Below are 1,153,433 nucleotides of genomic sequence, written 5' to 3' on the forward strand. Positions count from 1 at the left end.
GGGGGGGGACACACATCGGCCACGGGGAAGTACAGTCGTGTGGGATCTCAAAGGTATGGAACTTCTCCCCGAGGAGGGAGGGATTTGAGCTCTACCTCAGATACCCCAAACCTTAGATCCTCCACAGGAGATCAGGAGAGATGAGCCCTCAAAACAGCAGGTTCTGAAAATCAGTGGGGATTATGTCCAGGAAAACTATTAAACTGTAAACAGTGGAAACCCCACTCTTAAAGGGCTGAGGCACAGACTCACTGTACCCAGAAGCCAGTACAAAAACACCAGTTTTAAAATCACACAGACCATCAGTAAAGGAGACCTATTTACTAAGCTTAAAGCATCTGCCAAAGAGGCAAGCACCACAGATTCCCCCTGGGGACTGAGACGCTGGCGGGAGCCACATCTGTATCTCAGTCTACCTCGGTAACCCCCATACTGGTGGGCCATTTTGGAATTCTCCCTCTAAATCTTACACCCCACTGACAGCCCCACCCAAAGACACTGCAGTAGTCCTGACACCCCACAGTCGGGCCAAGGGCCAGCCCCCCACCCACGCACCACAGCCACAGCCTAGCACACAGCTCACGTGGGACCAGAAGAGACCAAAGCAAATCCATTCTGCATTCCACAGGACACCTCCTACAAAAGGCCACTCCTTCAACACTGAGACACGTCACTGACTTACCTAATAAATACCCAGAAACACACACACAGAGGCAAAATTAGAGGATAGAAGAATATGTCCAAAGAAAAGCACCAGACCTCAGGAAAAGAACTAAATGAAAAGGATTTGCAAACTACCTGGTAAAATGGTCATAGGGACACTCACCAAATTCGGGAGAAGAATGGATGAGCACAGTGAGAACTTCAACAAGAAGAATATATGAGAAAGTACCAAACAGAAGTTATAACTAAAAAAATACACTAGAGGGGTTCAGCAGATCTGTGAGCTGGAGGAGGAGCGATGGAACGCACCCAGACAAAGCCGCAAAATAATTAGGAAAAGTGAAAATACCTTAAGGGACCTTTGGGTCTTACAAGCAGAGGAGTAGTCACGTTATATAGCTCCCAGAGGAAAACAGAAAGGGCCAGAAAAAGTATTTGAAGAAATATTGGCTGAAAACTTCTCTAATCTAGGAATCAGACATCCCGGTCCAAAGAAAACCACACTAACACACATTTTATAATTAAAATGGTAGAAATTAGGGGTGCCTGGATGGCTCAGTTAAGCGTCTGCCTTCAGCTCAGGTCATAATCCCAGGGTCCTGGGATCGAGCCCCACATCTGGCTCCTTGCTTATGAGGGAGCCTGCTGCTTCCGTCTCCCTCTGCTCCTCCACCACTCCCACCCCCTGCTCATGCTCTCTTTCAAATAAATGAATAAAATCTTTTTTAAAAATGATAGAAATTAGAGAATCAGGCGCAGCAGGAGAAAAACGTGTTACATATAAGGAAAACCCCATAAAGCTATCCGATTTTTCAGCAGAAACTTTACTGACCAGGAGGAAGTGGCATGACATTATTTGAAGTTCAGAAAGGAAAAAACTTCTAACCAAGAATTCTCTGCCCAGCAAGATTACCATTCAGAATTGAAGGAGAGATTAAGCAAAAGCTAAAGGGGTTCATTACCACTAAACCAGCCCTACAATAACGGTTTTAAAGGGACTTATTTAAGCTGAAAAGAAATGGCACTAATAAGCATATTAAAGCAAAAATGTCACTGGAAAGCGGTGCTTGGCTGGCTCAGAATAGTGTGCAACTCTTGATCTTGGGGTTGTGAGTTCAAGCCCCACATTGGGTGTAGAGATATAATTATTTTTGAAAATCTCACAGAAAAATATTAACAAAGCTAGTGGCTCGATCACTTACAAAGCAAGCATGAAGGTTAAAAGTAGTAAAATTAAGGAAGGTGTCCAAGACGGCAGCAGAGAAAGACCCTAAACTCACCTCCTCCCACTGACACGCTTTATATACACCTACGTATAGAGCAATCCCTCCTAAAGAACTGAAGGCTGATTGAACAGCCTCTACAATAGAGGGACCACATAGAGAAGACTAGGAAAGACAGGTGGTCATCATGGGTACACACCCCCAGGGCAGCGACCTGCAATAGGGAGGGTCCCAGTCCAGACTCCCCTACCCTGAGGCAAAGTAAAAAAAAACAAAAAACAAAAACACCAGCAGCTTAAAGGCTAATTAGATTATAAGCAAAGCAAATCCACTTAACTAACCTTAGGGCATCCACTAAACTGGCAGGTAACTGCTGGAACTCTGTCCAGGATAAGAGGCATGGTGCCACTTTCTACACTTGCCTTGACAGCACAGGCAGGGGCAGGGTTCAGGAGCTCACGCCAGTTAGGGCTGCCCCAGTATACCCTGGACCCCTGGCCTACACCAGCTCCAGCCATCCCCCCCAAGATAGCTCTGGCACAGTGCACTCTGAGACTACCCCCTTCCCTCCCAGCCCATGCTTGCTGTCCTGCAAGGACAGCCCTGGCACGGTGTACCCCAGGACCCCCAGCCTGCTCCAGCTCCAGCCAGCCTGCAAGGGCAGCTCTGGCATTGTGCACTCGGGGACTGCCCCTGACAAGGAACACCCTAGATCCCCCAGCCCATGTCCACTCCAAATCTAGCTATCTCATCAAGGTGGCCCTAGCATGGGGCACCTAAGGACGCCCTGGCCTGTGCTCACTCCAGCTACAACCACGGTGCCAAAGCAGCCCTGACGTGGCATGAGCACCCTGGGATACCCCTCCCCCCACCTGCCTGCCAAAGCTTCCAGTCACACACAGTCTCCACAGGAAATGCTCCTACACAGGGCCACTCCTTCCAGACCAGGACAGGTAGCTGTTCACCTAATTTATAGAAACAAACATAGAAAATCAAAATAAAATGAGACAGAGAAATATGTTTCAAACGAAAGAGCAAGATACAAACCCCAGGAAAAAATCCTAATGAAATAGAGGTAATTCATCTGATAAAGAGTTCAAAGTAATGGTCGTAAAAACGGTCACTGAAATTGGGAGAAGAATGGAGGAACACAGGGAAAACTTCAACAAAGAGAGAAAATATCAGAAATAACCAGTCAGAACTGACAAATACAATAATTCAAATGAAACATACACTAGAGGGAGTCAACAGCAGATAAGATGATGCAGAAGAATGGATCAGTAATCAAAGAATAGGGGAAATCACCAGAACAGGGAAAAGGAGTAAGAATTTTGTAAAAATGAGGATATTTAAGGAATGTCTAGGAAAACATCAAGTATACTAACATTCACATTATAGAGGTCCCAGAAAGAGAAGAGAGAGAGAAGGCGGCAGAAAACTTATTTGAAGAAATAATGGCTGAAAACTTCCCCAACCTGGGGAAAAAAAATGGACATTCAGGTCCAGGAAGCACAGAGTTCCAAATAAGATGAACCCAAAGAAAGCCACATGAAAACATTTTATAAATAAAATGGTAAACATTAAAGAGAGAATCTTAAAAGCAGCAAGAAAAAAAAAAGATACAAGGAAAACCCCATAAGACTATATGCTGATTTTTCAGCAGAAACTTCGCAGGCCAGAGGGACTGGCAGGATGTATTTAAAGCACTAAAGTATTCTAACCAAGAATACTCTACCTGGCAAGATTATTGCTTAGAATTGAAGGTTCCCAGATAGGCGAAAACCAAAGGAGTTCATCACTTAACCAACCTTCTAAGAAATGTTAAAGGGACTTCTTCAACTGGAACAGAAAAAGCTATAACCAGAAATAATAAATGAAAGAAAAACTATCACTGGTGAAGGCAAATACATAATAAAGGCAGTGGATCAGCCACTTACAAAGCCAGTATGGAGATTCAAAGACAAAAATAATAAAATCAACCGTAACTACAAAAAGTTGTTAAGGGATACACAAAATAAAAGCTGTAAAACAGGACATCAAAAACAATACTAGGAGAGTAAAAATGCAGTGCTATTAGAATGTGTTCAAATAAGCAACTATCTGCCCAAACTAGACCGCTCTGTGTTTGTTCCAATATCTATAAACCTCATGGTAACCACAACCAAAAACCTACAACAGATGCACCAAAAAGAAAGAGAAAGGAGTCCAAACAATATTGAGAGGAAGAAAGGAAGAGAGAAAGAGGAAAATAAAGAGAAAGAGAAAAAGAAGAGACGAAGAAAGAGAATAAACCACCACAAGGGAAGAGACCAAGAGAAGGAGGAAGCAGGAGGAATTACCAAAACAGCCAGAAAACAACAAAATGGCAATAAGTATATACTCATCAATAATTACTTTCAATGGAAGTGAACTAAATTCACCAGTCAAAAAATAGAGGGTAGCTGATTAAAAAAAACAAAAAGGCAAGAACTATCTATATGGTGCCTATAAGAGTCTCACTTCAGATCTAGAGACATGTACAGACTGAAAGTGAAGGGATAGAAAAAGATAATTCCAGCAAATGGAAATGAAAAAGAAAGCTGGAGTAATTATATGCATATTAGACAAAATAGACTTTAAAACGAAGACTAATAAGAGACAAGGTATTACTTTAGGATAAAGGGATAGGGCGCCTGAGTGGCTCAGTTAGTTAAGCATCTGCCCTCAGCTCAGGTCATGATCCCAGGGTCCTGGGATCGAGCCCCATGTCAGGCTCCCTGCTCAGTGGGAGTCTGCTTCTCCCTTTCCCTCTGCTGCTCCCCCTACTTGTGCTCTCTCACTCTCTCAAATAAAATCTTTTAAAAAAATAATAAAGAGGTCAATCCAGCAAGAAGATGTAACATTTGTACATATATATGCACCCAACATAGGAACACCAAAGTATATACAGAGCAAATATTAGCAGACCTAAAGAGAGAAATTAAAAGCAATGCAATAACAGTAAGAGACTTTCATACCTTTCTTTCATCAATGGATAGATCATCCAAGCAAAAAATCAATTAGAAAATATTGGCCTTAAACAACACATTAGACCACATTAGACCACATTTACCAGATATATATGGAACATTCCATTCTAAAGCAGATGGAATGTACACAGAATATTCTCCAGAACAGTCACGTGTTGGGCCACAAACAAGTCTCAGTCAATTTAAGAAAATTTAAATCACATAAAGCACCTTTTCTGACCTGAAACTAGAAATTGATTACAAAAGGAAAATGGGAAAAACCACGAAAAGGTGGAGATTAAATAATATACTACTAAACAACCAATGGATCATCAAAGAAATCAAAGGGGAAATAAAAAATTACCTAGAGACAAATGGAAACAGAAACAGAGCATATCAAAATCTATGGGGTACAGCAAAAGCAGTTCTAAGAGGGGAGTTCACAGCAATATAGGCCTACCTCAAAAAAATAAGAAAAATCTCTTACCTTTACACCTAAAAGAACTAGAAAAAGAACAAAGTCAAGTATTAGTAAAAGGAAGGAAATAATAATGATCAGAATGGAAATAAAGACTAAAAAACAAGAGAAAAGATAAATGAAACTAAGAGCTGATTCTTTGAAAAGATAAACAAAATCAACAAACCCCTAGCTAGACAACCCAAGAAAAAAGAGAGGACTCAAATAAGTAAAATCAAGAATGAAAGAGAAGTTACAACTGATACCGCAGAAATACAAAGGATCATGAAGCCACTATGAACAATTATATGCCTACAAACTGGACAACCTAGAGGAAACGGATAAATTCGTAGAAACGTACAATCTTCTAAGACTGAATTATAAAGAAATAGAAAATCTGAATACTCCAAATACTAGTAAGCAGATTTAAAAAAGTAATCAGAAACCTCCCAATTAAAAAAAGAAAAAAGAAAGTCTGGGATCAGATGGATTCACTGGTGAATTCTACCAATTATTCAAAGATTTACTACCTATCCTTCTCAAACTATTTCAAAAAATTGAAAGGGGGGAAAGCTGCCAAACACATTTTATGGGGCCAACATTACCTTGATACCAAAACCAGACAAGGACACCACAAAAAAAGAAAATTATAGGCCAATATCCTTGATGAACATAGATACAAAAGTCCTCAACAAAATATTAGCAGATGAAATCCAACAATACATTAAAAGGATCATACACTATAGCCAAGTGGGATTTATCCCAGATATTCAAGGATGGTTCAGTATCTACAAATCAATCAACATGATACATCACATTAACAAATGAAAGATAAAGATCATATGATCATCTCAATAGATACAGAAAAACCATTTGACAAAATCCAACATCCAAGTATGGTTAAAAAATCTCTCAACAAAGTGGGTATTGAGTACCAAAAGTTGGTACCTCAACAAATTGTCACATATGACAATCTTACAACCTAACATCATACTTAATGGTGAAAAGTGAAAACTTTTCCTTTAAGAATGGGAACAAGAAAAAAAAATTAAAAAGAACGGGAACAAGATAAGTGTGCTCACTCTTACCACTTTTATTTGACATAATATTGGAAGTCCTAGCCAAAGCAGTTAGGCAAGAAAAAGAAATAACAGGCATCCAAATCAGAAAGAAGAAGTAAAACTGTCACTATCTGCCAATGACATGATGCTATATATAGGATACCCTAAAGGATCCATAAAAAACTGTTAGAACCAATAAACAAATTCGGTAAAGTTGCATGATACAGAAATCTGTGGCATTTCTATGCACGCGTAACAAAAAAAGGAGAAATTAAGAAAACAATCCCAGTTACAATTGCATTGAAAAAAATGAAATGCTCAGAAATAAATTTAACCAAGGAGGTTAAAGACCTGTACACTGAAAACTACAAGATACTGATGAAAGAAATTGAAGACACAAATGGAAAGATATTCCATGCTCATGAGTTGGAAGAATTAGTAGTGTTAAAATGTCCATACTACCCAAAGCAATCTACAGATTCAATGCAATCCCTATCAAAATGCCAATGGCATACTCCACAGAACTAGAACAAATCATTCTAAAATTTTCACAGAACCACAAAAGATCCCAAATAGCCAAAGCAATCTTGAGAAAGAATAAGTAAGAATAACAAAGCCAGAGATACCACACTCTCTGATTTCACACTATACCACAAAGCTAGAATAATTAAAACAGTATAACATGGGTACAGAAACAGATACGCAATCAATGGAACAGAACTGAGAGCCCAAAATAAACCCACACATATATAGACAATAAATCTATGACAAAAGACCCAAGAACACACAAAGGAGAAAGGACTGTCTCTTCAATAACTGGTGCCGAGAAAACTGGACACCTACTTGCCGAGGAATGAAACTAAATGACTATTTTACACTACACACATAAATTAACTCAAAATAAATTGAAGACTTGAATATAACACCTGAAACCATAAAATTCCTAGAATTCCTATGTTTTCATAGGCATAAACTCCTTGATACTGGTCTTAGTAATGTCTTTGTAGATTTGACTCCAAAGGCAGAGGAAACAAAAGCAAAAATAAACAAATGGGATGACATCAAACTAAAAAGCTTCTGCACAGCAAAAGAAACCATCATCAAAACAAAAAGGCAACTTACTGAATGGAGAAGATATTTGTAAATGATATATCCAATAAGGGGTTAATATCCAAAACATACAAGGATCTCATACAACTCAACAACAATAACAACAACAGAAAAAACTTGATTAAAAAATGGGTGGAGGATCTGAATAGACATTTCTCCAAAGAGGACATACAGATGGCCAACAAGCACATGAAAACGTGCTCAATGGCACCAATTATTAGGAAAATGCAAATCAAAACCACAATGATATATTCCTTAACACCTATTGAAATGTCTATTATCAAAAAGGCAAGAAATGACAACTGTTGGAGAGGATGTAGAGAAAAGGGAAACCTTGTACACCGTTGGTGGGAATGTAAATTGGTGCAGCCACTCTAGAAGACAGTGTGTTTATTCCTCAAAAAATTAAGAATAGAACTACCTACCATATGACCCAGTAATTCAACTTCTGGGTATTTATCTGAAGAATATGAAAACACTAATTCAAAAAGATATATACACCCTTGTGTTTATTTCAGCATTATTTACAATAACTGAGATATGGAAACAACCACTGTATCCATTGATAGATGGATAAAGAAGATGTGGTCTATTTACAAAGTGCAATATTATTCAGCCATAGAAAAGAATGAGATCAGGGCACCTGGGTGGTTCAGTCAGTTAAGTGTCTGTCTGCCTTCGGCTCAGGTCATAATCCCACGGTCCTGGGATTGAGCCCCACATTGGGCTCAGCGGGGAGTCCGCTTCTCCCTTTCCCTTTGCCCTTCCCCCTCCACTCGTGCTCTGTCTCTCACTTTCTGTCTCTCAAATAAATAAATAAAATCTTTAAAAAAGAATAATGTGATCCTGCCATTTACAACAACATGGATGGAACTTACAGATCTTATGCTAAGCAAAATAAGACAGAAAAAGACAAATACTGTATGATTTCACTCAAATAAGGAATCTAAAAAAACAAAGCAAATGAACAAACAAAATAAAACAAAACAAACTCATAGATACAGAGAAAAGACTGGTGGTTACCAGAGGGGAAGGGGGTTGAAGGGTGCCCAAAATGGATGAAGGGGTCGACTGTTTGGTGATGGATGGCAGTGACCACTTTGTAGTGCGTACAGATGTCCAATTATAAAGCTGTGCACCTGAAATGTAGTTTTTTAAGTGGCAGATCAGGGATTTGAACTCAGAACTGTGATTCCGGAGCTAGTGATGCTCCCTGCCCAAAGTACACATCAGGTTTCTCAATGAGCCTCAAATTAAAGCCCAAGGCACCTGATATTCTCAAAACAAAATTTGGTGACTGCCCTTCTTCCTTTTATAGTCTAAAGAGCAAAAGCTATTCTGAATATCAGAACTTCTGTTCCAGTCAGAGCCAGTAAACAACAAATGGCTCTTCTTTAGCCCCTGTCCTATTTACCAGTCCTCGAGTTCTTTAACTTCTCATTCTAGTCACAGCACCATTGAATAAATTACAGCATCTTTATATTCAGGTCATGCTTCCCTAAGAGCGTATCTGGATTGGATCTGAAGAGCCCTCTTGTCTCACCTAAGGGTAGATGAGAAACGGACCCTGAGTGCTGGGCAGCACGGGGCACGGGGGGTGTGGGAGGCCCGCACAGAGCTCCAGTCCCTGCCATCTGGAAGCCGCCATCCCTGTCCCTCTCATGGCACTGAGCAGATGTTCTGCTCTGCAATGATGTCAGGTCCTGCTTCGAAGCAGTCCCTTAGGGGCAGATATTTGTCTGGAAATATTTCTAGACTCAGCAACCGCAGCGGTTCTGCTGACACCGCCACGGAACTCACAGAGAGGAATGGGGAAGCTCCCAGGGTCAAGGAGCAGACTAGGAGCAGGCAGCTCTAAGTGTCCCCCACTCCAGCCCCAGTGCTGAGCTCCAGCTGCTTTGCTAGGTCACACACTCACCCCTTGGCTGTGACAGGTGGCAGAGGAAGGATGTGGGCAGGAAGCTTCCGTAGACCCTTCAGGTACTGTTTGGGGAGGGCAGGCACCTGGTCCGAAGAGTCTCTTTTCACACTGCCCCCTGTGGGGGAGGAAGAGACGATCCTCTGAAAGGACATCAAGGCTCTGCTGGGAGAGGGGAGTGGATTCTGGTTGGTCAAAACATGGCAGTATCCGTCACAGCTGGCTCCTTCCTGGTAAACAGCAAGTATTGGAGTATTACTGTGGCCCACCGGAAAACGGTTACTCTCAGCCACCAGCTTCGGCTGAGTGCCCCCTGCCCACTGTGTTTGGCCCCACCACTACCATCGGGGAGAGTGTCACTCAGTTCTCCACAAACAGCAGAAAGGACTGCCGGAGAGAGTGCTGGGTTGCCAATAAGGAGCCCCACCGCTGGCCCACACGTGAGCTGAGGAGGCTGTCTGCTCTTCTGAAAAATAAAAATAAAAGCCATCTCCATCTATAGCAAAGGTCCAAGTGATGGGTGGGAAGATGCTTTACAAAGATAGCATTGCCAACCAGAACCTTCTGTGGTGAGGGGGAGGGAAGGTGTTTGTGGAAGAGGAAAGCCAACAGGGGGCCTCATCAATGATGAATGCTTTAGCGAATAAATAATTCAGAGCTTTGGGGATCCTTTTAGAAACAGTATGTTTCCACTCAGCTCTGCCTGCTGAAAATGTTTTTCCAAAGGTGCATCTCCAGGACCAGATGCCTTTGACGTGACCAAAGGTTCAGGGAAGGCCTCTTCCTGTGCTGTCCTCTAGGCAGCCCACAGCCAACTGCAGGCCCCGGGGAGCCGGAGCGCCCTTGAGCTTCTGGAGGGCAGCCCTGGCTCATCAGGCTTCATCCCAGGGGCCCCTCCTCCTCCTCACGCTGGTCCCAGGAGGCCACCAGCCTCCTCCTCACGCTGATACTCTGTGAAGCCTTGCACAGCTCCTTGAGGAAAATGGCAGTTTGACTCACCCTTTGTCCACACTTGGGGGGGGGGGGGTCCTGTCTCCATCACTTGAGAGCAGAACTGTGTTCTGTGCACTCCCGTGTCCTCCATAGCACAGTGCTTAAAATGTAATCGGTATCACCGTATTTTCTTTAAAGTCACTTTTTTAATGGACAGAAATGTTCACAGACCTGATGCGTACAGCTGGCTTAGTTCGGTGGAGACACCAGTAGGACTTTCTCTGTTCTTCATGCCCCCAAGCTAACCGCCATCCTGACTTCTAACAGCATAGTTTTGCTTGTTTTGAACTTTATATAAATACATTATGGACTCTTTTGGAAGGGGCTTCCTTCACTCCAATTATGTTTGTGAGATTTATCTTCGTTACCCGTTCTCAGTGCTGAATTCAGTCTATTACATGACTATGCCGTCATTCCTCCGTTGTGTTGTTAATGGCCATTTGGATTGTTTCTAGTATGCGCCTGTTACCATTCTTCCTGTGAACATATGTACGCAGTTCTGTTGGGTGTAAGCTTAGGAATGATCTCGTAGGGTCAAAGGGTAGAGGTAACTGACCCCTTCTGGAACCTACGCCTGCCCGCATGAACGTCTACAGCTTCGGCGGGCGCCGACAGGGTAGGTAAGACAGGTGGGCGCACCACCCTCGCACCGTCCCCCCTGAGCTTGGCTTCTAGTGCGCAAGCCCTGATACCTGCCTCCTGCCCCAGCCAGCGGAGCCTCCCAGATCTGCTCAGTAAAGCTGCTGGTGGGGCTGGGCCTCAGCCTCCCACTGGGGCTCGTCTCCAAGACCGAGAGGCCTGGTGGCCCCCACTCCTCCCTGACATGTTCCCCCTCAGAACGCCACACCACATCTGTCTCAAAGGTCAGGATTTGTTCCTAATAATCTGCGGGGTGCCATGCCCAACCCAGCCTCTTCTCTCTAGAAGGATGGGTCTGCCCATCACCCTTCAACCTTCCCACACTACACCCTCATCTCCACCCGAGATGGTGATACCTCCCTTCATCCTCCCCTTTGCCGACCTCTCTGCGACCCCGTTATTCCCTTTTGGAGTGGCTGCATCAGACATAATATGGGGCCCAGTGATTTCCCACTGGACTCAGGGAACATAGCGCAGCTCAGGAATTCACCACCTCCCTGACTCTTGGTTTGTTTATGGGATGAAAATAAATCCTTTGGGGTAGAACTGACCCCTTTGGGACCCCCAGTAATCTAAAAGGATACCCAGTGAATTCCAGTTGGACCCACTGATCTTACACTGACCTCTCAGTGACCTATCCAGAGATGCCCACTGTGGGCCCACATTTATCTAGGGCCTCGGGATCCTTGGGAAACCCAAATCCCTGGTGTCCTCTCCATTCACTCAGTGCAGCCCCTAAATTGTGCTAGAGTGAGCTTTCTTATTCTAGATTCCCAGGTTGAACAGGCTGTGTGGTTCCCTGTACAAATTCCACCCAGGCCTCAGTGAGAACCCCCTCCAGACACAGAGCAGTCCCCCAACCCAGGGTCTTCCCAAAAGCTCCTGGACTGTGTGGCCTCTTAGAGTGGTACTGTGGATAGACTGCAGTGGCTTTTCCAGGTCCTTCTATAGATATGTGGACATGCCTACATTTGCTTTGTGCAGTTTGGCATCGCAGTTCACATAGCAGATTCTAAACACCAGGGCGGGAGCCCTTTGTCTACTGCATGGGGCCCCATTTAAGCAGATACCACACATTCATGACCAGGTAATCAGAGTCAGGGTCTACACAGTCCCCTGAAGTACACTGGTCCCAAGAGACATAGTCCATAGCAGGTGATGACAGAGGATGTGCAATAATTAAGAAAGCAGTTGGCATCAAAGGCCCCACCCTAACAGGGCCGGGAAGGGGAGAAGGCAGAGGCAGCGAGTAACAAAGTGCTGATTCCCAACAGAGTTCTTAGACCCAGGACCACACCCGAGCACAAGGCAGTGTCTGAGGCCCCAGGCCAGACCCGGGTCCAGGTCCAGCCAAGCTGGGCACAAAGCCAGAGCGACTCAGCAGCAAGGGCAATATCAGGGGTGCCCAGAGGGCTGAGCTGTGGCTCACTGACGCCTCCACCTAGAGCCAGGGCCAGTCCAGACAGAGGTGGGCCGGGGCATGTGCGACGGACCACCATAGAGCCTCAGGTGTGGGGAGGAGAGAGACGGGTGAGGGAGAGCAGAGGGAACAGGCGGAAGCAGGAGCAGAAGAGGGTTTGCACAGGCCCAACAAGTGAGGCAGTCACGCCAGCCGGTTCTGGAATCTCAGTAGACATGCGGAGCTCGGGCCTGCGACTTACCTGCCACACAGGACTCACTTACCTTGCCTTTGCTACTGGTTGCTTCAGCCATAAATTCACAAAATTCTCATCTCCCGCCTACCACACAGAGTTACGGGGTGTGGACGACAGGCTGACATCTGGGAAAACGCTTGGTCACATCCCCCTTCAGACGCGGCCTTCCTTTGCTGCTTCACAGTGCTGCGTGGCCCGCATCTCGCAGCAACGCTCCAGATCCCTTTCTTGGGATAAACCATCCGGGGTCTTACACTGGGTGATACAAAGGGCTAAGGTATCCACGGAAGCCCAAGCCTTCTGATCTGTCTCCAAATTCACATGCGGAGCTTCCGGCTGGGGACTGAGCCACAGTAAGAAACAAATCCTCTCCTCTCTCCAACCCACCGGCACAAGAATTTTCCATCCATGGTTGGAGGCCTGGAACGGGGTCACTGCTCAGTGGAGGCCAGTTAGCTCAAGGACACTCACTCCCCAGTCCAGCCTTCAGTCTCCCCCAGCAGGTGCCCGAGCACGTGAGTCCCTGCCCAGACCTGTGGGCTCTCCACCTCCGCCCCACATACCCTGCAAACGCTCCGCCTGCGCTCGCTGTCCTAGGATTCATCATCTTCAAAATAATGTGCTGGGTTTCTGATTATGAAGTAGTATCAGCTCATTTTAGAGAACTAGGAAAATTCAAAAAGGCAAACGGAAAAACACCACTAATATCTGGCATGTTTGCTTTGCCTTGCTTTTCATTTCCATCAGTTCCCACACCTGCCTGGTTCCTGCAGAATTCCATCTGACCCCTGACTGCACCTCCTTGAGCCCTACTGCGACAACCTGAGTCCCAAGGTCCTGCTCACTCCCTTCAGCCCGCGCAGAACCGGGTGGCACGGCAAGGGTTAAAGGCACTACCAGTTCACAGTGATTGAATTGTAATGAGGACGGGATGCTAAATTAAAGTTTATTGCAGAATAAAAGTGTATGGAGTCAGCATTTGTACGAGGCTACAATGAGATGCCTTCTAGAAGTTGGCAGTACAATTATGTAGAGTTAAGTGAGTAAAATGCACACGCAGTAGATGAGATGAGCTGTCGGCAAAAGTCATTTTAAGACAAGTCATCTTTTGTGAAGACAGAAAAGCTAGCCTGCAATGCTAGTCTAGAGGTGATTAAACATGGAAGAAGCCACAGCCTCACGGTAGCACGGAAATACCTGCAGCAAGACGGTGTGTGTGTGCTGGGAAGTGGTCTGTGCGGAGCACGGGAGGGGGAGTGAGGAAGGAAGTCTGCTGGCGTTGCGCCAACACGGTCCGCAAAGCAGCCCCCCCCCCCCGCCCCCGGCGGAGGCGCGAGGCACCCGCCTGCGGGCAGCGGTGCGCTGGGGTGGACACAGGCATGGCGCCCCCTCTGCTCCCAGCTTCACTGGCAGCGTCCTGACTCGGCCTCCCGGTGCCCTGAGGGTGGGAAGAGGTGCCACCGGAGGGGGCTGCCCAGGCAAAGGGCCAAGAACGTGAGCCCTAGAGCCAAAGTAACTGGGTTGCATCGACTCCTACTACCTCCGAGCTGTGCCACGACGGGCAAAGAGAGTCGCTCCTCGAGCACTTTCCCTGGTTTGTGACATGCAGTGCTGAGACCTCCCTCAGAGCGCTGCTGTGAGGCTCACTTGTAGAAAGCGGGCTGTGAGGACGAATAAGAGTAACGACGGCATGATTGTTACTGATACGGGGATTTATTTCGCAGTCCCTAGCGAGGTTATTCCATGAAATCCAACCCCAGAAGCTGCTCCAAGCGTGACTTAGCAAATTGAGCCTCTGAATTTGCTACGCCAAGGTCTGGACCCTGAGCCTTGGTGACGAAGTGACTGCACCCCGAGGACCTACGGTTGGAACTGTCTCGCACGGCCTGTGGGATGTGTAAACCAACTACAAAGCTGTGGCTTTGTGTGAAATAACGACTGGGGGGGGGTGTAAGTTTTATTGGTATAAACCTGATGTAGCCAACACAAAAGTTCTTGTTACAAAGTGTTCGGGGAGTTGGGAGCGGGGAGTTGGGAGCAGTTGGCCATGAGCATGTTACCGTTACAAGTAAAAACTCTCCACTGCGCTTCCTGGGTTTTGTACAGTCCAAGTGTGAGAATGAGGTCAACTGCGTGTTCTCTGGCACAAAGGAAGCACTCAATATACAAGTTACACATTTCACAAACACAGGTTTCCGGTTTGGTTTTGTTTAGTTCACAATGCGTTATGTAACCAGACAGAACCTCTCCAAAGGAGAAAGCTGCGGGAGAGAATATTCCAAACTCCAAAATATCAGATTTGTGCTGGTACAAAAGAAAAAAAAGTTACATTTATTTTACAAGGAAGTATTTTCCTAAAGTATTATACATAAAGGAAAGTTGAGCAGTCTGTAGGAAAACAATATAAGTTTAGGAAATTACAGAGGGGTCAACATTGTGCTTAAAACTTTAAAATAGACAGGTGCAAAAACTGGCACCGTAAGTGAATATTGCAAGGAATGAACAGCCTTAAAAGTGTATGTGGACACAATGCTACAGAAGCTCACTGTTAAAGCCCAGGTGATGATGTGCTTTCAGACCTGTCCACACCAGGAAGAGGGCACTGCTTCCGTCTCAACAGAAGAGCTCAAAGCACTAACAGAAACACGGCCCTTTCGCACGCAGTACAGTCAACTCTCCATTTCCCAGAGTAATGAAAGGGAGTGGAGACGTAACATTTTTAAAAGGTAAAGAATTCTAAAATTAATTTTGAGAAGTGCCCTTACACTTACGTTCGGAGGTGAGAAATACGGACATCCCTGGAATCACAGCACTGAAACAGCGAGTACAACTCCCACTTCCTTTCCCTCTCCTCCTCGGTGGAAGAGACACAATCCCATACTGCTCATCGAAAAGCCTAGAATGCAACCGGTCTCCTCAATTCTGGCTCCCACCTCCCGTGGGGAGAGGAGTAGGAAGGAAAACTGTTAAAATGTTTCCCTCATGTGAAAAGCCAAAACATGTCAATACAACTTTGCAAACAAGATGGAAAAATCAAGAGCTGACGTATAAATATTAGTTTAACTTGTGCTTTTTTCCTTGCCTATAGTACTTACACCGCCAAACATGTCTGGGTATTTTGACAGTTTTCTAAAGGTGGTGTCCTGTTACCCATATAGAGAAATTTGTATAAAAGGAGTTTGTTACGATTAGTCCCAAAAGAACGGTCTCAAAGAGGCCAGGAAGTGGAGGTTAAAAAATTAAACCACCAGCCCTAAGACAGGATCAAATCCTAGACCAAATCCCAAAGGTACTTCAGGACGACCACTTCGCGGTGCTGTTTGGCTTGGGGGGTTTCATTTGGTTTGGTTTTGTATTACCTTCAACTACACATTTTCCTTTTCCAGGAAAGCAACTGATTTTTCTCCAGGGTTTTCTCAAATTCTTACTTCAAATCTTAAAAATTACAAGGTAAAAAAATACCTAGATTTGACGGGAAAGCCTTATTTGTTAATGTGCCAAAGAGTTAAAACCACAAAGGCGTTTTAATCGGTTTGTCATTTCTCTGAAAAGTTATGAGCATATTTGAACCGTGACGATTCTAAGATAAATGTTGGTTCAGTAAGAAAGCTACATCCCCCCAGCACTTACTTTGCATCTTCCACCGGACAGCTTTCACACCAACTTGCAGGAAGTGAGCATGGTGCCCGGTTTCCATCAAGGACCCCAAAGCAGTTTCTCCATCCACACAGCCCAACTCTTTGCTCCAAGTGAGCAAACTACCAGGTTCACGTTATAAAGTTTTCATACCTGTCAATGGATAAGTATTAACCAAAAGTCTATTTAACACGACTGTGTTTGATGTCTATAATACACAATGCAGTCTAAACATTTTCTAAAGTGCCTATAAATATGCTTATACAAATGAGCAATATAATATCAGGTTTACAGAGAAATTCTTTTATATAATATATAACAGATAGGCCTAGAATTTAAGTTGTAAATACACATTTTTATATCCTTATCAGTTGTTTTTGGAATGCAAGCATAAAGAAACAATTCTGGTTCAATCATATATGATTTCCAGAGAATTATTAATAGTGCTAGGACAAAGAAATTCTTGCTTGTGCTTGTTTAGAAAAGGCTATTTTGAGATCCAGGAGCATCTGATATTTAGAATCCAATGGAGTATCTCCAATTCTATAAAACAGTAGCAAGTGAAGCTTAGTGAGTTTTTAATTATAAAGAGATTGTGCAAATATTTAAAGTGATTATCAACCACTAATAACTCCAAAAATTCCATTAAAATCATGGGTAATTTGAATGGCAGTTCAGGAGTTTAAAAAACAGGAACCTAGGCAAAAGTCATAGATATTACCAATGAAGGCCCCAACCCTGACACAGCCAGCTTCAGAAACATGGCCTCATGACCACATATTTCCATGGCTTTGGAGACCTGCTGGTTGACTCCAATCAGTTTAATGAATGAGAATGTGGGCCCAGATTTGAGAACTGATAGGAAAGGTGTAGAGAAAGATGACCCTCCATACGCCCACCCAGGGCTTCAGTGAGCTCCCACGGGCAGGTGCACACAGGACCCTGGTGTCCAGCCTGAGCGTACAGTGGTTGGCTGCACCGCTCGGCTTCCAGGACTCGGCCTCCATGCCCTCCACCACGGAGGCTCCGAGAACCGAGGGCAGGCTCTGTGAGGTCTGTCCCTAAGCCATCGGGGCTGGGGAAGCCGCTCTCTGCACCCCAGCCTCCACCTGCCCTTTCCTGTACCCGCTGTTCCCGCAGCTCCTCTCACCACCTTCCTGGTTCGACTTGTTGAGTCCTCACATTTCAGTAAGTGGGAACTTTACGCTGCATTCTCATCAAGCATAGGAAGTTCTAACACTGCTTTCTAATCCCTAGGGATGTTCCGGGCACCTAAGCCTAACGAAAATGTTCTAGCCGATCCTGTGAACTACACATACAACTAAGATAGCAGACCCTGCCTAGAGTGATTTGTGAAGGATGCCAAATGGAGGCTTCGGGGAAGAACACAACTGTGGGCCTCTTCTTATTACTTAAAATACAAACTCACGTGACACAGAAGAGATGTGCCCAAACGCGGGCAGAGCACGAGATAATGCCCCGAGAGCGCGCTCGTGGTTAGGATACCTCTGTTAGCTCTGGTTTCATTAGGGCCATATTTTAAACTTCCTGGATTCTTAACGATGCCTCACAGAAAGCAGATCTGGAGAAATGGCAGGTAAGCAACTCACGCAAAAACACCTTGTATAAATGGAAATTAGGAGAATTCTGAAGAGAGCTAAATAAGAAAGAATTATTCACTATTTTGTGAGAGAGAAGAGAACAGGTACAACAGACTATGACTAGTACTGTAGTAAAGTGAATATCACACAAAATATTTTCTCCTGACTTAGCAGCAAACTATTTCAACTGCTTTTGCATTTGCATAAAAAAATCCATGCATCATACTGAATTCTAATCCATTGCTCACCTAAACCATTCTAATGCTTCATACACCCAAATGAAGCAGAATTAATCAAACCTATTAGATTCATTCCTAATCCCTAAAGGACTGCTGTCTTTAGCATTTCCATGCTAACTAAAACTATTATTGATTTTTTTTCTTAAGACATCAGATGTGCCCGCCTCCTAAATATAATCCCTATATAACTTCCTAAAAGTTTTCCCCGGACTTGAAGAACAATTAAGAAAAACAGGGAAACGTGGAGGAACCCACCCAAGAGGCCAGCTCGAACACTGCAACACGTTCCCCAGCTGCCAGCCTAGAACCTCTTCCCCTCCCCTGGGTTCCCGAGCTTCTGGGTACCATGACCTGCATGCGCTGGCCCAGTCTATCGGGCTGCGGACCCCTCCCTGTCAGGAGGCAGGTCCTCTTCAGTCCGCATGTGCGCGCTGCACCCCGCAGAGCACAGGCCCCCAGCTAAAGCCGGACTGAACAGGGAACTGAAGGTGTCCGCTCCTCTTCAGGGAAGGTCTGGCTCCAGCCCGGGTCATGCACGGTATGCGGACACCAGCCAGAACCAGGGGTTGAGCGGGGGTCTCCGGGAACCTGCAGGAGCAGGCCGAGGCCACACTGGCCCAGGCCCACGCAGGTGGTGGGAAGAAGGGAAAGGGACAGCGTGGCCTCTACCAGGGCACACCCTGCTCCCCTCTCATGAGCTGACCCCCATTTGAGACGAGCAGGGTAGGGGCGCGTGTGGCACCCCCAAAGTGTGTGTGTGTGTGTGTGTGTGTGTGTGTGTGTGTGTGGAACCCGCCCCTCCACTGCCTCCTTCACCCCGGGCAGCTCTTCAACCTGATGCCTGGTACTCTGCACCTCATTGCTTTCAAGTTCCCAGTGAGATTAAGGCTGGGTCACAATCCATGACACCAGATGCTACATAGAAAATAAGTCAAGATACAAAAGAAAACCATTTATAAGAAAAAGACTGTCTTAGTTGTAAGACTAACGTAAGAGTGATGCTAATCAGCAGGCCAGCGAGCTGCTACGGTTGGTAGAGAGGGTAGAAAATACCAACTGCAGTGGAAAAAGGGTCCATCGGCCAGAGTACAAAAGCTCAGCACGGATCCGCGGCCGTGGCTTCCTGCCTGCACTCTCACACGGTGGTTTCTATTGTCTCAATCACCTCCAGATCAGACTGTGACGGGGAGAGAAGGGTGCACTCATCTGGCTCCCAGCTGCTCTCCGGACTGTAATCTTCCTCGGAACTCAGTTCTGCTCCTTCTTCTGTGTCCTCATCACACGATTCCACATAGTGAGCCCCGATCGCATTGATCCCGGAGTCCTCAGAACTTGAGGGAGAAGAGCAGTGATCTATTTTTGGTGTATTGCTCTCTCTCGAAATTAAGGCATCGTGTGCAGAGACCTCCTCGGGGCTCATCTTGTGGGAATGCGGCGCTGGCTGCCTCTGCACGTAACACATCTTCCCGTTAATGCATTTAACCTGATAGTTGTCGATAAAGAGGTCTGAGATCATACAGTACCTCGGTGAATCCGGGGGGAGGGGCGGCTGGAAGACAGATGCAAATTTCAGAAAGTGTTCAGTGAGTGACACTGAGATCTGAATGGTGTTTGTGGGTTCCCGAGGCTTCGCAGGAATCTCAGTGCTCGGAAGCTGCTCCACGGGGGTCATAGGCTGATACACGTACTTGCCTGTGGGGAACACCAAAAAGGTGGCTGAAGTCTAAGAGCAGGACACAAACTGCATTAACGTAGCCATAATGGTTTCTTTCTGAGCACTCAGGTGTTTTTAAAAATATTTCAACTTTGCAAAAGAAACCAGTAATAGAATCATCAACATTGTTATAATCAATGAAAAATACAGCGTGGTACGTAATAACATCATGGTATTTTCATCTAAGAAATTCAACACACAAAAATTTTAATTCATATTTATGTCTAATACCTCTCCAATGGGTATATACTAAAATCCTTACTTTACAGACAATTTTAAAAGTTTTACCCCTCACACTGTAACACTGAATGCCCAAGATACAGTATGATAAAAACACGCTGTAGAATAGACGACTATAAAATTCTAATTCCGGGGCGCCTGGGTGGCTCAGTCGTTAAGCGTCTGCCTTCGGCTCAGGGCGTGATCCTGGTATTCTGGGATTGAGCCCCACATCAGGCTCCTATGCTGGGAGCCTGCTTCTTCCTCTCCCGCCCCCCTGTTTGTGTTCCCTCTCTCACTGGCTGTCTGTCAAATAAATAAATAAAATCTTTTAAAAAAATTAATAAAAATAAAATTCTAATTCCATTCTATCTTTAGTAATTCTATATTAATATATATGTTAATGTGTACATTTAAAAACTGGAGGAAAATATACCAATTTATTATCAGGATTACAGAAGACTTCCACATTTTCGGTTTCTAGGTTTTCATCAGAATACATATCTACACACAGATTTAATAGGTAGTGGCCTGTAGGGTTGTCCTAGCCACCGGCAACGGCTGGGGTAAGGTAACGAGGTGTGAAATGATCTCTTTCAAGACCCAAGCTCATCCATGGCCCACTCAGACGTTCTTCCTGCCACCAACTCCACTGGCACTAGGCAACCCAAGCCAAGCAGAAGCAAGGGTACAGGTGGGTTAGGAGGTGACCTACTGGGTGTTTCCAGGATACCAAGGAGCTTATCTACAAACTTTCTGCTCGGAGCTCCCCGTGGAAGTGAAACCTGAATAGATCTGTTCCTAATGTGTCTCTTTGTTCTCTTTCACCTCACTCAACATTTTGCAAAGCCTCTGTGTACCAAGTGCTAAGGAAACAGAGATACAGATGAATCTGTACATCTAAAATGATTTCAGAATAGAAATCTGGAAGTTAAAACAAAAACAAAAACCTGAAAAACTCAGAGACAACAGCCACAACTGCAGACCCCGTCTTGGGTTTTTCCTAATACGCCTGATGATCAATCAGTCCATACTGTATCTTCTGATTATTTATGACAGCACTCTTTAACCTTAGCACTATTGCCATTGTAGACCAGATAATTCTTTGTTGTAGGGGCTGTCCTGTGCACTGCAGGGTGTTCAACAGCAGCCCTGACCTCCACCCATTAGGAGCCAGGAGCACCTTCTCCGCAGGCGTGACAGTCAAAACCGCCGCCAGCCCTTAGCACCGAGTCCGAGGCTCAGAGCCGCCCTGGCTGAGAACTCCTGACTTCTGATACTCTCATGAGGGTCTCTTTGCAAGCAGTTCGCTCATCGCGCACAGCACCTGCTCCTGTTTATTTCTTGGTCAGACTGGAAATTCTGGGACAGAAATCACATTTGTAAGGAAAACTACCTTAGACTTTTTAACAACTTATTTAGGCCACGGGAGAATAGCAATTTCAGATCAGAAGTGTGAGCAGCAAACGAGGCCACAAATAGTATGACATCAGTAATCTTTGAACATCAATTAGCCTGCCTATATCTTTTAATTCTGTTTCTTGACCACTGTACAAAAATGTAGGCTTAGTTGTTATAATTTCATTGTAACTAAATTACTTGAAAAATATATTCAGCTTCACTCCGGATTAACACACGGGAAAGGTACATTTAAAACTGTTAAGGCTTTGGGTTCCTAGGTCTGCTTTGAAGCCTGGACATGTATCATGCAAACCCTATATGGTCTGATAAAAATACAGGTGAGAAGAACCCGTCACACCTGCCTGGGGAACTATGTTTCAAATATGCCACGTATCTTTATTTCTTTGTTATCTGTAAAGACAGTACAGCATTATTACTTGTCAAGAAAAGTTCAAATCAATAAGACTAATAGTTTGGTATTGCGGGACCTCCACAATCCAAGCATCATAGGCATTATCAGCTGAAGAGACAAAGAAGGCAGAACTTTGAGCCTCCCCTCCAATCCTCCAGCCCCAAGACCAGAGAAAGAGCTGTCCGGCAAGGGCAGAGAAGGGACTACTCGCAGAACTTGGGGGGACTGCTCCCCTTATGTTCACAGAATGATGAACAGGATGTCTGGAATGGAAGTTGGTCTTCTCTATTCTTGGCTGGTGGACTGGTGGTTACTGAGGGCAGGAGGCTGGGGATGACGGGCACTAAAATGCCTGTTGTCGGATGCTGATGAAGTTCACTCTGGCCCAAGTGACCTCTGGTTTGGTTATCTACTTGTCACACTGTAGAAGTTCCTAGAAATTTCTCCTCAGACTCACAGGGTTCAGCGCTTTAAGTCCAAAGAAGGAGGGACTCCATGAAGCCTGACTTTGGGACTTCTGTAAGCACCCTGTCCTTTCTTCCCTGCCCTGCCCCCTGGCCCTACCCTCCTTTGTGCTTCTTCAAAAATTCTTTGCTCTTTCTCTTCATCTCAGTTGTTCTACTTTCTCTAGTCCTGTCTTCTCCAAAGCTCGGTTTTTCTTCCTTGAAGTGCAGTAAAAGAAAGAAAAACGCAGCTGGGAGACAAAGCTGTGAGGAATAGAGCATTCCACACTCCATCTGCTTCCACAAGTAACACCTATTGAAGGTGCTTACTCCAAGCTAGGGTGACAGCCCATTACCGGGCGATATGGGGACAGAGGTGTAAAGAGAAAGGCACAGAAGAAAAAAATAGTAAAGACGGCCAGATGAGAAACTAAGTTTCGTAAACATCTTTCAAACATCAATCAATTCTGACACTATATTGTTTGATTTTCTTATAGCACAAAATTAACAGGAGAAAACCACCTTGTATCAAGGATTTAGTTTTGTAAAGAGTCCAGAAGGGTTTGTACTTCACTCCACTCTCCAATAACTTCGGCCCTGTGTATGCTATACTGTGAGTCTATGCTTGTAATGATAGCCCTGAAGCATCACAAGATCCTGAATTATCAGAGAAATTCAATTATGTCTGCTGTCCTGTCCTTACTAAGGGAATCAAACAAACGAACACACTGCAATAGCGAGGACTGAAACAACGGGTGGCTCCTGGCCACGTAGCCAGGAAATTCCATAACCACTGTACCCTCTTCTCTGAACAGTCTTTTTAATTAAGGTTCTACTATGCTATTTAAATAAATAGATGAGAACTTTCAAAACTTCAGTCTCTAGAAGGAAAAGATATTCAGGGAGAGACAGGGCTTGCGGAATAGAAAGTGGAGGGAGTAAAAGAAAAATCCAGATATAACCCAGCAATTCCATTTCTGGGTATAGACCGCCCCAAAAATGAAAGTGAGGTCTTAAAGAGAGTAGCTGCATAACCATGTTCATAGCAGCATTATTCACAGTAGCCAACTGTCGACAAACAGTGGAGAAACAGGATGTGGAATATACAATGACTATTATCCAGCCTTAAAGAGTATGGAAATCCATGCTACAACAGGGATGAACCTTGAAGACATTATGCTGAGTGAAGTAAGCCAGTCACAAAAAGACAAATACTGTGTGATATCACTTACGTGAGCCAGCTACGTTAGTCAAGTTCATACAGGAAGAAAACGGAATAGTGACTGCCAGGGGCCAGTAGATGAGAGAGAACAGCTTAACGGGTATAGAGTTTCAGTTTTGCAGGATGAAGAGAGTTTCTGGAGATAGACTGGTGATGGACGTATAACAATATGAATGTAGCTGATAACACTGAACTTTAAAATAGTTATGATGGTAAATTGTATGTGTATTTTACCACAATTTTTAATACAAAAAGAAATCAGTATAATTCACTATATTAACAGACTGGAAGGGAAATGCCATTATGATCCAGAATACATAAAGAATTCTTAGAACAGAAAACAAGCAGCCCAATTTTAAAAGGAGCAAGGCTGGGGTGCCTGGGTGGTTCAGTCGGTTGGGCCTTCAACTCTTGATTTCAGCTCAGGTCATGATCTTGGGGTGTGAGATCGAGCCCCATACTGGACTCCCCAATCAGCCGGGAGTCTGCTTGGGATTCTCTCTCTCCCTTTCCTCCTCCCCCTGCTCACACATTCTCGTGCACGTGTGCTCTCTCTGGGGTAAATAAATAAATCTTAAAAAAAAAAAAGGAGCAAGCCTATATATACAAGGGCAGCGCCAGGAATCCTCGTGGTGACGGAAATGTTCCATAATTTGACAACATCCCTATCGCTATTTTGGTTATGATAAACTACCGTTTTGCAACTCTAGTTGTCACTAGGGGAAAGCAGGTGGAGGATACATGGAATCTCTGTTTTTTGTAAAACTACCTGTGAATCTATAATTTTTTTCAAAATAAAAAATATATTTTTAAACAGTGGGGAAAAATCCCCATAGAAATGATGTTGTACCCTTTCCAATACATTTTATCAGGAGGTAACCTGCTGATCTCATTACAGATGACGGTAACTTTGAACGCTTGTTTAATGTGCTGTCTGTCTAGGTTTCTCCATTGAAAAGTTAGTGTTTTTCCTTTATATCTTAAGTATCTTGTGAAGAGATAACTTTGAGCTGTGCAAATACCCCATTTGTCACCATACGTTCACCTACTATCTTTAGCAGGCACAAGTGGATCTGGTCTCCAGTAATCACTACTCTGGCTTTTGCCCAACAGTTATCTCCTAGTTCCATCATTACTTTTATATTTATTATTTAGAATTCTATGTAAGCAAGAGCTGTTCCTTCTCCTTCGTTTATTTTTGTCAATTATTTAAATTAAGCATGATTCGCAGGTATTTATTTTGTTCCATGGCTTGTAATCCATTACTATCATTATTTACTTGGCTGCTCCAATGTTCCATATTTAACTCTGGGAGCTCCTTCAATTAAGCACCTGTGTTCTCTCAACATGCGCCCATCCTTTTTTTGGAGACTTCCTTGCTTTTTGGCACCATAAGATGTTACTGGCTTATCTTGTACTTCTCTGCCCCAGTCTAGGAATCAGCCATTTCTCCAAGGAACCCTAGAGTTCTTTTTCTTAAGAACTTAAACATATATTTTTTAAAGATTTTATTGATTTGACAGAGCCAGACAGCACAAGCAGGGGAAGCAGCAAAGGGAGGGGGAGAAACAGGCTTCCCACTGAGCAGGGAGGCCGATGCGGGGTTCGATCCCAGGACCCTGGGATCATGACCTGAGCTGAAGGCAAACGCTTAACCGACTGAACCAACCAGGTGCCCTCTAAACACATTCTTAAAAATATCCTGGAAAACAGCCTTAGCTTGCTAATGATTCATTCAATCACTCACTAAATTCATCCATAGGAAAGTGAATATTAAACCTCATTACAGTACTTAATTCCCATTAAAAAATAATATAAAAAATAAAAATAAATGTCACAAACTCATCAATTTATCTGGAATCTTTTTCAAGGGAGCTGAAATCATTTTCTCAATAATGAAACTGACTATACAACACTAAGATCACAAAAACCAATTATGGTCTGTAAGTGAAAAATAAATTTTTAGTGGCGCCTGGGTGGCTCAGTCTGTTAAGTGTCTTCGGCTCACATCATGATCTTGGGGTCTTGGGATCAAGCCCCACGTCGGGCTCCTTGCTCAGTGGGGAGCCTGCTTCTCCCTCTCCTTCTGCTGCTCCCCCTGCTTGTGCTCTCTCTCTCTCTCTCTGCTAAATAAATAAAATCTTAAAAAAAAAATTTCATACATCTTGTTTCTTTAGGGAACCTGGTTCAACACTTTCAGCTTTTTCTCAAATAAAGGCTGATCAAACCCATTAGATAAGTAACTTCCACTATTCTTTTGCAGTCTGAGTTCTTAACTATCCTGACTGTTCTTCCCCTTTGGTGTTTAATGTGTAATACATACTTTTTAACAATGCCTCGATGAGACACTAAAAAAGACTTATGTTCTCATCCTGGTTCTTCAGTTAAAGGAAAAAAAGGAAGAAGAAACAGAAGACTTAATTACTTTTTCAAGCTCATGTAACAAACAGAAGTCAGTTCTAAGACCCAAGCCTTGTGCCGTTTGTTTCTTTATGAGGGTGTGCTCATTACTTCATTAATACGGTTTAGATACTGCTCTTATTACTTACACTCTCATTCTCTACCATTAACTTCAGCTAATAGTCCAATCTGAAACACGGTGTAAATACCTAGCAGATATATTTCCTTGAAGGAGTTTCTTTCTTTTGGCTTTAGAGCACAAAGGAAAGGGGAGAAGAAAACTCAAATAAATGTAAAAAATAATTTATATGCCCTGTTAAGCTCTTGTATGCACTTCATTAAACTATTTTTTTAGAACAGTTCTGCATTTTGATTCTTAAAAAAGATCCTTTGGGAGGGAAATGAGCTTTTTGCTTTTACAGATAGTTTTAGGACTATTAAATGTGTGTCCCCTTGACACATGAAGTACTCTGCTCTCAGGGAATGCAAAGTAATTTTAAAATTAGCCTAAGAGAAATATAATTAGAAAGGTAAATCTACTGAAAAAAAGAAATGAGTGGCCTAAGGGAAACTGCATCCACAGTTCAGTTCTTTGATTTTATATAGTGAATCACAATTATGTTTGTTTTATTCCCAAGGGCATTCATTACACTCAAAGTAATGTTAAATATCCTTATTCAGCTATTTCCGCAATATGCATTATTTACTAAGTTGAGCAGCATATCACAAACTAAAAACAAAAGAAATATTTACCACATAAATACATACATTTATATATATATTATGTATTTATATAAAATATATATTTTACTATAACCAATATTTTTTGTTGCCTTATCTGGCACTCTGCCCCACTGGCAATCAATATGCCACATTTTTGTACTTTAATCTAGGAGAACACTAAAGTTTATACACTGCCCAATACATTAAAGTCCCCGATCAGAACTTTATGCAAGATGGAGTTTCTTCATTTTTCAAACCCCATAACCTTTAGTGCAGTGCAACGCATTAATGTAAAGCAAAACCCTAGGGAGACAGAATACCAGGAGCATGGATTATTTACTTATTTAACAAACATCTATTGAATATCTACCATGATTATTCTACTAAATCAGATGCTACGGGGAAACAAAACACGCAGTCACGCTTGAAGGAGTTTCCAGTCAAATTAGGGGTAGAAGATAACAGATAAAGTACAATTAAATGAAGAACTGAGTAAAATTACAAGAATACATACAAGGGCATTCACCAAGCAGCAGAAGAGGATTCCAGGCTTCCCTGAAGGATTTTACGCAACTAGTAAAAGATCCGACCCCGGGGAGTAGCACAGAGAACTGCTCCAGACCAGCTTCCGAGCTGAAGTGTCGGCAGCACTGGAGTTTCACAGGGTGGACCACGAGAGCCAAGGAGAACAAAGCCTGCAGGGGACGGAGGGCGGGCGGGGCTCGGGATGCAAGGCCGGAATTCATGTGTCAGTGACTGGTGAAGCACTGAAGATCACCCAGGAGGCCCGGAACCACCATAAAAGAAGGATTTTAAAGGATTCAGTCTGGTAAAGATGTACAACTAGACTGGAGAGAGAGGAGATGAGGGTTCAGGGGAAGCTACCGTGGATTTGCATGCGTGATATTCTGATCTAAAGTCACGTGGCTTAGGAAAGGAAGGAACACGGAAGACACTCTAGGAAGGTGACAGATCCTGGGGCTTAAGGGCAAGGACTGGGGAAGAGATGCACCTGGATCAGAATCCCGACTCTGGGACTTATTAGCTGCCTGACCTTTACGAGACTGCTGACATTCCATGTTTCCCATTTCCTCAGCGTAGACGTGCTTAGGAGTCTCGACCCTTAAAATGCTTTACCTCAGTGTGCGGCACATCAGAAATGTTCTGTTACTGTGTTACTTACAGGAGGCAGGGGCTGCCTACCCGACTCCAAGCCGCTCTTCAGGCTTCACAGATTGCCGTGTGGCCAAGCCCTGCCAAGCCCATGACGACCCTTAGCCCTCAGTCTCTAGAATGCCCCGAATCCACCCAGTTTCTTGATTCAGTATAGCCCATAAACATCCGACCACAGCTCTCTGCCACCCTACCTTCATCACCTGTCCCTCAAGCCCTACAAGCCACTTTTACATCTGCTTTCTCCCCTCCTCAAACGAACATGTACTGAGCTTCACTTATGTGCCTGACCTTAAACTAGGGACACGGGGTTAAAACAGCAAGACAGACCACACCCCCGCCCTTATGGAAGGGATATATATTTGAACAAATAATCACCCCAAAAGATATGTAATTACAAACCATAAAAAGCAACAGGCATAAACTGATAGAAGACGCAAAATCAGTGATTAGAAATCACATGTGGGATGCGTGATGTGGACCAGGGGAGGGTGGGCGTGGTGTCAGGCAAGACATCCGTAAGTACCGCACGTGGTCCATGTCGCCTCAGGACTGAGTGCGAGTTATCGGGCAAAGAAGGGAAGAGCCAGAGAGGTTGGAGCACGATGAGCGAGACGGAGAATGGTCAGAGATGAGGGTCATGGAGGCCAGACCATGCAGGGCCCTAGAGGCCATGTTATAAAGATTGGGGATTTTGTCTTGCAGAGTAGAAAGACGCTGCGCAGTTTTAAGGAGAGAGTCACATGACCAGCTTTGCCTTTCTACTTGCTTCCGTCTCTGCTCCTCTCACAGTATGGGCACAGCCAAAGCTAATCAGAAGCACTCAATGGGCTTCAACAATTAAGCCACCACCCCTCTCCCGGCTTCCCACGCGGATCTGGACTTGAGTCAAACAGGTGAACGAATGACTGGAGGAGGTAGAAGAACCACCACCCAGCAACCAGGACTGGGCGGAGCCCTTTGCCAACAGACTTCTACAGTCCCCACCGCTCTGAGCCGCACTTCGGACAGCCTGAGGTACGGACAGGTGTTACGTGAGACCTGCCCTAAATACAGCATTTCTGAAAGTGCCATAAGCCAACAGCGGAGACGCTGTTTGCCACATTTATCATTTTAGAGAGCAACCAGTCTGCACAGAGACATAATGAAGGCTCCGTACTTTTTAAAACCATGTTTAGTTCTACCTGAAGCTAACTCCTCCGGTTTAAGGGATAGACAGAAGCAACACACTGCTGGGTATTTTAGCAAATACCTACCAGTGAACAACAAGAGGGAAACGGAAGTGTACAACACACCCCCTCCTATAATCCAGCTGGGTCATACACACACACACACACACACACACACACACACATCCAAAAACAGCACAAGAGGAAACACGTATTAAGTTGTGAGGCACACACTGTACACAGTGTAGGAGCTCAGAGAAAAGTGAGCACTGGTAGGGCTTGGAAAATACGGAATGTAAACTGAAGAGGAGCTAGGACTTGGACAAAAGAAAATGGCATGCCTTGTGCAAAATTCCAGAGGTAGAAGAAGTGTGGGTTATTGGAGAGGGCAATGGGGTGACCAGCCTGATTGGAGCAGAGGGCTCTCCTATGACCAGAGCAGTCTCACCACCCAGATGATCTGCAAAGAGAGCAACACCCTTCCCTTGCCTTGCAGACTGGACAAAATAGGAGCCCCTGTGCCGAGTAAAATGGCACAACGGAATTCCTTGAATGGCTGATTATGGATCGTTACAAGGTAAGAAAAGCTATATGAGTACTAACCTTTTTATCTAAAGATGGATGATCAGGATGAGAATGAGGATGATATAATAATAATAATAATAATAATAATAATAATAATAATAATAAATAATGTCATTACCTTTGATTTCTTTAAAACAAGCCTTGACCTTGACCTTATGGCCATTTTATGTGACCAGCTTAGCCTCCTACCTTTCTCTGCAAAAATCATTAGTGTATGGGCTGAGTTACCCAGTCCATGAACTGGGCAGATTTCTAAAACTGCAGTTAGAAAACATTTCAGAACGAAGAAATTCCCTAAGGGAAGCAGCAAAAGGGGAGCTCTAGAACATGACCCTGGTACAGTTTTCTACCACTCCGCTAGCATACAGCTGTGCACTTCTACAGATCCCAAATAAGTTACTAGCAGCCTTTAATTCAATGGACAGATGTTCTTGAAGACTAAAGCTAAGGCAAACAGTCTAAGACATCTGTCACATTTATCTATTGATCTGGGGATGAAAAGTTGAGAAATTCACAAGAAAAGGATGCTAACCAGTCAACTTGATCTAAGAAAAATAAGATCTTGAAGCATATGAAGTATCTGCTTAGCACAGGAGCTCAGTAGGGAGCCCAGCAGACTAAATTTTTTAAAATGCATCTTTGTTAATGGTTATTTTTGTAGAGAACATGTTTATACATATTAAAAAACCTCATTTTCAAATTTATACAAAGCAATATGGCATTCTAGGACTTTCTTTTTTATTACTCAATTACAACAATGAAACATTCTAAATATCAATGAGATGCAATTTCAAATCAAATTGTTAATAATTATATACGAGAAGTCATATTTCTTGATATAATGAAAGAAAATATGTTTTTTCTTTAATCAGTTGTAATAATTGCCATTCATTTCTCTTGGACCTGTGGTTAGGCTCGCCAATTTTAAAAACAGTGCCACTGGGAAAATCCAAAGAGTTAAGGAATAAGAAGCAACAAATTTAGTATTTACAACTAAATAGCATCTCTACTTAACTACCCACTTAACTACAGGTATACCTTGGAGAGATTGTGGGTTCAGTTCCAGACTACTGTGGTAACATGAATGTGAAATAAAATGAGTCAAATGGATTTTTTAGTTTCCTGGTGCACATAAAAGTTCTGTTTACACTATTCTGTAGTCTATCGAGTGTGCAATAGTATTAGGTCTAAAAAATGTACATACCTTAACTAAAAATACTTTATTGTTAAAAAATGCTAACCATCTGAGCTTTCAGTGAGTTGTAATCACTAATCACGGATCACTCTAGCAAATATAATAATGAAAAAGTTGGAAACATTGCTAGAATTACCAAAGCGTGACACAGAGACACAAAGTGAACAAACGCTGTTGGAAAAATGGCACGGACAGACTTGTTCGACCCCGGACTGCCACACACCTTCAATCTGTGTAACACCACCGTATCTTCAGAGCACAGTGAGGCGGAGCGCAACAGACAGGTGTGCCTGTACTCCTGAATGGGGACAAGAGGCTCAGATGATGGCACCAAAATCCAACTTGGAGCTTTGTTCTTAGACTATTTTTTCACGACAATAGTTGGGCTGTAAAATATATGTATGGAGTCACTCCACACTTGACACTAACAGTAAAGAGTAAAAACAGGGTCCAGATTACAATGAGATTATAAATGTGCTACATATTAATTGCCTCTCAACTCCAAATTTTCCCTTCAATATATGTTCTGCCCTAATGCACAACATTCTTTTAGGCACTTTCCTCTAGAGTCAGCATGATGCTAAATTTTCTCAGGAGAGGGTGCTGGAGGGTCACTGCAGAAGTAAGGGGCTCTCCTACTGTTTGCTGCACATGTGAGGGGCCAGGGTGAGAAAATCTGTGGGAGCTCTGCCCCCAGCAGGTACCCAAAACATGCAGTTGCTTAGCAAAGTTGCAGTCTTGGCCTGGCCTGGTGATAGGGTTCCTGTGGCCATCTTCACATGGAAACCAGCATTCCAAAGGCCTTCCGCCTACATCATACCCTCCTGCTCACCCAAGCCTCTGCTCCCTCGACGTACCCACACCCATAACCGCTGACTGCCTGTGCCTCGCCTGCACTCCAGGGGCTCGCTTCCTGCTTGCCAAGCAACCTCATACCAGTACAGCCTGGCAAAGCAGCAAAATTCTCTGCTACCCTGTGGGATGAACTACGCTTTTTCCAACAAAGGAATGAACCCCCTTTGGGGGGCCTTGGGGAAGGTACTGCCTTCCACTTTTGTCCTTCCTGGGTATTTTCCCTCAGTCCACGGGAACCATGCAGGCTTTCCTTAGATCTCACAGTTATTTATTTCTTAGAGTTTCATATTTTTTTATATTAAAATTCCTGTGTAATCTACTGTGTGGTTTCCATTTCCCTGATTGGACTTAAGCTGATTCAGTGATCAATTTCAGGGTGTGGGATTTCCTGTAAGTGGTACTTTCCTAATTTGTCTACTGAAAAAATATAAATATTATATTAAGAAATTAAGTTGTGTGTATTTGGAACCTAGGCTAATAGATACTACATGCTATGTATTAAAATATTAATAATTCTTTAGATGTTTAAAATTTGAAAACCAATTAACAATTAACTTTAATATAACAGAGGAGGATGTTAGAATACACTCTAAAACCTGTTTTTTAAAAAAGCACTGTTTTTGCTACTTAATATTTCTATATTAATAATTAACGTCAAAAAATAACACAACAGGGGTGCCTGAGTGGCTCAGTTGGGTAAGCGTCTGCCTTCGGCTCAGGTCATGATCCCGGGGGCCTGGGATCAAGACCCATGTTGGGCTCCATGCTCAGCGGGGAGCCTGTTTCTCTCTCTCCTCCTGCCTGCCACTCCCCCCCCTGCTTATGCTTTCTCTGTCAAACAAATAAAATCTTTAAAAAAACTAAAAAATAACACAACAAAGAAAGTTTATTGAATATTCTCCTCCAACGGAATGACATATAAAACTACTGAACTAAATGTGCTTCCCCTGAAAAAACAAGCAGGAAAGAAAATTTTGAACCAGCCTTCATAATAGACCAACATATGTTAATCTTAATTCCAGATTGAAAAATTCAGCGGGTGGGTTAGGAGTAACATTCAGTAACTTTATGAATGAGAGCACACCATTGACGTGGCTGGCAGAGTACAGTAACACAGCTCTTTTTCCTACAGCCTGGAATACAACTGCCTAGGAAGAGAACAATGGAAACGGACAAGGAGGAGTCACCCCTACCTGTAAAGCATGTGGAACATAAAATGCAGATCAATCACTCAAGAAAAGAAATCCTGATGACATGGGACATTCTAGACAAAAGGAGCAGCATGGAAAGGAAACCCAAGACATGCAGCTCCGTGATGGGCACTGTGGGAGCTTTATACCTGTTTTCCTACATTGTGCGTGTGGTAATTTAGGACTACAGCACGTGCCTGTATGATTTTACACTACTGATACACTGATGAGATTTGGTAATATAATACTGATTTTCAAGGCTAAATAAGATTTCTATGGGTTTGATGAATTTTTTAAATTTACCACTTGAAAACATAAGGGAAAAAAGATATTACCGGCACAAGTGTGTCCCCTGCAGAAAAAGAAAGCCACAGGCCTTTGAGAGGCTATGGCTAAAAAACACTCCCAGGGACACCAGCCCCACAGCAAGGATGAAGCACGTCCAGATGCAGTTGTTCTGATGTGCCTGGGATAATCTAAGCAAATAAAAGCATCCTGGGAACTATCTAACTTTGCAGTTGGCTGGCTCAGAGATCCCCAACTGTTCTGGAAAGAGGCATACCAATTATAGATTTTTTAAGAAATGTTGCTAGTGAAGAACCAAATGTGATTTCTGTGAATCGTCTGTAGAGCCTGAGCTTAAAATGTTAGGTGAGATCTTGATGGTTTCAGAGAGATTACTGAGGCTTTTATTGCTTCTGTCTGGAACACAAGCAGACCGCATTCAAGTCAAAACAAATATCTCCAAGAATTCATTGATTAATGCTAATAATTCAGAAAATCTATAGTTCTCCCATAAAACCTCATAGGATTACAAAATGATGTGAAAAGGCAAACAGCCTTTTCCTTTACAGTGAACATTTTAATGAACCCCCAGAGACAAAAAAGATGTATTTCTGTTTGTTATGCCTGAGGAGATGAATTACAAAACACTCATTTTACTGCTCAGTGGGTGTGATGGTTAATTTCATGTGTCAAGTTAGAGGGTATTTTTGGATGAGACAAACATTTAAACCAGTGAAGGCTGGGTAAATTTATTGTCCCCATTATGTGGATGGGCCTCATCTAATCAGTTGAAAGCCGAATAGAACAAAAAGACCAGCTTCCTTGAACAAGAGGGATTTCTCCAGTAGACTGTCTTTGGACTTCATCTGTACCACTGACTCTCCTGAGTCTCCAGCCTGCCACTCACACTGCAGATTTTAGACTCACCAGCTCTATAACTGTAAGAGCCAATTTCTTATATCTTTCTAGATACACAGAAATCCTATTGATTCTATTCTCTAGAGAACACTGACTAATGCGGTAGGACTCAACTTACCTATGGTGATAATAAGATATTGGCATGAAAACATAATCAAATACGTTCAACTTTAATTTCCACAAGTAGGGAAAAATATCCAACTCCTTACCCCAGTGCCCTTATTTCTTGATGATACCACCCCAAAAAGGGATTTTCTACTTCATCAACTGTCCCTCAGTTCAGCTGGTGAGAAGACCCAGTCTTACTTCTTTTAAGGGCATACATGCATGTGTACTATATATTTTAAACAGATTTGATTATATAGCTAGATCTAGTCTAATTCCCATATAACAAAATGATGGAATTCATATACATTGATGGGTTATTTTCAGATATTTCCATTCAGTTTTCTAATACATATTGTCTAACACATATTGCATGATTTTTCCCCATTTACTTTGATTACCCCTGCTGTAGATTATTAAATGTTTTTAAATACTAACTTTTTTCCTGACCTTATCCTTTATGCATTTTTGTTCCGGTTGTGACAGTGAATAAGGCCAAACTGCATTCTGAGTCTTATGTTCTAATACAGTTGTAAAATCAAATTAAAAGTATGTTAAGTACCTAAAATATTTTGATTTCACATATTTTCAATTATTTTGTTAAAATAGTTTGAGTTTTGGGGCACCTGGATAGAGCAGTCGTTAAGCATCTGCCTTTGGCTCAGGGCGTGATCCCAGCGTTTTGGGATCGAGCCCTGCATCAGGCTCCTCCGCTGTGAGCCTGCTTCTTCCTCTCCCACTCCCCCTGCTTGTGTTCCCTCTCTCGCTGGCTGTCTCTCTGTCAAATAAATAAATACAATATTTTTAAAAAATTTTTTTATTATATTATGTTAGTCACCATACAAATAGATAAAATCTTTTAAAAAAAAAGTTTGAGTTTTTATCCCACAGTTCATAGGATTTTAGTTCAAATTTTGCATCCTTTTCCTAGTTACACAGTGCCTATGTAACTCAGGATCCTCATTAGAAAATGGCTGTCATTTCTATCTTGGGTGACAGTCCAGAGATAACAACCACAATACAATGTGGCAAGTTTGGTAATTGGGTGATGTATAGAGCACAGAGGAAGAATAAAGAAAGAGGAGAGGAATCAACGACAGGAGGGCAAGTGGTTCGGGAAACACAAGAGATGATGTCTGAGCTGAGTCTGGTGGCTGGAGGCTTGGTAGGGCTGGAAAAGGTCAGGCATCCCCAGCAGACAGTGTGGTGTGTAAAACGTCAAGGATGCAGAAGAGCAAAGGTCTTCAAAGAATTAAAGCACTTTAGTACCACTTCAAAATGGTAGGTGTAAGAAGGAAAACGGCCCAAATAGATGAGCAGGAGCCTGGCTGCAAAAGGCTGTGTTAGGTCATCCCATTGAGATCGGCTATAGAGATTTTATCCAGGAGGTAATGGGGAATCATTGAAGGATCCTGAGTAAAGAAGAATGCGCCAGAGAATATCTGAGTTTTAGAAAAATCGATCTGTCAACAATATGAAGAAAGCTGGAACGGTGGGGAACACAACTTAGGCTGCCGGAGAGAGATGAAGAAGAGCCTGCATTACGGCAGGAGCAAGGGAGTAGATCAGAAAGGGATAAATTCGGTGAGACTCAATCATTTGCTGTGAAAGGGGACACAGGACGTCAGGAATCCATAAGGTATTTGAGGCCATGAATATGAATGTTATCGTCCCGGACAGTGTATGCTAAGAACAGTAATTCTCAACTGGAGGGGGAGAGGAGGAGGACCTATGTGGGAACATAGCAGGACCTCAAGGAGAAAGCATATGTTGTTTTAAAAAGCATGTTCACATCAGAATTAAAGTTTATACTTATCAATACGTGCCCTCCTTAATACCCATCACATGGAGCACTGGGTGTTATACGCAAGTAATGAAGCATGGAACTTTACATCAAAAACTAGGGATGTACTGTATGGTGACTAACAATATAATAAATATTTTTTAAAAGTTTATACTTAGCAACTCAAGGCATTTACTAAAAGGCTCCTCGAGTCTGCACAGGGACATATACACGTGAATGCACGCGCACGGTTATGTACTTAATTGCACCCACAGGACAACTGTTTGCTGAGTCCCTCTGAGGACCCGTCTTTAACTCTATTTTGCCTCAGATGCACTTACGTTCTAGGAAAGACACCAAAAGGCTGTAATATATAACCCATAATTCCCTCCCAGCAGTGCCTAAATTCAGGTTCCAGGGAAATGGAAACAGCTTAAGTTCCTCTCAATGCCCCCCCCCCCCCACACACACACAAGACAGAGGCAGTCCCAGGTAACACTGAGTTCCTCCAGACAGATACCTAAGCTAAACTCAGGCAGAGATCTAATAGGATACCTAAGACTTGTTACTCTTTCTTCAAAACTAACTCCCTTGCAGTAAGATGTAATAAAAGGACACTAGGGTAATAGCTATATAATCAGTTAGGCAAAGGTCTATATTATACTTTCTATTTTGTATCATCAAACATCTCAATTACCATACCTTATTGATCCAAATAATAAGAGTGCTTTCCACACTGATAGTTTCTCCTAAATTATGGGCCAGGGGAACATTTTGTTCCGTGTCTAACATTGCCCTCATTTTGTTTTTATTATTTTAGTAATGTTTTCATTTGAGTGTAGTTGGCACACAATGTTACATTCATTTCAGGTGTACAACATAGTGATTTGACAAGTTTATACATTATGCTATGTTCCCCACAAGCGCTATCATCTGTCACCATGTGATGCTATTACAATACCACTGACTATATTCCTTATGCTTTGCCTTTTAATATTCTCATTTAAAATAAAAAAACCTTAAATTAAGGAATTAAGTTTCCATTTTTTGTTTTTTATAAGACAAAAAAATAAGCAATTGGAAAAATGTTCAATTACTATAAATCAAATATTTGAAATGTACCAGGAGAGTGATATTACTAAATACAGCAGTAAATATTTTTATAGTGAATATTTTTAACAATTATTTTTTTTTGAAGCCTGGATGTTTATGCAGTATTAGTAAGGCTTAAGGCGGCATATACCCATATCGCAAGATTAAAACATTGAATTAAAAAAAGTGGCAGGGGCGCCTGGGTGGCTTAGTCAGTTAAGTGTCTGCCTTCGGCTCAGGTCATGATCCCAGGGTCCTGGGAGCGAGTCTCACATCGGGTTCCTTGCTCAGCGGGGAGCCTACTTTTCCCTCTGCCTGCTGCTCCCCCTGCTTGTGCTCTCTCTCTCTCTCTAATAAATAAAATCTTTACAAAAGGCAAAGATAGGGGCACCTGGGTGGCACAGTCGTTAAGCGTCTGCCTTCGGCTCAGGGCGTGATCCCGGCCTTATGGGATCGAGCCCCACGTCAGGTTCCTCAGCTGGGAGCCTGCTTCTTCCTCTCCCACTCCCCCTGCCTGTGTTCCCTCTCTCGCTGGCTGTCTGTCAAATAAATAAATAAAATCTTAAAAAAAAAAAAAAAAGGCAAAGATGGGTATTGAGTAGAGGACATGATCATCACTCCCGTGGTGTCATATTCTATAGGTAACATGACTTTGGAAGAGGAAAGGCAGGTGAGCTACCATTGCTGTCATATACAAGGTATTAAATAACTATAAATTAAAGTAAGTCTGTCTTAATGGGAACAGTTTGGAGAGGTTATGCTACTCTAACCACAAAAATATTTCCTTTAATATGTCCACCCAACAGCTACTCTGAGGTGACTAAAAAAATTCCTTGCCATAAAAGAACACAAGAGTAATAATGGATCAATGGAAAAACTGCTTTAATTTTTTTTTATTTTGGACACATTAGATAACTCAAAGTAAACAGTCAAGAAAATACTGATTTTATTTTTTTTTAAGATTTTATTTATTTATTTGACAGAGAGACAGCCAGCGAGAGAGGGAACACAAGCAGGGGGAGTGGGAGAGGAAGAAGCAGGCTCCCAGCGGAGGAGCCTGATGTGGGGCTCGATCCCAGAACCCCGGGATCACGCCAAGCCGAAGGCAGACGCTTAACGACCGAGCCACCCAGGCACCCCGTGGAAAATACTGATTTTAAAACTAAATTTGCTAGAAGAATATGTTTGCTTTTGGAATCTCCCCTAAAATTAATAATTTATTTAGCACACATTTATTTAGAGACCCCCACGGGAAGGTTCTTGACCTATTATTATAAACTCACCCATTAAAACTTACTATAAAGGAAGGAGTACTAATAAATGACCCAAATATATGGAGGAATTCTTTTTAGATTTATTTATTTATTTATTTATTTATTTATTTATTTATTTATTTGACAGAGAGAGAGAGAGAGAGAGAGAGCGAGCACAAGCAGGGGGAACAGCAGAGGGAGAGGGAGAAGCCGGCTCCCCGCTGAGAAGGGAGCCCTATGTAGTAAGGCCTGATCCCAGAATCCCAGGATCATGACCTGAGCCAAAGGCAGATGCTTAACCCACTGAGCCACCCAGGCGCCCATATATGGAGGGCTTTAAAAGAAGTGTAGCTATAAATCTAAGTGGTTAAAGTGTTACACTAGTAAGAGGCTGCATGGTGCAATGAGAAACACATTGTTAAGTTCTGGACAGATGCTTACCTCAGTAAAAGGTGCAGTTACAGAAACAATACGTTAAAGAACAGGATTTAAACACACTGGCAAAAATCAGAAGTATTTTTCTTAAATCAGAGGTATTTTTAAACTTCAGTTATTTTATCCTATTAAACAAAGTTTAACAACAAAAAAGAAAAAACTTACCTATAAAAAAGAAACCTGAGAGTCATAACTTTCTAGTAGGGTAATTTTAAATTTTCTTTCATCTTGATGAGTTTGTTTTGACAAATACACGATGAAGTGTATTCTTCATTTATGCTGATGAAGAGATAAACTTTAAGTAAATTTTATTAAAAGACTGCCTCTTCTGGCTAATACCAGTGTCTCTGGCATTCCCTTTCCCTAATTTGAATTTGTGGCTTTTAACCGGTTTGAGATCGCTTGTTTCTAAAGCATTCATAGAAATAAAAGGAGCCTCAGATATCATCTAATCTAATTCTCTTATTTTACAGATAAAAAAGCCAGGGTCCAGAAAAGTAAAAGATCAATACCCACTTTTCTTGACGCCAGCAAGAAATATCATGAAATCCTTTTTAGCTTTCTGTAGCTGCCATAATGAATCGCCACAAATCTAGTGACTTAAAACAATGGAAATTTATTCTCTCACAGCTCTGGAGGCCGGAAGTCCAAAATCAAGGTGTCAACAGGGCCATGCTCCTTCCCAGGCCCTAGAGAAGAATCTTTCCTTGCTTCTTGGAGCTTCTGATGACTCCAGGCTTCCTTAGCCTAGGCTACAGAATTCTAATCTCTGCCTCTGTCTTCACAAACCCTTTTTATGTCTTCTCTTCTGTCTCTTAGAAGACATCTGTCACTGGATGTAGGGCCCACCTGGATAATCTGGGATGATCTTACCAGTTTAACTAAATTACACCTTCAAAGACTCTTTTTCCAAATAAGGTCACCTTCACAGGTTCCAGGGGTTAAGATTTAGACATATCTTTTTGGGGCTGCCATTAAACCTACTAGAGACTCTAAAGAGTCCCTTCCTACCCCACCACTGCCAAGAGGCAACCTCTAAAGAGTCCCTTCCTACCCCACCACTGCCAAGAGGCAACCTCTACCTTAAACTTGTATCTATTTGTTCACTATATCTCTAGACTTTATATGCCTAGACTAATTAAAATATTTTATTTTCTGTATAGTATATCTGCCAAACCAACTCCATCTAATAAATAATAATTAATAATGATCATGGTACTTAAGAAAAATTCCAGGATCTGCAAATTCAGAAAAAAACTCCCATGACATTATTTCAAAACGAGTCACTGAACAGGAAGTTAAATTTTTAACAGTTTTATTCTAAACTGACAACTGCCATTTGACATGCACACAAATCCTATAGAGAATTGTAGCAAAAACAAAGTAGCCTATCTAATATTTGCCTTTCTGTGGAAGCTTTTATCTAGACTAGAAAAAAGGGTACACAATATGTAGAAAGTTAAAATGAAAGACAATTAGCTAATCAATCAGCAGTAAGTAACATCAGATTCTCTCTTTCTCTATGACAGAGAAGGAGTGAAGAAACAAAAGTGGAACTGGACGATAAAAGTAGAGAGAGACAGTGGTAAACACTGAAGGGAGTAAGGGAATAAAAGGAGAAGACAGCTTGAAAAGACTTCATAATTTTGTCAAAGAACAACTTTGAGATAAGATGCCTGGCAATTCTACAAAAATATTGTATCTTGCAAGTTGCATGCAGATCTGATTTCTGTGATTTGTGAAATGGTCAAGTATTTTAAACTCAAATTTCTCAAAAGGGAGTCCAGTTTCCAAAAGATGTTTTAATTGGGATATCCCTGGAACACTGCCAAGAGGAAGTCTGGATGACTTCTCAAGAGCCCGGCAGTCCTACATTTGCCAGCACAGACAGCCTGAGATATACAGCTTGGATGCTGATTCACTCTTACTCTAAAAATATGTACAATTTCACGTGTAGTGAAAAGTATTGATTTAAGCCTTGATGGAAAGCAACATGCTCGGGCAGAAGGTAAATAATAGCTTTCATTAACAAAATCCAAAGACTTAAGTGAACCTTATGTAGGTCTTCCTTTAGAAAAGTTAAGTCTTTGGTTTCCCTTTCTCTCAAATTGCATGCAGTGCCAGGACTTTGGCAGGTTGTTGCTGATGACTTTTGTATCAAGTACACAGTAGTCCCTTGTGCCTCATTTTGTGACAATATTGTGAGTCTATCAAGAAACTGATTGAGTGGGCATTTGCCATGTGGCTCTCATTCCCTTACTTCCCAGCAAGAATCCCTTTTCTCTATTCTTGCTTTCATCCTGCCATTAGATTGGAAACATGCTCCTTCTATTGCCAAATAATTCCAGTATTTTCAAATTTCACTAGAAAACTTATTTCTGTGAAGTTTTCAGCAAATAATTCATATTAGCATCCCCAGTAGACCAAAAAAATTATGCTTACGATATTTACATATTTAACCTATTTTCATCCAGCTTACTTTTAGCATTTAAAAAATATTATAAATTATTTGTCTTACACAAAAGTATAAAGAAAAATATAAAGAACTCCCAGTTTAAAAACTAAAAACTAAATCTAGCAATACACTTGAAGTCTGTTTATTCATCCCCAATTTCATTCCCCCCTTCCTACCCCATCACTGCCAAGAGGCAATCTCTACCTTAAACATGTATCTATTTTTTCATTATATCTCTAGACTTTATGTTTAGACTAATTAAAATATTTTATTTTTTGTATAGTATATATTGCCAAACCAACTCTATCTAATAAACAATAATTAAAAATGATCAGGGTACTAAAGAAAAATTCCAGAATCTGTTAATTCAGAAAAAAACTCCCATGACAGTATTTCAAAACCTGAGTCACTGAACAGGAGTCAAATTTTTAACAGTTTTATTCCAAACTGACAACTGCCATTTGACATGCACACAAATCCAATAGAGAATTATAGCAAAAACGAAGTAGCCTATCTAATATTTTCCTTCCTGTGGAAGCTTTTATCTAGACTGAAACAAGAGTACACAATATGTAGAAAGTTAAAATGAAAGATAGATGAGACTGCTACAGAATTAACTGCGCCATAGTTTGTTTTTTTGATAGAATTATAAGAATAGGAGTTGAAAGAAACACGATTGCCTAAAGAGAATATTCCCTGTTTCAAACATGGCTGAAAATAGCAGTGTCTTCATTCCTGCTTCACCTAAGATTTATTTAGGAGGTGGTTGGGAAAACCTTATCCAGTCATAAAATAATGGACAAGCATACAAGGGACTGTAAGTAACGCCAGTAGAAACATTTAATGAAATAATTCTACTCATCAGTCATAGCTTCAATTATAATTATCAAACAGTGCCAAAAGGAAACTCCAGTTGTGATATATATGAGGGGAAAAAAAAGACACAGTGGACTATTAATACCACAATATAAACAGTAGTTAAGCCAACCAATATTTATTAAGCACTTCTTAAGTGCCAGGGACAGAGCTATGTAGGGCAGGGAAGGGAAAGGTACATAATTTAATCCCTGGAATATAATAGGTCCTGCCCTTACTGCTAGAAGCTGAAACAATAATTTAAATTTCAAATAATACTAAGTTGATTACTATAAAATAACTAAATGAACAGAAAACTAAAAGAACATAACTGGGATTAAGTTATTTAGTCTCAAGTTTTATTTATATATTGAGAAATATTAGGATTACATTAAAAGGACTCAAGTAATTATTCAGATATTTGAATATATCCAGACTTGGAAATATCCAAGAATTAGTAGCATTTTTCCTGATATTCCTTACCACGTAAGCATATCTCTAGAGGCGACCTCTACAGTAAACTAAGGAAACAAATTAAAGCAACTCAGATTTTCAAGGCATTATAATTTTAAGTGGTAGCAATATCTAGCTTTTAATAATTAAAGATTCCCCATCAGACTTATCCTAAAATACTTCAGTTAAAATGATTTTATGTATACGAAAGCAGCTAGCATCACACTTGCTAAACAGTGGATTATTAATAAAAGTTAAAACAACAATAGCAACTAACCTTATCTAAGAAGCAATAAATATTTGAAATTACAGAAGCAGCACAGAATTTTACTGACTGAAAAACCTTTGGAAATGATCTATTGTCTAACCCCTTAATTTTAGAAGATAAAGAAACTGAGGTCAAATGATTTAGCCAACTAGCACCAGAGCCAGGATTAAAATCCAAGTCTCCTAACATAAGACTAGTGCTTTTGCAAAGTCTTTTTTGGGCTAAAGTTTTGAGGGGGGGGGGGAAGGACCCACCAAAAGCTTCATTTTCAATAAGCAACTTTTCTAGATTCTGAGGCAGAAAAAAAAACCAGATTCTTACTCTAGCTGCCAGTAATCCTAGCCTTAGGTAAGTCACCAAAACTCTGGGATACAGTTTTTGTATATAAAATGAGAAAGTAAGACTGATCAGTGATTCTCAGTCTTGGCTATGCAGCCAAATCCTCTGAGTGGATTTTTAAAAACAGCAACACCCAGGTGCTACCCCCCCCCCCCCCCGATTCTATTTTAAATGGTCTGGGATGGTCCATTGGCATCAATATCATTTTCAAGTTTCCCAAGTGATTCCAATGGGTAACCAAGACCGAGGCCCACTGGACTAAATATTTAAAGGTCCCTTTTATCATATAAAATTTGAATGTATTCTTTCTTGTTTTGTTTGTAACATTAGTTAACACTAATGAGGGGCATGTTAGACATAATAAACGCACACAAACCCAGAAAAAAGTCCCTTTTAGACTCTGTAGACATTCGTGGTATGTGTAGATTCTATACCATAATCCCTTAGCATTTATTGAGTCCTATCAAAAAGAAATCTTCTTATTCCCTGGTTTATCTTTCTCTATGGAGGGAACTCAATTAGTCTTTAATTCTTGGCCCTCTATCTATGCCTTTTCTCCCTCCATCCAAGGAGACAGACTGGTTTACTAGTTGGCAAATTTGGAGGAAAAACTGTATATGCTTGGCTCAGCTCCCTCCTTGCACCTCCTGGAAAGGAGCCAATCACAGAGAACACAAATTCTGACCTAGTTCTGTAAGGACAGTCTCCGCACTAGGACAGCCCTCAGTCCAGTGCTGCTATGACTGCTATAAGCCTTCTAACGCTGAGGTTCAGAATTTAGGAGACCACCCAGCAGCAAATACAAACTGCAACCCTCTAATTTAGATTTTATTAGAAAAGGGTAATATTTTGGTTCCCAAATATTTATTCTTGTCTTATTTCTCAACTGGTTCAGAACTCAGTAAATGAAGAGCAACGCTGTTTTGCTGGGTCCTCCCAGATATCTCAACAAGACCTACTCTGTATTTGACAATACCACAGGAATACAAAGATGATGTGCTTATCATTTGGTAATGTTCAGAGTGAGTAATAAATAAATATTATAGTTGTTACAAACTGAATGTTTGTGTCCTCCCAAAATTCATGTTAAAATCCTAATGCCCCTTTTGATGGTAATAGGAGGTGGGACCCTTGGGAAGTAATTAGGTAATGAGGGTCAAGTCCTAATGAATCGGACTGGTGCCCTTATAAGAAAAGACACAGGAGAAAAGATCTCTCCTCATCTGAGGTTACAGCAAAAAAGTGGCCGTCTGTAAACCAGGAAGAGGGCCATCACCAGAACACAACTCTGTTGGCACCCTGATCCTGAAATTCTAGCTCCCAGAACTATGAGAAATAAATACTTGTTTTGTAAGCCACCCTGGTATATTTGTTACAGATCTAGTCAAGGACTGTATTTTACCTAAAGGAGTTCTTTTTTTAAAAAAGATTTTATTTATTTATTTGAGAGAGAAAGCACGAGAGAGGGAGAGGGAGAGGGAGAAGCAGACCCCATGCTGAGCAGGGAGCCTGACCAGCGGCTCAATCCCAGGACCCTGGGATCATGACCTGAGCAGAAGGCAGATGCTTAACTGACTGAACCACCTAGGCGCCCCTAACCAAAGTATGTCTTATCAATCTTGCCTTAATTCAAGGTTTCTCAATCTTATCATTATTAACATTTTGGGCTGAACAATTTTTTTTTAAACCACTTTGTTGAGGTATGACTGACATACAAAAAGCTGTACATATTTAATGTATAAACTTGGTGAGTTTGGAGGTAAGTATATACTTGAGAAACCATCACCATACTCTATTCCATAATCATATCCATCACTTCCAAACATTTGGGCTGTTGGGGAGGGCTGTCCTGTACATTCTAGTAAGTTTAGCTGCATCCATGGCTCTTACTCCTTAGATGTGAGTAGCAATTCCCCAGGCTGTGACAACCAAAAATGTTTCCAGACATTGCCAAATGTCCCCCAGTTAGCAGAATCACCCAGTGCTGGGAACCACTGCCTCAATTTGAGGTGTCAGTTCAGGAAAGCAAAAGAGTGCCTACGTGTTGAAAAAGCAAACAGAGAATCATAGATTACAGCTAGCTCAGCTAGTCCAGCACTTTGTGTTTTTAAATGAGAAACTACAGTTATGCAAATATTAATATTTATTGTAAGTCTTTCATTGAGGCAGAACCTCTTACATTTAAAATCAGCAACCTTGTCAATAAAAGTGCAAAAAGAAGCAGAAGCTAGGAATTCCCTAGGTGTTTTTCCTCCTGAAAACATTAGTATTATTTCTAGAGCTGCACCATATCACTTTAAAATATATGAAATACATTTCCTCCAATTCGTGCTCTTATAAGACCTGTGAGAAATCTTTAGAAGCCATGCCTACACTACTAAAGGTAAAAGCCATGGTTCTCACCATCTGTGTATATCACAAATAAATACAGAAGAAAAGCCACTGATGTGACAGTAATAAAGGAGCTAAAATAACAATAAAAGGCACAGAACCCATCAGGTATTACCTGGCAAAGAAGCAAGTAGGTATCAATGTAGTCTTGCCTTCTCCAACTTACCCTCCACAGTAACCTTTCTCAAAAAGATTCTTCTAAAACACAGATCTGATGATGTTTCCTTCAGCCTGGCTTCAAATCCTTCAAAGGTTCACAATATCCAGCATCTTCAAGATAAAAACCAAACCATGATCCTGCTTCTGCCCACCTCTCCAGCCTTATCTCCTTCCCTTCTCCCGTACATACCCTAAATCCCAGCTACTCTGTACTCCTTGAAGATCTCTAAAGAGCCCCAAGAACCTATATTTAGTAAGAACAGGAAAAGTGAAATCAATACAACTGCATGTAATGCTTGTTTATGAACCTGTCCTTCAGTTGTCAGATCTGGTGTGACTTCCTCAAGGAATAGTGCCCAAACCTATTACATGTTTTCACAACACCATGGACCTTTCCTTCACTGCATTTATCACAACTATAGGTTTTACAATTATTTGTGTGATTATTTTATTCATCTCTTTCTCCATACAGACTGTAAACTCCAATAGGGCAGGAAGTATGTTTACATTTGGGACATACTGTCCAATATGTCCCCAGTGCAGGTTTCACTTATGCTTGGCATACAGCAGATGCTCAATGAATATTTGTCAAATAAATAGATGAGTATTCTTTTACATCTCCAAGTCTTGTCAGGGTGGTATTTCCTATCTGTAATGATCCTCTTTTCCTTCTTTATCTGGCCAGCTCCTATTTTCCTTTAAAACTCAGCTAGGCACCCTTCATCCTGGAAATCTAACCTGATCCCTAAGGCCAAGTTCGATACTCCACCCCTGTGCTCTAACAGCATCGTGGATATATTTTTATACAGCATATTATCTTTGACTGTAGCTTTCTTTTTACTTGTCTCTCTCCCCCTGTCTCTCCCACTAGACTGCGAACTCCTTAAGGAGAAGGGTTGTGTCAATCATCTGATATGCTCTGCAGGCAACACAAGTACCCAACACGGAGGAGGCATTCAGTTAATGTTTGAATGAATACAGAGGTACATACACTGCGTTTTAGTACACAGGTTCCCACCTGTCTGCAGACACCCCTGCCGAGTGAAAACACTACATGGACAAAACAGAGCCTGAAATAAAGCCCCAACATTTAAATTACACTACAGCTTATCCAGAAAGGACTGTGACCTAACAAAATTGCTTTTAACAAATTTTTACCAATATTCTCCTTGGGGTGCTTTAAGAATAACAAAACTTTGCAGTAACAGAACACTAAATAAAAATTTAAAAATAATTTAAGCAATAAATCAGTTCTAGGAAAACAGGAAAGTTGAATATGCAAGGTGAGTCATTTTAAAATAGTGATATCCCAAGAACCACTCTACCACGTTATTCCATTATTGAAAGGATAATTTAACTTATGAATTCCACTGCAAATGATGTTAACCCTTTATGGACAATGAAATGATGTCTGTAAATGTTTCCTATGTCCTTATACTGAGGGAAGAGTTGGGTTGTAAAGCAACTTCATTTTTCTTAACACATGGTCTACCCTTCTGGACTTTTGAAACATCAAATGTTATTCCAATGATTCTTTAATAGACATAATTAGAACAATATAAGGATAGAAGATTATGTTATCTGGCTGCTTCTGTCACAGCTCATAAATGACGGCACATTTGCCCTGCTTATAAGCTAGTTTCTCCTTAACCAAGAACACGTGAAGCTTTCAAGAAACAAAAGTTTATGACCAAGACACTGCCCTTTTCTCTACCTTACAACTTTATTTAAAATACAGTAAGATGAAAACTCAATGAAGACGGGAAGGCAGGGATAAGACCTAAAAGTATAATGGCAAAAACTCAGTCTCATTCCAATCTGACTGGATGATCCATTGCCAGATCGCTCTAGTTTACTGAACAGCAACAACCAGATTAGACTAATTTAGGAATTTTTGAGTTTCTTTGTTGTATCTGATTTGATTCATGAGGTGAAAATACTCTTCATAAGCTGTCTTTGTCTAGTTTCTACTTCTACATGCAGCCCATATCTCCACTCTTATCCCCAGCCCGGGTTAAAACCCCAGAGGCCCATCTCCAGTCCGGTTACTGTCTCATGGGCCTCTGGACTTTAACTTCCAATCTCGGAGTTCCCTCTGGCAGCAGGAGATTTGCCTTTCCTCCCTTCAAACATGGCTATACATGAAAGAGTTTTTGTTGTTGCTATATTTAATCCAAAATTTATCTGGGTTTTCAGCAGGAGAGGGACATTCCTTTATCTTTGAATTCCATTATCTCACCCGGAAATTCCTTACTGTTAGAAGTTACTCTTCAATATGTCACCTGTAGCATTAAAGTCTTCAACTAATGTCCTTTAAAAATAAAGTATTAATTACTTTCTAAGCACACTTTGTCCCTCTTCCCACCATCAATACTTGTTGATCCTAACGACTGACTGATGAAAAATTAGCTCTAACATCTCATTACCAGTTTACTACTACTTGACATTAGTCACCCAATGTCAAATCTAAACACTGCACCACATCTCATGACATATTCAAAGGTGAAAATGAACTGAAAAGGCACGTCTGATTATGAAGTCTTAAGTTAGGTTTTCAATTAATCTAATTCTGAATTTGTCATAAAAGTACATCATTTCTCTATTTTTAGTTTTGTGTCTCTTGGTTGTATTGCAGTTTTCAGAATTTCAGGTACTTTCAGAAAAATGAAACTAAGTTTTATAAAGTGTCTTACAAAGATCCTATACTTGGTCATGTAATAATAGCAAGACTGCGAATTACATGAGTTGTAGGATTGCTAATGTGCAAAGGGTAATTTAGCAAATATAAACACATTTCTGCCTAATGGAGGATATATGCAATGGAGCATACACACACATACATACATATAGATACATATACCATACATGTATACATATACCGTCCATATATACATATACCATATATACCATACACACACACACACACACACACACACACGGTTATGTAACTCCTACAAAGAGCCAAATTTTAGAAAATTTGTTCATTCAATAAATATATATTATATGCCAGACATCATATTATTGAATGCTAACCATTCAGTGTAGAACAGATAAGACCCCTTTACCTTCATAAGACTGGCATTCCAATGGGAGATGGTAGAAAATACAGGCATACCTTGTTTTATTGCACTTTGCTTTATTGAAATTTACCAATATTGCATTTTGTACAAATTGAAGGTCTGTGGCAACAAACCTTTTCCATTTATTCTATTTATTATGGTGATCTGGAATCAGTGATCTTTGATATTACTATTATAAACCACACCCATATAGAACAGCAAACTTAATCTATAAATATTGTGTGTGTTCTGACTGCTCCACTGACCAGACGTTCGCCTATCTCTCTCCTTCTCCTCAGGACTCCTTATTCTCTGAGACACAACAATATTGAAATTAGGCCAATTAATAACCCTACGATGGCCTTTAAGTATGCAAGTGAAAGGAAAAGTTGCACGTCTCGCACTTTAAATCAAAAACTAGAGGTTAAGCTTAGTGAAGGCTTGTCAAAAGTGAGACAAGTCAAAAGTTAGGCCTCTTAGGGCGCCTGGGTGGCACAGCGGTTAAGCGTCTGCCTTTGGCTCAGGGCGTGATCCTGGTGTTATGGGATCGAGCCCCACATCGGGCTCCTCCGCTATGAGCCTGCTTCTTTCTCTCCCGCTCCCCCTGCTTGTGTTCTCTCTCTCGCTGGCTGTCTCTATCTCTGTCGAATAAATAAATAAAATCTTTAAAAAAAAAAAAAAAGTTAGGCCTCTTGCACAAAACAGTTATCCAAGCTGTTAATGCAAAGGAAAAGTTCCTGAAGGAAATGAAAGTGCTACTCCAGTGAACACATGAATGATAAGAAAGCAAAACAGCCTTATTGCTGATGTGGAGAAAGTCTGAGTGGTCTGGATAGAAGATCCAACCAGCCACAGCTTTCCCTTAAGCCAGAGCCTAATCCAGAGCAGGGTCCTAACTCTCTTCAATTCTAATAAGACTGAGAGAGGCAAGGAAGCAGGAGAAGAAAAGTCTGAAGCTAGCAGAGGCTGGTGCATGTGGGGTAAGGAAAGAAGCCAGCTCCGTAACATAAATGCACAAGGTGAAGCAGCAGAGTGCTGATGCAGAAGCTGCAGCAAGTTATCCAGAAGATGTAGCTGAGATCATTCATGAAGGTGGCTCCCCTACACAACAGATTTTCAAGGTAGAGGAAACAGCCTTCTACTGGAAGAAGATGCCACCTAGGACTTTTGTAGCTAGAGAGGAAAAGTCAATGCCTGGCTTCAAAACTTCAAAGGACAGGCTGACGCTCTTGTAAGGGGCTAATGCAGCTGGTGACTTTAAGCTGAAGCCAGTGTTCATTGACCATCCCCCCAAAATCCCAGGGCCCTTAAGCATTATGCTAAACCTACTCTGCCTGTGCTCTATGAACAGAACGACAAAGCCTGGATAACTGCCCATCTGTTTACACATGGTTCACTGAATATTTTAAACCTGCTATTGAGACCTACTGCTCAGGAAAAAAAAGATTACTTTCAAAATAGTCCTGTTCATTTTCAATGTACCTAGTTATTCAAGAGCCCTGATGGAGATGTACAATTAGATGAATTTTGTTTTCATGCTTGTTAACACAACATCCATTCCACAGCCCATGGATCAAGGAATAATTTTGACTTTCAAGTCTTATTATTTAAGAAATACATTTCATAACACTATAGCTGCCATAAATAGTGATTCCTCTGATGGATCTGGGCAAAGTAAATTGAAAACCTTCCGGAAAAGATTCCCCATTCTAGATGTCATTAAGAACATTTGTGATTCATGGGAAGAGGTCAAAATATCAACATTAAAGGAGTTTGGAAGAAGTATATTCCAACCCTCATGAATGACTCTGAGGGGCTCAAGACTTCAGTGGAGTAAATAATTGCAGATGTGGTGGAAATAGCAAGAGAAGTAGAATTAGAAGTTAAGCCTGAATGGCTGCAGTCTCATGATAAAACTTTAAGATTTATTTATTTTGAGAGAGGGAGAGCACATGCATGCATGCAGGCATGCAAGTGGGGAGGGGGCAAAAGGAGAGGGAGAGAGAGAATCCTCAAGCAGACTCCCCACTGAGCGTGGAGCCCACCACGGGATCTGACACAGGGCCCAATCTCAGGACCCCGAGATCATGACCTGAGCTGAAACCAAGAGCTGGCCCCCTAACTGACTGAGCCACCCAGATGCCCTCATGATAAAAACTTTAATGGATGAGGACATGCTTTTTATGGATGAGCAAAGAAAGTGGTTTATCGAAATGAAATCTATTTCTGATAGGGATGCTGTGAAGATTGTTGAAATGACAACAAAGGATGTAGAATATTACATAAACTTGGATGATAAAACAGCAGCAGAGTTTGAGAAGACTGACTCCAATTCTGAAAGAACTTCTACTGTGGGTAAAATGCTTTCAAACAGCATCACGTGCTATACAGAAACTGTTTGTAAAAGGAAGAGTTAATCAACGCAAGCTTCACTGTTGGCTTATTTTAAGAAACTGCCACAGCCACCACCCTGATCAGTCAGTAGCCATCAACATCCAGGCAAGACCCTCCACCAGCAAAAAGATTATAACTTGCTGAAAGCTCAGCTGATGGTTAGCATTTTTTTAGCTATAAGGTATTTTTAAATTAAGGCATGCAATTTTTTTAGACATAATGTTGCACACTTAATAGACTATAGTACAGTGTAAACATAACTTTTACGTACTAGAAAACAAAAAAGTTCGTTTGACTTGCTTTACTATAACATTCACTTTATTGTGGTGGTCTAGAACTAAACTTGCAATATCTCCCAGTTGTCTCCCGTATAGTAAACAAACATGCAAAACAAAGAGAGACTAGGGTTATAGCTAGAAGGATATAAGCATGATTCTGTCACAGACAGAAAGGGCCCATTTTAAACAAGATAATCAGGAAAGGCATCTGTGAAGAAGGGACTTGAAGGACAAGAAGGGTATTTACTAGAAGTTTACAGCATGGGGGGCTGGAGGGCAAAAGAGTAGTAGGATACCAAGGGGTAGGAGAATATTCAAAACAGAGACAATAGCAAGAACTATGGTTTATAGCAAGAAAGCATGTTAGGAGTTCCACGAACTAAATTAGGGCTAGTCTCATGTATCACAGGGAGGAAGGAGAGTGTAATGAGATGTGTGAGACTGGAGAAATGACAAGGCCAGATCGTGCAGGACAATCAAAGAAAGTCACGATACCAAACTGCATAAAAAATGCAAGGTCGAACAATATGCTGCCTACAAGAAAACTACTTAAAATATTAAGACCTAATGGGCGCCTGGGTGGCTCAGTCAGTTAGGCGTCTCCCTTTGGCTCAGGTCATGATCCCAAGGCTCTGGGATCGAGTCCCACATTAGGCTCCTTGCTCAGTGGGGAGCCTGTTCCTCCCTCTACCCTTGCTCCTCCCCCTTGCTCATGCTTTCTCCCTCTCTGTCAAATAAATAAACAAAATTAAAAAAAAAAAAACAAAGAAACATTAAGACATAAACTGGTTAACATAAATATATATATACTTATATATATTATATATATATATATAAAATATATACCATATAAACATTAAGCAAAGAAAGCTGCAATGACTATATTAACATCAAAGTAGATTTCAGAACAAGGGTTAGATTACCAAGGATAAAGAGCGATATTATATAATGTTCCTTACATAAAAGGACAAAGTGACCAAGAAGACATAATAATCCTAAATATGTATAAACCTGACAATAGGGCTTCAAAATACATGAAGGGAAATCAAATCCCTCAAATTGATCTGCAAATTCAATGCAAATCCAATCCAAATCCCAGGATATCTGTTTTGTTTTAAATTGAGAAACTGATTCTAAAATATATATGGAAAGAAAAAGGAACTGCAATAGCCCAAACAATTGTGAAAAAGAACAATAAAGCTGGAAGACTCAATGCCTGACAGTAATCGAGACACTGTGGTACTGGTGGAACAGAACAGTTGGCTTCAGCATGTTTATAGTCAATAGATTTTCAACAGAGCCCAAGGCAATTCGATGGAGAAAGGAGCCTTCAACAAAGGGTGCTGATACAACTGAATATCCACATGTTTAAAAAAACAAGAACAAAACTAATACCTAAGACCATACACACGGTATAAAGGAACTTGAAATGGAGGAATCACAGAATTAAATATGAAATTTATACTATAAAACTTCTGTAAGAACACATAGGAGGAAATCTCTGTGACTCTGGAGTAGGCAAAGAATTCTTAAAGAGAACACAAAAAGCATAAACCATAAAAGAAAAGAATTGTTAAGATGGGTATCATCAAGATTTAAAACTCCTCTCTCTTCACTACAAGAAAGCTGAAAATACAATCCACAGACTGGGAGAAAATATTTGTAAACACATATCTGACAAAGGACTGATAACTGAAATACATAAAGAACTCTCATAACACAGCAGTAAAAAAATACTCAAACAAATAAAAGAGCAAATAATTTGAGTATCTCACCAGATTACATAGATGGAAAATAAATACATGAAAAGATGCGCAACACTGTTAACCATTAGAGAAATCACATTAAAATTACCATAAGATACGAGTACTCCTGTATTTAAAGAGATAATTTTTTTAAATTGGCAACACCAAGTGCTGACGAGGGTGCAGAGCAAAAGGCACACTTACTCATTGCTGGTGGGAGTGCAAAATAGGTAAGCAGTTTGGTCGAAAATTAAACACATACTTATATAATCCAGCAATCCCATTCCTAGATATTTACCACACAGAAATGAAGATTTATGTCCCCACAAAAACGTGCATGCAAATGTCCATATCTGCTTTGTTCTTAAATGGCAAAAACTAGAAACCACCTAAATGTCCCACAACTGAAGAACGGATGAACAAACTGTGGCACATTCATACAACGAAATACTGAACTGCAATACACAGGAGCAACTACTGACTCAGTAAACAGTAAGGATAAACCTCAAGAGCATTATGTTAAGCAGGAGCTAATTATATAATTCCATTTATACAACATTCTGGAATACTATAAAAATATAGTAAAAAGGTTATATATTATATGATTGCATTTATAAAATACTGTGGAAAAGACAAAACTATAGGGAACAAAACCAGATTAAATGCTGCTAGGGTTAGGACTGGGGACAGAGGACTGACCGCACAGGGGCTTGAGGGAATCTTTTAGTGATGGAAATACTGTACACCTTGCTGTGGTGGTAGTTAAACAACTACATATATCTGTTAAAAATGTGTAGAACTGTACACCTAAAAATGTGTGAATTTGACTGTAAGTTATATGTCAACAAACTTGATTCTCTAAAAGAGAAAACGAGGATCATAGTAAGTACAAAAGGACACCAATGAAAAAATAAAGGTAAAAATGAGAAATATCTTACATTTCTATAATGCTCGACTTCTCTAAGCAGTTTCTTATATATTTTATCATTGTAAGACCATTCTTTAACTTATTAAGGCCACTCTTTAACTTAATTAATTTCTTGAATTTAAAAAATACCAAATTACAGGGGCGCCTGGGTGGCGCAGTCGTTGAGCGTCTGCCGTCAGCTCAGGGCGTGATCCCGGCATTCCGGGATCGAGTCCCACATCGGGCTCCTCCGCTGGGAGCCTGCTTCTTCCTCTCCCACTCCCCTGCTTGTGTTCCCTCTCTCGCTGGCTGTCTCTCTGTCACATAAATAAATAAAATCTTAAAAAAAAAAGTTTAAAAAATACCAAGTTACATAATAATATGGTGGTCGGAGTTCAGGCTGCCAGTGTCCTAAACATAGGTAGCAAACTCTTGACAGCTGAAAGCTCTAGGACCCTTTTCTAGTAAGACAGCTTACAGAACTTGTTGCAAGATGATAAAAAGGAGATGTGAGTCACAGATTGGAGGAACTGTCTTTTCAGACAAGCGAAATTCAGGGATAGGTGACAAAACAGATGTAGAACAGGGTCATTACTGTTAGAGCAAGGAGTCCCAAATAACTTCCCTGGGTGCCTCAAGGCCCGTGCAGCCGGCACGAGAGACCGGGGAAATAATGTAGCGAACAGAAGTCACAGTGCGCTGGGGAGGCTCAGAATGGACTTTCACATGTTTTAACTCATCTTCGAACAATGCTGGAAAAAAGGCTACAGCATGTGCAGTTCCTAGCACAGAAGAAAATCCAAGTCACTTGTTCAAAACTGAAGAATTTCAAGATGACAACAGCAAATAATTAAACGAGCACAAAGCCCTTCTAAGCGTAGGGCGTGCCCAACTGTCCAGTCACACATGGCCACAAAACCAGCCGAAGGGAGAAGGTACAGTCCACTGACACATTCATAAACATGCAAGAGATCTTCTTCTGTCCACTCCCTTACTGCAATGATAATTATACCATTAAAATATTATTTTAAATCTTCACACTCGAATCTCCAGAGGAGATTCTATAGCTTTTTAAAAATCCATTTTACTGTGTCAGAAAAGTTCTCCAGGTATCTTTTATCTATCTTTTCTATTGAAATTCCCCATCTCCCTTACCTCATACCCAGGAATAACAGAAAATATCTTTCTATCACTGCCTGTAAGATGTCCCTTTTATATGCCCGAAGATCATTACGGGCTGTCTATCTAGAACCACAGGATGTAAAAGTAAAAGTAAAAAAAACCAATGCATTCTGTCAGTAAACCTAAAACAAGCTAGAAAGAAATTAATCAATTTAAATAGTGGGTCTAAAAATGAGATAATAAACAAGAATGCACTATTGAAAACCTAAATGTACAGAAGTGTAAAGTTTTTATACTTTTTATCTCAATTTTTAAGAAAAACACTAACCTTTAGCTCCTTAAAAAGATATATAAGATTAACCTTACAGGAAGGGTCTAAGAAGATCTAGAAATTTTTCCTCATAAAAATACTTTTTTTTGCAGTCCAAGTAAATGGATCCCCCTGAAGAAGTCCGTATAACCGACACGTGGAGAATGTGGAGAGCAGATCAACGCAAGCAAAAAACTGAGAGACTGAGAAGGTCATGAGTTAAGGTCACATGATGATTTGCCCAGATTTTCCCCTTAAGGTTAGCTTCGATTTTTTTAAATTAGTATGCTATCATTGAAATACAAACAAAACTAGGTATAAACCTCTTATGCTTATAGCTTTTATACAACCACAAAGCAGAAGCTAATTTTCAAATGAAATACACAAGCAACAAAACCCATAATAATCGAATAATTAATTCAATTAATTTAATGTGACAAATAATGCTGATCTTCAGACAATTATTGCTTAAAACCTGACCATGGTACTCATTGCCACAGCACGCATTCTTTGAGAGTGTCAGCTGTCAAGACTTTAGTGCACGCTTTTTATGAAATTATGAAACAAACCAAATAAAAAGTGAAATTTTTCATCAAACTAGATGTTATACCTTTATGATCCACAAATCTATGAAATGTAGTTAAGAATGTAAAATTTTTATTTCTAAAACCTAATCATAAATTAATTTTAAATTATAGTCTGTTGTGAATAAACTATTCACACTCACATCCTTCATTTCTGGGATAACTAAGCAACAACTGTAGTTGTAAAAACAATGCCTCTAAAAACATTTTTGTTTTCAAACAAGGTCATGAAAAAATAGTGTACATCCATGTGGAAAGAAATATCTTTAATCCCAGAAATGATTCAATAATATATCCCTACCCTATCCTAAAAATTCATTACAGCCAATAAACAACTTACCAATAAATCTCTATGTTCAATAACTTTAAAACAAGCAAGCAGAAACAACTAACATATAACCTGTCACATCTTTGAAAGTAGGATATAAGAAATGAGAATAGAAAAAAATCCTGTCATGATATCAAAACAACAAAAATGGCTCAAAATATATATGGTCTGAGAATCCAAACACTAGGCATCTTCCTCCACAAATTAACTTACTCCACTTCCCATTTTCAGTAGTAACAAACTATATCATTTCAGACTCAGATACAAAGTATCTAGCCCGAGTAGCCCTTCCTTCCCTCCCCAAATCTGCTGATTCCCTTAGTGGGCTAGTGTAGTAAATAATGCTTTGGTGTACACATTTTCAGAGAAAGGGAAACAACTGTTTTTTGTTTATCAGATTTTTTCTTCAAGTTTCTGCTCAACTAGAATAACAAAGACAAAGCACTGTGAAATTTTTCCTACGCTGATTTTTACTTACATTGATATAGGGTGGGATAATTGAGGTCATAACTGATTGAGATAAAAGAAAAAGTAAAGCTCTCCAGGACAGATAAGGAGGAAACAAGGATCTAGAACCCTCAGAGCTTGACCCACTCAGCTATTCTCCTTCAATACTCACATTCTCCACTCTCCACTTGTTCAGTTCAATTCAGTTTGATAACTAAATATTGAGTGCCTACTGTTTTCCAGTCACTGTTTGCGGTACTGGGGTTACAAGATTATTAAAACACAGTTATAGGCGTTTGCCTTCTGGAATATCCCTTTCCCAAACGAATTTCCCTCACCCATCTAGACCCAGATTAAGGACTCCTTCTACTCCCCAATGCAGAATTAAGTACTCCTTCCTCTGAACTGCTATTGACAGTTTTTATTTTTCCTAAGCTCTGTGCTGCCCGTTGTTTTATATCAACACCACTGAGAGTAAGATGAAGGGAAAGAGATAGTTGAATTCCAGTTCCATCAATTAATGAATAGCTATTTAACCTTTAAATAAAGGTTACTTTATTTACTAAAGTAAATATTAAGTATTTAAAGTTACTTAAATAAAGGCTTACTATGTCTCACATAAATTTTCTAATCCCTTTGTTCACATTATCTTATTCAATCCTAACAATAACTTTATGAGACTGGTTGTATTATTACATTTTACAGAAAAGGAAACTGAGATCCAGAGAAGGTAAGTAGTTTACTTGCTGCCTGAAGTCATGCAGCCAGTAAGTGTTGGAGTCTGAATTTGAACACAAGTAGTCTGACTATGGACTCCATACTCTGAACCCCTATATTATCTGCCCTTCAAAACCCACTTACAGAGAGTCACATACGACAATGCACATGAAAGCTTTTCATAGTGTCTAGCACACTGTAGGTGCTCATTAAATGTTAGTTTTCTTCCATCCCTAAGAGACTCTAAATTCTTAAAGGAAGAGGCTGTCTCTTACTCATATTTTGTCTTCTAACAAATCTAGCACTGTACTTGGGAGATAAAAGGTGCTCAATAAAGAAGTCTAGTGTGCACGCACTTGACAAAGAGGGACAAACTGTCCATATAAATGGAAGATGGTGCTAAGCGAAATCAGTCAGTCAGAGAAGGACAAATACTATATGATTTACTCATATGTGGAATTTAAGAAACAGAAGAGAGAACACAGGGGAAGGGAAGGAAAAATAAAATAAGAACAGAGAGAGGGAAATCATAAGATACTCTTAACTAAAGGGAACAAACTGAGGGTTGCTGGAGGGGAGGCGGGTGGGGCGATGGGGTAACTGGGTGATGGGCATTAAGGAGGACACTTGACGTAATGAGCACTGGGTGTTATATGCAACTGATGAAACTAATAATACCCTATATGTTAACTAACTTGAATTAAAGTAAAGTAAAGTAAAGTAAAGTAAAGTAAAGTAAAGTAAAGTAAAGTAAAGTAAAGTAAAGTAAAGTAAAGTAAAGTAAAATAAAATAAAATAAAATAAAATAAAATAAAATAAAATAAAATAAAATAAAATAAAAGAATGGAGAGCAGAAGCCATTCTCTCCTGGAGCCAGTCTCTACCTCCACATAGGCATAGGAACAATACTCTTTTATTTTCCAATTTAAGGTATTACTGGTCTAACAAAGTTCTCTTGTCCTATGAAGACATTGGAAAAATAGGAGAATTTATCTTCTTTTACCCAGATGTAGGGACAGCACTGAATAAGGAACAGGGCAGCAAGATCTAGGATGTCAGTTTATAAGGGATAAATCAAAAATAGAACCCCAGTAAACTCAGGATTCCACATTTTAAAGTGAACTAAATATTGGAGCTGTTGTGGCTGAAGTAAATAGCTTTTTATATGGAAATTGCTGAGACCACCTATTTCTGAGTATTTTGCAACTTGCAGGTAAGAATAAAAATGTTATATTCCATTTAGGAGCCTATAAACTCTACTTGATGAACATAAAGATATACAACTTTTTAGTTCCCTCCACTTCCCATAAATAAACGTTGAAAAAAATATTTAAACAATATCAGTTTAGAAAAATGCTAAAACTAATAGCCTTTCAGGGCACCCCTGTGCCTTGGCTCAGCCTTGTAAAAAGAGATTCTGTTTCAGAAGCAAATATATAGTTATTGCACTACAGTGCTTAATTATCTGTTCTCCTTGCCCAGGGAATCCCAAGTTTAGGTATCCAGTATTAGCACAATAAATTCAACATTCGAAAATTTTTTAAGTGTTGAGTAACGCTGTAGTAGCTATTTTAGTACCGTACTTACAAATTAAAAAAATGTTTCTAAGAGAAAGCTGTTGACACTGATCTGATCAACTTTTCTGAATCTAAAAGGCCTCACCATCCTCCGAAAATGCTCCTTTATTGTTAGTATCTAGTCCCAATCCATATGAATGGAATAACTCAGATGGATATCTAGAAGCCTTTGAATCTTGGGGCCTAGGCCCAGCCTTCCTGTTGTTGCTGTCCTTGTTGACTGTAAGCCTGGATTATAAAGAATATAATCACGAGATAATGGTGCCACCAATGTCCAATGGTGCCAATGCTTCAAGGTATTACATTATTTCTAATTCTTGCAATAACTCTATAACTATTATCTCCAGTTGACAAATTAGTAAACTAAGATTCAAAGAAGTTATTTATCCAAGGCCACCCAAATGAATACAAGTGGCAAAGCTAGAATTCAGACTCACATATATCTGACAACAAAGACCATGTCTTCCCCATAATCATTGCCTTGTATAGTGTCTGTGTGATCACATTATCCAAATATTTACTTAAAAAAGAAACTGTATACACATAAAAATTATCTTCCTAGTACCTAAGACAATACCCAAAGGCTGTTTGTTTGTTTGTTTTTAATGACTATAAAGGCAACAAACCTTATACCTCATTGTTAATAACCACTGGAAAATCCATGAGGAGGGTTTTCGTGTTTTGTTCACTGTTAAAGCCTCAACTTCTAGAACAGTACTTGGCATCATTAGGCATTCAGGAGCAACTTGTTGAATGAGTAACAAAAATGTCTGGTTGGATTTTTTTATATATATACAATTAAAAGCATCATGTTTTCTGCAACACACTTTCTATAAATCTCTTTCAAGTCAGAATGTGACTAAAAGTGGAATATGCACAAGAATCAACAAATCAAAGAGTGGTTCTTGAAGTAATTAAGGAAAGAACAAATTCACGAAGCTTTACAATATCTCCACAGTTCATATCTGAGAAAATTGATTTAGAAAAAAATAGACTTTAGCTATGTATTAAAATTAATAGGGGCTCCTAGGTGGCTTATTCAGTTACACATCCAACTCTTGATTTCAGCTCAGGTCATGATCTCAGGGTTGTGAGATCGAGCTCTGCACTGGACTCTGTGCTGGGTGGGGAGCCTCCTTAAGATTCTCTTTCTCTCCCTTCCTCTGCCCCTCCCCCCTCAAAAAATTAATAAAATACTGCAAATACATACTGTTTGCTTTGTTGAGAGATTGTACAAATACAACATTAAAGTTCAAGGAAGATCATAAGGGATAAACAGGGATACAGCCCATGTGTTCACTATCATAGAGCAGACACTCTCCAAAAGAGCTCTTAGAAAAGCCAGGGTATCAATATTTATACAAGACAAAATAGACTTTAAAACAGAGACTATAATAAGAGACAAAAAAGGATACTATATAATAATGAAGGGGATAACCCAATAAGAAGATACAACAATTATAAATATTTATGTACCCAATATGCACCCAAATACATAAAAACAGTTAATAAAAAACATGAAGGTACTAATAGACAGTAATACATTAATACTAGGGGACTTTAACACCCCACTTATATCAATGGACATATCTAAACAGAAAATCAACAAGGAAACTGTGGCTTTGAATGAAACACGGGACCAGATGGATTTAACATATATTCAGAGCATTCCATCCTAAAACAGAATACACATTCTTTTCAAGTACACATGGAACATTCTCTAGAATAGATCACATATTAGGCCACAAAACAAGTCTCAACAAATTCAAAAAGACTGAAGTCATACCATGCACTTTCCCTGACCACAACACTATGAAAATAGAAATTAACCGCCCCCCCCAAAAGAAATCTGGAAAGACCACAAATACATGGAGATTAAATAACATGCTACTTAACAATGAACGGGTCAATTAAATAACATGCTACTTAACAATGAACGGGTCAACCAAGAAATCAAAGAAGAAATAAAAAGTTACATGGAAACAAATAAAAATGAAAACACAATGGTCCAAAACCTTTGGGATACAGCAAAAGTAGTTTAAGAGGGAAGTAGCAATACAGGTCTACCTTATGAAGCAAAAAAAAAAAAAAAAAAAAAAAAAAAAAACCCGCAAATAAACAACCTAACCTTACAGCTAAAGGAGCTAGAGAATGAGCAACAAACAAAACCCAAAATCAGCAGACAGAAGGAAAAATAGAGATTAGAGCAGAGGGGTGCCTGGGTGGCTCAGTCAGTTAAGCCTCTGTCTTAGGCTCAGGTCATGATCCCAGAGTCTGGGGTTTTAGCCCCACAGCTCAGCGGGGTGTCTACTTCTCCCTCTGCCCCTCCCTCTGCTTGTGCTGTCTCTCTCTCTCTAACAAAATTTAAAAAAAAAATATTAAAGCAGAAATAAATGATACAGAAACCTAAAAAACAACAGAATAGATCAATGAAACCAGGAGCTAGTTCTTTGAAAATCAAAACTGTTAAACCTCTAGCTAGGTTCATCAAGAAAAAAAAAAAAGAAAGAACTCAAACAAAATCACAAATGAGAGCAGAGAAATAACAACCACTGTCATAGAATACGAACAATCGTAAGAGAAAATTACGAAAAATTATATGACAGCAAATTAGACAACCTAGAAGAAATGGATAGATTCCTAGAAACATATAATCTACCAAAACTGAAGCAGGAGAAAATAGAACATTTGAACAGACCGATTACTAGCAAGGAAATTGAATCAGTAATCAAAAAACTCCAAACATCTGCCTTTGGATCAGGTCATAATCCCAGGGTCCTGGGATCGGCCCTACACCGGGCTTCCTGCTCAACAGGGAGCCTGCTTCTCCCTCTCCCCCACCCTCACCCCCACCCCGCTTGTGTGCTCTAACAAATAAAATCTAAAAGGAAAAAACAAAAAACCTCCCAACAAACAAAAGCCAGGACCAGACGGCTTCACAGGCAAATTCTACCAAACATTTAAAGAGATAATACCTATTCTTCTCAAACTATTCCAAAATACAGAAGAGGGAGGATACTTCCAAATTCATTTTATGATGCCAGCATTCCCTGATACCAAAACTAGATAAAGACACCACCAAAAAAGAGAACTTTATGGGCCAATATCTCTAATGAACATAGATGCAAAAACCCTCAAAAAAAAATAGTAGCAAACCAAATCCAATAATACATTAAAAAAATCATTCACCATGATCCAGTGGGATTTATTCCTGAGATGCAAGTGTGGTTTAATATTCACAAATAAATCAATGTGATACAACACATCAATAAGAGAAAGGATTAAGAAAAATATGATCATTTGAATAGATGCAGAAAAGCATTTGACAAAGTACAACATCCATTCATAATAAAAACTCTCAACAAAGTGCAGAGGGAACATACCTCAACATATTAAAGGCCTTATACAAAAAACCCACAGCAAACATCATACTCAATGGGGAAAAACTGAGAGATTTCCCCCTAAAGTCAGGAACAAGACAAGGATGTCCACTCTCACCACTTTTACTCAACATAGTACTGGAAGTCCCAGCCTCACAACCAGACAACAAAAAGAAATAAAAGATATCCAAATTGGTAAGGAAGAAATAAAACTTTCACTATTTGCAGATGACAAGATACTATGTATAGAAAACCCTAAAGACTCCACAAAAAAATTATTAGACTAATAAATGAATTCAGTAAAGTCTCAGGGTACAAAATCAACATACGGAAATCTGTTCCATTTCTACATATTAATAATGAAGCAGCAAAAAGAGAAATTAAGACAACAATCCCATTTCAATTGCACCAAAAATTATAAAGTACCAAAGAAAAAAATTAACCAAAGAGGCGAGAGAGCTATACTCTGAAAACTAAAACACTGATGAAAGAAATTAAAGATGACACAAATGGAAAAATATTCTATGCTCATGGGTTGGAAGAACAAATATTGTTAAAATTTGCTATCCAAAGCAATCTACAGACTTAATGCAATCCCTATCAAAATACTAAGAGCATTTTTCACAGAACTAGAACAATTTTAAAATTTGTATGGAACTGCAGAAGAGCCCAAACTGCCAAAGCAATTTTGAAAAAGCAAAGCAAAGCTGGAGGTGTCACAATTCCAGACTTCAAGTTATATAACCAAGTTGTAGTTATCAAAACAGAATGGTACTGGCACAAAAACAGACACATAGATCAATAAAACAGAATAGAAAATCCAGAAATAAACACACAATTACATGATCAAATAATCTTCAACAGAGCAGGAAAGAATACCCCAGAAAAAGACAATTTCTTCAATAAATGGTGTTGGGAAAAACTGGACAGCTACATGTGAAAGAATAAAACTGGACCACTTTCTTACACCATACACAGAAATAAATTCAAAAGGGATTAAAGACCTAAATGTGAGACCTGAAACCATAAAAATCCTAGAACAGAGTCCAGAAGGTTATTTCTCTGATATCAACTGTAGCAACATTTATCTAGATATGTCTTTTGAGACAAAGGAAATAAAAGGAAAATTAACTATTGGGGTATACCAAAATAAAAAGCTTCTGCACAGCAAAGGAATCAACCGGCAAAACTAAAAGTCAACCTATGGAATAGGGGAAGATTTTTGCAAATGACATTTCTGAAAAAGGATTAGTATCCAAAATATATAAAGAACTCACAGAACTCAACACCAAAATAATAATAATAATAATAATAATAATAATAATAATAATCCAATTTAAAAATGAGCAGAAGACATGAATAGACATTTCTCCAAAGAAGACCATAAGATGGCCAACAGACACATGGAAAGATATTCAACATCACTCATCATCGGGGAAATGCAAATCAAAACCACAATAAGATATCACCTCACACCTATCAAAATGGCTAGAATCAAAAACACAAGAAACATCAAGGGCTGGCAAGGATGTGGAGAAAAAGGAACCCTCTTACACTACTGGTGGGAATTCAAACTGGTGCAGCCACTCTGGAAAACAGGATGGAGGTTCCTCAAAAAGTTAAAAATAGAAGTACCCTATGATGCAGTAATCACACTACTGGGTATCTACTCCAAAAATACAAAAACATTAATTCAAAGGGATACATGTACCCCCTATGTTTATAGCAGCATTATTTACAATAGACAAGTTAGAGAAGCAGTCCAAGTGACAAATGACCACTGACAGATGAATGGATAAAAAAGGTGTGGTACATATATACAATGGAATACTACTCAGTCATAAAAAAGAGTGCAATCTTGTCATTTGCAACATGGATGGAACTAGACAGGATAATGTTAAGTGAAATAAGTTAGAGAAAGACAACCATATGATTTCACTCATATGTGGAACTTAAGAAACAAAACAAGGAAAAAAAAAAAGAAAGAAAGGTAGTGGACGAACCAAGAAACAGACTCTTAACTATAGAGCACAAACTGATGGTTACCAGAGGAGAGAAGGGTGAGGGGATGAGTGAAATTGGTGATGAGGAGGGGCACCCGGGTGGCTCAGTCGGTTAAATGTCTGCCTTCGGCTCAGGTCGTGATCCCAGGGTCCTGAGATCCAGCCCCACATCAGGCTCCCAGTTCAGGGAACCTGCTTCTCCCTCTGCCTGCCACTCCCCCAGCTTGTGCACTGTCTCCCTCTCTCCCTCTCTCTCAAATAAATATATTTTTTAAAAAAAGAAAGAAATTGGTGATGAGCACCTGTCATGATAAGCACCGGGTATGTATGGAATTGCTGAATCACTATATCACATATCTGAAATTAACTGGAATAAAAATAAAAACTTAATTTAAAAAAGAGCTCTTAGGAGTCAAAAGCTCTTAAACATGTAAGTTAAAAGATCTTTGAAGAGTTAACTAACAAATGAAGGGACTTTTTAGGAAACAATAATGGTTATCACTGAGAGTGATAAGGGAAACAAGTCCATGACAGTAAAGTCAATTACTTCAGCAATCACTGTACTCAAACTGTACTCAAATCTGAGAGCAAACTGTTGGTAAAAGTCCCTTTCAAAATAGCCGAATACAACCAGCTGTTTTTAAAAATCAAACCGTATCCTTGATCATAAGTTAAGAAAGAGAAAAATAAAGAAAAAGAATGCAAAAGACAGAATAGTACTGATGTTATTACTATATACACTTTGTTTACAAAATAAGCAGTATGCTTAGAACTTGATGTAAGAAGTTTACTTTCACATGTTGAAGAAGAATCTGAGACATCTTCACGTGTTCTTTTAGGAATGTAGCCTGGGATAATGCTAAGTATCCTTCTCTTTACAACATGACAAATACTGTATTCCATTCCCCTGGCTTCTTGATTCTCCCAATTTCTGTTTTATGCATGAATGTAATTAATCCACCAGTACAGAAACACTCGAGCCAAACCAAGGAATAAACTAACAAATTTAAGGATAAGATTATAGTAATTGAAGTAAAACCACAATTTTCAGATATCATAAAACATTTGAAGGAGCATAAGTTAATAAAAAGAATGGCTTAGAAGTTTAAATGAATGAGATCATACTCTATTTAGCAAACAGCATAATCTGTGAGTTTCAGATTTTTCCACCTCTTTTTCTGAAAATGAATGGGTTTGTACCTGATTAACCTTGTGAAGGGGAGAAGTCTAGAAAACTTAACTTTCTTTGTCGGATGATGTCAATGATTTCTTCAGTTTTTCTATTTTATGTAAAACAGAGAAAGAGATGCCTGCTGCAGCGGGAAAGGGGGCTCAGAAAAGGCCCCTTTCACTCTGTACTTCCATCAAACCCTACTTTGTTGCATAGTTTGAAAAACTCTGAAACAGATGATCTCTAGGTACTTTCTTTTCTGTATTCTACAGAACTTAGAGATAAAAGTTGTGTGGTATATAATCAAGTAATTTAAAATAATGGTAGCTGTGTTAAATCTAAAATTTAACAAATAGTACTGATGGTCCTACATATTAATTACATTTTTTAATTCAATTACCTATTTTCCTTTAACAGGAAGTTTCTGGGATGCCTGGGGCTCAGTCAGTTAAGCGTCTGACTCTTGACTCTTGGGCTCAGGTCATGATCTCAGGGTCCTGAGATCAAGCCCTGGTTGGGTTCCGTGCTCAGTGGGGAGTCTGCTTTCTTCTTCTCCCTCTCCCCTTCGCCCACCCCTGCTTGCATGTTCTCTCCCCCCACTCTCTCTCTCTAAAATAAATAAATAAATAAATAAATAAATAAATAAATAAATAAATAAATCTCTTATTTATTTTTAAGGATTTTATTTATTTGAGAGAGAGAGGAAGCGAGCGCGGGCTCATGCACAAGCAGGGGGAGGGGCACAAGGAAAGGGAGAAGCAGATTCCCACTGAGCAGAGAGCCCAACTCAGGGCTGGGTCTGGGATCATGAACTGAGCCAAAGGCAGATGCTTAACTGACTGAGCCACCCAGGTGCCCCCAAATAAATAAATCTTTAAAAAAAAAAAAAAAGAGGGGCGCCTGGGTAGCACAGGGATTAAGCGTCTGTCTTCGGCTCAGGGCGTGATCCCGGCATTATGGGATCGAGCCCCACATCAGGCTCCTCCGCTATGAGCCTGCTTCTTCCTCTCCCACTCCCCCTGCTTGTGTTCCCTCTCTCGCCGGCTGTCTCTATCTCTGTCGAATAAATAAATAAAATCTTTTAAAAAAAAAAAAAGAAAAAGAAAAAAAAAAGAAAATTTCTAAGTATATAAGCTTGGCCTTTAAATTATTAAATTTTTCAGAGATGCAATGATTGAATGAGATTAGTGAATAAATTATCATTTTTACACCCTTTTCAAAATAAAGGACTATCAAAATGGTAGCTGCAGATAAAATGGAAAACTTTTCATGGGGGCTCATATGAACCTGTAATTTTATTTAAAGTAAATCCAAATTTAAATACAGAAATTAAGTACATTGATCATATCTTGAATGTAAAATATAAAGATAAGTATCACAGCTTTAGCAAATTTGCACAACTGAAATTTCATATGCACAATGTGAACTGTGTATCAAGTCTAAAACAGCTTCTCGAGCTGCTAGTAACTGTTAATAAGTCTTTGTTATTTAAATGAGGCTTGATAATGCTAAATGATAAAATAATAAAAGCACTTAACAGGGAGAAACAGTTAATATTAAATTAAAATTATAATAAAGTCCTTAACTCTTTAGTCTAAATATGGTATTTAATATTATCTCAAAAAACAAGCACTAAGACTAAAACAAAACTTCATTTTTGGTAAGTTCTAATATACTCAGTAGTTCTTTAACATAGAGTCATTGTAAATAACAGCAGAGAGTATCTCCTATTATTGTTTAAAAAAAAAAAAAAAGACTAGCACCATTCAGAAATTATACAGAAATAATTATCCTAACACTGGGATAGAAGAGTAGTCGTTTACAATTTGTACAAGCATACCTTGGATATATTGAAGTTAGGTTCAGGACCACTGCAATAAGCAAATATCACAATAAAGTCAATCAAATCAATTTCGGAGTTTCCCAGTACATATAAAACTTATGTCTAACTTTTGATACTGTAGTCTTTTAACTGTGAAATAGCATTATGTCTTAAAAAAAAAAGTACATACCTTAATTTAAAAATACTTTATTGCTAAAAATGCTAACCATCAGCTGAGCTTTCAGCAAAACATCATCTTTTTGCTAGTGGAGGGTCCTCCCTCAATGCTGATGGCTGCCGACTGATCAGGGTGGTGACTGACAATTTCTTAAAACAAGACAACAATGAAGTTTGCCTCATCAATTGACTCTTCCTTTAACTTGAACACTTAGAGGCCATTGTAGGGGGCATTAGTTGGCCTAACTTCAATACTGTTTTATCTCAGGGAATAGGGAGGCCTGATGAGAGGGGAAGTGATGGGGGAAAGGCCAGTTGGTAGAGCAGTCAGAACACACGTTTATCCATTGTTTGTCATCGCATATGGGCACAGTTTGTGGCACCCCAGAACAATTAAGAGTAGTAACATTAAAGATCACTGAGCACAGATCACCATAACAGAGAAAAAGTCTGAAATACCGCATGAAGTACCAAACTGTGACACAGAGACACAAATTGAGCAAATGCTGGAAAAATGGCACCAATAAACTTGCTCCACAGAGTTGCCACAAACTTTCAATCTGTAAAAAAATGCAGTATCTGCAAAGTACTATTGTAAAGCGAAGTACAACAGAACGATAAAATGAGGTATGCTTCTGTTGTTCCCATACTGAAAACTGAGAGATCATAATTCTACGACAATGTGATTACAATGTTCATTTTCTTAAAAAGCTAGTTTGCCAAATTGTATATTCTCTGAATCTAATCATGAGGAATATCAGACAAGCCCAAGTTGAGGGACATCCCATGAAATAACTGGCCTGTACTCTTTTAAGTATCAAGGTCATGAAAGACTGAGGAGTTGATCCATTTTTAAAAAGACATAACAACTAAATGCAACATGGCATCCTGGATTTGATCCTGGAGCAGAAATTATGTTGGTAGTAGGACAACTGGGGAAATTTGAATAGTCTATGGATTAGATCAGGCATCAGCAAACCTTTGTGTAAAGGGCCAGCACTTAAATATTTTAGGATTTGTGGGCCACATAAGGTCACCATCACATAGTTCTTTGGTTTTTTTAATACCTTAAAAACCTACACAACTGATGGATTGTTGAATGCTACATCTGAAACTAGTGATGTACTATAGGTTGGCTAATGGAATTTTAATTAAAAAAAAGAAAAATGTACAATCCGTCTTACAGGCCTTACAAAACATGCAGTAGGCCTGATTTTGATATGATACTACAGAAATATAAAATTAATATTTGGGGGAAATCTGGGTGAAGTTATGCACAAATTTTATATTTTCCTCAGTCTGGAATTATTTCAAAATGAAGAGTTAAATAAAAGTTCAATAAAATACAAATCTTGATTAGACCACTTCCGTGTCCAACAAACAAATAAATAACTGACAACAAGAAAGACAAACCTTGGCCTTTTTGGACTTCCTTGAAACCAATCTTCTTTCCTCCCTAGGGATCTCCATGCACCCTGCCCTCTACTTGGATGGCTCTCTCTTTCCCTTCCAGTCCCCCTGCATCCTTTACATGTTAGTTCCTACCTATAGTTCAGCTCTCAACTCAAGCATCCCTTCCTCAAACAAGCCTTTCCCTTTGTCACCCCATCCCTTGTCTTGGTATCACACTCTAAGTAGTCTCTATCTTTCCTTCTTAATAGAAATGGCAGTTGTAATTAAATACTTCATTGTGTAATGAGTTGCTTAAAGTCTGCCTCTCCTGCTAAAACGTAAGCACCAAGAGAGTAGTAATCCTGGGTATCTTGTTCAGTGCTAGATTCCCAGCACTTAGCTCAGGGCTTTACACACAGTGGGTGCTAAGTAAAACATTGCATGGATAGATGGGGTATACCTATTCAGTGTAGCTCTAGGTAGGGACAGCTAAGACAAAGAGGCAGAGGTCAGAGGTGGACTAAGAAGTGAGACTTCTCAATTTTAGAAATAACTTGCTAATGATTATACTGCCCAAAGATGGAAGCTGCAGCTTCTAAGCCTCTACAGAGGTTGATGACCATTCTGAAAAAGGGTTATAGAAAGTATTCAAAGTAACAAATAAGACTCAGTTGGTTTTTAAGTTTCTCCAATTTTATATTCTTGTTGATATTATTCATAAGCAATTAGGTCCTTCATATGTTGTATACTAAAAAATGAATTAACAGAATCATGGCTATAAATCTAAGAATATTTTATAAAAATAGCCATTATGCAATGTAGGCAGAACAACATGGCTAACAAGACAACGTTGTGCCATTTAACAAAATTAATAATAAGAGAAGAGCAAAGTTAACAACTTGCCAGGGCGAAAGGGGGAAGTGCAAGTATAGTGAATACGTATCAATTATTAAAGGTACATACAACAAAAGGCAGTTATTTTAACAACAAATCTGACAATATTAATCTATTTAATCTACTTATTAAGAAGGCAATTTTTTAAAAAGATTTTATTTATCCATTCATGAGAGACAGAGAAAGAGAGAGAGACAGAGACAGAAGCAGAGGGAGAAGCAGGCTCCCCACTGAGGAGGGAGCCCGATGTGGGACTTGATCCCAGGACCCCGGGACCATGACCCGAGCTGAAGGCAGACGCCCAACTGACCAAGCCACCCAAGTGCCCTAAGAAGGGAATTTTAGACCTGTTCTATTACAGAGTAATAAGTGATATGACATCCCAAAAGTAAAGTCTATATTAACAATAAACAGAATAAAACATAAGTAATATTTCGAGCTTGGTTATAAAATGAAGGCTAAACATCACTGATATTTTGGCTTAGAGAGCAACTAAAATAAGAGCCAGCTCCTCCTTCAGGGCACCTTTTAAAATATATAGTCTTTTAATTAAGCTAATTAAAAAAACTAACAAACGAAAAAACCAACCAACAAACACAAAAAACCCCTCTATTTTTCTTGATTACCTCTTATGAAGTTATCTCATGCTATCAATTACACAACAAAATGACCCTGTAAAAATATTTTCCTGGGGCACCTGGGTGGCTCAATCAGTTAAGTGTTGGACTCTTGATTTCGGCTCAGGTCATGATCTCAGGGTTGTGAGATCAAGCCCCAAATCCGGCTCCACACTCAGCATGGAGCCTGCTTAAGATTCCCTCTCTGCACCCCTACCCTACTGCATGTGTACTCTCTCTCCATATATATTTTTTTTTCTTTTTTGCTGAAGTTTGGGCTAGAAATAAATATAATGAAGGAAATCTGTTTCTCAATATAAGGTATAAAATTAAAAATTTTTTTCATATAATTTTTATTCATATAATTCACATACTATAAAATTCATCCTTTTGAAGTATATAAGCCAGCAGTGTTTAGTGTATTCACAGAGTTGTGCAAACATCACCACTACCTAATTCCGTGGCACATTCATCACACTGAAAAGAAACCCCATATCTATTAGCAGTCACTCTCTGTGATTAATTTTATGTCAACCATAAAATTATTTATTTTGCAAACATATTGTGCCTAGGTTAAACATTATTCAGGGTGTGTCTGTGGAAGTGTTTCTAGATGAGATTAGCATTTAACTACATGGACTCAGTAGACTGCCCTCCCCCATGTGGGTAAGCATCATCCAATTCTTTGAGGGCCTGAAAAGAACAAAAGAAAAGGAAGAAGGGATTCATTACTTTTGTTTCCTGCCTGCATGCTTAAGTTGGGACACCTCATCTTCTCCAATCTTCAGACTGGGATTCAAACCATCAGCAACCCTGGTTCTCAAACATTGAAACTCAAAATGAATTACAGTACCAGCTTCCCTGGGTCTCCAGCTTGCAGATGGCAGACTGTAGGACTTAGCCTCCATAATCACATGCGCCAATTCATCATAATAAATTCCCCTTACTGTGTGTTGTGTGTGGGGGGGAATGTGTCTTTTACAGGTTCTTTTTCTCTGGAGAACCCTAAAACTCTCTCAATTCTTCCCTCCTTTAACTAGTGGGAATCACTAATCTATTCTCTGTCTCTATGGACTTGCCTATTCTGGGTATTTCATATAAATGGAATCATACCATATGTAGATTTTGTGGCTTATTTCATTTAGCACAATGTTTTCAAGGTTCGTTCATGTTGTAGCATGTGCCAGTAGTACTCATTCCTTTTTGTTGCCAAGTAACAGTCCATGTGTGGATATACCACACCTTGTTTATCCATTCCTCAACTGACAGACATTTGGGTTGTTTCCACTTTGGGGACATTACGGATAATGCTTCTATGACATTTGTGTACAAGTTTTTGTGTGGACATGTTTCACTTCTTTTGGGTATATATCTTGGAGTGAAACTGTTAAGTTATATAACTCTATTTTTAACATATTGAGTAACTGCCAAGCTGTTTTCCAAAATGGTTATACCACTTTACATTCCTACCAGCAATGCATGAGGGTTCAATTACTCTACATCCTTGCCAATACTTATTATCTGCCCTTGTTATTACTGCCTCAGAGTGGGTGTTAAGTGGTATCTCATTGTAGCTTTAAAAAGTAATTCTTAAATGATCTACCAGTCTAAAATTGTAAGCAAATGACTATCCCCTTACCAAAATAAAAATAATTTTAAAGAAGTTGTAATTTGACTCAAAAGTTAACCATAGTAAGTCTATGATCAGATGATAATTTCTCCATGATTTGAATGGAGGTGCTTATTACTCAACAAAAAGGAACTAAGTGATACTATCTTGTTATAGTAGAGTATGCCTATAGTCTAATGTCTGGTTAACAAGATAATTATTATACTTACCACCTCTTATTATGCTGAACTCATATGTGCATGTATTTATATTCCATGTTGTTCCAAAAAAAGGTTTGAAGCAACTTTTAAAAAGACATACCATATGGTAGGAATTTTAAAAATAGATTTGTTTCCAATTGTATGGTTTACTAGGCAACCAGGCTAATTTTCCTGCCAAAGACAATTTTTAAATGCTAGAAAAAGTTTTAATATTCCCACTACATTGATGAATTGAAAAAAAGTATGGAATTATCAGATGAAAATCTAAATAAAGATAGTAACTCAGAGAAATGACTGTATAAATGAACATGGAATTTACTTTGAGGATATGTGCAGGAATAGGTGAACCTGAGCTTTGGTTTCTATGACCTTGTGGGAGCTTTGTTCAAGAGACAAAGCTTAAGACTGACTATAAATAGTCTAAGAAGAAACTCCTCACAAAGTTGATATCAGTGTTATAACAGTAAATTAGAAATAAACATACCCCTGCAGGGTGTTTACAAATCTGAAACTTAGACCATATGAGGAGAGAAGGAAGAAAAATGATAACTCATGAACAAAAGCTATCCTTCAACAGGTTTTAACCAAACTTCATGTTTCCTATGTGGTCCAAATATGTCAAGCTATTTCTTCTTCAAAGCAATCCTGTACAAATAGTGCCCATAGGACATCAAACAGAAACAAAAGCAAAACCTGTCTGGAGGAATTCCCATGGGTCACATTCCAAGAAGTAGGTGCTCAGAGGTAAAGAAAAAAAAAAAATCACAAGATATACAAATGAACAAGACTCTTCGGAAATCCAGTAGAATCAGATCTACAAAACTTCTGTAGCAATCAGAAATCGAATATAAAATAAGTATACTTGTTATGTTTACAGAAATAAAAGGAACTGAAAAGATGAGTAAAAACAAGGTAATTAAAATGAGCAAGTCTTTTTCAAAATGACTATTTGATAAAGTACCAAATAGAACATCTGTAAAATAATACAATAAGTAAAAAAACTCTATGGATTAATTTAATAACAGCTTAAACCCAATCGAAAAACTAGGAAACCAGAAGGCATATCTAAAGAAATTATTGAGAATACAAGATAGAGTGACAAAGGGATTCATAATATGAAACAGAGTTAAAAAGACAGATAAAAAAGTGAAAATATAAAATTCTTCTAACTAGAGTTCCAAAAGAAGGAAATAGTGAGAATAGGGAAATTTAAAAAACTGAAAAGTGGTCAAATATTTTCTGAAATTGATGAAAAACATCAATCCACAGACTGAAGAAACTAAATGAATCCCAAACAGGATAAAGAAAAAGAATATCACATATAAATACATAATGAAATGCAGAACATCAAAGACAAAGAGGCTATATTAAAAGCAGAGAGAAAAGAGATAACCTTCAAAGAAATGACAAATTGACAGCTGACTTCTCCACAGTAACAATGAACTCAGAATAAAAGTGGAATAATATATTCGATACACTAGAGGTCTCTACTCAGGGAACATATCTTTGAAAAATGGGGGTAAAAACAAACATAGATATGCTCAATGTCACTCATAGCATGAGAAATGAAAATTAAAGCTATAATGAACAACCATTTCTAACCAATCACACCAGCCAAAGCTCAAAAGCTTGACAAAACACTACCAAACTATGAGGAAATAGGCATTTTTACATGCCGCTAGTAGGAAGGCAAATGGTACAACCCATATGGAGCAAAATTTGGCAATATCTAACCAAAAAATATGTATTCTTTGATCCAGCAACCCCACTTCTAGGACTTTAAAGATACACCACTACAAAAATACAGTATATGCGCCCGGTATCCAATGCAACATTACTTGTAACAAAATAGGAGAAAAAAACCCCAAAATGCCCAGCAATGACAAACTGGTTAAAATCCAATTGCACATATAGACACAACAGAGCACTATGCAGGCATAAAGAAATAAGAAGGATCTCCATGAACGGCTATGAAATGGTTTTTAGAAATAAATAGTAAAATAAAAAAGCATGATGCTGTAAGTAATAGAGTATGATTAGCTTTGCTTTAAGAAAGAAGGTGAAATAAGAATGTGTATGCGTATATAAATACACAAATGTGTGTATGCACACATATAATACACTTCTGCAGAAAGAAACACAAAATACAATAGAAAACTAAAAATGAGTATCTGGAGGAGGTGAATTGGAAGGGGGTGGAAGGTACAGAAATACAAATGAGATTTTTCTCAGTGTTCCTTAATGTAGTTTTGATTTTTGAGTACAAATCCAAAAACTAAAATCAAATCAAGACGAATGAGACAAATACTTCCAGGAAGATGAAGTAGACTTACTTTTTCCTATTCTTCCTTACTAAGCACAACTAAAACCCCTAGACATTATATATAAAACAAACAGAAGAGGACTCCTAAGAGGGGAGAAAATGCTGACCACCTAGCAACCTCAGAGCCCAAGCAACAACATGGCGATGAGTTCCCTGTTTTTTGTATGGGTATATGTCAACCAAAAAAGCCAACGGAACCAGACAAAAGATGTCCCAACAAATGCCTGCTCTCTCTGGCCAAAGGACAAGGAGCAACCTAGCATGACAGAAAACTTTTAGATAATAATCACTCTACTCCAACCAACATCAGAGAAAAAACTGTATACTCCACCCAATCCATGACAACAAAGACCAGGAGGAGAGAAAGAACCTGGACTTCTAATCTTGAAAGGCCCTAATAAGGTTTCTCAACATACCAGCCAAGTGGTGTCAGAGACCCAGTGGAAAGTCAGGTAATGAGGTCATCCCTCCTGTGGTGTCAGTGGAAGCCCCTTGGAGGGCTATAACCCACTCCCACCCAGCAACAATAAGGAAAACTCCCCTCCATAAGGTGTCAGTGGAGGCTGAGGGTAGTACCTGGACTTCTACCTCTTCCTGGCAGTAATGAGGCAATGTCCCTTTCTCTTGTTAGAGTGGTGTAAAAAAAAAAGTCTGGAAAAAACTGAGTGTTTAAGATCAAGAGTCCTATAACATAACACAAAAAAGTCCAGGTTTCAACTGAAAATCACTTTTTTTTTTTTAGATTTTTTATTAATTTGACAGAGAGAGAGAGGGAGACAGCCAGCGAGAGAGGGAACACAAGCAGGGGGAGTGGGAGAAGAAGAAGCAGGCTCCCAGCGGAAGAGCCTGATGTGAGGCTCGATCCCAGAACACCCGGGATCACGCCCTGAGCCGAAGGCAGATGCTTAACGACTGAACCACCCAGGCGCCCCTGAAAATCACTTGTTGCACCAAGAAACCAGGGAGAACTCAAATTGAATTAAAAGCAACAATCAATAGATGCCATCACTGAGATGGCAGAGATGTTAGAGTCATCTGAAAAGAAATTTAAAGCAGACATTATTTCAAAAAAATACTTCAGTGAGCAATTATAAACATGCTTGAAACAAAGGCAAATCCTCTCAAAAAAGAAATGGTCTCAGCAAATAGAAAAATTAGAACAAAGTAAATAGGAGAACTGAAAAATACAATAACTAGAACAGAAAGCTCAGTGGATGGGCTCAACAGAAGAATGGAAAAGAAAAGTTTCAATGGACTGGAAGATAGTACAATAGAAAGTACCCAATTGAAAGAAAAGAGAAAATAGGCTTTAAAAAAAAAATGGACAGAGCTGTCAAAGCCACGAGACCATAACAACCACAACAACAACAAAATCTAATGTTTGTGTTACTGAAGTTCCCAGAAGAGGGGAAAAAAAGCAGACTGAAAAATGATTTGAAGAAATGATGACTGAAAACCTCCCAGATTTGGCTAGAGATGTATCATATAGGTTCAAGTAGCTGAGCAAACCACAAACAGGATAAACCCAAAAAAAATTCTAGGCCAGGACACAACATATTCAAATTTCTGAAAACTAAAGAGAAAGAAAAAAATCTTAAAAGCAGCCAAGAAAAAATAGTTCCTTACCTACAAGGTAAAAATTCAAATGTAAGTAATCAGAGCAGAAATAAATGACATAGAAACTAAACAAACAAAAAATAGAAAAGACCAACTAAACCAAGAGCTGGTTCTCTGAAAAGATAAACAAAATCAATAAACCATTAGCCAGACTCATCAAGAAAAAAAAAAAGAAAGAACCTAAATAAATGAAATCAAAAACAAGAGAAGTAACAGGCACCACAAAAATACAAAGAATTGTAAGAGACTACAACAAAAAATCATATGCCACCAAATTAGACAACTTAGAAGAAATAATTAAATTCCTAGAAATACACAATCTTCCAAAATTAAATCGGGAAGAAAAAGAAAATCTGAACAGGCCAACTACTAGTAAAGAAATTGAAAGAATAGGGGCGCCTGGGTGGCACAGCGGTTAAGCGCCTGCCTTCAGCTCAGGGTGTGATCCCGGCGTTATGGGATCAAGCCCCACATCAGGCTCCTCCACTATGAGCCTGCTTCTTCCTCTCCCACTCCCCCTGCTTGTGTTCCCTCTCTCGCTATCTCTGTTAAATAAATAAATAAAATCTTAAAAAAAAAAAAGAAATTGAAAGAATAATTTATTTTTTTTTATTTTTTTTAAATGATTTTTTTATTATATTATGTTAGTCACCATACAGTACATCCCCGGTTTCCGATGTAAGGCTCGATGATTCATTAGTTGTGTATAACACCCAGTGCACCATGCAGTACGTACCCTCCTTACTACCCATCACCGGTCTATCCCATTCCCCCACCCCCCTCCCCTCTAAGGCCCTCAGTTTGTTTCTCATAGTCCATAGTCTCTCATGTTTCATTCCCCCTTCTGATTACCCCCCCTTTCTTTATCCTTTTCTTCTCCTACCGATCATCCTAGTTCTTATGTTCCATAGATGAGAGAAATCATGATAGTTGTCTTTCTCTGCTTGACTTATTTCACTTAGCATTATCTCCTCCAGTGCCATCCATGTTGTAGCAAATGCTGAGAACTCGTTGAAAGAATAATTTAAAGAAGAATTAATACCTATTCTCCTCAAAATATTCCAAAAAGTAGAAGAGGAAGAAAGGCTTCCAAATACCATAAAGGTTTACCAAATTCTATGAGGCCAAAGACACCACACACAAAAAAAGGAAACTACAGGCCATTATCACTGAGGAACACAGATGCAAAAATCCTCAACAAAATATTTGCAAACTGCATTCAACAATACATTAAAAGGATCATTCACCAAAATCAAGTGAGATTTAATCCAGGGATGCAAGGATAGTTTAACACTCACAAATCAATTAATGTGATATGCCACATTAACAAAACAAAGAATAAAAATCATATGATCATCTCAATAGATGCAGAAAAAGCATCTGACAAAATTCAACACCGATTCATGATAAAAACTCTCAGCAAAATGGGTTTAAAGGACATGCCTCAACATAAAGGTCATATATGAAAAACCAAAAGCTAACATACTCGATGATGAAAAACTGAGAGCTTTTCCTCTAAGATAAGGAATAAGACAAGGATGTCCACTCTCACCACTTTCACTCAGCATAGTACTGGAAGTCCTAGCTATGGCAATCAGACAAGAAAAAATAAAAGGCATTCATATTAGAAAGTTAGGAGTTCAACTGTCACTATCTGCAATGACATGATACTATACATAAAACCCTAAAGACTCCACAAAACACTACTGCAAGTAATAAATGAATTCAGTAAAGTTGCAAGATACAAATTAATAACCAGAAATTGGTTGCATTTCTATATATTAATAATGAAGTAGCAGAAAGAGAAATTAAGAAAACAAATCCATTTACAGTTGCACCAAAAAGAGTAAAATACCAAAATAAACTTAACTAAGGAGGTGAACCTAGACTCTGAAAACTATGAAACTGAAGATGATGCAAATAAATGAAAAGACAACCCATGTTCAGGAAGAATATTGTTAAAATATCCATACTACCAAGAGCAATCTACAGATTAAAAGCAATCTCTATCAAAATTTCAACAGCATTTTTCACAGAACTAGAACAAATAATACTAAAATTTGTATGGAACCACAGAAGACCACAAAGAGACAAAGCAATCTTGAAAAAGAAGAATAAAGCTGGAAGTATCACAATCCTAGATTTCAAGATACGCTACAAAGTTGTAGTTATCAAAACAGTATGGTACTATTACACATATAGATCAATGGAACAGAATACAGAACCCAGAAGTAAACTCACACTCAAATATGTGTGACTTAAATGGTCAATTAATCCATGACTAATTAGGCAAGAATACACAATGGAGAAAAGACCGTCTCTTCAACAAATGGTGCTGGGAAAGCCATATAGTTATATGCAAAAGAATGAAACTGGACCACTTTCTTGTATCAAATACAAAAATAAACTCAAAATGGATTAAAGACCTAATAGTGAGACCTCAAACTACAAAACTCCTAGAAAAGAACATAGGCAGTAATTTCTTTAACACTGGCCATAGGAACATTTTCTAAATAGGACTCCTATGGCAAGGAAAACAAAAGCAAAAATAAACTATTGGCTTCTGCATAATGAAAGAAATCATCAACAAAATGGCAAGGCAACCTACTAAATGGGAGAAAATATTTGCAAATGATAAATCCAATAAGGGATTAATATCCAAAATATATAAAGAACATATACAAATCAACACCAAATAAAAACAATAAAAATCATTATCTGATTAAAAATTTCAGAGAACCTGAATAGACATCTTTCCAAAGAAGACATACAGACATTAAACAGACACATGAAAAGATGCTCAACATCACTAATCATCTGGGAAATGCAAGTCGAAACCACATTGAGATATCACCTCACACCCATTAGAATGGTTAGAATCACAAAGACAGTAAGTAAGTGTTGACAAGGACGTGGAGGAAAAGGAACTCATGTGTATGGCTGGTGGAATGTAAACTGGTGCAGCCACTGTGGAAAACACGTGCATGTGTGGTGGCAAAATATATGCGAAATCTCTGTACCTCCACCTCAATTTTGTTGTAAACCTAAAAATGCTCTAAGAAACTGAAGTCCTAAAATAAATAAATAAATAAATAAATAAATAAATAAATAAATAAAATGTATTTCACCAAAGAGAATATACAAAAGGCAAATAAGGACATGAATGTTAATAGGTAAATGGAGATTAAAATCAAAATGAGTTATCAGTACACATCTATCAGAATGACTGAAATAAAAAGAGCAACACCACCAAACGCTGGCAAAAATGTGGAGAAGAAACTGGATCACTCATACATTGTTGGTGGGAATATAAAATGGTACAATCTCTATAGGAACTAGGTTAGCAGCTTCTCAAATAACTAAACATGCAGTTACCGTACAACCCAGCGACTGCACCCATGGGCATTTATCCCAGAGAAATGAAGACTTTTATTCAAAGAGAAAATTGTACACAAACGTTTATGGCAGGTTTATTTGGAATAACTAACAACTGGCCACACAAGATGTCCTTCCATGTGTGAACGCTTAACCTATGGTACATGTATGCCATGGGATCCTACTCAACAACACAAAGGAACAAACTACTGATACACTCAACAGCGGGGAAAAGCCAATCCCAAAAGGTTACATACTGTACGATTCCATTTATAAAACCTCCTGGAAATGATAAAATTATAAAGGCGGAGAGCAGATTAGTGATTCCCAGAAATTAATGAGGGGGCAGGCCAGGAGGGAAAGTAAGTGTGACTATAAAAGGGCAACATGAGGTAACTTGCCATGATGGAAACGTTATTTACTTTGGCTGTATCAACTGATACTGTACTATAATTTTGCAAGATGCTACCACTGGAAAACTGGATAAAGGATACATGAGATTTCTGCATTATTTCTCACAAATGCATATAAATCTACAAATTATTTCAAAATAAAAAAGTTTAATTTTATTTTTTTTAAAGATTTTATTTATTTGTGTGTGAGAAAGAGCATGCACAAGCAGGGGGAGCAGCAGGCAGAGGGAGAAGCAGGCTCCCTGCCGAGAAAGGAGCCCAACGCAGGACTTGATCTCAGGACCCTGGGATCATGACCTGAGCCGAAGGCAGATAGATGCTTAACCGACTGAGCCACCCAGGCATTCCAAAAAGTTTAGTTTTAAAAAGATTAAAAAAGTGAACACTAAATTGGTTAGAATCAGAAATAAATGAACTTGATAGCCACACAGAAAAAAAAAATTTCAAGAAATTTCTGCACAGTGCTCTGACTATATATCCTTCCTAGGATATAGCATAAAGACTCGGGGCGCCTGGGCGGCTCAGTCGTTGGGCGTTTGCATTCAGCTCAGGGCGTGATCCCGGGGTGTTCTGGGATCGAGTCCCACATCGGGCTCCTCCTCTAGGAACCTGCTTCTTTCTCTCCCACTCCCCCCTGCTTGTGTTCCCTCTCTCGCTGGCTGTCTCTCTCTCTGTCAAATGAATAAATAAAATCTTTAAAAAAAAAAAAAAAAACTAAAACATGTGAAGAATCTTAAACTTTATTCATCAGTTTGTTGTTGGTATTGGTACTAATGTAATAATCCCTAAACTATCTTGTGGGTAGCTGAGGATAAAGGAAACAAGTAAATATCATGTTGTATTGGAAACCAGGGTTTGTACCCACAGAGAAGTGAGGTACAAATACTGAATGGGGAAAAGTGAAGGATGAAAACACACACACGCACACACACACACACACACACACACACACCCTAAATCTGTCCACTGAAAGGGCTTAAATACAGTACCATCCCAGTAGAAATAAACACACCAAAAGCCCAGATAATAGTTTCCATGCCATTCATCACTAAAAGGAACATGGAATCCTTAGAAAAACAATAGATTTCTGGTCTGAGGCAGAGAAATTACTAGGTAAGCCTGGAACAATTTGTTCCAGAAAATAAGAAAGAACTCAAAAAATGATAGGGGCATGTCAAAAGGACACAGAAGCCAGCTTAAAGGGGCTCTCACTGGCCAAATTTAAGACACTTTGAGCATCAAAAAAGTTATGCCACTTAATTATAACAATGAATAAAAAAGAACCAAGTTATCTATAGTAATACTTAAAAAAAGAAGGGATACAGGTAGAAGAGAAAAACCTCTTCTTTATGAAACACCCTCAAATGGTAGAAAGAATGGCAGAATTAGAAAATCACCATTTTGCAACCACCAATGTAATAAGTGACCCACTTAAGACTCTTCAGTCAATACTAAAATCACTAGGTTAAAGTCTGCCGGAGAAGAGGATATCCATTCAGTGTCAAAGTAGTCATCCCACAGATACTGTATTAAAAACAAAAGGAATAAAAATTTTTTTAAAAAAAGAGAAGCAACAAAGGGGAAATGGTATCTTTATAACAGACTTGTCAGTTGTTGCCTTAGCATTGCAGCAGTGGAACAACTTGACATTTTATGTCTCCTCATGTGATACTACAGGAAGGCTACAATACCACCTATGTAATACTCTATAAAAATGTTAACCTAAATCTAATCATGATTAAACAATTAAGCAAATTTAAAATATGAGACATTCTACAGTTAACTTGGAGTTTTAAAAAATTTCAATGTCATCCCCCCAAAGTGTGATTATTCTAAAATGATTAAAGGAGACTAAAGTGATACAATAATGAAATGTGATGTATGAATCTCAACTGGACACTGAATTTTTTTTTAAAAGTCAACTACAAAAGTCATTTTTTTAAGATTTATATTAGAGAGAGAGAGAGAGAGAGAGAACCAGAGAGAGAGCACAATCAGGGGGAGGAGCAGAGGGAGAGGGAGAAACAGGCTCCCTGCTGAGCAAGGAGGCTGATGAGGGGCTTGATCCCAGGACCCAGGATCATGACCTGAGCTGAAGGCAGAAATGTAACTGACTGAGCCACCCAGGTGCTCCTAAAAGTCATTTTTTGACAATTAAGGAAACTGTATATCAGATGGCATTGCTGAGTTAGTGTTATCTTAGATGTGATTAGTATTATAATTATATAGGAAAATGTCCTCATTCTTAAGAGAGGCATGCTGAAATATTTAGGTGAAATGTCATGATATTTGCAACTTACTTGCATTTTATTTATTTTTTTAAAGAGTTTTTATTTATTTGACAGAGATAGAGACAGCCAGCGAGACAGGGAACACAAGCAGGGGGAGTGGGAGAGGAAGAAGCAGGCTTCCCAGCGGAGGAGCCTGATGTGGGGCTCGATCCCAGAACACCGGGATCACGCCCTGAGCCGAAGGCAGACGTTTAACAACTGAGCCACCCAGGCGCCCCTGCAACTTACTTTTAAATAGTTTAGGAAAATGTTATGTATGCATGCATGTATGTAAGTAGACAGAAAAAGATAAAGCAAATGAGTCTAACAGAATTTTCCATGAAACACCAAATTATTATACTCTTAGTGTTTTTATTTCACTAAAGTCCATTATAAGTGAGATACAGAGGAAGAAATACACATCTGTATTACACCGAAATGTCTAGCTTTAAATGGACAGATAAGCACTAGGCAAGTTAAAGGATTTGTCCTGAAGAGACTGTTCTAGGGCATTGTGCAGACATAGCTGGAGGGATTTATTATACACTGTTGGCATTCCAGATATTGCATGTTTTGGGCAATGTACTTACAGAATATTGTTAAATACCAGAAAACTGAGGACCAAACCAATAATAACGAGAAACGCAAAACAAAAATTCTGTGAACTTAAGTAATTTGCAAAGACTACAATTAAGTTGACCTTGTCCAGCATTCTAGCAGCCAGGACTACTTTATCAAGCAGTACTTCTGCCATTTTTTCCATATAAAATCAGCATTCCAAATGATGGCCAAGTATCACCACAGGATCCTGACAAGGCTTCTAAATCATTCAAGTTAAATATATTCCATTTCATTTTAATACAAGGTAACTTTTATAATATTCTGATCCTTTGAAACCTGTTGAGCCATATTTGTTGTATATGAAAGCTCTCTATTAATTGGCATATCTGATTGACCAGAACTATCCATTGCTTTACAATGGTGGAAAACGGAATACAGAAGTGGCTGGGGGGTTGGAGCACACTGTAAGATTTCATGACAAAAAGTAGATAATCATCACATAGTAACTATTACAAAATAGGCCTTCCAACAATGAGGGTAACAAAAAACTCAGTTATTTCTAAATGTAATATTCAAACTGTGGTTTGAATATCTTTGTTGGTTTTGAGTGTTTAATTGAACAAATGAGTATGGTCACAAAGTGAATTTCAAATTAAATGGGGGCATTTGTGGAAGAGGGAAGTTGCTAGAGTTGGGGACTGATTATCATTATACTATGAGACTAGTACTATTATTATCCCCATATTAAAAATGAGGAAACTGAAAGAGGTTAACTGCTCCCAAACCACAGAACTAGTTAAGTGGGCAGAGCCAGGATTCAAACACTTAGTCCAACACCAGAGCCTGCCCTCAGGATGATTATACTATCTCATATCTCCAATTTTTGTTCGTTTGGTTTTTTTTGAGGAGGGCCTAATGCCCCCCTTTACTGAATGCCTGCAGTAAGTACTTTGCTTTTGTCATTTAATCCTCACAACAACCCTGTGAAACAGGACTTTTATTCCTGTTTTTCAGAGGGAACATTAAGGCTGAATAACCTGTCCAAAGTTACACTGCCAGTAATTGGAGGAACCATAATTCAAAACAGTGTCTGACTCCATAGCCCTTGTCCTTTCTAGGATCACATTCTGCCTTCCTTGTCCTATGTATAAACCATTCCTTAGTTTTCAAAAAAGCAAATCTTCTACTAGACAACTTCTGATTGTTAAACACGTGTTTCTATTATTTGGAATTAGCAACACTTAATTTCTCTAAAAATGTTCTTTCTTGTAAATGAAATTCTACAATATGAGAAAACAAACCTAAATAAAATGAAGGTTTTGGAATGTAGGAAATTATCATAGAAACATCCTCAAAAGTTATCTAGTTCAAGTCCCTAAGTTCAACAGGAGTGGAAGCCAGAGATAATTAATGGTATGCAGGCAAACCTAACAACAAAAAGGAGTGGGGGGCTTGCCCCAGGTAGGGATCAGATGAGGATAGGTGATGACTGAAGCTTACTCTTATACAAATACATTGTTAGTTTTTATTTTATTTTATTTTATTTTTAAAGATTTTATTTATTTATTCGACAGAGATAGAGACAGCCAGCGAGAGAGGGAACACAAGTAGGGGGAGTGGGAGAGGAAGAAGCAGGCTCATAGCGGAGGAGCCTGATGTGGGGCTTGATCCCATAACGCCGGGATCATGCCCTGAGCCGAAGGCAGACGCTTAACCGCTGTGCCACCCAGGCGCCCATTAGTTTTTATTTTATTCATTTTTTCTAAGATTTTTAATTATTTGAGAGAGAGAGAGCACACGCAGAGGGAGAAGCAGAAGCGGGCTCTCTGCTGAGCAGGGAGCCCAAAGCCAGGCTCGATCCCAGGACCCTGGGATCATGACCTAAGCTGAAGGCAGATGCTTAACCAACTGAGCCACCCAGGCACCCCCATGTTAGTTTTTAAAAGCACAGTTTTACAGTATTTGCAACAACTCTGAAAACGCTCATATTGCATACAATTGCCCTTCTTTTTAAAATCAGAGACCAGGGGTGCCTGGGTGGCTCAGACAGTTAAGCATCTGTCTTTGGCTCAGGTCATGATCCCAGAGTCCCAGGATGGAGCCCTGCATTGGGCTCCCTGCTCAGTGGGGAGTCTGCTTCTTCCTCTGCCCCTCACCCGACTCGTGTGCTCTCTCTCGCTCGCTCAATCTTTTTAAAAATAAAATAGAAATAAAAAATAAAATCAGAAACCACCCCCATTTTACTTCATCAGCTTAATTCTTGCTTGTTCCAGAAAGAATGTAAAGCAGCTGAAAATCATCCTCACTGTACCCTGAGTGGAACCAAGTGACCCAGAGCCCTGGTTGCCAGCTAGTTTGTGAAATTCTGATGTACATTTACCATAAGCAGCCAAAGTGACTATATGTGACTATCGGCAAGTTTCCTAATCTAAAAAATGAGAATAACAATACCTACCCCACAGGGTTGTTGTGAGGTTTAAATGAGCTGACACATGCAGAAAGGTCGTGCCTACATCTATAAAGATCACATGCGAAAAAAGATATGCCTACATATAAGCACAATTGTTATTGCTGAAGTCGATGTGTGTCCATGATTGAAGCACCATGTGGATGGAAGAAACCTACCACTTTATCTCTAGAAAGCTTTGAGGAATCTCACTCAGAATTTAATGTCGCACTTGTCCCCTTAACATCTATATCCTCTTCCTTCAACCACTAGACTAGTAAGAACCCTCATTCCTAGGAAAAAAGCTGCCGTTGACTCCTTTATCTAGTCAGATGACCACTCTGTGGTTTGTTTTTGGTATTGGGGTTTTTTTTTTTGTTGGGTTTTTCGTTTTGTTTTGTTGGGTTTTTTTTGCTAGTCTTCACTGTCAAACTTCTTAAATATATTTTCTGTAGCAACTGTTACTGATATAATTGAGATGCCACTTAGGAAAAACAGCTGGCATTACCCTGAGGAAGTCAGAACTTGACTTTGTGAGGTTCCCTTTAGTTGTACAGAAGCAGGAAGACACAACAAATAGGATAACACAAAAGCCACCATGCTCATATACTAACTAATGGAGAGAAGTGTATTTGCCCAAAGGTCCTGACAGTTAAATTCTCTAATCAGCTCCTTCTCTCCCTGTAGGAAATCTATAAATAGAAAACCAAATTATAGCCAAATATTTGTATGATAGTCCAATCATACAGACCAGATATTTAAGCTCTGGACAGTGTTAGTGTTATCACCTTCTCTGAACAGTCCTGAAAAAACACTTGCAAATTCTGCCTCTCCAATTTCCATTTTTCTATATTTCCACGCTGCCCATCCACCTTCTGCTGTAAGTCTTTCTTTAGATATGTTAATATCATCTATTAGACTACATCAAGTCCCACTCTTCCAGCTTTCAATCTGAAAAAGACAGACATCTTTTAAGATGCCTTCTGCAGAAAACTGAACTCATCTATTATGTGATTTTATTAAACCAACTCTGAGTTCTGCTGATGGCACCAACATCATACCACGTACACTCCCCACCCACCCCTGTCACCTTCTAATCATTTTTTCTTCCTTAATTCTTAACTTAGATTTCATTCCCCCATCACATCCCATGACCTCTTTATCATTCTCATTCTTCTGTATTTCACTTTTGCAACTGTTAACAGTTTTCCACCCATTTCTTAACAACTTTCCCCATCACTGGCTTTAATGGAGCCAAAAAAACGGTTGATGTGCATATTAATTTTAAATAGCTCTGTAGAACCTGTGTAGAGTCTAGGTCCTAGGAATCAGACAGACCTGGATCAAAATTCAGTCTCTACTTTTACTAGCTATGTGCCCATGGGAAAGTTTAGCTTCCGCCTAAGCCTTTTTCCTCAACTGTAGAATGGACATAATGACATAATTGTCTATTTAGTGCTTAGAATAATAAGCTTACTCTGGCATAAAGTAATCACTCAAAAAATATTAACTATAATTTCTGTGTCCCAATTCTCAGCTCCTGTCTTTTTTTTTTTTTTTTTTAAAGATTTTATTTATTTGACGGAGAGAGCAAGAGAGCACAAGCAGGGGGTGCAGCAGAGGAAGGAGGAACAGGCTCTGCACTGAGCAGGGAGCCCCATGCTGGGCTCAATCCCAGGCTCAATCCCAGGACCCTGAGGTCATGATCTGAGCCAAAGGCAGACACCCAGGCACCCCAGCTCCTGTCATTCTATTCTTCTCTTCCTACTTTGAAGAATTCAAATAGCTTTGACTAAATACTGCAATTAAATACATTCCTGAAGTTACTGTTGTAGGACTAAACCTTTTACCCTCTTCTTCAGTAATAAAGAAAATCACTATTTGCATATTTTGCCAATATCTAAGAAATAACCTGCTAAAAACTGATTTAATCTTAATATTTTCTTAAAGATTTTATTTTTAAACAATCTCTACACCCAATAGAAGCCTCCAACTCACAACCGTGAGATTAAGAGCCACACGCTCCACCAACTGAACCAGCCAGGTGCCCCTAATCTTCATACTCTTTCTTAGGACACTCATTTCCCTTGGTTTCTGTAATAAAATCTGCAAAACAACAACAACAAAAACCTTCCACATTTTTCTTCTCTCCCATTTCTTCTTAGACTCTATTGCAAGTTTATCCGCAACACTCTAAATATTAGTGTTCTGAAGGGAAAGCCTGAGGATTTTCATTTCTCATTCTACGGTCTCTCCCTTGGTGGTGGTCTTGCTTCGTCATGGCCACAACTACAATCTAAAAATAAGTAAATGACTTCCATATTATCTGTAGTGCAGATCTCTCCTCTAAGTTCTAGATCCCTATACCCAAATGCCTACTGACATTACCATGTAATGGCAAGGCAGCTTAAACTCAACAGATCCAAAACTGAATTCACATTCTCCCTGGATTCATTAATCAAAACTGGATTCACAATCCATGTTCAGTCAAACCCTAGCTCATCTCTAGTATTTTGTTAGTGAATGAATGGCGCCACCATCCATCCAAGGTGCATGAAGCAGAAGTCTAGAAGTTATCCTTTATAACTTTCCTCTTCCTCCCTCTACAAATCTAATCTAGTCCAATTTCCACTTATGGATATTACTCTATGAATTTCTGGTTTTTACTAGTATCAAAATAATTTCCCTTGCTAGTTTCACTCCTCTACAGCCCATATTATTGCTATAATGTTAATGTCTTTACCAACTGAAACTTCAGACTTCTCACCTTTCCTATTCATCCCTCCCTTACATCTCAACAATCTAATGTATTACGCCTTCTAAATATTCTACCTACTCTAGCCACAAAATCTACTTTATAATATTTGCATATGATTTATTCTTTCCCATCCCTCTTCCCTAGCCAAGCCATGTCTTTTTTCCTCTCAAAACTCCTCTTGGAATCCTTCACTCATTAATTCCAACCAATATCACTCCTTATGGGGGAGAAAAAACAGTTACACATTCAGAGCCATAGTTTATTTAACCCAATCATCGCTCTTTGACAGCGACAGCTACAGAACATTTCATAGTTCTCCTCCTAGACAAAATCCTCAAAATCTGCCATTATTCAAATACACTATTTCCTTTAATAATACATCAAATACCACATCTATGTATACATGTTTTATATCGCTTTTATAAATGTATATATTATCAACCTTTTCTATTTCATAAGGTTATGAATTTCACAACTTTAACACAAATCATATATAGCTGAACTTTCTTCGTTTGTTCTGAAATCCCTCTCTCAAGTATCCAAGAGGTCTTCTCATTTCAGCATTTTCTCATTTGGTAAACACGTTGATAGTTTTCTCACATATCATTAGTGATTTTAAAGGAATACAAAAATAAATACAGCATGAATCATGTCCTTACACTCTGCTTCAAAGGGCATGATCCCGCTGTATTCATATTTGTGTCCTAGTTTCCATAACGATGTCTCACAAAGAGAAGGTGCTCAACTACATGTTCAACAGAATTGAGAGAATTTTCCTTAGGACTGATGCTGTAATGTTCGGGAGCGCCGAAAAGCAAGCAGAACTTCTCGAATGTGTGAACTCTGCTTTTTTGTTGTTTTCAGGAAAAACGATATTTGGACTGAAGAAGGGTAGGAAGAACCGCCTCCCAGTATAGGTGAGAAGACTGTAACAGAGCGCCTTGCTGCTCTGAATGAAATGAAGCCCCTCGTGAATGTGACCACTGAGTCACTGCTAGTGGAGGACGCACACGGACCTGCAGGGCTGCCAAAGACTGGAGACAAGCAAATAAATGTAGATCTGATTTTTTTTTTTTAAAGAAAGAATAAAAGAGAAAAGAACAGAATTCACAATAGAACAATATACTCGACGTCAATCCTTTTCTAAATTCAGATTATTTATTTAAAAAATAGCTTCTAATCACTTAGAAACAAAAAATGGTAAGCATTTGTGGAACCAACTTAAGTAACCAGACTAACCTAATTTCCTTTTTTTTTAAAGAATGTCTTTATAGACAGATCATATATCAAAAAGAAGCAATAAAAATAGTATCAGATTTCAACAAGGTATATGACCAGGCTCTCCTTATGCCATATGGATAAGATAAATAAAAGATGGGTAACAGTGCAATTAAGTGATAGCTAATTATTTGAATGACCATAACAATGAGTGTTTCATAATGAAGTGCCATCAACTTGAAGGTCAGTTCTACCTGCAAGGTTCAGGACTCCTATGTGTGGCCCTCTCCCATTTAACGATTTTATCAATAATTTGAATGAAGATGCAAAAGGCTACTATACTATTGCCTTCATCCAATATATGGCTGACATGAAACTAGGGGGCACAAATATGTACTAAGATTAGAGCTGGGATCTGAAAAAACAATGATAAACCAGATAAATGGGCTAATCCTAATTAAGATGAAATTACTTAGGGAAAAACATCTAAGGTATCAATCAGTGTCCACAAAAAAAATAATACATATAGAACTGTGAGGTGGACAAGTCCTATGATTTAACTGCCACATATGTAAAACAAAAAAAAGAGGGCTTACTGGCTTTAATTGACAGCAATCTTAGTTCAATCTGACAGCAGCAAGCTCAATATCATGAGGGTATCAGAAAAGCTAATGTGATGCTAGCTGGAGCAGTAGCAGTATCTCAAACATGGGAGGCGGCAGACCTGCTCAATTCTGGACTGATTTGACCACAACTGGGATGTTGTGTATCCTTCTAAGGGTCACAGTCTTCAAAGTAGCATAACCATATTGGCACATGCTCAGAACAGAACAACCAGGATGCTCGGGACCCAGGATACCATTCCACAAAAGGAGAGGCAGGAGGGAATAGAGATTTATAAATAGGACAAAACAATGCCTTGAGAGGAAAATGATGGCTACTTTCATTCAGTCACTCAATGAACATGAATTTCAAATCTATTTCAGGCCAGACACTGGGACAATGTCTGAGAATACAGAGAGAAGATAGTCTATGTCCGTGGAATATTCATTCATTGCATATCTGAAGAGCTGAAAAAGCCATGATCTGAAAAAGGATTAGACTGTTCTATATGATTTCATAAGGTAGAAATAAGATCAGTGGAAAGAAGTTAGAAAGTAACTGAGTTGAGCTCCATATGAGGGTATTTTAAGAATCAAAGATGTCTTAAGAAGCTGCCTGAGAACACTGCAAGGCTCCCATCAGGAATGTTGTACTTAGTGGAGAGACTGATGAAATAAGACAGGCACTGAACTGACCATCTTTAATGTTCTTGTATTCTATACTAAGACTCTATACTTCCCTAGGAAATGGACTCTCACCAGATTCATAGTGCTTGTGCACTTCAGCATCACAGGTTTCCTACAGTTGCTACTTCCAACTCTGTACCTTGTTCCTCTCTGAAATGATGCTTTATAATGGGGAACGGATCTGAGAGCAATAGGAATAATGAAATACAGAAAGAAACTGAACCATCAGCACACAGAACACAAAAAAAATCAATACTGTTCAATGTAAAGAAAATGTAGGAATTCTCTACCCTTTAAGTCATAAATTCAATTTAAAATATCTCACTATGTTCAATTAACGTAAACAAGGACTTGTCATGTACTGCATCTCTTGTTGGGAGCCATTTTTTTCTAACCAACAAGGAAAAAGCAATTTTAACTTAAGATCACTCTGAGAAATTGTGTCCTGAATAAACACTCCAAAACCTCCATTATAAGGGTATGTGGAAACTAAGTTTATAACCTATTTCTTTAAAAAATTATTTCTTGGATATAGCAGGCCTAATATCATGAACTAATCAAATTGTGGAATTCTGATTAAATGGCTACTTAAGTTTAATCCATTAAACACACACACACACACACACACACACACACACACACACACAGGCAGGATAAACAGAGAAAGGGCCCAGCCCGTTTAGTTCTGGCTTTTATAAATTGATTTAATATCATTAAAGCTTACTTTCATGCATTTTATTTTGTAATTTTAAAACAGTCTTATATATTGGCTCTATATGCTACAACTGGGTATTGAAGGAGTTCACCCTTCCAAACTGTTAATATTAACTTCTTGGAAGCCGTCTCTTATACTTCAGAGCTTTCTCAATTTGGATACAATAAATGGGCCACAATTAGATTTCCTAGGGCTCTTTCTTTTAAAGAACAGCCTGGAAAAGACAAAAGTGAGAAAGAAAGGGGAGCATGTTTAACCAACCAGCCCTGAAAAAAAGGCTTCCCCTCTGGTTGTCAACTCTGCCGGCGCTCTACTGTTTCTCAATACACTGGTCATTTCAGATAAAAAAGAAAAAGAAAAAATAGATTCCAGTCTTCCTGGGACGGGGAGATCCCCTTTTGTAGAAGTGGCTAAAGCTAGGCTCCCCATGGGATTTCATCTCGTTGCCAAGACAGCGCCAACCGAGGTGTCCGGTGCCAGGGCAGCGGCCGCCCGCCCGGAGCCCAGGGTGGCCCCGGCCAGCAACAGAGCAGCCCCAGCCGAGCCCGGAGACCCCGGGGACGCAGAGTCCCAGCCGCGACCCGGGACAGCCTCACGAGCGCCCCGGGACGGTGGCAGAAGGCGGGGAGACGCGGCTCGACTTACAGTGACACCATCCTAGGTGACAGCACCAGTGCAGCTTGAAGCACTTGCCGTGGCTGTGTGTGGCACAGATGGAAAGCCCGTCGCACGGCTGGAAGTCGGGTCTGCGGGCAGCGCAACTCCGCGCCAGGGCCTGAGCCTCGTCCACTTTCTCGCTCTTCCAACCCCGCTCGGGCGCCGACGCCGACGCCGCACTCATTTCCGCTCCCTCCGCGGAGTCGAGGCCGGGAGCCCGGGAGAAGCAGCGTCTGGGCGGGCAGGGAGCCGAGCCGGCTGCAGACGTGGGAAGGCGCGGGCCGGGAGTCACGCCAGCGCGCGGGGCGGCGGCGGTGCTAGTGGTGGCGGTGGCGGTGGCGGGAGCGCGGTGGTCCCGGGCTCACAGAGGAGCCGCCCCGGGCGCTGCGACCGGGGGCTGGGCCTGCCGCCGCCTGCCTCCCTCCGCCGCGGCGCGCGCCGCGTCCCCCCACGCACGCGCACAGGGGCGCGCGCGCCGACCGGCCCCGGCAGGCGCCAAGCGTCGGTCAGCGAGCCTGGCCTCTTCACACAAGCTGTCGGCGTCCCTGCCCGTCACAGCGAGTCCCTGACACACATTCACTCATTCCTCCGAGACCGACCCCGACCGACAGACAGCCGTTGTGAACATACAAGTGCGCCGGCGGCTCGGTATTACAGCCACAGCGGCTCACACGCACACTTCCCGCCGAGCTGGGTCGTCTCGAGAACTCCACCGAGAGCTGTGCACACCGAGGACACGCCCACTCGAGCCGCTCAGTGGGCTGCTCCCTGCGCATCCGCCAGCGAGGTTTTCTCAGACACACAGCCTGTCCCCACACGCGGCTCACAGTTCCCTCGTACACGCCTCCCAGAGTAGGCACAGCGGCCCCTCGGAGGCGCGCGCGCGTTCACGCCGGCGCGCTCTCCCCCAGGCCAAGCCTCCCGCTCCGGGCGCGGCCACTCCGCCGCCGCGTCAGGCGCCCAAGCCTCCCGCCCTGGGCCGCCGTGCCCACGGGAACCGTGTTCCGCTGGCCCTGAGGGCGCCCTCCCACCCAGTCCCAGTCTCCGCGGGGGCTGCAGCCCCACCTTGCTGAGCGGGAAAGTAACCTGGGTGGGTGAGTGTGTGTGTGTGTGTGTGTGTGTGTGTGTGTGTGTGTGTGTCAGAGAGAAAGATGGATCTGTGGTGCACAGGACTGGTGTGTGGAATGTGCTGCGTGGCTGTGTGGTTTGGTGTGTATGTGGTATGTGCGCGTGTCATTGTTGAGTATCTGTGGTGGGTGTGTGTGTAGTTGGATGTGAGGAGTGTATACATGGTACATGTGGAATGTGTGGAGTGTGCATGGTGCATGTGACCCGTGACACGGTGTGTGATGAGGTGTGCGGATACGGGAGAATCTAGTACGGATGTGCACGACCCATGTGGAGTGTGGGCGGTGTGCATGTTTGTGTAGTAGAGTATATGTGGTCTGTGTGGTATGTGCAGTTGTGTATGCGTGTACACAGTGTGCGGGTGGATGTGGTTACATATGTACTGTGTATAGGTGTATGGTATATGTGCCGTTGTGGTACCTGTGACCGGTATGTCGAGTGTGTGTGCACAGTGCATATATGGGTAGAGTTGGGTGTGTGTGGTACATGTGGGTGTGGACACACAAGCAGGACTCCTGTCTGCCATGGACTCTTGTGTGTGCCTTTGTGTGTGAATGCCTGCCCTGGCCAGTGGGTGTGACTGGCCTGGATGGTGACTGCGGCTCCTTCACACAATCAGCTTGCCTTCTTCCCTCCTGGGGACAAGTTGCTCCAAATAGATTTTCCATGCCAGGCTCAGCTGCTGAGAACCCACCCTGGGCTGGATTCAGTGAAGAGAAAACAAACCATTTGCTCCCAGGGAGCATGGTTGGGAATTAGTGTTTCCCTGCAACAAGGCCAGACCTAGCCTCGAACACAGAAAAGGAGGGGACCTACTCTTGTTATTTGCCAACCGTTTTTCCGAGCAAAGGAAAATGCCTGTAATTGCCAAGGTTCAGGGAACAACAACAAAGCCTTTCAGTACAAATGCTGTGTGGGAACATGTTTATGCCCAGGTCCACTTTCTCTGTTACTTTATTCCTTTCCTGCTTTGCACTGACAAGGAGACTCGTCATGGTTTTGAAATAACGAAATTTATCTTCAAGCACTGAAAATCCTTGCTGCCATAAGCAATCTTTCATAATTTTCCCTTTTATTTAACCTTGGCTTGAGAAGGGAAATGTAATTTGCATATATCTGACTCTAGTGAAGTCTTCATTTATTAGGGGTTAGGGAGAGACTCAATTTGGTGGGAATGGAATTTTCAAGAAAGGTCTCAATCAAAATCACAAAATATGGTTCCCCCAAAACCTAACATTGAAAACCCAGCTATAAATACGAAGCCTCATCTCTTCAGCTTCACCCCAGGCGCCCCTCTCCTGAAAAAAATCCTAGTAAAATATATCCCTGACTCATAAAATCTATCTATCCTGGCTATTAATTTCACAGTCTGACCCACCTCAGAATAACATGTGTAAAAGGAAAACTTAATCAAATAAATCCTTAATCCATTATTGCTATAGCAAGCCAACCCAGAATTTTTTGAACAAAGGGGGATGGATTCCCATCTCTTCTACCCTATTTCCCTCCTTCCTCAACCCATAAGCTCTCTAATACGACCCATATTATATAAGGTCTTATAAAGAATCTTTACAGCATTTTGCTAATATTTAAACAGCATCCTTCCCCTGCCTTCTACTCTGGGTGAAACATGTTAGAAGATTCTGCTATATATGAAACCATATCATCTCAGCTAGTGAAAAATGAGCATGAGAAATAATGCAATATAGCGCTTTAACCAGGAGGCAAGGTAAATTACCCAAATACCCTATTTTATGTTAGCCACATGATTTGAAGCTGAGAAGCCTTTACATTTTCTATAACACAAAACTCATTTCATCCCCTTGCCCTAAAGATGCTATTAACCTCTACTGTCTGCAGTGGAGCTGGAGGAAATAAACGTCCTGTGACCTCTCAAACATATATACATACAGCCTTCGAGATGTGTTGTCAGGACACAAGTATTATGGTGGAAAATATATACAGAAGTAGAGATGCTAGTATAACGAACCTTCTTGAACCCATTGCCTGGTTTCAATAATGATTAACTCATTCTTGTTTCATTTATAGCTCCACCCACTCACGCCCCTACCTTGCCACTGGATTATTTTGAAGCAAATCCCAGACATCAAATAATTTCATCCACAAATATTTTTGCACTTATTTCTAAAACCATAACCCACAACATCATTATTACATAATGAGAGACACTTTGATCATATACAGGTACTTGTCCCATTGGTGCTAACCACCTCTCCACTTCCCCTTTAAGAATACTACCCTTCTGTCTGGAATTTTCCTCTTTCCTTCTCTTTCTGTCCTGCCTCTTCGGTTTGTATGCCACTTCCTCAAAGAAGCTTTCTCTGACCAACCTAGACTCTTATATACCTTCTCCCTTCATATAACTTTAAACAAATAAAGAAGAAATTATTGGACTAATATCTTTCCCCATTCTTCCCCTCCCCCGCCACAAACTGTAAGCTCCTTGAGGGTAGGAACATGGCCTATGTCTCGTTCACCATCTTGTTCCCTTCTAATCACAGAGAACAAATAATTGTTGAAGTAGTGAAAATTATTCCATCTCAGACTCCCAAAGGCTGGAAAAAGTCCATCCATAGTCAATTGTTTGCAAATATATGTGTGAATAATTTGTATAATTACTCTTTCTAGAACCACACCCTTGGATATTCCCCCACTGACTCTGAACGTAGCTATGGGTATTAGTTATCTATTGCTATATAACAAGTCACTAGTAAGTTAAAACAACTCCGTTTCTGTGGGTTAGGAACCCAGGTATAACCTAGGCAGGTCTTCTGCTTCAAAGTCTCTCACAAGACTGTAATGAAGGTGTGGGGCATGGCCGCATTGTCATCTAGAGGTTCAACTGGGGTTGGGTCTGCTTCCGACTTCACTCACTCACTGTTTGTTGGCAGGATTCAGTTCCTCAAGAAACCGTTGGGCTGAGGGTCTCAGTTCCTACTGGCTACTGGCTATAGGGCTCTCTCAGTTCCTTGTCACGTGGACCTCTCAACAGGGCAGTTCACGCATGGCAGCTTGCTTTACTGGAGCAAGCACACAGAGTCAAAGAGAGTATCACAGTCTTTTATAAGGTAATCTTAGAAGTGATATCCCATCACTTTTAGGAAATTCTGTTCATGAGCAGCAAGTCCTGAGGTCCATCCCTCATACAGGGGTAGGAGATTACACAAAGACATGAATATCAGGAGGCAGGAATTATTGGGATCCACATCATGTGACTTGCTTTAGCCAACGAGAGAATAGCAAACTTGGACTCACAAGGATTTCCAAAGAGAATGCTCAGTGGGGTTCCTCTCTTCCTGTGCTTGGAACCCTGAGAGCACCAGGTGTACAAGATTGATGGAGGATGAAATGCCCTATGGAGGAAAATGAAGGTGTCCCCTTGACGAGCAGCCCATCCCCAGCCAACGGTCTACCGACCGCAGGAACAATCAGTGAGGCTCTAGAACATCATCCTAGGCCCACTACCCGGTCGTAGGAGCATGAGAAAGTCCAGTAGAAATCTGCTGAGCTAGTCTTGACCTGAACAGCCACGAGGACACTACAGAATCAGGAGCTACATGAAGCAGTTATAGTAAAACCGAATGTTCAGGACAGGCTCTTACCACGTAAGAGCTTAACTGATACGCCCGCTGGTCCTCTCTTGTAGCAAAGCAGTTGAGGGCTCAAGAGGCTAAGTGACTTGCTCATGTCACAGTGCAGCAGGCATGGTGGGAAAGTTCTCTAGGACCTGGCATCAGAAAAATGCAGATGGTTCAAGTCTAAACTCCGTTGTTTTCTGGCTGGGAGACCTTGGCAGATCCCTTATGCTTTCTGGGCTTCAGTTTCTTTATCAGCAAAACAAAACAGAAGGCTTCCCAGAACATCTTTTTTCAGCCAAAGCTCTGACTTGTCCATTTGGGTGTAGATGGAGCTAGGGTTAAAAAATCCTTTCAGTTCAGATGTTATTTGTAAATAATCAGACATTGCCTTCCTATTCCATTGCCCGTGTTTGTCGAATGCTAACGTAAGTTTTATCTGTGTTCACCGACCATTCTGAACACTTTGATAAATCCAGCCATTACAAATCAGTTACTTTTGGATTGCTGGATTGAACCAAGCAACTAATTGTATCATGGTTATAAATAACCTGCTAGTAATTGGTCAATTTGTCATATTAAATCAATTAGAATGATGACGTAGTTGGAGAAGCTTCCAAATGAGGTGCAACTAAACGAGGAGTCTTCTGTGGGGAGGGAGGACCCGACACCTCTTTAGCACTGTCACTGGTATAATTCAGACCCTCGTCATCCTCTTTAAAATAAAGAAAAGAAGGGCGGCTTTAGAATCAGACAAAATGGAATCAAAGCTTAGCTCCACTACCACCTAGCGGGGTGATCTTGGGCAAATTACTTGGCCTCGGTTCTTAAATGAGAATTAGAATCCCTACCCCATACACTTGCGGTGAACACTAAACATGATAATATGTGTGAAGAGCCTAGCACTGTCTCTGGCACATTGCAGATCCTCGAGAAGTGTTCGTCTTCCACTTCCGAGCACCCCAAATGCTGCCCCTGTCTACAGACGCGCTATGCTCCAATCCTTCCTTCACAATGCTGAGAAGAGAACACTCTAAAATCTGATATCATACTTGGCCTTAAAAACTTTTAACACTTCTCACTGCCTACTGAAAAAGAATTCGCACTCCTTCGTAGGCTATACGAAGCCCTCCCAATGTCTTCTCCAGCTACTCTTCTCCATGCCTCCAAATCTGTACCCCATTGGATTATTTACTGTTTTGTTTCTAGACATGGAATATCCTCTCCTGCTTGTCTGTGTCTTCCCTCAGCCTTTCCTTTGTCTCAAAGTGCCTAACCTTACTTAGGCATGTCATTCCTACTTTCCCTACAGGTTCTAGCTCAAATACTACTTGAAGCCTTTTCTTAGTTGCCTCCCTTCTCCACACTCAAGGACATGCTGTGCCTACCACTTTGCACCTCGAGTAGTGAGCAGGTATTGTGTATCTGCAGTGCCTGACGTTCTGCTGGGTACTAGGAGACTCTCAACAAATATTTTGGAATGGATACATTAAAAGATTTAGGACTAAAAAGTCATAAATAGTATGGAAAAGAAAAATGCCTGTTTTTCGAAACTTAAGCCCCCAGAACTGAGAGATTCCTTCGGAGCCTTTGAAATTAAAAAGAAGCCTACTTAAAAAAAAACTTGCTTGTAATCTTATTGAATGTCTTACCTCTAGAGGTGACCCAGGCTGCAACAACTATAGGCTCAACAAGGCATTTTAGACATTGAAAGAATGACAGACCCATAACAGAGAAATACTCACGGTCCCTCCCTAACATTCTGATAGGGCACCAGGAAGGGCAGCTTTCTCACAAAGTATCCCATTGTGCCATCACCAGATGCAAAATAGAAAAAAAGATGGACCCTGAGCTGGCCCAAAATGGCATTTCTTATATTTTGACAGTGGTGGAAGAAGTTATTATTTGTGGATTGCCTTCATAGGATTTTCAAAATTCACTGTTTTATTCCTGTTTTTCTTTTAAAGGGATAAACCAGTTTTGTGCCACTTTTTAAAAATTAGAGAAATATTTTTATGTATAAAAAAATTTAGTGAAAAAATCAACCTCCAGAGTAGGTTTTGAACATAAAAGGGGAGGGCAAAAAGGCCAGTCATTAATGTGCCAAGCAATCAGCCTCCTGGGGGCCTCACTAGACACCCCCGGTGTTCAAGCCCAGTAACCGCTGGACTTTTCTTGAGTGATGTGATGTGACGCTAATAGAAGTAGGATCTGGGTCAATTCTGTGCTCCATACAACACAATCCGTTCTTTACGTTCTCACAGTCCACACTTACTTTTGCCAGCAATGGACCTATCATAATTTTGAAACAAGACACTCTGACTTCTTTGGTAGGATAACACATACATTCTGCCATTTCCATTAAAAAAATCTTTTTTCTTGATGATTAGCAATTAAAATAATTCAGCTTTAATTAGCTCATTTCAGTAAGCAGCTAAAGGCTAAAATGACAGTGAAGAGCAATCTGGAATACAATGACTGACTCATGGTTTATAAATGAGGCAGCCGAGATAGCTCCCGCAGCCTGCCGGGATACCGGGCTGTGGTCAGCACTCCAGCCACACCCAGGGCCCCAGGCACTTAGGCAGTGTCCGACCTACAATGCTGAGCTCCTTTATCCCCTCCACACAGAGCTATTGAGTGTCTTCTATGTGCCGGGCTCTGGGCTCGAGGCTGGAGCTCATTTAGAGGGGAGCTATAAACCAACCAAAAGAGTATAGGAGGTAATTGCTCTGATTAAGGGGTTTAAACAAAGCAAACTACAAGAATAAGAAAGTAATAGATAAGTCTGCCTGGAGCCATCAAAAAGTATTTCACAAAAAGGGTGAGTTAGCACTGGCAATGCAGACAAGCTGGAATGATGTATTATGGGAGAGGGAACAGCATGCATGCCAGCAAGAAAGGCAAAGGGCTGTTCTGGAAGTCTGCCTTGCTTGAAAGTAATGTGGGCTGCAGGAGCGATCAGAAGAGAGGAGGAACTGGTAGGGAGGGGCCAAATGATGATAAGCCCAACAAAATTTACATTGAGTCCTCAAAACCAGAGTTTTTGAACGCCTTGAACCTAAAGGCACTTTGTTCACTGGGAACACTTATCAGAAATCATAAATGAAAGAGATTTGCAAAGTCCAGCTGCCGTTGAGGCATGATACACGTTGGTGGGAATGCTGGAACTCCGTTTGTTTGTAAGCCCACAACACCAAAGCCAAACCACCACCTCAGGAGGGGCTAGTCATGGTAGGCAGCATCTACCATGGCCCCCGATAATCACCACCTCCTGGTATTCACAGCCTGTATAATTTCTTCCATTGAGTACACACTGGATTTAGCAACTCCAGAAGTAGTGATGGAGTCACTTCTAAGATTAGGTTGCAAAGACTGTGACTTCTGTTGCTTTCATCTCTCTCCCTCACTCTCTGAGATCTTACTCTGAGGGAGCCAACTGCCATATTGTGAGTGGTCCTCTGGAGAAGCCCACATGGGAAGGAACTGCTATCTCTGGCCAACAGCCAGTAAAGACACAAAGACTGCCAGCAATCACATGTGTAAGCTCGGATCCTGAAATGAAACCACAGTTCTAGCCAACACCTTGACTGGAGCCTTGTAAGAGACCTCGAGCCAGCCGAGCTACACCCAGATGGCTGACCCACAGAAATTGTGAAATAATAAATGCTTTGTTGTTTAAGCCTCTACATCGTGGGGCCACTTGTTACGCAGCAAGAGATTATGGTTATGCAGCCAGAGATGACTATTACAGGCACAACGGTGGAATTCTGAGCACAGAGTGACAGGATCAAATGTGCATTTTAAATGCTAACTCTGGAATGAGCAAGCAGGAGACATTTATTGGGACAAGAACAGAGATAAACCAGTGGCTGGCCCAGAAGGAAGATGAAAAGGGCCTGAGCAGTGGGGGTGAGAAGGAGGGGAAGTACTGAAGCATAACTACTGAAGAGGTTAAATTAATAAAACTTGACATTTTTTGGCTGTTGGGAGTAAAGGAGTTCCAGGGACAATGCCGGTCATCAGCTAGGGAACAAAGAGGAAGGAACATGTTTAGAGAGAAGGGAAAGAAGTTTAATTGGGGATGTGTGGAGATCAAAGTGGCTGAGAGTCATCCTTATGGGGGCACTGCTACTCGGAGGCATGGTACAAACAAGTCTGAAATAGGGTACTCTCCGTGAAGAACTGTCGTCACACGTCAGGGCGCTTTACTCACAGGCGCTGCAAAGTCCAGCACCTTTGTGGGTTAAGGAAAGAGCACAAAGGAGAGAAGAGCTCTGGGTATAAAGTAATAGGGAGCAGTGGGGACTGTGTTGAAATGCAAGGTGTCTGTCTTCCTTAAACTATCAAAGCCACACATGCTTGAAACGCGGCTGTCTGCAGGGCTGAATTCCGCTGCAAGAACAGCGTTCCTGAGGAAGAGGTGAAAACAGAGTGAAAAGGGCACGAGCTTTGGAGTCAGGCAGCAGCAAGCGCAAATCTCGCCTCCACCACTTACTCACTGGTGTCCCTGGGCAGGTCACTTATCCTCTCTCAGACGGCATTTCCTCAGCTGCACGCAGGGTTAAGAACACCAATTTTAATGGAATTGTTGTGATTAAGTGAGATCATGATTTTTAACACGAAGGAAAGTTCCTGGCACAAAATAGGTACTTCAGAAGTAGTAGCTGACATTAGGATTGTGTTATAATAATGGCCGTGACCTCTCCCTGAAGGGCACTCCAACATACAGTGAATTGCCCCCACCATTCTGTGCAGAGAGCACAAGAGTCATCACAGAGCACCCACGCTAGAGCTCCTAGTGCTGTGTCCAGGAGGGTGAGTGAGTGTTGCAAGTACTTTCAGTAATGGAACGTTGAATGTCAGAAGGTACATGGTACAAAAAGGGAAACCAAGAGCAGAAGTCATGGTACATGCAGGCCTCCAGGAACTGGGATTTCAACCGAAGCAGCACTGGGACGGTGGCAGCAGGGTTGACGGAGCGTCACACTGGTGCTCCGGAAACAGGACGCTGCTAGTCCCCGTGTGCTGGTGCTCATGTCGCCCGTGCATTTATTCTTTTTACTTTTTCTTTTTTCCACCTTATAGCTTCTCTTCTCTCATAGTGTCTGTGTCTTCCTAACTTTGACCCTATAGAGTCCTAACCCCGCCTATTCTTTTCCACTGTAAATCCTTTCTAATTCAGCTCTTGATAGGACCTCCTTCTCCTTTTCCCTCGCAGTTTGAATGGAGAACAAGGATGTTTCAACCACCATCTTAGCAGTCATTACAGCTGAAGAAAGAGAAGGGGAAGTCATGTGATGTAAAAACCACCTAAACTTTAGCAGGACCCGTGGGTGGACCATTTCCCATGGAAGGGACTGTGGGAATGGAGGCACCATGATTGACACGCCTAATATAGCGTCGGGCACAGACCAGCAGGCTGGATGGCAGGGCAGATAAAAAAAAAATAGGATACTGTTATTTTAGAAGTCAGTATGAGACTATTTCTCAGCCATAAAAATGAAGGAAATCCTGCCATTTGCAACAATGTGGATGGACCCTGAGGGCATTATGCTAAGTGAAATAAACCAGACAGAGAAAGACAAATACCGTATGATCTCACTTACACGTGGAATCTAAAACAAACACACACCCCTGAACTCATCGATGCAGAGAACATATTGGCGGTTGCCAGAGGCGGGAAGTGGGGTGGGGGAAGAAATGCGTGAAAGTGGTCAAAGGATACAAACTTCCAGGTATAGGATAAGTAAGTCTGGAGATATAAGGTACAATATGGTGACTGTAGTTAATAATACTATATCACCTATTTGCAAGTTGCTAAGGTAGTAAATCTTAAAAAGTCCCTGTTGTAAAAAAAATGGTAACTATGTGTGGTGATGTGTGTAAACTAGACTTATTGTGATCATTTCACAATATATACAAATATCAAATTATTAGGTTATACATCAGGAACTAATATAATGTTATATGTCAATTATATCTCAAAAATAGTATTAGGAGCGCCTGGGTGGCTCAGTCGGTTAAGCATCTGCCTTCGGCTCTGGTTGTGATCCCGGAGTCCTGGGATCGAGTCCTGTATCAGGCTCCCTCTCACTCTGCCGCTCCCTTTGTGCAGTTGCGTGCACTCTCTCTCCTTTCCAATAAAATCTTTAAAAAAAAATAGTCAGTATGAAATTAGTTGCATGAAGATGTCATGCAACGTTACAACACTAGAAGCTTCTTCCAGGAGTCCCGCTCTTTTCCCCTCTGCCAATGATCAGGTACAACTACCAATGCAGTTAGTTCCAAGTAGACGGTCTGTGGTGGCTGCATTCAGGTTCCTTGTATAGCTGTTTGGAAAATGAACCTCCGCTTGGCTCCAATGTCACGGGCAAGGATAAGGCTTGTTTTCTTTCTCTGCTACTCATTCTTGCTTGGCCTGGGTGTGGAATCTGGGATATTACTGGTACTTCAGTCCTGAGCAGAGTTCATCCAGGGGGAAATAAGGGTAGGATCAAGTCTTTGCCCTCACTGGCAGCTGGCTTTCCCCCAGGGAGCTGCTGTCCCCCAGGATGTTCATCCTCCACTTCCCCCAGAGGGGCCCAAGCCCCAGTGGCAGCCGTTGTGATTTCCAAAAAGCACAGAACCGGGGCTTCCCTCTCCTTCTCACGTCTCCCATGGGTGTCCAGCCAAATGCCTGTGTGCCTGTTCGGAAGCTGACAGGATGAATAGCTTAGGAAGTGACTGAGAGGAGAAACGTGCGGATTTATACATTGACAGGATTAGTTAAGTAAAACATCCTTTTTATTACTTAGGAAAGTGGAGGCACAGAAAAGTGGTGAGGTGATTTGCCCAAGGTCATAAAACCACTCATTCCACAATCTATTCCTGTTGGAGAAGAAACTAGAAACCATAGATTTCCAAGGCCCCTGCTCTTCATTCTACCTTAGAGGTGTGAGACAAATTGACTTCTCTTTTCATGCATTTTAAATTTTGATTACTTCTTTTTGTTCCCTACCCACTGTTAGTTATTAGGGTGATGTTTTCATACTGTGTTATTACAGACAAGGACCCAGCAATGCCCAAACCCTGCCTTGCCTGCTACTTCCCTCTCCTCTTCTCACCAGGCTCCAAGGAAGCTAAGCACAATAAATTATAGATTGTGAAACAAAATACCTCTTTATTAACACCGCCCAGGCAACCATACCCCAGTGTAGAGCTCCCTGGAAAAAAAGTAAGCGAGGCCTTCTTCTTCTTGGGATTTCTCTGCCCTCTGACCATATGCAGAGATGAGGAAGTCTAAGAAACAGGAACTATATGGCCAGGTTTGCACAATAGGCCTTGGCTTATTTGCTCACCCAACTGCATGGTAGGAGGAAAGTAGAAGAGAAGAAACTGGCTAAGGCTGATCCATCTAGAAGGGATACAGGAAGCACAAGAGAGGTGCACAGAAGTTCACACCCTTTAGCAAATACAGCCTAAATTAATTACCCAGTGCTGTGTAACCAATCACTCTAAAACTTAGTGGTTTACAACAATAATCATGGATTATCTCTGACAGCTTCTGTGAGTCAGAAATTCAGACAAGGCATAGCAAGGATGACTTTTCTCTGCTCCAGAAATTTCTGGAGTCTCCCCTGGAAGACTCAAAGACTGAGGACTGAACCTGTCTGTAGGAACATTCAGTCACTCACACGCCTGGTGGTTAGCTGTCAGCCAGGACACTCCCATGTGGTTTTTCCATGTGGTTTCCCCAAAACATGGTAAGTGTCCTGAGAGAAAGCCACACAGAAGTCATAGTAACGTCTGTGATCCAGCCTCTAAAGTCATGCAGCATCACTTCTACGACATTTGAGTATTTGAGGCAATTACAGATGTCTGCCTAGGGCCAGAGGACTCCTTCTGTTCTCCACAGACACCGCCTCACAATGAAGCGGGTCAACACCACATCGTAAGACCATGAGAGAGGAGGCATTTTAGGAAAATACGATCTACCACATAGTCCAAACGATGTCTTGGCCTCTGACCATTCAGATGAGAAACTTCTTCCTTACTGAGGTGATCTGAGATAAGCATGGCTGGGAGGAGGGCCTACAATTTTATTTCTCACAGAACCGCCACCCTTTCTCTGCAGACATTACTTTAGAGACTCTTATTTCACTCTCTTAGTAACTCCCTCACTTTGGCCAGAACACAAATTCAAATAAATTGTCCAGTTTTGACTTCCGGATACCACTGAGTTGTTGGGTAAGAGGCACATATGTGGATATTCAAGAAGGACCCCTGCCCGTTCAGCCCCCTTCCAAACCAAACCAAACCGAACAATTTGTTATCCTGAGAAATCCACGCGAGTTAATTTGTCTTAATACTGTACTAACTGTCGAATTCAAACCCGGTAGAAGTTCTCTCTTATTAGTCATGTATACCTCAATGGAAGTTCGTTTGGGTTTGAACTGGGGGGGCAGGGGGCAAGGGGAAAAGAGAGGAGCTGAGAAGCTGGTAAGGATAAGGTAGAGGAGACAGGAGAAGCAGGGGACCTGCTTTTGGCTTGGGGACCACAGATCCTCCTCCACCGCTCACCCAGAGACCAATCCTGGAGGCCAGGCTTCCCCTTCATCCTACCCCTCACCAGAAATGCCTCTTTCCTCTGAGTACCCCTACAGAAGGAACTAGCTAATTCGTAGATTTGTAATTAAAAATAGTAGCAATAACTATCACACTAACAATTATTAAGAGCGATGTGCCACATTCTGTGTTAAATGCTCACAGTATCTTCAAATAATCTTTATAAAAATAATCTAGGAAATAGGTTCTGGGAACTCTGGAAGCACAGAGATGTTCAGTAATTTGCCCAAGGCAGCCCAGCTGATAAAGTCTGAACCCAGGCAGCCTAACTCTGGAGCCCATGCTCTTAACAATCGCATTATGAAATAGGGAAACTTCATATAAACCAGTTACTGGGGGGAAAGATTATTCTGAGGCCACCTGAGCCAAAACCAAGAGTCAGACGTGCTCAACCGACCGTGCCACCCAGGCACCCCACCTCCGAACTATTTTTATCTACAGCCGTTCCAAACAGGAAACTAAGGCAACATTAGCTATGTTGGATTTCCAGTCTAACATGATGGATTAGGTGCTGAAAACAAAGAGTCCAATTTTATTCTTAAAGGAGAAACACACTATTTTCTCAAATCAAGATCTCTTGTTCTAGAAATGTCACCAATAACTATTTAAGAAGAAAATGTTATGTATAAATATTAAAAAGGAAGAGGCAAGAGTACCTATTTTACAGATGACATGATTGCAGACCTAGAAATCGAAGGAAATCAACTAAAAATTACTGAAAGTAATGAGTTCGGGGCAGAACTGACACTCAAAAATGTGTATGTATATATTATATTATATATGTATACATGTCAGTATATATATACGGATACACAAAAAGGAAGTACAAGAAAAATGGATGTCTATTGTTGCTCTTACGACAAAAACAGATTAAATGCAGAGATTGACTTAACTTGTGGTGAGGTTTACTCAGAGAAATTCTAGAGAGCGTTAATAAATTAAGTGCTATGCCTGCTCTTGGTTAGGAAAGCACATACAATAGTATGTTCAAGGTTAGTGTGTAGATTTATCAAAGCCTCACAGGTGAAAGTGCCTAACAAATGAAGAGTACGATTCCTCTGGCATAGTAACAAGAAAAATGCCACAAAGAATGCTTATTTTAAAAAAAACATAATGGTTACAGACTTACCCTACTTTATATTTTGCTTTAGTAAATTTTGAAATGTATTACAAAATGAGAATTATAAAGGCAATAGAGCGCTACATTAAAAATATAATTAAGTTGTTTAAATCAGAAAAAATAGAGATGTAACAGGTTAATTCAAAGATTTTGAGTATGACAAATCAGAAATGAAAGGAGTCACTAATAAATGTTTTTAAGACATTCAGATATTGGCAAAAAAACCAAAACACAAAAAACAAACAAACAAAAAAAAAAAACAAAAAACTAAACGCAGTAGTTTAGAACCGAATTGGAATCCATTCATCTATGGCAAGTTTTTGAACTTCCTAAGACTCCTTTTCACTTTTCGTACAATGGGACTGGTAACACCTATCTTGAAGGTAGTTTTGAGGAGTAACTTAGTAACGTAGTAAAGCACTTAGCACAGTGCCAGGAGCATAGTGAATAATATTATCATGAATCAGAGCGTTAAATACAAACGAGAACAAACTGGTTAAATGATCTAGAAATATAAACAGAAAAACATTTATCCTAGTGGTGGAGCAGAAACAAATTTCTGATCATAGAAGCATGAAGAACATTATCAGAGACAAGATGGACATACAAAAAAAAAACCACCTCTTTCAAACAAAATGTATTCTTGAGAATAAACAGGTATTGTTGAGCTCCTATGTGAGGTAGCTTTGGGAAGAGTGTTGCCAGCCAAGGCAATGGGGGGGGGGTTTGGGGGGGGCATGGCGGGTGGTGTTGGACTGAATTTCAGGATGGCCTGAAGTCTCACTCTATCTGTTAAAAAGCCCCATCCCAGTGGTGTGTCCAGGTCTTCCTTTCCACGTGAGCCCAAAAGAACTCTAACCCAGCAAAGGTGATCCCCCTCCCTAACACCCGCTTTGGCGGGGTTTGTCCGGAGCCCTGTGGTCCCTCCTCCTCCAGCCTGGGGTCCAGAGCAGTTTCGTGTGGGTAGGACAGGTTTGTGGTTCTCTCTGTTCACACTGCCAGTGGAGCCACTTCTCTCTCTTCGCAGAGGCTGCCCATCTGGCCCAGCTCAGGCCAGTCCAGCTGCCCCTGCCAGCCAGCCGCCTCCAGCCTGCCTGAGGGTCCCGTCCATGTCCTCTTGACCGCTTCACCCTACCTAACTAATGTCATTGCCTCGCTTGGTTTTTTTTTCTCTAGTATTCCCAAATTGCATGTCATTCCCACATCCCCGCCCCAACCAATAGACCTTCTGTATTACTCAGGGCTCTTCAGAGAAGCAGAACCAATACACGAAGAGCTTTTTTATAAGGAGCTGGTTCCCACAGTTATGAAGGCTGAAAAGTCCAAACCCAAGAGAACACATGGTATAATTCCAATGTGAGGCCGAGTCTGAACGCAGGAGAAGACCAATACCCTGGCTCTAAGACATAAAGCAGAGAAAGAATTCTCCGTGTACTTGCTTTTTTCTCCTATTCAGGACCTCCGTGGGGGAGGCCCACCCCCATTGGGAAGGGCATTCTGCTTTATTCAGTCTACCAATTCAAATGCTAACCTTATCCAGAAACACCGTCACAGACACATCCAGAAATAACGTTCAGCCATATATCTGGGCACCCCAGTGGCCCCGTCCAGTTTACACAAAACATTAACCGTCACACTCACTGTGTAGTTCATACCTCTCAGCCTTTCTCGTCTTCATCTGGATAGTGACTTAACTCTTTACGACCCAGGTCACTCCTCCAGGGAGCCTTCCTTGACGCATTCGAGCTGAACCAAAGGCCCTCTTCCCAACAGCATCATAGTAGCCTACCTGGGCGTTTCTCCCCAGCTGGGCTGCAAATTTCTTGCGGCCAGGAGACAGTCCCAGCTCTTGGCCATCTTTGTTCCTCGCACAGTGTGGGTCCACGGTGGTCCTAAGGAAGGCCTTGTGCCCTCCGCCGCTGTCTATCTCACGTCTGGCCGCTAGTTTTAACAACACTGCTCGTCCTACTGAAGCTGCTCGTACGGATCTCCGCCGTGGTCCTCGGCCCTGACGCACGTGGGAAACTCCTGGGGCGCTTATAAGAACACCAGGGCCGGGGCCCCGCCCAAGGCCAATTAAGTCAGAATCTCTGGGGGTAAGCCCAAGTATCAGTGTTTTTTCAAAGCTCACCAGATTGACTTGCCTGTGCTTCCGGAGTTGAGAACCATCCATTTAGGACATAATTCAGAGCCTCAGAGCTGGACTAAAAGCTGATCTTAATTCTTAGTCGACTAGACAGATGGGGCAGGGCACCCCTGCTGACACGGTTGCTCTGCGGGGCTTGGGGGAGTCAGGAAGCATCTCAGCTCCCCCCCAGGGCCTCTCCTCCACGCTCCTACCCCCGTGAGGCTGAATGCTCACAGTTATCCCCTTCACATGTGCTTGAAGGCTCGCTGTTTGAAGCCCTTTCTCTGGGAACTGGCTTTGAATGCTGCCTCGCTCATTCACAGGCTTGCCTTTACCTCTGATCCGGGGGATGGGGCCTTTCAATTGGCCTCAGGCTCTCCCTCTGGAGTAGAAGGGTTGCATGATAGTCATGACAAGGAGCCAAGGTGAGCCTGAAATATATATCATTCTAGGGGCGCCCTCTTTAAGAAAAAGAATGCACAATTACAAATCACAAAATTGCTCGTTTGATTTATTGTGTTATTCTGTACCAGAGACTTCTCACTGATAGCGCTCCTTACAACGAACAAGCGAGGATGTGATACCCTAATTTAACAAATGAGGAAATCCTGGTCCAAAAGTGTTTGTTACTTATCCCAAGTCACACACGTGGAAGTAGAATTCAATCCAGTTCTGGCTGGTTCCTGAACCCAGACTCTTCGCTCCGCATCAGCAGATCTCAGCATCTACAGAGGTTGTGTATGCCCTGGGGCCTGGGATTATCATAAGACGCAGGCAAATCTATAAGTATACCAAGTATTGTATGTACATGGAAAAATTAATGTGGCTTGCATATACGTGGAATGTTTCCTACAATGCATTGGTGCTATTGTGGCTAATAGAATGGTATTATTTAAAAGCACGAGTGTTACTTAACAGCCTAAATCATTACCTCCTTTCAGCTCAGGTCATGATCTCAGGGTCGTGAGATTGAGCTCTGCGTCAGGCTCCGCACTCAGCATGGAGTCTGCTTGAGATTCTCTCTCCCTCTCCCGCTGCCCCTCCCCATACTTGAGCTTTCTCTCTCAAAAAAATTTTTAAAAAGTATCCATGTATATATTTATGTTTCATAAGGTATACACACGTTCGTAATTTAAGTACATACTGCATGACTTAAGAGCACAGACCCTGGAATCAGACTGCCTGTGTTAAAATCTTGGGTTTGCCTTTATATGTCCTTGGAAAAGAATCCTTTCTGTACTTCAGTTTCCTCATCCATGAAACGGAGGTAATAATACCTGCTACAGAGAGGTGTTGTGAAAATTAAGTGAGTTAACACACGCAGAATATTTAGAACAATATCTTGCAGTAGTAAGTGCTGCGGAAGTTTTTTTCTGTGATTTAAACTAAACTGAATTTAAATAAAGGATTTTTTTAAAGATAATAAAATAAAATAAAAATTTGAAAAAACGCACAATGATTATTTTGCCTATATTAAAGCATATTAAGCATATTAAGGGTGTACTCTCTTAACCAAAAAAGGTGTGATCTTAAAGGTTTGGCAATTACGGCTCTAACAATTCGACTAACTACTGCAGAAGCAAAGAAACAAATGAGTCTGGGGGAACAGATGAAGATGCCTCCCCAAGCTGCCCCCTCCTGCTTAAGCCAGATTCTAGCTTTGGGATCTGGGCTAGCACCGCCAAATTGCCTGACGACACAGGAGTGAAAAGAGGGTGCTCATATGCTGGGATTATTTCTCTCTGTGTTGTTCCCCCGCCCAGGAATGGGAGACAGGCTGCTACACAGAGCTTCCCTCTGATAACTGGGGGTGGAGAGACCAAATAACAAGGCTCCACTTACAGCAGCTTCCCACTCCCTGCAAGGAAGAAGAAAGGGGTCTGTGTGCTGGGGCCATCCCCCTGCTAGCAGGCTGGCAGAACAGCTGCTGATCCCCTGCCCCGAGGTCCCGCTTGTCTCATCTCCAGCCTGAGACACCAGGAGGTGGGAATATCAGCTGCAGAGAAAAGAAGTGCATTGAGCTTTGCTTATGCTGTCTACTTTTCTTTCCTCTTTTGCTCTTTCCAGCGACAATTTCACAGTCAGTATCCTCCCACGTAGCCTCAACGCCCTTAAGCCCAGAGGTCTGCTGGTCTGGCTCTCCTGACTCCCTGGATGCTGTCATCCAGATTCCCTTCTTCCTGAAGGAAAGTCCCTGGAGACTTTTGTGAAATCCCAACCCCCACTCCAGGCTCCTCTTCTCCCTCTTTGGGTCTGCCTCTCATACTCAGAGAGATTATAACTTATGCAAATAAATGTAGATAATTAGGCAAATGATTATGTAAATGACGCCTTTCGTTTTCTCTGTCCCCGTTCCCGTTCTGGTAACACTAGGAGAAAGGAACAATAGTGATTAAATCCTACCATCGGAGACAAACATGGGTAAACCTTGCGGGCATAATGCTAGGTGAAATAAGTCAGACACAGAAAGACAAATACTGTATGATCTCACTTACATGCGGAATCTAAAAAAACCAAACTCACAGAAGCAGAGCATAGATTGGTGGTTGCTAGGGGCTGGAGGGTGAAGGTGATCAACGGATACAAACTTCCAGTTATGAGATGAATAGATTCTGGGATCTAATGTACAGCAAGGTGACTAGAGTTAACAATACTGTACTAGACACTTGAAAGTTGCTAAGAGAATATATCTTAAATGTTCTCAGTACACACACATACATTACTGTGGCAATCATTTTTCCAGATATACACAGATCATCGCGTTGTGTACCTTAAACTTACGTGATGTTGTATGTCAATTATATCACAATAAAGTTGGAAAAAATGATTAAAAGATGGGAAATAGAATCAACGTGTAAACAGTAAAGAAGCTGGAATTTCAATCTAGAAAATAAAATGTAATGCTTTTTCAGAACAAAATTTCATTTCCACAGAGGATAAAATGAAGGAGGTCTTTGATCCTGAAATTTCCAGGAAAGCCTCAAATCCATAGCAAATTGTAGACTCTGACTACCTGTACCCATTACGTTTTCCCACTGAAAATGGCCTCTTAGGAAGTGGCCAAGGGGACTAATTGCTGTATCCTACCAGCAGCTCATACTATTCCATTCGTGTATTACACATGGAAAAAATCCTGAATTTCCTGCCTAATAGACAAAATATCTTCATAGAAAGAACCATAAATCCAACTGTTCAATTTCTATTTTAAAAAGTCTTGCCTTTATTTTAAACAATTAACAAAGCTGGCTTTTCATGAACCACAAGAACAAGTAACTGGGTTTTTAAGTTGAAATAGTATTATAACGCTCACTCTTGCAGATTGAACAACATCTCCAATTCAGGAGGCCTGCTGAGGTTTCCAGGAAAGGTTATTGGAAGCCAAGTACATGATGACTGCTGAAAATCTAATAATTTCAAATGCTGTTGCAGCTGAAATCCTATCTCCGATTTCCACCTACTCAGACTATGATTTATGAAACGGACCCACATCACATCCACACACAAGCTCTAGAAGCCCACAGAATGTTTTATCTAAAGTTATAAAAACAAATGTTATTAGAGAAGCATCCTTGAATGTATGAATTATATCCTATTGCTTAGTTAAAAGTGAACCCCTAAATTGGACTTTTTTAGAAAACTTCTTAGCACCATCTAGTGGGGAGTGCAGCAAAAAGCCCAGTCTGAACATCTACTTCTTGGAATGATGTATTTAAATTTTACTTAATGAAGTTTGTTCCATCTTCTGACATAGAGTCTGAACTATGAGATAGTTTTCAGGACCACTTGGATAATTGAAAACATAGTGGTATAGCAAAGCTTAGATTTTCTCCAACAGTTCAAATTTCAAATTTCCATAGATTCTAATAAATATTCTAGAATTTTAGATTTCTTTTTATGTAATGTTATTGTTTTAAGTAAAGAGATTTGTTAATTATACCATAAAATGTGATTTTATTTTTAGTTCTTTGTAAGCATTTTTTTTAAATCAGTTTTTTTTTAAGATTTTATTTATTTATTTGACAGAGAGAGAGACAGTCAGAGAGAGAGGGAACACAGCAGGGGGAGTGGGAGAGGAAGAAGCAGACTTCCTGCTGAGCAGGGAACCCAATGCGGGGCTCGATCCCAGGACCCTGGGATCATGACCTGTGCTGAAGGCAGACACTTAACGACTGAGCCACCCAGGCGCCCCAAGAGCTCAATTTTAAACATGTTAAGTTTTAGACATCCATTAGACATCCAAATGTAAATTTCAAGTAGACAAGACAAACGGGGGAGAGGTCCAGGCTAAAGGTGTGAGTTTAGGAGTTTCCAGTGCATAGATGACATTTAAAGCGGTGCAACTGAGATCACTAGGAGACTAGGCGTACATGAACAAAGGAAGAGGTTTAAGGACTGAGCCCCGAGGCCTTCCAACATCTGGAGGTGAGGGAGATGAAGAACCAGCAGTGGAGACCCACCAGGAGGCTAGTGAGGTGGAAGAAATCAAAAGAGTGGTGGTATCCTGGAACTGGGTAAAGCAAGCTTTGTAAGAAGAAGGGACGATCAATGAGTCAAGTAGGATGAGAACCAGGACTGACCATTGGATTCAGCAACAAAAGAGCATTGGTGACCTTGACAAAGGCAGTATTGGTAGAGAGGTGGGGATACGAGCCTGACTGGAATAGAGTCAAGAGAGCATGAGAGGAAAAGAATGGGAAACCAAGAGAATCATCAGTATAGAAGCTTTGCTACGAATGAAAGAAGGTAGCTGGAAGGGGAGACAGGATCAAGATTTTTTAAGACAGGAGGAAGATTTTTTTTAAATATATATTTTTAATGAAACAAATTCCAGCTTGTTTATAGGCTGATTGGAAAGAAGCCACAGAGAAAGGGAAGCCGGAGCAGAAGAAAGAGGAAAGGATTGCTGGGAGAACAGATCTGAGTAGGTGAAAGGGGAGGGGATCCAGAGTCAAGTGGAGGAGCTGGGTTTTGACAGATAGCTCATTCACAGAAATAGGGGGAAAGGCAGGATATATGAGCACAGATGCAGGGGGGTGGGTAGATGTGTTGATGGCTGCCTGTGGAAGCTCTCTTCTGATTGCTTCTATTCTCTCTGTGAAGGAAGCAAAGACATCAGCTGAGAAGGAGGATGGAGAAGGAAGTGATGGAATGCAGAAGAATAGGAGGTATAGACAGCCAGAAGGAGGCTGGGGAAATGAATGCATGAGGAAATGTAACAGGATAGCTTCCTTGAGGTTAGTGGCATTAATTTTTTAGTAACCACCTTCTTCTCTGAACTCCAATACTAATATTCTACATTATTCATTTCCCCATGACACATGTTTCATTCTATTACCGTTTATCTGATTTTGAGAATCTTCTCTCTCTCTCTCTCTTTTTCTAATTATTCCTCACCTGTTTCACAAAGGGGTCTGAGACAACTTACGTGCAGTAGAGAATTATTTCAAACTCTGTAACTGAGGACTTCAGAAGACGAGGTTGGGGGGGGGGGATATATTTGTGGACCAGCACTGCAGCCACTGTTTGGGGAGATCTATTTCTCGAATACAGTGCTATCCAGTCAGCAGGGTTAATGTACCGAAACCCACATCCTTCCACCCGGACTGTACCACTAATAAAGGTGATATTTGGCGCCCGGAGTTACTTCTGATTTATTCCTCAATTTATTCTGAAGCTGGCTGGGCAAGCCATTCATTAGAGACCTCCTTGAAGACCCTAAGGATTTAGGTCAAGAAGACAAAGGAATATTCAGAGAACATTTTGAGACTAGAGGAGATTCTGCTAATGCACATTGTGAATTGAGTCCCTTGAGAACTCAGGAGAAGGATCTGGAAAGCTGAGGGAGACAAGGCATCAGATCAGGAGATGTACAGAACGTATGGGGGTGAGAGTTCAGGGATGAAGGGAGAGGTGGATGGGAGTTTGGACTTTTGGCAGTGAATGACCAAAACAGGGCACGGGTACGATGAGAGTAATGTGAAAACTGTGCATTGGAAGCTGTGCTGCACTGCTCTCAGGGAGTGCTGGCTGCTGGCAGAGGCCAGGGACCTGAGTTTCTCCAAGGATGTTGACCTTGGCTGAAGGTAGATACCTTGTTCAAGGCCATGCCTCGCTGGGGGCAACCCACATTCAAAAGCAAGGTGGGCATACAAAGCCTGACCCTTGACTCAATTCAGGGGGCCTGACAAAGCTTTGCTGCACCTGCCTTGCAGTTCAACTCCTCCTTCTGTTCAGTCTTGCTTTCTTCACTCTTGTACGGATGTTGTTTCCAAGAGCACTCAGCAGCAGGCCTTCTGCATGGAAATCTCTACTCCAGAGTCTCTTTCCTGGGGATCATGGCCTATGACAGCTGCCAACAGAACTGGTCCCTGGAAGCAAACTCTAAAATGGGATTTTGGAGCTGCATTACAAACCAGGCAGCTGGCCATGAAAACATCATCGCTGGTGGAAACTGGAAAATGAAAGCTTCCAGCATGCTGTAACTGCGAAAAAGTTAAAACCGTCAGTGGAGGGCTCCGTGCCGGGCATAAAGCCTACTTAAAACAACAACAACAACAACAACAACAAAAAACAAAAAATCCCAAACAACTTTCATCAGTGGAGAGGTTGAAGCAGGATACCCATAAAAGGTAATGAGGGCAATATCTCAGGCATTTGAGAGGTTTATAGGAAGCTGTAATTACATGGAGTCGGATGGCTATTGCTGGGGGCTACCACTGCACTAGCGAAACACAATAAAATGTGTGAAGGTCATTCATTACCAATGTAAGATGAACAGCAAATGTCAGAGGCCTCCCCTGGCAGCGTGTGGGAGACTCATCTACTGTAGTCACAGGGCAGAAAACACAGAGGATCAAGTCAGGACTAAATTTTAAAGGCAATGGAGTTCCAGAGAGGGTTGGATTCTCATGGCAATTCTGCTTTGCCGAAGTTAGGGATGTGATCGGGAAGAGGTGTGACCCTGTGATTTGGAATTGGGACATCTGGGTCAATGAAGTCGAAAATATCAAATTCTGTGGAGGAGGCTCACCTCTCGTTGCTGAAGACCTGTGACTTCTCCCCACCCCCACCCCTACTTGCTCTAAGACAAATCAGAGGCTTCTGTCTGCAAAATGCATGCCTAGCTCAGGAAATATCTTCCTTCCTGGCCAGCAGAACGATAGTTACAGTTAAGTCACAAAATAAGCCATTCAGGGCAGTGCTGAGACTAAGGAAGGAAAGGTCTTATATCCCCAAGAAGCTATAGGACTAGCCAACATGTGTCAGTGGATACCAGGAGAGTACGTTTGGGAGTGAGCCCTGAGTGTGCCAGATAAAGGGGGAGGGCAGACATAAACTTTGGTAGAGAGAGCTTACTGATACGGAAGCACTCTCCACAATAGAGGATTTAGTGTCCAGGTAAAGACCCTGGGACACATTACTAATACACTGCTAAGCTGGCTCTTGGAGGCTTGGAGAAAATGACGGCACATAACCAGTGAAGTAGACACAGCAGAATGACCGTGGCAGATGGTGAGAGAAGGAAGCAAAAGACTCAAGACAAGTGACTTGAGGTGAGAGCATATATGGGGAATGGTAAATTGCCCAATGGTTGGATGGTTGCACGGGGCGTAGGAGGAGAAATATTGGAAGATAGGGGGCAGCAAAAACTGGAGAATTGAGGGACGGACCTGTGGGAATGGGCACAAAGCGTGAAGAGCTGGGCATCACGTGTGAAGGTCATCCAGAGAACCTCTACCACAGAAGATGAATTAAACAAACAAGTAGGTAGAGCGGCCAGGGTAGCTGACATCAATGAGCCAGTGTCCTTGACCAGCTTAGTGCAGGCGCAAATAGCCTGTCAACGGACTAGGCTGTAAGGCCGGAAGTTATGCATGAGCCCAACAGAATGGGCTCCCGCTCACCAAGGCGAATCGAGATGCTGACTGTACAGGCAGCCCCAGGCACTATCCTATCCTGAGACCCAGCAACCACTTGGTGGGTAAGCCGATTACATTGGAACTCTTCAGTCAGCAGATCAGCGTTTCATCGGGACCGGAATTGACAGATACTCCATGTGTGGGTTTTCCTTTCCTGACTGCAGGACTTCACTTTCCAAGGACTTAGAGAGCATCTGAGCCAGTGACACAAGAGCCCACAGAATATTGCATCAGACCAAAGGACACACTTTAAAACAGGTGGTGTGGAAGCGCGCCTATGAGCACGGATTCCCTACTTCCATCGCGTACAACGCCACCCAGAAGCTATTGCCTTCCTAACGGAATAACAGAATATCTCTTTGAAGTTAGCCCTGAGGTGCCAGCTTGGAGAAGATACCCTGTGAGGACGGGGTACCATCCTCCGGGATGCAGTTTACACTCTAACTCAATCACCGTTATGTGGTGCTATGCTTCTAATAGGTAAAATTCAAGGTTATAGGAACCAAAGAGTGGAAGTAGAATTGGCCCCACTTACCTTTACTGCCAGTGACCCACTTGGAGACTCTTGCTTCCAGTAGCAGCAACTAACACTCTGAGATCTAGAAGTCCGTTCCTAGAGGGGAAACGCTTCCACCCCCTGGTGGTAAGAGCCTTTGTACACCGCCTGTGCCTCTCAGTCACTTCTGGCTCTTTGTGCCAAGGAAAGGAGTCACCGCTCTGGCATGGGTAATTGTCCCCAGTCACAGGAGGAGGCGGACTACAGATAAAACATCATCAAGGCTGAAGAGAAAATTTGACAAATGTAATTTAATTAACAAGCTTGATCTTATGAGAAAATCCCATATTTGTCAAAGAATGCACATTCTAGCACACCCAGAATATTTGTAAAAATTAATGACATGTGAGATCAAAAGAAACCTGTTAGACCAATACCAAAGAGTTGATAGAGATTATATGGATCCAAATATTTTTGATCCAAATCATTTTTTTTAAAGATTTTATTTATTTATTTGACAGAGAGAGAGACAGCCAGCGAGAGAGGGAACACAAGCAGGGGGAGTGGGAGAGGAAGAAGCAGGCTCATAGCGGAGGAGCCTGATGCGGGGCTCGATCCCATAACGCCGGGATCACGCCCTGAGCCGAAGGCAGACGCTTAACCACTGTGCCACCCAGGCGCCCCTGATCCAAATCATTTTTGATCATGCAGCTTCATTGTCATAGTTTGGGTTCCCTGGGAAGCAGACTCTGAGATAGAAATTAGGGAGTGTTCTTGGGATTAACACCTGTGAAGGAGAGAGGAGGAAGTGGAGAATGAGCAGAGGGAGAGGTTGCGTTTCAGTCCAGTACCGATGAAGACCCCAGGCCAGTATCACTGGGAGCCCTAGAGCTGTCAGCCCTTCAAAGTTGGGGCATGAGGACCAGGCACTTATACTCCTGCACTAAGCCATCATCGGGTGCAAGCTCCCTTTGGAAGAAGATGTGACCTTGAGCAAGGCAATCCCCAAAGGCCATTTTCTGGCAGCACTGTTAGCAGCTAGGAAGATAAATCTCTTATTCCTAAAGGAGGATCTGCGTAAAGGATTGCATAAATTTTGGTATACATCTCTAATATGTAGGATGTTTATATAGTTTCACCATTCTATTGACACATATGCACGTTATAAAACACAATTAAATAGAGATTTATAAATGGGGGCACCTGGGTGGCTTGGTCAGTTAAGCGTCCCACTCTGGATTTCAGTTCAGGTCTTGATCTCAGGATCATGAGTTCAAACCCCACGTTGGACTACACGCTGGGCTTGGGCCTACTTAAAAAAAAAAAAAAAAGAAAGAAAGAAAAGGAATTTGTCAACGATGAGATAACGTTGAAATAAACAATGTTAAAGCATTTTGCTAATAGGTGATGGTTTCGTCCTATTAACTAGTATCATAAGACACAATACACACTTAGGACGAGCTTCATCATGAATGGTAGATTATAAATCAATATTCCTAATAATTTTCTTGATAATTTAGAAGCTTTTTAGTCAGCTTCTTCCTGGATCTGACTAAATAATTCTACCTTGTAATGCGCCTGACAAAAAGCTGTACAGACCTGCCAGCTCTGCAATTTTCTTGTTTTTTCCTTTTGTTTGTATTACTTGCATTATCATCACCTGTACTTTCTTTCAAGGAGTCTTTTGTGAGGGTTAATTTAGTAAGATTAAATAGTGAAGTCTAAATATTCACTTACCCCAGCATATATAATGCTCAATATTTCTCAACATGCTGACAGCAAATGAAAGAGGGAGGAAGCCACTGTCAACCTCTCTATATGTGGGAGCTTGCCCTCTCCCCACAGGATAATTCATTCCTCATGTATGGCTATCTGGGATGCAACCTGGTGAGGCCAACAGTGTCCATATGTCCATGAAATAGTAATAAAGAATAATTTCTTATTCTTTGGACAAAGATAAGTAGCAATCATTTCTAATATTTTCTGCCTCTACCTCGGTGAGTCATCTTTTACACCTCCTTGGGTAAGGGCCCCCCATTTTGGAGATCTCTGATCTACTGAGCAGAAGGTTAGTGTACTCCAGATTTATCACCACCCTTGTGGTCAGTGCTGAGAGATAGTGTTTGTTTAATTCAAGATATGGCTTCTTGAATTGTTTTTCTTTTCCTTTGTGCCATTGTTGACCACCTTTCCTTCCCATAACGCAAACTTTCTCGAGTGTTTTTGTCTCTCATTAAGTAGGAGTCCATCTGAGGTTCAAGTAGGCCTGTGAGACTACTTCCTACTAAATGTTGATTTAAAGCCCCATTCTCAAGTTCTTATTGGGCGTCTCCATGAACTGCCTACAACAATTCTATGTGAAACATGACAGAAAAATTTATGAGCAATTCAATATCAAGTTGAAAATCACATCACACTGGCACATTTTTTTTTTCTTAAAACAAGAAATCCTGTTTAATGAGACTGGATTCTCAGCCTGCCTATGTATCAGAATTACCTATGGTACTGAGAAAAACAAAAACAAACAAATGACAACAAACCGCACTGCTTCTTGGTCCCTACCTGTGATAATTAAAGACCTACAATAACACTGGCTTACTTACTTACACATAATAGGAATTGATTTCTCTCTCACGTAAGAGACTGTTGGAAGGCAGAGTAGCAGCTCTGCTCTAGGAGGTCTTTGGGGATCCAGCTCTTTACAGCCCTCCATTCTGCTATCCCTAAGGCATGACCTTTGTCCTCATGGCCCCGGATAGTGGTTGGACTCCAGCTGTCACATCTGTGTTCCAGGCAGCAAAACGGAGGAGGGGACAAAAAAGAAATGGGCAAAGGAAGCACATCAGGTGACTTCTAAGGGAGGTTCCCCAAAGGTGCCACGTGATGCTTCTATATACCTCCCATTCTCTAGATCTCACTCACATATTCGCAACTGGATGCAAGAGAAGCTGACAAATATATTGTGTATTTTGAGCAGCCTAATGCTCAGCTAAAAAATTGAGAAGTGTATTACTACAGAAGAAGAAAAACATTGGGGGACAGCCAACAGTCTCTGCCAAAATGTACAAATTAACAACTGTCTAGGCCTTGGCAGACTTCAGGAATTCAAGTGCAGTTACGGTTCGGTTGGAGAAGGGTTTGCCCTACCCATCCTAAGGATTTCACATTATGGCTGGAGTTAGCAACTGCTTCCGCTTAGAGAAGGTGGAATAACCGTAAATACAGTAAAAGAGTTAGATCGCATCAGCTCTGCTCATGTCACCTCATTAGATGCATTCAGGCACTCATTCTGCTAGGCTATTTTAAGTTTGGTGAAAGCGAATAAATAAATATTACGATTGCAAGGTCCTGGAATACTTTAGACAAGAATTTTAAAACACCGTTCATCTCTTATGTTCCTCTTTGTTGGAATACTAGAAAAAAATACTGAGATGAACAGACAAGATGAAATCTTTGTAAAATGTTGGTCCCACTGGAGACACAAATCTAAAGAGAAACTTTCCCTTTACTTTTGACAACTAACTTTTGGTTAGAAAGATACTTAAAGCAATAAACAGAGGACAGAGTTTTTGACTTGAAACCTCTACACAGGTTGAAAACGCTACAGAAAGAGTTTTTGACTTGAAAACAGTACCAGGAGCCACACAACTCTAGGGGGTGCTATTCACATCATTTCTATGTGAATGGCAACCCCTTGGAACAGAGTACGAGTGGTGTCCTTCAGAGTTGTATAATGCTTCTGTCCTACTAGAAAGCAGTGCAACTTAGCTGTTAATCTCAAAATTACAAGCTCACAAGATAAACAGTTGGCATTGATAGTCCCAAGAATAATCAAAGACTCTTCTGTTCTTGCAGAAAGCTGTTTTTGGTCCAGTGAACTTCTTTCCTATTAATCTCATCAATGGCTACCAAGAAGAGTCAGCCAATCTAGTAAGCCTACAATATTTCTGATTTCTAGGTGTCTATTTTAAAGACAAATGTAAGACCCTAGAAATTTCCGGTTCCTAACTGCTGTGGAGTATAATTTGCATACACAATTCTGAAACATCATTAATCAGGGGAGTCTAGGATCCCACACTTTCTCTCTCACACACACCTGTTCTTCCTGGAAGCAAGTAGAGAGCAGCCACAGCTGCACAGGGGCTTTGCTGATTTAAGGAACATAGTCAGTCTTATCTTTAAAGCTGGAGTATTATGGCAAAGCTTCAAGGGTGCTTCTAATATATAGTTCTCGTCAGAGTCGATTACCATTAGAACATAGTTTTAAAATGTCATTCAGAAGCTGTTTAAGAAAAAAAAGAAGACAGGCAGTTTGAAAGTTACCAATCACAACAGCAACAACAAAATAAGCCTTTGAAGCAAGTACATTTTCAAGGATGAAATGGAATATTCTGGACAGGTTTCATCATATTACCCACTGTTGTACGTAGGACCCAAGAAATTTAAATTAGTTTTGCTTCTTTGATAGAAAATAAGAATAACACGGGGCGCCTGGGTGGCACAGCGGTTAAGCGCCTGCCTTCGGCTCAGGGCGTGATCCCAGCGTTCTGGGATCGAGCCCCACATCAGGCTCCTCTGCTATGAGCCTGCTTCTTCCTCTCCCGCTCCCCCTGCTTGTGTTCCCTCTTTGCTGCCTGTCTCTATCTCTGTCAAATAAATAAATAAAATCTTAAAAAAAAAAAAGAAAATAAGAATAACTGAACTCCTATTTCTTCTTCCCATATTATATAGAGACTGTTACTCCTTAACCTTTATTGGGTCACAGACACTTTTGAAAATACGACGTAAGACGCGGTACCTCTTCGAAGCAAGACGCTCACATTCATATTCACAAATGTCAGCAGCAGAGTTTAGGGATTTGGGGCTCACAAAAGCTATTCATAGACACTCTAGTTTCAAAGGCCCAATCTACAGGGTAGTGTAGGGTGAAAATAAGGACTCAAAATAAAATCCACTCAGGGTCTAAAGAGGAAATTGTGTGTGTGTGTGTGTGTGTGTGTGTGTGTGTGTGCACGAGTGCACACGCCAGTCCTTTAACATTGATTTGAAGATAAATCACTTTACACAGTTACTACTTCCCAAGTTTTTAAAATTTTTTCTTTAATTTCAAGGACCAATTTATATAAAATCCAGCAATATACAATTTAAAAATTATTCTAAACTACAATTCAAGACACACTCTATGGCGTTTTTGTTTTTGATAATGGAAAACTGTATTTGTTCAAGATTGCTCTATCAGATAATTTTGTTTGGGTTCACAAGTGAAAATACTGTGAAAATAGTTCATTTCCGTCACACTGAAGGACAAGTTGAGCTCATTTGTTTATTTATTTATTTATTGAAAATTTTGAGTTATAATTCACATACCATACAATTCACCCATTTAAAATTATATAACTCAATGGTTTTTGGTAGATTCACAGTGTTATGTAACCATCACTACAATAATTTCAGGACATTTTCATCAACCCGGAAAGAAACCCTGTCCCCGTTTGCAGTCCCTCCCCATCCCCTAGCTCCTAATGTTCCAGCTTTAGGCATCCTCTTTTTTTTTTTTTTTAAGATTTTATTTATTTATTTGACAGAGATAGAGACAGCCAGCGAGAGAGGGAACACAAGCAGGGGGAGTGGGAGAGGAAGAAGCAGGCTCATAGCGGAGGAGCCTGATGTGGGGCTCGATCCCATAACGCCGGGATCACGCCCTGAGCCGAAGGCAGGCGCTTAACCGCTGTGCCACCCAGGTGCCCCAGCTTTAGGCATCCTCTGATCTGCTTTCTCTCTCTGTAGATTTGCCTATTTTATTTCACATAAATGTCCATACGATATATGACCCTTTGTGATTGATTTCTTTCACTTAGCATAACATTTTGAAGGTTCATCATATTGTAGTATGTATCTGTACTTTCTTTCTTTTTACGGTCAAATACTCTATTGTATGGCTATTCCACACTTTGTTTATCTATTCATCTGTTGATGGAGATTTAGGTTGTTTCCAATTTGGGGCTATTATGAACAATACTACTAGAGACACTTGTGGACTGGTTTTTGTGTTGACCAGCCCCTCAACTTTTTAACCCCACAAGAAAGTAAAAAGAGAAGAATGCTTATCATGAAACTATACAGAATCTGTTTCGCAGTCATTTCAGACTTTAGACTCAACAATTTCCATACCCAGCATCACAAGGTTCATCATGACAGGGAGACTGGCATCATGACACTATCATAGAAGCAGAGGAGGTTAGATGTTTTCTAAGATCCCTTCTTACATGAAGTCAACAAGTACTACTTTCTGTTACTTCTCCATGCATAGACAAGAATGACAGGTGGTAGACACCCCTAGTCCCGACCGAGTTATCAAGAAACATTACTGAGGCCCTTGCCAGCAGCAAGAACGGCCATGCCCATGTAACTGCCCTGGAGACAGAAGTCATACACCGAGTAGGAGCTGCTAAGCTACTCTGAGTCCCCCATTCTAGGCTGAAGCACTTGAGACCCTCACTACTTCCCGACTGGGTTTTGCCTACAACTTTAGTGCTGTTACGCCTTCAACCTCTGCCTCTCTTTCTGGTTATTCCTTCCACTCTCCGTGGGTGATGTTCGTACTCACTCATAGAGACCCTCCTTGCTGACTCGACCCTGCCAACCACCTCCACTCCCCCCCCCCGAGACTATAGACTGAACGTCATCATAGCTTTCCCTGCTCAATGAATGGCTCTCTGGACTCAGGGTTTACCAAGCGCTGTGCAAAATGCTCAGGAGGGGCACAGTGACTGTTTGTTGAATAGATAGACTGACCCGTAAGATTTCCTATCAGTGCCACGTGTGTGAGGTGGAGAGGGGTCAAAATGAATGTACGGCTTAGTAGCATTTTTCAGTGATTAATTGTTGACATCTCCAACCATCAAAGCACTTGGAAACCTCAACTTAATTTTGAATCTCTCTCCTTAGCTATTATGGTCTTAACACAAGTTTATTCACCGGGATCAAAATGATTTATCCGATAAAGGCAGACTCAGAGGCATAGAAAGCACATTCCTAAAGATTTGACCCATTAGAATAATCAGACGGAAGACCCAAAGAGAAGGTTGAGCTGACCACTTATTTCTTTTGCTTTATATTTCAGAGCACACTTACTTTGGACCTTTGGATTCAATATCAATGAAATTCCATGAGCATTATCTGATGCTAGCATGGGAGGCATACCCTGGAAGGCTGAATCACAATCTACTGCTAGGGGGTCCTGCTAAGCTTTGCCATTCTTTCAGAGGAGGGTTGCCCAGGGAAGCCAATTTTTTCAGGTAGTCACAGGGCTCCAGCTGCAGAATATCAGGATTCTGCCTGTAATATTTCTGCAACTTCTCTAGCACTGTGGGCAACCCAACTGTGGAGGCGTAGAACATGGGCCCACCCCTGTGCCTTGGCCATCCGTACCCATGTAAATAGATAACATCGACGTGTTCTGGAGCAGCAGCCATCCCCTCTCCCAAGATACGGAATGCTTCATTGATGAGGGAATATAAGCAGCGCTCAAGGATCTCATCCTGGCTAATGATACGTGGCTCAATGTGATAGGTTTCTCTGTACTGTGACAGAAATTCAGAAAGCCAGGGGTCAGGTTTGTGAATCCTACCCAATGGCTTATCATATTGGTACCAACCCTTACCTGTCTTCTGGCCAAATCGTCCTGATTCACAGAGCATATCAGGAATTGGGCAGTATCTCCCGTTGCCTCGCTTTCGGGCAGGCGTCCCTGAAGGCAACTTAGGTCCAGTAAGACCTTGCCCTTGTCGAGATTTCCAACCAATATCCAGTCCAGCAAGATCTGACACTCTGAAAGGTCCCATTTTCAAACCAAACTCTTCCAGCACCTGATCTATCTCCTCTGGCTTACTGCCTTCTTCTAACAAGAAATACGCCTGATTGTAATAAGCCTTCAACATTCGATTGCCAACAAATCCGAAACAGTTACCTACAACTACTCCAATTTTTTTAATCTTTTTCGATAAATTCATAACTGTGGCAATGGTAGTGGGGGAAGAGTACTGGCCGGGAATAATCTCTAACAACTTCATGACATGAGCTGGCGAGAAGAAGTGAGTGCCAATGACCAAGTGAGGACGATCAGTAGAAGAAGCAATCTCATCAATGTCCAGGGCTGAAGTATTGGTGCACAGAAAAGCTTCTGGCTTGCACACAGCTGAGAGTTCAGCAAAGACCTGCTTCTTCAGGTTAATTTCCTCAAATACTGCTTCAATGACTAAATCTACACCACCAAGCTCCTTCATAGATGTAGTTAACCTAGGTTTTGGTCCTAACCAAGGGTGGCTGCTATGCTGCATTTTGGATGCTTCCTTTTCCAAGAGGGAGGATATTATCTTCTCGGCAACCTCTAGCTGCTTCTTGTCTGATTCCACAGCAATCACAGGGATCTTGGCCTTTGCAAGAGAAATGACAATGCCTCGGCCCATTGTTCCCAAGCCTGCAGATAAGAGTGAAGAAGAAAAAGAATGATTCAATAATACCGGGAACTGAAAAATTACTCAGCTAATGGGAGGCTTCTGTGGCAACAGGGCATTTAAAGAGATCAATTCGAGGAATACAAATGGACTGAATATTAGTTAAGATTAGGCACTGTGTTAAGTGCTCCAGAGGATGTGACACTGAGTAATGTTCATGCGCGTGCACACACACGCACACACACGATTAGAATTAATAAACAAGTTCAGCAAGGTTGTATAATACAAGATCTATATACAAAAAATCAATCGTATTTCTATATACTAGCAATGAAAAATCAGAATAGGAAATTAAGAAAACAATTCTACTTATAATAGCATTAAAAAGAATAAAATACTTCAGAATAAATTTAAGAAAGAATTGCAAGACTTATACACTAAAAACCACAAAACGTTGTTGAAGTAAAGAAGACCTAATAAATAGAAGGATATCCCATGTTCATAGATCAGAAGACTTAATATTGTTCATATGGCAATACTACCCAAACTGATCTTCATCTCCAATGCAATCCTTATCAAAAATTCAACTGGTGTTTTACAGAAATTAACAAATTAAATTAAGCTGATCCTAAAATTCATCCATAAATATAAGGAATCAAGAATAACCAAAACAATATTAAAAAAGAAAAACAAAGTTGAAGGATTCACTCTTCCCAATTTAAAAACCTATGACAAAGCTACAGTATTCAAGACAGTGTGGTATAAGGGTAGACCTATAGATCAATGAAACAGAATCGAGAGTCCTGAAATAATCTCATAACTTACAGTCAATTGATTTTTGAGTGCCAAGAGAACCAAGACAATTCAATGGGGAAAGAATAGTCGATTTTCAACAAATGATGCTGGGACAACTGGATATCCATATGCAAAAGAATGATGTTGGACTCCTACTTCACACCATATACAAAAATTAATTTAAAATGGATCACAGACTGAGTAAGAGCTAAAACTATAAAACTCATAGAGTAAATCTCTATGATCTTGGATAAGGCAATGATTTCTTATGACACCAAAAGCATAAACAAAAGAAAAAAATAGATAAATTAGACACCATCAGAAATAAAAAATTTTTGTGTTTCCAAGGACACCATAAAGAAGAGTAAAAAGAACCCACAGAATCATGTATCTAATAAGGGACTCGTGTCAAAATATATAAACAATTCTTACAACTCACAATAAAAATACAATTTAATTTTAACATTTGTCCGAAGAAAATACACAAATAGCTAAGAAGCATATGAAAGATGCATCATTAATCATGAAGGAAATGCAAATCAAAACCACCATGGGCAACCACTTCACACCCACTTGGAGAGATATCATTAAAAAGAGAGACGATAACAAGTTCTGGTGAGGATGGAGAGAAATTGTAACCCTGATGCATTGCTGGAAGATTGTAAAATGGTGCAGCTGTGAAAAACAATTTGGAAGTTCTTCAAAATGCTAAACACGGAATTACCATATGACCCAGCAATTCTACTCCTAGGTAAGCAGGTAGGCAGGTAGGTGTGTATATATACATCCCCAAGAGAATTGTAGACATATGTCCACACAAAACTTTTACATAAATGTTCGTAGCAGCATTATTCAAAATAGCCAAAGAGTAGAAAGAAGCTGAATGTCCATCAACTGATGAATGGATAAACAAAATGTAACCCTACAGTGGAATATCATTCAGCTCTTCAAAGGAAAGAAGTACTGACATTAATAAAGAATGAAGTCCTATATAACATGGGTGAACCTTAAAAACATTATGCTACACTAAAGAAGTTGGACACAAAAGGCCACATATTATATGACTCTGTTTATATGAATTGTCCAGAATAGGCAAATCCATGGAGAGAAAAAGTAGATTAGTGGTTGCCAGGGGCAGGGGAAAGGGCAATGAGGAATGACTGCTGATGGGTACAGGGTTTCTTTTTAGGGGGATGAAAATGTCCTACAATTGATTGTGACAGGAAGCATGGGTGGCTCAGTCAGTTAAGCATCTACCTTTGGCTCGGGTTATCATCTCAGGGTCCTGGGATTGAGTCTCCGTGCTCAGTGAGGAGTCTGCTTCTCCTTCTCCTTCTGCCTGCCCCCTCCCTGCTCGTGCTCTCTTTCTCTCTCATATAAAAAAAATTAACTCTTTAAAAATTTTTAAAAATAAAAAGAACAAAGTGGATTGTGGCAACGGTTGTACAACTTTGGAATATCTAAAAACTACTGAAGTGTATTCTTTTTTTGGTGACATTGTTACAATGCACTTCAGTTTTTTTTTTGAATTGTGGTAAAATACACATAACACAAAATTTACCATCATAACTATCATCTTCAGGTGTGCAGTTTAGCGGCACCTGTGTATTGACATGATTGTGAAACCAGCACCACCATCCATCTCTGTAACGCTTTTCATCTTGCAAAGCTGAAACTGCATACCCATTGAAAAATAACCCGTCCTCCTCCTCCCTCCCCCAACCCACAGCAACCACCATTCTACCTTCTATCTCTATGATTCTGACTTCTCTGCCTACCTCATCTAAGTGGAATCATACAGCACTTGTTGTTTTGTGACTAGCTTATTTCACTTAGCAGAATATCCTTAAGGTCCATCCATGTGGAGGCATACATATATGTCAGAATTTCTTATTTTTTAAGGCTGAATAATATCCCATTGCATTTATGCCACATTTTGTTTATCTATTCATCTGTCAATGGCCAGTTGAGTTGCTTCCACTTCGAGGCTATTATGAATAATACTGCTATGAACATCAGTGTACAAATATCTGTTTGAGTCCCTGCTTTCAATTCTTTTGGGTATATACCCGGAAGTGGAATTACTGGATCATATAGTAATTCTATTTTTAATTTTCTGACAAATTGCCACACTATTTTCCATAGAAGTTACACCATTTTACATTGAACGGTGAATGTTATGGTGTATGAGTTACACCTCAATAAAGTTACTATAAAAAATATGAGTATCGACCCTCAGTGAGCCTATACGCTAGAGGTGGGAAGAAGAAAAGTTGACAAATATCCATTCTATAAGGTAAAGGACGTGGTGTGAGAGTTCAAATTTCTTTGATGAGTCAAAGGAAAGAGATTATCTTTGGTTGGATGAATCAAGAAAAGCTTCAAGATAAAGGTATTTGTAGAAATATCTGAAGAAAGATCATATTGAAATGGGTGATATTGGGGAAGTTGAGTCAACCAGACTGGGGAAGGGAAAAGGAGAGTAATACTTTAAGCAAAGGCAAGAAGAACAGAAAAAGTAGACAAATTATTTGATGGCACAGATGTCACTGTTCCTTCCCCAGACCATTCCATTTTTCTTCTAGGCACATAGAAGACTATTCTGGATCCTTTCTGTCCTGATAGGGCCTGTGACTAATTCTGGTCAATGAAATGGGAAAGTAGGGTGGTGTGGGATCACGACTGGCCCGCAGAATCTCCCACAAGGCCCTACATTACTACCAGGATGTTTATGCAGACAACAGCTGTGAGGCCTTGGAGGAGACCCTGGAGCAGGCGTTGGCAAACTACGGTCTGGGCGCCAGGTCCATCCCTCTGCCTATTTTTGTACTGCCTGTGAGCTGAGAATGGTTTTGCATTTCAAATAGTTGAAAAAAAAAAACCAAAAGAAGAACAATACTTTGTGACACATGCAAATTATGTCGAATTCAAATTTCAGTCTCATAAATTAAGTTTTATTAGAACACAACCACACTAATTTGTTTCCATAGTATCTATGGCTGTTTTTGTGTGCAGAGTTGAGGAGCTGCAAAAGAGATCATGTGGCCCAGAAAGCCTAAAATATTTACTATCTGGCCCTTTAAAAAAAAGTTTCCTGACCCCTGCTCAGGAGAATGGCAGAGCCATTAGTTAGAAAAAACCTTGTCCTAGAATGGCCTTATAGAGCAAGCAGGAAATAAATCTTTATTGTGTTAAACCACTGAGATTGCTATCTGTTTCAGCCCCGGGTGGTTATCTGTTACGTAATCAATCCATTGTGGAGGAAACCATTTTGTGAAAACTATTTGTATATTACTCTTCTGCACTTCTCATTGACTAGCTTTGGGGGTTGGTTTGTTTTGTTTAGTTTTTTGGGGATTGGTTTTGAATACAGAATGTTATCAGTCATCAGAAATCCTTATTTCTCTGGAATACATTTAATTTTTAAATTGTATTAACTTATTTAATTTAATACATCTATTATTTTAAAACATTTAATTTTCCAAAATTAATAAACATTTGCATTTCACTCCGTAGCAAGAAGGCTGGATAGCTCTCACTGCTATAGCAACTTGTATCCGAAACTTTAGCCTTGGTAAGTAGGAGGTAGATCATGGGGTTAAAATCCTGGCCTCCTGGCTTTCGGTCCCAAGCTTCACATAAAATTTCTTTTTTTTTTAAAGATTGTTATTTATTTATTTGACAGAGAGAGAGACAGCCAGCGAGAGAGGGAACATAGCAGGGGAGTGGGAGAGGAAGAAGCAGGCTCATAGCGGAGGAGCCCGATGTGGGACTCGATCCCAGAACGCCGGGATCACGCCCTGAGCCAAAGGCAGACGTTTAACGACTGCGCTACCCAGGCGCCCCTCACATAAAATTTCTAACACTATAGGAATTATAATCAGAGACGATGAGGACTAACAAGATGCAATGTGAAAGTACTTTGTTAAAGTGTCAAGTAAGGTAGGTGATATCTCAGAACTGACCACAGAGCAGTGAAGGAAAGGCCCCTGTGAAGGTCAAGTACAGCTCCTCAGTGCTCACCTTGCAGAGCAGATCTGCTCAATGACCTATGGGGCTACAAATCACCTTAGAACCCAAATCATAAAGTGGACCAGACTAATGCTTCTTGCAAGCGTCCTAGCCATAACTTTAGATTTTCTTTAGCTCTATAAACTGACACATTTCATTTAATCACTAAAATAAAAACATACATGAAAACACAATATATATTTATTTCAAAAAATTCTTAGCTCTGGGGTGCCAAGGTGGCTCAGCCAATTGAGCAGCTGACTCTTGGTTTTGGCTTTGGTCATGATCTCAGGGCTCTGGGATCCTTGCACAGTGGGGAGTCTGCTTGAAGGTTCTCTCTCCCTCTTCCTCTGCCCCTCCCTCTGCTCACATGCTCTCTCTCTCTCCCTCTCTCTCTCACTCAAATAAATAAATAAATCATAAAAAAATAAATAGTTCTTAGCTCCTAATTTCTCTTCTCACAAATCTGTGGTCTCAAAGATTTCAAAAAAGGGGGGGAGGGGCTGAAAAATCAAGCTTTTCACCATGGGTAATTATGTTTCCAAAGGTACATATTATATTTATACTGAATTTAGTTTCCTAATTTTTCCTTATTAAACACATGGAGGGGCAAGGGGTCCTGCTTCCCTAACAACTCATTGCCTTTAACTGCCATGGAATTAATTCTGGTCAAGAACCTCTTCTATTGGGGCGCCTGGGTGGCTCAGTCGTTAAGTGTCTGCTTTAGGCTCAGGTCATGATCCCAGTGTTCTGGGATCGAGCCCCACATCGGGCTCCCTGCTCAGTGGGAAGCCTGCTTCTCCCTCTCCCACTCCCCCTGCTTGTGTTCCCTCTCTCACTGGCTGTCTCTATCTCTGTTGAATAAATAAATAAAATCTTAAAAAAAAAAAAAAACTACAAACTTTAAGACGTTTCATGCCAGACACGAATCTGAAATCTTTTTTAAAAGGCTCACAACAAGGGAATAGGGAAACTCTCAAACAATGGGTGATGAACACAATACTGATAAATTTCACCTGTGCTGTTATATTACATCAATTATTCTTGGCTTGAAGGAATATAGAGAAGAAACAGGATAAGCGCACAACAACTAGAAACAAATATTGGTGTTGCTGAAAAAAGCACAAAAAAGAAATACTCATAGTTCTGTCACACTCTCTATTCACCTTCTTTAAAAATCACAAGTGAGTGGGGGGATGGAGTAACTGGGTGACAGGCATTAAGGAGGGCATGTGATGGAATGAGCACTGGGTGTTATATGCAACTGATGAATCACTGAGCTCTACCTCTGAAACTAATAATACACTATATGTTAATTAGTTGAATTTAAATAAAATAAAATTTAAAAAATTACAAGTGAACAGAGTCAATGCTGGAAAGAGCACAGTGTGACTGACACAGTAGACTGAGAAGATGTAGAGTTGGCTCTTTCCCTCTAAATTGGGTTGGTGCTGGACAGCTGGGTGAGGGTTAAGAAAGTTGACACTTTTAGTTAACTATGGACCTCCTCCCTCAGAAGACTATACATAAGCTGACACATATAACATTTTGGTTACCATTTCAGGGGGGTTAAAATCCACCAAAGACCATTCTTGGGTCAAGCCTAAGAACAAGGGAAGCTTAGGAAAGTAGCCCAAAGAAGCCAATCAGAGGGCTAGCTTCTGAGGAAAGAAGACATTTTTTTGGAAAAATTCCAGAGGGAAAGTAAGGAGGTCACTGTTTCAGGGTGCAGACAGATTTGAGGATAGTGGTGTCGAATGAGAAGTGAATGAATCCAGGGACCAGAAAGACAGAGCCTTCATTCCAAATACCTAGCTACCAGAGTGACAGACCATACTTTGAAATGTGGTACAAATAATAATCATTGCTGGGAAATACAGGAGTGAGAGATTCATGAAGGGAAGAAGAGGCGATGAGTTAAAAAAAAAAAAAAAAGAAAAAGTACCTAGAGTCTTAAGTCAGACAGACCTAGCGTCAGATCCTCACACCGCTTGCATTTAGCTCACTGGTGAGGAGGCTGTTGTCTCTAGGCCTCACATGTAAAATGAAGATAATTCACGGGCTGGGGTGGAAAATACGTTAGCCACACAAGAAACGTGTTTAGTGTAGAGCCTGGTACCTGGTGGCCCTAAGCAAATGGCAGCACTTTGTATGTGTAGGTTTGGAGAATGACTTTAACCCCACCATGTTCTTACCGACAACGCCAACTGAGGAGATGTGCTGTGCCACTGCTGTTTTCCAGGACGCTCCTGAGGGAGTTGACCACTTTCTGACATTCCTCTCTGCAAAGAAGACATATTGCAGGGCTCTAGCCTGCCCTGATTTCTGAAGGTACGTAAACAGCTCCTCCTCCTTCTTAAGGCCCACTTCATAGGGATACTGGACGGCAGCCTGGACTGCACGGACACACGTCTCCTGAGAAAGGCACCCGGGATGCTGCTTCCGCATCTTCAGAAAGGCTTCACTGAAAATGCTGTCCATGTTGGGCAAGCTCTGAACTGGCTTGTTGCAGAGTCTACGGGATTCCAGAGATTGATCTGGAAGGAAGAAGAAAGAAAATCGGATCTTTGGAAATGTTACTTATACAAAGGGAATATGAGTATGTAATAATAATAATGAACAACAACCTGTTCAAATTCAAAGTACAAAATTAAATACTATTCATCAAGACATTTAACATAACACTAACATCAAAATATCTGAGGCACCTTAGTCTGGTAAGATAGAATTTAACATATTCAACGCAATTTTCAAGTTACCTCACGTAGGCATAAAAGTTTCATTTTCCTTCTGTTCCAAAGCCAAGATGGTGCTATAATAGATTAAATAACTCTCAGTGAGTTTAAGGAAAATATTTCTGAGTTAATAATATTTTAGATTCAGGGGCGCCTGGGTGGCTCAGTCGTTAAGCATCTGCCTTTGGCTCAGGGCGTGATCCCGGTGTTCTGGGATCGAGCCCCGCATCAGGCTCCTCCACTGGGAGCCTGCTTCTCCCTCTCCCACTCCCCCTGCTTGTGTTCCCTCTCTTGCTGGCTGTCTCTCTCTCTGTCAAATAAATAAATAAAATCTTAAAAAAAAAGAATATTTTAGATTCAAAATAATCTCAACTCCATTCCTAATAGTAACAAACACTTAAAAAGACCTAGAAAAGAAGGCAGTGTTATATTGGTACAAGGGGAGACATACAAATCAGTGGAAGAGAACTGAGAGTTTAGATATAAATCCTGACAATTACAGCCAACTGATTTTCAGCACAGGTGCCAAAACAATTCAATGAAAGGAGAGTTTTTTCAATAAAGGGTGCTGAGATAACTGGAAAGATATATGCAGGAAGAAAGAAAGAAAGAAAGAAAGAAAGAGAGAGAGAGAGAGAGAGAAAGAAAGAAAGAAAGAAAGAAAGAAAGAAAGAAAGAAAGAAAGAAAGAAAGAAAGAAAAGAAAGAAAGAAAGAAAAATTGATTAGATCCTTACCTAGAACAATATATAAAAATTAACTCAGGGGCGCCTGGGTGGCACAGCGGTTAAGCGTCTGCCTTCAGCTCAGGGCGTGATCCCAGCGTTATGGGATCGAGCCCCACATCAGGCTCCTCTGCTATGAGCCTGCTTCTTCCTCTCCCACTCCCCCTGCTTGTGTTCCCTCTCTCACTGGCTGTCTCTATCTCTGTCAAATAAATAAATAAAATCTTTAAAAAAAAATTAACTCAAAGTGAATCATAAATCTAAACTGAAGAGCTGAAACTATAAAAATTTCTAGAAGAAAACATAGGGAAAATCTTCAGGACCTTGGGTTAGGCCAAGGATTCTTAGCATGATTCATGAAAGAAAAAAAAAATCAATAAACTGGACATCATCAAAATTCAAGACTTTGTACTTCAAAGGATACCATTAAGAAAATGAAATGATACACCATAAACTGGAAGAAAATATTTGTATGGTAGGCAGAGTAACGCTGCATGCCCCCAATGTGTATTTCCTAATCCCTAGAACCTATGAGTATATAATTTTACATGGCAAAGGGACTCTACAGATATGATTAAAAGTAAAGAACTTGAGATGTAGAGATTATCCTTTATTGTCTAGATGTTCCCAACCTAATCATATGAGTCCTTAAAAGAGGAGACCCTTTCCCAGCTATGGTGAAAGACACATTGATAATGAAGAAGGGTCAGAGAGACGCAATATGGGGAAGATTCGACCTGTTTGTGATGATTTGGCTTGACGATGGAGGAAGGGGGCCAAGAATCAAGGAACTCAGTGGCCTCTGGGCCATTCCCTCAACTTACAACCAGCAAGAACATGAGGACCTTGGTCCTGTAACACAAGATACTGAATTGTGCCAACAGCCTGAGTGAGCAGGAAACAGACTCTCACCTAGAGCCTCCAAAAGGGGTACGGCTGCAGACACGTCCATTTTAGGTCAGTGAGACCTGCCCAGCAGATTTCTGCCCTATAGATCCGTCAGATAATAAATTCATGTCGTTTAAACTGCTAAGCTTCCAGTAATTTGCTACCAAAGCAATAGAAAAGCAATACAATTTGTAAATTAAATATCTAGTGAAGTATGTGTATCCAGAGTATAGAAAGAATTCTTGTGACTCAATAGTTACAAGGCAAACAACTCAGTTTTTTAAATGGGCAAAAACTTGAGTGGCTATTTATTTCACCACAGGATATATGAACAGCTAATACATATGTGAAAAGGTGTTCAATAGCATTAGTCATTAAGGAAATGCAAATAAAAACCACAGTGATTAAAAAAAAGAAAGAAAACCATAGTGAATGTGGTAGGTTGTCTCCAAGTAATGGGGTGTCGTTTCTGAGATTAAGTCACAAAAAGACTCTGGCTTCATCTTGTTCCCCCTCTCTTGCTCTCTCACTCATTCATTCTGATGGAAGCCAGCCGCCATGTGTGAGCCACGCTTTGGTGAAGCCCACGTGGCAAAGAACTGAAGGAGACCTTCAGCCAACAGCCAGTGAGGAGCTAAGACCCTCAGTCCAACAGACCATATGGAACTGAATCCAACTAACAACCACTTGAGTGAACGTGGAAGCAGATCCTCCCCCAGTCAAGCCTTGAGGTGGAAGAGCCACAGACAATACCTTGAATGCAATCTTGCGTGAAATCCTAAACCGGAGAACCTAGCTCGCCACACCTACATTCCTGACCCACAGAGACTGCCAGGTAAAAATGTTTGCTTTTAAGCAGTTAAATTTTGGGGTAATTCTGTTATGTAGCTAGAGATAACTAAGACAGACCCACTAAAATGACTGTTATCGAAAAGACATCAATTCCAGGTGTTGGTGAGGATGTGGAGTAACTGGAATCCTCAGCCACTCTTTGTGAAAATCTAAAACAGGACAGTAGATCTCCTTTGGAAAACATTTGGGCAGTTCCTTAAAAAGATCAGCTTATTGTTCGACCCAGCAACTTCACTCCAAGGAATCTACCTAAGAGAAATGAAAACATACGTCCCCATAAACCTTGCATACAAATATCTGTAACAGTATTATTCATACTAGCTAATCAACTGATGAAGGGATAAAGAAAATGTGGGAGAGCTATGCAGTGGAATACTGTTCAGAAATTAAAATACTATCAGCAAATTACTGATACATGCTGCAATTCTCAAAAATATTATGCAAACTGAAAGAAGCCAGATCAAAAGATTACATATGATACGATGCTGTTCGTGGTAAATGTCCAGAAAAGGAAAATCTGTAGAGAAAGAAAGATCAGTGTTTGCCTAAGGCTGGGGGTGGAAGTGGGATAGGCTGCAACAAAACGAGGGAAATTTTGGGGGTGGTGACAAGTCCTAAAACTGACTCATGGGGATAGCTGTGCAACTCTGTACAGTGAATTACGCTTCATTAAAGCTATTTTTTAAAATACTTAGAAATGAATTTATCAAGAAATGTACAAGACGTTTAAGAAGCAGATAACTATACCATTTTATTGAAGAACATATAAAGACTTTAATAAAGAGAGAGACTCCATGTTCCTGGATATAAACATTTCATAACATAAAAATATAAACATTTTCCATATATATTATATATGAATTTCTAATCAGAACCCTTGTGGTTCTATATTTTTTTAAAAAATTACTCAACAGGGTGTCTGGTTGGCCCAGTCAGTAGAGCATGTGATTCTTGATCTCAGGGTCGTAAGTTTGAACCCCACATCGGGTGTGGAGCGTACTTAAAAAAAATAATAATAAAAGTAAAAATAACTTAACGGAATGATTTTTTTTTCAACAGAATGATGATCTGAAGTTTGCATCAAAGGATAAATGTGTATGAGAAGCATTATCAAATAAGATGTGATGTTGAACTTTCTTCAGAACATATTTATATAAAATTCCTAAAAATTTATGTCCTGGTGTAATGTTATCAGTCATAATTTTAAGATGTATGTCACAGAAATAACCAAATTCTCTCGCCAATTGCAATATAACAAACTCTTGTCAATTGCATTACAATAAATGCATTAGCAGATCTTCAAATAAAAAGAATAAATGTGTAACAGATCTTATTGCCAAAACTGTTGTCTAAAACACTGCCAGAAACTGTTTTTTTTTAAATGCTACCATCTCTTCTAGAATACACCATCACATCAAATATGCACGCTTTGGCTAATTAGACAGAAAACCTACCAGAGGTTATGAAGCAGTTTCAATATAAAAAGGCATATGAACATGAACCCGTCTGGCATTGGTGTATTACTATGTGTGCAAGGGAGACTGTCTAAGGTTTGGGTTTAATCACGTACACGTGTAAATTTATCTTTGAGGCACTGCATAATCTCAAACGTTTTTAACCTAGAAGGCAACAATACCTCCTTAATGCCTGATGACTAAGTAGAATCGAAAATAATGGATTTTTATTTATTTTTTAAAGATTTTATTTATTTGACAGAGAGAAAGAGGGAGAGACAGAGCACAAGCAGGGGGAGCAGCAGGCAGAGGGAGATGCAGGCTCCCCGCTGAGCAGGGAGCCTGATGCGGGCCTTGAACCCAGGACCCTGGAATCATGACCTGAGCTGAAGGCAGATGCTTAACCAATTGAGCCACCCAGGCATCCCCAATAATGGATTTTTAAATTAATGCTTTCCCATATGGTGTTGAGAACAGGAAAGTTGGGGAAGACGGTGGTTAGACATGTGGTCCCTATCTGCCTGGCTATTCTTGGAATGACATGAACTCTACCCAACAGGTTTCTAATGACTTGCTCAGTTATCCAGTGTGTTAGTCTGATCCTCAATTTCTAGGAAGGCAAGTTCAGCTGAGAAGAATGAAGACCTTTCCAGGGCCTATAGTGGATTTAATTTCCTGGCGGCCCAAAAGGCAGACAAGAGTGGTCAGTGTGGGGAGGAGGAAAGAGGGACAAGTACGTGGAGGATGAAGTGCATGAGGAGAGGGGACTGAGCCGCCAGTGCTGTGGGCACTGGGGCAGTCTGTGCTGGGGACAGGGCATATCTTAGAGCTAAATCTCTGCCCCTGTGACACCACCAGAATTCGCATCTGATTGGGACAGATTCTCAACACCATAGTACACATCAGAGTTATCCGCGGAATTTAAAAAGTTCAGATGCCCGTGTCCTGCTGCAGACCCAGCTAGGAATATTTAAGGGTGGGGCCTACGCATGAGTATTTTTAAAACTTCAACACTTGATTTTGAGGTATAGCTTCTGGAAAGTGTAAGAGCAGAGCATTAGGTCAGCCCCTGGGTCGAGGACAGCTGCAGCTCCCGGCAAACTTTGCCCTGGGCCAGGCACTGAAAAGGAAAGAAAGAAAAAAAAAAAAAAACAGAGAGAAAAGAAAAAAAGAAAAGCCTGCTTAATGGTGTGCCGTAATTCCTGCAGTAATTATGGCTGATCAGCGTAACGCTGTTATCCTGGGGATACTCAGAACCTCTCTGACTGCAGAGGGGCGTTCTGGGAACTACCCGCCGCCCCTGTCCGGACTCGTCTAGGGCCAAGTTGAGCACACCCACTGGAGAGCCATGGATCCGGGCGCAAGGACAGACGCTTTTTCCCTGCTCAATTTTCTACCTCTTTCCTGCTGCAGTTATAAAGGATGCTATTACCTTACAAATTCGTTCTATTAGAACAAAACATACTCAGATCCCCTTTGGGTACGGTGTTTTCAACGTGTGTTTCTTATACGCTTGGTTGTTTAAAATTAACTCAGCGGCACCTACATAATAAGAGAGGCAGGTACAGGCAAGTCAGCACCAGCATTTGCTGCCCAGGAAAATGGGGAGAAGAGGAACTAATTCGTGATCCGAATATGTTTATAATTGAATTCTTTCCTTGACTCATTCACATTTTTTTTCTTAATTCTTTGAGGTATTGTAAAGCAGACAAATATTCAAGTTTTGATTTTAAAAAAAGGGGGGGAATCACCCTCCTAAAGGAAGAAAAGGAGGGGATTATTTTCCCTCTTTCTGGTAGCCTGACAGGAAGAGATTTTCTCTGCCTAGTTTTTAAACCGCAACATGCAATTGACAGAAATGGTTACCTAAGACAGAGACGGTCTCTTCTCCAATTTGGGTAAACAGTAAGTAAGCTGTGTTTGTCACAGCTCTGCAAAGGACAGACAGGACAACCGTACTTTTTCAGTCTTGCAGGAGGTCACCCACAGAACTCAGGTCTTACAAAAAAGGGCAGCTCAATTTAGACATGTGCTTAGGCCGTCTCTGTGAGGCAGGGTCACTCAGTTCTTGTGAAACGTGTCTATAAAGGTCCACAGAGAGCAAAGATAAATTACAAAAAGCGAAAGATAAAATGGAGAGAAAGACGAGAATACCATTAAGATTTGTTTAAAGTCACAGAATCAAAATCAACACACAGACCAAAGTCTGTAGGCAGAATTAGAATCGCTAAAAATGGCTACCATGGTGCTGTAACAGTAACAGAACTAGGGTTCAGTACGGGGACAAAAACAGCATCGGGTTCCTGAGTGGAGGCCCCCAGCTGGATGTCTCCTGTGCCCATCTCTGAAAAACAGCACCCACTTTCAGCTTCATGCCAGAAACACGCACGTGGGAATGGGGAGTTCTTACTCAGTTCGGGAATAAGCAGGCTGCGGGCCAAATGCAGGTGCAAATAAATAGCATTTTACAGGACCCTCTCCTCCCAGCTTAGCCAAAGCAATCTGGTTTAGCCAAGGAATTCTGAATTGCTCTGCTAAATCCACTGCACTGCAGTAGTATGAGAAGCCCCATATAACAAGTGCATTAAGATGCATGACGCTAATTAACTTTCACAGTCAACTCTGCTCTCCAGCATTTATGTTAAATTGTAAAGAAATGTGCAGCTACTTCCCAAATCATATATATATATGATTCATATATATAGATTCATATATATATATATGAAAATGTAAATATATATATTTTTATGGGGGGCTTGAACTCACGACCCTGAAACCAAGACTGAAGCTGAGATCAAGAGTCAGATGCTCAACCGACTGGACCACCCAGATGCCCTCCAAGTCATATTTTTAGATACATGCTAACCTCCTGTAATCTTCCACCCATAACTGGTTCCAAACTGCTGATTGCAACATTGACCATTGGAAATTCCCTTCCTTCTCTCCTTTCCTATGGAATGTGGAAACTAAATAAGCTCCTTAATCTTTTCCTTGTGTGTGTGTGTGTGTGTGTGTGTGTGTGTATAAAAATGTTATTATTTTGTTATCTTGTTATTATTTTTAAGTCAACATTTCAGCTGAAGAAGTTGATCGGGGGTTGGGGGTAAGGGTGGGAGGGTGGGATGCAGGATTGGGGTAGGAATAGGCTTAATTAAAGGAATATTTTCACAAATGGGAAAGGAGAACTCAATAATTTTACAGGTATTTGAAAAATCGAAGTATAGGGGCACCTGGGTGGCTCGGTTGGTTAGGCGGCTGACTCTTGATTTCAGCTCAGGCCACGTTGGGCTCTGTGCTCGGTGGGGAGTCTGCTTGAGGATCTTCTCTCCCTCTCCCTTGGCCCCTTCCCCCCCAACTCACTCGCTCTAAAATAAATAAATAAATTCTTTTAAAAATTTTGAGGTATAATTCATATACCATAAAGGCACCATTTTAAAGTTTACAATTCAGTGGTTTTTAATATACTCACAAATACCTAGTATAAAATGTAAATGTATATTTATAAAATATTTTTGTGGAGTCTCTCCTTCAAGTCAATCCATCATTTTTGTTCTGCCGAATAACCACATACTCATAGCTATATTGAAAAGCAAATAAAGACCAAAAAGAAGAAGGAGGAGGAGAAGGAGGAGAAGAAGGGGAGGGAAAGCCTGGAACAAAAAGAAAGAAAAAGCACAAGACCTTCAATGAAAATAAAAGATAAAATAGATAAGTCTCTCTATGCTATGCATTTTGTAAGATAATAAATGGCAAATATACATACGATTCTATGAGATAGTCCTTTGTTGATTTGCACTATTTCTCTACCTTGTATCTCTGACATTTACCTATTACAAAGGAGCATCAAGGAATCATAGGATTCCAAATAGTGGAACTCATTTTAACAGCAACAACAGGGGCGCCTGAATGGCTCGGTCAGTTAAGCGTCTGACTCTTGATTTCAGCTCAGGTCATGATCTCAGGGTCGTAAGACCCAGCCCCTGGTTAGGCTCTGTGCTGGGAGTGGAGCTTGCTTGAGACTCTCTCTCTCTCTCTCTGCCTCTGCCCCCCCCCCAGCTCATGTGTTCTCGCTCTCTTTCTCTCTCTCTCTCTAAAAAAAAAATAAATAAATAAAACCAAACAGTAAAATTCCCAGAGTTTCCCATGGGGATTCTAAGACTTAACCTCCATAAGAGACATAGTGGAACTGCCCAGGGTGTCGCAAAAACAAAAAAGGAGCCCAACCACTGGAGCCTGTTGGGTCTCAGAACAGGGTTTGAAATCAAAACTAATTTTACTGAATCTTTTCCTTTTATTGATCAAGTCCAAAAAGCTGATTTGCTAAGGTCTATAGAAGGTCAAGACTATAATCCAGGTCTCCCGACTTCCTGTCCGGAGCCCAGATCTCTACAGACTGCACCTTTTCCACACCGGCCAGACATCTTATTTTCCTTTGGGTAAATTCAATGACTCAGATAAACTTTTTTTTTTTTTTTTTTACAGATTTATATATTTATTTTAGAGAGAAAGAGAGGGCGCACGTGAGCATGCATGCAGGGGGACAGGCGGGGTGGGGGGAGAGAGAAAGAAGCAGACTCCCAACTGAGTGCAGAGCCCTACTTTGGGACTCTTGATCACACAACCCTGAGATCATGAACCGAGCCGAAATCAATCGGATGCTTAACCGACTGAGACACCTAGGCGCCCCAAGATAAACATAAAAAAAAAATCAAGTGTCTTCATTACCTACCACCCAATACAACCACTAATAAAAATTTGTTAGTTTATTTCCTTATGCAAATATGCATATGAAGACATACACACAAAATTGTGCATTTTCCTATCTGGCTGTTTTCTACAATATTACATGTAAGCATTTCCCCAAGTTCTTCAACTTTCTTTAGAAAATGGAAGTTTTAATGGCTGAATGGGATTGCTTCATTGTGATCCACCATCTTTTATGTAACTAATCCCCTAAAATTAGGTTTTTGAGTTGGTTTCCAATATTTTACAATGATAAAGCTTCAGTAGTATCACTGTACACAAATCTCTGTATATTTCTGTGATACTTTATGATAAATTCCTAATAGAAATATACAGAATCAAAAGATATGAGCAAGTTTCAATACATAATTGCCCAATTGCCCTCTAAGTGAGATGTTCTACAAGCAGTATAGTTAAGAGCTTGTTTACGCTCAATCTCACCCTATTATTTTTCTTCTCCAATTTGCTTGGCAAAAATTAGTATCTTCCAATTCACTTATGATTTTTCATTAACCATCAAGTTTCAAAAGCATTTAAGAATTAAGTATATACTTACTATACTACTCGGCAATTCTATTCTTAAGTATTTACTCAAGAGAAAGGGAAATGTGTCTACACAGACTTGTGTACAGGTCCAAAGTGAAAACAACCTAAATGTCCATCAACTGATAAATGGGTAATCAAATTGTGGTATATCCATACTATGGAATACTATTAGGTAACAAAAAAAAGAATGAAATATTATTACGTGAAACAACATGGATGAATTTAAGACATTATGCTAAGTGAAAGGAGTCAGACACAAAGGCTACCTGCTATATTGTGATTCCAACTACATGAAATTCTAAAAAAAAAAGAACTATAGTAACAGGAAGTAGGTCAGTGATTATCTGTGGCCAAGGGGAAGGGAAGAGAGTCTACTGGAAAGAGGCATGAAAATATTTTTTTTAGGGCAATAGAACTATCTATTGATTGTGACAGTAGTTACACACCTATAAACAATTACAAAAATTCTCCAAACTCTACACTGGAAATGGGTGGATTTTATTGTGTTTAAATTATACCCTAATAAAGTTGGAAGAAATGAAAACAGAAGCAAAGATAACTTGAAATTTCTTGAAAAAAAACTTATTTTCATTTTTGCATATTTCCTTTAAATTTTTGGCTATATTCATACTCTGTACAGCTATAATTATAGAATATATGTAAATTTATATTTTAGACATTTTTATATATAATTTTACATATTTATGTATACTCTTCATAATTATAATTTAAAATACTTATACATAATTGTCCAAAGCCAAAATCCATCTCCCTACTGTTAACAGGTGAATTACCAAATTTTAAAGCAGATGATTCAAAAAAAAAAAAAAAAAAAGGCATATAATTCCTCCTCGATATTTGGATGCCATCAAGTGGACAAACTGTGCAATGCTGCTGAGACTGAGCAGGCCATTTTATAAATTTTATAAATAAAAAAATAACTTAATGTTTAGTTTTCTAATTTAAAAATTATTTTTAAAGTCAAATAAATTTTTAAAATTAAAACAGACCATTCTACAATTTACCAGACTATGATCCTCATTTATCTCTTTTAGTTGCTTAACTCTCAAATCTCAATCTAGGGAAATCAGTTAAGGAAAAGAACTTCCTGTTGAGACCTAGTTCTTTATACACTGAAGCCATGGGTGTCAATGTTAGACATGGGTCTATCACAAGCCCCAAACCAAAAAACTCATGTACAGGTCTCCAAATGCAAATAGCTTTTGCTGTCAGCCAACCGAGCAACTTCTAACACAACAATAAGCCCTCCCGAGAGGCACAACAAAATCTGCAACAGAAAGTTGGTGATGATTGTATGGAAGGGAGAAAGATACCAGGAGACTCATTCCCTTTTGGGCAAAGACTTGCTAATTCTCTTTCTGAGTCACCAGGATTTTCTCTCCACAGTCCCTGGCCTCTCCAGTTTAAGCTCTCACGGTCTCACTGAAACCTCAACTGGCTATAGCCACAAAAAGAAAGATTATTTCAGGGAAGTGTTTGGTCCCTGCCAGGGTCGCGACGAAAGAATGACTTTTTCAAAAGAATGCCTTTGAATGACACTGAGCCACTGCCTACCAGCAAGCAGAAAGAGGAACGCACTGCTCTCCCTGGGACCCAACGCTGCTCCCAATTATTTCTTCTGGCACTCTTTAACCCTCTCCATCTCGCTGCCAATCTCCATAAATTGGAAAGGAACGGCTGAAAAAAAGAAAAAGGGAAAACTCTAGGGGTGCCACTCTTAAAGGAATGCCATGAATCCATAAAGTGAGAAACCAGTGAGAGAAGGAAAATACAGCTGAGACATAACCATGGTTTCACTGTGGCAAATTAGAGTCTTGTTTCTTTCTTTCTTTTTTCTTCAATATTTATTCATTTATTTGAGAGAGAGAGAGTGGGCTGAGGGGCAGAGGGAGAGAATGTTCAAGCAGACACCCCGCTGAGTGTGCAGCCTGACCTCGCAGCCTGATCATGACTTGAGCCAAAACCAGGAGTTGAATCTTCAACCAACTGAGCCGCCCAGGTGCCCTGAGAGGCTTGTTTCTATTGGCTGAAATGTTTGCTTGTTTTCATTTTAACTCTATTTCTTACAGAAAATACATTATTTCAATGCAAATTCAAAAGGTACAAAAAGGTAATGAAGTCTTCTTCCAAAAGCTTTCCTGGCTGACCAACCCCATTCCCAGAGGAAACCATGAACTATTTCTTGTGAATCTTTACAGAAATATCTTCCATGTAGATGAACAGTTACTACATACGTCCCCCCCCGCATAGACATTCAGTCCCATCCCCCTTTCCTTTTTCCATAAATGGTGAACCGCTATACACAATGATGTATAGTGTTTTTTTCTTATTTTAAAGATTTTTATTCATTTATTTGAGAGAGAGAGCATGAGAGTGGGGAGGGTCAGAAGGAGAAGCAGACTCCCCGCTGAGCAGGGAGCCCAATGCGGGACTTGATCCTAGGACTCCAGGATCATGACCTGAGCCGAAGGCAGATGCTTAGCCGACTGAGCCACTCAAGGTCCCTGAGGCATAGTGTTTTTCACCTAATAATACAATATGTCGCAGCATTCATAATGTAGCAATATGTAAAGTTTCTTATTCATTTTAAAGCTCCATCATATTCTATCACATGGATGTACCATAAGATATTTAAGGAATTCCTTATTAAAATGAAAGTTTAGCTTGCTTCTAATCTTGTGCTATTTTCATGATTATCTTCTTACCAGAAATTCTCTGGGCTAATTTGATTGCTTCTTCAACCGGGTCTGAGTTCACAATTTCATCTAGAATACCCAGCTTGAGTGCTTCATCCGCCAAAATGTGTCTTCCTGAAACAAAAAACAAAACAAAACAAAAAAACAATGTGAGGTTAAAGCACAAGCATTACTCTCTCTAGTAGGGAAGGTTATCTGTCCTGGATACGAACGTCTATTATTAAATGAAATAAATAAGCAAAACACTGACTATTATAGTAGAAAGGTCACTGCGTAGGTAACCAGAAAACTTAGTTCAAGCTTCAGCTCTACCTTCCACTACTATTTGTGTGATGACGAAGAATCATACGAGGACCACCCCTTCCTCCTAGGCAAATGGGAATAATTATGCTTACCTTGGTAATTCTGAGTATCAAGTGAGAATAACGCATTTTCTTTGTATTCTGTAAGTCTCTGTAGAAGCACTGTGTAGACTATACCTCTCTAGAGAAGAGCTGATCGATTTTTGAGAAAAATAAGAGATAATAATGCAGAGCAGTAGCAGTTTCTCTCTTACACCAATATATACCGACGTACATACCAATACTGATTACAAGAAAAATAAATAAGACAGTCCTGAAACATGAATGTAGTTGGGTAACGGGGGGAAATCATTAAGTTGACACTGTTTACATTATAAGCAAAATTACACAGGATAAGTGGGATGGACGGCTGTCATTTTTTGCCTATCCAGCATCTCACCCCCTCCCTTCGTTGGCAGAGTTGCTGTTGTGTGAGTTTTGGAGCCCTGCCTTCTCCTACAGAAGCTATAAAGGCAGCAGAAGTGATCAGACAATTGTTCCTTCAGATCCATGCAGGTAGGCTGTGGCCCATGACCCCAGGTTTGGCGAAAGGAGTGCCCTATAGAGGGCTGTTAGCCTGGAGTGAGGACACGAAGCAGCAGCTAGCGACATCTAGTGTCTGATGGAGGTGGTACCAGGAGCATCTAGTATCCCGTGGCAGCGGCACTGGCAGCCTCCAGTATGGAATGACAGCTGTAGGGTGTTAAGAACTTTGATAAGCATCACTCCTGAGTTCTTCACCGGGTGTAAATATATAATTTAATCTGAATATTCTGAAGTAGCGGGTTAAGGGATAGGAGCATCCCTTATCACGGGGTCAGAAGAAAGGAGACAGTAACACCTTGCTTGCTTCCTTGCCAGTCCCATCTTGCCTTGTGGAAAGTGATCATCGAATCAGTCTTGGTGGCAACAATGCCACAGTCCTTGCTGTTTGTACAGTGTTAGTGGATGTCACCTTCGAGAAGAACCCTCCCTCCCCGGTTCTCAGCAGTGCTTCTGAGAGTTATAAATGGGTTTTCTGGACCAGAGAGACAGTTCAATGATTTCCAGCAGGGGCCACTCTGCAACATTATTTGGGGGATTTTCTAGAAGTGCCTTTGAAAACAGGCTCCCAGATTTCCTTCTGGGGTGATGAGGGCAGTGAGGAGTGGATGTGTGGCTGCAGGAGTCAAGTCTCCTGTGTATAAGATCACTTGAGGGGGGTGCCTAGGTGGCTCAGATGGTTGGGCATCTGCCTTTGGCTCAGGTCACAATCTTCAGGTCCTGGGATCCAGCCCCACCTCGGGCTCCCAGCTCGCCGGGGAGTCTGCTTCTTCCTCTCCCTCTCCCCTGCTTGTGTTTTCTCTCTCTCTCTCAAATGAATAAATCAAAAGTCTTTTAAAAAAATAAAGTGTTAATGCCGTAGCTGGTGTTATGATTCTAGATATCAGCTTAGGCTATGTTTAGTAAGTCTGTTTTAATGTTTCCCTGACTCATACTTAAGTTTACAAGGGAGTCTAAAGTGGAGACCCTTAAAAAAAAAAAAAATCACTTGGGTAAGTGGTGAGTGAATCAGCCTGTCCGGGTTAAGAGCACCAACAGCAGATAAAATGGAAAATGGAAACCCGAGTATGAAAAGAAGCTTTGGGGCCCCTGAGTAGGTAATGTGAGCTACCCAGAGGATGGACTGCAAATTCCTTCAGCTGTAATGATCGCTTCTAGCCTGGATTTCACACGAGAGGAGGTGTATCATGACTGTTCTTACAAAGTCAGAGAGATTGTGGCTACTTTAATTCTGTTTCAAGGGCCGAAAGACACAGCTCTGTAGGTATAACCCAAATCTTCAGGCTCAGATTTAAACTTGCTTTTTCTCTTGCTGCCCTCAGTGTAGACAATAACCACTGTCCAATGGACTTGAATAAAAGCCCTGCCTAGAGCTGCTATAAGGAGACGTGGGCTGACTGAAGCTGAGACTTCGCTTCTCCAAAGTGGGTAATCTCGGTTTTTTCCAATGTTCTTCGTGACTTTTTTCCCAGCCTTTAGAAAATCTTTTCTACATAGAATCCTTTCAGATGTCATTTTAAAGTCCCCCTGAAATCGTACAGACAACTTAAAAAGATAGGTGTATGATTCTAATGTTAGTGTTCTTCTAATTCACTGTGACCTTTTCTATGCAAATCAAAAATCCATCATATCCTCACTGTTTGTACTTCTTCTCTTCATCAGGTTAAAAATGGTGATATTTCTATAAGCAGCAGTGCTTTAGAAAAGGCAATCCTTGTTCACTTCGTTTCTTTTTGTCAAAGAAGCCAGATTTCTTCCTGATTTCCCCCAAGATATGCTTGTCTTTGAGACTTAATGGTGAAAACAGAGACACAAAATTCCTCAATACGCCCTCACATGCTTCAATTTTTGTAAACCTTAGACCTTATGGACTCATTTCACACTACTATAATTTCCCCTATATTTTATTCTGCTTTGCTTCCTTTCTATTTGATCTTTTGCAGAATGAATTGTCTTGTGTGCTTTGAATTCTGTAGTATACTGGGTTGTAAGCACCCTCTTATAAATTTTACACTAGATACTTCACATACTGTACATTCTTAAAAGTATACTTATCATACCATTGTAACTTAAGACAATTTCTAATTTAATTTATTGAAAGCAAGAAGTGTAATACTTTTAGTTTTTCTAGCTACCCTTTCATACTCTGTACAGATTTATAACACCTCCCCAGCATTTAAAAGAAAAAAAGCAGCATTTTTTACGCACATAGACTCATACTATTTTCTAATTTGGATCATGTATACAGTTTTATATTGTGGTTTCTGTGTCAGAAAAAAAATACAGATCTCAATTAGCAGTTTTCAAATTTTTTAATCTTAGGACTGCTTAGCACTCCTAAAGATAATGGAGGGTTCCAAAAACCTTTTGTTTATGTGGATTATTTTTATCAATATTTACCATATTAGAAATGAAAACTGAGAACTTTAAAAACGTTTCTTTATTAAATCACTTTAAAATAACAAGGAAAAATGTTAATGTTAACATTAATGTTAACATGAATACATTTTAAGGCAAAATATATTTTCAAAATTTCAAAAGCTTAGTGAGAAGAGTGACATTGTTTTCCATTTTTGCGAATTTCTTTCATGTCTGGCTTAATAGAAGACATCTGGGTTCTCATATCTGCTTCTGCATTCCATCTGCTCTGACATCACACAGCATACAACCACCTCTGGAAAGTTCTACTATACATATGTGAGAGAACTAGAGTGGAAAAGGCAAGTCACGTCCTATTGTTATGAAAGTAGCTCTGACTTCATGAAACGCCCCAGTGGTCTTAGGCATACCCAAGGGTCCCTGGACCACGCCTTAACAACTTCTGATACAGATTATCGTTTTAAAGATTGCATATATCTTAGAATAGGATCCTACATTCTAGGACCCTATAGAGTCTTTAAAATGATAATAATGTAGGGATAATAATGTATGACAAACGTATGGAACATTCACACACGAGGATCGTGTATTATCTGATTTGATACACACTATCGCTGCCTCAGAGCCCTGGGTACTAGGATCGTATATGAATGTTCCATATATTTAGCATTTATTTGTGGCTGGAGTGATCTTAGTTATTTTGAAAGTAATCTTTGGTTTTGTTTTTTATCTTTTGGAATCTTGCGGGATTCCATTTCCTGGAAGTTTAAAATCATTACCAAAATACATCAGGCAATTGATATCTCATCAGTTTTTTCAAGAAAACGGTGAGCTCGCTGAAATGCCATCTCTGGTTCCATTTCATATCTGAAGCGTTTCTTCTATTTTTTCCTTTGGTTACCGTTTCTCACCTTTTTTAATTCATGCTTTGGGAGCTCTTGTTATTCAAAGCAGAGACCTTGATCACACACCTTCTGTATCTTTTTGTTAAATTCTTCTGAATTTCAAAAATATGTCTCAACTTATCCTCCATGCTGCTGACTGGGTTGTCTCTTCCATCCTGTCTTCTTTTCGTTGCTTCAAAAAGAAGTTATTTGGCCTAACGCTTTGATTTTAGACAGTGTGTTCTTATTTAACAAATACAATATTTTCTTTTCTAATTTATTTTCTAAAATTTTCATTTTCTTTAATCTGTTTCACATTAATGTTTCACTCTTCTAATGTCATAGAATATTTTCATAGGTTTTGGGTTCAGTGTTAAGTTTTTTTGTTCATCTGTTGGCTTTGATCACCGAATTATATTTGCTGATACCTATTATCGCTGCTTGGGAGCCCCGGCTACTAAAATTCACCCTGCACGTCTTGTTCAAATATAGAGAAAACTCACCTGGACTTAACCCACCTGAAAGGCAGGTAGGGTAAGGATGCCACTCGCAACTTCTCCCTGACTATTCTAGGTGGTAAGAAGCATCTCCTCAAAGTCTAGAGTCTGAGGGTACCCCTGTCCCAGGAGAGACCAGAAAGAAATTCAGGGGCTGGAGCAAAGCTCTCTGAGAACAGAGCAGAGACCTTCTATGCTGTTCAGTGAAACCCTAAAAAAAGGAAGTAGAAGCAAGAGCAGGGCACTGTAAGCCTTGTCATTTGACTGGACAGGGAACATCAGGGAATGAATCGCAACGCGCTCAAGCATCTCTTTTGTGGTGACTGCGAAAGATTCAGCTGTTTTCAGGTAGCGTTTTCAGGGAAGTGTGGAAAAGCAATGGCGGTTGTCATAATTGCTCTACTTTCCAGAATTAGCTCTCTAATGGTTTCCAGAAGATCAGCAAAGGTTAGCTATTTACGTATTAATTTAATCTAAATCTGTTTACTTATTAACTTCCTATGGGCACAGTGCCTAACAAGCTGGTATTTTTTTCAACATTAACATCAGTAGGGGATCTTCAACTTTCAATAACAATTTTTTTAGCATACTCTGCTAGAAAAAAAAAGTTTTCCAAACCAAACAGCAACAGTCTTAATAGCGTCATTAATAGGCACTGCATTAGTTTCCTCTACAAATTCCCACAAACGTAGCAGCTTAAAACAACACACGTTTCTTATCTTAGTTTAGGATACCAGAAGTCTGAAACAGGTCAGCAAAACTGGCTGGGGGCTCTAAGGGAGACTCCATTTCATGGTCTTTTCCCGCCTCTAGAGGCTGCCTGCCTTGCTTGGCTTGTGGCCACTTTCTCCATTTTCAGAGCCAGCTGGACAGTATCTTTCTCCTCTCTGACCTCCTGCCTCCCTCTTCTAGGGACACTTGTGATGAACTGGGCCCACCTGAAAAATCCAGAATAATCTCCCATCTTAAGATTCTTAATTTAATCACACTTATAAAGTCTCTTTTGAATGTGAGGTAATATATTCAGGGGTTCTGGGGATTATGACATGGACATCTCTGGTGGTGGGGGGGCATTATTCGGCCTGCCACTCATTACCATTACCTGCCACTCGTTACCACTCATTAAATGTCTTCTATGTGGCAGGTACCATACCAGAAGCAAGTCATGTAATTTCATTATTCTTTAACGCAACCTGTAGTGATGAGAAAATGGAGGCTGAGAGGAGATCAGAAGACCTCTCTCCTAAACCCCAGGCCAGTTCGTCCAACTAGCTACTTGACCTCTCCACGTGGATGTCTAATAGGCTCTCAGACTTAACGTGCCCCTAAGTAAGCTCTGGCGATTCCTCCCTAGAACCTGCCCTGCCATCTCGATAATGGCACCATCCTTTCAGGCTGCCAGAATCGCTCCCTCTCCTCTTTCTCGCACATTTCACTTTTGATGGGTCACAAAATCCTGCTGGCCCTCCCCTCAGAACACATGCAGAATGTGACCATGTCTCGCCATTTACATTGCTACCGCTCAGGTCCCAGCTTTCCTCATCTTTCCCTTGGATGATTACAGCAGGCTTCTAATCAGCCTTCTAGGTCTGCCCTTACCTCCAGTTAATATATTTTCAACAGCCAGAGTGATCTTTAAAAAACATGAGAGCCTGTGACTCCCCTGCTCAAAATACTCCAATGCCTTTCTACCTCATCTAGAAGAAGAGCCAAAGTTGGTTCTATCATCTTCAAAGCCGTCCATGATGCAACTTCATCCCCTACATCTCTTCCCCTTACTCACTTCACTCCAGCTGGATCAACCTTCTTGCTTTTCTTTGACACTTCCAAGCACACTGCTGACTCCAGGCTTTGCATTTGCTATTTTCTCCACATGAAATATTTTCCTCCAGATATTGGCATAATAAGCCTCCTCACCTCTTTCAGGTCTTCACCCAGATGTCGTTTTGTAGGAAAGCCTTTTTAACCCCTACATTCCTAACATTTTATATTAAAATATTACCCCTCTATGCCTAACATTTTATATTCCCACTTTCTGTTTTATGTTTCTCTTTAGCACTTATCTCCATCTAACCTACTATACATGTGACTCACGTAATAGGTAGGCGTATGTGTGAGTATACAGTGACTCCCAGGGAGTTTCACCTCTCGGGTGTTCAAGCCCCCTCCCATGTTGAATAGGGAAGACCTCTATAATCAATACCATATATACATTATGTATACATGTATATTATGTATACATGTATATTATATATATAAATATAAATATATATATATATATATAATGTATATACATAATCAGAAAAGATGGTGCATGACTCTAAAGCTAGGTCATAAAAGACACTGCAGCTTTTGCCTAGCTCTGTCTTGGATCACTCACTCCAGAGGAAGCCAGCCTCCATCTTGTGAAGGCACTCAGGCAGCTCTAGCGAGAGGTCCACGTGGAGAAGACATGCAGCCTCCTGCCAACAGTCAGCCCCCACAAGCCATCCATGGGAGGGAGCCAATTTGGAAGAAGATCCTTCAGCCCCACTCAAGTTTTCAGATGGCTACAGCTCCAGTCAGTGTCTTGACTCCAACTTCATGAGAAACCCTGAACTAGAATCCAACTAAGCCGGTCCCAAATTCCCGACCCATAGAAATAAAGAAAGAAGAAATAATGTCAATCAAAACGTGACTCTTTCTTCTAACCTCACCTCAACTGGAAATCTTTTTATAAGTCTTTTGGTATTTGGTAAATCCAGGGTGTCTAAATGTTTTCTAGTGTTGCACTGTTCACATTCCCTAGTGAGAGAGAACACCTTTTATTTGTAGATAAAAGCTTAAGAGTTGTGAAATGAAAAATTCAATCATTTCCACACTAAAACTTGAAAACTTTCTGTGATAATTCTGGTTTTAATTCTTGTTTATATTACAATTTCTAAATTAGGTCTGAACTTAATGCACCCTATGTGAATACCAGTGTCTGTGCATGGACACTCGAACTATAATAAAACCTTATATATAATTGGTGCTTTGTATACACTTTCATTTAGAAGACACTCCCACGTAGTCTTCATGGTAATGTCTGAGAAGCTCTCAGGGAAGGTACGCTTTCCATTTTACAGATGAGAAAACTGATTGTCAAAGAAGTTAAAGTATCCTCTTAAGATTACATGTGTAGGGAATGGTCAATCTAGAATTTCTCTACATCCTAGTTCAGTTCCTCACATTGCTCTACTCGGTTGTTGGCAGGGTTTATACTGACCTGAGGTAATTAAGTCAAGGGCAGCAGGAACTCCAATGAGTCTGGGGAGAAGCTGGGTTCCTCTTGCACCAGGAAGGAGTCCTAATGTGACTTCTGGGAAGCCAATTTGAGCCTATCAAAGTTTGAAGGCATGAAGATCATAAGAATGAGGTGACCTGTAGAGCCAAGGCAAGCATTCCCCTGGATTTCCCACACTCTCAAAAACCCTGTTTCATACTATTTGGCAAGAGTTTCTACAGGGCAAATTTAGTGCACACTCTACTTTAGTTAACAGAATAAGCAGAGCTGTGCTGTCCCTAAGTCTTCATGTTGAAACACATCTCTAGCTTCTTACACATTTTTTCTCTGACTCCATTATGACCTGTTTGGGCCAACAAAAATGATACTCTCCAGAAACAGCTTTATGGAGCCCTAAAAAAGCCAGGCAGCCAAGAAATTAAAAAGACAACTGACAGAATAAGAGAGAATATTTGCTAATCAGATATGTAGAATACATAAAGAACTTTTTCAACTCAATAATAAAAAGACAATCCAATTAAAAAGGGGCAAAGGATCTGCATAGACATTTCTCCAAAGAAGAGATACAAAATGGCCAGTAAGCACATGAAGAGATGTTCAATATCGTTAGCCATCAGGAAAATGCAAATCAAAACCACAAGATACTACTTCATGTCCAGTAGGATGAGTATTATAAAAAGACAGACAATAACAAGTGTTCGAGAGAAGGTAGAGAATACAAAACCCTCATATATTGTTAGTGGAAATATAAAATGGTACAGTCACTTTGGAAAACAATTTAGCAGTTCCTGAAAGGTTAAACATACAGTCACCATATGACCCAGCAATTCCACTCCTGGATATATGCCCAAAAGAAAAGAAAACATATCCACACACACACAAAAATGGTTCATGAATTTTCACAGCATCATTATTCACAAAAGCCAAGAAAATGGAAACAACTCAAATGTCCATCAATTGATGAATGGAAGAAGAAAATGTGGTTTATCCATACAGGGGAATATTATTAGGCATAGAAAGGAACAAGTACTGATAGAGGCTACATGGGTGAACCTTGAAAACATTATGCTCAGTGATAGAAACCAGTCATAAAGGACAACATATTGTATGATTCCATTCATATGAAATGTCTAGAATGGGCAAACCCATAGGACCGAAAGTAGATTAGTGGTTGCCTAGGACTGGGGAGAGGATAGATGGTAGGTTACTCCTTCAGGTACAAATTTTCTTTTTGGGATGATAAAGTGTTCTAAAATTAACTGTGGTAACGGTTACACAACTCTGTGAATATGCTAATATACCATTCAACTGTATAATTTAAATTAGTGCATTATATGGTATTTGAATTATATCTCAATAAAGCTACTATGGAAAAATAATCAGGCAACCACCTCTGTCCAGACAAGAAAGTAAGCTTGAATCCTTTACCACATGCCTCTCCTGGCTATTTAACAGTGGCTAAAGCTTGGGGCATCTGGGTGGCTCCGTCAGTTGAGTGTGTCTGGCTCTTGATTTCGGTACAGGTCATGGTCTCAGGGTTGCGAGATCGAGCCCTGCATTGGGCTCGTGCTAAGCGTGGAGGCTGCTTGGGATTCTCTCTTTCCCTCTCCCTCTTGTCTGCACCGCCTGCCACCCCCCCACCCCCTGCACACATACACATGCCCTCTGTTTAAAAAACAAAAAAAAAAGTGGCTAAAGCTCTGTTAGTCATCTTCCAGGTACAGGACGGGAGGACAGTACTTTAAAGCAGACTGTCATGTACCCACATTGTGATGCCTACAGCTCCAAAATAAATTTTTGAGCCTCAACCACACAAGGCTTTCCTAACAGTCAGTCATGATTTTTTCCACCACTGTTCATCCCCATTCCCTGACTTATTATTGCTCATAACTTAGATCTGCACTCAGTGTGCAGAAGGCATATAAGAGGGACACAGAAAAAGGAGCACTTATGATATAGGTCTTTATTCATAAGCCTTTATAAAAATTGAAATGCCCTGAGGAAATAGTGAAATAAATTATGGTATATCTATAAGACAAAATTATGCAGCAATTTAAAATGATATTTTTAAAGACTATTTACAGTAAGATTAACAGCAAATGTCTCATCCGAAACCACGGAGGCCAAAAGGCAGTGGGATGACATATTCAAAGCACTGAAAGAAAGAACGTGTCAAACAAGGACTCTATACCTGGCAAAACTAGCTTTTGAAAATGAAGGCAAATTAGGGGCGCCTGAGTGGCTCAGTCAGTTCAGTGTCCGACTCTTGGTTTCTGCTCCGGTCATGATCTCATGGGTTGTGAGATCGAGCCCTGAGCTCTGAGCTCAGTGAGGAGTCTGCTTGAAGATTCTCTCTCTCTGACCCTCCCCTGACTCGTGCACACAGGCGTGCACATGTGTGCTCTCTCTCTCTAAAATAAATAAATATATTTTTAAAAAAGATAGCAAAGAAAAAAAAAGCTGTAAGAAAAAAATATTAATTAGGAAAAAGTCCAGAAGAAAACAAAATAGAACGCTAATAGTGGTTATTTCTGAACTGTAAGTTTATGGGTGATTTTAGTCTACATCTTTATAGGTTCCTGTATTTTCTAGTCTATTACAATGATCAATATTATCTCTATCCTTAGGAAAATATGTTACTTACAAAACTGTCACCATTGTAAGACTGGTATCACAGACCTCATCTACAAACCTAAGAGCCCAAATTAAATCTGTTTACGGAAACAAATGGATGTACAGTTTTGTGCTATTTTTGAACAGGAAATTGTCTTCATAGGTACTGATAATTATGAGGGACCACAAAACTGGAACCTTTGAGATAGGAAATAAAATTTTAAAAAGTACACATACTCAGGATGATAGGCAAAATATTTCATAGCTTGCACTGCACGAGCATGGCTCCGAGGAGCCTGACCTGAGTCATACTACTGGAGCAGGGTCCTGGGGGCCCAGTACCGACCCAGGAGTTCCCCTTAGGTGGTGGATCATGGGGAGACCCAAGGGATAGGATTAGGGGAAGCAAAAGAACAGTCACGGGGCTCAGGCTATTAGCCATTCACCCATGAGAATGGACATATTTCAACAACTACTATCCCGGTGCTGGTACGTAGCAGCTGAAAAACCAGTGTTAAAAATATGAGTTGCCAGCCAGTGAGCTGGCCCTTTAAAACGATCACCTCTAAGGCTTACACAGCATTTAGAATTTGCCTTAAAGTTCCCCCCACGAAGCCCCTAATGGAGCTTTGGCTGTTACCTCTGCATGAGCAATCCTATAGTGACAGCCCAGGGCCAGCTCCAGTCCCCCTCCTAAAGCCAGGCCTTGAATAGCTGCCACGGTGGGCTTCTCATTTCTCTGTATTTCATCTACTACATGTCCCAGTACCAAGCCAGGTTTTCCAGGTGCACTGAAGTTGTGGATATCAGCACCTAAGGACACAGACAAGGAAGAAGAGAGCTGAGAAAGACTTGGGTTCTGTCATATAACAATAAGGTAACAGATCACTCTCAAGGAATCACAGACCTCTCTGGGCCCATGAAACATTTCATCGTTTGGTTGGACACACAGTGAAGAAAAAACAGCCTGGAAAATGTAGAACAATATGAGAGAAAATCCCCAAATCTTTATCAGGAATCCTGTAATCTTCTAAAATCTAGCTTTCCATATGATAGGCAGCCACTCACCCTTTAAAAAAATTAAGGGGTTTCTAGGTGGCATAGTCAGTTAAGTGTCTGACTTTTGGTTTCAGCTCAGGTCATGATCTCAGGGTCCTGGGATCGAGCCCCACATCAGGCTCCATGCCCAGCGGGGAGTCGGCTTGAGATTCTCTCTCCCTCTCACATTCGTGTGCTCTCTCTTTCTTTCTCTAAAATGAATAAATAAAATCTTTAAAAAGATTTTAAAAAATTAAAAAGCTCAGAGGCACCTGGGTGGCTTGGTTGGTTGAGGGCCTGACTCTTGGTTTTAGCTCAGGTCATGACCTCAGGATTGTGAGATCAAGTCCCGGGTAGGGCTCCACGCTCGGCAGAGTCAGCTTGAGATTCTTTCCCTCTCCCTCTTCCTCCACTTCTGCCCCTCCCCCTGCTTGCACATGCATTCTCTCTCTCAAATAAATCAATACATAAAATCTTAAAAAAACAAAACAAAACATTAAAAAGCCCAAAGAAGGGGAACAGAGATTCTGAGGTTGAGCCAGCCCTTCCTATTTTTTTTGCATGGTGTTGTTCACCAACCCTATTCACAGCCATTTAGACCCATATCTTTGTTAAGAACGTGAAGTCATTACAACATAAAACTTGAAACACACATATTTATGAGTTATATATTCATCAACCAGCTTGGAATTATGTTTTCATAATAATTTTTTGTGATCAAGAGAAGTAACAACATTTATTTGTTTTCCTAATCATAAAAATAACACATGTGGGGCGCCTGGGTGGCTCGATTGGTTACACGTCTGCCTTTGGCTCAGGTCATGATCCCAGGGTCCTGGGATCGAAATCCGAATTGTGCTCCCTGCTCAGTAGGAAGCCTACTTCTCCCTCTCCCTCTCCCTCACCCTCTGCCACTCCCTCTGCTTGTGCTTGCTCTAATAAATAAAATCTTAAAAAAAAAAAAAAAACACATGCATTACAGAAAATCTGAAAAACATACAAAATAATAAAGAACATAAAGACCACCTAAAAAATCATCACACAGAGATAACAATGTAATATTCTAGTGAATTCTTAGTTGTTTCCCAGTTCATATGTGTAAATGGCTTTGTAATCTTCAGTAAGTTATTTATTTAGCCTCTTAATCTTAACACCTATCTTAAATGACTTACGAGAGAATTAAACGAAAGTCTATAATATTTAACAATACTGAGAGCATTCTATAACATCATTTTTTAAAATATTTTCCTTTTTTCACATAACATTATAAATACCGAGCATTTTCCCTATAGCATTATCTATTCTTTAAAAACATTAGGGTGGCTTAGTTGGTTAAGCGTCTGCCTCTGGGATCCAGTCCCGCATGAGGGCTCCTTGCTCAGCAGGGAGGCTGCTTCTCCCTCTGCCTGCCTCTGTGCTCTTTCTCTCTCTCTGTCAAATAAATAAATAAAATCTTAAAAAAAAAAAAAAAAGCAGCTCTTTCTGCCCATGGGTCCTGTCCCTGTGCTTTAATGAGACCACCTTTTTGCACCCAAGTAAGTAAATAAATAAATAAATACATTAAGCTTGGTATAAGTTAAAAAGTTAAAATATGAGTATTTCATGTTAAGCCTATTCATCTTTTTGTTTCTACCTGCTCCTTACCTAACGTTATGTTTTTTTCTTACCAATCCATCATATTCACGTTTTAACCTAGTGTTATTATTATTGTTATTATTTAGATTCCTTTTTGGCTTAAGAAAAACAAGATCTATTTCAGCTTGTATTTCAGGCCTATCAATCCTGTAACTTTATATTTAAACGATTTTCATATCCTAACAGCAATTAGCACATATTGGATAATTACTTTACATCGGGCACCGTGCTAAATAGTTTCATATACTCTCTTATTTAATTTTCTTAACACCTAGATTAAGTGTGTAACAATCCCCATTTCACAGGTCAGGAAGTTGAGGCTTTGAGTTGTTAAGTGGTTAGTTCAGACATATGCCCAGTTAATCACTGGTAGAATAAGGATTTGAACTCAGACAGTTTACATAGCCCGCATTCTTTTTTTTTTTTTTTAAAGATTTTATTTATTTATTTATTTGACAGAGAGAGACAGCCAGCGAGAGAGGGAACACAAGCAGGGGGAGTGGGAGAGGAAGAAGCAGGCTCCCAGCGGAGAAGCCTGATGCGGGGCTTGATCCCAGAACACCGGGATCATGCCCTGAGCCGAAGGCAGACGCTTAACGACTGAGCCACACAGGCGCCCCCATAGCCCACATTCTTAAATGTTATACTTACATCCTTCTACTTGCAGCGTAAGGTTAGTATTATTATCCCATTTTACAGAAACCAAGGCACAGACAAGAGTTCAGTGATTTCGCTTTTTAATTGTTTTTTTCTGGCATATAGAAATGTAATTAATTTTTGGATATTGATTGTATATCCAGCAAAATTCTCATATTAATTCTAACAATTTTCTAATAGATTATTTTGATTTTTCTGCAAACACTATCATATCTTCTGGATAACGAAGTTTCATTTCTTCCTTTCCAATCCCTATACCTGCCATTTGTTTTTCTGGGCTTACTGGGCTGACCAGGGCCTGGAACACAATGTCAAATAGAAATGGTGATAGCAGTTAGCCTCGTCTTGTTCCTTTCTCATAAGGGAAGCTTTCAATTTACCATTTTATTTGATGTTTGCTGTAGGTTTTCCAAAATGAATTAAGACATTTTCTTTCTATACCTAGTTTACCAGGAGTTTTTATTTTTAATACATGTCAAATGTTATCAAATTTTTTTTCTGCATTTCTTGAAAAAAAATCACGTTTTTTTCTCTTGCAATCTTTTAATAGGATGAAATACATTAATTTTCTAATGTTCAACCAATCAGGTATTTCTGGGAAAAAGGTGATGTCTTCCATTTTTTATATGTTGTTAGATTCAATTTCATAATATGTTGTTCAAGATTTTTTGTATCTAGGTTTATGGATGAAACTGGCCTTTCATTTTGCTTTTTTTTTTCATTGTAAATTTCATTTGCAAATTTTGTTTTTTTATACTGGCCTTGACAGCTATTGTACCAAGGTTATGCTAGCCTCACAAAATGAATTGGAAATTGTACTGGATTGAACCTACGAAACTTACTTTATTTAGAAATAGGGTCTTTGCAGATATAATTGAGTTATAATAAGATCATACTGGATAAGAGTGGATCTGTGTAAGCTCAGGGAAATCTGGACACAGGGGAGATGGCCATGGGAAGAGAGAGGCAGAGACAGGAGTGAGAGAGCAGCAAGCCAGGAAACAGCAAAGGTTGCCAGCAACCACAGACGGCAAGGTAAGATTCTTCCCTAGAGCCTCTGGAGTAAGAACGGCCTTGCAGGTATCTTGATTTTGAACTTCTACCCTCCAGAACTATGAGAGAACAGACTTCTGGTGTTTTAAGTCATCTACTTAAAGTCATTTGTTACCGTAGCCCTAGGAAGCTAATATGGGAAGTGTTCCCTCTTTTTTTATTCCCTAAAACATTTGTGTAAAATTAGGATATTTTCCTTGACTTTTTAGTTAGAGTCATCTGGGGCTGGAATTTACTTTGTAAGATTTTTGATTACTGGCTCAATTTCTTGAATGGTTTTCAATTTCCTCTTGAGTCATATTTGTAAGCCACAATATTTTCATAATATTTTCGTTATCCTTTTTAATGGCTACAGCATCTGCAGTGATATCCCATTCACCATTCCTTATATACATCGTGCCTTCTCTTTTTTTCTTGATCCATCTTTCCAAAGTTTTGTCAATTTTACTAGTCTTTCCAAGAACTAACTTTTGACATAGTCTTAAATCACATTTGTTTCTATCTCATTAATTTTTCCTCCTCATTATTCCCTTCCTTCTACTTCATTGGGTCTATTTCACTGCTTGTTTTGTTAGTTCCTTGATATAGATGCTTAGCTCATTATATTTCAGTCTGTTTTCCTTTCTGATAAATACCTTTACGGTTATAAATCTCCTGCTAAGTTTTGCTTTAGCTGTATTCCTCAAGTTATACATGTTGCATTTTCACTATCATTGAGTTCAAAATATTTTCTAAATTCTATTATGATTTCTGTTTTGCCTCGGAGATTATTAAGAAGTGAATTTAATTTCTAATTCTAGTTATATTTTTGTTACTGATTTCTAGTTTAATTGCACTGTTGTCAGAATATGTATTGCAAATGAAATTTATTGAGAAGTTTTGTGGTCCAGTATCTGGTCAAATTTGTAAATGTTGAGATTTGAGAAGAATGTATATTTTCCAATTGTTGGGTGCATTATTCTATATAAATCCATTAAGTCTAACAACTCATAATGCTTTTCTAGGAAAATAACTTTTCCTGTCCTTGACCTCTAACTACACTCTCTCTTTTCTATCTCCTTTCTTACAAAGAAATAATCAAGTTCTCCATAATTGGGATCCCTCTCTCCATGCCACAAAGTCACTGTCTTGGACTGCTGACCTCAAGTGTTCAAACAACAAGTAAGCCATTTAATAACTGGTTAACGTTTGGCACAGTATTTTAATCTCTCAGGCTCATCCTTCTCATCCGTAAATGGAGATGGTTGGATTTACCGAGGATTAAAATATAATACATGTAAAAATACTATTTTCATTATTAATAAATAAATTACCTACATAACTGGCAAGGTAGTTGGCAATTATTATAATGACTAACATTTTTACATTTCTTTATTGTCATGATTCCAATATCTGGCTCTTCTCAGGTTTCAATTAACATACACTAAATTCCCTTGGCTGCAGTAAGATCACATAGGCCCTCCTATCCACGTGACTTTTGTCAAAGAGCATAAACATATTCAATTGGGAAAAGAAGAAAAACTGTCACAAATACCACTGAATCTCCATTTCAGATTCTTCTGCCATATTCAATATTTTTGCATCTTCATGGAAGAACCCAATAAAGATTGCCATGGTCGCTGAGATGGGTGACCCTCACAAGAAAAATGAACTCCATTTCAAGTCTGTGTGAAATAAACAATAACATTTACTGAACATCTGATGCAGGCAGGCACTGCACTGGGGACTTTCAGATATATCTCATGCAACCTCCCAGAAACCTGTTAAGATAGATATTATTACCTACTTTCGTTTTTTTAAAGATTTTATTTATCTATTTGAGAGATGGCAAGCAGAATGAGACAGCAAGCATGGGGGGGGGGGAAGGTAAAGGGAGAGGGACAAGCAGACTCCCCACTGAGCAGGGAGCCCACTTGGGGCTCCATCCCAGGACCCCGGGATCATGACCTGAACCGAAGGCAGACGCTTAACCGACTGAGCCACCCAGGCGGCCCTACTATCTACCTTCTTTTTTTTTTTAAAGATTTTATTTATTTATTTGACAGAGAGACAGCCAGCGAGAGAGGGAACACAAGCAGGGGGAGTGGGAGAGGAAGAAGCAGACTCCTAGCGGAGGAGCCTGATGTGGGGCTCGATCCCACAACACTGGGTTCACTCCCTGAGCCGAAGGCAGCCGCTTAACGACTGCGCCACCCAGGCACCCCAGCTATCTACCTTCTAAGCAGAGAAATTGAGGTTCCGGAGATTACAGGGATTTGCCCAAGCTCACATAGGGTGGAGAAATATGCAGAGCAGGTTTGTACCAACACACCTGCTAGTGTTAGTTAGTGTATACTAGCAGGTATAACACCCATCAAGCCTGGCACTGAATGTCCGCCAAAGGCCCGATCCAATAAAAAAGAGAGTAAGGTCAGAATCTTTGCCGGGTCTCTTTGTGACTCTGTCTCTCTACAGTGTTCCTCATTCCCACTCAACTCTCCCACATCCTTTACCAACTCTAAGGCATTACCCCACAGAGACAGCTCACGCAGTATTGGTCTCGGTCTGTGGCTGGTTTCCGGAGACAGTGGGAGAGGGTTAGGGACTGGTTACCTGCAGAGAATTTGCCATCTGCTCCACAAATCACAATGGCTTTTACTGTATGGTCTGTTATAGCTTTCCGCAGTCCCTCTTTTATTCCATGGAGTACGGCCGCACTAAAAGGAAAAAAATACATGAGGCATTAGAATTTAATTTCTACCATCTCAGAGTTTTTTCCTTTTCTAACAATGGAAAATGAAACACACAATGGATAAAAACCCTAGTTACTTACTATTCAGTTTTCGCTAATTTAATCAACCGATAATATATATGTTGGGGCGCCTGGGTGGCTCAGTTGTTTAAGCATCTGCCTTCGGCTCAGGTCATAATCCCAAGGTGCTGGGATCGAGCCCCATGTCAGGCTCCCTGCTCAGTGGGGAGTCTGCTTCTCCTTCACCCTCTGCCCCTCCACCCCACTCATGTTCTCTCTCTCACTCACTTTCTCTGTCTCAGATAAATAAATAAAAATCTTAAAAATATAATACGTATGTCAACTGTGAATTAAACATGAAGCTAAATAAATAAACTTCTTAAAAAATAAAATTAAATTAAAAAAAAATAAAATTTTCCTGAACTTTGCTGTAACTTTGACCACATAGAAGCAGTACTCATCAATTTTAAAATATTATTGTACATTCTCTATGTACAGGAAAAGGAGTCTACAACATCCAGGAAACAACAAAATACCACACTAAGATAAGTGCTGTAATAAAATTACAACGAAAGTGATGTGGACGTTCACAAAGAGAAGAATTTACTTACAATTTATCATATTAGCAAAATATAAGAAAACTGAAATAGTCTAAAAGAAACAACTTAAGAGACGTGTCAAGGGCTTCAAGTTACCCCAAATATCCAACCCTCCCCACTTTCTTCCAAGTATTAAGCATCTAGTCTTTAGCTGGATACATGACTGCCCAAAGTAAAGACTGCATTTTCCAGCCTGCTACGCAGGGAAGACAGTGTAAGGCATTAAGTTCTGACCAACAGGATGGCAGCAACTGTGGCAAGAGTCCTAAAGGATTGGGGATGCTTTTCTCTGTTCCTTTTCTGGCAGGAATGGGGATGTGATGGCTAGATCATGGGCAGCCGTCATGGACCAAGAGGTGGAAGCCGAGTATTGAGGATGGCAGAGCAAGAGATAAATAGATGGGGTCCCTGATGATTGTGGAGAAGTCATGCCATTCTAAGACACTGCTGTGAAAGAAATCAACCTTGTCTTGTTTAATCCACTACTCTCTTGAGTTTTCTGTCTCTGACAGCCAAACCTAATACTAACTAAGGAGGCAAAGGCAAGGTCTGGGAAAGAAAAGACATATAATAGACTGCTAAGTTTCATTGATGAGGGAGTCATCTACAGAAGAGAGTCAGGATTGAATGAGTCTGCCAAAGGAAAAGAGAGCTGGGGGTATACACCCTCACTGAAGAAGTGGGAGAGGCTCAGCAGAGCAATTCAGTACCAAGGGAGGCCAAAGTCACAAAGATCAAGAGAAGAGAATTTGCCAAGCAACAGAGGATCAGTAAGTGTCAGGGGATGGTGAAGGAGGAGAACCTGGGAAATGTGATGAGGAACTGCTTAAAGGAAAAATGACAGAACCAGAATCCAATCAGTTTGTACTGGAATTTTAAGCATTCTGGGTAAAAGGTCTGTCCTAGTATACAGGGTGAAAAAAAAAATCTTACACACACACACACACACACACACAAAACCACAACAAACTCCTAGAAAAGCCAGATTGTTCAGACCAGCAACTATAAGTTAAAAATCTCGGGAAATAAAGGAGATACTGGTATATATTAACTCCCTTTCACCTAGTTACTTTTCATCATTTAACCTAGAGGAAACCAAACCAAACTTCTTGGCTTTGACTGCTTAATTTGAAACCAAATCTGCTAGGAGTGCCTGGGCTCAGCTGGTTAAGCATCAACTCTTGATCTCAGCTCAGGTCATGATCTCAGGGTCATGGGACTGAGTCCCCCACACAGTCCCCCCACCACATCCAGCCCTACATGAGGCCCCACGTTGGCTTGGTGCTCAGCAGGGAGTCTGCTTGAGATTCTCTCTCTCCCTCTGCCCCTCCCCCTGTGCTTGCTCACTTTCTCCCTCTCTCTCTAAACTAAATAAATAAATCTTAAAAGAAGGAGCAGGAGGGGGGGGGAAGAGGAAGAAGAGGAAGAGGAAGAAGAAGAGAGAAACCAAATCTGCTAATGAGATTTGGACCCATCCAGAATACTCAGAAGTCCAAAAGGCAAGTATTTCCTCTGCATAAATAATGGCTGCAAAAGTAGCCAAAATCAGTGCTCCTGAGGACAAGAGGCTGGCTTCCCCCATTTCAACCAAACTCTACTCTTTTATTTCTTATGGTCCTGCTAATTTTGCAAAATTCAAACAAAGGGAAATGAAAATGGTTGTAAACAGATACAGCTTTACTAGATTCAAGCTGAGTAAAGGGCCCACAGCCTTGTAGCAATGATAAGTTTACAGGGGTTAAGAAATTATTTTCTCCCCTTAATATTGTGCAAGTATGGAGAAATCGAGTCTAGAGTAAAGATCACATTTTCATGGGGGCTGACCAAAGTTCTTTAGCTTCTGTGATTTTAGGAAGCCTTTCCTGTGACAGTTTTTTAAAACCAAAGGTCATCAAATCAAGTTTGTGACTTGTGACCAGAGTTTTTTAAATTAGAGAAATAGAAGAGAAGAGAAAAATAGAATATGACAAACTAGGGGCGCCTGGGTGGCTCAGTTGTTAAGCGTCTGCCTTAGGCTCAGGGCGTGATCCCGGCGTTATGGGATCGAGCCCCACATCGGGCTCCTCTGCTGGCAGCCTGCTTCTTCCTCTCCCCCTCCCCCTGCTTGTGTTCCCTCTTTCGCTGGCTGTCTCTCTGTCAAATAAATAAATAAATAAAATCTTAAAAAAAAAAATGACAAACTACATAACATGTAAGGGTAAGGGTTTTGTTTGGTTTGGTTTTTTGTTTGTTTGTTTTTAGTAGGCTCCACTCCCAGCGCGGAGCCCAGTGCAGGGCTTGAAGTCACAACCTGCCCCCCCCAGATCAAGACCTGGCTGAACTCAAGAGTCGGATGCCTGACAGACTGAGCCACCCAGGCACCCCATAAGGAAAAGTTTTGTTTCACAAAACTTTGTTTTCAGTTATGTATGTGTATGTGTGTGTATTAGGCTGCTGTGTAAAACACGGGAAGCCTGAAAGCCATTGTCTGAGAGACGGGCCTAGTAATCAGACATATCCTACACTTATGAAGAGGGTTGGCATTCATCTGAATGGAAGGAAACTTGGTGGCTAAACTAGCAAAGGATTTAAACTATATGTTTGGGCCAAAAAAAAAAAAATTCAAATAAGAATCAGTGAGCTAGGAAGAGATAATTTCCCATATACAAGTAGCAAGGGGAAAAGGAAGGAAAGAAAAGTATAAAGAAAAGAAATAGGGGGAGTGTGCCTGGGTTGAAGCCCCACATTGAGTGTGGAATTACTTAAAAATAAAAATCTTTAGGGGCGCCTGGGTAGCTCAGTCGTTAAGCATCTGCCTTCGGCTCAGGGCATGATCCCAGCGTTCTGGGATCGAACCCCACATCAGGCTCCTCGGCTGGGAGCCTGCTTCTTCCTCTCCCACTCCCCCTGCTTGTGTTCCCTCTCTCGCTGGCTGTCTCTCTCTGTGTCAAATAAATAAATAAAATCTTTTTTAAAAATAAATAAATAAATAAAAATAAAAAAATAAAAATCTTTAAAAAAAGAAAAAAATAGGCAACCTAAATTTGATGAACACGCTGGGGTATATACCTCGATGTAAAATACAACTTCAGAATGGGTGCCTGGCTGGCTCAGTCGGTAGAGCGTGTGATTCTTGATCTCGGGGTCATTCGTTCAAACCCCACATTGGGTGTCGAATTACTCAAAAATAAAATCTTAAAAAAATATATGTATATAACTTCAGAAGAAGATAGAAGGAAGGGCGGGAAAGCATTCCCAAGTACAGAAAGCCTGATGAAGCTGAAATAAACCCCAGGCAGCAGCGCCTGCTGGGAAGGACTTCCATGACAGGGAGCTAACACCTGTGCAAAGCCGGCGCACGCCCCCGGCATAACCAGCACATTATGAGGTAGAGACAAACATGTCTCTTGCAAGGGGGGAGGGGCAGGCTAAATACAAGAAACGTTTAAAGTCGTTATGAGAAAATATTTCTAGTTATGGGTATAAGACTGAAACTTTTTTCCCGATTTCAGCGACGGGCATGGTTTGCCGTTATGAGCAGAGGCTGACGCAGTCCTAGTATCTAGTGTCTCCAACTAAAACACACGCAAGTCCAAAATGGATACGTAATCATTTCACTTCTGTTCTTCTTCATCAAAACCAAAATAACAGATATTTTGCTTTTTTTCCTGAGAATCGCAAGTGGACATATTCTTGTAGGATTTTATTCCTGCACTTTTTTGTATTATTAAATGCAATGACTTATATTAAAAATAAGAATTACACTAATACTCATGATAAAATCAAATCTGATGACACTAAGGTAAAAATTCAGTTAAAATTAGCAGGCCTCCTCATTCCAGTCTCTTTTGGCTCCAGCCCTATGTGATAAGAACGTTGACCAAAGGCCTTTCTTGCTGTTTTATATATTCTTTGTAAATTATAATTTGTTAATCCTACTCTCTGAGGATGGGTGGTTCTTTCCTGGGCTGATGGATCAGTATCCTTTTTACAAAAATATGCAAGAACCAAACCTATATAATTAAACATTTTAAAAATTAAAAACAGAAAAACCACCAGTTTTGAAAGCAGGGCTGCAAGTACACCTCACACATTGTTGTGAAATGTTTAATAAGTAAGGCGCTTCACGATGTAGTAAAAGAAGATAAACTGCTCAAACACTCGTTCTTCAGGAAATGCTACTGAACAGGCTTACTCCAAACATATCTTCCACGGAAGCACCAAGGCCTTGAGTTTAGAACAGATCAGGAGAGAGAACTTTGCATTTCTGCACCACACCACATTTCACCTGTTTTCACTGCCTTGGCATTAATGAGGACCTTCTTTACTCTTTTATTTTCTTTTTCTTTCTTTCTTTCTTTTCTTTTCTTTTCTTTTTTTTTTTTTTTTTTTTTTTTACAAATGTGAAGCCACCTTCTCATCGGATTTTTAAATCTTTCCGTCACACATTGTTAGCGTGGCCTGGACTTGAGGTTGGGAAGTGAGGGATCAAGGTCCAGCCAGCATTGTTCACCTTTGGAACAGAACGTACACCAGATAAGTCAAAGCTGCTAGCGAGCAGAAGGGCTGAGCACGAAGCTGGCACGGCCGACCCGGGTTCGAGCCCAGATCCCCCCCACTTAGTAGCCCTCCGTCTGCCTCTGAGCCTCAGTTTCCTCACCAGTGAAGCAGGGATTAGAGTTCGCCGCGAACATTAACCAAGCTAACTTAAGCACAAGGCCCTGGCATGCGCCGCGGTTCCATCTGGGCCGGTGTCTTTCCGCGTTTAAACCAGCAGGGGGGTCAAAGCCTCAGAGCAGGCAGGCGGCGAAGGGCGCGCCGTCCCCGGGGCCGGGGGCCACCGAGCCCGTTACCTGATGGCGTTGACCGGCGGGTTTCGGAGGCGGATTAGCGCCAGGCTGTTCCGCAGCCGCGTGTACTCGGCCATGTCTCCGCGGTTGCGGAGGTCGTCTCCGCTTCCCCGCGCTGGGCGATGCCGCTTTCCCCCACGCGCGGGGCCGGCCCGGCGAGGAGGGGCGCCCGCTGAGCCAATGCGAGCCCGGCGCCGCCTCCCACCGCCCCCAGCCGCCGGAGGCCCCGGGCGCCGCCGCCGGCCCTCCCACACGCTTCTCCTCGTCCCCCCTCCCCGCCCCCGCGCTCCGCAGGCGCCTGTGCTCTCTTTCTCTGCTTAGGTTCGCATCGCCACGTAGATCCGGGAGGACGGTGGAAAATAGGTGTGATTGCCAGCAAGTCGAAGTTTGCAACCCTGCCTTCGCTGGACAACTTCTGGGTTCACTAACTTGGTGGAGCTGTCATCAGTTTTCATCTTCAAGAGCCTTCTTAACAGAGATAGATACCTGGGGTCTTACCGATTAGGTGATAGGACACGCGCTTGGAACATAAAATACACGCACCATGAATTTCACCGGTATGGTACCAACCACTTACAGAACAGTAATTTTATCTGTCTTACTATAACGCGCAACCTAGTGAAATGTATGGGTATCTTGTCTGCCCCAACCTTCTTTTTTCTTTTTTAAAAAATATCCCCAGTGTTGTTGAGATATAATTGACATACATCACTATATAAGTTAAATGTGTATAGCATAATGACTCACATAGATTGGGAAATGATTGCCCCAATAAGTTTAGTTAACATTTGGCATCTCATATAGATACAAAATAGACAAAAGGAAAAAAAAAAACCCTCTCTTCTTCTGTCATTCCTAAGGATTGTGATTTCTAATATTTCATTCATCCATGAATTGAGCAGCTATTATGTGCTAGGCCTGGGCAGAAGACGAAAGATAAACCAGGCCCAGCCCCTTCCCTCCAAAAGTGCACCACTGAAACAAGGTTTTTCTAGATGCCATCAGCCCCTGGTGGCCCTCACAGTCCATCACGTGGTCGTAAGGCAGTCTGGAAGTTTCAGAGGAAAACAAAACAAAACAATGGAATGATTTCGTTCACTGATGTTTCGCAAATCTCAGCTAGGATTAGGGACTATTTTCATACTCTTTGACTTCTTGGAAATAAAAACAGTTTCCAAGTCTTGGAAAGTAGGATTGCTTTGAGGTCCTGGGAACAAGCCGCAGTATGAAGGTATCCAACCTATCAGGGACAGCCAGTCTAGCAAGGACAGCCCTCATTTCTAGTGGCCTCCCAATCACAAACAATCCAGTGGACAAAACCCAACTTCTACAGGCGATATCAATCTCTGATGCCTCTGAAAATTTCAAGTGATATTGTCTTTTTTTAAAGGATAATGAATTTTTAAATTGAGATCTAACACACTATCCCATTTATCCTTTTAAAGTGTGCAATTCAAAGGCGCCTAGTGGCTCAGTTGGTTAAGTGACTGCCTTTGGCTCAGGTCATGATCCTGGAGTCCCAGGATCGAGTCCAGCATTGGGCTCCCCGCTCAATGGGGAGTCTGCTTCTGCTTCTGACCCTCTCCCCTCTCATGCTCTCTCTCACTCTGTCTCTCCAATAAATAAATAAATAAAATCTTTTAAAAAATAGAGTGTACAATTCAATGATTTTTAGTATATCCACAAGGTGTACATGATCACCACTCTCAAATTCCAGAACATTTTAATCATTCCAAAATAAACCCTGTACCCACCACGCAGATTTGCCTATCCCACATATTTCATATAATTGGAATCACACAATATGTGGCCTTTGCACCTGGTGTCTTTCACTTAGTGTAACATTTTTGTTTGTTTTGGGGAAGGAGTGATTCCAGGTCCTCCTAGGTTTGGGTAGTTCCCTGGCTTTGTGGCAACATGACTGCAGTTTTCATATGGTGTTCTCCCTGTGTGGGTGTATCTCTGCAACCAAATTTCCCCTTTTTATAAGGACACTAAATGATCCCATCTTAATTTGATCATCTGAAAAGACCCTATTTCCAAATCAGGTCACATTCACAGGTCTTGCTGTCTAGGACTTCACGTCTTTTTGAGGGACACAATTCAAACCATAACAGCCCCCTGCGGTTACTGCAGTAGATGCCCTTTTATGGGGCAGGATGACTTGAGCACCACAAGCAACCAGGCAATCTTGGTATTTGAAGCTACAGAAATGGCAATGACTTCCACTCTTCCGAATCATAATTCATAGTTTAGATTAAGTTACATTTGATTTCTTTTTTTTAAGTGGTCTTCATGCCCAGCGTGGAGCTCAGCATAGGACTTGAACTCACAACCCCAAGATCAAGACCTGAGCCGAAATAAAGAGTCATACACTCAACCAACCGAACCACCCAGGCACCCCGGCTTTTTTTTTTTTTTTTCCTAAAGAGAGCAAAACTGTCCAGAGTGGGGAAATGTTTATCCTTAAATAACCACACAAGCTAGCTTTTCATATGAATCACCACAAGGAGAAAGATTTGGACCTTACCAGCTACGCCTGAAGGCTATTGGACTTTTAAGAAATTAAAATGAACAGAAAAGATGCAGCCTCCATCTGACATTATTTTTTAGGGAAAGGGGAAAAAGCCCTTTAAATTGGCAGGATGCATACCAAAGTAATAAATGACAACATTTAGAAAAATGGGCTTTTGGTGTTTCACAAGAAAAGGCTTAACACTTAAAATTGCACAAGTTTCCTCCTTTGAAATATGCAGGCAGAACCGTTTATTTATTTGTTTTTCATCTGGATGTTCTGTAGAACATTGTATTCAATTCTAACACCATATTGTGATTCAAGTCGTTTCTCCAGCTAAGTACACTAATGATCATAAACACAATAATACAAAATAAAATAATAACTAACATTTCATTCTTCCCATGTGCCATGCTTTGTCCTAAATGCTTTGCATGTATTGACACACTTAGTCCTTCTCACAGCCCATGGATAAGGTATCGTTCTTTATCACCATTTTATGGAAGAGGCACAGAGAGCTAACTTGCCTAAGGCCACATTGCTACTGAAAGTGGAACCGAAGTTTTAACCCACAGTGTCTGGCTCTGGAGGCTGTGTTAGCGTGTTTCTAAGATTCATCCGTGTTGTATAGTATGCATCAGTGTTTCATCTCTTTCAGTGGCTGAATAATAGTTCATTTATATATATATACCACATTTTGTTTATCCAGTCATCAGTTTATGGGTATTTGGGTTGTTTCCACTTTTTGGCTATTTTTTAAAAAAGATTTTTATTTATTTGAGAGAGAGAGAGAGAGAGAACGAGCATGGGGAGGGGCAGAGGGAGAGGGAGAAGCAGACTCCCTGCTGAGCAGGGAGCCCAACACAGGGCTTGATCCCAGGACCCTGAGATCATGACCTGAGCCGAAGACAGACGCTTAACCAACTGAGCTGCCCAGACGCCCCTCTGAATGTATATATATTTTTCTCTCTTCTAGCCTGAGAATCGTCTTGGAACTACTGAATATGTGTCCATCTCCTCTGCGAGTGTGCACAGTGTGTAGATGTGAGGTGGATTGCTACAGCCATTTTGCCACCCTGAGAGAGGCTGGCCACAAACTGAAGCAGATGCTACCCAAGGCAGAGTTGAGAGGGGAAGAATGGGTCGTGAACGACATCATTGAGTTGCTGGAATAACCAATCCCGATGCCTGTCATAACAGTCCATTTACAGAAGTCAATACATCCCCTATTGTTGAAGCTACATTCTGCTGTGTTTTGTGGAAGATGCAGAGGCATTGCCCAGACTCCCCTTCAAGGAAGGACTTGCTGCACAACTCCAGAGAGCATGGCCAGCTGGCAGCCCCTCTGTTAGCTTCTCTAGGATATGCCTCAGCTGCAGAGAGCCACCTTGCTTGAAATTGTACCCTTCCTGAGGCAGACAGCATCCAGTGCAAAGGGTTGGCCATTTCAACCTGACCCAGGATACTCTCTGATGGGCACCACTCACTCTTCAGCTCTCCCCCAAGTTGGCTGAAGATTCCTTCAACCTGAGTAGCAGTTCAACATCTTCCTCTGGCCAATCCTGCTCCTATCCATTCCTAATGAAAATCCCCGTCTTCATATCAGTGTCTGCTTCTCAAAAACACAATCTGTGACAAGATTCCTGTCACATCAGTCAAAAGTATACAAATTTAGATTCCATGGGATAGTTTGAACTTGGTCTTGACTGGAGGAAGGGAAACGCACTCATTACCTTATTTTAAACTTCGTGGAGATTTCAAGTATACACAAAAAATAGAAAGAATATAATGAACCCGAATACACCCAGCTTCAACAATGTCAATATATGACCCATCTTCATTATCTGAACTCTCCCATATTATTTTAAAATAAGTTTCAGACATTAAATGGTTTCATCCATAAATACCACAGAGCACTGATGTTCGCTTTGGGAATGCAATGCAGTGCCTTTTACATTCTCCTCCCAACCCAGCTCCTACCTGTTGTCTCATTTCTTCCTCTTTCCACAACCACAGCTTTCAAAAGAGTATTTTAATAGAAGAAAAGGCAGTATTAGTAAGAGATAAAAGGGCCCAGAAAGAATCCTAGAATCCATTCATTTTTTTAAAAGATTATTTATTTATTTATTTGACAGAGAGAGAGAGACAGCCAGTGAGAGAGGGAACACAAGCAGGGGGAGTGGGAGAGGAAGAAGCAGGCTCCCAGCGGAGCAGGGAGCCTGAGGCGGGGCTCGATCCCAGAACTCTGGGATCACGCCCTGAGCATAAGGCAGATGCTTGATGACTGAGCCACCCAGGCGCCTCCTAGAATCCATTCATTCTTTCACTCATCTAACAAATATTTTAGGCCTGTCATCTCTTAGAGTCTTGGGATGCACAGTTTTTATCCTTATAGGTGGTTGTTCAGGTGTAACGAGGTGTAGTGATGTCTTGGTCAGATGAACTAACAAGAAAAGAAGGAAGGAAGGAAGGAAGGAAGGAAGGAAGGAAGGAAGGAAGGAAGGAAGGAAGGAAGGAAGGAAAGGGAGGAAGAGGAAGGGAGAGAAGGAGGGAGGAAAAGTAAGTGCATCTACTAGTGGTTATAGTGGGAAATATGCATTGTTTTCTACTACACAGAACAAGACAAGGTTTACTCCAGGCAGAACCTTAAAGAGGAAATTGAGGCCCAGAGAAGTGAAGTGATTTGTCTAAGGTCACATGCCTTGTTAATAGCAAAGGTAGGTATATAGCCCAAATGCTTACTCTAAGACCCAAAGAAGATCTATGTAAATTGGGATTGTTTCAGACTCTTAAAAATGTGATTCAAATGATTTTAAATATGATTAAAACATATTTTTGCATTTATTTTCATCAAGTTATGGTATTTTGGTGGCAAAGGGGGGAAAAGTGCATTGACTGAAAGAAGGAACTAGATGGACCTATGATAATATTAACACTAAATTATTTTTCCATTAAAAGTTCTGCCACCATGGGGCACCTGGCTGGCTCAGTCAGTAAAGCGTGAGACTCTTGATCTTGGGGTTGTAAGTTTGAGCTCCATGTTGGATGTAGAGATATTTATTTATTTATTTATTTATTTATTTAAGTACTTATTATAAATACTTTTTAAAAAAAGCTTTTATTTATTTATTTATTTGACAGAAAGAGAGAAAGCACAAGCAGGGGGAGTGGCAGGCAGAGGGAGAAGCAGGCTCCCTGCTAAGCAAGGAGTCCAGTGAGGGATTCGATCCCAGGACCCTGGGATCATGGCCTGAGCCGAAGGCAGATGCTTAACTGACTGAGCCAACCTGGATGTAGAGACTATTTAAAAATAAAGTCTTAAAAAAAAAGTTCTGCCTCCCTCACCAGATAGAAAGTTCCTCAAAAGCAGATTATCTTATTCATCTTTTTTTTTAAACTTATTTATTTTAGAGAGAGAGAGAGCATGGGGGGGCAGAGGGAGAGAGAGAATCTCAAGCAGACTCCCCACTGTGCATGGAACCCGAAGCAGGGCTCCATCTCACGAACCTGAGATCATGACCTGAGCCGAAATCAAAAGTTGGATGCTCAACCAACTGAGCCACCCAGGCTCTTATTCATCTATGAATACCCAATGCCTGGCATGGTGTTTCTCCTGAATGAATGAATGAATGAATGAATGAATGAATGGAATCAGGAGGTTGAGATTCTAGAACTAGTCAGTTCTAGATTCTAGTCAGAACTAGTCATTCTAGATTCTAGTCAGTTCTCTACTGACTGCCACTGGCTAACTTTGTGACTTTCAACCGATTATTTAATTCTTTTGGTCCACAGATTCATTAAAAATGTCATCTTTCTTAATGCTAGAGTTGGAAGAAAACTTAAATTTCATCTATGCCAAGTACATTCTTCTATGGGTCTATAGAATTACCTAATTATTTGGAACACATACTTAATACCAATATTTGAATAATAATACCCATGCTAACTTTGTCATATTCCTAGAACAAAGACTGAATATTTAAGAGAAGTTGCTCACAATAGGTTAGTCTAAAAACGATTGTGTAATGTTGGGGCGCCTGGGTGGCTCAGTCAGTTAAGCGTCTGTCTTCAGCTCAGGTCATTATCTCAGGGTCCTAGAATCGAGTGCCGCATCAGGCTCCCTGCTCAGCGGGGAGTCTGCTTCTCCCTCTCCCTCTGCCTCTCCCCCCTGCTCTCATTTGCTCTCTCTCAAATGAATAAATAAAAAATCTTAAAAAAAAAAAAAGATTGTGTCACCTCATTGGCAATGCACTCAGTCTTTCTGTTTACCTTTGGTTACTGCTTGGATCTGTTACTTGTTCCTGTCCAGCCAGTTAAAACAGAAGATAGAGCTCACAGGAGCTGATACGTAACCCCTCAGTTCTGAGTAAATATAAGTTTTCCAGGGGAGAGGGAGCTAACTGTATTTGAAATGAACTCAGCAGTGCCAGATCAGAACATTCAAATGATCATCAGAATCGTGTGGCATCTGCTAGATTACATTGCTCGTCTCTCCTGGACTGGGATTTTCCTGATCCTTCTCACTTGAGAGTGAAGGTCTTGAAAGTGAATCTGCTTTTACCTTATACCAGCTTGAGGCAGATTTGGGGAATGGAGGGAGGTGGTGGACATTTTCAGACTCCACTTGTGGTCCTAGCTCTGGCACTAATTGTGTGACTTTCAGTCAGTTGCTTCTCTGGGTCCAACTTTCCTTACTTGTAACATCAAGAGGTTAACTAAATTATTATCTCTAAAGTTCTTTTTCACTTCTAACATTCTGTGAAGTTTTTGTTATAAGGATAAACCCTCAGCTCAACTGGTCTCCTATTTTTTCCTAGGTTAGGTTTCTTCCTTCCACAATTTATTATTTCCATGTTTTTGAGGACAGAGCCTGGATTTTATTCATCTTTCTTCCAGTATCTAGCACAATAACCAAGCAGGGAGGTGACTTCAAGTAGGGCTGAAGTTGGTTCCTACACAAAATTCGATCTTTGGAGGAGCTCACACTTCAGAGTAAGGTACCAAGTATCACTAATCACTTGATTAAAAGCTGAGGATACAACAGATAACAGGAAAACTGGTTCCAGCTTTTTTCAACAGCAAAGAAGAGAGTACTTGTAATCGTTAACACTCATTGCGCGCTTCATTGTGCCAGAGGTTTCCATGTATTATCTCAAGTAATATGCACACCACCCCTAGGTTCTGGTGCTAGTATCATCTCTGCTTCACAAAGAAACGGGCACAGAAAGGTGAAGTAACTTGCCAAGGTAACACCTTTACAAGTGAGAAGCAGCGTTGGACTAGACGGTACAACCTCAGAGCCCGCACTCCGGAGCACTCCACTGAGCAGAAAATTCGGAAAAATCACAGGAACAATCCTGTGTTCAAGACACCGAGGGAGCAGAGGGAAGTGATGCAGAAGTCTGCAGAAGCTGGCAAGCCAGTCTGAAAAACAAAAAATGAATTTCGAGCGGGACTACATAGTCGTGAAAGAAAGCAGGGGGAAAGAACCCCAAACAAGCTGTGGAGCGCGCCTGGATCCCGGGGAAACCAAGGAAGACGTCGGAAGTGACGTCACTAGCGGGGTTTGGTCGCTCAGCGGGACTACAGGGGCCAGCGGAATTTCGGCCGGATGTGATGCACAGGAAGTTACGCCCTGGAGGCGGTACCTGGTGGTGGAGGGCGTCGCGATGGGCGGGGCGGAGCGTCTGTGGTCATCCTGGAACCTTGGATTCCTCGCAGGTAACGTGCGGGCCAAACTTGGACCGGTTAAGGGTGGAAGTTGCCGTTGGTGGCCCAGGTAGTTCGGGCGGGGAGAGGTGGATCTCGCATTAGGCTGGAGGAAAGCCTCCTTGGCGTGGGACTCCCTGGGGAGGGAGAGATACGAGGAAATTCGGGAACGGGGTCGTGAGGACCGAGACTGTCGAGGAAATACAGGTTGAGACTTTGAGGAATCGGTCATGGCTGGGGGTCGTGGGCTCCTGAGCCTTGGTGCTCTGGGGTGAGAGATGGAGCCTGGGCGTTGAGATGAGCCGTCCTAGAGTTCATTTCTTACCTACTTCGACCCCCGCCTCGGTGCTGCTAACAGGGGACAGGTACTTCATCTCTTAATCCAGGACAGTGCCTTGCCACTATTTGGTATTCTTTAGATGTTGTTTGAATGAATTATTTAATATGGACGCACGAAGCAGATTCTTGCTCAGCAGGGGGAACTTCTCCTGAACTACAGGATCTCTACCTGAGTGTAGAAGTGACTTCAACTTAGTTTGCTAACCAATGATTTATGAGGATGCTGGGGGAGTAGAGATTGAGAACACTGTTGTTGTTTGGTGGGATTATTGAAATCTATAAATTTGTCTTAATATTTTTGATGGTGGGGGTAGAGGACAAAGCAATTAATTCAGCTTCTCTCAGATTCCTTTACTTTCCTATGAAGAACTTCCAGGTAATTATAGGGAACGAATGATAAGCTACAGTTGTAGCACTGAGCTTCTGATTAGTGTTCTAAGTGCTTTCTTTTCAGCAATATGAACTTACGTTCCATTTTCTTCATGTTATCTTTCTTATATTGGGGTACTTCTTACATTTGAGAGGTAAATAAGAATGATTTCATAACAAAGGTGAAATTAATTTATAAAAGTCCAGTCAGAGGTTTCACATGGTGTGTTCACATAACATAAACTCCTTACACAGACTTGTAGGAGGCCTCCAAAAGAATGAATCCCTGAAGATTAAATTGTCTTCTTTGTAAAATATTTGTTTAGGTGTCTTAAATGTGATGAAGAGTGACCATAGACCTAAAGAACAAGTGCTGTAACCAGATTGATTTTGATTGTCAAGTGGAAAAAAAGTGCAGAGGACAGACACATCAGGCTGTGTAATGGGATCTGGGCATGAATCATCTGGATGCAGTGATTTTGTGTATGGGCTTTGTGCTACCTAATGAGATAGTAGCTCCTAAGAGATTCTAGAATCTTTTTTAGATTGGATATAATAGAGTAGGAAAACCTGAATTTATGCCTTTGTTTGTTTGTTTTTACAAAGAAGAAACTAGTAAGCATTTTTGGATTTAAAAATCCAAGGGGCACCTGGCTGGCTCATTCTGTGGAGCATTCAACTCCTGAACTTGGGGTTGTGGGTTTGAGCCCCACCTTAGGTGTAGAGATTGCTTAAAAATAAAATCTTTAAAAAAGAAAAATCCAAGATGTTTTTAAAAATAGTTTGAAAAAACCCAGAAAGTAGACATGTAAATACGTTATTGTATTCGTTTAAATTTAAAAAGTTTGCCTGCTTTTAAAATTTGGTTTCCTATTGTGGAAAGTGTTGGTATCCAAATCATTCCCATCTTTACAAGCTGTTACTATGGTGCCACCTTTAGAATACATATAAATATGGTACAAAGCAGTGTTTTGAGATCTTCTAGATTTTGTTAAAAGTAATGTCTTACTTAAAAAAAAGTATAATTTTGCTACCTCATTCTGCTGTTCAATGTCATATCCACTAATTTTGCATATCTAAGTGTCTATATTCATACTAATAACTTGTAATTATTATTCATAATTTAGTATCTAAGTGGTAACTTAGGTATGTGCATTGACTTTTTTGAGGTTTTCAGTTTTGCAGAACACTGATATCTATGGACTCTAACATGGACTTCATTTAAAGAAATCCACGGACCATTAATGGACAAAAACATGAATCAATTTATGTTGTGGCATTCAAATCCTAGCACTTTGGGGAAGGTAAGTTGTTGACTATGTTTTATGTTAGGTGAGAAATAGAACAGCCTTGGATTGGTCTAGGAAATTGTAGGATTGTGATTGAAAAATATAGAACGAATCTTCAAAGTATGCTTTAATCTGGATCTTCCAAAGAGAGGTTTGTTCTGTATATATGAGGTAATTATTACGATTTCCTTGTAAAATTGATCAGAAATTAAAGAGATTGGCAAGTTATATTACTCCTGGATAACTACTGCTCTGTTCTCTTTTTGGGGGACATCTCCTTTCAACACTTTAGAACCTGGTAGAATATATCAATGTGTGGATACCCTGTAGGAATGGGGCTTCAGATAGTCATTTAAATCATCTCACATCCAAGTTTGGCTCTGTGATAATATATGTACCAAATCTTCTGGCCAATTTTACTTTATATGTTAGGTTAAAGCAAGAAAAAAAGTTGAAAAAAATGTCTTCTTTCTCCCTTTATCCTGCTTTATTTTTGCTATTTTCCTTTCTTTTCTTTTAAAAAATCACTTACGGGATTCATTCTACAGGTTTTATCTTTCTGTCCCAGGGGTAAATTTTCTCTCTCTCTCTTTTTTTTTTTTTTTTTTTTCCTATTTTACCTTAGGAGTTTAACTTTCAGATCTTTAACTTCTAACTTTGTGATAATGTTTGGCACCTTTTAATCACTAAGCATTATACTTGTAGTTTTTCCCAGTCTCCTTTGTAGGGACACTGGCTCTTCTTGTTTAGAATTTGCTTCCAAAACTAGTCAGTACTTCTAGGAATTCATCTTTTAGATATATTTGCGCCTGCACACAAAAATTTGTATATAAAGATACTACCGTATTATTTTAAATTAAGAAACAAACAAACTAGGAATAACCTAAACATCCCTCAACAGAGGTCTGATTAAATAAATGCCTTCATGCAATGCAGTACTTTGTAACTCTTAGGAGGAGTGACGCTAACCCATAGGCAGAGGTATGGCAAAATCTCTGATACATTATTAACTGAGAAAAACAATATAGAACTGTTTGTATAGTGTGTTTTCATTTGTGTTTTTAAAAGCATACGTTTATATGTATACATGCAAAATTTCTTCAGAATATGTATGAAGAACTATAGACAGGCACTCCTGGTGAATGAGACTATAGGTCTATGGTAGGAAGATGACTCATATGTGTACTCTTTCTGGTGGATTCAATTTTTTTTTTTTTTAAAGATTTTATTTATTTATTCGACAGAGAGAGAGAAAGACAGCTAGCGAGAGAGGGAACACAAGCAGGGGGAGTGGGAGAGGAAGAAGCAGGCTCATAGCAGAGGAGCCTGACGTGGGACTCGATCCCATAACACCAGGATCACGCCCTGAGCCGAAGGCAGACGCTTAACCGCTGCGCCACCCAGGCGCCCCCTGGTGGATTCAATTTTTAACTGTGAACATGTTTTTGTAATACTTGGAAACAAACAAATGACCAGGCTTTAGGTTAATTTAAGAACTATGGAGCCTACAACTATTCCTTATGACTTTTGTCCTTATAATTATTTGCACTATTCAAAGGGAATGGGGTTGTATAAGTGAGTGAAGTTTTTGTCAGAGCTGCATGGAAGGTTTGGTGACATTATGATAGGTTTTTAACCTTCACATTAGATTATTATTCTTATGAATAAACTAAGTGCTTAGTGCTGCTGAATTTAATACTCATATACAATTGTAGCATGTTACTGGCCTCTCTAGGTAATATGGATATTATCTTTGTTTGCAAGCTAGGTTTCTATTGTGTTGGCATGGTCCTTCTGAGCCTCTCAGTATTACTGAATGTGATGGACTTTGTTTTATTTGAATTGCTATTGAGGGACTCTATTCTTTAAATAAGTCTTAGTTATTATTTCACTCTGTTCTTGATGTTTAGAGCTGGCTTAAAGCATTTCAAAGAATAACTTATTCTCTCTGTTAGCAAAATCAGTAAACCAGAAAGATCCTTTAGATACATATGGATAATCTCATTCTGTATCAAGAATAATCTTTTGAAGTGGCTGATTATTTGTCATGGGACTCCGCAAAAATTTCTTGTGACTTTTACTTCTCTAGCCATCTTTGTCTTTCCACACTTTAATTGTGGGAAATTTGGAATAATCATAATAGGTGAATACAAGAATACAAGAAATTTAAAGGTATAGTAATCTTCATTCATTAGTAATGGGATTTTATTTGAAACTTGCTTGAGAATAAGCTTTGTAAGATACATACCTTTATGATACCACTGATTGTGTATCTTGTTAAAATAAAAATCAAGGCCATTTATCTGGGGGCTGAGTCATGATTAATGGGATAGAATGGATTATGTTTTGTCTGGTATTACGTAGAAAGGAGCACATGAACATAAAAGTTACATGTAGATAATATAGCATTGGGGAAGATACATGTATATGTGTGTGTGTGTATGCATGTAAATATGTATTTAAAAATGTGTATATATATATATATATATTATTTTACACATAATATATATACAATTTTCTGGAAAACCAAAAGTTCTGGAGAGGAAGATATCCAGTTAGCACAGGAAGGAAAAAAGTCAGATTTTTAAAATCTTAGAGCTGGGCCTGTCATGGGCTAATTCATGATTATGAGAGCAGCTTAAATAATTTTAGATGTTTTAAGATCATTAACAGGTTCAAGTGATAGGAAGGTAGATAGAAGCCTGAGAGAAAATTAAAATCTAGCAAACATGTAAGGTTATGGTTGAGGGTATGTTTTAAGATTCTGTTTGGTAGTATTGTTTTGAGGAGGAGAAAAGAAGGGAGAACTCAAAAATGTATTGCTGTTCAATTTGAATTTGAGCTAGGACCATAAGTCTTTCCTAGCTTTCCAGTTATGTATGACCAAGATGGATGAACTAGATCGATTAACTTATAAAACATTATTCTACAAAAACTGATTTGGTCATTAGATATACCTCAAAGAATAAGAAAACTGTTTTTAACCAGTTTTATGATTATGTAAAAGGACAACTAGGGATGATCTAGACTGAGGGGACTGGGACAATTTTGTTTAGAAAATAGAAGACTTTGGGGTGCCTGGGTGGCGCAGTCGTTAAGCGTCTGCCTTCGGCTCAGGGCGTGATCCCGGCGTTCTGGGATTGAGCCCCACATCAGGCTCCTCCGCTGGGAGCCTGCTTCTTCCTCTCCCACTCCCCCTGCTTGTGTTCCCTCTCTCGCTGGCTGTCTCCTCTGTCAAATAAATAAATAAAATCTTAAAAAAAAAAAAAAGAAAATAGAAGACTTTGGAAGAGTTGGAAAAACTAGGAAGCACACATGTTGTCAGTTATTTGAGGCTAGGTGAGAGAAGGTATAAAATTACTCAGCAGGGGAGCAGGTTGTGTCCAGAGGCAGTGAACTTTGGGTCATAGGGTTGCTTAAGCAGAGTTTGAACATCAGGAATGTTGTAGAGGGGATTTCTTATTGTATGGGAGATTGTACTAGATTATTGTCAAGGTTCCTTTCAAACTTTCAAATTTTTTTATACTGCAATGAAATATTTATTACAGTAGGAGTATACATTCTGTTATCCCTGTCTTTAAATACTGATTCCTAACTCATCCACTCATCATTTATCCACCAACCTCAACTTACCTGTAACCAGGAAGTAAATTTTAAAATTACCTGAGCTCCCAAATTATAAGACAAAACCCGTATGCTTTTTCTTAGGTCCTTACTCAGTTTATTGACTTTTTTAAAAGATAGTTTTTTTTTTTTTTTTTAAGATTCTATTTATTTATTTGACAGAGAGAGAGCACAGGTAGGGGGAGCAGAGGGAGAGGGAGAAGCAGGCTCCTCGCTGAGTGGGAAGCCCAACGTGGGGCTCAATCCCAGGACCTTGGGATCATGACCCCAGCCCTAGACAGACACTTAACCGATTGAGCCAGCCAGGCGCCCCTAAAGGTAGTGCTAATAGGCTTTTTTAAAAAAAATAAAGATATTTATTTATTTATTTATTTGACAGAGAGGGAGAGAGAACAAGCAGGGGGAGCAGCAGGCAGAGGGAGAGGGAGAATTAGGCTCCCCGCTGAGCAAGGAGCGCAATGTGGGGCTTGATCCCAGGACCCTGGGATCATGACCTGAGCTGAAGGCAGATGCTTCACCAACTGAACCACCCAGGCACCTCTCTAATAGGCTTAATTAACTGGTATCTAACTCCACAGTGTACTAGAAGTAGCAAATTGTGAGTAGGCTGAGTGCTAGTGTAAGTTTAATATCTATTAATGCTAATAATGGTGTTGGCATGCTTAAACAACCTTTTTTATTATACAAGTGATCTATGTCTACTTGACAAAAGTTAGAATAAAGAAATATACTTTGGGGTGATATATATATCATATATATATATATGATATATATATATGCTAAAGTTACCTATACTCCCCTACTACTGTTAATATTTTAGTGGCATGCTTTATTTTTAAACTCCTTGACATTCCTGCAGAATGTCACTTCTGAGTACTGACAGCTGAAACTGATTCTACCTTACTCCTGTTTGGAAACTTAAATTAGTCACTGTACTTTCTGATGAGAATATCAGAAAGGGAAAGACTAGGACATGGCACAACACTGATTTGAAGAAAACCTTCGTCCTGGTCACTTTTATTGCACTGAAACCAGTTTTATAGAGTAGTGGGCATAGTTTGATATTCTGGAGCCAAAGGGCCTGAGTTTGAATCTTAACTCCACTATTTACTAGCCAGGTAGACTACCAGAAATTTCCTAATTTCTGTGTGCCTCGGTTTCTTCATTTGTAAATTGAGGATCATAATATCAGATTCATGGGATTGCTGTGAGGGTTATGAATTCATCTATGTAAAATGCTTAGAGCAGTGCCCAGCACAAAGTATAGACTCAGTATATATTAGTTGCTATTATTATAATTTTTAATTTTTTAAAGATTTATTTATTTATTTTACAGAGAGAGAGAGAGTGCAAGTGGAGGAAAGGGTAGAGGGAGAGAATCCCCAAGCAGACTCCCCGATGAGTGCGGAGACCATTGCGGGACTCGATCTCACCACCCATGAGATCACAACCTGAGCCTAAATCAAGAGTTGGTCGCCGCACCGACTGAGCCACTCAGACACCCCATTATTATTAATTTTTAAAAGCTTAAAGTTTTCTTGGAAAAAAGGCAGGTTTATAGGTATACATGAAATAAAAAGAAACAAGTCAGAATGAGCACAAAAGGCTTTGTTGACTTTTCTCCCTTGTTAAATATTTTCAGACCATAATATTCCTAGCTCAATTTCTTTCTCTACCCCACAAAATCAACTTTATTTTATGCTCTGTCTTCCAACAAATATTTGGCCATGCTTTCAAAGATCAAAAGACCTTTAAGATAATCGAATATCACAGATAGTGATCAGAGAGATTCTGGAAATTATCATTAAATCAGTTTCTCTGACTACAGCGCAAGGTGGTTCTGTAAGAAGTTTGAATTCTGCAATTTAAAGCAATATTAATCGAAGAGATAAGCCGGTAAACATATTAAGCTACTCTGTACACTCTGTGTTTTAAAATCTTTGTTTCCTTTTCTTTTTTCTTCTTTATTTCATTTTGGTTTTCTCTTTCTATTCTTTCAGCATGGTATCTGGTAGTCTGATTAATTATTGACCAAAGAGGTAAAGCTTTTTAAAACCCTTAAAAAATTTTATTAGACTTGCTGGTAGAATTTTTTTTGTGTGTTTTGTTTTGTTTTAAAGCATCAAGTACAAGTTTTTGAAGACCCTGGGGCCTACCATCATTATGCATTCAAGATTTGAGTTTGAATAACTTCATCAAGACTTAGATCCTCTTCAAAAGCCTCAAGTCTCATCTGCATTAAAGCTCTCCATTGAACCCTCTCACAAAAGTAAAAGCTTACAGGGACTAAAATCCACTAATACATTCCATTTTATATCCTTTCCTTTGATTTCTCTTCAATTTCCTTAGCCTTTAGGGTCTTTCATATTGCTTATGTTCCTTTGGATTGGAGCCAAGGAAACAGGGCCTTCCAAAAGAATAGATATCCTGTGGCTGTAAGTTTTCATCGGTATAGAAGCATAAACTTGGTATGATAAGTTTGCAATCACGTCTTTTGTTGTATCCTATAAAAACTTGAACCAACAATAAGAAATGAGAATGAAGTGGTAAAAATATTTGAGGTCAAATTATACCATCAGTGGTTTAGAGAAAAGAGCCTTCTGCCTGGGAAAGTCACGTAGCCTTTCCGGAGCTTAGTTTCATCTGTAAAGTAAATGTTATTTCCCCTGCCTACCTCACAGGGTTGTTGTGAGGGTCAAATGAAATATATAAAAAGGACTTTATATAAAATGTGCAGTACAGACCTAGAGTCCTGTTACAAGTCGTTCCCTCCGCTCTGGGACCTGGGAAGGTAGATGATTTAAGCACACTGAAAGCGAGCACCATGTCCAGGCTGAATACACGGGAACGAGGCTGGGTTAAGTTTTCTTTTCTCTGGGTACACAGAGTACTTTTGTGGGCTAATTCTAAGAAGGAGGAAGACTATACATGTCCCTAAAATTTTAAGTTAGCATTTCTAATGCTCTAGAGCCGTTACATGTTGTATTTGTATTCGTGGCTTGCAACCTTTGTTTCCAAGTCGTGACCAGCATTTTTTTTTTTAAATGAAGGCGCGTAAAGCAGAACATTTCACACTGCATCCCACATGGTAAGAGTAAGTGTGTTTTAGTTATATGTATGTGTGAATGTGTGTGTGTTTGTGTTTGTGTACTTGGTCATTAAATAAAATGCATTTTTCCCCTATGAGTTGCAGTCGCTGATCCAGGTGTATTATTTTAGTACTAATGCTTTCCTACGCATTTGGGTTCTTAGGAGACTTTTCTTTTCACTTCATACCACTACCGCTTGTGACACAGGAATTGACAGTTCATATCAGTTTGACTTTTGGTCTATTAATGAGATTTTGTAATTTCAGAGCACAGAGAAAGCCTCTAGACCTCTGGGTATTTTATTTAATAATACCATCCACTTTGACACCCAGACTATTCAAACACGTAAGGCTGGTTCAACCTCTACTAGTAGAAAGATTGTATCAAATGTTTTTTTCTTTTAACTTTTTTTTTGTTTTTATCTCTCTGACCTAATGGAAAGAACAAAAACAAAGTACAACTCCCACTTAGTTTAGCAATGTTTGAGAATGGCTATAGGACTCCACCTAGCATGACTAGGCGTTTGATGGTCTCTAGAAGAGAAAATGCCAATTTTTCTTTCTCTGAGTAACTGAATTTATCTTTAATGATTTAAGATAAATAAGCCACTGGTATTAACTTATTCAACTGTTTTCCTAAAAAAAGATATCCACCTTTTTGGTGACAGCATTGATGAGGAATAAGTGGCTTTTCTAGGGCCCACGAACAGGAGGGATTGGCTACTTCCAGGGGTTATACATTCCAATTCATTGGTGAAGAACTACTTCTTCAGAGCTGTAGTGTACTGAAAATTTATATTTGGTGCCTTGGATTGCTTACATATAAGCTTTGATGGAATGCTGTAGAAAATATTGGTGTTCCCTGCTTACAAATTACATCAATCTATATGAATATTTAGCAGAAGGTCTAAGAGGTAGAATCCAACTGTTTCATTTTTCTGAACAGCCATAGCCAAGTTTCATACATTGGTGACAACAGATCAAATTGCATACATTGTGCAAATTGAAGCTCTTTTGTGTCTGACAATTGACAGCGAGGGCGTAAAGGCTTATCAGCTTCTAGGATCATCTTTTTCTTGTCCCTCCGCCCAAAAGGAATCACATTGGTGTCTCTCTTCTCTTGGTGAGGAAGATAGGATCTGTCTATCCAAAAAGGTCCGGGAAACTAGTTAGGCATCCTTAGCTGTTCTGGACCTTCTTTCTCAACTCTCATGACTGTAATCCATCATCACATTCTGCCTTTCCTACCTGTGAAGTACCCTTCAAGCTCTCCGTCTTTCTGTCCCCGCATCTGCTACTCTTATTTACACTTCTGTTACCTTTGCCCACACTTCTGCAACAGCTGCGACCGGCCTCCCGTGCTCGCTCCTTCTTCCTCTCAGCTCGTTGCTTTTAGAGTCATCTTTAAAAAATACAACTCTAATCTTCTTGGGCTCCTGTTTTAAACTGTTGGCATCTTACTGCCCTCAGAATTCAACCCCAACTCTTCAGGCATTCTTCTTTGCTGACTTAGACCCAGCTGCAGTGGCCTTCAATTCCCTGAAGATGACTTTTTTTTTCCCCTTCAGGGATTTTTGCAGATACTTTCTGCTTGGAGTGTTCTTGTCCCTCTTATCCCTCTTCACTTAACTCGCTCCTACTTTTATTTCCAATCTCACTTTAAATATTTTTTTCTTCCAAGAAGCCTTTCTCTATAGCCCAGACTAGATTAGACCTCCCTCCCTGAATTTTATTTCCAAAATCACCCAGTTCTTTTCATACCTAGTGTAGTTATAATTATTTGCTTAATCATTTGTCAATATTCTTACCCACAAGACTAAAGTGTGGACTGATGTGTCTTTTATTTACCACTATATACCCAGTGCTTAGGAAAATCCTAGTAAATAGTATGGATTCAGTAAGTATTTGCAGACTAATGCTTCTCTCTTCATTTAGACATTTCGGGTACTGTACATTCTTCTAGGTTATGTAACTTCTCTTCAGAACCTTCTAGTTGCTTCTCATCTCATTCCATTTATAAGCCAAAGTCCTTATGATGGTCTCCAGGGCCTTACCTGATCTGCCTTTGCTCTCGCCTCATCTCTGGATCATCTGACAGTCCACCCCAGCCACTCTGATCTCCTAGCTGATCCTCAGAAATGCAAAGCTCTCATTTGCCTTGGGAACTTTGCACTTGATACTCCCTGTGCCTGGGATGCACTTGCCTTGGATACCTATGTCGTTTAATCCCTCATCTTCTGATCCTTCCAGTCATGGTTTGTCACCTCAGTAAGGCGGGCCCTCTCTGACCATCTTATTTAAAATTGTAAACTTATCACCACCCCATGGCATTCCTATTTCCTTTCCCTGCTTTATTTTTCCCACAGTCCTTACCTCTGACAGACATACTATTAACCATCGTTTCCCCCAGCACCCAGAACAGTGCCTGACACATGGTAGGCACTTAGAACATACTTATTAAATGAAATGAATGAATTCAGCTTGTACTCACAGGTGCATATTTAGGACAATGAGACCTGTAACCTGAATTATTGGAACTTAAGGCTTTTATTTATTTTTTATTTTTTTTAAAGATTTTATTTATTTATTTGATAGAGAGAGAGACAGCCAGCAAGAGAGTGAACAGAAGCAGGGGGAATGCGAGAGGAAGAAGCAGGCTCCTAGTGGAGGAGCCTGATGCGGCGCTCGATCCCAGAACGCTGGGATCACGTCCTGAACCAAAGGCAGACGCTTAATGACTGAGCCACCCAGGCCCCCCTGGAACTTAAGGCTTTTAAATGATTTTAAAAGATGAGTTAATTTTATATCTTACACTGTTCTAAAAAATATTTGAAGTGGCTTCTAAAACTGCATACAGTACAATGAGATGAAGACATGAAGAGAACAACAGAAAGAGAATGTATAGTAACATTAAACTGAATAAGATTAAGACATAGACTATCCTCCATAGTGGCTAAAGGCAGGTTGTAAACTTGATTCATTAAAGAATTAACTTGCTCAGAAATGATCATCGGACCAGAATCATGAACTTTGTTCTATGGCACAGGTCATCACAGACATTTGAGTCTTTTTTTTTTTTTAAGAGTTTTTCAACCTCAGCTCTATTGACATTTTTTAAAATAAGTTTTTGTTATATTATGTTAGTCACCATACAGTACATCCCTAGTTTTTGATGTAAAGTTCCATGATTCATTACTTGCGTATAACACCCAGTGCACCATGCAATACATGCCCTCCTTAATATCCATCACCAGCCTATCCCATTCCCCCACCCCCCCCGAAGCCTTCAGTTTGTTTCCCAGAGTCCATAATCTCTCGTGCTTCATTCCCCCTTCTGTTAACCCCCCCTTTGTTCTTCCTTTTCTTCTCCTACTGATCTTCCTACTTCCTATGTTCCATAAATGAGTGAAACCATATGATAATTGTCTTTCTCTGCTTGACTTATTTCACTTAGCATTATCTCCTCCAGTCCCGTCCATGTTGCAGCAAATGTTGAGAAATTGTTCTTTTTGATGGCTGAGTAATATTCCATTGTATATATGGACCACATCTTCTTAATCCAGTCATCTGTTGAAGGGCATCTCGGCTCCTTCCACTATTTAGCTATTGTGGACAATGCTGCTATGAACATTGGGGTGCATATGGCCCTTCTCTTCACTATCCGACATTTGAGTCTTACATAGAAACACAGAAAACCTGTTTGATTTAACTATAGAAGTCATGAAATGACTCTTCTAGAAAGAACTTGCTATCTGTATAAGGAAATTCTCTATTGGTATAAAACACGAATAGTCTATGAGTAGTCTATCGATAATAGAGCTTCTGGTACATCCAAGAGGTGATAGCCATGGCTCCCAGCCACCACTTATGTTGTGTACAGGACATTTCCAAGGCTGATTCAGACTTATTAATGGAATATTTTTGAGGGTCCACTGTCAAAGATTCCAACCAGGACATTCATTACTCCAGTTCCTCTGACTCTGATCACGAGATAATACGAGATTCCAGTGGTTGTAGCCTCCGTTTTGAAGTAGAGAATTGGCAATTTAGAAATAGAGTTTCCATCCTGCAGTATATACATAGATCAAATCATTACGTCGTATACTTTAACCAATGCAAGGTTATAGTCAATTATATCACAATGAAGCTGGAAAAAGGTTTTACACAATCAATAACTGAATTGGGGTGAAGGATTGGGAGTAAAGCAGATGAATTAGACTTCAAGAAATCTCACCAATACAGTAATCAGAAGGAGAGCTACCTTGTGTGTGCGTGAAGTTAAATGGGACATTGTACAGTACGTGCCTTCATGCTCATGGGATGTGTGCTTCCCTAATTCTATTTTGTCTTCTTCGTCATTTAAAACTGAGTCAGAATTGTGGAGCCCCCTGCAGGTCAGAGAGAAAGCAGGGGGTGTGGGTGGGCGTAGGCTGCAGGCCTTGGCAGTTACACTGCAGTACTTCATTAAACAGAGCTGGCATCTTGAAGCAAAAGATGAGAATAGTTAGCTAGGCGGGGTACCACTGGCAAAATATGCTCTTCTTCGACTTTTCCTCCTTTTTTACCTTTCTCCTTTCTATCTCTGATACAGAGATAAACAGTACTTTTTGAAGTAAAATCTGTCCTGCCCTATTTTTTAGGATTGAAAGAGGAGATCTAAACAACATCAGGCTTTCTGAGAAATAATGAAAATGTGTATTTTTTAAAAAAGTCATTTATGTTCTACATATTTCAAAGAAAGAATATGAGGAGACATAATAACACCCCAGAACCATTACAATGGACAATTCTCATAAAGGAAAAGTGATATTTACCAAAAGCATTATGTAGAACATGTGGCTGACTAATGATCATATTGGGTTATAGTTAATCTATAAATCTACATTAGTCTAACAAAAATACAGTAACTGAGGGGCGCCTGGGTAGCACAGTCGTTAAGCGTCTGCCTTCGGCTCAGGGCGTGATCATGGCGTTCCGGGATCGAGTCCCACATCAGGCTCCTGGGCTGGGAGCCTGCTTCTTCCTCTCCCTCTCCACTGCTGTGTTCCCTCTCTCGCTGGCTGTCTCTCTGTCACATAAATAAATAAAATCTTTAAAAAAAAAAATACAGTAACTGAATGTACTTTACATATTTTATTTATTTGCTGGAACTTCAGATTCATTTTTAAAGAAATCAAGTATCTTTTCATTTTGGCATTTGATGAGCAACAGAAAACCTGAAACAGAACTATCAGTGTAAAAATAATGCAAAGGTCATCATATCGTCCAGCATACAATGGTATAGAAGCAGAAAGATCTTGTTTTCAGTAAGTATTGAAGCAGCAGAAAGAAAATATCCTCCAACTTCTTTGCTGACACAAATTTTGCTACAGTGAGGACAAAGAATATGTCCACACTTTTGACTCAATATTTCCCAAATGATGTTAGTCAGAACGCCTGACACAGCCAAAGGCTCTATAACCCAAAAGGGTTCTGAATCAACATAAATTTGGAAAATGTTGCATTCTTTTTTGAAAGTTTATAAAGCAAATTAGTATTTTCCAAACTTATGTGTGACCAGAACCCTTTTTTGCCCAGAAAATCTTAATAACCTTACGATTGTGTTTCAGGAAATGCTGTTCTAGATTTAAAAAGAAGTTTAAATATACATATACATGTATACACATGTATAATATATTCTGCAACAGTATTTGATATACTTTAAAATGAAGTTAATAAGTCCTGATTATCAAAATTTTTATCCAATATCACTTGGTGAAGATAGATGTTAAAATTATTCCAAAATTGGTACATATATAATAAATTGAATTTGTAGTCGTTAAATAATTTGTACAGTATTGACATAGATAATCACTTAACTTTTCTGGAAATAGTTTTTCCTCCTTCTTCTCTGACTATTCTTTCTAGTCTTCTCTGTTGGTTTCTCCTCATTTTCTTGGCCTCTAAACACTGGAGTGCCCTACAGCTCAATCCTAAGACCTTTTTTCTACCTAGACTCATTCTCTTGATGGTTTTACTACTCTCAAGGCTTTAATACTATCTTTACTTGAAAATCTTTATCTCCAGCTTCGACCTCTCCTCTGAACACTAGACTTGTACATTCAACTGCCAACTTAACATGTCCATTTGTATGCCTAATATTCATCTCAAACTTAACATATTCAAAATTGAACTCCTGATCTTCCTTCCCATCAAACTTCTTTTTAGTTTTTCCATCTCAGTAACAGTGAAATATTTTGTTGAGTATTTTTATATCAGTATTTAGAGGTATTGGTGGGTGGTTTTCTTGTGGTATTGTCTAGTTTTAGTATCCGGGGAATGCTGGCTTCATGAGTCTGCTATTTTTTGGAAGAGTTTGCAGATTGGTGTTAATTCTTTAAATGTTTGGTAGAATTCTTCAGGGAAGCCATCTTGTCTTGGGTTTTTCTCTGTTGGGAGGTTTACGATTACTGATTTAATGTCCTTACTAATTACAGGTCTGTTCAGATTTTCTATTTCTTCAAGATTCCTTTCCTCCCTCCCTCCCTCCCTTCCTTCCCTCTTTCCCTGGGCTACACACAGGAGCCCAACGCAGGATTTGAACTCACAGCCCTGAGATCAAGACCTGAGTTGAGATCGAGAGTCTGATGCCTAACTGACTGAGCTACCCAGGCACCCAAGATCTTTCTTCTTTTTTAATGAGGGCATTTACTGCTATAAACTCCATTATTAGTACTGCTTCTGCTTAAATTTTGGTATGTTGTGTTTCTGTTTTCATTTGCCCCAAAATATTTTCTAATTTCTCATGTGATTTTTTCCTTTGACCCATGGTTAAGAGTGTGTTGTTTAATTTCCACATATTTGTGAATTTTCCCATTTGTTTTCTTCAGCTCTAGAATTTGGTTCTTTTTTATACTTTCTTTTTTTTTTTTTTAAGATTTTATTTATTTATTTGACAGAGAGAGAGAGAGACAGCCAGCGAGAGAGGGAACACAAGCAGGGGGAGTGGGAGAGGAAGAAGCAGGCTCCCATCGGAGGAGCCTGATGTGGGGCTTGATCCCAGAACGCTGGGATCACTCCCTGAGCCAAAGGCAGACGCTTAATGACTGAGCCACCCAGGTGCCCCTCCTTTTTATACTTTCTGTCTTTGTTGATATTCTCATTTTGTTCATACACCATTTTCCTAATTTCCTTTAGTTGTCTGTGCTCTCTTGTAGCACATTGAGCATCTTTAAGATGATTGTTTTGCATTTTTTGTCAGGTAATCCATGCACTTCCATTCCTTTAGGGTCAATTTCTGGAGATTTATTTTGTTCCCTTGACTGGGCCATGTTCCCTCTTTTTTCATACGCCTTATTTGTTTTGCTGGAATTTGTGCATTTGGAAAAACAGTCACCTCTCTCAGTTCTATGGACTGGCTTCATACAGGGAAAGACCTTCAGTAGTTAGCCATACTAAAGATTCTGAGGACTTCTCAAACCTAGTATGGATATGCGCTTTTTCTGGACCTACGTATGTGCCTACATATGTTCCTTCTCCAGTGGCTTTTTATAGGAGTTGGTCATCTCTTCCTCCCTCTGGTGTTCGTCAGTGATATTGCAGGTGTTCTGGTACTGCAGCTTGCCTCTGTGCTCTCCCCTGTTCTCAGCAGCCCCCAGGCATCCAAAGTAGGCCGAGTTTCGTCAAAATGCCAAGTCAAATGAGACAGAAATCAGTCTTTCAGGCAGCCCCTCAAATAGCTAGAATGTTGAACGAACATTCTGCTCTTATCCTGGTGGAGAAGCTGTGAGTTGGGTGTTTACTCCTGATTATGCGGAAGTGTGCCAGCTTGGGGGAAGGCTCTAACAGGTGAAATGAAATCTTACCCATTCGATGTGGCTGTTCTTGGCTTTGAGCTTGCTTGAGATACTACAGCTTCTTAATTGATTTTTGAAGGCCACATACAGGCTTTTTAGACCCTATATTGTTAAGTTAGAGTCTCTCCATGGGAACTAGATCTGGGGCTTTCTATTCGGCCATCTTGCCGACCCTCTGTGGAGAAATGAGGTCTGGGGCTTCCTATACCACCATGTTTTCTCTTCTAATTAGGATTCTAGTCATGTTGGATTAGGGCCCATCCAATTCCAGTATGACCTCATCTTACCTTGATTATATCTACAAAGAGCCTATTTCCAAATAAAGTCACATTCACACAAACCAGGACTTAGGACTTCAACTTATCTTTTGGGGGGAGCACAGTTGTACCTATAACAGCCTCTATTATTGCTCATAAAAGATGGGCAAGATAGGAGATTAGGAAGAGCCACCCTTTAGGACACATAGTTTAAAAACCCTGCCCAGGGTACCTGGGTGGTGCAGTCGGTTGAGTGTCTGACTCTTGGTTTTGGCTCACGCTGTGATCTCAGGGTCGTGATATTTGAGTCCCACTTGGGGCTCCGTGCTCAGCGTGGAGTCTGCCTAAGGCTCCCTCTCCCTCTCTAAAATAAATAAATAAAGCTTTAAAATAAATAAATAAATACCCTGCCCACTTTACCAATCATTTTCTTATATGAAGCAAAAATCTTAAGCCATGGGGGGAGGGACAGGAAACTCTTCCTTTTTCAGGGTCCAGGCCAAGATTCATTGCTTCTGAGAGTAACGTAGAAGCAAAAGCTCTCTGTGCCGGGGAGGTGTAGGAAACTCTCCACCACAGCTGCAGCTACCTTGTGGTTAGTGTGGGATCTGGGGTGCTGGAGGGTTTTTTGTAGTGTTCGCCTATAGAAACAAGGCCCAGTTTCACTGACACGGGGAGTTGGGGAGGGGGTGTAGAAAGCCCCATAACGTATAGGGCCTGCCTAAGATTGAGGCTGGACCAAGAGAACCAAGACACTTAACACTGAGTAACAAACAACAGCAGTCTGCCCCTTCGGGAGGGGTAAGGATGCAGCGAAAGAACCCCTCCTGTGGCACAGACATGTAGTGACTACTGAGAGCTGAGTGTGGAGCAGGAGCACTGAGTAAACCCGAGTATCCTTAGTCCCACAGGAAGCACAGAGGAGCAGTTGCTCACGGCTGGAGGAAGGTGCACAGATGGGAACGAGAGCAACAATAAAACTAGCTCAACTACTGACCAGATCATTTCTCTTTGGAATTTCAGTTTACCTGGTTGCAGGACAGAAGAATAGGCGTGCACATTTCCAAGAGTTATTCTTTTCCCCAGTTCGTATGGTTATTCTATAGGCAAGGTGTGGCATTTGGTCAAAAAATTTAAAATACGTGGGGGTGCCTGGGTGGCGTAGTCATTATCTGCCTTCGGCTCAGAGCGTGATCCCAGCGTTCTGGGATCGAGCCCCACATCAGGCTCCTCCGCTATGAGCCTGCTTCTTCCTCTCCCACTCCCCCTGCTTGTGTTCCCTCTCTCACTGGCTGTCTCTGTCAAATAAATAAATAAAATCTTAAAAAAAAATTTTAAAATACGTGGAAAAAACAACCACCCATTTTTAAGTTATAAAGCAATGAACAGACCCAGACCCAGAGATGACTCATGTTGGAATTCTCAGACAGGAACTTTAATTATGATTAACATGTTAAAAACTCTAGTGGAAAAGGTGGGACATTTGCATGAACAGATGGAAGAATTTTAGCAGAGAAATGTAAACTATAAAAAAGGGGAAGGAGAAAATTCAGACACTTTTTTTTTTAATGTGGTAGCCCTTCATACTTGCTGCAGTGTTCTATTAAAATGTGCATTGCATCACTATTTTAAAAGAAAAAGAAAAAAGGAAACAGCCTAAACATCTATTAAGAGAAAAATGGTTGAATGAACTTTGTTAGACTATTCATTCATTGGCATAAATTCACCAATGCATTGTAGAGCTTCTTCCCTCAACATAGGTCAATCTCAAAAGAGAATGTTGAGTAAAATAAGTTTCAGGGGCACCTGGGTGGCTCAGTCAGTTAAGTGTCTGACTCTTGATTTTTACTGAGGTCATGATCGCAGGGTCATGAGATCAAGCCCCGAAGCGACTCTGCACTGAACGTGGAACCTGCTTAGGATTCTCCCTCTCCCTCTGCCCCCCCTCACTTGTGTGGCCCGTGCACGCATGCACTCTCTCTCTCTCTGTAAAAAAAAAAAAAAAAAAAAAAAATTCAAAAGCATCTTATACATTATCATAAAGATGAAAAATAGTACTTTGTGGGGGGGTTGATAAACACTAGATTCAGAATAGTGATTAAAGTATTATTGAAGAGAATGTGAACTTGGAAGGGTACGGGAACTGTTTGAAAGCTTTATATTTTGGAAAATATCTGACAGAATCATAAAAACACGAGATAGTGGTGGGAAAAGGATGAATGATTGTCAAGTTACCTGTGGACTAGAATAGGAAAGCTCTTTAGACTCTCAGGAAGCTCCAGAGACTGGCTTTCTCTACACAGACTCTGGATTCTAACCACGGAGTGAGTTACCTCACTGAGTTTGTTAGTCACTCTATGACGGGGCATGCTGCTATGGAATGCCCCTATTTGGGGCATGGGCCCCTGGGTTGGGGGTGTGGGATATATTGGCATAAAATAGTGTTTCTCATACAGTGCAGTGGAATGCAGCAATCCCTAAGAAATCAAGCCACAGTCCGTAATCTACCTCAGTTTACTTCCCCTCAGCGTCCTGGGCATCTCTATCACTGAGTTACTACCTGGCTTTATAATTATTAAATTCTCCCTGTCTAACTAGATTGTTAGTTCTTCGAGTACTCATTCTCAAGCACATAGTAAGTACTTAATAAGTGTTTGTGGAATGAATGCAAATGCATGCCCCTTTCCAAGAGATAAAATTAGTAAAAAAATATAGCAGTTATACCTCAATATATGAAATACGTGGCCAAATGGGATCTTTTTCAGAACGGATGGCTACGTTATGCATTAGAACAATGGTTCTCAAACTTCAACATGCATCAGAATCACCCCAGAGGGGTAATTTAACAAAAAGCAGGTGTGTGTGCGTGTGTGTACATGTGTAGACAAAAACACATATTGCTAGGTCTTACCCTAGAGTTTCTGATTCAGTAGGTCTGGGTGGGACCTGATAATTTGCATTTCTAGCAAGTTCCCATGTAATGGTCATGCTGCTGGTCCAGAGACAATAAGTTGAGAGAAATACTACCTTACAAAAATCTTGGAAAAGAACATGGAGATACATAATGAAACTAACAAAATTACATATCCCTTTCCTCCATGTATCACTCCTCTAGGAATACTACCTAAAAAATTTTTTAAAAAAAAAGAAAGGAAAAGAAAAGTAAATTATTTAATTAAAACACAAATTTTGCCACTGTGCCCTGTTGCAAATGGGCTATTAACCACCTCTGCTTCCAGGTCTTAATCTGTAAAGTGGGGACAGCAGCATATTTTTAAACTGGAAGTATCTCCCAGGGTTGTTGAGAGGATTAAATTGATGAGGTAACATGTTCAGAACAATGTCTGGCTTGATATATTTTAACTATTACTGTGTTGTTGTTTAAGACATTTCAAAACTAACCATAAAAGAGAAAAGAGAGGTCTGAGCAGAAGACATCAGTGTGGGAGTCATTAAGATGAAGGAGGTCAAGAAGAGAAAGCCCTGAACAACAACAAAAAAAGGCACTGAATATATTTTCCCTTATTTGTGAAAATGAAATTGTATCCTAGAAGCCAAAATACTTCTTGTTTTTGCATTTAAGAGTTTACTGTTTGAGGGGCGCCTGGGTAGCGCAGTTGTTAAGCGTCTGCCTTCGGCTCAGGGCGTGATCCGGCGTTCCGGGATCAAGTCCCACATCGGGCTCCTCCGCTAGGAGCCTGCTTCTTCCTCTCCCACTCCCCCTGCTTGTGTTCCCTCTCTGCTGGCTGTCCGTCAAATAAATAAATAAAATCTTAAAAAAAAAAAGTTTACTGTTTGATAAATAACATCCCATAAAAATCTTTGCATTGAATGGCTTATATTTTTATTTTGCAAAATGAAAGTAACTTTATTGGGGTTTTTTTGGTTATAAATGTATTTGAGCCAAAATATATTAAAAATCATGAAAGATGTTCTTGAAATCCCCTCTCTCCCCCGAGATGCCATTGCTTTTACCAGTATCCTTTAAGATATCTGTCTATGCATTGCATTGCTTTTGAAGAAAGCATTTTGGAATGTAAAGGTTAGGACATAATTATGGCTTATTTATGCTACATAACTTATTAATATTTCCAAACTAGTAACAAAAGTTTGTTTTTTCTTCTTTGCTAACTGCATGGGAGTAGGGAGGTGGAGATGGAAGGGGGAAGTCCTTGAGAGAAAGCAATTTGATTACCTAAGTGTTCTTCTCTCTTTGCCCGGAGCCATCACATTTTTATTCCAGCTTCATTTGAAAAATCAGGGTTGCTTTGATTTACTATCCCATTCACTCACTGTTCCTTCCTAAGCGGAGGTAGGTAGGGACAGGAAACATTGTGAGCTTGGGCAGGAGGAACAGTTGGACAGCCTCTAATTCTATCCTATAACTATTGTCATATCATACTAATGAATTAAAATTCTTTTAAAAACCTGTACTATTGAGATGATTCCAGGCACTGTTATAAAATGATATAAAGATAGTCCAGGGACAGTGTTCAAATGCGGTGCCTCCTGCTGAGCTTGCCGTGATGTAGTCTTTCCCCAGTCACTCTACCCTTCATCTCAACTTCCGAAACACTGATCAGTTCTGGAGAAACTCAGATTATGAAATGTTTCCTTTTTTTTCTGTCCTGAACCAGCTTTTGCGAGCGGGATAGATGACTGGGCTAAAATCCCAGGCAGCGTAATTGTACTTTCATCTTCTGAAATTGAGGGAAAGAGCCAAGGGTGAAACTAAGTGGGGTGGGGAAATTTTTTTGTTGGGCCAATCTTTTGTTTCTATTCTAAATCACCCCCACTGTTGCTTATGACTCTATTGACTTTTGATGATTTCGAGTTAGTTTTGTAATCGCCACAGGCTGGAAAAGATAGGTTTCCCCTTAAGCCTTTCACAATACATCTGAGAGAACTCCCTTTCAGTGAAAAATAGGTATTTTAAAAATTCCAAAATAAAGCAAAAATTAAAATGCTTTATCTTATCTAGATTTTGTATAACTTATGTTTACTAGTTAACAGGAATTAATTCTTGGCTCAGATTCTCACTTCAGCCTGATATACTCAGTGTTTGACATGCTTAAGAATTGACCTGTCTTCGAAAGCTTGAAGCTGTATCAAAGGCAGATTTCTTGAATTGGGTAAATATGTGAAGGTTTTCTGTGTATAATTGACCCTATAATTATATAATGCCAAATATGTTTAAATGATCTTTTCTTAAATGGCCAAAGGGGAAAAAGAAGCCTTTCATTTTATGTAAAGTTTATTGATTCATCTGTTATGTAACATCCAGGTTCAAGGTGCAGAGACAGATACCACTTGGCATACCTTTCTAGTGTATCATGTGAAAGTAGTTTCTGTTTGAAACTTCCAGATAGATACTCGGGAACTGACGGGGAATTCCAGCAAGGTCATTCACCCATACAAACTTTAAAAAAAAGAAAAAAGAAAAGGAAAAAATTTGCCTTTGTGTAAACATTAACCTATCTGCTGCTAAGTATTTTTTTGTTTTTAAAGGGAGAGCTCAAACTGGATTTCTTTTATATTTCTGATCAAAAATAATAAATTTAATTAATTTGGAGGTTAAGTTGATATCTTTGTGACCTATGATAGCTCTTCTACATTGGCAAAATATCCAATGCTTAGAAAAATGGCTTTCCACTGTCTAGCCCTTAAAATCCAAGGAGACAGAGGACAGGCAAGAATTCTTAAAATGTTTTCATTGTTCTTTCCTTGTAGTCCTATCAGTTGAAACAGACCCAGTTCTTGCTCTTCAAGCTTTATAAACCTGCCCTTAAATGACATTGACAAACAGACAGGCATTTGACTAAGCAAACATTGCTGGATATACATGATGAATTAAAGTATTGTCATTCTGTAAATGTCTTTTGTGTGGTCTAAATACACAATGAAACGTTGACTGTTTAGAAAATTGCAAGAGGAGTTATTCATCCATAGGCTGGCAGTTTATTCGGTCCTGATTCTTTAAATCCACATTTTAGTTAATGTTAAAATTTGCATATATGGTGCCTCATAAAATGATAGCGTATTAAATTTAGTTTTAATTTTAATTATTGTATAGCTTTCAAATCTTTTATTGTTGCAGTCATGTGTGAGTCTGAAGGCCTTTGGGAAAGGTTCAGTGTCTGACCTGCAACATCCTGTGTAATTTCCTGCTTTTTGTCCCGACGATTCCGTGTCCCTCATACTGTTGCAGGGATGGCAGATGCATTCGCTCTCTACTTTTGGACAAAGTACAGCTTTTATAAAAAATGCTTATTAAACATTGAGTAGATACAAAATGTCTATAAAATATCTGTAAGGCTTGTGGAATAACTATATGGGAAACATTTGTTTCCCTGCAGCCCTGTTTTTAAAGAGCACTATTATCTTCACCTTTAATATCTCCTCTATACTCCTCTCTTCTCCCAAACTTCTTCTGCTCCCTCAGAGGTAACTAAAGTTCTAAATTTTTTGTTAATAATTTTCTTACTTTTTTCATTTTTTTAAAAATCATGTACTGTGTATCCCCAAACAGTATATTGGTTAGTTTTATGTGGTTTTGAACTTTATCAAAATGGCATCATATCTTATGTATTTTTCTGGGCCTTACTGTTTTTTTTTTTTTAATTGACATTTGAGTCTTAGATTTATCTGTGCCAGTGCATATAGCTATTGCTCATTAGTTTTCACTGCTGTATAATATTGCATTGTGTAAGTATTCCAGAACTTATTAGCAGATGAATTGATTGATAGACATTTGAGATGTTCCAGTTTTTTTGGACTACAAACATTGCTCCTATATATACATATATTCCTGAATCTGTATCTGCTACACATGTGCAAGTACTTCTCTGTCAGTGTTTCTCAACCTTTTCCATGTCATGGCACACATAGACAATGATAGAAAATTTTTGTTCCATATACTACATTAAAAGAATGAAGCTCTGTCTCTGGCCTGGGAGCTTTGCTTGGCTGGAGATCTGAGGAGATCCGTATCTGGGCACACCTGTAACTTATTCGTTGCATACCAGGGCACCATGGCATAGCAGTTGAGGAGCTCTGCTACGGTGTGTGCCTGGGAGTTGAATTGCTGGTTGTAGGAACATGCTTCAGCTCTTCTAGGTAATACCAAATTGCATCGGTAGTATTAAGAATTCCATTTACCTGACATTCAAAGTCAATTCAAATTCCATGAATATATCTTTAAGATGAAAAGGGTATCCTTGAGAATTCTACCAATCTCATGATTATAAAGGTCAAGTAGGAAAAAATATTATTCCTTAGGCTATCAATTCAGATTTGCTTTCTCGAAATATGGTAAAGTCAAAATTCCTTTACAGTGTGACAGCAGAGAGTTATAGGCCATGGATGATGTTAAGAAGTGACAACATGCCCCCCATAGTTGTTATTAATCATGAAAGGCAACAGCCTGCGCTGAAATACTTGTGAGAGCTGTAATTCTGTCCTCCAGGTTTGGTGTTGCACCAGCTTTTTATTTCTTAGCTTTGAAAGGTACTTTCAGACAATGTATACAAGATGCAGTATGAGAGCTATCTGCTACATAACTTTTAGTTTAAAAACAAACATTTATAAAAGAAGCTGGTTTGTTTTGACCGTTCATAAAATTGATTTTCTTTTGAACAGCAAAAATGTCTAAGTATCAGAATTGATTAGGATAATAAATGATGATTATTTCTCCATTCAGATAACATTAAACTGGATAACTGCTTTTACAAAAATCACTAAGCCCACATAGTTTTTCCATGACAATTTCAAGAAGCTCCTTTATATTACTACACTATTACCTCTCTGATGGCTTTCTTATACAAAAGATATAAAAAAAAATCCTTACTTGGCGGGAAGTATTGCCTTGTGGCCTGTAGACTGAGGCTGTTTAAAATTAGATGGAAAATATCAGAGGAAAGCTTTCAAATTTATGCTTAGCCTGGTGTACGATGACCTAATGCCAAAGTAATATTTTAATTTACTTGGCAGAGAATTACATATGAAAACTGTACTTCCCTCTTACTGGTATACTGTGTACTACACATAAAACAGGATTTTAGTTGTTTTTATATAAATTAGAAGCACAGTCACCAATTCTTGTATTTATGCCTAGGTTTATAGTATGTGCGTGTGTACCACACACATATACACATATAAATTATATTGATGTGTATATATGTATGCATATATGTGGTGTTGGTTGGTTCTTAGTATATCATGTATTCATCATTCTCACGGAGTATTGATTAAGCATTTGAGTATAATTAACACTGTGACTTCCATCTAAGCATGTAGTTAAGCTCTAGCTACAGACATAAAGGATAAATAATATATGGTTACATAAATAGCAATAGCAAATAGTGGTAAATATGATAAACTCAAGATTTTTTGTTCATTATTTTTCTTCTTGGAATGTGAAATATTTATTGTAATTTGCCATGTGAGGCCATAGTTCGTCAAGTTATTTTTAAAATTATAGGCATCCTGAATTTCAATAGCAAGGATACATTTCAGTGTAGCTGGCCATTGTATCAGTGCCTCTCAGATCTCTACCCAAGAACCCCTTTAAAGAAGTGGAGAATGAATTTGTAGCTCTGGAAGTAGGAAGGTGACCTCCTATAAAGACATCCTGTGCTTGATTTTCAGGATTTGTCTTCAGAGCTCATGCAAATTTTGCATTCTTCTGTTTCAATATATTTTCCTCCAAATAAAACTGATGTTGCATGCAGATCTATCCTTGGTTTCACATACCTCAGTTTGAGAAGCATGATAATAAATGGAATCCCATTTCCTAAAGGCCTTTAAGTTCTTGTAAGAAAATTGTGACTTCTGTAATCTGGGTTCCATTTAGGCTTTCCTGAAAGTGAAAAATTTCTCTTGAGCGACCTCCTTTGCCGTCAGTGATTTCTCCCTTTTTCTCCCTTTTTAAGGGAGTCTTGTGGACTTTCACAGATCCTCATTTTTTGAACAGTGCATTTGATGGAACCCTTCTTCTTTGATCTTTTATCTTGATTTTCAGGAAATTGCCCTATCCTGCTTATTCTCAACACCCTTTGGCCTTTCCTTCCCTGTCTTCTTTGATACTCCTCTCTTTCCTAATTGTGTTTCTGTCCCATGGTTCAAGTTTTAGCTTCTCCTTCCTCTGTCTCTGTCACCTTTCTCAGCTATCCCAGTTCTGTCCTCTCACCGGAGCACTCACCCTGTAATATCCAGATGCCTTTTGGACAATTGAGCTTGGACATTTTAGGGTCACTTAATACTTGGCATTTATAAACTCACATCCCCAGGGCCTTGCACAGAGCCTGGCATGGGGGGGGGGCGGTACCAGCAAATACTGAATTAATCTCATTCTCCTTTCAACAAGCCTCCTCTCATTTTCATCTTTTGTCACTGGTATCACAGATCTTATCTCTGCTGTCTGCTCTTGTAAATATTTTGTTCATTTTCTTCTTTTGAAATGTATCTCATATCTGCATTAGTTTGTTTCATTGTATTTCCATGACTTTTACCCTAATGCACTTCATGCCAAGATTACTCCCATGGTTTCCCATCTGGCCTCTTTGGTTCTAATTTCTTCTCTCTCCAAGCCATTGCCACTGCAGGTGCCCTAATAACTTTTTAAACATTAATTTATTTCTTGATGGTTTTTTTTTTTAATGATTTTTATTTATTTATTTGAGAGAGAGAGAGCGCACGAGTGAGCACAAGCTGAGGGGAGAGGCAGAGGGAGATGAAGAGGGAGAAGCAGGCTCCCCGCTGAGCAGGGAGCCTGCATCAGGGCTCCATCCCAGGACCCCGGGATCATGAACTGAGCTGAAGACAGACACTCAACCGACTGAGCCCCCCAGACACCCCAGTTTATTTCTTGTTCTAATAAATTTTTTATTTTTGAGATCATTTTAGGTTTATAGCAAAAATAGTACCTTCACCCACTTTCTCCTGATGTTAACATCTTTCATAACTATGGCTCGTTTGTCAAAATTAAGAAATTTACATCAGTTCGTGTCTATTATCTAAAATGTACTGTTTCTGTTCCAGGATGCAACATTGCTATTTAGTACATCTATCAGATTTTTAAATAGTTAATACCACCTTTGGCAAGAATTCAAAAAGGACAAAAGGATATAGAAGTTTCCTTCTTACCTCTGAACCATAACTATTCTGTCTCTTCCTTAAAGACAACCCATTTTTTCTGGTGTCTTGGATAGTCTTTCTAAGAGTCTCTGAGTACACACACACACACACACACACACACACACATTTTCAAACAAACACAAATAGTTGCATTCTAAATATATTGCTCTCTTTTTTTAACTTGATATAGCTTCATCATTTTTTATCAGTAACACAAAGTTGCCTTTTTTTAAAAAATTTCAGGATCCTATTGGATATCTGTTCTGCAATTTGATTTGCCAGTTCCCTACTGATTGACATCTTTTACTTTTGCAAACAGTGCTTAGTGAATATCCACGAATATATGTCATTTTACATGTGTATATCTCTAGTTATTGCTGCGTGAAAGGGTATGTGCACTCATAATTTGATGGCCAATTTGCATTTTAGAGAGTTTCCACTATTGTATCTTCCATTATTTACCCATAGCCTCCCCAATGTTGTGTCTTAATAGACTTTGAATTTTGCCAATTTGATGGGTTAAAATATAGCTTAAAATTTTGTCATTGTACTTTCAATTTGCATTTGTTTTATAATAAGATGGAGTGTCTTTACATATATTTAAGGGTCACTTACATTTTCTTCTGTGAACTGTCCATATAATTCACCCATTTTTCAATTAGGTTATTAAAACAAACTTTCTTGCTTTTAAATCTTTTAATTCTCTCTATTTTTCTGATATGTTAAGTTGAAGACCTAGTCCCTTTTCAAGACTTTACATCATATGTTTCAACCCCAGTTCACACTGCTTTCCATAACCGCTACTGTCCATAAGGGCACACTGTGCTCATTCCTTCCACCACACCTTCTTTGATTGTGTTCCTCCTTTTTTCCCCTCCACTTATGTCTCCCCTTCTGAGACAGAAGTTGTCACTTTCCTCAATTGGATAAACCTTCTTTTAACTTCAGGTAGACTTCTGGAAACAATAATTAACTGATAGTTTGTAAACTCAAAAAAGGAAATGTTAATCATTAAGAGACAGCACTGAACTACCAAAAAAAAAAAAAAAAAAAAAACCAACCAAAAAAACCTTGCTCATATCAAACTAACCACATCTCCATTTCCAGTATAGTTCTAGTATGCTCTGAACACATCTTTATTAAGTCATTTTATTCTCTTGATATGTTTGAGAGATTTAAAAAAGTAAGTTTATGAGAGTAAGTGGTTTTGTAGCTGATCAAACTTGTATAACCAAAGAGTTTTGATTCATGGATCAATGTCAAACTGAAAGTATCAAGTAACAAAACTCTTCTCCATTTCAGAACTCTGTTCTTGATTTTGCTGCTCAATATTTATTTACTAATAATTTGATGAATACATGGGAATTAAATAAATGAAGTTAGGCTTAAAAAGGATTCTTCCTATGACAGTACAAAGGCATGATTCAACATTATCTTAATAGTTTGGAAGGATGGGCTAAAACCAACAAGGTGAAATTTTTCAATTGAAGTGAATATAAAGCTCTGCATTTCATGTCCAAAATTAGTTGACAGAAAGAATGAAGGTAGAGTCAGGCAGCTGGTTTGATGTAGTTTGTGTGACAAAAAGTCCACCAACTTAAGAATACAATGTGTGTGGTTTTTTTAAAAAAGATTTTATTTATTTATTTGACACAGAGAGAGAGAGACAGAGAGAGCACAAGCAGGGGGAGTGGGAGAGGGGAAGCAGACTCCCCACTGAGCAGGGAGCCTGATGTAGGGCTCGATCCCAGGACCCTGGGATCATGACCTGAGCCAAAGGCAGTTGCTTAACCGACTGAGCCACCCAGGCACCCCAAGAATATAATGTGTTAAAATTTAAATCTTCAGTTGCCTTTATTAAATTTTAAAATTGTAGCATGAGATTAAAGAACTAAGTAGTCCCACAATTATTTTTTTCTTCATCAGAACTCATTTGGAGTAGAGCATTCAGTTCTAGGTATTATATTTTCAAAGGAAATTAATTTTGAAATTAAAGTACCTGTATTATTTTTCTATTGCTGTCATAACGAATTATCACAAATTTAGTGGACTAAAACAATAAAACAACGTACTTTCATCACCTTACAGTTCTGAGGTCAGAAATCAACACAGATCTCAATAGACTAAAACCAAGGTATCATCAGGGCTGTATCCCTTTCTGGAGGCTCTAGAAGAGAGTCTGTTTTCCTGCCTTTTCCAGCTTTTAGCGGCCCCCTTCCTGCCCCTTCAAAACCAGCAGAAGCAAGTCCAGTCTTCACATTGCTTCTCTCTGGCTACAGCTGGGAAAGGCTCACTGCTTTTAAAGGATTCATGTGAAAAGATCGGTCCCATCTGGATAATCTCTAAGTCCTCAACCTTAACCGCATTGACTAAGTCCCTTCTGCCATGTAAAGGAACATATTCACAGATTCCGGTGATGAGAAAATGGACATCTTTGTGGGGGACATTATCCCACCTACCTCCATTCCTACTGCAGAGGCTCGCCAGGATAGTGAAGGGGCTAATTGGATAGAGAAGCAGATTAAGAAGAATTGAAGATGATCCCCAAATATGTTGCCTAGGAGAGAATGAGATAATGTTTATAAAGTGATTAGTGCAGTAAGTGCATAATAAATGGTTTCTGCTTCAACGGCTAATGCTACAAATTACAGAAATATAGTAGCTCAGAAGGGAAAGCAGCTTAGGGATGTGGAAGGGAATGAAGCAGCGTAACATTTTATCTTGCAGAGAACAGAATTTGGGATCCAAGTTCTCGCTCTACTCTTAGGGAAGCAGGTGGTTTCAATGTCAGAAAAAAGCTAAGCCTAAGGAGAACTCTGCGTGATTCCCCTACCTGATAAAGAGGGAGCGTGGGGGTGCCGGGGGCTATGGGAGGGAAGCTACTTCTGGCGTCTTTTTGCCATGACTGTGCAACGTCTAGATTCTGAGGAGGAGAGAAAACTTTTACGGAAGGGAGAAAGCACGAGTTTTGAAGCTCAGAGTTTGACTCTACTAGGTTTTCTCCCCCAGGAGCCCATGGGAAAGAAATGTCCTCGGAAACCAAAGCCCCACCATCAGAGATGCTGAGATATTTCAGGCTTTCCCTATGGTCTTCACGTTTGTCTCTTTAAACACGTTGCCCTTGACCTTGAAGCGGCTGCTGCTAAGCCGTGGTCAGTCAAGCAGTGGTTAAGTTAACAGACCCTCCCGCCTCCCTCCCGCGGGGTGGTAGCTTCCAAGGCGGCAGTAAATGTGTATCGGTGTGAACCTGATCCAGAAACAGCCGGGAAGGGAACAAAGTTTAGTCTGTGAGGAAATAGGCGGCTGCCGGCTGCCTGTAGTTGCATGCTGTCTGTCCAGATCTCAGCTTGCTGTGGTGTAAGTAATTTTTTAAAAAATATATTCGAATATAAAAAGATTGTGGGAATAATTCCCGTCTAAGATTAAATTAAGGTCCTGCCGGGTGCTAAATCTTGTGCAAGTAGACCTACTTAAAAGCAAGTTTCAGCATTTCACAAGTAGTTTTATTTTAAAAAATAGAAAGGGAAACCATGGAATTTTCAGCAACTCTTCTGCTAAAACAGGTCCTGCTTGCATAAGATGGATTTTAATGTCTTGTCTCTGGTTAAGTGAAGATGTTTACGGTTGGAAAATAAAAGTGAGCAAATAGGTATCTGGTGTCCAGGGATTATTTCTAGGTAGTGCTTAGATTTCTCCCCCATGCTCTTTCCAGCGTCTTTTCCTTTAGTTTAGGTTCATGTTACAAGTTTATGTTAGCAAATATGTAATACTGTCAGACAGTTAAACTGGAGGTTTTGTGGTAAAAAGAAATAAAATGAATGAGAATAAAGTAGAACCAAATACAGTTTAATAAGCCGTTGAGCCTAGATTTAAGACAGCATAAAGTGTTTTCAAAGAAGGAGGAATTTTGTGAAATAGATGGAAATAGCAAGCAGCTTTAGGAAGTTCGTGCAACTTTGGAGAAATCTGTTTTTAAGACTTTTTGACATGTGTACTAATTTTCCCCGTACAATAGCGTGTAAAATACATTTTCGATATGAAATTGGAATTGTTGTATTTCAGCCATTGCCGTTCTGTGTTGAGATAAAATTTCCAGGAACTACCCACATTGTTACCCAATGTAACTTTATTGAATGCCACTGTGAAAATGTTCAGTTTGTATTTGGTGTTGGAGAAGTTGATATTTTCTATTTCTCTTTTGCCACATGTATTTGGAAAAAAAAAAAAAAACCCAGCTCCTGGTACAGGACAATTTTGTGACTTTGAATCTAGAAGTGAAATTTGATGTCATTAATATATACAAGTTATAAATGCTAGCTGCTAGCCCGTAGTCTTTCAAACCGATCAAGGAGTGCCGAGGACACAGATTGTTTGCACAGAAGTACGCTGGGTTTCCCCTTTCCTCTACCTTCACCTCCAATCTCAGGGACAATCTGTTTCTCTAGCCTGCCTCACATTCCTGCAGGACTGAGTGGGAGCCCAGATGATGGTATTGGGCCGCAACTGACCTGTGGTGGGGTAGAAGCCCAAGATACCCTTTCCTAAGTGGGTTCTAGGACAGTAATGAAGTAAAACCTTTACTCACTCTTCAGCTTGCTGAATCTCAATGACTCGAGGTTCCTGAGCTGATTATCTCCTCCCATTCAACCCCCTCTCCTGGGCCAGGTTACTTATGGTTGTTGGTTTATGGGGCAAGAGTTGGGGGAGAAGGATCCTAGGAAAGGAGCCAGCATGGCAGGTGACACTATTACCAGGGAAGCAGCTATTTCTTTTTTTTTAAAGATTTTATCTATTTATTTGACAGAGAGAGAGAGACAGCCAGCGAGAGAGGGAACACAAGCAGGGGGAGCGGGAGAGGAAGAAGCAGGCTCATAGCAGAGGAGCCTGATGTGGGGCTCGATCCCATAATGCCAGGATCACACCCTGAGCCGAAGGCAGACGCTTAACCACTGTGCCACCCAGGCACCCCAGGAAGCAGCTATTTCTTAATGTGATTTGAAATATTTCACTCTTTTAAAACCTGGTAGGCCATGTAGGTGTGTACTGGCTGACTCTTAAGACCCTTTGGATATTTTTAAATTTGTTTTCCTATTTTTTTAAATTTATTTTTTATTTAAATTCAATTAATTACATATAGTGTATTATTAGTTTCAGAGGTAGAGTTCATTGAGTCATCAGTTGTATATAACACCCAGTGCTCATTACATCATGTGCCCTCCTTAATGCCCATCACCCAGTTACCCTATCCCCACCCCCCACCCCCAGTTTGAGCAGCAACCCTCAGTTTGTTTCCAGTGGTTAGGAGTCTCTTATGGTATGTTTTTCTACTTTTAATTGTTACATTTTATAGTTAGGATTCTATCCAAGCCTGATGTCTGGGTGAAAGCCCCTTGGGTGCTAGGAAGGGACACAAGGCCACAGATGAAACCCCGGTTCACTGCTTCCAGATGGAAGGGACTCGGGACCTCAAACAAACCCTGAGCCACAGGTGGTGCTCTCCTCACAGCACCCCCCCCCCCCGGGGTGTCTGCTGAGTCATGCCCCCTCCCATCATGGGAGCTGGATGGGAAAGGCTGCTCCTTTTCTTTTCTTTTTTCTTTTCTTTTCTTTTTTTTATTCCAGTGTAGTTAACATAGTGTTTTATTAGTTTCAGGTGTACAATATAGTGATTCAACAATTCCATACCCTACTCAGTGCTCATCATAAGTATACTCTTATGTCCTTTCACCAATTTCACTCATCCCCCACCCAACTCCTCTCTGGTAACAATCCATTTGTTCGCTATAGTTAAGAGTCTGTTTTTTAGTTTGTCTACTTTTTCTTTGTTCGTTTGTTTTGATTCTTTTTTTTTTTTTTAAAGATTTTATTTATTTATTCGACAGAGATAGAGACAGCCAGCGAGAGAGGGAACACAAGCAGGGGGAGTGGGAGAGGAAGAAGCAGGCTCATAGCGGAGGAGCCTGATGTGGGGCTCGATCCCAGAACGCCGGGATCACGCCCTGAGCCAAAGGCAGATGCTTAACCGCTGTGCCACTCAGGCGCCCCTGTTTTGATTCTTTAATTCCACATATGAGTGAAATCATGGTATTTCTCTTTCTCTGACTGGCTTATTTCACTTAGTATCGTACTCTCTAGATCCATCCACGTTGTTGTAAATGGTAAGATTTCATTCTTTTTTATTGCTGAATAATAATCCAGATATATAGATAGATAGATAAAAACATAGGGGTGTGTCTATCCCTTTAAATTAGTGTTTTTATATTCTTTGGGTAAATACCCAGTAGTGCAATATTGGATCATATGGTAGTTCTATTTTTAATTTTTTGAGGAACATCTGTCTTACATGGTAGCTGTACCACTTTGCATTCTCACCCACAGTGCATAAGGGTTCCTTTTTCTCTACATCCTCACCAACACTTGTTGTTTCTTGAGTTCTTCATTTTAGCCATTCTAACAAGTGTGAGGTGATAGCTCATTGTGGTTTTGATTTGCATTTCTCCAATAATAAATGATGTTCGGTGTGTTTTCATGTGTCTGTGGCCGTCTGTATATCTTCTTTGGAGAAATATCTGTTCATGTCTCCTGCCCATTTTTTAATTGAATTATTTGTTTTTTTGGTGTTGGGTTGTATAAGTTTTTCATACGTTTTGGATACTAATCCTTTATTGGATATGTCACTTGCAAATATCTTTTCCCATTCAGTATGTTGTCTTTTAGTTTTATTGCTTATCTTTTCCCATTCAGTATGTTGTCTTTTAATTTTATTGCTTGTTTCCTTTGCTGTAGAGAAGATTTTTATTTTGATGTAGTCCCAATAGTTTATTTTTACTTTTGTTTCCCTTGCCTCAGGAGACATTTCTAGAAAGATGTTATTATGGCCAATGTTGGAGAAATTACTGCCTGGGGTCTCTTCTAGGATTTTTATGGTTTCAGGTCTCACATTTAGGTCTTTGATCCAGTTTGAGTTTATTTTTGTGTATGTTCTCTCTAAACCTACTTCACTGAAGGTTTTTATCATGAATGGATGTTGTAGTTTGTCAAATGCTTCTTCTGCATCTATTCAAATGATCATATGGTTTTTATCCTTTCTCTTGTTGATGTGATGTATCATGTTGATTGATTTGTGAATATTAAACTGTCCTTGCATCCCAGGGAAAAGATCCCACTTGATAATGGTGAATGATTTTTTTAAGGTATTGTTGGATTCAGGTTGCTTATATTTTGTTGATGATTTTCGCATCTATGTTCATCACAGATATGGGCCTGTCCTCTTTTTTGGTGGTATCTTTATTATCTAGTTTTGTATCAGGGTAATGCTGGCTTCATAGAATGAATTTGGAAGCTTTCTTTCTCCTCTATTTTTTGGAAGAGTTTGAGAATAGGTATTAGCTCTTCTTTAAGTGTTTGGTGGAATTCAACTGTGTAGCCATCTGGTCCTGGACTTTTGTTTGTTGGGTGTTTTGGGGTTGCTGATAATCAGTCTCTTCAAATTTTCTATTTCTAGAAATCTGCTTCAGTTTTGGTTGATTATACATTTCTAGGAATTCATCTGCTTCTTCTAGGTTGTCCATTTTATTGTCATAAAATTTTTTATAATATTCTCTTAGAATTGTTTGTATTTCTGTGTTGTCTGTTGTTATTTCTCCTCTTTCATTTCTGATTTTGTTTGAGTCTTCTCTCTGAGTCTGGCTAGAGGTTTATCAATTTTATTGATCTTTTCAAAGAAACAGCTCCTTGTTTTATTGATCTTTGTCTTTTAGATTCTCATTTATTTCTGGTCTAATCTTTATTATTTCCTTCCTTCTGCTGATTTTGTTCATTGTTCTTTTTCTAAGTCCTTTAGATGTAAGTTTCAGTTGTTTGAGATTTTTCTTGCTTCTTGAGGTAGGCCTTTATTTCTATAAACTACCCTTTTAAAACCACTTTTGTTGCATCCCAAAGATTTTGGACTGTTGTGTTTTTGTTTTCATTTGTCTTCATGTAATTTTTTATTTCTTCTTTGATTTCTTGGTTGACCCATTCATTGTTTAGTAGCATGTTATTTAATCTCCATGTATTTGTGGTCTTTCCAGATTTTTTTCTTGTGGTCGATTTCTGGTTTTATAGCATAATGGTTAGAAAAATGCATGGTTAGGGGCGCCTGGGTGGCACAGCGGTTAAGCATCTGCCTTCGGCTCAGGGCGTGATCCTGGCGTTACAGGATCGAGCCCCACATCAGGCTCTTCCGCTATGAGCCTGCTTCTTCCTCTCCCACTCCCCCTGCTTGTGTTCCCTCTCTCGCTGACTGTCTCTATCTCTGTCGAATAAATAAATAAAAAAATCTTTAAAAAAAAAGAAAAAAGAAAAAAAGAAAAAAAGAAAAAAAAGAAAAATGCATGGTATGGGGCGCCTGGGTGGCAGAGCGGTTAGGCATCTGCCTTCGGCTCAGGGCGTGATCCCAGCGTTATGGGATCGAGCCCCACATCAGGCTCCTCTGCTATGGGCCTGCTTCTTCCTCTCCCACTCCCCCTGCCTGTGTTCCCTCTCTCGCTGGCTGTCTCTATCTCTGTCGAATAAATAAATAAAATCTTTAAAAAAAAAAAAGAAAAGAAAAATGCATGGTATGACTGCGATATTTTTGAATTTGTTGAGACTTGTTTTGTGGCCTAATATGTGATCTATTCTAGAGAATGTTCCATGTGCACTTGAAAAGAATGTGTATTCTGTTTGGGGATAGAATATTCTAAATATATCTGTTAAATCCATCTGGTCCAGTGTGTCATTCAAAGCCTGTTTTCTTGTTGATTTCTGTTTGGATGATCTGTCCATTGATGTAAGTGGGGTGTCAGAGTCCCCTACTATTATTGTATTGCTATTGATTAGTTCTTTTATGTTTGTTATTAACTGTTTTATGTATTTGGGTGCTCCCATATTGGGTACATAAATATTTACAATTGTTATATCTTCTTGTTTGATTGTCCCCTTTATGAATGTATTATGTCTTTCTTTGTCTCTTGTTACAGTCCTTTTTTAGTCTATTTTGTTTGCTTTAAGTATTGCTACCCTGCCTTTCTCTTCACATCCATTTGCATGATAAATGTTTCTCCATCCCCTTACTTTCAATTTGCATGTGTCTGTAAGTCTGAAATGAGTCTCTTGTAGGCATCCTATAGATGGGTCTTGTTTTTTAATCCATTCTGTCACCCTATGTCTTTTGATTAGCGCATTTAGTCCATTTATATTGAAAGTAATTATTTACAGGTATATATTCATTTTGATTTTGTCACTTTTTTATGGTTGTTGTTGTACTTCTCCGTTCCTTCTCTTGCTCTCTTCACTCATGGTAAGTTGGCTTTCTTTAGTGATATACTTGGCTTTCCTGCTCTTTATTCTTTGCATATCTGTTACTGATTTGTGGTTATCATTACGTTTGTATATAACATCTTCTTCATATAACAGTCCACATTAAGTTGGTGGACGCTTAAATTTGAACCCATTCTTTGCTCCTCTCCCTCCCACATTTTAGGTATCTAGTGTCCTACTTTACATCTTTTTTTGTAAGTCCCTTGACTGATTTTTACAGATATAGTTATTTTTTTACTGCTTTTGTTCTTCCTACTCTTCTTGCTCTTACTTTTGGTCTTTCTTTTCCACTCAAAGAGTCCCCTTTAACATTTCTTGTAGGGCTGGTTTAGTGTCATGAGTTCTTTTAACTTTCATTTGTCTGAGAAACTCTATTTCTCCTTCTAGTCTGAATGATAGTCTTGCTGTATAGAATACTCTATTTTCTTTTCAGCACATTGAATATATCATGCCATTCTCTTCTGGCCTGAAGAGTTTCTGCTAATAGACTTACAAGTTTTCCCCTTTCCTGTAACTGTCTTCTTTTCTCTTGCTTCTTTTAAAATTTGCTCTTTATCACTACTTTTTGCCACTTTAATTACTATGTGTCTTGGTGTGAACCTCTTTGGGTTGATTTTGTTGGGGGATCTCTGTGGCTTTGGGATCTGAATTTGTTTCCTTCCCTAGATTTGTCTAGTTTTCAGCTATTATTTCTTCAAATAAGTTTTCTGCCTCCTTTTCTCTCTTTTCTTCTTCCAGGATCCCTATAATAGAAATGTTACTATGCTTAATGGAGTTGCTGAGTTCCCTAAATCTATTCTCATTTTGCATTATTTTTTCTCTCATCTGTTCAGCTTTTCCATTACTCTTTCCTGCAGATCACTGATTCATTGTTCTGCTTCCTCTAGTCTGCTATTTATTCCGCCTAGTGTATTTTTAATTTCGTATGTTGTATTCTTCATTTCTGATTGGTTCTTTTTTATCTCTTTGTTAATGGTCTCACTGATGTCCTCCATGTTTTTTCTCAAGTCCAGTGAGTATCTTTATGACCATTACTTTAAATTCTTTACCTGGCATATTACTTATTCTGTTTCATTTAGTTCTCTTGCTGTGATTTTGCCCTGTTCTTTCATTTGGGACATATTCCTCTGTCTTCTCATTTTTGTCTAACTCTCTTTGTCTGTTTCTGTGTTTTATTTATTTATTTATTTTAAAAGATTTTATTTATTTATTCGACAGAGATAGAGACAGCCAGTGAGAGAAGGAACACAAGCAGGGGGAGTGGGAGAGGAAGAAGCAGGCTCATAGCGGAGGAGCCTGATGTGGGGCTCGATCCCATAATGCCGGGATCACGCCCTGAGCCGAAGGCAGACGCTTAACCGCTGTGCCACCCAGGCGCCCCTGTTTCTGTGTTTTAGGAAAGTCAGCTATGTCTCTTGCTCTTGAAAATAGTGGCTTTATGAAGAAGAGGTCGTGTATGCCCTGCAGTGCAATGTCCCCTGTTCACCAGAACCTGATGCTTCAGGGGTGTCTCCTATGTGTGTTGCATGCTCCCTGCTATTGTGGCTGAGCCACTTTTTCCTTTGGTCCAGTCATCTTCAATGTTCTCTTTGACTGTTGTGGGCAGGGTTTGAACCCTATGTTGTTAGTGAGCCAGCTGGGGCCACCTTGGGCTTGAGTTTAGTCAGATCAGGCATTTGCCAGGGATGCAGTAACACCAAACTGCAGGGCACTTTCCCTGTATTGTCCCCTGAGGAGCTTTCATTGGTGGAGGGGGCCTGTAGTCAGACCAGCTATCCACTTGTGGGGCCACAGTCTGACTCATTTGTGTGGTTATCTTTCCGTTTCCCCACGGCAAGAGTCTCTTTGGAGTGATGCTGGCCGCTGTCAGGGCTGCTTGCCCACTGCCAGACCTGTGGCCCTGGTTTGAGTGGCCTCTAGCCAAAAGCCCGTCGGCGGGGGCAGATCCACAACATGCTCCGGGGCGGGGCCGCAGTGCCCACAAGGTTTGAACACAGGAAAGAAGGGACGTGCCTCTGCTGCGAGCACCGGGCTGGCTGGGCTGATGTGTAATACACTCAGGTGTGGGGCATGCGGTTTTGATAAGATGTGTGCGGGCCTCTGCAAGAGGGGTACCCGCTGCTACTGCTGCCAGGACTGAGGCCCCGGAAAGTGCGTGGGTCAGAAGACATGGTGTTTGCAAGCGTTTGCTCAGGTCTTCTTGGGGAGGGGACCTGCAGTCCCGGACAGAGGCAAGCTTGACTGAAGGGGCAGACAGTTCTTGGTGTCAGCAAGTTAGGTAGCAAGTGTCAGTGTTGTGCTGGTTCCTGCAGGTGGCAGTGTATTTATGCTGGAGGTTGGGGTGGCAGGTGAGGGAAATGGCACTTGCCAGCTCTTCTGTTCTGGTAGGGGTCCCCCTGCAATCCCTAACTCTCCAGGACAGGCTCTAAGATGAGTAAATAATGCTCCCATTTTACTATAAAAAAAACGCCTGGGGCATTTTTCAAACTGCTGCTTCTATGTTGTATCTCCCTGGGCTGTTTGTTGTGCTGTCTCTCTAAGGGCAGGGGCTCAGATTCCTATCACTTTCCAGGCTCTCCCAGAACCGAGATTTTTAAAATTCGGGGCTTTAAGTCCTGCTGGTTGTAAGTACTCACAAAATTCGGCCCCTCTAGTTTTCAAAGCCAAATATGAGGATTCATCTTCCCCAGGCAGGCTCCCCAGTGTCATAATCTATTTCTCTCCCTTCTCAGAGTTTGCAGGTCCCTCCCTCTGACGGACAGTCATGCAGGTCCCTTTAGCTTCCCATGGCATCTCCGCCCTTCTTACCCTCTTTGATGTGGCCTCTTCTTTACCTTTAGTTGTGGAGTTTATTCTGCCAGTCTTTGGGTCATTTTCTGGGTTATTTATACTGATGTGAGTGTTATCTAGTTGTATCTGTGGGACAAGCTGAGCTTAGGGTCCTCCTAGTCCATCATCTTCCCAGCCTTCTGCGCCCCTTTCAGATATTTTTCAAAACCTTCAATAGCTGTCTCTAACATCCAAATCCTTGCTCCTGCCCTGCAGAGCCCACATGATCTGCCTTCTGACCATCTGTTTCACATCATGGTCTACCATTGTTCTCCTCACACAGATTGCCCCAGCTACATAAGTGTTTCTATTGCTTCTGGAATACATCAAACTTTCTTGTGCCTCAGGGTCTTTGCTGCCTGGAAAGCTCTTCCCCTGTATCGTTTCTTCCTTTTCTTCATTCAGATCTCTACTCAAATACCTCCTCTTCAGAGGCCTCACTACCCCACTACCACCACATCACTCTTCCTTTACCTTGACCGACTTTTAACAATACCTACCTGGCATGATTTAATTCATTTTCTTTTTTTTTTTTTTTAAAGATTATTTATTTATTTATTCGACAGAGATAGAGACAGCCAGCGAGAGAGGAAACACAAGCAGGGGGACTGGGAGAGGAAGAAGCAGGCTCATAGCAGAGGAGCCTGATGTGGGGCTCGATCCCATAACGCCGGGATCACGCCCTGAGCCGAAGGCAGACGCTTAACCGCTGTGCCACCCAGGCACCCCTAATTCATTTTCTTAAAAGATATATATATATATTTAGGGGTGCCTGGGTGGTTAAGTCAGTTAAGCGTCTACCTTCACCTCAGGTCATGATCCCAGGGTCCTGGGATTGAGCCCCACATTGGTCTCCCTGTTCGGTGGGGAGCCTGCTTCTCCCTCTCCCTCTGCCACTCCCCCTGCTTGTGCTCTCTCTCTCAAGTAAATAAATAAGTTATTTAAAAATATGTATTTATATCTATACACACAGACAGACAAACATGATATATATAGTAGAATATATATATTATTTATATTCAGAATTATTTGCATGTGTATGTATGTTTTTGATAAAATCAACATATATATTCTTTATCACTAGAATATAAGTTCTATGAGGGGGCAAGAACTTTGTCTTGTTCAGTGCGATATTGCCAGTGTCCAAAATAGCACCTACTTGACATATAGTAGACACTTGGTAAATATTCATTTTATTAATATATTAATGTCAGTTGGTGCCATTAAAATTTATTTTTAAGAATGGGAATTTTTTATTTTTTGAGTAGGTGATATAGTCACATGATTCCAAAACCAAAATATATAGAAAAGTGTACTTTTTAAAAGAGGTTTATTTATTTATTTTAGAGAAAGAAGGAGAGAGACAGAGAGCGTGAGCAAGCACACACACAGAAGAGCAGGAGCAGAGGGAGAGATAGGCTTAAAGCAGACTCCACACTGAACGCAGAGCCTGATGTGGGACTCGATCTGATGACCCCTGAGATCATAATCTGAGCCAAAACCAAGAGTTGGATGCTTAACCAAATGTGCCACCCAGGTGCCCCATAGAAGAGTGTACATTGAAATATCTTCCTACCCCAGCCATCCCCAATCCATTCAGTTCCCATTCAAAGCCCCAGACTACTGTTATTATTTTTCCATGTGTCCTTCCAGAGTTTCTTGATGTATATGCAAGGAAATATAAAAGTATACACAGATTCTGACTTTTCTCTTTTTACTAATACTGTTATACATACTGTTCTTCATTTTTTAATTTGTAATATATGTTGAATCTCTTTTCATATCAGTATTTGGAAAGTGTCCTCATTTTTTTTTTAAGATTTTATTTATTTATTCGATAGAGATAGAGACAGCCAGCGAGAGAGGGAACACAAGCAGGGGGAGTGGGAGAGGAAGAAGCAGGCTCCCAGCTTAGGAGCCTGATGTGGGGCTCGATCCCACAACGCCGGGATCATGCCCTGAGCCGAAGGCAGATGCTTAACCACTGTGCCACCCAGGTGCCCCATCATTTTTAAATAGCTGCATAGTATTCCATTGTACGGACATACTGTAATTTATTTAACCAGTAACCTAATGATGGGCATTTTGGTTGTTTCCAGTATTTTCCTATTGCAAACAATGCTGAAGGTCATAACCTGTGTATATATCATTTTATACATGCATACAGTATATCTCTATGATTAAATTCAGAGAGTATAATATGTACCATAAATATTGCTTAGTTGCCTTCCACAGGGATTGTACCAATTTGTACTTCCCCAGCAATGAATAAAAGTACTGTTTCCCATATCCTTGCCAACTGAGAGTTATCAGACTTTTGGATTTTTGCCATTCTGATAGGTTGAAAAGTGGTTTCAGCATTTTTTTTTTTTAGAATTCATAATAAAATTTGTGTTAAAGTTTTAAAAATAAGTTTTAAATTTTAAATTGTGATGAAAAACATAAAATTCACCATCTCAGCCATTTTTAAGTGTTCAGTTCAGCAGTATGAAGTATATTAACATTGCTGTGAAACAGATCTCCAGAACTTGTTCACCTTCCAATCTGAAACTCTATACCCACGAAATAACAACTCCCCATTTCCTCCTCCCTCCAAACCCTGGCAACCACCATTCTCTTTTCTGTTTCTGTGAGTTTGACTGCTTTATATACCTCATGTAAGTGGAACCACACAGTTTTTGTCTCTTTGTGACTGGCTTGTTTCACTTAAAGTCCTCAAGTGTCACCTGTGTTGTAGCAAATGACAGGATTTTCTCTGCTTTTAAGGTTGAATAATATTCCATTATATACCAAACTTTGTTTATCCACTCATCCATTGATGGACGTTTGGATTGTTTCTACCTCTTGGCTGTTGTGAATAATGCTGCGATGACTATGGGTGTGCCGATAACATTTTGAGGTCCTGCTTTCAATTCTTTTGGACGTATACCCAGAAGTGAGGTTGTTGGATCACATGGTAATTCTATTTTTCAGTTTTTTAGGAACTACTATACTATTTTCTATAGCAGTTGGATCATTTTAGCATAGTTTTAATGTGTATTTCTCTCTTTATGAGTGGGGTTGAACATGTTCTCATATTTAGAAGAAACCTGCCCTTTTTTCTGTGAATTGTTTATATCCTTTGCTCTCGATTGGATTTTTTTTCCTATTAATTTGATAACATTTTTTTGCTTTTGTGCCTCTGTTTTCCAAATTTATAAGCTACTAGTCATTGGTACAGGGTTGGATAAGAGTGCCTGGGGTTAATAGTTGTGTAATCTTGATTGGGCAATTACTGAACATTTCTGAGTTTCAGTTTTTTTACCTGTAAATAGTAATAACAATGAGTTCTTATAAAGATTAAATGAGATAATGTATACTAAGTGGTTAATATAGAACCAGTATGATAAGGCAAGAAAAAGAAATAAAAGGCCAAAGTTCAGAAGGGAAGCAAAGCTGTCATTATTCAAATATGGTGATTGTGTACACAGAAACCCTATAGAATCTCTAAAAAACTATTTGAACTAATTAATAAATTTTGCAAGGTCATAGGTTACAGTCAATATAAAAAATTGCATTAGAAATAATTAGAACACCTAAGACAATTAGAAAATAGATGAAAATATCACTACTGAAAATATCAAATACATAGCAATAAATCTTTAAAAAGAGCACAAGGACCTCTATGTGGAATAATACAGAAATTACTAAGAAAAATTAGAGAAGACTGAATTTAAAAGCTCAATATAAATTCTATGGGGACAATGGGCTGGCTCAGTTGGTAGAGCATGTGACTGTAAATCTCAGTGACCTGAGTTCAAGCCTCACATTGGGCATGGAGCCCACTGTAAAATCAATCAATCAATCAATCAATCAGTCAATCTTGCGGCGCCTGGGTGGCTCAGTCGTTAAGCGTCTGCCTTTGGCTCAGGTCATGATCCCAGGGTCCTGGGATCAAGCCCTGCATTGGGCTCCCTGCTCAGTGGGAAGCTGGCTTCTCCCTCTCCCACTCCCCCTGCTTGTGTTCCCTCTCTCGCTGTGTCTCTCTCTGTCAAATAAATAAAATAAAATTTTAAAAAAGGAATTCTTAAAAAAAAAATCTTAAAACAAAACATGATCATGGATTACAAAACTCAAAATTGTTAAGATGCCAATTCTCCCCAAGTAAATGTATAGATCCAGTGCAGTTCCTATCAAAATTCCAGCAGCTGTTTTTGAAGAAATTGTCAAGCTGACTCTAAAATGTATCTGGTAATGCAATGAACATTGCATAGCTAAAACAATGTCGAAAAGGAACAACAAGTGGGATGATTTCTCGTATGTGATTTCAAAACTGAACTGTAAAGCTAGTAACTATTACCAACAATGAACTATTGCCCTAAGAATAGATGAATGTATCAGTGGAGCAGAATAGCACATCCAGAAATAGACCCACACACATAAGGTCAATTGATTTTTGATCAAAGTAGCAAGTCAATTCAGTGGGAAAGGAGTCTTTTTTTTTAAGATTATTTATTTATTTGAAAGAGAGAGGAAGAATGGGGTGAGGGGCAGAGGGAGATGGTGAGAGAGAATCTCAAGCAAACTCCCCGATAAGCATGGAGCCAGTCACGGGGCTCCATCTCACGACCCTGAGATCATGACCTGAGCTAAAATCAGGAGTCGGACACTCAACCAACTGAGCCACCCAGACGGCCCCAGAAAAAGAGTCTTTTTAAACATGTTGCTGGATCAAATGGATTTTCTTATGGGAAAGAAAGAAAAGAACCATCATATCTTTATCTCTCCATACACAAAAATTAAATAGACATTGGTAGAAAAAAAATGGAAAATATCTTTGTAATCTTGGGTATGCAAAGATTTCTTGAAAGGACGCTAAAAGCAATAACCATAAAAGTAAACTAAATAAAATTAAATGAGTTTATGTATTTACTGTAAGACTTCTCAGGACCTTTAATATGTTAGTGTTTCTAGTAAGAGGGTCATGCAGCATTTCCCTAAGTTTTTGACCACAGAATCCTTTTTTTTCATTTGGAGCATTCAACTAAACTGCAGGAGTCAGTATGCCAAAAAATACACTTGGAGAAGTTGTTGCTTTGGTTCTCTTCCCAAAACATACTATTTTTTTAAAAAGATTTTATTTATTCATTTGACAGAGATAGAGACAGCCAGTGAGAGAGAGAACACAAGCAGGGGGAGTGGGAGAGGAAGAAGCAGGCTCCCAGCGGAGGAGCCTGATGTGGGGCTCGATCCCAGAACGCTGGGATCACGCCCTGAGCCGAAGGCAGACGCTCAACGACTGAGCCACCCAGGCGCCCCAAAGCATACTATTTTTGAGGGCTGTAATAAATTAATAATCAGTTTCCCCCTCTTTAGTATGAATTAATGTAATTGCATCTATTTCAACAACCCAAATAAAGAAAACCCTCTGCCAAAAGAACTGTGACCACACTTTACTCCAAATGGACTGGTCAGCCAGCCAACTGTTGGAATTACTACTACTGGTAGGATTCTAGGTCAGTGTCGCATTGGATTGGAATTTACCGTAGTAAAAGGAATGAAGAGTGATTGAAGGTGCAAAGCATTTTGCATTTTCTCTCTGCTGGTTCCACGTACTTGTTTGGTCTGCTCTGCCCTGCTTCTTCACCATCTGTAAAACTCCAACGTGTTTACCCTCACTCGGATTACTCAACTCCTCCCAGTTCTTAATTGCTTGGAGGTCATTTTTCTGTGGCATTTCCAGTCTCTGACTCATACTTCACTGTCCTAATCAGATTCCCCTACTTGCTGTTGCTGTCCATGAACTGGTTTTCATGGAATACGGGTTCTCACATGAGAAGTAGGAGAAGAACCAGAAGAGAAGGTAGAAGGAAAACAAAGCCAAACTGCACCTAAACCACAATTTGGCCCAAGGCTCTCCATGTTCAGGGAAAGAGATCTCAAGAAGAAGTCAAAATGGTATGTAATGCCAGTAGAAATGTATAAGGAACAGAAAGTTTAAGGAAGTGTCCCTATAATATCTCTGGATTGTGTTTTTTTTTTAACGAATTACTGTAATAGATATTTGTCCTGAATGTGGAAAGCTAATAACAACCAGATATAGAAATGTCATCTGTGTCATCTGAGTAGAGTTTAGAAAGACTAGACTAGAAGTTAAGTAGCTTTAGTTTTAGATCTGCCACTAATTTGCTTTTTGATGATAAGTAAATATATTCTTTTAAAGAGAAAAAAAATATGCTCTTCCCCCAATTGCAAATATGTATATATTTGTGTGTCTCTATATGTATACATACACATACACCTACATACATACCAGGTGCTGTCACAGACACTTTTTCATGTACTGTCTCATTTAATCATCTTTGTCCATGTCTCCACTTCCTCATCTGGAAAATGAGATAATAATATGTCAGTTTGCCTTCCTCATAGGACAACAAATGGAATGATAACCAGATAATAAAATAGATTCCTTTGAGCATTATTCTGGAATTTAAGGAATAAGTCTTGAATGTCATATTGTGTGATATATGCCAGTGTTTCCATAGCAAAATGGTGTGATGGATCCTGGTAAAATTCATTTCAAAATGTAATTTGCACTACAAACTTAGCAGAAACAATTTGCACAGGATGTTTTATAGACATCAGAGACAATTATGGAACACCCGGAAAGTATGGAACAACCTGTTTTGTGCTTCTCAGTAAATGCAACACAAAGTAAACACAGCCCTCAGTACTTTATGACACACCTCACCAAAGGAAAACAGGCAAGAGAGATACCTAGGCAAATAGGTAGAGGCAGGATAACAGCGTGGATGACAATAAAAAGAATTTTACATTAGAAATGGAAAACCATTTTTTACTCTATATTAAGACAGAATAAACAGAAGGATGAGAAGTACCACAGAAGGCACCTGGGGCTGTGGGGGTCAGTTGGACAGATGCTTATTTAACTTTACTGCTTATTAACCTGGACCCGGGAGCTGAAAGAAACTTGATCTCTTTTCTAGCAGCCTGATCCTTTATTATGATCAGAATGGAAGGTTTCAGAGCTACTGAACCCCACCTCTAGGCTGTCTTTCCATTGTCCTCACAGCTTTCAGAATTTAATAAGATGATGGGGGTGGGGAGGACAATGGCTGCCAAGTGTCTAGGAAAATACAAGCTTTTCTCACTGAAGTTCCTTAGAATGAGGGGATCATATACTAGCAAATTCATCAAAGGAAGACCATAAAAATTACCAATTAAAAACTGAGGGACACCTGGATGGCTCAGTCATGGAGTGTTTGACTCTTGATCTTAGGGTTGTGAGTTTGAGCCCTGTGTTGGGTGTAGAAATTACTTAAAAATAAGATCTTTAAAAAAATTGAAAAAGGCTGCCTATATAATTTATTATCCTGAAAATGATTAGATAATAATGTCCATTGGAAGAGACATGAAAAACAAAATGGCTTATATGGCTGCTTTGAGAAAGCAAGATGCACATTAGTAGCAATAAACAGCAAATTGGAAATCACCGACCTATAGGTAGATGTTAATAGTGCTGGTTCATTGAATAAAGAAAAAGACAGAGAACATGAAAATTTTATAACCTAGTACAGAAGTTACCTTCACTCAACAGCATGACCCTTACGTCCATGAAATAAATTTTTCAATTTTGGTATTTATTTCTTATTTCTAGCATTTCCTTTTGATTCTTTTTTAAATACTTTGATGCTCTTCTTTTCTACTAGATCCTTTAACAGAGGCAGTTATTGTGGTAGCAGTTATAAGAGTCCATACATAAGTTAAAACTTGTAAACTGTACACCATAAAAATCAATTTTACTTTGTGTTAATTTAGAAAAAAAGGCTATGGCCTGTTCAAAGCAAAAATAATAATGTACAGTAGGGTTAAGAGCATATAAAGAAGTAAAATGTATAGCAACAAGAGTACAAAGGGTGGGAATGAAGTAGCGTAATATGAGGTAGACTGTAGCGTGTTAACATTATAATATGTAGTCTTTAAGACCATGGTTCACAAAGTGTGATCTGCAGACCATCAGTATCACCATCACCTAGGAACTTGCTAGAGATGAAATTCTCTTGGCTCTACCATAGACCCAACTGAGTTACAAACTCTGGGGGTATGGCACAATAATCCGTAATTCTGATACATGCTAAAATTTAAGAACCAATGCTTTAGAGCGTGGTTGGGAATTTTTTTCTGTAACGGGCCAGATAATAAGTATTTTAGGCTTTGTGGGCCATATGGTCTCTGTGGCAACTAACTCTGCCCTTGTAGCATAAAAGCAGGCACATAGACAGTACATAAATCAATTAACAGAGATGTATTCTAATAAAGTGTTACTTACAAAAACAGGCCTGCTGGATTTGGCCCATGTACTGTAGTTTGTTGACTTCTTTAGAGTATCCATTAACACATACAGGTACAGGCACACGTACACATACAAAGATACAGCTACAATGCCAAAAAAGAAGTAAAAGGAAATATTTAAAATACAGATCATCCTAACTTTGCAATGTGGGGCCATAGAAATGATCATGCAAGCTGAAATCATACAAAGCATTTTTAATATCAATGGGAAGAATTATGGTTGTTCTGTGACCCTGAAAAAATTTTTTTTGTCAAAACTCTTGGTGGGGGATGGGGCACCTGGGTGGCTCAGTCATTAAGCGTCTGCCTTCGGCTCAGAGCGTGATCCCGGAGTTCTGGGATCGAGCCCCACATCAGGCTCCTCTGCTGGAAGCCTGCTCATTCCTCTCCTATTCTCCCTGCTTGTGTTCCCTCTCTCACCGGCTATCTCTCTCTCTGTCAAATAAATAAATAAACTCTTAAAAAAAAAAACTTTTGGTGGGGGAAGGGGAAGAGGATATTTTATTTACTGGGAAGGGTCATTAGGGAACTTTCTAGGGTCCTAGAAATGTTCTAAATCTTGGTTTGGTTGGCAGTTACATGGATGTATAGAATTGTCAGCATTCATTAGATTGAACACTTGAGAGCTATGCATTTCGTGTATGTAAATGATATCAACAAAAATTTTTTGGAAGTACAAATTAAGGGTCTGGAATAAAATCTGCACTTTACATTAGGTAACATCCTTATTGCAGATAAAATAAGATAAATTACAAGGAATAAGTGTAAAATCTTTAGGAAGAAAGATGGGGAAAACAGTCCAGGCAGAGGAACCATTTGCAACACTTGGGAAGAGGTATGGGAATGCATAAAGTTTGGGAAACACTGCTCTGTGTGATGGAGAGCCATGAAAAGATGTTCATGAAAGAATTGAAATAATCAGACTGTGTTTTAGAAAGATCACTACTGTTTGAACTGAAGGGGAAAGAAATTAGAAGTAGGGAGATAAGGAGGCTATTGTTACAGTCCAGGTGAGACATGAAAGCTACCTCAGGCAAAGGCTGCGGGAATGAAGAGTGGGGCATGAACTTCAGTGGTATTTAAAATCAGTTGGGTTTAGTGATTGACTAGATTTATTAAAATATCAGCAAACACCTGTGAGCCAGGCATTGTGTTTTGGGCTGCCATGCCTTATCTTGTTTAACCTTTACAATAACCATATGGGAAGGTGTTACAATTACCACTATCATCACTGTCCTCATCTCCATCTTACAGATAATGCCGCACAATTCGCCCAAGTGACATAGCTTGAAGGTGGCACAGCCATGGTTTATAATATACACTTTCTCAGTAATGAATTATGGAAATTCTGAAGATAATTTATTTCCAAAATTGCTAACACAATAAAAGAGAAAATAACAGCAGGCTAATTTCATGACCAAATTTAGAAAAGTTAAGCAGATTGTAAAATCAAAAGAAATACTTGATTTAAGTAAATTCTTGGAACACACAATCTATGCCATATTTTCAAGGGAACAACAAAATTTCACATAACTATTTTCCTTTCTCTTTATATTTTCCCCCAAAAATCTTTGGTACCAAATATTAAGTTCATTAGTGTACACAAGAAAAAAACATATAAAATTGAAATTCTATTGCAGTATCATTAAAAGGGATCAGTATTTTTTGCATAAAATACAGAAAAATACTTGTCATAAATAATGCTCAAAAATATTATAAACCAGAGATTAACATCCTATGAAAAGCCTCTAAAGCACTGTTAAGAAAGCTACATTGTATTAAGTTCCTCAAAAAGAAAATAGATATCAATGGCACTGATAGATTTTAGCATTTAACAATAGAATTCAAAAAAAATTACCCAATAAAATTTTTAAATCATTTTTAACAGTGGTCCTCAAATTAGTTAAAAATATACATTATCATGCAAATTATCATTCATTATCTCTAGTGAACATATACTCACCGATGAAAACTGGACTTAACAGTAGAAAGTGGTTTAATATCAGAAAAGGAGAGACTGGTACAACCATTGTGGAAAATGGTGTAGAGGTTCCTCAAAAAATTAAATGTAGAACTACAATACTATCCAGCAAGCCCACTAGTGGTTATGTATCCAAAGGAAATGAAATCAAGATCTTGAGGAGCTATCTGTTCTCCCATGTTCATTGCAGCATTGTTCACAATAGCCAAGATATGGAAACAACCCACATGTCCATCAATGGATGAGTAGATAAAGAAAATAATATATACAATGAAATATTATTCAACCTTAAGAAAGGGAAACCCTGCTATTTGTGACAACACAGATGAACCTAGAGGATATTATGTTAAGTAAACTAATTTGGAAAAATAAATACTGTTCTATTTTACTTATATGTGGGATCTGAAAACATGGGACTCAGAAACAGAAAGTAGACCAGTGGTTATCAGGGACTGGGAGGTAGGGAAGATGGAAGATATCGGTTAAAGGGTTAATTGATTGTGGTAATCCTTTCACAATGGAAATATATTACAAACCACCTTGTATACCTTAAATATATATAATATTTATTTGTCAATTCTACCTTAATAAAACTGGAAAAAAGTTTTAAAAAGAAAAGTTGACTAGTAATTTCATAACCAGATATGATTTAATATTATAAATGCTGTTTAAAAATATCTGATAGACTACAAAATATTTTTCAGAATTTGTAAATAAGAACAAAGTAAGTTTCCTAATTTATTAAAATCACACATATACAAGGCTTTAAGTTTTTCAAAGCATGGGAAAATGTTTATGTTTTAATGTTAAGTTTAAAAAGCAAGATACAGGGGGCGCCTGGGTGGCACAGCGGTTAAGCGTCTGCCTTCGGCTCAGGGCGTGATCCCGGTGTTGTGGGATCGAGCCCCACATCAGGCTCCTCCGCTGTGAGCCTGCTTCTTCCTCTCCCACTCCCCCTACTTGTGTTCCTTCTCTCGCTGGCTGTCTCTATCTCTGTCGAATAAATAAATAAAATCTTTAAAAAAATAAAAAATTAAAAAAATTTAAAAAAAGTAAAAAGCAAGATACAAAACTGCATAAAAACCACAATCCTACTTAATTAATAAACATGCAATTAAAAGACTGAAAGGTAATGTACAAAAACATTAACAGTGATTATACTGGGGGACTACTTCTAATACTTTCTTTTTAATTTTTAAGACTAGAAAAAGATCATTTTAAAAACAGTGCACATCAGGCACCTGGATGGCTAGTCAGTTAAGCGACTGCCTTTGGCTCAGGTCATGATCCTGGAGTCCCAGGATCGCGTCCTGCATCAGGCTCCGGGCTCATTGGTCTGCTTCTCCCTCTGACCCTTCCTGCTCTCGTGCTCTCTCTCTTTCTCTCAAATAAATAAATAAATAAATAAATAAATAAATAAATAAAATCTTTTTAAAAAAAAGTCCACAACAACCTCCTTGGGGAACTGTTTGGCAATACCTATTAAAGCTGAACATGCACCTCATGCAGCCCAGACGCTAGTGACATTTACTGAACGCCTATGTGTCAGGCCTTGTCCTGAGCACTTCATATGTATGTGGAATTGCAGCAGTGAGGGCGGACATCCTTGTCTTGTTCCCAGTCTCCGGGGAAAAGCATTTCATGTTTCATCATAAGTAATGTATTGTAAGTTTTTTGTAGATACATTTTATTGTTTGAAGAGGCTGTCTTCTGTTCCTAGTTTTAGGAGAATTTTTTGTATGAATTTTGTCAAATGCATTTGCTATATCTAATGTAATGATTGTATCGCTATTCCCTTTTATTCTCTTAATGTTGTTTGAGTGTAATGACATTAAATCAACTTTGCGTTCTTGAAATAAATACCATTTCAGTCATGTTGTGCTATGTGTTTAAAAAATTCAGTAGATTCATGGGGCGCCTGGGTGGCTCAATCAGTTAAGCATCCAATGCCATCTCAGCACAGGTCTTGATCTCAGGGTCGTGGGTTCAAGCCCCGTGTGGGGCTCCGTGCTGGGCATGAGCCTACAAATAAATCAATAAATCAATAAACACACACACTGTAGGTTCAACTTACTAGTGCCTGGCAGAGGATTTTTGCATCTTTGTGAGATGCGATGAGGAATATCAGTATCTATGAAGGGTATTGGTCTGTAACTTTGTTTTTAGTAATGTCTTTGTCATGTTTTTGTACCAGGGTTATGCTGGCATTCTAGAATGAATTAGAAGGTGTTTCCTCCTCCTGTGTTTTCTGCGTTTGTGTAGAATTCGTATTTTTATTAGTAGTGGTGGGTGGTGGTAGTTATGGTGGTGTTTGATCTTACCTCCTGGTAAAGCCATGTGGGCCTAGAGCTTTTTCAGGGGGAGAACATTTTTCTTATGAATTTGATTCATTATGAATTCTTTAATTGATATAGGGAGACTTAGATTTTTCTAATTCTCTTTAAGTCAGTTTAAGTAATTTGTGTTTTTTAAGATTTAGCCATATTATCTACATGATTGCATATACTGGAATAACGTTCATAATATCTTTGTATTGTTCTTAGTGTCTTTGGTATCTAAAGGGATATCTAAGTGATATCCCTTCATTCATTCCTAATGACATTTTTTATTTTTGTGTTTTTAATTAATACACTATTTTTAGCAGTTTTAGGTTTATAGGAGAATGAGCAAAAAGTATAAAAAGTTTCCATATTCTTCCTTAACCCCACACACAGTTTTCCCTATTATTAATATCTTGCAGTAGTATGGTACATTTGTTACAATTCATGAGCCAATAATGATACATTTTTATTAACTGAAGTCCGTAGTTTACATTAGGGTTCATTCTTTGTGTTGTATCATACAGAACAGTTTCACTGTCACACAGATCCCCTGTGCTGCTCCTCTTCATCCTTCCTCCCTCCCATAAACCCCTGGCAACTGCTGATCTTTTTACTGTCTCCATAATTTTGCCTTTTCCAGAATGCCATATAGTTGGGATTATATGTATATAACCTTTCAAATTGGCTTCTTTCACTTAACACAATTTGTTTTTTAAGGTATTGGCAATTTTATTAATATTTTTAAAAATTATCTAAAAAAAGTTGATTTATTTTCTGTTTCTTAACTTCATTGGTTTCTGTTCTTACCTTTATTATTTCTTCTTCTTTCTTTGGTTTTAATTTGTTCTACTTTTCCCAGACTTTTGGTGGAAACAGATCATTGCTTTTAAATTCTTCTCTAAATTACACATTTAAAGCTTATAAAATTTCCTCTAAGTACTGGTTTAGTTGTATCTCACACATTTTGATATGCTTTCTTCATTCTCATTTAGTTTGAAATCTCATTTTTCTTGTGATTTGTTTTTTTCACCGATGGGCCATTAGATGTGTGTTTTTTAGTATCCAAACATTACAAGGATTTTTTTAAACAATTTATTTCTTTATTTTAGAAAGAGAGAGAGTGCACGAGTGGTGTGAGGGGCAGAGGGAGATAGAGAGAGAGAGAGAGAGAATCCCAAGCAGATTCCCTGCTGAGCGTGGAGCCCGATGGGGGCTCAATTTCACCACCCTGAGATCACGACCTGAGCTGAAACCAAGAGTTGGTCACTCAACCAACTGAGCCACCCAGGCACGCCAACAGAGATTTTTTAGAAAAGATATCTTATTGATATATAAAAAATGATAATAAAGACTTCAGTCTTTTGAAATTTACTGAAACTCCTTATAAGGCCCAGAATAAGATCTTTGTGGGTAAACCTTCTTTGCACAAATTCTCTAGTTGTTAAGTGTGGTGTTCTGTGAATGTCAATTAGGTCAAAATGATTGAGAATATTATTTAAATCTATCTGCTTACTGATTTTTTTTTGGTCTAGTACTGGTCTGTTACTGAGAAAGGGGTTTTAAAATCTCTATGACTGTGGGACTTATCTGTTTCTCTCTTCAATTCTGTCAGTTTTGTTCTTGGAAGTTCTGTTGAGTACACCTGTATTTAGGGTTGTTAGGTCTTCTTGATGAAGTGGCTCTTCCATTTTTATTAAATCTCCCTTTTTATCTCTGCTAATACTGTCTTGAAATCTACTTTGTCTAACTGATAGTGTATAGTTACAGGTGCTTTCTTATGCTTAGTATTTGCTGGTACACTTCCCTGCCCCCACCTTTTACTTTCAAATTGTCTGTGGTTTTATATTTGAGGTGTCTTTTTTATAAATAGCATATGGCTGAGTCTTGCTTTTTTTTTTTAATCCAGTCTAACAGTCTCTACCTTCTAGTCCTTCTATATTTAATGTATTTATTGATATGGTTGCACTTAGGTGTACTTTTTTCTTTGTTTTCTATTTATCCCATCTGGGTTTTGTGCCCCATTTCCTTCTTTGATTGATTGATTGAGTTTATCAATTATTTTGTAGTACTCATCTAATTGATTCATCTAATGATTGTTGAGCTATATCTTTTAAATATTTTTAGTACTTGCTCCAGAGATTTTACTATGTATCCTTAAATTATTATAGTCTACTTATTAAATATTTCATCATTTCTTATAAAATGTAAAAACTGCAGATAGAAAATGTATGACAGTAAGAACACAAAAGATGGGATGCGGTAGAATTATACTTTGTTAGGGTTAACATAAGGGATACTTACAGCATTGAAACTCTTCAGTTTCTTAACTGTGGTGGTGGATAAATGAACCCACAGATGATAAAATCATATAGACTATAATACACACACACACCCCCAAATAAAACTGGGGAACTCTGAATAAGACCAGCAGATCATATCCATGTCACTCTCCTGTTTGCGATACATAATATATTCCAGTTTTGCAAAATGTTACCATGGGGGAAAACCGTACAGAAAAATGTTATCATTGGGGAAAACCGAACAGAATTTACAAGGCATCTCTCTATATTATTTTTTATAACTGTATGTGAATCTGCAATTATCTCAATAAAAATAAAAAATGTTCTTGCTATAAGGTAACTGAATTTCATTGGTTAAAGTAAGGGGCCTTCAAGTATCAAGAAAGAAAAAAGACAAAGCACATTCCTACTTTGACTTATATATCATAAAAATAGAATATTGAACACTATTTCTTAGTTCCTGATTGGAACTAAGATCTATTGCCTGATTGGTAGAGAGTGGTAGAAGGGCTTCAGAACAGTATTTACCAACATGCCTGCACTTACGTGTGGCAGATGCAGGCCAGCTGTGCACCGATAGGCCTTCATTGCCCAGGCCTAAAGGGACTCTCATAAAAGCAACTATTGGAATATCCAGTCCAACCTGCTGTGTTCATGCAAGACTGGGTTAAAATTATCCCAGCCCAAAGAGGTTTTATCCTGTGCTTAAGAATTTATAGGAAGAAAAATCTGTAACCTTATTCAACCGACAAATGTTTCTTGAACACCTTCTGTTTATTTAAGTCCTCTGCTGGATGCTGAGGATACAGGAATGAAAATGACACAGTTACTGACTTTCAGAAGCTTAGGGTTTAGTGCAGAATACAAACTTACACTCCAGTCATCACAACAGAAACGTGTTAAATATGCACTGGGTGCTGTGGAAACAGAGGAAGGACCTCCAACAGATCCAAAAAGATCATCAAGTGTTTCTGAAGGAAGGCATATTTGAACAAAGTCTTAAAGGAGAAGTAGTAGAAAGGAAGAGCTGACTGGGCACTCTCGGGAGAGGCAACAGCAAGATCTTGTACCTGTAGGTGAGGAGGATAAGCGAGAACTAGGAGTGGTAGGAAATGAGGACAGAGAAGTTGGTGGGATCACTTCAGAAATGGCTTTATTGCCAAGGTAAGGAGTTTGTACTTTATCCTGAGGGTTTTGAGGAACTTCCTTTACATATTTTAGGGCTTAAGTGTATCCTTTCCTCTTCTTATAAGGACACCAGTCATTGGATTTTAAGGCCCAATCTATCTAGTAGGATCTCATATTAACTTAAATAATTACATCTACAAAGACCAATTCCAAATAAGGTCACATTCTAAAGTTCTAGGTGAATATGAATTTGGAGGGGCAGACTTGTGTGTGGTTGAAGTGTAAGAACAGGAGAGGACACGCAGAGATACACGTGGGGAAGAGGGCCATGTGAAGACAGAGGGAGAGATTGGAGCAAAGCAGCTACAAACCAAAGAATGCCAAGGATTGCCAGGAGCCACCAGATGTTAGGAAGGGGCAAAAGAAGTGTTCTTCCCTAGAGTCTTCGGTGGGAGCATGGCCCTGCTAACACCCTGATTTCACACATCTCGTCTCAAGAACTGTGAGGGAATAAACTTCTGTTGCTTTGTGTGTAATGTTACAGTAGCCTTAGGAAACTACTGCAATATGTAACCCACATTCTACGTATTATGGGTTCAGCTGCTGTCGTAGTTTTAAGATATTTTTATTCCTTCAAGAGCCAGAGCCTGATTCCTCTCCCCTTGAGCGTGGGCTGGACTTGCCTCTAATGAATAAAGGGAGCATGAGGGTGTACAGGGAGAAGACCAGACCGGGGCTTAGTAAACTACGGTCCATGGGCTGGCCGCCAATTTTTATGAAGTTATATGGGCATGTGCCATGCCCATTTGTTTATGTATTAGATGTGGTCGTTTTTGCACGAAAACAACTGAGGTTAAGTAGTTGCAATAGAGACTATATGGCCTGCAAACCTAAAATATTTACTGTCTAGCCCTTTAAGAAAAAGTTTGCCAATCCCTGAACTAGGTCATAAAAAGCACTGCAGCTTTTTGCTTGCTCTTGATAACTTGCTCTGGGGAAAGCCAGCTGCCCTGTCACGAGGACACTCCGACAACCCTGGTGCAAGGTCCACATGGCAAGGAACTGGGGCCTCCTGCAAACAGCCATGTAAGTGAACTGCATCCGTGGTCAACAGCTTGACCGAAACTTCCTGAGACCCTGAGCCAGAACCACCCACCTAAGCTGCTCCCAGATTCTTGACCTTTAGAAATGGCGTGAGCTAATACGTGTTTGTTGTGTTAAGCTGCTGAGTTTCGGGGCAGTTTGGTATGCTGCAGTATGTAACCACCCCACTCATCTGCCCCTTCTGCAGTTTCCAGTGCAAACTGTGAGCGGCTCCGCACGTCTTGTCTAATTTGGCAGAGACTTTTGCTATTTTAGAAGCATACTGGGGAATGAAACCTTTTTATAAAGAAACTCCCAGATGACATAGATAAGACTTTTAGCAAACAAAGGGTAGTGGAAGGCAAGGACTGTATTTCCCATATTTTTCATAATTCTCCTTATTAACTAACATAGCACTAGATGTGATTGCGGCTACCGAGTTTGGCTGTCGCTAAGAAAATATTAGGTTTGTAACCGTGCTTATTTGAGTCATCAGGCAGGATGTTTGCTCTATTATGTTACTCACTATTATTTATATAAAAAGGAGTCTTAGATGATGCCATTATAATTTTTATTGGGTGTGTCTCGAGGGTTTTAGTTGCCCTCTCTAAGTGTAAACCAAGTTGTCTCTAGTTGGGATGGTGTTGAGTTCTGTGGGTATGTTAGTTTTCTATTGCTGCATCACAATGTTATCACGAACTTAGTGGCTTAGAACAACACACGTTTATTGCCTCCGTCTCTGTGGGAGAGGACTCGGAACATGGCCTAGTCAGGCCTTCTGCTTAGGGTCTTACAAGGCTTCAATCAAGGTTTGGCCAGGGCTGGATTCTCATTTGGAAGTTCTACTGGGGCACTCCTGTGGTTGTTGACTGCATTCAGTTCCTTGTGGTTGTTGGACCGAGAGCTTCAGTTGGGGAGTTTTTTTCCCCTTTGGTTGTTATTACCTGTTGGCCATTCCTACAAGCCACCATATTTCCTTGCCATGTGGGGTTTCCCAACATGGCCCCCTGCTTTCTCACAGCTAGCCAGGGAAAGATTTCAGCAAGACCGGCACTGTGGTTTTATATAGCCTCATCACAGAATTATGTGCATGTAATCACATATATCCCAGCACCTTTTCTGTATTTTATTGATCGGAAGTAAGTCTCATTCACTCTCAAGGAGAGGGATCACACAAAGGTGTGAACATTAGGAAGCAGAGGGCATGGGAGCCACCTTAAGAATATGTCTGCCACAATGGACTTGGTTATCATGCAAATCCTACCTGCAAGGTGGAATTAATGTCTCACCAAAGTAATTTCTGTACGAAAAAAAAAAAAAAAAAGAATGTAGTGCATTGTTTTTTGTTTTGGGGTTTTGTTGTTGTTGTTGTTGTTTTGTCCTCTGTGCTGCAAATGGATGACGTCTAGGAGGGTGTCAAATTAGAAGAATGGAGGGGAAAATGAATAGAGATGGGATAAACAAAAAGCAGAGGAGATAAAAGATATACCTAATCCTAAAACACACCTCCAGGTTGGAAAATACTGTAGCTGGAAACACCTTGGCATGCAGCTGGGTAGACTGACCCTAAGCAAAGGCTTCTTGCATATGGGGAGCCAAAGGCACCATTGCCAGTAGCATAAAGGGAGCCCATTTCCACAAGGTCACAGATAGAGCATCCAAAAGTTCTCTTATTTGTTCCTTTCCTATCATACTTGCATAGATGGTATTCAAGTGTTAGTGAGACCTTAGAATAAGAAGGGTAACAGATGTGATAGATCCCTACCTTGACGTGTGACATGCATTCATTCATTCACTCAGTGAATTTCTATTGAATGCTTACCGTGTGCGAGGACCTTTGCTAGCGCTGTTCAAGCTTACGTATGTTTATGGTGTGTGGCAATGGAAAGACTGCCGCCATCTATGGCTACACCTGCCATGGGTGTGGGGGGAAGAGAAGAGGCACACATGTCTAGTTCTGCCAGCCCTGGCATATAGTGTTCTTATAAGAAGTTTGGTGGCAAAGGACAGGAAAGTGAGTAGATAAGTCCCAGGAAATTTTCGAAAGGGAGAGACATGGACATGACAAAGGAGAAGGCTAGCCAATAAGAGACTGACGATGATATATTTATCTGTGCCCAAAGAATCTGATAGATAGTAGGGACTCAGTTATATTAATTGTCTTACCTTTCTCTTTACATGGTTTCTCCTCATTTTTAAAAATTTTCTTAAACATATAATGTTCTACCATGTATCATACATAGTAGTAGACACCGTGGTAACCAGTGGTAACCAAACTGAATATAGCCCTGGCCTCGTCCAGCTTGGAACATTATTAGCCATTTCAACAATCCTTTCCTCCCAGTCTTACTTCCTCCACTCTTTGTCAGCCTGTGGCCCTTTCTCCTCTGACTGTGCCCAACCCAGAGTACCTCCCTAATCAGTGTTTTCTGCTGCCATGACTGTTTTGCCTCCTCAGTTGGGTCCTCACTGCTGATTGGCAGCCTTTAATTCATCTCTATTTACATTTCCCACAGCAGCTTTACAAACCTCTTCTGTTCCCCCCTGTTCCCTGTGATTCCAGCTCTGCCCTCCTCTGTCACCAGGTGACTGTGCTCCCTGAGGGGGCTTCCCAACTTCCTTTCTACTCCTCTTATAATCTTCTCCTGCCATCCTCATTTTTCTATTTTCTTGTAAAACGAAGTAAGTAAATACACACACACACCCCTTCTCGTCAAGGCTTTTAGTCCCAAACCCTCCTACCTCCTCAGAGCCGATGCCAGCCATGACCATCCCTCATTGTGGTGAAAAGATATATTACCTACTACAGCACAGTATGTTACAAAATTGTTTCTGGGCCATCTGTGTCTTGAAATTTGATATCTCCTTTAAAATTACAGGGGGAAAAACTGTAACAAGTTTTTTTAAAGTTAGAATAATTGAAATAAGTTTAAAATAACAAAGAGTACTAATTAGCAACTTTTAAAACTTCATTTTTTCCAAAAGTAATACATTTGTACTTCATAGATAATTTAGAAATTTAGATTAAACGGGAAAAAAATAAAATCATCCCTATCCCTACATACAGAGATAATCATGGTTAATATTATATGTAGTCTTCTAGGTGTGTATATACAGATATGTTGGATTACATAGTACTTATTATCATGTTACCTTCCTTTTTTCACACTTTGTCATGAAATCTTTATAGCTCAACCCTTTTTGCAAATTTCTGGTTACTTATTTAGAATAAATCCCTTGAAGTTGAATTTTGGATCAAAGAGTATTTACAATTTAAGCCTACTGATACCTCCTGCCAAATAATTATACTTCAAAAAAGTTGTAACAATTATTTAACCATCAGAGGGGTGTAAGAGTGTATGTTCGATGGGAGCCACACTTGTGGTGAGCAGAGCGTAAGGTATAGACTTGTCCGATCGCAATGCTGCACACCTAAAACTAATGTAACATTGTGTGCGTGTCAGCTATACTCAAGAAAAAAAAAGGGGTCCGTTTTCCCACACCTTTTCCAAAACAGTATATTACCACATGTAAAAAAGCAATCTTAGCCACTTTGCAAGGAGAATCTGGTATCTCATTTTGTTTTAATTTGCAGTTCTTTGATACTGAATTTATGCATTTTTCTCACTGGTCTTTGCATCTCTATTTTTGTGAATCACCTGTTCATGAACCTTTTCCTCCTTCCCCCACTTCATTTGTATGTTTATCTACCTTGATAATTTCTGAATTATTGTTCAAATTAGTGGAAGTGTATTTTCTTCCAGTTCCGGTCTTCCCGTCTTCCAGTCCCTCTGAATAGGGTTTTTCTCAACAGCAAAGATAGACTAGTTTTTGCATATAAGGTAGACCAGAGAAAACGTATCTGTCAAGCTGTGGCTTGTTCTTAGCTTATTTGCCCTCTTTATGCAACATTAACTTATTGACTGTCATTCAAGTTCTTGGACTAATTAATAGCTTCATTAAAAGTAAAACATAATGAAATTGATCTCAGCCTACTTGTCTGACTTATAAATTATTCTTCAGTAATATACTGCATTTTGCCTTTAAGAATTTTCAAGCATATTTTTCAAGTTTGCAGTAGGTGGCAGCAGCAGAAAACATTCTTTCATTTGCTTCAAAATGTAATCAGGCATTTATGGGGGACAAGTATAAAGGAACTTGCCCTAAATGTGAAGAGCCTTGTGATGAAAGCTACTCAGAAATGTACACGCAGCGTGAGGTTTGTGAGTATTTCATAGCCTAGCTAAGAAGTAAGCTCCCACAAGTACTCTTCCTTAGAAAATGCATTTTATTTTTCAAATGTTGCAGTGTTTACTAATTAGACTATGTTTTATTGTGTTTTTTTTCCCCCAGGAATCTTATTCTCCCCTCACACACATATTCTTATATTTATAGTGAGAGTAACTTCAAGACAACAGCCTCTTTTCTAGAGGAGTAGCCTTTTGAACGATGACAATTTAATAGAGAGCTTTGAGTAACTTAATACACTAAAAATACATGCTAAGAAAATGTGGACTTTTTAGGCCACTCCTTCATTATGGGTGGTCTTCAGTGGGGCTTTACCTTGCTAATTTAAAAATTCAGGACCAATACATGTTTCAAGAGTATTCATAATAATTTTCTTTAGCTCTTAATACTCCCCCTGAAGTTGAATAAGCATCGTCTATGATCCTTTCATGACAGGGGCAACCAGCACTGCAACGGGGGACTTGGGAACACACCTGCTTTTGTTTCCAGACTACAATGGCAGGTGGATAGCATGTTCCGTAGGCCAGGAGGGGTGGCCATAAGATAGGCCCTGTGGTTGTGGGTTTTGAGGGGAAACAGGAACACTTGCTTACTATGGCTAATTGAAAGCTAATGATGATTTTGATGGCAGAGAGACCAGATTATTCTCAACTAGGCGCTATAGGAAAAAAAACGAACAGAGTAGGATTCAGGAAAAAAGTGAAGGTTGTCTGGAGTGGTTTTTCCAACTCCAAAGATTAAGGGGTGTTTTTTGAGGGGGGGAGGGGAAGCAGCATTCTTTTACCCTTATTCCATCCCAGCTCAAACTCTATATGTGAACATCTATTAGTAAAGGAAAGTTTCCAGTTCTGGACTGTAAAGTTCTTCAGGGTAGGGACTATGTATTTGTCACCAGATCTTAGCTCAACGCCAGCACATACTGAGTGCCCAGCAAAATTTTATGAATGACTAAATGACGTTAATTAGCTACGTCAGAGCAATCCCCCCCTTGCATTATTTCCTTTGATATCTCCCTAAAACTGCCCCCTTTCTTCATGTGCTCTGTAGCAGACTGTGTGCTTACAATGATATAAGCATTAACTCTTCCTCCTCAGCAAGAGTGTAACTTCCCAGGGAGGTAAAGAATTCTTTCTGGCAAAGAATGGCTGTTGTTGACTAGCCAGCACAGAAGAGATGCCTAGCTGAAGGCTTTGGGGGTGGCTTTTACAAGATTAAAGCATTAAAACTTCTAGGGCTAAGGGAAAAAGGAATTTTGTAAGAATTAAAAATATATTTTCAGGCCCTGGCATGTTTAATTAGGTTTCAGTAAAGCATTTAAGAATTGATTCAAGTATTCTTCAGTCATATTTTCTGTATTTCCAAAGGACTTATTATCAGGAGCAAGTGCTTCTGTAATACTTGTATGACCATTTCCACTTATAGCTTGTTGAATCGCTAATTGTTTGGGTCTATGTTCTTGTTTCTTCATCCTTGTTTTAGTAGTACCATCAAGTTATTCTAGAATTTTCTCTGGTGTTAGATTTCAGATACCTTTGAGACAAAACATGTGACTTTTAAAAAATTCTTGCTGGCTTTCCTTTAGAACTGAGGACAATATTCTATGTCCCAGGAGTACTGAATGAATCTTAACTGTGTCAAGAAAAGAAAGAGGTAGCATTAGTGATCACTCTTATCTTACAGACAGACAGAATGATGTACTACAAAAACACTCAGGAGACCTGGGATCAATTCCTGGCCTTGCCACAAATTCCAAGACTATGGACAAATCTCTGAACCTCAATTTCTTCATATGTAAAAAAAAGAAGGAGGCAGAATAGATTTGACTTTTAAGGTTTCTCCCAGGTCCTTGATCCTTTGAGTCAGTATTTCTTCTCCAGATATTTGGAACAATCATTTCTTCTTTGTCTCATTTAGGAAATAGCTATATAACACTTGGTAATAAGATATGTATTAGTTGGGATACAGACTAAATGGCAGTAACAGTCTCAACAAAATTTGGTGGCTCAGAAAAGGAAGACTGTTATTTCAGCCTTCATTAACAATCCTCAGGTAGGCAGGTGTTTCCGTGCAGGTAGACCTCGGATTCACTAGAACATTCAAAGCCCAGAGTTAATGGTTTTGTTGCTCTGCTATTGCCTGGGGGTATTATCATCTGTATGGTAGAAGCTGACTCAGCATGGGAAGGAAGAGAGTCCACGACCAGCTGCTTAGCTTCCTGGATAAGAGGACCAGGAAGTTGCACACCTGACTTCCACTCACATCCCATGGGCTAGAACTCAGTCATGTGGTCACGTCTACAGCCAGGAGAATAGTCTTCAGCCGCATACCAGGCACCCACCTAAAACTTTAAGAGTGGGGCTGGGGTAAGGGTTCTATACCTAAAAGGAAAGAGAAGAGATTGAATACTGGGGGACAGACTCCACGTTCTGTTATGATTTTAAGCCACAATAACAATTTTTATTTTGCTGCAGATTGTGCTTCTATCTTATTTAATGAAATAGGCTGAGGTCAGGATCCGTGATTTATCCCTATATATACACAGCCCACAGCACATGTCAAGGTGTCTTGAACATAGATGACATTCAACAGAAATACGTATATTTGATTTATGTACTGATTTTTTCAGGGCATTAAGTAACCACTATGTTCACACCACCCCCACTAATACCCTGCTCTATCTACTTATTGCTTGTTTAGTGAATGTTACATGTAAATTTTTATTTTATTTTTTTATTTTTTTATTTTTAAATTTTATTTATTTATTCGACAGAGATAGAGACAGCCAGCAAGAGAGGGAACACAGGCAGGGAGAGTGGGAGAGGAAGAAGCAGGCTCATAGCAGAAGAGCCTGATGTGGGGCTCGATCCCATAACGTCAGGATCACGCCCTGAGCCGAAGGCAGATGCTTAACCGCTGTGCCACCCAGGCGCCCCTACATGTAAAATTTTAATTCTCAATCTAGTTGAGGAGACTAGATCGGAACCTATGAAGTAGTAAAATTTTAAAAATATGTATAGATAGGTAGATAGATTGGTCAGCTGGCAGCAGGTGGCTACTAGTAGCAGCTACTCTCCTTTGCTAGTAGTAGTAGAGATGGTATTACCCTATTTGGGGGTAGCATGATTACGTGTAATGGAAAACCAAGAGCTTTCCAGGGTGGCTTCATCATTTGGTTTTCAGTGAATTCTCTAGACCTCACATATAATTCTATTTATGAGTGAACTTAAAAACAGATACTTCCTGAAGTAGTTTTGGGTTCTGTCTTCTCTGTTCCCTTCATTAGCGTTAATAATAAACAATGGACTGTGGTGCTGAGTGTGAGTCTGTATAGTGTGAGCCTAGTTACGGATAGCTGTGTAAGGCTCCTTGTAAGAACAGGCCAGTTTTGACTCCGTGCTAACATGTTATCACCTCTGACTTCCGGTTCCCTAGCTGCTGCTCTGTACACTACAATGTTATCTTGGAATGAAAAGTACTAGTATGTGCCTTACCAGTTTTCCATTTGATATGAACTATCTTTTTCTTTCAAGATTTTTATTTATTTTTCAGAGAGCGACAGCACAAGCAGACGGAGAAGCAGGCTCCCCGCTGAGCAGGGAGCCTAATGCGGGACTGGATCCCAGGACCTTGGGATCATGACCTGAGCCGAAGGCAGAGGCTTAACAGACTGAGCCACCCAGACGTCCGGATATAAACTATCTTTGAACACCTGTCCTTATTCTCTCATATCCAGTTTCCCCCAGTCCTTCCTCTTCGAGGTCCTGTTCCAGTTTGCCTCCTTTTTATAACCGACTATAACCACCCAGCCCCAAATAATCATTGTATCAGAAAGAGAAGACCTAGTTCAAGCCCTGGGCAAACTGCAGCGTAAGGACAGGGTGTGTTTGTATAAGGACAAGCCTTTATTCCCTTTACAAACATGCCAACTTGCCACAGACAAGTAAATGGCAAGTACTGGCTATGGTCTGGACCAGGAGGAGTGGCTCCCAGCCTTTATTCAGCCTCACCCCACAATCCCAGAGCCCTCACTGAGCCTCAACACCACGCATCTTTGCTTCTTTGTTCTTGGGACATTTTTCTCCGAAGGACAGGACACCTTTTTATGCTAAGAGCTTTGATCTTACCTCTGTGTGTCAACAGAGGGCAGCAGAGAGCACCACTCTACAGCCTAACCTGTTGATCTCAAAGTAGGACAGTCCCAATCCCTTAGTGCCTAGGGAGACAAATATGGGGGACTTTTTTTTTTTTTTTCTTTTTTTTAGCTATGACAAAGACTGGTTCTGGTATAGGCATGGAGAGTGCTAAACATTTTTGCATTATGTAGGAAAGTCCCATGCAAGCAAGAATATTCTTACCCCCAAATGTCAATTAACTTCCTTTTAGTATTGTTCTCCAACCTCAAGTAAAACATCCCTGTCTACCCCACTGGTTTAGTACTTTCACCATTTTGTGTAGTGGTTCATCTCACCAAAGCTCCTTGAGACAAAGAAGTGGGTTTTTCATCTTTGCATTGTCACTTTTTTAGTTCACTTTTAATTTTTAGTCATTGAATGATTGTAGACAGGTCTTTAATGGGGGAGAGACAAGGGGTAATGGATAGAATTTAAAAGTAGAGTCAGTAGGTTACAGGGTTTAGATAGAGCTAGATTAGATTAGATAAGCCAATCTTTCTGAACTTTAATTTTCTCACATATAAAACAGGACTCATATCTACCCTATTTTAAAGTACTTTGTAAGGGCACCTCGGGGGCTCAGTCGTTAAGCATCTGCCTTTGGCTCAGGTCATGATCCCAGCATTCTGGGATCGGGACCTGCATCGGGCTCCCTGCTCAGCAGGAAGGCTGCTTCTCCCTCTCCCACTGCTTGTGTTCCCTCTCTTGCTGCCTCTCTCTCTGTCAAATAAATAAATAAAATCTTAAAAAATAAATAAATAGATGAGAGAAATCATATGATTGTTGTCTTTCTCTGCTTGACTTATTTCACTTAGCATTATCTCCTCCAGTGCCGTCCATGCTGTAGAAAATGTTGAGAACTCGTTCTTTCTGATAGCTGAGTAATATTCCATTGTATATATGGACCACAACTTCTTAATCCAGTCATCTGTTGAAGGGCATCTCGGCTCCTTCCACGATTTAGCTATTGTGGACATTGCTGCTATGAACATTGGGGTGCATATGGCCCTTCTCTTCACTACATCTGTATCTTTGGGGTAAATACCCAGTAGTGCAATGGCTGGATCATAGGGTAGCTCAATTTTTAACTTTTTAAGGGACCTCCACACTGTTTTCCAGAGCGGCTGTACCAACTTGCATTCCCACCAACAATGTAGGAGGGATCTATGGACTCAGAAACAAACTGAGGGCCACAGAGGGGAGAGGGGTGGGGGAATGGGATAGGCCGGTGATGGGTAGTAAGGAGGACACGTATTGCATGGTGCACTGGGTGTTATACACAACTAATCAATCATCGAGCCTTACATCGGAAACCGGGGATGTACTGTATGGTGACTAACAAAATATAATAAAAAATCATTATAAAAAAAATTAATAAAGTACTTTGTAAATTTGTAAAAGTACAGGACTATTTATAAAGGTTGTCTATGACCAGATTTGTTCCCAATCATTATTTCTGGAATTTAGATATCCTATACGTTAAAAGAACACACTTATATAAGGAAGATATTTTAGCACAGAAGGCATGGCCAGCTCTGTGCCATGTGTTCAGTCCTGGAGCCCCAGTTTCAGGTGGGTGCAGCTCCCTCTGAACCACTTGGACTGAGGGTGGTGGAGAGACAGCATTCTCAAATGCAGAGATGCAGGAACAGACTAAAAACAAAATGGCAGATGGTTGCTATTCCTATGTTTTGCTCTTCAGTTCTCTTGCTTGCGGTATAAAGCTGAAGTGGAAATGCCAACCTGTATCTATCTAAAGAAGGGGGAAATTAAAACAGGTTCAGAAGAACAGAAGTTAGATGGTTTACCTGGCCTCTCAGAAGTAGTACGAATTTTATGTGGATGCGTAAAGTAATGCATAAATTTTCCGTTTACTCTTTCAATATGGACAATGCCTTTATAAACTCAAGATATTATTTTTAGCCCCACCAACATTAGGTTTATGTTACCTTGCCAGAATTTGTATGTTATGGAATGGTGTGTTTCAGGGATGCTAAATATTTTATTAATTGAGAAATCCATTTGCTTTTATTTCAGTGCATCTTCATTATTGATCAGACAAGAATTCTTACATCCTTCGTTTGTAGTCATCCTTTTGACAGGGATAATACATTAAAACTTCATTAAGCTGTTAAGATTTATTCTAAATAGCACATAAAATCTCTGAGCAACTGCTTTTCTCCAGCTGACTAGATGTTTTATTATACTTTGATAAAAAATATTGAAGACTTCAAATGCATTTAACTCAAAATATTTTTCAAAGTTTGCCACAATTTTGTGTACCTTTAGGGTTTTCCTTTATCATAAAGAAGATTGTAGAATTTATGGACATGAGACTTTCATCTTTTTAAAAGTTAATAGATATGTGTTTAGTGTATATTTTTATTTATAGTCTGTTTCAAAAAGGATTTGAAGTCCTTACCATGAAGTATATATACAATAAGGTTAATAAAAGGGAAAGCAAACCCAAAGCAGGGAAGAGAAAGCAAATATGCTAAAATAGATATAGATATACAGCTTTGAGCATAAAGTTGGCTTTGAACTTCCTACCAGCAGGGACAAAAAAAAAGAAAATTCAATGGATTGTATTGTTATCGAAAATGTGGGTGCCTAATAATTTTTCAAGAACAGAAAACTTTTCCCTGGTATTAAGTTCTAAAACGAATTCTTTGTGTGAATTGCTTGCATATGAGACATCATGCAAGGTAACGGACAACACGGAAACAATATTGCTGTTCCTTATAATAATTCTTGATAAAAGCATGATAAAAGCAAGGCCATAACATGAAAGTGTCACTCTGTGATAATGATTCTGCTAAGGGGCATTAGGTTAATGATATTTGGGTAACAGGTAGCTTTCTGATGATCCATCTATCTCCCTTGATACAGGGATAAATTTTAGTGATACTTAACCAACTGAGCCGCCCAACAGCTAAAGGAAGTATCATTTTAGTGATACTCATATGAATTTCTTTTCCTTAGATGTTTCTTAAAAATCACTTTCTCAGCGAGGCATTTAATGGAAGCTAGACAGTAGCAGCAACAACAAAATTGAAGTAATAGTTTGTTGCAGTCTTTGAATATTGAAATTTGAATATTGAATATTGACATTGCTATTCACGCTATCAAACCATACGCTTTGAAAACAGGGAAGGTTAGAGTTAACATTTTGATACGATAGTAAAGAATTTCAGCCAGTGTTTCCCCCTAGTAGGTTGTTTTCCATATTAGTTCAGATGATTGTATATAAACTACAGGTTTTCTTGGGAAATTGTAGCATTATTTTTTGTTTGTTTTTTTGATGAACAGAGTTTTTGGTCACCTAGCTCAACCTCCTGAGGGTTTCCCCCCTCCTCAGCTGCAGAACCTCAGAGAGTATTCCCCAAACTCCCAAAGGAAAATGATTTCGATGAGCATTTCTTTGGAAAATGTGTCCCTAGTACATATTTCTAAGAATTTCCTCCAAAGAGCCAAAGTCAGGCTTATTACAAGCAAAATAAAGGTGTGTTTTTCTCTGTGGTTTTTAATCCCTGGATCTGCACAGTTGTTGAACTTTCCCTTGCTGAGAATAGACGGGCCCATGGTATTTGAATAACAACAATAAAACAAAAACAACTACCAGTATCGTTTGCTGAGTATCTTCTATATTACAGATTCTGTGCTAGTCTTCTCAAGTATTAACTTTCACCTAATGGGTATGGCCTATTATTATCCCCTATTTTAATAATGAGAACACAGAAACTCCAGTTACCTGAACTTACATAACTAGTAAGTAGCAGAGTCAGGATTTGAACCCAGATCTCTTTACTAACTTTTAACTATTAACACTGGTGCCTGTGGAAGAAATCTGAATCTTCATGCATTAGCCTCGAGGTCATTATCCTCTTTCTTTTTCATGGTATTTCTGACAAAAATTGTCATTAGGTCATTATACTTTGAACTTCTCTTAGATTCTGGCTTAAATGAGTCATTTTCCTTTAAAAAACACAATTTTTCTCAAAAAACAATCCTAGAATAGCTCATATTTTTATAGCAGAATAATTGTACCTTAACTTCTATTCTTAGATTGTCTTCTCATAATGAAGTTTGAATTTCTTCTTGGGAAACAAGACCAGGGATATCTTCCAGTCATTGCTGAGATTTGAAGAGGTTCATTTGATTCTTAAAAGTGCTTATTCACCTTGATAATGGCTTTGTAGTCCTCCACACTTAGCATGCTCACGTGCTGAAATAAAGAATTAACTTGTGATGATGGGACTTGGCTTGATAATCTCTAGAGTTGCCGTGTCCCATACCGTAGCCACCAGCCAGCTACGTGTGACTATTTTAAAATTTAAATGAACTAAAATTAAATATAATTTAAAATTCAGATCCTCAATCACATTAGCCACATTTTAAATGCGAAACAGTCACATGTGGCTACTGTTATTAGTGCAAATTATAGAACATTTCCATCATTGCAGGAAGTTCTTGGGCAGTGCCGCTCTAGAATGTACATTTCTCATGGCCCCCTCTCTCTACCTTCCTTCTGTTCCAAAAACAACAATGGCTTCCTCCAAGAATGACCTCCACAGTTTCTGTAATTTGGGGGAAGATAAGTTATCTTCCCGATGATTTCCCACGATATTCAACAGGAGAAATTGTTGTCAGCCCTGTTGGTATTTCTGTGGTATAGGCAAGCACACTAGTCCAGGTCAGGTTCATCTTACTAAGATGGCAAGTCCACAGAGCCAGCCCATTTGTATTTGCCAGGTTACATAGTGAGCCAGCTTCTTAGGTGGCTGTGTTTAGAATCGTTTATAGACTGTTTTTTTGAATTGTACCAGAGATACCCTGATCCCTGGTAGACTTGTTGAGTGATAATGTTGCTGTCAAACCTTACAGCAAATTGTTGGCTTCCATAACAGAGTTGGCCATCTTGTTGATGTTCCACAAAATGGTTGCCTTCTTCTATTAGTTAGTCTGCATTATTTTGGAAAATAATTTTCAGGGAAAAAAGATTATTTTCTAAGAAATCTGATTCTATTAGTATATCCTGGTTAGTTTTGATTGCTGTTAAAAGAGACAGAGATATATGTTCTTAATTCCTTTCCATTTATGAGTTCCGAAATAATCTTGGTACATGGACATATTGACGTAAGCCAATGTGGTGCACTCAGGCCTACTAGGAATGTACCAGTCCTGCATTTGTCTTGAGCACTTCTTTCTTACAGGGATAAACTTCTTTGGTCTACCTTTTCCATAGTGATATTCCACAGTAAGCTCCTTTAGAGAAATTTGTTATGGTATTTGCCAATGATATACTGTTCTTTGAGTATATAGAACCGTGCTCTGGACATCTTTGCTGTGTGCAAAATAGTCCTGAAGAGTTTTGTTGCATTTTGTTCTTCCAAATGAGCTAAGCAGGGTGCAGTACTCACTAGTGTCAGGCTTGAACCCTCCATAGCCACACAGAGACAGGCAACCGCTCTCCTCTCAGCTGTACAAACAGTCTGATTGATTAAGAGATAGAGTAAGATCTCTGTTCAGAATGTTCTTGGTCACTGGACACCTCATAACGAGGCTTTATATTAACCACTGTTGTTCCAGCTTCAAGGATTTCCCAAGTTCAAAAAAGTTGTGATCAGTTTTAGTAAAGTGTTGGTAATTGTGAAATGAAATAATGGGGTATAAGGAAAGTGAATTATATTAATATCCACTTTTGTGTAACTTACAACATTTTTAAAAATAAAGAGTAAAGAAACATCATGAATTATTTATTTTGTTATTGTGTTTTGAGTTCCTTATATATTTTGGAAATTAATCTTTTATCAGATATGTGTTTTACAAATGTTTTCTCCTATTCTGTAGGTTGCCTTTTCATTCTGTTGATTAAAGCTTTTTAGTTTGATGTAGTCCCACTTGTCTATTTTTGCTTTTGTTGCCTGTGCTTTTGGTGTTGTCTCAAGAAATTATTGCCAAAACCAATGTCAAGAACGGGCAAAGGATTTGAATAGACGTTTCTTCAAAGAAGACGTACAGATGACCAATAGGCATGTGAAAAGGTGCCCGACATCATTAATTGTCAGAGAAATGCAAAGTAAAACCTCAGGGAGATATCACCTCACACCTCTTAGGATGGCTACTATTTAGAAAAGGATAATATATGTTGGCAAGGTTTGGAGAAATTAGAACCCTTGTACACTGTTGGTGGGAATGTAAAATGGTGCAGCAACTATGGCAAACAGTATGGAGATTCCTTATAAAATTAAAAATAGAACTACCATGTGATTCAGCAACCCCACTTCTGGATATATGCCCAAAAGAACTGAAATCAGGATTTCCAAGGATACCTGCACTCCCATGTTCATTGTAGCACTATTTGCGATAGCCAACATATGGAAACAACCCAAGTGTCCATCAGCAGAAGATCAGATAAAGAAAATGTGGTGTATATATACAATGGAATATTATTCAGCCTTAAAAAAGGAAATTCTGTCATTTGTGACAACATGGATGAGCCTGAAGGACATTATGCCAAGTGAAACAAGCCAGTCACAAAAAGGCAAATACCGTATGATTCCACTTCTATGAGATATCTAAGAGAGTCAAACTTGTAGAAGCAGAGAATACAATAGTGGTTGCCAGAGATGGGGGGGCAGGGAAATAGGATTTGCTATTCAATGGGTGTAAAGTTTCAGTTTTACTCGACGAGTAAGTTCTAGAGATGTGCTCCACAGCATTGTGCCTGTAGTAAACAATGTGGTCTTACATTGTGCACTTTAAAATTTGGTAAGAGGGTAGCTCTCCCGTGAAGCGTTCTTACCATGAAAACAAACCAAAAACCCGCAAAGGAACACAAGAAAACCCTCCTATATGTCTACTGTCTTGACTGTGGCGATGGTGTCGGGGTGTTTGCATAACTCTGAGCTCATCTAGTTGTACACATTACATATGTGCATTTCTTTGTATAGCAATTATATCTCAATAAAGCTGGTAAAGTTTTTTAAATTAGAAAACAATTTTAAATGTCATGAGCTCTTGGGTGAATTTAATATAGCTGTTTTTGCTGTTTATAGTAAGGCATCTTATTAAAACCAAAATTTGCTCTCAGAATCATTAAGAGCTCTTTTGAGCTGTGTCTAAATGAGGAAATGTTTACTTACCTTATTTACCTACCTTATTTAAATGTAGCTTTGCTCTTCCACACCCACTTTGATGCATCACAAAGGCAAGCAAGATGATATTGTTCTAAAAAATAATTACACTTATGTAATATTGTCTTATATATTTATATTTCTTAATCATTAGGTTATTCCCATTAATATTTCCCTACTGTCTTGCTTTTTTACAAGCCTTGGTGTGCAGGGCATACATTTCTTACTCGGCACTAGTTTTAGGAACTGTTTCCCTGACTTTAATTTGTTTTTATCACATCGGAACAGGCACGTTGCTGAACAGCAAGAGAGGAGTTAAAGAAAATAGCTCTAATGAATAAAAGAATGTGATTCTTCTCTATGCATTTTTGGTAGCCCCGATTCCACCGAAATTGTATTTTGATTCCCTCATTCAATATCAATAATACTGTTTTCATGACTATCACAGCACACACACACACACACACACACACACACACACACACACACACACACGCCCGTCCCCCGCCACCCCCCTCTCCCCGCACGCCCTCGAGCTGCCAGTCTGTCTTAAGGCAGTGGCGGACGCCTGATTGGCGGGCTCTGTTTATTCTGTGACCAGATTCCTCCTAAAAGAAGGCAGGCCATGAGTGCCTGAAGCCTATTGGTCGGGCCTGCTCTAGACCCTCCTTTTCTTTTTCATGGCACACACCACAGCGAAGTCTGTGCGGAATCCTAAACCAGCCCAATTTACATCCATTCATGAATCTGTGACGTCAGCAAGCCTTTGGGCTTCTTTGCGGTGGGCTGGAGGATTGTGTGGGTGGAATCCCCCTCCCCCTTATTTTTCTAATTCTGCAAGGCTTTTTAACTTAACCTTCCATCTTTTTAAAGCAAGAAAATGGAACGGCATGTGTAGGAATTCTTCATTGTTGTGAGTATCACACTCTTTTTTTCTGTTTCATCAGCATTTATTTCGCAAGGACAGATGGAGAAGGTATTTGAGATTTGAGTTGATTAGAAAGCTGATATTACTGAGGGAGACACGGTGAGAAAGACAGAGCAGGAGACAGAGGCAAAGAGTAACCTGAAACCCCGTTAGAGCTGGGAGCCTCCGAAACTGACAGCTGGTTTTCCCTTTGCTCTTCTGCTTGCTTGCTAGACGTGGACATTTTTCATTTACGGTTCTGCACGTTACCTCTGGATGCTGGCTTGGCTTTCCTTAAAGGGAGATTCATTTCTCGGAGAAGATGATGTGGGTCGCGTGAGAGGCAAAGCCCCAAACTGGTACCAGAAAGGTGCCGGGGGGGAAGCCGGGCCAGCTAGACAGAGCAGGTTCCAGCCTGCTGAGCACTGGTCTTCCTTTCTGCCGCCCTTTCTGCTGTGTGTCACCCTTCACCTCCCCTTTGTTTCGTAATTGTGTACCAGTCAGGGTCTTGAGCTTGCAGTTTGGGGGAGATGAATACTTGTCCGACCATTTTTTCCCCCAAAAGCTTTTATTATGGGAGTAACAGTGGTGTGTTTATACATCTTTGCAGCTCTTTCTGTCACTCTGTGCATTTTATTTATATTTTCAAAAGCTTAAAAGCCTGCACCAGAGGCAAAAGGGGAATGATCCTTAAATTCTGATCTGTAAAATATCCCCAAAAGAAAATTAAGAAGTGGTTTCATAATAGATTCCATAATAATGTTGCATAGAAATGCACATGAGTATTTTCTGAAGATGAACTCCCAGCTGAAAATAGTTTATTCTGTTGTGGCTGGCAAACGCGGAAAAGTTCTGATATGTTCCATGTATGAAGTTAAGGTTTGATACTTTGCTTGGGGTTTGAACAAAAAGTATTTGTGATCGAATTTATTTTCCAAGGTTCTGGATGATATTCTGGTGAAAGTTGGGATGGTAAAGAAGAGGGATGGGACACTGTGACATGTTCTGCCCCGGGGCAGCTCCTCAACCCAGATAACCTAATAGCATTTTCCACCTCCCTCACTTTGAGCAAATTATATTGTAGTCGGCCGCGTGTACCTGGTGGTTGTCTCCAGTGAGAGGGAAAGCAAAATGTCTGTTAATTTCTTATCATCCAGCCTTGTCATGTTTACCCTGTATATTCAATACTTAGTTTTGAGATGTTCCTATTTAATCTTTTCTCATGAAATAGGGCTTCTAAATTAGGACTCTGATGATCTATTTTGAAGATTATTAGTGAATCTTCCAACTGTAAACTCATTCAAAATTACCTGAGGATTTGGAGTTTTCTTTTGTTTCTCATCTTGGCATTGCCCTTATTCAGTTCATTTTTCTAAGTATATCTGGACTCACTAGAGCTATAGAAGGAAAATTTCTGCCTCATTTTAAATCAGATCTTCGTCCCGTGCTCAGACAACTATGGTTTCATATTTTGCTATTTTTTATACGCTGGGTTGAACAAATGACACAATTTCCCTGTGTTTGTAAGCATCTAGACTTCATCATTTTCTTCATTTGTGTACCTTCAGACTTTGTCGAAAGTAGCAATTGCAAAGCTATTTCAAATTATTGAAGTCTAGATCATTGCTAGATCAAAAGACTGAATTCTTAGGGTTTTTTAAAAAAATGTGTTTATATAATCAAAGTCAAGAAATGTTCACCAGATGCTGTCTTTTCTATACGTTTTAGCAAGAGGGCTTTATTTCCATGAAAGAAATACAGTCTGTACTTTGCATTTATTAAAGTAAAACTATCCCTTTAAGGCACAGAGTAGATATAGAATCTCCCTCTCTCTCCACTCCTAGTGGCTGTATTCTAGATTATATTTATTTTCCTGTATAGTGTACTTGTAGGGGGAAAAAAACAATAACTCTTAATTGTTTAATATCAAACAATAAAATCCTGTGTATCAGTGACTATCAATAGACGGCTTTCTGTTTCAAAATTGAAGCTACTCCAGAAGTAGGAATTAATTTATTTAGTAAACAAAGTCAGTCAAGCCAGAGCCCTGTCCTGGGGAACTGTCAAAAGCATGGTTCCTAAGGGCCAGAGGCCACATCCACTGGTAGAGGACGGAACAACAGTACTTCGGATGGCAGAACCGGTCAGTTTAGTTTGCACTGTCTACCTAGCCTCTCTCTCTGGGCTACAGCTGAATTCATTGCTTGGGGAGCTCAAGTGAATCAAGATAGCCAAGAGGACCAATGCTGCCAGGTGGCAGCCTCACTCTTGCAATTTTGATTAAAATAAAAAACACTCACCAAGAGCACTCTTTGACTTTAGATTAAAAAAAAGAAAAGAGTCATGTAAGAGATACCACCCTCCTGCTCTGTGTTGGTTATTCCTTCAGAATATGGGGGAGAGAAAGATTTAGAAGATGCTGTATTTCCTCCTAAGGAATCTGGAAGGTAAGATACCATACATATATAGTGTTATGAAGATTGGAAGTACCTGCAGAACTTTCTGTCTCTCTGTTTGTTCAGTGGTTTTTAGTATGTTCCTAGAGTTGTTCAACCATCACCGCATCCAATTTTAAAATATTTTCATCATTGTGAAAAAAAAGAAAGAAAGAAAGAAAAGAAACCCATACACATTAGCAGTCACTCCTCATTTCCCCTCAGCCCCCCAGTCCTAGGCAACCACTAATCTTCTTTCGTTATATGGAGATTTGCCTATTCTGATCATTTCATATTGATGAAATCATACAACATACGGTCTTTCGTGACTGGCTTCTTTCACTTAGATAAGGTTTTCAGAGTTCTCCGTGTTATAGCATATATCAGGGCTTCATTCCTTTTATTGCGGAATAATACTCCATTGTACAGATATACCATGTTTTACTGATCCATCCATCACTTGAGGGACATTTGGGTTATTTCTACTTTTGGGCTGTTATGAATAATTCTGCTATGAACATTTGCATACAAGTTTTTATGTGAACATATGTTTTCCTTTCTCTTGAGTATATACCTAGCAGTGGAATTGCTGGGTCCTGTGATAACTATATGTTTCACGTTTTCAGGAACTGCCAAACTGTTTTCCAGAACAGCTGCACCATTTTACATTCCCACCAGCAGTATACGAGGCTTTCAATCTCTCCACATCCTTGGCAACACTTCTTAGTATCTCTTATTTTGATAAGAGTGATCTTAGTGAATTTGATATGCTCTCCCCTTGTGGTTTTGGTATACATTCCCCTAGTGGTTAATGATTTTGAGCATCTTTTTATGTGCTTACTGACCCTCTGTATTTCTTCTTTGGAGAAATGTCTGTTCAGATCTTTTGCCCATTTAAAAAGTTAGTTTATTTACCTTTTTATTATTGAGTTTAAGAGTCTGTGATGTGTTATAGGTACAAGTTCTTTATCAGATACACAGTTTGCAAATATTTTCTTTCATGCTGTGAGTTTTCTTTTTACTTTCTTGGTGATATTGTTTGCAGCACCACGTTTTAAAATTTTGATGAAATTCAGTTTTTTCATTTTTGTTGTTGTTGCTTGTGCTCTTAGTGTCCTATCCAAGAAGACTTTGCCTAACCCAAGGTGATGAAGATTTATCCCTATTTTTTAAAGGGCTTTATAGTTTTAGCTCTTACATTCATGTCTATGATACATTTTGAGTTAATTTTTGTGCATGGTATGAGGAAGTGTTCAACTTCATTCTTTTGAATGAGGATATCCAGTTCCGGCAATATTTGTTGAAAAGACTGTTCTCTCTACCATTGAATTGTCTTGGCACCCTACCAGGGAACTTAAAAAAAAAATATTGATACCATGCTCCTGCCTCCAGAGGGTCATATTTAATTGGTCTGTGGTGGGGCCCAGACATCTGCATTTTTTAAAGTTCCCCAAATGATTCTAATGTGCAGCCAGGGTGAGAACTATGTGCACGGATAGAGGGTTAGTTTTAGAAAAGAAGAGGGACACTACTTGTGAATCAAGAAAACAGAGTGAAGACATAGAATTCTATATGGAAATGAGGGAAGAGAGGAAAATTAAGATTCATACCGGAGAACATGGATTTTCTTGCTAAGCAGGATTTAGTCATTTTCAAAGAGGTAACTAAGATACAGTAAAGGAAGAGAAGGAGCTGACACTTATTAAGCAAATTCTACATGCCTAGAAATCTGGGAGCTTTCACATACATTATTTCATTTAAAATATATCCTCGTGGTATGAAGTAGGCACTACCACCCCCATTGTACAGATGAGAAAACAGGCTCAGGAAGGTTACCGACTCAACCAAAGACACCAGGTAGTGTACAGTATACCCAGTTCTCAAATTCAGGTCTAATTCTTTACCCCATTCTCTTTCTTCTGTATACCATGGATTTTGAACATCGAGGCCTACCTTGACTTGTTATTGGTTCAGTCTAGCCTGACTCTAATGTCTTCTCTTGCAATGCTCTGGACTGGACGATGGAGTAAGATAAGTTGGATGGTGGGGGTAATATAGGGTTAAGTGTTGGTACAGCAGGTGCAGTAGAAGATAAGAGCGTTTGTGTAAATGAAGATTATCATGTAACAGTTAATCATGGAGCCCATGCTAGCTACGCTCTACCTAGATATAGCCAGCAGCAAAAATCCTAAGAGGACAGAGGAGCAGTATACTAGGGATGAGAGAATGATTGAAGGGGATGGTGGGGAGACTGTGATGGGAAAGAGGAAGTATCAAATAGAACTGGCAGGTGTCAAAGTGTTGGCATTCTTTTAATCAACAAATATTGGACACTTAGTATGTGTTCTAGGTACTGAGTACAGAGCAGTGAAAAGAAAAACAAAAATTCTTGCCCTCTTGGGGGCTTATTTTATTAGGGAAGACAAATAATGAAGTACATTAAGTTGAGGCAGTGGTAAATGTTAAAGAGAAGAGTAAAGGTGAGAGAGGAATAAACTGTGCTGGGGGTGGGGTAAAGTCAAAAAGGGATTTTTCAGGGCACCCGGCTGGTAGTAGAGCATGCAGCTGTTGATCTTAGGGTCATGAGTTCAAGACCCGTGTTGGGTGTGGAGCCTACTTAAAAAAATAATTAAATTAAAGTAAATTAAAATTTTAAAAAGAGATTTTCTCGTAAGCTGTGTTTGTGGATATAGATTCAGAGAGGTTCAGAGAGTTGAAACTATCAAACCAATGGGTCAGTGGTTGACCAAGTTAGGTACAATGGATATACAAAGAGAGCTGCTCTAAGACTAAAACTCCAAGTGAACATTTAGTATTCACTGTTTGTTCATCACTTTATAGCCTGTGTCTGGCACAGAGTAGACACTTTTTTTTTGGTGTACATTTGTATATTGTAGGAGAACCCTTTTTTTTTTTTTTTTTTTGATTAGTGATTTTTCTGCTTGGTAGAGGTCAGAGCAGAGGTGGTACTTGGGAAACTTTTTCAAATTTTGTTTGCTGCCCTGTTAGGATAAATCCTTCCAAGTATGTGGGTGGATGTGTGTGTGTATGTGGGGGGATTGTCCTTTCATAATGTCACCACTGAGAATTGCTGCATGGTGAGTGATAGTCAATGAGGAGGATGTGTGCTGGTTCTCAGATGAATCGAGCAAAGAACCACCGGTGTAGGCTTAAATATCTTTTGCTTATTACACTTTCGCAGAAGGTTCACATGCACCACCTTGAACAAAGGATGAATTGAACCCTTGTAAAGGTTTTAATAACAAGGTTCTTTTATGCAACCATATACCTACCTTCTTTCTTTATCTAAAAGATTACTTATATTAAAATGGATAAAATCAACGTGCTTTCTGTTCGCCTGCTTTATAAGGCACAAAGATGCAAAGGAAAAAAAATGTACTTACTAAGGCAGTAAGTACTTACGTAGCAGTATCAGGTCATCCTTGGCGAGACAATGCTCTCAGCTTTTTAAAATTTGTCTTCAGCTTTCATTTCAAAATATGAGATGAAACATTTTTTTAGTGATCTCAAATGTCCTTTCTAACTCTAACATTGTAACATTCTTGGAATCTCATTATTACCAACATCAAACAGACGAGTGACAACCTCTAAGATAATCTGGTTAAAATCCACCTTTACTCCAGTTTTTTCATAGTACTTTTCTAGAAGTTTAGCCCCCATGGGCTACTGCTAGAGCTGAGGAGGAGGGGAAAGTGTCATGAGTGTTTCAGATGGAGATAGCTGGGTGAGACACAGATTAAATCACTTTGAGATCTGCCCACAAACTTCCTCATGAGCAGGACATAGAATCCTGATGAGATCTGATCTTGCCACCTTTAGGCATGCTCACATAAAGGTCACTTGTCTTGGCCATTATTCTTTGTGGCCAAGAGAGAGCTTCCAGCAGACTGGTGATTTGATAGTCTGGGCTAATAGGGAATATGGCAACAGATAATCTAATAACCTTAGTTTGGTTGTGTGTAACAGCCTTTCTGTGATCTGACTTTCATTAGTGCTCTTAAGGAGCAAAATTCAGGGCGCCTGGGTGGCTCAGTCGGTTAAGTGTCTGCCTTCGGCTCAGGTCATGATCCCAGGGTCCTAGGCTCAAGTCCCGCAAATTGATCATATTGGCTCCTTCTATCCATCTCTCACTACCTCCTATCATTCTTGAAGTCAGGCTGAAGCATGATGAAGGGTGAAAGACTATTAAATAAGAACATGAGAACCACTAAATCCGTAAACGGTACAACCAGTCTTTGAAAAAATAAGATTTTGTGAAAAAATCATATTTTGTTATTTTGTATGAGAGTTGCTAGCGTTTGAAAATTATTCTTCCCAGAATTCTCCAAATAACAAGTTGATTGATGGATTGGTGTTTTGAGTTTGCAGATTTTGTCAGGGAAAAAAAATAAATTGTAAAAATTACAAAACAGAAAACATCCTTTCCATTTTAGTGTTCATTTCATCAGTCTAGAATTTTTCTTATATTCTTTTTCATTTGTATAATAGTCCAGCAGAGAGGTCTCATGTCTAGTTCTAACAGCTATAATAATTTCGGGTAGTAACAATACTTGTATGTGTAGCAGTGAGGTAAAACCATCTTGCAAAAAGCAATCATGTATTACAGAGAAGGTGTAGTAACAGTGCAATTTTAGTTGTTTAAAAATTAGGGAAAAACAATGTAGGACTTCCCACTGACAGATGGTAATTGTCTTCAATCTGCTAATTTGTCCTGAATTCCTGGGCTGGGGTAATAGTTGAATTGAGCAGTACGAGGAGGACATTTTAGTGAAACTCTAGATTCCGAGAAGGCCAGAGAAGTAGAAGAGTGAGTTGATTGAGGGTGAAGAGCTTAGGAAATAGTCAAAGACAAAGGACTGGAGAAAGGTGATAGAAAAAAGAAAGGGGGGGTGAGGGGAGGCAGAGCCCAGGGAGCCTGTGGTTGGGTTGATGGTTCACCGAGGGCAGGTGGCAGCGAGGAGGGCAGCTTCCATCTTAAATCAAAGAGAATGGATTTGGGAGCCAGACTGAAAAAAAGACTCATTTCGAGTCCTAAAGAGGGCTGTCACAGTTGCTATTATTGAAGAGGGCTCAATTTGCAAAATAAGCCCATCGAGGCTTCTTATTACCCCCGAGGCGCCATGCCTGCATTTGTGATAGCTGTCCTGCCTGCCTCTAATGGGACACATTAGGCTATCCGCAGGCGCGGATAACCATGGATAATTGAGACTAGTGAGATCAAGCCCACCAAAACACAAAGCCATGATTGTTTCTTCCAGGGAAGATAATCTTTTGATTAAAGTGAGATTAAGCATTTTACTAATTACTCACCAATTATTTCCTCTCACATAACAAATTCAAATACATATGCACACTAAGAAGAAACAGATGCAACATACCTTTGGATATTTTCAGTCACTACTCTCTAGACCGAAATGTACAGATTTAAAATCTTCGCTAAGCATAGAAGCTCCTGGGAAATACCCACCTGATATTACAGCTGCTAGGGCTCAAGAGCCAATTTGAAAAGAAATTGTCCTCCTTTGCCAGGTTCTCCCCCCGCCCATCTTCCTCCTCCTGTTTCTGGCCATTTTTGAACAGAACCCCTTCCATCTGTTTGTCTAATCAAAAATAACTGAACATTTGCTTTATACTGCTTATGTTAATGATCAAAGCCAGGCTCTAATCTAACCTTTAAGTATTCTCAGAGACCTAGAGATCAGAGTAGATTTCTTCAAGAAAGAGAAACAATCACATAATCCTTTATATTTTCTGTTATGGCAGAAGCCCTGATGGGAGAAAAGATCCTAACACTTTCAAACAGTACTCACTCCCCATCCCCGGCTCTCCTTGGATCACAAGGTTATCTACATTGAAACGGGCTTCCTTTCACTGAATCCTACACCTTTGATACTGGCTTTTGTTAGAGTCAAACTGCTTTTGCCATGGAATGTCTTATAAATGGCCTCTGTCTTTTTCCTGCTATTTAAAAGGCCGTGGCATGGTTTTAAAAACCAAAGAACAGCTAGCCACCCAGATTCTAAAAGCCTTGGACCAAGTCTGGAAAGTGAAAAGAAATGACCAAGAGAACCTCATTATTAATGCAGAGTAAAAGGATCCCTAGGGTGAGGAAAAGGGAGTCACTCCAAGGGAGTACCTATCCAGGAGACTGTACTTGATTAAAGCTTCGCCGAGCCCAAGACCCACGTGAAATGGTAATTGTGATTTACCTGAGATGCATATGGCTTGTACCCGGAGATGTCTTTACGCTGGAGAATAGTCATGCGTGGGGATTGACCTGAAGCCTCGGGATGAGGAAACTGTAGTCTCAGGGCTTCCATCTTCTAAGAGAAATCTCTTCTGGCTTATTCCTGGGTGGTTGTAGCTAAGGATTTGCCAAAAAGTCCCAGAAACTAAGTTTGTGGGCCTGGTTTGGGGACCTATCCTTTCACTGCTGTATATTATCACAGGAAACTAAAAAAGTAAAAAAAAATTTTTTTCTTTGATACTTTTTACCAAGCAGATTCTTCAGATTAGCCTATTTTTGTATGTAATTCATAAAATATGGTTTGTGAAAAACTACTCAATAAGATTTTTTTCAGATACTTTAATGTTAGATTTTGTATACAGTGTGCCTAAATAACAAGACAAAAAAACCATTTTTTTTCCTTTATTTCTGTTTCTCAGTTGACCCAACCATATTGGCCTCCCCTCACCAACCGTGACTAGGTCTAACCATCCTGGCTAGCTAGCTCGCCTCCATAAAACCTGGTGTGGATTTCTTTTTTCTTTTTTTTTTTTTTTAAGATTTTATTTATTTGAGAGAGAGAGATCACAGAGGCGGAGGGAGAAGGAGAAGGAGAAGCAGACTCGCTGCTGAGCAGAGAGCCCAATCTGGGACTTGATCCCAGGACCCTGAGATCATGGCCTGAGCGGGAGGCAGATGCTTAACTGACTGAGCCACCCAGGCATCCCTGGTGTGGATTTCTTTTGATGAGCTATGCATCGATTATTTCCCCGCCTCCCTGCAAAAAAAGATGTATTATCAGTTTAAAAACTGCAAATTTAAATCCTGCAAGAGACCTACTTATGAAGCCGCTTACCCAGTGGTTCTCAAAGTGTGATCCTAGAACCAGGACCATCAGCATCACCTGGGAGCTTGTTAGAAATGCAGATTCTCAGGCCTCTCCCCAGATGTTCTGAATCAGAAATGCTGGGGATGGGGGGGGGGGGTGCCCAGGCAGCTGTGTCTTAACAAGCTGGCTAGGTGACACTGATGCATACTCAAGTGTGAGAATCCTTGGTTTGTAGTAGAACTTGTCAAACTTCTCATGTGCATGGTAATCACCTACGATTTTGTTAAAAACCAGGTTCTGATTCACTTAGTTTTGGGTGATTTTTGTCAGCATTTCTAATGCTGGTGATGCTGATGTCACTAGTCCTTGGACCACACTTTGAAAGCAGTGAGGATCTGAAAAATCTCAGCATGAGCCATTCCAAGAATTGCATTAAGTAGGTTCTGCCAAAATTATGACTATCCCTGAGGCGCCTGGGTGGCTCAGTCATTAACTTCTGCTCAGGTCATGATCCCAGGCTCCTGGGATCGAGCCCTGCATGGGGCTCCCTGCTCAGCGGGAAGCCTGCTTCTCCCTCTCCCACTCCCCCTGCTTGTGTTCCCTCTCTCGCTGTGTCTCTGTCTGTCAAATAAATAAAATCTTAAAAAAAAAAAATTATGACTATCCCAGTAGTTCCTAAGGAAATACTCCTAAAAGAGGAGGAAGTTTTAGGGCCTAAAGATTTAATCACAGAATTATTTTAATAGAAAAATAGCCTAACTGTTCAATAATAGGAAAATACAGTTGATACTCCCTATTTGCATATTGTGTATTTGTTAATTCACCTACTCACTAACATTTATTTTTAACCCCCCAAATCAATAGTTGTGCTTCTGCAGTCATTCATAGGCAGATATGTGCAGAACGCAGAAAAATTTGAGTTGCCTGAAATACACACTCGCGGTTCAGATGGAGCAAGGTGATGTTCTCTCCCTTTGTTTCAGCGTTCATACTGTGAACAGGTGCCTTCTCAAAGTCTATTTCGTGGGGCGCCTGGGTGGCTCAGTGGGTTAAGTGCCGACCCTTGATTTTGGCTCAGGTCATGATCTCAGGGGCTTGGGATGGAGCCCTAGGCTACCTGCTCAGCAGGGAGTCTGCTTCTCTCCCTCTCCCTCTGCCCCTCCATGCTCACTCTCTCTCTCATAAATAAATAAATCTTTTTTTTTTAAAGTCGATTTGGTGCTGTGTTTTGCATTTTTGTGCTTTTTGTTGGTGATTTTGCTGTTTAAAATAGCCCCAAGCATAATGCTAAAGTGTTGTGTAATATTCCTAGATGCAAGAAGGCCGTGATGTGCCTTACAGAGAAAATACGCTTTGTTGAGTCATGAGTTATTGTGCTGTTGGCCATGAATTCAGCATTAATGAATCAACAATGTATATCAAGTAAAGTGTCTTTAAATAGAAACACACATAAAACAAGGTTATGTATTGATCAGCTGTTGAAAATGTTGTGACCAGAAACCTACCCCTGTATTTCTCCTAGGAGCTGGGTGGTTCAGCATCCACTAGTCCAATGTTCGGGGTGACTTTATGGAACAAGAGTTAACTATAGTTAATAGCCAATTAATAGAATATAGGCTGCCACTTAAGGTGAGGGTGATGTAATCCATATAATCAGATGAAAAATGTGTATGATGTTTTGGTAAGAGAAAAGAAACTGGAGTCAAAGTTTCAAGAGTAGCACAGAGTTATGTTTAAGATTTTTTCAAGTAAAAAATTGAAGGAAGTATGCCAACATTTTTTGAGTGAGGGTGATAGAATTATTTTTTCTCTATTTCTCAAGTTTTTGTAGTACCGTTAATTTGCTTTTATAATGTTACACTTTAAAATGTGTGTCTTACTAGTTCTTTCAGTTATAAGATACTAAGAGGGAACACCTTTTCACCTTGAGAGACAGAGGCAATATATTCTGGTTAAGGAATTGAGCTTCTTAGGAAAGACCTTACTAACATTAGTGTAAGAGAGCATGCTCTCTGTGTTAAATCAAAATTGTTCCAAGTCACATGTGAACATTCAAGAGAAAGCCAGAATTGCAAACCCCTGGCAAAGGTAAACTGGGTACTTGTTAGGTGCTACTGAAACCAAGCTTTGTCAATAATTTATCTTGCCTAAACATAGTTTTTCCAACTTCTCTCTGTTTTCCACTCTTGTGACGTGATTAATAGCTTGGCTTCTGAAGTCAGAGAGTTGAGTCATGGCAGTCCCATCTATTACCTGTCTATGCCTTTTAAGTTACTAAACACCTCTAAGTTTCCCCCCATAGATATAATGAGGGTCATTATGGAACCTAGTGAGGGTTCAGCGAAAGGCTGAGAGTGTGTGCTGTAGTCACTTAATGTGATTCTGGCCTTCTCTTCCCTTCCTTATGCTTTTTTCTGCTCGCATTCCCTTTTCCCTGCCATAGAGAAAGTAAAACAAAACCGTCTTTTCATCATCCTAGGAATAGCCATTTTATGGAACTGTTCATAATTTCAAAAGCAGATGAGTTGAATATTTCACTCTGACTCCATAAAAGCCTAAAACTCCAGTATACACATTCTATTAGAGTGTAACCTATGCTTTTTTTGTGGGGGAGGGGTGAGGTGGGTCACAGATCTTGAGAGGGATTTGTATAGGAAAGTTCCTGTTATTATCCTGGGACCCTGCAGAGAACACAGCTTTCAGAATATGTTCTTAAATGACAACTGTGTGCTGGATGCTGTGCTATGTACTGGGAGGTAGTGGTGAACAACCTAGTCATGGCATGTGCCCTCACACAACTTAGAGTCTAGTAGGGGAGCTAGTCAAAGAGTAGAGAGATATGTGCTATTGGGGGAAGGGGGAAGGGGTCAATGAGTATAGGCTGCTAGAGTGTATAGTATGAGTATAGTTATGAGTAGAGACAGAAGTGGGGCATCTCACCCAGACTTGAGTGTTCCGGGAAGGAAATGATAACAGACATGAACCCTAAAGAACAAGCAAGAGGTGGGTGGGAGGAGGGTGGTACAGAATGTGCATGGCATGCAAAGGGGACTAAGTGCCCAGAAGTGAGAGAGAGGGCAGTGAATTCCGAGAACTGAAATGTGAATTGCAGGGCTGTATCAAACATGATGCTAGAGAAGCAAATCATGCCAAAAGGGTTGGACTTTATTCTAGGAGCAGGAGATTTTACAAAGTTAAGTAGTATGTTCAGAATTACATGCTAGAAAAAGCACTCTGGCTATGGAGAGAATGGAATAGGATGGAGAGACTAGAGACAAGGCTGCAATTAGGGGATTGTTAAAATAATCTAGGCAACGGTGAAGATGAGCTGTGCTAGAAAGGGTTATTGTGATGGAGAGAAATGCATAAAATTAAAGAGATGTTCAGAATATTAAAGGATACTTTTTTAAAGAGGGTAAAATAATGATTCATACACATATAAAATGAATAGGTTAGTTAGTGAGGGAACCAGTTAGATGCTACAAGAAAGCTTCCAAGAACACATATATAAGTAGGCAATAAGGAATGCCGGCGTGCCAAAATGAAGGTGCAACTGGGGGCAAAACCACTCAGTATCCACAGAGCATTAATAATCCATTGCATTCCACCAGACGCGATTCAGTTACATTTCTATGGGCAAGAATCAGTCGCATTACTAGATGTTTGCTACAATTTTCAGCTGTAAATATCTCAAAACCAAGGCAAGTCTCCAGTAAACTGGGAGTGGTGCCCTAGGCAAGGATACCCAGTATCCTTTTTGCCCATTTCAAAGTCTTTGACAATTTTTCCTGACAAGAAAATATCTACAGGACTTTGGTGATTAGTTGGACATGGTGATGGTAAGCGGAGAGGAAAAGAGAAAAGTCAACCGCACCATTTCATTCATTCAAGGAAATTGAGGGAGTGTGTAGCCAAGAAATTGAAAATGAGGGGCCAATAGGAAAGTTTCAGAGGGAAGAGCGAGTGGAAGATGGGGTCGGGAAAGAGGATGCACAGAAAAGTACAGGGTCGAGGCTCTAAACTGGAGACACTTACTTACATCTTGGGCAGTAACAGAGGGGAACAGGAATGTGACACAGGGTGGGATTAGGTAGCTACAAGGTTTGAAGAGTTATTCCCAGTAGTCCTCTGATCTGCGGTATCCATGTTAGAATTCTTCCTTTAGCTTATGTCCCTTCTGTACCTGCTAGCTTGGAGTAGAAGTCTAAAAGAATGGTGTTAAGAATGTAGAAAGTGGGGGCGCCTGGGTGGCACAGCGGTTAAGCGTCTGCCTTCGGCTCAGGGCGTGATCCCGGCATTATGGGATCGAGCCCCACATCAGGCTCCTCCGCTATGAGCCTGCTTCTTCCTCTCCCACTCCCCCTGCTTGTGTTCCCTCTCTCGCTGGCTGTCTCTATCTCTGTCAAATAAATAAATAAAATCTTAAAAAAAAAAAAAAGAATGTAGAAAGTGATTTTGATTTAACTAAATTGATTTAATGCAGATAAACTCTGAGGATGGAGAAAGTCTTATGTATCTTTCTGTCCCTAGGATGTCTAACATAACATCTGGTAATGATATTTCATAAATATATAGAATAAAAGAGTAACATATCGGATGATGGCCTGAAGAATTTAAAGGCTTACCTGAGATCATATAGCTGCTTATATAAGGATTCTAGGATTCAAACCCAGTTCTTCTGACTCTAAAGCTCATGTCACTAGGACGAGTGAGTTAAGTTACAACCTCATGGAATTTTCAGCCTACCAGTTCTTAGGAAAGATGAAAAGGTGCTTCTTTCTTCATTTTTTATGGTTCCAGTAACCAATTATAACCACAAATTTTAGATTTGCTTTTTCTAGGGAGACGTAACCTTCAAAAAGGACCCAGCTAGAAATCAAATAGGCATAATAAGCCCACTAACTGTGTGACCTTGGACAAGTTATTTGACCTCTCAGAGCCTCAGTTTTCTGTCTATAAAATGGTGGTAATATTGACCTCCATGAAGGTATAAAGATTAAATGAGATAAAGCATATAAAAAGTAGAAGCGTAATAGGTGCCTTAACAGATGTTAGTATGTTTTTCTTCTAAGGCTTAAAGCTTTTAGATGCTTACTTTATACCAAAATCTGCCTCTGTTTTAACATGGGCTATATTTAGGACTTAAATCCTTTGCTTAATTCTTGTCCAACCTAAACTTAGTTTTTTAAAATATAATTTCTGTGGAAAAGTATTTGTTTCTTGATATGTTTACCACCTATTTCAAATCCTTTGCTTTTCTTTCTTCCCAGGACACTAACCTTTACCATTACATGTTTCTAGAATCTCATTGCTATATTACAACTTAAATTGGGTTTGGTTAGTTATAGCATTTTGGTCCCCTTTATTTCTCAGATTCAATAGGCATTTCTAATTTAACATCTGTTTTGTTTTTTAAGATTCTTTATTTGAGAGAGAGAGAGAGAGAGAGAGAGAGAGGTGGGGGGAGGGGCAGAGGGAGAGGGAGAAGCAGGCTCCCTGCTTAGTGGACGGGGCTTGATCCAAGGACCTGAGCATGACCTGAGCCAAAGGCAGACCCTTAACCAACTGAGCCACCCAGACACCCCATAGCATCTATTTCTAATTCAGCTTTAAAAATACCATTACAATTCGGGATTGTTGTTGTTGGTTTCCTTTTTAAAAATCATTTCCTGAAATTCCAGAAGAGTATTTTATTCCTCTGCCATTTCCTGAAATATGCAAATATACTGAAATCATAAACAGGTGGATATATCCTGCCAGACCTCTTGTGACAAAAGCATTTCGGGGAGTTGAAAGTGATATAATAAGGATTTGATCCATTTCCCACTATTGGGAAAGGAGAATGTTACTAAACCTTGGTAAGCCTCAGTTTTCCTCAGAGAAGGGCCAATAATACCTGCTCTTTTCACCTCACATAACTCTTACAGGGCTCAAAGAAATTCAAATATATGGAATTACCTTGGAAATGGAACTCCATATGTAAATGTAAGATAACGCAGTTATTATTGCTATTTTTCTCCATTCTTTTGATGTACATCCCTAAGAACATAGGCCATTGGAGCACACTGCAGGCAGTGTCTGTATGCCCCCAAACAAATGAGAGCCAATTGTGATCCTCTTCTGTCCTTCCTTAGTTTTTCTGACTGGCAGTCAGAAGGCTTTATGTGATGAAATCCTATATGCTCACTTTGGAGTGACCGAAGGCATTTAGAACTTTACATTGCTGGGTGTTGTGTTTGCAGAGTTATTTACACCACCTAGCAACCTGGCCCAAGACAAACAGTCCCTATTAGCTACACAGTGACTCGCTATACCTGTCATTGCTCTGTTAACATAACAGCAAGCACTCACTGTGCCTAGAAGATGGGTTCCCCTCCCCCTTTTCTATTAAATTAGTCTTATTCTGTCATTGTTTTATATCTCCAAAAGCAATCCATAAATTGAGAGAATCTTACAATTGAAAGACATAAGGAGAAGTCATTTGGTTCAATCTTCTTTACTAAGCAGGAATCTTACGATTACTCTAACAGATTGGCCGTTTCCAGTAATGGGGAGAGCGAATCGGTTTTGATATATCCTTTTGCGTTGTTGATTGTTTTGATTCTTTATATTCACAGGATGGTTTTTTGTTTTTGTTTTTGCTAAAAGGGATCTTAGAGACCATTCTAGTTCAAGTCCTTCTGTTTGCACATGAGGAAATTAAGGCCGAGAGAGGTTAGGTGACTTGCCCAAGGCTAAGCGACTAATTTATGACACAGTCGGGACTCCTGATTCCTGGTAGCTTCTTTCCAAATCATTAAACTGCAAAATTACTGAAGTCATACATATTGAGTAGTATTAAATGCTATTATGCAATATATAAATGCTTTAGTATGCAACATATTTTAGCATGGCCAATATTTATATTGTAATATAGATAAACATTTTGATTTTGGTGGAGAAAAGTCTCAGTGTTTCCTTATAATTACACATAAACATCTCCTTAAAGCTTCATGAGACACTCTGTTTTAAACCGGACTTTTTTCTTTGCTTTCCTTTTCAGAAGGTGGGGGGTGGGAGGGTGGGGGGGAAGAAGTCATCAGTCTGATTGTTGTATCTAAGAAGTCATATGGCCCAAAAAGACACAAAACCACATTTTTCTGCCTCACATGAGGTTTGGGGGAGTGGATTGGAGCCAGGGGCTCTTCTCTGTTCCTGTCAGGCTTTGGTCCCAGGCCTGTCAGTGGCAATGAGGATGAGACAGGAGTAGAGCCTGCCCATATGCCAGGGGGACTTTGAAAGGTTGCCTGGTCTATCCCTGCCTTCTGGAAGGACTTCATTTAAAGGGAAGCTGCAGCCTTTTTGTCCTGTGAAATTACTTGCTGGAAGCTCTACAGTCACCCCTTGTCCTGTGTGTGGGATGGGTGGTAAAGAGGAAGACAGAACACTGATCGGCTATGATGGGAGCAGCCGATAGACTCGGGTCTGAGGTGTGTGGACAGATGTGGGCGAAGGAGCATTGGAATTGGTGTGCTGTAGTAAAGCAGTGCTCTCTGTTCTAAGAAATAACCAAGACCTCAGACGGAGGACCTAACCTTAATTCCTTGTCTGTTGGAGATTCAAAAATATTAAGGCTTGTCAGACGCATCAGCAAGAAAGACATTTTCTCCCAAAATTTCAAACCTTTGGTCTCCTATCCTTGTGAAGACAGAGGAACAGACTCTTGTTCCCCAAAGCAGAAAGATGAATCTATTATTTATTATCACATTGTACTTAGCACCTCCGTTAAAAGCACTTATCATGGCCTGTGTTCATTTGTGTTCACGGCTATCTCCCTGACCTGACTTGAGTTCTCAAGAGCAAGGACCACTGGTTTTCATAATGAAATATCTAAGGCATGCCAAAAGAGAAAGAGGATGCCATCTCGACATGTGTATATCCCTCATAGCTTCTAAGAAGCACCGTACGCACCCAGTACATGGTAGGCACTCAGGAAATGTTTGTTGAATTATGGTACTAACTTCTTTCTTGTGCAGTCATGCTTCCTGTCCCTTGCAGATTTATGCAGAATCAGAATCATCTTCTCTGGGACCTAAACTCTCAGGGTCAATGCAAATATACTCTGATATTCATGGAAATAGTAGCTGCTCTGAAAGGCCTTTGGAACAGTGGTGCCCACATTAGGCGGTCCTAATTGTTGATGGTCATTAGCACTCAGAAGTAGTGTTGTATTCAGAAGTGCTCTATTCGAAGTTTAGATAAAGGAATGAAACAGTGAAGGTGTAAATAACTAATGGGGATATGGACTTGACCTTAATGATAAAAGTAGCTTGTTATCTGTGTTCACTGTTGTACCCATTAGCCATCACTGATTTTTTGAGGAGACCCAGAAAGTGGCTCATGGAAGATGGAGGGATTTGAAGAAGGAACACTCTTGGATTTAGGAAAGGGTAGGAGGAGATTATTTGTGTGCGTGTTATGTGGTGTGGGCAGTGGAGAAGAGCTTTTTGGTAGATAAAGGAAAATAATAAAATAACCCTTGGCACCAAGCTAAGGGTAAAGTGAATCCATAAAATGTATGACTCTCCTGATGTGAGTATAGTAATTACGTGAAACTTTTCTCGTTTGTCTCCCCAACAGTATTTGCAGCCCTTTGTCCCAGTTTCAGTTTAGCTACTTCCTTATTCCATTTCCGGCTGCTTTGCCTGATAGAATATGTGAAAGTGGAAAACCTAACTTGTTACCTTCTCCTTGAAGTTCCCGCCCTGCCACCCCTTCTGGATCTTCCTCCTTGATTAGTGGTAGCACGTAGTCCTCCTCACTAGAAAACTCTGTCTGACCATCACACCCAGCTGGTCACTAGGTCCTGTCAATTCTGCCTTCTAAATAACTCGCAAATTCTTTCCAATCTCTCCAGAGTAGCTTTTCCCATACTTTAGCATTTGTCCATCCATCTTTTCCCCTTAAACAGAATCATCTTTCAAATCTAATCATGCCACTTCCCTTCACCTCTCCGTGCTTCCTTGACCGTAGGAGAAAAAAAAAAAAAAACCCAACAACAATCCTCTAATCTACCTCTCCAGCCTTATCTTCTCATCTCTCAACACCTCCCACCAGTACCTGCTGACATTTTCTCCTCTCCCCAGATAACTACGTGGTTTCTTTCACACCTCCATTGCATTCATGCATGTCTGTTCCTCTGACTGATATATTTTTGTGTGTGTGTGTGGCTGGTCTTCTTTATATCCCTTCCCTATTCATCCTGGACAGCAGTTTTCTCTTCTTTATACTTCAAAATTTGTACCTGTTTTTCTTAGAGAGCTTCTCATGCTACATAGTAATCATTTATTTATATATTTCTCCTCTAATAGATTGCAAGCTCCCCCAGAGCAGGGGTCCACCATCTTGTTCATCTTTGCATCCTCGTTATTGCTTGACAGATCTAGCACCGTAGGGGATTAACAAAGAATTTGTTGAATCCCTGAATGAGCTGAATAGAAGATATCTGATAAGCAACCATCTTCCTCACAGAAGTGAGAATTTTTCCATGCTGTCTTGTGATTTCAGTAGTAAATCTGATGAGTGCCTTTCTCAGATGGCTGTGGTGAGAGCTGATGTGAGAAGGTCCCTAAAAGTCCTTGAGTATCTTAGAAGATGTGATAGGTCTGAGCTTTAGGTATTTAAGCAACATAGAAAAAAAACCCAGTTGTTTTAACACTTCTAAATTGTATTCTCTCTCTCTCTCATGCTCTCTCTCTTTTTTTAGAAAGAGCAAGAGAGAGAGCACGCCAGGGGCGGGGCAGGGAGAGAGAGAATCTTAAGCAGGCTTGGCACCAAACCTGACCCACAAGAGGCAGAGTGGGTCATTGCAGCTGATTGGACTGAAGGCAAATGAGGCTCGGCCATAACAGTGTGGAGCCCCACAGGAGGCTCGATCCCAGGACGCTGAGATCATGACCTGAGCTGAAATCAGGAGTCCGACACTTAACCGACTGAGCCGCCCAGGCACCCCACTTGTATTCTCTTTCTAAGAATGGTCTCAGGTGCCCTTTGAGGTTTAATGTAAGACCTCAAAAAGTATCCTAACTGTAAGTTTTTCTTTCCACTTATAATTTTCTGATTATTTTTATAAACTCAATTCTCGGCACTGTTTTCCTTCTTATTAGGATCATTCCTATCTTCTGTCTTCTTTTTACTTGCTGATACTATTTTTGATATTATCATATTTGGAGGAAATAGTTCAAAGCAACTAAACCCTTAGGCTAAGGTAAGAGGCAGAAAAGAATTATCAGCCACTAGGGCTGCGTGTTTGGGGTGTGCAGCTTTCTACAGGCATATGCATGCAAAGTCGTGAAGCTGCTTGCTAGGTTAACTTCTCAGTAGTTTTCTTTTCCTTTTTTTTTTTTTAAGATTTTATTATTTTTTAAGATTTATTTATTTATTTATTTGACAGAGAGAGAGAGTGAGAGAGAGCAAAGTAGGCAGAGCAGCAGACAGAGGCAGAGGAAGAAGCAGGCTCTCTGCTGAGTAGGGAGCCTGACGCAGGGCTCGATCCCAGGACCCTGGGATCATGACCCGAGCTGAAGGCAAGCCACTTAACCAACTGAGCCACCCAGGCACCCCAAGACTTTATTATTATTTTTAAAGTAATCTGTACACCCAGCGTGGGGCTGGAACTCACGACCCCTAGATCAAGAGTCAGCGTTGCATGTTCTACCCCCTGAGCCAGCCAGGCGCCCCTCTCAGTAGTTTTTATCCTATGGTAAATAACCCCACCTTTTTCTTTTTGAGACATATTTGTAAGTTCACTAAAGATCGATGAAGCAGCTCAGAACCTATTGTTTGTCTCTGTCACTTGAGGACTTTTTTTTTGCCCAGAGCTTCTCAAATCCTCGATTTCCCTTTATTTACCAATATTTAAAGTATGAGAATTCTCCCTATAATTTCCTGAATTCAGAAATTTGGCATGGGGGCTGGGTGAAGGGGGGGTGTCTGAGAGTTGCTTTTGAAAACCTGACAGCTCTGTATCCTTCTGCTGTGGCCGAGTCCCTTGTCTGGACCTGGAGCTGCCCTTTTCTTCAGTCCCTTCTCTGGATGGCTGCACTGATAGATGCATTCTCCTAGGGGAGCTTCATGGATCAGTCCTCCGTCCATTACCATGTAGCAGGATTATAATTTATAGCCCCAGATGGTGACTCCCACCCCCCCTCCCCATTTACTTCAGTAGAGCAGCAGAGGTATTAACTATTGAATTGCTTCATTCTTTTTTAAAAAATAATTGATGGTATTCACTAAGGGCTTTGTATAAAAATACTTATAAAAACATTGAAAAAAAATAAAGTTTCATCAGAGTGTGAAACACATTATGCGTCATAATAAAAAATAACCACACGGTCAGGCTTATTTTTCTTGGCCTAGTTCTATGTGGAACTGAGGTTTTAAGGCACTAATTCTGGTCAGATTCCTGAATTTTCATAGGAGGGCATCAGCTCCTTCTTCTTGGTTGATTGTTAAAGCTTATGGGTCTACCCCTTATAAGAAAACCAAGAATATTTGCTTTCCAGGTTCTTGCCAGAGTATAGAAAACAGCTACTCAGTTTTTTTTTTTTTTTGAAAGCTTGAGCAGGATAAATAATGGTTTATTAGTAAATAATAATATTAAATAATACTATAATAATATTAAATAATGGGAAGATTTCGTGAAGAAGGTGTAAGCCATGCCCTTCCGGACTAAATCAGACTTTCTAAGCGCTGTTTGCTTGGAATCCCTTACTGTAAGCATTGCTCTTCTGGAGTACCCGAGAATCTCACCTTGTAGGGAGAGGGTCCCTGAAAACTGTCCTACGAAAGATGCTACTGTATTTGTTGAGACTGTTTTGTTTTCCTCATTTTGTGCGGATCCATGGAAGAAAGGTTTTCCAGGCTTTAGTACAAGTAAAAACTGCTTCTAGACAATTGGTGTTTTTATCTTACTTAATTAATTGTATCTTTCTCTTTCATTTGATCCATAGAAAGCTCTGGTCCAAATCTGTACCTTTTTAAACAGTTGTTAGCATACAAATTATTTTTGTTCACTGTCTTTACTTCGGCTTTTTTTTTTTTTTAACCATTCAGTCTTATTTTTCCTTTATCGATGTACCTCTTGTATTGCGTGCATTTAGGACAAAGTCCATGTATCTGTCTCCTAATATGTATTTGCTTATTTTAACCAATTTAAGAAGTCATGCTTATTCTGTTCGGTCTCAAATAAAACTAGAAATTTATCACGTTTTGAATTTCAGTATTTAGCTCTATATGGTTTTGAACTCTTGAGACCTTTAACAGCTCCACACCGTGAACCACGGACAGCATTTATTGGGCAGGATGGAGAAGCCAGATGACGCCTGGAAGTCTTACTGTGTAATTTAATCCTGGGTGCTGTGTTGTTTGGCTTCGCTGGACTCCGAGTGTGCATATATAATTACGTGCGCATGTGTAAAAAGCCCAGCCCTGTTAGGAAAGAGAGGGAGGAACATCATTAGCGGAGATTAGATTTGTCTCTCCAGCTGGGCAATGTGCCTCTGAATTCCAAGGGCTTTCCCCAGTGTAAATTATTAGACTGTACTCAGCTGTTGTTCAGTTCCCCTCTGGCTGAACTGCTTCTGCTAATGCTGTTAAGCTGTGGCTCAGGAGGGAGAATGTTCTCAGGTACTGGATATATCTCTGCATGTAAAAAGAAAAACCCTTCTCATATTCACAGGACAGTAGTGTATAGCCTTCTCAAAGCAAGGATAGCAAGGCAGAATGAAACAAAAGACAAACTGTGGGCCAAACTTCAGCTACATATACAATTTGGAAATTGTTAGTAGACCAAAGTAATTCTTCTCTAACTAAAACGAACAGGAGTAATGTAATACAAAGAGTTTAATTCGTATCAGGTGAGAGTAACTTCAGAAGTTCTGAAACTGGCGAGGTCTAAACAAATGAACCCCACTTAGCACTCTGAACCAAATGCAGGTTGCGGGCCACAGGAGTTCTTCAGCGATCATAGTACACTAACAATATAAAAACTTGCACTCTTAATACAGCATGAAGCGTAAGGCTCAGTGCAATATACCTACCAATTAGTTCAGTAGAATTCACAGCTACAGCAAATGATCTGTTTCAGTTTTTTCTATTGGCAGTTAATGCTGTGTGTATGAGGGACTAATACAACTCAAAAAGACATGTCTTTTCTCCATGATTTTATTGCCTAGCATAGCCAACTTATGCATGTAGAGGAACCAATTTATCCACTGAAGGCCAGGGAGAATAAATGAAGTGCACAGATAATACAGGAGCTATTAAGTGATCATTTTATTATTTTAAAAATCATTAACAGTTTTTTTCCTTACCATATCCCTATTAACAAGTAACAAAATTGGCTGACCGAAGTCTTTTTTCTCCTCCTTCCGTAGGGGAACGTGTTCATGTGCTGAGGAAGAGGGCTAAAATGTAACGAACCAGGAGGTCAGGTAGCAGTGGGCTCACCCACTGGTCAGTTTCCCGGCACGGGACCGGGGTGCTCAGCCACTTTCATCACTATCGGCAGCAGCAGTAGCAGCTCTGTTTTACACACTGCAGAAATAGCAGCCTAAATATTGCATCAATTTAAGATTAAGCCCTGGATGTGGTTGAGAACTTACCTCCTATTTATGACTTTCTGAAGAGGGGAATTTTTAAACATGAAAGATTAAAGAGAGGTCCTATTTTCAGTGCGCAGAAGAATGGCATTATAAGAGTAGGTGAGAAAGCTCGCACTTCTTTAAGAAAGGCCCTCTTGTAGTCACCCTTGCCAGCAAAGGCTGAGAGGAAAGCACACTGGCGGGGATGGGGTCAATTCTGGGGGTACATCAGTGGCAGCAGTCCACACTTGAGTGGGAGGGCTGCTTTACACAAGCCAGCCTGTGGAAACTAAGTGGGCTGTCGTTAAAATTTAGAGTCGGCGATCAGACCAGCTTCATGGGTGCATAACCCACACAGGATTTAATGCTCTGCTGTCTCTGCCTTGAAATTCTTATTAGGTCTGAAGCAGAGGGTCTAGAATTTTCATTTTATAGTCACCCTGCAAATTCTGTAGCCAATTTTGTTAATCTGTAAGACTGTCATAAGCCCTTAGATGGTGTTCTTACGAGCAGAGCATCTCAGTGTGTTGAACCTTTCCTGTGGCTGTTCCGTTTTGCTCAAAGGCTAGCATGCGTATTCCTTCCTGGCTCCCGTTAGATTTCTAGACGTGGCTCTGAAGAATGTATTTGTGTCCATGAATGACAGGAAACTCTGCCTCAACTTTATGCCCCCAAACAATTCTATTTTGCTAGTAAGGTATACAGGCATTATTTAGTGTAATAGCATGATTTCAGAAACTACGTATTTTGCTCATTCCAATTACTGTGGGCTTTAACAAAAGTTTTTTTATTGTTGCATGAGTAATGAGTAGTGGTTTGTATGAAGCCAAGTTCTTCTGATCCAAAAAAGAGACTTGTTAGCTCAGCATTCAAAACCTTCCATGATGTGCCACCACCCTATCGTTACAGCTGTGCTGATCACTGCCCTCCAATGCACCTTATGTTCCAACCCTTCCAGACTGCTTGCTATTCCTGGAAAATGCCTTTTATTTTCTTGCCCTCCATTCTTTTCTTTATGAAATTCTCTTTGATGGGAATGTATGTGTTCTCCAAATAGCACCCTTGCCTCCCCCATCCTCCGCCCTTCCTCCCCTGGTGTGACTCTTACTTCGAGGCCCCACTTTGTTGATGAAATTTCTCTTCCTCTATGGAATTTTCCCCTGACATCCTCAGAATTAGATACTGCTGTGCCGGGCATTTTACAGTCCTGTAGGTTTTAGCTGAATCTCTGCTCTTGAAGCCTTTCTTAATTCTGCCCTGTCCTACGGTTACTTGTTGACTTGCCTCTCTGACACGCTAGGTTGAATGCTCCCCCAGGGTAGGACAGTCTAATATATCTCTATTCCATCATCCGTGGCATCATAATTGTCGGGCACATGCTCAGTGTGTGTTTCCTGAGTTTCTTGGTCCATTCAGGCTGCTGTAACAAAACACACAGACCGGGGAGCTTATACACAACAGAAATTTTTTGCTCATAATTCTGGAGGTTGGAAGTCAGATCAGAGTGCTGGAATGGTTGCATGAGGGCCCTCTTCTGGATTGCAGACTTCTTGTTGTATTCTCCCGTGGCGGAAGGGCAAGAGATCTCTCTGGAGCCTCTTTTACAGGGACATTAATCCCACTCATGAGGACTCTACTCTCATGACCTAAGCATCTCCCAAAGGCCCCACCTACTAATGCCATCACTTTTAGGGATTAGGATTTCAACACATGAATTTTGGGGAGACCCAAGCATTCTGATTATTGCAGCGAGGAAATTGGAAGGACTACCTAGTTCCTTTACAGCGTTACCTTGTGTGTTTCAAGTGCTTGGTTGTCATTCCCGAAAGTGAAAACAACCAGCTGACATCAGTTGATCTTGTGGGAAATAGCTTCAACGTTGAGAATTATTTGTGGAGGAGAGAAATAATAAAAGTGGGGCTGTCGTTGGGAATGAGACCTCCTAGAATTGTGTAATGTAGGGATCATGGGTGAAAGAGGAGTGAGAGTCCAGTTGCAGAAAAGTTAGAAAAGACCGGAGGGCGCCAGAGTAGTCAGGAGAAATTACCGAAAACAGTTTAAAGTCAGAAAAACAGGAAGCCTAGGGTACCACTTGACTCTCAATTTAGCCATCCCTAGCCAGCAATTTAGTTCTCAACTTCTCTTTTTGTAGCACCTTCCCTTAATTAAATTATCCTGCCATGTGAACAAGAAAGGGCTTGAAATAAAGCCAGTCTCATGGCAGGCCTATTTAGGAGTATGCTAAATACATTTTTATTCTACCTATTTGACTCTCAAACTAAATCCTTGCTGTTGTGGAATAGGCTGTAAGGAGAGAGAAAAAGAATAAATCAGAATCAGAAGCTGAATCTACTGGGGTTAAAAAGTAATCAGACGCTTCTTTGAGCTTCTCTGTGTCCACAGCCAAGCATGCCTTTAATTTTGTCCCTTGGGATTAGACATAATGTAGGCTAAAGGAAAAAAGCCACTAATCCCCAAACCTGGACTGTCCAAGGCATTGTAAGTGGCTTAATTTCTAAATTACTGGTACAATTAGCAGACCATCCTAGCCCTATTGTTATTTCAGTGATTATGAGAAGAAGGCCATTTAGTTGACTAGATATAAGGGCTTTGTAATTCCTCATAGGTACTTAAGGATTTGTTTTCATAGTTTAAATTTTGGTGCTCAGTTCATTTAGTCTAGTGAGATTGAAAGGGTGCTTCCTTGCAAAACCCATTCTCACTGGTGAATTTACTTGTTTTTATGCTGAGCAAGTAGAAAGAGGCTCTGTAGAATCTTTCAAATGAATGTTGGAAATTATAGAGTCGGGGGTGGGATCATCCCAGAAGAGCTGTGGGGTCTGTTCCACAAAATTTTATCCAGTGAAATAAAGTTTAAAAATTAACATTGAAAGCATGCCTGGAAAGGAAAATCATATAAGGACAGTGGAAACCCTAAAGATTTTTATGGGAGGAACACTTTGATTTGCCTCAGTAAGTGAGGGAAAGGGTTCATGAGCTGATTGTGTTTGTCTGGGAACGCTCAGGATAGAACCAGTGTTTCCTTCCTTAACCTTTTTCTGCCATCAGACCCTGGATCTTTTTTTTTTTTTTAAGATTTTATTTATTTATTCATGAGAGACAGAGAGAGACAGAGAGGCAGAGGGAGAAACAGGCTCCCTGAGGAACAGGGAGCCCAATGCAGGACTTGATCCCAGGACTCTGGGATCATGACCTGATCCAAAGGCAGATGCTTAACCAATTAAGCCGCCCGGGTGCCCTAGACCCTGGATCTTTACCTTAATCTTTAACTCAACACTGACTCTGAGGTGGGGAAATCTAGGGGTGGCTTTTCCATTCTAAGGACATGTAACCTTGACTGTGCTAAATTCTTATCTAATTTTATTCTCTAGACTCATGTTTATTTCCTTTCATTTAGAAATACCTAAAGGTACCTCTATCTCAAAGGATGTTAAAGAATTCTAAATATAAAATTAATTCTAACGTATACACATACAGAGAGTTGTAAAGCAGTGTGATTGCTACAACTCACACAACTAAATGGACTGTCCTTATCAAAAACATTGTAGTAAAAGTGTCAGAAAAAGTATCAGTGTATTGAGAACACTGACGGTTTCCAAGGAGCCTATGGCAGGGCTCTTGATGTGTTCTGGCAGTCCTTCCATTGCCCAGGGCAGCTCAAGGACTTTGCTTTCAGAATGCCTTTTGAACATCTCAGTACTAGAGTTCAGGGGAGGGGGAAGCCCAAATGGGTCCCCTTTCACCTGCCCCTGTTAATAACAATTGTTCTGTTTTCTGTCCTTGTGGTTTTGTCTTTCCTATAAATGAATTTCATATAAATGGAATCATAGTACGTAGCCTTTTGTGTTGGCTTTTTTTCTTAGCATAGTGCTTTTGAGATTCATCCATGTTATTACATGCTGTATCTTTTTTCTTTTTCTTTTTCTTTTCCTTTTTCTTTTTCTTTTCTTTCTTCCTTCCTTCCTTCCCTCTCCCTTCCTCCCTCCCTTCCTTCCTTCCTTCCTTCCTTCCTTCCTTCCTTCCTTCCTTCCTTCCCTCCTCTCTTCCTCCCTTTCCCTCTTTCTTTTTTCTTTTCTTTCTTTCCTTCCTTCCTTCTCCTTCCTCCCTCCCTCCCTTTCTCTTTCTTTCTTTCACCATACTTTCATCTTAGTGTGATTTGGTGCAGGGATGGGGAGAACTGCAGATAAAATGTGTTCACTCTACCAGGTTTAGCTAGAACTCTTGTTAACTATTTAGAAAAAAATCAGAAGGTGTGCATATAGAGTAAAATGTTCCTATTTTGTGGCTGAAATTAAACGTATTTTGGTGAGAAATGCCAAGATGACAGAAAGAAACCATGAAGATTTCAAAGTCTTGTTTATAGTAAGCATTTAATAAAATGCTTGTTAGAGGATTTTTTTTGGAATTATAATTGACATGTAATATTAGTTTCAGGTATACAATAACATGACTCGATATTTGTATACATCATGAAATGATCACCACAGTAAGTCTAGTTAACATCTGCCCCTATACATAGTTACAAAACTTTTTTTCTTATGATAAGAACTTTTAAGATTTAATCTCTTAGGAACTTTCAGATATGCAATACTGTATTATTAATTGTCATCAGCATGCTGTACATGACATCCTCATGACTTGTCTATGTTATAACTGGAAGCTTGTGCCTTTTGACCCCCTTTACTCATTTTCCCACCCTACCCCCTGCCTCTGGCAACCACCAATCTGTTCTCTGTATCTGTGAGCTTGGGTTTTTTTGTTCTGTTTTTTTTAGATTCCATGTGTAAGTGAGATCATATGTTATGTCTTTCTCTGCTGACTTATTTCACTCAACATAATGCCCTCAAGTTCCATCCCCTGTTGTCGCAAATGGCAAGATTTCGTTCTTTGTTATGGCTGGATAATATTCCATTGTATATTTATACACAGCACATTTTCTTTATCCATTCATCTGTCCGTAGACACTTAGGTTCCTATGTAAATAAAAAATGCCTGTTAGTTTGATTTGCAACTACAACGACTCTAAAAGGGAGGTTTATTAACGCCAACATATGAATGAGATTTTTGTATAACTTGTTGAAGAAATAAGTAGCAGAGCTAGGATTCAAATAAGGTCTTTCTAACTCAAAACCATACATTCTTTCCTGTTACAACACGTCATAAGCATAATGTAATGGGATGTGGGGCAAAGCAGCTATTTATAATATTCATTATGGTCTGGTTCATTATGGTCCTGGGAGGAGCTTTGCAGTAATGGCAAATTATTCACTGATGAAATGTGCTCAGTGTACGATCATGACCCACCAGCATGTTGGACATCATCAGAAGGGGTCTAGCAATGAAATAAAAAACAGTAACCTCTCCTTAATCTACAACCACTGGAGCCGTGACACTTGGAACATGATTCTGGATGGGAATCTTAAGGAAAGATGAAATGAAGTTGGAGATGGATCAAAAGCAACTGAAATGATTTGAGGGTTGTATGTGTCCTGCCTTAGGGACGTAGGCTGGAACTTTGAGGACCCAGCAGTGTTGAAGAACACAGGTTGATACTTATAAAATCATGGTGCATAAGTTCTGGAATTCTAGACTTCAAGAGCATCACCTGAAGCTTAAAAGCATTTTGGAACACATTTTTCTAAAGTGTTTCTTTTAAATTTTGAAAGACATTTTTACCTCAATTCGTGAATTTATAAAAACTTTATTACTGTCAGGTTCCATGCTAGGTGTTGGGGAAAACAGTAGTAAGACAGTCCCTACCCTCAGCGTGCTTCTCTGCTAGTGAAAGAAACATATGTATTAAAGAGATTGCTTATAATGTTAACTGTTAGTGATAAAATAAAGGCATTAAGGTTTAATACAAAAATAAGCTCAACACATGAATAAGATTCTTTAATGGATTCTTTAAGGGAGGTAAGTGACGATTATGTTATGTTCATTCCTTTTGGAAGTAGAAGTCACAAAAAACAATTTCGCCCCCTTCAAAGCTATTATATGGCCAAATGGGCCACTGGCATTTTGTAGGTTCTCCATTTTGTAGGTTCCTGTCCTCACTTTATAAGGTGTTACGACTATAGATCGTGCTATATTTTAAGAACAGCTCAACACACATACACGTAAGTTTGCCAACAATTGTTAGAACCAGAAAAGGGCCAGGGGTGGGAGGATGTTTTCACATAGCCAGGATAGACATCATAAAGTCCATGTACCAACCATCATGGTTTACCCATAAGATTCTTCAAGCCTTTGTACAAAACCTAATTGCTGCTATTATTTTGCACACATTTTTTAACCAGTTTGGTTATCTGGTTCCAAGCCCAGGACAAATGATAAGGACATATTAACTACTCAGACTGATTTACTAAGAGCTATTAGAAGCAATGTCTAGTGAGTTGACTAGTGGCTTCATACCAGACATTGAGACAGAAGAAAATAAAAATAACAAAACAAGTACAATAATAAGCAACCATTCTATTTCAAAAGAATTTTCCACTTTGCAAATAGATTTACTGGTATTACTTCAGATAGTAACTTCTATTGGGGATTTTAAAATTTTACCTTTTTTCAAAAAGGTAATTTATACACAACTTTTAGAAACACATATTTTGAAAATGTACACTCATAATGAGTTCAGATTATAATTTCTGAAAGGCAGCTGAATATGTCTTTAAATTACATCCTATGTAGTATAAATCTTTGTAACAGGACTACATCCTGTTTTCTATCATAGTTTGTTATTCTGCATTTATTTTTCTTTCCATTAGAACTGTCTTGTACATTTATTATTTTTTTAACACTTGGAATAAATATTTAATACTTATTGATGTTCTTCCTTGTCATCATGATCTTGGACAGATGGGACTTACCAAGGATCCTTTAGTACTCTGCAAATTTCAGCTATATATTGGAAATAGAAATGGAAACTACCCCAATGAATAATTAAAGAATGGGTTTAGATTACTCTCTAACATAAAGTCAAATTCACCTTCCAAAACAATGACATGGTACAGGTGAAAAATGATCTTTGCCAATTTCAAATTTCTATTCTTGGTAAAGCCCAAATGTTCTATTTTCTAGAGTACATTTTCTAGGGTATCATCTGGATTGAGTCATTATCATAAAAAGTTAAAAGTCAGGACTGCTTCTGTGAGCAAAAACAATGTTGAGTAAGGAGAACAAAACAACATAAAGTTAAAAGTCTAAAGCAGTGGGATCTTTCACTAATATGATTTTAATTACTTCTCAATTAAAATTGGACGTTGGATCCAGAGTCTAGAGTTCCTTGCTCCTCCTGGAGTTTTTATCTTGGTTATATATAATACAGTCTTCTCTGAGAAGTGACAAGAGCTGTTGGTGATTTGGTAGAATCTTCTGGTCTTGTTCACTCTTCCCTCTGTTAGCCCTCCCCTAGTTCTCTGCCTTTCACCTACACTAATCCTGTGATTAGAGACTTCAAGGAAGGGTAATTATGAAAATAGCAATAATACAATTTCAACTTGTAGATTCTCTACAAATGACTGTTGAAACTACTTAGGTATTTGAAAATTATTCCTTTGGCTTTTCTCATAATTTTAGACACCTGGTTATGGTCTCTTGGAAAATCCTTTTTTTTTTTTTATCATTTAAAATTTTTTTAAAGATTTATTTATTTATTTTAGAGAGAGAGCACGTGCCTGTGCGTGGGGTGGGGGAGGGACGGGGGAGAGGGAAGGAGAGTCTTAGTAGGTTAAGCAGCTGCCTTCGGCTCAGGTCACGATCCCAGGGTCCTGGGATGGAGCCCCGCATCTCATCGGGCTCCCTGCTCAGTGGGGAGCCTGCTTCTCCTTCCCCTGATCCCCCTGCTTGTGCTCTCTCTCTCTATGTCAAATAAATAAATTTTAAAAATCCTTAAGCAGACTCTGTGTGAAATGCAGAGCCCAACGAGACCCTGAGATCACGATCTGAGCCAAAACCAAGAGTTGGTCACTTAACTGACTGCACCACCCAGGCATCCCCTGGAAAAATCTTTTTAAAAATCTCTAATTTGGGGCGCCTGGGTAGCTCAGTTGGTTAAGCGTCTGCCTTTTGCCTCTGGCTCAGGTCATGATCCCAGGGTCCTGGAATCGAGTCCTGCATCGGGCTCCTTGCTCAGCAGGGAGCCTGCTTCTCCCTCTGCTTGCTGCTCCCCCTGCTTGTGCGTGCTCTCACACGCGCACGCTCTCTCTCTCTCTCTCTCTCTCTCAAATAAATAAATAAATAAATCTTTTTAAAAAATCTCTAATTTGATCCTGGCGAAGTCAATGGAATAAGCTGTATTTAAGTCATTTCATTCACAGATATTACTAAAATTTGATAGCAAACCTATTATTTTCAAAGAAGTAATGGAGTTCTATGCATTTAGCAAATCCTCATGTACAAAGGGAAGCTACTATCTTTATCAGTTCTCACAACAAACAGATCTGTTAGGGTGAGAAAAACCTAGAGCACAGCTGTACAGTAGGACTTCCGTGATGGAAGTGCAGTGTCCTATTTTGCACTGTCCAGTATGGTTGCCACTAGCCACATGTGGCTACTGAGCCCTTGAAATGGACTAGGGCAACTTAGAAACTGAATTTTTAATTTAATTTTAATTAACTTAAATAGCCACATATGACTAGAAGCTACAGTATTAGTGCAGGTATAGAAGTTTAATGTTAAAATATAGTGGAGTAAACTCTACAGAAAGTGGGCATATTTTAGAATTATCCACTTTATTTGTTGCTAGGAATTTTTAGCTTTATCCTAAACATAGAAACTCAGCTCGAGGTAAAATGTGAGTCAAGTCCATATTTTTCTGATTTAGACATTTCTTAATTAAATAGAAGCCCATAGTAATATTGTTAGGAGAGTGTTGTAACTGGGGCCATGGAATTGGACTCAGGCCCGGGCTTTGGGACTGGAGTGGAGCTGGGCTCACCTCCTGTCTTTACCACTTAGTAGCTGTAGTGAGTTATTTGAACTTCCTGTTCCTCAATCTCTTTATCAGTTCTTATCAGGGGTAATAATGCTTTTCTCCAAGGGTTGCTGTGAGGATTAAAAAAGTTAACGTAAGCGAAGAGGTCAGAGGAGTGAGTGGCAATAATCTCAACAAATGTTAGCTATTGTTATTAATACACTGTTGATCACATTGCTGTCTCTGTGTGAATGTGGAGTTTGTGTGTATGTAAAATTCTCTCTTCCAAAAAGTAAATTACATCATGTTATATCAGGTTCTGAACTAAGTGTTGAGGCTGGAAGGAAGGGAAAGAAGAGGGACGAGGTACAGACATAAATGTTACTTGGATTCTGCTCCTGGTGAATTTACAAACTAATTAGAGTTATTTCTGTTGAAAAATAGGAGTCATGACCTACCCTTTGCTCCCTCTGAGTCTAACAATTCTGTCAATCCAAGGATGGCAGAAGGACCCTTGGTGACTTGTTGCCTGCCTAGTACATGGAGGACTTGCCCAGGACCACTATGCAGGATCTGCTGCTTTGTGGGACATTCCAAGTATAGCCCTGGAAGTCTGTTTCTGATGCTCTTCATTAACTGTTATACCAAGCCAGCAATGTATTATTTGGTTTGAATGTTATATAGCATAAAACAAGTGCAGAATGTGTTATATTCCTATGTCTACTTCAGTTCTATTTTACTATTCAACTAGATAGTTCAAATAATGACAGTAAATTTAATGGGAAAAGAGAACTTTCATAATACAGTTTTATTCAAAAAGATTTTCTCCTCTTTGTCACTTGTTTAGAGTCATGACCAGTAGCTCCTGACGGCACAGCTAACCAACTCTTATCCAGCAGTACACTATCCGTCACCTCCCTGTGGCTGGCATAGCAACGACTAGCATCAGAATACTACTTTGTAGCTTAAAAAGCACTTTCATGTCCATTATCTCATTTAATACTCACATGAATCCCATGAAGATGCCCATTTTTCAGAACCCATGTATAGCAAACTGCCTCCACAATAAGTATTTAATCACAATATAGATATCATTTAGTTTTCATTGATGAAATGCTTTTTTGGGAACATATTATACGGTATTGAGATTCATGGATGACCTAAGTGTAATAAATAGAATTTTATATGTTTAGAGAGGAAAATATTCCCCATACTTCAGCCCAGGTTGGACACCCAATTGCTGTAGAGCCCATGACTGACACCAGAGTTCAAGTTTTCTCACCAAAACAAAAGATTCAGAAGCCAGAGGTAGACCTCTTAATAGCTGAGGCTCAGCACTGTGGGTTGTGTTTCCAGCTTTGACCTTTATGTCTCTGCCTTTAGCTGTAGGATCTCTGGTATGGTGCTTAGGATAAGATCCATTTCCCAGCCTTCTCAAAGCACCCTGTTCTGTGCCGCCGGAGGTTGAACTTGTATGGACTACATCAGTGGACTTCCTGCCCTCTGGTTTTCTATTAGGTTCAACCAATGGGAAGCACCTGTAGGGTGTTTGAAAGCAAGAGGACAGTGAGGTTGGGGTTCATTATCAACTCCCCTGGCTCTCTCCCTGTCAGGTCAGTGCACTTTGGTTGCACTGCTCTACCAAAGGCTACAGCTCTCGTTGTTTTTCTTTCTGCAGCTACACTCTTCAGGTTCTGGTGATCATTCTTTCCCCTCCCCAGTTAAAGCCTGCTGGCTGTTACTAGCTCTGGGGCATCATACCATCCCTGTTGCTCTTCCTGCTCCTGCCTTTTGTAATCAGTCTCATTGAACTCTCCTCATTTGCCCCCTTTGCCAGGACCTAGGCTAATACAGGGTCCTCCTTCAGTGATAGTGCCTGCTTCCACTGCTTGCTCATCATACAAGCGGTATCCACACAGACTTCAGAAAATCTTAATTCAGAAAAATGATTATGTGCAGCATAAAAAGTTTCCTTCAGTTTAATCCCTAGTACATTTGGAATATGAATTAATCTCTAATTAGATTCTGCTTATTTTGTTGAAAATATATCTATTGTAAGGGCACCTGGGTGGCTTAGTCGGTTAAACGTCCAACTCTTGGTTTTGGCTCAGGTCATGATCTCATGGGTCATGGGATCGAGCCCCACATCGGGCTCTGTGCTCAGCGGGGAGTCTGCTTCAAGATTCTCTCCCTCTGCCCCTCCCCCCACTCTCGTGCATGTGCACTCTCTCTCTCTCTCTAATAATAATAATAATCTCAAAAAAGAAAAACATACAGTCTACAAAGGAAGATACAGGTGACATAGTAAACAAATGTCGTTACTGTATATGTTAGATCGTGCTACTTATAAGAAGTGATTATTAATTATGTGTTTATTGTCAACATCAGACTAACTTGTGGTACTCATGCTATCTCCTAGTTAGGGGATTATTGTAATTCTTCAAATTAGATCCAATTTTTTTTGCAGACTAGACTAGGAATCGAGACACAAGAATGGTCAGAGGGGATTCAGGGCCTGGGGCCAATGACTAGTGATGTCAAATCCTGCAGGACAGGCTGTTGCTTATTTCTTGGCTAAGCTGCTCTACTTAACCCCTTGGAAATAAAAGTCTTTTCACTATAAAATGGAAATAGCCATCCTTTGGGACAACTGTAAGGTTTCGTTTTTCCATGGTTATAGACCTGAAATAACCAAAGACAAATCTGTTTTAATATTCTCTGTACAGCCAAGGAAACCATCAACAAAATGAAAAGGCAAACTGCTGAATGGGAAAAGATGTTTGCGAATGATATATCTGATAACAGGTTAATATCCAAAATATGTAAAGAATTTCTATAACTTACACCAAAAAAAAAAAAAGCCAAACAATCTGATTTTAAGAAGGGCAGAAGACCTAAAGAGATGTTTTTCCAAAGAGGACATACAGATGGCCAATAGACACATGAAAATATGCTCAACATCACTGGTCATCAGGGAAATGCAAATCAAGACCACAATGAGATATCACCTCACACCTGTCAGAATGGCTAGAATCAAAAAGACAAGAAATAGCAGGTGTTGGCAAGGATGTGGAGAAAAAGGAACTCTCATGCATTATTGGTGGGAATGTAAATTGGTGTATCTACTGTGGAAAACAGTATGGAGGTTCCTCAAAAAATTAAAAACAGAAATACCATACAATTCAGTAATTCCACTACTGGGTATTTACCCAAAGAAAATGAAAACACTATTTCAAAAAGATATATGCACCCCTATGTTTATTGCATAATTATTTACAATAGTCAAGATATGGAAGCAACCTGAGTGCCCATCAATTAGATTAATGGACAAAGAAGATGTGGTATGTATGTGTATGTGTTTATATGTATGTATATATATGTATGTGTGTACACACACCCCCCCCACACACACATATCACACATACTGGAATATTGCTCAGCCATAAAAAAGGATGAGATCTTACCATTTGCAGCAACGTGGATGGACCTAGAGTGTATTATGCTAAGTGAAATAAGTCAGACAGAGAAAGACAAATACCATATGATATCACTTACATATGAATCTAAAAAACAAAACAAATGAACAAAGCAGAAACAGACACATAAATACAGAGAACAAACTGATGGTTACCAGAAATAGGGCAGGAGGGATGGACAAAATGCCTTTAGTCCAGTCAGCTGCAGTGGCTCCTTTGCTCTCTTGCAGGCCAGGTTTGGTCCCTGTGCTGTTAAGGGCCAGTCTGGGGCTGTTGTGAGCTTGTAGTTGGACAGTGTCAGCAGTCAGACCAGGTACCTGCCCTCTCCACCCATTTCCCCAGGTCACGCTGGACTGCAGGACACTCTCCCTGTACTGTCCCTTGAGAAGCTTTCATTGGTGGGCGGGCCCTGCAGACAAACCAGCTACCTGCCTCCGATCCTTCTGCCCCAGGGCGGCTGTGACCCTGAATGCAGGGCTCTCTCCATATTCTGCCTTTGAGAGGTTTTTGTCGGGGGGCAAGGCTGGGAGTCCCATCAGATGCCTGATCCCCCAGACCGGCTGCCGGGACTGCAGACACACTGATCAGCAGGGCACTGTCTCTGCTCTGCCAGTTACGAGGTTTGCCTGCCCTGGCTGCTGTGGACCTGGTGTGTGTGGTTCTTTCCCCTCTCCCCAGACAGGGGTCACTTTGGAGTGGTGCTGGTTCCTGCTGGGCCTGCTTGATGCATGAGATGCGGCTGGAGCCGCTTCGGAGGGATGTTTAGGCCACTCTTTTTATCTGACTTTAAATCATGTCCTTAGGATTTTTTTAATTCCATTAGAAAAAGGTATCTAATTTTTTTAAAGTTCAAATCAAGACAGACCTCTCAGGGACAGACCTCTTTCTTGGGAAGATCAATATATGTTATTACTAGGAACAAGTAGCTTCATCTCAGTTTTAAAATGGGCTGATGCCCTAATAGCACAAATCTCTCTTATGCTCTAGATACTGTTAAATGAATTTTAGAGATGGCAGAGTTGTGTTCATTGTAAGGCAGGAAAATGCCAAGTAAAGAGAAGACAGCTCGGGAAGAGCTTAGCACCGCTCAAATCTCAGCAATAATTATTAATTTATAATTTTATTCAATTTTAGCCATACTGAAAACTTTATGGGGCAAAATTTTCCAAAATCTTTAATTTACACATAGTTATGATATAAAACTCGAAATCGGATCTGTTATAAAATTACCCTTTATTAGCAACTTGGGAAAATTTGTATTAGAGTAAAAGCACAAGAATTTAAGGGCTACTTGGCCACATCGCCTTTTCCATCCCTTTTTCTCTGTGCGGGATCCATTTTGGCCCAAAGCCAAGGTAATTTCCAGAAATTGGCAGTGCCCTGGCAAATGCACAGCTGCCGCCGTCTCCAACCCTTGCTTACTAATTTTGCATAAACCACTTCCTCCTCTTGAGACTGAGAAACTCAAAGGACAAGGGAAGTGTGCCTGGAGGGCAGATACGGAAGCACTACCTTGCTCCTGGTGGCATCAGGAGCCCCTCAGGGTACCAGCAGCATCCGTCCCCTGCAGCCCTGCCCAGAGAGTGTCCTCCTGATAAAGATGACATTCCGACCTCGCCCTTTTACCCTCCTGCTCTTCCTTAGCATTTTCTATTTGACTCTCGTTGTTTAAAAAATTTGCCTCATTTTTTTTTCAGTTCCCTTCTAGTAAATACTAGTTTTGACTTCTCATGAATCAAAAGATCCAAACAGTCGGTTGCCGTGAGGGTACCGGAGCCAAATGTGGACAGGGGAAGAAGAACGGAGAGGGCAAAAGACAGAGCAGAGATGGTGGGGCTGCCTGTGTTCCTTGTTTCCACTTACCAGCTCCTTCACTGTGCACTGGCAGTGTGTGGGTGGACACATACACACAGGTAAAATTTAGATATTTTTATCCTCCTACACTCTTCTTAAACGTAGTCAGCTCTGATCATATTTTAAGAGAGTCGTGGTGATGATTTTTTCCCTTTGTTCTCGTGCCTCTCCATCTCTCCGCCTTTGTTGGTGGAGATTGGACCTGATATTCTTGGTGAGCAGAGGGAAGCCTCTTGGACTACACACATCTTTATACATGCTTTGAGGCGCCTCTTGCCTCTGCCCCCTCCCAGAGCACTGCCGAGCCGCCAGTAGCTGGATGGCCTTTCCCTGCTCTGTTGACGGGTACAGTCACCCCTCTAGGTGGGCGCCTGGGTTCCTTGGGAGTAGCTCTAGTGCGTCTAGAAGAACACTGCGAGTTACGGTTGTTTTTTCATCCATGGTCATGATATCATAGCTGTTTCTTTCTCTCTGTCTGAATAAACAAACAGCCAGACCAGGGAAAGGGTGTAGGATGAGGAAGGAGGACTCATCCCAGCTCTGCCGCTGATTAGCTGTTGTATCAAGCGAGTCAGCAATATCCTATGAATTCTCAGACGTGAAGCAAGTGGTTTGGACTATATTCCTTGATAGATATTCCTTGATAAATATCAAACCGAGTGTGATGAGTGTGCTGAAATCCTCTTCCTTAAACTCATTCCCAGTGCCAGTGGGCACAACCCTCTACTTCACGTGCACCCTTAACCTCTGAGAAGGGGGTAGAGATTACAAAACAAGCTCATGTTTTTCTAACTTTTTGGTATGAACCCATTCCAATATGGTGTCATTAGTGAGAAACTCAGGATAAAAATGGACAAAATGGAAATTTACCAGGAATTAACATAAAGTCCTGTAGTTTGATTCAAAGAACAAATTGCACAAATAGGTATTTGGCTGAAAATCACATGCACATTTGGGTATTTGCTTTATCCTCAAGTTTGATGTGAGCCAAAAGCATAATGTACACCCTGTGCTGTACAGGGTAACCACAAGTCCCAACAGCAAAGGGAGACTGGAAGTAACTGCGGAGGCAGTGGCCAGGTCAGATAGTATCAAGTCAGCAGTCTTAAAAGACCTCAGGCAGAGCAACCTAAGAGAGGCCAAAGGCAAGAGAGCTCAAGGTTGTGGCAGATGAGCGAGAAAGCGAATGGAGAGATCAGTAATGTCAACCCTGAGAGATCAGCACAAAAGGGACGGGGTGGGGAGGATGGGGTGAGGGAAATGGGGGTCAGTTCAGCACATAGCTGTTGCTGTAACAGAGGGCTCCAGCTATTATCGTTGTGAGTATTACTATTATTGTTATTACTGTTTCTTCCCCCTCCCTCCAGCCTTATGTTCCCAGGCAGCTTCCTAGCCCCTAAATTTCTGTGTGCCCTAGAATTTAAGTCCCTCCCTAACCTAACCTCACCTCATCCAACCCAACCTAATCTCTCTGACTTGTTTAAAGGAAAAAAATCATCTGCATTATTTCATAAGGCTTCCGAGCCCTTATATGTAGGTAAGGCATTCCTGCTCCTAACATTAGCTGGTTATTTCGTGATTTCTGAGTTACCAGCCTTCTCACACATGCCCTGGTGGTTGCTGCTTGCTTCTGCTAATGCTCTTAGCCTCCCTGACTTCCTTTCTTCTGTAAGTCTCAAATCATCTTCCTTTCAAAGGTTCATCTCCAGTCCTACCTCTTTTATTCAGCCTGAGTGAACTACTCTAGTCCCCATTACTATTTGCTTTCTGTACTGCTATGCGTAACAGAGCACGGCACATTTGTCATGGGGGGGGGGGAGGAGGTAATTCTCTCCATGTAATTATTAACTCCTTAAGTAGTTTATAAGCTTTGACAGGAAGGAACTGTGTCTTACAGAGACTACAGGTGTCCGTAAGAGAGAGTTTTGGAATTAGAAAAAATAATCTGGTATTCAATCTTGGCTCTGTGACCTTTAGCAAATTCCCCTCTGTAGGCCTTAGTTTCTGTGAAGACGAGGCATAATGATTCCGCGCCCTGACTTCCTTACATAGGGATCAAATGTTTAGATCAAGATCAAATCCCCAGAACTTTTTTAACCTGTGAAGCACTCTAAGGAAGCAAGGGGTTATTATAAGTGGTGCTATGGTGATATAAAAAAGGCAAGGGAATTTGGGGATCTGAATTTTGAGTTACATTTTTATTTCTGCTCTACCACTTACCCAATTTATGACCTTAAGTTTTTTATTTCTTTGTAAAATGAGAATGACACTATTACAAGGATTATAGTCCTGGTGCTGACTTACACACCAATTTCTAAGAGCCAATTGTAACTTTACAAGTAGGTTACTAAACTATTATTAGCTTGAAATCTGCCATGGTGGGAGTATTTATGCCAGAGAAATCAGTAAACACTACAAATCAGAGTGTCCCGGTGGTTTTTTTTCCTTTTTTTTTTTTGTTTTTTTTTTTTGTTTTTTGTGGTTTTTTTTGTTTTGTTTTCTGCAGAGCTGTTTTACCAGTATATTGCTGATTATGCATACTGGGCTGTGTAAATTGTAAGACACTTTGTCTCATTTATCATTAGAAGTAGTAATGGTAACAATAATGCTTTGTATTCACAGAACTTAGCTTAGTGCAGACCACAGCTCCTAGCATACATTTAATAAGCATATTTTTTATTTAACTTGGGTTCACTCTTGTATTATTTTGATACTTCTGCCCCGAGCTAAAGGAGCACCCCCATCTTTAGCTCTTCAAATCCCTCTCTACAAAGTGTCTTTTTAAAATCAGATAACATAAATAAAAGTCTGGTACATTGCGTAACACACACAATAGGACTTAAACCCTCCATGTCTACAACTGAGCTAATTACCTTCTTTCTAAACCTTTCTGCTATTTCATATCTCAGCTAATGATATTGCCCATCTGTCCATTATCCCAAGTTATCTGAAAGTCTTCTTCTCTTTTCCCTTTTCCTTACCCACACCCACCGAGTCTTGCTATTCTCCTCCTCATTACCACTGCTCCTGCCCTGTCAGGCCCGCATCATTCCCACTTGAACTCTTCCTCATAAGCGACATCTTGATTTTTGGTGTTTCCCCTTCAATCCAACCTCTACTATAGATGACATTTTAAATTACAAAATTGAGGGGTGCCTGAGTGGCTCAGTTGTTCAGTGTCTGCCTTCCGCTCAGGTCATGATCCCAGGGTCCTGGGATCAGCCCTGCATCCCATCAGCGGGGAGTCTCCTCCCTCTGCCCCTCCCCCTGCACACGCTCCTGTGCGCGTGCTCACTCTCTCATGCATGCTCTCTCTCTCTCAAATAAATACATATTTTAAAAATAAATAAATTTACGAATTTGACCAAGTCACTCCCTCGATTAAAATTTCTTAATGGCAGGTTGACTGGGTGGCTCAGTTGGTTAAGCGTCTGCCTTCGGCTCAGGTCATGATTCCAGGCTCCTTGGATCGAGTCCCGCGTCGGGCTCCTTGCTCATCGAGGAGCCTGCTTCTCCCTTTGCCTGTTGCTCCCCCTGCTTGTGCTCTCTCTCTCTCTGACAAATAAATAAAATCATTAAAATAAAATAAAATACAATAAAATAAAATAAAATAAAATTTCTTGATGGCTGTCTGTTGTCTTGAGGATAAAATCCCAATGCTTTAGTTTGTCATCCAGGTCGCCACATTCTGACCTTTGGCTACCTTTTATAAGAGTTATCTCCTGCTGCTCCCCAATACTTTCTGCAATGTCTAGTCTCACTTTTACCTGGTTTACCCTCCAACCCAAACAACATTTCCTCTATGACTTCTCTGGACCTATTTGATGTTTATTTTTCTGAGCTCCTGTAGCACCTTGTTCGTGTCTGAGTACCATATATGTAACCATATGGCTCTTATTATCAATCGGTCTTTCCCTCTAGAATGTATGTTCCTGTAGAGTAGAAGCCTATGTACCATTCATTAATTCCTAACACATGTGTAGCATATAATAGGAGCTCAATACATGTTTACATGAATGAATGAGACTTCAAAGGATAGGGTATTTTCATTGGTTCTTTCATGCAAGCTACTCACAGGGTATGGCAATGGAAAAAAAAAACGCTTAAAATTTGGATCTCAGTAATGCAGATGAGAAATTAATAAAATAGGGGTAATTTCTTTTTATCCATAACCCCAAGTATGGAATGCTATGACCCCCATCACCTTCAGGATAAAATTCAAGCCTCTTAGCCTGGCATACAAAGCTCCTTACAAAATAGTCCCTGACTGTCTTTTTTTTTTTAGAAATTTTTTAAAAGATTTTGTTTATTCATCTGAGAGAGAGAACACAAGCATGGGGAATGGCAGAGGGAGGGAGAGAAGCAGACTTCCTGCTGAGCCTGACATGGGGCTCAATCCCAGGACATGAAGGTCATGACTTGAGCCGAAGGCAGGGGTTTAACCATCTGAGCCACCCAGGCACCCCTGGTCCCTGACTTTCTCTCCATTCTTATCTTTCTCTCCATATACACATATAACCTACATTCCAGCCACTTCAATTTGTCATATATTCCATAGTCTTTCATGCATCCTTGCCCTTGTTCATACTTTCTCCACACCTGTGGTATCCTCTCCCTCTTCTCTCTCTCACCCCTTTCCTGCCAGCCACAGTGGTCGATAGTTAGACCACCTTTGGACAGCTAGCCCTGAAAGTATCCCTCCCTCTTTCGTGCTCCCAGAGCACTTGCTTGATTCATAAGCACTGTACTGTCAACCATTGTTGGTCTGTTTCTTGCCCCTTCTGTAAAGTGAGATTATCTTTATACCCTTGTTCCTATTAAACATATTCTAGATGTTTAATACAGAGTGAAGGAAGGAATAACTATTATATAGGGATTTGTAAAGAAAGTAAATTTCTGACAAGAGGCATACAATGAATAAATTTAAGATTGAATTTGCATGAACCGGCCAATCTAGACAATTCCATGTCTGTATTTTCAGAGGTTGGGTGGCCCTGAGAAATTGGTGCAAATGGACAGATCAGAAACAAAGAATAAGTTTAAAGCACTGGGGTGTAGTTTGCTGCCCCAGATTTGGTGCATTACAGTAAAAACAGATTTTATATCTTAGGAATTTGTGTTGTTACATACATAAGACATTTACCTACATAATGAATACCTTAGAAAGTAAAACCAGTAGAAAAAAATACTAAAGAAAATAGAAAAAATATGAGCAGAATGTTGTTCTAATAAAACAGTGTTTATGAAGACATTTAATTTCTCTTTAGCAAGGGAAACAATTTTTTTTTTTCTGATTAGGAACCTAATATATAATATTTGTCAGTCTGTTTAGGCAGCTATAACAAAAATACCATAGACTAGATGGCTCAAACAACAAATATGTATTTCTCACAGTTCTGGAGGCTGCGAAGTCCCAGGTCAAGGCACTGGCATATTTGATATGTCTGGTAAGGGCCTGCTTCCTGGTTCAGAGACAGCCATCTTCTCACTGTGCCCTCACACGACAGAAGAGGCAAGGGAGCTCTCTGGAATCTCTTTGATAAGGGGCACTAATCCCGTGAGGGCTCCACCCTTACGACCTAATCACTTCCCAAAGGCCCCACTTCAAAATACTCTCACATTGGGGATTGGGTTTCAGCATATGAATTTTGGAGCAAGGGGACAAAAACATTCACTCTATTACAATATATTAAAGCAGAATCCTTGGAATATCTTGAAAAACATGACATAAACCCTTCCCAAATCTAACCACCTAGAATTAACAATAGTTAATAGTTAACAATAGTTAATTCTGGGAATATATTCTTCCAGTCTTTTTTCTTATATGTGTGTTTGTGTGTCCTTTCCAGTTAAAGCTGGGGGGGTGGGTGAAACAGGCTCTGGGGATTAAGGAGTACACATGTGGTCATGAGCACCAGTGATGTATGGAAGTGTTGAATCACTCTACTGTACACCTGAAACTAATATTACACTGTATGTACACTGGAACTTAAATAAAAACTAAAAAATCATAAGGGTTTATGTTGTATATATTGTTCCAACCTGTTTTTCATAGTAACACGTCATGAACGTTTTCTCGGGCTCGTAAGTACTCTTCTACAGCCTGATTTGCAATTGCTGCAGTGTCATGCCATTCGGATGTACACCGGTGTTTAACCAATCCCCCTTGTCTCAGGGTTTTTGTTATTATAAACAGAAGTGTGGTAGTGTGGGTGACTAAAGGAAGGGTGATCTCATGTCCTCCTCCTATTTTCCCCAGGTTTTGGAGCCCTCTCCTGCATCAGAATTCTGTCCCAGTAATCCTCTGAGTGTCATCTCAGGACCCTGGGCACACTCATGGCACCATGGCCAACCCTCAGGAGCACCTGAGCTGCTCCTCTCCCCCACACTTACCCTTGAGTGAGAGCAGAACCTTCAATGGACTACAAGATGAACTCACGTCTGGGGGGGGCCACCCTTCACCCAAGCTCTTTAAGGACCAGCAGGAAAAGGGGGTGGTACAAACAGAGCTCACTGAGAGCATGAACAGCCCCATCACCACAACAGTGTTGACAAGCGTGAGTGAAGATTCCAGGGACCAATTTGAGAACAGCGTTCTTCAGCTAAGGGAACAAGATGAATCAGAGATGGCCGTGTCTCAGGGGAACAGCAACACCGTGGATGGAGAGAGCACAAGTGGAACTGAAGACATCAAGATTCAGTTCAGCAGGTCGGGCAGCGGCAGTGGTGGGTTTCTGGAAGGACTCTTTGGATGCTTAAGGCCTGTATGGAATATCATTGGGAAGGCATATTCCACTGATTACAAATTGCAGCAGCAAGGTAAGCTAGAGTGTGGACGTGGGAAATAGTTTCTGTGTAAACACACCACCACCATTCACTGGATAACCTTCGATTAAAACCCCAGTGCCAGATGAATACCCTATGCCAATCTCCTTCTGACTGGAACAGATTCACATTCGGTTGGTCTTTTCTGGCGAAAGCCCATCTTTCGTAGTTGCCCAGTCTAGGGGTGTCGAGTAGAGCACATAGAAGACAGTCCACAGTGTTATAAGGAAGACAATGCTAGAGTTCCTTTTCCTTCTGTCAGCATCCGAAATTTCTATTTTCATGCATGTTTTCATATATATTTGGTATTTTAATAAAGTTGTGCAGATACATAACTTATATATAAATCACATACTGCATGTTTAAAAAAATTTTTTTTAATGAAAGTTCATGCAGTCAAAAAGTCTGATGGCCACTAGATTAATTCAAAACCAGACAGACGCCATGTGGTTCTGTGCCTGAAGATTGTGCGCTGGCTTAGGTTGTAGTAAAAAAGAATCATTTTCTTACAGCCAAGGCACAGAAAGCTCACATTGTGAGGAAAGAACAAATATACAACCAATCTTGAGAAGCATTATTATGTCTAGATCCCACAGCTTTTTAAAAAGTAAATTAACTCCCATCATGGTGTAACATGCATATTCATATATTCCAATTCAAGCATTATGCTTCCAAAGGAAAGAGAGCACATGGCCCTAGTGTTCTTTATAACTTCATTTATATTCTTTAAAAGAATTTTTTCTTCCTGATAGCAAAAGTAATATATGTGGAAACATTCGAATATACTGGTAAGTTTCCCCCCAAAAGTAAAAATATGTATTTATGATCCTCAGTCTCCATTATTAATGTTTTTGGTATATATTATGTTAGTCTTATTATGTGTGCTTCTGTGTGCTTTAAAAAAAAAAAACAGTCAAACTACGTCGTTATGCTTTTTCACTTCACATTTTGAACATTTCCCGTATCATGAAATACACTTCTTCAGCATTTTTAATGCCTACATAGTATTAAATTGTGTGAATGTGCCAAGATTTCTTTAAGCAATCCTCTATTGCTTGGCAATTTGTTTGCTATTTTTAGTGATCATAAGCTATACTACAATGAACATCTGCTAATTTTCACACATATCTTTAATTGTGTCTGTGATCATTTTTATTATATCTTTGATTTCCTTAAGATAAGTTTTTAGGGGGCGCCTGGGTGGCTCAGTCGTTAAGCGTCTGTCTTCGGCTCAGGGCGTGATCCTGGCGTTTTGGGATCGAGCCCCACATCAGGCTCCTCCGCTGGGAGCCTGCTTCTCCCTCTCCCACTCCCCCTGCTTGTGTTCCCTCTCTCACTGGCTGTCTCTCTCTCTCTCTCTCTCTGTCAAATAAATAAATAAATAAAATCTTAGAAAAAAAAAGATAAGTTTTTAGAAGAGGAATGGTTGGGTTAAAAGGGTTCAGGGCTTTTTAAGACTTTGATACATATATTTGTAGCCTTATGTAAACGATTGGAATGTAAACGATTCCATTGTTAACAGTTCTCTCATCAAGAAATTTTGGAAAGAACCAGAAATGCAGACCAGAAATGAGATTCTGTCTTATTTATTTTATAACTGAATGTTGGACTCCGTGACCCTCTCTTAAAAATATATTCATGTCAGGGTGCCTGGGTGGCTCAGTCAGTTGAGGGGCTGACTTCGGCTCAGGTCATTATCTGGGGGTCCTGGGATCAAGCCCCACGTCAGGGAGGCTGCTTCTCCCTCTCCCTGTGCCCCTCTCCCCACTTGTATTCTCTCTCTCTCAAATAAATAAATAAAAATCTTCAAATTAAATATATATAGTCATATCTTTCAATTGAGACTGTTGACAGCTTTTCCACAACAGCCAGTCGACCTCAGTCACCATTGACCACTTTTCTCGTGCATTCTATTATTCCTATTTCTGAAATCGTTTGTCTTAAACCAATACCAGCCCCTCCCTCTATACCCTTTCCCCATGAGTATATTGGGATTTGCTGATAAATCAGTTGATCCCAGCTGTACTTTCCAGGATTTGTCAATCACAGCATCCATTCCTGCTCCATGCAGAAATTCTTTGTCAGTCCCTGGGGCTGGTCTGTCTGTCTGTCTCTCCGTCTCACTGTCTTTCATACATCCTCCCATCCCATCCACACTGCACATTCCGCCCTTCTTTCCCCCTCTCTGGTCTTAAGGTTTCAAGAAATTAAAAAGTTGTTCCTTGTCACACAAAGGTTGGGGGTTTCAATGTTAAACAGTGTTATTATTTTAAAAATTGGGAATAAAGATAAGCACAAAGAGGAAAATAAAAAAATCACTTGTTATCCTACAACCCAGAGATAACCACCCTTAATTTATTATTGTTTAAAAAGCTCCCTCTTCTCTGCTTAGACACAAAACCTGCTAATATCTGTTTACATGATAAAATTGCATTTGGCTTTTAGGGTCTTAACTTGTCCAGTCTAATAATTATTTTGGTGGTAATTTGGAGATCTCGGGATCGAAATGCAGCATTGAGGTTCAGGCTCATAAAAAGGGACAACAGACACATCCTATGTGTCTGTCAAAAGGAGCTTTAGAATTTGGGGGGAGTGCCTGGGTGGCTCAGTCTGTTATGTGTCTGATTCTCCATCTCAGCTCAGGTCTTGGTCTCAGGGTCATGAGTTCAAGCCCCATAATGGGCATGGAGTCTACTTAAAACAATTTTTTTTTTTTTAAAAAGTGTCCTGTAAACTTGTATTTAATTGTCTTCTGATTGATTACTGTCAGAAAGGCTTACTTCAAGAGTAAATAAGAAACAGGCCTGGTCAGCTTAAGCTTACAAGACAGCTTATGGCTGCCTAACTCTTCAACAGATGACAGGCTACCCTACTATGGGCTGGTGTTGCCAGGGCCGTGAAAGAGATTCACTATCCAGAAACTAAGATAGTTTTTTCCTTGTCAGCTCTGGGATCAGGGAGCTAATCTTTAATCCTGGATTACAGTCAACCGAAGGATAGCACACAGAACAGATGTGTCTCTGCATTTGGTACTTATGAGGAAACTTCACTTGATTTTTCAAAAATTTTAATGACATCTTCATCTCCCATTTCGTATGTTGGTAGTGAAGTCCAAGTAAGGTAGTATGTGTCATTGAACTCTTCTACTGCCAAATAGTTCCCAGTCCTAAAGCAAGTATTATCATAGCCATGTCTGAATACAAAGGAGAATTTATGCTTTAAAAGTGGGTGGGCATGGGGCTTTTTCTCAGTCTTAGAGATCACAGTAGATACTGGAATTAAGATAATAGTCATAGTGATGAATCAGAAGATAGAAGCTGGGGAAGAGTACCAATGGGCAGATATAAAAGCAGAAGGTCTGGGACTAACCCTGGAGTGAACACAGCCAGGTTCTGTTGTTATGTCAGTATCTTGCTGTCAGTTATCAGGGCCCCCAGTTTTGCACATCTCGTTGCTAACATTCTTTTTTCTGTCATTTTCCTATTCCTTGGCTCCCAGCTAGATATTGACAGGGACATTGGGATGGGGAAAAAAGGACTAAATCACATCAGTCAGTTTTACTTCTGATAATTAGTTCCAGTAAAAAGATTTATGGAAAAGTGGTTGAAGTATTACTTTACCCTCTGTTCCTGAATTACCAGTGTGGTTCCCTCTATTTTTCTGTGGATAATTAAGACTTGGCTAAACATAGCTGAATAACACAGGCATGAGCTACTGTTGGCAGAGGAAATTTTTATTCTCTAGTATAATATCATCAACCTTTGGTGTTTCCCATTTTATAAAAATGCTACATAATAGACACTATTTACTTAAAAAAGATAATAAATTATAGGGGCACCTGGCTGGCTTGGTAGAGCACTGGACTCTCGATTTGGGGATTGTGAGTTCGAACCCCATGTTGGGTGTAGAGTTTACTTTAAAAAAAATATATATATATATAGAGAGAGAGAGAGAGAGAGAGATAGGTATATATTAAAAGTATAACAAATTGTAATACAAACATTGTAAAATGATATGAAAAGAAAAAATTATATAACAAATTGGATTGGAATCGTTCAATAACAACATGAAAAAAATTAATGTGCCTCAGTCCTCACACCATACACCAAAAAAAACCCTCCAGATGAATGTATAGGTTAAACTTTAAAAAAAAAATCAGCTCTAGATCACTCTCAGAAGATTGATGAGGCAGTAGAAGAAATTACAAAGTACATGACAGGCATCTATGAAAATATTTTGTTCAAAAAATAATAAAATACGAAGTCTTTTTAAAAAACATTCTCTTCGTATGTGTCAAAGAAATAGAAAACTCCTTCAAATTTATGAGGACTATGAGACCCCCGACAGATAAATGCACAAAGCATAAATGTGACGATTCATGCAGAGCAGAAGTGAGCATTAAACAAATGTGGAGAAAATATTCTACATTGCTGGCAATTAAAGTCGTGCAAACTCGGGGCGCCTGGTTGGTGCAGTCGGTTGAGCATCTGACTCTTGGTTTCAACTCAGGTCATGATCTGTGTTGTGAGATTGAGCCCCGCATTGGGCTCCCTGCTCGGTGGGGAGGATGCTTGGGACTCTCCCCCTCTGCCTCTGCCCCCGCCCCCGTGGGCTCTGTCTCTCTCAGATAAATATATCTTTTAAATAAAAAAACAAAGCAGTGCAAACTTATAAAACACTACTTTACACCTAAATAACTTAGAACCCAAAAGACTATCGACAATATTCATTGCTGGCAAAGTTACAGTAAAAGGGACACACTCGTGCTTTACTGCCGCCAGCAAAGGCTAGCGAAGCCCTTTTGGATGGCAAGTTAGAGTGGGTGGCAAAAGCCAGGAAACTGCACTCTTTAACCTAAGACCTGGGTCTCAGGAAATAATATAAGGAAGAAAGTATCCAGTTTAAACCAGCAAACAAAAAGACAGAGACACTTAAGTATAGAAAAGGTAAAAGGGGACAGTAAGCAACTATTAAAGCTTATAATGAAAACTGTATGTACACAGGGAATACAGAATACATGATAAACGTAGAAAAGATTATGTGTCACCTACAACTTCTACATAGCTGCATACATATGAGCAAAGACCAGAAGAGAAGATGAAAACTGAATATGGAATGGGATTACAGATAAAATACTTTTATTTTTGTTTTCCTGATATTTGCTGGTGTTTCTAGCATTTAACAGTATATGAAGATTGAGTAAAAGGGAAAAAACACCCAAAGAGGTCTAATTTTAGTCGTTATTATATGAAATATTAGGATAACTTGGGCTTTTATATAGTTTTTCAGAAAAATGTTGCCCAGGATGTTCTTGCCCCAGAATCCAGTAATAGTACTTGCATTTGGCCCCAGCATGGCCAGCGTGACACTGTGTCTAGGTCTTCACCGGACCCCTCACAAGTGAAACCCTCTGACAGTATGCCATTGATATCTGGGTCCTGTGTGTGCCCCACAGATAAGCCCGTAGGGATGAAAGTCGGACTGCGTGGGACACTTTAGCCTTGTCAGTCATTCGAAGCCAGAAAGATCCTCAAAGCAGTCAAGCCCGTAACTCTTTCCTCCTGCATCTCACTTGGTATCCTTTGTTTATTTGGTGATTTCGTATTTGTGACTATTTGTATTTTAGAGAAATTTGTTTTTATGTAGCATCTGATCTCAATAGAGCAGATACCTTTAATCTGCTCAGAGCTGAAGAATGGGTTAAATACCTATGCTGTCAAACACGCTCACTATAAGTTGTTCTGCCCCAAGTCATCCTCTCCGGAAGGTCATGTTTCAATGAGAAGCCACATTTTATTAAGAATCTGCAGGATTTCTTTTCTCTCAAGTTTGAGAAAATGAGAGAAGAGGGAAATGTAGTTCCCTTCTAGGTACCGATGACCTCTTTCTGCTGCTTCATCACCATAGTAGATGAGAGTTGATTTGCTTTCAAGACCAGAATATCTTCAAAGCTGACTCAACACTACCCTGTTCAGTATTCTGCAGACAGTGACCTTTTAGTGATTGGTGATCTAATGAAAAATCCCCCGTAACCTTTCACATTGTCATTATCCTCTCCTCACTCCATGGGACTCCTCGTTCTTTGATGCGTATTTCTTACTAGTGTAGTGACAATGCACAGATAAAAAGGGGGACAAGGAGAAGGATCAATGGATTATATTCTGCTTTTTAAGTTCCATGAGATTAAAGCATGTATCGATTGAATTTTTGAAGCGCTTTATTTAAAATAGCATCTTATTCATTATGAAAGTAGTACAGGCTCATGGTAAAAAAAAAAAAAAACCCACAGGAAAGGATAAAGAATATAATATGAATCATCAGTAATATCACCACTTAGAAGTGACTCCTTTCTTTTTATCATGTTCAGTTAGCCACTGTATAGTACGTCATTAGTTTTTGATGTAGTGTTCAGTGATTCATTAGTTGTATGTAACACCCAGCGCTCATCACAACACGTGCCCTCCTTAATACCCATCACCCGGCTACCCCCTCCCCCCACCCCCTTTCCTCTGAAGCCCTCAGTTTGTTTCCCCGGAGTCCATAGTCTCCCTCTCTGATTTCTCCCCCTTTGGATTTCCCTCCCTTCCCCTGTGGTCCTCCGTGCTATTGCTTATGTTCCACTAGAAGTGACTCCTGTTACTTTTTTGGCACAAAGAAAATCCAATTCTGAGAAAGAGAGAAACTGGAGAATCCTGCATCTATAGGAATAAACCTATCACGGCTAATGACCCTCTCAGTTACTTCACAAGAGGCAGTGTGGTATAGTGGAGAAAGCCCTGTCCCTGCAATTAGCCAGTTCTTGAGTTCTGGGCCCAGTTCTGCCACTTACCAGCGAGATGACCTTGGGTTGGTTACTTAATCTTCCTGTCTTAGTTTTCTCATCTATAAATAACCACAATAAGGCCAGACTTCCAAGGTTGTTGCAAGGATCAACACATGAGATATATAAAGCTTTATGCTAGTGTCTGGCACATAGTAAGTACTCAAGAAAAGGTAAATATTAATATAAATTTTGTGTATAATTAGATCCTTGGGAGAATCTCATTGAAAATTCATTCGGGAAGGATTAATTGAGCATCTGCACTAGAAATTCAAAGAGGAATAAAACAACACTGACTTACAATGGGTGACGGGGTAGGGATAGCGGTATAGAGACGGATAAGTGGATTGAACAGCAAGCTTGAAGTGAGGAGGTGGGGCCATGGGAATGTCAAGATATGTTTTGTTTGGAGGAGAGTATATGGGAGATTTCTGTTCTGCTTGATTTCATTGGTTAAAAATTGATACAAACTGGGGCACCTGGGTGCCTCAGTTGATGAAGCATCTGCCTTTGGCTCAGGTCATGATCCCAGAGTCCCAGGATTGAGCCCCACGTCCCGTGTCAGGCTCTCCGCTCAGCGGGGAGTCTGCTTCTTCCCTGACCCTTCCCCCCTTCTCGTGCTCTCTCTCTCTCTCAAATATATAAAATCTTTTTAAAAATGATGCAAATTAATACATGGAATATCTGATCTATTGTACCAAGACCCATAGGGAGGTTATATCTTTTGGTGAGTTGCAGGTGGGAGTCCAGGGGTAGAGATCATTTTGGGTGATGCTGAAGATGGTACCTTCAGAGTGGCCTTGTAGAACGGTCCCTGAGCAAATTCCGAGATCTCTCTAAGTTTGTTTCTCGCTTGTGTGCCTAGATACTTGGGAAGTACCATTTGAGGAGATCTCAGAGCTGCAGTGGCTGGGTAGTGGAGCCCAAGGAGCTGTCTTCTTGGGCAAGTTCCGAGCGGAGGAGGTGGCCATCAAGAAAGTGAGAGAACAGAATGAGACGGATATCAAGCATTTGAGGAAGTTGAAGCACCCTAACATCATCGCTTTCAAGTAGGTCAAGGCTTTTTTTTTTTTTTAAAGAAATAGATGTTCTTTCTCCCAATTTCTACATACGAGTTCCTGCTTTGAAAGACATACGGAGAATACTCTATAGACTTAGTACTGTGCTAGGTGTTTGGGGAGGGCACCAAAGAACGACTAAGTGAAGATCATGTCTTTAAGGATCTTATAATCTGGTAGTTCTTTCTGCCAGAGCTCTGCCTGTCTTGGAAAGGATGCACACGGGACAGAGAGGGAAGCGATGGATTCTTACCAAGCAGTCATATCTAATGAATCAACCTCATTTATCAATGGGATGACGGAGGTCACTCTGAGATAACCTGCCCATCCGAAAATTCAGTGAAGCACACAAAGCTGATATCTGAAGTGATCATAGAACAATTAGTCCCTGTGTAACAGAGAGGTATTTTTTTTATTAGTTTCTCTTAGCCTCCCTTCTTGAATATGAACTTGTAATGACAGGCACCCTCAGAGTGTTTCTCCCTGCCTCAGGTTTTGCCAGATCCCTTTTCAAGTAATGCCAAACGCTCAGCTTTCTAAGTCTAATGACAGCTGAATTACTGATGAGTAAGTTACACGCTACGTTCATTACACAAAGTACTTGTTTTCAAGAGTGTATGAATGTATCTTTCTAGTTCAGACTGTTATTGTCACCATACTGGCGGGGATCACTAGAGAAAGGGGAGGCACAAAGGTGGTCCGTGGCAGTCCTCAAAGCTGAAAGGGCTGAGCTCTAGATCCGTGTTAATTTCTTCTCCCGGTACCTTTCCCTTGAGCTCCCTCTGTTGCCAGCCTACAGATTGTGCCCTAGTCTGAGACGAACGAGCGATGAGCGGCTCTACAGGAGGGAAGGTGAAGAACAGGAAAGCTAGTCCTCGGGTGGAATGACAGTTTAGAAACTAGAGCTTCTCGGTGTGTTTGATATATACGTATTTCAGTCCTGGAAAATAGTAGGACCGGTGAAGCTACAGATGAAAGTGGAGTAATTTATAAATCCCCCTTCCCGAAACTAGGAGGAACTTCGCCCAGCCCCCAAGAGGGAACCTCTCATGATAAAACTCTCATTATAAAGGTAAACATGTCATGGGATCATTTTTCATTGGAATCATATGCCTAAAGTAAGGAATAGAAATCTTGGGTACGGGTTTTGTAGAATGGGTTTAAATGAGTGTCGATGTTGAGTTCTGATTCCCAAACAAGACCCCTTTATGGAAAAGGAAAGAGATGTGGAAAGGAGAGCAGCATTCAGCTGGGATACTAAATGAATTGGATGGATCTCCTTGTGGAAGGGACATGCGTACAGTAGGCATGGGAGAGAGCTTTGGTTGCCCTAGTGATTCTATCCTTTGTTGCCCTGTTAGGGCCGGAGGATGTGAGACGAAAATGAAATGCTATAGAGACTAATTATACTCTTTCGAAGATGATACATTTCAAAAGACAACAGAAGGATTATTTTTAACCAGACAATCAGAGACTCACTTCTTTCCTTCATTTTACTTCACTGAGAGACTCATCCCTTCTAAGAGGCTACATCCTAAATGGAAGGAAGGGCCTTTCCTTTAACTTCCATTTAACAAAACTTTTAAGCTTCAGTCACTAGGATGCTGAGTTTGAGACACAGAATAGTCTACAGATTAGCGTGGCTTCTCGGCCTCCTGACGTGGGCTGGGCTGTACGTCCCAGGTACGAGGGCTTTGCAGCAGGATGTCCTGCGTAACTAAAGGTAGAAATGTGTTCTGAGAGTATGGGTGTGAGCAGCTTTATTTTTCCTTCCTTTCTTTGCTCTTTTCTTTCTCCTTGCAACCTTTTCCCCACTTCCCTCTTCTGACCCTCCTACCTATATGTGCAGTTCTCCACATTTTGGACCAGTATTGCCATGCCCGTGCCCCACTTTTTAGGCTGAAGATGCTTGAATAGTCTTTACTTCTGCATGGAAAACAATAGTAAGACTGTGTCCCTGGTTCGTTACACCATGCTATCGAGGCGTTGTGGGGTGTTATGGTTGCAGCCGTCTGTGCCATGTGTTGCTTGGCCAATGAATCATTCAGGACCGTCTGGAAGATACGAAGGCATGAGTAGATTGTAGTATGTCTCTCTGGATACTGATTGCTGTGCTTAGAGCTTCCTTTAAAGTAAGAGCCGTGTACAGAAGGGGAAGTGAAAGAAAAGAATTCTGTATTTTCTTTCGTCCAATTTTTTGAAAGCAATCTTTTAGGAAAACCCAATCCCCAATCTGACTGTTCCTAATGGAATTGGGTGCCAAGGGGAAGAAAAGGTAGCAATTAGAAGTGATTAGAGAACTGCTATTTATAGCTACTAAGAAGCCTTGTCATGGTACAGGGTTGATGGAATGATTGCTTCTCATTTATCCGTCAAGAAAGATGAAAAGTACATAACATATCACTGTTTGCGACAAGTGAAAACATGGTTAAATAGGATGCTGAGTAGCTTCAAACAAATGTTTATTGTGATATTCTTAAGCACATTACATTATTCCTGCCTCTTCATTGTTTTTCTGTAATGAAAATTAAATTGTCTAATTATAGTTGTGGTCTCTCTGTGCTCCGCCAAGTTCTCCTAAAAGTCAAGTAACAGGAACTTGAAAAAAATTTTTCTTTAGAAATGAAGACGAGAATTCCAGGTAGCTTAGAAAATGATAGGAGAGTAATAGGAATCACTCTGTGGCATTTGACAGGCATATCACGGCAGGGGAAATGAAGACTGATTTTACTTCTTCATAACCTGCTGCTGTTATAGGACTTTCCCATGATCGCAAGCTATGGCGTCTTCATTCTCTCATCGCTTACAGCCACCTACGAGAGAAGACATGAGTTGGTAGCTGGCTGAGGACTTTAGCTGGGCATCTTGTAGATAGATATGCTCAACTCCTCTAGAGAGTTTTGAAAGAAGGCATACCTCCTATTAAGAGACGGAATACCGAGAATTGCGTATGATAATTGTTCTCTTATCTTCAGAACAAAAGTGTGAGTAGAGTTCATTATTATCACTTTTCTAAGGTAACGTTGATACAGGAATCCCCAGTATGCTTGTGTATACAGAAGTTCCAAAGCACAGAGGGAGGGGCATGTAGCCTAGTGAGTGGAAAGGGCATAGGCTTTGAATCCAAGCTCTGTCACAGGTGTATCATCTAGGACAGGTCACGTTCCGTAAAAATGGAAGAGGTCGTACGTATGGTGCAATGGTTTGGGGCAGATCGAATCAGACAATTAAATAAATATGGAACATTCCTGACAAAGAGAAGAAGTTCTTCCACGTTAGTTCCCTTCTTCCCACCCCTTGCATCTACGCATGTTTGTGCAAAGGGTTTAGCAGCAAAGAAAGTTAAGGGGAAGTTAAGAAATATTTGTCAAGGACTTGCTGTGAACTTATAGGCCTCGTGGTAGAAAGAAGAGAACCTGAAAACCTTTCCCTTCAAGGCGCCTATGATCTGAATGGGGAGAGGAAAATTGCATATAAAACGTGAATGGCTCTTGTGTAGTAGAGGAATTTAGAGATGAGAAAGATCTTCTTGGACTGGAATCATCAGGAAAGGTTTTGTGGGGGCTGTAGGAATTGATGGAAATATAGACCACATAGATATATGTTACATTGTATGACATTGTTTTTATTGTAAACAGAAATGTTTTTCAAAGATTATATAATACAGAAAATTGACTCTTTTTTTTGGTCCTCAGTCTAGTTATCTTAAATGTGACTAATTTACAATATGACAATTAATAGTAAAAAAGCAACATTTTATTTGAATTCTCTCTTTCTGTACCCTATATATAAAACCTTCTATTTAATTTTAAAAAGAAGATATTTAAATTACTCTTAATGATCTAACACAACACAATACCTGGCCTGTACAAGTCTCAGGAGATGTACTCTTTGTCCCAGAATGGAATGGCCCCAGAGAAAAGTACCGGATACAGCACAACGTAGAGATAATCTGGAATGAACAAAGTGAACTAAAATTGTCCCTATGCATAATGGAGAAGCTTGTAGACTAGAGGGGTTTTAATGGTAACTGAAGAATCGAGAAAGATTACGCCTTTTAAAAATAACACGGGTAGAGAACTGGTCTTAAACATCAAATTTATTAACTATTCTTAAAATGTGTATACAGGAATGCTTATATGTATGTGTGAATTTATGAACATATTTGTGTTTTCTTGAAAGGGGTGTTTGTACTCAGGCCCCCTGTTACTGCATCATCATGGAATACTGTGCACACGGACAACTCTACGAGGTTTTGCGAGCTGGCAGGAAGATTACACCTCGATTGCTGGTGGACTGGTCCACGGGAATTGCAAGTGGAATGAATTATTTGCACCTCCATAAAATTATTCATCGTGATCTCAAATCACCTAAGTGAGTTTCAGAGCTCATTTTTCAGCTATTTTGTTTTATTGCTTTAAATAAGGGAATTTTATCAAGCACGGTTCAAGTTTTCAAACATCATACTTTCAGTTCACTTTAAATTGGCACAGTGGGTAATTCTGTTGGCGTGTTTTTTGGATTATTGTTGACCAGCTTACTTACCTATGTGGCAGATAGCTCTCAGCACCTGACACTAGTTTTCCTTTTGCGTTGCTTTTTAATTGTGCAGCTGTGAAACCAGATTCATTATGAACTGAAGTATTCACTCTCCATCATCCCCAGTAATCACTGCCAAACTTTCCCATCTGAAGGCTTGATTTGTTGTATTAAAAACTGAGTTTCAGAAATGCATACAATAGGATAAAAATGGATGAATGAGAGACTGAGGCAAAGAGAAAATAAGAACATTAGAACTAAAGCTTGCTTACAAAAGGTTTGCACAAGATTCTGTACAGTTGTTAGAGAGGGACTGTAGATTCGGCTTTGGCCTTCCTAGAGTCTAAGCAAAGAAGGAAATAAATAGTTACAAGGTTCACAGTGTCCATAAGGTCATATAAACTGGCCATTTAAGAGAAGCAGTTGTTTCTAGTGATGTTTTCAAAATGATTCTTTGGCTGTCAGTAACCACTTTAAGAGGAGTGTTTATTCACTTCCCCAAACCACATCAAGGGAACAAAGGAATTGAATAAATGGTGTATTTCATTGTAGCTCCTGTTTTTAAACATTTTTTTTATTATTTCTCGTCACATTTTGGTTTAGAGCAGCAGAGAGGAATTAATCTTTTTTCAAAAACATGTCATGGTTTATGGTATTTTTTTAATATCCACGATCACATCTGCTTTGATGTTGGCACAAATTGTGTGGGGGTAGTTGCAACAAGCATTGTTCTTATTTTATATAAGAGGGGCCCCTGGGTGGTTCAGTCGGTTAAGCGTCCAACTCTTGGTTTCGGCTCAGGTCTTGATCTCGGGGCTGTGGGATGGAGCCCTGCGTCAGGCTGCGTGCTGGGCGCGGAGCCTGCTTAAGAGTCTCTCCCTCCCTTTCCCTCTGCCCCACCCCCCATCCCTTCTCCCTTTCTACAAAAGAAAGAAAAGAAAAAGAAAAATGAGGGCTCAGAGCCCGACGTCATGGAGCTAGGACTTGAGCCCAGAACTTTTAGCCCCAAAGCCCCTGCCTGCATCCTGCTCGTCGTGTGAAGGTGAGGGATTCACAATGATTTCTGCCTCCTGTCCTCGGAAGATACAAATCAGTCCTCGACTGTAAACTTCAGAGCAGCTCTTGTTTATCACCCTGGTTCTCAGCAGTGCTTATCTTAGTCTTTAGGTCCCTGAACAGCCCCCTCCTTGCTTTACTTGCAAATAAACTTACTATCGTCTTTATTCCATCTGCTCATATTCTTACACAACATGTTGCTTTTGTCATCCACTACGGACACACAAAAGACACAAAATACTTGCCAAAGACCTCTTCGAATGGTCTCCTTAACCACTTTGTTCCCCTTGAGAGCTACTGTAGAGGAAGAAGTCAGGAAGTTTTAGAATGTATAAAATCACATGCTGCTTTCTTTAACTCCTGTCATTTAAAGATTAGGGTAATAAGTTACTCAATAAGACTTTCCCTCTGTTATCAGTCCTCCCCTGAAGTTCCGGCAGCCTTGGCCTCTTTGGGTTCAAGCTAACTTTGAGAAGACAAAGATCAGTCTGGCTTGCAGTAAAGGGAGATTTCATTACCTACTTTTAATCTTAGGCTGTGTGACCCCAGCTTTGTCTCAGAGAAATCTTTACACAAATTCTAACTGCGTGTGCCCTCTAGTCTCTCCCCGTGTCCGTTGCCTCTTGCTATGCCAAGAAGTCTCATAGTGAGCAGCACAAAGAGGCAGAAGAGGAAGCTTCTAGTGTTTTTCTTTCTAGGTGTTTATCACCTTTTCTGACTTTCAGGGTAAATGATGTTATCAGCTCTGAAACTATGTCAGATATCCCATGATACTTAAATCCTTATGCATTTTCACCAAGACTAACACCACTAAATCCAAATTTCCCAAGTATGTAAATTTTACATAACAGGTGCAAAACTAGCGGTGGGATGTGGATGAAGATATCCTTATAGCAGTTGTAAGCAGAGCCATTTGGTAACTAGAGAGCCGTGTGACACTGGCAGGGAGAGGGACAAATGTGAAGTCCCCGGCTCAGAGAAGGGAGGAGAGAGACTGAGAAGTTTTCTGTTTTCTAGCCACCTCAGTTCTGATAGGAATATCAAGCCTTCTTCTTAAGAAAAATAGGTCTCTATATCATTAAGCCTCTGAAACCTAACTCAGTAACATTCTGAAGTTCTAAACAGGTTATTTCAAGTGAATTCAGTCTAGTTTGTAAGTATATTAATATTGTGGATTTGACTGGTACCAGATTGTATTCATCTTTAAGGCTAGAAAAGCAATTTTCCCCAGGTCACATTTCAGATAAATACCATGAAAAGGCAAAGATGACTTGTGTGGAATTTATTTCAGCCTAAATTTATTTCAGCTTTTCCATATCAACATTGGTCGAATTCCAGCATGCTTATTAGCCTTTTTATGTAAAAATCCCTAGTGTCATGGTCCCATGTGTGATTTTAGTTGACATCATTTAAACAGTGGTTTTAAAAGAAGTGTTATTTTTAGTGGTTTGTCTGAGACTGGCAAGGGTGGAAACCAATATTTATTGAGCGTGGGTGTTTTACATCTCTTATCTTCTTTAATTCAAGTGAAAATTCTATGAGGCCTTTATTATGGGCCCATCAGTCCTTATCGAAAACTCTTGGAGGATTTCAGAAAGGAAACATAGTGCATTACCTCACATCCTGAGCAAAGTCTAGAACAGCACTCTGTAATGAGCCACAGATGAATAACCTGAGTTTTCTTGATATAGATGAGAAAATATCTATACACCGTATTCAGAGTTTTCTGCACGTTGGAATCATGGGTAAGATTACTGGGACCTGAGTTGTCTCTATCTTACAATGAGAAAACTGGCTTAGAAGAATCAGGTAGCGAGCGTTTCAGTGGTCACAGAGTTAGCAAGTGTTGGAGGCAGGATGAGACCAGGTGGAGAAAGCCCACGGTGCTGTGCGGCCTCACGCGTGTGAGCGATGCTCTGGCTAGCGTACCACTAATGCCCCCGTGTATTGGAACTCACAGTTCCAATTCCACAAGGTAGGAGGCAGCACGCGCGGTTGCCAATTACAGCCGTGATTTGTATTAGTACTAATGATCTGGATGTTCTCTTTATTTCTTTTTAAAGTGTTTTGGTGACTCACACAGATGCGGTAAAGATTTCAGATTTTGGCACATCTAAGGAACTCAGTGACAAAAGTACCAAGATGTCCTTCGCCGGCACAGTTGCCTGGATGGCCCCAGAGGTGATACGCAATGAACCCGTCTCTGAAAAAGTTGATATATGGTGAGCGCTGCCATCCGTCCCGACGAGAAAGCCTTTCTTCCTTCACGCTATTGAGTCCTTTCCTCCTCCAACACTTCTCCTTTCCCAAAATATTCTTTAGTGTTACTCACCGCTGGTTGATTTCAGTCTCCTGTTGTCTGAGGTACTACTCAGGGTCGTGATGCGAGTGGTGAGGAGGATTGAGAGGGGAATTAGGGTGAATGTCTGTTTAGTAAATCATCAGTTTTGGAGACCTTCACAGAATATGCTGAACTTTCTGGAAAATGGAAAGTTTACTTTAAAGAAGCATCTAGTATAGAAGTCTTTGAGAAATATATTACATAATTCTTACCTTCTTAATAAAATACATTAAACAAAGTTTACCTAGTCTTGGTGCCTCAGACCATCGCTGTGTGCATCAGTGATACACTTCGCTGTGATACGGTTACGTGCTTTAGAGCTATTCGAAGTGTAGAATAGGGCTGTTTGCCCTTTCAGTAAACATTCCCTATGAGCTACGCTTTTTTTATTTTTTGGCCTTTTAAAAATCTTTATCAGCTTTTCCTTTGAGATTACGAGTCTTTACTATTAATGGTCTATTTCCCTGTAGTCACTTCTTCCATCCTTAAAACCGGCTACTAAAAACTTTTAGGCTTCGGGAGCCTGGGTAGCGCAGGCGTTAGGCGTCTGCCTTCGGCTCAGGGCGTGATCCCGGCGTTCTGGGATCGAGCCCCACATCAGGCTCCTCTGCTGGGAGCCCGCTTCTTCCTCTCCCACTCCCCCTGCTTGTGTTCCCTCTCTCGCTGGCTGTCTATCTCTGTCAAATAAATAAATAAATAATCTTAAAAAAAAAAAACTTTTAGGCTTAAAACCAAAATAATAGCATACGTTGGAATTACATGTAACACCAGAGTAAGATAAAGTAGAAATATGGGATCATTTGTAATTTGGGTAATTATCACCAACGTGTCCTCCTTTGGGATTATACCAATTATGTTCCCAAAAGAAATGGATAAGTGATTTGTCAGTCTCACCAACAAAATGTGCTAACTTTCTGGATTTTTGCCAGCCGTCTAGGTAACACATGGCATCTTGGGTGCAGTTTTAATGTGCATTCCCCTTCTTATAACTTATAAGTTAGGTTGTATGTTTTTTCATATATTTACAAACCATTTGTAATTTCTTATTTGTGAACTATTCTGACCTTTTGCTAAGCTCTCTGATCTTGATTCTTATTAATTTATAAGAGATTACAAGAGATAAGATTCTTATTAATATATGATATAATTTATATATTAAGGGGATTAGCCTTTTGTGTGTATGAATTATGGATACTTTACACGTTTTGTTATTTTGTTTATGATGGAGTTCTTTCTCCATGCTAGATTTTGGGTTTTTTTAAAATGCAATTTAACTGATCAATCTCTCCATTTGTGGCTTTTGGATTTCATAATTCGAAAGTTTTCACCACTCTAAGATTAGTAAAAAGAAAAAAATTTCCCATGTGTTCCATGGGTTTATGGTTTCATTTTTTCTTTTCACATTTGAATTTTTGATTCATTTGGAATGTATCTTGATGTAAGATGAGCTGTAGATTTAATCCCCCCCCCCAGTTGTCTCAACAGCATTTACTGACTAGTCAGTGTTCCCACACTGGTTTGGGATATCACTTCTATCATATACTCAAGTCCTATATATATTTGGCCTATTTATGGATTTCTGCTCCCTTCCATCAGTCTGGTTGTCTATTCACACACCACAGTTAATTGCCAAGCCTTATGATATGTCTTAAGATCAAGCAGTGTGGGTTACCCCTCATTGAGCTTCTTTTTCAGAGTTTTCCTGGTTGTTTCTGCTCTTCTTATGGCGGTATTAGAATTTTGAAACTGGGTGTATATTTGATTAAACACGAATGAAGAACTAAAATACAAACCAGTCTTTCCGCACTGTCTTTGGTACCTGTTCCCGGTACCACTGTAGGTCTTTCGGAGTGGTGCTTTGGGAGCTGCTGACAGGAGAGATTCCTTACAAAGATGTAGACTCTTCAGCCATAATTTGGGGTGTTGGAAGCAATAGCCTACACCTTCCAGTTCCTTCAACTTGCCCTGATGGATTCAAAATCCTTATGAAACAGACATGGTAAGAAATCTATTTCTCCCAAGATTCTCTTTTACCTTCTTCCTCAAAACCACATTCAAAATTTCTGTGAAACTGCAGGGAAGCCTCCGATACGGATTTGGAGCGAATCACCTGGTTCAAGCCCGGGAGACTTGGAGTTATTGATAAATAAAGATCTAGGCATATCCTGAAATAGTAGGCCTTCATAAATGATAGCTATTATGACTTCCCTAGTCCTAAGGGACTATGATGATCAAACAGGTCACTGATTCTAGAGATTTCCATTGTATCATTACAGGTATCTCCTGATTACATTTTCCTTTTGCTCTTCAGTATGTGAGCACGGCCTGAGAGATAGCCATGCATGGAGCCCAAAATGTTTTTTATAAAGTAGAATAAAATCTTTATCGTCCTGGACACAGCCTCTGCAATGAACAAGCTGTCTTTTTTAACTTGCAGGCAGAGTAAACCTCGCAACCGGCCTTCTTTCCGGCAGACACTCATGCATTTAGACATTGCCTCCGCAGACGTTCTTGCCACCCCACAAGAAACCTACTTCAAGTCTCAGGTAAGTCTGGAAACTTGCTCCCCATGTACTGAGCACACAGCCAGGGAACTCTCGATGAGGAAGAGGAACGCTTAGAACCGTTCTGATCCTTATAACAATTCTAGAGCTCTAGTCGTTGTGAAGCAATAACTATGATACCTCACACATGGGAAGTTTTGGAGTTTTTTGAAGACTTAAGATATATCATTATCTCATTGGAAAGGAACATGTGTCAGAATGTCATCCTCAGAGTGGTGAAATTGTTGAAGAGAAAAGAGGAATAAATTTGAATTAGAATTACTGCTGACCAGGGAGCCTGGCTGGCTCAGTGGGTAGAGCATGCGACTCTGTATCTAGTAGTTGTGAGTTCGAGCCCATGTTGGGTGTAGAGGTTACTTAAATTAAAAAAAAAAAAAAAAAAAACTTAAAGAAAAGAATTACTGCCAACCTTCATGAAAGGATTGCTTCCCTTGAAGGAGAAAAATCTAAAGTACAGAGGAAGGAAGTTAAGTACCAGAGAGAGCCCAGGATAGAATTAAGCCCAGAAAGAAAACCTTTCTTCTATGTGTCACCTATTAGCACCAGATAAAATGTAACGTAATGTCTCTGTTAGCCTTTACTGTCTTAGAGACCATTCCAGATTTATGACTTAAAACATTCAGATAAACTCCTTTAGAACTATTAAAAGCATTGCATATCTGTTCCAATACCTGTTAAGTAAGGGGCACAGGAAAAGCAATCTGTCCAATCTCTGTATTAGTGTTCAGAAAAAGACCGAGGCCCTTTCGTGAAATGAAAGAGAATAATAGTAAGTACTTTCTAGGGAATCTTTCAAGCTTTATGCTATGGTTGCAGTTACAACTTTGCTTCCTTTACCATAGAAGTATACGTAGCATGGTTTGGAAAAGCAGTTTTTGGTGAGAGTACTAAGTCACAAGCCACTGAGACAGGAGAACTGTACGTACTTGGAAAACTTCAGACTGGAAACAGATTTTACTTGATTGCTCCCAGAATGTCACTTCTGAAGCCAGTGGCACGTCTTCTGAGGACCCACCATGTGCAAAGCACCATGTAGGGCAACCAAGCGCCCACATCCAGTACCCGTGTTTGCACAAACTCCCGTTTACCGATACAGGCAGCAGGAAAATTGAACTCAGAAAAGTTTCTTTTGGAGCAAGAATATGAAGGGGAGAAGAAGGGGAAGGAAAGGAAGGGGAAAGTGTTCCACTGGACATCTTTTAATATTAATTCTTCCACATGTTTCTCCCAACATAAAATTTTACCTCTCCTTATATAGCCCCAGTCTGTTCCTAGGATTATTTTAGGTATTTACAAGCTGGTTTGTCTCTGGGTCTGAAATTCAGACTCTCTCTGGCTACTGATAAAGTATTTATGAACTAGCTACTGAAGTACTAAGAAAAGCAACAGACTTGGGTCTAACGCTTGTCCTATGATCTTGGATAAGCCACTAAAATTCTCTAAGCCTCAGCGTACTCTTCTAAACCGTGAAGATGGTCATCTCTTCTCTTCCTTATGGGGTCGTAGCTAGGATCAAATGAGAAGATAAAAATGCAATGGTATTGAACACTAAAGAGCCGCTCGATTGTAAGATGTTATTCGCTGGCCACGAAGCTACAGAAACGAAGCGTCCTTCGGGCCATCACATTCTGGTGAACTCCTGAGATGGACGAGGTGGCAGTTGGGGAACCCCTCAGTGCGGTGTTTTGCCTCGACGCCACTCTGACGGGGTAGGAGCCCGTCGTTCGGCACCGGGCTGTGCGCTCCTGCAGCTGGCTCGTCCCTGCGGCTTCCCCTCCTCCCGCCTGCGGATAGAGCCCAGTCCGCGTCAGTTACCCGGCACCGGTGCTTAGCCACGGGTCTCCGCTGTGCACCAGAACTGTCCATCGGGAGCACTGTCGGGCTGTCGGGAGCCCGGCTGGCCCCCTCCTGAGAGTAGTTGCTTTCGCTGTTCCTCCGCAGCGGCAGCCGTAGCGCAGCAACCCATTTCGCTACGGTACTCCACTCGCCAAAGCTACTGCTTCGCCCCCACGCAGTAACCTGTTTCTCCAAGCGCGCAACTATTGTTCCTGAAATTCAACTGCATTTGATATTAGTCTTTTTTGTGTGTGTGTGTGAACTCTACGCCCAGCGTGGGGCTTGAACTCCCACCCCTGAGATCAAGAGTCGCATGCTCTGCTGACCCAGCCAGCCAGGCGCCCCAGCATGGGCTGTTAGTTGTTAGAAAACATTTTAGCGGCGTCCCAGATCCGCACTGCTGGGTGGGCCTTGTGCCCGGCTTCCAAGCTCTCCCCCATGCTCTGCCTTTGCACCATTCTGGTTCCCTTTTGAGTACCACTGTACCACTGCGATCACCCAGAAATTTGGGGGCTGGGAATTGCAGACACACGAAGTTCATTATAGGGACGGACTGTGCTCCTTAAGAGTCATCTCATCCTGGGGCCCCTGGCTGGCTCAGTTGGAAGGGCGTGCAACTCTTGATCTCAGGGTCATGAGTTTGAGCCCCATGTGGAGTGGAGAGATTACTTAAACAATTTTTTTTAACTTAAGAAAAAAAAAAAACCCAAAACAATTTCATCACGAGAAGTAGGTCCTTAGGCAGAGGCTGGACACTCAGCCCGGAAGGCAGTAAAGAGGACTCCTGGGCCAGTCAAGGGTTGGACTTGATGACCTCTTAAGTCTTTTCTGACTCAGAATCTCTGATTTCCTGCTACTTAGCCCCCTAACATTCTGCTTCTCTATTCCTCCAGCTAGGCTGGAACTGGCTCCACTTCTTTTTTTTTTTCCTTCTTAAAAATTGTGGTAAAATATGAATAATACAAACTTTGCCATCTTAACCATTTTGCAGTGTGCAATTCAGTGGCATTAATTAAATTCACAACATTGTGAAACTGTCACCGTTATTTCCAAAAGGTCTCGTCACCCCATTAAGCAATCATTTCCCATTCCCTCCTCCTCTTGGCCCCTGGTAATCTTTGTTCTACTTTCTGTCTCTATGAATTTACCTGTTCATAACAGGTAACTGGAAGGCCGAAGAAGACGGAAAACCTTTTAAGTGGGATGGCCTTTCCCAGGCCTTATCTAGGACATAAAAAGGATCCCATTAATGGTAATAACCCATGTTTCACTTGGGATTTTTCCCTTACCTGCTTACCCCCCTTGTGAAGCACCCCCTAGTCCCTCCCTTCACCCCCCACATGCATTTGGGGTGATCCCCAGTGAAGAGTGGGGATCTCAGTAACCTCGTAGTAACATCTGTTCTGCTTTCCACGGACTGGCCAGACAGCAGTTTCCTGCCTAGTGTCGCTAGATATGACTTTATAGGTGCGCTCCGTTTTCTGCTGCAAGACCATAGGCCCAGCTGGCCTCCATCGGATGCCGCCATATCCTAAGGCACTGCCGTCACCCGCCAGGAGCTGCCAATTCCTGCTGTAACTAAAGTTCTGGACTTCTCAAGAGTCCAAAGCTGCACATTGTTCTATTTACACAATGAACTGTTCCTTTCTCTGTTGAGTTACACTTGGTTACAGAGCAGTGCTGGTGACGGCCCAGTGTTTTACAGATATTTTCATGAAACACTGGGAAATGCTCTTCCATCCTAAGAGGGTGGCTTTGTTATAGGTCAGGCTCATGCGGGATTCTTCCTTCTATCACACCGTATTTTCTCTCAGAGGCATCTCAGTCTCTGCGAACTGGCTTCCAGCCTACCTACCTTCCCTCTCTTCAGATATGCCCAGACACGTCTGAACTGAAGATTAAATGCGAATCGGAACTCCTGTTATGTAAAGATTCTAAGCATATGGGGTGGAACTCCAAAATTATCATTGACCAGTAACACCATAGCTTTGGGGAAAATACATTATTAATCAGGACCTGGGGTTTTCCCACACATCCTGTTCCCTCTTCATGGTGGGGGGGGGACTTCTTTTTGGAAATCTACTTTTTTTAACAGGTTTCAATCTTCAAAGGGTTCTCTTTAAATTTCCATTCCTATGGGAATGGAACCTAGCTATCAGAAGGTTTATTTCCTCAAGAATTTCAAGAATAAAAGGAAGGAAGGAAGGAAGGAAGGAAGGAAGGAAGGAAGGAAGGAAGGAAGGAAATCTGTTCTGTGACATCTGATTCCTGACCACCAGAGGGAGATAGTCTGTTCCTGGTCCCTTCTTTAGGTATTGTACTGGTGTCTACTGATACGTTTTTGCATAAAAGAGGACACTTCAAGGCCCAGACCTGGCGCTCTCCCTTACCTTTCTTGGTCTAACAACTCTTTTTTTTTTTTTTTTAAAGATTTTATTTATTTATTTGACAGAGAGACAGCCAGCCAGAGAGGGAACACAAGCAGGGGGAGTGGGAGAGGAAGAAGCAGGCTCCCAGCAGAGGAGCCTGATGTGGGGCTCGATCCCATAACGCCGGGATCACGCCCTGAGACGAAAGCAGATGCTTAACGACTGCGCTACCCAGGCGCCCCTGGTTTAACAACTCTTGATTGTCAATCTTAGGCTTCTTAAAGCTCAGGTATTCTCCTTCAGACTTTGATCTGATGATGGCAAGAACAGCATTACTGGAGGCTCAACCAAACTTGCATTTATTGCTTAGTACTGTCAAAGACTGTCACCAAACAATGGGCAGTGCATTCTGGATCTGAGTTTCTGATGACCTTCACTTTCTGGTGACCTTCACTTTCTGATGACCTTCACTTTCTGATGACTTTCACTTTCTGATGACGTTGTTTGGCAGGTTTGGTCCCCAAAGTCAACTGACTGACAGAAATCTTTCTCCAATGGTCAGTCAATATGTGTATGTGTATATATATGTATACATATATGCGTGTATATATGTGTGTGTGTGTGTGTGTATATATATATACATACACATACATACATATATATATATGTACACATACATACATACATATATATACACATACCTACATATATATATGAAGATCTGGCATATTATAAGCAGATAACCAGGGTAATCACTTTCTAAATAATTTCTTTTATGAAAGTAAATGAGAGGGGTGAGAGGGGTGGCTCAGTCGGTTAGACGTCTGCCTTCGGTTCAGGTCTTGATCCCAGGGTCCTGGGATCGAGTCCCATGTCAGGCTCCCTGCTCGAAGGAGAGTCTGCTTCTCCCTCTCCCTCTGCCTGCCACTCCCCCTGCTTGTGCTCTCTCTCTCTGTCAAAAAAATAAAATCTTAAAAAAAAAAAAGTAAATGAGAAACAGCGAATTTGGGGAGAAACCTTCAGCAATTTCGCAAGTACTTAAGCATAACTTCTTCCATGATCTAAAGAAATAATTTTACACGTGAATCTCAAGGTAATAGAGTAACTCCAGAGGTAGAATATATAGAGGCATTTAGTTATACATCTAGCCTTGACTGGAAATTATCTTAATCTCATTAGCTTCTTGGGATTGTAGTTTATATGGAATTTGAGGAAACATCTCCTTTAGCTGCTTTCTAGAAACTGCCTGTAGACTATATTCCAGCAGAGGTTTTTCTAGCCCCTGAAATTTAGATAAAATTGGCTTGGAATTCCGGGCCTTGTGGAAATCCCAGTGTCCTAACACGTCTGTGAATTCCTAGGCGATTTATAATTTCGTGGTCACTCTTGCTCTGCCTTCTTAAAATTTTTGGGCCCCATCCCCGCCATCTTGTGGTTGTTCCTTTATCTTTACCCGTCATTGACCCAAACATGAAGTTCAGCACCTTTCCTTGATGTCTAAAAAATACAAAAACACTCATCCAAAGTCAAGGTGAATGTCAGAAACTTTACTAAAGGTTTCAGAAATTGGAAGAGGCTTACATTTTGAATAACTGAAATCACGTATTAGGTATTCATCCCCATTCTAAAAATCTTGTCAGACTACTAAATTGTTTAGCCATACTTTTTCTCCTCCTATTTCTCTTTTCCTGTTCTTTCCCTCACTCCTCATTTCCTGTAGAATTCCCTCTACTTTTACTCCCAAGTCCTGTTGTTCATGCCCTTTGGGTCTTCTACTCCAAATATTTTTTTCCAAGATATTTTCTTTAAAAAAAAAAAAAGATTTTGTTTATTCATGAGAGAGGCAGGCAGAGGGAGAGGGAGAAGCAGGCTCCCCGCAGAGCAGGGAGCCTGATGTGGGGCTTGATCCCAGGACCCCGGGATCATGACCTGAGCCAAAGGCAGACACCTAACTGACTGAGCCACCCAGGCGCCCCAAGATATTTTCATCAACAAAACCTCGGAGAAATTCTGGTGCCAATTGTAAACACGATCCTATTTTCACTGGCATGTACTTACTATACCAGATGGTTAGCAGAGCTCCTCCCTTCGGCCAGGCCATCTCAGCCACCATCATTTAAAACTGAGCTCTCTTGTTCCAGAGGTGATGGCCAGTATGCCAGCTGTGATATTTCTGGTGGCCAGTATGGCAAGGAAACTGGAAAAGAGATGGCATCCCATGTTGGACTAAATACAGAAAATGAGGTCATGGTGTGTGAGCAGGGGGATGTAGATACAGGAGCGTGAGCTCTTGTGCTATCCACTAATATTTATTGAACGTTTTTTCTCTAAGGCTCTACAGTAAAGCTTGCAGGGAAGACCATCTTACACCTGACCCTCTCGTTGCATCGGACTGAAACTCCTGGAGTACTAACAAAGTCTAATTTGTCCTCACCCAGGCTGAATGGAGAGAAGAGGTGAAAAAACACTTTGAGAAGATCAAAAGTGAGGGAACTTGTATACACCGATTAGATGAAGAACTGATTCGGAGGCGCAGAGAAGAGCTCAGGTGGGCTGCTCTCTCCTCCACCTCGTCTTATCCCCAGATCTTCAGATACCGGCGGGAACTCACTTTGTGAATCACCATTTCACCTTCTACACACATTTCACCTCTGCTACTTACTGTTAATTCTCTTTATAGGTTGCCCCAAAAGTTAGCCCTCCTTTATCCCACTGTCCCGTCCTCTCCTGCAGCCTTGTAGTCCTCATTTATCATATCTGCCGCCAGCGCTCCTAGAGCCATGCTCTTTCTTCATTCAGGGCCTGTCCTAGCTGACATGGTAGACAGCGCTTTATAAGATGTAGTTGCTGGTCTCAAGATGCTTATGATGGATTAAGGGGTGTAGCCACAGATACCACCGTAGGAGGCAGGATCTGCGCCATAGATAAGTATGGGGTTAGGGGGTCAGCCTTAATTGCATATTTCCATGAACGTGAGTGAATTCTACTGTATTCTTATTAAGCTATTGTCAACGCTACACAGACAAAGGCTTCACGTGATACACAAATCACAATCAGATATTTATCTGTGCCCCCCTCTGGCCATTCTGTATGGCTGGATGTGGCCCCTAAGGATAAACCGAGTGAAAGCTTGGATTTCCCACCTCCCACTCCATTGTCCGAGTCATTACATCAGACAAGGGATCCTTAAATTGAGACGGCCCTCAGACAAATGCTTTTGAGAGAAACCATCCTGGTTCTAATTCATTAGAGCCGTTCTTTGTTCTCCCCCCAGGTAGTCAGCCTCTCTGATCCTCTCTTTTCTTTGGTAGGCATGCTCTGGACATTCGTGAACACTATGAGAGAAAACTTGAGCGGGCTAATAACTTATACATGGAACTGAGTGCCATCATGCTGCAGCTAGAAATGCGGGAGAAGGAGCTCATTAAGTATGTATCCAGGCTTCTGTCTGTCCTTCGAGTCGGGTCTATCAGTCAGCCCAAATGTTGCTACTACTCAGAACTAAAGTGGCAGATACTTTATTCATTTACCCAGCATTCCTTAAGGGAGGTGCTGTGCCCAGCTCCCGCCCCCGTGGAGTTTCAGTTGAGTGGAGTAGCTGCCGAGCTTCTCATAGAGGAGCGTGCACTTGACCAGCATTTGCAACTTCACCCCACCGAGTGGCTCCGAGAAGGGGTCCTCATCTCAAGAAAAGCTTGGCGTGGGTGAGGGGGAGCTTTTTGCCTCCTGGGCAAGTAAGGTGGCTGATGAAAGTGGCTTAAGGGATTCTTGACCATGACAGGAAACCCCGGTGGTCCTGACCAAAACCACGACAGAAAATAAGTAGGTCTTCTGCCATCGCACTGTGTCTCTCATGAGGTACGTTGGGGAGGGAGGGTCAGCCCCCGAGTGCACCAGAAGTGGAAGAGCACAGTGAAGTCAGATTAGTTGATTTGAGCATCTTTTTTTTTCTTCCTTTTTAACCTGAATAGTAGCGTTGTTATTTAAATAATGTATTATCTGTTAAGGGTGACCAGAATCTGAGTGGCATTAGCCTGTGAAAACATCCTGCCCATCTTCTCTGTCTGCAGCGACTGAGCTGTGGCTTTTCCTTTCATTCTGCAGACGTGAGCAAGCAGTGGAAAAGAAGTATCCTGGAACCTACAAACGACACCCCGTCCGTCCAATAATCCACCCCAACGCCATGGAGAAACTCATGAAGAGGAAAGGCGCACCTCATAAATCTGGGATGCAGACCAAACGGTGAGGCACCTGTGCCAACCTGATGCTCAGAGAAATAGGAAAATATCCCCCAAAATATATTATCCCATGACGGCGTGTCCACTCCGTAACTCATCATGGGCACACTTGCCTCTAGATAAAACAGAGTAGGACGGGGAGAGAATGTGTCATGAACGCTAGGGATCTAGTTTTTATTCTCGGGGGCCTAGATATTTATTGTCTTAGCATGGGATAGGGAACAGAGAAATAAACTGAGGGCCAGGCAGACGTGGATTCAAATCCCGGCTCTGGCTGTTATTATAAGCTGTATGATGTGGGCCATGTCACTTGACCTCTTTCAGCCCCATGGGTAAAATGGTATAATGATCACACATGAGATTTCTTTTCCTTTTTTTGACCCCAGTGCACAGAACTGGGTTAATCATAAGTCCTGTTTTATGCAACATTGGTCCATGTGTGTTCCACTTTTACTTATTCATTTAGTTAGTTCTTTTTACTAATGTAAAAAGTGCCTATAAATCCACCACCAAAAACAAAAGCAGGGGCTTTGATAATTACCTATACCTAACCATGTGGGGCCCCTCATTGTATTCCTGCATGGGATTTCTGTGAAGTTTAAATAAGAGAAACACGAAAGCACCTTACAAATCACAGGTGCTAAAAAATGAGTTTTTGAATAGTTACAAAAAAAAAAAAAAGATTGCCCTTTCCTCTAATTACAATGCATTTTCCTTTTACTAGTTTAATCTTAGAATGTTCTTCCTGTCAGTTTTTATGATCAGGCTCTTCTAGACGCCCATTCCAAAAAATGGAGAGTGGACTCTGTTCTAGCCAAGTTAATGTAAAGGAAAGAAATGTCCCTACCTGCGGTGTAGACCCAATGGTCTACTGTAAGATGCAGTAAGAATAAAGGTAATGACAAAATGCAAACCAAGAATGTATTTTAAGGCTTTCAGAATGGTGACCATTCTGAATATGGCCATTCTACCATAGCATGACTACTATAAATCCAAGCTACTAAAGAGTAATTACATGGATTAATTCCAGTTTTGCTTTTACTTACCACCCCTGATCACCTTCTAGTCAAGTTCTGAGAAATTGCAGATGGCACCTGGCAAAACCCTGTGAGGATCCCCGTACCTCTTTCTTTTAATGTCTTAACTGGAGACAGAGTTCACCTGCTGGCTCCTCCCTGCATCCTGCTACAGTTAAATCTAAGAGCTTTGGAGGAGAAAATAGGACTGTTTCATTTTTCAAAATATGAGCTCAGGTTCACTTTTAATGTTGGCTATGAGGAATATGTTTAGGGGAGTTTGCCACCGCCAGCAGATGGTAGTGGACAAGCTGACTGAACTCACCCAGGAAGACAGCCTGGAATGGGTCTTTGAGCTGCAGAGACTTCTGCTGTCAGTTGATTAGCGCCTGGACGATGTCAGTTTCCGATTATTTGGACAGTCCAATGATTAAGTTAGAAGTCCAGTGCCTGGGAGATTAGAGAGGAAAAACTGTCCACCATTCTTTGGCCTAGATGTCAGTGTGGGTTCAGTTGGGGACTAGAAAGAAGAGAATCCAAGTTCAATTATGGGTCCACCAAGCCTGTTACAAGTGAGTATAGTCCAATACAGTAGTCTAAATACCTCATAACAAGGAGAGGCTTGGAATGGGGAAAGAACTATTCCTTAATGTCAAAAGACCTGGGTTCAAGTTAGGAGTTCTGCCGTTTACTTCCTCTGTGATGGACACAAGCCAGCTAACCTCTCGGATCCCTCAGTGCCCTTATCTGTAAAATGAATATTGGAAAAATGAATAGTAGGAAGCAAGTGTTTTATCTATTGTAAAGTGCTTTGTCAACTGTGAAGTGCTGTATCATTGTTACTCTGTGATTTTTGCACTGCCAGGTTCAATAAAAGCAGCCTTCACCTGACTTAGGACACTTTCACCTCAGCTCTCTTCTAGATCCCACCATAGCCAGTCACTGTGTAAGTAGATGTCCCAGACTGGGCCTCAGAGGGCTCTCTTGCCTCAGTAAAAGCCCCAGGACCTCCTCAGTCCACATACTTTCTGAGGCACAAGGTGGCCAGCTGACCACAGAACTATGACCCTGAGACAGGAGGAAGCTCAGAGCAGCACAGTACTCTGCCCACCTTATCACATGCCAGTATTACCTGGAACTTCTGTGCTAAGATGAGCCTTGAACTGTTCTCCTGAGAAAGAAGGCAAACCCGTCTCCCACAGCCTGATGCCGACTAATTTCCCGTGAGCCCTAGCTATTCAAATGTGGTCGTCCATTCAGCATCATGTGAGAGTGTGTTAGAAATGCAGACGCTTGGGCCCCATCCCAGACCTGAGCAACTCAACCATTTTAATAAAGCCCTGTGATTTGTCGGCGACTTTAAGCTTGTCCTCTGAACCTCCAATAAGCCAGTCTGGGGATTAGGAGAGACTTCTTGTCTGGATTCTGCCAGTAATGCACTGTGAGACCATGAACCATTTTGGGCTTCGGTTTCCTCATCACACAAGGTAGAGGTGGGACCGTATCTGTGGTTTTCAAGCAAGGCCTGGGACACCCTAGGGCTTGCAGAGAGATCTCAGGGATTATTGCAGAAATAGAGAGGGTGAGGAGGGGGAGCCCAGCAGGGAAGGGCTTCTGCTCTCCGCCTCTCCCCAGCTGTCCCACTATATCTGGGTGGGGGAGTTTGAGATGTAATTGACATATAACATTATATTAGTTTCAGGTGTACAACATAACAATTCAATACACATATATATTATGAAATAATTACCACGATAAGTCTAGTTAACATCCATTCATCACCGCAAATAGTTATATATATTTTTCTTGTGATAAGAACTTTCAAGATCTCTTAGAGACTTTCAGATATACAGTGTGGTACAGCTGACTCTTGAACAACACAGGTTCGAACTGCACAGGTCCACTTATATGTGAATTTTTTGCAGTACAATACTATGAGTGTATTTTCTTTTATGATTTTCTCAACATTTTCTTTTCTCTAGCTTCCTTTAAGAATACAGTATACATTATATATAATAGACAAAATATGTATTAATCGACGTTTATGTTATCAGTAAGGCAGCTGGTCAACAGTAGGCTATTTTTAAGTTTTTTGGGGTCAAAAGTTATACCTGGATTTTTGACTGTGCACATCATTCAAGGATCAACTGTATTATTAACTATAGTCTCCATGCTGTACATTACATCCTAGGACTTAGATGTTTTATAACTGCAAGTTTGTATCTTTTGACCCTCTTCCTTCATTTCACCCATTCCCCCATCCCCCACCTCTGGCAACCACCAGTCTGTTCTCTTACTAAATCTATTTTATATACTGAGTTTCTCATAATTCATTTGAGGAAAGGATTCTGTTGTTAAAAAAAAAAAAAAAGTCGGGTCCTCCAGCTCTGTAATCTGAAGATCTGTGTCTGTTTGGTCCCAAAGAAGGAGGGAAGTAGTGGCGCTATCCGGTATCCTCACGTCTCTGCCCGTGCCAGTCCATCGCTTCAGAAAGCATCGACTGCTTGCCTGGGCACCCTGAAATCAGTGCGTGCGAGGTGTACCTTCAAGCTCTGGCTCACTCTTGCACATGATCTTCATGACCAGCCCAGTGAGCACTCGAAAACAGGGCTAGGAGAAGAGCCAGGACCCTGCCAGGCCACTCCTCACAAGCCCTTCTCTTGCTGGCTCTGTCCAACCTCCTAGGCTCTGTACTGTTTCCCCCTCCTCAGTCCCCACCCCTTTCCCCCCTTCTTTAAATATGTTTGAATACTGAGTGTGAGCAAGGCTCCCTGCTAGTGTCCTTCCCATACACAGATGGATGGACCTAGTCCCAGACCTCAAGGAGACCATGTCTAGACCAAAGTCCCTGAACTTAGCCTCTTGCCTAAGTAACCTGAGGTTTCCCTCTCTTGTGCCAGACCTGTGTGATTTGTGATCTTCCGTGGGATCTGTCTAGACCCATCATCAGACAGATTTCTGATCGTGGGCAAACCCTTGCTCTGCCTTGGCACGTGGGCACCAGGCTGGTAGCTGAGGTTATAAGGAAGAGATCAAGAAACCTGTAGGGTAGAATTAGAATTTAAAGGGGGTCGGGTACTCAGCTAGTAAGGCACAGAAGAAACTCCAGAAGGAATGAAGGAAGTCCTCTATAGTGCACATCCAGGTTGCTTGTAATTTTCTGCTGTGTTAAACTATAGTCCCTCACATAACGACTTCAGACATACATCGTCGTGCACATCTGTGACCTCCATTGGATAAATTCCTGCGTACGTGACTGCTGTTTCAAAGGGTGTGTGTATTTTAAGGTTTGGGTTACATTTCCCCAAACATGAATGTGTTTTCGTATGTTTACAACGAAATCTTTTCTTTCCTCCCAGGCCAGATCTGTTGAGATCCGAAGGTATCCCCAGTATGGAGGTGGCTCCCACTGCGTCCCCTTTGTCCGGAAGTCCCAAAATGTCCACCTCAAGCAGCAAGAGCCGGTATCGGAGCAAACCACGCCACCGCCGAGGGAACAGCAGAGGCAGCCATAGTGACTTTGCCGGGATCTTGAAAAACCAGCCAGCCCAGGAAAATCCACCCCATCCCACTTATCTACACCACGCTCAGCCCCAGTACCCTTCTCCCCATCACCACCACCCTCTGCAGCAGCAGTACCAGCAGACCCCTCCTGCCACGTCTCAGAGTCACCATCCCAGGCTCAATATGCATGGACAGGACATTGCAACGTGCGCCAACAACCTGCGGTATTTTGGCCCTGCAGCAGCCCTGCGGAGCCCACTCAGCAACCATGCTCAGAGACAGATGCCTGGCTCCAGCCCTGACCTCATCTCCACGGCCATGGCAGCAGACTGCTGGAGAAGCTCTGAGCCGGACCAGGGCCCGGCTGGCCCATGGGGCTGTTGTCAGGCTGACCCTTATGACCCCTGCCTCCAGTGCAGACCAGAACAGTGTGGGTCCTTAGACATACCCTCTGCTGAGCCGGTGGGGAGGAGCCCCGACCTTTTCAAGTCACCAGCACATAATCCCCTCTCGGAAGATGCCCGAGGTTCTGAGAAAATGGAAGAAAATGAATTCAAAGGCCGTCGGTCTGCGTCATCCCTTGGCATTCCTCATCACATCTCCCCCCCAGTGCTACCTCGAAACACAAGGCCCCTGCAAAAGGTAAGCTGTAATGCCAGCAGCAGCTTCATGGCATGTCCGAGCCTGGCATGTGGTGCACATGAGAAAACCTGCATCACATGTCCATTTTGTAAAGGGAAGAGATGACAAAAGCATAAACAGAAGTTGCTTTGACTTTCAGTACTCTCTTGCCACGCTGCTTAAGTGATAGGTTAGAGACTGCGCTTTGGGAACTGCTGAACCAGAGGGCTGATTCAAATGTATCTAATTTAGAAAATAGATAAATAACCATATACTAGGGATATGTAATCAAAATTAGAATTACCCTAGCCTAGTCCTGATGGATATTACAAGAAGGAAGGATCCCATTATAAAACAAGTTTGAAAAACATAGTATTCTCTGTCCTTTCTTGGGGATTCCTAGTGCACATCAACAAATCCTAGGCTGTAAAAAATCATACAGTTCCTCGTTTAATCCAGCCATTCCCTCACCTATTTGGCCATACTGGCTTTAAAAATAACATCTTATTAATATCCCATAGATCTAGCTTTCTTCACAAGATATTTTGGATGGGTGCCTGGCTGGCTCAGTCAGTGGAGCATGTGACTTTCAAGCTTGGGGTCATGAGTTCAAGCCCCACGTTGGGTGAGGAGCCTACTTAAGAAAGAATAAAATATTTCTAAAAACCAATGGATTTTGGAAAACACTGCCTTTATTAATAACCATCATGACCCAGTGAGGTCTCCATCACTGAAACCTGTTCCTCTCCTCCTCACGCACTGGCTGCCTAGGTTTTATTAGCTTGGAGGCATTCTACTATAGTAGTTAAGAGTATGAACCTGGGAGCCAGAGAGATCGGAGTTCAAAGCAAGGCTCTTTCACTTAGAACCTCTATGAACATTGGTGTCCTTGTCTATAAATGGGGTGCATAGGGGACCCTGCCACATTGGTTGATGTGAAGATTAAATCAGTTAATACATATAAAGCATTTAGAACAAGGCCTGGCACGTAACAACCTTCCAAAAATGTTACCTCATCCTGCTAATGAGTTAAATATAAGATTAGGTATGAAAAGTGTTTAGCACAGCGCAAACACCCACTCAGTTCTCAGCGTTGCTTCATCTCGTCAGCATTCATCAGGAGTGAGTTGAAGGAATGAAAGGGTCTAAAATGTAAATGAGTATGTTTCAGTCAATTAGACGTTTAAAAGAAGTAGGGGCGCCTGGGTGGCTCAGTCCTTAAGCGTCTGCCTTTGGCTCAGGGCGTGATCCCAGCATTCTGGGATCGAGCCCCACATCAGGCTCCTCCGCTGGAAGCCTACTTCTTCCTCTCCCACTCCCCCTGCTTGTGTTCCCTCTCTGGCTGGCTGTCTCTCTGTCAAATAAATAAATAAAATCTTTAAAAAAAAAAGAAGTTGACATACCTGTTGGAATGGCTAGAATCAAAAAGACAAGAAATAACAAGTTAGAGAGGATGTGGAGAAAAGGGAACTTGTGTGCACTGTTGGTGGGAATGCAAACTGGTGCAGCCACTGTGGAAAACAGTATGGAGGTTCCTCAAAAAATTAAAAAGAGAAATACCATGTGATCCTGAAATTTCACTTCTGGGTATTTACCCAAAGAAAACAAAAGAACTAATTAGAAAAAATATATGCACCCCTGTGTTTATTACAGTATTGTTTACAATGGCCAAGATATGGAAACATCCATCAATGGATGAATGGATCGAGAAGATGTGGGGTGTGTGTATGTGTGTGTGTACATACATACATAAATACATATATACAATGGGATATACTCAGCCATAAAAAAAGAATGAAATCTTGCCATTCATGACAACATGGATGGACCTATAGGGTATTACGCTAAGCGAAATAAGTCAGACAGAAAAAGACAAATACCATATCATGTGGATTTACATGTGGACTCTGACAAACAAATGAACAAAAAGCCAGAAATAGTCATAAATATGGAGAACAAATTAGTGGTTGCCAAAGGGGAGGGGGGTGGGGGAATGGATGAAATAGGTAAAGGGGATTAAGAGGTTCAAACTCCCAGTTCCAAAATAACTCACAAGGGGTGAAGAGAAAAGCATGGGGAATTTAGTCAATAATGTTGTAATAACTTTGTAAGATGATAGATAATAACTGTATTTATTTTGGCAAGTGTAGCCTAATATATATAATTGTTGAATCACTATGTTACACACCTGAAACTAATACAATATTGTAAATCAACCATACTTCAATTTTTTAAAAAAGTTGTGGCTCAGAGCTACTGTCTCAGAACTGCATTTCCTCCCCTACATACAGTGTTGCTGCTGACAAAGCATTCCCAGAGATTAAATTGTGTTTTGGGTGGTGAATTTGGGTTCATTTGATCTCTGCTCCCCCACCCCTATATGGTCAATGACATGTATTTTTTGGTAACAACTTTATTGAGATATAACTCATATACCATAAAGTTCTCCCATTAAATGTACCACTCAGTTCTTTTCTTCACTGTTATCAGCAATTTTAGAATATTTTCATCATCCCAAAAAGAAACCCTGTACCCTTTAGCAGTCACCCCAGTCTGCTCCCGAGTAACATGTATCTTTGAACCATTCTGATGCCATTTTGCTGCATTCTGTGGGCTGGCAGGCCAGGGAGCGCACACCATATACATTTGGCCTCACTGGAACAGTACTCCCACAGGGCAGTTCAACTTCTCTTGAATGAGATCCACTTCCACAGTGCCTCGGATAAATGCTCATCTTGGCAGTCAGTATAACCCCATGCCTGTCCTTTCTACTCAAAAAAGCATATCAGAATACAAATGGGTAAGAGTAATGGTATATTAAAACTGACTTTAAAAGTAAATTATCCTCAACCTTTGGTACAGTTGCTTGGACCCAATTACCCACCTCACAATGGATGGTAGTAATCCAGTGCATCATGATTCTGTGGGTAAGGACAGTTGATTTTAAGTGTACTTGTTCTTATGTTCTCGAAGAGAGATGGACTCTTCCCTGTGAAGGAAGATCATCTCTCAGACAAGACACTTATGCAGCCTTTCAGAGTAACCACAGAGCCCTGGCAATCATGAGGCCTCGTATGTCCCAACCGGAGCTCCCTTATCCTTACCAACATGCTGACTCCATAATGCACTAAGCACCTGTTTTGTATTCAGGTTGGAATGAGAAACACTATACAAGATGTAGTTTGACCCTCAAATAATGTATGCCTTAGTAGTGCAAATGAGCGTAGTAACTATAATATTAGTGAAAAGGTGATTGGTACATAGAAGGGGAAAAGTAGTTGTTGGGTTTTTAAAGAACTGAAAGATCACTTCTTGGTGGAGTCTCTGTGTCAGGGCCTGGACCATGAATGACAAGGATTACAAGAGACTGCCCCCAAATCCAAGACCTTCTCTCTAATTTCTCCTCCCCATTACTTACCTTGGATAGTCTCATGGAGTCCTTACCTACTGGAGGGCAAAACTCACATTTACTCAGTTCTGTGTGTCTTCCAGCACCTAGTATAGACCCTGTCATAGACAACGAGGAAAGGTTGCAGAATGAATGAATGAAAATATATATGTTTATTTTTTTTAAAGAGTTTATTTATTTGAGAGAGAGAGCACGAGTGGGGGAGGGACAAAGGGAGAAGGAGAATCTCAAGGAGACTCCCCGCTGAGCATGGAGCCCACCATGGGGCTCAATCCCAGGACCCTGGGATCATGACCTGAGCCGAAGGTTGACACTTAACCAGCTGAGCCACCCAGGTGCCCCTGAAAATATATATGTTTAAAGATGACACTCAGAAAACTGCTTTTCAATGCCTTTTGATTATAATTAAATCTTTACAAGGAGTGTGTGTGTGTGTGTTTGTGTGTGTGTATGAGAGAGAGAGACAGATTGAGATAAAACTCTTTCTCCTTGTTCTCCTCAGAGTGGCGATGACTCCTCAGAAGAGGAAGAAGGAGAAGTAGATAGTGAAGTTGAATTTCCACGAAGACAGAGGTAAAACCAACAAACATATGTCCTGCTTTCATTGGAATGGGGGAAATCCTGAGTTTGCCTACCTCCCGTTCAGTCACAGGTCACCTTCGAACAACCACCTTATATGGAGATTCGAATTCACCATTCCTATTTTCCCGTTGCCACATTTTGGCCCCTCAGTATACACAGCAGATCCTAGTTCGTCAGAATTCATTTCTTAGGAACTTCAAGATAAGGAGCATAAATATGGATTCAAGGTTACACTTGAGAATGGAGTGGGCATTTTGAGAGATGAGCAGGCTATTTTGTGGATAATCTGATGGGGTTCTGGCAAACCTCCCTGTATTAGTCTGGCTGCTATAACAAAGTACCACAGGCTGAGTGGCTTAAATAATGGGAATTTACCTGTCACAATTCTGGAGGCTGCAAGTCCAAGATCAGGGCTCCTGGTGAGGACTCTCTTCCTAGCTTGCAGACAGCAACCTTCTTGCCGTGTCCTTAGAGGGCTGGGGGGGGGTGGTGCTACAGAAGAGAGGGGGTGCAGAAGGGAAGGGAACGGAAGAGATCTTCCTCTTATTAGGTCACAGGCCCATGGGATTATGGCTCCACCCTTATGATCTCATTTGACCGTAATTACCTCCTAAGAGCCTATCTCCAGATTCAGTAACACTAGGGGTGGGGCTTCAACATATTAATTGGGGTGGGGGGTGGACACAATTCAGTCCATAGCTCTCTCCATGCCTTTGGATATTACGCCTCAAATTAAGTATAATTAATTAGGTTTAGTCGTCCTTCAGCTCAGCCTTAAAAATAGCTTCCTGCCTAGCCAGAAAGAATAATTTTGCTGTTAGGATTAAATTTAAGAAGGACCACATCCCCCTACTTCTAGAAGAAGAGCTGCCTTTATGTAGGAGTAGGGAAGCTAGTTTTCCTCCAAGAAAGCCTTTTCTGAGATTACATGTTCTGTTCTTGAAGAGTAAGGCTCTAAGAACCCCCCCAGGAAGGCTTGTGTACCTACCCAGAAACAGGAATTCTCTGCAAACCAAGGGACTCCTTTGGTAAATTGTATTTTGGGTCCCCACACTGCCCAAAAATGAGATCTGTTCTCTTCCCCACATTGCTCTTGCTACCGTATTGTCTCCTTGGTTTCTCCTATGCAGTGAGATTGGATCCAAGTAAATGTCTTTTCATTCTCTGAACTCACTCTACTGACATCACAGTTACATTACTTCCCAGCCTTGTTCCCATGACACACCATGAACTCGGCCCACGTCATGGCTTCCTCCCATTTTTAGCTGCAAATTATATTTATGTTTTTCCTGCATGGTTTTGCTTTTCATATTATAACATTTTTCTCCCTTTCTGTTATCGGCCTTGAGATGTTGTGTGAATCCTACTTTAATTTCCCTTTCCCACATGGGCTCTTTTCAGGTGTCCTTGATTCCCCCTTCCCCCCAAACTTAGCCTATCACCTGTTCTGGTCATTGGAAGCCTCAGATCATATGCCATCAAAATCACTTCGTACTAAGAGATAGAGAAATATCAGACAATGACAGAGGGAAAAGGCAGTCTTCTTTTTATTATTTGTTTTGTTTTGTTTTGAAACCAATGTAAGCTCACAGCATTCTTATTTACTAGTCTACTTATGAACAATGGGAAAGAAATGAGCTTTTGCAAATTCTTCCTCCCGCTGCCCCCCACAGATTTGGCCTCATCTGAGCTAAACTGGAATGAGCCATTAGCAGAGTGAATGTTCCTTCCAAGCTCATTCCCACCGGGGGTCAGCTGACAGGGCGAAGGCTCTCAGCCTTCCGGGCCGCCATGCAGCTGGGGTCGAGGGAGGGGTAGAGTGACGTGGCGCGGGCTCTGAGCAGACCCAGCCCCAGCTGCAGCTCCGCCTTCTCTGGTGGTGTCGCCTGGAACAAGTCACTCTCCGGCTCTGGCTCCAGTGTCAGGGTCTGAGAAATGAGTTAGACCGCAGAATCTCCCCAGGCCGCCTTACCTGTAAGTATCCGGGAGGTCTGTGCGTAAACGGGAAAACAGCTGCACGTCGTGCGTGCGTGCGTGCGCGTGCGCGCGGCCATCAGACCCGCTGAGCTCTCCACAGGCCGGTTGTAGCCGTCAGCTTTGCGGGATAATTTTAGCCACATCACCATACAAACCAAACGAAAAGGGAGACTCACGTTTTCTTCTCTTCTTTAAAATTAAAGAGTATCCATCTGTCTGTATTCGAACCTCCCTCAGGGGTCGGGAGACACCTAGATGACCCCTCGGCGAGGCTATGATTGACAGACAAGGGAGGATCAGCAGTTGAGCCTGTGATGAAGATCCAATGGTTCTTTGTGGTTCTAGGCCCCATCGCTGTATCAGCAGCTGCCAGTCGTATTCAACCTTTAGCTCCGAGAATTTCTCTGTGTCTGACGGAGAGGAGGGAAATACCAGTGACCACTCCAACAGTCCTGATGAGTTAGCGGATAAACTTGAGGACCGCCTGGCCGAGAAGCTAGACGACCTGCTGTCCCAGACGCCAGAGATCCCCATTGAGATATCCTCGCATTCGGACGGGCTCTCTGACAAGGAGTGCGCTGTGCGCCGCGTGAAGACGCAGATGTCTCTGGGCAAGCTGTGTGCAGAGGAACGTGGCTATGAGGTGGGCCTTCTCCCCTCGTCACTGGAGCTCTCTGGGGTTAGAGCATGCCTGGGTCCCTAAGGCCTTTGCAAAAATCATTTAGTAGATGAGATGAAACAAGTGTCTGCAAGCAGTAAGTAGCAGTACCAAGTTCCGCAGCGCTCCCTCAACTAAGGGCAGTTCTCCCACATGAGGCACAAACATTGAACTTCTCAGGCCTTCATTCGAAGATTAGGTCCAAACATGACCTCCTCCTGACCCCATCTCATTCCTCCATGTCCTCACTGTCCCCTGGATGATGCCCTCATAGCACAGGGGACACTTGAGTTCCTGCACAGCACAGGACAGTCCCTGTTTTTGGAGGCACGACAGCATAGTGGCTGTGAGTGCGCACCCGGCATCCGACGGCCTGGCTGCCAAGCCCAGCCAGGGTTCTCTACTCCCCGCCACACGGGGCACGCTGCTAACCTCTCTGTAGGTCAGTGCCCTTGTGTGCAAGTGGGAGTGATGACAGCATGTGTCTCCTGGAGTGTTTGTGAGGATTAGGTGAATTTCTAGACGGAAAGCACTTACAGCCGTGCCCAGATCCTAGCCCACACGATGCAAGCAGAACTGAGGTGGTCCTGCTGTGATTGCCATCATCATCGTCATCATCGCTGCCGTCATTGCATTTCTAGGTCTTCTTTCTCCAGAAGCCACGCAGGGGCAGGACCTGGTCTCATTTATCTTAGCCAGCAATCCAGCACAGTGCCTGTCATGTGGGAGGCGTCCGATACGTGTTTACTAAGTGATTGCCCAAATGAATTAAGGTTTTATTTTGTCTCGACTTTGCAGAATCCTATGCAGTTTGAAGAATCGGACTGTGACTCTTCCGACGGAGAGTGTTCTGATGCCACAGTTAGGACCAATAAACACTACAGCTCTGCTACTTGGTAATGGAAGAAAACCCATCTGGAAGATCTCATGACTCTACTGGCATTTCAAATCCTTCCCACCCCACCAGACTCTTTCCCCTCTCTCCTTGCTTTTTTGTCTGGGAAGAGAGCTGTCCCATCTTTCTTACCCCTAGAAATGAGCTGCAATAACAGGAACATGAGACTTCGCAAATCTCTGGAAAAAAATATCCAAATGAAATTAAGTCTCACTGAACATTTCAATCAAGAATGGCAGGGATCTATTTTATTGAATATTCTAGCTACTGTAACATTGATATTTATTTTTGTTTGACATTTTAACACTTTGTACTGTAAAGAGTGAACTGTATATGATATATAGAGAGAGACAATAATTTCTTGCAAAAAAAAAGAGAGAGAGATAAAGGAAGAAAGAAAAGAAGTGGAATTTAGGAGCAACACCCTTGGGAATCTCTGGGGCCAGGAGGTATTATTGCTACTTGAACAGGGGACCAGTTCTTTTGGCCATAAGTGACTGAAGAAGAGCCGGAGCAAGACAGACTGATTATTTTAGAAAACAAAGAACAACAAAGGAAAAGCCATTCCAGGTAACTTGTGAACAGAGCACATTAAGTTCAATCCGCTTGTCCACATGGGTGATGGAGATGGCCTAGAAAAGGCTGGTGACCAGACACTTGCACCCAAGGTCTTTGAGGGCAGCTACACCTGTGGAAGCTGATTTCATTGTTAAAATTTGAAGCAGCATTTGGTAGTGAGACCTAGAGCATCACACCTTGTCTTTGACAAATACTTCCCTTTTTAATGCCGTCATCGTCCTGACCTTGACAAATACGTGACCTTGACCAATGTCTTGATTTTTGGAACTCAAGTGCCATTTTCTTGTAGCCTATTTCCTTTCCACCTGTTGACCACTTCCTTTAGGAGAAAAGGCGGGGGTTGCTGATAAGAGAAAAAGGAGATTGACAACAGTATTAGAAAAGCAAATGTGGAATTTGTGACACAACATTCTCACGGTGTCTCAGTTCAGCTTCATGCAGAAGATGGGACCGCCCCTCTGTGGAACCAGGTTGCTTGTCTACTAGAGTCATATTGATTCAAACAGAACAGACTTTGAAGGCAGCTAGCATGTGTGTGAGCCTGTCCAATGTCCAGCCCCAAACCACCCACCTTGTTTTCATTCATTAACTCATTCTATCCGGGAAGCTTTAGTGCCTGGCTACCACTAGCAGCAGAAAGGCAAAATAAACAACTTGCAGAAGGCAACCCCTTTCCCACCACAACAGCATTTTCATTAAATGCAGCTTGTAAAGTGTATTTTACTGCACTCTGGATCAATGCAGTTTGGAATCATTGGATTTGGACATTTCTAGAAAGAACAACTGATGCTGAGCAGCAATTAGAAAGATCTGACATTGTTCAAGGCATGAGGTTCTGCTTGGCTCTGGGTTCATAGGCTTTGAAAAGCACCCCAAGGTATTTCATGGTGCCTCAGCTTCAAGGAAATTTTTATCTAGAATTTTATATAAAAACAGGTGTTGGCCTAGTTTCCATCTCTTTCTCCAAGATAGGTTACTGTCAGACAACCTCTCTAGGCTCAAGACCTGAAGACCATGGCTCAACTCTTTGACACTGCACCATGTGGGACGTTAGGAAAGACTTACATGTACAGGTATTAAACTATTTCCAACACAGATGAAACCGTTGCCCCCTCTCGGTGTCACTGATTGCGTCAGCCAAAAAGGAAAGGTGGAGGGGATTTAGAGCAGTTCCTGTTGCTTGTTTGATCCCTCCATTTGTTTACACTTTATGTTGAGACATTGACTTAAAATTTAGTGTCTATAATTTATAGCTCTTAGGTAGGATTGAAGGAGAATGTTTAACTTATACAGAGAGCAGTATTGTTTGCATTAAATTATTCCATTTTGTATAAATTCTGTAGCTGGACTACATGAATGATCTTAAGTTATGGCATTATTATTGTTGTTATTTTATTTTATAATAATTATCATTCTCATTTTCTGTCGATCAGAAGGTGTGGTTTACAGTGTAGCGCAATGATTGTGTGTATTGCTAACCATGAACAAGGATGGCTTTTTATGATCTTTAGGAAGGAATGAAAGTGCAACTGCCATTTGGGAGCTCCCTGGGATTCATCTTAGTTGTATTCCCTAGTTTTCTGTATGCAGCAACAATCATCCGAGGGCGCGGGTTCTGCCCTGGAGCCCGGTGGATACACTGTGCTTTTGACTTGATCCGGAAAGCTCCTGGGTGGGCAGATGACTGAGCGGATGGACAGATACTTCAAAAGCTGTACACTTTCTCACGTTTCTTAAGAAATAAAATCATGGGACTACATTAGAAGCAAAAAGAGAATTATTTAGTACCGTGGGAGGAACCGACCTAGGGAGTTGCTGCCCGGGGCCTGTCGGTTAGGCAGCGTTGAGAGCGGGCAGGAGTTTGTCGTCTCCTTCCTGCTGGGTCCATAGCACCAAAACCTTTTTTTCTCCTGGCTGGGAATAGAGAAACATCTGAAAATATATATATATGGTATATATGGTATATATGTCATGCCACTGACATAAAATGCCTAGCTGTGATGTCATCCCGTAAAAGACTAGAGAAATTCTAGAAAGAGGCCTAGTCACTTAGAGGGTCATAGAGCTGGAAAAGTACCTTGAAAGGCCATAGTTTCCATCCTTGGACTTTAGACCACACTGTACTGTGAATCTCTCTGCTTCATCACTTCTGGAAACAGAGAGGCTACAAGTCTACATCCTCTTTCTCTCCAACGTAAAACACATGTCAGCTTGTCCAGTTCTTGCCCACCTCTAGTGGCAAAAGAGAAACATGAGGGACAGCTTCTGTCTTACACATTTCAGTGGTGGTCTTCCTAGAAAACCCACACCTGATACCTCATAATTTTGCTTTTTTTTTTTTTTAATTTCCTTCTTGACTGCCTGTCATGATAATGCCACATATATCTATCTGGATTTACTGTTATCAGCATGTTAGGATCATAGACAGTGTTGAATCTTTAGTCATTCACTGTATTGTCAAGAGTTGAATAAAGTTCCACATTGAACATTTTTTATTTTTATTTTTATTTTTAGTAGAAGTGACTAGAGGCTTCAGAAGACAACAGTGTCCATAGTCTAGGTTAAAAGCCTTCTCTAGCCCAGCCTTGCCCTTCACTGCCTGCCTTGAGCTAACCAGGACAGTTGTGAATCAGTGTGTATTTCTTTGAGAACAACTCCAGTCATCTGAGGAGTGCTGCATCCGGAGCTCAGGGAATCGAAGAGCCGATTCGTCAGTCCTCAGGACTGCGCAACACGCTGTAAGGAGCCTCACAAGACTGTGATTTCAAGCTTCAGTTCTGACTGAAAGTTTAACCCCCTTGGGATGAGCGTTCACATTGATTTAGCATCTGTTTTTGACTGACTGCAAGATCACGAGTTTTCATTTGTGTTGCAGATGAACATTTGGTTCTGATTTTCATCTATTTCTAGATCATGTCCTCTGATAACAATTCCCATTAAAATTGCTTAGCAGAGGGACTGAGAAGCCGACATCCACTTTGAAATAATAGATCTTACCGACAGTGAAGTTTCGACCTGTTTGCAAGAATGTGTGAGCTCCTACTCAAAAAGGGTAAAGATGCTAGCTAGCTCTGTCGTAAGATGACTTGGTACAGCCTACTTGAATTTCAGATATTTAAAAACTTTCATCTCAACAAATCATCCTTCTAGAATTAAGGATTTTTTTAGTGGGACTTAATAAGTATTGGACATACATTTCAGGGCCTCATTGTACTAAATTTCCCTCTTACCCCAAGTAATAGATATGATGGTGTTGGATTTTCCTGATACCAGCCCAATTTTAAATGCCCTCCCCTGCTGTGAAGCTTTGACATCCTTTCCGTGTGAATGCATCCTTATTGATCAAATAATTTACTTTTTTATCTCCACGCCCTTTTGTCTCAAGTTTTCCCCCTTTTCGTAAAATGTTCCCACTTGAACTTCCTGGAACTGAATTCTCCAGAATAGAACATAGTTCGAATCCAAGGAATTCCTGCCCTGCTCTGCAGTATAGTGTGCTGTTTTGTTCCTCCACTAAGCCGGAAACCAAAACACCACTGCATACCGCCGTCTACCACCTCCACCCTGAACACCCAAGACTGATGTTATTTATTGACCGCCATATTCTTTCCTACCCCGCCTGGACACAGCCTCAGAACCTCTCACGACAGAGCACTGGGAACAACTACCACTTGATTGGAATTGGTGTGGAAGGGGAGATCCGTTTTGGCATCCCAACCCTAATAAGCTCATTAATTAATTTTCTCAGGGTGGTTTGATATCTTGAGTTAGCCCTGAAGGGAGAGTGACAGGATCACACCAGTGTCCTCCTTATGGAGCCCACCCTGTGGCTGTTGGGGGGTCAGCACCATTGGCAGGAAAAAGGCCACTTGCTTCCACCCACTGCCCTTTTGGATGACAATTCCAATTGAATAATTTCCAATCACTGATGGATGGAATTCCGAAGTGTCTCTTCATTTACATCATTTCTTTGTGTTCAGTAAGCATGTTCCTCCCTTCCCTTCTATGAACAAAGTTAATGTGTTAAGTCCCAGTTACTTGCTTCTTAGACTCTGAGGCTGATGCACCAAAACAATGTGATATTCTTTTTAAGACTTTGACTTGTACTGTCAGTATGAATTTAGTGCCTTTCCAGGCAGCAAGATTTTTCTTCTTTGCTGATTTCATAGAATAAATGCCCTAGTATACGCCTACCACCAATGTCCCAACCTCCTGGACTAGCGCATAAGAATTACATTAGTCAGCTTATTTGCATGCTACAGCCAATACTACAAGCACCTATTCAGACTGAAATGAACGAGGTTGCTGAGTGGAAGACCTTTCTGGAACCTGGAACACTTCTCAGGGACAGGTGGCAGAAGAGGGGAGCTCTCAAAGCACTACTCTGAGCAACAGGGTTACCTCAAACGAGTTGGGGTAAGGCTTAACTGTCACATGATGAGGGTATCGTGGCAGGATTTCACAAAGACAAGCCCCTACGTGGATGCAAGGCTGCTCTAAGGAAACTTCCGGCAGAAGCCCAGGCTTACTCTCTGGAGCCACTTCACAGCGCTCAGGGGAACGCGGGCTCCTGGCCCCAGGCTGGCAGAGAGGGTCCCCCAATGGTTCTATGCAGAGGGGCCCCAGTCAGAATGTGCAAGCTCTTAGGAAGAGGTCCCCTAGGGACCGTATCACCTGGGTGGCTCTCCATCTCCAGAGCGCCCTCTTCTGAGACTCCGGAAGTGGGAAGACCCACTTGGATTCTCTATTGCAATAATTTGAGTTCCGGTCAACTTGAAGCAAATTGTTTTCTGTGGTTAAGTCTCAAAATGAGCTTTCTCATCTGTCTCCCCCGGGTCTCCAGTGCCGTCAGTCCCCTGCTCCTTGTGGTTTCTGATGCCAGCTCTGTTTGTACTGAGCAATTGTACGGTGAGGGCAACAAGAGCGACGATCGAAGCAAAGCAATGCATGGAATTAAACAAAAAGTGTGCTGCACTCGTTTCTGGTCCTGTCTTTTCCTAAGGTGCTGTGTGTGTCCTGAAAGCTGCCTCCACAGGTCTTGGCACTTGTCGGAGTTTGAGGGAAAGGAGGACCTGTCAGGGTGTGCTGCAGCCAGGAAAGCCAGGTGTGGAGAAGCTGGTTTCTGTGGCTGTTGTTTCAGACACACCCACAGAAGGAAGGGAAACCATTGTTTTCTTTCCTCATAGTGTCTTCTTAATTGTTTTGTCACAGCCTGGACAGGTGCCCTCCTGCCTTCCCACAGCTTTCCTGCTGCCCATCTTGTAGTTCCTCCTCTGTTATTAGTGACACCACTATAAAGTGAGTGTAGAGAAGAAAAAGGTGAAAACAAAAATTTGGCTTCCAAAGAATCACAGTGGTAAGAGGCCTCCTGAGAGTGGAAAGCTAAAACACCATTTTGGATCGTCTGCTTTTCAGCCAATCCCGATCCCACTGGCAAGGGGAATGGAAAGTTAGCAACAGGTCAACATACACCACACAGAACATTTATATCCATTTATTTGGGAAATTGCTTTACCTGTAAACTCACAACTGGTAAGGCACATTGTAGCAAAATCATGGGGGAAGAGGGAGAGAGACAAATACAAGGATCCTGTGAAGGGCAAAGGGCACATCCTTGCAACAGTGGAGAAAACGCTGGTTTTCCACTTCCCTTCTCCTCCTCCAGAACACAAAAAGCCAGATTTCACAGTCTTCTCCTCACCCCCACTTGTTACCAAGTTTCTTTTAAAGCAACACATCTTTAAAAATGAAGTCCTTGTTGTGTTTTTTGGATCATACCATGTCCCAAAAGCACTGCTTGGGAATTCAGGCTTCCTACAGAACAGGAGCATTCTGAGGAATGCAGGTAGAACAGTGACCCAAGTGAAAGGCTTGGCAAGACTCCTGTCCAAGCCAGATCAAAACCCAGCAGACGACACCCAAGGGCAACAGTTCCGGTAAGAAATGATGAGTTACTCCTGTAGGCCTGGGATCCCAGAGCTGGTCAGTTTAGATGCCAAGGTCCTTGTGTCCCTGGCAGCATTAATCCAGCTGCAACTGGGTTCAACACTGCAGCTACAAGAAGCAATGGCAGCTACAAATCATTAAAGTGTAACACAACGACATAAGCCAAAACCAAGGTTTCCTCTTTGGATTACAAGATAAAAGTATTTCTCAATTACTCTTGACAAATGACAACATGAAAAAAATACAGAGGGTACACTGGCTGATAGCTGAGTGTACCGAATCCATTCTCCTAGCAGGACGATGGAGAGAGGCCCCACACAGAAAGGACAGATCAGAAAATGTACTGATAGTCATTTGGTTCAAGTGAGTCAAGGACCCTGCCCCATCCAAACAGGTAAGAATTTCTCCAGAACATACCCATAACCTAGAGTTTGCTGCATTCATATTTAATAGTCTATCTGCAATCCGCTTAATTATCAGAACATGCAACTAAGAGATCTGACATGTAAGGTAATGTTGATGCATGTGGACACAGAGCATCACAGAGATCAATGTGCAGCTGAGCTGTACGTGCAAGTTCGGGGCAGTCAGCTTGTTTCCCTTGGTTTACGGACGAGGTAGGTCATCAGCAAAAAAGTAGTACAGGACACGCTTCCAGAGACTAACAAGATGAAGGGTAACGTCAGTGATGTGGGTTCACGTCACCATTTACACCAAGAACACCTACGAGGGACTTAACAGGAGAACACCTGTCACAACAGCCTCTACCACCTTGCAAGAGAGGCACTCCGGACGAGGACAGTCAGCATCTCCTAAGGCAGCTCAGGGCTTGGCAAGAGGCAAACACAACAGACCACCTTGAGTTCCCTGTTATTCAATAGACTATAAATAGGATTTTCTAGAAGGCCAACTGTCTCACAGACTGTCATGCTAAGCCAGGAATGGTTTGAGGGATTGATACAATTCCCCTCCCAGAGCACAGAATGTCCTTCATGAAAACACGCACACAATTAAGTGTGTCCAAATCACCTGCTGAGGGTAATTAAAAACAACAAGGGGCTGCAGAAGACCACACCATCACACAAATAAGCAACAGAGTCCAGGGACCAGGCAAACAAAAAACGCAGATCACGTGTCCTTTCTACTATTTAGATGATTAGCCTTGCTTATTTCATTCAAATGCGGGTCCTTCTGGCTAAATTTTTTAATGAGGGTTCCAGGAACTAAGGCCACCAGCGCAATGGCCAAAAGCTTGAAGACCGTTTCCCAGGAGAAGAGAGCATCCAGAGAGGTAAGAGTCGACAGGATAGAGCCTGTCTGCACACAGATAAAATTGTACGGCACCAAACCTGGAAAAAAGGGAAAGAGCCTGTTACTTGGGGCAAAATGAAAAACAGTAATCCTTCAGAAACGTCCCCAGGAATTCACAACTGCGACTCCAGATTTTTTTTTGCCCAACTCCTGACCCCTAAGGACGTTACCTCCTTCCCCTCTCCACTCCTCCTCCTCCTTTCCTCACTTCCCATAAACTGCCTCAACAAAAGACTTGAGATGATTTACAAAAAATACATGCACTACAATAAGATAAAAATTTTTTAATAGGAAACACAAAATGAAGAATAAAAGAAATCCGGGGATACGGTTAGTATGAAAAAGCGTAAGTTTCACCCATTTGCTAGAAGTGTCCCCAAACTGGGTTCTGAGCACCCAACAGCCTAAGTAATGAGAGGCACCAGCATTATGAGATTTATAATATGCATAAGATAAAAACATGTTTCTTAGAAATAGCACTACGTTCGCGTTCCACCCTGTGTCTAAGAGGTCATCAAATCCACTGGATCCCAGAAGCCTGACTCGTGGCCAGACAGGCTGGTTGTATAATAAAATCCCCTGGGGAAGCTATTAAAAACACATCCTTGGGCTCCCCCCAGAGATTCTGGTTACCTGAGCCTGAAGGAAAACCCTGACCCCCGCTCCTGAGACTAGTTGGTTTGGGACACCCTGATAACCCGTTCCTCCCCTACAGCAGACGATGCCTCAAGATCACAGAGCACTCAAGGTCACACAGCTTGTCTGGGAAGGGACTGGAACCGCGGTCTCCAGAGTCTTTTCAAGCCTCCTGCCATCTAGGTAATTACAGGCTGCTGACAGAGGAACGAAGGAACTTTGTCTGAAAGCCAGTATAACCAGAATGAGCTGTAGTCGATTTTGCTTTGATTTAAGATCTCAATTTCTCTCTCAAGCATTCCCTATTAATAGCAGCTGCTCAACCACAGATTTGTTATGTTCGACCTAGAAGCCCTGAGTAGTCAGTCTTTCTCTCCATGCTCTAAAGTAGGTTTAGGAGAGGCAATCCTTGCTTTAGGTTTAAAGAGGGTGGTTTACTTCCAGTGTGGAGAAAACAACAGTCACTGACTTTACAGGCTGTTCGCACATTACCACGCTGATAAAGGTGACCCAAGGCCCAGACTTTGCGAAACACTGCTCTGGTCTCAGCCCCTCTTCTGGCCAGGTGGCCCATGGAGGTCAAAAGGCAAGAAGGAACTTTATCAGTACCAGCTCTTCTCAAGGCAGATCTTAATCAAAACTGGGGTGGGAGCCAGATAGGAAGTCCTCTGCTCTGCTCCTTTCTTCAGCCTCCGCCCTTTCTTCAGCCACACACCCTCACTCCAGCTCCACTTTCCTGCTAGCATTTCCTGGGACCTTGCTAAGGGCCAAATCACTGGTTTTCCACAGATGACGCTTCTAATTCCAGTGCCTAGCACACTGCTGGCCACACAACAGGCACTAAATACGTTGTGGAATGAACAATCCTTACTTTTCCCAAAAGTATTTTTATGGGCTTTCTGTTCAACCCTGAGCAGATTTGAAATCAGGAATAATTACTTGAGGTTGCCAGGCTTGACACTGTTCTTGACAAACCCGGGCTCTCAGAGGCAGGCGCAGGCCCATGTGGCTGGTAACCCAGGGCAGGCCTCCAGCACAATACTGCTGAAGACTCAGACTTACCCCACCAGCTTCTTACCGATCAAAACAGAGAAGAAGAAATGCACAATTGGGATGTTCAGAATCGGAGCTGAGAGGTTCAAGAACCAGTTTGGTGTCATGGGGAAAAGTCTCAAAAACAGTAAGAAAAAAAACAGGCTGTTTCTATTCTCCTCCACCTGTAGCCAGAAAAGACAAGGCCATTAAGAAGCAGAAAGAATCTCTAGATACTGAAAATCTGACAGCACCGAGCACTCTTCTAGATACTTCGCATATTCTGTTCCTGAATCTTCCAACAACCCTCCAGGGTAGAGATTATTTTCCTCATTTTTTTAAATTAAGATCTTATTCATTTATTTGGCAGAGAGTATGAGCACAAGCAGGGGGGATGGCAGAGGGAGAAGGAGGCTCCCCGCTGAGCGGGGAGCCCAACCTGTGCTTGATCCCAGAACCCTGGGACAGGGGCAGACACTTAACCAACTGAGCCACCCTGGCGCCCGTTTTCCTCATTTTTAAAATGGCAGTACCTGAGGCTCGGAGAAGACAGGAACTTGCCCAACGTCACAGAGCTGGTAATGATGAAGCTGGAATTTGATCCCAGGTTTGTGCCTCATGAACACACCAGAAGGAGCCCGAAGAGCTCCAAAGCAGGGTGGAGGAGCACGGTGGCCACTTCCTGCCTGCACACCCCTCAGGGCCCTGACAGGACTCGCAGGGGGCCCGGCACTCAGTTGCGGTCCCTCCCCTTACCTTCCTCTGCAGCAGGGACACTTTATCAGGAAAGTAGGAGACCACCAGCTGTTTGCCAAAAATACTGGAGAGCAGGTAGCAGCACGTGGCGCCCACGGATGTCAGCACACAGCACAGCAGAAGCCCCAGCCAGGGTCCGAACAAAGCACCAGCTAAAATATTCTGCAAAAACAACACAAACCCCTCGGCCGTTAGAATATCTGGTGGCTACCAGTCACCTTGTACTGGAGCCCAGGAGTCATAGGTTCCCTCCTCTTCCAGTGATTTTCCCAACCAAAACCCAACTCCCGTTCTAAAGGCGTGAATGATCGATGATGACAGGGCTGGGAACTGCACCCCTGGCCTTGGTCTCTTCACCTTCCAAAGAGGGATGAGGACGAACACTTCAGAAGGCAGGAGAACATTCTCTGGGACAACATGCCTATACAGCCCCTGGGCCTGCTGCATGGCCTGTGGGAGGTCCTGTGATCACTAGTGCTCCAAGAAGGGAGAAACGCAACTCACACGTTACTGTTACCATTTTAAAGGAACATAACCCATGAACTTTCCTTCAGTAAGACCACACAAGCCATATAAAACATCCTCTTTCTTTGCTTTTTGCCGGAATTCCATCTATGTGGTAGAGAGCACTGGGGGCTCCATGTTGACCAGAGCTCTAGCTGACACTCAAAAAAGTCTTAGATTAACAAAAATGAAAAATGAACGTATACGTCCTAAATAGTTTGGCTGGTAGATGTCACCCTACCAAATATGGGACCCAAGAGAGAAAGTAGAAGGGGAACTTCCAAGTGAGAAGGTGGGGGTCTGATGAGCACCTACTTTGTGGGAAGTGCTTGAATACATGTCTTATTTCATCCTTACTACGACCCTGTGTCATATGCCATCCTTACACCATTCTCCCGGGAAGAGCTCACAGCAGGCAGAGACAGGATTCGGTCCCAGGTAGCATCTGACTCTCTGCCCTGAAGAGGCATCAGCTCAAGAGGGGAGGCAGGGAGGCGCCTAGCTGGCTCAGCTGGTAGAGTCTCTGACTCTTGATCTCAGGGTCATGAGTTTAAGCCCCATGTTGGGCGTGGAGCCTACTTTAGGGAAAAAGAAAAGAAAAAAAAAAAGAGGGAAAGCAGCTATAGGGGCACCCCAAAAAGTCCCTGACTGCAAGCACCACACACCTCCCTGTCTCTCTTGACATGGGCATGTTTTTCTTCCGGTTTCCAACAAAGAGACTGCTTATGGGCATTCAGCCCGAGCCTGGAGTAGAGAAGAGATGCCAAGGTAGGAGACAAAAGCAGGGCGGAAGGAAGCTTTCGGGGTCTCCTGCTCAGTCACTTAGTCATTCAACAAGTGCTGAGGGCCACTGTGTGCCAGGCACCGTCGCCAAGCCAGCTGCTCTCCACACACCGTTCCATTTAATCGTCCACACCACAATGCGCAGGAGTAGTTCCATTTTCCAGATGAGGAATCAGGGTTGGAGAAGTTCAAGGGGTTGCCCGTGGTTACGCAGCTGAGACTCAAACCCACCCCATGCCCTAAAATATACACACATTCACATGAAACGCCTGAAGATGCTACAGGGAGCACGGCAAGGTTCTTCCGGAGAACTTCGGCGGCAACTAAGAGAAGCAGCCCACAGCGAGAGCGTGGGCCCGGGTCTGGCACTGCGGCTCCAAGGGCGGTGGGGGGCGCATGGGAAATCAGAACGTCTGGTCCCCCCCACCCCCTCCCCACGCAGGGAGGTCTCCCCAGCCTGTCCAGCCTAACAGCTCCATCAACAACTTGCATTTGTTCATCAAACATTTGTGAAGGCCCTTCCCCGAGCCGGGCAAAGAAACACAAAGCTGAGAATCAGGAATGGGCTTGGTTCTCAAAGACCTCAAAGACTAGTGGAGAACACGGGTTTTCAAAAAGTAATGGAAAACAGTGCCAAAAGGCAGAACCTTATGGAAGCTCTGAGCAGGAACAGCTGACCCAGCCCGGATTGTGTGTGTGTGTCTCCGGGACAGCGCAGAGCCATCAAGGCCGTGGAAACAAAAGCAGCACACCTGAGAGGAGAGACAGACTCTGGAGCTAGACATGGGTTCAGGCCCCAGCTCTGCCCCTCCTCACCTTGTCACCTCGGACAGTCGCTTCTCACGGCACTGCTTCCTTATGTAAAATGTGACAATGATGCCCACGTGTTAAGGCTGCCAGGAGAGTTAAATAAGGTCAGTAAAGCAACTAGGACAGTGTTGGACCCGGGGGAGGCTTTTGACAGATGGTTGCCACAGTCGTCTTCCTCTGGACTGTGTGATTTGCAGCCTAAGGGCCCCTCTACAAAGACAGAAGGTGGCTTCCTGGCGGGTTCAGAATGAAGGCGGGGCACTGACCAGGAAGCTGGAGCCAGGGATGGCAAAGCCCTGCTTGTAGAGGTAGGCGCTGCAGAAGAGCAGGAACACGTAGGCCTGGTGCTCCTTCCGGTACTCTCGAAGGACCTCGGAGAGCTCCCGCAGCTCCGCCAGGTCTGAGGGGAACCACAGTGACCTGCAGATTTGGAAAAGCACATGGAAACGTGAGTCCAGATCGGCCTAGTACCTAGGAAAGTCACTTGTGTCTTGTTTCCAAAGTAGATTTATAACTGTGCCCATCATCTGGTTTGCTGCAAACACACACATAATGGAAGCCCGGGGTGACGGGTGACCCGATACCACAGAGCAGAGGCAGACGGAAGAGCCCTGGTTTGGGAAGCGAGACGGGGGTAACATCTCAACTCTACCGCTATCCAGCAGTGTGACCTCGGGCTAGTCCCTGGGCCTCGGTTTCCTTATAGGAGAAATGAGTGGTAAGTGCCCGTTTAGTTCAGGTTTTATGATCTATTCTTAAGAGGCAAACGGATTCATTTTCAGGCAAGAACTAAATGTCCTAAATTGCCTTCCCTTCATGGAACACCCCCTCCCCCACAAGCTTCAGGCCAAGGACAACTGAAACTTCACAGTGCTCCTGAGTTGCTAGATAAAATACTGTTTTATCAGTCGCTAACAAGCCAATTAAAGATTCTCTAGGAAAGTATATCTATCCCATACCATAAACATAAGCTTCTTGATAACATGTCAGGCTTGAAACCAACCGTCTCAAAGAGGCTGCATTTTCACCCCTCTCTTTATCTGGCCCTTAGTGCCTTCTGAACCCTGTACAAGGGATACAGTGTAAAGGCTACCTTGCCTCTGACATAACAGTAACCCTTGAATCCATCGATGATCAACTATGAGCAAACCCTCCTAGTTGTCATCGAACAGGTTTCTCTTAGTGTGTCTGACACCCACAGCACAGCCTTCTCAACTAGGGCAGAAGAAAACTGTAACTGAAAAGTTATCCTCATATTCAAATGTCAGTAACATCCTTGCCAACAACGCAAGGCTGTGCCAGGCACACTTCCATAACCTTTATAAACGGATGCAACACTCCCCGGGAATCAGCCCGGCGGTGCTGTCTCCCGCCCCACCCCGTCGGTCAGGAGAAGGCGAAAAGTAGAGACAGCCAGGAGGAGGGGCGGACCTGATCATTAATTCGTGAATAATTTAAAGTGGTCCATGCAACACTTATGAAGACCCAATGCCTGCAAGTCCCAAGGGCAGAACTGATGGAAGTGAAATGGGGCGGGGAGGACGAAGGTGGGAGGCTGCGGGGCCACCCCGGGGCGACGGTCAGCGGCAAATGCGGGCTAGGGCTGGGCCCGTGAAGGCGACGGGCACACGGCTCCCGGCTCCCGCGGAGACGCCACCGCGACGACAGAGGTGCGCGACCCGGCGCCGCCGGGATACGACGCCGCGTTTCCCTCTGCAAATCCCCGCCCTGCGTGCAAAAGCACGGATCGCGCGCCCAAACTGCACACCATGCAGCCGTGGGCCCCGACTCCCATCCACCCCGCCGGCGGTCCCCAGTCCCAGAACCGAACCCCCGCTCCCGACGCCCCCGCTCCCGGCACCAAATCTCCCACTCCCAGACCCCTTCCTCCGACCTGGCTCCCTTCCTCGGACTCGAACCACGGCCCCCAACACGCACCTGCCTCCAGTCTCCTCGCCGGAGCCCAGCGTCCGCCCGCGGGGCAGTCGCGTCGACAGCAAGTACAGAGCGAAGGTGCAGCCGACGAAGACCAGCAGGAGGCCGAGCAGGGGGCGCATCTCGGCGCCCGCTCCCAGACACGCCGAGCCGCAGAGGAACCTGCATGCAGCTCCCTGCCGGGGCTGCGCGCGGCCTACGCCTGCGGAGCGCATTCGTGGACGGACCGGGGCGGGGTCCGCGCCAAGCCCCGCCCCTGGACCAGGCCCCGCCCCTGGAGTGGGCTCCGCGGACTGAACCCGCCTGTCGAGATTCCAGCGGAAACCTGTCTTCCAACAGCTCCGCGGTGCGTCTACCCTCCTTGCGTCTGCGCATCTTTTCCCACGTTTACCTTTGTCTCTTTCTCTGCTTATTTGCAGGCTCTTTGCCAGGCGCTGGGAGATCCGGGTGTGATACACGAGCCCTGCCTCTAACGAGCTTGCAGTCTAGCGCTCAAGACACTCTTGTCCACCCCCAGCTGTGATACCAAGCAACTACAGCCAGTGCTCCACTCAAATGCGGTGGGATGGTCATAGTGACCACAGAAATAAGTACTTTCTATTGAGCGCCTACTATATACCCATTATCCCCAGTCCTCACAACAATCCTTCAAGGTTGGTATTTTTGTCTTTATTTAACAGATGAAAAATCTGAGTCTCAGATTAAGTGACATCTCCCAAAAGAGAGCCCTGATTACTGTTGTCGAGGACCACCTGAGCTAGGACATCTCAAGCTCTTTGTTGGTCTTTGATGGCTCTGGCGGTAGAGTCAGCTATTTTGTTAACCAGTTATGGTAAAATTTCTCATCATAACTTCTGGGTCTGCTGTGCCTGTTCCAAGCCATGAACCTGCGATTCTAAAGTATCAGTTAATTCTAAAGTATCAGTTAAACTGATCTTTGGAATATCCCACAGGAAGGTGGCAGTCTTGGCTGTGGCCACAGTTTTTTATTTTTTATTTTTTTAAGATTCTATTTATGTATTTGAGAGAGAGAGTGAGCAGGGGGAGGGCAGAGGGAAGAGCAGAGGGAGAAGCAGCCTCCCGCTGAGTGGGGAGCCTGACGTGGGTCTCCATTCCAGGACCCTGGGATCATGACCTGAGCGGAAGGCAGACCCTCAATGGACTAAGCCACCCAGGTGCCCCATGGCAGTAACTTTCTATTATTGATAAGGCTCTTTACTTTAAGTGAGTTGTGGGGTAGTGGTATAACCATTTTAAGAAAAATAAGAGGGGTTGTTAGGTATCCTAGAAAACATGCATCACTAAGGCCTCCAACTATTAAGACATTCATAAACCCAAGGCTGGCGATCATATCCACAAATGAAAATGTATCCCCCTGGTGGCCAGAGGACTCCAAATGTAAACAATAGAGTCAAGATTAGAATCCCAGTCAACCTGGGTACAAAACTAGTTGGTCCCACACTGCATGGATTCACGGAGGAGACAGGTTTTGAGTTTACCTTAAAGATAAGCAGGATTTCCACAACAGAGAAAAGAGGGAGAGGGTGAACTGGGGGCCCAAGTAAGACACCAGAGTCCAGTTTCGTGAAGCCTAAACTATATGAGAAATGAGAAGTTGGAGACAAATTGGAAAGCATTAGAAGGCAGGCTCGGGAGCTGGATTTTTCAATATTGTGCATGGTGAGACAGCAACAGAGGTGTTCAAACGAGAATGATTTCGTTCCTGTTTTAGGATGTTTGCTCTGGCAGATGGTTAGAATACGTTCTGAGTTGGTAGTTGCAACTCTCCTAGTAAGAAAGGATGCAGGCTGAGCCAGGACCACAGCAGTGAAGTTGAAGGGAAGAGGATGGACACACGAGGAGGAGCTGAGTTGGGAGGACATATGACTGATTACATGGAGAAGAAGCAGAGAGGACTCCATAATGCCACAAGCCTAGATGACAGAGAGAAAGTATCCTTGTCATATCATTCAAAGCACCTTTTGGGCTAAAAAGGGAGCACCTGTCAGAATTTGAAATGTACTGGGTCCTAGCAATTCCACATCCAGGAATTTAACCTATAGATGCACTCACAGGCAAAGATATATGTTCCAGGGTATTCTCTCAGCTTTGTTTGGTATTAAGAGATTGGGAACAACCTAAATGCCCATCAGCTGGGGACTAGTGAGGTTAATTGTGGTATATTCACAAAAGGAACACTAAGTAACTTCCTTAAAAAGAGGGAGTCAACTCTGTATATCCTGATACAGTGGAGTTGCCACAGACATAGCAGGGATGAACAGCGAACAAACAAGTCACATTGTTAGTGTATACTATGATATATCTATAAAAAGAAAAAGGGATATGCTTTACCTTTTCAAAATACTGAAGTATTTATGAATGAAATGATTCAGTGTCTGGGATTTGCATCAAAATAATGGAATGGGAGTTTAGTGGGTGGGGACAGAAATCAAACAAGATTGGCCATTGAATTGGTAATTGTTGAAGCTGGCTGATGGGCACGTGCAGGAGGATTTTGCACCATTCTATTTCCCTATATATTTGAAATTTTCCATTTAGAAAATGTGGGGAAATGGTCCCAGCCCTCCATTCGTTCAAAGCCTCCATCCCAGCTGAGCACACACCATGGTAGTTCATGTCTTTACAACGCTCTTCCCTCTCTTGGGCCATCTCTGCCTGAAAACTTGCTACTCTTTTATAACCACCCAGGGCAACTGTCACCGCCTCTGAGAAGCCTTCTCCAGCTCCCACAGTCGGAAAGGTTGTTCCGTCTCTGTGCTTGGGGTTCCCTGTGAGGTGTCTGTATTCCTATTATTACAAATACTGTGTCATTACCCGTCTCCCCAGTCAACAGTAAACATTTCTAGAAATGAGATGTCTCATCTATCTTTTGTCTGTCCCAGCCCTTAGGCCTGTGCTTGGCTTATAACAGCATTTAACAAATGTTTGTTAAATTAATGGGTCAGGTCTAGTGAGGAAAGGATTCGTTGTTTGGATGGGTGCATGCTGATTTTGAGAAGTCAGAGGAATACAGGAGGAGAGAAAGTAAATGAAAAACTAACATTATTGCTAACATTATTGAGCCTGTGCCCCAGGAGTGTGTGCTGGGGCAAGGAACAGTAGTGAACAAGAAGGCAAGGCTTCTACTCTCAAGGACTTGACTTTCCCTCTGGTTGGGGCACAGCATGGAGAGTTTTCTCATTTTAGAGGAGAACAGATGCTCTGGGGGAGTAGATATGGCGAAGGTTAGTCTCCAGAGAAGCGAGTATCATGAACCCACTCATGAGTGCACGGTGAGCAGGTGTTCCGAGGAAGGCGCTCTCGAGTGCTGAAGGCCACAGCTCTGACTGCTAACGAAGACGCAAGCCCCTGACTGCCCCTCCTGAGCCCCTGCTCTTCCCTCTGCCCTGCAGTGCGTCTCCACGAGCGGGTGAAAATCCAGAGCTCCAACTGCATTTGGGTCGGAGATCATCCGTTTAGAGAGTCGAAACCAGGGTGGGGGAGAATTTCTGCCAGACCATGAGACTTTGGAAAGGAACAGCGCTGACAGTCTCCGACTACTTAGTACGCTCGACCCCACAGGAAGCATTTTATGTGAATGCATGACTGCCTTGATTCCACGTAACGTCGCTGGAGAAGCAGGGGCTCCTAACGGCCCCACTTCACAGCCCAGGAAAGGGAAGCCTCGGACGAGTGAAGTCGGCGGCGGCCACACACCGGAGCCTCACCTCGTACCCTACGCTACCTTCTTGAGAGGCCCGAGATGAGAAGCCTGGTAAGGACGTCGTGGAACTGAGGGAACAAGATGGCTCCCTCGGGGCTGTCGGTGAGGGGGAGGAGCTCCCCAGGGCCCAGGAAGCCGCTTAGAACAGGAAGCAGGGTGCGGGGCGGCGTCCAGGCGAAAACCCAGCAGGCCGCCGAGGATTGTGGGGTTCCGCCAACCTGTAGGGGTGAGAGACCTTTGACAGAGCTCTTTCGGGAGTGCAGACCTGATCTCCTGCAGGCGCACTGCCCAAGCCACTGCTCGCTGCCTGACCCTCCCCACTGTGCTGATTCCTCCGGCTCAACCGTCTGCTTGGGGAAGAAGGCTTGAACTGTGCGCCTCACTCCCATCCCCCTCCACGCTGATCCGCCTCCCTGACCCAGCACCTGCAGCACGAATTCTAACCAGCTGGAGCACCACCTGGCGTCTACACCAGCCTCTGTTGAGCCCATTTATTTATTACAGCACACGCCCCGGCAGCCTGACGAAGAACAGTAACTCCCGCCCAGGGATGCACGCTGGACCGAGAAGCAGGTAGGTGCCGGGGGCTCAGGGAGGTGGGAGGGAAGAAAAGGCGAGAGGTTCCAGTGAGAGTGGATTAGCCAGGCGCTCACCGAGGCTTTGTCCATAGCACTGAAGCTCCTTTATTGGCTGGATCGGATCTGCACAAAGCAATTGAAAGGAGTAGCTCGAGAACCACAGGATTTAGCTTCCCGACCCCATTCGAGCCATGACGGATTGGAACAGGATGGACACCTTCCCCAAGAGGAGGACCTAAGTGCTGCTTCCGCTCCCCGGATTTTGGAATTGGGCCACCTAGTGATTGAATAGCTGGGGACACGGTGGTACCAATGATCCCAGTGGTCCACAGCTGCCCTGTGAGGGAGCCAAGCCGAGTCAGAGAGACTCAAGGTACAGCACGGGGTCAATAAAGGCCCGTGAACTCTTTTGCTAAAGGCTGGGGGCTGCCCCATCCCTGCCCTTCCTGAAGGCTGATGATTGAGCTCTTGGGTTTCCACAAATCCTCTCTCTAGTAAAATTTGCATTAGTATGAGTAGATTTCTGTTACTGGCATTCAGAGTCCTCTTGGCTAAGCTAGGGTTTTGCAGGATTGAGAGTATGGGGCAGAGGTCCAAGGATGAGAGGTTCCAAATTTAGGGTTTGGGAATTAACACAGTTAAGTGTGTTGATGTCTAAATCCAAATGGAGGTGACTCCCTCAAGTCGTAAAGATGAATCCACTCCATTCTGTTCAGCAGACATTTATCGAGTACTTGCTCTGTGCCTCACACTGCGCTGCTAGGGCAACAAATAAGCCCCAGCTGCTCTTGCCGTGCTCACAGTCTCAGGGGGGGTACAGACACAGAAATGCAGTACAATGCGGCATAATAAAAGCAGTGATGATGTGCAGAGTCAGTGGCAGAAGGCTGTTGTGCAAAGCAAGGAGGGACTTTGAACCACAGCTGAGTCATCCAGGAATGCTGGAGGGTCCTGGAGGGTTTTAGCCAATGCTAAAATGGGGAAGTGGAGGAGAGCAAAATTTCCTTGCCTTCAGGGCTGGTGGTTTTGCTGAAGAATGGTGTCAATACCATCTGGAAAGTTCTAAAGAGGAGTGAAAAAAGGGCCAACCTCTCTCTTTTCCCCGGGGAGCCTGGGACATGGATAGTGGCTTTCTAGAGAGAATGGAAACAATAATAAAGAAGTGCTGGGAAAGAAGGCTAAGGCAGAGAAGGGTGTGGCCTCCATGGAAATGGGCAATGGCTGGGAGTGGAGGGAGCTCTTACAACTGAACGTGGTTCCATAGGGCTCAGAAGATCATGATGGGTGTTCATTCAATATGTCCTGAGCACAGACTACGTTGTAGGCACCACATCAGGCTCCTGGGCCCTGCCTTGCAGAGCAGTCTAACGGAGCAGACAGACATTAATCAAATAATCACACAAATAAATGTAAGGGGGGAAGGCTCAGTAGGAGATCATTGATGAAGATGGGAAGGAAGTGGGTAGACTGCAATTTAACTGCATCTTGGATTTGGGATTCAGATAGACTCTGACAAAGGGGAGGGAGGAGAGGCAAGGATAGCAAGAAGTGGGAAGTTCAGGGGCCTTCGGAGAACCTGTGAAGGGAGTGGCCACACCTGCCTTCACCTCTCTGAATCACTGTCACGTGAGACTCATTGAAATTCATCTCCAGCCAGTGAACAAACTTCCTTCCTTCCTTTACTCATTCATTCAGCCGTTTGTCCACCCATCCACCCATTCCCCAGGGAGCCAGGTACCGTGCTAGGAGACACTACAGAAGCAGCTGAGAGAGACCTCCTGGTGCAAGGAATTCATAGATGATAGCAATGCTATTCCAACATTTTCTTGCTGTTTTGGTCCCTGCCTACCAGGTGAGGGAAAGAGGACAGAGAAATGGCTGTGCTAATCAAAATATGGGACCAGAGGTGCCTGGGTAACTCAGTCAGTTAAGTGTCTGCCTTTGGCTCGGCTCATAATCCCGGGGTCCTGGGATTGAGCCCCACGTCGGACTCCCTGCTCAGCGGGGAGCCTGCCTCTCCCTTTGCCTCTGCTCCTTCTCTCAGCTTGTGCTCTCTCTCTCTTGCTCTCTCTCAAATAAATAAATGAAATATTAAAAAAAAAATACAGGGCCAGTAAAACTCTAAAAAGAAATCAGGGCCTCTCGGCACCCTGATCTCTCTGTGCACAGTTGCTAGAGAAATGTGGGAAGAGGAACGAAGAGTGAGAAGATATCCAAGTGGGCAGGAGCATCTCTGAGCCTCATTCCTTCCCAGGTTCAGGCTCTGCGTGAGGCATACAGAAATCTGTACAAGATGTGCCACACAGGCACGTATTTACACAGTCCTACAGTTTATCAAATAAAGATCCCATTTCTTTTTAAAGGGCTGTTCTCACGGAAGGCAGTAGTCACCTGGATGAGGAGGAGGTTATGGGCCTGTGACACTCTGGAATCTCAGGAACCTTCCTGCAGTGGCCACAGCTGCAGCATGGGTGGTACCACCCCTTTGGCTCTGTGCCTGCACTGGGCCTCTGGCCCCAGGGAAGGTCCTCCCTTGGTCCTCCAGGGCCTCTTGGCTTAGCTGCTGTTGTCACTCCAGATTCACTGAGCGTACCTACTCCTGGGGCAGCCTAAGAATTTTCCAAACTGGAGCACACCGGTGTATGCTTGGAATCCAACTTAGCAACTTAGCATCTTGCCAAAAGGTTAGTGTCCATGACCTCCAACAGGTGGATGGTAGATAGCGTATGTTCATTTTGCACCTATGTGTTCTCTAAATTTCCTTCCAATAACCATGGACTGTATCAGTAACAAGGAAAAATGAACATTTCTGAAGGATTGCTCAAAATGAGGGCTGCCTGGAAAGTGACCCTTCTTCACCTTATATGAAAAGCAAGCTTTTTCTCTCTTGCCTCTCGCCCCATCCACGGTCACTGTGAGTGAGCCTGTCCTACCACTTCATCTACCTTTCTTCCCTCATCTGCTTACTGTCTAGTCCCAGTCCCTACACACCCCGCGCTGTCCCTCTGTCCCCACTGCCTCCACCCACCAACCCACTGTAGAGAAGGCGAGGTGTGGCTTTCCTGCCTCCCCAGAGTGAACAGCTCGAGAGAGAGAGTCTTTTGTTGAGGAGGAAAAGCTCTCTTATTGCATATTAGACCAGCCATATCAAAATAAATACAAGCATATTCACATCTATCAAACCACTCACGGATGTGGCACCCATGGGATTTCAAAGAACCCTTCACAGACTTGCCCCCCAACCCACATGATAACCCTGTGAGGTAGGTCAGGCTCCATTCCTTTCTCCGTGCAAGGGCCTGGAGGAGTTTGGCACAGGGAATGCGGGGTCGAATCCGCAGCGAGGTCTCCAGCCAGTCCTTCCCTTCCAGATGCTTAACTGGCCACCACGCTGAGCAGAGCTGCCTGAGTGACTGGCAGCAGAGCTGACAGGCCGGGACAAATGAGGCCCCAGGACGCACCCAGACAAGGCGCTGGGCTGTTGGGAGCCTGGCTATTTCTGACTTGCCCTACTTCGGGGCTCCCTTCCCAGGACCGTTCTATAATCCAAGGTCGTGTGACATTTTGCAATGTGACATCCATGGGACGCTGCTGGAAAAACACCCTGCTTATTCATACTGGTTTGTGCCTTGAGGAAAAGGTTGAGGTGACACTTTCAAAAAGCCTACAGTTGTAGGTTTCTTGATGTTACTGGTGCCCGTGTGTCCCAGCAACCATTACATCAGCAGCTTGGGGCACAGGATAGGCTGGAAGACCGTCTCGATGTTTTCCATCAGTACAAGATCATACCGACACAACTGGGGCCTGCAAACACGAGACAGAATATCCTTGTCAATCAAGCAGTAAACGTAGCCCGTTCTAGAAAAAGAAATCATGTTATGTCCTTAGGATCTAATATTGTGGAGCAATCATTTCTAACATGATAGGAAAATGCTTACAGTAAATAAGCAGAGCAACAGCAGCAGCAGTAAGAAAGCAGGGTGTAAGACGTTCTCTGCCACCTAACTTCATCAGGTTTGTTGTGCGTTTTTTAAAAAATATTTATTTATTTTCGTCTAGGTTTAAAGCAATAGTAGGAGGTTAGAAAGAAAGAACCCAAAGCCTGAACAGTTGTTGCCTCTGAATAATGACATGATGGGTGATATCGTTCTGCTTCTTAACACCTTCGTACTTTCCAGATTTTATAAAATCACCATGTATTCCTTTGATGATCAGGAAAAGAAAGTATTAAGGAGTCCCATCGTTTTAAGACGCAATGACTGTCCTCTTAGAAGAAACCTGTATTATTAAATGTTTTAGGGCACCCTAAACCTTTAGGAGAAAGGAATTCGTAAGCATAAATTACTGACTGCTCACAGCATTGTCCACCTGTGTCTTGTGCAGAGATGGACGCTGGGACTGTATGTGGAGTGGCATTCATCACAAAGCGGCCATGCCAGCACAGCTTGGCTCTTTCTCCCCCTGTTTGACTCTGTCCCCGCCGTACACACACACACACAGTTGCTTATTTTTTCTGAACCAATTGAGAATAGGCTGCTTACGCCTTAATACTTCAATGTGTATTTCCTAAGGACAAGGACATTCTCTGTGCAGTTACCAAATTCAACATCGAGATAGTACTTTCATACTGTATCAATGCAATAAAATATTCCAGTTATTCTGTACCTTGTTTTACATAAGGCTCTGTGTTTGCCAAATTATATGAGGCTCTTTTCCACAACAAAAAAAACTTGCAAGGAGTATGGGTGGAGTGATTAAGGAAGAATTATATAAGCATGTAACATTATTTCTTTGGATTATTGGGCCATTTATCGTTGTGTCTACCAGTAAAATTTTCTTGAATTATGGGGCTACTGGCTTTTATCAAGTCTATTTTTGGAAAACCCCTCCCCTCCTTCATTTTAATCGATGGAGTCCTATTAAAACATCAGACCAAGCAGACTGGACAGGAACTGATTACGTCTTTGGAAAACAAAGGCTTGTCCAACCCTGCCAATGGCTTACCTCTCTGGATGGGCAAGTGACCTTAACTTCATGCGGAGAACCCTGAGCTTGTACCTGGGGCCTATTACAGATCCCGTAGAGAACACCAAGGAAATGGTCGCCACTTTATCCAAGTCTTGATTAAATCTTGCAAGCAGACTTACTTGGTGGTATTTCTGAAATACTGCAGGCTCACTGGAAGGAAGAAATAATATTTTTAAGTGGATATAGATTGCTAAAGAAAGAAAACAGTTCTGAAGCCTACAAATCACTCATAAGCAGGTAGCCACTTGACCCCAAAGTTCTGCTGGATTCCAAAGGACTGTGTAAGTGAAGCTTCTGGCCCCAGGAATAATGAAATACTGTGGCACAAGAGAGGTCTGCCCACCTGCCATATACCAGGTAGCATCCTCGTCTCGTGACACGTCTCCATTCCCCCAAAAGGTTCTTCAAGATGAGTATTCTTCATTTTACAGACAAGGAAATAGAAGCTTAGAGAGCTTAAACTCGCCTAGGTCACAGGGTTTCTCTGCCCCCGTGCAGAGATTCAAACTCACTTCTGAGTTCAAAGTTACAGTCTTTCCATGAAACTGCATTGCTCGATGTGTATGTATATTTTTAGCTCAGCTAGCTACTCATTGAGAAGTGGTGCTTCAGCATTTATTTTTTTCAGTCCTGCCTCTCAAATAAGATAGCTAAATCCCAGGTTCCGATACTTTTCCCCAAGTATGCGATGTTCCCTATGGTTGGAATCTCACATTGAACCTCCCACTGGGGAGGTTCAGCTGGGTCAATGTCCCTCTGGGGAGCTGGAGGAGGAGGCCCTGGAGACCCACCCTGGGCAGAAATGGGAGGCTTGCTCTAGAAGTGAATCCTTAATTTGGAGGTGGGAATTGGGTGGTAAGGGGGTGTGTGTCACCCCAGCCTCACTAGAATCATGTGTATGTCCTGTGGAGAACAAACGTGCCACACATAAAGCTAATCTGAAAGGTACCCAGATTTCAGTTTCTAAATACCGTCCTCACTAAAAGGAATGGGGCTTCCAGGAGAATGCTGGTTCCAGGGCCAGGTCAGGGAGAGTGCAAAGCAAGCCTGCAACAACCTGTGTACCAAAAAGTGAGGAAGTGCTCAAACAATGGTGGGAGATGTTCCAAAGAATCTAGAATCACTTCACACTCATCGGGATGGCTACTACTAAAAAAACCCCCAAAAAACAAACAAACAAACAAACAAAACACCTAAAAATAAGAAGTATTAACAAGGATATGGAGAAATTGGAACCCTCGTGCACTGTTGCTAAGAATGTAAGGTGGTACAACCACAATGGCAAAGGGTCTGGGGTCTCTTTGAAGAAGGAAAAATAGAATTACTCATGATCCAGCAATTCTACTTCTGGGTAGATGCTCAAAAGAATTGAAAGCAAGGTCTCAAAAAGATATTTGCACACCCGTGTTCATAGCAGCATCATTCATAAGAGACGAGGTGCAGGCAACCCACCTGTCCGTCAGTGGCTGAATGGATAAACACTGTGTGATATCTACATCCAATGGAACATTATTCAGCTATAAAAAGGAAGGAAATTCTGCCATATGCTACAGCATGGATAAACCTTGAGGACATTATGCTAAATGAGATAAGCCAATCACAAAAAGATAAATATTGTTGGACTCCATTTACATAAGGTATCTAGAGTAATCAAATTCATAGAAACAGGTAGTAGGATGGTGGTTACCGGAGGCTGGAAGGAGAAGAAAAAGGAAGCTGTTGATCAGTGGGCACAGAGTTTCAGTTTGCAAGATGAAAAGGTTGTGGATATTTATTGCACAACAATGTGAATGTTCTGAACACCACTGAGCTGTATACGTATAAATGATTAAGATAATAAATTTTACATTATGTGTTTTCATCACAGTCAAAAATGCGTTTAAAAAAAGAGCACAGACCCAGTTTGAAGAGACTTCACTGGCCAGATTTGAGACAATTTAAATATCAAAATAAATAAATAATGGTAGTCACTGACTATAAGTCCCCATTAACAAAATAAAAACCCACAAGTCCATACTGATATAACCAACTAAAGGAATAACTAAATGGGGAGAAGAGAAAGCTTTTCCTAAATGACGAATTAGAAAAATCACCATTTGGCAAGCAACCACCGTAGTAACAATTCAACCACAAAACATCCGAAGTAGTGGGTAAAAGTTTGAGGAGTAATGGAACATTCACATGGTCTCGAAGTACCTCCCCGCAACATACTTATTAATACAAAGGAAACACAGTCACTTGATAGTGAAGAAACTTGGCATAAACCTCCTTAATGGACTGATTCACGTTCGTGGAATAAAGCAGCGCTGCAGGCCTGCTGATACGCTGAGCCAAGCATAGCATCGCTTCTGCGCTGCTCCTGCCAGACACGCGTGATCTGAATGGAATCACGAGGAAGCATCAGACAAAACCAAACTGAAGACATTCTGAAAATAACTGACCTGTAAGTGTCAAAGTCAAGAAAGTCAAGGAAAGATGGAAGGTTCCCAGTGAGGACTGAAGAGACAGGATAACCGACTGCAGCCAGTGACCCTGAATTGGATCCCTCTCCAGGAGCAGCTGTGGAACTACGAGCGTGCGGGGACTTCAGGAGACAGTGATGCCACCTGCAGATGGCAAAACCCAACGTGGGCAGACGGAAGGCAGGAGAGGGAAGAACTTTCCTGGAGCTGAGAAGCCTGTCTACGAGTACAGGTGGAACCCACTCTTCCACCCGGAGGGATGTCTGGAGATACTCGGGGAGGCACTACCCCAAGGGATTGGGTTCATACCCAAATAAATGGAGTGAGAGCCAGTGAGCTACGGGTTATGACCCCTAATAGGAGCCAGATGTTTGTTTCTGGTAGGATGGTGCACTGAACAGCCTGAAAACAACTCCTAGTGATGGACACAATTAAAACAAAAACAAAACTAAAAACCTTTTAAATGGCACCAAACGAAGGGGAAAGTAAAGAATACTGAGAGGCCTAAAAAATATGTGAAGGCAGAAATACTGAAATCACATCACCTTTTGTTGGCCTTTTTTGAACGTTAGTGATGGGTTTTCTTTTTCATGGCCCTGCAGTGCAGTAGGACGGGGAACAGAGGCACTCAAGGAGGGGAACTGAGTGGGAGACTCCGGGAAGGGGTGAACTAAAAATGAATTCTAAGTGAACAACCCTCCTACTGCCTCAGGGGGCTGAAACAATATCAAAATCCCGGCCGCCTTTTTTTCCCCTCCAGAAACTGACAAACTAATTTAAAGCCATATAGAAATTCAAGAAACCCAGAAGAGTCAAACAACTTTGAAAAGGACCAAACTTGGGGCGCCTGGGTGGCTCAGTCAATTATGCATCTCTTGATTTCCGCCCAGGTTCAGGGTCCTGAGATCAAGCCCTGCACTGGGCTCCATGTCTGTCGTGGAGCCTGCTTAGGATTCTCTCTCTCCCTCTGCGCACCAACCCCCTGCCCAGCATGCACTCTTTCTAAATAAAAAAGAAAGGAAAAAGACCAAACTTGGGGGATTCATACTTCCTGATTTCAGAATTTGCTGGAAAGCTTCAGTAATGCTATAGCGAGCTACGTGACAATGTGGTACTCGCAGTAGAATAAATATATAGATCAATGGAAGAGAACTGGGTCTAGAAATAAACCCTTCCATTGACTGTCAATTGATTTAGGCAAGGGTGTCAAGACATTCACAGAGAAAGAATAGGTTTTTCAATAAAGAGTGCTGTGACAACTGGCTATCCGCAGGCAAAGGAATGAAGTCGGACCCCCTACCTCATTTTATATGCAAAAATGAACTCAAAAGGGGTCAAAGACATAAGATGTGAGACCTAAAATGATAAAGGACTCAGGTCCAGAGAATATACGGAACTCTTGCAACTCAGCATAAAATAACCCAATTTTAAAGTGAGTGAGGCACACAAAACCCTGTACCCAGATGTTTACAGCAGCTTTGTTCAGAATTATCAAGAGTTGGAAGTAGCCAAGATGTCTTTCAGTAGAAGGATGGGATAAACTGTGATGCACCCAGACCACGGCATAGTATTCCGTGCTAAAAGGAAACGAGCTAGCGAGTTATGAAAAAACATCAAGAAAACTTACATCCTATTCCCAAGTGAAAGATGCCACTCTGGAAAGGTTACATACTATATGACTCTGACTACATGACATTCTGGAAAAGGCAAAACTGTGGAGACAGTAAAAAGACCAGTGGTTGCCAAAGGTTAGAAGGAAGAGATGGACAGAATAGGCAGAGCACAGAGGACTTTTTGGGTTATACAGGATCTACTCCACGATCCTATAATGGTAGAGATGTGTTCTTATATGTTTGTCCAAACCCATAGAATGTACAACACCAACAGTGAACCCTCATGTAAACTATGGACTTCGGGTGATGATAATATGTCAGTCGGAACAGGTGGACCACACTATTATCAGATTTTGATAGTCAGGGAGGCTGTGTGTATAGGGCCAAGAGGGTATTTGGGAAATCTCTGTACTTCCTGCTCAATTTTGGGGATATAAAACTGCTCTGAAAAGTGAAGTCTATTGAAAAGGGAAAAAATGAGTAAAGGACCTGAATAGACATTTCTCAAAAAAACATATAGAAATGGCCAGTAAGCACATGAAAGACGCTCAAAGTTATTAATCATTTGGGAATTGCAGTCAAAACCATAATGAGATGCAACAGAATGCCCACTAGAGTGGCTACACTGAGGAAGACAGACATGCCTGTGACATATACACAACATGTGATACACACACCCAAAGGAGTATTACTCAGCCTTTATAAAACAAGAGAAATCCTGTCACATGCTATAACACGGATGAAGCTTGCTATTATGCTAGGTGAAATAAGCCAACCACAAAAAGATGAATATTGTGTGATTCCACTTATATGAGGTAGCTAAAGTAGTCAAATTCATAGAAACAGTAGAATGGTGCTTGCTGTGGGCTAGGGGACAGGGGAAATGGGAGCTGTTATTGAATGAGTACAGAGTTTCAGTTTTGCAAGATGAAAAAGTTCTGAGGTCTGTTTCACAACAGTGTGAATATACTTAACACTACTAAACTCAGAATGATTAAGCTGGTAAATTTTATGTTTTGTGTTTTTTTAATCACAATGAAAAAGAAAAAAATTTAAACAGATATTAACTGTTGGCAAGGATGTGGAGAGATTAGAACTCTTACACATGGCTGGTAGGAATGTAAAATGGTGCAACTGCTTTGGAAAACAGTTTGGCAGCTCCTGAAAATGTGAAATACATAGTTATCCTATGACCCAGCAATTCCACGCCTAGGTATATACCCAAGAGAAATGAAAAACATATGTCTACACAGACACTTGTACACATATGTTCACAGCGGCATTACTCGTACGTAATAGCCAGAAAAGTGGAAACAACCCAAATGTCCATCAACTGACAAAAGGATAAATAAAATGTGGTATGTGTGAAGAGTGGTTGTGAGTGGGAGTGGGCTGGACCCATAACGCAGAGGTCAGTGGATCGAAATAAAATGGAGTCTATCCATACCATGGAATATTTGGCCATAAAAAATGAAGTACTGATACATGCTATAGAATCTTGAAAACATGCTAAGCAAAAAAAAACCCCAGGCACAAAAAGGCCACATACTGTATGATTTCATTTATGTGACACACCCAGAATATGTAAATCTAGAGAGATAGAAAGCAGATGAGTGGTTGACCAGGAGGAAGGAGGAACAAGGAATTACTAATAGGTATGGGTTGTTTTTTGAGTTTTTAGGGTGTTTTTTTTTTTTTAAGATTATTTATTTATTTATTTGACAGAATAAGCAGGGGGATCAGCAGAAGGTGGGGCGGGGGAGGAAGCGGGCTGTCTGCTGAGCAGGGAGCCCGATGCAGGGCTCGATCCCAGGACCCCGGGATCATGACCCGAGCTGAAGGCAGACGCTTAACCGACTGAGCCACCCAGGTGCCCCTGAGGTTGATTTTTGAGATGATAAAAATGTTCTGGAATTAGATGGTACTAATGTTTGTATATTTTGTGAATATACTAAAAACCACTGAAATGTAAACTTTAAAAGGGTGAATTTTATGGTATGTGAATTGTATCTTAATTTTTTAAAAAGGTTTAAAAATAAAAAGAGAAATACCTCCAAGACGTGGATACAGGGAGAGACACCAGGCAGATAATATCCTTGAATGTGACTCCATTTATACCCACAGTCTGGTAAGACTAAATAAACTCAGGGCACATTCTCTGATATTATCTTTCTTTTCTTAAATTGTAAAAAACACTACTGAAAACTAAGTTTACCTTGCAAAAAAGAGAAAAGTAGACATAATATCACCATGTGATAGAACAACCATTTCCTTTTTTTCCCGTATATTCTCTGACTGGGGATGACTTTTTCACAAACATGACTAAACTAAGAATGACTAAACATGAATAAAATAGAGATGTTAAGGTCTCTATCTTAATCAAGAAAAAACCTTCACATTTAGAAAGTCCTAGCTGGGAGAAATTTACTACATAAAATTAAAATTTCTAAGACATGTAAAGCCAATATGTAACCAGTTATTGGCATGAATAACCAAATTTTGTTAAGTGAGCACTTCTCATTATAGAACTGCACAATTTCCCCTGCTGTTTCTTAGAATCTCCAGATGAGGTCTCTTCCCGGCTTCCTTACTGAAGAGCACAGCCCATAAACTGCGTGAAGCTGGTTATTCAAGATGTGCCCCCTAGCCGTGCCCTCCCTGAAAATGCAGCTCCACTGGGTTTGGGGATATTCGCATTGAAGGGAGTGTGGTATTGGCCAATCACTTGGTCTCTCTGAGCCTCCGTTTCTTTATATACAAATTACAGAGAGTAATACCACCTCACAGGGTTTTAGTGTGACCTGCATTAGCCAGCGTGTGTAATGTGCCTAGTTCAATAAACAAAGGCTGTTATTATTATGATCCAAGGATGCATTAAAAAAAAAAAGTCACCTCCAGACCACCAACACACACCTTTTCTATTCATCTACAAGGTGAGTGAACCCCCAGGCGACTGCCAGTTTCAGATGACATTCCAATTGGTTCTCTGTGAGTGAAGCCAACAGACAGCCCAAGTGCCTGGTAGGTAACAGGACTCCCAAAAAGTGTTTCCTAGTAAATGAATAAAATGAGCCTCGAATTTCTTTGCTTAAAGGTTTTTTTAGTTATTTTCCCCCTTTCTCCTGATTATAAAATTAGTGGATGAGAACCATTAACTATTTGTAAACTATATATATACAACATCATATAAAAGTAAAAGAGAAAGTAAAAAGAAGCTGAAGAAGGAGAAAAGTAAAGAGAACTGAAAAAAGCACTCATATTCCTACCACCTAAGGGACAATCTAACATATTAGGCATATTTCTTTTTCATTTTTCTGGCCTTGGCTGACTAATTTTATACTTTCTTTAATTTGATATCCTGCATTTTTCACTTAGCACATTAAGAGCATTTCATTTAATGTTTCATAAATTAATGTATAAATAATATTTTATGAGATATTTAATTAACCACTAGGTTAATTAAACATCATTAGGGTGTTTCCAATTTTCTGTTGCAAATCACATTTTCTGAGCTTCAGAAACATACATATGTATGTTTATATTTATGTATATTATGAGCTCACAAAAAAATTGAAATGTGTGTGGGGATGGATGCCTTTAGGTGTGGGATTGTTGGGATGGGGCAAGTATTTGCACTTTTATGTTACATATTTTATGCTATATATTTCTTTTTTTTTTTTAATTTATTTGTCAGAGAGAGATGGAGAGAAAGAGCACAAGCAGGGGGAACGGCAGACAGAGGGAGAAGCAGACTCCCTGCTGAGCTGGGAGCCTGATGCGGGACTTGATCCCAGGACCCTGGGATCATGAACCTGAGCCAAAGGCAGATGCTTAACTGACTGAGCCACCCAGGTGTCCCTTTATGATATATATTTCTTTACTGTTTAAATCCTTTACAGCAAGCAAGGATAACTTTTGTAATTAAATGTTTTAAAAAAAGGAAGCAGGAGAAGGAGGGAGGGAAGAGTGAGAGAGGGAGAAAGGAAGGAAGGGAGAGAAGAAAGAAGGGAGAGAAGGGGGGGAAGGAAAGGAGGAAGGGAAGAAGAAAAGAAAGTAAATCTCTGTACCAATTTCATTTGTAAAGAGCCTGGAAGATCAAAGACCACAAGCAATCGCTCCCTTATACCTTCTGTAGAACAAAGACAAGTACAAACCTGTAAATAAGAAAGTGGGTATATTTGGGATTTAATTTCTGTGCACAAAAAGGGAGAGCGCAAACTTCAAACTATCCCAGCCCAACTTACTGATTGATTTTGGATTCTGTGATGTTTCCAGCTTTGTCTCTCAATTTGATTGTAATGGACCCTCTTCTTATATTCTTGTTCCAAGTTATAATGTCCACAAAGTAATGATACACTGCAAAACAAGGAGAGAGCACAGTAAGAGAGGGACACTCTCAACTGCTTCCCTGAAGGTCACTTCCTAAAAACCCAACCTCCCTCATAACTTGAGTCTCTTGTTCTCTTCCTCCCTAGTTTCTCTGCAGAGATCCAGGGCTGAATTTTCTAATATTCCTTTCCATTCTTTTTGGTAAAGATGGCCTGGGTGATGGCACAATTCAGTGGTCTCCAGCTGTCACGTTTAGGCATCACAGTTGGACTGGTGTTCCCACTTTATTGACTGAGGTGTCATGGCCAACCGCTGAGTATGATTGGTTCACTGCAATCCCTGCCCTTTTAGAATAAGCCAACCAGGTGGCCATGTAGAGACCCTCCAGAGCTGACAAGGTCTTCCATAATCTGGGTAACGTCCAGCAGCCGCCCTCATGCCTTCCCCAGTCATGCCGCATCACCTGCACTGCCAGGCTGTCTCTTGTTCCTGGGCCTTCTCCCCACTTGGACACTCTGACTTTGCCCCCTTTGCCAGCTCATCCTTCAGGTTTCGGCTTAATGTCATTTCCTCCAGGAGGCCTTCACTGACCCTTAGACTAAGTCAGGTTTCCCTCTTAGAATTCTTATCATGCTCTGGTATTCTCCCGTCATTAGTCAGCACACTTACCTATATTTACAAAATGCAAGAGAAAAAGTGATAATCAAAAAAGTGGTAAATATATGGATATATCCATACAAATACTGCCTGGGTAATGTCTCATGTGGTTAAAAAAATAAAGTGAGGGGCACCTGGGTGGCACAGCGGTTAAGCGTCTGCCTTTGGCTCAGGGCGTGATCCCGGCGTTATGGGATTGAGCCCCACATCAGGCTCCTCCGCTATGAGCCTGCTTCTTCCTCTCCCACTCCCCCTGCTTGTGTTCCCTCTCTCGCTGGCTGTCTCTATCTCTGTCGAATAAATAAATAAAATCTTAAAAAAAAAAAAAAAAGAAAAGAAAAAAAAATAAAGTGAAAATACACTACAGCAGTAGCTGGGAAGGGATTCCTCTCTGTAATTCTAGCAGTAGTACCTTATAGGCACTCAGTATATTCCTACTGAGTAAGTGAGAGTGCGTCATGTGTTCAGAGAATTATTCTTCCTCCCCACTCTTTGCTTCCCAAGGTCAATGATGCTTTGGGAAGATGGGGATCCCACCATGACAGCCAGATTTGCTATCTCATGTTCAGACTTGCAGAGAAGGGCACGGAGGCTCAGGGAGATGTTGGTCCTATGAAGGCATAAGGTTAGCCCTAGAGTTGCCATTTCATGGCCCATTAATACCCAGGCACTTGCCTCGCTTGGACCAGGCAGACAGCAAACCCTGGGCTGCTACACATGGCTCCAAAGGAGGAGGGAAACCCACTGATCCAGAACCTCTTTTATTAGGGTTGCTCCTACGAGAAGTGAAAAGGGGAACAAGATTCCAAGACATGCCCAGGAAAATTCCGACTTGATTCCCAGGGCGTCTGATTGCCTGCTGCCCCATTTAGCCCCCATCCGGAATACTCAAGCCCTCAACGTCTTTAGGTCATCATGGTTGCTTTGTGGATGTGGCTGACATCTGATTTTACCTGGCTGCAATTTCAGGTTTTTGGGGGGTTAAGCAAATTTTCTGGAAGATCTTAGTGATCAGAATGGCTATCCAGGAGACGCCTGGCTCGCTCAGTCAGTAGAGCATGCAACTCTTGATCTCGGGGTCAGGAGTTCAAGCCCCGCATGAGCTGTAGAGTTTACTTAAAATATATTTTTTTAATTAAAAAAAAAAAAGAATAGCCATCCAGCAAAGCTAACAATCATGATTTGTTGAGATTTAACTCATAACCCCGAAGATAGGCATTATTATCCCTATTTTGCCTAGCAGGACACTGAGACTCAGAGAGGTTAAATGTCTTGACCAAGGTCACATAGCTATTATGGGGTGGAGTCAGGATTCAACCAAAGTCCTTCCGCTCCAAAGCCCACACTCCACCATGGCCTTCATTTGCCAAGAAGCAGCCGGGAAGCTGAGGCTCAGCCATTTTTTAAAAAGGAGGGGGTTGGGCAAAAGCAAACAACCACATCGACCACTCACTGCAGAACGGTTCCTTCTCAGCTGTGTCAAAGAACGCCTTAGTCATAGGAGGGTCTTTCTGCTTTAAATACTCTTTCCAGTTATCAGCATAATAGCCTGTAAAGCGAGTCGGAAAAATGTAAGATTAACATGTGTTATGTAAGTGTCAAAGCAGCTGGGGAGGTAGGAGAGCAGTGAGTCTGACCACCCACACCACCAAGACAACCTCCCCCTTACACCCACCCTGCAGGGAGGGCGTCCAGAGCCACCAGTACATGCCTCCCTTGCAGCCACGGCACCGTGCTTGTTACCCTGTCCCTCAGAGCTGGGACTTGCAAAATGACCCCACGGTGGCTCTCGCCCGTTTTTACTGACATTCTATCACCCCGGTTCTCGGTAGCACACTAGTTCTCTCACACACTGGGTAGACTAAGAATAGCGCTGACATTTTTCAGGAATACATTCATTTTCTAGATTAAAACAGATTCAGGTTTATACCTAAAATAGCATCACTCTTGCCAAGCATTGTGCTTTCTTGAAGAACTACAATTAGGCCCCCAAACTGCACAGAACCCGAGCTTGCCATGACTATGTCAACAAGCAGGGGACTCTTCTTCATGTCTGTGCCTGCAGGAACAGGGCTGAGTGCTCTCAGTGAGGTCGCACTCTCTCCTCTGTCCCCACCCCTAGAGAATGGCCTTCACACACTGACCTGACTGATCCAGGGTGGGAACATGAGTAATTTTTAAAAGCTCCCTAGAGCTTTCCAATTAACTTAGGCACAATCCGGGTTGAGAACCCCTTGGCTATAGCACGCCCTGATGTTAATGTGGGTTTTTTCCTTTGAACAATTAGAAAATTCTCATGATCATCTAGTTTCAAAGTCCTCACCATCTGGAATATTTCTACCAATCCTTAGCAAATATGCAAGCAGCCGCCACAGTGTATGTTTTCCCCACTCCACCCCGTACGTGCACATAAGAACCAGGGTGCAGTGTGAGGGCATCTACAGACACGGTTTGTTGGAAGGGGTCATTCTGCAAGGCTCGTTTGACAGGAGAGTCTGGGCCCACTCTGACCCTCCTCCAGCAGAGACGATGTGTGCACCGAGAGGACGTTTCTGTCCCCGTGGGAGCTGGCTGTGTAGGGTGACTAAGCCCTGGGTGGGCTTGGAAACTCTTTTGGAACCTGCTTTTTTATGCTAGAGTGTCCAGGGAGGTTGCACTGCCCTCTAGATGAAATCGTATACAAATGGCTTTTCTAATGCACGAGTAGAAGGTCCAAGAGTACTTCACAGAACAAATTAGCTGGAAAAAGCTAACTAAGTGAAAATGTTTTTAAACCACATAATTTTCAGGCCCATTTTTAGATAATAAAATGGTGCTGGGATTCTACCAAAAATGAACTCTTTGTTAATCAGAGGGGAAAACTGCTTGTTGGACTTACCCAGGAGGGGACAGGACTCCTTTGGTGGTATGCCACAGTTGACACACTTGCCGTTCCTATAATCCCGGTACGAGTCACAGGGATATGCGGTGATAGAACAGTTCTCTCTCAGAGAAGAAAGGTACAGGTACACGGACCTTTGGTGGTCACACTTGAAATACCGCAATCCTTGATTGTGAAAGGAATGATGAAAGAGTAGAGTAGTTGTAGCATTTAATGACAGCACATCACACGGTACATACACACACAATTCTTCATCTGTCTCCTAGAGGCCAGGCACTGTGCTAACAGCTTCCATGTATTTTATTCCATTTAATCCTTATAAAAACCCATAGATCAGGATTCATGCTGGCATGCAGCAGGATAAAAGAAGGTAGGCATTATTATCCCCATTTTACCCAGCAGGACATTGAGATTCAGAGAGCTTAAGTGACTTGACCAAGGTCACACAGGTATTACGTGGTAGAATCAGATTCAACCTATGTCCTTCCTTTGTCATTGAAAAGGAAGAGAAAAATTCAATAGTAGTTTTCTCCAGAGATTCTCAGCAGAAGGCAACCACATCTAAACTAGTAAAGACAGAGAAAGAAGGCATTGAGAATTACTCCCAAGGAGGGCAAGCAGAGGACACGCTTTGAAAAAGAATGGGGGATGCTTCCACCCTGGGGGCAGAAGGGAACAGGAATGTGAAGGCTGATCTTGTAAACTAAAATGAAGAGAGACAGAATGGCTCCCTCAGGTGAGATCTTAATCTAGGTAAAAAGGCAAATGTAGGTCACCTTTCAGAGGTGAGGATTTATAGGGAGGGAGATTTTCAGAATAGAAGTATAAAGGGTGATCACGCAAGGATTCTCTGGTATTTTTGAGGGCCATGGAAAAGTTAGCAGGTCTGCCTTATACTCAACTAACAAGGCTGCATAACAACTCCAGAATGTTCTCAAGCCAAGGTGGGGGCTGACATGGCAGAGACCTAAGGGGCTCTCTAATGGACACACACAGGGCATTCATGAGAGAAGCCCAGAGGCAGGGTTCCATTTCTGCTACAGGGTGAAGGGTGAAGTAAGAGGGACTGAACAATGGGAGGTGGCACTGGATGCCATACATGGGCAAGAAGAGGTGAGGCAGCCTCCAGTTCATTCCTACCAGGTGCCACGTGGTGCAGTGGTGAGAGAGGAAGGCAGCAAGGTGCGGCGATGGCATCAGGAGGGTTGGACACGGATGGGTCCGATGATGAAGTAAGTCATTCAGAAAAGGGAGTTGGGTCCCAAAGATGGGTAAACACAGAAGGTGAGGATCTGCGTAGGCAACAGTGAACCCCAGGAGAAGAGGACAGTTATGATTATGAGCTAGTGGCTTGAAGAGACATTGAGTGCTGGAGTCAGACCCATGTTTCCTCTTCCCCCAGAGTCCAGTTACAGACTGGAAATCAGTGAAGGACAGAAAATAAACTGAAGCAAGAGAAGAGAAGCGTGGGCTGGCAAGGGGCCAAGCTGGACTGGACTAAATCTGACAGGTCAGTATTGATTTATCGTTCCTGGATTTTCCACTTGCAGAAACAATGACACTGATAACAATACAGAGAATGTCCTTTGTAAGCAAAGCATATTATCTTTGGCTCCTTAGAGGTAGCCGTGCTACACCACACAGGACAGGATTTGAACACGCACCATTTACGGTACAATGTGGTTGACTCTACTTATGCCATTTCATCTGGATCATTTCCAAATACCATGTCATTCCCATGGGGCTGTCTACAGCTACCATTTTGTAACAAGATTGTTTTTTTCTAGAATCATATCCATGATTATTTACCTTTCTCTAGCAATGGTGAACTACAGATTCAGAGCACTTAAGGATGGGTGTTTTATTCTGTCCCCCACATTACTTTAATGTTGCCCTCTAACTACCCATTTTTTGTTTTGTGTTTTTTCTTATGATAAAATAATACATGCTTATTTAGAAAATATAAAATAACAGAAAATGATGATGCAAAAATCACCTAGAAGTCCAATATCCAGAGTTCACCACTAATAATTATTTGCAGCATTTATGTTTAGTCTTTTCTTCTCTACTTACGCATGTACAAATACACATTTAAAAAAACAAACTGGGATTATCCCGTATAGTTTTGTGTCTTTTCCACTTAACATCCCATTGTGTTTTCATTAACCTGAAAATATGACTTTTTAACAATTACATTCCTTTATGTGGGAGTACCATAGTTATTTAAGAATTTTCCATGTTGGATATTTAGACTGTTTCTAAAAATTTAGCTATTATAAATAATGCTGTGTCAGATATCTTTGCACTTTGATTGTCTACCTTTTCCATTATTTCTCTAGGACAGATTTCTAGATATGGAATTTCTAGATAAAGGACACACCTTTTCAAGAGAGAGAAATAATTCATAATAGCTTTTAATCATATGGTTATTTCTTTTTTAAAATTTATTTTTTAAACTAAGTACAATTAACATACAGTATTATATTGGTTTCAGATGGACAATATAGTGATTCAGCAATTCTATACATTACTCAGTGCTCATCGTGATAAGCGTACTCTTAATCCCCATCACCTGTTTCACCTGTCCCCCCCACCCACCTCCTCTCTGGTAACCTTCTGTTTGTTCTCTATAGTTAAGAGTCTGGCTTTTTCTCTGTCTCTTTTCTCTTTGTTCGTTTGTTTTGTTTCTTACATTCCACATATGAGTGAAATCACGTGGTATTTGTCTTTCTCTGACTAATTTCACTTAGCATAATGCCCTTTAGATCTGTCCATGTTGTGGCAAATGATTTGATTCATTCCTTTTTATGGCTGAACCATATTCCATTGTATGAATATACCGCATCTTCTTTATCCATTCATCTATCGACGGTTGCTTGGGTTGCTTCCGTATCTCGGCTATTGTAAATAATGCTGCAATGGGTTTTTTTTAAAGTAGTGTATTTGAGTAATAATTTTTAAGATATAATTTATATTTATACTATATCTTCTCAGATGATTTGTTTTCTATTAAAAACTATTACCCATAGGATAAGATCAGATTTTTTAAATATGCCTTTTAAAACCACTACTGTACAATATATAAAGTATCTGCACTTACCTCCCAATATTGTTTTGGGACAACCGGGTTGATCCAATCCTCCATTTGGGTAGAAGTCTATGTTTCCTAATGGCTCCTTGTAGCCCAGTGCTAAAGGAGAATATATTATGCATTTATTTTTGAACTTTTCACATCTCATAGTTCATTTGCTCAAAGGATATAGACAGGGATTGTGCTGTTGTTGTTGTTATACCTATTTAAATATTTTGCCCGAAGCTATCCAGCTAGTTAGTTAGAAAGCAGTGATTTCCAACTAGGAGACAATGAAGACAATAATGGAATTTATTTCCAGTATTTCTCCATGTGTAGGGGGTTTTGGACACTCATTCACAGCAAGTCTGATAAAATGATAGGTCTCTTCTTTAAATTTGGTTGGAACCCTCTAACTGCCAGTGCTTTCTGGGCCTCTAATTATATTCATGTTAGTCTTTAATGAATAAGAAACAGGAAAAAAATGAACTTATACTCTGTAAGAAACAAAATTTTTTTAACTGGAAACTCTTCTAGAAAATGGGGACCCAAAAAAATCATAGACTGATTTAATACTTGCCTATTCTCTTTAGCCTTGTAACCACAAAATAATCAGTAAAATGCTTGATTTAAACAATTATTTATACACGTATACATATACAGTGCACCATTGCAATAATAATAGCTATAATATATTGGGAACCTGCACGTGTCTGTGGGCATGGTACTGGGTGTTTTATATCTTTCTTCTAATTTTCACAATGTCTAAAAAGTGGCCATTGGTAAATTCGGATGAAGTAAGTTACAGATGACACTGAGGTCAGAGGGCTTACTGAATGAAATGGCACCACTAGAAAGGACAGAACCCGGGATCTGAGCTTAATCTCTTTCCTCAAAATTCACTCTCTCTCCAAGAATGAAAAATAAATTACTCTGTTCCATCAAGCAGTAAAGTGGCATTGAGGTACTGCATTTGAGGAAGGAGCGGAGGAGCAGAGGGAGAGGGACCAGCAGACTCTGTGCTGAGCGTGGAGCCAGACACAGGGCTCGATCCCCCGACCCTGAGATCATGACCTGAGCTGAAATCAAGAGTCGGACACATAACGGACTGAGCCTCCCAGGTGCCCCTGTTCAAGGGTTTTTCAGGTGGTTGTATCAAAAGGAAGGCGTATTATAAAAACTACTCAGGCATCCACCCGCTGCATATATGGAAACACTTGTCCCCACAGTGTGCAAATCAGCCTGCACTTGATTGGTCAAGATGAGCACTTTAAAAATAAGAAACGTCGATGGGAAAAGCACCTCCGCTCCAGCAAGACATCTTGGATGCCTACCTGAAACCAGTGTCTCTTCAGTATTTTGCTGGATTTGGAACACTGCCCTGCAGGAAAAGAGGGCCTCTGGGGGAACCTGATCCACCCCTGCATGATCCCCTCAGGGGGAGACTCTAGGAGGGTGGGAGGGGGTGCTCACTGACTGCAAGGACAGGACTGTTACCGTCAATGTCGGAATGGATGACGTCCACGAACTGTGCATCGCCAGGATCTAATCTGTCCTCAGGAGGTCTCCCGTTGAATAAAGGGCCCGCAGGGTCAAGACCTGGAAAGAAAACCGAGTTGGCTTGGCAGCCCCACACCGTGAGTCACCGGCAGCCGGGCTTTGGATCCCTCCCCGTGAGGACGGCAAACAGGCTGCAGGGCACTGTCGGGTGGGCAAGCACTCACATTCCCATCCTGCTTTGTTAGGCTCCTCTCCACAGCCCTGGTAGCCTTTTCCCACAGAAGAGATGCCTACCATGGCAGTGCGCCCTGGGAACGGCATCCGGACCCCATTAGGAGCTGTATCTTGCTCAGGGCTCATCAGCAGGGAGTGAGCAGACGCAGGGGGACCAGGGCATGGGGACAAACCGGTTCCTCAGGAAAAAAGCTCCCGAGGGTACATATAAAAAGCAGACGCTATACTTATGCTTATTCGGTCTTAAATGATCCAGAAACCTCCCTCCACCATTCTTTCTTGTTATTCATAAAACTCCTTTACAGTGTCCATTTTTATTCATATGTACCAGCTCATATGATCCACATCACAAGCCTGCTGGGAGGCAGGGTAGCTATTATTCCCATTTTACAGATGCAGGAAGCAAGGTTCAGGGAGATCAAGTGTCTTAACCAGAGCTGCAGCCTCACAATGCAGAGACCTCTCTCTGTTGAGCTCTTGGTTTCATTGCACTGGGTTTGGCAAGCGCAGTGGGAAAGTGTGAAACTCACTGGTCAGGCCAGGTATCAGTGAGGGAAATAAAGTGGGTGTCAGTTCCTGCAGGACTAACCCACCCCATAAATGCTGAGCTGATTTCTTGCCCTTGGTCGATGTGAGCTGGGCGTTCCTAACCATCAGCTGGAAAAACAAGAGTCTGGCTCCGGGGATGCTGTAACCACAAACTAAAAACTTTAAGCTAAAACAACAGCAGCGATGAACCACCAAAGGTTCCCAAGGGCCCTGCTTCCTAGAAACCTACCTGGAGTGCAGAGGGTTCCAAGGGATGTCTGAGTCCTGAGTCTATGAAAGTCACCTTAAATGGCACCTTCCATCCCCTGGTGTTAGATATAAAATCCAAGAGATGGCGTTCTTGCCTGACTTCCCTGGTTCTGTCCTCAATATTTCTATTTCTTCTCCCCCAACTCTCTCACTTCCTTGAGGCTTGTCTTGATCTGCCTCCCTTCCTTACCCTTCTCTTCCCCACCCCTCTAGCTTTTCTTCTTCAGTTTGCTCTCTACTGAAACTGATGTGGGTGGCGATGGACCAACACCCAGACACCCAAGTCCACAGGACATTCTCAACACAGCAAGAGAAACTCATGACCTTAGAAGGAGTTTGCCAAGGAAGCCCCCTCCCCCCATAAGACAGCAGCAATTCTGGTCTAAGAAAAGAAACAGTGAGAGCCCCAGTTTATAGCAGCCTCCAGATCCATGGCAGAGAGATGGGCTAACTATAAACGTTCACACCAGAGCAATTTTGAGAGTGATGTGGGTGCTATTGTTAATTACATCGGGACAGAAGGCACAAATGGAGATGGTGATAGGAAGCTTGGATATATGATCACCTTGGTAGCAAATAACTGGCTTACAATGTCAGCCAAAAATCACAGTAAAAGTGCCCTAAAAAGCTATATATTTTGTGTGGACAGAGACCATTGGAGTCAGAGAGATGTGACTTGGGGCCCCAAACCTTACACCAACCAGCTATGTGACCTTAGGCAGGTCACTTTACTTCTCTGAACCCCATTTTTTTTTAATCTGCAAAATGGAGGTGGAATTAGCAGCTACTTCAGAAGACTTATAAAAGGACTCCTGGATCTGAATCCAGAACATTTTGAGATTATTATAGACTAGAAACAAAATGGGAAAATGGGGCTCTTTCTTATTGCTCAAAGATCATCAGAAAAGTGTCTAGATGATGCTAATTGACTTTTATTCCAGCATTAACCAATCTGAGAATTTGATGAAAGCCCTAGACCTCTCCCCAGACAGACAGACATCCAACACAGACCTCTCCGCAGACAGACATCTGACATTTTATGTGCGGTTTCAGGGCCCTCATTTTCCCATCCCCAACTTCACCATGAACTCTCCAAGGCGATGCTGTCCAATAAAAGTATAATGTGAGCTACATGTATAATTTTTAAATTTCTGGAAGCCAATTTAAAAAGTAAATAGAAATAAGGAGAATTAGGGGCGCCTGGGTGGCTCAGCTGTTAAGCGTCTGCCTTTGGCTCAGGGCATGATCCTGGCGTTCTGGGATCGAGCCCCGCATCAGGCTCCTACGCTGGGAGCCTGCTTCTTCCTCTCCCACTCCCCCTGCTTGTGTTCCCTCTCTCGCTGGCTGTCTCTCTCTCTGTCAAATAAATAAATAAAATCTTTAAAAAAAAAAGAAATAAGGAGAATTAATTTTAATAATACACTGTATTTAACCCTGTTTATTTAACCTAGTGTATCTAGAATATTATCATTTCAACATGTTATCAATATAAAACATTTGGGATTTTTTAATATCAGTTTTTTAACCTAGTCTTTGAAATCCAGTGTGTGTCTTACACTGACAGAACATCTCAATTTGCATTAGCCTCATTTCAAGCGCTCAGTGGCTACACGTAGCTAGTGGCTACTGGATTGGACAGCCTAGCTCTATGGTCATTTCTCAAAGTATGGTGTTCAGACCACCTGAATCTTCTGCTTAAAGGTAGACTCCTGGGCCGCAACCCCAGAGTGCTGGTTCAGCAAGTTGACATTGTAACCAGCACCCCTAAGGAGATTTTTACACACCCTTAAGTTTGAGAAGCAGATGTAATGTATTATCTGGTGATGTAGGTAATTGGAATATTTTAAAATCCATGTATGCTCCGCCATCTTGTGTTAAAGAAGTTAATGAGAAAGAGGGGGAGCCTGGCTGGCTCAGTCAGTAGAGCATGCAACTCTTAATCTCAGGGTCATGAGTTCAAGCGCCACGCTGGGCAGGGAGCCTATTTAAAATTAAAAACCAAAACAAACAAACAAAAGCAACATTAAGAAGTTAATGAGAAATAAAAACAGGAGAGGTGCCTGTAGAGAAAAAGCAAAAGGAAGGGCAGGTGAAAGGAGAGAAATGGCGGAAATGAAGCAGCCATTATGGTTTAGCTAATTAACAAGCAGAACCATCCAATGTGGGGGAGTTGGGTGTGAACTGCATCCCTAGACAACAGGTCCAATTCCTACTCCACAATCCAGTGAGGCCAGTCAGAAAAGGTGGTGGGAGGTGAGCAGAGAAGGGAAATGCTTCACCCCTGAAGCTGCCCTGGGGGACAGCTGAAATTTACTTTGGGGATCAGAGAAGATGAGGCATCTGGAGAACAAGGGGAAGGTGGGGGGGCCATTAGTGGTGTCTGGGCCACAGAGCAGGGCCACGTGGGCCCAGAGTGGAAGGCAGGCTGGCTTGGGGAATTTCCATGCATGATCAGAAACTAGGTTACATGCACTCACATTCACAGTAGTGGTGGGAACAGATTTGCTGGGAGCAGAACAGGGGATGAGACAGAATGAGGCAGCGGTGGGCTGGAGTCTGCTAGGGCCAGCACGAGAGAGCAGACTTTGCTCATCTCTTCCCAAACTTTGTGGTTGGTGATGTCAGGTTGGCAGCTTGAAATCAGCAGTGGTGAGCGTATTCAGACCATGGAGATCAGCAAACCCTACAAACAGGACTTTGTGGGGGGTGGGGTGGGGAGAGCTGTGTGGGTTCTTAACATACCACTGGGGCAAGTCCCATCCACCAGAAGAGCTCCCAACAGATAAGGGACACAAGCAGATTCAAGCTATCTGCCCTTTGATCCCATAAAGGAAATGAAACTTTTAAAAAAGATTTTATTTATGTATTTCAGGGAGAGAGAGAGAGAGAGAGAGAGAGAGAGAGAGAGAGCACGAGTGGAGGGAAGGGCAGAGGGACAAGCAGACTCCCTGTTGAGCAGGGAGCCCTATGCATGGCTCCATCCCAGGGCACTGAGATCATGACCTGAGCTGAAAGCAGACCCTGAGCCACCCAGGGGCCCTGAGAAATGAAACTTTTTACAAAGGACATGTTGCTTTCTAAAACATAAAAATAATAATGTTAAAAACTTAAAAAGAGCTCTGCCCCCCCCCCCTTGGAAAGCAGGTAAATAAGATGAAGGTGGCCTTGGCTGCTTTCACAGAGGTGAAAGTGAGTAAAAAAGAACCAGGAAAAACAAAACACTGTGACCTCAAGTAGCAGGGCTAGACGAGACACCAGTGGTGTGTGTGTGTGTGTGTGTGTGTGTGTGTGTGTGTGTGTGTGTGTGTGAAAGAGAGAGAGAGAGAGAGAGAGAGAGAATGAGAATGAGAATGACTTGCTCTGGGCTACCAGTCAAGTCGCACATTCAGAGACTGACACTAAAAGTTTACCTCACAAATACAGTTGGTTTGAATCTCTCCTTCCTCTGTTCACATCTACCCTCCAGATTCCCTAGACTGAAAACAGGTCTCTCTGTGTGAAGAAGGATTCTGGGAAGGGTATGAATGGGGGGACAAGCCTTGAGTCTCTGGACAGAAAGCCTCCCTCAGCCTGTCTTCTGTGGCTGTGGAAAGTTACTGGAGCAGTAGGCAAGAGAACCCTGCAAGGGAGCCTTTGTTTGGGGTTTCACCTGCTGTGTTTTTGAGTTTTCATTCAGCTTTGTCCTGAAAGCTGATCTTCAGAGGGTAAAACCCACTATCAAAATTCCCATCTCATCTTTCTATCATGAGACTCCAACTGTGTCTGGAGATGGAAACATATTAGGTGTATGGCTCAAGCTATCTTAGATTAAGTGAAAGGAAGACGGCTATCTAGGGGAGGGCACAGATCAAATCCCCAAGGGCCATAGCTGTATTTTCTTTTTTTTTTTAAGATTTTATTTATTCGACAGAGACAGCCAGTGAGAGAGGGAACACAAGCAAGGGGAGGGGGAGAGGAAGAAGCAGGCTCATAGGAAGGATCCTGGTGTGGGGCTCGATCCCAGAACGTTGGGATCATGCCCTGAGCCGAAGGCAGACGCTTAACGACTGTGCCACCCAGGCGCCCCCATAGCTGTATTTTCTAACCAGAAGAGAAATAAAGTTACCACCAATCTTTCTATGGCATATACAATTTACAAAGTGCTTTGGGTGTATTTTATTAAATAATAACCTGAGGCCAATATTATCATGGTCTCTCCTTTGTACAAGAGGACACACACTCAGAGGGGTTAAGTAATTCGAAGAGCTGGCTTTGAACCCAAGGACTTGGACTGCCTGCATCATGTTCCCTCAGTAAACACCCCGCCCAGGCTGACTAACCCGTGCCCGTTCACAGGAAGCCTTACCTGTAATTCTCCCCAGCTGCCCATTGTACATCTTTCCAACAAACCCGGCTATGTGGGCTCCTAGACTTACTCCAATCATATAAATGTCATCAAGAGAAGCTCCTTGTACCTGGAATTTCAAGAGGTCCATCATTATAAATTGTGAGGGGCCGAGGAGTTGACAACATTTGGTGAAATTTCCTAAATTTGACTTTGGAAACAGTTCTTAGGAGAAACATTTCTAAGCAACTTATATCTATGAGCTCACTTAAATGTCACAACAACCCCATAAAGTAAATATCATTCATTGGATTATACAGAAGAAGAAACAGAGGCCCAGAGTCAAAGTAACCTGCCCAGTTATCAGTCAGGTGGGGATGGGCACAGCAGGAGTCAAACCAGTCTGTTCAACTCGAAGCCTGGGCCTTAACCTTTGTGTCATGGTGTCTCCATTCATGCTTCTGCTAGAAATCAAGCTGAGACATCTCTAAATCCCTCCCAGTTGAGGAGAAGGGCAACGAAACTTTTTGGTGAACTCCTTTATCTTCATGTTGGCCCAGTTAATGAAGTCACCATGGACAGAGAAGGAAGGAAGGAAAGGGAAGGGTGGGGGTGAGAACAACACTAACCACAGTCTGCTGGGACAGCCTGTGGTGAGTCATGTTAGCATTATTCGCTTTCCCCGGGCTGTGGCTTAAGTGGGAAGCTTGTGTGAAAATTCTGCTGCCCCTGGCCACAATGGCCACCAGGCCTGATTCTCTCTCAGATAGCTCTGATATAAAGTCACTTTTTTGGTTGCTTTTTGTTTGTTGTTGTTGTTGTTTTGTAAAGGGGGCAATTCATGAGATAGATCACTAAATAAAATTTAAGATTTATTTAATCTTCGTGAGTCTTCTAAAAATATAAATCATACACACACAAAAATACAGACCACATGTATCAGTTTGGGTCTTGGATAGTCAGGTCAGGAAACTTCAGGCATTTCTAGGAAAGAGAATAGCTCTAGAAGATGAGGAAACTCTACACAGTGAAGCCAGAAAACCCCCAGAGAGAACCTCTCTTACCCGTAGACACCTTTATGTGAATTAGAAAAAGATGTACCTTCCTGAGGACACTTTACTGTTATTGCTGGGAACATGTCATAATAAATATATAGATCTATAATGTGTACCATGACAATGGTGCTCCCTTAGATGGGTGCCTGTGCAGTGCACAACTTGCACAACCATATCTATGGGCCTTCCCTCCAGCTGTGCTCTCTATCCTCCCTGTGGCTTAGCTGGATTTTCAAAATAGTCCCTCTGTTCACTGCAGATATGTCTTGGTTTTAAATCTCCAGATAACGGGCCAGTGTCAATTTGGCCCTGAATCATATAGGAGAATTCTCTCTTACCAACATCTGGTCGATAAATTCCTTCAAGACTACTGCTACTTTTCTGGTCTTACTAGAGGCGTGGTTGTATATTACAGTTGTAGCTCCTCGATTCCAGTCAACAACAATCACATTCATGTCTTCCACATCGAGCAAACCCTGGACTAAGTCCTCCATCCAAACTGGAGGGGAGCCCGTAGGCCTGAATCCATGGACAACGAAGGTGGTTTTCTTGGTCACGTTCAGGTTCCCCAGAAATGTGGAGTTGACGACTTGTGCACAGGTCCGGTTTCTTCTTGTGTAGAGCATCAACCTCACATTTAGTCCTGTACCGACCACTGCACTGTGAAAGCTCAGTCTGGTGAATGAAGGACATGTTTCATCTGTGTCTGAAAATAAAAATTAGATGGCATCATGACGGTTCTTTCCTTAGCTGGGCGTCAAGCAAGAGTGCTGCCCTACATTCGCTGGCCTTCTTTCTGTGCTTCAGAGCACCCCGCAGGAGGCTGGGTCTAGTTAAATGAAGTTGCAAAGTCATACCTGATTCAGCATACATAAGTAGTGAGTTCTTTTTCACCAGGAAGACCATTTTTCCAAATCTTACTCTCCTTCAAGGTCTAACCCAAAAGTGACCTCAGCGACACCTACTACGACTCTCTCACCTTTAAATACTGTCTTTCATCCCAGAACTCCCAAACCCTTGTATGTATCTCACTGACAGTAAAATGAAAACACTTGCAGGGGTGTGTTATGGGTATGTGTCTATTTTGCTGGACCACCTCCTTGGAATGGGTGTTTTATAATCTGTGTATCCCTCCGAGTGCCCAGCACATAGCAGAGGTCTCAGTAACTGTATCTCCACGGTCCAAACACCTCTTTCTGTGTCTAGAGCACCTGCCTGGGACAACAGTGGAAAAAGTCACGTGCCCCGCCCTGAGCCTTTCAGTAGCATCTGAAACAGTGTACCATGGTGCCTTCTTGAACACCCTCCTTGTTCCTCAAGCACCATCTTCAAGCATTCTTCCTGCTGTGTAATCTCTAAGGATGGCCTTAAGAGAAAGGTTGGGGATGGGGTGGAAGCAAAAGATGAGGCTGGAGCATCTTGTTACAGCAGAAAGTAAGAGACTATTTAAAATGTGTCACAAGGACATAGGAAGCCAGACTGAAAGGGCTTCCACTGGCCAGATCTGGGATATTTGAGCACTAAATAATTAAGGACAGTAATGATTTATGGACCTTTGGGGAAAATTAGGGATCCCTGATTCCATAACAAATAAAGAGACAAAGAAACAAATCAATGGAATAGAAAAGAGGACTCTTGCCGTATAGTGCTGAAGGCCAGCTGGTAAATGTGGAGTGAATGCTGGGGGTGAAACTCATCATTTTGCAGCTATCATAATAAAGCTTGGTTAGGCAAGAATTATCAGTGGATGCTAAGCTGAGGAGGTGGTTATTTTGAGAAGGGGCACATGTGTATGGTCTTAAACTCTGTCCCACAGTTTGCTAATTAGCAAGTAGGGGAAAAGCAGTAACTATACAATGGAGAAATTGAGCAACACCTTGACTAGGTCATCAAACCGAACATTACCAATGAGGGGCAGACACACACATGTGCCTGTAGCTGTAGTACTCCCGTGGGGAATGTATAACCTGAACCTAACCACGGGAGGAAATCACACAAACACAAAATGAGGAATATTCTATTTTCTTAAAAAAGGACCTGTAAGGTTTGGGTGTGATGTAACTGGCCAGCATTGGCAGGGAAGGGGGCTTGCAGTGCCCCCCCCCAAATTTTTTTTACAATTCTATTTATTTATTAGGGGGCGGGGAGAAAGTACAAGCAGGAAGAGCAGCAGAGGGGGAAAGAATCTCAAGCAGACTCCATGCTAAGCACAGAGCCCGACGTGGGGCTCAATCCCATGACCTGAGATCATGACCTGAGCTGAAACCAAGAGTCAGATGCTCAACGAACTGAGCCAGCCACATGCCCCCCAAAAAAATTCTTAAAGAAAAAAAATTTTTTTCAGATGAAAAATAAAAAGGGACCCATATTCTTAAAAAAGACCAATGTCATGAAGGACAAAGAAAGGCTATGGAAATGTTCTAGATTAAAGGAGATTGAGGAGATGGGATAAATAAATGCAATATCTGGTCTTAGACTGGATCCTGTGATGGAAGAAAAAAATGTCATACAAGAAATTATTGGGTCAATTGACAAAATTGGGACATGAACATTAAATTAGATAAAAGTATGGTATCAGCATATACATTAATTGAATATATTAATTGAAGCTGATAACTATACAATGCTTAGGTAGGAGAAAATCCTAATTCTTAGGAAATACAGCTTAAGTATTTATAACTAAATGGCCACCTTATTTTCAAATGGTTCAGAAAAAAAATTGGGGGGCAGAGAGAGACAGCAAAGGATAAAGCATAGATAGCAGATGTTAACAGTAGGTGAATCTGTGTAAAGGGTTATTGGTGTTCTGAGTATTTTTTTTTTAATTCTTGTAGCTTTTCTGCAAGTTTGAAATTATTTCCAAATGAAAAGCTTAAATAAAAGGAAAAGGAAGGGGGGCGGCCATATCAGTGAGATACAAAGTGGGAGTGAGGTTGGGAGTTCTGATACCAGAAAATAAAAACAGGTAAGAATGCTTAAGTCTTCTGTTTGAAAAGGAACAGGAAGTTGGAAATAAACTAAAGACCAAGATGGAAGGTGAAAGAGGGGTTAAGAGGGAAGGAGGGCTTTGGGGGCCTTGGGTGCTGAAATAGGTTGTTACTTCTGCAACATTATGTAGGGTCTTGATCAAGAACCATAATCAAGGGGCGCCTGGGTGGCTCAGTCGGTGAAACGTCTGCCTTCAGCTCGGGTCCATGATCCCGGGGTCCTGGGACTGAGCCCTGAGTTGGGCTCTCTGCTTGGCAGGGAGTCTGCTTCTTCCTCTCCCTCTGCCCCTCCCCCCCCCAACTCGAGTTCTCACTAGTCTGCTCTCTCCCTCAAATAAATAAATTAATAAATCTTAAAAAAAAAAAAGGAACCACGATCAAATAAAAGTTAAAAGTAAATCTCTGATCAACACTGGCATGCAGATCCAAACTCTAATGTTTGGGAAGACTGTTTTTTTTTAGTATAAAAATTATTTGAAACTATGCTATGAGCCACTCTCCTACATGCTATTTGGCTGAGAGAGAAGAGGCAAGTTGGAGGTGAAGTGGAGCAACAATCAGTCCCCAGGTGCAAGCTGGAGATGGTCCTTTAGGGTATCCAGGAGAGGGGCAAGGTCCTATGGATGGCCATTCTTTGTGGGAGGGAATCGAAGGGGAAGACTACTGACTTGCGACTGGCCAACAGGAGACTGGAGGGCCTTGGGAAACACCTGTTCTGTCTTCCCCCAACAGAAACTGAAGAACCATTTGCCGCGGGCCTTTATTCTCAGTGAATCTACCCAGGAAGACTCTTCCCTCATTCTGAGCCTCAGTACTCCATCCTGGCATCTCTACCCTTTCTTAATAACCTGGGTCCATTCAGGGGCGCCTGGGTGGCCCAGTCAGTTAAGTGTCCGACTCCTAGTTTCGCTTAGGTCATGATCTCAGGGTCGTGAGATCAAGCCCTGTGTCAGGCTCTGTGCTCAGTGTGGGGTCTTCTTGGGACACTCTCTCCCTCCCCCTCTGCCCTTACCCCCTGTGCTTTCTCTCTCTCTTTCTCAAATAAATAGATAAATCATTTTAAATAAATAACCTGGGTCCATTCATGTATGCTTTTATTTGAAACTTCTTGCAAAGGCTCTGGTACTCAGCAATGAATGACATTCCAAAACAGAATGAGCAGAAGCAGCTCAAACAGAAGGTTAAAAATTGAGGTTTTGAAATTCCTCATCCTAGAAAATACTGGTTAAAAACTGAGCCCCATACTCACATAGTCCTCTGTTTCCTCTAGCATGTATAGTAAGGCATGCTCACAATTGTCTGTCTTCCTGGTCCCCCCAGTTTTATTGAGATATAATCAAGAAATAAAACTGTATAAGTTTAACATGTAAAGCATGATGATTTGATATATGTGTATTTTGTAAATTGATTTCCACAATAAGTTTGACACACCCATCATCTCACAGTTACATGTTTGTGTGTGTGTGTGTGTGGCAAGAACATTTGAGATCTACTCTCTTAGCAAATGTCAAGGATACAGTACAGTACAATTAACTACACTCCCTATGTTGTGCATCCAGTGGCAGACCTTACTCATCTATGTAACAATTTTCCCCATCTCTTGGCCCTTTCCATTTTTCTCTTCCTGTAGATTGCATGCTCCCGGAGAACGTGGACTGAAACTTTTCTGGTGTTTGTAGAGCAAGACCCAGAGCAAATAATTGACAGTTTAATTAGTCATTTTACTGAAGAGGCGGTGTCACTAGGCAGGGCTGAGCCTCTTGGTCTCAGCCACCAGTAAAACTGGGCTTTGTTCCTCATTGTGCAACTGACTCACCGGGCGACCTGGGGAAATTACGTCATCTTTCACTTGCCACCTACCTGCCCAAGAGAGGAATGCTGTGGAGATTAATTATGAATGAGGTCATAGTGGGGAAAATAGAGATCCCCTTCCAAAGAAGGGGACTATTTAATTGCTAGGTCTGTTCATTTTGAGCCATGTTAGGCCAGCATGTCAAAAGTCATATATCTGGGTCGTTGGAAGGCACACACTAGAGTCATGAATTTTGGGCCAGACTATATTCAGCACATGTGCCACTTTCCATGTCTATGGAATGGCTCAACCAACCTCTTTGACTGCTGAGTCTTTACTAGATACCTTACAATGGACAGTTACTGAAAGGCAAGAATGGCAGAACGAGCAGATTTTTATTTCCTTTTTTTAAGTAGGCTCCATGCCCAGCATAGAGCCCAGTGCGGGGCTTGAACTCCCAAGCTCGAGATCAGAACCTGACCAGAGATCAAGAGTCGAACACTTAACTGACTGAACCACTCAGGCGCCCCCAGAGCAAGTGGATTTTTATTTTTCATTTGCTAGAACCACTCTGACTTCATATATTTTTTAATGTGTTATTTTTATAATGGCATTGGGCTCTGGAAAAGCCTATTGTAAGTACTGAGTGAAAAATGAATTTCCTTGTTCCTCTCAGTACAAAATACTGTAACGGCTTTATATATATTCTCTCTCATTATCAAAGGAAATGTGCAATTCATCCAGTAAGTCGACCCTCTCCTAGGTTCTGGATCAGGTGGCACTTCAGAGGGCGAGTCGGGCATTAGTGAAATAAAATGCAGAAAGTATGAAACTGCAACCTGTGATATATGTCATGTAAAGGAGATATGGTATTAAAAAAAGAATTTAAATAGGGAGTTTCCCCTGGTCTGGGACTCAAGAATCTTCTTCTCTTACATCATCTTGAAATCACGTATCTGAATGCTAAGAATGGAAGATCCCTTTAGCAAAGTAGAACATTACACTGTGGGACAAAGTCAAGTTTCCAAACTATTAAGTTTTGATTTCATAGATTTTTACTTTTATTACCTAGACTTAATATTTCAGGTACTATGGCCTTTTTCATTTCAATGCGCTTTCTTTGCTTGAATTTCATCAAATGATATTATAACTATAACTAGGCTTTCTTTTTGTTAGCATTTATCTAGCATGATTTTATCCTTTTTAACTTTGAATCCCTCTGTTTTAAGGGGTCTTTCATAGAGCGTCTAGCTGGGTTTTATTTTATGGCCCAATCCGAGAGCCCTTTTAAAGAAAGCAGGTGAGTTCACGTTTATTGGCATAACCGATATAATTGGTGCGGAGGCCATAGAAGTGGCACCCTCAGATCTGTCTTGAAGAGAACCTGCCGCGGGGAGCATGGTGAAGTCACCTGCGTCTCCGGTCACACCAGTGTTCACACGAAGCCGTGGCTCCTCCCATGCTGCTCCCAGCAGGTGACCAAGCACTGGGGGGGGGAAGGGGGGGTACTCCCTGGCTCCTCCTGCCTCATAGGAGACTCTTGCTCAGGGATACCCCATCAGCCCCGGTGAAATATTCTCACAACCGTACTGCAGCTCCCCCTCCTCAGTCCTTCCTTGCCAGCCTCCTTTCCCCGATGTCCGACGTGTGCCAGGTGTACGACGGTAGGAAGGCTCTCCCTGCCTGCCCCCACCTTCTTTCTCCTTCCCGCACAGCTCCTCCCCTAGATCTCTTGTGTGTCCCATCCCATGCCGGTGTCTGCTTCTGGGAGGACCCCAGATGACACACTTGGACTTAATACTGTATTCATCCCCCAAGGTGAACCCCTAGCAAGGATTCTGGAAGGTCATTTCTGACTGCTGTGGAGCACATTTCTAACTTCTGCCACGTTTCCTGCCTCTGTCCTTTGCCACAACAGTTGTCTTTCCTCTCTCGGCTCTAGTCCTTGCTTTAGTAACTTAAGACAGCATCAAATGATCCTCCGTTACAAATAATGAGGGCATCAGCATACCCAGTACTTCTCACTGACGCAATGACTCTCTCCTGATTTTCATTAGTTATACAATTATTTTTAGTTCATCTAGTGATTCCTTTTTTAGTTTAAAAATAAGTAATAGTTAAGCCTCTATGTATTGATGTGTCCACAGAAAACAGTTTCTGTTGTATTTATTTTATCTGTTCTAGCCCCTCATTTTCTACCAAGAAAGATGGGAGAGTTAACACACATTGCCTTTCATCTCCTCCCTGCCCCCTCCTTCAGAACATACACACACTCACACAAACTCACACTTTTTGTTCCTATTATCAAAATACAGTCACTCCCCATTATTTGTGGATTTTGTATTTATGAATTCACCTACTCACCAAAATTTATTTGTAACCCCCCCATCAATACTTGGCACCCCAAGTATTGGTGCTTATGCAGTCATCCATGGACATGTGCAGAATGGCAAAAAAAAATTGGGTTGCACCACATGTCCACTCTCAAATGAGGTCAAACATGGCAACACTTTGCCTTCTAGTTTCAGCTCCCATAACCAATGTCCTTTTCACAGTCTATTTTCTGCCAAGTTTTTTGCTCCTTGTGCTTTTTCTTGGTGACTTCACCATTTTAAATGGTCCCCAAGCACAATCCTGAAGTGCTGTGATGTGCCTTACAGAGAAAATATGTATCTCAGATAAGCTTCATTCAGGCGTGGATGTGCTGTTGGCCATGAAGTTCAGTGTTAATGAGTAAACAATATATATTAAATAAAATGTCTTTATTTTTACTTTTTAAAGATTTATTTATTTATTTATTTATTTATTTATTTATTTATTTAAGAGAGAGTGAATGTGTAGTGGGGGAGGGGGAGAAATCTCAAGTAGACTCCCTGCTGAGCTTGGAGCCTGCCCTGGGGCTCCATCTTAGCACCTTGAGATCATGACCTCAGCCAAGAGCAAGAGTCTGACGCTCAGCTGACTGAGCCACACAGGCACCCTAGATAAAGTGTTTTTAAACAGAAACATACATAAAATAAAATTATGTATTGATTGGTGAACAAAAATATCATAACCAAAGGTTTGCAGGAACCTAACCCTGGAAAACCCTGCTTCCCCTAGGAGCAATGGTTCAGTCTTTGCTAATTCAGTGTTTACGGTGACTTTATGGCACTTTAACTACCATGAATAATGAGAATGGGCTGTATATAAAAACTGTCTTCTGTAATTCTCATATTTCCCCGGTTATGTAGTTATAGTGCTATAATGTACACGATCATGGCTCCCAGTGAATCCTTTTCCTAGGCTTCTTCATTCACCCCTGGGTGAGAGCTCTTGCTGTCTTTTCAAGAAGGGCTAATGGATAATATAGCTCCTAAGTTCATTCATACCCATAAATGAATTCCTAGGCCTAAATGATGACCTGGCTTCAAACTATATTCTTTCCCCCGGGATTTGTAGGTATTATTGTACTTTCTTCTTGTATTGAATCCCATTCTAGAGAACTTCGACCCTTCTGTGCTATTTGCTTTTTTCCTACCACACACCTGAAGCATTCTTTTCTTGTTCGGAAGTAACTTTCCCTGCCGGTGGAGATGCTCCAAAATAACTGATCTGTTTATCCCTTGCTGTATACCCAGGGCCAACAACAGAGCCTGGCTCAGAGTTGACATCAGTAAATGTTTCGTGAATAGCGAGTATCACATTATTCAGCCATTCTGGATGATCCATCTGGATACTCCAGGTAGAATATGATATAATGTTTATGAAATAAATGGAGTATAAAATGACACATGCATTATGACTGAACTGTGTAAATATATGTCTACAGGTAGTAAGGCCTGCAAAATAATGTGCAAACAAAAATGGGTTCGACATTCCATTTCTGATGTTCTCTGCTTAAACCTACCTGAGGTTATTCATTCTTTTCCCCTCAGAAATAATATTTTAAAAGAAAATATTAGGGATACCTGGTGGCTCAGGTGGTTAAATGTCTGCCGTAGGCTCAGGTCGTGACCCCAGCCATAGGATCCAGTCCCACATCAGGCTCCTTACTCAGCAGGGAGCCTGCTTCTCCCTCTGCCTCTGCCCCTCCACCCTGCTCTTGCGTGCGCTCTCTCTGATAAATAAATAAATAATCTTGAAAAATTTTTTTAAAAAGAAAATATTAAATTTTTCTTATTTTGGACCGTGTTACAAGTTAGTTTAAGCTCCTTGAGGGCAAGCCCTGTGTTATTTTCTGTCTAGTATTATGCCCCAGCACGTAGAGCAGGAATGTGTCTTGTTTGACCCCAAATTCTTAGGCCATTTGGAGGGCAGGCATGGACTAGATATCTGTGAATAGAAAATCTGTTACACTGCTTCACCCTCATATATACAGTTCTTTATATTTATATTTAATTTCTAGTTTATATTTCTAAAACAATTAACTACTTGTAAGCCTTCAGAAAGCAAACCTCTTTTTGCTTATTGTTTTGTTACGAAGTCGTTTACTTGAAAGTAGTATTAACACAGCCTTTAACCAAGTAACCACAGAACATGTTAAACTGGTTTCTAAAGCTTAACCTCTTCTATCAGAAGTTATTTGAAGCAGAAAAACATGGCCTTTCCTCTTCAGTCTGCTTTGAAATTCAATTACGCTGAAATGCTGGTTAGTGTTAAGGACTGGAAAATTACAATTGGATGGGTGATGCTCCCAGCCAATGAGGAATTCAGACTCCGATGGAGAAGAGATTCACGAAAAGCATTTTTACCTTCCCCTCAACAGCCTAAAAGAATTTAGATAGAGGACCTGCTCCAGGAGATGCAAGCAGAGTAAGATGTCAAGGAAACCTGGATAGAACATCTTCAGAGATAACATTATTTGTGCCTGAGGTATTTTGTTATGGTCTAATGCATGGTCGCCCTTGGGCCAAGTATGGCCATAACCATTAATGTATTGTCTATGGCTGCTTTCCTGTGATAACGCAGAGTTGAGCAGTTGTAAAAGTGACCAGTGGCCCACAAAACCGAAAATATTTACTATCTGGCTCTTTACAGAAAAAATTTGCCAATCTTGGTCTAATGTCCTAAACAAAATACAACATGATTTTGGAGCATGGATTTCAGAGTCAGGTCAACTCCATTGCCTCCTAGCTGTGTGACCCTTGGTAATGAATTACCTAACCTCTGTGAGCCTCAGCTTCACATGTGTCAAACGATCATAGTAATGCCAGTCTGTCAGGCAGTGCTCTGCAGAGCCACAATGAGCCTGAGGCAAGAGAAAAAAAAACTATATATATACTTACCAGAGTATCCTCCCAGATTTTGAACCAAGTTTGTAAAAGCTCGATAGTCAAAAAACCTGACCACAGATATGGCCCTTTATTACTCAGTCTGTTCAGACACCACTGTCAACTCTCATAAACCAAACCACCTAGCAAGGAAATGAAGATGGCAGGGGCCCAGGAATGGCAGGCTGACTGGGAATGACTTCTCCTATTATACAATAACACTGAGTTGTAAAACAAATAATAGTCTGTCTTTATTTAAAATTTTGATATTTTTTCTTTTAAACAAAAGGTTTATTTATTTTAGAGAGAAAGAGAGAGAGCACAGAAGTGGGGAGAGGGGCAGAGGAAAAGAGAAAATCCTAAACTGACTCACTGCTGAGTGCAGAGCCTGATGCAGGCCTCAATCTCACAACCCTGAGATCATGAACTGAGCCGAAACCAAGAGTCAGATGCTTAACCTGCTGAGCCACCCAGGTGCCTCTGATATTTTTTCATCATTGACTTATTTGCACTGATTTTCATTTTCAAAGATATTACATTAAAATATCACTTATGCCCCAAAAATACCACTTACGCGTATCATTTATTATGCACTGTGAGAATGCAGTATTAGGGGTATACATACTATCTGCAGTAAAATAATACTAAAATATTAAAATATCATTTACATGTTGCATTAAAATATCATGAAACATATTTTTATTGCATGAAAATCATAAATATAATTTATCTTGATTATTGACTTTGGGTCTCCCTTACCCCCTTAAATTTTGCACCTGGTGAGTGCTTCACTGACCTCCCCTAAGCCCAGCCCTGCTGTCAGGATTGTGGTGAGAATTAGAGATACTGTCTATGAAGTATCTGAAGTATTAGCTGGTGCACAGTAAATGCTGAAAAGTTTAATAGTTGTCGATGATGTGGATAATGAGTTGGGTTAATATTTGTAGAGACCAAGGACAGTCCACTCCAACATGGGCTAGTTGACAAGAAGATTTTTTTGAGTTAAAAAGCAATCAAAACCCAGCAGATTCATGAAAAGCATTTTTACCTTCCCCTCAACAGCCTAAAAGAATTTAGATAGAGGACCTGCTCCAGGAGGAGAGCTATCACCACAGATAAGTACACTGTTACGAAGTAGGTGTGGTAGACAGGGAGGAACCTAGCAAGGCCTCCTTGATCAAATTTCTCTATGTCCCATTGTTCCTGAGTGACCCAGCAAACATATTTACCAAACACTTACTCTTTCATTTTCCTGTGAATTCATTCCTTCCCTTTGAAGTCCTAGACCTCTACCTTCTTCTCCTTAACTCAGAATGATGTATATTCCTTATTTTGTCTGACCGTCCCTTGGAATTTCCTTGTCTGTGTGGATTCCCCATAGGTATTAAATTAAATTTGATTTTCTGCTGTCAGTTTGTCTCATGTTCATTTGATTCTTGGTCTGGCTTGAAGCACCATGAAGGGGGCAGGAAATTCTTGCTCCCAGAAGTACTGATCTCATAGGGTTGTTATGAACATCAGGTAAAATAAATAAATTGCTTATCATGGGATTTGATACAAAGCAAGTGCTCAGTAAATACTAATTACTTTCCTTCCATCATTTTGGAAGGATTTTGGGGAAAGGGAAGCATGTTAACCAGTATACAGGTAACAGTGTTTCTCCCTGGCCAGAGAGCTGGGTTTGGTTCTGGTGCTGTCATTAACCAGTAAAACAAATAACCTCTTTGGGCCATCCTTGTCCTCAGATTGACAGATTGGTTCCTCATTCCTTAGAGATTTAGCTAATCTCTTGCATTCCTTTTGGACATAAAATTCTAAGATCTGCAAGCTAGCTGATTTGAAAGGACATGAGGCACCTAATTTAGGAAAATAAATTTCCAGGGCAGTCTTACTAACAAAAGACAACTCAAATTTAAAAAAATTAATAGAACAAGAAATTAAAATTTCTTTTAATTTTAATTAAAAGATCTGAAATAACCATACATTTGGAATTAAAATGTTGACCAGGGTTGTCTGGCTGGCTCTGTTGGTAGAGCATGCCACTTTTGGTCTCAGGGTTGTGAGTTCGAGCCCCATGTTGGGTGCAGAGATTACTTAAAAATAAAATCTTTAAAATAAACAAACAAATAAAATAAAATGTTGACCAAATAGGTGTTTTGTCACCTTTATGTTAAGCAGGACTTTTTGGCTAATTAAATACCCTTGGTTAACAAACATGCTTCCATATGCTACAATAAAGATGAATCTTGAAAACATTAAGATAAATGAAGAAGCTAGTCACAAAAGACCACAAATCCTATTATTCCATTCATATGAAATGTCCAGAGTAGGGAAATCTAGAGAGACAGAAAGTAGATTAGTGGTTGCTAAGGGGTGGGGGAAGGAGGGAGTTGGGGAAATAGGGTGCAGTAGCTAACAGGTGCCAGGTTCCTTTCTGAAGTCATGACAATGTTCTAAAATTGGTGATTGTTGCACATACCTGTGAATATACTAAAAACCATTGAATAACACCTTAAATGGGTGAATTGTATGTATGAATCATATCACAATACAACTGTTTTAAAGAAATGGTTCCTATAATTTCAAACTTTCATGGAAAGACCAGAGTGAAAAGACGAAAAGTCTTTTAGGGGTAACTGGACAGAAGTTTCACTTTTTTCTGTCAACATCAAAACAGGCTCCCAGGTTTCCAGTTTTTCTTTCCTCTTGGGGACTGAGTGATGGACCTCCATTTAGTACCATGGAATAAAGCCCCCACTTTAGTTAGGCTGTTGTGGGGAGGGTTTGTAGCTGTTCCTGCAAAAATAAACTACTCTTATTCTCAGGCTTAGGAACTACTTATAGCTGTTACCTTGTTTTATCTTTGCCAGAGAAAACTGTGGATAGACAAAATGCCCTCCTGATTGGAAGGACACCTCCAATCTTCTAACCGCTGGCTATATTTATTTAGGATACAACAGAGAAAACAGATAGACCTGTTTCCCTCCCTAGATTGACCTATTTCGGCCGAGTCTCAGCTGGAGAGAAAAGTGTGATTCCCTCAGACTAATCGCTGACCACCCCACTCCCTTCTGATGAGACTTGCAAGGGATACTTTGCTTTATCATCAGAAGACCTACTGCCCTGAAGCCAACCAAAGCTGCCCAAGCTGTCTTGGTGTCACACGCCGTTCTAGCTTTTTAGCTTCTACCTGCTTTGGGAACTGATTTCACTTCCCACATTTCTGACTAGGAGAAAACTTCTACAAAAATGAGGCTCCTCATTCATATCCAAAGAGGTGTCAGTGAAAAGAGAAGATGGAACTGTGGGCAGAAATAACCCACTGATGAAGCAATTGTGAGTGAGGGCAGGCGGGTAGAAAGTTCTGAGATTCTATGAGAGTAAGTACAGGTAGGTTCATATTCAGTCTCTCAATGTGGCTGAGTCAACTGATTAAAAGTGAAAGTATGAGTTTCTCTTAGACTTCTGGTTGGTGAAGTACAGTCCGCTAACCGAACCTAAGTGACAGGCTCAGTGAAATTCCGCCTAATTTAATCTCAATGCATGGTATTCAGTCAGGAAGTAAAACAAGGATGGCCCTGACTCACACTTCTTTCAAGTCTGGGTTTCAAGGTGTGCACAAGCTATCATTTCTCCCACTCCCAAACATGATACAGGTGTTAATAACTTCTTTGGAACAGATGTCCACAGACAGGTATACTAACTTGATGTTTCCTGAAAGTATTTACTGATGCCAAGATTAAGGGATACGTTGTCAAGGATTCCACATTCTGGGCAACAGATACTAGTCAGTGCCTGAGACACAGCCCAGCACATGTGAATCGGTGAAGTCAGGATGTTTCCTGTAACCCACACTAGAGCACATTTTTATGCTTGCCTGAAAACACCGTTCTGAAGTAATTTCCAAAAGTCCCAGAAATAAAAATCCCTTTAGGCCAGAAACTGCCTTGGAGAGATCAGAATATAAGTTGGACTCCTATTTTTAAAAGAGGTAGAAGGGGGAAGTGATATTTTCCTACTATGAAATTCTACTAAATTTTTTAAATCTGGAAAGTAACTCAGTTTGTGTATTTTTTAATGCAGAGGAACCACACTGAATTTGGCATCAGAAACCTGTTCTGAACCAGACGGTGAAGTGTAGGGGCCAAGGGCAGGCTGCCCCCAAACAGGCCATTTTGGCATGAAGCTTATTTTGAATTAAAAGCAATCAGTGTGGTGCCTGGGTGGTTCAGTGGGTTAGGCATCTGACTCTTGATTTCAGCTCAGGTCATGATCTCAGGATTGTGAGATCAAGCTCCACATTGGGCTCCATGCTGGGCATGGAACCTACTTAAGATTCTCTCTTTCAACCTCTCCCTGTGCCTCTCCCCAACCCTCTCAATCTCTCTTGAAAAAAAAAAAAAAAAAAGAATAAGAAAAAAAAGCAATAAAACCCCAGCAGATTCAGGAAAAGCTCTTTAGCCCCCTCAACAGCCTAAAAGAATTTAGATAGAGGACCTGCTCCAGGAGGAGAGCTATCACCACAGATAAGTACACTGTTACGAAGTAGGTGTGGTAGACAGGGAGGAACCTAGCAAGGCCTCCTTGATCAAATTTCTCTATGTCCCATTGTTCCTGAGTGACCCAGCAAACATATTTACCAAACACTTACTCTTTCATTTTCCTGTGAATTCATTCCTTCCCTTTGAAGTCCTAGACCTCTACCTTCTTCTCCTTAACTCAGAATGATGTACATTCCTCATTTTGCCTGACTGTCCTTTGGAATACCCGTGTGTCTGTGTGGACTCTCCATAGGTACTAAGTTAAATTTTATTTTCTGCTGTTAATCTGTGTCATGTGATTTTGATTCTTGATCTGGCCTGAAGCACCTTGAAGGGGGAAGGAAATACTTGCTCCCAGACAGAAACATTCCCAGTTGGCCAGGGCCAAGCCTGATGGAGTATCTCTTATTTCTTTTTTAAAACCCCGACAAATACACACAAGAAGCATATGGGCAAAATGCCATCTTGGTTGGACATTTCTGCTTTTAACCACCAGCATAATTTCTAGGATACAACTGAGAAAACAAATGAGATACTAGATTTCCTCATTCTCATCTCTTAATCATATGCATAACTCCACCACCTCTCACCTTTGTCTCCCTGTCAGAGAAGGGTAAATCTCTCTCTGAGTCTCTGTCTCACGCGCTTGCTCGCTCTCTCTCTCTCTCTCTCTCTCTCACACATACCCACACACGCACACACACACTCCATGGAGTTATAAATTATCTCAGGAGAACTTCAAATATCCGAGGAAATAATTCTGTTTTTGGCACTAAGCTATTTTCTCTAGGCAAGCATCTACGTAGTTTTACACAGATTTCCATAAGCCAAAGTATTGATAGAAGAGTAACTTTAAAAATATATTCATGACAACAGCCTTAATGTAGAACAACAGTTATCAGCATTTGTTCTTTGGATCACCTGCAGCTGAAAACACCAGAGGGTTTGTTAGAAATGCAGATTCCAGGATCTCACCCCAGACCCACTGAGTCTGGATCTTTGGGGGTGGTCTGCATTTTAAACAAATCCCCGGTAATTCTGGCGCACACTAGGGCTTGCTAGCCATTGCCTTGTTCGCTGGTAAAATGATGGCAAACATTCCCACCATGATTTCACTAGGGTTAGAACAGAACACAGATCTCCAGTAGTGAATAACGTGTATCTTCTCCATTTCAGCATCACATCTTAATACTTGATGGTTTTTGGACAGCAAGCCAAAGAAGGGAAAAGCAGAAAATCAATGTCTTTATGATGAATAATTTCTGCTATCAGATGCATATTATTCAATACCCTCTCCCATTGCAAGTTTATGGTTTCGCAGATACCGAGAAGTCTAAATTTAGCTTAGAGCTATAATTATGTTTTTTCCTTCTAGCTACAGAAGTTTATTGTGGTGTGACTTGCTTAGATTCTGTCATTCAGCAGTGAGTCTTCTAGAATCATTTAAAATAAGACTTTACTGATGAGGTAATGTTAAGTATAAAGGCAGGTCACAAAGAAATAAAGTTCCAACTTTGTATATAGAGATATATAATGCGAGACTGGAAGAAAGTACCCACAAATCAGCATCAGGATTTGGGGTTAGCCCCGCTTCCCTAAAACTATCTCTAAATTTATGTTCATTTTTTAAATTTAAAAATTGCAATAAACACACACTTTAAAATGTTGACTTCTCAGTGAAAAATACCATCATTAGTATAATTGAACCTTACTGTTAAATCAACTTCAAAAGCACAAATTAAGGAAAATTTATTTATATAAGCCTGAAATCCTAATACAACTATTTTAACTTTTCCATTTCCTTTCTAAACATAGACACATGATTTTAACATAGTTGTAATCTTAGTTTATCTACAAATTTGAATTCTGTTTTGTTTACTTGGCATTATTTTATAAACATGTTTGCACATTTCTGCATAGCTTCAGAATTATTCTAAAGGCTACATTTTTTTTAAAAGTATGATATAGTGGACTTTATCCATCCCTGTATGTAGAAACATTTCTGCTGTATCTAGTTTCAAGTTATTATATGTAACATTGTCAGAATCATCTTCTTATAGAGTTTTTTTTCCCTTTTAAAGGTTATTTCCTTATAATAAATTCTCGGCAATGGTTTTACTAGTTCAAAGGGCATGAACATTTTTATGGATACTATATGTAACATATTTCCCTTAAGAAACTTGTACCAATTTTTATTACCATAAACTCTGGTAAAGTTTCGCAAGACTAAACTATCATAGGAAGAAAGAACTGGATTCCTAAGAAGGCCTAGTTTCTTTTTTAAAAAGCACTTCATTTTATTTTTGTTACCCTGTTATGTACATTACTGTTTGTATTTATTTATTTATTTATTTATTCATTCATTCATTCATTCATTCATTCATTCACTTAGTAATCTCTACACTCAATGTGGGGCTCAAGCTCACGACCTTGAGATCGAATGCTCTTCTGACTGAGCCAGCCAAGTGACGTTATGCTGTACGTTACTGTTTTAATTTATATTCATTATGATTAATCATTTTTAAGTTTTCAGTATGCCAGGCACCATTCCACGGGGCTTACATAAATAAAGTCATGTTTTCCTAAAAGATAACTGAAATAAACTGTCAATGTATGAAAGCTTATAAAAACCGATCCTCTATATATTAGATATTATAATAAAATAAAACTTAAAATTTCCGGAAAATAAATGATCTTATTTCATAGAGGTGGAAAGGCACAGAAAATTTAACTATGAAAGAAAAGAACTTTTAGATTTCCCAGCACTTTTATTTTTTGTACATCAGAAGAACCAGTTAATGTAAAGGAATAATAATCTTTTATTACTGAGAAAAAAAATTTTTTTTTCAGGATTAGAAAGTTCATTTAACCCATATCTTGTTTCCTTAAAAATGATGCAATAAAACTTAAAAAGTCCACTGAAGGAGCTGGGCTAATCAAAAGCAAAGTGACAATACTACTCATAATGTTTTTTAAGTAATTAAGAAAAGCCTTCAGTAAATGACCTACCTGATTTGACCAAGCACATCACACTGATGAAGAAGTATAATCTCAGCATATGGAAACTGGAGAGAGTGCGTATCACACTCACGAGAAGAAGGATTTCCTGGCACTGAGGGCTTTGCTCAGAGAGAGCTCAGATAACTAACCCAGAGGTGTGGTGACAACAGGAAGTTCCCGAGGGACTGCAGGCGGGTCCCAACCCTTTCAGGATATTCGACTCCTCCTCTTTTCCATGGAAGGTTAGTACATTTCTGCCTGACACAATTTCATGCATATCTTTTAAAAAATTGTATGCATATCATACATCACACATATCATAATGTGTATTTGCAGAATGACGAGTTCAAAATAGTTTCATTCTTTGTGGGCGGTTTATTAGTCGTTTGGCTTGGTATGTTGAAATCAAGTGTGATTTGAGATATTTGCCGCCCTGTTCTTGTGAGTGAAACAAATGCAATGAGTATTCTGTTGGCCTGTGAATACAAAACTACTTTTTATGTTAATTCGCACACTCATTGCTCATCCGGCAGTCTTTAGACCTTGCTAACAACATTTCATTAAGTCTAATCATATACCTGTATTTGTCCAAATGTGCTTCACATTAAGGGAAATTTTTATGGCATTATACATATTTTTATTTCTTCCTTTCCGGAGTTCCTATCTCTCCCTCTCCCTCTCCTCCTTTTTAAAAGAAAAGTAAGTGCAAATAGAGAGCTATGTCAGAATCCCTCCACCTCAGTGTTGGAAGTAACTGAACGTGTCCTCCCACTGCTACAAGGTCATTTAATGGTGGACAGGGCTGGTAGTACTTACTCAGGCTGGTGGGGGTCCGATGAGCTGAAACATACATTTATAAGTAAAGACACGAACAGCTTAGGAATAATTCGCCATCCAGAGCAGCAGGGCAAAAGCCACTAGTCATTTAGCATTGTCTACCTGAAACAGGCGTTGATGAAGCAACAGCATCTCTCATGTAAGTTTTTCAACTCTCCGTGTCTGTACTCCATTCAAATAGCAGGGGATTTCCTGCAGGAAGCAGATTCCAGCAATGCTTCCCAAAGAGTCAGTATGTCAGATTTCCCCTGGGGAGCTTTTCAAAGTCTTGTGTGTAGATTCTGGGTCAACCTCAGACTTGATGAAAGCCAGGACTCCCTAGCAGTGGTTCACATCCTACGTCTTCCACTCACTAGCAAAACACTTCGCTTCTCAAACTCTGACTTTTCTCAACTGTAAAATGAAGAAAACGAAATCACCTATCTCACAGGGTTGTTTTCTGGATTAAATGAACTATTATAAGTGAAGTTCTTACCACTGTGCCTGCTACCAAGGTAAGCTCACTGGGCGCTTGGTAACTCTGTTACCTACATGGCTACACAGTCCACACCTTCTCCTCCTGTCAGAAGGCAGGCTGCACCAGGCTGAGAAGAGGGATCAGGTGGATTTTAGGAATGGAGAGCGCCTGAGGGCAGTGATGTTTCAGGTGAATGACATCAGTCTGTTCCGTAGTTTATTTTTGTCTTTTGTCTCCTACTGGAGAAATAAATTAAGGATATATAAACAGGGAAAGACAAATAGGTGACCTGCTAGCTTTTTAATTTTTCCATTTGCATAAGCTTTACTGATTTGGAAACAACTGCCCCCTGGAACAAATGGAGAATTGTTCCACATTCTCTTAGGAACCTGTTATGGACTGCATTGCTCACTGCTGGATCAGTGTGCCTGTCTGATAAATATTTGTTGAGCTCCTATCAGTTTTAGTACCATGCCAAGCCTTTATCTAGACAGAGCCAATGTGCATTTTCCTGGAAACCAGCCAATTACAGGAATAAGAATCATTTCCCTTGGGAGGCCTCTTTGTGTTACTGTTAATGATTTTCCTGCCAGTAGGCATAGAAGGTCCCCTTTAACTTCCTAGCTATGTGCCTTTTTCTACTTCCAGCATTGAAAACAGCACAAGAATCAATGGGAGAACCCATCCTCTCAAAGAAAGAGAATTAGTAAGAAATATCAAATATGGGGGCGCCTGGGTGGCTCAGCTGGTTGGGCGTCTGCCTTCGGGTCGGGTCATAGTCCGGGTCGGGTCATAGTCCAAGAGTCTTAGGATCAAGTCCTGCATGTGGCTTCCCACTCAGCGGGGAATCTGCTTCTTCCTCTGACCCTCTCATGCTCTCTCTCTTGCTCTCAAACAAATAAATAAAATCTTAAAAAAAAGAAATATCAAATATGAAAAAACATAAAGCATTCCAAAGGATGGGGGGAGAGGAAAGGAGGGGAGAACTGGAGAACAGGTCACAGGGAATCTTTGAGGGGAATTAGTTCTGTCTCTAGCTTGTGGGGTGGTCACGGCAATGTGCACAGGTGGTAAGGCTGCACAGGAGTATACACACACACACACACACACACACACACACACAAATAAGTGCATGTGAAACTGGTAAAACTCTAAATTTGATCTGTAGATTGTACCAACGTCAATTTTCTCCATTCTAGTTATGTAAGATGTTTCCATTGGGGAAACTGGGTGAGGGTACTTGACACATCCCTGCATTATTTTTTGCAGCTTCCTGTGAACCTGTAATTATTTCAAAATAAAAGTTTCTTAAAATTCCAAAAGATGGGCCAACTCATAACTATTTGAGTGTTAACATTTACTCCAAGGTATTCTGAGGAAAACCATTTCTTCATTTCTCATCAGCTAGTCAAGAGTGAATAATGGTCAATTTTCCCAATACAATGACCCTCAATAATCACAACTCGAGAGTAACACAATTTTTTTTTTAAAGATTTTATTTATTTATTTGACAGAGAGAGACAGCCAGCGAGAGAGGGAACACAAGCAGGGGGAGTGGGAGAGGAAGAAGCAGGCTCCCAGCGGAAGAGCCCGACATGGGGCTCGATCCCAGAACTCTGGGATCACGCCCTGAGCCGAAGGCAGACGCCCAACGACTGAGCCACCCAGGCGCCCCGAGAGTAACACAATTTGCCTCATTTCCAACTTAGTATTATGCACTGGCTTTTTTTTTTTTTCCTTAACCTAGAAATCACTTGCTACAGAGAGCAGAATAGAAAGGAGCAGGCAAGCTTCCAAATGGACAGGAAAAACAGGTATAGAAGTGTCCGGAACTGAGGGGAGGTGGTTTTATAGCTCTCATTGGCCTCAACATTCAGGAAAGGTGACCTATGTCCTCTCTCACCCTGGTCTAGTGCTCTAAGCTGCCATATGACTCACTGCATCAGTGACCCCACAATCTCTCACTAGCTGTACACGTTTGGCAAAATAAGTTTCCTTGATTCATTTTCTACAAGGAGATCAGGGCAACTTTCCTCTCATCCGTATGTTTGTTTCATTTCTTCATTCATTTATTGAATATTTCTCAAGCTTCCATTAAAAAAAATAATAAGGAAAAATAGGGTATGGCTCCCTCTCACAAGAAGACGGACATATTAATGATAACAATACTGATACAGAGCTATGAATACATATTGCATAGAACTGAGGAGAAAACAGTAAGATACTGAAATTCCACAGGGAGGAGCCAAGGGAAAAGCCTCACACAGGAGGTCCTTTCTGAGCTGGGTTCTAAAGACTAGGTAGGAGTTCATGAGGTGAAGAAGATGGAGAAAAGGCAGTCCAGGCAGAGGGAACAAACTTGGAGTCATAAAAGAAGTGTAGATTGCCAGTTTGGATGTATGCACAGGGAAATGATAAAGTGAGTTGAAGACAGGCTATGAAGAACTTTGTATGCCATGCTTAGGACATTGGGTTTTATCTTCAAGGCAGTGAAAACCTAAGTTTTCTTCTTGTTCCTTTGGGTTTATATGTTAATATATTACTATTATGTAGTAATACAAATATAAGAAATAATATATGCCATAACAATATATAACAAATGTAAGAAATAATATAAATATATAGAGAATAATACATTTAGGTTAGCTTATTAACATAATGTGAATCATTTTTTGGTAGTCTATTAGAAAACAAGAAGGAAAACACCAGCATACTACTTTTCTGGACTGAGAAGTATTTTTCATGGAATAGAGCTACTTTGTTTTAGAAACCAGGACTTCCTTACAAACAATGTATCAAACAAAATTAATGCAAGTCCAGGGCTTTCAAGTAACTGCTTCTTTGCAGAGTGCCGCTCAGAGCATTTCAAGGATACAGGGCTCTAGCAAGCCTTGCGTGCACACTGGCAAGATGGAGGCAAAATGCTTTTATTAATTAAAAGTTCATTTAAAAACTTTTAAAAAGTAGGGGTAATGTCCAGTATTTAATGTCCATTGGTACCATGTATTTTAGACTGACTTGGATCTTAAACTGCTATTTTAAAATATTATTATTAGAACCAGATTTCAGTTTTTATTTTTAACTATCTTTCTAAGGATTGATCACAAGAATCTTGTACCTTCATTAGACACTTATACACACAGAGCAGGCACACAGAGTTGTCTGGGTGAGAAGCAACTCTGGAAAAATCCACCCCTGTAATTGGAAGGCCTACCCTTGTGTCGTCTGCCTTGGACCCTCATTTGAAACCATCATGAACCGTTTGAGGGATTCATTCTAACTCAGCAGGGTCTTTCTTGCCTAGAGTCATCTTCCTCTTCTGGCTGGGAAACTGGGAGCAGTTTCAGGTCCTCCCAGAGGTTCCTTTCTTTTTGAGATTCTCCCTAGGACCCTCCAAAGTAAGTATCAGGGGTGGTCCATAGTTGAAGTCACACTACTTCAAACAAGCACCTGGAATTTGATGACAATCAGTTCAACTACTTTTAGTGATTTAGTAACAGAAAACCACAAATTTAATTTATAAATTTATTTTCCTTAATAAGAACAACAATATAAATTTGCCTTCCTTAAAAACAACCATAAAAGACAACAAAATAACAGTAAAAGACAACAAAAGAGAGATCACCCTGTAAATAGATACAAGAGGGACAGAGTACAAGAGCATGTGGCTTTTGCAAAGGCTGGAGAAATGACCGGGCCCTGAATGACAGTAGTTCTGATGGGTTTGGAGAAGGGAAAGGGCAGATCCGTGGAAAATGTTGGAAAATGTAGGATGCAGAAGTGACAAGTATAAATTGGCTCGTTAGACAACTGAAGAAGAGGGAAGAGAAATGTTAGGCACTTGGCCATGCTGGGCACTGAATTTGGTCCATCACATACATAAGCACATTTCACTGGCCCACAGATCTGAGAAGCAGGTTTGATTACCTCTATTTTACAGATTAGGAAAGAGGCCTGGTAGGGCCAGGTGCTATTTCTCCACGAGGCAGGCCAAGCCTGTGAGCAACTTTTGTAATAAAATCTAGGACAAGGAACTCTACTTGCTTTTGGATAATAAGGCCAGATTACATTGAATAAGATCAAAGTCACATTATTAGGAGGATATGTTTTTCTTGAATACCAGAGTTGGTCCCCAGAAGGAAATTAATCTTCAGGATCATGAACTATGTTGGATTTTAGGCACATTAGGCCCAAACCAGCAATATCTCACCTTTGGGCTCCTACCTACTTCCATCAGATAGCCCAGAACTCTGGCAGGGGTTAGCAAAACCAAAACTAACAAGAAATCTTTTAACACTCTGAGTGCTGGTAAAGGGAAAATGTGCAAGACTGAACAATGAATTGGAGGGATGGCTGGGTCTTCATTGTTCTGTAGACGGGAGGTAGGTTTGTTTGTTTTTTTAAAGATTGTATGTATGTATGTATGTATGTATGTATGTATGTATGTATGTATTTATGTATTTATGTATTTATTTACTTGACAGAGAGACAGCCAGCAAGAGAGGGAACACAAGCAGGGGGAGTGGGAGAGGAAGAAGCAGGCTCCCAGTGGAGGAGCCCCATGTGGGGCTTGATCCCAGGACTCTGGGACCACACACTGAGCCAAAGGCAGACGCTTAATGACTGAGCCACCCAGGTGCCCCGGGAGGTAGGTTTTGAGGAAAATTAGGGATGGGCCTTGGAAAGGCTGGAAGGAGAGGATCTCAGCAGGAGGAAAAGGAGGGGGAGGAGGAAGAAGAGGATCTTTTCAGAAAACTGAGCAACCGTTGAGGATACCCTAATGAAGACTTAAGCAATGAGGAGGTTTCCCTCCAGCAGTACAAGGGAGCAAGTTATCCAAACCAAGGAAGAAACCTCAATGTCCTTGTTCCTCCATATGGCTTTTATTTATTTATTTTTCTTTCTCTAGCCCTCTGGTGAAGAGTTCCCAGGTCCAGGAATGGCTGCAGCAGTGGTGGGGTGGGGGTAAGGATAATCCTACTCCTTGACCAGTGGACAGGCATTGGCCTCTGCCTCTACTGTGGACGACAGGACAGTGGGGGCAGCAGCTGGCAAAACCCCAGGCAGAAGAAACTAAGTGTGGGTGGTGGCTGGCAGCTGCTTCACTCAGGAATCACTATTTGCTGGTGAGGCCCAGGGATTTGGACTGAGGCAATTCCAAAGCCCTCCACTTTTTGTGGAGGGTGACTAACATTTCATTTTGTGTATGTGCAGTGCTATTGATGAGGCAGGGGGAAAAAATGTGGTGTTGTTCTAGAGTGGCCTGAGACTTATTGCCAATATGTCTTCAGTCTTGGTGGCCAAAACCTGGGATAAGTTGCTATTCTAAAGCAGCTTGCAGTTTTCTCATTTATGTTTTGAACAAAGACTACTCTCTTGTTTTGGAAAATCCCTTCCCCATCAATACTTGAGTGTTCTTCTTTGTTTGGTGAAAGCAATGACCAACTCTGATGGTGGAATGGACAGCTGGGACACAGCCAAAGTGTTCTGCATAATAATGCCAGTGGTAGACTTTTTTAAAGTTAATTGGGAGGGGCTCCTGGGTGGCTCAGTCATCTGCCTTCAGCTCAGGTCGTGATCCCAGGCTCCTGGGATCAAGCCCCACATTGGGGCTCCCTGCTCAGTGGTGAGCCTGCTTCTCCAGACTCTGCCTCTGCCTACTGCTCCCTCTGCTTGTGCTTTCTCTGTGTCAAATAAATAAATAAATAAAGTCTTAAAAAGAATAAAGTTAATTAGGAGTCCAGCCTGAAACAGGTTGGGGTAGAGGTGGAGGAGAAATTCTCTTCTATTGGTGCCTTGTAAAAGACGTTGAGAACAGTGCAGAGATGACTTTGAGGGGAGGAAAGTCCTTTTGGGAGGCAATGAGCAATAGACTACAGATGCAGTACTTTTAATAGCCACTTCTAAATCAACTGGTTTTTGCTTTCCACACTACTCAGGGATGGGTCCACACAGTGGCATTGTTCTACATTCCCATTGTAACTTAAAGGGAAACTTTTACAATGTCTGGAGCCCTTGATGTCCTGCAAATGAAGGAGGACGATGTCTTCTAATTCCTTGCATCAAGAACCCACTTAGGTGGCACCAACCTTGACTTCCAAATGGAACAGTACATCTACAAAAGAAAAAGTAATGGCATCTCCATAATAAATCTGAAGAGAACCTGGGAGAAGCTTCTGCTGGCAGCTTGTGCCATTGTTGCCATGCAAAACCCCGCTTAAAAAAAAAAATATATATATATATATATATATATATATATATATATATATATATATATATATATATATATATATATATATATTGTATAATCCAGGAACACACTGGCCAGCAAGCTGTGTTGGTTTGCTGCTGCTACCGGAGCCACTCCTATGGCTGGCGATTTCACTCCTGGAACCTTCACTAACCAGATCCAGGCAGCCTTCCAAGAGCTGAGACTTCTGGTGGTTACTGATCCCAGGGCTGACCACCAGCCTCTCATAGAGGCATCTCATGTTAATCTGCCTACCATTGCTTGTGTATCACAGACTCTCCTCTGTGCTATGTGGACATCGCGTCCCTTGCAACAAGGGAGCTCACTCAGTGGGTCTGATGAGGTGGATGCTGGCCCAGGGAGGTTCTGCACATGCGTGGAATCGTTTCCCGTGGACACCTATGGGAGGTCATGCCTGATCTCTACTTCTACAGAGATCCTGAAGAGTTTGAAAAGGAAGAGCAGGCTGCTGCTGAAGAGGCTGTGACCAAGGAGGATGTCAGGGTGAATGGACTGCTCCAGCTCCTGAGTTCACTGCTACTCAACCTGGAGTGGCAGACTGGTCTGAAGGTGTGCAGCTGTCCTCTGTGCCCATTCAGCAGTTCCCTACTGAAGACTGGAGCGCTCAGCCTGCCGCTGAACACGGGTCTGCAGCTGCCACTGCTCAGGCCATGGAAAGGGTAGGAACAACCATTGAGTGGTCTTAAGCTGCTCTTCCACAAAGGCAAACAAAGTGGAATAAGGTTGATGGAAATTAAACAGTTTCTTAAAAAAAAATCTTTTGGTCTTTGTAATTTTATTCTCAAACTTTCAGTAATAGTCTGGTGTTAGCTGTATTTTGGAGAATGAAGGGAGGAGCCAATGTCCACACTTGGGATTTGTTTCCAGAGTGGTGATAACCACAGGTAGGTAGCTGGTGGTTCCGGTGCTCTAACTGGTGACTTGCACCAGAATTCCAGAACACTTTATTGAGCAAAGGACAAGGCTGTCATGGGGAGTGCCTGTGTTAGAGTTCAAGCAAGCCTGGAAGTCTGGCCTTAGCTGAATCATAGGGAAGGGCCACGTGGCAGTCAGGGATGGATTTGTGGGGCATGAAAAGAAGGATTCCAAGTATGTTTGGAGGAGGGGACTGGATTTTCTGTCACTAAATAGGGTGGGACTTTTTCTCTTATTGATAATTAACCAGAAGTGTGACCTCTAGATAACAGAGGGAGAGTTAATCAGCACTCCCTGCTAGCCCACGGGAGGAGACCAGTAGGTACTCCTAGGCCTCAGGTAAGGCCCCTTTAAGTTTCAGTGAAGCCTTCTTTGAGTTCTGCCCTTCCCTATCTCTCCCCAAGGTGTGTTTTTCCTTTCTCTGGCTCCTACTGCACTTTGCCCGTAATTATCTGGGAATTTGTAATCATGTCTCCCCAAGTAGACTCACATCAAGGGCCAGGGACTGTCGCTGGTTCTTAGATCCTGGTTCCAATCCAGCTACACCACTAGTTAGCTTTGTGACTTTAGGCCAATTACTCAATCGCTCTATGGTTGATTTCCTTATTTATTAAAATGAGCACAAGACTCCTCCCCATCGCCTGAGGGTGCTGGGAGAAAAGCAGGTGACAATGTGTGTAAAGTATTAGACATAAGGTATATGCAAACTAAAAGGCGGTTAGCAGGGTAAACATTTGTTAATTGATGGGAACCACCTTTATTTTGTGCCCTCAACAAACATTTACTGAATACCTGTATTTCAGACCTCTGGAGCGCTCCCTCCGGGGTGGAGAAGTCTCACATGTGGCCTGTGGGCCTTGTCCCGCGGGCCGTCTCGCGACTGGCTCCGCCGAAGAGAAAACCCCGCCCACAGCCTTTTCGATCTCGTCAGCGATTGGACTGGGACCGTCCCGCACTCATTCCGGTTGCTAGGTTCGGGAGAAGGTGGGGCGAAGCTGCGCGTGCGCAGATTGAGGACGAAGATGCTTTCCGGTCGGGCGGGAGGAGGTGACGTCAGGAGTGGTGGCGGAGTAGGGGGGGGCCTCCTATAGCCCTCAGGACGTTTTATCTGTGGGTCCTCCGATCGCGTCACAAGTCGGCGACGGAGCTTTGGCGGTGGTGGCCGAGGCGGCGAAGGCGGCAGCGGCGGCGACAGCTCTGGGGTTTGCGTCTCGGGGTGTGTCGGCCGCCGCTGCTGCTTGGGCCTGGTATGTACAAATGGCTGGTTAGGATTCTCGGCACCATTTTCCGTTTCTGTGACCGGCCGGTGCCCCCTACCCGGGCCCTCCTGAAGAGGCGACGCTCGAACAGGTGAGAGGAGAGGGGGCCGAGCTCCAGCCTGGCTGTACCCCCTCCCCCACCCAGGGCTAGGCCGGGAGAGAGCTGATCCACCCAGGCAGGCCCTGCTCGGCCAAAACAGGTGGCCGGGCCGAGGCGGTGGAGGTGCGACTCGAGGGTGTCCTGGTGACGTAGTCGCTCCCTTCAAGATGTGCGGATGCGCTCCTGATGATGGAACGAGCTAGTTGTCTTTGGAGTGGCCCGCGGTGGTTAGGATCTTTGATGTTCTTGTCAGAGCCCAAGCTGGTTGCTGTCAAATGGGCCTGTATCATATCTTGCTACTCTTAGGTTGAAAAAAAAATTGAGGGAATACTCTCTGTGTTGCGGTTCACTGTTTACGAAGCACGCTTCCAAGTGTCATTTATAGGCAATAAGTGCAGCTAAGGGAAGTGAGATTCATAGCTTTCCCAAAGCCGTTTTGACTGCAAGAATTGTTCTCTTAGCACCAAGAAACAGCAGCTGTTTTGTTCTGAAACAGCTGTCAAACTGTGTGTGTGTGTGTTTTGCGGGGGAGGGAGGGAGGGTGGTACTGTGCTTTAGAGTAAGCATATGAGGGGGAAAAATTAGGTGTCTCGTTCTTTTAAAAAGATCACTAGTTGGTACTCTAAAATTCAGTTAAAACTTTGGGAAACCTAAAAGTTGGTTTGTTTCATTCATATTGTCGGCGTCCTTGCTGAGAATTAATCTAGAGAATAAAATGCCACACTAATTCTATACACCCCACCATCAACTTTTAGTGATCAAGTGTTAATTTCATTTTTTTTTTTTAAAGATTAAGCCTCAAGATTGTTGAAGGGTGGTTTCTTGGAGCTTGAGAGAACAAGATGATTTAATACATGAGTCTGAGAATGCAGGTCATTGATGAAATTGGCTGTTGGCTGAATTCCATCATGTGTTCTAGAGAGCCCAAGGTTTCAACCTATTCTTTTCTACCTTTTTGTGACGTTGATGTGAGGATCATTTGAGGACATGTTGTAAAGTGCCTAAAATGATGCTTAATATATATAAGGGTAGTATTTTTTTATTCTACCCCAAGGGCCTTGTGCCGAGGTGGGTGCAGGATAGGCACTTGGTGCGTATTTATTGAATGAGAATGTTAATTCCCTCTCCCATATCCTTTCTTTTTGCTGTGAATCCCTGCTTTCAAATAGATGGAACAGTGGTTTGGAGATCAAAACCCTGTTCTTCACCACACATCCTTAATCTAAACCAATTCTTCACAATGTAAGCCTATTCTCCTGGGATTTATTCTGTTCATTTTTTTTTTGTAAAACTGATCAATCATAATCATCTTTTAAAAGATGATTAATAGGGGCGCCTGGGTGGTTCAGTTAGTTAAGTGTCTGCCTTCGGCTCAGGTCATGATCCTAGGATCCAGCCCCGCATCAGGCTCCTTGCTCAGCAGGAAGCCTGCTTCTCCCTCTCCTTCTGCCTGCTGCTCCCTCTGTCTGTGCTCTCTCTCTGACAAATAAATAAATAAAATTTACAAAAAAAAATGATTAAGTAGTATATCAAAGCCTTTAACATTCTTGAGGTATAGGTCCAAAAACTTTCCCAAATTCCCCAATTTTTTATTACCACTGTAATTTAGTTCCATGATAGTAGTGCAGTTAAATAGAACAACTTTTCTGGCTAAGAATTAAATTTTAAAGCTTCTTATATCGTCTACTTCTAGTGAAGTAGAAAATGGCTTTCCTTGCAGGGGTGGGGGAGATGTCATCTTTCAAAAGGAAATTGTTGTTTTAAACTCATTTCTGGAGAGAAAAAGGAAATACTAGTCCTAGGCTCTTACCTATGTTCATTTACTAGCCAAGTGAATTCTGGCCAGTTTCAAGTTTGTACTTTATCCAGATTACAGATTATCATTTGATAGGGAATTTTGAGTCCCTTTCAAATAGTTTAAACAATGGTGTTAAGTCCTCAAATGATAAGGGCCTACTATAGAGGAGTGTTTTCTTTTCATGCATCAGTTGAATCTCATTTTTTTGACAAAGTGGATGGAGGGGATGTGTTGTATCCATACTAGGTTTACGTATTAGAAATGGATGTGTGATTATGTACATATTTTTTTTTCTCTTTCTCTTTTCAGCAGTTTGTTTTCTACAGTGGATGCTGATGAAATACCAGCCAAAAGACCAAGATTAGGTATTGAGTGTGATAATTTTTAAAATTACATTTTTTTAAATAGAGAAAGTATATGCATGGAACAAAATTCAAAGGGTAAAAAGTATGTGCAGTGAAAAGTAAGTCTCTTTCCTGTCCCTTTTCTACTCAGTTATCTTTTCTAGAGGTAACCACTATTACCAGGGACTTGATTATAAATAAGGCTATATGTTGAATATGTATTTTAAAATTTTCAGTCTTCCTATAAAGAAAAGGTGCTTTTTATTTTAGAGGAGAAAACATGGTAAAAAACTACTTCAAACTGAGTCATCTAGTTCACATAGCTGAGCGAATGAATCGAATGTGTTGCCCCAAATTGTTTATTTCTCTGTATCCAGAGGGCTAGACGTAGCTTAATAGAAGAGAACAAAACTAGATTAAAGGAAAAAGGCACAATGGAGTGCTATAATAGTATTTCCTTTGTCTCAAAAATGAATGTGAATTTTGAACTACCTCCAGATGTCTGATAAGATTTCATTTAAATTCAGTGAGTACTTACTGAGCAGGTCTTACTGCTAAGCAATGTGTTAGGTTCCACAGGAAAAAGAAAAATGAATAAGACAGGGTCTCTATTTTTAGGGACCTTACAATTGTATAGGTATATGATTGTATCATGTAGGGTATAAGACAAGCATATAAATAATTACTAATTTCATTAGGGATGTAATAAGTGAAGTAAGAAAGATAGTAAAATACTGTCCAATTTTCAGCTGATTAAAAGTCTCAGTAAATATTTGATGAAAGAGCAAGTATGTGAGATGGATCTTAAAGGATGGGTGGGATATCAATAGAGCAATAGGAAGGGAAAGCATTCCAGGCCGAGGGAACAGTATGGGAGAGTTGCGCAATTCAGGAAACAGTGAAGAGAACTCAGGGGAAAAGTTGGCTAGAGAGAGGTACATCAAATTAAGAGAATTTTGAATGCCAGATTATACTAAATTCATTAGGACAGTATTTCCCAAAGCACAGGATATATATCAGTTCAGGAAATGATTTTAGGGGATACAACATTTCGCAGCATTAAGTGGCATGTGAATTATGTAGTAAAAAGTTGTATTCTTTTCGTTTGTTTTTAGTTTTCTGATTATTTCAAGCAGAAAATCTTGATTTAATGCCAGTGTATTTTTAATACTCATCTACTACATGTGACTCTCCCTTCTTTTCACAGGCCCAGCTAGAACTTACATTGTTATGTTTCATTTCTTTATAAGGCAAATAATGTTTTTTTATGTTTATAGTGGTGATATAAAGTTACCTTTCAAATACATTTATTTAGCAAAAAATATGAGTCAATTTTAAGCAAAAATGTAAATAAATAACGGTGTGGTGAAGACCTTTGAAAGTGGTACCATCTGAAACTAATGTAGCATTCTGTGTCGACTATACTTCAATCAAACCAAACCAAAACAAAAAGAACTTTGATGGTGGTATTACAGAAGGTTTCTGAAATAATTATGGTAATCATCTATTTCGTGGACTTCTTTCCATGTTCAAGATCCCTCCCTCCATGATTTCCATGAAATATGTATTATAATTTTCTGAATGTATACTATAGACAGGAACCTAAGCCAAGGGGGAAGCAGCAGGTAGCAGATTTAATACTTATTGGCAAAGTTTGTAAAGATCTACAGGAGTGCATTTGATAGATCTCTCCATGATGATGCCTATTGAGCACTTGAAATGGGGCCAGTGTGACTGAGGACCTGAATTTAATTTTAATTAAATATAAACTTAGGTGACTACATGTGGCCACCGGCAACTGTGTTGGACAATACAACTCTCTTCTTTGCTTTTGAGAGGAAAAAAAAAGAAGGGTAAAAGGAAATGGAAGATCTTAGAATCTCAGACTTATGATCTTAGAGATGAAGGGGATTTTAAGAGATCTAACTTAGTCTATTGTGAGGTAAGTAAGGTGGTCTTAGCCTCATTTTACAGTTGAAGTAGGCCAGCCTGCCTTCCTCCCCCTCTTACTCCCCCTCACCCCTCCTCTTCTCTACTTCCTCCTCCTCTCCTCCTCCGTTTTTGAGTTATTGAGATCTTTTTGGCATAATCTTGAGGAATACTCAGATTTTGACAAATTTGTAGTAAAATAAATACTACAATACTTTTTAGCATCCACTATTTAACTCTGTTAGTTATTAGGAATACCGCGTGCCCCTTGGGGTCTGGATAACAGTTTGTAGGTTAAGAACCAATCTCTAAAGCTCTCACTCTTCCACTTCAGAAAGTGCAGCAGAACATAAGTGATATCCCTCAACAGTACTAGAGGGATAACCTGGAATTCTCTAAGTCCTAAAATGAGAAACAAGTAATTTGCAAACTTTGATATTTTACCTATTCTCTAGTTACAAATTACTTCAAATTGCATTCTGCTTCACTTAGCTATCACATCCTCCCTGTCGTTTGAGTTATTCCCCTATATTTCTGTTTCTATTTTATATCTTCTGTGTTCTGGAGTGCTTGTTGTTTTAAAGCCACCATTTCAATTTCAGGCTTTTTTTCTCTAAAACACAATGTAGGTAAAATGATGGTTCTTTCTCTCAAACTAGTGCTTTAAAATACCCTTAATTGGACTCTGAGAAACAAACTGAGGGCTTCAGAGGGGAGGGGGGTGGGGGAATGGGATAGGCTGGTGATGGGTAGTAAGGAGGGCACGTATTGCATGGTGCACTGGGTGTTATACACAACTAATGAATCATCGAACTTTACATCAGAAACCAGGGAGGTACTGTATGGTGACCAACATAATATAATAAAAAATTATTATAAAAAAAATAAAATTACAATATGAAAGCCAAAAAAAATAAAATAAAATACCCTTAATTGGGAAATAGAAAGGAAATTGTAGAGAACCAATCAGCAGTGTAGGAAATGAGAAAGGGGTAGTGTCGTAAAAGGAGGAAGTGTAACATGCACTGAAATCTACCCCTCCCCCTTATTTGTTTACTTACTTATTTTGTAGTCTTTATTTCTGGCTGCAGGGAGGGGTGCATCAGATCTAACACGTATTCTCCAGTAGAGGGATAGCTTTATTTCATCATAGATGTTTAAGAGTGGGATGTTTTATACTTTGCTAATTCTACCCTGGAGTAGTCAGTGTATAATAGGCACTTAGTAAATAGTTATTTAGGAATATATTGTTACCTGCTCAGGAAGTAAGGACAAACCAGTGAGTAAATTATAGTGCTTCCTGTAAGATTCTGCCATACTTAGTGTCTGTGTGCTGCAGTTTAAGTTATGCTCCTATCTCTCTGGTTTATTTATTTTATATATTCTGAAGAACTCATTGCTTAAAAGTTGTCATTTCAGGCATTTCTTTATGAATCAGTCTGTGATTTGCTGAAGTGATGATTTCATGTTTTTGTAGCATCCCAGAAGAGGTATCTCATTGAAAAACAAAAATCACGGGGTGCCTGGCTGGCTTAGTTGGTAGGGCATGCAACTCTTGAACTTGGGGTCCTGAGTTCAGACCCCACATTGGGCCTAGAGCTTACTTGAAAAAAATAACCAACCAGCCAAACAAACAAAAACAGGGACACCTGGCTGGCTTAGTTGGTAGAGCATGTGACTTTCTTTCTTTCTTTCTTTCTTTCTTTCTTTCTTTCTTTCTTTCTTTCTTTCTTTCTTTCTTTCTTTCTTCCTTCCTTCCTTCCTTCCTTCCTTCCTTCCTTCCTTCCTTCCTTCCTTCCTTCCTTTCTTTCTTTCTTTCGAGAGAAAGTGTGCATGTAGGGGCAGAGGGCGGAAAGGTCAGAGGGAGAGAGAGAATCTTAAGCAGTCTCCATGACCAGCATGGAGCTTAACGCAGGGCTCAATCTCACAATCCTAAGATCATGACCTGAGCTGAAATCAAGAGTCGGATGCTTGACTGACTGAGCCACCCAGGCGCCCTGCATGTGACTCTTGATCTCACGGTCTTAAGTTCAAGCCCCACATTGGGCGTGGAGCCTACCTAAAACAAAACAAAACAACCCCAAAACCCCAAAATCACAATATTGGAATTCTAGTATTCAGCTAGGAGAAAAATTACTTTTATGGATACCTTCTTATCTCAGTGATTGAAAATGGAACTTCTAATAAAGATTGAGAGAGGCCTTTCTAAAATATCTCTTTTTTTTTTTGCTAGAAGTTTATTACTCTATATTTATATGTATATGTAATCTATATTATATTGTCTAGATTACTTCATTCGCCAAGTCAAAACCAGTCTCTACAATGCTGCCAGCTTATTTGGATTCCCATTCCAGCTGACCACAAAACCCATGGTAACTTCTGCTTGTAATGGAACACGGAATGTGGCCCCTTCAGGAGAGGTCAGTGGGGATAGGGTTCCATTGGGGCTACTGATCTTTGTACTTAATCATTAAAGTTAAATTTTAGAAATATTCTTTTTAGGAATTGAGTGGAATGACTTCTTTCCAGAAATGTTGATGTCTTTTATTAGCCTTGATATAAAGGCCAAGAAGTTAAAGGTTAAGAAATTACACATATTAAAAAATATTTATAAAGAGCCCAATTACTGATATATCTGCTTTTCTTATTTAAGTATATGTAAAGAACCTGAAATTGTTATTTTATACATAATTTTGTGAGTCTTCACCAATTAAACTTTTGGTCTTACTGATTATGTCTCTTCTGTGAGCTAGTGAAATAATCACCAATAGAGTGATTTTTTTTATATTAAAAACTTACTTAAATTCTAAAATTGAGATACTACAGAGGTGATTCTATTTGATTTTAAGGTATTTTCGAACTCTTCATCTTGTGAACTGACAGGTTCTGGATCCTGGAACAACATGCTGAAACTGGGTGAGGTGGTTAAAATATTTCTGCTTTCCTGTACCTCTTTCTTTTTTTTTTTTTTTTAAGATTTTATTTATTTATTCGACAGAGATAGAGACAGCCAGCGAGAGAGGGAACACAAGCAGGGGGAGTAGGAGAGGAAGAAGCAGGCTCATAGCGGAGAAGCCTGATGTGGGGCTCGATCCCACAACGCCGGGATCACGCCCTGAGCCGAAGGCAGACGCTTAACCGCTGTGCCACCCAGGCGCCCCTCCTGTACCTCTTTCTGCCTCTGTTTTCTTAGTTTCAAGAATATGAAAGGAAAATAAACACTGATTTGGGTTAGGATGAGAATACAGACATATTCTCTCTACCTTCTAAAAATTATTAAATAGTTTTCTATTAGAATTGTCACTGAATTTACTGTTTGTGTTTTCTATTTGTATTATGAGTGTCCTTAATGTGACTTAGTTCAGAGTTCATTAAAAAATAAAAATAAAAACATTTCCTGAGAGCTTACTCTGTGTCAGGCATGTGTTAAGTTATGAAGAATAACAAAAGGACAAAATAATAAATAAAACCTTTCATAACAAAATACAAAACAAATAACAAAATAATAAAACCCTATCTTTGAGGGACATCATCTGATTGGGGAGCAACTTTAGGTTTCCATTTCTCATAGTTTTATGGATTAGGAACCTCTATGTCATTCTTGGAGCCCAAAATTGAATTGTAATTATTGTACATAACTGTATAAAATTCTGTCATGGGGAAAAATAGGAAGAATCCAGACTCCTGAAAATGACTGTGATCTCTGTCACACAGGCCTATAAAGTTTGAGAGAAAGGGATAAAAGCTTTTAGAAAAGTTGTGAGTTCTGAAGTCAGAAGTGGAAGAAACTATGGAAATGATAAAAACCTTATAGTAGTAAGTTTCCTTCTCAAGCTTTTTAAGTAAAGTATCTCTGGTGGCAGAGAAGAGCAAAGGGGAGTAAATACATACCCCGAGTCTGAGAACCTAATCCCAAAGGACCTGGAACAAAGGTGATCCTTTTTGGAGTCTTTCATTTCATTTTAAAGATTAAGACAAATTAGATGTTACAATCTATTCATACTGTTTGAATATGTAAATGTTAAAAATTGTTTATCATGAAAATGGACACAGGGAAGGGGTGGTACGTTTGTCTTGTGCCTGAGGTATCAGCACTCTATTTCTGTGTGTTCGTGTGGCCTTGTCAGAGAAACACACATATTCCTGGGGCAGGTTTTTTGTATAAAGAAGTCTACAGTCTCTTATCCGAAACCCTTGAAGATGTGTGCTGGGGGATTCAGAATTTTTAGACATATTGTCTTTTTTGAATATTGTTTAAAAAATCCCATTAGAATTGAGCATTGATTCAAATCAGGTTTTGCAAACAAAGGAATTCAGGTCAGTTTAAGTTTTGCTTCTACAGACTTAGGAAAAACCTGCAGTTTTAGAGCTCTTTACATTTTGGAGTCCTCAAGGGCTCCACAGCTAGGCAGCAGCTCCAGCAGTGAATGTGGCTGATGAAAGTTTGGTTACCCATCTCAGAAGTGTTGGAGGCTTCCAGTGCAATGTAGTGACATATAGCAGGTTTTCATTTAAAAACAACTTCTGTTTTCTTGGGAAAAAGAAATGATTTGAACAACTCACTCAATTTGATTAGGTTACATGGAGTGTGTAATCATTGAGTTCCTCAAGCTTCTTGATGGTCCCAGCAAGTGAAACTAGAAAAGCTTACCTGTGAATTTTTATTATCTCTCTGAGATCAAAGACAAACTAAGCCCTCCTGCTTTTTCTTAATCTTTTACAGTTTGTGCTGGATCTCTGTGCGGTATAGTAATAACATTTGAAAGAATTAGATATTTAGTTCTACAGTGTAGACTGTTCACAGATTTTCTAATGCAGACTGTTCACAGGTCTTGGGTTGGTTTTTTTTTTTTTTCCTACAATTACAAGTGCATTTTTAAAATAGGTAATAAATCTCCTAATGGAATAAGTGACTATCCAAAGATCAGAGTGACAGTAACCCGAGATCAGCCCCGCAGAGTCCTGCCTTCCTTTGGGTAAGTGTTAAATTCTGTCTTTCTGTAAATGGAAACGCAGCATTTACTAGGTGTTCACTCTTGCTAGGCATTCCCACTTTTGTTCTGTTATGTAAGCTTGTTAAGTAAGTACTCTGAGGTTAGTAACTTGCCAGATATCATACAGCTGTTGAGAGATTTGAACTCAGGTCTGTGTTACTTTCTCTATACTGTAGTGTATGCCTACAGCATCTGATTTTGAAAACCTTTTAAAAAAGATTTGTTGCTCACTTCTAAACTTTATTTTTCTTAAAGGATTTTATTTATTTATTTGAGAGAGAGCAAGCACAAGCAGTGGGGATGTGCGGAGGGGGAGGGGGAGGGAGAGTATGTCCAGCAGACTCCATGCTGAGCATGGAGCCCCACACAGGGCTCTATCCCAGGACCCCGAGATCACGACCAGAGCTAAAACCACTAGTTGGACACTTAACTGACTGAGCCACCCAAGCGCCCCTAAACTTTAGTTTTTTTATTAAGTTTTTTATTTTAATTCCAGTACAGTTAACATACAGTATTATATTAGTTTCAGGTGTATAATCTAGTGATTCAGCAATTACACGTTACTGAGTGCTCGTCATGATAAGTGTATTCTTTAATCCCCATCACCTATTTTACCCATCCCCCCACCCACCTTCCCTAAACTTTATTTTTTCCTAAAGTTAATTTTTGAAGTCTAATATGCATATGGAAAATGCAGAAACCATGATGAATTTTCATATACTGCTCACACATCAGTTTTGTGAAATGTTCTTCTTTTAGTAGTAATTTTCTTCTTTCTGTGTTCTCACATTCTAGAATTTCTATTGGTTGGATATTATTTTTCTAATTTTTCTCTATATTGATCTGATTGATCTAATTCTTCTATATATTCTCTTCTTTTGTTGTTCTCCTTTCCCCTAAAAAAGAAATCTTTTACTGATTTTTTTTTTTTTTTTGGATGTCATAGTTTTTAAGTAGTAAGAGTCCTCCCACTCCCTCCTCTTATGGTTTTTTTCTTGCTCTAAGAATCTTACTCTTATTAAAATAGGCAAAAAAGGGGGCTGCCTGGCTGGCTCAGTTGGTGGAGCATGTGACTCTTGATCTCAGGGTTGTGGGTTCGAGCCCCATGTTGGGCACAGAGATTACTTTAAAAAAAAAAAAAGAGGCAAAGATATATGTGATATCTTCTCTCTCTAAAGCTGTTAATTATTTTTAAATTTCTTCTCCCTACTCTGTTTCCTCTGAATTCCTTTCCCCACTTTGGTTTATTTTGGTCTTTTCTTTCATATTAGAGTTTTTTTTTTTATTGAGCTATAATATATTAATTTCAGGTCTACAACATAATGAGATTCGATATTTGGATATATTATTGAAATGATGACTATAATAAGTTTAGTTAATGTCCATCACCATACAGAGTTACAAACTTTTTTTCTTGTGTTGAGAACTTTTAAGATCTACTCTCTTAGTAACTTTCAAATATACAACATGCTATTATTAACTATAGTTACCATGCTGTGCATTATATCCCATGACTTATTTGATAACTGTAGGTTTATACCTATGAGTTTGGGGTTCTTTGCTTTTTTTAAGATTCCATATGTAGGTGAATCATATTTGTCTTTCTTTGTTTGACTTATTTCACTTAACATCATACCCTCAGGGTCTATCTGTGTTGTTCCAAATGGCAAGATTTCCTTCTTTTTTATGGTTGAATAACATTTCAGTGTGTATTTTCTCTATCCACTTGTCTATCGATGGACACTTAGCATGCTTCCATGTCTTGGCTGTTGTAAATAATGCTTAGGTGAACATGAGGATGCAGGTATCTTTTCGTATTAGAGTCTTTGTTCAAATATCTGGTAATCTTTGGCTCTCCATTCCTTTTTAAGAATGAGACATTAACTGAAAAGCAGCCCCTTTGGAGTTGGATAAATAGCTGATTGTAGGGCTGAGAGAGGAAATACGAGCAAGTATCATTTTGTTATTTCTCATTTAATTCCATTACAGTCAGAGAATATACTGTAGTATTATTTCAGTTCTTTAAAATGTGCTGACATCTGTTTTATGTCCTAGAATATGGTTTGGTGATGTTCAGTGCACACTTGAAAAGAATTTGTGTTCTGCTGTTGTTAGGTGGAATGTTCTATAACTGTCACACAGGTCAAGTTGGCTGATAATGTTTTGCAGGTGTACTGATTTTCTATTTTTTTGCTGATTGATAAATGAGGAGTGTTGATGTTTTCTACCATAATTATGGATTTGTCTGTTTCTCCATCTAGTTATGTCAATATTTGTCTTCATGTATTTTAAAACTCTGCAGATGAGTAAATTTGACCCAGATTCACCAGTTGTTCCCATTTTGCCACATTTGCTTCATCATGCTTTGTCATATATACCTAATATTTTTTTCTGAAACATGCCTTTTAATCATAAGTACGTGAGTGTGTTTATTTATTAAGAGTGAGGAATTCACTTATATAATCATAAACAAAATCAGAAAATTTAACATTGATACAATACTATTATGTAATCTCAATAAAATTTTTCCATTATAGAGATGATTTTTTTTTGGCCGAGGATTCAGTGCAGGACCATGTATTGCATTTAATTTTCATGTCTTTTTGATCTCCTTTAATCTGGAACAATTCCTTAGCCTTTCTTTGTCTTTGATGGTATGGATATTTTTAAAGACTAGAAGGCATTTCTTTTGTAGAATGTTCCCTAATTTTGTCTGATGTTTACTCATTACTTGTTCAGAATTATGCAGTTGTTCTGTTTTGTTTTGTTTTTCTGGTAAAAGTACTACATCAGTGGTTTATTCTTTTTAAAACATCACATCATGAGGGGTCGGATACAAGTTTGACACGTTATTGGTAACTGCAGGAGAGGCAGGCTCTGTCACCAGCAACAAGGACAGGTGGGGACTTCATGACTTCCATTTCTTCAGCATTTATTAATTTAGCATTCAGTCGATATTTACTGAGTGCCTTTTGGCCTAGATCCTGTACTAGGATACAGTAGTGAAAGGATGTAATCTCTGTTTTCGTGGAACTTAAAGTTTAGTGTGGGATGGAGACATTAAACCAATAATGACACCGATAATTAATTCCAGTGGTGCCAGGTGACTAAAGAAAAGTGTAGTACCAGAGGAGGGTATGTGTCACAGGAGAGCTAAACCCAGGCTTGTGGCCGGACAGTTGGGCACGAGGAAGATGGCAGAGGCTTTCGTGTGGCAGTTCTGGTGACCGCAGACATTCCATAGTGGGGTGCCCTCTGCTCTAGAGATAGATTTAACTTTTGTGAATGCTAGTTGTCTGATTTGACAAGAGCAGCCTTAATCCAGGACAGACAGCTTAATGGCAGGATGATCTGGGAGCTTAAATTCCAGCAATTTAAGGTGTTTGGTGGTAACTTTTTCTTCTCTTTTTTTCTGTCTCTCAGTTTTACTTTGAACTCAGAAGGGTATAACAGAAGACCAGGTGGCCGTCGTCATAGCAAAGGCCCCTCAGAGAGTTCCTTCACCTGGAAGCCTCAGGAACAGGTTGTAACAGAGATGATTTCTGAAGAGGGTGGCAAGGGTCTGAGGCGTCCCCACTGTACCGTGGAGGAGGTAAGCCCTTTTAGCCTCTGATCTCTTCTAAAAAATAGTTTATGAATTTTTAGGGGAATAAATAATATGTGTACTGGGGTACAGAATTCAAAAGGGATGGAAAGGTGTACTGTGACTGTAAATTTCCTAGTCTCCCTTCCAGTACCTGACCCCATGACCCTGCCTGATGGTTAGCAAGTAACCACTGATACTTGTACATGCCCTTCTGGAGATACTGTGTACAGACATAATTTAGTCAGTCTTCAGATGTTCTTTTTCACTGTAGGACAGAAAAAGGAATCATGCTAGGAAGAGAGGAGATTCTGTTTCTTTTGGGTGTTTGAATTCTTCTGCTAACTTGTTTCTTTTATAATGCATAATTGTGACTACATAAGAGAAGTAATCAGTGAAAGTGTCTGCTTTTTCCTTTTTCAGGGCACTTAGCATGATGTCTTCATCCACAGTCTTCTTTTTACTTCCCTCTTGAGATCTTTGCTTATTCTAGGAGAATTTAGAATTATTCCTGTACTTGGCATTTCCCAGGACCATCACCTATTGCAGTTCGCTAGATGGTTTTCTGAGCCATTTAGTTTTGTTAGTCAAAGGATTATTTATTTGAGGTCCAGGTGCTGTGCTAGTTGTCAGCAGTTCAAAAGTTGAATAAAATGTGGTCCCTGTCCCCTAGGAGGTTGTACCTAAATAGCTGTAATCAACAGAGGCAAGCAGAGAGAGGAACGGACTGAAGTAGGCCTTAGTACCTCTTAGATGAGAAATCAGAGAGGGGTTAGGCAAAAATATAGGGTATACACAGGATATATTCTAGAAATATTAGAAGGTAATATTAGCAAGTGTGTATTCATTTGATTAAGGGTAATATAAAGTTAGAAGAGCCTGAGTCTCAGATTTCAGTCTTGGATAAATACGTGCACTGACCAAGATACCCTGTGTGTTCAGGGGGAAAATGATGACTTCAGTTTTGGACATTGTTTAAGGTGCCTGTGAAATACCAAGAAGACCTGTCCCCTAGACTCTTGGATTTAGGTGATGGGAGTTATGAGAAGGTGGCAGGGTTAGAGACACATTTATGAATCTTCTGTATATTGACGTTTGATAAGTCAAGGGAGCTGGAGAGAGTACTCAGGGAGAGAATGTAGCGTGACAGAAGAGATAGTGTGCAGACCATTGGCATTTGAGGGCAGGCAGAAGAAATAATTGGCAGTGGAGACTGAGAAGATAAGAAGAAATCAGGAGTGTTTTGTCTAGGAAGGCAAAGGGAGGTCAGCAGAGTGAGGTATTGGAGAGAGAGGTCAAGTAACATAAGGGCTGAGGAAGTGTCTGCTGGATCTGGTCATGGAAGTCATTGGTGACTTTGATGAGACCAGATCCATTTTGGAAACTGTATGTTCTGAATATGCAGGTGGATTATTTCTGTTGAGTTTTTTGTGGTTGACAAAACCTGCTCTCAGAAACCCAGGTGCCATCAGAGTCTAGCAGATAACGTAAATGAGTGGAGCAGGCCGGAGTGCGTGGTGGCCCATTTAAGGAGCAGAGCCCTCACAGCTCCAGATTATTGACTCAGTTTTTTTTTTTTTTTTTTTTGAGATTTTGTTTATTTATTTGACAGAGAGAGAGCCAGCCAGATAGGGAACACAAGCAGGGGGAGTGGGAGAGGACGAAGCAGGCTCCCAGCGGAGGAGCCTGATGTGGGGCTCGATCCCAGAACGCCGGGATCACGCCCTGAGCCGAAGGCAGTCGCCCAACGACTGCGCTACCCAGGCGCCCCTGTTGATTCAGTTTTTTGAAAGAGGCCAAATTCTTAGATTTTTCTTTTCAAATGTATAAAGTTGGTAATTCAAAGAAATTTAAAAAGTGTGGCAAATAAAACACATCCGTGGGCTTCATTGGCCCTCTTAGTCTCTTTATGACTTAATGATAGCTTGAATGTGTTAACACTCAAGTGACATCCTTTCTTTTATTTAGGGTGTTCAAAAAGAGGAAAGAGAGAAATACCGAAGGTTATTGGAGCGACTTAAAGAAGGTAGTCATGGAAACTCCGTTCCTCCTGTAACTCCAACTTACCACAGGTAAAAATGAGCTAACAAAATAAATGCTTTGCCACATACACGTCTTTTTCCTTATTTTTGGAGGGGGGATTGGCAAGAAAGGCTTTGGTGAAAAAAGGTTTGCATTGAGAGAATTAGCCTTCTAATTTGCCTGAACATTGTATCTAGTAATGAGATACATAGAGTGCAGTGGTTTTACAAAATAGGTTTATCTATCAGCTTTAGAATCTTTTGTTCACGTGAACTGTGATATAGGAAAGTAGAATTACAGGTTGAAATCAGGTTCTTAGGGAGTAGAGAGTTTTTTCAACCTCTCCGGCACACCGATTTCCCTTAGTCTCTTGTCTTTTTCTGTCTCTTTCCCCCTCCTCCTTTCCTGCTCAGTTCTCCCTCCCTCCCACCCTAGCCTCTCTCTCTGATACACACACAGTCCCTGTGGCGTGTCAATGAATGCATTTTTGCATGACTGGAAGTCCTCCACTTTAGAGACAAGATTAAAGTCACCCCAGGTTATAGAAAGTTTTTGTTATAAGACTTCTTGTTAAATACTCTAATGCTTTGGGCAAATAGATGACAGTGGCAGAAGGAGCTGATGTCTGGCTTTATATTCACCTGTAAAAAAGGGACAAAAAATATGTGAGTACAGAATTGAGGCATGCAGGATAATTCTAACAAGTGGTGTGAGAATACACAGCAGGCGTGGGAGTGGGGGGATCCTGGAAATTATGTAATGGCAAGGTGAAGGCGAAACAGTCATAAGGCTGTCTAGCTTGTTGAATGTACAAATAGCGAAAGATTATTTGTCTAAGAATTTTTACTTTTGTTATGAGCTTTTTTTTTAATTCGTTTACTCAGGCAGATACTCATATTTTCTCTGTTTTGACTAGCCACTGTTGGAAGCAGCGTTATGCTTCATGAGCTTTTGCTCTTTGTCATGTCGGCAAAATCCTCAAACTATTTTGGTGTTTACATTCCTGCTTTTATTGTCTTGTTTTAGGATCCGTTGCATTACGCCATTTAAAATTTTTCATCTTTTAACTGGAGTTTTTTCACACTGAGCTTTTTTGGTTGAGGGGGTACTGGGGATTGAGAACGTCCAATTTTACCAACACTGAAACTGGAGGTGAGGTAACTTGGCTAGAATATTAGCATCAGGATTACCCTCCTTGAATCCCAGTCCCAGATGGTGCTATGTTGCATCCTCTCATAATTTGGTGTCACAGGGTAATCATTTACCCCTGTTTCAAGAAGCTTGTCAGATGGAGATAATGAATATTTATGGTAGACTTTCCTCTTGTGTCTGACCTTCTTCACTTTTTGTGTTCCTAAGCTCTCAAAGAAGTCAGATGGACACATTAAAGACCAAAGGCTGGGGGGAAGAGCAAAGTCACGGAGTCAAAACAACTCAGTTTGTTCCAAAACAATGTGAGTTCCCAGATTTAGCTCTATCTCCATATATTGACCTTAGTTCATGTGCACATGAAATTGAGAAATGACATCCTAGTGAAAGATGGTATACAGAAGTTTAAAACATTGTCAGACCCCAGGGCTTTGACTTGGGCTTATCCAATACAAGCAGTTCAGTAAAAAGGCTATTTTAAGATGAAGTAATTCATAAGATACTTCTTGATTATTATTCTTAGCTTCTACTTAGCGAATATTTTATGAGCCTAAAATTAGTTTCTTAGTATTTATTTTATTAATTTCTTTGTATTTCTCCACTAGCTGTTCCCTAAGTGGCACTAAATGATAAGTGAATGTCTTGATACTTTGGAAACTGCGTAAGTTGAAATTTCTAGGTCCATGATTGATTAATAAAGGAAACATTCAATCTTTTCTTTATCATCTTCACAGACAGAGTTGTTGAAACAAGGGGACCTTTATGCTCAGTGAGAAGTGAGAAGAGGTACATGGTTCAGTTCATTCTAAGTGTTCTTTTGATATATTATTTTCTTTATAAGCTATATTGATGAATAACTATATCTAAAGAATTATGAACTCTCCTTAGCTCTGGTAGCTAGTCAGCATATGTGGGCACACGGGTAGCTGTTGTGTCGGATGCCCACCCTAGCTCGGAGGGTACCCTTCTCTCCTGGGAGCTGCAGGTGCCGCTTAGATGGGAGTGTGGTTGTGGTGGGCATCTTCAGGAATTAGCACTTCTAGTATAAGAACAGTGAAGGCAGCTCTGCGTGCCTTTAGGATTTTGGATGATAGTTCCTTTATAGCAGAGTTTGAGATAAGCTATGGCCCATTGTCCAAATCTGGTCCACCTGCCTGTTTTTTGAAGTAAAGTTTTATTGGAACACATTCATGCTAATTCATTTACACACTGTCTGGCTGTTTTTAAACTATGGTGGAAGTTGAGAAGATGTGACAAAAACTGTAAGACTTGGGGCACCTGGCTGACTCAGTCTGTAGAGCATGTGACTCTTGATCTTGGGTTCCTCAGAGTCATGAGTTTGAGCCCCATGTTAGACATAGAGATTACTTAAAAAGAAAACAAAAACAAAAACAAAAACAAAGCCCATAATAGTTGAAGAGCCCAAAATGCTTACTATCTGATCCTTTTTCAGAAAAACTTTGCTGACCCTTGATTTAGAGGACTATATAAACTCAAGGTGGTTTTTGTTGGCAAATTATTAAGTCTTATTTCTAAAACTAGTCTCACATGTACAAGTTAAAATTATCCAGTCTGTACTCTTCCAATATTTTTCCTCAGGTGTTGTTCAAAGGGGAAAATTTCTGATACAGAGAGGACAGTTGGAATCAGACTTGAAAATGAAGGTGTAAGTGGAAACGCTAGTTAAATTTTATGTCGTTTTATTGTTTTACCTGACCTATGTTAAAATTTTGGTGCTCTTAAAAAGTGAGAAAGATGAAAAATATTACTTTGATTTCTAATTTCATTGTTTTCTTTGAAAAAGCAGCAGGCATTGAAGATACACAGCTTTTGGCTCCCTTCTTTATTCCTGGATTTTTACCTCTGTATGGTAGCCACCTTTTTTGTAAGGGAGACCAACTTGCCCCCATCCCAACCCTTACCTGTAGTGCCTGGCTTCTTTTGGAGAATTTTAAAAAACCATATGGTCTCTAGGAAAGATATGCTCACGACCTTCTTTTTAGAGTCAGGATCTCAGATTTATTTGAAAATATTAGCAGTCTTATGCTTAATTGGATTTTACATTTTTTGCTGTAAGTACTGGAATAAAAAGTGTTCTGGTGATCTCCATAGCAATACCAACATTTTAAATAATAGCAACAGAATGTTTTGCTAAATACTCTGTATTCAAAAGAAATACACTTCTAAATTAAAGGCAAACTGGAAGTTTTAGATTATTTCACTTTTTAGATACATAGAAATACCAAAGGTTAGGGTGCTGCTTTATGTGAAGTATCAGTTCGATTTAAGTTTTTCTTCTCCCATTAGACCTCTTGTAAGGATGAGCGTAGGTCTCAGAACATCCCCGTTCCCAGTCATTTGGAGCGAAGCCTTTTGTATTGAGTTACTGTTTATCGTCTGTGGAACACCAGCTGAAAAAGGGGGGGAACTATGCCTGAGAGAGGAGAGAGAGGGAGCATATTTGGAACCCGGCTGAAGACTACCTGGTACATCTCTCTGTGCCGAACCTGAAGGCTGTGCTGCCTGGGGCCGTGGGGAGGGGCCAGCCGCTGCTGGTTTCCGAGGACCGGTATCCCTGGCAGTGAGCTAGAGTGAAAAGTACTGACTCGGCATGTTGAGACTAGTATAGTTCTCGTCTAAAGGTCTCTTTCTAACTCGGTTTCTTAATTTTAAAAGTTGGCCTACTAGATGACTTAAATTCACTATTAAAGGTTACATAGGGTCACAATAAGGAAGGATATTGTCAGAGTTTCTGGAATGCTGGCAGAGTTCTATTTGCTGACCCAAATGGTGCTTACATAGGTGTTAATTTTACAAAAACCAAGTGGTACGTAAATGTTTGTTTATTTTTCTGTAGTAAATAATTCCTTTAAAAAAAATGAAATGGAGCAAGTTTACTTATTATAAGGATAGTAATGCTTTTCTGAGTGATGGGATTATGGGTCATAGGTTTTGCTTTTTTTAAACACTTCAAAATGTCTTGTAACCATCTTATTTTTCATTGGCCTAAGAGAACTGAAAATACTTTTCTTGCTGCCTACAGGGAAAGTGATGAGTGTTCTGTTTCATGGTTTGTAATTGAGGTGTCCTGTGAGCCTTAGGTCTGGAGCATTTTTTTGTTCCTCTTGCAGGGACAGGCAGATATACAAAATCTCCTTTACTTGCGTGGGAGATTTGCTAATTCTCTCAGGATAATGGCACTGTTTTATGTTTCATGTGTTATGTATGTTTATATGTGTAAATATCAAACATGTCAATAGAATATAGAAACTTTTTTGATCAGAGGAGGGGACACCAGCTGGAACCTGACCTATCCGAAGAGGTGTCAGCCCGACTCCGCCTGGGCAGTGGGAGCAATGGCTTACTCAGGAGGAAAATGTCAATACTTGAGACAAAGGAAAAACATTGCTCAGGCAAAGAGAGGGATAAAAGGATGGATGATCTTCTTGAACTTACAGAGGTATTATTTCTTGTGTTGATCAGAATAAGAGGCATGTTTTTAAATAACTTCAGTTATCAAGACTTGAACACATGTTTTATTTTGAGGAGTTTCTCCAGGCTAGGGATGAGTGTATAAGAGAAATCAGGTCCAAGGGCTGTCCAGTCACTGGCTACATTGATCATGAGTGATCTGTAAAGGTGGCCTAAGGGATCAGATTAATGTTCAGCAAATGTGAGTAGACATATTTGTCACATATCTTGGAATATAATGGGTTCTTTGCAGATTTTTCTTTAAATATTTTGGGTTACACAGTATGGGTTTGGCATTAGGAGTGAGTTCATTGCATTTTTTAAGTGATTATTTTTTACTAAAATGTCCCTTTCATTGATTATTGTTTGAAAATAGTAAAAACTTATTTGAAAAACCAAGGAAATGAAGGTAGTTAAAAATTCTCAGTTTAAAGGTGAGCGCATATCTTGGCTCTTTTTCCAATGTTGTATTAGTAGGTGGTAGTCAGTCCTATGAAGTGAGTACCTGTTGAGCACTTACTGTGTATTGGACATGCAAGTGGAGAGATCCATAAAACGGCACAATTGTGTGCAGTGGAGGAAGCAGGATTTAAAATATTTGAATGAAACTAATTTCTGTTGGGTTTATAAATTCATCTCAGTAGCTTAAATATGCATTTATCTGTATAATTCTTCAGAATAATGAAGCCATCTATTCAATGAGGACTCTTTTGGTAGACCACTGCCTTGTTTTCTAGTTTCTCCCTGTTTGCTTATTCCCTTCATGTCCAAACTGTGTTGTATCTCTTAGGGCTCCTAATTCTGTTACTTTGATGATTTTTTTTAAAAAAGATTTTATTTATTTATTTGACAGAGAGAGAGACAGCCAGCGAGAGAGGGAACACAAGCAGGGGGAGTGGGAGAGGAAGAAGCAGGCTCCCAGCATAGGAGCCTGATGTGGGGCTCGATCCCAGAACGCCAGGATCACGCCCTGAGCCGAAGGCAGACGCTTAACGACTGAGCCACCCAGGCGCCCCCACTTTGATGATTTTAAATAAAAGTTTATAAAGTAAATAAGGAAAGTGTGAAAATACTTTGAGTATTGTGAAAGGGTCAAAGGCTAGAAAGTTAGACACCCCTGGGTTCCATGCTAGGCTCTTCCTTTTAATAACTGTCTCCCTTTGAGCACATAACCTAAGTTCTCTGAGCTTCACTTCTGCTATAAAATGGGATAATACTTTCCCCACAAGCAAGGATTAATGATGTGCTTCAAGGATCTGGTACCATGTTTGGCTCATAGCGCTCAATAAATGGTAGTGGGATAATTGAAACTATACTTTAAATGTAAATATTGTTACCAAATTATTTTTTCTAGAAGCTGGTAATTGAACTAACATTTTTATAACCATTAGTAAAACTGCTTTGTATTATAGAGATGAAAAGCTTGTTTTAGCCTCAGACTCTTGAAATGTGATTGTGGTTCTATTTAAAATACAACCTCTGGACTTTCTAATTCAGGACATGGAAAGGGAAATCAGTAATGCCCTAGGTCATGGCCCACAGGATGAGGTCCTAAGTAGTGCTTTCAAGTTGCGAATCACTCGAGGTGATATCCAGACCTTGAAGAACTATCACTGGCTCAATGATGAAGTAAGTTGTTCTTTGTTCCCCCATTCTGTCATTATGCTTAACCACCTACCATCTATAACCAAAGTGATTTCTACCTAATTATAAGGGGTTGGGAAAGCAGCTTGCAGTTTCATTTAAAACAGAAACATCTCAAACCTTAAAATGGTGGTCAGTTCTGATTCTTCGCCGCCTTTAATTAGTCATGTTTCCCTCTTCTGCGTCGGTGCTTTGTTTCACCCACCACTTCATTTACTAGTAGTCTTCAGTAACTTTTTTTGTTTTTTATTCTTTTTACAAATTTATTTATTTGTTTTTAAGTAAGCTCTGTGCCCAACGTGGGGTTTGAACTCACGACCCTGAGATCAAAGGTCACATGCTCTACTGAGTCAGCCAGCCAGGCGCCTCTTCAGTGACATTTTTATAAACTTTGGGTGTAGCTGATGAATAGAACGAAGCAGCAAGTGATACTTATTTTAGAGGAATTCTTATAAGTGCCATTTTATTTTTTCAATAATAAAGGGATTGATCACTATACGTACACGTATATATATAAAATGTGTCTTTTTCTTTATTTGAGTGATAACTGTAAAAATGTGCCGAATTGTCATCTTGTATCCTTACATATTTAGCTAAAACTAGCTCTTAATTCTTACACATGTTCTAGCTGGCCCTTTCCCTACTCCCCAAAGTCTCTGCATTTTCCCCCTTTGCCTTTCTTCCCATTCCCCCCTAGACTAATGACATATAAACACATTCTTATAAAACTAGTATTTTTGTTTTACGTTATAAATGTTATATATTTATTATAGAACATTTGGAAAGGCAGGAAAAGTAAAAGAAAAATATCATTCAAAAGTGCCACCACTCAAAAATAAACAAAACATTAATGTTTGGGTATATTTTCTTCCAGTTAATATTTTTTATATATAGTAAAATTTATAAATTGTAAAACTCAACTCTAGTTAGTATTTCTGCATATTTTTTTCATGTGATGCAGTTTTACATACACCTTTTCATTATTGCAGACTTTTCTCCTTAAGTTCCTTGGCTCTTTAACTCACAGGCTTCAAAAGTACAGTTTCACTCCTTAATTCCTCCCATTTTGTGCTCGTTATCTTTTATTTTCCTTATCTTGCCATAAACAGCCCTTTCATCCCCATCTCTAGTACCTTCTTTTCCTAGAGCTTCTTACTTTCTAATTCATCCTAATTTAGTTATGTAGAAACTTGCCGTGTTCTGACATTTACTCCCTTGGTATTACAGGTCATTAATTTTTACATGAATCTTCTGGTGGAAAGAAACAAAAAGCAAGGCTATCCAGCACTTCACGCATTCAGTACTTTTTTCTATCCCAAATTAAAGTCTGGCGGTTACCAAGCAGTGAAAAGATGGACCAAAGGGGTCAATCTCTTTGAACAGGAGCTTATTCTGGTGCCTATTCATCGGAAGGTACATTGGAGCCTGGTGGTGAGTTGAGAGGGTTAATTGTTGGAGTCTGTATAATGTTGGAGGCTGTTTTCTTGAATAGTGACTGCCCTTTCTGTCCAGTTAAAAATCCAGTCAGTAGTCCATATAAAGGCGTACTCTGTAGAGTCCCTTCTTGGTTCTTGAGGTGAACAACTTAGAAAGCTAGATGGCAATTAATTGAATTTAAATTTTTAAAAAGTGTGAAAAAAATGAAGGATGAAATTATAATTACACACACACAAAGAAAGCTAGATGGCATACAGGAAAACAGGAAAGAGTTTTAGTACACATGTGAGTTCTTTATTTGATTTCTTTAGTTTTGTTTACAAGATGGTACAGATTTATTATAGAAAAGTAAAGGTATAAAGAAAAAAACAAGAACAAAAAATCCCATCACTTTGAGAGGACAACTAATGTTTTGGTGAGTAAGTTTCTGGGCTTTTCTCTGGGACTAGAAGTATATAATTTTATAGAAATGAAGCTCGTATCATCTGTGTTATTTTATAAAAAATATATTTTATATTTTATAAAAATATTTTATAAAAATATTTTATAAAAAATATTTTATAAAAAATATTTTATGTTGGTACTTGTATTGACTTTTTAAAGGATGCTTTTCCTTTTAGAAATAAAATTCTCCTGTTGTGGTTAAGATGTTTCTGGATGTTGTATTTTTCCATTATAGGTGATAGACCTAAGAAAAAGGTGTCTTAAATATCTGGATTCTATGGGACAAAAGGGCCACAGGATCTGTGAGATTCTCCTGTAAGTAAAGGCTGAAAAACTTGACTGTTGTGTCATTATGCCCTTGTTAGGTGATCTATCTTCTGTTTAATCCAAGGAGGTCTGGTGGATGGTGATGTAATGTTTAGTGAAGGCTATTCTCTCAGTTGATCAAGAATTGACTTGAATTCCTGTTCTTGTCAAAAAACCCCCCTAAAATCATACTTCTCTCACACCTCACTCCTTGCTCTTTCTTTCTCCCTCTCCCTCCTGTGGGTATCTGAGACCCACTTCCTTTCCTGATCCTCCCAGTTCAGCTTTTCTTGACTTTTTTTGTATTATTACACTACCCTCCCCCAGAGAAAAATTTAAATTTCTCCATGACAAGAGAAAATAGTGCTAAGGAATAAGACTTTTTGTTTGTTGGATTTAGATGGCTACAAACCTTTGAAATATCTAAGATTCTTGCCTTCCAAGAAAGAGTTTCCACCCCCTACCCCCCAGGGGCGAGGTTGCTCCCAGGGAGAGTGCCTGCCCCAGCACCACTGATGCCGGTTGCCCTTACATGAAGGTGAGGGTGAGAATGGAGGTGGCTGGCTTAAATTTGATAACCCTCGGAAGATCTGGATGAACTTAAATCACTCTTAATACTTGAGTATGTTATCTCCTAGGAACAAGGAAGTTCCCTTATGCAATCTCAGTGTTATTATCACACTTAAGAAAATTAGCCTTCAGGGGCACCTGGGTGGCTACGTCAGTTGAACTTCTGACTCTTGGTTTTGGCTCAGGTCATCATCTCAGGGTTGTGGGATTTAGCACTTAGCCATGTTGGGCTCTGCGCTTAGCGGGGAGTCTGCTTGAGATTCTCTCATTTTCCCTGTCTCTCTCAAATTGATTAATTTAAAAGAAGGAAAATTAGCAGTGAGTCATATGTAATTTTTGGCTCATATTCTGATTTCCTCAGGTATGTTTTATAGTTTTTTCCCTCATCCAGGAAGCCAGAGTTCACACGTGGATTTAATGTCTCTTTAGTCTGATTTAGAATAGTTTTCCTCTTTTTGTTTTTTATGGCAAAGGGTTTTTTTTGGGGGGGGGCGGCATCTAGCCCAGTTGTCTTGTTTTATATCTGTTTTAATTTTTAATTGAAGTATAGTTGACACACAATGTTACATTAGTTTCAGGTGTGTAATTTAGTAATTTGACAACTCTTTAGTTAGACTGTGCTCACAGGTGTAGCTACTTTCTGTTTTAGATTTTTTTTAACTTCCAGTACAGTTAACATACAGTGTTACATTAGTTTCAGGTGTGCAATGTAGGCAGTCTAGTGATTCAGCCATTATAGAGCATTGTATATTAATCAGTGCACATCACGGTAAGTGTGCTCTTAATCCCCTTTACCTGTTTCACCCATCGCCCCACATTTTATATCTATTTTTAAGTGAGAAAAAGCAAGTGGTAAAATGAAGTACTTTTTAAAATAAAGTGTATGGTTTTAAATTGTGTGGGAGGAGTGGGGAAGTAGAATACACAGCAAAGTATTAATAGTAATTACTGCTGGAGTGGCTATTATGAGGTTTTTTGCATTTTATATTTTATAGGTTTTAATTTTCTAAAGCATGTACAGTTTTCGTAAGCAGGAAAAAAAATTAAAAACCAAAAGCAATCCTCTTTTTAAAAAAGCTAGCGGAGATGGATTTGCGAATAGCCTGTCTGTTCAACCTCCGTTGTAATGTCCTTTGTGATCGTAATGCTAAGTCCCCACAGGGATTCAGCGTATGTTCCTTCTTTGTTGTTTTTTTAGTCAGTATTTACAGGATGAAAGTAAGACCAAAAGAAATATTGATCTGAATCTTTTAGAGTGGACCCACTACAGCATGAAGCCACATGTAAGTGACAATCATCTCTATTTGAGTTGCTCTGTTGCATTTCCTGAAGGTGGCGGTTCACGGAGGCTTGGCTTCCTCCCTCCCCTCACTCACTCGGACCCATAGGCATGCATTCTCCTGAAGCAGACATCTTAAGGATTATCTGCTTCTAAATCTTGAGAACTTCATTTAACTAAGATGTCTGTTTCATAGCCTTTATTTCTTGTTTAAATATAAATGTTGGGATGCTGGGGTGGCTCAGTTGGTTAAGCATCTGACCTTTATTTTTAAAGATCTTTATTGAGGTATAGTCGATGTAAGAAAAATGCACAGTCGAAGTGTACGATTGGACAAGTTTTCACATAGGTATATACGTGTGAAACCATCATCACACTCAAGATAATGAAGATGCCCATCATTCCAAGCGCCTCTTTATGCCCCTTGGGAACCCTTCCCTCCAGCTCCTCCCTGGTCCTGCCCTATGCCCATGCTGCACAACTCATCTGCGTCCTGCCAACTTAACATGCTATTGCTGTCTGCTATTTTAGATTGTCTTTTGGAAAGGCCTATGAATCACACATCATTATCACTTTATATAAACAATGGTTGCTAACATTTACCTGCATCTTTATCGGTTTATTGGGTCTGCATTCCTTCTTGCATCTCAGACTTTTCTTGGGGGATCATTTTTTGGGAAAACACATCCTTTAAAAATTCTTCGAGCCAATGTCTGTTGGTAGTAAATGTTCTTAGTTTGTGAAAATCTGAAAATGTGTCTACTTCACCTTCATACAGGAAAGATGTTTTTCTAGGTACACAGTTCTAGGTTGTGAGTGTGTGTTCACTAAGAACTCTGAAGATGAGTCCACTGTGTTCTGGTTTCCTTGTTGCTACCAAGACATCTGATGTAGAGCTACCATTCCTTTGCACACAATTTGTCCTTTCTTTCTGGATTTTTTTTAAGCATCCGACTCTTGATTTCTGCTCAGGTCATGATCTCAGGGTTGTGAGATCCACCCTGCGTTGGGCTCCACAGTCAGCAGGGAGTCTGCTTGAAGATTCCCTCTCCCTCTCCTTCTGCCCTCCTCCTGTGCATGCATGCTCTCTCTCTCTCAAGTAAATATATCTTAAAAAAAAAATTGTGGGACGCCTGGGTAGCTCAGTCAGTTAAGCCTCTGTCTTCAGCTCAGGTCATGATACCAGGGTTCCTGGGATCGAGCCCCACATTGGGTTCCACACTCAGTAGGGAGCCTGCTTCTCCCTCTCGCTCTGCTACTCCTTGCTTGTGTGTGCTTGTGCTCTCCCTGTCTTTCAAATAAATAAAATCTTTAAAAAACAAATTATAAATATTTACTGTATGCTATCGTGTCTCTCAAAAAAGCTAATAAATTCAAGCCAGCTATTTTTCTTGGTTGGTGCTAATGGAAGTTTAAAGTTCTTGTTATTTACGGGGAATTTTGCTTATTGAGGTCTTAAAGGTCCCATGCCACAGTTCCTCAAGAGTCAGATATGTTCTTTGTGAATATACTTTGTATTATACTTGCCAGATTTGAATCTCTTTCAGGGTTTGAGAATGCATACATTTTTGAGTCCTAATGGCTTCTTTTTAGAGTAAGCTGCATGAATTCAGTTTTAGCCCTTACCTGTGTATAATGGCTCCCCTGTCTTTACTCAAAGGATTTTCCTTTCTAACTTGAATCATTAGAAGGTTAAGCTTTGAAATTTCCTGAGGAGAGCACAGATGTAAGGAGTCTGTTAGGTTGAATACCATGTTCTGGTATGGGGGACGTAATAAAGAAAACAATTTCTCTTCCTTTGTACGTTGGAGTCTGTAGTTCTGTCCGCTCTGTGAGAGATGCTGGGCTCAGGAGAAGGGCACTAGCGACCCTATGTGTGGGTGTTGTGCATATTCAAACAGTCTTTTCTTTTTTTACAGTAATCATCTGTATTTCTTTGAATAAAAATTGAGCTTTTGTCATCTAGAATGTTTTCCAGCAGACTCTCTGTTATTCTTAGTATCTCATGCTCCTTAGCGCTGGCAGCCAAAATGAGTGTGGGCCTGGCCGAGGTGAGGGCGGCAGAGGCCTGGGGAATGCGCGAACGTAGCTCACCTGGAGTGCTTCACCACTTCCGACTTCCGCATTGCTTACCGGGAGTTCTGCTTTTGCCTCAGGACAGAATTGAGCCGTCAAAGCAAGATCCTGATTAACAAGCCTATCAAGAGGCTTTTTTTCTTTTCCCTGCTTGTAGCTGTGGGGGTGGAAAGTTGTGGTCCTATTGTCCTGTCCAGAGAAGAGGATACGCCCTGCAGTACTGAAGTGGGTTAGTTGTAAGCCTGTTTCTGATTGAGCCACATTTAGCCCTTTTCAGAGTTAATAAAGTGCTTCTGAAACCATTCTGACTAGAATTCCTGTTCCTAGTTCCAAACTTGCAGTTTGGTTTCTTAGCATGAGAGCCAAGAGATGGAATTCTCACTTTGCTTTTCTTTTTCTTTCTGAAAAATATTTTCCGTGGGGGTCATGAACTCCATGTCGTGGTGGGGGTTTTTATACCACATGAAGACTGTGTTTGTGTAGTACTGTTACCATTTACCTTTATGATATTGTTTATCCAGTGTAGTATTTATAAGAAGTCAAAGGAGTTTGTATTTGATGACATTTTATCCCTTTCTCCCCGCCTCCTTTTTTTTTTTTTTTTTTGTAATTTTAGGAGATTCCTCAACAGTTGAATGGGAGTGATTGTGGAATGTTTACTTGTAAATATGCAGACTATATCTCTAGGGACAAACCTATCACATTTACTCAGGTGAGTGAAGCCCCCTCTTCACCCACTTACTTGTTAGTGAACAAGATAAACTCTGAGCGTGTTCCTAGTGCCTGGTGCACAGTAAGGTCTTAAGAATGACAGCTGTGCCTTTTTTGTCACTGTTGTAACCGTTGGCCGGGGCCCCACCCCTGCTGGGATCAGGGTTTGTCACTGCACCTGCTGTTAGGTTTCTCCTTCTCTTTGGTGACCAGTGAGGCAATTAGCGTATCTCCGAACTCCCGCGTTCACTAGCTCCTGACTATTACTGATATTTCTGGCCAAAGGAGGAGGCAAGTGAGGGTGTGTGTGACAGCCCGGGGAGACCAGCCGCGGGTCTGAGCTAGAACTACGAATACTGCCTTTCCCTTCTGTGCTGGTTATTTGGGGCTCCCTGTGACTGTATCTGATGGGAATTCGAGTATGTTGGGAACTCTTGAGAATTTATGTTTGTAATAGTGGGTTCTCAGCCTTTTTATAACTGAGGACAACCCCCTTTAAAATATATTTTTCTTAAACAGACTTCATTTGGATAGATGTTGTCTACCAAACTACTTATTGAATAGGACCAATAACCCTATTCCAAGCTGGAGAGCACTATGAAGTAACTAGGGTTCCCATGCTGAATTAATACAATTCTAGTCTAAAATAAAGGCACTTATTATTGGTTAGTTCTAGTAGTTTTACTAAGAATAAATGTGCAATTTTTTTACTCCATGTTTTGAGCTATTTAAAATAACTTACACATCCATGTGTTAAGACTGTTTAGGCCCCTCCAGGTAGGAAGTCACTAGTTGATAGTAAAGTGGTATATCCATCTCATTATAATGAGACACCGGGAGTACCTCAAGGGTGTGAACTTCTGACTGGTTGAGCTACAGGTAATTTTGGATTTGTCTTGTGTGTTGCTGCTTTGAAAATTGGCTCATGTAGTGATTATCATAAAGCAGAATCATGTGTTGAGCAAAGCCATTTCATTCTTTGATGCTTCTAAATAACAAGGAGTTAGTTGCTCTCTGAACCTACTGACATGAGATTTGAAGGGCAGAAGTTGCCGTTTGAACAGAATTGGCAATGTACAACATTTGGTAAAGCAAAGAAATTTTTGAATGTTTATTCCTTTATATAAATAGAGTTCATGTTTTTCTCAAAAAAGCAAAGTATGTTCATTTTAGAATGTTCTGACTGAAAGTATATGTAAATAGAAAAGTTTCGTATTATGCTACCACTTGGTGTTTCCATTTTGGTTCACGTCTTTGTGTTGTGAAGTAGTTGTGGGATTCTGTTGTATGATTCTGCAACCTGTTTTGATTTTCCTTAACACGTAAAAATGCCTCTGATACATACAATATAATCATAACGTTATAACCTCCTTGGTTATGGCTTTGTAAGTTTGAACCATGACACAAAAGAGTCAAGGCTTATATAAAGGACGTGGGTTATTTACATGATGACACCTCAAGGTTGTCGACGCTGTGCGCGTCACTGTGTAGCGTGTGACGTGTTGTTTGTGGACTGTCTGCAGCACCAGATGCCTCTCTTCCGGAAGAAGATGGTGTGGGAAATCCTTCATCAGCAGTTGCTGTGAGATGCCCCGCCCAGTCCCCCGAGCTGCTGGTGGTTCTGTCACGGAGGACGGATGTTTCCATATACCTCATGCATCGTGGGTTAAGAAGTCCCTGCATCACCTCTGTTGTCTCACAGGTACTGAGCTGTAGGACGTGCACGCCGGCCTCTCCTGCACCCCGGGCCTGACTCGGTGTGTGGAGTCTGCCTGCAACCCCATGTGTAAGCCTGTACCTGCTCAGAGCCTGGACTGTTCAACCCACACAAGAACAAATGCTCATTCATAACTTTTTTTTTAAAGATTTTTTTTCCCTATGAATGTGGGAAATGCAGGATTTATTCTACGATTTGTCTTTTGTGTGTTTGTTCACGTGTGTTCATTCGCTCACTCATTTGCAAACATCACGGGCAGTGGCTGTTTGCTGCTGCTCTTAGAGGTAACTCTGAATGACCTGTTCGAACTATTTATTTCTGAAAGGAATGTTAATCAGGCTCCACTCCCAGCTGAAGATCAGGAGGGCAGTCAGTGGGGGGAGGGAGGAGGTGTTTATTAACTTCTCTAAGGCTGGAGCAGAAGCTGCGACGGGAAGCTGGAGGTCTTCTTGTGTTCGAGGCTTGACAATGCCGGGAGAAGAGCTGTGGCGGAGGGCTCCGCTTGCCCTCCAGAGGAAGGCTGACACTACAGCACTGGTGGGGACGTGGAACCGTGGAACTGTGGCTCTCCAAGCGTCTTCAGAAGAGTGTCGTGGGCATCCTAAAGAGACCGCTCTTTCTGGATATGAGGTGACTTGGCTACTCTTTAAACTGGATTTTGAAGTAACTTAAACCCTAAATCTTCATTTTCGTCCCAGATCTGGTTGAGTATAAACCTCAGAATTGTAAGGGCTGGCCTGGGCTGTTGATTTCAAAAGATACTATTCAATGTAAAAGCTATTTTTCCTCAAAGTTTTTTTTTCTATATATAAAGCCGAAATTAAGTTTTGTACTCATTAGGATTTACACCCCCCCCCATTCCATCCCCACTGAAATTTGGAAGAAAATTTAGTACTTGGCTCTAAGGCTGCCAGTTATACAATAATCTATTTTGCATATGAGAGTTTGTATTTAACTTTTTTGTTCATTAAAAACTTTACAGTGGTTACGCATTTTTAATTTCAGAAAGTTTAGAGTTGGTCAGAACATATTTTGCAAGATCTAGTGCCTAGTGTTGCTTTTCCGATGTAATAAAGGTTGTCTGGCAGAACCTGAAAAGTATATGCTGAAATGATTTCTAGCCCTTTCCTCACCTCAACCTCCCAAACTTGTCCTGGTGCACAAAACCAAGGGGGTAAAACCAGGAAAATCGGGCAGGTGTTCGCCATGAATCCCGTGTCTGCCGTCTGGAGGGCATGGCTGCTGGCCTCGGAGGCATGGTATCGTGGCCGGGTTTCCCGGAGACGTGTCAGAGTCTCGGTGTAGGATCTGGGGCCGGACAGAAATTGTTGGCCTACTTGGTAGGCACACCGGAAGACATGTGCTGGATGGTGATCAAAAGAGTGAGTTGGTTGTGCTGAGTGTCCGTCAAGCTAAGGCTGCACAGAGCGTTTCTGGAGGCTGCTGGAGCCGTGTCAGTGAGTGCTGGGATCAAGCAGCTGCCGTAGCTAAAAGGCCAGAGATTTACTGGGTCAGCATTGTACTAAAAACCTGGTTCTCCACTTGGCTCTTGTAGGTTTCACCTGAGAATTTAGTACCTTGGTTAAGATTTGTTCCATGTGGGGCGGATCCTGTGCGGAATGGCGGTCTGTATTCTGCCCCAGTGAGCGATGCTGGGCTTTCATTCGTTTGTGTCACACGAGTATTTGAGGGGCTTCTTCAAGCAGCTTTCGCTGAGCTGCCCACTACTGTGAACTCTTCAGGACAGCTCTTAATAATCTCCCAGGACATAAATCGATGAGAGCAGAGAGCTAGTTAAGCTAGAGAATGGCATTCTAGTTTACCCCGAGTTCCTGAATTTAATAGGAGTCACCACAGGTCGTGCTTCTCTGGGCACTGACGTGTCTCTCTGGGTGCAGAGAAACTTGTCGGTAATAGAATTTTTATATCTAGACAGCTTATGAGAAAAGCAGTCAGGTGAGAAAATCAACAGCTGATCTTACCAGTAGCCAATTATCAACTTTCAAGCCAGTGAGATAGATATATATATATAGATGTATCTATAATCTGTTTTAATTGCAGGAGTTCGGGGATCTGAATAAAAGGTAGAGTGGACCATTGTTCTTTTTTAGTAGGCAGACTCCTAAAAATTGATAAAGATGAAAAAAAAACCATACACACACATACACACACACACACACACAATTAGTAAGGAAGTGTCTTTCTCATGTTTGACCTTATATCAGAGCTGGGATATGTGGTGGGAGGGATACAGACCTGGGGGCATTTGGAAGATGGTCTGGAGTGCCCCATATTCTACCTCAGTTGCCAGAGACTAACTTCTGATCTGTTCTTCCGCTGAAATCCTAAGCACAACTTGAGGAATGCCATGTTGAATGGTGGCTGTTTGCACTGTAAGGAGCTGCTTGGTGCTGGGACCACGGTGGGGCTGTGGGGGAATGTGTCCTTGGAGATCTCTCGAACCTCAGATAGAGATAAATCAACAAGGTAGAGAAATTGAAGTCTATGATAGCCTTAGTACTATAGTTAAGCTATGTAGTTTAAATTGGCTTTTGTGAACTAATTGGGAACCCGATTTCTAGTTTCTTTGAGGAAAAACTCCAAGCACCCAGTATTCAAACAAACTTGGTATTGTTTGTAAGTTAGAGCTCTAGCTGGCTATATTGCTTTGATAACTTCTTTTTCTTTTAATTTACCTAATCTATACAACGAGTTTGGGTGTGTTGAAACAGGTGTTGATTTTATCTGTTTATCAGTAGTTAAATAGGTATTGATTTTATCAAATCAATAGGTGTTGATTTTATCTTATTTACTAATAAGTTCATGTCTTTAATTCAGTGGCTTTCAAATTTTTTATTGCATTTAAAAAAAATTTTTTTATTGTGACCGGCACACAGATGTATATATGTGATTTTATGTGAACACAAAAGTTTCACAAAAGTACTGCTTACCCTTGCTAAACTCTAATAGTTTTATTTCAGATTTTTAAAAAGTGTAGGTTGTGACCACCAAGCGGATTTCTCAACCCACTAATGGATAGAAATCCAGTTTAAAAAGCTCGGCTCCAAATTGTCTGACAGCAGGATGCAAATTATGTTTAAAACTGTAATGCTGGGGCGCCTGGGTGGCTCAGTCGTTAAGCGTCTGCCTTCGGCTCAGGGCGTGATCCTGGAGTCCCGGGATCGAGCCCCACATCAGGCTCCTCGGCTGGGAGCCTGCTTCTTCCTCTCCCACTCCCCCTGCTTGTGTTCCCTCTCTCGCTGGCTGTCTCTCTGTCTCTGTCAAATGAATAAATCTTTAAAAAATAAAAATTAAAAAAAATTAAAACTGTAATGCTGGAGACCCCAAAAATATGATAAACGTGGGACTGTTCTGAGATGACTCAATCTAAATCTAGGAAAGTGGGCCAGAAGCTTTCAGACCCTCAGTAGAAATGTGCGACTAGTCCGTGTTCTTCCCCTGTGTGTTGGCGTTCCTGAGGCCCGTTACTGCTGTGTAGGGGGTAGAAGCGCCGTCCCGTGAACGTGCGTCTTCCGGGCTTTTCCTCCTGGGATGCGTAGCAAACATTAGAACAGATTAATGTCTGAACCTCACTTTTCTGAAAACCTGGACATAGAACTCTTCTTTGTGTGTCACCTGTGGAACTGTTCTATGAAACACACTTTGGAAAGTGCCAGGAGAAGTAACATAAAGTTCTCAGAAGAATGTACTTCAGATGCACACTGGGGACGCGCCGTGCCCGCCAGCCCCCAGCACCATTCTATCTCCTTAAGGGCGTATGGTGATCAAGTCTGTAGTCATGCTTCTGTTTTTCTTTAATTGTATCCATAATAGGCATTCGTAGTAGAAAAGTTGAAATGCTGATAAAGAATAAGAATTCTGCAAACTCACCATTCAGAGTTAGTAACTGAACATTAACATTTTTTTTTTAATAATGATTTTTTATTATATTATGTTAGTCACCATACAGTACATCCCCGGTTTCCGATGTAAGGCTCGATGATTCATTAGTTGTGTATAACACCCAGTGCACCATGCAATACGTGCCCTCCTTACTACCCATCACCGGTCTAACATTAACATTTTGATATAGATCCTGGCCTTTGGCATATGGCCCTTCTTATCTGTATAAATGTGTGAATTGTACGCGTTCACACACATGTATGTGTTTTTTGTTAACAAATATGGAATCATATTTGTTAATAACAAAAAATGGCTATATAACCCCCTTTCTACTTAGTTTATCTCGAACGTATCTTCATGTCAATAAATATTGACATCATTTAGTTGTTGCCTAGTGTTCTAGAATATGGCTATAACATAATTATATTCAGTATTGTTGCACATACCATCTTGTACCATGTTTGGTCATGAGAATTAGAAATTCTCAATTAAAATTTCCGAGTTATAGTTAAGAATATTAAAAACAAATTGGGGGGGGAAAACCCACCTATTGGTATTTTGACTTCTTCTGGCACAGGATAATCTGTATCTCTACTGATATAAGTATTTTTTAAATTAAATTTTTATTTCTTAACATATTTGTCAGAGAGAGAGAGAGCACGCACAGAAGCAGGGGGAGAAGCAGGTTCTCTGCTGAGCAAGGAGTCTGATGTGGGACTCGATCCCAGGACCCTGGGATCATGACCCAAGCCTAAGGCAGATGCTTAACTGACTGAGCCACCCAGGGGCCCCTTAGTATTTTTTTTTTTAATTTAAAGATCTTATTTATTTAAGCAAGAGAGAGAGTATGCAAGAAAGCAAGATATCATGAGTGGGGGGAGGGGCAGAGGGAGAGGGAGGAGCAGATTCTGCCCAGGGAGCAGCGAACCTTATGTGGGGCTCGATCGCAGGACTGTAGGATCATGACCTGAGCTGCAGGCAGATGCTTAACTGACTCAGCCACCCAGGTGCCCTGCCACTGATTTTTTTTTTTTTAATCTTATTTGAGAGAGAGATTGCAAGAGAGCACGAGAGCAGCAGAGGGGGGAGGGGCAGAGGGAGAGGAAGAAGTGGACTCCCCGCCGAATAGGGAGCCCAACTTGGGCTCCATCCCAGGACCCTGAGATCATGACCTGAACCTAAGACAGACACTTAACTCACTGAGCCACCCAGGCGTCCTCCACTGACTTAAGTTTTAAAATATTTTTCATATGTAGGTCTTCAGGATAAGATCATTCTGAGATATTTACTGTCTCATTTTAGTGGACAATTTTATCTTTTTTAAAACTACTTCACAAAAAACTTGTTATTATGGGAATCCTAAGACCTACAAGTCATCACCCCCTTACTAAAATGTGGCTAATCTGGATGCACTTTTTTTCATAGGGGAGGGGAGAGTCTGGAGTGTTTTAAACAACATCTTCACATGTCATTCTACCTAAGTATTTAAGAATGTCTCCCTAATAATAATTGAAAAAAAAAAAACCCTATATCATTTTCACATCTAACAGGATAAGGATTTGCTAAAATCATCTAATACTCAGTTCACATTCAAATTTTCCTGATCATTTAACTAATGTTTTATTATATGAATAGTGGCCCCCAAAATGATAGGTCCACATCCTCATCCTTGGAACCTGTGAATATTACCTTCTGTGACAAAAGATGATGATGTTAAAGGTCTTGAGTAAAGGAATTTATCTTGGATTATCTGGGGGGGCTCAAATGCGATCACAGGCCTTATAAGAGAGACTGAGTTTTGAGACAGAAGGGGAGGAGGTGTTAAAATGGGCCTAGATAGTGTTTATATTTTATACTCATTTTTGTGGGGGAAAATCTGTTTATACATCTCATAATCTGGAAAGAGATACCAAGTGTTAATAATGGTGGTTTGGACAGGCTATTACTTTCTACTTTATAAACTTCTTGGTAGAGTTTAAAAAAAAAAAAAAAAAGAGGAGGCAGTTAGGGGCGCCTGGGTGGCTCAGTTGGTTAAGTGTCTGCCGTCGGCTCAGGTCAGGATCTTCAAGTCCCAGGACTGGGTCCCTCGCACGGAGCCTGCTTCTCCCTCTGACCCTCCCCCCTCTCATGGTCTCTCTCACATTCTCTCTCAAATAAATAAATACAATATTAGAAGAAAAAAAAAAAAGCAGTAAGTCTATGGAAACACAGTCTGAGGCGATGCTGCCACGAGCCCCAGAGGCCTGGAGCCACGAAAGCTGGAAGAGCCTGCGGGGGAACAAGGCTCCGTGCTTTTCTAATTCTGTCATTGCTTCTGTGTTCACTGAATTCTTGAATTCTGTAAAAGAAACTTCCTATTTGGTTACCCTGAAATGCACTTCACAGAGGAAAGATATATGATGCTTTGACTCATTACTGCTCGGTTTGGTGTTCAGATTGCCCTGTGTTAGGCCTCAGTGTCCTTTTGACAGAATCTTCCAAGTCTGATTGTGACGGCTTTCCTGCTTTACCGGTATGATAAAGGCTCGTCTGACACCTCTCCTGCTCCAGACCTGAAACTGGAAGACCTCTTTTAGTGAGAAGTCGGGGAGATCGGATTTTGGGCTCTGTTAATGCGGATCACTACTGGGTTATTGGTGCTTCTAGGCCTTTACAGTAGACAGACTAGAAAATACTTTTTCTTCAACGGGAAGAAATGTTTTACTGATTTCCAATTCCAGTGTAAGAGTCTAAGGATCTTCTTGATTTTTACATTATAATCTTGAAAGCCTTGGTTGCTCACAACATCAGCGTAATCACTTGCTTTACCCTACTTGTTAAGTAGACTTAACAAGAATTTCAGAATATCAATACCAGTCTGAAACTAACAGGGTCACTAAGTACAGTTCAAGATTTCTTTGCAGCTCGTTTTTAGACCATATCCCACTGGAGGTTCACAGTGAAAATACGCTCTTAAAATCACTTAATTTTTTTCCCCAGTAATTATGCCATCAACTCAATACACAGTTGGATTCATTTGTTCTTGGTGTTTAGGGATTTGCTTTTTGCTTTGTTTTTTAATTATGTAAAACAGAAACATGAGTCCAAGAGCAAAACGATGCCACAAGATACATTCAGTCTCCTTGCTTCACCCTGTCTAGGTAACTTAGTAGCTTTTAATCTTCCCTTTTTTGAAAATATAGATAGATGTATCAGTATTCATATTTCTTTCCTTTTTTACATTAGTAAAGATACCATGTTAAAAATACTTGTGCCTGATTGGTTAAAAAACTCCGTTTATTCTAGGGACGCCTAGGTGGCCCAGTCAATCAAACGTTTGACTTCAGCTCAGGTCATGATGTTGGGGTCCTGGGATTGAGCCCCACGTTGGGCTCCCTGCTCAGTGGGGAGTCTGCTGGTCCCCCTCTCTGCCCGTCCCCCTGCTTGTGTGCGCTCTCTCTCCTAAATAAATAAAAACCTCAGTCTATTCTAGATAAGTAAGTTACTCCTCATTCTTCGGTTCTTTTTACAGCCTCCTAATCACCACTGTCTCAGGCGCCATGCTTCTTTACCAGCCCCTCACGATGGATGTTTAGGCTGTCAGTCTTTTTCTGTCACAAAGAACGCTTCAGTGCTTGTGCCTTTTGCATGTCACTTCATTTTTGCTAACATATCTTTGGCAGAGATTCCTAGAAGTGGAATTGCAGGGTCAAATATGTAGCATACGTCATTTGCCAAATTTCCCTCCTCGGAGGTAGCATCATCGTGTGTCACCTCACAGTCTTACCTGCAAAGCCTGAAATATTTACAGAAAAGGGCGTCAGCCCCCTCATCGCAGTCCTTAAGCCAGCACAGAGCCTGGGTGGGTGGGGAGCGTAGGCCGTTTCAATGGGCCAGGGTCGGAGTGGCCTGGATCCCGTGCTCAGTGCCGGGTCCACATGGTTCTGCAAGGGAAGGGAGAGCAGCAGACGGGGTCGGGTGCTAGGAAGAGGAGACCAAGGAATTCTGTTCTGCAGCTAGCACTCCAGCACAGGCATCAGTTCTGTCCCGATTATGACACTTTTGGCTTTGCCCCCTTTTCCCATATACATTTTACACATTTTTGGTCTTTGGTAACCTGTGTTTTGGGATTTTATCATTACCATGTTTTGCTTCCTTTTCAAGGGTAACTTTGATATTTAAATAAAGTTTTAAATTAGTTATAGATTTACAACAATTTAAACTTTCTAGTCTGCTTTCAGTGCTTACTTTGTCTTTTTTTTTTTTTAACATGAGTTTTATTTGGCTTTAGTTTTTGGTTGGAAACGTTTTCATGTACTTATTTTCAAAGACATAGGAATTCTCTTACCTGAATCCCTGCAAATCGAATCTTTCTTAAGTTTTCACACCTGAAAGATAACTGGACTGGGTATTAAAATTCCCAAGTTATGGCCCTTTTTCTTCTTAAAACTTGCTTTCTGACACTCTGCAGTGGAGCACAGAGAGCTGAAACTAGCTTGATTTTTTGCTTGTTATTTTGTTTTGTAAATAACTTTTTTTGTTCTGTATTTGATTAGAACTTTAGTTCTATCCAAAAACTATGCCAGAATCTATCTAGATCGGAATCTCTATTTTTGTTTGGTTGTATTAAGATACTGGTTTGTTGCTGTAACAAAGGACACAAAATAACAGTTGCTCTAAAAAGATAGTTTTCTGTCTCGGGTACCAGTTTGACCTGAGTAGTCTGCCGTCGCCGTGTCCTCGGTAGTGTCAGGAGCTTTCCTTAACGCTTGGCTTCCATGTTGGGTTTTACGATGGCCGCTGCTGCTCCATCACCGCTCTCCCCTCCACTTGGCACTCCATCCAGTAGGAACGGGGGAGCGGTGGGTAACCCCGGAGATGGCAAGTATGCAGGTTTCTATCTTTCAAAAAAGTGGTTCCAGGAAACTAGACCATGCCAGGCACTGAAGTTTTCCCATTCCAGTTCGGTATGGCTTATTGTCAGTTTCCCTTGCTTTTTGGGTGTTTGGTTGTTTTGTCTGTTTTTGGTGCTCTTAAGTTTTCATCTTTTTGATATTTAATGAGAAACCATAAGAAGGAACACTGAAGGCTGCTAACTAGAAGCCATTTTTGACTTGGAGGGACTTTGTTGTATTGAAATGCTTATTTTCCAGATAAGGAGCCAGGTCTCCAAGGTTCTACTGCTCGAGTACAGAGGGACAGGGAGAATGTTGCTGGGCCGGGGCTTTCTCTTCTGTTCCTGATGAGGAAGTGAGACCCCAGAAAAGAAAAGGGAGCTATGGTACCAGAGTCCCAGTCCCTGCCTTCAGGCCTGCCCTGGGGTAATGCATATGGGAGAAGTCTTAAATTTCAGTTCATCAGCACCTTAAGGGCAAGGGGGAGAGGAAATAAAGGGCAGCAGCAACAATTTACTGTAAACACCAAGGGAACTTGCTAGCGGTGTTAGACATCTGCGGTAGCAGGCCAAAGAAACCTCCAGTAGGCTCTGAGGCAGAGGTCTGGATGCGTGTACAACTTAGGCTAGTCTCTAAATATAAAGGGTGGGCTTCCTTCACAATCGTTAGCTGGACTGCCTCTGTTGGCGGCATCCTTCCCCAGGGACGTAGGAATAAGACAAGGCCAGATGCTTTTCATACTCTTCATGTCCTTATCCCACCCGTCTGCTCAGTCACTAAGTCGCTCATATCCTAATGGGTGCCAGGTTACTCCCTTAGAAATCAGTGTTTCCTCCCTCCCCTTACCCCTTGCCCTGTCAAGATCACCTTCTTTCTGGCCTCGGCTAATCCCCCTTCCCCCACCTTCTTTTGGTTCGCCTTTTTTCATGTTTTCAAGTTCTCCCTCTATGCTGGAACCCTCTGCTAATTTGCAGGCCACCTCTGTCATCCTTTTCTAGAGCTCCATGTTGGATGGAACAATCACATCTAGAAATCTAGTTAGAGGGAAAATTAACCAGGAAAGAAAGGATGTTTGAGGCTACTCACCAAGTCTAGGGAGAGGTCAGTACCTTCAAAAGCACTGTGGGTCATGGGTTTTCCAGGGGCTCGGTCCAAGGGAACAGGGAGGGGCTTTTTGAGCGCAGGTGCATGGATAAAACCTTTGTTTTTGACCTGAGCCCCCATTTAACAACTGTCCTTTATTTTGCATAAAATCACGTCATGAGGATTTTCTGGGAGTCAGGATGACCTCTCAAGGCAGGCAGCCAGGGATTCATAGGAGAAACGGGCGCAAAGTTTGAGTAGTCTGAGCTCCCGCAGGTGTGCCGAGCACGTGCTCGGAGCCCCGCGCACGCGCACAGCTGAGGCTGTCCTGGTGGACAGGAGGTGGGGCGGGGTTTCGCCCAGCACGCGGGTTCTCAGAAAACGGGCTGCGGGGAGAACAGCTTTGCTTACGAGCCAGCCAGCCGTCTCCTTCCTGTCTTCTGCCTCTGCGTGTGGCCTCCCCTTCATTTCTGCAACCCTAGCACGACTTCTGGGTGCTCTGTACCCCGACATCATCTTAGCACTTCCTTCCCTGTCTTTCTCTCACATGTTCAGAGACGACGACTTTGGAAATGGGCAGTTTAGGACCTGGAATGAAACCTCAGATTCTGGCAGCTGCAACAAAGGTCAAGGAATGAAACGGGAGCAGCAGAGCTAAGAGTGCATGTTTGGAGGGTCCTGTGTCTTCTCGATCATCGTGCTTTCAGGTGATCGCTCCATCCCGAGACTGGTTCGCAAGCCCTGGGGCCTGTATTTAAAGCCCTGCCTTTAAAGGTGTGCTGTTTCTCCGCTCAGCAGACAGGCCAGCTCGGCCCCGGGCACAGGGTTCAGAAATAGCCCTGCTTGCCGGGAACCCTGTGGCTCCTCTTGGACAGTCAGCCCGTGGCTGGTTTGTCCCTGAGAGGGCAGCGGGTTTGAGTCCTAAAGGGAAGAGGGGGGGAGGGCGGAGCCAGAGGTACCAGGACTTGTAATGGCCACAGGGACGGGAGTCTGTCCCTGCCCGGAGTCATGCCAACCACAGCAGGGACAGAACAGCTGGCGCCTACATGCAGAAACTTGAGAAGTACAGAGCATCTCAGAAATTGGAGTTAGGAGAAAACCAGGAATGGGGATGGGACATGGGTGAGGACCAAATTTTAAGTGATTGAGGAGGCCTCAGAGTTTGTTAGAAGGGAATGTGGCTACTCCGCAGCCCCATCCGTTCCCTCCATCTGTCCTTGCCGCGCTATGAACGGTCACCCCGAAAAGCCTGACTGGCCACTGCTGGCAGTCCATAGCACCTCTTTATCCCTAAGATTGCTTGGACCGCGAGCATCCGTCTCTAGTAGGCCCCACAGGTCTATGAACGAAGGCTCATACGTGGAACAGGCCCATCCCTGACTGACCTTTTTACGACACATCCGACACGTCCGTGAGAGTGTCAAGGACAGCACCCTGCCTGCCCCTCCCCCCTCGGTCCAGGCTGACCCTGCTCTTCTCTGACCTCCTGGAACACTCATAATGGGGCTTCTGGGGCGGGATGAGCACCTCTTCCCTTGAACTGTCTGGTGTATTATCCCCTCCTACTCCCCTACATAAAAATCAACTCTTTCCTGGGCAGGCTTAATGTTCCCTAAAGAGAGGGGCTAGTCTTACCTACCTTGACGTGCGGTCAGCTCATCCCTCCAGTTCCTTGGCTGGCACACTCCGCCACACTCCGGAATCACCCCGAGGGCTTGCTGAAGCTGACTGCGGGGCCCCTCAGGGTTTCTGATTCAAGGTGGACCCCAAGAACCTGCATTTCCAGCAAGTTCCCAGGTGATACGGATGCTGCCAGGTGGGGACCACACTTGCAGCACCACTGACCGAGTTTAGCTTCTCCCAGAAAGCTTCCTGCAGAAGCCTGCCTGCTCAGGGCGGCTTCCCAGTCCTGACCGTACGTGCGGCCCGTCCCTCAGTCCCCCAGAGCCGGAGCTCTGCTGACGCTCTGGGATGGGCAATGCTTAGGAAAATAAGAGACCAAGACACCAGGATCTTGTTAGCTGGATATATTTCATTTTTTTTTTTGTTTGTTTTTGTTTTTGTCACAGAACACTGTTTGCAGTAGAGGAAACTGGCATTGCAGTCTGGTGGTAAATGGCTTGTTCACATAAACCAGTACCTGTCCATCCTTTAGCGCAGAAAGCCCTAATGGCGCGTACCCTATTGAAGTCCAGGACATCTCCAATGTTTTCTCTCTCTGTTTTTCTTGGTCATCTTTTTTTTTTTTTTTTTAAATAAACATTTTCAAGGTTTGTCCAAAAGAAGGCCATACAGGTTCTCGGCTAGCGGAAGACAATTCAGAACGGCTGTTGCACACTTGGACTGTCACCTTCTCCAGGCTGGCAGTTGATATTTTTTTTCCAACTCATTTTTATTAAAAAAATAAAAAAATGCTCCAACTATCAGTTTTACAAAATCTCTAAGGGAAACACAAGAGCAAGGTGCTGAGGTAAAAAACACCTGAGGTAGCTTTTTTTTGTGTGTTTTTCTCGTTTAAAAAAATCTGTAAATTTAACGCCCTGGGCCAACGACCTCGTGTAAATTGCTATTTTCCTCCACATTTTTTTTTTAAAAAGAAAGAAATCATTTCGCTGAATATGGATGGCTTATACACCAAAATGTAAAAAGACAAAATACATTCTTTCTTTGTGGAATTCTTCTTTGTTTGGTTGGTTGGTTTGATGGGTTCCTGTTTTCTTCTTCCAAAATGCTAGGACAAGTACCATTGACTCTTGTTCTTTTGAGTAACCAAGTGTAAGTTGAGGCTGGTTTGTGTGTTTCGCTTTTGTTCCTTTTGTGTGATGTGATACTCAGAGCACTGCTTTGCCTGGGGGGTGCGTAGATACTGGGAATTGAGACAGAGGGATGAGGGAATTAAAAAGAATGGGGATGGAGAAGGAGGGGAGGGAGAGAAGGTAGGGGAGAGATAAACAGAGAGAGACAGAATTATATAGCAGTATGCAAAAAACCAGTTTAAAACCTGTGAAGCAAAGAGAAATGGGTGTGTGAGCTAGACAGGGATGAAGAGAGACAGAGTTTCCTCTTCAGAGAGACGGTATCCCTTCTGTTGACATACACAGGTGATCCAGACTGCTGTGAGTGTCCTTTCGAGATTTCCCTGGGTGAATTTTTGTGGGTGGTCTCGAAGCTCCTTTACTAAACCATTAGACCTCCCAAAGAATGACTTTATTCTTTAAAGTCTAGAAAAGCCTGCTTTCTCTTTAAAAAGAAAAACAATTAATAATTGATTAAAACTTGGAGTTAGTTGAGTTATTTGATATATTATTTCTAAAATATATTAACGCTGCAGGCACCCCGTGTAACCCACAGGCCACATATCTTAACATCTTTCCCCTTCTAATATGTACACACATGTACAGAGGCAATTTCCACAAAAAGAAAAGGGTGTGAATTTTGCTTTGCTTTGAACACGTTCACCTATGTTAGTTCAACTAAAAGGGATAGCGTGGTGGGGGTTCAGGAGAGATCCGAGTGGACGGTGCAGTGGATGGCTGGGAAGCCTGCAGAGGCCCTGGGGGAGGCAGGAGGCCGGGTGGGGCCCCGGGCTGACCTCCCCCCTCCTCCCTCCTGGCCCCTGGGATTCTCAGGGCCTCTGCAGAGTCCCCGGCGCCTCCGCAGACTTCTCATTCCTCAGGATGGTCTTTGGTTTGCTCCCGAGCTGGCTGGCTGTGTTTGGTCTCATTCTGTCAGGTGTTGGAAGGGCTACATTCATCCGTTGTTTTGCTGGTGCCTGTGGGAGCCTCACTTGCTGCGCTGTGAGGCGACTCCCTGAGGATATTTCTGCTCCTGCTGCTTCACCTGCTGTACAATTTCCCTGATCTTGCGCTGTGCAGTCTGCAGCAAGGGAGAGGAGGGGACAGGGGAGAAAAAGGAACCCGGTTCTGAGGACAAGCAGTGGGGGTGGGAGCCTGGGGCTGGGACTTGGGAAAAGGAAGTGGGAAGCTCAGAAAAGTGTCATCTACCTGCTGAGGCCCTCACTCCGGGGGGCCTTTTCTGCCTAAAGTGCAGGGATCCCCCCCCTTCCCCAAGGCAGCCGGGTGCAGGATAAGGAGGTGGGACCCCAGAAGCTTCCAGGTGCTTGTTGGACGGAGAGGCCAGGAAGCAGAGGCAGGGAACCAGTGCCCAGGGGGCCTCGTGGAGGTCAGACAGCATTCCCCCGCCCACTACACACACTTGCGGCTTTCAGGGCTGCCGCACCCACCTTTCTGGAGCCTCTAGGAAGAACATGAGTGTGATGCCGGGAAAGACAGACAGGAAATGGGATGGGGAGGAAGTGAGAGACACTGGCCCAGACACTCTACCCTGTCCGACTAGAGAAAACACGTGAGCCCAAGCCTGTCCCCTCCCCCTACACCGGTGCTCGATGCAGGGATGCCCCCAGACAGCCCTGGGACTGCACCCCTCTAGGCACGCAGGGCACGGGAGGAGCTGGGATGCAGGAGCGGCAGGGTGGGCTGTGCTGGGGCTCTGCAGGGAGGGGCAGGGGCCTCCAGCAGACGGGGCCTCCTGGCAGGCGCGGCTTTGGGAGAGCAGGCTGTCTGCTCAAAGCTTCCGTGTGAGCTCAGCCTGCCCTCACTGGTTTGGGGCAAGGACTGGGACTGCTCTATCCCCGAGCATGGAAAAGAACCAGGCCGCATGAGGCGGAGTCACTGATCCTTCTGAATGAAGATGGGGTCCTGGGCCCTGACGGGGGATGTCACGCCGAGGTGGAGAAGGACGGCAGAGAAACGGAGGTCTCCTGCAATGAGCGTGTTCAGCCCTTCACAGTGAGATTCTGGTACACATGCTGGTTCTCAGAGCCTGATTGGGGAACCCTGAGGGTGGGTCCCTGCCGGGTATGTGATCCCCAGCAGGGGAAGGCTGTGACTGAGGCCTGCGTAGGCAGCAAAGGAAGGGGGGACCTTATGCTCTAGCATTGCAGGGGGCTGGAGATGGGCTCGGCTTGACTTCGAGTGCTAGGCTCTTCCTCGAGCTCCTCTAGCCTGCCTGGGGAGAGCCGTGAGGAGCCGGTGTGGAGCAATTTCCCCTGCCCTTCAGGCAGTCCCTGAAGAGCCAGGGGGAGGTTCCATCTGTGTGCGGGTGCGGGGGGTTGTGCAGGGCCCGTGGCCACTGGACAGGCCACCGATAGCTTAGAGAACTGAAAAGTAGCTGGCAGGAGAGATCAGACGCTCACAGCACAGGTACCTGGCTAGCAAAGAAATGCCCAATAATTCTGACGATCACTTCCTCATTTTCGTCTGGCGTTTGGTCACGAGGCACGATGACTTCTGCACTGGTTAAGTTCTGCAGTTCATTCACCTGGGAGGGGAGAAAGTGGGTTCAGGAGGAAGTGGGGAGGGGAGTGCTGGAGGGCAAGGGGGCTGGAGGCTCCTCTCCTTTCCTTCAGCCTGGGATGCGTCTGGGGCTTCCAAGCCCCTGGCCGCAGAGGCCACGTTTGTTTGAGCCTGGAGACTCACTGGGCGGCCCAGGGAGGATCCAGCCCCCAACTCCCTGGAGCTCCTTCTGGGCTGAATTCTTACTCTGGAGTTCCCTTCGATGCGCAGTGACCCAGGCTCTCCCGTCATCCAGGAAGGAACATCCCTCCTGGGTGCCAGCCGTGAGCCAACACCACCTCTCAGTCTCTCAGACTCGCCAAAGTAAACCTTCTATCAGGCGTTGCTCAGAGCCCCGCTCTTCTTCACCCCTGCCTCCGAGTCTGCCTTCTACTCCTCCTACCTTCGGATCATCACCTTTCCTCCCTGCCGCTCCAGTTCCACGCCGGGCCCCCTCCGGAAGCCTCCAGCCCTGCTGCTCCCCCATCACCTGCGGCCCACTTCCTGCTCTCCGTGCCCCTCCCCAACCTCAACAAGCCTACGCTGTGTGGGGGCTCAGCCCAGGCCCCACCCCGGGGTGCTGAGTGCACACCAGTGGGGGCACCAAGAGCTCAGGGGGCAGCTGACAGCTGGGGGTTCACAGAATTCAGTGACTTGTTCCCAGATGACCAGACGGGATCCACGGGCTCAGGATGTGATCCCCGTGGGCCATTAGCTCTCCTGCCTACCGCATCTAGCCTGTCTGGAGGCGGCGTGTGGCCCTCGGATGCCGATCATGTTCCTGGATATGGGGAATAATCTGCCAGCCATTTGACTTTACTCTTTTGCATAAAGATGACTCGTTATATCCAGAACTTGGCCTTGAGTTCTTAGAGTTTCTGTGTAAAGAAAACAGCAGGCACATACACACACGACTCCAGAGATCCCCCAAATTCCTGCCACTCAACACAGCCACTCTGCTAGTGTGCACTGGCTCTACGGAACTTCTCGGGGGTCATACCCCGCCACGTGGGGTAAGTCATGTTCTAGAACACACCTGCGTCGACGGACTGTCTGCTCCTTCCTACAAGCTCCACAGTTAAGTCTCTGGCACTGTTCAAATTCCTCTGTGTTGCTGCCACCTTCAGGTTGAAAACCTTGATGATTATTATTTTTTTTTTCCAAGTATTTCTTTCTCACCCACCACCTGATGGCTATGCTAGCTCCCCTGTAACAGATGGGCAGGTTTGGGGAATAGCCAGGAGACAGAATCTGCAGGAGGGAGTTTGAAAAGTCAGAGGAGAGTGTAGGACACCAGACCCTGTCTGCCTCTGAGTGTGACTTTAGAGAAGACTACAGTTGGCCGAGTGGGTATCCTCTGGATGGGATTCTGTTCCCTAGTGTTTTCCTGCTGCTATGTGTGAGTTTAAAGGGGGCAGCAGGCAGCCTCCTGGTCATCAGGGAGTCAGGATCTTCATTTACCACCATGTAGCTGAGATGCCGGATTTCTGGGTGCAGAACCTTAGTGTTTCTGGTGGCCTGGCTCAACACCCTGGATTTGGGGCCCTCAGCTCCGGAGTAAAGTCATTGAAGAGCCAAGAAGAGTCTGAGGGAAGTCAGGTGAGGCTGGGGCAGGGAATCAGCCAGGAGATAAAGCCAGCTCGGAGCACACTTACGGTTTTGCCGCCCTTGCCAATCACCCGGCCCGCTGTAGAAGAGGGCACTCTGATGTGGGCTTCCAGCTTCACCTCTTCTTTGGGGTTAAAGAAGTTTTCTTCTTTCAGTTTCCCGAAGATCCGCCCCTGGGCCTGAGAGGGCAAGGCATGACAGGTGACTCGGCTGCCAGTCAACGCACTTCACGGTGCTGTGGCTAGAACTGGCCAGCCCAGGCCCGGGGCATCCCCGGCCCCCAATTCCCCAGCGCTGGCATGGGGAAGCCGTGCGCCTGCGTCCCTCCCTCAGAGACCCGGCAGGGCGCTGCTCCAGCCACACTGCAGGACCACACAGGACCGCCACCCCTAGGAAGCTCTTGGTGTGGGGTCCGGGTGGCGGCGGCCGGCTCTGATTTCCACGGCCCTAACACCTACAAGCGTGCGGCTGAATGAACCGGTGCGGGGCATTCTTCATGTCCTCCCCCGGAGGACGGAGTAAGTGGGGGTAAGTTTAGACCCCAGGTCACTGAGGGATGGAGGTGAGGTGGTGACGGGGCTGCCTGCTGATGTCCTAACTCCGGAGCCAGTGCAGCTGTGAGGTTATGGGTTGGTTTGTTTTTTTTTTTAACTTTAAAAATTGAGATTTAACTTACATAACCTAAAATTCATCATTTTAAAGGGTGCACTCCAGGAGGTTTTGGTGTATTCACAATGTTAGGCAACCATCCCCACCGCCCAGGACACTCGCACCCCAGTCCCCCGAAGAGAAATGCCGCAGTAGCAGGCAGCCCCCGTTCCTCGCGGCCCGGGCAGCCGCCGGCCTACTTTCTGTCTCTACGGATTTGCCTTTTCTGGACATTTCAGATAAAGGGACTCCTAGAACACGTGGCCTTTTGTTTCTGCCTTCTTTCACTTCACGCAGTGCTTTCTAGGCTCATCTGCCCTGCGACATGCATCAGAAGTTTGCTTTTTATGGCTAACGTCCTCCCGAGTGGGTATACCACGTTTTATCTGCTCACGAGTCCAAGGGTTACTGTTCTTAAATGTTTCCACATGTGTTCATGTTTCTTCTCAGATCTTAAATATTTTTAATGATAAGGACTATATTTTTATAAATATGCTTTTGACTTTCAGAAAAAATTTATTATTTTCCTAGGGGAGAGAAAAGGCAAAAACAAAATGCACCTCACCAAACTCCCGACAAACTCCTGCTATGTCCCCTCACCCCCCGGTTATGCCCCCAGAGCCAGAAGGGTGACTCAACGAGTCTGAGACACCTATCCTCGAAACCACGGCTCAGGGGTCAGAGATACCCCAGAGGTGCTGTTTGAACGGGGCACTGAGAGACAATCTACTTTTCCATAAAAGAGAAGGGAAGGAGGGCTCCAAGTAGAAGGAACAGCCCGGAGGCAGGCAAGACAGGGTAAGTCTGAGATGAGTGAGCGGCAGCAGAAAGGGCAATGGAGGCTGGGCCTCCCAAAGAACAGTCTTGAACATGCCTCTGGCATGGTTGCCGCCTGCTTAAGGCCCTCAGCTACTGCAGGGCTGAGGTGACCCTTGGCACTCACCTTGAACTGGGCTTCAGGTGGGCCGGTGATGATGACCATCCTTTCGCTGACGTCTGGGCCTTCCGCCGGGGCAATCTGCGGTTTACAAGCAAGAGGAAAATGCTGTGCTCCCCGGGCCCCTCTCCCATCTGGGCACGCGGCGCACACGCCCTAGCAAGGGGTTACAGGGCTTCTGCCTTTGCACCTGCTGCTTCCACTCTGGGTACCGAGCACGAGCCTCCTTTACTGAGCCAAGGGAGTCGAGTTCTAGGAGGAAGTGGGAGGTGTGGGCTCCACCACCGCACCCGGGCCCCAGAGGGGAGGCAGTCCACAGGGGCACTACTGGAGCCAGCATGCACGACAGCGGCCCCGCTTCTAACGCTCAGCTCACATGGGCAGTCGGCTGCTGGCGACAGTGGAGCTAGGGCATGGGGGTGGGGGGCATAGGAACTGAGTGTGACAGCTCCAGAGCAGGGGTGAGGACACCCTGGTCTGCTCTGCAAATCCCTCCCCTCCCCGGACTCCATTTCCTCATCTGTGTAATTGCGAGGTGAACCCTGGCAAGCTCCACGCCGCCTTTTGCTCTCACCCTTGTGAGTCTGAGTTCTCTTGTAACACAACTCAAGTGATGGCCCAGGCAAGCACTTTTGTTAGATCCTCATTACAGATTCTTCTCTGCACAGCCTGCCTTATTCAGAAAACCATTAGGGTAGCTTTGAAGAGAAATACAGTGAGCAAAACTGAAGTTCAAGTAAAATGAGTGAAAAGTGTGCCAAACACAGAAACGAGCCAGGAGCGGGGTCAGTGCACAAATGCGTCTCATAAGGTCCCATACACCTGCCTCAGGTGGGCCGCAGACTGCGTTTCAAGCTTCCTAAGGGCAAAGTCAAAAAAAGAAACCTCATTTACAGGTCACAGTGTTCCTAAAGAAAAAAAAAAGCCAGTGGCTCAGGAGATGTTCGCAGTGGATGGAATTCACTCCCTGCTGTGCCTCGACCTCCACCTCCACCTCCCTCGGAGGCCGGGCGCGGCCGTGCGGCTGCCGCAGCTTTACAGTGACGGCGTCCAAGCTGTGAGGATGAACGTGAGGCGCAGGCCTCCAAGCCTGAGCTCCTTGGGAGGACTTGCTTTTGTGTGGGCGGACTCCTGCCAGCCTCCCACAGCGCAGGGCTGCAGCCTCCACCGAAGCGATCACATGTCCCCAGGGGACCGGGGCTTCCGGCAGGCCACACACAGGCGGGCCCTCCAGAGTGGGGGCCGGGACACCTGCCTCTGCTTCTCGATCCTCAGTTGGTATTACGCCTGGTCCTTATCTCAAAGAGTGAACGAGAGAGACTGGAGCATGGACAGGGCGGGTCGTGGCTCTTACCCCCCCAAATCCGGAAGGGCTGAAAGGCCAATTCACGCTTCACGCTGACCGAATCCGTTCTGCCGTCGCTGTCCGCCTCCCAGTGACTCGTGGCTGCCTCGCTCAGTTTCTGAAGCAAACACCCCATCTCTCCACTGTCTGGTTCCCCCGCCCAGACCCGAAGTCTCAGAGCTACTCGTGCGCTCCTGCAGTTCTGGAATGACATTCCGCCGGCAAACTCCCTTGACAGCACCAGGAAGGAGCACCCCGTCTTATGACTGAAGCAAATGGGACCCGGAGGTGAGGTGCCTGCCCAGATCCCAGGGTGAGCAGGGCCCGAAGCAAGGGTCAGGAGTTCCGTGTGGCATTCTGCAGCCGGCTGCCCAGATGCTCTGCAGGGCAGGAGAGTGACCCCAAAGCATCTTGGGGTGCATGTGCCCGGCCTCACCTCTGCCCACCTCCCTGCCAGCACTCAGCTCCCACGTAGTAGTGTACCGCGCTCTCCCCGCCCTGGCAGCATCCGATGTGCCTCTGGTTGCGGCCCCCAAAGACTGGCAAAGCAGGCATGGAGGGTTCTTTAGCGGGAGATTATCCGTTTAGCTTTAGAGAAAATGCTTTCAGAGTCCTGTCGAAACTAACAAAAACCAGACTGATTTTTAAAAAGTAGGAAATTTCTCTCACAAAGACTTGGCGTCCCTGGTTTTCTCTGCTTCACTGCTATGGACAGAGGTGGGGGTGGGCAGAAGGCTGCTGGAGAAGTGGGTTGTTGGCCCAGCATCAAGGACAACTGGGCCTGACCAGCCTGCAGAGCCCATTCTGCCCCCTGGTCCCGCCCTGCTGTCTCTGCCCATCCCAGAGGTCACGAGCTAAGTGACATACTGCCACGCAACCTTGCCGGGATATGGAAGGGTGCTGGGGAGGCTGTGGGGCGACGCCCAAGGGAGCGCGCTCTCTCCTTTCCTGCTGGGCATGATTCTGGTACAGCACTCAGGGTGCTGCGGTGGAAAAAAACACTGGACCAGAAATTGGGGAGCTCCTGGCTGGCTCAGTCCTTAAGTGTCTGCCTTCAGCTCAGGCTCAGGTCACGATCCCATGGTCCTGGGATCAAGTTCCGCGTTGGGCTCCCTGCTCTGCGGGGAGCCTGCTTCTCCCTCTCACGCTCCCTGGGCTTGTGTTCCCTCCCTCTCTTCGACCAGGGTTGAAGAATACTTCCCTTTCAGCCCGGCTTGTGTTCCCTCTCGCTGTAGAAATTGGGTCACCTGGTCACATTCTTTACCTTTGTGGCCTTCGACAGTGAAACTCTGGGCCCTGGCTCCTTACGGGCAACAGTAAATGGAGAGTTCCTGCCACAGCCAGCCCCAGTAGGCGCTCAATGTCCTACAGGTCAGCACAATGGATGAGGTCACAGCGGGTCCTGCCACTGGTGTGCCTCAGGCTGGCTCCTGGGCCGAAGTCCCACTCTTCTCGAGGGACACAGGGAAGAGACGTGATGCCATAATCCCTCAAGCCCCCCGTGGTTGAAATCCTCTCGTTCTGCCTCCATGGTCTCTCAGGCCACAAGACTGGACACTGGGAAAGGTCCCGGGGGCAGCCAGCCCCGTGGGCTTTCATGCTGTACCTGTCCCACCACGGCCGACCGTCGTGCGCTGGGGTCCCGCCGGCAACAAGCATGCTGGGAGCAAAGGCCCCCCCAGGTTCTGTGCTGCGGGCCGCCCGCACCTCTGGGCTCCCAGCAGGTCTCTGCGCTTTGCAGGTAACAGAGGGCAAGTGCTTTACCTACAGAAAACCCTCTGATGGTCTCACTGCCGTCCTTGTCCTGCACCGCTCAGAGTGTTTTGTTTTTGCCTTTTCTCCAGCACACTTGCTGTGGGAGAAATTCCAGCTCTTCTCGAGAAGAAAGTGCAAGCATTCTTTCTCTCCAAGTCATGAGACTTCTAGTTCGGAATTCCGGGTTGTCCCATGGTAGCAAATTACTTTACGTAACAACGGAAACTCTGTTTTCAAAAGTGTTTCATGAGGCTTGGGACGTGCTCAGCATTCTGCCTCTGAGTCAGAGCCGATAGCTGGGCTTGGAGCAGGACCAGGGTCGAAGAATCCTTCCCTTTCAGCTCCTGAGACACTTCTTCGCAGGGTGCTCGAGGGGGCAGGATGTGGGCATGGAACTGCCACCGCCAGGCCCGCACTCACGATCCTTCCCAGAGATCAAGGGGCCTTCCTTCCTGAGCCAGTGTGTTCGGTCCCTGGGCTGCCTAGCGGGCTGTGTCCCCAGCTCCTGTTATCTACAGCGTTAGTGCCTTCCAAAGAGTGTTTCATGCAAACTTTTCTTGAGGGTCAAGGATTTGTGAAGCAGAGACTAATTAAAGCGTCAAAGCTCTGATTCAAAGCTCTGATAAGGGCAGAGTGTAAATGACGCTTTGCTGGCGTCTGCCCCCTTGGCTCGGCAAAGCGCTCAGCCTGTCTTTGCTTGACGTTGTTGAGCAGAGAGCTGTGGTAGCCCAACAAGGACCAGGTTGGCTTAGGTGTTAATATTTTTCTAATTTAGTTATTAGTAATAACTAATAATAAGAAAGGAATGGGAGAGGTAAAGAGGAGAGCCGATGGGATTAATCCTGGAGGCAAACTTGCCTGACCCTGTGGGCCCCCGTCCCTGGTGTCAGCGTTTCCCAGGAGCAGCAGAAGGAACAAGAGACATGGGGTGGGGGGTCTGGTGATGGAAGAGGGTGGCCATGGAGAGCAGCTTTACCTTGATGGAGGCCCCAGCGAATCTGGCCAGCTGTTTAATGTGCGCCCCCTTCTTCCCGATGATGGCACCTACAGCCTGGGTTGGGATGAAGAGATTCACAATCTCCTGCTCTGGATACTGGAAGGGCGACACAAGACAAGACGTCACTCCCACTGGGGCGGCTCCTTCAGGCACTCAGCAACTACTGAGCACCTCCCGGGAGCCATGTGCTGTGAAGGCCCCAGCGCCCAAGGAAATGGCCAACATGGCGCATGGGAGTCTCCTGCGGTCTAGGGCTCCGCGGGTGTGAGGCCTAAGGAACGAACCCGAACACACTGAACCTGAATGACAGTCAAAATGGAAAGTCCTCCTGAGCAGCTCGGCGTCTGGATACAGAAAGCTGTCTATTCACCGGTTTGTCACGTACACATGTGACCTGTACTGCTCCTGCGTCTTTATCCAAGAAATCAAGACCGTTATTAAATACAGCGGCCCGAGGAGGGGGCCCTGAGGCACTTCGCTCGAAGGAACGGGAAGCCACTCAGCACCTGGTAGCCACAAACGGTGTTTTCACCAGAGCGGCGTCGTGTTCAAAAGAAGGTAACAAGCAAACCTGCCCTGATCAGGCCACGTGGTGACAGCCCAGAGAGACACGGGCCAGGCCACCAGCGGGCCTCGCGCTAAGGGGCTGCGGGAATGCCACGCCCCCTTCGCTAGACTTTGCACATTCTGTTCTTTAGCTCGACGCCACTTCCGACTTCGAGCTGCTGGTCACCACGTGTACAGTCTCCCGTGCCTACGGCCTGGCAAGCTCCGAAGCCCGCTGAGGGCGCCTGCAAGCTGGGGGGGGCGTGGATGCTCGCGGCCCGAGACGCGTCACTCCCCGCGTCACTCCCCGCATGGCCGGGAAGCGCGGGCCCGGCCCTCACACTGGGAACAGTCGCCGTCCGTCGGCCAGGGACTCTGCCGTGCAGTGGCAGGTGGGGCTGGCCTGAGGGGACACTTACGGAGTGGTGATGCGGGAACGGGCCGAACTGGTGAGGGGGGTACAAGCTGGAGAAGTATCCGGAGTGGGTCTGCAGCATGAAAGAAAGAGTCGGTCAGTCCGCGGTGCCCACAGGGACGCGCCCCCCCGCTCAGGGAGGCGAGACTGCCACACACGGCCCGGGCTCGGGCGCCACCGCCTGGCCCCACCGTCGCGTCTGCACCCGTCCCTTGGCGGCTCAGACGTCGGCTGCGGCTGAATGTGTGGGGGCTCCGCTGCGCCGGGCGCTAGGCCCCCAGGAACTTACCGCCGTGGGGGTGCGGGCGCACGCGTGCTCCTTTAACCTGCCCTCCCTCAGACGGCAGGCCCCGTGGCTGCTATTTTCTGGGAAGCCATGGACTGGGGACCGCAAGGCACAGACAATGCGGGACAGTGTCGAGTTACGCACGGCCAGCAAATGTGCTCCTGGGAAGCCGGGTCCGTGAGCTCCCCCGGAGAATTTCGGAAGGAATGACGAGATTGAGAAGGGAGGAACTGAGAAAGAGGTTGGGAGAGGAGGGGGAAAAAATGAGTGAATAAACAGCATCGTGCGTGCGTGTGGGGAAGGGCGGGGGGGAACAGGAAGGCAGATGTGGACAGAAAACAACAGAGCTATCAGGAAAATAACATTGAAGAAGTAGCTGCTGCCTGAACACTACGGCGTACTAGGCACTGTGCTGGATACTTTCACACTCTTAGTCCTCACAAGAGGACAGCAAGAGGTCTAATTTCACGTATTGCATGGGCAGGACGCTGACAGAATCAGCATGGTCCGGTTACCTGCGCCCTACATAAGGTCACATAAACGCAGGCACGCCTAGTACAGGAAGGGAGGTCACCACGAAGCCTTTTTCGCCCTGCAGGATGACCTCCTAGGTTTCCGACACTGGTCAGACACGGATGAGACTTCGCGTCAGGGGCCTAGCTTTCGTCTGAGGGCCCCTGAACAAATCTCATGGCGTTCTCAGTCTCCCAGATCTCCAGCTGCACTCTGAGCTGGAGACTCACTAGGGACAAAATGAAACGGTCCCCCTTTTTGAGCCTGGAGAGTGGACTTCTGGCCTCGGGCAAAGAGGAGGTGTGGACACCGGGGGAGTTTCTCCCAGAGGTGCCCTAGGTGCCCAAAGAGCTCTCTGCTTACAGAAGGGAACCCCTGCTGTAGTGAGAGCAAACCCTTGCTCTCCCGCCTTGGAAAGGGGCTGCAGTGACACCTCACACCCACAAGAGGGTGCTAGGAGACCAGATCCTCCGGGCACTCTCCACATCCGACAGGAAGCGGTGTGAAGGCTTCTAGGTCCTGCTTCTTCCGTGAAGAGTAGTCTGCGCCAGACCCTTCGCACAGGTCCCTGTCCTGAGCCATGGAGGGTGAGGGGAGAATTCCTGTGGCTTTCTGCTCAAAGCTCTGCCTGGGGAAAGGATGCTTCTCCTTCCTCTTGCAGAAGGCCTCAAAGCAGCAATGATTCTTCTGAATTATTTGCCTTCTCTTCCCCAAATTCACATGAGACCAAGAGCAGACTGGCCACAGTGTGGCTCCAGTCTGGGTTCAAATACTCCCAACATAAACACTGTATCAAATGTATCAACCACTGGGTCAGGGGAGAGAATTAGTTGTAAAAGGGTAAAAAGGACAAACTCCCCGCTTTTCTTTTATTCACAAGTTACTACAGTGGGAAGACTGTTGTGGGGAAGAACCCTAAACTCGGTAACCAGGAGCTCATTTCTAGCGGCGGTGCTGGCTTTGTGCACAGAAGTTGGTTCTTGGAGTCAGACTAGTCACGAGACCGGAAACTGAATCACCAGCTCTGTACCAGCTGGAATAATTTATTCAACCGTTCTGAGCCTCAACCACAAATGGACTAAAATAATATCATCAGATCTAGAAATCAGATCTTCTAATATTGTTGCGAGGGTCGCTTGTTCATTCACTCATGAAAAAGGTCTCTGAGCACCTAACCACATACGAAGTACTGTTCTAGGTGCTGTGGACACAGCTCTTAAGACAGAGGGGTCACTGCCACCATGGGACTGACGTTCTACGGGGGAAGCAGACAAGTGTTGTGAAGGAAGTGAACAGGACAACGTGCAGAAGGGAAGCAGCGGAGATGAGGGGAGGGAAGGCAACCTTGGGAGGGTCCAGGAAGACTCCTGCAGGAGATGACCTCTGAGCTGGGACCCAAGGAGAGGACAGCACCGGATGCAAGGTACTGGGGAGGGAACATTCCAAGCAGGGCTCTTAGAGGTGCTGAGCTAGGAAAGGCGTGGGCCTTTTGAAAAACAGAAGAGACACCAGTACGGTAAAAGCAGGTAGGAGTACAGCTGCAAACAATCGGGAGGTGGGCCGTCGGAGATCATGCAGGGCCCTCGTGGCCCTTGGTTCCGATGTGGATTAGACCCTAAGTACAATGGACGCCCCCGAAGAATGTTACATGGCATTCAGGGAGGTCACCGGAAGGAAGACTCTATCGCATGGGCTGAAGGAGGAGTGTCAAATGAGCACTGACTGACTTATAATGAAATGTATGGCTTAGAGCACACTATTTCCCATCTTCCCAAGCTTAAATGGAGTCTACAATCTCAAATGGAAGGAGGCTTTCAAAACAGGCTTTGTCACAATGATCAGAGAAATTACCCGCTGATGACTTGAATAAATGTTCTCTTTACTGGGGAAGTGGTCTGTAGGCATCTAATGAACCAAGGGCCCTGGGAGGGGGAGGCTGATACAGAACCCCACCCCCACTTAGCAGTTGGCCTCACTGTCCCAGTTCGAGAATTCCCAGTTATTTTACAAAGGAAAAGCTACTTTATTTTTGAGTACTTGAGAAGCATCATGACGCTGGGGAGGGGGAGAGGGATGTCATAGCAAAGGTGACCTGTCAAGTGTGCCCCCGCCCCTTGCCAACAGAGGCAGCAAGGGGGGTTGCGGTCATTATTACCCACTGGTTCATGTTACATTCTCAGTTTGAGGGAAACTGGTGTCTGCTTTTCCGCTCTGCGTGACTGTGCTGGGGTGTGAGCAGAGGGGTATATATCAGATGCATTGCAAAAATTAAAAAGGGAATTATAAATAGTTGGACCAGCTTTTCCTGGAACAACTGCAGCATCCCTCGCTCCAAGCTGCTGTGTATGGCCATAATCATGATGCCAGATTTAAGTGATACACCAAAGCATGAAGAAATCGGGGGGTAGGAAGATTGAGGGGTGGGAAATGGGTAATGGACAGGGCAGGGGTCAGGCGTACAAGTTATGTTCAAATATTAAAACAGCTTTACTGTGAAGACAGACTGATGCCACATTGCAAAGACAGTGGATGCACTCCCTAGGAGCCAGGGATGTGGCCATGGGCCTGGGGGGAGGGAGGAGACTTGGGGAGAGGGGACAATGTCATGGGCAGAGCTCTCCAAGATTCAGAAGGTTCACCATTCTACCCCAGCTTGTCCAAGGGCTTCCCCACAACAGCTGCTTATCCACCTCTGTGTTCTCATGGGACAACCTCAGGAGCTGATGAAAACTAGAAATTATCAAGCTAGCATGAGGCAGAGCCAAGATTTGAGCAGATTTGAGAGTGTCTGACTGCAGCCCAAGATCTCAACCACTACACCCAATGCTGCCCCCACCTGGAACATTCCGAATTCATGGGTTCATGTGGGGCCCATGGCACATGTTATGGAAAAACTCCCCTAAGGATTCTAATATGCCCTCTGTTGAGTTTACTGAAATATACGAATGGACAATTAAAATTCATTAGATATATACAGAGAATCAGCAACGTGAAAGAGGGGAGCAAAGCTGAGCAAGGCAAACAAATGACCCAGTGAATTAATTCAAGAAAGAGGAAGAGATTTTTTTTAAAAAGTCTTTTTTTTCTTTTTTTAGATTTTACTCATTTATTTGAGAGAGAGAGAATCAGAGAGAGCAAGTGCACAAGTAGGGGGAGCGAGAGAGGGAGAAGCAGAATCCCTGCTGAGCAGGGAGCCCCATGTGGGGCTGGATCCCAGCACCCTGGGATCATGACCTGAGCCGAAGGCAGACACTTAACTGACTGAGCCACCCAGGTGCCCTCTGATTTGATTTCTTAGTGAGATTCAAGATGACAGTTCATTCACATGTAAGTAACTGCTATGAGAAAAAAACCAAGGAGAGACCTAAATTGATCTTGGAAAGAAAACACTCAACAGAGGCTGTATATAACAGCGGAAATGACATTCCTGCAAAGCCCATCAGTGCATTGGAAGATTAACCCATGCAGAACAAAAAGAAGGGAACAGACATGAGAATAGAGAAGATGTATGATCCATAAAGCGGGAGTTCCAGAAGGAGAAAATGAAGTGGAGGGAGGGGAAGTAATACTAACATTAAGTATAGAAGCAAAAGATTTTCCTGAACCAAAGAAAAACCTGAATCTTGAGATCGAAGGGCTGAGATTCAGATTTCTGAATTCCAAGGGGGAAGGCAAAATTATTAAAAAAGGCAAAAAAAACTTAGAAGAAGAAAAAGCTATCTACAAAATAAGGAGAATCAGGCTGGTAGCACACGTCTCTGAAAAACAAAATACTGAAAGTACTGTTTTCAAAGTTCCAAAGGTAGTAGGACTCTAGAATCTCTAGACAGTTCAACTTTCATTCATGTGTGAGGGGAAAAGAAAGGCATTTTCAGATCTAGAAAGGTTTAGACGTTATCCTACTTTTGTACTATTACTGGAAAAGGTTGTTTAAGGAAGTATTCTTGACAAACTAACAGAATGGCCCCAAATAACTCAGAAAATGAGAGCATATGGAGTGTAAGAAACAATCTGCAGTGAGTGAAGTAACCAGTTATAGTTTAGTTAATTCTAAACTGTAGATTATGAGACTGTGTATTCATTAAGAAAGAAAGCTTAATAATTTGGAATAAAATTCCAGGTTATTTCTAGAGTGAACTGACCCAAACACACTAAACAAACTTTGTTACAATAAAGAATTTGACAAAACCATAATCACAGTGGGAGAACAGCAAACTTCTCCCATCATGTAATAAATCATATGGATAAAAATAATTATATAGAGGATATGAGCCGCCAACGAGAAGCTTGCTTTTATAGCTATAAACACAACTCTGAGCCCATCAGAGAGGGTACATCTTTCCAAATGCCCATGAATTCAAAAACTGCTCATGTGTGAGTAAGGCCACAAAAATCAGAAATGCTCTGATAACGCTGTCTGAATACAAAAGTATAAGAAACAGTTGCGGGATAACAAAAAAGAAACTGTTAACTACTTAGAAGTTTAAAATAGACAAAGCCCTAGCAAATTCGGTTAAGAAAACAGGGAGGGGCTCCTGGCTGGCTCAGTCCCTAGAACACAAGACTCTGGATCTTGAGGTCGTGAGTTCAAGCCCCATGTTGGGGGTAGTGTTTACTTTAAAAAAAAAAAAAACTTAGAAAAGAAAAAAAGAAAACACAAATATACGGTGCTAGGAATTACAAGAGAGTAATACACAAGTCTGGGGATTTAAAAGGCCAATAGTCCACTCTGTACAAGTTACACCAACACATATGAAAATTAGATGAAATGAATACTTTTACAGGAAAATAAAAATCAACACAACTAAATCAAAAACTTACAAGAAACTGAAAAGTTTATAGATGAAACAGACAAAAGGCGGTAGGCCCAGATGTTTTATGGCTAGGTCTTATCAAATCTTCAAGAAATAGAAAACTCCTACATATTCTTTAATTTTCCCAAGCATATGAAAAGTTGGTCATCTTTCCAATTCATTCTTTGAGAAAAAAATAACCAGGCTGTTGAAGAGAGTATAAAACTACAGTAATTACAGTGTAGACAAAGAGATGACTGGAACAGAGTCAGGAAGATGACTGAGTGAGAATTTAGTGTATGACAAAGCTAGAATTTCAAGCTGAGCGATAAAATGGTGCATCACTCAAAAAATGATTTTGGGAAATGTGGCGATCCATTTGGAAAGAAAATAAAGTTAGATCCTTTTGTCAAAGTATAAATCAAGATAAATTCCCTATAGATTACAGATACAAATACAAATAATAGTCCTCAAAAGCCAACAAGAAAACATGGGAGAATATTTTTACAGTCTTGGATGGGAGATTTTTTCTTTAGCATGACATCAAAGGCCAGAATCCACACAAACACCACTGATTTAACCACCTTACCTCTTAAAATTTCTACATGAATTCTGGTGAAGGGAAATCTGTGAGAATTTAAATTGCATATACCCTTTGATACAGTAAGTCCAGTCTTAGAGAATTTACTTTTAGATATACTCACACATTTGGGCAAAGACGTATGAAGAATATACATTTTGACACTATGTGTAGTAGAGAAAATGTAGGAACAATACAAATATCTAAAAATAGTGTGCTGGTTAGAAAAACTATAGTAAATTCATACAATGGAACACTATGTAGCTATTAAAGAGAATTAAGTCTAGGTATGAAAACATGCCGGTAATTAAAAACAAACAAAAAAACAAACCAAAAGCCTTGTCATTCTGTATAACATGATTACCTTTATAGTTCTGAATAATATGATTGTATATACGCTGAGAAAACATTTCTAAAAAGTGTAAACATAAAGGTGCTATACTCTGGGGAGTGGTTGTTGGGTAAACTTTGGGTAAGATAAGGCAGGCCAAGGGAAATATTTACATTTTACTTCATACAATTTGTTCCAAATCTATCTATTTTAAATTATTATGGCACAAGACACCATGATTAAGGCAAAGAGAAATGACAAGCTGGTAGAAAATATGTACAACATGACAAATAGATAATAGCCTTAATATGTAATCAGCTGTTACAAATCATTAACAAAAAGATGGAAAGTAAAGGTGATAACCATAGCAGCTGTGTTTGCATAGAAATTATTATGGGCAGTTTTTAACTTATTTAATAACCCTTACAACAACCCCATGATGATTACTACCCCCGTATTACAGACCAGGGACATCAAGATGCAAGGAGGTTAAGTCACTTGCCCAAGGTTAAAAGCAGCAAGTGAGAGCACAGAGATGCAGATGCAGGCGGTCTGGCTCCAAAACCTGCCCTGTGCTTCAAACAGCTGATGGGCAAAGGATACAGAAAGACAGTTCATTAGAGGGGGAAATGGCCCATCAGAACTGCTGAGTCTCTAATAACAAATACATATTTTAAAGTATCAGATTGTAAGGAATCATTACATGAGTAATAAGAGTATGGGAGAAAAAGTCCCTCTATCACACACTGGTGGGAAGGAAAAGTAAGCATATCCTCCATGTATCAACATTTATATATTTTATAATTATATATTTTGTATAAAGTTTATACATTCTTAGGCTCAGAAATTCTATTTCAAGGAATTTATCCCAAAAAACTAAGTGGGTAAAAGAGCCAAGATGTATATACAAGGATTTCCACAGCAGAGTGAAAAATCTGAATCTGAATATACATATATATATATATAAGTTATACACACACACACATACCCATATACATGCAAACACTGGTTATTTCTATATTGAGAAAAAACTTGCACTTTCTACATTTCTGTATTATTTGCTTCTTAAATACTATGCACATATTACTTTTATTAACCAGAAAGTAAGTTTTCAAACATACACCTATGCTTCCAAAATTTCAGAGGTCAGAGACCAACCCTGGCATGAGTAAGCCAGCTATGAGACGGTACAGAGACTTCCTGACCTTTGGACGCCAAGAGCAAAAGTGCTAGTCCTGTGATACATAAAAGCAAAGAAATACCCTAGAGGTTCCTGGAAATCTGAAAGCCTACGTGACAGGAAAACAATGTAATAAGTATTTTTTTTTAAAGATTTTATTTATTTATTTGACAGAGAGAGCACACAAGTAGGGGGAGCAGAGGCAGAGGGAGAAGCAGGCTCCTCGCTGAGCAGGGAGCCCGATGTGGGGCCGGATCCCAGGACTCTGGGATCATGACCTGAGCTAAAGGCAGATGCTTAACTGACTGAGCCACCAGGCGCCCCCAGTGTAAGTATTTAAAGCATGTCCACCACTCCCACCCTACCCTGTCCTTCTCAGACTCTGCAAGTGTGGCTTTGGCGCCTATCCTAGGTCCTGCTCAGGTAGGTAGTGACGGCCACCTCCATGCCCTGGCCTGCACTTTCGCAGCTGCCCCCGGGGAGCCATATTGTCGCAGAGAGTTGGGGCAACTATGTGCTCCGGCTTAGAACCTAATCTTGTAATACATGGCATTTAGCTTTATAAAGAAAGTAAAATCTGGGATGCCTGGGTGGCTCAGTCGGTTAAGCGTCTGCCTTCGGCTCAGGTCATGATCCCAGGGTCCTGGGATCGAGCCCCACATCGGGCTCCCTGCTCAGCGGGGAGCCTGCTTCTCCCTCTCCCTATGCCTGCCGCTCCCCCTGCTTGGGCTCTCTCTCTCTCTGACAAATAAATAAATTTAAGAAATCTTTAAAAAAAAAAAAAGTAAAATCTATTTGATGAAGAACAGAAACTATGTATTTTAGTAAAATGGTTATCCTCCTATTGTCATAAAGTTCTCAGATGAAAGGAAGCTTTCCAACTGGCAAAACTTATTTTCAAGTTTAGAAAATATTCTGCTGGGGCGCCTGGATGGCTCAGTCATTAAGCGTCTGCCTTTGGCTCAGGTCATGATCCCAGGGTTCTGGGACTGAGCCCCGCATCGGGCTCCCTGCTCCGCTGGGAGCCTGCTTCTTCCTCTCCCACTCCCCCTGCTTGTGTTCCCTCTCTCTCTGGCTGTCTCTCTCTGTCAAACAAATAAATAAAACCTTTAAAAAAAGAAAAAAAGAAAATACTTGTTATCACACGATCGCTTCTCCCTTGGTTCAGTACAGGGGTCTGTGAACTGTTTCTTATTTTAGACTTTGCAGGTCACAGGGTTCCTATTGCCCCTATTCAACTCTCCATCATAGCAAAAAAGTAAACAATATATAACCAAAGGTCATGGCTGTGTTCTGATGAATTTTTTTTTAAAGATTTACTGAGGGGTGCCTGGGTGGCTCAGTGGGTTAAGTGTCTTCCTTCAGCTCAGGTCATGATTCCAGAGTCCTGAAATCAAGCCCGGCATCGGGGCTCCCTGCCCAGAGTTGGGCCTACTTCTCCCTCTGTCCCTCTCCACTGCTCGTGTGTGCTCTACCTGAAATACATAAAATCTTAAAAAAAAAAAAAAAAAAGGTTTATTCATTTATTTTTTAGAGAGAGAAGGAGGGAGAGTTTGTGACCAGGGGGAAGGACAGAGGGAAAGAATCTTCAAGCAGACTCCCTGCTGAGCAAGGAGTCTGATCTCATGACCCTGAGATCATGACCTGAGCCAAAACCAAGAGTTGGATGCTTAACCAAGTGAGCCATCCAGGCGCCCCCCAATACAATTTTATTTACAAAAGTAAGTGGTAGGTGAGCCTGGCCCCTGAGCCAAATCTTAAAATAGGGGTTTGCTGACCCCCCGATCTCAGATTACCAGTATTAGAAGTGGCCTGTTTTATCATACTTTTCCCCCCACCATTTATGTTTATCTCAACTCCGGTTCTGAGGTTATGTTCTATAGGCAGTAGATACAGACTTTCTCCTAAGAAATGAGATGTGTGTCAACACCACTGAAATGGACCAACCCTGGTCATTCTCAAATCTCACAGGGAAGACACGGGGACGTACACCTCTCAGAGCTGTCCCTGCTCCATGCAGCAGCCACGTGCCTGTGACGGCTGCCACGATCCCTCCTGTCACAGCCCAGATCCCTCTGACCTGGCCCCCACCCCCACACACATGGCCCAATACTGGGCCCTATCCTTTAGTTTAAGAGAAAATGGATATAACGCCAAAGAAATGGTATAAAGGTTTAGAAACGACTCCGAAGGTCTGTATATAAACAAGACTGCAGAATGGGCATATTCTTTTTCTTTTTTTTTTTTTAAAGATTTTATTTATTTATGTGACAGAGAGACAGCCAGCGAGAGAGGGAACACAAGCAGGGGGAGTGGGAGAGGAAGAAGCAGGCTCCCAGGGGAGGAGCCTGATGTGGGGCTCGATCCCAGAACGCCGGACTCCCTGCCCTGAGCCGAAGGCAGACGCTTAATGACTGCGCTACCCAGGCGCCCCAAGAATGGGCATATTCTTGTGACCAAAAACGTGGGTGCCAGTTCATGTCTGTACTGCTGGCAGAAGAGCATCGTGGCTTCACCCTGTCTCTATGGATAACCCAAAGAGCTGCTAAGAATTCTAACACTGCAGTGCCTCCACCAGAGACCACCTCCCAAAAGAAAGGAGCGTTCGCTAACGCAGTGGTCATCAACCTAATTTCTTCCATTAAAAAGTATAAACATAGGAGGAAAGGAAGTTTGCTTTAAAAAGCAGCAATATGTATAGAAAAGAATTAGGAGTGAAAAACAATAAGCTGTCAAGTATCCTGAACCCAAATTGGACAATGTATTAATCTATAATGCTTATAAATGGAAGCAACAATTAGAAAACTCAAAACATTCACATTTCCCTTTTTATTAATTATGACTCAGACAATAAATACTTATTGAGAACCTACTAAATGCCAGGCATTGCGCTAAGTGTTTAGAAACACACACTGTGTATTATTTTCTTTTAAAAACTGCCTATTAATAAAATATGATGCATCTGAGTTGTAGAAACAGGTGAGAAATACATATTTTCGAGTTATCCAGGTACCCTATTAATAAATGAAAACTCATGAAGATTCTGATCTAACAAATCCTTTTTTATAATAAAGAGGCTTCTAGTTAGTGAATTTGCTAGCACTGCAGTTCCTTTCCTAGATATGACACATACTGTGTTCGAGAGCACAGATTTAGAGGATGGTTTAGTAATATTTATCTGTCCATTAGGAAGAAGTCCTAAGACATGTTGGCTTTATCCTACCATCCCTTATGATTATGGCCTCCAAATTAAAGCTTTAGCTGTGATTCAACATAGCAGAGTAATGCTGCTGCCTGGGGGTGCCCAGAGCATGAGCAAACCTCTGGATGCTGAGCTACTTACAGCGAAAGGGTGGTAAGGGGGAGCGGGGGGAGCTCCTCGGGGCCCTGCTGGTGGAGGCAGCACGGACAGTCCTGTTGAAAAGATGCCAAGTGCGCTGAGGTTCAACCCCGGGATCAGATTGGCTTGTTGCTGGGAACAGAAATGGAGAAAAAGATGAGGGGAGGAGACCAGAGAGGCCCAGCTTGCCTGGGTCAACCTCCATCTCTCGGCTGGTCAGCACCAGTGCCTCCCATCAGCTCTGCCCTGGCCTCGTGGACCACCCTGCTGCCGGCTGGGCCCTCCAAACCTCAAGCTGACCGTGGCATTCCTTCGCAGCTTCTCCGAGAGTGTCTATGCATCATAACACAGCCACCCAGGCTCCTCTGGCGGACCCAGGCCACCACACCCTCTCTCCTGCTCACCCCTCATCCCCACCCTGCCCAGTCCTGCTCCCCTCTCGCCGCTGCACACGTTATCCATCACGTAAGGAATGTGCTTCTCCTCCCCCTCCCCTGGCTGGGTCCTGCTCCTCATGTGGGTTTCGCCTGAGCTTGGATGTCCCCTCAGCCAGGAGACCTTCTCTCACCCCAAAGGTCTCTGTGCCAGTGCCCTTTCTATGCGCCCCCACCAACGTGCCTGTGTTTCCTTCAAATACTATGTGAAGCATCATCGCACGGTATTTGCATCGCCTGAGTGGTTGCCTCTTCCCTTTTAGACCATAATTTCCTTGTGGACGGAGACTGTGTTACTCAGTGTCGTGTGTTCAGTGCCTGGTACATAGTAAGTACTCAATAAGTACTTGTGGAGTGAATATGCTTAAAACATATTGAGTTAACAGGTTTTTCCAACTCTATCCAGAGACAGATGAGACCTTTCACTAGGATACCACACATGTAAACTCCATTCTCCAGGTTCAGGATGGTTCACAACTTCAAATTTTTCACCATTTGGTTGCCAGTGTTGCGATCCTCTCGCTTGCTTGATCATTTCCCATTTATACATGGGGACGCTCACCTAGGCTGTGGCGAGTCTGAATTGCACAGCCCTTCGGAGGCAGAGGGATGTCGTCACCTGGCCTGTGTCCTCCCTGCTCCTACCTTTGTCTCCCTGAACACTAAGCAGCTCTCTAACATTTTCTGTTATCTTATCTGTGACTAGGGTCACCCATTATCTTACCGTCTCTTAGGATGTTTGGAGTAGGAGAGCTGGGATCTTTAACCTTGACCTCATCTGATAGCTAAGATCCAGTAATTTTCTTATTCACCTATCAACACATGACTTTGGTGTAGGCATGGATCAGTCTAAGCGGTATGCTCAAGTTGAGGTACGTGGAACACCCAAACCCTTCTGTAGCTTTTCTGGGTATTCACAGAAGAGATGCTTATTGTATGATGTCAAGAGCCCGAAAGAACAAAATGAGATCATCTGAGGATATTTCCACAGACAAATACACACAAACAGGGAGGTGACAATGTGTTCTCGTACTGTTCCACAGTTCTCACGTGATGTGGGCTGCTAGCGGGGGTGGGGCTGGGGCGAGGCGGGGTAGTGTTGTGACCTGAGGAGGAGGGTCCTTAGAGAGTGGCACTGAGGCACTGGGTTTTAGCCTACAGAGCTCTTGGTCAACATTTACTCCTCTGTGAAATATTACCAGGTCTGGGATTTGCTTCAAAGTCATTCAAGGAGGGTGGGAAAGCAGATGGAGGTCCAGAAGAAACAAAATAGGCCATGAGCTGATAACTGTTCACATCGGATTATAGGCATACGAGGACTTATTGCAGTAGCCTTTCCTCTTTTATGTTAGAAAATAATTATAATGAAAAAATGAAAAAAATTACTCCTCTGAGTGGACCTTAGGCTTTGTTGATAGACAAATGTTTTTAACATTTCTGAATGTCAGACTGGTGTCTCCCCATTATAAAGTGAGAATTAGTTATCAGTAATAGGAAGGACATGCCCAAACCTGGACGTCTGCTGGCCACATCAATGAGAGCCGAGGTGGTGGACAACATTTACTGGGTGGATGTGCAGATCAGTAAGGGATGAAAATCAGAGTTTAATTTTAAAGTATGTATTTTTAAATTTAAAAAGTAACAGGACAACATATAGAAAGTTTGTAAAGTAGAAAAAAAATCCCACTTTCCTAGAGTACCAGCTGTTTTTATTTTTGTATGCAGTCTTCCAGTCATTTTGCTCCATAATATTTTACATAACCGTAAGCTGAGTAAAATACACTTCTATGTGCTCTTTTCTTAATGAACGTTATATCATAAGCAATTCTTCATTTTATAATCTTCAAAGTTACGATTTTAATAATTTCATACTATTTCGTCCAGTGCATTTATCGCAATCCACTAGTTGGTTTCCTGCTTGTTTCAATGCTCTTGCCCCAAGAAGGCAGGAATAACTCTGCACATCTATTCTAAGGCACTTCCTCACTAGCTGAATGACAACTATTCTTAGAGAGGCTTGTGTCCTGCCTGAAAACACATGTGAAAACCAGTAGAGAAGAAAGCATTCGGCACTTACATTAACAGCCAGCATATCATTTTCAAAGGCCTCACGGAGCTTCTTCATAATCTCTACCTCTGCACTGGCACAGGCCTCGACTGTGCCCTTCACAGTGATGGTTCTTTCAGGGTTGTATATGCTCAAATCCTGCAAGCTGGCCATCGGGAAAAAAGAGAGATTTCCTTTTTTCAAAAGGAAAAATAAAATCCCAGAAGGGTCACAAACAACTCTTGGTGGAGGATTCCACCACCACACACTGTGGTATCAAATACTTGCCATCTTATCTCAAATCTTAGAGGTGACTTAGCTCATATCCATAGTAGAAAATGTCTGACTGGTAAGTATTTATGCATTTGTTTTGATGGTGTTGGAGAGAATTACATGACTTATGATTATACTCCCATTTTAAGGAAAGGCAGATGAAGGAGCTGGGCATATCAAAGTGCTCACGTTCTCCATTTTGGGCACAATTAAACTGAATGGGTGGCTTACGATGAGATTGTTATCTTGGTCCCCGTCTCATGTTCAATTTTCTTCAAATTTCTGCCTTCTTTTCCAATCAGTCTTCCAACTAAGCCATTGTGGGCCAAGATTTTCAGAGGAATCTCTTCAGCTCTACAAGAGACAAACAACAATTTAACACTTAAGGTGGACACACTGGTTGCCTCCTAAGAGCTACTAAACCATTTTTCCCCCTTTACAAACAGAAGTCATTTTGTTCAGGTACCAAGTGGTGATGGGCTTTAGGTGAGGCTGGTTCCCTCACCAATCCCAGTGCATGCATTCTGATTAACATAAGCCAAACCATGGTAATTATATTTCCTTGTTCAGACAGACTGGAAGTGAGTCCATGAGGCAAATCTGGCCCAATGAAGTATGAGGAGAAGTCGGCTGTATGACTTTAGGAAGGTTTTTTCTTGCTCTTAAAAAAGACAAGGGAGAATATCAGCCAGACGGCAGACTAGGACATTACAGGCCTTCCTAACGCCACAGAGACACCAAGTTAACAACAATAGAGAGACCAAAATACCTCTGTGAGAACTCCAGAGCTCAGCTGAGAAGCTACAGCATCCTGGCCACTGTAAAGCTAAGAAAAGACTCCAATAAAAGGGGTGGGTAAATTTGCAGCATTCTGTGTGGCTACATAAGCTCCTTCCCTTATGCAGCATAGCAAGGAGCAAATGGGAGGAAATCTCCCATACCAGGGATCCTCCCATGGGATGCAAACAAAGGCCTGGACCATACATCCAACATCCTGGCTTATCTGGGAGCCACCTAAGAGACTGGTTTCTGTCTTGCCTCACTTGGAGCACTGATGAGACTGGTGCCAGAGCTTTGGAAGCTGCTGAAAAAGGAGGTGAGCAGTATGTTAGAGCTGTAGTTCCACAGTCAGAAAGTAGGGGGAGAAAGAGATCAGAAAAGGTTTGAGAGGCCCTAATACCTCCAGGAGGGCTGACAAGTGAAGGAAGGTCTTCCCCTGAATGAAGCCAGTACACAAAGAGTAAGAGATGGGTATTTTTTCAAATGTCCCAATCCTAGCAAAACATTAAAAGACATACAAAGAAACAGGGAAATATGGCCTAATCAAAGGATAAAAATATAACTCCAGAAATCAACCCTAAAAAAAATGTGTATCTATGAGCTACCTGACAAAGAATTTACAATAATTGTCACAAAGACACTCAATGAACTAAAAGGGAACACAGACAGACAACTAAACAAAATCAGGAAAACTATGCATGAACAAAATGGAAATATCAACAAAGAGAGAAACTATAAAAAACAAATAATGAAACTAAAAAATATAATAACCGAACCAAAAAAAAAATCATTAAAGAGGTTCAACAGCAGACTCGACAGGCAGAAGAAAGAATGAGCAAACTTGAAGATTGGTCATTTGAAATCATCAAGTCAAAGTAGAAAAAAGAATGAAAAAAGTCTCCACAAAGTACAAAGAAACGCTAAGGAACTTAGGGGCCAGGATCAAATGGGCTAATATACTCATGTGAATCCCAGAAGGAAGAAAGAGAGAGGGCAGAGAGCTCATTTGAAGAAATAATGGCAGAAAACTTTCCAAATCTCCAAATGTAGATTCAAGAAGCTCAAAGAACTCCAACTGGGACAAAACCAAAGAGAACCACATTGCGACACATTATAAGCCAATTTTCCAAAGTCAAAGACAAAGAAAGAATCTTGAAAGCAGCAAAAGAAAAGTGATTATTCACATTCAAGGGAGTTTCCATAAGATTTCTCCACAGAAACTTTGCAGGCCTAAAGGGAGTAGGATGATATGTTGAAAATGATTGAAAGAAAAACACATCAACCGACAAAGCTGTCCTATAAAAATGAGGGAGAAATTAAGACTCTCTGAGTTAAACAAAAGCTAAGGGAGTTCATTATTATTAGACTTACTCTACAAGAAATGCTAAGAGGAGTCCTTTAATGGAAATGAAAGGCCAGTGAGCAGCAACACAGAACCATATGAATATAAGGTTCTCTAGTAAAAGAAATAAACAAATATAATAACCTGTACTATAATAATTTTGATGCACAGAATTTAAATGACAAAAATATTTTTAAAAAGATAAATCTGTTAATGGGTATAAAATATATAAAGACCAGAGTTAAGATGGCGGAGGAGTAGGAGACACCGTTTTCAGCCGGTCCTCCGAGTCGAGCTGGATAGGTACCAGACCAGCCTAAACAACCACGGAACCAGCCTGAGACGCAGGAAGACGCATCTGGATCTCTACAAATGAACATCTCCAGCGCTGAGTATTGAGGTACGAAGCGGGGAGCCATGAAACCGTGCACAGATATCGGAAGATAAACGGAAGGGGGAGGGAGCCGCCGCGTTCGGGCGCCGGGAAGCGGTAGCCACCTGCACGGGAGAGCGGGCGGGCTCGCGGTCGGCACCCGCAAAACAGCAGACTGAGACCGTGAGCCGGGTGCGCGCGCCACCAGGCATCTCGCGGAACCCCGGAATCCCGGTGCGCTCACTGGATCCAGACTGAGACCAGGAGATCCGGGAGCGGGCGCGGGGCGGCTGGCGGCTGGCGGCGTTAGAAACACAAAGGACAGAGATGCGCCGGCCCTGGAAGTGAGGGCTGGGACGCCGGGTGTGGGGCGCACATCCCGGACGCTGCTGGGTTGAGCAGCACCAACAGAAACAGAGTTAAAGTGGCCAGAACATTAGTAGAGAACGGGCCGCAATCCTTCTGTTCCATGACAGAGGGTGAAATTCGGCCGCTGCTGCTCTGACTCTCAGAAGAGGCACAGCAAACCGCCAGGGAAAGCCGCCAGAGAACAAAAGCCTGGAAATACCGGCTCAGAGAGTGCCCATCCCCAACCCCCCTCGCAGGGGACACGGAGACTCTACCCAAACAGGGTTGCCTGAGTATCGGCGCGGCAGGCCCCTCCCCCAGAACACAGAAGGCAGGCTGAAAAATCAAGAAGCCCACTACCCGGGCGCCTGGGTGGCGCAGTCATTGAGCGCCTGCCTTCGGCTTAGGGCGTGATCCCGGCGTTCTGGAAAGGAGTCCCTCATCGGGCTCCTCCGCTGGGAGCCTGCTTCTTCCTCTCCCACTCCCCTGCTTCTGTTCCCTCTCTCGCTGGTTGGCTGCCACATAAATAAATAAAATCTTTAAAGAAGAAGCCCACATCCCTAAGATCCCTATAAAACAAGGGGCACGGCCTGGGACCCAGTCAATAATTTGGGCTCTGGAAACCCCGCAACCTCTCTTCGTCAGAATGACAAGAAGGAGAAGCACCCCCCAGCAAAGAAAAGACAGTGAGACTGTGGCCTCTGCCACAGAAATAATGGATATGGATGTAACCAAATTATCAGAAATGGAATTCAGAGTAACGATGGTCAAAATGATGAGTAGAATTGAAAAAAGTATAAACGAAAAGGTTACTGAGAATATAGAATCCCTAAGGACAGAAATGAGAGCGAATCTGACAGAAATTAAAAATTCTATGAGCCAAATGCAGGCAAAACTAGAGGCTCTGACAGCCAGGGTCACAGAAGCAGAGGAACGGGTTAGTGAATTGGAGGATGGGTTAACAGAGGAAAAAATGAAAATAGAAGATGGTCTTAAAAAAATCCACGCCCACGAATGTAGGTTACGGGAGATTACTGACTCAATGAAACGATCCAATGTTAGAATCATCGGCATCCCCAAGGGGGTGGAGAAAAACAGAGGTCTAGAAGAGATATTTGAACAAATTGTAGCTGAAAACTTCCCTAATCTAGCAAGGGAAACAAACATTCGTGTCCAAGAGGCAGAGAGGACCCCTCCCAAGCTCAACCACGACAAACCTACGCCACGTCACGTCATAGTGCATTTCGCAAATATTAGATGCAAGGATACAGTATTGAAAGCGGCCAGGGCAAAGAAATTTCTCACGTACCAAGGCAAAAGCATCAGAATTACGTCAGACCTGTCTACACAGACCTGGAATGAGAGAAAGGGTTGGGGGAGCATATTTAAAGCTCTTTCAGAGAAAAACATGCAGCCAAGGATCCTTTATCCAGCAAGACTGTCATTCAGAATTGATGGAGAAATAAAGACATTTCAGAATCGCCAGTCACTAACCAATTTTGTAACTACAAAACCAGCCCTACAGGAGATATTACGGGGGGTTCTATAAAAGTAAAAAGGCCCCAAGAGTGATACAGAACAGAAAGTCACAGCCAATACAAAAAAAGACTTTACTGGCAACATGGCAACATTGAAATCATATCTATCAGTAATCAGTCTTAATGTAAATGGTTTGAACCATCCCATAAACGCCACAGGGTTGCAGATTGGATAAAAAGAAATGACCCATCCATTTGCTGTCTACAAGAGACTCATTTCAAACCCAAAGATGCATTCAGACTGAGAGTAAGGGGATGGAGTACCATCTTTCATGCAAATGGTCCTCAAAAGAAAGCTGGGGTAGCAATTCTCATATCAGATAAATTGGATTTTAAACTACAGACTATAGTTAGAGACGCAGAAGGGCACTATATTATTCTTAAGGGAAGTATTCAACAAGTGGATATGACAATTATAAATATATATGCCCCCAACAGGGGAGCAGCAAGATACACAAGCCAACTCTTATCCAGAATAAAGAGACATATAAATGAAAATACATTAATAGTAGGGGACCTCAACACTCCACTATCAGAAATAGACAGAACACCCTGGCAAAAACTAAGCAAAGAATCAAAGGCTTTGAATGCCATACTCGACGAGTTGGACCTCATAGATATATATAGAACACTACACCCCAGAACCAAAGAATACTCATTCTATTCTAATGCCCATGGAACATTCTCAAGAATAGACCATGTTCTGGGACACAAAACAGGTCTCAACCGATACCAAAAGATTGAAATTATCCCCTGCATATTCTCAGACCACAACGCTCTGAAATTGGAACTCAACCACAAGGAAAAATTTGGAAGAAACTCAAACACTTGGAGACTAAGAACCATCCTGCTCAGGAATGACTCGATAAACCAGGAAATCAAAAATCAAATTAAACAATTTATGGAGACCAATGAGAATGAAAATACAACAGTCCAAAACCTATGGGATACTGCAAAGGCAGTCCTAAGGGGGAAATACATAGCCATCCAAGCCACACTCAAAAGAATAGAAAAATCTAAAATGCAGTTTTTATATTCTCACCTCAAGAAGCTGGAACAGCAACAGAGGGACAGGCCTAATCCACGCACGAGGAAGCAGTTGACCAAAATTAGAGCTGAAATCAATCAAGCAGAAACCAGAAGTACAGTAGAGCAGATCAACAGGACTAGAAGCTGGTTCTTTGAGAGAATCAATAAAATTGACAGACCACTGGCAAGACTTATCCAAAAGAAAAGAGAAAGGACCCAGATTATTAAAATTATGAATGAAAAAGGAGAGGTCACGACGAGCACCATTGAAATTGGAAGGATTATTAGAAATTTTTATCAACAGCTATATGCCAATAAACTAAGCAATCTGGAAGAGATGGAATCCTTCCTGGAAACCTATAAACTACCAAGATTGAAACCGGAAGAAATTGATTCCTTAAACAGGCCAATTAATTATGAAGAAATTGAGTCAGTGATAAACAACCTTCCAAATAACAAAACTCCAGGCCCGGACGGTTTTCCTGGGGAATTCTACCAAACATTCAAAGAAGAAATAATACCTATTCTCCTAAAGCTATTTCAAAAAATAGAAACAGAAGGAAAGCTACCAAACTCATTCTATGAGGCCAATATTACCTTGATCCCCAAACCAGGCAAAGACCCCCTCAAAAAGGAGAATTACAGACCGATTTCCCTAATGAATATGGACGCCAAAATCCTCAACAAGATACTTGCTAATAGAATCCAACAGTACATTAAAAGGATTATCCATCACGATCAAGTGGGATTCATACCTGGGATGCAAGCGTGGTTCAATATTCGCAAATCAATCAGCGTGATACATCATATCAACAAGAAAAGACTCAGGAACCATATGATCCTCTCAATCGATGCCGAAAAAGCATTTGACAAAATACAGCATCCTTTCCTGATTAAAACCCTTCAGAGTGTAGGAATAGAAGGTACATTTCTCAATCTCATAAAAGCCATCTATGAAAAGCCTACTGCAAATATTATTCTCAATGGGGAAAAGCTGGAAGCCTTTCCCTTAAGATCAGGAACTCGACAAAGATGCCCACTCTCGCCACTATTATTCAACATAGTACTAGAAGTCCTTACAACAGCAATCAGACAACAAAAAGGGATCAAAGGTATTCAAATTGGCAAAGAAGAAGTCAAAATGTCTCTCTTTGCAGATGACATGATACTCTATATGGAAAACCCAAAAGAAGCCACTCCCAAATTATTAGAAGTTATAGAGCAATTCAGTAACGTGGCAGGATACAAAATAAATGCTCAGAAATCAGTTGCATTTCTATACACGAATAACAAGACCGAAGAAAGAGAAATTAGGGAATCCATCCCATTTACAATAGCACCAAAAACCATACGTTACCTTGGAATTAACTTAACCAGAGACGTAAAGGACCTATATTCTAGAAACTATAAATCACTCTTGAAAGACATTGAGGAAGACATAAAAAGATGGAAAGATATTCCATGCTCATGGATCGGAAGAATTAACATAGTTAAAATGTCCATGCTACCCAGAGCAATCTACACTTTCAATGCTATCCCGATCAAAATACCAAGGACATTTTTCAAAGAACTGGAACAAACAGTCCTTAAATTTGTATGGAAACAGAAAAGGCCCCGAATCTCCAAGGAACTGTTGAAAAGGAAAAACAAAGCTGGGGGCATCACAATGCCGGATTTCGAGCTGTACTACAAAGCTGTGATCACAAAGACAGCATGGTACTGGCACAAAAACAGACACATAGACCAATGGAACAGAATAGAGAGCCCAGAAATGGACCCTCGGCTCTTTGGGCAACTAATATTTGATAAAGCAGGAAAAAACATCCGGTGGGAAAAAGACAGTCTCTTCAATAAATGGTGCTGGGAAAATTGGACAGCTACATGCATAAGAATGAAACTTGACCACTATCTCACACCATACACAAAAATAAACTCCAAATGGATGAAAGACCTCAATGTGAGACAGGAATCTATCAAAATTCTAGAGGAGAACATAGGCAACAACCTCTACGACATCGGCCAAAGCAACCTTTTTCATGACACATCCCCAAAGGCAAGAGAAACAAAAGATAAAATGAATTTATGGGACTTCATCAAGATTAAAAGTTTCTGCACAGCCAAGGAAACAGTCAGAAAAACTAAGAGGCAGCCCACGGAATGGGAGAATATATTTGCAAATGACACTACAGATAAAGGACTGGTATCCAAGATCTACAAAGAACTTCTCAAACTCAATACACGAGAAACAAATAAATCAAAAAATGGGCAGAAGATATGAACAGACACTTTTCCAATGAAGACATACAAATGGCTAACAGACACATGAAAAAATGTTCAAAATCATTAGCCATCAAGGAAATTCAAATCAAAACCACACTGAGATACCACCTTACGCCAGTTAGAATGGCAAAAATAGACAAGGCAAGAAACAACAATTGTTGGAGAGGATGTGGAGAAAGGGGATCCCTCCTACATTGTTGGTGGGAATGCAAGTTGGTTCAGCCACTCTGGAAAACAGTGTGGAGGTCCCTTAAAAAGTTAAAAATTGAGCTACCCTATGATCCAGCCATTGCACTACTGGGTATTTACCCCAAAGATACAGACGTAGTGAAGAGAAGGGCCATATGCACCCCAATGTTCATAGCAGCAATGTCCACAATAGCTAAATCGTGGAAGGAGCCGAGATGCCCTTCAACAGATGACTGGATTAAGAAGTTATGGTCCATATATACAATGGAATATTACTCAGCTATCAGAAAGAACGAGTTCTCAACATTTGCTACAACATGGACGGCACTGGAGGAGATAATGCTAAGTGAAATAAGTCAAGCAGAGAAAGACAACTATCATATGATTTCTCTCATCTATGGAACATAAGAACTAGGATGATCAGTAGGGGAAGAAAGGGATAAAGAAAGGGGGGGTAATCAGAAGGGGGAATGAAACATGAGAGACTATGGACTATGAGAAACAAACTGAGGACTTCAGAGGGGAGGGGGGTGGGGGAATGGGATAGACCGGTGATGGGTAGTAAGGAGGGCACGTATTGCATGGTGCACTGGGTGTTATACACAACTAATGAATCATCGAGCCTTACATCAGAAACCGGGGATGTACTGTATGGTGACTAACATAATATAATAAAAAATCATTGAAGTTCAAAAAAAAAAAAAATATATATATATATATAAAGACCAATTTGTGACATCAGTAACAAAGTGGGGGTAGAATGTAAAAGAGCAGAGTTTTTTAATATAATTGAAGTTAAGTTGCTATCAGTTTAATATAGAATGCTAGAACTTTAAGATGTTTTATATAATTGCAATGGTAACTACAAAGAAAATATCTATAGAATATACATAAAAGGAAATGAGAATGGACTCAAAGAATATCACTAAAAAAAAACCCAAAAAAGCAAAGAGCAAACAAAGCAAAAAACACACAAAAGAATGCAGTAAGAGAGAAAAGGAGGAACAAAAAAGCTACAAGAAATACAGAAAAAAACAAAATGGCAAGAGTAAGTCCTTCCCTATTAGTAATTACTTTAAATGTAAAAGAATTAAACTTTCCAATCTAAAAGACATGGATTGGCTGAATGGATTAAAAAAAAAAAAAACAGAATGAAAGACCTCAAATGACAACTTTAAACTTCAAGGAATTAGCAAAAGAATAAACTAAACCCAAAGCTAGTATAAGGAAGGAAATGATAAAGATTAGAGCAAAGATAAGCAAAAGAGAGAACAGAAAAACAAAAGAAAAAACCAAGAACTGGCTTTTGAAAAGATCAACAAAGCTGATAAACATTATCTGATTAAAGAAAGACCACTCAAATATCTAAACTCAGAAATGAAAGAGGGGACATTCAACTGATGTCATAGAAATAAAAATGATTACAAGGGAATACTATTAACAGTTGTACATCAACAAAGAGATAACCTAGATGAAATAGATAAATTCCCAGAAACACACAACCTACTAAGACTAAACCTTGAATAGAAAATCTGAACAGACCAATAATGAGTAAAGAGATTAGATCAGTAATTAAAAACCTCCCAACAAAGAAAAGCCCAGGGCCAGATGGCTTCCCTGGAGAATTCTACTAAACATTTATTTATGTTTTTCTACCAAACATTTAAAGAAGAATTAACACCAATCCTTCTCCAACTCGTCCAAAAAACTGAAGAGAGGGAACACTTTCAAATTCATTCTATGAGGCCAGCTTTATTCTAATACCAAAGCTAGACAAAGACACTTTGAGAAAAGAAAACTACAGACCAATATCCCTGATAAATATTGACACAAAAGTCCTCAACAAAATAGAAGAAAAATGAATTCAAAAGCATTATACATTAAAAAGATGATACATTATGAACAAGTAGGCTGTACTTCTGGAATGTAAGGGTGGTTCAAAATTAAAAAACAACAACAATGTAATATAATGTAGGTCAAAAACCACATGATTATCTCAATTAATGCAGAAAAAGCATTTGACAAAAAAAATTTTTTTTAAAGATTTTTTATTTATTTACTTGACAGAGAGAGACAGCCAGCGAGAGAGGGAACACAAGCAAGGGGAGTGGGAGAGGAAGAAGCAGGCTCCCAGCAGAAGAGCCTGAAGTGGGGCTCGATCCCAGAATGCCGGGATCATGCCGAGCCGAAGGCAGACGCTCAACCGCTGTGCCACCCAGGCGCCCCATCATTTGACAAAAATTTAACACCCTTTCATGATTAAAAAAAACTCAACAATCTAGGAATAGAAGGAAACTACCTTAACAAAATAAAGGCCATTTGTGAAAAGCACACAGTGAACATCATATTCAATGGTGAAAGACTGAAAGCTTTTCCTCTAAGATCAGGAACAAGAGAACAATACCCACTTTCACTACTTCTATTCAACTTAGTATTGCAAGTGCTAACCAGAGCAATTAGGTAAGAAAAAGAAATAAAAGGCATCAAAATTGAAAAGGAAGAAGTAAATTATCATGTTTGTAGATAACATGATCTTACATGAAGGAAACTCTGAAGATTCCACAAAAAAACTGTTACTCATTCAGCAATGTTGCAGGATATAAAATCAACACACAAAAATCAATTGTGTTTCTATAAACTAACAATGAACAACCTGAAAAGAAAATGAAGAAAAGTTTCATTTTACAATAGTATCCTAAAGAATAAAACACTTAGGAATAAACCTAACCAAGGTGATAAAAGATTTATATGCTGAAACTTATCTAAGAGCGGTAAAAGAAATTAAAGAAGACAAAAATAAATGGAAAGACATCCCATGCTCATGAACTGGAAGACTTAATATTGTTAGATATCCATACTACCTAAAGTGATCTACAGATTCAATGCAATCCCTATAAAAAATCCCAACGGCATTTTCTGCAGAAATAAAAGAATTCATTTGTAATCTCAAGGGACCCTGAAGAGTCAAAACAATTTTGAAAAGAAGAACAAAGCTAGAGAACTCACACTTCCTGATTTCAAAACATGTTACAAGGCTACAGTAATTAAGACACTGTAGTAGTGGCAGGGCATCTGGATGGCTCAGTTGGTTGGGCGTCTGCCTTCAGCTCAGGTCATGATCCTGGGGTCCTGGGATCCAGCCCCACATTGGGCTCCCTGCTCAGCGGGGAGCCTGCTTCTCCCTCTCCTCCCAGCTCATGTTCTCTCTATCTCTGTTGCTCTCTCTTTCTCTCTCTCAACTAAATAAATTCTTAAAAAAAAAAAAACTATGGTAGTGGCATCAAGACAGACAAATAAACAAATGGTCCAGAACAGACAGCCCAGACATAAACCCTTGCATACATGATCAAATGATCTTTGACAAGGGTGCCAAGATAACACAATGGGGAAAAGGACAGTCTTCAACAAATGGTGCTGGGAAAACCGGATATCCACATGCAAAAGAATGAAGCTAGACCCTTATCTTAGCCCCATACAAAAATTAACTCAAAATGGAATAAAGACCTAAATGTAAAACCTAAAATTATAATATTCCTGGAAGAAAACAGGGAAAGTTTCATGGCATTAGATTTAGCAATGAGACACCAAAGTAAAGGCAACAAACACCAAAACAGACAAATCCAACAACAAATTTAAAAACTTTTGTGCCCCAAAGGGCACAGTCAACAGAGTGGAAAGGCAACATAGGGAAAAGAAGTAAACATCTGCAAATCATGTCTTTGATAAGGGATTAATATCCAGAATATATAAAGAACCCCTACAACTCAACAAAAAAAATCAGATAACCCATTTTAAAAATGGGCAAGACTTGAAGAGACATTCTCAAAAGATGATACACAAATGGCCAATAAGCATATGAAAAGATGCCCAATATCACCAATCATCAGAGAAATGCAAATAAAAACCACAATGAAATCCTGTGAACATATAATATTACCTCACACCCATTAGTTTGGCTACCATCCAAATAACAGAAAAAAAAAAGGAGTGGTGAGGACGTGGAGAAAGTGGATCCCTTGTGCACTGTTGGTGATATTGTGAAATGATGTCATTGATATGGAAAACAGTATGGAGGTTCCTCAAAAAATTGAAAATGGAAATATCATATGATCCAGCAATCTTACTTCTGAGTATATATCCAAAAGAATTGAAAGCAGGATCTTGAAGAGCTATTTGTATACCCATGTTCACAATGGCACTATTCACAATAGCCAGAAGGTGAAAGCAACCCAACTGTCCATCAATGGATGAATAAACAAAATGTGATATGTACATACAAAGGAGTATTATTCAGCTTTAAAAAGGAAGGAAGTCCTGCTACATTTTGGATGAATCTTGAAGACATTATGCCAAGTGAAATAAGCCAGTCACGAAAAGACAAAATATTGCATGATTCCACTGATATGCAGTCTCTAAAGCAGTCAAATTCACAGAAACAGAAATTAAAATGGTAGTTACCAAAGGCCAGAGGGAGAGGGAAAAGGGGAGTTGTTCAATGGGTACAGAGTTTCAGTTTTGCAAGATAAAAAGTTCTGAAGATCTGTTTCACAATAATGGGAATACATATAAACATTACTGAACTGTACACTAAAAAATGTTTAAAGTGAAATAAATCAGAGAAAGACAAATACCACATAATCTCATTTATTTTTGGAATCTAAAGACCAAACAAGCTCATAGATACAGAGAACAGATTAGTGGTTGCCCGAGGCAGTGGCGGGGGGGGGGGTGAGGTGTGGGCAAAATGGGTGAAGGGAGTCGAAAGTTACAAACTTCCATATAAAATAAGAAGTCATGAGATATAATGTAAAGCATGGCGACTATGGCTGATAATACTCTACTGAACATATGAAAGTTCCTAAGAGAGCAAATCTTAAAAGTTCTTGTCACAAGAAAAAAAACCTGTTAAGTATGTATGGTGACGGATGTTAACTAGACTTATTGTAGTGATCATTTCACAATATATACAAATATCCAATAATTATGTTGTATACCTGAAACAAATATAGTATTATATGCCAATTATACCTCAATAAAAAAAATGGTTAAGATGATAAATTTTGTTATGTGTTTTTTACCAGAAGAAAATGTTGAAAAAAAGGAGCAAGGATGCCCTCTCTTTCAACTTTTGAGTATTTTTCTGTGGGGACACAAGGTCTGAAATCACTACAGCCAGTCTGTCATGACCAGGGGAGTATCACACACACCCTGAGGAAGACAGAGCAGAAAGAGAGGTTGTGAGTCTCTGAGCCTGTGATTCAACTGACCTTGGAGTCGCCCACTTCAGGACTTCTCGTTATGTGACAGAATAATAGTTTCTTATTGCTTAAGCCGCTTGTTAGGTTTTCTGCTAGTTAGTACCACAGGCAACCCAACATGCATTGCTACTATACACCAATGTAATGGCGTATAATGGAAGCAACTCCACCAGAATGGAACTTTCAGAGGGCAGGGTTTTTGTTGGCTTTGTTCACTGGCACACAGAACGGTGCCCGGCACATAGTAGGTGCTCAATAAATGCTTGAGAAATGAATAAGAAGAAAACTGAAGATCCCTCTTCTGCACCCGCTACCTCCAGTTCATCCCCCTCAGGACTCAGCTTCAAATGGCACTTACCCAGGGAGGTCTTCTTTGAATGCCCCAAATCTCTTCCCGTTCTCCTAAAACCCTGATGAGGTGGAGGGCCCTCATAGAGGCCCATCTCAGAGCTGTGCTTAATGACCTACTGGTGTATGTATTTGTTGAGCGAATGTCTCTCCCACTGGGTCATAGGCTCCATTAAAGGAGGAACGGGCTGTAGCCTCATTTCCCAGCATGGTACGTAGCACAGTGTGGCACTCAGAAAAACTGATTTCAAAGATATTCAAACTCTATGTGGGCTCTACATGAAAACTCAAAAATTTATTTATATATCAGTCTTTTTGATTATTTAGAATATTCGAAGTTGCTTGTCCTGAGGCTGAAGGACCAAGAAGGGTATTTATAAAGTTCTCAATAACTTGGTTGAGGGAGGGGCTTATTCAAATTAAGCCATAGCATTTGGGGGGGTTTCAAAGGCCTCAAACAGTAAATAATTCATAAGTAATAAATTCAAAAGTTAGAGTCCCTTAAGAAATCTGAGAATAGATTTGCAATGTTTTGCTTTTAAGGACTACTTCCATCTTCTTGGCTTTATTTTTTATTTTTTCTTTTCATCTTCTTGGTTTTAGAACACTCTTATTTGACATTATTTGCTAAGTTAATTTTATATTTGATTTATCCGTCACTGCTTCTCTATAAAACTGCCACCACTACCCATAAGTGGACTTCTTACCAAACTAAACTATTGCCTATTCCATTATCATTAATTCATTTATAATACAAAGTCAATGGGTTTAGTAAGAACTGTACTTGCCATTTGAACTGGTACAACATTCAGGAATCCCAAGAAGTATTTTGTAAAAAAAGAAAAGGAGGGAAGGAGATGAAAAAAGAGTCAAGTAGCTACTTGGACACCAGTTTCTACTACTTAAGGAAAATTGAAGAGTGCAACATAGTAGTAAAAACCTTCTCCAGAACAGTAAATGATGGTTTTGATGACAACGTACATTCCATACACGCCTGCACTGTCCGGTACGATAGCCATTACCCATAAATGTGACTATTTAAATTTGAATGAATTAAAATAAAATAATTTAGCTCCTCCATTGCACTGGCCACATTTCAAGCACTCACTAGCAACATGTGGCTACTGGCTGTCATACTGAACAGTGCAGATACACAATACCTCCATCCCCGCATGGCATTAGAAGCATATAACTATGTATTTCTACCAGTAATTATTAGTAATGAGTGATGGAAGCATTCAGATCATCAAAAGAAACATTTAAGTGGAGAAACAGCCATATGAAAACATAACAGATCTATTTCCTACTATATGCTCCTTGGGAATAAATTTCTTGAAACTAATCTGTCCCCTGCTCCCTTTACTGAGGAACAGAATTACAGGTTTTAAAAAATTTCTTGTGTTAAGTGAATGAGAACTTACTCTTCTTCTCTGTTAAGTGATCTGGGCATTGTATGCAAACTTACAGTTTGGTCTCATCAGCCTCTTTCTGCATGATTTCAAGAATCATGCGGCATGCTTCAGAGGTCCCCTCTGGGGTGGCATGGATGGTGACAGGCTTCTCTGCAGCCCCAGAGTTCTCCTTTCTGTGGATGTCTACCCTGTAGGGAAAGAATCAGGAGTCATAACGCAACGTCATCTAGGACAGGATCCTAGTCCTGAGAAAGCATCTCATGGGCCAACGTACAGTGAGGACACAGACAATGAAGTGCCATTAGCACGTTTGCAACCAATGCCATTCTTCAATGCGGCAAGCAAGGCAGGAGGTCTTGTGCCAAACTTGAATTCTTTGCAGTTCCATTTAGAAGGGAATATTTCTTGCAGGAGTGCTGTGGGACAAAGGCACCAAGCCAACTTGGTAATGAAGCCAGTTTGGTAAATGAAGTATTTTGTGTAGTCTTTCAAATGATCATAGAAGCGAAGAGTAAAGTGAGTGGGGGTAACACTGCACACTGGCATTGTGCCAGTCTCTGAACTGATTGTAGCTTTTAAAAGCCATATGTTAATCCAAATCCAAGCACCAAATTCAAGCAAGCTTTATATATTTGAGTGTGGGTTAAAAACAGAGGCATGCCCTCTCTAAGTTTTTGGTTTCCTTGCTACTGGCAGCGTGCCTTCTTCCAGGCTTTTAAAACAAATGGCTCAAAAGCTTGATGACTTTATCAGACTTCTTAGGCTAGTTGTGGCCCTACTTGTTTTTGTTATCTTTGAAAATTACATAATTGATTATATCCCTTTTTACTCTGGCTGTTAGAAAGCCCAGATCCAAGTCTTTGGCCTCTTGTAAAAAATGGGCACATTATTTTGAGAATTAAACTTCACTTCTCTTTAAACTTGTTGCATTTTTAAAGCCACTTTAAAAATTTTTGGAACAAAAAGACATATAACTAAAAATCACTTCTGCAGTGAAGCAAACTTGCAGGGGAGAAAAGGGCTGATTTTAAAATAAATGGAGCAGCAGATAGTACTTCCCCTCTCCGCTGGGTCATCATTTCACTGCTATGAGCATGAACTCTGGGACTCATCCATGTAAGTGCCCATTAGTTGGCAGTAACTCAGACACTTTGAAGAAAATAGTGTTTTCTCTTTCAGGTTACAGGACACTTAACGGATGACGTGAATAAAATGCACTAGGCATGTAAATAACTCCTGTTCGTCAGTAACTTGGTGTTTTGCAATTTAAGTGCTTTCACAGCAATTATTTCTTTCAATCTGCCTGACTGTCCTAAATCCAACAATAATCCTGGCTTACGGAACAAGCAGTTGATGCTCGGAGAAGTCAATTGGTTTTCCTAAGGTCACAGAGCCATTAAATGGTAAATCTTGAACACGGGTCTCTGCATCCTGTGCTTTCTTCATTACATCAAGCTGTGTTCTTCAGAACAAATATCAGCAATCCCACGACAACGCTTACTACGTCCTCTAACTCCAGCTCCTGCTTCAGTCTCCTTAGAGAACTAAAAATAAGGCGAAGGCACTTCACTTCTTGCTCTATACAGCAGACCCACGCACTTCCTTCACGTAGCTATTTATGAGACCCCCTAAGTGATCTCAAAGAACGACCACCACTCAGGGCTCCAACTCGAGATAGGAGGTAAGAACGAAGATAACTGGTTTCTGGGATCCCACAAAACTGAGCCCCATGCCTCTGCTGTTTTAGAAACTGATGCATTCATAAGCTTATGAGGACTAGTCTCCTCTGTGAAGTCATTAGTTTCTTCTTTATGAGCCTTTAGTATTTCAGGATATGACCTTTAGGCTACTGGCAAGAAAGCACATGAAGGTCCCCAGCTTTGTTAGTTTGTTAGTAGTTCTGTTTTAAGAAGCCACCATCCCATACAGCACAGCCCCCCCCACGGCTGATGCAAGCGATAGCCACCTGAGGATACCCGGGCCCCACCAGCACGCAGGGGGCCTGTCAGAAGGAAGCAAAGGAAGCCCCGGAGGCACGTACCGGGACTGGGTCTGCTTAGTGATGTTCTTTATGGTCAAGCCCTCCTTTCCGATGATGGCACCAACAAACTGGGTGGGGACCAGGATCCGCAGCGGGAAATCAATCTGTCTGGCCTGAGAAGAGCCCCCAGGGGCGTGGCCTTGCTCCCGGGAAGAGTGGTCCCCACGCTGGGCTCGCTGAGGGGGCGAAGGGGAGCTCACCTCTTCATCCGGGATGTAGGAAATCTTGAAGGAGTAGTTCTCAAACTGATGCCCGCTTAGCTTCTCGATGGCTCTGAAATGCAGCAGGAGCAGGTGAGCTTTGTTAGAGAGTGATGTCAAAGAGGACCCCCAGGCCAGCGGACAGGTTCATTCAGTCTGGCTTACTAGTTAATCTTCCCCGAGGATACAGCGGTGAGCAAGGCAGATGCCAGCTCTGCTCCCTCAGAGGTTTCATTTAACAATGAAACAAATAATCACAATGTACAGGCCTGGTCAGACTTGATATACAACTATGCATTCTGCCTTTTTTCACCACCCAAGACTGTACCCCCCTCAACAAAAACTCTCTATAAATATTGGTATAAAATTAGGAGTCATTTTTTCTCATTTTGATCATAATATATATTTATTATTGAAAATTCAGAAATAGATATGCACAAGTGAGGAAAAAAATCATAGTCCATCCTGTATCTTTCTTTTCTTAAATAATATCATTTATAAACATGGATTAATAGTATATGTATTATTTTCTGATCTTTAAAAAAGAGTTAATACTCTAAACATTTTCCAAGTCATTAAAAGTCCTGTAATTTAGTTTTTACTGGCTGTTTAACATTCTACTGATTTATCATAGCTTTTGCAACTCATTCCCTATTGATACATGTATGTATCGCCAATCTTTTATTATTATATACAGTGTTGCCATGGGCATTTTTGCTAGTCCGACTGCACACAGGACAGATTCCTAATGGAATGGCTGGGTCAGAGAGTACATCCAGAAACCTAATATTATTAAGTACCGCCCAGTGTGCTTCCAGAAAGGTTTCAATACTTATATCCCATACCAGTTAGGAGAGCATTTGTTTCACTGAATCCTCGGAAACAGAGTATTATTTAAGATTATTTACTAATTTGAGAGGGAATACACAATATCCCACTATTGCATTTTTTAAATTATATAGAAAGTGGAACTATTTTTTCACAGGTTTTTTGCAGCAGGTGAAAACAATAACCTTATTCTACTAGGTTAATGTTTAGTGTTTGTGAATTTATTACAAAGCAGTATCTTTGAATTCAATAAAAGCACCAAAGTCCTATCACTTAGTCCTAGCTAAGTGGCAGCTGGATGCAAACTGATGAGTTGCTGGTATATATTCTGCTTATATACGTGTGGCTAAAGTCAATACCAAGTGATCTACTGCCTTTTTCAATGCAAAATTAACTTTTTTTTTTAAGACTAGTAGTATGATGATGGGTTAAATATGTCTTCATATGTGTTGAAACCTTGCAAAATAAATAAAACTATAGTTCTGGGATGTATAACCAAGGTTATTATGTCACATCCATGAAACATGACCATGTTTGACCATAATTCTAGTTACAATGACCTGACAGGCATTTCACTTGAAGGATCTCCTACAAAAAGGAACTTGGTTTTGTTTTGTTGTTGTTAAAAACTCAGTACCATGTCCATTAATCGCCAACCTCAAAATTAACCATCACTGAAGCAATGTAGTCATGAATGGGGACTAGGCAGTGAATGGAGGTTAGGAAAGAGAAGCCCAAACCAGGTGATCTTTGACTAACTACTCCCAGACAATTCTCCCTGCTGTTGCTGTCGTTGAGACGGATCCCCTTTCTAATATTACACAGAGGAAAAGTGGATGTTTCATTCTCTCTTCACCAAGTGTGGATGGAAATAGCTCCAGGTAAAAACAGCTCCCAGTGGTAGGCAAAGTAGAGTCCTGGGAACACAGTATCACAGAGCTGGTGCCTCTATTCCTGACCATGTCAAGACACAGCACCCACCTCGGTTTTGATGCCAGGGCTCAATATTTTTCAAGATAAAGTCTCCCTACAACCAACCAACCAACAGACATCCCAGTAGAAATGCCCTGGAGCTCCACTAACTTGTTAAAGGGAGCACAGGTGCCTTGGGGTTCCTCTGCTATGACAAACATATGCATCTTTTGAGAATTCAAAGACAACCCTCAAAAAATTTAAAAGGAAAGTAGCCCAAATCCACTTACATTTTTGCTTCTTCTCTTGTTGCATATGTGACGTTGACAACGGCAGTTTCTGTGTCTGTGTTGACTAGGAAAGAAGCAAAAACTATGCTGTCATAGAAAGAAAAGCAGTCGCTCTGGCTCAATGCAAACAGACTAAATGTAGAGAAGATGCACAAAAAACTCATCATCCTAACTCCACAGTTATTTGAATCTCTATCTTTATTCGTGTGCATTCATAGTAAATAGTAATTGACTGTATATGCACATTTGTAATCAACTGTATATATACATAACTCAAAGCTGTAGTTTCACTTATAAATACTACGGCATGTGCGTATGTCTACACACGTTTGTATTTTTCATTTATAATGTCTACATAAAATTTTAGTAAGTAATTGTGCCATGATTTTTGCCTAACCATTCCTCAATTGTTGACATATGGGTTATTCCCAATATCTGCTATTCTAAGTAGTATTGCTAAAAATCACCGTTATTGCAAACATCCTTTGATTTGTGTTCTCTTCGGAATTAGTTTTTTAGGCTAAAATCACAGAAGAAAAATAACTGGGTAACAGAACATAATGCTTAATGCATCTTTTCAGATTATTTTCCTAGAAGTTTATATCAATTTACTGTACTACCATCAAAGTTTTAATTGTTGGTTTTAATTGTCCATCTGCATTTATTTTTAAATAACTGGATATATGTATAAAATAATAAGAAAGTATTTTAATTCTTCATTCATTCCTAAAGTTGAATTAATAATATTTTTGTTTCCCTTTGACTGAGCTCCATGACTGTGTGAGTTAAATCTAGCAACTGTGTATAATAAATAAAGAAAACTGACAATTACAACACACTTGGCTGAAGGAGAGAACACAAACTCTAAGAGTGGCTAATACCAAACTCTTGTGAGCTGGCTTATCTTGGTTCCTAATTGCTTGCCTCTTCTTCTAAAGTCGGAAGTTAAAAATAAATTCAGAAGGCAAGATAAAACTTTCCCAGTCCAAGCCAGTAAAGTTAACCCCCAAATCCTGGTTTTCCGAAAACAAGTAGCCATGACTAAATCAGATCCTCCCTTTTAAAAAACATTTAAGCTATTGGGAGACTTGGAGTTAACAACTACAGGAAGTTAATAATTTAAGAAAACCATGATAAAGCTGCTTTCCAAAGGAATAATAAAACCCTGTAGTGCAGGAATTCCTAATCCTGGATCCATGTTAGAGCTTCAGGAATTTTGTAAACTCACACCCCACCCCCACCCAAGATTCAAAGGTGTGGCTATATGAATTTCTCTGGTTTATAATTTCCATAAGACTCTCAGAGAGGTTAAGGACCACAGCTAAAAATACTGTTTATCCAGTAACTTCAAAGTAGCCGCAGCCTTCACAGGGAAGGGATGCACGATCTTTGGGAAGGAGCTGCCACTGAGATTTACATGTCATAAATGCTGAGCCCAGCCCTGCTCAGCCCCGGGGGTGGGGGGGGTGCTTGCTGCCTCTAATTCACACTTACCCAGAGAAGTCCTCACAATGCAAAACAGGGGATGAGCAGCCCACAACCTTCCGCTCTCAGTGCTGACACACAGAATGTACGGAGGGTTACTACTGGCTGCTTTCTAGTGTTCCAGATGAGGCTGTCAACTCCCAGAAAGGGAGAAAGGGCTGGTTTGTACCTCCTGAATAAATCTATCCACTAGGATTCTCAGATTTTGTTCTCACTTCTTAGTTATATTCTCTGTTATTCAAAGACACTTGTCTTCAGGAAATCAGACAGTTCTGTGATTCTGGAAAGAACTTGAGCTCCATTCAAATAATTTTATTTTGCTGGACACAAAAGCTCTAAAAAGTTTCTTAAAACTCTACTGAAAATGTTTTCCTGCTGAATCAGGAATCACCTATGAAACAAAACAAAACAAAAGCCCAACTCTTCTATCCTGTAGTTGTGAGGCAGCTGGAAACTGGGTGGTCTCCAGGGCACAGGTGCGGTAGGAGTTGTAAACTGCCCCAGGGACCTGGAATAATTCTTCCTTGCATGGCTCTGTCCTGAATTTATAACATGGTCTTAGCTAGTAGCTTTTACAGGTTCATGTCTGTGAGGCCATCTTGCCTACTACATCCAATCCTTATTAGAATGTCTTCTTTTCCATATTGAGGGAAATAACAAGAACTGAGAAACAGAATCATGTCTTTCTGAGCTCCTTCCCTTCACCTTTGGGCATGGGCAGTCAGCACCATGAGACTGAATAATAATATTTTTAATATTCATGGAGTGTAGAACATTTGAATAATTACTACTTTAAAACGATTATCGTACTGGCAGATAGAACAGACTGCATATAAGAAAATGGGTTCTCTGTGATGATTTCCATCTGAACCTTAACAATCCCTTGAGATCATATGGGACTCCATCACCTACAAATATTTATACAGGTTCTCTTTGGGTGCCACAACTATTCAGTGATACGGACGGGACAGAAATTATTTTCCCCATTTTATACAGGTGGAAACTGAATCAGGGAGGGTAAGTGACTTTTCCAAGGGCCCACAGTCAGTAAATGACTGAATTCACATTCTGCTTTTTAAACCAAGGAAAAATAATCCTTATTGTGTGTTACTGCCTGTTGCATCAGGGGCCTGAAATCTACTTTTCTGGGACTCTTAAAGAGCTACATAAGATATCAGCTTCTTTAAAAGGTACATTTTTCTTTTTAAAATCATAGTATTTCAGGTTTTAGATGAGAAAAGTGAGAGTGGCAGAAAGAAGAGTATACATTTTCTGTGGATTCCCAACACCGTTCCTAAGTCTGTGGCTCTCAGACCAGAGCACACACAAAAATCACTGGGGATGCTTGTTTAAAATACAGACTCATGAACTCTTCCCTCTTAGAGTCTCACTTTGTAGGTCGATGGTGAGCCCCAGGAATCTGCATTTTCATAAGCACTGTGGGGGACTGTGGTATAGGAGTCCTACTCTTTGAGAAACACTCAGTCTAAGACATTAGGGATCTGTTGTTCTTAGCCAGGAAGAGGAAAACCGTAAGAACGTAAATTCAATTACTTCCAAGTGAATTAAGCTTACCCCAGCCTGACAGGGTCTGCCTGGTCATTCAGCACATCAACAGAGTATAAAACACCAACCTGAAAATCATATTCCTTGTAAAAAATAAATTATACAATATGGATAAAAAGATCTGAATATCTCTCATACACAGAGGAAGCTTCTTCCAAAGGAATATGAATTTACTATTTCTCTTTGGAGTTGACCCAGCCTATAAGAAATAACAGATAATAATCCCTATTAAAATTCAATGGGCTAATTTCCTCACTTATTACCTTGTTCTACATTCTCCACTGTCCCATACTGAGCCAAAAGTCCATCCAGCACCTGAAAAAAAAAAAAAAAAGCTTCAATGTCAGAATAGAAAGACAAGATCGTAATCATACATAAAAAATGGTATAGTGGTATCTTCCAGCAAATGAACTAAAACAAAACAAGGACAGTTATGGGAATAATCTAATTAAATTGATATTTCAGGTCTTCCAACAAAACAGAACTGAATAAATATATAGTACTTGCATTTGCTTATTGGCCCTTAAGTAATCTGTTCACTGAGGTGGCACAGCAGAATTTCAGTCTTAGTAACTGTTAACAATCCCATTCATCATGATGGTTGGAACACACTGCTTTTGAAATGACAAGCAGAATAAAGTATAAGGCTCACGTGTCCTTCTTGGAAGTTTTAACCATTCTTCCTTCTGTTTTTCTCTAGGAGTCTCCTTATTTTACAAAGCAATGGGATATATATGTTTAAATGTTTCATAATAAAGGTTGTTTTTGCTTAAGTAATAAAAATGTTAGATAAAACATTCTGTTTCCTTTAAGGCTGTTTTGATTTTGTTTGAGTTGTAAATAAACATTTGGACAGTTTCTTTTTAAATAATGCAATAAGACCACTCCTCGAATTTTATCTTCTTAAATTTTAAGGTTGCTATCTTATAACAAGTTTTACAATTCTGGGGGCGCCTGGGTGGCTCAGTCGTTAAGCATCTGCCTTCGGCTCAGGACATGATCCCAGGGTCCTGGGATTGAGCCCGCATCAGGCTCCCTGCTCCGCTGGAAGCCTGCTTCTTCCTCTCCCACTCCCCCTGCTATGTTCCCTCTCTCGCTGGCTGTCTCTCTCTCTGTGTCAAATAAATAAATAAAATTAAAAAAAAAAAAAAGAAGTTTTACAATTCTGAAGCTGTATCTTAACCACTACTTATAGCAAAACTAATTCAAAATAAAAAACCTACTTAAGCTAACAATCTTCTATTTTTATTGGGTTTCTACTGATTTTATTTTATTTTTTTTTATAAAATCATAGTTTGGAAAGGTAAAAATTGTTTACAAAGTCATGAGATAAAAACCACCAACCACATACACTCTTTGTTTCAGTTTCTTGGTGCTTGGTGCTTGGCAGGACAGAGCAGGAGGACTCAAAGCGCACATCTTGCACCACAAGAGGGACAAACACACCCTTAAAGTTATGACAGATCACATACATTAGGGTACTGTAAAAGGAAAAGAGGGGACCCAGGGGCCTTGTGGGAAAGGCCTTGAGGACCTCTATTTCCTCAGGGAGCTAACAAAGGGAGCGACGTTTTGTTGGCCTATTAAAAGTAAGGTGAGGGCAGAGAGCAGGGAGACCGTAAACACGCGGGTGACACTGGCTTACCTCCCACTGCAGGTGAGGAGGGATGTTTCGGATCTGAAGTTTTCTGCTCCTGTAAAAATGAAAGCTCAGATTGTAACACTCTCTCTAGGACACAGACATCAGCACAGAAGAAAACCAGGCTTAAGACCGGAGTTTGAGCTCACTCTCTCACGGTGCTTACGGAGGCATTAGCAAGAGGGTCCAGCTGTGACTCATGAGCACCATGTCTTAAGGTTTTCAACTACTTTGGGGGGAAAAAGTGAAGAATAAACCCAACAAGTCTGCATATGCTCAAGAAACAGCTGAAATGCAGACGTGCCTTTTCAATTCCTTGCCAGAGGAGTTAGAACTACTTTTGCCATACAGATTCTAATTACAGGATTTATTACCTTCCTCCCCAAAATGTATGGTCTTGCAACTGACCCTACCCCAAAAGGTACCTAGGCTCAAACAGGACAGGTGAAGTCACATATAGAGTGGGCTTCAACAGATCAGATTTAGCTCAGCCAATACCTAACAATGCAAAACTTACTTTCAAAAATTACTTTTATCTTTTATACAGTAATAATTAAAAAATGAGAACCTAAAAAGGTAGACCAGGAAAAGGCTTACTTCCACGCACCCTCTTCCCTCACCAGAAGTAAACACTTTCACTTATTGCTTGTGTATCCTTCAGTTTCTTTATGCAAATAATAGCAAATACAAATACAAATTTTTATTTTTCCTCTTCTCTTACAGAAATATTTGCATATCCTACAAGCTCTCTGCATGTTGTTTTTTTCACCTCAACGGTAACACCCTGGAGATCTTTCCATGTTGGCAGACAGCATCCTCATTCTATTTTATATTACCTGTTAACCCATCCCCTGTTGACGGACTTTTGGGACTCCTCCTGCCTTTCTAGTCAGGCTTTTTCTGTTTTTCTGGGACATCCTGCTGGTCTGATAACTTTAAATGATTTAGACTGTTTCTTGTTTTTACATAAACATTAAAATTAGATAGAAAAAAAGAACAGAAATAGGAGGATAAGAATTTTTCTATCTTTTAAGAACATGTAGATCCTGGAAAGAAAACACAAATCAACATTTAAATATTAGAGAGGTCATTTTCATGGATGGACTTGACATTCAAGTCCCCTAAATATCCATCTGGGGGGGGGGTTGCAAGAGAAGGGATGTGATGGCCAATGTACCTGCCATTACTTTTTCTTTCCTTCTGGTGTCAGAGGTACCAAATAGTGGCAACACACAGCCACAAGTTTTTGCACAGCTTTAATCTGGGCAACGGCCCCAGAAAACAATGTTACAATTCATGCAGAGAGGAAGAGAGAGAGGAAACACGGAAACAAACAATGAAGTAAATCCGGGGCTCCAGTTTTCTCAGATTGTTTTCAAATGCAAGGGGGGGCCATCCCTATGTTCTAGATCCTACACAGTACTTCTGTCTCATTTTTTTAAAATGAGAATGCATTCATGCTTTACTATGGGGCTGCTTAAATGACAGTACAAGCCCGTCTACAGACCTCTAATCTCGTACCAGGATAGGAAGGAGGAAAAAGCAGCAAGAACTAATTTCTACCTCTATGCCGTGAAGCCTCTTTTCTGACATTGCCTTTGGCAATAGTTCATAATAAAACTGCTGACACCATCCCATGTAGTGGCTACATGGAATGCTCCACAGAAGATGTCACAAGCCTAACTATTTATAGAAAAGGCATCAGAATTTGCAAGAAATCGAATATTTCTAAAGAAAAATACTTTTGTTATCTCCAAATATAAACACTGACTCTAAATGCTAACCAAGAATTTAGTTGTATAAGTCTTATTGGAAGAAACTCATGCATGAACACAAAGTTTGAAAATAGCTACCATAGCACGGTTGGTTATGACAAAGACTGCAAGCAATCTAAGTATCTACCAACAGGGCAATGAATAAATAAATCACAGGACAGTCACAAGATGGAACATTATACAACCGTTAAAAAGAATGAAGTAGGGATGCCTGGCTGGCTCAGTCAGGAGAGCATCCGACTCCTGATCTCAGGGTTGAGAGTTCGAACCCCACATTGGGTGTAGAGATTACTTTTAAAAAATGAAGTTAACACATGGGCATGGTCATAGGGAACTCTCCAAGGCATGCTGTTATAAGAGAGCTAATTATAGATTAAACTGATCCTGTTTTTTAAGCACCCAAAACAGACTACGTGTTACTAAATGTGTGTGTTTGTAAATGCATAAAAAAAGGTAGCTACAAGCAGTTCGTAAAAGGGGATGTACACTTTTTATTTTAGCTACTTGTCATTTACTTTTTTTAAAAAAAGGGAATGTATTCACACCTTACTTGCTTTAAAAAATTAACAATTATAAAACTCCTACTAAGGCTACTTTAAAGAATACACAAGATCTATTCTTGAAAAGTATGCAAGAACCTACTAAATTAAAAAAAAAAGGAAAGAACAAAAACAAACATCTCACTTCTTACACAATTAGGTTAGGCATTCTTGAAATCTTATTTAACAGAATATTAATTTATTTAGCCAACTGTGTTCCTAATGTGTAAACCATCACACTCTGCCTAGTCCAGATTACCCCAAATCCTAACTAAATGGGCTGAAAACAATAATGTCTCCCTGTAACATCCCGTGTAAAGAATACACATCAAGTCATCAGTTCAGTAACTGGAATGTTCGTTAAGCAGGATTCTAGGAGAAATAATCTCTAAAAAGCTAGCGTGCAGCATCTCTAATCTTAGATCAGTATGGAAAGGAAGAAAAAGAACTGAGAACTAAAAAAGGAACTGGAGATCACTACAGGAGAACCAATTAAACTGATCCTTGGGCACTGGGAAGATTATCCACAGTGATTATCTTTCAGGATCAGAAATGATCAGGACCCATGAGTTCTGCTAACTTCCACAACACCATCTGGATGCTCTGCCTCCTTGCTGGGGTCCTGGGATGGCCATCTCCCTCTCCCCTGGGAGGGACTCCCACATGCCCTTCAAACCCCGCTCACTCGTCCAGGGCCTTTTAGGGCATCTCCAGGCAGAATGGTCTCCTCTGCTCTCTTCAGCTTTTATAACAGCTCACTCTGCTATAATTATTTATCTGCTGGGGCTGTTGTGTCCCCCCACCCACCCTCTGCTGATGGTAATTTCCTCAAGGACAGTCTCCCAGTTCACTAGACTCCTGCCCAGCATAGAGCCCAGTGCCTAGTCTGAAAGGAGAATATGGCACCCCAGGGACAGGGAAAAGCACTCCCACTGCTGGCTGTAGCCTGCCTATGGTGTGGATCCCCTGACCCTACCCAGGAAGGCCAACTGGTTATTTCTCCTTTGCCAGATAGTCAACAGAAAAGGGAAGAGTTCTTTTCCCTCTTTCCTTTAGAAAAGAAACACAGTGTTTGGCTCGGTTTCAACCAACAAATGTTGATCTTTTTCTCTCTGAAATCCATAAAAGTGTGCCCTGCTTTAAAAAGCCAAACACACACGGTAACTTAGGAAAGTGACTTTTTTTTTTTAAAGATTTTTATTTATTTGAGAGAGAGAGACAGAGAGATAGCGAGAGAATGCACAAGCAGGGGGTAGAGAGAGAAGCAGACTCCCAGCTCAGCAGGGAGCCCGACGTGGGGCTCAATCCCAGGACCCTGAGATCATGACCTGAGCCGAAGGCAGATGCTTAATCGAATGAGCCATCCAGGTACCCCAGGAAAGTGACTGGTTTTAAGAAAAGAATTTTTTGTTCCTTAAAAAAAAAAGGGAATAATCTCTCAGTTCCTTTATTTTAAAAAAGAAATCAAGCTTCTCTAAATCTATGTAATGACATTCCTCATCCTCACTGCCCAGAAGCCTAGTTGGCCTGTTTTCCGACTGTACTCCCCCCTCTCCCATCCATCCCTCCTTGACTGCCAGTGACTATCTAAAAGACAAGTATGACTGGTTACTTCTGCCTTTTTTGACTCCCTGTCACCATATCCAAATCCCCTTTCATGACCCTGTTACTGCCCCCTCCCCATCTCTTTCTCTTGCCACACGTTCAAACTGCCCAAACTCTGTGCACTTATCCCTACAGTTTTCATATGCATGCCTTCAATGCCTTCATCAGTCTACCACAAAAACAAGAGTAAAGAATTTGCCTGTTAAAGATACCTCCATAAGTGGAATCATACAATATTTGTCGTTTTGTGTTCGGCGTATTATAGTTCACATAATGTTTTCAAGGTTCATCCGTATTGTAGCATGTATCAAAATTTTATGCTCTGCACTGATTTTTATTTGTTAAAATATTTTATTTATTTATTTGAGGGAGAGAACACGAGCTTGGGGAGGGGCAGAAGGAGAGGGAGAAGCAGACTCCTCGCTGAGCACGGAGCCTGACGTGGGGCTCGATCTCAGGACCCTGAATTCATGACCTGAGCCGAAGGCAGATGCTTAACCGACTGAGCCACCCAGGTGCCCCTTTGACTGCTTATTAAAGTTAATCTGTTAGTGTGCTCACTTGGGCAGTACATATACTAATTTGTTATATTTATTTTCTTATTACTTTTTTCACATGAAGGAATGTGTTGGATATATCCCCAAACTTAAGAGAATCCACTCAGACTTACACTGGTCAAGTTAATTAGATCTAGATCAGTGGGTTGGAGGAAGGGGGAGTGGGGAGTTACTGTTTATTGATACAGAGCTTCTGTTTGGGATGATGAAAAAGTTCTGAAAATAGATAGTGGTGATGGTCATACAACACTGAAAACGTACTTACTGCAGCTAACAGGACACTTAAAGATATCTAAAATGACCCCAGTGTTCATAGCAGCATTGTCCACAATAGCTAAATTGTGGAAGGAGCCGAGATGCCCCTCAACAGATGACTGGATTGAGAAGATGTGGTCCATATATACAATGGAATATTACTCAGCCATCAGAAAGAACGATTACCCAACATTTGCAGCAACATGGATGGGACTGGAGGAGATTATGCTAAGTGAAATAAGGCAAGCAGAGAAAGACAATTTTCATATGGTTTCACTCATTTATGGAACAAAAGGAATAGCAGGGAGATCGGTAGGAGATAGAAAGGAAGAATGAAGGGGGCGGTAATCAGAAGGGGGAATGAACCATGAGAGACTATGGACTCTGGGAAACAAACTGAGAGCTTCAGAAGGGGGGGTGGGGGATTGGGATAGTCCGGTGATGGGTAGTAAGGAGGGCACATATTGCATGGAGCGCTGGGTGTTATACGCAAATAATGAATCATGGAACACTACATCAAAAACTAAGGATGTACTGTATGGTGACTAACATAATAAAAAATTATTATTAAAAAATAAAAATAAACAAACTTAAAAAAAAAAAGATAGCTAAAATGGCCAATCCTATTACGAACATGTCACCACAGCAAAAAAAAACAAAAAAACAACCTATAGGAGAGAAGAGCAATGCAAAGAAATAATGTAAAATTTTCTACAACTAGTCTGGACTCTTTAAAATGTCAATGTCATTAAAAAATCCCAAAACTGTAGAATTGCTCTAGATTTAAAGAGAATAAAGAGATCCAACAACCAAGGAGGATAAAGGGACAAGAGTAAAGATGGCAGTCAGGAGCACGGTTTTGATTTTTTTCTTTTTCATTTTAATCGAAAGCAGATAAGACCGCAGTGAGGCAAAGAGTGCCCTTTAGTGGAGATACATAGGCTCTTTCCCAATGGCTTTAGGATATTGGAATTTAGAAGTACCCACTCTCAAAAATCAAGGAAGGTAAGCATTTTGGGTGAGAAAAGGAAAGAAGCTCAGCCTCCACGCTACCAGGAAAGGGGTAACATAGCCCTACAACCATCTTGGGAATGGGCTGGGGAACGTGGCCACTTTGATTCTATAGTCTGCTGCAGTATACACGTCTAGACTATCAAATCTTACAGAACTACAAAACAAATATACTTAACCCCCAGGTCATCTAATTCTACCGGACTTAACTGACAGTATATGGAGCTTTTCAACATCTAAGTGCCTCAGAATACTTTTTATGAATGTTATTATCTTTGTACTGTAGATGCCCAGAGGAAATAGAAAGTTCCAACTTGAGTGAATTTCAGATAAACTAGATGTCCATTGTTAGGAATTTCAATTACCTGGCAGAAATTATTTTGTGTGGTAGAATTTGTAGCTTAAAATAAGTGGCCAACCATTGGGGAAATACAATCACATTTAATTGTCATGGAATTTCTGTGATTCTGAAGAACGATTTTACCTGTATTTGGAAAAAGAAGAAGAAGAAGAAGAAGAAGAAGAAGTAAAATCCATGCTTGAATGTGAGGAGGATAGTTTTTCAGGCATATGGTAATTCGCCACAAGTCTAATCAGCCACCTTGGGAACTCTAGCCCAAGCCTTGACCATCATGAGGGCTTGAGTGGAGAACAAAATTCACAAATTGTGGGAATGCAGCTCATGAAATCTCAGGTTCCATTTGAAAATCAGGCTGTCTAGGAACTGGAGGATCCCCATGTAAACTGTGGACAAGAGAGGCAAACTAGGAAGTAAAGAGGGTTCTATCAAAGAGTCTTTGGGGTTCATGAGGGATTCTACCTAACTAGGTCCCATCTGTTTCCACAGCAATTCTGGGTGCCATCAGATGACATATAGTCCTCACTCTGGAGGGAAATTAGAGCACCATGAAATGTTCATTATCTGTAAAGAGTGGTAAGTATGTTAACCAACTCCAAGGACTGTGGCAGAGCCAAGACTAAAAACACCATGGTTCTTGTGTCACCCTCCCTCACCAGATGTTGCTATAGTTAGATTCCACTGTATCCCATGCACTCATTAGTATGTGTTTAAAACTTAAAACTTAATTCGGACTTCATCAAGATAAAAACCTTTTGCACACCAAAGGAAACAGTCAACAAAACTAAAAGACAGCTGACAGAACGGGAGAAGATATTTGCAAATGGCATATCAGATAAAAGGCTAGTATCTAAAATCTATAAAGAACTTCAAACTCGACTCCTAGGGAACAAATAATCCAATCAAGAAATGGGCAGAAGACATGAACAGACATTTCTCCAAAGAAGACACCCAAATGGCCAACAGACACATGAAAAAATGCTCAACATCACTCAGCATCAGGGAAATACAAATCAAAACCACAATGAGATACCACTTCACAACAGTCAGAATGGCTAAAATTCCTAAGTCAGGAAACAACAGATGTTGGTGAGGATGTGGAGAAAGGGGAACCCTCTTACAACTGTTGGTGGGAATGCAAGCTGGTGCAGCCACTCTGGAAAACAGTATGGAGGTTCCTCAAAAAGTTAAAAATAGAACTACCCTACGACCCAGCAATTGCAGTACTAGGTATTTACCTCAAAGACACAAATGTAGTGATCCAAAGGGACACCTGCACCCCAATGTTTGTAGCAGCAATGCCCACAATAGCCAAACTATGGAAAGAGCCCAGATGTCCACCGACAGATGAATGGATAAAGAAGATGTGATAGATACATGCAATGGAATATTACACAGCCATAAAAATGAAATCTTGCCATTTGCAATGACGTGGATGGAACTAGAGGGTATTATGCTAAGCAAAATAAGTCAATCAGAGAAAGACAATTATCATATGATCTCACTGATATGTGGAATTTAAGAAACAAGGCAGAGGATCACAGGGGAAGACAGGAAAAAACAAAACAAGACGAAACCAGAGAGGGAGACAAACCATAAGAGACTCTTAATCATAGAAAACAAACTGAGGGTTGCTGGAGGGGAGGGGGGTGGAGAGGGATGGGGTAACTGGGTGATGGACATTGGGGAGAGCATGTGTTGTGGTGAGCGCTGTGTATTGTGTAAGACTGATGAATCACAGACCTGTACCCTGAAACAAATAATACATTATATGTTAATTAATTGAATTTAAATAAAAAGTTTTAAAAAAAATTAAACTTAAAACTTCTGGACAGTCTGTACAAGGGATATTCTGTGCCAGATTGAACTAGGACCTAGGACTGCTCAGGGAAGCAAATGAATGAACGGCGATAGCCAAGTCCAATCCTCTAGCCAACTGTCACTTAAATCCTCCCCCCGAATTCCTCTTTCTCCTTGTCTGTCTCTCTCTCAGACACACACACACACACACACACACACACACACACACACGGGGCACAGAAAATGATTAGGAGTCAATTAAACAAATTGTTTAGTCACTTTCTTTGTTACAAAACTATGAAGAACAATTGCCTTTGCCTCATTTCTAAAATAAATGTATTATAACGGTTATTAGAAAACCTAATGTTTTCAATATATAAGACACTGAAAAATGAACAAAAAGAGGTTTTGGGATTTTTTAGGAGGAAAAATTATGTGATCAAAGTCTTTGTGAATATTAGCAGTACCAGGGGCCAAATCATAAAAGGATTAAATAAAATATTATCGTGCTGACCTACTGCAAACGGTTTTGAGCCAGTAGAACTACAGTTAAACACCCAGTAACTTCCTTTGCTCTATAAACTCATGTCCACAAAACCATAAATCCCCAAGCAGCCCTAACATACTCATGCTTCCTGAACATTCAGGGTCAGGAGTTCATGAAAGTCCATTACTTGAAAGCAACAGAAAAGACATCAGTGAGTATGATAAGCAGTAGCCTGAGACTTTGTAACTTACTTAACCTCCTACACCCTCTCAGTCTACTAGCTTACAAAAAGGCCTTGACTTTTTAAGAAGTTGCTAATACGATTCCAGATTTCCCTTTGGAGGAAGGCACCAGGGATTCTTAATTTTTGCTGAAAAAGGGAGAAGGGGAAAGAGAAAAGTCAATGGGATGATTTATGATGATTAGATGTTCACGAGAAGACCAGCCAGACTGCTACTCCTGGGCAAGAATGGTGAAGTAGGGGCGCCTGGGTGGCACAGCGGTTAAGCGCCTGCCTTCGGCTCAGGGCGTGATCCCGGCGTTATGGGATCGAGCCCCACATCAGGCTCTTCCACTATGAGCCTGCTTCTTCCCCTCCCACTCCTCCTGCTTGTGTTCCCTCTCTCGCTGGCTGTCTCTATCTCTGTCGAATAAATAAATAAAATCTTTAAAAAAAAAAAAAAAGAATGGTGAAGTAATTCTCCTATTGGGAAGGGGTACAGTGAGTATAATTTACATTAAAAGACCATTAAGTTTCATTCCAGTTGCAGGATTCTACAAATCCTTTGGAAAGTGTAAGAGGAAGGTTAAAATAATCTCCTGTTAAAAGGAATCAGTATGGGGGTGCCTGGCTGGCTTGGCTGGTGGAACATACAACTCTTGATCTCAGGGTTGTGGGTTTGGGCCCCAAGTTGGGTGTAGAGATTAAAAATAAAATCTTTAACAAAAAAAGGAATTAGCATGCTTGACTTTGTAGACTGAAATGACCATACACTGTTCTAGCAAAGTAGATAACCAGATTTCTCAGAGAGTCAATATTTTAGCTCTCTAAAAAGGAAGTATCTAAAACTTTCTCTTTTTTGATTCATATTCAGTTTTTGGCAAAGGGGGTCCTTTTAACAGAAGAGTGGTAAATAGGATAACTAATCGAACTGAAGGAAGACAAAAAAATCTAAATAATAATTTGGGGAAAAATTAATATTTTTCTTTGCCAAAAACTTCTTTAGGAAATTTAAAAGAAAATAAAAAATGCTTACAGAAAAAGTGTGACCACGCTTATCAAGGTTTATATACAATTCCCTACAGATAATACTACCTTTCCCATCCACCACCCCCTTCCTTAATTCATTTTGTGACATGACAAAGAAATAGTTTTAGTGCTGGTGCTACCAGAACTTCTCCAAATGCTTCACTATTCTCTTCCCCATTCAAGTCATTTTATTTAATGAAGTCTAATAAAGTTTTCAAAGGTACGCCCGAAACAGTCATCAGAGTGTTCTTAGCAGGAAGCTTTCCCCAAACCACCACTACTACTTAACATTCATGTATACTAAGCATCTCGTTTAAGCCTTACCACTCCCATATGAAGTAGACATTGTTATCCCCATTTTTCACATAAGTAAACAGGAATTGATGAGTCCCCTGCCTGCACCTCACAGGTAGGAAGTGGTGTTTTTGACTTGGGCTCTGCAAGTTTAAATCTTTGTTCTTAAAATGTCACTTTGGAATTGTCGAGTCACCAATAGCAAAATTTACACTTCATGTATAGATCTCAGTTCAATGAATTTGGACAAGATGTGTCCTTTCAGGAAAATTCTAGGAAAATGGGTCTTAGGAATGGACTTCTAGCCTTTCCCTCTCAGTGTCAACCTCATTGTAGACTCTGACCAAAAATACCTCCTCTAGGAAGGGTTATTTTGGAAACTTCACCATTGCAGCTCACTCTTTGCTCCTCCAAAGAATTTGCTTACATATAAACGCCCTTCGGGGTGGGGTGGGGAAATAAAGGCTTTACCGAGTCGGGCACTTCGCTAGGTCAGCTGACTCCCGGTTGTCAGTCAGGCTCTCCTGGCGGAGGGCTGGAAGCTGAAAGGCCGGAGTGGGGGACTAACCCGCCTCACCCTTTTGCTTAGTGCCACGGGCCTCAACCAGGGCTGTGCTGAGCCTCATGAGGCCAGACAGAGTTTGAGAACCCTCTCCCAAATACAGACTGCTGAACAGGGAAAGATGGAGTGGATCCCAGACCCGTGGATGAAGTCCTCAGAAGGCTAGAACATTTGTGTGTGCCAAAGGACAAACATGCATTTGGATTCAGGATGGTGAGATTTTGAGAGGTAAGGCCGAGTCTTTGCGAACCACAAATCTGCACACCAGCTTCCAGCTTTTTAAGACCTAAACAGAGTAAGAACTCAAAGGGTTTTCTTTAATGTTTTTATTCTGCTGTGAGGAAGATTCCAGTTAACAAACCAAACTGTGTTTCTGCAGAAGTGATTAGTTACTCTTTACAAGGCCCTCAACTCATTATCTGTAATTAAGACTAACCAGGGTAAAAACACATATTTACACAACGTAATCTGAGCCAAGATAAATGATAGACACATAAACACGATGCGACACAAGTTATCATCCGAGTATATAAATGTTTGCCCTGCGTGGTGCGTGGTAAACACAAGTCATCTTTGTCAAGGCAAAGGGAGCCCCGTGCCTTGTGACCCACAACTGTGCCATCCTTCCAGCATCTCTTTCCATTTCCAATAATTGCTTCCTTTAGCTTTCCAAAGAGCACACAAATCTGTCCCCCTCCCCCCCCTTCCTCCTTTCCTCCTTTTCCTCCCTTCCTTCCTACCTGGGCCTTTTTCATTTTTTTCCTTCCTCAGCCCAAGCAGCGTCTGGAACACAGAAGGTGCTCAGCAATCAGCAAATTCACCAGACGCATTTGCTGCTGACAGCTGGCTTCTTTTTCCTGGCCCACTCCATCCCCTATTATGTCTTCCAACTATAAGATCGTGTGCTTACTGAAGACACTGACTGGTCTTCAAGCAAGCCAACTTCTAGCTGACGCTCATCAGCTCAATGCAATAGGCTGCTGACCGAAAAAACACAGAAGCTACTTCCTAGCACAGTAGCCACTGCATACATTTCCCGTGATTAGATGTCATGACTCATGTAAAGGTGGTGTTTTCCCCCTTAAGACAAGAAGTACATCAGCATGCCTTGATCTCCTGAAGGAACAGTTTCACAATGAACACAGAAATTCAAGCCAGAAGCTAGGAGTCCTCAATGTCTGGGAATGAGTGATAAACCAACAACATTTTACTTCTGAAAAGAAGGAATTATTCCCAGCAGTTATACAACACTTTGATCTAATTCATTACAGTCGTGATGATGATTAAGAAAAATTAAATGCATCTCTACTATAGCCCTAGTTTCCAATAGCAGAGAAAGGGAGGAGAGGGTTGGCCAACTTACATACCCCTCCATCACAAAGGAACTCCTTTCCCTCGTAGTATTCACCATCTCACACAAGAGCAACAGCTCACCTATACCGGGGGTCGTCGCAATGGTGTAAACAACCCCAACACACATACCCAAATGTTCTGACGGGAGAGTAAATACAGGACATTTTATCTGATTTTGGAGAACAGTATGATTTCTTTTTTTTTTTTTTCTATTTTTTTTTTAAATAATTTTGAACAGGATGATTTTTAAGATTAAACTTAAAACTTTTCCAAATTCATTGAGCAATGTTCACTAAACACCTGTTACATGCCAAGTACTTGTCTTAGTTCCGGAGTATATTCGTAAACAAAACAAAAATGTCCTCAGACTGCTTATATTCTAGCGATTAAAAAAGACAGGGCAATACTGACCTCAGCAACCCTTAGAACTCTCAACTTAACGTCAACAGCACAAAAGAAAGTACTTCAGAGTTGGTGCCTTGATCTAATTAAATACTGAAGGAAAAAGGCTATCACTGCTTTTTGTTAGCTTAAATTTTTTAGGTTTTAGCAAGAAGTGAACCAAATATCTTTAAACAGCTATTTCTGCATAGTATTCTTATAATGTAATTGCAGCTAGCAAATGGCATTGCAGAGTCTTTGTTTCCAAGGGCCATGGGGAAGTTAAGGTTGGGGCAGATACTTCCATGTGTAATAGTGGGACATGTGCACTGCCACAAAGGGGTTTTGGAGAAGCTTTCCTCCCTACCCAGCGTCTGTCCTCGGCGCTGGACCCCCTTGGCACTAACCCCCCTAAGGCTTTCTCTGCTGTACAAAGGGGTACTCTGGAGAAAATAAAAAAGATCATGGGAAAAATTATTTATCAAAATTGGGAGAGGAGTCAGAAAAACAACTTTTCACACAATGCCAATGAAAAGATAAAAGCAGTTCACGGGATGCAAAGAAAAAGAAATCAGTGACCAACTGGTATTTCATAAGGTGCAATGAAAAAAGAGGAAAATCACTAGGTCTTAAAGTTAATGTTACATGACTTGAATACAATGCAATTCACTTTCCAAAAAAGATTTATTTATTTATTTATTTATTTATATATTTATTTATTTATTTATTTATTTATTTATTTATTTTAGAGAGAGAGAGAGAAAGAGAGAGCAAGCATGGGCAGGGCGGGGCAGAAGGAGAGGGAGGGAGAGAATCTCAAGCAGACTTCACGCTAAGCATGAAGCCCGACACAGGGCTTGATCTCACAACCTTGAGAGCACAACCTGAGCTGAAATCAAGAGTCCAGTGCTTGACCGACTGAGCCATCCAGGCACCCTGCAATTCGCTTTTTGAAACCTCAAGTAGTCAACTTTAAAAACACATGAATGAACTGTGGAAAGAGTATATAAGTTGCTCTTATTTTAACAAGGATTCGTCACCTAGGGGCACCTGGGTGGCGCAGTCGATGAAACAGCTGACTCTTGGTTTTGGCTCAGATCATGATCTCAGGGTCAAGAGCTCAAGGCCACGTTCAAGCTCCGCACTCAGCAGAGGGTTTGCTTAAGACTCTCTCCCTCTCCCTCAGCACCCCCACCCCTGTTCTCTCTTTCTCTGTCTCTCTAAAATAAATATTTTTTTAAAAGAGGATTCATCATCTTAATGAGGATTCATTTTATGATCCCTTTACATCAATTCTCAAATGAAGCTTATATAAGCAGGGAAATAACTTCAAATATGCAAATCTGATTTATAACCAATTTTGGGAGACTAGACTTTTACACAGAGAAATGTTCCCAGGGGTACTAACAGAAATGCAAGATTCATGAACTGTATCCTTCTGCAACGAGGCATGCCCTGCCCCTACTGCTGTACAGCCACAGCTTCTAACCTGGTGGCATGTACACAGCAGGCGTTCCATAAATTTGATGAATGAATCAATGTCCATGACAGGGTTAACATCTCTGGCGTGTAAACACAGAATTCCTTCCAGCTGCTGATTCACGCTCTCTTCTGAGTTCCCTGTCTTACAAAGACTGTAAACAGAGCATCTGTCTCAGTTGGTTCCTGACTTTTCATCACTTCCTCTGAAGCCAGCACCATTGGCTGGGTGGGCCCCAGCACGATCCATCCATGGGAAGTTGCAGAGAGAAGTCACCGCCTGACCTGAACAAAGGTGAGCAACCTACCTGGCCCAGCAGGTGGCCATAAGCGGTCCTGCTACCACACTTCAAATTCCTTTTCCCATCTCTTTCCCCTTCCCCGGATGCAGCCCAGGGCTGCCCCCGACTTCAGGACGCTCCTTCTTTCTTTGCCAGGAGCCAGGTCCTCAGCAACATGAGTTCAGCGGGTGACCTCCCCTCTGCTGTTCGTAGAGTCCCGGTCTCCTCAGTTTGTCATGAGCAACTGCCCTCTCCCCTTACCTGTCCCTTGCCAAGCCCCGAGGAATTATGAGGAAGCACTCTGTGAACTGCGAGCACCCTACAAATGTGGGCAGGCTGGTTGTGACAGACGCAGAGCAACCTCAAACTACGCTTGCCCCTCTCATTCCCAGCTTCGGTTCTGATGCACCCAGGAGAGCTGGTTTTCCTATGAAATGTGAGGGAATCTGACTTCATCTCATGACTCACAACCATGTCATTCATTAGAAGGCACTGAACCAGGGAAGACGCTACTGAAATTATACGAAGCCACTGAAGGAGTCAGGCTAAAAATCCGTTTCAGGATAATTTTAGAAGCTGAGGAGTACAACTGGCAAACCGAAGGATTATGCTTCTTCATTTAAGAGCACCTTGATTATTATGCTTAAGTGAGAGTACTTTTGTTCCTTGGTGGGAAATGGACAGCTCGTAATATACACTAGAAACTTGAGCAAATGCAAACATGTTATATACTAATGTCTGTAAGCAAAAAAAGAGGCCCGGATTTCTTAGGGAAATATGATTTAAGAAAAAATATACATTTAAATATATTCCCTGGATTTTCTAACTCCGTGATTCCCCCCACCCCTAATAAAACATTTTGTTACCAAATGCTACCATTACTTTAGCACAACAGAGCAGCAGAGTGGAAGGCGTGCCCAGCGGAGTTTGAATCCTGCTCCCTTTTGGACACATTGTCAGACAGATGTTGAGGCCAGTCCTTTAACCTCTCTGCTTAATGTCTCAGACCTGGAGGCAGTTAGACAAGATGACAGACCAAATGCTTTCCCAAACTAAAATTCACTTCATTTTAGCAGCAAAACAAAACTGTTACAAAGAGAAGGTAAGAAGTAGAAGAGTATCCCCATGGACCTAAGCTACAAAGAGAACTGAAAAAACAAACCAACCCAATTCGGCAAAGCTTGCATTTTGTTTGGGTCACAATTTTTAACAAACCAATAAATAGATGACAGAGTCCATAGTATTTTATAATAGGATGGCTTACAATCCAAAAATAGTGGGGTTTTCCCCACCATTTTTAAAATTCAAATTCAATTCATTAACAGATAGTGTTTATTAGTTTCAGAGGTAGAGGTCAGTGATCCATCAGTCTTACATAAGGCCCAGTGCTCATTACATCCTGTGCCCTCCTTAATGTCCATCACCCAGTTACCCCATCCCACTACCCACCTTCCCTCCAGCAACCCTCAGTTTGTTTCCTATGCTTAAGAGTCTCTTATGGCTTGTCTCCCTCTGACGTCGTCTTGTTTTACTTTTCCCTCCCTTCCTCTATGCTCCTCTGTTTTGTTTCTTAAATTCCACATAGGAGTGACATCATATAATTGGCTTTCTCTTATTGATTTATTTTGCTTAGCATAATACCCTCTAGTTTCATCTAATTGTTGCAGATGGTAAGATTTCATTTTTTTGATGGCTGAGTAGTATTCCAAAAATAGTGGGGTTTGACTCTACTTGTACCATAACCCATTCCAAAAGCCACAATTTATCCCATTTATTCCCTTTTCTACCCGATTACAGAAGCTTTATGTTTATACCTTCACTACAGTCAGGGTTAGTCTTACAGTCTTTGGTATCTGGATTTTGAAGGTGTGATGTTATTTTATGAAGTTCACTATAAATGGAAGGTATGGCACAGCTAAGCAGGAGCTCATCCACTTCCTATAGGTATATGGAGGTCTTGGCATGGGTCTGTGAATAAGGAGACTGTAATTGCCTCCAAGGAATTCCACTGATGTCAGAAACCACCAGATCAAAGCCTATGCTTCCACTACATAGAAACAGCTCTGGCCCATATTCAGATGTTGGTTAATCAGTATTGCAGTGATACTCTACTTGTTATGCAACTTTGATCTACATAGTTCTGTAAAGCTCACATTCATATTTTTCAAGTAACATGCTTTAGCAGTATGTGAAACTTATGGCATAGCACATTTATTCAAAAAGCAGCAATGTTCAGCTTGATTTAATGAAGATACCACTAGATAATTGTCGAAGGCTCTTTCCAGCAACACGGGTTTAGGTAACAGGTGAGTAAGAAAGACTTCAAAGGCAGTGACTTCCATATAATGGTTCTGCATATTTCAGCAAATCTGAACATTTATATCTACCCCTTAACTGGTTTCTTTCAAACAAATGTACTTTTTATTTATTTTTTTCTGAAGATTTTATTTATTTGAGAGAGAGAGAGGGAGAAGCAGGCTCCCCACTGAGCAGGGAGCCCAACGTGGGGCTTGATCCCAGGACCCTGAGATCATGACCCGAGCTGGAAGCAGAGCTTAACCAACTGAGCCACCCAGGTGCCCCAAAAACTATATTGTCTTTGCACAAAGTTAAAAGATACCAAAAGGTATCTCTTCTGTAGAGAGAACAATTCTCTTCTGTACTTACCCTTCTGCCCTCTTGTTCTTGATACAGTTTTTAAAAAATCATTCCAGAGTATTCTATATATAAGCATGTATGTATATATTCTCCCCCCCAAATAAAAATGTTAGTGCTGTGTATGTGTTTTTACTTGAAGATCATTTCATACTCATATACATAGAGTTGTATTATTCTTTTTGATAAGTACATAATACTCAATTTTATGAGAGTACCATAATTAATTTAACTGGTCTCCTGATGGACATATAATGTTTCTATTCTTTTGCTATTTCAAAACAAACAACAACAAAACCCAAATGCTGTAATATCTACCAATTTATCTATCTTAATAATTTTGCATGTGCAAAATGTGTGTGACTATATCTTGGAAGACGAGCCCCTAGAAATGAAATCACTGGGTTAAAGGGCTGGCATTTATAATGTTAAAATACACATGTAACATAATTCTGTTTCTCCACACATCTGAAAACACAGTTATCAAGTTTTTTATTTCTGCCTATTCATAGGTGAAAAGTACTATCTTACTTGCATTTTAATTACAAATGAGGTTGATCATTCTTTGTATGTTGAAGAACCTCCCTCACTTCACCCACCCTGGGACACTTGACAGAATTCTTTTTTTTTTTTTTTAAGATATATTGATTTATGAGAGAGAGAGAGAGAGAGAGAGGAAGGAAGGGAGAGAGAGAGAAGGGGCAGAGGGAGAGAATCTTCAGACTCCCTGCTAAGCACGGAGCCTGATACGAGGCTTGATCTCATGATCCCTGAAACCATGACCAGAGCTAAAACCAAGAGTTGGACAGACGTTTAACCAACTGAGCCACCCGGGTGCCCCAACTGACAGAATTCTTCCCTGCTTTTCTTCGGTATTCTAGGAGATGACTTCCGGATTTGATTAACCTCATGCACTTCACGTATTTGACAAATGCTTGCTGAGCATTTACTATGCTGGACACCAGAGAGACAGGTGGAAAGCCTGTCCTCTCTCATGAGGAGCTCACAGTCTGGTTGGGAAGACAGCCACGTATGCAGTCAGTGTACCCTGTAGCCAAGATAGGCCTGCATCACGCTGGAGGGTGCCAGGGTGGAACCCGACAAGCGCCCCCAGAGACACCTCAGCTGAGTCCTGAGCAGTAGGAGACAGAATGGGCCAGGAAAACAAAGGTAAGGGGTCCAGAAACAGGGTCAAAAGTGGAGAAGGGTCCAGAAAGGTCTTCCAAGTCAAGGGAATGAGGTACATAAAAGCATGGTGGCCAGGTCATTTAGTTTGGGAGGAGCAAAGAATGTTTCCAGGGAAGGTCAAGAGAGCAGGCTGGGGAGGCTGCAGGAATCAGATCAGCAAAAGCTTCCTATTTCCTGAGCTGAACCATGAAAATGTTAAACCTTTCACCAAGACCCAGAAATGAAACATCAGGCCCTTTTTGCAGGGTCAGTGAACACCAGGTGAAACACTGGAGACACATAAACATAGCCATCAGCATTAACTTTTCTTTTCAGAACCTGTTTTCTTTTTTCTTCTTAACTGACTTCCTTCCTCAGAGAAAAGAGCCTTGTGGCTCTGAAAATGTGGGTATGAGCATAATTCTACCCTTTCTTGTGGCTGTGTACACACCACCACTGGGGAAGTCTGCTGACCATTCCTCACTTCTCCTTGACATGGCACTGCCAGGTACATTTAACCCGCAAATTAAGTGCCTCTCATCTCACCAACTAGCATTGCAATACTCTTCTGTCTCCAGCAGGTATTTACCACACCTACTGAGAGTACAACAGATAAATTCATTAGAAATATTAAGAGTGTTTTAGGTTAGTGAAAGCCATGATTAAATAACATGATTGATTTTTTTAAACAAATGCGCTAGAACTTCTATTTTTTAAAATCCATGTAGATAATGCCTCCGTCAAAGTAATGCCCACAGAAGATTATTTACTTACTCCAATAATGATTCTTCCGCCCAACATACTTTGGGATTTTTTTAAACTGATATTTTCTTCAGCAGGTGTCTCATAAACACTGACCTCGCTGATCTGCCTTTGGTCTGTAGTGCAATCATACAAATCTGCTGTGCTGAAGCAGAATATGCCTCTTGTCCTTCCTCTTCCTCTTTCTATATTCAACAGAAACCTCAGAGGTCTCTCCTTAGGCCTCTGCTAACAGCACAGAGCACAGATCTCTCGGGAGTAGGCTACCTTACTATGTAGGCCTCCTGAGATGCCAGGACTGGTGAGCTGGCCACCATAGCCACGTCATCAACCTATCCTCATGGGGGATTCACCTACTTTCCTTCAGGGAGGATGGAGAAGAGCAGCACCAGGGAGAACACCGTTGGCTGTCCTGAGCTCCCTGGTCTGGTTAAGGAGAAGGTGTTTACTCAGGGCCAGGCTGGTGCATGGGGAAGCCAACCCCATCAGTGCGGCTGGCCATCAGGATGGGGGCGGGGGACGTTCTTCATTTCCAGGTATTGTGTGGTTAACATTAAGTGCCAGGACCAAAATTTCACCTTCACGGCGGGGGGGGGGGGGGGAGGCTGCCTATCCTGGCAAGGTCAGTGTTCCCATAGCCTTCTTTGCTGCACTTATCACAACCCTCTATTTACATCTCTACTGCCCAGCCAGACTCTGCTCCCTGAGATTTCTTCATCCCACCACCCAGCACTTTCCATGTTTGAGGGACAACTGTAAACAATTGAACAGATAGCAGGAGTAGCCGTCCTGTAAGCCCATGTCATCGGGCCTCTCCATTCATCCCACTTTGGTCAGGCCAGGTCATTGGAAAGGGAAGAGGCCACTCTGTCTCTGACCAGGCTCCTTGCAGCCCTGTGAGAGTCAGAGAGCTCTGAGAGAAAGCTCATTCCCTCAGGACTTGAGACCCCAGTCTACTGGGAGGTCATAGGCAGAGAGGTGAGGCACTAGGACCATTGAACATGGGGCCACCACCTCAATATGTGACTATGGCAGGCTACTTCATTTCTTGGGGCCAGTTGGCCTCTTTCTATAAACCTGCTCAGTGTGGAGAATTCTCCAGTCCTGCCTGCTGTCTTCCCTCAAGGACACAACAGATGTCTCTTCCTCCCATAGAAATCTGTACAAGAACTAAGTTGTCCAGGCAAAAAAAAACACACACAAAAAACAAAACAAAAAACCCAACCTTTGAAGGAAGAATTTCTATGCTGTGAGTGGTTTATTCTGAGAATAGGACTCAGAGAAGTCTTAGAAATCTTCATTCAATGACATAGATAGACAGACTTTAATCTGTGAGCCAAGAAAAATGGTTTGTACAGGCTAGGAGAAAAGAACCCCATGGCTAAGAACTTGTAAAAACATCTGTAACAAACAAAAGTTCTAAGGGGAAGACTGTGAATCAGCAGGATCGCAGGAGGTGGAGAGCGAGCTTTGAAATGGCAGAGCATTACCCGGCTAAAGGGCAAATGGTGCAGAATGGGACCGTGGGAGGTGGCGCACACAGACGTCGGCAGCACCCGCAGTGGACAAGCAGACGTGTTTCCATCCCAGGCCCACACTTACGGGCACAGCCTCATCTACCATACTAGTACCTTCCGCATGGGAAGTAGGGACTCCTGAGATTCATTAGAGATTGTAAGGCCAAAAGCTCCGGTCTTGGGAGGCAGAAAAGGAAGTGAGAATGAACAGGGATACATACCATTCCCTTCACTGACAGTTCTGTACAAGTTGTAAATGCAAAGGGGTGAGGTAGATAGAAGGCTCCCACTGTCGTCTCTGCCTTCCAGGAACTCAGTCCGGGACGCAAGGAAGACAGGACACCAAAGCCTACCGTCCAAGGTACTGCCACGGATAAAACCAGGGCAGCCTTCGCCACCGCAAAGCATTTTTACACACGCCAGCTCCTCCTGATTCTCACACTGGCCAGCGGGTCGGCGGAGAATGTAAGTAACTTGCCCTCGGTTCCTCAGCCGTGGTGGGACAGGGCCAATTACAGAAATTTCACAGATACTGCTGTAAGAACTATAAGAGACATTCTGGACTCACAGGCATTCCAAGGACAACAATGGTGCTTATGCGAGGGACAGGCACTGTGTTGGGTACCCTATGAACACTAAACACAGTGCCTAAAAGAGCCCCACACTGCCACTCAGCCAGACCCAGTCAGTCAATACCTGGCTCCTAACTGCTGCATGAACGAAGGTGCAGTACGAACTGTTAGCACTCTGCACTTGGGGAGTCTAAGGTGAAGCCAGGAGTCCCAACACAGATCTAACGCCCACGTCACTAGTCCTTTCATTCTGGCGGTGTTTTTAGGGGGCACAAGAGACACATAGCTCCATGTGATGACTGCAGGGGGTGAGCAAATACAGAAATAAAAAAACAATGTATCACATTTCACTTACTTTCTAATATTTCTTTGTACATCAAGGAGAAAGTCTCAGGCTGTGGCTGGACAGTTTTTAATACCTCACCAATACTAATCCTCCTCCCTCTTCAAAAAGGAGATCATGTTAGGCTCAGAACCTTTCAACAAGCAACAGTACCTAGAATTAGTAACACTCTGCTCACAGTATATTTTATTTTTTATGATTACTTTCTATTTATTGCAAATGGTACTGGTTTTCCATTTACGTAAAAGATATAAAGTTTCTTTTTAAATTAAACTTACATTAAGTTTTTTTGTTTGTTTAAGTAAGCTCTACATCCAATGTGGGGCTTGAATGAACCCCAAGATCAAGAGTTGTACACTCTATCGACTGAGCCAGACAAGTGCCCCTAAGTTAAGTTTTTTAAAGAGAGACCACTTTAAAGGACAATAAAAAAGGTAATGGTGCGGGTGATAGAGATATGGCATAAAACATGGAAGCAGTGCACTGATGACTGAAATTTAAGAAATGCTGCTCCATCACACTGGCCCTCAGAGTGCAAGTGCTTCTCCCCACTTCCGAAGTAGTACTCCTTCATAGGTAAATAGGACAAGTGGTAACTCTCTAGAACCCTCAACTCTGAGGCCGCCAGATGCCCAGCGAGGCATGTCCCAGACATGATCTCTTGCACAGGCTACCTGAATGAATATCATGTATTCAAGTTGGCAGACAGTTACAGGAACAGGTGTGAGAAGTGGATATTAACAAGTGTTTGACTAGAGTAGGGGGTCACCAAACTTGGCTGGTTGGCCACATCTAGCCTGAAGCCTGTTTTTGTAAATAAAGTTTTACTGAAACCCATGTTTGTTTACACATTGTAAACATATTATTTACATACATATTGTCACTACAACGGCAGCATAGAGTAGTTGTGATAGAGACCTATGCCACAAAGCCCAATACATTTAACTACCTGGATGGTTACAAAAAAACAAAACAAAACAAAACAAAAAACCAAACAAGTGAGGAAACAAACAAAGAAACCTGCCCCTTGGCCTTGGGAGGCCAGGCATTGTATACCACAGCCAACGGACAGTGTGCGTGCAGTTCAAGAGCAAAGCAAAAACTCTGCCAGAAATTAAGTCAGAAACTGCCCCCTGGAACTGGCAGATAGGTAAGAAAGAAGAAATGTGAATGGAAAACTGACACAGGAAGAGAGGAAGGGCAAAGCCATGATGAAAACTTGACAAGCAGGGAAGATGAACAAGGGGCAAGGTAACACCAGAGATAATGGTTTTGCAACTTTTGGAGTCAAAAACCACCTTTATGATGGGCTATTCTGGGCTTCCCAGACCTTCCCAAGTTGCTGCCCTTTGCAACTTAAAGGAGCCACATCCTTGGGAAACCAGGGACCCCAATCGTGCCTTGGCAGGTGGTATTGAGTGTGAACCATGATATGACTGTGATGGTCACACATGACCTTGCGTGGGAAGAGGAAATAACAGCTTGTATTTGGGCAAGGGCCAAGTGGGTACACCTAACGAGGAGCCAGATGAATACTAACCTGGGACAAGTGCAGAGGTCTTATTTCACCGGGTGAGGAGCTGGCACTGATACGGTAGGCGACGGGACATCGCTGCAGGCGTTTGAGCAGGGCGGTATTTCTAATTGCAGTTATTCGTGAGGCAGACAGTGGGGGATGACAAAGCTCTACAAAACAGTAAAATACTACCTATCTCTGGGCGACAATAGTATAAAAGACCAAATGGATCGGGTTTGCTAGAATAAAGGTGCTAATAAGAGGTCTATCACGAGAGTGTGAGAATCTGTTGCAGTCACAGGCTCAGAACACCCACGCCCGCCCTCCTTTCACGTGCCTCATCTCCCTGCATGCACATTTCTATGAGTTAAACAGAAACAAGACAGTGATGACTCTGAAGTGACCAGGAGTGCTGACCGGGGAATAAAGGCTGGAGTACAAATAAGCAGGCCCTGTTGGAGACAAACTCAAATGAGAGAAGCAAGCTGTACTGGATCCGAGCGCCACTAGCACATAAACTTGCAGGGGCTAGGCTGGTGGGGAGGGCGGTAATTTGTAGTTCTGCCAGCTTCCACGGTGTAAATACTCTTAGCAGAGCTCATTTAAATCCACTAACATGAGGTCCCCAAGTGGAAGTGGGAAAGAGATGCTCATAATTGACTGTGGTGAGCAGGGCGAGCCTTCTCCAGCTAACCACCAGAAATTCAGCATGCTGTTCACAGCGGCTCTCACCTAGATGACGTGAGAGGACACAGGTCTCTCAGAAGCCACGCTGCTGAAGCTGCTTCACCCACCTCATTGTTGAGACTGAGATCTTCCACGTGACATTCTCAAAGGGGTTCTGAAGAACGTTACTTTCAAATCTCAGAAGAACTTCATCTTGCACATAAGCAAACAGGCTCAGAACTACAGAACTGTTCACCTTGGTCTACGTGGCAGAACTGGGAACACGCTCTGCATGATCAGAAACAAATTCTGAAGCCAAACAGGGAGTAACTGCAGACTGAGAAGGTAGTCTACAGGCAAAGCCACATCAAAGTGCGGGGCTGGCAAATCACTCCCGGGGCAGTCTAGTCAGAGAAAAGAAAGTTCACCTAGGACGTCTGGAAGTTATATGTGCATGTGTACACACATGTACACACATACACGTGCACATGTAAGTGAGCAGAGGCCACAAAGCAGTCCCAACGCCACTTCCTATGTACTATCAAGAGAACAAAATATGGCAGGTATCTTATTTGAATTAACAAAAAATTAATGTGTAAATTTTACCAGTTAATATTACATGTGAAAGGATAGGATCATACTCTCTTCTCCTTCCAAGGTGGGTTTTTTCCTCTCTCTTATTTTTGTGGTGAAAACTTTTAATTTTGTTACCTGCTCACCTCAGCAAATGAATAATAAATTTTATTGGAAATGAATTCTTTCTCTAAAAACTGTACTTTCATACTGGTTTCCTTCACACTAATAAAATGCTGTCTGACAAAACCTCAGGGCGTCTAGGTGGCTCAGCTGGTTGAACATCTGACCCCTGATTTTGGCTCAGGTCATGATCTCAGGGTCGTGAGACTGAGCGCCACACTGGGCTCTATGCTGCTTAAGATTCTCTCTTTCCCTTGCCTCCTGGCCCTCCCCACTCCCCCCTTTCTCTCTCCTCTCTCTCTCAAAAAAAAAAAAAAAAAAAATCAAAACCTCAAGTAGGTGTCTTATGTACCCGTCTTTTTCCTCCCTCTCTGTCCACCACCCCCCTCACCTTCATCTGAAAAGACATGAACACCCACCTTGTGAGTTCCCTGTCATCAGGACCAACAGACCCTGAGGAAAATTTACCCATGTTACCTTCCTTCCTGACTCTTCCTGCTTACAAAGAATGTTCCTTTGGCAAGTCAGGGCAGCCTTTCGGTCTATTTGTGAGGCGCTTTTCTTCTGGGTGGCAGATAATGCCTTCTATTTACCCACTACTCACTCACCACTAACCAGCCTCCTTGGCAGCCCTTAGAAACTTCCAGGTGGCAGTGTTTGTTTATCCCCATTTTGTAGGGGGCGAAACTGAGGCACAAGAAGAGGAAACCACTGTCAGGACATGCCACAGGAACAAGATAACAAGGGAAGAGTAAGTCAGCTTCATGGGTTATTTTCAAAAACTAAAGAAGGGATTTTAGTAAGAACTGAATCACTCCTTAATACAGGACTGCCTTCCTTTACCACTTCCTGCACACTTCCACTTGAAACGAAACTCGGAGGAGAGGCAACATCGACAGATTTAAGTTTTCAATTGTATGCCATTTTGTGCTTTCTGGAGGAGGTATACTGAGCCTGGAAATAGGTGATACAGTGGGAGGGTGGAGAAGAGAAGTAAAGTAAGAGGCTTGTATGATCCCGACTGGGACAATCGAACTGCGAATGCTCAGTCTGGTGGAGGCTACACAGAGACTCCAGGAAATGACCCTCAGCTGTACTCAATGTAAGCTCACTGGAAAATTATGTGGCCTCTTTATATCAGGGCTGGTGGGTGGAGGAGACTTCAGGCCTGGTGCTGAGTAATTATGTAAATACAGATGACCCGTGAACAGCCCAGGGGTTAAGGGTACTGAACCCCCACCGCATACAGTCAAAAATCTGCAGATAGCTTCTTTTTTAAAGATTTATTTATTTGAGGGGGTGCCTAGGTGGCTCAGTCAGTTAAGCCTCTGCCTTCGTCTCAGGTCATGATCTCTAGGTCCTGAGATAGAGCCTTGCATCGGGCTCCCTGCTCAGTAGGGAGTCTGCTTCTCCTTCGCCCTCTGCCCCTCCCCACTTACGTGCATGCACTCCCTCGCTCTCTCAAATAAATAAAATCTTTTTATGGGGGGGGGGGGGCAAGTGCATGCGTGGGGGTGGGGCAGAGAGAAACTTAAGCAGATTCCGTGCTGAGCAGGCAGCCAGACGCAGGGCTCAATCTAATGACCCATGAGATCATGACCTGAACTGAAACCAAGAGTTGAAGGCTTAACCAACTGTGCCACCCACATGCCCCAAAAATCTGCATATAACTTTTGACTCACCAAAATTTAACTACTAATAGCTTACTGTTGATTGGAAGCCTTCCTGATAACATAAAGAGGTGATAGACACATATTTTGTATTTATATGCATTATATACTGTATTTTTATAATAAAGTGAGATAGAGAAAAAACATTAAGAAAATCATAAGGAACTGAAAATACATTTACAGTACTATAAAAAATCTGCATATAAGCATATAAGTGAACCTGCACAGTTCAAACTGTGTTGTTAAAGGATCAATTGTATATGTATATACATATATACACACACACACATATGTGCATATATACATATACATAAACACATACATTTACATATACATAATTATATATAATTATTACGTATATGTTATACACATATATAATTATAATTGAGTCATAAGAACCTACTGTATTAGGGTCTTTCAAGAGCAGACTTCATTATAAGGGAAAACTGTTAGCCATAAAAACACTGTTTTGTCTTGTTTCCAAAGGGATATGTCTTTTTGTCTTGCTTTGCTAATTAAGAGTTGAAAATTGTTGAAATGTTACTTATTGGCTAAACTGGAGAGAAGACAAAAAAATTCAATGGACACTTGTAAGTCATGAGACTTAGGATTCACTGAGGTTTACATGGGGAAGGAACAGGGTTTATGGACTGCAGACGTGTTTACGATTCTATCAAATCCAGCCAACCACAGTCCCCCACCAGGGACACAATCAAAATTGTGCAAATAACTAAACCCTATCCTTAGGAAGTAATGATATTGGGTCATATTTTCAATACTCAGAACTCACTACTTAGCTCCATGGCAGTGGATAGTCAAAAGCTTATCAGATAAAGTTATCTTCATAGAATATTAAGGCTGGGAAGGTCCTTAGAGAAATCCTTTCTTTGCATAAATAAAAGACTGCATCCCAGAGAAGTAATTTGTCCAAAGACACACAATGGCTTTTTGGATGAGAAGCCTCATCTCAGTCTCAAGACCCTTGGGTCTTCTTCCCACCCCAATACCACTGTTGGCAGCACCCACCCCAGTCCATCCATGACCAGACATAAGCAAGCACTAGTAGTATTCCAGGTACACGTCAACCACCTCAGGAGGACCTGAGTGTCTTTGATATGCCCAGTTCTGAACAGCACACAGAGGGCTCCACGACGAACAATGAACTGGAGCGCTTCAGTTTCTTCGCTGTTGGAGCTCCCTAGCTAGTAAGGGTCACATGCAATGAAACAACAGATAAGTACAGAATGGAGTGAAAACCATTCCAGAAGAATGTACAGGAAACTCTGCGAGCTTTGAGGAGAGGCCATAACCAGCCATAAGGGAGAGGGGTAGGAACCTGACCTGAACCTTGAAGAAAGCAAAGGCATTATTCAGGTAAAGAAAGGGAGGAAAGAACATTCATCCTGCAGGCATAACAGCATGAACAAGGTTGGAAGGAAACCCCCAGAAAGCAGGTTCAGCCTGAGTACCCCCAGGGAAGCCAGAGGAGCCAACTCCAGCAAGAAGTCAAACCATGCTGAGACAAATCTCTAACTCTCGGTGGGGCTGCAATGAGGATGAGGTCAAAGCAAACACATGGTAGAGGCAGGGAGGTCTAAGTGGGCACCAGAACCAGGAAGGAGTGAACAGACGGAGAGAACAGAAGAGAAAGCAAGCTTCCCAGAAAACACATGAGCAAAACAGCCCGGCTGAGGCCCGAAGAGGCAGACACAGAGACAGTCACTGAGATCATTCCCTGGGCTCTTATCCACAGGGGCCAGCGCGGTCCAAGGACTAAGCTTGCTCAAGCTATCTGCCAATAAGAGTCTTCCTTCCCTTGAGTTGTGAACCTTGTAGGACTGCAACTGGACAAGGGGAGATCAGAATTTAAAACTAATTCCTAGTAAGTTTTTATAACCGCTATCATTTTTTCCCCATCTCTTTCTGTGCCTGGGCTTTTGCCCTGATTAAGTGGAGATACTATAGTGGTTAAGACTGGAGTCAAAGGTTCTACGTTCAAACCCCACCCAACTATTTATTAATTGGAAGACCCTTGACAAGCTTCTTTAACCTGCATTTTCCATGGACGACAGCAAGAAAATCATCCACATGCTCTTATGATGTGACTTTGACACTTCTCCCACTGAAAGATGGTATTCTATTTTCCCTCCCTTGAATCTGGTCAGGCTTGTGACCACGGCAAAAGTGACAGTGTTGGGCTTCTGAAGCTAGATCGTACCTTGCCTCTCTTATGAATGCTTGCTCTTGGAACCCAGTCACCATGCTGTGAGGAAGCACAAGCAACCACATGGAGAGACCACGGTTCCAGCTGACAGCTCCAGCTGAGGGCCCAGCCAACAGCCAGCATCAGACTGTCAAAGATGTGAGTGAGTAAGCCCTCAGATGTCAAGTCACACCCCAGCTTTGACTCTTCCCAGCAGAGGGCTCAGACATCACAGAGCAGGGAAAAGCTGACCCACTGTGCTCTTTCCAAATTTTAATCCAGACAATCTAAAAAATTGGTGGGTGAGTCTGAAAAAATGGTGGCTGTTTTATGCCACTTAGTTTGGATTTGTTACCCTGCAACAGTTAATCATTACAATTGCTTTAAGGCCGTAGAGGGACTGGAAAGGTTTGAAAGTGCTTTTCACTAGAAGGCTAACCTGACTGCAGTGGGTTGACACTGGTGGCAGAGAGACCCAGTAGGGAACCACTGATACAATATGGTAGGTTTTCTATGATACAAACCTAAATATTGGGGCAGGGAGAGTCTCTACAGGGGACAGATTAAATGTAGGGGTTGAGAAAAAGAGAATTCAAATGACTCCAACATTTGAGTGAATGGTGGAAGCCCTGACAGAATTAAGTTCATCCAAAAGAGGGACTGATTTCTGGGGTGCAGAGAAGAGAAAGTCAATTCCATTCTAAATATACTGAATATATTGAATCTGCATGATGTTAGGAGGATCTAAAAAGTGTCAAGCAAGAAGAAATCAGGACTGGAAGTGGATCACTGGTTTCGGTTAAAACCTTGAAAACAGATGAGATTACCTCTGAGATTATGCTGAGAAAAGGTTTTAAACTCAGCCTCTATTAGAGGAACAACAGATGAGAAGGACCAGGTTTGGTAAGTCACAGAGGCAGAATTCTGGGGGTATAACATCACCAACAAGTTCTCGAAAAAGTGATCACTATTCGTGCCAAATGCTGCCAAGAGGTCAAAGGATAAGGGACTGAGAAAAGGGGCTGAAACCAAAAAGGAGACCAGGAAAGGACTCAGGGTCAGATGAGAGCATCTCCACCCCCGACCACAAGTGGAATCAGACGTACAAGCTGGAGAGTGAAATGACACAAAGCCTGCTTAGTCCATCAGCCTTTAGTCTCCATTCAGATAGACAATTTCCTGTGAGCTTGCAAAGAGGAAGTGAATAGGAACTGTTGAAATGAGATGGTGAAAGGCACATTTGTAAGGGTACCACGTGGGCACAGGAACACCTGCCACTAATGTACCTCACCAAGATAAGGGGCAGATCAGACTCCTATAAAGCGCTTTGCGTTCTCTGGCCTTGTAGTGGACGTGATGCTGATCTTTCAGCCTTGAAGAGGAACAGATCTTAGCATTTGCTGAACTCCACAACATTCCTGTGAGGTAGATATTACCGTTGGATGAGGAAACAAAGGCCACACAGCAAGTCAAAAGCCAAGGCAAGATTAGCATGGGGCCTGCCTCCTGTGGGGGGAAGGCCAGTTGGCTGGATTCCTTTTGTGTCAGTAATAGGTTCTTTGATCTGTAACACGGAAGAGGCTTGTTTCTGGGGAGGTTGTGAAAATAGATTCATTAATGACCATAGGGTTTTCTGAACCTTACTGACGGTGATATGGAAAAAAAAAAAGGTGCAGCCACCCAGAATCTAGAAACAATTAAAGAAATTCCAGGAACAAGGAGGGTTCGAAGAACAGCCGGAGAGACAAGGCACTGGGGAAGAATCCGTCTGGGTGGCAACCAGGAAGGAAGACGCAGTTGGGGACGGACCTTGGAGAGGCGGCTATGTGCCGGCTGTCCCACACGGCTTCCTTCTGCTCCTTCACTTTGGGCAGACGGCATGAAAGTGGCTGGCGTGAACTGAACAGTAACTGTGCTACTTCCAGGCTGAGTTGGTGAACAAAAGGGTAGTCCTCTGGAGCAGAGGAGTTCTGGATCAGAGCACTTCCAGGGTCCCCAGGAACAGTGAACAAGAGGGGTCATGCTTTTGTGAAATATTGACTTGAAATTCCTGGAGAAGCAGCAGCATCACAACAATCCTTCCAGTACTGCATCTAACTTTTTCCAAAAACTCGCTTTCTTAATAAAAGTGAAAAATCAAGGATGACACTGGACCTTATTATAAATGACCAGTGATGGAGTTTAAGATAAATGAAGCTGGCATGCACAAGGTCACAGGCATTTACTGAGTACCTACCATCAGCTATCTCATTTAATATTTGCAAGCCCCTCCGGAGGTAGTGGCAGCCCCATTTCACAGAGACAAAGGCCTAGAAAGGCTCACCCCTTGCCCAAGGCCATACGGCTAGTTTATGATAGAGCCAGGATTTGAGCCCTGACATGCCTCATTGCAAAGCTCATGTTCTTTTCTGTGCATTGCACCACCTACTTCCCAATAGCCACAAGTTCAACATTAGTCAGGTCTGAACTAATGAGGTCTATTGTACCGCCCCAGAGATGACTGCGTTTCGGAGCTGGAGAATGTGCAGGGAGGGGCACTTACATTACATATGCCTGAACTATGTGTGCAATTCACAAAGGATAAAGACGTGACCAGGACCAATCCCAACGTATGAGAGGCAAAGTTATTATCATTCCTCCCCTCCCCAGAGAGCTGGCTGTCCAATGGACCCCTCACTGCTCTTGGATTTTCCCACCCCCGTCCCTTCATCAAGCACTGCCTATCTCCCCCATTCCCTCAGAGCCTTGACTTGGTTGGCGAAAGTGTTGGGTTAATTAAATAAACCGACCCCCGCTAAATTGTTACCTAATACATTATTCTTTCTAGGATATGGGTTTTTAACTCAGTTAATAGTACATTACCATCATAAGGCAACTTGGCCTTTGGGCGTTTCCCCAGATAATCAATCAATCAATCAATCAACTAGGTAATAAGTTTTACTAATATCTACTAATGAATTAACTATTAAGCAGATTAACTGATTTAATAAGGTAGGTACTATTATTACATCCATTTTACAGAGAGGAAACAGCCACAGAGAGGTTCGGTATCCTCCCAAAGTCACACAGCTAATCAGCAACAGAAGCAGGAGTCAAACCTAGGCAACCTGGACCCTGAGTCATGCTCTTAACCACCAATGCATGTAGTTCTTGAAGTGTGATTGCACATCTTTGGGATCCCTAAGACTCTTTCAGGAGCTGCAAAAGGCTAAAACTATTTTCCTAATAATACCAAATTCCACTGTGTTGGTATTTGTACAGATGGTACAAAAGCAAGGATAGGTAAAACTGCTGAAAACTTTGCATGAATCAAGGCAAGGGCACCAAAATGTACCCGTACTCATTGTATTCTCACCCATACGCATTCAGGAATGGAGTCCTTGATAAGCAGCAAAAATCACTAATTTTTAAAAATCTTGACCCAGGAGCGCTGGTCTTCCAAAATATTGTGTGATGAAACGGAAAGTACATATAAAACACTTTTGCATATACTGAAGTAAGATGCTGTCTCAAAGAAAGCAACTTCCGTGACTGAGTTGTGGGCTTTCTTCATGGAAATACCATTTTTACCTGAAAAAAAAACAACCCACTGACAGGCAGCCACAGCTATTCAGAATTGACAGCTACTCAGAACTGGGTCCCTGACATACTCTTGAAAATAAATGAAGGGAGCCTATGATTTTAAAGAAAACAACTGACAGTGTTTATGCTGCTAATGATGAAAAAGGGCCTCTCAAGCAAAAATGAGGATTTGGGGAAACTTGTATTTTACCATCAGGAGCTTGCAGCTTACCAATATTTAAAGACTTCTGAGATGAGATTGGTCAGGATAGCAAATGATTGATTTTTTTTTTAAAGATTTTATTTATTTATTCGACAGAGAGAGAGACAGCCAGCAAGAGAGGGAACACAAGCAGGGGGAGTGGGAGAGGAAGAAGCAGGCTCACAGCGGAGGAGCCTGATGTGGGGCTCGATCCCAGAACGCCGGGATCACGCCCTGAGCCGAATGCAGACGCTTAACCGCTGTGCCACCCAGGCGCCCTGATTGATTTTTTGATACTGTATAATGTAACGTTTACATCTGGAAGATCTGAATAACCCAGTATTTTCTAAATAACTAATGTACAGTATTACAAATTCCTGCACTAGTAAGAGATTCTAATGTAACAGAATCTTATGGTTTCAGATACTATATGGCAACTAATCTTTAAGAAACCACTACTTGTCAAGTTTTGATGTACTATCAAAGAGGAATATCTATAATTATCTGAAAAGGCTATTGAAAGACTCTTTTAACAACTACGTATCTGGGTGAGCCCAGATTTTCTTCATATATTTCAGCCAAAATAGCATCTCAGACTGAATGCAGAAGCAGATATACAAATGTGTATGCCTACTCTTAAGCAAAGCATTAAAGAGATTTGCAAAAAGCCAATATTCTCACTAAATTTTCTAGCCTTATAAAATATAGCTATTTCTAAGAAAGCATTATTTCTATTAATACATAATCATTTTATCATTATCATAAGTGGTTTAATAAATACCTTCCACCTTTCTTAGTTTTTAACTTCACATATGATGAATATCAAAAGTTCCTTGGAGTCCTCAAAAATTTGTAGGAGTGTAAAGAAGTCCAGAGACCAGAAGTTTGAAAACCACTGCTGTACAGCATGGAATCTAGAAGAAGACAAGCCCAAGGCGCAGACGGTACAGCTGTATCATTTTCCAGGTGAGAGGGTATCATGACTAGCCACCATGAATCTCAGAGACTTCTCAGCAAGTAAGTTTCAAGGACTCAATTTCTCATCAGATTTTATGGCTTAATGACAATGAGCATTAAAAATCATTCTCAACTCCTTGCAGTTCCCAGAGTGCACGTGGTCTCTCTTTTGTCTGGAGAAACTCTTACTCTCCTTGAAGGAAACTTCCAGGACAGTAGGCGTTCACCTCCTCTTTCTGCCTCCAAGCCCCTGGCATATCCCCTTTCTACAGCGTTAATCACATGGTTGTAATATTGGCTTACATGCCTCTCTGATGGAAGTGTAAGGCCTTAAAAGTTAGAAAATTGTCTTAATTCCAGTATTTTGCTCAGTACTTGGCACACAGAGTGAAACTCAAAAAAGATCTGTTCAATTAATGAAGCTAATTAACTCCCCACCATGTACCAAGCAGTTTTGCAACAGCAACCTGACCTCTCCAGGGGAAGACTCGAGCCAGCTAAGAGGACTAGTGCGGAGTTTTCAGTGCTTCTCAGTATGTCACTCAACTGACATTTTGACTTTCAAGTCTTTTATTAGTTAGATTGGTATGAATCTTGAAATTGTCAAACGGAGACCCAATGCCAGGCAAGCCCCCCTGTGGTCTCCCCACACCACAAGCCCCCCCACCCAAGGACACCAGCCTCCTTCTGTGATACCTGCGTCACAAGTTCTCTAAAAGAACAACACGCTTTTTTTTTTTTTTAAGATTTTATTTATTCATTCGACAGAGACAGAGACAGCCAGCGAGAGAGGGAACACAAGCAGGGGGAGTTGGAGAAGAAGAAGCAGGCTCATAGCAGAGGAGCCTGATGTGGGGCTCGATCCCATAACGCTGGGATCACGCCCTGAGCCGAAGGCAGACGCTTAACCGCTGTGCCACCCAGGCGCCCCTAGAACAACACACTTTTAAAGAAGCAGGTTTGATGAAGAAATTTTTAGTAAAATGAAGAGCATATAAAGCCAATTAAAAAGCAATGCTGTAGTTTGAATGGCTACATAATCAGAGACTTTATATTTCAACTAGAGAAAAAGATTTTTTCCTCAAATTTAATGTAAGCAATGTGTGGGAATAAAGGATGTTGAGTCAGATAATCCCCTGTGAGCATCACAGACAATACAATGTGCATAAGTTATGAAAAATTTTCACACAGCTCAGGATGTTACAGCTTCTTTCTGGAATGTTGCTACTGTCCTGTTAATCCCCACCCCCACACACGATGATCTCTTATCCTGTAGTTCATCCCGCCTCTGACCCTTCTTCCTTCTTCCTTTCCTTCCACTGTACCTTGTTCTGATGCCTCCTCCCTCTATTCACCTAGGAGCCGAGGGAGGATATAATAAAGCTGACAAGGGCCTCTGGGTGGCTCAGTCGGTTAAGCGTCTTCCTTCGCTCAGGTCATGATTCTGGAGTCTTGGGATCGAGTCCCACCTCAGGCTCCCTGCTCAGTGGGGAGCCTGCTTCTCCCTCTGCCCTTCACCCTGCTTGTGCTCTCGCTCACTCACTCTCTCTCAAATAAATCATAAAAAAAAAAAAACCTTAAAAAAAAAAAAAAACCCTGACAAGCATAATAAGACATTCACAACCTCTGCTAGGGAATGTCATCTTACTTCCTTACCTCTACAGAGTATGAACCTTGGAAATCACCTATTCTCACCCCCTCACTTTACTAGAGAGGGAACTGAGAAAAATAATGTTAAGTGACGGAAATGCCACTCTTCCTTAAGTTACTTCTGTATGTTTCAGGAAAACCAAAGCCAAGGAAAGGCGGTACCCACAGGTAGAACAGGGAAAGGAACTGAGGAATGCTTAAGAAGACCGTCAGCATCCACGCAGCACCATTTACTGAGCGTCTACTAACCAGGTGGGTGCCAGAGGCCCCGTGTTGGCACGGGCAGACACGGGATGCTCTAACTGTGCGTTAAAAATTTAACAGATATTAAATCAGATGAAAAAATGCAAACGCAGACAGACAGACGAAACCAAAATAAACACAGTAGTCTAGGAAAACAAAAATAGCAAGACTCTACGAATGAAAGAGGAAAGAAATGGAGGAAAACACAACATGTAATCTGATCGAAGAAAAAAGGTAGTATCTCTCACTGCAAACAAAACTGGGTGAAGACTGAGCAATTTACTTATATTGCAATTTAAGGATTTGTTTAGAAAGTGTACATTCGTTAATAGGAAAGGATTTCTGGAGACAATTTTTAAAAACCCCAATGACAACATTCCAGTATTTTTCAGAAGGCTCCCTTAACCCCCACGCTTCGCCACAAGAGGGTGCACACTTCCTTATTAATAGGGTAGCCAAGGGAAACCTAAAATCCCACCTCTGCACTGGCCCCTCTCTCCGGGACCCCGGAGCCTCGGGATAATGAGCATCTGCACAGTTATGTAGGTCAAACCCTTTTCACTCGTATCATCTCATGGAATTCTAACAATAGCTCTGTGAGGGTGGGAAGGGTGAAAAGTACCAACCTCATCTTAAAGATGAGGAAACACACTCAGAGGCAAAGTGACTTTCCCAAGGGTAAAGAGGATGACGTTAGAGCCCAACCTTGAACTAATGCCTTCTGATTTCCAAATCCTATACACATTTTCTTTAGTTCCCTTTAAAAGCATAATCAAAACCCATATCTCAATCACTCAGTGCCTCCATCCATTCGTTCTGCTTATTGTGAGCAAAGACTCATACACTGCGGAGACCCGGGAGCCTCTGCTTGCCTTTGCAGCGCTAAAGCTTTTTTTTTTTTAAGTGTGTGTTAACACCTGGCAATTACTGTTATGGGTTTCCAATGAGGTGAGAAGTGTGCTGACACTTGTCTACAGTGTTCTACAGCAGCACTCACATGGACTAGGATAATTTGAAGTGTTGCTTAGGACAGGGAAATTAACTGAAAACTCAGATTTCTTGGGCAGATCCTATGAGATTCAGGCTAAAATGTAACTCCAAAGGCCTTCTCTTGTGAGAGACAGTATAGCACAATGGTCAAGGGCTTGAACTTTGCAGCCAGACTGCATGAGTTCAAGTCCGGATTTTGCCACTTAATCTGTGACCTTGGCCAATTCCTCAACTCCAGTGTGTCTCAGTTTCCCCACGGCAGAATGAAGAGAAGAGCAACTGCTCCCTCACAGTATAATAGCGAAGATACCAATACGATCCATACGCCAAAGAGCACGTAGCAGGTTCTCAAGCCACGAAAGGCAGACCTTATTCTAAAAGGACAGAATTCTGAATTACAGTGATGGCTAAAGAAAACAACTTAATGTGCTTTATGTCACAGTCGAACTGCATTTTATGACAATATGTACATGTGAAAATATATTTAAATCCCTTAATAACCTATGTGCACAGTGGATCTGAAAGGATTTAGAGTATCAATACAAATTGCTAAGGGGCATACAGTTTTCCTATCTTTGCTTTTATGACACCGTGTGTCTTATCTGTGGCTGCCTTGATGCCAAGTCCTCAGTCAGAAAAGAAAAGCAAAATGACAGAGTTCCTTTGGGAGGAGATAATAAGTTTTATGCATCAGAGGGGAAGCTCCCTGCCCTAGAAACCTGAAGACCTGGGTTGTATCACAGCTCTGCCACTACCCAGCTTCCCCCGGATCCTGGACCATCACGGGCTTCAATCCTTATCATCAGGCTCCTAAATGGTCACAGAAGTGGGGCTGACTGAGTCTGCTGAGTGAATAAGCAGGAATGGGAAGAGTGGCACTGGAGAGGAAGGCTGCAAGGGCAGGAGAAAAGGGTAGTTTACAAACTACATGCATATACTTGTTAACTCAAGTCCTAGCCAGTTCTGCCTTGCCAGGGCATGGGTTTGATCTCTCAGAATCTTACCTCCCTCTCAGGTTGTTTTCTTAGTGGTGGTGTAAGAGGCCCCAAAGGGACCCCAGATCACCGTTTTCAGTCCTGTTCAATTTTCCAGATCAAATTCACTAGACTGTTCAGGCTGGGTGTTCCTGCACCTGTTAGAAGCCACTGGCACCCTTCCGTCAAAGATGGCACGGAGCCTAGCCTCACGTGGGTTCAGAGGTGGGGTGGCCCACTCTTTTGCAGGTCTGAATGACTTCCAGCTCCTTGCAAGGGCCCCAACAGACCTCTGATCCCTTCCCATTTTGAACATCACACTCCTCCTTTTAAGACTGCCCTCTAAATTCTTGTTTAGGCTGGACATCTCTCTTGCATGACTCCTGTGGGGTAGAGATAATTCTGTGGCTACATCCCAATGAATGGTGAATACCTTTTACAGCTTCAGCCTCAGATTTTATTTGATGGCCCCCTGGGCTCTGGTGCCTCTCCTGGGACGTGACTTCACACATGTAATACATGCAAGATCACTCCCTACCCAGGCAATGGCAATGTCTTCACTGCATTCACAGGACAGAGGACTGCGGTGCCTCCTAGGCTCCCTCAGGAATGCTTCCAGTCGCTCACCAAGTGTGGCTGTTACATTTTATACCAAGGAGACTCCTCTGTATCTTGCTCACAACCTGAAATGCCCGGCAGGGGGCACCATGGAGGGCGGAATCACTCACCTGATTGCAGAGTTAAACAGCTACACTCTTAGGGTTTCAATTTAGGCTTCATGGACAGTCAGCAAGGTTGGACTGCATGACGCTGGGGACGTGCCTGAGTTTGGCTTCTACGAGAGTGTAACAAGACTCTTTCTTTTGACCATGATATGCAAAACTGTGCAATCAGAACTGGGTGGCAAATCCATGCTAGGAAGGGCCATGATCTCAGCCATCAAAATTAGAACTAGAAAGCCCTCCCCAAATGTAGGCAGGAGAGCTCATTCGTAAATGCCTCCTATATATGGGGCTTTTGATACTTCTCTTGGGATTCCAATTTACAAGCTAGCAAATCTCTCCATGAAACAGCTTTTCTTGATGCTTAGCGTTAATTTTTATTTCTTTTGATATACTGCTTTGATTGGTTCTAAATACATTTTCTCTTTCCATGATGTTTACATCCTTCGCATTCTTAGGGACTGTTATCATATCCCCTTTAATCATCCTTTGGCCAAGCTATACATATTTAGCTCCTTTCATCTCTCCTATGTCCTTCCTTCCAGCAGTGTTGGCTCCTCTTTAAATTCCTTCTAATCTGTCAACATCTTTCTGGAACTGATGCACACCCTCCCTTAATAAACATGCTAGGTACTCCCTGTTTCCTAAGAGTTTTCCAAAGACTCCTATAGTAAAAGGAATACTGGGCCAGGAGCCAGAAGTGGTAGTTCTAATCCTGGCTCTGCTGTAAGCCTCAGTTGTCCCTTCTATAAAATGGGAGAGGCACCCTCTTCTGATTTAAAAGAAGATAAAATATAAAAATCGCTTTGCAGATTATAAAGTACTATGCACGAAGAACATCCACATATATTACTCACATAACTTTAAAAGCCTAAACAAAGAAAAATAAGATTGGAAACAAGTACATCAATTAATGGTTTAAATCTGGTGGCAGCAGCAGGAGTAATGGTTACATTATTCTATGGATTTGATGGGTGTTTTAATTTCAATTTATAGAATTACTCATTTATTTACTCACTAAAAGTATTTATTGAACTTCTACCATATGCAGGACAGTGGGCTGGATGATACGGGTGAACATGGATTTGATGTTTTTTATTTCAATGCATAGAATTACTCATTTACTCATTAAAAGTATTTATTTAACCTCTACTATGTGCAAGACGACGGGGTGGATGATACACTGAACATAAAAGAAAGACTTCAAGAAGTTATCATCTCAAGTTCTCAGGAACTCACCACATACTTGCTTTTGCTCACATATTAGAAAGCTGCTGTACTTAAAAAAATTTTTTTAATTGAGGTATAATTAACATATAACTGTTGTTCCTTTGATTATGCTTTGAAACACTAGACTGATTATTTCCTTAGAACAAATTTTAAGAAACAGAATAACTAGGTCAAAGGTTATGCCCATATTTAAGCCTCAAATTCACAAATAGTTTCCAAGAAAGGGTGTGCCAATTTATACCCTCATTACTGATGTACAAATATCTCTTACCATACTATGGCCAACATTGGGTATTATCTTTTTCCCCATCTAATGGATTGCTTTTAGAAGTCATAAACAGGAGGAAATCTAAAATAAATTCATTTCTACCAACACGACATATCCCCATGTGGTACCTATTTTGGTATTACCTTCTGGTAGTTGAGTGTTCAGTAGAATCCTTGAGTGCTTATTACTTTCCAGGCAATATACTGGGGGTTTGACCACAAAGATGACTCTGCCCTCGGAGGCCTCATAAGACCAGTGCAAAAGATAAACACCAATAATTACAGAACACCATGGAAAGTGCTCCCTCCTTAAGAAGTACATCTAAAATGCAAAAGCAATACAGAAGCAGCAGCCGAGAAAGTCAGGAGGGCTTCAAGGAAGTGGTGACATCTTAGTTAGGTTCTGAAGGGTAAGCTTCAGGGTAAGCTTAGGTCATGACCAGAAAAGGAAGAAAGAAGGAGAGGAATCCAGGCACAGGAGCCAGTTGCTGAATTGTGTAGCCACTAGAATCCTCCCCACAACAACGTTTTATTATATAAAATCTTAATCCAGATTCAACTACTCTTGGGTAGTTTAAGTGTTATTTAGTGTTATCATCTCTCTTTATCATTTGCAGTCGCATTTCTGTCCATGGAGAAGCAATCAGCAAATCTTCCCGATACTTCACCCAACAACTGAAGGTGTGAGATTTCTCCTGCTTCCCACACAGAGAACACTTTCACAAAAACAAGCAGGGAGCCATTTTGTGGAATACAATCTTTAAAAATTAGATTGTCAAGCTGTAAAAGGGTATTTAATCCTTAATGACCCTTAAATAGTTTCCTCATTTAAGAAACAAAACAAACTAGCAAAGGGGAAAAAAATAAGAGAGAGAGAGAGAAAAGAGAGAAAGAGACAAAGCAAGAAACAAACTCTTAGCTGTACAGAACAAACTGATGGTTACTACCGGGGAGGTGGGAGGCGACGGGTTAAACAAGTGATGGGGTTAAGGAGTTGAGCCCCCCATGTTGTATGGAAGTGCTGAATCACTAAGTTGTACACCTGAAACTAATATAACACCACGTTAACTAACTGGACTTTAAATAAAAACTTAAAAAAATAGTTTTCTCAAGGTAGGAGGGAACAGAAACGAGATTAGCAACTCCCTTCTACTCCTAAAAAAATAATCAATTGGATTTACACAAAATCCAGTTTAAAAATAGCATGGGACACCTGGTGACACAGTTGGTCGAGTGGTCCCACCCCACCCCGGGCTCATGCTCGCTCTCTCTTTAAAATAAATAAATCTTAAAAAAATAGTACAAAAATCTATTTTGGCATCATATCATTTTCAAATAATAAAAATATCCCTAAAAGTTGCCCTTTTATGTGTTTTCACATGTTTTTAGTGGCAAATATAAATACCCATGTCTGGAATCTAAATGTTCTGAAAAACTCTTGCAGAACATGAATTTCTGCAGCACACTTTAAATGGGGGTGGAGGGGACAACAGCAACTATACTGGGTCAAAAGCCTCTAATTTATTCCATAATTTTCAAAGCTGAAAACACTCCTCCAGGTCACTAATCCTCTGGTGTTAAACTGCAGAGGACTTAAATAGAATTGGCAGAAAATCACATACAAAAAGGCCTCTCTGGTCTTTTATAAATTATTAGAAAATGGCTTTTGAATTACTTTGTCAATTATTTTCACTTAAATTTAAGCACTTCAAATTGCACCCTACGGCTCAAATATCTTCCTGAAGGCTTTGTTGTCAAAAGGCAAACAGATCTTCCCTCAATCTCAACGACAGCCTGGTTTTCTCCTGTCTCCCTAGGAATCACCACCACCTGCCGGAATGCAGCTGGGCTTGGCTGGGAGCAGACACTTAACGTCTCTGATGCTGCATGCATCAAGGAGACAGCTTCTGCCCGGAGCTCTAGGGGAAGGCTATGACCCCAGAGCCTAGGTAAGCAACCACACAGAGCTTCGGTTTCTGTCCAGGCCCACAATGCAGCCCACATCCTAGCTGAGGGTTCAGACCATCTGCCACTGAACCTAGGATTCACAGGTCAAGCCTGTGTTCAGATATGGGAAATTATCAGTTATCCATCTTTATTAAAAGTAAAGATGCCACCAGGTTTTGTCTGTTTTCTTTTTTTTTCCCCCCGCAACTGTCAAAAAGTAAAGGCAATCCTCACACATAGAAAACCACAAAACGTATCTCTTGGTTTGTTTGCAAATTTAGACAGACAGAAGTCACACAAGGTGAAAAATAAAATATTTACCTATTTATTCATTCATCATTTAATCAGCAAGCACCTACTATGTGCTAGCCACTGTGCTGGGCTCACAGCTCCTGTTCTCAAACACTCAGTTTCATACAGACAACACCATTTTTCTCCTGTTTCATGGCTAGCTGCTGGATTTCCAACAGGACTAAACTATACTCTTTATTAATCTGGTAATAATATTATTCACCTTCTAACCTCACAAATAGAGTCATTTGAAGTCTTTTTTCCCCAGTTTATACTACTAAGCACCATAGTTAAAAGTGAATGCCCATTCTGTGTCAAACATCAAACAAACCCATTTTTTCTATATTAATGAGCATAATCCTTTAAGCTAGCTACTCTACTATTGCTTCTTCTCAGGTGAGGAATCCAAGCTCAGAACCATTGGTGACTTGCCCAAAATTATAAACCGAGTAAGAGGTAGAGCCAGGATGTGAACTAGGGTCTGCCCGACCAGAACTTACGCTCTTAACTACCAACCTCAGTAGCCTCCATTCACTCAACAGACTGTCAGGATTAGTTGGAAATGGAAGGAATTTTTGGATATTTTTCTGAGGAATTTTCTATCGAAGGCACAGGGGCAAAATACTCCAATAACTTCTCAGAGATAAGTTCAGAAAGTTTCTGGTTTGCAAACATCTTACCAGCACACTGATGATTTTATAAACCCAACAGTAACACAGGAAGAATACCGTGCAGCCAGCAAAAGTACAATTTTGAAGCTGCAGTTATAAATTTTGATTTTTATTAAACTTCTTAAATTCCAAGAGCTTGGCCTTTCTGACTCAGCTTTCTTTCTTTCCTATTCAGAATCCCTGGGCTAATGTGTCTGACTGATAAACACATAATGAAAAATGAACTGGTACCAACAGCACGTGTACCTTGTACTATGAATAACTGCTATTTGTCATTGTCAAAAAACCTAGAATTCACCCTGAACAGAACCCTGGACCGAACAGGATTACAGATAAGGAGGACTCGAAACCCAGAATAGAAAGCTATGGGAAGGGTGACAACAAGAACCAGTCATTAGGATTTACAAAAATAACGATAGTCAGGGCCAGCTTCCTGGCCACGGCAGCCTGTACGATCACTCAGGGCCCTGCACCCCAAAGGGCCTGCACGTTAATGCTCTCCTGGGGCCACACAGGAATTCTGAATCGTCTTATCTGTGAATCTGTGTGTTCTGTAAGTGAAGTCCAACAGAAGAGCGGATACGTGTGAGAGCAGAGGAGATAGAGGTAATGCGCGTGTCACTCTGCTTTGTCATTCCCATTGCGTAAAACATTCACGACATCCTAGGAGCACAGAATTCTGGTGCGCCCACCATACGTGGATTTCAGCACGACTCAAGCAAGCTCCAAGTAAGCACACGAGGTCAATGACTGAATGAGTGCAGGTGTAGACCCAAGAAAGAATGCTTTCCGTTGGCACCAGAACGTGTCTTGAAGGTAGAAATAAGGCAACACCGAACTAAGGAATACGAACGACCCAGAACCCTGTAATATCCAATCTCACTCGTGTTACTTTCCCACGTTAGCTCACCACTTACACTGAAAATGATGTCTGATCATTTTCCTTTTAAGGAAGGCAAAAGATAGGGCAATCTGTAGCTTATTTTCCATCAGTCCTGAACTATCAGTAAGCCGAAGCTGGCGTCGGTAGAACACACAGCTACTACACGAACTAAAAACGCCTGGGTTTGTTCGGTGCAGTACTTCCACTGTTCCTGTAAGAACAACGTATGAGCTACAAAATATAAATTTTATAATGTTGGTGATTTTGCATATGAATTAAATGCTTATATTTGCATTTTAAACTCATATGTGGAACTTAAGAAACAAAACAAAGAACAAAGGGGGGAAAAAGAGAGAGACACAAACCAAGAAACAGACTCTTAACTACAGAGAACAAACAGATGGCTACCAGAGGGAGGACGGGGGGGACGGGTGAGATAAGAGTACAGTTATCATGATGAGCACTGAGTAATGTATAGAACTGTTGAATCACTATACATCTGAAACCAACATAACGCTGTATGTTAACTCTGCTGGAATTAAAATTAAAAACTTAATAAAAATAAAATAAACTGGCATCGTACCCTATAAAGGTAAACAGTAAAATTCATTATAATAACTAAAATTTCAAAATTCCCCTTACTTAGAGTGACATGAAATAGCAAATATAAGTCAAGACAGAGACCATGGAAGAAAGGGGAAAGCTCTATATTTCGGTACCTTTAACAAGAATTTTTCCCTCTGTTTTTGAAAAAGGGCCCTCCCATCTTCGTTCTGCACATGGCCCAACAAATCTGGAGCAGCCTTGACTACAATAACAGATGAAAGGATTAAATTATGATTGATTCATTGCCTGTTTCCAGTCAAACTTCGAGTCAAGAGGTGAAGGACTCGGTAATTCAATAACAAAGCAAAAAAACATGACTGCTTGGAATTCTGACTTTGGTAAAATCAACTAATCAACACACAGACACAACCTTCTTCCACCACATGCAACCACCCAGAAAATCACAGAACACCAAGGGTATCCAGTCTGAAAAGGAAGAAAAACATTTTTACGTCGAGTCTGTCACAGACCCCTCTCCTGGGGTTCAAGACCGTGCAGCAGGGCTTTCTGTTAGGGAAGAACGTGCAGTTAGGACAAGTGGAATCACAGACACGTTTTCAGTGCAAATCTCTGTATGACACAAGCAGTCTCAGACTTCAGCAATGACTTACTGCTCATGTGCACCTGTCCTATTTGGCACTTACGAGGAGAAAGATAACTGCTTATGTTTGATAGATGTTTTAAGACTTAATAACATAAGGACTTTCATATACAGCCTTATTTCTACCATAGCCACGTGAGGGACTCAGGAAAAGTAATTTTCAGTAAAATTTTTATTATCAGTATTCCAATGCTAAAAGTCATGTTGCTTTTAATGTTCTTGACCTGGGTAGTGGTTACAAGGATATTCACTTTAGACTTATTCATGAATCTTCATACGTGTTTTACGTACTTCTGTGTATAGTCTGCAACCAGAAGAATAAAAGGTAATAAATGCTTACTGCAGGAGATTGGAAAACAAGGTTAAAAATCTCCCATATTCCCAAAGAAAACTATTAACAACTTGATGCTTTCTTTTTTTTTTTTTTGAAAGAGAAAGAACGTGCATGTGCAAGCAGGGGAGGAGGGGCAGAGGGAGAGAGAGAATCTTAAGCAGGCTCCTTGCTCAGTGTGGAACCCAACACGGGGCTTGATCTCACGACCCCGAGATCATGACCTGAGTCGAAACCAAGAATCAGATGCTTAACTGACTGAGCCACCCAGGTACCCCTCCCTTCTTTGCTTTTATAAAACTGGAATCATACTTTCCATGTTTCATTTCTTTCTCTCCAACATACCACATTTTTATACAGCATTAAAAATTCAACATAGGGGGCGCCTGGGTGGCATAGTCGGTTGAGCGTTGGACTCTCGGTTTTGGCTCCGGTCATGATCTCAGGGTTGTGAGATCGAGCCCCACCTCAGGCTCTGCACTGGGCATGGAGTCTGCTTGAGATTCTACCTCCCTCTCCTTCTGCTCCTTCTGCTCGTGCTCTCTCTCTCTCTTTCTCAATAAATAAATCTTAAAAAAATTCAACATAGTATTGCTTAAAGATAAACCCTAGTTAATAAACTCATTCCCTATTGCTGGATATTTAGGTTCTATCTAATTTATTTCCAGAATTACCAGAGGGCACTTCCCTCTCTCTCACGGACAAGGTAACAGTTCATGCAGGTTGTGACCTTATTGTTGCGGTGTGCAGACCCAGGGCAGGCTGCAGCTCACGGGGTCTGCAGGCTTCTTCCTCTCCCTACGCTGCTCTGCACTTCCTCTGATCACAAGGGTTTAACTTGACAAATCAAAGGGGGAAATCGTGAAAGATGATCTGCCCCTGTCCCTTTCCTACGAATGCTCTCTCACCCTAAAAAAGGGGCACGGTCCATCAAGTTCAGGGTTAAGATCAGGAAGGATGTGTTTCTGCGGTGCCCGGCCGGAGATAAAGGGCACTGTCGCTGCCCTTCTGAGATGCGCTGCCTGGACTCAAACAGTTACTTGGGAGGTCAGGGAGGGAGAATAAACTTTTCAAAGGTACAAGGTTGCAGGGTTCGAGGTTAATAGGGAGGTTCTATAAATATTTACTGAACAAAACTCTGCCTGTTAACTGGTGACACAGAGCAAGGTGTGGTTTTCCTTCCCGCCCCCGGAGGTGGCTGGGAAAGCTGGTCTGACAAACTAGTGGGAAACGCTGCCCAGCCAAGATGGAACCAAGAAACGCAAGAATGCCCAACAGGATTCAGGAAATGAAATGAGCCCAATCATCTTCTGTCTGCCCTCTCCCCCGAGCCCCCACAACTCCCACCCCACGTCGCTGAAGCCGGAAACCATAGAGGAGAAGACACTCATAAACAAAATGCTGGCCACAAAAATGAGGGCCTGGAGTAGCTGACCGACCAAACAGCTCTGGCTGCAGTACACGGTTTAGCTGTTTCCCAACAGGTTGAAATATCACTGGCACCATTTTAGACTGCAAATGCCACTGGGTAGTAATAAAAATCATGAGCTGTGGGAGGCTGTCTATAGAAAAAAAGTCCTAGCCTACCTCTGGTTTGGTGGGTGGTCTGAAAAGTTATCTTTTTGACAAGGCCACGTCCATTCCTTTACACTTCTTGCTAACTGAAGAGCCAAGAACCTAGGTTTGAGAAGATGACCTTCCCACAGGTATAACCACAATTAAACCACTGCAGACTTAAGAGAATCTATCCTATCATCGAAGGACCCCACAGACCCCCAAGCCTACTTGAAAACACAAAAATGTGTAGCTACAGTTTACCGGGAAATCCACCCTTCCAGCCCCTCAGCCATTCTAATTTAATGCAATTCTAAAAAAATAAGCCCATGTTCCATATAACTTAAGATATAGTCCATGTGGCATGACGCATTTTGCCTGGGGACATCCCGAGTCAGTGGGGGGGGGGGCATTTGATGGTACAGGAAGCCATCTTTCAGAGCTACTGAAGCCAGGTGTATCTGACTGTTCATAGCAGCTAGGGACATAAAACCTGCTGGTTCCAAACACCCGCATTCCAAGGATAAGGGCTCCAAACGGCAGGCATTGCTCTGCTGTGGAGTGCTTCTCATATGGGCAACTCCAGATCCTCCCAGTAACAACAGGACTGATCTACCAGATGGTGATTAATTATTTTCTGGAGCAGCATGGGGGAGGCCAGCTAGGGTAGGGTATAATTCAAAAGGACTAGCCTTTCTAGCACTGGAACCCTAGTTTAAACTGAATGTCTCTTTCTTCTGGGATCAAAAAAGGCAGGTCCATGGGTATGAGGCCCATCCTTTGATTTATAAGCTTTGTGAGCTTCTAGGAGAAAGTAGGGACAAAGCTAACAAGAACCATCTTATGCAAGATACCTATTTATAATTTTTATTTAGATTTTCATTTAAATGATAGATTCTGAAGAATCTAAGAGATTCCTGTAGAAATTACCTGAAATATTTTATGGGGGAAGAGAAAATACTCTAATGTCTGGAAGCAGGACAAGAAAAGGATTTCTCTGATGCTTCAAGCTGAAAGGCTAATCTGTAAAGATCTAGGTATCCAAAGGCGGCCAAGCTAAATTTGAGTGTGGGCTCTTTTTCATTCTGGACCTGACTGCTTTTGGAAGTGTAATTGGGCAAAAAGCAAAATTACTAACAAAAGCAAAAGCAGGTAAAACAAAGAAATAAGTCAGAGACACAGAAAACTACAAAATAAATCATTTCCAAATCACTAGGAGTTAAGGACAAATACCCATGGAATTATCAATTATCTATCAGGTATCAGTGGAATTACTATGTTTTAATTTTCTATGATTCTTATGCTTTCAACATTATCTGCTTACTTGTAGCTTCAAACTTATAAACAGGTATCCTTTTACTGCTTTGAAGAAATTTTAAAATATTTTATTTATTTATTTATTTATTTATTTATCCATCCATCCATCCATCCATCCACCCACCCACCCATCTGAGAGAGTGAGAGAGAGAACAAGAGGGAGGAGGGAGAGGGACAAGCAGACTCCATGCTGAGCACAGAGGTTGACTCGGGGCTCAATCTCATGACCCTGAGATCATGACCTGAGTAGAATCCAAGAGTCAGATACTTAACAGACTGAGCCACTCAGGCACCCCTGCTTTGAAGAAATTTTGATTTTAAGACGTTAACATATTGGAAAGCTCTGAAAACTAGTAATACTCTGACATCAGTTCTTTTCACTATCCTTATGTTTTGGTACAGACACCATCCCTGGGGTTGGAGGTCTTTGGTATTTATGGTCCAGGTGCTCTGTTCTTACAGGATTTAAAAAATACATACATGGACAGTGACCACTTTAATCTCATTAATAGGTTGAGAGTGTCGCAAATATAAATTAAAAAAGTTTGCTTCCGGGGCACTTGGGTGGCTTGTCAGTTAAGTGTCTGTCTTCGGCTCAGGTCATGATTTCAGGGTCCTGGATTTGAGTCTCACATCGGGCTCCCTGCTCAGCAGGGGGCCTGCTTCTCCCTCTCCCTCTGTGTTCTCTCTCTCTCTGTCACTCTCTCTCAAGTAAATTAAATCTTAAAAAAAAAAAAAAAAAAGTTTGCTTCCTATCACTTTTTTAGGCGTTCTATTCAGCTTGCCCTCAGCAGCAGCAGAAAAGGCAGAGGAAGGACTAACGGGTCAGCATAATGGACACACCATTAAATATATGATGTACTGCCTGCCTGTGCTCAGTGTGTCAATAAACAAGTACCTTGTGCCTTAACACCAGAAGCAGCAACTGGCAGACAGAAAAATATGCCACAAAGCCTGTGGCTGTTACTATTGTGGGAAATCAAACAGCAACCTTCTCAAATACTAATTTTCTTTCCCCTCAATAACAGATTATATTAGAAGCTCTCTACCAAATTACAGAATTTGGTTTTTTAAAAAAGATTTTATTTATTTATTTGAGAGAGCGAGCGAGAGAGAGGGAGTGCACAAGCGAGGGATGGGGGGAATGGGACAAGCAGACTCCCTGCTGAGCTGGGAGCCAAGGATGTGGGGCTGGATCCCAAGATCCTGGGATCATGACCTGGCCAAAGTCAGAAGTTCAACCAACTGAGCCACCCAGGTGTCCTTAACTTGTTTTATTTCTAAAAATTACCAACCAACAAATTCTAGGCCAGCAGTAGGAACTGGTGGGGCATATTATGTAACGATCATTAGAGGCTGAATTCCCCAACTCTGGATTTAGAATATACCAACTGTCAACCCCACCTCAGCCTCCGCGCACAGCCTGATGGGCGGCAACCCTGTTCCAGCAGGCCTGGCTACCCCGCATAATTTCAAAATCAGCCTGATAAGTCCCATTTTGAGAAACGCATTCTCCAAGTTGTTGACCCAAAGAACTCCAATGTCATTGATAACGTCAGAAACTCCATAAGGCTCTTTTACTCTCTCCAGACATTAAAATTGTTTAAAACATATGTATAGTAACTCAAGAATATCTCCCTTTCCCTGCCTGATTGCATGGAGAATGGTAATTTAACCTAAACATGTACATTGTAAATGATATAATTACCTATTAGTTTATTTATTACACTCTTGGCCTTAAAAATAAATGTCAAGAAGGGAAAAAACAAGAAGTTGGGGCGGGGTCTTCATTTGAAGATTCAACTCACTTTAAGAAATTAAGACATATAATCAATTAGTGATTAGGCACTAATGATTATAATTGATGCTGGAGTCCATAGTTCAAACAAGCAATTAAGGCTGAGAGAAGAAGTGTAAACAATTAAATGAATGGACTAATTGCTCTTCTGAATGGAGACTGGCCTCTTCCTCGTGCAGACTTTGTGACCGTCTATCCTGCAATCTCTGTGGTAACTCCCATGCCACTTCCTCCCAGGTGCATATTTAACAACTCTGCGAACTAGTAATATTCAGGAATGCAGAGTGTTGTTGTTTTTATGACCATCACTTCTTCCTCTGGGTAATTCTGAGGAAAAACCTTAAGTTGTTTTACTAACCAGTGTGGAAAAAAAAAATTAGGGCTTACAATATGACTGGAATTAGCCAGGATATGATCTCTCATTGAAAGACAAAGGCACTATTAAAATTAACAAAGTTGCAGTGTGTTAAAAGGGTCCCTGATACCAAGCCAAGAACATGAATTAGCTTGGCTCAGGCAGAAAAGGGCCTATTCCTGAGATAAATCAGGCAAGCGCGCATCTTCAACAAAAATTAAAAGTAGACCAAAGCCACAGCAGCACTGTAGCTTTTATTCCTCTTGCTGATTTAATATGTGACTAGAAACTCTTCAAAAGTGGGGCTATATCCTAGCTCAGTTGTTTCAAGCCAACCTGCATCAGAATTCCTTGGAGGACTTGACACACACGTTATAGGACCTCCCTCCCTCCAGAGTTTCTGGTACAACAAATCTGGGGTGGGGCCTAAGAATTTGCATTTTCAACAAAGTTCCCAGTTGATGGTAAGAGAGAATCACTATCCTAGCTTATATGTCCCATGGGGTGTATAAAGGTGAGAGGATATTTACTTTTCTGTGGGGGAACCCTCAATAGCACTGGAAAGCTGCAAGGTGAAAGGATCCTTCAGGAAATGCCCACATAGGTCCACGCTTTGCCTCTGACATTGGGAATTTATTATTTGTTGATCTTTAATCTATATATTATAAACCTCTCCAAATGACTTTGAAACCTTCCAAAGCAAAAGAGATCAATTCCCTCAGCCTAGGAACCATCTCACCTGGGACAACATGCATCTCATCCCCTAAAAGTATAAATTCTAGAATAAGGCATACCTGAATTCAAATCTTGGCTTTCTCTTACTAAATGGTAAGGCCTTGGGCAAGTTATTTCATCTCTGAGACACCATTTCCTCATCTATAAAATGGGACTCATAATAATACCTATAACTCATAGTGTGGTAGTAAAAATTCAGTGAAAGAATAACACAGTTGACCTGTAACTAATGCAGGGGTTAGGCATGCCAACTCCCCCATGCAGTCAAAAATCACCATACAACTTCTGACTCCCCAAAATTTAACTACTAATAGCCTACTGTTGACTAGAAACCTTACTGATAGCATAAACAGTTGGTTAACACATATTTTGTATATGTGTTATTCGTACAATAAAGTAAGTTAAAGAAAATGTTATTAAGGAAATCATATGCAAAATATATTTACAGTACTGTAGTACAAAAAACTGGATAAGTGGACCCATGCAGTTCAAACCCATGTTGTTCAAGGGTCATCTGTGTATCTACAGCCCTTAGCCCTAGGTCTATCTCTTAGAAAACTCAGTAAAGGTCGATGCTATCATGCCTACACCTTGCTAAAGGTTTCTAGAATTCTCACATTTGTAATCCAGGATCTCTTCCTCCACTGATAACTCCCACCTCCCCGGATTGCAACAAGAGGCCAAGACAGGAGAGAGCATCTCCTGAGAAAACATCATGACCAGTCTCCTTGGGTCTCTTGTCCTCCTGCCATCCTTGTACCTCTGCTCCAGTCCAGACCCTCCATTTTTGCTAATGTATGAGGTCTAACTGGTATATCTTCACCTAAGTCCTCCAGGCACCCTAAATTCTTTCACCACCATTCAAAAAAATCATCTTTTTGGAAAAAGGGAAGAAAGGTGTGGGCCATGATTAATTCAGTCATCTGAAGATAAGCAAACCATTACCACCTGGATGCATGCACTTCCTTTGAGATCTATGTAATTCAGTGCACATTCTATCCTTTTAAAAAATGTTTCAGTTTAATTACATTTTTATTATATAGAGAAGAAATCAGAAAATTAAGACCACTAGTAATTCTATCACAAGATAACCACTGTTAGTAATCCTATGAGTGTTATTACAGTTGGGTATGTGCTTATGAAAATGGGATCATACTATTTATTTCTGTTCTGCAATCTTTTTCACTTAGTATACTAGGCAGGTTTTTAAATATTCTTCTACAGCATTCATTTAATGGCTGCAAAAGATTTCACGGCGTGGTTGGACAATAACTTACTTAACCTCTTGGAACCTCTTCTCTCTCACACATGCTATGCACGTTTACGATCCAGAAGAAATATGTGTAATTTACTATCCCTGCTCTCCATCACTGGGCCATGTGCAAGGATAGAACTGCTAGACTGATAAAGCTAAAAGAATTATTACCTAATGAACTTACAGTCTGACTTTCTTAAATGAGAGAAAAATATCCGAATTGATTAAAAATACTTGTATTTGTTTCTGTACATTATAGTATTAGAGAGTAGGTAGTCACAAACTTCTTTTGTGCTTCAATGCAGGTGGGACATTATTCCCCACTTTTGTTTTAATGAGAAATTCAATTTTGTCAATGAAATTAAAGAGAATATAGTTTACATACATTCCCCAGGGTCTAAAGGGAATAAGAGCATTTCAAACATTTTTTTTAAATAAAAAAGAGAAAGGATGAAGACTTATCTAAGCTATTTACTATGCTTCAGGTCTGTATTCACTACAGGGATAATGCAGAGTGGTTGGGGGAGACAAATCAAAGTCTTACACTGCACATTTTAATTAGCTGATGCTGCCGAAGAATCAAAGACCCCACGTAAGGAAAAGTCCAACTCTTCCCATTTATGCTGTGCTTATCAAAAAGCTCTCAAAAAATTGATGATCTTGGGGCACCTGGGTGGCTCGGTCGTTAGGCGTCTGCCTTCGGCTCAGGGCATGATCCTGGCGTTCTGGGATTGAGCCCCACATCAGGCTCCTCTGCTGGGAGCCTGCTTCTTCCTCTCCCACTCCCTCTGCCTGTGTTCCCTCTCTCGCTGGCTGTCTCTCTCTCAAATAAATAAAATCTTAAAAAAAAAAATGATGATCTTGACTATAGGAATCACCATTCCAACACAGAGCATTCACCTCAGGAAGCGCATATAGCCATAGCCTCCACATCCAGCACTGACATCACTTCAAGTACCTGCAGGGGTGCACTGTGCTTGAAAGGGACCGTCTGCCCCTCCACCCAACCCCTCCAAGTCTCATTTCTCACTAACTGCTTCAAAGCATATATGTCTTCCTTCCCATCTTGGGAGGACCAATATTACTAGAAAAGATGCAGAAAAGATTATATATATTATCTATTAGAATCAACTCATAGATACCTTATGAAAAGTTAAATTATTTATCACTTCCTGTAACAAGTCATCCCTGGGGGGGACCCAAGGATATACCACTGTGTCATGCGTAGTAGAGACAGCAACTGCCCAATCCAAAGAGTCCAGCAGGGCACAGCCATCCTCTCCCACTACTAAGCAGACACTTCCTCTTGATGTCCCAGTGCCTCAAATCTAAAACTTTACTTTCTCAAACCCACCTCTCTCTTCTGATTTCCGTGTTACACTTAATAAAACAATACCATCATCCTTCTCCCAAGATCCCCGGTTCAGGATCACTGGGCCATCTCTGATTAGTCTCCTTCCTTACCTTCACTAGACTTGCATATCCAGTCACTACTCAGCAAGCCATTTCTTCTCTCTTCTAATAGCTCTTCCATCTGCCTCTTTCTTTCAGCTTTCTTAGTCAATACCCTAGTTCATGTTCCTTATTACCCAAACACTGAAACATAATCGTAGTCTCTTAGCTGGCCTCCCCACACATCAGTCTGTTCCATCCACCCATTTTGATCATACCTTTCTGCTGATCAGAAAGTCAGATGGCTACAGAATAAAATCTGAATGTCTTCATCCAACACTCAAGATACTCCATGGTTCCAGCCATATCTCTGGCCCAGCAAAATTGGAGTCTTTGGTCTCTTCTCTTCCTGGGCACATTTATACATGCACTCCCGTGTTTTCAGAGTACTCTTGACACCATCTCCTGCATTTGGAATGTCTTTCCCACCTTCCCACCCCTCTCCTCTTCCTTAAATGTACTCATACTTGAATGTCCAGCTCAAATCCAACTTCTTCAACAAAGCCATAAAAAAAGCTACCTAGCTCTCTCCTCTGCACTCTCATTCATTCAAAAACTACTTATCAAGTTCTAATGATGGGCCAGGCACTAAGCTGGTTGCTGAGCATGAGGAGATGAAAAAAAAACAAAACCCCACACAGATATGGTTCCTGTTTTTATAGTTTTCTCTTTGCGTGAGTCATAGCTCCACCCACTGGGTGTAAACTTTTGAGAGACTATTTCTCACACTTCTCCCCTCTTAGTCCTCTAGCACTCCTAGCGTAGCGTCAGGCCTGCGGCAATGGGTCAGCAAATGTTTGCCGAGTGATTTTTGGTCAGTGCTTATAGATCCAGTGTGTCCATAATCCATACCCCGAGCTGCCTGTGACACAGCTCTTTACGCATTCAAGCTAACCGGCTCGTATCTGGGGAGGCTAACCTCTAGTAACACTGTGCTCCAAAACCACCTCGGCTAGCCGGCCACCTGACCAAGAACAGTAATTCTCGTTCCCACGGAGAACGAGAGTGGTTTGCCTCAGGCACTGAGAACACTTTATGAAACCCTGATGCAGCGGCAAAAGGCAATTCCGAACGGCAACAGGAGACAGTACCGGTGGGCTTCGCCCTCATATGTCCAGGCAACAAAACATGGTTTGGTCGGAGGTTCCCACTCATACAATGCCTTTGGCATGTCTTCTAGACGCGTAACCATTTCGTCTCACATACATTTAGGAGCCATGCAAAAGATCTGTCAAGCATCCAAAACACGCATCAATTCAGCAAATATTTAGCAAACGCTAGGACGAGGCAACACACTTTATAGAGAAGAGTATACGGGCTTTGAAACTAAGAAAACCTGGGTCGACTCTTAGATATAGCACTAAGTAGCTGTGTGGAAAGACGTCTGACCTTGCTCAGCTTTGGTTCCCTTCTCCGTAAAACAAGGAGAGGGCCGCCTACCTCACGAGGCTGCTTTGAGGATTCGGTGAGGGAATGCATGCCAACTACTCGGCCCACGGAGCTGTTCAGTAGGCAGTCGTCGCTACAGCTGAAGGAGGAGGACAGCAAGCAGCAGTGGTGTTCGCAGCGCTGGGCACTGTGCTTCGTTAGCACGGCTGCCTATTAGCACTGCCAACAAGACAAGCTCAAGGGAGACCCTGACGTAGAGAAATACGGTGAATACATGTAAGAGTATCTTACACCTTGGATCTCTGTAGTAAAGTCTAAGTAATGGGGAGAATCAGGTGTTTCATTGACGTCACTAGCAACAATATCCTAAACTATTACGAAGTAAAACAGCTCCAGCTTTACTTTCACGTCATGGTTGCTTGGTGCTCTCAACCACTCAAACTGCTTTGGGGGACAGAGGTCAGTGGTAGAACATTTGACCGCACTTCCAAGTACTTTCATCTATTTTACCCTGAACTAAATATAGCCTGTAAACTCCTAGAAAGCCAATATTGTTCCAAAAACCAAAGCTGGTTTTTTAGGGAAGGTAATGCGGGAATCCAAAACTAGGGTAAGAATTCGGCTCCCAGGCAGGCCACTGTGAAGAGGACACCTAGAATATGGTAGACACCCAAATGTTTGCTGAACATAAAAGTGAGTTTCAGTTACAATGAACCTGTACATCCCATGTAATGGAATGCATGGGATATAATGTAAAATCTGTTTTTATGAAAAAGAATTTCAATCTTTAGAATCAGAGAAGGACACACAAATGCCCAGCTTCATCTCTCCTGAGAACAAAGAAGAAAGTACTGCAAGGGAAGCTGGCATTCACTCACAATCATGTGCTGCTGTTAACGTTACCCCATGTCCCCCACAGTCTTAGGGGTGTGGGCATGGGTTTTAGATGCACGGGTCTCAAGTTCACATAGGAAGTCAAGGATAAATGCTATTCTTTCAGTTCCCCTCCCAAGAAGATATTACATTTAAGTACTTCAGCACTCAAATCCCACTGAAGAGCAAGGAGAAAGAGAAGACAGAGATATAAATGGGAAAACTACTCTTAAGAGAGAAGAGTGTTTTCCTCTGCTTTTTTGAAGAGCAGCAACTATTCATTCCAGAACCCATGCAGCATGATCTGAGAAGCACAAGGAAGGCTGAAAAAGCTGTGGATGACCTTACTGGAATTTTATGCTTACTTATACATGTGACCTAGAGCCAGCACCCGGGCTTCCAATCTCTCAGAAGTCACCCATAAATCAGCAAATGAGACAAGTGCTGCAAATAGCATAATTCCTCATGAGCAAGAACCCTGGCTATGACGTTAGATTTTTTTGTATTTAACAGAGAATGATAAAATCTGTTTTAACACTTTATCAGGAAAATTTTAAAACTTACATAAAAGTAGAGAGACAGTATAATGGACTTGAACAGTTATCAATATATAGCCAACCTTGTTTCATCTCTACCCTATCTACTGGATTATTTTCAAGCTGAACCCAGATATCCCAGCATCTATTTAGAAATACTTCACTATGCACCTCTCAAAGACTTTTAGAAAGTCCCCACCGTGCCATTATCATATACTAACAATGAAAAGTATGTAATTCCTTTATCAAATATGCCATCAATGTTCAAATATGTCCCAATTGTCCCATGACCTAATCATCTTTTTACAATTGGTCAAAAATTGAATGTTCACAATAGAAAGAAACTTAGAGATTGCATGGTCCAATTTCTACCCAGTATGACCCAATCCCCCTTCAAGCAGTACTTCAGCTGTGACACTTGGAAGTGTGCTTCTTGTGGAAGATATGAATCTTAGACTCATGAGCTGATTTTTTTTCCTGTATGTTATTTTACAATCTTATAATTGCAACTTCCAAATTTTTAAAAACAGCTATAATAATAACATAATTCACATACCACAAAATTCACCCATTTAAGGTGGTTTTTAGTATACCCACAAGCTTATGAAATATTACCACTATCTAACTTTAGAACACTTCCACCACCCCCAAAAGAAACCCCTGTACCCATCAGCAGTCACTCCCCATATCCCTTCTCCAGCCCCTGGAAAGCACCAGTCTGCTTTCTGCCGTTGTGGATTTTGTCCACTTTTCTGGACATTCTTACTCCACTCTCACACTGATTTAAAATTGTTTAGGGGTTTGCTCCCCTCACCCCAACCATGGCAGGAACTGTCATCCTGGGAGGGTATTCATGGTACCTGACACTCATTTTGGGAACAAGATGCCCCAGCAAGGGGCTCCTCCTCTCTCCCCTACTTTGGGCAAAGAATCAGCCATTTCTTTTTGCTTTCCTATTAGAAAGCTCAGAGTCCAATTTGTGGCCCAGCTTTTATAACCATGCAGCACATTATCATATACCTTTCTCTGACCAAACTTTCCCTCTGTCCTTACTATAATATTCTACCGTAATTTTCCTTTTGTTTCATTCATTTGTTTTTTTCTTATATTTCAAGAATTTTTGTACTTTACATAGAATGCTTTTTTGGAACAAGGTAAGATTTAAATGCATAACACTTTTCTCCAGACATTTTTCTACAATCCTATCACATCCTAAAAGCCTAGGAAAATCTCCCCCATCTGGCCATCATTATTTCTTACGATGCATGCTCAGACTGGTATTCCCAAAAATATGGTCCTAGCACTCCTATTAAAGGATTTAAATGCATAAAAGGTGACTTGAGTGAGAATATGTGAAGTTTATTTCTGTATACACAAAACAAGAGGTGTATGTGTGTGGGAAGAATCTATGAAGGAAGAGTTGGTGATTCAATGGTTTAGAGAACTAAACATGGCAGAGCTGATGGTCAGGGGAAATAAAGAGAAAGAAGAAAAGAGACATGGCAGGTATCACTCTGGGGTGTTGGGCTGGTGCCTCAGTAGCTTACTACTGCATTTATTTACTGGGAGGGGTGTGTGTGTGTGTGTGTAAATTTCAGGAATAACTGCAGCTTTACTGATAGAAGTGTGATGTACTCATTCCCATTCCAAGTGCTGACCCATTTTACTTGGTGGTATTGGCTGTTCTGCTTTTGCCAAAAGAAAAATATCCTGTACCAAGCAACATTAAAACCCAGGCTTTCCCAAAGAAAAGTCGCCTGGAAGGACCTCACAGACAGAGACATTAATCCTTCCCTTGATAGAGTTTAACAAAATTCTTCCTGTACCCAGGAATGCAATGATTAATCAACTAATTTCAACCCAAGTTTTGTTTATATGTTCCAACTGTAAACATTAATTGAAATATTTCCATTGCAACAAAATCACTTTGTTTAGGATTTAAACACTACTGTATGACGACATGCAAGCATGTTTCAGAACATGAAAGCACAACTTAGCAAAATAACACTTCCTGTATTAAATCCAAGGAGGTGCACGGTGGAAGGCGTTGTTCCAGGGTGCATGGCTACTTGACGGCTAGAGCAAGGGACGGAGATTCCCTCTTCCACATGATAAACTACAACCGATATTCCACCCTGCTTTGTGGCTTTAGAAAAGCCCACATGAAGAAAAAACTGCCTGGTGGTCTCTGTTTTAATTTGCTGAGGGGGCAGGTAGGTAGTATTAGGTTTTAACGCATGAAAAAGAGACAAAAAGGTGGGAAATATCCCATCTGAGCACACACATGATTTTGACAGTATTTGAACAGGGGACAAATCCTTGGAAGAACCTTTGATATAATAATAGAGGTGAACATGATAACATAACTCATACGGGCCATATTCAATTTCAGTTATTGCTCTGGGAGAAAGCAGCCTTTGGGAGGGTCTGCTTTGAGAGTCTGGGCAATCTGAGATGCACAAAGGCTATTATCCTAATAGAAGCTAACAGATGAATTTTATCCAAATGCTTTAAAGTACACATGACACAGAATGATCTGTACCAGCTATTCTCACCACCACCAGAGCGCTCCCACCCTCAAGATGATAACCTCCTGGCTTCTCTAACAATGTCGCAGCAAGACGTTTCGTTTTTTGGGTTTTTTTTTTTTTTGTTTTTTAAGGAACATTTCTCTGCCTAGACTGTGGTTCTCATTCCTGGATGCACTCTAGAATCACCTGGACAGCATTTTCACACAGCTAGGCCCCCTCCCCCACAACCCAAGAATCTAATTTAATAGTCTGGGATTGAGCCCAGGCACTGATATTTTTAAAAAGCTCCCCAGTGATTCCAAAGTGGGCCAGGGTTGAGAGTCAATGGTCTATACAGATGCCTCAAATAAGTTTTCCTTCTTTCAAAGGTGAATCTCTTTCATGTAATGTACCCAAATGGTCCTACCTTAGTAGGGCCCTAGTCATTTAACCATTCCAGATACACCTCCGATACTACGTTTTTTGTATTTTTCTTGTGATTACTTATGAATATATTCGGCATTATATTCATAATGTAACCATTACGTCTGTGTTTGTTCCTATGGCTTGTGCTAAGCTACATGCTTGTGTTAGCTCTCTCATTTATTAGATGACTTTAGACTGGTTATTATGTGAAGGTCAAGGTGCTCAAAACCTGTGGAGAGTGCAAAGGGGGAAAAGTCACTCTTGTAGCTACATTGCAGTCAAGGAACTTAAAATCCAGACTGGTATGAATAACAACACAAGTTAGAATATGAAGTCTGTAACAGACATCCAAGATGCGTTTGCCCACGCTTAGCGGCAGAGCTCAAGAATATTTCTGAAAGACATATATCAAAGTGTTAACAAAGGTTATCTCTAGGAAGTGGGATCAAGGATTTTGTTATCTGTGTTTTTCTATTTCCAAGTCTTTTCCAAGGAACATGTGATACAAATACTCTCTAAAGAAGGTGAAATCAGTTTGAAGAATAGAAAAAAATTTTTTTAAAGATTTTATTTATTTATTTGACAGAGACAGCCAGCGAGAGAGGGAACACAGCAGGGGGAGTGGGAGAGGAAGAAGCAGGCTCATAGTGGAGGAGCCCGATGTGGGGCTCGATCCCAGAACGCTGGGATCACGCCCTGAGCCGAAGGCAGACGCTTAACGACTGCGCCACCCAGGCGCCCCTGAAGAATAGAAAATTGACAGGTAGAGAGGCGCACAAGCAAAGACGAAGCACCAAATGTACTTGGCATTTGGAGCTCCACGAGGAGCTCTGTTTTGCTGTAACCTGGAGGGTAGGACTGAGAGAGAGGAGGTAAGGTTGGAGAGGCTGGTGCAATATTGCAAAGACCCTGAATGTTGGGGTGGGGGGTGTTTACAATCAGCAACTGGGAGCCAGTTAAGGTTTTTAAATGGTACTTTTTATCATTACAAAAATGATATTTTTCTCAAAAAGCAGTATTACACATTTATTGTAAAAACAACTGGAAAAGTCTAAAAATCATAAAGTTAAAAAAAAAAAGTTATCACCAGAAAGCAGCTCAATACCAGGAGAAAGCCATTATTAATATTTTGGCACACTCCCTTCCAGTCTTTTCCCTATCTATATAGTTATGGAAGATTTTTGAGCAGGAGTGTGACATCACTACGGCTATGCTTTAAGAAGGCCGATTAAAGATGGTCTAAGTATAGGGGCGCCTGGGTGGCTCAGTTTGTTAAGCATCTGCCTTCGGCTCAGGTCATGGTCCCAGGATCCTGGGATCGAGTCCCATGTTGGGCTCCCCACTCAGCGGGGAGTCTGCTTCTCCTTCTGCCTCTGCCCTTCCTCCTGCTCATGCTCTCTCTCTTGCTCCCTCTCAAAATAAAAATAAACAGAATCTTTAAAGATGGTCTAAGTACAAAGAGGACTCCCTGGGTATGGAAGTGACCGGCTAAGTCTTCTGCACACATGTTCACACCTTCTCCTGCTTACGTTTCTGCACCTGCACAAGTCAGAATAGAGTCTGGCAATTTGAGCAGACCCACAAATACACCCTAAGGGGCTAGTGGCACCTGAGGGGAAGCTCAAGGCCAAAGCCTAGGGGAAGCATTCCTACCGCTATTCAGCAAAGCGGGAAAGGCCTCGGCAGAGGTGGAGAGATGTATGTGCAAAGCGCAAGGTTTCCAGGAAGGGAAGTCTCGTCTCCAGAGGTGGCCTTGTTTCACAGGACCGGAGAGCACTCTTCTAGAGGCCATCGTCACCACAGGAGTCCCAGCAAGGACATGCCTAAAACCATCTAGTATGTGATGATTATATTACGATGAACTGGTTCGTGGTATGACACCTGGCGCCTATTCGTCAGAAATCATGTTGACTCTAAGATCCCAGCCTCAAGAAGGGGTTGACCTGTGTCAAAACTCACCGACAGGGGCGCCTGGGTGGCACAGCGGTTAAGCGTCTGCCTTCGGCTCAGGGCGTGATCCCGGCGTTATGGGATTGAGCCCCACATCAGGCTCCTATGCTATGGGCCTGCTTCCTCCTCTCCCACTCCCCCTGCTTGTGTTCCCTCTCTCGCTGGCTGTCTCTATCTCTGTCGAATAAATAAATAAATAAAATCTTTAAAAAAAAAAAAAAAACTCACCAACAGGCCTTACTGGCCAAGTTGGCTCTCCCAGCACTCAGCCTTGCCCCCCACTCGGAGACAACAGGACTCGGTGCAGGAGCAGAGGCCAAAGACCGGACGGAAATTTGCATGCCTCTTCTAGCCCCGTGAGGTGTTTATTATTTTGCTTCCAAATAGGCTGAGTCCAATGTTTCATTCCTCCCCTTTCTTCCCTTTGCTAATTTTGACTCAATTTCAAATTAATATTTTTCAAGAGATAACTTACTTAATCCGCAGCCCCTCCTATCCCTGTTTATGACTTAGAAATGAACGTAAGCACAAAACATCTTGTGATGGCCTCAAAATAGAAAGCAGGTTTAAAGTTTTATTTTTCTGTCCCAAAGCTGCCAAAGCTCTGGCGTGTTTTAACTTCTGCTCTACACACTGTTTTCTCCTTCCCTCCCTTCCATCCAGCTATATTTAGTAAAGCCCAAATAAAAGGGATACAGGCAAAGCAAAATTAAATATAGTTTATTTGAATCAGTAAATCCCAGCGTTAGCCTATATGGCAGCAGCTAAGAAAGTGAAGTTCGTATAAACACACATATACTCATAGATGCACTGTCCTTCTCCAAAGGTGGCCTGAAGCCTAGCGCTTCCTCAGGCGGCAGCAGGTACAACAGGAAGGCAGGCACATCCCCTCCCTCTTCACTCTCTGACCGCCCCTTTCCCTTCTCACTCCCACATCTCCCCACCCCCCACCTCTCCACTCTCCATTTCTAGATTTTAATAGATCTACACCACCCTTGACTTTCTGCCTGCGCTGTGGAGAAGGAAAAAAGAAAAACCGAGAAAGGTTCATTTAAATGAAAGGAAGCACGGAAAAGTGCTTAGGTGACCAAGAAATTCTAAACCAGGCTAGTTCAGCAGCACACCACTGTAACTGCTATACAGTATACATTTTTACCTTAGTGGATTTATTTAAAACAGATCTTGGGCTTTTGTTGACTAAAGGAAGGTCTATAGGACTTGAGAACCAGGGAGGGAAACACTCTGGTTCTGGTTTTCCAATAGGGACAATGAGACTACAAGGACAATCAGGCTTTTGGGGGAGATACAGAACATTCTAAAAGAAGGAATGGGTGAGTTTGAGGGGCATGAACTGTGGGCATGGAGGAGGAATGGCACTAAATGCAACTTTAGCATTTTTCCATAAAAGAAGTACCTGATTGCCCCATCTCTTTCCCAAAACCAAAGACACAGAAGAAGAGGGAAAATGTGGAGGTTCTAAGAGCCTAATGTCTGGGTAGCAAACTCAACTTTCACAGAATATTATTTTTAAATATTTTATTGTATGTATGTATGTATTTGAGAGACAGCAAGTGAGCAGGAGAGAGAGCACAAGCCAGCAGGAGAAGCAGACTCCCCGCTGAGCAGGGAGCCTGACATGGGGCTCAATCCCAGGACCCCGGGATCATAACCTGAGCCAAAGGCAGATGTTTAACCAACTGAGCCACCCAGGTGTGCCATTTTTTTTTTAAAGATTTCATTTATGTATTTGGGGGGGTGGGCAAGCAAGCATACCTGAGTGGCGGGGGCGTGGGGGTCTCCATCCCAGGACCCTGAGATCATGATGTGAGCCAAAACCAAGAGTGGGACATTTAACCAACTAAGCTACCCAGGCATCCCTTCACAGAATATTCTTACATAAATGTACCCCCATTTCCTATCAAAGAGCCAGCTACTATCACATCCAATCTAGGGAGCAATAAAGATAGTACATTCTCTATTTGGACAATATCAGAAAAAGCCCCAAATGCCTACTACATTAAGGCAAAACAACTACATTTTAAAATATTTTCAGTATCATGTTCTAGAACAGGAGTTAGCAAAGTATGGACCATAGGCCAAGCTCAGCCTACCACCTGCTTTTGTACAGCCTGCAATCTAAGAATGGTTGTCACTTTTTAAAAATGGTTAAAAAAAGTCAAAAGAATACTATTTCACAAGTGAAAATTATATGAAATTCAAATTTCACGTCCGTAAATAACATTTTATTGGAACACAGCCACACTCACTCAATTACATATTGTCTATGGCTCCTTTTGTAGAGTTAAGTAGGTAAGAAAGGTATACGGCTTACAAAGACAAAAATATTTACTATTTGGCCCTTTACATAAAGTTTGTCAACCCCTGATCCAGAGACATATCTGGGGTGTGAAAAATACCTTTCACTTATTTCATACTTTAAAGTTTTTCAGGTATATTCACACTTGTTACTCTAATTTTATCTTTACTCCAAGCCTGTGAGTTGGAGCAGCAGAAATTATTATCCCCTCTTTAGAGATGAAAACGCAGACGTTTGAAAATGGATTTGCCCAAGGTCATGTTGCTGCTAAGTGGCTAGGCCAGAGTTACACTCCAATTTTCTGACCTACATCCAGAGGTGTTCACATTACACAACTCTGTCCTCTTGGATGTCTGCCAGCAGTGACTGCCAAAAGTCTTTTAAACATTCTCTCCATATTTGATAGCTCACCATAGCGTAAAATCCCTCCTTCCTAAAATAGGATCCCAAACACCACACTCCCCAACCCTTCTTTTTGGTAGGGCAGACACACACAAACGTGGACTCAGTGGTTTCCCATCTTGGCAGACGCAGCTCCGGTGGAAGCTTCCTGATGGTGGCGGAGGCAGCAGCTCCCCTGGCCGACCAGTTCTGTGGAATTCCTGGAAGCTCAACCTGGAGTCTGTCTCTTCAGCTGGCCCAACAAGCTCGTGCTCTATCTACATATCTTAATACGTTTTCCTGTGCTTGACCAAGCTACTCCAGGTTCTATCCTCCAGAATGAAGATCAGAGACGAACACAACTTAAGTCGAGAAGAAATCCTTATAATACTATGGTGCTTCCTAAAAGCTTCGGGAACAACTATCACCACTTTCCAAAATATAATCCTGTTTTCATGAGATATTACCAGATGTTACTCTTAAAAGAGGATACTGCAATTAGATAAATAAAATTGGGAAACACCAAGTTAAACAGATTCGTCTACTACAGGATTTCTCAGAGCCTTAACATACACGAATGCTTCATCAGTCTACAAAAAAGAACAAGTATGCAACATTTAAAAAATTTACTGGACCCACTGAACCATTTTTTAATATCGCATTAGCTTAGTAATATATTTTGGGAAATACCGATCAATATATCTTCTACCTAAAAAAAAAGTGTTTATAGTTCTAAAATATTTTTTTAAAGATTTTATTTATTTATTTGACAGAGATAGAGACAGCCAGCGAGAGAGGGAACACAAGCAGGGGGAGTGGGAGAGGAAGAAGCAGGCCCATAGCATAGGAGCCTGATGTGGGGCTCAATCCCATAACGCCGGGATCACGCCCTGAGCCGAAGGCAGACGCTTAACCGCTGTGCCACCCAGGCGCCCCCTTTTTTTTTTTTTTAAAGATTTATTTATTTGTTTGACAGAGATAGAGATAGCCAGCGAGAGAGGGAACACAAGCAGGGGGAGTGGGAGAGGAAGAAGCAGGCTCATAGCGGAGGAGCCTGAGTTCTAAAATATTTTTTAAAAGAAGGCCACAGAAAGGAGAAATCCAATTCTGGAGTGCGTACAGTGAAAAAAAAAAATACTTTCATAGATTGCTGGAGGAGTATACATTGGTACAACCTTTCTGGAAAGCAATTTAGCAATAATTAGCAGGTGTCCCAATATTTACGCTCTTTAGACTCAGTAATTCCACTTCTAGGAATTTATCCTAAAAAATATAATCTGAAATGTGGGCAAATGTCAGATCCTCAGTACTTATGATACCTTTGTCACTCTATGAAAAAGATAAACAATATGTGATGACTTGAGAAAAACACAAAAAGGGGCTACTTCATCTTTCTATTTCGGTGACAGAAAAAGGACTTCCTTCATAATGCAGGGAAAAGAGACAAAAGCCCTTCTATATTCTTAGTAGCACCCTGACACTATATAAACATTTATTTAGCTCATTACCTTCCACCTAAAAAGGAAGAAGGAAAGTTGAAAACTTTCCCAAGAATATCTCCATTATTAACTAAAGCATCCCAGGCCAGACACACAGCCTTCCCGTAAGTGAAGCAGGGAGAAGAAACCCAGGTGACTAGATAGGTAGTTAGAGGTGCTACAACCCTGAGCTAATCTGAAGACTGATGATGAACCACAAACCTATGAGACAGATGGTTTACTCCAGGATTCAGGTTAACTGGGTGAACACCAAGACAAAGAACTATATGATAAATATTTATATTTAAAGTTAATTTAAATATTTTTTAAAAGATCATTTCATGTTACTTAAATACAGTGATTTATTGCATTTTGGACTTTGCATTTTGTATTTATTACATATATTTAACATACAGAAAGAACTGCTACAAATTTTAAGTGGAAGATCGAAGGGAGGAGCTTCACATTCCGCTATTTGTAGGTTCAGATCATGTGACTAAGGCAGGAGCGCCCCCTTGTGGTAAAGCATCACACTTTCACTTTGAGGCTTTTGACAGATCAATAAGCATCTTTTAAAAGGTTGAATCCACAAAAATAAAGTTATAAAGAGACAGCAAACATTGCTAGGAACCTGTAACTCTTAAATAGTGAAGCCATAATCAAACAAGGGTATTCGGTATTTTTTGTGTTTGTTTTTTGTTTTTGTTTGGTTTTTTTGAAAGAGAGAGAGTGCAGCAGGGAGGGGCAGAAGGAGAGGGACAGAGAGACTCTGACGCTGCCTCCCCGCTGAGTGTGGAGCCGGATGCGGGGCTTGACCTCATGACCCTGAGATCACAACCTGAGCCGAAACCAAGAGTCGGATGTTTAACTGCACCACCCAGGGACCCCAACAGTATTCAGTTGTAAAGCCATTCCTTGATTTGCTCCCCAGTCCGTTTTACAGATAGAGAAACCACAGCCTTAACGATTAGAAATGATTTCATCTCCGTCACAAAACCACATGAACCAAGAGGACTATGTCTCTGCCATGCTTACTACCTATTAGGCAAAAACCACAAAACAAGGGTGAATGAACCATCTTTTCATAGTTTATCTCCAACACAGTGCTAACTGCCCATAGCAGCAGCCTCCACAGCTCTCCTTCCCACAGGTCAGCTGTTGCGGACCCAAGGCCCACACAAACCAGGTAAGGTCCAGCCACCCCCAGAAGGGAAACAGCGCCCTTCTCCACATCCCTCAGTGAGTAGAATAGGGAGACTGTCTCCCTCTTAAGCTCAAATGCCAAGAAAATCCATGTTTCCTAAGAAGGGATGTGGTGGTGGGTGTATAATTGACATCAGAAAACGAAGCCTACATCTCTGGTCTGCAGGAGCACAACCACAGAGTTAGGATTCAGGACTGGTCAAGCAGGACAGGCCAACCCCAGGGAACATGTCTAGTGATTTACAGGAAACTCTCGGGTTCTCCCAGGGAAAATGGGATGTGGCAGGAGAGGCAAAACCAGAGAACAGAGGCCATCACATTGGTGACAGCAGTAACAGGGGTTTATATTTGTAGATGTTTTTATACATTGCAGAATAGCTGGGCAAACATTTCATTTGCTCCTTTGGTTATGACCTTACAGAGAAAGCACCTTTATTCCAATGTTATAGATTAGAAAGAGAAGACTCAGAATTTTACGTGGCTGGTTGGTATAATCTGGCAAATTAGCGGACTCGAGACTCACGCTGAGGTCTACCGCATTTCCCACAGCACCTGTGACACTAAGTGGGGAGTGGCTTAATTAACAGTAACTATACGTGATGAGAGGAGAGGAGCTCCCACAGGCAGTCACAGAGCAGCTGAGAAAGATGTAACAGATGACATGGTGGGAAGGCCTTTTCAAAATCCAAGAAACAGCCACAGAAATTAAAAAGCAAGAAGCCGGAGACCATTTAGAATAGGGAAAAACAGGTCTATAAAACTTGAAAAGAGCCTAAGGTAATCCCTCTATCACAATTAAAATATGTTCATTCTACCCTGTTTAAGAAGCAGGAAAGTGAGAAGTCCATTTTAGAAAGACTACTACCCAAAACTACTAAAACATTTGCTAAAGGAGGTAAACTTTCCACTTTGCAAAAACCTTCTGGATAACTAAGGTTCTGCCTAAGTCTCTTCTCAGCAATTACAATCAGTCAATCTTTTTCTCTGCTTCTTATGCTCTCCCTATTTGAATAACTAGTCTTGTACTTGGAGTTTTTAAGATGGTACATTTCAAATCCTATGAGCTTATCTGCATTGCAAGACTCATTCTCGGTAACGAAAGAAAACAATGGAACTGGAAAAGCAGAGAGCCTTTAATAGACACATTTTTGAGACTCCCAGTGGTTCACACCACCCCACACCCTCAGGAACTGCCTCCTCATCTCGGAGTGGGCTCTTAGAGGCAATGTTTATATCCTGGAACCCTGTTCCTGGGGCCATATCTGACTGATGAGGAATAGACATCTGTCCCAAAGACAGCCAATCAGAAACCTCCTCCCAGCAATTCCTTTTGCTTAAACTACCTGGATTCTGTTTCTACCACTTGGAACCAAAAGGTTCGAAGGCATACATTTTATGTATTTATTTTCTGCTTCCCTAAATTGTTTGCTCTAGGAGGACAGAGATTTTTATCTGTTTTGTTCACTGTTATATCCCAAGTGCCTACAACAATGCCTGACCCATAGTAGATACTCAAAAATGTTTGCTGAATAATGAATATTGTTTTTGTTTTTCTCACTGTAAGTTTTATTCAGTGTATACATTCCATTTGCGTAAGAGAGAAGGCCCAGTCCCTGCAGGGTCTGGTCTTTACCATGCTTCTATACAATATCTGAAAGATTTCAAATTCATCCTTTTGCAAGTATCTGTTCCCCGTGCTTCTGCCTCTGAAAGATTCTCATCTTCCCTTTAAAGATAAGCACTTTAGGGGCGCCTGGGTGGCTCAGTCAGTTAACCATCTGCCTTTGGCTCAGGTCACGATCCCAGGGTTCTGGGATCGAGCCCCGCGCTGGGCTTCCTGCTCTGCACGCAGGGAAGCTGCCTGTCCCTCTCCCTCTGTCTGTCCTTGCTTGTGTGCTCTCTCTCTCTTAAATAAACTCATTAAAAAAAAAAGATATGCACACTTCAGTACTACATCTATTTATACAGTGTACTGTACTACTACCATCATCATCATAAAATAATCCCTACCATCTCCCTTTCTTTCCTTTTCTTTCATCCTTTCAAATGTCTGCTCTCCATAATGTCACTGGCTGGGCCACCTCTTAATAAATGGGCAGAAGACTTCATTCCTGCTTCACAAGTTCCAGGATTTAAATGATGCCAGCCATGGAATAAGGAGGCGCTTAGGGGAGCCCTGCTGACTCCATTACAGGACCAATCAGGTTCCCAAGAGGCACAAAACATGTGAATATACCTGTAAATCCCTTCACTGAGGTGGGGAGCATGCAAACTGCAAAAAGACAGCTGGCCAAATCTTTATACCTCCCAGATACACTCCCAGCTCCTATAGCTGAGCCACTTAGCTGCTCTGTGTGATTAGTAAAACATATCAGTCCTCTTTCTCTATATTGTTAAGAGGGAACAATCACTATTATAACACCTAGACTACAGTACTTGAGTGTTTGGCTAAGATAAAATAATCTATTAGATGTTTAAGTATTTTAAAAAGCGTAAGTGCTAAAGGAATATAAATTGCTCATACATAAACTTCAAGTCCAGTTTACATATTCAAATGGAAACATAAGAAATCAGTAAGTTTTTAAAGTAGAAAATTTAGTGTTTAGGGGCACCTGGGTGGCTCAGCTGGTTAAATGCCCAACTCTTGATTTCGGCTAAGGTCGTGATCTCAGGGTTGTGAGACTGAGCCCCACACTGGGCTCTGGGCTGGACGTGGAGTCCACTTAAGATTCTCTCTCTCCCTCTCTCCTGCCCCTCCTCCATGCTTACACATACACTAAATACTAAAAAAAACAATTTAGTGTTTAATGTCTAAAAGCAATTAGTTTAAAAAACAAACCCAGACTTGAGGTAAGTTTAAATTCCCAACATAAAAACCAAGGGAAACCAAGGAGGGGCCTTATTTATAAGGTAGAAAGAAACGTCATCGCAAACAGATAAACGAGCAGGTGGCCTTATCCCTACAGTTCCTTACAATTCCTTCTATCACGTCATTTCATGCCGCGTTCTCTTTCTTGTTTTAATTTCTTAATGTAACTTCTTAGGCTTAAATACTTAGAATTTTTTTCATATCGTGGCCACGCATTAGCTCAATCTTAATTTCTTGCAGCCTGAGTACTCTAAAAACAAGTGCTCTAAAAGCCCTTTGTCATACTTTTAACGTGTTGAGCACACTTGTGTAAGTGATCGGACAAAGGCAAATACTTATCCAGCTCCATTCACTATCTCAGACTTCTCACTTTTGGCCCTCCCTTCCAGGAAGTCCTGAGTTTGCTGATTAAGGGGAGAAACAAATCTCTTTTGATACGCTGGGGTGAGGGCTGCCTGTCACTTTCCACCTCTCCTTAATACAGTGCTGAATACAGTTTTCTGGAGGTGCTCCAGAATGTGTGCTTTCTAGAAGAGCAAAGAATTGTGGCCGCATCCTTATTCCAGTTCACACAGCTGAGGAGAGTGTCCAGAGCAGAAGGGAGGGAAGCAAGAAGCCTGTTATACAGGGCTCACGTGATATCAGTGCCATTCACTCGGTTTCAAATGTCATCTTGTTTTCCTACACGACTGCAAAATCCCAGACTAAGAAAGCAGAAGTGACTTCAAAAAATAACTCCTGGGTAAAGCCCTGCCTTCCCACAGATAAATAAGTAAGTCTCATAGTATATATGATGGTCAAGAGGGAACCTGGGTTCAAATCTTGGCTCCACCACTTATGTCTGGGTAAACTCTAAGAAGTTACTTAAGGTCTGTGCCTCAGTTTCCTTATTTGTAAAATAAGGATAGTAACAGTACTGACCACCAAAGACTGTGCATTTAGGACAGTAGCTGGCAGGTAAGAGCACAAGAAATGATGGCAGTAATGGCTGCTGATGTGCTACTGTAACTAGTGTTGTTCTCCAAAAGAGTTCCAAGAATACAGTGCCTTCATTCAGCAAACATTTTGTTTTTTATTTTCATTTCATTTTATTTCTTATTTTTAGAGGAGGAGGGGCAGAAGGAGAGAGAGAATCTTAAGCAGGCTCAACACCGAGCATGGAGCCCGACGTGGAGCTCCATCTCACCACCCTGCGATTATGACCTGAGCCGAAACCAAGAGTCAGGCGCTTAGCCAACTGAGCCACCCAACGCCCCTTCAGCAAACATTTTGATGAGCATGCACCATGTGTGTCATGTGTGTAGTGCTAAACACAAGAGATACAGACTCAAAAGCCACAATCCAGACCCTCAAACAGCATCCAATCAATGGGACAATATGTCACAGAGTATTAAGATCTATTACAGAGATGTGAAGAGAATGCTGAGAAGCACGAAGTTTGAAGAGGTCCAAGAAAGGGAGAGGAGCCGAGTCTTAAAAGTCAGGCTGGAGTGCACCAAAGGAAGAGGAAAGAAAAGGTCATTCTAGGCAAGGCTGGGGAATGGCAAAACATAAGACTAAGAGCTTATTGGCAAAGGCAAGTGTATGAAAGGCCTAAGTAACCTGAACCTTAGCCTGAAGAGAAATGCAGACCTTTGACTTCAGGACAAAGGATGGGCTGGAATGGGGAAACAAAAGAGGAAGGAGACAGAAAGGATGGATTAGAGCAAACAGACCCAAAACTGGGTAAAAAGGTAAAGTCACATGTCTCAGATGCTGATTTGATGTGGTGGATCATGGGATATAAAAAGTAAAAAGTGAGCACAGGGGACTGATTGGAGCAATGGGGTAGATGGCGGGGCCACCAGAATCCAGGCGGAGGCAGGTCTGGGGGTTTTTGGAAATAAGAGCTTCATTTGGAACATGCTGAGCTGAGGGACCTGTAGGACACTCAGATGGAGCCATCTGGTAAGAGGGAAGTCAGAAATACGGGCATGTATCTGTAAATTCAGGTGAGACTGGAGACAGAGTTGGAAACATCACGGCTTGGGATGCAGCCAAAGCCACAGAGAGAGAAAGAGGGGTGGAAGGTACCAAGATGGATCCATTAGGGAGACAAGAAGACCAGGGAGAAAAAGAGACCAGATACCACAGACACCAACATTTTCTCAGAACTAGGACACTATTTTCATCCTCATCAGCTTTGTCAATAACAACTTTTTCAAACATTCCAATGTTCTTTATTCATATACCATCTGTTTCACAAATATTTGAGGTAGCCCATGGTAAAGACATACAATAAAACAGAAATAAAAATGGAACAAATAAACCCGAGCAAGAAAACATGGAATCAGATTAGGAAATGAAGGCAGAGGCAGACTGGAGGAGAAAGGAAGATTAGAATACAATTATGCAGGCCAAGGGGGACCACAGAGTTAAATCAGCAGGAGTGCAAGTTCAGCTCTGAGCTTCCTACTAGCTCAAGTAAAAAGGCAGATACCTCCATAAGAAGAAACCACACTCCTCCTTAGGATTAACGGATTTGCCCAACATCACCCAGTTAAAAGGTGAATGGCTCCTTCTACTGTACCACACTGCTAGTGAACACCCTTCAGCGTCATTAGATTCCCATTATCAGGATGGAATATCAGCAAGGGAACTGGCCTAGGAATCAGGAGGCTTCGTGATTACAGTACCTGCTCTTCTACTAACCACGACCCTACGGCAGATCACGGAAATGCTTTGAGCCTCGTGTCCTCAACTATAAAACAAGTGCTTTCACTGAGCCACGGTCAGCCAACCACAGGCAGCATTCGTGCTCTCATTCTCCAATCCCGCACACCTTGACAGACACGGCGAACGAATCACAGAGCTTTTTTCTGCTGAATCCGAAAAACCCCTCAAAATCCTGCCAACAGTGTTCCAGGTAACCACCAATCAACCAGCACATGAGCATTCTGACCCCCGAGGCCCTCACAGCACCTCCAGTGCTATCATGCTACCGCGTGCGCACGCGCTCTCTCTCTCTCACACACACACACAGTACCATACTGTAACCGTGCTGTCAGTCATATTTCACGGCGTCCTCTCCGGATGAGGAAGGCTGAGGAGGATCTGACTGCAGCTGCTAACGTAGATAGATACACTACAAAGCTCTTTTCGCACTTATTTTTAAACTTCTAAAAATACTTGGATATATATTAAAACTCACATGAGTCAAAATATACTACTGATTAACACAAAATGCTTTCCAATCAACTACCAGAGGAAATCTAGGAAAGGTATAGCAGCATGTACCAACGTGAAAATTCTTAGGAGCAACTCAATTTTCAAAGGATCTTTCTTTTATTTTAAAGTTTATGAGCATTTCTACAAAATGCTCTGCACAAAAGTAAGGAGAACAGTTAAAGAACCTTTTCGTACTCATCACCCAGTGTCAACAACCAGCAACATTTTGCCATGTGTGTTCACAGGGACGACTTAAAGGTCTAGGCTTCTAGGGCCAAAGTTTAAATACTATGGCAAAACATAGCTTTCTCTGGAAACATGCTCGTGTCCATGTGATGAGGCATGACACACGCATGAAAACTGTAACTTGCAGCAATACGGAGAAACAAGCTAGAATGAGATCTGTTTTCTACATTCCTGCTACTCGAAGTGTGGTCCCTGATTAGCAGTGTCAGTATTACCTGGGAGCTTTTAAGTAATGCAACATCTTAGGCCCCATTTCAAACGGCATCATAATTTGCATTTTAACAAAACCCTCAGGTAATTATTCTGCATATTAAAGTTTAAGAAGCACTGGTCTACTCTAGATCCCACTATAACCACCCTCTGCAAACCTTTCCCTACTTAAGTGACTCCAAGGAGCTGGGCAAAAAACTAAAGGTGAGAAATAGTGTTCATTTTACTTGAGAGGCCAATTTGCCATAACTAATCAAATTTTAGAGTGTATAATTTACAATGTAGCATGGATTCCACTTCTCAGTATCTACCCTGAAGAATACATGAAGAATTTACATATATGCTTAAAGAGGATATTACAAACATGTGCAGACAGCCTTGTTCGGAATTGGAAACAATCTAATTGTCCAACAGTAAGTAAGTGGTGAAGAGTAAGGACAGAACAGTAAGCGGAGGTTAAAATGAATGAGCCAGATCATGGAAAGTTCTTCTGGACATGTTGTTGAGTGAAAAAAGCAAGTTGCAGGATGTTTCACTTAGTATCACAACACTTGTTTAAAACAAAACAAAAGAAAAACAGATGCCTCATCATGTACTTTCTCTGGATACATATATGCATTTGAAAAGGAAGAGAAAAAGTATGGAAGAACAGATACCAAAAGGAAAGAGTGGTTACACTTGGGAAGGGAGGAAGGGGAGTGGGAATAGGGATGGGGGGTTAAAGGAGGATCTATTTGCTCTTTATGGAAAGGAGAATGCATTCATGTATCATTTGTGGAACAAATATTTTTTAAATAATTACATAGTTTCTTATACCAAGTGAGTTTATCTAGAGAAATTATGATCACGGTAAGGCTGTAGAAAGATGGATAGGAAGCTTAGAGACCTTTGACAGACTGCAGGTATTTAGAAATTAGTTCTGTTTGCATATATGATGGATGATTTTTTTCTCACTGTGCATTCAGCTGGTACTGGGCATATTTTGCACAAAAGTGGTATTTGGGGGCGCCTGGGTGGCTCAGTTGGTTAAGCATCTGCCTTCGGCTCAGGTCATGATCCCAGGACCGTGGGATCGAGCTTCATGTCTGGCTCCCTGCTCAGCGGGGAGTCTGCTTCTCCCTCTCTCTCTGCCCCTCCCCCTGCTTGCACATGTGCACTGCGCATGCGCGCTCTCTCTATATATATATATATCCCCCCTCAAATAAATAAAATCTTTTTAAAAAGTGGTGTGGTGTTTGTTTTCTGCGTATTTTGTATTCCCTTCATTTGTCTATGAGCTACTTGAGAATAAATTCTATATGCGATTGCTTTTATTGCTGCATATTCCCAGGCAACAGATGATGGTGCACTCCAGCTAAATGAATAACTCACCAGTCTATGCATAATAATAATAGCGCAAAAAAAATTCCTAAGAGGCACAGCACATACTGTCTTCATTTTATAGCTGAAGAAACAGGCCTAGAAAGGCTGGGTGGCGTGCCCGACGACCCTTCAGGTAATAAGTGGCAAAGCCAGACCTTGGCTCTCAGTTTGTGATTCCAAGTCCTTTGCCTTTCAATTACACTACACTGGCCATGCCCCCATACTTAAATAGGGTTCTTACCCACATTTCCCAGCAGTTTTTAGATCACTTCAGAATGGAAACTCTCAGGAGCAATATTAGAATTCAATAATATGTACACTTCGGGGATCTCGTATCTAATTATGTTTAGTTTTCTCTTTTTTTTTTAAAAAGATTTTATTTATTTATGTGACAGAGTGAGAGAGACAGCCAGCGAGAGAGGGAACACAGGCAGGGGGAGTGGGAGAGGAAGAAGCAGGCTCCCAGCGGAGGAGCCTGATGCGGGGCTCGATTCCAGAACGCGGGGATCACGCCCTGAGCCGAAGTCAGACGCTTAATGACTGAGCCACCCAGGCCCCCTTAGTTTTCTTTTCTTTTCCAATACCTTGCCTTGAACAACCCAAGGAGATGAGACTGACCACCATACTCCATTCATAAATAAAAAAGGATGAATTCTGCTTATTCTGAGCTTTTAAAAAGTTATCCTAATTTACATATAAAAAACAATATAAAAGTAGATAGATACTATGTACCCATCTCCCAGCTTTAACAATTATCAAAAGCCCACTAGAAAAATCCTACTGACAATGCACATAGTGGGTAGTGGGGAGGGGAACTAGTTGTTTGCTCTTAATAAAGGATAGTGACAAGACATCTGAAAACTACTCATGTGAGACAGTCTCAATTGGACTTACAGGTTTTGTGGTTTTTGTTTTTTTTTTTAAGTTTGGAGTTAACAAGGTTAAAATCTCACACTGGACTTTCGACACCAAGATAATACAACTGACTTCTTGATGCTCTTAAGCACGGGGACTACAGAGGACACTCTGGACACACATGCATGCCTCTATTTATAACAGCAAGCACCACGTCTTATGGGAAAAGCTCCTAAACCATTTAAAAATCGAGCTATTTTAAGCACCTCACAACTTTCTAAGAATTTTGTTTGTTTTAACATTGTGCCCCCCAAGCTGGGTCATGAATTGCGTGTATCTATGTGTGTGCTTGTTTTGGGGAAACGTGCAAAATGAGGTTAGGGGGTTTGAAGCATTCAAGGTTCCACAAAGAACCCTAACCAGGGCTGCATTCATGGGATAAAGTCCTGGGAGTTCATAAGTATGACTAAGAAATGAATTAACTGCCTAAAAAAAAGTTTTTTTTTAGAATTGGTTAGAATATATAGATTGCTAAAAACCATGAATCATGTACAGCTCATTTCAAATATTGGGCACATTTCCCATAACCATTTAAAACATATATGTACTGACTGGGATCTTGCTAAATTTAAACCCTGACTCAGTAGAGTAAAACAAGTCCTTCCTTCTTTTGGGGAGGGAAGAGTGGAAGAGATGCCACGGTAGGGAAGACTGCTAACGACACTCTCTACGTGCCAAGAACCTCACGTGTCGGGAACTTTTTAATGATATAGAGAATTATTAGCCTTCCCCTTGGCTTTCTTTTGAATGAGTAAAAACTGATTATACCCTGGAAAAACCTGCTTAGGATCACAGCTAATTTCCAACACTGGTCTGTTTGACTCCAAAACCTACCCCCTTTCCTCTCCACCACAATGACACTCAGAACTAGACCACCAAGGCCATTATGTTTGCTTCAGATAGTCTTGAAATAAGTTTTACTCACCATCTCTGCTTGGCATTAATCTTTTGACCATGTCTTTCTCTAATGTACCACGTTTTTAAAAAGTTCACATTCATTTATATAGAAAATTATATTATCATGCACAGATTTTGAGAAAGAAGCCTTTCCGCTACACCATGGCACTTACAAGGTAGTCATCAAGAAATGGGTATTCCCTAGTAATTTTAGTCCATCACCAAAAGCTCAGAATGTAAATTAAGGGACACAGCTATACTGATCTTATCTGAAAATAGCTGCATGACTGTGTCCACACAGTGACTAGAATATGTCAAAGCACAAGACTCATGGGTTGCAGGACCTTCACAGAGGGGCGCCTCCATGAAGGCAGACAAGGGCCGCAGGCTGAGAGCTGGAAGGTGGAAGTCACCGGTTTTCCAGCCTGGTCACCACACAATATACTAACTCGAGGTTTTTACCGAAAGTCTCGTTCTTTTAAATTTCATCTTAGGGAACAAATATGAAGAAGTTATGCAGTAGGGATTAACCACCTGTCAGCTGTGGGCCTTGTGTTATCAAGTTACAGGCTTGACTCAATTAGTAGTTGTAATTAATTACATAATTTTTAGTTCAAGTTTAATTCCACTAAAATGTCATGGTGAAACTAGGCCATTTAAGAAGGTTTATTAGAAAAGGATAACTATAAGATTGGAGGTTATCATATATTTGATTCAAATCTGAGACATGTGGGATACTTGTAAACGAAGAGTGGACCCTCTTGCTCCATGAACAGCAAATATAAGTAAGTGTACCCCTCACATATATAGGTTTCTGAACATTTGGACTCTTAACTGAAAAGAGAATGGTGCCTTTGCTCTGAGAAGGCCTAACTGCACCCTGGCCCTCAGCAAGGAGAATGTGGTGGGCCTCCCTGGGCCTGCACAGAGCTCTGCAGACATGCAGAAGGACTTAAGGTGATGGGGAGCCCCAGGGTCACTGTGACTGCCTTGGTCGCCAAATGGAGTTCTCATGTTTTGGGGCAGGACAAAGGGTTCCCAGAGACTCCAGCCCAGCAGCTGATTTACAAACTCTGGGACATAAACCAGGGAGAGCCAGAAGGTTATCACTTTGTCATTCTAACCACAGGCCACTGCCTCTGCAGCTAGTTCTGGGTTTTTATCACTCTACGTGAAAACACCTCAACTCCCAAGATCTGACTGGCACAATGGCTAATACCAGTTTGTGCCCAACCGACAGCCTAGCGATGCTTCTCCATCTATGATGTAAGTCTTCACCAGCGATTCCTAAGAATGGGCGCAAAGTACAGGATGAATGTTAATTCATGTGGAATACCAATTCCATGTAAAGTTTTATACTATTTTTTGATATCTTTATATGAAAGCAAACACATATATGATGAAGTGCATTGCTAAACACATGGAAATGTTAAAAAAATGTAACAGGAGACAAGTTTTATGTTCACAGAGTTCTTTTTGGTGGATAGCTTCTGATTTCCAAGGGGACTATTAGTAGAGATATTTGAGGAATACTGGCCTGTTGGATCTCCAGGCTGTTCCCTCAGAGCCTCAGGCTGGAATGGAGGGTCCCCCTCCCCAGATGCCACTTTCAGCTGCCAGCCCAGAGAAGGCATGAATCCTTGGCTCTGCCTTTTCAGTACCATCCACCACACTACATTCTTAAGTCAACCACAGAGCTGGGCACTACTACATTAGCATTTGTTATGCCATGAAAACTTTCCCTGGGCAGTGAAGGCTGTTTGAACAATCCCCGGCTATTTATCATCATCAAAGTCCATGACAGTGGTGGAAAGACCAACTGGTACTGGGGACCAAAGTGAGACAGGTGGAATGCATCTACAGAAATGGGTCTGTGAGTAAGAACAGGCTGGGGCTAAGGAAACCTGCTAGTAGAAACAACTCCAAGGTACAATGAGGGATGCGCAGAAACATCACCAGTACAGCCAGTACCAGGAACACAGTCACTAATCACCTGCCATGTCCTAGGTACTCGGGATACGCAGAGATACACAGGACATAGTCCTTGCCTGTGAGGCGAGATCAGGATGACGTAAGTTCCTGCCATTTCAGTGGCCTGCTATCAAAATCTGCATTCTAAGTCTGACTTACTTTTTTCCAGTAAAATAATGATGTACCTGAGTTTTCTTTTCATCTTAGAGTTGACGCAACTGTGAAGAGCTTTACAGGGAGGTTTAAGGTTAGAGGTCTTTACACTCCAATACCCACACTCATTTTATTGTGTCAATAACATATATAAGAAAAAATACGAATAAAAATTCTATCCTAATAAGCAGGAAACATCCATTTGTTGTATCAGAAAGATTAATCACTTGACAAACTTCTTAAAAGTTAAAAAGAACTTGGGGCGCCTGGGTGGCACAGCGGTTAAGCATCTGCCTTCGGCTCAGGGTGTGATCCCGGCGTTCTGGGATTGAGCCCCACATCAGGCTCCTCCACTATGAGCCTGCTTCTTTCTCTCCCACTCCCCCTGCTTGTGTTCCCTCTCTCGCTGGCTGTCTCTATCTCTGTCAAATAAATTAAAATCTTTAAAAAAAAAAAAAGTTAAAAAGAACTTAAAAATTTCTAGTGCTTCATAGTTTGTTGTGAAAGCAATTTCTAGACAGAATGGATCACTGAACTAGATCAGAGGCTTCTTTCATTCAACTCTGCTATAACGAATTTAACAGACTGAAGAAAATATTCTAGGTGCTCTGCTAACTGCTGGTGTATTCAGAGACTAAGAAGACACACGTCTTGCTTTCCAGAATTCAGTGTTGGGTACTGTTTCTCAAACTTTTTTTCATTATCATTTCCCTAACAAGTCTAATACCTAACTAGACATTTGTTCTAATCACCCCAGCCTCCCTCCCCAAGAAATTTTAATACCAGAGATACACTGTGTATCTGTTTATATACTGTGGCTCTTTGGAAGGCTGTAAATCATCATATCTAAGATCTTTAACCTCCAAGAACCAATTTCATTCCCTTAGGGTAACACGGCCCCACTGAGAATTCATGGTCTAAGACAGATGTTCATATAAACCTCATAAGATACATGGAAGGGTACATCCACATACAAGGACAAGTGTGTACACACACACACACACACACACACACACACACACACACGTTTTTAATCAAATTCTTTCAAGACCCAATGATAAAATATGTACATACATCAGATCTAGAACAGGGGTCAGCTTCTGTTCTGTAAAGGACCAGACAGTAAATAGTTTAGGTTTTGTGGGCTACATACTCTGTGGCATATTATTTTGTTTTTGTTTTGTTTTTACAACCCTTTAGAAATATAAAAATCTTTCTTAGTTCAAGGACCCTACCAAAACAGGCTGCTGGCCAAACTTGGCCTGTGGGCTGGAGTTTGCTGACGCCTGATCTACAGGGATAACAGCTAACATTTCTTGAGATCTTACCATTTATAAAAAAGTAACTATTTGTAGAATGGTGGTTGCCAGGGGCTGGGTGGAGAGGGGAATGAGGAGTTAGTGTTTAATGGGTATAGAGTTTCAGTTTTGCAAGATGAAAGAGTTCTGGAGATGGGTGGTGGTCTGGTTGCACAACAGTGTGAATGTACTTAATACCACTGAACTGGACAGTTAAAAATGGTTAAAATTGTAAACTTCATAGTATGTGTATTTTACCACAACAGAAAAACTTATTTAAAAAATAACTTTAATTTTCACTTAATACTCACCAAAAAGCCATAAAAATAGATGTCTTTATTTTATAGCTGAAGAATGTGAGGCTGAAAGAGCTTTAGCGACTTGCCTGAGTTACTGAGTCGGCCAGTGGAACATCAGATTTGAGTTCTAGTTTCAAAGTCTGAGCTCCTGGTCATTCTCACCCCCCCAAGAACTCTTTTATTTATTTTCTCCAACAGATGCCATATTTCAAAAGATTTTATCTGTTTAACAAACATCATTTACTAATAATTTGTTTTGCTTCTTTAACAATTATTCAAAGACATATACTGGCACTTAGAACTTCAGCTCTGCTCGTGGGTCAGCCCATTCTTAAAAGACAAGTTCTAAACTGGAATGATTTCAGCCAAAAATCAAAGAAATGTGGCATCCTTTGCCTGTCAAGATTTTTTCTTTAGGTAAATGTAAGGTCCACAAGAGCAAGCACCTTCCTCATGTTTCACGTCACTGCCCTCCGTGCCCAGAACAGGGCCTAACATTTATATGTGCTCGCCCTCTCTCCAGGTCCTTTGTGTTCTGGAGACCCCATAATATATGTGGAACTTTTAAAGGCAGAGGGAACCTTAGATCTCTTTCACCACTTGCATTTTAGGATTCTGTGCCTCAGGATACTTACCCCAGTGGCATTCATTTGGTCAACCAACCACCATTCTCAAGAACACACAACAGCACAGGCTGCTCGTCTGTGCTCTTGTGAAAACAGAGTCCAAAGAGGAGCCTACAAGTTAGCCGGGTGTAAAGTCCATAACCTGACAAAAACAACAACAACAAAAGACTTTAAACGATTTCCAAAAATTAGAGAAAGAATCTGAACTAGTTGTTTGAACCGAGCCCCATAGGGACTAAAAAAGCAAGAAATAGCTCTGGCTGTAACAATTCCCTCAGGGCAATGTCTATGTGACCTCCCTGGGCATGGGACACAAGCCAAGCCCATCCTATACCTTATCCCTTTGGCTGTACAAACTGTCACAGGCACAGGACCCAAGCCAGGCCAATCAGAATTCTTCCCTGGGATTTTTCTTTAAACTGGAGGGAACTTAAGCTGTTTTCCCCTGGATCACAGGCTTTCAAGACATCTGCAGGCTGGCACTGAATGTGGTACTACCTCCCATGTAAAGAAAGCCCATCTGAGGTATGAAAAAAATGACGCTAGATAGAGATAGAAAGAGACAAAAGGTGGCAAGAAAGAGGGAAGGAGCCAAATAGAGATGTACAGCTGTGTTCCGGTCGCTCGTTCTGAAGGTCCCTAAAACCCACTTCATCCCAGCTCATTCTGCAGGGTGGTCAAGTAAGCAAAAAAAAAATCCCCCTTTTTGCTTAACCTAGACGAAATGAGTTTCTGTTACTTGTGACCAAGAATCTTTCTTTTTTTTTTTTTTTTTAAGGTTTTATTTATTTGGGAGAGAGAGAGAGAGAGCACAAGCAGGGAGAGCAGCAGAGGGAGAGCGAGAAGCAGACTCCCACTAACTGGGGAGCCCAATGCAGGCCTTGATCCCAGGACCCTAGGATCATGACCTGAACTGAACACAGATGCTTAACCGACTGAGCCGCCCAGGCTCCTCGCAACCAAGAATCTCAATACATGCGCCGAGGAGGCTGACTGATCTGAGGATAAAGTGCGTCACCCCAGGGAAAGTAGGCTAAAGGTAAGACCTCCTCAGCTCACCCTGGATGTTCCTCATCCTTCCTCCACCTCAAGTTTTTATCTGAGAAACTAGGTTAAACCTCCTTGCTAGCGGGTGTGCTTGAATCCCTTACACAGTCAGATCTGATATGAGGTACTGTTTATCCACATTTGTTCGCAGAAGCTCCCTCCAGGCCCCCCAACAGAATTACGTTTCTCTTGAAAGCCCGTCTACACGTTACAGAGCATTTACTCACAGAAACAAGTGTGAGGCGGTGACCGGGCTTCTGGCTGTACGTAATAACGAACTCTACGGGAACTGTTAAGAACGTAATCTCTTCAATTAGCTCGTTTAAATTATACTAAGCTATGGAAAGAAATCTTGCATCACAGAAAGAATATGAAGAAAAAATTTCACTTTCTTCCAACCCGGCCACCAGCCTAATCACCCTTTACCTTGCTGGCTTTGTATTATGATTTTCTTAACTTTCTTTTTCATGATTTTCTGTTTTTACCCATATGAAACTGATGAAGCTATTTACCATTAAATCTATTCAGTTTTACCTAAGATTGGGGAACTATGAATAGAAACAACATGCAACTGAATTAGTCACCAGGCACAAGGAAAACTGAGCACTTGCCTTACTAGAAAACTCAGAAAATTAATAATTTGCTAGTAGAATATTTGGAAAAGTTTATTATTTAATATCTCAGATTACTACTTTAAGACTTTATTTAAAAAGAAAGTAAATGAGAATTACTCTAATCAAACACTGTAAAAACAAACTGCCCACATCATTTCTTTCATCAGTTTAAGGACAATTCTGAATAATTGTAAAAGTCACTTTTTCATCACTAGTATTAAGAAAAGAGATTTTGCCATCAGACACATAGGCTAATTCAAAGCCCGTCCATGTATTTCTAAAATAGCAGTCTATGTATTTCTAGGAACAGTCCCACCTGACTCAGTGAGGGCCTTCCTCATGACGGTCCTTTTTTTCCACCAGACTATAAGCTCCCAGAGAGCAGGCAAAGGAACTGCTCCACTGCTATGCTTGCAGAGCCTGGTAGTGCCTGGCACATCATCGGTGATCAATAAATGCTTGGTGAGTAAGTAAATAAAGGGGTCAATGAATAAATCCAACTGCATGTCCTACTTCCCATGCTGATGAGTTCTACATAAGAAAGTTCTTGAGAAACTAATGAGGATGTAAATAGAGAATGTAAACGTTTTTCTTCCTTAAATTCAACCTAATTAAGCAAGAACTGGCTGGAATGTCCTCTGTGCCAGGCGCCAGACTAGTGGCTGCAGACACACAGATACAGGTGACAGAGCCCTACCCCAAGGTGCACCTCAGAATAAGCTGACCTCAGCTGGAGGCCCAGCTTTCACAGGACCCAGCAGCTCACCTGGAGGTTCATCCTAGGTAGGGCTGTAAAAGCAGGAAGAAGGGAGAGAAGACCATGCGAAACTTAATAGAACGGTGATTTTTAAATGCATCCAAGTATCCTAACTAGCCATTAAGCGCTTATAATATCATATAACCAATCATTTCCATAATATCATTTCTACAGAGAAATACAGTCTAAAAAAATTCTCACATGGATGCTATATAGTTCCAGGAAAAGACCCCCATTCTTAATTTCTCTTCTCTCCTCCTTCTGGAGCCTTGCTCAGGTAGAAGTGGAAGAAAAGAAAAGAAATAAAGGGCACCTCTGACAATGGGGGTCTCCTAGAATGGGAAAATAGGAGAAGGAAAGATGGGGGAAGGTGTGATATTCCTATATATGACATGGATCATTTGAGTATTTGAAGACAGGAGTGGCTACACCTGTAATTTTGAACCTCATTAAACCCAGATGCATCTTCTCATAGTGAATTCCACTTTAGTGGAATAAAGATATTATTATTGCTGCTATCAGCTTGAATGCATGATCATAGACAAATCACTCATCAAATTACAGAAAACCCTGTTAAAAAACAGATCACTATTTTATTGGTTTCAAACACCATCAAATTATGACCCCTCCAGAGACAGCAGATATACAGAATAAAAGTCTAACTAATTCTGCAATTGAGTATCCGCCCTCTTCCCCCAGTACCAAAAGTTAAAATAATTTGCATATATATTCATTTAACATAGATGTTATCAAAGACATAAACAGTGATTCTCTATAAACTGCAAGCTCCTTCACCTATTCATCAAGTTAATCCATGGAACGCAAATCATGTGTCAGATACCACATTAGCTTTAGGAAAAATATTGAGGGGAGGAGAGAAGGGGCACACAAAGGCAACACACCCTCAACTAGTAACATCAAGTAGCATTCTATTTCTCATCTGGACTTGTTAGAGTCTAAATGAATGACTAATGAGTGGAATAGGAAGAGAAGATAAATCCCAAGTACTATCCTATAATAAATTACAGACTTAGAAGTTAAAAATAGATGAAGAGCCACTAGTACTTAGAAATACACAGGTGCAAACAAAATGAGGAGAGTATCTGGTCACACCATAAGCATTCCTAAAAGACACCATAAACAGACCTATGAAGAACTAGCAGCATTAGACTCCTAGGATAGCTCTGAACCACCTGAGACCTCCAGGCAGCCTACAGCACTTCCTCCTCTATCCCAGGATATTCTATTGTCTAAGATACAAGGGCAAGGAAGAATTGTTACTTTTTGGTCATAGCTATCAATTCATTGAAGAATGCTAATAAAAGGCTTAGAATACATACGAAATTGTTTTCAGCTTCTTTGGTTAATAGAGGCCCGAAAATAAAGCAATGATATATCCTTACTACCAGTCAAATTGATAAATATTTTTTAAGAACTGAGCCGCCCAGGCGCCCCCAAAATATGGGCGCCATTTTCAAAACATGGCTCACTTGTCAAAAATTGTTCAGATCTCAGCCTTATGGGGAGAAAAATTACAAAGAGAACTAGCTAGTGATTCTATTACTGCCTTCTTAGAGATAATCTTTCAGTTCTATGCTTTCAAGTAGCACAGTTATATGTCTTTCTATATTATGAAGTGTGGGATAGCGGAAAGACGATACAGGCTGTGCAGTCAGACAGATAATAAGTTCAGATCTAAGGTCTATCACCTTTCTTGCTGGTGGCCTTGGGAGAGCGGCAGTCTCCCTGAACCTCTCAATCTTCTCTTCTGAGGAATAAAGTTGCCACCATGCCTCATAGGGCTCCTGAGAGATGGTAGATAATCCCTACAAGCAACCAGCCCAGTCGATGGCCTCTATTTTTCACGCCCAGCTGTCTGTACCTCCTCTCACACAACATTCCACATGCTGCCTGCACATGGCACTCACCGTGTGCTAAAGGTAAGCTGCAGCCTGTCACTCAGCCTGTGTGTGCTTAATAAAAGCAAAGCTCTGCTAACATGAGCCTACACAAAACCTAAGGCGAAGGATTAACTTCATACAAAACTATATGCTCCAAAGCCAAAAGAAACAACTTTTACGTGACTGATATACTAGCCCAGGTAAGAGAGAACCTTTTCCACAGATTAATGAAAATAAAGACAATTCAGGAGAAACAGCCCCCATCCTTGAAGGCAGAAACTGAGTTTTGATGCCACAATCACTCTGTCAAAAGCACTGAAACAGTCCCTGTCTCTAGGCCTCGGGTCAAAGCCGGTACAAGACACTAAAATACAGCTCTGGAATCCGACAACCCTGGAGGTCGGCTCCTGCCTCTAGAGCAGTGAGGTGGGATGGACAGATTAAAATAATTACTATATTTTGGGGGCGCCTGGGTGGCTCAGTCAGTTAAGCATCTGCCTTCGGCTCAGGTCATGATCCCGGGGTCCTGGGATTGAGCTCCACATTGTGCTCCTTGCTCAGCGGGGAGTCTGCTTCTCCCTCTGCCTGCCGCTCCCCCTGCTTGTGCTCTCTGTGTCAAATAAATAAACAGAATCTTAAAACAAACAATAAAATAAAATAAAATGATTACTCTATTTTCAAATGTGGCTGAGTCAAGGGCTGGTCAGAACAAGTTCTAGAGAACTGGGCTGTCCTCAAATTGCAGGTGTGCCTGGCTCCTTATCTTCACATAGGCAGTTGTTCCTGAGTAAGTATTTCTTTGCGAAGGACTTGTGGACTCCCAGAATTCTAGAGCAGGCAGGAAGGCTGGATGTGAACCAGCCTACATGCTCACTTTACCGATGACAAAACTAATGGCCAGATGGGAAGGGCACAGAGCTGGTTAATGGCAGAACCAGAATTAGAGCCCAGGCCAGCATTCCTTCCACCAGACTTTACCATCTCATTCAGCCAGTTCCCTTCCTTCACGATGGTTTGTTTTTTTTTTTTTAAACCTTTCAAAGTCTTGATTTTATTTGGAAGATCACCTTTTTTTTCCAAACATTTTTTATTTTGTGTGTGTGCGTGTGTGTACACATTTATATGTATGTGTGTGTACATATATATGTACATATACTATATACATATATATAACATAAAATTTACCATTTAAACCATTATTTTAGTTTTTATTTTTAAAATAAATACCCCACATGGGGCTCAAACTCATGACCCCAAGATCAAGGGTCACATGCTCTTTCCACCGAGCCAGCCAGGAGCCGGTAAACCATTTTTAAGTATACAGTTCGGCAGTATTAAATACAGTTGTACTGCTGGGCATCCGTTACCACCATCCATCTCCAGGACTTTTTTCTTCTTCTTTCCTGAAACTTTGTAGCTATTAAACAGTAACCTCTCATTCTCCCATTCTTCCCCAGCCCCTGGCAACTACCATTCTACTTTATGTCTCCATGAACGGGAAAACTCTAGGTGCCTCACAGTAAGTGGAATCATACAGTATTTGTCTTTTTGTGTCTGGCTTATTTCTCTTAGCATATGTCCTCGAGGCTCAATTATCTTATAGCATGTGTCAAATTTTCCTCCCTTTTTAAGGCTGAAAAATGTTCCATTGCAGGTATATATCACACCTGCCAATGGACGTTTATGTTGCTCTCACATTTTGGCTACTGTGAATAATGCTATTAAGATAGGTGTGCAAATACCTGTTCGAGTTCTTGGCTTTTATTTTGGGTACATACTCAGAAATGAAATCGCTGGATCATATGGTATACCAGTGCTATTTTGAAATGTGTCTCAAAGGAAACTGAAGAAACTAAATCATCTTGGTTGGTGAATTCTTAAAAAAAAGAAAAGAAAAACAGTGAATGTTTTGTTCCTGAACTTAGCTTAACTTAAAAACAAGTTTTGTGAGAACTCTTTTAGAGGTTGTGTTAGGTAGAAGAAAAAGCACAGCAATGTTAGTGAGGACTTCGTGTTAATGCCCAATGTAACACCGTTGACCTCTCTGAGCATGAGGACGACAGTGGGAGGAGAGTAGTCTAGACAATTCCTAAGGTCTATAGATTCTGTGCGTTCTAGGAATCCATGGAAAAACTTAGAGAATGACTATGTTCCTTCATCATTTTTACTTCCTTTACTTCTGTTTGAATAACCAATCATGTTAAAGCTTAAAGAACTGTTCCTAGTTAAAGAACTTAGTGTATTCTTGAAAAACACATTTCAAGGGCAAGGAGAACCCCTCAGCTAGAAAAAAAATCACAGGGACTCATTTAATAACATCACTGAGACTAATTTAATAGGCAGTAGTCTTCCCTAGTAGCACATTTATTTGATAACTGCCTTAGAATTTTCTAGAGTGTAGGATCTGTACACTCTAAGTCCCTGTGAACTTGTGATTAATTTATAGTAGTTGATAGAGTAGTTGATATCAATGTACACCACGGAGCGCAGTATCAACAGGGAATACCTGCCAGGAAAAGTTTGAAACAATAGTTTGGTCCAAACAACACTTCAGTTACTGAGCAACATACGGTCACCAAGATCCCTAACAGACAAGGCATTCAGAGTCAAAATGCAGATCTGGCTACAAGTGAGACAACACACTCCAAACCCCAGCCATTCTTGGGCCTTTCCTAATGACCCAGGCTATGGACATTATTATTGTCTTTCTCAGGAAGGATCTGCACCCTATTTTCCCCAGCTTCCCAGAACTCTATCCGCCTGAGTACCTACCATGAAGCAGGCTCTCTACTCCAGGGTCAAGAGGGGCAAGATACAGACAGACTTCCTCATGTCTGTTTCCCCAATCGATATTTCAACTTCTTAAAGTAATCTTTACGGAAAGCTTCCCTTGCTGGGTACAATTATCTATATTAACCAATTCAACCCTGACAATTCTGGGAATAGGGTGTGTTCATGTTCACATTACAGGAAAGGAGAGGAAGCTCGGAGAAGCGTCCTATCAAAAGCCACACAGGTAGGAAGGAGCACAGCCAGATTAAACTGGCTCCAAGTCCAGTGCTCCTTCTACCACACCGTTTGCCCATACTCTCACAAACCTATGCCAAACTGGGCCACCCCAAAGAGAACATCTGAAGTTCCTCCCTCAAAAAGCAGGCCCTAATGATTTAGAAATTAATTTATGGTTTTTCAGTCAAGTGTGAAGTGTATTGATCACATCATTTATTCTCTTACCTTTATTTCTGCTGATAGGCAAAACTTTGAAGGAACTAAGTAGGGCCAAAAGCAGAGATCTCAGATCAATCCTTTCATTAAAAAAGGCTTTTCAGGGATAGAAACACTCACATTACTACCACCTCCAACCTCAGCAGACAATGATTAGTCCCTGTATTTTTATCCACCTCCAAGCTTACTCCAGGTCAGCCTATTGGGAGAAAAGGTATCCATTCAAGACACCCTTGGACATTTTTAGAGACCTAGACTATGTGACTCCGAATTCTAGGAGTGCATACAAATAGTGTTAATGAATATTTATTACATAATAGATTCAGGAAACCATGTTTCCTATGACCACATGCATTTTTCTACAGCACTGAGACATCTGGGGTGATCCTAGGTTGCACACCATGTTTATGATGATTTTATTGGACTTGGAGCATAATTTTATGATTTTAAATGACCACAGAGGTTTATAATTATTGTATCGTTGATTTTATGACATGCTATTGGTCCCATCTATGATTTGATGCCAAGGCCTTGATCAGGAAGTTAACACCCAAATATGACATTGTTCCTGTGGGAAAATACCACTGGCTTTAAAACACCTGCTTTCTTATTAATGCTATGCCATGGAAAGTGGGGAGAGCCTGCTCAACGATACCCTGATTAAGCAAAACACAACTGTAAATTTTTCTTTAGGAGAAAGAAGCCTTATTTTGGATTTTTTAAAATTTATTATTATTTTTTAGTAATCTCTACACCCGACGTGGGGCTCAAACTCACAACCCAAAGATCAAGAGACTCATGCTCTTCCAACTGAGCCAGCCAGGTGCCCCTGAATTTACTAAGAGAGCTGCAAACAATAGTGTGGAATAATTCCACTCCCTACATCGCTGGTTCTCAACTCTGGCTGCACGTCAGCATGACCTGGGGGCGCTTTAAAGATAGCTATGCTAGGCCCACCCCAGACCAAATGAATCAGAATTTCTGGGAGTGGGCTCAGGGACTGCCTTTTTTAAAGCTCCCCAGTGTGACACTATGAATCCGGGGTTCAGAACAACTGACCTATACCAGTAGCTCTTAAACTTAGTGTATCAGAATTACCTAAAGGCCTTGTTAAAACACAGACTGTTGGACCCACCTGGGAATTTCTTATTCGGGAGGCCTGGGCTATGGTGGAAAATCTGCATTTCTAACAAGTTCCTAGGTGATGCTGATGGTCAAAAGGCCACGCTGAGAATCACTTCCTTATGTACTTTCTCTAGTTGAACAACATTTAATTAAATTAATTTTATTACGAAATATTAGACCTCTCCTCGATAAGGTGAGGTCTAAAATTTTGGAAAGGTTTTCAACAGTGCAGGCCAAAGAAAGGATTTTCTGCTTAACCATCAACTACTTAGTTTATCAGAATGTATCATTCCCTAAGAATTTTAGTTACTAAAGTTAAACCAGGATAAAATCAGACACAATTCACTTCCACCATTAGCAAGCACCACCCGTGTGATGGCTGGGCACACACCATGAGTAAGTCATTATTTCCTTCCTAGAGCAGTGAACAGACTATCAGACCGGCCTGCCGTACACACAGATAACTGCAGTCAGACGGTGACAGCTGAGGCAATAGAAAACCTGAGTGGGAACACTTCAGAAGAGCCGGGGGAGCTTTCCACAGGAGGGGACCTTACAGCTAGAACATCAAGGGGATCACCCAGTTGCCAGTTTTCCAGGGCCCACAACAAACTTTACAATACCAGCGCAGTATACTCCCTGCCCCGGGAGGGTGCATCTGGACCTTGACCCCAGGCATGACAGGTGTGTTCAGGAACTACAGGCTAATTTTACTTCCAGGCTGAAGGCAGGTCCTGTGGTTTATCTACCTTTGTACTTCTTACAACAATTAGCCCAGTGCCTCACATGTACATGTGGCTGAATCCCTGGGAGTAAGTGATGAAAAAATGTAATGTGGGGGGCACCCAGGTGGCTTGGTTGGTTAAGCATATGACTCATGTTTCGGCTCAGGTCACGATCTCATGGGTCGTGGCATCGAACCCCGCGTCAGGCTCTGTTCTCAATGGGGAGTCTGCTTGAGATTCTCTCTGTCCCTCTCCCTCTGCCCCGCTCCCCACTTGCATGCTGTCTCTCTCTGAAGTAAATCAATCAATCAATCAATCAATCAATCAATCTTTAAAAAACGTGATGTGGAAGGTAAACTTAGTACACCTCAGGGGTGCATTCAGGCACAGGGGAGGAGGTCTGGTTCAATTTCAGGTTGAGAGTCTTCCTCCCTTCCAAGCTTAACACACCACAGACATTTGAAAAGTATATACGGCAACACATTCAGCTGGTATGGGGATGGTAAGGGTGAAAAGCAGCAGTTTCCTCATGGTTTGCTTCTTTAGAGCCGAGCTCAATGTGGAAACAGAGGGCTGGCTTCTTCCGTGTCCTACGTTCTGTGCCCTGCACTCTGGCTAAACACATAGTAGGTGCTCAAGTAATGCTCTTCCAAATTGAAATAACTTGAATTCCTTACTGAGTCTCAAAAACATTTTTTAAATTATTGGGACATTATGTGACATTCACCTGAGGTATTGAGAGGTGGCAGGCAGTGAATTTTAAAATCCAAATGTAATATCACCAAGTAGGCATAAAATCCCTCTTACCTACCAGCCAGACTGAGACACTATCAACAAAACTTAGGTCTCTAAAGACCCCCAACAGAGAAAATAGCCAGAAGTAAAAGCTTTTCTCAAGATGAAAACACCCACAAACATTTTTCTGTTGCTCAAGGAACTGAAATAAATGTAGAAGTTAAACGCTGAAAGTATCCTTTGGAGTGCTGATGTAGTAGGGTTTAGTAGACTGCAGGCTCCATACCTCCCACTAGAACACAGCTCCCAGGCAGCCTCTTCTACTTAACAGCTGGATAGGGAAGGTTATCATCCTCTCTCTGAAAAATGTAGCTTGCTAGGCTCAATCTTAGGAGTTACCCACACAATATTTCCTTCAAAACTAAAACATATCTAAATTTTACCTTTAAAGGGTAGGACAGAATCAAATGTCAAATGATCAAACATTAAAACAGCCCCCAAATTAAAGTACTATTGGGTTATTAGATTCTTGTTGGTGACTATTTCCCAAATAAAAGTACTGAAAAAAGAGGTACCTCCATTTTATTAAGCTACAATTATTCTAATCAAAATTGCCTTCATTTCTGTCAATTAAGTAATAATGGATTGCCATGATTTTAAACTGAACTCTCTTTTGAATGGATGACTTTTTAACCACTTCCCGTCATGTGAAAATTACGAAGGCATCATCCTAAATTCTTCTAGAATAGTTTGATACTCACACATTAAATTATTTGCATCTTAAGGACACTGGAAACCTACGAAGAACTGAGATTATATTATAGCCCATTGAAGAGTGAAATACCATTAATTCTAATTGTAATAGCACAGAACTAGAATTTACTCCACCATTTCTTTAAAAAGAGGGGAAGGCTGGCTAATTCAACAAAGAAATCAATATAAACAAGATCATAAGAGGGAAATTTAAACTACTCAAGAGAATAAGGTACTTAGACACATTTCAGAAGTATTTACATATAACCGATATGATGACTAGAACTCATTTTTCTATTCAATAAAAAGGTCTGGTAAGACTGCTCTTTTGTTTACTTAGGTTGTAGTACTTAATTGAAAGTAACATGCATTTTTTAAAAACCTGCCCATTCAGACATTTGACGAATTATCATTGATCTTCGCCTAACCTGCATCAATAAAGCCTCAATGTATTTAATTCTAACCATAACCTCAGGTCAAGAATTGAACAGCGCCAACTAGATTCAGAGAAATTGATGTCGCTTGTGTTTTCAGAGAGGATCTAATGTATTTGATGATGAAAAACACCCAACCATGATCACTGTACATTATGTGGTCCCTAGGCTGTTAGATACCAGAGAGAATGTGTCAAGTTCAAACATCAATTGCACTAGCCCAGAAGCACTTCTGAAAAACCAGGAAACATGTAACCTTCCAAAGAACATGCAACCATACAGGAGAGCCACGACAAATACCCAGAGGCACTCAGAGGATCGGTGTCCTAACCAGAACTCTGTGGACAGCTCCTGTGCTGAGGTGTTTTGTACGTAGAGACACCTGTGTGGCTCTGGGAGGAGGCCTGGGAAACAGACTCTGTCAGGTAGCCAAGCAGGAAATGTTCTTTTCCACCCCAAATGCTGCTTTTCTAGACTTGAAAAACAAATCAACTGGAGGGGTAACTTGAGGAGAAATAACTGAGATTATATGCGATCAGGGCAGGCCACCTGTGGCAGTTCAGCCCACTAGACGACTTCTGATCTTTTCCCTCCTCCCTCTCCCCCCAGCTGGGATTCTAACAAGATAAGTCACTGAGGAAGAATGAGAAAAAATATGTTTCTTTGGGTAAATATCTACGGGAAGTCAAAATATTACAAAAACAATAAAAAAGGTGTAGAGTTACATATCCTCTAAGCTCCCAGAATTGTTCAAGCTCACCTTTAAGCTCCTAACACTTGAAGATGACAAAAATCTGAAATAAATCTTAAGCTTGGTCCTTCCACTGAAGGCAGTTGCAAGTTCTCCCTAAAAATCTCTTTAAAAAAAAAAATTCTTAATGTCATCATTTGATTGTTTTGTGAAAAAATACATCAAGATTTTAAATTCTGGAGAGGTTGAGAACCCATTCAAGGACAATCCTCTCCCACAAAGGATAACTCAGGATATACTCTGTTTAACTAAAATACATAGGGTGTAAAAAATTCATGCGGCACCTGGGTGGCTCAGTCAGTTAAGCGTCTGCCTTTGGCTCAGGTCAGGATCCTGGAATCCTAGGATCAAGCCCTGCATCAGGCTCACTGCTCATCGGGGAGTCTGCGTCTCCCTCTGCCCCTCACCTCACCCGTGCTCTCTCTCAAATCAGTAAATAAAATCTTAAAAAAAAAAAAATTCAGTATTTACCCCCAGTGGGTTTTTTTTTAAACAATATAAAAAGTATCTATCTTTCCTAGAGAGCAGTCATTCCTAAAGGACCCTAATATTCTTTAAGCCTCCGTCTACACACATTCAAAAGGAAAGAACCAAAACAACTCCTTAGTCGACACTACCACATCATCAGGACCTTTGAGAGAAAAGGTTAAATGGCTTATGGGAATACGTAATGCAAGTAAAGTAAGCACTGAGATTCAATAACAATTTAAAGACGTGACAATTAGAATACTATATTTGAGTGAAGTCAGAGTCAGGACATTCTGTAGGCAAAGCTGATAGGTTTGTATGAATTTGGCAAAACCCTCATACAGAATGAATCCTTCAACACCAATGTGGATACGACTAACACCGAAAACACTACCAAATTTCCTCAAGAAATAAATGTATAGTAAAGGCAGGTGCCAAAGATCTGAAGGCCTGATGTTCTGCATTTTTAGTGGTGGAGAGAACTGGCCTCGTCTGATATCAAAGTGACCACTGCATTTTGTCCCAGAAAGATTTACTCAGATTTGGAATAGTAAATAGCATATTTCTTAGAAAACCAATGATTTTAAAGAAGGGTAAATCTATTTTCCTCTTGTAGACCATGGCTAACCACAGTATGGCACAATTCTGGAGAAATCAGGCCTCACCCAGTTACAAAAATAGCAAAAAGGGCTCTTACTGCTGGCAGAAAAGTGGCTAACATCTTTATTGATACTACAAGAACAGTGTTTCAAACTTTTCAATTAAGCATTAAAAAAATCAGCTCTTTCAGATAAGGCTGAAAGGCAAAAATTAAATTGTGTTTTATAAAAGAGAAAGTAACTACAGTCATTCTTTGGAGGAAAGAAGAGGGTAACAAGAAAGGAGGGGAGGAGACACTTGGGGTTGAATGCTCAGTATGTGGCCTAAGCGGTTTGAACAGTCCGGGCCTCAGTTCCCCCCAATCTCTGATATGAGGAGGGCACTGCCTTCCTCACCCTAGAAGGGCTTCTGAAAAATTAAGTAAGGATTATAAAAGGATTCAGTAATCCGTAATTATTACTGGTGTTTTATAAGGACTGTTTTATTCCAAAAGGGGCTAAGTATCCATAGGAATAGAAGGGTATTATTCTCCTCAGTCGAAACCGCAGATCAACCAAGGCCCTCTCTGATTTGCTGACTTTTCCTGATTGACTTAGTTAAATCCTAGGCACCTCAAGAATCCCTACCTCCAGGTATTCACTCCTTGAGTGACCCCTTCCCACGGAGGGTGGGCGGGACCAATGTCTCACGTCTGACACACAAAGTAAGGGAGAAGTGAGGATGCGTAACTCACGGACGAGGTGGCGCGAGGCACTGTGGTGTCACGCTCTCTTGGCTTACTCACTCAGGGGAGCCTGCGGCCTTGCTGGGAGCACACTGACGGAGAGGCCTGTGCTGCGAAGGCCTGGAAGCTCTAGCCAACAGCCACAGAGAAACGGAGGCCTTTCAACCACCCTTTGAGTGAGCGTGATAGCAGATCATCTTGACTGCAACCTCATGAACGATGCTGAGCTAGAGCCAGCCAGCGAAGCTGCTGCCATACTCCTGACCCTCAGAAAATGTGAGAGAATGAATGTTCGCTGCTCTAAAGTCCTCAGTTTTGAGGGTAATCTGTTTTGGTTGCTTTAAGTAGGCTCCATGCCCAGCATGAGGCTTGCAACTCACAAGCCTGAGATCAAGACCTGAGCTGAGATCAACCCAGGAACCCCAGTTTTGGGGTAATTTGTATGCAGCAATAGATTACTAATACAGAGCATTTGACAGCATCTCGTTCTGCAATTAACATTTATTTTAAGATCAGTCATTTCCTTGGGTATGAATTATCTCATCCACTGGTAAATTCTGTCATTTCTGCACTTATCTATTTTTTTCACAACAATTTCAGATGCTGTCTGCTTAAACTTATCATCTCTAATTTACTACATAAAAACACACCTTAACTTGCTTCTTGTGTCCACCTACTATCTTGCAATAAAAGGATGGTCAGGTTTTTTGGGGGGAGATATATATACACATATGTATATACACACACACATATAAGTATATGTGTGTGTGTGTGTGTGTGTGTATATATATATATATATATATATATATATATATATATATACACATTTACATATATATGTTTTTCTTACGTGATTCCTGGCAAATTTTTAATGTAATCTGGGTTGGAGAAAGGAAATCTACATAGAAAATTGTATTTTCAAGTAATCACACTGAATCTGATAATACTAAGATTAACTCACCCTTTTATTTTTTTTTAAAAACTGATTTGCAAAACCTATTCTGGTTCCACCAAATCCAAAGCTCTGCTTTCCAATACTCATTTTGCTGCTCTTTGCAGAGTACCTCATGTTTTAAAGGGCCTTTGTACCTAAAATGCCCATGAAGGTTTCATTCCACTTAGACCAAAGATTCAGTACAAAGACTAAAAAACCCATTCACAAAAGAGTAAAATTTCTGAATTGCTATTTCTCCCCGTCCTCAGTTTGAAAATAAAGAATAGGAAAAGAAATAAAAGCAAATTATTAAGGATATCTTATTATGGCTTTAATTTTTATAAAAACTGAAAAATATTTAATGAGCAGCTAATCTCACTTTTCAAGGCATTCAAGATGCACCAGTGGAAATAAAAAAAAAAGAGCAAGATTTCGTGGAACTTCAAAATTGTAAAGTTCAAAAGATCAGTCCAAAAAATAGAGTTGGCTATTTTTATGGAACTGATGACCATTAGATCCTTCACAAATGAGGGAAACGAAATGAAATCCTGAATTCTCAGACTCCTATATGCCACTCTGTTATGTCTTACCATAGATGATCTAATCTATGTTCTCCAAGACGTGCGCCTTACCTCACCATTATAGTGATTCCTAATGAGCTATTTCAGTGCATGTAAGTTTTAGAACAAAAAGATACATTTTAAAATGCTAATCCAACTAGTTTTTTGTTTTACAGTGTTTTGGGGTTTTGGGTTTTTTTTTTTTTTTTTGTAAAGGTCCTTAAGGTAACTGGCAGTTTTCATTTAGTTTGGCCTTAATGAGTATTTACTGCGCCCAGGGCCCAGAAGCAGAATCCATATGGCTTTCAATTTCCTCAACTTAAATATAAGAAAGTGCAACAGTAACCAAAACACTTTTCAAAATATTTAAAAGCACTACTTTTCACCACTGAATTTTCCTGCCAAGTACACACTATGCTTTTAAAACTACCTGCCTCATATCTGATGTTGATTTACAGGCAGAACTCAAGTTCTTATTTAAAAAAGTGTTTGCTAGACATATGAGAATCATATTTTCTTAGAAAACAGTTAAAAACATCTATAGCTGGCCCACTGTTTAGCTGGAGAGAGTATAATTGAGACTGATGAGGAAATACGTTCCCCCAATTATATGAAAATTGGGCTTTTTTTTTTCTCATGAACATGTATAATGAAATAAAATATACATAAAATTATAAAATTGTCACACATTCAGCATATGTATATTCTAAATTTACAAAAGGATTTCAGATGGTTTCATATAATAGAAACATAATAATTATATAACATTAAAAGTATAAGGTACTTGACAGTAGAGAAAATAATTATTCCAGAAAACTACTAGACTAAGGATGGTGCTCCAACTGAGACATAATTTTAATTTTGAGCTTCCAAATAGCTATCATCATCATTAGATAAGAGACATACAAGTTTATCCAGTTTATCAAGAGAAGGACATTTCCCTCTCCTTCCCTTACGGATAGGAGATACTAAACATAATGGACAGAGTCTTCAACAATATTTTAAAGAGGCTGCAGAATTTTCATGTGGCAGATACTGCAAACCAGCAACCCATGGGCCAGAGTCAACCCACCAGTTATCTTCTTTGATCCTCACCATCTCTACAAAAATGTTTGAACTGTTGCCAATACTTAACATAAGAACTCTGACTTCCAGCTTCTTTTGAAAAATCAGATTTGAGAACACTGGCCTTACGTTTCCACATGGTACCAGTTGGCTGAAGCTGACTTAAGAGCTACCTCTCCTGTACTTCACAGAAACCCTCCCACCTTGCCACCACTTATATCATCTGTAGGTATTTGAATGTGGACCCCTGTAAATATATGGTGGTTTCTTGTAACCGTCTTACTACAAAACTTGGGTGTATGATATGAAATCAGCAATCTTCGAAGACCAGTCTTCAGGAAGCTGGAGTGATGGAGCACGAGGCACAGAGCAGAGCTCAGAGGGGAGCCTCCTATCTCTCTCTCTGGGCATGAAAATCATCCAGGAGGCTCTTTAAATAACACAGAAGGCAAAGTCCAAGGACTCTAAGTACTGCCCCCAAGAGTCCTTGACCACAGGTTAAGAAATCACCGAGAGAATAACATATACTGTTTGAAGTAATACCCTGTTTTATTTTTTTAAAAGATTTTATTTATTCATGAGACACAGAGAAAGACAGGGAGGCAGAGGGAGAAGCAGGCTCCCCACAGAGCAGGGAGCCCGATGCGGGTCTCAATCCCAGGACCCTGGGATCATGACCTGAGCCGAAGGCAGACGCTTAACCGACTGAACCACCCACGTGCCCCTCATATCCTGTTTTGGAATAAGACTAGTGCATGCAGGACTGACACTGTGCAAGTGTGTATTAGATAATGGTCTATGTGCCTTCTGCCTTGTGAGGCATCCATTCTAACCACTTGCAAATATTCTGAAGATCATCCCTGTGTTTATGGAAACCCACCATATACAACAGATAAAAGCAGGGATGCCGTGCTTGAAGAAGGGGCAGGCGGGCCAACCTGTTTGGACCTTCTGAAGAAAAAAACTTGTTGTTGATGAATGAGTGGGTCCCATATCACCAGACCCAGAGCTCTACAAAGTTAGTTGACTCTAATGGCTCTGCCGAGAACTGGAGTGCAATCATTGGCCAAGGAGCTCCCTAGAAAGTTCCCGAAGGGCAAACATTCTGTGCTATTGATTATAGAAAAATCCATAGATTTAGTTAGTCTGGCATGCAGTTGGCAAAGCAAACATTTTGTTACTAAAGCGAAACTGACAGGCCATTCCACAGGAAGTAGATTTAGAAGTAGCAAAGGCAGAGTCTAAATTTTCAAGAAAGAGCTTTGCATCTGCTGGAATGCCTGAACAAGGCATGGACTCAAGGCCCAGAATTATGTACTATGGGACTGATAACTTTCAAACTGTTTTTTAAAGCAGCAAACCCCTTTTCTGAACCAAATTCCAGACCAAACTCCAATACATAAAACTGCAATGAATATAGCTGTTTTCTGCCTGAAAGATGGCTAAGAAGCCAGGATCTCCCATATACATATGTCCACTTCTTCCTTCCCATGAATTTGGCATCTCCTCAAAATCCTAAGGCTTTGTGAAATACACTGTTAAACATACTGCCATGGAGAATAAAAGATAGGACTTTGGCCTGGAAATATTTTTTAAAGATTTATTTATTTTAGAGAGAGCACACACAAGCAGGGGGAGAGGCAGAAGGAGAGGGAGAGAATCTTAAGCTGGCTCGACTCCCTGCTGAGCACAGAGTCTGATGCTGGGCTTGATCCCACAACCCATGAGATCATGACCTGAGCTGAAATCAAGAGTCAGATGCTTAACCAACTGAGCCACCCAGGTACGCCAGGCCTAGAAATTTTTAAGGCAGGTATTACTATCTTGTCCATAATCACGAACTAAAGGCCACAAATTTTCATTATCAAAATATTTGTTTTGAAATCATTGAAACAGACTTGCACAGCAAACCATTAATACAAAAATCAATGAACCAAAGAGCTAACGCTTCCCTGGCAAATCTCGTAAGATGTGTGAAGAATTATATTAGAACCAACCACCTGTTCCCAGTCTTTTATAGCCCTTAAAACAAAATGTCAGTTTCACTTACTTACTTCATAAAACTAAATCCCTGTCTTCTTTATTTCAAATAATTGAATAAACATCACCTTTGTTATCTGAAATCTTTTGTGAATTAAAAAAATACACGAGTGTAAAATTTTCAAAAATATTAAGGGGCAAAAAATCAGAAGTATTCATTGACTAGTATTTTATTCTTTATTCCTCAAAAGGGAGACTAAATCCTACATTTAAAAATATCTGAGCTTAAAACTTGGTTTCTAAAGATCCTCGATTCTATCATCTTCAGCAGGGACACAACTCAGGGTTTTCAAAAGCTTATTTTACAAATTCAGTGTCCATGATTTGAAGACATCACTATTCATATAAAGAGAAAGGGGGAAAGAGTACAGCAAGATCCAGGAGCAAGGCCAGATTATGCATCCACAAAATTTTTTTCTATCCTTCAATGGTATTTGGGGGAAAAAAAAAAGATGTTTTCCCTTTACAAAGAATAAATACAATTGCACTGTAGGGGGGAGAAAAGTAGCCTAAACTTTCAACACTGGGAAATTCCTTCCCAAATTTTCAACTCTTCATAAAAGCCAGCAATGTTTGACAACCCCCCAACCACTGCCGAGTGTGTGTGTGTGTGTGTGTGTGTGTGTGTGTGTGTGTCTGACTGCTGCACTTTCCCCATAAGTGTATGCCACAGAACCCATACATTCCAACACATTGAGCAAGCGCACACAGGCCTCGCTGGCTTCCCCCAACTCAGCCAGTGAGGGCACTGGAGGCAGGCCTGCACACCAGGCACCTTCCAGCCCTGCCTGGCCATCCCCACGGAAATGCAAAGGGGAAGGAGAATGAGAGAAAGAGAGAGGGAGAGAGAGAGAGAGAAACAGAGGAAGTGGCCAGTACAGGGCCTCATAGATAGAAATGCAAAACCTTTTGTGAGGCAGGCCAGCCACATACTCCTCGAGTTTTTAAACGTCAAAGAATAAATTGTGTGAGATTTTCAGTCCTGCTGTCACCACTGGAGTCACTTACTGTCTTCTATGTACTATCAGGACGTACCAGTCTTTCCCCACCGTGGTCTGGAATTAGAGAACGCACGAGCTGCGTGACATAGTTCACTCAGTCACCTATATTCCTATCGCCGCCTATCCTCTGTCCCCCTTCCTTCCCTCTCTCCCTCCATCTTTCTTTCTTTCTCTCTTTCCTGCCTTCCTTCCATTTGGAGAGGCTAACCTCCATTTTTTTTTAATGTTAAACTGTTGAATCATCTATCTCTGACTCTCTCAAAGATGCACAAATATTTTGCTCCAAAATCTTACCCATACAATGAAGAAAAACATCCATTTTTCAATATGCATTGTTAAAATCACAAAGATCAGGAGGGACTCAAGAAAAGGTCTCCATATAATACAGTTATAGCCTGTCCTCAACATGAGCTTTTTCAAAATATCTTCTATTTTGTGAATTGGTTTGATGTTAACCTGTCCGCAGAATCACCATTTGATTTCATACTTTTTGCTTTGCTTTGTGAAAAGAAAGAGTAAAGAGAAGATACAGCAAGTTAATAAAAATGTCTTCTCTGATAACATTTTAAGCTCTAGTAGAGGCTCTTGACTGAGAAAAGTCATTATTTTTTAATCATAATAAAGTTCATAAGACTATGTTTTTATCAAAAAAGTACAACCTCTATCTGGAAGCAAAACTCTTGCATATTTCATTTCATTGACAGTGTAACTGTATCTTACATCTTGTTTACTTAAAAAAGTCACCAATGTACTGTATAACGTTTAAGTATTGTATCAAAAAGAACATATAGATCTTTCCACTCCTTGTGCTTTCACTGACATTTTCATGTGTCAAAAAGGTTAAAACTTTCTAACGTTAGTAAGATGAATCATTTTATGAAAAGCAATTTGTGAGAATCCCGTATTTTCCTTCCCTAGACCATATACATTTTTTTATATACTGATGAAAATGAAACCATGCCAAACTTTGTGCAACATCCTAGGTCCTAAACAGAAAAGCCTGAGTCTTTTTTCAGGATTTAAAAAAACATATCTGAGCCAAAGGCATGAATACAGACCTTCTCCCCACACTGCATACACATTATGTTTTTTACACTTAATTTTCAGCCACAATGACTTTTAAAAACATCTCTCTTCCATAATTACTAATGCCTCTACAATAGGAAGGATTACTTCAAAAAGTGTCCTCAAATTATGACTAACACTTTCAGCTGTTTTTCAATTATATTATATTAAAAATAACTTCAGCCCCTTATCTTCCTCAGCATATCTGTTGTATACATGTAAATTTCATTTCTTACTCTGAGTTGGGGGAAACATACAAAGGGACTCTACAGCCTATGTAAACATTATCACAACTCCTGCTTTACTGCTAGGGTGCTGTTACTATGTTCAAATTAGGAGGGGAGCAAAGGTAATAGGACCACCGTTTCTTTGAAGCAGGTTTGGTCAGGTGGAAGGAAGAGTTGCTTTTGAGCCTGACGCTTTACAGCCCTATCTGTAAAAGGGATGAAGTACAGGTCTCTCCCGGCTGTTGTGAGGATAAAATAAGATACACAGAAAAGGCCTCGTGCTGTCCCTAGCACAGGAATTGCTTCGTAAGTATGAGTTCACCTTCCTTCCCCATCTTCAGAGCCAGAACTCCACAGAACGTTCGTGCAGCACCCTACTCCAGACTAACTTAACTTAAAGAAATGAAATGTGTGGGGAGTTGGAAATAATCTTCTCAACTATTATTTTCTTGATAGTGCCTTCCTCCCTCCCCCCACGACCATCTACATAGGACAGCACACAAAAGTTAAAGGAAACAAGAGGATAAATGCAGGAAAAGTTTACAATTACAGGAAAATGAACCGCACTTCACATGCTTAGTTACTTAGTATATGTTTTTGAGTGATTATATCATTCATGAAGACCTCTGAAAACTTCATGGATGTTACCGTACTAGTACTCACTCCATCCCCACAGCAGAGGCCAAAGGCCATATTCTGTACAGAAAGTGAGGCAGAGAGACACCAGATCTAGGGAAAGACCTGGCAGCCACCAGGAAAAGAAAACAAAACACAGTCCTGACCTCCAGCAATGGGCTGGTTAAAACCCAGGAAGAACCCACCCAAGTGATTCCTTGAGCTAGACTTTGCTTTACTACAAGGCTTACGGTCTTGACCAGAGATACAGCTCACGGCCTGATGCGTGTGGTGCAAGATGTCGAGAGAGACGTCTTTCTTGGCAGCGTTCTGTTTCATAGCACAAGGAATGCAACCACTGAAAAGAGCAACAAACTCCAACCCCACTTCTGTCTATAGGAGAGCCTGGTGCTAGGAGGAGGCAATGCTGCTGGTAACGTTTAAATTGCTTCTGTTTGGTTCTAATTATTTTTGTTTCTAAAAAACTGTAACAAAGTACAGATCACTCAGATTGATGTAAGAATAAGACTGCAAAGGGTCATTCACAAACAAATCTATTTTCATATATTTCCATCACTCTTGAAAGGCATCCTTTGAGCCTTAACAACATTTTTGACTGACTTCTTTAATTTAAAAAAGGGGGGGGGGGAGTCTCAGCATGCTGGACTGAGGATCAGAAGACCTGGGCTCTAGCCACAGCTTTACTATTTAATAGCCATGTAGCCTTAGGCAAATTGTTAAATCTCTCTGAAACTAAGTTTCCTCGTCAGAAAAAAAGGGGAGGAAATTACTTGTCCTATCTTCTTCACATAATTATTATTTGGAATAAATGAAATAATGTGTTGAAGAGGCTGGGACATCATCAGTCCTATACGAATGCATGATGCAGGCACATAACAATACACGCATCTCCCCGAGAGAATGCTACTAGCATTATTTACACATCAACACATGCCATCATGAAACAACCTTCCTGATCACATTTAAAACAAAAATTAAAAATCCAAGCTTCCCCCTAAGACAAATTCTCACATACTGGCACATATTAATTATATCATAATGAGAAAAGCTGAAAATATTCTCATTGCAATGGTCCTATACATATTTCCCTGGCCATTAGGTACATTTATGATACAAGCAAATATCAGAAAGTCTAAAATATGCATCAGAACTCTTAATTTTCATTTATTGGACTCATTAAAACACCCATTTTACGAAATATTCTTGATAGTAAACAGAATGGGAAAATTCTAAGTAACGCTCAACATTTTAAGAAAAAAGGACAGAATAGATAAATAACAAGGAAATCTGGGAATAAATGTACAAAATGTATCTCAAAAATGCAAGCCTATTACGTAGTAAGAAAGAGAGGCTTGGGAAGGAGACATATATCTACTCAATGATGGACACTGGGTTAGCTTTTAGATTTGACTGCCTGCTATTAGTGCAAAAGCATCCATTTTCTCTGGTCTACTTAATCTTTACCTCAATATGCTGTCAAACTCTACACCAAATTAAAGAAACAATTATCCATATCCTCCCTTGTCTTTGGAAGCCAAAGCAACAGAATCTGAATTTTTCTATAAAGGAAAATAATTTTTCTTCACAATTTTATGGAAAGACCAAAGTACATGATCAAAACAGGAAAAGAAAAACCTTAAAAATAATGCTCTGAGCACTCTGCAATTTTGCTGCCCAAAATAGAACCCATACAGTCCATGCCACCAAATGAAAATTACAAGTTTGTAAGCATGAAGTCAAATTATAAAGTAAAAGATTTTTAAAAATATTTTAATGACGATAAATGGGAGGAAAGACTGTTATCTTTACCGGTAGGTGTTTGATGCTTATTTGCTATTATGTTTTCTTCAATGAGAGTGCTCTGAATGACGACCCAAACTGATTGGACTTGAATTTCAATGTAAAAAGGATAAACCTTTACTAATAAATTACTTGGGCATGTTTTCTTAAACAGAACTATCCCATCCTTCAAATTAAAAAGTTAAACATAACTTTTGAGAGATTATGCTTTTGACTAAAAATTTTAGAAAACTGGTTTAAAAAACTGGCTTAGCCAAGCCACACCACTCTCTTCTTCAACACCAAAAGGAACGTGAAGACACTTTGGTGGCATATAAGTGGAATTTTTAAAAATATATTTTGAAACTTTTTTTAAGAGTCTCCAAAGAAACCAGTTCAATATTTATGCTTCTAATGAAATTGATTCTGTCAGAGTACTTCTGTTGTGCAAAATAATACAGTCTTCCACAGGATAGAATTTCTAAATGAAAATGCATATTCAAATCTTGAATGTTCTAACATTTATAAAAATGGCTTATAAATTGTCAGAGCCTCCACAGAATCCCTGAGCTAACTCTATGAGTGAGAGGGGATATCCAAGCAAAAGGAGGAGAGTAGACTGTGTATTGCATAGCTTTCCCAGCAGCACCCGTCACTACAGAAGCCACTACAGGTGCCAGAGCCCTGCTTCCAAAAGGTTAACCACCTACAAGTTACATATCACTCAAAGCAAATGCTGATTCCCTTTGTCGCAAGGTTCAGACACCTAGCAATTTTCATTTTTCTTGTAAGATTCTAAAATCCAGAGATTTTGTTGCAAATCTTGCTCAATTAAAGACTTCCTCCTCTTCCCTCTTGATACCATCTGTCTGAAAGCACTGACCCCCACAAAGCACACGAGCACACAGACACCCATGTGCACACACCCCACTGAATCACAGGGATGACACACTTAGCTCAAATAATATCCTCTCACAACTCTGACCAATTGCTCATCTACTTTTGAGAATCTCATTAGAAGACTTGGAAGGGTGATTCAGCAACAGACAGCAAATATTTAGAAAGTTGAGAAGTATCAGATATGTGTAAAAAGTTCCTGTAGAAATCTGATTTACATTGTTCTGACTTTTAATAAATGTGCCCAAGTTACTATCCTTTTATGCACATTTCAACCTCATTTACATTCCCCCAGCTGAAAAACTGGAGCAACCTCCATAAAATAAAAACATCTACTCAAAACAGTTAGATGTAAATTTTGGTATGCAATTAGTTCTAAATCATCTAATATCTTTTAAAAATTTCTTCTTAAAGAAAATACATTATATCACCATGTATAAAAAGTATTGTGCAAATGCTACTAATCTTCTCTCATCTTTATGTAATCTCTGGTTAAAATAATAAAAAACAAAACTCTGAGACCATCCCTTACTGGTCATCTTCTATCCAGCCATAATTACAAGGAAACATTATTTTAAAAACACCATTTGACAAATGTCTTTGTCAATTTGTCAAATGCATCACCAAACCTCCTTTTAGAATTAATGGTTAGATGTAGCCATTTAATACTTTCATGAATTGCTACAATACAAATTTAAAACTGAGATGAATTTCACGAATTGGAAAATCAAGCAGCACATAAAAAGTATTTTGACTTGCAGCTTTCAATGGTTTTTAATATTTAGCTAAATAACATAAAAACATCAAATGACCAATCTTTTAATATTTGTAAGCTAGAACTTTAAAACTGCATTATCACCTGAATTATCAGCTAATTTTTTTTTCTTTATTGCTTCTACTTCCATTCTAATTTTTATCTCTTAAAGATCACAAAAATGTGTAATTCTTTATGGCATTGCCTAGAACCATATGAAAAAATTATTAGCTTTTTTAAAAATGGGAAACTAAATGTCCAACTCAAAGTCAAATCATAAGTTACCTTACAGTTCGACATGTATTTTATATTAATATATGTTATACCCACACATGAAATCTATATAATTAAATTCAGGAATTAATTTTTAATACAACAAATTCTTTAAATAGAAGGCTATCATGATTTAACCTAAAAAAGTCTTTTCTGTTGCTACAAAATTAAAAATTGATGCAGCAAAAGCCTTTGTTGCAGGGAGGGTTTGAGGTTGGGTGATTTTTTTTTCCTTTTTGGTATTTAATTCAACTATACACAATGTAGTACATACAAGCAAAATACAATTGAGATACTGTTTTCTTTAACATTCCTATAGGAGACTGAATTCATTTGCATTGGAGAGAACACAATTACTGATTTTTAACTCATGAAAGACAAATTCATAGCTTTTCCTACACTACCTCATAGTAGTCACACCATCTCAGTGAAAGCATGTCTAGCACCACTTGGTTACTTCCTAGCAGTGGGCAGAAATTGCATTTTTCAAAGTTTTGTTTCTCACAGAATCATTCAACTTTAGCTACAAAGCACATTCAGGTTAGCATATGTCTTAGCTCAAAACAATTTATGTGATGTGTGCGCACATGTGCATGTGTAGATAATATGCAGATATATGTATATATTTTTAAATTAAAGTCTCCTCAACATCAAAAATGAAATTTCTATCAAGGAAGTTTCCACGACTTCTAACAGAATTTTAAAGTCACTACCAGGTTCTTCCTCTTTAAGCAATCTTTGATTTATATATACTACCAAGAAATATGAATAGAGAAAAACGATCCAAAGATTTTTATTCAACAAAGTCTGACCAACTTAGAAAGTAAGAAAAATAGATGGTTTGTCTATGGTTTGCATTACAATAATTTGCATCTAATAAGAATGAAACACATGTGGCAAAAAGGAAAAAGAGTTTTCTGCTTCTGATGACCCTGAGAAAACAATGGTTATCTAGTCTGTCTCTATAATAGCACATATAAAATGATGCTAGAATGATATTTAACAAAAGACCCAATTGGTAAGCAAATGGCATGCCAATAATTTCATGACTTAAGATAAAAACATCTCCTCCCAAAGTATCATTAGCTTAAAAAAATCTATTTGGAATGTAGATGCTAAAACTCATTCTTGAAAACAGAAAGAAATCAGAACAATATAAAAAAATGAGCACTCAATTGTTGAATGATTTTTCTAAGTAAGCAAGCAATGAGGATGAACTGTTTTCTTCACATTTTCACTTCAACTAACACAAAAACCACATATAGAACTGACTTAACGCTGACACATTTACTCCTAACTTGTTAAATTTCATGGAAATGCAACAAAGGAACACCAAAATAGTCACCATATAACATAAAAGCTTTGGTTTCAAATGTCACAGTACCCTGCTTTTTGAAAGCCAGCACCGTGGTAGTGCCCTGGACATGAAAACATACAGCTGCTGCATCCCAGGGGTCTGAGCTCAGTACACAACGCCAGTCATTAGCCATCTCTCCCTCAGCCTGCAGTACAAGTAACTAATTCCTGCATTTTAAACCAATAAAGGAAAGGGAAAAAAAGAGTAAAACCATCCAATCAGAAATGATGCAACCCTCTACAGCAGCAGCTTATGCATACATTTGGTATGTCAGACGTCTTCAGTGTAGTGAATCATACACAGCGCATTTTAATCTACCTCCTAGGTATTTCATAGCGCCCACATGTTCAAAGAAATCATGTACTAATAGGGCTGTAGAAGTCCTAGTTTGCTCTTTATTTAATACTAAAAACTGGGGACATGCTTTTAATTCTGAACTCTTACATAAACACAACAAAATTACTTAAATAACACTCTGGCTAACAGCAAATAACCTCTGTATTTTGAAAGAAAAAGTTTAGAAGAAGTTTATTTATGAGAAGTCTTAGGAGATGTTAATAACTTGAGGTAAATCAGCATTTCACTTACATTGCAACATGAAATAATGTACTTTGCAACATGAAATGAGATACCAACTAAACAAAGTTAAAATTCTAGTGACTTTTATTAATTATAACCCAAAAAAGGACTCAAAACAGCTATACAGCCAAGAGAATTAGGCATTTATAGAATAAAAGCCCATCAAATGTTTTAGGTGGTTCTTTCAAGCCTTGCTCAATATATTCATCAAATTTTCAAGTGTTGTAAGATGAGTAATTTAAACTTACAATAAGTACTTCATATATCAGAAAGTTTCAACTTGGATTTCTCAGGCAAAAAAAAAAAAATTATAGAAAAGTATACAAATTAAAATACTTAACTGAAAAACCAGTTACACATTACATCTGTTCCTAGAGAGAAGAACTAGCTTAATATTACACATGAAGCTGCAAATCTTAACTTCTGCCTTTTTTTTTTAAGGCATTAGCTTTGTGGTATGTCACAGAATCATTTGCAAACAAAAGATATTCTGTTGCTTAGTTAAAATAAAAGTATCTGAAAATGCGCCCACAATTTTTAAAATCTCTTTAACAAAACACGTCAGGATTTATAAAATTAGTAAGTTTGTTTTAAAATCTATTCAATCCTGGTAAAAATCAAGTAAGTAAGCAGTTACACTGTTGAGTATCACAAATTGTAAAGGTGGTAAATAAAAGACTTCACTTAAAGAGTTTTCAATCCAGCTACTTAATGACTAATGGTGAAGAAATGTATGTGAATGGGATATAAACCAAGTTACGACACATGGGAGAAAAAAAAAAATCTAGAATGAGTAATAAAGGGCCCCAATTTAAAGTCCACAATAAACTTTAAACAAAGATGTTCTCCCTCATTCTCTCCTCATAGATATTTCTCATGTAGGCAAATCACTATGGAGAAATCCAACTTCCACAAAACTCCTTACTCCTTCATTAACAACTGTGCACTTAAATATAACTATAGATTTCACAGAGATGCTTGTTTAGCCTCAAACATATCTTAAAAGCAACAACAACAACAACAACACGTTCAGAAGCAATAGTCAGTAGTCTCAGTGACTAAAAAAGTCTGGCTTTTTAACTGCCACCCAATACAAACAACTTACTTCTTTAGAGTGCTATGCAAAATATTGACCCCTTACTGAATTATTTTATTATTCAACGTTAAGCTATCTAAAAAAGAAAACTAATTAATCGCAAAGTTTGGTTAAGCAATTTAGCTGACAAAGTAAATATTTACTCTTAACATCTCACAGGAAGTCTTGACAAGCATTTGTTGCCACTGTGCTGGGGGTAGGGGTGGGAGTGGGGGGTGGGAGGCAAGTTTTGATAAACAAGTTTAACGGTCCCAGCGAATTTCACACAGCTAGGGTTCGCCACCCCCTCACCCCCAATAAGGCACGAGATATTTTCCAAGTACAGTAAACACCTTATATAATGAAAGTAAAAAATGTAACTTTCTAAACTATGGTATCTCCACTAACAAAACAAACAAAAGCCTTTTTTTTAAACTATAAAAGCACATTTTAAAAAACTGAGTGTGTTTTTGTATTTATACGTAAGCCCTATCACAAAATAACTAAGCAAAATATATTTACCTGAGCTTTTTAGAGACTGAGTAATCAACTTCCATGATTTTCCCATGCAATTCCACTTTACCTTTAAAACAGAAATTAAAGCACTCAGAACCTTCCTTAGATCAAACCGGCGGGGGTCTAGGAGGGGCACGCACAGAACTCCACGCTCGGGCTCCGCCTTCGGGCGCCCTCAAGGGGTCTCCTACCCGGCTGGAGCTGGACAAACTTGGTTCTCAGTGGGAAGCAAGGTGGGCGTCCCGAGTTCTGGGACGAGGTGGGAAGGGCGCGAGCCCGGATTCGACCCCAGGTATAGCTGTGGGTGGCATTACCGGAAAAACAAATTTAATAAAGAGCGGCGCCAATTTGAAAGGATGAGCTCATTTGAAACTCAAGCTGCAGGGCTGGCGCGGCCCCGCTCCTCTCCCGGCCCCCACCTCTCCATTCCGCTAACCCGGGCCCCGAAGGCTCTACTGCGCTCCCCTCCCTGCCCCTCCACCCCGTGGCCCCGAGAAGACGCACCGAAGCCCCCCCACCACCACCACCCCAGGGCCGCTTCTGCGAGAGCCCAGTCCCGGCCGGCTCCTGGGTGTCACCTTGGCCTCGCTGCCGCCCCGCCCCCACCCCGCGCGCCCGTGGGGAAGGGGCTCCCGCCGGGCCGGGGTTCGGGGGGCTCAGGCTCCCGGCCCGGAGGCGAGCGCGGCTCCGAGCGGTGCGTGTGCGAGAGGGAGAGTTGGTGAGTGCGCGCGCGCGCGAGTGTGTGTGTGTCGCTCTCCGTCTCCCGTCTGGGCTCCAGCGCTCTCGCGGGCCCCCCGGTCGCCTCTTTCCCGGTTCTCAGCCCGGGCCCCCACCGAGTTGAGACAGGGCACCTCGTAAAAAGGTGCTTCTGGCCGAGCGGGAGGCGGGGGCACAGGCGGCGGAAAGCCCCCAGCCCCGAGTTCTTCTCAATAAAATCGGACAAAAAATTCAGAGAAAAATAGGAGCGCTTGAGAGACGAGCGAGAGGGGACTGAGGTTCGGAAGAGGACGGAGAGAGATGTGCCGTCGTGCAGGGGTTGGGGTTGGGGGAGCCCCGAAACCTCGGAGGGGATCATCAGGGTGGCGCCGAGGGGGTGCCGAAAGTGGGGGACCGCGGGGCGAGGTGGGGAGGGGGCTTGAAAGGAGAGTGCGGCTAAGGGGACGCCAGAGGGCGAGAGGTCCCGGGCACGAGGCACGGAAAAGGGTAAGGTCCGGTCAAGGGAGAAGGAGATGCAGGATTTGGAGGGGGTCCCTGACAAAGGGGGTGACGGGAAGGTCAGGGAAGAGAGGGGACGGGGGCTCTCAGGATGGGGGTGGGGAAACTCTGGAGAGCAGCTCGGGGAGCCATTGGAAGGAAGGGTGCCCCCAGAGAGCGAGCGAGCCCTGGGCACCCTCGGAGCGGCACGGGGGTCGCCCCAGGGCTGCGGCTGGGAGGGCAGGGGGGGAGTCCGGAGCGGTGGGGGGAGGGGAGCGGGCCGTCCCGGGATCGGGCCGGCGGCGAGAGTTGAGGGTCTGGTGCGTGGAAGTGAGCGTGCGGGCGCGGGAGCCCCTGCCGGGCGCCGCCCGCAGGGCTCGGCCTCCCTCCGGGCGCCGTCCCGGCCTGAGCTGGGCGAGGCGGGGGGAGGGGGCAGCGGCGACTGCTTACCCGAGAGGGTCTCGATGGCGCGGATGGCCCAGTTCTGGTCGGGGTAGTCCACGAAGGCGTAGCCGGACTTGAGCAGGACCTGTCCCGCCAGGGGCAGCTTCCTGTCCCCGAAGAGCTGCCGGAGGTCGTCGGCTGTGACGGCGGGGCTCAGGTTCCCGATGTAAAGCTTGTTCATCATCCGTCTCTTCCCCGAGAGCCCGCGGCTCCCCCGGCCCGGTACCCGGCGCTCCTCGCCTCCTCCGCTGCCCTCGTCTCTCCTCCTCCTCCTCCGCCCCCCCTCCCCGCCCTCCGCCCGCCCGCCACCCACCCCCACCCTCAGCCTGGCTCCCCCCACCGCGGCCGGCCCGGCCCGCCCGGGGGCAGAGGCGGAGGCGGGGACTCGGCGCGGCTGCCTCCTCGGGGCAGAGTCCCGGGCCGGGCGGCGGCGCGCGGACAAAGCGCTCTCTCTGCCTCCCTCTCCCTCTCCCTCTCAAGGCGGTGGCGGGAGGAGGAGCAGCGGCGGGCGGCGGCAGCGCACCCCGCGTGTGTCTGTGTGAGAGTTTGTACGGGCGTGTGCGCAGCCGAGAGTGAGCGAGCGAGCGCCCCCTCCCCGCCCCGCGCCGCCGAGCCCCTCGCCCCCCGCACGGCTACCCGGGCTTCTGCCTCCCGCCGGGCAGGCGGAAGCGGGTCGCGGCCGGGGACTGGGGCTCCCGGGCGCCAGAAGCCCGGGCGGGCGCGGCGCGGAGGCCAGGCGTGCGGCGGGGCGGGGAAGGCGCGCCCCGGGCGCGGGTGGGAGTGCGCGAGGGGGCGCGGGGGAGCGGCCGCGAGCCGCAGGCGTGGGAGGGAGAGGGGCCGTGGGAGAGCGTGGAGAGGGGTGTGCGCAAGGTGGACCGGATGTGAGAGTGCGGCTGCCAGGGCCCGCGGGAAGGTGTGTCTCAGAGGTGAGAGGCGAGGGCAGGCTGGGAGGCAACTTTCGCGGCGAGTTGGCCGCGTCTAGCGCCCTGCGCGGTCCCGGGCGAAGCGCTCCCTTAGAGACCCGCTCCCCGCCCGGCTCTCAGGGGCGACCCGGCGGCGCGTGTGGTCGAGGGATCGCGGACGGGAGTCGGGACGCCTGGGGCCCGGGACTGGCCGGGCCCTCGCGGACTGTGCACCCTGGGGAAGTTGCTGCCGGCCTTGGGCCTCAGTTTCCCGGCCCGGTGGGGGGAGACGGAAGGCCAGAGTGGAGTCACGTCCCCTCCGCCCGCACCCCGTGCGCCCGGAACCCCGCGGCGGGCGGCAGCCTGACGTTGGCAGCTGCTCTCTATTCTGGGAAGTGCCGAGGGCTTCCCGAGCGGCCGCTGCGAAGCCAGGTGGCGGGTGGGGAGGCCAGCGGAGAGGGGGAAGGGGCTGCGGCCGGGAGGACGGACGCTCGCTGCTGGGCTGCGAGGCCGGGTTTGGTCCCAGAGCCGGGGTGGTGGGAGGCGAGGGTGGCTGGAAGCGGAGGCGCTCGGGGTTGTGTAGGAGTTCCCCGAGCATTGGGAAGGGCCCGAGGAGGAAAGAGGTCCTTCCAAGCGGAGGAAACAACGTGACCGACGGAAGAGGCAGGGTTGGGATGATAGCAGCCCCAGCCGAGGGGCTAGGGAAGGAGCCAGAAGGGCTGGAGGCTGTTGGGAGTTCCGGGGCCCGGCTGGAAGTCTGGTGGTTAGAGCCTGGTCCCAGCCAGGAAATGAAATTATACAGGGAAGAAAAAAAAAAATTGGCAGTATTCAGAGGTGAAGAAGGGGGAGAAGGTTTCAAGATCTGGACTTCTGGGGGCTTTAGTGGAGGTGATGGTTTGACCAGAGGAATAGTTCTTGACGTTGGGGGTCTCTTGGTGAAGATGGAACAGGTTCAGATCTCCTGGCTGGGTCGTGAAGTAACTGTCTTTCCTAAGCGTTCCTGTTGACAAAGAGGGTGGAGGGAGCGCGGCTTGTTTTTTTGTTGTTTTGCTTTTTGTTTTTTTAAATGCATGTTTCCAGGCCCCTTTGCAGACTGAGTCTGTGAGCCTGGATTTTGTATTTTCCTTAAGTGCTCCCAGGTGATTCTTGTTTGGGACGTACAGGCAGGTGGAAGGCCTATAGGCTGAGGACTCGGACCTTCCTCCTTTCTGTCCCCAGCTGCGTGGCTTAGAATGTTCCAGCATCTGTGAGCCTAAGTTCCTTAAGTTAAAAAAAAAAAAAAAAAAGAATAAAACAACCAACCCTTGCAGGGCTGTTGGGATGTCTCTATGAAGGAGAACTGAGTAGTGTGTTGAGATACAGTGGTCACAAAAGTACTGCTTTTCTTAGGAACTAATGAGCTTTAAAGTACTTTCTTTTGGAGAGGGAGAGCTCCTTAAATAATTAGTTGTCCAGAGGAAAAAATGTATACCTAGATATTGCAGTTATTTGAATCCCGGTGTGGTCTCAAATATTCACATGTTTCCGCTCATTAAAAAAGGATTGGATGCAATGCTCCTGGAGTTGGAAATGGACTTTGCCATTATTTCCCAAATTAATAGATAAACTAGGTATGAATGCTTCCCTACCAAAATGAACTGGAGAATCACAAATGAAAACTGTGTGTGTATAAACCTCAGCAGACCCAGAGGTAATGATCTTCAGATTGTTTACACAAATAACCCTAATTAATATAGTCACCTTTGTATTATAGGACAGCGTTTGCTCATTTTATTTCCGATAATTCAGATTTGCACCTTCTAAAAGAGAAATGAGAGTGGCAGGGTACTTGGTCTCATTCTTCTCCTAAAGGTTAGTAAAGCTGTTTTTTGTTGTGTAGTATTTTCGGGCATATCAATTCCTTGGTCATACTGCAAAATCACAAACATTTTAGCATGGATTCTCTAGTGGGCAGCAAGCATCTAAAGATTCTTGGCCAAGGTGGCTTCTGGTGAACTCTTTTGCTGTGTCTCACCTGGTCATTTTCAATTTTTTTTCTGAGAAATAACTGCTCTTTGCTGCAGTTGTGTCTTCTGTCCTGCCAGCGGTTTATAAACCATGTTGCTGCAGAAGGATTTAAATAGTGTGGTGAAGAACAGTTTCCACCATACCTCTGATTTGTAGCACCCACAGTTCCTTATCTTAGAATGCAGAGTTACTCTTTCACATAAGACAGAAGGGGACAGCCTCCAAATGCAAAATCAGAAATCCAGAGGTCATTGCCCCTGCCTGACAAAACTTCACTTTCTGCCTGTTTTCTCCTGAGTTCACCTAACTCATCCCCTCCCAAAGAGTTGAAATGAAAATGGATCTGGACCAAATTTAAGCCTACTAAGCCAACATTTTATGAATGTTTAAATGAGGTCAGAAATTTGGAGACGTTTTTATATTAGGCATATAACTTTTAGGCATATAACTTTTAGGCATATTAACCTTTTCCTCAAGAACATTGAAGGCAGTACAGATCCTCATGGTTTCTCAGTGATTTCTTCAGGCAGGATTGCAATATGGTAGCTGGGACAAGATTTCTTAGTGTCACTTTGCAGGTAGGAAAACTGAGGCCCAGGAAAGTAGAATTTCTTCCTGGTCATACAGAGCTTGAAACATGACTAGCAAACATTCTAGCTAAACAAAGAGCCTATGAAGTGTTCTGGCTTCAATTTGGACTGTCTGACTTTTCTTTCTTTTCTTTCCTTTTCTTTCTTTCTTTCTTTCTTTCTTTCTTTCTTTCTTTCTTTCTTTCTTTCTTTCTTTCTTTCATAATCTCTACGCCCAACATGGGGCGCAAAATTATAGCTCCAAGATCAAGAGTCACATGCTCTCCTAACCAAGCCAGCCAGATGCCTCTTGGACTTTCATGACCAAAATATTTTTTGTCCAGGGCCAGAGCACCTTCTGATAGCATCACTGTGTTGCCTTACCCATTTGAATCCATAAAACCATGGTGAAAATGTTTTTGCTCAACTAATGATGGTGGTCTGTGTGGCCAATGGTGCTAGGTAATACAAGGAGTTGGGAGAGAAAATGAGGCCTATTTGCTGGAAGGCTGGGGGAAAAACTGTAGTTGGAGCCAATTCAGTGTTTGGTGGTGTCAGCGCCTGCGTACTCAATGGGGATGATTTGGTGGTAGAATAACCTTTAGATACCTTTTCTTGAGTTAGCAGAAGAAAAATTGACCTTAGTTGAGTTAATTGACCTCTCTGAGCTTCAGATTCCTCATTTGTAAAGTAGTCTAACCTACTACCTCAACATCAACTCCAACTCCTCTTTATTTTTCATATTTTTCCAAATACTAGGCTCTCAGAGTTCTACTTCTTTGCACATACTGTTCCTTTCCCTGGATAGTGTTCCCCTGGTAAACTGCTTCCTCCTCTGACTTGACTCCAGGATACAGACAGCACTTCATTCGCACAGATAAAAAGTATCTTGTCTAGTGATGAGTGTTGCATGACTTGGTGATATCCTAAAAACCATTGAAGTGTGCATTTTAAACAGGTGAATTTTTGGTATGTGAATTAAATGCCAATTTAAAAAAATTATATGAGGAAAAAAAAAAAGTCTTCTCTATGGTGAATATCAGGAGAAATGACATTTTGGTTTTTTTCATTCTGTGGCCAAGTAGCAAACCTTGCATATAATAGAAGCTCAGGTAATATTTGTTGCATAAACAATTACTACCTGACATTTGCTCTACGGATTAAATGAAGATGTATGAGATGGTACCTGTCTTGCATGGTGTTCGACATGTAGCAGGAGGAAATGTTCACTTTTCTCCCCTCATTGAATCCATTCATTTATTCATGGCATTACACAATGTTAGGCCCTGAGGATACAGAAATGGATAAACATTGTTCTGCTCTCAAAGCGTTTATGATCAGTAGGGGAGGCAGATGTATAAACACATTATAGTACGGCATTAGAGGTGCCATAATAGACTTTGGGAGCATAGAGGAAAGAGCATCTTGTTCAGCTAGGGTCAGGGGAGGGGATCATCATGGAAGAGCTGATATCGGAAATGGGTTTTCAAAGATAATCAGGGATATGCTAGGATAGGAGAAGGAGTGAGAGGAAATGCATGCTGGGCAGAAGGAATAACAAATGCAAAGGCACAGAAACATAAGCATCTGCTTCACACCTAAAATCAAAGTCAAATGTTGATTCAGAACTAAGTTTGAGAAAAAGAGAACAGAGAAAATAATGCCCCCTACCAAAAAAGAAACAACAAAAACAGCAAAAAGTTTTCCAGAATTAAAGACCTGGATCTTCAGATTGAAGGGTTTATTGAAGGCACAGCATGAAAGACTCAGAGCAGGGGGCACCTTTCTGGCTCAGTCCGAAGAGCATGCAATTCTTAATCTTGGGGTCCTGAGTTTGAGCCCCACATTGGGCATAGAGTATACTTGAAAAGAAAAAAAAAAGACATGCATGTATTCGAAAAGGCCCCCTTTGGGGGAAGCTACTGGAGGGTAAGTACCAGCAAAACCATGGAAGAAGAAGATATGAGATTTGGGAAATATGGACTCTAACCCAGGGGACTATGAATAGAAGATCCACAATGCTACCAGTGCTGCTTTCCAGAGATCAAGCAGCACAGATTGGAACAAGAGGATCGATGGCTAAGAAAGAAGACTTCAAGGAACAGAAAAAAAAAAAAAGGAATTTCTATATGAATGCATAGTGATTATTTCTGATCAGATACCAGGCATGTCGGAGCATTTGGAAAAAATCATAGTTATATGGAAAACTAGGCAGATGGAAAAGGAAATCATTAACTCTAGGAATATATTGTACAAGAAAAAAGTAATGGTCATAGGCTCAACGGTGAAAATATTTGTATAGTCATAATGTAAACGCTGATGTATTATCCACACTGTATAAAGAGAACTTACAAATAAGAGAAAGACAACTGTTCAAAAAATGGGAAAGAATACAAATGGACTAATTCACAGAAGATGAAACAAATGGACGATAAGCTCAACTCATGAGTAATTGAAATTGAAACCATTCTCAAACTTTAACTTGACAAAAATTATGAAATTCTGTACAGGGATTGGTGAAGGTGTAGAGCATCAGAAACAGCCATCCACTGCTGGCAAGAGTGTATGTTGGTACAATTCCTCTAAAGAACAATTTGTCAATGCCTAGTAAAACTGGAGATCTAGGCTCTTAGCACTCTCTGGCAATCTCTTCCATTTTCCTAGATGGCCTTTACTTACCATCTTACCTCTCTTCACACCCTCTACTCTCCAATTGCTCCTCATCCACTCTAGGTTTCAATTGATAACCTTGCTTTCTATTTCACTGAGAATATAGAAGCAATGGGGGACACCCAAGTGGCTCAGTTGGTTAAGCGTCTGCCTTTGGCTCAGGTCATGATCTCAGGGTCCTTTGATCGAACCCCACTTCCAGCGGGGAGTCTGCTTCTCCCTCTGACCCTCCCCACCTCGTGCTCACTTTCTCAATAAAAAAAAAAAAAAGAAAGAAAATGGAAGCAACGAGAAGAACACTTCAACAAATCTATCAAACCCTCATATCTGCATCTGTGCCCTTAGATCCTGCCTTCTCTTCTGTTACTATGGATGGCATGATCCAAAAAAGAGGGAAAAACTGACGAATCCAGAGAAAATGAATAAACGTGCACACCCTTTGACCTATCAATTTCTCCTCTAAAGAAATTTTACATGTGTATAAACATACAAAGTTTATTATCACAGTAGGATAGTGGAAACTGGAACCCAGATCCATCATCAAGAAAATGGATTTTTAGGGGCACCTGTGTGGCTCAGTGGGTTAAGTGTCTGACTCTTCGTTCTGGCTCAAGTCATGATCTCAGGGTTGTGGGATCCAGCCCACGCATCAGGCTCCGTCCTCAGGAGTCTGCTTGAGTTCCTTTCCCTGTCCCTCCCATCTCCCCCTCCCCCTGCTCATACACACACACATGTGAGCTCTCTCAAATAAAATCTTTTTAAAAAATGGATTTTTAAAATTGTGATATAGAATATGCATGTTATTCATTTTTCCTGGAATCATTAGTTTTTCCCTCTCTTCAGGATGAAATCAATGATTGGCTACTTGGGTGTTGAGTATCAAAATATATCATGCTGAATGAAAAATTATATTGTAGGAAGAAGTGTTTGTTATGAATTGCTTACAAAGTTTGAAAATGTGGAAAACAATTTTATTGCTGATATGAACATATTTATATGGTATAAATGTATAAAAGCATGCATGGGAATTGCAAACTTCAAATTTGGGATGAATACCTCTGAGAGGGGAAAAAAAACTGGGAGATGGAAAGGCACACAAATTCCCTTGTAACTGGTTTTGGTTTTTGTTTTTAAACCTGGGTGGTAGGTAAATGGATAGTTGTTCTTTTTCACCTCTTTAGTAGCAAAATTTTTATTTCTGTATCTGGCAGGGGATTATTCTCAAACCAGATTAAGCATCATAATCGCTAGAAAAATGTTAAAAATAGAGATTCCCAAGACCCACTACTAAAACTCCTGAACCAAAAATTTCAGAGCTGGACCCAGGAATCTACATTTTTTTAAAAACTAAAAGTTGTCTTATTTTATACATATGTAAAATATATTTGTATGTTTATATATACACATGTAAATTTGTAAATGTATATAACATATATATGTAATGTTGGACTTACAGGAAGGTTGCAAGAATAGTACAAAGAAGTCCTATGTACCATTTACCCAGATTCCCCGGTTATTAACATTTTATCACATTTGTTTTATCCTTTTCTCTATTTGGACCATTTGAGAGTAAACTGCAGACAGGATGTCCCCTTATGACTAAAAACTTCAGTTTATATCTACTTTAAAAAAAAGAGCAGTCTCGGGCACCTGGGTGGCTCAGTCTGTTAAACATCTGCCTTTGGCTCAGGTCATGATCTCAGGGTCCTGGGATCAAGCCCCGCGTTAGTCTCCCACTCAGCTTCTCCCTCTGACCATCCCCCTGCTCATGCTGTCTCTCTCTCTCTCTCTCTCTCTCTCTCTCAAATAAATAAAATCTTTAAAAATTAAAAAAAAAATGCCCTTTAAAAACAAAAGAGCAGTGTTTATATAACCCAGTATAATTGTCAAAACCAGGAAATAAACAATACTATAATCTGTAAACCTTATTCAGATTTCAGCGAATGTGTCAACAACATTTGTTAGAGCAAAAGAAACTCTCAAGTCATTTATTGCATTTCACTGTTTTGTCTATTTCTTTTATTCTAGAAAGTTCCTTAGTCCTTTGTTTTTCATGACATTGACATTATTGATAAAAAATCAGCTTATTTGGATTCCCCCTCAATTTGGGTTTGTTTGATGTTTCCTCGTGATTAGATGATTAGGTTATAGATTTTCTTGCAGGAATACCACAGCAGTGATACTGTACATTGTACCAATAGGCATATGATGCTGATTTGTCCCATTACTAACTTTGGTGATATAAGTTTTGCTCATTTACTGAAAATGGTATACGCCAGGTTTCTCTATTATAATGTTACTAAGTATCTCTTGGGGAGATATTTTGAAACTATAAATACTCTATTATTACTCAAAATTTCAACCACCAGTTTTAGTATCAATTGTTGATTCTTGCCTAGAGTAATTATGGTTGCCAAATGGGGATTCTAATTTCATCATTTCTTTTGTATTAGTTGGCTTTCTACTGAAAGGAAGAGCTTTCCCTTTCCCCTGATCTAATATATCAGTGTGGATGCCTATGTTATTCAAAGTGTTATAAACTTTCATTAAGTACTTTTATGCTCAGATTGTCCCACTTTTAGCCTTAGTAAGGGCCCCTTCATGCCGGCTCTTGTGACCTTCTGACATTTTCCTGGTTTATACTTTCTCTGCCTTGGTCCTATAATCAGCCACTTACTTGGGAGCCCTGGTGCTTCCTTAAGCAGAGAACAGTATTTAGAAACAAAGATCCGCGTGCTAGGTATGCTCATTGCTACTAGGATATTGTTGATTCTAGACCCTCTCAACCAAAAAGGCTGGGAGATAGGTTACGTGAATACACACACATGCAGATCTGTGCCTGTCTATATTTGCCAGTCTATTACTATATTAAAAATCACTAGTTCAGGGGCACCTGGGTGGCTCAGTTGTTTAAGTGTCTGCCTTCAGCTCAGGTCATGATCCCAGAGTTCTAAGATCTAGCCCCACATCGGGTCCATGCTCAGCGGGGAGCCTGCTTCTCCCTCTCCCTCTGCCCCTCCCCACCACTCTACTCTCTTTCTCTCTCTCAAATAAATACATAAAAATCTTTAAAAAAAAAATCACAAGTTCATACCAATACTTCTGATTCCAGTGAAACACTATAGGATCCATTTTCTCTTCCCTCCCACTTTTCATATTTGTAACTCTTTCAACAGTGAGAAACCTGGTTCCCATTATCCACAATATATTTACTTATTTGCTTAATCCTAGAATACACAGAATTGCTAATCCATGCTTCTGTGGGGGGGAAAAAAGGTGTCTATTAACTGGGCTCCTGTTATCTAATACTATTTTAGAGTTCCTTTGTGTTTAGCCTGAGAGTATGTAGTACAATTAAAGTGTTCAGAAGTTACTTGTGTTTTATTTCCCACTTCAGTCTTAGTTATTTTATTCATTTGAAATTTGGTGGTTCATTTGTTTTGCACATTTTAGACGCCCCCATCTTTGTTACTTTCATTTTTCTCTTTGTTGTTGTTTTGAGTATGTAAAACGTTAACATGGTTCCAAAACATAAAAGTCAGATGATTTTCATCCCATTTCCATTTTCCAACCCATTCCCACCCCCTGAGAGTAACCAGTCTTTTTTTTTTAAGTTTTTATTTTAATTCCAGTTAGTTAACTTACAGTGTTATATTAGTTTCAGGTGTACAATATAGTGATTCAACAATTCTGTACGTCACCCAGTGCTCATCATGGCAAGTGCCCTCCTTAAGCCCCATCCCCTATTTAACCCGTCCTCCCCTCTACCCCTTCTCCGGTAATGATTAAATTATTTTCTATAGTTAAGAGTCTGTTTCTTGGGGCACCTGGGTGGCTCAGTCAGTTAAGTGTCTGCCTTCGGCTCAGGTCATGATCCCAGAGTCCTGGAATGGAGCCCAATCTGCTTCTCCCCCTGCCCCTCCCCTCCACTCATGAGTGCGTTCTCTCTCTCTCTCTCAAATAACTAAGTAAAATCTTTATAAAAAAATCTGTTTCTTGAGAGTAACCAATCTTAATAACCTCTGGTTTATCTTTCCTGTGTTTCTTTTTGCACAAATGAACATATATATGTATGTTTTCTTATTCATTTTCCCAACAAAAAGGCATGCTGCAGATACTCTTTTGCACTTTGATTTCTTCAATTAACAATATATCATGGAAATCACTTCATACCAGTTTATAGAGATCTTTCTCATTCTTTTTTATTTAACAACTACCTAGTACTCGTATGCCGTATATATGTGCATGTTAATGGTTTCCAGGAGTTTTTAATTTTGCAAACAGTGATGCTGTGAATAACCTTTATGTGTGTATTTTTGTATTGTTGGAGGTTTATCTTCAGGGCAAATTCTTGGTGGGATTGCTATGTCAGAAGAGTATATGTGTGTGCACATGTGTGTTTTAAATAAATGTGAAATTCTTCTCCATAAAGGTTATACCAATTTGCCTTTTCACCAGCAATATATAGGAGTGCCCATTCCCCTACAGCCTGCCAACAAGGTATATGATTATACTTTTTATTTTTTGCCAGGCTGATAGGTGAGAAATGGTATTTCAGTGTAGTTTTAATTTGTATCTCTCATTATGAGTGAGAATATGTTTAGGAACATTTCATATGTTTAAGAGCCACCTTTATTTTCTAAAAAAAAAAAACCTTTATTTCCTTTTTTGAGGTGCATTTTCTGTTCATTGTTGGGTTTTGATCTATGTTTCTCCTCAATTTTTATGAGTTACTTAAATATAAGAAATAGAAACCCTTTATCTGTGATACATGTTGCAAATATTTTCTTCCAGATTTTAATTGTCTTTGACTTTGTTTATGGTGTTTTTCCCCATACAAAAATTTTTGCTTTTATGTAGTCAAGTTTATCAGTCTTTTCTTCCATTTGATTTTGAATTAGCTTTCCTCTACACCCGGGTTAAAGAGGAATTCACTCATTTTTTAAAATAAAATTTGTGTGGCTTCATTTTTATATTTAGATCCATTTAGAATTTGTTCTTGTGTATGGTATGAGTATGGATCTAATTTTACCCTTTTTTCCAAGTAGCTAACTAGTTGTTCCAGTACTATTTATTTAAAAATCCTTTTAGCCAGGTATTTTGAGAAGCCAACTTTATCACATACTAAAGTTTCATAAGTACTTAGTTCTATGTGTGGACTTTTTTTTCTACTGGTCTATTCATGTGCCCATACCCCACTGTTTAGTTAGAAAGGCTTTATAGTATGTTTTCATGTCCAGTATGCCTAGTCCCCCTTGTGGCTTTTTTCTTTTCTTTCATTCGTTTGTACTTTCTTTTTAAAAGTGTTTTCCTGGCTATTTTTGCGTGTTTGTTTCACCGTATGAAGTTTAGTACCAGCTTGTCAAGCTCCATAAAAAGTTGGTATTTTATTGAGATTACATTACATTATAAATTAACTTAGGATAATAGACATCTTTTTGGTGTTGAATCATCCTATCTAAGAACAAAGGCTGCCTTTTTATACAGCAGTCTCGTTTAACAAAACACATTGGTTTCTAACTGCGTTGGAAAGAGGAGGCTGTGGAAGAGTTAAATGTCATTGACCTCGATGGGATATCGATGAGATAATGGCCAAAACTGATAAATCAAGGAATAGTATAAGCAAATTAGTTACAAATACATAGATAATTACCAAAGGAAAGAGCTACAAGAGTGAGAGGCCAGCCTGCTTTCCTTCCTTCCTTCCTTCCTTCCTTCCTTCCTTCCTTCCTTCCTTCCTTCCTTCCTTCTTTCCTTCTTTTTTAATGAGCCTTTTAAGTACCAGGGTCCTGGTAAGAAATGTGACACACTCAGAGTGATTGAAAATCTAATAAAGCACTTTTTAGAGGTGTGGGTGGGTTAGGTGGCATAAACAAAGGCTGGTGAAGCACCCTGCCACAAGCAGCAACAGGGAGCTTGGCTCAAGAGTGATGGGAGGGAGGGGCAGTTTAATGGAATCAAGAGAGCTACAGGACAGGCAGACTACCCAGTAGAAACCTCAGACTTGGGTAGAGCACAGTCACTGCTCCCTGCAGCATGACAAGTTGGGAGCTGAGGGAGTATCGTCTTACTCCTCTCCCTCTCCTACCTATGCCCCCTAATGGCTGAACTGAAGCAGAAGGCAAAGGCCAACGGAGCCCATTAGTGCCATTTGTAACTGGCAGCCTCCAGCACACAGTAGGGCAGGGGAGGGTGAAGAGTGGATTTGGAGGGCACGTGGAAGATATCCAAGCAACAGTATCATACATTGAAGTTTGTAGATGTACAGCATATAATAAAATGATAAAGTAACAATAAAAAACAACTGTAGTCACTGAATCTGTGGTCTAAGGGAAAATGAGTCAAGTAATTATAGTAAAGGTTGAAAAGTGGTAAATGCCTGAAGAGATTGGGGACAGTCCCAGTGAGGGAATCTGGCAGATTCTCTGGAAGGGAGACAAACATTCAGTCTGAAACAGTCATGTCAGCAGAATCACCAGGAGCCTCTTGTTTTGTAATTGAATGTCCATTATCAGTATAGTGGCCTCTCAAACTCAGCATGTGAGTAAATACCCTCTCCCCTGCCTGGGCCATGCAATTTTAGTCTGTAGCTCTCGGTTTCTGACTTACCCTGCATTGGGCTTCCTTGATATTCTACTTCTCTGTGTTCTTTGCCTCCTCCCATTATAAACTGTTCCTCTGAGGCAGGAAAGCATTGTGGAAAATGCTATATTGAAGTCGGTACACCTAGAATTAAATTTCCCAACTTTCACTTGTTAGCTGTGTGAACTTAATAAAGTGGCTTAGCCTCTCTGAGCTTCAATTCCATTTTGTAAAAAGAGAACAATGCCTGATGGAACTGTTGTAACTTAAAGATGCCAAAATGTTGTAACTTAAAGATGTCAAGTACCCAGCAGCAGGACTGTCACCCGGATGAGGATATTATTTCTTACTGCACACTGTTTTTGTTTCCCTCTTCCTGCTGAGGTTCTTGACTGTGAGCACTTTAGCATTACCATGATGGGAGTTGCTCTCCTGGCAACTACTTGAAAGAGGAGAAGTTTCTAGACAAGGAAAGGATTTTTGCAGTAACCTGGTCCGTCTTCTCAGGGGATGCATCAGATCCTCCCATAGGCTTCCTGACAGATGATTGTCCCAACTCTGCCCATACCAACAAGGGTACACCACCTACTAGAAGACTGGTTGATTGGAAGAAAGATTTTCCTTGAGTTGGGCTGAAATCAGTTTCCCTGATAATTATAGACACAAAGCCATTCAGAGCAAGATCTTCCAGTCCCCGGGTTTATGGTATAAATTAAGAACCTGAGGCCCAAGGACATGAGGCAAGGCAGTGTTCTTGGTGGTAACACATTGTAGAACTACAAAGAACAGCCTCCTCCTTGCCCTTTAGTGTTATCAATTATCATGGCCTCCAGTTCTTTCAGATACCCCATCCCTCACCATCCCCACCATGAACCAAAGTCCACTGTTCACCACTCTAATCACCCACCTTTGCATATGCAAGTTTGTGATGCCTAGAACTGACTCTTACTGTGATCTGGCTTCAGCAGAGTGAAATGAGACTATTTGTGAATCAGATCTGGGATGAAGGATGGCCATTAGACCTAGAAAGGCAAGAATTTGAGCTAGACAAGCCAGCAGGTAATCTATAGAAATAGGATTGTTCACAGTTATTCACAACCCTCTTGCTGTGGCCCTCCTCACTGGACACTTCTGATTTGTCTTATGTGTTTTTGAAACCTCTATGCCAGGTTAGAGAAGGTGTTTGGTAATATTTGTGATTATAGATTAAATTTTAAGTTTTTCTCCAACATATATATAAAAGAAGGGGGGGTTGGAGATAGGGGAACATGTCAAAGGAAGAAATAGACCTGTTGCCCCAAAACCAGAGTTGTTAATTAGCAGTTTTGCCCAAATAAGGTATTGGACTTATGCATGACTTTAAAATAAACCTAAGCAAAATTTCTAGAAGTTCAGCATTGTTGGCATTTTCTGGCAATGTTGATTGAGAAGACACAATACAGAACCACCTGGTATAAGATAAATAACACTGGTGAGTCCTTTTGTTCAAAGCCAGGGAAATTATCTCTGGTTTTCATAGTGTTTTTGAGGAAGCATGACTGAACATCTTACTGTATTTAACTGAAAAATCCTCACTAATTTGTTTTAAGATTGCACCATGTCTGGTAATTGGTTTTTGAGATTTTTCTTTTCTAAATATTATAAACCAGTAGCCACTGATTTTAGAATGGGTAGACTAAATTCTAGTTGTAATGGGAGGTATCTTTTTATATCCCAGGTAACTTGATTTTTAAAAATTTATTTTGTATTTTTTCCCATTTTTAAAATTTATTTAAGATTTATTTATTTGAGAGAGAGGGAGGGAGAGGGAATCTCAAGCTGACTCAGCACTGAGCACAGAGCACAACGCAGGGCTCAATCTCACACCCACGAGATCATGACCTGAGCTGAAACCAAGAGTCAGATGCCTAAACAACTGTATTACCCAGTCACCCCAATTTTTTCCCACTTTAGACAAATTGGATATATACCTTCCTAGATAACTTATTTAAAAAAATCACCCTCTTTTCTATGAAAGACATTTTTAGCTATCACCCCAGAAATGGTTTTCAGAAGCAGATGATCTGTTTAGCTCATTACTATCAAAGAGAACAGCTAAATATTATGCCAAAATGAAAATTGTTATTTTTGTCAGAAGTTTGCCATTATTCAGATGGACAGTTTTAAATAACACACAAGCAGCTGGTTATCGGCAATTTTTCATGGTTGTTTGCTGTTTTAAAAAGAGCAACTAACATAGACCTATTAGCAGCCCTTACCAGGTCAATGAAATAAACAAATAGCTAACCCCTGCCTGGAAGGAAGCTTATCTTGGGTTCAAGCTAGACTGAAAGACTAAATGTAAAAGGCAGGACACCAGTGAGCATCTTTTTGCCATGCTCCAGTCAGAGGAAGGAGAGTTTCTGCAGTTTCGTAAGATATCGATTTGGTTTGGGTTCAGTAGAAGGACGATGCATTGTGATTCCCTTTGATTATTTTTTAAAAGACTAGGGGAACTTGGGTGGCTCAATTAGTTAAGCATCCAACTCTTGATTTCAGCTGAGGTCATGATCTCAGGGTCATGGGATTGAGCCCCGTGTGGGGCTCATGCTGAGCAAGGAGTCTGCTTGTCCCTCTCCCTCTGCTCCTTCCTCTCCCTCTATTCCTCCCTCTGCTCTTGCATGCTGTCTCTCAGAAATAAATAAATAAAACCTTAAAAAAAAGACTAGCTTATAAAATCTTACTGCGGACTTAAATATTGTGTATCTTACACATGAAACATTTTTTCTGCGATAAGGCATTATCAAATTGTTAATGGAAGTCAGGGGGAAATGTGATTAAATTTCAAAACTAACATTATGCCCAACTCCTTTTAAGCGTTTCATCTGGCCTGGTTGCCTTTTCTGAGAGAAGAGAGTAACGTAGCAATGGGTGATCACTGTACGGACAAGGTCTATGATAGTATCCAATTCAGCAGTTCTCAGACTTTTCGAATCCAGCAGTAAAGAATTTTGAATTGTCCAACTCAGTTACTCCTGTCAGAAACAAAATGGTGGTAGAGATTCTGCTTTTGATGAGAGACTTAAGGCTAAGTAGGTTTACTAACTCAGAAGCCAAACAGGCTACCATCACATGGTAAATATAAATTTGACGTGGAAAAGGCACAGCTTTCAAAGCAGAAAACCTAGAGTCTGGCCCTCACCACTTCATTCTTAAGAATTTGGGACAGTTTGTTTAATCTGAGTCTCATTTACCTGCAGAAGGCAGAGGACTGACTCTAATCATCTTTTGGGAGTGTCTTCAGCGGTAAGATCTATTAGCAGAATTCTTGGGAAAGTAGCTGTCTTAGTTTCAGGAAATACCATGATAAGCCCCTAGGGCGTAAAGGCTGGTGAGGGCTCAGGCAACCAAAAAGGGCCAGAAGGCTGCACTTACAGAAGCAGGAAATTAATTTTTCTTGGGGGTTGGGGTGGGGAGAAGGTGCTCCCTATAGGGTGCGGGAGTGAGGAGAGGGGAGGGGTAGGACATTGTGGGAGTAAAAGCCAGGGAGAAACCAGTAGGAAATGATGAAAAGGACGTTTATGAACCAGAAAGCCTGAAATGTAATCCTAAGCTCTTTGTGGCATGATGGGCAATGTGACCCATCCCCCAAGCTCCCACATCGTAGTGGACTTGAACACTAATATTCTGTGTGAGTGGCAGCTTGTTGAAAGAGCAGCAGGGAACCATATGGACATGTTGGGGAACCGAGATGGTTTCAGAAGAGCCAGAGCTGGGAGGCAGAGGGACCTTCCAAAATACATGCCCTAGTAAATCAGCAGAAGGCTTGGGAGGGCTGTGGACCTTGGCTGGGCATAGTGGGCCTCCAGCCCATCTGATCTAAGACATGAGCAGAGCCCAGCTAACCTTTGGGTTACCCCGATGATGGGGAATCTGCTGGCTGCCAACTTCATCTTGAGTGTTTTCACCTTCCTCACATGTGTGTGAATTTAAGAGGTGGTCTGAGTCCTTGGGTCACTTGTGTGCACTGATAGTTTGATTAGAACACCAGGCGTTTCCCCCTTTAGTACGTATCTGAAACCCCTCTGTGTTGTCCTTATTTTCTAACTTGACCTTATTTTATTGTTTTGTTTCTTTTCCTCTTTTCTTAGAAGTGTATTGACAGAGGCTCTAGGTTATTTCCTACTCCTCTCCTCCATTTGTCATTCAGATTTTTATATCTAAAGATTTTATTGCTTCCAACTTCAGTTTTTAAAAGAAACTTATATTTAAATGTGCCATATTCGATTCTATTCTGTGACAGTTTCACATTCTCACCCTAAGTGAAAATAATCCCTTTGGAGTTCCATCTAAAAGCATTAGCAACAGTATGTAAAGATTATGCTTGTGTGAGAATGAATTGATATAACCTTTTTGTCAAGCAATTTGGCAAAATAGTTCTTACCAAGAGCCTTCAAAATGTTTATACCCTTTGGTTCAATGATCACATTTCTAGGAATCTTTCCACTGGAAATAATCAGAAATGTGGCCAAAGATTTATGTATAATATGTTTATTGCAACATGATATATTTGAGATAGGGACAAATTGGAAACAACCTTAATGCCCAGCAAAAGGAAAATAAATTGTTACATCCATATGATAAAAATTATGTGACAGTTAAAAACTGTGCTTTTCCCTGAAACTGGCAGGCAGTTAAAAATATTTGGATAACCATTCTGAGTTTCCAGGATTTCTAGGATGGAAAGTAAGAGTGGCTTGGGTCCCTTTAGGAACTTAATTTCCTCCATGGACTATGAAAATCAGACCATCTTGAGGGTGGGAGTGGGGGTACTGAAGCCCAGCTCCAGTTCTGTCTTTGCAAGTCTGGGGGCCTTTGGAGTCCATATTTTTACTGAGGTTTCTGTGTGATTCTGTCATGAGCACAGCCTGAGACACACCCCCCACCCTCACTGCCAGGGTCTTAGCTTTGAGAATTGGGGAGGGGAGCAGGGGTACCTGGGTGGCTTAGTCCATTGAGCATCTGACTCTTGGTTTCTGCTCAGGTCGTGATCTCAGGGTTGTGATGGTGAGACCGAGCCCTGCATTGGGCTCCGTGTTCAGCACAGAGTCAACTGGAGACTCTCTCCTTCTCCCTCTGCCCCTCCCCCTGCTCACGTGTATGCTCGTGTGTGTGTGTGTGTGTGCACGCGCGTGCGTGTGCATGCACTTTCTCTCTAAATGAATGAATAAAATCTTTTTAAAATGCTATTTTGAAGTTAAAAATTTTTTTAAGCGTATTGTATTATTACAGATTTGTGGGGAAAATTATCATGTGCTTGGGAAAAATAAGCCCGCAAATTATTTACAGGGTTTAAATATGGGTGATAGAATTATGGATGATTCAAGAGGAACCATGATTCAGAGAAGGGAGGTTATTTGCCCAAATTCTCATAGTTAGCAAAATGCCGGAGTAAAGACTGAAACCCAAGTCTATTTGACTGTAAATTCCAGGCTCTAATAGCTGTCGAATATTCCTAAAATTAAAAAGCCATGTAGAAAAGCCATAGAAATGTAGTATCCTAAGTATGGTAGATTGAATTATTGTCCCAATTAGTCACTGCCCTGTAGGAATATTTTACATTCACACCCTTGTTTGTGACCTCATGATAGACAGAATGGATTCCATGTACTTTGATTTTGGGCTTGGCCATGTGACTTGCTTTGGCCAGTGGGTTAAGGATGAAAATAATGAAAAGGAAGGCTTAAAATGGCACATTGGAGCCTTTTCTCTTGTACTCTTGCTGTTTGCCATGAGAATAATCAGGCAACCTCTGGTCCAAGGGGAATGAGAAATACATGGAAAAAAACATAGACCCAACTTGCAGCATAAAGATTGAATCTCAGCCAGTCTGAAGATATATAGTAAAAAAATAAATGATTATAGTTTTAAGTCACTGAGTGATGGGTTGTTTTATATAGAATTATTATGGCAGATATGAAACACAAAGATGTTGTATTAAGTAACAAAATGGAATCCCTTGATATGTCAGTACAAGTCCAAATTTGGTTATTCAAACGTAGGGTCTACAGGTTCTCACCATCTGGGAAAGGATATAACAAGCCCTTTTATTTAATACATACTGCCTCTTTACTTGGTATGAGAGCTAGTCTCTAGTAAGGAGGGAGAAATTCAATAGAAATGCATGGCATTCTGAGAAAAGAGCACAAACCCCAAACTCAAGTTCTAGGGTGGGAAAGCCAGTTGTGGGCCAGGCCCAAGTAAGGATGAACAATGGGAAAAAGAGAAGAAATAGGCTGGTTTCCAGAGTTTAAAAGGAAGTCCTTTTTGGGGGCTCATGGAAATATATTCTGCCCAGCATGAGGCTACAGCACGGGTATGAATCTAAAGAGTAGAGGTTCTAGGTTCAACAACTTTTGAGACTAGACCTGGAAGATCCTGAAACCAAGTCACTGTGGGCACCTCGTGTGAGATTTGGAGAACTATGATTCAGCCCGTGAACTGTATCTTTTGAGTCCAACCACTGGTCCGACATTAGGCTCCCCCCATTCACCTTTTAAGAAAAATTTCAGGGGTGCCTGGGTGGCTGAGTCAGTTAACCATCCGACTCTTGATCTCAGCTCAGGTCTTGATCTTTGGCCTGGCACTGGGCTCAACACTGGGCATGGAGCCTGCTTAAAAAAAAAAAAATTTCAATCAGGGATGCCTGAATGGCTCAGGTGGTTAAGCATCTACCTTCAGCTCAGGTCATGATCCCAGGGGTCCTGGGATCAAGTCCCACATCGGCTCCCTGCTCAGTGGGGAGCCTGCTTCTCCCTCTGTCTGTCTCTCCCCCTGCTTATGCTCTCTCTCTCTGACAAAAAAATAACATCTTTAAAAGTTTTCAATCAAAACAATAAAACAAGACATAAACAAATCTAAATGAGTTTCTCTGAATATTACTATTTTAAAAGAAATACCTATGAGCAAGCAGATTATAAAACACAAAATTTTATACCTATTTTCGCCCCGTAAATCCCATTTCTGAAAATTTATCCTAAGCATATGATTCAAAACAAGAATAGACCATTGGGTATTTGGCTTAGTAGCTCCTAGCAGACTCAGTCCTCCCACAGACTACTATAAATTGGACAAAATACAAAAGCACAAAACCTGAGGACATTGGAGAGTAATCAAAAGCAAACAGATTTTAGAAATACTAAGGAAAAGAATATCACAGGGAAAATTACCCACTTTTGGAGCTTTTTGCCTAAAGACAAGCCACAGTCAGCTCTGTATGATATGACTGAAACACAACTCTTTCTGGTCTAAAGCACCATAGGACAAAGTTCAGGGAAACCCCAGGTACTGGAAAGGGGAAGGTGGAATCTTAGAAAGGGAAGAGTCATGGAGAGAGGCCCCTAAATTCTGTGTATGAACTCTCTCCAAATCTCTAATTGACCCCTGAACTCTGTATGCATTGGAGAGACTTTGAGCTTAAGAAGAAAAGAACTGAATTGACATTTGAGCTACCATCTAAAAGATAGAGTTTACAGTTTAAGTCCAAGAAAACTGCTGGTTTATTAAAACAAAACAAAACAAACAAACACAAACCACATTCTTTAAAGAAATATAGAAAAATCTGGAATTTTTTAAAATTTTAGATTTATTTATTAGAGAGCATGAGTGGGAGGAGAGGCAGAGGGAGAAGGAAAGAGAATCTCAGGCAGACTGCACTGAGCACAGAGCCCAATGTGGGGTTCCATCTCATGACCCTGAGATCATGACCTGAGCTAAAACCAGGAGTTGATGCTTAACTGACTGTGCCACCCAGGCATCCCTAAAATCTGGAATTTCTAAAACATAGCATTTACAAGGTCCAAGATACAGTTTGAAGATCCAGGAAAATGTGACCCATTCTCAAGAGAAAAGATTAATCCCTCTCCCTTTGCCCCTCCCCCCGCTCATGCTCTCTCTCTCTCTCTCTCAAATACATAAATAAATAAATAAATAAATAAATAAATAAATAAATAAAATCCTTTAAAAAATGAGAGGCACCTGGGTGGCTCCTTCAGTTAAGCATCTCCCTTCAGCTCAGGCCATGATCTTGGGGTCCTGGAATCAAGCACCACATAAGGCTCCCTGCTCAGCGGGAGTCTGCTTCTCCCTCTCCCTCTGCCCCCCTCCCCGTGCTCGCTCTCTCAAATAAATAAATAAAATCTTTTTTTTAAAAGCTATTTTTAAAAAAGCGAGGCAAAGAAAATAGTTCAGTAAATAATAGATAAAATTTTCCTATATTTGGTAAAAGACATTTATAGAGTAACGAAAGTTAGTGGAATCCAAGCAGGGCAAATATAAAGAAGCCATGCATACAAGCACCATAGTCTAACTGCTTAAAAAAGGGAAAATCATGAAAACATTACATGCAGGGAACAATGCTTCAATTAACTGATTTTTTTTTAAAAGATTTTATTTATTTATTCGACAGAGAGAGAGACAGCCAGCGAGAGAGGGAACACAAGCAGGGGGAGTGGGAGAGGAAGAAGCAGGCTCCCAGCGGAGGAGCCTGATGTGGGGCTCGATCCCAGAACTTCGGGATCACGCCCTGAGCCGAAGGCAGACGCTTAACCGCTGTGCCACCCAGGCGCCCCGTGCCACCCAGGCACCCCCAATTAACTGATTTTTAGTAAAAACTATGGAGACAGTGAAACAACTTTTTTTTTTTTTCTTTTACCTTCCACCCTTTGCCTACCCTCCACCCTCTGCCTCTGGCTACCAGCAGTTTGTTCTTTGTATCTGTGAACTTGGGGTGTTTTTTTGTTTTGTTTTTAATTCCACATAAATGTAAGATCATGCAGTATTTCTCTTTCTCTGCCTGACTTATTTCACTTAGCATAATACCCTCAAGGTGCATGCATGTTCTTGCAAACAGCAAGATTTCCTTCTTTGTCTCACACACACACACACACACACACACACACACATATAATGTGATAATATTTTATATATATGTATATATATATACATATATATTTTTTTGATTTTAGGCATATATATATATATGTATGTATATGTATCTATCTATCTCACATTTTCTTTATCCATCAGTGGACATTGAGGTTGCTTCCATATCTTGGCTATTGTAAAAAATGCTGCAATGCAATGAACATAGGGGTTGCAAATACCTTTTGAGGTAGTGTTTTCATTTATTTCACATAAAAACCCAGCAGTGGAATTGCTAGATCATATAGTAGATCTATTTTTAATTTTTTGAAGAGCCTTCATACTGTTTTCCATAATGCCTGTACCAATTTACAGTCCCACCAATAGTACCTAAGGTTTCCCTTTTCTCCACATCCTTGCCAACACTTGTTATTTCTTGTTTTTTTTATAATAGCCATCCTAACAGGTGTGATATGATATCTTATTGTGGTTTTTATTTGCATTTCCCTGATGATTAGTGATATTGAGGAGCTTTTCATGTACGTGTTGGTCATTTAATACACCTTTGGAAAAATGTCTGTGCAATTCCTCTGGTTTTTTTCCCCATCATAATAAGTGTAGTCTTTAATCCCCATCACCTATTTCAGCCATCCTCCCACCCATCTCCCATCTGGTAACCATCAGTTCTCTATAGTTCAGAGTCTGTTTCTTGGTTTGTCCCTCTTTTTTTCCCTTTGCTCCATTGTTTTGTTTCTTAAATTCCACTGATGAGTGAAATCATATGGTATTTGTCTTTTGCTGACTAACTTATTTCACTTAGCATTATACTGTCTAGCTCTATCCATGTTGTCCAAACAGCAAGATTTCATCCTTTTTTTGATGACTGAATAGTAGTCCATTGTGTGTGTGTGTGTGTGTGTGTGTGTGTGTGTGTGTATACACACACACCACATCTTTATCCATCTATCAGTGGACACTTGGGGTGCTTCTATAGTTTGGCTATTTTAAGTAATGCTATAATAAACATAGGGGTGCGTGTATCCCTTTGATTTAGTGTTTTTGTATTTTTTGGGTAAATATCCAGAAGTGTGATTACTGGATTGTAGGGTAGTTCTATATTTAATAATTTGAGGAACAACCATACCCTCTTTCCACAGTGTCTGCACCAGTTTGCCTTCTCACCAAGAGTGCAAGAGGGTTCCTTTTTCTCCACATCCTCACTGACAATTGTTGTTACTTGTGTTTTAGATTTTAGGCATTTTGACAGATGTGAGGTGATAACAATATCAAATCTCATTTGATGATGAGTGATGTTGAGCATCCTTTCATGTGTCTGTTGAACATCTGTGTGTCTTTGGAGAAATCTCTGTTCATGTCTTCTGACCATTTTTAAATTGGATTATTTGGTTTTTGGGTGTTTAGTTGTATCATGTCTTTCTATATTTTGGATATTAGCCCTTTACTGGATATGTCATTTGCAAATATCTTCTCCCATTCAGTAGGTTGCCTTTTCATTTTGTTGACTGTTTCCTTCACTGTGCAGAAACTTTTTATTTTGATGTAGTCCCAATAGTTTATTTTTGCTTTTATTTCCCTTGCCTCAGGAGACATATTTAGGAAAATGTTAAGTATGGTCAATGTCAGAGAAATTACTGCTTTATACTCTCTTTAAGGACTTTTATAGTTTCAGGTCTCACATTTAGGTCTTTAATCCATTTTGAGTTTATTTTTGTGTATGGTGAAAGAAAATGGACCCATTTCATTCTTCTGCATGTAGCTGTCCAGTTTTCTCAACACCATTTGTTGAAGAGACTCTCTTTTTCCCATTGTATATTCATTCCTCCTTTGTCAAAGATTAGTCAACCATATAATTGTGGGTTTATTTCTGGGTTTTCTATTCTATTCCACTGATCTATGTGTCTATTTTTGTGCCAGTACCATAGTGTTTTAATTACTACTACTTTGTAGTATAACTTGAAATCTGAAATTGTGATACCTCCAGTTTTTTCTTTTTCAAGATTGTTTTGGCTACTCAAGGTCTTTTGTGGTTCCATACAAATTTTAAGACAGTTTGTTCTAGTTATGTGAAAAAATGATGTTGGTATTTTGGTAGGGTTTGCATTAAATCTGCAGATTGCTTTGGTCAGTATAAACATTTTATTTTTATTTTTTAAGATTTTATTTTTAAGTAATCTCTACACCCAGCATGGGGCTTGAACTTACAACCCTGAGATCAAGAGTAACATGCTCTACTGACTGAGCCAGCCAGGCACTCTAGGTTGTATAGAAATTTTAATAATATTTGTTCTTCCAACCCATGAGCATGGAATGTCTTTTCCTTTCTTTGCATTGTCTTGAATTTCTTTCATCAGTGTTTTAAGTTTTCAGAGTATAAGTCTTTCACCTCTTTGGTTAAGTTTATTCCAGTTTATTCCAGTTACCATCTGTTGCCATACAACTCTATTACAATTCTATTGACTATATTCCTTATACTGTGCCCAGTAGTTGAATTACTAGATAATACGGTATTTCTTTTTTTAATTTTTTGAGGAATCTCAGTACTGTTTTGCATAGTAGCGTCACCAATTTACATTCCCACCAACAGTGCACATTGGTTCCTTTTTCTCCACATCTTCACCAACACTTGTTTCTTGTTTTTTTGATTTAGCTATTCTGATAGGTGTAAAGTGGTATCTCATTGTAGTTTTGATTTGCATTTCCCTGATAATTAGCGATGTTGACATCTTTTCATGTGTCCGTTGACCATCTATAGGTCTTCTTTGGAGAGATTTCTGTTCATGTGTTCTGCCCATTTTTAAATTGGATTATTTGGTTTTTTGGTGCTGAGTTGTATAAATTGTTTATGTATTTTGAATATTGGCCCCTTATTGGATATATCATTTGTAAATATCGTCCCCCATTCAGTAGGTTACCTTTTTATTTTGTTGATGGTTTCCTTCACTATACAAAAGCTTGTAATACCCTCAGGTATTGTCCTGGGGTACCTGGCTGGCTCAGTTAGTGGAGTGTGCAACTCTTGCTCTTGGGATTGGGAGTTTGAGCCCCACGTTGGGCATAGGGCTTACTTAAAAAAAGAAAATAAAATGCTTTAAAAAAATTTATGTAGTCCCAAAAGTTTAATTTTGTTTTTGTTTCCCTTGCCTGAAAAGACATATCTAGGAAAATGTTGCTAAAGCCAATGTCAAAGAAATTACTTCCTATGTTTTTTTCTAGGAGTTTTATGGTTTCAGATCTCACATTTAGTTCTTTAATCCATTTCGAGTTGATTTTTGTGTATGATGTAAGAAAGTGGTCCAATTTCATTCTTTTGTGTGTAGCTGACCAGTTTTCCCAGTACCACAAATTGAAGAGACTGCCTCTTTCATTCTTGCCTACTTTGTCATTGGTTAATTGATCATATAAGTATGGGTTTATTTCTGTGCTAATTTGTTCTGTCGATCTATGTCTCTCTTGTGTCAGCACTGTACTGTTTTGATTGCTACAGTTTTGTAGTATATCTGGAAATCTGAAATTGTGATACCTCCAGAATATTAACAATATTCTTCCGTTTCATGAGTATGAAATATCTTTCCATTTCTTTTTGTCATCTTCAGTTTCTTTCATCAGGATCTTAAAGTTTTCAGAGTATAGGTCTTTCACTTCCTTGGTTAAATTTATTCCTAGGGATTTTTTTCTTCTCACTGCAATTTTTAAGTGAGCTTGTTTTTTTAAATTTCTCTTTCTGCTATTTCATAATTAGTGTATAGAAATGCAACTGATTTCTGGGTATTAATTTTGATACTGCAACTTTACTGAATTCATTTAATGCTTCTAACAGTTTTTTTTTTTTTGGGTGTAGTCTAAGGGTTTTCTATGTATAATATCATGTCATCTGCAAATAGAGACAGTTTTACTTTTTCCTTACCAATTTGGATGTGTTTTATTTCTTTTTCTTGTGTGATGTTATTTGTGACCTTTATTATGTTGAGATATGTTCCATTTAAATCCATTTTGTTGAGCGTTTTTATCATAAACAGATGTTAAATCTTGTCAAATGCTTTTTCTTCATCTACTGAGATTATCATATGATTTTTATCTTTCATTTTGTTAATGTGATGTATCACATTCATTGATTCATGAATATTAGACCATCCTTGCATCCCCAGAATAAATCCCACTTGATTATGGTAAATGATCCTTTCAATGTATTGTTGGATGTGGTTTGCTAATATTTTGTGAGGATTTTTGCATCTGTGTTCATCAGGGATATTGGCCTGTAGTTTCCTTTTTTTTTTTTTTTTTTTTTGGTAGTGTCTTTGTCTGGCTTTAGTATCAGGATAATGCTAGCCTCTTAGAATGTATTCAGAAGCTTTCTTTTGTTTTCTATTTGGAATCCTTTGAGAAGAATAGGTATTAGCTCTTCTTTAAATGTTTGGTAGAATTAATCTATGAATCCATTTGGTCCTGGATGTTTGTTTGTTGGGAATATTTTGATTACTGATTCAGTTTCATTACTAGTAATTGGTCTGTTCAGATTTTCTATTTCTTTCTGATTCAGTTTTGAAAGATTGTGTCTAGGAATTTATCTATTTTTTCTAGGTTGCTGAATTTGTTGTCATATAATTTTTCATAGTAGTCTCTTATAATCCTTTGTATTTCTGTAGTGTTGGTTATTATGTCTTCTCTCTCATTTCTGATTTTATTTATTTGGGTTCTCCCTCTTTTTTTCTTGATGAATCTGGCTAAAAGTTTGTCAGTTTTGTTTATCTTTTCAGAGAACCAGCTGTTGGTTTCATTGATCTTTTCTTTTTTTTTTTTTTTTAGTCTCTATTTCATTTATTTCTGCTTTTATCTTTATTATTTTCTTCCTTCTACTAACTTTGGGTTTTGTTCATTCTTTTTCTAGTTCCTTTAGGTGTAAGGTTGGAATGCTTACTTAAGAGTCTTCTTTTTTCTTGAGTTAGGCCAATATCACTATAAATTTTCTTCTTAGAATCACCCTTACAGTGTTCCAAAGATTTTGGACCACTGAGTTTTCATTTTCATTTGTCTCCATGTATTTTTTAATTTCCTCTTTGATTTCTTCATTGACCCATTGGTTGTTTACTAGCATGTTGTTTAGCCTCCATGTGTTTGTATTTTTTCTAGTTTCATACCACAGTGCTTGGAAAGATGTGTGATATAATTTCAGTCCTCTTAAGTTTATTGAAACTTGTTTTGTAGCCTAATACAATCTATCCTGAAGAATGTTTTATGTGCACTTGAAAAGAATGTGCATTCTGTTATTTTTGGATGGAATGTTCTGTGTATATCTGTAAAGCCCATCTGGTCTAATGTGTTGTTCAAAGATACCGTTTCCTTATTTTCTGTCTCGATGACCTATTCATTGAGGTAAGTGGGATGTTAAACCTTAGTATTATCATTGTATTACTGTCAATTTCTCCCTTCATGTTTATTTATATTTGCTTTATGTATTTAGGTGCTCCCCTGTTGGGTGCATAGATATTTACAATTGTTACATCCTCTTGTTGGACTGATCCCATTATCATTATGTAATGCTCTTCTTTGTGTCTTGTTACAGTCTTTGTTTAAAGTCTGTTTGGTCAGATGTAAGTATTGCTACCCCAGCTCTTTTTTTGCTTCCGATTACGTGGATTATCTTTTTCTGTCCTTTCACTTTCAGTCTGTATGTGTCTTTACATCTGAATTGAGTCTCTTGTAGGCAGCATATTGATTGGTCTTTTCTTTTATCCATTCCACCACCCTATGTTTTTTGATTAAAGCATTTAGACTGCTTACATTTAAAGTAATTATTAATAGGTATGTACTTACTGCAATTTTGTAAATTGTTTTCTGGTTGTTTTTGTAGTTCTTCTAAGTTCCTTTCTTCTTCTCTCACTCTCTTTCCTTGTGATTGATGACTTTCTGTAGTGTTACACTTGGCTTTCTTTCTATTTTGTGTATATCTATTATAGGTTTCAGGTTTGTGGTTGCCATGAGGTTCATATATAACATTCTAAGTATATAGCAGTCTATATTAAGTTGGTGGTCACTCAAGTTTTTTTTTTAAGATTTTATTTATTTATTTACTCTTTTATTTTAGAGAGAGAGCATGGGGGAGCAGAGGCACCCCAAGTTTTTTTTTTTTTTAAGATTTATTTATCAGAGGGGCGCCTGGGTGGCACAGCGGTTAAAGCGTCTGCCTTCGGCTCAGGGCGTGATCCCGGTGTTCCGGGATCGAGCCCCACATCAGGCTCCTCCGCTATGAGCCTGCTTCTTCCTCTCCCACTCCCCCTGCTTGTGTTCCCTCTCTCGCTGGCTGTCTCTATCTCTGTCAAATAAATAAATAAAATCTTAAAAAAAAAGATTTATTTATCAGAGAGAGAGAGAGAGTAGGGGGAGGGACAGAGAGAGAAAATCCTCAAGCAGACTCCCTGCTGAGCACAGAGCCCAGTGCAAGGCTTGATCCCATGACCCATGAGATCATGACCTGAGCTGAAACCAAGAGTTGGAAGCTTAACCAACTGAGCCACCCAGGCTCCCCTTCACTTAAGTTTTAACATACACACACACACACACACACACACATACATACATACATACATGGGGTGCCTGGGTGGCTCAGCTGGTTAAGTAACCAACTCTTGATTTCAGCTTGGGTCATGATCCTGGGGTCCTAGGATTGAGCCCCTAGTTGAGCTTATCACTCAGCAGGCAGTCTTCTCTCCCTTTTCTTCTGCCTCTCCCCCTGCTTGCACTCTCTCTCAAATAAATAAATCTTAAAAAAAGATTTATATACATGTTGTCATATTTTATATCTTTTTGTTCATATCTTTTTGTTTATATCTAATTATGGCCTTTTCCACTGAAAGAAATTTTCTCGTAAGGTTGGTTTAGTGGTGACAAACTCCTTTAATTTTTGTTTGTTTGGGAAACTCTTTATCTCTCCTTTAAATCGGAATGATAACTTTGCAGGGTAGAGTATTCTTGGTTGAAGATTTATTTATTTTCAGCACTTTGACTAGATCATGCTGCTCCCTTATGGTCTATAAGTTTCTGCTGAAAAATCAGCTGATAGCCTTATGGGGTTTCCCTTGTATGTAACTTCTTGTTTCTCTTCTGCTGTTTTTAAAATTCTCTCTTTTTCCTTTACTTTTGGTATTTTAATTATATGTTGTGGTGTTAAACTCTTGGTTTTTCTTGTTTGTATCTCTCTTTGCTTCCTGAATCTGGATGACTATTTCCTTCCTCACTATAGGGAAGTTTTCAACTATTATTTCCTCAAATAAGTTTTCTACCCCTTTCTTTCTCTATTCTCCTTGTGAGACCCCTATAATGTGAATGTTTGTTCACTTGATGTTGTCCAAAAGATCCCTTAACCTATCCTCATTTTTTAAAATTATTTTTTTCTTTTTATTGTTTAGCATGAATGTCTTCCATTACTCTGTCTGCCAGATTGCTGATCCATTCTTCTGTATCTGTTAATCTACTGTTGACTCTTTCTAGTCTGTTTTTCACTTCAGTTGATGGCTGATTGGTTCTTTTTTATGTTTTCTCTCTCTTTGTTGAAGTGCTCACTGACTTCTCCCACTCTTCAATCCAATGAGCATCTTTATGAGTGTAACTTACCACTCCTTGTCAGGCATGCTACTTTTCTCTGTTTTATTTAGTTCTTTTCTGAGGTTTTGTCTTGTTCCTTTGTTTGGAGCATATTCCTCTGTCTCGTTTTGCTGGACTTTCTGTTTGTTTCTATGAATTAGGCAGAAGAGCTATTTCTCCTAAACTTGAAGTATGGTCATCCCCTGTGTAGACTGTTTGTGTGCCTGGTGATTTAGGCTGTTTGTCTGGAGCTGTGGCTGCCATGGACTGGGGGTTTTGGGGTGCTCCATGCTGGGGCTGCCCTGGTGGGAAGGCCAGAGCTGATGTTGATATGGGTTGGGACAGTCCCAGGCCTCTCTGTGCAGAGGTTACCTTGGCAAGACAGCTAAAGCTGAAGTGGTGCAAGCCAGAGGGTCCTGGGGCTCTTCCTACAGAGGGCACCCTGGCAGGACAGCTAAGGCTGAAGTGGGTGTGGCCTGGTGCAGTCACTGGGCTCTCTGTGCAGAGGGTACCCTGGCAGGACAGCTGAAGCTAAAATGGGTGCAAGCCAGGGTGTTCTGAGGCTCTCCATGTAGGGAAGGTTCCCTAGTGGGGTGGCTGGAGTCAAAGTGGGGCATAGACCAGGGCGTGCTAGGGTGTTCCATTCAGAGGATGCCCTGGGAGGACAGCTGAAACTGAAGTGGATACAAGTGAAGGTGTTTCGGGGCTTTCTGCACAAAGGGTGCCTTGGCAGGTTGGCCGTAGCCAAAGCAGAAAGAGCCAGTGGTCTCAGAGCACTCTATGCCAGGGATGTTCTAGCAAGCCATCTGAAGTCAAAGTTGTGTGGGCCTGGAGTGTTCTGGGGTGCTTTGTGTTATCTTGTCACAATGACTGTAGTGAGAGCTGACCAGAGGTATCCCATGGTGCTCCGTGCTGGGGTGGTCTTGGTGGGACGGCTGGGGTTGGTGTTGGCCAGGGACCCAGGGCTCACTGAGGAGATAGGCTGGCTAGGATACCTGGACTCTACTCCTGTCCACACTGTCAATGTGGAGAAAGAACATAAACTGTGGCATTAGCCAGCCCCTCTGACCCCTCTTTTTTTTTTTTTTTTTTTTTTTGGAAATTTGAACATTTATTAGACAATATTAAGGAATTGTTAACCACTTTTTAGATCTGCAAAGTTTTGTGACTATGTTTTAAAGAGCCCTTTTCTTGGAGAGATGCATTCTGAAATACAGAAAAAATAACCCAATGCCTGAGATTTGCTGCCATATAACACAGGGGGAAGGTGGGTTGTGGGTAATTGGTGGTCAGAGCTGTGTACTGAGTACACAGGGTTCACTCTAGACTATTGCCGTATGTTCGAAATTCTTCCCAATTCAATAGCGTGGAAAGGGACTAGGCAAGGTCTGACTTCCTACTCCGACTCTCAGTCCAACCCCAGACTCCTCCCCCGGGGGCAATTCCACAACTTGAGGGGCGCTCATGTCTGAGTTGTCCCGGCTCCCCACAAAAACAACGGCAGGAGAGGTCCCAGGACAGAGAGATGCTCTAATGGGGGTCCTGCCGGCCGCTTCGCGATCCTCAGTGGCTCAGCGACTTGCGGCCTTTGTGCGTGCGGCGAAGGATGACCTGGACGCCGGACGGTGCGCTCAGGCGCAGGATCCAGCCGTGTTTGTGTTTGCGTTTGATGTTGCTCGGCTGATACTCATTTCCACGCGCCTTCCCCCGGTTCTGCTGTGTGGCGAGGAGTCCCCAAGCGTCGGGGAGCCCAAGCCAGGCGCGGGGCTGGAGCCACCTGACGCGACCCAACTGGCGACCTACGGATCCGATCAAGAAAGCCATGTCCAGCCGCCGGTCGTGACGTCCCCCCTCTGACCCCTCTTTCCTACTACTTGGCAGAGTTCTAGGGTTGGATCTTTTAGATTCCAGTTGCTTTTTTTCCCACAGCTTCTTTTGTTTTTCTTTGTGCCAGGGCATCTGGGGATGGTGTGGACTCAGATATCACTGAGGCAGCAAGCATACTATGGCACCTGCAATGCACTGCCATCTCTGCTGTCATGGCAGAGAGAGAGTGTAAACTGTGGCATTTGCCAGTGCCTCTGACCTAGAGAGAGTTCCAGCAGCTTCCCTGCTATTTGGCAAGGTTCTAGGATTGGTTCCTTTATATCCTAGTTGCCCTTTTAAACTGCAGCTTTTCTTCCATATCCCAGCACAGATGAATCTGCTCGTGTTCCCTGGGTACTGTCCCTCCCCTCTGTAGTTTGTAGCATGATTGGGGTGGCAGGGGACGTTCCCTTCATTACCATGTCTCCATCACTTTTGCCTGTTCTCTGTGTGGTCTCTCTGTTTTATTATTAAGTTGTGAGTTTTTAAGTATATTTTGGATATTGACCCCTTAACAAAGATATGATTTGCAAGTATTGTCTCCTATTATGTAGGTTGCCTCTTATTTTGTTGGATGGATTTTTTTTTAAGTAGGATCCATGCCCAGTGTGGAACCCAACACAGGGCCTGAACTCATGACCATTAGATCAAGACCTGAGCTGAGATCAAGAGTTGGATGCTTAACCACCTGAGCCACCCAGGCACCCTGGATTTTTTTTTTCTTCTGTACAGAAGCTTTTTAAAGATTTATTTTAGAAAGAGTGAGCACATGCTTGAGAGCATGCAAGCAGGGGGAGGGGCAGAGGGAGAGGAAAAGAAGTAGACTCCCTGCTGAGTGCAGAGCTCAGTGAGGGGCTTGGTCCCACAACCCTGAGATCATGACCAGAGCCAAAATCCAGGAGTTGGGCGCTTAACCAACTGAGCCACCCAGGCACCCCTTTTTAGTTTGATGTGGTCCCACTTGTTTATTTTTTGCTTTTGTTGCCTTTTCTTTTGGTATTAAATTTTAAAAATTGCCAAGACTATTGTCCTGGAGCTTACCCCTATGTTTTCTTCTAGTTTTATGTTTTCAGGTCCTCTGTGCAATTATTTAATTCATTTTAGTTGACTTTTGAATATGATGTAAGATAGGGGTTCGGTTTTATTTTGCATGTGGCTGTCCAGTTTTTCCAGTACCACTTATTGAAGAGGCTATCCTTTTTCCATTGTATATTTTTGGTGCCTTCGTGATAAATTAATTCACCATATATACATAGGTCTATTTCTGAGTCTATTCTGTTCCACTGATATGTGTCTTTTTTTTATGCCAATACCATACTGTTTTGATTACTATAGAGTTGTAATATAATTTGAAATCAGTTATGTGATGCCTCCAATTTTGTTTTTCTTTCTCAAGATTGCTATGGCTATTCTGGGCCTTTTGTTGTTCCCTATAAACTTTGGGATTCTTTGTTCTATTTTTGTGAAAAATATTATTGGCATTTTGATAGGGATTGCATTGAATCTGTAGATTGCTTTGGATACTATGTACATTTTAGCAATATACTTATAATCCATGAGCATGTATCTTTCCATTTATTTGTGTCTTCTTCAATTTCTTTCTTCAGTGTCTTATAGTTTTCAGAATACTGAAATATATATATGTATGTATAAATTTTTTCAGTGTTTTATGTCCTTCATTGCATTTATTTCTAAGTATTTTTTTCTTTTTGATACAACTGTAATTAGTATTTTTAAAAATTCTCTTTCTGATAGAAAAGCAAGAGACTTTTGTGTATTGATTTTATATTCTACAACTTTGCTGACTCCACTTACTAGTTCTAATGGTTTTTTGGTGGGATCTTTAGGGTTTTGTATATATAGTATCATGTGTTCTTCAAATAGAGACAATTTTATCTCTTCCTTACTAATTTGTATGGCTTTTATTGCCTAATTTCTTCCCTAATTGCTCTGGGTAGGACTTCCAGTACTATGTTGATTGAAAGTGGTGGGAGCTGGCATCCTTGTCTTGTTCCTGATCCTACAGAAAGAACTTTCAGTTTTCCACTATTGTGTATGATGTTAGCTATGGGCTTGTCATATATGGCTTTATTTTGGTGAGGTATGTTCCCTTTATACTCACTTCGTTGAGAGGTTTTATCATAATGGATGTTGGATTTTGTCAAATTATTTTCCTGCATCTTTTGAGATAATCATATGATTTTAACCCTTCATTTTGTTAATATGGTGTATCACATTAATTGACTTGTGAATGTTGAACCATCTTTGCACCCCAGGGATAAATCCCACTTGGTTGTGGTGAATGACCCTTTTAATGTATTGTCAAATGTGATTTGCTGATATTTTGTGGAGGATGTTTACATGTGTGTTCATCAGAGATATTGGCCTATAGTTTCCTTGTTTTGTAGTGTCTTTCTATGGTTTTCTAACAGGGTAGTGGTGGCTTCACAGAATATATTTGAGAGCTTTCCTTCATCTTCTATTTTTTGGAATTCTTTGAGGAGAATAGATACTAGCTCTTTAAATGTTTGGTAGAATTAATCAGTGACTTCATCTGTCCTTGGATGTTTGTTTGTTGGGAATATGTTGATGACTGATTCAATTTCATTACTAGTAATTGTTCTGTTCAGATTTTCTATTTCTTTTTGATTCAGTTTTGGAATATTGTATGTGTCTAGAAATTTATCCATTTCTTCTAGGTTATCCAATTTGTTGATGTATAGTTAACATTTTTAAAATGCTAGAAAATATTGTCAACCCAGAATTATAGCCTCAGCAAAAATATCCTTCAGTATTGCAAACAAAAAGATGACTTTTCCACATTAAAAATAAGGTAATTTTTTGCTGGGGCTATACTATAAGAAATGTTAAATGGAGTTTTCAGGCTAACTGGAGATGATACTAAGATGAACGCTCATCTTTAGGAAGGAATGAAGAGCATTATGTATCTATATATCTAGATAAATATAGAAGACTACTTCCTCCCTTTTAATTTTTAAAAAGTAACACTGTTTAAAACAAAATTTAACAATTTCTTGTGGGATTTATAGGGTACACAGAAGTAATATATATGACATATGTTTCATAAAGGTGAGTGGGTAAATGGACCCACATGGCTTTAAGGTTCTACCTTTCATATAAAGTGATGTAATATAAACGCTAAATTAGACTGCAGAAATTAAGGCTGCCTATGTATACCCTAGCACAAACACTGAACAATAATGCAGAGTATGTGGTGAAAAAATCAATAGATTATAAGTATTAAAATATTAAAAAGACAAAAAACATCAAACTGAAGGAATTAACAAAAAGCAGAGCCTTCAGTGCCCCCAGGAAAGAGTCTGTGAATCTTCCATGGCCTGGCTCCTGCCAGCCTTGCTGGCCTCATCTCTCCAGCCCACTAAGCTTTCTCCATATTATGCTATCTCTTCTTCCCTCTGCTCTCCCTCTCCTGTCATGTCCTGCCAGGGACCCTTTTCCCACAGTCCTTTCCCCTAGCTTATTCTTCATTCTTCAGGTCCTCAGCAAGGTGACACTTCTTTCAGAAAGCTCTTCTGGGCCAGGTTCTCCCTCTTGTGTCATCCATTACACCCCAAACATTCTTCATCACTTCACTCGCCTGGTTTCTCTGAAATTTTTGGTTCAGTCCTTCTATGTCCTTAAACTGAGCTTCGCGAGGGCAAGGCTGTGGCCTGTTTTGCTCACCATTCTATGCCGTTGCTTGGCACAGTGCTAAGCTCATAGCAAATATTCAGTGAACATTTGTCAAGTGACTAAATGAATTAGTAGAGAAGGTGGATAGTGATTTATCTGCCTAAGAGAGAGTCCCTATGCTGGGGAGGTGGTGTTACAAAAAATAGCAGCAAGGGGAGCTGAGGGAACAAGCCTGTCAGAAGCACTGAGGCAGTGCGCATTGGCATGAAAGACGACTGCATGTCTTTGAATGGAAAAAGCACAGAACAGTATGGGGAGCATGCTGTCAGTTGTGCGATGTAGGCTTAGTCTACTTCTTGAATGATGTACAAGAAATTTTAATAGTGAGCTTCATTGTGGAGGAAAGGAGATCTTTTCAGTTGTATAATGTTCATGTATTGTTCATTTAAAAAACATAGAATTAGGGGTGTCTGGGTGGCTCAGTAGGTGAAGTGTCTGACTCTTGATTTTGGCCCAGGTCATGATCTCAGAGTTGTGAGAATGAGCTCTAGGCGTGGAGCCTGCTTAAAATTCTCTCCCTCTGCCCCTCCCACAACCTTCTATAAATAAATAAATAAATAAATAAATAAATAAATAAATAAATAAATAAATAAATAAAATTTAAAACAAACATAAAGACTTTATGTGCAGAGCTAGCCATAATGGGAAAAAATGAAAAACAATCTACACATCTATATTAGGATTCTCCAAAGAAATAGAACCAATAATATGCATTTGTGTGTATAAAAAGATTTGTTATAAGGAATTGGCTCATGCAGTTATGGAGGCTGACAAGTCCCAAGATCTGCGGAGTGGCTTAACTAGCTGAAGACCCAGGAAAAGCTGATATTTCAGTTTGAGTGTGAGGAAATAAAAAGCTGACATCCTATTTCAAAGGCAGGGAGACAGAATTTTCTTACTTAGGGTAGGGTCAGCCTTTTTCTCTGCAGGCCTTTAACAGATTCGATGAGGCCAACCCACACTAGAAAGGGCAATCTGCTTTACTTAGTCTTCCAACTGAAATGTTAATCTCATCTAAGCACATTAACACTCAGAATAATGTTTGACCAAATATTATCGGGGTACTCCATGGCTCAGTCAAGTTGACACAGAAAATTAACCATCACAATATCCTACAATAGGGTAGTAGAATATAACACAATCCTTAACCCTAATTGTAAAGGCTAGGGAAAATGGGTATGGTAGGAAACTAAGAAAAATAAAACATGGAATACTAGATTGTACCTACAGTTGCAGCTGAGAAATATGTGTACACGTGGATAAAGAATAGAAGGAAATAGGAAGACATAAAAGTAGCTTTTGTGTTAAGCTGCTGAAATTAAGGGAAAGAATTTTCCTTACATTTTTCGTATTTATTAAAGTTATAATTTTTAAATGCAAGAAACCAGAAATCTCAGATGTTGAGCTTTACAGGAAGATGGAGCAATAATAATAATTAAAAAAAACAATGCCTGACACATTGTTTGTACTAAATAACTATTGAATGAATGAACAGTTACTGTCTTCAGCTGGGTTCCCCAGAAGCAGACCAGGGAACAAGGATTTGAGTGCAAGTAGTTTATTTGGGAGGTGATCACTGGTAGGGCATGCAGAAGTGAGGCTGGGAAGGGAAAGAAGCCAATACAGGGCACTTTAATGAGAAAGTACCACTGGAGACTACTGAGTCACAATCCACTGGGGACTTCTCGGAAAATATGTAGAATAGGCTTCAGTTTGTCTCACTCGGAGGACAAGAAAGAAGAAGTTTTAATCTAGCAACTCCCGTTGATCACTGGTTGAAAGGGCTGCATCTGGGGGCATTAATTCCTTGGCATTTCCAGCCTACCCCAAGCAAGGATTGATCACGCTTCTGTGGCCAGAGAAAGCTTGCACGCAGAGTCACAGGAGCTTGTGGTGAGAAGCCTTTCGTTGTATGGGAACAATGAGTGCTCAGGGCATACAGGTGGGGCACTGACAACGTCTGCAAATTTACTATCATTGAACACCTACTCTGATTCAGGCACTTGGAGAACATTTTCTCTAGTCGTGCAGCAATTGCACGTGGTGATTATTATTAGTTCCATGGCTCAAGTGAAGAAACTGAAGCTCAGAGAGGTTGCGACTTGCTCAGAGTCATGCAGGGCAAAGTACGGAAGCAAGTACTTGAACTACAAGCCTAATGTGTTTTTTCACTTCCTCCTATGACCTCCCAGTAAACTCAGCCCTGGAAGCTTCCTAGATAGACTCACCAAAAGACAAAAAGACAATAAAAACCAAAATAGTGACGGTTCAAGGTAACAATTTAGTAAGATCTACTTCGAAACAGCAGCCATCAGTAAGGATTGAAGTGTCTGACAGAAAGAGAAAGCACAAAAAAAGAGGGCACTACCATGGCAGAAGCAGTTACCAGTTAAGAGTTAGGCCAGGGTCAGTAAACTCGCACTTACTACTTTCTGAGAGATTAAAGAAGAAATCACGATTGCGGAAGGAAATTTATGGGTACTATTAGAAAAACAAATCTGCCTTGTCACTTTCTCCCTCAGAATCCTTCAGTGACTGCCAGTTGCCTTCAGTATTCCCTCAGTAGAGCATATGAGTGATTCAAGGTTTGGCCCCTGCCAGCCTTTCCATGCTCATCCCCGCCTTACTCACGGCCACGTAGAGCTACCTGTACCCCTCCAACTAGCCCAGCTTTGTCACAGCCCGAGCTCTTGTGAGCGCAGCTCCTACTACCCTGAATCTTCTTTTCTTCTCTTTTCCACCTGGCCAATTCCTACTCATTATTCAAGGCTTAGTCACTAGGTTTTTTAGTGAAGTTCTTAATCTTTTTTTTTTTTTAAGATTTATTTATTTTGGAGAGAGAGAGTGCAAGAGCGGGGAGAGGAGCAGAGAGAGAGAGGGGAAGCGGACTCCCCACTGAGCACGGAGCCCAACTCAGGGCTCAATCCCACAACCCTGAGAGCACCACCTGAGCCCAAACCAAGAGTCGGATGCCCAACCAACTGAGTCGCCCATGCACCCCAGTGAAGTTTCTTAATCTTTTAAGAAACCATACCCTTAAATGATATACGTATGTCTGCATTTCATGCAAACCTTCTTCAGAGACTCTGATTATTCCTTTTTGAGAATTGCTGATATACAATATATAACCACTACATTTGAATATCTTTACCATCTGGAGTGATTTTGTATTTACTTTCTGTAGTTTGCATCATCAGAACAATACTTTCTCACTTCCTCATATAAAATAATGTTATAATATTGAATGTATTTTTTTTTTTTAGCTTTTGTCCTTCAATGCAAAGATTCCCCATCAGCTTCTGTACTCCTTCCTCCTACCTACCCCAAAATGGGAATTACTATTCTATGGGAAATTTTTCAAGATGCCAGCCTAGGCTAGGTGACACTTCTCTGTTCACAAAGTATCTTATACGTACACCTTTATTTTGTTTTAAAGATTTTTTTTTAAAGATTTTATTTATTTATTCAACAGAGATAGAGACAGCCAGCGAGAGAGGGAACACAAGCAGGGGGAGTGGGAGAGGAAGAAGCAGGCTCATAGCGGAGGAGCCTGATGTGGGGCTCGATCCCATAACGCCAGGATCACGCCCCAAGCCGAAGGCAGACGCTTAACCGCTGTGCCACCCAGGCGCCCCTAAAGATTTTTTTATTTATTATTTACTTGAGACAGAGAGAGCACAAACAGGGGAAGTGGCAGAGGGAGAGGGAGAAGCAAGCTCCCCGCTGGGCAGGGAGCCCGATTTGGGGCTCGATTCCAGGACCCCGGGATCATGACCTGAGCTGACTGAGCCACCCAGGCATCCCTATACACACCTTTATATTAACCCTTTCACACTGTTTTGAATGTGTTGATGTAATTATTAATTTTCCACTGAGTTCTTGTTTTTAAATGGAATAAACACATTAAGTTTCCACCAAGTTCCAGGCACGGTCTTAGTTAAGTGAGTAGTATTGCCATCCTTGGGAAGAAAGAGAGGACAAGGACCTATGTAATTTTTCAAGTAAGGTTCCAACTAGTAAGTGATAAAGCTGTGATTCTAGGTGCATTTTGCCTGATATCAGAGTCTATGCTCCTTCACTAAAATGCATTTCTGCCTGAAGTGAGAGCTGTGTCTGAGCTCCGTATCTGTGTGCTCAGCATCATGCCTGAAACAAGTAGGTCTGTAATATTTGGGGATGAGTAAATGAGTCAAAGACATCGAGAGAAGTAATAAAAATCTGAATAGATATCACTTAACAACTAGGTGATGGACAAGAAACAACAACCCAGAAACCTAAAACTCAGGGCATTTATACAAAAAGGTACAAAACAAATCCATACCATATGGAGAGGCCACAGTAAACCATCACGTTGACAGACCCCACAGAGCCCAGCCTCAAGTCATCCCAGCCAGGCAGGCACCAGACATACGAGTGAAGGAATTCCCAGATGATCCATCTTTCAGCCATATGAGTCTTGTCTCGATGAAGCCCCAGACCAGTGGAGAAGAGGTAAGCCCATTCCACTATGCTCTCTCTAAATTACCCAAAGAATCCATAGCATAATAAAATGATTGCAGTTTTACCCCACCAGGTTTGGGGGGATTTGTCATGTAGCAATAGAATACTCAGAAAAATACACATTCATTCCTTTTCAAGATTCCCTTGCTAGGTGTTTAAATTTTAAAAACAAAGGTAGACTTTTTTTTTTTAAGATTTTACTTACTTGAGAACATCAGCAGGGAGAGGGGCAAAGGGAGAGAAAGAAGAAGACTCCCCGCTGAGCAGGGAGCCCAACACAGGACTCTATGCCAGGACCCTGAGATCATGACCTGAGCTGAATGCAGATGCTTAACCGGTAAAGCCACCCCCAAAGTTAGAATTTTCTGAGTTGCAAATAGAAGCTGAGAACTAAGTTTTAGAGACCTGGTGATGAGAGTGACTTTAAGACCGGTCCCTGGGATGTTGGATAAGAGAAAATCGAGCAGAACTGAATTTTTGCGTAGCAAGGTTGATTTTTCTCTTTGAAGGCAGAGAGAAACCATGGCATGATCTATAAAATCACCCACACTCAGAATTTCCATCACATCCCTGAACTGTGAAGATCACAGTAAGAACTAAGGCGCCTGGGTGGCAACAGTTGGTCGAGCATCTATCTGAGTCTTGGTTTTGGCTCAGTCATGATCACAGAATCATGGGATTGAGCCCCGCATGGAGCTCAGCGAGGAGTCTGAAAGTTTTTCTCTCTCTCTGCCCCTCCCTGTGCTCGCGTGTGCGCTCGCTCGCTCTCTCTCTGAAATAAACAAATGAATCTTTAAAATAAAAAAAAGATCACAGTAGGGACTGTGGAAATCAAAAAGCACATACACAGAGAATAAAAATAAAGATATAGAGATTCAAAAGAGCTAAGTGAATTTAAACATTAACAAAAGGGGAATTTTAATATTGTAGATATAATCCAGCCTAGGGCACAATCCATTAGTAGGTCAAGAAATCAAGTTAGTGGCTTTTGACCAGCTTTTTATTTTTAAACGAAATATAATATACTAGAATATAATGGAAGAGAAAACACCAGAGTTTCATCATGAGGATGTTTAGCAAATAATGCATATTGCACCAATTGCAATGAATGGGGATAGAGAGAGGGGTGTGAGGAATACATGAGCTGGTTATGACGGGGTCATTTGATCTTTTGTTACCTGGTATATGGTGATCAATTTGAATATCATAATGGGAGGGTTAATGTTGTACAGTGGCAGCTAAGGTTGAAGAAAGTTTAGTATAATTTTATTTGCTGTTGGCAAAATTACTGATACTTTTTAATGGTATTTAGATAAGAACTTTGTGTTTTTCAGAATAGGCATTATTATCAATGCAACATATTTTGAGTTTGTGGTGATTGTAACATTTTACCTGAACTTGTACAAAATGCTTTAAAATTCATTATTTGAGTAAAAGATGATGAAGTGAAAAATAGAGGCAAGTTCAAATTTAAAACTGGTAGACATAATGGACAATGGACCAGCTTTGTGTACAGCTCTGGTAAGAACTGCACTATTTTGGGGTACCTGGGGTGGCTCAGTCGGTTAAGGGTCGGACTCTTGGCTTCAGGTCAGGTCATGATCTCAGGGTCATGAGATCAAGCCCCGGGTGGGGCTCTGCACTGGACATGGAGTCTGCTTAAGATTTTTTCTCTTCCTTTCCCTATCCTCCTCCCCCCCACAAAAAAAACCTCAAACAAACAACAACAACAGCAACACAAACACTGCACTAGTTTTTCTGTGGATCACCCACATCACCAAAGTCAGCGGCTTAGAGTTGGTGAGAGACCAGCATGGGCTCCAGTGAGAGATGGATAGGGACCAAGCTCATTCTCCCCGTCAGCCTCCCTAACTTCAGGCCCAGCACCCGATGTAGGGGCACCTGACTTACACAGACTGCTTACCGAACCAGCGCTCCCAAGTATGTTGGCTCTAAGTCATATAGTAAATCCTTTATATCACCCAAAGTGGTTCTGCTTTCCTGAATGAACCCCAACTGGTAGCTCTCCTCTGCTTCTTTTCTTTCTCCTGGCAATTCATTTATCTGACAGAGTTTTCCATAGTCTGGGTTTGGGATTTTGTTTGCTGATTGTGTCCCTATAGTGTTGCTTACCATGTTCCTCTGTCCAATTTATTTCCTGTAAATTAGTAGTTAGATCTGCAAGCTTCATCAGATTGAGGTTCAGTTTCCGTGGTAGGGGGACAGAATGTAAATATCAGGTGTGTATTTCTATTGGGAGGTATATAATGTCTGGTTGTCTTTCTTTTTTAAATTTATTGTTATTGTTATTTAACTTTAAGTAGGCTTCGTGCCCAGCATGGAGCCCAATGCAGGGCTTGAACTCACGACCCTGAGATCAAGACCTGAGCTGAGATCAAGAGTTGGATGCTTAACCGCTGAGCCACCCAGGTACCCCTGGTTATCTTTCTTTATGTCATGCTAGCAATCACTGGTGATCAATACCAAGATCCATGATTTCATTATTATTTGCAAAATGGCAGTGTTGTATCATTCTTCACTTATTATCTGGAATATTTATATAAGGAGAAACTTCAAAGATTTGTTTACTCTGAGGTACAATTTGTATAAGAAAAGCAGGATAAATGACAAGATTTCAAAAGAATAATTTGGCTCCCTAGCATCTTCCAAAGGTGACTAACAAGTTTTGTTGTTGTTTGTTTAAGGATCCTTATGAATTCATGAGCATATTTGAAGTATTTCAAATAATTTAACTTATTTTTTTTAAGTAAGCTCCACACCCAGTGTAGGGCTTGAACTCACAACCCTGAGATCAAGAGTCACGTGATCTGACTGAGCCATCCAGGCACCCCCCATTTATTATTCTTATGGACATTTTTTTGGCCACTGAGCAATTATTCCATTTTGGGGCAGTGGATGCCTCAAAATTGATTCTTGGGTTATTTTAACAAACCCTCACTCGGCTTTAATGGGGCTTTCTTGTTTTCTGACATATTTCAGGCTCAATTTACATATCCCTGCCCCAGGTATGGAATCAATCATTTCTCCAAAGAGCTCTGGTTTCTTCAAGTGTGAAATAAATTTTGGATACCGCAGCCTAGTAGGGTGCTCACTGGTCCTTCATTGGACCTTGTTTTTAGGCCTTTCCAATGGCTATAGCTAGGAAATACTTTTTTTAAATGATAAAACCCATCGTGAGTTTATAGAGAAACTTCTAATTCAAATTCAGGACCATAGAGTCTTGACTTAACCTCATCTGTCTTAATCTATCTCCTTTTTTTCTCACGCTGGAAAACCAACACAATCACTTTTTTGCTTTACCCCACATGCACACACAACAGTCTTAGAGTAATACTGACCCTAATACACACATTATGATTACTGAAAACAGTTAAAGATTTTTTTTTCAGTTTTTTGTCTTTAAGGTATATCCTACTAAGAATACACAAATTAAGAGTTTTTAAACTCCTTTGAAATAATTCGTGTTCATGTGTTTATGCCGCCAATTCAATATAGAGTTAGATTTACTTCTTTCATTTTGCTTTTGATTTTTAGAGATCGCCTTTTAAAATCACATATTTCATAATTATGTAAAATGCTTACAAGATTCCATTGTCAAATGTATCAAACAAGACATATGCTTTTTTGGGGGAGAGGGACAGAGGGAGAGGGAGAGAGAGAATCTCAAGCAGACTCCCCACTGAGGGGGTGCCTGATGCAGGGCTTGATCCCATGACCCTGAGATCGTGACCTGAGCTGAAATCAAGAGTCGGATGCTTAACTGACTGAGCCACCCAGGTGCCTGTCAAACAAAATATATTCAGAAAGCTTTAGTTTCTGTCCCTTTATTCTTTAGCCTTTCCTTCCCTGTAGCATACCACGCACACTTGTTTTGGCTGCTTTTATCGTTTACTAATACGTCCAGAATATCACTCTATAGTGGTACATAAATATAGTCCTCATTTATTTTTACATATGCGTGATATTCCATTATATAGATATATGAGATATATATCTATCACATATAGTTAATCCCGTCATTTCTCTCTAAATGGATATTTGGGTTATTTCTTCTGTTGTTATAAATAACCTGACGTTTAAAAATATTTTATTCAGGGACACCTGGCTGGCTCCATCAGAGGAGTACACGACTCTTGATCTCAGGGTCATGAATTCAAACCCCACATTGGATGTAAAGATTCCTTAAAATAAACAAAGTCTAAATTAAAAATAAACAAGAATATTTTATTCAGATATTGGAACTATGCATAACCAGTTTGTTGGTTGTCTTTAGGGAAAGTACAAAGCAGGTTGTATAAACCTAGCAATGAGATTCACATTTTTCAAATCGTAGTCTTTCCCAATTTTTGTTTCCGTATTATTTATTTGGAACTTCTCTATATTGTATTTAAATGCTAATAATACTTAACACAAACTTTGTAATCCTTTTCTTTTACATACATAGCAAGAATACATAGTCATTTGTGAAATTTTTGTTTCTTATGTATATTTCTATTAGGTCACAATGTAAAAGTGTATTTCTTTGTCACAGTCCAAAAGCACGCAGTCAAAAGAGGATGGAATATGAATAAGTACTGACATTTGAAGGTTGCCATTGTTTTTTAATTCCTCAACCCCAGCTTTTCTGAAGCTAGAGGCACCCACCTTTCCACTGCAAGAAGTGTTATTCTCTGCTCTGTCTCCAGACCTGGAGCCCTGATAATCGTGTGCACGTCTCACTACCCCGTGTTCTGATAGCCTGGCTATTGCAGCCTCTTGGCATCAGTATTTTTGTCAGCCATGTCATCTTGTCATCCCTGTTGCTGAGGAGGTAGAGGAAGTCCTTCTTCCACAAGGTTTAAAGCCTTGTAAAGCGACAGTTAAGACACCAGTCTTGCCCATTTCTTTCTTTCTTTCTTTCTTTTTAAGATTTTATTTATTTATTTGACAGAGAGAGACATAGCCAGCGAGAGAGGGAACACAAGCAAGAGGAGTGGGAGAGGAAGAAGCAGGCTCCCAGTGGAGCAGGGAGCCCCATGCGGGGCTCAATCCCAGAACCCTGGGATCACGCCCTGGGCCAAAGGCAGACGCCTAACGACTGAGCCACCCGGGTGCCCCAGCCCATTTCTTTCTTTCAGCATGCTGACAGTTGTAACTCTCTTTATTAAACCATTCACCTCTCTTACCCTTCAAAATATTCTCTGCCAAAGATGTCCTTCACCAGCTACCGCCATATCTTTCTCCTGCCTCTCATAGCCGGATTCCATTGTCTCCGCCCCCTCATACTCCATTCATTTGACAGCCCACTGCAGCTGCTTCAGCTTCTACCATTCCACCTTGGCGACACTTGCCATAGTCACCAAAGACTTCATACTTGGCGAATTCTGTGGTGCTTTTGAGTTGCCATCCAACCTGAATGCTCTCTGAAGCACTTGGTATTGTTAACCACCCCTCTTCATCGAACTTTCTTTTGCCTTGACTTTCATAACATTCTCCTTTTCTCTGGCAATTCCAACCTAGTCTCTTTTTCATGTGAGCTTGCCCCATTTAATATAGCTTATTGTATTTTCCTTTCAAATGCCATGGGAAAACATGCTCATTGAAACAAGTCATTAAATACAAATTACATAAAGAAAAAGCTAACTATGTTCTTTTCTGTATTTAGAACTAATTTAGCATTCTAAAACTACTAAAAATGTTAATTTAAAAAATTTAAGACTGATACGAGTTCAAATAAGCTCTGACTCTGTGATTTAAAGGAAAGTATGTCTATATTGCAGAGAAGGCTGAAGACAAGCCAGTTAGCAGATTGTTACTGTGTATCCAGTTGAGAGGGGATGGTGCCTTGTGCAGGGGATTAGGAGAGATGGTGAAACAGACCCATTCACTATATATTTAGAAGATAGAATCAGGAAAAAAAAGAAGATAGAATCGGTACTCCTAATTGATTGATGGAATAAGGGAGGTCGGTGAGAGTGCTCTTCAGTTTTCCAGGTAGAACACGGAGAAGAGTGAGAGTGACACAAACTGAAATACAATGTGGGAGGAGGAAGGAGTGTTTGGGGAAGAAGTTGGTCATTTCGTTTGAGCATGTTGAGTTTTAAATGTCAGGGAGACATCCAAGGAGAGAAGTCCTATGGCTTCCTGGATATATGAACCTGAGTTGGAGATTCAGAGAAGACAGTTATCTGCTTATTATGACAGTGGGAGCCATGGTCACAAATAAACTTGTGTCAGGAGACAGTGCAGTGAGAAGAGAAAATGGCCCAGGATAGAACCCTTAAAGGCCTCGTATTTACATGTGGACAGAAGGAAGAGAATTGTGCTAGAACAACCAGTATTGCTTTCTTGTTACCTTCTGCTCCTCTCCATTTTAACTACATGGTTCTGGCTGCTTATAATGGGCAAGAATGCACTATGCTGTGTACTGAAGATATTAAGACACATTAATTATATTAAAAATTTTTTTCCTGATAGACTGCCAGAAGAAGATGACATGTCAATAAATAAGTAGATGCTTAAGCAGAGTTCTGAACCCTGGCCCATGGGATATATTAGTCATGCTTTTTATTTTTTTGTATTTCTGATGCTTTGACATCTAGGGCCTTGTTGACCCTGGAGAGACTCTTACTTTCAGAAATGTTCCTTTCAGAATTCCTAGAGATAGCAAAGGGCTTGGGGCAGTAGTCCAATTCCTTTGGCTGTCCTCCAGCCTGTGCCCTTCACAAGAGACTGGGTGGTGGAATTGGTATCACCAGGAATCTAGTACCTCACTCATATAATACTTAGATTCGCTATTTAGGGTCAGTGGAACTGGTTTCTGAGTACAGAGTGGAGGGATGTCTTCAAGGACTGGGCAGAGCAGGAATTGTGAGAAGATAGGACTAGACATGCTCTCAGGGGTCAGTAGGAATCTGAAGGTTGATATCATGGGGCTAAGAGCTGGAATATAGGGTCATAGTCCTTCAGGTAATCTGGAGTGTCTGGCCTCTTTATAATCTTTGAGGTCCTCCAAGAACTGAGACCACACAGTTAGGTTTCTGTCCATTCTAGCTTCCAGCAAGAAGCAAACAGACAACAGTGTAGTGGACCATGACTCTTCCACCCACACATGGAGACAGCCACACAGCCACTTGACAGGTGGAATCACTGAACACGTAGAGGCCAAACAAGGTCCTGGGCAGTAGTGGGTTGACTTTAGGAGCACAACTCAGTACTCCTTATCCCCCACCAACTAGGAAACCAAAACCATTGTTTCTCAGATTTCTCCATACACCTGATCTTATATTTCTTCAAATAACTAAATCTTGAGAAGAAAACAAAACAAAACACAAAACCAGCCCATCTAGTGGAACCTCCAGCTAACTGTCTGACAGGGGAAGATGGGGCATGTGTGAGAAGAGTGTCTCTAGCTACCGTCCACCTCCGCTGGCCACACACATGGTGCTGAGAGCTGAGTGGGACCACTCTCTCCCTTGACCCCCCCAACCCATCCTTTCTGGCCAGGAAATCCTGTTTGGTCCCAAGAATTGTGCCTGAGACTTCTTGTCAGATTCTCTTTCTGTGTCAGGGGATTTAAGGCAGATTGTCTGCGGGGTTTTCCTGAATACTAAAAAATATCTTGAGAGAGAAATAAAGGAAGAGAGCAAATAAAATGGATCTCATAGTAAAAACCATTTATGTAGAAGAACTGCTTATATTTAAAGAGATATGGAAAGATAAGCCATAACATTTTTTGAAAGGTTATCCTAGAAGGAGGGAGGAATAGAGTGTGAAGAAGGGAGGAATAGAAGCTAGACTTGTCTGTAGATTTTACTTAGTAGCTATGTAAACATTTTACATAATTATAAAACAAAATTAAGATTTAAAAACAGTCTTGTAAAAATTAAAAGCAAAATAAAACAAATGAACCAAACTGCAAATCAGGCTAGTGGCAAAGACACACAGAAGGGACCTATTTCAGGGTGCCTGGGTGGCTCAGTTGGTTAAGTGTCAGATTTCAGCTCAGGTCATGACCTTGGGGTCCTGGGATTGAGCCCCCCCTGCCATGGGGCTCTGCACTCAGTGGGGAGTCTGCTTGTCCCTCTCCCTCTGACCCTCCCCCTGCTTGTGCTCTCTCTCTCTCTCTCTCAAATAAATAGTCTTTAAAAGGGGGGGGACATATTTCAAGTGAGTTTAAAACAGTAATTTGATTGCTTATCCCAGTGGGATATACCCTAAGGACAAAATTGCTTCAAGAATTTTAAACTGTTTATGGTATTCCTGTTATTGGCACTATTGGTGATATCAACATTCTGAGACTGTTGAATGTGTATCGTGGGGTGAAGAAAGTGAGTAATTATGTGATACTCTAGTATCATTCCCAGTGTCACTGAGAAATGGCATTCTCAGCATGGGCAAAAGAAATAGAGATATAAGATAGAAGTTAAGTATACCCTCTGAGTTGGAAGTGTCATTATAAACTAATGATGAATTTATCTTAGGAAAAAAAAAGTATTCTGTCCATTTCAAAGACCTAAAAGTAAAAATGAGCATGCTGGTGACCAGATTGTGACCTTAAAATACTATTTCCCACTAAAAGGATCTAGAATTCCTTGGAGAAATGGCTGATTCCATGTCTGGGGCAGCCTGTATCACCAAACAGCAAGAAAGTTATCAAAGACCACTAAGGTCTTATCAAAAGAACTTACAAGCCAACTTTAAGGGCCTCCCACAGGCCAAGATGGGGTAATGTGTACATTATACCCATATATTTGTCAACACTGTTCCTAGTAATACTAAAAATTAATTGGTTGCTGTTGGAATACAAGTGAACAACAATTCATCTTTCTGAGAATTGCTGAATAAGGACAATTAATTATCACGTTTTCTGTTTTTCGTTTATGAACTGCAAAGGAACTGGGTAACTAAATAGGAGATCACAGTCTTTCTTTACAGAAGTATTCCAGTTAACAAATGAAACAGTCACGACAGACTTTGCATATCACCATTTGGAAGTTCTAATGAATTCGTGGATCTCGCTATTGATGGTCAGTAGCTTCTAACATCACAAAAGGAGACAACAAGACACTATGTGCCTAATAATGGAAGATCACAATAGCACCCATGAAGTTGTGCCCCCCCCCAAAAAAATCTGAATTTGACCGGGCCTTACATCCAATTACCAATTTGTGAGGAAAAAAATCAGAGGATAGAGAAACATGTTAAATGGTACCGTGAGAATACAGTCAGCAAAATACAGATTGTGGGAAACACTTAAGGACAAAAGAGCCGTTTTACTAAAAAAGTAAACTTCAAGGAAAAAAGAGAAATGGAGGAGAATCCTAGAGTGAAAGAATTAAGAAATATATCAGCAAATCACAGGGCACCTGGGTGGCCCTGTCGGTTAAGCATCTGCCTTCGGCTCAGGTCATGATCCCAGGGTCCTGGGATCAAGTCCTGCATCTGGCCCCCTGCTCAACAGGGAGTCTGCTTCTCCCTCTACTCTTCCTCCTGTTCATGATGTCTTTCTCTCTCTCTTGCTCTTGCTCTCTCTCTCAAATAAATAAATTTTTAAAAATCTTTTAAAAAATATACCATTTTTTTCAAAAAAAAATTTAAAATAAGCAAGCAATGCATATTAAATCGTTATAAAATATTTGTTTCTTAAAAAATAGGAAGGGAGCAAGTAACTGGAGAATAGATGACACACATGGTTTTGAGTTGATTATTTTGTTTTATAAAGCTGAGATAATGCTTCTAAAGAAATCTTCCTTTTTTTCATGTGGACAAGTGTTTAATAACACATTTTGTTGTCTTTATTGAAATGCATTTGACATACAACATTATGAAAATTTGGGGTGCCTGGGTGGCTCAGTTGGTTAAGTGCTGCCTTTGGCTCAGGTCATGATCCCAGAGTCCTGGGATGGAGCTCCATGTCAGGGCTCCCTGCTCACTGGGGAGTCTGCTTCTCCCTCTGGCCTCCCCCTGAATCATGTGCTCTCTCTCTCTCAAATAAATAAAATCTCTTAAAAATTTATGAAAATTTAAGGGGTCCAATATGTGAATTTCACATATTTATATATTATAATATGATTGCCATTGTAGCAATAATTACATTGCTATCACGTAATTATCCTTTCTTTTTAGTAGTTGGAATTATTAAGTTCTTTTTTTTTTTTTTAAAGATTTTTATTTATTTATTCGACAGAGATAGAGACAGCCAGCGAGAGAGGGAACACAAGCAGGGAGAGTGGGAGAGGAAGAAGCAGGCTCATAGCGGAGGAGCCTGATGTGGGGCTCGATCCCATAACGCCGGGCGCTTAACTGCTGTGCCACCCAGGCGCCCCGAAATTATTAAGTTCTGGTCTCTTAGCAAGGTGGAATGTTATAATACAATATTGTTGTCTATATTCACTATACTGTATATTAGATCTGTAGGGCTTTTTTATTATTCATAATAAGTTTGTACTCTTAAACAATATTTGTCCTATCCCCCTCAGCCACCAAACCTTGGTAAGCACCATTTTGCTTCCTATTTTTATGAATTTGGCTTTTTTATTTTTATTTTTAAAAATATTTTTGTTAACTTTATTTATATTTTTTAGTAATCTCTGCACCCAACATGGGGTTCAAACCCACAACCCTGAGATCGAGAGTCACTCAGCCAGCCAGGTGCCCTGAGTTTGGCTTTTGTAAATTCCACATGTAAGTTATATCATACAGTACTTGTCTTTCTCTGTCCAACTTATCTCACTTAGCATGATATGCTCAAGATCCATCTATATTGTCACAAATGGCATGATTTCCTTTTTTCTCAGGGCTGAATAATATTCCATTGTAGATATACACCATATCTTCTTAATCCATTCATCCCTTGGTGGGCACTTAGGGTGTTTCCATATATTGGCTGTTGCGATTAATGCTGCAGTAAACATGGGAGTGCATTTATTTCTTCAGTGCCCTGTTTTGATTTTCTTTAGGTAATACACAGAAGTGGAATTACTGGATCATATGGTAGTTTTATTTTTAATTTTTTGTGGAACCTCCATATGTGTTTTGCAGCGACTGAATCAATTTACATTCCCACCAACTGTGCACGAGACTTCCCTTCTCTCCACATCATCACCAACTGTTATCTCTTGTCTTCTTGATGAGAGCCATTCTAACAGGTTTGAGATGATATCTCAGTGTGTTTCGATTTGCATTTCTCTGATGATTAGTGATGCTGAACATTTTTCATATACCTGTTGGCCGTTGGATATCTTCTTTGGAAAAATGTCTATTCAGTTCCTCTGCCCATTTTAAAATTGGATTTGTTGTGGTGGTGGTGGTAGTTATTGAGTTGCATGAGTTCTTAATATGTTTTGGATATTAACCCCTTATCCAATATATGGTTTGCAAACATTTCCTCTCATTCAGTAGGTTGCCTTTTCATTTTGTTAGTTGCTTATTTTTCCATGCAGAAGATAAGTTGATTATTGTTAAAGATAGTAACGACCACTTAGGATATCATTATATTATTGTGTCTTTATTTATATAGGTTTACATTTTCCCATAATAAAAAGTTAAAAGAAAAAAGGAATGACCAACATTATGAAATCCCACAGAGAGGTCAAATAAGATGTATTTAAGAATTTTAAAATTTCATTTACCAAAGGTCACCATTTACCAAAGATCACCACAAAAAAGAGAAAAGATAGACTGAGAAAGATAAATACATATAACAGTCCAAGATTAAAGAGCCACATCAAATTAATCAGTAAAAGACAAATAGTCCAATAGATAATGGGCGAAGAATGACAATAACTTACAGAGGAGGAAATCTAAAGTGCCAACAAACATGAAAAGTACTCAACCTCCCTAGCAATCAGGAAGAAGTAAATTAAAACCACAGTGAGATACCATTTTATATCTTTTATATTGGCAAAATTTAATCTGATAAAACCATATGTTAGCAAAGGTGTAGACAAATGGGTATTCTCAGGTCCTGCCAGTGGGAGTGTAAATCGAACAGTTATTGAAGAGAAATTTGGGAATATCTACCAAAGATAAAAAATAGTGTATACCTAATGGTCCAGAAATTCCCTTCCTATGTGTGGAGCCCATTAAAAAACCTTGCATATTTGCATTAGAAAATGTGTATAAGAATGTTTATTGCAGCATTGTTTGCAATAGAAAAAAAATGAGAATAACCTAAATGTCCAACAATAGGAAGATCAATAAATAAATTCTGCTTTGTTCGTATACTGGAATGCCAAATAGAAGTTAAAATATGTATCAACCTCAAAAAACATGTTGACTGAAGAACACAAAATGTAGGAAAATATAAAGTATCACATCATTTACATAAAGTTTATAAATTATTAAATAATGGCATCCATTGGTATACATTGTTTATGAATACATACACAAATTGTATATAAACATGTGTGGGAATGATTTCAGGATTCCACTTACCTCTCTGAAAAAAGAAGTGACCACAAGGGGCTTCACCTGGGTCTGTAATATTTGGTTTTTTTTAAAGGCCCAAGATTAAAACCTAAAAGAGATCTGAAAAGATTAAGAGCTAATCAAGCACGTGGATGTTTATTATATTTTTTCCTCTATAATTTTCTGCATGTTTAAAATATTGTTAAAAGGTAAAAAACAGTGAATAAGGGAGATGAGGATGTGGAAGCAGTGCGCCTCTTGGCTCTGAAGTCAAGGAGAGAGGACAGCAGTCAGAAAAGGAAGAAGGGCCAAACTCCTAATGGAGCCATGAGTTTTGAAATGTTGGCAGGTTAAAGGCCAAGCCATGCCTTTCATTTTTTATTATCCCCTTCTTGTTTGACAAATAATACTTGGCAAATAAGTAAGCACTCTATGACTTTTGCTGAATGGATGAATGGAGTTAATAGCCAGATTGCTTCCAAAGAAACAGTTGGCACCAATGATATATAGTTGAACATTCTTTTTTAACAAGGTGGCTCAGAATTTCCTGAATAGATTCCTCTGGGACAATTGCTTCCCTCTTTAAAAGAGTCATATCCTTTGACTAAATGGGGATTTCTGCCACACTTGCTAGCACTGATTAAAATCTAGCATCCTTTCTTGATTAGAACACTAACATAATTAGGTATCTGAGTGTTTTTTCTCCCTAAAAACAGCATTATTGAGGTATAATTTAGAACTATAAAAGTGAGCCATCTTAAGGGTATAATTCAATGACTTCTAATAAATTTATGAAAATTGTACAACTATCACTGTACTCCGCTTTTAGAATATTTACATGACATCAAAAAACAATTTCATACCTGTTTGTAGTTAATCTCTCCTTCCACCCCCCACCTGTTACCTCCAGACCCAGACTATCAGGCTTTCTGTTTCTATAAATTTGCCTCTTGTGGACATTTCATGTAAATGGAATCATATCATATACAGTGTCTGTGTCTGGTTTCTTTCATTTATAGCATCTTTCTGAGGTTTATTCACACTGAAGCGTGTACTAGAATTATATTCCTTTTTATAGCCAAATAGTATTTGAGTAGAGGGATATAGCATATTTTGTTTATCCATTCATCAGGCAATGAACATTTAGGTGGTTTCCAGTTTGGAGCTATTATGAAGAATGCTGCCATGAACAATTTGCACACATGTGTTTTTGTGTATGGGTATTGTTTTCATTTGGTTGGGGCAGATTCCGAGGAGTGGAATTGCTGAGTTGTATGGAAAGTTTATTTTTTAAGAAACTGTTGAACTGTTTTTCAAGTGGCTGTACCCTTGTACATTTCTACCAGCAATGTATGAGGGTTCTGGTGATTCCACTTCCTCACCAACACTTGTTAGTCTCTTCCTTTATAATTACAGCCATTCTAGTGGGTGTGAAGTGGTATCTCGTTGCAGTATTTTTTTTCATTGTAGCTTTAATTTGCATTTCCCTAATGACAAATGGAATTGAGCATATTTTGTGTGCTTATTAGCCATTTGCCTATCTTTTCTGGTGAAATTTTATTCAAGTCTTTCGCCCATTTTTCAAATTGAGTCTCTTTTTATTATTGAAATATAAAATCTCTTTATATATTCTGGATACAGGTCCCTTCTCAGATATATGATTTGCAAATATTTTCTCCCAGCCCATGGCTTGTTTTTTTTTTTTTAATTTTCTTAATGGTATCTTTTGATGCTACAGAGGTATTTAAATTACTAGAGGTATTTAAAATTTATACCAAAGCAAAATTTCACAGTATCAGATAAAAATTCATTAAATTTTGCTGTTCTATTTTCATATAGCTAGAAATGCAGTATAACTAACTTCTGTTTACAATAGTAATAAAATTTTTATTCACTTGACTTGGAATCAAAGAGATTTAAAGGAAACAATACAACCCTAAGGGGATTAATAAAAGCAAGCATGACTATAAAAGAGAAATCTTGCTTGAGAAGGATCAGTAAAGATGACACATTTTCAATATAAATTCAATTCAGTAAGCATTTTTTAGTAACCATTATGTATTAATCATTATATTCTATGCTGAAACAAAGTACAAATAAGGCATAATCTTATGTCTTAGAAAATATACAAGTATCGAGACACTGGAGTTACTATGTGGAAAAGAATTAACTTGGATTCCTACTTCACGTCATTTACTATAATAAGCCCCACATGAATCTTCAACATATTTGTCTGTATTGGTTATCTATTATTGCTGAACAAATTACCCCAAAACAGTGGTATAAAACAACTATAGTAATTTACTTTGCTTTCAGGTTTTCACCATTGAGTAGGATGTTTGCTTTGGGTTTTCCATATATGGCTTTTAATATGCTGAAGTAATTTTCTCCTAGTCCTAGTTTATTGAGTGTTTTTATCATAAAAGAATGTTGAGGTTTTTTTTAAAGATTTTATTAATATTTTAGAGAGAGAACATGAGTGGAGGGGAGGGGTAGAGAGAGGAAGGAAAAGAAAGAATGTCAAGCAGACTCTACACTGAGCAGGGAGCCAGATGCAGGGCTGAGGTCATGACCTGAGCAGAAACCAAGAGTCGGACCCTCAACTGGCTGAGCCACCTGGAGCCCCAAAAGGGTGTTGAATTCTATCAAATGATTTTTCTGCATCAATTGAGATGATCAGGTGGGTTTTTTCCCTTCATCTTGCCTATGGTATATTACACTGATTGATTTCACATATTGAACCATCCCTGCACCCTAAGAATAAACCACACTTGGACATGGAGTATAATCCTTTTAATATGCTGCTGAATTCAGTTTTGCTAGTATTTTGTTGAGGATTTTTGCATTGATGCTCATAAGGGATATTGGTCTGTAGTTGTCTTGTAGGATCTTTGGCATTAGTATCAGGGTTTTGTTGGCCTCTTAAAATGAGTTTGGATGAGCACTGGGTGTTATATGTAACTAATGAATCATTGAACACTACATCAAAAACTAATGATGTACTATACAGTGGCTAACTGAACATGATAAAAAAAATTTTTTTTTAAATAGCCTTTGAGCTTTAAAAAAAGAGTTTGGTAGTTTCCTTCTCTTCAATTTTCTGGAAAAGTTTGAGAAAGATTCATGTTAGAAGAAGATCAATTTTGCCTTTTAAAGTGGAGAATATGATTTTGGACTACTTTGAATATACAAAACTGAAATAAAGCAGGGAGGGGGATACCTTTTAGGCAATCAAATGTGCCCTGCCCTTCTAGTCTTTTCTGTTTCAGTGTAAATGGGCCAGGCTCAAATTAGGACAACACTTTCACTCCCAGGTCATCATGGTTGAGAGGATTCTCTTCCTCACACCTTTCAAAATCAGCTCCAGTGTCATTTCTTCACCTCGTTTTGAACAAATATTAACTTCTACATTAATTATCCACCTTGCCTCAGACTGGACACTGAGGGGATTTGGTCATTCCCAAAGGTCAAATATAAACTCAAAAGATAAAAAAAATAATAATAATAACCTCTTTGAGAAAACTCAGAGAAAAAATTGAGAATAAGACTTCTGGGAACTGTCAGAACGGTAGCTTATTTCCAAATGCCCCTGGGTTATGTGAGATGTCCCTCTAGAGTTATAAAAACTCCCCATATACTTGGTTAAGCCAGCTAGAGTTGGATTTGCGTTAGTTGCAATAAGAATCTTAGCCAATACACTGTTGAATTTGCTGAGACCTGACATTGGCCATGGCTTGGTTCAAGTGCACCATTTACACAGTGACCTTGTGTAAATATTTAGAATAGTTTGGCTATAGCTCTCCCCTTCTGTTGCTTTTTAAAAAAAAATAATAGTTTTATTGGGACATAATTGACATGCCATGCAATTCACACTTTTAAACTGTACAATTAAGTGGTTTTTAGTGTATTCACAAAGTTGTGCAACCATTGCCACAATCATTTTTAGAATATTTTCATTACCCCAGGAAGAAACTCCATACCTTTATCCACAACCCTTAATCCATCTCCCTCATCCCTAGGCAATCACTAATCTACTTCTGTCTTTATAGGTTTGTCTATTTTGGCCATTTAGAACCATATAAGTTATGGTACTTTTTGTCTGACTTCTTTCACTTAGAGTATTATTTTCCAGATTCATCCATGTATTGTAGCATGTATCAGGCCTTCATTCCTTTTTAGTGCTAAATAATATTCCATTGTAAGGATATACCACATTTTATTTATCCAGTTCTCAGTTGATGGGCATTTGGGTGCTTTCGATTGTTTTGGCTATTGTGAATAATGCTGAAATAAAATTTCATGCACAAGATTTTATGTAGACATGTATTTTTAATTATTTTGGATATACACCTAAGAATGGGATTTCTGATTGTCAAATTGTTCTGGTCCTCCAAGTCATGTTTGCCTCTGTTTTTACTTCATATTCCTGGCAGATCTCATCTTGCCCAACTTCTGACATTGGTCCATAGCCTGTTACCTTTTTTAGTTTCCATTATTTTCTCATGTGTTTTGTATATTCACAGTTTGTCTACCTAAGGAGATCAGAAGCCACTCATATTTATCACCCAAAACCTAGAGCCAGGATCAAAGTAGGGCCATTTATTGAGCAGTGATAGTAGACAATATAGTGCCCAAATGGGCTCGTCATGCTCAATGTGCATGATATTGGAGAGGTTATATTTGTAGGAAAGGAGTATAACATTTGGAGATAATTGACATTCTAAGTATATTTAGCCTTCCAATCCATGAATGTAGTATGTTTTTCTTTCTAGGTTGTCTTTGATTTCTTTCATTAGCATTTTGTAATGTTTCTGTTATTAATTTTTATTTTAATTCCATTATGGTCAGAAAGCATCTTTTGTATGATTTCAGTTCTTTTTATGGTAGTTGATAGTGTTTTTAAGTTATATGGTCTTGTCAATTTTCTGTCTGCTTGTCCTATTGATAACTGAGAGGAGTGTTGAAGACTCCATAATTGTGCATTTTTCCACATATTCTTTCAATTCTATCATTTTTGCTTTTATTTTGAAGCTCTCTTGTTAAGTACATATACCTTTAGGAATGTTATGTCTTCTTGGTGAATCAGCTCTTTTATCATTATGTAATATACCTCTTTATTTCTGATAAGTTTCTTTGCTTTGAAGTCTATTTTGTATGGTATTAATACAGCCGCTCCAGCTTTCTTTTGATTGTTTACATGGCACACCTTTTTCCATCCTTTTACTTTTAACCCACCCATGTCATTTCACTTAAAGTAAGTTTCTAGTAGACAGCATAGAGTTAGGTCTTTTTTTTTCTCTCTCTCTCTTTCTTTCTTTTTTTTTAAAAATAATAATATTTTTTTATTATATTATGTTAGTCCCCATACAGTACATCCCTAGTTTTTGTTGTAAAGTTCCATGATTCATTACTTGCGTATAACACCCGGTGCACCATGCAATACGTGCCCTCCTTAATACCCATCACCAGCCTATCCCATTCCCCCCCCCCCAAAGCCCTCAGTTTGTTTCCCAGAGTCCATAGTCTCTCATGCTTCATTCCCCCTTCTGATTACCCCCCCTTTCTTTATCCCTTTCTTCTCCTACCGATCTTCCTAGTTCTTATGTTCCACAGATGAGTGAAACCATATGATAATTGTCTTTCTCTGCTTGACTTATTTCGCTTAGCATTATCTCCTCCAGTCCCGTCCATGTTGCAGCAAATGTTGAGAAATCATTCTTTTTGATGGCTGAGTAATATTCCATTGTATATATGGACTACATCTTCTTAATCCAGTCATCTGTTGAAGGGCATCTCGGCTCCTTCCATGATTTAGCTATTGTGGACAATGCTGCTATGAACATTGGGGTGCATATGGCCCTTCTCTTCACTACGTCTGTATCTTTGGAGTAAATACCCAGTAGTGCAATTGCTAGATCATAGGGTAGCTCAATTTTTAACTTTTTAAGGGACATCCACACTGTTTTCCAGAGTGGCTGTACCAACTTGCATCCCCACCAACAATGTAAGAGGGATCCTCTTTCTCCACATCCTCTCCAACAATTGTTGTTTCCTGCCTTGTCAATTTTTGCCATTCTAACTGCTGTAAAGTGGTATCCCAGTGTGGTTTTGACTTGAATTTCCCTGATGGCTAATGATTTTGAACATTTTTTCATGTGTCTGTTAGCCATTTGTATGTCTTCATTAGAAAAGTGTTCATATCTTCTGCCCATTTTATGATTTGTTTGTTTCTTGTAGGTCTTCTTATTTTATTAAATCTGACAATCTTTGTCTTTTAGTAAGTGTGTTTGACCATTTACATATAGTATAATTATTGATATATTTTTTATTTAGGTCTATTCTACTTGCTTTCCATTTGTGACTTCTTCTTCTATTTTTTCCTTTCCTGCTTTTTCTTTGGATTATTTGATTTTTTAAAGGATTCCATTTTAATCAAATCCATTATTTTTGTTTTTGTTTTTCTGCATCCCTTTGTACAGTTTTTTTTTAGTACTTTTCCTAGGAATTACAATACATACTTAACTTTCACAATATTCTTAGAATTAATATTTACTACTTCAAGCAGAATGGAGAAACCTTACCACCATGTAAGCCTCTTACCCTCCTTCTTTATGTTGTAGTTATCATATATAATAAATTTATATTTACATTGAAACCCTACCCAGACAGTATTGTAATTTTTGCTTTTAACTATCACATATACTTTAATGAAGAGGAGAAAATAATGTACTATATTTACCCAGACTTACCATTTCTATTGTTCTTCCCCTATTCCTGAAGTTTGAAATTTCCATCTAGTATCATTAGGTATTTAGTATACCTAAAAAAATTCCTTTAGCATTTCTTTTAGAGAAAATCTGCTGGAAACAAGTTCTTTTCTTTTACTAGTGAATGTTTTTATTTCACCTTGCTTCCTGAAGGACATTTTCATTGGACACAGAATCCTGGGTTGACAGTTCTTTTCTTTCAGCACAGTGAAGTCTTTGTTCCAGTGCCTTCTGATCTCTACCTCTACAGGTTTCTAATAAGAAATCTGAAGTTTTAAAAATAATTATTCTCCTGTAGGGGCGCCCGGAAGGCACAGTTAGTTAAGCATCCGACTCTTGGTTTTGACTCAGGTTGTGATCTCAGGGTTGTGAGATTGAACCCCACATTGGGCTCCATGCTCATCACAGAGTCTGCTTGAGACTCTGTCTCCCTCTCCGTCTGCCCCTCCCCACTGCATGCACTCTCTCTGTGTGTCTCTAAAGAAATCTTAAAAATAATTATTCTCCTATATGTAATGCATTGTTTTTCTCTAGTAGCTTTCAAGATTTTAAATTTGTGTTTGGTTTTCAGTAGTTTTACTATAATATGTCTGGGCATAGATTTCTTTGAGTTTAACCTTTTAGAGTTGGTGGGATTTCTCGATTCTGTACATTTATGCTTTTCGCCAAATTTGGAAAGTTTTCAGCCATTGTTTCCTCGATTTAACTTTTGTAACACACTCTTTCACCTCTCCTTCTGACATTCCAGTTATAAAAATGTGAGATGTTTTTGTAATGTCCCAGAGGCTCACTATGGCTCTGATCATTTTCTTCCCCTGCTCCAATGTTCTGTTTCTCTTTTTTTCAGATTGCATAATTTCTATTGCTCAATCTTCAAGTTCATTGACACTTCCTTCTGTTATCTCCATTTTGCTATTGAATCTATCTAATGAATTTTTAATTTTGGTTATTATATTTTTTGGCTCTCACATATCTGTTGTGTTTGTTTGTTTTATCAAAGCATAGTTGACAGAAAATGTTACATTTGTTTCAGGTGTATGACATAGTGATTTGACAACTCTATATGTTATGCTATGTTCATCACAAGTGTATCTACCATCTTTCACCATACAATGCTATTCCAATACCATTGACTGTATTCCCTATGCTGTACCTTTCATTCCCATGACTTATTCATTCTGGGACTGGGAGCCTATACCTCCCACCCCCTTTACCCCTTTTTGCCCAGCCTCTGTGCCCCTCCCCTCTGGCAACCACCAGTTTATTCTCTGTATTTATAGGTCTGTTCCTGTTTTGGTTTTTTTTGGTTTTTTTTAGATTCCATATATGTTAAATCATATGGTATTTATCTTTCTCAGTCTGACTTATTTCACTTAGTTTAATATCCTCTGAGTCCATCCATGTTGTTGCAGATGGCAAGATCTCCTTCTTTTTAAGTCTGTGTAATATTCCATTGTATGTATATACCACTTCTTCTTTATCCATTCATCGATCAATGGGCACTTAGGTTGCTTCCATATCTTGGCTATTGAAATGCTACAGTAAACATAGGGGCGCATATATCTTTTTGAATTAGTGTTTTTGTTTTCTTTGGGTAAATACCCAGTAATGGAATTACTGGGTCATAGGGTATTTCTATTTTTAATTTTTTAAGGAATCTCTATTCTATTTTGCACAGTGGTTGCACCAATTTATATTCCCACCAACAGTGTATGAGGGTTCCCTTTTCTCCACATCCTCATCAACACTACTTCTTGTATTTTTGATACTAGCCATTCGTAAAGGTGTAAAGTGATATCTCGTAGTTTCAATTTGCATTTCTCTGATGATTCGTGACGTTGAGCATCTTTTCATGTGTCTGTTGACCATCTGGGTCATTGGGTTCATTTTTACAGGTTCTATTTCTCTGCTGAGATTTTTTACCTTTCCATCCATTTCAATAATGTCTACCCTACTTCTTGGAGTATAGTTATTTATAATAGTTGCTTGAAAGCCTTTGTTTGATACTTATATCTGGGTCATCTCAGAGTTAGCTTCTGTTGGTTGTCTTTTTCCCGGTGAATTGTTGAGATTTTCCTGGCTCTTCTGTGTTGAATAATTTTAGATAGTATCATAGATATTTTGAAAAATATATTATGAGACTCTGTTTTGTTTAAATTCTATGGAGAATTTTTATTTTTCAATTATTGTTGTTGTTGTTTTGCAGGAAATCAACCTGATCACGTTCAGGATATAAGTTATAACTCACTTTCTGTCATTTCAATGTAAGTTCATAGTTGAACATTTTTGTGGTGCTATTTGGATCAGTCCTTCACATATGCTACCCAGGAACCAGCCTGCTTCCTGAGCAGTGATCTACCCCACAGTACATTTCTCAAAGACTTGCTATTCTATTTAAGATCAGGTCTATGCATCCACAGTTTGAGTATAAGCCAAGGCTTCATGCAGAACTTTTGTTTAGCTCCCTCTTCTCCACAGTCTCCCTACATTCTCCAGCACTCAGGGAATCCTCCCTTTGACACCCTGGCTATGAAGTTGATGCTTTATTATTCCTGCTTTGTTTTAGGTTTCCCATAGTTAGGTTTGCCTCTGGGACTGAGGAACTGAAGATTATATAGAGAAAAAAACAAAAGGAATTCCTGCACACTCTCTCTTCAGACCATGATTCCTCCAATCAGAGAGAGGTATTCTCTTATCTGAGATTTTAGGTGTCCATATGACTCCCACTGCCTCCACTAACCACCACCACAGGATTGCAACTCAAGACTGGGGATTGCCTGTGGGTTTGGACAGGAGACAAAAAAAGAATATTTTCTCCACTCTCTTTGACCTGTAGAAATCTTAATTCCATTCCTTTCTCCAGAAAGAGAGGGATTCTCTTGAAATTTGCTGTCTACACCTGGTGCATAATTCTGGGATTTGGGCTGCCTTTGTGTTCAAGCTGGTAGATACAGGAGAAGAAAAATCAGGAAACTTATTGCTGCATTAGTAGTACTTTTTTTTTTCTTTTAAAGATTTATTTACTTTGGGATGCCTGAGTGACTCAGTTGGTTAAGCGTCTGCCTTCAGCTCAGGTCATGGTCCCAGGGTGGTCCCAAGGTCCACCAAGCAGGCTCCCCACATCAGGCTCCCTGCTCCCTGTGGGGAGCCTGCTTCTCCCTCTCACTCTGCCCCTCCCTACACTCACATGCTCTCTCTCACTCTTTCTTTCTTTCTTTCTTTCTTTCTTTCTTTCTTTCTTTCTTTGAATGAATGAATGAATGAATGAATGAATAATTTTAATAAGATTTATTTACTTATTTTAGAGAGAGAGAGAGAGAATGCACACGAGCAAGGGGAGGGGCAGAGGAAGAGAATCTCCAAGCAGAGCCCCCCCCCACCTGCCCCACCACTGAATGTGGAGCCCAACATGGGGCTCAATCCCATGACCCACAAGACCATGACCTGAGCCAAAACCAAGAGTTCGACACTCAACTGACAGAGCCACCCAGGCACCCCAAATTAGTACTTTCAGTCTTGGTTTTCTTCACTAATTTGTCTGCTATTATTCACTTTTTTAGAGCCTTCAATCACACCATACATTCTTTCTGGGTTTCTTAGTTACATTCAGTGAGAGAGTGTGTTTATTCCATCTTAACTAGATGGCTAACTTTATGGCTTCTTCTAGAAGTTTTATAACTTTATCTTTTTAAATTTTAAAATTAAAATAATTTTTGTATCAATGAGGTAAAAGTCAAGGTTCACTTTTTCCATATAGGTAACCACTTGTGTCAGCACCATTTGTTGAAAAGAATTTGTTTCCACATTAAATTCCTTTGAAACCTTGGTAAAAAACCAGTTGACCATATAAGAGTAGGTCTATTATTGGATTATGTTCTCACTTACTGACATATTTTTTATGTCAGTACCGTATTGTCAGTGATTACTGCAGCTTCAAAGTATTTCTTGAAACCAGGAAGTATATAAGTCCTCAAAATTTCTACTTTTTTATCAAGACCATATTGACTATTTTAGATTACTTATATTTCCATGTAAATTTCAGAATCAAGTTTTCAGTTTCTAAAAAAAAAAATCTTTCTTGTGGAGAATTGACATCTTAACCTTGATTTTTTTCAATCCATGAACATAGCGTGTCTTTCTATTTATTTAGGCCTTCTTTGAGTTTTCTCAGCACTGTTGTGTAGATGTTAGTGTAAAGATCTTGCATGTTATGAAATTTGTTCGGAAATATTTTTAGTGTCTTGGGTGCTATTGTAAATGGTGTTTTTAAAATTTAATTTTCTTTTTTCTCATTGCTACTATATAGAAATACAATTGACTTTCATATATTGGCCTTATTTCCTGACATTTGCTAAATTTATTAATGTAATAGCTTTTTGTAGATTCCTTAAGATTTTCTGTTAATACAATCATGTAGTTTTTGAATAAAGACAGTTTTACTTCTTCCTTTCCAATATGTATGCTTTTCTTTTTTTTTTTTTTCATTGCATTAGCTAGAACCTCCAGTATAATGTTGACTAGAAATGATATGAGTGGACAGCCTTGCCTTGATCTTGATATTAGGAGAAAAACATTTAGACCACTAAACATGGTCATAGATGCCCTTTATTTGATTGAAGAATTATTTTCCTCTATTCTTAGTTTGTTGAGTTTTTGTCATGAATGTGTGTTGAATTTTGTCAGATGCCTTTGCTGCATCTATTGAGATGGTTATCAAGTTTTTCTACTTTTTTCAAAACCCTCTTTATGTGGCAAATAGCATCAATTGGTTTTTGAATGATGATCCAAACTTGTATACTTCAGAAAACTTGTTTAGTTGTGATGTAGCAAATTTTTATACATCAATGAGTTAAAATTCTCATTATTTTGGGATAGATCTTGCACTTATGTTCATGAGAAATATTTACTCTGTGGTTTTCTTTTATTATAATGTCTTCATCTGGTTTTGATATCAGGGTAATGCTGTTATCATAAAATGAGCTGAGAAGTGTTCTATTCTCTATTGACCAAAAAAGTTCTTATAAAATTGTATTATGTCTCTCCTAGATATTTTTAAATAGATTTTATTTATTTATTTGTCAGAGAGAGAGAGAGCGTGTGCATAAGCAGGGGGAGCAGTAGGTAGAAGCGTCCCTACTGAGCAAGAAGCCTGATGCAGGTCAGGCTCATCCGCTGTGAGCCTGCTTCTTCCTCTTCCACTCCCCCTGCCTGTGTTCCCTCTCTTGCTGGCTGTCTCTCTCTCTGTCAAATAAATACATAAAATCTTAAAAAAAAAAAAAAAAAAAGAAGAAGCAGCAGCAGCAGCAGCAACCGCCGCCGCCGCTGCCGCCGCCACCTGATGCAGGGCTCTATCCCAGAACCCTGGGATCAGCACCTGAGCCAAAGGCAGATGCTTAACCGACTGAGTCACCCAGGCATCCCTCTCCTGGATAGAATTCACTAGCGATTCTAACGCTAGGTCTGGAAGTGTTTTGTTCTGTTATGGAAAGATTTTAAATTACAAATTCATTTTAAAAAATAGGGTCTTTTAATAGTGTCTGTAGGCTCTGTAATGATGTTTCCTCATTCATTTCTGATATTAATAATATGTATCCTCTTTTTTTTCCTTGGTCAATGTAGCTAGGGTTTAGCAATATTGTTAATCTATACAAAAACCAAACTTTAGTTTCGCTTATTTTCTCTATTTATTATCTGATTTTTGTTTCACTGATTTTAGCTCTTCATTTTTTCCTTCCTTCTACTTATTTTGGGTTTAATTTGCTCATTTATTTTCTAACTTCTTAATCATGGAAACTTAACTTATTGATTTTAAGTCTGTCTCCTTTTTTTAGGTGAAATAATTTAATTTATAGATTTCCTCCTAATCACTGCTTTAGCTGAATCCCACAAATTTTGATATGATATACATTTATTATCATTCAGTTTGAGATTTTCTAATTTCCTTGGGAATTCTTCATTAATCCATGGGTTAATTAAACCATGTTATTTGATTTCCAAATACTTGAAGATGTTCCAGATATCTTTCTGTTATTCAACTCTATTTTTGTTAAATTGCAGTCAGAGAACAAAGTCTATATCATTTCTACTTTTAAAATTTATTATGTCTTATTCTCTAGGCCATTTGTGATAAACGTTCAATGTACATCAAGAAAGAATGTCGGGGTGCCTGGGTGGCACAGCAGTTAAGCGTCTGTCTGCCTTCGGCTCAGGGCGTGATCCCGGCGTTCCGGGATCGAGCCCCACATCAGGCTCCTCCGCTATGAGCCTGCTTCTTCCTCTCCCACTCCCCCTGCTTGTGTTCCCTCTCTCGCTGGCTGTCTCTCTCTCTGTCGAATAAATAAATAAAATCTTTAAAAAAAAAAAAAAGAAAGAATGTGTATTCTTCGGTCATTCAATATAGTGTTCTATAAATGTCAAGAGATTGAATAAGTTTATGGTGTTCAAGTCTTCTGTAGTGTTACGATATTCTAGTCTATCAGTTCTTGAGAGAGAAGTGTTGAAATTGCTAAATATAATTACGAATTTGTATTTCTTTTTTTTGGTTCAGTCAGTTTTGTTTCATGAATATTGAAACTCTGTTATTATAGTATGTACAAGTTATGATTATGTGTCTTCCTGATGAGATGATCCTTTTATCATTATTAAATGTCCTTCTTTATGTCTGGTAATCTCCTTGTCCTAAAGTCTGTTGTTTGATACTATGATAGCCATTCCACCTTTCATAAAAATAAGTGTTTGTGGGGTGCCTGGCTGGCTCAGTTGGTACAGCATGTGACTCTTGATCTCAAGGTTGTAAATTTGAGTCCCACACTGGGTTTGTAAAGATTACTTAAAAATAAAAAAATCTTTAAAAAAAGAATAAGTATTTGCATAATGTTATTAGTGTTTACATAGATTTTCAGTATTTGTGTGATATATCTTTTTCTATTCTTATATTTTTAATCTCTCTGGGTCATTTATTTAATGGGAACCTCTTAAACAGCATACTATTGGTTTTTGCTTTTTAAAAAAATCTAATTTGGTAACTTCTGTTTTTAAGTTAGAATATTAATCAATGTACATTTAATGTAATTTTTTGTAGGTGGTTTTATTTTTATTTTTTTAAAGATTTTATTTATTTATTTGACAGAGAGAGCAGGGGGAGTGACAGGCAGAGGGAGAGGGAGAAGCAGGCTCCCTGCTGAGCAGAGAGCCCAACACGGGGCTCAATCCCAGGACCCTGGGATCGTGACCTGAGCCAACGGCAGATGCTTAACCAACTGAGCCACCCAGGTGCCCCTATGGCTGGTTTTAAATTGCCATTTTGCTATTTGCTTTCTGTTTTTTCATTTGGTCTTTGCTTTTCTCCTCTTCCTTCCCTATGTACTTTTGTATTATTTGTGTTTTCCAGTATCCTAGTTTGTCTTTACTATTGGCCTACTAGCTGTACATATTCTTTGTTCTATATTGTTAGTCATTATTCTAGGATTTACAGTGTTCATCTTTAACTGCTAATACTCTACCTTCAAATAATATAAATTCATATATAATTTAAGAACCTAATGTGTTTTCATTCCCTTCCATTCTTTTTGCTGTTGTTTATATACATTTTACTTCCACATTTATCATAAACCCTGCAGTACATTGTTATTTTGTTTCTTGAAGCAGTTATCTTTTAAATAAATTAAGAAATGAAGGAAATAGTCTTTCACCCTTACCTTCCTATTTACCAGTTCTTCTACTCTTTTTTCTTTATTGCTTCATTTATTCATTCCTGGAATGAATGGAATCCACCTGGAATCTATTTAAACTTTCTTATGGAGCATGTCTGTTGACAATGAATTTTCTGAGCTTTGTTTGTTGGAAATGCCTGTATATCCTCTTCATTTTTAAGGGATATTTTTGCCTGATGCAGATTCTAGTTTAACAGGACTTATTATTACTTTTTTACAACACCTTAAATGGTTGCTACATTGTACTCTGGCTCACATTTTTTTCTGTTCAGAAGCCAGACATAATTCTTATCATTATTCTCTTTTTAATGCATTTTCCCCCCTCTGGCTGCTTTTAAGATTCTTTTTTTCATTGGTTTCCAGAAATTTGATTATGATGTCTCTTCAGTGTGTTTTCCTTTATTTTTATCCTTCTTAGGGTTCTTTGACTTTCTTAGATCTGTGAGTTTTTATTTTGGAAAGATTGCAAAAAAAATATTGACCATTATTTAAGTTCCATATTGCAACAAATATTTTTCTGCCTTAGTTTCTCTTGCCTCTTCTTCTGGTCCTTGAATTTCACATATAATAGATGGCCTGATATTGTCCAATAATTGATCATTGAGACTTTGTTAACAATTTCCTAGGCTTCTTTCCTCAGTGTGCTTCAGTTTGGATCATTTCTATTATATCTTTAAATTCACTGATCTTTCTGTGTCTCTGCTGCTAAACCTATTCAATGAAATTTTTAATTAATATATTTTATTTTTGGATTCCAGAATTTTTTATTCTTTTTTGCACTTTCCAATTTTCTATCAAGATTTCCTGGGGCGCCTTGGTGGCTCAGTCGTTAAGCGTCTGCCTTCGGCTCAGGGCGTGATCCCGGCGTTCTGGAATCGAGCCCCACATCAGGCTCCTCCGCTATGAGCCTGCTTCTTCCTCTCCCACTCCCCCTGCTTGTGTTCCCTCTCTCGCTGGCTGTCTATCTCTGTCAAATAAATAAATAAATAAATAAATAAATAAATAATCTTTTTAAAAAATTTCCTAATTATTTCTTCATTCTGTTCATTTTTTCCTCAAAATGGTTAAACTTGTTTATAATACTGTTTAAAAAAATTTTTTTTTCAGGGGCGCCTGGGTGGCTCAGTTGTTAAGCATCTGCCTTCGGCTCAGGGCGTGATCCCGGCAGTCTGGGATTGAGCCCCACATCAGGCTCCTCCATTGGGAGCCTGCTTCTTCCTCTTCCACCCCCCTGCTTGTGTTCCCTCTCTCGCTGGCTGTCTCTCTCTCTGTCAAATAAATAAATAAAATCTTTAAAAAAAAATTTTCAGTATAGCTGACATACTATGTTACAGTAGTTTCAGGTGTACAACATAGTGATTCAACTTCTCTAAACATTGTGCTAAGCTCACCACAAGTATAACTACCATCTGCCACCATACAACATTATTACAGTATCATTGACTATATTCCCTATGCTATGCCTTTTATTCCCATGACTTATTCATTCTGTAAGTGGGAGCCTATACCCCTTGATTCTCTTCACCCCTTTTGGTCCATCCCTGGCAACCTGTCCGCTCTGGCAACCATCAGTTTCTTCTCTATAAGTTCGATCTGCTTTTTAGTTAGTTTGTTTGTTTTTTAGATTCCAACATTCCATTGTTGCAAATGACAAGATCTCATGATTTTATGGCTGTGTGATATTCCATTGTATGTGTGTACCACTTCCTTATCCATTGACCTATTAATGGGCACACTTAGGTTGCTTCCTTATCTTGGCTGTTGTAAACAATGCTGCAATAAATACAGGGGTGCATATATCTGAATTAGTGAATTGAATTAGTGTTTTCATTTTCTTTGGGTAAACACCCAGTGATATAATCACTGGGTTATAGGGTGTTTCTATTTTTTATTTTTTTAGGAACCTCTATAGTGTTTTCCATAGTGGCTGTACCAATTTACATTTCCACCAACAGTGCATGGGGATACCTTTTTCTCCACATCCTTGTCAACCACTTGTTATTTCTTGTCTTTTTGATTTTAGCCATTGTGACAGGTGGAAGGTGATATCTCACTGTGGTTTTAATTTCCATTTCTATGATGGTTAGTTATGTTCAGCATCTTTTCATGTGTCTGTTGGCCAGCTGTCTTCTTTGGGAAAATGTCTATTTTTTTTTTAAGTTTGTTTGTTTGTTTGTTTTGGAGTAATCTCTACATTCAACATGGGGCTTGAAGTCACAACCCCAAGATCAAGAGTCACACGCTGTTTCAGACTAAACCAGCCAGGTGCCCTAGAAAAATGTCTATTTTAAAATTCTTATTGATAATAACATCATTTCCATCATTTGTGTGTGTATTTCTATTGACCAGTTTTTCTCCCAGTTATGAATTAAGCTTTCCTGCTTTTTCACATATCTAGGAATTTTTTATTATATGCTTGGCATTATGAATGTTACCTTATTGAGTGCCTAGATTGGGATTTTGCTCTGTCGTAGATATTGACTTGGCAATTAACCTTTTGAGACTTAAAGTTTTTAGGATTTGTTAGGATGGATCTAGGGAAACATTTAGATTAGTCTAGATTAGTTTGTCTTCTAAGATATGATCTTTCTGAAGCCTCTATTAAGGTATTTTTGTAAAGTGTTTTCACTCAGGCTGATTTCAAGTTGAACATTTCCTATCCTCTATGATATTCAGTAGTTATTTAGCTCACAACTAGCTGATAGTTGTTCTTTGCCCAGGCTCCTGGAGTCTTGTCTTGTACATACACAGTTTAATATTTGGCCAGACTCAAGAGGGTCCCTATGTACATTTCTGGAGTAGCTTCTGGGTACTGCTCCTTTATCTTTGTTACTTTGCCCACAAATTCCAGATAACTAAGTATCTGGTTTCTATTTTGTTAAATCAGGGAGACTTCTGTGCTCTGTTTAGGTAATCCTTCCTTACACCACAGCTCAGAAATTAACTCCAGATAGAAAGTCAGGGAATATGAGGCTCAGCTCATTTTTTTTCACTTTTCCCAAGGACCATGGTGCTGTATTACCTTTTATGTAACATCTGAGAACAGTTATTTTATATATTTTACCAGTTTTCTAGTTGTTATAGTGGGAAGGCTGGTTGAATATCAATTTCTGTCATGGCTAGAACCATAAATCTTTGCCTCTTGTCTGATTTTATATCTTTAATTTTGGGAAGTGATGGAAATGTTCTATGTTATGATTTTTGTGGTGGTTACATGACCATATCCTTCTCAGAACACATGGACACTTTAGTACGCAATTGTGTACTGAAAACTGGTAAACTTTTTTGTGTGTAAATCATACCTCAATAAAGCTCATAAAAAGGTAAAATAAAGACTTTTGAGACCAAGTGATAATACTATTAGATTTTTCAGACACACAAATAAGTATAGAGAATAGTATAGGAAATGCCCTTACAGTTATCACTCAGATTACACAAGAAGATAATAAAACCAAATACAACCAGAAGCTCCCTGTGTATCCCTCTCTCTCTCACAGCTGAACTTGTGTTTATTATCATCGTGCTTGTTTTTATCATCTGACTACATGTATATGTATAATTTTACTTAATATGTCTGTATCTTGACAAATACGATGTTGTTTTCCCTGCTTTTCAACTTGACATAACTGTTTCATCCATCCAGCTGTTTTTCAATGCTGTGGTAATAAATAGGCAAACCCACAAGCACAATTATACTTTTGAAACTTCTAGCAGTAGGTCTGACGTTTATACTTGGGCCTGACATGCACAAAATTTACCAGACTATACCTTCTGAAACAACTACCATTCTCTCAGGAGAGAAAGCCAAGGGAATCACTATCATTTATTCCTCTGCCCAGGGGGAAGAAAAATTAGTGAACACTCCCGCTTGGCAAGTGACATGAAAGGCAATTTGCAAAGGCTGGCCGTGTTCCAAGAGCTCTAGTAAAGACTCACGCGCCCAGGGGTGACGAGGGTTTGGCTGCCCCTATTGCCCTGAGTCAGCAGGCCTGCTGGTGCCTGGTGTCAGCAGTTTCCGGTCAGAGAGTGACTTGCTGGACACCCTCCTGCTTTCTGCTGGACGGAAGTGAGCGTCTCCGAAAAATTGATTCCAGCCCTTGGATCCAGGCTGGACCATTAACTCCGTAGATATTATTAATCCCTTAATAAGCTTCAGAAATATCTGTAATTCCCCCCCAATGCGACTCCTTTTTATGAGGTCCAGCCCACATGCGCTACCCATTCTCCAAGGCACAGGCTCCACAGGCAGCCCCTTCCTCACACCACGCCCGATTCCCCTAATTCACAGTGATGGCTGATGCTTTCAGCTTTTATCTGTGCCTTTTTTTTTTTTTAAATCATTTTCTACATGTGCTGTATTTCCTCACTACCTGTGTTGTTTCCTCCATTACAGCCAGGGACCTGCATATGCCAGTTTCTCTTTGTTTCCATCTATCTGCCCCAGCCTCTTACCCTCACTCTCGGTGAGATTTAATACAGTAACTGGTTGTGGAATAAATGAGCAATTGACTGTAACAGATACTCATCTCTTGTTTCAGTTTATCATACCAAATTTAAAACAACAGAAACACTTTGTCACAAAAGGACTCTGTGTACAGCATAGCATTTGTATTCTCTAGTTTAATCTATAATTCCACGCTTTTGGTTCATGTAAGTCCTTAAGAACAAGCCAATCCCTGCAATCACCAGCAAGACCACAGCTCGTAAACACAGCCAGATCCTCCAGAATAAGTTTTATTTTCTCATAACCTCTGCTTATTCTAAGTAGAGTTTCATTTTCTTTTCCATTGTTCTTTTGAGCTGTAACAAGCCCCTCCTTTGTCCATTTCTTGATTTCCCAACAGGTCAGTTCTGATCACTAGCAGGGTGGTTAAATTTCCTGAAATGCCACACAGCTGAGCCAAAAGTTCTCAACAGAAACAAGAGGGACATCAAACAGAAGAGCCTCTTTTCAAAGTTCACAGACCACATGAAATTTGGAAGCATTAAACAACCTCTTTGTCAGTTAAGGAAAATTTTAATCGGGGGAAGTGATGAAAAGCATGTCTCCATTAGCACACATGCACACATTACCCCACCTACACATGCACACACTTTTGCTTATTTATTGTTCTTTGTACTTCAAGCCAAGCATAATATATTTCTATATCATTTGGTGAAATCAGTTTCTTCAGCTGGAATGTGTGGAATTCCCATTTATAAGTAAATAAGGGAGGAACAGAATTAATTTGTTTATAATTTATTTTATGAAAGGTATTTTGGTCAAAATAACTTAAAAATCATATTTAATAAATAAAAATGCAGGATACTCTATCCCTTTCTTCCTCTCTCAGTTCTTTTTCTCAGAGACAATCATCAACACCCATTTTACCTTTGTCCTAGTATTTCTTCTAGTATCTACCTCTGTTTCTAAATATTATGTTTATATTGTTCTTTCTTACTTTCTCAATTTTAGAAATGATCTATTGTTATGGAAATTGAGATCTTAGCACCCTTCACTTATATACCCATACTTTTGTTCCTCCCTGTCCTTTCAATGTAGGTATATCACAATTTTCAGTGTATTAATATGCAGTGTGAACCTTACTATGACTGTGTCAGTATTGTTCACTTCTGACTCACGCACTATAATATATTCTGAATGGCTTTTTATTGTCCTGTTTTTTTCCCAGCTTTACTGAGGTTTAATTGACAAAAATTATATGTATTTAAGATGTACAGTGTGATGTTTTGATATATGTATTCATTGTGAAATGATTGCCACAGTCAAGCTAATTTAATATATTCATCACCTCATATAGTTACCTTTTTGTGTGTGTGAGGAGAACAATTGAGATCTACCCTCTTAGCAAACTTCAAGTATATAGCACACTAGTGTTAGCTTTGGCCACCATGTTGTACATTAGGTCTCCAGAACTTATTCATCTTGTGAGTGGATGTCTGTACGCTTTGACCAGCGTCTCCCCTGGTCCCCATCCTCAGACCCTGGTAACCACCGTTCTACTCCATGTTACTGCATTACTATGAGTTTAACATTTTAAGATTCCACAAAAGAGTGATATTGTGCAGTATATGTCTTTTTATGTCTAGCTTATTTCATTTAGCATAATGTCCTTCATCCATGTTGTCACAAATGGCATAATATCCTTTTTGCTCATGTCTGAATAATGTTGCATTACATACATATTTTTATATATTAAATATATTATACACACACACACACACCACCTTTTAAAATCATTTATGTGTTGGTGGACTCTTAGATTATTTCTATATCTTGGCTACTATGAATAATGCTTCAGTGAATGTGGAAGTGTAAATATCTCTTTCAGATAGTGATTTCATGTCCTTTGGATATATACCCAACAGTAGCATTGCTGGATCAGATGGTAGTTCTATTTTTAAGTTTTTGAGAAAACTTCAGACTGTTTTCCATAGTGGCTGCACCAATTTACATTTCTAACAGCAGTGCACAAGTGTTCCCTTTTCTCAGCATCCTCACCAAAACTTGTTATTTCTTGACTTTTCGATAATATCTATCTTGACAGAAGTGGTATGATATCTCATTGTGGTTTCGATTTGCATTCCGCTGATGATTAGTGATGTTGAGTATGGTTACATATAAATGTTGGCCATCTGTATATCATCTTTGGAAAAATGCCCTTTCACATCTTTTGCCCATTTTTAGTCAAGTTATTTGTTTTTTTGCTATTTGAATTGTATGAGTTATTTATATATTTTGGTTATTAACCCCTTATTGGATATATAGTTTGCAAATATTTTCTTCTATTCTGTAGATTGCCTTTTTGTTTTGTTGATTGTTAACTTTGCTGTGCAGAAACATTTTAGTTTAATGTAGCCCCACTTGTTGATTTTTGCTTTTGTTGCTGTGCTTTTGGTGTCAGATACAAAAAAATCATTGCCAAAACTAATGCTATAAAGCTTTTCCCCTGTTTTTTTTTTTTCTAGGAGTGTTATGTTTCAGGTCTTATGTTTAAGCCTTTAATCCATTTTAAGTTGATTTTGGTGTATGGTGTAAGATAAGGGTCCAATTTCATTCTTGTGTGTGTGGATATCCAGTTTTCCCAGCACCATTTTTTGAAGAGACTATTCTTTCTCCATCGTGTATTCTTGGCATTATTGTTAGTTGTCTTGGTAATGTGTATTCTTGTCACCAAGATTAGTTGACTGTATATGTGTGGATTTATTTCTGGGCTCTCTTTTCCGTTCCATTGGCACATACTTCTGGTTTTATACCAGTACCATACTGTTTTGATCACTGTAGTTTTGTAATATAATTTGAAAGAGGAAGAAGTATGATGTTTCCAGCTTTGTTCTTGCTCAGGATTGTTTTAGCTCTTTGGGGTCTTTTGTGGTTCCATATTAAGCTTAGATTTTGTTTTTTCTATTTCAGTGGAAAATGCCGTTGGAATCTTGGTGTAGGGATTGCTTGAAATCCACTTGATACTACTCCACTTGGTAGTAGTTTGGGTAGTATGGACATTTTAACAATATTATTTTTTCTGATCCATGAACACATGTTATCTTTCCATTTTTATCTTTTTCAGTTTCTTTCATCAATGTGTTATAGTTTTCAGTGCACAGATCATTCACCTTCTTGGATAAATTTATTTATAAATATTTTATTGATTTTGATGCTATTATGCATGGGATTATTTTCTTTATTTTTTTACATAGTTTTTCCTTTTTTCTTTTTTTAAGATTTTATTTATTTCTTTGAGAGAGAGTGAGAGCATCTGTGTGTGTGGGGAGGGGCAGAGGGAGATAATCCCCAAGCAGGCTCCCCGCTCATGTGGGGCTCAGTGCCATGACCCATGAGATCATGACCTGAGCCAAAATCAAGAGTCAGATGCTTAACTGACTGAGCCACCCAGGTGCTCATGATATCTTTTGCTAGGTTTTCAAACTGTGGCTTTAAAAATCTGGGGTATGGTTGACATATTGTGTGAATTTAAGATATACAATGCATTGATTTGATACATTTATATATTGCAATGTGATTACCACCATAGCATTAGCTAATACCTCCGTCACATAATTATCATTTGTTTTTTGGGGTGGGAAGAATTAAGACCTACTCTCTTAGAAACTTTGAGGTTTATGATATAGTATTGTTATCTGTAATCACTACGCTATACATTAGCTCCCAGGATTTATTTACCTACTAGCTGCAAGTTGGTACCATTAAACAATATATCCCCAACTCCCCCACCCTGTAGCCCCTGGTAACCACTGGTCTACTGTCTGTTTTTATGAATTCAGCTCTTTTAGATTCTAATATAAATGATACTATGCAGTATTAGTGTTTCTCTCTCTGACTTATCTCACTCAGCGTAATACCTTCAAGGCTCATCCATGCCGTCGCAAATGGCAAGATGTCCTTCTTTCTCATGGCTGAATAACACTCCATTCTACATTTTTACACCACATTTTCTTTATCCATTTATCTGTTGTCAGACACTTAGGCTGTTTCCATATCTTGCCTGTTGTGAATAATGCTTCAATAAACATGGGAGTGCATATATCTCTTCAAAATCCTATTTCATTGCCTTTGGGTATAAACCCAGGATTGCTGGATCAGGTGGTAGTTCTATTTTTAATTTTTTGAGGAAACTCCACATTGTTTTTCATAGTGGCTGCACCAATTTACATTCCCACCAGTAGTGAATGCAGGTTCCTTTTTGTCCATATCCTGCCAGCACTTCTTATCTGTTATCTTCCTGATGATAGCCATTCTAACAGGTGTGAGATGATCTCTCATTGTGGTTTTGATTTGCATTTCCCTGATGATTAGTTGAACATCATTTCATGTACTGTTGGCCTTTTAGATGTCTTCCTTGGAAAAATGTTTATTAATTCCCCTGCCTATTTAAAAAATAGATTTTTTGTTTGTTATTGAGTTGTAGGAGTTCTTTCTATATTTTGGATGTTAGCTGCTAATCAGATACATGGTTTCCAAATATTTTTTCTCATTCCACAATGTGCCTTTTCATTTTTTTATTGTTTCCTTTGCTGTGTAGAGGCTTTTTACTTTGATGTAGTCCCATTTATTGATTTTTGCTTTTGTTGCTTGTGCTTTCAGTGTCATATCCAAAAACTTATTGCCCAGACCAGTGTCAAGGAGCTTCTTCCCCATTTTTTCTTTTAGGAATTTCATGGTATCAGGTCTAATATTTATCTATTTTGAGTTAATTTGTTTGAATGGTATAGGACAGGGGTCCAATTTTCCCAAGTTTTCTGCAGGTCGTTATCCTGTTTTACCAGCACCATTTGTGGAAGAGGCTATTCTTTCCCCATTGAGTGTTCTTGTCAAATATTCCTGAGCTGTATGTGCTGGGGTTTATTTCTGAGCTCTCTGTTTTGTTATTGGTCTATTTGTCCATTTTTATGCTGGTACCATACTGTTTTAATTACTGTAGCTTTGTGGTATAGTTTGAAATCCGGAAGTGTGATGCCCCCAGCTTTGTTCTTCTTCTTTTTTAAAGATGTATTTATTTGAGAGGGAGAAAGAGCATGCACAAGCACAGGAAGGGACAGATGGAGAGAATCTTCAAGCAGATACCGAGCTTGGAGCCTGACTCCAGCTCGATCTCATGACCCATGTGATCATGACCTGGGCAGAAACCAAGAGTCAGACGCTTAACCAACTGAGCCACCCAAGTGCCCCTGTTCTTCTTTCTTATGATTACTTTAGCTATTTGAGTCTTTTATGGCTCCATACAAACTTTAGGATTGTTTTTTATATTTCTGTGAAAAATGCCATCGGAATTTTGATAGGGATTGTGTTGAATCTATAGTTGGCTTTGGGCAATATGATATTTTTTAGTATTGATTTTTCAAATTTATGAACATGGGATATTTTTTCCTTTGTCTTCTTCAATTTCTTTCATCAAGGTCTTATAGTTTTTATTGTACAGATCTTTCAATTCCTTGGTTAAATTTATTCCCAAGTATTTTATTTTTGATGCTATTGTGAATGAGATAGTTTTATTTCTTTTTCAGATAGTTATTATTACTGTATTTAAATACAACTGATGTTTGTATGTTGATTTTATATCCTGCAACTTTACTGAATTTCTTGATTAGTTCTAGTAGTTTTTTTGCATGAGTTTTTAGGATTTCTTTCTTTTTTTTTTTTAAGTTTATTTATTTATATAAGTAATCTCTACACCAATGTGGGGCTCGAACTCACGACCCCAATATCAAGAGTCATATGCTCTTCTGACTGAGGCAGCTAGGCATCCCCAGGATTTCTATATATAATATCACCTCATCTACAGATAACAACAATTTTGCTTCTTTGTTTCCTATTTACAAACCTTGTATTTCTTTTACTTGTCTAACTACTCTGGCCAGGACTAACAGTATGGTGTTGAGAAAGAGTGGTAACAGTGGCATCTTTGTTTTTTCCTGATATTTGAGGGGAAGCTTTCAATTTTTCATAATTAAGTGTAATATTAGCTGTAGATTTGTTGTACATGGCCTTTATTATGCTGAGTTATGTTCCTTTTATACCCAATTTGTTGAATTTTTATCATGAAAAGATACTGTATTGTCAAATGCTTTTTCTGCATTTATTGAGAGATTCATACGATCTTTATCATTCATCCCATTACTGTGGTGTCTCATATTTATTGATTTGCATATGTTAAACCATTTCTGCATCCCAGGGATACATCTCACTTGGTCATGGTGTATAATCCTTTCAGTGTGTTGTTGAATTCTGTTTGCTAATATTTTGTTGAGAATTTTTGCATCTATATTCATCAGGAAAATTGCCTGTAGTTTCCTTTTCTTCTAGTGTCCTTTTCTGGCTTTGGAGTTTAGGTAATGCTGGCCTCATAACATGAGTTTGGGAGTGTTCCCTCTTCTTCAGTTTTTTGGAAGAGTTTGGGAAAGACTGACATTAATTCTTCTTTAAATGTTTCTTAGAATTCACCAGTGAAACCATGTGTTCCTAAGCTTTTCTTTTGGGGGGAGGTTTTTGTTTACTGATCCAGTCTCCTTACTCACCATTGGTCTGTTCAGATTTTCTATTTATTAATGATTCAGTCTTGGTAGGTTGTATGTTTCTAGGAAATTTATTCCTTTCCTCTAGGCTATCCAATTTGTGGGCATATAATTATTCATAGTAGTTTCTTATCCTTTGGATTTATGTGGTATCATTTGTAATGTCTCAGCTTTCATTTCTGACTTCATTTGAGCCTTCTTTTTTCCTAGTCTAGCTAAAGGTTTGTCAATTTTTTTTTCCCAAAAAGCCATCCTCTTAGTTTTGTCAATCTTTTCTATTGTTTTTGTGGTCCCTATTTCATTTATTTCTGCTCTGGTCTTTTTTATTTCCTTCCTTCTGCTCACTTTGGGCTTAGTTTGTTCTTTTTCTAATTCCTTGAGATATAAAGTTACATTGTTTACTTAATATGTTTCTTTTTTCTTTTTTTCTCTTAAAGATTTTATTTATTTATTTGCCAGAGAGAAAGAGAGCATGAATGGGGGGGGGGAAGGGAGAGGGAGAAGCAGACTCCCTGCTGAGCAGGGAGCCTGATGCAGGACTCAATCCCAGGACCCTGGGATCATGACCAGAGCTGAAGGCAGGCGCCCAACCAGCTGAGCCACCCGGGCACCCCTGTTTCTTTTTTCTTAATGTAGGCATTTATTGCTATAAAGTTCCATCTTAGAACTGATTTTGCCACATTCCATAAGTTTTTATATATTGTGTTTCCATTTTTGTTTTCAGATATTTTAAATTTTTCCTTGTGATTTCTTATTTAATCCATTGGTTTTTCAGGAGTATGTGGTTTAATTTCTACATATTTTTTAAATTTCCACTTTTCCTCCTGCTATTGATTTTTAGTTTCATACCAGCTATGGTTGGAAAGATACTCAATATGCTTTTGAGTCTTTTAAAATTCGTCAAGACTTGGGACACCTGGCTGGTTCAGTTGGTAGAGCGTGCAACTCTTGATCTTGGGTTGTAAGTTTGAGCCCTATTTTGGGTGTAGAAATAACTTAAGACCTATGAATGAATGAATGAATGAATGAATGAATGAATGAATGAATGAATATTTGTCAAGGCTTGTTTTGTGTCCTAACATATGATCTCTCTACTGGGGAATATTTCATGTTTGCTTTAGAAGAATATGTATTCTGGTGCTACTGCATGGAATGTTCTGTTATGTTCATTTGGCCCAAAGAATTGTTCAAGCCCAATGTTTCTTTATTGCTTTTCTGTCTAGATGATCTCTCCGTTGTTGAACATGGGTTGTTGAACTCTCCTACTGTTATTGTATTGATGTCTATTTTTCCCTTCAATTCTATTAATATTTGCTTTATATATTTAGGTGCTCTGATGTTGGGTGCATATATGTGCAATTGTTATATTCTCTTGATGAATTGAAAGAATGGCTTTCCTATCTCTTACAGATTTTGTTTTTTCTCCTTGAGTTGAAAATTATTTTATCTTTTCAATTTCGAAGTTTTTCATGTGCATGTAACTAAACTTCCTCCATCTATTTGGGAAAGTAACAAATCTGTTAAAACTTCTCAATATTTTTCTGAATGCAAAAAACACAATTTCGTGTTTCCCATAGAGACTTTCCTCCAATGTAGACTTGGGCATCTCTAGGCTGGGCACACAACTATGATACTGGGCTTCCCTTGGCTGCTTTTCTGGCTGGGATGCTTAGTCTCTTGGATCCCATCCCTTCTGCTTTCCTAAGTTATGCCCCAATTTTGCCAAAGCACATCTTCTAGGAGATTCCTTAAAAGTCATATAGGAAAAAATATTTTCAAAGATTTTAATTTTTTTTAAGTGATCCTAACCCAATGTGGGGCTCAAACTCACAACCCCAAGATCAAGAATTGCATGCTCCACCGACTGAGCCAACCAGGTACCTGGGAAAAACCAATATATATATATATATATATATATATATATATATATATATATATATATATATATATATATATATATATATATATATTGAATGAATGAATGAATATATATATATATATATATATATATATATATATATATATATATATATATATATTTTTTTTTTTCCCCCCAAAGAAGAAGAGTCTTTACATGCTTGGAAATATTTTTATTCAATCCTCATACTTAAGTTTGAATGAGTATAGAATTTTAGGTTGAAAATAATTTTTCCTCAGAATTTTAAAAGTATTTCTTCACTCTTTTATAGCATCCACTGTTGCTCTTGAAAACTCCCATGCTGGGACGCCTGGGTGGCTCAGTCAGTTAAGCGTCTGCCTTCGGCTCAGGTCATGATCCCAGGATCCTGGGATCAAGTCCTGTATTGGGCGTCTTGCTCAGCAGGGAGCCTGCTTCTCCCTCTGCCTGCTGCTCCCCCTGCTTATGCATGCTCTCTCTCTGACAAATACATAAATAAAATCTTTAAATAAAAAGAAAGAAAACTCCCATGCTATTCTGATTCTATTATCTGGTTCTTTGGGATTTTTAAAAAATTATTTTTAAGTAACCTCTATGCCCAATGTGGGGCTCAAACTCAAGACCTGAGATCAAGAGTCACATGCTCTACAGACTGAGACAGCCAGGCGCCCTGTTATCTAGTTCTTCGAATGAGATCTGTGTTCTCTCTATTTCTGTCTCTATAATTTCCCCCTTGGCTTCTCTCCTTCTATCTCCTTCTGTCCCAATCCATGCTTTCATGATTTTCTTCGGTATTCTTTAACTTTTGTGACATGGATTTGTGTGCTGGGTACTCAAGGGGCATTTTCAATATAGAGAATTATTACTTCAATTCTGGGAAATTTATTTGTATTCTACCTTAAATAATTTTCTCCCCTCCATATTCTCTGGTCTCTCTTTTGGCAAATTGTATTATTCCCCATCTCCTGGAATACTCTTAATTTCTTCTTATCACTCATACCGTCCACCTCTTTGGTTTTTGTATTATACTTCCTGGGAGTTGTCTTCATCTTTATCTTTCAACCTTTTATTGAGTTTCTGTTCCACCCATCATGTTTTTAATTTTGAAGAGTTCTATCTTCTTGTCTAATTGTTCTTGGCTTTAGGTGTAATACTCTTATTCATAGCTGTAATATTTTATCTTACTACTCAGATGTTGTTAATCATAATTTTTAAATATTTTCTTCTGTTCCCTGTGTGGTTTGTCTTTTATATAAATCCCCCCATTTTAGTTTAACTTTTTAATTGAGGTATAACTTATTGAGACGTATATAGAACTTGGTTATACAACTTGATGTATTTTGCATCTGATGACACTCCTGTAACCACACCCAGATCAAGATGTAGAATATTCTAGTGACACAAAAGTCTCCCTCATGACCCTTTCCTGGCAATATAACCCCAGAAGAAGTAATCACTCTTTTGATTTCTATCAACAACAGTTCGTTTTGTTGGTTTTCAACTTCATATCAGTGGACTCATACAGTATGTACTCTTCTGTATCTGGTTTACTTCTTTCAACAATATTAAGCCTGTTTGACTCATCCATGTAATCAGTGTAGCAGTTGTTAATTATTTTTATTGCTGTATAGTATTCCATTGTATAAATATATCACAGTTTGTTTATTACTTTCCTGTCGAAAGACCTTTGAGTTGTTGCCAGTTGGAGTCTATTATGAATAAATCTAAGAATATTCCTGTACATGTTTATTATAGACATAAGCACTCAGTTCTGAGGGATATATATTCAGGAGTGAAATTTCTAGGTCATAAGGTTTATAAATATTTAGCTTTAAAATATATTGTCAAATAGTTTTTCAAAGTGGCTGTACTAACGGAAACTTCCGCCAGCAATGTATGAAAGTTCCAGTTGTTCCACATCCTCGTCAACACTTGTTATTGTCAATTTTAAAGTTTTAGTCATTCTAGTGGGTCTATAGCAATATTTCATTGCAGCCTTAATATGAATTTCCCTGCTAAGCTTCTCAGCTCTTTGCATATCTTTTTTTTTAAAAGTATTTTGTTTTTAAGTTATGTCTACACCGAATGTGGAGCTTGAACTTACAACGCTGATATCAAGTGTCTCACACTCCACCGACTGAGCCAGCCAGGTATTCCTGCATATCCTTTTTTAAATAAAACTTTTAAAAGATTTATTTATTTACGTGAGAGAGAGAGAGAGAGCGAGCATGCACAAGCAGGAGGGGCAGAGGGAGAGAATCCCAAGCAGACTCTGCTGCTTGTGGAGCTGCTTCAGGAGTGCTGACGCATGGAGCCACAACCCTGAGATCATGACTTGAGCTGAAACCAAGAGCTGGATGCCTGACTGCACCTCCCAGGTGCCCCTTTCTCCTTTTTTTAACATGAAATTTCTGTTCAAGATTTTGTCCATTTTTTAGAAAATTGGGTTGTGTATTATCTATTCTCAGTAACAGATTACCTCAAGACATACTGGCTTAAAACCCCAGTAAACATTTATTCTTTTGGTTTCTGTGGGTCAGGAATTCTGGAGTGACTTAGATGGGTGCTTCTGGCTTGGAGTTTCTTATGAAGTTGCAGTCAAGAGCTTAACTAGGGCTGCAGTCATCTACAGGCTTGAGTAAGGTTTGGAGGATCCACTTCCAAGATGGCTTCCTCACATGGCTGGTAAGTTGGTGCTGGCTGTTGGCAGGAAGCCACAGTTCCTTGCCATATGGACTCTTCATAGGGTGGCTTGACAGTTCTCACAATATTGTTGCCTTGCCCAGAGCAAGTGACACAGGTGAAAGCAAGGCAGAAGCTTCCATGTCTTTTCTGACCTTGAGTTTGAAGTTACATTTTGTCAGGTTTGTAACATTCTTGGTTGCCTAAGTCTGTCTAGTTCAGCATGTGAGAGGACTAACCTAAATGAGGGTGTAAATCTCAGGAAGCCAAGACCAATGCAGATTGTCTGGGGAGCTGGCTTCTCCAGGTTGTCTGCCCTTTTCTACATATTCTGATTAGAAGTTCTCTGTTAGGGGCGCCTGGGTGGCTCAGTCGTCAAGCGTCTGCCTTCAGCTCAGGGCGTGATCCCGGCGTTCTGGGATCGAGCCCCACGTCAGGCTCCTCCGCTGGGAGCCTGCCTCTTCCTCTCCCACTCCCCCTGCTTGTGTTCCCTCTCTCGCTGACTGTCTCTGTCTCTGTCAAATGAATAAATAAAATCTTTAAAAAAAAAAAAAGTTCTCTGTTAGATGTGGCAACACTGTCAGAGTAACTTACCTTTCACTTAATACTGCCTTTTGGTGACTAGAATTTAATGGCTTTATTAAGATATGCAACCATCACCACAATCAGTTTATGGATATTTTCATCATCCTTAAAGGAAACCCCATACCTAACACCAGTCACTCACTATTCCTTCTGCAAACTCCCAGCCCTATAAAACCACTAATCTCCTTTTTCTGTATATAAAATTGCCTGTCCTGAACATTTTATATAGATTAAATTATACAACATATGTTCTTTTTTGACTGGCTTATTTCATTTAGTACAATGTGTAGGAGAATTATCCATGTTGTAGCATGTGACAGTATGCCATTCCTTTTTACTGCCAAATAATATTCTATTATATGGGCATATCACATTGACCCATTCAAGAGTTGAAGGGTCATTTGGGCTGTTTCTACTTTTTGGCTATTATGAATAGCGCTACTATGAACGTTCATGGATAAGTTTTTATACGAACATATATTTTCAGTTAAATAACTAGGAGTGAAATTGTTGGGTTGTGTGTAACTTTTTTTTTTTAAGATTTTATTTATTTATTTGACAGAGACAGCCAGCGAGAGAGGGAACACAAGCAGGGGGAGTGGGAGAGAAAGAAGCAGGCTCCCAGCAGAGGAGCCTGATGCAGGGCTCAATCCCAGAACGCTGGGATCACGCCCTGAGCCGAAGGCAGATGCTTAACGACTGAGCCACCCAGGCGCCCCTAACGTTTTCTTTTAAGACCTTATTTTTAAAAATTTCTAGAAAGATTATTTATTTATTTGAGAGAGAGAGAGAGAGAGAGAGAGAGAGAGAGAAACTTTTAGTACGTCTTGAAGTCCAACTTTGTTTTTCCCTTCAGTATTTTGTTGATCATTCTGGTTCTTTTGACTCTCCATATCAACTTTATTATTTTTTTAAGATTTTATTTATTTATTTGACAGACACAGCCAGCAAGAGAGGGAACACAAGCAGGGGGAGTGGGAGAGGAAGAAGCAGGCTCTGAGCGGAGGAGCCTGATGTGGGGCTTGATCCCAGAACTCCGGGATCACGCCCTGAGCCGAAGTCAGACACTTAATGACTGTGCCACCCAGGCGCCCCTCCGTATCAACTTTAGAATCAACTTGTCAATATCCACAAAATAACTTGCAGAGATTTCTATTGAGATGTCTATTTCTATAGATTGCATTGAATCTATAGATCAAGTTGGAAATAACTGACATTTTGACAATATTGAGTCTTCCTATCCATGAACATGAAATACCTCTTCTTCATTTACTTATTCTTGGGATTTTATTCATCAGAGTTTTTTGGGTTTTTTTTGTTTTTTTTTTAGTTTTTCTCATGCGTCTTCTATATAATTTGTTAGATTTATACCTAATCATTTCATTTTTTTATTAGTGTAAAGGGTATTGTTTTTAATTTCAAATTCCACTTGTTAATTGCAGATATATAGGAAAACAATTGACTTTTATATATTAACCTTGTATCCTGCAACATTGCTATAATTGCTTATTCCAGTTTTTTTATTTTTATTTTTGTAGATTCTTTCAGCTTTTCTACATGGACAATCATGTCCCCTGTGAATAAAGACAGCCTTCTTCCTTCTCAATCTCTATATTTTAAAACTCCTTTTCTTGTGTTATTGCCTAGGACATCCTAGGACTTCCAGGATGGTGTTGAAAAGGGGTGATGTCTTGTTCTTGATCTTAGTGGTAAAGCTTATATTTCTTAGCATTAGTGTGATGTCAGCTGTAGGCTTTTTGAAGATTATCAAGCAGGGAAAATTCCCTTCCATTTAGTTTACTGAGGTTTTTTGTTTTTGTTTTTGTTTTTTTTTTTAAGTAAACTCCATACCACATATGGGTCTCGAACTTGAAACCCCAAGATCAAGAGTGACATGCTCCACTGACTAAGCCAGCCAGGTACCCCAGTTTACCGAGAGTTTTTATCATGAATGGGTGCTGGGTTTTGTCAATGCTTTTTCTGCATCTATTGACATGATTATGTGATTTTTCTCCTTTACCATGTGGATGTGATGGATACATTATTTGATGTTTGAATGTTGAACAAGTCTTGCCCAACTCGGATAAATCCCACTTGGTTATGGTGTAAAATTCTTTGTATACATTGTTGGAGTTGATTTGCTAATATTTTTATATGTGTGTTCATGAGGTATTGATCTGTAGTTTTCTTGTAATATTTTTGTCTGGTTTTGGTTTAGGGTAATGCTGTCCTCCTAGAATAAGTTAGAAAGTATTCCCTTTGCTTCTGTCTTTTAAGAGACTGAAGAGAATTGGCATAATTTCTTCCTTAAGTGTTTCATAGAATTCACGAGTCAATCCATCTGGGTTTGGTGCAGTTTTGGAAGGTTATTCATTATTAATTCACTTTCTTCAATAAATATAGGGTTATTCAGATTGTCTGTTTCTTCTTGTGGGAGTTTTGGCAGATTGTGTCTTTCAAGAAATTGGTCTACTTCAACTAGGTTATCAAATAAAATCTTTTTAAAAAATTTTGTTTAGATTAATTTTATGGCCCAGATGTGGTCCATCTCAGTCAATATTCCATGTGAGTTTGAAAAGAATGTATCTTCTGCTGTTGCTAGATGAATTAGTCTACAGATGTCCATTATATCCAGTTTATTGATTTTATTGTTGAGGTCCACAATGACCTAACTGATTTTCTGCTTGCTTGGTCTGTCCATTTCTGAAAGAGGGGAGTTGAAGTCTCCATCTTTACTATTGGAGACATCTATTTCTCCTTGTAGTTCTATCAGTTTTTGCTTCATATATTTTGATGCTTTGTGGTTCGGCACATAACCACAGGATTGTTTTATCTTCTTGAAGAATTGGCCCCTTCGTGATTATGATTTTATGATTATGTAATGCCTCTTTTTATCCCTGATAACCTTCCTTACTCTGAAGTCAGCTGTCTGAAATTAATATAACCACTCTTGCTTTCAATTAGAATTAGCATGGTATATTTTTGTCCATCTACTTACTATTTTTTTTAAAGATTTTATTTATTTTTTTGACAGAGAGAGAGACAGCGAGAGAGGGAACACAAGGGGAATGTGAGAGGGAGAAGCAGGCTTCCTGCCGAACAGGGAGCCCGATGCGGGGCTCAATCCCAGGACCCTGGGATCATGACCTGAGCCGAAGGCAGACGCTTAACAGCTGAGCCACCCAGGCGCCCCAATCATCTACTTACTATTAATGTATGTGTGTCTTTGTATTTTTAAAAATTTTATTTATTTTAGAGGGGGGAAGAGAGAGAGTACGTGAGTGGGGGGAGCAGCAGGGGAAGAGAGAATCTCATGTAGACTCCATGCTGAGCACTGAGCCCAACGCAGGGCTCAATCCCATGACCCTGAGATCATGACCTGAGCCAAAATCAAGAGCTGGGTGCTTAGGGGCGCCTGGGTGGCTCAGTCGTTAAGCGTCTGCCTTCGCCTCAGGGCGTGATCCCAGAATCCTGGGATCCAGCCCCGCATCAGGCTCCCTGCTCAGTGGGAAGCCTGCTCCTCCCTCTCCCACTCCCCCTGCTTGTGTTCCCTCTCTCGCTGGATGGCTCTCTGTCAAATAAATAAATAAAATCTTAAAAAAAAAAAAGTTGGATGCTTAACCAACTGAGCCACCTAGGTGCCTCCTCAATATTTTAAATATCTCACATTCCTCTCTCTTGCTTTCATCATTTCTGACAACTGAGATGTAATTCTTATCTTTGCTACTCTGTAAGTAAGGTTTTTTCCTCTAGCTTCTTTCAGGATTTTCCCCTCCATCTTTGATGATCTGTAGTTGGAAAATGATAGGCCTAGGTATAGTTTTGTTATTGTTGTTTAGGGTTTGTTTGGCATTTATCCTGTTTGGTGTAATGTGAGTTTCCTGGATCCATAGTTTGAGGTCATGGTCTGTTCAGGTGGCTGTTAACAGAATGCCATAAACGAGGTGGCTTATAAACTACAGAAGGGTATTTCTCACAGTTCTCGGGGCTGGGCAATCCAAGATCAAGACACCGTCAGCTGCAGTATCTGGTGAGGGTCCACTACCTGATTCATAGTCATTTTGTCTTTTTGGTGTGTGCTAACATAGGACAAAGAGCAAGGGGAGCTCTCTCATGAAGGGGACCATTCATGACAGTCCCATCCTTATGACCAGATTGCCTCCCAAAGGCCCACCCTCCAAATCACGTGACATTAGAGATTAGGTTTCAGCAAGAGTTTGTGCTGTAGAACACAGTCTACGGCAGTCTGATATGGACTTGGGGAAATTCTCAGTCATTATTGTTTCAGAAGTATTTCTTCTGTTCCTTCCTTTCTTCTTTTTGGCATTACCATTCTGTGTAATCTTTTGTAGTTGTCTCATAGCTCCTGGTTATGTCGTTCTCTTTGCATTTCGGTTTTGGCAGTTTCTATTTGAGCATTCCTCAAGCTCAGAGACTCTTTGACCAGCTATGCCCGATGAATAAGCCCATTAAAGATCTTCATTTCCGTCAGTATTTTTGATCTCTAGCATTTCTTTTTTCGTGTAAGTTCCATCTCTGTTTACGTTGCCCATCTGTTCCTGTTTGAGATCTACTTTGTCCATTACAGCCCTTAGCTTATTAATCACAGTTGTTTTAAGTTCAGTCCGTTAATTCTAACTTCCCTGCCATATCTGAGTCTGGTTCTAATGCTTACTGTCTCTTTGAACTGTGGGTTTGGCCTTCGCAGTTTGGCCATTACAATGCCTTGTAATTTTTTTCTTGATAGCTAGACAAGAATGAACAAGGAATTGCTGTAGGCCTTCAGTAATATGGTAAGGTGTGGGTGGAGGAAAGTGATCTATAGTCGTATGATTTGGTCTGTCTTTTAGTGTGTCTGTGTCTCTGCAAACTTCACAAGTGCCTGAGTTCCCCCGTCCACCACTCCAACCCTACCCCCTCCAAACCATTGTCCAGGACCCTTTAGGGTGGGACAGGATGGCTAGAGGGGGCTGGAGTGGGGTAATTTCCTTCTCTTTCGTGGAAGGCTAGAGGGGGCTGGAGTGGGGTAATTTCCTTCTCTTTCGTGGAAGGCTAGAGGGGGCTGGAGTTGAGCATTTCCCTTACGCAGGTCATTAGGATCGGATAAAACCCCAGCAGGTTAGGGTGTGGGGGGGGCGTGGGCAAACCTTGTTAAGAAGTACAGAATGCTCTGGCTAATTTCAGTGGTTCCTTTTCCCCTCCCCACTGACAGAAGTACAAAGCGACTTCTCTCCAACATTCACGGCGAAAAACTAGTTGAGCCCTTGGAAGCAAAACTCACTGAAGTGTGAGGATTCCCCGATGACTGGGTCCCTGGAGTTTTTGACTCAGATATGTCTGCAGCCAGCTTCCAGCAACTCCTCAATTACACTGTTTTCCTCCCCTGACACTGGTTCTTTCAGAGATTTCTGCCTGTGGGCTTCTGCTCCAGTTAAGCTGTGATTCTGTGTGTCTGCCTGCCTGGGCCCAGTTTGGGGAGCAGCTGTTTGCCCTGTGACCTCACCTCTCTTAATGATCTAAAATGAGCTGTTAATTTTTCAGCTTTTTTACTTGTTAGGATGGAGTGGTGACTTCTAAGGTCCTTTACATGCTGGCCTGGAAACCAGAAATCATTTGGTAACTGTTTCATTCAATAACCCTTAAGTCTTAGACTGAAGCAGAGAATCCCCATAATATACAAATACTCTTTATTTGTACAAATCTCTTTATATTGCCTAATGAGACCATTTTTGGGGGGTGGGAGAAGAGAGAGTGTTTGTCTTAGGAGTCTGATAACTTTTTAGCTTTAACAAAAAAGATATCCACTATACTGAGAAAATAATTCAATTTGAACAGTGTAAGACGACTGTAGGCCTTTGTATCTTAAGAAAATTAAGTTTAAAAAATTTAGGCTGCTTACTTCTTAAAGCATGTTTTAAAAAAAACTCTACTGTAGTTACAAAGGCCAAGCAGACAGTAAGCAAAATAAGGATTAAGAAATTGGTTCCAAGCCCGAGAAGTACCATCATGAGGCACCTAGTTCCAAGATCTGTCTCCATCTTACCTCCTCTTTCTCTCCTCTTTCCAAGTGGCTTACTGTCAGAGCTCCTGCTGCATGTCCCTAAACTGAGGAAGCTCCTGCTTCTGGTATTCAAAAGACAGTTGCAAGAGGAGGTTGGAGAGACCTGGTGGGTTAGAGGCCTGGCTAAATAATGAAGGTTCTTGCAGGCTACTAAGAGTTGGGATTTATGTCAAAATGCAAGAGGCCATTGAAAGACATTATTTTTTTCTTATCACATCAGACAGGCAACGCGATGAGGTCGTGACAAGGTTTGAGGGAGGCACGTTTCAAAGCAAAGGAGTGATGTGATGTGATTTCCATTTCTATTTTAAGACATTCACATTCATTGCTAAGTGAAGAATGGATTCAAAGGGATAGGAATTGAGACCAGAGGTTACCAAGTAGGTGTCACAACTGAGTATCATCAGTGAAAATTCTTGGTTGTAAAAAATGGAAAATGCCAGCTGATTTAAGCAGAAAAGGAGCTTGTTTTATTATTTTATTTTTTAAATAAGACCATTTGGTAGTTTGCAGACTCTGCAGGAAGAGGGGAGAACCAGGCCTGGGAGGAAGTTTAACAGCCAAAGTTACACCACAGTTCAGTGTGGACTGCCAAACCCCAACCTGCCCCACTGCTGCTGACACAGACAAGCCATCTGGCTCCTGAAGCTAGAAGCACCTCCCACTCTCAGCTTCATCCCTTCCCCTCCTCCCCACCTCCCGCCCCACATCTTTGAGGCACTCTTAGCTACTCTATCCACTGGAATAGCTTTTCTACTGTCCTTCTTGGCGTTACTGGTTACTGATGATGTCAAGTTTGGATGCATCTGACTGACCAAACCTAAGTCACAGGCATATGCACTACAAGCAGAAAAGGGTGGGTTACAATACCTAGGATTTTCTGCATCTTTGCTGTTAGGTACTCTGCCTCCCAGAAAAACTCATTGATCAATATCCCGGACAGGTCTGCCTCCTGAGCAGCTGAGAAAATGACACATCCAATACCAGCAGTGGAAAACCTGGTATAGTAGATTGAATTATCGACCCTTCTGTTATCTGTGCCCTTTGCATGTAACTCTGCAATCCCCTTAACTGAAAGTAGCGTATTTCCTCATCCTGTGGCTTTTTCCTTGGCCACGTGACTTGCTCTTGCCTTGGAAAGTTGACAAGCAGAAAATTAAAACGTACTTGGGCGATTGACCTTATTTCTGCCATCATGAGAGGAACATGTGCTGGCTTGCCCACTTTTCCAAGGAGGCTGAGACATGTGAGCAGACCCACACACCTGCAGTGTGAAGCCACTGCAGTCCAGATTAACAAACCCCAGCAGTCCTGCAGATGGGAACCTGGCTGAGACCTCTGGATTTCTACGGTTTATTACGCAGCAATAGCTGACTCAAAGAACTCCACAAGGTTGAAAAAGTTGGCAAGTGTAAGGCAGCTTTAATTATGGAAACAAATGTTTCAGAGTGTGGATCAGTCTTGAGACCTGTCTGTACTAAACTCTGAGTGACCACTCAGCTCCATATGTATGGACGGTCTTCAAAATCCTCACATTTATGTGCTGGTCTTATGGCTTACAAAGCACTTTTGTAAACATGCTCATAAACCCATTACTAGTACTGTCATCTGACCCAAGCCTAGCCAGGGCCTCTCTTCTGGGATGTCACACCATCCCGAATGTACCTAACAGATCTTCCGTTTGTATAACAAAATCACCTCTGTAGGTTCCTGTCTTTCCCATTGGATGACCTCATTCTATTTATTACACATTTGATTGGCACTCCAGAGCCGAGCTTTTATCAGCTCACGCTTCCGCTGAACACTCCCCACGGCTCATGCCATCACAAGTAAAAGCCAAATTTTCCTTAGTGTCTACAAAAATCACAAACTGATATGGCTCTTTGCTTGCCCACTTTTATTTTTTTTAGATTTTATTTATTTGACAGAGATAGAGACAGCCAGCGAGAGAGGGAACACAAGCAGGGGGAGTGGGAGAGGAAGAAGCAGGCTCACAGCGGAGGAGCCTGATGTGGGGCTCGACCCCGTAACGCTGGGATCACGCCCCAAGCCAAAGGCAGACGCTCAACCGCTGTGCCACCCAGGCGCCCCTACCCACTTTAATTTTTACTCACACTGGCCTCCCTTAGATTTGAACAAACCAAGGCACTTAGTCCATCAATATTCTTTCCTCAGATACCCATATGGCTCACTTTCACCTTTTTCCTCTCAAATGTCATATTAATGTAGTCTTCCCTGACCAAGTTCAATGTGTGAAGTTAAAAACCAACGTAAGGTTAAAACAGATGGCATCTGTGTTCACTGCTTAGAGTTCTTGATAAACTCATTCTAACACAATGGTTTTCCTATGAAATGCCTGTTTATGCTGTAATTCCATCATCACATCTCGTAGTGGGGAGTTCAGCAGCAGTGAATGGAATGGATAATGGAACAGTCATGCTCTATTCCCAATGCACAGGTCTTTGGATGCACTGAGAGAATTAAACTTTAAGAGGCACAAAGCAGCAGGACTGTCTTTACCAGGTAACCCAATTTTCAAAGACTTCAGCGGTGCTTTTACCTACCAAATTTGAAAAGCCTCTAGGATGATAATACTTAACTGTGGTTAAGACTAAGGGTTTAGGCACTTTATTTACTGGGGGAAGGGTAAATTTGTTAAATTCTTCTGGAAAAATAACAGTGATATGTACTGGAGCATTCCTGAGCCTTAAAAATGTTCATACGCTTTAGAACTTAAGTCCACTTTGAGAATTTAAGAATGAGAAAATAGAAAACTTTACAGATTAGATTAATTTCTGATGATGAGAAGACTTAATTCTCAAATGGATGTTTTCTGAAGTATTTTAAAGGCATCGTGTTTTAAGATATGGAAGTAGTGAGAAGTGAATTATAGTTGATAATATGTAAAAGTGTCTATAATAATGCACACACATACCCACTTTCCATTTTCTCACAAGAACCCTTGATAAACCCAAGTTGTGTGGCAGGTCAAGAAATCCAATTCCAGAATTCTATTTACAATTAAAACTGTCCCCTTCACAATGCAAAGAGCTCAATGCAACTACCTATTGCAGTGATTCCTTCCAAGTACTCATTTCACACTGGAGCTCAGGGTTGGTTATTACTACTGGCAAGATAGGTTCCTCGAAGTGATAGTAATGTTTAGCCTAGGTGAACATTCAAATTTACAGATACAGGTTCATTGTCTTTATTACCAACCCTCCTTTCCTGCTACTTAGCTGTATAGCGAGGTCACAAGACACTGTCTAGGAAATACCCATGAATTCAGTTTATCTTTTAGGCCAAGACAGTGGAGGTATACACTTCTCTTAGTTCTCCCTGGGAAAACTGCTGTTGATCATCAGGGTCCCCTGAGTGAGTCTTGAATAGTCTGATTCTGGCCGATGCAGGCAGAGGGTAGAGAGCCACCCATGCATCAGGCTCAGGTAGGGTGTCTGGAGGCGGATCAGTTACCTGTGGACTAAAATATCAGCAAGCAGAAATTTTCCTGTAAAAAGGTCAGTAATTATTTGCAATTTTTTGGGTCGTATGGTCTATCACAACTACTCAAGGCTGCCATTACAGTATGAAGGCAGTCATATATAATGCATTAAGTGAACGGTTATGTAAAAACTGGAAACAAACCGACCAGATTTAGTACAGAGGGTTTAGTTTGCCTACCTTTGGGAATTCAAAAATTCTTACGATGGAAAGGTCAACTGGTCTCCTTCCCACAAATGCATATTGCTTCTGATGTTGACCAAAATGATGAAAAAACTTTTAGATTTTAGGGACATACCAAGTGTCCTATTAGTCCCAATTAGGAAAATTCATCTGAATTAGCACATGCTTAAAATAACCACTTAAGATGCCACCAGTCTACACACTGGCAAAACTAAGTGAATGGAAAATGTTTACATTTTAGGACTTATTAATAAGTCCTAAAAAATGGCTTCCCTTTGGCCTTTATCCCAAGGTTAAGAGGATCCTCCTAGTTGAGGATATTAGTTAAAACCTGCACAGGATTTGGGGGGGGGGCAGAGAACCCCCACCCCCCAGGATAATTCCAATGTTCCCCCAGACCTACCACAAAATAAATTTCAAGCAATCCTATTCATCACCTAGTTCCAAGCCCAGTTTTAACTTTTTTGGTCACAATATTGTCTGTCCTTGGTTCCCATGAACCAGTTTAATTGCAAGCCAGTATCTAATATTTCTGGTAAGTTTGGTTATTTTTTTTCTCTTGTACCTAGTTAAGTGCACAAATGATTGCACAACCCCTTGGCAAAACTGGTAAAGTTCATATGCACAGGTGGTTCTTATTTTGAGTTTCTGGCCTCTTCAGAGTTCAATGTCTTATGAATTCTCTATTGTGTCAGGCCCATGTTCACAAAATCCAGAATGTTTTTTGTTATATAATCAAGATCTGTTGTCTGAAGCAAAACTGCTGGTGTGCACACTCCTATCAATAAATCCCTCCCTGTAAAATTTACCTATTTTGATAATACAAATTTCACCCTTTGGATGAAACTTTTTTCCTAGTCTAATTCATAATTTCTCCCCTTCAGCCTTTGTAGAGTTGAAATACTGATTAGCAGGAAATGAGGGTTGAGAATTTTTAGTTTTATCCCAAAGCATACTTTCCTTATGCAAGGGAAGCCAACTTAAGAGCATTTTGGAGGGCTTGGGGTTCTCAGGCCTCCAAAAAAACACAACAAAAAACAAAAACTTATGCCAATTGTTGGGATCTGACATTTCCTGAATAATGTGTGCTTTCACAAAACCCTAGTATGATCATGAATTTTAACTATTTTAATTCAGCATCCTCCAAATCAACTTTGCATTTGGTTTCAATCATCTCAGGCCTGCAGCGGTAAACAATGTATTGTTAGTACTGGCATATAAAAACCTGGGTTCTTTTGCCTTGAGGCAGGAATTTCAAGACTTATGAATTTATCCAATCCATAAATTATCCAATGGCTCTCCTATGGTTCTGACATTTGTTTCTTTAAATTGGTGTATGCCAACAGTTAACCCAAGGGACTCACCAGATGACCACCATCAGAGCACATGAACAGACTACTTGTTTCCTATCCCAGAATAGAAAAGGAGTCTCCACCCATCAAACCGGTAAGTTCTAAACTTTCAAGGTCTGCTGCCTGTAATACACTCCTGGTAGCAATTTCTAAATCAAAATGCTTCCAGATCCAAAAGCCCAACTGATCACTAGCTTTAAAAAAACCACTTCATTGGCAGGATAATGGGTGGCTTACACGAATTAATTGCAAGCCAACACCTTCTGGGATGCATCAATTAGGCATGGTTGCTTTCTAAAATTGTTCTAGACCTGAGGCCAATTAAAGGGCTGGGAAATATTTGTATTTCTTACTACACATACTGTAATGCAAGAATAAAGAGGTATCTTTGGGTAGGGGACCTCATTCAGCGAGACCTGCGCTGGATGCCTACAGTTCTCACCACTGCGTTAGTGCTGGCCTACCCTTCCCCCTAACAAGACAGCCTGTAAGTGTTACCATGTTCCTTCATGTACACGCTTATCACCACAAAACTAGAATTCATCTGGTTATCTGGAGTAGTGGCAGAATGGCATCATGAATCAAAGTACAGACTGGGATGGACATCTACCCACATCTGGATCCTGGCATTGCCATTTAATAGCTTTAGTTTAACTTAAGGAAAGTTACATCTCATGGCTGCTACAGACTAAATGAACTAATATATGTAAAGTGTTTTACAAAATACCTGGGACACACTAAATGATTTTGATACATTACCTGCCTATTGCATTTTCCCTTGAATGGCCAACCTCAGGGCAGGTGTGGAGACTAGACCTTATTTAAGAGAACATCACCCAAATGAAGACAGTCACTCAAATACTCAACTCCCTTCTTAAATGTAGTTTCCAGGAACATACCATTATCTGTTTAAAAAAAAAAAAACCAGCAAAAAGAATACATTTCAGCCCAAGGGATGCTGTACAAGAGACTAAAAACTATTTTTAAAAAACCCTCTAAGTATCAAGGTTAAAACAAAATCTTCTATGTCAACTGAGTTGTACCAGCCTTTTTACTCTTTTCATTTGCATTTATTTAAACACAGTTCTCAAAACATTTGAGTGAAATTGGGCTTCCTTTGGTAAGCAAAGGACCTGAAAATAATATTTAAAAAATGAACAGGCAAAGTCTTCAGTTCATCCACAACACAGGTGTAGTGTTCCCTTCTCTTTTCCCGAACTCTGAAGCACTCAGTTTTTTCCATAGTCTAAAAGCTAGAAGAACAAGAGTACATTTGTGGTGGAATGTATTGTCACTTGCTGATAACTAGTTGAAATACCATTATCCCCTTGTAACAGCTTTAAGAAATAGCCTTTTAAAGGCATACATTGTGTACCTCTTTTCTTATTCCCTGCTTTATATGATACAGATTACATAAAGGCTGACAAATCCACATTTATATAAGCATTAAGCATTGGCTGTATTGAAAGTTCTTTAGTTCTAATACTAGCAGTACAGGGTTACAGAGCATAATTTTTAACACTTAGTTGCAGGTATATTAAGTATAGTATGTTTTATGGATTGGAGGAAAATGGGTATTTTTGTCTCGAAATTTACTACTGACAACCTAATCTGAACAGTTTTGCTAAGCATTGATGTTAGAAAGAAAAGTAAAAACCAAACTTTATTGTTGCTTTTTACCATTTGGTAGCATTTTTACACACAGGCTTCGATCTTCAGAATACCCTGGATTCAGTAGAAAAACCTTTTAAATGAAGTTTTGTACAATAAAAACTTCTCAGCAGTCAAAATTTAGACTGTAAAAAAATACATGCAAAACATACTTTTCTGAAAACACTTAACTTTGAACAAAGCACCGAACTACACAAATGCAGAATGAAAACAGCATTTCAACTCCACCAAAAGTAGTCATCATAAAAGGTGTAAAAGTCACCTAACTTCACTAGGCACTGTTCACTTTTTAAACAGGAGACAATAAAAAATATTGTCCACAAACAATATCCCAACTCTAGGGTAGGTTTCAGAAAGTCTTCAACTTCATGCTTTAATAGCGACCTAGGAAGAAATAATAATCAGTCTTTCAGCACTGAAGAATATTTATCAAGTATACTTTCATGTTGAGACTTTTTAGACTATTCTACCATTACAAAATTCTATGCACCAGATTCTCTCCTGTGAAAAGGGTTACACTAGAAATCAAAGAAACAACACTGAAGAATAGAAATAACTGGGAAGTATAACTCAAATCCCAAGAGCTAAGGTTTTAAAGTCACCCAAATGTTTCCAGGCTGTATAAAAAATTGCAAGGCCACCTGAAAAGAAAAGCTACAAATGGTGACCAGAATATATCACACATTTACCATTTTAATTGGCAATGAGATTCCAAGGATTGTTTTCATATACTTCCTTGAACCGTACACACAAAAACCAAGGGTGGGTGGATTATAATATATAGATGAAACTACCCGAATTAACCCACTCTCTACCATAGTTTGATGACTTCAAGCCAGACTATTATAAAAATCGTAACAAGGTAAAAACTTACGAGGTGAGTATGATCGAGATCTAGAACGTGATCTGTATCCTCCACGACTATAGTAAGGAGAAGGTGACCGCCTTCTGTAAACAAATGCCAAGACTGTCTAAGACTCCATAGACTGAGGTTATAGACTAAATGACATACGAACATTGCAATAGTCATGGTATTTCAAAAGTCTGTTTTAGACAGTAAAACCATTAATCCCAAGCACACCCCAAATATTACTAGTGCTTCAAAGTGGTTAAAACTGACTTGAATATTAACTTGCTTACTGAGATGCTCTTTAAAGGCTAATAAAAATGCAGTAGTACAAGAAAACAGCTCTAAGGAATTAAAACTAATATTATGGATGCTTATCAATGACCTTAATTTATACTAACATCGCATATTAAGGTACAAAATGGGGCCAAGGAGTAGTTACCAGTATAAGCCCATTTCTGTAAACACACAAATGAAGTCATGGTTTTATTTCATGGGTTTCAGTTACAGTATTTTATGAATTTCATGCAATCCAATCTATATGATGCAATTTATAACTACCAAAATACTAGTAACCAAGTGTTTTTAAGGTGAGCCATTCTACCATGCACAGTGTAGATTTAAAATCGTCTCCTGCCATACCTGTAAATTTGATCCCTGTCTTGAGCAGCTCTCCATCCTCCTCCTCCTCCACCTCCTCCTCTGTGAGGGCAGAAAACAAACACACATTTTTAAAAAAGTTTTAAAAAGAATACATTACTTATGCAGTAAAATCAGAACTCCCACAGAGAAGAGAAAGGTCATTTTTTTAAGTAATGTCATTAAAGCGCTAACTTTTGTCACCTTTTTTACGAACTGGCATAGAGCTCTCTCTGGTGGCTAAAATGAGTAACAGAACAAATTATACTTCTAAAGTAAATGCTCAACTGAATTAAAATAAAACCTGAAAGTGTAATCTTCCCAGCCTCCAGATTAATCCCTTAAAGTGCCAATTAACACACAAATGTTCTTTCAAAAATGCTGCACCATAGGGGGCGCCTGGGTGGTTCAATCATTAAGCATCTGCCTTTGGCTCAGGGCGTGATCCCAGAGTCCTGGGATCGAGCCTTACACAGGGCTCCTCCAGGAGCCTGCTTCTTCCTCTCCCACTCCCCCTGTGTTCCCTCTCTCGCTGGCTGTTTCTCTGTCAAATAAATAAAATCTTAAAAATAAATAAATAAAATGCTGCACCATAGTGTCAGAAGCAAGCTTAAGGACTCACTTCCACAGATAATGGTTGACAAGCATCAACTTCTTTAAACATTCAAAACGGTATACAAAAAAAGACACCCACACCTCAATACCACACCAAAATAAGGCACCAAGGATAAGTGTTGTGGCCAATACTTATTGCACAATTTACATTTTCACAAGCAAGACAGGGTCTAAATTACCTGCGGCAGTTAAAATAGTTTTACTTCATTTTATATTCAAAACTATTTCTAACATATTTTCCTACTAACCCCTAAAAAAAAAAGGTTCAATCTTTCGGTAATTAAAAAACCTCTAGCCATTGTTATACCAAATTATTGCCTTTCGGCAATTATTTGGGCTCTTCCAAGACTTATTTTTCCTCTCTCCATTGCAGCATACATTAGAGACATCAAAAATGCTTCATAAAGCAGCGACTTTAAAAATGCAGCTTATGGGGGCGCCTGGGTGGCACAGCGGTTAAGCGTCTGCCTTCGGCTCAGGGCGTGATCCCGGTGTTGTGGGATCGAGCCCCACATCAGGCTCCTCTGCTATGAGCCTGCTTCTTCCTCTCCCACTCCCCCTGCTTGTGTTCCCTCTCTCACTGGCTGTCTCTATCTCTGTCAAATAAATAAATAAAATCTTTAAAAAAAAAAATGCAGCTTATGGAACTCATTTTAAGTACTAGTACAAAAAAATGAAAAATCTCAAGAATAGTCTATAATTCTGATTCCATTGCCATGCTCAAAACCAGGGATTTCAGTTGGTTTACAACTCGATGCTTAAAAAAAAAACACTATCCTATCATACTAATAAGTTAAACTGACTAGACACACAACCATAAAATCTAGTTCTAAACTCTAGCCCTACATTTCTTAGCATAAAATAGGATTAGTATAAAAATGATTTTATTAAACACTTAAAGTGTTTTTCAGGCCATGCCTTAAATTATGTTGCAACTGATTCAGGAGAAGAGATACTTTCCTTCAAATTTTTGGCAACTTAAATCTTGTATTATGGTTAACTTACCTGTATGATCTACTATAGTAGTCTCGATCATCATAGCCTCGATCATATCCTCTGTCATAGTAATCCCGACGGCGTGAGCTGCCACTATGAATAACATACCTTCGTAAGTATATTTCATCCGGTGAAATAGATTTTCACAGAATATCTTCATAAAATACCCTATGGCCTTTCCTATCTTCCTACGTACAACTTTGTTTAAAGCTGTTCAGACAACAGCAGCGGCATGGCTCATTTGGGTTCTGGGAGCCACAGCTGAGATCTAAGGACATGACTGGGCAACTGCTTCATGTATAATCGCTTTATCTCTTCTACTGGGCAAAATTACCTACTAATAACCCCCTAATTATTAATTCACAAACAGGCCTTTTCTAATAGAAAAGTTAACTAGAAAAGGATTATTATTCCTATTTAAGATTTCACTGATATGGGATAAACATTGTCCTTTCTCTGTCCCCCTATAACAATGTACATAATAAATATATTTTAAAAATCTTTGGTTAAGGGACACACAATCTGCTAATTTGCTTTCAAAAGTCAATTTGTTAGGCACACGTATTTTCCTGGAGGAAAGGAAAATGAAATATATGGAAGAATGTGGTTTCCGGAATGGGAAAATCAAAAGACTTCAACTCAGAGCTTTTGATCAACAGAAACACTGGTGAGAATGATGACAAAGGAGACAAGTATCCTACCATAGTCCAATGTAAAAACTGTGTTTTCCACTCTGCTTAACGAAATCAAAAACTGAAAAATGCACAGGAGTAATATTTGTTATAAACCTGACTTTACCTATAATGGTTAAGAATTCATCATGATAAAAATGGTGTTATCAAGAACATTACCAAGCAAAGCCTTTCTGTATGATATGGTGGGATGTCATCTATCTTACTGTGCAGCACAAATACAAGGTTTCCATTGAATATATTCTTTTGAATAGCCTTACCCAGTTAAAAAAAAAAGAACAACGCAGGAAGAATAATTTGTACTGTGCCAGGACTGGATGAAATGTCAAAGGTGTTCCCCCCCTAGTACATAGTAGTTCTTAGAGAAAATGCACTCAGCCATCAATCTTATAAAATAAACTTACTAGGTAGGTCTCCCCATGTAAATTCCTGGTGTCGGGGTATGTGGTCTTTTTGTTATAGAGAAATCAACTCTGATTCTACGTCCATCAAGCTCCATTCCATTGGCACGCTCTTTTGCCTTTGAAAGATACATTAAGTTATTACATACACGCAGGACAAAGCCACAAACTATCCCATATAAGATATACTTTTGTAAATATTTACAAATAAGATATTTATAAGAAACTATAAATATATCCTATTTACAATATAAAAGCAAAAACTGTTCTTATCCAAGTTCATTAGTACTTGGGAGTTAGCAATAGTGACTATTTTAAAAAGAAAAAAAATCCAGGTTAACTTTTACTTACTTCCTTGGCATCATCCACATTTTCAAAATATACAAAGGCAAATCCTCTTGAACGTCTAGACTGCTGGTCATATACGATAGACACATCAGCAATGGGGCCATATTTAGAGAACACTTCTCTCAGATCTCTTTCGGTAGTGTACAAGCTCAATCCAAATACTCCAAGACAGCAGTTGGGATCAGGATTTGCCTAGAAATGGAAAAATAAATTTTAAACCTTAAAATTTATCATAAACCGAAGTTAAAAAAATACATAAATTACCCAAAATGTCACTTATAAAGTAGATTTAAATAAACAATTAAAATTTAAAATCAGTATGTTATGGCAATAGCTGCAAGCATTTAAGAATGGGCAGAAAAGGAGCGCCTGAGTGGCTCAGTCAGTTAAGCACTGGACTCTTGATTTTAACTCAGGTCATGATCTCAGGGTTGAGATCAAGCCCAACGTTGGGCTCCACGCTGGCCATGGAGCCTGCTTAAGACCCCCCCCCCCCGCCAAAAATACTGCAAAGAGAATTTCAACCTCAGAATTAAATATGTGTGGGTGGGTGGGTGTGGGTGTGTGTGTGTAGGGAGGGGGAAATAGGGACTCATACTAGTGAATACCAAAACTGGTATTTTTGTGGGGGGAGATGCAGAGCAATTTGCCCAAAGGATTCACCTCCTAGGAATTTATTCTAGGAACAAGAATAATGAGAGTAGCATTATCTCCATAAGCCAGATGGAAAAACCATCTCAGGGAAGGCAAGCCTTATTGACACCTGAAATAAACTCCCTTAAAATTAAGTGGAAAAACCAAGAAACATTCTAAGAAGAGTATTAGAGCCAACCCAGAAAACTTCAGTAACATTAGTATGGTACATATGGATGGTAATGCACAATGGGGATTTTTTGATGAGCTGAGCTACACCACTGTCATAGTATTTTGCTTATGTGTAACTGATAGCCCAAATGTAGACCATTACGTAAGAAATACCTTTTAAAGAAACTTATTTCAAAACACTAAAAAGTCTCGAAAGAACTCTCACTGCTAAAAGTCTACTGTCAAATGTAATCAGTTCTTATTCTGAAACGAGAGATACAGTTCATTGCTTCAATTATTTTTTCACCTTACCCGATTCCCAACATGACGCCTGCGAGTAGACATGGGAGAATGACTGTGGCTATGCCGTCTTCGATAATCTCGACTGTAAGACCTGCTACGGGATCGTCTATGGGAGCGGGACCGAGATCTTGATCTTGTGTAATGCCTTCGAGAACTTCTTCTGGATCTAGACCTGTAAGACAAAGGCTTCAGGGTTATGACTGATACAGCTTTCAATTCTTCTAATAATCTAGAGTTAAACTCCGAAAGACAGAACACGATTCAGACATATATTAACATGAGACTGAGATATTTCTTCTGTATCTACAGTTATCGCAACTCTATTAAGAGCTCCAAACCACTACCCAGCTCTCTTCCATTTCTCAAGATAAAGGAGATCAAAAACATACTCAAGACCAATTAACACACTCAAAAATTTGATAATCATAAAACATGCAGCACTTCACACTAGCTTGATTTTCCCTCAGTATACCACCCTCTATTTTTCGGTCTTTCCCATTATGCCCACCATTCACTTAAGATAAAATCACCATCACCATAGTTTTCTCCAGCAGTGTTTTAAAACCAATCAATCGCTCTTAACTAGAGTCATATGAATTATTATCTAAACCAGAAAGGACACATTGTAAGAGAGAAAAGAGGTGCAGTTAATTATGCCTGACAAAAGGCATAAACTGGGGCTGTCCTGGGCAAACAAGGACGTATAGCCTACTCTTCACCAGCGTTAAAAAAAAAAAAAAAAGTGCGCTCTATTAAGGTATTATTTTTGTTTTATACACACATGTATATAATATTAGACTATACCTATTTATCAAGAATTGCAGTTATGAAAGCCAATGTAATGTTCTGCAGTCTATTTGTCATACTTAAAACCCATAGTGAATCCTTACAATTCTGAAGAACTAGTACTATTACTAACTGCCTTTTAAAGATAAGGAAGCTAAAGTGGAAAAAGGTTAAGTAATCTGCCCAAGCCAGAAAAAATAGAGGTAAGATTTGAACCCTAACGCCAAAAGCCCAGGCTCTTAACCACTTAGTCTTCTGTCCCAGAACTTACAATTAAGTACATTGCTAGTACGAATATTAAATAAGCCAGTACGAATATTAAATAAGCCAACAAATGATCTAACCCTCTCTATCTTCCTAATTTACAAAGCACACACCAATTTCAAAGCTAAGAGTAACAGAAGAAAATCCCAAGACAGTCTTTCTTACCTAGATTCAGATCTGGACCTGGACTTTGATCTGGAACGCCTGGAATCTTCCTTGGAGCGAGACCTTGCAGGGGTATGCCTTGCAGATTTCCCAGATCCATGAGCACTTCCACTTCTGGAAGCAGAACGGGATTCCTACACGTAGATGTCAAAAGTTTAATTTGTATACTTTCTGGGCAACTTTAAAAACAAATAAGCTGCTGTGAGATAAATGGTGAGGGAAAGCAATCCCCTTCCAAGATAAGAAAACATAGGTAAGGGCAGGAACTGAATATACCTGGTATATTTACATTGCTCCAACTGACATAAGCCAATTAACTTGAACTTCCACCTTTTCTGGAGCAGGGATGAGAGTTAACTGACCCCACTCTCTTCAGAAAGGGGCGCCAAAGCCAAGCAGTTAAGGGAACTGTCCAAGGATTGTGTTTTGGGACTGTTACTCCATAAAGACTAGGGTGAGAAAGAATCTTATTAACTATGACACCTATACCTTATACCTATATTTCAATCAAGTTGCCATCAATAAAACAAAACCCTATGAAATTCATAAAACTTACTTTTAAAATGCCTTTTTTTTTTCCATAAGACCTCACCTTCTTAAGTTTTATTTATTGTTGAGTGGGAAAGAGGCAAGGACAATCTCAAGTCCTAGCAAAAGGCAGAAACCTAGTGGAAAGCAAGGACCAGCCTGAAGGACACTAAACCCTATTCCATCTAACCATGGTGGGAGGCCCCTAAGAATCTCAAATCAACCAAAAGGAGCCACAGCAGAAAGGCAGTGAACTGTGCAGAAGGAAGAGCAGAGAGAGTGCCAGAGATCTACAGCTTCCTTGGCTAAATGGAGATGAACCAGGGCAAACTGATGGGGATCTAGGAATAAGTAGCTATATAGGTTACATAAAGGACCTATTAAAACCAGAACAGATTAAATAAGGAGCTCCTATCAAGGTCCACTAAGGGAGGGAGTTCAGAATTGTATGTAAAAACCAAAGTCGTAGGTACATACTATATAGCCATAGCTTTCCCAATCAAAACTAGACTACCTAGTAGGTAAGTGGCACAGTAAGGAAAATCTCTAAAGAATCCAGCAAAAGAACGGGGAAACGGTAACTGGCTCATCAGTGAGTCAAAAAATACAATCAACTCATAAGCAGAAAAGACATACATATGAAGTAATGGAACCAAGGAAATATTCTGCCAAGGCACCAAAACAGAAGCAGCAGATTAAGAGAACAGACCCACTCAGTCTGATAGCAAAGGTGTATCATCAAGCAAGACCACATTATTTTAGGTTCCAACCAAAGGCAAATTAAAAGGCATAAAGTCTAGTGAGTCTTTCCACCCAAGATAGAGCAGAAATGGCCAGACCCAAAAGGAACCATAACATTACAGTAACTCATCCTAAGAGTAAGACTCAGTGCTGAAACTACTGGATAAAAGTTACCACCGGAGACCTCCCAGTGTAGTAAACTTTCAGAATATTCTGGCCATTCTTGAAAGGATAGAATAGGATTTTAAATTATAGCTACAGCCTTTTAAGATTATGTTCCGTGATCTACAGCATAACAGGAGAAAATGTGGCTCAGGGAAAAAAAATTCTATGCAATACAGAAGAAACTTAAGCTTTAAGTTTAAAACAGGAAAGAGTAACTCAACCAGTAAAACGAGTTCTGGTCTCTAGGCCTGAAAGAACTCTAGAAACTTTCCAGTAAGATTTCAGTCATTATAAAACACGGTGTGAAGGGACAGGAAATGTGACAGCCCCCCATGAGTTGACTGTAAAAAGGTTCGGTTCAAAGAAAAAGATGGTACTGCTATTAGTGAGAACAGCTACCTTTAACAAGGAATGGTTAGAGGGTGTACTGCAGCTTTGGGGACCCCAATTAACAATCTCTTGGCATTCTCTGGCAAATATTCTGCACACTGAGACATTTAAAAGTACAATACACCTCCCTCCCTTGAACAAAGAAGTTCTCAAAAAATAGGGGTGTGGTTTTGGACATCTTTACCACAGGCAAAAGCTAACCTAGAAAAGAAAATAGAAAAAGGGACCCCAAAAGTGAACTGCCTTCGTTTATTTCAATGCTAATAAAGATTATTTTCATGGAATGACTATAGCTTTTAATGGAAACCAAAGAAAACAATTTACACTGGAAAGGAGAGCTGAATATGCTCACAATAACAACTCACAGTAAGAACTAAAAGATTACCAATAAAGTATTTAACAATTCAGTCAGCCTAGGGATCGGAATATAAGGGAAGAAACGGTAGAAAAGTCAGGATCTCTTTGTAAAGCCTCTTGCTTCATTAAAAAGAAAAACCTTATTCTAACCTGCTTTACCAGTCTGCCCACTGGGAAGAGACTACTTTTAGCCTAGCAGACCAAGAGTCAAAGATACAGTATCTGTGAAATTATAAGTCTTTCCCCTCAGCCTCTAAAACTAACTGGCTATATGCGTATATATTTTGTAAGCAATCATTTCTTAGGCACCAGCCAGAATGCAAAGATTTTCCCTTTCATGCGGATGTTTGGTGAGGCTAATACCTAAACAATGCCTCCACCACCTCCTACCTTTCTTGTCAGGGATGTTTCTTAAAGAAGTGAAACCCCTTTTTGTAGTTATGCTGCCCATTAGCTGGTTTGGAAATACATATTCAAGGAAATTTAGACTGTCCAGAAGAAATGAGACCTAAAATTATTAGCCAAATCTAAAAACAAAGTTAACTTTAAACCTTAATCCATGGGCAAATCTACAAAGCCAGTTGGGAAAGCCTCCACACAAAGAAAACAGAGTCCACTCTTAGGGCTAAAAAATTTTACGTGTCAACGCATTAAAACCCTACCAAAAACACTACTCTGGACCTTCAATACCTCAAAGAAAAGGATCATGAACTTAAATATAAATAACAAAGCCAAATAATTTCCTGAACCAAGTTTTCCTAGATTAATCTTAGTCATACACTAATAATATACAACTTAAAAGGAGCACGTCAGAAAAAAACTATTTCAAGCCTTTCGACAAAATAATCATCTCCACCCTACTCTGAGAATGGCACTATCTTAGAAAAACTTTTTGAAAGAGATAAAGGAAGTGGAAACCATCTGGAACCACCAAATCACTAAGGTTTCTCCTGTATTATTTTAGAACTAGATGCAGTAAATTAGGTTCTGAACAGTGGCTCTTAAACAGAGATATACAGTAAACCTACACAGTATTTAAGAATACAGGTCCCTAAACTAGAGCTCATTTTAGTTAACTCAAGCTGGTCTTCTACATTTCTCAGAAGCACCCTACATATTCATGATGCTAATTAAGTCTCAATGACTTATTCAATTTCAGAGTTTTATGCTTCCTATTGATTTTCCTTGGCAAAAGCATCTTCTTGGAACCTTATTTCTCTCATTTTCTTTGCTCCACCTGCCTCAAGACAAGAGACCTATCTCCCTCTTACCTCCCCAATAGCCAGGGTGGGGGTTAGAGGAGGAAGATACTTTGGCCAACAGGTGGTGGTGGGGAAAAACCCTGAATGGATGGGATGGTCCACCAGTATCAGTGTTTAGTTTCACCATACATCTATCCAGCTTAGGCCATATAATCAAATTCCAAACTGCTTTCCTTCCATTTAGAGGCTTAAGAGGTCTTTCCTCTTTTGGACCCCAAGAACCTTTCAGGTCTCCTGATAAAAGAACCCATGGACTTGAAATAGAATATCCATTCACATCTCTTACCTCAGCTCTCTGCCTAATCTGTAAGTAATTCAGAATGCAAAATGAACATTAACTTAATGTTATTAGTTTATACATGGCAAAAAATTTTACAAACCAGTAATTGGGACAAAACCAAAGCTGGAAACTACTATAAACAGGAATAATTTTCTTCTCCTTGCAAAACACAGAATTGTAAAACACGAATTTCACATCGACAGCTGGCCCTAAAACCCCAGAAAACAGATCCTTTTAGAAATGTCATTTAAGCCACTTTTTCCAAGAGCTGGAAGATCGGACAACTCTCAGAGAAAGTTTTTTTTAGGTTGTCTTCATTTCAGGAAGGAGAAGTGATACCCCTGGCTTTCCCAACAGGCCCAACTGTTGGTTAGCTACCACTGGTTATTATTTTGACACATATACTTGTCCCATCCAACTGAAAGTATCATTACACTGATCATCTGTTTCTTTTATTCAACTAAAAGAAAACACACAGATGGGGAAATTATCGAACTTGGAGGTTTCTTTTTCCCAAGTAGTGGGAGCGGGGAACCAGAGTAAAGCTACTTTATAATCTATACCTCTCACATCATTCTAACAGTTAAGTGTTAATAGCAGAAAATGAGAAAAGGGAACAAAGCTGTTTTCTGAATAAAGCACCTACCACTATTGCCACTTTGGAGTCAGAGATCCTGTTCACTTGTGTGACCCACCTCAGTTCTAAGATAAACTATTTTTTTAAAGCAGTAATCCTAGCCATTCACAGCTGGAAAAGGCATTAAACAGGAAAGAATTAAGAATCATTCTTGTGAATTTAGAACCTGCACCTTGAAAGGTAGGGCCTAATTGGTCATAGCTTTCCACTATGCCATCTGGAAAGAAAATATTTTCATAAACGCCAAAAGGAGCTAACTATCCTCTTCACTGGTTTGCTTCAATTTTGAAGGTTCCATTCTATAACCATCCTGGTGACATTCTTTAAAAAACTATGACAAACACAGAAAATATTCTACTATACATTGTTCAGTACTGAAGCATAGGGGGTCAGTGAATTTTAAGAGTCCATGGAGGTGGCACAAACCACCAATTCCAACTCTGGAGGTACTCGCTCATACTCCAGGACCAGCAGAGTTAGATGAAAAAATCTAGAGGGACAATATGAAGCCAACTGTTACCCATGCTGGAGAGCTCATTCCTGCCTCATGTTTGACTACAAAGGGTTATTATTTTTTTAAATTGCATTTCAATCATTTGACTAAGAAGTTAAAATTAGAATTACCTAATTTAAACGTTTCCCCTGGAAGGCACTTCTTTGCCCTGTATATATTTTCTTCTATTAAACAAATAATGCATGCATGTTTAGCAAAATATACAGGGACACATAAACAGACTAGTAATTACTTAGCGTAGTGCTTTCTGATTCCAGATTACTTCTTATCTTAACTTCATTTTTATTTCTTTTCTTCATTCTTCCGTTTCAAATTCTGACTTCTTTCATCTTCCCCACTTCACACAAATTGCTCAATATTCTACAAGTGGGACTTCTGGTCTGATAATTAGCATGCATTCTTTCTTTTATTTTTTCAAATTTCAGCTTCACTTATTCCTGAGCTTCAAATACTCATTTATAAAACTTGTCAAATGACGACTTCCGCATTTTCCTTCTTCAACATTAACCTTAATAGAAAAAGAACAGGATGAAGATATTTTAAAACTCCAGGATAAAATCCAGTGCCAAAACTGAAACTAGAAAAAAAAAATCCCTTTTTTGGATTTAAAAAAAAAAAAAAAACCTAAAATATGCAGCTCAAAAACCTGAAACTAGCTTCCTGTTGGTTCTAAAATATATAAGGTAATCAACCTCAGTTGTCTACTCCAAATAGATCTGTATCATGCTTAAGTTTAATTCGAAGTGCTCAACTGAACATTTGCTGTTCATCTCACATTTAAGAACTTTAATTACAATTCACACTTCTTACTTATTGTATTCATCAATAGAAAATGTTAAGTGTCAAAGCACATCTCTAGTCAAAAAGTGACACATTAATACAAAAGTGCAAGAAAGGAAAGCACGGACAATTCATTTGTACAGTGATGACAAGGCTCAGGGTTGGAGGCTTACAACTTGTGACTTGTCTAGATAATAAAGAAATGTATTTAATGTCACACATTTTTGTACTGCATATTTAAAGAGCTCTGAGAAGACAGTGTCAGGGAAATCAGAAAATTTGGACTAAAGTGCTCAAAACCCACCCCTAGAAAGCTGCTCTAGTGACATTTTAGAATATGAAAGTTTCAACTACTAAATTTAGCACTAAAATCATAAAAAGACAAAATCAAGTCAACCAACTACTATGTCCAAGTAGCTATGAAGGAAAGCAGAACAAACTTGAATCCAGCAGTGGTGTTTTCCAAGAATTTTTTAAAATTCCCCCTCAATGAACAAAGTACTAAAATCTTCTGCAGTCCAAAGGAGAAATCCTACTTTTTAAGGTGGCAATATTGGGAGAAAATTATAGCTCACCTCCTGAAATTATTCAAAAAACTCAACATCACTTAACAGATTATAATAAAGTATAAAAGTGTATGTTGAACACCCTGAACAAAATAAATAGTCCTCACAAAACATCCTCGTTCTCCTTGTCCTGAACTTCACCTTAGGATCTTTCATTTGTCAACAATTTCCTCTCTACTAGTTTTATTTTCTGTTGGGGTGATTGGGTTTAAAGGTTTCTTTAAAAAAAAAAAAAAAAGAAAAGAAAGAAAGAAAGAAAAAGGAAAAAGTCCTTATAAATCTGTCTGGATATAAAGACAACCATGGCTATCATGGGAAGTGTTGTGATGTCTTTCCTAAGAAAGCACAATTTTCAGTCTAGTTTTTTTTTTTGAAAGTCAATTATTGTTTAATCCAGGAAAAATTTTAAATAGCTTTTTATTTAAGGGAGTCATAGTAATTGATTTTCTTTTAATATCCATCACTAAAATGTAATGGGAATCTTTGCTGGCAGCACAAATGTAATCGTGGAATCAGAATGCCCAAGCAGGTTTCCTCTTTACGGCCTCCTAAAGATAACATACAGATACAGGGCTTAGATGCAGAAGATACTAGAATGGAGGCCAAAGCTCTCTAGGTATTGGAACTTTTCAATATGGATGCCTTCCTGCTTTTCTTGTATTACCCCTTCCCAACCATCTTCCTCCTTTTATATTTGAAGATCAAAACATGCCGCTAGATAATGTAAATATTAGGTTTATTCAACTCAACTACTAAGCTCAAGTGGCCACTTTAATAAAACCAGATGACCAACGATTGGGCTAATGTTATTCTCCATTTGGTTAAGAGATCCTACTTAGAAATAAGCAAAAACTTCTCCCATCACACAATTTTTGTTAAAAAACAATTCAAGGGATTTTGGCTGGGATTCAAATAACATTAAAAACATGTACAAACTCCACAGGTTGCTGACAAGGTAATATCTTAAAAATTGAAACGGCAAAGAAAAAGTTTATCCTGCTAGAAATATAAAGGTTAATGCTCGCATCGATGGACTATTTTATTTTTCTGTAGTCGAACTTTACCCGAAGGTTGGGTGGAGAAAAATCTTCAAAAGACTGAGAAAAATCCCCGGGGGTAGGGTGGCACCCCCTCATCCAGACTTGCCTACATCAGTTGTAAGCCCACCTCTTGCATCAATAATACAGACTCTGAAAAGGAGGGCCTCACGCACGCTGCACTATCGGGCAATCTACGTTGATCAAAGTAGCAATCTGAAAATAACCTCCACAACCTAATTCAAAAAGATTTTGGGGAATTTGAAAAGTCTAATTTACTATAGTGAAAAACTTTTTCTGGGCTTGCTTAAAAACAAGACTAAGTGACAATAATACCTGAAATTCAATGCAACCCATACCCCAAAAAACTAAGTTGGGTAAAAACACTTAAAATTTCCTACACTTCAATCACCATCCCTTCTAAAAAAAGAATTACGAATGAAAACTGATCACCATAAATAACACAGACTGCTAAGGCTCAAAAAATACACCCATTTGTAGCTCTGTCCTTCTCTTGGGCAAAATGTGAACTATGAAAATGTTAAATACTTATCACTTAGGTTTTGGGCTTTATTGGAGATAAAGGGGGAAAAGGTAAATGCTATTAACATTAACATCTCTCACCACCTGAATTCCTCTTTAATCTTTTGACAAAACCAGAGTACTTACCTTGTAATCACTTGTAATTTCAGTTTGAAAATGCCACCTTCTAGTTCCAGACAACATCCACAACATTAAACATTCTTAGTTAAAACCAAGAAAAATATTCTTCAACCTGGTTTCTTCAAGAGACTCGTACCTAACCAGACTCACAGTGAAACAATGCAAACTATTTCCTCCCACTGGACATTAATTCAATCCTTTATTAAAGGAATTGGTGCGATGGCTGTTAATTCTTTAGAAAGAAATAGATTGAGATGTTTCAGTATTTGAAAATCAGAATTCAGAGTTAGGGGCTAAAAACGAATACAGAAAGACAACCCAAGATTAAGCAGAAGACAAAAACTGCAGAAATCTGAAAAGGAGTTTGATGGGATGGTATCCAGATGCTATTCATCTCCATAAAGAATAAGATTAAAGATAATATATCTACATTGCAAACATTATTTCTACAAAAACTATAGCCCATATTCTACCAGAAATTTTCTTAAAACTGCTTGCTCTTTGTAATCCTAACAGCAGGACAAAAATCAAAACCACCTGGTTCATACAACAGTGTTTCCTTAGTTTCTGTATTCTCTACGTATAGATGTATTTGTAGAATCTAAAGAAATTACAATCATTAGGAGGGTAGAACATTAATCCAGTGCCAAGACCAAACACACAAACACTGCATACCCTAAATATTGTGACCGTTAGTGGGCCTTAAAGATTTACTACCCCCGAATATTACTATGCACCTCCAAACTTGCCACCAACTCGTTTATCGTATTCTTACTCGTCCAAATTGTGACATAGCTAAGAATACTTCCTTTTGCAAAGGTGCTGGTCAGCCCTTTCCCAAAAAATGTTTGCCAGCAATTTTTGGAAAGTACTGGAAGAGAACTGAATTTGAAGATGAAAAATGATTTTGCTCAGGTTTGGCTACATCAAGGAAATCAACTCTAAAGACAGATTTTAATTTAAACCTATCAACTTTCACATGAAAAAACCCACAAAGGTAAAAGCTACTCTGCCATAAAAAAGTGTGACGTGAACCACAAAAATTCTAGAACGTACCCTAAGTATGCATTTAAAGAGAGCTAAGGGGACACACTTAACCACAGTTCTAAGTGTCAATATATTCATTCAATAAGGGTGATCAAACAATTTACTGCACACATACACAACCAGTCTGTTTAGGAAAGGAACTTCTGAAGTCTAAAGAAATAAAAAAATACTTCTAGAACTATGCTGGAGCCAGGGGTACAGGAATGTCTGGATTCTGGACAGCAAAATTAAGTGGGGGATGGGGTAAGTTTGCAGGTGGGTGGGATTCCAGTCAAACCCAGGAGGTCTATGACAAGTGATTACATTAACAGTACCAATTAGGCTTGTATTAATGATTTACATTAATAGTTTGAAGTCTTTGAGGACCTAGAGTGGATTTACAGTAATTTTTCAGGCTTCAGAGAAGCTATTCATACCAGTCATGTCCAAGATTATTACCCTGAATGCAACTTTTTCACTGCTTTCAGGCCCTTTCAAAAGCAAGTTTTTAGCCAATCAGGCCTGCCTGTTACGTACTTAGTCTTTTTATGGCATTGTATCTAATCTGTTCCATTACGCTTTAGGGTTTTGCCAGACGTTCTTTAGGAACCTCAACGTGTTTTTTGTTTAAAGGTCTATTCTAACCTCTTCAGGTTCCAATACACCAATTGGAAAACAATCTACATACAAAATAAAATGCCTAATAAAACAACATGGAAGTATTCCACTACTTCAAAGTTTAGAAACCTTCTAGGATTCAAGACTCTTCCGTAAGAAAAAATACTGATTTCTAACATGCAGCTTGAAATTATTCTATAATTTTCCTTCCATAAGAATTTAGTGAATAGCTAACCTATGTGAACAAGATTGTGGAAAAAAAATAGGATATGTTTCACTACTAGAAAAAAAAATCAAAAATGTCTAATAATTGGGATGACGCCCCTTGAGCGGTCTCAAGCCAGGAACCCACTTCCAACAATTGTTTCCTCCCTTATGTAAAATACGCCAATTTATTTCTGGACAATTTTCATCTTCACAAGCACACCATTTCAAGTAACTTATTCAGGCATATTCAAATGAGAGCGCTTCTATTTAGAAACTAGCCATTTTGTATTCTCTCAGCGCAAAAAGTACTAATTGTTTAGAAAATGGGAAGACTTAAATTTCTCATTTGCTTTCCGGTACAAACTCCAGTGACTAGTTTCAACAGTATAGTCAACTGGTAGAATCAGAAATCACAGCTTTAACAATCTGTGGGCTCAATCCAAACTTTCTTACCATAAGAAAGCAAGGGCTTAAAAATAATGGTACACGCGCCGGTGACGGTGTCATCAATCTTCTTAGAGAAAACTGTAAAAAGCCGATATTCCTCTGAACAGGTGAAGCCTGGTTATTTCAAACTAAATCAATCAGATTTGTCTCTACAGTTACACAGTAAGTTCAACAACGTTCCAGGAGCTAAGACAGGAATTAAAAAAAAAAAAAAAGCCCTCCCAATGAAGGGCCCCAAATCTATTTTATAGGAGTTTGCTTGCGAATATATTTGAACAGATTTACCTGACGACTGCTACTCAGATCTTAGGATGGCACTAGGAGAAAGGGAAAACCTAACAGGTCAACTGTAAAAGAAGCCAACTTATTCCTATCAAGTTAAAAAATTGAATTCTATGGTGCTTTTTATTAACCTCCTTCTAAGAAATTCTCCATAACCTCCAAAATGTGCAAGATTCTGACAAGTTTCGTATTTTGCTTCTTCATTAATACCCACAGGCTTGCAACCAAGCTTTGCATCACGCTTTTTAAGTCCGGAAACGGTCTTATTCCTGCAATTTAATTAACCTCCACCGAACTCCACATCTGGGAGGTGGAGACTCAGAGTAAAAGTGTACCAACACAGGTTGTGGTTCACAGAATTAGAATGCCTCAAAACAAAGGAAATAACGGCGCCATAAACCGTTGCCCGCCAGTTTCTTCTACACAATCCCGTGAAAAATATCCACTCCATGAAACAAGAAAAGCTCTGCGGCCTCGGGGTCTAATCCACTGGATGCTCTGAGAACGATTTTTCGTTTGAAAGCACTCTCGGCATTGAAGAAAAGCACTCCATTTAGGCCAAACACAAAGCCCGCGCGATCTCCTTGTAACGGGCCCAGAACTTGTCTACCTCGGATTAGTTTCCCCCACCCTAAAAGAGGCCCCCAAGAACACCCTAGATTCCGTCTTTCCAGGGTCCATAAAACGATCCTTTCTTAAACTAAACACCTGGCGAAAACCCCAAGAGAACGCTGCCCTTCTTTCTCCACCCCCACGCGGCCCTGTGAGGCGCGGGCCCGCCTTGACGCGCGGCTTCTCCGCCATTTTGTGCCTCTGGCAGCGCGCCCGGCCCGCCAGCCCAAGATGGCGGCAGCGAGACTTCGCAGGAGAGCAACGGCGAAATGAGATACCGCTCCCCTCCCCCAACACCAAGGGGACGCAGCGGCCATTTTTAATCTTTTCCCCTCTTCTAACGGAAAAAACCCGCCGTCTCGAGTAGGGGGCCACATAAACTCGCCAGTGGCCTACTTAACGACTAAAGACACTCTCCGCAAGGGCTTTTTAACCCCAACTCCCATGCTTCCCAGCCTCAGACTTCGGAGCCGAAATCGCCCGTCTCCAGGTCCGAGGGCGACGGGCCTGGGAAGAGATGAAAGCTGGGTCCACACGGCCGCCCCCTGCACCACCTCTACGTACCCGCTCGCCGTAGTTCTGCTCGCCGCTGTCGCTCATGACTCCTAGGTGCTGCCGCCGCTCGACGTGCTTCAATCGAAGCTGCCAACCTCTTGCGCCTTCTATACGGAGGCTCCGCCGCAGCCTCACAGAACGCACAGGTTCCCGAGCCGCTGAGTACCGAAGCGCTCCGCACCGCCTCCGCACGGGCTCTAAGTCTGCCGGACGTGACGCGGCGCTCCTTAACCCGGCCCCTCCCCCTTTCAGAACGCGCGCTTTCTTGGCTCCGCCCCTCCGCTCTTGGCCTTCCCTTTCTAGCAGTGGCGCGTCCGGAACCGGACGTGACGTACGTCCCGCAGCTCGCCGGGCCCTGCCCACCAACTCTGAGTCTCAGTGAGGCGGGAAAGTCAGGGTGCTGGCCGGCCTTCCCTTGTGATTGGTAGTCGCTAAGGGGTGCAGCGATGTCACTGGCCTCACCCGAATCTCTTCTGGAATTTTCCAGGGAAACCGGCCTGGCCATGAGAGGGAGGAGATGCCCTTTTCTCCCATCCTTGATTCCGTTATTAATTTTTGTCTTTTTTTGTGTCTTCCCTTGGTTGGAGAGGGCGGCTATCCCTATACTGGGTCCCATGCCTTACTTTTTATTTAACTTCAATCGTGGATGCTTCCTTCCTGGAAAAGAAAAAAAAACCTTCATTTGAACACCTATTAAGTGCCCAAGCATTATGTGAGTACTTGATGTGCTGAAATTAGACACAGTCTCTATTCTGAAAAAGTTAGTGGTCTAGTAAGGGGGAACCATTAAACACATGTATAAACTATGATTTTAAGCGCTAGAGGTATCTACTATAATGATGTCACAGGAGGGATGATTAATTCATTAATCACTCAACAGCATGATACACAGCGGATTCTTGAACAACATGGGTTCGAACTGCTCTGGTCCACTTGTACTTTTTTTTTTTTATATATATAAATATAGGACTGTACTGTCCAGACCTTATCCTCTGCACCTGTCATTTCCCCACCCATTAAAAAAGAAATATAGTACCTGGCTGGTGAGGTACTTTGGTACCTGTAAAGAGCATTTGATTTTTTTTAAAAACAGCTTTACTAAGATATAATTCACATACCATGCAATGCTCCCATTTAAAGTGAACAATTCAAATGTTTTTTATTGTATTTACTGAACTGTGCAAGCATCACTGCAATTTTAAAAGTTTCATCACCCCTAAAAAGAAATCTGTACTCATTGATAGTCATTGTACATCTCCCTCTACACCCTCCTCCTGGAACCCTCCTACCTCTACGGAATCTGAAATATACTTTGTCTCTATGGTTTTGCTTATTTTGAACCTTTCATATAAATGGAATAATATGAAGTCCTTTGTGGTTGGCTTCCTTACTTCAATGTGATGTTTCCAAGGTTATTCTATGTTGTAGCATGTATCAGTATTTCATTCTTTTTTATTAGTGAATAATACTTTATTATATAGTTATCACATTTTATTTATTCATTCATCAGTTGATAGACTTTTGCACCCAAAAGCACATTTTTCCACGTTTTAGCTATTATGAATAATAATAGCTGCTGCTATGAGTATTCATGTACAAGTTTTTGCCTGAACATACATTTTCAGTTATTTTGGGGATATACCTAGGGGTGGAATTGCTGGGTTTTATGGTACCTCTATGTTTAACTTTTTGAGGAACTGCCATTTAATTCTAGCTACCCTAATGAGTGTGAAATGGTATCTCTTTGTGGTTTTGATTTGCATTTTCCTAATAATGATGTTGAGCATCTTTTCATGTGTTTATCAATCATGTGTAGATCTTCTCTGGAGAGATGTCTATTCAGACATCTATTCAGATGTCTTGCCCACTTTTAGTTGGGTTATCAATATTTTTATTATTGAGTTGTAAGAATTGGCAGTTTGATTCTTACTTGGTACAGCATCAGTATTTAAGGCACCTGAGACCCAGAGGTTTGGTGATGACTCAAGGTGACAGTTGTCCTTTTTTAACATATTCTCTAGAGCCATCCTCAATTGTTTTCATGGTTTCAATCAGTGACCTACATGCTGCTGGCTTCCAATTTTATATTTACACCTTTGAACACCCCCCTCATTTTTGTGCTTAAATTCCTGTTGCCTGCTTAAATTTTTACCTGGATATTTCAGAGGCTTATAGGAATTAACATGTCCAAAATTAATTGTTTTAATAATTTCCTCTTCTGCCATCTAAATGTCTCTGCTAAAACTTTCTTCTCTCTTCCCCTTCTTATTTAATTAGTTAACATATCTCATCAATTCTACTTCCTGTATAATTAAAATTTTTTTCTTGTCTTCTCCATGCCCCTTGCCACCATTTATCAGGGCCTCATCAACTCCGCTTACCTGGAGAATTTCTAATTAACCTTAGAAACTAAATTAGTGTTTGTGGAGTTTTTACAGCTTTAAGCATTTTAAGCAGCTTTATTTCAAGTTCTAATAAGCAAAAAATAGTGATTAAAAAGATTCAAACTATTACCTTGGACCTGGAGTTATAGTTTATGAAGATGAAACGGGATAGGGTGTACCTGGGAAAAAAATTCTAGTACACTTTTTTTAATTGTGTTTTGAATTTTGCAATGATCCCTTGTGTTTTTGTTCACTTATTAATTTCTAGTCATTTCATTGGCCAGGCTGTATCATTTCTAAACTTCCTTGTAGCCTCCCTGGGAAGAAGAGATTAAATTTCTTTTCCTTTTTAACACCTAGACACTTGTCAATGTGATGTAATTTAAAAATTAAGTGAGGAGCAAACCGATAGTGTTCATTGTACAATTCTCTCCACTATGTTTGAACATTTTCATAATAAAATGTTGAGGGGAAAAAAGTCAGGTCATGGTACCACATGCTCTGGAACCATCAATGGCTCCTCATAACTTTTAGGATAAAGTTCAAAAACCTTAATACAAGCTGCAATTCTCTGCATGATTTGTTCTTTATCTGCCATTCTCCCACTTGTTTGCTCTGCTGTAGGCACACATTTTCTCGCATTCCTTGTATCCTCAGTCTTAGACTTTTGAATACGCTGTTCCCTCTTCCTGGGACATTCAACAACCATGCTTTCTCCCAACACACACCTACACTTGGGCTCCTACTCACATCTCAGGCCTTGCCTTGCTTCCCGGTTCAGATTGGGTCTCTTGTTTACATACCTTCATGAGCATCCCTCATATCATTCATAATGATTGTAGTTACATAACAATACTTTTATAATTATTTTTGTGATTTTGGCTTTTAGGTCTGTCTTCCCCACTGGACTAGATTCCTTGAGGACAGGGCCCATGCCTATCTTATCCACTGCTTTATACCTCGTACCAGTACCTGGCATGTTAAGCCTTCAGTTACACTTGTTGAGTGAATGAAAGTGAAGTATGAATTTAGAAATGAGTGGGTAGGCATCAGGTACCTTTTTAGGTCCCTGAGCAGGGGAAAGACTTGCTGAAAGCAAGGAAGACTGTCCTGGCAAAGACAACGAAGTCATTCTGGAGGGCTTATGTGTCATTCATGTCTATGTCTCCAACATCTAGTACAGGGCCACGCTGTTGAATGAGGGACTGTGTGGCATGTGGTTCCCATACTGTAAATACGAGGTGGAGAGAGGACTGGCAGCAAGAATGGAGAGGAAAGAGTGAGTGGGTAGACTCTCAGAAGCTGGGCCTCACTGATCCTGATGATGGCAATATGCGGATAAAAAGGCAAAGAGATAGGGGAAATGACCATAAAAACTTTGTCTTGGTAGGGGAGGTATATGCAGGAGGAAGTAATGTGCCTGTTTGGAAGTACTCTCTTAACGGAGACTTACTGCCACGGCTTAGAGAAAAGCCAGAGGCTGCCCCCAAATTTGATTATTGTTTGTCCTTATAGAGACTAGACCCTTGCTGTTCAACTTCTGTCCTGGAATTCATGAGTTCATTCTTTCTTTGATTGATGGTTTCATTTTTGTTCATTTGGTTATTCAGTAAACTGGAGAAGAAAGCAAGAGGCAGATCACAGAGGACTTTGTATGCCTTTTTAAGGAGTTTAGATTTTATTTAGTATAGGGAACAGGGAAGTATTGAGGGGTTAAAAGGTGAGTTACATTATCATGTTTAGGCTGTAGAAAAGTGGTAGCCGTATGGAGTACAGATCCGAGGAGTGATATGGCCAAGGAAGATGGGTGTCTAGGGACAGATGAGGAACAAGACCTCTGCTGTTAGCTGTGCAGGGCATAGCTAGCAAGGGTTCCTGAGAGCTCATACCCAGGCAATGTGCTTTGTACACCCAATGGAACTCCCTTCTTTTGCAAATTCACATATCATCATTTGGGTGAGTGGCAGCCACGCCAGGAGACCAGTTTCTAGACTCTTTCAACGTTCCAGACAAGGGATAAAAAGAGAAAGTGAGCTAGTGAGTAAGTCTGAACCAGAGCTGTGGCAATGGTGCTAGAGAAGAATGAATGGACCTGACTTCCCGTGCTTGTTGCTCCAAATTCATCCTTTTTGGCTTCTCAGGGAAAATAGACATGGCCCTTTAAATAAATAAATATATATATTTAAATATATATACACTAAATATGTATAAATATGTATACACACTATATACGTGTGTGTGTGTGTGTGTGTATATATATATATATATATATATATATATATATATATCCTTTTTGCCCGTTGGCACTGAAGCTGTGTCAGTATAGGGCCTCGTGCAGGCGTTACAGGAGGAAGGGGTTTACTTCTTAGCTCTAGAGTGTTCCACAGACTCCTGCAGCACATGAAGCTCCCCCAGTGACCAGCTCCTACAGAGATTATAGCTCTCTTCAGCGCTGAGCTTCTGCAGTGTGTTGGCAGCATCTCCAGATCCCAGCTCCTGCAGTGCATGGCTACAAGAAGCTCCTAGCAGCCAGCAGCTTCCTCTAGAGCACCCACCCCCAACTCCAACCAGGTTTTGTAGCAGAGGCCTCTGGCTCCTGCAGCATTTGCAGCTTTTCCAGTGCTCTGCTCCTATAGTGCACACAGTATGCAGCAGCACCCAGCGGCACCCAGTGGCACCCAGCGGCACCCAGCGGCACCCAGCAGCTGGTGGCTTTCCCTGGCACCACATCAGGTGGTTTTGTAGGTGAGGCATGCCCCATGAACAACTTTCCCTGGCATCCTAGAGGGAAGATTTCTGAAAAATTCTAGAAAGCAGATTTCTATTATGTTCTGTCAGAATGGCATCTCAGCAACTTCTCTGTCATCCAGTGAGCCACAGCTGTGCTTTCTATAAAAAGGTCTGGACCTCAGCTCTTGAGGAGAGGAAGGTCTTTTTTGGGGGACTCTGTGATAGACCTAGGGGTAGGGCTTCTCCTTATATCTGCTATTCCTATGTTCTTTAGAGATCCCTTTACTTCTTCATAGTTAGTTTCTCATTGCCCCATCCCCAGTTATAGTTAATAATTCTTTTTTTTTTTTTAAAGATTTTATTTATTTATTCGACAGAGATAGAGACAGCCAGCGAGAGAGGGAACACAAGCAGGGGGAGTGGGAGAGGAAGAAGCAGGCTCATAGAGGAGGAGCCTGATGTGGGGCTTGATCCCGTAACGCTGGGATCACGCCCTGAGCCGAAGGCAGATGCTTAACCGCTGTGCCACCCAGGCGCCCCAATAATTCTTTATATTAAAGGTTTGAGGTCAGAGTAAAGTGGTGTCAGGAGAAAGCCTGGCTTTGCAGATGGAGGAAGGGGCTATGAGCCAAGGAATGTGGTTGGCCTCTAGAACTGGAAAAGAACCTTCTGGAACAAACTAGAAGATCAAACAGGAAGTTGCTGCTGGGGAATTCCGTGCTGGGTAGAATGGCTTGGGGAGGCTTGCGGCTTTCCTACTTTAAATCCCATGGTTTCAGGGCTCGGCATGACTCAGGGGTGCAAACTCTGGAGGGTCTGCCCTGGAATGTGACTCAGGAACTCTGATCAGTCTCCCTTGTTCATATCTGAAGCTGGCAAGTTTACAAAACCCAAAAGCTCTTATAATCAGAAAAGATAAATTCCGTATAAGGAAGAAAAACACAATGGAAAATTCCATGGGAAATATTTGAAATCGCCTTATTCTTGCGTCAGCCAGATGGATACCATGGCTGTATAGCTGGATAAAGCCTGTCCTTCTAGGAAGTGAACACCTGGAGGGTGCCTCTGGTTCTTAAAGCTTGTTTGAACGCCATACAAACAAAAAATTCTCTGTTCATGTTACCGCGTGGCTTATCTCTTCCAATTGGACCCTGATTCAGCATTGCTCCCAGGAGTGGTCCCCTAAAATTCTGCTGGGGTGTGGAAGTGAAGGCAAGAGAAAAGCTAGACGAACTTCTAGGTTTAGCTTGGGTGACAAGGTGGAAGGACAATGGTGCCATTAACTAGGGAGGAAAATAAGGGCAAATGGGCAGAATGGTGAGTTCAGTTTGGGACATGTGGAAGTGATTTTTTGCAGGGACATCCAAACAAAGATGTCCAGTGAGTACTGGTTATTGCAATACGGGACTCAGGGGAGATCTGGGCAGAATACACAGAACGGGAATTACCAGTATAGAGATGGTGAAGGAAACCTTCCACTGAATAAGCAAGATTCTTAAAGGAGGGATGTGGGGGTGTCCTCAGAGAACTAATAGTAGATCAAGTGACTCAACACCTGTCCATTGCTTGGAAACAGGACTGTGGAAGTCAAAACTTGGAGACTTAGTTGAGGCAGGTTTTCATGAACCAGTTTAGAACTGAGAGGAAATTAAGGAAACAGTATGATGACTATGGCTGCATAATATAAATAACTGCGCTGAGGTAACCAATCGCTTTGGAGGGTCCTGAACACTAAAGAAAAACTCAGCCTAAAAAAAAATAAAATAAAGACCTTCTCCAACTACTTAGAGAAATCTGGGAAAGAGATAAAGGTAGCAAAAACTAGAGGACCAAAATAACAACAGTTAGAGCTCAGACATTCAACTTACAAAGAAGATGTTTGCCCTAGAATTCTTATTATATAAATAATACAGGCTGAGGATATAAGAAAACCCTCCGATAATAAGTATGCAATGAAAAAAGTGAAAATCCTCTTTCCCATTGTCCTTTCTTTCCCAGTTTCACTACTCAGTTAAATATTTAGTGTAAAAACACTAAATTTAGATGTTTGATAGGCAAAAAGAAAATTTTAACAAAACGCATGGAATCATGCTATACATATTCTTTTAACATGCTATTCTGCAACCTGCTTTTTTCACTTAGCAGTGTAAAATACACTAAATATTTTTCCATATTAGTACCCATAGATTTAGCTCGTATTTTAAAAACAGTTGCATGGTATTCCATTGTAAATACGTGCCATGATCTTTATACTGTGCCCTTTTTATGAAGATGAGAAGCCAGCTGCTTCAAGAGCAAGAAAGCTGTGTTCCTAGGAGGGAATCAGCCAGGGCACAAAGGCACTGAGGTGAGAATGTTTGGCAGGGTCCAGGGACCTAGAAACCAGACCGTGGGATGCCTGCGAGCACAGCTGGGTAGTAAGTAAGGAGGTGTGGTGCTGAGAGCAGATCTGGACCAGATGAGGTAGAAGCCTGCCTCCCCGTGACTTGTTGGCAATTGGAACATTATGATTGGATTCTTTTCTGTGATTGTAAAAGTGGAGTTATATCTTGCATGTATACTACTGACTCTACAATATTCTACCATATGGCTGTACATAATTTTTTAAAACAAATTTCTATGTTTGTTTTGATTAATGTTTAATTTCCCCCGAACTCTAAGCTTCAAGAGGACAGAAATATTTTGCTCATCGTGAATCCCCACTTAAGGAATAGATGTGAAATGAATGGAGGACAAAATGATAGGAAGTGGGAGGAGAGAGGTACTGTGATTGGCTCGGCTGGGTCGCGCGCCTACCCCTATCCTGGGATGCAGCTCTCTTACTGGCAAAAGAAATTGTGGTGCAGGAGATGCCCTTCAACAGACAAATGGATAAAGATGTGGTGCCTATATACAATGGACTATTACTCAGCCATCAGAAAGAATGATTACCCAACATTTGCATCAATGTGGATGGGACTGGAGGAGATTATGCTAAGTGAAAAAAGTCAAGCAGAGAAAGACAATTATCACATGGTTTCACTCATTTGTGGAACATAAGGAATAGCAGGGAGATCGGTAGGAGAAGGAAGGGAATAATGAAAGGGGGGTAAACAGAAGGGGAAATGAACCACGAGAGACTACGGACTTCGGACTTCGGGAAACAAACTGAGGGGTTTAGAGGGGAGGGGGGGTGGGGGGATGGGCTAGCCTGATGATGGGTATTAAGGAGGGCACATATTTCAGTGAAACCTGGGTGTTATACGAAAACAATGAATCATAGAGCACTACATCAAAAACTAATGATGTACTGTATGGTGACTAATATATCATAATTAAAAATCAATCAATCAATCAAGGGGGGTTGTAAAAAGCTGTTTGAAAATAATCATCTTTCAAACTATTTGTTAAAATGTCAGAAACTTTATATAACTTTTTTGAACAATATTACCTTTTTGGTACAAGAAGAAAAAAAAAAAGAGGGGCGCCTGGGTGGCACAGCGGTTAAGCGTCTGCCTTCGGCTCAGGGCGTGATCCCGGCGTTCTGGGATCGAGCCCCACATTGGGCTCCTCCGCTGTGAGCCTGCTTCTTCCTCTCCCACTCCCCCTGCTTGTGTTCCCTCTCTCGCTGGCTGTCTCTCTCTCTGTCGAATGAATAAATAAAATCTTTAAAAAAAAAAAAAAGAAGAAGAAAAAGAAGTAATTTATAACCAGACTTCTAATGTATGTAGATTTACTATCTATTCTGCAATGTCTTTATAGTTTCTTTTCAGAAAGAAATAAGCAAATAAAAATTAAATGGGAAAATGTATAGCTACTACAGGATCATTTACTTTCCAGAATTTAAATCAGATGGTCATTAATTTAATGGTTAGCTTCCAAAGTGTTTAACGTTATCTATAATGATGTAAAGGGTTCCTGATTATGACATTGCTAACAAAATGATAAATAGTTTACACATTAAAAAAAAAAATCATGGCGCAAATACGGTCAATGGGAAATCACTGTGAGCTGGGTAGCTATCTCGACGTGTGTTGACCACAAGAAATTATACATTTTCATGTGATCAGAGCTACACATTTTCTTTGTTAGGAATTTTTTAATTCTATTTAAGCTGAGAAAGTCCTTTCTCATCCTGAGATAAGTGTACCTTATATTTTCCTCTAGGCTTTTCTTCGTATGGTTTCTTTTAAACGTTTGACAGTGGTTACACAGTTTTCGTTATGATACCATAGGAAGAAATCAAGAAAAGAGGGTTCGGCATGCAGGAAAAATTTCTGGGACTGGACAGAAGTGAGAGAGAAGGTTAAAACTCTCTTTATCTCCTGATCTTTGTCTCCTGATCTTTGTCTTATCAGACAAATCTGATAGGAGAGATTTTCTTTTGCTGATTTGCTATGGGAAAATGAATGTCTTCCTGTTAATAACGCCCTCACCAGAATATTTACAGGGTCAATGCCATTAAAATGGAGTGGATAGAGTTTTTTTAAAAAGTTAGCCCAAGTCTTCCCAGACCACATCAGCGCAGTGAGGTGAGAAGTCGAATGATCAGTTACAACACAGTATTTGACGCTCAACCACCTGAACCTCTGGAACCTTCCCTCCCATCCCCAATCACTTCTGATGCAGTCCAAGAAGTCCCTAAGGAGGTGTCTGTCACCTGCTTCCTCCCTGTGGTGTTTCTCTACTGCTCCTAGCCAGGACTGTGGGCATTTCGGGCTCTGATTCATACCGCATGGCTTGTTTCTCAGCATCTGAAGGAGACTCTGGTGCTGTAGCTCTTTCATTTGATACCCTCCCTATTAAGATGTTAAACTGGCTACTAGTGTACTAAGAAATTTTATGAATTTTTTAATGAATTATTTATGAATCTTTCCGTGATCATAAGTTATAAAGACCTTCTATGCTTTGTTCTACTTGCTGTTTTCATCTGTCACATTTAGGTTAAATTCCAAGTACAGTCTACTTTTGTGTGTGGTTGGGACCTGGATTATTCTATTTTTTTTTTTCCCCATAGAGGTATCACCAACTTCCCCAACATTGGGTATTAAATAACTTGTCCTTTTCTATGTGGTTCTGCTGTTATTGTAAATTATGTTCCCATTTGTATGCAGGTTTATGTGGAAGCTGCCATTGTCCCCCACCTGGGGTCAGCAGTGTTGGTGGCTCTGAGTTGTGGTGGCCGTGCTCAGAGAGAGCAGCCCTGATATCTTTGCCAGACCAGTCTACAGCATCATTTTGAGGCATGTCCTGACCATTCAGCCTCTGAGATTTGTTGTCAGAATTTCTGAAGTTTCTAAATGTGACTCGTATCTTTTGAATAATTTCCATGACCAGTGCCTACTGTTTGCAAATGAGAGTCCTGACTAACAAAATCTTGAATGTACTGACATGGCTTTATCATATTTTATTCACCTTTATTTTTGTTCATCTCTATTTAACTCCTCAATAGCTACCCACCCGTATGTAAAGAATGATCTCAACTACATAAACACAAAAATGAATAAAAAATATGGGACTAAATATGTTAAATTTAGGAAGGTAGTGATATTATGAGGAAAGTGATCCTAATTTACACTTACTAGAATTTTCCAAATCTTCTTCAGGGGAATGCATTATTTGATAAATAAGAAAAATCCATTCAAATCTCGGAAACATAAACACAAGCAAAGAACTTCATCTAAACTTTTTAATGCTTAAAGCAGTTACGGGCTTGTGAAGCTTTGCCCTTTAGCAGGAATATCTTTCTTACCCACTTCTACAGTCCTAATTTCTTTTTCAAGATTTATTTATTTGACAGAGAGAGAAGGAGCCCAAGCAGGCAGAGTAAGAGGGAGAAGCAGGCCTCCTGCTGAGCGGGGAGCCCGATGCAGGACTCATACCAGGATCCGGGGATCATGACCTGAGCTGAAGGTAGACACCCAACCGACTGAGCCACCCAGGCACCCCTACGATCCTAATTCTTATCTGAACTACAATATGACGCCTTTCATGAGTCCTTCCCCTGATTTTTCTCCTTCACGCAGCTTCTCTCCAAGTGATAAGTGATTTTTCCCTTTTTAGAACACCAATAATTTACCTTAAGTTTACTATAATATTGAAAAACTATTGAAGTTACCCGGTCCTTCTTATATAGAAAGGGAGGCAGTGTGTTTATTGAAAACAGCATGGGCTTTGCAGCCGGACAGAGAGAAGAACTGAATTCTAATCCCAATTCTGCCACTTCCTAGTTCTGTGGATTTCGATGTAATTCACTGTCCTCGTCGGAAAAGCGAAGGCAGCAATACCTAAATCACAGGGTCGGTGTAAGGAGTAGATATTTCGTTAATACCTACATAGTGACTGGGACAGAGTAGGCACACAATGTCTCAGCTGAGTGGACTGTGGGTGGGTACTTACCCAAGTTAGGCTAATCAGTTCTGTCCCCTGAGAATCTGTCCCCATTCTCAGGGGAGAGGACACACACACACACACACACACACACACACACTCACTCTTGCTGCTGCCCTGGGAAATGCAGGCACACCACGGCTTAGTCTGCTCCAAAGGGACCCGACAGGACGAAGGATCCTGCGCCAGGCTCCTACAGAAAGCGAACCACCTAGTTTAAAAGAAAATTACACAGGGGCGCCTGGGTGGCGCAGTCGTTCGTTAAGCGTCTGCCTTCGGCTCAGGGCATGGTCCTGGCATTCTGGGATCGAGCCCCACATCAGGCTCCTCTGCTGGGAGCCGGCTTCTTCCTCTCCCACTCCCGCTGCTTGTGTTCCCTCTCTCGCTGGCTGTCTCTCTCTCTGTCAAATAAATAAATAAAATCTTTAAAAAAAAAGAAAAGAAAATTATACAAATGTGTGTTTTACCAGACAGCAATGGCTCTCCTGGGTAAAATCGATGAGTTGAAGACGCTCAGGAGTCCTGTACGTGCTAAGGAGACGGAGCCTCACCTGTCTCACCCTAATCCTGGCCTTGCTGGATCCTGTCTGTACTGTCTATCTTGACATATGTTCACCATGGGTGTTGGGGATTCGTTTTGATTTTTAAAAATAATGCATTAAGATCTTTATCTTCATCATGGAGTTTTTGGCAATCCCTTAAGCTGCGTACTGAAGTGAGTGCCCACCCCAGTCAAGACAACCTCTCCAGATCCCCCAAGCTTCTCTGTTTCTTTGGCTGGTGTCATTAAGACCCGAGGAAAAGGGTAGAGTCAAGGTGCCGTTCATCCTCCAAGAGAAACTGCCATGGAGAGTGGGAGACCAGGAACCCTCCAAATTCGGCTATTTTTTTTAAAGAGATTTAATTAATTAATTAATTTATCTATTTATTTATTTAAGAGAGAGACAGCCAGCGAGAGAGGGAACACAAGCAGGGGGAGTGGGAGAGGAAGAAGCAGGCTCATAGCAGAGGAGACTGATGTGGGGCTCGATCCCAGAACGCCAGGATCACACCCTGAGCTGAAGGCAGACGCTTAACGACTGTGCCACCCAGGCGCCCCTAAGCTCGGCTAACTATTAAATCTTTTGTTTGGATTCGAATGTGCTCAATGTCTCCCCCACCCCCAGGCAGATTTATTTCCATATTTTCCTTTTTGATAAGCTACCTGCTGCTCTTTGAGCACTTACCAGTGGAGAAGACGAGCGGCAATGTGGGGTAAGAGGCTGGGTGTGGTGAGGAAACTAGCCGGATAGTGCAAAGTGGGTCGAGAAATAACAGCAGTTCATTTCTTTTGCCGGCAACCACACAGATTAAGTGGTTTAATCTCATTTAATCCTCACCACGCCAATATGCTGTAGATACTCCTATAACCTCCATTCTGTAAATGAGGAAATCGAAGCTTCAGGGAAGTGTGAAACTTGTCGAAGCTCCAGGGAAGTGTGAAACTTGTCTAAGCTCGTGCAGCTAGTATGGGGTGGAGCTGGGCGTGAAACCCAGGACGGTCATGCTCAGCAGCTCGAATCATGTTATACAGCCTTCTAGCTGAGAGTTGACTGGGTCGAGGTAATTACACTTGGACGTAAGAGGCAAATGCAGGCAAGGTGGCGTGCAGCTGGACGTTAGGAGCAGGGACTCCTGCCCATTCCCTTCACTGGGTGGACCAAAAACACAGACTCATCAAGGGAACCCTAAGTAAGCTTGGACATCAGCTCAGGATGCCTTCAAACTACAAAGAAAAAGGCATCGACTGTTTTCTCTGAGCACATGATCTTCTTAATGGGCCACTGCTTGCCCTGGGGGGATCAGCTTAGTTAAAAGGCCGCGGGGGTTTTTGTTTCCACCCAGTGTATACGCTTTCAGGCTGCTCTCTGCCCATTTTAGCTTCTCCTGTTGGGTCACTTCAAACTTGTTATTTTTCCTTAAAGTAAACTTTCTAACGAAGTCTAAGATATATCTATATATATCTATATATTTATATAAAGGTGCACAAGCCTTCACTGCACAGCTTGATACATTTTCACAAAACGAACACGATCAGCCCCGCAGGAGGCCTTCTCAAGCTCCTTTGGGTCATGAGCCCCCAGAGTAACCGCTATTCTGATGTCTCTCCCTGTAGATTAGTTGTTCCTTTGAAATTTTATGTAAACGGAATCATCGGCTAGGTGCTCCTTTACTCTTTGGCTCCACATTTAATTTGTGAGATTCTTCCAGGTGGCACGTTGGAAGAGTTTGTTCCTTCTTGTCGGCCGGCACGCCGGCGTGCGAGTCTTCCTGCCATACTTTACCCAGTCTGCTCTGCACGGACATCTGGGTTGTTGCCAACTTCTGGCTATCATGAACAGTGCTGCTATGTCCTCCTAGATTTTAGTTTTTTTCAGTCAGCTCTTAGAATGTGCCTGTCTTAGTACTACGCTGGGAGAAAAGTGTGAGTGTGATACCGTCATGTTATGCCCAGTCCTTGGGCTCCACCACCAACATACTGCATAAAAGCCTGCAACAGTCTATGTGTGTGTGTGTGTAATTATTTTTCTTTACAACCTGGACTCACACCCTGTATGCAGGTCTCTATTCTCTTGATATAACTTTATGTCATATTTTCCCATATTATGAAAATTCTTAGAAAATGTAATTTTTAATGGAGAAACACCATTCTGTCCTATGGTTATACCATAACTTACTTAACTGATTCCCTAGTGGCAAACAGACTGTGTCTGGTTTGTTTCAATTCAAATAATGCTATGGATAAACTGCCTTGAATATAAATCCTTGTCTCTTTTGCATGTTTGCTTGGAATGGTTCTGAGAATTCTCCAACTGGCTAGTGTAGGATTTTGTGTAGTTTAGGGCCGCAGAGGCACTGCGTATCTTTCTTGTGATATATCTGACTGTATTCCAGTAGTATATTTATGTTAGGAAAGACGACATACTAGGAACCTCTTTTGAAAATACAATTGTATGAAGGATCTCAAACTAAAATCTTTCACCTGCTAAGAGTAGAGTTGCTCAGTTGAATCTGGGGCAGGGTCTGGTATCCTGCTCATTTGGCTACCTTTTCCTCGAGCCTCTCCCATCCTTCTTCTCCATGGCTTCTGCAAAGGTGCCTCTGAAACCTAGTTTGAAAACCAGTGTGGTAAGCCAGGGGGCACCTTCTGATGCAGCGACTACAGCCGCTCTACTCTGAACAGTAGAGCTCAACTTCTTTTAGTGAACTTTCTTTCTGATCCTTCCTGTGTTTCTTCTCTCCCTGATCCTGCAGGGGCTGAGGATGACTCTGTGACCAGGGCCATTTTGGAGCAAGAAGTTGGCTGGGAGAGCACTGACCAGGTGTGTGATTCCACCATATGCACTGGAGCTCTGGAACCTTGGTACCCAGGTGGTAAAAGGGGACCTGAATGATGAAGTGGATGCCGCCTTAAAAGGTGCCCAGGGGACCTTTGTGCTCACCAACTTCTGGGACCATCTCAGTCAAGGGACCGAGAGAAAGAAGCATGTCAGGTGGCAACCACCTCTGAGCCCTTTCCTTTCATCCTCCCTGGCTGCTCTGCCCTCCCTGGAAGGGGGTAGGCCTTCAATCTGGGCAAAAATATAGACCTGACTCTACAACATCCCTCTGACATTTATGAAATATATGTACTTGGGGTGCTTGGTAGAGGTGTCTTTGATTGTGAAATCAGTGTTATGTGTCGCTTGTCCAAATCTCCAGAGAGGCACTGTGCAACGGAGCCCGTCATTAGATTCTCTGGTTCCCATTTGCTTGTAGATGGTGTAGGAGGGGTGGCAGGAAGGACACCCCACATATTAAGGTTACCCTGAGAGTAGACTGGGAAGAACAAAAGTGCAATGAGTGTATTCATACGTCTGGCAGAGAATTTGGGGATGAATTAGTAGTGGGTATACAGAAAAAGAAAGAAACAAGCAAATAAACCCACAATGATTAACTCCTGGGAAAACAAAAGTTTGTAGAAAAAGCAAATGGAACCATAGACTGTCACACGGCTCAGCTTCAGCTCGGTGTAAGCCCTGATTATTGATCTAACCCACAGTTACGGCGTTGGGAGGATGAACAAGAGGAAATTATGCATACGCGTGGTGGTGATGGCGGCGGACTGTGTGTGTGAGAGAGACCTTGAGAGAGAACGCTAAAAAAGAGAGCTCATCTTTCATAGTAGGAATTTAGGAAATGATATTGTAAACTGAAAAAAATCAGGAGTTAGCAGAGTTAATATGTTATTTAGAAACAATTAAAGAGCTAAGAGATGAACATGGTTACTTCGGGAGAGCAGTTAACAGCACAGGGTCTCGGGGGACTGCTTTGTCATTATAAGATCCACCCCCCTCACCCCGCCGAGAGTACTACTTGAACATGACATATATGTATAAATTAGAAAAAAAATATGAAAATTGGATTTTAAAAGTGTAATAGATGGGCTCAGCCTCTTGCAGAAGTGGCATAATTCAAAAAATTAAAAACAGGATTGAACTGTTTAAGGAATGTCTGTTACAGCTTGTCTTTTAGTGACAAGCTTTGGGTAGGCTTATTTTAGGAACTCTGGGTTCTAATTCAGATCTTCACTCACTATGGAGCCGAGGAGCCCAAGTCACTTCTCTGCTTCACTTCTGCTTCTACTAAACCAGATTAATTCTGTCTTCTCTGCCTGTTACATGGGTTTTGTAAGGGGACAAAGAAGACACAGTCAAAATAAAGAAGGAAGAAAGAGAAAAAAAAGAGAGAGATGAAGGTGTTTTGGAAAATTTGGAACTAAAAACACACAAAAAAGAGAAGATAGTTATATTTGTAAGTACAGATTTTATACATACAAATTTTATGTATTTTATAAATTGTAAAAACAAACTGTAAAAACAAACTTCCCCTGGGGAGCCAGGGTCCCACCAGGGACTCTGACCATGGGACCCAGGTCAAGAGGAGAATGCTTTCTATGTATCTAGATATCTATATCTATATAGCCCTCAGTTATGCCCTCCATATCCAGATGACATGCAGATAGAGTCCATTAGCCGAAAACCGTATTTTATATATATGTAAATGTGGCAATCAACTGTAAAGACGCTGAAAGCCCAGAGGGAGGGGCCAATTTTCCGGTCTGTTCCCACCAGGTTGCCTCTCAGCTTCCCAGTGGTCCCTGGAATTCCTTTCTTCTCTGCTCCCCTCCCTTCTTTCCTGTTCTACTCCTGCCACCTCCCCAGTGTCCCACGGTCTTCCAGCTCTGGTGGGAGCAGGCTGCCGGCTTCAGCATTTGGACACAGTGCAGTTTCTGCGGGCTGATACTGGCGGCCTCTCATATGATGATACCTTAAATATATTTTGATACTGGAAAAGCTCCCTCTCTAAGGACAGCAGTAAGAAAAGGAGGGGGTGGAGGGGACCCAGCACCTGTCTGTCCTCCAGTCTCTATGCAAATCTAGTCATCTCTAGAGAGAATTTGTCCCTTGGGAAAGCTCATGGTGGAGGCTGCCAAGCACCTGGGTCTGAAGCGTGTGATTTACAGCAGCCTGGAAAAGGTAAAGTGCCCGAGGAGGTGGCAAGTTGGAGGTGCCGCACGTTGATGGGAAGGGAGAGGTAGAGGAGTATTTCTGGTCCATTGACGTCCCCATGACCCGGTCTGCATCCAGCCTCTTTGAAAACTTTCTCACCATGTGGAAGCCTGTGAGTACTACACCTTAGGTAAATGGAAGGTTGCAATGATTTCTTTTCTTTCTTTCTTACTTTTTTTTAAGTGAGCTCTACGCCCAATGTGGGGCTCGAACTCACGACTCCGAGATCAAGGTCGCATGTTCTACCAACTGAGCCAGCCAGGTGCCCCTGGAAGGTTGCAGTTAAAGTTAGCCAGACACCAGCTGTCCTCCCCTCCTTCCTCTTTCCCTGGCTTCCTCTCTTCAGTGGACACGTGTCATTTGAGTGCCTACTATGCGCTTAGCTCTGTGTGTGAAGTGCTGAGAGGGATAGCAGATTGTCCTGGACTTCACAGAGAACGGGATCTTGGACTGGGAACGCAAAGGGTTACACTTCCAGTCTCAACATACACTGGTGTTCCTTCTATAAGTAGTTAGCTTTGTGACCTCAAGCTTTAGCTTTCTCGTGTCTGATGGGAAAGTTGGACAAGATGACTTCTCCTTCTAGCTCATCCGCCTGACCTTCTGTAGCAGCAGGGAAAGCATTCTCCCCTTGACCTGGTCCCATGGTCAGAGTCTCTCGTGGGACCCTGGTTCCTCAGGGGCAGGTTCCCAGCCCTGCCTGCAGAGCCTGATTCCATAGGTCCGGGCGGGGGCCTGGAAGACTATAGTTTTAACGAGGACTCCTCGGAATTCCACTGGCTGGCATCCCCTTACCCTTTGGGGACGTTTTCTTTGCCCACAGTCCGAGGTGGCTCTGGGGCATGGAGGGAATCCTGCAGGATCAGAGGCAGCAGCTCAGCCTTTCTTCCTTGGCGCATAATTAAGACTGTTCAGAGGGTGGGGCGCCTGGGTGGCACAGCGGTTAAGCGTCTGCCTTCGGCTCAGGGCGTGATCCCGGCGTTATGGGATCGAGCCCCACATCAGGCTCCTCCGCTATGAGCTATGAGCCTGCTTCTTCCTGTCCCACTCCCCCTGACTGTGTTCCCTCTCTCTCTCTGGCTGTCTCTATCTCTGTCGAATAAATAAATAAAATCTTTAAAAAAAAAAAAAAAAAAAAAAAAAGACTGTTCAGAGGGTAACTAGTGGCAGGCAAGTAGACCTGAGCTAGAGCCAGGAACACCTCCCCTGCCCTGTAGGTGACTCCCGTTATAGTTCAACAAATGACTAGATAAATGTATAAATGTGGCACATCTCTTCACCCCCCTTTCTTCCCATGCCTCTACCAGGTTTCAGAAGCCAGCTCGCCTGTCACTTCCGGATCAGCCATCAGTGAAAAGATGATGCCTTTAACTTCTGCTGGTACCCAGTCCCATCAGGGGCCCCAAAGTCTGTAAAACCCAGTGTCAGGTATCCCCAAATCTCACCCCCCACTCCAGGAATAAGTAACATTTACTAAGCACTTCCTAGGTGCCCAGCACTGTGCTGTTTCCATCTTACAGATGAGGAAGCCGAGGGACAGATATACTGAGCAACTTCCCCAAGATCTCGAAGGCAGGACCAGGACTTAAACCCAGGCACTTGGGCTCCAGGGCCATGTTCTTTACCACTGTCTCACAGCTGCTTTTAAACTTGGCCCAAGAACATCAACCCTGAAGTAAAAACAAATCTCAAAGTCAGAGCAGACTTGACGCTGAGGGCCTCAAACGGCTCCAACTGCTTGACAGATACAGGATATATCTATCCAAGGAATGAGCAGACATTTTACCTATAAGATCCGATCTAAGGAAGTGAATTTTGCTTCAAAAGACAAAATACGGTATCTAGTCCCTGGCCGCTAAGCCTGAAGTCACTTTTACTGGAGTGACAATCAGAGGCCACGATCCTTGTCTTCGCCGGTTGCCTTCTAACAGCGAGGCACTGGGCGAGTCAATAGACTTAGTTTCTTCGTTTAAAAAAAAGAGCGTGCTGGGGTTAGGTCATGTCTACACTGGGGTCTGGCCTGGGATTCTGGGGACCTATGAGAGGCCGTATCACCCTGTAGGCAGGGCACTGGCTTTGGAGTGACAGATGAGGGTTTGAACCCACTTTTGCTGCTTGCTGGCTGAGTGTCCTCAGGCAAGGACCTGATATTCCTGTGTTTTGAGATTGTTTTGAGGATCAAACCAGCCGATATGTTCGCGTGTCTATTTGCCAGTCCCTTATAGAGAAATCAGCGAGAAACAGTTCAAACAGACAATGCTCTGCCCTCGTGAAGCTCGCATTCCGGTGGAGGAGACAGATCATACTAGAGAAGCAAAATATTTTGTATGGTTAGAAGGTGACTGTGCTATAGAAAAACCAGGGCAGGGTGAGTATCTGTGGAGAGACAGCAGGAAGGAGAGGATGTGAGATTTAAATGAGACAACTGGTGGGCCTCCTGGAGAAGGTGACATCTGAGCACCTCTGATGGAGGTAAATAATGGGCTTTGTGAATATTCAGGGCAAGAGGTTTTTGGGCAAAGAGAACAGCCAGTATGGCTGGATCAGAGCAAATGTGGGGGAAAGTAGGAGGTGAGGCCAGAGCTAACAGAGGGGCTGGTCCTGTAAGCCATGGTTTTTTTGTTGTTGTTGTTGTTGTTTGTTTTTGTTTTGTTTTGTTTTGTTTTTCTGAGAGACACAGAGAGCCACTGGAGGTATGAGCCGTTAGGATATGAGATGACTTCAGTTTTGACAGAATCATTCCAACTTTTGTGTTGAAAAGAGACCATGGAAGGGCAAGAGTGGAAACAAGACCGACTTGGCGAGAATTTGAGTCAAAGAGGACAGTGGCTTGGACCAGGGTGGTAGCAGTGAAGATGGCAAGAAGTGTTCGGCATCAAGACATAAGTACCAGGCACCTGTTATGTCCCGTATCTTTGAGGAGTTGACAGGAGGTGGGGTAAAAATATTCATGCCCCTGAAGTCACAGTGCTCAATACAAAACAGAAGGTCATAGGTGCTCAGCTGTGCTGCTCACATGATCCGTGCTAGAGGTGACCAGAGGAGGGCAGGAGAAAGCTTCATGGAGAAGAAAGAGGCCGGGAAGTGGTCCTTGAGGGTGGGCAAGACTGTGTCTGGGTGGAGGGAGTGATACAGCTGGTCTGGTTAAATTCTAGACTCAGTATGAGTGAACCATTCCTCCTTTGGGGGAAGTAAGCAAATCCTGGCTCTCTCCTTATCTGTCTGTGGAATCTTGGCAAGATAGGTAACCTCTCCAGCCTCAGTTTATTCATATGTTTAAAAAGGTCATCACATCTCTCTCTCCTGGGACTGTTGCAGGATGAAATGAGGAACACAAGGGAGGTGCCTGGCTTGGGGTCTGGCACTCTGTAAGCCCTCAGGAATGGATCAGGCTGGAATGGCCTGGCCTAGAGTACGGCTAGGACAGACCTTTCTTTTTTATTTTTTTAAAGATTTTATTTATTTATTTGACAGAGAGAGAGAGGAGAAAGCACTCGCATAAGCAGGGGGAGTGGCAGGCAGAGGGAGGGGGAGAAGCAGGCCCACTGAGCAAGGAGCCCAACTCGGGGCTCCATCCCATCCCAGGACCCTGGAATCATGACCTGAGCCGAAGGCTGATGCTTAACCGACTGAGCCACGCAGGCGCCCCAAGGACAGACCTTTTACAGAAAAGCAAGAGGAGCTGATGGTACTGAGCACCGTCAGCCATTTCTCCAAGGAAGGCGAAAGAGAACAGGGTTTCTGAGAAGGAAGTGTGTGTCTGTGTGTGCCTCACACAGAGTCCGCCAGAGCTGAAAGGAGGGCCCATGCCTTCTCTCAAGCTGGCAAGCCTTACCTAATACGCTCTTTGCCTCTCTTGGCTCCGGTTCTCCCAGCTGTGAAATGAGACTGTTGTTTGGATGATTTCTGAAGTCCAATCCAGCACTAACATCTCTTCAGAGTAGGGGGTCCCTTCTTCCTTACAGAGTCCAACCCTGCTTTGGTAAATAGCGATTTATTGGAACACAGACACACCATTGTTTATGTATCGCCTGTGGCTGTGCTCATGATTCAATGACAGGGCTGAACAGTTAGACCCACAAAGCCTAAAGTATTTATATCTAGCCCTTTAAGACAAAGCTCGTTGATCCCTGCAGTGAAATGTGTCCTGGAGTTAGGGTTAGAAGGTTGGCTTTTGTGTTTATCTGCAACTCTTGGTCCAAGTGAGTCTTGAGGGGGTATCTAGATTCCCAATTCTGCCTCAGGTACTGGAACCAAGGGATTTTTTTTTTTTTTTTTTTTTTTTTTTTTTGAGGAGGGGGAGCTATTGTAGCTGTCAATCTAGCCGCAAACCCACATCTGGGGAATCTCACTAAAAACCACACACAATTTCATGGAGAAAATATGTTACTCCCAACCCCATGGAGAAAATGGACTTCTGAGAAGACCTGCCAAGTCACTAGTGCCTGGGTACAAATTTACTTCTCCTTGACTGACCTCTCTCCCAGGGCATTTGCATTTGGGTCTAATATTCAATTTGTGTTGTGGGGTTTGAGTTCTGTAAGGAAAAGTGGAGAAAAGCGAAGGAGTGCGAGCATGCGGTGTGAGTTGTGTGTGTGAGTGTGTGAGTGTGTGTGTGTGTGTGTTTGTGTGTGTCCATCCATTCTCAGGGACTGAGTAGACATTATTTTGGATGGCTCAGGACCTTCCAAACATATGTCAATTGTATACCCGGTCTCTGACTATTCTTGGCACATCAAGTTGTTTCACCATGCAGTGGAAACTTCTCTGGCCCCCAAAATTTGAGGGCATTAGAGGCTGGGTGCTCTACAGAGCGGTTGGTGCTGTTCTTAGTAACCCGCCTGACTTGAAGATGCTCGGCACTGTCGAGAGCGAGGAAGTGCTTCGGCCCACGCTGCTCCGGGGAAGGATGCATATGGCCACAAGGTGGCGCTCCAGCCCCGGAAGTCTGACATTCCCCCCAGTCTAGTCAGAGGAGGCCGTTGGCTTAATTACTTCAGTGAATCCATACCTCAGAGCAAACTCCCATCAGCAACTCTGGTCTGGCTGAAACTGTCTGTGTAATCTCAAAAGGAACACGTTCTCTCAGAAATTGAGACACAAAGAACAAATCTCTTTCCTTCCAAAATCTGCAGAAAAGAATCTCTTATTTGACTGAAGGATATTAGTAATCAAAATTACAGGATGAGAGAGTGACCCAAGGAGATAAGAAGTCATCTTTCATGCTTCTCATACACTGTTCTACTTCCAAACTCACTGAAATTTTATTTTTTTTCTGTTTTCAAAAATAACAGTGCTTTCTGCAGACAACTCAGAAAATAAAGAAAATTATAAAAAAGAAAATAAAAAGCACATAATTTGATTTATCAGAGATAGCAACTGTTAAGATTTGGTATAATTTCTCCTAGTCTTTTCCCAGGGTATTTATGTAATAAAATTAAAATAATACTATATGTACCATTTTGTACCTGGCTTTTTCACTTAACATTATAAGCATTTTTCTATTCTGTTAAACTTCTTCAAAATCATTAATTTTAATAGCAGCATAATATTCTTAGAGAAAATGTATCAACATTTATTTCACCATTCCCTTTTTTTGGGGGACATGTAATTTGTTATTGTTTTTTCATTATTATAAATGGCACATGACAATCACTGTTTTATATAAGTTGTTTGTGTCTGTCACATTTTTTAAAGCCAAGTGGCATAGCAAGGTCAGAGTTTATCTCTGGGGACTAAAGACAGATTACACTGGACCCAATAGTTAGAAACGGTCTTTGCTGATTCAGGTGGGGCAACTATTGGTCTAGTTAGCGTCAGAAGGGACACAGAGGGGTGGATTTTGTGGAAGGGGACAGAAGGTGGCTCAGAAGGTAGGTGACCAGCAGCATTTCTGTTTGGGCCTGGCCCTGGCAGAGGCTGGGATGGTCAAAATGCTCATTTCTAACCAAGGAGGGGAGTGATGATGGAAGGGACGTCAGGCAGCAAGGGGTGGGGGGGCAGTGTGAGGCCAGAGTGAGGGAGCCTTGATGCTGCCCAGAGGGCTCTGTGGGTGGACTGCTTCAGAGGATTCCTGATGAATTCCATGAGGACATGTCTGTGGAAGCTGGTCAGGTGAAGGGGGTACGGATCCACAGTACCTTGTCCAAATTACTTAGGGCAGAAATGATTTAGCCTTTAGGACCATCCAGCTTTTCGACGGGTTATGGTCTACGTGTATTATGTACCATCACCAACAGGGGCTGGGGCAGGAGCCTGTAATCAACACATCAATATCTCTGCAGAAAAATACACGACTCTTTCCACTAAATGGGATCATTGAACACCACACATAGCTTCACATAAGTTCAGATCAGGTTTTGCCACCAAATTAACTGAGAAAAGTCAGTGTGCTGCCAAATAGCTCATTAAGAATGTTCCAAGTACCTTGTTTAGAGTTAGGCTAAAGAACTGTGGACCTGTATCATCACTAAGGGGAATAATTTCATTTCAAACTATTTTAAATGTGGGCTACAGCATTCCCTGTCTTTTAACTTGTTCTTAAAGGATCACCCCCCGAAGCTTACGGGAAGCTGGGATTTCCTGCAGCGGAGGAAACGGCCAACATGTGTCGTGTCTCTCAGATGGAGCCGGATCGTGGTGTCAGGCCATCCCACCGACTAAACCCCAAAGTCAAAAGCTTCAGCCAGCTTATCTCAGAGAACCAGGGAGGCTTGAAGGGCATTTACACTGTTCAGAGTGGCCCCTGACCACACAACCCTTTTCCTCTCTGATCCTGGTCCTCTTTACAGCACAGCATCTGCATTTATGGAAGAGATAATGTCAGAACACAGCGGCTGGAAGGCTGAAGGTGTCCCTGCGGCTCTCTTCTCGGTAGGAACACTGCAGCGGTGATCGGACACGGTACTTTGCACTCACACGTGACTTTCCAGCTAGCGTTCAGCCTGGTACCCCCATTCAGTTAAGTGAGAAGCCCCAAACCTATCACCTTTGGTAGCCCCCCCCACACCTGGGCAGGAGACACACTGCCTCAAAAGGCTCTGGCCTGAGGAATTTGAAGCTTCCTCCCTCACATGAGTTGGGGGCCTTTCAGTGTTCTCCTGCATAAGCGACTCTGAACCCTGCTTCCGAAAATCTCCCTACACAGCTCCAGCATCCCCAAGTGCAAGTCACGTTCTCAATGAACTTTTAAGTAACTTTAATTTCTTAAATTAAAAATTAAAAATCTCTGTAGAGGGGGCACCTGGGTGGGTGGCTCAGGCGGTTAAGTGCCTGCCTTCAGCTCAGGTCATGATCCCTGAGCCCTGCATCCAGCTCTCTGCTCCTCAGGAAGTCTGCTTCTCCCTCTCCCTCTGCCTCTCCCCCAGCTTGTGCTCCCTCTCTCTCTCTCTGTCAAATAAATAAATAAAATCTTTAAAAAAAATCTCTGTAGAGGATTTTCTGGGGAACACAGTGTTCAATGAGCAAGCACGAGTGTTGGAAATTCTAAAATTCAGTTTTGCTTCAAGGATGGAAGTTCATTCTCTCATTCATCCGTTAAACCATCTATTGACTCCTCATTCAGTTTTTCATGGATTCATTCATTGGTCCTTCATTTATCCATTCCACAAACTTGATTTTTAGCGCCAGCACTGATGGTACATTTGTGGACTTCTCTCCTGGCTGTTTTCCTGTCGGGGTGGCCCGGGCTCCCAAGGCTGCCATAGGTTCTTTTCAGTTTGTGACTGGGTTTGTGTCAAGCCAGGGCAAGAGGGACCACCTAAGCACGTAGCTAAAGTGAAACCTGAGGCCCTGCGGTAGGTGAAGACAAGGAGCTTGAGGCAAGGCCAGGGTGAAGGGAGGAAAGTAGAACGAGGTGAGGGAAGGGACTCCATGGTAACTTTGTATATTTCCGGCTTAGCATTTCCTACGCCATATTGTAATTGTCCTACTTGCTAGTTTTCTCTTGGCTCTGAGAGAATTGCAACTCATCTTTGTCCTGGTATCTGGCACAGGTAAGGTGATCAACAAGTATTGATTGGCTTAATAAGTGAAAAAGGTAATTGATGATATAATTATAAGAAAGGGAAATACTCATGTGCATAGGTTGGAGAGTGGTAAGGACCAGCAACTGGTACTTAGTGGATGAGAGCTTGTCCACTTCTGGGAGAGGAGGTGAGGCAGGCTGTGGATGGTACTGAGAGTAGCTGAGCCAGGATGGGATGGTGCTCCCTGTGTGAGAGGATGTAAGTGGCCTAGGATCTGACCCAGAGGAGAAGGAGCTGGGGCGGTGCCAAACATCAGCCTTTTTGGCTCTTAAGGCATCAAGCGGCAAGTGTTGACCGATGAATGACATTGAAGTTATTGCAATGAATGAATGATGTTGAAGTTATTGCGGGCAATCTTGGTTCTTGGGGGGAAGTCACAGTCACAGTGCATTTGAGGACCACTCTCGTTTTCAAAGAGCACTTTCCTTCTCCCCTGAGCAACAAACTCAAGGCCGTTGAAGCTCTCAACCCTGGGAAATGGGTCTGGATAGATCTCTAAAAAGAGAAAAGAAAAACAAATCCCTAAACTAAAAATAGGCAGTTTATTACTCATCTGGGTGGGCCAGGCAGAAAAAAATGGCTGCTCTTTCTTAAATAAACCTCAGCATCCCCTAATGGGGAGTGTCTGTAGGCTGGTGGATTCCTTGGCCCCCTTGTGTATTTGCTGGGCGGTCCTTTCAGGCCTTGGGACACGGCTGGGGTAGCCCTGCGCAAGCCCCACCATTTTTCTTGGAAGGTGCATGAAGCCCTTTCCGGGCCTAGAAGTGAACTTTACAGTGGCTCATCGGAAAGGAGACGGTGCTTGTAGGGCCTAGTTTGCATCTTCCTCTCCCATAACCAGTAAGGGAAAAGAACTGTGACAGAAAGTCTAAAATATTTTAATATTTGTTGACAGTAGACAAAGGAGTCCACTACCAGCCTGTCCGATCTCCAGGCTTAGGAGAGGAAAGCTTCCCTTTGGAGTTGCTCTGAGTAGAGATGTGGGGAACCAAGAGAGGCCCCGAAGGTGGAAATGGGGCTGTGCACCACAGTGAACAAAACCGCTCTCTGTTGCCCGGGAAATGGGCTGGGTGAGGGTGGGGCTGGGGTGATGAAACAGAAGGGACACAGGAGATCTCTTTCTCTCTCTCTGGATTTTAGAAATCTTCCTAGAAACCCAAACTATGAAGTCAGATAATGCTGGATTTAATCCCTCCCTGTGCCACTGACTAGTTGTGGGAACTCGGGCACTGAGTTCTCTGGGTGCTAGTTCCCTTCCTTCCAAGGGGTTGCTGGGAGGACCAAAAGATCGGAAGTGCAAAGAGCACTTTGGAGAGTCCTTGGCAGACTATCGGGAATATTCTATTATTGGGAATAATTCCTGTTCTTGCCTCCTTTATATGGCACCCCAAGTTCTGCGGTGTCCACAGGGTGCTCTGGGTCTCCCCTGACCTGCCCACCCACTCGTGGCCTCCTGGACTGCAGTTCGTCCCACCCTGACTGCCGGCTGCTGAGGTCTGGTCCCTGCCCCGCTCCCTTTGCCCACCACTAGATGGCAGGACGAGCCTTCCATTAGAAAGTTTGATATCGGCCTCGACCCACATGGATTTCTCCAGGGGCTTTCTTGGAGAACAAGACTCCAGGAGACAGTTATATGGCACATATTATAGCCCTTCGGTCTCTCTCTTTTAGGCTCTCTCAGTCCCCCTCCAAGGTCATTTCAACAAACATGTGCTGGACACTGTCTTTGCACCTGGCACTGTGGGATTAAGTGCCTTCTCTGTGCCTACTTTGGGATTAAGGAAAGGAAAGGAAGAGCCAGGGTATTATCCAAAGGCTCCAGCACTGGCTTGACCCACTGGGGAGAGAGGCTTTTGAGTGGAGGGTGAAACTTTTATGGAAAAAGGGCCCCCAGGCTCCCGCCCCAGGAGCACAGAGCACTGCTCTCTAGCCTAGGGGTGAGGGGGCAGAGCCTGAGTCTGGGTGCTCTTGCAGTTGGCTTCAGTGTCATTCTGCCTCCTGCCCAGGGGACCCTTCCGACTCTGTACACCAAAACTGTACAAGGGGCAGAGACAATTCCCTCAGTGGAATTCAGGGCATCGTTGGGAAAAGAAAGTGCATGCCAGGCAACCCCCCAAAATACTGTGTACTCTACCAAGTTACCGTCCCCTGGCAAGAGTCGACTCATGGGCTCCCTGCACAAGTGAATAGGAAAGCAACAGCATGAATTTTAAAACACTCCAGAGAATAAGTTGTAATAGAATTTCTGAAGGAAATACTGAGCTGCCTGTTGCAAGAGGATTAGAAATGTGCATCCCTTTTGACTAGGCAATATTACTTCTAGGGAGCTATTTTAAGTAAGTAAACACAAATATTGAAAAAATAAAATTTGCAGGATTTTATATGGAAGTGTTATTCATGAGAGTAAGAAAATGGAAATAATCTACATGTTCAGCACTAAATGAATGGCTTTAAATAAATGATTGAATAGCTTAAAAAATTTCCTTGAATTTAAAATTCTTTAAAACTTGTGAGGCACCTGGGTGGCTCAGTCGGTTAAGCCTCTGACTTCAGCTCAGGTCCCAATCTCAGGGTTTTGGGACTGGCTGGGTTTGCACTCAGCGGGAGTCTGCTTCTTTCTCTCCCTCTGCCCCTCCCCCCACCCACACGTGCTCTTTCGAATAAATAAATAAAATCTTTAAAAAAATTAGCATTTGTAAAGAATTTTTACTGAAAAAAAGCTTATTATGTTTTAAGTGGAAAATGTTGGATGTGAAACAACATTATAGTTAGCTTAATTCCAATGGTGTAAAGTGCACACGTACGTAGTAAAATCCTGAGAGGAAAACCCCCAAGATGGTAATAGTGGTTTTTATTGAATAGTGAGGTTTTTGGTTGATTTCTACTCTCTCCTTTTAAGTTTCTCCTTTCCTTCAGTTTTCCAGTAAAAATATGTTAATTATATGTTGAAACTTGATGGAAAAAAAAAGGTTATTTTAAAAATTTAACAAATAATCTAAAAAAACAAACAAACAAAACAAAACAGAAACAGAGTCATAAATACAGAGAACTGGTGGTTTCCAGAGCAGAGGGTGGGGAGATGGGCAAAATAGGTGAAGGGGTACAAACTTCCAGTTATAAAATAAATGAGTCACATATTTATAAAATAAATATGCAAAGTACAGCATAGGGAGTATAGTCAATAATACCGTAATGACTATGTATGGTGACGGATGGTAACTACACTTATCGTGGGGATCGTTTCCTATATATATATAAATGTCAAATCACTATGGTGTACACCTAAAACTAATATAATGTTAGTTTGTCAATTACACCTCAATAAAAAATAAGGAAAAATAAAATTCAATGAACAGCATAGTTCAACCTAATGCTTCCTTACGTTATGGCAAGCTATAATAATGGTTATTTACGAAGGTTTACTTGGTATCATCACTATGCTCTGAGCTGTATACATACATGCTTTCACAACGTCTTTGTACCAACACTCTAAACAAGACTATCTCCTCAATTTCCAGAGAAAGAAACATACTTCAGAGAGTTTAGATAATTTGCCCAAAGTCATACAGCTAGAAGGCGACAGAGCCAGGATTTAAATTGAAGTCCGCGACATCAGAACTTTGATCAGCGCAATTCTCAAGTTATGAAAGGCTTAGATCATAACATTCACCCTGAGTCCATTTGTTTGGCATTTGGGACACATTTGCTCTTAGAAACAAGGTAGAAACGCTAACCGGCCACACTGTATAAAGATCAACCCTCTAGAGGCTGGTGATCCCTTGTCAACTCCTAAGCTCCGAAACCACCACTTTCAGTAAGATGCTGCTCACTACCCCTTTCGGCCAGATGAATAGTGAGACCGATGCTACGGTGAGGACAAGGCAGCACTTGGGGAAGTCGCGAGGAGCGTATCCCTGAGGCCGTGTATGTGCACAGAAAGAGGAGCCAAGGTGTGACTCAGGGTACAGGCAAAACCCCTGAGGTCTGAATGGCCGCCTGGGAATGCACCCAAGGAAAAGGTGCTGGGCTTGAGAGTGCCAGCCCTGCATGGAGACCCGGGGAGCCCCCAGGAAGTCCTGGGGGGCATCAAATCCAAAGGTTTCCAGGAACCAGGCAGGTCAACGAATGAAGCAGACCGATGTCACCAACAGGAAAGTGTGGGGACTATGGCAGTGAGAGACTGCATAACCCACCTACAGGCATGAATACAATTTAACAGAAACACAGTAACACCACAGGTAACGTACCTCACCTGTTCCTTACGTGATGATTTTCTGACCCTGGATTTAACCGCGGCAACGTCCAATTTCGTGGAAGGGTAGGTGCCTGGCGAAGCCGTAAAGGCTGTGGGGAGAGTGCTGGAAGATGCGGGGAAGTAGCACGAACACGATCTCAGGGTCCCCCCCCCCCCGCTCCCGCCGTGTTGGCAGTAGGGAAATGTCGGGCGAGGGCTGGTGGGGTCAGGAGCTTGTTGTCCACAGCTGCTCCTGTTGTGCGTCATTACAAATGAAGACTCTCTCATCGCTTCTAGCAAAAGTCTGGCCACGGAGAAGGGGAAAGAGGAAAGGAAACAACAGCCTTTGTTGAAATTTGCCCTAGTTCACGGTCATTATTTCATTTAGCTCCATTATCGCCCTGAGAAGTTGGTGTATGTGGCAAAAACTAGGTAGATGGTTACCAAACCTGTTTCTTCATCTTCCTGGGACACAGCTGGGCCTCGGTTCTAAGTGCTCTTTGCAATTAAGTGCAGCCACAGACCTGTGCTGTGACACTAGCCCGTGAGTGGAAGTGCTGTGTGGTGTTTCTAGGCTTAGTATAAAACTCTCCCACTGGCCACAGTCCCCCATCCTCTTCCTCCCACCTTTGGATTGATGTCTACAGAGCCTGATGATCTGGAGAGCCATGTTTAGAAAATGAGGAAGCCAGACAGAGAAAGGACCTAGGCACATAAATCATCTCTTGGAGCAGAGCAGCCTGCAGACTAGGAATACCTGTTTTGCACTTTATGTGAATCGGAAATGAACTTCCCCAATGTGAGAACCAAGTAACTTTGGGTGGGTGTGTGTTAGCATTGCTAACAGCAGCTAGCATTGCCTTAACCGATATGGTGTTTGTATGCCCATTTTATAGCAGAGAAAACGGAGGCTCAGAGAGGTCAAGTAATTTGCCCAGGGTCACACAACTGAGAATAAATGAATTTGAACCCAGGTTTATCCAGCTCCCAAACCCAGGCTTTTTCTAGAACAACATACTGCTTCCAAGGTCACCAGTAAATTCTGTAGCGTTTGTGATTTTCATTCTATTGGAACTAACCTACCCACCCCCAAATTTGATGGGTGCTTCCAAAATGCAAGCAAGTGAGAAGAAAAACGGGGACCTGGGGAGGGCCGGATCACCATCTCCCTCTAATACCTTGTCGCAGGGGGAGACATGCACGGGCAGCTCTCAGGGCTTTCTCCTGAGAGCCAGGAGGGGCCGCTCACAGAGCAGCGTGTGGCCTGACCATCCTGGGAAGTGTTCTGATTCCCAGCGGCACTCTTGCTTGGTCCCCTTGTTCATTAACATCTGTGTCCCTCCAATTTGGGCTCTGGCTTGAACTCTGTGAACTGCTCAAAGAGGCTCTTGCTACATCTTTGTTCAAACAGACAATGGTTGCAATAACAAGAGGAAAATCAGATGCAGGTGAAAGTTTATTTTTAACATTTCCAAGGCCAAATGGGGATTTAACATGAAAATCAGAGCCCTCACTTCCGCCTGGCCTCTCCAAAAGTGGCTTGGGTACGTTTGGCTGGCCAGGACTCCAACACGCTTGGTCCCCTTCCAAGCAAGCGCACCACTTGATGAAGTTGACAGTTCAGGCCTTCTAGGGCCTTCTTTTGGCCAGAAAGAGATGTTTTGTTTGGAGATGGTGTTAAACTTGGGCCCACCGAGTGTGATAAGCTTAGGAAGGCGTGCTGGTCTGGCCACCCCAAATCTGTGAGGTCTCGCTACATTTTAGTCAAATCAGACTGAAGTCTGCAAAAATGTATAGTAAAGTGAAAAGTCTTGGAAACCATTAGGTAGAAAGTCCCCTTGGGAGCGGATTCCTAGCTTGTGCCTCCCGTGTGGCTCCCCCAGAGGTCCGCAGAGAGCAGAGCAGAGGCCTGGCGGCGTGAGAAGCAGCAAGCCCACCAGGCTAGTCTTCGGGGAGCACCTAAGCAGGGCAAAGTCGCCGACCTTGTTATGCGATCATCACATCGTCTCCGGAGGGCAGAGTCATTCTGTGTTTGATCAGTGAGGAGCCAGCAGCTCTAAAACACATCAGCCCACTAGTTACAGAGCACACCTAAGACTAGTTGATTCGAGTCGATTCCCCGCATTGTCCCATAGTATGAATGAGCATCAGCTTTCTTTCCGCGGATTTTCCACCTACCACAGGGAGGCAGAAACGTGCAGAACCGGCTCTGTGCCGTCTCTCTTTCTTTCTCCTGAGAACCCGGCAGCTGCAATTTTCCTGCAGAAATGAAGCAATGAGAAGTTGTGGGTTCACAGCAGCAACAGTTGAAATAAAATGTTTCCAGAAAACAAAGAAAAATTCAATGGCGCCGCCTTCTTTTTGTGCGCTTCCTTTAAGCTAAGTTGGTTTTCTGGCATAAAAATGCTTTCCTTTCTGTTCAGGTCTTTCATCGGAAGGCCTTGGGCAAGTATGGACTGAGGAGAAAAGGAAGAGGGGAGTAAGTGGTCGCAAGAGCTGAGCACTGCCTTTCTCTAGGACGCTTGGTGAATGGGCCGTCCTCTTGTATTTTATGTTTTTCTGGGTAAGGCAGAGAAAAGATGGGGTGACTGCTGGAGGGAAGGGAGGAGCGGAGCAGGGCAGGGTGAGGAGGTCGAGTGAAAGAGGACGTCCGGGCAGGACCAAGGGTTGGCTTTAAAGCCAGTTCCACCAGGTGGATTGGGCTGCCTGAGACAAAAACAAGGCAATACAGTCGGGAATGATGGTCCTATCGTTCCCTCCAGGTCTCCTCACCGTCCACCTGCTTCCTCTCTGCTCTGTGCCTTCTTAGACTGGGCAGGTCCTACCCACTCCTGCTGCTGCGCCTTTCCCAGAAGAGTCACTCGTCAAACCCCCATCTCCAGCCGGTACCTCTCACTCCACCCTGCCCTGTGTGACTCCATTTGCATCACCAGCAACTTCTATGAAGCTCAACAAGGCAAAGCTATGGCTAGTGTTTCTCTCACAAACCAAGATCTCCTTCTTTCCTCCCCTTTTTGAAGGGTCATTGCCCGTGTCTGGGACCCCAGGGCAGGAGTCCATTTTGACCTTCCTTTCCTGTGAACTCCCATAGCCCATCGTTCACAAAGCCCATCTGTCCTTTCTTGGGGATCGTTTCTTATTTTTTCCTAACTCCCTCTCCCAACCTAACCCAGAATCTTGCATCTGCTTCTTGGCTGGTCTCCATATAGACTCCTTCCTCTCCAAACTGTCATTCCACTGGGTGTCATCTATTATTCGCTCATCAGGAGGCTAGTCACTGAGTACCCACTAGGTGCTAGACAGCGTACCAGACGCCAGACGCCCGACGTGAGGAAGATAAGCACGGTCCAGCTGGGGAGGCAGGCAATGATCAGGCGCTCATGGTGCTTTGGGCTGAGTGTGGGGACGGACGAAGCGCAGGCAGCTGGGGAAGCCCACGGAAGGGGTCCTAGTCCACACAGGGAAACACGTGAGGGGAGCCCTGTGGACGCCGGCCAGACTCACGTCATACCGCAAACGCATTTATCCTGTTTTAACTAAAATTGGCCTCCTGTTACTTTTGTTCCTTCGGGTTTGCAATGAGCTGAATGTGTCCCACCCAAATTCATATGTTGAAACCCTAACCCCCAGTGTGCTGTTATTCGGTGGCAGGGCCTTCCGGAGGTCATGAGGTCATGGGGGTGGAGCCCTCAGGAATGGGATTAGTGCCCTTGTCAAAGACACCCCGGACAATCCCCTCACCCTCTTTCCGCCGTGTGAGGATACCGCGAGAAGTCAGCAGTCTGCAACCCGGAAGAAGATCCCCACCAGAAGCCGACCGTGCTAGCGCCCTGATCCTAGATTTCCAGCTTCCAGAACCGTGAGGGGTGCACAGTCCAGGGTGCTTTCTTAGAGCTGCCTGAACAGGCTGAGATGAGCTTCACATTTTACGACCTGAGACTCCAACCTTTCCCTCCTCAGGCCAGCGCCGTCCCCAGGACTCGCTGATGGTAGTAGTAGTGGTAGTAACAGTAACAATGGCGACAACAGCAAAACCGCATGAAGATCATGCGTGCCGCGGGCCCTCAGCCCTTCTCCCATGCTCACTCTTCACAGCGTTCTCTGTGGAGGAGGGACTGTTACTGTCGGCGCCGACAGATGAGGAAACTGAGGCATGGGGGGCTAAATGGCAGAATCTGGATTCAAATCCTGGTGCCGTGGCTCCAGCCCTGACACATACGACCACACCGCCATTGCACAGCAGTGTAACCTGGCCCTGTGGACTCTTCTCTTTGTTTTGTTTTGTTTTTTTTTTTTTTAGAGAGAGAGAGTGAGTAGGGGTGGGGAGAGGGGCAGAGGGAGAAAGAATCTCAAGCAGATTCCACACCCACTGCGGAGCCTGACTCAGGCTTGATCTCACGACCCTGAGATCATGACCTGAGCCGAAACCAAGATTCGGACACTTAACCAACTGAGCCACCCAGGCGCCCCCTCTTCTCTTTCTTAGCACACCCTATGTCTCTTATAGAGCCTCCCTCTTTGGAAGAGGAGCTGGGTCTGGACTCAGTTCTATGTTCAACTCCCTTTTCCGTGACCCTCAGCTCCCCCATCTCTGCAGTGGGACTCTCACTGTCCTCCTCACAGGGCCTTCCCGAGCATGCCATGAGAATAATGGATATGGGGGTGCTCAGCAAACTCTAGAGTCCTGTACAGAGGTAAGGGAATCAGCATCATTTTTTCCCTTTTGTTTCCCCAAGTCAGAGTATTTCTTCCATACAGTCTGTACCTCGCTGTGCTGGAGTTTGCTTACACTTTCCCTTGACCACATGACTTCATCTTTCTAAACCTCAGCTCTGTCATCTGTGAAATGGGCATAATACCATTTGCCTTCTAGAGTGATATGTGGGGATTAAATGCAATGGTCTTTCTGAAGGATTACATGCATAAGAGCCACACGAGAATATGCATGCATACCTCCCAAACCTTGACTTTTCTCAAGCTGCCAGGGATAAATCATTTTTGTCTCTCGCTTGAAGGCCATCTAGAGTCATGCCTTCTCTCTTTCTCCATTCTTTTAATAAATGAATGACACCTGTTTTCTTGGAGCCTCACATAATTCGGCATCGACAGCAGACTATTTACTTACCAAAGAAAACTACTTTTCCCCGCTCCTCTTGCCTCTCTCTCTCCTTCTCTCTCTCTCTCTCTCTCTCTCTCACACACACACACACACACACACACACACACACACACGCACCAGCAGCCGCCCCAAGCTGGTTCCCCAGCGGCAGGACATTTTGTGAGCACAGCAGCTCTGTGACCCTCGGAGTGCTTGTTCAGCTGGGATTACTTGTGTCTGGCATAGACCTTCTCTTTTGATTTTGGCAGAACTTCAGGGAGTGAAAAAGCTGGGTTAGTGTGAGGGCTGGGATTAGAATTTGAGACTCAACAGATCATACTGTTAACACTTCTTCTCTTTGCTAACTTTATGAAGTTCAAGAAAAGCTTTCTGGGGAACGGCACCAATTTATTTGCCAAAAGCTGAGATGGGCCAAGGAAGATGTAGTCAGCATTTGGAATCTCCTTGCCTTAGAATTTAACAGCCAAGGAGGGAAGAAGGCTATGCTGGGGATCCAGGGAGCTGGGGGGCTGTGGGGGTAGGTGTGTAAAAGGGATTTGGAAGGATTCACAATGCTGAACAGGCTTGGCTCCTTGTGGGTCCACCCCCACATCTCTCAAGTCGTCCCTTCCTGTTCTCTAGCACAGCCCCCTACCCTGGCCCTCGTCACCCTCACCAATGACAGTGATACTTTCTGATCTGCCTTCCTGTCCTTCTGGTTCTTCCTAAACACTGCTGTCAGTTTCTATTTCTCTGCTTAAGAACATCTAAAGCTCCCCAGGGTTTATCAGATAAACCCTCGCCTTTAGCACTGTATTCAGGTGACCCCAAATTCCCGTCTGTCCTCACCTCATCCCTTACCCGGCACAAACCTCTCACGCCTCCAGCTAGGTACAGGCCACCCCACAGTAGGCCAGCACGGTCCGGTCTGTGAGCCTTTGCCCCGGCTGCTCCCTCGGCCTGCATTGCTCTCACCTGGTTCCCATCTCGGCCAGGTGGATTCCTCCTCGTCCTCGAGGCCGCAGTTCCAATACGGCTCTTTCTGAGAAGCCTTTCTCCCTTCCTCCGGGCAATGCTGATGCCGCCTCATTTCTCCTCCATGGGACTGTGTACTGCATTTGTTTATGTGTGCCCGTGATTCTGGGGACAGGAGTAAGCTTTACTTATGTCTTCCCCATCCCTACCTAGTGCCTTGTTCAGGGTATGTTACTTTGTTTGAACTTTTGCAAGCTGATGGGACAAACCCCCAAGCTGCTAGGGAGAATCCAGAGTGGTAGACGGAAGCTTTGGCTGGGTCGGTCTCCCTGACTCTGCCTTCCCTCATCTCCAGAGCCGGGTAGCACCCTGGGCAAATGCCTCCTTGTTTACCTTGGGTACCTTGGGTAGCTGCTCCCTGAGAAGGTGTTCCAACTGGCAGATGTCCTCCTGGGGAAGGGGGGCATTCCATTGTATCTGCAGCTACTCCTACCATGGCTTTCAAAGTGCGATCCCCAGGCTAGCAGTAGATGCATCCCCGGAAAATGGCCAGAAATGCAAATTTCAAGACCCCACCTCAGATCTCCTGAATCGGAAGCTCTGGGGGTGAGACCCAGGAGCGGCCACCAGGTGTTCTGATGCTCACTGAAGTCTGAGAAGTACTGGGCCCCATTCATACAAGAATGAAAATGAGATGCCGTGGTGGCTCAAGGAAGGAGCAATAGTGTGTGATCAGAGGAAAGCCTTAAGAGGTCTGTCAAGAAATAACAAGCGTTGATGAGAATGTGGGGGAAAGGAAACCCTGGTGCACGGTTGCTGGGAATGCAGACTGGTGTAGCCACTGTGGGAAACAGGATGGAGGTCCTTTAAAAAGTTAAAAATAGAACTACCCTATGATTCAGTGATTCCACTACTGGTTATTAACCCAAAGGAAATGAAAACACTAATTGGAAAAGATATATGCATCCCTCTGTTTATTGCAGCATTATTTATTTACAACAGTCAAGACAGGGAAGCAACCTAAGTGTCCATCAACAGATAAGTGGATAAAGAAGACGTGGCATAGATCTACAATGGAATATTACTCAGCCATAGAAAAGAAGGAAGTCTGGCCATTTGTGACAACATGGGTGGATCAAGAGGGTATTATGCTAAGTGAAATAAAGTAGACAGAGAAAGACAATATCATATGATTTCACTTATATGTGGAATCTAAAAACCAAAACAAGCAAGCAAAGACAGAAAGCAGAAACAGACTCATAAATACAGAGAACAAACTGGTGATTGACAGAAGAAAGGTAGGTAGGGGAATGGGCAATGTAGATGAAGGGAATTAGGAGGTCTGAACTTCCAGTTATAAAATAAATAAGTCATGGAGATGAAATAGGGAATAGGAAATAGAGTTAATATATAGTCAATATAGCATAGGGAATATAGTCAACAATATTAGAATAACATTGAGGGTGACAGATGGTGACTACACTTACTGTGGTAAGCATGGTGTAATGTATAGAATCGACAAATTACTATGTTGTACACCTGAAACTAATATAGCTTTCTATGTCAATTATACTTAAATAATTTTTAAAAAGGAGAGAAAAAGAGAAGTTCTTTGAGGTGGGTTTTTAAAAAACATTTTAAAATTTAAATTCAATTAATTAATATATAATGTATTATTGGTTTCAGAGGTACAGGTCTGTGATTCATCAGTCTTCTATAATACCCAATGCTCATTACATCATGTGCCCGCCTTAATGTCCATCACGCGGTTATCCCATACCCCACAACCACTCTACTCCAGCAACCCTCAATTTGTTTCCACATAAGAGTTTTTTATGATGTGTCTCCGCCTCAGGTTTTGTCTTGTTTTTTTTTTGAGGTGAGTTTTGAAGATTGGGTAGGTTGCTTGAAATGACTGTAAGTTCACACATAATATTACAATTAATTATAATATTGTAAAAATAAAAATATTTTACCCCAAAACATCAGCTGTTTGCTTTTACTGATGATCTTTTCCATTCCTGGTCCATGAGAAAACCTACATTTTTTAAAATAACTAACACAAATACAATTTTCTATTTTACTTTTTTAATTACCATTTTTCTTCCTGGTACACTATGGTCTTTCTTATGTAAGCGCTTTGACCACTTACAATGGCTTGGGGGAAATTCATTTAAAACAACTTTAGAAATTATCTATGGACTCATCACCGTAACCCAATCATCATGATCATTTCCTTCTAGGCCTTTTCCCGTGGAATTTGTTTACACAAGAAGGATGAAAGCAGAGATGTATTATCCACATGTACTTTACATTCTAGCACGAGCATTCTTCTTCATTACTGAGTTGCTTCATTCTGCACCAGAGGCCAGAAAATCAATGTATCATAACTTATTTAACCCATCTCCTATCATTGAACATTTTGGTTGTTTCCAGCTTCCGCTATGATAAACATTTTTTTGTGTGAAATGCTTCCTCCCACATTTTGAGTTATTTCCTTAGAATAGATTTCCAGAAGTGGAATTACAGGGTCACAGGAACAAACTCTTTTATGGTTCTTGATGCATGTTGCCAAATTCCTTCCAAAAGGTTTGTACCAGTTTACATTGCCACCAGCAACGTGTGACAGTGCCAGTTTTCCCACATCCTTGGCAATTTGGGGCATTTTAATTAAAAAAAATTTTTTTTGCCAATTTAACAGGGGTAGAACTTCACCTTGTTTTAATTGCATTTTTATTACTTTACCTAACGTTACTTAATAAATGTCTTGCCACATTGCTTTAGTGTTCTTAATAAGCTTTTTTATGGTTGCAATGTCTTTTTTATGGTTTAAATTTGATGAGTGGTGGGCCTCCCAGCTTAGAGACCACCATGAGCCAGAACGCAGAGTCAGGCAGCTCAAAGACAGCGTGTCAGGAACGGGATTCATTGTTCTCAGCACCTTCCTCCTTCCAGGTTCCCCATCTTAGTAACTAGTATCACTAGCCATGCAGTCATCCAAGCCAAAGCCTGGGTGTCATTGGTGACTTCTCCGTGCTCTTCATCACCTACATTCAATCAATAACCAAGTGCTCTAAATTGTTCTTGAAACCCTACTGCTACCACTGGAGTTTAGGCTATATCATCTGTTTCCAAAACGATCGCAGAAGCCTCCTGGTGGGGCTTGTTCCCCTCTCTGCCATGCTTCGCCTTGCAGCCAGACCTATTGCTCTCATATTCAAATAGGACTCAAGTCTAACAACTTCCCATTACTTTCAGGATGAAGTCCCAACATTTCTTAGTTCACTTGCATAGCCTCCAGGAGCTGAACCCTGCCCCGCTCTTTTCCAAGTGGTGTAGTTAGAGGGTTGTGCATGTCTTCTTCCTGCTGAGCTGTGCAGAGACCATGGCCCACACCTTTGGGGACCACATCCACAGTCCCAAAACGGCTGTCTGGCCTGGGACTAAAAGGTGGGAAGCATTACCTGGTTCACAGGAGCAGTCTCACTATCATGCCTTGAATCCGGACCAACCACCTGGAGGTTGCTTTATCTGCAGCAACTCAGAGTAGCTCCAAGATTTGTTCATGAAGTGTGTATTACTGGTTCACAATGGGGTGAGGACAGAAATAGAAAGTAGGTGGTTAAAAACTGTTATAGCAATTTGATAGAGTAATTTTATGTTTAGAGTCTAATAATTAAAAAGTTGTATTTTGTGAGTCTTTTAAAAATTCAGTTTGTCTATTACTTGGATTTTATTGTATTTTACAAATTGTTGGTCTATCATAAGATTAGTTGGAAATTTTAAAATAAAAGCTCTTGACCACCTCAGATAGTTTGACTTAAATTCTCCTGGAAAGTTTAGTATGAAACAAACAATCTTCCCGTAAGTATGTAAATGCACTTTTTGGAGTAAAGAGATGTTTGAGTGCCCACTGGGGAGAGTGTGTTTCAAAGATTGAAGAAAATCACGAAGAGAAAGAAATCACAACTTTAATTCATATTTTAACATCATGATTTTTATAGAGAAACTGGTTAAAATAGAAAGCTCTGGCTTCTGACTGTCAAGTACTTGGTATATTGAATGGGATGGTGACTGGGAACACCTTAGAGGGGAAATTGGTTTTAAGAAATGCATCGTTTTCCTGGCCTGTAAAATGAGGGGGTGGGATGAAAAAACTTCCGATATTCCTTTCTGCTCAAAGACCATGTGGTTTCATAATTCTATGCTTGACTATTTAGTTTAAAACTTTTCTTTTTTTTTTAAATTTTATTTATTTATTTGACAGAGATAGAGACAGCCAGTGAGAGAGGGAACACAAGCAGGGGGAGTGGGAGAGGAAGAAGCAGGCTTCCAGCAAAGGAGCCTGATGTGGGGCTTGATCCCAGAATGCCGGGATCACGCCCTGAGCCAAAGGCAGATGCTTAACGACTGAGCCACCCAGGCGCCCCAGTTTAAAACTTTTCTAATAAAGGGATGTAACATGGAGTAACGAGGGCTTAAAAAAGCAGCCGAAAGAGAATTATTATTCTTACTTAAAATTTTTCTCTTCCATTCTACAAATTCAACAACTCTTTAATGGAAGAAGCTGTCCAACACTGAATCATTTATCAGAGACCTGGGTTCTCCACCACTCACTAGGGTTGAGGGACTCTCACCCTCAGACCTCCACTGACTGAGGACAGATGACTTCACTTGTTTGTGTCTTCCACTTTGTAATCAGGAGATTGGACTGTTACCAGCACCCCTCAAGGGTCGAGGGTCTCCTAGAGGGTGTAAGGTAGAAGGAGGGGGAGAAGATTGGGTCCTTCTTGGCATTTTCCCCACTCTCAGCCACATCAGCTTCTCTTTGTATTTAGAGATCATACCTTGTGTAAGATTTCATTAGAAGAAATACTTCACTGCTATAAAAGGTTTGGAAAAGCTACTATCAGTCTACATGATTTCCAATGTTCCTTTTAGGGTTATGTCTCCCTATTGGCATTGTACCATTTAGTGGCAGATGCCTGACCCTGCAGTCATGACGTCTGGGCGGAGGGGTTGAAAATTCAGATGGATAGGAGACAAGCAAGCTACGAAGAAGGCTGGAGTGTAAGCCCAATAGGGAGCAGTGAGGATTGTGGTGAAGCAGGACGTGTATGCCTTATCTAAAGAGAACCTCAGAAACTCAGCTCCTGCCCATTGTTGCCATGTGGGGATGTGGACACTAGCCTGTGCACCCAATATGCCTTCTGGGAGCAAAATGTGACCCATCTGCCTCCAAACTTTGGCCACCTGAAGTTCTTAGAATTTTCCATGCTAATTAAGTAGCACACATGAACTCGCAGTCTAGTGGCCTAATCATCTCCCACCTGTTTAGCACTGTAACTGGCACACAGGAAACAGAATTTGGATGTTAGCTATCATTACTGTTGTCATCATCTTCATTACCCAATAATGATGCAGCGACTGGGATCTGTTAATAATTGCAATTGAATTGTAACATAATTATACAATTCTGTGCTATTCAAGCTTAATTCCTTTAAAAGTCATATCATAAAACGAGCGTTTTGGAGCATTACTGACAAGAGGAGAAAGGCAATAAAGATGCCTCACTATGAACTTGAGTCATATCCAAGATAGGTCCTATACTGTTCTGCCAAGTGTGGTCCTTCAGACTCATCATGGCTCACAGTGAAAAATGTGTGGGTGTCCAGCACTATTAAAGACTTGGATGTGCTCGCTCTGTGTGTGTTTTCAAGTCAGACCTATTCCAGTGATAATAAAACACAGTCATTCTCAGTGAGGTGTTGGGGTTCTTGGCTTCTCTCTCACTCGCATAATAACGATAGCTTTAAAAGAAGTTATAATATCTATAGAATAAGGCCTTCTTCCTTACTTTTTTCCAAAAATGTCTTGGCTTGTCTTTCAAGCTTATAAATTTATTTTTCCAGATAAACTTCCTTACTCATCTGGGACATGAATACCCAAAGCCTGATTTCAGATATCACAGTGAAATCCTGTCCAGGCAACTGAGATTCTGCCTTAAAAAAAAATTGGAAAACAAAACATAAAAGAAAAATATTAAAAAAAAATGTTCTCTCGGTTTCACCAGCCTAACACAATTATTGTCATTTCTCTGCATTCCCCCTCATCACATATTTGCACATTGTTAAGTAAATTAAAGAATCATGACTGTAGCGAATTTGTTAGTGGCTGGTGAAGGGGTAGGTCATTACAAAACTGAGTAGGACATAGTTTCTACCTCAAAGGGAGGGAGATGAAGAGGTAACAAAAAAATCTTAGAATAAATAAAGCAGAGGATGACAAGGATGCGAGGTGGCTGGGGAGAAGGAAGCCTAGAAGAGAGGAGCTGCTTAACTCTGCCTGTGGAATTACCTAGCCTAATGTTTGCCAAATCACTTTGAAATCTGTTCTAGCTGAAGGTTTCTGATGCTGGAGTCCCACCTGGGATCCGGGGACTAGAGTTCTATTTATTATCATGTAGAGTTTTGTGTTTTCCTTTTATTAAATTTTATATTAACAAGTCAATCATTTCTCATGTTGCTACAGAGACTTTCTAATTATTTTTTGTAATCTACTGAAACCTACCCTTGTATGAGGTATGTGTGTCATATTCAGTTTATCACTAATGTAAATGACAGTGACAAATACCTTTATTACATGTGGCTTTTTTTCTTCATTACAATTATTTCCTTAGGATAAATTCCATGGAATTGGGATCCTGGATTTAGAAAGATAACTATTGTTTTGAAATGTGTTGCATCGCCCCATTGTCTTTCTGGGGGCTCATAAACATTTACATTGCTACTAGATGAAGTGGGGTTTTTAATTTTTCTGTAGACTTCCGAGAATTGGATTTTATAAATTTTTGCTTTCATTGTTTTGATTTTTGTGTCTTTGAAGACTAATAAAATAGAGGATCTTTGAAAACTTCTTGTTTGTTACTCTTTTTTTCTTGTGTTAATTGCTTCAGGTCCCTCACCATTTGTCGAATGGGGTTGAGGGGATGTTCTTGTACATATTTGATCCTAGGATAAATGATAGCTCTTTGGTCATTATTTTTACAAATAGTTATACTATTTGAATCTTAGTCTGACTGTGTTTGTGCCAAATATCTGCTGGGCTTCCATGTACTTTTTTCCTGTCTCATTATGGTTCTTATCAGGTTGTGTTGCAATTATTGGTTTACGGACCTCTCTCCCCTACCGAACCATGAGCTCCTTTCCATATGTCCACCCCACCTAGAATCTGGCACACAATTACTTGCTTAAAATTGCTTGTTGGGTTTGGAAGAAAAAGAATGCTTGATTGAAAGAAGTAAATGAAGAATGTTTTGCAGTAATACTACCATTTTGAATTTCTCGAACTACAGGGAGACCCGGGTTTTCTTCCTTAAGTCAGGAAGACTACAGGAAAACCTCTGGCTGACCCTGTGGGGAGGGCTGGTGGTTGGAGAGCAGGCCTTCCTCTCTCCCTTGGGGCCTCACCCAAGACTCAGCTCTTACTTGCAGAGCCCCTGGGGGTCTGGGTGGGCAGCTGCTTTCCTTTGGCACCACTTTCTGGGCAAAAGATTCCAGTGTTTGGATTTTATTAGCCAGTAAAATTAAGGGGGAAATTCTGGAAAAAAATCACAGCACACTGTTGTTACTCTTGTGAATGAATAACATAATTCGCAACTAGACTATTAATGTCTAAATGGATTTTCTGTGCTCCAAGCCAGAACACATTTTATAAAGTTGCACAGAGATGGACGGTATCCCAGTTAATAAAAACACTTGTGGGCGAAGGATGCATGGTCTGATGGAAGGGAAGATGATTGATGCTAGGTTGGGGGGAGGATTGTTGCATTTCACTGGGATTTTTTTTTTTAATTGAAAAAAGACCACTTTATTAAGTAGTTGAACTTAAACATTATTACAAAAACTTAACTCAAAAAAGTGAATTTACCGAGCAAATGTTTGGAGACGTAAATACGTAGATGAATTTTATGAGGTATCTTGAATAATTTTCAACATTGTATTAATAACCATTTTAATCCAATCCTAGTCTGTTTCTAGTCATAAGTGGGATGTTTCTTTTGAAATTCACATTTAGGGGCACCTAGGTGGCTCCATTGGTTAGGCGGCCAACTCTTGATCTCAGTTCAGGTCTTGATCTCAGGGTCATGAGTTCAAGTCCCACGTTGGGCTCCACACTGGGCATGGAGCCTACTTGAAAAATAAAAAATAAAGAAATTCACATTTATTTGGTGGAGTAATATCCCTCCCAGAATTGGCGTGCAGCTCTAGAATTTTAGTCAATCCTTAAAAATAAACAACTCCACAGATTCTGACAGCTGCAGATACCTTAGCTCAAAGAATTATTTTTTGTGATTATCTTCCTTTACAATCTATATATTTCAGAGTTTGATTTCTTTAGAGACTCCATTACAGCCAACTGAAGGAGAAAAGAAAGAATGCAAGAAAGCCTAAAAAACCGGGAGCTTTTGTCTGAAAAGGTAACTTTTTATTCTATTCTTAGAAAACTTCCCCATTCCAGTGGATCTCCGTGATGATTGCTGGCTGGTGGCTGGATGTCACTTGCCATTGCCCCTGCCTCTTCCAACAAGGCTGTTTGTAACAAGACTGAGAAATACGTGGTATGGGACACTGCTTAGACAAAGTAGTTAGGATTATATATATATGAAATACATAGATATTATAGACATTGTTTCCCTTTTCTTTACATATGTAATACAGGCATAATGTAAAAAAAGGTGATAAAATACGAAAAAGAAATGATATGAATGTGGAAGTGTACCAAAGGTGAACAGTGGGTTATTTCTATGTCATGGAATTAGGAGTGATATTGATTTATTGTTCGTTTATTCATATTTTTTCTGCATTAAACCTGAAGTTCTTATATTAGGGAAAGGGAACTATTTTTCTTTTTCTTTAATTTTGGAAAATTTTAGACTTGAATAATAAAAGTAGACTGTCACCTAGAGTTGTGCACTGGGTTTCAGACTTGCTTGGGACCCATGACCCCTTAATTCTTTCCCCTTCTTTCTCCCTTTTAGACTGAGAATACCTAGCCCATGCCTGTCCCACCATGGTATTTTGGATTTAGATGAGCTGTTTTCTGGTTTCACAGCTCCACAGATAGAGTGGGATTTTGCGTCAGGATGTACCGTATCCCAAGTCTCGCTCGTAAATGACTTAGATGACGAGATTTGGGCCTTTTGGAGTTGATGATATTTAGATGAGATTTTGGATCGAGAGCTGATTCTGGGATGACTTAAAATGTTTGGGGACGTTTGGGGATATTTAGTAAGTGGGGCAGATGTGAAACCTGGGAGACCAGAGGGCAGACTATACTAGGTTGGTTAATGTCCCCCACCCCCCAATCCACATCCTTCCTGGAACCACAGAATTTGACCTTGTTTGGAAATAAGGTCATTGCAGATGTACTGAAGATGTAAGTTAAGACAAGGTCATGTTGGAGCAGGGTGGACCCGTAATCCAATATGACTGGTGTCTTTATAAGAAGGGAATGTACATAGAGACACAGGGAGGAGGCCATGTGACAGGGCAAGGGACGGAAGAGCAAGGACTGCCATTAATAGCAGAACCAAAGAGAAAGGCATGGAACAGTTTGTCCCCTAGAGCCTTTTGAGAGAGAGCATGACCCATGCCCACAAGTTGCCTTAAGACTGCCAACCTTCAGACCTGAGAGACAATACATTTCTGAGGTTTTCAGCAGCACAGTTAGTGGACCTTCATTACAATAGCCCTAAGAAACTAGTATAATTTGTACATAGGCTCCGGTATGGGTACATTAGGCACATTACACAACGTACGCTGAAATAGATACTGAAGAATGTATAAAAATGAAAAATCCTTTTCTTTCTTCTTTCTTTTTTTTTAAGTAACCTCTATATCCAACGTGGGGTTCCAACTCACGACCCCCAGATCATGAGTCGCAGGCTCTACCAACTCAGCCAGCTAGGAGCCCTGAATAAACTAGCATTTAAAAAATAATTTCAACTTATTTACTGTTGGCAAAGAGTTTGGTATAAGAGAGCAATGGTACTGAGTATTTGCCATTTTTTAAATAAACTTATCTTGGAATTATTTTACAGGTACAGAAAAGTTGTAAAGACAGTGCAGAGCGTTGGCCAGAGGCTCTCCTGGTGTGGCTGGTGGGGGGGGTGGTGGCAGCAGAGAGTGCTGCCCGAGGACAGGCAGTTGTGACATGTAGGAGGGAACACTGACCTTGGAGCAGGAGACCCACGTGAAAGCCTCACTCTGCTGCCCACCATCTTCCTGCCTCCCTCAGTTTCCTCACGGGAGAACAGGGGCGATAAAGCTACTGACAGAGTTGTGAAGGGAAGGTCGATCCTCGCTCTGCCCTGTGCTAGTGAAATGAGTCCGGAGAAGAGAGTTGACCCCCCAGAGGCACAGTGTCCTCCTCTGTTAAAGTGGGGAGAGTGCTGTCTTCTCTATTAGGTTATAAGGGGGTGAGAGGTTGTTCGACTCCAGGCCACCTGGACGTCTGTTCTTCCCTTTCTTTGTCCCTCAGCCAGGTTTCCTAGGCTCTTCCTTAAACAGAGCTCTTGGTTACAGTTGCAAAAATGCCAAAAGGCAGCTCAAATATCTGCATGGAATGTTCAGACGCACCATGAAAACTTGCTCCGAAACACATGGTTTGTAGCACTAACATTACTGAAGTGTGTGTGTGTGTGTGTGTGTGTGTGTGTGTTGCGGGGGGCTGGGTGACCCCCTGAAGGACCTTCCAGTCTTAGGATTCTTTGTACCAAGAGAGGCAGAATCTAAGCTTGTTGCTTTTATGCTGCGAGTAGTCCTCAGCTTTGTCTGGAAAATTCCAGGAGGAGGCTTCTTCAGTACATATGTCGGAGAAGAGCTGATTTGTTCTAAAACTAGCAAGTGCGTGGGATGCTACGCACCGTTGCTCCTCAGCACCCGCCCCTCGCCCCCACTCTGCGACGCCAGCCTTGCCTTGCGCTGAAGAGCCTCTGCCACCCCCGCTCCTTTCTCCCCAGACTCTCTCAGGGGGAGGGGTGCTCTCCAGGGTCTGGACTTCAGCCCTTTTCTCCTTTTTTCCCTTGATGACAAAGATCACCGAACAGGGATTTTAGAACAGGTTGTTCTTAGATCCTTTAGTCTCTGTTTCTTGATCCTGGCTACACTCTAGAAGCTCTTGGTGGAGATTTTAAAGCATCCAGATTCCTGGGTCTCACCCTCAGAGATTCTGGGAGCAGCCCAGACACGGTGTGTTTGCAAAAGCTTCTCAGGTGATGGGGTGCTTGGCTGGCTTCAGGGGTGGAACGTGTGACTTTTGATCTCGGGGCTGTGGGTTCCAGCCCCATGCTGGATGTAGAGATTACTTAAAAATCAAATCTCAAAAAAATAATAAAAAGCTTCTCAGGTGATTGTAAAGTCCGGCCGGGACTGAGAGCCAGTCCAGAGTTTTCTGACCACCCCTTACTGAAGGCAGAGAGCTTGTGTCTCTCGTGCACCACAGTAACCAGTAGCAGCACAAGTATTTGTTGAATTAATGAATGAAACAGACTCCTCAGAGCCATGGGCAGTTCCTTGGATGCCCTGGAGTGTTGGGGAGAAGAGGGCCAATTTACTGGGCTCCAGGCCCCCATCCTTACTGCACCTGGAGCGCTCACACTGGTCTGTTAAATTTTAAATATATACTTCTAGATAAGACATGGAAACTCTTCATTTACTGATGGGGTCTGGTTGTTTTAGATAAAAGAATAGGGACAATGTCTCCTGATGCAGCAAAATGGCCTAAGAACAAGTGTTCTCATGATAAAACCCCAACACATGCTCCTTTACAAGTTTTATAATTTAATAGCACATTTGTGGAGTTCAGTACAACCTTATAGCCATTGTTCCGAACAGATTTTAATTTTTAGAACAGTTTTAGATTTACAGAAGAGTTGTGGAGACAGTATAGAGTTCCCACATACCCTGTACCCAGTTTTCCCTTACTGTTAATATCTTACATCAGTAATATACATCAGTTACAATTAATGAACCCATACTGATACATGATCATTAACTAAAGTCCATACTTTATTCCAATTTCCTTAGGGACATGTCCTTAGGACATTACCTAATGTCTTTTTCCTGCTTCAGGATCTCACCCAGGACACCACACTCCATTTAGTTGTCATGTACCCTTATACTTTTCTTGGTTGTGACAATTTCTCTCATTTTCCTCTTTTTGAAGACTTTGACCAGTTTTGAGGAGTGCTGGCTGGGTTTTGGAGAGTGGCCCGCTATTGGAATCAGTTTTTCTCATGGATAGACTGGGGTTATGAGTTTTGGGGAGGAAGGCCACAGAGGTAAAGTACGTTCTCATCCCATCATATCAAGGTCACAGACTATCACCATGACTTATCACTGTTGATGGTGGCCTCCCTCACCTGGCTGAGCTGGTGTTTGTCCGGTTTCTCCACTGTTCAGTTATTCCTCCTGTCCTTGCCCTTGCCCTACTATTTCCTTTGGAAGGCAATCACATTGTGCAGCCCACACTTGAGGGGCGGGGAGTTATGTAACCCTCTTTGAGGGGGTAGTATCTACATAAATTACTTAGAATTTTCTACTTGGGATATTTCTCTTTTTCTTTCTTTTGGCCTTATTTTCTTTTTATTTATTCAATCATTTATTTGTAACAGTATATAATATACTCTGGATAATTATTTTCTACTTTGGGTTATAATCCAATACTTCCTTATTTTGTTTCTCAGAATGTTCCAGCTTTGGCCGTTGGGAGCTCTTTCAGTTGGCTCGAGTGTCCCTCTGACATATGACCATCAGTTTTTTCTTTTTTTAAAACACTTCCTTACTTTTTGGCACTACAACATGCTACAGGCTCATCATGCCCTAGATTGTATCTATTTAAAACTGTATTAATATTGTTCTTATGTACTCCTTAATTTCAGATTAATGTATGTTTTTTCCTCAGAATAACTGAAAAATTTAAAAAGTATTAGACAAGTGCGTCAGGCTGTTAGAGATTTTATGATGTTGGTCAGCTTTTAAAATTCGTAATTTGCTGTGCTTTCTTTCCTTGGTCAAAATAAATATTGTTTTTATACCTAGTTCGGTATTCATGATTTTGTTTGTTTTTCTTTTAAAAAGTCCCTCCAGTTATAAAAGTTTTAGGCCCTGGGGAGTCCTTGGTGCCCCTTCCTTCTTCGAGTGAGCCAAGACATTTAGGAATAAAATCTAAGTCTTTAATAGTCAAGGTCAAGTGAGAGAATGACAAAATACGAACATGGGAAAAAGCTGGCCCAGCCCATGGGCCAGGACAGCTGAGCCTTCTCTTACACTGGTTGCTGACCATGGGCCTTTGCTAAGAGCACTTCTTTGCCAATAATGTAATTTCAGTTGTTATTTTACTAAGCACATGGTACTAGTGACTCATTCAATAAGGGCTCAGTGAGAACATCTATGTGTTAGGCATCTTTCTGCATCGCTGGAGATAATAAGACAAAGTCTCCAACTCAAAAGATGGGAGGGACATGAATAATTACAGATGGAATGTGTTGGGTGTTCTGGAGCCGTAAATTCTCTGGGACAGACTTATTCTCTCTTGGGGGCTTGGGGAAGGCTCCACAGAACAAGGGATGTTTGGATTGGGTCTTGACAGATGGGTAGGAGTTTTCCAGGCAAAGAAAGAGTCATTTAGGGTAGGGAGTAGAGTGGCTGCATGAGTAAGACGTAGGCTTGTAACAGGGCCTGCCAGTCACACTAGGAACCTTAGGGAGTCTAGTGAGCCCAAAATGTAATTACTGATTCAGTGTCCTTGCCTCAATTAACAGGCCTTGTGCAAGATTCATTTTTGTAACGCTAGCATCTAGATGGTTCGTGGTGAAGAGTAGGTGCTCACGAGCAGTGGTTGAGTGAAGAAATGAAAACCTATGGCACGTGGTCTAAATTGACTTCTTCAATGTATGTGAATGTTTGGCTATAAAGTGTAGCATTATATGCAATAATAAAAATCTCAAAAGAACCTAGATTTCCAAAAAAAAAGTGGATTGGTTAGACCAAGTGTGGTTTCTTCACTAATGCAATAGAATTCTATAGAGCCGTTAATAACAATACAGGTGATATTTATGACTATGGGACAGCATCTGTAACATGTTGTTGAGTGGGAATAGGAGATTACAAAAACAAAATATACAATATGAACCCAGTTTTGTAAATTATATGTGTGTGTGTGTGTGTGTCTGTGTAGAGACACACATACATACATATACATGTATATATGAAAACTGGGCAAGGATTTTTATAAATTATAGGTTATTTCAAGTTTCTCCTTTTGGGTATCCACTCTTCCTAATTTCTCTATAATGCATATATGTTAAATATGTAATAAGAAAAATGTTTCCAGAAGACTCAAGTTTTGAGAAAAAATGTTTCTTGAAAAACCATAAAGCAGTAACCAAAAGATTTCTCTGTTGAAACGCAAATCCTTGTGTGTGCATGTGTGTGTGCGTGCAGGGACGAATGCTTGTGTATATGGTGTGGACATATCAATATGACATATCAATATTTTAACACCTTGTTGCCCCACATTGAACGGTCTTTTCCAAACCATTGTCTCATTTAATACTCTCTGTGGTCCTGGGTGGGAGGCCAGGCTGGCATTACTGCGGGTGGGAAGATGTAAGTATTGTGAACTGACACTCACAGCCTCAGCCCTGCCTCCGTGCACAGAGCACTAACTGGCTGAAATGAAACTCCTCCACGGGCCTTTTGACAGCAGGGGCCCAAAGCATTTCTTCTTTCCTGGTCTGGAGATGATCTGATTGGGAGGGGTGCAAAAACCAACCATATTAGTATCCCAGGACTTTTTCCTGACATCGTAGCCTTTAAACGTCATACCATGGAACATTTGATCATATACAAACATGTCCATAAAACATTCTTTTTTTTTTTTTAAAGATTTTATTTATTTATTTGACAGAGATAGAGACAGCCAGCGAGAGAGGGAACACAAGCAGCGGGAGTGGGAGAGGAAGAAGCAGGCTCATAGTGGAGGAGCCTGATGTGGGGCTCGATCCCAGAACGCCGGGATCACGCCCTGAGCCGAAGGCAGACGCTTAACGACTACGCCACCCAGGCGCCCCTGTCCATAAAATATTCTTAAGTGAAAAAAGCCAGTTACTAAACTGTGATCCTGTTTTAGTACAAAATAAAATGTTGATAGAAACACAGGAAAAAAATCTAAACTAAGATTATGATCAAGAGCAAAAAGCAAGATGCGGTGTATGTGGTCTGATGCCTCCTGTAGTAAGAAAGGTGTAAAACAGGAAGTTATGTTTGTATTCTCATTAAGGAGCCCTACAAGGATGCACAAACAACCCAAAGACTTCACCTGAGAGGGCGGGAGTGGGGTGGGGTGGGAAACACAGCTGTGGGTGGGGGAACACTTCTCAAGGAATATCTATGCAATACCGCTTTGTTTTGAATCATTCAAAAAACGAAAATTACATTTAAAAAAATCCGGTAGACATACCAAAATACTAATTTTGGGTGGTGGAGAAACATGTCATGTTCACTTCTTTCTTTTAGTGCATCTGCATTTTCTCAATGTTCTTCATGTGTCAGAAAAGGAGTTATTTAAACACCTTTTTTCTAAACTTATTAAAGTCTTTGTACCCTTGGTTGAAAAGAGGAGCTGAACGAGATTTCTAACGGATTTTGGGGGAAAGTGGTTCTGTCGGATACTATAAATGTGATTCCTTCTTTCACCTGATGCTGTTTATTACTTCAGGCTGCCAGGCTGCAAAGAAACATTCTGGACCTGGTTTCCATTGTAAGAAGAGCAGTAGGCCCAGAATTCTCTCTGGAATTGCATTGAAAATTCTGCTCCAGCTGCAAGATGAAATGCAAATTTCCCACCACAGGCCAGGCCTTCCCACTCTCCGCCCCCCAAAGTTGATTCAGATAATACTTTAAAAACAATCCCACACCTCGGCCTTTCAGGGAAATGGAAGAAGTCTAGTCCAGAGACATTCTCTGGGCCTTTAGCATTTTTGATTGATTGTGAATTTAATATATTTTTAACTCAATTCAAGTGCTTCTCTCTCAAGAGACCGCTCCTCTTTTTTCTCGTCTGTGTTGTCTGAGTTGTAGTCAGTGGAGTTTGGCTGCGTGTTTGTTGACACATTTTCTGGGCAAGGCTACTTGAGAAATACTGACATTTCCTCTAACTTTCTCTTTAGGCATCAACCCAGTTTGTCTCCCCATCCCTGTTGGGGCTCCAGTCTCTTTCTTGGAAGAGAAGAATCCGCTTTCGTCTTCACAATCAATTTCAGATTTTTTTCCTCTTTCTTTCTTTCCTTCTCCAGACTTGTCTCTTTTCCATGGCCTGGGCCTCTGCCCAGCCAGCTTCCGAACCATGCTGTCTCCTGAAACACATAGTCCTCTGCTCTCAGATTTGGAAGGGACCTCAGAAATCCTTTCAATTTGCACATTAGGAATCTCCTCTACTGCATCTTTGCCAGATAGTCACTTAATGTCTTCTTAAACACCTCTAGGGACAGTGCGCTCACTACCTTCTGACCAGTTGGCCATCTATTGTTGGTGTTAGAAAGTTGTTTCCTCAGGAAGCTGAGAGCAAGCTTGTGGTCCTCTTACTCGCTCTTTGGGCGATTTCTGCTTCCAGTGAAAAGAATCGCCTGAGACATGAGGATGGGGAAGAGGGATCATTGCCCAGCCTGGACCAAAGGGACCAGAAGACTGGCATTTGCCCTGAGGGCAATGGTGTAAGTGAGGGTGGGGAGGAGGGGAGGCCAAATCTTCTGGATTTGGTCTTAGAACACAGGGCTTCATCCCTGTACCATCTTTCCCTCACTTACTGACCCAGTTATCTGGGGAAGTCATTTGTACTCTGAATCTCTCGTTTATAAAACTGGAGTTATAATAACTATTTCTCCGGGGCTAACGACTGAAATAACCCAGCGAAAATGCTTTGTAACTATAGATTTTACAGAAAGCACAGTTAGCATCGAAATTCTAGATGTGTCGCTGAGTAAGTCTGTGAACCAGCCCAGCCTGAAGAGGTTACAAAGCGGAGGGTTTGGAAAAGAACTCTGCTTACACCTGTGTATCGTTGGCAGGATCGGCTCGTGACCGCTGTTGGTCACCTCTGGGGGGCCAACCCAATGTGATGACAGAATCTGGGCACGTCAGAGGCTGGAGGATGCGAGTTCCCATCTGGTATATAAAATGCTCATTTTCAAGATGAATGAGAATTGGTGCCTTGCCCAGTCACATGACTCAGTAATGATGGGCTGGCTGACCACTGACCCCAGAAGCCTGATTTTTAGGCATAGCTCTTGTCAGTTTTTCCTGACAGGGGTGCGGTGGTATTTTGGACAGTAACGTCTTCATTGTGCAGGATTTCCTGGATCACCGTAGCAAGTTTAACATCTCTGCTCCCCATCTACTGAATGGCAGTAGCATCCTCTCGTCTTTTTTTTTTTTTTTTAAGATTTTATTTATTTATTTGAGGGAAAAGTGAGAGAGTGCGTGCACGGGGAGGGAGAAGCAGACTCCCCACTGAGCAAGGAGCCTGACCTGGGGCTCAATCCCAGGACCCTGAGATCCTGACCCCAGCCAAAGGCAAACGCTTAACGGACTGAGCCACCCAGGCATCCCTCAACCTTGAACGTTAATTGTCTTTTACAGTCTCAAGCAATTCCTCATCTTCTGTTCCTACTCTTACACTTGTTTGCTCTTCCTCACTCTCATGCACACTCTCTCCCCCATTTATCACCTGCTCCCCAGTACTGCTGTCTGTATTTAAGTATGCTTAAGTTTCTCTCATTAAAAATACCCCCGGGGCACCTGGCCTGGCTCCGGTGGGGGAGCATTTCACTCTTGATCTTGGGGCTGTGGGTCGGGACCTCACATTGGGTGTAGAGATTACTTAAAAATAAAAAAATCTTTTAAAAAATACCCCCAACCCCTCAAACCTTTGACCAACTTCTCTCTCCTTCCTCATCACAATCAAGGCTGTTTAAGAAATGACAAGAGTAGTACAAGGACTTCCCACATACTTTTGACCCAGATTTCCCAAATGTTTCCATTTTACCATATTCGCTTTTTTCTCTGGATCTAATTTTATCTAAACATATAATAGTTATGTTTGTATTTATATATTTTGTTATTTTCCCCTTAATTTGTTCATTATGTTTTCATTTATTCTGATTTCTACTATTATTCTGTTTTCTAACACATTGATTTATTCCTTTTTTTTTTTTTATGGGAGGGTGGGCAGAGCAGAGGGAGAGAGAGAATCCCCAACAGGCTGCATGCCCAGTGTGGAACCTGATGTGGGGGTCAATCCCAGGACCCTGAGATCATGACCCGAGCAGAAATCAAGAGTCTGACGCTCAACCCACTGAACCACCCAGTGCCCCAAACGTTGATTTATTCCTGTATATATATTTTTTCCTGAACCTTTGCACAAAGAATGCTCATTTACCCCTATACACTTCGGTGTGTATTTTCTATAAACATAAGTCAATGGTCAAAATCAGGAAATTTAGGGGCACCTGGATGGCTCAGTGGGTTGAGCATCAGACTCTGGGTCATGAGACTGAGTCAGGCTTCCGGCTCTGCACTCAGCAGGGAGTCTGTTTGAAATTTTCTCTCTCCCACTGCCTTTCCCCCCTCACTCCTCCACCTCCCCCCTCGAGTGTGCTCTCTCTCTCTCCCTCCCTCTAAAAGAAACAAATCTTTGGGAAAAAATCAGGAAATTAACATTAATATAATGTTATCTGATCTATAGATTTTATTCAGATTTGTCCATTGTCCCAATAATGTCCTTTATAGAAAAGGAAAATTCATTCATCGTGTTCTTTTGTTGTGTTTTTTTTTAAATCTGAAACAGTTCCTCAGTTTTTTCTTCTGTTTCATCATGCTGACATTTTTAAAGAGTAGAGGCCAGTCTTTTTAGTAGAAAACTTCTTAGTTTAACTAGTTTGTCTGATGTAGTCTCATGATCAGGATAAGGTTACACTACATTGCAGGAATACTACAGAAGAGATGCTGTGTTTTCTCAGTGCATTATATCAGGAGGCACGAGGCGTTGATTTGTTTTATTATTGGTGACATTAACTTTCATCACTTGATAGTGTTAACCAGGTTTTTCCTCTGTAAAGTTACTATTTTTTCCAATGCAAATATCCTTTAGTCCTCAAACTTTCACTTACTAATTTTGGCATTCACTGATGGCTCTTAGCTTGCATTAATTATATTATTGTAATGGTTGCAGAATTATGATTTTCTAGTTCCTTTATTCCTTCTACATTTATTAGTGATTTAAATGCATCCTCTTTTAATTTTGTCAAATGCCTTTTCAGCGCCTATGGGAACGATCACATTATTTTTCTTCTTAGATCTAGTAATATGAATTATACTGATTGATTTCCTAGTATCGAACCATCCGTGCATTCATAGAGTAGTCACATGTAGTCTTTTTTTTTTTTTTTAATTCTGCTGGGTCTATTTGTTAATATTTCATTTAGGATTTTTGTATCTATATTTACAAATTAGCTTGACTTGTAGCTTTTGCATATGAAATCTTTGTTATTTATCTGTATTGATGTTAAATTCTCATTGTAAGAGACATTTACAAGGTTTTTATTTTTTCCAAAGCTGTAGAACAGTTTAAATAATATTGGCATTATCAGCTCTTAAGAAGCCTAGTGAAAATTCCCTGTGTGTGTGTGGGCGGGGGCGGGGAGCCCCTGTGAAATTCTCTGAGTTTGCTTTTTTTGAGAGAGTAGCTCTCTGATAAATTTCTCACTTTCTTTTATGGAAATTGGTCTATTTTTATTTTCCACCTGTTCTGGGGTTGATTTTAGGGAATCATATTTTCCTAGAAGTTGGTCAATACCATTCAGGTTTTCAAAATTATTTGCATAGAGTTAACAAATCAGCTTCAGGACCTTTTAGTGTCCTCTAATTCTAGGTGTATTTCTCCCTTGTCATTTCTTGTTTTGTGAAATTGAACTTCCTCATTGTATTCGTTTTCTCTGGTTGCTGTAACAAATTACCGCAGACATAGTGGTCTATTACCTCACATTGTAGTGGGTGGGAAGTCTGACTTGGACACTGCCAGGCTAAAATGAAGATGTTGACCGGCTGCATTCCTTTACCGAGGTTCTGGGAAAGGAGCTCTTTCTCTGCTTTTTCTAGTTTCTGTAGCTGCCTGCATTCCTTGGCTTATGGTCTTCTACTTCCATCTTCAAGGCCACAAGAGTACACCAAATTCTCACATCTCTTGGCCCCTTCACCCATCATTACATTTCTCTCTGACCTCACCAGGGAAAGGTTCTCTGATTTTAAGGACTCCGATGATTAGGGTGAGCCCACCTGGATAATCCAGGATGCTCTTCTATCTTAAGGTCCTTCACCTTAATCACATCTGCAAAGTCCCTTTTTGCCATGTAAAGTAATATATTCCTAGGTCCTACGGATGAGACTGTAGACATCTTTGGGGGGGCCATTATTCTGTCTACCATACCCGTTTTTTTCCTTAATAAGATGGGCAAATTTTAATCTATTTTGTTATTATCCCCTTATTTGTTCATTATGTTTTAATTTCTTCTTTTTTTTTTAAGATTTTATTTATTCTTTCAACAGAGAGAGAGACAGCCAGCGAGAGAGGGAACACAAGCAGGGGGAGTAGGAGAGGAAGAAGCAGGCTCCCAGTGGAGGAGCCTGACGTGGGGCTCGATCCCAGAACACCAGGATCACGCCCTGGGCCAAAGGCAGACACTTAACGACTGAGCCACCCAGGCGCCCCTCTTCTTCTTTTTTTTTAAAAAAGATTTTATTTATTTATTTGACAGAGAGAGAGAGCAAGAGAGGGAACACAAGCAGGGAGAGTGGGAGTGGAAGAAGCAGGCTTCCTGCTGAGCAAGTAGCCTGATGTGGGGGGCTGGATCCCAGGACCCTGGGATCATGACCTGAGCCAAAGGCAGACGCTTAACGACGGAGCCACCCAGGCGCCCCTATTCTTATTTCTATTTTTTCTGTTTTCCAACGCTGATTTATTTTTCTTTCTAGTTTCCTATAGTTTATGTTGTTGTTCTTTTTTTAATTTCAGAGTCAGATGCTCAATTAATTTTTTTTCTTCTATCTTCTTTATCGGTTTAAATAAAATTATGGAATTTTCACTGAACACTCTTAATGGTAGCCCACAGGTGCTGCTGTGTTGTTTTCATTGTTACTGCTTCTAGACAGACTAGAACTTTAGTTGTTATTTTTCCTTAAACCCAAGAAATGTTTAAGATAGAATTTTACATTTAAAAAAAATTTCTGAAGGTGGGGGACGCCTGGGTGGCTTGGTTAAACGTCTGCCTTCAGCTCGGGTCATGGTCCTGCGACCCTGGGATGGAGTCCCACATCGGGCTCACTTCTCCCTCTTCCTCTGCCTGCCACTCCCCCTGCTTATGTTCTCTCTCTCTCTCAAATAAATACACAAAATCTAAAAAAAAAAAAAAAAGTCATTAAAAAAAAATTCCTGAAAGTGGAAGGGTCTTTTTTATTTTCTGATTTTATTATTACTGGTATTATTGTACCTTGGTCTGAGAATGCTTTCCTATGGTCCAATACCTGATCAAGTTTCATGAATGTTTCAGGGGTCCTTGTAGGGAAGGGGAATGTATTCTTTATTTTCAGGGTACAGAGCTGAAATTTTATCAGAACTTCCTTACTAATAATTATATATGTAAGGTCTTATCTGCCATTGCTTATCTATCATCCTTTATCCACTTGACCTGTCATGGACTGAGAGAGGTGAATTAAAGTTTCCTACTAATTTATTAGCGTTTATTTCTTCTTGTGTCTTTTCTAACTTATGTTACACGATGGTCATTATTACATTTCTTGGTGTATAGATTTTCATAACTATTAGATCTTCATTGTAGATCTTCCTTACCTCATTCAGTTGTATTTTTGATGTATAAATGCTTTTAAGGTTTTATGTAGCAAGTTTTATCAATATTACCCTTTTTGGTTTCTGTGTTTTGTGTCATGCTTGAAAAGGCTATCTCTACTCCCAGTTTTTAAAATTATTCAGTCATGCTTCCTTCCAGTACTTTTGTGGTTTTGTTTTTTACATAAAAAATTTAAAAATCATCTGGAATTTATTTTGATACAAAGAGTGAATAGGTGCCTAGCTTTGCTTCCTACTCCCTAACGCTGGTCTTTTCAGATAGCTTATCAGATGTTTAAACATCTTTATTGGATAATCAGTTATAGGAGACATCTGTTGTTTCTGCCTCCTGCCCAGCATCCTTTGCCTCTCTCTTTAATAACAGCCTCTCCATTTTCCCTGGGGAACCACCTCTCAGTCCATATGGTTTGTCTGGAACTGACACTAACTCTTGCTGCAGGGTTGGGTGCATACATCAAACTTGGTGTCATCTCCCCGGCCACAGTCATTGACTTGGGGATGGGGCATGACCTAAGCTAGGACAATCAGAGTCCAGAAAACTTAGCTCTAAGACTTTTATTGATATTATTTCAGAAGAGGTCATCTTTTTCTACAGGGCTTGAAGCTGTAAAAGTGTCAGGCTGGGTTTACAGGGATGACCACCATGTGTAACCCCAAGAACAAAACCAGCAAAGTGAAAAGCAGCGCCTTCTGTGATAGAGAGAGTTTAGGTACTGGTGAATTTATCTGATCCTCTGGATTCAACTGAGTCTTACTCCTGGACTTTTCTGTGATGTGAGCCAAGAGGTCTACTCACCTTTCAAGATATACCAGAAAATAAACATTGGATAGCCACGAATGTGTATATTGATTTACTCAGGCAAGATCATCAGAGGGTGAGAAAATCATCAGGAATTTAATTGGGGAATGGGCTACTTATTAATCCCGTAGGGAAAAGAATAATTTTATAATAGGAAGAACTGGTGTTACCACCTTAACCACGTGATCAGCTTCAGCATCAGTCCTCTCAGGGCAAGCTGACATCATGTGCCTCTCGAGGTGATGGGAGAGGAAGTACACTAACACTTCAGGAGTATTCCTGCCCAAAATGCTTAGTTGGGTCTAATCACGAGAGAATATCAGACAAATTCAGCTTGTGATGTGTTTTCCTAGACAATAGGCTTGGTAAAGTTATTTAACTTAGGTGCTTTCATTTTATATACTTTTATAAATAGGTAGAAGGTTAGATGAATTTAAGTGAAATGTTTACATGTGTCTATTATATTACTGTGTCATCTTGCCATAGATTTGAAATTACAAAAAGACAAATTTGCAAACAAAGTACCCTTCATGCAAGCACACAAAAATAGGTACTATATAAAAATCTCAAGGGCTTTCAAATTTGGTATGCCTCGTTCAATAAAATAGTTCAAACCTCTTTTGTCAAATCATATTATGAAATGTGCATTGCAATTATAGTCAATACTCATCTTATTTCAGCTTATAATAAGATTTTCCAGTTCTTATTAACAAAAAATAAAATTATATGCTAGCTGCTGGACCAATTAGTTTTAGCAGTATATACCTTTCTTTTTCATTAAATACATGGGAAATTTAATCATAATGTCTAATGAAATTAATGGAGCTATTTTGGCCTTTTTAATGCATTATTTTATTGCATTATCCCCAGAAGCTGTCCACCAGAGTTCAATACCCACATGGACACACATTTACTGAAGGAGTATCTTGTTTTCAGTAATACCCATCACATTAATAATAATTGATAACTTTAGTCACATATCACACTGAATAATTATAAAGTAATGAGTACTACCATTATCATCTTGTCTGGTAATTCAGACGTGATCAATTATATCAGACATGCACCAGTTTGATCTTGACTGCTTTTAGTAATATGTGCTATAAAATGTATTCTTTCAAGTTTTTATGTATTTCTTAAATTTTGTATCAATACATTTATATGACCTGAAAAGTGAGATCTGACTTTTTCTGACAAAAAGTTAGTCATAGTCCAGTTTGGTTGACAGGTTTGACCACGAGGCCCAGCTTTGCCAAAAATTATTCTAGTAAATATTTTTCAGAATGTTTATTATTGAATGATCTAAAGGGAACTTCTGAAGTTCGATCAAATAGAGTTCAAGCATGTGATAAAACAAAGACACTTAAACAAAAAGTCCTGAGTGATGCAGCAGACAGAGTTTAGGGTGCCTCTGATGATCCCTACTCCCTGGTATTCTTGCCTCCGTGCAACATCCTCTCCTTCCATGTGGGCGGGACCTAGAACTCGCTTTTAACTAAGAGAATATGGCGAAGATAATGGGATGTACGTGACTATGCTTATATGATTTTGTTACATAAAAGTATAACTCCAGTTTTATTAGGACAGACTTTGCCTTGCTGCCTTTGAGGCAGCAAATGGCCATACCGGGCAGACCTCAGTGTGGCAAAGAGCTGAGAGACAGCAGAGAACTTTCTGCTGCCAACAACCATGTGCATTTAGAAGAGAATCCTGTCCCAGCCATGCCTCTGATGAGACTGCTTTCCTAGCTGGCACTTTGCAGCCTTATGAGACCCTGAAGTAGAGGACTCAGTAGGTCACACCTGGACTCCTGACCCATAGAAATTGGTAGAAAATAAACGTGTGTTATTTAAAGCCATAAAGTTTGTGGGTAATATTTTCATGTACTAATAGGTAACTAATATCAGTGGCAAAGATATATTGAAATTAATATTTCAATATTTGAATGCTTTTGGAAACTATCAGATTAAATACAGGTCCAGGCAAAGTGGTTGAGTAGGGAGAGGGAGAGTTGAATATGAAGAATTATTAAGGAATACAAGAGATTGGAGTAACAAGGGATTGGCAGTTCAGAAGTCAAGGAATAGAAGATATGACGAGCGGGTACTAGCCCTAGGGTGAGACAGAACACCAAGGAAGGCTCCCAACACCCTCCCTACTCACCCCTCAGGGCTGAGATCAGACTTTACTTAAAGATTTTATTTATTTATTTGAGAAAGAGAGAGAGAGAAGAGAGCACAAGCAGGGGGAGTGGCAGAGGGAGAGGGAGAGGGAGAAGCAGGCTCCCCGCTGAGCAGGGAGCCCGATGTGGGACTCAATTCCAGGACCCTGAGATCATGACCTGAGCCGAAGGCAGACGCTTAACCGACTGAGCCCCCCAGGTGTCCCTATTGGAAAGGTATATTTGAGAGTCCCTGAGATCACCCTCAGGTTCCATGATTTGTGAGAAGGACTCAAGGAATTCAGAAAAGCTGTTATACTCAAGGTTACGGTTGATCACAGTGAAAGGCTACAGATTTAAATCAGCAAAGAAAAAAGGCCCACGGGGCAGAGTCCAGGAGAGACCAGGCACATGCTTCCAGTTGTCCTCTCCCAGTGGAGCCAGGGGCATAGCACATTATTCTCCCAGCAGTGACGTGTGAAAACATTCATGAAGTATTGCCGACTCGGGAAGCTCACCTGAGCTGTGGGGTCCAGGGTTTCCACTGGGGGCTGATCACGTATGCACGGCTTGCTACCCATATGGCTCACCTCAGTTGCTCAACCCTCCAGAGGTCAATTGATACTATGTGGTGCAAGGCACCCCGAGTATAAATCACGTTGTTAGCGTAGACTCTGTGGCATGGCCCAAGGTCCTAGGTAGAAAACAAAGACATTTGTCAGGCAGGATGTTCCAAGGGCTTAGAGGTTATCTCCGGAGCCAGGCAAAGGCCAAACCAGTTTTCGGAACGTGCAAGGTTTGGAGAATGCAAGCCTGCTAAGTTAATTCTTTACTGTGTTAGAGGGTATGACAATGGCTCACTGAAGGGCAGAGCGTTCCTGCCTGGTAGAACTTGCAGGAAATCTACGCTCTTGGGTACAAGAAAAAGCTGCTCAAGGTCCTTTGCTACAAAGCTGACTGGCAGGCTACAGCAGCAAGGGAAGCTTCTGGCTGCTGGTTGCTGCTGGCTACTGGGCACTACAGGAGCCCACACAGGCCCTAGAGGAAATGTGAGCATGGCAGGCATTGCAGGCACTCTGCTCTAAAACCCTTGCAGGCAGGCAGTGCCAGAACAAAGTGCTGGAAGCTGCTAGCTGTGCATTCAGCAGCTAGATGCTAGAGAAGTTGGGATAACTTCAGAAGCCCGCACACAGGAACTAGGAAGTCAAACCCTTTCTCCTTCAGGGTCACTCCAGTGCCTTCTAGACAAAGCGTCACTGCCACCTGGCAAAGAAAGAATGCACGTGGGGCCCGGATTCATTTCACCAAGCAAACAGTAAGGATGAATTTGAGCTGAGAGACAATATATTGATAAAGGGCACAGCAACATCAAGGGATGCTGGGGAATATAGTCTAGCCAATGTTATGATGACAATCTTATTACCAAGGGAGAAGAAGAAAATGAATTTGACGGAGAGCTAGCACTATCTGTCCCACGGAGTATCTTTGCACTTACTTAAAATTGAAAATTAGGAATACAAGTGACACTAAAACCTATCCCATTCATACAGTGAACTAATGGAAAAACAAGATCCCAGGGATCCCTGACAGATTCATTTTTGATAAATTTTTACTTTTTAATGTTAATAAATATATACCAGATTTGGTTATATAGTTATGTTGCTTTGATCAATTGTGAACTATTAATTTAGTAATCACTCAATACAGAGTAATTTTTTAACATGTAAAGCCTTATTGCCAAAGGAAATTATTTAAAACAATTTACTATATACAGGTATGATAGAGTAAGATTAAAAGGCAGGTTAAAGACTTCCCAGCGTAAAAATAGATTGTATCAGATTAAATTCTTTTGGGGGTGTACATGGAAATATGGATTCAAGGATAAAAAAAAGTGACATAAGGGCGTCTGGGTGGTCAGTTGCTTAAACGTCCAACTTTTGATTTTTGGTTCAGGTCATGATCTCAGGGTCGTGAGACGAGCCCCGTGTTGGGCTACATACTGGGTATGGAGCCCGCTCAGGATTCTCCCTCTCCCTCTGCCCCTCCTTTCCCTCTAAAAAAAAGAATGACATAAAAGTCTGTGAAAGAAGAGATTGTATAATTTGGAGATAATCAATAATGAAATTTAGTGATGGTCGTAATTAAATTGGTAGCATATATAGAATCCATTGTTTTTTTTTTTTTAAAGATTTTATTTATTTATTCGACAGAGATACAGACAGCCAGCGAGAGAGGGAACACAAGCAGGGGGGGTGGGAGAGGAAGAAGCAGGCTCATAGCGGAAGAGCCTGACGTGGGGCTCGATCCCACAACGCCGGGATCACGCCCTGAGCCGAAGGCAGACGCTTAACCGCTGTGCCACCCAGGCGCCCCTTTTGTTAATTATATTTTAAGATGTCAGAATTTACAATAAATTGGAGATGATATCCTTTTCAACTTTTCATAATATGACAGAAAATATTAAATGTTGACTTAAGATAGTGCTAACTGGTGTCTAGTTTTTAAAAATTCTTTTCAATGGTATGTAAGCAAAAAACGTGAAAACTACTGATATCATTTATTGCTGAATTCTAAATATCTGGCTTGGTTCATGGTATGTAATAGGTGCTCAATAAGTAATATCTGAATAAGTAAATTAAGCAAAAGAAAGAGGGAATGGCAAATTGAGGTGTAAGCATAAATAATGCCTTGTGTAGACAAAGGGTATAAGAACCAAGTACGAATCCCAGTCTTTGGTGAAATTTTGCAGTTCATACAAATAACCTTGAAATATGCCTACCCTTTGCTTAAATGTCCATCTTCTAGAACTTTATCCTGAAAGTCATAAAAGAACAAAGATGCTGATTACTGTATTTACTTTTTCAATAGATCTTTCTTTTTAAAGATTTTATTTTTATTTATTTGACAGAGATAGAGACAGCCAGCGAGAGAGGGAACACAAGCAGGGGGAGTGGGAGAGGAAGAAGCAGGCTCATAGCGGAGGAGCCTGATGTGGGGCTTGATCCCAGAACACCGGGATCACGCCCTGAGCCGAAGGCAGACGCTCAACTGCTGTGCCACCCAGGCGCCCCTCAATAGATCTTTCTTAATCACCTCCTCTGTATTGGAGATACAGCCCTTAAGCAAAGTATACGGGGTCCTGCTTTCATGGAATTTACAGTCTATTGGGAAAGGCAATCAACTGATCTTGCAAATAAATGAAAAATTAAGAATTGTGAGAAGTGCTATGAAAAAAAAAGATAGTGTGGAAAAAGTGGATAATGGGAGAAGAGAGCGAAGCTAGGAAGGACAGGAAATTGAAATCACTCACTTACTTGTGAGAGTAGTTGATTATTTTTTCCTCTGAGGTGACCTTTGAATTGAGATTAAAGTATGTGTTGAGGTTAAGCTGGTTGGAGGTCAGGGATGGTTTGAAGGCAGTGTCACGTTTCAGGTCCAGAGAATGATTTGTGTCTGGCTGGGGCAGGAGGGGGCAAGGCACGGTTGAGGCACCAGGAGGCCGGGGTGGGGGGGGGCAGCGGTAGGGGGGAGGCTGGAACATCAACAATAAGAGGGAATGGGGCAAGATGAAGCTGAAGAGATAGGGAAGGACTCACGTTGTAAGGCCAAGTTAAGGACTTTGGTTTATCCCAAGAAATGACTGGAAATATTCTTTTGAGGACTATTTAACATGGTATAAAAAGCAGACTTCAGGGGCGCCTGGGTGGCACAGCGGTTAAGCGTCTGCCTTCGGCTCAGGGCGTGATCCTGGCGTTATGGGATTGAGCCCCACGTCAGGCTCCTCTGCTATGAGTCTGCTTCTTCCTCTCCCACTCCCTCTGCTTGTGTTCCCTCTCTCGCTGGCTGTCTCTATCTCTGTCGAATAAATAAATAAAAAATCTTAAAAAAAAAAAAAGCAGACTTCAGTTTCCCAAGTGCTGACAAATGGACGTGTAACAATCACCGAAACCAACAGAGCATTTCTATCACCCCAGAGCATAATTCCCTCCCCTGCTTTCTAACCAGTTCCTGCCCATCCACACCTTGCTGTCACTTTCTGATTTCTATCACCACAGCTCATTTTCGTTTTTTAATTGCTGAGTAATATTTATTGTATGGATACCACAACCTGTTTATCTGATCTTCCCTTGATGGAAACTTGGGTTGCTTTTCGTGGCTATCGTGAATCAATTTTCTCTAAATGTCCTCCCAGAGGTCTTTTTGTGAACACAAGTCTCTCTCTCTTTTGGCTAAAGGCTTACGATCGGAATTGCTAGATCCTAAAGTGAATGCATGTTTACCTTTATAAGAAACCACCAGTTTTCCAAGTCGCACCGCTTTACACGCCCTCAGCACTGTATTCTCGCCAACACGTGGTAGGATTAGGCTTTTTAAATTTTAGGTGTTCCAGTGGGTGTCGATGGAGAGTCTCAAGTGAGGGCATAATCTGGGCTTAAAAATCATCACCCTGACTACAGTAGGGAGAAGGGGTTGGGGGCGGTAAGCGTGGATGTGGCAAGGCGTGTTATGGGGTGATGGCAATAGTCCACTGAGAGGTGACTGTGGATCAGCAATGGCAGCGTTGGTGGACGTGGATGTGAGAGATTTCTAGAAGGTAACATTAGTAGGACTTAGTTATTAATTGGGAACACCAGAAAAAGCCCAATTCTTGTTTTTTGTTTGTTTGATTTTGGAGGATGGAGATTGCTTGGCTTGGTTTTAGTTATCTATTTGTGGTGCCTTAATCTCCAGCAAACGGACTGCTCAAAAATGTTATAGTCCATACGTCCTGTGGAATATGACGGAGGCACTAAAAATGCTACTGTAGGAAAAGACTTCCTGATCTGGAAAGATATTCAAAATATGTTGTTTAAAAAATAAGTAACAAAACTATGCTCACTGTACAGCATGACCTTATTTTTATAATTAAATAACAGTACAGAGAAAAGCCATGTGGATAGGACTCCTGGTTGGTTAAGTGACGGACTCTTGATTTCGACTCAGTTCATGATCTCAGGGTGCTGGGATGGAGCCCCCTGTAGGGCTCCTGGCTCAGTGGGGAGTCTGCTTGAAGATTCTCTCTCTCTCTCTTTCTCTGCTCCTCCCTCTGCTCACACTCTCTCTGTCTCTCAAATAAATAAATTAATTAAAAAAAAAAAAAGAAAAGCCATGTGGTAGGATGTATGATAAAGTGTTAACTGTGATTTCTAGGTGGAGTTTTCAGAATAGTTTTAAGTTTTTTCTGTTTTTCTACAAAGAACATATGCTAATTGTGTAATATGAAGAAAGGTTATTTAAAAACACTTAACATTTCAAAAAAAGAAATGTAAGAGCACAGAACAAGAACAGAGTTCCATAGGAATGGCAAAGATGGTGGTGACAGCAACCTAATCTCTCCTCCTCTATCCCTGAATCGCTCAGCTAGTACCTTCTGGGCTGGACACCTGGCAGTGATAACCAGAACTCTTTCAGACTCTGAGAGCCAGGGAATGGAAAGGCTAGTGAGAGGGTCTGAGCCGAACTCAAGCCCAGGATTCTGAATCCATGGAGCCTTCGCTGATCCCTGCCTCAAACCTTCTTTCGATCACTCGGTTGTGTATCTTTTTCTTTGTGGAAATGCGCAAGTAATCTGTGAACTCCATGTTGCTAATTCCATCCTCACCCTACTGACACACCAGAAGCATCTGCCATATTGATTTCTCCTTTCTCCTGGAAATACGGTTCTGATCGTCCCTTCCTGACTAGCCACGTTTCCCCCTTCTCCTCTCATGGTTCTTCTCCATCGCCTCAACCTCTTAGTCTTGAAGTCCTCAGGGTTCCATCCTGGGAACTTTTCTTTTTTCTATCTAGACATATTATTCCCTTAGTGATCTCATCTAGCTTCAGCTTTAAATATACTCTGATGACTTCTTTCTACAGTCTTGGATCTCTTCCCTGAACTCCTGACTCGTATATCCGAATCGATGTTCCCATTTGGATTTCTTTTTTTTGTTTTTAAAGATTTTATTTATTTATTTGACAGAGAGAGAGACAGCCAGCGAGAAAGGGAACACAAGCAGGGGGAGTGGGAGAGGAAGAAGCAGACTCCCAGCGGAGCAGGGAACCTGATGTGGGCTCGATCCCAGGACTCCGGGATCACGCCCCGAGGCGAAGGCAGACGCTTAACGACGACGGAGCCACCCAGGCGCCCCTCCCCCCCATTTGGATTTCCAATAGGCATCTCAAAGTTAATATGTTCAAAACAGGATGCCTATTTTCCCCCCACTCTCACCCTCAATTTCTCCTGCTCCATCTCAGTAAATAGCTGTAAATGGCAACTTCGCAATTCCTTATGCTCAGGCCAAAAAACCTTGGAGCCATAACCAACTCTTCTCGTTCTCTCACTCTACACATCTAAAACCTATTGGCTCTACCTTAAAAATATACCCAGACTATGGCGTCTTTGTGCCCTGGACCAAACCATGATGTCACCTCGCCTGCATTACTGGAGAGCCTACTACTTGGTTGTGCTTCCTTCCCTGTTCTCCTACAATCTATTTTCAACTCAGTGGCTAGAGTGGTCCTTTAAAATATAGGTCAGATTATGTCACTTCGCTCTCAAAACCTCTAACAGCTAAACATTCACAGAGGAAAGGTCAGAGTCTTTAAAGAGCCTGCCTGGCCCTAGATAATACAACCACAGTTTCTTCTTTCTGCCTTTGCCTCTGACTATGCCCCCACCTCACTCCCTCTGATCTGGAGGCACACGCCTTGCTATTCCTAAATATTCCACATATATTCAAAGTTTCAGGGCCTTATGCTTGCCCTTCCCTCTGTCCACATGCTTTTCCTTCAGATATCCATCTGGCTACTTTACTTTTTTCAAGTCTTTACCCAGCTGTGAGGTCTTCTCTGACATCCCTACTGAGAATTGCAACCCCCACACTCACCATTTACTGTTTCCCTTCCCTGCTTTATTCTTCCCCATCGTACTTAACACCATCTAATGAATAACGTCACTGTTTCAGGAGTTTTTTACCCCCTTCCCCAGACGTAAGATCCCTGAGAACAGAGACTTGTACCTATTTTTTTCCTTCCACCAATCCTAGAGCAGTGCCTGGCATAGAATAGGCACAATTTATTGGACGAGCATTAGTAAGTTACAACTTGTATTCTAGTTTCAGTAGAAGACCATTTTCCCCACTAGCCTGTGAGCTATTTAGGGGAGGGTGGGTTTCCCTGTGTGTCCCCCACCTCCACCCCCACCTCAAAGCCTCTATTGCAGTGTCTGATACAAAAGAGATGCTTGATCTATGTCTGTTAACAGAATGAGGCGAGCAAAGAATCACCCACGTTAAGTATGGAGGTCCAAAAGCCGAGGTCATGCAGAAGAGCCCTGCTGATGTGACAGGAGGGTGGAGCCGCCCCCGCCACGCCCACTCCACGGCCCCGCAGCCCACCTGAGTGACTGCGTCCGCCCACAGCTCCCAGCGCACGGACCCCTGCGCTTGCCCTCTGCTCTTCCTGGTTCGGAAGTACACCGAGGTCTTCACATCCCTGGGAACAACCCTCAGGCAGCTGGGGCAGCAGCTGGGCCCCAGCCTCTGGTCGGCGTGGTCTGAGTAAGGTGGGCTCCGCGGCGTCTGAGTCTGAGCCGCTATGAGCGGGCGACGGCGGCGTTTACGGAGTCACTGCAGGTACTACCGTGCCACCCACAGGGCTCTGTTTGAAGAATGCCGTCTTAAATCATGGATTTTCAGCATCCGGCAGTGCCTGGCATCTAGCAGGTGCTCAGGCGAGGCCTGGGAAGTGAACAAACATACCTTTAATGGTGGGACTCAGCAATCTTCAGAGCTTCCTTAAAGTAATGTCGAGAATGTTTTTAACTGTTAAAACCTGTGCACGCACGTGTATACAAACACACACACACAAACACACAAACCCCTTGAATTCCCAAAGGCACTCCTTTCTCCCATACCTCCTAAGAGATCTGGAAGCAGCGGCTCGTCAGTGCCCTCACTGACCGGGCCAGGACGGCCCCAGATCATCGAGTTAATCCAGTCAACCCCGGACCTGGGGCCAGAACCCCCGTGTCGGGTCCTCCTCCCACAGTAGCTACTGTGAACATTCCAAGAGAGTACTTTGGGAGGCTCACAGCCGTATTTTCAGATTCAATTTCAACAGCGTGTTACCATTTAAGAAAGCCTGCCAAAAAGATAATGGGGACAAAAACATGCTCTGTAAACTGTTAAGTGCCATTCAAAGGTTAGCTAGCTGAGGTTCACTGCCAAGGTCAACAAACCAAGGCTGGGGTATAGTCAGGTTGTCAACTGGAGGAGCTGAAGAAAGGCTGGTCGCTCAAGGACCAGTGTCTGGGCCATCCGTGTCTTTGCCAGGATCAGGACCCAGCGGCTGGTCTGTGCGCCACTCTCACTCCCAGCGTCTACTTCAAGTACGATGCGCTTGTGCTAAATAAAAGCAATGCTTACACACCCACACACACACGCACACACATGCGCGCACATACAACTGATGCTTTTCTGGCCTTTTCCCCCTTTTGCTTGTGTTCCAGAGGCCACACACAGTGCCACATGGACCACCGGGCAACGGATCGCCTCAGGTGTCCAACCATCTGGGTCCATGAACGTTTCTCTTCCCCATTAGTTTACGTTTGTCCCAGCTGCGTTAGAATTTAGATTCTGCACATACTCTGGCTCTCATGACCACATTCTTTTGCCCTCACACTACCTCTTTGTCATCTCACAACTAAGCATTGTTTGCCTGGCTTGGCTCATGAGAGGGGACCTCGATGAAGAGTAAACTTCACATTTTCTGGGCTTCCTTATGCTAGCGCCCAACGCTAGAAGGGCGGCCCAGTGTTTGGTGACCTCCCGCATTAGGTTAACGGTCTGGGTCTGGGCCCAGCCTGGATAATGAGCCCGTGAATAATGGGGAACTGATTGTCACAGCCTTACCGTGGTGAAGCTGAGAGGCAGAGCTCGCTTTGTCCTGGGCTCCCCTGCCTTCTCCCCAAGCATCTTTTCTTAATCTGTCGAAGCTAATGGGTTTATGTGGCAGGCATGCATGCCTCACAAGCTCCGATTCGAGCCGCTGTGCAGAGTCAGTCTCAGAAGTTTGTACACTCACGGGCTTGTAAAACAGTGAAAGAAAGATGGTAGATAAACTTACAGAAAGCCTTCTGTTAGAGGTCTGAAAAAAAGGTTCTACTTATTTCTCTCCTTTAATAGGAGTCTTGAAAAGCCAAGGAAGGTGCAGAAAAGCGTGAAAGAGGAACATGGCAAGGCCTCGCACACAGCCCTGCACGCTGTATTTCCTTCCACACCTGTCCCATGCCATACATGCCCATGAGGAGGAGACACACTGGGAAGAAAGTATCCTTCTGCTGCACGGCGAGGAAAAAAACAGGTCAAGACTTTCCAAAGTCTTTGTTGTTCTCAAGGAAAGGGCCAGATATTGGTAAAAATTTTACTCGATAATATCAAAGCTTGTGGGGGGAAAATTAGTAATGAAGAACTTAGGTGCTTACTGTTTTGTCCAGTGTGTATCCAAGGCGCTGAGCTAGAATCACTCTGGAACTCACAGTCCTAGCCTGGTTAGTGAACTTTCACACCATCCAGGGTCCAAATGGGAAGTAGGCTTTAGAAAATGGTTACTAATTCTGAGCATGGAGGTGGGCTCAAGGGGATTGGGGAGGTCTCAGCGCACCACTGGCTTCGAGGAGGACCTCTCTACCTCCTACGGCTCCGGATCCAATTTTTAGCCAGAATTTAAGAGGTGAGGCCAAAGGGCACTGTGCACTTCTATTTCCAGGTAACAGTCCTTTAATTAGTCTCCACTCCAGGCCACTGCTAAGGCTAAGTAGCTGAGAGGGATGGAGGGAGAAAGGCGGGGGAGGGGGAAGGGAGAGAGAAAGAGAGAGAGAGAGAGGAAGCCAGGCGGCTTCTGCTTGCTTTCAAATTAGACCAGGGAGGGCAAGAAAGAGGCAGGTTTCAGGCACTTGGTAAACTGAAAGCAAACGTCTTTATTGTACACAGTACAGAATATAACGCAGCTTGGCAGGACGCACACGGCCCTGCGCAGGGGAAAGTATTTCAAATCAACTGGCAGGTTAAAGCCTTTCTGCACTGTAGACTTTCCACACTCTGGAAAAGAAGCAAAAATAAAACAAAACAGATAAAAAACCAAAACCATCCGGGAGGTGCATGAGTCCCATGGGAATGCAACGGTGATGCGCCATCCTGTGTCCAGTGACAGCACAGGCCCCGTGGTTACAGCAGGGGGGGTGGGGGAGGAGCTCAGGCTACAGAAGGTTATTTTCATACTTGCTAAGACAGCATAAATCCATCAAAAAAAGAAAACCCAAACCAGGATAAGAAAGAAAAAAAAAAAACCCAAATCCTATACAGCATTTACAACAAATAAATCTCTAGCTGGCTGGGGGTAAAATATGCATCTATATATAGACTATGTGTAGGTTAGAGAGCTATAAATATGGTTGGGAAAGAGTCCTTTGATTAGAGTACAATGCTAATTAAGGCCCAAGCTAGAGGTTCAATACCTTGGCGGGCTAATTAGCTTCCAATAGAGGAAAACCTCGTGTGTTCATCGCTATAAAACGCACCCCTTCTCCCTATGAACCTCTTCGCAAACGTGCTGCTGCTGGTCAGAAGGGGGACTGGCGGAGACGGGGCGAGCACCCCTGTCAGAGGCAAACAACTCAAAGCATGTCTCTTGCCCCCACGAGTCAGCGCGGTCTGGCGCAGATGCAGCCCGCGGTCGTGCTCACCGCGCTAAGTGCTGCGGGGGGCGCGGGGTCCTCTCGGCGGAGCCGGCAGCAAGGCACTACCACTTCCTAGCAACTTCCCCTCGCCTCTGAGGCCGACTTGCACATCGCTTTAGCTGGGTGGTGGCAAACTTTTCCAATATCATACAGCAACCGGAGTAAACCTTTTTTCTTTTGCTTTCTTTCTTTCTTTTTTTTGAAGGTGGCGGGAAACTAAAACGCTAGCACTGTTTTACCTGTCAGTGTCACACGTACATCTCAAACCCTATGGAATCCTATGCAGGGTTTAAAGTCCAGGAATTAAAGGAAAAAAAAGAAAACAAAACAAACTGATGAAATGGAAATCGTCATCGGTCATGGCCGGGGAGACATCCCCAGGGTTCCCACCGGGTGGCCGGCTGACGTGTATTATGTACATATGCTTTCCAGAGAGGGCATGTTAGAGGACGTGGGGAACTATACACATAGAATCGAAGCGGTGCGTCCAGGCTGCCCTGCACACCTCAAAAATGTACAACTCAGGTGCAAATGTTCCGTCGGGCTGTCTGGTGCAGAAAGCACAAAGCAGGCAACAAGAGTGGGCTTGTGCGCGGCTCAGGGGGCGCCCCCAGCAAAGCCCCTTGCAAGCTGCAGCGTCTTCATCAGTCGGCACCGCCCCGCTAAGGACGCAGTGCACAGTTACCAAAAGGTTTGTTTTTTTTTTTTGCTTTAAATACCAAAACTACAAAAATCAGTTTATAAACTGTTTTTCCAAAACAACCACCAAAACAAAACGATCCCCCGAATCAAAGCAAAACAAAATACTGTCAAAAGTGTAAATCACCCTTCTAAAATGAAAGCCGTCCACACACAGCCGTGTGACTGGGAAGAGAGAGGGGGCTTGTTCTACTTGGTGACCGCATGGCTAGAAGGTTCCCAAGAGTAGCAACGGTTTATTATTTGAGAACCATGGAGTGGGTAACAGCTGTTCGGACTTTCCCCCCTTCTTTCTAGACCGAGGGGGGAAACATTTCAGCTTGAGCTAGAAGAGCTCTCCGAATTGTAAGATCTACTTTTAACCCTTCAGGGGTTGAGCCTCCCCCGCTTCTTAGCCGACCGTTCTATGGGGTTGTCATTTCTTTTTCAATAAATTGTGCAAATCAGAGCCCTTCTGTGTAAAGGCAATTAGTAGTCCATGATCAATGCAGATTGTCACACACTCTGTCCTGGCTTGTGGGCACTAACCTGAACAAGGTATTGCTTTGCATATATTGTCCGTGGGAAGGAGGTTCCATTGCCATCTCTTCCCAGAAACCTTGTCAGGAGCAGAGCCGAGGCACCCGCCTTTTGGTGGTTTTTCTGCCCCTTCCCTGTTCCCACTCCCCAGCCAAGGTATCTGTCTTTAAGGGTGCCAATCCAGAGACAGCTTGGGTTCTCCAGATAATACTCAAAGGGCAAGCTTTAGGAACAGCCAAAAACACAAACAAAACCACTGCCCTCGTTTGCCTGAATGGGAACTGCTAGCTCTAGGGTTCGGCCGCTCAGCCACTCAGAAACTCAGTAAGCAAAGCCCTCGGCGTAGGGGAGGCTGCTGCAGCGATCCATGTCCAGGAGGTAAGCCGGGTTGTCTTCGAAGTGGGTCAGCGGCAGGGTATCCTCCTCGTTGAGGTGACACTCGGACTCTGCTTTCAGGAACGGACGCTGGTTGTCAGGGAAGGCCATGGAGAAAAGGGCATCCGGGTCACAGACAAATTTATAGACGTATCGCTCCCCTGCCACCTGCGAGAGAACACACACCTTCTCAGGCCCAGCTGGAACAGGGCACAGGGGGAGGGGGAAGCCCAGGGAAGGATGATGAGGTGTTTGTACGTCATCAAGTTCTCAAGGGGCCAGGGACCAAAGGAGGCTCATCAGTAGCTGATTGTCCAAATCATTCCGATTTATTTTGATGACTCTTGGGGACCTGTTATCTGCCAAGTGTTTTGTTGACATCACCACTCAGCAGTTGAAGACATCTGAATTTCAAATTCACACTAGATAGGCTCGCCATTTATTTATTTATTTAATTAATTAATTTATTTATCTGTCTATGTATGTACGTATTTATTTATCTATTTATTTATTTGGGTTCTTTCAGAGGAAAATTCTCACTGTGTCATACTCACAGCTTAGAAAGAAAAGTTACGCCGAGGCCGGTGCTTGGTGTTACAAGGAGGATTGAAAAGTGAAAGGCAGAAGTCAGACCGTGTTTTTAGTTACCTCCAAAGTTCACAGTCTTCACAGTATGGCTTTGTTATTTGGAAGGGCTAGGAATTTGATCAGTAGAGCCTATGTGGAAATTTAAATGTGTTCCAAAGCCAAACAGAATTGCTTTTTGGCTTACCTGTGGTTTTAAATGACGTATTCCATGGTTCTGCTATACTGAAGAACTGCTAACTACCTTTTTATGAACTTCATGCATTATATTACTATGAGAACCAAGCGTCTTGATTTAAGGCCTCACGATGTGGCTGGTGAGCCATCCAGGTCAATGGGATCAGCCATTCTCTGCTGGTTGTCCAGCATCAGGCAAGAGGACGCCTACAGCTGAAAATCAAACCTGATAATGCGCTTTGCTTGGGTAATGCAAAGGGGCAAGGGAAGGCTGCTGATAAAATGAACATTTTTAGGCTCAAAAATGTGAAAGGTTGAGTTTAATCCTGCCCTTCGGTCGTTCTGTTGTGAGTCTAAAATCTCTTTTTAATTGCAGAAATATGGCTTTGTTTCCAAATCTTGGGTTTAAAAAATCTGTTGCTATGGTGGCAGCTTGGAGAGGTAACAGTAGAATTCTCCTAATAGGTCTGAAGGCTTATTTTACGGTGACATGTCTGTCTAGTTGCCAGAACACGGCTGTCTGCACCAGTGTTCTCTGGAGCTCAAACAGTAGGAATGAGGGGCTGAGTGCGTGAAGCTGGACGAGCAACACGCTCACCGAAGCAAGCACTAAGGGTAACAGGTGTATGCGCTCCAGCAACCCTAGCGAGTTTTCTTAAGCTACAGACTTACGCTAAATCTCTTGAGGCCGCCCCGCCCCCCCGAAAGCCAGTACATACACGTAGAGAGTGGAGCAGAAGGGCACAGTGGAAATAATACGAGATCAGGGGCCAGGAGCGGATGGCTTCCCATCCTGGTTCAGTCACTAATGAGTCTTAACCTCTGTGCAACTCAGTTTTCCCTTTCAAAAGCTGAGAGTGTGGGACCCCAGCTTTTCTAGGTCTCTCCCCGCACAGGCATGCTATCCTTCACCTTGAATTAGTTCTCTTTCACTCATGGCTCATGTCGTAAGTAGAACAGCAATCCCTTACAGTGGATAGCACAGTATTATCTCCGGAACATTTTCACATACATTACCCTGTGATATTACAGCAGGGTGTTTTGTTTGTTTGTTTGTTTTTGTTTTTAATCCCCACTTTTATTGGGAGGAGAGGCTTTGGGAGGTTAATATAAAGCACCCAACTAATAAATGGGCGCGTTAGGGTCTGACCATCCAAGCTGCATTCTTGTGCCTTCCTGAACTCATCGCCTGTTTTGTTCTCAGAAATGAAGTTCTCCTCTACTTCCTGAAACAACTGAGGACCTAGTCATAGGGACAACTCACTGTCGGCAGTTCAAGTGATTGTGTCTTGGTCACGTTCCCTCAGTCTGGATCTGGGGTTGGGAACAGCAAAGAAGTAATAGCTCTTCCTCCTGAATTTTAGGGTTCCACCTGATAGTAACATTAGAAGGGGAGTGTGTGTGTGTGTGTGTGTGTGTGTGTGTGTGTGTGTGAAGTTTGGGGGAAAATGGAAAGCGAGTGCTAATGGGTTTGGGGTTTCTTTCTGGGGTGATAAAATCTAAAATTGATTGTGGTGACGGTTGCCCAACTCTGTGAATATATTAAAAAACCACTGAACTGTACACTTTACAAAAAGGGGGAAGTCAAGAGATTGCCCATCCTAGAGGATCTATCGCCTCGGTGCCAAGCACTGAAGTTAAACCCTCAGCTCTGCCCCCGCGGAGCTTCCACTGCAGACAGCAGGGCCGTGATAGAGATACGTGCGGGTGCTACCGGAAGCAGGAAAGGAGACCCAGCCTCAGGACTTTAGATGCTTCGGAGTGATGAGGTCATGATCGGCTGGCCAGGTGATGAAGGCATTAGGAATGTTCTAGTTCTTAAAGAGAATGATAGTTTAACAGGTTTTGTTTTTTTTTTAATTTTCTAATATGCTTGATGACTTCCATGCACGTGGTGTATATTCTTTGGTAAACAAATAGTACATTAATTAAGAGGAGACGGCCATGCTGGTGAAAGCAGTCAAGTGGGTGAAGAAACAGGAGTTGGGTGATGGTACCCAGACTGGGAATAGCCTTACAGTCTGTATGAAGCACTAGAAAGTCTGTAAGACTTTATCTTCACCTTTCTTCTTTATCCAGAGGACCATGACAAGCTGTTTAATAATTCTTAAGGTGGTGAGACGAATATGGGGTCACATTACCACCTGCCTAGAAAGAGAAGCCTGGCTTCGGCATAGACAAGTTCTCAGCAGCAATGGCCATATGTTTCTGCCAAGTGCATCTTACTGGCCACCCACCACACAGATGCCTACATGTGTAAATGCTAGAATCTGGGTAACAGCATGGCATAAAATATGGTGGCTATAAAGATGAACCAGCGATTAACCATTCCCATCTTCTGCCTATTCACAGGATTTTCAGATTGTGGTCCCTTCCCACCCAACCCAGCGAAGATTTTGTACTGGCTTCCTCAAAATACGCCTCATCCTTTATTCTGCCAAGAGTGACCTGGTACGAGGTGCTTCTCCTGCCATTTTACAAATCTTGGGTCTTTTTTAACTTGAGTCCCAGTTTTTTCTATAGGTTGTGAAAAAGAAATAGGATTTCCTTACTCCTCTAACGCTATTGAGAGTATTAATCCGAGATATTTAGAGGTCTGGGTGTTTTGACAACTGAAGACTTCAACACAGCTCTTACGGGAGTGGAGGCCTTCAAGTTGATTCCTTCAGGTACTCCTTTATGGATGTAATTGTTGGCCTATATTTCTGGACATTTTTGTAATTAGAGGCAGTTAAAGTACAGCCGGGGAGCCTAATTTTCCTATAGTGCGTTCCACGTGCAACCTCTGGTATTCGTGTCTCCGAGAGCATTAAAGTACTCTTTAGATCTCATTTGACTCTTACCTTAAGTTTATTCTCCCAAGATTTTTTCCTACCACAGAGTTTCTTACGAGGCTAGCATTTCCTTCCAGCCACTATGAACAGTCCTATTCCAGAAGCCCTTGACATTTTCTTTGAAAGTGGTCAGAGTGGTCTAGGTGCCTCTCGTCATTGCTCACCTTCTGCATGATGCCCTTTTCATAGTAATAGCGTAGAGAACGGCTGAGCTTGTCATAGTTCATGGCTGGCCGGTTCTTCTGGATGCCCCAACGCCGAGCAACCTAAAGAGACCGGAAAGTAGAGAGCAATGGAAACTCATTCCCTGGGCCTAGCAGTAGTCTCCCAATCCCAGGAGCGCCAGTGCTTGTGATTTGACTGCTTTGGTCAATGGTCCACTTCCCTGACCTGGAAGCAAAAATACTTAATTCCCTCAAGACCCAACATTCAACAAAGGTGATGATTCAGTCACAAGCGCTAAGAGAGGTGAGATCCAGAGGTGGAAGAATGCTAGCACTTTAAGATTGCGGAGGGCTTGGCTAATGTCCCAGAGGAAGCAGGCTCTCTACTGTTTCTCCACATATGAATTATTGACCAATACCCATAGACCATTAACATGTTGCCATTAAGTGCTATGGTTTCTGTAGCAGTCAATAAGGAATAATTAGAATGGTCATTCCTGAAACATTAGAAACACACTAGTGAGTTGCTAATGGGCCAGCAGAGCCAAAGTTCAATTCTAATAAGATTGGCGAGGGGCTGGAAGCTGTTTACTTACTGCAGCTCATGGAGCAAGGGGGAATCGGATCATTCCAGCCCACTGCCATCCAATCCCCTGCTCCCAGCAGACTTGCAGAATGGACATTAAAACATGCAGCACCATTATCCACTTAATGAAAAATTAACAGGGCTTCCCAAACAGTTCTGAAGCGCATTATATCCAACCCAGGCCACCTGAGGTGCAGTGATGGGGAGATGTAATTGGAGCTTAGGGCAAAGAAGCCTTATAGCAAGAAAACTTCCTAGTGGAGTTTACCCAATTGTCAGGACAGCCAAACAATTTCTGTTCTCAAGTGTCTCAACATCCAAATACTACTTGTAAGGATGACCATCCTCCATGTAGAAGAGTAACTCTCGAAATGGGAGTCTCCTCAGAGGTCTTTAAATGTATGGAAACCAGGGGTCATGTTTTGAATATTTGAGGTCACTTTTGGAAACTTAAAAAAAAAAAAAACCAAAATAACTATATTCCTTTGATCTTTAAAAAAACATGTTACACATGGAATGAGAAGTAGGGAGGCTGCAAACGGGAGAGGGGATCATAAAAAAGCATTTCACTTAAAGTATTTCCTTAAAGCATCTGGGCAGAATGAAAGCAACATCTTCTGAAATCAGGATTCTAAAATGACCTTTAAAAATACCAGAAATGATCTGATAAGGAAGAATGCGTCTGTCCTAATTACATTAGAATAATTCAATAGCCATGATTCCTCTCTGCCTTGCAACAGACCGTGTGAAAGTGAAGTTTCCATTCGTGTGCCTCGGGCCCCTATGGCACGCACGATGTCCCTGGCTCTCCTCCTTTCTCCATTTACTGCACCCATTCAAGTCTCTCTTCGAAATAGCCAAAACGGCACAACTAACCAAAAATCCATCCCTTGGTTAGAGAAGATAAACATTTTAAACCAACAGAAACAGCAGTGCAAGGGAGACCTGCTAAACCAATGCACGTCCTTCTACCCTGTTCAAAAGAAGTGACACTACGAAGCTGTCCTTGAACTGCTGTGAGCCCGCAAGTGATGCAGGGAACCTGAAAGGCACCCCGGCTCCATCGTCGCACTGTATTCAGTGGTGGAAAGCAATTCTGGAATATTCTTCAGCTTCAGCCTTGACCTCTCTTTGCCGTCACTTGCACATGCAATAGCTTACTGGCGCGAGGTTGCATATGCGCCGACTTCCAAGCAGCTCTGGTAGCCATAGTTACTGACTCATCCTCTTGGGCCGGGGCCCTGTGATTCAGTAGCCCTCCCCAGGGCTGCTCCTGCTACAGTAATGCATGATGTGGCACAACTGCTGGAAATAAGGGCTGCCCCATTTCTGGGGGGAGGGGAGCAGGCAAGAGCTTGTGAGCAGCTCGCTCTTTCATTTTCCCCACTCATTGCTTTGATCACACGCATCTTGAGGACAGAGGCAGAAAGAGTTAAAAAACTCACATTTCTTTTCCTCCCTTTTCAAGAGAGAGCAAGCCACAGCACGGGGAGCAGCTCTTTCTCGCAGCCCATCCTCTTAAACCTCCCCATGGCATCAGTTATCCGCCACATGTTCAACAAACAACCCTACCCCCCAAAATATTCATTAATGCAGATTCACAGTTAAAATGGCTCCAGATTAAAGCCGAGTCAGTCATAATTGAGAGGGTGCTAAGCTGGATGACTATCAAAAGACATTTGATTAGGGGGCCTGCCAAAACGCAGTTCTAAAACCACAATTTCCATGCACAGTGTAATGGATATTGTGGATAATTACCCAGAGTGCACTACTCAGCCACACAGCTGCCTACAATTACGGCCCAAACAGCTTCCTCCTCCGCTTCACCCTTCAAGCTCCCCCCATGACGACGTCTTCCAGCTTTCTCGAGGAGTTGGTATCTTCCTGACTTTAACAAAGAGTGGGGACGGCAAAGTTACACAACCAGGAGGGAAAGAGCTCAACCAATGCTGCTCACTGCATGTCCTGAGGCCAAAGTGCACACGAGGAACAGAAGCGGTTCTGGAAGGTCAGAGAACGGAACACTCAGAGCTCGTGGAGCGCCGGGGGATTTCAAGGTGGGGTGGAAAGAAGGACTTCCTGCAGAAACGAAGCCGTCCAGTCAGCCGAGGGAGGCGCAAGGCCACCACAGGCCCCCCGCGTGACTTGGCTACTTGGCGTTTATGAGCATTTTGGATTAATACCAGTTTCTCTATGAAGTACGAAAGCAGGAGCCCTTTACCATCTGTTCATCGTTGTCTTTCCTGCTGGTAGGAGAGCAGAAGATTCAATAACAGCTTTCCAGAGGGTCATAACCAGGTTTACCTGCAACGGCACAGGCTGTGCTTCGGCCCGAGGCAGTGGCAATAAAGTAATAAAAGCTTCTGTTTGTGAAATGAGATCAATCAATAAGGACAGCCCTCACGACAGACTTGCTTGCAGAAAACCCCAGTGAGTCCAGGCCACATGCTTTCTTCCAGCCTCCTATCAACCAGGCCATGTGAGGAGGAAAAGAATGTGGGGTGGCTGGCTCCCGGGCATGGCTCCATTTCCACATGAGTTGCCCCAGAAGAGACCTTCAAAAACACAGGAGTACCAAACTCTGGCTTTGAAGGGAGACTCAGTCTTAACGGAAACGGTTGATGATAGGAGATGCTGACACACTTTCATATTTATGAAGGATACAAGACAGGGAACATCACAGATCCTTCTTTTATAACTGCCTTTAGCAAAGCCTTCCTTATACTCCTACCAGCCGGGATTCTTTAAACATTTCCAATCCACATAGTCTCCTTTTCTCATCTTTACTTACAGACCATTTTCTTCTTCCAAACCAAGTGCCACGTGGCTACTTTCTGCTGTTAACCCCCAGGCCAACTGATCCCCTTGGTGTGCTGAGGTGGGCCCTGGAGTTAATCGAGCAACATCTAAAACTGCCGTTCTGGCTCAAATGCCTTCCAAGAGGACTGTTCGCATTTCATTTACACCCAACCCAAAGATACCTTTTGCTCTGCTGGTTTAATATACAGTGCCTGGGTATACGCTACCAAAAGAAGCCTACGTCAGATTTTCAGGGCAATTCCCCCCCCCCCCATTTATAATCTCTCTAGAGTCTAAGTCAAATAGAAATTTAAAATCAACCTCTTTGGAATATGCCAAACTGAGAACATGATTTAATTTACTTTGTTATGTGATATTCAGGAAAGGGGTTCTGTAGATTTTCTCCATTGAAGAAATGCTACTGGCGACGTCTGTAGACCTTTCTGCCAATAGTTCTGGGCAAACAGATAGTAATAGGGTTTCTTTTTCTATACAAATAATGAAGGTTTGGGCCACCTCTCAACTATTGTGATGACACATCACACACTTAAGAAAAATCTAAGCTCCTAAGATCGACCCATTTCTGATCATTTTCTTTCTCTACGGTAGAGCCATTTGAAATATACGGTGGGGTAGCTGCATCTTATATTACCAAAACGTCATACAATATGTTCATGTAGCCTCAAATATAGCCTGTGACATACGAGGACCCACACCCAAATAAGTTGGTATCACCGAAACCACACTTGAAAGAGACTTTCCAAGATGGAAAACAGATAATATCTGGATATAAGTCTTCATGGCCTCACTCTTCCAATTTTGCAGACGTGTTGCTAGTACTTTTTGTGTTTTCGATGGTGGAGAACTCTGCCCGTCCCCCGATTATAAATTGTCCTATTAATAGGAAGAGAACTGCCAAACTCATTGGCCAGGCCAGAATCTGAATGAGAAGGAAGAGCCTACTTCACAGGGTAAAAAGCCTCAGTGGAGAACTCAACAAGAGTAGACATCATCATCATCCCCATCATCACCATCATCGACCAATCCAAGACCGTCCAAGCCCAGCACCAGTGCTTACCTCCTCAGGTTCTATCAGCTTAAACTCCATGCCACGGCCCGTCCAGGCAATGAAGTGGGCATTGGCTGGGTCATCAAGCAGGGTAACCAGGAACTGCCACAGCTGAAGAGAACCTCGCCTCTGGTAAGGGGGCCCCTCACGATACATGGTGGGCTCCTGTTTGACTTTGCCTATTCGGGACGAGGACATACATGCAATACTTTAGTCTCAGGCTTCTTGGACAACTTGGGCACAAAGGAATTGTTAATGCCAACTTGGCCTTCCCAAGACTGAGGTGCTCTGACATCTCGGACCGTGGGCTTAGCAACAAACTGGAGGGGATACTTACCTTCCAGTCTCTCAGGAACAACACAAGTGTCGTCAAAATACAACCGGGGATCTTTTTCATATGAAAAACCTGAAAGAAAATTTAAAAAGACCATGTTGCTTAACAAATTCTATCTGCATTTTACTAAAGCCCTGGCTTTAAGGACTAAAATGGAATTCTATTTCAGGTCCTAAGCCCTACTAATTGCCATACGTACGCCAGCCTGAATTTGGGGGGCTTCTAAAGGACTCAGGCATTCGCGTTCTGATGCCTCAGTCAGAGAAGCATCGATTCCTGCTGTTCGAGCTAAGACTGCAGGGAAGCGCTGAGTCACCAGTAAGTTCCTTCACATCTTGTTATGAGGTCTGTATAGGTCAGTGTTGCTGTGACTAAGCTTTTATATCTGAAAAGACATCTCATCTATTTCAGTTGGCCCAGCCGGGAGGATTGGGTTGATCTGTACATAGGCTTGCCATTTTCCTTTTAGCAAATATTAATTTCAACCTTTCCCAGGACTTGTCAAGGCCGCTCGTGTACCTCATTCAATTATGAAAGAGCTTGGAGGGTAGACAATGCTGCCAAAATGAGTAAAGAAGTGGGCCTGGGGAGGACTGTGACAGCAATAAGTTTAAAAGCAAGTTGCAAGTATTATCACCAGACATAGTGGAAGAAATCTGGAGACTTTCTAGCAATAAAAACTTATTCATCGTAGAGACAACAAAACAGAGGTCAAAAAAGGGGAACTGATGGGCTCAACACATGAGAGTGGAAATGAAAGGAGGCGAGAGCAAAAAGTAAAAGGGGCCAAGGAGAAGGAAGGATGGCTGGCATTCTCAATCTACACACCCTTCATGTGCATTCCATGCGGACCACCCAGTCATGTCACCAGGGACCCTGGCAAGATCAGCCCTTCAAACCAAAAGCCAGTTAACAGGCTCGATGGGGAGCACATCCCTCCCTGTGGCCGAGCCTGTCTCCCAGGTGTGAGCATGCCAGCAGCCGCTCTTCTAGCACACTCCTCAGCAGAGAGCCCCGGCAGCCCCCCTGTGCTCAGCCACGAGCCCGGCTCCACCCAGCTGGCCGTGCAGTACAGGGGGGGGTGTGCGAGCGGCTGCGGCGGGGACAGGCCGCAAGGCTGCGCTGCAGTGAAGGACTAGCTCAAGACTTGGGAGAGGGATTTGCTAGGACTTGAAAAGTCCACGGGTAAAGATGCCAAGAAATAATCTGCTGTTCTTTTTTCACAATCAGCCCAAATCAAGTTCTTCTCGGCAGGACCAGCGCCATGCTTTAAAGGCCTGGGATTGGGAAAGCACTGCCCAACTTGGAAGAAACTGAGATTATTTTGAGGTTTGTATTATTCCTTTTTGTTTCCTTGGCCCCAAGTGCTATTTCTCTGTTTGCTTCACAATATCAAAGGAAGTATATTTTATTGACATTTATTATTTAATCCAATAAATATTTATGCCAAGCACTGTGCTAGAAGAAGGTGGATAACAAGAAGAATAGAGACCCACTGCTTGTTCCCATGGAACTTGTATCCCAACAGGTGGAGACATACAATGAAGTAGGGAAAGAAAGCGAGACACGGGGTAGTGTGGAGCGTTCCAAAGCATGGGCCATGGAGTCAGACTAACGGCCTGGATTCGCTGCATGACCTCTCTGTGCTCCAGCCTCCTCATTTGCAGACAGGGGAAGATACTAATTGTATGAGAATTAGTGGTGTGAGAATATTATGCGTTATTAACATATATTCTGTTACATTGATCTGTTTATCTTTACACTTCAGTGTCAAGAGTAGTTCCTGGCACATAAGTTTACAATAAATGATAGTTAAAAAAAATTCAGATAGTAATTGTACATTGTGGTAAGTACTATTAAGAAATTATTGTAGGGGCTCCTGGGTGGCTCAGTCGGTTGTGTCTGACACTTGATTTTGGCTCAGGTCATGATCTCAGGGTCATGAGACTGGGCCTTAAGATTCTCTCTCTCCCTCTCCCTCTGCCCCTCCCAAAAAAAGAGATTAATTGGATAATGTGAGAGCTTTATCATAGATTCTCTGTCATGGATTCTAAATCCCTGGAGGATAAGGACCATGTCCTGAATACCTTAGTCCTCATAGTGCCTTGTACATAATAAGTGCTCAACAAACATTTGAATAAATATGAAAGAACCTCCATTAAAAAAAGATTTAAGAATACAATGCTAGCTTTTAGGTCAGAGATTCAGTGACTCCCATGATAAATTTATTTTCCAATCTGGTACTAGGAAACTGACTTTTATGACAAACTGTTATACTTTATATTATCAACAAGAATTACATAACCCGTCATGTTTCTTTCTTTCTCTCTCTCTCTCTCTTTTTTTTTTTTTTTTTTGCCTTGGTTGCCAGGAAGCCATAAATTTCCTGACTTTCCATATGGATTTTGATACTCCAGTGATGTTTTAATGGCCTTATTATAAAGTCATTATAAATAAACTCCTTCAAAGTTTACACATCTGTCAAACTCGCCATGCTATTTTTAGCGCCGTTCTTCCTCTAGTAAGGATAATACAGTCACAGTATACAGGAAAAAAATGTAAACCTCAATGAAATTCTAGGTTTGGCTTTCAAACCAATCAGATGAGGGCCTGCCCATGAGTGTCGTTTCGTTGTATTTGTGGTTTCTAGTCACTGCCCCACGAGGTTCTCTAAAACACCTGCAAGATGCTGTTGGCGTAAGTGAAATCGAAGTCAGTTGAATTTGCCCCAGCAGTTACCGCAGTTGTGGCCACAGCCATCCCGCCCCTCAAAGGTGGCAGGAAGGAAGACCCTGTCTGAGGAGCCCAGTGGAAATGAGAGATTCACCCGCTATGCAGATTCCAGGTGAACGAACGCTAAGGCAGGGCGGCTATCTCAGCGATCACAGATGCCAATCAGAAACACTTGTTTCACTAACTGGCATCCGTGGTCAAGCCTAGAGAAGAAGGAAGGAGAAGCCACATCACGGTAATTTAGAGCAATTAAGAACGCAGGTTTCTTTGAAACTAGCTTCTCCGATGTGTGTGGGGTCAGGGAGAGGAATGGGAAAGAGTAGGGGGAAAACACACAAACTCGCCAGATATTCTGTGTGTAGTAAGCAGCCCAAGGCTTTACTAAAAATATTTCCTTTAAGAGCATGCTCCTTTCTAAATGTTGTAATTATGCAAAATGTTTTCCTCCCTCTCTTCCCCCACTCCCTCCCAGTTTGCCTGCTGCAGACATCAACTGCTGCCGCAGAAACATTTGAGAACCTGGAAGAGAGCCCCACACAGCTGTGCCGATCGATTGCAGTCAGAGGTCCGGTAGACAGCCCTTCCTTCCCAGGGCTGGACACGCACTCAGAATATTCTCGGGCACCCAGTACAACCCCACTGGATCTCCCCTCTCACCAGGTCAGTGGGAAGCAGCTACCCATAAAAATCATGCTCGTGAACCAATCACTTTACAAAAATGAGCAGATGCTTCCTAGTACCGTTTTATAAGCTTTTCAGTCCTCCTTAGATACGCACTGGAATCACTGGGAACTTTTCAAAACTACTAACGCCTAAGCCCCACCCCGGAATTTCTGATTTACTTGTTCTGGGTGAAGCCTGGACACCAAAAGTTCTAAAAGCTCACCAGCTGATTCTCGTGCAGCCAAAGCTGTGACTTGCAATGCCACAGTAGTCCTCAAAGCTGAGCGTCCACCAGGACCGCCCAGGAGGCTTGTCACAGCACACAGTGCTGGGCCCCTGGAGCCTCGGAGTCAGTAGTGTGGGGTGGAACCCGAGAACCTGCATTTCCAACAGATCCCAGGTGAAGCTGATGCCATGGGTTTGGGGAATCACACTGCTCTGGGTATTTAAGGAGAGATATACAGGACAAAAAACAAGACATACTTCTGGGGAAAATGCTCTAAGGAAAAAACCCCTTCCCTGTTTCAGTGTTCAGAGAAGAAGTCCTAAACCTACCATCTCAAGTCATCACCTAGTTCCCAAGTTCTAGTTCAGGCTGATAATGTCATATACAGCTATATATACCTCCTTGGCTGGAAATGTAGAAACCAGATTGATTTATTTTTTCTTCCTTATCCCACGAACTCTGCAAAGTTAGAGTCATTGCTACTGAAAATGATGGGGGCTCTCACTGCGTTCAGGAATGTGCCTCAAAGTAACCGAAGGTCACCATCAGTGAGCTCACCTGCTAATCACCATCACAGCTCTCATTTTCCCGGCTTAAGAAAGGTTTAACCTATCTATGATCCCAAATCTTAGCCTGGAAGTGGAGCAATTTTAAGCTTGCTTGAATATTATTTCTTTAAAAAGTTACTTACCTTCATGGCTGCTGGAGAAATAGCCCCCTCTGATATAGGACGACTGGCAGTTAGGCACTTCTGAAAGAGAAACACACACCCACTCCGTCAGCAGTTTCTTTTTTCTTTTTCTTTTTTTTTTAAAGATTTTATTTATTTATTTATTTAACAGAGACAGAGAGACAGCCAGCGAGAGAGGGAACACAGCAAGGGGGAGTGGGAGAGGAAGAAGCAGGCTCCCAGCGGAGGAGCCCGATGTGGGACTCGATCCCGGCACGCCGGGATCACGCCCTGAGCCGAAGGCAGACGCTTTAACGACTGCGCTACCCAGGCGCCCCCGGTCAGCAGTTTCTGTAGGTGAGTCCGCACACCTCTTGAACTGCAGCCCTGCAGTAAAGCTCCCTAGACCTTCTCCTGCTCCCAAGTCATGTCTTTCTGGTCTTGTCCTGGGAGAGAAGTGCCACAGGCAACACCATCTCCCACCATTTGAAAGTACGACTCTTGACTCCTGATCGAGAACGAGGAGGAAAAAATGATGCTTCGTTCTCATAACTTGTTCATTTTAGAAATTAGTTAACACCAAATCTGGGGAGACAGTTAATGGTAGAAAAAGAAACTGGCTTTCAAAAGGCCAAACTTGGCCTTCTGTCTCTACTGACTCAGGGGCTATGGGGGCTAGAGTGGGATGAGGGTTGCTTTAGATCTTTCCCAGTTTTCTCCCCTTTATAGCTGATGGTCACATCCAATTCTACTCTAATGGATGAGGGTGCTTTTTAGGCCAAAGAGATTAGGGGATTTGAGGTTAGGAAGCCAGGACAAGAGCTGACAGGAGGTGGGGCGGGGGGAACCTGCCATTTGCAAGTACACTTCCCCGTGTCGGAAGTGTTGGAATGAAACCCGTGCTCAAGTGAGCTCTTCTTCAAGCATTATCTAGGGTTATCAAGGTGTCTGTCCACTGAAAGGCAAGCCAGTGGGTTGAGTTGTGCCCATGCGGGACACATGAATTACAGATATGGTAACATCTGCTGAGTGTCTTGCTTTGAGGGAGTGGGGTGGGGAGAAAAACTCGTCAGGACGGGTTAAAATGTCAATCCCAAAGGAAAAATGTTGCTGGTCATGCCTGTTCCTGAGAAAAATACATCAAAGCCTTCAGGAGGAATGCCACTGGGAATTTTACAAGCTATCAATACCTATACACTTGGTAATTTTTTTTTTATCGTAAAGCAACACATGCCTCCCTTCTGTCTACCTCCTAGGCTTTCCCATAATCCATTTCTGCCTGGATTGAGCAATCTATGTATTACCTCCCAGAAAGCCAAGAGCAAACCGTATATCCTATTCCCTTTGCAAAAGTCATTCAAATACTGCCCCACCCCTTCCCAGGGTCTTCAAGAAAAACACCCATGGAAAAGGCTGAAAATCTACCCACCACCCTCAAATTCCTTTAGCACCAACTGCACGAAAAGAGTGAAAAAGTTTACTTGCTGAAAGAAAAGGAAAAGAAGAGGAGGAAACAGTTTCTAAACGTGGAAACTGCAGAATTTCAACTCTTCTTTCCCCTAATGATCTCATTTAATATACTTGGCCTATAAGATACGTAGTTAGTGAATGAGTGTGTGTGGTCGTGGGGGGAGAGCCCCCAAGTACAGCTTAAACTTCTTGATCTGCTTCCATTTCTAGACTAGAGGTAACCCACACACAGGCGACAGGTGCCCTAACATGTCACCTCTCCCCGTGTACACCAACAACCTCTGAAGGACACCAGGAACTTCCCCAGATGAAAGCAATAGGGCAGCGAATCCCCTGAAGCAATCAGCAAGACAGCCTCTTCCATGGAGTACCCAGCACCCCATACAGTCATGACACACTAGGTGCTTTCTCAGAATACCATTCATTTCAAGAATAGAAAGAATCCCATCCAACGTGTAGACTCTCTTCCTTATGCTCATATGGGGAGTTTGTGAGTCTACTGTATTCAAAAGGAAAGGCATAAAGCTAGGGGCAAGGACTAAAATGCAGAAATGATAATTCCTAGGCCCAGTGACCCTAAGATAATAGGTCTTAAAAAGGGCCTTGCCATGACTGGATCTTCAGGCTTGGGCTCCCCACCACTTCTGAATGCCTACCGCACTTCCTACTATTGGATGGCTTTTCTGTTTTGTTTTGTATTCAGTTACGCATAAACAAGTCTGCTTTACTAGCTCCTAAGTTCTTGGAGGGCGATTTTTTATAAAACTATTCCCTAAAGCCCTGCACACAGAAGACAATAACGACCATACAGATAAATGAGAGAACGAAGAAAGGAATGGCATGATTTTATGCTAACCTGAATCAACGCAGTAATCCCGGGGCTCCTGCTTGATTCCCATTGGTGACTGGAACCCATGTGTTGGGGGGCCTGGCATGCCTGGGACCCCATGTTCATAGAGTGGATCATGGTATTCTTGTTTGAATCCCTGAGGGGGCGGGGGAGCTGCAGGGACAATAGGTTCTGACATTTGCCGGTGGTAATTGGGGCGGTTATCTCCAGGAACTCCTGACTGAGGAGGGAAGGGGTGGCAGGGTTCAGACAGTTGTCTCTGAAATCTGTAAGAAGAAAGTAGTTATAGTTTTTAGCTAAGAACATGATATATGCCTACTCTGAGTTAGCATTGGGAATTAGAAGTTCAGATAAATGAAATTATCTGCAAACCACTTATTAATGGTTATTTCTGAACATTTTACCCTCTTCCCAAAATTACAGGGCATATTTCAGACCTCTTGAGTCAGGGAGTGGCAAAAAAAAACAATCAAAGCAATGACACGGTAGCCTCTTGTCTCCCATGCATGTTTATTTCATGCAGCCCATCTGTACAGTTGGGCTGGATTATGTGTCTAAATATACAAGACCACTTATTTGCAAATAGGACTAACATATACATATATTTACTAGTCCGTTCCTTCTTTTAGTTATAGCTAGAATTAACTTTTAAAGACCAAAGAATACAAATTAACCAGTTAGAAAATGTAATTTCAAAAATCCCATTCATAAGAGCAATCAAAACCACAAAATCTCTAGGAATAATCATAAAATGTGTAGGCCATATAAGAATAAAACCTTTAAACTGTTTTCTGAGAAAAAGAAAGAAAATTTAGTTAAAGAGAAAATATTTAGGACTTTGAAGCTATTGGTTTGCTGACATTCTTTAAAAGCAATGCCTTCCCAATCAACTTGATAAAATGATTCTAAACTTTATTTAAAATATTAAATAATTTTTGAAGAGAAGTAATGAGCTACTAGATATTCACAAATTTTCTAAAACCACAATAGTTAAACCAGTAATACAAGGAATGAAAGATAGGCGTATCAAAGGAATCGAATGGGAAGTCAAAACCTGTCAGGTATATTCTAAAATTTACTACTTGTTAACTTAGTTAAACGAATTAGTGGGGGGAAAAGTTAGGTCCCTGTTTTATACCACATGTCAAAATAAATTTCCTATGGATTCAATATTTCAATGTGAAACCTTAATGGCAAGGAAAATATATGTGGAAACATATAATCTTGAAGTGAGGGAAAACCTTTCTACACATCACACCAGCAGTGGAGATCATCAAGATAAATATGGATATTCCTCATTGTATAAATTTCTACAGTTCAAAAAACGCCAGAAACAAAATCAAAAGAAAACAAACTGAGGAGAATGCCTCTAACAGTCAGAAAACATCAGAAACAAAAACCCAAAACAAAGTAGGCTGGGGAAAAATCTCTAACAGGTACAGCAATGTTAATATTGTTGACATAAGCAGCTTCTAAAAATCAGTATAGAATGAATATCCCAGTAGAAAAAAATGAGTAACGGATATAAATAGGAAAATCACAAATGAAGAAATACTGATGATCGTAAACAAACAAGGAGTTCAACTTCATTAGTGATCGAAAAAATACTAAGATAGAAGAGGTTTGTGCTGGTTACCTGGAGGATGAACAGGTAGTTAACAGATCTGTGTCTGGCACATAAAAAGCACTGAAATCATAGATATGATGAGATCTAGCTACAAGGACAAGGGAACTGGCTACGCACGTTCTGATACAGTTCTTTAGTTGGAAGCAACAATCAGATATGAGGTAATACACAAATATATAAGAACCTGGAAAGATATGTTTGACTACTGTGAAATAGTTACAAAGAACATCAAACTTTGGCAAAAATAAAAATTATTTAGGAAACGTATGGTGTCATACAAATCTTGGTGAGATCTGCATACCTCAATGTGAATACTGCTTCTCTTCTGTTAGTTATGATATTAGGGGATTTTCTGTTTTTGCTCATCTACAGTTTAATCAATATACACTACTTTATAATGAGACAGAACAATGAGAGCCTTTTGTTAGTGAGTAGCATTAATATACTTCAGCTGTCAGAAAAATCCGAAAGCGTACCAACTGCCCTTTCTCTGTTGCAAGGGCAGTATAGTAAAAGGAAAAGAAATAGAGGGCAAATTTTCTTGGCTTCGGGCTCCTCATCTGTAACACGGGGGTGTATGATGCATCAAAATAGCTACTGGAATGATAAAGTCATGTCTACAAAGCATGGTTTGCACCACAGCTGTAAGCAGTAACAGACTTCGGGAGGATGGGTGCAGAAGTCAGAGATGGCAGCCCTCAAGGTGAGGTCTCGATCCATGAAATATGTATAAGGCACTCATCTCTGTGTATAAAGAAAAGCATTTGTGAATATATGCCCCCAGGTAGAAAGCAAGAGCCGAGGTTCAATTTCAAAAGTAACAAATTTACAACAATGAATTCCAATGGGTTATTTAAAATCAACAATAGAATCCTGTAATATTAAGGTCTTACTCTAATTTTAGCTTGAATCCTATGAATAGCTTTCATAAAATAATTTGAATTTGATTTGAATCAATCTGTGGCAACAGGTGGCCAACAGATATCAAGATTTAAAATCTTGAACTGGAGAGATTTGCATGCAGATAACACATTGTTTCGATCAGGGTTTAGCATGGCACTCGCTCGGTGTGAATCTCTGCTACCTTACCCAGAGCGGTACCGTAAGATCCTGTCATAACATGAAGATCACCGAACAACTTTACATACGCTTATCCTTTCATCCCAGACACCAAAGGCATCAGAGGCTGCCTGGCCAATGCATTAAACAAGTTGTACAAACTCTATCAGTTCGGTGGGTTGAGAGCCTTTCACTGCGGCGCTGAACGCATCACTGTGGAACTTCATCAGGAATGCGGATTTTCAAGGTTGCTGTTATTTAAGGAAACCCTTCCATGGTCTTTGAAGAAGTGTAAATTTGAAACCCGGGTTTAGGCTTGACATTTAGAATACAGGCAGCAGCCGCACACTGCAAACCTGAATTTTTGAAGAGAATTCTGAAGAAGTGGGCAGAAAGGAAAGATGAAGATATTCTCAAGGCCTTATTTTTATAAAGTACTGAGCCTTATACGAGCAGGAACAGTAACAAAGGCACCCATCTCCCACATTTTCCCCGCTCTGCCGCCATCTCAGCACCTTCAAAGGTGACCTCCACACATCACTTCCTTTGATGGCTCTGAGAGGGCACAGCACCACTCAGCTCTGTAACCAGAGCCTCTGCAGCTGGCAGGCCCAAGCCCTTCACTTCCTCCCGGTGCCGAGCTTCTCACCTTCCAGAATGAAACTCTAGAGTCGGCCTGGTGCGGCCCCTTCAGGAAAAGGTACGTCCATATGGGTACCAGCCAGCCGCCCCTGCCCCTCCCCCAAGCCCCACTTTAGGGGCGCACGGAGCTCAGGGGCCTCGGATCTGCAGAACGGATTCTATAATTGGGGTGGTCCTGTCCTGGTTTGCTTTGGGGGAGTGGCATGGCAAAGAGGATCTTAAGGGTAGGTCACAAAATCAACGTCTTTGGAGAAAGATTCTCTCAGAGCTTGCTGCTGATAATGGCTTTTATTTGCAGAGATGAGTAAAGTAATTCCGTTCTTGTCCTCAAAATACATTCTGTGAACTTTACTCACTGACCTTCATTTGAACCCCCTTCCCCTCTCCGCAATCCTTTTGAAGTATCTAAGAATGTGTTGTATATATAATACAGCTATGACAAAGATGCCTCTTGTTTACTGAGGCAGGCAACCATTTGCAGTGGAGGAGCGGCTTGGTGCCTCGCACACCCCTTCTCCTGCTCACCCCCCTCCCTTCTCCCTCCCACACCCGCCATCCCAACAGAACTCCTCAGGCCGGGCCGTAGTGAGCTCACAGTTGGTGAGCAAAAGGAGATTTCTGACTATCGAGTGAGCTTCAATTCAATAGGTTACGGATTAAGGCTTTTTCGGTGCCAGTTTATTTAAAGAACCAGTTATTTATTTATTTGTCAGATTTATATAGCGCCTTTCCTCCCAAGAGCTCACCCACGCTACCAACATTTGGTTTACGTTATGAAAACCGTTAGATGCTTTTTCTGCATTTCCTTTTCGGTCTCTGCTGCCAACACACAGAGTAAACACAATGCTTAGAGGAAGAAAGGAGAAAAGTGTGGATTTGACGAAGGCTACACAGTGGCTACGGGTGCCAGGTAAAGTAGCCGTGGTTCAGAGGCCGGCTGGGAGATGATACATAAAATTGGCCAAGAAACCAACACCACGTACTTAATGTTTCCATTAAGGCTACGAGAAGATAGAACGGGGAGGCCGCATAGCCGGGTAAGAGGCTGTGGCTACGATGGCAGGAGATCTTGGGCAGAAACCCAGTCTTTACCAATTACTGGCTGTGTGACCTTGGGGGAGTTACGTAACTGCTCTGAGGCTCATTTTCCTTGTCAATAAAGTAAGGACAACCAGGATACCTGTCCAAAGGTTTGTTGTAAAGATTACAAAAGCTAATGCATGAAACAGGGCCTGGCTCGCTGTTAAGTTCTCAATATACATGACCTTCAAACACCACCATCAACAGGCCCATGTCCTCTTCTCCACCCCCCAAAACAAGTGAAATTTGGAAGCTAGGGGAGATCATCAGGAACTGGGAGAAAACTATCACATAACAGAGTCCACCAGTTGCTGACCTGATTTCCACCCTCCTTTCTCAGAATGAAAATGCTGATTTTTATTCACTTTTATTTCACACTAATGTTTACTTTCCTGCTGTATACAAAAAGCCAGACACTGTTACCCAACAAAACTCAAACACTCCCTAAAAGCATACCACAGAACTCTGAAAAAGCTCTCAGGGCTCTGTGAGGCCTGTCAGCACTGCCTCGACTCAAATTTGGCCCATCTAAACTGTGATAAAACATTGATAGATGAGGAACAAAATATACCCTTTAAAGTCCTAGATGTTTGTCTGAGTTCCGAACGTCAAACACAGAAGAAGGACGGGGATGGAAATACAAGATGGCTGCAGACTATCAGCTGGTGAGAGAGTTAGCTTTACCTGAACGACACGAATACGTCTGATAATGAAAAGATTAGGGATAAAGGGAGCTTTGCACGGTAGAAACTTACCCTTAACCAGTGAAGCAACAGAAATTTCTAAGCTGTGGTATCTGCATCATTTTAGGAAGATTCCTTTATGGAATATGAAAGTGATCTTTAAAAAGTGTCACAGAAGTGAGCATTTACTGAGCACCTTCTCTGTGCCAGTATGACATCATTTAACCCACCCGATGATTCTATGTGGTAAGTAACTACCATTCTCCCATGTTCCGATGAAGAAACCAAAGCTTAGGCAAAGTTAAGCGCCTGCCTGAGGTCATACAGATAGGAAGTAGCAGAGCTGGGATTCAATCCCAGGCCCAACTCCAGAGCCTATACTGTTTCTATAACGACTTTTAAATATTCTCTTGATGATATTTAAATAAAAATCATATAGTCCAGACAGCTAGAAAACTCCCATATGTTTGGAAATTAGGAAATATATTTTTAAAGAACTACAGGATTGAGACAAAAAATAGAAAACACATAGAACTGAGCTTTTAAATTACATTAGAATTTTAATTTAAATCAGAATTTGAGGGATGCAGCTAAAGCAGGACTTGGGTACGGAAATCAAATAACTGATTGTTCAAATCAGGACATTTGGGGGAGTAAAAAGGAAAGCTATGAGCAGTAACTCCCATTAGGCGTAAACCATAAGTGACCGGGGACAGACTGAGTATCTGGTCACCCCAGCCTTAGGAGAAGTTTCATCTGGCCATATGTTATACTATAAAGAAAAAAAGCTAAAAAATTACCGAGTGAATCATCCAACCAAAGCAGTTAGGAAAAGAAAAACAACGGAAGAGAGTAGAAAGAATAAAAGATTTTAGTAAGAGCAGAGAGAAATCAATGAAATAGAAAACATCTAATAGAGAGGATGAGCAAAACTGAAGTTGATTTGTTGAAAAGACAAATGATGTTGTCTGCCAAGGACTAACTAGAGATTTTATGGCAATTAATTTTAAAACTCAGACAAAATGGAAAAATTCCCAGAAAAAGTAATTTTTTAAATTCACTCAACTAAATAGAAATTCAGAGCAAGACCAGAAAAGTGAAGATGCTTAACCGGTAATTAAAAATCTGCTCACAAAGAAAATAACAGGCCCAAATGGTTTTACTGGTAAATTCATCCAAAAATTCAAGGAATAAAGAATTCTAATTTCACATGCGCTATTCTGGTATACATAAAAAGGAGGACACCCTTTACTCATTTGATGAGAATAACTTCAATGCTAAAACCCAACAAGAATGATATAAGAAAAAAAAATTATACATTATTCTCAATTATAAATACAGATGCAGAAGTCCTCAATATATATTAGAATAAAAAGTCCAGCAATGCAAAAAAAGGTAACACATAACAAATAAGTTGGGTTTAGCACAGAAAGACAAGGTTGGTTTCATATAAACCAACGTAACTCACTACATTAAGAAATGGAAGGAGAAAATTCATTTGATGATGTCAACAGACAGAAAAAATGTTTGGTAAAATTCAATATCTGTTCATATTAAAAACTCTGAATAAACTAGGAATAGAAGAAAATTTCCTTTAGCTTGATACAAGGTAACAAAATAACTAGGGTAAAATGCTAAAAACAATCCTTCTTAAGATTCAAAACTAAAAACACCCCCACTCTAACCACTAGAAGTACATTATTCAGTCTGTCAAGGACGGTCCCATGAAGTATCTCTGAAACTCAGTTTCGGATCCCAAAGTGAATGTGCGCCGCCATATACAACATGCTATTAACAGCAGTGCGTGGAGAGGAGATGCGTCAGACACATTCGCTTCATTCCAGGGCAGGCTACAAACATGACTCATAGTGAGGTTCTTCCCTCTCTAAAAACTACAAAACCTGGAGGACAAAAATGAACGGCAGTTTATCCGGGATGGACTTTAAGGGAGGAAGTGGAAATGACAGAAAGCCTCGAGTATATTAAATCTCTTAAATCTGTACAGCATCTTTAGGGAATGAATAGTTATCTGTCAAATCACAATTCCACAAAATGTGAGCTCATTCCTTTAAGCTTTGAAGATTTGATCATAACCACTGAGGGAGAGAACTTTCTCGAACAGGTTAGGTGATTTGCATAACTGACCCTTTCTTGATAACTCTGGGGCTTTCTAGGCTATCAGTTCAGCGGGACAGCCTATGACAACGCAGATCCCTTGGGGAGTGTCATGGAGCAGAGGATTTTTCCACCAGCAGTACTGTCTTAAATGTTGTCATTTCTTGATGCTGAGTGAGAAAGCAGTGTATTCCCAAATTTTTAGATGATACATTTCCTAGTGGAGCCTCTTCGTGGAATTGTGGGGACTCCTCCAACTTGAGATGTAATGAGAAATGGTATAACAAAGGACAAAATCATACCTGGCTAGTACGATGGGTATAATATAGGAACATTTTCTAAATTCCTCCACTCAGCCCATGTAAACATCGTAAGCAGTACGATGAAAAAACTTTTGAAATCAGGATGGCTGAACGAAAAACACGCCTCCTCTTTAAGGAGCAGCTGGTCTTTAAGGATAAATGGAACATGTCTCAACATGCCAAATTACATGTTTTTTTTTTTTCCCTCCTCGAGGGGGAGGAAATCACGAATATAAATCATGGCTTCCAAACACAGTATTTATCTTCTAAAAATAACCTATGAGTTGTGAAAAATTATATGCTGAGATTATATAGTACATTAAGAATGTACTTTTGAATAGATTATATTTTATTTGTTTAAAGTATAATCCTAGCAAACTGCTATCACTATCAACATACACTGAGGACAAGGAAGATACTGGGCTGAGAAGGTTCTAAATCATGGTTTTTAAACCTCAAAAAGTTTATTCAACTGCAGAGATAAGGCATACTGTGAGCAAAACAAAAAAGATATCTGTCACAACATGAGTTTAGATGAGTGAAATAGGAATCTAGTAGGATTTTGTAATTTAAAACGAGGATAAAGTTCTAATAGCTTAAGAGAATGTTACCACCCCCCCCCAAATCATAACCAAAACTAATGATGCAGTTATAACAGTTATAAATGCTTTGGTTTCTAAATGCAGGCCCCTGTAGTTGGCTATGTGACCATTAGGAAGTCCCTTAGCTGCTCTGAGTCCTGATAGTCTTATCTGTGGAAGAGGGTTTTTTACTCTGCTTTGGTTAGAGGATTGTTAAAAGCTCAAATAAGACTATTTCCTGGGGTGCACGGGTGGCTCAGTCGGTTAAGCATCCAACTTTGGCTCTGGTCATGATCTCAGGGTCCTGGGATTGGGGCCCCACATCGGGCCCTGGCTTGGGCCCTGTACTCAGCAGAGTGTCTACTTGTCCCTTTCTCTCTGCCCCTCCTCCACTCATGCTCTCTCTGTCTCTCTTTTAAATAAATAAATAAATAAAATCTAAAAAAAAAAGAGACTATTTCCTTCATATCTTGCAAAATACCATATATTTTATTAGGTGGTTATTTCTTAAGTAATATTCTTAGATTGCATTTAAACAAAAAGTTAGCAAAGAGCAAACTCTAATTACCAAAAAATGTAATCTGCTCCATTTCAGGCTGGCATAATAATTATGAGAGGTGGGATTATTAAGCTTGTTATCATACCCAAGTGCGATTACTATTACTTTTACAAGATCAGACCAGGGATTTTACGTTGCCTTATTTTCTGTGTGCTCTCCAGTATGTACAAGCAAAATCATTTGTCTTGTCTTTGATGTAATCTGCATCACACAAATAGCACATGGGTACCATCATTAGTAATAGACAAGGGCAATGAGAACAAAACTCAGGAGTACTGGGTATTTGATGCTTAAGGAAAACGTGGGCTGGAGGAAGGATGGGGGTAGAAGCAACAGCTGGACCATGATTTCTCAAAGTGTGACAATAACATATCCAGGCCATGCCCCAGACCCACCAACTCAAAATGTGGGGCAGAGTAAGGAATCTGCATTTCTCATAAACCCCTGTGGGAACTCCTGTATACTGGCAACTTTGCGACTTTGTGACTACAGAGCCCTAGGGCAGAAGACTAAGTGTCCCAGTGTTGCTCTTAGTTTATCGATTTAGGACTCTGCCCTTCACCCCAGTTCTCTCAAGGATCTGTGTATCAGCCCAGTGTGTGTGAGGTCTTTTTATTCTAGACCCATACCCCTAATGGCAGAGTGTAGGGGAAGTAAGTCCAAGATACACAGGCAGATGTCAGGGAGGAATCCCCCCCCACAAAAAGAAACATGTGGTTTCTGGTTCCTGCCTCTCTCTCTTTGGACACCTGAGGGCAGAGAGTCCTACATCTCAGGGATCAAACCTCCTCCTTTTGTGGGGAAGGGGGCTGGGTAGCCTGGTGACACACCTATTTCACCACTGAGACGAAGGCTTTCTGTCTGCCAGGACTACAAGAGGACAAACACTCTCCTTACATAAGCCTTCTGGGTAAGAAACAGGGATTGAGGGGGAACATGAATAAAAGAGATTTAATATGAAGTACTTTTCCTTTACACATAGTATAACAAATACAAGGTTTGTTAAGTATTTCAAATACCAAATATATGCCCCCCCCTTCATCCTTCCTCCTCAATTAATAATCCCTGCAGAAAATCAGAAAGATACTGTTTAAAAAACACAAAACCAAAAATCTATTGAAATAAAAATGGTATCCAGGCCTGAGTGCACCTTCTGGCAGCCTTGCAGAGTGATTTTGCCCAGAGAAGTTTTGTTTAGTCTGCAAAGTGTTGCTGTTGTTTTTAATTTGAATTAGTCACCAACTTAAAAAAAACCAAAACCACACAACCTGGAATTTTTACATGAAAATCCAATTTCCGAATTCTCCTGAAGAAGTGCAGGGCTGTTAACAAGGTAATAAATTGGCAAAGCTTAGTGGGAGCTTCTCCTTCAGATGAGCTCCCTAGTGTAACCGAGGCCCACTACTGAGCCAGCCCCCGAGTCAACGCTTGCCCCTTGGGCCCTATGTATCATTGGTGTCCATGGCTCTTGGCCTCACTAGGGGAATAAAGACTAACCAGCCAAATTACGTAGTTCTTTAGGGTGACTTTCACAGCAAGGGGGAAAGGGGATCAGAATCAGACAAGAACGTCTGCTTTCTTCTTTGTGTTTCATCTAGAAATAAAGTGACCCCTGCGTAAATATGGGAGGTATTTGGGTTGGACCAGGCCTGAGGAAGGTATACTCATACATCCGCCCTCCCCTGCCCCTCAGCCCCACACCCAGCCAATGCACAACAAGAAAGAGAGGAGGAAATGCAACTGTCACCATCTTGCAGCCCTTGGGAACACTGACAACTCCCCACCTATATGTCCCAGAGAGACTTGAAATAAAAAGACAGGGCTCCAGAACACTCTATATAAAGGAAGGCCACAGGCATCCAAAATTTTAGAATATCCAGGTAATGGACTTACAAGGCTGGTACCTTGGTGTTTGTGGAGTAGGTTTCCTTTCCACTTTAGTTTGACGAATGAAAGACTGGGCAAGTTATTCCTGATGCCTCAATTTCCTTATTAGGAACCCAGAACCTACCTGGAGTGAAACCAGATTTCTAGCTCAAAAGTAGGTAATTACAAATAAGGTCTTTAGCTAATTTCCTGTTAAAATGTGTTAAAATCGGATTAGTAATAATATGTTTTGCAATTCAATCTTCCCTGATATGTAAGTAGAATGTTGATAAAGTATTTGTGGGGAGCATAAACCAAGGTGCGATTCTAGCAGGCAGCATCCAGTGAGAAGCCAGGAAACCGGCCCTCAATGAGCATCAACAGACTGTCTATCCTGGTCAAGTCACTCTTCTAGCTCCATAAGGGGGCGACGGTACTAACGAGCTCTCCTTTACCTACTTCGTAAATTGTCTGGAGTACTCAAAAACAGGGTGCTATATAAACAGGTCATATTCCTATATTCGTCTTACCTCACAAGACGCCTCAACCCAATGAGAACTTGACAGGTACCTGGTAAACATGGCTAACTGCTCCTTTCTCCCGGTGGGGTAAGGGGAGGGGATGGAGGCAGCGGAAGAAGCCCAGATCAGCACCCACCTCTGTTCTGACGGATACTGGCTTTCAGGCATCATCTTTGGCATCTGCAGGGGCTGATGTGGTGGCCGGGGGACCGCAAAGGTTTGCTGCTGTGGTCCAGCTTCAGGAAGCGAGTGAGGGGCGGGGGCGGGGCCCACACCTGGTACTGGGCCAGCTGCAGGAGCATGTGCAGAGGTGGGCAGAGTGGCCTGGGGTGGGGGGAACAGGGAGTTCTGATGGGTGGGTGACAGGGGGGTGGTGGGAGGGGTTAATGGCTTGAACCCAGAGGGAGGCTTCCTATCATAGGCACTGTAAACAGAAAGAGAGAAGGAACCATTAAGCTGCGACGAAGCCGTTAGCATGGTCGCCAGGTCCAGCAGGACGGCTAGGCTAGGTTGCAGGCCACGTTGCCAGGAAATGACAGTATTAACATAGTTAAGTTGCTGGCAGCCCCGAGGGAATATTTGTACCTCCGAAAAGTGACAAACACACTGCGTCACAGGGACTTGTTTAACACTTCTAGTGATTCTTCCCAAAGATAATTTTAGCCTCTGTTTCCGGTTTCCTTTTTCCCCCTTCTAAAAGCATTCTCCATGTATGGGTGTATAGGGATGGATGGGGGTGGGGGGGGCAGAGTTTATGCCCTGGGGGGTTTCTGGCCCCCTCTCCCAAGCACTCCAGGGTCCCCAGGAAGTAGTCAGAATCTCTGTGGAAGATACATTTCTGCTGTAACATCACTTGAATTAACGACTCTTCTCCCCCTTTCCCAGGCAGATCTGTGTTTATCTTCTACAGCAAAGAATGATTTAAAATTAAAGCTTCATTCCTGGGGCCTGGATATTCTTAAGTAAAGGGCACAGGCGCTGGGACTTTTTCATATATTCTGATTTGAAGATTACTTCTTTGGTGCTTAAAGTTCACATTAACATATGATAGACATGAAGAAGTATATATTCCCTCCCTGGAAGCCACAGATCAAATACCCCAGTATTCAAGGTTCTTTCCCTCAGGAGGGCTCAGTACCCCATGCACTCAGTTCCCCCGTGGAGCCCGTTTCACAGTTTGGCTTTTCATGTGCGGCACGAAGGCCCGGTGTGTACCGGCCTACACCTCGAGGACGACATTGCCCTGAGAGGCGACATTGAGCGCTACTCTGAGTGTCTGCTCAAGTGTCCTTGAAGCGGTCGGCCTGACGGCCCCTCCCCGGCCAGCCTTTCTCTGGCTCCACTTACCAATAGCTGTAGAGGCACTTTTCTCCATAGTTAGCACCGAGAGCCTGCTCGTGGCTGCAGGATGACAGCTCGGAGGAGGGGCTGTGCAACTCCCGTTTGATCTTGGTTGGAGGTGGGGCATGAAGCACCACTGTAATCAGAAGAGGGGTGGGGGTGCGGGGGCAGAGAGAGGGTAGCCGATTAAGAGGGAGCACAATGCTTTCCTTCTGCAGCCGCTGTAACCAGCGGATGGCTCTTCAAAGTCATGTCAAGTCACATGCCGGAGAAAGCCAAGCACTGAAACACGGCGCCTTCCATCTAAAGCCAGTGAAAAGTTCTTTCAAGTTGGAAGTCATCATCTGACACTTTCAATTAGCCGTATCTTTTTTCCCCCATTTCTTTGGCGTTGGGTCTGCTTCCCAGAGGCTTTGAAACCCTTAAAATTCCTGCAGGTGATGGTTGGTCAAGAAAAATGCAGGTGTGACAGAATACCAAGGGTTGCAGACACGAAGAATTTTGTTTCCAAAAGGGACAAAACAGCCACAGATACATTGGTAGACATTACACATTAACTTACCAAAGGCTGAAACTGCCCTGGAAAATACATTTCTTATTCAGAGGCATATAAATTAAATATATGACTTTTATTTAAAAGTCCTGCCTCGAGCAGCTCTAAATATCAGCTCTGAGTAAGAAATACTTAATTTTAAAGGCATTTCAAAAAATTTAAAAGCAAAGGAATACAACAATGGACCAAACCACAACCTAGCTAAGGCTAACTGCATGAGGACAAGTCCTGGAAAACTTCGTGCTTATGTCTGCTCTGTGCCTTTCCTACTGAACAACCCAGGAAGGGCAGGTTTCCATAACCAATCCTTTGACATAAGTGCCAATTACTTCTCCAAAACTGATGAAAGAATACACAGAGCTCTTGCGTAACATTTGGAAATCAAGCGCGTATTCCATATGTGATTCCGGGAGGGCAAAGTTTTTCAAATCAAGGTGACTTACATGGTAGCAAAATGAAACGAAATAAAACCAGGTTTGCCTTTTCTGTCTTATCTAGGAGCTGACTCATTTTAGAGAGGGCATTTTACCCAAAGCAGAAGGACAAACTCTGAAAGATACCACACCATGGGGGCCGTCTTCTACTTATGAGCTAGGATTGCTGCCCTCTGTCCAGCTTTCATGAAAGGTGAGGGAGAGACGAGTTACGTTTCATGCCAGCAACTCTCCACTCTATCAAAGGTCTCATGAGATAGCTAACCACGATCAGTGCCCTGGCGACCCGCTAAGATTTCGGTCTGACTCAACGCTTACTCCTAGAACCCTTCCAGGAGCTTAGTTCATTCTTAGCGATTATACGAGGCAGAGTTAGCGAAACGATCATCTGTTTTCAGCTGAGAAGACAGAACAATCTTCTGGCCAACTGCTTGCTCAGGTGCCACCTCCAACCCCAAGTTCAGGTCTCAGAAGTGAACAAATGGGACAGATGACTCTATCACAGTTGACGAGTTTATAAAGCAAAGTCCTGCCAATGACTGACTAGAAAGGCTAGGTTTTTATAATTTCTTTCCTACATAACGCCAACCGCTTTTCCTAAATACATGGAATAAGTTTGGAACTGGGAGATTATATTTAGAAGTCATTAGAGTCTCTCTCGTGATTTTTTGATGGTGACATCATGGCAACAGCCCTCAATTGTTATCAAATGTTTTCAGACATTCAGACGCAGAAAATGGCTAAGCTTGTTGTTGTCAGAATGTTGTTAGTAAATGAAAAGGAAGAGTCAGACAACTTGACACAGAAAAGCACTTCTCTAATGCAGTGGATACTCTGGTGGTTCTCAGCACGGTCCCTTTGTCATTGCCTTTCCTCTTATTAGTATAAATCTGGAAAAATAATGAGGAAAGGTTGATGATGCCCGGTGTAAACGAAAGTTAGATGTCCTTGAAAAGTCTACTTTTCTTATGTAAAGAAAATGATTTCTGATCATTATTTGACCTATGTTTGGAAAGTAAACAATTATGGTATCACTCAAGTTTCCTATTTCAGGTTTTGGAAATGTATTGACGTTTTCACAGTATTATTTAAAAAGTCACCAGTTCTGCTGACAAGACTAACACCAGAGGGTAAGCCAAAGTCGTCCAGGAAGAAAACTTTTCTAATGGCTTCAGGAACAGCATTTACACATTTTGAAAGAGAGTCGAAGCTGCCAGCTAAGTCTGATGTCTTGATTTCTGCAGATCTATTCAGTTCTCTTAGTGTGTATCCTAGCATTTTGCCTCTAAAGTAAATGGTATCTTCCACCCCCCCCATACTGTCTCATACCTGGAATCTTCTGTTCTCTACCAAAAGGAGGAGTTCAAGAAATAGCTGGTGAGTGCTAGGGTCTAAATGTTTGTGTCCCCCCAAAATTTATATGTTGAAGTCCTAATCCCCAATGTGATGGTATTGGGGGGGAGGGGCTTTGGGAGGTGATTAGGTGATGAGGGCAGAGCTATGTGAGGACAAAACGAAGAGAGCCTTCACCCGACCATACTGGCACCCTGATCCCAAACTTCCAGCCTCCATAACTTTAAAATAAATGTCTGTTGTTTGTACATTATCCTGTCTGTGGTATTTTGTTATAGGCCCTGAATGGACTAAGACAATGAGTGACTGAGTGGATTATGATTCCAATGAATTCTTAACCTTGAAGGCTGGGACCGCATCTACCCTACAAGGCGAGGCAGTGTTAGTCATAAATATTTTTTCCCCAGGAATGAACCATCTGAAAGAGAGAGAAGAAAGTGGAACACGGCCAGAGCGAGAATTGAAAGTTTCACAGATCAGTGACAAGAAAACCATTAGGGGCCGTTGGAGTGGTAAGGAAGGAGGCTCAGCTCTCCAAAGGGACTGCTGGGCCAGAGGATGTGTGAAGGAACCTAATTATGGCATGCATTAGTCAGAGATAGTGGTGTATTTAAAGCAGGAACTTAGAAGCCCAAGGAATGCTCCTTGCTTTCAGTCTGTTCCCTCCTTTGTAAAATGAGATATGTGATGCTGCCTTGAGAAATACAGAAAATGGCACAGCACCTTGCAGATGGTGCTATGATGTTGTGTAATTATACACTGTGCTTTCAAAAATAGAGTATTTAACTTCGCACAGGCAACTTCCTCAACGATGACAGAGACCTAGGACTACAAAGCATGGCAACGGATTGGAAAGAAAAAAGGTCATGAACTCCCGAGGAAGCTGGAAAAGAAATGCCAAAAAAGTTGACTATGGAAGTTGATAAACATTTTCTACAATTAGAAATTTTGAGTTTAAGCTCAGTTATAGAAAATGGACCCATGACAATAATGGTGCCCCGACAATAATCCCCACTGAATATAGACCACCTTTGTTGTCATAAAGATATCATTCATTCATCTATTCACCCACTCGCTGAGCATCTTCTATGGGCCAGGCATCCTGGAGATGCTGGGGACAGGATGGTATGCCCAACAGCCATGGCCCTTTCTTCATGGCATGCACAAGTTCGTAAGGAATCTTTTAGCAGCATCTCCTAGATGCACTTACAGTTAGACCAGGGCCTCACAGTTCACTTCATTCAGGCCCCTACATTTATAAGGACCGTGAGGCCTAAAGGAATTAAAGTAATTGCTAAAGGCCTTGGAGCTGCTATTAGAGGGAACAGAAAGCAAGTCCTTCTGTCATTTCAGTAATCTACTGCACTGACAGAAATGGGAAACATTTCACTCACCCACTTTGTACACTAAAAATAGAGGACATAAACCTTTTTTTTTTTTTCAACAAAAACAACAAAAATATCACATTACACCTGGTTGAGAGAAAGTACTCTAGAACAAAGAAAAAAAATGAATGAGAACTAAGACCTCTGGAAAAGAACAAGGTAGATAGACAAGAAAGAGGCAGCCAGACAGACCCCCTAGAATTTACTTTGTGACAAGTTGCTCTTACATACACTATTTTAGTCCATCTTCCCAACCCAATGAGAAAGCTACTTCTTGTATCCCCTTTTCATAGGATAGAAAACCCAGGCTCAAAAAGGTAAGTGACCTGGCACAGTCTCATATCTGTAAGTGGGCAAGATTCCTACCTAAACAGCATTTAGTGATTCTATCGTATTGCCTCCTGAGAGAACCCGAGAGAAAAAGACTAAATTAAAAAGGTATTAAAAGAAATGGGGAAAGAGACGGAAAAGAAAGACAACACCAGAGGAGAGAGTGGAAGAATATTTTGCCAGTTCCCAGGGTCTGAACCCTCATGTTTATTCTGCCCTCTCTGGCTGGAGGCATATCTGATATACCTGCATCCATTCGACTCACACCTTTCCTGTCCCTAGGCCACCCAAACACCCAGGATTCCTCCTTCACTTACTCCTACTGGCAGCCAACATCTCTTGACTCCAGTAGCCTTTACTTCATATCAGTCCTTGCCTCCCATTCCACCCAAAAGTCTCATCCTCCCATCTAGAATCCAGCTGACCAATATTTTCTGCTTATTAAGATAGCTACAGGAGTTTGAAGACCTGGTATCTTCCACAGCCAGTCACTGACTGGCCAGATCCCACATTATTGCCATGGATACCATCTCTCTTCCCAAATGCTCTGCCTCCCCTGAAAGTGCTTCTAGACAATTCCCTCTCAATGCCACCTGTGAGATAAGAACATTTTGAGTGAGCAGTCTGATTCCTACTGAACTTCAAGAACTCTGTTAAGGATCCATATATAAATATATGTGAGTCTCTGCTTGTCAGGGGTAGGAAAAACAAGGATGCCTGTCTGACCAGATTTAAGTCCATATCTGTGGATGTATACCACAAAGTACAATATATTGCTTTGTAGACCACCATAACACCATTTTAAATCTAGATACTATGTTCAGAGATCAATCAACTTAACTTTATAGTTGGTTTTCTTATTAGGGAACACCTTGGGAGATTTTTCTGACACAGTGATCAAAAATCAGGCCTGAGGGATGCCTGGGTGGCTCAGTCGGTTAAGTGTCTGCTGTTGCCTCAGGGCATGATCCCAAGGTCCTGGGATCAAGTCCTGGATTGGGCTCCTTGCTCAGCAGGGAACCTGCTTTTCCGTCTCCCTCTGTCTGCTGTTCCCCCTGCTTGTGCTCTCTCTCTATCAAATAAATAAATAATTTTTAAAAATCAGGCCTGATCCTAGCCAATGCAATAAGTCAAGAAAAATAAATAAAAGGCAAATGGATTAGGAAGGAAGAAATATAAATGTCATTATTCAAAGATGGCCTGATTTGGTATGTAGAAAATATAAAAGTATCCTCAAAATATAGGAATCAATAAGTTAATTTACCAAGATCAATGGCTACAAGCCTAATATAAAAAAGAACTATTTCTGTATACATGTGAAATTTAAAAAATAAATTTACAATAGCAACAAATAATATCAAATACCTAGGAACACATCTAACAAAAGACATGTAAGATGCCTAAACAGAAAACTACAAAACACAAGAAAATTAAAGAACTCTCAATATATGGAAAGACAGATCATGTTCATGGGTTAGAAAGCTTAACATTATGGAGATATCAATTCTTCCCAAATTTATCTATAGACTCAGTGTAGCCCCAAACTAAATTTCAGCACTATACAGAAATGAACATAAAGAAATTACAATTACATTGGCCAACATGGAATGTCACTAATATGGTGAGTAAAAGCCAGACAAAAGAGAGTACATACTATCTAAGTCCATTTATGTAACATTCAAAAGGACGGGAAACTAATATACGGTGTTTAAAGCCAGATTGGAGGCTACCCTGAGGGTAGCACCTGTCCAGGGGACACACGGAGTCTTCTTGTACTTTGATAAGTTCTGGATCTTGATCTACATGCTTGCACAGTTTGTCAAGCTGTACTCTTATAATTGCTATACATTGTATTAATTAAGTTTCTCTTTTTTTATATTAAGTTTTTTATTTTAATTCCAGTATTGTTAAAATATACAGTGTTATTTTAGGAAAAATATGGAACGCTTCACAAATTTGTGTGTCATCCTTGCTCAGGAGCCAGGCTAATCTTCTCTGTATCGTTCCAATTTTAGTATATGTGCTACTGAAGGGAGCACGAGTTTCGAGCCCTGTTGAACAGCACCATTGAGTTAATGCTTATTAAGATTTCTCAAAGTTTAGAAAATCTTTCTTCTGTGATGGTATAGAAATAGTCTTCCAAAGAAATAACTCAATTGTTTTGAAATAGAAAAAACAGACAAACTGGCCCATTCAAGAGAAATAATAATTCCCTCTGCTGACAAAATCTGTTTCCTGCCCACAAGTACAGGCTTGTGGACTCTGTCCAAGGCAGCTCCCCCATGCCAGTGCTGGCAGTGAACTTCACTATTACAGCATATACGATTGAAACAAAGGAAAACACTTTTGTTGAATTTTATGATGAACACAGTTTGATTTAAAAGGAATTTTTTTTTTTTATTAAGACAAAACCCACCTCCTCTAATAAGGCTTTCCTTTAGTGTTCCCATAATCACCAAAGTTTTCAATTTGCCACTGACTTTGTTGTGAATACATTTAACATTTATGTAGTTGCTGAGTGTTAAAGAAATTGCTGATCAGTGACACTGCAGTCTGAGGGTGAGAAAGACTAAGCCCGTTGTTATTTCTACCGCTTCACACACAGGCTTTGCCTACTTTCCCTGGTGGTCGTTGATCAGCCTGTGTTTTGGTGTTTTCCTCCTCCCCTCTTCAGTTTCAGTACCTTCACCTGGAGCGGACTCATCTTTCCCAAATCAGCAGTGCAGGCCTGCCCTGGGGGGAGGACCTTATTTGGTCACACTCGACAGCCACGACCTTACTTCACATGGAAAGTTGTGTCTCATGACAGAAGTTGACCAGAACACCAACACCTGCCTCCAAATGGCATGTCCATGAGGCTATGTCTTGGGTGGCCAGTCTATGTCTCTAGAGCCTCTCACAGCACTTCTGAATGTGGAATATATGTAGTCATGGTCAGAGACTTCTCAAGATTCTAGAGTCGTAATCCTACTGTGAAGGTCTCTATTCTTGAGCTTTACTATTCCTTTTGCCTCAGCTTTGGGCACTGTTCCTCTCTTAGGCCACTACCATCTCACCTCATTTCCTTCCATAGTAAGGAAATATGTACTGTTCAGTTTGGGGGGGGGGGCGGGAGAGCCTGAGACATCTGCCCATACTGTTCTTTGGTTATGGCAGTGAGTAGAGCATGAGGAGAGAAGGCAGGGGGAAAAACCGTCAAGCAGAAGGACATGTGATATAAATCTGATGCTGGCAAAATAGAACCAAAGAAACCACCCAGAAAGAGCAGGTGTGACCTCTCCTCACACACCCTGAACTTGTCAGAGTGCCCCACTAGCAAAGACCAGAGGGCTTGAGGTCACCAGATGTAGTGTCCCTTGGGACCTGTGGTTTGAAGAGCACAGTAAAGCCAATAGGAGTACTTTTCAATATACTCCTGCTTTCCTTAGCTTTGGCCTTTTTTGGACAAATTTTGGGACAAAGTTCAAAGAGCCAATTAGTAAGAAGAAAGAGATAGAATGAGGCTTATTTTTTAAGTTCTACCATATTACCAGAAGAGGTCAGAAATAGGTCTTTATTTTAGGGCTGAGTAGATTAAAAATTCATTTCAAGCATAAAATATATTCCTAATGTCTCAATATTCTCTGTAATTGCTATAGCAGTACTAGTGAATGACAAGGACAGGAGATAATACTCTGTTCTGGGAACCAAGAAGGTTCAAGGGAGATAAAGTAAGTGGATAGGTTTTGGCACTTAAAAAGAGCATCTGGAAAAGGAGATGCCTTGTGGATTTCCAAACCAAATAAGAAACATGCTCAGACCCATTTGAACAGTTAACATTAATTCTGCCTGGCAACAGTTTCCAAAAATAAAGATTTGAAATGTTATCAAACGTAGTTAGGGGGCACAAGTTCTAAAAGCAGAATTGGAGGAGGTATGGGAGAATGCACTGCTTTCTTTAATATCTGACACGGCTAACCCTGCTAAGCATAAATTTAAAAATTGAATATAGTGAAAAAATCATCTATAAATAGTAAAATCAAATATTTAGTAAGCTGTGCTAAAAAAATTTTAATGATTCCCTCAAAAGCCCTCTCCTCAAACATGCGCAAACTATCTCCGACCCAAATATCTCCATTTAACTCACGCTCTTCTTTTATACTAGTATTTTAAGGTCAAAGCAATAACATGGATATAAGAGTAAGGGAATCAGCAACCTAGGACATTTCTGGGCCTAAGGCCAGCATTTTTGTGTGGTGTTTGCATTTCTATGTATCCTTTAAAAATGTACCCCCAGGGGCACCTGAGTGGCTCCGTCAGTTGAGCATCCAACTCTTGGTTTTGGCTCAGGTCCTGATCTCTCATGAGATTGAGCCCTGCGTTGGGCTCTACGCTTAGCATGGAATCTGCTTCAGATTCTCTCTCCCTCTCCCTCTCCTTTTGCTCATCCCCCTACTTGTATATACTCACACCTGTGTTCTCTTTCTTTCAAAGAAATAAAATCTTAAAGAAAAATGTATCCCCCCAAAAGTCAACAACTACAAAACAACTGTCTAGGACCCTTCAAAAAAGGTTATGGGGGAAAAAAGGAGAATGTGTTGTAAAGAAGATAAAAGAGACAACAATAAATGCAATATGGGATTCTTAATGGAATCCTAGATCAAAAACATTATTAATATCAGCTATTAAAGGCACTCGAGGGACAACTGGGGAATTCTGAATATTACTGTATAAAAGTTAATTTTCCTAGGCTATATATTGTACCCTTAATCTTTGGAGATGCACACTAAAATATTTAGGGATGAAATATCATGTCTGCAACTTGCTTTTGAATGGTTCAGAAAGAAAAAAAATAATCTATACACAGAGAAATGAAGCAAATGTAGGAATATGTTTTAAAAAGCAATCAATAAGGGGGTGCCTGGGTGGCTTAGTCAGTTGAGTGTCCTACTCTTGATTTCGGTTCAGGCCATGTTCTCAGGGTCAGGAGATCAAGCCCTATGTTGGGTTCCATGCTCAGTGGGAAGTCTGTTTGGGATTCTCTCTTTCTCAGCACCTCCGACCCCCCCACTCTCTCTCTTTCTTTAATAAATAAATCTTTTAAATAAAAATAAATCAATAAGACAGATATTATATTCCATCTCCTCTAAGATACTTGGAGGAAAAAAAAAAGCCTTTATCTCATGGTTGACTAACAGGTCAAAAGTAGATGTACTAAGAACTTCAAAACCATGCATTTACACATGAAAAAAGTCACTCCTGGCCCATTACTAATTTAGAAGGATACTATCCTGTTTATCTTTTACCATGTTTGGATAATACTGCCCCGGGAACTAAAATTATACAAAGACAAATGTTGGTCACATTCTAACATCTAAGCCAGTGGTTCTCAAATACTTTTTTGGCCCTGGTTCACTTAGAAAGGAGAAAGGAACACCCAAGAGAGGGCAAATGAAAATCACCACTGCTGTCATCATGACTATGGACCATGGCCACCTGTAATTACCATTGCCTGGGTAAAAAGACGGTTATTACATAAGTACAAAATATTAACAAAAGTGAAATCTATTAGTAATTCCACATATATGTCAATACACATATAACAGAAACTAAAACATATGCCCAACTCAAGACCACAAAGCATTCTTGGGAAAAGATGAATGTCTACCCCTTGTAAATATATGTGCACTGCAGGTTGAGAACATCACTAGAACAGTTGGACAACTCCTTAGATTCTATGCCCAGAGTCCTCAAGAGGACACAATGTAGTCATCACCAATCTGTGAAGGTTGGCAGAATGAAAAAGAATTAAAGTCCTCTTCCTTAAGGTTCTCCTTTGTTCTCTTCCTTTCTAAGCAGCTGGTTTGGCTCCTTCTGTCCATAAAGGCTGAGCAGAGCCAGGAGAAGCAGCTTGAAATGGGTGGCCTTGGCTTTTGGTGCTCTGAGCCTTAGGGAAAAAAGGCACAAGAGTTTCTGAAGGCCTCAACTGGACCAACCTAGCTTACCTGGCTAGATCAGAGAGGAATGCGGACTAACGCCCTAAGCTGTGTTTTAAAAGTTTGTTGGCTTGGAGAATCCCCAGTGCGTTTATGTTTTGGGAATCAAGGATGGCGGTAGGACTCAGGTGTGGAATCAAGGCTCTCTACACAACTCATGGGAGATACGACAAACATCTGGAGCAGCCGTACGTAGGTGAGCATACACACAGGGACCAAGAGTTCAGGGCAGACTCTCTCTGCGATCTCTGCGAGAATAGCTGCATCTGTCCTGGGCAAAGTCCTACACGAAGAAAGCAAGGCTTCCTCCCTGGGATAGAATTTGGTATCAGTAGGTACAAGGAAAATTCTCTTTAGGATTGGCATGGTGGCAATATTCAGGATTTTAGATTGGTGATTAATCATGGTGGTGGTGGTGGGGTTATGGTGTTGATTACTCCAGGTTATTTTTTCCTACTTGTCCTGTTGCTAGTCGGGGACCAAAGGGCTGAGTATCATTACCCTGGTGGTGTATTTTTGGGCCCCAGGGTACAGAATCAACCATGAGGTAGCAGAATTCATCAGTTAACAATTCTAGAAGCCCTTCCTATATGGCCCATATTATCTTCTGTACAATAAATATCCCAAGAGCCAAATCAGGAACTGATAAAGCTAGTTCCCAGAACATCTGGCTTCAGGAATCAGATTTCTTCTACGCAGTGGGGAAAACCTACAGTCAGCAAAAGAGAGGCTTCAGGAATTAGTGTATGGACAAAAACCAAAACGAAACAAAACCCACTCTATTTTTTATGATTTAGAGCTAGAAACTTGGGGTAATATAATAAGCTCAAGAAAAAAAGACTTTGACCTTGCTATCATGACACGGACTAGGGGAAAAGACAGATCCAACAAATAGGGTTGGGGTTACACTGGTATTCGGAATGGACCAATCCAAAAGTGAGATTCAAGTCTTCTGACCATGCATGAACATGACCGGGGAATACCAGAGTGAAAGAATAACCAGGGAAACCGGAGCCAGGTCCTGCTCAAGGAAAGAGGTGAGGGAAGAAGATACCTTTTTCTGCCCATAAGATAGATGAGTTTATACCAAGTATTTGGAAATCAAGAGCTGGCAACTTTTTTGGGGATGCAAGCCCAGGGATCACGTTGGTGAGCTCCTATGAAACATGAGAGGCACTTACTTGAAAGGTGGTGTGGAGACTGTATCTCCAGAGAGCCCACTCTCAATTCACGAAGGGAGTGGCAGAAAAACAGGGTTAGTGGGGACATCAGAAGATTACTCCAGACTTCTGAAAATGGCAACCCAGGGGTCTTGAATACAAGAGTTAGAAATTAAAGGGAAGAAAAGAAGCTTAGAAAAGCACTGGCCCCACTTTGAAAATGTATAAATAGCATTACTGGAGAGTGGTACCTGAAATATCTCTAAGTGGCCACCTGCAAGGGCAGCAGAATGCCTCCCAGGATACAGGAATGAGAGTTATTGACAGGATTTCTCCCACCTGGGTTTTAAATTAGACAATGGAATTGATACCACGAAGCAGTTACAACCATGAAGCCATGCTCTGTAAGCCTCTTGCATCTTCTGTTTACCTTAGACAAGTCTAAATCTCTGCTATGGCCTGGAGCTGACAGTGACATGGGTCTAGGTCGGGCCATAGATACATACTGAGCTCGCAGAGCGTGGCTTTCTCTGGGGACATGCTGGCTGTATGCAGGACTGCCACTGGATTGACGACAAGATCCCACAGTGCTCACACTGGCTCTGGAAAGTAGTGTTTCTAAATTTTGTCTCGTAGAGGGCCGGTGTTAGGGCATTTTATGCCCTTACTACTCCCTGGAATGTGGAAAATATGGTATGAGGCAGATTCAACAACAGAGAAATCCAGCTTCAAAGATGCCAGAGCACATCTGCAGTTCCAGCTCAAGGGGCCCCCAGGAGGAAGCTTCTGTTAGACACCCCCCCCCAACGAAGCCCTTCTGGCAAGGGTAACAAGCAGGAAAAGATAAAAAACGGTGGTTTCACACTTACAAAAGCATTTACATTTCTCTGTGATTGACCTGACAAGGGGTTATACTTTACAGGAAAGGGCTTTATGGGGGGGGGGGTATTCTTATTCTGCTGGGATCATATTATTTGAACTATAATGTTTATATCATCTAGTGACTTCATGGAATGGGGAGGGGAATGGGATGATTTGGAGGTTTGCCTCTGCCAGGCTCAGCTCAATGATTACAACATCCATGACAAATTTCCTCCCTCCCCTCCCCCTTCGTCCCCTGTCTCTTCCAGCAATGGCAGCAGCTGGCTGGCAGAACTAGCACATGGTATCCCAGAATCAAATCACCAGCTGAAATACTATGGGCCAAAAGATGAAAAACTCAATTTTGCCCATGAAAATCAGTTTGGGAGGTTGCTGTGTAATGCACAACTGTAAGTTGGGGTGGGATAGTATCATGCAAGCTGACCACTCAGAATATTGGAGGGGCACCTGCCTCCAGAGGGGGCTCAAAGCTCCCCCTACCTCTTTACTCCCCCTCCAGAAAGGAGAAAATGTGATCCAAGCCAAGGATGTCAACCAGGTTCTAAAGGAGAGACAGTGGGGGTGGGGGGAGGAGATAGCTTTCACTAGGAAGAGCCAAGGTGGTCCTCAAGGCTATTTGCCTCTTCTGTTGCAAGAGGCTGGAAGCTGCTCCCTGCCTCCAAAGGCTGAGTGGACCCTGGGAAGAGCTCAGGGTAACAACAGGCCTGTTGTAGGCCTTAGGAGCAAGAGTCCTCACGGGCTGACCTATGGTTCAGTGGCAAGTGTGCCAGGGTAAGAAAGTTGGCTGGTCACGTCTTTCCTTGGTCATCAAGTAGGAGGACCAGTTGCTAAATAGAATTTGGGATACTGACCTTGCCCTTTCTTTAAACTCTATCAGCACTAACAATAATGACACAGGTGATTTTTGAAGGTTTCTATTCTAAGTCTGGCTAAAATAGAAGGAAAGAGATTCTTTGTATGGCTCCTCCTTAAAAGAAATGGTCGTGTTAGTAAGAGGACCCACTCTGGATGTAGGTCCTGAGTCAGGGATGTCCTGCCTCACAGAAGGGGAACCGTGGGTAAGAACAAGCTCTATCCCAGAATAGCTCCCTCTTGTTCTCGGTACAAAATCGCAAATCTTTCAAGTAGTCATTTCCAAATAGAAAACCTCAAATCAGGAAGAAAATTTAATGCCAATGGTAGCAGAGAGGTGTGTTTTTGTTTGTTTGTTTTTTGGGGTTTTTTTTGACCCAGATGAACTAGTTTCAGATTTACTTCAAGTTCACACTCTCCACACCTCAGTATTATTTTTGAAATGGCTTGGATCTGTGCAGTTTCTTTTCTTCAAAGAACTCTTTTGTCCTAACAACTTAGGATTATTACTTTAGAATTTGAAAATGGGAACCCAGAGGCCTTAAATAGAAGAGTTAGAAATTAAAGAGAGGACAAGCTTTGAAAAGAACCGGCCCCATGTTGATGGAGGTGGGGCTTGTGTATTAATTGAGATGGGGCTCTTCCACAAAAATATTTTGTACAGAACGAATATATCTAATTGCATCCATGTGTCACATCCCCAAATTTGTGGGCGATTGAAGAAACCAGAGCAAGTCAAGTAAAAGGCTTGTGCGAGTGTACAGAGCTGACTCAGAGGAGAGTCAAGATAAAAATAAGTGGCTCCTCTGGCTTTGAATGAACCGCCCCATTTTGACTACCACCGGGTGGGGCTTTTTAGACCCACAGCCTGGAGAGCTGGTTTCCACCTGGGGTGTTTGGTTACTTTCAAGCTTAAGAGACTAGTAGGATGAAACGGTGACTGACTGGCCTGCTTACCCCAAAAGGAAAATCTGAGCATTATTCATACTAATTCCTTTCCTGGGGCAGCTGTTCAAAGAATTTTCATATTCAACTTTAACCAATATGATAGACAACTATTTGTTTGATTTTCACTTGTGAGAAACAGGTCTACAGAGAGCCTTTGCAGGAGAGACGACGGGATGGCTTCTTCCTCTACTGTGGGCCTTACGTCAACCACAGATTTTACCGTGAAGGGCTGCCCACAGGGGGAACACACTGTCAAGGAAAGGGGGAACAGGGCGTTTTTCCTGAATGGGAAAAAAAATGCAAAACTAAATCTTCTTTAACATCCTTCCTATAATTTATTCCCAGTTTATGTGATTCTCATCCTGAACCAGCATTAAAGAAAAGTGTTAATGATACTTGAAACAGGACTTAAGCACTGTGGAAAATTTTATCTTTGACTTCAAACTTGATCTGACAGGAGAAAATCCAAACTCTAGAGAAATTAGGGAAATCAGCTTCTCTGAGAACCATTCCTCTATTTATGGCCCTCCTTCTCCTAAAAGCAGAAACTCGGCAAATGTGTCAAGGGTGTCTACACCGTGACTTGTTCTCCAGCACATGCAGCCTTACTGGGAAACATAGCATTAGCTGCACGAAGTCTAAATGCAGCCTATGAAGACTTGGCTTGTGTATGTGCTTAAAGGAGGGATCAGAAAATGAGAACTCGTCCTATTTTTTTCCTATTTATCTCTAAGGTCTTCCCAAGGACTCTCAGAACTCTGGTTTTGAGATCCTCTGCTTCTCTGAGCAGGTAGAAGCTGGTGTTGGGGGCTGTTGAAAGATGGGGTGGGAAGGGAACCTGACAGAAACGTGGAACGTAAAATACACTCACCAAGTGCTGACACGTGCAGAGCTCAGTGCTAGGGCTGCAGCAGACAGAAACAGAACACAGGGGTTCTCTGCTTTTGGAGAGATTGTTTCCTGTTTTAACAAGAATGTAAATCAGGAAGCTGGGACGAAGTTTAGTATTTGTCAAAAGAGAGATGACATTAAAGCCCTCTGTGGCTTTCTCCTTATTCCTCAAGAAAGATTCCATGGAGAGGGAAAGGAATGAAAAAGGAGTTGAGGGGCAGAAATCTTCTGACCTGAGGAACCCCTCAAGCACAGGGAAGCGATCACTACACTAAGTTATTCCCCCCATTAAGATTCTGATTAGGACACTTGGGGTAGGCGGTCCAGGATCAGGTCCTTACTGTGGGCGGGACAGCCCCCATAGAAGAACATCCCCTTCTTGGATTCTACCTTTTCTATGGGAAAAGTATAAAGGACCCCCATTAAGTGCCCTTCCAGGCAGTCACAAAGCCTTTCCAGGCACTCAGCTGAAAAGTGTTTCTGGAAGCTGAAGTCCTCCTCAGCCCCTCTGGAAAAGCACAAATGTCAGCATCCTCTTACACAGCTGATATCTAGCGTTACCTCCTGAGAGTTTCAAACTCTCACGAAAAGACAATCTGCCCAGACCTGTTCTTTTTTTAATAGGGAAAGGAAGACATTCTTGCAGGCCCAATTTATAGCAAAGGAAATATTTCAGGAAAAAAAAACAAAACACCTTATAGCGAAACATAAATGCAAAGAGCCTCATTTCAGGTGTGAGCTCTCAAAACAGCTCTTTAAAACCTTGAGGAAGCTGCACTGAATCAGTGAATCAGTATTACTAAGTTTTGTTTTGTTTTTTGACTGTCCTTTTCATGCTCATCCCACGGCCCTGGTCTAGCCCACACGGCCCCTTCGGGGTGTGTCTGTGAGCTGTTGGCCAAGACAGTGGAGGATGTTTCCAGTGGGTGTGACGGAGGCAAGCGTACCCCTAGGACCTGGCCTCATCTGGGGTGAGGAGGCCGCTCTGGTTTGGGGGCTGCTCAGAGGCCGGGTTCCTTCTGGTACTTCCTGGGACGTTCATTTGAGGAGGCAAGGCATTTGCTGAGTGCCCGGCGGAAGGGTCACAGCCAGAGCGAGGCTCCCCCGTAGCTGAGTAACAGTCTGGGAAGTATCATTTTAAAATGACATGTATCCGACCACAGTGGGAAATTAAACAGGACAGAGAAGGCCAAGGAATAGGGAAATTACAGCTTTGTCATTCCCAAGTCAAAATGTAAGCCTAACCAAGAGCTCTCTGCGCGGCGGCAAACACCCGCTCCTAGGCCTGGAGCTCCTAGGCCTGGAGTCGAGGCTGGAGCTTGCAGGGGAAGAGCAGGCAGGAATCTTCCAAGGGAGCTAAAGCCACAGCCCCATGGCAAGCGGGAGATAAAAGGGTCATATCCTCAGATCAAGTCTCAACACCTCTCTCTCCACGGAAGCTAAACCACCCTCTTCTATTAGCCGCCCCTTTAGACAGCTCCGGTAAAACGGGAGGAAAAAAACGGGGGGTGGCCTCACTGGTCAGTAGCAGCCCTACCCCAGAAGCCCAGACCATCCTCCTGGCACTGGCAGGGTTAAAGCCAGCACTTAAAAGGAAACTGGAACCCCATTAAGCCCAGGCTCATTAAGCTCAGGCTCGGAGAACAGGGAGCAGCAGGGAAGCCAAAGGAAACTAATTTTGGAGGTTCTCCAAGCTGCCAATCACAAGCATATTTCTAACAGTCCCAGTGTTGTTTGAGTTGGTTGTTTTTCCACAGGCTGCACAATAGGGTCTGGTTATTCATTGAAAAAGTCTGCAAGGGAGCCCCGCCCTCCATTCACAACCAATTTGGAATGCTCCATTCAGGCAAGAGGGGGACTCAGCAGCTCAGCTCGCTGGGGCAGACGGAGCAGAGCCCAGCTGTCGCCACAGGGACTCTTGCTCGCCCAGTGCGCTGTGTTTATGTAAGAAATTCAGACACTGCAGGCGCCTGCCTGCTCTGCACCCTCCCAGAGATTCAGATGGACAAGACCCGGCTGAAATCTGCAAGGATGCGCCAGTCCTCTCCAAGCAAGGTCGGCAAGTGCCCTCTGGCAAAAAAGGCAAAAAGCAAACTATCCTGTGCTGCCTGGTTTGGAATCTGACTGTAGCTACCAGCTGAGAGAAAAAGACTTCACTGGTATTTCTCCTGCCCCCAGGCAAGCTGGTTTGCATTAGAGGACAGCTCTCTGAGGAAGTCAGCCTTTCCAGACTCCTTGCTTTTCCATTCACTGCCAATAGCTACATGGGGGGAGCCACCTGGCATCCTCCCCAAGGGAGAGGGTCTCCAGAGACACTACTAGATTCTCTGGCTGCAGCGGGGGGGGGGGGGGGGGGGGGGGCGGGGAGGGTGCGAGCTACCTATTATGAACAGCTTCACAGTTCCTTTACTGGCTTCACATCCGGCTTGAAAGGTTTATAATCCCACCCTACCCCCCCACCCCCGCCCATGCCCATGAGACATCAAAAGGGAAGAGCGTGGATATCTTGGGGTTGGCGGGTGAAATCTACTCCAAGGACAACGCAAAGTACAAGGCTAAAAACTGGTTTGGTTTCTTAGAGATTTTTTTCAAATCTTCAATAATTACCCTGAAGATCTGATGAAGCCAGTCTGACAGCCAGAGTTTATTTCAAGAAACGCATACTACTTTGTGAAAAATCAAATCCTGAAGATAAACTAGCTCTTGGGTTGTTTCCTTTTTTCATAACATATTTGGCTATTTTCAAATATCTTCTATTTACCTCTTCTCAGTGCCTGCACCGCCTCCACCCCCCCCCCCCCAACACTAGTGAACTCAGATGGCCACACGGGAAGCGTTTCTCTATAGCTTTTCTGACTGCAGAATCTCCATGCAATGCCTTGGCTGCTCTGCAGACCAGTGGCAAACTCCTGGCCTCTTGATAGCTCGATCTTATCCTGCTCCCTGGAGTCTTTGTGCCCTGGATTGCAACTTTCCACCGATGCTTCCTCATTCTGGGCAGAGGAGCCCCCTTTATTTGCTTTGTGGGGGCTCTTCTCTCTAAGAAGAGCTGCTACTCCCCTGCCAAGCCTAAAGGAGTACTTACATTGTGGTTACGGACACACACACACACACACACACACACACTCTCTCTCTCTCTCTCTCTCTCTCATAGGCGCCCACCCGCATATACACTAGGGACCTAGTATTTTGCCCCTCCTTTAAGCTGAGCCTCTTAGAGGGCTGGGACAATGATAGAAACTGACGACCAAAGCCTCCGTTAAATGAGCTTGATGAGTTCACAAAATGAATTTTTAAAAAAGCAACCTAATCCGGTCCTGGCATCAGCATGCCTGGCGCCAGTCCAAGAGCTGGGAGCTGCAGCATGACAAGACTCTGAGCTCCTTGGATTCCAAGTGGAGACGCACACTGTGCCAGGGCACAGATGGGGCCCAAGCTGCCTCAAGGGCAGCCATGTGCCTGAGAGGGGGCTGTCCGCTTCGGAGGCTGGACGTACTTTACCACCATTAGAACTCGAGTAACATGTGGACGGTACAGTCTCTTAGTAGAGACTCACACGCCCCCAAGCCCACCACCACGAACATTTTTTCTGAGACTGAAATGAAAACAATGATTCTCCTAGCTGGTAGAAATGGCAGATAATACAAATCCTCAGCTTTCTCGGGCCACCCATGTCTTAATCTTATGAAAGTAAAGAATGCTGAAAACAGGGTAGATGGTAATTTCTGGAGTGATTCCAGGATTTTGTTACCTCTGGAATCTACATGAGTGACCGGCTGGGGGCAGACACACATGCAAGTCCCCAAGTTCTTGCCAAACACAAAGGACTGGAAAGGGTACTGGGGTTTTATTAGAGGGCTAAGAGCAGAAAGACATCAAAGAGGAAGAGAGAAATTCATTGTTTTTAATAAGCCCAACTGAATTAAAGTTAGAGAAAATAGATTTTGTGCGAACATATGGCTCTCTTAAATAAACGGGGACTGTAGGTCTTGGATCCTTAAGAGTCCTGGTCTAAGGATCTTGGAGGCTATCAAAACAGGAAGGATTTCAAGTCACTTAGCACCCTCTCAGTGGTAAGGTAGTGCGCTAACAAAGACTTTGAAAGATACACTGTAGCCTGGAGTCAAATGACCTCTCCCCTCCACATCCCTCCATCCCCCCCCCCCCGCCCCCCAGCTCCTAGCAGCACTCCTCTGTCTTCTCCTACCTTCAGAACTTCTGGCTCTCAAAAAGGACAAACTGATAGCCTGGACTCCCTCACATCTCTCATTTTCCAAGTGCCTACAGTTACTTTCCTACCTTCCAAACAAAAAGACTTTGGGACCATCTTTTCAAATAGAAATGGTCCAAGACACAGAGCAAGTAACCTTAGAGTTTTGCTCCAAACTGGGCCCCAAATGATGTGCCCTCTCCAAAAGGAAGGCTCTGCCTCTACTCTGTCAACTTCATGTGTAGATTAAAAAAAAAAAAAAAAAAAAAAGTCCAGTTGAATAATCTCATATTAAAACAGGATTAAGATCAATGTGTTTTAGGCTCAAGGGCTGCCGTAACGGTTAATTCTATTTCCCGAGCCACCTATTACAATGTATTTATGAAAAGTCAATTTTATCAGTTAATTAGCCGGTCCTTAGGAAATTACTAGTACTTCCTCCAATCGGCCCATTCTTTTTGAAACAGAGATCTAAAAAAGAACACTTCAAGGGGAAAATAAGGTCATTTGGATTTTCAAACAGTTCTCTAAATTATATTAGCTATGGAGGCCATGGTTTTAAAACAAGATTTTTATCATGCCTTTTCCCCAGTGTAAAATAATTTTGTTATCCAAGATGCTGACAGGTAAATTTTCACAATATCACAACTGAAACAAATGAGTGAGATTAAAAGAAAATTAGAACTGAAATCTGCATTTAAAAAATGCTATTTATATATTCTAAAAGCTAGTAATACCCTTAAGTGCCAAGTCAGTCCAGAAAAATTAATGTAAGCTCCCCTTCCCCAAACCTAAGCACTTTGAGTTCCAGTCTTATCCATGGTTTTGATTTGTAGTTAATTCTATGAAAATGTAAAGTAAAAATGTATGCACATCTAACCACTGACCCAGATTTCCAGGTTTGTAGCTCTGTATTAATACACATATTTAGCTATACACACATTTATACGGATATATATACATATACATATTTATATTATACAAGATACACAGTTTTATCTGTATGTACACTAGTATGTCTTATAGGAAAGATGTCAGTTTTATAATTTTTGTTTCATAGGTCTCTTCCAAATTCTAGATGGAAAAACTCGAAGCACCAAATATTTTAAGAAGTTTTTCAGGATCATGGAATGAAGAGAACTGAGGTGTCAAACTGGGTGGTCAACAGTCTCCCTAAGTCCTTCCTGAGGGCTGGCTCTAGGTTTTTGAAATCATGAGGGAAAGCCTGGGCCACACCTGCACGTGCCAGTACCCCTGGCTCTACAGCTCCGTGAAAGCTTCTTTAAGGATAATATTTTATAATTTCTTTTTCTCATTTCACCTAACCCCTCACATTTGCCCCAAACCACCAGTCAGTCTCTCCAGTTACCTGGACCTTATATTATCTCCCCTGTAAAATGAAGGGGTTGGGAAGACTATCTCTACAAGGGACCTGCAGCCCAAACAATCTGGGATCTTCAAGGTTACTTCTCAGGACCAGGGGACAATGGTGGGCACTGGCCGAACCCCTACGTCTATAGGTCGTACTTTCTGTTGCCTTGAATTTGACCTTTAAGAGTTTCCAGATGGGGGGATACTTTGCTAATGTCTGTATTTGTGAGATAAGGTGAAGTCTATATAGCTAGAAGTAAGCTGGGCGTTTCTATAAGACTTATAAGAACAATGGTTTCATTTATTCAAATCACACTTCTGGATAGATGCCTATGGGTAGGAACCCAAATCTGGAAAACTTACAAAATATAATCTCTTTAGAAGTTGAGCTCATGGCACTTACTGAAAAAAGTAAGTTATGATCTTCAAAACTGACATTCTAAAGTAAAAATTACATTACTTAGTATTTCTTTTTCTCAAAATCACACACACACACACACACACACACTCTCTCTCTCTGCCTCTGCACCGACCCCCCCCCCCACAAATACACACAGGAAAATTAATCAAATTATTAAAAGGACAGATTATAATCAGTGTGGCAGGCCACAAAAGAATATTTGTTACAAATGCTTTTGCTACTACAGGGAAAAGGTTTGCTTTCCTGGGCAAGTGCAAGTTTGGTTTACAGTTCATTGATTGGCTGATTCAAATCAACTCATAAGGTTTTATTAAATTTGAATGAGTTTCTTCCCCTCCCCTGGAATAATCATGGGCTCTTCCAGAAGGTGACTGCAGTGAAAGCTGATCCTCAATCCAAGGCTGAGAGATGTGCTCAGAGAAGGCTGCCCAGCCCCCGGCGTTGCCAGCCCCCGGCGCTGCCAGCTCCCATGCATTTACAGTGCCCGTCACAACTGCAGTCCAACCAGTCACACATAACAGTAAGGATGAACGGCTCAGGAACATACCACCCCATACCTGCACTCTTACTTAACCTCTCAGGCAAGTTGATCTATTTGAAGCCCTCCTTCTTAAAGCTCCATCTCCCGAAATTGGAGTCAGAGAAGGGGAAAGAATTATTAAAACACTTTTTGAGGCTACTCAACCATCTGTTTTATCCTTAAAGGACAGAAAAGCTCAGCCTTAAGAAGTTAAAGCAAAAAGCAAACAAAGTAAAAAACACATCACACTTGGTAAGCAGAAAGATCTCTCAAAGCATCTCCATTTTAGAGTAGGTATTGCAATTTAATGAAAGAATTTAGCACATTCTATTGGCTGAATGGGAATTATTTCTAAAGAGCCAAAACACATTTATTGATTCCTTCACATTAGCCTATTCCTGCAGATAAACATCTCTCCAAATATAAATCTTGTTTACTGACATCTTTCTCGAAAGAGCATACCTTTGCTTCAGCACATGAAATCAATTTGAATGCAATCATCTCAACTTCCTTTTAACTCTTTGGGTTACAGAGAAACAAACAAAAGTGTCATAAAAGCATTTCAAAGAACTTCTGCCAAGAAAGCCACCTCCCAAACAGACTGCAGTTTATGCTGCTCTGAGCAGGAACGGGAAAGGCTGGGCCAAATTGTCAACACAGAACAAAGTGGGATTACAAATCCCGTCTTTTATCTTGCAACACACACACACACACACACACACACACAGACGCACACAAGCACACACGATATTTGGGTTATCTTTATTTAGCCTTTTAGTGGCAAGCTTCCCAATCACTTGAAAGCAATCAAAGGGCAATAATTAACATGCATTTACTTTCCTATAGAAAAACCATAGCAAGCTGGGACATTGCTAAGGTAACTATGCACTTGCGGGTTGCAGTTCATTCCCTTTTAAAGCTTCATGGCATTGTGCCTTGAATAGGACGTCTATCATTAAAGAATGTTTAGCTGGTACCTCTGGTCTTTCATCTAATGACTTAGAACAGCCAGCTTTTACTTAGATACAAAGATACCCTTTCTCCCCTGTGGCATTTACACATATAAACACACGCACACACGCACACACACACACACACACACACGCCCAAGATGAAACAAAGCTGGGAAGAATTTGTTGGTGCAAAATGAGAAATCGAATCCTTGCCTGGCTCAGGTGCTTGCTATTATAAACTATGACTAAGAGACATGAATTTCTCTATGATGCAACTCTCAAGAGAGGCAGCGTTTTCTCCAGGCCTCTCTTAAACCTGCTCACTCGCCAGTGACTAATGCTCTCTAGAGCTGCCCTGTGCTGCTCACATTTCATCAGCCGGCTTTGTCCTTGATAGCTCTGCCTGGACCATAAAAGCTCCCAAACCTGTTGAGGACAGCCCGGAAAGATCAGTGCAAAGTTAACCATGCCTTTGCCAGCACCGAGAGCCATCTTTTGAGCTTCCCACTGCATTTCTTAACTCAATGATAGGTGCGCTTAATGACCATTTGAAGAATAAGGTTTTACTCCTCTCTGAAAGATAAAGTCCTGACAACTACACGAAAAATAAGAGTAAATCAGGTCACACTGTGACCACCCTGTGTCAACTTAGAAGTAGAAACAAAATTGACATGTTGGGTGAAGCCACAATTAACTGGAATCTTCCATTAACTATTTTCTGCACCTTTAAAAGAGAAAAAAATGTCAGACTCATGATCTGCATCAAGGACTTAATTTATAAAACAAACAAACAAAAAAACACTGTAAAATAAGGTCTGGTTAATGGATGTTAAGTCCAACATCTTATATATATAATGTCAATTGATTAATAATTTTGAGCTTGAAGCCTCACACATTCTTAGGCAAAAAGAAATTTAGGATGAAATTATGTTCAGTAAATCTTACCTGCAATAGAATAAAAGCATTTTAGAAATAACTCCAATAAGGAATGAAACAAAAGTTTTGAGGGTTAACTTTGAATTATTAAAAGAAATAAATGCATTCCACTGTCCAAATATGCTGGCAACTGCTGAAAAGAGTCTTCCAGACATGGATGTTCCAAGACCAAACGTTTTCAGAACAAATGTGCCACCATCAGAAAGGTACTTACAGTTATCAGACTGGAAATCTGGGACAAACTGTTCATCATCAGGAACTTGTGCTGGAAAAGAGATTTTTATTTTAGACCTTTAAGTCTTATTAAAAAGCGCAGTAGAATGTTTTATATGGAAAATCGGACAGCCAAGAAACTTGCCTTCAGCTAACCAAGCCTCTTGAAGTTGACTGAGATCCTGAAACAATTCTGGAATTGAAAACAGAAGACACCAGAATGAGACCTCTTGTGCTGGGGAGAACAGGGAGAATGAGTCTGCATGCAGCTCTCACAGGGAGCCATTTGAAGAAGCCACAAACCAAAGGGAAAGTTTCACTACCTTCGGAATCATGGGCCAGATCTGTGTCCAAAAACTTCCTCTTTCTGTCAATCACAGGCCGCCCTCTACATTCCTCTGATCGAGATTTCTGAAAGGGGCCAAAAGACAGTGGAGGCTCAAGGGTAATAAAGGGGACAAAGGGGGTTGTGCCACTGAACCAATAAGGAGAAGACTCATATTCGAAGAAGGAGAACAAAACAAACCAAAGCCACATAAACTTACCCCTGGGACCATAAAAGGGACTTGCTGATCATAAAACCCATCCATGGTGCTTCCAATGCCTCGAATATCACTTTGAAAGGTTTCAGCATTGAGTAATTTCAGAGGGGAATGGGGTCCTCCTGTAATATGAATTTGGGAGATTTTAACTGAGAGGGGGTAAAGAAGAGAAATGAAGTAATTTTTACGGCTCTTTCTTTAGGGCCTGTGCAAAATCACTACTTTCTCTGAGGTACTTAAAGCCCACTCAGGTGTAAGCTTTACAGACTAAAGGTGTGCTTGATTAAGGGCATCAAAAGTTCATAGTGTACTTAGTGTCAAATGCATTTACCTAGCTGGCCGCCCTTGTCCTTCCCTCTCTCTCTAATCATTAACATCATAAGTTTGCTAGTATCTGTTCCCTATAAAAACCAAAACCAAAACCCTTATTTTCATTATAAAAGGGTGATTTCAAGATTCTCTCCAATAGAAGATTCTCCAGGGCATTTGTAATGCTAGGTTTCTTTTTTTTTTAGGAGATAATTTAATTTTTGACAGTACAGTGACAGGAAGTAGAGAAAATGGGTTTAAGCATTCCAAATTATTGGCAATTAAGAATTTGACATACATAGTGTTTCTAAAAGTAGTTTGTAGGTCAGTGGTAAGACACCATATATAGTTCCAGAAATATATTGATCAGAGATATACTCACCTTCACACAACACTCTTTTAAAACCTAATTCTTCTGTTCAAACAGACGTAGTGTCTGTAATGTCACAAATATTCCTATGGCAACTTACAGAGATATATCTGTGATATCACCAACTTCTAAAGTAAATAAAATAGCCATGAAAAGTAATATAGATCAAGGAAACTAAATTTCATCACACAGATTTTAAATGCATCTCTACCAAAGATCTTTAAAAAGTATTAAAAGCAAAAGATCTATGTAAAGAAAATTCAGTTTGTTTCTTATAGTGAATTCAATTTTCCCCAAACTTAACAACAACAAAAATAATTAAACTTGTTTCGGCAGTGTCAAGTCTTGGGGCTAGGAGGACAGGTTGAGGGTCAAAATGGTAAGGAGGGAACATTTTCTAATTTGGGAGGAATAAAGTAACAATTTTAGGAAGGTACCATCTTCCTGAACCCTTTGTTTCACTCTCCAAATAGAAATGCATTTAAATCAACAAAATGGATAAAACAGTAATTTCATTTACCCCAGCTCTAAACAAAGCAAAATGCTTAAGGATAATTCCTTTTGTTTACTTTGTATACAAATTTTATATAGAGAACTTTTTCTCAGTGGGCAATTCCACCCAACTTGTTTTTCTTAAGTGAGCAGGATACAAGAAAACCCTTCATGGTCAACCTCCTCTCAACACTCTGGCCCAACTAGTCAGAAAATTTCAAAGTCAAAGAGAAAGAGGGAGAGGAGCAAAACTGCACACAGTCCATAATTTCCTAGAAAAACACTCCCGCTAGCTTGCCTGCATGCCTTCCAAACGGCGCTAAACATTCAGAATAAAGCCTCTTTCTCAAATGTCACCAACCCGTATACAAAATCTGAGAAACGTCGGCATTGAGTTGAGGCCGTGAAAATGAGTCCTCTGTAGACTTCAAAATCTGTCAGATTAAATCGTGACCTTAGAAATTCTGTCAGTGTCTATGGGGGAAAGGGACAACGGGGAAGAGATCGGAGGGGGACATATTTCTGAGCCTCACGATGAAATACGTTGCAAAAGACTTCACCACGAAGAGCAAAAATACCTTTTAAAAATGAAATAAAAGAAAGAAGCTGCCATACGCGAACCAGAAAGAGGCATCGAGGATTTTTAAAGCGGCTTGCTCAGAGTTCAAGGGCTAGGAAAATCTTGTTCAAAGTATAATTTTTTTTAAAGCCTTAAGGGAGTTTAAACCACTTCCTTTGTGGTCCCCCCTTCCCGGTGCCCCCAGGAAAACTTTAACGCGGCGCAGCGGCGCGATCGAGGCCCCTCCCCCGCGGCGCGCAGCGGGCCTGGTTTTATGAATGGGAGAGCGAGCCGCGGCCGCCACATCAGGTAAAGGCTGTAACTGGATCCCTCGCGCTGGGCCCCATTCACAAAACAAGACACACTTCCACCCAATTCCCAGCCTTCCCCATTCATGAAAACTCCTTCAGATGCGCCCCCGCCCCCACTTCCAACGCACGCCCAGCCTCCGACGCAGGCCCCTCACCCCCAGCGATTTCGGAAGAAAGCTCAATGCTTCATTCACAAAAAGGCAAAGAAAAAAAAAAAAAGCCGCAGGGAGCAGCGAGCCAACGAAAGAAACCCGCTTCATTCATAAAGTCATCCACATTCATAAAACCGAGCTGCGGCGCCGGGCGCTACCAACCACCCCCAACGCTCCCCCGCCCCCCAAACCTCCAAACATCTCTCCTTGGCACTCCTCCTCAACCAGGAGTTCGGTTCCCTCCAGAGGTCTCCTCTCCTCTGAAAATGCGGATAGATCTCTAATCCAGTGAGAGGCTCCAGCATCTCTCTATCCCCCCGCTCCGAACCCGTTTTTCTCCCCCACTATCCCCAGGCCGCTGCTCTGATGCTCCCCGATTTCTCGAGAATCGCGATGCAGCCCGACGCCCTCAGGCTGCCGGGGGTGGGAGTTGGGGGATTGAGTGTCCACTTTCCACAATCTGAAACTTGCAAGGCCTGCATAAGTTCCTGGCCAACCCCCAACCCCTCAGGCTGCACATGCCTGTGTCACTTAACCCCTCCTGGTGCTTTGGGGGGCATCACCTCTCAAATATTCCCCTTCAAGCTGCTTCCCGCCCCCTCCTCCCCACTGCAAAGCTCCGCCGGGCGTCTCTTCTCGCGAGCCTCCAAGTCTCCTCCGGGCTCTCAGACCTCCAGAGATTGTAAAGCCCCGCAACTCCGCGTCCCTCCCCCCCATCCCCACCCGAGAGCCCCCGCACCTCGCGGCCGGGCGCGCCTCCTCGCGACGTGCGGAAACCAGCTTTCCGAGCGCTCCGGAACCGTTAGCCACCCCCACCCTATGCCTCCCAAGAACCGAACCGGACCGGGCCACCAGAAAAAGGGGCGGCCAGCTCGGGGGAGGGGGCTCAGTGCAGATAGAAAGTGAACCCGGACTTTGAGGATTCTGAATCAGCCAGTGAACTCTCGCCGGCTGGACCCTTCGGACCCGTTCCCGGACACCCCCTCCGATGCCCCCCTGTCTCCTCGACGCCCCCTCACCTGAGGCAGCCGCTCTCCTCCCGTTGCAGCGGCCCCGGGGCGCAGGCGCGCTCACGCACGCGCGCACCGGGCCTGGGCGCCTGGGCGAATGGCTGGGCCGAACCGCTCCGGGGACGCTGAACCGCTCCGCGCACCAGCGGCTGGACTCTGCGCGGCAGCTGCCAACCAGGCTGGAGCGCTGGCCCGGCCCCCCGGGGCCTGCTGCTCCGCCTGCCACCATTGGCCCGCGGTCCTAGCTCAGCCTGATTCTCATTGGCCTGAGGCCGCTCCTGCGCCTGTCTATCATGTCTTGTTTACCCTGTCTGCGGGCAAATCCAGCCAAGCCGCCCCATCAACTCCAGCCCCCATTGGTCAATATCGCGTCCCTCTCCACCCCCTCAGGGGTCTGTTTTACATAATTTATGCACCGGGGGCCATTGGCCAATCAGCACGGGCTTGTTTATATAATGAATGTAAGGACGTTTTTCATTCATAAAAAACGCGACCTGAGGGGGAAGCTTAGCTGAGTCAGTGAAGCACTTAAAGGGACCGAAGCCGCGAAGAGTCGCGTTTCGTTTCCTTCTCGCAGCTCTCCCAACTTTTCACCGAGGCATGGCTCTTCCCCCGTCTCCATTCACCCCTACTTCTCCCCCCGCCCCCGCCCCTCAACGCCACCGCCAGGATGGGCCACTGGCGCCAGACGTTCGCAGCTGCAGCACCAAGCAAAGTTATCATTTTAGAATTCAGGCGAGAAGAATTCGTCATTCCACCCAGAGAGAAACTCGCTGACCGACCTGGGCGTTCGGCCCACAGAAACACAGAAAACGGAAACCGAGCTCTCTAATCTTAGTTACCTTTAAGAGAGGCCTTAATTTCCTTTAACCAGGTTTCCAGTGGGGAAGAATAAGCAGTATCTCCCTTTAAAATCTGAGTTCTCAAACAGATTTTAGTTACTATCTTATCCCGACAACGCCTAAGGCCCAAACAAATTCCGTTTGCTCCCCCTGTTTAATTGCAGTTTACAACCTCCGCCAGAGTGGGTATTGGACCCGAGATGAGATGAGAGAGGGTCGGAGCTCAAAGAAGTCCTCTCCGGGGATGGCACCAACCAGTGAACCGACCTAGAAACGTAAATACCTCCGAAAGGGCCTGCAGAGTTGGACCGCCAGCCTCCCTTCCGGGACTGCTTGTTTTCCATTTAAGTGTTGAATGCAAGATGGTGCATTTGCGAATTAGATCCCGTGCAGCTGGGAATGGCGAGAAGCTACTCTGCCTGCCAAACGATCGGGCACTAACTGCAATTGCTGAGATTCTTAACAGGGTGTTCCAGGAAACAAATAAATAAGCAATCCTCTCCCCACTCTGCCCCCTCTACCCCCTTCTGTGAAGGCGGGCAGCTCTCTGCACTCCCCCAGGATGTTGGGGTGCCCTCCTATTCACCCCGTGTGCCTGTGGTAGGGAAGAAAGATGACAAACGTTAGGAGAGAGCCTCTAGTGAAGGGGGGTCCCAGAGTAGCCAACTGTGGGGCTGCCACCACCCCTGCCTGGGGAATGCAGTGTGGATTTTTAGGGGGAAAAAAATGTAAGTCGAAATTTGCCCACCTTCTTTCTGCTTCCATTTGTGTATCTTAAAGAGAGAAGCCACTTGGTTTGTCATTTACAGCCCAAGAAATATTGGGGTTCACCAAAAGAACCTGGAGTACCCTGCTTGAGTCCTGGACCCAGCACTGGTCAGGTGTGAGATATTGACTTTGGCAAGAGACTCGGGGGGGGGGGGGAGCATGAGTTGATGGGTGCGAAGGTGCTCTGAACTTTCAACAAGCAGTTCCATGATACTTAATGTCCCAACAGAGCATTTGGTTCCGACCCCAGCTCAAGGACAGTTTTCCCCTTAGTGCCTCTCTTCATTCTGCAGGCAGTACTGTTTCTGTTTGGTGGCTGGAGCTTTTACCCCAGTCCTGTTGTGCTGCTCCTGGGTAGCTACCAGCCCTGGGGGCTTTGTCTCTCCAGCTAGACTCCCGGCCCAGGTTAGCTCCCCGTCCACTTCCTCCCCTAAGGGAGGCAGGCCCCAGAGTCCTTATGTGGGAGAAATAGCATATGCCTCTCTTGCTCAGCAAACCACCAGGAAATATCATTTGAACCCCAAACGGTGGAGGACAGAACTGGTTGACGAAGTGGATTTTAGCGTAGTATAGCCTGAGGAAGGACTTCGGGATGTTTGGAGTGTCCTAGTGAAGGAACATTCCCACTGGTAATGAGTGTCCTGCCACAGAATGCATTTATGCAGAAAGATTGATGGATAGTGCAGAGGGACAACTGCTGCGGGTGAAATAGATGCATGCAGAGGACTGTTCTAGCTCTAAGAGTCTATGATGCTGGGATCTGGAGCTTGTGTTGGACAGGCAGGTCCTTGGGCCCAGGCACCACAGCCGTAGTGTGAAACATGACGGTAGAACTCATGACGGACCTCGGCAGGCTGACTCCTGTGGCCAGAGTTGGTTCCTTTCTGTCTAGTGTTTCTTTTTTTTTTTTTTTTTAAAGATTTTATTTATTTATTCGACAGAGACAGCCAGCGAGAGAGGGAACACAAGCAGGGGGAGTGGGAGAGGAAGAAGCAGACTCATAGCGGAGGAACCTGATGTGGGGCTCGATCCCATAACGCTGGGATCACGCCCTGAGCTGAAGGCAGGCGCTTAACCGCTGTGCCACCCAGGTGCCCCGCTGTCTAGTGTTTCTGATGTCTTTTCTCCACACCTCTTCCTTCTTTTCTTCTGATTCTCCTTGGTGACTTACATCCTCTGCTCCCATCCCTATTCCACTCCCCATCTTCTCTTGTTGTCTTTGCTTTCTAAGGATTAAGGGTCAAGGGAGCGCTTGGGTGGCTCAGTCAGTTAAGGCTCTTGATTTCGGCTCAGGTCATGATCTCAAGGTGGTGGGATGGAGCCCTGCATTGGGCTCCGTGCTCAGTGTAGAGTCTGCTTGTCCCTCTCCCTCTGCTCCTCACCCCCCCCTCAAATGAATAAATTAATAAAATCTTTAAAAAAGAGTTAAGTGTTGGTATTTAGAAGTTCTTTGTCTAGTACATTGAGTCTTTCCTCCTTAGAACATTACTTACATTGGAGGTTTTGTTCAGCATATGTTCTAATGTACCTTTTCTTCTCTTCCAGGAGAGTAACAGGACTGGAAAAGATAACAAAAAGAGCCACCAGTCCTCTGGAACACTCATCTAGTGTCAACCTCGCTTTTGTCCTCCAGTGGTAGCAAAACTCACTTAATCACAACAGGATAACTTGCACCTTGTTCTTCAATGTACAGTTTGTCTTCAGGGAAACAATATGGAAGCATGGAAAAACAAGTCCCTTGCTCCACGCCTGAAAACTTCTGTTCCCTTAGAGGACAGCTTTTAAAGTTTCCCTAAAATTCCCTAAAAAAGCAGGTTAAAGTGTAAGGCAGGCCACACTGCCTCCAGCTGATCACCAAAATGGTGGTGGGAAATGTGGCAGTGTCCTGCTCTCAGTCACATTGGGAAACTGCCTCCCATTCCTCTGTTAGAACTGTTGTGGTGAGTGTAGCCCCGGGTGGAGACTGGGGTGTGGGCTACACGGTCCTTTCCGGTATAATATGGAGGAAGGGACTTGAGGGCAATGTCAAAAAGTTAAGGAAATGTTTTTTGTTTGCTTGCTTTGTCTTCAAGGGAGAGATAAAGAACTCCATTTGGCTCGCACCTCTTCCTTTCTAAAATTCAGAAGTAAATACCCTAAAAATGGAAAAGAGAAAAGAAAATTTTTTAGATTCAATGTCTCTTTAAACAAACAGGGGCCATATTGCCTTCAGGGTTCCCTATAGCCAGGGGATAATAACAGCTGACATTTACTGAGTGCTTAATATGAGCCAGACACTTTCCCAAACCCTTCACATGTGTTAGCACGTTTAGTCCCAACAACAGTCCTCTGAGGGAGGTACTATTATTACCACCTCCACTTTTCACAGATGAGGAATTTTTAGTCCAGGAAGGTTCCATAAATCACTCCAGGTCACAGAGCCAGCCCCCAGTGAGAGGGAGAGTGTAACCAAAGGGGCCCCCCCAGAGCCCGCCGTTCCCCACTCTGCTGGGCCGCCTGAGCCCCAGGGAAGGAAGCAGCAGGCCCACAGCCTGTTCTGAAAGAGCACTTCGGCATGCCAGGCCGGTTGGGGATTTGCGGGTACTAACCTGCTTGATCCTCCTAACAACCTAGTGATGTAGATATGGTCCATATCCCTGCATTATAGCCCAGGAAGCCGAGGCACGGACAGGGTAGGGAACTTGGCTAAGATCTAAGAGTAGGAGCTGGGGTCAGGAGCTGAATGCAGATCTTGAACAGAGGAGCCCTTGCTCTGAAACACTTCATGAAGTCTGCGTTCCTGCAGTCTCCCTGTGTGCCTTTCCCTCATTTGCCTTCGGGGCTCTGGCTGCTTACTGGTTACTCCCACGGAAGCCGGGTGCTTCCTCGGGAACTCGCTCCAGCAACTCCCACCTGACTTCTGAATGACTCTCCCGGGCCAGCAAGACTTGGTCTTCAGTAAAGCCACTTTAGAAAGAGGATGGACATTTCATTTACTGAGCATCCCCTAGATGCCAAGCTCCGAGCTAGACGCTACTCGTACATTGTCTCAGTGAATACTCCCAATCTTCCTCAGAGGGAGCGACCATATCCAGTCTGCAGCTGTGAAAACTGAAGGTCAAAGCGAGAGGTTAACGAACACGTCTGAGGTGTCACAGTGAGGAAGGAGCAAGCCAGGCCTCTGACCCTTGGGCCTGGTGGGACCTTCCTCCTCTCCTGGCTCATTTCCTAAGTTTGAGGACATCCTCTCTCCTGCCTCCTTCTCCTAACTTTCCATTCTTAGATTTTAGGAAACATCTACTCTCCAGGAAACCTGGGAGCACATGTCGTATTTAGATTCTTGATAGCTGAGGGATTTCTTCCTTGAGCCCAAAACCTTACAAAGAAAAAATAGTAAAGTGAAAATCTTCAGAAACGTCCTAGGCCTTCCCCAGCCTTCAGGAAGGAGTCCAGCTTTGCAGCGGGCTCCCCACTGTGTACGAGTGGCCGCTGCGGCCTCTCCCGAGTTTTCTGGGCTCTCTGGTTGGACCAGTCACAGCCCGACATCCTGCTGTACCTCCCAGGCCCAAGAAGGACTGCCGGTCCTCATGGGAAGGAGCCCCCCAGACTGCTGGAATTTGAGGGGGATCCCGAGTCTTATCTTTAAAGTTTTCTTGCTCCTCTGCCACACCAGCGTGTCCGTCAGAACTTGTTCATCTATTAAGAGCACGCTTTTCTGGCCGCCCTTCAGTCTGCTGTAACTTTCTGCCTCTGATCCACCAAGGGAAAGCAGCAAACCAAGTGGGTTTGGATTGGGTGTAGAGAAAGGGTCCATGGGTTCTGGGTGAGACCCACAGGGGCCCCTCCATTGAGGAAGTGGATGAACTTGAATATGTCGACTTGGCAAAACCTATTTTGACCATTCAGAGTCCTCTTTTTGCTTCCCTTATGCCACTAGGGGAGAGTTCCTTCTGGCCAGGGGTTAACACTCCCTGCGCTGTGCTCAGTTCAGCCCCGCGCGTGTGGGCAGCGGGCGGACTCAGCCCTGGCCCCCTCAGGCTCTGCAAGGCCTTGTGCTGGCATCGCCCCTCGGGCCCACGGAGAGAGCAGGCTGGCAGGGCTGGAATGTGGAGCCCCTCATGGGCCTGTTTCAACGTGGCAGCTGGAGAGCGGGTGGTAAGGAGGGCGGCTCTTTCAGCTCTTGGCTCGGTTTGCTAAGCGCCCACCTCTGCTTCAGCTCTGTCAGCCTGCGGAGGGGCTGCATTTAGTCTGAGTTGGACAAAGGGGAGATCGAGTGTGGCCGCTGGTAAGGGAGCCCCCGGGTGTAATGCTCCAGTCGTGGATTTGATCACATGGCTCCCACTGGGCGTCTGGCCTGCCCTTTCAACCGGAGGCAGTTTTTTGCCTTATTGCCACACGGAGCCAAACAATCAGAGTGTTTGAGAACAGGCAATGTCCCCTTCTGTGTCTCCTCCACCACAATTCTTGCTAGTAGCCTGTCACCTGCCCCTTACCTCTGGTCATAAGGCAGCTTCTATTTAAATCAGAGCCCACCTAAATACCTCTCCTCATCCCTGCTCCTGACCCTTCTCCACATTGTCTCCCATTGAGTAGCCAAACTACATAAGCAAAACTGCAAAATACGGGAATAGCATCCCATCCCCGGAAAGCTCTGACTTCTCTGCCCCGTGGGGGTGCTCAGGACCTCTGTCTGTTCCTCCTTGCACATGGGCTCTGCCTCGGGGCAGGAGACAGGTGCACAGTTTGGCTCCCATCTCTGTCGTCCCATCGCCAAACGTCTAGGAGGCTGGAAGGTCGGCACCTTCCTCTTGAGAGAGATTATCAGCTTGAGGTAAGGGAGTGCTCGGACATCTCAATTGTGACCTATTTTGTGTGTTTGTTTACTTTTTTCTGAAGCATATATACAGGCCAGTACACAACTCATAAGTGTAGAACTCGAGGAGCTTCCACAGAGTAAGCGGCTCTGTGCATCTAGACCCAGATGACAAGACCGAACGTTATCAGCTCTCTGCTCCCAGAAGACCTCCTCACGCCCCCTTCTACTTACGGACTCCCTCTCCCCCCTCCCCACGAAGGCAGCCACCTTCCTGGCTTCTGCCATCACAGATCAATCTTGCCTGGTTTTGTACTTTTTATGGATAGAATTGTGCAGTACAAACTCTTCTGCGTCCGGCTTCTTTTCTTTACTATATTTGGAAGAGTCATTCATTTTGTAGTGTGTAGCTGTGTTTCATTCAGTCTTTGCTGCATAGTATCCCATCGTATGAATACATTACAGCTGATGTATCCATATTACTGTTCGTGGACATTTGGGTAGTTTCTAGTTTTCGCTGTTACTAATGACACCGCTATGAACATTCCAGTAAGACTGTAGAATGTGCTTTTTGGTAACATTATTAACCTAATTTGAATTGGTTCATTTAAAATGTAGTCATAAGGGGCGCCTGGCTGGCTCAGTCAGAAGAGCATGTGACTCTAGATCTCGGGGCTGTGAGTTGGGTACAGAGATTACTTTAAAAAATAAATTAAAAACTTAAAAACATTTAAAAAAATGTCATAAGATTCATTTTAGTGTCTTATTTCTTTGAAAAATGACAGAGACTCATGACAAAAATTCTCAACATCACATAAAGGTGTGGAATGGAAAACAAAAGCCCCTACATCACTACCTAGCCTTTACCCATTCTCCAGAATCATGCTCTATGAACAGTTTCTCGTGTATCAGTCTAGATATTTTCTACTGCTCAGGCAATCATATCTAAGGATATGCATTATACCCTTTAAAAAACCCCATAAACTGGATTTTACTACACTCCATTTCTGCCCCTGCCCCTCCCCCACTGAGCGTTATAGAGTCCCTGCCATCAGTGCATGAGAGGGTCTGGCCGTGGAAGGCGAATGGCCTATCCCTCCTGTCAGATGAACCCGGGCTATGACTTTTAATGGACTCTTATTAAGGCAAGACATATGGGAGTTTATGCAGCAGGAACTTTCATTTCTACTTCCACACACATTTCTTGAGGGGCTGGTGTCCTCAGAGTGGGGCTTGTCTGAGAAGAGCTCCCAGTCTGGTGGGAGGTGCGTGCAAGGCACGGAACAAATAGCTATTATATGATGTTTGCAGGCGTCGTAAGAGAGTAAATGGGTTCTGAGAGTACAAATGAAGGAGAGGTGAGTACTTCCTGTTAGGTTCAAGGAAGGCATCAGAAAAAGTTGACATTTGGGCCAGCCCTGGAATGTTTAATTACTAGGACTTTGCTGGGCAGAGCAAGAAGGGAAGGGCCTTCCAGGCAGAAGGAAGGACTGTCACAGACATAGCAAGGCTGGGCAGTAACTGGCATGTTCGGGGACTGGCTGGTGCTCATGTGCGGCTAGACCACGGGATGGTAGGATGGTAGGCCCGGGAGATGATGGAGACAGGGTGAAATAGGGATTTGGGGACTGAGATGTCAGGGGCCTTATACAGTCATCATGGGGGTGATCATTCGCATTCTGGGATTGTGGGCTACACCGCTTAGGTGCTTAAAAACCATCAGCCTAAAGACACGGAGCAATGGCTTCCAACACCACCTCCTCCACATTACCCTTGATTAAAGTATTGATCACATTGTTCCTTTGTCCGTATTGTCCACGGGACAAACTCCTCTCAGGGGGTCACCGAAGGATGAATGAGTACGTGATTGAGCAGCAAGTGGTTTCACTGCACAGCAAAACCGTGCTTGAGAAGGGGGGTGGCTGGGTGAGCGTCTCTCTGGATTTGTTTTTAGGCACGCCCAGCTTCTGCCTGCCCACATGGTGGGAGCCGAATGAGGAGCTGGTAACCTGGGCTGTGTGCTGAGGGAAGTGCTTCATTTCCCTAGCAAACCTACCTGCGCCCAACATGGGGCTTCGGTCCAGCCAGATGGGGGACGGCATGGAGCTTGGGGAAACCCTACAGCCTCATCTCTGCCCTTGACAACCCAGGGGGAGTTCATATCGCAGTGCAATGCCCACATCTTCCATTTCCATTTTGGAAATCCAGGCCTTGGTCAGAAAAGGAGGACCAGCCTCTTGGCTGACTCATTCAACCTAGATCCTTCCCTGCAGATGGCCCCTTAGCCACTGGGCTGGTGACACGAAAGAGGTTGGAAGAACCACTTTCCCTTTCTCCTCAGTCTGCCTGGCCATCCTAAGTGTGGTCAGCTCCCTGGAAGAGACCCCCAAACCCACCGCTGAGGGCCCCCTTTAGACAGGCCAGAAAAATCAGCATTTCCTCCTGACCTTCGAGGAATTTTTTTCACCAGGTAGCACCCTGGGTGGGAGAATTTCCCATGCCCTTTGACTTTCACTGCCCTTGCAATCTTTCCTCGCTCCTGCTGCTCTTTTCTGCATACCTGATTGCTTTGTCTATTTCTGGGTTTCATCTGGACCTTCCCACTCAGGAATGTTCATTTTGCACCTGGAAACTGACCTCAGGGCCTGTTCTGACAGGGTCGTCTCAACCACAGTAGAGTATAAATGCTAAATATGGTCTTCCTCTTCCTCCCTGTGTGTTAGACTGCCCTCCATGACAAGATGTAATTTTTCATGACAGGATCCGTGTTTTACCCTTTCCAGCCCACACATTCCCGAAAGAATGTGGGCAGCGTTCATTTACAGCCCTGTGTCCACCCCGCAAATGTAAATGGTGTGAGGTAATCCATCAGGTAATATGGTAAGAGCTCTATAGACTCATGTCTGGAAGAAGCTCTTTGTTTATTAAAAAGCTTCAGTGGGCTAGACTACCTCTCCCTGTTTCCCAGACTCACTGGCTTCTCGTGCAGTTACTAAATCACACCTGTGCTCCCTTTTTGGGTGAACAGAGGGAATAGAGGGTGACTGCGGCGCCAAAGGCCCAGTTCATACTTCAGCTGCATGGCTATTAATCAGGTGACTGTTGGTTCAGGTCACCTCGCTTCTCGGCGTGTTAGTCTCCTGTCTAAAAAATGGGAATAATAACTTTTGCTGCACAGAGTTGTTCGACTGTTCCGTGAGGTTGTGTGTGAGGATGTCCAATGCCTGGAAGGCAGGAGCAGCGGGACTGGGTTTCCAGCATGGCTCTGCCACTTGCTAAGTGGGTGAATTTGAGCAAATTTAATCTCTCCGAGCCTCAGTTTTATCACAGTACAATAGGAATATGAATGCAAACCTTAAGGTTTCCAAGAAGGAATAAATAGAATATTTGAAAAGCATCTAGCATGGTGAGATAGATTAGAAAATAACACATATCGTCTCCCTCCTTTCTTCTCTGTATAAATTCAGGCACTGGATGAACCTTTCATGACCACTCCTGACCTTTGCTGTATTTCCTGGGATAAATGAAAGAATTTCTAACATCTTGCTTCTCCATGTGACATTTTCCTTTCTTGTAGATCTCTAACTACTTTTCTCTGATGTCTAGTGTTTCTCTCTTCATTGATTTCTGAAGGAACTAAAGGAGTTCTGTTGAATCTCAGGGCGGAGGGCAGAATGCCTTCACGGAGGGTGTGTTATTTGAATGGGACCTTGCAGAATACTGAGGACGTATTCTTTGGCAGAGACGGGAATGTGGAGAGCACGGGCAGAACCGAATGATAAAGGCACAGATATGAAGGGGTGTGTGATACTTTGGGAGAAGAGGGGTGTAATGGGTCTGAAGCAGTGGTTTACAAAGTCACCCAGGTGTCCTGGCTCACAGCAATCAGAATTTTCTTATGCAAAGAACACAATGATTTTTTTTTTAAAGGCGATCACAAAAGCACGTGGTATGGAATTCTCTCACATGCACCCGAGCAATTTAATTAGTAGAAAATGGGATTTTATTTTTTGTGTACATATAAAACCACAACATGAGCACATGTCTGTGAAATAAACAGGCTCCTGAAGACACACGATGGGCTGTTCCTGAGGGTTTTCCACAATTTTTCACCAGGGACTTGTTTTTGCGCTCTGCCATCTGTGGGCTCTCACTAGAGATAGGCAGAGCTGCTGGTGCCAAAGGTTTAACAAAAGTTGATGGGAGAAAACTTAACATTGAGAAAATTGTATCTTTGAGCATAATTTGGACAAGACTCCATTATTCTATTTTAGTGAAGGAACATTTCTTTCCACTTGATGGGACTTCTGAGGTTTCACTGAAGTGCAGCCTGCAGGCTGGGGAGGGCTGTGCTGGATGCTAGGGTGGGGGGTAGGGAGGATGGGAGGCTGTGGGGGGAAGTAGGGCAGAGGAGGGTGAGTTTGGAGGGAGCTGGGTAGGGACCGGGAGTTGGGTAGTGGAGACCCGAGGAGTCTGGATCTGATTCCTTGAGTGAGAGGGAGCTAAGGTAAGTTCTGTAGTAAGGAAGTGACACGTGAGAAGGGGAAATCTGGGAAAGACACGTCTAATGGGTGTGAAGGGTGGCTTGAAGTACATCAGACAGAGAGGTAAGAGGAAAAATAGCTCAGATGCCAGATGAAGAGATGGGGGGAATGGGGAATCAAAAAAAGCTTTCGTTCTAAATACCCCTTTGTCCTGGCCCAAAATGTTCCAAAGTGCAAATGAGGGGCGTCTGGGTGGCTCAGTTGGCAGCTGCCTTCGGCTAGGGTCATGATCCCAGGGCCCCCTGCTCAGCGGGGAGCTTGCTTTTCCCTCTCCCTCTGCCCCACCTCCCCACTTGTTTTCTCTCTCTCCCGCTTTCAAATAAATAAATAAATCTTTGGAAAAAAACCCCAGCAAAGTGCAAATGAACAGGACAGGGTCTACAAGAAGAATGGGGAAGGCTGGCTATGGGCTACTGGCCCTCTGAGTGCCTCAGAATGATTGGCATCAACCCAGCAGGTCCTGCTGCTGCTTTCTGCCTCTGCTAGCTTGCATAGTGGAGGGAGAGCAGAGTTCTTATTCCTCCGGTAAGTGACTAAGCTCGCTGGGGAGGAGGCTCGGATTTGCTTAGACACCTGCCTCCCCCCTCACACAACACCAGAGATTTCATCCAAGAGCCCCTCATGAAGACTGACCCCGAATAGTAGAGGTCAATGCGAGCCATTTTGAGCTCAAGTGCAGGACTGACAAGGAACAGAATTCTGAAGGCTGTTACATTTGTTATTTTAAAAGATTTAGTACATTATTACTTGTTAGGGAGTAGGATCGGAAGTAGAAATTGTTCTTTCAACTGGCAGGCGTGCATATGTATCATGATACTTTAAAAATTTTTAAATTTATGGCCCAATTCCAATCAGATATTTAATAGTCTCACTTTTGTAGAGTTTCCTCAAAATTGTTTGTTTCTGTAAATTTTTTTAAAATCAGTCTTCTTAATTCACCAACATTGGGGATTTGGTCTTGGAAAAGTTCTAAAAACATTTCGAATTATAAAATCATTGTATGCTCATTGTGTACAATTAGGAAAATACAAAAATGATTCAAAATTAACAGGCACCCATAATTCTAGAAATGAATACTGTTAACATTTAAACATATTTCTTCCCTGGCTTTTTTCTTCACTGTTTTACATAATGGAGATATATTTTTTAATATATAACTTTGCATTTTGCCTAAGATTATAGGCAGGTCCCCAGGGCATTAAACACTCCTCAGAAACTCTATTTTTAAGGTTGCCTAGTATGCCTTCTTCTGGTTATAACATCATTTACTTGTTTCCCTGCTGTTGGATATTAGGCTGTTTCCAATGTTTTGAGGTTGAAAACAACACTACCATGACAATCTGTGTGTGTGTGTGTGTGTTTTAGGTTTAGTATAGGTGTGACTGCTGGAGATCGGGCCAGACCCTGTTGCCTATGTCAGATGACAGTCCGCTGCCCCCTTCCCACTGCGAATGACAGCTGTCCGCCGAAGGAAGGGCAGCTCCAGAAGCACCCACCTGGCCCCTGGAAGAGGCAGTAACGCCTAGAGCACAGGGCTGTTTTGTAAGTCGGAGAAGTCTTGTGATTCCACTTTATAATGGGGAAAATCTAAAAGAGAATTCGTTTTCAAAGGAAACATAGAGGTTTTCAAAAAGTCTTTTGAATTGATTGGGTTAGTATTGTGTTGCTTTTACATGTGTTAAATTTTTAAAATTGCATGTGTTAAAAAATAGAGGATCTAATGAGGGAGAGAATAGCAGTTGCTTTGAATAACAAACTAGTAGGAATAAGCAGACGCTGGCTTCCTGAAGTTCTGTGCAGGCTGGCTTTCTGGGTGAAGCAGTCCCCCTGGGAAGGAGTTTTGGGGTCAGCAGATCAGAATTCCGACTCTAGCTGGGCCACGCTGGCCAAGTTGCTTGGGCTCTCTGAGCCTCAGATTCCCCATTTGTGAAATAAAGCAGAAGATGACACTAATATTTTTCACCTGCAGTTTGTTGCAAGGCTTCAAACACCAAGGAAATGGCAGCTAAGGCTGGGCCGTAAGAAGTGGCTGAGGCTTGTTCTTGAACTGGAATCGTAGGTGGGTGTGCCTGACCTCAGGACAGCTCAACCTGAAGACGAGAACTTCCAGAGCAGGGCGACGCAGGGGGAGTCCTGGGTTATATTTTCATAATCTACTGCGGGGACCGAAGTCATCCCCATTCAGGCACTTGCTAAATGGTTGCACCTGTGCACCTTGGGTTTCCTTAACTGATAGTTGGACACTGTGTATTTTTTTGGTTTTTTTTGTTTTTTTGTTTTGTTTTGTTTCAGCCTGTACGCAGGGATAGGGCTGGGCCAAGGGAACACTGAAACATTGCATTCCGGGGTCAGATGCTGAAGAACCCTGCAATCAAACCCGAGGCCATATTCGGAAACAACTGTATCCGATGACAGCTTATTATGGAAGGTTCTGAACTTCTAAGAATTCCTTAGTAGGAAACAAACAAAATACAAAGATCTCTCCCTAATTTTCTGCCACTAGGAATTTTTTTTCTTCCTGACTTCTCCAACCGTTCTGCCTGTGTGTTAAAACAGATCCACGGTGTGTGTGACGCTGGGGTGGGCGGAAGGCTAGCTTCAGAGGGCTGGGGAGATGGAGAAGTTTGGTGTCACTCACCTGCGTTTCTGGGGGGTATACTCTCCATTAGTTAGCTTTCTGGTGTGAGTGTGCGGCCATGTGTTCTCATGGGTTTGGCTCTTCTCAAGCTGTGGAGCAGTGGGAAAGAGAATCTTATGATGACCTATCACATCTGGGATCCCGACAGGCCCACAGAAGGGTTTATTTATTTATTTTTTTAAGATTTTATTTTTAAGTAATCTCTACACCCAACGTGGGACTCCAACTCACAACCCCAAGATCAAGAGCCACATGTTGCCCGAATAAACCAGCCAGGTGCCGCTGGAGGAGGAGGTTTTCTTTAGAATGTTCAAGGGGAGTCTCAAAACCCAGTCTTCATTTGCCCTTGTCTCTGGGAAGGAAAGAGTTACACCTCCTGCCCCCACCGGGACATTTTATTTTTGCAGTTCTTTGAAGTGCCCTCCGAGAGCTAAGCATCAGGCCCAAGGCAGCTCTGTGTATCTTTGCAACAGATTAGAACATACTCACATTTTATTTGCTCACAGAACAAATATTTCCCTTGGAATGAAACCGAGGCAGGCAGCGAAGCAGGATCAGGCAGGACTGGCCATGAAAGACGGCACGCCCCTACCCCCCAGTCCCCAGGGCCAGGGGGCTCAGGGCCTACACCATTGGTTCTCCCCCTCCCCTCATTTAGGCCCTACAGGCTCACAGTGATTGACTAATTGAGTCATTTATTCATTCAGAAATAATTATTGAGGGGCACCTGGGTGGCTCGATGGGTTAAACATCTGACTTCAGCTCAGCTCATGATCTCAGGGTTGTGGGATCGAGCCCAGTGTTGGGGGCTCTGCACTGACAATGGAGCCTGTTTAAGATTCTCCCTCTCCCTCTTCCTCTGCCCCTCCCCCCCACTTGTGCTTTCTCTCTCTTTCTCTTGCTCAAATAAAAAGATAAAATCTTAAAAAAGAAAAAAAAAAAGAAATAATTACTAAGCCCCCACCATGGACCAAGAGCCGTGCAGTTTGCAAAAATGGTAAGAGAAACAGACTCTGTCCTCAGGGGTCTCCTAGTCCGGGTGGGGAGGTAAGATGTTTGTGTACGAATATCTCTAGCCAAGGTGAAAGAGCTAAGTCTTCAGAACTCAGGAGATCAAACGTTCTGAGGTGGATACGTACTCTGTTTCTGTGTTGGGTGTGCGTAAGGGTGGGGGGACCCGTGGAAGACATATGACACAGCCTGTGTGTTGTGTATGTGCCTGTGTGGGGGGGGGGGCTATGCGTGTGTGCATGTGTTTGTGGTGTGGGGGGTGCTGCGTCTGTGTGACGGGAGTAAGTGTGTATGTGTGCAGTAAGTGATGGTGGTGAACACGGGTGTGAGTGTGTGGTAGTGGTGGTGAGAGGTGTGCGCGTGTGATGACGCCGTGTACGGATGCGTGTGTGTGTGTGTGTGTGTGTGTGTGTGTACTTGGTGGTGGTCATGGCGGTGGTAGGACAGCGAGAGGGAAGGCTTATTGGCGAGTGAAGGTGGGGAGGAGCAGAGTGCTGGTGACAGGGGAGGGGGGGGCCCAGCAGGCAGAGGCGCTGTGCCAGAAAAGGCCTGGAGCTGAGAAGACTCTGGAGGGGGTGTGTGAGGGGAGGGTGAGCAGTCAGAAATAAGCTAGGAGGGAGTGTTTCATTTTGATAACTGCTTTCTTACCCAGACAATGGCAGTTTTGCTTTCCCCAGCTGTCCCTCTTCCTGAGCTCGTGTGAGGTTCTTGGTTAAAGGAGCCATTGCCTTCCCTGAGGATCAACCCCAGCTACGACTCAGGCCCCAGGACGCAATCTCCAGGCGATTCCTGGGCCCCTTCTTCACCTGGGTGGCTGCACCAGACGTGGTTCGAAGCGCTTCCAGCCTCCTGAGCTCAGAAGAGCAAAAGCAGATTCTACCGGGCTTGGGGCTGAGGAGGTTTAAAGGCTGGAATCCCCGAGGCACAGGTCAGAAGGAAGGACACTGTGTATCTACCTGCTGGAAAAGCAGGGGGCTTGCTAGCTTCCTCATAATTCACGGGCTACCCTGGCTGGATCTGCATTTTGGGGAGCTTTTTAAAGAACAAACAAGGAGGCAGATGGTAGGAGCTGGCTCCCTTTCTCAAATTTTGGTTTGCTTTTCATTACTTTTCCCTCTCTCGATAGGGACAAAGCTGCTGCAGGATTCAAACTTGGCCAGATAAGAAAGATTTATTTCCATTTTATTAGGCAATGAGCGCAAACTAACATTTAACAGAAAGTCTGATGTTTGCAAGATACATGTCATCTTCATAGTTACCTATGAGGTAAATATTATCATCCCCATTTTATAAATGAGGAAATCAGGGCTAAGAGAGGTAGGGTAAATAGCACAAAATCACTCCAGAACCTCTGCTCTGAGTTCCCCATAACCGGCCAGTCACCTCGCTGGAATGTGAACCCAAGTCTGTTGGGCACCGACACTGTGCTCTTTTCGTAATGCTTCTAGAAGTTGAGGAGGAAGCAACATCCAGTGAAATGATGATAGGTTCAAACCCAAGATCTTCCCTGTACTGTTTACATAGGCAAGCTTGCCTCCCTTCCTTCCTCGCCTCCTTGTCAAATGTCCATCAAGGGCCTATGATATCCATGTCAAACATGGAGCCGGGAGCAGAGAACATACCAGTTAACTCCACGGTCCCAGCCCTCCTAGACCTCCTTCAGTCTGATGGATAATGCCCACCGTGAAACAGGCCGTTATGACGCAGCTGGAGAAGGGCTGTGGGGGTTGGGGGCGGGGCACCAGATGTGGTGGGAGCACCTCGAGGCTCTCTGTCTGGTACGGCAGCCACTCCCCCAAGGCTAGCGCCGTCATGTCCAATAAATACTGGGTTTTGAAGGCTTCGTACAAAAAAATGATGTGAAGTATTTAAGTCTTACATTAACTATTTCAAAGTATTCGAATTATTATTTAAAGTTTAAAATTATTTAAAGTATTTAAGTATTTAATTATTAAATAATTAATACCTTTTATATTGATTACATGTGAAAATGATAATATGGGAAATTTTGAGTTGAAGAAAATATTTTATTAAAGTGAGTTGCACCTGTTCCCTTCTACCCTTTTTACGTGGCTGCTAGAAAATGTAAACTTACACACGTGGCTCACATTATATTTCTATTGAACAGCTTTGCTCCAGAAGAATGGAAACATGGGATGATATTTCCTATCTTAGCACAATGACCTGAGACCGTTTGCCATGTGACGTCTCCAGGAAGGCGCACGAGAGGTGGGTTACACGTTCTCTCCCTTCTCATGACATTTCAGTGGCCGCAGTTCATTGCGGGACACTTGGCCCTCTAATAATATGGAGACGGTGTCTGGTGACAGCTGCAGAGCTTCTGGCTCAGCTCTCTTGAGGAGTTCGTAGTCTTTGGGTCCCACATCTTGAGATGTAACTCTTGTAATCCTCCCCTTCCCTCCCCTCCCCCGCCCTGTGAAACACAGGGCTGGCAATCAAATGAAATAGATGTTGCTTAATGCCGTGGTCCCTAGCCATCTTTGCTTTTCTTTATTGTAGCAAAAGAAAAGCATGTGAAATATTTGGAGTGAAATCTGATGTCCAATACAGTCATTGGATTAAAAGGGAAGACCCACTGGACTAACAATAAGGTCTTTTTCTACATTAGATTCATAAAACTGGGAAAATGGACTAGGAAAACTTGGGAATGGACTAGTCCCACTCAGATGCCCCGTCCTGGGAAAGTGAGGCTCTGAGAGGCTAAGCGGCTTGTGTAGGGTAGCAGAGCCCACGGAGGTGGGTGGGCTTTGGAACCCAGTCTCCTCCCCACCCCAGCACGCCACACCATGCTGCTCATTCTTCTCTGAGATGCTCCCTTTCCCAGCTCCTTCCTCCTTCCTTGTTTGGTGCTCCATCCTCTTCTGCTGCCTTCTCTCTTTCCCTTTGATATAGGGGCGGCAGAAATGGGACTCAAAAAGATCTAGACAGGTTTGAGGATGGGCAGAAATTAACAGGACAAAATGGAACAGAAAAAAGAAAAAGGTTTTTTAAAAGACTTTATTTATTTATTTGACGGAGAGAGAGAGCACAAGCAGGGGGAGCAGCAGGCAGAGGGAGAGGGAGAAGCAGGCTCCTCTCTGAGCAGGGAGCCTGATGTGGGACTCGATCCCAGGACCCTGGGATCATGACCTGAGCTAAAGGCAGACATTTAACCAACTGAGCCACCCAGGTGCCTTGAGAAAGAGCTTGAATAGACGCCCACAAATGAAGCCAGGGAGACTTTCTTGGCCTGAACAGAAGTTCAAGTGAAAAGGCAACATGGATGTGTGGGGCCGAGCAAGGGCTTGGAACCACAGGCTCAGGGCGTGAGGCCTGGCCATGCGGCCTTGGAGAACCCTCAGCTTCCTCCCCTCTAATCACCCTCCCCGAGCTGTGGTGAGGCGTAAACGAGACCACGTTTCTGAAGGGACTTGGTGATCAATGAAGCACCACCCCAGCCCTGGTGACTGGCACTCCCCGGGACGGGGGAGAAGGCTGCTGTGAGAGCCGGATGCGTCCGTGGAGCCCTCGGCTGCCGAAAGTCCAGAGCGCGGGCTGTGGCTCTGCCCTTGTCCACTCGTTTCTGGGGCCCTGTGCTCTGTTCGGTTCTGGGCATCTCATTTTAAGAGGGACCTTGGCAAACTGTTGTTCCAGAGAAAGTCGTAAGAATAGCTTAGGGTCTGAGAATCATGGCATCTAAGGGACGATTTAAGGGTTCAGGGGATGTTTAGTCTGGAGAGAAAAAAAAGAAAAGAGGACGAGGTCACTGTTCCCAGACATCTGAATGCCGTCCTGCGGCAGGGGTGAGATGTATTCTGGGTTGCTAGTGGCCAGGCTGGGGCTCAGGGGATGGCAGTCAATGGGAGGCAGCCATCAGTGGAATAGGAGCCTGCCTAAGGCTCCGAGAACTTCTGGAGGGGCTCCTGGGAAAGGTGGCGGGCTGCCCATTGACCGAAGTCTTGACTCAGAGGTGGCCATGCAGCAGGACAGGGGCTGTCTCTGGCCGAGGGGTCAGACTCGGTGCTCTCCGCAAGCCCTCCTATCTGAGACCACCAGGTTTCCTTCGAATCTCTCTGATCTTTCTTTCTGATCTTCCTTGCCTTCCTTGTTGGCTGTCTTCGACTTTCTGCTCCCTCTGTGAATGGCTGAACGTTTTAGATTCAGAAATACTTCTGTAATAATTGATAGTCTGGTGTAATGGAAAGTAGTAGGGAAGAACGTTTAGAAACAAAGGCAGTTTTGTTACTTTTAAAGGCACACAGTAACCTGTTAAGTGGGGGAAGGAGCAGGAACATGGTCATGTGTGTTAGAAAATCTTGTAAATGCTACAGCAAATGGCTTATTCTTCGCTATTGTTTAAAATGTAAACACAACTGCTAAGGGCCTTTGTTCTTGAATGGACCAGAATTTTCCTTGTTTACTCAATTCCTTCCCTAGCTACGGAGATGGGAGAGAATTCTCACTATAAGAATTCTGTATCAAACCACTTTCTGCATTCATAATTTCAATGTTTTGCTGATTTGGTTGCATCCAATTCTGTACAGGAGGTGTTTTCTTGATTTCTTGACTCCAGAAAAGCCATTTCCTTAAGGAAAATATTTTCCCCACATTGTTAGTGCTGCCGCGGGGCTGGTGAGACCGTAGTGGAATGTGCCCAGTTGAGCCGCCCTGGAGCTACTTCCAGTATTTTGTCCTGCCCCCCCCCCCCATCGCAATGAAGCATCTGTCCCACAGTGCCACCCCCCCCCCCCTACACACACACACAGCCCCACCATCATTTCAGAAAACTCCACCTGGCCTCCACGGCACAAAACAGAACTCGGCAGATCCAGGTGGAAGGGTGGTGGGAATGGGTAGGAGTGAGTAACATTTTGGTGAGTTTCCCTGAGGCCAGAGTCCTTGCCCAGCCCCGAGGACGGCAGCAGGGACACGGAGAAGACAGACTTCAGGGCCTGAGTTCTGGGTCTTTTGGAACACTGTTGGTCAACTGTGGCAGGAAGCACCTGGAACGGCCACGACAATGGCTCTTCGGATCCTGGGACTGGCCAGTCAGGCTAGGCCGGCCAGGGTGATGGGGGCTGAGAAGGCAGCAGAGGCCGGCGAGCAGTGGCTACGCACCCATGGTCTCCTCTGGAGGCTGCCGCATCTCTGTAGGCCCTGTCCCAGAGGCTGCCGGGTTGAGCCCGCACCTCCTTGCCTAGCCCCACCCAGGTGTGACTTTGAACCCTTGGTTCGAGACTGCTTAGTCTGGAGACGAGCCGATGGACCTGTTGTTGGGGTTTACGTTCTGGGGCGGGGGGCCAGCCAACTCTGACGTGCAGTCCTCGGCCTCGCTTCTTCCCAGACCTGTCTCCTCTTCGCGTCTCTCCTGCCTCATGGCTCCCTTCCACAGGCTCCAGTGTCTGAGCTCTGCTAAAGCGTTGGCATGGCTCTGTCCTCCCAGAGTGGTCCTACCCTCCCAGCAGGGTGTGGCGCGGTGGGCCCAAGGACCCATGTACCAACCCAGATTTGAGGGTGCTACTCTCAGAGGCCGTGATTCGGGAGGTCTGACAGGGGCTCAGGAATCCGGACCGCAGGTGTTCCTGATGTTAGCAGGAGAGATACTGCCCCCCCACCCCCCGAGAAATACTGGTTTAGAGGCAAGAGCAGGAACCCTGGGATATGAGAGAAGAACCAGGTTACTTATTATGGTACTTGTTGAGCAAGTTAATTACCATTTCTGAGCCTTTGTTTCCTTATCTATAAAATGCTCATCACTTCATAGGGGAGTTTTCAGATACCAATGAAATGAGGTCTATGAAAGGTTTAGTGAAGTCTTATTTAATTGGCCTCCTCTCCCCCTCCTGCCACACCAGGAAAGTGGCAACAGAGACTTTCCATTCTTCCCAGTCCTGGCGTTATCAGTGGAACCCCTGGCAGTGGGCCCCTGTGATGAGGCTACAGAACAGTCTAGACGAGCCTGCTCGTCTCCAGTGCCCTGTGGTTGATCAGACGATCCTGATTTCTCGAGCAATGGCTTGAAAAGGAACCACCAGGAGGTCAGAGGTCAGCGGTCCACCATTGTGTTTATTTGTAGTAAACCACAGAGTCAGGACACATGTATACACGGTACATGACAGAACAATCCACGGCACTTTGGGCAGGCAGACAGGCAGGCTCGAGCAGGCAACCACCATGACAGAAGAGCGAATCTATGGCTGGAGGAGGCAGTGGGGGTGGACGAGTGAGGAGCGAAGGATCTGGACCCTGGCACTGTGCTAACCAGTCACTGCCTCAGTCTCGGCTGGTAGAGTCTGCATTTATGGGCCGCCGGTGAGGTACGTAAGGACCTTTAGCTTCAACCTATGCCCAGGGTCACCCCCAAACACTGAGGTTTAGCTAAGTTCTCCAGAAGGAAGTGGTGGGAATGGATTCTCTCCTAACACACTGGCAATGAGAAAGGGTAAAATAGGCTTGACATACAGAAGGGAAAATGTTTACATGTCAGGGATCGAGTATGTGTGTTTGTGTGTGTGTATGTGTGTGTGTGTGTGTGTGTGTGTGTAAAGGTGGAGGGCTTATCAAAGAGTTTCTTTGTAGGATTTTGTTTTTCATGTTGGTCCCCCAAATCAGCTGATTTCTGAGCATGATCAATCCTTAAGAGGGAAGGGAAGATTCTTTCAGGGGCTAGGAGGAGCCCTCCAGGGAAGCAGGGCTGGGGGAGGCCTTGGGCCTGGCGGAAGACCCGTGAGGACAAGGAGCCTGCCCCCTCTCCCATGGCCACAACATTCACTCCAAGTAAAGGCAAGGTCACTGAAGAGGGAAAGTCTTTAGAGCCCCCTTGTTTGATAGAGAAAGAGAGGTGCCAGAAGGCTAAAGGACATGCCCAAGGCCATGTGGCTGAGACAGGGCTGTAGCCTACTCCCCATGTTGCTCTCGTTTCCCAGGTGGGATTTCATCCCTCCAATCATCCTGGCACATGGAATGGCTCCCTTCCACAGCAGCCTCTACGGAACAAGTGGCCAGACTTCTCCAAGATAGAAGGGTCTTGCTTGTTTTCTGCAGAGAGAGAAAAGCATCTGTCAGAACCCCTTTAGCAGGCAGCCCCCTATAGGGGGCTTCTTTGGGATTAGGCTTACTGGCTAACAGTAACACTTTCTCAGACATACCTACCGAGTGTTGAGGATGATGGTACAGAGAGGCACAAAAGGTTCCTTCTTCCCATTCTGTGGAAGAGGGCAGCTGTGCTAGAAGCTGGGTCAGCAACTTGCTGTCAGACCCTCTTCTCTTCAGTTGCATCTCCTGCCTCCTGCCATCTGAAGAAGAAAGGAAGAAGAAAATGCTGTAGGTTTTGAAGTCTGCCTTCTTGTCTGCTGACCTGCTCACAGGGCACACTGCCTCTATGAAGACTGTGGCCACCTTGGCAGGTTCACACAGATCCAAAAGGGCCACATTTGGAGCATCAGGCCCTGTCCAAGTGTAGACCTGGCTTGCCTCCTCCCCAGAGGCCAGGAAAAAAGGCTTTGGAGAGGAATTCTGTATATGGACCCATTAGAACCAAGGTTGAATGACCACGATTTGTAACTCAACTACAATCAACAGACCACGGACTTTGTGTGATGCTGGGGTGACATCTAAGGAAGGGCCTTTCCACTGATAGGGGGCTGATTCCAGAACTCCCTGCTCAGTGGACTTTTTGTGTGAATTGAGGTGGTCGGTCTGAAATTGCGACTCCAGTAGGATTATACTTGTGGGTTATTGCTTATTCTGTTTTTGTTGATTTCACAGACTTCAAACCCACTTCACTGCCATGGCCTCTGGTCCCTTCTTTGTTCCTGATTCTGTTGTTTTCATACTGAAGCTAGTACCCTCTGGTCTGGGATGTTCAGCTACGTTGTTTTGCATTAAACTTCCCAAGGGTTCTATATCCACAAAGGTGCTCTATGCCAGAGATGCGACTCCAAAGGTAAAGAGAAAAAGAGTAGTCCTGAACAGATGGGTTTCAGTTAGACACTGGAGATAATTCCTTGATGGGAGAAGCTGCGAGACACTCCAATACATCCTGAAATTGGGCTCTGGACTATGTTCTCTGATCTTTCCTGGGCCTTTTCAGCACAGTCTTGCCTGGAGATAACAAAGTGGGCAAATGTCTCCTTAAGATCCCTGTGATCCTCTGATTTTGTATGAAAGCTCTAAAAATAGAATCACGGGAGAAAAGGGAAAAGAAACATCATGAGAATAAAAGAAAGAAGAAAAAGTGGAAGAAGAGGGTGGAGGTTGGGAAAAGCAGAATGTGATGGAAAATGGTGGGGAATAAGCAAGAGAATCATGTTGAAACAGGTTAAGGAGTTAGGGTCCAGTGCCTGTCAAATAGATGTTGCTTAATAACACAATATTTATTGACGGGTAAATGAACAAATGTACAAACTACCCTCTCCAGCCCCATCTGACAGGTGTGAAAGCTGAGACATAATCTGACACTTGCCCAAGTCCCTACTGCTCCTTGGTGTCAGGCAGGAAGCAGCAGGGAGAGGAGCAGAGGGGGCAGAGGGCATCTCCCCACTTCCCTTTGGGATCGAAGCGCCTTGGGTCACAGCCTGTGAAGCTCAGGAAGGAGAATGAGGAGACACAGGCTGAGCTCCTCCATCTTGTCTGGCACTGCCCTGAGGTGCTCAGGCTTGGAGTGACTGGGGCAGCAGAGGGGAGCCCATGACGGCCAAGGGCCCCATGGCTCCTCCCCCTCCTTTTCTTCCCTCAGTGGCAGGAGAAGAACCAAATCCCTTCTCCTCTTGGGAGCTATGCAAAACATCCACTGAATTTGGAGGTTGGGTTCATGGCCTTCCCTTTCTTTCTCTTTCCTCCCTTCTCTTTGAGTTTCCAGGGTGCAGTTCCCCAAAATTTCCTAAAGTTTCTTTCCTCCCTCAAGATAATGGCATCTGGGAGAGGATGGGAGTTTTCACCCAGTCATTGGGAGGCAGGATCAATTTCTTGCCAATGGAAGCACTTGAAAGATCTCCATAAATGTTTTGTTTCTTCCTTTGGGGGAAGAGGAGGGTTTCCATCTATTTTGTCTCTCTCTGCCCTAGACCTGGCTCACAAACATCTCAGAAGGGGCACTGGAGAGGGAGTCCTCTGAGATGCCAAGGTGGCTTCGGCCCTTACGGCTCTCACCACTCCTCCGGGGTGACTGAAGCCGTATGGGCTCCTCATAGACAAGAGCTGAGAGAAGGGGGTTGTGCCAGCGTGAAGGGGCTCAACACAGGCAGGTGAATTCTGTCTTTTAGATACTATTTCTCCCTCTCAGGAAAACTGTGCCAATTTGAATCACTGGGATTTAGGAGGGAATGCTGTGCTTCCTTCTCCCTGCTACAAACCCACTACGGAACAGGAGTACAAATCAGCCTCTCTGTTCTGAGGAGACAGAGGAGAGAAAAATCACATTGCCTAGACAAGGCAAATGCGAGCATGCTCCTGGGGAAGGCCTGCCAAGAGCTCTTATATAAGCTCCAGTGAGCTCATGTGTTTTCTCGCCCATCAGCGGATCCTGGGCTTCAGGGCCAGGGGTGAGGCTGGAGGAGGGAGCTCAGGAGAGACTGTGTGCTTCCAAAGAGGGGGCACTCTGGGAAGAAAACACATTCCTACTCTCAGGAGGATGGAAACACGAGTCAGTCAACAGAGACTTACATTCCTCATGGCAGCAACGTCATGAAAAAAGAAGGTGGTGCTTGTTCTTATGAACCTCATGGTGTGGGGGAAGGGGTTGTGGGGTGGGGTGTTTCTTAAGCCAAAAAGAGGTAGATGTGCGCTGGGGGTATGGATAAGGATGCTTTTCCTCCTGATGCGTGGAAAGCCAGAAGGGTGCTCAGTTAGGTCCACCCACCACAGACTGGGTATCAGGCCTTGATTTCCAGTTGTTGTGGCCACCTAGGCTGTTTTGAAAAGAAACTTATTTATTGACGGAGACAGGCTGAACGTGCTGTCACTCATTTTGCCTGCTTCTCTTCTGGAACGTGCTGTCACTCATTTTGCCTGCTTCTCTTTTGTTTGGCAGAATCACTGAGCGGGCAGATTTTTGTAAGCAAACTACCCAACTACCTTGCCCGCCATCTTGCCCAGAACCACTGCAGTTGGATTGCCCTGAACCCAGCAGCGAAGCACAGAGCAAGTGGAACGATATCTGCTTTCCTTACTCTTTGCCTACTGAAAATGACATCTTACCCTGCATAAGTGAGCCAAATCTTCACGCTTCCAGACGTTCTCTGGGGAGTTGATGCACTTCCAGCTCAGTTATGCCCCAGTGGAGGGGGAGGACCTGTCTGTACATCTCGGCAGCTTATCCCCCCGCCCCACCCAGTCTAGCGCCATGTTCATCACATGGTGGGGGCAAAACCCACAACTGTCTTTTCTGTGATTAAAGGAATCAACAGACAGAGTGTTTTACTGTTTTACCTGCCCCAAATAATACTGTGCCCAGTCTTTCTGTAATTACCAATGTTTTAAATAATTTTTATTTCAAAAATAAGAACATGCACCGTTCAGGTAAATTTCTCCCTCCTCCAAGGGCTTCACATTTTCTCTCTGGCATCATTAGTGCTTATAACACTTCCCCACTGCATGTCTTCTGAGAATTTAGTTAATGTGTTGACTTTCCTCTCTCTAGATCAATCAGGAACATTCTGAATACAGCTAAGACCTTCCTTGGGCTCCACCCAAAACTTTCTCCTCATTAGTGTTAGAGTGATGTCCTGATTAACTTCTATTTGTGATTGAGAAATGACCGAGCTTACCAAGAGCACCCAGACATCTTCTGACAGCAGTGTGTTTGATATACACAGCCTTTCCCACATAAGGAAGGACGTGTAAGTATTTTGGTGTGAGATGTCATGACATCTGTAATTTACTTTAAAATACTTCAGTAAAAAAAAAAAAAAAGTGAAACCGGTATGGCAAAATGATAATGACTGTTGAATCTAAGTGACAGGTGTATGTGTTCTTATACTCGTGGCTCTGCTTTTCTGTATGTTTGAAAATTTCCATAATAAAAAGAAATTATTCCCAGATATTCTAATTCAAGAAAATTTATTTAACCTGGATGGCCATGATGGGAAGCTTTAAGAGGTTGACAGGGAGAGGGAGGGAGGTGGGATTACTTAATCCTTTCAGGTTTATCATCATTACCTCCATGCCTAGTGGTAGCAGCGTATGATGACTGCAAACTCCAAACAGCAATGTAATGATATCCTCTATTATTAACACCTTCCATGGATGTATGTTGCTCTGAGTTAAAAGATTTAGTTAGTTCTCAATCCTTTTACCTCAAAAATGTTGGGGAGAGAGGAAATGTTCACCAAGAAAAGTTTTCTTGAAGACCATGCCATTTTCTGGTAACCAACTGGTACCAGTTTTCTTAAAAAATAAAAAAAGAACCCGGGGTGTCTGGGTGGCTCAGTCATTAAGTGTCTGCCTTCGGCTCGGGTCATGATCCCGGGGTGCTGGGATTGAGCCCCGCATCAGGCTCCCTGCTGAGCAGAAAGCCTGCTTCTTCCTCTCCCTCTCCGCCCGCTTGTGTTCCCTCTCTCGCTGTGTCTCTCTGTCAAATAAATAAAATCTTTAAAAAAAATTTAAAAAATAAGTTCATTAGTTACTTTGAAAGTACTGATGTTTAATTCCTCAAGAGAAAACTCATACTTTCTGGAGTCTTTTTCTGGATAGCCATTTACATTGTAAAGTTTAGAAATTAATTTCCTTTTGTCTTGTCTAAGGAAAAAAGAAATTATCATTTTATTATCCCTCACCTTGTAATTCTTGCTAAGTTTCCATTTTTAACAGGATTTTTTGGGTTCTTCTGAAAAGGAAAAAGTTCAAAAAATTTTTTTGCATCTTTACGTCTCCTTTACTGAATTCAGACTACTGTTTGACTACCTGACCTCATTTCACTTGCTCCTGATCCTTACTACGCTCTCTGTGTCCTTTAAGGTAGTCTTTCACATTATGTGAACACCCTGATCTGGTGAGTTTTTACCAGCTGTCCATTGTTGACTGTCTGCCGGCTGAGTAAGGTCCTAGGACAAGGCCCAGATGGCTCCTCGGGGAGAGAAGGGCGAAGGGAGGGTCAGGTGCGCACGTACCTTCTGCAGCCCAGATCTGCTCCTTCTCAATGGGCCTCTGCGGCCGGCCAGATGAATGTGGTTTCCCACTCCAGCTTTGTGGACTTGGATTTCCAGTTTGAGAAGGAAGCCAGTGAGTTGTGCGCATGGGACGGGTTTAGGGTAGTAAATCCCAGCCACTGTGCGGGGAGCGCAGAGGAATTCGCAATGGCACTGCACGCATAGACGTGGCTTTGAAGGCAGATGCTGGTAGATCTGCTGCTATGAGATTTGCTCTGTTTCTCGGTTTCCTTGTTTGTCAAGTAGGGAAGTGTATACCACCAACTTCATTAGAGTTCCTGTGAAGTTCAACAGTCTCATCAAAGTAACAGGTCTGGGACCACGCAATAAGTGATAGTTCTCTACTAACAACTTCATTAATGCCTGGACATGTCCATCTTACCATTAACTCAAACTTAAGTTGCTTTTTTAAGAAAAAAGGATTTGTCGGTCCTTTCTTTCATTTTTGAACTATAGTGCTCAGCTCCCTTGCCCAAATAAATCTGCTAAAAAAAAAAAAATCCAGTTCTCCATGTCTTTTCATCTCTTGAATCTGTACCTTATTATGCTGACCTCTTACTGTGTTATAACTCTGCTTCTGCTGCCTTTGTATCCTTTGTCCATTCTGACCTGATGGCTAAGAAGTAGATTGCAAATATTTCTGTCTTTCTGTCCAAGTTGAATTTCATATTTTCTGAATCATGAAACTGCCCTCCATGTGACCTAGAAAGCCCTTTGATGATCCATATTTAGCTGTGTCCATCATTCAACAGATGTCTGGGTAGTTAGAGGCCCCCATGAGCTCCCTCTACATCCTGTGGTTTCAAGTTCCTGAGTTGTTAGTTAAAAAGCTTTCATCGCCTCTAGCTCCCCTTCCCCTACCCATTCCGGGATAGAAGGACAGATACCCACTTTAGCTATTCATTCATTTAACATATATTTTTTCGTTACCTACTACATGCTTGATACTGGGTTATATGTTCTCTTCTTTGCTTCCAACTTGCATTTTCCTAATTTGGAGCATTTAGAGTTGTCCTCCCGTTTTCTGATTATTTCTTTAGAATCTGCACTGAGCATCCAATCATATGGGCTCTCCTCGCTACAGCGCTTCCTGCCCTTTGGGAGACTCGAAGCCTTCGCTGCAAACTCTGGGGCCTTGCTATAATGTACCCGCCACTGCAGCCACAGAGCTCAGGATGACGTCGGTTTGTCGTGGGCTCCACCTAAGGGAGTTGAGCCAGCAGATGAGGCCGCGGGGCTGGGCTTGCCCTTCTGCACCAGGGGCATGAGGAATGAAGTGGTGGCCAGGGTGGGTGCCCCGTGAGTCAAGCCGTTGATTTTCAAACACCCTTGGTTTTCTGTGTCCCTGGTTTCCCACAGAGATCCCCGCGAGGAAAGATGCCTGCTTTTTGAGCTCTCTGGATCTTCCCATGAGATAGCTACTCTTGGCATCTGAAAGGCAGCCTGCCATTCTGTTCTCCTGTGGAATACAGATGGCCCAGCCCACGCCTCTCACTAATGAGGAGCCCATGCAGAGCCTTCTTGCTGGAGGCTCCCTTCAACAACACCAGCCCTCCTTGCCCGTGCAGGCCAGTCACCGTTGACCATGGCATTTACGGCTGAGAAGGCTGCTTGCTGCTCTCCCACTCACAGAGTTGAACAGAAAATCTATCGGGGAGCCCTGGGAAATGAGTCCCATTCCACTAGAATCTGAAACACTGAAGATGAAGCTTGGGCTGCCAATTTGATTGCAGCGTTGAGGTTTGGGGTTCCAGCTGTCCACGGAGGCTGCTGAGTTTCAATGTGAGCGAACACTGGAAGTTCTTCAGTAGGACATGACGAGAGGCTGTACAGAGGTGGGCCTGGCAGGTCAATCTGCCGATGCTGCGAAACCCTCACTAGGGTTGGGAACTGACGAGACGGTTAAAAGCACTAAAGTATAGTAGAAAAAGCATACATTTTTGGTGAGACAGATGCATGTCAAGTCTTAGCGGTTACTACTTCCTACCTTTTTGGCCTTGGACAAGGTATTTCACCCTTCTATGCGCTAATTCCTTTATCTGTGAAATAAGTACAATGCCCATGTCATAGGCTGTTCTGAGGATTAAATGGGACAGCACATGAAAAGACCTTAACGTGGTGCCTTGTACCCAGTAAGCAATAAATGGGAATTTCCTTTTCTTTCTCCTTTTCTTGTTTTCTCTCTCTAGTAGAAAGTTGAAAGACATACTCCAGCACGAAGGGACATCAAGGTGTGCTACAAACAATGGCTCCATGTGAAATTCTATACAATTCTGCTCTCTTGTTTTATCTAAAACTTGATTCATATTTGAGACGTGGGATGGTTTCTTTTTTCCTCGTTATTGCAGGTCAGATGCAGGTCTGATATTTGTGACTGGAAGAGTTCCACACTGCCAATATGGACCCCAATAGAAAGGCAGAACCTCTTTTGGTCTAAAGACTGTACCTCATTCCCTTAACTCTCCAAGCTACTGAGGGGAGATCACCATGACTAGCTGTCAGCAGAGGATGTCAACAATTCTGGTCAATCCTGCCATGTATTAGGTGTGGTCTAACTGGTTAGTACCCACTGATCCAGAAATCTCTCTGGGAGTCATTTTCATTCTTTCAGAAAACAAGGGACACTGAGGTATGCTAGTTCTCAAGGAAGTAACAGATATTGATTTAACATTGTTGCTGACAAAAACAGTTTCAATTAGCTTGTTGGACACGGTAGATCAATCATTGTTTGTTCCTCTCCCACCCAGGTCAAGGCCCTTCCCATAAGAGCGGGTAACTGTCCATTCCCCCGGAAGGCAGCCCCTTCCATATTTGGCCAGTTCCAAAAGCAGTCATTAAATTAACTACAAATCAACCTCTCTATAACTGGGCTGCTTAGACCTGGATCTGTTCTCTGGAGCTACACAGATGAAGTCTGACTCCCAGCAGTATCATGTGTCCCCAGTCCCTCACTCCCCACCTCCCAGATCTTTGATTCTTGCTTGAAAACATGTAGAGGGGAACAATAAAAATAGTTAAGCAATCACATAGAAGAAACTAAAGAGCGTCTTAAGACTGGAGACTCCTTGTCCTAGAGAAGTACTTTTTGGACCATTATTGCTGAGGACAGTTACTTGTGTGTTCCTATCTCCCCTGAGAACAAAAAGAAGAAATGGTGGGCATAAGGTCGTGTTTCTAATCTACAGATGTTGGCAGACAAATAAAGGACCCCTATGATTCTTTACTGCGAATTCTTAGAGTTAAGCCTTCTATATCTCTCCCAGAAAGGGAGCTAGTACTTGATCACAGAACTCTGTTTTCAGGGATCATTTTATGGCTACTAGCATTTTGTGAAACACATCTTAGGAAATTAGGGTCTCAGATATGCTGTGGGGACTTAGACATTTGAAATAACTTCCTGATTGGTTGTTGTTGGATCCTGGAACTGGTGGCCAAGGAACACTATGAAGTTTCCTTCCTTGGAGGGTTGGTAGCCTCTTCCTCCCTCCCACCCACCCCACTCCCCTCTCCCCTTCTCTCTCCTTTTGATATTAGCATTAGGCACCCACTTGCCTGGGAATGTTGAGGTGTAGGCCTGGGACATAGGGAAATCTGGAAGTCTAGATCCTTCCCATCTTCATGAGTCTATTTTTATGGACCCAATTGTGGTGCGTTCCACGGAAGGTACAGCCTAGCTGGGACAGGAGGTAACTGAGGGTTTTGGCCAAGAGGAGAGGGGGCTAGAGATGGGAAAAGTTGATGCAATTATTTTTGTCAGGAATTGGAACCAAAGCAGCAGGAGAGAGTAAGTTTTAAGACTCTGGCAAAGTAACTTCCTAATCTGTCACTGAGTATGTGTAAAAAAGTGATTAGTGGGTCTCTATATTTATCGTGATTACTCACAAATATGTAATTTGCATAATATATACAGCACATTAAGTACTATGTCACCTTATATAATGTGCATATGTATAATGTATATGCATGTTATGTAACGCCAGTCTGGAGGCTCTTCCAGATTCTGCCAAGTATTTCCTAATTTATTTGGCAATTTTAACATATCTTTTCCATCTGTGGAAAGAACTATCTTGAGAGGAGCTGGTCTCTGACCTGAAATATAATCATTCTACTAAGCCTATCTCCATTCTCAACTCACTGGAGGAAATCCACAAAGACCAAACCATAATGAGATGCAACTCTCAGCTCAATTGTCCAGGGACAACATGATGTATTGAAGATTTTCTGTTTCCTTACTTTTATTGCTGGTGGGGTAGAACCGTGGGGGCAGGTGAGAACATGTCTGTGGCATGGTCACAGTCAGAGTAGGATGAAGACTAAGGGACTGGATTCTGCCCTGATTGCCTAACTGTGTGACTTTGAGAAGTCACTGAGCCCTCATTAAGTTTCACTGTCTCATTATTAAGATTGTGATATTAATACCTTCTTCATCAACCTCTGAGGTTGCTGGGAGGCCCACTATGGTGAGGTACTCTACAGGAAGAAACCATGGTCACAGTAGTTAAGGACTGAGTTGCAATTATCACTTTAAACAATAACACTAGACTTACTGAGGTTATCAAATTGGAAGTACTATTCCACTGCCTTGTTATGCTCTGTGGCTCTAGGGAGGCCTTGGGACATGTCTCTCAAGCAACACTGCAAGTCCTAGGCACTAGACTAGAACAGGCAGGGGCCACTCTGACCTGTGAAGCTCTGAGACTCAGTTTCACCTGTCCACAGTGCCACGTTTCAATAGCCTCAATCTTGGGGGAATCAGGATTGAAACACATGGAAAAACTTCTGTAAATGTCTCAGAACTGGTGACCTCAAATCTGAACCTGCCTCTGTTTCAAAATCAAGTGGCTTCCAAGATAGTACCTGTTGTTACTCTGGAACTTGTTGGTCCGTCCCATCACCAAGGATCCCAGCGTTCAGGACTTTCTTCAGGGGGCCTGGTTTTCCCCTCACCCACTGTTCCGCACTGTTGGGTCCAGCAGGATGGTCCTAGATGATTGCTTCCTTCGGAGTTAGGATCAGGGTGTACACGCAATCTTAATTTCCCTTCTTTGTGCAAAGTTCCTGACTCAGTGCAAGGAGGTTAGAGAGAGCTCAGTGGAGCGATGTCGAGTGGGCCCACGTGTCCTTTTAAGAAATCTCAGAGGGGATGGAGGTCCAAGGAGCAAAGGTGCCAAGGCAAATGGTTCTGTCTACTAACGGAGCTCTACACGGACTTGCCCTCGGGAAAGAAGGGTAATGCTGGCACCAGCTGCATGAAGCCCACTGAGCTCTGCCGGGACCCTTCTGGGTACTGGCTGGCAGCACCTTGCAGAAGGTGCCTTGGTCCTTCTTGTGAGTCTCCAACTGAGGTCATCCCTGCAGCCAGAGGTGCTTCCAGACTAAGAGGCCATGATGACCGTGATGAGTTGACATATGGAGAGTTTAATCTGATGATCTGTCTAGTGCCTTCAACCCAGACCAACTTCTTACCAGTTCAGGCCAGAGAGAATCTCTGGGAAGCATCATGAGGGACTCATTTCCTTGTGTGGGCCTGTCCCATCCACACATGTGCTACACATTCATTCTTCCCTGGAAACCTGGATTTGAATGGAATAATTTCTCAGTGATCAGAAATGACCCTATTCTAAGACATGTGGGTTCTTCTCTCTAATAAATATCCTCTTAGTGGCACCTATTCCCAAACCACATTAGTTAAGACACCATGGACAAGTCTCTTAACTTTTCTGAGACTCACTGTCTCTATCTGGCAAATGGGAGAGAAAATTCTGTCCAGTGTATCTTTCGTGGCTGTTTTGAGAATCCAGGATAGGAATTCTCAGTCTCTTTATGATTAGAAGCTGTTTTCATTTACCTTAAATCTCATGATCGCCATAGGGAAATGTGTTGACAATGAAATGGTGGAATGGGGGAGTAAGAACCTTCTTTTTCTTTTCCGCTTTCTGTTCCTATTCTATATATGCTTTTTTTTCAATCAGGAAAAGTCCATCAGTAAATAAATATTTATATATATACATATATAAATATATATGCTACATATATGTACACACACATAAGACCACCAGAAGGGCCCTCAGGTCATGCTCTGGGAGTGGTAGGTGCAAAGAGGCAGGTGGCAACCACCTGATGGTTTGTCTCCTGGTCTTCTGAGCAAAAGGCCCTTCCTTCTCATCTTCTCTGCCTTCAGGAATAGTCTGCCACCAGGGCTTGGAGCTCAAACAGGAAACACGCTTTGGCTTGAAAAAGAAAGAAACTGGGGGTGGTTTTTTTTTTTCTTCCCTTTTTACACAATATTATGACACCAATTTGAAAAATAAATCCCAGTTTCTCTGCTTTCCCTCCCAGGTGTTCACAGAACTAAGAAAATAAATACCACATCTAAGGTGTGCTGTGAAGGCAGCTCTGGGGGCTCTTGGAGCCGTGTCTAAACAAACACACAGCCACCAGGAGAAGGCTTTGGGAAAATAACAAGTGCCCACTGACAGTGTGGAGAACCGAGAATGGAAACACAGCTTTCCACAGCCTTTCTGCCTCCTCAGCAAGTTCAGGGAGAAGTTGCTGCTTGAAGGACAACTAAGAAACCAACGTGCGCTTGCCGAGCCCTGCCAAGGGTTATGCTCTGAGAGTTGGAGGCCGTTTGTCTCTGTACAGAGGGACCTTTGTGTCAATTCTCTGGAATGGGAGCTCTTTCCCTTGGCCACATCCGATCTCCACAGAGGCAGGAAACCTGCAGCCTGCTTCTTGTGAGCGTCCGTGAGGGAACTCACAGGACTGGTGGGAAGAAAGGGGGATTTCTCCTTCAGTCTCAGAAAGTCCCACTCGTGGCCTTCTGGGAATGTGGAGGTTGCTGTACAAGCCAACCACACCCTGGTGGGCCCTAAGTTCCTATAAAATTTTCGGTTGATACTGGCTCTGTTGGGGTGTGGCCATTGTTGAAGTAGAGAGAATGTACGGCAAGATGAAGATTTCTTCCTGATGGGTGGCTTTGCTTCCACTGGTTAGAGATGAGTGTGCGTGTATGTGCGTGTGTGTGTGTGTGTGTGTGTGTGTGTGTGTTACAGTCTCTTGTTTTCTCTCTTGGTTTAACTGGCATTTGACATATTATTTAGTCTTTTGAACGGCTCTTCCTCCTCAGTGAAAAGAAGCTGCTCTTCTGGGGAGGCCCCATCATCATAGGCGCTTGATTCTTGTGAGTAATTTTAATCTAAAAGCAAAGAGGCATAAACGAATTAGTGGCATACAAATCCCAGTAACCTATGAGAGAGGGAGTTGCAGAGGGAGGAAGGAAGGCCAGCTTTGGGTTGGAAGGAGCCCCATGCAGAAGGACGACTGTCCTTGAACAGCTTCAAAATTGGCAACTGGACCCTCACTGGGCCTGGAGTTTGGCACTGCTGGAAGTGAGGGGCGGAAACACTGGGGAGAGACAGGTGTGAGCTTCCCACGTGGTGATCAGCTCGCACCTGTCTTGTGTCCTTGCTATTCATAGATTCTCAAAATGTCACAGCCGGAGGAGACCTCAGGGACCATCTCATTCAACCTCTCTACAGGACAGATAAAGGAATGGAGGCTCAAGGTTCTGTTGAGCCTTGGATTAGCCTAAGGTCACACAGAGAGAGCAGAACAGCTGGAGTCCGGTTCTTTGGATTCCTAGCTTCCACTGCTCCTGGCCCGTGTCTGTCCAGGCTATGCGGTGATATCAGCCAGTCAACTTCGCGTGAACCTAGAGGCTTCAGTCTGACATCTGACCCCAGCCACATCATGTGGAAAGTTTCAAGTGAGTCCCTTAGGTGTTTCCTCTTTTCTTAGCTTTCCAGGAAAAAACCAACTTTCTTTTTAAAAGCTCCTTCTTCTTCTTCTTTTTAATTTTGGTTTTATGAGGTTTTTTTCTCCTGCAGACTTTGTCAGTTGGAAGTGAAAGACACTGGTGAATTCTCATTTTTGCCTTTCTTCCCAACCTTTTCCTCAGGGCATGGCTCCAGAACACGAAGTCCCTATTTGAATGTGGCCTGATGACCCTGGACATTACTAATCTGCATTATCAGTCCATCAGCATTTATCAAGCGTGACACATGTCCAGAGTAGGAAGGTGATGTGGGAAGAAGGCACTTAGGATTCAAGGACCTGGGTTTGGGTCCCTGATCTCCTGCTTCTTTGCTGTGAGACTTTGGACGAATCATTTAACCTTCAAAGCCATGCTTGCTCAACTGTAAAATGAGGGTAATAACATTTGTCCTGTTTTCCTCACAAAGTTTGTTGTGAAGATCAAATGGGAGACTGTCCAAGAAAGCCCGCTGTGAACTGTAAAATGGGATGTAATGGTTAGTTAAATAATTGTTATCTTACATTGGAGGTGAAGGAGAAAGATGTATGAGCTCATTCTCGTGGTTTCTATGTTATTGGGAATGACAGTGTGGCCACAGAGAACCACAGAAGAACTCTTGAAGAGAGAGACCCATCCACAAGTTTAAATTAATGTAGGGATAGCCCAAATGGTGTCAAAAAGAAGCTAGGTAAGGAAGGAGAAGAGTCTGGGTGGAGCAACTGAAGAAGAGTTTAAAGAGCTGAAGGAAGCGAAGGAGATGTACTGGTGAAAAGAGAAAGGGAAGGCACTGGGTGGAAGGGCCACGTATGAACTGGTTGAGTGCAGGGCAAAGGATGAGAGATGAGGTCAGGGATGCAGGAGGGGCAGTTAGTCTAGGGTTTTAAAAGGGAGGTGGCGGAGGCTGGGTTTAATGTGAGGTAATGGGGAACCATGATAACTTCTACACTGGAGAATAACAACACGATGAAGAAAAGAGTTCCAGGGAAATTATTCCACAGCTCTTGTCAGGGTAAGTTGGAGTGGGGGAGACTCTGGCTAAAAGGGTACTACGGCAAGCCAGGTTTAAATTTAGAAGTCCCCAGGATATGGAAACACAAGGATGAAACCAAAAGACATTGTGGAGAATTTGCCTAACCTGGGTGATGGAAGCTTCAAATGACTCTTACGCTGGTTTTCACCGCTTGGGAGCCCCAGAAGGGGAGGACATCTTTCTGTCTTGTGGCAGTCCCCAGAAGAGCAAACCAAGATTATATGAAGTAACATTTTCTGTTATGGGCCTTATTATGGGCATTATGTTTATTCCAGAATTCATGGAAATGAGGCATAGACGAGGGACTCTGACAGAGCTTGTCTGTGGCATGTGATTTAGCACTAACTGACTAGAGTGACTCGTGCCACACGTCCTTGTGTCGTGGTGAGCCCTTTCTCATTCCTGGGCACCAGGGCCCCCTATAGGGAAGAACTCCATCTTCTTCACCATGCTACTCCCTGAACCAGTGCCCAGCCCTTTGACTACACAGGCCGTGGAAGTCCTAATGGATGAGCACGACGCAAGAGAGAGAGAATGTTCTGGCAGTGGAGATGGTTATGTTTGGGGCAGACAGTGGCAGCTGATGCTCTGCCTACATTTCCCGCTGAGAGAGCCCATTTTTTTTTTTTAGATGATTGGAAGACCCTTACTTCTCCTTTTTCTTTCTCTAGCTGAGCAGTTTATTTGCTTTTTAGCACCTCCGGAGCAAAGAGGAGGAAGTGAAACTCAGATCCCTCCCATTTGGTTTTTCAGCAGTTTTGACAAAGGTCTTTCTCGATGGGGTAGGAGTTTGGAGATGCCGGCTACCCTGAGATTTTGATGCGGTTTGTGGGTTCTAGTGCTGTAGGTAACTGAGAGCGCACCGTAGGTACATACACTGAAGGTAAGAAGGAGGGGATCATATTCTCATTTTGAGTCAAAGAGATGTCAGTCTTTTATCCCCTTCTCCCCCATCTGGGAGAGGCTGGTGGGTTAAACAGCTCAGAGCCCACTGGAGGAGGAAGTTGGACATGGTGAAGCTTGCCTTTTCAACCCCTGATGGAAAGATAGCATTCCATATCTCTGTAGTTAGAACCCAAATTTCTCTGCTAATTGGGCTCGTCAGGCAATTAACTGAGGTCTTTATGATTTTCTTAAAGACCTTTCAAGAGATTTACAACATCCAACAAGCACTAAGAACAGCAGCCCCATTTTCTTAGTTCTCTGCTCTATTAGGGAGAACCGATCCAGTAGGCTCTTGTGCGATAGCTGAAAACTCACAAAACTACTGCGGCATGTAATGTCCCCTTTAAAATGGAGTGCATTTTAAAATTTTACTAGTGCTGGGTGTTGAGTTTGTTTTGGGGGCCATTTCCCACAAAGCAACACATTTTTATTACTTCAAGAGAAGCAATAAACTGAGGGACTCCTTCCTGAACGTTCCTCCCTCTGGGCAGATGACTCAGATGGTGTCCCACAAAATGGCCAATAACTGTTAAGTGTGGACCCTTCCCAAATCATTTGGGAAATACTCCTGCTTAAAGCAAGGCTAAGGGGATGGGAGAGGGCTTGTACAATCTTTTTCAGGTCTTAGCTGTCTAAGTTCTTTTTTTTTTTTTTAAAGATTTTATTTATTTATTCGACAGAGACAGAGACAGCCAGCGAGAGAGGGAACACAAGCAGGGGGAGTGGGAGAGGAAGAAGGAGGCTTCCCGCGGAGGAGCCTGATGTGGGGCTCGATTCCAGAACGCCGGGATCACGCCCTGAGCCGAAGGCAGATGCTTAACCGCTGTGCCACCCAGGCACCCCTTAACTGTCTAAGTTCTAAGGATGCCCTGCTTCACGAGGGGGTTTCTTGCCATCAGAGGCTTTCGGATGTAGCTGGACAATCGGGTTTTGCTAGTGGTGGAGGAGAAATCTGGGGTTTATTGATAAGTCAGGAAGTTTGACTAGATTATTGGTTCTCCAAGTGCGGTCCCTACACCAACAGCATCATCATCTCTTGGGAACTCGTCAGAAATGCAGATTCTCAGGCATCCGGATTTACTGAGTCAGAAACCCAGCAATCCATATTTTAAAAGACTTCCAGATTATTTGGATACACACTTAAGTTTGGAAATCACTGGACTAGATAACTGGAATCCCTTTCCACTTTGAGATCCTAACTGCAGGGGAATATTCTTAATTTTAAGGCTCAAATTATGCTGCCTAACTGATGATAAAACATGAGAGGTCATCTTACCGTGCTGCAAGCACAAGGCAAGTTTTCTTAATAATACATTTCATATACATATATTTATATGTATAAAGAAGCAAACGCTCATTTTTGAGAATTCAGGAAATATGGAAAAATTTAAAAATCACCTAGAGATAACTGCCATTAACTTTTGGGATTTTTTTTTTGGTTTATTTGTATGTTTGCATGTTTTTAACATATTGAAATCAGCTTCTTAATCTGTTTTCATTTAGCATTATTTTATAAGCATATCTGATGTCATTAGAGATTCATTAACATGGTTTTCAACGACTGAAAATTATTCTATTTGATGAATCTCACATAGCTTATTTAACCCTTTCCTTACATGTTGCGTTTTTCTCCTATTTTTTTTTCACTGATAACCTGTATTTTACTCAAAATAAATTCCTAAAAGAATAATAAACAAAATTTTAAGGCTCAAAGGAAATGAACTGGATCAATGTATATTAATATTTGTAAGGTTCTTCTTGATATATGGCTCCCAATGTTTTACAGAATGGCTTTCCAGTTTTACTTTCTTTTTTTTTTTTTTTAAGACTTACTTAGAGAGAGAGAGAGTGTACACGCGTGCACATGCGAGCTGGGGGAGGGGCAGAAGGAAAGACTACCGAGCAGACTTCTGCTGAGCGTGGAGCCCATGTGGGACTGGAGCCCACGACCCTGAGATCAGGACCTGAGATCACCACTGGAGCCGAAATCAAGAGTTGGAGGCTCAACCGACTGAGCCACCCAGGCTAGCGTCCAGTTTATACTCTTATCTCACCCCTTGTGTGTGTTGGCCTCAACACATCTCAACAGCAATGAATATTATTTTAAAAAGAGAAACAAATTGTGCTACTTTGACAAATGAAACATGTCATGGTTTTCTCATTATTTCAATTTGACATTCTTTTTTTTTTTTAAGAATTTATTTATTTATTTGACAGAGACAGCCAGCGAGAGAGGGAACACAAGCAGGGGGAGTGGGAGAGAAAGAAGCAGGTTCCTAGCGGAGGAGCCTGATGTGGGGCTCGATCCCAGAACGCCGGGATCACACCCTGAGCTGAAGGCAGACGCTTAACGACTGCGCCACCCAGGCACCCCTCAATTTGACATTCTTTCCCACCTTTTTTCTTAACTTATGATATTGAATACCATTTCACGGCTTTGGTAGTCCATGGTATTACTTCGGTGAACTGTCTGCTCACTATTGCTTTGCTGGCACCTTCTGGTTTCTAAGAGCTCTTCAGACATCGTGGGAATGAACCTGTTCTCTGAGATAGCTATTGCAAACACCTTGTCCTTGGACTTTGCAATTTCTGCATTGATTCTTGACTTGTAGACTTTTCAACGTGCCAATAGTCAAATGGTCACTTTTCCCTCAGAAAGTCCACACTCGCAGTGTGATTATAGTCATCTCTGTTTCCCCCGAGGTAGTCCTAATTTTTAATTAAATTGCAGTTTTTCTGGTTTTGTTTTTGGAGTATAGTTTGAGGTGAGAGGTTTTGACATACAATGACATTTTCCCAAACAGGCAATTTCTTCGATACTCTAAAAGAGTTCATTCTTTTCAAATTAACTTACAATCTTTCTTTTTAAATAGATTTTATGTATACTAGGGTTTCTTAGGATTCTGTTCTGTACTATTGATTTATCTAATATCATGCCAATTTTTGTGGCCCTATAACTATTTTAATACCTTGTGGGAAGTCCTTCATCATAGCTCTTTCATAAAACACCTTAACTATTGCATTGTTTTGTCAAGTTAAAAAAAATAATTGCATTGGGATTTTGTTTGGGATCCCTGTTTAGAAACAGGGATATTTTAAAATTCAAATATATATATATAATATATATATATATTATATTGGTTAAGTCTTATTAGTTTTCATTTTTTCTTCACAATTCAGTTTAATATTTTGGTTTTGGTTGTTCCTATTATTATATTTTAATTTTTTCTATTATACTCTTCTGATTAGTTAGTACTGGAATATACAAAAGCTATTAACTTTTGTCTATCTTTCTATAGAGCTTCACTGAAATAATTTAAACTGCAGGGTTTTCAGTTGATTCCATTAGCTTTCTATATACGTAATCATAGTATCTGCAAATAATGATGGTTTTGACTCTTTTCCAAATAGTCTTTTTTTTTTTTTCTGTGTCATTTATATTGCATTGGCTGAAACTTCCGAACAGTATTAGTGTACATGTCTTGTCCAGGAGTTTAGTGAGAATTCTGCTAGTGTTTTACTATTAAATAAAATATTTATTATTGGCTTAAGATAAATATTTTTTTTATTATTCTGAGGGAGTATTTTTCTGGTTTTAGTTTCCTTAGAGTTTTTTTTCTTTAAAAATCACAATTTTGGGGAGCCTGGGTGGCTCGCTCAGTTAAGTGTCTCATTCTTGGTTTTGGCTCAGGTCATGATCTCAGGGTCATGAGGCTGAGCCCCGTGTCAGGTTCCACACTCAACGGGGAGTCTGCTGGAGAGTCCCTCTCCCTCTCCCTGTGCCCCCCACCCCTGCTCACTCTCTCTCAAAAAAAAAATCTTAAAAAAAAATAGGGGGTGCCTGGGTGTCTTAGCCGGTTAAGCGTCAGACTCTTGATTTCACCTCAGGTCATGATCTCCAGGTTGTGAGTTCGAGCCCTGGATCAGGCTCCACACTCAGCATGGAGCCTGCTTGAGATTTTCGCTCTCCCTCTGCCCCTCCCCCTACTCATGCTCTATCTCTCTAAAATAAATAAATAAAATCTTTAAAAAAAAGAATAATTTCTCTTCAGTTTTTGTATTTGCCCTAATTTCATGAATGGATCAGGTGACTTTCTATTTTGTTTATAATACGGAACAGTCTACATGAATATTTATTTCCTAACAGTATAGAAGAACTCACCAGTAAGACCATCTGTTTTAAGATGATTTTGGGTGTAATTCTTTGAAGGCATTTTTCTTTCATTAGAGGTTACCTAGAATTTTCATAAGATGTTCAAGTTTATTAGAAGCAAGATGATTATATATTAAATATGTCATATTATGTCTTGTAACTAAAGGAAACCATCACAGTTATATTTATATTTTATTACATTATATATTTTATATTTTAATGTTTCTGATCTCTGTTTTTCTGTTTTTAAAATTAGGCTTTCAAATATTTGACATGTTTAAAGAATAAGTTCTCAATTTTCCCGCTTTCTAATTATGTAATTTCTACCTTATCCTTATTATTTTCTTCCTTCCGCTTCTCCGCAGTTTTACTGTTGTTCTTCTAATTTTGCAATTATTCATTACACGTCTTCCCTTTTTAAATGATGGAAGTATATAAACTTTGAATTTACTTCCAAATATAGTTCAGGCTATATTCTACAGTTTTTGAATGAGAACCTTCTGATTTTTATTATTTTTGGCATAGTCTATGATGGCGGTTTTGATCTCCTTTTGAATCCACTGCTCTTTAGGAGAATTTAGAAATCTCCAAGTGATTGGATTTTGCTTGTTTATTCATTTAACCTTCTATAATTAATTTCTGGTTTTGTCGCCTTATGGTCAAATAAAATAACCTTTATGATTTTTCCTTCTGGCTTTATATAGCTTTTTTTCTTTGTGAACTAGTTTAAGATCTATTTTAGTAAATACTCTCTGGGTCCTTGAAAAAAATGAGATATTTAATTTGTTTATAGGTTATAGAGTTATTTCATCCAGTGTTGTGATATTTATGTTTGCTTCTTGACCTCCTAAGACAGAAAAAATATTTTAAAGCCTCTCAGTACTTGTATCTCTATCAACTTCTTCTTTTATATCTATTTTTTTCAGAATATGTATTCATCCTGTTTTTCACAGTGTATATTTTGATTCTGTTATTACACACCTACAATTTTATGACTATTACATCTCAGAAGTGAGTGTATCTTTTATCAAGTAAAAAGTGACCTTCTTTATTCCACTTCATGCTTTTGGCATGTTGGAAGGTTAGTTTGCCTAAAATTAATATAATTAATAGTATCATTTCCTACTTTTAATTTCTCTATGCTTGATAAAGGATAAAATAAAAAGATCTGTATGTCCTTTTGCTTTAGGTATATCTCTTACAAGAAACACGTCATTGGATTTTAATTTTTAACCCAATATGAGAGTTCTGTTCTCTTAATAGGGGACTTTAGCACACTTTTTGGGTCATTATTGATATATTTAGCCTTAACCTCTTTCATCTTGCCTTAAAATTTTTTTTTAAAGTTTGCTTGTTATTGGTAGGGTGATACATGGAATTGTTGTATGGAATTGTTGAATTACTATGTCGTACAACTGAAACTAATATAACACTATATGTTAACTAACTGGCATTAAAATGAAAACTTAAAGAAATTGAATGTTTGCTTGTTATTTGCTTTCTGTCTGGTTCATGTTGATAGGGTTCATGAAATTTAAACCTTCCCAGATTTGAAAGGTGTGCACCCTGTTTTTGATTTCACTAGTGATTATCTGTTTCTTCAAATTTTCTTCTGACTTATACTTTTTCATTATCAAAGTGCAGAGAGACAATGAAAAAATTCAGCATATTTTTACTATCCCTTCTTTTATTTTACTTTTAATTTTATTTTTATTATTTCTTTATTTTAAAATTTACTCCTTCCTTCCTTCCTCCCTCTCTCCCTCCCTCCCTTCATTCATTCATTCATTCATTCATTCATTCATTCATTTTTTTACAGTCCCTTCACCAAGGCCTTCCACATGCTTTCAGACTTGGTTAATATAACCTCAGGTTTGGACCCAGCTTCCTAATGTTTACATGACAGATCTTCCGTCTCATGGAATGATTTTCACCACGTGCATTCATTCACACAACCATATTTAACGGTTTTTGTTTTCCTTCATCCTAATTTAACTGGTTCAATTTTTACCAAAAGTTGTTTTGTGTCATGATGTCTTAAGCCTTTCATTCTGAATTACTTCCCAGCTGGTGTGTGCCTTCAGGAAAATGTTTCAACAAGGGTACTTTTGTTTTCACTCTTGCAAGCTGAAGGTGACTTTCTGTTATGCACTGAATTAGGTCTCCCCCAAATTCGTATGTGGAAGCCTTAACCCCCACTGTGATTGTATTTGGACACAGGACCATTAAGAGGGTAATTAAGGGTCGATAAAATCAGAAGGTGGGGCCCTAATCCACGAGGGCTGGCATCCTTACAATAAGAAGAGTCGTCACCAGGAGTGTGCAGGCACAGAGAAAAAGCCATGTGAGGACACAGCAAGAAGCCAGCTGTCTGCAAGTAAGGAAGAGAAGCCACACCAGGACAACCCTGCCAGTACCTTGGTCTTAGACTTCCAGCCTCCAGAACTGTGGGACAAGACATTTCTGTCGTGGAAGCTGCCCCGTCTCTGGTATTCTGTGATGGCAGCCTGGGCAGACTCCTACATCTTCACATGTTGCTATCCATGGACTGTGTCTTAAGATCACTGGGTTACAAATGTTTTCCCAGTGAGTTGAAATCTCTGAAGGGTGGCCCAGAGAGAGGGTCAGGGTGGGGAGAGGAGAAGTGTTTGGCTGTTTCAAAAACTAAGTCCTTGCAGTAAGAGAAATGGCAATCCAGTTTCCAGATCTTGCTGAGCCAGGTGGGAGAGGATCTGATTTCTTCCAGCCTTTTTTTAGAAGACAAGAGGAGTTTGGATAGATTTTTCTCAATTTAGCTCCATCAAAATTATAAGTAGTAGAAATTTCCTCCATCCTTTCTAATTCTAACAAAGTGGTAAGCTATTATTAGTTTTTGCTGTAGTGTGTTTTCATCTTTTTCTTAGTCTTCATAGAAGCCAGAAGATTGAGGTAAGGTTTTGCAGAAAAATCTCTGCCTTTGATACCCTTTATAGAAGTTGCCATCCCTAGAGTCTGTCTCCAGGGGCCAGTTTTATAATCTGTAGAAGTCACATGGAACAAGAGTGATGGAAACACATCTACAATTCAGGCCTGGTAGAAATCTCATGCAAGCCCTTCCTCTAGTAGAAGAAAACTTGGTGTTCTGAGGGCTCAAAATAGCAGGTTCTTGAGATATCTGAGTACTCCACAAGTGAGGGAGCTTAGAAACACTGCTTTTGCCTCTTGAGGTTTGCACATTCATGATAGTTCTGAAGGTGATACTAATGTAATAGCCCAGGGAGCACCCAGGCCCCGAACACCGGGACAGTGGTTCCTCTTCACCACCGAGTTTTTAGCTGGGTTTCTAGCTAAGCAGAAAGGATGCCTGGCCTGCCGTAGTGCTAAATGGAGGGCTGCCATAGGTATGGTAAGTCAGGGGATGAGAACGTTCCTTCTATTTTGTTTGCTCATTCGTTCAGCGCTTTACTCATTGTTCAATGGATATCGTTGTGCACCTGTTCCGCCCCAGGCACAGTGCTGGGTGCTGAGCAAGAACTCGGTGTCTCCCCTTGCAGTGGGGAGTTCGGGTCGGTGCCTCTGTGGTGAAGTGTATGCCTTGTGGGTGTCCTCCCCCCAGGGCTCCAGGGGTCACAATGCCGGGGCGGAGGTTCTAGCTCAAGGGTACAGATTTGGCTTCTACACAAGGAGATGCTTTCTAACAATTAGACTTACATCAACGGAACAGATTTCCCTTTGGGGTGGCAAGTTCTCTGCCACTGCAATGACTTGAGAGGAGACGCTCAAGGATACTGCACGTGAAGTCTTAGAATTCACCAGTTCCAAGTGTGAGCACTTTGGAGACAGGCCTTTGTCTCATTCGGTTTGGGAACGGGTACCTCACAGTGTCTGGCACATAGCGGGTGTTCAATAAAGGCTTAGTGGGTACGCGAATGGGCGGATGAATGAGGTGGAAGACAGGCTGCACTAGAAGTTTTCCCCAGGCCCAGGCAACTCGGAGAGTCAGCGATTTCATACTGTCACCGCCCCAGAGCGGCCCAAGAGAAAGCTTCTCACCCTCAGCTCAAAGACTGGCAACACTCACCGTGCAGGGGGGCTGCATCCAGGGCTCTCCATCCACTTGCATTGGCAGCAGCTTGTTTGTCCTTGAATACAGAGAACCAAGAGAACACAGTGAGCTTTGATGCTTCTAGAGTCCCAAGAATTTTAGGTGGTCCCCACAAAGGAAACAGAAGTGGGAAGACCTTATCTGCCCACCCAGGAGTGGTTCCTAAGACTCCTTGGAGGGCTAGTTAAAAACAGATTTCTGAGCCCACCTAAGGCATTCTGACTAGGCTGATCTGAGGGTCACAACTCAGGCTATGGGCAATTCTGTTGCTTTGGTGCTCAGACCCTAGTTTGAGAAACACTATCCAGGGTGAGCAGTGAAGTCCATGGAAGTCTGGGAAACAGTGGCCAACAAGGATGGCAGCACCACTGCTGAGCAGACCCTCAGTCAACAACCAGCCGGAGGGCCTACAGACTGTGCCAGAAACTCTACAGTGAAATGGGAAAGGTTATGAAATGGGAAAAGGCCTGGTTTCTCTGTTGAGTGAGAGGTTGCATCATGTCAATGAAGTAACGTCTCCAACCTATGCAAGGTACAGCTCAGGTCTGAGTGTGTTTGCCTTGCCCCCGCTCCTAACGATCCTCTCATTTATGTCTTGAACAGTAGGGCACTCAATGGTTGCACGACTCTGAGCCCAGCTTCTCTGGGAAATGGGGTCATTGGGAATACTCTCCCCATGGGCAGGAGGAGAGGAGAGAAGACAGTGTCACTCTCTTGTTTGGGACAAGGCTTCTCTGCCATACCAATTCTTAAAAAGAGAGAGATGAGGTCTTTTGACTTCCTTCTGTGGAAGAGTTGTGAATCTGTACTATATTGCCTTTGGGAGAAAAGGCAAGGCCTTTTGGAAGCTTCTGGTCTGGGTGAGCAGGGAATAGTTGCCACCTCTGGATGGGAAGCTCTCACCTGGGTATGGCGTCTGCCCGGCTTTTGAAATGATAAAATGAGGGACACCGTCTATGTTTTGATGTCAATGATTGACTTATCTTGGGAATATTTAATAATAAAAAATAATAAACCTACTAATAAAGCCAATCATGAGAGGAGAGAGTGGCATTTTGGTTCTTGGGGCTGAGGAGGGTGTCTGGGAAATGCCCAGGAGGATGGGGATCTTGGCTCTGTTCTATCTGAAAATAGGTCTACTGAATGTGAAGAAAAAGTCCTCCCTCTTACATGTGGATTTTTTGATTCCCCTGGGACTAAGATGTTACCTTCTCTGTGGTCTAGATCAGTTATGGCTTAGATGTGTGAACAGACAGACCTACTCAGTGCTGGAATCATGGAGGATAGACAAGGAAGGAAGTATGGAGATTAGTGTGGAAAACAGGGGCCCCAGCATGCCAATAGCCCAGAGAGAAAATAAGCAAAGCTCTGGTAATACTAGAAAAGACAAAGAAAATACAGGGAGGAAATGAAGAAAAGGTTTCGTGGGATACACCTTCAGCTAAGAGATGTCAGGGAACCAGCTCTGGGGATCTTTCCAAGGGATGCAGGGTAGCGCCAAGAGCAGCATTTCCCTAAAAGTGTGCTGAGGACACTTGCCTAAGAGGTTTCGGGAGAAAAGGGTTCTGTGGTCAAATAACTTTGGGAAACCTGCATTCTGTGGCCCCTCCAGGAGATCCCTAAGGCACCCTAAAAGATTTGAACTGTAAAAATTGGATGGGGAAAAGGAAGGGAATAGACTTCTCAAATAATCAGGTGGAGAAGAATCTGATGAGTTTTATTGACTAAACAGAAGCAAGTGAAATCAGAGGATCCCCTCTCTGAGACCCCATTGCTTCCAGCAGCCTGCAGTGACTGCCCTGGGAAGTCCACACCCTGCAGAAGCATCACCCCCTTAGGCAATTATGACAGATTTGCTGATGTTGATGGTTTGGCTCTACAAAGGCACATAGGAAATAGTATTTCTAAGGCCACTATCCAAGAAAGAGTGAGCAGAGAACCTGGTTTCTGTCGCAGTGTGCCCTCCGGCATACATCTAGCATCTTAATTTGTAAAGATAAGAAAGGCAACACTGGGCAGAGGATCATAGGGGGAGGGAGGGAAAACCAAAAGGAAAGAAACCAAGAGGGGGACAAACCATGAGACTATTAACTCCAGGAAACAAACTGAGGGTTGCTGGAGGGGAGGTGGGTGGGGTGATGGGGTAACTGGGGGATGAGCATTAAGGAGGGCACATGATGTGATGAGAACTGGGTGTTCTACGCAGCTGATGAATAACTGGATTCTACATCTGAAATGAATTATGTACTATATGTTGGCTAAGTGAATTAAAAAAAAAGAAAAGCAGGAGTTGGACCTCTGGTTCTTTGGACCTCATAATCTTATACTATTTAGAGAACTTCCCCAGTTCATTGTAAGAGAATAGCAAACAGTCATGGTGGACCCTTCAGTTGATGTCTTGGAGGTTGCATTATACGTAGTTTAATGGTATCTAAAGACTTTCTTTATAAATGTTACCAAGCTTCTGTCCCACCTTCTCCCTGCACTGAAATCCAAAGATGGCTTCCCAGTCTTTATCTGTAAGAACACTGGGGTGGGGGTGGGGGGGCGGAAGACCTGGAGGCTGCTGGGTAATGAGGAAGCATACCTGATGGTGACAGAGGAGCACTGGGCCAGCCTCCTGCCCGCACTCTTCAGGCCAGTGTAGATCTGCCCCATCTCCATGGCTCCCTCTAGCCCCACCACTTCAAGGAGCTGGTCACTGAGGTCTGCAGAGCGAGACAAACAGAAGCAGTGCGTACACATCTCTCTGCTCCTCAGGCTAGTTTTGGTCAGAAACCCAGATCTGTCAATAAGACCCTTTCATCTCCCACCAAACAGCATTTTCAAACTCATTCTGAATAGGGAATTTCCCCAAAGGTCAATAAATGTACTTTTCATGAACAGAAACCCAGTTCTAGTGAAAAAAGGTTTTGATTCAGAACATTAATAAGCATCCAATGAATAGGCTGGCAATTCAAGAAGCTTCTTCAAATGGAGAGTAACAAGTGATGAACCGACTATTTCCGAAATGATTTTCAACACCCCAGTGCAGCTAAAGACACATGGGTTTGGGATTAGGATAGGAAGGGATGGTGACCAAAGTCCTTCTCCGTAGCTGGTTCAAGTTTCTTTTCTCTGCATGTCGGAATAACATCATGGCCCTACTGATGATGACTGATGGTTAATTAACCTCAAATTTGGACTGTGGGAAGCCAGTGGCGAGCCAACCTCCTTGGACATCCTTGGGGAAATCAGTGACCTCTTTCAGGACACCAGGTGCCTCATCTGAGCCAAGGAAAAGAGTATTTCATCTCCACCCGATTTTTCTGGGTCCACAGTAGAAACAGTGAGACAGAAAATATGAGTGTCAGGCTCAGAGTCACATAGGATCGATGGCCTCCCAGAGTGGCAGTTACTTCTGATTCAGCACCTGGAAGATGTCTTTTTTCAGAGTTCCTGAGGCTTGGGCCATCCCTGCCCGATTTCCCGTGAAAGCAATGGCAGAATCAAGGTTTGATGTTGGGAACAGGACTCATTTTTACAACACAACTTTTGTAGTTAAAACAGAAACAAAACAAAAAGGCAGATTCTTTAAAAGCTTCCATTCTTTTGCCTACTAAGGCAAAGGTACTTTTCTCACAGATTGTACCTAGTCACTAACATCCTACTAATATCCCCAAACTAGAAAGTTAATGCTTTTATTTACTTAATACATGGCTTCTGTCTAAGGTGCCTCCTGGTATAGTGTAATGGTATTTAAGATTGCCAAGGAGATAGTTGGGTTTGTCTTTACTTTTTTGTTTGGAAGGCTGTTGTTTAAAAACATTCTCTTGACGGACGTATTTCTAACGAAGAGTTAAGCAGACAACGGAGCTGACCACCAATGTGTCAACACTGCTCCAGTCCAACCTACTGGAGATCACTGATGGACAGCAGCTGCCAACAGATACGCAAACCCCGCTCATTCATCTTCCTGTGACAGGCACAGAAGCTTTCCCCTCTACTTCAATCCACATTCCCATTCTCCTCTGGTTCTCTTTATTCTTTTCTTTTTTTCATATCTGTGAAGAGACACGGTCTCCTTAAACTCTCTGTCTCATTTGGGCTTGGAACAAGAAGCCATGAGAGAGCAGTGTTTGTTTAGGAGAATGCTCCAGGCTCTCTTAAGGAGTTTGGATCCAAAAAACAACAAATATCTAAACCTCTAGTCATTTAATTAGTTCCTTTCTTACCAAAGAGCATTAAATAACCATTGGGTAGTCTTAGCTTACTGTGTCATTTTAACAGTGTCTGTGAAATCAGCCTGGGTTATGAATGAGAGAGGGGAGAGGAAGGGAGGGAGGAGGAGGAGGAGGAGGAGGGAGGAGGGAGGAGAGAAATAGAGGAGTGTGTCTAGGGTGAAGAGGGTGGGGGAGTTATACTGGGGTAGGAGAAAAAAGAAGCAGAACTTTTCAGAGGTTCCTCTAATGGCAGAAAGACAGATGTCTTGTAAAATGTTGCTCTTTGTACCAGGCTTGGGTATCTGACAGTGCTGTTATAGTTCAGTGTTTTCCCTCCTTGAAACATTTCCTGGTAACAAAATGTTCTAAGAAGCAGAGGACTTAATAGACTCAAGCGTTTCAGCTTTTACAATGTCTTGGTCTTTTAACAAATTTTCCTGTTGAATGGCTTTAAGTTGTTATCACTTCCCACACATTACCTTGCAGCTATCACTTCCCACACATTACCTTGCTTCCTGGCTCTAGAAGAGAAGTAATGAAGGCTGATCTCATCCGCATGGTGGGTGGGTGGGGGGCAGAGGCTTACACACATGTGGGACTGAGGAGATAAATGCAGGGTAAGGGGCCAGGATCCTGGTATAGTTTTTGCCATTCTGCTTTTGAATTTGTACCCTGAATCTTCCTTGGCATAAAGAGGCTAGAATGACTCCTGTCTACTACTGAAGGAAGACTTGACTGCTCTTCTGTTTCTCCATCATTGCCTAGCTGATCTTTCTTTCAATTTCTTACAATGCCTACCAGGAAATTCTGAGATAAAGAAATCTATTTAATGTTGTTTCCCAAACTTATGGGACCACAAGACTCTTCTTTTGTGTGATACCTATAAACAGTCCATGGTAATTGATACACACTTTGGGATATTTTGGCATCACTTAATTCCCTTTACTTCCTTTAGCACAGAGATACTTATGCATAAATTAAATTTGGAGTTAAAATGAAACAGAACAGAGTGCAAATCAACATCCGAGCACACAGAACAATTAATATTTGGAACTTAGAATCCAGGATCAGGACATCTGGTATACCAGGTGTCTGTTTTACCTGGTACCAGTGATTCAGAGTGTGGTTTTGGCAATTCACATCACCTCCATACTGTCTCTCTTTACACTTTTCAACTCATTAGTATTTAAGCTGGAATGTCCATGCACCTTAGTAAAACAGGAATTCATTCATTCATTCATTCATTCATTCATAAGCTACTGAGTAGCAACTGAGTGCCAGATAAGAACTGGGAATACAAAATGTTCTACTCTTGAAGGACTCTTGGCCAAGAAGGAGAAAATGTATTAGGCGTAGAAAATGTTGTAATTGAACTATAGGGATAGGGAGGCCCGAGTAACTGATTATGACTGGGCTAAGTATGGGAGGAAGGTATCACAGATGTTTAAGGGAAATCTTGAAGGATGAATGCCAGGTAATTTGCTGGGTTAAGAAGGAGAAGGAACACATATATTCCAGGGACAGAGATGATCAAATGTAGGGTGGACGGTCACAGAATGCAGAAAGAAATTAACTTAGCATTAAATCCGCTTGGCAATTTTGTTGAAAAATATAAAAAAATATTTCTACCCAAGGAGAATTATTGCCCAGAAATTCCTTTTTTTTTTTTTTGGATAGAATTGTAAGAAGAGGGTTGCTGAGCTGGGCACAAGTTGCAACCGCTAGAGCCAGGCCTTCAGCTCCACTCTTGGTAACAAAGCCTTATGTTTGTGTGCAGGGAACACTTAACATACACTCTCTGAGGAGGAAAAAAAGATGAAGAATGGGAAAATGGAAGAAGGAGAATGTGGAAGCAAAGCAGGAACAACAAGGATGGCAATAGCAGCTCCAATCTGGCCCACTTGACTCAGCCTCCAGTATGTGATTTTATAAATGCAAATCTGCTCATGTCATCCTCATACCAAAAATCCTTCAGTGGCACCAATCATAACACCAAGTGCTGGCAAGAGAAGATGAAATGTGCATTCTTTCACACCTATGATGAAAGTGTAAATTGGCAAAAACTTTTTAGAAAGAAATTTGACAATGGGAGTCTACAATTTTCATACTGTTGATTCATTAATTTCCTTTTTGCTACCAATCACGAGAAATCATTGACAGGATCTAAGTGCACATAGATATGAACACTGCTGTATCATTTATACTAGTGACATCCCCCTCACCTCTTCATTTCCATCTGTATAAGAATAGTTAGATAAAGTATACGGTATCCATGACGATAGACTTTTGTGTTGCCATTAAGATATTTACAAAAGTTCAAAGACATTAAATATGTGCATAACGTTAAGTGTGAAGGTGAGATATACAGTTATTTGTTCACAGTATGCCCCCAGCTACGTAAGAATAGGCATAGAAGAGAAGGACAAATTCCCTTAAAATCTTAAGAGTGGTGAGTTCTGGATAATTATATTCAAGATCCTTGTTATTTTCTACTCGATGTTTTTCTACATTTTTCATATTTTCTATAAGTATGTATTAATGTTATAATTTAAAAGTCATTTTAAAAGACCTATCCAGTGACTGCTCTTCATTCTTGTAAACATGATGTAAACTCCTTGGCTTGATGCCCAAGGCCTGTCCCCACCTGGCGAGAGGCTGCCTCCGCAGTTTTCTCTCCTGCCACTGCAGGGCTAAGCACCTGCTCCAGACATGCACACCAGCATGAAGGTCTCCAAGTAATCCCTCCTTTGTGCCTCGATGAATGCTGTAACCCTACTTGAAATGCCCACTTTCGCTTTTACTTGTTCATGAGAGCTCAGCTCAAGCACAGCAACTTTGAGAAGCCTCCCTGCACTCGCATGCCTGCAGTTTGGTCTAGATCCTCAAACTTTTCCAGGTAGATGTGGTCAAAGAAAGAACGAGGGGGTTGATGTGCTGGTGATGGGCAAGAGATGGGTGTAATACTTACTGTAGCACAAGGTCTAGTTTGAATAGGGAAGGAGACGAAAGCCTGGAGGAAAGGGAGAAGGGGGTGAGAGGCGTGATGCATTCTAAGAAGATCGTGTTGTGAGCCAGTGGCAGAACGAGGGTTGGAAAGAGGTGTGGTGAGCAGTGCTAGTACATGCCAAGTCCCTTCTATGGCCCCAGTGCTGGGCAGCTGAAGAAGAGGGTGACGGTGGGCAGTAGCGTCAAGGTGAAGTGAGGCTAGGTCAATGGTTGCCATACTTTGCTGCATGTTAGGGTTACCTGGAGAGTTTTTACAAATGACGATTGCATCTATACCAGTTAAATCAGAATGCTTGGGCCTGGGAGCTAGGTGTCAGTGTTTGTTTTTAAAGATCCCTAGGCAATTCCAAAAGGCAGCACAGTTTGGGAACCCCTGGGCTGGGTTGTTGGGTGGATCATCCCCAAAGGCTAGTGGTTCTCAGAGTGTGGTCTTGTAACAGCAGCATCAGTGTCGCCCAGGAACTTGTTAGAAACACAAATCCTCGGGCCCCACCCCAGACCTACTGAATCAGAAACTCCGGGGGTTAGGCCCAGCGGTCTGTGTTCTAACAAGCCCTCTGGAAGATTCTGAGGCATGCTCAAGATTGAGAACCTAAGCCTTAGGCAATGCAACTGTCCAAAATACATGCAGGAGTTAGTGAAAAAGAATATAAACAAGTTACTTCCTGACTACTTTGATCTAGAGGTTTATCACTTGAAAATTAGGAGTTAGGAATAATACTGACCTCAAGTGTGGTCATGAGATCGAAATGGCAGTGCTAAATGCTGAAGTGTCTGGTACAGAGTGGCCACTAGAAATCTATTAGTTTCACTTTTCTTTCCTGCCAGATTCAGCCTGACAACTCCCAATCATCTGTTTGGCTACCTTCCTAGAGCTGTATACAAGCGTCCCCAAACTCCAGTATTCAGGCTAAAATTTTTAAAACATCTTCATAGTTTCACACCCCCACACAGAGGCCACACATTCGGGGGAGCTTTACATTAAATGGGCATCCCGCTCTCTTTTTCCTTCCTCTTATCTCTTCCTTCTCTCTGCTCCTTTTCCTTCCTTGATCTCAACAGTCCCATTTTGCTTTTATTTTCTTAGTCCTGCCCACTGTCGGCAGGAGGGATTGGAGCTCCATACTGACAGGTAAACCTGGCTGCGGATTCATAGTGAAGGGGCATGTCTGATCAGTCCACTCCCTCCTTCAGACCCTTCTGGGGCTCTGGAGGCCCAAGGGACAGTGCCTTGGCTCCTGCGCCAGGCACGCAAGGTCATCTGCTAGCTGGCCCTGTTCCCCGCACAGGTGTCCCTCTGCTTGGAGAACTCCTGGGATGCCCCAGGCACCATGCTTCTTCCTTCTCCTTTGCTCAGATGGTGGATGTCAGCAAAAGACAACTGTTTCTGAACATATCACTCTCACAACTCCAGTGAGAGTTGAAAGTGGGGATGCTTTCCTGTTTTGTTTATCTTTGTAACCCTAGCAACTAGTCTAGCCCTTGGCATATAGAAGGCTCCCAATAAATGTTTGTTGAATAAACTAAATAAGATACATGCTTTAGTGCCAAAGACCTTAATAGGTTTGACCTGAAAGAGGGAAATGATAGTGATTAATAATAATAATAATAATAATAATAATAACTACTTGCCTAGATTGAACTGGGTAGCAGGATTTCCATGAATTAATTTATTTAATCTTCATATAACAGGTAATGATAACCCAGTCTGGTTTTTGCCTTTCTCTCTCTTTTTTTAAAAGATTTTATTTATTTGAGAGAGAGAGGGAGATTGAGAGAATGAGTAGGAGGAGGGGCCAAGGGGGAATTGGATTCCGTGCTGAGCAGGGAGCCCAATGTGGGGCTCGATCCCAAGACCCTGGGATCATGACCTGAGCTGAAGGCAGATGCTTAACCCACTGAGCCACCAGGCGCCCATTGCCTCTCTCTCTTAATGCATAATTTTTACGATCATCCTCATCTTGGCTTCTGGTTCACACTAATGAAAAGTCAGCCATTTAACATGCAAGGGAAGCTCAGGATATATGAGTGGCATGATTTGAGCTCCCTGTTTGCTGTACCGTAGGGAAGCACCGGAGATTCTTAGCCTAACAGGATGCCTTGCTACCCTCAACCCCACTCCTACCATTTCCCCTTTAGTCAGTCATACTCCAGATTTAGGTCTAAGAGCTGGAATGGGCCAGCCCAGGCAACCAAGCAATCCCCAATGGAGGTGCTAAAATTCTACATGATGGCGCCCAGAGAGTTTTGAACCATCCCACCATACTGGCAAGGAAGCCTGCCCCACACTCCAGGGCACCTGTGGGCACTGTCCCCTTACCTGTGTTCTAGCAGCATGGGTAGCTGAGATGTTGGGCATCACTGCTTTGGGCTGGAGTCCTATCAGCTTCGTGGGTACCACTACTTAGCTAAGGCTCATCTGAAGCTCTTCCTGGCAGGGGTACGTGTCTGACTAATTAGAAACGCAAAAAGGAATTTGTCCCAACTCAATAAATGGCCTCTGGTAAACAAATAAGGAGTCACAGGGTTCATGGAAAATGCTTTGAAACCCTGCACAAGGTCTGAAGTTTGGGGCTAACAGCTTCAGCTTAATCTCTGTGTCCACATAGGGCAGGTTGTTTGTCTGTTCTGAGTCTGTTGGTTTGCTAAGGCTGCCATAACAAAACCCCATGAGGCCGGGAGGCTTAAAACAACACAAATCTATTTTCTCACAGTTATGTTGGCTAGACAGCTAAGATCAAGGTGTTGGGAGGGTCAGTTTCCCCTGAGGCCATTCTCCTTGGTCTGCAGATGGCCGCCCCCTGGCTGCCTCTTCACATGGCCTTTCCTCTGAGTGGGTGCTTCCCTGGCATTTCTCTCTGTATGTCCAAATCTCCTCTTGTTATAAGGACACAGGACACAGTGAGATTAGATGAGGGCCCACCCTCACTGCCTCATTCATCTTGATCACTTCTTTAAAGGCCCTATCTCAGAATATAGTCACATTCTGAGGTAGAGGATTATGGCTTCAACATATGAATTTGGGGGGTGACAAAATCCCCCCAGGTCCTCGCCCATAACAGGCACAGTAATAAAACCTACTTCATGAGTGATTTCGAGGACAAAAGAGTTAAAGAATATGAAGATGCTCTATAAACAGCAATTAGAAATGTTCCTGATTCCTCTGCTAGGGAGAAGCTGACCTGCACTGGAGGGGGGGCGGGGCGGTGGACCTTCTTACTCTCCTCAGAAGGAAAGCATACAAGAGGAGCTCTGCCTTTGTGGTGGGGCCAGCTTCAGTCCCCACAGTCTAGACAGGTGAGTGGTAGCTGACAGGGCTCTCTCAGACTCGGCCGGCCAAGGCAGTGGCAGGTGTCACCTTGGACTCCTCTCCTGCCTCCAAATTTCCATGGAGATGGGCCACGTGCCCTTGGTGGCTCAGGCACCCAGAGCCCCACAAAGCCAGGCACGATCAGACCGCCTCAGCTTCCCGCTGGGTCTGGTCTGCGCAGATGAAAGAATGCTCCAGGCTAAAGAGCTTCAAAGCCAACTCAGAAGCCTGGCAGCCTGAAAATAGCCTGGGCGCAGGGAGAGGGAGAACCCCACAGGACTATTTCTTGATTTTCTGGAGGGGAAGGGCTCTGGGGTTTCCTTGGGCACAAAAGGATGAGTAAGGAAGGAAGGCTATAACTGACAAACAGGATTTTCACCGGGCACGTTCCCACCTGGCCTGTCAAAGCACCAGGCCCTCACGTATCCCAACCACACCTACCCTGAAGAATAATCTAGGACCAATGCTCTTCCCAGAGATCCAAGCTCAGACACAGGACAGAGGCAGAGGGACCTTTGCCAGCAAACTGAGCAGGTAGGAGGGTTCATTCCTTGGCATCCTGCAAATCCGTTGTAAAGAATATGTGCCTGAGACAAGCTGTGGGGCACAGAGCATGGGCTGTGGACAGGTTTACATCAATTACTACTGCTTGGCACCCACTAGTGTTATTACTTTGGGAGAAGTCACTTCACTTCCCTGAGTCTTTTTTTTTTTTTTTAAGTGGGCTGCACACCCAGCGTGGAGCCCAATGTGGGGCCTGAATCCATGACCCAGAGCAGAGATTAAGAGTCAGATGCCCAACTGACTGAGCCACCCAGGTGCCCTCCCCCAAATCTGTCTTTTCTCTGGCAAATGGAGATATAATAACTCACTGGCAGGGTTGTAGTGAGCTTTAGACGTGAACAAATCAGGAGTCCTGCACAGAAAGCCCTCAACAAACAGTGGTTGTTATTGTGATTTTATGTTTCCTTAGAAAGGGGTGTCTTCAGAATATCCTGTCCTGCTACCTGGTGAGTGGCCCTCTGCAGATGGTCATAAATGTGATCCAGAGAAGGTAGTGCAGAGGGAAAAAAAAAAAAAGAGGAGGAGGAGGAGATGGAAGATGGGGGAGGGACGGGTAGGAAAAGAGGGAAGAGAAGGTAAGGGAAGAATGAAGAGATATTTGAGGCATAGTTTTGACACGCCTGGTCTAGCTGGGCACCTCCTTTGAGGGAAGTTTCCTTTGTGCCCTGCTGTTGTCATACTGGCTTACAGGTTTTTTCTACTCCCAGAGATCTGTAAAGCCCCAGAAGAGTGGGTGTTGAGTGGTCTTTGCCTCTGGATAATGCAGATGGCAACAGGTAGGAAGGAGAAACAGCCCAGAGCCTCTACTATCTGAAGAGGAGAGGCTGTAGGGTTGGAGGGAAAGCGGATGTGTTGATCTAACAGGCGGGAGCTAGGATTTTTGTCTCTGCTCTGGCTGTCTGTCCAGTTGGGTGACCTTGGGAAAGTCACTTTCTTCCTCGGGGCCTCCATTCTCCCTGACTTGGGGTGGGGGCAATCTATCCTTGTTTGAGCTGTTCCAACAGAAGTAGAGGCTGGATTTCCTGACTGTCTGTGTCAAGAGCAGACTGGCAGTAACCCCTACCATTCCTTACACTGTGCAGAAGACAGAACATTCTGTGCAACCCTACACTGAGGCAAGAGAAAGAGCAAGTGCGGGCTCACAATGGCCATTGTTGGCTCCTGAAAGCCTGCTGTGTGGTGGGGTGAGGAAGAAAGAGTGGGGCCTCCATTCTGTGTGGCTTTCTCTTCCTGGGCTGGGCAGGGCTCTGATGAAAGCTCTGTCCTTTGTGGAAGGGGGGCTTCTAATCCCCTCTACGCCCAAGGGTCAGGTGCTTGAGAAGGGGAGAGGCAGTGTACTGGGGAAGTTGTGTGGTGGGAAATTTTTCAGGAAGCAATGGTCTCCTGGAAATGAAGGGCCTGAAATCATCATGGCTCCAACAAAAACCAAGAGTGAGAATGTCTTAGAAGGCCTGGGAGGCAGTGGAGGTACGAGGAATCTTGACCGGGTGGTCTGAGTGAAGACACGATGAGAATGACCAGGACAGAGTGCAGACTCTGGGCCAGGCCTAGAGCTTTACAAAGGTTATTGCTTTTAACGCTGATGGCAACTCTGTTAGATAGAAACTTATCTCAATATAAAAAAAACTCTTGAGGCTCAGAGGGCTTGAGGAGTTTGCCTCATGGCACGAAGCTGGCATGTGGTATAGCTGGGATTCAAACCAAGGCTTGTCTGACTCCAGAAATAAGCTCAGAATAAAGAACTCAAGGCAGAGACAAAATACCTGAGAGTGATAGGGTGTCTGATGGCCAGGAAGTGAGCATGGAAGGCCTGGGCCTCTTCCCGGCTCCTCTCAGGGCAGACTTCTTGGCTGCACAATCTTATTAAATGGAATGCTGGCTTTCTCGGCTTGAGTGTGAAATGCTATTGTTGGTATTTTGTTCATGTATTATCTGGCTTTATTTTGCTCACTGAGCTCGAGAAGCTTCAGTTCCAGGTACGGTGTATATAATAAAATAAATCAATTAGTGATGAGATTTTCCAGTTCAACTCAAACCTGATTCTCAGGCATGACACATATAATAAGGTACATTGCAGACATCTACACCCACCGGCTAATCACAGCTCAGAAGAGATGTGCACACCACCCACCTGCCCCAGAAAGGCAGAAGTAGGAAGTTGTGATCAGGACGGGCTCTTTCTGGTGTTGGGTCAGGATTGGCCAGAGATGGGGAGGTGGGGGAGGGTACTGCGGTGTGTTTGGAGAGAACACCATGTTTGCAATACTAGCACTTGGCCCTAGTCCCAGATCTACCAATTAGTGTGGCCTTGGACAGGTCAATTAACCTCCCTGAGCCTCATTTTTCTAATTATAAAACGTTTCTCAAGGGTGCTGTAGGGGATTAAACTGAGATGATGAATATAAAATATTTCTAGCATCTAGTGCTAAATTCAAGTAGATGCTTAACCAGTATTGGATGAAGTGGCCTGAAAATGGGAAGAGGTAGGTGCTGGCAGCGCACTGGAGGTGGAAAAGACCCGCGTTTTGGTGCGAGGGGAGTGGTTTGGTGTGGAGGCAGACAGGAGGGCAGAGCGTGTGGGCAGAAGCTGGGATGCGTTGGGTGGTTTGTGGGGAGGGCAGGGCCACCCACAGGGCAGCGTCCCCTTCGTCTGTCCCCCACTTCCTGCTGGCTTTTGTTCTCCATTAGCCTCTGAACTGGTCTCCTGCTGCTGGTCCCTTTGCCTGTCCTCTAACCCAAACTGCACACTCCTCTCCCATCTTATTGCTCTGGGCCTAAATACCTTCACATCTTCCTCTCTTCCTATTATTCGAGGATCGGGGACAAATTGCATGGCACATGACAAATTCCGGGAACATGACTCAAGAACACGGCCCATGTTCCCCTTGTCTCACTCACTGGCTTTTCGAATCCTTGCCAGCCTCATGTGTCAGCATATACACATTCTGAAGCTCGCTCATTCATTCATTCATCCGTTCATTCTTACATCAGGTATTTCCTGATCACCTCCTGGGCACAGGGCACAGGACTGGCCGCCAGGGATCAAGTTCCTAAGGAAAGCCCTCTTTGTCTTGCCCCCTACACTCTTAGGATACTCTGTTTCTGCCACTCCGTGGTGCTCGCCTATCGTACCAGTGTTAACAGGATTGTTCTCCACGTATTTCCTGTAGGTAGACTGTAAGCTCCTGGAGGTCTGGACACCTCACACTCTTGCTTGCATCCTCCATGGCACCTGGAGCCCCAGTGGTACTTGAAGGCAGGTTTGAATCCGCCCTCTATCCTGTACTGTTTGTGTTCTTGGGCCACGTAACCCTACTAACCTCAGTGTCCTCAGCCATAAAGTGGATTAAATACAGGTTTCCAACTTACAATGTTTCGACTCTACAGTCACGCAAAAGCAATACACTCCGTAGAAACCATACTTCACACTGACTTCTGATCTTTTCCCAGGCCAGTGATATGTGGTACCATACTGTCTCGTGCTGCTGGGAGGGGCAGCAAACTACAGCTCCCAGTCAGCCACGCGATCACGGGGTAAATGACGGCTGCGCAGACAGCCATTCTGGTTTTCAGTTTCAGCACAGGATTCATTATATTACGTGAGCTATTTAAGACTTTATTATAAAATAGGCTTTGTGTTAGATGATTTTGCGCAACCGTAGGGTAATGTAAGTGTTCTGAGCACATTTAAGGTAGGCTATGTTAAGCTACGATGTTCGGGAGGTTAAGTGTAGTAAATACACTTCCAACTTACAGTATTGTTAACTTACAATGGGGTTACAAGGATGGTACTCGGATGTAACCCCATTGTAAGTCAAGGAAGATCTGTAATTAAATATGCAACAGCCTTGGCCCTAAGTGCTCAGTAAAAGCAGCCCCAGACATATTAGTTGATTAATTAAGAACATGAAATACTTCTTACCCAAATTAGGAACAGATGAAGAACACCAATGTTCAGGCCATGTGGAGCAGAGTGGCCAGCATGTGGGTTGTGTCTTAGCAGACACCCGCTATCAAATGGCTAACAAGCTGCTACAGAGAAATAGGGACTGGTGTGTGGGCCAAGGTGGGGCAAGCAAAGGGGGAAAAATCTAAGGTGTCTAGGCCTGCCAAAGAGCTACTCTAGAAGTTTCTTCTGCATGTGAAAAATGAAGGGTTCATTGGCTCTGTGGTTCTATTTTGAGCAGTAAATTTCTTAAGGCAGGAATCAAACTGAAGTTTAACTCCAGCTTCCTGGGTGAGCAAGTTTCCCCCGTGCCAATGCTGAGCAGCCCCCCGAGGCACAATTCTACCTTGCCAGTCCCTCCCAGGTCTTAGTTGGGGATGAGATGGGGAAGAAGCGGAGACACAGCTGGAGTCAGAGCCCTCTTGACCCAGAAGTCAGCAAAGGATGAGGGACTGCTTTTCTTGAATTTCCAGTGAATTGAGTTGGGTCAGAGCCAGCCAGAAATGAGGAGGCTGGGGCCCATACTCCGGTGTGTGCAGAAAGAATTTCATGTTGAAATAGTAGGACTTGGGTTCTAGTCCCATATCCACCAATGCGTGTGACCAAGGCAGGTCCACAGATCTCCCTGAGTCTCATTTTCCTAATCTATAGTTTCTTCTTGGCACTCTTAGGGGGAGCAGCTGGGCTCACCAGTGCCCTGCTTCTCAAACTCCAACACACGTATGATCCCCAGGGGGTCTTGTGGAAATGCAGATTCGACTTCTTCAGGTCTGTCCCAGGACCCGAGAGTCCGCATTGCTGACACTGTCAGGTGATGCCCTTGCTGCTGGTTGGGGACCACATGAGGTTCTGGAACAGAAATGGGCAAACCACGCCTCAAGGGCCAAATCCAGCCTGCAGCTTGTTTGTGTAAATAAAGTTGTGTTGCAACACAGCCATGCTCATTCATGTCTATTGTCTACGGCGGCTTTCATGCTAAGTGGACGGAGTGAGGTAGTTGCATCAGAGACCGTACAGCCCACAAAGCCTAATTGTTTTAATAGTTACTATGTGACCCTTTACAGGAAAAGTTGGCCAATGCCTACTCTCGGGTACTGAGAATTGGCCCCGTGTGAGCTAAACGACCTGCACTTCAGTTCCAGTTGGGCCGAGGGCAAGCCACTTCACCTTGCTCTCATTCTCCTTATCTAGAGGACACAATGATCTCTGAATTTCTAAGAGACTTGTGATTCTGGGATGTCAGTGCTACATAAGCAACATCATAGTTTCTACAGAAACAGACTTCTGAGAACCAGGTTGTGTGGCCTTGATTTGGAAGCTGCAAAAAGCCTACCTGGCCTAACCTGCAGATTGAGCGGGCAGCTCTGACAGGTGCCCTGAGAGCCACACCTGATGTACGGTCAGCTGGGAACAGCCAGGGGCTTGGAGAAGGGAAGAGTGAGGATTGGGAGGTGGACCTCTTGGCCTCTGGTAGAGGCTGGTGCTGACACAGAGGCCCTGGGACGTTGTGCCCCAGCACTACACCCACAGATTCCACTTTGCTGAGAGATCAACTCAAACACAATTCCCTAACTCATCACACCAGGTGTCCCCATCCCTGGTGCTTTTGGTCAACCAATATTAATAAGCCCTTTTGAGGTCTCAGGGATTGTGCCAGGCACAAGAATACTGAAAGAACTATGACATCTGGAGCTGAGGAGCTCATAGTCAGGTGGGAGACACCAGGTACGGAAATAATTGTAGGAGAGTTCCACAAGCCAGCTGTGAAGGGAAATGCATGATTGTGGGGCTCTAGTGTGGGCCACAGATGATGCCATTAACAAGGCAAGGAGCATGGGCAGGGGTGGTGGGCTTTAGGAGAAGGGGAGGGTGTGTAAAGAAGGTAATGCCTCATTTGGGGCATGCTGATTCCAATGTGGGACCCCGAAGGACTGAAAGACAATGCTGTGATTTCCTGTGAAAAGCAACAGGGAGTCTCTCTGTAGGCCAGTAATGGGTTAAGAGGAATGACATGTAGGTTGCCATGGTTACTCCCCAGCACTGAGGGGAGTCCCAGTGCACACCCAAGTACCCCCAGGCTCTTTAGGGATCACTTGCCTTGCTCTACCTCAGCCCCCAGGAGAAACCTTGGTCCAAGAGACCTCTGCGGAACACACACTTATTTGGAACATTTCTACTTTCTCTCAACCCCCATGAGTAGTAAGTGGCTGACTATTGCTCATTATGACTGTCTTTCTGGTCAGCTCCCCACCGAACAGGAAGATTGGGAACCTGCAACTCTGGACAGCTCCTGAACCCAACAGGCCACCTTCTGTTATGGTTTCATGCAAGTGAAAAGAAAGCCCTGAGACGCAAGGAACTCACAAGCTCACAATTATTTTGTTGGTTCATCTGAGCTCCAGCTCCTCACCTGGGAACGTGAGCCTGAGATGGCTGGATAGCAGGCCATTCCCTTGCTTTGACATTTAGGGTATGGTCCATACAATCCGTGAAAATCCACATGGGCACAGCGCGGAGGCAGATGGAACCATGTGTGCCTGCGAAGTAGTGGAGTTAGCTGAAGTGGCAAGGTTTCCCCTTCCCAGGCAAGACATCTGCATCTGGGCAGATTTAGGACTCTGTGTTTGCTAGGAGGGTACCTGTGTGATGCCTACTTAGTTGGTTCAAGTACGAGGCTAGGGAGGCATTCCTGTGAGCCCCACACTGGCTGGCTGGCCTCGCTGGGGGTTAAGGTAGGCCTGCAAATCTCCTTCTTTGCTGTTTATCACAGATCCTAATTAGATGCCTATTTGTTGGATTATTTTATTGAGGCCTGGCTCCCAGGCTCTCTAATGGCTACAGGGACTATGTTTTTGCTCATCACTGTCCCCTGGTGCCTGACACTTGATAGGTGCTTCATAAGTGTGTGTTGAATAGATGAGAGAAAGCCTGTCCCCATTGCTGGAAAACTGACATGAAGTATACACACTCTACCGATGGTGGTCTGTCTCCCTGTCTTCATTTACCCGGTATTACAAAAATTATTACCAATGAAAATCTGGGGAGATTTTTGTCCTCTCTGCTTAGAACCTCATATAGCATACTCTGTTTGCAGTTCAAATAGGACTGACTAAGAAATCACCGAGGAAAGTGTTGCTTTAATAGCAGATGGACAGAGGGGCTTAGGTGTGGGTGACATGGCCTCAAGGCTATTGCTGGTGTAAGCCAAAGGCTGGACTGGGACAGATATGAGGCTCAGTGAAGAATGTGAGAAAATGTGTAGGAAGTCCTCTCATCCATACCTAGGGTGGGGCTAGAGAGAAACAATGGCAGAACTTCCCAGGGCTTCACTCTCCAGCCTTCCAGGAACTGGTCCAGCTTTGTGTCATGCCCTTGGTGCTTCACCTGGATTCAAGACTTGGCACCCTTACCCTTATCTTGCTTCACTGGAGAGCCAGCTCAGGGGTTAGCTCTCATATTGGAAGCAAGAGCCAAACCAGCTTAAGCACAGAGCCAACAAATAACCCTAGAGATACAGGTTTTCAGAGCCACAGGTAATTTAAAAATAATCAGAGCTTAAGAGAACAAAACTCTACATCTGGCCCCTTTCAGGATGACTGTGTGGCTCAGTTGGTTAAGAGTCTGCCTTCAGCTCAGGTCATGATCCCAGGATCCCAGGATCCCAGGACTGAGCCCCATATCGGGCTCCCTGCTCAGCGGGGAGTCTGCTTCTCCCTCTCTCTCCTGCTGCCCCTCTCCCCCACTTCTGCTCTTTCTCTCTCTTTCTCTCTCTCAAATAAATAAAATCTTTAAAAAAATTCTGGCCCCTTTCTTATCATACACTAAATATTTATCACTCTCATTTATCACTTAACAATAACTCTGATTACTATGGATCGAAGTGCTCCCCATGTTCCAGGCACTCTGCTAAATGCTCTACATGAGTGATCTCATTTAACCCTCAAAACAATGCTGAGTGAGAGAGACTATAATTGTTTCCATTTTGTATGAGTTGAAATGGAGGCTTGGGGAGGTTTAATGACTTCACCAACGTCATGTGACTGGTGGTGGGAAAGCCCGGGTCTTTCAACTTCTAGCTCAATGTTTTGTCCCTTATCCTACATTGATTCCAAGTCCTCAAGGTAGATCTGAATTACTTATTTGCAGATAGCTGGCACAACTTACTTATCAATTGAGTCTAATGGTATCACGAGATGAAACTCTCAGCCTCATAAATACCCACATGTAACTCTTTAAAATACTTTATTTCCCCCCAAGATTTTCCACCGAGTGCCTGTTCCTATCCAGCCCCAGAATCCACGGGCCACTATGCTGGCAGACCAAAGGCAAGATTCCCTCCCCTTCTCCCTCCCTCCAAAAAACATTTCTGAAGAACAACGTGAGCAGGTAGGTAGGATGTTAGGCTTTGAAGGGAACACAAAGATGAGGACCACCTGCTCCCCATTTTCCAGGTACTGGCAGAAGAAAGAAATGACAAGGATATACACACCCATGAAACAGGGCGACCCATAATCAGTGTACTGTCAAGACAGTAAAATCAAGTGCCCTAGGAATGCAGAGGCTGGATTCACTTCCAGAGGTGCCCTCATAGGCTCCAGAAAGGAGATAGCCCTTGACATAGGCCTTAGAGGAGGAGCAGAATTTACACAAGTCTATGTGGAGCCTTTCCTTGGACGGGTATATAAACATTTCCTGCTTTCTGAGTGTCTGGCTTGTACAATATAAGCAGTAGGATTTTCAAATACATTTTCTGGTTGGGTACTAGCCACTGGAGGCTAACTAGGAATCATGGACTTGGTTACTACCACTGGATGTAAATTGTGTAAGAGGGCCCCTCCTCTGGGCCTCTGTTTTTCCCCAGCTATGAAATAGGGATATGGAAGGGAGTGGGTATAACCTTGCTCATGGGTTTCTGGTTAGGATCACATGAAGTTAATATATGCAAAACTGTATGTAAGCCAAAATGAAATGCAAATATAAGAGACTATCTATCACTACTCTTATTGGTGTTACAAAAACGAAAAAGAACCAATGCCCACGTACGGCTCATTATCCAACAACCTTGTTTTGACTAACTACACTGCGTCAGGCACTGGGGATACAAAGATGACTAACCCCCAGCCTCCATGCTTGGAACGTGAAAGGTCTAGGAAAGGAGATGTCAGTACAATTGATGATATAAATTTAATGGGCTAGGACAAAGACTGGGCTGGACTTTGGCAAGAGGTCTGCTCTTTTTTATTGCTAGCACAGGAAGATGGCAATGCTAAAATGAAGAACTTCAAAATCAGAAATCAACTGGTATGCTCCAGAATAAGCCAGGATGAAAGGTGAAGGGTAATTTTTTTTTTTTTAAAGTTTGAGCTTATACTATGTTCCAGGCACTTTCACACCCATCATCTTCATAACAAGTTAGATATTATTATACCCATTTTACAGATGAAGAAGCTGAGACTCCCAGTAAGTTGGGTTTATAAAACCGGAAGGTGTAAAGCTCAATGTAAACCCAAGTCATTCAATTGCAAGCTTGGTGCTTTTCCCAGCACTCATTGCGTTCTGACTAGGCAATGTTTTTATAGAACGCATTCCATGCTCATTTTGAACGACCTTATTTCTTGGATTGCTTTTCTAAGGAGAAAGATTGATCTGTGATGAGGAGGTTTGACAGTAACCCCTTCTAGTGTCATTTCCCCTTATTCCTCCTAAGAGAAATTGCTTCCCACCCACTGCTCTCTCCTGTCTTCTTCCTCACCTCCAATCCCAATGAAATTGCCAAGGAGTAAAGAATCCCAGCAAATGAAGAGCCCGATGAGAGAGATTCCCACCTTCCTAGCAGCTGGCCTAAAATCTGGGAAACAAAACACTCTGAAAGATGAAAAGAGCCTGCCAAGGAGCCCACCTAGGCTGAAACCTGGCCATGCCTTAATTTGCTGGATCTGCAAGGAACTTATGATCTATAGGAGCCTATGTGATTGTCACATTTGCCTATTTTACAGATAAAAACTGAAACCCAACAGGGTGAAAGACTTGCCCAATATCACACACTAGTGAGAGGCAGAGGATGGACTGGAACCCAGGTCTCTCCACTCCCAGGCCAATGCTCTTCTACTAAAATAGGTTGTCTCTTTAGCTTTCCCCCATTAATGTCTCAACATAAATGAGATCATGGTCCTTTCAAAAAAAACCTCAATGCCACTGTCTCTGTAAACCCCAGAAGCCAGGCCCCTCTTGGGCCTCTGCTCTGATCCGCTCATGTCCTCAGCTAAAGATGAGGAAGTAGCTTTGTTTTTAGCTCTGAAAGCACATTCTGGGGGTGGGAAAGGGGGATTTGGGGAAGAGAGTTCCTGTACATGATGAGTAGGAGTGATCAGCAGACACATTACTCTTGCTGGAAGGGGAAGATACATGGTCAGATATGTAAGGAGAAGGTAAGTCCTTGAATCCTAACCAGAACATGTCCTCAGCAGGAGCTTCCCCACTCCCTGGGGGGGGGGGATTCTCCCGATTCTGTTCTGCTGGAACTGGATGTCAGGGTGGGGGTTGGGGTAGGAGCACCAGGGTGGGAAAATTTGTACAAACTTTCTACAACCTCCAATGGTTCCCCCACCCTCTGCTAGCACCCACAACTTCCCCTGCCAAGGGAGGAAGGAGGAACACATTATTCAGTTTAATAATTTATACAAATTGAAAAGTTTACTGTGTGAAATAAAGGGGACTTAAGAGGGCAACAGAGAAATAAAAATTCCTGAGTCTTCTCTTAAAGGCTGGAGGTGTGGAGATGATGCCTCTCGATGACCTTGCCTTGGAATAGAACAATCTGACGTTCTAATAGACGGTCTGAAATAAGCAAGTAACCCCTCCCTTTGATGGTCAGCCAAGTTTTGTCTCCTTCTATGGTAGGATCATATCCAGTCTTAGCACTTGTCGTCCAGGGACATCAAAGAACAGAGATCCAGATCCATGCATACTTTGCCTATGTTAGTGGTTCTCAAACCTGGCAGCCCATCAGAGTTGTCTGGGGAGCTCATTACAAATTTAGATTCCCAGGAACCAACCCGGTAATTATTAGGTAGATCTGGGTACCATAGGGGCCAGAAATCTTCATTTTCAACAAGCAGGCCCGGTGTAAGAACCAATGATCTGCTTCAACCCCATTCATTCAAGCTATCAAAATTTTACATGAGATCCTGGTTTTACAGCAAAGAAAACCGAGATGCCAAAAACAGGTTAGTGCCAGTACTTGACTAGAGCCTGGTCTCCTGCCTTTTGATGTGGTATCTTTGTACCCTTATACACGGCTTTCCTCCCTCAGCTCACCAGTCCACTGAGAACCCCTGAGGATCAGTGGGGGCCATTCATCCAAACCACAGAGGAATCAGAGCTGCCCAGGTACTCTGATTGAGTTCCCACTTGGTTCGTTGGTGGAAATGGCTGGTAAGGTACAGGGGTGAAGGTGTGTTCTGTATCCTGATGGGTTGGCAGGGGAAGGTCCAGCTGATGGCTTCTAAGGCATACTTCCCAGTTGCTCCAGTCAGAAAGTACAGTCAGTCCATAAAAGCAACCTGCTGTGTTAGACAAGCCAGGGTGACAGAGGCAGAGGGACGAGGGGGAGAGTAATAGAAGATGAAGTTACTAAGGTAACATGAGGCCAGACCATCTAGGGCCCTCTGGGCCACATATAGATCTTTGGCTTTTACTCTGAGCCGCTGCAGGGTTTTGAGCCACAGAGTGGCATAATCTGACATATTTTCCCAGGGGTCCTCTGATGCAGTGGTGAGAACAGACTCCACAGGGCAGGGGGAGAAGCAAGGAATACAGTTAGGAGCATTTGTAGTAATCCAGAGGACAGGGGAAGGTGGCTCAGATCAAGGAGGCAGAAAGGCAGGGGTGAGAAATGACTGGATCCTTGATGTGTTTTTAAAAGTAGCGTTCACAGATTTTCTGATGGGTGGGATGGGAGGTGTGAGATAAAAAGGAGTCAAGGATGGTGCCAAGTGTTTTGGCTCGAGCAACGGGCAGGCTGGAGTTAACATCAACCGAAATGGGAGCAGGCTATGGGTGGAGAAGTTCTGTGGGAGGGACATCAGGAGTTCGGTTTTGGGCATGCTGAGTCACTGACACTCACGTGGTATTTAAATAAAGTCTCACGCCTGGATGAGGTCATCAAAAGAGTGAGTACAGACAGAAAAGAGGATTGAGGCCCTTGCCTGTGGACCGCCAGAACCAAGAGATTAGAGGGATGGGGAATCAGTGAAAGAGACTGGAAAGGGGTAACCAGTGAGAGCAGGAAAATAGGAACCCGTGGAATCCTAGAAGCCAAGTGAACAGTATTTGCAGAACAGGGAGGGATTGGGTGAAATGCGGCTGCTGAGTGAAGGAAGACCAAGTGTGAAAACTGACTGTTTGGTTTGTTACTGGAGGGCACTGGTGACCTTGAGAGCAGCGTTTGACTCCTGACCTCAGCATCCCAGTTTGACGACTGACTGTCATTTAAGGCTCCCTTCTTGTTAATTTTCTCTTCTCAGTTAGGTTGTAAAGATTGCAACAATAGGGATGATGAGCCGGCATATCCCCAGAGCAACGGGTCCTTGTTGGGCTGTAGGACCTTCTAGAGCCTGCTGTGGGCCCTGATACAGTTTGCTGACAGACCCACCTGAATGCCCCTCTCACTGGGGCGCCGACCTAGAGCAATTTTCCTCATGCCTTGCTTACCTTGGACGCAGAATTTCAGTTCCTTGGGGTCAGTGACGACTTTCCTGCTTTCCCGGATCACAGCCCGGTTCTTCTTGGTTTCTCCCCAGAGATTGGTGCCACCATACATGCTGGGAATGTTGAGAATGGCAATGCCCTCAAGGAAGATGTTGCTCAGGTCTACCCCAACCCCGTCACACTGAGGGGCAGAAAGAAAAGGTCATTGGTTAGTGTTCTCGGTGTACGCCGACCCAAGGTGCTGTGTGTGTGTGTGTGGGGGGCTCTCAGGAAGGGTGCGAGGGGCCCTCAGCGAGCAGCCTTGCCTCTGTCAGATGTTCAATCTTGGGCAAAGTGGCGGGGACCTAATGCCTTGGCCCCTGTGGTGGGTTGGGGAGATGTAATCCTGGTCAGCTCTGAGGACAGCTGTACAAGGCTTCAGAGATCCTCTATGGATCTCGAAGGGCTTTAGGGATGGTTCTCAAGACAACTGCAAACCTGTCCTCTGGTCCAACCTCATTATCATCAATTCTGTCCCTGCATAACCATTTCGTGAAGATATGGTGGGATGCTGAGCCCCGAACTTAATACATAGCAGATTCTGAACAAAGGACCGACAAGTTTCATTTCACCCCCTATTATTTTATCCCTCCTGTGGTAAGGACAAGATGCGAAGACTTGGAAGGCTTTCCAATACAGCATGGGGAATACAGTCCATGGTATTGTCATAGCGTTGCATGGTACCAGATGGGAGCTACACTTGCGGTGAACACAGCATAAGGTATAGAGTTGTTGAATCACTATATTGCATACCTGAAACGAATGTAACATTGTGTGTCAAGCATACTTCAATAATAAAGAGGAAAGATTTGGAAGGTTTTCAGGATTCGCCTGTCTCCCGTATCTACATTTTTAAGTGCAGTTTTGGCCCTGTGCTTGCTGACATTGCAGTTTCTTTATCCGTTCTCCACCACCCGCATCCCCCACCAGGTACAAAGCGCCAGAAGGCTTGAATCTGCCTGTCTCAAATATCTATAAGGTCAGCCTCCTTTTGGCATACTGTTGACCAATGCAGCAAGAAATGTTTTAGTTCTGATTGTTGTTGCTGTAGTTTACTTCATTTCAGAAGGAAACAACCAGACCCAGAGAGGGGAGTTAAGTTATCCAAGGTTGTACAGCTGATATATAAAAGAGCAAGGATTCTAAGTTAGGGAATTTGACTGTAAAGCCCAAGGTCTTTATCTTACTTATTAGGAAGCAGGAAAAATGAAAAGCATGCAACCAAAATCTACCATCTTTGGGGTGACCTACAAATCCGAACTTCCAGAGACTTCTCAACAGAGGAGGAACAGGAAGGAAGGGCTTGTTGCCATCCCTATTTGCTTACCTCCTGCTTTCTTCAAAGCTCCTAATTTAGGATACCTTATCATCCCCATGCCTTGTCCTCCAATCTCTGGTGATTGGAAACTCATTTCTTCACTGGGAACTTCTGATTATTTGAAAGCTTGTCTCTTTATGTTGAAGCAGATTCTCTCTCTTCCTGCTTCCACCTATTGGTCCTGGCCCCCCTTCTGAAGCCAGAGAGAATGACCCTCCTTTCTCCTCCATGGGGACAGCCCACGAGCTACAAGATGACATCATCATCATCGCTGTTCAGATGTGTTAAGCATTGCCATCTGCCAGGTAAGCTTTTGTACACAGCTCACTTATTACCTCCATAATAATCTTGGAAGTCAGTTACTGTGACTATCTGCTCTTTATATTTGGGGACACTGAGACACACAAGTGGTTAAGTAACTTGCCCAAAGTCACACAACGTACACATGGAAATACACTGACTTGTGGCAGGCAGTCAGAGCTGAAGTCCTAATGGCCCCTTTATCTCTCCTCCCTCTCACACCGCCATTTTGGTTGTGCCTCCTCTGAGCTGAACATGGTCAACTCTCTCAGCTGTTCCTGTGGGACCTGGTTGCCTGTCCTGGTTGCCCTGTTCTGCACAGACTACTCTTGGTGATGGTCCCATTCTGTAAGGCCTCCAGCATTGTCACAGGATCTGATGGCATAGGTGACCAGGGCAGGAGCACATCCTGGGGCTGGGCTCCTCTCACGCTGTCATTTCCCCAGAAATGAGATAATGTGGGAAGCCCATGGAAGGCGCAACACATGTCCCCCCTTATCATTAGCCTTATTGTTAAATATGACCACTTGCTCTAGCTCTTTGGCAGCAGCTAGGTGACAGCTGAATTGCTTCAGCTTGAATGGGTGGTCATCACAGACACCCGGACCCTCGGCCCATTATCTGCTTCTCAGCCAGCTCTTCCCCATTGTGAACTTGTGTAGGTATTTTTTCAAATAACATAGACATAGGGCTTTACATTTAGGTCCATCAATTTCATCTGGTTCTTACCCCAAGCCCCCTCTGTCCATCTAGTTCATTTTAAATCTTCATTCTACAACCCCTTGCCATAGCCTTCCTATCATTTGGGGACTAAGTCATGAACACATGTATATAAAGGACAAAACCAGGGGCCAAGCCCTCTCCTTGGTCAGTCTAACACAGCAGACAATGTGCGTTACACACACGTCGAGATGTGGCCGCCTTGCTGGGCTGCATCCTCTGGATTGGACTGTCACTCACTCTCCTTTTCATTACAATGTGGAATCATGGAAACTAAAAACGAGCGCGCCTTAAAAGAACATGCCCCATCTTTCATAGAAGAGGCCCAGAGAAGTCAACTTACTAATGGTGAAACCAGACTAGTATCCAGGTCTCCAGCCCTCAATCCTTTGTTCTCACCACTAACACATAAGATTGTGCTGAGACCAAATGGCATTTTTCTAAATGGCCACCCTACAATCTCTATCAGAAAAGGAATAAGAGAACTCATATTAAGGCACTAATATCTGTGTGCAAAGTGCAAATACTTGGTTAATAATTTATTTCAGAAACTTGGCAGGGATTGGGATATCTCCTTTTCTAATTTTTTGAAAACTGGGGCATTTTTCCATTTGCCTCTCATTGGATGAGTTCCACTCTGTTTTCTAGATTTGTCAAAGGGGCCCCTGAAAGACAGCTGTAGGTTTGTTCAGGATTCTAATGTGTTTTCCAAGGCCAGTTAGTTCTCTATTGATCTACCCCGGGCTCTGGTACCCACCTTTAGCACCTGTTCTTCCTTCTTTTTTAGGGCTACACTCTCTGGAAAAGATAAAAATTCTTTTGGCAGGCAAAGTCCTAATGAGCTATACTTTCCATGTTCTCTTTCACGTCATTGTCTAACATTCTGCTTGGTCTCCAGCGTCAGGTCTCAGTTGCTTTTGTACATTCACACCTGGTTGCATGGTCACACCCTGCTTTTGCACATACGTGTACAGCCTCCTGAAAGCATGGGCCCAACCCGGAGCTCCCTGTTGTGGTGGTGATTTTTCGAACTCTTTTCCTTTTTCTTCCCATTGGAATTAATGATTTGTTAAAAATGTACTTTGGAATATCTTCTATCCTTCCTATCCTTTATACATAAATTCTTATTTAAGGATTTAGGCTAGAATCCCACTGGGTCAGACTTTTTTCCAAACTCTCTGAAATTAGCTTGGCTCAACTCTGTGTCCAGCACTGACTTCCTGTCACCCTTATCACCTCTGAGACAAAACGGTCACTTTCCCTCCTGGCTGTAGTTACTTCCACACCATCTTAATTTATTTATTGTTGGCCAAAATGCCCCTTCCCTTCAGGAGGTAATAATAATAGCATGAGCAGCTCACGTTTGGCAAGAGCTTTCTTGGGCAATGTGCGGGTCCTTCCCCCGCAGTCTCTCTTGAGATCTTCACGGCACCACTGCTACCCCCCCCAAATGACAGGGTCTCACAGGGGGTTAAGGTGCTTGCTCAAATCTACATAACTTGCCCCTCTGCAAGCTGGCAGAGCGAGGATGCAAACCCAGGCAGTCCGATGCCAGAGCCTACTCTGGAGACGAAAGAGTCAATGAGGCAAATCGGGACTTTTGCTGATGCTAGACTTATAGCAAAATTAAACTCCAGCTGTTGTCTGAATAATTGAAATCTTCCCACCACTACTCGGTCTTGCAGAGTACTTAGAGCAGTGCCCAGCACATCACTGTTGGATAATAGTATTATATCTTGCCTTGTTGCCAGTTTTGTTATTAAAAAAAAAAAAAAAGTGTACCACTAGCACAGCACAGCCTTTGGCACATCGTGTTTCACAAAGTCCCCTTTCTTCCCTGCTGCCGTGTTAAGTGTACCCTGTCCCCTCCATCTCCAGTCATAACCAGCTAGGAGTGTTAGCTATTAACTTGGTCAGTTCTTAACCTCTCTCCGGAAGAGCAAACAGTCCTCCCTCTGCTTTCTGATGGATTGTCCCCTTCCCCCAATATGTCTTGGGTCATAGGCAGACTGGGGCAAATAGAATTAAGAGATGGGAGAGCCTGGGGGCTGTTGGACAGTGGGTGCTCTCACCGTTGGAATGCACCTATTCGAAAATGGAGAGGCAATGCAGTGTCTTGGAAAGAGCATGTTTGGGCCTGAAGACAAAGAGTTAAATGGTGGCTCTGACATTGGTGGTTGTGTTGATCCTTCGTTAAAGCTCCTCGACCTCTTGGAGCTTTAGTTTGTCATCTATAAAATGGGGTTGGGGTGGTGGAATAACTTCTACTTCAAGGGTTTGATTGGTCTCTGGAAGGCAGCAGCATTCCGATAACTGTCTACATTGTTATTACAGTTAATAATAACATTACCTGTGCCACGAGGCATATTTCAGCCTGAAATCAGTCCCACTACCTGAGACGTAGCTGGAAGAATTTTAATGGCCTCTTAGCCCCACCCATGCTTGTGAGAGCCTTGCCAGCCCAAACCTGCATGCCCATTCTCCAGGGTTCTTGGCCTAGACGGTCCACATTGATTTCTTTCAGAACCCCAAGCCTGCTTAGATCTTGGGAAGGTGGCAAGCTGCCGTGATGGATTTGGGAAAGTGGAGCCCAGAGTGGTGCACCGTCGTCTTAAATAGAACATCGGCCCCAGGGCTGCTCCCAGGTGGGTTCCTGAGCTAAATCCTACACCAGTTCCATGACGTCATCGGGCCCCCTCCCCCTGCTCCGGCCTAGGGGCTCCAGGGGAGAGTGCAAGGAGCTCTGAGGTCCCTGAGCGCACTATTAGCTGTCCCTAACCTAGGACTGGGCTAGCAGGCTCCCTTCCAAGCTGAGGCTGCGCTGAACGCAGGTATTTATAGCCTGCTGCGGGGCCGAAACAGAGAGCTCTTGTCCCCGGCAGCGAGTGCGCACACGCCCGAAGTCGTGCTCACAGTCACACTGGGACGACGGGCCGCCTGGGTCCGAGGCGGCGCTGCAGGCACCGGGCGGGGCGCGGGGCTCCGAGTCCAGCTCGGCTCCTGCGCCCTTGGAAGCGGTTCAGGAATCTGCCGGAGCACCGGCCGGGAGCGGCCCGCGCCCGCCTCCTCCCAGGCCCCGCTGCGCCGGCCTGCAGCTGTCGGCCACGTTCACCACTGCCCCCCTTGCGAAGACAATGCCCGTAGTTCTGGGTTCTTTGTGAGCCGGGGCTGGTCGGTTTGTCTGGCGGAGGGCTAGTGCGGAAGCAACCGGAGACTAGGTCAGGGAGCCAGAGCGCGTTTTTGTGCAAATGCAAAGCACTGGGAATACGTATCCACCCCCCTTCCCTCCCACCCCCCCCCCCCCCGCCCTCCGGCCTTCATCTCTTGGATCCCTAAAATCCCCATACATCTGGGCAGAACCAGGACCCGCCAAGTTCTCCGTACGCCCCGAGAGGGGCAGCGAGCAGAGGAAATGAGGGAGGCATTGACGCTCCCCTGCTGCGGCTGCAGGCTTTTCCGCGCGCCCCAGTGCCTGCCGGCCTCCGTGACCTGAAAAAGGCGGCGGATCTGAACCTCCTCCCCGCTGAGCGAGGCCGCCTCCATTTCAGCCCTGTCGATCCTATTTCTGAAGGTCCTCAGAGAAGGAGATCCCATAATTTACTTGATGACCTGTTTCAGTTTTTAGCAACTAGGAAATTCTCCCTTCTTCTAACCTCGATTCACGGGGCCACGGATTACGTCGATTTTCTGTGGTTTGGAACGCAGGTTGTTTTGTTTCATCCTATTGCGGTTGGCCTGTGTCTGTCTGCTCTCTGGAATGACCCCTCCCAGGCCAGATCGGAGGTGCAACCCAGGCCTCTATGGCTCTGGGGCATTTGGCCCCCTTCGGCTTGACATTTTCTTTCTTGGGTTCCCTGCGCTGCCTTGTCTTGATTTGATTTGTTGGTCCCATCTTTGCTGATTCCTTCTTAGTCTTTCTTTTTGAATTTTTTTATTATGGGTATGTCTAAGTACATAGGAAAGTAGCGAGAATAATAAATCCCACGTACCCCACATCTCAGCTTAAGCAATTAACAACTCACAGTTAAATCTTGTTTTAACTCTACCCCAGTTTGTTTCCCCATCTCCATACTGAATTATTTTATAGGAAGTTCTTGATATTCTATCATTTCATCTACAAATACTTCTGTATGTATCTTTAGATGACAAGTCTTTAAAAAAAGAATTACCCGATATTATATCATCACTCTTAAAAAGTGACAATTCCTTAATATCAACAAATATCCAGTAATTGTTCAAATTTCCTTGATAATCTCACTGTTAAAAATAATCGGCTTGTCTGAAAGGTCTACAGATTTGTTTGATATGTTTCGTAGGCTTCTTTTGTTCTATAAATTCCCTGTCCTTTTTTCCTTATAGTTTAACATTTATTGAAGGAAATGGGTCAACTGCGCATGCAACTCACTTCAGGATTATTAAAATACAGATTGTGATTCAGGAGACCTGGGGTAGGGTCTGAGACTCTGCATTTCTATGTGCTCCCGGGTGATCCAGAGGGCTGTGTGTGATGGACCACACTTGGAGAAGGTAGGCTGTGGCTTTCCAGAGTCTGGATTTTGCTGATTATGTATCTGAGGTGCCTTTTAAACATATTCTGAGGCTATTTCCTGTATGTTTACTAAGTTGGTACTTACAGATCTGGAGGCTTGATCAGATTTGGGTTTGACATTTTAAATCAAATTAAATTAATTAATTAATTCACTTAAACTTAAGAAATTTGAGTATAGTTGATACTTGGGTTGACTCTTTGGCAAGACTGCTTTATCAGCGTGGGTGTGTATTTCCAAGTGCATCTCATTAGGTGGTTAGAGTTTGCTTGTCTCGTTGTTGCTGTTGTTGTTGTTGTTGTTGTTATGTCCAGATTGGTTAATAGGTTCCAGTGTGGTCAAATTGACTCTTCCGTTACAGAGCTTTTAATTAGTGGATGTCTAGACCCATTATTACAGTCCCCTAGTGGAAGGATACCCTTGAGGACACTCAAGTACCCTTTTTGTGCTTTTCTTTGGAATCTGTACAAACGTCATTTTCTCCATGAGTTCTTCTCTGTCCACTCTCCAAAAAGGATCTCTCTCTCTCTTCTCTGTGTCTGTGGTCTCACAGAATCCAAGTTTTGTAAGGTCATTCAGTCCAATCCCTTCATTTTATAGATGAGAAAAATGCAAGTTAAATTGGAATGGTCCAATGTCACAGAGCTAATCAGAATCAGCGGGTCTGAAATTCGACTTGGTCATTTGGATTGGCAACCAAGAGGTCATGAGTGGTTTTGTAAAGAAGGATTTTGGCAAATGGATGAAGGGCTAAGGATAGAATCTTAGAATGGTGAAGCCGGATGGAGTATTAGATTTGGGAATCTCTAATTACCAGAATGAGAACAATGAGACCTAGAGTTGTTAAATGACCTTCCTAGATTACACAGCTAACTCTTGGAAGATCTAGGGCTTAGCTAGGAACTGTAGGGTGAATAGGGGTTGTAGTTAGGGAACAGAGTCAGAACAGTCATGTGTTTTGGGGATACATGGGGCTGGAGAGAGAAGATGGGATTTAAAAGGTAATATGATTGAGGAAAAGGATTTTCATGGATGTTTGAGGCAGAGAAGATACTCAATGAATACATGTTGGATAGATGCACAGAGGGAGGAGGATGTTGGGAATGGCTAGGATGGAAGTAGATGGAGTGGAAGAGAAGATGCTGTAGACTGTGGTGGACGTTGGTCTGGGGATGATGCTGGAGTCCTTTCCTACCCTGTGAGGGAGAAATGGGGGTGGGGTGTCTTTTGAAGAGTGAAGTAGAAAAGTACTGGGTGACGTCTAGGGAAAATAATATTTATTTCAGTTACAGCGGGAAGGAAGAGAGAGAGCCGAGGAAGAGGTGGACAATATCCAGACATGCTTGAATAGGGGTTCTGATGGGCGGGGGGGGGGGGGGATGGGCAGGAAGAGAGGGAGGCCTCACTTGATGCCTGGGCTCTATGTCAGAGCCTCAGATATACACAAGGGCAGAGGGATGGCTGACATAAAGACCTGACCAAGATCCCCCACCCCTCTTTTTTGAGGGAACAGGATGCTGATAGGCATTAGGGAAAAGGAAAGCACCTGTACCATCCTATACAGTCCCAGGGTCCAGTAGGCCCAGGTGAGGGTGGGGGTGGGGGTGCTCGTTTACAGTGGCAACATTTCTGCTTTGGTAAGTGGAGAGGCTGTTCTCTCTGTGAATTGGCCTGGCAGGTTGGAATGTAACCTAGACTATGGGGAAGGAAGGCTGGGCACTGGTCCAAGGTATCCTTTGATTTGGAAAAAGGAGGGTAGCTGAGGAAGAGGGTGAGCTGGGCCCTGGCAAAAGCCAGTCATGATAGCCCAAACTGGTCCACATATAGGCCACAGAGTTGGGTCTACCTGCTTTTATTTCTATACTCCCTAAACTGCCAATCACCTCTTTTATGACTATTAGAATCCTACCCTTCCAGCTCAAAAGCTATCTCCTCTATAAGGCTTTTCCCAATGCTCCAGGTAGAAACTGATCTTTTCCTTTTCTGAATTTTCATTGCTTTGTTTCTTTCTCCAATACGGAATGTATATTTTGCTCTGTATTATTCGCCTGTCTCCAGGAGACTTTAAGCTCCCAGAGGACAGGGACCATATGTTACACAGCTCTGTGTTTTTCATGGTACCTGGCGTGTCTTACCCACATCAGATGTCCAATATAACTACTGGCTAATTGAAAGAAAGAATGTGTGGCGAAATCCCCAAATGGAAACCAAGGTGTTCTTTAAAGAAACCTGACGAGGTTTCTTTCCTTCTAGGTAAATTCCCACAACTTCCAAGGATGAATATATTGACGGAATAAAGTCGACTGAATGTCCAGGTTAGGGAGAGATAAGGAAGGTGAATCCAAGTCTGCAAGTAGTAGTCCTCCGGTCACAGCTAAGGGAGATCTACAGCTGAACAGCTTGTAACAAGACTAGGGCACATGGGGCATGATTTATATGAGAGAGACATTAAGAGACAGAAGACAAAGCATTTACTCATCTATCAAGAATGTTGAAAACCTACTTGGTGCTAGACCCCGGGGGATGGAGCCAAATGGGACACAGTCCTTATCCTCAAGGTGCTCACAGCAGGTCAGTGCTAGAAGCAGGGGTGTGCCGCTAAGTGCTTAACAGCAGGATTGGGGTGTGGGGAGCAGCAGCAGCTCTGATTGCGGTGTTCCGTGGTATAAATACTCCCACTATGGCCAATTTCAAGTTACCAACGTGACATCACTGAGAGCGGGGTTGGAACGGCCGCGCCCGCGAGCGAGCTGGCTCTAGCACATCGCTGAGGAGGAAGCAGCTATCTGCGTATCTGCAGGGCCTATGGCCAGAAGAGAGACATTGACTGGGAGTGAAAGAAAAGCAGCCAGGGCAAACAATGATGTCTGTTTTCCCTAGAGAAGAACGAGAGTGTATCTAGTGTCAGTAATCTGATGTGTATCCGAAGGGAAGAAAAGGTGGTAAATTCAGTGGTGTTCATGGGTGGTGATACCATTACTGGAAAGATGATCCAGTACTATCCACACTCCAAAAAAAAAAAAAAAAAAAAAAGGCTGGCATGTAGGTAAATCTTAGGAGACACGGCCTTCCCTGCAGCCAGAGGGGCGGTTTTAGGTCATTTTAGGAGCCGATGTCTATCATGGGCAGTTAGATACTAATACATGCGAAGGTTATACGATGATATTAACGTGTATCATTTATTGAGTGACTATTATGAACCAGGTGCTTCATATAGTTTATGTCTAATCCTTACCACCCTGCACTGTTGGTATTCATATCCTCATTTTTACAGATGAGGAAACAGCGCCTCAGTGAAACGAAGGAAGGTCCTTCTTCTCCCAGTTTATGCAGGTTCGCGGTAGCCTTCACGAACCCGAAGGTTTCCTCCATGAGATGCCAGCAGTGAGCTCAAGAAGGCAGACTAACTTATACAGCATGTACCTGACGCCTGTTCATCTTGTGCTTTGTTACCTAGGAGACCGCTTTTTGAGTATTCTAGATACAAGGGACTTGAGTCTTCATTTTAAGGAGGACTCTGGAAAAAATGGGCGTCTATCGAGAGAAGAGTTGTCCGGATAGTCATGCGTGTGTACATCGAGTCACATGAGGAGCTGGGGATGGTTGGCTCAGTGAAGATAACAGGAGATGCCGTGGAAGACAGGTCTTCAGCCCTATGAAGGGCAGTCACATGAAGAGCAAGGAGGCATGTTCTCTGTGCCACAGAGTCTGGTAATAGGCCCACTGGATGGAGACAGGTGGGGCACTCAGTCATGCATCCCACAAACACATACCGCGAACCTATTTTGTTCCAAGCATTGTGCTAAGTGCTGACAGGGGAAGGATATGGCAAAGAACAGGACACACATCCTTGTTCAACATCGGGAAGAACTTTCGGAAAGTCAGAGCTGCCCAGCAAGGGAATAGGACTCTGGAAAAGTAGTGAGCTTCCTATCCTTGGGGGATCCAGGAAGAGGCTGGATGTGCCCTTATCAGAACGTGCCAGAATGAATCTTTTTGTTGAGTGGCAAATGGGACTAAATCCCCTTCTCGTTCAGAGATTCACAGTCTATGTTCAGCCTCGCTTTGCTGAAAATGTGTCATCATGACCCCCTCCCACCAGCTTTGCCCACCCAGCTGCGTGCTCTGCGTTCTCTGACAGTGAGTTGTGGTGGGCCAGATAGACTGGAAAGCGGTTGCCATCTGTGACAGGGATGATGGCGTTTTGGCGGGTTTGTGTGGGCTCAAGGAATGCAGCCTTGAAGCCATGTACACACAACCTGCTTAAGAACATCCCATGGGCAGAAAATGTTTTCTTCCTCTTCAGCCCTCCTCTGTTGCTCTGCCAGGCGGGCACAATGGTGCCTTTGAGAGGGGCAGCTGGAAGGGGGTGTTGGCAGGGAGGCTGGAAGTAGAACATTGCAGCTGGGGGGGGGGCAAATTCATTTCCAGGCTCAAGCCTGCTCTGGGTGCCAGTTTCCAAAACAAAACTGCTGTTTCTCAGAGCTCATGGCGGTGGGTTGCCTCAGAGTTGGACAGAAGGCAAAGCCATTTCCTATACCCTGCTCCACCCTCCCCAAGTTAAAAAAAAAAAAAAAAGCACAAAACTGGAGTATTGAGGTATTCTTGCTCTGGGTGCAGATTAACAGGTTTTGCTGTCTGTCTGGGTTGCTCAGGCCAACGTAGGGTGGACAGGGCTTTCTGAAGGGTCCAGCTTTTTGGCAGACAGAGCAGGGCTGACTGCCATGGGGACTGGCAGGGCTCAGGGGCAGGTAGGCTTCTGGGCCACAAGAGAGGGCTCAGAATGGAGAGCCCTTCTTCTGCCTTTCAGGGTCACTTCCTCGGACCCCACAGCCGCCCAGCACCCTTGTTGCCGCACGGGCTCTGTCTACTCACTGTCTTAACTCTCTTTGGTGGGAAAGAAGTGGGAGAACTCTGGCATTTCCTGCCCTGGGTTGACAGTTGTCCCAGACCCTCTGCTACTTTCAGAGGTCCTAGCAACAGCTCAGGGATGGGCGTGGGAGGACTTCCCACTCAAGGCAGTTAGAAGGCACGAGTGCCAGGCTGCAAGCTCAGCCACTTCCCCCTCTGTTTGAAATGGGGCAAGGTGGGTCCCTTTTATTTTGATGGCTTCCAACAAAAAGGTCTCACTTGAGGCTGGTCAAGTGGTCATTTCTATTAGTGCTTACACTAATTATGGGATTTTTCACACTTTGGTTCAATTTTATAATGAATAACTATAGAGCAATTACTTCATTTCAGGCACTGTGCTAGGCCCAGGGATCCAGAATGAATAAGATAGAGACCTTGCTTCAGACAACTGACTGCCTACTAGTTACGCCCAGTCCTTACATGGGAGCCCCACTATCAACTCGGGGACACGTGCCTTCGGTGGAAAGCAGAGTGTAATGCAGAGGTCATTTCCTCCAGGGAGAGGAGGGGCTGTGAGGGCACAGGGGCCAGAAACTCATCTGATCTTAGAGTTCTTACTTATTTTTTAGGAGACTCAGTTTCCTTGTATCAATAACGGGAATAATATACACCGTACAGAGTTGTTATAGGGATTAAATAAGACACAAATGAAGATGTCCGGACAGAACTTGTCTCAAGGTAAATGATTGCAGCTATTATTAATCTGTTGATCCTAATAGACATGAGATAGAACATATATGTGAACACAGTGGTATTTATCTGATCCTTGCTAGATTAGATGCTCTTCTTGAAAGAGTCAATTCTTCTACCTTCTTAATTCCTCTTCTGGAGAAGACTAGGATCAGCAAGTGTATGAGCTCACTAGGATAGGTAAACGAAGGCCTAGCCACCAGAGCCAACGAGGTGGACGTATCTGTAATATTCTCTGTCTGTCATATAACCCCGCTGTAGGAGCAGTAAAGGATTAGAATGCTTCTATTCCCTGAGGTTTGTGAATCTCTTGAGCGTGGAGATGAAGATGATGAATTCTTTCCAATATTCTAAAGAGTCTAAGAGAAACGATACATTTCCCCACTGACGGAAGCTCACGGATTGTCATTACTTGGACGATGCATCTCTGTGGTAGACATTGCTTAGGGAAGTTGTTCTTTCACTAGGGGACCTTGAGGGTAGAAAAGTTAAACTCACCGGGGCAGAGGTTAGCCTAGTGATCTTCCAGGAACCTGTTGTGGGGGTGCGTCCTAGCCCAACATGCTGTCACATGACCCCAACCCGGGGTCATCTGAGACCGCCCACGGCCTCATCTAGCCTCTGTGCCATGTATCTCCCCGCTGCTTTCTGAAAATGTGCACATGAGAATTCATCCTTAAAAGTTACTCCAAGGTCCTTGGAAGACACAAAGTATGTATAGCCAGGAGTCTTCAGACAAAGAAAATCAAAGCAATTCAGAAAGAACAAAGGGAATGGAAAAGAACAAGAAAATAAGAGCATATGGATGAACGGAGGCGTGAAGTGAAATACAGGGTTCACATTTATGGGAAATAAAAAAGGAGGGGTCGTTTAAGAGAAGAAAAAAGTTACGTGGCTGAAACTGTAAGCAGACAGTGGCATTTTGTAAGAAAAAACGACAGAAACCATTTCTTCTTATCCGGTTGAAAGATTTTAAGGATCAGTGGAGGAAACTTGCAGCCAGTACATAGCTGAAAGAGGTACAGAGGGAGGATGGAGCTATGTTGAAAATGGGTAAAATGTAAGAAATTGAAGAATCACAGAGGTCCTCCTACAGACCTGGTTTTAAAGAAACAAGGGCGGGGCGCCTGGGTGGCACAGTGGTTAAGCGTCTGCCTTTGGCTCAGGGCGTGATCCCGGCGTTCTGGGATCGAGCCCCACATCAGGCTCTTCAGCTATGAGCCTGCTTCTTTCTCTCCCACTCCCCCTGCTTGTGTTCCCTCTCTCACTGGCTGTCTCTATCTCTGTCAAATAAATAAATAAAATCTTAAGAAAGAAAGAAAGAAAGAAAGAAAGAAAGAAAGAAAGAAAGAAAGAAAGGAAGGAAGGAAGAAAGAAAGAAACAAGGGCTAATATTCTTACAGGGTTGAAATAAGGCCTGCATTAGAACAGTCCTGACCTGACTGCTGAGACTGTGGGTTCCCTTTCCTCTCTGCCTCTCTATAGTTTAAAGTGTTCCACCATGAATTTGGGTTACTTTTGTAATCAGGAAATGAGTGGCCTGCATAGTCGGAGGGAGCAGGAAGAAACTGAGGTGGGGACACCAGCAGCAGTAAGGACTGGTGGATGGGCAGGAAGGACCGTGAGCTGGCCAGAGCTGCCTTGGGTGGTCTCAGTGTGTGATGATGGTGCTGGAGTGATGGAGCCATTGGCCTTGACTGAGGAAGGGACTAGATCAGAAGGAGGATGTCTCTCTAAGGCCTGTTCCAGCCTCCTTTTGACTCTAGGGTTTAACGCAATAATCAGGTTGCCGCCTTTTTATTTTCCAGGAACTGAAAATCCCTTTAAATGCTCTTCTCACCTCTCCCTTCCTCAGGAGCATGTTTTCATTTCATCTCCCTTGGATTTGCGGCTGGGTTGATGGGCTAAGTGTTTGGCCGGTTCCCATCTTCATTACTCCAAGCTCGGAAGGGCTCTACCTGCCCACGCTGAGAACGTCTGAATGCCAGAAGAGGCCTGGCTTGAAGTGCTTGAAGATTTCGTCCCTTCTCATTTAAGACTATGCACTATGGCAGGTGGAGACGGAGGCAGAGTAAGAGAATGCCCCCGGTTGGAGTTCATGCCACGTACTGGCTGGGCGAACTTGGCCAGGCTATTAAAACTGTAAAGTCCTTGGGGCGCCTGGGTGGCACAGTGGTTAAGCGTCTGCCTTCGGCTCAGGGCGTGGTCCCAGCGTTGTGGGATCGAGCCCCACATCAGGCTCCTCCGCTATGAGCCTGCTTCTTCCTCTCCCACTCCCCCTGCTTGTGTTCCCTCTCTCGCTGGCTGCCTCTATCTCTGTCAAATAAATAAATAAATAAATAAAATCTTAAAAAAAAAACAACTATAAAGTCCTTGATTTCTCTCTTTGGAAAAATAATGGCACTTGATTGGAAGGAAGTAGCTAAAGGTATCTGCCCAATCTTAAAATAATTAGATGCATTCATTATTAACTTCTTTAAGTATATATGGCTGTGCTAAATGTGAGTTTTAGAATTTAGGATTCTCATAGACAAGGCCCATATCATGAGGAGGATCAACTCTCCCTAGCACGGTGCCCAGCACACTTCCTTTTGTAAACGTAAATGTCTAAAAATTGAGATGAAATTCACATAACACAGAATTAACCATTTTCAAGTGTATAATTCAGTGGCATTTAGTACTTCCACTCACACTGTCTTCAAAGTGTTAGAATAACACAGTCAGTTGGGTTGGTTTCATTTTGTTGTAATAACAAAATGCTGCACTGCAAATCCATGCCTACCCTCTGGTGAGCTTGCATGCAGGAAATGCTCTAGGTCTGGGTTGCAAAGAACCTACTGGGTCATCTGGTCTACAGATGCATTTTCAGTCGAGCGTATGTTGCTAAACCGCTCTGTAAAGTGGTCACCACTCACATTTCCGTGGTGGCGGCGAAGGGTCTCACTTCTGCGCATCCTCGCCACCGCGGGGCGGGGGCAATGAACTAGCTTTGTCAACATGAGCACGGAGAGATCTCGAGAATGTCGTGGTCAGTGAGAAAGGCAAATTGCAGGGCACAAAAGAATTGTGGGGGAACTCAGTTCTAGCTGTACTATTGTCTGCCTTTGATTAAACAAATGCTTGAAGGAAATAAAGCAAAATATGGACAAATATCATTTGTAAGTGAGGGGAAAATGGCAGTATTTGATATATTGTTCTTGAGACTTGGTTGCATTTTTTAAAAATCCTCAATTAAATGTGGGGGGGGGCAGTGATGTGCAGATTCCCAAAATATACAGGATAACAGATATTTCTGAGCAGCTTCCAAATCTGGCGTCACTTTTCCCCATGCAGAAATTCATATTAGTGGAGCCAGCTAGCCTTCCCTTGTGCACATTGTTTTAAAGTAGATAAAATATCAAGGAATTTTGGAAGTTCTTATTTTTAGCCAGTAAAATGAAAAATTTCCACAGCATGTAAAATAAAGCGCTCTAGTCGAAGCCTGCCTGGCTGGCTCCGCCTCCCTATGATCACGTCTAAGCACCTTTCCAAAGCTATTCTGGGCCTGGGGTGGGGGAGGTGACTCACTGTGTCCCTCCCTCACCCCAGCCCCTATCTGTTTATTCAGGTGAAATCAGATTAAAATGCACCTTAACGGTAGCTTTGGAAGGGAAGCCGGAGACAAGAGATTCTGCGAGAAGCCTCAGACCAGGGCTGATGAGAGTCATGGGGGAACCACCATTTACGGAGCACCTATCTTCCAGAACGACACGAGCTTTCATGGGCCTTCCTCCATGTTACCGGGAAGGAAGCATTCAGAACGAGCATGTGCAATGTTTTTTATGCTCTCTTTTTGATAAACGTAAAACAATCTCATGCCTACTTTTAATGCCGTCCGAAATGTTAAAATAAACACAAGCATGTGAATAAAAGGAGATCACACAGGCCCCGTACCTAGTTGAGAATCTGGGTTCTAAACAGAAGTGTCAGTAGCCAGGGTTTGGGGTCAAATCTGAATTCGAAGCCTGGCCTGACCATTCGTAGGCTGTAGACTTCAGGGGAGCTCCCTGCCCTCTCTCAGCTTCTATCCCCTACTCTGGGAAGCTGATTATGACACCTGCCCCTTGGGGCCGCTTTGCAGATTCTGTGAGGCACTTAGCTCCATTGTTAGGTTGAAAAAAACCCAACAAACCTGAAAACTTTAATCCAGATAATAGCCTTGGGAAGTAGGCTAACCCCCTTTCCTCCCATTTTATAGATGACAATACTGAGGCCCAGACACACTGTGCAGCAAGTGACTTGACCTAACAGCAGAACAGGGCTCACGTCCTGTTCTTGCGTGTCTCGGCCGGGCGCCTTTCACGGTGCCCGCCCTGATCTCTGCAGGTGAGCAGGAGATCTCGAGTTATCTTCTCCCCTGCCTGAGTCTCTGAGCAGCTCGACACAGCGTCTAGAGTGATCTGGCTCACATGGCTCCCCAGGACCCCCGGATTCAATTTCCTTAGCACTAGTTAAGTGAGGATACTATATTAACCAGCTGTTGTGCGTTCTGTCAGCTGGGCCGTAAGCTTTCAGAGAAGCGACTGAGTCTCCTAGTCCTCCTTCTCAAGAAGCCATTAGCCTCAGAGAAATAGGCTGTTTCCTGTGAAAGACTTTTAATGAAGACCTTCCCTGCATCATCTCAGGTTAGCTTTAAGTCTTACCACCCAGATTTTGGCCAGCATCACACACACACCACACACACACACACACACACACACACACACACACACAGCACAACTGTATAGACTTTACTCTGTTCCCCTCAGCTCCTAATCTTTGTGCTCTTTCTTAAGTTGCTGAACGTCTCAGCCTCAGCTTCCTCACCCTTAAACTGATGATGTGAATATTTGCCCTGGATGGTCCGAGGATCAAAATGAAATGAGAAGCTGCATGGGAAAGCCTTTTGTAAACTGGAAGGCATAACTCTGACTCTCCTGCGGTCCAGCACGAACCCATTCCTTTCTCAACAGAGCCGTTTAGGGCTGTGTGTGTTCTTCAGTTTTAAAGCATTTCTCAGCAAACCCACCTAGCTGCCTCGGCTGAGAGGGAACCAAATGGGCCCACATTCAACAAAGGAGGAAGAAACGGTGCATTCATGGTGAAGAATTCACAGAGTTTCTAGCACTTTCAAGGTAAATCTCTGTTTAGTGAGCTCTAAGCTAGACTTATCCAGGAGACCTAGAATCTTCTCTCTTACTAGTTTCCGGCTTGACCAGAATCTTGGTCAAGCTATTTAATGTATCTGAGCCTCAGTGTCTTTATTTAAAAAATGTGAGATACTTGCCTCACTGGGTTCCTGTGTCAAATGAGGACACATAATGGTAGTCAGTCAAAGCATCTGACTTTTTCCTCTTCCCTTTGTACTTTTCTCTTCCTTCTGTTTACCCTTCTACACTTCCGGGCCTCAGCTTGCTTTCCCATGAAATGGGGATAAAAACACCTGGCCAACGCAGCTCACAGGGTTGCTGTGTGACTGTGCAATGAGCTGACACAGGGCTTTGGAAACAGTGATGTGTAGTACAAATACCTGCAGGGGTTATTCTTGGGGTCACTGGCCACGAACTGAGGAGCGTGCTGGTCCTCACAGGCCTGGGCTGTCGTGTGGAGTGGTTACTTTAGCAGGCCACTTCGCCAGCTTCCCCTGCTGCTCTCCCTGAGGCCCCGGATGCTCTCACATCTACCCGTCGTGCTCTGCGGCCTCCCAGCCCCTGTCACCCACACGCCTCGCCCCCGTTGGCCTCCCTGTCCTCCCCTGGATCCCAAGGCACAGGACCATCCTCTGGCTGCTCTCTGGATGCAATAACGGTGCCTGCCCGATCCTGCAGGCTGTTAGAAATGGCCTGCCCATGACCTCCCCCCTCATGAATAAATACTAAAAGGACTCATTATGGATAGATAAGGAACACAGGAAATGCTCCCCCAGGCCCCCAACAACCCGTAGTTTGAACAGTCCCACCCCCACCAGAGGTCCCCAGCATCTTCTGCAACGAGGCCACTAGCCCCTCTCCGTGGTTGAGGAAGAGCCCTTGTGTCTTGGACCCAGAGGGAACCATGGGCAGGGCAGGAGGAGCCGGGAGGGCGAGCTGCAGAGGCAGGGGAGCTGAGCTGCTCTATTCTGGGCACAGTTTCAAGGCCAGCTGCAGGGAGGACAAGCCTGTGCTGTGCGTCTGCAGCTGGCAGTGGTTAGGCCAGGGCTGTCCCTCACTTGGGGTATATTTAAAGAGACCCCAGCAGACGATCATGCCAACAGGAAAAATGCACACACATCTCTGTTGGCCTGGCTCGGTCTCCAAGCCCAGCCCCCTTCCTCCCTCCCTGCAGCTCCCAGGCGGTGGGTTGAGAGAGGTGGGCTAGCTCCTGGGCCTCTCCCAGGTGTAGCCGGTCCCACCTGGGAACACACAGCCCCGGCGCCTGGGCCCTTCTGTCCTCCGAGGGAGCTGGGCACCAGTTCCAGGGATTAGCCCTGACCAGCTCCCCCCCCCCCCCCCGTTGGTAACCCGGCAACCGAAGGGGAGAGGCAGGCAGATGAGTCAAATGGAAGCAGAGAATCTCTGGCTTTGTGTGTTGTTTGTGAAAACTCCCTGTGAGCACAGGCTGCCTTCGACAGGGAATGGCGGGGCTTTCCCACACTGCTTTAGGCCAAATGCTCCTCCTCCAAGGGGTGCCCAGGCCCCACTTGACTGCTAATGCAGGCTGAGGGACAACGCTGGTGAGCCCATCCTGGCTGAACGCGTTGGCTGCCTCTTTCACTTGTTTTTCTCAAGTGAAAACGAGGCTACAGGCCGGAATCCCACGGGAAGGTGGCATGGTGGCTGAGAACTATGGGCCGGGGAACCCACAGCCGGAGGCCCCGTGGAGCAGAGACAGGCTGGAGTGAATAGACAGTCTGGGCTCTCCGGTGGCCAGAGACCAAAGAGGCCTTCTTCTAGTGGTGAAGAGACTTCTGAGGGGAGCCCAGCAGGAGTGGGCTGAGCGGGAGGGAAGCCTCAGGCAGGCCCGTGTGAGGCAGGCCGCTGCAAGTGCCGGGACAGTTAGGAAACCACGAGTGTGCCAACAGGGGCAGCCAGGGAATTTGAGGGGCCCAGTTCACGATGAAAAGGCGGGGCCCTCTGGTAGAAAGTTATCAAGAATTTCAAGACGTTGACAGAACAACATTATCCCGAGGCCCCTCTGAGCAACTGCACCCCCACGAAGCCGACCCTGGGTACCTCTGAACGGCTCCTTGAAGCAGCTGTGACCGCGGAGGCCGAGTGAGCTGGGGGATATCTGCCCTGTGCCTGTCGGCTCCCAGACCATTACCCCTGCCACCCCAGCAGCCTGTCGCCCTATGTTGGCAGCAACTACGTCTTTGCCTCTCTGAAAAGGGGGAATTGCAAGGCCACGGTGGGGACAGGGCTGAGGACAGGAATGCATCTCTAGGCCCCAGAGCCCCAGGGCCTCCCTGGACAGGCCAGGAAAGGCAGGTCAGAGGGAGGTTGCGGAGGCGTCCGGGAACAGGACAGAGACACCACAAATGGGCTCCACTCCGGGTCACTTCCTAAGGACCCCGGGGACATGTCCTGAGGGTGTGTGTGACAGTCCAGGACCAGAAGCGAGGCCTAGAAAGCCTTATTCCCATGCGGGGACTTACCTCCAACTCTACGTGGTCATGGAGCTTCTTGCAGGTGGCTGCAAAGGTCTCTGAGGTGCCGAATTCAAAGTACCACAGCTTGTTCTTCATCCTGCCCCGCGAAACAGAGAGCCGGCTCAGTATTCTGTCTTTGAAACGGTCGCGTCAAATAGCTATGCTATTGGGGCTGGGAGGCCCAAGCCTCCCCCACGCCTGTGTTTTCAGCACTTGTTAAACAGATGACCGGGGTAGACATTTTCCACCCACTGTTCCGGCTACGAACTTAGAGAAAAACCCGTTCATTTCTTAGACATCATGGCTACTTGGCTGAACCACCAGTGGCTCTGCACTTCCCGGTCAGAGCAGGAGAGAGGCGAGCTGGCCTCTGCATCTGGATCAAGGGAAGAGTTTCTGTGAAAATCCACCAGAAGGTGGCAAGTGACATCACGCTTTGATCGCGCTCCTTCCCGCCGCTAATGCAGAAGGAGTTCAGGTAGAGCCCTGTCTCGGGTATTGCTGGGGTACGGAGGGAAGATCGGACAGACTTGAGACTCGAGGTGTATACAGTCTCGGGGCAGAGAAGAGAGAGTCCCACACTACACCAGCCCAAACATGTGCTGCTTTGTCTATGCTCGGCCTGAGGGAAGCAGAGTGGAGGGAATCAGACACAGATTTGCAGACGAGGTGGAAAGAGAAGAAAAAAAGTGAGTTGTTTGGTAGCAAGAGCTCCCCCCCCAACTTCTTCCTCGATTGCATGTGTTTAGGTCATGGCAATATTTCATTTAGGGGGAGACCCTGTCGTTTGCTTCAAAGTAAGAGCTCACCATTTTGAGCTTTAAAAATTTTCAACATTTTCTATAGTGGGGGGGAGGGAGGACGGGATTCCCACGTAGCTGGGGGCTTGGCAAAGTCAGAACGTGTGTCCTGACACTCGGTTATTTTGATCAGATGGTCTCACCAAGAAGTGTGTCTGCCGGTCTTCCATTCCTTCCACCCCACCTGTCATCCCATTACGAGGGGCTGGCTAAGAGAAGGGACACCTGTCCAGTTGATAAGCTGACAGATTTTGCTAAGGAAGGAGCCAACAAAATCACTTTTTTCTTGGCACATTCTTCAGGGGAGAGGAAGCCCCCTTGTGCACCGCTGATTCGCCATCCTCGTGGCCTAAGAGGAACGGAGCATTCTTTGGAGGGAAGAAGGCTCTTATTTCTTCCTAGTATTCCCTGGGCCACAGGAGAAGAGTCTTCAGAATAAAAGACAACTTTTATCTCTGCATTTCTCAAAGAGAACATAAAGATGATGAGTCTATGTTCTTCCATTGCATGATGATTTCTAAGACCCAGTTGACTGGGAAGTAGCCTTTCTGACTCTGCATATGTATGAAAAGAAATAATAAATAATGAGGGACATGAGAATAGGCAGGATTTAGGGAGTTCTGCCTAATGAAGAAAGTTAGCAGAAGTGGGGATACTTTTAAGTAGACCGGTGCTTCTACAAGAGTGTGCTGCAGTCAGACACGCCTGGAATATCAATCCCCTCGGTCTTCGGGGTGGCCAGGCTGGGGTCTGGGGCAGGCTGAGCCCTGCTGTCACAGCGGGCATTCTCATCTGTATGCCAAACAAGTGCTTTTGTTTTCTACGCCTGCCGTGGAGTGAAAAATATTGGGAAACATGGTTCTAGACCACTGGTTCTTTGTAGACACAGTAACGTGAATACAGATCACCTGGGGACCTCATTAAGATGCGGGTTCTGATCCAGTCATTCAGGACCGGGGCCTACGAATTCTGTGTCCTCTAACACAGCTTCTAACCTTCAGCTGTGGATGCTGGTGCAGGGACCACACCTGGTGCTGTGAGGATGTGGAGACAGATGTGTGGTTCGGAAACATTAGTATTCGTAAGAACTGCCAGGAGAATGTGATTTACATGCTGCTTCCCGGGCCTCGATCTGTAGAGAGTCCCTGTGATAATTATGGGATGGGGCCCAGGAAGATGCAGGAGTGCCCCGGGGCTCATTATGCAGGTGGTCAGTAGTCAAGACTTCAAGAAACGTTCCTCTAGCCACCAGTGAAGTGACAACCAAGGAACAGAACAGACTGATGACACCTGACAGGATTCCTCAGGGAGGATAAAATGAGGGTCAACGCCTCTCCATAGGCAATGATGGCAAAAACCCAGGGACAGGAAAAACACAGATTGTCATAAATGTCAAGGTTTGAGCATTCCTCCCCGGCAGCGAAAGCATCTCTGTAGCCAAGAGACCTGCATTGTGATTCCATTTTCAAATATCACTTCTGGTCTGAATCATGACTTTTGAAAGTTATTGCCAGGAGATTTAGAGTTTTAATAAAAATTTCCGGAAGCCACCAGCTATTTTTGCCCAGAAGTGGCTTTTCTGATAATCTAATAAGGTTAAGAGGTCATGGTTAGGTCAGCGTCGCAGAATGATTAAGAGGATCAAACAGACTACTCATCCATTGCTGGGAAGATGTCTGTTGCTGCCTGTGTGATCTTTGGCAAGCATTAAGCCTCACTTTCCTCATCTGTAAAATGGAGTTGATAAAAAGATCTGCTTCAAAGGGTAAGTTAAATGAGGCAATTGCAAAGCACTTCACATAATGCTCGCTGCATAGCAAGCGCCCCACGAATGTTAGCTGCTTACATATTGGCTATTATTTCAATGTCTTGAGTTGACAGATTTGGATAACATAGTAGGGCAAAAATGACAGAGCAGGTTGGGTGGCTGGAGACATTATACGTGCACATTTTTCTAGGACAGGAAAAGAGGTGATCCTATCTGTTGGATCATGTGTCTTGACTTGTGGTTAGAAACATATGTTCTCCACATGTTCATTCTAATAGGTTTTTCCAGATCACAGACCACACCCTAATCCTTGGTTAATTATCTTGACTGTCACACAACTGTGCAAAGACACGATGTTGATTAGGAGCATGTTTCTGAGCAAGTGCATGTTTGGTGTGAGACAAAGCGTTTATCAGTTCAAGGAACTCATTGTGCCGGAACTCGCTGGGGGTCCACTAGGTACCCTGAAGAACAAAACGCAGCGCTACGTGAGCCAGGCGCCTGGGAAGGACAGACAAAGAAAGAGATCATCGAGCTGTGAGCCAGGCTTTAAGCACTGGGGGTACCTAGGAGAAGGGACAGCCAATTCTTAGTGAGGCGGCGGCGATCAGAGAAAGCAACCTAGGGGGGCGATGCCAAGGTTGAGTTCTGAAGAACGTGGAAGGGAACAGAGAAAGTGGAGCATTCCAGCCAGAGGAAGAAGCCTAGGCAATGACGCAAGGCAAGAGAGAGCATAAACTTGCTGCAGGTGACCTGAGCTCAAGGTGGGTGGGCTGCTCATTGGCCAGGTAAGGCTGGAGAGGCAGGCAGGAGCATGTTTGTAAAGGCTGGGGATGTTACGTTTAGGTGTTCGGGCTTTATTTTTAAGTCTACAGCGTGTCATGGACCATCCTTACAGGGGGGTGTGGGGGAGTGGCAGTAATGACCTGATCAAATGTGTGCTTTTAAAAAACCACTCTGTCGCAAGTGTGGAGAGTGGCTTGGAAGGGGTGGGTACAGACTGGAGGCCTAGAGAGTGGTTTGGAGGTGGTGTAGAAATCCAGAACAAACTGGGAAGGGCCTGAACGAAGGTAGTGACAGCAGAGGGACGGAGAAGAGAACGCGTTCACAAGGGAAACTTTAGGAGGTTAGGAGGTAGGACTGACAAAGTTGGGTTGGTTGTGAGGAGCGAATGAGAAAGAGTTGTCGCCGTAACACCCAAGTTTTTGTCCTAGCATGGGAGATGGCAGGTGCCATTCACTGAGAGAGGGACACAGGCAATCAATTCTCCAGTGGTGGTCTTCTTTGTAACTGAAGGACGGCACTTCGGTGTTTGGGCCCATCTGTCCATGCATGCGTCCACGGAACATCTGTTGAGCCATTCTACGGACCAGGCACTGTGTAAGGCTTGGAGATAGTGATGAATACAAATCCCTGGCCTCACAGAGCGCACATACTTTTAATAGCTTCACCAAGTCACTAATATTCGACCTTTGACCCACAGAAGACTATGCGTCCCAAATTTAAGAGCTTTCACTTCTTTTTCTAACTCAGGCACATTTTAGTTAGCAGTGAATACATTCTATTTCCGTGGTCTGTAGCCATGGCCGCTGAACATTTTACATATGCTGTCTCTTTCAAGTCTCAGAAGAACCCTATGAGGTAGTTATTATTGCTACAAATAAGGGAACTATGACTTGGGGAGGATAAGTAACTTGTCTAAGGTTGCAAAGCGAGTTAGTACAGAGTGGCGCCCAACCCTGTTTGTGCTTTGCTGCCCTGCCACGGACCGTAGGGTGCTTTTGTGGTCTGGTGCCATGTGTTCCTACTGTGCTTCCTAGACCGCTGTGGTTCTCCTTCCCCAGGTTGTTAAATGGATGCACTTGGGGACCTGGGGTGTCAGTGGTTACATTACATCCTAGGAGATATTGCCTGATGCAGAGTGTCAGGCCGTCCCAGCTCCCAGGGGCCAAGGGAGTTCGAGAAGAGTTGGGATTGGATTTGTCATAGGAACCTCCTGGTTTTGAATCTACACAGTGTCACAGTCAGGGAGACCAGAACAGACCCTGTAAAGCCAGATACTCCCAGGACACCCTGCACTTTGCCTTGTCTCCGCTCACCCAGAAATGGGGCAGGGGCAGGGTCCTGGGGCCATGCCCAACACAGAGTGCTACAGGGAAAGCTGGAAGGCAAACCAGTTTAAGAGACATGTGAAATCATCTAGAACAGGTCCTGACCCACAGAAGGCCCTCATCCCCTATACACATTAAGTTTGTTGATTGAATGTTGCTGATGCCCCGTCAGTAATCAAAGTACTCTCTTGATGAAGAAGGTCACTTATGTGTTTAATCAGAAAAATAGCCACTAGCCTTTATTTGAGGTAATATAAAGGGGTATTATTTTGGTTGTCTCTGTCCTAGCCACCGAAATGGTTGAAAGTACGAAGGCTGGGGCCATGGGGGTTGAGCTAGAGAAAGGAAGGGACCCCTACTGGGATAAAGGTTGATCAGGTTAAGATGGCTCCCAGCACCCTGCCTGACTGAGGTCAGCCATTATTGGTGGGCCCTGAGGTGGAGGCTGGCTTCAAGCCAAGTGATGTAAGAGAAGAGAAGACAGAACCTTTCTTTATATATGTTGGGGTGTTGTTGCCAAGGATTTCACTGGTAGGCGTATCTGAGGCAGGGCTCCCTGCAGGTTCCGGTTGCCCCCTTTCTCAGGCTGTGTAAGATCAGGAGGTTAAACCAAACACCCAGCCTACCATCACTGCACACCAAGCCATCAGGGGAGCAGCAACCGGGCTTCTTAGGGTCTGTCTACACTGTCAGAGCAGATCTGCAGAGCATGGAGTGCCAATGGGCTTTTTGTTGATGTGGAACTAGGCTTTGGCCTCTTGATTTTGTCCTCTGCTAAACATTTTACATATATTATCTCTTTTCGGTCTCAGAAGAAGTCTATGAATAGGTCCTGTTGCTACCAATAAAAAATTCACAGATTGAAGTGCATTCTCCTCTGTCCCACCTGCCCTTTTTACCCCTTCCTCGACCAGCACCAGCACGTTTCAAAGCCTTTGGTAAAAGCCTATAGGCATGTGCTACTCTACAACTGGCCGTGGGAGATGCAGCCCCTACCCCACCCTGCCAACCAGAGCCTGAACGCCAGTGTTCCTTCTTCTCTTTTGAAGATGCCTCCCCAGACACTTTACAGTGAACCCTTGTCGGAGGGCTCCGCTGCTGCCTATGGCGCTGGTTTCTGTGTGCTTCACCTTCGGCCGTACGAGAACATGGCATGTGGAATCTCAGAGGCTAGTGTTCTGCCACTTGCTGGCTAGGTGAGTGACGGGAGTTCTTTGAAGCTTCATTTCTTCTACAAAATGGGAATATTATTTTCTTTTTTTAAAAAAGATTTCATTTATTTTATATTGGGGGGGGGCAAGGGGACAAGCAGACTCTGTGCTGAGTGCGGAGCACTACAACCCTGAGGTCATGACCTGAGCCGAAATCAAGAGGTGGACACTCGAGCCACTGAGCCACCCAGGTGCCAGGGAACATTATTTTCTATTCAACAAAATTGTGAAGGTCCTGTGGCAAATACAGAGCACCAAGCAGCGTTTAGCGCATGGGAAGTACTCACTAACTGTTCTTTCTGGTTACTGGGGGATGCAATCACTGGGACACTCATTCCCCTACGGCTGCAGGGGGAGGAGCAGATGTAGGGTGGGGGGATCCATCCTAGACAGCCAGTGTATTTGAAGAAAATTAAGCTAACAATGTTCTAGTGACTTCTGGAATGTTTTTTCTGCATCTCTCTTCCTGAGTTTTTTTTTTTTTTTTTTTTTTTTGCTCAACATATCTTTCCTTCTCATAATCACCTTTTAGCTGGAGATGACTAATCCTTAACCAGTTGTCCTGGGGCAGGTTTCCATGTCCACAGAACTCCTAGGTGCATTGTCAGGCTCAAAACTACTACCTAGGTGAGCCCATCCTTGAGGCAGAAGACCCTCGTCGGGGCTCCTCAAGGGACTTTCAGTCGCATGGAGGAGAGGCAAACAGCAGCCGTGACACTGTGGGTTGATTCTATTTCTGGGTTTTCTTAATCTCCCCCAGCTTTATAAGAAAATAACATCGATTGCACACCAGTGAGTTGAATCTCTCATTTGACAGATGAGGGCAAAATGAGACTAATTAAAAATGTTCTTTTGTATTTGTCAGCAATTTAGGGCTGGATTCAGTCATCATCCCGACAGCCTATGAATAGCCCGTTTTCAAGGATGTCCACAAGTAAAACCAAGCTAGCTGCTGGGCATTTTTACTCACAAAGGCAATGGAGCTTCTGATGGCCCTTTTCTGATTTTCTAGGAAGTTTTAAGGGCTATAGACTTTTGAAGTCATGAAAACATGAAAACATTTCTTTGGGCTTAGAAGGCTACAAAGAGGACACTACAGCTATTTCTAGAAATAGGAGCCCTTGAAGTGATGGTATTCCTCTTTGTGGTTTGGGCTTTGATAATCAGGTTCCCTGAGTGGGTCATGACTCAGTCAGCCAGGCCTTCTTTGTCAGCCTTGTCAAGGAGATGCTCCCTGCAAGATGGGGTTCTGTGTTGTGTGGAGGGGGCGGACTGATGTGGTGGAGGACATGCTGGGCCAGCTGGCAGGGGATTGGCTTCGTAGGCCTAGTTCTCATACACATCGGCATGTGACACCGTGACTTACTTGGGGCGTCCTGGCCTAAGTTTCCTCATCACAATGAAGGGCTTGGAATGACTGATTTCTAAGGTTTCTCCAAGCTCTCTGAACAATGCAAGATAATACAATCCAGGACAGGGTGGGAGAGCCCACATGCTCCACGTTGCCACCAGGCTGGGCTGTGGGCCCCAGTATTGCCAGAACTGCCATCTTTTAAAGAGAAGCCAGAAATATGTTTTTATGTAAAATCTGATTATTAGAGTTGGCAACAAATTCATTTTTTTTGGGTTGTTTTTCTAGAGGGGGAGGGGGCAGATGAAGAGGGAGAGAGAATCTCAAGCAGCTCCACACCCAGTGTGGAGCTGGACGTGGAGCTGGACTTGGGGCTGGATCTCACGACCCTGATCATGACCTGAGCTGAAACCGAGAGTCAGACACTCAGCTGACTGAGCCAACCAGGCGCCCCAAATACAATTTTTTTAAAGGCCAAAATCTACACATCTGGGGAAAACTATAGCTAGCCAACGGGCTACGTCAGCACATTAACTATAAATTTTCATAAGGTTCAGCTCAATTAAAAAACAAAGCGAAGAATTTCCGTTACTACTCTTATGGGTTTGTCAAGTAATTGGTGCCGTTCTTGCTACTAGTACTGAAGACAGTCGACTAGTGTCAGGTTACTAAGGTAAATAATAATCTAGCGACATCAAACAGATGTGATAACCCAGAAAGAACAAATGCCACCTGAGCTGAACTGTAATTGTATGACGAAGGTTAGTCATAATAGTGAGACTACTTTATCTGTTAACCTTTTACACTATTTGTGTCCCAAGTGCCTTTGGGAGTTTAGTAATTGTGTTAACTGAAGTTTGGATCAAAGGTTCAAAAAATAAATAAATAAAAGAGCGGAGGCAGGTGGGCTTGGTTCTAAGGCCAGGATATTAAGTCCCGTAAGGGGCCCGTGACTGTCACCTCACAGGTGCTGCAGAGGCCATCTGTGTCACCCGCACACCCAGCTGCCCTGGCCCATCAGAGAGCTTGTCACCACATCTGATCCACCCTGCATGCTGTCCCCTGTTCTCACTGCTCACTGCATTGGGCACTCCATGACCCTCAGGCACGGAGCTGTGCATGGAAGAATCTTTTCCAAGAGGGGGCAGTGGCCCCTCTGCTATAAGGGAAAGTGAGCCCCCAGCAATCAGGAAGGAGGCTTTAAAAATAGCTGTTTTTTGTTCTCTGAGTGTGACTCTTGTGCCCACTGTTCCTGCCAACAGATTTGTCTTGGCTCAGTGTATTTCGGCTTCAAGGGGCAAGGTATTTGCTGGCTGTTTTCCATACTGGGGACAGACTGGTGTTCACAGCACTCAGGAAAATCCAGGGTAGTGAATAGATTGGAGGACTGGAGACCAGAGACCAGGAGGGGGTGGACAGAAATGTGGGGAACAAAAAAAAGAGGGAAGAGTTCAAGAAGGAGCTAAAGGAAACAAAAAGCCCAAGAGAGGATGAAGAACATACCTAGCATGTATTTTACCACATAAATATGGAATCCTCTTAATAACCTCTGTTATAATCACCTTAATAACGTCTTAGCTCATTTTCATGTGTGAAAAATTACCTGTAAAATCACAGATGACAGATCGTTTGCACTTAAGGGGCCTTTGGGGTCCAGGGATTCCCAGCCAGAAGGTCACAGGTTCCAAGGAATCTTCCAAAGTATGAAAGGAGTCCATGAGTTGCTGTCAACATTTCGTAATGTGAAACAGTATTTGTGCATTTACTTGTAATAAAGACTGTTTAGGCTAACCAGTGGGTTAAAATTTTTTGCCATGGAATGGAATTAAACCAGTTACACGGGTCACCTCTTGGTAACCAGAGGCACTGACTGCATAGTAAATGGATGTTGTTGAATAATAAAAATGGGAAAACAAATTATTACTTGGAACAGCTTTATGACTGACAGAAATCTTGTTCAGTATGGCACCCATGGCGGTGAGTGATGAGGAATGAAGAAAAATAGCGCACTGTTTGACGGTAAAAGGGGGCATGCAGAACTGCTAGTCCACAGCAGCTCTAGAAGGTGGTTCTCTTCTAGGCCAGAGCAGCCTTCTCATGGTACAGATTAGGGAGCTGAGACCAGTCCTTGGTGACACACTGGCTGGAATCCAAGGCCCAGCTCCCCACTTCTAGTCTGTGTCCCTTACCTTTCCACCTGCCCTGGCTTCTGTCACTGCCTGGAAGTGGAAAAGTCAGCCACCTCAGTGGAGCTAGCGACTGCAAAGCTGGCAGCCATCCTCCGTGGTGCTCGTGGGGGGTGCTTTGTTCATGTCTACCCAGCCACAGGCATGGCCAACAGATTGCAGCTCTAGGTTGGCCGGCTCTGGTTGCTCAGGGCCCTGTGGCACTCTTCTCCACAGAGTCTGTGGTCTGGGCCTCCTTATCGGACTCTGGTCTCCACTCTTCTCCTGAAGTAACAAAGAGCCAAACCCACTAGGCTTCTTCTCTACCACTGTGATGGAGTCTGGGGTCCAGAAAATCTACCCGTCTGAACAATGACCCTTCTCTCTCATGCAAGACAGTTCGTTTCCATGGACTACGGACATATTCTCCTTTGGTAAGCTTTCCCCATGTCTGTCTGGCACCTGACAAAATCTCCTCCAAAGGGCAGGACTCCAGCATGAAGCCTGCCAAAGTCTGAAATCTGATCCTCCCCCACTGTAGCATCCGAGGACACGTGTGTGTGCGTGTGTGTGTGCATGTGCAAGTGCGTGCATGTGCTCGCGCGAAGGCACACACACAGGCCAACACAGGGAGGCTTCTCTGATACTCTGCTACTGAGCACACTCACAGACATGGCCTCTCGGAGGTGACGGGGTCTCTCGAAACCCCACAGCCCAACTTGAGATCTGCCACAGTGATGTGCATGCCACCACATGGTCCTGCCACTTTGGGGGTGACCGTCAGGAGCGACAGCTGGTGAGGCAGCTAGGGTTTTCCTCTCCTGAGGGCCTGTCTGGAGAGTTTTTCCAGTCAGTGTCTGTCCTTGCCAAGAGAAAATTGCTCCCTTCCCCCATCAAAAATAAAATAAAAATTTAAAAATCTCACAGAGTTTGGCTGCTTTTAGCAATCTTTTCCTCCTTTGAAGATTTATTCATGGAATGAAAATCCCCCTCAGGCCAATTTGATCGATGCTAGAGGGCTCTGAGTAAGCTTGCTCTCCCAGTTCTCAGAGAGCAAAGTCAAATACTGGGACAAAAGAAATCCTGCGCCTGGAGGAAAGGGGGCAAAGGCAGGTGGCGATGTGTGTCTCTAAGGTTCTCTAATGATGGCTTAGCTGTTGTGTACTTTTTTTTTTTTTAAGTAGGATGCCCAATGTGGGACTTGAACTCATGACCCTGAGGTCAAGAGTCGCATTCTCTACCAATTGAGCCAGGAGTGCACACCTGTTGTGTTTGTTTTTGATTCTGAACTATGCTTTACCAGCATTCACACATCCATCAGCCCGGGAGGCTGGTCTTCGAAGGCAGGTGGGGACAGTTAAGGCCCAGGTGAGAGAGGATGGCTGATTAGAACATAAGTCCCAAATGCCTAGAAAAGGCCACTTTGCTGGAAGTGAGCTCGTGTCCAGGAAGGCCATATCCTGGGTCCTGACCAAGCAAGGCTAGAAACTAGAAGCCATCTGGGTGAGTAGGGGCAACCCCGGAAGCAGGTCCACACCCACACCCTACCATGATCGCCAGCTGGGTCCCTAAGAGAGAGACAGCAGAGCTTTGCCTTCCCTCTGCACACTCTTCTGTTCAGCGCCCTCTCCAGCTGCTGAGAATCATCTCGGTCCCCACTTACCCAACGTTTACTGTGTGCTGGAACTGCACTAGCTGTTTTACAAACCAAGGGGCCCCTCCCGTGGTCCTCGCAGTGGTTATTCTACAGATGCATCTGAGACCGTAGCTCCTTCAAAACACAAAGCTGGACTGGAGTGGTATCATAGCATCTGAGGTGATGAATGAGCCTACTCTCTCCTCTCTCCCACAACCAGCCTTTCTGAACATGAGGCTGTGCCAGATTTATGATAGGTCAGGTTACAAAAGTTCCTTGGTTAAGCCAGTTGTTTGTCACTCTGAGCACATTTCCCCATAGAAACAATGTTTTGTTGAGGTTGGGTTCCCAGGCTGACCTACAAAAGCCAATTAACCCATTATGTATCTAGTTTTGGAGACAGCTAGGTAGAGCTGAAGCAGCTCTGGTTGGAAGCCAGAAAGGTTTGGGTTCAAGCCACAGGTCATTCACTTACTTGCCATGTAGTTTTGGGCAAGTCCTTTAGTCTCTGTGTCTTAGTGCCTTTATCTTGCGTTGGGATGATATTATCTACCTTGGGAATGCTCAAAATGATATACCCTGGAATAATGGTACAACAGAACTGCATTGCCATGTATAAAACTGGCTTTGTGGCCTCATGGATTCTGATTCCAATTTGAAATACAAGTGGTGTGCCTTTCTTGTTGAATTTGGATTGGAGAATCTCTGCTTTCCTGGGAAAGGGACATGGCGACTCTCATGCCCTCAAATCCCTGGTGGCCACCCTGAAGTCTGGGCTGGGGTTCTTATCAGAATGGGACAGGAGGTGCCAGAGGGAAGTGAGAAGTAGCAGAGGCAGGAAGGTGAGTCAGGGCACAATGTAGGGATGCATGATATTTCTTCCTTCTGCTATCATAAAACGAGGCGATGATCTGGTTACTTCTTCCTAAGTTTCCTGTGCCTTCCACATCGCCAACCAGCTGCACACCTCCTGGTCAGAGTTAAGTACAGACTAACTAGTTCCCCCTTGCTTCCTCTACCTTTTAAGTCATGAAACGATTCATTAGATGGGGCAGATGCCTGGATAAATACCCCCTTCCCATCCCTATTTCATCTTCTTCCTGTGCCAGTTTTAACAATCTTAACTAGGAAAGCAAGCAGCCAGAGCCTCACTCTGCCTGAGAAGACTGCAGTAGACATTGCCAGAAGAATCCTTTCTGTTTTGCCCTTTAGAAAATCTCATCCATATGCTCTCGGCTTTGCTTCCACTCTGATGTTTGTGACCTCGGATACTTGTGTACGCACTCCTAACACCCACTGCAGTGACTGTGATCATATGAACTTGTCACCCTCATGAGCATGGCATTCTGGTTGTGTGCTCAACCCCACCAGATCTCCGCTGTCTCTCGGAGGTCATGCTCACTCCCCTAAGAAACCCAGCCCATTCCCTTTGCCCCCTCACTGGGCAGTTGGCAAACGTCTCCCCACTGTGGATGTGACCCCTGCTGCTCCTGCATGCCAGTTCCTCGGGAGAACGGCTTGGCACCTCCTTTACCAGGCTTCTTATTTCTAGCTCACACCTGCTGCCCCTCCGTGGGCTGTGATTGTAGAGTTTCACTGGAACATTCTACTTTATCCCCCTCTAAATCTCATTATTTAAAGCTCTCCTGTTTGGTCTTCAAGTCTCTGGCCAAAAATATTCCTCTTGGTTTATGTGACAAGCTCCTGATTCCTTGCCAGGGGTCTGTCACTCCAGCACAGAAATCCATGGTCCAGAAGAACAGTCATTCTCAGAACAGCTATGGAGCAGCTCTGTGTTCCCCATACGTGCCTGCTTCTTCTAAAATCATGACTCATGGCTGAGGAAGAGACTTGAGCATCACCTCTGCCCCACATCCCTTCGTTTTCTACACAAGACACCAAAGTCACTAGAGATACTGACCAGGATTCTTCTGGATGTGTTACTTGCCCCCACACCCACAGGCAGGAGGGGGTTATAGGAGTATGGGTACCCCTTTTTGTCTCTAGTGCAGGGGTTTTCATCAAAGTCAGTTCAGCAAAATACTGGTTTCATAAGATGCTCTGGGGTAGGGGAATTCTCTGGTCAAGTAAATTTGGGAAACTCAATATCTTGCTTTTGCATGGTGTCAATAGGTTAGAATCTATACTAAAGGCTCTATAATATCCTACAGAAAAGAAATATACTTAACTTGGAATTTCCCAAGTGGATTTGATGATTGTCGTCCTTTGAGTTTCCTTTTAACATCCCACAGAATGCCCTTTCCCCAATGCTGCTTTGATGCATGCTTGAAGCAGACAGCATGAAAAGCTACCTTCATTGGCTCTCATTAAAAATACGACGAGTCTGCTGGCTGTCCTGCTTTCCCTTCTCCAGAAGGTCCAAGTCTGTTCTCCTTTGATACAGTCTCAGACTTTTGTTTTTTCTCCCCAAACGGAGATGGGGAGAGCCCAAATGGGGCATTTCCTCTTTATTTCCATGTTATATCTATTTATGAGTCAGACTCTGACCTTGCTTTATGTTCCCTTGACCTTCTGAGTTCTTTTTCTTTCTGGATCCTTTCCTTTAGGCCATCTAGAAACCCTTCCTCAATGCAAATACACTGATCTCTTAAGCTTCCTGAAGCCCATTCATTCGCTCATCTGGTAGGAGACCAATTACCATGTGCAGCACCAATAATTTGTGACCAAGGTCAAGCAAGAAAAATAAATAATTGGCCCCCATCACATGCCTAAGGTTATAGTTCTTGAGCAATAACATGACAACTTGGAGGGCCACGGATCTTATGAGGCCTGGAAATGTGTTTATTTGACTTGCACCATGGTTTTTTAAATTGGAGGGTTTTATATACACACCTGCAACCCAGCTTCTCTTGAGAAATCGGATTTGTTAATACTGGGTTGCTTTCCAACCTGGCAGGAATTGGCTGGAGCTGAGTGCTGGCTGTGCCCATGACAGAGAGCACATGCTCTCCAGGTTGCTAGAATCCCCACCACTCCTTAGAGCCCCACGTCCTCTCACCTCCCTCACTTACGTTAACTACCTAGCCTCTGCTGCCATTTGGATTTGTGAGACCTTTGTAGTTTCCTCCGAGGAATTTTCCTAGGAGCTGCCTCACAAGTGTCTCCCCACCTCCTTCCCTGATTCTTCCCATTTGAGCTGCTGGTACCTTTGGCCACGAGTCCTCATATGTGTCTAATGTCAAGGGCTAACCAGTTGCAGCAGAGTAAGAATTCAAGCCTTTGGCATTGCACTGATCATGTACACGGAAACAGAACAGCATCCCAAGTCCACCTCTTCAGAGAAAAAAAATATCTTCAGTTGCTGTGTGTTTACAGGTCAGGCATAACATGGTAGGTTTATCGACTGTCTGATGATCACGGAACACCAAGTAATGAACTCGTCCTTTACTGAAGAAGTAACTGAAGCTCGTGTTTGCCTTTCCCCTGAATTTTTCACTTTGCACAAATGTATGAATGCTAACATTATGCTATCAAGTCTTTATTATTAAAGGACAGATTATTATCCAGTCCTCAAATCTCTTCTGTTCTAATGCATTCGCTTATTGTTGGTGGTTTCATTTTTCTTTAGTATAGTTATTGCTAGCTTGTTGGAGAGCAAAATTAAAAGTACAAATCATGAACCAGGCCATCAGATCAAGTCAGAGGGCATCCTGTTTTATTATCTTTATCTCAACCCTGCACATGTTTGCAGAAACCCTGATTATGAGCAGCCTCCGTTCCCCTCCCTGCCCAAGTTCAGGGACGAGGTGATACAGGAGAGGAAAGGGAGAACCTGATGAATGAGAATGTTAATTAACAAGAATGTATTGATAGCTCCAATGAGTTTCACTAAGACTAACAGTTTGGAGTTTTAATTCACCCATGATGTTCCTACCACCTCCACTGCCCTATGGTAATCCAAAACTGGAGATTACAGACACACTTTCAGCCCACTGAGTTCAAAGGCAAGGTAGGGTACTTGGCTTGATTGGCACTTTGGAATGCTCTCCAAAAAGGTCCACTTTTGAGATTAAAGGGACTCTCCATTCAACAGAATCGAAAACATCTTGTTACTAGACAATGAGGAGTTTCAATCTAAGTGTAGGTCCAATAAACAGGACTATGTAGCATTTATGTAAGTCCCTGACGCTTTAGCAATTGGAGGGTATAAGTACATTCTTGGAATGAGGAGAGCCTCTCTTTCATTGAAGAGCATTAGAAGATAGGGAAACCACTTTCTTAGTAAAAGGTGAAGTGGCAAAGCCAAAAGAAAAAGGAAATTAAACACTCATTCAATCTTCAAAGCAGAGGTCTATAATCTTCAAAGTAGAGATTTGATGACCCCTCTCAGAGGGGTGTTTCCCGAAAGATGATTACACTGGGAAGGGGGCTGACACCTAAGGGCCTGTCCAAAGCTTGGAGTCTGCACGTTATTATTACAGTTAAGAATTACAACACTATACATGTAAACGAGAGAGTCTTACAGTGTACTTGCTTATGTACTGCTCTGTGTTCTTCTTACAAATCCCCCTAATAATCAGTAGTATCACACCAACGTCTGAAACATTGCAAATCCACTCCTTTATCTGCTTTCATTCTCAGAAGCATCCTGTGAGATGGCTGTAATTTCCATTTTATACACCAGAAAATGGAGAATCAGAGAAGTGAGTAACTTTCCCAAGGGCAGAGAGTAAGTAAGAGGCAGGGAGGAAGCTGACACTCAGTTCGGAGTTTTGGATGCAGTGAAACCCAGGGATTAGTATCTACATTTCATGTGAGGGGAACACAGCCTAACATATGGAGTCGTAAAGCCATTTGCCCAGGGTTTCTGGAGAGATAATTTACTTATTTCACCAGAGAGTTACTCGGTTTCCTGATAAGTACAGCAAAAGGCTGCTTTCAAAAGTTCCTTTGGCCAAGTAACAAATGCATTAAAACTGTCTTTAGTAAATGTTGTTTTAAAAGAAGAAATAAAATTAATTTGAATCTTTCTTGGGAATATCTATTGTTTTTCAGTCTTTCTTTCATTAAACATGTGCAAGTATGAACAGTTTAAAAAAATATATCAGACGGAATATGCTAATCACGTCAGCTCTAAATATAAAGATGGATTCTGGTGGATCACGGAAACGCCCCAATGCAAAAGACGGTCATTCTCCAAAGTTCTAATTAGTAAAGTATAACAGAGGGATAATAAACTCTGATATTCTTTTCTTTGGAGATAAAAAAACCAAGCAAACAAAAACCATGTTAAATTAAGTTTAGAGGCCGCCTAAGTCAACTTCTGCATGAGAGAATCTGAAATCGTGGTAGTGAGGAAGAGAGAATGACATGTGGAATCTCGTTCAATATGAATTTCTACTTCCACAACCAAACAACATGCTTCACAGTTCAGGGCCGGTGAAAAAAGCCCCGTGGTTGGTTTCCACTGTTTTCCTGGCCCTGATTTGCACGAACTCCCCCAGGTTACCAGAGCTGGTTTGCGTTTGCCTCTCTCCTGACAGCCCTCTTCTTTCTGTCTCCCTGAGGCTTCCCTTGTCTCCTCTCTCTCTCAGTGTCTCTCTGACCTAACACCCTGTACACCCATACATTTCAGGATAAAGGTCCCTGTGTTCCTAGAAGCCCTGAAATTTGGCCTCTGGAAATACTTGGCAAGATAATTCATTTCTTCACTGACCTATTCAAAAAGGATCTGCTGACTGACTACCTCCTCCCCGTCCACTCAGTCACCTGTAGGATAACGTGTCTCCCATGCATGGAGATCGAGCCGCGGCTGCCTCCCACCTGCCTTCCCACCCCCCTCAGAACTGCTCGCCTCTTTCTTCACATCCAGCGTCCTCTCGCATGGCACGTCTGCCCTTTGCCCAGCCTGCTTCTGTCCTCCTAGCATGCACCTGGCTCCTTCTTTCCTCAGGGCATTCCCATTTCTTTCTCAAGCTCAAATGTAACCTTCTTTCTGAAGTCGAATCCCACTTTCCCAATTTGGTGCTCCCACAATATGCTCATTATTCATGGCTCCTTGTTCAAACAAAGCCCACCACATTCTATTGTATTTCCTTCTTCTGTGAGGGCTTGAGGGGGGGAGGGTGGGTGGGTATGGTTGGTTAAACTGTGTTCTCCAAGAAGCTCTGTTGAATCCCTAACCCCAGTACTTGTGAACGCGACTGTATTTGAAACTGGGGTCTCTGCAAATGTAATCAAGTTAAGATGATGTCATACTGGGTTAGGGTGGGCCAAATCCAACGACTGGTGTCCTTATAAGAAGAGAGAAATCTGGAGAGAGAGACGCAGAGACACAGAGGGAGAATGCATGTGAAGATGAAGTCAGGGATTGGAGTTATGCAGCTACACGCCAAGGGACGCCAAGAATTGCTGGCAACCACCGGAAGCAAGAAGAGAGGCCTGGAACAGATTCTCCCTCAGAGCCTGGGAAGGAACCAATCCTGCTGACACCTTGATTTCAGACTTTTAGCCTCCAGAATTGTGGAGGAATAAATTTCTGTTGTTGGAAGACACCCAGTTTGTGGTAATATGTCATGGCAGCCTTAGGAAGCTAATACAGTTGGTGATAGCTTCTGGATATGCTCATCTTCCCCGCTAGACCCATGGGCTCCTGGAAGTAGGGGCTGTGGTAATCCATCTTTTCTCGGTCCCAGCACAAGACTGACACAGAATAGACGCTCAGCACGTTTTGGCCGAATGAGGGAATGTGCTCAGCACCCTCCTTCTGCTTTGAGGACAGTGGATCCCCAGAAGGGTTCACTTCTCTGAGTGAGCGAGCTTAGGAATGAGGTGGAGAGATAACGGTTCAGCATCAAAACAATGACTTAGAGAAGACAAACAGGAAAAATCAAAGTGGGGAAAAATGCATCAAAAACCTTGTAGGTGAGGGGCGCCTGAGCGGCTCAGTCGTTAAGCGTCTGCCTTCAGCTCGGGTCATGATCCCAGCGTTCTGGGATGGAGCCCCGCATCGGGCTCCCTGCTCAACAGGAAGCCTGCTTCTCCTTCTCCCACTCCCCCTGCTTGTGTTCCCTCTCTTGCTGCCTCTCTCTGTCAAATAAATAAATAAAATCTTAAAACAAAACAAAACCTTGTAGGTGGACCGTAAGAGAAAGTGGAGGCCAGAGCTGGGGTTGGTCATGGAGGGAGTGTTTCATGTATTTTGGACTGCATTTTGAAACAATGGGTGATGGTCAGGCCCCAGAAGGAGACGCCATATGAGACTGAGGAGTTAGGGTGGAGGGGGGAAGGGGAGAGCAACAGAGCAAGCAAACGATACGGCTGCACTGGCATTTGGGAGGAGATGTTTATAAAGGGTCCCAAGGGCAAAGCAAGTGAGTTTAAATGCTATAAAATGGGACAAGGATTGTGGTAGCAAGTCCTTGTGTGACAGAAACAGGACAAAAACATGGGCGGCTGCCAAACTGAGGGCCTGAGAACAAAGAGTATGACGATGGCCAGGGGCCTGCTGAGGAAATCCTGAGGAGGGGACATTGCGGGGACCCTCTGGGAGCTGAGGAACAAAGGAGGTAAAGGTCTCCTAGGGGGCACCCCTGTTGGTTGTTGGGTGGGAGACAGAAGGCCCTCATTCAGTGGGTACCATAAGCTCACCCCTGAGCTCAGAGAAGATGATGTGTTTGTCACCCGGATGAATGAGTCTGGCTCCTTTTTTAAGAAACCTTTGCAAGATATTCCACAACTTTTCTCAATAACTCATTTTAGCCTTTAATAGGTCTCCAGGCCAGGAGACTCTTCCTCCCATCCAAAACAGCAATTCCTCACTTTAGAAGCACATTTTCCCCCCTCATTCTTTCCTGAGCCGAGATGAAGAGTAAGGTGTGGTCACTATTTCCTGTTGTGAATCCTTCACACACTTGAGGCCTAGTCCCAACACATTCTCTGTTTTTCCTCTCAAAAAAAAAAAAAAAAGATTTTGGTTTATTTAAGGTTTTCTCATAGGGCCATTAATAATTTCTATGGTTGTTCTTTAGTCTCTTTCCTGGGTGTTTCCTTGGTCATGGAGCACCACAACGGGCATCCAGAGATGCAGGGAAATGCAGCAGGATCCGTGGTGGCTGCAAAGTCAGACCTAGGTCTTAATAGCAGCTCCCCTGTTACTTAGTTGTATGCTCTTGAGCAAGGCGCATCATCTCTCTGAGCCTCAATTTCCTCATCTGTCAAATGGATCAATAATATTTACCTTATACTTGGAGAGTTGTGCCGGTTAAAAATAATGTACATGAAATTCTTGAAAACATCAAAAACTGATGCCTCCCATTGTCAGTGTAGGTTGGAACCCTGCTGATTACGCTGGGAAAACCACCTCTTCAGGACTTTAATAAACACCTGGACAGTCTGTGTGTTTAAGCCACTGTACCACTGCATAATTCAGTTGGCAACTCTTGCTACCTCTCATGGCCACCTAAAACACAAACTGGTATTATTCTAATACAGTAAAACCAATGTACAGGACGAGAACTGCGCTAAGAGAGTCAAATTTTCAAATTTTCCTCCCACAAAAGTAGAGTTGCATAACATATCAAACAATCATTTTACTTGCAAAGGGAATTGAGTAATGATATCTTTAAAACTCTCATATTGACTGAACAAAATCATTAGGATTTTTTTTTTAATTAGAGAAGACTAATAAAATTCCCACTGCAGATAAACTCACTCTAATCAGATCTTTCATATCCGCTTCCCTCCAAAACCTATAAATGCTACTGTGTTAACAGTATTTTTTAAAAAGATTTATTTATTTGATGGGGGGGAGGAGAGAGAGTGTGAGTTGGGGGAGGGACAGAGGAAGAGGGAAAGAATCCTCAAGCAGACACCCTGTTGAGCTCAGAGCCCAATACAGGGCTCGATCCCAGGACCCTGAGATCACAACCTGAGCCGAAAGCAAGAGTTGGACCCTTGGCCATCCAGGTGCCCCTACTGTGTTAACAGTGTTTTAAAACAGTGTGCACGTTGTGGTCTCAAGTAAATAAAAGTGTACAGTGCAAGTCCAAAAAAAATACATTATAATGCTAACAGTGTTTATTTCCTGGGGGACAATATGATTTTTTTTCCACAATAAGTCTTAATTACTCGTAGAAAGAAAATTTGTTTTGAGAAATGGTACATATAACTTTACAAAAACATGTTATCAAAAATATTTAAAAATACGTGTATCAAGTAAACTGCTGAAATGCACCAAAAAGGTAATATTGTGTTTCTGAGTGATGGCACTATGAGTGTTGTTTTCTTCTTTAACCTCTCTGAACTTTACAAATTATTTATTTACTTATTTTAGAATATTTCTTATTTTTTAAAAAAGATTTTATTTATTTATTTGACAGAGAGAGAGAGCACAAGCAGGGGAGGAGCAACAGGCAGAGGGACAGGAAGAAGCAGGCTCCCCGCTGAGCAGGGAGCCCGATGTGGGGCTCAATCCCAGGACCCTGGGACCATGACCTGAGCTGAAGGCAGATGCTTAACTGACTGAGCTACCCAGGCACCCCTACAAATTATTTATAATGATAGTGCAATGTATTATGTAATCATATTTTATGATATATTATTAAATAATGATAAATGCATTGAAAAAATTTTATCAAGATAAATGAAGAGAAAAAAGCATGTCATATATTGCTGTATTGATGACTCATGTCCTATGACCAATAGATATTTACCCCTTTCAGAGAATCACCAAATCTCAGAGTTTAAGGGCTTCTGAGTCATCCAAGATGATTATTATTTGATATAGGATCTATTTTTGTAATAATGTAAATAATAATAATAATCTACTATCGATGTACCAAGCCCTTGTAATAAGCACTTTAAATGCATTGCTTCATTGGAACTTCAGAATCATTCTATGGTACTTAGGGAAGGTATTTGTAGTAGGCAGAATAACGTCTTGAAAATGTCCATGTTTTAATTCCTGGAAGCTGTGAATATGTTAATTCATATGGCAGAAGGCAATTAAAGTTGCAGGTGAAATTGAAATTGGCAGTCAGCTAACCCTTAGAGAGGGAGATGATCCTGAGTTATCTGAATGGGTCCAGTATAATCATAAGGGTCCTTTTAAGCGGAAGAGGGAAGCAGAAGGAGACTGTCAAAAGACTTGACTGGCCATTGCTGGCTTTAAAGATAGAAGGGGGGCCCAGCCAAGGAATGTAGACAACCTCTAGATGCAAGAAAAGTTAAGGAAATGGATTTTTGCCTAGAGCCACCAGAAAGGAATGCAGCCCTGAGGATACCTTGATCTTAGCCCAGTGAGACCTATTTCAGATTTCTGACCTCCAGAACTGCAATATGATAGATTAGTGTTTTTTAAGGCACTTAGTTTGTGGTAATTTGCTGCAGCATCCATAGGAAACAGAGTGTTATATCCCAATTTTGCAGGTGAGCAGACTAAGGCTTAGACGAGTAGCTAGACGAAGGTTGCACATAAGTGGTTATGACAACTCCAGCACTTGAATCTAGGTTGTCTCACGATAGCACCTGTACCTGGCCTCACTGGAGCCCCAGATGTCTGTCCAGTACCTGCCTGAACATTAAAATCTAAAAACGCTCTCATCAGTAACCCCCTGCACTTGAGGATGGCTCTAACTGGTAGAACTAATGTCCCATATTTGATGCTTAAAGTGATCACTTTTCCCATTGATTTATCAGGCAAAATAACCCAATGCCTCCTTAATGAGAAATACTTTTTAAATATATGAGGTCAATAATCATTTCTCCCTAAGACTTCTCTTCTTTGGGTGAAACAATCCCAGATTCAGTCTTTCCTTATAAGACACTAAATTCTAGCACTTTCCTGACCTCTTCCCTCTGGAAAGCATCCACACTGTCAACACCCATTTGAGGACCTAGCCAGTTCTTAACCTCACTTTGATTTTCTTCCAGGAGCTTATCATGCTGACCTTAACCCTTCTGAACTTGATGCTATATTACATCTTGAGCTCTTTGATGGAAATATTTCTAAAAATCAATCAATTGATAAATACTGATAATTTTTGGATTATCTGTTCTAAAGACTTGAAAATAAAGCTTGCTTTCAAGTTCCTTTTGATATTATCACAAACTGATTCCACTCTTTGTTGACATGAATCATACCTTCCTTGTTTTAGCCTGGCAGGGGCTAGAAGAAAAGGTCTGTTAAGCTACAATAAAGAACTGTTCTGGCAAACCAGCAACTTTGTAAGGAGCTTTGGGATATCATAGGCTGCTCCTGTGTACTGGTCGGGGAAGCTGTGCTGTTTGTTCCAGTGGGCTGGGGGGCCAGGAGGAAGATGAAGGAACTGTTAAGAGGCAATGTGACTTCAGGGCACCTGGGTGGCTCAGTTGGTTAAGCATCTGCCTCTTGATTTTGGCTCAGGACATGAACTCAGGGTCGTGAGACAGAGCCCCATGTAGGGCTCTGTGCCCAGTGGGAAGTCTGCTGGAGATTCTCTCTTTCCCTCTGCCCCTCTCCCCTGTGCTTTTTCTCTCTCGAAAATAAAAAATCTTAAAAAAAAATGAAAGAGTCAATGTGATTACATCATATTATTAAAATACTGTGAATCTTTAAGGTAGAGAGACTTGCGCACAAATATTGGTAAGATCCACAGCTCTAAATGATGAGTGTTGCTGTTCCCTTGTTTCTGCAAATAATCAAGGGCTGACTGTAAACAAATAAGACAGCCAAGAAAAACCCCTGAACTTATGCAGTTGCATAATGATGAATGCTTGGTGGAAAAAACATGAACCCATATTTCATTCATTTTATTCCCTGTATCTCTTCCAAGGATGGGTGGGGAGGGTGGGGGATAAAACATTTTTGTGGGCTAGTACATAAACATTCCAGTAATTAAGTAAGCTGCTCTGTCAGAACTGACTTGAAGAGTCAAAGGTACTTGAACACAAAACATAAGGTTTGCGTTTTCTTTTTAAATACCTACGGGAGTAAGAATAAAAATAGAAATGCCACAATCAACTTCATTGGGGGTTTTTCTGAATCCCAAATGTTTGAAAAAAATAGTTTGATATACTGAGGGACACAGGTGCAGACAGTCTGGACTTCTGGGTGCCTAGGGCAGGTCTTTCTTGGGTGCCGAATATTGGAGGAAGAGGAGCAAAACCCAGTTCAGGGCACAGAATGAAACCTCCAATGGTGAGGATTTTCACCCTGCTGTGTCTGCTGCTGTGTACCCTAATGCTTTGGGAAAGTCAAACACCGGGGCCGTAACACTAGGCTACCTCACAGGGCTCCTGGAAAGAATAACTTGGAATGGTTTCATTTTTAGATTAAAAAAAAAAAGAAAATCTTAGGTAAATGGTGATACAGTCTATGTTTTTGACTACATTGCATACTACAGGTACTCAAGAGGGCAGGCCCTTCATTTTCAGAATTGTATGATTTGAGCTTTGCTGCTTTCTATTTTGCCTCCCACAGAACATCTCTGTGTTCATCTAAAGTAGGAGAAGAGATGCTCAGTGGGTGAGGGGAGAGTCAACATGAATAAAGGAAGGGTTGTCACGTCTCGTGTTTAACTGCCCTTGGCAATCCCCCTACCCACCAGCAGTGCACTCCATGGCCCCAGCTGGTAAGCCCTAGGTATCCCAGGAAGCACATGGCACCTGTCCTGCAACTCCCCCTTACTCACTCCTACCCTGTTCCTCTTCCTACCACATCAGCTGGGGTCTGTGACCACAACCTTGATCCTGTCTTTAGCCTCACCTTGGCATTTGGACTTAGCATCTTTGGTGTTCAGACCCCAGATCTCGGCCTCTTGAACACTCATGGAGCCCATAAAGGGAATTTTCTCTATAGCTCCAGTCCTAGAGAATCCAACTCAATCCTGGCTAATTGATGCTATCCTCCCATCCCCTAGGAGAGAGATTTAGATAGATTAAATGTATCACAGATGGGGTCTCCTCCAACTTTTAGTTGTCCTCCAACTTCTCAGTTCAAGGGCCATGCCAATAAAGCAAAGGCATCAGGTGACTGATTTCATTGGCAATTTAAGGCAATGTTTTCCTCATGCTTGTTATTCAACAATACTCAACAACAAATGTTTATCGATTACCCACTGTGTGCCATGAACTTACACACAATCTCCTTATACTTACAGCAACCTTGCGAGATTTTCGGGGGAGGAAGCAAAGGATTAAAGAGATTAAGTAACTTGCCCAAGGTCACGCAGCTAGTAAGTGGCAGAGCCAAGTTTTGATGCCAACTTAGACTATACCCTGCTGCCTCATTCTATAAATATCTGTTAAGGGTTTAGTTATTTGCAAGATGTATTTCCAACCTCTTAAGGTCTCAGGCTACATTAGGGCTTCTGGGGGAACCCCTCATCAATTACTCCATGGGACTGGTTCCAAGAAAGCTAACACTCCAGAGTCTATTAATTACCCAAAGGCTTTTGGGAAAGGTGGTTAGCTCTTGGTAGGAATGAAGCACTGTTTCGGTCCCTTTGAAGTGCCTAACAGGAAATATCTTGCTTCAGCCTAAACTGCTGAGGGACATATTCAAGTGGATGGCACTCAACAGGTTTGGAATAACACATTCCTCAAGTGCTCTGAGTTTCTGAGCAACAACAAAAAAATTCCACAGTTAGACTTCTCTTTCTGGACACTCAACAACGGTGACATTGGAATTTGGTAACTTTCATGCATATATTCCATATATGAAAAAATCCTTCACAGAGAGTTAATCCAGAAACTCAATGGAGGACTGGTTCTTAGATATCTGCAAGACTTCCGTGGTGTCATCAGTTCAACTGCTAATATTGACTACTGCCTGTTTGAGGGACTGATGATCCCTTCCCTCCTCCCTCATTGAAGCCCTTTTTCCTCCATTCCTTTACCGTTATTGCAAACTTCCCCCCTCTGTGAGCCCTGGCACATGTGAGGTTTTTTTTTAAAAAAATAAATTCCTTTCTCCTTGCCAGGACCAGCTTATGGAAGAAAAACCTGCATAGGTGCAAGGAGCTCAACACTCAGAAGGGCTCTGTTACTTGGTTTAATTAATGCTCTACTCCCATGGACTTGAAATTCTTCATAATTTTGTACAAGGGGCCCTGCATTTTAACCTGGCACTGGGCTGCACCAGTCATATATTCGGTCCTGCTCTGTGCCATGGACACTGAGATAGGGAGAAGGGTCATACCACACAAATTAAGAGTGGGTGGTGTGCCCGTGGTCCCCCTTTGGAACTCAGCAGGCATTTTCCCACAGAGACAATCCATAAAGATGGATAGAGGTGATAAAAGTTCTACCCTCCTTTGCTCAATATTTTCATCTCTAAAATGGAGATAGTGGCACTTACCCTCGCATGTTGCTGTGAGCATTGAGAGGGACCATGTACGTAGTACCCATCAGCGTGTTTGATGTACAACCCGTATTTGATGAATGAAATCCACTGGAGACAGCAAGTGCAGAAAACAGAGTTTGAACTCTGGAGGAGTTAGGAGCTAGCTTAGAATCACATCAGCTCCGGTGCTTAAAAAGATATTTGACTTTAGTTAGGTGACTTGGCCTCTCCCAGCCTCAGTGTCTTTATCTATAAAATGCCTTTATCTAATATTTGCCTTGGAGGGTGATCTTGAGATTTCAATAATATAATGTATTTCAAGAACCTAGTTTATCACCTGGCATCTAGTAGGAGCTCAAAAAATACTGGTTCTTACTTTGGTTCCCTTATAATACCATCTCTGCACTCTAAACAATTCATTTACAAGTGAAGTAGGGATACAACCATTAATAAGTGTCTTACACTAGCCAACTTTCTTGATGCTGTTTGACCTCGAAAAGGAAGCTCCTTGTATGTGAAAATCACTTTGTAATAAGTATTTGAAGATTTTTCTTCCTTCTTTGCTAGACTATGAATTCCCTGAAGGCAAGAATCAGGTTTTATTTACCCTGTAGCCTAGAACACCTTCTAACACATGTTAGAATCTCAGTTGAATTAAATCTGTCTTCTGTTGTTTATGCCAACAACGAGATGATAATTTTTCATAATATTTCTAAATGAGCAAGTAATTATTAGCTTGTCAATGATTAGGAAGTAGAATGTACCAAAAATAGCCCCATCTCTGCCATTAAAGGCCTTTTTATTCTTGCCCATCGCACTTGGCTCATGTTCCTGCATTCTTGGGTCTGGTTCTTGCTCCATTAACAAAGCTATCCCACTAGGGAACATAACTTCTTTTGAACAACCGACCACCTTCTCTGGAAACAACCTGTGTAGAGAAGCCACTAGAGGAAGAATTTCCTAAAACCAAAACCAAACCCCAAGTGCCTTTTAGGATTTAAGGAGGCCTCAGAATTGTGACTTCTAACCATTAGAGGGCTACGGGTCTCTGCAAGAGCCTTCTGATAGTTATGGACTTTCTCTCCAGAAAACTATATGCAATGTCCTCTATACAATTTCAAGATGTTCTTGGATCTCCTGCCACCTTTGTAACTCAAGTTAAGAATTCCTGTTAGAATAGCCCAGAAAACTGAATGAGCCATGTGAAAGATTCAAGTTCCCCGATAAATTCTAGCCCATGTTCAAAACAAAACAAAACAAAACAAAACAAAACAAAACAAAACAGAACAAAACAGTTACAACTCCCTAGATTTAACCTCTGTGTTGTCCCCGAGGGCCCAGCCCGGCACCTTCACTGTAAGGTCATCCAGCCAAGCACTGACTACTCTCTGGAAAACCTAAGTTCAGCCGAGTCAAACGAAGCCTTATTTGATAATATCGTTTACATTTCCAAATCCCGGGTATCAAGCTTTCTTCCTATCCCCTGTGGCCCTTCCTAAGTTTAGCCGCTAGTGTAATGGGGTAACCATGGCAACAACCACCTGCCTATTTAAAACCATCTCCCAAGCTAAATAAGGAAGCCTGGAGAAAATGGCTGCTCGCCTGCCTCTCAGTGGACAAAGTGGGCACTCATGAGTGTTTTCCACATGAGCAAGCAGGCGGGGTAGAAGCAGCAGGGACTCAAAGTTCTTACTAGGAAGGCTGTTAGGACCTTGTGCAACAGAGCCCTTCTCTGTGCCACTAGGTCTCCACTTACTTGCAGGCACGTGGATTTACACGCAAATCTGTGTGCCTCTCATCCCGGGCGACCACATAACCTTGACCTCAACCAGGAGAAGGGTGTGCAGCTAACTGCAGAATAGTCTTATTAATGGAACGGGGCAAGTGGGAAGGAAAAACAGTCACCAGATCACAGTGAAATGCACAATTACAACTTTTTTCTGACAGAGGTATCTTTCTAATTATATTTAATCATGTGGACAATTGATGACTACTCTTAATTTATGTCCTGTGTTGACCTATTGATTTATGGAATACGGAGAAATTTCTGCCTCCCTCTGCTTCCTCACTCTCTACAAACTACAGGCATTTTGCTTCTTCCCTTGCTCTTCCCCAAGCATCTTGCCTTCTTTCACTCCTTGTTATTATCCTATTGTACATTTGCTTCCTCCTCTCTGGGCTGCCCTTCTCTTTTTGCCAACCTGGAAAATGCATACTTGTTTCCTGTGTCTTGGCATCTCCATGGCAGAAGCCCCTCCACACCAAATTCCATATCCTTGCTTTGTGTTCCCATAGGTTAGCTCGATTCATACCACTGAACACAAGTCACTGCATACCTGCCTTCCGGTCTGCGTCCCTGGACTGTGAGCCCCTACGCATGTCTGTCCAAAACACCTACAGAACTGTGCCTGGTACGGAGTCTGTTTTCAAAAGCTAGTGTGAAATGAATGAATGAACAGAACCCCATAGATCTCACAAGCATATGGCATTTTAACAAGTATGTGTGCATGAGTATGTATAAGGCCACCTGTGTGGAAAGAGCACCTAAGAAGTCTACAATGGGTAGAAGAGAAGGAATAATTCAGCGTGTGTGTGAGAGTGACCAAGAATGTACAAGGAGGGTCAGCTGATTACAGTAAGGGTGGGGTGGAAAGTATACCTGTTAGTAGTGATTCTTAAGTGTGCGTAGCCTGTGTGAGAAAGCCAGAGGGAACAGAAGGGCAGAAGGCCCACACTAAGAAGTTAGTTCAGCTAGTAGACCCCACAGATCCCTTTCCCTGAAGCTGAAGTATGTTATGATAGGACTTTCTTTTTCCCTGGTTAACCTCCCAGGAAATGGGGGTCAGGGGAAAGGAGCACGAATGAAAATGATGGTGCTCTTTGGGGGTGTGAGGGTTTAAACAAATGTCCTCAGACAACACTGGACCTCTGCTCAGAAGAGAATCCTATGGGCTACATAAGTCACTCCCTACGGGCTCAGTCTGCATTCCTCCTCCCCACCCGCTGGAGGGGTGGGGGTGGGATCCAATGGTCATCTTGAAATGGCACAACAAAGAGGAAAAGGGATGGAAATCAACCAAAGAGAAGAAAAACAGAAAGAAGAATGGAGAAAGGCATTTTAGCAATCCCAGCAGTAGCTAATGCCAGTCACAACTCACTTCTAGCATATTCCCTCCCACCAGCAAGGAGGGTTTAGTTTTGTTTGCAAAAGATCTGGTTTTCTCTCTCATATTTTTGGACCTAACATCCAGGCTTCACGCAGGCGCTGAGACTGGGACCTGGTGGGCGCCCCGGCTCGCAGCCCCGGCAGGGGCCTCCCTCTGCTGCCCTCTGCTGTCGGGGGACGGGAGGCGACGCCCTCTCTGCCCTCCCTCCCAGGCCCTGCCGCTGCCGCCCCCTCCCTTAGAGACCGAGAGAAGCCGAGGTCCCTGCCATCCTGCCTGCCCCACCCCACAGAAATTCCGGGGGGCTGGGGCTGCGGGAGCTTTCCGTCTAGAGAAAGCGGCCAAGCCCCAGGAGGGGGGGAGGTCCAGTTAGCCAAGAGCAGATCCCCACCCCTCAAGGCGGGCATACCACGCCCTCCCTGCCGGCCGCAATCCCTCCCTCTGCGCAGCATCCTCTGGGAGGGGACAGGCGGCCAGGCTGTGGCAGGTTTCTGACACCGTTTTCTGCTTGGAAATGGAAACCCTCCTTCCGGCAACGTGGCAGGAAAGCGAAGTCCCTGGGCGGCCCGGCCAAGAACGCTTGGGTGAGAGCAGGTGGAGGCCTCGGTCTGGCCGGCTGTGTGGGGCGGGGCGGGGCCGGCGGGCAGTGCAGCGGGGCTGCAGCCTCATGGCACTCTTACCTGCTGTTGAATTTTTCAGGGTGTTTCTCTCTCATCACGTGGAATCTGTGTGCAATGGAAGCGTCCTGAAAGGGAAAGAGAGGAAAGCAGACGCCTGGTTAGTGGTCATGACCCTGCCATGCGGAAAGAAAGGAAGCACACAGGCTCTCACTGAAATCCCCCAAAGCTGGAGAGTCCTTGTCACTGGGGAGAAAAGGAGGCTCCCACAAAGGATGAACACCAGGTCCAAGGTTAGAGGCTAGCCACCAACGCTGGTAGAGCCTATGCCAAGCGACTCTTTGTAGTTTTCACTCTCGGCCATAGTTCAGGGTGAACGAAGGGGACAGCCACTGCCCTTTGAGGAGAGAGAGGGTGTCTGGGTGTGGGGGCAGTTACAGTGCAGAAACCCGTGCGTGGGGCTGAGTGTGAATTTCTGGAAATGCCTTGCCATATTAACTCTTTTTAAAAAATACTTTTTATTTTGGAATATTTTAAGACTCACAAGAAGTTGCAAAAATAGTACAGAGAGTTCCTGTATCCCTTTCACCCAGCTTCCCCCAATAACATCTTATGTAACTATGGTGCCTTGTCAAAACCAGAAACCGACTTCCGTAGATGCTGTTATACATTAATTCTAATCATCCATATCAGTAGAAATAATTAGTAGCATTGAATGACACGCTTAGTCGATAATAAAAATATATTTAAACTTCTGGCTTCTTTTACTTGATCTCCACAGAAACGACCTTCCCCCAAGGTCAAGAAGAATCTCACTACCACCTTCTAGGAACACTTTGCTGTCCTTCTATTTGCACGCCCCTTTGCTGCACTATTGGCCACTGGCTCCTCAGAACTCACTATTAGGAAGGCTCCCATGACACCATGCTTCTGGGCTCTCCATCCTCTGACCAGAACTTCTCAGCCCTGAGTCCTATCCGCAGCCTATACTCCATGTCATGGACCATTTTGAGTTCTCACACTTATTACTAGCGTCTCTGATGTCTCCACAATGTATATCTTCAGAGCCAACCCTGAGTTTCAGACCTAAAATCAAGCTCATCTTTCCTCCTCACCCTTGGTCTTTTACCCTCATTAATGGTCTCATTTTCCAGCAGAAGAATAAAGAATGTGTTGCACCCCTTTACCACTCAGGCCTCATGCCATCACATTAGGTGCAGGTGGTGGGCTTTAGAAAGAAACAGGAGAATTGGGCTGTGGGTTGGGGGGAGGGGAGTGACACAGAAACAAGGGAGCTGACTCAGATACGTGCAGGAAAAAAGCTACAGAAACTCGTTTACTACACTATGTGCCTAAAAGAGAACCAAAATTCCATGTAAGCAAATGCATATTAATTCCGTTTCTTGGTATGGACTCATAAAAGAAAATTTCTGAATGTTATCATTATTTTTTAACGCCAGGAGGTATCGTTCAGTGGAGAAGCTTTTTTTGAGCATGAGCTGTGTGTGGTGAGTAAAATAGAGGCCAATGGTGGGAGACAGAAAGTTTGGAAGCAAGTTAGGGGGCAAAGAGGGGCTTCTGTCATACTTGGCAGAGGAGTAAAAGCAGCAAGCAGCCCACTACAGAGGCAAGTCGAGGCCAAGGGCTTTTTTTAGTGTGTGTGGTTGGCCAACACTCCCTACTGAAATAACATTTTGGGTATTTAACATTTATTTTTTTAAAGATTTTATTTATTTATTTATTTATTTATTTATTTATTTATTTATTTATGAGAGAGAGAGAGATCTCAAGAGCAGGGGGGAGGGTTAGAGGGAGAAGCAGACTTCCTGCTGAGCAGGGAGCCAGATGCGGGGCTTGATCCCAGGACCCCAGGATCACGACCCTAGTTGAAGGCAGACGCTCAACCAACTGAGCCACCCAGGCACCTGGGAATTTAACATTTAAACTCTAATTATTGTTTTGTTTTTCCTTTAAGACACATGGAACGTTGAAGGTCCTGGTTAGGCCCGCCTGTGGACACCTGGTGGGAAGTGTGCAGGGCCCACCAAGCCTCTGTCCCCAGCAGCTTCTCCAGGCAGCAGGCCTTCATTCTCCCTCCCTGGCTCCGATCAAGTTTCAGTGAACACTCTGAATAAGATTCATGTGACATCTGTCAAATGCTTCTCTAGAATTCGAGAAAACATTCCATCTACTTGTGTTCCTTTGAAGCACTAATTTTCTTCTGTCAGGAGAAAAGAAAAGAAAGAAAGAGGAGGAAAGAAAAAAGCCATCACGTGTTGCCTAGCATGATTTGTGCTTTGCGACCTTCCCCCCAACCCCCACCCCCGCAACACCCCTAAGACTGTTGTGACTCGCTCCTGGTTTTCTTATTCTCGGGGATATGTGCACAGGCTTCCTCCCTCTGCCTAGTTCTGATTATCCTTGTTGTTGCTGTTGCTTTTAAAGATTTTATTTATTTATTTATTTGACAGATGGAGAGTACAAGCAGGGGGAGCAGCAGGCAGAAGGAGAGGGAGAAGCAGGCTTCCACTGAGCAGAGAGCCTGATGTGGGGCTCGATCCCAGGACTCTGGGATCATGACCTGAGCTGAAGGCAGCCCCTTAGCCAACCCAAGCATCCCCTTGTTGTTTTTTTAAATGAGGCTTTGCAAAGTTTCTTTTCACAAAGACCAACCTTTACAATATTATTAGTTACCATGGGGTTCCAGTGTAATCTCCCGATAAATACACAAAGTAGCAAAGGAGAGCTGAGCAGGTCCTTAGCTGTTCAGTCTTGAAAGGGCAATGCTGATAAAGACTCTGATTCTGACCACGTTTCTCTACCTGGGGATTTAAAAGGATGGAGATTACCTTCGCCCTCTGCTGAGCTCTGTGACAGGCACTGAGCTGGGTGTTTATATTCAATAGTGATTTCTTTAAATTTTGGAAACCAGGGCTACAACAGTTCAAACCTTTTCTTGGTAATAATTACAACAAAATGAGACTTCCATTTTGAAGGGGCAGGTGGATAGAGATGGGAATTGCGAAGCCTTGGAAGCAATGACATTTCTGAAGATCACTTTCTGGTGTCCTTTCTGTGAGGTGTGAGGAATGGAGGAGATGATGGGCTGCTCTTTCCTGAACTGAAAGTCCAAAAGGTTTTTGTGCCCCTTCCAAATATAAGCTGTGGTCATTTTGACTCTGAGATATTTGGATGTCTAGGCCAGTGCTGTCCAATAGAAATAAACTTAAAATGTTCCAGTAGCCACATTAAAAAAGTGAAAAGAAAAAGGTGAAATTAACTTTGATAAGATATTTTCATTGACAAATATTATCGCTACATGTAGTCAATATAAAAATTACTGAGATGTTTAAAATTCTTTTATACTACATTTTTGAAATTTAGTATTTTATACTTAGAGCACCTCTCAATTTAGACTAGCCCCATTGCAAGCACCCAAGTGCCATATGTGGCTAACGTCTACCATATTGGACAACGCAGGTCCAAGTCACTTGGGCAACTTACGGAGATAAAAAGGACAAAGGAGACAATAAAACAGATCATTTGGAATTTGGATGGTTCTGAAAACTTATGGCAGATTGGAGGATGAAAAAGAGTATAAAGCCCTTGTCCCAGACACCCCTCAGAGAGTCCCATTGTCTTAGGGCATCCATAGGCTCTCACAGGTGACAGACAAGAACCTGACGCTGCGGGAATCCCAAAAGAGTTGCAGGGAAAATGATGACTTTTTGGTAAATTCCCTAATGGGTAGGGGGCTCATCATGGTGGAAACTTAGCTGGTGAAGCCTGAGAAGTACAGTCTGTAAGGCGGAGAATGGTGTACGGGTTAGTGTGGTGACTGTGGCCTCTCCTTGGCCCCTGGGTTCCCCTAGGGTCAGAAATAGATTTCATTGAATCAAGGGATTAGCTGTTCACTCCTCCCATGGAGGCTCAGTGAAAGCAGAGCCTTTGAGGCATTTGGAGTTACACATACCCCAGGAATTACTTTACGGGCCCCAACTTCCTGTCACTGATACCTGGCCATCCTGACATTTCTGCAAATCCAAAAATAAAGAGCAGGGACGAGGAGGCCAGAGAAGCCAGAGGAAATAGCAGCCCGAATGACTATGTTTAAAATCTCCTGCCAAGGGGTGTTGTCAGTTAGGGGGACTGAGAAGGCCGACTCTCTCAACTCATCACTGGTGGGGGGCCGGCATGTATGTAGGTGACGGGAATGTGGTGACGATGGGGCCACAGTCCCTTTCTGGGTGGGCCAGGAGGGTCTGCCCTGTTTATCCCTCCATGCGGGACATGGACTCTGCTGGCAGCCAGGGGACCCGGGGAACTTGTCATTGCAAATGCTTTACTGCCTGGGGCCACCACAGCGGCGGTCACCATCATCACTTTTATACATACATGGCAGCAGACTCCTGACATCAGTCAGATATTCCAGGTCCTTCAAAAGGGGCCGAGACTTTGCAAGGCTGTCTTTGCCAAAGGAGTCTGACTCTAATTATCATAAGGAAGTAAAAATTGCGGGTTGGTTTACATACCTACTTCTCCTCTTACAAAGTTGGGGAAGTCAAATAGGGAGGAAGAGCTTCTGCAAATGTCAGCCCTAGATTCTGTTAGAGTCGCGTGTTGGCTACTTGTTTTCTCAAGAATTTCCCTTTCCAACTTTTAAAGAGCGAGCATACAAACCCTGCAAACATTTTATTGAGAGAAGCCTAAGGGTACACCAAGGAGATAAAAACTGTCCCGGTTCCTCACTGCTTTGCAATAAAATAGTAAACATGCACAAGTGAAAGGTGTATGAAAAAAAAAATCATGAGAAAGATATTGTGAAGTTCTTTATAACTTGAAAGACGAACAGATTGGATTATTATAAGTCAGCCCCAGGCAAATAAATACCCTGACCACTGAGTGTGATGGAGAATCTGTCAGTATGCATTTCCTTCGGGGACAATTAGGTGGTCTCCTTTCCTTCCTCCTGTCCCCCAACTTCCTTCCTTCCTACTTATTTGTAAAAATGAATTAAAACCATAATCATTATGGCTCTTGGGATTAGGGCGGGGTTATGTAGGTAAGCTGAGGCTGTTTATTCCTTTTTGGTGTGTTTATTCATCTGGTCAGGAAATACTAAGTGAGTGAAATTTTTTTTGCATATGGAACTGTCTAGAGGCAGGCAGGAGGTATCAAGAATCATGTTTTGGCAGCCAGAGCTGAGTGTGTCAAGCAGGAGAAGATGTGGGGCTAAAGTCTCTGAAGGCATCCATGGCTGTAGGCGGCGATCTAGAAGTTCCCAGGCAGGGCGCCCAGCCCTGCTATTCAGCTCTCCCTTCTGTCCGGCTGCTGATAGGGCCTGCGTCCCCTCCTCACTATCATTTTTCTCCTTCATCTAGTTCAGTTCTGGTCTCTGCTCCTGTGTAGGAACACTTCCTTTGACCATTCTTCTTTGTTCTGATGGGCTGTCTCCACTCACTGAACACTGGGTTGGGACCGTCTTCATCAGAATTATCTCAGAGCCCTGTTAAAAATGCAGACTTCCAGACCTTGCCCAGATGAACTGAATCAGAATACAAACCAGGATCTGTCGTGGGGGTAAAATTTGCATCTCTGAAAAGGTACCAGTGAGCCATCACACACTAGATGCTGAGACCGCCCCCCCCCCAGTGCTACTATGAAGGAAAGCATTTGTAGATGGAGGGGGCTGTGCAGAGGCTGCATGGCTCCTGGGCCACAGCTCAGTGGGCTTGGGAGCTCAACACTACTCACCAGCTGAGACCTGTCTCTGTATTGTTCTGAGCTACGGTTCCTTCTTACAAAATGCAAAAGGATAATGACTATATCTACCAATAGGGCACCTGTGCCTCATGGGCAGCAGGGACGCATAAATGTTAGCAAGCTATACTCTGGTTACTATAGGAAAAAGACGCAAGTTTTTGTGAAATTGTCATCATGGGAAGCCCATGCTTTAGAAGCCTCCTGAAAGTCAGACATGTCAGTCATGTCTCATGGGCAGTAAGTAGCTGAGGGCTGCGTGTTCCTGTTGGGGGAAGCAGGGCTTGAGCTGGGGGTTCAAAAATGAGAGGTGGCCTTCGAGCCAACGAGAAGAGGGAGGAGGGGTCTGCCTAGGTCCCTGGAGGCGGTAGCTGGAAGAGTGTCCTACTCCGGGTTTCAGCTCAGGTCATGATCTCAGGGTCGTGAGATTGAGCCCCAGTCAGCTCCGTACTGAGCATGGTTGGCTTGGGATTCTTTCCCTCTTCCTCCTCCTGTGCCCCTCCCTACTGTGTGCTTGCGTTCTCTCTCTCAAATAAATAAATAAATAAATAAATAAATAAATAAATAAATAAATAAAATCTTTAATAAGAATACTAGAAGAACCTGAGGCCAGGTGAGCTGGGGAGATAAACCAGATCAGGGCACAGGGGCCCTGAACATGCTGCCAGTCCAATCCGCCATCCTCTCAGACCCTGCCTGTTGGTCCAGCGATGCCCCTCTCTTCTGTTGTAGTAACAGAAAAACTGTGCTGGCTTAGGAGCCAGAAAATGAGAGCAAATCCCTTCATCGGACTCTTCGTATCCTTATCTATAACATGGAGATAATACTGCCCTTCAGAGTAGTCATAAGAATCAAGAAAATACCTACAAATATGGTAAATTTTACATTCTTTAAATATATAGTATTTTGAAACATCCTTTCCTCTTCCATGGTTGTTCTAGTATTCTTATTAAAGATTTTATTTATTTATTTATTTATTTATTTATTTATTTATTTATTTATTTGAGAGAGAGAACGCAAGCACACAGTAGGGCGGGGCACAGGAGGAGGAAGAGGGAAAGAATCCCAAGCCAACCATGTTCAGTGCGGAGCTGACTGGGGCTCAATCTCACGACCCTGAGATCATGACCTGAGCTGAAACCCGGAGTAGGACACTCAACCAACTGAGCCACCCAGGTGCCCTTCTAGTCTTGTCATTAAAAACCCTTTCCTTAAACCTGCTCTTCCCTCAAGCTACCTATCATTTCTCCTTCTATTTCCTTTTTCTTTTTAAGCCAAAGTTTTCAAAGTAGACACAGGTAAGGATGGTTGACAAGTGTAGCTGTCACCTCAGCGGGGCCTGGATGGTAGGTTTGGAGGGATTCCTATGCATCTGAGACTGGGCAGCATAATTTCAAAGACAGGGAAACAGAGAGGGAGACTGTAAGGCACAGAGTGCCCGTGTCAGTTCCCGGCCCTTGCTAGTCAAGCGTCCTGAGTCCCCGTCTGTAAAATGCGGGCTGTGGGGACAGTGATATCTGCAAGACCGCGATGAGGATTGCAATATATAAGGTCTAGCATAGTGGAGCGCACACAATAGGTGCTCAATAAATGCTAGTGTTTTTGTTGCATCCCCGTCCTGAACCCTAGCTCTGTCTGTGGAATGGATGGATCTCTTTTCTTCCTGACCCCATCCTCAACAGTGTTGGAAGCAGGATCTACCCCCATCCGCTTTGGACCAGAAGCTGCGTTCAGTAGAACAAACTAACGGAGTGTGCTAGATGTGCTGGGGGCTGGAGGAAGAAAGAGGAATGTGGCACTGTTCTTGTGCTGTGTGTGTATTGGGGGTGTGTGTTGGTGTGTGTTGGGGTGTGTGTTGGGGATGTGTGTGTGTGTGGATTGGGGGTGTGTGAAATGGGCACGGAAACCGATCTCTTCAATCAAATGCAGAGGGTGCATTGATGGGGTGAACACAGAAGACTGGCAGCACCAAGGGGGAGCACGGCACTCACCCGAGGAAGGGTTCAGCTGGGAGGAGGCACCCCAGGGGTTTATGAGTACTTTGGAGCGTAGGGAATACAGTTGAGATGAGGGGAGAGAACAGGAAAGAAGGAATTCTGACAGCTAAGTTAGCTAAGCTGGTTTGGGACCACACGGTCCTTCTTGGAGATCGGAATTCTCCACTCAGGAAGCTCACATGAGAGTCTTCTCCTGACTTTGCCCCTTGGTTATTTCTTGGTATTACTTCTTTTACATTGTTTCAAATTATCCAAAGGGTAGATCTGTTTTTTTTTTTTAATGTCTTATTTTCTTATGTTAGTTAAAATTATAGGGGAAGAAGTTTCCTCCATAATCTAGGGTGGCGGTTTGGTACATTCAGGGTGGCCATGCCCAGGCCACAAGCAAGGATGCTTGGACCCAAGTCAAGACTGGGGGAGCTGGGAGAGGTGAAGAGTAGGGACCTAGAGGGGGACGATGGAGGACCAGAACCTTTCTGCCCACCCAGACATTTCTCTTCCATGCAGAAAGGCAATCCTAGCCCAACTCACCACACCAATGGAGAAATAGTTGTTCATGATGTCGTACGGAACCTGATCTCCATTCTCCACCTCCTCTCTGGGGATGACTTCCAGATGCCAGCGGTCCAGCATCACCAAGGGGCTCTGTTCGATGTCCTTCAGGATTTTTGTCAAGCTGCCCCCTTCATAACCTGTGAATTTGACCCCAGGGCAGAAGGGTTAAGTTGTGGCTGACATACAGGCAGCTATCAGGGCAGGGAACTCTGTGGGCATCTGTGACCAGGAGACACCCCCAGCGTGTCTGGGGGCCAGAGACACTTAGGTTCCCTGAGCCATGGAGAAGGAGAGGACAACAAGGTGTAATCAGAAAGAAGCTGGGGAGATTTGGAAGGTATAGCAGTGGGGGCTAGGGGTGGGGGCTGGCCAAAGTTGGGCAGGCCTATGTAGCCACAGAAAGCCCTAAAGAATGGGTGGGCTGGGGGCTGGGACGCTGCGCATGAGAGAACAAAGGATCCGTTCCAGGACTGGGTCATGTCGGAGACAGACAGTGTGGTAGGCAGAATTTTAGGATGGTCTCCGCTATTCCTGCCCCATCCCCCAGGGGTATACACCCTGCAATTCCCAGGACTTATAAATAAGATAGGACAACGATTTACCATGCTATATGGCACAGTTGACTTTAAACAAGGGAGGTTATCTGAGTGGATCTGACCTAATTAGCTGAGTCCTTAGAAAGGACTGGGCTTTTCCTTTGGAAACTGATTCAGAGCTCTCATTGAGAGGGGTTTCAGGTGAGGGAGATTCTCTGTTGCTGGCTTTGAAGATGGAGGGACCCATCTGTCAAGGAAAAAGGAAGCCTCAAGGATTTGATAGTGGTCCCAGCTGATAACCAGCAAGGAAACGGGGACGTCAGTCCTATAAAGGACTCAATTCTGCCAATAACATGAATGAGCTTCGAAGCAAATTCTCCCTCCAGAGACTAGAGAAGAGCACAGCCTGTTCAACACCCTCATTTCCGGCTGAGGCTCAGAGCAGAGAACCGAGTCATGCTGTTCCAGGCCTCCTGACCGACAGGACCGTGAGTTAACAAATGGAGGTTTTAAGCGTCCCTGTGTATGATCTTTTGTTATGCAGCAATACAAAAGCAGTACAGAAGGTGAACTGTAAGTCATGAGAGGTTGGTGGAAGAGACAGTGCTTTCCTTCAGATAACACTCCCCTGCTCCTGCTTACCTTCAGGGCAACACTGAAGAGTATTTTCAAGTTGTTAGTTTGGTTAGCTCCTTAGGGATACCTCACAAGATAGCAATGGTAGCAACTACGTAGCCGAGGGCTGGCGGCTCTCTGGGAGCCCAGGGCTGGGCCTCCTGCGTGAAGTCTGTGCTGAGCTCTGCTGCCGAGACGCGCAGCTTCTGCTTGTCCCTCTTGAACAGAGGTCTCTTCCCTAGCCTCAGTGTGTGGCCGAGGACATCTGTTCCTGCCAACGTCCTTCTGGGGCTGGCTCCTGCTTCCTCTGCTCCTGCCACCAGGCATGTACCCAGCTCTGAACACTGACCGCTGCCTGAACTGGTCTTGAATCCTCGCTGAATCGATCAGCCATCTGGAAGCCCATCCCAGTTCTGCCTGCCAGCCTGCTCTGTCCCTTCCATGTGCTGCCCTGACCTCCTCTGCGTTCTGGAGCAGTCCCAGCTCCATGGGGGCGGCCGCACTCTGCACAGTTCTCCTTAGCTCCTGCCCCTTGTCCTGTGAGCTGGTCAGCACTCTGAGATCCCCCACAGGGTGACTGCAAAAGGAGGGCAACGGCCATGGGGGCCTGTGATGATGTGGATGCCCCTGGCAGCTGGCAACATAGCTTTCGGTCTGCATTCTGATTCCTAATTCCGAAGAAGAACAGTAACTTGGAGAGGAGGGCATTTTATTCAGGAAGCGCCTGAGTGAGCCCCTACTAGCGTAGCACTGTGGGGGAGCTAGAGGAGACTATCCCAAAGCTGACTATGTTCTGCCGGGGTGGGCAGGCTCTAGGCTGATGGTTTCAGGATCAGAGTAAATAGACCGAGGGGTTAGCACAGGTCTCAGCAAGGCTTGGGAAGGCAGGGGGAATGGTCATGGAGTAGCTAGAACTCTGTGGAATGTAATTCTTTAAAGGGAAGTTCAGCCCAGCCTTGCGGAGCATCCCTGGAGATTGGAGTGCCTGTCCCCAGGGGAGTGCCACTGGCACACAGACTCACCTCCTCCCCAGCGGAGACAGCGGGCCAGGTCATTTCCTGTGCCAAGAGGCAGGACAGCCACCGGTGGGTGCTTTGCGAAGTTGGCCTTATCTACAACCCATGCAGAAGAAGAGAAAACCGTATGCCACCAGATTACGGACCCTGTGGGTTATTTAATGACCTCTGATCTGATGATTAAAACCCCTTCATAGCATCTTCATTTGCAGAGCTCCCATGATGGAGAGCGCACTACTTCCCAAAGCCGTCTCTTCCCTCTGCCGTGTGTGAACCGCTACAAAGGATTCTTTCATATCGAGCTGACTCTGTCTCCCTGTCACTTGCACCTGCTTATCCTCATTTCTTCCAAATTCTTTCCTTTGAGGTGACAGCACACCTCGAAAACATTAGTTTGTAATCGTAACTAACGCCTTCTCCATTTGTCCCTCATTCTCTTCATAGATGACGGCAGTGAGGGTCGGAGGAGGAAAGGAAGTCCAGAGTCAGGATCAAATCCAGATCTCTATGGCCCCAAGTCCAGGCTCCTCCTTGCTTCAGGGGCTAGGCAGGTGCACGGAGAGTAACACAGGTGGCTCTGAGAAATCAGGGAATGGTGGGGCATTTGGGAGACTGGAGCTGTCTCATCTAAGATCATTCAGGTTCAAAGTTTAAAAATAATATTGTGTCTAACAAACAAAACCTCAAGGTGTCATTTGGCACCCAGGCACGATTTCGTCACTTCCCCCACCTCCCAGACTCGCAAATCCACAATTCCCAAGCTGATCTGCCACGTGGCTTGTGAAGAAGCATCAGACCGAACCGCTGGAGAAAACACAGCAGAACATGCAGGGTTTCACCCGGCTGCAGACCCACAGCAGCAAGTCTGCGGCACTGAGGAAGGCGGGACAGGCACGGGCACACGCTGGGCTCCAGGGGGCGCCACTGACATAGGCTGCAGCCCACCCGGTGCCTGGGGATGTGAATGAGGTTGACTGAGGGGTACGCATGGCGGGGGGGAGGGGGGGAGGATAAGCAATTGGGGCAAATGCTAGGACTGCCCCCGCAAAAGGGGAGTTCACAGGTCCCCAGGTTGTCTGGCTCATGCCACAAGTATCTGAGCTCAGGCAAGCCCCAGGGCTGAGCCCACCACCAGGAGGTTTGAAATGCAGCACAGAGCAAAGCAATGGGCTCTGCCACTGTTCCCGGAACACGTGGTCAGAATTTCTGCTTCCCTGCCTTTGTGCCTGCTGCTTCCTTTGCCTGGAAGGCCCTTGTTTCCTTACATCTGCTCCTCCTGTGGTCCCCATCCCAACAGGTCAACCGTCTTCACGGTGTTGAGGCTAGAGACTTGGATGGTATCCAAGGTTTGCCCCTCTCCCTCACCCTGCATCCGTTCATACAGCTGTTTCCACGTGCTGTTTCTTTAATAGATCTCTCAGCCATCCCTTCTCGCTACTCCCATGGCAATGCCTGAGTTCAGGTACGTGACTCTTTCCCGCGGGTCCTAAAGCTGCTGCCTCCTCTTTGCTTTCCCAGTTTCCCCTAGTGGCTCTTCACCCCTCCAGGGCAGGTGGTCCCTTTCCCTCTGTCATGGCTCCCATCATCTCCAGCATGGCACCGGGCTCTGTTGACGTGTCAACCATGCTGAAGTATTTTCAGTGCCTTAAGTCACAAGCTCTCTGTTGTTTAGGCGCTGCCCCAGGAGGCCCTCCCTGGTTGCCCTAGTCTAGGCCAGGGGCTTCTCCAGAGTGTTTCTTTAGCACCAGGGACAATTTTATAATTGACTCTTGTAATTGACTACTCGTCTGTTCTCTGAATGCACTGCAACCCCCCTGGGGGAGCGATGTCTCATTCATCACAGCGTCTCTGCACACGTTTACTGAGGGCCTTCTACGTGCCAGGTGCTGTGTTAGGTACTGTGGCTCCAGTAGCGGGTCAAAGTGCCGTGACACAGCCTCTCGTGGTGTTTACGATCGAGAGGGAGAGACAGATATTAATAAAGTCTTCGTAGAAATGATGCATAATCTCAAATTCATACTGGAAAGGGAAGAAGTGTGATCATATAATAAGGTGACTGAGGCTACGTGTCAGGGAAGGCTCCTCTGAGGAAGCCATACTTTGGCTGAGATCTGAAGTAGAAGCTGACCAAGGAATGGCCAGGGACTGTACCAGACAGGAGGAACCATTTGTGCAAAAGCCCTGTGGTAGAAGGGAGACTGGTATGTTCAAGGGTCTGAGAGAGGGACTGGGTGGCTAGAGTTAAGAGAGAGAAGAATGGAGGTATGAAGGAGGGCTGGAAGGGTGGGCAGCTATGGAGCAGCAGGACCTTGTAGGTCATTTAAAAGGCTTTTGTCTTTATCCTAAGAGTAATGGGAAGCCACTGATGTGCTTTACACACACCATGAACCCACTGACATTCAGGGAAGAATGTTCTGGTTGTAGAGCATAAACAGATCAGCAAGGGGACCAAAATGGGGTGGCAGAAGGTGCTAAGTGCTTTAATATTCTCGAATGAATGAACATTATGCAGTTATTCCTTTCACCACTGTGTTCTCTCGTCAGGCCACCAACCTGTCATATGACCTTTATTCTTACAGTTGTGGGCATCTCCTTTCCCCTGTCTTCTCTGCAGATGAATTTTATAAAACCACCAAAGCCGACATTCTCCTTTGTGATGGAGAGGGAACCATGCGAGCAGCTCCCAGGACGGCAGCCACCCAGCCTCTGCTGATCAGCGTTTCCTCCCTGGGCCCCCAGAGGATGCCTCCCCCCTCCCACAAACAACTCCCGAGCTGGAGGTGACAGGAGAGCGTGGGTGGCTGCTTGGCAGGGCTGTGTCCATGGAAACCAAAGCGCCTCTGGGGAGCAGAAGGTGGCAGGTGTGCTGGGTGTGGTCCCACCCCTCCTGGTGGGCTGCTGACGACCCCCACAGGCGCAGCCTTCCCTTGCCCCGGTCAGGGTCTGCCCATGCCCACCCCTGATGCCTCTCTTCCTCTCATCCTGTTGCCTCCACCTTCAAACAATATCCAGAAGCTGACTACTCCTCACCACCTCCTCTGTGTCTCCTGTTGTCCAAGCCTTGGTCACCTGTCACTCGGATTACTGCAGGAGCCTCCTGACCGGTCTCCCTGCCGCTGCCCTTTCCTCATGGTCTGTTGTGCCCTTCCTCTGCTCCAAACCATGCAGCGTCTTGGGACCTTTCCTGTATGAAAGCCATATTCTGTCTACTGTCCCGCACGTCCTGGTCACCTGGCCCTGTGCTATCTCTGCTGCATCCTGTCCCTCTCCCATCATGCACCCTGCTCTGAGTGTGCTCTGCAGCCCTCCTGTTGCCTTCAGCAGCCTGGCCTGCCCCTGCCTCAGGGCCTTTGTATCTGTTGTTCCTTCTGCTGGAACAGCTCTTTCCTCAAGTATCCTCACGGATTACCTCTCTTCCAGGTCTCCACGTAAACGTCATCTGCTCCGTGAGGTCTTCCCCACTCAGTCTTAGATTGGAGACCACCCCCTACCCTACCTAGCTTGCCCCTTCCCTGCTGTATTTTTATCACCTTCTGACATGCTGTACGTTTCCCTTGTTTTTTTTTTGTTGATTGCCTGTCTCCTCCCCCTGGAAAGGAAGATCCAGGAGGGCGGGATTTCCACACGTTTGGTCTCTGCTGCATCTCCAGTACCTGGAGGAGAGCTCGGCATGTGGAGGTGTCCACGCAGTATTTATGCGAGGAATGACAGACAATTCCAGAGTTAGTCTCCATCATTTACGGAGGATGAGATGTCCAAGGACCCGCAGATCCAGGCAGAGCTGGACTGAAATCCAGGCCTCCTGATTCCCAGCCTGGGCCCTCCCCACTGCCCTTCTGATCTAAGCATACTGGACACAGAACAGTGTGACCTTTCTTTGCTTGTAATGATCTGCACTTTCTAGGTGTGCTTTCTGGACTCAGGCTCAGGGGCTCATCCCAAGGAGATTTGCCCCAGGCTACGCACCTATGCTCAATTCTCTGTCCTCTACCCACTACCCTGGGTCTGGCTGGAGTCCTAGTCCTGCCCTTCCTCCCCTGCAGCTCCCCAAACTGGCCTGTCCTGCCACTCCCCAAAGCCCGGCCATGACAGATGTTTATGAAGCAAGGCCTAAAACTAAACACTTACACCTGTACCTGTGGGAATCCTTCCATTTCTCTTTTCCTCCCAAAGTAGATATGTAGTCAAGCAATGGCCCAAGAGTAGAAATAAGGATGAAGAAGACATGGCTCCATTTCTCTTTCCTGTTGATTGCCTTCCTTTGACTTTCAATACACTTATTATAGATAAACTCTAAAGCCCCTCCCAGCCCATTCTTACCAATGCAATCCAAAATCCAGCCAACTGTCCCATCTCCTCCGCAGGCTAGAACTCGGAAGTCTGGAGTATCACGGAAAAAGTTCAATCTGGGAAGTAAAAGGCCAAAATGCTCTTCTTTACCAGGCTGTGGCTGACATTTGACCCTGCTTGAGTCAGAGTCTCCCCACTTCCCCGGGAGTATGTTACAGCCCTGACTCCCTTGGGGTTGAAAGGGTCACTTTGTGTTCTGAAACCAGAACTTACTAAGGAAGGAGTGCCACTGAAGTATAGAGAAGAACCCTGGGGAGCCGTCCTCGTAGAGGGAGAATCTGACTCAACATTCAACACAAACAGAAAATGGTTTTCTAGCAATTCTCTTACTATTCGTGCAGAGGAGGCCATAGTCTGCTTCTTTGGGCACCAATACAACGAACCCCCAACACTCTGACTCCTCTCCGGCTCTCCCGCCTGCTCTGTCCTCACAAACGCTCCTTCGAGCCGGATGCAGTGAACCAGCTGGGTCTTCATCCCACTGTGCTGCGGGTCCAGACCCGAGTGGAGGGAGCACCTTCTCCCCTCTGGGGCCTTTGCCCTCTAGAGCAGGGCTCTTAACTGGGGGTCCACAAATCTCTAAGGGATCTGCAGCTAGAATCCAGAGGGCCATGGACTTGGGAGGAGAAAATGTTACATTCTTATCTTCCCTGAGCTCTCACTGAGATTTAGCCTTTCCAATTATGGAAGTGGGCAACAAATCACAGAGGTACGAACAATACCTATGACTTTGTTAGATGTCAATTCAGGTATTTTCATGTTTTATTACAGCTGCTGCCCCATACTATCCCTTATGCTCATCACCACTTTTGATTAACAATAGTTAACCTGCCTCTGGATCTTGCCAAAAATGTGTGAGTAAATCACATATATTCCCATATCCCAATATTTTTGTTTTTAATATTTTGACAACTGGCTTTTCAATATAATCAGTTTCCCTGGTGATCCCAAATATTTCATTTTACGCATTAATAAAAATTCTGAGAAGAGGTCCGTTGGCTTCATCAGGCTGCCAAATGGGTTTCTGGCACAGAAAGGGACAAAAATCTCTGCTTTAGAACAAATGTGACCTGTCAACACCGTGGGGTGGGACATGGGAAGTCTTTGTCCAGCCTGATGGTCTGAGAAGACCCGGGGGCTTTCTGAGTCACTGATGCGTATGTGGGCAAATCAACATTTCCTCCCCTCCTCCTCTCCTCTAGGAAGTGAATTTTGAAAGGAGGCTCCTTTCCGCTAGACAGCCTGCCTGGTTACAGGCTGACACAGCAAAGATACTCAGGGCACAGCAGTCCTGGAAGTAGCCACCAGGCTTGTCATGCAGGACAGCAACCATTTAGGATGAATGAGGTTAAGCTAGAGTACTGCGTTCGGGTATTTCAAGGCCCTGAGAGAGAGGGGGCTGGTAAAGGTACTTGCAGGCTGCCTTTCGGTCACAGGTCATGATGGGGCAGTAATTACGATCATGGTGACAATGACGGTACCCACAGCAGCCTAGGTGGCTCTGTTCAGAAATCAGTTTTATACATAAGTCATGGCAGAGGTGCTGGGCTCGCACTCAAATGTTTTTTTCTCCTTTTAACTGGGTCTTGCACCATCACAGCCGTATAAATAATAGCTTTGCGTCAAACAACGAAGACTGGGACCTAGTGCCTTTTTATAGTCCTTCCTGCAGCCCCGTTCCCCCGCCCCCACCCGCTGAGGGTCTTGCTGAACTGAGCCTAGAAACGCAGGTTAGGAGGTTGGGCCAAGCAGCTGTGTGCTGGGAAGTCCAGCCCAGCGTGTGCAGATCTGAAAAGGGGGCCTGGAGACAGACAGGCTCGGGCTGGCCAGCAGATGTCCCTAGCGCACCAGCTCTGTCTGGTAAGAAGCCCAGTCTGGGTGCCTTCCAGCCCCGATGCTGAAGCAGCTTCTGATGACAGGGACCCGCAGCCATCACGTTAGCGCTACCACCGGGCCCAGCCCCTCCCACCAAACGGGCAGGCGGGCTGCAGAGGGGCTGCCTGCCTCCTCTCCTCACTCTCCCGCTCTAATGGGCAGTGAAACAGCCAGTAGGCACCCTGCAGGAGAAGGGCCAGGGGCAGCTTAACAACCTCTAAATTGGATAATCCTGGGTGGGGGGAGTGATTTCATTGAATAACCAATTGCCATCCATCCTAAAATGCTCCCCAACAGCACACACAGCAGATCTCTGAGTCAGCTGTATAGATTTCTGAACTGCTGACAGCGCCGGGAAAACTCTTTCCTCCTCCCTGATGACTCAGTATGAAGGCACCGGCTAACACAGCCTTGCAGAGAAGTTCACATAATTTACCAGCCCGCTCTTCCTGTCAATCCAATGAAGGGCACATGCGCTTTCTCTCTTTTACAAAAACAACTCCCCCCCCCCCCCCGCCCCGGGGTGAAGTACACAGGAGGCTTCTTTCCAGAGTTAGCCACAAGTAAGTAACTTGAGCAACTCCAGGAGCAAGTAAGAGTAGACGTGAGGAAGTGAAGACAGAAAAGAGTAAAAGGGCAGGAAGGGTAAGTCAACAGATGAGAGACAAATGACCAAAGAAAGGTATCTCCTTCAGCTGAAAAGGGGGAAGAGGAGAGGTAAGTAACGATCATTTCTCCATACCCTGGAGTAGGCCCCCCATTGTCCAGGTTGAAAACTTGTTTGGGGTTGAGCAGATAGTGGAATTTCCGAAGAATTCTATGGAAAAAAAAAAAAGAAAGAGGGAGAGAAAGAGAGAGAGGGAGAATGTCATCGTGAGAAGTCACAGTACGGCAAACACTTCTGGAGCCCACTGGGTGGTGGGAATCTGGGTCCATTTAAACCCAAGAGGGGAAAAGACTGCACACAGAGCCCGCAGACGCTGAAGTCCCAGGTCTAGCTGGCATCATTCACACCCTCACGCCCTGGCTCAAGGCCTCCCCACCATCCAAGACTGTAGCAGTCAACCCCAGGACTATCTTCCCTTGCAGATGAATAAAACTTCTATTCTCCTAAAGCTTTGTCCTTCTCCTAAACGTTCCGTATGTTCTAGGTAGTGCAGTTCTGCTCTTTGCGGACTACACAAAGGGATCAGGGAGCCCTCTATGGAAAGCCCCCAAAATCCTGGGATCAGGAGGAAATGCAGAAGGTGGGGCTGGGCAGGGGAAGCTGAGGGCAGTGATTACCTCTAGGCTTGGTGTCAAGGCTCCAGCTTGAGACTAATCAGGTCAGTTCAGGAGGGGTGCCCTGGCCTTGGGACTAGGGTGGGGGCTTCTCACAGTTCTTGCTTTAACCCTACTTATTATTTTTGTAAGCCTGGATTCCAGATCACTGCATCTTCTGTCCATTACCCCGAGCTGAACAGGAAGGGAAGGCAGAGCTGCTTCACCCGGTTTCCCTCTCTTCTCCCATTCCCTTCGTGCTTCTAGGAGACTGGGCCTTTCCTTCACTGAGGAGGTCGTGCCCTGCTTTCTCAGGAGCTGGACAGCCTGGGAGGTCCCAATCAGGTGAGTCCTGCCACTCCTCTTAAAACAAGAAAGGACCCGCGAGGCTGGGAAGGAAACAGGAGTCTCAGAACCTGGTCGGAACTTGGGAGCCGTACTAATGGCTCACGTGATGGGTCCTAGGCTAAGCACGTGGCTACTTTAGTCCTCACAACTGATTGTGAGAGGAGCAGGGGAAACCAGAGCACAGGGATGGTAAGCAGTCAGTTGAACCAGGTCATAAAGTGGTCGGGGGTAGGGCTGGGACGGGAACCCAGATCTGTCTCTGCAGTCCACCCTGTTGAGGGGAAGGAAAAACCTGAGCAAACTTGTCTCAGCCTCTCCCTTTTGAAAAAGAAGACAACATACCTTTCTCCTTGTCTCCCTCCACTCTTGGGGTTCACCAAGACCAGCAGGGGGTGGGTACCCGGGGTGGGGATGATCTTATACTTCAAAAAGTAAAAGAAAAAGAAATTAGGTCTTTTTTGGCCAAGAGGACGAATGAGATGAGAGTAGACGCTAAGAAGGCTTCCAGAAAAGGTGGATGGGAAGCAGTTCCCGGCATGGAGGACAGGAAATTGGGAGGTAGGTCTTTGTCCACTGGTTGAATTTTCTGAGGGGTTAAGCAACTAAGTGTCTTCGCCTGGAGTGGACCTAAGCAGTGTTAACAGTGACAGGAGTCTGAGGCTGGGATCAGAGATGTGGCAATGGTACCATAACTTCAAATCGTTCAACAGTGGTGCGGTATTGTGGCTATAAGCACAAGTTTATAGATACATTTTGTAATTTATTTTTTTAAGTAAGCTCGATGCCCAGTGTGGAGCTTGAACTCACAGCCCCTGAGATCAAGAGTCGCACGCTCCACCCACTGAGCCAGCCAGGCAGCCCCTATAAACACAAGATGATACTTTGTGAGGGATACAACTGAATGTAATTTTAGAAGTTACAGTCTTTTTGGTCATACACATCCATCAAATAACACTCATGAAGTTACCCATCACTTCTTCCAGCACCTTCCAAATCCACATTTCCAGCCCTCATTTTTCTCTTGAGCCCTGGTTTGACATTTCTCACTGTCCAATGGATACCCTTCAACCAGACATCTCTCCGTCACTGCACACGCCACACATGCCCAAACCTGACCTATCTTCTGTCCCCACAAAACGGGTGTTCTCTCCTGGCCTACTGCTTCTTTTAAACATACTATTACCATTCAGCTAGTCCTCTAGGGAAGAGCCCATCCTGCCAATTATTTCCCTGAATGTCCCTTTATCTCTGGCGGTCGCCACGGTACCCACGCTGCTCGGGCCTTTCCCACCTGAGGTTAAGGCCTGTATGCGGTTCCTTCCCAGGACATCAGCCATGCCACTTCTGTTTAGAAACCTTTAACGACACCTCGTTGCCCAGAGGATAAAATCCAAATCTCCTAACCTGGCATCCACGGCATTTTAGCACGGCCCCAATCTCCCGTTGCCTCTTAAATGCTAAAGCCCTCAGCGGCAGTCCCAGCCAAGCCTGGCTCTGACCCTCCACGGAGTGCGTCTCTGGCCCTCTCGCCCTGGCGGCCAGCTCACACTGGTTTCTTCTCCTCCCTGATGCCCTAAAGGGCCCACCTGCTTCTTTGCAACGTCTTAAAAAGAACTTCTCATTCTCAGGGCCCAACTCAAGTGCTACTTCCTCTACGACTATCACTGCAACTAAAACCACTGCACGTGAAGCACGGAGTATTTTCTGGGTTTCCTCTGTTATCCACTCATGTGAGTTTTGTTTCATGCGTTCTTAGGTGAATGTCTCAAGATATCAATTGGATTTTACATGCCTCAGGAGCAGGGCAGGTGTGTGTATAACCCTCCTACCAAGCACCCCATGACACCAGATCAAGAAGTGGGCACTTGATGGGGCGCCTGGGTGGCACAGCGGTTAAGCGTCTGCCTTCGGCTCAGGGTGTGATCCCGGTGTTCTGGGATCGAGCCCCACATCGGGCTCCTCCGTTGGAAAACTCCCCCTGCTGTGTTCCCTCTCTCGCTGGCTGTCTCTATCTCTGTCGAATAAATAAATAAAATCTTAAAAAAAAAAAAAAAGAAGCGGGCACTTAAGAAACACTTACGGATCCAGCTGAAGAACAGACTGATATGGAGATAGAGCTGTATTCCATATTCAAGGTGCGATGCCTACCTTTCCTCAAGCTAAAATCTCAGCAAACACAGCACCATGTTGTTTGAAATAGACAGCAGCGTTCTTGATGATTTTTTAAATAATTTTCTCATCTGCCCAGGGTGACTGTCTGTGTGACACCCAGAAGCAGCTTAGAGCTTGAGGAGTAATCCTTTACCTCCGGGAACAATATTCAAGATATTTAACGATCCGTACAGCATGGGTACTCCCAACCAAAACAGATACAGGATAACCAGGTGGATGCCAGCTGTAGATAACTGGTATACCTTCATTGTGTGTTAGTGTTGTGTGTGTGTGTGTCTATGTCTGCTCTGCCTGACTTTCTGCCTTTCTAAGTGTCTAGAGTTTTCCCATATTACTATGGTTTCTCCATCATTATTCCTTATGTTTTGATTTTCAAGACACACTAATCTGCATGTTCTCATTTAATCTTAGAGTATCTCTGGGAGGTGGGCAGTGTAGGGACTGCGATGCCCTTTTTCGAACAAGAAAACATGAGATTCAGAGGCAGAGGAGGAGACCCTAGTTCTCTATTTCCTTTTCTTTCTTTTTTTTTTTAAAGATTTTATTTATTTGACAGAGAGATAGCCAGCGAGAGAGGGAACACAAGCCAAGGGAGTGGGAGAGGGAGAGACAGGCTCCCAGCAGGGAGCCTGATGTGGGGCTCCAACCCAGGACCCTGGAATCACGCCCTGAGCCAAAGGCAGACGCTTAACGACTGAGCCACCCAGGCACCCCTCTATTTCCTTTTCTAATACTCTTACTTGGTGAACCCAAGTGAAAAATGAGCTCTTAAGGGACGCCTGGGTGGCTTAGTTGGTTAAGAGTTTGACTTCGGCTCAGATCATGATCTCAGGGTCCTGGGATCAGGCCTCGAGTGGAGCCCCGCATCAGGCTCCTTGCTTGGTGGGGAGTCCGTTTGTCTCTCTCCCTCTTCCTCTGCTCCTCCCCTGCTTGTGCTCTGTCTCTCTCTCAAATAAATAAATAAATAAATAAATAAATAAATAAATAAATAAGATCTTTAAAAAAAAATTCTTATGTATATATTCTTAAGTATACATTTAAGGATAAAGCAGAATTTTGGGTCTGGTTAGCTTTGTTTTGGCAGATCACATTCTAGAGACAGCTTGACAGTCTTGGAAAACCCACTGTATATTCTCAGTAAGTTTTACCTAACTTGTTCCTAAAAGGGTGATAAAGTTAATTTGACCAGCAATGGCATGAATCGGTCAACCTCCCTGTTCACCACTTGCCAACGTGTAGTGGTCAAAGATCATTCCAGAAGCTGGAAATAAAATGTCCCTCCTGTGTGATGTAATTAGGTAATGATCAGACGAGAAAGCAAATATTGAGATCTATTTCCCTAGAACGCAAACCTGTCCTCCCCGCAGGCAGACTTGGACACACTCAGAACAAGACACCGGACTTGAGGCTCCCTGACGTACCTGCATTACAAGTTCACCCTTGGCTGACACGCTGCCTTCAGACTTCCCAGCTTGCCTGTCCTGTGACAAGAAAGACAAACATATTTTTAAAAAATGCCCTAGTTAAAAAAAAGAGAGAGATCAGAAGAAAAATAGTTAATATAAAGAAAGAATACAAAACCAGTATAGAACAGGGAGGAGTTTTTCAGAATGGGGCTGTGGACCTAAAACAAAGACATGTTCCCCTATGGGTTTCTCTAGGACTCCCCAGGCCTTGGTCATTGTTTGCTCTGACTTTAACTTTGAGACATTGGAACAGACCTAGGGAGAAGAAACACCGAAACTGGGAGAAATCTACTTTGTTGATTTAGAAGCTTGAGCTCTGGGAAGCATGGTCTTAGATCTGGCTTCTCTGTTTAGCACTATCTAAATGATGTGACACTAAGTCATTTTTCTTAGTTTTGTTTGTTTTCTTCAATGTTTATTATTTTTTATTGAGGTTTATTTCGCATAATGTGGTAAAATGCTCAAATCTCAATCTCCAGCTTGATGAATTTCTATATACATATATGCCCTTATAGCTCCTGTCTCTTCAAGCATAACTCCTGACTTTTGAATTTCATAAATGAAATCATAGGGAAAGTCTTTTTTTTTTTTTTTTGAGTCTAGCCTCTTTCGTTCAGCATTGTATCTTCGAGACTTTCGCAGCTAAGCATGGCTCTCTCCCACTGCAGTGCAGTATTCCATTACACGGATATACCTCAGACCCTTGCAGTCAGCATTTAGCTGGTTTCTAGTTTTTGACTGTTATGAACAAAACCGGTATGAACACTCTTGTGCAGGTCTTTTGGTGAAATAAGTCTTCATATTTCTCAGGCAGATACACAGGAGGACGTGTTGGGTCACAGAGTTAGTGTATTTCCAACCCAGTAGATACTGCCAACTGGTTTTCCAAAGTGTTGCTTTTCCTTCAGTTTTTTCATGAAAAAGGAGTAGCTGATGAAGTCAAGGGCGAGACAGGAGGGATCAGTGGGACTTGACAATATCTTGAAGACAGAAGGGGACAGTTGAGGTGTTTAGTATTTGGTTGGAAAGATGAATCTCCAACACAAGAGACAGAAAACTTTAGATGGACATAAAGGGACTTTAATTTTCCTGCTTTCATCTCCAAACAGGGTTGGGACACCTAAGTGGGAATCGTCAAGGAAGAGAGAGGTTCATGTTTAGACAAAAGAGACAGGCCGACAGGGACAACGGAGGGCCAGGAGGCCTAGCCATGTGCGGGTGGTGATGGAAATTCCCGCAGCTGTGCTCTGCTGGCAAGGTGCTTAGAATGTATGTGCTTTCCTCGACGGGCCATTGCAGAGCATTCTAGAAGGCCGGCAGTGAGCCCCACTCAGAGGAGTTTTCTCTCACAATCTGATGAGTGCTGCACTGCCCTTTCAAACTTGTAGTGAAAACACAAACCCTAGGAGTTGTGCGGAAGGCCTCGGAGGGATGTGACTGTCTGAATGCTGCCTGCATCTGAACCGTGAACCCAGGGAGCCTGGAGCCCTGGTGGGGCAGCAGCACTTACCCGGCTCACGGGACATATTGAAGTGGGCAGCAAAATATGGTCTCTGAGTTCCCCGCCATCACACAATGTTGATAATTCACATTTGCGGTGAAACTGGAGGGAGGAATGAAGAAGAGAGTGAGTGAAACTGATAGAGGCAATGTCAGGAGTGTTCAGAGATTTGCTGGGGAGCCAGCTATGCAATGCTCCCCCAAATCCATATGCACTGCTGTCTTTGGCAGTATAGCTGTATGTGTGTGTGTGTGTGTGCACGTGTGCACGTGCATGCGTGTGTGTAGCATGGTGTGGTCAGGGGCGCCACTCTGGCTGCAGGCAGAGAAAGGAGACCAAGTGCCGTCCACGACTGCTGGAGTGAAATGGTCATGGGCAGACCTGGGACCCTTCAACGTGGCACCGCCATTTGGATTCTAGAAACTCCCTTAGACATTTGCTCCCCAGGCTCTGAGACTCTGTAAGGAAGGAGATCTTGTTGAACAAACTCATGAGAGGCTGGAAGTAAAACCCAAGACTCGACCTGTGCATTTTAAGAGATCTACATTCTGATGTGGAGACACATCCTTTCTGAGGCTGATACCTGGTCAAGGGGACAAGACGTGACCGAGAGTTTGCTTTGGCAGGCAGGACGGGCAGTGTCAGGTGTCCGGGGGGGACGTGGACCTCTGTTGTGGAGTGCGGCTGCTGTAAGGGGTGTGCCTTCCGCTGATGCCTTGAGGAGCAGGGGCTCTTGTGTCTAATCCCACTCCTACTCTGCATCCCCGGCCCCAGATGACACCGAGGTGAAAAAGTTAAAGGTCTGGTGGCTGCTTATGGCTGCCTGGCCACACAGGCAGTGGCCTGGCCCTCGGCTTCTTCAGCAGCTCTCGCTCCCCTGGTTCTGAGGTTGCCCTTTCTCCAGACAGCCTGGAGATGCACTGGCGGCCCTGTTAGACTTAGAGCATGGAACGGGGGCTCTGGGCCTCCCAGTCTTGTTGCCCTAGCTCTGCTCATGCCCTCTGGCAGGACGCCCACTGCTCCCTGGCTGCAGCTGGAGCAAAAACACGCTGAAAAGAAACAGGGCCACCCTGCGCGCCAACCCACCGTCATCCGGCACCACACGCAGTGCCGCGCGGTGACACTCTGGTAGCACTTGATACTTTTGTGGCACCGGTCACACTTGACGGAAGAGTTCCCTTCCACCCACGCGTGCTGCATCACCTGCAGGAGGGAAGGGAAGGATGCCAGGGAAGGCTGCGCAGCCACATCCCGGGGCCTGGGGAGAAGGGCCTGGGAGAAGCACAGGGTTGGGGAGGGCAAAGGGGTTGCTTTCCATTCAGTGGATTTGACTTAGTGGACATGGGGCTGTTTTGCTGAATTGCACGGACTCGGTCTCTCCCTGCCTAACCACCATCGTGCTAATCAAAGTCGTCGTAAAACCACTTGGCCTGCACTTTGAATAGCTCATTCACCCTGGCAGGCAAGCCTCTGAGCCGTCTGTCTGTCTGTCTTGCAGAACTTGCAGGGTGGTGTGCTCGTGTGCGCCCTCTTCTGGAAGGCAGCGCACTGCAGGCAAGTACCAGAGGGCTTGGGCTGCCGACACAGCTGGTTGGACTCAGTGACCTTCCATTTTGCAGCGGGGTGACCTTGGGCCAGTTCCTGGACCTCTCTGAGTCTCAGGTCCCTCATCTGTAGCAACTGGCATGGTAAGCCCCACCTCCGGGTTTTCTGTGAGGATTTAAAAAGACAGCCCACTTGGAAGAGCCTCTCTGACACAGTTCTGGCCCTTCAGAAGTCCCCGCTCAGGGATAACTCCCTTCCCCTTCCTGTCTTCTATAGGCCAGTGGCTCTCAGCCCATTCGAACCACCTGGAAGCTTCCAGAAGTCCTAATGTCCAGCCCTCACTCCAGACCAGATAAATCAGAGTGTCCAGAGGCAGGACTCGTCATTAGTTTATTTTAAAGCACCCTGCGTGATTATATTGTGCGGCTAAGGTTGAGAAACGCTCCAGAAGGAAGTTAGAAGAAAAAGTCCAAAGACAGTGTGGTTCAGCAGCCAGCAGCCTGCATATCTGTTTTTTCTAGGGAGCTGGTTGTACCTGCTCCCTGACCCGGAAATGCCACCAGGGCAACCCAGGAACTTAGGAAGCAGGTGGGAAAGTCTGTGTATGTGTGTTTATGTAAGTGGAGCCAAAGTGCCCCATGACATCAACTTCCGGGAGCCTAAGCTCTAAGCTCTGTCCAGGATTTCTACAGAACTTCTCAAAATTTCCTGCCAGGGTGCTCCAAACAGCAGAATGAAGAGGAGACGGCCTCTGCAGGAAGGTGAGGGCACAGCCTGAAGGGCCAACTACAAACACAATATTAGAAACACATGGAATATTTGCACGATACCATCCTTATTTGTATTAAATAAAAGCTTTACAATTACTTATCAATTAAGTTACTATGTCCTCCCCCCTAAAGGTTTTTGGGAAAATTGTTGCTCTTGAAGATGTGCCATGGTTATTTTGTAGCTTCTCACCTGCTGCTGCACATCCCTGCAGGTATAAAATACCTGTTTGCTGACCAATTTGTCACCTGTATGGTCACACTGAATTTGCTCTGAGATCTGGCTATCCCCATTTTGCAAAGAAAAAAACATGAGGCTTCAGAGAGGTTAAGTGACCCGCCCTAGGTTCCAAGGCTGATAAGTGGCCAAGTAGGGACTCATGGCCAGGTCTTCTGACTCCAAGTCCATGGCTGTGTCCCACCACCATGTTGCCTTCTCCATCCTCTTCCGGGATCAGAAGAAATGGCGAAGGACCTGGGTTGCCCCTGGAGACTCAGAAGGTTGCGATTGTGCCCTGCTGGCCTATCAGCGGCCTCCCTCTGTGGCGTGTGTGCAAGTGTCCAGAGTGTAGGCTTAGGGCCTGAGCCCAGGAAGTACGCGGTGCATCCTGGTGAAAGGTATGGACATGAAAAGAGGTGTGTATGGGCGTGGTGCAGGAGTAGACAAGAGACCATGCGGCGTCTCATGGGGCATGCATGCGTGTCCTGGAGGCGCCCTTCTCTCTCAGGAGTCCTTCTGTGGAGGGCTGGATGCCACTCCCTGCTGCCAATCATCTGCTGACTCAGGCTGAATGGACAGCGCCCTTCCCCTGTTCATTTTAAGGAGAGTCTGTTTCCAGACTCTGAATGGCACCACCCAATGGCCAAGTTCAAAACTGGGGAGCCATTCCTGACCTCCTCCTCGCTCTCATCCCCTATGTCCCCATCACCAAGTCCTGGTGGTGCTGCCTCCAAGTTAGGTCTCCAACTCCCCCTTCAGCTCCGCTACCTTAGCCCGGGGGAGAATCAAAGTATGCAACAACCGGCATGGCCAGGGGACCCTCATGCAGACACGCCACCCTGTGCTGGCTGCTGCCAGCCTGAGTGTACTGAGCGTAGTGAGTGCAGACCCCACCCCAGGCAGGCCCTCGGTGTGGCTCTGCCTCTCGCCTAAACTGTCGGAGGAGCTCCATCCCCTCCCACCCACCCCCAGCCCCCATCTCTCTCCTGCCCCATGGTCAGAGCAGTTAACCTAATGTGCAGATTCAATCATCTCTTCGTGTCTCTTCACATGCTTGCAGATCTTCAGAGGCCCCCTCTCTGGGTAGGAGATGCCTTTCGGACTCCTCAGCTGGCCTCGCGAGAACTTCCCCAGGCTGCACCTATCACTTGCAGAGCACATCTCCTGTCACTCCCCTCTAAGCATCCTCTGTACCAGTCACACTAAACTAGGTACAGATCCTATGGCTCATCTCCATGCCTTGTGCTCAAGGCCTCTTCTGCCTAGGGTGCCTTGTCCTCTTTGAGGCCTCGTGAAGTCCTCCCAAGTTGGGGTCAAGACACAACTCAAATGCCACTTCCTCTGTGGAGCCCTCCCTGGCCTCCTCCTTGGGGTCTCCACTGTCTGTCCCATACAGCCCTGTTGTTATCATACATCTCATTTGTTTATACTTTGCTTACAGGTCTGTCTCTCTCCTACAAGACCGCACAGTTCTGGAATAGGCTGGGGACCATCTGGTAACCTGTGTACCCCCTAGCACAGTGCTTGGCACACGGTGGGCACCGGGGAGATGCTGATGGATTGATGGATGAACAAGATGATTTAAGGGTGGTCCCTGAGGCAGAGAGGGGCCTTGAACAAGCTTCCTGCCCAGGAGTCTGTGGTGATGGACATGTTGCCTGGGATGCAGCATGCGGTAGAACAAGGCAATAGGGATCACTAACCTCACCGCCTCTTTTGGGTTTTGAGTATGTTTTGACACATCCAGGAATGTTTTTGGATACACAGCGTTCATGGACAGTGTATTTGCAGTCTGAAAAAAAAAGGAAGGTGCTTGTAAGTGGTCACCTAGGAAGGTCCAGCCACCCCCCCACCTCCACTCCAGCTGAGGACTGTGCCTCCCTCTGGGTGGCCAAAGGCAGGGGACATATGGAGCTGGCTTTCCAAATGGGAATTTGAAACTGTCTCCAGTTGCTCAGTAAGAAGAGAGTCCACAGTTCTCTCCCAGACATGTTGCGGTCTCCTCTCTCTCTACCCCACCACACTGCCTTCCGTGCAGAGCGTGAACGCAGGAAGAAACATCCCCAGAAAGGCACTTTCTGCCTAAGGAGAATGTGAGGAGTCCTCCTGCTAAGTGTGCCAGTGCCATGCATTCCTGGGAGGAAACAGAAAGCCCGGGGGCGTTCCTCCCTTCAGAGTGAGTCAGGCCTGGGCCTGAACTCTGACTCTGTCATTGGTCACCACACATAACCTTGGATTATTTTCTTCACGTCTCTGAAATTCAGGGTTTTCTATAGAATTGGGATAAAATGGCCTCTCCTTCTCTTTGCAAGACTTTCACAGCGTTAGACAAGATAGTCTGTATAAAGCACTATGTGTCTGTATCAGAATAGCTATTCCATAATTCTTATTGTGGCTGTTACCACTTCTTACTACTATGCAAACTGCAGAGGCTCAAAGGCCTCGGACCTACTAGGAATGAGACTGGGTTCATCTATGAGAGTATGGGAACTGGATGTGACTGGGTGCTGGAAGGCTGAGTGGCCCCTTCACTAGCCCACTGATGCTGCCTCTTGATAGACCCGGGGCCCAGCTCTGCTAAGGTGACTTTTGTGGTCGGGTCACTTGCTGCCTAGCTCACGTGTGCATGCTCAGATGAAACAGGTCAGTGGCCTGGACTGCACCCATGGGCTCTCCTGCAGTGGCCACTCACCAGGCTCTGGTGGGTCCAGGCGGAGTGATAGCTGGTAAGGTCGCTGGTGGAACTCTGGGCCACAGGACCTGGGCCCTATAAAGCCTTTGTTCTGTAGCCTCTCCTCCTCTCCCCCTGCTCCCTACCTCCACTCTCCTTCCTACATTAACCCTTCTTCTTCCTCCCCCTCCATCTTTCTCTGGTTCTCCCTTCCAGTCTCCTTCCTCCCTTTCTCACCTGTATTTCTTTCCTCCTCTCCTGTCTGATTTTACTAAATGGATTATAAAGACAAACACCTGGAGAGTTTTAATTTCCATTGCATTTACACAATACAGTTTTATATTGTTTATTAATAACCACCCCCCAGCTTCAGCAAAATAAACATTCTCTAACAAAACCCAACTAAATTAGTGTGAGATATTTTAAAATAATGTGTGAATGTTAATCATTTTTTTTCTAGGGCTCGGTGGCCCTTGGCAGGATTCCAAAAACAGGACAGCATTTGTCCATTTGACTTGGGCAACACAAAAATAGGACATAGAGCTCTTGCTTTATTCCCTGCTATGGTCCCTCAAGCCAGGAAGTCACGAGCCCTAGACTGTACCGAAGAATGGCTCAAGTGCGTGCAGAGCAGGGCGGGTCCTGGGGCAACGGGTTTGAAAGAAGTGGACTCACAGACGCAGCACAGGCCTTGCTTCCGAACGCCCATCAGCATGATGTGGCAGAAGTTGCAGTAGGTGGGCTTCTTGAAGTGCTTCATGGTCCAGGCGTGCCTCCCGTCCCCCTTGGAGCCCTGCAAGGATAGGAGGAAGGAGAGGCTGAGCGGGCGGCCCTGCTATCAGACGCCAGGGGGCGTAGGTTTCTCTTTTTTCTAAAAAGACTCTTCCTAAATATGGAAAACAAGATACTCATTTATTTAACCGTTTTAGGGATGCTTTTAAAAGAAGTGCAAATCAAAGTCCTTTGTTTCTCAAATTAGCAAATATTAAAAATTGGGACTATCTGAGCGGGAGTGTATGTATGGGGGTAAAACAAGACCTCTCCTTTGTGGCTGGCAGAAGGATAAGTCAGAACAAACTTCTTATCTACCTTCTATCTATCCATCCACCCATCATCTTTAAATGTTTATAACTTCTGACTTAAAAATTCTCCTTCTTGGATTCTATCCCAAAGTAATAATTTTTTTAAAGATTGATTTATTTATTCGAGAGAGAGAGAGAGAGAGAGAGAGCATGAGCAGTGGGGGGTGGTGGCAGGGGCAGAAGGAGAGGCAGAGGGAAAGGGAGAAGCGGACTCCTGAGCATGGAGCCCGATGTGGGGCTTGATCCCAGGACCCTGAGATTAGGACCTGAGCTGAAATCAAGAGCTGGCTGCTTGACTGACTGAGCCACCCAGGCGCCCCCCAAAGAAATAATTTTTGAAAGTCAGATGGACATTTTTGTGCTCTGCCAGATCTTTAATCCAGCACTGTTTAAAATAATGAAAAATTGGAAATATCCTGAAGGTCATAAAATTATCCAAAGGTTAGTTGTGGTACATCTATATGATTTATTGTTAACTGACCATCAGAAAAATACCGAGAATAATATCTAATGGCGTGGGAATGTGTGCATGTTCACTTAGCACTGGCTAAGTGAAAACAGTAGACTGCAAATTTGATGATATATTATAATCTCGGTTTTACATATGATCTTGGACGGGAAGAAATGTCACTAAACTGTTAACAGAGGTTAGCTACTGTTAGTACTACAGATGTATTTTAACCTCTAATTTCTCCTTTCTTCGGTGTTTTCCAAATTTTCTACAGTGAGCACGTACCAGTTTTGTAACCAGGAAAAAGTCGTTTAGTAAAAACAATGTACTTCTCTCAACTTTCTGTACATAGATAAAGTAGTAGAGAGACAGACATAGAGAGGGGGTTAGACCCCTTCCTCCTGTCTTGGCCCAGAAGCAAATTCATCCTTACCCACAAGATGAGCCAAGCCCCACACAATAAACAGATGAGAGAGGACCCACTCTCATATGGCTGGAGGAGGGAGACAGAGACTGTTTCTTCAACATGCCCCCCAATGTCTCCCCCAAATGCCAAACCAGCCTCGTAGAAGATCGTAATTTACATCAGCAAAGTGGCAAATAAAAGTAAATGTGAATGTAGTTTTTATTAAGTGAAAGTTTTATGCATTTATTTTTAAATATGCACTAAATTGGAAGTTTTTACATTTAATATTCAAGATTTTAAAGAACACATCCCTCTGCGTCTTAAAAATCACATTGCTAAGTGTGAGGAGATCTTCCAGCTTCTGGCTCTGGGAGCACAGCCTCGAGGCTGTGGCTTCAGGAACACACCTCCATGTATGCTGTCCCTAACTTTTCTCCTGGGCTCCATCAAAAGACGAACACCCTCAGGCCGGTCTTCAGGGCAGGAAGAACTACTGAATAAGGCGGGAAGGACTGACATTCAGGCACATAGGGTTCCCTGTGCCGGACTCCCACCCAGTTCCTACTTCTGGGCACCTCTGGTTTGGGCTGGTCACAGCAGCCAGAACCATTCCTGTGCCCAGATCGTGCTCCTTCTGGTGTCCAGAGAAGCCCATCTGCTTTTCCAAATGCTGGTCTCCTCCCAGGGGGAGGGCTAAGCATTTTTCTTCTCACCACCTTAAAACCCTGCTTCTTTCAAGATCCTAGTTTTGCAGAATTACAGCCTTTTTATCTAATGGTTTCCACTTTAGTAAACAGATTTACTAATTGATTAAATGATTCATGAAAAGATTGATTCATCCATTCATCCGATAAACATCCCGAGGATTTCTGTAAGAATTACATGAAATAATGTAAGTCAAGCTCCTACTCCAGTGCTTACCACATTGTGAATTAAAATTTTTATTAAGTTTCTCTCTGTGTTAGACACTGGGGAACACAAAACAAGTAGAGTGTTTTCTTACGTGTAAGGAGGTAGATTTATACCTATACCAGAAATGAAGAAAGAGGCCCTGGAGAAATTATATAAATGTCCAAGATTGTAAAATAACAAGCGACTGATTTCATAACTGGGGGTCTTGCTGGCCTGAGTCCATGCTCCTTTCATCCCTCTCCCCCACCTACACATTCTAGGGTTTTCCTTTAAGGACAGAAGGGAAATTACAGAATTCTTCAGCACTGCTTCTTCACATAGCCTGAAGGGCTGTCATCTTACCCGAAAATCCCCTTATTAACTAAACCAGCTGACTTTTCTTTCCTCAGATACTATTTTCAGTGAATACTAGGTTAGAAGCAAAAGGACCTAGAGGAAGGCTAAAGTAACATTTCTGCTTGGGTTATAGCGCCATCATGTGGCCTTTTCATTTCTGCACTCGGAGTCTGCAGGCTGTGAGCGTCACCTCCGCGTGCCAGCCAGGTACCTGGAAGGCAGCCGGTTTCTCCTCTGCATCTGTGCCATTCAGAGATCGCCTAACTTTTTAGTGGCCACATGTGGGTTTTGAAAAAGCTAGAGGGGCAATGTGATTTTTAAGACACTAAGGGATGCTTTCCTTAAAATCCTGAATTTTAAATGTAAAAACTTACAATTTAGCGCATGTTTAAAAATAAATGCATAGGGTGTTATACGCAAATAATGAATCATGGAACACTACATCAAAAACTAAGGATGTACTGTATGGTGACTAACATAACATAATAAAAAATTATAAAAAAATAAAACTATAGAACTTCTAGAATAAAAAAATAAAAAATAAATAAATGCATAAAACTTCCACTTAATAAAAACTACATTCACATTTGCTTTTGTTTGCCACTTTGCTGATGTAAATTACGGGCTTCTACGAGGCTGGTTTGGCATTTGGGGGAGACATTGGGGGGCATGTTGAAGAAATTGTCTCCCTTTTCCAGCTGTATGAGAGCAGATCCCCTCCATGCAGAGTTGCAGGATGCCTTGGACTTAGCAAGTCCAAAACAGAATACAAAATAGAAATTGCTTCCTTATGGTTAAAATGTCTCATCTCCATCCCCACGTTTCAGAGAGAAAAACCAGGAATGCTGGAACTTCCACTTTGATTCAAGTACTGATAGCAGAAACGATGCCTTCCTTATCTGAGCACCCCATGCCCTAGCTCACATGGGTTCTTACACATGGTAGGTTCTTGGTAAGGAATCACTGAATGAGGCGGGTGCTCTTCCAGAATATGGAGGTTGGCCTCTGGTCCTAACTGGGTGTGTGTCCTCGGGCAAGTCCCTTTACCTCTCTGGCCCTCAGTTTGTAAAATGAAGAGACTAGAGCATGGATCATGAAGATCTTTTCCAGTTCTGATTTTTTGGGTCTTAAGGAATAAGAAGGCAAAAGTTGTGTAGCTCCTGGTTCTTGATTTCTACTTAGCACTTGGAAAGAACTGGACATGCTGAGATGATTGCAGGATTTTTTGTTCTTGAGTGTTGGGAACGCAGGCTCAGCTTCTGAATTGAAGAATGGTCAGATGGAGACATTATGGGTAATGGCAGCCAGCTAGAGGATTCCTCTCTATGGCGTTTCAGTAATCTCAAAGAGGTGTTGTCTACAACCTGTGCAACAGTCCTGGTAAATGCTTCATGTCACTAAATGGTGACATGAAGCATTTACCACCATCTAGTTCTTATCTTTCCTGCCTCGTGTATGGAAGTTATTTCCCTTGCAAGATAAGCAGACTAGGTCAGATGCAGGCATATAGTACATTAAGATGGATTTCACATTCAGCCTCTATATGTATCGCCTCCTCTGATCAAACTGGGAGTCTTCTCTAATACACCCTGAACTTTCTTTCATTTAGGTCTTTGACCAAGTTTTTCTCCCAGCCATAAACTCTCTCTTCTATCATCTTCCCTCAGCCAGATCATACCCATCCTTGAGAACCAGATCCAACAACCTCTAAGGGCTTTCTACCTGACCTTTACACTCAAGAATGAGATATCAGACTCCCACACGTACTTCCGGCCAGGCCAAACGACCTCCAAGCCTTCTTCCCACTTTCTCACTCCCAGTGTGGGAAGTTTAGAAAGCATGGGATCTTTGGAGTCAAGTGCAAACAAATTCTGGCTCCTCCTTTGCTCTTCAGGCCCAGAATCTCAGTTTTCCATCTGTATCAATTGGGGGAAAAGTATCTATCTTATCTGGTTGTTCTGATGATTAAATAGCATACCATCACTGAACGCCCTTCACCTTGAGACAGATCAGTATCTTTCCGTCCCTTCCTTCCTTCCTTCGTCAACACTCTTAGTATATTTTAACCTAATTTGTTGAACAGATGGAATTCTTCCTTGACCCTCCCTCCCCGCCTGGTTGAGTCTAAGCTTCTGGTAGGGGGATATTGTATTTGTGTCCCCTTGGCAGTTCTCAGAACGGTATCTTTAATTAGTGAATGTCCTCTGTCAAAGGAAGGGATATATGCCAGGCACTAACAGGTAGAAAGAGAAGACTTCAGGCTGGCCTAGAGCCTATGGTGTGTCCATTGCGGAAGTCGGGGCAGAAGCCAAGGCCTTATATATAGATGTTAACTTCCACATGGAACCCGATGCTTCTGAAAGGCAAGAGCTCTCTGAGCTCAGGCTTGCTGACTTACAGAGTCGTCCATGCCCAGCAGGACCAGCAGTGGGATGGTGGTCATCCCTCCATGGACCCATTCCTCTAGAGACACAAAGCCGTCCCGGTCGTAGTCCATCCCCTGCAACATCTCCTTCAGTATCTGCAGGACCCAGAGAGCAACAATTGTCCACTTTCCTCCTGCACTTCCCTGCCTCCTTCTGTCCCCTTCTTTCTCTTTTGCTGTGTTATCTGCTTTGTGTTTTACCCCTTTGTCCTCTGAGTCACAGTAGGCAGAGCAGTGAGGGAGCAAACAGGGATGAGGAGGCCAGGGTTCCATGCCTGGCCCTGCCCTGCCCTGTGTGGTCTTGGGGAAGCCACCGCCACTCTCTGGGCTCTGCTTTGCTCACCTATAAAATGAAAATAGTATTGCTATGTGTGTAGCAATGTAATGAGGGTAAGAGAAAATGAGACAAAATGTCTCATCTAATACCTGCCTTTTAGGAGCCCCCGAACGTAATTATTATTATTAATATTATCTGGTGATTGAGAAAAATCTTTAAAATTCTTTCTAGCTCTAAATTCCTTGAACCCATGTTATAAAAATTTAGCTCTGGTGGAAAGGTTGGGGAGCATTACTAGGTATCATCATTTGAATTATGTCTTTGATTTTTCTTATCAAAGAAGCGGGAGGGCAAGGTATAGGACCCCTGGGAAGCTGCCTATAAGAAGGTGAGTCTGGGAGAGCGTGCTCAGTAAACATCTGTATCCTGAGTGTCCCTCTTTCATCTTGGACGCTCACTTGGACGTCTCCCCTTGCTTCTGGAAACTTACAGGCCTCAGCTCCGTGGGATCCCACTCTAGATACTGGGCAATGTGAAGCATCTGGTTGACAATACGATCCATCTCCTAGAAAACATCAAGAGGAGAGAACCACTGAAGATGAGTTTTTAAGAGCAAGACTCAAAATCAAACCCTGTGGGAACATGGGCAGGGCAGAGCGTGAGAAGCGGCAGTGTAACGTACTGGCATTTCACGTACACTAGTCAGGAGGTACCTGTGAGCTCACCATTTGTTTCTGCTCTCTCTTTCAGCCTTGACTACAAAGCTCTGTGGAGAGTAGATGGTCACAGGAAGCACAGACCCCAGATAAGCCAGAGGTATACAGAAAACTCACTGAACATTGACCTCTTCTTGGAACCCCCGGACTCACCTTTCTTCCTCAATTCTGCCCTTTGACTCAGCATAGAAGGCACCCCTGTTTGCTCCTTTGGGATTCTTGCTTCTTAAATACTTATAAACCAAGGCAGTTCTCTCCTCCCTTTTTTATCCCTCCTCATTCCCGCAGCTTTAGCAACTTGGGATCCATCTATACTTCCCAGGGGTCAGTTTCAGGGGGCTGTAGGGCCACTGCCTTGGTCCTAGCTTAGGCACTAATACTTAGATTCCTTTGGGCACCTCTCTTCCCTTTGCATCTTGTCCAACTCTGAGCCCAGGACTCCGTGAACAGGAATTGATACGGGCTACAATTGCCTGTTAAGTGAGCCTTTTGTTTAGTACCAAGGCCCAGCTTTATCTAAAACCTCACAGAATTGTTGGATGTGAATGAATCAGGGCACCAAGAGTCGCATGGAAGCACACTGGACTCAAGAGGCATTTGTATCTCGTGGGCACCACTGAAGATGCTCATAGTAAGACTGATCTGGGGAGAAGGTCAAAAGTGTTGCTTCCACCAGGTAGAATGCTGGGTCAAAACAAGCAAGCTAAAACCCAGGAGGGATTTTAAAAATTGTATTTTATTTAAATGAAAGAAAATTCATTGCAAAATCCCAGATGAGCAGTAAATGGAAATAAGGTAGTGGGCCACACAGTGGGGGCAGGGCTCAGCAGAATTTCCAACACAAAAGAGTTTGGTGGATCGAGCTGGGTCCAAGATTCATTGATTCAAACAATGGGATTCAGGAACGGAGAATTAGATTCAGTCTTGGTCTGCGTGAATGGGTGGGCATTTTCAGGAAGCAGAGGAGGCAGATTTTAGGAAGAACTTGTTCCCTGGATGTGCACTTTGGTCAGGCCACGTGTGGCTACTTAAAGAGTCACGGAGGAATAGGTTCAGTTCTGTGCCATATTTTGGGAATGGCACTTTCAAGCCAGAGCTTGGTCAGAGAGGTTATTTAAACCCCTCTTGTGAGAAACAGTATAGCAATTGGGGGAATTTGAGCTTAGAGAAGGTATGGGGTATGGGTGACAGTGCCTTCTAAATTTTAAAGACCTATTGTATCGTATCGGTTTTCCACTGGTCAGCTGCCCTGGTCACCTACACGAGGCAGAAGTAAGCCAAAGGATATAGGGAAGGAGGAGTTGAAGGCTGGCTAATTTTGGTCTCACTGTTGGGTTGGGGGAGGGGGACGGGAAAACAGAATCCTGTTTTGTGCTGAGAATTTCTCCGGCAGACCAGAGGTGTCCTTTGTGCAGGAAGGAAGCCCTCTCTACCAGTCCCCCCAGCAGTGGAATAGCTGTCTTAAGGTAGAGGGTAAAGTCTCCATTCCTGCGAGTGTTCACACAGAGCCTGGGCCTCCATCTGCCAGAGATCCTCTGTAGGAAATTGAATCAGATATTTCTAGTGAGCCTCACTCTGTCTACCGATGCTGTCTTCCAAACAGATCTGGAATTTCACCACTTCTTACCATCTGCAATGCTTCTACCCTGGTGCGTGTTACCATCACTTCTTGTCTTGTTTATTCCGATAGCTTCCTAACTGGTATCCCTGCTTGAGTCCCTACGGTCTAGTCTCAACACAGCAGCTAGAGTGATCTGGTTACACTGAAGTCCTGTTACCCCTCTCCTCAACATCTCCAATGGTTCTCTGTTCCTCCAGAGTAAAAGACCAACTCTTCCAGCCCCCTCTATGGCTTGCTGTGTTCTGCGAACTCTCCCCGCAACCAGCCCTGGTCATTATTTCGCTGGTCTCATCTCCTATTACTTCTCACTCTGACCTCCTCACTATTCTGTTCCATCACTCTGCCTCCTCATTAATCTGCTGACATTCCAAGCACCCCTAAGGACCCTTGTACTTGGGGTTCCCTCTGCCTGGAAGGTGCCTGCTCTGGATATCCCCCATGACTCTCTCCCTCACATCCTCCCAGTCCCTGTTCACATGTCCCCCAAGGGAGACCTCCTTGACTCCTCTACGTACATCTGCAGCTCCCCCAAGCACTTCCTTTCCCTCCTTTATTTTTTTCCAGCACACATCTCTCTCTGACACATATCTTGCTATGCTTCGTAGGGTGGGCACCTGCACTAGAATGAAAGCTTCATGAGGGCATGGATTTGCGTCCGTTGGCTTCACTGATGAAGCCCCAGCCCTCGGAGTAGTTCATGATGTGTGGCGGAGCTCAATAAACATGTGTTGATCAAATGCCTGAGTCTGTGATTTTCTGGTTATTCTCTGGCATGATGCGACCCACAGCATTGCCATGTGGCTATCGGCGTCCCTTAAAGGAGCCCTGGGGTTTAGAGGATGTTGGGATGATTTAGTTGGTCTAGTGGACTTGTTTCCTTCCTTCCCCGTGGGGCTGGTGTGACTCCGTCCCATGCCCCTCCACCCTTAAGCCCCATCTCTGACACTGCCAGTGATGAACGCGGGGCTTTCTGATTGTTTGCCTTCTCCCCCTCTGCCTTCTTCCTTTTCCATACCCCCTTTCACTCCATGATCCCTGTCCTATCCCTGCCAATTCCTGAGGAAGAGTGGGGGCGGGCCTCAGGCTTTCCCAGGTACAATGGGATGGGACCACGAGCTCAGAGCAGAAAGAATCAGACTCACTGAGCTAGTACCCTGGGTATGAGTGGAAGACTAGGAGGTTAAACTCGATAATATACTAAAGCATCTCCCCTTCTGAAATTGTGTGATCCTGGGCTTCTGGAATGAAAAGGTCAGGTGGAATTCACTCTCCCCCAGGCTGGCACTATTGGAAGTAGCAGTGGGAGGTTCCACCATGATTTCTGCAGCCCATATTGAGATACTGTATTTCTATAAAGATGGAACTGGGAGGTTTTAGACTCTTCCTCCACCTGCTCCCCTCTCCCCTACATTTTCTTGGTTTCAGGAGGGACATTTGGAACGAGAACTTACCGCTTGGTCCAGGAGACCGTTCTCATCCGAATCATAGAGACGAAACATGACTGCAAGAGACACAGAGGTGAGGCTCGAGGTGTCCTCCGGGCACCAGGGATGGGCTGTGGCTTTGATGCTGCCGGTCTTTAGCTCAGTTCTGTCACTGGGGCGAAGGCCCTTGCAGCAGCTCACCCACCCTCCAAGATGCAGAGTCTGACTTCTTACATAGAGGGTGGAGAAAGGGAGCCGTCTGGCCATCTGGCTTCTGGACCTGTCTAAGCAATAACTCTGTGGCTGATGAGATCCAGGTCACGGTATGGTTCCTGGTAGAGCATGCATATCTCACAGCATCACTGGAACACAGCTCAAAGCAAATGCCCGGCTGATGGTGGGCAGAGCTACCAGAATTATAAATGGAACATTGCTTTTATTGCACCCAGAAAGGGTGTGGATTTAGGCAGACCCACATCTTGGCTTTGGCCCACCACCTCCAGGGCATCAAACAAGTCCTTTAACTTCGTTGGACCATGTTTCTTTATCTGCAAGATGGAGATTACAACGGTTTCTTTCTCCTACTTTTTTTTTTAATGAGGATTAATATGTAAATGATAGGCCAATTTTTTCTCTGTAATAATTTTAATTGTTCTATATAAGAGCTATAAATAAGCATACAATGTACTACAAGATATGTATTAAATAAATATATTAATACCTTTAAAATGTTCATAAAAGAAATATGCCAAGTAAGACTACATACATGGTAAATATTTTTGCTGGCCTTTTTAAAACTTAAAAAGGTTTTAGGAGAAGATTTTGACAACCTCGTTCTCTTTAAAAAAGATATCCAGGGAAGTTTAAATTGATGTGTTCTTTCTCTTAACATCCCCATAGCAAGCAAAGAAGTTCAACATCATTTCATTAACCTCAGGATTTAATGCCAGCTATGATCGCTCTAAAAATCGATCTTGTGACATCTAAATGTTTTTGGCCTCATTAAAGATTTCAGGAAGATTGAGCTTATATGATACCTTATTCTATTTATGTGCCCTACTCCTTAGTCACATGGTGCTTGGAATGGAGAAAGCACTCAACAGATGTTATTTATTGTTACTTTCCTTCATTAACGAACATTTATATATGGCATTTAATAAGTACGATGCACTTTCCTATGCACTTTGTCATTACTACTTACGGAATCCTGCACAATGCTATGAAGTCATTACCATTATAGAAGCTATTGTATTTGCTTTTCTACAATGTCAACATGCTATTTAGAAACATCCTCTATCATGTTCTAGCTGTAGGGCGGTGATGCAGGATAAGGAAGATCTGGGAGAGAAATTTGGGCAAAGAACTAAATTTTCATTTTAGAGACCTGGGAACTTGCATTTCCTTCACCTTAAAGGTAGAGATCCTGTCTGTGATCTCAGAGGTAAGCGGAGTGGGGAGCAGAGCTGAACACATCTTCATTTTCCTCCCATTCCTGAAACCCTTCATTGGGCCTGCTTTCTCCGTGGAGTCTCCCCCGACTGACCCTTCCCCACATATCCACTCTGGACCTCTCGGCATGCACCCACAGGTCACGACACTCCTGCGAGGTTGCCCATGTGTCGTCACATCCTTCTACATGTTGTGATATTCCTGCGTCTTATGTCTGTTCAGTGGTGTGATTGTGGTGGGAGTCGAGGTTCTTTCAAAGTAGGGTCACAGCCTTCCGATTCTCCGTGAGTCTTGAGAATGTGCTGGTCGGAGGCACTCAGCATGTGAGGCTGGCTGACTTGCCAGACAGGTGGCTGAATGACAGAAAGGACAGACCTTCCCACTACTGCTGTTCCCAGACCCTGGGCCCGGGTGACTCAACTGGAGCTCTCTTGGTCCTACTATGCAAGGACAGTAGAACTAGTAAGAACTAGGAAGAAAGCATCCAGTGTTTTAGCAGCATGGCCTTGGGCAAGTCATTTACACTTTCTGTGCTTTCTGACACATACAATGAGAATAAGCACATTGACCTTCTAGAGTAATTGTTTGGTTAAAATGAGATAATACATTTAAAGTGGTTAGCAGATAAAAGGTGTTCAATAATGAGAGTTATTGTTAATGTATGGATGATAGTTGGGATTTCAGGCTATTATTTCCAAAAAGATGCATGTTTGGTTATTTAAAAAGAAAAGCTTAAGTTACTTTCAACCATGAAAACCAGGGAAGGATTTGAATTCACCTGGCTTAATTAAAAAAAAAAGATTAAAAACTCTAGAGGACAAATAACCAAGTTTCTACAACAAAAAAATTACAAGGAAAGAAATAAGCGAAGATTAAAACAGAAGAAACGTAAGAAGCAATGGCAATGTATGGACCACACTGGGATTCTGATTCAAGCAAACAATTAAAAATTTGTGAGATAGTTGGGAAAAAGTGAGCACTGACTGAATATCTGATATATCAAAGGTGAAATTAAATGGAGTCACTTATGTCAAAGGATTTTAAAAGGGAGCTGGGAGGCCATTAAGGAGGTGGGCCTCATGCACGTTCTCACCGAGCGGAACCGTGAACTCTGAATTGGGCCAAACTGCGAATAGTCCAAGGACTCACCCCGAACACCTGCAACTTGCTGCATAAAGAGACAGCTTAGTGAGAGTCTCAGTCACCAATTACATTCAGTCAAGATTAGTTTTCTGCCATCAACACCAATCCAAATTCTCTGTCAACAACATATATGAGCATTCCCTTTTGTCTTTCAATACCCCTGACGCTTGTTCCCTGGGAGGGGCACTATTTGGGTTGCTGCCCAAATCGGTGTTCCCTGAATTGCTATTCTGAGGCCCTAAACTAATGTATTTTTTTCTTTAGTGCTGCCTCCTTTCTCTGTGAGCAGGCAAGAGTAAGGAATCATAGTCGTTCAACGGGATAACGGCGCTCTAGTTATATTTAAGAAAAGTCATATTTTAGAGGTACCTACTGAAATATTTACAGGTCAAATTACATGATGTCTGGAATTTGCTTCAAAATATGAGGGAATGCATGGGAGGTATAAATAAAACATGATTGATTATAAGCAGGTAATTACTGAAGGTGGCTGATGGGTGCATGGAAGTTCATTGTACTTTCTACTTTTACCTCTGCCGGAAATTTTCTGTAACAAAAAGTTTTTTTTAAATGCGGTTTCTTTTTATTGCCATTACAAGACTCAATCGGAGAGCCACTAATATGAAAAAATCTGCCACATCTTTTCTGGTAATTATGAACAAATACAACGCCTGAAAGTCCAAATCCAGCTGAATGTTGGAAATAATCTGACATTTCACTTTTAACATTAGCAAAAAGAAGGAGAAATCTGCTCTATTTGCCACCAAATTAGCACTTCAGACTTGCCATTGTTAACACCTCAAAACTATGGGGGAGATTTTAAACTCAGCTAATGAGCACAGTTTCATTTTGGTTCTGGCAAGGGTTAACCTTTGCCAGACATTTCCTTGTTAATGTTTTAAGCTTTATTGACTAGTCTTATTAACTGGAATTTTGACTTTTGCTATGATGTGTATGTTTTTTCCCTTAATATCTACTAAGGTCCCAAGAGGAGCCAAAACTATGTATCTTTTTTGACAAGGCCCTATTATCTCCTGTTTTAAAAAGTCTGCCTGTAGGCTCACGGAGGCGGGGGGACCATCCCTGCAGTGAGTCTTCTACGAGATTGCAGGCTCCTTCAGCAGCTGTGGGCTTGCCTTTCTGCCACCAGCCATTGCTCTCTCTCTCTGAAGATACGTTTTTGAAACCAACTGTAGTCACGTTATGAAACTAAACTCAACTCCCTTACTTAACTAGCCCTTTTCTCTAGAGGCCAAAAAACTTGGGGTGGGGGCGGATGAAGAAATAGAAATTAGCTTTAACAAGATAGAGGTTGATCAAGATAAAGGAATTCCTCATCGTTAGAGAGTTGCTTGGGCACAGAATAGGAGAAGGAAGACAGATGTTGAATGTCCTCCCTTGAAAAATAAGGGAAGGTAGGAGTTTCTGTTTGGAGGCTTTTAGAAAGTCCTGCCAGCAAAGGAAGGGAGTCTTGGCCCTTGCAGAGACTTCTCCCCTTTCCAAATTCTGATTCTCAATACCAAGGCCTCAGATGCATGTCCTACTCTCCATGCAACTGGCACTGTGTCCCAAGGTGGATTGCAAGAAATGTCCAGATGACTGCTGGTGACAGGACAGAAATACCTTCCCCAAGCAGGTGTCCCAATACCCATGATCTCAGATCAATCTCCGGCATGTTTAGAATGAAGAGAAGGGTACTAGATCTTCTTCTAGGAAAAAGTGGAAGATTCTTGAGGGTGAGCACTTACATTCCAGCTTATCCTGAGGTCTCCCCGTCTCCAGAAGGGACAGGTAACACACGACATCCTTCAGGTACACTATGGGGGATTCTGAGCCTGGAGATGGAGCAACAGGGTTTCCCAGGGGGGCTGCAGCCACTTGGTCTTTAGCTGGCACGTGCTTCTCGGTGATCTTTGATTCTGTGATAGGCAAAAGGAAACCATCCAAAGGCACTTAATGTTTGGTAAATATTTTTTAAAAAAACCCTTTTGTTGCTCTATCATTTTCTTGATAGAAGCAAGAATTTTATACAAGTGTCCTCAAAAGTGTTGGTTACTTAAATATGATGAAGTCAGTGGCCCTAGAAATCTAGTTTGCAGAGTTCGTACTCTTTGAATGGACCCCATTCTGACCCTTTTAAGAACGTATATCCTTGTAAGAAATTCACCTATACCCTGTGAATTTTCAGAAAAGATGATAATGATGGTTAGTAACATCAATAGCCAACAGGTAAATGTCATTTAGCCAATTGTCTGGGAACACACTCAGTTTGTAGAATTTCAGCTAGGATTCCAAAATCTAGACTATTGGTCATTTGCCAATACACCCTTTCACAATTTTCTTCTCATATACATTTAAAGATGGATAAAAAGATGTATATTCAAAAGAGAAAACTGGGATCAACAAGTTTCCAGAAACTAGGAAGAATTTTGACTAGCTGCAAGTCTAATCAATTGGATGACGAAAATGCAGAAAGTAGTTTATCATACCACAGGAACAGGGTAAGCTTTACCTCTGGAGTTTTCCTTCCTTAAGTAGGAAAGCGCTGTGTCTCTTATACTCTTTGTCCTCTAATTCAGAAATATGAGGTTACTACTAATGAGAAAACCGGGCAGCTATTTTTTACTACTGTGTGAATTATACTTTCTTAAGGCACTTTAAGGGCTATCTCTCTTCTCCCAGTCTCTCTAGATCCATGCCCATCAGAAATGATCTCTTTTTTTTTTTAAGATTTTTTTTTTTTATTTGACAGAGATAGAGACAGCCAGTGAGAGAGGGAACACAAGCAGGGGGAGTGGGAGAGGAAGAAGCAGGCTCATAGCGGAAGAGCCTGATGTGGGGCTTGATCCCATAACGCCGGGATCATGCCCTGAGCCGAAGGCAGACGCCCAACCGCTGTGCCACCCAGGCGCCCCCAGAAATGATCTCTTAACATCCAGGAAGAGGGTGCAACTCACAGAAAACACTGGGAACAGTAAGAGGAGGACTGGCAGTGAAAATTCACTTAGGTACTGTATCACTAAGTAACGGAGTGCTGAAGGCATAGGCAGAGGGAGAGACAGCCCTGACAGCAATGCCTGCTGGGGAAGTCAATGCTACCAGCACACTTTTTGTTCAGAGAGCCAAAGTGCCAGGCAAAGGCAAACAGTTTGTGTCAGGCCAGTAGAGCTGTGCTACATGAAAGCCTACCGTGTCCTAGGAGTTGGGTTGTGGTCTGAGAAGGGAGTGAACCATGATCCAGAGGGACCGTGGCTGAGACCACTGTCTCACTGACACACTCAGTATGCTACAAGCGGCCCTGTGAAGACACCAAGACGGAGCTTATGAAACAGAGCTGCAGAACAAGGAAAGGAGGTTCCATTCTGAAGTTTCCAAAAACCAGACCTTTGGAAATAATTTCCTACGGGACAAGATCCTAGGAGGTTACAAGAAGATATAACCTCTATTAAGCAGGGGCAGAAAGCCTCAGGGGTGAACAAGTTGAGATACAAATATAATAAGACGGGATAAAAATAAGGATAATGGGATGGGAAAATTACAATAAAATTACATATGCAACAGAAGTATTAAAATCATCGCTGAAGGGAAAGTTAGAAAAGGAACATAATAATATATAAGACAAATGTGAGAAATCCTTTGTACTGTACTCGAGTTACTGTTCCATCCTCAGATGACCCCTCCAGTAAAACACTATTACAATGACTTCTATTTTGACCGTATTGGAATAACGGTACCAGATTTACCCTTCTATTGAAACAACTAAAAAACTGGACAAAAGATACAAAACAATGGTTCATAGGACACTGAATGTGGTAGCACCAAGTGGTGATCCCAAGAGATAAAAAACAAATGAGATGATCCCTGTAATTGCCACATCTTACTGAGTGGAAAGAGTTTCTAGGCTGCAGCCCAGGGAAGGGGAACCCAAGAACATCTGGGAAGTCTCTCTGAGTTGAGGAGGCAGAGTTGGGAGTCTGGGGAGTCCAACATGGCTAGAGTTCACAGAGCAGAGCACCAAAGAGGAGAGAGCTGCACAGAAAGAACTCTAGAGATCTGCAGAGGGTCCCCTCTGAGTAATCAGTGGAGAGTTTCCCTCAATTATTCAGCCGAGTAACAATTAGCACAGATGTGTGAGGAGACTACCCGAGGCTGGGGAAAGAATCACTATTGGAGGGAACAATCCCTAGAATGCAGGAATAATGTCTATTCTCACCAACCAAGGTAGAAAACCCCAATAACTCAAGAAGCAATGGGGAGAGTACTCAGAAGAGTTTTGCTTTGATAGTTGGGTGAAATTAATAAATGCCTCTCTGGTCCTGCCTACCAAAGCTTTAAAAGCTTGACCCAAAAAAGGTCAAACTATTTTCAAGTAACCTAACTCTGCCTCAAAACAAAGCTCAGGAATTTTTATAAGAATACAAAAATATCTAATACCCAATGATGTAAAATATTCAATGTCTGGCATTTAACAAAACTGACAGGTATACAAAGAAGCAAGAAAATATGAACGATAATAATGAGAAAAAGCAACTGACACGGAGCCAGAAATGACAGATGATAGAATAGATAAAAACTTTAAAATAATTATTACAAGTGTATTCCATCTGTCCAAGAAGCTAAAGGAAAAATTGCACATGTTAAGAAGAGACATAAAGGATATTTTTAAAAACTGCCCACAACAATTGTCTAGATATGATGTGTGTGAAATGAAAAAATGCACTGAATAGGATTAGCGTGGATTAGACATTGCAGAAGAAAACATTAGTGAATTTGAAGCACAGCAACAGAAACTATCCAAAAAGGCTAAAAAAATAAATAAATAAGTATCATATCGGTGAGCTTTGGGACAACTTCAAATAGACATGTAATTGGAATACCTGAAGAAGAGAGGAAGAAGTAGAAAAAAAACTGAAGAAATAAAGGCTGAAATTTTTCCAAATTTGTTGATATTTGATAAAAGCTATAGAATCTCAGGCCCAAGATGCTCAGTGAACCCCAAACACAAGACACATGAATAAAACTACACCAAGGAACGTTATAATCAAATTGATTAAAATCAGTGATAAAGAAAAAAATCATAGGGGCGCCTGGGTGGTGCAGTCGTTAAGCATCTGCCTTCGGCTCAGGGCGTGATCCCGGCGTTATGGGATCGAGCCCCACATCAGGCTCCTCCGCTATGAGCCTGCTTCTTCCTCTCCCACTCCACCTGCTTGTGTTCCCTCTCTCGCTGGCTGTCTCTATCTCTGTCGAATAAATAAATAAAATCTTTAAAAAAAATCATTATTCTTTAAAAAAAAAAAGTCTATTCAGATGGCAAAAAAGAAAAAAAAAAAAGAAGACGACCCAACCAAGCACATGCCTCCTATAAAAAAGTCAGTTTAAATACAAAGACACAAATACATTAAAAGAATGGAGAAAGATACTACTATAACTTTGGATAACTAGAGTGGCTACATTACTTATGAATATAATTATAATAAAGTAGATTTCAAAGCAAAGAGTATTACCAGGAATAAAGAGTCTTTTCATAATGAAGAGGTCAAATCATCACAAGAACATAATAATCCTAAGTATTCTACTCCTTGATCTTTACCTAAAGGTAATGAAAGCTGTCCATACAAAGATGTGTACAGGAATATTCATGTTTTATATGTAATAGCCCCAAACTGGAAGCAACCCAAATGGCCATCAATAGGTGAACGGATAAACAAATTATGGGATATCTACCTATATATTGGGATACTAATCAGCATTAAACATGTGAATTATTGATACACACAACAACATGGATAAATTCTAAAATTACTATGCTGAATGACAGAAGCCACACCAAAAAAATGTACATACTGTATATGATTCTATGTGTAAGAATAGAAAATGCAGTTTAATCTATAGAGATAGCAAGCGGATCAGTGATAGTACAGAGATGGGGGTGGAGGTAGGGAGGGTGGGAGAAGGAGATTATAAGGCAACTTTGGGGATGATAGATATCTTCATTATATTGATGTGGTACTGGTTTATAGGTGTATACATATGTAAAAACTTATTAATTATACACTTTAACTGTGTGCAATTCATTTTACACCAATTATACCTCTTCAAAGCTGTTTTAAAACATTATTACAGCCTCTTCCAAAGATCCTTGGATTATCAGAACTATGACTGGATCTTCACTGTTCTAGTCTACACTGAGGTGTAGTCACAGAAATGCTGGGGTGCAGAAGGACTGAGGGACACATAGTCCTACTAGTGCTTTTCCTCCTCAAGCTCCCTTATGTGAAGCACCCCGAACCCATGGCCATCTAAGTACATCCCTCAGGGACCATCAGTAATGAAAGACTACCCTCTTCCAGACTGCAGAAGTTCTGTCTAGATGCCATGTCATAAACCCTTCTGCTTGAGGGTTCTTAGGCAGACCTGACCTGTTCCACGTTCTCTCTTAGTCTCTGTAGTACTTGTAGTCTTCCAGTTAGGCAGTGTTGCATCGTGGAAAGAATACCAAGCTAGAGGCAGAGGACTGGGATTCTAGCTCTGGGTTTGTGCTAAATGGTGTGTGATCTTGCCCAAGTGGGCTTACTTCTGTATCCAACCTCAGATTTTTCATCTGTGTAAAGAGGGACTTGCGTTTAAATTGATGTTTACCAAAAGTCTTGAATGACATGGAAAATGTTTGTGAGTATAATGTTAAGTGAAACCCAAAGCTGGTTCCAAAATTACATGGATAGTCTGATTCCAACTCCATAAAAAATTTATAGAAAAAACCCACAAGGAGACGTATATGCATGCATGTGTGTAACTGCATTGGTAAAGTGTGGGTGATTTTGTTGTTTCCTTCTCTTTTTTTTTGTACTTTTCAAATTTTTTACAATGTAAATGTGTTACTTTGATAATTGGGAAAAACAGGAAAAGTTGAAGGACTTTCCCTGAGAGTCCAGTATCCCAAGTTACTGAAACATCTCAAGCCTGAAGAACTCAATAAAAACCAGGAGACTGAAGTTCACATTGTTTATCCCATTTAGTCCTGGGCACTGAGGGACGGTGCACTCAGGCTTTCCTAGCTGACACCCTGACAATGACAGATTGCTCAAGGCTCTGAGTCTATGTCTGGTCTTAGTGAAAACCCCTTTCTGCTGTGCCTATGGACCAGTGCTGTTCCAGTACCTGGTTCTGGAAATAAATAACTTGAACTGGGTTGTTACAGATCCCAGCTTGGAGATTGCTCTGATAGGCCTAAATAGGCCATAGCAAATGAGAATCTAGTTTCCTCCGGCTTCTGCTTGGGTGACAGGAAAGGTTGGGATTTTTAACAGATGGCCTGATCTAAGGTGATACCAGAACTTGGCTCTTCCTTACTGGCAGAGGCCCCTCTCTGTGGTGTCCGTCTGTCCCTACATTCCTATTTCTGGTAAACAGGGGCATCTAATTAAGACATCCATGGAAGGTGGCCTCACAGGAAAAGGATGTTCTCCTTTAAATTTCAAGTCACAAAAAGAGATGAAAAAATGCTATATACCTCCCTGGGCCAGCAGTCAGATCATTACCCTTTTATTATCTGACCACAGGAAATTGATACTCTCCATACACAAGGAAAATGGTACACCACAAATCATTTCTCCGGGAGGAAGTCTCTGGAAGTTGCTCTCAGACCCAGAATGATACAAATGTTGCAAATAGACATGGTGGTCAAATACACCAGCCAAGTTCCATTATCATCATCGACTACCTTTTCTCAAATATCATGTAATAACAGCATCCCCAATAAGTCCTTCCTTGGTTCCTCAGAAACTTCAGCCACTAAAACAAGTCCTGTCCAGACAATTTGGAATCTCAGGGAATGAAGTCTAATTTCTCTCAAGTTCCTCTTGAAGTTCCAGATACTTGGGCTAAGAGAATCTCTGGGTGAAGAATCTGGGTCCAAATGCTTGTCATGGCTGATTTTCTTGCTCAGAGTTTAGAATCTCAAGGTTCCCAACTTCGCCCCTCTCTTCCTATCATGAGAATACTTTATGTCATAACATGCCTCTGCTATTCCACATCAGATTGAAGACTTACTTATAACTTGAATCCATTTAAGCAAGGGGCCACGGACCTAGCATGGCTGGTGGGATGCTGGGAAGGGCAGGTGGGTGACATACTTCGTAGAGTCTTGCCCTCATGCTGCCCCTGAAGGCTTCAGGAAGGCACTGATGCTCGTAATCCTTGCTTCGGGGAGCTCTATGAGAAGCCTGAAATTTGCTGAGCTTACGGTCCAGAGGCAACTCTCCTTTCCCAACTATGTTCTGCTTTTCATCCACAGTAAATTTTTGATCTCACCAGTCCTTCCGTTACACCCTGAAAACTCTACAATCCTTCCAGTTGCCCTTTTTACCATGACTAGAAAAAAGATTAGAACTACATCTAGTATCTACTTGGAGAAATTCTCTCATCCCTCCAGGTCCCTGGTAAATAGATGAAAATAATGTTAACTGCGTCACCTTGTTCCTCCTCCTGACTTATTAAAACCAGTGCATGTAAATACCTCCAATTCTCGCGCCCAGGCCTTTGTACTATTGTTCTACGTTTCACCTCTACAAATGTTATAAACTGCACAACACGTCATTTTTTTTGCTTCAATAGTTAATTGCCTTTCAAAGAGATTTAACTAATAAGAAAAATATTCTTCATATTTCCCCATGTGGTTACCAGTTTTAGTGCTCTTCATTCTTGTGGGTAAACCCCGAGTTCCATATGGTATAACTCTACTAAAAAGATTTCCTTTCCCATTTCTTGTAGTGCCGCTCTGTATGGCTTCGTCCACCTGAACACACTCTTACCTCCTTGCCCAACCCACACTCAACCATCCACACACAGACTCATCTGTATCTCAGCCCCAGAGCGACCTCTTCATTTACCTGCTCTGCCTCTGCATCACACACACACACACACACACACACACACACACACACGCGCACTCACTCAAACCCCCATCATACACTTTCTCGTGAGAAGGCTCCCCTTCTCCCCTTTCTGTCCAGGCAGCCCCATCAGAAGCAAACGGCCAGCGAGCTGCCCTGTTTCAGGGCATCAAGCCTCAGAATATCCGCACATGTGAGTGGTGGAGGCCCCAAAGACGGAGGCAGACAGATCTGCTTAAAGGACCTACGATGACACGGAGACAAAGTGCTGGTTAGATTTCCCCCTCCTCCCACGGATGAGGTATTCTCCACTCCATCCCACCCTGCAAATCTAGTATTATAAAGACTTACTTGTATCAGGGGCACAGGCCTCATCTGCTTTGGCGGCATTATCCACATTCTGTATGTTGGTATCTGGGGAGTAGAAAGAAGGTTTGAGGACCAGCCCATGCTCTCTACCTTCTTAGAGAGGCAGGTAGGGGACTTTCCTATGGGGTCTGGAGCACTTGAGTTGTGTGTCTCTGAGTGTCAGCTGGGTTCATGCTGACTTATGGGGGTTGGCTGTGTCTCCCGCATTACAGCCCAAGCTTCAAGAAGAAAGTGACCACACCTTACCCTTCTTCTGACACTCCTGGGCTCATTCCAGACTGGGTACATGACCTGAAGGTGCTCCCTCCAAAGGCTTCTTGCAGTCTTTGCAGAAGGTTCTCTCCCTCCTGCCATACATTAATTCGTGCATCCTCTTCTCCCCACCTCCCCTCTGATCCTGAGGGCAGGAATTTTGGCCTTCTTTGTTCCTCTGAGAGAGCCATGAGACAGGGCTTCCTGTGAGGCCCTGCAGGGAAAGGAGTCCTGGTCCCCTGGTCCCCATTCTCACCCCATAAGGAAGTTATTATATACAGGGGACCCCCTAGAAATGCAGCTGTGCCTGTGGCAAATGCGTCTGAGCTACAAAATCTCTTTCTATCTTGGGGAACACTGGTCTACATACCTGGGCTACTGGCCTCATTGCTGGCCCCCTCTGTTGGGTGGTCAGGGGTCTCCCGTCTGGGCTTCTGGCTGAAGGCCAGGAAGAGGTGAGTGCTCAGTGGCTGGGGAAGGTCCACCTCCAGGTATGCCCTCATGAACAGCTTGAAGACATCGTAGCTAATTGGCTGAGAAGAAACAAAGAGGACAGAGAAACTAGGGGGGCGGGCAGGCGAGAGAAATGAAAGGGAAGCAGAAGGAAGTGGGGGGATTGGTGGGTGCAGGAATGAAAAGGCCAGAAAGTGATAGAGAATGGCAGGCACAGGGAGCTGGGGACAGGATGCAAGAAAGAGAAGACACTGGTGGTTACATGTTGGGGTTTGCAGGAGGCTTCTGTAACAAGACGTGTCCAAAACTAGGTAGAAAGAGGGTGATGGGGAATGAGCACTGGAGTGGAGGCCACAGAAGAGGACTCTGCTTGAATCGAGGCCCACAAGCCAGACTGGTTTCTAATGAGCAGAATTTGGTCAGTGCCCTGGAATCCTAGTGAAGATGAAGAAGGACATAGTGGAAAACACGATGGAAAGATGGTTCTTCCGTGGTGTCTCCATTTTCTGCTTGTGCTGTGAGGGATATGATTCCTGAGTGTTCAGGTCTCAGAATATAGGGGAAAACAGGCTCCATCCTTCATTACTTCCATAACTGATCTTCCCTGGATGAGCCTCAAGAGAACAGGAGAGGGTATGTGTCTGGCTCAGCTGCTCTCCAAACATGTCCTTGTGAAGGTTTTAGGCACTGGGAGAAGAGCAGGAAGCCAAGGACAGAAGGTAGAATCAAGAAACGTGCCAAAAACTAGAACCTCTCCCTGCTGTATCTCTCCCACTACTGCCTGGCTTCTGGTCCCGGGCTGGGAGCAACCATGCCAGAGAGGGCTGCTGTACTCAGCAAACACTCAACAAAGTCTGCAGTGAGTCATCACTGGCTCGTGCTCTGATGGCATCAGATTCTTCATCAAATCAGCAGATGCTCCTGGAAATCACTGAGGAAGCTCTACTCTAAGATCTGCTGTGCAGGCTTTTGTAAATAATAACAGCCATGAGAATAAAATCCCTTTTTTGGGAGCCTACTTGGCTCTCCTTCCAAAATGTTGATAGCATTTAACCCCTTGTCTCTTCTAGAAAATCTGGGAGCCTTCCCAGAACAATGAGCTGGCTTAAATATATACAATCAGATCTGGGATACAAAGTTTTGGCCCTAAAAACAAGTGATGCCCTCCTGACCTCATTGGGAGGGAGCTCACAAGGCGGTTTCTGCTTGCCCCTGGCTGTCCTTCACAGAGCAGAGGGAGCCTGATTTGGTTGGACAGAGGATAACGCAGGCTCTCAGCAGATTAAGGGATCTCTAAGCAAATGGTGGATTCATATTTCTTGTGACAACTAGCCATCTGTCTCTGTCTTTTCTGCCCCTGAGTTTCTGTGTCTCTTTCTGACCCTGTCTCCACAGCCTCATCACCCAAGTGTTCTTCCTCACACATTCTCCTCTTTTTTTTATCAGTCTGTAAGAGCAAAATCTTTTCCTCCTACTTTCCAAGTGGAACCGATCAACTATGACCCTTGATTCCAACCTCCCTCCATCTGAAGGCATCTCCCAGCATCTGCTTCTCTACCTGCAAGCATGTTCAAGGTCATTGTTCCAAAGAAATGGCTGGATACTTGAGTTACTAGCCTGTCCTTCTTTTCTTCCACTTTTATGTTCCCCGGCCAGACCACACTAGCCTCCTTAGTCCCATTTGGTCTGGGTTCTAGCCCATCACCTCTGAACCCACTCTCTCAAAGGTCATCAACTCAGTTGTCTCTTTTCTGACTTGCTCATCTTTGGCTTCTCTGTAGCATCCCATCCTCTCTTCTTGAACTTTCTGTTTTCCATGGTGTTACGCAATTTTGGTTTTCTTCATTCTCTACTTTGATTTGACTATGTATTTGCTGATGGCACTTATTATTTTAAAAGGCTCTTTCTGCATTGTCTTTTCCATTTGCACTATTTAAATTGACAAGTACTGTTTACAATGTACAATTGATCCTTGAACAACATGCGTTTGAACTGTGCAAGCCTACTTACATGTGGAATTTTTTCAATAAATACAGTATGGTACTGTCAATGTATTTTTTCTTCTTTATGATTTCCTTAATGACATTTTCTTTTCCCTAGCTTCCTTTATTGTAGAATATAGTACAGTATATACAGTACATATAACATACAAAATATGTGTTAATCAACTGTTTATGTTAAAAGTAAGGCTTCCAGTCAACAGTAGGCTATTAGTAATTAATCCTTCAGGGAGTCAACAAAAGTTTTATGTGGATTTCTGACTGCTTTGGGGGTCGGTGATCCTAACCCCCATATTACTCAAGGGTCAACTATAGTTTTGAGTCCCAAAGTGTCCTGTTAATCTTTTTATCAAATTGAGAACTATCAGCATGAAATATTTCTGGAAAAAAGACTATACTAAATGATTTTTAAAAAGAGAAATTTTAGTTAAACCAAATCTAATATAACGCTCTTCAAAAACCAAAGCTGAAAGATCATCAAACAAGAGCAGTGTGGGATTTTGGAGACCTCGTGACTGGACTCAGCTCTACCCCATTTCTCCCTCTTTGGGAACCTCAGTTTCTTCTTCAGCAGATGGTGAGTGCTGAATGAGAAGATCTCAAGTTCTCAACTTCTATTAGCTCCCTCCCTCAAGCAGCTCCTCTTCCTGACCCTGCAGTTTCTGCTAACCCTGGCAATACCAGGCTCCGTTTTGATCTTCCAGTCATCTGAGACTAGGTTTTGTCTCTTCCTTCTATTCACTGTTCTTTTGCCACATCTGTCACCTCCAGGTCTTTTCTTTGTGTCCACTGCCCAGCTGCCTCCACCCAGACTAGAAGGCTATGGAGGCCCAATGTTCCCTGGTTTCAGACTTCTGTTCCGTGCCTCCTACCTGGACCACTGCAATACTTCTCAATTTGCCTCCACCCCCATCTGTCAGTCCTCCCATCTTATCCATCCTTGCCAGATTGATCTTCCCAAAGCACAATTCTGAACAGATTGCTTCCCTACTCAAAAACTTTCCATGCCTCCTAATAGCCCACGGGAGAGGTGAGATCAGTTTTAAAATCATATGCCCCTCTATAACATTTTTGAGCATGCATTCCCATTTACCTTTACTTAGAAATTATATACATGTACCACTGGGCCCCTCTATTATACACTACAAAACATACACAAGAGAAGAAATTAGAAAATAGAAGAAAGATGAGATAAAAATCAATGTGAATAGAAGGTCTAATTTGCAGTGTTCCCACACTCTAGTGGATCATCCTGTGTACTCCTTGAGTCCTCTGGGATTCACAGCCCTCCCATAACCCCATTCCAACCTAGATTTTTAGCTACTTCAAGCTCAGAGATCATTCTAGTCTTTTCTCCTATTATTCCCCATGTGTACCTCTACCCTCTGTCCACACTGATCTCCATGTTCTTTCCTGGTCAAGGCTCCATGCATATCTCATAAACTGCTTCCTTCTCTACCTGTTAAAATTCTAGCTATCCTTTAAGGTCCAGCCCAGATGTCGCCTCCTCCAGGAAGCCTGGTATGATCTCCTGTACCTGAATTTCTGTACTTTTTCACATTGGTTCATGTCCTGTGACACTTTTATCAGCTGCCCTCTGATTAATACATAGCTGTTTATGGGGCGCCTAGGTGGCACAGCGGTTAAGCGTCTGCCTTCGGCTCAGGGCGTGATCCCGGCGTTATGGGATCGAGCCCCACATCAGGCTCCTCCGCTGGGAGCTTGCTTCTTCCTCTCCCACTCCCCCTGCTTGTGTTCCCTCTCTCGCTGTCTGTCTCTATCTCTGTCAAATAAATAAATAGAATCTTTAAAAAAAATACATAGTTGTTTATGATAAATATATCCTTAGTTCCTCAACTAGATCTAGAGTTCTGGGAAGGTAGTGAAATATCCTATTTCATCTAAGTATCCCCCACACCACCTGTGACAGTTTCCTGATAGGTATTTTAATGGATGTGGGGTTTCTTGTTGTACATTTGGCTGTCTTCAATAATTGTAGGATCTATTCAGTCAATATATGTGCATTGAGCCTCCCAGGTACAAGAAACACCTTGGGGAACACACCTGTGACATACATGCAGGTCTATACCTTCAAGAGACTCAGGTATTGAAATAATTCCAATACAGGATCAACAGTGGTGAGTATAGGAAAAGTACTGACAAACTATTATGAGAACTTAGAAAACAATGATTGAACACATGTCCAACCATTCATGACCCTATTCAGGGGAACAAGATGGCATAGAATAAGCCCAGAAACAAAGGTCATTCACATCAGAAGAGCCCAGACCCCCTCATGTCACTGAGGCTCTGAAAGTTCAGTGACTTGCCCCAGCCACCTAACAGCAGGGTTAAACCAGAAGTCTGATCTTCTGACTCCCAGGCCAGTGCTCCTGCTCCCGTGTCTGTTCCAGGTCCCAGTACTAACATACAGCTCCCTGTCACTCTCTCCAAGAACCTCAAGTACAGTATGCAAAAAAAAAAAAAAAAAAAAAGTGACTGTGTGCCACTCTCAGAGCTGTATTTGAGTTAGGAGAGAGTAAGATCTTCATGAGCACAAACCAGGCTCAGAGTAGCTGCTACTGAATGTGCGATGGGTAGAAAGGGGTTTACTATGCCCAAATCAGATAAACAAACACTATGAGGCATGTTGGCAACTCTCTGAGCTCTGAAACAACATGCTAGGCACTGTCATGGCGCAGGCCCATTTTTTCCCAGAAACTGCCACTTTCGCAGGGGAACTAACTGGGCAATTGCTGTTTTTGCCATCTGCTTATAAAGTGCGAATTCTTGCACAGGTCAAGAAGGGAGAGAAACTAGATGGACGGCTTACTGGGTATCGGGCAGTTTCTATACATGATCTCATTTAAGTCTTAAAACATCAGTGTGAGGTGGGACTATTACTCCCATCTGGTGGATTAAACAAAATTCTGAAAACATGAATAACTTGCTCAGAGTCATAAAGCAAGTGGCAGAGCTGGGCCCTGTGCTTAGATATGTCTAAGATTGTAAGGCCACCAAGCCATCTTGCCCTTTTGCTCCACTGCGCTCTGGTTCACTTTCTGGCTGTTTTCTGCTGTACTCTGGTTCTCCAGAGAATCGCTCCGTTCTGATGGGCAGGGGCATGCTTGTCAGGGCCAGATGCAAACTTTTATTCCTGGCCTCGCTTTCCTAGCTACTTGCCCCTTCCCACAACTAACTCATTCTTCCTTGAGACATTTTAGCAGCAGTAAGCCATCAAGCTCAAGAGAAATTAAATTCTTTTTGTGTCCCCAACCCCGTGCGAGGACATTACACCTACTAGAAGCCAGCCACACTGTGAGAGACAATAAAATCAGAGTGACAGAGCTTCCCTGGGACACAGCAGTGCCAGGCGTACAAAGAGTGGGGGCCAGCCTGATGGAGGCGGGGGTGGCAGCAGGCTCCTAACAGCCAAGCTGCTCTCTGCTTCTGAAAGCTCGCGGCCTTCACACCCTCAGTGGCCCTGACCAAATTGTTTCCCTCCCACTCTTTAGCCTGAGGGCTGACGGGCTGATTAGCAGCCCCCACCCTTCTTTGTTCCTGTGTTTTTGGAGCTGGGGGTGGGAGGTGGGAGGGGCAGGGAGTTCTTTGCAGCTGCCATCTTCTCTGCATGGCTTCTCCTCAGGAATGTTCTTTGAAATGGTTCATTCTCCGTCTGGCTCCTGTACTGGCAGCCTTCCTCCTGCTTCATGCTCCTGAGGATCGGTGCATTTTATCCAAAGCCCCTGCTCAGGTAAACCTCAAGGACGTGTGCTTTGTTGGTTTGCTGCCAGTGCCCAGCAGCAGAGTTGACTCAACGGTCATTGAAAGGATGACAATACGAATAAATAAGTGACCAGCCTTGTCCTAAGTCTGTCCTGCTGATCAGTCAGTCACTTTTCTGCAATTGGCCCTCATAAAAGGACCCAGGAGCAGGGAAAAGGAAGTTGAGTTTAAAACATTCTGGGGAAAGAAGCCAGAAGGCGAATAATAATAGGTATCATTTTTTAAGTGTCCTATAAAGTGTTAGACATTTTGCAGAAATGATCTCATTCCATCCACTCATCTACAAAATCAATGATTTTGCTTGTTGTTCTCTTCCGGTCACAGATGAGGAAAGCAAGGCTCAGAGAGGTGAAATATTATTTCAGGCCACATTGCTGGTTGGCAATAAAGGTAGAAATCTAACCTAAGACCATGTAACTCCAGAGCCTGCCAATAGGAAGTAAGTTCTGGAGGTCAAGAACTGTGCTTCCTCACCTTTATGTCTTCTACAGTGCCCAGCACAGTGCCTGGATGTTCAAGAAACATGAAATGACTTGAATTGGAAAGTAGCGGAGGTCTTGCATTCATTTACTCATTCAACAAATATTTCTTGAATGCCCGCTATGAGCCAGATTACTCCTCTGGGCATTGGGGATACCGAAATGAACAAATACATAGCAGGACAAGTGGTGAGGAATACTAAGGAGGACAATACGGCAGAACAGAGGGTTGCATCAGGAAAGAGGCCTTAAGATTTTAAATACAGAAGGTGACATTCACTGAGAAGGTGATTTGAGCAAATGCTTGAAGGAGGTGAGGAAATAAACAATGTAGATACATGTGGGAGAAACAGTCCAGGAAGAGGCAAAAGCAAATGCAAAGTTACTGAGGTTAGAGCAACCTTGGCTTGTTTGACAGCATCAAGAAGGCTGGAAAGGAATGAGGAAGAGAGTAGCAAGAGATGAGGGTAGAGTAGAGGGAGGTACAGATGGGAATGACCTTGATTTTAACTCTGAGTAGGGGGTGGGGGAACCATGAGGGACTGTAAAGCAGAGCAGTGACATGATCTGACTTAAGTTTCAACAGATTGCTCAGGATGTGTTTGAAGAACAGACTTTAAAGGTCAAGAGCAGAAACAAGGAGCCCAGTTAGGTGACTATTACAATAATCCGGGCAAAATATGGTGGTGCCTCAGGGAAGGGTGGAAGCAGTGCCTGTGGTGGGATGTGACTAGATTTTAGATGTATTTTGAAGGTAGAGGTGACAGGGTCTGCTGATGAATTGGATGTGGGACTTGAAAGGAAAACTCAAGGATGACTCCATAGTTTTAGACTGAAGAACTTGAAGAACTGAGTTGTCATTTACTGAAATGGGGAAGAAAGCTGGGAAAACAGGCGTTACAGGAGAAGATCAATGAGCTCGGTTTAGCTCATGTTAAGTTTGAGATAGCAATTTGATTTTTCAGTGGAAATGTCAAGTTAGAAAGGAAAGGAAAACCAGGAGAGTGTAGCATCCTGAAATCCAAGTGAAGACAGTAGGGGAGGATCTGACCAACTGTGTCCAATGCTGTTGAGTACAACGCGTATTGAGTTTAGCTACATGGAGATCCTTGGCTGTCCTCACCAGTGGTTTTAGTGGAGGAGTGAGGGTTATGCTCTGATTGAAGGGCTTTCAAGAAAGTGGGAAGAAGAGAAATCAGAGGCAATGACTAAAGAGAAATCTTTTGCACAGTTTTGCTGTAAGGGACAGGAAAGAAATGAGGTAACTGGAAAATTAGAGTCAGGAGAACAATTTTAATATAGGACAAATAACAGTATGTTTATATGTTGATGAGAAAAACCTAACAAAGAGTGGAAAGCTGATGTGAAGAAGATATATATAGAGAGAGAGCAATGCCTGTCAGTAGACTAGAAGAAGATGGGAATGAGTGCACACATGGAGGGGCTGAACTTACTAGGAGCATGGAGAGTTCATTCCTAGTTACAGGAGAAAAGGTACAGAGGTGGGTGAGGATCTTGTGGAAGAACTCTTCTGATTGTTTCTATTTTCTCAGTGAAGTATAAAGTATGGTTGATAACTGAGAATGAGGACAGGAAAAGGGAAAGATTTGAAGAGAGAGAGGAAGGTATGATGCAGTCTTCTAGGACAGTGAGAGAATGATTAAACTTGGCAAACATAAATGGCTCATTTGAGACTTAGGAGAAAATATGTTGAGAAACAAGTTCTTTAAAATGAGCTAAACTTCTAAGAGTGGAACAAATTATGGAAAAGCTAGAACACAAGGCTTTTTAAAGGCTTGAAATGGAAACGTTCTTACCTCATGTGGGTCATATTGTTTGAGGCTCCCACCCTCATGAAACTCAGCCAAGACATCCTTTATCTTCTTGGAAGAATCTGGAGAGACATAATGCACATGTGAAATATTGGTGAACAGCTAACAGGAGCTGGGCCAAGTAAATTCTCCCAGTCTAACCTTGGTTATGATGGAGCAACCCCTCATTCCCAGGGCTAAGTGGAAAAATGTCACCCTTACCTGCCCTTCTGCCCTCTTATTTCTTTTTTTCAGTATAGTCTCTCTCTCTCTCTCCTGCCGTATGAACTATCTTTCTAAAACACAAATGTGATCCAATCATTTTCCTACTCAATATACTTTAATGGCTCTCAATTTTCCCAGGACAAAACTTACCTCCCTTAGCTTGGTATGTAAGTAAGTGGTAATTTGACCTAGCCCATTCCTTATCTCTTACTTTAACCTTCCACTCACTCCACTTTTCAGCCATACCAAATCGCATTTCCATAACTCCCTGAATACACTGTGTGTTCACTCATTCATTCTTTCATGGAGTCTCTTCTCTATATTGTAAACTTCACTCAATTCTTGGTACCTAGCTCAAATGCCAGGCCCTTTGTAAAGTCTTCCTTTATCAGTTAGAATTCCCTGTCCTGGATCCCACATGACTTGTACACAACTCTAACAGCACTTGTCATATAGTGTTGTAATTGCCTCTCTTACTCATCTCCTGCCTCAGTTCTACCTTGAGATCTGTAATTGGCTAGTGAGTCTTTGTATATCATATCACGGTCTGACACATAACTAGTGTTCAGAAAACCAATACACTAGGTGATTGCATAAAATCTGAGCAGAAATTTAAAATTTTTGTTGATTAAGTAAGATGAATGGGCATTAAGTGCAGTGATGCTCTGTCCTTGGTGCTGAAACAGAGACTCAGGATTCATGAAGCATGGTGACTTAGAAAATTCTCCTTTCCATTGGAAATAATTTGGAAACCACCAGAGAAAATAGTAGCTTCTTCTTCTTCTTTTGAGATTTATAAGGAAATTGGGAGTCTACAAAAGGGAGACAATAATTGTCATTATAAATATAGTCTGAGTGTATCCTGTGTAGTTACCAGAACTCTAGACATCAGAGAAAACCAGGGTCTCTGTGCTCTCCTTGTCTTGCAGTACTGTGGATAATTAAGAGCTTCCCAAGCTCCACTACTGCCATCATTTGAACATCTGAGCAAAGGGCAATGTTATTAAAAATTGACATAGTGTTCCTTGGTGTACATGCTCTTTGTAAAGAGGGCTACACTCTCTCATAGGCCTGTGTAAAGTAGATGTGCTCATGGGCTGAGCTGTTCTCCATGGCTCTGCTGACTTGGATTCAATCAAGCACAAGTTATAATCATTTCAGGACTGAGACATACTGAAATGCCACAGGAAAATGTTGATGTTGCCTAAAAATGGACATTTCTTCCTGAAATTCAAAACAGATGTTGAAAAACTAATAGCTCAGTGAGATCCAGGCAGCAGATGTCATCAATTTGGGCTGCTTCCATTCAATTCAGAAAACACTATGGAGGGTGAGATGCTGCAAGGTACTGTTGATGAACTCGCTGGGGAGATGATCTGAATAATTGTGGTAATGATGGCTACCTCTTATTGGGGGCCTTTACTGCATATTCTCATATACTCTCCCCTGCCAATCCATGCACATTTGGTTATATTTTCTTTAGTTTACAGATGAAGAAGTTGAAATTCAGAAAAATTAAGTGACTTGCCTAAGAGGGTTTTAATTCAGGTCTAGTTTGGACCTAAGTCCATATTACTTTCCCTTAAGCACTATTCACTGTTACTTCCCAAATACTTGCTAGCACAAGGGAAATTGTAATTAATGCAATAGTAATAACATAGAAGCTCTAGGAAGCACAGATCAGAGAAGTAGAATGAGCAAGAAAGAAGTAAACTTAGGATGACAGTAAGCTTGGGTGGGGACCAGGGATGTCCTATACAGGAGGTAACATTTGAGCTGAGGCGTAAAGAATGAGTGAGGTGTGAAAGGCAGACATAAAGTGGAAAGAGTATTCAAAGAAGGGACAGGGTGAACAAAGATGCAAAGATGGGCATCACAAGATCTAGGAAAGTCAGAACCAGAGAGCAGTTTGGGGCCAGATTTGCAGGAGTCTTGAGTACCAAGCTAAGGACATTGATTTGAAATTCTTAAAGGTTTCCTGAACAGTGGAGTACCATAATTGAGTCTCTGTTTTCTAAAGGCCACTCTGGCAACAGAATGGAAGAGAGCTTAAAATTAGGCGAGAGCTCAGTTAACATTATATATATTATATTCAAATCATTGTATGGGCAGCTCAATTACTCAGAAAAGACTGCATTTTAGAATCTATTTTAATGGGAGATTTTCAGGCTAGCCAGAGTGGCCAAATCTGGACTGCATTAAAAAGTACAAATTTGGAAGCATGGGTACCCTTGGTGTGGCTTCTGCAAGAGTAGTAAAGAGCCAGCATTTTGATTGAGAACCAGGGGAGTGATTTCATTTGAATTCATACTTTTGATATTATTGTCACATTTTGGAGATTCCACAGTTGATCCTAGCAGAAATCCTATTTTTGGTTCTAAGTGAGGATATATTTGCAAAATCCTGATTTATATTTAAATGTATGCTATAAATGCATGCTACACACACACATGCACATACATGTATATATACATACACAAGTATGTTCATCCTATGTTCACATTCAAATTAAACAGGCTTTAAAAAGAAAAACAGAGAAAGTATTTTAAAATCTCTGATTAACAGCCTAACTTAAATAGAAAAAAAAAAAACACAATCCAAGAGATTGCTGGTTCCTAGATTTCCATGGGGGTGTTCACCATGCATTTACTTCAATTTGTTTCATGGGCCTTAATGTGCTCATAGTCTCAACACCTGTCCCTTTAAAAAAAGGGAGAAAATCTAATTCTCAAATTTGAGATGCATTCCTTTCTCATGGGATGTCCTTTGATATTTTATTAGTTTTATTTTTGACAGGTTTCTAGGCTGGGTTTCTATTTGCCTGAGGAGTAAGGGGGACTGCTCCATTCTGTTTCATCTTACAACAGCTAAGAACAATGAGGGACCTCTTCAGAGCATTCCTTGATCTTACCCCATGGACCGTCTGTGGGCCCAACCACACAGCCTCAGTAGACAGCAGAAGCCTGTACGGTAGTGCCACCACCAGACTCGGAGGAGATCCAGTTCTATTCCTAAGTGTCTACAAGAGGGCCATGTCCACAGTTCTTTGCAAGAACTCCCATTTCGTTGAGTGCTTACCATATGCTAGACACTGACTAGTTATATGTTTTATTTAAATCTCCACAACTGTTCTCTAATATAATAATGGTCCCTATTTTATTTTATTTTACTTTTTTTTTAAAGATTTTATTTGAGAGAGAGAGAGAGAGAGCACAAGCAGGGGGAAAGGCAGAGAGAGAAGCAGACTCCCCAATGAGCGGGGAGCCTGAACTGGGGCTCGATCCCAGGACCTCAGGATCATGACCTGAGCTGAAGGCAGACGCTCAACCAACTGAGCCACCTAGGTGCCCCAATGGTCCTTATTTTGGAGAAGAAAAAACCGAGGCTTATGAAATTTAGATGATTCCTTCAAGGGCACACGGCTAGTGAGTGGGTGACTCTGATTTTTAGCATATCTAATAATGTGACACAGCTATTAGCTTCACTGGATACATGAACATGGGTAAATCAGAAGATAAGGCCTTTACTCTCTGATAGTGCCTGTCAAACCTGGCTATATGTCAGAACCACCTGAGGAGCCTATATACACTGAAACCCAGGCTTCACCCGAGACCAATGAAGTCAGCATCTCTTTGGAAACTCAGGAATTAAAATATTTTAAAGCTTCCTGGGGGTTCAAACGTACAGTCAAGGTTAAGAACTGCTGTTCTGTGAATGTAATTTTATTGTTAGAAATGAAGACTACCTTAGGAAGCAGCTAAACTTGTTGGATAATTATTGCAAAAGGAAAAAGAAATTTCTAACTCTGCTAAGTCCGAAATCACCATGCTTGGCAGACATTCTCCGTTGCTGAAGTGGACAACACTAAGGAACTTTATCCAATAGGTCAACTTATTCAGCTTTGTGGTGAGGCAGGGATACATCCTGCAGTAACTTGCACCGGCAGAACCATCAGCATGCAGTTTTACCCCAAACCAGGGGTCAAGAAGGCTCTTTTCCATGATCAAGGTCACTAATAGTAACAACTACCCTAAGGAGCTTCAATCCAAAATTGTCTCTTTATGTTTTAGGTGCCAAGAATTCTGGGACCTTAACCAAACACTCGTTCCTAGTGTTTGAGCACATTCAAAGCCTTTTTAAGGAGAAAATTTGGCCCAGCTCACAAGCACCTTCACTGCCACGCGTGTGTGGGAGAGGGACGCCCTCCAACTGAGCAAGCAGACAAATCAGGAGATTCAGTGTTTACAGTGGAACGTCAGCGGTGCTGATGAACCAGAACCCAAAGTTTATGGACCATCTTCTAGTTAAGAACACAGAGCATGTGAGCACTAGTCAGACCATTAAACTCTGAAATAACTCTAACTCAACATTTTCAAATGGGAACCTGAAAACCCATAGATGAGAGTGAAATTATAAGGTGCATAATAACTCTCTATGCCTCAAAGTCCCCCAAGAGCTTCTCAAATTGGGCATGTGCAGGGGCTGCCTGAGGGTCAGGTTTAAATGCAGATCTGATTCATCAGGGACTGCTGGGACAGCAGGACAGAGCCTGACATTCGGTGACGCCAATTATGCAGGTGCATGGACCTCACTTTTGATGAGAAGCCCTTAAGTAACATTCTTGTATATTTGTGGCTGACTAGTAAGGCTTGCCTGTCACAACCTAGATGAAACCAAGATGCTGAGGCTAGAGGAATATATTCCATAGACTGAGAAGACCATAAATGACTCAACTCTGGGAGGAAAAGACACAGAGAGGGAAAAAGAGAAAGTTGGCACATAAAAAGGAAAAAAAAATCCAAAAAACAAAAACCTAGATTTTCCTTCTTTAGATGATGGCTGGGAAGTACGAGTAAGTTTTCTAAGTATTTCAGGGAGTCAAGAACACAGTGAGGTGCACTAAAGTGAGAGTGGTGTTTCCTAAGGGTTCTAGAAAGATGGAGAATGATGTAGGGACAGAGATGCCAGATCCAGGAGCAGGGCATCAAAAGGCCCACCTTTTCAGCCAGGAGGAATCAGGCCCCAAAGCGGAGTGTGGAAAGCATGTGTAAGAAGCCCAGGTTCATAAGCACTCACACATTCTCCCAGCTACACTTCTTTTCCTGTGCACTGTTTCTTCCCAGTATAGAGCCCACTGCCTGGCATAAAATCAATGTTCAATAAAGATTCATGGAATAAAGGAGGACTAGAAAAGGGACTGGGGTTATTGTGCTTGTCCCATATGTCCTATATTTGCAGGGGCATAGGGAGAAAACCTCGACCAGTGGTTTCAACCTTGGCTGCATGGTGGAATTACCTGGAGAGCTTTAAACACTACTCGTGCCTGGATCCTACACCTATAGATTTTTCAAAAAAATTTTTATACTTTTTTTTATTACATTCAATCAGCCAGCATATAATACATCATTAGGGTTTTTTAAAATTTTTATTTTACTTTTAATTTTTTTATTATTATGTTCAACTAGCCAGCATATAGTACATCATTAGTTTTTGATGTAGTGTTCGACGATTCATTAGTTGCATATAACACCCAGTGCTCATCACCACACATGCCCTCCTTAATCCCATCGCTCGGTTACCCCATTCCCCCACTCCCTCCCTTCTGTAACCCTCAGTTTGGTTCCCGGAGTCCAGAGTCTCTCATGGTTTGTCTCCCTCTCTGATTTCTTCCCAGTTTTCCCTTCCTTCCCCTAATGTCCTTGGAGCTATTCCTTATGTTCCACATACGAGTGAAACCATATGATAGTTGTCTTTCTCTGCTTGACTTATTTCACTTAGCATAATCCCCTCCAGTTCCATCCATGTTGATGCAAATGGTGGGTATTCACCCTTTCTGATGGCTGAGTGATATTCCATTGTATATATGAACCACATCTTCTTTATCCATTCGTCTGTTGAAGGACATCTCAGCTCCTTCCACAGTTTGGCTATTGTGGACACTGCTGCTATGAGCATTGGGGCACATGACTAAACCTATAGATTATGATTAAATGATCGGGGGGGGGGAGCATGTGTGGTCAGGGCACTGAAAGGGTTCAAAGCCTCCCAAGTATTTCCAGTGTGCAGCCAAGGCTGAGGACCAGCAAGGTCTACCAAGCTAACTACTGAGGGGAACCAGTGTAAGGGATAACTCTGCTACAGTGCTACATATAGAATAAGAGAAAAAGACTTTACACTGAAAGCAGATGGCTTTGGGGCTCATATAAGAGAACCCTCTTTCAGATACTTAGATTTTCTGGTTGACCATAAATGCTCTGAATGACTGGTATGGTTTATTTGTATAAGTAAAATTGATAGCAAAACTTCCCACTTTTTCTTCAAATAATTTGGCCCCATCAGTCATAGCCCAAATGAAGGTGGAGGAATGGATCAGACAACATGTACGTTCTTATGACTAAAAGAGTGGTCCCTGACCCAGCAGCATCAACAACACTGGGAAGCTTGGAATGCAGCACCTTGGAACTATCCCAGACCTACTGAGTCAGAATCAGCATTTTAATAAGATCTCCAGGAGATTCATGTGCATATTCAATTCTGAGAACTACTGTTCCATAGAAGTCTATCCCTATCCATAGATCCTGTGACTCTTTGTGGGTAGAGTTCCAGTTATCAGAATATAAAGAAGGCCAGTTAGGCTGCAAGAGACGTGGGTGAGAAATAGCTGTGGTTTCCTTCCGAGATGGAAGCAATGAGACATGACCCTTTATGGACCCAGGACTCCAAGAACATTTGATTAACTCTCACTCCACTAGCCCATATAAATAAGAAGCTTTCAACGAAGCTTACTTAGAGCCTTACATTGTTCTATAAACCAGCCCTAAACATTTTCTCTGACTCCCATATTAACACTGACAGGTTTGAATTTTGAGCTGTAATTTACCTACATCTTAAAGTCAGAAACTTGGCATTGATCTGATTCTAATGAAATATATTTATGAATAGCACAGTTTACTGATTCATTCTCTTTAAATGTACTTTAAAATTTTTGCTCTATTATAGTTTAATTTATATATATTTTTCCCCCCACTCTATCATTGAAGGTTGAACTCTAATGGGTACTTTTTGTTTAATTTATTGGAACTGGATTGAAGCAAATTGAACTTGACCTGGGATTGAGAACTTTGGTTCTAATTCTTATTCTGCCACTGATCTTCTGTGTGACCTTGGGGAAGTCACTGAGCTCTTCTGGACTCAGTGTTCTCATTTGTAAAATGGGTAGGAGTTAGATTTAATGATGGCTTAAAATTTCTCCCAGGTGTAGAAGGTCTACAAAATCTAGCAGCCATGGGCTGATGTCGAAAATGTTTGGTTTAATTTCTTGAAGAATTAGAAGTTAAAATTGATGCTTTATCATTTTTTTCCTTTTTTCCCTTTCTGAAAAAGCTGATAGTTTTTGTCCTTGACAAATCTTGGAAAAATAATTGCCTCTCCCCAAATATCAGGGTTGGAAGGAGTATAAATAAGCCCATTATATTTCTATTTGAAGCTATTAGGGGAGGGTCAGTAGGAGGCCTCCCTGCAAGCTCATGCCCTCTGAGATTGAAAAGAAACCTGCTTCAACATAGAAACTATTGGAAGGGCTAATGATGGTCATTTAATCAACTGGACATCCAGGGAAAGGAAACTCAATTGCTTTTAAGTCAATTCTATTCTATCTTGGGCAGGTCTAACCATTAGGCATCAACAAGTTCCTTGCTTTAAGTCTTTCTTTGATGATTTCCTCCCATTAGTCCTAGTGCTACTTCTGGAAGCCATTCAAAATTAACTACAAACCTCTCCCCACAACAGCACTTTTTATTTATTTATTTATTTGAATCCTTTCCCTAGGTCTTCCCTTCTCCTGCAAATAGTCAAAGTACTTGCAGGCACTTCTTCATAACCCTGTTGTGAGTTCCCTCATCATGCTGGCAGCACTTCTCAAACACGTTCCGGTTTGGCCATATCCATCTCACATTGTGGTGCTCAGGAATAAATTCAGCTCTCAAACAGGTCTGATCAAGGTAGGACAGAACGCAGATATCCATTTGCCTTACTTGACACTATGAGTCTATTAATAAATCCTACGATCACAGTCAGTGGTTTGGTTAAATAAAAAAATGTATCAAAAGAAATCTCGGCAACCCCTAAAAGCCGTGCTTCTGAAAAGTACTGAACAACACAGGAACACCTCATGATATACCGTGTGCTAGCCAGTCTCCAAAGATGGCTGTCCACAGTCTCCCTGCGCCCTGTGTGAGCCGCTCTCCCGTGACATGCGCAGTCCATTCTCTGACCCCACTGCGTCTGGGCCAGGCCAGTGGAATGTGGAGACGGTTCTGTTTAGGGACCCCGGAGTCCAGGCGTTAAAAAGGCCTGATTTTATGCTCTTGGAGTCCGGGGCCACATGTAAGAAGTCCAGGCCAGCCAGCTGGAGACAGAGGCCCCATGGAGAGGCCCTGAGAGATGATAAAGCACTTGGAGCAAACAGTCCCACAGAGGAACACTGAGGTACCAACATGGCGGTGGGTACGCCCGCTGGATCACGTGAGGCATCTCCCTCCTCCCCACCCCCCCAAGCCCCAAACACCGAGGAGCAGGGACCAGCCATCCCAGCCGTGCCCGGTCACGGGAAAAAACAAAATGGCTGTTATAACCCACGAGGCTGAAGTTGTTTTGATGCAGCAGATAACTGAATTCAGGAGGTAACTGTTAGGGTGAAGAGAACAGCATATGAAATAGCCTCTCATCTCTGTTTTACACACACACACACACACACACACACACACTAGTAGTGGTTATCACTGGGAGACGGGATCATGGGTAGCTTGAAATTTCATCCGTTTTTTTTATACTTGTTTTTATTTTGTGACAAAAATATTCTTAATATCACAGTATGTTTTTTACAAGCACTTTGCTGACTCACATTAAGCTTACCATATATATATATATACACATACATATATACACATACATATATATGTATGTATCAACTGTGTGTGTGTGTGTGGGTGGGTGGGTGTACATATAAAATAAATAAATACATCTCCAAGGGCAGCTTTAACATGGCTCCCCGGCCCCCAGCAGAAGGCCACCAGAAAAGGAATAGGGTTTTTGTTATATAAACAGAGTACACCAAGATCCTCTTATCCTGAAATTCTTGGCCTCTCCTACCTGGTAACCCCACCGGGGAAAGTTCCCAATTCTTAGGCTCTACACTTCAGCTATTCCACTACCACAAAGCTCCTGTTTATGTAGTTATGAAGAGCAGTTGCTATGGCAATGCAATCTGACTGAATACCAGCATGTGTCTAAAATTGGTAGAAGTGCCTTTTTCAGGGTTTCCTCTGAGGATTAATCATTTTCCAAGAACTGTAGCTTTTTTTCCTCTCCCCTGTTACAACAACAGGCCAGAGCACCTGTCCGGTCCCGGGACATGAACAAGATGAGGAGGGGTCAGAAAAGGACAAAGCCGATGGGTGATAAAGAGACCCAAGCCACAAAGGAACCCCCTTCTCGGGGCGCCTGGGTGGCACAGCGGTTAAGCGTCTGCCTTCGGCTCAGGGCGTGATCCCTGTGTTATGGGATCGAGCCCCACATCAGGCTCCTCCGCTATGAGCCTGCTTCTTCCTCTCCCACTCCCCCTGCTTGTGTTCCCTCTCTCACTGGCTGTCTCTATCTCTGTCAAATAAATAAATAAAATCTTTAAAAAAAAAAAAAAAAAGGAACCCCCTTCTCCTAAATACCCTGGTTTCTTTTCGACCCCTGCCTCCCCTACTGCTTTGCCACATGTGGACCCCTCTGTCCCTCCACTCCCTCCACCCACTACTCTTTTTGCCTGGCCATCTTTCGGGTTCTTCTATCTTCTTGACTCCTTTCCCTTCGCTGACCCCGAGTTGTAGGCAGACCCTTGGCCCTGTTTCCCACCTTCTCTTCCCTCACATGCTTGCTATCTGAAGTGCTTTCATTCCTGTTGTTGTCCCTTCCTTGCTGCCTCCACACAATGATTCCCATGTCAGAGCTGGAGCCTAGCTCTCCTTCCCACTGTCTTCCCACCACCACCCCTCCCAGACCCGTAGGATGCCTCACTTGGAAAGCAGTGCCCTCCACAATGGGCTCTTATTTATCATTCCAGTTCTTGCCCCCACTCCTTTCCTACCACCACCACCACATGCCCTAAGCTCCGAGTCTGTCACCTGCTTGCAGTTCTCTGAAGCTACCATGATGACCTTCTCTCCTCCCTGTCTTCTCAAGCCACTTCCTCTGCCTGCAGTGCTCTCCTCCCTCCTACTAGTGTTCCTGGCATCTGGAAACCACAGCTGCATCAGGAAGCCTCCCACCAGGCTAGGCTAGGTCTCCCCCTCTGTGCTCCCCACTCCTTAGCACCTGTCATGCTGAACATCATTGTTTGAGTCCCATCTATCTTTCCCTACTAGGCTGGGAGCTCTTTGAGGGCAGGGATTGTGTCTCCCTCCTTGCTGGTTCCCTGGAACCTGGTGCATATGAATGAGAAGTGGATGTGTCATCACCATCCCAAAATCAACATTCCCAAACCGTCCCCACCAGCCTTGAATACTAATGTTGGCATCTGTCATAGATTCACAGCCTTCAGGGGTATCTTCGCTGGCTTCCTTTCGTTCTGTAAATGTTGGTGATATGTCCACCACAGGTTTCCACGGATCAGCCTTTGTTCATTGCCACCATCCATCCTAGCCCCGATACTCAGCTCAGACTAGATTTCATCCCATGGCCCCTGCTCGACCTCCCTGACCTGACAGCTTCTATATTCAGGCCACCCTGCACACAGCTATCAGATTCCTGGCTGTGAACTTTACCACCTTGGTCCAAACCTACACTTTGACCTAAGGCCTCCTACTATACCCATCCCTCCTCTCTCCTCCCCCACACCCTCCTCTCTCTCCTTCTCTCCATAGAGCCCAGAGGTTCTCCTCACCACCCACACACATCCCTCTCTGTGCCTCTCTCCCTTTGTTTCTGTTGTTTCTCCCCCTCCCCGACTACCTACTACTCACATTTTAAACTTCTGTCCTCCACAGAGTGCACCCAGCCAAATCCTCTGTTGTGGGGTAAATTGTATCCCCTCCCCCCAAATTCACATGTTGAAGTCTTGACCACTCCCCTCCAGCACCTCAGAATATAACCTTATTTGGAAATAGGGTCATTACAGATGTAGTTAGTTAGGATAAGTCATACTGGAATAGGGTGGGTCTAATACAATATGATTGTGTCCATGTAAAAAGGGAAATTTGGGTATGGAGACACACACACACACACACACACACACAGGGAGAATGTCATGGAGAGACAGAGAGAAGAGAGCCATCTACAAGTCAAAGAGAGAAGCCTAGAACACATTCTTCCCTTACAGTCCTCAGGAGAAACCAACCCTGCTGATTTCACACTTGTAACCTCCAGAACCGTTAGATACTTTCTGTGGTTCTAAGCCTCCCAGATTGTGGGCACTCTGTCACAGGAGGCTAGCAAGCTAATACACTCCCCCATACCAATTTCCCCTAGCTTTAAATTCCCTTCTCATTTATGTGCTCAGTCTAGACAGCTCTGCCAGAGGTGGCTGCCTGCTGCCTTAAACCTGTTCTTTGCTTGTGTTATGAACACATTTCTGATTCCCTAACAAGATTTTGATTCCTCAAGAGCAAGCCTTTTCTTCGTGCTTCTTTTTCATCCCTGACAGGGCCGGTACTTGGCTCACCGACAGAGCATGCTGAATTAAATGGCCTGTACCCTGGAAAGTGAGGCCTTGCTCCTTGTCAATACATTTTAGAGTTTCTCTAAGCCCATCAAGGTCAGACAGGAGGCCATGGGCTCCAGGAAGCCAACAGGGAGACTGACCAGACGCCCCACGGGGGGCCTCCTGTTGACCATGGGGAGCACAAGAGTCATGGGTGTCAGGCCTGGGAGGAATCACAGGAAGAGGTCATCTAGTCCAGCTCTCTCATTGTGCAGAAGAGGACAGAGGCTCTGGGGGTTTGGGGCTGTCACATCACAGAAAGCAAGAGCCACAGGAGGCCCTGGAGCCCAATCTTTAGGTTCCCAGACCAGTACTGTGGACAAGAGCTGCCTGCCCCGTGGGAGCGGGGCAGGCTGCCAAAAGGCCATACAAAGGCTACCTGGGCAAGCTTTGTAGGGCAGGTCAACTTGCCATTGCCCTAGCGATTTACAAAAGCACCAGTATAATTAACATGAAGGGAGAGGTGATTAGAACAAAGGGGCAGGGCAGGCAGTGCAGCTGGGAGGTCTGCAAAGCATAGGGCTCTGTAAAACGTTGGTGCCACCGCACAAACACCATGGTCGCCGTGTGTGCAGAAGGCAGCGGTCAGGGGGTGGTTCAGCCTCGGCAAATTCCTGCCATGTCAGGATTAGAAGTAGTCTGGGCAGGGCACAGCTGTGTGCCCGCATGGGAACATCGGCCTTGCCACCAGTGTGTCCGAGGCATTGCAATTGTTCCTGGGTATAACTACTGGGAAACCAAGAGCCCCAGTTGAAAGGCCAGGCATATTCAGAACAGAGTCAAGAAAGAGACACACATCAGAATTCTGTATCTTACTGAAAAAAGGCACTGGGTCCAAACACAAGAGTATAGTAAAGCCAGTGACTGAGTAATCTTCTAACTATGCAGCCTTCAGCCTTTCAAAAATTACGCTGTAAACAGGTTTTAATGACTTGAGAAAATACAGTATTATGTTAGGCAGAAAATGTAGGCTAAAGAAAAAAAAAAGGTACTGTATACTCAGGAACTCAACCATGTAAAGCAATATGCACAGGAGGGGAGTGTTCCAAAATGTTCATGAGTTTGGCTGTGATTTTTAACCTACTCTTTATTTCTTCCCCTGTATATTCCAAATTTCTATGGTGAGTGTGGATCATTTATAGAGTGTAAAGATAATTGTTTTTATGTTTAAAGACACCGGTTCTGTGTTTATAAGGAAATATAATCTGTCAGGCCCAACCTCATTCTCTGTGGCTTTTTAACAATTATACCACCCTGCTCTCCAGAAATGTTCTCCCTGCACCGAGAGGAAATCCTGCCCTAGGTGGGGTCAATCCATTTACTCACATTCTGAATATTTCTGGAGTTGGTCAAATTCTTCTGGAGTGAGGGAGACCCACCGTTCTTCACTCATCTTTAAGCTGAGTGTGAGTGCTTGAGGCCAGGGATGGAGTTTTGTTCACCAGGGTGAAGCTGAGGCCCAGCCCAGGGCCTGGCTCATTGCAGGTACACGATGGACTGACCCTTCGGGAGACTTGGAGGACCCACGTGTCTATGGCGGTGGTGGGCACTGTTCAGCAGATGCGAGAAGGCCTGTGCTATTGCTCCAACAGCATGCTTCTATCGTAGTCAAGGTCGTCAGAAGTCCTGGCTCCTCCTGGGAGAAGTAGAAACATACTGTGAATGGGAGTGTTAAAATTCGTAAGTCACCCTTTCTTATAAAAGAAATTCCCAACTGTTCTCTGGGGAAAGACCTATGTGGAGGCAGTGGTTCCCAAGGTAGGGGTGGATGTCTCTTCAAGGAAGTCTGAAGAGGGCATACAGACCAGACCAGCACAACTCCAGTTGGGTGGCCTATCCAAATAGGTACTCATACTCCTCAACTCAGGAAATTTTACATATCTCACAGGAGAGGTGGTAGTAGGACCACCTGAGGGCATCCTCAAGGCATGAAAACGCCTCAGGCTATCAGATGCCTCATAAGTTAAGTAGGGACAGTACTTCTCTGCCATGACTTGAAAGGTAAGCCAGTCTCTCTTCCACAGATTTCTAAATTCCACCATTACCCTGAACATTCCAATACCCACAAGGCTGGCTAACACCCCAGTGACTAAAGTGGTTTGCTTTCCTCTCAGAATCATACAAAGGTGATTAGAGGGAAGACCTGTCCGCCCCAGTGCAGGGGAACCTGTGGGAGGGAAAGGGAATGGATTCACACAGAAGCTTAGCATCTTTTCCTTTGAGGCCCTCCTGGCACGGTGGCTCCAGCAGTCATACCATCAGCCATGATGCCCATCTAGCGGGTTGTGAAACTGACCTGGTGGGCCAAGGCCAGCATTTAAAAACACAAAAATTGAATAGGATAGAGTGGAATGATGCAAAATGGAATTGAAAATAAGAGTGCATCTCTTTTCAGTTATACATACAGGTTTACTGATCATAACGTAAAATGTATTTCTTATTCTGGGTTGAGTTTTACAAAAAATGTTGGAAAGCCACCAACCTAATAGGGGGAGAAATAAAGACTGATGTTACCAAAGAAGCTCAGATTTCCTAAATCAGGATCCACGTTGCAGGGTCAGACATCAAGTTAAGTCTGGGAGTCTGGAGCATATGAAGGATGGTGGAGGGGCTGGACGAGACCACCCGGTGAGGAGGGGGGCTTGTGTGGCTATCTGGGGGAGCTCATGAACTTGGTTGGTGTGGACCTGGAGGGTGGGGGAAGATGCTGGAAGGAGACTCTGGCTCTGGAAAGAGGACCTTCCACCAATCAGAGCTCTCCACTAGTAGGTGGGAATGCATGGCAAAGGAGTGAGATGCCTGAAGCCCCAGGAGCATCCAAGTTCTATTTTCTCTTCTTAAACCATCCAGTTCTCTCCTTAATCCACTGCCCGCCTGGATTCTGCTCCTTGGTACCTACTCTTGCCAGGGTCCTCGGTGACACAATTGTCAAATCCAGTAGGCATTTTTGCTGCGTTTGTTTCTCTTTGCAGCTTCTGCTGTGGCAGGAAACAGCCCCCTGGAAACAATCTTATCTTTCAGAGTGTTCCCCCTCAGTCTCCTTTCACTTCTTTTGCCATCGTTAAATACTGGCGTTTCCCAAGAGTCAACCTCAGCCCTCTCCTGGCTCTATACCCCTGCCCTGAAGGGCCCAGTGCCACAGCTTCAGTGATCCCCAGACATGCTGCCCCAGCACTCGCTCCTCAATCCACATCTGAATATCCAACTGTCCGCAGTGGCTCCTCTGTGTGTCCCAGACCACCCCAAATTGGCACGTTCCCATGCCCCCAGCCTGCCCCTCCTCTACATTCTGGTCACACCCCGAGAGTAGCGAGGACACAGACCAGAATCCTGAGGCTCAGCCTCAGCTCTTCCCTTTCCTCTCCTGCCAAACCCAGGTGACCGTCTGTTGTGTGTCCCCTCCTCTCCGTCATGCCAGCTTCATCAGCTCAGACCCTCATCGTCTCGCGTCCAGTCTCTACCAACGGCCTCCCCAGTGGCTCCCTGCCTTGGCTTTTACTCTCCTGCCCTGGGTCTGCTCTAAATTGCCAACCAGTTCACATCTCTCCCGGTAATAAAATTCTTCAGCGATTTTCTATTGCCTATAGAATACGATGTAATCTTCTTTTTATGATACACAAAGCTCTTTATGATCTGCCCTCTGATGATCAATTCAGTCCAAAAGTGAGGGGTGACCTTTAGAAACATTTTCCATCATACCAGGGAATTCAACATTACCACTGGTGTTACTATGGCTGTGGCTGTCATTTAGAGGACGCTTACTTTACCCTATATGCTTTACAGAGATTAGCCCATTTGTCCTCCTAACAACCATGTAGTACATTCAGCATTGCCTTCCTTATTTTTAGATGAGGAAAATGAGGCAAGGTGTTCAGTAAATATGGTGCAGAAGAAGGAACCTCCAAGCTTTTGTATAAGAATGCCTCTTGGCCGTATCATTCTGCACACTTCCAGAAACACAGAGCTAGCTCTGAGGGGACTGACAGACACATTGCCTGAGAGAACACCATGGAACTCCAAGTCAGAAGACAGGGCCTTTGAATTCTGCTCTACCTCCTACTTGCTATTTGACATTAGACAAAGTTTGTGTTTCTTGACCCTTGGTTTCTTGACCTCAAAAATGGGGATACTAATAAAAGTCTCACTGAGCTTGTGCTAGGATTAAGTGAGTGAATATATGCAAAAACCAAACAAACAGAAAACCCCAAAAACCTCACCTAATATAATGCCTAACACTCAGCAGGCACTCAATAAATAATCGTCATGATCATCCTAATTGCAAATACAAACTTAGCGATATGACTTAGCCAATCAGCTGAGATCAGTTGGGTGCAAAGTCTTTGTGTGGGGCCATAGATTTCTGAACTGGATCTTCTCCTGCTCCAAGTTGTTGTAATTGTGTAATTACTCATCAAACTTTTATCGAGGAGTTTTAGCATCCACTGATGATTTTTGCCTGGATTAATTATTTTATGATTTTATTTATATATTTTTTTAGAGAGAGGGAGAGTGTGTGAGTTGGGGAGGGTGTAGAGGGAGAGGGAGAGACAGAATCTTAAGCAGGCTCCACACCCAGCACCGAGTCCAGCACAGGGCTCGATCCCACGACCCTGAGATCATGACCTGCACCGAAACCAAGAGTCAGATGCTTAATCGAATGAGCCACTCAGGCGCCCCTGGATTAATTATTATCATGACAGAGAACTTTTAATTCTATCACTCCCTCTATATTTATTAGTTTGGATTCTACTGTAAGGAAGAGCTTTCTCTTTATTTCTTTATGTCAGTTTACTTAAATATATTAATTTATACTATAAATAAATATATAAAATATAAATATAATATATGTAAATATCTACATAGATATGAATGTATGCTATGTTTACATATAATATATGTATTTATTTATATTAATGGATTCTTATTTTATTCAGAGGGTTATCATCCATCACTATTATTATTGTTTTGATTCGAATTGTCCCAAATTTGGCCAGTAGAAGCTCATTCAAGTTGATTTCCTGTTCTTCAGACATCTTCCCATCATTCTTTGAGAACATCTTTATTTTCTAGTACTACAGAATGTTTCAATCTCGCCCTGTACTTCCTCAATTGTAGTCTTGAAATCAGTCATTTCTCCAAAGCACAGATTCCTTTTAGTGGAGAATGGTACTAGAAGCCAAGCTTTGGGCACTAGGTATGTGCATTGCTACTGGGATGTCATGGTTTCTAGGCTTTATCAGGGACAGGGCCAGAAAATATAAGCAGGTATACACACACATCTCATCTCTGGCTGGCTGGCTGTCTGTCCATCCATCCATCCATCCATCCATCCATCCATCCATCCATGTTAAAAACCCCAAGTTCACACTCAGACTTCCAACTATAGTCCAATATTATAGTGTCAACTGTAGACTTCCCCTCATTCCATGTTTTTAAGCTTCCTTCTCCAACAAACTTCCTTTCCATCATCTACAATATATTTATTTGCTCAATCCTTAAATACACAGAAAGGAGTTTCAGAATTGCTAGCTACAACTCTGTGAAAAACAAAAAAGAGTTTGAGATTTGTCTTCAACCAACAAAGCACATCCTCAAAGACCTATTTTCCAAAGTTACTTACATTAGTTCTTTCACACTCCTATTCATTTCTGTTTGTATTTCACTCTAGGGTTTTTCCCTCCATTCTCAATGATTCTTTCTAATATGCTTTCTTCAGAGAAGCCTGGCTGCCCCCATTCCTTTTACTCTGTGCCCATCCCTCTCCTTTCCATCTTATTCCCACTCATCCCTTCTAGTTTCTAGTTTATCTTTCCTGTTTGTTTTTGCACCAGCGAGCAGATTGTTGGATATTTTTTATTTCCCCTTCTTTATTACACCAAAGGCAGTCTTTGGAAATTGTTTTTTTTTTTTTTCACTTAACAATACATCCCATGAATCATTCCATATCTGTTCATAGAGATTTTCCTCAGAACCAAATTGGATCCTAACACTTACTTGCTTGAAAACCTTTGGTGGCTTCGCTTGGACCTTTTTGGGCAGGCTTTTTAGCCAGTTCCAGAAAATCCTTTACCTGTGGTACAACTCACCTCCCCATCTTCACTCCAATTATCTCCTGCCCCACATGTTCCACGTTCTAGCCAAATCATCCTTCTGTCTCCTCCTAGCACCAAGCAAAGCACCTGGCACGTGGCAGTACCTCATAAACATTAGTTAGTAGACTGACAAACACACCATGCCTTTAGTCTACCTGGAATGTCCCTCACTCTTTCCTTCCCATAACAAACCACTACTCATATCTGGTTCCAGATTAAAAGGTCACTTCTCTTCTATAGTTTTTTTTTTTTAACTCTTTGAGCAAACTAAACTGTTCTCCCAGAGGTTCCCACAGAACACACAGGTCCTCTATGCTTCTCTATTGTGGTGGGTGACAGTCCCGTGTAGGAGACAGACACCCCAACCGATAATTAACACACAGGATGGGAAGTGTGGTGGTACAGACATGTTCAGGGAGTTAGGAGGCCATCTTGTAGCTGGCACAGGGGCGTGGGAAGACTCCTGAAGGAGCTGAGGAGGAGTAACAAGGTAAAGAGGTATATTTTACAGTAATTCAACAAATACTCATTATCATCATTGTCGCGCATAGCTCAGTGCTCGGCTTCAGGGTGGAAGAAGCTGCCCCATTCATCTCTATTGGGAGAAGTTAGGGGCCTGAAACATGGCCTGACTGTCCAGATGGTCACTGCCGACCACACTCCCACATGACTGCCCCGCTGGTTTTCTGCCTTTGACAGAGAAGGCAGCCACCACTCAAGAGGCTTGCTCCCGACATCACTCAGCATAACCCTTTCAGCAGCCCGCCCGACACGCCCCTCACGGCGGCTCTTTAGAGTAGGCACAATCTTCTTATTACCACCCTGAATATCTTTCCTGACAGGAGAAAATGTAATAGGGTTTTCTAAATAACACTCAGATTGGGTATTGTCAGGCTTGGATGGGAGAAGAGTGTTTTATGTCCCGACGGCTATGCCACTCGGAGCACTTGCTTCGGCTCCCCGGGCCCCAGTGACCTTGCCTGTCAAATGAGGGGGTAGGCATAATGGTTGCTAACACATTTTCTAGCTCTGCAATTTCATATCCCAGATCAAACTCTATTTGTTCTGTACAGATGTCAGCATGGAAATCACAAGTCAGAAGGAAGATGGCATATTCAATGGGTATTGACTTGAGCCCCAGGTCTCTATTCATCCGAATGAATCAGCCATAGCCAATTACCCAGAACAAACACCCCTTCATCTCCTCCTTGCTCTCATAAAAACATTAATTCATGAATATGGCATCAGATTGGGGGAGCTTATTTATATGCACCCAATGATTTATGACAAACCCATAATGAGTACTTTTTTCTAAGGGAAGAATGACTAAGAGCCAGAAAGATAAGAATCCCTCTCTCCTCCCAACCGTGTGACGAGTCCCATCTTGATAACTGTCCTGTCTCTGGGCTTGCGCTCCTGCTGACCCCTCTTAAACTCTGTAACTCCTGTGTTGCCCTTGGAGTTCAATTCCAATGTCACCTACTCCAAGAAGCTCCCTTTAATGGCCTGGGCTGGGCTTGTCTTCTCTGCTCTTCAATAGCTCGTGGGGCTTTTCTCCTTTATGACACTTGCCACACTGCAGTATACTTGCCAACTCTTCCCTGTGAGACTCTGATCTCCTTCGGGGTGGCAACAGTGTCCTCCTGCCTGCTCTGTGGCTCTAGCGACTACAAGATTTCTGAGCGCTCATTTCTTGACCAGTAGAAAAGTAGTTCTCAACGTTTACTGACAGAGATAATTTGCATGGAGTGAAAGATCTTACCATACCTGTTTGCACTTTCCAGCAGAAAAATCATTTTAAAATTAAAATTAATAATAATAATTTCAATTAATTAATATTAATATTAAACCCTAATTTTAATATTAAATAATGCACACATTTTAATATGAAAATAATGACCTGCAAATCTGTAACTATAAACTACCATCTATAAACTTGTAACAGTCACTTTATTTGGCTTAACTTGACAGTATGTTCCAAGTTACTTAAGTTGCTTGAATTCATTAATGAATTGTCAGTATGATAGTTTATCACACCAGCGGTCCCTCCCAAACCATGCCCCCTGATATTCATGCCCATTTTGGTCCCTTCCCCTTGAGTCTGGACTGTGCCTGGCACTTGCTTTAACCAAGGGAATGCAGTAGAAGGGACAGTGTGTCAGAGTCAGGCCTGGCAGCTTCTGTTTTTGTGTTCCTGAGAGCCCTGAACTGCCCTGTCAGGAGCTCGGCCACCTTACTGGAGAGATCACAGGGGTACCACATGGACAGAGGGAGGCTTAACATCACCTGGAGGAGAAGGGAGCAACCCAGCTATGATGGTGAAAACTGAAGACCCCGCTGTGTGATCCTACGTAAGCCATTCCGGCCAGCAAGCAGTCACTTATGCTGTTCTGGCTGTGCGGCCGGACATGGAAGACAAGAAGCTATTTTGGATTTGGCTACCTCAGTAGACAGGATGTGCAGCAGAGATAAGCTGTCCCTGCTGAGCCCTGTCTGAATTCCTCATGCACAGAATTATTCAGGATACTAAAATGATGGCTGAGCCACTAGATTTGAGGGCAGTTATTTATGCGGTCATAGAGCATCAAAACCACTCCATCAACGCTTCTGGGTTCAGAGTACATATGTACCTGTTTAGCAAGAGAATATGCATGATTCATGCTCGAACTGCAACTTGTTCACGTCTTAATATCTAGTAATTGGAAAATTATAGGCCTAGAATATTTTTGAGGCAGCTCTGTGTCACTACATGCTGTTAGGTTAACCAAATATCCTCCACAAGCTAATACGATAATGATGAAGGTACGTGAACTCTGATTTCTAATTAAAAGGCAAGAATAGCAGTTGCTGAACACCACAACCAACTCAGAGCAAATCCGACGCTGCAAGACAGGACTTTCCCCGCAGGTCTCAGCGTTCTAACCATCTAGCTGAGGGAGGAGGCAGCAGCGGTTCCGTATTTAGAAGCAGCCGGACTCCACAGATAACTGAATTAGAGCCCCCTGGGGAACTTAGTAATGAGCCAATTTGAGTTTATGAATAGCAAATATGAGTAATCCCTAATAACTCATTTAATAAATTACCAGTGTATAGTCCTTATACAAACATAAAAATAAAAGTCTTGGGATGGCGTGCAACCCATAACAATTCAAAGACTTCCAGTTAAGGACTCTGCATCTCATTAGCAGCCTCAGCCTGAGCCTAAGAATCCCTGCTCTGGGGGTGCTGGGAAAATGGGAGGCTGAACGAAGCTGCCCAGATGCAGGGGCCTGGTACCCAGGAAAGGCGTGCAGTGTCCGGGGAGAAGTGGAGACCGGCTGTTTGAAGGCGGGCTGCCTTTGGCACAAGCAGGCAGTTGTCAGGTGGGAGAGCATTTACAGCCCAGGGGCGTCCCAGCTGGAGTGTGGGTCCCTCGATCGCTTAATTATTCACCTGTTCAACATATCATTCTAACAATAAGCCACAGCAGCAACCTCCATTTCTAGACTATCACACATCTGGTGCTTTACACGCTTCATCAGCAACAGTCACCAAACCCTGTGAGGAAGGTATTTTCTATGCCCATTTTACAGCGGCAAAAACAGTGCCAGAGTGATTGACCCAAGTTCACCCATCAGTAGGTGACAGAACTGGTATTTGAACCCAAGTCTGTTTGGTCCCAAAGCCCATGGTCTTTCCTTTCATGATAATACAATATAACGAAGGAGTGCCAGGCCCTGTGTTACGTGCTGATGCCATCAACTAAGCCAACTAGGGAGGACCTAAACCCTCATCCTCAACCTGGAAGATAAACTGGAAGCCAGAGGAAAAACCTTGGCATGCCCCTGGAAAGCCAATAGTATTTGAGGGAAATAACTATGTTATATTAAACATGAACACAGAATGGAACAGAAGAATGTAAAATATGCAGGAATTTGGAGGTAAAACATGAGACTTCGAAAAAACGTGCTCTTGCCCTTCGGTCATCTCTGCTCTCTCCACATGGGAGAATGTAGTCTTGGCTTTGCCACTAGGGGTGCTACAGTGGAAATGCTAAGGAACTGGGGTTGCAAAGAGAAACACCCTGGCCTCATTGAGCTCCAGAGCTGGAGGGAGGTGGGGGGGGTGGCGGGGGTAGGGCGCAAGTGCTGGGCTGATGCAGGGAAAGGACCATGAGGGGGAAGCCTCCTTCAAGAAATTACTACTTGGGGAAAATGACTCTTATCCAGCATCAGGGAGCCTTCTTCCCAAAGCATTAAGCACAAGTGTGTTGTTGAAATTAGACCAGAATTTAAATCTTGCCTCTACCACTTACAACTATGTGACATTAAACAAGTGGTTCTTCATCTCTAAATGAAAAAAATAATAATAGTAACACATGTTTCACAGGGGTTGGTATGAGAATGATTTGTATAAAGTTTATGAGAATCTTTTAGCAAGTAAAATTTCCTAACAGTGCTTCTTAAAGCATGGTCCTCACACCAGCAGTTACTGGCATTGCCAGGAAGATGGAAGAAAACCAAATTCTTGAAACAGACCTCCAGAAATTTAGGGTGGCCCCGCAATCTGTGTTTTACAAAGCCCTGGAGATTCTGATGCATACCGGTGTTTTATAACCACTGCTTTACCTAATGTAATGGACAGCACTAAGAAGAGAAGCTTGGGATGCGTGGAGTTATTCCTTCTCCTTAAGAGGGCCCTAAAGCAGATAGATTCCAGACCTCTCAGCTCCACTTTCCCGAGGCAGGAAAACATTCTAGGGAAGCCAGAGCTGCATGACTGCCAGATGCCTGTTATTCTGCCTAGTTACTAAAATTCTCATGTTATGATTTATATCCCCTGAAGAATTTTCCCTTCTTTACAATCTGGATCTATGTTTTATGTTCCTCCTGTGACATTTTGTGCCAAATGTATCATCTGGAGAGGGCACAGAACAGATAACAGGAGTTTCCTACCATAAAGTGAAGGGCAAAACCCAACAAACAGAAAAGCCTGAAAGGGTGAGAAAGTGGCAAGTCGGTTCCCACCACAGCTCATTCCAGTGTTAGAAATCGAAGGGAAGGGACATGGCAAGGCACGAGTATGGGGCCTGGCAGGTCTAGAAAAAGAGAGCACTGTAAAACACAGCGTGATGTCAGGCGTGCTTATGTTGGCATGTGTGGTAACAATACCCACAACAAAACCACGCCAAAGACTCAACATTCACGTTTGGAACAGTGAGGGAAACGACGTTTAGCTTGGACAGGCCCCGCAGACCAGGAGGAACGTGTGGTGAGCTGGCCCGTGAGCATTCTCTACTTCATTCTCCTCTCCCTCCTCTGCTGCCTTCCGCCTCCTGTTCTCAAATTCTCCTTTCTGTTTCTTTCCTCCCACTTTCTGCTTCCCATAACAACCTCAACAACAGCTACCATTTGTTGAGAATCTACTGCCTGTTCTACACGAACAGAATCCTCAGAACCATCTTTCAAAGTAAGAATTATTATGCCACCGTACCTAGCATCAGACTCCTTGCAGGCAGCTGAGCCATCATTCAAACCCAAGTCGGCCTGAACACCTAGGAAGATCATGAATACCATGTCTGATTGTAAACTGCCTGAGGACCAATTTTCTGGCTCATCTGAGGAGCCCAGGACTTAGTTTATAAAAGGCTCTGAGCTGTCAGGTGCCTCTTCCTCTACCAACTTCAGAGAATAACAATGTCCTTACAGACAATCATGTCATAATAATTAAGCACCATGGACAACAGCACCTAGGGGTGCTTGCATCTCATTCTGACTCCAGACAACATGTCCCTGGATGGCCCTCTTCACCCTAAAGGTGTCTAGGCCCCAGTCTGAAAAACACCTCATTAATAATAACTTTTACAACATGCCAGACTGTCGTAATTAATTCACGTGAATTATCTAGTTGACTACTCACAACCACCCTATGTGATAGATACAAATATTTCTCCCATTTTAAAGATGAGGAGACTGAAGCACAAAGGTTTAAGTAGCTTGTCCTAGGTCATGTAGCTATTAACGGATGGATTATGCAGGATTCCAATCCAGGTAATTGACTCTGGAGGTGGTTCTTCACCATTATGCCATGTGACACAAAGATAACAGGGGCACTGAAATCACACAGCAGCACCTGGTGTATATCTGTAAGGCAGTCATCAAGAAATACAAATATATTTGTAACGATTTTAAAACAGTCTTATTTGGGAGCACCTGGGTGGCTCAGTGGGTTGAGCGTCCAACTCTTGATTTGGGCTCAGGTCATGATCTCAGGGTCGTGAGATTGAACTGTACACTGGGCTCCATGCTGGGCGTGGAGCCTGCTTAAGATTCTCCCTCTCCCTCTGCCCCTCTTCTCTGTCTCCCTCTCCCTCTCAAAATAAAATAAAATAAAATAAAATAAAATAAAATAAAATAAAATAAAATAAAATAAAAAAGTCTTACTTGAATAAAACACAAAACCTAAAACATTTCATAGGGGGCTCATGAATTCCAGTTTCAGAGACACCACAGTTTGGTAGAGTTTTGGAAACTGGGAAGAAAGACACATTCGTTTCCCAAGCAAATCAGAGAAGGTAGAGTGACATGGCCTGGAGCCCTCGGGTCTAATGCTGGTTCTGACATTTAGTAGCTGGCTGACTTTGAACAAGTCACTTCTACTCTTTAGACCTCAAGTTCCTCATCTGATAACTGTAGAGAGTGGAGTAGTAATATTTAAGGTTTCTTCTAATTGTAATTCTATTTTCCTTCCAGAAGTGTTAGACATCAACTCTTTGCTTTTGACACATCATATCTGGTACCATCATTTTAGGCTGGGAAATGTCATGTTTTGATATTCATTTAAGTCCTACTTCATAGGATAGCCACAAGAGTAAGATACCACTGCCAAATTATCAAATTGTTAACAATTAAAAATAGGTAAAATCCTTACTGGTAAGAAAGCAATAAAATGGAAACTCTCCAACACTGCTGGTATGGAAGTATATTAGCCAAAATGGCACAACATATCAATAGCCTCAGAATGTACATTTCCATGTAATTTTACTTCTGTCAGTTTATCTTAAGAAATTAATTACAGACAATAACAACAGCAGTACATCTGCAATTACTATTACTACCTCTACAAGATTTCAACTCCAAGGATATTTGTGGAAGCACTGTTCGTAAGAGCAGAAATTCCAAATGTCTCACAGTATGGGATTGCTAAATACATTTTGGTTATATGCATCTAAGTAAATATCCTGAAGTCAGTGAAACTCAGTTAAAAAAAAATCTATGGAGAAATGTCTCATACAGATTAAACGTCAACAGTCAGAAGTCAGTTAAACTATTAAAACTATATTTGTAGTAGATGCTGAACTGTGCCAACCAGATCTCCTTTTGGAAAGAAGGATTTATTCCCCTAGCTGCTTGGGAGTGCTGCTGGCAGACAGCTCTTAGCTGTCAGCCCTTTTTAGGAATTGCCTTAGCTGGAAAGAGCTGCCTTGCCCAAGGTCATGGCCCCTCCCTGGGCAACCCACAAGCAATTCCTGAATGATACAAAGTAGGAGGCGGGGGCTCTAATACAGGCCCAGCCCTCTCAGCCTAGTGAAAACAACTCAGCAGGGCCATCCCAGTCCAACTTCTAACTTTGCCAAATCCTGCTCTGTCCCTTCCCTTCCACAAGTAGTGATCCCAAGAGCACTCCCTTTAAACCTAATAACTCTCCTGCACTGCCAACTCCATCTCAGAATCTGCTCCCCAGGAAATCAGATCTGCAACAATATGGAAATTAAGGGAAAAGAATCCCGCGTATTCTTAAGTAACTTCTTGTTTAAAAATTAAAACATGGAAGCATTACATATCAATTTAGGAGATGTGCAATTTGGTTATAACAATGCTTAAAGGACATGCTGTAGCTTTAAATGAATTTCTTAGAAAACAAGAAAGATGAAAAAAAAAATGAACTAAACCTCAACTCAAGATGTCAGAAGAGGAAAAGAAATCTAAATAAAGCTGAGGGGGGCAGTACTGAAGATAAAGGCTGAAAGTAATGAGCTAGCATCCAAGACAGAACAACTGGGTAGTTAGTAAGAGCAAATGCTCTTTTGATTGTTTTGAAAAAAAAATCAATAAGACAGACAATTCTTTGGGGCAGAGAGATAGAGGTAGGGAGAGAAACTGAGATAAAGGAGGAGGAGGGGGAGGAAGAAGAGGAGGGGGAAGTGGGGGAAGAGAAGGGAGAGGACAAGGAGGAAGAGGAAACCCACAATATTAGGAATGAAAAAGGAGGCATAACTATAAATGCAAGAGATTTTATTAAATTATGAAAAAATAAGATATTCAACTTTATAGCGTCACATTGGAAAAACCAGATGACAAAATTTTGAGAAAACAGAAATTTTCAAAAGTGACTCAAAAACTAGAAAAGCCTGACGTGTCCAATAATAACAGATGAAACTCGATCAATATTCAAAAGTCTACTTGCCCCGCCCTCCTGGTCCGGCCAGTATTACAGGCAAGTTCTAAGAATCATCAAAGAATAGATAATTCTCTTACATAAGTTGTTCCAGAGCATAGAAAAAGATGTTATGTTACAGTTTATTTTATGAGGCTAGTATAACCCAATTACAAAAATAGAATAAGGAGAGCACAAATAAAAATAAATTATAGACCAATCTCCTTACTAAATTAAGCAACCCCTCCCCATAAACCCTCCAAATTTGGTACAGTATTAAAAGGACAAAGGACAATACATAGAGTTTATTCTAGGAAAGCAAGGATGGATCAAAATTATAAAACCTATATAATTCACTATATTAACAGAATCAAAGAGAAATTCATATGACCATCTCAATAAATTCAGAAAAAAAGTTGATAAAATTCAATACCCAAGTAGGATGAAAAAGCAAACGACATTAGAAGCAAAGCAAAAAAGCAAAGCACATTAGAAGGTAAATGGAACACCCTCTATTTCACAATAGCTACCTACCAAAACCCCACAGCAAACCTCACACTTAAATGGCGAAGTACTGGAATCACTGCCATTAAAATCAAGGACAAGATAAGGATGCATGTTATGACTTCTACTATTCAACAAACTATTAGAGCTCCTAACCAATGCAATTAAATAAGAAGCAATAAGAGGTATACGTATTGGAACAGAAAAGATGAAGGCATCACAGTTTTTAAATGCTATGATAGTATACCTAGAAAAACCAAGAGAATGAAATAAACTATTAAGGCATTTCAACAAAGTGACTGTATATAAAATCAATATTTGAAAATGAATTGCTTTCCTTTATACAAGCAATAGCCAATTAGGCTAGAAAAAGATCTCTTTCAAAATTTTAATGAAAAGTAGTGTTCCCTGAAATAAATCTAACAAGAAATGTGTAAGACCTTTATGAAGAAATCGATAAAAATTTATTGAAGGACATAAAGGAAAACCTGAATAAATGGAGAAATATCTTATTCATGGAAAGGAAGGTTCAAGTTAGATCTGGTACTACTTACTATGTATGTGACCTTGGAAAATTTTTAAATCTTAATCTATCCAACCCTTAGGGTCCTCATGTATAAAATGAGAATAATGGAATCTCCCTTACAGTTATTGTGACTATTAGAACTAGTACAAGTAAATAGTTTGGGGTGCCTGGGTGGCTCAGTCAGTCAAGTGCCAGCTTTCAGCTCAGGTCATGATCCCAGGGTCCTGGGATTGAGTCCCACATCGGGCTCCTTGCTCAGCGGGTCTGCTTCTCCCTTTGCCTGATACTCCCCCTGCTTGTGCTCTCTCTCTCTCTCTGTCAAATAAATAAGTAAAATCTTTAAAAAAAAAAAAAAAGAAGGAAACAGTGTTTTAAGAACCTCAAAATCATATGCAATATTTTCAATGGTGCAAATATATGTATGTAACCTCAAAAAAGAGACATATGAAAGAATGCACATAAAATCTCATAATTAATACCTCCAAGGAACACATAGAAATTAGAAGTGGAGTTTCCATTATCTGTATGTTTTAAATCTTTTAAAAAGGGGGATATATTATTTATATAATTTCTTAAATATAAAGGAGACTTCTGTTTTTCCCTCCATTTTGGTCTGCTTTCTCTTTCCTCTGGCACAACCCAAATCAATCTTCTCCAAGTTTACCTATATTGGTTAGAGATTGAAGAACACTGACTTGAAAGTAGAAGTACTTGAAGGTATTCATACTACATATGGACATGTAATGTGTGCGGGCTTGTAGTATGAACAAGGCACATTATGCGTCTTTTTGTACTTTATGAGTATTCCATGCATATACGTGAACTATGTATAAATGTATACCACAGTTAAATAAATGAATTACCTACCTCTGAAATTCTCCTACACCAGCACTGTTATTCTGTACATCACAGTGGATTGTTTTCCAACTTGAAATCCTATCTACTACTTATCTTTTCTATAAAGTTTGGTTAAAATAATGATGTTCGAAAGGCAATTAAACTTCTACACTCACACATCCCTTAGTAAAATACTCTGCTAGGAGCTGTGAGGGCTTCAGGGAGAATAAGGAATAAGGAATGATCTCAGTCCTTAGCGAGCTGACAGTCTATGAGGGATGCCCCAAAGCTGCCATAAAAGCTTAGCTGTGTGAGTTCAAAGCTGTGGAGTTCAGAGACAGAAGAGATCAGTGCGCTCATGTGGTTGACTGGGAAGAAAGGATGGAGGAAAAGACTCATTTACTAAGTGTACTCAACATGTTTACATTGGGGAGAGGAATGACTGAAATCAAAACCTCAAGACTCCTAAACTCGGTCTAATTTAAGAGTTTCTTCATGCTAGGAGATTATTATTTTTTTTAAGTAGGCTCCACACCCAGCATGGAGCCCAACACGGGGCTTGAACTCATGACCCTGAAATTAAGACCTGAGCTAGGAGCAAGAATTGATGCTTGACTGACTGAGCCACCCAGGAGCCCCTGTGCTACAAGATTATGTCTTATAGTTTCAATTTCAATAAAAATTATAGTTAATGGATTCCTCAGTTCAAACTAATTAGGAGTGTGTCATTTCATTTCCCCCAAGTCTTCCAAACTCATGAGCCCTTTTCATTCATGGGTCTGTACAGGTTGGCAATGGGTGAGACGTCAAAGGGCCAGGGCCCTGGAGCCCCTGTGCTGTAAAGGGCTTCTCCTCCACTGCTTCTTCACACTACTGGTTTCTGATGAGGACAACAACAGGCCAACAGTATCCTATGCATGGAAATCTACGTCTGTTAGAAAAGAGTATCCATCTGGAGTCCAACCCAAGTTTGCATCTCACCTGTGACATTTCCTAGATTTGTGGTCTTGAGCACATTACTTATTCTTACTTAATCTCTCCGAGCCCAGGTTTTCCCAGCTGGAAAATGGGAATAATGGTGTCACCTTACAGAACAGGATTAGATATCATGAATACAGATTTCCTAGCACAGTGTCTGGCACGTAAGGCTCAACGGATGCCATCTGCCTTCCCTTCTTCTTTGTCGAATGCACATAACTGTGCCAATATTCCCCAATACCTTAAAATAGGGCCCCCTCCATAAAATAATGGAGAAAGGGGTTTAAGATGAGAGAAGGTATGAATTTAGGGATGGAAAGGAAAGATGATGCTTTTCAGAGCCAGCTATTTTAAAAGATGAAATGGTATAAATTTTACTTGCACCCCTAGAAGCAATTAATGAATAAAGCAGAAGACTATGACATGGGAATTTTGTGGCAACTTTTGCTTGGAGTAATTAGGAGTGGCTGCATACATGAGCTAGATTTAGGACGCTGGGGGGTTTGGAAAGAGCACAGAGTTAGTCCTTTGGCTGAATGTATTTAATAAATTATCATTCAAATGGAGAGGCCTCCCTGGGTGAATCACTTTCAACTAGACAAAAATAGCCAACAGAAATCAGCCCCCACTAAAGAAGAAGAAGAAAGAAAAAAATCATTTGATTTGATTGACTGACATTGTTTTGAACAGAGCGTGAAATAACATGCCGAGCTTAGTTTGGTCAGAAAGACATCCTGCTGCTGATGAAATCACATGCATTTATTCAGTTCACCAACCATTTCCTAGGTGTGACTTTTAAATATATAAATAGATCTACTCTCAAACTTATCTTCCTCCTACCTCCACCTCCAAAATGAAATAACACAGATTTTCCTCACTTTTTCAATGGAAATGTCATTCTCCACATTCAGTGGGCTTGATAATCGGTATTATTTACCTTCGACCTCCTCCCTCCTCCCCAAAATTTCAATACCAAAACAACTTAGCAACTGTTTTATATTATCTCTCAGCAACGTCCCTTTCTTGTGCCAGACAGTACCCCCAATTTCTGAGTAATTGGCTCTAGCTTCTGCCTCTGATCTTTAGAACTGCCTCCCTCCATTCTAGCCCTCCCTGTGTCTGAGGACTTTACCCTACGAAACCCCACCAGTTTCACTTACTTTCTTTCTCAAGAACCAATTCTTGCCTCTTATTGACTATCGGTTTGTGTTCAATTCCTTTTCCAGGCATTCGAGGTCCTATATGATCTAGTCTGACCTGCTCTCTCACTAGTTTTAGGCAAGACAGTGAAAAACCTGGGTATAGGGATGGTGTTGTCATCCACTCTTTCTGCTAACAGTTGGGATTCTGGGACAAAAAAGAAGCAAAGAGCGTCAACACTGGCTATCGCTTTCTGAGCCACAATTCACCATATGCTGACGGGGAATTCATGTCTAGTAATGAGAGGCTTGTACCTCTTGAGCATGGGGGGCATGTATTTGCCTAGAGGCTGATGGGGAAGAGGGTCAAAGAGCTGGGATCATGCCAGGAATATTGCCAAAGTGTAGAACTACTGGTAAAACAAAGACAAACATGAGAGGCAGGTGCCTGGTGACACATACACATATACAACACACATACATGTGGTTACAAGGTGTGCTAGAAACTGCATTTATGGACCGACATGTCTCTATGGCCACATGGCTTTGGATCCAAAATTGGTTTATAATGGGAATTCATGTCTCTAAAGATAGAGCACCTAGAATATCTCATGACTGAGCAGAAAAGGGTGAGGAACATGTGCTATATCATTGTGAGGATTTTCTACAGGCCACTTGGCCACAAGAAGGAGATGGGGGGGTGCCTTCCTAGCCACTACTGCTCTGGCACAAAGGAAGCTGGGGCAGAGAAAGAGAATTCGAACTGGCTGAACGTCTGCAGAAAGCCTCATTTGGCTAAAAGTAGAGAATCAGACTAGTGTTTTTATTTCCCTTGTTGACATGGAGTAAAGAAATTTAAGCGAATAAAGTCCTCTGGACCTCATTCCAACAGATTTTCCTCACTTTTTCAATGGAAATGTCCTCCTCCACATTCAACAGCCTTGATAATTGGTATTATTTACCTTCGACCTCCTTCCTCCTCCCAAAATTTCAATACCAAATCAGAAACTAACTTGCTAAGTGAAGCAGGCATAAGAAGCATCTTGAGAGAAAGAATTCACTCCAACTCAGAGGTCATGATTGTTAAGAAGAAACCTGCTTGTACAAAATAGCCAAGGACTTTAGATTTAGGCAGATACCAGAGGAAAAAGGAATGATTCATTAAAAAAAAAATGCCTGCAAGACTAACACATGGTTCGTATCTGAAAAGGATATTTAGAAATAAAGGCAAGGGCACACGATCATGGAATACATAGGAAGATGCCACAAATTTATACGAATTACATCATGAAAAATAGCCGAGAATGATCTGAAAATTCTAGTACAAAAAAACAACAACTATATTAGCCAAGAAAAGGTTGGGGGGTGGGTGGGTAGTTTGGGAAGTGGGCTGGTTAATTTCAGAGCAAGAAGAGCAAAGAGTAGTTTGGTCTATAGTTTGGGAACAAGTATGACCAGGAGAACTTTCCAGTGGTTACTGAACTACTTTATTGACTTTTGAGGAATTCTGGAGAACAATAGCAGCAACAACAAAAAGCCAAAGGTCTAGAAATGAGCTTATCTAATCTTATTTTCATTAGCAAAAAAAGTGGAAGAATATAGATTCTACAAACTATGAACAGTAGAAGCATAATATTAATCTTAGTCAAGAATCCAAATCATATTTTTAAATCATTTTAAAATAAAAATCACATATAATTGCAGTACCAACTATAACCACAATTAACATGTTGCTGTAAATTCTTTCTAGAATTTTCCCATGAATAGATGCATGCACTTTCTTTTTTTGGTTTTGAACTCCTTTTTATCTCTTTTTGACTTCTTTCATGTAACAGAATATGATGACTATTATTTGGTGTTATTAAACATTCTCTTATACACAATATTGCTTTCCATGGCTACATAGTACATTTTATATAGTATTTATTATATAAACCAACCGTGATTTTGACTTGCCCACCATACTGTTTATTTTTTATTACTCATTTCTAGTATTCAGAGACTGTGACCTTTAGTATTTCTGCTTTGAGGACTAAGGTTTTATTTGTACCCTAATAATTAGTATTTGTAAATGTTCTTTGAACCATGGGAAAAAATTTTCATTCTCTGTATTTTGGATATTATGCAGCATATATTTAATCTTCAGTCAATCTTCATTATATTATATAATTCCTGTATTTATATTATTTCTTGTTTACATGGTATGTGAAAGTCTGACTGTGGCATTTAAAAATCTTTCACCGCTACTGTGTTTTGGGTGCAACATAAGTTTTGCATCTGTCAACAGTTATTGATGCATATATTTTCACGACAGTGTATCTTCACTGTGAACTGGACCCTCTGTTTATATAAAACAACCCTCACTGCCTTAGTCAATGATACTTGTATTAAACTGCATTTTGTCTTATATCAATGTCATGACTTCTGCTTTAGCGTTTGTTGCATCTGCCTGCTACACCTTGTCTCAGCATTTTAATCTTTGCACATCATTTTGTTTCAGGGATGAATATGGTAAACAACGTATGGTTGAGTTTTATTTTCTGGCACAAGGCGAAGACCTTTATTAAAAATGGGTCACTTAGTTCATTAATGTGAGCTGTTATAACTGAAGTATTTGATCTCATCATTTTCATGGTCTTTTTAATTTTTTTTAATGCTTCCTCACCATCTCCTTTGTTTTCTGTCTTGTTTCATTTGAAGTATGTTTCCTTAGAGTCCCTGGGTTTGGAAGACGGATTAGTGGAAAAAGAAATTCTATAACTATTATTTTCTAAAATTAAATGTCAAGAACAGAATGACTCTCTCATAGTTGAACCAAGGAATTCAGAACATTTTATTTTCACTGTCCCATCCTTTCCCATAGATTCCAGACAAACACCAGTTTTTCCAGGTTTTTAAAAATGTGATCTGAGGCTTTAAATCCCAACTTGCTGTTTCATAAGTTTTTGTAACAAATGCATATCTTCTCTATGAATGTATCTTACTTTTGCATACAATTTTATTTTTTAAAGATTTTATTTGAGAGAGAGAGAGAGACTGCACAAGCAGGGGGAGGGGCAGAAGGAGAGGGAGAAGCAGACTCCCCATGCAGGGAGCCTGATGTGGGGCTCGATCCCGGGACTCCAGGATCATGACCTGAGCCGAAGGCAGACACTTAACCAACTGAACCACCCAGGTGCCCTTAATTTTTTTTTTTAATTTTAAGTGGGCTCCATGCCCAATGTGGGGCTTAAAGTCATGACCCTGAGATTAAGAGTTGTGTGCTCTACCAACTGAGCCAGCCAGGTGCCCCCTCCATATAATTTTAAAACTGGATTCGCAATAATTTAGACATCTCTTCTTAAGTTGGCTTTAATACTAATTCTCTATATTTTATAACCTTACTTTCTCCACATACTTGATTTGATTTTTCTATAAAACAAACTGTTCATTAGTTGCATCCAAGAGATTTCAATTCCGTTGTGTTTTAGTTTCCTTGCAATCTCATCTGTATCTTTGCATATCATATTTCATTTTCATCTCTGCCTGCTTTCATTCTCTTCTGATTTGTGAAGGCCATGGTTTCCTGCCCTTTTAAGAGCATTCCAATCTCCTAAAATATTCTTTTAGGTCCAGCTGGAGGAGCTCATTTACTTTCACTGGGGATGCTATTCTTTGTTCCTTTATCTTGCATTTTCCTTAGTTCCTATGTGTTTTACTCTTCACTCATTCTTAGAGAAGGAAGCATTCTGTAGATTTGATGCTTGTTAAATAACAGGTCTTGGGTCTTGTTCTCACTGAATGCCGAATTAACAGTGGCAGGTGGATGTGCATGGGTCCCAGGCTACATCGACTTTCTAGAATATATTATCCTAGAGAAACTCTACTTGAATTTGATTTTCCTCTTGGTGTCAGGACAATTTCTACTTTTTGGAATACATCACAAGACTTTATAAAATGATCGAAATTTCTCAATATTTTATAAGTGTTTTAACAGATACATATATTATTTCATTCTTGAATGTGAAATCCATTGCATATATATTCACTGCATCAAATTCCTTATATCCTTAAAACTCATTACATACTCATTTGTTTTTGTGACTCAATATATTGAAGATTGATAGAAATATGTTGTTTCCCATTGTGATTGTTTTGACAATTTTATTTTATATATTTTAATATTTATATTACTTAGAATAAAAATACTCATGGATGGTATGTTTTCTAATGGATTATATCATCCAGCCACAGTTAATGCACCATTCTCCCTTGTCTAATATTAATATTGCTCTCCTTTCTGTTTTTGGTTTGCATTTTCCTGGTATATTTATACTCTTTCCTTTTTTTCTCTCCTTTCTGTCCCACTTTGTTTTAAACAGCATATATTTAGAATTGGTTTTTGCCCGATCTATGTCTCTTTGTCTTTTAATAGAAACAATTAAGCCATTCACACTTAATGTGATAACATGTTTGACCTCACTTCTATCGTCTTATTTTATACTTTCTTTTTTTATGTTCCCTTGCTATTTTCTTTATTAGTTTTTAATCTTGGCCATACTATTTCAAATCTTTCTCCTAATTTTGAAGTTAAATAAGGCATTTCTAGTCTCATACTCATCTACTCTTTTTTTAAAAAATGTATTTAGTATTCAATGTCTCTCAGCACAAAATGAGAGCTTTAGTACTTCAAGCCTTTTTGGTTTTCTGGAGTTATCCGACTTTTTAGACCCAGATTATCATCATTAAATTTCTTATCTATCTTTTTAACTAAGAATTATTTTTGACAGTTGCATTGTTTCATAACCATATTAATGAAGTTTAAACATTAAATCTGCTCTGCTGATTTCACTGTTCACCTATCTTTTATATCACATCATCTCTATCCCCCAATTTTAATACTCATTAATTTCCCTGTTGATCAGAATATTTTGAATACTTTTTCCACTAAAGGATTTTGGTGGTGTACTTTCTGTGTACTTCTTTTGTCTGGCAATATATATTTTTTTCCCTTGCTTAGTACTGAATACAGTTCTGGGTCACAATTTTATTACCTCAAAACTCTATAGCCATAAATCAACTTCCTTCTGACAGTGCTACAAAATGCCTGACACATTCTTATTAAAAATACTGTTTTTTTCCTGATTGCACATCAATAGATTCTTTTAAATCTTATAAATTAGCGACTTCCACCAGAATATATCTTTAATTTTCCCTGATACACAATATTTTGAATTGAAATCATAAAAATATTTCTTTATATTTTTTATAATTCATCTTCCATTTTCTCTTAAAAGTTCTGTATTTTAATATTTAATGTTTAATTATAGCTTCCATTTTTTTCCCTCATTAGTTTTGTTTCTTTTTTTTAAAAGATTATTTCTTTAGAGGGAGAGAGAGTATGTGTGAGCGGGGGAGAGGGAGAGGGAGAGAAGCAGACTCCCTACTGAGCAGGGAGCCCAACTCCAGTCCGATCCCAGGACCTGGAGCCAAACCCAAGAGTCAGTTGCTTAACCGACTGAGCCACCCAGGCATCCCTTTTGATTTGTTTCTTTATGTGTTTTCTATCAAAACTGTGAGAATTTACACTCCTCTTTAGTCTTCTGTGTTGTTCTAATGTCTGTGTTTCCATTACATGATTTTAATTCTGCAGAATATTTTTCATTTTCCTAATCTCAGATTGCCTCCTTCTGATAGTTCCTGTTACATTCTTTTGAATCTCTGTAAATAGAACTTGGAATTTTTTTTAAAGTTTTCTTTTTTTTTTCAATAGGGAGAAATTAGTTTTATGTTCTTAGCTGTCTCCCTTCTTCTGAAAATACTGTTTTCGTGAGCTTTGACCATGTGTTGACTAGGAGTGAGTCCCATGGCCCATCACCATGTGTGTTGGCCAAGGTGTGTCTGAGGAGGCTCTAACATGATTGAGATGCTGAGGTGGTGTTTCCCATCACCAACCTGCCTAGCACTGCTATAGTCCCCTGCCATATATATGTATGTATATGTATACACACACACACATGCACACAGTATTCATATATAACATATATATGCAACATATATATAAAATATATTGAGATATATATTATAATGTTCTATATATACTTTTTTTAGTGGTGGTAAAATATACATAATATATAATTTATGTTTATTTATGGTGGTAAAATATACATAACATAAAATTTACCACTTAACCATTTTTAAGTATACAGTTCAGTGGCATTAAGTACATTTACATTTTTATGCAACTACCACCACCATCCATTCACAGAGCTTTTTTCATCTTACAAAGCTGAAACTCTGTACTACTACATGATAACACCTCATTCTCCCCTTCCCCAGTCCCTGGAAACCACCCTTCTACTTTCGGTCTCTATGGAGTTTGACTATACTAAATACATCCTTGAGTGGAACCATACAGTATTAGTCCTTTTGTGACTGGTTTATTTCACGTAGCAAAATGTCATCAAGGTTCATCCATGTTGTAGCATGCATCAGAATTTCATTCCTTTAAAAGGCTGAGTAAAACTCCATTGTAGGTATATACAAGATTTTGTTTATCCCTTTGTTCACTGATAAACACATGGTTGTTTCCACCTTTTGGCTATTGTGAATAATGCTGCTACATATTTAGGTGTATGAATATCTCTTCATGTCCTTGCTTTAGATTCTTTTGGGTATATATCCAGAAGAGGAATTGATGGCTTATATGGTATTCCTATTTTTAATTTTTTGAGGAATCACCATACTGTTTTCCATAGTGGTTGTACCATTTTACATTCTCACCAACAGTGCACAAGGGTTCCACCTTCTCACATCCTCATCATTTGTTTTTTTCTTTCTTTTTTTTCACAATTGCTATCCTAATGGATATGAAATAGTATCTCATTGTGGTTTTGATTTGCATTTCCCTAATGATTAGTGTTGTTGAGCATCTTTTCATGTACTTATTGGCCATTTGTGCATCTTCTTTGGAGAAATGTTTTTCAAATCTTTTGCCCATTCTTAAATTGGATTGTTTGGTTTTTTTGTTGTTGAGTTTGGTGAGTTCTCTATATATTCTGAATATCAACCCACTTTTAGATACATAGTTTGCAAACAATTTTCTCCCATTTTTGTACCCCTGTCACTTTACCCTTAGAGATGTTAGTGAAATTCTTCTAGGAATTCCTTCCTTTTCATCTGCAGGCCAATTTTTCCTTCCACTCTGGTGACTTATGGTTGAGCTTTCCCTTGATTTGCTCTCATGTATACTCTTCATCATGGATTGTTGTCAAAATTTCTGACATGTAGATTACATTGGTATCCTTTTCTGGCTGTCAGTACTATAATAAATATCCTCAAATATTTATATATTAATCTGATCATTTCAACAAAAAATTACAGGAGTAGGTATGAGTTAAATGTGTATTCTTCATTTCCAATTTTTAACACAGTATTTCTTAAAGGTGGCATTCCTACACCAGAATCACCCTGAGTGCTGGTGGAAAATGCTGCTTCTGGGCCACCACTGCACACCTCTGAATCAGAATCTCTGATGGGAAAGTCTCCAGGTGAAAATCAAAATTCAAGAACTGCTAGATTGAGCGCTGCCTAGTTAGCACTTGGAAGAGAAAGCAATGATTCCCTGGAACTAACCGAGGTTCATTCAGAAGTCATAGCAGGTGATTCTTAGGTCTTTTTGACAGGTATATCAGTTATGTAACTCAGAGACAGGATATTTAACAAAGCTTCCCAGGAGCCTTGCAGGCATGAGGCAGAAATAACTGTTGAATGCAAAGACAGGGATAATGTGCAGACAAGATCATGACCGGAGAGCAATGTCCAGTGTAGGTTCTGACACGCTAAAGTGGGTTTTTAGAGAAAACGTGCCGCACTCAGGAGATTTACCAGAGAAGCTAAGGAATTAAAAACCTTGTAGAGGAATCACTGAGGGAACTTCTTGCTTAGCAGTGGTTCTTAACTCTGTTGAACACTGGTGCCACCTGAGGATCCTCAAAAAAAAAAAAAACAAAAAAAAAAAACTCAGGCCCAGGCCCTGACCCCAGACCAATTCATTTAGCATCTCAAGGAGTGGAACCCAGAACTGATAGTTCGGCAGTGCTCTCCAGGTGATTTTCATGTTCAACCAGCATTGAGAACCACTGGTCTAGAGAAGGGGACCTTGATTACAAATTTGTGAAGCTCAAATGTGGAAGAGGAAATTCATCTGGCCGAAGTGACACTGAAGGTCTGAGTCAGCAAATGGCTCCTGGCACAGCTGGCCTACAAAGCCCGGACGCTCACTGCAGTGAGAAATGCCCTTCCCTTGTTGAAGAGGCACGGATCTCCTTGACATCTTTCAGATACTGGCAATACATATATCAAGATAAATGAAAGTCAGCTCCCATGATCTCATCAGCTCTTGTGGTTTCACCTATCACTTAGAGTGATGATTCCCTAATCTGGGTTTCTAGCCACAGAGCTCATCTATCAACCACATCTCCACCTGGATCTCGCACTGACACTTCAAATGTAACATGTCCCGAAACTGACTCCTTATTTAACCCTATTCTGTTCCTTGGTTCTCATGGTCAATGGAACCACTAGCCTTCCAGGCACACGAGGTGGAAGCCTGGGAGCTAACTTGGTTCATCTGCCTCCCTCACTACACTCACATCCACTTAATTACAAGTTCTTTCCTGATTCTGTCCTTCCCTCTGTACCACCTTGTTCAGTCCACATATTACCTAAATTCCCATGGAAGCCCCCAATGGGCAGCCCTGCTTCTTGTCTCCTCCCTTCATAACACTGCAGCTGGAAGGATTGCTCTAATGTTAAAATCTGGCCATGTCAGTTCCCACTTAAAATTTCCCAGTGACCCTCCACTTTCTACCAGAAAAGATCCACATTCTTTTGACAGACAAGACCCTCCTGCCCACATTTCCAGGCTTACCTCCCATCACTTCTCGAATCACAGTTTCTGCTCCAGCAACACTGAACTGGAGACAAGAACTGCCTCTGTGCCTTTGCTTACACTGTTCCCTCTATTACCCACACTCAGAATGTATTACCCGCATTCACTTCTTCACTTCTACCCATTCTTCAAATTTCAGCTGAAGTTTATCTACTCCAGACAGTAATGCCTGACCTCCTTGGTCTAATACCTTCCTAGGCTGGCAAGGTGACTCTCCTCCAAATCTCATCTGAAGATAATGCTACATGATATCTATTTCTGTCTCTGTCCCACACACCTCCTGGAAACGCAGTGGGCCCTATCCCCAGAAACTACTCCTATGCCTAGCACAGAGGGGATGTTCAGTATATATTTTCTGATTTAATGTTAGCCAAATGATTGGGTGAATTTCCTCATGAATTTATTTGCCATGTTTTACATGATTTACAGATTAGGAACAGTGGAAGCTTTGGAGCAAAGAGGGAATTTCCCAACCATAGGAACAGATAACTACTGGCTTCCTAATGGTTGGACAAGATCACTTTGTAATCAGCCAAAGGCTGGTGGGCATCCATGCATGAGAAAAAGGAGGGGACCGACTTCAAAAGTGGGTGTCCTGGTGTAGGATTCTGGGGATCATGGACATACTTGTTGATGAGACTCTGCGTTGAGAAGAGTGGGAAACTGGATGAGAACACCCACCCCACTTTCCATGGACCTCAAGGATTCTGGAAGGAATCGTCCGGCCTTCTCAGAGACTGAAACAGCTTTCTCTAGCTCCATTTTACTGAAAGGCAGGGACACTGAGGCAGCTAGTAAAGGGCTGTGGGCCACTGTCCCAGAGCAGAGAAGTGGAGAAATACAGCAACGAATGAAAACATTTGGGCCAAACATTTCAAGCATTCAGCATCTAAGGGTCAAAGTGGCCTTGCTGACCTCTGGCTACTTGGAACTTTCACATCAGATTAGCCACCAGGGAAGTGAAAACTCAGTTTCTGTGTGGACGAAACACTGTTTGTGTCTGAAGTGAGGAGAGAACTCTTCATACAGACCACCCAGAAGAGTGTGGTGGGCCCAAATGGCCAGCTGGGCAGGTGGATCTGGGGTTTGTCAGCAGCTACGTACCCCTGAGTTTTACCTGTCATCCTTTGTCTTGCCGTAACAGACTCTTCTAAACGCCACGGCCTCTGCTTTGGTGAAATGACTCTACTGAAAAAAGGCTGGGGAAGCCTGTGCTGTCTCACAATCGTGACTGGAATCAGGAGAGCTCATGAATATGAGCACCCTGTTATCTTCTAAGTGTGGCGCACATGCAAAGGACGGTTACTATTTCGTGATTTTTATTAACTAAAAAAATCTTTTCTTACTTGACCCTTCTCTCTCTGTGCCCCTGTCCTACCTTGAAGACCTTTTGGCTCCATTTCCCACTTGGAAAATGAGAGCCCTTAAGCTCTCTTACTTTCTCCTTTTAAATCACAATGCCGGGAAAGAATCTTGAATTTTTACTGAGGCATCAGTGACTTCAGAGGTCAATTCTAAGAGGATAGTGGACATTTCTATAAAAAAACAAAGGCTGTGCTTCTTCAGAAATGAAGAGGAAGAGATGGAGTCATGCCCTGGAGAAGTGTGGGAGACCTCAGTTCCTATCGGGGATGTGGGACCCCATGCAGGACACTTCCTCTTTAGATGGAGAAGGATTCCTCGCTTTAAGACAAAGGCCTGGGGTCAGGTACCCTCTAGGCTCCTTCCCTGATTTCATTTTCTATGATGCTAGAGACTCTTAGATCTGCCTCAAACTAATCCAAGTCTTTTGGCCTAATTGAATAACATCCCAGGGTGCTAAGACAACACGCAACTGATATCACTGCACCACTCTCCTTAATCTGTTCAAAATCATAGAGTAAGTGAGCCACTACCACCACCACCATCACCACTGCCAACTACCATCATCCCCACCACTCTCAGCACTACAGACATCAGCATCTCCAGGGCAAAGACAGTTCTATTTTTTTTAATAGGAAAAATATATGAAAATTTCTTAACTTGAGGGGCTGATGTTAATCCCAGAGAACAATCTGGAATAGGATGTGAAATGAGATTTTAGGACTGAAGTTGTGATCTCTAAAACCAACAAGGGTTAACTGAAAGTAGCTTATGTCAAACTAGCAAAATAATTTTGACAACATAATTGGCAGGCAGATAGGGAAATACCAGTGATAAAGAGTATCTGGACTTTATCAAAACCTTGGATAAGAGTCCTTTGATAATTTTTTGAAAAAGATGAAATATGGGCTGGGTAATAGTATAAAAAGTTGAATAAATTTTCTGAAAGAGTGCTGTTTACTTAATGAATTAACATCTCTCTTTAGGGAGCAAATAGTGACGTGCCTCAGAATCCTGTAATGTTCATCATTTTTATCGATGACTTAGTTGAAGAGGTCATGCTCATCCGATTGGGGGATGACAGGAAGCCAGCTGGAAGGGACAGTACATACACTGGATAACAGAATCAAAGCTAGAAATATTTGGGCAAGTTGGCAGGAAAGACTAACTGAACAAGATGAAATGAGTAATAAAGGCAAGGGCTCTATATTCAGGTCCCAGGTAGCATCTGTACCAGCACGGGGGTGTGCGGCAGGTGATACGGTTCAAGAAGAAGTTTAAGAGTTGGTTTGTTTCAGTTGGTACAAAGCTCAACAGGTATTACTGGTATAGATTCCCAGTTCAACCTTACAGAGTTTCAACAGAAATATGAAATGTAAAATGAAAGAGGTAATAATCTCTATTTGGGACTAATTCAGCGTCCCTTGAAATTTTGTATTTTGTTCTTTAAGAACAAAGGGAAAACTGAAGCAAGAATGACAATGACAGTGAAGACACTGAAGCCAACGACGTATGAGGCAGGGTGGAGGAGAGCAAAGGGCACTGCCTACGGAGGCAGGAGCCGGGTTGTGCCATGAACTGGCTGTGAGACCCTAGCCAAGCCAGTGTTTCCCTCGGAGCTGGTGACAGGCCTTCCTGAGGAGAAGCATGGGTGGTGGTGGTTGGCTGGCGGGTCTGTTCTCCTCAGTCTTGGCCCTCTGGTCAGACCACACTATGGGTGGGTTCCTTTCTCCCTTGTCACTCATCCAGGAACAAGGCCTCTGGAGCCCCCGGCAAAATTTTGCACTCTCGAAATGCCATTAACATTCGCAAATTATACTAATTATTTTCCTCGGGAAGCCTTCAAAAATACCCTTTCTTTGGCTCCCTGGGAAGTCAAGCTGACGGCAGTTCACATCTACAATATCACACATGACACTTACTGAGGCAGGCAAGAAAAAGGCCTAAGAGAACAGGCTCTGAAATCATAGGACTCGGAGTTAAAACGCAGTCTCTCCTACCAGCTTCATGAGCACTTACTTAGACTTCCTGAGACTCAGTTTTCCTGTCTGTACAACAGGGCTAATACCAGGCTCAGAGTAATGTGGAGATTAAGTAAGACAACGTGTATACCAAATATAGCACCATGGGGAGCACAAAGTAGGGGCCCAATAAATAGTATCCCTAATATTACTACTCCATTTACTACCACCATCCCTCCCCTTTCTTTCTCCCCACTCCCACCCTCCTCCAGGCCAGGTACTGTGTTGGTTGCGGGGACTATGGTGGCTTCACATCCCCTGCCCCCGCCAAGCTCACAATCCAACCAACACTGTCCAGATCAACTTTCTGCCGCAATGGAAATGTTCTACATGTGCGTATTGTCTAATGTGGTCGCCAGAAGCCGTGTGTGGCATTTAAGCACTACAAATATGACTGATGTGACTGAAGAATGGAACTTAAAGTTTTATTTAATTTTAATGAGTTAAATGAATATGGAAATAGTCCCATGTGGACATAGCACAGCTCTAGATACTTTCCTGGTACATTTCTGAGGCTGCCACAGTTTATTTAGTCTAAGCACATAAATATACATGAAAGAGAAATGCACAAAAGCCCCCAGGACACTACCTGGAAAATTCTCTTGTTTGTTCATTCACCACATTTAATTGTCTGTGGTGCATAAGTTCTATCTCAGGTGCTGCAGGTATGGTGAGAGCTGTACCTTCAATGAGCTCACAGTTTAGTGGGGGCTATGCAAAGAAGTGATTTCACCATAGTGAGGGAAGTGTATGCACAGGTGCTGTGGGTGAAGCAGAGAGAGGTCTCTAACCCAGAGGAGCAGTGCGGGGGCGGGGGGGGGGGCGGGGCGCTTCCCAGAAGGATGGTTTAAGATCTGAATGGAGTCTTGAATAAACAGATTTCAGAGAGGGGACTCAATGAATATTTATTCAAATAGGTTGCATTCCAGGGCTATGAGACCCAGTGCTGGTGGCAGAGGTGGCTATGGGGCAAACATTGTCTTAGGGTAAACTCGGAGCCTAGGGCTAATTTCTTGTCTTTAAACATTTCCCCTTTGTGTCTTCTCGTATTGCTTAATTTCGTTTCTCTTCTGCAACCATATCTTCTTCACCCGGGGGCATTTTTTTTGGGGGGGGGATGATGTATATAGCCTTTTTTTGGTATTGCTTTATTAGTAGTCACTAACCATAACTGATTTGGTCGGGAGTAGGGAGGCAGATGAACTCTGTTACATATAAGGTGACATCAATTCCCACTGTGGTTTTGTTGTGGAATTCTTTCCCTTGGTATAAACAAAAGGCTCTGTGAATATGGCCAGTACGTGAAGAAGCTATTATGGATTGGTTGGACTGGCTGAATCTGGCTGTGACGGTGATGCACTTTAATAGGAATAAGGGTTATTCCAATTACTTACACAGAGAAGTGGGATCTTGGGCACATTTGTATATTTTACACAATGTTTGATTTGCCCAAGCTAATATGTGACATCTAGGCAGAGAATTCTGCAACTGACAGCCGCTCACATAAGAGCAGGTATGGCTCCATACTGTATGGTTTCTGTAATCACAGGTATGTGTAGAAAGCTACATAATATGAGTGATTCCTTCTCGGGAGAGGCCAAGGGGATGCTCGGGTGCTGTGGTTTGGGCACATGAGGCCTTGGTCTATTTGAGTCTTTAGAGGTCATCTGCTTTGACTGTGGCAGAGTGGCCTCCTGATGGATGGAAGTGTAAATTGATGTAGCTTTTTCAAAAAGCAGCTTGTCCTATACATCAGGAGTCTTGAAACATGCATGCCCTTTGGCCCAGTGACTCTGCTTCTGGGAATCTATCCAAAGAAAGTATTTGGAAATGTATGCAGCAGGGATGTTGTGCAGTTATTTGTAGTTGCTAAATGACTAATAGTGTAATAATACACAGCCGTGAAAATGGTGTTCGTGGAGGACTTTTGCTACAACACTAACTGAGGGGACAAGGAGGGCAGAGAAGCAATAGTTACAGAGGCTAGGCAACCACTCAGGACTCAGTCTGGGTGTAAATCCTGGGTCTGGCACCTACTAGGTGTGTGGCATGGGCAAGTCCCCTGAACTCTCTGGGGTTGGTTATAATACTTGCCTCAGAGAGGCTTCTGAGGATTAAATGACACAACGAATATAAAATGCTTAGCACCTAAAACATACATTTAGTAGATAATAAATGTAGGCTCACTATAGGTTATAGGATTTCAAGGCAAAAAATGGATAGAAAAGAAATATGCCAATATAGTAACAGTGTGGAAATTGGGTGGTGGAACTGTGGGAGGTTTGATTCTTTACACACTTTCCAACTTCCCCAATTTTTTTTCATTCAACACGAACCACTTTTACACTAAAAAGGTACATGTAATGATGTAAGACAGTAAGATTTTTTTTTGAAGAATTTTATCACAACTCTCCCTTCCTCTTCCAAAGCAGGAGCTGGGGGCAGCCTCCTCCCCCAGGGATCAGCAGGAGAGGGAAGAGCTACTGCTTTGTGGGTTCTTCCCCTGCTAGGGCCTCAGAGTGCACAGCTGGGACCTCTGGATGCCACCTGTTGAAAGTGCTCTGTGGAGAGTGGTGGGGGGGAGCCGCAACTGGTGTCCTTAGTGGTTTCTCCAGTCTCTGAGAGCCTAGATTCCCAGATGCTCTGATATTTATCATTTTCTTCCCATGTCTTGACTGATCTGAACCAAAAACTGAACTAAAAGTGTAAGGTGGGAAAGACTCAGCACCCCTCCCGGAAAAATACCTGAGAGAACGCTGGCAGTGCTACACATCCACGTAACACACACAACACACACACACACACACACACACACACACACACACACACGTTAAGGGTGACTGGCGAAGAGAAGACTTAGACCAGGGGTACAACAGGGAAGTTAGCTTAGTTGCACCTGCTTTATTTAATGGGTATAATTTATATTCAGAACGGAATCTCTGGCAAATAGAGCCCTTTTTAACGCGTCAAGCGGCGAAGTCCCTTCCCCCGTTAATTAGGACGTATTTCTGGAATGAGAGGATCATAAACCACAAAGGTAGGGGTGTATGCGTGCGTGCGTGTATGTACGTGACCAAACTGTGATGACAACTGCCCTTACGGATCCAATGTCCTTCACTGACAACGAGGGTGCCCTGTGCTCCAGCAAGTGGCTCTCTCAAGGCTGTATTTTACACAAAGCACCCCAGGCACCGGAATCACGGATTCATTCTCCCCACTGGAACCTGACGGCCAGTTCCCAGCCCTGTGTCCTGACCGCTGCCCCTCACGAGTGACTACCCGCGGTCCACACCTCCAGACCCGAGGTGCGTACCCCCAGATCCCGAAACGAAAGAACGACAAGCAGCGCGGCCGGGCCCTCCCGGGACGGCGAGGTCATCGTATGCTAATGCAGCCGGAGGAGCGGGTCGGGCCGCGCCTGCCCGCGAGCGCGTCGGCGGGTTCTCAGCTCTCCCGCGCGCCACTGCGGCGCAGCCACAGATCACCGCGCGCTGCCGCAGACCCTCGGCGGCGGGGAGGGGGAGTCGTGCCCGCCACTCTGAGTTCCGCAGCTGGATCGCTCACAGCTGGCGACGCCTCCTCGCTCCCGTCCCAGGCTTTCCACTGCAGTGATGGCGGGGGCGGGGGCAGCGCGGCAGAGTCACCTGTAGGGCTTTCCGGAACTCCGCCGCCCCCTCCGCAAATTCTAGTCCACCCACCCGGAGGAAGAAAACGTCAAATGTGCAGGGTGAGGTGGACTAGTGGAGTTTTGGAAAGCCCCACAGGTGATACTAGATGCGCGCCCTTCAAGACACACACACGGACACACATGTTGGGACTCGGTCACTAAACAGGTCAGCGTTATATTCTCTCCGGTCCCTCCTCTCCCTTTCTAGCTTGTATTTGTCAAGGTGTCTGTGTTCTCTTCAGCCTCCCTTCAAGCTCCCCTGGCCCAGCGGCTTTGCGGACTGTCCCAAAGTCCTGGAATCCCGCGGGACGGTCAGAGGCTTTGGCGGCCAGACGTTAGGAAAAGTGTCCCCGCTCCTCACCGCCCTTGGGCACCCTGGCGCGCGAACCGGCTACCAAGAAAGCAAGGTACGTCTAGAAGGGAGAAATCTAGCCGGTGGCTGGAGCCAAGTGCCCGGAGCAAGGTTACCTCCCGCCCGCACACCTTTGGGGTGTGGAAGATCTGCCCAGTCGAAGAGCGAGCCGATGCCCCACCCGTGCCGCTCCCGCGTCCTCAGCCTTCCAGCGGGGCATTTCCTCCCGCAGGGGCTTTGCGGCAGGTGGCAGCGCAAGGGTGGGCGCAGTGGCCTCGCCCGCGGCTCCCTTGCCTGGCCGCGCGGCTGGCTCCCGCTCTGCCCTGGTTTTTCCAAGTTGCGGCCGCCCGCGCCCGCGCGCCTGAGCCCCCTCCGCTGCGCCGGCGGCCGTCTTACCTCACCATGCAACACTTGGTTGCGCGGTTCCCCGGGGCGCTCCTTCCTCGGGGCTTATTCCCTTACTTGGGAGGAAAGAGGAACCGAGAGACAGAAGGGGGACCGAGGCTGTGGTCTGGGCGCCTTCCCGCCAGCGCAGCCCTCTCAAGGAGGGGGGCAGCCCAAGAGGGCGCCGCGGAGCTGGCGCGGCCCTGGTGGGGCTAGGCAGAGCCGGGGTCCTGCGCCTGCCCGCGTATCCGCGGCTCCCAAGCAGTGCGTCCCGGCTGCCCGCTACTACGGCACTGCGGCGCCCCGCCCCTAGCCGCTTGGCGAGTCCGCCTGCCACTCTCCCGCGGAGCCCTGCCCCCGGGCGCAGAGCCCGCCCCGCACCCCCGCGCGCGCGCACACACGGGCCACACACAAACACGCGCGCGCGCGTTCCGCACACGCGTGAATGCGGATCAGCTCGCTGCGACCCCGCGTCCCTCCGGTACAACTTGGGCACGGGCGCCGCGCAGTTCGGGCACTTCTCTCTGATAGAGCTTCGGTCCGGGAGGAGGAGTCAGAGGCTTAGGGATTCGGCGAGCATGCAACAGCGGTGGGCTCCGAAGGGCGCCGGAGGCCCGCTGACTCCGGAGACGGAGGACAACTGCTTGACAAACCAAACCGAATACCCACTGGGCATTTCCACATCTCAACCAAAGTCTAGGCTGCCTGAATATCCCGACCAAATCGGAGAAAAAAATGCAAATTAAAAATCAACAAGTTTTCTCCGTTTCCTGGGAACTCAGTGTCTCTAACCTCCAAATCGCTTCCCCCTCGCAGGGCACATTATCTGACAGCCCTGGCCAGGGTGGCAGGAGATTGGTGGCAGGAGATTGGTGACTGTTTGATCTGAAAAGAATTCCCCCTCCGCAGGTGTGGTGGGTCCCAACCGCATCCCGCCGGCGCTCCCCGGATCAGACCTCAAGACGGAGAGCTGTTAATTCCCTTTCTCCTTTGCTTTCAGTCGAGCGTGGACTGTTTTCCCGCGCAGCAAGCAGTCTGTTCTTCTTTTAAAAATGTAGGAAAGCACAGAAAAGGGGCTGGGGGTCAGGGGTTAGGGATGAGGGCCAACACCGGCTAAGGCACGCTGAGTTGCTTCTTTTTCCGTGACGTGCCTGTCTGCATGGGTTGGTGGTGGTGGTAGTGACACTATCTCAGGCAGGTCACACCAGCAGGATGACTTCTGTCCATTTCACACCACATTTAGAGTCATCGGGAGTTGGGACTCTCATTTGTAAAATAGTAGAGTTTACCATTTTCAACAACTGAGAATTCTTTCCTGCCAGCAGGCAGTGAAGGTCCCCGGGTCAGGACTGCAGCCAAGAAAAGCTTTCGGCAGTTGCAGAGGCTCCAAGGGGCCTTGGGTGTCTGGGCATTTGGGGGAGAAGACTCAAACATGAATGTCAGCTCTGAGGACCCTGATGATCAGTGTCCATATTAGACCATCTGCAGGCATGCTGATGGGGCAGACGAGGAACTGAGGTTCAGAAATTTCCCCAAGGTTCCACATGGCAGTGAGGGCAGAGCCAATACCGGAACCCCGTGTCCACACTTCTCCCTATCACTCACTAGTCTCGTTTCATTCTGTCACCCTGGGTGGTTCTCAATGCTCCCTTGAGCTGGACTATGACAACCCTAGTGAGGGTGCTTTTGATGTTTTTCTTCTATCTGGTTTCCCTTTCACTCACTGACTCATTCATTTCACAACTATCCGTCAAGCTCCTACTGTGTCTTCAGACACTTTCCTTTGACTCTAGTCCTGGGCTTTTCTTGGGAAGAAAGAAGAACCGAAAGACAGAAAGGGCTTAGAACTGTCCCTGTCCCCAGTAGAGAAGGCTGCTCACAGGCTTACTGTGTATATTCTCACAGGGCTGGGTTGGCTGGATGTGAAAGACACACTCCTTGCCTTCTGAACTGCGTTATCTGTGGAGGAAGACACACTCACATGCATGTCATGAGAAAAACATTCTTGCTCTGTCGATTCCTGACTCTTTCTAAAGGAGACAGAACGGAGGGAGAGTCTCCATTTGGCTTAGCATCATGATGGATTTGGGGGTGCATGCTTACAGGTAGGAGGGTCTGCCTACTAGAGTAGGAAGGGAATACATCAGATGCTTGGAATGCAGAAACCATGCAGGGATAGAGTATGGAGGCCTGACTTGATCTGGGGCTCACTGAGGAAGACTAAGGAGAGAAAGTCCCTGAGCAAAGATTTGGAGAACAGGAGTGCTTGCAGAGATTCATAAACAAGTTTGCTGGGAAGGGAGGGGGGTGAGGGTGTGTATGGCTATGAAGTCTCCGCTCTCCACCCTTCCTATAACACAATCATTTGTGCAGGCAATATTGTTCCCCAATTTGTTTGTGAGGGGACTCCTTTGGGGGAACTCAGGGTGGGGCTGAGTTTAGCATCTGGGCTGATGCAGGGTGAGCACAGAGAAGCCTGTGTGGACAGAGGGCTTGAAGACAGCTGGCCACTGGGTTGCACACTAACAAAATGTGGGGGAAGGGTTGTAACAGAGGTCAAAGCAATGTGGAAGGCAGGGAGGGCTGGCGGTAGGGAGAAGCACCAAGGAGAATGGTTATTTTGATTGTGACATCAGGGAGGAGGTAAGGTTTGTGTTTGAAAGGGGTGTGGGGATGTGACACAAAGCTCAGCGGGAAAAGGGAACTCTAGGCTGAGGGTGTAGTAGGAGGACAACCTAGGGTGAGTTCTGGGCCTTCGATACAGGGAAGGAAGGTTGGGACCTTATTGTAGAGGGTCCCCAAGTGCCCTGCCCATGGTGTAGACTTCAGTCTGTGAGTACTGAGGAACTCTCAAAGGGGGACATTTTCTGTTGTTGTTGGTTTTGACAGAGAGGGGGCTGGGAAATAAGCTGGGAAGCCTCTGATGCCAGCTTTCCCAAGAAAGGCTGTGCCTGTCAGAATGGAGAGCGGGGAGGGCCAAGGCAAGTGAGATCCGGTTGCTGCCCTCCTGCGGGACCAGAGCCCCAGGGTGCAGGGGCTCACTGCACAGAACACCCAGCTGAGGGGCTGAAGTCCAGCCATGCTCCACGAAGCCACGCAGCCTGGGGGGAGGGGAGCGCCGGGAGCCCCCCAGCAGGGCTGTGTCTGTCTGGGGGAAGGAGTGCCTTTTCCCTAATTTGCACAGAGGCTTGGTGTGGGCTGACAGAGGCCCTGGCTGCTGGACTGTCTTTGAAAATGCTGAAGCCACAGGGAAACAAGTGAGGATTTATGGAGCAGTTGCTGTGTGTGTGAATACAACGTAAAGTGGAAAGAGCCTTGAAGCCAGGAGTAGCTGTGAGGCTGAGTGTGTCTCGGCTGTGCGGTGACACTCTAAGATGAGCTATCGGGTACGGAGAAGGAAGCTTACTTCTTCCCCTCAGAGCATTTCAATCCATGCGGCTATGAAACAAACACTCACAATGATAAGAAGAAATAAAAGACAGTATCAAATCAAGTGCTCAATTATATAGCAGAGATTCTCAGAAGGGAGACCTTCCCAGGCTTGAATAGTCAAGTCTTCAGGGAGGAGGTCGTCTGGGTTTCCCGGTGGCCGTGTTTTGGCTCTAGGTTGGAGAAGAGAGCTGTGAGCAAGGGGCCAGGGCCAGAGAAGCTGGAGGCTTGTGAGCGTGAGTTTTTAGCTCCTCTGGCCACTGTAATGCCATTCCCAGTCATAGCCCAAGCACTCCGATGAGTCACCCTTGTTTCTGAGAGACAGGGCATTTTTGGATGTTTCACTGGCTCAACACTTAACGTTCCCCAAGACTTCAGTGTTGGCAGCCCGCACTCACCATGTTGCTCGGGGAACACATCATTCAAGCCGGCAGCTGATGCCTGATCCCCAGTGCCAAGGCAGAACCAGGGCTGAGTCAGGTACCTGTGTCTGGAAATTTTTAAGTCGGACTGTCTGACAAACTGGGTGAACAGCGCATGACAACTGCAGACAGCTGAGGTCTCAGAGGTGGGGTCAGTGACTGGGGATGCGGAGGCATGGGTTCAAGCCTCTGCTCAGGGGGCTCCGTTTGCCTTTCTGGGCCTCACTTTTCTCCCCTACAAAACCAGAGGATTGTACCAGATGATTTCCAAGCTGCTTTCCACCTGATAGTTCATGATTCCATAGCTGATGGGATCTTTCCATTTTATCAAACAAGTACAGGATGGGAACTGATCTCAGCCAAGTCCTGACCTTCGCTTTCCTCTTTGCTTTGATTGTGAGGGCTGTGCACAAGAGAGATTGTGAGATGGAAGGACAGGGTGGAAGAGCCGAGAGGCTTGCTCCTTGTCACATTTTATCATGAATGGGTTTTGCGGATCCAGCCCTGGGAATGTCAGCAGGTCAGCCCCCAGTGTGGGCCTCAGTTTTCTTACTGGTGAGATAAGGAGGTTGGACACAGTCTCTACAACCCCTTCTGGCTCTCATACTCTAAGTACTATCAACTGAACAACTTTCTTTTTTTTTTTTTTAAGATTTTATTTATTTATTTATTCGACAGAGATACAGACAGACAGCGAGAGAGGGAACACAAGCAGGGGGAGTGGGAGAGGAAGAAGCAGGCTCATAGCGGAGGAGCCTGATGTGGGGCTCGATCCCATAACGCCAGGATCACGCCCCGAGCCGAAGGCAGATGCTTAACCGCTGTGCCACCCAGGCGCCCCTCAACTGAACAACTTTTAAGTACTGCGCCATCACCAGGGTGGTGACCCCTTCACAGAGCAAGCTGGGAAAATCCATAATACCAACTGATAAGTTTGGGGAAAAGCACAAGAGAGAATCCATTAGGTTAAGAGTAATAAACAGACCATTTACATGGAGCTGGGTGACCTGCATCTGTGTCTCTAAGCTGCACTTCCCTCTTCTGTAAAGTGGGGATAGAAAGACCTACACCACTGGGTGGGGTAATGATGAAGAGGTGTGTGTGAAAACACTTTGTATATTTAGAAGTACTATGCAGAAAATGTATAGTTAATATAGTCCATTTCCGTAAGACAGTCTGTTTAAAAAACAAAGCAAAACAAACCCAGTTATATCAGTTACTCACTTGTCTGCTTCCTAGGAAGCAACAATTTGGGTCAGCAATTGTCTCCATGCGCCCAAGGATAGTATTATTTTAACATAAAGATTTCAGGACTGAGTAACAAGGCAGTGAGTCTGCCCCCGACCTAAGAATTCTGCACTGTCCCTTGAGTTACTCGCAGCGGATTTCTCAGGAACTTTGTTTGAGTTTACTTGACCATGAAAAAGATACTTAGCCATCCAAGATCCCACTTTGATTATTGCCTGTCAGGAGAGAGATGGTGGAAAGAAGGGAAGTGTGAGTAAGCAGGGAGAAAAAGCAAGAAAGGGGACTTTTGCCTTCCTGTTATATTTTGGGCAATGGAAGCTAACCTTTATGCTTTAATGAGCTTGTAAAGAGGCTAATTTTGGTTCACTCACATTACACTGGTCAGGGACAGTGCTGTAGAATTCTTCACTGTGTTCCCTGGAAGGGAAGCTTTCCTGGGGGCCCCTGGGGAAAACCACAGGGAGGAAAGGGTTCTCATTCCATAAATGACCATATGCTTCAAAGCCTACCCAGCACAAAACTTTTGAGAGCATCAGACCATTTTTAGAAACATCAGTCACTTCTTTATCTCGTTAACCAGTTTGGGGATCACAAGTCACAAGGTGGTAGAAGTGAAGGGAGGTCCCTAAGTGCCGGCACCTACCTCATCCATCCTTTCCATTTGCTATGGCCAGAATTACTTTCCGAAAACATAAACCCCAGAGCCCTCCTCCCTTCATTTAAAAGTCTTCAAAGGCTTCAACTTCTTCACCCATAAAATGCACTAGTGATATTTATGCCTATGTTTTTGTGGGGCTTAGAAAAATAGTTATTAAAAGTTTAGCAAAGTGTCAGTCACACGGTGAGCTCCCAATAAATGGAATTATTGTTATCACTGCTTTAGAATAAAATGGATATTCCCTAAAATGGCATTTAAGGCCCCCCATTAAGTGGCCCCAGTTTAGTCCTCTTACTCATACACCGGCTAAGCCCTACAACGACCCAGGACCCCAGCTTCATCACCCAAACGTACCTCGCACTCATCCCTCTCTGTATCCTACACAGGCTGCTCCCACAGCCAAGAGAACCGCCTTTCTTCTCTTGGCTCTTTCTGTTGTGCCACCTCTTACACCTACCCCACAGAAGTTCATTATCCTCTCTCCTGTCCACTGAAATGTGTTTCTAATTTGTTCTGGTACTTAAAACAGGCCACCCCGCCCTATTCCTGTGACCGCAATGAATCTTCCTTAGACTACGTCTTAATCATCTTCCTATCACCCACAGAGTATTGTACATAATAGGGGATCAATAATATTGTATTGAATTTAAAGAAGGCAATTAAATGTCCCTGTTGGCCCTGAGAGTCTACCATCGAGGGAAGGTTTAGTCCCACTTCCAAATCTTCTAAAGAGCTACTATTCACTGAGCGCCTCCTGTGTGCCAGGGCCCGGCTTCTTAACCCTCCCAAGAGCCCCATGAGGAAAGCATCATCAGCCTCCCTTTAAATTGATGTAGATTGCTCAAGGTCTCCCAGCCAGTAAGGGGGAGGAGGGGGGAGCTGGTCTTAGGAACCAGAAGCCTCAGCGTGCAGTCTCCACTTCCTCTAAGAAAGCGTCTCCCACTCTGAGCTTGCCTCGATTCTCATTCTATAACACTGGCGACCAAACTGAACTGTGTTATATAAAACTGGCTTATTGCTGCCTGGCCGTATTTTTTGAAATTTTTTGTCTTGATTCTCCAAGTAGTTGCAGAGCAATATAATCCTGGAAATAAATAACCATTGATTAAGGACAGATGTGTTTAGCACTTCACGCAAACACGTGAATTCTACAAAGAAGTGATTCGTCCCAGTCCCATTCCGCAGAGAGTTTCATTGAGGCAGCTGCTGGCAGGGGAGTGAGAGGGGGGCGGGGTACTCAGGGCAGAGCTTGTTTTCCAAGAGGTACAAAGTGGTTGTTTGTTTGTTTTGCTACTTTAATCACCAGCATACCAGCTGAATCTCAGCCCTAAATGTGTGATGAGTGAGTGGCAGTTTCTTCCATCTCTCCAACCTACGCTCCTAACCCTAAATCCCTGATACAAACATATCCTGTGGAGTGTCAGGTAGCCTCTCCCACCACTGAAAGAAGACGGGTGGACGAAGGAGGGGCGTGGCACTGGGCCAAACAGAGAAAGGCTCCGCTGATGACACCTCAGCCCCGTCGAGGTGATGTGGCGTCCCCTACAGGCAGGCGGAGGTGTGGTCCTCCTATCCTCTGGCTTGGTCTCACCTGAGTGCTTGTTAAAAAACACATCCCTGGGGGCATCTGGGTGGCTCAGCCAGTTAACCGTCTGACTTAGGTTCAGGTCATGGTCTCGGGGTCCTGGGATTGAGCCCCACCTTGGCAGCCCCCTGCTGAGCAAGGAGTCTGTCTCTCTGCCCCTCCCCCCCATTGCCCCTCCTTCTCCCCCTCCCTGCTCTGCCTCTGCCTTCCCCTTGCTTGTGCCCTCCTCCTGCGTGTGCCGCTGAGCGGGCGCCTGCGCGTGGTCTCCCGCGCTCTCGCTCTCTCAAGTATATAAACAACATCTTTAAAAAAAAAAACAAAACACATCCCTGGGTTCTCTGTCTCTACCTGGGACCCGCTGAATCTTCCTCCCTGGAGGCAGAGGCCAGAAACCTGCATTTTAAGCAAGTCTGGCAGGTGACTCACCCCAGCCTACGCTGCTCCCCGAGGGATCCCTTCTAACCTCTACAACAGTTCAAAAGAAAACTGGCTTTTTCTCAAGTATCAGCATCCATAATAAATAAAAAGAAACCACTTATAATTTCACTTGGTTGCTTCTCAGTGTTGCCTCTTGTCCAAAGGCTACTGTGGAGTTTGATGCATTCCCTATATTCCCTATGCCTATTTTATGATGTTTAAAAGAAAAGATGCCTCTCCGTATAGCTTTATTGCTTCCTATTATTTTCCTTTGCGGATGTCTCAAGTTAGAGTCATATTGTCAGTTACCCTTCTTAACAGGGTTCTATAAGGGAGTGTATTCTGAATTTCGAACAACAATTTCATAAATAGACTTCTGGAACACAGCATGTTCCTAACTAGGAAACTCTCTTTTAAAGTTTTTGTAGTTATTTGTCTCTAAGAAAAAGATTTTTACAATTAGCCCTAGAAGAATGTAGGTTGGGGTACTCTTGAGTTTTTCTAAATTGACTTCTCACAGAACTCTGGTGATAGCTTGGTAGCTTTCTTGATCTGCACGTTGTTTTTATGTGTTTCTGGGAGTTTTGCCAATTTGGGACCTATACATTGAAGGTGTAGGAAGTGGGTTTTTTTTTTTTCTTGTTTGTGAGTTTGTTCATTTAACAAATGCTTCTTGGGCACCTCCAATGTACCAGATGCTGTGCTAGGGATTCAGACAGTAATCTCATTCCCAAGAGGCTCAGAGTCTAGTAGGTGGAGCAAAACCACACAGGGAAAGGAGTTGGTGGTGAGAAGGGTGCTGCTGCGGAGTTAAACCCTAAAGGGGAGAGAGTCAAGCAGTCATTGGAGGGAGGATGAGAGAGAAACCCAGAACACCCACCAGGAGTTCTTTTATTCATTTACATACCGGGAGGACATACTCAGGACTGTGACTTTGTTCCTTTGAGTCATGCCAACCTCTTCTGGGCTAGGCACACACACCAGGCCATGTTCCCTCAATATCTGTGGCAAGAGCAAAAGCTCCTTTCCCTGTGCCGGGGTGCGGGTGCCAGGCTAGAAGCCGGGGGATAGACTGGAGCTAGTTTTCAAGTGGGGGAGGGACAGGAGATGCTAACTTGGAGCTGGAAGACTGGAAGAGCCCTGCACTCTATCACACTGTAGGGGCTAGGAGCTCTATTTATTTTTTTCAAAGACCCTAAACCTGCTTTCCTGACATTTCTTCTTGTCGGTTCTAGCTTTGACCACTGGTATCCATAAGATACAAGAATGCATCCTTTTTTTTTTTTTTTATAATGACACATCTCTGCAGCTGCTTAATGGCAGCCCCTATATTCTTCCTCCTCTCCTTCCCAGAACATTCACTCATTCATTTGGGTGTCCACCTAATGAATATGTATTTACCAAGTGTTCGTAAGGAACCTACTTGTTTCGGCCCTCCACTGGGTGCTGGGGATATGGGAATGAAGATGGGCCCTGTGTTTAAGAGAGGACTGGCGTGTGGACAAATGAGGACACCAGGGCTTCGCAAGTGATCTGAGGGACAGGGAGGCACAGAGGATCCAGCCGGGGTGGGTTGGTGGAGGGGGCCTGCAGAGAGGCTTCCCAGAGGCAGATGACAACCTCTTAGCTATATCTTGAAGGCTAGTCAGGACTTTCCACGTGGGACCTAATGACAATTGCAGGCAGTGGTGGCCTCGGAGCCCTCCCAGTGGTGTGCTGGAGACAATGGTGTGCTTCTCTTCCGGTTCTGCATTGTGTGACATCATGTGGGTAGTTTGAAATCAGCCATGGTGGGAGCATTTACACCACTGCAGTCTGCAAGTGATATAAATCAGGTCCCCTGCTCTCTCTCCACCAGAGCTGGTAGTCAAATATTTACCGGGACGGCATTGGTCCTATCGAACCACCCCACACCTCGTACTGTGGTAGAAACTGTCGCAGGGAAAGGGAAGAGATATAACTTAGTCTGTGAATGGTCTGCTACCTGTCTACTCCTACCTCTCCCTGGCTCCCAGGTAAACACTTCCTGGGGACACTCACAGTGATCACCGCCCTTCCCTGGGTCCCTCAACAGAAGCCCAACTGAGTCTCTAGGAGTGATGGAGTGTACCACAGTGATGTGAATCCATGAGCTGGTTTCTGATGGTGGGTCTAAGGGTAATAAAGGTAGGAAGGTAGAGACTATAGGCCACACAGCTCTTGTCAAACATTTCCCCCAGAAATATCACTTGTTGGAGTGTAGACTTGTGTCTTTCTCCTCAGGTCTTAAGGCAAAGCTTGAAACACATCCCTGCAAGCTTTAGATTTCTTCACCATCCCCATGTTTGGTCATTAAAATGTATAAATTTGGACTTCAACTCCATGATCTTATCATGATTCTTAAAAAAGATATATTTATTTATTTGAGAGAGAGAGAGCATGAGCAGGGGGAGGGGCAGAGGGAGAGGAAGAGAAAGAAGCGGACTCTGCTGAGCATGGAGCCCGGACGCGGGGCTCGATCTCACAAACCTGAGATCATGACCTGAGCCAAAATCAAGAGTCGGATGCTTAACTAACTGAGCTACCCAGGCACCCCTTCATGGTTTTTTAATACAGAAATAATACAGAAATATGCTGTTTATCCCCTTGCTTTGGGGGCCATCGGGGGGACAGAGAAGAGTCCCCAGTTGAGCTCTAGGAAGAGTGGCTGTATAAGTGGAAAGCATCATTGGGCTACTTTGTTCTAGATGACTGTCTGTTTCTTGTATTTGAAAAGATTACACTCAAAACATAAATACACTGAGACATTTTCTTCTGCAGCCTGGGCATTAGTGTTACCTCATCTCTGCAGCATCAGGAAAAGGGAGGGACAGGAACTGGGCCAATTAGCCATCAATCCCCAAAATCAGAGTCAGCTTATTTTGTTGGATTCTGGATGCTTGTTTTTCTGTTCTCTCTGCTGACAATTACATTTAATAGTAATTTAAGAGATTGATTTGTATCATTTAGCCCTGTGCAGTTTCATACTTAGATTCTAATCTTCTCCAGGATCTCAAAGATCTTGAGAGGAGAAGGGAAAGGAGAAGAGGTGGCATTGTCTTCTAGGTTATGTCCCTTATTCTTAAAATGCCCATCAAGGGAGGGACAAGGACCCTGAAATTCAGGGGGATGAGGTGAGTTGCCCAAGGTCACATGGCTGGTGTGGCAGTGACAGTGACGCCTGAAATTAATGCAGTACCTCCCCGGCACTCTTTGCTGGGCCATTTCTCACCTTGACCCTGCAAGGAAGGTATTATCCTAAATTTCCTACTTAAGAAACTCAGCCTCAGAGAGCTTCCATGACTTGGCCAATGTCACACAGCTGGGCTTACACCTGAAATTTGAACCTAAGACTGTGGAGCTCCAAAATCCATGCTCTTTCTATTAGGTCAGGCCGTCCTCTGCCGGCAACCATGGGCTCTACTTTCTTTTTCTCTCCCAGTGTAGATCACTGTGGGGCCTCCTTTATATATAGGTTGTTTGTCATCTTTTGTTCTCTCATGGTTCCTGCTTGTCACTGATCCTTCTGCTTTGCCCTGACAGTTTCCCCACCATTATGACTTTCCCCTGAGGTAGTAGCAATCCCCTGAGTCACCTTTGACCAGTTTCTTAGGACCACTAACCTGTTGCTATATCCTCCAGTTGAAGCTGCTGCCTTCCCTTTCCCATACCTGGAACGAGCAGAGAAAAAGGCATATTCACAACGAAGGCAAAATAAGAAATGGTAGGTTTTTGGTGTTCTGCCCAGTGAGTGAGATCTTTTGCTTAGAAAACTTAGAGGCATTTCCAGACCCAGCTTCAAGAAGGACATCCCAGGCAAACTTTCAGATTGGTCTTAGCTAGTTTGGCTATTTGTCTTCCTGGAAATCGGGCCTGGGGAGATGACCTCTTTGGACAGGGTCTGTCTAATTGTATATCCCAACAGTTGAATTCTATGCCATCAAAAGGAACATTGGCAAGATTACCTCCAATTCAATATGTCACACACTCATCTTGTCTCCTTGTGTTGCTTTTCAGTCCCTCAGCCAGGACAATTCAGTCTGTTTCCTCGCTGATTTCCAAATCTGCTGCAAGAGAGGCAGATTCTTTATGACTCCACTCCCTGCTTTCATTTAGACTCCTATCATGTGTCATGAGGTAACTGTCCAGGTCATTCTCTCTCCCAGTCCAGTTCCAGTCCAGTCCATACCTTCTGTCCTGTAGCCACAGTGAGCTTCCCCAAATGCAGAAATCTTATCACTGTTCTGCAATATTATCTTTTGACAATCTGCCCCATTCTTTCAATACCAAATCATAAACTTCTTCGCCCAACCTATAAGACCTTTTGTGATTTGGCCCTGCTTACTTGTTCTGACTCATTCCTCACTTCTGCCCACTCCTGCCTATACTTCAGACATTCTGGACCACTTCATTTGGAGCTTTAAGTAGTTATTAGTCTTTATGATACTCTACAATACATATTTTTATACTCTCTTTTAGGTGAAAAACATGAGCCTCGAAACACACAGCGGGTAAGTGGCACAAACTGACTTTAAAGACGAATCTGGCTGTCTCTGAAGACCAGGGTCTTCCTAATGGACTCGGGTAGCCTGACGTACCTGTGGAGTCCCCCAGGCCTGCAGTGAGGAAGACAGGGAAAGACTGGATCACTTCTACTCAGAACGCCCTGACATTTTCTCACTGTAGCCCTGTCCTGTCTCTGCCTCACATGATTTTGCAGAGGTGAGGGGTGACTGAGCCCCATGATTAAAAATCACTGCAAAATTCACTGTGGCCAAGGAGAAGGCACACCATTCATCATATGAACTGTGCTCAGATTCCATTGCTTGAGTTTAATCAGACTAATGAACCAGCTGGCTTCCTTTCTAAAGTGATTTCTGCTGTTTCCATTACTGGGTAACAGTGCAGCAGGATTTGAAAGGGAGAAAGAAGAAAATTCAGCTTGGGGAAAGGACATCCTCCAAGTTAGCCAGCTGAAGCGTTGGCTGTCCTGGGGGAGGTGGGGCAGAGTAGCTGGGGTATGGAGGAGGAACTGGCCGAAACCGTGGTGGTGTCTAGACCCAGCCTATTGCCTCCTAGCAGAGGATCCCAAGGAAGGAAGGAGGTTTTTAAAGTATTGATGAAGCAGCTCCAGGTGGCTTAGAGGCCAATGCTCCCTTCCCCCACCAAGGGAGTCCCCACCACAGGCCTTGCTTCAGTGAGTGGCCTGGAACAGCCATATTGACACTAGCCCATTCTGGTCACTTGACATAAGGGCAGCCAACCAATCTGGAGGCTGGCAGGGACTATAACTTGGATTTGCCCTTGAAAAGAAGAGCTGGGACAAACAAATTCTCTATGTCTGAAAATCTGATCCTAGAGACACAGAGAGAAGTTGCTAGTTAGTCTCTGGGAAAGAGAGAGAAGAACCCATGTATACGTGGGGTCTGGGATGGCCATTATGGATTAGATGAACTTTAAGTCTGACTGTGCCCTGGGGAATCCCAGTTTATCCCAGTATAATTATGACTAGGGCCTCCTTTCACTCTCATAAGTACTCTGGTTTGGAAGAAAAAATATTCAGTCACTCTAATTATGGATCGTAATGGGATGTGGAGCAGGGGAAGGGGAGGGAGGAGAGAGAAGACTGGGGTCAGGCCTTGAAGAGCCTTGTGGGTCAGGCTGAAGAGTTTTGATTTTATGCTAAAGGCAAAGGGGCTCTTAAAACATGGGAAAGTACAAGATCAGATTTGGCTTTTTACAAGGTTATTCTTTTTTTTTTTTTTTTAAGATTTTATTTATTTATTCGACAGAGATAGAGACAGCCAGTGAGAGAGGGAACACAAGCAGGGGGAGTGGGAGAGGAAGAAGCAGGCTCATAGCAGAAGAGCCTGATGTGGGGTTCGATCCCAGATCACCAGGATCATGCCCTGAGCCGAAGGCAGACGCTTAACCGCTGTGCCACCCAGGCGCCCCTTTACAAGATTGTTCTGATAAAGTGTGTACAGTGGGTGAGTGGTGTGCTGACGTGGGGGCAAGGACATCAGCTGGAAGGCTGATGGAACAGTGGGGACAAGAGACACAGAGGTCTGAACTAAACCAGGTGACGATAGAGGATAGAAAAGCAGATGTGTTAAGGACCGTGCAGGAGGAAGCTCTGAGATTTGGAGACGGATTAAATTGGGGGGATGAGGGAGAGAGAGGTGTTAAGCATGAACAATAATGCCTTTCTGCAGGAAGGGACTGCTGGGGGCAGGAAGATGGTGAGCGGAGCTTTGGACATGTTGGTCTCGAAGGCCATCAAAATGGCAGCTGAGTGATTAAGACTTGATTAGGGAAAGAGGCCTGGACTGAAGGGGGAGGTAGCTTCATTCATGGAAATAGATGACACAGAGAAGAGGAGGAGGAGGAGGGAAAGATGGTGGGTGAGGATGGCACTCAGAGCTGTTTGTGCCTCTGTGTCACATACCCTCCCTTGCATTATGTTTTATTTCGTCTTCTCATTCCTCACTGCAGACTGTAATCCCTTTGAGGCATGCCACCTTTATAAATGTTGAATCATCTACCACAGTGCCTTTGTGTAGCAGATGGTTAGTATACATCTGGTACTAAGGGATGGGAAACTTTTTAAAGGCCCGTGGTCTGAACACCAGGAGATCACTGAGGTCCTTGGGAGAGCATCTTCCCATGGTGTATTGGGACCGATGCCAGACTGCAGTGCCGCACGGACTAGGGGACAAAGGGAAAACAAGCCAGTGACTTCAGCCATGGTCTGGGTTGCTTCACTTTCCACTAGCCCACCCTCTCCCTCCTCACCTTGAAGGCAGTATTATTTTTAATTACTTTTGAAAGAAGGAGTTGAGATACTTAGTCACTTGGGACGGGCAAGCGCCAACGGAGACTTAGAATGTCTGTTTTTCCTCCTTAAATTCAGTGCCCTCCAGGAAATGGACAGCACCACCATATGACAGGAAGAGAGGCACTGTGTTCAAACCCCAGCTTTGCACTTGGGAAGGGCACCGCTGAAATAGCTCAGAGCAGCGGGAAGAGCTCTGGAATTTGAGATCAGATTAACCCAAGACCAGTATCTGGCTCTGTTATTAATTTACCTGATAGCTTTGTAAACTTGTAAAGTTGCAGTATCTTTGAATCTTGATTTACTCCCAGAAAAATGGGGATAATGATGAATATCTTTCAGTTTGCATCGCTAATGCATGGGCTGTGGAAACTGGAGCTCACAGAGGTTTTACGTAACACTTCCAAGTCACTTGGCTAGTAGGTGATGGGAGGGATTCCAACCCAGGGCTCATTGATTTTGTTGCTTTTGCAGTTTCTGGGGCATTTTGTTACCTGGCACATGAATGATTTACAGATGCCCTCAACTCTTTTTGAATGGAGCAAGGCATCAGTAACTAGATAAATGCCAAATCAAGAACATGCGAAGTTCCCTTGCTAACCCCCATTCTCCTCGGGACCTGGGGAAAGCCCCCCGTTTCTCATCTATAAATGGCTGCGAATTTACATTTCCAGCTGCACAGGTTAATTGTGAGAGCTGGATGAGTCAGTGTCAGCAAAGGTACCCAGCAGAGTATTCGCATAGTAGGCACTAATTAAACGGTAACGAAAGCTGATTGTAACTTTGAGTTTTGGGGTTAGCTCTTCCGAAGGCTTTGCTGATAGTGGCAGTGAATGTTGTAGTGGTGGAGGTAATTGTAGTAAGAGCAGCATTCACTAACATTTATAGAACACTAGGAAGTCTTCAAGCACCAGAAATAACTCTCATTTAACTCTCATTTAAATAATCTCATTTAAATTCACAACAAGCCTCTTAAACAGATATCATTATTTCCATTTTTTGCAGATTAAGATAATAAGGCACAAAGAAAGAGGATAAGTCCCTTGTCCAAAGTCATCTAACTAGTATGTGGAATAATAGGGGTCGAATCCCGGGCTCAGGGCTTAGTGAAATCTCCACCTCTAGTGGATGCCAACGCATGAACCCTCAGGTCTGTTGGAATTTTTTCCCATGCAGAGTATTGTGAGCCAAGACGGAAATAAGAAGGCACCTTCCAGGAAGCACCATGACTGCTGAGGAGGCAGACCCAGCTGCCCTCCTGCTCTCATTCCAGACCTGACCCTGAGCTTCCAAGGACAGTGCTAGCAGCTAGGACAGAGGTGAGATTATTGTCACCAACCCCAGCCTACACTTCCATGGCCCCCTAACCAGCCAGTCCCTATCCAGAGACCCTGCCAGCCTTGCTGAGGCCAATGGGATGGAGAAAGACACCTGGACTAAAGGCTGGTGAGAGACTCACAGAGGCAGGAGGGAGATATGTGGAGCAAGGAGACCTGCTAAGAGGGGCTGGCAGAGAGGCTGCTCATCTGTATGCTCTGCGGGGGAGCACTGTAGCGGAAGGCACTGTCTGGGAAGCCATTTGGATGTGGGCCGTGAATCAATCAAAGCTCATGGGTACCAGTTCTAGGCTTCTGGGGGCTCTGATCCCAGTCCCTACTTGCCTTTGCCTTCTGCCCCAACAATGGGATTGGTGTGTGGGGGGGGAGGTGGAGAGTGCATTTCCATATTGAGGAAGCAGAAAAGATGGAAGCCCTAGGGTCCATCGTCATCTGGAAACTCAAGCCCAAGACTGTGTCCTCTCGCTCTGTCCCCGTAGCTGCTCTGGAGTCCTCTCCCCCAGATTGTTGGCAAAGCCATCGAGCTTCTGATTCAGTGACATTTTCCAGGATCACTGTGTTCTTTCTTTGGAGCCATTTGAGATAGAACCGGGAACAGGAAGCCCACTGTCTCAGAGGACTGGATCAACAGTGGTGCTCCCCAGGCACCTGAAGCCTGCAGGATCTCAGAGCAGTGGGGGAGAGGAAGGAAGGGACGAACGCCCCTTGTGTTCCGGGCCTGGCATCAGGTATTGTCACAGATTGTCTTTTCTTTTCATCCCCTCAGTAATACTAGGAAGTGGATAAAATTGTCCCACTTCTGGGGAGAGGAAATTGAAACTAAGAGAGATCAAAGTGACTCACCTAAGGTCACCCAGTGAGTAAGAGGCCTAACTGATCCTTCACACCAGTCCTCTAATTCTCTGTGACAACTCTTCCTTATGCCGCGCACCCTCCAACCTTTGCCACAGGCCAGGATTTCTGGGAAGCATCACTGGTTTATAAGGCAATGATGAATGATGTGAGCTTGGAGGGGCTTACACACACACACACAGTGGATCACTGTGCCTTGTCTCCTTCTATGTGCTCTGGGTCTAGATTCTATCAGAAATTCTCATGCTAAGTCAGGTGAATCCCAGACCTAATTGGCAGTCTCCATGCCTGTGGGCACGGACAGGTGTGAGCATAATCAGACATGGACACACGCACCTACCAAAGAATCTTGGAGCTGGAGGAGAATTTGTAGGCCATTTAATGTAAATCCCTGATTCATGGACTAAAGTTCCAGGAATGAAACCAAACAGCTCTCTAGTCTGTGCTTAGAGATGTATAGACTCAGAGTTTTTACAAAAGGAGAACCTGTTGTAAGAAATAGTGACAAGAGGTGTCTGGCCCCAACAATACCCAGGCTAGGCTGTAGGCACCCAGAGGATGTGGTGGTCATGGTCATGATGGAGCTGGTATGGTGTTGGGAATAGCGTTGGTGGTGATGGTGGTTGTGATGGAGGTGGGAGCTGATGACAGTAGTGGCAGACGAGGTTTTGATAATAGCCTTGGTGGCGGTGATGATGGCAGTGGAGGTGGGAACAGTAAGGGTGGTCGTTGAAGCAATGTTGGCAAAGGTGGTGATGGTGGCCAGTGGTGGTGGAAGCGGTGGAATGTGGTTGGAGCTGACGGTGGTGGTGGAGGAGAGGTGGAGGTGATAGGGTGAGGGCGGTAGTGATGGTGGTTAGAAATGGAGGAGTGGTGTCTCTGGAGGAAGAGGCAGGGATACAGGTGGAAGTGTTAGTGGTAGTGGTCTTGGAAGGAACGGTGTTTTGCCCTCTAAGATTTAGGGTAAGTTAAGCTCCCCAAAGCCTGAGGAGCCAGTGCACACAGGGGGAGCCCAAGGCCTAGGATTGGCAGAGGGCCAGCTCCCACCCAGGACACCGAACAGCTGCCTGATGGCCTCAGGGTGGCTCATGGCTGGGAGGAGAATGAAAATCCATAGCTCCTGCTGGGCTTGTCCAGCTCAGGGTTCTGTGTGGCTCTGGTGGCTGCCTGGGCTTGAAGCTGCCCGGACGCAACCAGCGTCCTCCATCCCCAGGTAGCCAGACAACAGAGCTCTGAGGCCTGGCAGAGTTCAAGGCTTCTGTGGGAATGGTTAGGATGGAGCCATCATCAGGTCCTCTGAGAAGCACACACACACACACACACACACACACACACACACACTCATACACAGTCTCTGCAGAAGCTCACGCTCTTTGTCTTTAAACGCCAGCAGATACAGAATGGAGTGCGTGCGCTCTGTGCCACATGCCCACCTCCGCCATCCTGATCAGGCTGGTTACACGGTGCTGGCAGCTTTGCTACTGACTTAGTCACTGAGACACCACGAGTGAGGAAAGTCAATATGTTGTTTCCCTCTCTGAAGTGAGAGCAGCCAGATGAAGAGTCACAAAGGGCGTCCCTGACAGCAGCTATCCGTGGCCCCCAAATGGTTTCCTGTTGAGCGTTAACACCTCTCTCACCTGTCAGGAGGGACATATGGAGTACTTGACAGAGGAAGCCCCCATGCTGTATTGTCTACATTAACTGGTGTGATTTGTTGGCTTCCCCTGGCGAGTAAATATTTTCAAGGTTGATTCAGTGTAGTCTTGACCCACAAGGACCCCTGCCATTATGGTGCTCCCCAGCACCCCTTCCCCACAAAAGCACACATGGTTCCTATTCCGTGCACTCCTCCATCCATCACCCCCATTCTCCTGGCTGTACCACCCCAATCACAGACTCACTACAGTGCCTCCTCTAATACGATCCCTCACTTCCTCACATGGGTGAGTAATAATTGCGAGGGCAAGGACGTGGGAGGACATGCAAATACCATTCCTTCTTGGTGCCTCGTTCGTGGGAGGTGCTCAGAAAATGAGCAGTCACTGATGGGAAGGAGGGCTGGGGGGCACAGATGTGGCAGCTCCTCGGTGTTTTCGAGGCCATGGTAACCACAGTGCAGGGAAAGAGTCAGCTCAAAGCTTCAACAGCCTTTAGGAAGCAGCGGGCCCAACTCAGCGTCGCCAGACCACAAACAGAGCTTCCTAGGACTTCCTAGGGCCACAGGCTCTGAAGACAGCCAGCAGGCAAAGCCTCTGTCTGGACAGGTTTGCACAAGACAACAGCACGCGTTGGTACCTGGCAGTTCTCCAGAGACCCAATTTGAAGGGTTTCTTCTGTTTCCTGGTTATCTCCATGAGGACAGGATCAGTCGTGGCTGGCCACAGCCCCCTTGAAACTCTGGACAGTGACTCAGAGATTAGCCAGAAACGACAGTTCATCTGTGGGCATAGGCTTAGGCACCGTGTGTACCTGGCAGCAATGTCCCTGCCACCCCACCTGGCTCCCAGCCCAGATGCAAGGATAGGCCCCCCACATTCTAGCCAACTACAGAAGCAAAGGCCAGTTTTAAGGAAATCGTCACTTTCCTTGATAAAATAGTACCCAGCCTCTCTGCCTCAGACTGTACTGGTTACTGAATGAACTTCCCAACTGAGTCCTGACTGTATTCAGGCATCCATCTGTTACCAGCTCATGGTATTCCATTGGCGTCTGTTACTGGTCCAGCTGTGGGCATGTGGAAAAGGTTTTAGTCAGGCTAAGGGACTATAGTCCAAGTTCGAGAAAACATCATACTTCTTGATACACACAACATGCTTGGAGCCCTGACAGCCATTAGTAGCTATCTATCTTAAAACCACAAAGAAAAGCAGCTGTGGGTAAAGGCTGATACCAAGCACAGTCAGGTGGACCACCAGAAAGAGCTTGTGTATCCAGTGCCATCACTGATACGTGGATTACGTCATGCCTAGCACTGTTCTCTCTTGGCCCCCCCTCGCGTCCAATAAGACATTTTCTTATTGTTGACAGCAGTTTGATTCAGCATGCTCTGTTCCTTGCAACCAAAAGTGTCCTAAGTTATACTCACTGCAAGGCTGGCCAGGGAAGAAGACTCTCCTTGTGGATAGAGACAGAAAAAAAACAAAAAAAACAAAAAAACCAGTGCAGTCCAACAGATGTTTCCAATGATTCATCTTTCATGGTAACCTCCTAGGGCACCTGTTCAATGCCGTAACCATAGTCTTTCTCTTAAAAATTCCTCTGTGGAGCAGAGGTCAGGGTGGGGTATTTAAACAATCCTTCACACGATCTTTAGAGATGGTAGCAGGAAAATAAGCAGAGAGAGTCATTTGCAGCTAGATCGTCTGGTTCTTAAGGTATGGCTTGGTCTTCTTCAGGTTGCGGCTTTAGGTTTCAGTCAGTGTTCACGTGCTGGGCAGCATCGAGCATCCCAGAGTCATGCCTTAGAAATCCATGCTTTCTGACGTCTAGTCTGGGAGCGAAGGAGAGATTCTGAGGGAAGTCTTCTCCCACCTCCTTAGTCTTCTGTATCAAGTCCTGCATCTTTCTCTAGTGATTGACTCAGAAAAGGCCACATTTTGCAACTCTAAGAAGAGGTGCTACTTGAGACCACAGCAGCTTCAATGAATAAGGTTGCCGAACAATGAATCCCAGGATGGTGCAGTGATATAAGCACGGATATAAGAGCCAGAAATCAGCCAGAAGGGGGAACACAGGAATTACGTCTTTATCAGATATGCATTGGATCATGGCTCCCTGCCTAGCATGGACTCCCGAATCCACTGGGGCTATGCCTCTTCAGCCCACGTGAGTATAACATAAAAGAGACACCACGGTCTGTACCCTCCATTCCCACATTGGCAGTGGGGTCAAACCCAGGCAGTGGGAAGACTGGGGCCCACTGCCTAGGTTTGACCCCATTTCTCTCACTTGCTAATTGTGTGACCTTAAGCAAGTCACTTAGTCCTTTGAGCCTCTGTTTCCTTTCGTGCGAGCCTACTACATAGGTTGTTGTGATGATTCAAAGGATAAAGTATAGAATGGGCCTGGCACATTAGTAGTTTCCCAATACGTGGTAGTTTTAGTTATGAGTAACCGTTCCTTCTGTGACCTGTCTCTTTTAGAGATGCCTGCCTATGTCTCCACGGCTCTTTCTTCTATGGGGCTTCCAGGTCACCCTCAGATTTGACACACAGCTTATTCTTTCCTGAGTTACTCCATCCTGACAATGTCCTACAGACATTCTTAAATGGCCTCTGGCACTGCCAGGTCCAGAACGCTTCCTGTCTACATACGTCTCCCTGGGCTACACTCCTGTCCATCACATCTAAACAGGACCAACCCCAAAGCTTTTGAAAGACTCTGGAGATAGCCAGAGAAGACTGTCCCCAGGCACATGAACCCATGAAGCAGTCCCCTTGAAAATGTGGGAGAGGTGCATGGCTCTCCCTTGAGACTTTGCCATTTCGATGACATGATGGCATTGAAGGCAAACCATGCTAGCTTGGGAGGGAAGCAAGGCTGGGCACTGCCAGCATAGTAAACAGTCTGATCTCTCTTACTAAGGCCCGTCTACCTGGAGTGGACCAGAGCCGACCGAATCTCCTGGGGCTACTAGAACCAGATGCCTTTCAACAGGTTTTGCCATCGATCTTAATAAATACAAGGAGGTAGCAACTGGCAGGAGAAATCCAAAGCTATCCTGGCCTGGAAGGCTTATGCTCAGAAACCCTCACCATTTCAAATCAATTCAACCAATATTTCCAGGGCATCTCCCATTAGGCAGTCACTGCACTAGGCACTGGGATTATACAAATGAGTCAGAGGTATCTGTCTTGGAGCTGGAAAGAGAGGTGAAAGGGGGCAGATGGGGGCTGAATAGGGTAATAAAGTATTACAGGTTCTAAGAGGGGGGTATAAGTAGGGTATAAAGGACACGCTAAAAAAGGAGGGGTCTGGGGCGCCTGGGTGGCATAGCGGTTAAGCGTCTGTCTTCGGCTTAGGGCATGATCCTGGCGTTATGGGATCGAGCCCCACATCAGGTTTCTCCGCTAGGAGCCTGCTTCTTCCTCTCCCACTCCTCCTGCTTGTGTTCCCTCTCTCGCTAGCTGTCTCTATCTCTGTCGAATAAATAAATAAATAAATCTTAAAAAAAAAATAGGAGGGGTCAGTTGTCCTTGGAATAGGAGGTCAGAAGAGTCTTCACAGAGGAAGTGACCCAGATATCAGTTCCACAAATATTTACTGACTATCAACTGCCATTAATTTCTAGGCTAGAGGATTTCACAGGCATTATCTCATTTATGCTTTAGAAAAACCCTGTGAGGTAGATAGTATTATCCCTGTGATTTTCAAAGATGAGGAAACTAAGTCCAAAGGCCACATGCTAATAAACGATACTGGAACTTTGGAATAATTAGAATTGTCTGGCCACCCCGGTAATGGAAGTCCTACCTTTGAGGGTCTATTTTGCTGATGCACACAAGCTTCAACTGAGCAATTATATAAGTAGATGCCCAGATATCTACTCATCATTCTGGTGATAGGAAAATTCATGCAAGTGAAACCCACAAACAGAGAAGCTAAGGTAAGCCCTCCTCCTTCATATCCCCACTTCCTTCCTCATCATCTTTCTCAGTTTTAGAAGTCTTAAACTTGACAAAAAAAAATTGCCTCCAGAAGCCACTGTGCTTCTCTATTTCATCATGTTGGCCTTGAAATTGACAAAGAGCCTACTGCCAAGGAGGAAGGAGGAGGGTGGGCTGAGAAAGGAGGGATAACTGGGGAAGAGGGAGGGAGAGGGAAAGAGGAAGAAGTCCGGTGGGGGAGACTGTGGGACGTAGGCTTAACAGATGAGTGGATGAGCAGAGAGGGTGAGTGGAGGCAGAGAGTATCGAATGGGGACAAGAGGATACAGAGAGGAAAGAGGAGATGGTTGAGAGATCCAGAGAGGATAAGCAGGAAGAACCATGGCCAAGTTCAAAAGGGCACAAAAGCAGGATCTCCACATAGTCAGTCAATCCCAGTTTCCCCTGCCTCCATCCTTGTGTCCCAGCCTCTTTGGGAGATTCTGTGCTGGCTCCTTAAAAATATAGACTCACATATTAGAAGGACTGGTTTCTGGGGGAAGAGACTCAGGAGGCCTGGTTTCACTCAAACCTCAGGCTCTCTGTCAGTAAAGGAGGGGAGCGGGGATCAAGGAGGTGATCTTTCCAGCTCTGACATTCCAGGATTTCAGGGCCAGCCCATCTTCCCTGAACTTGGCTGGAGAGAGCAGAGGCTAAGAGCTTGGGGACTTGAGCCAACTCTGCAGGAGCATGGGAAGAGGCAGCAGCTTTAAGATAGAATCAATAAACAAACTGCTACATCAGGAAGGCAATCTTAGTCCTACCCTCATCCATATCATTTTCTCAAAATTATTTTGTCACCATACCCATGTTTCCTTTTCCCCAAATAGATTCAGTTTCTACTGAGCAATAACCCAGAGGCAGAAGAGGTTACAAACATGTAAGCCCCTAGCCCAGGGTACTAGGCTGAATTATATTCTTTGAAGATATCAAGTCCAGAAGCCTAGAACGTGTGAAGTTACCTTATTGGGGCGGGGGGGGGGGGAGGCTCTGCAGGTATGATTAAGTTAAGGCTTTGGAGATGAGGCAATTACCCTGGATTATTCAGGTGGGCTCTAAATACAATCACATATATCCTTATAATGTGGTGGTGGAAGTGGGGAGATTCAACACAGAGAAGTCCATTTGAAGATGCTAGCCTTGAAGACTGATGTGAATAACACAACCACAAGCTAAGGAGTGTCAGCAGCCGCTAGGACCTGGAAGAGGCAAGAAGAGATCCCCCCACCTCCCGCCCAGAGCCTCCAGAGGAAGCGAAGCCCTTCAACACACTGATTTCTGCTTAGTAATACTGATCTTGGACTTCTGGCCTCCAAAACTGAGAAAATAGATTTCTGCTGTTTTTTTCAAAGCATTACATTTTGGGGTAATTTATTACAACAACCCTAGAAAACAAATGCACCCAGCCTCCCCCTTCCCCCCAAACTTACACGTTCTGCATGCATGCCCTGTGTTCCGAGTGTGCCATGGGCCTGCTGTTCCCTCAGAGTGATAGAACCATCTGGACTCTCTGGATGAGCTGTAGTGAAAAAGCCACAGACTGGGAGGTATGGAGAGGACCTGAAATGGAAATCCCAGTTCGTTACTTCTCTGTGGTGGGAGAGGACTTCGTCTTTGAGCCTGTTTTCTTGTCCGTAAAATTCAAACGGTAATCCCTGACTACTCACTTCCATCATGTGAGGACTACATGATAGAAAGGATTTAAAGGCAGTTTGTCATCTTTAAAGCTCTGTCCATGTACCCTTATTATTTTTCATTAAATCTTGCTTCCTGGGCACAATCCTGGGAAGATCCCTAGCAATATCAACATACAGCCTTAGGAAATGCAAGTAAGAGTCAGGTTGATAGAATCTTCTATGGTCCTTGCTAGCTCAGACATTTCCCAATGGCTGTTCTCTGATTCTGTGTGACAGGGAGCAGTGGAGAAAGTGTGAATGATCCTAGGGGGGGTTTATGGATGTAAACCCTTTCCCAGTTCCCCTAATCTAGAGTCATTTATGTGCTTTATCCACAGACCATAAAAATTCTAGGTATGTTCATGACCTCGGCACCACCCAGATGAAAGGACCTGGCATGAGTCTGATCACTTGTGGACAACGTCTTATTTGCTTTGTGTCTCCAGTTCATAGCATGGAAGACCCAGTAAATGTTTGTTGGTGAATGAAGGAATGGACTGATACATGAATGGATACGTGCATGAATGAATGAATGAGTGAATGAAAGGAAATGAGTCTTAAACACCCACAAAATCTTTAAGGCATAAACTTCTCATGTCCATTAATACTATCCCTGTCTATACGATTGGGTTTTAACCTCAGTTCCACTGTCTCACATTGTCTATCTGGATCTCTGTTCTGAGCTTGGTTGGGACACATGCTAGCAAGTCTCCATCCATTCTAATATATATAAGCACAGTCCATGGAGCCCCCCTGAATCTCCTGCTTATCTGTAATGGGTTTCCAACCACTGCTTTGGGCCCCACAGCTAGCAGCAGCCAGTCCTCGTCATCCAGAGGGCAGCACCCTCTCTGTCCTGTATTCTGGTAGACCACCCATCTGCACCTCGGACCAGCAGCAGCACAGAATTAGGGTCCCCCAACTCCCCTCCCACCAGATCTAAACTCTTTCATGTGGGCTGCTGGAGTCCCATCACGGTTCCCCCAGATTCCAATAGAAATATACTTGGGAGAGGAGGGAGGACCAAACGTTTCTATAGATCGAACATAATCTGGGAAGCCTGATGTTTTTCTTTGATATTGGTTGTTACAGTAGTCCATGCTCATTGTATAGAACTTGGAAAGCACATAAAAGCACAAGGTCTTAGAAAAAAATCATTGTAATTCCACTATCTGGGCTCAGTCACCATTAACATTCTGGTACATTTCTATTCAGTCATTTCTCTATAATTCTTATGTAATTTAGATCACAGAATATAGGCAATTTAAATCTTGTTTTCTAAATGTAACATGTAGCATAAACCATTTTTTCACATCACCAGAAATACTCCATAAATATCATTTTTAGTGGCTGTATAATATTCTTCAGTCCAATATTAATAATGATTTACAGGCATAATCCAGAGTCAACTTTCCCTCAGTGCTTTAACTCCATCCCATTTTCTTTGTTCCCTGGACAATCCACGTGCAGAACTCAGCAGCATCTCCTCGAGCTTTCTAAGAAGGATTAGTTCATTCCAGAGCCACAATGAGCATGAGCGGTGTAGACTTTCACTGAAGATTGCACAGAGAAGAGAGAAGAAAGATTTTACAGTGTATATCCTACAGCAAATAACTTTAATAAACACATCCCTTCAACACTTCTGATTATTATTAAGCCCCTATGTGGCCAGAGCACCAGCAGGAGTTTTCTTGTTTTTGTTTTTCCTGGTTCTTCTTTCTTTCTTCCTAGATACCACTCTCCCAACCCCAACATATTTTTAACTACTGTCATAAGAGCTCCTAGCTTCACAGACTTATACTCATCTTGGGACTTGGGAAAGCAAAAGGTCTCTGAATACCTGGACCCACCTCCCTTCTGTAGAGGGCAACTTAGTGAGAAATCATTTGATACTTGAATAGGCCTTAAAATAAACCAGTCCATCCCCACTACTTCCACCAACCTCACCTATCATCATCAAAATATTTCTTCCAGACATATAAAATGCTTTCCCTAGGAATAAATGACTTTCTCAATTTCATTAAACTGGCATATAATAAAATCTCCTTGATCTTTTTTTTTCGTGGGATCAATTCTTTCTTATTTAGATCTGAATAAGAAACACTTGTTTTAGGAAGGAAACCTGCTCATGCAAATATGGAACCTGAATAGGAGAACCCCATAGATACCCAGAAAACAGTGGTACCTACCAATTCTCATCAAGGGATAGCTGATTGGGGAAAGGAGGAGATATAATTTAAATAAAAGAATTTCGGTCAGTAGATATACTTGGTGAAAGAGAGTAGCAGCAGCCTAAAAGCAAGGTCAGGAAGTGTGTTTTGTCCACTAGGAAGGTCCCTCCACTGTCAACAGTCGTTCCTGTCCTTGTATGCGTGGAGGCCCCCTCTGCAAAGAGCGCTGCCCAGAACGCTAGGTCCAGTAGAGCACAGCTCATTTCCAGAAAGCCACAACAAACTGGGGTGTGTTCACAGGGAAGCTACAATAACCATTTGAAGGGCTATAAGAAAAGCCTGAAAGAAGGGGACAGTGCCTCCAGGTAAGCCACTGGAGGCAGCAGAAGGGGTGAGGTGATACCCACTTACATAATCAGGCGAAGACAGCCGGGTGTGACATGCACAATCCTGAGAGGCTTTGAAATGAAAGAGGCAGTTGGTCCCAGAGAACACAGCTCCAGGTGGGAGATGAAGGGTGCTCTGCTCTGTGAGCCGAGCTTTCACTTGTTTGTTAACATAAAAATAAACCACTCTACTGGCAGTGGGGTAGCTAAAAGGCCACAGGAGGAGCCCTCCCTCCCCAGGGTGACTGTGCTTAGTGTGCTTAGCGTTTGGGTAGAACTGCCAGTGGGGAGGAGCGGGCGGAAGCCGGGGTACCCTCTTCTTGGGGAACCCAGGGAACTAGGGGCAAGCCCCTGCCCCTTGCCCCGCCCACTAAGTGTCCACTCCAGTACTGGAGGCTCCCAGAGGCAGGGGATAGGGGAGAGGGGATAGGGTGGCAGATTTAGACCTCCTTAAAAAACACCACCACAGAAAACCGTGAGACCCAGTTAAATTTGAATGTCAGATAAATCCATTTTTTAAGTGTAGCTATGTTCCGAATATTGCACGGTAAGCCTACGATGACAAAATGAGTAACTGCCCAAGTTTTCTGTCAAGAATAGAAAAAGAGGAAGTTAGGGAAATAGGGAACTCCAGTTGGAGAACAGGCAAATACGCGTTTGCGCATGCGCGCCTGCTAGAGTCCCTCCGGAAGAGGGATAGAGGGAGGGGAAGATATTAAACTGTTGGCACTGTCACTGGCGGAAGACAAATACTTGGGGAGCTCACAGGAAGATAAAAATGATTTTTAAAAAAAAACTTGGTTTCACTGTAAACAGAAAACTAGTCATGTATGCGAATTTTCCTCCATTTCTGTCTTTTTAAGCCACCACCAGCTCTTCCTCATTAGGGCCGTTTGTACTCACAGCCGCAGAACCGTTTTATGAGAGCTCACCAACCCTCTCCAGCCTCCCTTTCACCGTAAAATCACACCTAGTCTGTGAAGGCTCGACATCTGCCTGTCCTGGGTCCAGGGTGGATGTCTGACTGCATCCAGCTGTCTCCTCCCCTGTCATCATGAGCTCACTGTGAGACTACTTGGAAGTTTTCCCCCAGAGTTCCTCTCCAGGATGCCCCTCCCCCCACGTCACCATCCCTGCTTCTTTACTGGTCGGAATTTGGTTTAGGAACGTTTATCTGCTACTTCCTCTACTTTCTGGGGGATAAAATAGTCAGCGAGGCAAATTATGAGTATGTCAGATGCTCTGCTTTTAGCCAAATACTGTTTCCCCAGATTTGAATGGTCTGAGTTCCCAGCTGAGTGTATTTTCTCTGGGACCAGTTTTATGATCTGTATCAGAAAGGCGCCCTCCACTGCCTCTCACCAGGTGCTACTGTCGGTTCCTGTCTGGAGTTTTCCCACTTGCTCCCTCGGCTATTCTTGGAGCATTGTGTATTTCCAGGCAGCACAAGGTCTTCTGGCTCTCATTTCTTCTCTAGCCTTTTGGTAATGGGTATGTTCTTCATGAAGGGCTCCCATCCTTCAGTTGTCCTGTGTCAGCCTTGATCCAGAGGGACATACAAGAGCAAATAGGCTGCCCTGTGGGCGACCTGCCTCACCTTGTTTGCCACCCCTGCTCTATGTTGTGTTAATAGACACTTTGGACCTCTGCGAGTAGAAAGATGATTTCAGGTGCGCGATGCAGGCCCCTCACATCATCTTACTCATCTTGTCATCATGGGAGTCTACTCAGGCTTCCTTTTCTTCTCTTGGAGATAAGAACTTGCTCTTCCTTTGGTAAGTGCAGGCCCCCCACCCCCACCCCCGTCCCTGGGTCCCCTCCCGTCGCTGGAACCATCAACTGCAACATCCCACCTCTGGTCACAGGGGAGGGAGAGCAGCCGCCCCACCCCCCAGTGGTTCCATCCCATCTCCCTATCACAGACACAGCATGTGTTCCAATCTGGGTCAGTCTTCCTCTGGGAGCATCTATGAGGTCGTTAGTGGGGTGATACAGGCCTAAACTCTGGACAACAGTGCTTTCTCTGCTTCTGCTGAAAGAACCCCATTCTTAAAGGCAAGTAGAACTGGGGCGTGGAGGGAGAGACCAAGAGATCCAGTAACATCATTTGAGTCCCTCGATCCAGCTATGCCTGTGGCCACCCCACTTCCGTACTTCCATTTTTTTAATTTTTTTTTTTTTTTTTTTGGCTTTTGGTACTTCGTGTTGGCTTTCACACTTGCAGCCGAAGAATCCTAAACAACACACTCTTGGTATCTTTGGTTCTCCCCATATGTAACTGACACTGAGTACCTACTATGTGTGTGTACACGCAGTCTCTCCCACAGTTCTCCACATCAGTCCCATTGACTAGGCAGATCGTAGAGAGGAAACAAGACTAAAAAGAACACAGAGCTAGTAAAGACCTCTGCTGGAATCTAAGTGCAAATTCTTGAACTCCAAATCCATTCATCTTTTTCAATTTTTTAAAACTGTGATGCGCAGAAAGAAATTTTTACACATGGCCAAATATGTATGTATCCTGTTATGGTGAACCGTATGGAACTGCAGGTGTCTGACTGCTCTGAGCTGACAGTGGCAAGTTCCCATAGCTCAGTCTCTAGGTATGACGTGACAGAAACAAAAATATCATGAAACAATGCTCGCCCTTAGTATGTATAATGCACCCAGATAATTCCATTTTATTTTACTCCAACTTTTCAAATGCTAGTCACAACCCACTAAACTGATTTCATGACACACTGAGATGGGACCTGTGACCTGAGAAAGCATGACCTACACAAAACCATTCCAGGACCTGCACCTCTCTGGAGTTTTTATCTCACTCCCTTTACATTTCAGTTTAAATTGCTTGTGGTGAACTTTCAGACACAAACGTCCTTCTCCATCATTGTTTTGGCCAGAGCTCATCCGCTTGGATTCTCTTGAGAGGTATCTGGAAGAGCTGTCTCTTCCACGTGTCCGGTGTGAGAATATGGGGTGAGCACACCGCCAGGACCATTTCACCCCAATTCAAGATCCACAGATGGGGGTGTTGCTACTTGCAGTAATAAAAATGGTGATTTGTAATAAATATTGTAGCAAGCATACTACCCGTGACTCAAAATGAGATCCAAATTTCTCCGAGCATATCTGGTTAAGTAGTAGACAGTCCCAGAAGAGTTAATTTCTGCGAAGTAACTTGCCCACGGCCTTTCGGTTGGGGCGGGTGAGAAGGCAGATTTGATACAGAAAGAGAAGTGATAGAGCAGATGGACATCTGTCCCCTGTCTGGCCTTGGGAGTGCTGTCTGAGCCCTCGGGGGAGAGAGGCTTCAGGAGCTGCTCCTATTCAGGGCTCTGTTGGCACCCAAGGCACCATCTGTGACACGGGGTGGGGGTGGTGGGGGGTGTCCTTGGACATTGGCAGCGTGCCCACAGGGGCAGCCCCGGAGCAGGAGAGGAGCAAGGCATGCCCAGGTGACACTGCTGTGCGGAAGCTGTGCCTGTGGCATCACGTTGCGTGGGGTGCCTAATGGATGTCCCCGGGGAGTGTGACAAGTCCTCAAAGGGTTCTTTTTAGGCACCGGGGCCTAGCTTGTGCTGCAAGGGTATTGGCCAGCAGAGCGTGGGTGGTCACTGCTAAGTGCTTTCCAGCACCTCACAGGCTGGCAGGTCTGGGGAAATTCCGCTTACATTAAGCAAACACAAGCACATTACAGAACATCGTGTTTGGAGAGTACATTACACAAATTGCTTTCATCTACATATTTCTGCAAAGGTCTAAACACCTCTATGGGGTGGGTGGGAGGGCCCAGGCTCCCTATTTTTCAGGAAACAAAGGGTGTGGAGGGTGGGTAGCGGGCATGAACTAGCAGGGACAAGGTCATATGGCCAGAAAACAGCAGAGGTGGGATTCAAACCCACGTCCTCAGGCTGAGGGTTTTTGTTCTTTCCACTGCAGGTGGTTCCCATGGCAACCCTATTAAACTGCCCAAAGAGTGCTGAGCAGGAAGGAAAGAAAACCAGGATGAAGAAAGGTGGATGCCAACTCCTGCCGCCCTCCCCGTCTCCCCAGTGCCTGTGGTCCTGACGTGAGTGAGTCATCACACGGCGCTCTCCCTCCTTCCACACCCCTGCTCTGCAATCCCTCTTCAAGATGGACTGCAAAGGCTGGATTTTCTGGGCACCTCCCCCAAGGGCTGGGAGGGCGGGGTGCTGGAGGCTGCTCAGCAGGATCCCAGGAGCTGCGCTGACCCATCACCCTCCCTGCGTCCCCCCCAGCAATCAACCTTAGAGTAGATGGCACTGAACCTTCCAGAATAGAAGTCACTGAAGGCAGCTTCTGTGTCTCTGCTTCTCTTTGGAGGTCTGATGTCATTATCGAGCACCTACTATGTGCCAGGTCTTGTGTTTGACACTTTACATGCATCGATTTATCTGATTCTCATACTGTCTCTAAGGTAGCACGCCCATCCCATGTTACAGGTGAGGACGTTAACGTGCCTGGTGTGACACAGGTGGTAGTAAGCAATCAGGACCCGAGGTCCTGCCACCCACTCCAGACACCTTTCAGCTACACTAGATAGCTTCGGGGGCTCATTCTGCCCACTCTGGATGGAGAGGGCATGGACATATGGGAAAGGAAGCAAGGGAAACTGCTGAATAGGGTTCCTGTAGCTGAACGAAGTCACCCGTGCCTCGCTGGTGTGTGACAGATACACACTGGTAAGGCCGAGTGGCCGTTTAAATGTCGGCCAGTTAGTAAATTGCCACCCGAGTGACTTTGCAGCACCCCAGCCACCCTGGCTGGTCCCTCAGGACGTCCTCCCAGTCCAGCAGCTAAAGGATTATTGCTCGAGCCTCAGGGGCCTCAGGACTATGGTCACCCCAGTGCTGTGGTCACTGTCCACTCTGACTGGCCACGGGTGCCCGTGACATACCGGCTGTTATAAATTTTAGCATCACTCCCACCTGACCCAGCGAGAGCTGCGGAGTGGAGGCTCTTGGCCACAGCAATATCTGATACGCTTAGTTGGATTCTGGCTTAAGAAAGCATCCTACTGTCAGAGGGAACTTGATAACTTGTAACCAGAGTGAGAGGTCCTGAGCACCGGTGAAGGTTTGCTCAAGGATCCCTCATGGTTCAGAGAAGATATGTGCCTGCAAAAGTAGACATGAGATTCAATTCTTCAAATGAGCCCTATTGTCTTATTGATTCTCATGATAAAAGTCAAAAATCACAAGTATGAGCTCATTATTGACAGAGGGACACATTTCTGATCAGGCAAGGCTGGAGATGGACCGTGCCTGAACATGCTGGCTGTTGGAATGTGGGCTTTTACAGGACTTTGCGAACTTACAACACTTTACTGACCTTGGGAGTCTGCTGTCATGTGTCAGACCCTCAGGCTATTCATTTTGTAAACCGAGCGTGTAAACTTACTCTCAATAAATATGCTACAATACTGTGAATGCAAAAAACCAAAGAACATAGGGATTCTCTAGTGCCTGAAGATGTTGACTCTGCATTCGGGACTTCTGGAAACTGGCTCCCTTCCTTCCATTTCTGCTGGGAAATGAACCTAGTATCTCCCATTTAATGAATCACTCTGACATGCCTCAAGCTCCGGTTAAGTGCTTAGCATCCCTTATCTCATTTCCTCTTCACCACAAATGTATTATGACCATTTTATAGACAAGGAAACTGAGGCTTGGATATATTTTTTAGATTATTTATTTTACAGAGAGAGAGAGCACGCATGCACAAGTGAGTGGAATGGCAGAGGGAGAGAGAGACTCTCGAGCAGAGTCCCTGCTGAGCGTGGAGCCTGACACGAGACTCCATCCCACCACCCTGAGATCATGACCTGAACTGAAATCAAGAGTCAAATGTTTAACTGACTGAGCCACCCAGGGGCTCCGAGGCTTGGACATTTTAAAAAATTATCCAAACCAACCCAGCTAGTAAGAAAGCTAATTGTCAAACTCAAGTCTGTTGAACTTCAAACCCCATCTTCCCCGCCTGACGGTCCCGGTGATCAAGGCACCTAACTGAGCTCTGATGATCTGGCATGTTCTTACTGCTGCCTCCCATGTGTCCTCATCCTGCACTTTACTCTCCCCCTCACTGTGCTCCAGCCACACAAACACCCTTTCTGTTCCTCAAATGCACCGGGATTGCTTCTGCTAATGTGCTTTTGCTCTTGTGGCCTGCTGTGCCTGGAAAGTAGGAACTTGGCAAGTTCTGGGGATGTGCAGATATTTAAGACACAGTCCCTGCCCTTAAGAATATGCAATCACGTGGGGCACCTGGGTGGCTCAGTCAGTTGAACATCTGCCTCTTGGTTTCAGGTCAGGTCATATTCTCAGGGTCATGAGATCTAGCCCCGCGTCGGGCTCCATGCTCAGTGAAGAGTCTGATTGAGATTCTCTCTCTCCCTTTGCCCCTCCCTCCACTCTCTCTCTCTCTCTCTCTCAAATAAATAAATAAATAAATATCTTTAAAAAAAAAGAATCTGCAATCCAGTGATGGGAGGCACAACCATAGAAAGATAATTATAACACAGTCTGACTAAATGCATTACTAGAGCTCTCTAAAGACATACAGAAATATGGGGAAATGGGGGCGCCTGGGTGGCACAGCGGTTAAGCGTCTGCCTTCGGCTCAGGGCGTGATCCTGGCGTTATGGGATCGAGCCCCACATCAGGCTCTTCCGCTATGAGCCTGCTTCTTCCTCTCCCACTCCCCCTGCTTGTGTTCCCTCTCTCGCTGGCTGTCTCTATCTCTGTCGAATAAATAAATAAAATCTTTAAAAAAAAAAAAAAGAAAAGAAAAGAAAAAGAAAAAAAAAGAAATATGGGGAAATGAAACTGACTCCGTATGTGTGTGATGGAGGACAGCCAGGAAAGACTTTATGGAAAGCTGATGCTAAGCAAAGAACAAGCAGGAGTGAACAAGAGTATGTAGGAGAGCAGAGGTTGTGGCACGTTCCAGGCAGAGGAGACAATAGGAGGAAGGGCGTAAACAGGAGAGACAGTGGTACCTGTAATGTGGGTGACCCGCAGTTTGGTGTTGCTGGAATGAGACGATGCTGGAGAGGTAGGCAAGAGTTGGACTGCAGAAGGCCCTATGGCTAGGGAGACCGAATGACATGTTAACCAAACGAGGATACTCTGAGAGTGAGAGAGGGCGCTAAGTCTGCTGGGACCTCAAGGCAGGAGGAATAAACTAGAACGGTCCTGGGGCCTGTGAGTTGTACAGTCATTCTCGCCTGGAGTTCACACTGCAGAATTGAGACCTCAGCCTATGCACAAGGAGGAAACACTGAAGGTTTTAATAGGGAAGAGGAAAAATCAGACTTCCTTTCCTTGAGGGCCATTCGGACGTGGATATGGAGGATGATGGGAGGAGGAGGGGGCCATTGAGAAGGCCGTCGCCTTGGCGGGAGAGGGACTGGGAATGCATTGGAGATGATGGTGGTGGAGAAAGGCAAAAAGAAGGATATTTTTCAAGAAATGAAAACATACTGAGGACGTAAGAGCTTCAGGATTTTATGATGGGTGAAGAAAGGGAAGAGGGAAGAATGAATGACCCCCCACGCTGGTGCCTAACTAGGGAACGGGACAGACGGTAGCCCCCCCGCCTCCGCAGGAAAGTAGAACAGGCTTTGGAGCCACGTGTTGAATGTGTGGAGCTGGGCAGGTGGAGCTGAGGTGGCCGTGCGGCGTCTGGGGGAGATGTCCAGCAGGCTGTTTGTTGTGAGTCTGAAGCCGTGCCCAAAGGGCTGGAGACTTACCCGGAGCTCATCAAAATGTGGACTATCACAAGAGTGAACAAAAAGGAGGGGGCCGCCTGAGTGGCTCCGTTGGTTGGGTGTCTGACTCTTGATTTCAGCTCAGGTCGTGATCTCAGAATGGTCGGCTTGAGACCCGTGTCGGGCTCTATGCTGGGCGTGGAGCCTGCTTAAGATTCTCCCTCTCCCTCTGCCTCCCACCCCATGCACACTCTCTCTCACTCTCAAAAAAAAAAAAAAGAGTAAAATAGGAAACTCTCAATTAGAGTTCTGTTCAGGGAGAAGAATACTGGGCTGACATGATTCTCATTCTCCTCTTGTCAATTTTCTTTCAAAAAATAAACTTTAGTTCAATAACAGGATATTTAATTAACACTCTAATAACTTGTGAAAATTAATAAGCTTATGATTTTCCCTTGGAAAAACCTGCCTCAGGTTCTCCACTTTCGTGATTACATTATTATTTTCCACAAGCGGGATTTATTTCTGTCAGTTAGGTATGGCGTGGCTCGTTGCCCGGCGTTTGTGGCACTCAGTGCCTCGTTCACGAGGTGGCCACTGGAGACTGGGAGCGATGACGGGGCTGCAAGAATGAAGCTCGGCCCGGGCTCCTATTTCTTTAACTTCTTAATTCATCTTAAATTTTTTTTTTTAGTTTTGAATATATAACACATTCACAGGGTTTATAAATTTAGAATATATAAGTATATACAGCAAAAAAGTCACTCATGCACCTCATCTCTCATCTACATGGTTCCCGTCCCTGCTCCGGGCAACCACTGCCAATTTCTTAGGTGGCTTTCCAGTTTCCACAGCCTACTTGAACCAATTCAAGTATATATTCTATCTCCCACCCCATGTTTACACAAATGTTTTTAGAGTACCCTTATAGTTTTGGCCTTGTTGCTTTCATCTCATACACTTGAATATTTTTCCATCTCAGAACACAGAATGAAAATTTTATAGATTTTTTCCATCCTTTCCAATTTTTATAGCTTTCACTTCTTTGTATTTTCTCATTACTTAGGCTAGTACAATACTTAAAGAAGAGTCGTAGCAGGGTGCCCGGGGAGCTCAGCCAGTTGGGCCTCTGACTTTTGATTTTAACTCAGGTCATGATCTCAGGGTCATGGGATCAAGCCCCACATCGGGCTCTGTGTTCAGTGAGAGCCTGCTTGAGATGCTCTCCATCTCCCTCCCCCCCGCTCGCACTCATGCTCTCGCTCTCTAAATAGAATTTTTAAAAAAAGAAAGAAAATTAGTAGCAAACATTGACTTGTCTTCTTCATGACTTCGTGGGGAATGTCTAATGCCACTTCAGCAAGCACTAGGCTCTTGGGCTCAAATAGTTTTATTTCATCACATTAGGGAAGTATCCAGTAACTAAATTCCCCTGAGTGTTTTATTGTTTTTTAATCTTTTTTTAGATATTTATTTATTTATTTATTTGAAAGAGAGAGTGTGAGCATGAGTGTGGGGAGGGGCAGAGGGATAGGGAAAACCAGACTTCTTGTGAGCAGGGATCCCAATTCTGGGCTCAATCCCAGGACCCCGAGATCATGGCCCAAGTGGAAGTTAGATGCTTAACCGACTGAACCACCCAGGTGCCCCTATTTTTAAATTTTTTTAAGATTTTATTTTTAAGGAATCTCTACACCCAACATGGGGCTTGAACTCAGAACCCCAAGATCAAAAGTCATAGGCTCTTCCGTCTGAGCCGCCAGGTGCCCCAAGGGTTTTATTTATTTATTTATTTTTTATTTTTTTAAAAGATTTTATTTATTTATTTGACACAGAGAGAGACAGCCCGTGAGAGAGGGAACACAAGCAGGGGGAGTGGGAGAGGAAGAAGCAGGCTCCCAGCGAAGGAGCCTAATGTGGGGCTTGATCCCAGGACTCTGGGATCACGCCCTGAGCTGAAGGCAGATGCTTAACAACTGAGCCACCCAGGCGCCCCATGCCCCCCCACCCCCGAGTGTTTTAAAGCAAGAAATGGTATTGATATTATGGAACAATTTCTAGGATACATTAAGTGAAAAGAGCAAGGTGGAGAAAAGTATATATTACATACTATTATTTATTTAAGAAGAGGAATATCAAGGTCTTAGGTAGAACCAAAGGAAATTACCCATAAGTGGACTATTTTTGACTTACAAAAATGTTAGGATCATATAGCTCAACTCAATTTATACATACTTGGTTATATTAAAAATATGCATGGATAAGCCATTAAAATAATAATTATTATTATAATAGTAATAATAAGGCTACCTATGGCGTGAGGAAGGAACAGAGATGGAATCTACATAGAATCTACACACATCCTAAACTGTTCCTGGTGATCATATTGCTGGTGGCACGGATGGTATTATGATTTCAAGATTGCTGTATGCGAGATGAAGAAAATGAGTAATTATGTAGATACTGTTGAGAACTGGAAATTTAGACATGGGAGAAAGAAGTACAGATATAAGAACAATGATATTAAGTAAAAACCTTGAATTTGAAGTATCTGTATGAATTCATAATTTTTTTTATCATATTACAGTATTAAAGCGTATTTCCTAGTCTACTCAAAAGGACTAGAGACAATGACCAATCGGTAGCAATGAGGGTCCCTAATGCCCAGACTGTGGCCCCTAAATTCTATTTCCCATGACAATGGACCAGGGCTCCTTGGAGAAGTAACTGATTACAGGTCTATGGAAGGAATGATGTAAGATGAACCTAGAATATCTTACCATACAGAGAACAAGGAAGCTAATAAAGAGGTTGTATCAGAAGGATTCAGGAACAGGGTGCCTGGGTGGCTCAGTTGGTTAAGCGTCTGCTTTCGGCTCAGGTCATGATCTCAGTCCTGGGATCGAGTCCTGCGTCAGGCTCCCTGCTCAGCAGGCAGTCTGCTTCTCCCTTTCCCTCTGCCCCATCCCCTGCTTATGCTCTCTCTCTCTCTCAAATAAATAAAATTTAAAAAGAAGAAGAAGAAGAAGAAGAAGAAGAAGGATTCAGGAGGCAAACTGAAGAAACTCTCACTGAGAAAAGATAAAACCAATTGGAGCATCCACAGGACACACTAACTGCAATAGATTGACGTAGAGCCTAATACCACCACAGACAGAAACGCTACCAGATTCTTCCACAAATGAGTTGACAGAAAATAAACAAACAAACCATAAGAAGAGGGTGAGGCAGATAAAAAAGTTATAAATTAAAAGGAACTTAAGAGACAATATCAATTAATTGCCACAGATGAACTTCACCTGGATCCTGGTTGAAACAAAAATCATTTAATAGCCTCATCTTAAGGCAAAGAGGGCATTCATGTATTTACCCAACTGCAGTCAATAAATGAAAGAAGACTGAGGGTCAGAGCAGCTAGAGCTAAAACCAGAGGACTGCTCTCCGAGGAGCCCACGGCTTGGACAAGGCGATGGGTCACCGAGGAAGGCCAATGGCATGTGCGGGCATGCAGCTTCGGTCCACCAGAAGCATTCGCTTGTGTCACCACAATTTCTATCACGGTTGAGGCAGTGATTAAGAGCAGGAACTCCATTCCATCACTAGGGCCAGTAGAGTAAGAGTCAGTCGGCGCCTGAAATCATGGTTGCCCCTAGTTTCCTTGGCTCCAAAGCCCTTGGCCCCGTCAGGCTGGTTCTGGGGCGGCACCCACCTTGTGCTGCAACATTTGAGGAAGGGAGGGATTCTTAGCCACCCCTGGAAAAAAGTTACATAAAAGTCCTATCTCCCACCCAACCGAAGAGTCCAGGACTGAGGGAGGGGCTGAGATGGGAATAAATCGTGTGTTTCCAAAGGCAAGTGCCCCCCTGCAGACAGACAGGCTCGTTTCCCAAGGACTGCACCGTGATATATGTGTCGGGAAAAAGAAACTTGTTCCCCTGCCCCTTGCTGGGAACATAGGTCCCTCTATCTGTTTTATTTGGTCAAAAGCAGGTAACTGGGTCTCCTACAGTCAAAGTCAGGCCATTCCTCAAGAATTGCAGGAAGCTGTTGAGATGTGAGCGAGCACGTGTGCGACTAGGTGCGTGCCCGGGTGTTATTCCCTGAAAGGGTAACTGTGATTGTTTCTGGGTGGTGGAGTCTGGGACGCTTTTCAGTTTCACAATGCAAGTAAATTATTTTTATACTTAGAGCACAAAGTCACTCCTGTTTTGGAAAAGAAAAATAAACTGTCCGTGTATCCCAAGAAATATTGTCCCTTCTGGCCGAATACTCAGCCCTTCTGAGTACTCTCCCTGTGCCAACACCTGAGAAAGGAGATCTCCCGCATTTCTACCTCCAACAGCTCCTAACTAGAAACTGGGAACCAAGGCTTCCTCACCCTCGATGGCTCTTTCTGGGAGTAAGATTAAGTGATAAGAAACCAGGGATCATGTCTCTTCGTGGTCTGTTTTTTGGGGACTTTGTCATGGCCAATTGCTCCCCAACACTGAACCTCATCCCAGCCAGTGCTGGACCTCAACACTCCTAGGCCTGGCCCCTGGCCTGGGGTGTCAATCCCATTTATTTATGTTTGTGCTCCCCAGTTTTCGTGGTGACCAGTCTCAGAAGCAAGGAAGATTCGTCTACTTGAATTAAAGGGACATGTGACTCTTTGAGTTTGTATTTAGGAGAAAGGATCCCAGACCAGACAACATTTCCACACGACTGTAGTGTTTAGGTTAGTAAGGATTCTTAGGCTAGCAAATAATGAACTGTTCCTCGTAACAGCATGTGACCTGGATGCAGATTCATTAATGTACTGCAAGTTGCCCTGTTCTGGTATGTCTGAAGCCCAGAGAGACAGAACAGTGGTCCTGACTGCAAGGGCTTTGCCTGGTGTGAGAGATGCTGAGCTGTGGGGGGCAGGGCCCGTGTGCAAGAAGCCAGAAAGAGGGGAGGTTGTCCCCCATAAACTCCTCCCCATAAAAACAGTGACAAGGACCAGGAGCCTTTACCATATGCCAGGGGATTACTCTGTGAAAAAGCACAAGGTTGGCTGCCCACCAAGGCACAAGGTTCCCAAATAGAGCCCGAGTCCTAGAGGGAGAGAAGATCCAGCTAAAAATAGCTATGACGTCCCAAAGCTGATTTTCTTCTTTCCTTTTTTTTTTTTTCAGTGAGTTCACCTAAAATAGCCTGGCAATAGACTTTTTTGCCCTTTAAGTGGAAAAAGAAAAACAGAGAGGTCACTAGCTGAAGTTAAGCTTCTACGAAGCCTGAAGTTTTTGCCCGAACCCACGAGGTGTCACTCTGGGGTGGTGACCAGTCCATTCCCGCGCGCAGGCTGCCCCTAAAGAGAAGGGTCAGGACCTGGGGATGTTCAGGGAGCAGCATGGACTCCCCTGGCCCGAAGGGCATGTAATAGATCTGAGCAGATGCTGGACGGGCTTCCAGCTCGGGAAGAGTCGCTAGGATCTGAGATCCACCCTGAGTCTAGCATCATCAGGGGACCTAGGACACGTCTGACATGTTGGGGGAGGCAGAAGCCTGGGTGTCTTATTCAGCCAGTGACTGGAGCCAGAAAGAGTCAGGATGGCCCATGTCATTAGCGGAAAGAGCCCTAACCCAGGGGTGTGGGTTTACCTGGAGCCAAGTTCAGGTCGGCTGAAGGAGAGGCCTCCCCCAGCCAGTCAACCACCCAGAAGTACATGGAGAATTCCCTTCTCTCAGAGGGTTTTCAATTTCTCCACCCTTGCTTTAGATGGAGAATGGGCGTCTCCTCCTTCCCTACTTCCCTGGCCCTGGCCTGTCCCTCCCTGTCATTCAGGCCTGGCTCAGGTCCCTGGTACAGTCCTCACTGAGACAAGGTTATGGCCTTGTTTGAAAGACAAGCCCCAAGTCAGGCCTTAGAGAACCAGAAGGAGAGAGTGCTGTGCTCTTACAGCCCCAATGATCTCCACAACAACATGAGGCCATATAACTACCATATAATGATAATCCCGTCTCTTATATTTTGTCAAGTGTTGTTGTCTACGCTGTTTGACTTCTGCAATGGGGTTGAGGTCATTCATTCATTGAGCACATGTGGCTAACAATTCTTTCACTGTAGTGGGGTGATTTACTCAAAAGTACATAGTCAGAAAATTCTAGACAGAAAGGTCAAATCCAGGTCCCTGGCTGTGGGCAGCACCAGCTCGCCCCAGTCCTGTCCCAGAAAGACAACCCCTGTAGCCCAGTGTTTAGGGGGTGCACCCTGCTACCTGCTCCCCAGCACTTCTGCCCACATGACCCCGCTGTGACCTCTTTGGCTGTCTCACTTCTGCATCCCCCCACCTCAGCCTCCCTTTCCTTATCACCGCCCCCCGCCCCCGGTATCCCATCTTTGGCCTTGCTTGCCCCTCTACTCCATCTTATCCTCTCCCTGCACACCCCAAGCTGCAAAATCTCGGCTCCTCGCCCATGCCTCCTCTGGCCGTGGTGTTGCCACGGCTCTCCTTCTCTAAGCCCCACACTTCTCCCCGTCGCTGAGGTTCCTTCTCCAGGTACAGGCTTGCTGACCTGTCTCTTCCTCCACCAGCTGTCCCCCCACCCTGTCCTCCTGACACTAGAGCTAGCGGTGTTCCCTCTCCTCCTGGAGTTCTTTCTTCCTCTCTAGGCCTTACACCCCCCCTTCCTTCTCTCCTCCACCAGCTATAGGCCCTCCCTGCTCTTGGTCCTCATCTCTGCTCTCTCACTCTGAGGGAGGGGGTCACCTTTTTCCTGGGGCTAGGATCTGTCCTAATTTTCATATACCTATTTTCCTATTATATAGGAGTTTCCCTTTCAATACTTTAAATTTTAAAAAAGTATGCAGGGGGTGATTGTCAATTCAAAGGGAAATATTACATAATGATAGGTCAGAGGGTGGGCAGATATTTCAAGAATTGAGAAGATGAGACAAGGACGGAAGCTCAGGGAACAGCGAATGAATACACTGAGTTGGGAACCAGCTAAATCTGCAGACCCAAGTGCTGGACTGTGTCTTAAGGCTGGATTTTCCTGTTGCCCATAAGATCATCTGTCATGTGCTGATTTCAGAGTGACCACTCAGAGGACCCTCTTATTTCAGGTTCTTGAGGAAAGTCTCCCACTGGTCCCCAGGTCCCAACAACTATGCCTTGTCCATCAGTGTAGACAGTTTCTCCTTAAGAGTGGGTTTTTCTTCCAAAGTTAGTTTGTAATTTAACTGGAGCTCCTTTTCCAATAGAAACACTTAGGTATAAGGTAATTAAATTCCAGACCAGAATACAGAATGCCACATCACCCACAAAGTAGCCGCCCAGAATCGGAATGGTAGTCTAAGCCCTTAGCTCCATGAGTCCTGCCTATGGGGCCTCACTGCCACCCTGGGCTTGCCGGCAGGAGACGGAGACCTGGGGCTCTTAGAGAAGCATTTATCCAAGTGTCTGGTCTGTGGTCATTCACCTGCCTCATGGGGAAACTGTTAGAAATGCAGACGTCTAGCCTCCTCATGCAACTGGACACTTAGAATCTGGAGATAGGGGTCTCCAGAATCTGTTTTACAACAAGACCCCCAGGTAATTTGCATGTATTCCAGAATTTGAAGACCACTGCTGTAGAGGCTTGGCAGCCCCCAGGGGCTGGGTATGGGAGTGGGAGTGGGGCTAGGCAGAGGCGCCAGGCCATCAACGAGCCAAAGTTCTGTCATGGACAAATTTGACCCACCTATAAACTTTCCTCTCTTCTCCTCTTTGCATATATATCCTGCAAGCTGTAGGGGTTTTGTAGTTTTGTCCCCTTCAAAACTGCCTTTGCTGGTCAATGGAATCTGATTCAGTTCACCTCTATGAAACCCTATGTAAATTGATCGTCATGAAGCCTGTGGGTAAACGAAAGTGTCAAAAGGAGCTACTGGTGAAGGTCACACCAGCTTCAGCAAGAAATAAGCATCAACTCCGGGGCTTAACACAGTAGGAGCTGCTTTCTCTCATATACAAGGGGTCAATGCTTTGGGGTTTTGGGGGGGTGTGGAGGGGCGAGCTGATCCCCACAGCCCTTTGTGACCTGGGCTGCCACTGCTCTGCTGTCTTTACCACGTGGCCAAGGGGCATCCAGCCAGCACACGCGGAAGACACGTGGGAGGCTCTCAGGAGCCAGGCCTGGGAGTGACCCTCACCATTTCCACTAACATTCTACTATTCCATCAACTAGAACCCAGTCACGTGACCACACCTAGCTGCAAAGGAGGCTGGGAGATATTTTTTTTTTTTTAAAGATTTTATTTATTTATTTGACAGAGATAGAGACAGCCAGCGAGAGAGGGAACACAAGCAGGGGGAGTGGGAGAGGAAGAAGCAGGCTCATAGCGGAAGAGCCTGATGTGGGGCTCGATCCCATAACGCCGGGATCATGCCCTGAGCCGAAGGCAGACGCTTAACCGCTGTGCCACCCAGGCGCCCCTGGGAGATATTGTTTTAACTATATGTACAGATAAAAGAGGAGATGGGGCATCTGGGTGGCTCACTCAGTTGAGTGTCTGACTCTTGATTTCGGCTCAGGGCATGATCTCAGGCCCCACCTTGAGCCCCCATGACTAGCTCAGAACTCAGGGGGCAGTCTGCTTCTCTCTCTCTCCTGTCCCTCCCCCTCCTCATGCTCTCTCTCTCTAATAAATAAATAAATCTTAAAAAAAAAAAAAAGAGGAGACAGTTTGGTGAACAACTGTTTGGCCTTTTCCCATAGACTCTTAGTTCAAACTCGAAGGAGAGATCTGGGAAGACTTCCTGGAGGAGGCAACACTGGCAAGAGGCAGTGTGGCACAGTTTTTCAGAACCCAACAGCTTTCTGGTCAGACAGAGTTGGGTTTTGCTAGCTGTATGACTATAAATTAAATCACTTAACCTTTCTGACCCTTGTTTCTTCATCTGTAGAATGGGTATCAGTAAGAGTGCCTATCCTATAGGATTGTTGTGAGAATTAACAGAATGCAGATAAAATGAGTCATAGCAGGCTCTAAATAAATATTAGCTAAATGTGAACACAAATTAGGTGAACAGAGAAGAGAGAAAAGTGAGTTCTAGGCAGAGAGAACAGCAAGGAGGGCTAAAACATCATTGCCCACCTGGAGAGGTAAAAGGGACAAGAACGAGGAGCAGCTCTGGGGGCTGTTGAGGAAGATGCAACCAGAAAAGGCAGGGCCAGGCCATGTGTGCATTTGAGCCGAAACTCACATCTAAGTTCTGCTCCTGGGGAGCTCCTATCACTCAGTTGTCCACATGTCCTTGGCCTTGGAGTCATGACCGTATGGTGCGTTTGGGAGGCTCCTGGTCTTGGCAATGGCACCCAAGCCCAAGCGGCACAAAAGTAGCTGTCCCACTGGACTTCAGCACGAACCGCTGTGGCTTGATGGACAGGGAGACCTCCCAGAACTTTTTGCTCTGCTGAAGAATCTAGAGGTTTCTGCTTATCTCTAGGAGGTGGGGTTCAGACGATGAGAGGAGAACCCTAACAGAAAGAGAGTGGATTACTGTAACCCAGCAGAATCAAGTCTCTGAGTCAGACTTAATTAATTATTTTATTTTATTTATTTTTTAAGTAGGTTTCATGCTCAATGTGGGGCTTGAACTCACCACCCTGAGATCAAGAGTCCCATGCTCTACCAACTGAGCCAGCCAGGCAGCCCTAGTCTTAATTTAATTAGATGAAAAGTAATGTGACTTTCCCAGTTCTGTGGACTGAGCTTCAGACTCTCTACATATGTATAGGAAAATGCTAGATACCTGTATTAACCATTTCTTCTATTTTCTGTACCCACACCTTTGACATCTGGGGCCTCATTGAACCGGGGCACCTGCCCCTCCCAGCGTTAGTCAGTTCCTGGAGAGAGTCCACACCTTGCCCAAGAGAGTGCCTTTCCAATGCAAACCAACCCATCAAAGCCTACAACCCCAACCACCTCCTTTACCTAATCACCTCATGGCCAGGTACCAGACATTTAGGGCCATCCCCTTTGCCCTCGGGCCCCGAAATTACCCAAACTTGCCAATCCTAAACTCTGCCTTGTCTGTTCCTTCCCTTGGAAACCACAATAAAGGCTCTTGTCTACATCTTCCCCTCACTGCCTCTGCCTCCTGACCCACCCTAGAGCTTCCCTGTGTGGCCCCCATGGCCTAGTGTACCCCCTTCTCTTAGGAACTTTAACAAACTATCTTTTTCAATGGCCATCATCTCCTGGTCTCTTGGCCTTACTGGACCTTACCTTTTGTATAAATACACTGTATTTTAAAACAATACTATTTATTGTTTATTTACTTTGTGCCAGCCAGGAAGACAACTGATTTAGACATATTGTCTCATTCAAGCCTCAAAGGCACCCTACGAGGAAGAGTTTTTTATTGACCCTGTTTTACAGGTGGGGAAACTGAGGTCACCTGTAAGTGGATAAGGCATGTCTGTCTGATCCCCCAAACCCATACTCTTAACCACTATACTCTCTCACCATTTGCCGAGTGCCTATTAGGTGCCAAAATAGAGCATAAGACCATCCTAGAAATACAGCAGCCAAGGCCATGCCTAGCGGCTTCCACCCCAAGGACAATGCTCTCCCCTCCGCCAGCCCCTGGAGGTAGTTTTGACCTTGTCTGCTCTTGAGGGGTACTGAAAGACCCTGAGAACACGCTTCCTGCTCCATATCTCCCGGGACAAATGAGGAATTGCCAATAAACTGCATTTATTCATCTGTGAATTTCGAGCATCTGGCTTAGTACCCAGCAGTATTTTGCATAGCACAGGACACCTAGCAGGCATTCAAAAAACATTGCAGGCTAGATGGACGGATACCCGGTGTCCTGGGTGCACCATGCCAGTCAAGGAGAGCCCTTGGGGAGAAGAGAGCCAGAGCTGTGGGAAATGGGACTTCTCCTGACAGCCAGGTGGGCGAATTTACAGCACTTCAGTGTGGCACTACATTTCTTTTGAAACACGACGCAAAATCCACTTCCTCCAGAAGGAATGCCAAAGTGGCTCCCAGAACAGGACGAGTTGTACCTTCATGGAGCCCGGGAAGCTAGAGGGTGGAAATGCCATCATTCATCCCCAAGCTGGGGGCGGGGGTGCCGGCCTCCACCTGGCCTGGCACGGAAGATCAACAGCGCTTGAGTTGTGCGCCTCCCCTGTGTCCCCAGGACTGTGAAGGACTGAGAAGGCAGCAGACAGTTCCAGTTCATTTACAAGCCTCGGGCTATTTTTAGCTCATTGATCCCTGGGGGGCCTCACAGGGCTCACGGCTGGAGGCAAAAGCTGGGGAAAGCTTCATAATCTTCCTCTTGGAACAGGTTCTCCCTTCATCACCGCACCTGCCGCCTCTGGAGGCCGGTCTGCTTTTCACAGGGCGGGAAGGAGAGACTCGGTCAGGGAAGGAAAGGGATTAAAATAAGAAAGGGAAGCTGAGATGGTGGCAGGAGGCAGCCGAAGCTTGTGCTAGGGGCCAAATTGGGTCAGAACGAGCGGTCTTTTGAATGCAAATCAGGAAATGTGAAAAGCTGTCTTTGCGAAGCCAGGTGCTTGCCCGGTGGGGGCCTTCCCAGCCCTGCAGGACGCGGTGGGAGACCTCACCTCCTGTGGTTCTTGTGAACCAGACTGCAGACCATCTAGAAGCCCTCTCCTCTCATTTTCCCTTTCCCTGTGCCTGGAGGTCGTTTTATTTCCTATTCTCTCCCCTTCCTAAAAGCAGTAAGGAAAAAAGAAGAAAAATCAGCTCAATTGAAGGCAGTTTTCTTATCATCTCTGATTTCAAATCTAAATGGTGGAAGAGATGAGAACCATTGCTAGGAAGACACCATCTGTGGATCGGGTAGTTACTGGTGGGTTCTATCGCCCCTACCCTGTGTGTTTCTGATTGGAGTTAATAATCAAAAACTAGCTCCCCCATCCCACTTTTGCTGTTCTGGAAGGGAAAATTGTTGTCTAGCTCCCCCTTCCCCTCCCCCAAGCGTAGGCTGCTTAATTTAAGATACTTTACAAAATTGCCTTTGTTCCAATGGTTTCTAAGCAAATAAGTGAGTCATGGTAGTAACTCAATATGTGTTGAGTTGATTTGTTACCAAGAAGTTGTGGGTAAATTGAGTTTTTGTATTTTTGTAGGTTGAATCATGTTTTAAATGTCTTGGACAGCTCAACAGTTATGGGACTCCCCTAGTGAGCCCTCCAGAGAAAGCTCCTCTTAACTGAATCGCTTGGCAACTTTGGATGCAGTCGTCCATCGCCTCCTTCTTGAAATAGGGGTGATTGCTTGATCCCCACATTCACCTGACTCCCCCCCTCCCCGCCCTGCCCCAGGTTGCTGGCTGTGCTTTCCCAGTGTCCTCTGCTGCTCTCCCTGCTTCTACCAGACCTCAAAGTCCTGGAAGGAGCCAGGGTTCTATCTGCGGTCCCTGCATCTTCATTATACCTAGGGAGAGTCCTAGGTAATCTGCGCTAAACCTGTAACTGGACTGTTCCGGGGTCCCCTTCCTCAAAGCCTGTTGGCTCCAGTGCGTCCCGCACGCAGCTGCTAGGTTAGAGCATAGCTCAGTTCATGTATCTGCTTAGAGGCCTATCTGATCAGGTCATTGCTCAGGCTTCCCAGTCAGGCCGCAGTGCTAGGCAGACTTCCAGGTGGGAGAGGTCAGGAATCCTGAAAGGCAGGTATGTGATGCTGGGGGGGAGCAAATCCTGATACCAAGCTGGCTCTGAGAACCAAGGAGGCCAGTGGTGGCCTGGGGTATCCCTGCAGGGTGGCAGCTTTATGAATAGCTCCCTTTGGTCATGGTCTCTGAGCAGCCCACGGTGAGTTAGGGGTATAGAGAGAACAGCCTCAGGGCACCTAGTGAAGGGCGCTTCCCCGGGTGGTTCTCAAATGCTTTGCAGAATTTCGGCTGCTGGGTTTCCAAAAGAAGCCAAGCAGTGGTGGTAAAGGTAAGTCTGGAGCTGCAAAGAGCCTCTGCCCTCCCCCCACCACAGGCACACAAACAAGCCTTTGGGAATCTTGATGACACTCTGGGAAAACATTAGGGGGCATTTATCTCAATTACACATTTTCCCTGCATTAGCCCAGAAAACTTTCACTGGAAAAAGACAGTCTGCTTAGCGTGCAGGCCACTTATCAAGTCAGGCTGCCTCAGTGAACATTAGTCTGCTGCGACTGGGTCCATTTCAGCAGGTACAGACCCGGAGGAATCTGGGATAATAAAATATCATTAAGTGGAAAAGTGCTTGTTGGAAAGTAGGATGAGTCCATGTTTGTAAAAGAATGTGAAAAATATTTGTATGCTATGCATCTTTTTTTTAAAAAGTGGAACTCGGTGTAGCCAGTGTTTAAAGCGGTGATATTGATCGGCTTGAAAATATGTACGTGTGTGCCCGCAGATGTTTTCCAGTATTTTTTAATATTCTCTACCACTGATGTGTATCATTTGTGGAAATAGATGAAAAACACTGATGCTTCTGAAAATTAAAAGTAATAAAAGACTGCAAAACAGAAACTGTTGCAGTTTTAACAGTTCATTAGACAATTTTCTTTTATGCATGTTTATAGTTTTTATAAATTTAAAAATTCATCTATAATCCCACCACTTTGACATAGACACTAATATTTTCAATGTTGCTTACATTATTGTTCCTACCCTTCTATGAGCATAAATTCATACTATATTCAGAAAGCTATAGACATATAAGGGATATCTGTATCTTCGCTACATTTTGTGCTCACAACCAGTATCAGGTGGGAGCTTTAACAGTTCTGTCTCTGTAAGCTAAGGTTAATGTGTGGTGCGAAGTGTTTTAGGGTCTTGTGCCACCAAAATAGACATGTTTTACAAGAATTTATGTTCCTGGTAAAGACGAGACTACCGGGCCTTATCCAAACCATAGCGGGTTCTGTACAGATTATTTAACAGATATTTGAGTAACTATGAGCCTGGGGAAGAGTTTTATCAAAGTCTGAAATAGGTAGTCAGTGGGAGTGGACGGGCATCCACCCAGTTCTGGTGTTCCTATTTTAATAACACCTAAGTGAACTTCTCAAAATTCAGGAACCTGGAAACAAAGGAAGACCCCAAAATACTGTTTTTTGAAGTCAAGCTTACTGAGATCTCATTTAGAGTGAAATTCACCTTCTGGGAGTACAGGTCTTACAGGTCTGCGAATTTCAGCATGTGCATACAATGTATAACTACCTTCACAGGTAAGAAACAAACCATTTCTGTCACCCTTAAAATACTTTCATGCCTTTTAAAATCTGCCTCTGCCTCCATTCTCAGCCTTGTCAACCACTGATCAGTTTCCTACTAAGTTTTACCTTTTCCTTAATGTCATATGTCACTTACTGTGGAGCCTTTTGAGTCTGGATGCTTTCACTTACCAGAATCCATCTGGGATCCATCCGCTTCGTGGCATGTGTCGTACTTTGGCTTTGCTGATCTGTGTTGCAGTTGGGTCCACGTACCACACTTCATTTATCCAATCACGGGTGGAAGGACACTTGAAGAACGGTGTTTCTCGTTTTTGGCAATTATGAATAGAGCTACTATAAACATTCCAGTACCGGTTACTGTGTGAACATAGGTTTTTTTCTCTCTCTCTCTCTTTTTTATACTCGGGATTGGGATTTGCTGGATCATGTGGTTAGTAGATGTTCAGCTTTATTTAAAAAACTCAAATTGTTTTCAAAATGGCTGTGCCATGTTGTATGCTCACCTGGAATGTAAGAGAGATTTATTGTTGGTGGGTTTTTTTCTTCATTCTAATAGACTGATACGCCAGGCTCGTGGTTATCCGAGCGCACGTCATTCGTATTTCCCTCATACCTAATGAGCTGAGCCTGTGTGTGCGTGCTAATCTCCTAGCCACGTTCTTCTCTGCTGAACAGTCTGCTAACTCTTCTGACAATTTAAAAAATTGGGTTGTTTGCTTTCTAATTATTGTGTGGAGGGTTCTATATATTTTCTGGAATCAAGAACTTTATCAGATATGTGCTTTGCAGATATTTTCTCCCATTCTGTGGCTTGTCTTTTAATCTTTTGAAGAGCAGCTATTTTAATTTTGATAAGGTCCAATGTAATCCTTGTTTTCTTTTATGAATGCTACTTTTGGTGTCATACTTAAGACATCTTCTCACCTAAGGTCACAAAAGTTTTATCCTATGTTTTCTAGTAGTTTTATAGTTTTAGGTTTTATTTTTAGGTCTATGATCCATTTTAAGGATTTTTTTTTCCATATACGATGCCAGGTATGGATCAAGTTTCTCATATTTGGCGGTCTGATCGCCAAAACCACTTTTGAGGGGTCTGTAACATAGGTTACTGGACAGCAAGAACACACAGTTAATTATAATTTATTTACCTATGTCTCCTCAGCAAATCCTTTAATCATTCAGTCATTCAAGTGTTTGCCCAATACCTGCCATAATCCAAGATACTGATCGGGAATGATCACTGCCCTTAAGGTGTTTATTATGTAGTGTAGGAGAAACACAGGTCCGTGAGAACTGTGATATGATGCAGAAAGAAGCAGCGGCATATCCTCTGCCAAAGCATAAAGTCTGAATCCTTTCATCACTCATCGTCAAGGGCCTACTAGAATATCAGGAAGAAGCAATAGGACAGGCTAAGTTTGGACATGACCAAATAACTGCCCCATCTTTTTGGACAACTGGCCCATGAGGGACACAGCAGAGATGCCCAGTTAGAGTGTTTGACACCTTCCCTATAAATGACAGGCACCTAAATCTAAATGGGCATGTTGAAACGCTGGAGAGCTCGTGAGAATCCTGCTCTTGGAGATAACTCATTCTGCAGCCTTAATCAAGCCACTTCAGCATTCTGGGCCTCAGTTTCCACATCTTTAAAGTGAGTTACGTGGACCAGGTTCTCCATGTATGTGTTCTTGCAGGGGAAAAAAAAACAAAGCCAAAATTTGCGAGTTTGGTGTTACGGCACTGAAACATGGAAGGTTAGAGTCACATCAGGTAAGTTGGAAGGTACTAGACTAAAAGATTAATTGTTGAACCCTTAGGCAAATATGATATACGGGTACTAAAGGAATAAATGGATATTTTTCATTTACTGAAGACAGATTTACATACCGTATTTTTTAGAGAGGTGAAGAGCAATCATGAGAAAATGAATTACTGGACATTATTGATATTTTCAATAACTGTAATAAGATTTGGTGAAAAGTTGATGACAGTATTTTTCCCATATCAGTGATAACTCAGTTTCCCCTGATGATGTCCAAAGACATGCCTAAGATATAGGACATAAAAAGTGTGAAAAAAGGATACTTTTCTGGATGACAAATCAGAAAGAGTAGGTATCCAAGTCAGGGATTGGCTTAGTTAACATTTTTATGTGTCATGGGGAAAAGAATGAAATTGACATTGAACATCTCTGATTTGTGAGTGCCGATCCAAATGGAACGAACTCATGTAACCTTACAGAGTTGGAGGGTTTAGGTAAGTAAAATTATATTTATAAGGTGATGGGCAGCTAAGGGACAAGTTAAGACCAAGGACAGTGACTTGGGACAGTAGTCCCACAAAATAGTCATCTCTAGACTCTAAGAGCTTGTATGGTCAAAAAAAATACACAGGCCAGGCAACACCCTGATGGGGTGTGGATGACCTCGGCATGGAGTATGGATCAGAAACACGATCCTGTCATTATAAAACCACGGGGGCCTCCAGACTAGAAAACTGTAAGTCGAATTTTGGCTGCTCCGTATTAGGGAAGATATCATTGAGCCGAAGGATTTACGTCGGGGGTGGAAATGCTGCCACAGGAGGCCAGACTGAAAAAAAAAAACAAAAAACAAAAAAAGGAGGCTCAATCTAGAAATAAAAAGGCTTGACATAGAATATGATCAGTCATAGAAGAATGAACATTCTGAAGAGAAGGCGCTGGTGCTTTTTGTGAAATGCCAGAACGTAGAGGACGACCCGGGAGGCTTAAAAGTACAAACACAGTTGATCGTAAAGCCATGAACCTCATTACCGCAAGAAGAGGTTAACGATGATCATTCCAACAATTTCATGCATTAGCTAATAAGTGTAGGGCTCAATCACCCACTGATCTAAAGAACTCAAATACTTTCGAGATGATATCACGGAAGGGCTGTTTGTCATGTTGATCTCAGGAAGCCAATAGCCAAACACATTTTCTTTCACATTCTACCAGATCATAAAAAGGTCCTAACTTTTATGTTGAGTTCTGAGGAATCTCATACGATCAAAGCAGCTACAGTTTGTCAAGTCTAAAATTTACATTTGGAGGAAACAACTTCCTGCAGATTGATTTTTTCCATGCCAATCTCCTAACAAAATGACCCATCAGCTCCCCAAGATGATACCCTACCCTTGCAGTGGTAGTTTTGGCTGTCTCTCCTGAGAGAGGAAATCTAAAGGGTCTTGTTCATTAGCTGGACATTCCTGTGTTAATCACCTTGCCCCCACTCCAATATGTAGTCATAATAAACACCCAAGCGAATGATTATCATCTCACTCAGATTCTGAAAAAGTATACTTCAGGCAACTAACAAAAATTAAATTTGAAATTTCACTTTTTTTTTTAAAGATTTATCCATTTATTTTGGGGGGAGGGGCAGAGGGAGAGGGAGAATCTCAAGCAGACTCCTCGCTGAGTGCACAGCCTGCCACAGGGCTCGATCTCACGACGCTGAAATCACAAACTGAGCCTAAACCAAGAATCAGATGCTCGACCAACTGTGTCACCCAGGCGCCCCTGAAACTTCGCTTTTAAAAACACTGTGAGGAAACGATGACGCTGCATGAACAGAAGACACCAGATGCAAACAGTTTGGTGGGATAATCTCTTGAAACACAGTAACGATACCCCAACGCATATGTAGGCTGCTGCAACGCAGTTGTGATTACTGTGATTGGATTCACTGAAGGAGTTAATTCTTCAAACTAAGCCTTCTTTGACATCCTTTTATGAAAGCCCAGATGGTCCCAGAAGGGCTTGAGGAATTGGTGGGTGGGCAGGGCTTGGTCAGTGGTGGGAATGGCTGCAAAGGAGGGGGCAGAACACAGTTTCGGGGTGGCAGGGGGCATCCCGAGTCTGTGACTCCGCTCGGTTGGTTTTCCTTAGGGCTACACCTAAACACGCAGCTGTCCTGAGAGCTGTCTCTATATAATTTCTTTCTCTAAAAATGAAGTTTCTGAAAGCAAAGTCTGCTTCCTCAGTGGGTCTTCATCCTCGGCATGTGCGGAGGCATGGATGTAGGAGGTGCAGACCCAGGTCTGCCCACACTCTCCGTTCTAGGTCTAATTCTAACCCTCAGGTGGTTACTTGTGTTCCCAGGGAAGAGAAAGAAAAGACGGGAGCAGATCCAACTTGAGCTCCGCTAAAGAAGACACAGGAGGGTTGACATAACTTCAGGGCCAACCGCAGAGAGAGCAAGAAGGGCTGCTGTGATCCTCTTTGAAAGGGGGAAACTTACGTAAGATTCCTTCTGATTTGCTGGCAACCTGCATAAACCCAGCAAACCAACCGACTAAATTACCTTTGTTCTCCCTCAAGGGATATCTACTAAGAAGTCCAGTCTTCATTCTTTGGTAGGGCTGACATTCAGCCACCATATGCAGGCAAAGCTGTCCCAGTTGTTCAAAGTATTGAAAATATTTCTGTACCCCCTAGACACAGAACTGCTGTCTGCACCATCTTGGGCACTGCCAGCTACCCCGTTGGTCCTGGCTTCTCCCCTGGGACCCAGACTTCTGCCCCCTGCAGCATCTAAAGGGTGACTGCTGGGCTCCGAAGGGCCTGATCTAGTATCTAGTATCGCAGCGCCCCTTCCCTGCCAGCTGTTATGGATATCAGTTATCGTGTCTGTTCTCAGATGGTGGTCAGGAGTGACACCAGCTACCCAACCAGGAAGTTATTAAAAAGTAACCTAGTGCAGGATGACAAGTAAGCTGGGTAGAGATGGAAGGTTGCGCAGAGACGGTGAGCCAGGGGCTCTTAGTTCCGAGCGCTCTTGGGCAGACGATGGGAAGGAGGATTCTCCTTGATCCTGAGTGCTACCTCGGTACCCATTTGCTGCCTCGAGGAGATGCTGGGAAGAACGAATCCTTGTTGAGAAGCAGGAGGAACCCCAGAGGAGGAAAGTCCTACGTAAATAGGCAAGATGATTAAAAATAGAAATAGAAAATTAATCCAAACCACAAGTGTATTTGCAGCCTGCCAAGGTCCTGAACGCCTGTTTCTTCTGCACCTCGATGTGAATTGTGCTCTTACCAGAGCAAGGCGGAATTTAGCTCCGCCGAAGGACATATAAGGGAGGTTAAGGGAACAGTCCTAGACGGCGTAGTGTAATCATGCAGAAAGAACATAGAAGTCCCGTAAGGAGTAAATGCTACCGAAGGCCCCACTTCAGCACACCCATGGGCGCTCTCAGGGCTCACTGCACTTACAAGATGTCCCTTTGGAGGACGGTATAAAATCTGGCCGTGTAATAAGATCTCACTTAGCATGTATTTATTGCATTTACACATGTGGTCTCAGAAGTGAAAACTACAGGGGTAGGCCCTTCCCCAAGCGTTCAAGCAAATGATTTCCTCACTGTGGTCACGTCTCCCATCCCCATTTCTACCAGTTTTCTCTTCTGTGATCAACCCAAGCCCTTCTGAGGGACCAGTGCTTTTTGCTTAAGGGGTAATCCCGTTCACAAAGGAATTAGGAAGTTCCCATTCCACTCAAGCCCCAGAGGAGTGAACCTCTCTGTGCCAGCAGGCTTTGGGGCACCATCATGAGGGGTGGGAGAGGACGTCGGGGGTGTTCAGCCCACTGTAATTCATTTTCCCTGAGCTTGGCATGAGAAGTCCTGGAGCCAGAGGGCACTTGATGTTTTCGGGTGTGGTTGTGGTTGTTCGCGCAGCCAGGAAGTCTCTGTTTCTCATAGCCAAGCACCAGCATGAGGAATGTCTCTGAATCGGTTCGGGCTGCTATCACAGAAAGACCATAGACGGGCCGCTGAAATGACACACATTGACCTCTCACAGTTCTGGAGGCCGGCAGTCTGAGACCAGGGTGCCAGCTTGCTTGGGTTCTTCTGAGAGTCTTCTTGCTGGCTTCGATGGCTGCCTCCCTGCTGAGTCCTCACATGGGGGCAGGGGGTGGGGAGGAGAGAGAGAGAGAGAGCTCCAGTTTCTTCCTATCAGGGCACTAACCTCATCATAACATATTACCTCGTCTAAACATATTACCTCCCAAAGGCCCCATCTCCAGACACTATCACAGTGAGGATTAGGCCTTCGACATAGGAAGTTTGGGGGAACACAAACATTCAGTCCAGAGCAGGACTGGGTAAAATTCGAGCTGAGCCATGTCTTGTTTCCCAGGCACCGGCACTGTGAGCCGAATCATCACGGGACCTGAGTAAAGGGGGAGCCCCAGGGCTGGGAAGCCTGCAAAGCAGCAGGGCATGAAAGAGAGGGGGACCAGCGGGGCATCTTTATCACTGACAAAAGAATCGCAGGTCCATGGTGATAGTCAAAAACAGATCAGCTTGGAGGTGGTTTCATTACTGATTCTGGGTTCTCGGCAGACAACGTGTACCTTATTTGCGCCATGGGTCGGGCCTCTCCCATGGCTGGTTACCCTCAGTCCCCTGTCCAGCTAAGCCGTGCCCCACAGGGCGACGTTCGATCTCAGGTTTCTGAACACCTATCACAGTTGTCCTGAGAGCTGAAGTCTGAGAAGCTTTCTCAGAACAAACCGATGACGGCCAACTTGGGAATGGACGCAGAGGCAGGGCAGGGAACTTGGGGTCACTCCTGGCAGGAGAGGAAAGCAATAGCCTCTTGTAGCACCTTCCTGATCAGTCTCTGGCTACAGCTTCTCAGGAGGCCCTGCATGTGTCCTCCGGTTGCCAGGGCGATTTAAAAATAGCTTCTGCAGCCAAAGAAGGGGGAGGGGGCACAGGGAAAGAAGGAAGAGAAGTAGCCTTTTGCAGGAAAACGACAGGCAATGAATCCCGCCTACGCTCAGTCCGGACTGGGAGGGTCTCTTGAGTTTACTGTGCTTCCTGCCTTGAGGACAACCTTTCTGCACGGGCTCTGCTGCAGGCTCTTTCTGGGAAGGACCCAGCTGCATCCGGACAAGGCCCTGTTCACTGCTTGGGCCAGCAGCCAGGAGGACACTGACCGTATGCAGAAGAAACCCTCCACGTTCAAGTTCAGACAACCATTCTGTCTGCACACAGAGGGAGGGTTTTGCCAACCAGGCTCTGTGGCTACAGCAGTTCTATCAGGAAGGGGTGTTTGCAGTGGGAGGAATATGGGACTCTGCTGACCTTGAGGCCAGTGACCTCCTCCTCATCTTTCCACACTAGGAATTCCCATTTTTGGTGTCAACATAAACGGGCTGGTGCCCCCTGTGGGGTAATACCAGGCGAACATCCAGGCAGATGGCATGCTAACTTTATGACTTTTCCCTATTCCATATGAGGGTTTGAGGCCAAGTGTCCCAATAAACTGACCAGCTGATTTAGAAAATTATTTGGTGGGTGTCTCAGAAAGCTGCTATGGTTTAGATCTTTCTCCATTTCTCCCTTCTCCACTTAAGACACTGTATCTCACCATTACCAGGCTTTAGGATAAATCAAGAGCAATTCTTTTTTCAGGAAAATATTCAAGACCCTTGCACTGAACTATGTGAGAGACTTCCTTGTTAAGCAGGGGTTTTTTTAAGTATTTTTTTTAAAGATTCTATTTATTTATTTATGTGACAGAGAATATGAACAGGGAGAGAGGAAGAGGGAGAAGCAGACTCCCCACTGAGCAGGGAGCCTGACGCAGGGCTCGATCCCAGGACCCCACGGTTATGACCTAAGCCAAAGGTAGAAGCTTAAGCGACTGAGCCACCCAGGCACCCCTGTTAAGCAGTTTTTGACCCTCAGAAATGCCACCAAAATGAGTTATGGTACTCCATTTCGTGGGATATGGTAAAGCCATTAAAAAAATCTTAAAAGATTAAAAACATGTAAAAATGTAAATAACAGGTCACCAAAGAGTATGTAAATATTAATTTTTAAAATTATGAGATATATGTATATAAGTACTATATCTTTATGTGTTATACATATAATAATATATACATATATAACGATGTATATAAAAATACAAATATGGAATCAGATTGTTTCTGGATAGCTCAACTGTAATAATTTTTTCCTTCTTTATCCTTTTCTTTATATTTCATATTTTCTTTTTTTTTTTTTAAGATTTTATTTATTTATTTGACAGAGATAGAGACAGCCAGCAAGAGAGGGAACACAAGCAGGGGGAGTGGGAGAGGAAGAAGCAGGCTCCCAGCTGAGCAGGGAGCCTGATGCAGGGCTCGATCCCAGGACCCTGGGATCACGTCCTGAGCCGAAGGCAGACGCTTAATGACTGAGCCACCCAGGCATCCCTATTTCATATTTTCTATAAGGGGCCTTAAAAAAATCATACTGTGATGTTTAAAACATCCCTGTTACCAAGGTGAAAAAAATTGTGTGCTCTTCCTTGGGTACATCCATAGAAAGACGGAATAGCAGCCCAGTGGCAGAAGTGACCTTCCTTTGCTTGGAAGTTCCCAGAGAATGGAGAGTAAAGGGAAAGCTCTTTGGAGGCAGAGGGATGGACCAGATGACCTTCCTAGCTCCTAAATTCAAATCACTACTAAATGGCAACTTGCCGAGAAACTTTCCAGAGGGAGCTACTCAGAACCTTCTCCATGATCTGGTCTTGTCATTGATCAAAATGTACTTCCTCACATTTAAACCAAATCCCTCCACACTAGCCTGCAAAACGTTCCTAGTGGGCTCAGGGATGAACCAGAGCCCCACGGGCAGGCATCCACCTATCAGCAGCCCGGGCGCAGACACTGCATCCCAGGGCACCAGGCATGGCGCCACTGAGGTGTAACCAGGTGGACGGCCATTGGACTGCCTTCGTTGCCTTATGTGTCTTCTGATTACATATGGTGACTTTGACCAGGCTGACAAAAATCTCACCTTGGACCGGGCCTTAGGGCTTACTCTCTGTGCTTTAACTTCAGCTCCTTTTCCTGTAAGATGAAGAATGAACTTGATGAACTCTGAGGCTCCTTCTGGCTCTAGAATTTGACAAGAGTTGCTTGCACGTAAACAATTGCTTCTCGAGTGTTTGGATATGCCCAAACCCCATTTGCCCTCTGAAATCTTTGCCATAGTGTTAACTTCAAATCCAGGATCCAAGCACATGCCAGAGGCCCAAGGCCCGTAGCCAGCCTGTAGAGAAGGTGTGTTTGGTTCACAGTGTTATGGGGTAAAGAATTTAAAAAAACAAAAAGATAAAAAAAAACCCACCTTACTAATATTTAAAAATAGGCACATTTGGAATAAAAACCTATATTTCTGGAATATCTTAGAAAAGCATAAGATCGGGCAGCACCGGGTCCTCCAGGCAATAACCTGCTGGATCTGAGTGGTGGCTGTCCCTTTTGAAAGATGTGGTCTCTCCAGGTGCTCATAGTCCCTGTCATTTACTACTGTCTCGTGGACTCTGAGGCTGAATCGCAGTTGTCCTCATAACTTTTCTTATATCAGGTCTTCCTCATTTATTCATGTTACATGTCTGACCCTTATAAGCAGCTGAGTTTCCAGATTCTAATATAATAAAAGCCACTTGGGGACAAAGATCGCCTTTGTCTCCTAGACAAAGCTTAGCTCAGTAAGAACACAAGGAGTCCTTGATAAATGTCTGTTCAATGCAGTTATTATGTTGTTTCTAGCTACCTAAAATGAAAGGTTTGGCAGACAAAGTCAATCAAGCCCCGGATCTGGAGTTTCACGGTGTTCCTCCATGAACCTCTCTCTTTTCCCATGAAGGCAAAAGGGTTTTTTCCTAAGAGTGAGTCCCTGGCTGCCACGGGCCCTCCTTTCATGCAGCCTTATTCCCAGCCCTGATATTTCCCCAGCCCATATCTAAGGAGGTTCAGCTTAGCCCAACGTCTTACTCAGGAAAGAACTTGGCGGTTACCACCATGGAGACAGAAATGGGATGCCGGGCTCCCCCAACAAATCACTTTTGACACTTTTAAAACACAAGAGCATATGTTTCATGACAAGCCACCAGCTACCATCATACTCAATGGTGGAAGGTTGAAAGCTTTTCCTGTAAGATCAGGAAAAACTCAAAGGTGCCGCTCTTGCCACTCCTATTCAATGGTACGGGAAGTACTAGCTAGCTAGAACAATCAGGCAAGAAAAAGAAATAAAAGATACCAGAATTGGAAAGGAAGAAGTAAACTAATCTCTGTTCTCAGATGACATGATTTTGTACATGGAAAATGCTAAAGACTCAACCGAAAAACAAAACAAAACAAAACAAAAAACAACAACAAAGAAACATTAGATCTAATCAATGGAGTCAGTAAAAGTGCAGGATACAAAAACATAAAATCAGGATACAAAAATCAGTAGGGTTCCTATACCCGGGCAATGAATTTTCTGGAAAAGAAATAAAGAATCGATTCCATTTACAACAGCATCAAAAACAATAAAATACTTAAGAATAAATTTAACCAAGGGGGTGAAAGATCTCCACTCTGAAAACTATAAGACAGTGATGAAAGAAATCAAAGACACGGATAAACGGAAAGGTATCCTGTGTCCGTGTATTGGAAGAATTAATATTGTTAAAATACCAATACTACTGCAAACCACCTATGGATTCAATGCAATCCCTATCAAGTTTCCAATGGCATTTTACAGAAGTAGAAAAAAAACACTCCTAAAACTTATATGGAACCACAAGAGACTCCAAATAGCTAAAGAAATTCTCAGAAAGAAGAACAAAGCAAGAGGCATCACACTCCCTGATTTCAAGCAATATTATAAAGCTATAGTAATCAAAATAGTATGGTACTGGCATGAAAACAGACACATATACCAATAGAACAGAACTGAGAGTCCAGAAATAAACCCAAGCATATATGGACAAGTAACATTTGATAAGAGAGCCAAGAACACTCAATAGAGAAAAGACAGTCTTTTCCATAAGTGGTCCTGGGACAATTGGATATACACATGTAAAAGAATGAAAATAGATCCCTCTCTTATACCACTCACAAAAATTAACTAGAAATGCATTAAAGACTTAAACGTAAGACTTGAAGCCATGAAATTTCTAAAAGAAAACATAGGAATAAAGCCCCTTGTCATGGGTCATGGTAATGATTTTTTGGATATGACATCTAAAGTATAAGCAACAGAATCAAATATAAACAAGTGTGGGGCACCTGGGTGGCTCAGTCAGTTAAGCATCCACCTCTTGGTTTCTGCTCAGGGTCATGATCTCAGGGTCATGGGATCGAGCCCCGCCTTGGACTCTGTGTTCAGTGGGCACCTGCTGGAGAATTTCCTTTTCCGTCTCCCTCTGCGCCTCCCCCCCTTGCACACACTCTCTCTCTCAAATAAATAAATAAATCTTTAAAAAATAAATAAATAAACGAGTGGGACCATATTGAACTAAAAAACTCTGGATAGAAAAAGAAACCATCAACAGAATGAAAACATTACCTATGAAATGGGAAAAATATCTGCAAAAGACATATCTGATAAGAAGTTAATATCCAGGGGCGCCTGGGTGGCACAGTGGTTAAGCGTCAGCCTTCGGCTCAGGGCGTGATCCCACAGTCCTGGGATCGAGCCCCACATCAGGCTCCTCCACTAAGAGCCTGCTTCTTCCTTTCCCACTCCCCCTGCTTGTGTTCCCTTTCTCCCTGGCTGTCTCTATCCTGTCGAATAAATAAATAAAATCTTAAAAAAAAAGAAGTTAATATCCAAAATATATAAAGAATTCATATAACTCAATAGCAAAAAAACCCAAACCAAACCAAAATAAAAACAAACCAAAAAAACCCAACCCCAATAACTCAGTGTAAAAATGGGTAAAGGAACCTGAAGAGACATTTTCCGAAGAAGATATACAAAGGCTAACAGGTACATGGAAAGATGCTCAGCATCACTAGTCATTAGGAAAATGCAAATTAAAATCACAAGGAGAAGCCCCCTCATGTCTGTTAGAATGACTATCATCAAAAAGATGAGATGACAAATGCTGGCATGGACTGCAGACTGGTACAGCCACAAGGGAAAACAACATGGAGAACCCTCACAAAATAAAAAATAGATTTACCATATGATCTAGCAATCCTCTTCTGGGAATATGTCCAAAGGAAGTGAAACACTAACTTGAAAGATGTCTGCCCCCACCATGTTCATAGCAGCACTATTTACAACAGCCAAGACATGGAGACAACCTCAGTGTCCACTCGTGGATGAATGGATAAGGAAGTTGTGAGATTTATGTAAATAGAATATTATTCAGTCATAAAAAATGAGGAAATCTATCATTTGTGACCACATGAATGGATCTTGAAGGCATTATGCCAAGTGAAATAAGTCAAACGAAAAGACAAATACCGTCTAATCTCACTTATATGTGGAATCCACAACAAACAAACTCATAGAAAAAGAGATCAGACATGTGATACAAGGGGCAGAGGGTGGGGGAGGGGGAATAGGAGAAAAACGATCAACAGGTATAAACTTGCAGTTATAAGACAAATAAGTACCGGGGATGTAAAGTACGGCATCACGACTAGAGCTAATGCTGTATGATATACAGGAAAGTTGTGAAGAGAGTAAATCCTAAGAGTCCTCATTATGAGGAGAAAAAAAATGTTTTTCTCTTCTGTCTTTTCTTTTTATTGTATCTATTTGAGATGATGGATGTTAGCTGAACCTATTGCGATAATCATTTCGAAATCTATGTAAATAAAACCATCATGCTGTACACCTTAAACTTACACCGTAATGTACATCAATTATTTTTGATTTGTTTTTGTTTTTTTAAAGATTTTACTTATCTATTTGACAGAGAGAGAGAGGGAGAGCAGCAGGGGGAGAGGGAGAAGCAGACACCCCGCCGAGCAGGCGCCCAATGTGGGGTTCCATCCCAGGACCCCGGGATTATGATCTGAGCCAAAAGCAGACGCTTTACCGACTGAGCCACCCAGGCACCCAGAAACGAAAAGAATTTAGGAAAATGTGCCAACCAGCCAAATATAGAGTCCTCGCCCTGTCTATTTGCACTATGGGTTTAGATAAGCTACCAACAAATAGATGGCAGCTTCTAGAGATATGGGCAGGGTAGGGTGAGAAATATCTACTCATCTACTTTTTATCTCTACTTGCCTTGGTGCCTATTCATCCTCCAGCCTCTCTGCTCCTTTACACTTCTGTTCCTCTGATGATTCTATCTTTAGTCAAAGGGAAAACATGCTGTAGAGTAAGATCGATGGTTCGGAGAGTAAGTCAAGAACAGTTCATTAACTGAAAGTAAATAACTTGAGGAAAATAATATTACATATAATGGTACACATTTTTAATTTAGAAATAGGATAGCCATATAACTTATCATCCAAACCAGGACACTCTGGAGAGTGAGAGAGGGTGCTAACGGGGTAGGATCCTGGAACTATAGGCATAAACTGAAACTATCCCAGGAAAATTGGGATTTATGGTTGTCCTTTTAGAAATCAGATGTCTTAATTAAAACAGCCTAGGGCAATAGTTCTCATTTATGTCAAGGCTGGATGCTTCATAGCAAAACTGTTTTGAGCTGCTTATAGCAAAACCTTCTGTAGAGGGGGAATGGGGTTACAGGTATTAGGAGAAATTGCTACGTGACTACAGGCAGTTCCCAGCTGTTACTGTTGCACATCTTCCTGTTCCCTTGAGGCTGTGTAAAACTCATCAGTGCCTTAGCGCATACCTTTACTCCTTCATTTTCAGCTTTACGTCCCCAAGTGATGTCAAACAGGTTTAAGGAGTCAAAATACCTATAATGCTGGTACTTGGAAGGATCTTAGGAAGGTTGCAGCAGCAGGTTGGGGAGAAGGAGGCAGTGTTCATGGAAACTGGTGGAAGTAGTAATCACTATCATGGGAGCACCTGTTATGTGCTAGACACCCTTCTAGGCAGAGGAAAGAGAACCTCAAAATAGATACACCTTAAACAATCCTAAGGCCAGCCCTGTAAAGGAAGTTAATCATTATGCCAACCGTAACAAATAAAACCAAAGTCTCAGTGACTTTACACAATTAAGGTTTAATTCTTGTTCATGTCACAGTCCACTGTGAGGCAAAAGGCTTTCCAGAGCAGCTGTCCTCCATATGGAGACTCAGAGACCCCTGCTCCTTCCATCCTGTGGCTCTATCTCAGAAGCCTTCTCTTCTAGCCAAGCGATTAGGGGGAGAAAGAAGATGGACATCACACTGGGGCTTTATGGCCGGCCTGAAATTGGTATTCATCACAACCACCCACTTATATCAGCCAGATTAGTCACATGGCCCCAACCTAACTGCAAGGGAGACTGGGAAATGTAGCCTTCCTTGATGCCAGGAAGAGACGAGTGAGCATCTTCTTAAGAACAGAATCTTGTTAGGAACAGAGTGCACTAGAATATTCCAAAATGCTTCCTTTCCCTTCTTCCTGCCAGAAGCATGTGGGAATTCCTGCCCCCCCCAATATTCATTTTGAGGTTCTGGTCAATCTCCTGGGTACAACTCACAAAAATGTGGGCACCCCCGCCCCCCCGGACTGGGTTCCCCTGGAGCTTTTGACTCTCAGAATGGTCCTCGTGGAGCCTCCAGCAATTTGTCAGTTTCAGTGCCGGTTTCCTGCTCCCACATGGTTCCTGCGGAGGGTTCTGCTCCCGGGGTTCTGCTCCGGGGCTCCTGCTCTGAGAAGTTGTGATTCTCTGCATCTGCCTGTCCCTCCAGTTCGGGGGCAGCAGTTCGCCCTGTGCTTCTCTTTTGGAGCAGTTTGCTTCTCTTCGGGATATATGAAGAATTGATGATTTTTTCAGTTTATTCAACTTTTTACTTTTTAGGACAGAGTAGTGACCTCCAAGTTTCTTACACGCTGGATCAGAAACCGTAACTCTATTCACTTTCTTGATAATACTTTTTGATGCATGACAGGTTTTAATTTTGATGAGGTTCAATTTGTCTGTTTTTCTTTTGTTGGTCATGTTTTTGTGTCTTATCTAAGGATCTGTTGCTAAATCCAAGGGCGTGAAGATTTTCCTGTTTTCTTCTAACAGTTTTAGAGTTTTAGCTCTTTTTCTTTGGTTCATTCATCCATTTTGGTTATTATTATTATTATTATTATTATTTTGAGAGAGAGAGCAGGGGTTGGGGTTGGGGGGAAGGGCACAGGGAGAGAGAGAAAGAGGACTTAATCAGCATGGAGCCTGACAACAGGGCTCAATCTGACGACCCTGAAATCAAGAGTCTGACACTTAACAAGCTGATCCACCCAGGCGCCCTTTTTTGGGTTAATTTTTGACATAGTATGAAGTAGGGGGCTCCAATTCATTCTTTGCATGTGGACAGTTGCATGTGCAGTCATCCTAGCACTGACTGCATATCTTTTAATATCATTTTGGTTTTTTTAAGCTAGAGAAATATATTACCTATCAAAAATTAAATACTTTTTTTAAATGGGAAGGATACAATCCTTGCAGAAAGAGGAGCAAATTGATAATGTGGTTAAGATCATGAACTCAGAAGCAGGGCTGCTTGGGATCGAATCCTGGCTTCTCCACAAGCAAGCTGATTGATCCTGGGCAAGTTCCTTGATCTTTCCGGGCCTCAGTTTCCTCATATATAAAATTAGGGTAATAATAGCATCTCCTTCACAGAATTATGAGAATTAGGTGAATGAATACATATAAAGGACAGTGCCTGACTGTTAGTAAGCCCTATGTGAGTATTTTTTAAATAATTAAGTAAATAAGTTTTGAAATTCCAGATATTCCAACCAATTTTCACTCTTCAGGCACCAGGCTTTCCAACCAGCGGGGTCCAAGTGTGGTGAACCAGAAGAAAGACCATTGAAAGTGGTCAATAGCAGACTGTGAGAGGACAAACTCAGCCCTCTATCCCAGTTCCCTGGCCATTGGCCCTGGGCAAAAGGCTTCCATCCTGGTCCCGTGTGTTAGCGGGCCCCATATGTCACTAGCATCAAGAAATACATGGCTGCCTGTTACCAGCACAGCATAACCCACAAGCTTAACATCTAGTCCCAGAACTAACATAGGGAAGCATGTCTTTACTTCTCTTCCCCTATGTTCTTGAGACAAAAGGCTACTGTGTTCAAATGCTAGGAAGGTATGTAGGTGGCTTGTGTCCCTGCCCTGTCAGTGTCCCTGATGGACACTGCTTTGAAATGTGGGAAACACTTGCAGGTTAGAAGCACTCCTATAAGAGAAAAAGACACATTGATTGTGAAATTTTTCCTCTGGGCATCTTGCATAATGAACTATCTATTTCCAGCCGTGCTAAGCACCCGTTTTCTTTCCTCTTTTTGTGTTCCAATTCATAGTTTCAGAGTTTCCCACAAGTTTAATAGTCTTCAAAACAATTGCACAACATGCCTGAGGAACATTTTGTGATATTAAACCTTTCATATCGCTGTTAAGTGTGTGTGTGTCTGCACATAATATGTATGAAGACTGATAATGATTCTTTACGTTGACAACAAAAAGGGACATTGGACATTAGAATTGCAAGTAGTTTTATTTATATAAAAATTTAAGAATATTTAATTAAAATCTTAAATAAGTTCAACTTTATTTATTTTATTAAATATTATAAATATATTTTATATTTATATATTCTGTTATCCTGTTCATTGTAATTCTGTTCATCATCATTTGTATTTTGTCTTTTAATTTAAATCTGCTATTCTGTTCATTATAATTTGTATTTTGTCTTTTAATTTAAATCATTTCGAATATTTTAGAAAACATAACATTAAAAATATATGGAGAGTAATCTAAGCTTTTTATCTTTTATATTTACTTTAATTATAATTTTATTAAATATACTCTATGTTGAATAATTTCAATATGATTACATTTTAAGTTTTGGTCCTTTCCATCAGTGCAGTCTAATAGAACCGGATGCAATGGTGCAACGTTCTATACCCGTGCTGTCCAATAAGGGGACCACCAGTCACATATGACTAGTGAGCACCTGAAATGTGGCTGGTGCAACTGAGGAACTTAATATTTAATTTTATATAATTTTAATTAATTTAAATTTAAATAGCCACATTTACTTTTTTTTTTTGAGATTTTATTTATTTATTTGACAGAGATAGACACAGCCAGCGAGAGAGGGAACACAAGCAGGGGGAGTGGGAGAGGAAGAAGCAGGCTCATAGCGGAGGAGCCTGATGTGGGGCTCGATCCCAGGACTCTGGGATCACACCCTGAGCCAAAGGCAGACGCTTAACAACTGAGCCACCCAGGCGCCCCTAAATAACCACATTTAGCTGGTGGCTCTCATACTGCACAATGAAGCTTCAGCTCCTACTCCCCCTAAAATACAAATTACATAAAAGTCTTGAGTATAACTACATAATTAGTGAGTTTGCCAGAATAAAGGCAAAAACTAAATTTGATTTAAAAAATAATAACTTACGAATTATGCGTACCTTATCAGTTCCTCATCCAGCACCCAGTGGCAGAGCCCCCAGCATTTGCGATAATTATGTTCAGTCAGCTTTGATGTTTTGTCAACATGGAAAACTTCAGCTTTACACCTATTTTTTTCTGTCCAATCATTATGAAGATATATTTGTCAAGGAAGGAGGATAGAAAGTCTGTTCTTTGGGGCGCCTGGGTGGCACATTTGTTAAGCGTCTGCCTTCGGCTCAGGGCGTGATCCTGGTGTTCTGGGATCGAGCCCCACATCAGGCTCTTCTGCTGGGAGCCTGCTTCTTCCTCTCCCACTCCCCCTGCTTGTGTTCCCTCTCTCACTGGCTGTCTCTCTCTCTCTCTGTCAAATAGATAAATAAAATCTTTAAAAAAAAAAAAAGAAAGAAAGAAAGTCTGTTCTTCGACTGTTTGTGATTTATAACTTTTAAGTGCAGGTGTATGATATGAAGGTCTCCGTTTGGACACTCGGCCCTAGCTCTCACAGCTGTCAGGGCTGAGCCTGCCCGACCTGCATCGTCCACCTGAAGAGAGGCAGAGTCACACAGGCGTTGGCCACTGCTCTCAAGCCCCAGGAATACGGCCGCACTTGGCCTCTCCCGGTAACAGCCACCACCCAGGGCCCGCCCCTCTCCAGCTCCCCCGAAGCCCAGAGTTGACTGTGAGCTGGGGCCCTTCCCATCTGCCCAGCATTCATTGTCAGTAAAAGAGAAACACCCCTGGGGCACTATCTGGGAGCGTCCTGACCCACAAAATAGCAACCAGCCACGCCTTTGTCTAGCAATCTCTCCGTTCTCTCTGCTCCTCACCTGAGTTCTGTGTGCACCCGCTCCAGGGGCTGAGAGAGTCTCACGGGCTCCCAGCCTTGAGTTGTTTTATTATCATCTCACACAGATGTGCAGATAAAAAAGCATCAACTCCTTATGCCTGTAGTACTTATTCAACTATAAAGCTCAACTAGGCTTTCTAGGTTAAATATAAATAAAACTGCAAAATCAATAAAAAATAAACCCAACGACCTTAATTTAATGTGATAATGTGTTATGGAAACTAAGTTGCCAATGCTGAGTTTAACAGTAAAAAGTTCTATCTTGGTGTTTTTTACTTATTGCATTTCCATATTTTAAATTCAATAATACCGGGAATGCCCTATGCAAAATCATATTAAAAAACAAAGTTGATTTCTTGGTTCAGAAGAATCGGGACTCACATTTAGCCAAAGCCCTGCCCTTGAGCACCAGTTTTAATGAGGTGCTTCTTGCTAAGTCCGTTAGCTGTCTGGTTCTATGTAGGGAAATGCTGCATTTACCGCATTATTGATATCCGAAATGGAATTTCTAGATTTGGAAATGGAAAGTTTTTTCATTAACTGTTTTCAAATACCCTGGCTTATAAGTTGAGATCCGAGCAGTAAAACCCCTCTGCCCATGAGCGTGGCCCTGATTGCCACGGCCCGGCTTCTCGTTGGTGCAGGCTCCCTGTACTGCCCTGCATTCTCCCATCACTACTACTTCCAAGTGAGACGCCAGCATAGCCGGACACGGTGGAAACGTGGGCCCCAGGGTACATGGCTCTGTTCCAACTACGGTCCTCCATGTGTTTGCACACACACACTCTAGTTTATCAGAAAAACCAATATACAAAAACTTATAAATCCTTGGGGGTATTTCAGGAAACCCCAAAACATCCTCAGCTGAGTGGTTCTCAAAGCATGGTCCGCAGATCCCTTGGGGTCCCTGAGAACTGTTACTGGAGTCCACATGGTGAAACCATGTTTATAATAATTTCTACTATGGGAACTATTAATAGATAGAAATCACATACACAAAAGCTCTGGCCAGACAAGCAAGCATTAAAGTCAACACTTGCTGTCAGTGTTAGAATTTAAAATCAGCTCAATCCTACTATGTAGTCATTCTCCCTTGATCGTAATGCCCAGTTCCATGTGTCCCCTCCCTGGAATCTAGTGCGTGCCCTCTCTCTCTCCAGGCCTGCAGTGAATTTGGAATTAGTTTTCCTCTTCCATGGTTGAGTTTACACAGCACTGACGATGAATTTGGACTTACTTTATAGTCACAAGTCACACCTCCTATTGGGGCAGATTGTTACATCCAGTGGAAATGGGGGTGATGGTGACGAGTTATCTGCAGTAACTCCAGCTCTGTCGGGAATAATCTAATTCTTTGGTCACCCGAGACTTCTCAGGTATCACTGTAGTTTTCACAATCCCTGTTTTTGCCAATGAGGACCAGCACACTGCCAGAGACACTTGTGTCTAGGAATTCGGCTTTTCAAATTCGGAATCGAATCAGTTTCTGATCTCATTCTCTTGCAGCTGTCTACAAGAAGACAGATCACAAGGAAATAATTCTTCCTGAACGGGGTTAGCTTCCTTCTCTGCCTGGAGCAGTGCAGTCTGGGCTAGTCAATTCCTCTCCCAACTAAGGTTACCCCGAGCCATTAGAAACAACCTACCTGTCATTGCTACCAGGCAATGGCTTCTGTCATTGCCTCAGAGCCTCATCTTTGGTGGGCACCTCACTTGGATCCTGAGACCAAAATACGAGAATGTAATTAACTGCTTCACTGCTATCAACCACGCACCTGCCAGGCTTCGTCTGCAAAACGTGGGTATTCTTACTTTCCCCCACCCGGGTGCATTTTAATCCGGTCCATGCCTCCACTGAGACATCTTGCAACTCCACTCTCCGCACTAGTTTCTGTATCCAGCAGGTTTTTATGTGATTGCAAAGACTCCCGTTGGTATGGGGACTGGTGGAGCCACGAGGGAAGCCATGTCCCTGGCAGCCCCGGCATCGGGGTCTAGGTGTCGCTGGGAGTGAGAAGTGCAAGCACCCTAACACAGAAGCAGAACAAAAGCCCAGGGTTGTTTGGGCTACAGCCTTAGCTGAAGAGATCTGTCCTGGCATTTATACATTGGAAAATAGAGAATTTGACTGAGTCAGGTGGCCACCCTCCAAATGAAGGGCATCTGAAGAGAAGTGATTCATGCCAACCCTCTTCACAGCATTTAGCCTTCCTTATATTCAGTCAACCCATGGGCCCATCGTGTGGGGTGAGGTCATCAGGACTGTGCCACTCAATTCACTTGGCAAGAACCACGGCAACTGATCCGGACAGGAGCCCACGCAAGTCCTTTTTGCCAAAGGGAGCCCGTCGGCCAGGCAGGCATGAAGGCCTCCATGAAGGAATCCCCTCCACTGGCTCGGTACAATTATTCTCAGGGAATATTTTTATAAACCTTTACAGCTAAAGTCATGGTGGGGCTAACTTCCCAAATAATGACTCCAACTTTGAGGCATTTCGTGGTTCCGGGGACTGATTTTCAGTATCTCTGTTACTGAGCAATTTATTGAGAGCAAGCAGACGTTAGCTCTCAGTTCCATGACACTTTTAGTGAGTGACTGGTAAAAGGCATCCCCAGTGCCATTTTAACTTCGAAAGGTGCCAAACAGAATGATTACTAATTGAGTATCTCTAAATGTGAGCTAGTATTTCCCAAAGCGTGCCCTGTAGAAACAGCTTCTGGGAAATGTTAATAGATACACGGCAAAAATAAGTAAATAAATGAAAACATTTACATCCATGGTCAAAAAACTTGGGGAAGGATTTGCGTACCACAACCGCCTCCGCTTGGACACAGGCTCTCCAAGCAGGATATGTAAAGCCCCGAGGAGTTCCATCACAAAGAGATTTACTTGAGTTAGCTAAGCATTGCCCAGATTTACCTGAACCCATAAATGTTTTTGATTTTTGCCTCATGCTTCCCCAGCTCCGAATTTTAGGATGTATTGATTTATGTAAACTTTAGGGCCAATGTATAATGTGTGTGTAGGACCGAAATGCATTCGTGAATGAATATAGGGTATAGGCCTTGCCTCATATCAGCTCTTCAGGAAGCAAATTCGGGGACAAGGACTTGGGTGTGGGAAGTTTACTGGGTAGGGTCCTCTGGATCAACACCCGTGCGGACTTAAGACACAGTCATGGGCAGAGGGAGAAGTTGAACTTTTTGTAGTCATCAAAAGGCCTCAGGCTATCAGAGGGAATCGCTGCAGCTGGGATGGCCCCTCAAAGTGGTCTCGCCTTGAGGCAAGGGGGCTGGTGTCCCTCCCCTGGTGACCAGGCTGCCTCTGTGGCAGAGGCGTCATCCTGGGTGGGGCAGCTCTTTTTAGTCGAGGGCAGTTCTTGGAGAAGGATGCCTCTGGAGTCTCCAGTTCTTAGGCCATCAGCAGGTGGGAGCTGGAGTGCTTCAGTCCTAAGGAGGCATCTGGGGGAACGCCGCAGTATCCATGAGAGCCCATCCTGCACCACTTGCTGTGCGCGGTAAGTTCTGGGAACAGCTCCTCCAGATTCTTTACTTGGGGAAACTTACAGGAGAAAGGAAGTAACAACAGTCCCACTGATGTAGCCCGTACAGAGGTTGCAGGTGATACTCATTGTCTCCTTTGATGACCATTCCAGATTCCCCTCATCCATAACCAGCAACTCTGTTGGTTGAGGGGGTTTGCCTGATTTGGTGACTAAAGCCCACGAGGGGTCTGAGCCTCCCGGTCATGACTGCTGCACTTCTATTTATTACCAAAATTGGATGCTGAGTATTTTCTTCCTGTCCCTACTGGGAAATAGTAGCCCCCTTGTAAGCCTCCTTATAACTAAGCCAATTAGCTGCCAGGATGGTGACTTCTTTCCTTCTCTCCTGCTCTCTTGGCTCAAGGAATCGACACTGGCCCCCTGACAGCCATAGCCAAAAGTTTAATGGGAACTTTGCTGGGTTCCCTGGTGGAAGTGTTTTCTCTTTCAACCCGAAAGCTCAGAGTGCCGGTAATGAGAAACACAAATTCCACAAATGGGTCACTAGGCATGATGGTTAGCAGAGCAATTCCTAATTCTGTCCCTTAGTTTCTGGACCCATGTAATCTATTTACTGAGGAGAGAGCACCGTGTTGTGGCACTTGGTTCATGCCTTCCAAATCTCGGGTCTCAGCACCCCCTACGTTCTTAGAAATTATTGAGGACCCCCAGAGAGCTTTTGTTTATTTGGGTGATCACTATCAATCCTGTATTAGAAATTAAAACTGAGAAAATGCTGAAATACTTTTCATTTGAAGATAGTGGTAAGGAACACATTGCACATTAAAAGAAATAGCAGTTTGGTATAATTAATATGAAATTCCTTTGACCTCATGGAATCCTGAGGCCCATCCTAAAGTGTCAGAATGTTCCAGAATATGAAGGAGGATGATAAAGAACAAAATTGGGCAACTGAATTTTACATTCCTTGGTTTATAATACCTGAATCTCAAAAGCAGCTGAGGGATATGTTAAAATTTTAAGTTTGGTCCACTTTAGTGGGTTTGCCTTCTTGATTTACTGATTGATACCTCTGCCAACAGTATGAAGATTATTCTTTCCTTTCTGTGTTATCTGCTTACATGGCAAAAATTCTTTATGTTAATTTTTTATATTTCTGATTTTTTTAGGAAAAGAATCTCGGTTATGGAAGAACTTATATATTCTTTACAATCGTGCTAATGTTTATTTTTTTAAATTTATAGCTATTTTGATAAACTAGGTAACTAAATATTGTCAAGTACCCATGATCCCATCTTAATCAAATGTCCAAATCTCCTCTAACAGCCTTTTGATTTTTCCCTCTCCAATCACATCCAAATACAGAAATCCAAAAAAAAAAAAAAAAAAAGAATATTTCAGGATGTCTTTTACACCAAAATGTATTTTGAGATTTCTCAGAGGGTCCTTGGAAAAACACAAAGATTCATTCTTTCACCTTATAAAAAGAAAGATGCTAGAAATAATTAGGGTGTTGTTTTTTAATGTTACTATTGTAGTCTCATGGGAAAAGTCATCAAATCAGAAGAGATAGCTGGATTTCAATCTGGATAGGTAAAATATTGTTAATATAAAGACCTCAGAAGTTATGTAAGTCATGGAAGTCCCTAGATATTTGTCAGTGTCCTCACTTTTCGTAATATGTCTTCACTTCGGAGGAAACATTGCCTAGACTCTGTCTGGTTTTCTTACATTTGTCAGAATCCTGGTGGTGCCTCAACCGATGTTAGACAACAGCAATATGATGCTAGCTTTTATTTCCATTATTACTTAAAATGTTAACTTCGTTACAGTGTTCTTTAATTTAGATCTAGTATCTTTTATTGTACTAGTTTTCAATTTGGAGATGCACATGAGACTTACCTATAGTTTTATAAAGATACAGATATTTAGGACCTATGCCAGATTTACTGAATCTCTTTATATTCTGGTATATTCTTGTATATACTTGGCATAATCTTGGTATATTACGTATATTATGTCTCGAGTATTATGTTATTATGTCTTCAGGTTTTTCCTCTATAAAATTATGTTTATCCAGTTATATAAATCAGATATTCTCTGACTTCTCTGAAACTAGGTTTTATCGTCATTCTTAGAGACAAGTTGTCTAAAATATGCTATGGAATGGCTTTATCATTTTGTTATGCATGCCAAAGAAGCAGTCAAATTTCCTTGTCAGTTACATTATTCTTATTATAATCTCTCATTAGACCTTTACGTTTGAAAGTTATCTGTAATGAATTAATCACAGCCATTTTCCCTATGATCTAAGATACTTTTTATTTTTGCTGACACTTGCCTGAAGTCTCTGCTATCAGCTACAGGCCTGAGTGCATCTCTTCAACAAAGGAAGACAATCTCAGAGCCCCATGGAAAAGGACTATACCAGGTACCATGAAGTATCAGCCCTTCAAAGAACAGACTCTTGGGTAAAGACTTCTGATGCATCACTTGGACAATTTTCAGACCATACCAGTGGGTTGCGTCAGGATTTCCAGAACTCTTTCCATTAAGAACCACATGGGCTCATGAGACTGCTAACTCAAGACCCAGTAGAATAGGAATTAATTACATAGAACTGAATGAATCTATGAGAAAAATGCGATGTGGTTATTTGTTTAGAATATTGTTCATCCAGGCACCTGGTGGCTCAGTTATTAAGCGTCTGCCTTCGGCTCCGGTCATGATCCTGGAGAAGCGGCAAGCCTGCTTCTTCCTCTCCCACTCCCCCTGCCTGTATTCCCTCTCTCGCTGTCTCTCTCTCTCTGTCAAATAAATAAATAAAATCTTAAAAAAAAAAAGAATATTGTTGATTGTTTAATGTTCTATCTTCCAGATATAAAAGCAACTATTTGTTTCCTTCTTACCCCATGAAATCAGAAACTCTTACTAAGTCTCCATGCTTTTCACGGCAATATAATTATCGGCACAGGTTCAATAAAAATCTGTCTCTTCGTTTTTTTAACCAGAATATAATTGGTTATCAATTATGCAACTAAAGCCTTGCCTGGAATGTCATATTTGAGAATAATGCTCATTTAATGGCACTTAAGAGGCCAATATTTATATAGTTTTCCCAGGAAGACCAGCCCACTACCTAATCCACAGGATCCCAGCCTTACGGAATGAAAGTTTGACTGAGGCCACAGGATCACTGCAAGATGCCTCACTCACGTGTGTTGGCACCTTCTCCCTGACTGTTGGCCAGGACCATACCACATGGGCCTCTCTCTCCATAAGCAGCCCGAGTCTCCTCATGACATGGTAGCTGATTCACCTAGATCCAGTCACCAGAGAGAGAGAGAGAAACAGAGAGACAGAATGAGAGGGCGTGAGGAGGAAGTTCCAATGCTTTTTATGACCCAGTCTCAAAAGTCACACTGTTAACTCTGCTCCATTCTATTTGTTAGAAGTGAGTCACTAAGTTCAGCCCACCTTCAAAGAGAGGAAAATGAAGCTCTGCCTCTTTTTTTTTTTTTAAGATTTATTTATATATTTGAGAGAGAAAGAGAGAGAGTGTGAGCAGGGGGAGGGGCAGCAGGAGAGGAAGAGAGAGAGAGAGAGAATCCTCAACCAGACTCTCCACAAAGCTCGGAGCCCAATGTGGGGCTTTATCCCAGGACCCTGAGATCATGACCTGAGCCAAAATCAAGAGTCAGCCACTTAACTGACTGAACCACCAGGTGCCCCAAAGCTCTGCCTCTTGAAGGAAAGAGTATCAGAGAACTTGTGGACACATGACTAAACCCACCCCAAGGGCAAACCGACGTTCGGTGACTTACAAAGCCCTGGCCTGTCCATCATTCTGGGCCGACACTCACCTCACCCTTGGGTAATTGTACAATTTAATGATGAAATAGTCTTGGAATGAGTAGCAGTAAAACAAAGCAGGCCGTAATTGTGTGCTATGATAGAGGTCCAGAAAGTTCCAGGGAAGGAGTAATCTGGGACTTCATGAAGGAAGTGACATTGGACATGCGTCTTGAAGAATGAGAGGATTTCAGTGGTCTCAGATTAGAAGGCAGAGGGAGGAACTGGTCAGGAAAGGCAGGAGATAGTACCTGTTGGGTCCTGGGGAGCTGGGAACAATACGATGTCACTAAAACAAATGAAAATGAAAGAATGAATGTTGAACTTTAAAGAAGAGAATGGTGTGGGATTATGTATCAAGGTCACCGGGGAGAAAAGGCGGTTTGGGACTAGATAACAGGAAGCCTTGTATGTCAGGGTCAGGACCTTAGAAATCCAGGAAAGCTTTCCTTCTTTCTTTCTTCCTTCCTTCCTTCCTTCCTTCCTTCCTTCCTTCCTTCCTTCCTTCCTTCATTTCTTAATTTCTTATTATGTTATGTTAGTCACCATACAGTACATCCTTAGTTTTTGATGTAAAGTTCCACGATTCATTATTTGCGTATAACACCCAGTGCTCCATGCAATACGTGCCCTCCTTACTACCCATCACCGGACTATCCCAGTCCCTCAGCCCCCGCCCCTCTGAAGCCCTCGGTCTGTGTCCAGGAAAGCTTTCTGACGAGAGATATCTTTCCAGCATACTCCAGCGTACCAACGTGCGTTAGAAATATCAGTCTGGTGAAGACGCAGCCCCGGGAGCCTGGGTCAGAGTGGGAGAGCATAGACGTGGGAGGGCCATGTAGGAGGCTGGTGAGATGACCGGGCACGCTACTTACCCCAGTGCACATCAGAGTCACCTTCATAAAACTCACTGGTGCCCAGCCCTCCCCTCCCCACGTTCCCATTTAAATGTTCTGAAGTGGGTTTAGACACCCCAGGTGATTCTAATGTGCAACAGGGCTGAGGAGAATACCGTGATGCAGAGCAAAGGAAGTCTTCTCAGCTCCAGAAGGAATTGGGGGCTACTGTCCCCTCTTGCCTCATTTTCTGAATTCCTCTTCTACCTCCTTGGGTCCTTGTCCCTCAGTCCTTTGTGTTTTTATTATTTTTAAGTTCCCCCTGGAAGTACCTCTATTCTGCCTGACTATTCTATTCCCCAGTGTCTCAAGTTCTCAAACAGCCTATCTTTTCCCATAACCCTGCAAACTTCCATTTCCTCAGCGCAGCTGCTGTCAAGCAGACATTAGGAGGAAAACAATACTATTGGATGAATTCACACTAAAATGTGAACGGATGATGACCCCATTACCCACCTAAGGGTATTTGATTTTTAAATGTTTTTTCTAATCTATTCTTTAATATTTTTTATTTTTTATAAGTTAATTTATTTGAGAGAAAGAGAGAGAGCACACGAGCAGGGGGGAGGGGCAGAGGGAGAGGGAGAAGCAGGCTCCCCGCTGAGCAGGGAACCTGACACAGGGCTCTATCCCAGGACCCCGAGATCACAACCTGAGCTGAAACCTAGAGTTGGATACTTAACCAACTGAGCCACCACCCAGGCACCCCTAAATATTTTTCTAATCTTTTTAAAAAAATAATGTTATAGAAAAGTTACAAGAAAAAATAAAAGATCCCTATATACTTTTTTGAAATACATTATTTTCTTTCTCTACTCACATACACACACACACACACACACACACACACACACGCACATATTTGTTCTTCTCAACCATTCAGGAGTAAGTTGTAAGCTTATCCCCAAATCTTCAGTGGACACCTCCTAAGAACAAGGACATTCTCCTACAGCCATAACACACACAACAAAATTAACCCATTGACATTGATACAATCGACCCTCTAACCTACAGACTCAATTCAACTTTTGCTAATTATCCCAATAATCACTTGTGTAGAAAGACAACAACATCAACAACAACAGCATCTTTCTTTTTGCCATTTCCTTCCTGGGCCAAATATGACACCTGACTCCGCATTGCGTGGAACTGTTATGCCTCCTTAAGCTCCATCAATCTAGGACATCTCCCCAGTCTTCACTTGCACTGCACAGTCTTCACATTTTTGAAGAGTACAGGCCATTGTTTTGCAGAAAGTCCCTCCGTTTGGGCTTGTCTGATGCTTTCTTACCAGGAGATTGAGGTTTTGCATGTGTGGCAGGAACACCACTGAGGTGACGCCGTGTCCTCCATCCCATCGGGTGCTGTGCTGTCCAATTGTCCCATTAATGGTGCCATGAATGTCTACCACTGGTTAAGATGGTTTCTCTGTACAGTGAGAAAGTATTTTGTTAGCAACTAGTAAACATTTTGTGGGAAGATACTATGACATCATATAAATATCCTGTTTCTCAATAAACTTGCTTCTCTTTCTTTTAGCGTCCATGGATGATCCTTGGCAGAATCTGGTTACCATGATGGTTGCCAAGTGAGGGTTTTCTAATTTTATCATTTCTTTATACCTATGAGTTGGCCTTCTGCTATAAAGGAGAGCTCCTTTTCCTCTCCTGTTTATCTGTTTATTTATTTCTATAAACATGGACTCATAAATCCTATTATATGCAATTGTAATAAATTGGTATCATTATTTATTTTGATGCCCAAATTGGCTCACACTAGACCGTTGAGAACCCTGTCAAGATGGCTGGATTATTTGCTTTTTAAAAGAGGTGATTTTCCATTCAAATATGTCTCCAAATAGTACACGTAAGGTGTTCAGAGCAAACAAAGCGAAAAGTTTAGGCGGTGTGCCAGAGTGTGACGGTGAGCAGAGTATCCTTTACTGGATCAGTGCTCCCCAAACTGTTCCAGCTTCTCACGGCTTCTTCCTTCTTTCTGTCCTAAAATGGAATTAAATGCTGGAACTTGGAGGGACTTTAGAGACCAGAAGTTCTGTGGTTCCCAAACACTGGTTTGTGCCAAGGGCTGTGTGACTGGGATCACTGGAGAGTTGGTTTGCCAGAGTGCTCCTCGCTGAGATTCTGATTCAAAGGGAGACCCAAATGGGTGGGCACTTTGTGTGTTCATAAGCTCCCCGGGTGACTCCTGTACTTGGCCAACACCCCCTTCCCCTTTACACACACCCTCCTTTTATAGGTGAGGAACCAAGGACCCAGAGAGGGACATCAGCATGCTTCAGGTCACACTGTTAGTACGCCTAGTGTAGGGGGGAAATCGAGGTCAATACCTGCTTTTGGCCTGCATTGTGCTGCCACCTTCCCATCCTTTGAAAGCTCCCAAGGTTTCATCCCCTTACAACTCTCACAGCCGTAAGAATGAGGAATTTGCTGTCAGGATGGGGGGAGTGTAAATTAGATGCTTGTAAACAGGGAGCTGCTTCTGTTTATTGACTTAATAATTACCTGCAATGTAGTTTGTTTCTTTTAAGCTGATCCCCAGAGTTTGATTGTTGTAAATCAAAAATAATAATACCTAATTCATACAGTTGTGATGAGCATTAACTGTAAAGATACTATATGGGAAGGCCTGGCACTTCTGCTGGGGAATGCATTCATCAATTCCCCCGCCCCCAAACACACACACACACACACACACACACACACACACACACTCCTCTAGTGCCATGTAAGGACCCTTTCTGTTACTACTTCTCTCTCCTTTAGCTCTTGACCCCTACTGAGGAGAACAGCGATATGCCGTTTCCCCAAACAGTGGTTGGAAACTGTAAGGCAAACAGGCACCACCACATCGCACACACATGTCCCCTCTGGGACCATTCTGAGCCATGGGCCACAAGAATTCGACGATTCAACAAAATCAACCTTTAAACATACCTTTAAACCTGATAACCCAGGATTTCCGCCTAATGACAGCTCAGCCACCCACCTTACCAATCTAGAAATCACCCAGTGTTTTCAAGGCTTGTGACGCTGCCATGAAGGAGAGCACAGCTTACAAATGTTGATGTTTCTGAACGTGGATAACCATCGCCTAGTGTCCATGTGCTCAAGATCGCAAGCCCTCCGCAGTGTACTTTCTCATTAGGTAGGTCATTTCTTAAGCTTCAGTGCTCTTCCCATACTCTCCGTCTGCTCTCTTCCTTCCTTCAGGAAATCTGTAGGGCGAGAGGGTACCGGGGCCAGGGCCTCTGCCGCACCCGGCAGGATTCCATTCCCCTCCTTCCGCTGTCACCCAGCCGGCCACAGCCTTGGCCTCCAGGAGAGAAGGGGCGCTTCTGCGGTGATGAGAGAGGGTGAAGCTCGGAAGTGGTTTGGGCTGGGACTGCCTTGCTGTAGAGACACTGCCTGGTGAGGCTGTATTGTCCTGGACTAGAAAGAGCGTGCTGGAGCTACCCACAGGGTAGGTAGAAGGAACAGGGGGCGACTCCTATGTTTCTGAGTAACTGTAGCAAAGGAACTTAGCATCACTGCTAAAGAAAAAGCTTCGGCCTAGTAATGCACAAAGCCATCACAGTGACTCAGCACTTATTGGGCTTGTGGTTTTAAAATAAGTCCACAAGTTCTTTGACTCTCCTCCCTTCAAAGCAGCCTAATTCCTCTCTTGAGTGTGGCTTATACACTTGTAATCAATGGGATGTAGCAGCAATGTCAGAATATGACTTCCGAGGGCGGGTCATATCAGACACTGCACTTCTGTTTTGCTCCCCCCTTCGCATCACGCGCTCTGCAGGAAGCCAGCTGCCACGTCATGAGGACAACCAAGCAACTCTGCGGAGAAGCTCACCTGGCGAGGAATCGAGTCCCCTTCCCCACCGCGTGTGAGCGCGTCCTCCCGGAAGCCCGTCCTCCAGTCTGAGGCAAGACAACATGGCCGCCGTCCCGCCCCCATCTACACCACGGCCGGACCCTGAGCCAGAGCAGCCTCGCTCAGCTGCCTCCGGATTCTTAACCTACCAACACGGCAAGATAGTAAAAATCTGGTGTTTCGGTCACCAAGTTGTGTGGTACTTTGTTCCATCACAACAGATAACCAACACAGGGCTCTTCGTCTTTCCCACAGCAACCCTGACAAAAGGTAACCCCAGTCCAGCTCCAACACCCCCCACCGGCCGAACGCACTTCCTCCAGCGCAGCCCAGGGCACGGCTTGACCGCTCTCAGTATTATGACGTGCCGCCTCACCGAGCTGGTTTTGGCTTTCTTATCACTTCCGTCCTGTCAAGCCACACCCTGTGAAGCCACTGCGCACCCTCTCCTCTTCCGTGGGACCGCCCTTCAGACGCCTGAAGTCAGCGACGATGCCTGCCCCCGTGTCCTCTTCCGCTGGCTGCAGGAATCAGCAGGAGGGGCCCGGGAAAAGAGACATAGTCTGGAACTTAGGCCACAGTCTTTCGTGCACCAACCCAAGAGGGACTGGATACAGAGAGGCCTTGGGAAATGAGGGACACCAGTCCTGATCCACTAGGTAATACAATAATAGCAGTAACACTAATAATAATAATTAGCACTTAGGGTGAGGCAGGTATGTTGTATGTGTTTTATGTGTATTAAGTCATTTAAACCTCAAAATTCATCACTATCGCTCCTTTTCGCAGATGGGGAAACTGTGGTGGTTAGAGCATGCCCGAGGCCCCACAGCTCGTAAAGGGCAGAGCAGGATTCCAAGCCAGCAGCCTGCTTTCAGGGGGCATTCTCCCCATCACAACTCAGTACTGCCTTTCCTGCTGGGTCTAGCTCACCTCCGAGCTGCCTTGAAAGCTCGTATAGAAACAAAAATCACCATTTATCCAGCATCTGCTTTGTGTCAGGACCTGGGCTAAGCATTCTGCACGCACTAGAAACATTAACGCTCACAGTCACAGAAAATACGGAAATGGACCAGGGTATTTTTGTGTAATCCCACGCCCACCATGTGATTTTTATAAGGACCCATGGTCTTGAGGCCGCCGTTCTTTTGTGATGGCAGCAAATCCACCCCAGGCTGTAAAGGCTGAGGTCCTAGGAGGCCTTCATCAGCAGAAAAGGAAAGCTGTCAGATCCTCAGAGCCCCCAGGACACCCATTTATCATGGTGAGAAATATCGATATTAATAAACCCTTCCACCTGGTACAATTTCCTTTCATCGCCCCCCACCACCACTTTCTATTTGTAGAATGAAACTCTCAGCAAACAGAGCTTCACACTTCCTGCAGACCTGTTGGATAAACACTCACGGGCAACCGTTTCACACCTAATGAACGGGGGTTGGAGGTGTGTGACGGGCACAGCAGGAGATTGGAGAGCTGCTTTTCCTTGGATTCCCTCTCCCGGGAGCCTGGCAGCAATGGGCAAGACAGCCCTCCCCCCACCTCCTGCTTGTGAGGTGCCTGTATGCACTGAGGCAAAGTTGGGACTCTGGTTCCTGGGTCTGGAAAAGTCCCCTTCAAGGGGTGAGGTGCACTTTGAGAAAACTGCCCTTTCTCAGATCTCAGGGAAGAGGCAGATTCGGATTTTGTGAGGCCGGAACCTTATGCAATTGGAGGTCCTTCTTTAAGAAAAAGATACCACATTATGATACAACATAGAGATTTGAAAATCACTATTTATGTAAAATGAGAAAAGAAATCACAACCAATCTCAAATCTTAAAAATGCTTACCAATACCATAAACATCACAAAGTGCACACAAATGTACGATTTTATTAATTGCCTGACATATGACTAAAATATTTTTTTCCTAGCTTTTTTGGGGGCCACGTATTCTCTAGATTGTTTCTTCGAATTTAATGATAGTTCTGCCGCAGGAAGACAAGTCAGTCTTACCTCTAACATGCTTGATCAAGATTTTTTTCTTACTGATTGTTTCTAAAAGGTTCTTTCAGCATCACAACTCATTACTGGAAATGCCACGTAAACATTTAGGATTGTTGCCAATTTGGGGAAAACTTCCAACAAAATTTCTTTCCTATATGATTGCATGACTTCAGAGCATAACAAGTCTTCCTCAGCAGTGACTAATCTTAAAAACTCTTTAAATTGAAAATCACTCATTGATTTATTTATTAGTCATCCCTGTCCTCATTGGAGAAGGGTATCATGAGTTGTCTGCTATCCTCATGGGTGTCAGTTTATGTGCAAAAAATGTAAATCGTTCTCCAATGTATTCATATGATTCACTCCTCATCATTAACTGTATTATTAAACAATACAAGAGTCTATTCATTATTATTCTATTTGAGAGTTATCTCTCCTACTGAATTACTGCTTTTGATATGATTAATTATAGTTCTATCCTTGAATCAGAATAATTTCTATTTATTTCATCACTTTTCGTCTATTAACTTTTTCCCTGAAATTTCTCTGTTCTTAAATAAATGTATTTAAA

The 1,153,433-nt window shown here is 42.6% G+C and overlaps 10 protein-coding genes, 3 long non-coding RNA genes, 2 other non-coding genes and 3 pseudogenes across 37 annotated transcripts; 8 read left to right on the forward strand and 10 right to left on the reverse strand.

Moving 5' to 3' along the window:
• Positions 1-14,400: 14,400 nt before the first annotated feature.
• On the reverse strand, positions 14,401-92,900 carry C4H3orf70 (chromosome 4 C3orf70 homolog). The gene is made up of 2 exons (XM_045776618.2): positions 92,059-92,900; positions 14,401-19,874 (listed from the first exon to the last, which is right to left on the reverse strand). The coding sequence occupies exons 1-2, from the start codon at positions 92,252-92,254 to the stop codon at positions 19,318-19,320; spliced, it is 753 nt and encodes a 250-aa protein (XP_045632574.1). The 5' UTR covers positions 92,255-92,900; the 3' UTR covers positions 14,401-19,317.
• Positions 92,901-122,143: 29,243 nt separating this feature from the next.
• On the reverse strand, positions 122,144-168,247 carry EHHADH (enoyl-CoA hydratase and 3-hydroxyacyl CoA dehydrogenase). The gene is made up of 7 exons (XM_045776613.2): positions 168,052-168,247; positions 162,482-162,585; positions 156,147-156,319; positions 152,876-152,987; positions 144,994-145,098; positions 132,522-132,863; positions 122,144-125,543 (listed from the first exon to the last, which is right to left on the reverse strand). Exons 1-7 carry the CDS (start codon positions 168,123-168,125, stop codon positions 124,282-124,284), a joined length of 2,172 nt encoding a protein of 723 aa, XP_045632569.1. The 5' UTR covers positions 168,126-168,247; the 3' UTR covers positions 122,144-124,281.
• Positions 168,248-176,198: 7,951 nt separating this feature from the next.
• Positions 176,199-338,262, forward strand: MAP3K13 (mitogen-activated protein kinase kinase kinase 13). 7 transcript variants are annotated; one of them, XM_087861469.1, is made up of 15 exons: positions 176,199-176,284; positions 178,158-178,284; positions 292,661-293,220; positions 300,912-301,095; positions 305,287-305,478; positions 308,763-308,921; positions 310,881-311,039; positions 311,478-311,586; positions 318,248-318,357; positions 319,121-319,237; positions 319,914-320,051; positions 324,423-325,209; positions 329,100-329,170; positions 331,502-331,799; positions 332,613-338,262. In XM_087861469.1, the coding sequence occupies exons 3-15, from the start codon at positions 292,746-292,748 to the stop codon at positions 332,712-332,714; spliced, it is 2,901 nt and encodes a 966-aa protein (XP_087717595.1). In that variant the 5' UTR covers positions 176,199-176,284; positions 178,158-178,284; positions 292,661-292,745; the 3' UTR covers positions 332,715-338,262. The 7 variants fall into 7 exon arrangements, with proteins under 7 accessions (XP_087717595.1, XP_087717596.1, XP_045632589.2 ...); XM_087861470.1 differs by having other exon boundaries at positions 176,231-176,342; XM_045776633.2 differs by lacking the exons at positions 176,199-176,284; positions 178,158-178,284 and adding exons at positions 206,104-206,564; positions 221,132-221,315.
• Positions 338,263-338,766: 504 nt separating this feature from the next.
• TMEM41A (transmembrane protein 41A) lies at positions 338,767-347,252 on the reverse strand. Of its 3 annotated transcripts, XM_045776637.2 has the most exons (5): positions 347,005-347,226; positions 345,333-345,486; positions 342,970-343,131; positions 342,260-342,398; positions 338,767-340,583 (listed from the first exon to the last, which is right to left on the reverse strand). In XM_045776637.2, exons 1-5 carry the CDS (start codon positions 347,214-347,216, stop codon positions 340,363-340,365), a joined length of 888 nt encoding a protein of 295 aa, XP_045632593.1. In that variant the 5' UTR covers positions 347,217-347,226; the 3' UTR covers positions 338,767-340,362. The 3 variants fall into 3 exon arrangements, with proteins under 3 accessions (XP_045632593.1, XP_045632595.1, XP_045632594.1); XM_045776639.2 differs by lacking the exon at positions 342,260-342,398 and having other exon boundaries at positions 340,450-340,583; positions 342,747-343,131; positions 347,005-347,252; XM_045776638.2 differs by lacking the exon at positions 338,767-340,583 and having other exon boundaries at positions 342,261-342,398; positions 342,747-343,131; positions 347,005-347,251.
• LOC123778947 (uncharacterized) lies at positions 347,166-351,818 on the forward strand. Its single transcript, XR_006776039.2, has 3 exons — positions 347,166-347,654; positions 350,415-351,298; positions 351,396-351,818. It is a non-coding gene; the product is annotated as an uncharacterized LOC123778947 (long non-coding RNA).
• Positions 351,819-351,891: 73 nt separating this feature from the next.
• Positions 351,892-396,968, reverse strand: LIPH (lipase H). The gene is made up of 10 exons (XM_045776687.2): positions 396,836-396,968; positions 379,593-379,960; positions 378,221-378,329; positions 372,841-372,942; positions 371,374-371,463; positions 368,271-368,438; positions 366,846-366,941; positions 364,651-364,762; positions 356,308-356,481; positions 351,892-355,107 (listed from the first exon to the last, which is right to left on the reverse strand). Exons 1-10 carry the CDS (start codon positions 396,882-396,884, stop codon positions 355,020-355,022), a joined length of 1,356 nt encoding a protein of 451 aa, XP_045632643.2. The 5' UTR covers positions 396,885-396,968; the 3' UTR covers positions 351,892-355,019.
• Positions 396,969-404,041: 7,073 nt separating this feature from the next.
• LOC123778962 (small ribosomal subunit protein uS2 pseudogene) lies at positions 404,042-405,091 on the forward strand (annotated as a pseudogene).
• Positions 405,092-406,359: 1,268 nt separating this feature from the next.
• SENP2 (SUMO specific peptidase 2) lies at positions 406,360-448,264 on the forward strand. 5 transcript variants are annotated; one of them, XR_015724156.1, is made up of 19 exons: positions 406,383-406,656; positions 408,773-408,828; positions 413,023-413,156; positions 413,586-413,652; positions 415,622-415,712; positions 419,154-419,322; positions 421,282-421,385; positions 422,695-422,789; positions 423,219-423,270; positions 424,084-424,150; positions 425,768-425,944; positions 427,453-427,584; positions 428,827-429,030; positions 429,716-429,795; positions 431,555-431,639; positions 434,328-434,423; positions 435,946-436,769; positions 446,555-446,773; positions 448,069-448,264. XR_015724156.1 is itself a non-coding variant. In XM_045776581.2 (18 exons), exons 4-18 carry the CDS (start codon positions 413,106-413,108, stop codon positions 436,006-436,008), a joined length of 1,533 nt encoding a protein of 510 aa, XP_045632537.1. In that variant the 5' UTR covers positions 406,520-406,656; positions 407,456-407,594; positions 408,773-408,828; positions 413,023-413,105; the 3' UTR covers positions 436,009-437,237. The 5 variants fall into 5 exon arrangements, 3 of the variants coding, with proteins under 3 accessions (XP_045632536.1, XP_087717598.1, XP_045632537.1); XR_006776035.2 differs by having other exon boundaries at positions 446,555-446,706; XM_045776581.2 differs by lacking the exons at positions 446,555-446,773; positions 448,069-448,264 and adding an exon at positions 407,456-407,594 and having other exon boundaries at positions 406,520-406,656; positions 435,946-437,237.
• TRNAK-CUU (transfer RNA lysine (anticodon CUU)) lies at positions 416,773-416,845 on the forward strand. Its single transcript has one exon. It is a non-coding gene; the product is annotated as a tRNA-Lys (tRNA).
• IGF2BP2 (insulin like growth factor 2 mRNA binding protein 2) lies at positions 448,012-607,262 on the reverse strand. Of its 6 annotated transcripts, none has more exons than XM_045776573.2 (16): positions 606,962-607,262; positions 605,324-605,384; positions 497,246-497,294; positions 495,864-495,915; positions 492,550-492,613; positions 490,320-490,592; positions 488,332-488,466; positions 473,613-473,735; positions 473,139-473,274; positions 470,631-470,759; positions 459,609-459,677; positions 458,623-458,739; positions 454,553-454,627; positions 453,009-453,140; positions 451,226-451,339; positions 448,012-448,865 (listed from the first exon to the last, which is right to left on the reverse strand). In XM_045776573.2, the coding sequence occupies exons 1-16, from the start codon at positions 607,137-607,139 to the stop codon at positions 448,731-448,733; spliced, it is 1,842 nt and encodes a 613-aa protein (XP_045632529.1). In that variant the 5' UTR covers positions 607,140-607,262; the 3' UTR covers positions 448,012-448,730. The 6 variants fall into 6 exon arrangements, with proteins under 6 accessions (XP_045632529.1, XP_045632533.1, XP_045632534.1 ...); XM_045776577.2 differs by lacking the exon at positions 606,962-607,262 and adding an exon at positions 605,896-606,049; XM_045776578.2 differs by lacking the exon at positions 606,962-607,262 and adding an exon at positions 576,710-576,842.
• Positions 605,905-704,814, forward strand: LOC123778921 (uncharacterized). 2 transcript variants are annotated; one of them, XR_015724157.1, is made up of 4 exons: positions 605,905-606,035; positions 697,870-697,934; positions 700,442-700,541; positions 704,593-704,814. It is a non-coding gene; the product is annotated as an uncharacterized LOC123778921 (long non-coding RNA). The 2 variants fall into 2 exon arrangements; XR_006776036.2 differs by lacking the exon at positions 605,905-606,035 and having other exon boundaries at positions 695,088-697,934.
• Positions 637,280-638,029, reverse strand: LOC148110215 (large ribosomal subunit protein bL34m pseudogene; annotated as a pseudogene).
• On the reverse strand, positions 702,079-720,863 carry TRA2B (transformer 2 beta homolog). Its single transcript, XM_045776584.2, has 9 exons — positions 720,655-720,863; positions 708,979-709,112; positions 707,773-707,935; positions 706,660-706,848; positions 706,312-706,427; positions 705,225-705,308; positions 703,608-703,667; positions 702,993-703,066; positions 702,079-702,502 (listed from the first exon to the last, which is right to left on the reverse strand). The coding sequence occupies exons 1-9, from the start codon at positions 720,688-720,690 to the stop codon at positions 702,492-702,494; spliced, it is 867 nt and encodes a 288-aa protein (XP_045632540.1). The 5' UTR covers positions 720,691-720,863; the 3' UTR covers positions 702,079-702,491.
• A 12,512-nt stretch (positions 720,864-733,375) lies between these two features.
• On the forward strand, positions 733,376-738,067 carry LOC148110216 (nmrA-like family domain-containing protein 1; annotated as a pseudogene).
• A 52,910-nt stretch (positions 738,068-790,977) lies between these two features.
• Positions 790,978-849,163, reverse strand: ETV5 (ETS variant transcription factor 5). 2 transcript variants are annotated; one of them, XM_087861474.1, is made up of 13 exons: positions 849,143-849,163; positions 844,818-844,936; positions 844,596-844,683; positions 844,418-844,465; positions 844,274-844,324; positions 820,892-821,021; positions 819,681-819,968; positions 808,516-808,775; positions 806,211-806,270; positions 801,901-801,969; positions 801,573-801,742; positions 797,110-797,211; positions 790,978-793,517 (listed from the first exon to the last, which is right to left on the reverse strand). In XM_087861474.1, the coding sequence occupies exons 2-13, from the start codon at positions 844,860-844,862 to the stop codon at positions 793,296-793,298; spliced, it is 1,533 nt and encodes a 510-aa protein (XP_087717600.1). In that variant the 5' UTR covers positions 844,863-844,936; positions 849,143-849,163; the 3' UTR covers positions 790,978-793,295. The 2 variants fall into 2 exon arrangements, with proteins under 2 accessions (XP_087717600.1, XP_045632577.1); XM_045776621.2 differs by lacking the exon at positions 849,143-849,163 and adding an exon at positions 848,027-848,192.
• LOC123778980 (U6 spliceosomal RNA) lies at positions 826,873-826,979 on the reverse strand. Its single transcript, XR_006776046.1, has one exon. It is a non-coding gene; the product is annotated as a U6 spliceosomal RNA (small nuclear RNA).
• A 19,495-nt stretch (positions 849,164-868,658) lies between the features above and the next one.
• Positions 868,659-1,072,197, reverse strand: DGKG (diacylglycerol kinase gamma). 4 transcript variants are annotated; one of them, XM_087861476.1, is made up of 28 exons: positions 1,071,933-1,072,197; positions 1,038,038-1,038,347; positions 1,024,747-1,024,823; positions 1,016,582-1,016,744; positions 1,015,942-1,016,004; positions 1,008,445-1,008,615; positions 1,004,132-1,004,181; positions 1,000,834-1,000,908; positions 1,000,040-1,000,162; positions 995,130-995,247; positions 993,487-993,575; positions 990,338-990,454; positions 989,261-989,353; positions 987,706-987,765; positions 984,455-984,534; positions 983,247-983,321; positions 980,600-980,685; positions 976,286-976,375; positions 974,089-974,249; positions 965,864-965,928; positions 936,700-936,790; positions 916,527-916,704; positions 895,374-895,494; positions 892,763-892,823; positions 879,616-881,956; positions 874,720-876,669; positions 869,765-869,907; positions 868,659-869,650 (listed from the first exon to the last, which is right to left on the reverse strand). In XM_087861476.1, the coding sequence occupies exons 2-25, from the start codon at positions 1,038,102-1,038,104 to the stop codon at positions 881,858-881,860; spliced, it is 2,373 nt and encodes a 790-aa protein (XP_087717602.1). In that variant the 5' UTR covers positions 1,038,105-1,038,347; positions 1,071,933-1,072,197; the 3' UTR covers positions 868,659-869,650; positions 869,765-869,907; positions 874,720-876,669; positions 879,616-881,857. The 4 variants fall into 4 exon arrangements, with proteins under 4 accessions (XP_087717602.1, XP_087717601.1, XP_087717604.1 ...); XM_087861475.1 differs by having other exon boundaries at positions 869,761-869,907; XM_087861478.1 differs by lacking the exon at positions 990,338-990,454 and having other exon boundaries at positions 869,761-869,907.
• LOC123786624 (uncharacterized) lies at positions 914,192-931,391 on the forward strand. Its single transcript, XR_006778014.2, has 6 exons — positions 914,192-914,242; positions 915,127-915,203; positions 916,616-916,731; positions 917,165-917,283; positions 918,030-918,185; positions 930,904-931,391. It is a non-coding gene; the product is annotated as an uncharacterized LOC123786624 (long non-coding RNA).
• Positions 1,072,198-1,153,433: the final 81,236 nt, after the last annotated feature.

This window comes from Ursus americanus, chromosome 4 (genome assembly GCF_024610735.1).
Source record: "Ursus americanus isolate L20-20 chromosome 4, mUrsAme1.1.p, whole genome shotgun sequence".
In the NCBI taxonomy this organism is placed as follows: Eukaryota; Metazoa; Chordata; class Mammalia; order Carnivora; family Ursidae; genus Ursus; species Ursus americanus.

Bases quoted from the DNA above. Each gene is read 5' to 3' on its own strand.
- C4H3orf70 (XM_045776618.2), bottom strand. From the start codon at position 92,254: ATGAGTGCGGCGTCGGCGTCGGCGCCCGAGCGGGGTTGGAAGAGCGAG. The intron at 19,875-92,058 runs GTAAGTCGAGCC...TGTTCCCCACAG, and splicing joins TCACCTAGGATGGTGTCACT to GCAAGTACGTGTATCAGCCT.
- EHHADH (XM_045776613.2), bottom strand. From the start codon at position 168,125: ATGGCCGAGTACACGCGGCTGCGGAACAGCCTGGCGCTAATCCGCCTC. The intron at 156,320-162,481 runs GTAACCAGTCCC...CTGTGTCCTTAG, and splicing joins AGATGGCAAATTCTCTGCAG to GTGCTGATATCCACAACTTC. The intron at 145,099-152,875 runs GTCAGTATAAAC...TTTTTGTTTCAG, and splicing joins CCTTGACTTAATTACCTCAG to GAAGACACATTTTGGCGGAT.
- MAP3K13 (XM_087861469.1), top strand. From the start codon at position 292,746: ATGGCCAACCCTCAGGAGCACCTGAGCTGCTCCTCTCCCCCACACTTA. The intron at 319,238-319,913 runs GTATGTATCCAG...TTCATTCTGCAG, and splicing joins CGGGAGAAGGAGCTCATTAA to ACGTGAGCAAGCAGTGGAAA. The intron at 329,171-331,501 runs GTAAAACCAACA...TTGTGGTTCTAG, and splicing joins GAATTTCCACGAAGACAGAG to GCCCCATCGCTGTATCAGCA.
- TMEM41A (XM_045776637.2), bottom strand. From the start codon at position 347,216: ATGCGCTCCGCAGGCGTAGGCCGCGCGCAGCCCCGGCAGGGAGCTGCA. The intron at 343,132-345,332 runs GTCAGTGCCCCG...TTGTTTTTGCAG, and splicing joins TCCCTGGCTCCAGCTTCCTG to AATATTTTAGCTGGTGCTTT. The intron at 342,399-342,969 runs GTAAGGGGAGGG...TTCTGGCTACAG, and splicing joins TGTCCCTGCTGCAGAGGAAG to GTGGAGGAGAATAGAAACAG.
- LIPH (XM_045776687.2), bottom strand. From the start codon at position 396,884: ATGCTGAGATTATACTTCTTCATCAGTGTGATGTGCTTGGTCAAATCA. The intron at 372,943-378,220 runs GTAAGGCTTCCT...TTTTCTTTCCAG, and splicing joins GCAGCTGGGGAGAATTACAG to GTCTTGACCCTGCGGGCCCT. The intron at 371,464-372,840 runs GTAACAGTCCTG...ATTCTCCTTTAG, and splicing joins CATCCATTCCGACATTGACG to CACTGGGCTACAAGGAGCCA.
- SENP2 (XM_087861472.1), top strand. From the start codon at position 406,556: ATGTACAAATGGCTGGTTAGGATTCTCGGCACCATTTTCCGTTTCTGT. The intron at 415,713-419,153 runs GTAAGTGTTAAA...TCTGTCTCTCAG, and splicing joins AGAGTCCTGCCTTCCTTTGG to TTTTACTTTGAACTCAGAAG. The intron at 427,585-428,826 runs GTAAGTTGTTCT...TTGGTATTACAG, and splicing joins ATCACTGGCTCAATGATGAA to GTCATTAATTTTTACATGAA.
- IGF2BP2 (XM_045776573.2), bottom strand. From the start codon at position 607,139: ATGATGAACAAGCTTTACATCGGGAACCTGAGCCCCGCCGTCACAGCC. The intron at 492,614-495,863 runs GTAATAAGTGAG...CTTCTTTCCTAG, and splicing joins AGTGGAGAATGTAGAACAAG to TCAACACAGACACAGAAACT. The intron at 473,275-473,612 runs GTAAGCCACCCA...CCCGATGGCCAG, and splicing joins ACCAAGATAACAATCTCATC to CTTGCAGGATTTGAGCATAT.
- TRA2B (XM_045776584.2), bottom strand. From the start codon at position 720,690: ATGAGCGACAGCGGCGAGCAGAACTACGGCGAGCGG. The intron at 705,309-706,311 runs GTAAGTTTATTT...TGTTATTCATAG, and splicing joins TACATGGGGAGACCTACCTA to TGGCAGCTCACGCCGTCGGG. The intron at 703,668-705,224 runs GTAAGTTAACCA...CTGCCCTCACAG, and splicing joins TACTATAGTAGATCATACAG to AGGAGGAGGTGGAGGAGGAG.
- ETV5 (XM_087861474.1), bottom strand. From the start codon at position 844,862: ATGGATGGGTTTTATGATCAGCAAGTCCCTTTTATGGTCCCAGGG. The intron at 821,022-844,273 runs GTAAGTACCTTT...TTCTGATTACAG, and splicing joins AGATTTCCAGTCTGATAACT to TGGTGCTTCATGCCCCACCT. The intron at 801,743-801,900 runs GTAAGTATCCCC...CGTCCCGAATAG, and splicing joins TGTTCCTGAGAGACTGGAAG to GCAAAGTCAAACAGGAGCCC.
- DGKG (XM_087861477.1), bottom strand. From the start codon at position 1,038,104: ATGAGTGAAGAACGGTGGGTCTCCCTCACTCCAGAAGAATTTGACCAA. The intron at 995,248-1,000,039 runs GTAAGTCAGCAA...CTATCCTTGCAG, and splicing joins TGCTGGGCATGGACGACTCT to GGCTCCAAGGGGGACGGGAG. The intron at 936,791-965,863 runs GTAAGAGTGCCA...TTCGCGGGGCAG, and splicing joins CCTGAAAAATTCAACAGCAG to GATGAAGAACAAGCTGTGGT.